At 36.7% G+C, this 1,120,000-nt stretch overlaps 1 protein-coding gene across 2 annotated transcripts; it reads left to right on the top strand.

The window, feature by feature from the left end:
* The first annotated feature begins 327,889 nt into the window (after nucleotides 1–327,889).
* Nucleotides 327,890–1,063,743, top strand: IL1RAPL1 (interleukin 1 receptor accessory protein like 1). 2 transcript variants are annotated; one of them, XM_065849798.2, is made up of 11 exons: nucleotides 327,890–328,752; nucleotides 420,464–420,569; nucleotides 726,632–726,911; nucleotides 784,014–784,200; nucleotides 786,217–786,370; nucleotides 894,921–894,995; nucleotides 1,034,024–1,034,156; nucleotides 1,036,090–1,036,235; nucleotides 1,047,518–1,047,661; nucleotides 1,060,853–1,061,023; nucleotides 1,062,232–1,063,743. In XM_065849798.2, exons 2-11 carry the CDS (start codon nucleotides 420,488–420,490, stop codon nucleotides 1,062,948–1,062,950), a joined length of 2,091 nt encoding a protein of 696 aa, XP_065705870.1. In that variant the 5' UTR covers nucleotides 327,890–328,752; nucleotides 420,464–420,487; the 3' UTR covers nucleotides 1,062,951–1,063,743. The 2 variants fall into 2 exon arrangements, with proteins under 2 accessions (XP_065705870.1, XP_071668305.1); XM_071812204.1 differs by lacking the exon at nucleotides 327,890–328,752 and adding an exon at nucleotides 612,600–612,641 and having other exon boundaries at nucleotides 420,482–420,569.
* Nucleotides 1,063,744–1,120,000: the final 56,257 nt, after the last annotated feature.

Here is a 1,120,000-nt window from a genome sequence, read left to right as displayed (position 1 = left end):
TTTTTTTTTTTAAGAAATGTAAATTAATATCTTAATAATTATGAAGGTAACAGCAGCTAGTTCTACATTGCTTGTCACCGAGCTCATGAGGTACATTAAGAGCAGCTGCATCAAAAAAATACTTACGATCCAGAAATGCGAGAGGAACACACTTCTAACACATTTGTTAAACATATTTTTCTTCTCAAACAGCAAATGCAGAAGCATAGCAACAGAAGGAGAAAACACTGAGCATCAGCTGAGAAAGCTTATGGACTGGGGAGAAGTTCTGAAAAATAAATTGTTGTGGTATTGGGAAAGGCAAACCATTTTTGAGCACGTAGTTGTCTCTACTGCAAGTATAGACAGGCAATGGCATCATTACTGACTAAGAAATGGCTCTTGAACCCATGGGCCCTGGCTTATAAATTCAGAGAAATGGTGGAAGTCACTGGACAGGTTGCCCCCATCTCTATCAGTCAAAGCTTTGTCCTGATTGTTCTGGTTTCCTCAATTTACACTTAAGTGCAATATGTGAATCTTTACCATGAAATATGTCTTCATTTTCTAATTGTAATTCACTATCATTCTACTAATTACCCCACTTGTGGCTTTTAGTGTTCTTCATTCCTGGTTTTAATTGTCTTACTAGTTGTTGGCTGTAAATGGAATAAAGTTATACAGTTTGCATAAAGATTCCCAGAGAGCACAAAGTTTGTTTTACACCATAGATCCAAACTGGAATTTCCTGTTTTCCTGTACCATTATTTGTCTTAAAAAGTAAGACAGAATAGAATGGAATTTCTGATTGCAGCAATGATGTGAGGAAAGAAGTATTTTTGCTGTCTATATAATAAGTATCTATATTTTCATACCCCTGATATTTTCTGTGAAAATATCTTCAACTTCTTAAGATTTTTTTTTGTTTAATATTAGAATAAAATTATCTTCATAGACACAATTGCTTGCAATTCAATTCGATTTCTGTTTTCTGTCTTAGAAACCTCTTCATTTTTTGCTCTTGCAAATTTAAGTATCTGCTACTGGAAACAGACGCATTGGACAATTCTTCCAGTATTTGAAACAGCACTTGCCTTCTTAATAATGCCTGGAAAACATTACACGGTTGCAAGTGTTATTTGTTCAGCATTATGTGTAGGCACAGTTGGAGAGCCCTGGGTTACAAATATGGTTAGAGTTCCTTAATACTACCTCACTACACTGCTGTACATAAGTCTCACCATATCCATGTCTCTAAAAGCTTTTCTAGGACTGAATAAAGTCACAGTACTTTCTCATTTTCAGTCTGTCATTTTCTCCTGGGCATATCATCACTACTTCTAATCTCATAATGGAAACGGGCTTTATTGCCCTGTCTTAAAGCTTCATAACTAGCACAGATCACACAGACAGACACACATACATAGACACACGGTAAACACCAGTGAAACATTTCATAGCACCTTACTAATGACAAATCTGAATTTATATTTTCAGGATATATGGCAGTTGAAACAAATGGATATATTTACTCCTCAAAGATGCTGATATGAGTGTTTCTGAAGATGTCGAAAGAAATAAAACAGAAAAAAATCAAGTATTTTAATTTGTTTCCCTGTCCTTGTTTATCTCCCTCTTTCGAGTGATATTTCAGTAAAGAGACCCCCAGCACACCACAAAGGCTGTCTCCTTTTTCTAAGTAGTGTCTATTTTCTGTGGTTCACCAGACTCCTAATATAACAAGGAAAGCATGAAGCACTATTTTTCTTCCCTCCTCATGTCAATTTTCCTTTCTCCTTAAAGTCTCAAAGTTGTATCTTTTTTTTGAAAAATATAGACTTGCCCTGCTAGTTCAAAAATGCCAGTTCCGTCTTGACCAACACACTTATCTGTACAGTCATTCAATGACATCATGATTGAGAGCTTTTCTTTCTAAATATGTAGGTCTTGTGCATTTTAGACACCATATGTGAGTGAAGGTTTATTATTCTGTAAAGAACAGGGTTTACAGTGGTTTCAAAAACTAGAAAAAAAAAAGTTTATTTCTGTGTTCTGCAAAATATCTTAAAATCCTTTAAAAGACTTGTGAAGAAATAGTATTTCCCTTCACAATCTAAAAACACAAAACAGAAATAGTGAGAACAGACTAAAAATAAATTATCTTTTTTCTTTTTTTTGTTTTTCTCATAAGAGTATTTCCATTCCCAGTTAGAAATCTGATATACATTCTGATGACAGAGCATTATGTTCATCACTTAAAAATGTAAGATTTTCTCCAAGATTATTTTTCTGAGCTCCCTTTCTCTATAATTATTCAACTAATATAGTTCCGCAGAAAGAGAGAACAGATGGATTAAATAAGCAAGCTGATAGAAAGAAATGGATTATATAATAAAGTATGACACCATTGCTAGGCCACTCTCCATCATCTTTGCCAAGTTGTAGGAAAGAGGAGAGGTGCCTGAGGATTGGAAGAGAGTTGCCTGGGGATTGGAAGAAAGCAAATGTCACTCCAGTCTTCAAAAAGGGCAAGAAGGAGGACCTGGGTAACTATAGACTGATCAGCCTCACCTCTGTCCCTGAGAAAGTAATGGAGCAACTTATCCTTGGTGCCATCTCAAGGCATATCAAGGATAAGAGGGTCATTAGGGACAGCCAACATGGCTTCACCGAGGGGAAGTAACACTTAATCAGTCTCATAGCCTTTTATGAGGACATAACCAGGTGGATAGATGATGGCAAAGCAGTGGATGTGGTCTTCCTTGATTTCAGTAAAGCATTTGACAGTCTCCCACAGCACCCTTGCTGCTAAACTGAGGAAGTGTGGACTGGATGATCAGATAGTGAAGTGGTCTGTGAACTGGCTAAAGGAAAGAAGCCAGAGAGTCGTGGTCAATGGGACAGAGTCTAGTTAGAGGCCTGTATCTAGTGGAGTGCCTCAAGTGTCACCACTGGGAGCAGTACTATCCAATCAATGACTTGGATGAGGGAATAGAGTGCACTGTCAGCAAGTTTGCTGATGACATGAAGCTGGGAGAAGTGGCTGACACACCAGAAGGCTGTGCTGCCATCTGGCGAGACCTGGACAGGCTGGAGAGTTGGGCGGGGAAAAATTTAATGAAATATAACAAGGGCAAGTATAGAGTCTTGCATCTGGGCAGGAACAACCCGAAGTTCCAGCGTAATTTGGGAAACGACCTGTTTGAGAGGAGTGCAGGGGAAAGGGACCTGAGAGTCCTGGTGGACAGCAGAGTGATCATGATCCAGCACTGTGCCTTTGTGGCCAGGAAGACCGATGGCATCCTGGGGTGTATTAGAAGGGATGTGGTTGTCGAAAGGGGTTCCCCTTCACCTCTACTCTGCCCTGGTGAGACTGCACCGAGAATATTGTGTCCAGTTCTGGGCCCCTCAGTTCCATAAGGACAGGGAACTGCTGGAGAGAGTCCAGTACAGGGCAACAAAGATGATTAAGGGAGTGGAGCACCTCCCTTATGAGGAAAGGCTGAGGGAGCTGGGTCCCTTTAGCTTGGAGAAGAGGAGACTGAGGGGTGACCTCATTAATGTTTATAAATATGTAAAGGGTGAGCGTCATGAGGATGGAACCAGGCTCTTTTTGGTGACACCTAATGATAGGACAAGGTGCAATGGATACAAACTGGAACACAAGAGGTTTCACTTAGATATGAGAGGAAACTTCTTCACAGTGAGGGTAACAGAACACTGGAACAGGCTGTCCAGCAGGGTTGTGGAGTCTCCTTCTCTGGAGACATTCAAAACCCTCCTGGACACATCCCTGTGTAACCTCATCTAGGTGTTCCTGCTCCAGTGGGGAGATTAGACTAGGTGATCTTTTGAGGTCACTTCCAATTCCTAACAGTCTGTAATTCTGTATAAAGAAATATTGGACTTAAATAATTAGAATAATTTGCTTTTAACTTGCAGTGTTTCTTTTTTTTTCATCAAAGGTAAAATCAAGTTTTTAACATTTAATTTCTGAACATTGTAGAGGAAAATATCTAGAACTGTTCTCCAAAGGATGACAGATCAAACCAGTAAAAATTACCCATGAGGTTAATTTTCAGTTAACAACTAAAACTGTGGAGTTATAGACTATTTAAACAGATGTATATTCTAATGCACACAACAGATATTTTAAGATAGTAAAGCACAGTTTGTCTACTGTTTGCCTCAATATAAAATAATTACCAAAATATAAAGGTCTACTGAATCTTTTAAAAATATTGTATTAAAATTCAGTTTTCTGAATGTTGTTGGTTTGATGAGCTTGTCAAAGTGTTCTTGAAGAATGAAGGGGACGAAATTTGTCAGGGTGTTTGCACATTTGAGGCATAGTGATCCCTTGAGTCCATTTGCTAATCTAAAAGCTCTATTAGGAGACAATTTAGTAGCCTAAGACTGTTCAACTCAGAAATATAGAATGAAAAAAGCATCAGCAGAACCACCATTGCAATAGATGAGTATATATTCATTCAGTGTTTCTGACAAGGAGAACTCCTATGTAAGATTATAACCAAGTGTTCACTGTCACAGGTCAGTGACAGTCATCTGAAATGCAGTGCCATGGTTTCTTTTTTCCATAACATTGGACCTATTGCAGCAGATTATCCTTCAGGCTGATACTGCTGTTCCTTATTGTTTTCCCAGACCAAACTTAGCAAATATTCATGTGTACAAGTCAGCTATTGAAGTATAAATCTTTAAAATAGTTGCAAAGCAGGAATAACATCATAAAAAGGTGCAAAAAACTCTGAAGATTAAAATAATAAAGAAAAATCCTCTCAAACAAGGTTTCAATTGGCTTCAGCAACAAAGTCCAAAACTTTCATGTTTTCTAGTTCCTTATATTTGGAAACAAAATGTCATCTTTTGTTACCCAAAGGTTTCCTGGACATCTATTTGTCCATTATTGTCTGAGATAACTAGACTACATTTGGATCCAGTAAGTGGGTGCTCTGGTGAATCACAAAGGAAATATTCCTATCTGTCCTCTTTCTGACACTCTTCTGTATGGGAGCATTCCTCCTCACTCTTGATGAATCTTCTCAAGATGACTGTTGATCTCTGGATCTCAAGCAAAGGCTGGAAAGTACTATCTGGACACTTACCAGGTGTGCAGAGAGACAAGCTCAGATACAGCTTTTCATTTAGGTAGATGGTTGTAACTCTTCACTCAGCATGACAATTTTTGGATATATCTTCTTCAGTCAGAAGAGATGCATCTAGGGTTTCTGTAAGGAAGTCAGGCATTTAAATAAAGCATTGCAAAACTTCATTGATAAAAGCCTAAGGGCTTTATTGAACGTAGTACATTTATCTTACTGTGCCAAACTGTTGATGAAAAGAACACTATTAGCCACTGGGTTGGTGAGGGAAGGAAGTAGATATTGAAGAAGGCAGAAAAGGGATAAGGCTCAGGCAGCTCTATTGCTGAGTTGTCTTTGCCAGGTTATTCTACCCCAATTGTCCTACCTCATTTTATCCCACCCTACTCATATCAATCTTCATCATTTCACATGATTAATTGGCTCCCTTTTCCCTCTTACCCCCTCATAAGCACCATCATTCCTAGCCCCCTCCTCGGTGCTCTGCTTCTGCTGATCCCTATCACAGAGTTTTGTTAACCAGGACTGTCCGAACACTGATTTTTAAAATTCACTGCTGCTGATAATATTAAGGTTAATTTGACACTGTGGTTCTTCTTCCACACTGTACATTAACTAAAACAAATATGACTTTTATTATCTTCTTCATGAACATGTACAGATCCCCATTGGCAAAGAGTTTTTGGTTTAGCCTTTATATAATTCACAAGCTTAGAAAAACAATTAATTTTGAAATACCATATAGTTTAAATTGTGGCTTATTAGCTATCATTATCAGATGTAACCAATTTCAAATACATATTGATCAGCTTCTGGCTTAAATAGGTTAAACTAGTTTAATAGAAATAGCTGTTTTCCATAAACTACTCTACTTTAACTAGAAATTTCACAATTATAGAAAATTATATATTAGTCCAGACTCACGGGGACCTGAACGATGTTTTCATGGCAGAGCAGGTAGCCTTAGAACTCTGGGATTGCTTTATGAAGCTATAATTTTTTTTATTATTATTTTTTTTTTCCCATGTTACCCTCACATGTCTATTTATCAACAGTTTACTTCCACTTCACTATTGATGAAGTTTACTCCGGTGCAGAGGTACATCACTAAATGCATGGATAATTTAATTTGTGTATCCACCTGATTGAGAAGCCCTACTACTGGCACTAGATTAATGCAGAAACATCATTAAAAAGCCCAGCAAAATATCCATACATAATGTATTTTCAATATGAAATCAGTCATAAAGATGCATATTCAGAGGTGTTAATCTGTGAACAAAGAATGCATTTTAAAATGGATCACTTCTAAATAATAAGAAAAGTCGAGTCTTTTCTGATAAATCCTTTCTATAAAGTTATAGTGCACTACCTCCTCCAGAAAGAATACAAAACAAAACAAAACAAAACAAACAAATCCCACTTTCCTCTTCTATTACACATTTAGGAGGAAAAAACATACTTCCATGTACTCCTGCTTTCATACACTGTTACACAACTAGACTTCATAGGGATGCGAATTTCACGCAGATGTTGTATAGTCCTCAGTGGTGCTGTGTGTGTTTCACATCTTTTTGTTTCATGTTATCTCCAAAGTCTAAACTTTGTCACATACATGCAAAAAGTTCCACTGGATATTATGCCTGGGAAACTTTTTTGATGATCTTACAAAACAATAATGTTATTCTCCTACATAATACTTTTTTTTTTTTTTCCTAGAGGTAGAAGTTAGAGATCACTAAACAACAGTGTCAAACTGTCAGTCATATTTTATAATAACTAAGAAATGTACTGAACTTAATGTGATTAACCAGTTTGGACACAAATTAATTATATGATCAAAGTAAATTAATTCCTTTAGAGGTATCAATGGACCATTAACTCAAAATATTTAAAATATTTAATTTATATGCACGTTCACCAAATGTTTTTGAAACAGCCATTAATGCCTTTGGAAAAACACTGTTCTGAAAATAAATTTATTTAAATGCTAGGTGTAATTTTGCCTGATATCCTGTTTAAATATGCTGAACTATCCTAACATCTCAGTTACATTAGGAGTGGGATGGTAAAGTGGTAAATATTTTAAATAGCTTTTAATATTATGTGTAAACCAATTATAATTTTCCTAGTATTGATAGATATTTATTCTGATATCTTGCTGTGCACATTCTGTATAATGTACTACAGAAATGGTGTGTTTACGCTGCAGAAGGAAAGCATATAGATAGAAAGAGGTCTCTTAGAAATTATTTCATATTTCACATTATGATACGCTTATATATTATTGATATTACTGCGTTTGTTTAACCCTCATATTGACTTTACCCTTACACGACTGCACAATGAGTTATTTCTTTTCCTCTGAAAATATCAGCAATTTCTTCTTTTATTATGTAAGTAATAATATAATTTACAAAGACCATAACTTTTCTTTTGTCATTTGGACTCAGGTGACAGTAGAGACAAAATCAGAGAAGCTTGTTTTCTACATACTGTCCTTCAATACAGTAAGTAAATGCAAGTTTTTCACTGAGATGAATCAAAAATGTGACAGAAGTCTTTACGTTCCATATGGGTCCACAATACTAATGTGAGTACCATGAAAATAATCTCAACAGCATTGGTCAAGCTTTCAGAGTAGACGACTTTTTTTTTTACAGAAGTAATAGCAGTAATAGCAGTAACAGCTAAAACGTATGTCCAAGAAAATATTTCTAGCCATCAAGCCTTAGCAAATACTCAAAAACATGTATCTTTAACATTCAAATTAAACTGCCACACTTTACAAATCTAATCTACAGATTCATATTTTTTTACTTCATAATTCTCAAGCAACATTCAGAGGTTTATAGTTGCTTCTGAGATGCAGTCTACCTTAAAAACCTTCCCTTCAAAGCAAAAACCTATTTATATGTGTTATTTTCAATATGTCAGGATATACTCTGCCACTGAGTCATTTCTGCAATACTCAATTGAATCAGTAGAGTCCCAATGTCAAACAACTTAATTTAGTGAGTTCTGGTGACCCGACTAAGGTGTATATACACTGGGTTCAGAGGTCTGTATCCACCTTGTTCACAAAAATCTTGCAAGGGAGAGACAAACATCAAACCACAAATCTATCATTTCTGCAGTATTAGAATGTAGAAACCTCAACCACCGCAGTGGCCCCGGGGTCTGGTTACCAACTCACAATAAATGACAATCTTCATCTAAGACAATAGCAAACATCAGTCCTGTGAAGCACATGGGATAAATGGTTTCCTGATATTTTCCTAACAAACAATCAGATGTTTCACTGATTGTCAGTGACACTTCGTTTTCTGATCACCAGTAGGGCTCCATAGGTTTTGCACTCTGTAGTGATCCTAACCTGAAGAACCTCCTAACAGTTCACCTGAGTACACCCAGGCCTGTGCTGGGCTGTGCTGCACCCACTATTTGGTTTTCAGGCTGTGTTGTGCCACACAAATTCCTCAATAGCAGGACAAAGTCAGCAAACTCATCGTAATAAAGTAGTCCGCAGGCAGCTTCCACCTGTTACCAGTGATTACACGCCCTGCGTGTTCTGCCTGTGTGGGGAAAATGTTCTCGTGTAAGCATCCTTTTTATTTGACAGTACAAATAATGATCAGAGTACTTTCCTTGTAAAAAAACTCTATAATAGCTGGAGTGACACAAATGAGTTAACCTCTTCTACAGATGGGCTCTACAGAGCATGCCATGCATGGATTGGAGGAACATTTGGTGCAGCACCATTCAGAGTTCCCACTCTGGGATAGGACATTATCTATACTCTTCTCTCTTTCTTTATTGTGATAGCTATAAATAGCACTCTAAATGATATACTACGAAGTCTGAGTGCCTTTCTTGCTTGGATCATCATGTACCAGTACATCCTGGTGCAAAACACATGCCTGGACTGAAAGGAGGAGAAACTTAATACTCCTATAATTCAATAAAACAAGCTGAACATTTCTTTGCTACTTTTATGTTTGTGTAACTATTTCATGATAATTCAGGGTATTCTTCTGGATCTACACCAAGGTAATTGAGAACCAACGATCTTGGAGGCAGAGTAATTAAGGCACTGGGCTGTATAATCAGATGCATGAATGCAAATCTCTTTCCAGTTTTGTGCTGAAAGCTGCCATACACATGCATCTGCAAGTAGGAGGGTAAAGGACAAAGGGAAATTTAACCATTCCTGTTGGTGTCTTATTCTGCTGTGGATATAATTTCAATTTCCAGTGCAGCACTGCAGCTGCTCTGCAATTGGAACAATTTGTTACTGAAGCAGCAGCAGGGGATAACAGACAAATTGTAATAATAGCAGTAAGGTGTCCTATCTGGTCTGTAGAAGAGATGAGAAGGTGGCATAACCCTTCCTTTTGGGGGCAGTTCATCCAGGCAGCTTTTACTGTGAGCAGACATTTTGCAAGCAGGAGACACCTAGCTTCAAATTAGGAGGTAATTGTTTATTGGTTGATACACATGATAGACAATATGGAAGAATGAGGTACTAGGCTAAGTGCTAACATTGCTCCCTAAACCCATCATAGCACACAAAGGGTGTTTGCTTTCCAGGCAGTTGTCACTCAAACAGGGATGGGTCAGCACCAACACAACCTCAGTGTTACTGAGCTGCAAGCTTCCAGATCCCTGTTTTATTTCTTATGTGATACAATTTTTTTTCTTTTAATATTTTTCCTTTCGATCTATTGGCCTGATAACTGCCCATTTTTCAATAGTTTGACCTCTGTCTGACACTCTGTCTTTTCTTGCCCTTTTCTTGCCCCACTCTGCAGACTTCTTGCAGCTCCTTTTCAAAACTCCTTAGTTTCTCGGGAGTTTAAGCCCTGGCCACACAGATGTGCTGTGTGGAAACTAGATCATAGGCTCAGACAGCCAGACCCCTGGGATGAGGGAAACAGGGAAAGGGGTGTGGCAGCTTGTGGCAGGGAAGCATCTCTAAAATCAGGACAGAGCTATGCCCCTGGGGAACATCTCTCACCAGGCCTGCAGGATCCCTTTGCCTCATCTTTTTCTCCCATCAGTCAGCAAGGTTGTAAACCCATACTCAGTCAGCCAGATTGGATAATAAAGAGTATCTGACAGAAAATTGTCTTGGACAAAGTAATAGAATTAGTCACAGATACATTATGGGACTGCAGGATCAGGCAAAACTTAGACCTTTTTCAAAATTAAACCAGGAACTACAATTTTTGTTTTGTTTTGTTTGTTTGCTTGTTCTTTTCTTTTCCAGGAGAAACATCATTAAATGTACCAGAGCAACAAGATACATTTTTCTCACATTTTTGTTAAGCAATGTTCTCCACACATTGAGAGGAGACAGGCAGGGACATTGACAGCAGCCAATCCCCAGCACTAGAGAAAAAGGACACTGTTCTTCTAACTTAAAATTTTAGACTTAAGATTTTCCTCTTCCTTTATTTGTTCTGTCAAACTCTGTAGTCTTTTCCTTGAATTTTAAAAATACATGCATGCAGCAAAGCTTTTATCAAAAAATAAGAAATATTAATTCAAAAAAGGGCATTGTGGCAACCAGATTTGCAACTACGAATGAGTTAGCTGCTTCATCAAATCTTATACAAGTGAATGGATGTTAGTTTTAATCAAATACTCGAAGGGCATAGAGGCTATTCAGTAAAATCAAAATACCATAAACACAGATCTGAAGTTTCTGGGGCTCCTGTAGTGATGTCTGATTTAATTCAGCCCTCAATAATGCAAGTTCCTGAAAAATAACCTTGTGAATTTATTGTTATTTTCTGCTCATTTCTGAATAGGCTAACCCACAAGATTAACTGTTTAGGAGTTTCTATGTTAGTCAAACTGTTCCAGAAAACAACTTCTCAGGAATTATGTTTCATCACAGTTTATAAACAAGAAAAGACTAGTGGGAAGAAATGAGTGCTTTATGAGACTATCAGAACGGACTGAAGAAAAAAAAGCAGTCACACAAGTTCTCTTTTGTGTCAAAAACATTGCTTGTTTATCTCTCCAGAAAGATCAATTTGTGATAGAAAATATATTATAATGCCCTCAACTACAAACCTTGTTTTGTTTGTATCCTTTAGCCTATCATTGCCACATCAAAACTACTCCTGCTAAACAGAGTTTAAAAATGGTTTATAATCTTCAATTCTGTCTCATTCTGGCTGGCTGCATATTAACGCTTAGGCAGAGATCCAGTATATGATACTATTGATGAATACATACAGACTATACTTTTAAAATTATGCTTAGAAGGATGAAATCTTTGAAGCAATATTCTTCCTTGATATGTAGTTATTTCCTCATATTCACAAGAACTCACAGTTTTGATCTCATATTAACTTTCTACAAAAGAAAAAAAAAAAAAAAAAAAAAAAAAACCACTCATCTTCAAGTTAATCTTCCTAAGTACTTCTGAGACAGAAGAGTGGACAGAAGCACTACGAATGGGTAGAAACACTGCATCATGAAAGAGCTGGGATCCTCAAACTCTTTATCGAAGTGCAACTGGAGCTGAACTTGGCAAGGAATGCTAAGAATAAAAAGAAGGGCTTCTACAGGTATGTCAGCCAAAAAAGGAAGGTCAAAGAAAGCATACCTGCCCTGATGAGCAAGACCGGTAACTGGTAACTATGGATGAGGAGAAGACTGAGGTTCTCAACCGCTTATTTGCCTCAGTCTTTACTGGTGAGCTCTATTCCCATGCCTCTTGAGTGGATCAATGGCAAGAAAGGGACTGGGAGAGCAAAGCACCTCCCACTGTAAGAGAAGATCAGGTTCATGACCACCTGAAGAATTTGAACATACATAAGTCTGTGAGACCTGATGAGATGCATCCCAGAGTCCTGAAGGAACTGCTTGATGTAGTTGCCAAGCCAATCTCCATGATATATGAAAAGGTATGGCAGTCAAGTGAAGTTCCCACTGAATGGGGAAACATTGCATCAGTTTTTAAAAAGCAGAGGACTCTGGGAACTACCAACCTGCCAGCCTCACCTCTGTGCCTGGGAAGACCATGAAACAGATCCTTCTAGAAGCCATGGAGGGCAATGTGGTTATTTGAGACAGGCAGCACAGCCTCACCAAGGGCAAGTCCTGCCTGACCAACCTAACCTATTTCCCTGAAAATAAGTCAGGGTCTTTATTAATTTTCACTCCAAAACTTATTACTTTTCTCAATGTATAGTTGCCTTGACACTATTTAAATTGACTTTTCTAATGACATGTAACTAGGGCTTATTTTTGGACTAGGGCTTAGATTTTGAGCATCCTCAAAAATTCTGAAAAGTCATGCTAGGGCTTATTTTTGGGGCAGGGCTTATTTTTGGGAAAACAGAGTAGGAACCTTCTGTAATGTAGTGACTACATTAGTGGACAAGGGAAGGGCTACAGATGTCATCTCTCTGGACTTCTGTAAGGTCTTTGACACAGTTCCCCACAACAGCCTTCTCTCTAAATTGAAAAGATATGGATTTGATGGATGGACAGTTTGGTGGATGAGGAATTGGTTGGATGGTCATATTCAGAGGGCAGTGGTCAACAGCTCAGTGTCCACATGTAGTCAGTCCCATATTGGGACAAGTACTGTTTAAAATCTTCATCAATGACATAGACAGTGGGATCAAGTGCACCCTCAGTAAGTTTGCAGATGACACCAAGCTGAGTGGTGCAGTTGACATGCTTGAGGGACATGATGCCATCCAGAGGGATCTGGAAAAGCTCAAGAAGTGAGCCCATGTGAACCTCATGAGGTGAGGGTCAGGGCAAACACCAGTATCAGTACAGGTTGGGGGATGAAGCACCCCTGTGGAGAAGAACTTGGGGATACTGGTGCATGAAAAGCTGGACATGACCTGGCAATGTGTGCTTGCAGCCCAGAAGGCAAATCGTATCTTGGGCTGCATCAGAAGGAGCCAGCAGGTCAAGGGAGGTGATTCTGCCCCTCTATTCTGCTCTGGTGAGACCCCACCTACCGTCCTGCATCTAGCTTTGGAGCCCTCAGTACAGGAAACATACAGACCTGTTGGAGAGGAGTCAGAGGATGCCACAAAAACGTTCAGAGGGCTGGAACATTTCTCCTATGAGGACAGGCTGAGAGAGCTGGGGTTGTACAGCCTGGAGAAGAGAAGGCTTTGAGGAGACCCTATTGCTGCTTTTCAACACTCAAAGGGGGCTTATAAGAGAGATGGGGACAGACTTTTTAGCAGAGCCTGTTAAGCTAGGACAAGAGGTAATGATTTTAAATTAAAGAGGGGAGATTCAGGCTAGACATGAGGAAGACATTTTTTACAATGAGGGTGCTGAAACACTGGCACAGGTGAGCCAGAGAGGTGGTAGATGCTCCATCTCTTGAAACATTCAAGGCCAGGCTAGACAGGGTTCTAAGCAATCTAATCTAGTCGAAGATATCCTTGCCCATGATAGGGGATTTGGACTAGATGAAATAGTAAACAAAATAAATTTGTGATTCCACGATATAGAAACAACTTGTTTCTCTTATCTAAGAGTATCCTCCACCACTTTCTATTGTATCATGTCTCACATCTTTGTGAGACAGGAAAATGTAACATCCTTATTAAATAGCCCGGACAATTAAACCAAAAAAAAGCTAAATAACTTTCCCAAGATCACAGAGAAGCTCTTTGTTGTGAATATCTGTTATTAGTAGTGCATTCCCTTCTTTAAAGCATAAAATGATCCTTCCTTTCTGATGTAAACAACCTGAAAGGGAAGAAGTGATTTTGGATTTTTTTTTTTAGTGTTTTTTATTAATTACATTGTCTTTTCAGTTTTTGAATGTCCATCTTGTTCTCATTTGTAAAACAATTAGATGCCTTTACTCTTTTCTACTATTTCAGCAATGTACTCCTCCCTCTTGATAAATGTGCCCACTACTTTCTCTTTTGTATTATTTTTTTATTTATTTATTGTTATTGTAACATAATGATTGCTCTTCCTTAAGACAGTAAATGTTCTATTTGTTTTGAATATGTCCTGGTTTTGTTGAAAACAGGTTTCTCTTTTGGTGAATTTGCCTGTCAGCTGGGGCCTTCATGTTAGCTGCATTTTCCTGGAGAACCCAACACATGTTTTGGTTAAACCTAGCAATGGAATGCAAACTTATTGATAAGCACAGATGGACATCTCGCGAGAGGGGCAACGAGAAACTGATGACCGAGAGACTGACCAATGGTGTATAACATTCCATTCACGTGAATACTTCATATAAAAGTGGGAGATCACGAGGATCTCGTCCCTTTTTTCCCTTTTTCCTTCCCTTCTGCTTATGGCCAACATTAGGAGAGGACCTTGCTGGTCATCCCTGCGAACTGAGGCCTAGTGAGAGACTGAATCCAGCTCCGGTTGGCTACAGAGTCCAATCCAGGACTTTGGGTGCTGGCTCTGCAGTTGCTGAGACTTACAAGATTGGTTTTGTATATTTTGTATTATTTTCTCTATTCTTATTAGTAGCATTAGTAAAACATCTTTAACTTTTCCAACTCTCTTCTCTCTGTCCTTCTTTCCCTCCCAATCGCCTGTCCTGAGTGGGAAGGGGGGAGAGGAAGGGGCAAAAAGGGGGAAGTGGGGGAGGGAGGAGGTTAACAATACATCTGCCAGGGTTTGATTGTCACCCCGCAATCCTAACCCTCGACAGAATATTATACAGTTTTTCTACTATAATAATATATACTATATATATTATTATATCATACAAACAATTTAATAAATTTCTTCTCTGTACTCAAATTAAAACAGCAGTATAGCTTTTAAAAATATTGCAGTTCTTAATGTATTAAATACAGATTTCTTCCTACTCTCATTGTTTTCTAGAAGGATTCTGTCAGGAAGTATACGTATGTTTTACAATATTAAAAATAATAATGCTTAAAAAAATAGATGAATTCTATGACATGATCTTGTTCATGACCAGTAAATTCAGGAGAGTTCCACTGAAAAAGACTTCTGAATACTCTGCTTAACATTAAATAACTCATGCACAATAGACTTTTCATTGCTTCTCTTTTGCAAGCTTGTCTAATATCACTGCTACTTTTTTGTTTGTTTGTTTGTTTGTTTGATCTGTGTAGTCTAAGTGCTATTTCTTTGATCACTGGTATTTCATCATGCCAGCTTCTTCTTTCAGGATCACTATTCATCTCACTCAATGTTTTTAGTATCCCCATTTTGCAACACATGGACACGTGCATTTTCTGTGACTGCTGGTCCAAGGAGGCTGCGTTGTCCAGCAGGTATCCATGCTCAGGAGGGTCTTTCTCATCTCTACTACTGCCTTGCTCCAAGACTTTTAGCAAGTCACCTTATCCCTGTTTCCCAGTCCCACTTTGCTCTGTTTTTTCAACTATATTTGCTCTGGGAAATATATGTGTCTCTTATAGACCATGATGTAGAGATACTAAACACAAGTGGTTGTCTGATGCTGCGTTTCCAATATCAAAAAAACCCCAATAATATTATTCAGTATGAAATGTCAAAGTGTCCCATTCCTTTAGTGAGAAAGCCTCTGGGCACTTTGCTTTGTGTTCCTGAATCCAGAAAGAGATTTGCCTTTCACTACAGGGAGAGCAAGAACCAGGGTTTAAATGAGTCCCAATCCCTGTTGATCACATTTCAAAGGAAAACGTACAATATTAAGGGGGAAAATGTTACCTTAACTTCACTTTCTTTACATGAATATTTTCCTGTGACCTGTTCATTTGGTGGGGTTTTTTTTGTTTTTGTTTTTTTTCCAAATTCTCTGATTCACTGTAAAATATTTTTGTTTTCCTTTTTTTTTTTTTTTTGTCTCCTTAGCTTAAAAATGTTTCCTTCCCTTCCACAACTCATCTTTTGATTGATGTGTTTGAATGATCTAAGTCTGCTGGGAGAGTATTCCTCATTAGCATTTTTAAACTTTCCTGTAGGATTAATAGAGCTCCATTATTTTGATGTTTCACGTAAATCTATTTAAATTTATGAATTTATTTAGAAAGGTGACCTGCTATAGGTTTGTAAGTCTGCTCCTTTTGTTTTATTTATTTCTTTTACCTCTGAGGACTTTAACTCTGCTAAAGCTTCAAAAATTTCTCTTTGAGTAGCGAGCTAGTAGTTACTGCAACATATTTCGTATGGTTGAAAATAAGTTAAAGGAGGCTTTAAGGATGTCTAGCAACACTGGTCAATTGATAGCTGGCAAACTGTCTTGAAGTCCTCTGTGCCAGGCTGTATCTGGTTACACTTACTAGTAAATTTCAAATTTCAACATACAGTAAAAAAACCCCGCTTTTTAAACAGCTCTACTCTCAATTATTTCATTATAAAAAGAAGTCAGAGGGTTGCTTTTGGTTTTGTTTTGTTTTTTTTTTTTTAAATTTTCTTCTTTCTGTTTTGCTTTTCAGTACACAGGTCATAAAACTTATTGCTGTTATCTAGGCCATAGTTCAGGTTATTTAATTTTCAGCATGGGTGTAAAATTAAGTACCTGTGTACTTGCGAAGTCAGGTCATAAGTCAAGGAGCTAAGCCCCTAGGAGCTATCTGAGTAATGTTGTTTTGAAATCCTGATTATCTGAGTCAGCACTGCATTTCCTTTTACATGTTCATTGGGAGAGTGATGGATTTTGTTTGCTTTAGTAAGTCATGGGGCGATTTGTAATCAGACTCTTGTGGTGTCTTTATCCAGTGTCAGGTAACCTAGTAACACACAAAGTTGAACTGCAGTGTATAATACAAATGATTCCTTGTAAAGAATTATGTGTAGGGATAAAGCACCTTTAAGATTTTAAAAAATTATTGGAACTCCTCTAGTGGTGATCTCTTACACACACAAAAAACATAGCCATTTATGGTTAATTATCCAATAGAACAGAGATTTGCATTAAAATAGACTTCAAAATGGGAATACAGCACATCACCAGTATAAATTTCTTATTTTCTCTTTCTTTTTTTCTTCCTTTTATTTATAAGTCAACAGATGTGTGTCTAAAGGGAAATGAGAGCATGAGTACATAATAACTGTTCTGAAATAGAGATGGGACCTGAAACTTTTTATTTTTACCAAGCCAAAGAAAGAAAATATATCAGGTATACTACATGTGCAATCTTCACTGAAATGGATCCTAACTATAGGCTCTGAGTATGCCTAAAGGAGGCAACAGTTTGAATCTTAAATAATAAAACAGGAGTTCTTCCCTTCTCTTTAATCCCCTCTGGGAAGCCCGGTTAATTAAAGCTGTTTATTACAACTTGATCAAAAAGTCTAAATTCTATGTGTCCTACATCTAGCTACTACAATATTCTCTGTCATTGAACCCTCATGAGGCCCTGAAGACTTTGACTTAGTAATGCAGCCATCAAACAGATCGACTAACTCACTCTTTAGTCAAAGCTGTTTGTTTCAAGGTGCAGTGCAAAACATGCCCTAGGCTTTCCAAGGCTGCAGTCCATTTTCTCCTTAACTTTAATCTAAAATCCTCCTTGTCATTGTTAATTTAGCATTTGAATCAAATTAATTATTTTGTAATAAGACTGATGTGAAGGATGGAAATTTTTATTTAGCATGGAACATTAATTGGTGCAGCGGAATGTTCTCTTTGAACAGCTGCTGTTATCATTCTTATGTTCCAAATAGGTAAATTAATGTAGTTCACACAGTGACACGTATGCGCACACACAAACTCAGGAAACGTCAAGATGAAGCAGTGAATTGAGGAAGAAAATTAACAAGTCAAATTGAAAAGGAAAAATTAGTATTTACAGCTGTATACCTGTTTCTGGAGATAAAAAAATGCACTAAGAAATCTTTAGAGAAGTGTGATTGCCGATTAATATTTTCTTACCTGTACTTGTTAGATATTAGCTAAAAAAAAGAACATTATGGGTTTAAGTATGCAATAAATAAATAATTAAATAATTAGATAGATAGATAGATAGATAGATAGATAGATAGATAGATAGATAAATCTCAATTGACTATATTTTCTTTGGCTCAACTGACAGGTCACACTGAAAACAGTACTGATTTAATCTAAGGATATATAAGAAGATAAAATCATTAATCTGCAAGTAATCTAGAAACTTTTGCTACAATCTCTCTACATTGTAAGAAAATGTTGTATTGAATAATAAACTGGGACAGAGACCACACAGAAATCATAATCTAGAGAGGCAGAATTAGCATTATCCAGCTGCCTCTTATCTCACAAAACACTACAAAAAATAGAAAATACCTAACTCCTGAGCAACTCCTCTCTTGAAATTCAAACCAAGAGAATGTGTGCATTTCTTATATAAGACCTTTCTTGTTTTGGACAGCTGAAATAAATAAATAAATTTTCATTCAACGTAAGATTCTTGTGGCTTTTGCCTGTATTATACAGGGTATTGTACCAGACAGTTTTAAATGTCAATTGCTGCCATTTTACATTAAAGATAAAGCTTGCAAATGAAGTCTTAATGCCTTTGTTGTTGACAACCACTGAAAAAGCCAGATGATTTAAGCCACTTTAAATATCCCCACAGTAACTTCCTTTTGCAAAAAGTAAGTGGATTTAATTTCCCCGTTTTCACAAAAGCCTAAACAGCCCTTGTGACACAGCAAATCCCATATACACTTTGAAGGCTGTTTGTTGTGGATTTTTTTTTTTAACTGAAATTCCTCTGAAATACAAACAAGTAACTTCTCCTGGAAACCCGATCTAACTGCAAGGAAGCACATGCAAACATTCTGACTTTTAAAACAGAGCTAAACCCTGAATTCAAGAAGGAAAGACACTGGAATAGTTTTTTTGATGCTTTTACATGAGAGGTCTGCTTTCTCTCCAACGACAGCATGACCTGATACCTCCACAAAAAAGCTTAACATACTGTAGGTGTGCAGTCAAAGCCATCAGCCCTGATTCACACCTTACTGTAAGCTTTCTGCCCCCTGTCCAGAAGTGTGTCAACACCAGGGATAAAGTCCTGCTTGTCCTCATTCTCCTGCTGTACTGTTTTGAAACTTCCACTCTACAATCAGACAAGCAATGTAGATCCATCTGCATTTGTCACTCAGAGAGCTCTATGAAAAGGATGTAATAATACAACAGGACTTCCCAAGAGACTCCCCTACCCTTCTGCTTCTCTGGAATTAGTTACCCCTCTGAGGCTTTTTATGTAATCCTGGCCATGTCCTCACTTTGCCTGCTTCACCTGACGACATTCGAGGCTTTCTCTGTGCAGCTCCTGTGCTTCCTTTGGAAATAAAATGATGTTCAGTGTTCTCCATGCTTTGATATTATCACTCTGTAACCGCTAGTGGCAGGCTGAGGAGCAGAAGAGTCATTCACTTCCTCACTGGAACTCAACCTTGTACGTCAGCAGACAGGGAAAGTGATGTTAGTCGACCAAAACCAACAGATCAGCATCTTAGGGCAAACAGATGGAAAGGGTGGGTTTATATTCTCCTCTTCTTTAATGTCACTTTTCAAGTGTGTTTTTCACATTAACAACAGATTTTTCTTAGTACATATTTGTAATGAGATATGCTAAGGCAGATCTCATAACATTGCTATGGTTGCCATGCGATTTTCCATGTTTAAAGTTATTTTTTGTCCCGTTATTTTGGCCATGTTTGTATACATAGTGGTAGACTATTTCATGAATTCACAGAATTCTTAGGAGAGCATAAAGATCTTGTTCTGTCCCTGAAGGACATCCAGTAGATACACTGATTTACTAATATGCCCCCTGACAAAAGGGCATTTTAGTTTCAGAACTGTCTTTGTGACTGAATTCCCCTGACATTGCTTACATGCAACAGTTAAACAACAAAGCTTTCATCTATATCAAAATACTTCATCTCAAATAAAAAAAGCATGAACATCAGAGAATCAACACATTAAATAACAGTGAACATTATGAATAATGTTGCAATGCATGATTCTACCTTTATTAAAACACACTTCAGGCTAAGAGAATCAATAAATGTTTTCAGAATTGCTATCCTGACATGTAACATTCATGCGAGAATGATGGAAGATGGATAAGAAAGTGAGGATCACCACTAAAGCCATGAAGCAAAGAAATCCTTTTCAGTAATTATCATTGGAAAGCCTGCTGTGGACGACCTATGAGTTTACATTTTGTCTTATCTAGGCAAAAGCATTGTAATTTGTGCTGTATTCAGAGGGTAGATTTTTTTTTCCCTTTAATTCAAGATAATGAGGTATTAATTCTCAATGGAGATTGTTATTTTGCTTTTGTAAGACCTGGAGAAGCAGAACATAAATCGAAAAAAAAAATGTTGTTTGCTAGAACAAAATGGAACTTCAGGGAGAAAAATACTCAGGATGGCACTTCTGTATTTTTTCTTTTGAGTTCAAATGCTCCTTCTCAGAATTAATAATATAGTCAAAGGCACAGGATCAAATGCCATCTGCAGTTGTTCGAGACTGGAACACTTCAGAAAAACTTGTCAAAATAGATTATGTCTGATCCTCTCTCTCCTTTTCTCTCCTTACTCTTCCCTTTTCCTTTTCCCTATCTACATCTCTATTTTTTTTTTTCACCTTCTGTTGTTTGTAGGTGATAGGAGCTTATGATAAATGTAGCTAATTCTTTTCTGCTGTATGACAGGGTAAGAAAAGAACACGCTCTAATATCTTTCAAATCAAAGCCACTATGTAGTAATCTGTTCTAAAATTTTTTTGTCTCCTGTTCTGTAAAGCTTTACCATAGATGCTAATAGTATCCTTTATAGTAATAGCAATACTGTTACTTAACGATTTGTCTTAAAAAATATTGACTGTGTTAGGCAAAGTGTAGATATTTGCCAAAACTTGGGAATGGAAAGGATAGCTTACAATTCTAGTACGAAAAGGAAGATAACAAATGGCTATGTTAAACAAATAAAATGTAGTGTAGTAAATGAAATTATCAGAGAAGGGTCTTATCATATACTATGTCTGTAATTGTAAGTATTGAACAGTATATATAAAGAACCCACAGCAAGAGAAAAAATTGAGAAACAACATAAGAAAAGTCAGTGAAGTGGTTCTTTGAGTATTTAAAAGGAAAATCTTGCTTGTAGAGAGACAGAGAAGACACTAATATACTTGTTTAAACATCTGAAACACAAGAGAAAAAGGCTGGGAATTGTCTGACTGGCTAATAATAAGTCTATTGCTCTAGATACAATTAAATTTTATCAGGCCACAGCAAAGAGAATAGAAGTTGAAAGGTGAAATGATAAAGGCCTGAAAAGTCAAGAGACATGGCAATGAAATGATACATTTTATTAATGTTATTCAGAAAAATAACAGTCTCCAAAGATTTAAAAAATCATGTACAACATCTAAGCAGTACACCTGGATTGAAGAGATGGTGGTGCTGTTCACAGTATCTGTGAACTGAGGGAGAAGAGGTATCTTAGAATCAAGCTTAGGAATTTTGTCTTGATCCTGCATAGAATTTTTGGCTCAGACACAGAGTAATGCCCAGAGAAAGACAGGCATTGGATACATTGGTACAAGCGAAAATGAGGATGGAAAAGAATTCAGGATTCCAGAAAGGAATCTTGGTGACCTAGTGCAGAAATTCTTGGGGTGCCTCGAGTAAAATTTGAAGAGGCACTTGTATGGTAGCAGAATTAGGATAGGACAGAAACATGGAAACTAAGAGAAAGACAGAATTAACAATAAAATGTTGGCTTGTGGGCTCAAGGTCATGTTAACAGACTAAGAAAAGCAATGGTAGAATATTGATTCAGAACTTTGCCCAAGAGAAAGTTATGAAAGGCATTGAAGACAGACAAAGGTTTTGTAATCAGATAGGCTAGTCTACGTGACTTTTTTTCCCTGACATGAGAGAAAAAAAATCAGAGCTTAAGAGTTTTCAAATTTACCCACAGGCAGACAGAAAGCATGATTTAAGTCAAAGAAAGAAGGAAACACGATGATAAAAAAATAATACCATTATATATAATTTAATTCCACTGGAATAAAATTTCTACCCATTGTTCCTTCTGTTCCTAACCTTATATTGCTATAAATGTCTTTCCACAGACACACTCTATGCTCTGTCATTTCCTGAAGGGTTTTAATGTCTTCTGCAGAAGATTCTTTCTTATAAAAAAACTAGAGCAGTTTATAAATTCTGAACCTCAAAAATTCTATATTTTAGAGTAAAAGACATTTTATTCCAATGAGCCTGAATTATAACACTAGGATTTGGGGCTCAAAAATGCTCTTGAAAGCTAAACTTTTATTCAACTTCAAAGAGGAAATAATGAGCTTTATGTTTGTAAAACAGGATGGTATACCTGGATGAGTTCACCTTCCAGGATTGTCATTATCTTAAAATTTGGGCAGCAGGAAATAGCTTTATTAGTGCTTCTGAATGAATGGCTTGACAACCTCCTGCCATGACTATGACTGCTGGATACCTGGTCATGTATTATTTCTGTTCTTGAGCAAAATATCCCTATTCCCTGGCTATTTTTGTTTAGATATCAAGATGCAAGAGAGCTGCTCATGCTTCAATTCCATCAAACTTTGTGGTCTTCATAGAACTCCCTCTGGTTTGTCGATGTCTTTCTTGTATTGGGGGACCTAAAACCAGATGTAGTACACAGATGTTGGTCTCAGGAGAGGTGAGTAGTGGGGTACAATCACTTCATTTGACCTACTGGCTGCACTGCGGTTGTAACTGTTGGTCAGCTTTGCTTCCAGGGCCCTCATCGTCCAGGGTCCTCCAAACCCCTCAGTGCCCAACCTGCAGCAGTGTCAGACAGTCCCTGCATTTGTCCCTGTTGAATTGCATAAGATTCCTTTAAGCCCATTCCCTGTTCAGGTCTCCCTTAATGGCAGCCCTACCTTCCACGTATATCAAATGATCCTTCCAGTTTGGTATTGTCTTCAAAACTGGTGGACAAGGACTTACTACATCTGTGTTATTATTAAAAATGTTTGAAACAGGACAGGTTCCATGACAGAGCACAGCAATACTTCACTTGCTACTCACCTCCAGACAAAGTATGGCCCATTAACCTCTACCCTCTAAGCCTGATTATTCAAAGAGTTTCCTCCACTGGGGAGAATCTATGCCTTGTTTCCTCCATTGAGGAGAATTTATGCCTTTTTTCCTCATTTAAATAAAATGTTTCAAGAGCATTTGTGTCACTTGCATTTTGTTCTAGTTCCCTTTCCTTAGAGATGTACCAATGAACCTATTTTTATTTTCTTTGCAATCCTTCTTCTTTCCCTGTATTTACATAACATGCCTTTTTCACTCTTGGAATACTACATGTTTCTTTGTCCCTCAACATACAGTGCCAGCAATAAGCTTTCAAGTATCTGTGGCTGAAAAAATAACCCTGTCTTGCAGGACCATTACTGATTCACTCTTTCCTTATTCTTGAACAGTTTTTGATGCAACGCCCTTTCTATATCAACTCTAGCTAAACTCTATGAATGTTTTTAAGCTTGTAGAAGTTCCCAGAAAATTTTTACTCAATAGGGAGAATTTACAGTTATGAAAGAGTAACTTTCCACACAGTTTTCACACCTAGTACAAAATGGCCTTGCACAGTGCTTGATCATTGCTCCCCTGTCTGTTCTGCTCCAGCACAGTCCTAACAGCATGAATATTTGACTCTTGTCTGGCTGCATCTCCCAGCTTGAGTGACACCTTGCAGATATTTACCGGGCCTTCTGGGACCAGTCTGGTCTTGATTCCAGACCAGACCTTAGACACGGTTCTGGTACCCAATCTTCTTTTAAGTACATCACTGATATACCGACATTTCCCTAAAGCTATCAGCCTTCAGTCTTTGATGTCAAGGTTCAGGATTTCTTTACACAGAAATTCATTGTCGTAAGCAGGGAATATTAAACATGATTTTAGGCTCCATGACATTGAGTTGAAAAGGCAGTCCTTTATCAACTTGATTATTATCTAATTCCCTGTACGCTGAAGTATAATACAAGCAACGAAAAGTGGTAAGCAGAAGGAGAAAGAGAGAGAAGGGAAAGGGGAGGGAGTGAGGGAGGGAAGGAGGGAGGGAGGGAGGGAGGGAGGGAGGGAGGGAGGGAGGGAAGGAGAGAAAGAATTCTATATTTTTACAGTATGCTATGAAAATACACCCTGGTAATTCTAACAAAATGAAAATCAGAAACATGAAGCCCCACTTCGGTTGAGGGTTGCATCTTCAAAGCGCTGCAAATTGAGTCTATTCCAGCTAACAAATTGTTCTTTTGTAAATCCCACAACTTGCAAAATTTTATACATTTCATATTCAGAGACACATTTTCTGTAAAGGGAAACCAATGTATTTTTAAGGAACTGTACTCTGAAGACTGAGAGTGTTTTTCAGGGCATTTGAGGAAGAGAAATTGCAGCACTAGCAGCAGCTCATGAGAATCACAACAGGCAGTAATGCTACAATGGTTAGAGCTCTCTCTTGTTGCTAGGTAAAGACTGACCATCTTTGTGAAATTATAAGGAACACTGCTTTTAGTTTATGTTATTCTGAACTGCATTTTTCTTCAGGCAATTATATTTTAAGAGGAGAGAAGATCTTAAAAGTAGTCAGCTACAAAATTGCTATAGTAAATCATTTACATAACATTCAGTGTTATATCCAACAGGGAACGGATGGTTAGTATTAAAAAAACCCACTGATATATCAACTACTCCAAATATTTAGGTAGACATTATAGTTTCATTTAAAGTGCACATGGCACACAGGATATGCATGTTTGTAGTTTTAATATTATTTCTATCAACCTTATAGACAGGGTAAGCTTGGACTGGAAAGCTAACCAATTTTAAGACAGCATCATGGAAGTCTGGGAACATTATTCACTGAGTAGAAACAATGCACAACAAGTCTATAGTATATTTAGCTGGTTGTTTCATGTCTTTGTGACTAAAAGTACTAAAACAAATCAATGCATTTACTTTATAAGCCATTGAGAGCTCAGTATGATTTGAGCAGTGGTATGTTTGCATGGGAAACAGGGAACATGCATAGGAGAAGACACTGCATGTTTAGATTAGATTGCTTTTTGTGTTATTATTATATATTATATATTATATATTATTATATAATATATATATCATATATCACATATCACAATCACATATCATATATCATATATCATATATCATATATTATATATTATATATTATATATTATATATTATATATTATATATTCTATATTATATATTATATATTATATATTATATATTATATTTCCCACAGAAATGCACACAAGTGGCTGTAGGTGGCATAGCAGTATAATTCACTGCATTACCTCATGTTACATGTTTTGACATTTGTTGTCCAATTTTATTTAGAGACAACAGGTGTAACATTTAAAAATCCAAGAGCAATAGATTTCTTGAGTTACTTCCCATAAGCTCTGTCACAGTTGGCAGAGAACTAGAATTTTTGTATCTAACTAGGGTAGTAGAGGCAGGACTTCATATACAGTGATCATTCCACAGTAGTCAGCATAATCATTACACATGGTCAGTTTCTGCATATTTACTTGCAAAAATTAAACTCAATGAAAGGAGCAACCATTTAACAAGCTTTTATTAATTAGCTAAACAAAGGCGGAACTAATATTCATGAAGTATCTATCCAAGAGGATGTTCACAAATACTTCTATAGTCACACAATTATGTCTGAGACATACTGTTTGGCTGTTACCTTTAATACTATCAGATTCCCAAGATTTTCAAAAGTAGGTTATGAATATCTGATTTAAACAGTTCAATAAGGGATCTGTTTTTCAAAGCTGTATGTATATTCCACTAACTGTAACTAGAACTCAACCTTCAGTATCACCAACCATACTGCTTCTTGTGAGGGCATTTGAATTAAAAAAAAATAATAATAAAAAAAGAATTCTCCATTCAGAGAGGAAAAAAGATACACAATAAATACCTTTGAAGAAAAAATAAAATTATTATAAAAATTCAGGTACAAGTCAGCGGTAGCAAGATCACTGTGTGGGTCATCTTCACGATATGAGCATGGGGTCAAAAAAGGAGTTTGGAGATTGTGTTGGGTGCAGGTGTCAAGGTGTTGGTAACAGATGGCTGCAGAAGAGGTCATGGGCTGTACTTTGCTGGACACAGGTGGTTCCAGATGCCTTCAAAATGCAGCCACCACAGGACACAGCTGAGTCCGTCAGCCAAGCTAGTCCCACAGGCGTGAAAACATATTTAAGGGAAGAAAGTACCACAGGGAAGGAAGGGAACAAAAAGGAGTGAAAACAGCAGAAGAAACAGAAATGTCAGAAGGGGAGGATGAGGTGCTCCATGGTGAAGCAAATATTTTTGCAGCCTGAGCAGGGTTTGCACCAGAACAGATAGATTTGAAGGAATTGCCACCCATGGAACACCCTTGCCAGAGTAGAGGAAAAGTGTGAGGAATGGAAGAGAGAAACTGCTATGTACTGATCATAATACCCTCCTGCCACGGACTGTTCGTTTTCTCGTTGAAGGGACTGAGCATAACCTGCCATTATAACAAGGGGAAAGGAGAACAATCTGGAGTGAAGGAACGAAGCTGAGCCTGGGAAAGGCAGAGGAAAGGCATTTTCCCTGTTTTAATGTTTCTATCTTTTTTCTCCATACCCAGATAAGTAATGAAATATTTAATTATAAGTAAATTTGATTAATTTCCAAAAATTGATCTTCTATTTTTATCTTGATCTCTGAGCTTTCTTGCTCCTGCTCTTTCTGTTTTCTCCCCAAACCTTCTGAGGGCGGCCAGTGAGCAAGTGATTGGGTTGGAATTTGGCTGCAGGTTGGGGTCAATCCCCCACAGAGGAGAAGGTAAGCAGGTACAAAGCTTGAGTTATGGCAACTCCAGAGACAACCACAAGTACATGGGAAAATAACAGCTTCCTGTGGTTCTTGATAATGGATTTCATGGCTGTCATAATTTTTGGCATGCTGAATGCATCAGTGATGGCAAGTTTTTATTATAGACGTATTTTTTCCTTAAAAAAGGATATAGTCCTTAGCACTTAGGTCTCTTCTGTTATTAGCTGTTCATGACCCAGAAGCCTATTTTGGCTTAAGTAACTTGGATTTCAGTTGTCAATTTTAACTCAGCCTTTTGGTACACTTTGGACTCCCAAATGGTGTTTTTCTGCACCTGGACAGAGGCATATCAAAAAAATCATAGTTGAAAGTATAAATTTTTGTAGCAGTAAGTATGCAACTGGATAAAATACACATGGATGCCCTACCAATGGTCATTTGTTGTATCAGATGGCCCTGATAGCTGCATGCATGCACTACCAATAGTAGGTTCTGACTAGCAATGCTACTAGTAGTGGGAATTGAATAACAACTTTGTCAGGTATGGGGAAGGAAACCACAACCTTTTTGTATTAGTGGAATTCCCTGTCAGTTGTCTACCAAAATTATTTTGATCCAGTAGAAGAACGATATATGCATTTTAATACGGATATTTTAAACTAGAAGTATGACTATGCACACACAGGGGAAATTATCCCAAATCAAAATACAAAACAAACAAAAAAGAAAATCTACGAGCAAATACAAGCCACATTGTATTAGTGATCAGACTTGTTAATTCAAAAATAACTTAGAGGAAACAAAAATGTTGCTAGAGAAACAACTGAGAGCGACCAGCATAAACACTATTGCAGAAAATGGTAATACAGTCATACATAAGGGAGGGAATGGAAACCAGCTATCTGATGTGGTTATTCTAGAACATCTACAGAAAACCCCTTAATTTGAACATGTTATGACAAAATATATAGAGCAAGTTCTGAAAATATGTTATTCAAATGCTGTAAACTCTCAGCAACTCATAAGCATTTGTATCTGTCATAACAGCTGAAAGCAAAATCAGCCAGAAAGGCAAGACAAGATCCAGATGCCACTGCTAGAAAAAAATGTCAATCATACCATTTGTGTTTTGTGCCTGCCAAGCTCAACTCTTTAGTAGTGACCAGCTCAATCTTGGAACAGGAAGGAGGGCTATAGAGATGAGCAAGCATTGTAATGTTCTTTCTTATAGATAACTACATGAAGAGACGGCTCAAAGCATTTAATACAGTTTACTGATATTAAAAAGGGTCAGTATGTCTAGAAAATTCTTTCCTTTTTACTTTTACACACTCTGTGAGTGTGCATGTCAGGTAGGATTCAGGTACAGATTGAGAGTTTCCCATTACATATGATCATTCACACCGAAAAATCGTCACTGCTATTACATTCTTTACCCCAAGAACCTTTCTACAGCAAAATATGAGCAATATTGAAGAGAAATGCAGGTGCGTATTTTGCAGTCTGTTTTCATTGATAAAGAGAGAGCTGTTTTTTTTTTTTTTTCCTCTGATTCATCAGTTCCATGTGCTTGCTGCAGGGTCAGCAGCAACATCTTTAGTTAAGGCTGCATACATGTTCTCATTTAAATGATCACTTTTTAGTGGCTTTTAATCTTGTGCTACTTTTGTCTTTTCATTTAAAATATACCAAGCTTCTGCTCTGCTAGAAAGGAAATTGCCTCATGAGTGTTGGGGAAGTAGTTCAGTCATTTTTGAGAACAAAGAATTGTTTTCTCGTATGTTAAAGTCAGAATTTTTTAAAAAATTCAACACTTTGAGTTCTGAAAAAAATGTTTACATCTAATAACGTGCTTCTGTAAGGCTGCATTATATTGAAGCATAAAGTGAAAAAAACGGGTGTTAATTGCCTGAATTTTTATGAGACTACAAAAATATAATTTGATTAATAAGAAATGAATTATAATAAAGTCCATAAGTTCTGTTATTGTGTCTATCTCAGCTGCATTGTGGAAAATATACTGAAGATATTAACAGGTAGAGACAAAAGTCATATTTTTAAACCCGTGTATTTTTCAGCTTTTAGTACATTCATCAAGCTCTCAAAATATGTTGTAATTTTTCTCACATTTCACCCCAGCTATCATCCACGTGAGGAATTCAGCAGCTAGGAAAACATAAGTAGTATTCCTTACTGTAAAAGCAAAGATACCCACACCCATTAAAATATCTAGGCTGAGGAAGACAGGAATAGTTGTCAGGAAAAAAAAAAAAAAAGAAAACAAAACAAAACAAAACAAAACAAAAACAAACAAACAAACAAACAAAAAACAGTATACTGTAATTAACTTACAAATCGCATGTAAACCCCGGATTATTAGAGTATTTTTCTGCCATGCAGTTTAATTTAAGATTAAATGAGAAAATTTCTTGGAATATTACTCTGCGATATTTTATGAATCTTGAATAATCAGGAAAGTCTCTTGATCTTGTTTAAACATGACATTACCTTTGCTAGAAAGACACTCATTTGACAGTGATAGTAGTCTTTGCCACTCAGTCAGTGTAAGAAAGCAGACAATATTCAGAAGACCACTTAAGATGGTAAGTGTTAGTTATAGAAATCTTTGCTCCCTAATTACCATGTTTATCCACACACGATACACAAGATGTCTGCTTCATATAAAAATGCACAGAGCTTTCATTTCAGCAAAATCAACCACAATAAAACAAAGTCCAGGAATGAGTTTGTCCAATCCCAAGTCAACTAAAACCACTTGTGCAGAAAAAGGAAGGGTAGAGCCCCTGAGGGTGGGGCTTACCTGCTCTGAGGTAGAGATGTGGTCCCAGATGTGATGGGAATGTACCTGCCAGATCACAGGGCCCCTTTGTGCCTGGCAGATAAGCAGTCACTCTTCCACTGACTACTAAAACCAGACACCATTTTTTCTTGTCAGTTCAAGAACTGCAGTCAGATGCTACTATTTGGAAAAACACCCCCACCCCCACCCCCACACACAAACCAAGCAACCTCTCTTGGCTTTTTCAGGAATTATTTTTTTTTTTTTAGATTTCGTGTACCATACCTATCAAAAAGTGTAAATATGAAGGTTTTCATTTGCGTGGAACCAGAAGTCCAAAAAAGAGATTATTGATAACAAAGACCAGAACATTTTGCAAACACTACTTGATTCTATTAGGTCTGTGTAAAATAATATTAATGTTATTTGAATAAAACTTGCTTGAGTCCTTGCTCAAAATGTACCTCTGTCATATTCATTTCTTAAATCACTTTGCTATATGCCTGTAGATTCTTAAAAGAAGATTTCTTCCAAAAATTAAATACTGAAACCATTATTTAGTTAGTTCTATCATATATTCCTATTAATATAAAATGTATTTGTCAGAAGAGAAATAGAGCCAAATTACTTCAGTAACTTGTCCAAGACCTCAGAAAGACTGTGTACCTGCCATGAAGACAAAAACATTATCTTTGCTTTTTATCTAGACTGCTCATAAACAAATAGTATAAGAAGAAAATAAACTCTTAGGACTCACTCGTATTCTAGAAGATGCATATATACTTCTTCCAACAACAGTCATGTTGGGATGAGGCTTTTTTAAAATTGCTCGATAGCCACAGCTCTGCTTGTTTGTTGCTGTAAAAGGTGTTTTCAACGAAGCAGAGCTCAGGAAAGACCAAGAATAGCAAGCATCATGTCAATTTTCATGTCATGTATTCACAGTACGCCACAGACACTTCAGTGACAACTTCTGGTTGTCACTTGTCATTGGTCTCCAGGAGTGCAGTTTGCAGGACCCTTTAATGTCTTGAGAGATTCTCAGACTCCATAAGGGTCATGTTGTGTGTTTTGCAACATACACCAATCAAAAGCGTATATGAAATTTACTACCACTTTTCACAGTCATTTTGGACCCTAATTCTTCACTTTTTTATTGGATTGTAAAAAAATCAAGTACATCATTCAAATTTTTGTGGTGGTGCCATCTAATTAGTACTTTTTAAATGGTGTCTTTTAAATTATTTCAGTGAAAAATAAAGAATGAAGACAGTGCAATAGCTCATATGTTATTTATTTAGAAATGAAGTTTAACTTCTTTTCTCACTGTTCACATATTTCAGCTCTTACAGCAAAATGTTTCACAGTGGAAGTTAACCTGATTTTTTCCACCAAATAATATATTAATTTAAAAAATAATCTCACCACAAAAATATTGTGAATTTTAAACAGCAATTTATAAAGACTGTAGCATTTTATTCATTGTCTTTCTCAATAGATGCAACCCTGGTCTGGAGGTTAAATGTCTTTCTTTACCCTGATGGACTTGCATAAGAACTGGAGTTACAGAACATGAGGTGGTTTTGGAACAAGGTGTTTTCATTTGGCTTGTGTACTCTGGGCCATGCAGGATGATTCAGAGGACCTTGAGATGTTGCTTACTCATGGCTGATCTGTAATCAGAAGCAACATAATCATGTCAGCTCTGCCAGACTTTTTTTAAATGTTTAGAAAATGCTATGTGTTCATTTCATTTCCTCTCACAGAACACCTTAATGTCTTTCTAAATTCTAATTGCAAAGTAAGTATATGGCTGTCTGGAAAAACAAATAGCAGTGAGAATAAATGTGTACAGAATAGGAATTAGGAAAAAAAAAATACTAATTATTTGCAGCAAAAGTGTTGCATGCCTGTTTTATGGAACAGGCTGTATATTTACCACCTGAACATCAGACGTCTTGCAACCTGAGTCACTCGTTACTTCTGAAAACAGTAGCTGGTATTTTTGTGTTGTTACAAAGAGATTGTGTGTGTGTATGTGTGTGTATGTGTGGGGTTGTTTGTTTGTTTTTCCATATGGAAATGTGACTGTAACAATGTAAATTGTTAGTGTCTGAGTATGGCTAGGCTGGACTAGTATCAATAAAACCAAGAGAGGTATAAACTTCCAGTATTTATCTCACTGGCTGGTAAGTTTACAGTTTAAGAACCATGACCTTCTGTTTCCTCACAAACACAATTCATGGCCCAGTTGTACTCCAGTGGTTTTCCAAAACGATGTCTGAATCCACCTTAGGCCCTGCAGGAACTAAACTAAAATTAAGTTACTAATACAAAATCTTGGAGTTCTTGATGCTTCTTTATTGATTTGTCTCTCCATTTTCCACGTTCTTTTTTTCTTAGCGCTGATGTATCTTGACCCCATTTATTTATTATATATGCCTGATTGTCATAACTGAAATAATATCTGCCTGGATTTACCCATCTGTCCCTGAAGTACTTATGTTCATGCTCTACTTCTCCTATACGAGTTCCTTAAACAGGAGATAAAGTTTCCATTTTAAGTATCAGTGTCTATTATTGTTCTGCCCTTGGAATTGTAAGTCACTAAGTCTTTCTTAAGTTTTGTGAAAAATCATATGAATTTCTGCACATAGTGCTTCTGTGTATATAAAACCACACTGTAGGTGAATGGGTAACCCAGCTTTCACTGAATTAGCCCAGTTAACATCTCTCAAACCCCTCACCAAGGGAGGTCTATCCAGTGAGTTGGCTTCAAGCAAGGACCTGATATATATTTTCCTCCAGTAAGAAGGGGATTCAAGCATCAGTAGTAACATGGTTGAACGTGGAGTCCCAGGGGATGACAGCTCTTATAACAAATAAGTACAGCCCTGATACTGAGGTAAACAAACTTCATTTTCATACTTAAATCTCTCTTATAACACAAGTCCCATAGCTTTTGCTGCACTAAACTTGCTGTCTTTGGAAACAGAACAATGACTCTCTGTCATGGAGTTGATTTAGGGCAAAAAAGGCAGCCAGTTATATTCCCAAAAATAGTATTTCATCATTTGTCCTTCAAAACATCTCTCAGAGACATTTGACTCCGTATTGCTTATAAATACAATCAGTGCTAGATGTCCTTTTAGTTATCTTTTAAACTGGTTACTGAAAACGTCAGTGATGCTTTTTTATATCCTTGGCAGGACTCAATGACATCCTTTCTATAGTAGCTGTGTCAACAGATAGTTTCCTTTTTATCACCATGATGTGTTCTTTTGGGTATTACTTGCTGATAGTTCTGCACTCATCTGCTTGTACGGATGCTTATGAATGGAATAATCATTTGCACTTTTTTCTCAGTAACGTGTACATCTTTGGAGATGCAGTTTATTTCTTTTCTCAGTTCTTTGCTCTATCAGGGATGATAGGACCTCAAAAATTATGTCTGTCTTTGTTTCTCTTGTTCTTGTTTTGTTCTTGTTCAGTGACATGAACAAATAATACTTCGATTGCCCTAAGGGACTGACAAAATATGCAGTATTCAAACTGCAGAGCAAAATCAGTTCAAGAACACCACAATTCAATTAATAATGCAGCTGAAATAGAGTTACATGCTGTGTCTAAAGAATTCAGTAGATAATATTTAAAAGTCTTAATCTCCTCCAATGCATATATCCATCAACAGCTCATGCAGTTGGCTTCCTTTGTAAGGCAGTCTGAATACTACTTCTGAGTTCTGAACTGACTAACCCTCAGTAAGTGAAAACTGTGCTTTTCTTATGTATTAGAATGTACCATACCTGCCCCTCTTCTCCCCGTCCCCCACCCAAAAACCCCAACCAAACCCCAGAAAAACCCTTGATTTCTGATTGGTTAATAGCTTTGTTAACAGACTTCATTTTTGCTATACCACTCTCCATATAGATTTTCTTCTTATATACAAGACAAAAATTTACTTCTCTTGGCTGTTTTTATCTTCTCGTCTTCCTTCATCCTTTACGTCATTTCCCTTTGCTTTTTATTATTGGTTGTTTGTTTGTATGTGTATTTATCATTTATTCTGGTCTTCTTTCTTTCTCCTTTTAGTACCATCTTGCCCATCCCTCTCCACTTTTCCTTCCTATCTTCTGGATTCCTTATATCTGCAGTTTTTTCAGTTAAACTGCCACAGTCATTCATGCAACAATGTTAATCCTATTTGGCTGTAGGAGCCAGATTCCTATCTAGTGGATGACAGAAAGTTTTTTTTTTACAAAAAAAAAAGGAGCTATAGGGTTCCATACTGTCATTACAACTTTTCTAATCTGTTTACTGCAAAAACTTACTAAATCTGTCCTGCATATGTATATCTAACAGTGTAAGAAAACTCAACTGAAAGAGACCTCTTAGAATCCAAAACCTCTTAGCAGAGATAACCTGGCAGCCTTGTCATGTAATTCTTGCCATAAACTTGTGTTCTGTCTATTTGGTTTCATTGAGTGTCTCTTCATTACCTCCTGTTAGGAAAAGCAGACAACCCAGAGGTAGTACCTGTTCTTTATTTTATTAAGTTTCTTCATACAGAAAAAAAAAGATCCAAAACATCTTGGATTTTAGGAAGCATTTATTGGCTATAAAAAACCCCACATGAAACCAACACCTGTTTTTGAATATGTTTTCACCATTTTGTTTGACTATTTAATGGATATATCCAGCAGAAACTTTCATTTCTACAAGATGCCACATCTATTAGGTTTTGCCTAGTGCTAATTTTACGAGTGTATCATAATCCACTTATTGTTGTTGATTCTCACTATACAAATACTGAGTTTAACTCTTTTTTTATTGTGTTGGGGCTTTTTTCCATCTTAATTTGATTTTGTTGGTCCCTATTACTACAGAAATTTCCACTGATAAGGCAGTTACCAATACATATTACAGAAGTGTGTAAAACATCAAATTATTTTATGTATCAGGTTTTTGTCATATCAGACATAAATATTTCAATAAGAATTACTCCAGTGCCTCGGTTACATTTTTTTTTAACCTATTTTTACTTTTCTTAAAGTTTGTATTAGTAATTGTTTTATTATATTATTTTCCTGTGCCTATTGCTAGTTTGTTGTACTTCAAAACATCTTTAGGAAAGCCTCTTCATTTCACTCTTTAGTTAGTGGAATGATTTGCAACATACTTGAGGGATTTTTTATTTTCAAAGCCTAGGGGAATTTCCTTTCAAACATTTGGCTCAAAATGTTTCCTGGGCCATAGAAATTTAATAACTAGTTCATTATGAAAAAGATATATCCATCTCCTATCTCTCTGAGCCATGTCTCTTTTTGAAGACTGAGAATTAAAACCAAGTAAACTGATGGAGTTAGAGAACTAGATTTCTTGGAGGCAATAGAAAGGAACAGTTGGAAGGTAGAGCTGTATTTTCAAATATATAATTCACTTAACTAAGATGAAAGGGCATTTTGGCATTTAAGAATTGGAATGACAGGGAGTTCTGTTACTTATTGAGAGTAGCAGTCAATTTTTGGTGGTGTGTTTGAAAATATGGTAAAATATTCACGCTAGATTAAATAATGCATACTGGAAAATGTACTACTGTAAAGATAGGCAAGAAAATATGTTTAATGAATATGTTGTTTACAAGTTGTTTTATGGTCTCATTTAGGGAGTAACTTGGAAATTTACCTGAGATTCAAGAAATAATGTGAAAAGTTATTGATCTAAATCTGCTGAGTTGCTTCCCTTACTTCAAGGTTACAAAGCTTCAAAATCACATCATGCAAAGAGCCTTTTTTGTCTTTTGTACTTCACTGATGTAGCAGTTAAAAAAATTATTTAGTTGCAACATAAACTTTCACAATGTCTTGGAGGTTATTATAAATAGTTGTGTTTGAAAATCCATTTTTCTTTGCTATTCTTAAGAAGTCGGTGTTTTCTTTAAGAAAGGAAACTGAGGTTAAAATCAGAACCTGAGAATGAGATAGAAACAGCTAATTTCCCCTATAAACCCATTATTTAAATGACTCAAGTAAGATGCAGAGAAGTGGTATGAGGAGAAGTGTCCTGTAGAACAGGAGCCCAGAGGACTCTAAAAACTAGAAATAGGGAAGGTGCTGGAAAAACAAATAAAAATGTCAGATCAAGTTTTTATTATTCCTCCTAAAGTGCAGTTATGTGATGTGAAGCAAATTAATAACAGTTTAACATTGCAGCATGAAATACAGATTTCTATAAGGCAGTGAAGCAAACTGAGTGCAATGCTATTATTTCATGAGTTACAGAAATGTGAAGCACTGCATGACAGATTTAGAACTTCAGAGACTAATTAGATATTCAGTAGAACAGCTGACGTGCTTATTTTTACAGTATTGGTGTTTTACATCTAAGGAATAAAGCAATATTTTTTGTTTGTTTGTTTGTTTGAGCTAGGTATACCAATAGCTTTAAACTATATGTGAAGCAGCAGCTGAAGTTTCATTGATTCTAGGTTAAATCTACCTTAACTGTTTTCTAATTTTACTACCAGTAAGAACATTAAGGTTGCAAAGTTAAGCAGTCAAATTTAGGAAATGCCAGAATTAAAGTTGTTCATGTAAACTTTAATCGCTAACCCTTGTGAGCATTCATTGTGATACAATTTTTAACTTTTATGACCTGCCTCACTCAGGGCACATTAAGTGAATGGTTATACCTTAGATAATTTTTCAATATTTCTCTTTTCTCTCATCATTCAATATGTGGCCATAGAGTTTATTTACCACATGTTCTCTGAACTCTGCACTGAAAACAGGATTGTTGAAAACTTTCTTGATTTTTATGGGTTTTATTATCAGAAAAGCTGGTAGTTATCAAACATAAATCAATTTATCTTCACAATGGTCTTTTCATAGACTTTACAGAGTGCATTCACCTTATTTTGACCATTATCTTCTCGTTCTCCCCAATCATCTCTGCCCTGCACTTTCTCTTTTCTCAGATTTTTTGCTCTGATTCTTCCCCATACTTACTCCCTTCTGCTCTTTCTTCTCTCCCTCCTTACCTCTCCTCCAATCCTTACCCCGAGTGATGACCTGTTTTCTTCTTCCTTTCTGGGCTGCACAGCTCTCCTTTGTTTACTGCTCTCTTGTTCCCCACTCTGCAAAGACACTGATCAATGACAACACAGTAGCTCTCCTGGTTGTTTCTACAAATGTCATCTGCTATCATGGCATCTGAAAGCCAGATTCATATTTGGAAGCAAAGTCTTTGACCAAACTCTGCAATGTAAAGCAGGAACCATTGTCAGAGAGTTTCACTGGCAAACAGACTTTTACGGTTTTAAAAAAAATATTCAAAAAGCAATTTTAGGAAGTGAGAAAATCAGGAAAAGTTGAGGATAGTAAAAGACATAATCTGCTGGATGTTGGAAAGTGTTTGCAAATATGTACTCTGTGTAGTCCCATGTCTCAAGACACGGCCCTATTCTTTTCAGGCTAAGATTGCTTCCAGACATGTCTCCAATCTCTGCCAAATTTTAAATCATTTTTACAAAGCAGGAAAAATAAAATTTGCCAGCTAAGCAGCAATACTTTGTAAACAATGTATCAAATCTTCAATCTCTTTCTTAGAAAAAGTCCACAGGTTTTGATGGATGTATCTTAGCTAACTAAATATAGAACATTTCAAGCAATGTAGTTAAATTTTGCTGAGTTTATAGCAAACGTAAAGTTTAATACTGAAAGTTTTATGGAACTTGAAACACAGGTGTTATTTCCAAGCCTGCATCTCATGCAAGTTAGAATATGATTTCATGTGTAGAATTATATTACTTATATAATCCCTTTATAATATATTCCTGTCAACCATGAATTCTCAGCATTTTATGCAGTGGTTTTCTATAGTAAGAAGTATGACAGAAACTGAATATAATCAAGGGACTAGGATTAGAGATAAAGTAGGGGAGAAAAATGAAAAAAAGAAGAAAGGGGAAAGGGAGAGAGAAAGGAAAATAAATATTTAGAAATACAACTGAAATTTACAGACTTGTTAGAATATCTGCTCTTCCTCTTTCTTACGCTGTTCCCTAACGATCTATGTTTGACCACTGACATGGATAGTGTACCGATCAACATCAGCCTCGAGTCTGACCCAGACTAATATCTTTTGGTCTTATGCAGAAAGGGAAACAGCATATCATTATTCAGATTTAGCAGAGACTGTTTTCTTGAATAAAAGTCTGGAAGCAAAAATAAGTTTTGCGAACAGCACAGAATTAATTAAATAGCCTTTCAATTCAACATCAGACATTGCACATGCAGGTTTTGGTTGATATTCTCACAAACTAGTGCATTTCAGTTGTATGTTACTGGAAAGTAGGAAAAAAATGGTGAAAGGGTTATCATATACTGTTTCCAATAGCACAGTTTAAAAACGTGCAAGGACGCATTACTGGATGATAATTTAACTTATGGAGTTTAGAAACTGAACTGTAGACTAGATTCTTTTCATCCTACTTTGTCTTCTGGATGAAATTTTCAACTTTTCCTTGCCCTCCTCCTTTTATCATAGTGATTTTGAAATATATTTCTTAGATTGTCAATATGTATACAGAGTCAGTTACCTAGGTATGTAATAAAACAAAATTATATAACGCACAATTGTAGGAACGTGTAAAACAGCTTTACTGTACTAGAAAGACAATCATGAAACAAGAACACAAGAAGGGAAGCAGAAGGTCAGTGTTAGCCACAATATTCAACCTGGAAAATTATTAATAGTACTCTTGGAAGTTTCATTCCTTCTCTTCCAATTGGCTGGAAGTCATGTATAAACAAGACTTTGGTCAAAATCTTCCTCCTAGCCCTCTACAGTCTTAAATATAGTTGGACAAAGGTTTTTGACAAGAGTAAATTACTTCCTGGCTCACCTTGCTTATATGGAACCAGGTTGCCATCTGATATTTTGCAATAGCAATAACAAAGCTTTAGGCTGCAGTTCAGTCCACATACTGATGAAGATCCAGGAGATGCTGGAGAGACAGCACTCAGAACTGAAGTTTATGAGCAACTGCTTTTAAAATCTTGGGTTCCTAATACAGTTTCCACTTCAGTCTTCTTTTTAGTGCAAAAGCAGCCATAAAGTCACAGATTTTGTCATTAATATTCCTGTAAGTCCTTTTAAGTCAACAGAATTTACAAAGAAAATTGAACTCTAAATGGGCAAGACCACCTTTAAATAACAAAATTAAATGGTTCTGTTCTCTTTCAATGGAATGTACAGAGTTAATCAATGTTCCACTTAATGAAGTCCTTAATTTGAAAACCTGACAGAGAAGTCGTTCTACAATATGCTAGGGATGTTCAATTTAAAGCGTGTCTACTACGTTTTCCAACCCTTCAAGATAATTATAATGCCCTTTAAGTCAACAGGGTTTGCATAGAGAATTTGGCCCCAAATGGTGAAAAAGCAATAATTCACTACTATGCATCAGATTGTCAGATGCTCTCCACTGTCTTTAAAAGCTAGGATCTGAGGAGAGTAAAAAATTCAGAAAGTGGTAGAGAATAAGAAGGTAAGTTTTCTTCTCTTTTAATAAGACTTTGTGAAGCATACTTTCCTCTGTGGAGAGTCTCTGGCTGTGTGCTGTGAACAAGCCAGGGCTTGATGCGGCTGTGCTACACGGAAGGATTTCCCTGAGACACCAGAGACAAAAGGAAAGTAAACAGAAGCTGCTCTGCCCTCGACCCAGGCTGCAGGAGGGGCGTTGCCGCTGCGCACGAACAGTCTGTGAACAGTGCCCTGCAGCCAATCACCATAGTGGGGGGGGATGAGTGACTGTGAGTGTAACCAATTGTAGCCTGCACTTGCCGCATGGCCTTTTGGTATAGAGTATATAAGGCTTGGAAAAACGTGGTCTCGGGGACATTGATATTCAGTGTTGTTTAAGAGTTCATTAAAGAGTACGGATGGTAAATTCACATTGAATTAGACTCCTTACTCTCGCCCGGCCCGCCCGTTCGATCAAAGAGCTTATGCCGGCGTCTGGATTCGTCGAATTTACTACCACTACATTCCTCCAGTAAAAATCCTAACTCCTGTATCCATGCCTATGGTGTTTAACAACTAAGAAATTAAAAGTTTCTGAAATTTTGAATTTAAGATTCTCTTATTTGAATTTTGTAAATTTACTACACCATATACTAAGGATTAATAGTCTTAAAAATTGATTACAAGACCATTTCAGTTCACATTTAAATAATATACTGAAACAAACCTTCTCTTTACCAGTTGAACATATAATTAATTAATGTTCTACTTAATGAAACATTTTAATTTGAAAACCTGATTTACTGTACACTAATACTGTACAATTTAAGACATCTCCACTGTATTTGCTAACCCTTTAGCATAATTCTAATAAAAATTTCCATGCATTGCCCCATTCCAATCTTTTGCTAATTAACTCCGAACAGAGCAACTGACACAAAGATCAGAAGAGAATATTAAATTACAAAGTAAGCAACTCTTATAACTTTGTAATGCGTTATGGAACATGAACACCATTGCAATCAAGTTAGATCTATCAAAGTCGCCTTGCACAGAGTGAGAAGCAGTAATAAAATATGAACTTTCAAACATTAAAATATAAAAATATTGCTGCAAAATAACACCCTGCAAGGAAGTTTTAATATTCATCTACATTCTGATAGAGGTGGAAAGATCCTGTTTTAAGGCAGCCTTTAAAATTAAAGAGAGAAGTGCATAGATACTTCTCAAAGTCTTTAAACTTTCCTGTGTTTGCCAATAGCTTCTTCATAAAATCACACTTAGATTCCTTCCATAATCTTACACTAGAAGGTAGGCATGTTAGCCAGGGGCAATACCTTCTGGACATTTTTGTTGGTCCAAAGTTAGACTGACTCAGAAATCTCTTAAATCCTAAATCTCTGTGGGTCAGTCAGATAGTTTAATTATGCAGCAGATAACTTTTCTAACAGAAACAAACAGGCTTAAAACTACAGTGTTAGTCAATCTGTTGGTGTCTGTCCAGATACAGAATGACCATTTGTTCACTTTCTCTGCTTTCTTCTTCCAGACTTGGGTCATGAACTGAGCCTCACCTAAATGATTCCTGGAATCAGAAACACTTGTATTTATGACATTATCTAACAATAGCATTAATTTAACCTACACACTATGCCTGTTTTCAGCTAGTTCAAATTAACATGATTACCTGACTGCATAATGTGATTTGTTCATTCTTTTTGTCTGTTCTTCACTACCTTAAGCTACAGGGAACATTAATTCCTGCTTAAACAAAAACAAACAAACAAAAAAACAAAAAAACTTTTGCTTTTACCCATCTTTCAAACTTGACCTCTTCTTGAAGCTACAGAGCATTTGTGCAGCTCTGCCTATTGAATTCAACTGCTGATGACAGAAACAGAGTTATTCCTCAATTTGTTGTAAAAATTATCTAAATACCTATGTACATACTGAGGAAAACCTAAGGAACACTGCTTGAAGAAGTAAATAGAGACCTTGGTGCTATCACTGTTGTTTCTGGACTGATCCTTTGCAAGCTTCTCACCTCCTGAAGAATTAGGTTGGAGAAATATTAGGATCTCAAACAGGAAACTGTTTCAGTAAGAGAAAAGGTTATGGATTAATTTCCTCTATAACAGAAAAACTGTTGAATTTCTCCCAGAGATGTTTTAAAGGACAAACAGGAGCATAAGGAACAGGAAAGCTTAAAATGGTGGCTTCGAAAATGGTGGAGAGAGTGCTGTAAGCTTCTTCCAGATTAGACCAAAGGGCAAAAAGTGGAAAAGAAGTGGATCTTTCAATAGCTAGATCTGTCACAACTGGGACAGTCTCCTGATCAGGAGCATGAAGTGATCAAAAGGTAGGAAAACCCACAGGATCTTAAGTTGGAGTACAAACATTGCACTTCAGTCTCCCAGGATCAAGACTGAAAGCTCATTGCAGACAGACAGGAAGTAACTAGGAGGGCAGGAGGAGTAGATGTGATTTCAGGGCAGGCAACAGTTTAATGACTTCACATGTTTGGGCATGACATGTCTTGAGACAGAAATGGGAGCTGATTCCCACAGTGGTGGGACAATCTTTGAGAGAAATGTTGTGGGGTGAAACACGAAAGGAGAAGTATGTAGGATGGATAGAAGCCTGAATGAGCACACCAGTTTTTGCACAAGATATGTTGATTTGAATGATAAGCAGAGTTGCCAGCTTTGTGACCATCTGAGCAGTACTTTCAGAAATTTATTACTTTGTGAGATAACAAAATGACTGCTTCTGCTAAGGAGTGCAATATTAACATGAGAAATAAGATACTTGATTTGGGGTTCTAACAGCTGGGTGAAAGCAACTGAAAACAAACAGGACAAAAATCTCTGAAAACAATCTGAAAGAAAAAAAGCTATTAAGACTTCCAAGACTTCTTGGAGGGTGATGAACTTGTTTAGGATGTCTTAGTAATTACTATGGGACCAGTTCTGACTTCCTTATTTGAAGTGAACAATGCTTTACTCTTTGAAGAGTCCACAAAAGGCCAGGTCATTCACAGTACGGTTTTAAGATACTTTTCTTTTATTCCAGCTGATGTATCTGTACTTCAGATTTTTTTCATACAGTGTTCTTTTGAATATGGGTTTAAAATTAATTGACATTCATATACTCACAAGTAGTCTTGCATAGAATGAAAATAATAAAAAGAAAAAAATAAACAACATAGCTACATGGCACAAAATGCAAGGGACAAGGCTTGACCATGGCCTTTATGAATGATGTGTAAGATGATATTTCATAACATCAGCTACTCTCTGCAGTCTCCAGCAATACAACTAGCACTCCAAAGGGAATGCAATCTGAAGCAAAACCTGACTGTTTGTTTCTATTCCTGTGGAGCCTCAGTGTTAAGTCATAGCATGAAGAATAAAAGAATCCAAGAATGGCAGGAACCTTAGAATAAATTAGAATCCTAAAATAACTTAAATCAACTGAAGTAATTCATACTTGTAAGCTAAATAAAGCATGCTAGAATATTAGTTGTGCAATAGAAATCCACAACCTTACTTCCTTAAAATAGCAAGGTTTGGCTGGTAGTGCTGCTGTGATAAGTACATGCTGATTCTGGAACTGGTTTTCCGTGCAGTCTGGGGCACAAATGGAGCAGGGAGTTTGAAGTATGATGTTGAGAATGAAAATTGTCGGCAGAACCTCTTTGAGCACGAACGGGCGGGCCGGCGAGAGTAATGAGTCTAATTCAATATGAATTTAACATCAGTACCCTTTAACGAACTCTGAACAACACTGAATATCAATGTCTGCCAGACCACGTTTTTCCAAGCCTTATATACTCTTTACCCAAAGGCCATGCAGCAAGTGCAGGCTACGATTGGTTACACTTGCAGTCACTCTTCCCCCCCACTATGGTGATTGGCTGCAGGGCACTTCCCACATACGGTTCATGTGCCGTGGCGACACCCCTCCTGCAGCCTGGGTCGAGGGCAGACCAGCTTCTGTTTACTTCCCTTCTGTCTTTGGTGTCTCGAAAAACCTTCCGTGTAGGTCTCAGCCTGCACCACAGCCACATCAAGCTCTGACTTGTTCACAGCACGCACCCAGAAACTCTCCACAGGAGGTCAGGGGAGGCAATCAGGACATGAATGAAGGCTGCAGAGATTGAACATTTTTCTCTTCCCTCTCAAGGCACCTATTTTTCTTTCTCATTTACTTGTCTAATGCCTCAGAGAAAGCGCAGACAGCTTGTTTAGTATATCAAAGCACAATCTGTGTTTTAATAATTAGATTGTCTCTTATAAAATAAATTTACAGATGATTCTCTGACACAACTGGTACCAAATTCTGCCTTCAGAACTTTGCTGAGCTCCCCCACACAGAGCCTGCATGGATAGATGTAAATGATTCCATACTGCAGCGATGCCCCTCAGCTAATGCAACATGGAACACGAATAACTTCAGAGGTCAAAGCTGTAATACTTTCTCACTCTGTATTAAATGTGAAATTCCAAATAAGTAATTTACCCTGACTTCAAAGAAGGTTTTGCAGACTAAAGGCTGAATCTCCTCTACTCTTCTAGATATATCATGTTCCCTGACAATGGCAGAGCTCACAAGACATGGCATATGGTGACCAGGGACAAGGGATCTTCTCAGACAAACATAAAGGGCTGATGTTCATATATGCTGGCACAGTGTCTTTTTGGGAACAAACTCCACAGATCCAAACTTACAGCTGTAATTTGATTCTCATTGGGACATTGTTTCATTGCTTTGGATGTGTAAACATGTCTACAGTATCTTTTTTGCTACCTAGGTATGGAAAATCAAGAAATTTAGTCACTGAATTGTGTCAGCAAAGATCAGCTCCCAGAGCACAAATTAGTTCTGCATTAAAAATAAATAAATAAATAAATAAATAAATAAATAAATAAATTTATTTGAAAGTGTTATCTTTGATGTTTCAGTATTTCAGGACTATAGCTACAGGGAGAAATTTTCCTATTGCATTTTTTGTCAATTTTTAATGTAAGTATTTATAGTAAAGCAGGATTTATGCATCATATGCTTGTAAATGTGAAAATCCTAATGCATTTGCATTCTTCAAATTAAAAAAAAAAAAAGCTAAATTTCTGCAGAGCTAGATCATTTTGTTGACATATGCGATGCAAGAAGCAGTTTACATTTCTCACAGAACTGATCAGTGCTACAAGGACTGCATAGATTCAAGCAATATCAGAAACATCAATCAGTATCATCTTTTAAGTCTGTTAATAAGGAAAAAAAAGAACTACAATATGTTGCTTTAGCACTAACAGCAGATGTTATGAGGCACATTAAAACCACTTCAAGATAAAAAGGAAAAAATACTAAAAAAAATTATCTGCTTAAATATTTCTCCACCTGTCACAGAATGAAAAGATTTTTTTTGCAACTAAAACAGAGAAAGGTGAGAACATTATCCTTATATACTTAATCAGGTTAGAATTTGAGTTTTTTAGGAGCATATGAAGCCATTTTCTTCCCTCTTGTGTACTTTTGACTGGGACAATATCAGTTGTATTACTACAATCAGAAAGAAGGTGGCTGCATGTGGAACTGCAATTAAGTGCATAGCATGTTGCATTTTTCCCAACCTGACATTTTTGCCTTCTCCTTCCTTGTCTGTTCTTCTTTAGCGTTATCATTAAATGGTGACAGAGTAGTAGTAATAACCAGTAGCAGTCTTTTGAACTGGCGTCTGTCACACTTGCTGCCGAGTTTTCTGTAAGGACTGGATTTGACTAACTTCTTTAAGCTTTTATTTTAATTAAAATATTCTTACGTTAACTTAGCTTCCTATATTTGAATTTATGTCTTATATATGCAGAGAAATTATACATAAAAATATTAAATGGGAAAAGAGATTGATTTGAATGGTGACAGTGGGGATAACGTTACTAAGAACACAGATCTTCAAAAATATCTCTTCTGTTAACAAGACAACAACACAGGAGTCTTACTGTTCATTGGATATTTATAGCATGTTATTCAGAAAGTATCTTAACAGGATCCCTTAGCTTGTGTTTCTCAGGCCACAGCCACCCAGTCACCTTCTTGGTAAGCACTGGGCCGACCTGTGAGAGTTTCGTTTCCAAACTATATGACAGCTATTGCACACGCACATTATGGTTTTAGGCAACTGTGCATAATACTGGCAAATATATCTAAAGATATCATTTCTATATCAGTGAAAGATACTAGTTCTTAAACTGATCCTGTAATATTTTATTGTCCCTTTAAATTTAATTGTCTTATTTTTATTTGTGGTGGTGTGTGGGGAAAGGGCTGAAGATGTCTCCTCCTGGTAGAAGAACTTCACTTTTTCTATTTGAGAAAAATCAGCAGAAAAGTGGTTGTCAGTCAGCTGCTTGCTTTCTCTGTTTTCAGCTTTTCTTCTGTTACAGATTAGGTAATTTTTCCAAGAAAGATAATTTCTTTCCAATTTTTAAAATTGAATTACAATTTTAATTACTTTCAGAAAGGTAATTATACATACGTTTTTCATTATGTCAAAAAATACTATTAAATTTTTTTTACATAAGAAAAAATATGTAAAAGCCAAAAACAACAGTAAAAAGGATCAAAATCCAGCCTTTACATTAGGCATGCAGAGAAACTGTTGTGAGTGTTCTGTCCCAGAGAAAAACAGAAGCATGTCCTTTTTCTCTAGTAACGCTGCAGGCTTGCAGCTTGCCTTAAACAAGACTTAAGCAGACTTCATTTGTCTAAATGTGAAATTATTGTTCAAAAACAATGCTAAATACAAATTACATCTAAATTCTTCCACCATGGTCCAGAAAATGTTGGGTACAGACTGTGTTCTCTACCCCTAACTCTAGTGCACAAACCAAAGCATATAAATTAGGGTGTTAGTAGTTCTAGCCTACTAGAGACATAGGGACAGACTTTTCTGAGACAAAGTACACCATGGACAGACGATAGTTTTCCAGAGTAGACTACCTGTATCAGTCCATTTTGGAGAAGTTGCAGATTTACCACCCATTATGTCTTAATAGGCAGGTGGATGCAGATGCCACTGTTGCTTGCTGCTTCTTATTCTAGTCTCCAACACAACTTTTTAGCAATGCTATTGTGGGGGCCTACCCTACAAGGAGGAAGGAATTTGCATAGAGCATTAAGTACTAAGGTCTTCCGAACAGCTAGCTTCAGTGATTTTTTTTTTTTTTTTTTTTTCACCTCCCTGATACACTCAATACATTCCACGATCTGGAGAGCCCATGTGTTTATATTTAATATCCCCTAGAAGCAAGATATTCCAGCACCTAATTTCCTGGTGTCCTTGTTTGCAATCAACACCAGTGGTTTTATGTCAGGATGCATAGTAAGGAAAATCTAACCACCATAATTATTTTCCTTTATTATTTTTTGTGAGATTAACATATTTTAGTGAGGTAATAGGAAACAAATGTGATTAGTTATGGGAATAGTTTGGTATTCAGTATGGTAACATGCCAGTCAGTCTTCTCTTGCTGGAAGTGAATGTCCTTGGAGGTTTTTTTTGTTTTCTTGTTGTTTTTTGTTTGTTTGTTTGTTGTTGTTGTTGTTGTGTTGTTTTGCCCTATTGTATCTGTTTATTTGTCGGGTTTTTTTTATTTGTTTGGGTTTTTTAAATATAATTTTAAAGAAATGTTTTCTAGCACTTCACATGAACAGGCATTTCACCAGTAATAACAATACTTTCCTGATAGACACATTCTGTTTTCTGAGGAGAGGACAAGAGAGAGATAAAGCAAATGAAGGGCTATCTATTTCAGTGTTTGAGCTTGATGACTCCCCATGCTATGTAACATGTCCATGTCTCTGTAGAACAAGCTGGATAGAAACTGAGCCTCTTTAAAATGTGATATCACAGTATTCATTTCTAAGCATTATAGTGCACTCCCAGAAATTAAGTACCAATAATCTATATACTCAGCTCTGATAATTTGAAGTGGTTTGTGTGTTGGATACAGTTTTCTTGCATAAGATACATCTATCACATAGATGTAGCAGACAGCTAGGGTTACTAGCCCGCCAGGTAAAGATTTCCTTTCTGAAGGATCTGCTCACAGTGAAAAGAAATGCATATATGAGTAGAAATTTACAAAAAATCATAGGTATACTGAGTGACTGGACTTGATTATGCCAGAGAACCTGAAATAACATTATTTGTAGTGCATCTAAACCAAAGGGTATCAAGATATTTTGTAATTCATCTGTATTCAAGGGGATGTCTTCCATCTATAACCACTATTATTAATTCTTCCACTTTTTTTCATTTTCTCTTTTCTTATAAAAGAAAAAGGGTAGAGGAACACTCTCTCTCTCCCCCTCTCTCTCTTCTTCTCTCTCTTCCCCTATTCCTTCCTTCCTTTTTTCTTTCCTTCCTTCTCAATGAATTAACTAGTCTCTTCTTGGAGGTTCTTTTTCTCAAAGCCTTGATGCACAGCTGCAGCAGTTTGCAAAACCCTGTGTAAAGAGAGCTGGCCCAGAACTTAAACAGCTTAAGAGAAAGTCATACAGGTTTCAAAGCCCAGGTGACACCATAATGCTAAATGTGAGCAAACTTTCAGGCATTATCCTGTGTACAGTCCCAGGCCAGCAGCTCAATGTGAACACTGACTAAACAGCTGCACATGTTGCTCCTCTACAGCCATCTGAGGAAGGTGGATATTACTTTTGTCTTAGATACCCCCCAGAGAACAACCAAATTTAATTTTATTCCAGAGCATTTTAATATTAAGGCTTTGCTACAGTCACACGTACCGTACTTGTGAATCATTATCTCAAACTGTTTCCTGTCTTGTTCCAACCCTGGTTCAATTTCTTCTAGAACCCAGGATAATTCCTGACCATATCTAGAAAGATGAGAATTGTCATCCTCATGAGCAGCTAGAAGTTGCAGCCAGGTGAGTGCAGTAACCACAGAGACTACAATACTTTGCCCTTGGCTGAGCATATATATGTATATATATACACATATATGTATATATACACATAAATAAACCTCACCTGAGAACAGAGACATGTAAGTTATATCATCTACCAAAAGCTGAGGTTGCAAACAGGATCCCTGAAGACAGGAAAGAGTTGTACAGGAAAAAGAAAAGTGCTGTCCCTATTTTGTTCTTTAGGCGACACTCCATAATTGATCCATTGTAAATTGTTCCTGCTTCAGTGAATGAGTGTTTTTTTTCCCTTGCTTGAACACCTTAGCCCCTGAGCTGATGTTACTTTTCAGTGGTACTGCAAAGGGTGGCTGTTTTGTATAGCCATTGTACCAGCTAGCCAATGAAAACAAAGAAGAGTCTTAATAAACCAAAAGCATTGCACTTCAAACACTGACAACTGGTTGCTATTTAATTAATTTTAGAATTAAAGGCAATATTTATTTGCTTATTTGCAAATAAGCAAAGTTAGTTATTTGCTGACATTTTTTCAAGGAGAGTTGGCTTAACAATCTATGTTAGACTTAAAGCAGATAGTAATTTAAGTGAACACTGCTTTCACTCACTGAACACATTACAGTGCTTTTGTACAAATTTGTCTTTTATTTTGCAAATAAATAGACATTAGGCCATTGTTAGGAGACCTGATATTGATGAGTCAGATTTCTGCCAAACAAGATGATATACTTCACCTCCTCCTTCCTTGCAGCTATCTAAGGTTTTGACACAGTTTGACAAGTAAATTAAAATTATTAGTTTAAACCAGTAAATTCCAAAGCAAGATAAAATATGCCAGAATTATTAGTAATCAAATTTTAAAAGTCTTTACCATGTAATTAATAATTTATTAATTATAATAACTATATCATTAGTTATAACTACCTCACCCTGTTTGTGACTTTTAAAAGACTGTAGAATCTTTGTGACAATTATTATTTATTCATCATCAGTTTCTCCATTCTTAGTACACATTTTTTATTAATTAACAATAAAACCCACAATATTACCCTAAAAACCTCTCATTTTTTAAGTTTCAAAATTCCTCTTTTGTAAACATTAAAGGACAATTAAAAAAAATATAAGAGGTTGATCCTAGGTCAGGTATTCTAATTTTCACCTGATTTTGATGGGCTTATATGAATACATGAATGAAATCAAATTTGCTGTGAATTGTTCATAAAAATATATTTGTGTTTTATTCAGAAGGACTGAAATTATTAAAAATAAAAGGGAGAAAATAGCAACTTATAAAATACTTCACTGGATAGATGGTTCTTTAACGTGTTGTCTAATAATAAGTTGAGAAACAGAAATAGTATGACGTACTAACCTGTAAATCAATCAGTGTTATTGGAGGAAAAAATTAACAACATGTATTGGTTTTGGACACCTGACTTAAATCGACCTTTTGGTATGTTTTGAGAAGAATTATTAAGCTTTTTTTCTTCCATAATGGAATTCATCTATATGCAAGTTATCAGGAATTGAATCACTTGAATTATTCCTTTGAACATCTAAGAACGACAAACGATAGACAAAAAAAGCTCCTGATATTTTGCATATTCATAATACCTTAGTGAATCACCAGGAATGGCAATACTGCTGTCTGAATGATAATGTAGAACCAACAGATGAGTTGAAGGGCAAAGCAATGTAGAAATAAGCCAGATTTTCCCACTTGAATTCACTGCTACATTGTGAATATTTTTTGTCTTTTTCCACTGTTACCACTTAATCTTTTGTCCTGTTTCATTTGGGAAAAAAATTGGCTTAATCTACAACAGACATACACAATAACAGGCACTTAATTTTACAGGGGTTTTTTATATTAAGTATGTTTAGTACAATACATATGATTTTTTAAAAGAAAACCGAAGATATTCAGTGCGTACAGGCTGATGATTATGTATTAAGCATTAGCAGATATGCAGAATAACATAAGGCAGCATCCTTTTTTTACTTAGTTTAGCAAAGAATGCATGCTCACAGCAGGAAATCTTAGTCATCACTTGTCTCAGTAGCAGGTATTTCTGTTTCCAAAACGCTATCTTTCAAAGATATGTATCTAAAACTCTTCTCAGAATAAATTTCTACTGTCTCATACAATTAATTGGCCTTTTAGTTTTGTTGAATATATCTCATTATTTAATATGATTAAGACGAAAAATGTACTTAGAGCTGTTAGAGATGAACATTTTTACAAAACCAAACAAACAACCCCAAAAACCAGGTCCTTAAAAAGTTTGAGATCCAATTCTGTTTATGACCAATTGCAGCTGTCATTTCAGGGATGTTAGTGAGAGATGCAAATGTAAATTCGGGTCATATTGTTTGCAATTCATTCCCTCAGGTAACTTTGCAAATTGTTAAGGCATTTTTGGAAGATGTCTCTGGAAAGGTACTGAGTATTTCAGAAGAATGTATGTGACGAGTGATGTCAATGTTAAGCTGGGCGTCCAGAGGTTCATATTCTCCTTTACCCAATGGCATTCTAAAAATTAATAACCAGCATTCACATCAAACAAAACTGTGGAATGTTTTACTGAAAGTCTCCCTTGAAATTCCATCGACACTATTGAAGGCAGAACCTTTTTTTTTTTTTTTCTGGTATTTTGTGTCCCGAGTCTCAGTCATCTCAAGCTGCTCCTGCTGCCCATCTTAGAACTGCTTGGGAATGGACTGCACTGTACCTTGAATTATGCTTCTTTCTGGGACTTAGAGGAAGTTTTATTCATCCTTTATATGTGTCTGTCCACCAGGAGTGAAATAATCAGAGCAGTTTGTACGAATAAGGTTTTATGCCTGTAAGAAGATAAGAAGTACCCCACCAGGCTGGACCAACAACCAGCTGAGCCCTGGAATCTCGAAACCTCTGGCAATGGCAGAAGGAGAAAATGGACAGGAAGAGCGCATGTTCCTGGCTGTGTATGCAGTTAACATCTCATTGTGTTCCCCGGCATTTGAAGTATTTTTAGGGCTTGTAGAGGTTAGATTCCTGCCCAGTCCAATTAACATCTGTTTATTGCCCTGTCTTCAAATGGATTTATCTAATCCCTTTTGCAGCTGGTGTTAATGTTTGCCTTTGCAGAAGTCTAGAGCACCAAATAACAGACGAAATGCTTCTTTTTACATATCTGAACCTGAATTTTCACCAGTTTCAGTGAGTACCTTCAATTAAAGTATTGTGAGATTGATGAACAAATAGTCCAGCATGAGCTTGTAAACCTCCATCACATTGGTCCTCAATATTCTCCTGTACAAGCTGAACCTTCCCATCCATTACTGGCTAACTTTGCAAGGCAACTGCTCCATCCATGTGGCATTTTAGTCACCATTTTCCCTACTTTATTTAGTTTTTGGGAAACTAATACACTTCTAAGGAATCTGTGGTTATACTTTGAGTTTTGTTTAGCTTAATGTATTTGCAAATTCCAAAGAAGATTTACCGTTTTCACTACTCAAAGAATTCTTGTTCAGCTTTCTGTTGGACAAAATGTCATCCTAGGATAAATCAAACTTTGTCTGTGTCTCTGTGCATTACAACAGTGACAGCTATGAAAGTGAACTCAATCTGCAGCCTTTTTCATATGCTGGGAAGGTACAAGCCATTCTGTGTGGGATTCACTGTAGCTAACTTTAGAAATCTATGGTTTGGTCGTCTAGATCTGAATTAGTCACTTTGGATTCCCTTTATAGTCATCAGAAAGAAAAGAGCCTTTTAGAGCATGATTCATCTGACCTATTTAGATATCTGCTTAAGAATAAGATGAATCATGCTATAACTTTTTTGCTCTCCCTTGACTACCAAGGAAACTAAAATGTTGACTTCTGCAAGTAGATTTCATTGCACAGATTCCTCTCTCTGTTATTTTGACACCATTTTACAGCAAAAAAGTTAGATTGGTTATCATGGGATGACTCACTTGTCATAGCAAACTTTTTAACTAAATTCCTGTTAAACTGCAAGCCACTGCTAAAGTTTCTATGGCAGGTATGACATGACTAGTGAAAATAGACCCAATAGGCATCACTAGCAGTGTAGCTGTTGGTAGTTGAAGTCCAACTGGAATATATTTTTCTGACTGGTGTTAATAACTATATTTTGCTCCAGGAGAACAGAATATTTTTCTACTGTCAAGAGAGTTCTTTCACAATTGCTGACTCAGCAGTCACTGGCCTCAGCAGCTTTGCAAGATAAGCTGATCTTCAGAAGTACATATAAGATATCACTTGTCTTTGCCTGCAGAATTTGGCCCTAGATATCTACTGAGGATTCCTCTCCGTTTCTCTCTCATTAAAACTTGTAATCTGAATAGAGCCTCTGTTTATTAAGTTGTCTCATCATATACTTTTTCCATTGTTCTCTCTTGTTTAAGTTTTTCTCCTTGCATTCCTTCCTATTATATCTTTAAAAGTTGATTTTTTATTAAGGCTTAATTTCTTCTTGTTTTGTCATGAACTAAGAACTTTCATTATTTTTTTTTCATTTTCCCATAAAAAGGGACAACTTTTAAATTGATGTGTGCAACACCTAGCACCATGATTTCCTGCATCACATCAAAATTTCTTAAATGCAATTGGTTTATATTTTAAAACAATTTGTATTGCATATTTCCATATTATCTTAGTATTGCATTATCGGTAATTAACAGCAACAATGTGTTATTGCAGCAGTTACAGTATTGAATATACTATTCCTTATCAATTATTTTGACAATCAGCTTGAAAATGACTGTGAAAGTCTGGCTACTAATGTACAATCAGATTTATGGCCTACAGAAGTAAGCAGACCTTTTTCCGGACCTTCACAGGAGGTGGGTCAGTCATTAAGTAGAATAAACTAATACAATTTAGTTCATATTCCCCATAGAACTGCTGTACAAATGTGTAAACAAAGACATGATCTGCCCCTTATCAAAGGTATTCAATACATCTATTGTGTTACTATACTCATATACAAGAACAAGAGCGTTTTAAATCATGAAATATTGTTCCTCAATAAGTGATACTGTATTTCACTGAATTTTCATTACCAGACATATTCAAATCACTTCTAACATTTCTCCTTCATCTTTTATCATGGTTTAATGAAATATGACACTCATCTCTCTGTGCCTTCTTCAGAAATTTTTGCAGATTTACTTTCATGACAATATTTAGATATTCACATTCTAGCACGGATGAATTTAAGATAATGCAATGAAACACAATGGGGGCAGGCAGAAATTAGCATTTCAGTGAAGTATTTCTTAATGCTAATAAGATTTAACTTGGATTAGACCGAAACATCATCTCTTCCAGCCAAAAGTGGCCTCCTTCAATTTTTTTACCAAGCTTTGAAGGACTAAACACTGCTTTACTCAGCTTCCCATCTTTGCCAATCAACCAAGGTACTCGATTTTTAATAAATAGAATTAATTTTGGTGGGGAATGCCTGTTCCCAGAAATTGGAAGATATCAGGAAAGTATGAGATGAATAGCAGCTCTGCTCACTTCACCGTGTTGTCTAGCATTTCAGCAGTTTTTGTTGTTCAAAATCTGCTGACAGTCAGGGGGATCTCATCAGACACCAGATTTACTAACAGTCATGCTATCTGTGCTGCTTTCTTACTGTAATCTTACTGGAAACCAGTCTTACCAAAACTAGATTCAGCCGTACTTTTTTGATTTGTGAAAGATCTCATCACTGGTAACCTCACTGAAAATGACAATATTATAATATGCTAGGAATTTGGCTCAGAGTTTGGTTACCTCTGCAGACTCCTTGGTTCGATGAATGTCTCTTCTACAAGGTTGTAACTATAACACTTTTCATCAGTTAGTCTTACAATGAAACACAGTACAGGACTAACTTATGTTTGGGTAAAAGCCACTTTGGTGCTAGTCCCAGAAAAGTCAGAATATTTTATCAACCTTTGTTTAACAGTCACAAAAATATTCCTATATATGTGCAGTCAAAATAGTTGAGAAAAGCTTTATGAGATGATTGGCTCTCTTGCAATTCTGTCTTAAGGATGCACCCTGTGAACAATGCTGTCTGTTTCCTCAGTCTTCTGAAAATCTTGTCAACATGAACATCAGCAAGTGCCATCAGCCCTTTTTGATTTCCAGTCATTAACGGAATGAAAGTACTGTCATGATTCCCCCTAAAAAGTAGCTCAAAGTAGCTCATGATCTAGGGTCCTATCTTTTTTTTTTTTCTTTTTCTTTCCACTGTAGCTGCGATAAAACTCTTCATCTCAGAAAAAGAAAGCGTGAGATATAGGGCAAGAACAACAGCTATCACCAAGAAAACAGGAGTTGCCATCATCTTGAACAAACTTCCTGACTCTAGCACAGGTACTGAGTATGGGCACATTGACTGATTATTGGGTTCTGGGAATGTATTAAGGAAGCAAAACTTTTCTGTAGAAGCCTTAGATAAGACCCCCACATCCCATACACTAGTCCTGAAATGAGTGTCTATTTTTTCTAACATTTTCTATTTTTTTTTTTTTCATACTTCCATATTGAAACTGCGGACCCTTCCTCTTTCTTCAGCTTTTCTTCCCTCTTGTTTTCCTATAACAGTGAAGCTAAAAGAATCACAGATGACTTTCAAGAACATCACTCCATTAACAGGCAGAAAACAAAGTTTATCAGTATGTCCTTGGGGACAAACATCTCTTGGGAATTTATCGGGTTTTTCAGAGCTCTTCTGATTCTCCTGCATCCATGCAGGTAGTGCCATGTGCAGTTTCCTTTGTTAATTCCGTATGAAAGAGGGCTTACTTTGCTAATTTCTGCTTCCTAATGTTCCCTCTATCAACCCACTTTCAGGTGAATTTCCACACTGACTTCAGGCCCCTTAAGAAGTCCCACTGCTTAGATATAAGTTCATCTGGGAGACTGGTCTGTTCATATTTTTAGCTCCTAGCCCATTGTGACAGGATACTTCTGTTTCAGTTAGACATCCTTCGATCTAACAAATTTTGATTACTTTGCGTTGTTAGCCATCTGCTTCCATCCCTTGAGATCCCAGTCCAAGATGGAGGTTAAAAGACAACAAACTGAATCCCCCAATAGATATACAGCAATATAGTTTGTACCTAGTAAGCAAACAAGCTGGTGCATAGTATTTGATTAAGAGACACATGGACATGCACTGGCTGCTCATGTGGTCTGCTGACATATTACAACTGACATGGTAGCTATAATTAAGTTTTCTAGCACTTCATATGATAATACACTATTTTCAGTTGTGTATGTATTTACCAAAGTTTAACCAGTGAGGGGAAAAAATAGGCAAGATTGGACCTTAAACACTGGAAAAAAGAGACACATAAAAGCAAAAGTCTTTAGGACCCTCATATATATATATATGGCCAGCAATCTTGAAGATCCATATTCCGCTGCTGGCAACAAATAAATTGGTCTGGGGGACAAGCTAAACACATTCCTCTCTAAAACTTAATTAGAATAATCCACATGTACTGATGCTATTTAGTCTTTTAACTGAAATAAAAGACTGCTGTGTGATGAAGCTACCTATCTGAACTTTAGTAACAAGTCATGTAGATAACATATCATTAGCTGCTGTTTTCTTTTTTTCCTTTATAAAGTCACACATTCAAAATTTTCTGAACAGTCAGGATAAGTCATGCTGGATGAGATTTGTACAATTTAAAGTGGAAGTCAGGTAGAACATTTTTCTTCAGCATGGCATAATGCTGAAAAAAGGCAAAAGAGGAGATTAAAATATATATTTTTAAACTAGGTATATATTTTAAAAGGTGCGACTATTATTCTGATGCAAGTAAATAATTAAAAACTGTTTATTTGCCAAAGGAGATATAGCTCTTTTGAAAACATAGGATATTTCATGGTGTACACAGAAAAGAATTCATTAAATCTATAGAGGCAACCAAGAACTTGGCTTTCCTTAAATTCTGAGTAATTGAATTTGTGACCTCACCTCAAAATTGTGGATGTAATATACTACAAGATTGCCATAAACATTTGTTTTAATATGATAGCTTGACAAGATCATTTTGTAGATGTATTTTCAAGGTAAATAAATTTGTTTCTTTTGTATCATGTGATAAGAAGCTATATGCTCTGTCTTGCTTGAATTGGAAAGAGATTCAGCCTGAACTTGCTCCCTATAGGTTGAATTCTTCACCTTCATGTAATGTCTGAAGGAACACAGATGTGTCTTCTAGAATTTGCTTTCCCTTCCAATGGCCTTTCACTATGGATGCTTATGTCCATCAATCAGACCAGTAATTAATTTATCCGTTTTGTTGTATTCCTTTTTTTTTTTTTTGTCTTACGCTGGAAAACGGATTCTTAGCTTCTCTTTGTGCTTTTAATCATTTCTAGTCAAAGACTGAAAAGAAAGGAAAACTAGAAAACATAAACTGAGTGAAAAGGGTAGTAAAATAGTTGCTAGAGATAATATTTGGCTGCTTTACATTTGATTTACACTGATGAAGTGATCTAATCCAAAATGTATGTAATGTCTCTGTTTAAAACTATACAGATTTAATTACATTACATTACAGTGCATTTTATTCAGCTTCTGTGTTGTATAGCCATAAAAGGGGAAAGGAAATTATTTTTCTGTAGGATAAATATTGAACTTCGTTGTATGACCCTAACTGAAAGTCTTAATTAATACTCCCAAAATGGTTTTTACTTGCCTCAAACATCCAGAAGACCTCTAGCACACCTTAAGTCTGACATAAGAGAAATGACATTTCTCCTGTGGTGAAAATTTGGTACAGCTGAGAGACAAAGCAGGGTGAAAAAATGGTATGTACTGCTCATCTCAAATAATTAAATAAAAATTAAACCACCATTTAAGAAATATGAATATCTTTATAAAGGATACTTAGCACACTAGGCATAATAGTAGGATCCTATTCTATCTACTCAGTGATTTTAGATGAAGTGTTATGCTGCAAAAATAAATCTGAAGATGCACTATGAAACACTAATGTGAATTTGTTTGTAATCTGCAGGCAAATCATCACACAGAGGCTCAAAAGGGGTATGTTAGAAAGCTTCAAGTGAAGGAGTGAGCCTGAGATATGCTTCAAACTCTGGACTTCTTCTGAATTAAAAACAAACAAACAAAGAAACAAAACACTAGATTTCATTCAAAACAAGAAAAACAGGTGTGTGTATGGGTGGTGATACATGAACCTTCTTTACATTCTACTGCTGAAGAGGGTAAGCTGGTTCCAGAACAGATGGTTACACTGACCACATTCTGTGAAGACATCAGCACCCTCATATCTGTTTAAAAAGCAGTTTAGGCAATCAGACCTTTCCCACAGTCAGACCTCTGGGTTACAAATGACTGTTTTCACTCAATATTTCGGATAAAATAATGAGATGGGGTCATGAGCATATTCCCTTCTTGCACTGACCTGTGGAACTGAAACAGCAACTGACTGACTCTCAGGAGACAGAAATTGCATCCTCTTTTTTCTCCCTCCTCTCAGGAACTGCCATAAAAACAGATTGACCCAGACACTTCTGGAAGTCTCCAGGGAAAATTCGTCATTGCCGTTTACTTTCTCATGAAAATCTTCACAGATATTGTTTATAAATGACAACAGAAAAACTCAGGACAGAATGACTGATAGATAGCTGCTCTAAAACCTGAGACAGCAAGAATATTTCACTGACACTTGGAGGTGTGGAGTTTTTCCACATGACATTTTTGTGGATGCTACCAAAAATAATTATCTCATTTTAAAGAATTTGGGAATCTCTCATTATATATTTTACTCTTGTTATTCAAGAAACAACAGAGATACTGGGGGAATTGTAAGAAAAAGAGCATAGTATTTTTTATATGGTGTTTTTCTAATACTAATATTTTTATCACACATAGAATTGATTCTAATTATTACATATATTACTGATTCTTTATATATCTAAAATGGCTCTATAGTTTACAAAGCATGTTATTCTTACATTTACTACTTATCTCCTTTGTCACTTTACATGATTTTCTACTTATTCTGCTTTGATAACCTATGTACTGTCAAACCTAGTTAGACTGTTCTTTTGCCCTGATGTCTGGATAGCTGTTATTATAATACCTGTAGGATCTATGCCATTTGCATTTTAATTCAATACCGTATGTGAGCTAAGCAAATATTCACTTTTACTGAACTGAAGGTTCTACTAAGGTTTAATGTTTCAGAGAACTGGGAACTGAAATGGTTCCATAATATCCATGGATTTATCTTAAAACTTTTTGGCAAAGAACTCTGCAATCATTTTATATTACCTGTTTGTACTCAGGAATGCTGTGTCAAAGAGAGATCTATTGATATAAGTCAATATATTCTAACATGATGCTACTATATAACAGCAAATGCACGTTTAGGAGTTGTTTGTACAAAGGCCAAATAAGTAAGTTGAATAATAGCTGTATAATTATCACAGCTATCTTTAAAAATCAAGAGTCCAAGTAATTCAAATTGGCAATTAAAGTGTTTAAAGGTTTAGATGACTGCAATTTGCCAAAGAAGTTGAGAGAATGCCTACAGAAACATGCTGAGCAGCCACTCGCTGGTGATAAATGTTTGAGTGCCATCACACCTTGTCCAAAATCAGCAGACACAAATCCAGACAGAGAATCTGAAAAGCTTGGAAAAAAGTCTTGAAAACCACAATGTCATAGAAATATAGAACGCTTTGGGTTGGAAGGGACCTTTAATGTTGATCAAGTCCAACACCCCTCCCATGGGCAGGGACACCTTCCACTAGATCATGTTGTTCAAATCTTTGTTCAACCCAGTTTTGAACAGTTCCAAGGATGGGGCATCCACAATTTCCCTGAGAAACCTGTTCCAGTGTCTCCCACCTTCATAATAAACAAATTATTCCTTATATCCAATCTAAATCTAACCCTCTTTAATTTAAAATCATTACCACTCATCCTGTCACTACAGGAATCGGTAAAAACTCTCTTTGTCTTTATTATAAGCCTCCTTTATACTCTGAAAGGCCACAATAAATTCTCACCAGAGCCATCTCTTCTCCAGGCTGAACACCCCAACTCTTTCAGCCTGTCCTCATTGCAGAGATGTTCCAGCCCCGTGATCATTTTCATGGCCCTCCTCTAGAGCGTCTCCAAAATATCCAATGTCTTTCCTGTACTGAGGGCCCCAGAGCTGGATGCAATACTCCAGATGGGTTCTCACAAGAGCAGAATAGAGGGGCTGAATCACTTCCATCGACCTGCTGGCCATGCTTCTTTCAACCAGATAAGGATACAGTTGTCTTTCTGGGCTACAAGCATATACTGACATAACATGTCTCATTTTTCCTTCACCGGTATCCCAAAGTCCTTCTCTGCTCTCAATCAGTTCATGCCCCAGTCTGTGTTGGTATTGGATATTGTCCTGATCGAGCTGTAGAATCTTGCACTTGGCTTTGTTTATATGATACAGTTCATCTGTATATATTAGAAAGTGTTTTTCAGTATAGTGCCTCTTTAACATGATCATACTGACATCTGTCCATGCTGACAAAAGTAAAAGTATGTGTACAACAAAGATATTTCACACCTAAACATGGATGGGCTTGTGTCATTTTTTTACTAGAACTTCAGTTACATTACCTATATCAGTAGCATTTTGGAAGGCCACCAACTTTTTGGTCAGGAAAAAGTATTTTACATATTCCAACAAAATAAATAATATATGCTGAGTATTTCCATATTATTTAAATATAGAGTCTTTCATATTTCTCAAGTCACGTTCACAGACCTCTGACGACAGGCTTAAAGGTCTAAACAAATATTTTTTTCTTGAGTTACTATTTACTGGCAATGAGATCAGGTTCTACATTTCTTGTCTATGGTTCCTTTTCAATTATAAAAGAAGAAATCCTACAGTTATATGTTGTTGAATTTTGCTTTCTTTCTATTTAGTTTTCTAAACAGCTCTGGTGCCTAAATAATTAGAAACAGAAAGCTGAAGTTTGACCTTCATTGAGAAGTACCTTTGCTCCTGTGGAAATTAATTTTGTTTTGACAGAGTTAAGAGATTTTGCAAATTGCACTTCTGAACAGCTAGCGGTTCTTTGTGTACAATTTTAATACTCTCAGTATTAGCAGTGAATGCTTTCTCTTGTACCCTTCTCTGTTCCAATATATGGTGTGATTGACAGTTTTCATCTTATGATTTTACTATCAGTCATTTCTGGTGCTTTCTAGAAGCAATATAAAATGGGGATAGCAGTTCCTCTCACCTTTGATGTACAGATTTCTAGTCATGCCAGAAAGGTAGAATTTTAGATCTGAGATCCACCACACAAAGTTTCAGAGAGGTTTTGGGTTTCAAAGAGATTTTCAAAGAGGTGCAGAGCTATACATATGTAACTATCACTTACGTAGGAGTTCAGTGGTATACTGTACAAATATACAAAAAATATTATTTTACTTTAGTTACATAATTTAAAAAGTTATTGTATCTTCTAACCAATTCAAGTCCTTATCTGCCCCATGTATAATAACACGTATACCCCTGTGAATAGCGAAAAAAGTGCTTTCTTGCATTCTTTTCTTTCACATGTGCATAATTCTCATAGTAACTATCATGTTAATGAGTGCAAAAGAGAATATAGCCCTCTCTGGATCTAAAGTGATATTTGTATTTTCATTGGTAAATTTGATATTGAACATTGATATAGAGAAGGTGTTTATAGAAACAAATACTATATTTTAATGAGGAATGGACAACAGAAATTTAAAAAAAATCTATAATTTCTCCTCCCACCCTGACCATCACTAGAAAATGGGAACTAGAATATTGAAATAGTCTGAGTATTTGAAAGACAAACATGTCTTTTATGTTGCTTAAAGAAGTGAAAAAAGAAAGAGACAAATAGCTGAACAGTGTGTTTTAATGGACTTCACTAAGTTTAATAAGCCCAGACTCCACCTATTTGTAGAGGCTGTCACTATTCAAAGATTAGTTTGTTTTTGTGAATAACTATCTACTTCAATTTACTAGAAGCAAGTAAACTTCAAGATCCTAAGCACTAAACATGGTGAGTTTTGATCAAAGTAATTAGGACCAGATTTAAACAGATAATTATGAAGTCGAAGTAACATTATTGTCATTCAGCTGTCTCATCCACATCATTCAAGATGAACAGCGAGCAAAGGCTTGATAATTCCAGTATATGTAAGCTGTACTTCTCATTTCCATATTTTTATATTTCGGTATCCTTAGCTAATCTGCATGTATTTTCTAAGAGTAATTTCCTGAGAATCTAATTTGAAGGTTTATTTAAACAAGTGATATTTTATTTTACTCAACACATGAACAGACAAAGCAGGCCCAGAAGAGCTTGATTCATTTTTAATGAGATATCAAGTAAAAGTAAAATTCAGTAATAGTGTTTGCATATGACTAATACTTGTCTAAGTGATATTATTGCAGGCTGCTATTCTAAAATACCTTGAATAACGTCACTGATACTACTACTCACCGTTGAGAACTCAATCAACTGATAAAGAAATAGTGTAATTCCTTTCATCTGATTGACACTTAGAGATGTATCTTCCCACTTATGTTTACAAGTAACTCTTTTTTCACCGGTGGGGAAATAAGTCATTAAAAAATCAAACAGCTAGCTGAAGAACATACAGGAAATCGGTGGTGGAAGTGGGAACAGAATCATGAACAGGTTCCACTTTAAATGCTCAGGCCACAACAATTAATTGTGTCATATGTGACACTTTTTTTTTTTTTTTTTAGGAAAAATACTTGAATACCTGTGTTCAAATTATGCACAGTTTTAAATTACATAAACTTCTCAGAGTAATTTACTGAACCTGTACAGAATTCTTTATGCCTTATACGGGAAGCCTATTGAGAGAACATAAGGAAAAATTATGTTAGAGAACAAGGCTTTGAAACCTTCTTCACACCTGAAACAAAACAAGGGGGGGGGAAAAAAAAAAAAAGAGAGAAGTAATGTAGCTTTCTATTTATGACAGAATGATTTAATATATTGTGAAATCAAAATGTTCTGGAAGGACCATTTAAATGAATGTAAAACTTAGTCAAGTAGCTCACAAGTACATTCGCATAAATAAATGTGTTAGCTAACACCATTCAAGGGGAAAAAACAAAAATTATCATCAGGAAATTATCAATTTAGAAAGTTTAAAAACTTAAAAAGTTAAAAAATTAACAACAATGCAACAAAAATGATATAGAAAAAATATGAAACAACTATGCAAGACAAATGGTGTTTACTGTAGATGAAATTATCACAAAACGTTATTTTTATCGAAGAAAATGCAAGTTACTAGGATTCAGATTTTATCCAGAAAGCAGTTTGACTTTTTTTCATAGGAATTAAAATCTCAGATAACAGAGCAAAAACCATAAATTGATAAATCTAACAAATATGAAGTGGGAAAGCAATTTCTATTATTTTAATCACAAAGATCTAAGTTTTATAAGAGTACTGGATAAGAAATTAATAAATATTCTTAAGCATCTTCCTTATATAGATATTTTAAGAATTCCATTAAGCTTAGTAATGGAAGACAATTTGTTAAAAAAACCTGGCATAAAACTGTAATTGTTCTCAAGTTTCAGAGTCTATTCTTCCCCTAGATTTTCTGCAAGGTGTGTAGCTTTGTCAACATAGGACACACAAGTAGCAGGAAATCAGCAATATGGAGGAAACAACAGCAATTATTTGGCATCCACATTAATTTAGTTCTTCCACTATGTCCCCAGAACATGTAATAGTCGATGTGGTAGTACCCTCCAGGAACATCTGACATCAAAACACATTTAGATATCCTTGAAATACAATATAATTTTAGTGTTTCACAAACTCAGTGACAAGAATCCTAAATCACTTTCCAAGTTCTGTTCCTAACTAATCATAAAAAGATAATTTTATTAATAGCAACTTACATTAAGTACCACAGAATTAAAAAAAAAAAAATAAAAGTATATATATATATATATACATATAGGCTAAGATGCTTTTAAGACAAACAGTTCAAAAAGTAGTGGAGATATTTCCAAAAGCAAAGCAAAATCTCCCATATTGAAGACATCATGTCCTGTCATCTTCAAACTTGCAAATTATGTTTCCTGAGGATAGAGACCATGTGTAACCAGAAAACAAGGATCAGAATATCAGTGAAAAAGATAGAATACTATCTGTTGAGCTTCTACCACAACCTTTCACAGAATTAGGGCTTCAAGTGCTACAAATATTTATATAATAGCAACTTTTTAGCTAAGCAAAGCCACTATTTACATTTTAAATCGTGGGGAGAGGGAAGGTAAAAACTAACCAACAAACAAAATCACTCCCCAACCCAAACAAACAAAAACAAAACCACAAAACAAAACCAAAACACACACACACCCCCAGGGTAGTTATGTCATTTTTTCTATGTCTTATGCGGATTTCTTCCCTCGGTGTCTGTTTTGAAATCAATTTGCAAACACTAGACTAGCCCCAATGAGGTTTTCCTGTGGCTCAGCTTTCTGGTTTGTTGAAATATGGCAAACTTTTAATTGTAAGCTCCCACTTGGAGGCATCTTCCTGTACAAGCTGCTTGCTCTAGCAGTCCTGGTAGATTTCTATTAGAAGAATGAAAATTCACATTGCAAATTCATTCTTTCATATGTGCAAAAGGAAAGAACACTGATGATAACCTGTGATATTATTGCAGTCCATGTGGAAGGCTGGACCATATCACACAAGGTTTATTTACCTCAACCAATAACTTTATGGTATCAAGAATATAAAATGCAGTGCAGACGTAGTCTACGCGTAACTCTCTGGAGGGCTGTCACAGCAAATCCTTATGATAAAGCTAGGAGACCTAACTTTTTGTGATTTACAATAAATTTTTGCTGCTGTGGACTGAATCTTGGACTGCTTCCATAAAAATGGATTTTCACCATTCCAGCATCCAAACTTCACAGTTCAGAAGAGTCTGAATTATTTTAGAATTACAGGTATACCTGAGAACAACTGATGCAGCTTGGGCAGCTGTCTAACAGCAGCACAGAGTTTGTGGCTGTTGCAGAACTAATTTTAGGAAATTCATATGAACTTTTCTGAACTGGTAGCCTGTGTCTTTCACCTTTTTTATTTTTCTTTCAGATCTATGTATCTCAGTGAAACATATAGGATCCAGTCACATTCCTTCTTGAATTTTAATTTGGTTTCTGGATGACTAAAAACCATGATCTGTTATTTTAGTTTCTTATAATGCAGTACTTGTCTTTCCTAATATCCTAATATAAATTAAATTGTGATTATTCCATATTTACACCAAGGTAATGGATAGCAGCAGTTTGTCCAAGACACTTACTCTTTTTTTTTTTCACAATCCTTTTTGGTGCTTATAATCTTTAAAGCTATGCCAGTATTTTCTCTCTATTTCTTCCTCCTTTCCTCTCTCTCTTATTTTATTAAAGCATCCACATTTTTAATGAGCTTTCAGCAGACATAACTATGTCTCCCCCCAGGAAACAAGTCCTGTTTCTATGCCCTAATGATTCATTTCAGTGTTTCCATGAAATAATCTTGTAGACATGCATTCATGGCCCGTGAAGTCAGTTATGTGTTTCTAACTGCTCCATCCACCCCCCTACCAGTGCATAATATTATTAACACCTATATTTCTAGTTATGTACATATTTCCTCCACACCAGTTCCACTGCATTGCTGCCTTAGGATCAGTCCAAAAAAAGTAGTGCAGTGTTTACAGATTCTAAGCTTTTCTCATATGAGTTTCCTAGTGATAAGCTAAACAACAAATGAGCATGACCTTTGTGCATTTGAGTTGGCTGCATATTCTGAAGGATTCCTATCCTACTTATTGCATCCTGATTCCTCATGTCCCTCCAGTCTGATGTCCAGAAAATAAAGCAAAGCCAAAGCAGCAGCAGATATTGCCTTTCTTACAAATGCCAGACCAATAAATATCAGTAAGGTTAGTGACTTAAACTACAGATTTAAATGAGGCCTTTTACGCTGGAGTTTGAAGCTGTGATGAACAGCTTGCTGGAATTATTCTTTTTTTTCCCTTGGAAGAAATTTTTAGGAAAATGAGAAGGAAGACTTTAAATTTCTGTATTGCAATTTGTCGCTCTAGAGAATTCATAAAAAAAAAAACAGACTACAAACCATTGGCTCAGTTCTGATCTTTGCTACAAGACCAGCTTGCAGTCTCTTATTCCCTATGAAGTTTCGTAAATGTGTGATGAATTAATATACGTAGTCTGACAATGCATACAGTTCTATATCTAGCTTACTAAAAACTATAAAAAATTTTTAACCTGCATCAATGTGTAAATATGGTTCTTATATAATTTCTGTCTACCATATGTTTCATCTTGGCAGTCTTGTTATTTAATTTTAGAGCGTGTAGTTTCATAGCTACTGACAAGAAATGATGCATACAACTCTGCCTGAATATTTTTTTTCCGAACACACACACACATATATAGTAGAACAAGAAATAATATAATAATCTGCATTATCTTATGTTGTTTGTGATTGATGAAAATTTGGGTATCTGTAGTTCAGATATAGTTCATACAGTACTACTACATTAGCAGAAATCAGCATTCTGTGTACCTCTCAGCAAAGTGACAAATTGCCAGTTGTCTTTTTTATTTGACATGCTACACCTTAGAAAACACATCCTTAACATCAGTAATGGATCACACACCAAAATGCCTCTGCTCATATCTATATTTCACTGAAATCAAAGTTATTTTGTCTACAACAGCCTGACAGTTATTAAACCCCTACAAAACTAGCAAATAGCCTTTAAAATAAAATATGCTGAAGATAACTTGATGAAGCTAAGACATAATAGTGATGGCTGAAGAAAACATGAGAAAAATACAAGTGAAAATTTTGTTTGCAGACTTTTTTTTTCTCTGTTTCATGATTTGATTCAGAGCTACAAGATATTATCAATAAATGAATGAATAAATAATTTTTCCATGACTTCATGTTTTCCTCCATGTCTTCCAGCCATTTCAGTTTTATGATATATTCTCACAAAAATGCTGTTCTTAAACCACCTAACTCTGTAAATTCAGGAACATTTTCTTTACTGTTAAGCTTGACTCATAAAATAAACTGCCAATGAGATGTCAGTAATCTCTTCAGGTCTTCATTAATGTTTTCTAGAAAAATGGTTTCTGAAGCCCTTCAGAAGGCAATATTCAGATAAATTATCTGAACTGAATTCTTCGGGTGAAGTATTCAAATTTTGGCCAATCACTAGATTAAAAATATATTATTACAATTTAAAAATAAAGTCAAAACAACACCAAACAATTTTATACATAATTTCAGCATTCATCAATTCACAGTATCATAGAATATCAGATTGGAAGGGACCTCAAGGATCATCTTTTCCAACTTTTCTTGGCAAAAGCACGATCTGGACAACATGGCCCAGCACCCTCTCCAGCTGAATGTTAAAAATGTCCAATTTTGGGAAACCAACCACTTCCCTGTTGAGGTTATTCCATTGGCTAATTTTTCTCATCATGTGTTCATTTGGAATCTTCCCAGGAGTAACCTGTACCCATCATCCCTTGTCTTTTCCTTGTGACTCCTTGTAAAAAGGGAGTCTCCATCTTCTTTGTAGCCACCCTTTAAATACTGGAACATGGCAATATGGTATTCAACAATAGTAAACTATTTAAAATAAATATATACAATCATAGTCTCCATAGAATTCTCTGGAAAATAATAGCAAGTTATTCAGTAATAGAAAATTGTTTAATAAATTAGCGGAAGAGATTACAGACCACAAGACAGGTTTGTAGATTACAAATATGTATAAAACCACACAAAATATTAATTTTTTTTCTTCTATTATGAAAAATTTTATATTATATTTTTCCATCTAAGAATGTGAAAATATATGTCTTGTGATATACCATAAGCTAGTGAATTGAAATCATATGTCATCTGGCTCTTAAAGAATAAAAGCAGCTGCAGCAGTCTGTTTATATTCATACAAACAACATCCAGTAAGCACCAACAAACATTGATTTTGGGCTTGTTTTTCCTTTAATCAATGAATGACTGGACACCTATTTAAAATTCTAGGACAGAAAAAATATTTTAGGCAGTTTAAAATGCCAGCAATTATTAACAGAATGAAAATATTGGAAATAAAAGACTAAATAACTGCTATATTTTGATGTCTCTATTTTATTTTTCATCTCTTTTTTAAAATCCATCCTAAGACATCTATAATTAGAAACATGAGTTCCACCATCATGGTGTCCTAATATCTTCCTCCTGCTGTCCTACAGAGAAATCAAGGTTAGGTAGGGATCACTCAGATTTCAGCAGCACATATGAAAACTTGGAGTGTTTTCTCAGGAAGAATGTTCAGACCTAATGACTAGTTTTGCTTCCACCAATCGTACATATTATTTTCAATAACAAGTACAGAGGAGAGATTGCAGCACATGACTGATAAATTAAAAAGGTACTCACTGGCCGGCAGAAGTATGTAAGTGATGTTTTTTATAAAAATGGTCTGCATACAAGTACATCATTAAGTAACAGAAACATTAGGGAGTGATCTAAAGAAAAGCCTATACTTTGTTCAGAATGGTGGTTTATCTTTAGGATGCTTCCTTCCATCACAGTTCAGTACATTATCATATTATTTTCATCAATGACCTTTAAGAAAATGCCTCCACTGTATTTAACAGATTGGTTCCCCAATAAGCAACCTGAGGTCAGAGGTCTGTTTTCACATCCTACAAATGTACTCTTGAACTTCTTCTTAAGTTTTCTTTTTCTGGCCAAAAACAACAACAGATGTGAAATTGAAGCAAGTAGATTAAGTAGATTAAGGAAAACATTATCTCAGAAGTATTTATCCAAACTATTCAGCAACCATCTATGAATAATTAACATGTTTTTGAAATCAAGTCTAATTTACAGACAGGCTGGTTAGCAAAACTGAAACAAAACAGAGAAAAACTGCAATTCAAGAACATTAGTGGTGTAATCCTTTGGGGTTCTGGTCTGTTCCAGAGTGCTTTAAACTCTGTTACCTTCACTCCCATGCCAAAGATCGATCTGATCTCTGACACCAACAGCTGCTCAAAACTATTTGAGCTCATTGTTTACCAGTTTAATCAGTAGCAGCAGAGCACTGCTGGACCCTGTATAGTCCCACATCCCATGATCTTTTATTTGCCCCATGACAAGCCTCTGGAAATCATGCCTTTATCTGCTTTGCATAGTTTTACCACAGATACAGGAGTCCTCACATTTGTCACTATATCATAGACCAATGCTGTCCTGAGTATTAAAGTATTTTTCATAGCAGACTGTTAAGCATTGTCATTCTTTAACCTTCAATCTCTTTTCATGCTTACTCTTCAACTTTTTAGATCATAAAAAAGCTGTAAGCTGAAATACCACCTTAAGCTGTTTAATTGTGATTATTAATGGGTGGTTGCATTTTAAATTTGCTAAAAAACAGAAGAAAGAAAAACCTTTTCCAGATGTGGCTACTGTTAAAAGATCTAGCTAGAGAGTGAGGGGAAGGAAGTGGCTGAGGAAAAGTGACAAACACTTCAGCTGGAACAAAAGGTGCCTCTATGATGGAGAACACAAGTGGATCACTATGGGATTTTTCCCAGGTGAATAAGAGAGTTGGCTGTTGTCCTAAGAAAAAGAGGATCTTGATACAGTCTTATTAACAAGCCAAATCACTTATAATCTGTGGAGCTGCTACTATTCATCTTGAATAAAATACACTATAAAGCAAATGATGGTGTCCCTTGATGCTGTTATGTATCTTGAGCTTTTCCTTTTTCTGTTTCAAAGAACATCTTTTGAGTCACTTGCAGGCTTCATATACTTGGGAAGGACTAACTCAAGATCGTTATTCTAAGTTGGATAACACAACAGAAGATGCATTTACTTGCCTTGAAGTAATGAGTTCTTTACACACCCATTCTAAGAAACAAAACCTTTTCATTTGAATATTTCTCATTTTAAAAGACATCTAAACAAAACCTTTAAATTTCCTTTTCCACATTAAATTATTAAATATATTTATCTGAAAATATTTCTGTGCATATCAATTGTTTTAATATGCTCCTCCATTTCTATTGCGGTACTTGTATAGAGCAAGCAAATGACAGAAAAGAAAAAAGTTTGAGGTTTGGTGGTTTGTGGGTTTTGTTTGGTTGGTTGGGTTGGGTTTTGTTTTTTGTTGTTGTTGTTGAGTGGCTTTTTGCTTTGATTTGGTTTGGTTTTTTTCAGGTCAACCTATAAACCACATCAAAGAGCAGGTGTTTGGTATGTAGCCTCAATTTCTGTAGAACGTCACTGATTTCCACATTTTTCTGTGCATACTGAAAAATATTTAATTATTCTGAACAGTTAAAAATAATCTGGTTCCCAGAAAGAGGAAGGTTTAATTTTTAAAACCAAAAGATGTTAACACTTTTAAATCATAATAACATGTGTGTTTTATGTTCTCCATCAGTAACAATTCATTTTCATCACAGTTTATATTTTCACTTTCTGTAATAAAATTTGTCATCAATTGCAGCAAAAAACCTTATGTTATACTATGCAGTGGTATGCCAAATTGAAGATGGGTATAGCTCCAAAGGAGAGTCTACATTATAATCAGGAATCAAAATTTGCCATTTTGGCATTCACAGCTGGATGGAGCTTGAAAATCTTCGCACAGCTGATTGAATTCAAGGGCATATTAACATATATACACACACAAACACAGCACTTTTTTTAAAAAAAAAAAAAGCAAGATGTTTAATAACTAATCCTGTAGGTTTAATTACAGGCAAAAATGTCACATATATGGTAAAACTCCCTCTGCTGGACGCTCACTGTTTGAGTCTGTTTGGACAATACATAGTGACCCTGGTGCTGTTTTGCCTTTATTGAAAGAAATAAGCTGCAGTTTTCAGGAGCAGTCACTTCTGTCTGTCTCCCCGTTTTCTTTCTTTTTCCCTCCTTCCTCTTCTATTTCTCCCTTTTGTTCTCATCCATCCAAGTTTATGATGAATGTGGATCCCTCTGAACACTCTGTTTTGCTGAACTTCTCTGGCTAATATTACATCCTTTTGTCTTCATTTGTGGGGATTTTCTTGTCTCCAAATCTCTTCATGTAGTCAAAAGTGGTCAAATTATTATATAGAACTTTGTTGCCAGTGTTCTGTCCACATTTGCATTCCAAACGAAAAATAGATTTTCTTTTCTTCTATATAAGTTTGTTAAAAAAACTGTTGAAAGTTAACTGTCCAATTATCTGTCCAATTAACATGTCAGATGTTTTCAAAAAAAGATAAAAATAAGCAAATGTCAGCAATTTCTGTATAACCCTTCTTCTAGTCCTACATTCTACATGTATACTATTCTCCCCAGATTTCATCTGAACAAACACAAAAATGTAAATATAAGCAGCTGTCCCTAGTAAATAGGACAAATCTAGGTACCAGAAGAACACCACAGACCATCTTGATACATTTTCCATTTTATAAAACATCTACTCTGGAGAGACAAGGAAAAAAATTACGCTTCTTGCAAAAAAAATTTAGGAAGCAATGGATCGAGATCAGTGGCTAAGAAACTTAAAGGAACTGGCTTGTATAAATGTAGCTGTGTATAATAACAGGACTTATCATGAATTTAAATGCTTGAGGGGAACAAGGGTTCCACAAAAGAGAAAGAGCAGTAGAAATGCTTCAGGATGTTACTACAACAGCAATTGCTTCTGTAAGAACTTGTACTTTAATATGGTTAACCTAAAACAAAAGTTTAAAATTGTGTGTTAAAAATTACATTAGGAAGTTAGAATACAGAAAAAAAAAAAAATCTAATTTAGTGAAATCTCTTGGATGAATACAGAATTAGCACGGTAATCTTTGGGTGTCACAATGTGTTTTCTAGTGTCTCTTCCACTTGTGTCAGGTTTAATTAAGGATTAATTAAATCTTAAATTCATTAATCTTCTGACCACAATTTTATAATTTTTTTTAGTGGCTTGGTTGGGGTTTTTTGCCATCCTGCAAGACAGCTTCTGTCTTGCAGTTCTTCTAAACTTCCTACTTTCAATAACAAAGTCTCAGACTGTCACTGCCGATCAGGTTTGTTTTCAATACAAAAAACTCCTCTCTCCTGCTCTCAGGCTTGTCCATCTGAATCTTCACCAACTTTATCTTGTACATTTTTTTATCATCTGATTCTTTGCCTGGTTTGTTCAACTCTGATTAAAGTGTTACACTCCGGGTCAATCCACTTGTTTCTTACATGTCAGAATTACAAACTGGTGGATGGAAAGTTGTACTCTTGCTTTGATATTAGCAGCCTCAAGTCCATTAAGAAGACCTCAATAGTTAATAATTAGGGTAAGCAAGAAAGTATAAGTTTCCAAAGTGTGGATGTTGATTTTAGCAACAGTTGATTAAGAAAAATAAACAGAAAAGTGTATAGAAATATTTCTTCCATTTTATTGTTAAAAAAAATCATTATCCCTGTGTAAAGTGAGTTGCAGCCTCTAAGTGGGAATAATAGTTCATTCATCAATGTTTCTGTGACACCTGCAAGAAATTAGCCAAGTAATAATAGTTGAGTGCAGAAACTGCAAGAAAATATCCAATAGCAATATATATAAACAAAGTGTAAAAAGAAAACAAAAACAACTGAACAACCAAACAAACAAGAAAACCCCACCTCACTGATTTCATCTTCCCGTCTTGAGGCAGGTTAAAAAAAGTTTGAGATCAGGAACTGCATTTTCTGTTGTGTGTGGACAGAGCTCCATAACACAGTGGACACAGTGAACATGGAAAGAACACAAGTGTTAATAAACGATGAAAAATTTGAGACAGAGAAAGCTTCAGGAAGTTGATGCCTGGTAGGAAGAAAGCTGTGATGATAGCCGTCACTCCAGTATTTCTGCTTTTCCTCCAGTTCACTACAGGAACTGAAAAGGACCTCGAGGCAACTTTGGTGAGTCTGGTGTTTGACCAACCTTGTCTCAGACTAGAATTATCCTAACAACTTTGCTGCTGAACCTTTATATCACTGGAGTTCAGTGGTGCTTACCATGAAACTTAGACAACTTATGTCACAACAAAATAATCATAGTGCAGGGGTAGTATAAATACCTCATAATATACTGCTTGTAAATGTATAGTACAATGGGCTATATTTGTTTGTCAGCAACTTTCTATTGCGTTACTATTTGCAAAGTTTGTCTCTAGAGATAAGAACTTTCTTTACTGCTCATGTGGCCCAGATAAAGTCAATAAGCATGTAGACCTTATCTTGATGAGGGCAAGCATCTTGCTGTAGCCCTCTGCGGATCCTTCAGATGGGAGAACTTGCATATGAAGTAACAAAGGATGCAGGGGAATGGAAGGAAACAAATTTTACCCTAATCTCCCACTGCTACCTGAAGGTTTACCAGGATTACATTTTATTTATTGTGACTTAGAATCTGTCTTTGTGTGCCTGAGAATACCATTCAGCAAGTTAATGTAGTCAGACTGACAGTTTTTGCCATTATAGTATTTCTGAATTTCTATCACTTCATATAACACTATAAGAAGTTCTGAGATAAGAATAGGATAATAATGTACAGGAAATATTTTTTTCATGGTTTTATTGCAGGAATGCAACACTATTTATTTTCTGCACCTCCCCATTATCTTCCTTTGCCATCATCTGCATACTTGAAGCTACTTAGCTTAATTACCGGCAGATCATACTTTGCAACAATACCTTAACTGTACAACTTTACCAAAATATATATGGATGTGCTAACCTTAAAAACAAGACAATACAGGGTTGCCTTATTTCAGTTGTGTGGGGGGTTTTCTTTGTTTGTTGTTTGTTTGCTTGTTTGTTTTCCCCAGGGCCAGCCGAGCTCAACATACATTAGGAATCTTTGAATCTATCAATAAACAGACTATTTTTTCTATTTTACATGTGGAAAAAACATATTTTGTATTATAAGGATTTGAAGCAAAACCTTTCATTGTGGAATCCATTCTGCTAGAAAAGTTACAATGCACAATTAAACATCATATTCATTAAAATTACTTATTACACGAAACATTATTTTGCATATCATGGAAAAATACTGTAAAATGCTGGAATACTTGTAAGGAACTGTAATTGTATAGCTACACTACAGTGACACTTGAATGTCTAGAAAGTACAAGGTACAAATGACATACTATTTTTAAACAAACCCAAGTGTCCCTGAATCATCTGCCTAACTACTTTGTTGAATAATTACCAAATCACTATATACAATAAAGAACTATTTCACAATTACATGTAAGTTAAATATAATCATGCTTTTTGTGATTAGTGTTTACAATGAATGGGGATATAAGTTAAAAAAAAAAAAAAGAAAGAGATCATTTTTTGCAAAAATATTTTCCTCACTAGATGTGGATTTATGGATATCGAACACAAGTGTCAATGATTGGTCTGGGAAAATACAGTGGCAACACAAATACCCAAACTTAGGATATTTTTCTAAAATAAAATAGATGCCCAGACTAGGAAATAAGTTAGCTACTGTACAGGGAGTTTAGATTAATAAGAAGTTGTCTAGAGTAGAATCATGATTATACAACATCAAATTCCATAGTGTATCTTGCGATAAGAAACATCTTTTAGAATTACATGCTGCATTTTATAAACAGGGAGGATGAGAAATTATCAAAGTGAGAGAAAGAGTTTGTTTGATGGTGTAGTGGGTTGATCTTGTCTGTATCCCAGGTGCCCACAAAGCCATTCTGTCATTCCCCTCCTCAGGTGGACAGGGAGGGGAGAAAATAAGATGGAAAAATCTTAGGGGTCAAGCTAAAGGCTTTTTAATAAAACAAAGGCCAAGGCTGTACACGGAAGCAAGGGAAAACAAAAGATTTATTCTCTACTTCTCATCAGCAGGTGATGTCCAGCCACTTCCCAGGAACTAAGGCTTCAATACACATGGCAGTTGCTCTGGAAGGCAAACATCATAATAACAAATGCCTGCCCCCGCCTTCCACGTCCTACCCTTTCTCTTAGCTTTTATTGCTGAGCAGACGTCATATGGTATGGAATATCACTTTGGCTAGTTTGGGTTATCTGTCCTGGCTATGTGCCCTCCCAGGACCTTGCACACCTCAAGCTTGTTGCTTGAGGCAGGGGAAATGTTGGAGAGACGGCCTTGATGCTGTCTGAACGCTGTTCAGCAGTAGCCAAAACACTGGTGTGTTATAAACACCTTTCTAGTTACCAATAAAAAGCACAGCACTATGAGGGCTGCTATGAGGAAAAATAATTCCGTCTCAGCCAGATCCAACACAGATGGACAATTTTCTATCTTAATTTTAGCAATTTATATCCATAGTAAGGATATTTTCTGTTAAGAGAATGAAGACTCAAAGAAATGTAATAAAATGTTGGGGTGTCATTGCCTTGCAGTTCACATCTCTGAAACATCCTAGCTTAAGAATGCTGCATAACAATGTTTTCAAAACAAACCAGATAATTTTTAGAGAAGTAATTGGGAGAAATTACCTCTGACTGCTTGTTCTTAGACAGGTGTTACTTCTTCACCCTATAGAGACAGAAAGAAAACAAGCAAAAATTTAATGAAATCTAAATATGATAATGATTACTTAGTAGCTGTTGTTATTACTGCAGATGCTTCTGTATTCAAAGTCAAAGTTATTCAGACCTCATGAGAGGACAATAATTAACATTGCTACAATAGATTGGAAATAAAAGTGAAACATTACAGTGAGGGAGGGAAAAAAAAAAAAAGAAAAAGCTGAAATGGCCAAATGGAAAAAGCAAGCCTGAACACAAGTACAGGAGGACTAAATCCTTTGGAATCACCCATTGCCACTGTCTATTGCTTTTGGAATCACAAAACAAAAGAACATGACTGTTTATTTAATGTCTAATCTAACCATGATTCAAAAATTTCCCAGATCAAGTGCTTTCTCCTACTACTACTACTTTATTTTCAAACTGGAAGTCAGAATACACTTAACCTTCATGTTGCAAAAAAACAATGAAAGCATCTGAATAAAGTTTAATTAAACAAAACTTTCAAAAATACTAGTTTTATTTTATCTTTATAAAATAAACTAATATGGAACATATAATATGTGCTTTGTTTTGTTTGTTCTTTTGTTTGTTTTTTGGTTGGTTGGTTGGTTGTTTTTTACTATACATATATGATTCAGTAATAGAGTACAATTTCTTCAGTCTGTTTCTTTGTTATTTTTCCTTTTTCTCTTCATTATTCCATTTATAATGCTGCCAATAATTTGTGATTGATGAGAAGAATCTTTTGTTTAAGTTTAAGTTGTTTAAGTTGGTTTGCTGTAATCTTACCATTCATGCATTTCTGTTCTATGAGTGAATAATAAATAACAGGCAAAGATGTGCAAATACTTGAAACACTGGACTGTCAGCATGCTCAAATACAAGAGGAGTGTGTTCAAAACTGTAACTGAAAATATTCGATTTACAGTTTTGGTCCTGCCTATACATTTCCACTTGTTCTTAGAAAAATATAAAGGAATATTTTCTTAAAAGAAATGTGAAGGTTGGGCACAAAAAACTACACAGAGAAGATGGACTTAATCCTTTAGGTACCCTGTATACTCCGCTGCTGCTGAAATCAATGTGGATATATGAAGGATGTTCAGGATTTGAAGGAGCAGATGTAAAGCAAGCATGTTTAATTTTGAAGGAAATGTTTATGCTCAGGGTTTTTTTCTACTGTTCACCTTACTCCACTGAGATAAACAAGAGTACGTAGATGAAAGCAACACAAAGTTAATTTCACTTAAAATGCACAGAAAATAGGATGATAAAGTGTTACTATTTAGCTCTTTATCAAGAGCACTTAGTTTTCATCTGTGATAGAAATTGTAATAGAACTCTAAAGAATGAAAACAGTAATGGCAACTTATTTCACAGACTCACTCTTGAATGTAAATGCATAAGGAAAATGAGTTTAACTATGTAGTTATAGGGCAGGAAACAAGTCACAAAGCCCTGATTTATATTCTAAAGCATAAATATTAATCCTGGTTTTATGGCAACAAAATGAATGGTCTTTTAATACAAAAGAGAACCTAAACCATCCATTTGATGTGCCTACAGACACATTTATTCTAGAATGGCAATACAGCTTTAAAATGTTCTGGCCCTTTCTTTTTCCCATTTGATTGGGAAAAAAACCAGATTTTTTTGTAGACTTGTAAACAGATATGTTTTATTGGATTTTCAAGCAAATTGAATTTTTAATTTGTGCACACAATTGTATATACAGAAATAGAAATTTATAGATTCTATGTATGTATATATATACACTGATTACTCAGAGCACTTCGTGCAAATACAGGACTTCCAGTCTTTCCATGAGGTACGTTGAATGATCTTCAAATAAGGAACAGTTAAAGAAAAATGCCACAGTTACTTTTTTAAGTATCTCACTGTTCCTGTCCTTGAGATTTTAAGATATTTCTCAGGTTGCAGAATTTGTATGTCATGCTTTGTGGAAAAATCAGAATCAGAATAGGGAAAGATATTTTATATGTGTGTACTGGTTTTGGCAGTGATAAAATTAATTTTCTTCATAGTAGCTGACATGGTGCTATGTTTCGGATTTATGATCAAAACAGTGTTGATAACACAGGGATGTTTTAGTTACTACTGAGCCATGTTTGCACAGAGTTAAGTCCTTTTCTTCTTCTCGCAACACCCCACCAGCGAGTGGGCTGGGGTGCACAACAAGCTGAGGGGAAACAGCCAGGACAGCTGACCCCAACTGACCAAAGGCATATTTCATACCATATGATGTCATGCTCAGCATATGAAGCTGGGGGAAGAAAGAAGAAGGAGTGACATTTGAAGCGATGGTGTTTGTCTTGTAAAGTCACAGTCAAACGCAATGAAGCCCAGCTTTTCTGGAGATGGCTTAACACCTACCCCCCCCATGGGAAGTAATTAATTAATCCCTCGTTTGCTCTGCTTGCATGCACAGTTTTTGCTTTACCTATTAGCCTGTCTTTATCTTGACTCAAATGTTTTCTTACTTTTACCCTTCTGGTTTTCATCCCCATCCCACTGTGTGGGGAATGAGCAAGCGGCTGTGTGGGGTTGAGCTGTCATCTGGGGTTAAACCATGGCAATGTGATAGGTGAAAATGGCCATTTCCCAGCCAAGTCTAGAAGAAAATTAGGTACAAGCTTAAATTTTAAGTAAAACTTGAAAACTACTTATTGATATAATTTTTACTTAGCTCCGATAGGAGATGCAGATATCATACAAAATGTTTTAGTCTCGTATGTTTTTTAATCCCCTGTTCTGTGTTCTAAAGGAGAAGATAAATCTATCAAACTGCTCCTTTATGTTTCATCTCTTCTGACTGTTTCCAGCTATCCCCTAATATTAATTCTCCTAATAAATATTCTAGCATATTCCTTGTCAGGGTCATCACTGCTGTTTTTCTTTGTGCTGTCACCTCTTGCACTTTTGACTCTTTATTTTAAGCGTGCCTCTGCTGGTGTGGACTCCGAGGAGGCATTTGTATCCACTGTCCGGAAGTTGCTGAGGTGCAACTGGCCTTATTCATGAGTCAGATTTCACTTGGGAAGTAATAGACATCACATAGATTTTTAAAACAGATGTTCAGTCACACAGGTATATCAACTGAGATGCAAGATGGAATTAATAATTTGTGGCTGTCTACCTATATGGTGTTACCCATGTGAGAAGCTGGTCTGTTTACGTTGATGAAACACAATGATTGAACATGATGAAACCAAGAGAACTGAGACACACTCTCACCACAAACCTTTACAATTATTTAAGTCAGAGCTTACCTTCGTAGCACTCTGTTTAATTTGTGTGTACACCAAACACATAGCTGACTGAGGCAGAAGGAAAGAGACAAGAAAAAGTAGATGGGTTAATGGAAGAAAACAAAATAAACTACAAAGAAAGTAAACGCTAAGTGTGTTTTCTACAAGTGTTAAGTTTGTTCCTGTTTTGATATGTGACAGGAAGGAAGAAGTTTAGGAAAGCCAGGGAACTTCTGGGCAAAACAGGCAGAGGATGGTTGGGGAAGGATACCTCTGCAGAGTTTTGTAGCATGATTGATGTCTGCAGGAACAATGGGCATCTGACCTTGTCTCATTTTTATCACTGAAGACAGAGGGGAAAATCAGTGAAGCATACACCCTTGTGTAGGGTTCCTACCTTCCTCACACTGTGTGGCCCACAAAGGATCTACACCTCACAGGAGCACAACCTTCTTGTACAGACCCACTCAGGATGACAGTTTGGCTGTCTGCAGTCAACCATACATGAGATACAGAGGGAGATGCAGTGATCACAGACGTGACCACCAGCCTTTTCGCTGCTATTCTATTAGTGTCTGTAAGCAGATTCCAAGACCAAAGCTGCGCTATGAAGCTCAAATTAAGTTAATCAGTTATGTCTATATTACATGTGCTTATCTGTCACCTACGAGGGCTGTGTAAAATCCACAGAGATAAAGGCACTGACATATTTCTCACACATGCACACTGTCCTTACAGACCTCAAGGAGAACTGTATTAATCAGTTCAATTTATTTCTCAGAAATCTTGGTTTCTGTCTGTTCAGTTTAAAATATGCCCTCAGAGGCTGGTCACAGTAAAGTTTATAGTCCTATAATATTCCATGGAGAAGGATTATTTGAAGGAGTCTCATTCCACTGTATTCTCCTAGGAAGAAGCAGATCGAGGTTTTACTGCAACATCAGCACCAGTTCAGGCTACTCTGCATCTTCTGTTATAGCATACTACAGGTTAGCTGAGTATGCTGCTGTTTGTTGTTATTTCCTCCATGCAATTTGTCAGGTAAACCAAATGTTACCATTGGTACTTTCCAACTGTAACACCTAAGTTCAACCATAGAAAACTCACTGCTTCTCAGGAAGCATGTGTCAAAAATGTCCAGCATGGGAGACAACCACCTTCAGAAATTCAGGGAAATTTTCCTGTTCTAGTTTGAGAACGATGGAGGAGTGTTCTGTGCACGTAACAAGCTCAGGTTAGAAGTCACCACTGGTCCTTTCTCAAGGAGACATTCACACTATTGCTAGTTAGATATACTTGATTTTGATTTTTCTCAAAAATTTAGGCTAAATGAAACATAGGGTCAAGCATTTAGAGATTTATAAAGAGGAAGAAGCTAATAGCACTTGAGAGAAAATTAGAGAAAAGTTTTATCAGAACACCTAGATCTTGATGCCATGATAATTAAGGTAAAATTCTTATATCAAACATGTTAATTTATTTAAGGAAAAAAAAAAGATGACATAAGATAAGAGTCATATATGAGTATTAAAAACAAGTTAATGGGCAAGCAAGTTGCAATGCTATCTTCAGTTAATCAGAAAGGATCCAAATATGGAACATTTTTCTAATGATGCAAAGGGGGAAAGACAAAGTGAAATTATAATAAATTTACATACATTAATTACCTGGTAAATATAGCCTAGACTAAACTATTGCAAGAACAGCATCGGTGCACAAGAACCCAAATTACATGACAATATTTTTTGTTCAAATGTTCTACTTATTTAAAGAAGTCAAATTCTGGTTTCAGATATAATACTGTGTCTTCAGTAGCTTACTCAAAATTAAAAAGATCTTTACTGAAATAAATTTCACTTCTTTCTTTATTATTATTCCTTAGATATGGCATGTTACTCATTGCATGTTGATAATTTATTTTAATTTAAGCAAATATGTCTTATCAGTATTTTTATACTTTTTACCTGGGGCTCTGTATGTTCTCAGTTAGAGGTTAATCTCTGTTCCCTCATATTTATTTATCCCAACTATTTGTCTTGAATTTCCAAGGCCATACAAATGTGGTAGCTAGATTTTAATCAGATTCATTGAGAAAAAAATTATTTAGTCACCATGGTCACGATATAAAGTAGATTACAAACGGTGTATGATTTGATAGTGTTGTGATGGGCTGACATTAACCAGTAGCCAAGCTTCTACACAGCCACTTGCTTACTTCCTCCCCCTCAGAGGGATAGGGGGAGAAAGTAGGAAGAACAAAAGTGAGAAAACTCATGTCTTGAGATAAAGACAGTCTAGCCAGTGTCCAAGCAATGGCCACCTTGAAAGCCAAACCCCCCTCTTCTTCCTCTAGCTCAGTTTGTGCTGATGAACATGACATCACATGGTATGAAATACCCCTTTAGCCAGTTTGGGTTAGCTGTCCCAGATGTGTATCCTCCCAACCTCTTACCCACTCCTAGCTGATTTGATGTGGGAAAAAAGAGAAAGCCTTCATGCTGTGTAAGCACTGTTCAGCAAGGACCAGAACACTGGTGTGTTACCAACACTGTTTTAGCCACAAATCAAAAACGTAACATCACACAGGCTGCTACAAAGAAACTTAACTCCATCCCAGCCAGAACCAGATCCTGTGTTTTGTATCCAATAGTTTAATTCAAAACAAAGTATTGTCTCAACAAATTTATTCAGCTTTAATGCTCATTTGGGTTTTAGTTTTACACACTACCTCATTGCCTTTTTATGGATAAATCAAGTCTCTCTCTAAATAGGGCTCATGCGAAGTAATCAAAGCATATGTTTTGAACACTGCTTTCAAATAAAAGTAGTCCCATACTAAAAAAAAGATATAATGCAAGATTTTTGTTTTATTGCCAGTTGTTAAAAGGAACCAGGTACAATAAATTAATATGGAGCTTACCTCTCATTTATCTAATGACTGTACAAGCAGAGTGTTTAACAGGTACAATGACTCCAAATAATAGCATAAAAATAGTTGTGTGGGTTTAGACAGAATGTTATATCAGAGACAATACTGAAAGGAACAGAACGGCAATAGTATTCTATTCTTGCCGTACATCCTCCCATACGAAGGCCAATGAAGTGTTATTAAAATGTAGAAATAATTTTAAGACCATATTAACTTTTTAGTTGTGTAAGCATAATCTTACTAACCCACACTTCTCAACCAATGTAAGGCAAAAGGCTAATGATGTTTCATGGATTAAGGTGTAATCATGGTGTGTTTGCTAACCACTGCTACTGTCAAGATAGTTCCTACATTTTTCCCTCAGAAAGCAAGCTATTATAATTAATAATTTTCCATTGTAACAGACACAGCTGACACAATATATACTCTAAAGATCTTTTTTTAAAAATTACCTTTTCTGTAACCAAATATTATATGGTACCTGGGGAATGTTCTTTGCTCTTTGCTCATGTTTCACATAAATGCAAAACCCATGACCAAATTGCAAACCCTTTTATAGGTTCTGGGTAGTCTATGACTTGATAGGTAATCCTTACTGAAGTAAATTTCATCTCATCTGATTTTGTGGGAAGCACTGCAGGTGTATTATATACGTATAAAGTGGATGTTATTTATAAAGAAACTCCCAGCTTTGAAACAAATTGTATTCTGGGGAAAACAACCAAAAACAACAAGAAGAACCAAGCCAAACAAACAGAACAAACAAAAACAAAAACAAAGGAAGCATAGATAACTGGAATAAAACAATTGAACAATTGTAATCTGTAATCACTTTATTCTAGATTCCACTTCCACTGACAAATCGTACCATACAACTCAATTTTATTTTAAGCACAGGAAGAGGAACATGATTCTATGATTCTTTGGATAGCTATCTATTGCAGGGTGGATGGCAGCTACCTCAAAAGATGTTAAGGCAGATGAGATGCTTGTTGCTGTCTTACTGAGGTACTAGTTTATCTGCTCTTCAAAGCTGTAACAAGCTAAATTGTCACCTTCACTGGTGATGCATGCTGATACTTTTGTTTCTAGATACAAGTGTTTCATTCAATAGGTCCCAAAATAGCCTTTCACCTTTCTCCAGTATCCAAAACCAGATTTTTAATCTCCCCTGATTTAGTGTTCAAAGGTAAATGTATATTCCACAATCTTCAAAGAGACAAACTCTTGTCATATACAAACATATACAAATTGTCTTTTTTTTTTTTTTTTTTCGTGGAGGAGATAATGTCTGTTCCTATGATCCCACAAAAAAAAAAAAAAAAAAAAACACACAAAAAAAAAACCACAAACCAAAAACACCTGCAGAGGGTGTTTCCTGTAATTTATTCATAAAACAAATCTCTGTCATTCAGTGAAGAAGGAGGAAGAGACAGTAGTGCTCTTTAGTGCTATTTTAGTAGCGATATCATATTTCCTCTTCATTTTCTGTAGTGATTATCTTTCCAAATCAGATACTGCAGTACAGCTTTCCTCCTATCCCATTCTTAAAGCAGTCAGCATAAGATACTTCAAAAAGAGGGAGAACACAAATGGGAAAACTTACTTACACATGAAGCTTCTCCTTATCTGAAGAAATTTATTGATTTATTCTCCTGATCTTAAGATATAATGACTCTTAGATGTTTTCTCCATCTAATTAGTTAACAAAGTTTTACTCACCCATGTTCATGTCCTGTTTGAACTTGTAAACTGCTGGTTTTAATACCACACTGAGCTAAAAATCATGTAAAGTTGTGTTTATTTTCATAACTTTTAACTTTTGGTTTTTGTTTCCTTCAATACCTGCTTTTTTCAGGACTGCAGAATGAAAGAAAAAAAAAAACCAAGATATTTTATAATCTGTTTCACTAATATATACTTGTATTTTGAATTGTTTAAGTCAGCTTTGCAGTCCTCTGATACCTCAAATGTTTCTAACATGTATCACCAAACCTTTGATCTCATCCCCTATGATATAAAGGGATTCTTGTAGTTATATTCATCATTAGAATTCTGTGCTTGTTAGCTTCTTTTTTTCTTATACAATCTAACAAAGGTTCTTTCTTAATCTCATAGGGTCATTGTTTTACCCTGGTGGCAGTATGGCCTTGATATTTTCCCCTAGTGCATTCACCTAATTTAACATGATCAACACGTACAATTGTTTGACAACATTATGTATTCTGCTATGCTTTTGTCTCTAGTGAATTTTGACTATTATCCCACTCATATTTGCTTACAATTAAATCCTCCAAAGTCTTTATAGTTTTCTATGACTAATGTATAATTTTGTGATGTTATTTTTGTCAAGTTTTTTTGGTTTGTGGGTTTTTGGTTGGTTGATTGGGTTGGTTTTTAAATCATTAATTGCATCTTCAGCACCAAGCTTAGAAAAATGACTGCTGACAGTCCTTATAAGTCTCCTGCTAATGTAGGCATTGCTGCCTGAAGTTCGGGACTTAGGAAGTGCTCTGCTAAATTAAACCAGAAGAAGTATTCTCACTGTTGCTAATTCCAAGTTTCCAGGCTAAGTGCAAACCTCCGGAGGTCTTTCAAAAACTGTTCATTAATTTTATTGCTACTGGTCTGCAGCTCTGTATGAAATATCACATATTCAATTCTGAATATGTTCCTTGGCAGTAGCTCAGTGACAATATTATTCCTTACTTTTCTATTCACATGACCAGATGCACTGTCTCTTGCAGCATCTGATATACACACATATACACAGTGTTTGTGGTGCACCAGTGCATAAATTATAAGATTGACCATGGCACCTTAGTCACAAGAAGTTAGAAACAAATTTCATAATATCTCTTGATTAAAATACCAAGCAAGAACTTGCTCCTGTTGGAAAAAAAAAAAAAAAAAAAAAAGGCTAGAAAGGGATTTGTTTTTTAATTTTATTATATTTTGCCCAAATATTTTACTCAAAAAATCTATCAGTGTTAGCTGAAAGAAATCATAACTGACCTGAAGTCAGAACTGAAATGTGAAAGAATACTTAGGCAAAGTAAGTTGGTTTTGTGGTGAAAGAATAAAAATAAATTAGGGAAATTTTGGAAAGGAATATGAACAATCAAAATATGTCTATCTCACCTATGTCTCTCTTATATCTTCACATTATCCTTATTTTTGTCATTGTTCTAGTGTATGAAATGTAGCAGTCACTCACCTTTGTATGAAAAAGTTTGGGTTTTCCTTATAACTTCTTTTATAAAGGGAACATAATTCCTAACCACAGACACTTTTTTTGTTCAAGGTTTCATCGTATCTACTTCAACATGAAAACAGCTCACTTTTTTTTTTTTGTAAACACTTAGACCTTAACAGTATTTTGTGATACCAATTACTTAAGTTGCTTATGAAGTAAGTAAACCTTTCATTTGATTCAAATAAGGCACCATTTGACTGCCTTGAGTTTGTTTTTATAAAATTGAATTTTGATTGCTCGATGTTTCTGTGTTTTTCAGTTTTTAAAAATACTTTCTACTTACTATTAAGCAAATATATGGCAATAAATATCTACTACCTACATTAACATTATTGTATCGGTAGTGTTCCTGCTTGAAAATGGAGATTAAATCTTGTTTTCACGAATAATCACACAGTCTTCCATAGATTTCTGACCTAATCTGAAATACATGAATTAAGGATGAAAAAGCTCAGTTACTCAGATTCAAAGTTCCACCACAAAAAGTCCTGAGGCACTTTAAAAATATTAAATACATCAATTATTTCCCTGTGTTTTAATACGAACTAAAGGTGAGCACCATCTCCAAAAACTAAGCCATAATGGATAACGACATATTGAAAGTAGTCTGAAATTCTATTGTCAGTGCTCGCTCACATCAGGTCTTTTGCTTTTACTTTGCTATATGTTCTGACAGAAATATTAATAGTTTAGGTAGCATTATAAGTGAAACTTGTCCTAGATATTAAGACTTCTTTTATGACTGTTGTGAATCTATATTTCTCCTTTCAATTCCTGTGTCAAAGTTCCACTTAGATAAACAAAACCTAAGCAAAATCATTGTGTAATAGCTGCATCATGTACTGGCATTCTCTGTTTTGTCTTGGACCTTTTATAAATATCTCAATATTATGTTACTAAATACTTTGAATTTGTGTTTGTTTGTTTGTTTGTTTTTTTTACATTTTTAACAAATCTAAATAGAAAATCCAAATTAAAGAAGGCTGGAAATCCAGTTCATCCTATTCCTCCCCACCAAGGTTATCAATAATAGATACCATCAGCAGCTAAAACTGAAAGCATTAGCACTGATACAAATGTCTCTTTGCATAACATCAATGGAGCAGACAGAGAATCAAAAGACAATTATGAATAGCTACAAAAGTGAACTCCCTCTTTAATAGTAAATTTAAAGCCCAGATTGTGTTTCAGTGTTTCAAAAGATAAACAACAAAGGACTTGACATTGCATAAGGAATTTTACTGCATCCATTGGTATATATATATATAACACCACAGTTGTATTATTAAAAAACAAACAAACAAACAAACAAACCTTTTTTTCGCTGGTTTCATCTGCCTTTCCTCTGGCACATCATCTTATATAGTCTTAGCATGTCAGTTAATAAATTGCCTTTATTAACAGCTGTATGCACCCCTCGAAAGAATTTTGAATGTTCAAAATAAATGCTTAAACAGGAAATGATTCAATATTTGGTAAGAAATGTTATTTTTCCCCAAAATACAGAACTGCTTTTAAATAAGTAAATTAGCTATTAGTTTTTATTTCAGATCAACATTGTTAGCTGTCAGAATTGAATCAATGACCACAGAATACCTTGATATGTGTTTTATTGATATTCTACAGTCTAAAGAGAGATTAATGAATGGACCAGATGATATTCAGCAAAATAATTTCACTTTACTTTATGGAGTGTAAAAATATTATCATTTATTATATCTCTTCTAAAATCATATATATTTTATTAATTCAAATGAAAAGAAATCAATATTGAGACAATATATCACTAAAGTATTTATTAATAGATTTATTAATATTTTGTATAGCATAATAGACTCCTTGTCGATAGGCCAATATTCCATTGACAAAATATATCTGAAACTAAGGAGAGCTATGCACCACCTAAATCGATAGGATGCCAAGGGATGCTATGGAGTCTTCATCACTGGAGTTTTTTAAAGAACACCTTCGACAAACCTGTCAGAAATGGTTTAGGTGTAATTTATTTTGCCTTAGGTCAGAAGACAGGATGAGATGGTTCCTTGAGGTTCCACCCAGTCTTATTTTCAGTAGCACCTTCAGCAACACTGCTTCTTACAACAGTAAGTATACTCAAGGAAGTGGAATGACCTATATCAACCATTTCCAAGATCCATTCCAAAGTCTTTATTAGTTACTAAGATTTTATTTTCTTGGAACTCCAACAAAGAACATCGAAAGAATAGATTGTTTATATATGCACGTGTACTTATGTACTTGTTGGCATTGGATATACTATTCTCTACACATTTAGTCTTCCCTTTGTCTTCTAAGTAGCGGGAGGAGCCACTACAGAAGAAAGACAACTTGCTCTGCTGTAGTTTTTCTATTCCATGATAGTAACAGTGCTTAGACAATGCTGAAGGTAAGGAGTGATGAGATGGACTCATAAATCCCAAAATGAGGAGGCAAGTGGCACATGGAGCCAAGAGTCTCCCTCCTTCCCAGGATGTGCTCTGCAGCCTCAGCCATCAGCTTCTCTCCATGTTTGTGGCCCTGTCCCCCATGCAGGGCCTCCCACTGCTTGCAGCTCCTGGCATCTTCTAAAACTGACGCACTTTCTACCCAACACCAAAACCACCATGTTATCAGCCTTTTAGTGGGAGGGAAGAAGCAGTTCTGGCTCTATTATTGTACTGTTCGCATGAAAGTCCTAGTACGGTTTGCTCCTCAGTGACAGATTCCTAATCAACCAGAAACTTCAACTGCTTCATTTCTTTTCTGTTTTACTTTGCAGTACCATGCTCTTCTCTTGATCTGCCTTACAGAAATATTTTAATAATACATTTTCAGTCCAAACATTTCAGACTCTCAGAAATCTACTTCTTTCAACTGAAATGTAGTCTTCTCCTCTGTTCATTTTTAATTCATTCTTCTATCAATTAAATGATATTTTGAAACTCCTGAGTGGTACTTAGTCACTCATCTCCTCTGACTTTTAAAGGTGGATGTCTAATTGCCCAGGGTGCAACTGAAGACTGCCCTGAAGTCTTGGTAATACATACTCATTCCTTTACTAATCTCAAATGCCTTCTTCTTGTACAGTGAATTATCACTGTATTTTTTCTGAAAAGTCCTTCATCATTTTCACCAAAACTAAACAAAAGGCACAAATGCAGAGAGGTCAACAATATCTTCACACTTCTCCAAATTTCTCTGTCAGTTTAGTATCACATTCATAGAGAAAGTTTGCTTTGCTTCTGTAGATATAATGGCAAAAATTCATTTGACTAGAATCCCATAAACAGTAGAAATATGCCCAGAAATTACAATAATTACTTTAATAATTTGTTCCTATAATTATTGCAGATCTGCCATTAGCCCTATTAGAAGCACTTTGTTTTATTTTTTAAAGAAAGAACAGCATATTAAAATTCACATGCCTTTTTTGAGAAATTATATTTAGTTGTGCTTTACAAGCTCAAGACAGGTTAAATAAATAAGAAGGAACAGATTTTTAGTGCAGCACTTGAGGAGCTCCAGAAGATTATAGAATCATAGAATCCTTTAGGTTCGAAAAGACCCCTAAGATCATTGAGTCCAACTGTTAACCTAAAACTGCCAAGTAGGCAGTATAGTAGTTATACAGTACTAAAATTACATTCGGCCCTTTGAAGGCAACCACAAAGCTGCTGTGGCCCTCAGTGTAAATGAGTTTGACAGCCCTACCCTAAATGGTTGGAAAAGATCACTGCCCAGCTTCTAAAGAGATGCCCTCTAGTCTTTGAAGAAACCTGGCAGTTGTTTATTGTGGTCAAAATGAAGCTGGATTAACAACAGGGTTCTCAGTATTCTTTGAGTGATACCACCCATTCTTCTGTCAATTATCAAGTTTTGGTTCATATAACTGTACTGAAGCGTAGCTCCTGCAGGAAAGCACTAGGCAATACAATGGCATAAAGTAAAGAAAGGAAGACTTGCAGCAAACAAAAAAAAAAAGTTCAATGAGTTCAAGATTTAGAAAGACATCTTATGAAGAAAGAAACACAGCTATTGCTACTCAAAGCATTTATATGTATTCAGACAAACACACAAACACAAAAAGTCCAGTAACAACAAAACAAACACAAAACAAAAAAAAGATGCAATGTTAGAAAAGTGCTTCTTATGCAATTACTTGTTACACCAAATCAATGTAAGAAGCTAATAGAACTCTGAGTATTAGTATTTATTCAAGAGTTCTGGTTATAGAACTTATATTAGCTATCAAATATAGGCTATCCCTCTACTGCTTTTTGTTTGTTCAACAGAACAAAGGAGGTTTTATGAAGATAAGACAGTGGTGACAAAAAATGAACTATCAAAGAGCTGCAGTAATTCGGAAGGATAACAATCAAGACATCCCAAAATACACAGTGCTTTAATTTTTCTGACTCTAACTTTACAATAAAATATTCACCAAATTTTAAATTATCAGGTATAAACTTGTCAAACTGAAATTGCAAAAATTGTGGATTTCCTGTAATATAAAGGAAGTTTTTGAAAGCCTGTGATTCTGTTATTACTACAGTCAAAACAATGGAAAACAATTCCAAAATCCAGTTAATACATATAAAAACAAACAAACAAACAAAACCCCAAAACAAACAAACAAAACCCAAACCACCAACCACACACAAAAAGACCAAAACCCATACCTCAAGATTTGTTATTTGGTTGTGAACAATTTTATGAGATGTTTATTAATTCCATTCTTCTCTTAATTTTAATCTCATCTCACAAAATAATGATGAATCTTTTATTAAGAATTCATTTTCATTTGGATTTAAAAATTATGTGGCTTGACACGTGAAAAAAAAATGTGATGCCTATGGTCAGAACTTTCTTAACAACATCACTTCCATTGTTAATTTCTCCAATGTCTACACATCTGCTTTGAAACATGTCTGTTCCCAGGACCACAGCATCCTGATTTTGTTTTACAGTACTAACAATAAAAATGCTAAGACTTACTCTTTTTGAAATTAAGTAGAAGAAAAAAATTCATGGATAGATTTTCCTTCTTTCAGTGAACATTTTTATTTGAAACACCTCTTTTCCCAGTGAAAAGTTACTTCAGAATAACTAAAAATGTAAAAAACAATCAAACCCTAATCTCTATAGTATGTAAATTGAATGATTAATCTTAGGTATTGAAGTGTCTCTTGGAATTGTTTTACTAATATTAAAATATGATTAACTGAAATTTAAAATTTTGTAATGGTTTATTTAATTCCTCTGCTTCCAATAGCAGATGTTGTGATTTAAGCTCTGGTAGGCAGCTCAGTCCTCACAGAAGCCACTCTCTCATTCCCTTACATTGAGGTTGGGTAGAGAATCAGAAAAGCGAAAGTGAGAAAACTTGTGGGTTGAGATAAAGACGGTTTAAAAAGTAAAGCAGAAGCTGCACAAGGGATTCATTCACTACTTCTCACCAGCAGGCAGGTGTTCAGCCATCCACAGGAAATCTGGGGTCCATCACACCTCATGGTTGCTTGGGAAGACAAATGCCATCACTCCAAAAGTTCCCCCTTCTTCCTTTCCCCAGCTTTCGTTAAAGAACATGACATCACATAGTACAGAATATCCCTTTGGTCAGTTGGAGTCAGCTGTGTCAACTCTTGTGCACTCCCAGCCAGCTCACTGGCTGAGCAGTGTTAGAAGCAGAAAAGGCCTTGATGCAGTGCTCAGCAATAACCAAAATATCCCAGTGTTATCATCACAAATCCAAAACATAACCCCATACCAGCTACTGTTGAAGAAAACTATTTCTCAGCCAAAACATGTATGGTAGCAGATACAAATAAAATTTTTATCAGTTTTATATCTACTAAGGTATCCCCAGAATATCAATTTTAATTTATTTATAACTGAAATTAATTTATTTCCCTATAGAATTCATCTTTTACAAATACCACTGTGTGGTTTTTTCACTACTCAATTTTTAGTATAGTGTTGGGCAACATAAAGTGATCTTCTATTTAGAGTATATAATAAAACCCTAGACTGTTATGCAGGGTGGTTGTGTCCTATAAACATTCCTGCTTACCATTATATTGCCCCAAAATAATTCTGTGCGGAGGTGCACATTTTATCTTGCTTTGAAATCTGAGTTTGTTGCAACACTCAGTAGATGAATTTCCACTGACATTTAAAACGTGTATTCTCTGAAGAGCTGAAAACATACCATTTCTTAAAGTTTGTCTCATCTTGAATAACTAACATATTAAATATAGGTTCAAAGTTATTATTAGGGCTCCCCTTGACTGTCCTATCCCTCTGAACTCTTTGTTTTCTACTGCACATGCTACTCTTTTTTTTTTTTTTTTTCATTTGAATGGGAGCAAAAGGCACTCATCTTCCACTAAAGCTGGAAGGCAGTGAAGCTCTGTCAACTTGTAAAACTTTCTATTCCTGCTTACAACTCATCTGATTAAGAAACAGAATCTGCAAAGAAATAACTATTGCAATTATCATCTATAATGCCTTGCACGGTACATATTTTAAATGATAGCTATAGGTATTCCTGCTTCTCCTCCTATTTAGTGATCTAGATATGACTGAAATGTATCAGTTCTCCATTACTACAGTATACAGTAGTCATTATGAACAAAAATTATGTTTTACACATGATTTTATATAGTGTACACTTTTCTCAGGGGTTGGTGCCAGATTTTTTTTTTTTTTATTCCATATAATTCTAATTTGATGTTAACAAAACTAATCTGACCTAACAATGGAAAAGATCAGAAAAAAAAAAAAAAAGATAAATATACTTCTACTTGATTTGCTTCTGCTTTCTTCTGCTGGATCCCACCTCCTAATTCTTCATTACAGAATATTTTCTTTAAAAAAGAGCACTAGAACAGAGGAAAAGTATATTATGAGCTGGAATTTTTAACATGCATACTTTAAAGAAAAGCAAAGTTGCTGCTGACAACTGCATCATGCTTTGTATGTTGGTGAAACCTGATGTACTAGGAGTGTGAAATTATTTTCAATTTTAAATAGCAATGTACCAAACCAACACAGATTTTCTATTCAGGAGACTGTACTTGAATTTTGTTTTCAGAGAAGTACAGTGTTGTTTTCATCTTATACAAAGGAGAAGAAACATCTGTCATATAACACATTTGTTTTAAAGAATATTCTGTGGTTTTTTAATGTATTACCTAAGCAACTTGAACTCCAAGGTTTAAAAGAATATACACAAGTAAAGTTATCAGGTAATAGTAAAAATATTAATTTCTGAAAGATGAATCTATGAATATATCTCCTTCCATGACTTCAGATGGTTATGGGAAGTAAGAATTTCTTCTGTTGCTTTTTAATACATATTTGTGTATATTATTTCTTTTTACATATCACTAATTTAAACATATTGCTACTGCCCTTCAACTGTTATATTTGAAATTTCGTTCCCCACCCTCAGTACTAGATGACTGGACTACTAGTTCTTGATCTGATTATTAATCTGTTTCTAAATACTGAGTTGACTCTAGACAAGCTAGTGACCTAGGAGGAACTTACACCTCGACAGTTATGTTAAGATTCACTTATTAGTGCATTTTTGAAAAGAGACACCTTATTGGTCAATGCTACTCAGATGGCCTGTTATCTCTGGTCCCTAATCTCCCTTTGGTAAAGGGCATTGAGTAAATAAGGGGACCATTAATGTAAAGACACCATGAGGAACGGTGCTGCTCATAAAATGCTGAGGAAACTTGCTAGCTGGAAACGTACTAGGGCACCTTAGAAAGGAAACAAATAACTTGAACTGAACATTCTGATCAGTTTACTGCCTGAAAAGCTTGACATCTGGGAAAGGTTCCGATTTCTGAGAAAGGCTACTAACAAAAATCTTCACAGACAATCTCTCTGTTGGAATGATTCCAGGATCCTTGACTTTTGTCTGTCTAGGCTGACCCAAAAACTTTTCACTGGTTATGATTTTCCTAAAAGTAAACATGAAACATAAGCTAGGATGTAATTTTATCTGTCAAGAAATTTTGATGTCAATGATTGTCAGACACTGCACATCATCCAAGTGCTCTAGTATGAGAAGTAGCTGCTTTATGAAGATTTTGTATTCTCTTGGTCTCTGAAGAGGCTGGGAAATAATCAGAACAGATTATGTTCCACGGGGCAGAGTAGGTTCTTCAAAGATACTTATCATCCTTTTCTTTAAATGTGCTTAGGGTGAATAGCTAGCAGGAAGAATGTTAAACATGAGTTTATTCTACAGTGATATTCTACTGTATTAGTTTCCTTCGACTTCAGTGGCTTTGCACAACATAACTGAAAATATGGCTGTGAAAGCAAAGCTACTAAATGGCAGTTGTTGACCATTAGTCACCTAACTCTGCAGTGAAAAGATTATGTTGACTTCCATTGTATGTTACGTGAGTTCAAAATGTTTCTTTTCATGTTTGCAGTTTGTTCTCTTTGATGTACTTTGCTCTCTATGATTTTTTTTTTGCCCTTAAGTAAATCTGAGCTGCATTTTCACAGGAATAATTGTAGAGATGGACAAAAGAGACACATTAATGAGACAGATGTTACAATATGTGACACAGTGAGTATATGAACAGTGGGATGCTCCAAATTGCATTTTTCTTTCATGTTTGCTATATGGACATTGTGCACAGAAACGTTGACCTCTAAACAGATTGTAACTTTTCAAGTCTGATATAATTATAGATGCAATTATTAGAGTTGGAGAGAGAAAATAAATTGTGATTTTAATTTTATGAACAGTCAGTGGCTTTCCAGGAGAATTACACTCTGAAATTTGCCTTCATTTTCTTAGTATGATTTTGCTGACACTTGGGTTCCTATCTATTTGGGAAGACCTATGGTCAAGTGTAGGCACATTAATTTTCCTGCAGTATTTATTGGACAACAAATTTACCCGTGCAAAGATGTTGATGTCCCGATGGTGGGGTTATTAGTCTATAGCAAGTTATGATATTTAGTGGCTAGACTTGGTTTTTAGACTTTTTCTGCAGAAGACAATGTAGTATATAATTCATAGAGACAAATCCGCTTTAGTACTAGCATACCACAACTTTGATGTCTTTGTCTGGATCATTACAATTTCAAAAAGCTCATCGTATTACAGTTCACTCTATAAGGACTGCTAGTGCTTTTGATTCCTTGATGTTGCCTGAAACAAATGGAATCTCTTTTCAATGCAATTGGCATATAGACAGGTCCCATTCAGTACTCTGGCACAATTTGTTCTCCAGTTTAAACAGGAAATAGAAGTAGACTGGATAATGTGGTTTTGTAGAAATCCCATTTAGCAGGGGCACTTTATTTTTTTTTCCCCCAGCTCAAAACAGATGGTTATTTGGTCAAAAGTTTTATTGCATACAAACATATCCCTCTACAGTTCAAAATATGAGAAACAGTAGAACAACAAACAAAAAAGAATAGTTGAGCAACTCACAAAAAAGAAAAAAAGTGGGGAAAAAAAGAAAAAAATCAAACATATTTCACAAAATTTAATTAATCTGTCAAATTTCAGCTTTTACAGATTTCCCTATATTTATTATTATTTTTTAAACGCTTATTTTTGTCAAATGTTTCACAATAGGTTTAGAGAATAAGTGCTGTCATTTTTTATGTAAATTGTTTGGAGGGAAATGACTGAAGAAAAACTAAGGGAATATAAAATTAACTGCCTGCTTTGAGATTTATTTTTTAACTAATTAAAGAATGATGTCATAAATTGACAGGTGAATAAGCCATAAAAATATTGCGGATCTTCACTGTTCCCAGCATTTATATTTTCAAGGTGAAACCTTTACATTTGCTTTACTGCTTGCCATACATTTGAATCCCATGCAGCCATATTAGCAGTGACCTCAGGGAACTCTAGTCATGCTGCAGGCCCAAAGATTCTTGCTGATACCATGTAATGGTTTAGTATTGTCTGTCAACTCAGCCAAGCGATATCCTCCTCCCAAATGGACAACCTCCACACAGAGTGACACCCTTACCTGGTTTACTGAAATCTGGGAGTTAAATTCTAATTAGAGCTGAAAAATCTTGACATAATCAGCAACATTGGGAACTGAAATGCAATTTCTTGAGCATAACAAACCCTTCAGTTCTTTCCTATTAACGTCATTAAGAGCCCTGAGGATAATAAAAGAATGTGAGGGAAAGATAATATGATTAAAAAGATTAAATTCTCCACCATTTTTATCTGTGGCATGAACCAGGTTTTAACAAAAGTAAAATTCAGGACCTGATAACGTAAAAGTAGAAAAAAGTACACTTTCACACAACTAAGGTATATACTAGAGAGAAAGTTTCAAATGTAATCTTTTATTCAAATAAGACTCACTAAATACTTTTAGAAGAATCATGAAAAGGAATCAATACATACCTGTAGTTTTGATGAAGTGAATGTACTTTTTCTTTAGAATTATTTATAAAAATGGACAAATGGGTCTCAGACAGACACATATTTATAGTGGGTGAAAATTGTCAGTTGCCTTTTCCAGGACCTTGGCTTTTCACTCTATATAGGAAAAGTGAAATAGTTTAGTCCTCTGTAGCTGTTTAACGAACACTACTGGGTCAAGATGGTCCTCGTCAGCAAGCTCTAGCTGACTGTGTTTGAGCAAGAGGTTGGACTAGATGATCTCAAAAGATGCCTTCCAACTGCAACAACTCTATGAATAAATAAAAGAAAGTTGTGAAAGTGGATCAGGGAGTCAATGCTTCTGGTTTTGATCTAAAAAGAACATGTATTTGATGCTTACAGGGTACTCATACAGTTGCTCTTAAAGAAAAAGCAACATACTCAGTTGAATGCATGATGAGCGTGTGGTATTCTCTCTCTTCTGACAGGAGTAGAGGCTTTTGACATGAGTTAAAGATATTTTGCAGAACCCTATGTGGATCAATATGAAAGCTCAAGCAGAGGTCATGACATTCTATGGACGCAATGTTATTGGTATACAAATGGACAGATTAGTTTCTACCAGTGTTTTAGTACAGGAGTTGAAAGTTTTCAAGATACCAGCAGTTGGCTGAAAAACATCTGAGTCAAATTTATTGCCAGTAAAGAGCAAGATCATACATTAGCGAAGAAATGGCTTGAAGAGATCACCAAGCTAGTGACCTAAGAGGGACTTACACCTTGACAGTTATGTTAAGATTCAGGTAATTGAACTTGGCTCTGCTTCTGAAAGCATAAATAGAAGCTTGAGATAAATCTTTTTGATAAGTGCTACAGGGTATCTTTGCTGAAGTAGAACTTAGCAAAATTCATATGCATTGCTTTAGAAAAAAAATAATGCAATGTAAAAAGGAAATATAATGAGGAATCTTAAAGATAAGTGTGTTTCATTTGTATACAGGAGTCATGACCATATGTCAGATATTACACATACTTCCACAATATGTAGCTCAATAGAATTAAAGCAGCAAACACAGGCCGGAAGAATGCCTCGAATCTTAAGATAAATTCTCTGTAATCGCAAGCAGCTGTAGAATATACATCCAGTTTGGAAGCATTCATGGTATTTTATTGAATGTGAAGTTTTTTTCAAATATGTCTCCTAGTGTTCTGCGTTATTCATAGACAGGAACAATTAATTTTGTATTTGGATTGATGCAGTGAGAAGTAGGTTTTGACATTCTCAGTGGACTTTTACCTCTGGAATACTTCACTGAACAAAAATAGAGGCTATTCTCTGAATATAATTCAAAACATTCTTTTATTTGGCAGGCAAAAATACAACCATTTAACAGATGGATAGAGTAACCAAAAAAGGATTTACTTGATGGAGAAAGCAGAATGTCCTGGTCTGCACGCCAATTAGTCTATCTCTGATTATTCTGTGTCTTAAGAGGAAGGCTGTTGATTCAGGAATCCAGTTCCCACTTGAGATTATTTAACTTCAGTCCATTTTCTGAGGTTTGGCCATTCCATCAAACTCCTTTAAGACTGATGTTATAGCATAGCATACTGTTGTGGGAGGTTTACTATTTCTATCTGTACACAACTGTTTTATTCCAATTCTAAATATGTTTCATGGCAGTTAAAAAAAAAAAGTGTAATGCACAGAAAGTGAATATTTTGACTCTCTGACCAGAAGAAAGGAAAAGAACCCTCATGTTGTTACGTTTTTGATTCTGTGGAAACAGAAGAAACAGCCTAAGAATCAGGGTGAGAACATAAGGGAGTTTACCATAATAGAATAAAGGCATCTCACAAAAGCTCTCACCCCATGATTGTAGGGTTAATGCATGCCAACATCTATAAATCTGTGTCAGGTGAATGTGAGACAACATCTCTTCCCATCAGAGAGTGCAGGAGAGAGAGAATTCTGTGTAAATCAATATTTAGAAGTACACTACTAAACTGAAGCAAAACAAGTGCTCATGCACACTTAAGAATACACACACACATGCTGCTAAAAGTGTTCCTCATTAATTTACTTGTCTTGATCCCTCTGTTGTGCTTCACTCTCCAACTTAGCGACTTAGCACTGGCTCTTGCCAAGTGTCTCTTTTCTTTCTTCATTTTAATCCTTTATCTAGTAGCTCTGGGCTTGCCTAGGGTTTAAGCTTGTATCTTTGATATATGCATTTTGGTTTCACAAATCTTTGCAGAACCTCTATATCGACAACTCTGATTTTCATATTGAGACCCTTTCTTCAGGAGTAAATGAAAGATTTTTTTTTTTTCTTTTAACCTGGAAATAAACATTTAACTTTCAAGTATGCATGGAGACCTATGTATGTATTTTAAAACAAACAGGCAGACGAAACCCAAACATACTCTTCTGTGCTATTTATATGCCATAAGTGCCTGAGTATGTTGAAAGATCAGCACAGGGCTGGATAATACTACCACTCCTGTGGATATGATGGAAAACCAGAGAAGTGAACTAAGCTCTGAGTCCATCCCTTAATACATAACATATGTGTGTAAAAGTGTCAAACTATGCTACTATAGAGGAAACCTGCAGGCCTCTTCATCCCCAAAGAAGAGGAAAAACATTGGATTTTGACTGAATTACAGGTTGACTTCCTGTATTTTTAGTGAGAAATTTTATTTTACCCTCATGGTGAAAGTTTCAGTTCATTATTAAGCACTGGGAGTATCTAAAACAACCGCAAATAAAACTACTTGTTACCTCTAAGGGCAGTCTGTTCTGTACTATGAAATGCATAAATTTATTAAATATCCTTTAATTAGGGAATATTTGGGACTTCTTCAGTACATTAAATATTTTGTCATTCCACCAATTTTAATTTTTCATCAGAATAAGTTACTGACTTACTTCCAACATACAAGCTGCTAAGAAATCTAGGCATTTAGAGGATAAAAGGAGAGATTAGCTATTAATGCAACATGTCACCAATATTTGACACTTTACTTAGCGTGACCGTTATCTACTGTAATCTACAAAATTTATTCTTTATGCTCACACTGTATTGCTAGAATGGCATATGGTCATGCTTGTTTTTCTTCAAATAATTTTTACATAAACAGCTGGTGAGCTGTTTTCATTGTAACATGGCACATATTTTCCAAGACAGTTAGGAAGGATTTATGTAACACTAGTATCTGAAATGTTTTCCATGTGAGGATTGTAAGGAAACTCATATGTGTTATTCAAAAACTCCAAGATCATTCTGTGTTTTTGTTGCTTTGGGGGAAGCTTTTTTTTTCTTTTTTAATTGACTGCTGAGCAAAAAGATTACATTTTCCTACTTTCCACTGATATAATCTTAGAAATAAGAGTTGGCGAAGATGGATGCTTAATCACACAAAAGACAGTCAAATTATAAAGTCTTGTGAAAGCTCTTTAATATTCATTTGATTAAAATTGGAGTTCAGCTAGCCTAGAATTTGACCCCTGTCACCTTACATAAAGGTAAATCTGAGCTGATTGGCAGCGAGGGGATTATTTTACTTACATGGTAACCAAATTATTTAATATACTGTTTTATTCTATGCAATTCTGAGGGAACAGTACAATATAAACAGTAACAACAGCTGAATTAAAGTTGGATTTAAAATATTTTCCTTAGCTATCAAAGATGATTTTCAAGGCCATGCACCAAACCCTGTTTCAGCCAGTGATATGAGTTTGCAACAAGCTATATATGAAAATTAATTTTCCCAGCAAATTTATCTGAAAAGTTTTGCAGCATTCCTGCCTCTCACTTGTTAGTAAAGACAAAATATATCAAAATTGTTTATAAAAACAAAAAGAAACTCAAAACTTTATAAAGAAGACTATAGGATGAGGAAGTACTTCACAAAGTTACCTTTAATGTAAGAATTTTTGATGTTTTCACAAGAGGAGTGGTAAGTCATAGAATGTCCTGAGTTGGAAGGGACCGACAAGGATCACAGAGTTCAATTCCTGTTTCTGCATAGGACAACCCCATAATTCGCACCATGTGTATGAAGGCATTTTCCAATCACTTCTTCAATACTGTCAAACGGGGGCCATGTCTGCCACCCTGGGGAGCCTGTTCCAGTGCTCCACCACCCTCTGGGGGAGGAACCTTTTCCTCATGTCCAACCTATACCTCCCCTGGCACATCTTCCTGCCATTCCCTCGAGTCCTATCACTGGTCACCAAGGAGAAGAGCTCAGCACCTGCCCCTCCTCCTCCTGTTGTGAGGAAGCTGTAGCCACCATGAGGTCTCCCCTCAGTCTCCCCCAGGCTGAACAAACCAAGTGACTTTAGCCACTCCTCATACAGCTTCCGCTCTAAACCCTAACAATAACTTCGTGGCCCTCCTCTTGAGACTTTCCAGTAGTTTTATATCTTTTTTATCCTGTGTTGCCCAGAACTGCACACAGTGTTTCAGGTGAGGCCGTACCAGTGCAGAGCAGAGCAGGACAATCATCTCCCTCACCCGGCTGGCAATGCTGTGCTGGATGCACCCAGGACATGGGTGGCCCTCTTGGCTGCCAGGGCACACTGCTGGCTCACATTCAACTTGCTGGCAACCAGAACACCCAGATCCCTCTCTGCAGAGCTGCTTTCCAGTATTTCATCCCACAGTCTGCACGTACAACCACGGTTGCCATGTCCCAGTGGCAAAATCCAGCACTTCTTGTTGAACTTCATGGGGCTGGTGATTGTCCAGTTCTCCAATTTGTTCAATAAAATGAAAATGTTTTATTAAAATTCAGTTCAATATTATTCAGTTTAATAAACTGAAAACATTTTATTAAAATGTGTCAGGAATTCTGAACTGGTGATGTAAAACTTCAAGTGAGTGAACTGATGTTAGAAATGTAGTTTCCCTCCCTTATGTCGGACTGTCACAGAGACTCACATGATGCCAGAAAGAATACAGGTGTAGGACAATACAGTTGGAATACAGGTGTAGGACAACACTGAAATGGTCTTTCGATAGCAGCTGAGCAAATTAGAGTCTGTTAGCAAGATCCTTTAATAAATTTTTCAGTTTGAGAATTTTTGATTTTTATTTTTGAATTAGGTTTTGCTGCCTGCAGATTAAAGCATTAATCTGACAGGTTAATTTACATGTTCTCGAATTCTACAGGGAATACCAAACACTGCTGAAAATACATTGAAAGCTTACTGATAACAGGCAGTTTTTTAAAAAATGTTTGGACTTCCTGTGAAATATTTAGGAATCTCTGGCAGGCTCATCCTTGCATTTTTTGGGCTATGGACTAGCTGCTGCTACTACTTGAAGCAGTTTCTTAATATAAAGCCATTTTAAGTATTAATTGTTAATTCCACCTAAATTCAGTAATTTTTTATGTGTCATCAGTGGCTGACTGAGAAAGTTTGAGACCTCCTTAGGCAAATGTGGACAAAAGTTATCCAACAGTTAGCTAAAATGAATGAGAGACTGAAAATTCACCAGCTACAGAGAATATCCCCACTGCCTTTTTTATTCACCCTGCTCTGAATTCAGCAAGTACACTGGTAAGTCCTGCTGCACAGAGATCCGTGTCACTTTTTGCTTATCAAATGGACTATGTGATTTCTCTAGTCTGGAGCCTGAAGCATTCTACTGTCTCTGCTGCCGGAATCCAAGCAGCTGGGGACAAAAATAAGGCCATCTCCTAGACCACTGTTCATTCAAACCAAGTAAAAGGACAAATTTGGGCTACAAATGGCCCGTCTCTCCAGGCACATGAATTCCCAAGAAAGTACAGGATCACCAAAGGGAGGAATGAGCACTGGAGATGACAGGGAACCTTACCAGCAGGATGGGACACAGGCCCAAATGGACCCTCTGCTCAACCAGTAAGTCTTTGCAAGTTCAGAGCATATGGAGGTTGAGGATGCCAACTGCTTACTCAACACAGGTCCCAATTCTCTCTGTAGTTGCAGAGCATTGTCATAACCACTGAGTGTAATCATTTTGTCCCATAAAACCAAATATATTTGGTAATCTGTTGGCCTATTTTCTTCTTCTCTTTCTAAATAACGTATTACATATTTGTTATATGTTCTAATAGAAACTGTGCAGTAATACTGCCTTAAAGAGGTAATAATGTTTATATGATAGACCGCTTTGCTTTGTTAAAATGGCCTTTTATGACTCTGTAACTGTTTTAGCCTGGTACTCATATTTTGGAATTTAACTTGTGTGTGTAGAATCTAGGCATTACTTTTTCTGTTATGCCATACCAACCATGAAAGACTTCGCACCCTAGGGATCAAAACTCTGGAAAACAGTTTATTAGAGCTATGATAATAAATGAATGAATAAATAATTTTTTTTTTTTCATAAGTAATGGAAAGCTATGGCAATAAATGCTTGTTGAAGGAATTAGTGAACACAGGCAAGCTAAAAACTGTCCAACTACTGAGTTTTAAACCAGATGTGATTTGCATGCCTATAAAGCAATTTGTTTTGAAAAAGAATAAATGCTTAATCTTTGAACAGCTTCTGTATATATATAAGGTATTATATTTTAACAGTTAAAAGGTACTTTGTTTTCTTGAACCTTTTAGTGAAAACTGAATTGTCACTCTAAAAAATAGGAAAAAAAAAAAATAAGATATTAGGGGAAACTTCAGAAACCGTTTAGTCTAAGAAATATGTATTTTAAATTATCCTTTAAATGTATCTACTCTTACAAGCCTGTAAGTATGCACCTTTTAAACAAGATGCATTCATTTGAATAAATATTTTGACATATCAGTCAGACATTGAATAACTTTTTCTCTCTAAATCATCGTCTAAATACTCCTCTGAAAGAGGTCAAAATAATTATGGTTTCCATAGAGTAAGTTCTCATTTATTTCCAGTGCTAAAGGCAAAAAATTAAACTACAGTTCTTGGCCTGCAAAATCTCAAGTCAAGGTGAAGACCAAAGCACTGACCACTGATCTTATTTTCTCTGACCTTGAACTAGTAGACATTGGAATTTCTACTACTTAATATTGTTTCAAAAGAGATCTGATTTTGATTAGGAACAATACATGCTTGTGAACAATAAGAAAATATACTTTTTCAGAGAGAAATAAAATTGTTTCCTCGATATATCATTGAGACATTTATTTACATTTTTGTTGTGTGATATCAGGACAAGTAGAAGTGCACATAAACACAAACACACACACACATAGCTATGTATAAGTTCCTCTTTCTTTATCTGACCAATATTAACCACATAATCAAAATTATTTCACTATTTTGCCTCTAAGAAACTTTCATGACCAGAACTTATAATTTCCTTAATATTCATGGAACATGCATTTGGTCCAAGGTCAGAATATGTTTGTGAAAGAATATCTGAAAAGTGGTTCAGTTCTCACATCCCTAAGACATCTGAATCCATCTAGGGTGGCTTTTTAGATCTGACCTTGATATGAGTGTTCCCCCGTTCTATAGCTTTAAAAATACATAAATTAAATAAGAAGATGTAAATTTCTACAGTAAACTGTTGTTGAAAAAATGCTTCAAGATCTTATTTAAAAGAAGCTAAAATATTTTTATATTCTGAAAATTAATATCAGATTTAATCATTTAAATTAGAATTAAAATCTTTCTGATGTTTAAAAAGATGACAGAGTTAACTAATTTTGCCTCAGAAATATTTCAATCTGTGCTTGTTTGGCTTACACCATATGTTTTGGTAGCTGAAAGATACTAAAGATTTAATCAACGTTATAACAGAAAATAAAGTTCTATGAGCTTCTTAGGCAGTAGGAAGGTGGGTTTCTAAAATCTATTCAAAGTGAAGTTTAAAATTGGCTCACATTAACAAGGTCACATCACACTATTTTAGCATATTGAATACAAATTTGTATGTATGATATAGTGAAAATCTTTTGGAGTCTAAGCTTTGCAGAAGTGGAGACATGACAAGGTAATTGAAGTAATAGCACAGAAAGACACTTGGATCAACTGTGCAAAATGTGACACTACCTTCTATGTAACTCTTAACCAAAATCATTTTTACACATTGTGCTCTAGTGTACTACAACAGAGTGTCATTTACTGTTGTATACACCTACAGACAAATGCTCCCTTGCTAGGTTTTAACGTAGATGAACAACTGCTGGGATAATAAAAAGCCCTGAACTAACCCAGAATTTCAAGTAAGTGTAATTTATTTGAATACTTGATCTGCATGTCTCCATGCAGATCTTTCTTTTTTCTTTTTTTTTTTTTTCCCACCAAAATGAAGATTAAAATGGTTGTACAGGGTCAGATCAAATGTTTATCTAGTAAAGTGTCTGCTAAACCACAGTGTTGAGTTGCACAGGCCAAGGTGGAGTGTGCCAGACCACACTAAACAGGCACCAGCTGGCACCTTCACCATATGTACCTGGTCAGGACCTATGGCTGGCACCTTAGCTTCCAATGTTCTTCATATGTGATCCTTCATGAGCTGAAGGCAACGGCTTTGAAGACATCTAAGCACTCATTGCAGTGTGGATCAGGACTCATGTTCTGAAGCAAGTCTCCCAACCATCCCCACTCACTGTGTGGGAAGTAGTATGTGAGACCACAATTTCACATGAACCTAGGCAGTAAAGGCCCCCTGGGACCTTACCTGTTATGCTGCAGGTGCTAGTGAGATAATGCCAGGCTAGAGCTTGTACATAGCACAAAGCCACTGCAACGTTCATGGTGTGGGTGCTGAGTCCCCAGCCACTGCTATTCTGTCCTGCAGAGCTCTCACAAGTGATACCACAGCTCTGCGTGCACCGACTGGCTCCGTAGCTCGTCCTCCATTTCCAAGCCTATCCAAGGCCAGCTCCAAGATGGCAACACTGAAGGGCCTGGGCCTGGCACAAGGGAAAGCTTCAGTGTGAGGAAACCGTCATCCACCTGGGCTCTAATTTGGACTTGGAGCCACCCTGTCCCCACAGCCATGCACAGAAGTCCTGGGTGGCGCATCTTGGTCACTGTCCCTGCTGCAACCTGGCAATAGGTTCTCATAACTTGACAAAAACTAACATAAACATTTTGTTTTTCCCTCCTTACAGAGTCTTTCAGAAACTTGCTTTTGTTCGAATCCATGCAAAGTTCTCCCATTAAATGTATTTTGTAACAATAACTTCAGAAATTTAACTCTTCAGTGTGTGAAAATGTGTTTACTCACGTAATCCACATTTTTTTAGTTTAATGCAAATGGTCTTTCTTAACTGTGTTGCACTGTATACTGATTCAACTTGATTTTTATCAGAAATCAGGAATCTTCAGATCATCAGAGAGTTTCTCTCTCTTTTGTCCCATATTTGAACACCAAAAGAAGAAGAAAACCAGCAAAACTCATCTTAAAATTCTTGACTGTTCTTTTTTTACAAACATTTGGTGGCTGACTCTTGAAAGGGGGCTTATTAACATGGAGTATTTACATTTTCAAAATTAATATCTCAATTACTTGTAGCAGTAGGCTTCTTGTGATAAACTGAAGATCCTTAAAATATATGTGAAATCAGTAAGTAACAACTATGGAGCCGCTTGTGAAAACCAATAAAAGAGCAGCATTTTTTTTCTTCTTAGTGAGTAGTGTTCCTTCTCAGTCACCTTGTGAGCATGATGTGTGTAAGGGGTCTCGATGTATTAGCTTAGGGTACCATTATGTGGTGACTTGAGACAGGACTAGCCCTGCTATCCTTCTATGGTTTTCACAGATTTGTTATTCATTCATTCAAATGAAAAAATTGCTAGGCTTTTTGAAAACTCTTATTTTTAATTTTTTAGTATATGTATGTAAAACAACAGGTTAGGGAAAGAGTCTCTGAATTTAGGGATTTCATGTTTACAAGGTCACTTCATCACTGCATTTGAGTCAAAATGGCTAGATAAGCTTTTCTTTATAAGTATTGATTCAATCGAATTAAGCAGTCAAAGAAGATGGAAACAGCTGCAGCAGAAACCAACAAGAACTATATGATTAGTGTGTGGTACCTTCTCCTGTCCATGCAATTTTGGGCAGAAATTACTGCCTTCCCACAGACCAGCAATATCTTCAGTTAGTGATTTGGGGACAATGCCACAGGACTCACTATAGAAAAAGCAATATCAAACCACATTTATTTCAATTACACAGTTTTCAACCCAGAGCAACATACGCTTTTCATTGATTTAAATCTGTTTGAGAATTTAGAATAACATTGTAGTTTTATATCAAAGGTGCTGTTTAATAAAATCACTCAGCTAAGAATCAGCCTATCAAAAAAAAAAAGGGATTAAATTAATAAATTTAAAATACAAGACAGTAAGACAGTATAAATTGTGTAAGAATAGAAAGTGAAGGCATTTTTACTTCAATTTTATGCTCTCAAAGAAATCTTGCTTAGTCTGAATGAAATATGGAAATTTTTGTAGACCACTGTATCTGTGATGTCAGGTTTTTTGTTTGATCGCAAAACCTTGCTTTTTCTCTCTCCCTTATTTTCACATTAACAAAACTCTGTCGATCCCGTTCCACTGCCTGCATATACAAAGGGAAGTATGTAGCTTTCCTAGAAGGAGAAACAGAGTTTGCAAATGAAATGTCAGTATTTTTTTGTTGTTGTTATGATTAGCTTATATTTTGTCAGTAGTGGAACTGTTTACTTCTGTCTCCAAGATGATTTTTTTTTTTCCCTGCTAAAAAGGTTAGCTGTGTAAATAGAAACTTTTATGAATATACACAGGAAAACAGAGGACGGAACTTGTAGTTGGTCATACAATTTAAGAAAGATTTTGGCTCATACAGCATCTTTCACTTACACTGTGCTTCAAAATAGGGTGTGAAATACATTAAATGTCAACTTAAGTAACAAAAATTGGAATTTATACTTGGAGTGAAATTACAAGGCAGAAGAGAAAATCTTGAAGAAGGAGATTTTCAAAAGCAGAGACAAAGGTGAGAAGAAGTGTAAAAAAGTTGTTTCGGGTCTTATTTTCTGCAATAAAAATATTTTTTACAATGAACACAGTGAGAATTGGAAATAGGAAAAAAAGGAGAGGACGTCAGGCATAGGCGTTTTTAGTTGGCGTCTTTAGAAGTACACTACATAGTTCTTGAAACTACAGTCATGCAGTCCTGATCCCTTTTTACTTGACTCTAGTGTAATTCCCCAAGGACCCAGTGTCTTGAGAGGTTTTTCTTTTATACGTTTATGAAATGTGGTCATAGATTAGTTATTCAAAGTTTACAAAGAGATTGAATGAACAGAAAGTGTGAGTTCAGATTATTCATAGGCAATCAGGCCAGGCTATAACAAAGAATGATGTTGAATAGAGATGTATTTTTAGGGGAACCCAGTTCACATCCTCCATGACTGTCCCACAGCACAATCAAGCACATAGCAAATGGAGTGATCTAGAGTGTTGATTCAAAAGCTTATTCCTGATCTCCAATAAAACAACAAGGCAGGTGCCATATGTGTTGGAACATAATTTTTATCATCTATCTATAGGAGCCTTCTCAAGTATAGTGAGCTGATTACATAAAAACAGTTTTTATTTGGGCTGAAAGGGAAGCTTCATCTTCTTCTTCTTCTATCTCTATATAGAAATAAGACAGTTGGAAGGCAATTAATCTAATTGTGAATGTCTGCAGAGTGATGCTCAGTTTTGAGCCAGATGCCTTAGCTGTCTTAGCCACCCTTTTATAGTCTTTGAAGAGACAAAACGGCTTTTACAGCACAGGTCACCTGGCATCTTTTAAATATCTATTTTAGATTAAAATAATCATGTTTTATATCTTTCCACTGCTTACAAAAGAGTCAAGGGAGTTTCGTGTTGGTCTTAGCATCATTTATTCAAATGAGATCAATTTAATTATGTTCTATGTGTCCATATGTAATAGTATCTTTATGAAGAAATTTTACAGGTAAAAGGAAAACATTGTTTTTATTTCCTTTGGAAAGATTAAACTCCTCAGCTGCACTAGTTTTGACATTGAAGAACAGCTTTTATTAACCTGAACTGTCTTCACAGTACATTTATTGTACATAAATGTTCTTAGACATCAAAAGGCATTTGAAAATATTTTTTGAAATCTTTTTTGTATCCTGAATTTGTTTTGGAACTGTGGATTATTTTAGTTCTGATGAGGATTGGCAGCAGTCATCCTAACAAAAAGAAGAATTTATGATGAAAAGGATGTCCAATATTTGAACAATTAAAATAAATATGTGTACATGCAGGTAAGGAGGAGAAACTGAAGGAAGTGAAGTAATGCTTGTCAAAATACTTCGTAAGAAAAAAAAAATTGGGTTTTGGTTGCAGGAAGGTGGTGACCTAGAGTGTTTTTGCCATAGAGAAGTAGATTCAAAGACTAGAAAAAAATAAAAGAAAAAAAGAAAAACAACAACAAAAACAAAGAACACACAAATATGCCATCTGTGTTGCCAGTTGCTGTTTATTCTGACAGAAAAACATGGGAGAAGAGCAGAGTTCTATTAGTAGCGCATATTATGAAGAACTGTGCATGAGTGACAACAGTAACTAATTTTATGCTTATGCAAGGAGGAGGCAAACAGAACAAATTTTATTCTATTGTTAGTTATTGAAACAATAGTCAAATGGGTATCATCTGAGTACACATTCAGAGCCAGTCTTTGAGCCGTCAGACCTCTATTACTTCTTGAGGCATTAGGAAGAAATGCCCTGTTATGCGGTGGGATCCCCTATTGAGATAGAAGGAAGAGAGCGTGATCTCTATTCATATCACAGACACAGGGATGGATGGATGTATTACCGACGTGCAGTAATGCAGTACTTTTTCTCTTAACTTCTTTTTTTCTATCATTTTGGAGTACATGCTGAAATTATTACAGAAACAAGACAAGCAGGAAAATATCTCCACTTAGACAGTAGCTGAAGGGCCAGAGACAAAAACTATCTAACAGTTACACCAGTGACAAATAATAATATTCTAACTGCAACAGCAAGTTATGCAATAGATATGCATATCATTTTCTGCTCCCTAAAAAAAGCATCATCTGTGCTGCTTTCTGTCACTGTTCTGTAGTGCATGCATTTATTTTACCAACACTGCCCCAGGCATCAATGACAAAAACTTTATTTTGTATGCACATGTCAGGGCAAGCTTACCTATATATAGATAATCTAGAATTGTGCAGAATGCATACAGCAACAAATACATATATTTTGTGTTCTGTTTTAGAGTTCCATTGTTCTTTATATTGAAAATCTGAACACATTTATTCAGAATAGTGTATATCTGAAACATATACATGTATGCACATACAGAAATATCTGATTTTATTAAAAATTTGTCACAGGTTGGATTTCCCGCTACCAAAAAGGAGAAATTTTAAAGTTACAGGCTTCCTATTCAGGTCTTCAGATGGCACAGCTTCAGAATAAGGACTTCCAAAGTTAATTTGCTGTCAACTGAAGCCAGTATTGTGTCATTCAATCTTCAGATATCAAAAAGTAAAATTGTAATTAAAACTGCAAGTAAAAGGAATGTGAAATAGCATGAAAACAATAATGTGTGAGGGAGAAAGCAAGTCAGATAAAGGCATCTTTCCACACAACAAGCACATGATCGTGTGGCTATGCACATGAGTGTGTGTGTGAGTTTAAAATTCATTTGCATAGAAATAAAGTGCATGAGATCTATGTATCTAGATATTAAGGGATAAAATGAGGAAATTCAGAAAATAAGCCTATTTTGAGCATAGAATATTTAAACAGTGCCAAGACAGTTGGAAAAAAAAAAAATATTTATTTCTTCCTATGTCTCACCCTTCCTCATAATTAGACCATTTATTCAATCTCTTTGTCCTTCAGTAAAACTATCTTATTGGTTTGTTGGGGTTTTTTTGCTTCTTTATTTACAAATAGTAGAAGAAGCTGTTTTTATACTCCAGTACAAGTACTAAGAAATCCACTTTCCAATCTTACACTATCCACTTGCATTAACCTGTAATTTTCACCTGTTGTAAAAACCATCAGGTCTTCCTCTTTTTTGTCAAAGTGTTTTCTTCTCTCATAATGTCAGTTTGACAGAATTTTAATATGATACGTGTGTTGGAGATGTAAGGCTTTCCAAGACCAAAGAGTATATTAGACTATATAGTGATTTGGTACAGCGTGGAGCACAAGTTAATTGGATAGAAAAGCGTAAATCAGTAGGAAAGCTTCATAGGTTTTGACCCACTGCGCACTCAGAGTGGCACAAAAAAAATGTAGACTTTGTGGAAGTTAGATATGATCTATATAGAACAAATATTTTGCTGTGAACCACGGAGGTGTGACTTTATAATCAAGAACTAAGTTATTCACTGTTTTCCATTGAACAGGAACACTATCAAAATTAGAAGAATTGGAGGTAGGGAAAGCAGTTTTCAGCAAAATTTGTATGTAAGGAGAACAATGGATGAATAGACATTAACCACATAGAGAACAACAGCAAAAAGAAAATATCAGTGTTATAATTACAACCATGTGAATTGTTGTTTTCTCAAGACAACAAGCATCTTTCCCTACAGTGGTGGGGAAGAGACACTTCAGACTGATGGTTAGCTCAGAGGAGCTTTCCAAAAGCTCAAGGGAGTCTTGACTTGGAGAAATGAGTCTCGAAGAAAGGTTTTAGGGCTTCAAGAGGTCAAAATTTCTCTTGAGGGAAAAGAAAGTTGAGACAGAATTCTATGTACAGTTGCTTCTTTACCAAAGGCGGGATATTGGTTTTATTCCCCAAATCACAGAGCGATTTTTGTCGTTATTGCTTTACAACGTCCTCTATTAATCCATCTCTTCACTTCAGTCTTAGACCTGGGTCTGCGGAAGTCAGCTTACAAGCCATGTTTGAAACTTCAGGATTTAACCGAAGAAGCTATGTAGATATCAGTGGTGATCTTCGCAGGTCTGCCACGGCTGGCTCACAGGGTCACTTTGCCATTAGGGGAATTAATAGACAAATAAATGCCTAGAAACTGTGCCATTGAAATTAAAGAAGGAGACAAGCTTAGACCCAGGAAACCTTACAGAGAAATGGATTCTTAGATACCACAAAGAAATGTGATAATGCTCCAGGAGAAAGGGCTGGGCCACCACTTAAAACAAACACCTGTGGTTAGTTCCTTTAGCTTGGAGGAAATGACGGGTGGCCAGCACTTTGTATAATTAGATGTCTTTCAAACAGTCCATCTGTAGCCTTTTAATACTGTGAGAAATATTTGTGCACACAGTCAGCTTCTGATGAATTTTAGATTGAAACATTTGTTCTTCCGAAAACCACTGTGCTCCTAACTTGGCTATTGAGCTGGTATGACCTTTTTGCAATTCATCCATGTAATCACCAGTATAACAGGTCAGAATTAGTGGATGAAAGAAAAATGTTTAAGAATGCACAAGCTATCTTTTAAGAGAAATAAAAACCAATTTCCACTCAGCTTAGCACCAGCAGAGACAGCTGTTCTTTATATACTGTCCATTGAACCATATGCACTATTTAGCAAAGAAAATACATTAAGAAAAATCTTTCTCTTAGGAAGTGTTATTTGACTATTATTTTACTTTAATTTTGAGAAACTAATAGCAGTTACTAGTTTGAAGAATGGCCTTACCATCTTCCACTGATGCCTTTGTACTACTGGCTTAAAAAAAAAAAAAAAGCAGCTCTCCTGGAGTGAATTTTACATCAAATTTCCTACACAGATATGGACTTCCAGAAAACTGATGTTTCATAGGTTTTCTATTGAGAGGAATGTTATCTGTCAAAAAAGAAAGGCTGGTTCTCATTAAGGACAGAATACGAAAGCAATCCCTAAAACATCTGTTTGTTGACGAATAAGAAAAAGTAAATAATTCCATGTAGCATTTAGAATTTCCAGTATATGTTTGGTATTCAGTATGCAGTTTCTGGCTTAAATGTTCCATGTTCTACATTAAGAGTCAAGAAAAAGTTACAACAACTAACATCTTGCACATATTTTCAGAATGTATGCAGGTAAGTAAAAGAATATGCACGTATATGTAAAAATATTTTATTTTCTCTGTGAATTATTTTAATATCTAAGTATGGCAGATATTCATGGGAACAGAACTTTTAAGGTTCTTTCCTTTTAGCTCCAAAATCAGTTTTTTATGCTAACAAGTGTGAGTGACTTTTATAAACATAAGCAGTAGCAATGGATAGAAAATGTATATATATAAATATTCTCTGGTGGAATATGTCCCTCTTACAAAACTGAAATATTTAAAGGAAAGAGTTTGCTTTCTGGAAAAAAATTGTCAATTTCAGATGAAAAACACTTTAAAAATTATCATACTTTTTGAAGGGATTACATTTTTGGCCACTGAAATAATATAATAAAAGCATGTAATTGCACAAACGGAGCACAGAAATAAGCCTGTTGCCCACACGGTCTTCCCTTAGGTCTCCTTGTCTATTTGAAATACAAATCAGATAAAACAGTGCAAGAAGCAAAAACTGAAAACTGTGACATTCTCCATACTATAAACAAATTTTAAATAGGATTAAAATTAAATGTGTTTAGATTGAAACAACAATAATTGCAATAAGGGGAGGAAGTTTAGACTTTGTCTTGAATTTTGTCTCTTTTGCTGTGGCTCTACTTACATGTGAGCTGTTGGATTCTTTTTTTTAATCCATCAACGATGTTTGTTACAAATTACAGTAGATTAACCATCAGAGACAGGAATTTTAATGTTAATTACATTATTTTCTACCATTTTTAATTATTTTGCACTAGATCTGCTGGGATTAATTAAAAAAAAAAAAAAAAAAGCACTAAAGCCCTCTTTAAACAAAACATAACACACAAACTACAAAAAACCCACCAAACAAACAAAAAACCCTAAAATACAACAGCAACAACAAAAACCTCAGTCCCTGGAGAACTAAAACCTGTAAATCCCGTGAAATCTAACTCTATCAGCCCCTGTTTATAATGCAACCTCATTGATACAACTTCATAGACTGCTATTTATACCCAAGCTTTTTCTCAGAACGCCTCTTTCTATACATCTAAACGAGAAAGAGCAGGAAAAAAGTATGTAATGCATTCAGATGACTTCATGGTGTGAAAGTCTAATGCTGAAGCCACACCCAATTTTCTACATAAGATGGGCTCAGGAATTCTCTTCTTCCTTCTTACCTGTCACTAGAGGTCAAATTATCTTGTAGACAGACATTTCCTCTCTGATTTAAACACTTCAGTAGGTGAGGATCCATTCAACTAGCCAGCACTCAAACATCAAATTGCTAAATTTAAGGTCAAACTCAAGTTTTCATTCATATCTCATCCTATGCCCGATATGCATATTGCTGTTATCTATACCTTGTATAAGATCTGTCAGGCCATCAGCATGAGAAGTGTAAAATATCACAGAGAAAAGGATTTAAAAAAGTGAAGTTAACCTTTGGAGCCTCTTGAGGCTTTTTACTCCTTACAAAACATCTCTGGGAAGTGTCCGATGGCTTTGCCCTGGAAAGAATAATCTCATACTTTCATTGTGACTAAAAAGACCATAATCTCAAAATTCTATATACAGCAAAATATATTCATACTTTAGTAATCCCATCCTGCATCTCACCAGTATTTATTTTCTAAATTTCTTCTGAAATTACTTATTATGGCAGTTCTACAGTACTAAAATTGTGGTGGTGGGGAAAACACTACCTATTTCAATGGACTTTGGGTAGGGTCATACGCTATTACAATGTGTACAGTAAAGCCCTATTTGGTAGAGCCTCTAGATGCTATTGTGTATAACAGAAAGGTGTCAAATGTGTAGTTTTAATGCTAACGACTCCCTTTCTTGGTAAAGAAGAAATATTAAACATCTGTAAAGCACTATTGGCATTTGATATGAAGAAATTAAAATAAAAGGACTTGATGTAACTTTGCATTAACATTTAACGAAGCAATAGATTATAAAAATTCAGAACAAATTAAGATTATTCAGTTACTCCCAAAATTTAAGAACTCTACTGATTTCTGAAAAACTTGACAGCATCTACAGCTGGGGCTTAAAAAACTACAGGACATTTAAAATCGGTGAACTGTTTAGATTTTTTGTACATTTATGTGAAAATCATTACAGTGGTATTTTTGTAATGCAAGACTGTGGCAACTAAGGAAAAGAATTTAAATACAGAAAGAAAATTCAACCCATGCAATTAAACATAAAAGTGTTCAAGAGAACGTCCCACATTAGCACAAAATCAAAGTATGTTTGCTAATTATTCAAAATAAAAATAAGGTGGGGTACATTTATGTATTGTTTTATACTTGAGTTTCACTTGTGCTTCTCGGCCTGTTATACCCTACGCTGAGCTCGCAATTAGTACTAGAAGTGAATACATATGCTTAAAAACCTACTCATATAATCTAAAAATAGAAACTGCAACCTTGTTTTTTTAGTGATATTTAGAAGTTTCTGGTAATAATGAGTGCTAGCAACTGGGATAGAGAATTAAATCTAATATGAAAAAAAAAAAAAAACAACCAAAAAACAAAACAACTGTAGAAGATGTTCTCTAGGACACTGCTTATCATACTGCTTATCATACTCTTTGATACACCAGAAGGCTGTGTCGCCATTCAGCGAGACCTGGACAGGCTAGAGAGTTGGGCAGAGAGGAACCTAATGAAGTTAAGCTAAGGCAAGTGTAAGGTCCTGCATCTAGGGAGGAATAACCCCATCACCAGTACAGGTTAGATGCTGACCTGCTGGAAATCAGCATTGCAGAAAAGGACTTGGTGGACAAGGGAACTACAAGACAGCCATGTGGTCTTGTGGCCAAGACAGCCAATGGTACCCTGGGGTGCACGGGAAGACTCTGGTCAACAGGTCTAGCAAGGGAGGTTATCCTCCTCCTCTGTTCTGCCCTGATGAGGCCACACCTGGTGCCCTGTGTCCAATTCTGGGCTCTCCAGTTCAAGAAAGATAAGGAACTACTGGAGATAGTCCAGCAGAGTCTACAAAGATGATGAGGGGACTGGAGGGTCTTTCTTACGAGGAGAAACTGAGAAAGCTGGGTCTGTTAAGCCTGGAGAAGGCTGAGAGGGGATCTTGTCAATGTTTATAATTATCTTAAGAGTGAGTGTCAAGAGGATGGGACTAAACTCTTTTCAGTGGTACCCAACAACAGCATAACAGGCACAGACTTAAACACAGGACGTTCCATCTGAATATGAGGAGAAACTCCTTTATTTTGAGGGTGCCAGAGCACTGGAACAGGCTGCCCAGAGAGGTTGAGGAGTGTCCTCTGGAGATATTCAAAACGTACCTGGACGCAATCCTCTGTGATCTGCTCTAGGTGAACCTGTTTTAACAGGTGGGTTGGACTAGATGATCTCCAGAGGTCCCTTCCAACCCCAATCATCCTGTGATCATCAAAGTACGGTGTAGCAATGATGGTAGCAGTGGTGAGGGTTTGTGTTTGTTATCGCTTATTGCTTTCTCCATGCAAAAAATCTAGACTTATGCCTCCTGAAAAACTGATAAAAATCATGAGTCTCTCATGTTAATTACAGTTAATTCTGATGCCAAAACTTTGTTGCAGCCTCGCTGAAGTTAGAAATCTTGACAGAAGTGTATCTCTTCAGTTTTGCAGAACTGGGAAGTTCATAGTCCCTGCTACATACACAGGCAATTAACTGCATGAAGGCTGCAGTGGATCACCTAGTCAATTTGAAGTAGAATTGTTTACTTTTCACTCAGAATATACATGTTAAAAAACACAAGGTATAAAAGATTATTGATCTGAGTTGTGTTCTCTGTCTTCTGAGATGATAGCCTACCAAACAGCAGGAACTTTGGTGCCTGTATTCTTCAGAATTCACAGGTTATTTTAAACTTTATACAGGGCTTTAAATTTCATTAATCTCCGGGAAACGAGTTTTAATCTTCCTCATCCCTAAAAACTTTTCAAACTACCATGCCTTTCTTCTCAGGCAACACTCCTTTCTTTCCTGATGAAGCTGAACAGATATGCAAAAAGAAACATATATATAAATGTCTGACCCTATCCCAACTCTAAGTATAATTAATTATCTATGCTGGATTCTGCATCTATGCCAATAGCTAGACAGTTACATGTATCTTAGATATGCTTTTGCTTAAAGAAAAATATCCCTTAACCTAGGTTTCACTTTAAATATAAATAAAACTAACTGATTCTGGGAAGCGGGGAGAAATGTTACTCAGATCTGAATGACTTACATGAATGTAGTTCACAAGTTAAGCAAAAACAGGATGTATCAGTTCCCATGCTCTAGTTTTTAATAGGTGATTTGAGTCTTACTTTCTTTTTTTTCAGTCTCATTACCTAAAATTAATAACTGGTTTGCTAAGAAGGTGAATTATTTACATATTTAAGCAATTACATAACTTATATTTCACTCTTTCAGCTTATGTATTTTTACTGTTGAGAAAGGGTGAATTAAAAATGTTATTGTAAAGATTTTTAAATTTTTTATATCAATTTGTTTCTAAAAGGAAACTGTATTTTAATTAGAAGTGTAGAAAAACTGATTTAAAATTTGATTGCTGTTTTTTCAATAAAATGTATAAATGCTAGACACACAAAAAATGGAGTACATAAAAGAAAATATTAATGAATTAATTTGTTTTTGAGGGAGTTGGGTTATTTTCAGTTTTATCATCACATAGTTCTACAAATCTCAGGTCTCAGTCTTTTTAACTCACTTTTTATTTATGGGTTAGGAAAGGAAAGCAAGCTTTCATTTTATGTGTGTTCACAAGAAGCTTTAAAGCTAAAAAGAAACAAATATCTTTATTTGAAGAAGAAGTTATAGGTTTCAAAAACTGGGTTGTGCAAGTAATAATATTCTTACTTTACTAGGATTATTAGTTCAAAACTATGATCATTTACAGGCATTTCTTGAGTATCATTTTTTATCAAATTTAAAATCTTTCCAAGGACTTTAGAACAATTCTATACCAAAATATAACTAGCCATAATTTCTTTTTTATCTTGACTTTTCGATTTTTTACAAAAGAAAATGTGTGTTTAATCAAATTTAAAATTCAATTGAAAGATTTTTGTTTGTATTCCTGTGCATCATGTTTATTCCAGGCTCTTAATTAGGAACATTTACAATGATGTACACACAATTATTTATGTTCCACTATCTTCACTTTTCCACTCTAAAACCATTCAGTGCAACATTTTCAACTGAATGTAAATAATAGAAAAGAAATCCACAGAGTCAAACATTAATTCAACTATTTATGATATAAAGAAAACAGTCTAAATTTACTGAAATGCATATATAATTGTGTTACAGCAATGAATTAACCCTATTCTCTCCGAGAATATGGCATCTGGATCAAAAGAAACAAATGTAGGTAAGAAAAATATTCAAAATTAAAGACACCTTGTAAACCCATATTGCATCTGAGCACCAGTCTGCCTATAAGTGTGGAGATGGGTAACACTGGAGAACTTCAGGTTTGAGCCCTGCTGTTCGCTGTAAAGTCTTGCCATCTGCTCTGCAAATATTGGAAAGAATTAAGACTCGTCTTGGATGTACAGAGACACAGTCGACTCTGTGCGGGAGAAGCACAGAGAAATGTGGTACAACTCTGTGACATGATATGTGCCAAAGCAATTCTCACCCAACTGAAAATCAAGCCACAGATTTGATGGTTGGAACAACTTCAGAGCAGTATAAACGTTTTATCGGCTCGCTTCTACACCTTGGAGTTTTTTAATATTTTGAAAGGCTGTGGACCACTTATATATCTTCAGCTTTTAGACAGAATGCGTATTATATTCAGTCACTTCAGAAATGAATTTACTTCTATGTGCTTTGAAAAAGAAGAATCAGAAGAGTATGTTTCTCTGTGAAGAAATGAGTTATTTTCCTTTACAGGTTAGCAATAGTACAGGTGAATAAGCAGCTAAGCCTGACTCCTGGTCCTGACCAATATTAAAAAAAAGTCTGGGTTTTCTGGCAAAGCCAATGTTCTTTTGATCAACTCTCCAGTGACATAATGATTTAGATATCCCTCTTACCTTCACACCATGGATTATGTACCTTGATTATAACATGATCTCAACACTAGGCTCCTTTAGAATGAGAGAGGACACAAATTAATTTCCAATAACTGCTCTGTAGCATGCTGTAACCTACATGCACTTAAACATAACAAGGTTGGAGTCCTTATCTGGCTGTCCTCTAGTGTTCCTTGGCCCAGAGGCTGAGAGGAGGAGTGAAATCATGGACCAGGAACTGGAGCTGAACCTGTAAACGTAGCTCTATCAGCCACTCCCAGGGCAGTTCCAGAATTTGTTTGAATGTGTATATTTGGCACATTATGAAAAAGAGAGTCCCTTCTTCCCAGACTCCAAAGCTGATTCACACTGGCACATGGACATAGTTACTTTGTCTTCCGCACTGCTTGTAGGTATTCTACACCCTGTTCCAAAATCACTAGAGCTTAACAAGCCCCAAGATGAGTACAGACCATTCATAGAGAGGGAGAAAATAATTTCTGGTCTATAAGTCCCTAAATAGTGCAACCACTTCTACTGGATAATCATTTTCAGGTTTCTGAAGGCACCAATAGACCATAATGGTCCAATATGCTTGTCTTTGGCCTTGTCTCTTAGATGTATCTCAGACAGATGCTGGAGGTAACTTGTTTCCCAGGTAGACCCCTCGTATGTGGACTGTAGCTTGTCTTCAGTCCTACATCAGGATGCATCTCCTGAGTGGACTCTGGAGCCATGTTATAGCCTTGTGTCAAGGCTATGTTTCTATGGGACTGTCACCACTTGCTCCTGACTGAACCCCTTTAGAAGGACTCCATCACTTGCTCTGTCTGTGTCCATTCCCAGCTCAGCCCATTGCATTCAAACCCAGTCAGACTGTGTTCCTTTTTTGAAGACACTGTCTGGGCTGGGGTCTTGCTCAGCTTTCCATTCATTTGGAAGAACTCCATCCTTGCTATTCACTGACAACCCCTGGCATTAGGACTCTATGACAGATGCTATGACAGACTAAGAAAAATAAGGAGAGCTTATCATCCTATGACACTCAAGAGTGGCCACCCAAAAGAGCTGTGGCCTTTATGGAGAGTTTTTGACCTTAAAAAACAAGAACTTCAGCAAAGAACATCATAGCCTTTTAAATCTTTTCATTATCCATCCTACCACCCTGCCCTTGTTCTCAGCTAAATGATCTAGATAGGACACATCAAATCTTCTGTCAAAGTGAGTTTCAAAATACCAATGGCTTACAAAATTTCTTGAGCCCTCTAGGCTTCTGTCTACTTAATTCCTTTATGACCATGCATCAAAAGTCATGCATTTCAGGTTTTCTCAAATCTGACCAGCTGAAGTGTGCTTTGGACACTGTCTAAGGCAAGAAGTTTTTTGTAAAGTTATATTTCTGGTGAATACACATAATTCCAAAAGTCTTTTGTTTCTGGATATGAGGAGGACAGCTGCTAAATTTCTTTCCCAAACTATCTCCCAGCTATAGTCAGCAAAAAATAGCTATAAAAGGTAGCCATTATATGTTTCCATATTCCAAAATGGTAGTACTTTTTTTCTTGCAGTTAATAGGAAAATATGGCAGGTAAGTTAATTGAGAGCATGGTTAGAGACACAGCTGGTACTAGGGCTGAAGAGTCATAAAATGTGATATAGTATTAATAATCATTGTATCTCATATTTACTGAAGAGTAAAGGTCTTAATTTTTTTACACATATGCAATAGCTGATATTGCCCTGAGCTGTGATATGAGCATTAGGTAGTCGTGGTACTTACCTGATAATTACTAAATCAGATGCATTGTCATAGTAAGGAACTGGAGAGAGGAGAATTAGTGAAAGAAAGAGAGGAAAAAGTAGGTCTTGTCTTTGAAAAGAAGAAGTGGAAGTAATAAGGAATCTGCAGCTGTTTTTCATCACAGCTTTTAATTGACATGGGATGTTCCTCTGACCACAGCTGTGTGCAGAGTCCCTTCCATAGAGAAGTTTTGCTGTGAGCAATCCACCTGACTATCAGACCAGCACATGTGGGCCTTTGGTACCTCAAGGAATAAGAAATTTAGGTATCCTGGCTATAGGCAGACTTCGCAAAGAGGGAATCATTATAAGGATTAAATTACAGTGTGGAAAAAAAAAAAAAAGCTATTGCTTAATGGAACATGTATTGCTAAATGTGGGAAGGTCCAGGAATGGGCAATCCAGAGGCTGCCTAGATCTCATGTGAGAAGACAGGGTTACAGGACTCATTAAGTCTGGTGGTTTGTGCTTTGTCATATGCATATGTAGCACTCCCAGCTGAACTCATGGAAACTCCAACCATGTTCAAACAGGGAAACAGTGCAGACTCACAAGGAATTTGACTTCAAAAGTACTTACAGAAGGATACAAAATGACTGCAAATTGTGCATCTTAATGAAAGTTTTATATTTTAAATTTGTAGAAGAGTCAGTTAAATGAAGGTGCACTGATCTTGGCAATATAATTGCAGCCACATCATTGGCTAGAATAAAAATAATGAGTTTGGTTTTCCATTTTGTTTTGTACCTCCTTTAACTCTTGTAGTATCTGCTATGGCTAGAAAAATAAAACATAGGTATGTCCTGAATAGCTCCAGTAAACTTCATCAGTGAGTAACAGGGACTTGATGTCTTTCATGGCTGAAATAATTTTTTCTTCTGCTACTGTAATCAGTCTGTTTGAATTATAATTATAGTTTCATTAGCATGACTACAGTTAAGCTCTGTCAGTTTTTCCATTTTATAAATATGTGTATATTTATACACACACCTATATTTTTACCAGGGTCTACAATTCAGCCAATAAAATTAACTTCAGATAGAAGCTTAAATGGTGCACTTTTTTTGTGTGTCTTTTGTTGCTCTTGAAATTTCATCCTGCCAAGCTTGCTCTCAGACATTCTGGACATTTTTAACATGAAGAAACCAACCTTTAAATTTAAATTAATAACTTATTTTTCTCATTCTCTTCAAGTGATTTTGTCATTCCAACTTAGTTTTAAGTTAATTAATAGCAAATTATTTTTAATGAGAAACTATTTTCTCATTCTAATTAAAAACTTGGTAACAAAAAGTAAATACAGTTCAAGCAATCAACACATTATTTCATTTTGAAAAGTTCATCATGATTATTAGTGAATCAGATCAATGCTTGTGGGTAGCAGTGACATTAACAGAACAGAGGTATCATTACAGTAGCACTGATTATAACAAAATCCCTTATTTGGAAGAACTTTGAAAGAGATTTTGTGGTCCAGTGCATCAGAATTTAAGAAAAAAAAAAACACCGCGTGCTTGGAATCAGTGTTGTTTGCTAGTGATGTCAATCATCACAGTCAGTGAAAGTACAAGTCTTCTCACACTTTAGTCTGACACGATATCAAACAGCCTAGGCAAAATCAGTTGCTAAATTAGAATTGCATATAATGGAGTCCAAACGGGGGTTCCTTCTTATATTTGAGCTGAAAATAAAGCTGATAAGAAAAATGTCATTTTTTAATTTGGGCACCGGGAAAACTGTTGAGAAAATGTTATATTCAGCACTTCTCCGACATACATTATGAAAGGTGACAACCTCAACAGCTGTAGGTGGAATGTAATTAGGCTTTATTATCCTGATTTTACAGATGGCAATCTGAGACACGCAACAATCAGAAGCTACACAATGCAAAAAGATTGTAACAGAGAGACATATATTCTAGGCTAAAAGAACTAGCACTGACTTTAACAAACATTATTTGTATCTCACAGTGAACAAAAAAAATAGAGCTTTCAGTTTTCACAGCCATCAACCCTCCACTAAATCCACCAGTACTTTACACTTTCATTCAGACAAGACTTCTCTGTCAGCTGCAACCAAACTAGACTGTTAAAGACACTCCAAACAGGTTTTATGTGTTATAGCATAAATAAGGTGATCAACAGGGGTTCCCTCTGGGGTCTGGGTATCCCACAGAGCTAAATTCCTAAGGAGTGAATAATTGCAAGTTCTTTTCTGTCTGGTGGATCTAGGTGTGAGAAAAGGCAGCCAAAGTGCTTTGTGATTCAGTTAGTGTGGGCAGATGTGTTCTGTAACCTTAATGAGCCAATTAAAGAAACCTCTGAAAAAGAGGAGGGGGTGCCTAGCTCAATTTTTTAATGAAAGAAGGTGCTAGAGGGAAGATAGCAAGTCTTAACTAGAGAGCACATAGAAGTTGTAGCGGACAGCTATATACAGTGGGATTTTGTTTTGAACAGAGTTTACTTATCTTTTTAAAAATCCCAAACCCATTTTTAATTTTGGAAGATACAGCTGTAATTATTAACCTCTAACTGTGACATTTTGAAGGTGGAACAGGAAACATGAAAATTTAAAAACATTTGGAGATATTCTTTCTTAGAATTTCATTATTTAGAGTTGTGTGCATCTACCCGTAGTTCTCCAGCTTGTCCAAAACTATTTATGTTCTTTGGTGTCTTCACAAGAAAAAAGAAAAATAAATGGAAGAATAAAAGCTAAATATGGTATATGGAAAAGACTTACTTCTGGGAAACTGCACAAGACACAAAATATTGGAGATGTTGCTCAAAAGTTTATTTCTACATTCTTCTAACATGCAATTTCTCTAGATTTTGAATGAGTTTTTGTTGCAGGTTTTTAGTTTTTCCAAGGAAAAGTTTCCCAGTGGATTATACAATATTTTGTGGACAGTTACTGGTTTTTTGCTCTGTTTCACCCCAGAATAAACATTTGGGTCTGAGCTGTCATCAGAAAGTGTTGCATTCATTAAAAAAAAAAAAAAAAAAAAAAAGTTTCAAACTCTCTAGTAAATATATGCTTGCACAATTCCTCTTTAAAGTTACACAGTCCCCAGGAATAGCATGTCTTAATTAAATAAAGCATAATAATAGGATGTCTTCATTCACTGCTGCAATGCAGCCATCTTTAGATGGAAGAGATATACTGTTCAACAGTGCACAGCAGCGCTGTTATTATCAGCTGGAATTCAAGGTAGGCTGAACGTAATTTGCTTGGGTTGAAATCTGGCAGATACACTGCAGACTCTATTATGCCTTTTGTTTTGTAAGAGCCATATTATGAAGAGCACCTGAAGACAACATTAGCACTCCTTTCTTCTTGTTGCTACAAAAAAATAATGTTACCAAAGTATTCTTATTCATAGCATAAACTGCCAAAGATGAGCCAAGCCATGCTTCTGGCTGTAGCAGGTACTCTCTGTTCTGCTGCTCTTAGTAGAGCTTTGCATCAGTTCAGCAAATTCGCCCTTGTAAGACTCCAGCTGCCTTCTACACCTTTGCAGACTAATAACAACTACTTTACACTCTAGTCTCAGTCCTGTCAGATGCAAATCTCTCTCTTTACATAAACCAAAAAAGACTTAATAAGAGCAAACAAACCAAAGATTTTTTACCAGAATAGTAGTTGTTGGCTGGCACAAACTCTTCCCAGGTGCTTTAGTTCATACACTCTCCCTCTTACCATGGCTCATTTTCTTTGGCTTGTACCATTTCCCAGAGAACCCTTTTCTTCTGCAAAAATTCCTACATTACTAGCACTCAGTCATAATACTTAAGGGAAGAAACACTTTGTTGTCATTGAATTATACCTGAGAAAGTTTTGAGAAGCTGAGCTGTGTTTAATATCAGTTGTCTTATATAAGGTTTACCTAACAAAGTCTGGTTGCTATAGGCAGCACTAATGAAGAAAAAAGTTTAATATTCTGTTTTAAGAACACATTTAAAAATTTCCTTTCCTTCTAGATTTACCTGAGCCTCTACTAGGTGTTTAACCTACATTATATTAATTAACTTTCCTACGCCTTAACTAGTAAGCCTGCATGTCTGCAGAGGAAGACTTATTCAGTTTCTATTGTAAAGTTTTCAGAGTGCACTTACCATTTTGGGCTCTCCAAGCAGGAGGTCTAATTCACTAATCCAAGGCTTTTCCTCTTTTGCTCCCAAAGGTCAGTGCTCCCCTCCATTTTCCTAATTTGCTTTCATACCTCTCCAGTGTCAGGTCGGCCCTTATCTAAGTTACCAAGTTGAATGTTTGGTGCTGACATGGCCCTTACACTTCAGAAAAATTATATACCACGTTTTCCTTCAGGTTCAGCATCCCACTCAGTGATGCTGTGACAAATGTCAAATTTGAACAGGCTTTGGTTATTTTGGGTTTCTCATGAAAATTTCAATTGATAACAAATACGTTTTCACTCAACCATACTCATTGTCCCTAAAACTGGCACTTGTCTGAAAGACCGTTGCTTTGTAGGCTAAAGTAAGGAAAAAAATACTTCTAAAATACTTCTAAATCTCCCTTCTCCCCTACTCAACTTGTGCCTGAATTCAGTTCCTCCCGTCTCAGAACAGAAGAGCTTTGATTCGAATAGAATGTCCTAAGTTGGAAGGGACCCATAAGGGTCATCAACTCCAACTCCTGTACCTGCATAGGACAATCCCAAAATTCACACCATGTGTCTGAGGGCATTGTCCAAATGCTTCTTGAATACTGTCAGGCTTGGTGCTGTGATTGTCCCCCTGGGGAGCATGTTCAAGTTCTCCACCAATTATCGTAGTGTGTTTCTCGTTTCTTATATTCATGTGTAAATTATCTTCTACAGTATTAGTTGAATTTAGATTTCAAAATGTTAGTAAACTCACACACGGAAAGACATGTAAAAACATATTTCTTCTTAAGAATGTTTAGAAATACACTGTTAGATATCTCTTTCTGTGTATGATATTATCGCAATGTCATCACCGACAGGATCAACTTGAACCAGAGTTACAGTAATCTGGAGCTACCCTGGACAGAATCTGGAAATTCTTTAATAATTCTATATTTTATGGAAAATGTAGATAAATAAAGAAATTTTGGAGGGACACTGAAGCTTTCAGCAGCTTTTGTGATTCAAATGGAAGTCTATATAATTTTAGATTAAATTTTGAATTTCAAACCTTTGTCTTTCTGGGTTTTTAAGTTGATATTATTTTTGTTGGTTTGTGGTTTGTTTGTTTGTTTGTTTTTAATGGATTTGTTTAAAATATGTTTCTATATGTGGACGTAGAATTTAATTAACATTTGGTAAACACTCATGAATTAATTAGGTAGGGGGAAAATCTTCCTCACTTTTTGTTAATTAATAACTCTCACTCCAGTCTCTTACTCAAGTTCAGGTTGATCATCCTGAAAGTTTGTCTGTTATATTCTTAGGCTAATCTTGCAAGCACAATTATGACTCCTATTGTGTCATAATTTTAAATCCTTTATCTACTAGTGGTAATAAATTTATATTCATCATTTTATATTTCCATTCATCTTCTCTTTTTCACTTTGTCTCTGCAGTTTCCAGCTGACTTAGTTCAGGACCTGAAGAACATCACAAATTAAACTACTTAACATCAAAAAATACCATTGTTTACTCTGTGACTGGCCCTGGAGCAACGTAGCTAATCAAATACTTGATTAAGCTTGATTCAAAGTAACTGTATTCTGCAGTTTCTGGATGCAGAATGCAATGTCCATCTCTTATGTTCTTTGCTTTAAGGATTGTCTTTAGTTTTAGTTGAAATTCTGTTGCTTTTATGCATTCAAGGTGCCCGCCACAGTTACTGTTCAAAAAGAAACACAAACAACGAATATTACATTCTTAAGAAAAGTTGCATTTACAGTATGAATAGCAAAATGTTCTATCAAAATTTCTTGCTTTCATTAGTTTGATGACTCAGTAGAATTAAAAATATTAATCAATAAAATCCAACACTTTCTTTAAGGATATTACCTTTTTTCTTCTGACACATGCATAAATTAAGACTGTGAGGATATATGAATACTAAACTATATCTATTTGTGTAGGAAAAAGTAATTTATATAATAATTCCTGTTAAAGAGTTGCTAAAATATTTAAGTCCACTATTAAGGATACTGTTGAAAGAATTTAGATCTTGGTTTATTTTCCTTGGGATTAGGAAGAGCCCTTGGAAGTTTCTTCAGATATTCTTAGGAAAAGAAATTGACGCATAACATGACTGATGTCAATGATCATGTCAATAGTTAATTGTGATGAAGTACCTAAATCTATAAGTGATATGTTAGATACATAAACAAGTGGGTAAAGATTGGAGAGAGAAACCCCTACAGTGTTTTCTACCCCTTTATATCATCTTGAAAATCCAGAGCATTTATTTGAGGAGCTGAGTGACCTCACCTTGCATTTGGAAAGCAGGATTTTCAGTGAGGAATGTCTACAATATTCAGTCATGGAGTCCTTGAAACACTCCTCTTAGTTCTGTATTACCCTATTTTGCATTGAATAAGATCTTCACTCCTCTTTTTCTGTGATCCCTTTTCTGTTAGGATTCTCCACACTGAGTTCTGTCTTCTTCAAAAGCAACCTTTATCCTTCTGTCAATTTCTAGCCACACATTAAGATAATATATCTATTGAGTGTGAACCAAGGTTTATGGGCACTACTCTTCAGCGATCATGTTCATACTGCTCTGTGAGATCTTTGTAATGTCTGCTACAACTGGAAAATGAATCAGTGATTCTATGACATCCAAAAAAATACATATGAAAGTGCATGTGTATTACTGCAACAGAGTTATTTAGATTAATTTCCACTACATTTTTTAAATAAAAAGCATCATAGTGATACAATGTTTAGCAAAGATATTTTAAACTTCTGGACTGCAAAGGAAAAACAGGTGCTGCATCTCCATTAGTGTTCATGGATCTGTAAAATAACAAAGTATGAGCTAGAATGGCTACATATTGTTTAAATGTGAGAGAGTGAACAACTCACTGTTTTTATATACAAGCATTAAGAACTATGTGCTCAAATTAATGGGACATGAGCTTAATGCCACTAAGGACCTACAGAAGTTTTTAGTCCTTGCACAGAGAAAAAGACAGGGCAGGGATGTGTTCTCATGAGAGTTCTGGGAATCCAATGTAAGAATTATGAAATTATGATATTTTATACTAATAGGAAAATTAATAGTGAATATTGAGAGAAGATTTGTCTTTGAGTTGGAACAGCTAATTAAGCAATTAGAGCTGAGCCATTAAAAATTGACATAACACTAACCTCAGAGGAACGGCATCCGAAATCTCAGAATGAAAGGGCAAAAACCACAGGGCCTTTAAGAAGAATTTTTAGTTATCTCTTTGGATATCATCAGGTTATGTTCACCTTCATACTTCCTCTATTAGCTAGTATTACTGAGTACGTCAATGATCCAGCCAACAAACAGTCTAAATTCCAAAATCCCACTCGTGGAAGCTGTCAATGTAATTTAATAAAATACATGCTTCTGAGAACTAAATCACTTTATATTATAATTGCAAAACACTATGAATGCTTGAATTTTCTCCTGATTTTGTTTTTATTATGTTGTTCTCTGAGAGGTTTTTTGTTCATTTCTTTGGTTTGGTTTTGGTTTTGGTTTTTTGTTTGTTTGGGTTTTGTGGGGTTTTTTTGTTTTGTTTTTGTTTTTTTACTGTAGAGAAATTTTTCATCACTAGAAGTAAACGTCTCTAAGGTTTTACCTGAAGGAGAGACTTCAGCCAAGAATGACAAGCTACCTAATATGTCTTAATACATTTGCACATTTTTTCACTCTGATACTGGGATTTCTGTATGGATTTTGATGCTTAGGATGACATTTAGCACCTTGCTTAAAATTGAAAATCACGATTTTACAAAAGTAAGACCAATAAAGAGATTATTTACACTGTTCCAACCCGCATAATCTTTGTGTATTGGGATATTCCATTTTCTTCTGGTGGAGCATTATGTTTTTCCCAGTGAAATCTCAACCAGGTGTACCATGTCAGGAAACAGAAAAGTTTGGTTGCCCCACATGAGAAGGGGAGCCAGGAGCCAAGCAAGACAACAAGCAGGAAACTCACAGGCTCAAAGTGCCTGCAAGGGAAGGAGAGCAGGTTGGTGATGGCAACCATGTGTAGCTTAGAGTCAAAACTGCCAGGCAACTCCAGTATAATGAGGCGAGTCCAACGGGAATCTGAGAAGTTAGCCTGTGGATCTTGGTCCAAGCACACTGTGTTTCAGGTACCACTTTTTTAACTCTATGTAAGACATCACAGTTATGACACCTTATTGATTTTCCTTTTGGAAGTGCTATACAGAGGACATTAATCAGCCAGCTCCTGAATTAAAATGTTTACTTAATAGTGAGTTGTGGAAAGTGAATATACAAACACATGAATAAATATTTTCTGTAAAACAATTTTAAACTTACATGTTTAATTTCCACTCTTCATTATGAGTGAAGAAAATCTTTTTGATTCAGGACTCTTCTAATCCTTCTCCATTTATTTTAGAAACCTTAAAGCCAGGACTGACCACTTTTTTTGCCTACTCATCAAGACAATGCTCTCCAAGAGTATGATTGCTGTGTTGTGAACTCGGATCTATTCATTTTCAAAAAATTGTATCCAATTTTCTGATGGCTCTGACTTGGCAAGGGCTTTCAAAGTATCTGAATAAGATGATTCTTAACTGCTTGTATTATGTTAAAAGATCTACTATGGAATGAAGTTCATGCATGCAATAATATCTCAAAGTAATCAACAATGACATTCAGAAGATATCACAGGTTATATATCATATCTAGAGCTACCCTACCTATTGTTCATGTATTCTGATCTATATTAAGAGAGATCCACCTTAAACTAAGCAGCAAGTACTCACCTAGCACCCACATAGAGGAAATGGGTTCCTGCAGTGAGCGTACTACTTATTGCATACATTTTAGTGCATAAAATCCTTATTTTTGATGTTGTTGTTGAAACTCAGTCAGTCATTTTCTCAGTGTGAGTGTGCTGGATATATAATGGCTATATCAAGTGTATATAATGACTGATAAAAGGTGAAGATAACAGTCACTTTGGCTAATCCTCAAAATGGAATTGGATGGCTATTATGCAGATTTATTTTTCCTCCAAAATGTAGGCTATTACTGTTAGCAGTAATGACCACTTCTTTACCACTCTATTATCTATGTAAGCTACTTAACATATACAGGTCTGCTAAAAATGATAAATTAAATGGAGACCTGTGATTTTATAACTTTCAAGAATATTCTAACAAGTCCATTGAAAAACAAAATGTACACCTGATTTTTAAACCCCTGAAAATTTGAGGGGTTTAATAAAATCCCCAGAAGACTGGCATGTGAAAGTTGAAGAGGAAGGTTGTACAGGTGCCAGTAAACATATAGAGATACCATGTTAACTAATTAGAGAACAAAAATTTATAACCAGAAGTTGAAATATACTTTAGTCTACATACGTTTGAAGAGAAGTTTTACTCAGACAGTGCTTGGAGTACAGGGCATGCTTTTCTCTGTTCCAGCTATAGAACTTAGAAGCATGCTTATCAGTTTAAAGCAGATATTTTTAGAGAGGACTAAATACACAGATGTTTCTGTTAGCTAAATTATTATAATAAATCTAGTCTGTCAGTGTTTAATAAGAAAATATTTATTTAAAATTCATTGCTTCAAATGCTACAAGTAAGAATAGTAAATCTTTATGTATCTTATGATATGAGTAGTTAAGCATGACTGCTACCGTTTATACCTAAAGTAATGCTGATAATGAAATTCAATGACTTGACATGAGCCACTTCAAAAGAATCAGCATTGAAGCTGATCAGATTACAAATAAGTTCCCTTGGCTTTGTTCATCCTTCAGTGACACATCTGTGCTTCCATATTCTTTTTTGTTGTTGTTTTATTTGTTTTTACCCATGTATAGCTGAAAGCATGACTTTCAATATAGCTGGTGCTTGGCATGCAGTGTTCTATATCCAAATATCCCCTTCAATTAAGAGAGAACTGTAATACCTCTGAATGATAGCACTACTACAGAGACAATGAATTTTTCTCTTGTTGTAGTCTAGGACTGAGTTCTACAAACCTAGAAACTATTTAGTCCCAGAAAGGTTTGTTATTCTTTAGTGGTTAATACATGCTGCATGTGATCATGGCCAAAGGGAAAGAGCTTTCACAACTCCTTACTAAACCCTTGGAATGATTAATTTTCAAAAATACATAGAATCAAAATACAGTTTCCTTGGGCAAATATTCATTTGGTTTCAAAGGGGCTTTTGTAAGAATACAGTGTAGAAGCGTGTTCTGAAAAAAAAAAAAAATCCTTTCTTTGCATCAGTAAGTCTGAGAACACAGAAGACCTCATAAATGCCTTACTGCTCTTCAGTGAACCAAATAAGTTGCAACTGATGTTACAAATACTAGTGGAGCTCACAAAAGTAAAATAACACTGAAGAATTATAAATATTCCATTCATCCAAGGATGGATATTTCTAGAATTATGCTGATTGAAGATTGCCTCATCATAAATCAAAACAGTTCGTACTGGAACATTGCCCAGACTTACCTAACTATATTAACTCCAAGTAAATACTGTTGCATAAATTTCAAGGCAAAATGAGCAATGGTAGATTAGACAGGCCTCTAAAATATGTAAAGAAGTGTTTCCGCATCATCAAAGCTGACTTAAGGGAGAAAATTAGATATTAGGGTGCAACAAAGAAATAGCACTAAAAATGTTTATTTTCAGAAATAAAAATTTAGTTAAAAGCATTAACTTCTGGGATTTATATGATAAAAAGAAGCAAAATCATGTAATTTTGCCAAAAATGGACATTTCAATTAATCTTCCAAAAGCTGCGAATGAAATTTAAAATATTAGGAAAATTTTGGAATTTGAATATCTTCTTTTAAAGTAACTTATATATTATTGAAAGGTAACGAATTAATATAGAGTAAGTCTTGTTGACAGTTGTGATTTTTTTGTGTTAAGTGTGATTGAATGTATCCTTCTGTTATAAAGGTACTCAGAATAGAACACAGAGCCAAAATCATCACTCAAATCCTTCTAACAATGGAAATCTTTCACATCAATTATTTCACAGGGTTTTCCTCAGATGATGTTTGATGTAGTTTTAGTTATAATAAAACTAGTATCCTAACTATACTTGATCTCTGTTCCACTCTATATCCAGGTGTGATATAGATATATAAAAATAAGTTACTCCATCTTCAGCTACTGCCATTAATGGAAAACTACATTTTTTTACTCAGATGCAGGAATACAAATCTAACCTTTATAACACATTTTATTTTAGCAGGGATTTTAACATAAATTAGCCTATTTCTCACTTACACCAAAATGCAAAATTTCATAAAAAGACTGAATAACAACAGTAAAGAGAGAACAATTCTGTTCCCTTCATCTTAGCTATGTTTGGTTTTCACTTTTTTTTTTTTTTTTTAAATAGTTATCTGTGAAGGTCTAAGCACTAACAAGAAATAAAACCAAATGTTTCTATTTTTTATGTGAACAGCTTGCATACCTAATTTTTATTCTCTTTAGGTATGCATCAGTATGAAAGGTAGAAACTTCCTTCAACCATTATAAACTTAAATAAAGCAGTAGATCTATTTTTTTAACATATAACACATTGCACACCTATTGCAAATATGGCAAATTATTAACTTAAATTGATTTATTGAATATAGTATTCTGAAGTTTAGGAAGTACTGATATTATTTTTTATATGATTGATTTATTACTCATGTTATATCACACATTTCCATAATACATAGATTCAATCTTCAGCACCTTGATCTAAAATAGAAAGGAGACATCAAAAGAAGATAACATACTGTATAACTATTCATGTGTGTGAAGAAAAATTATTTGTGAAAGTATCTCTTCATCAGAAAAGAGACTGTTCCAAGGATGGAAGAAAAATTTTTTTTAGAGAATAAACAAAGTTCTGAAACTGAAAGCTGAAAACTAACAGAAAACTCCAGAGAATTAGAAAAAGTAAAAGATGTGGGGAAAGCATAATATCCAGGGGAAACAAATGCAAAAAGAGTGGAGTGATCGTTTTATGTCCTTGATGATCAACAACCTTGAAATATGCAAGGTAAGAAACAAGTTTAACGGACAATGTGTCAGAGACTGAAAAGGATAATGACTCAAACATTGGGGCAAAAACAGCTCATCCAAGTGCAGGAGATAGGACATTCCAAGGAGTGGGAGACAGGACATTCACTATAAGGTGAATTGCAATTTACATATCAACAAGCAGCTAAGGAGTCACAGACAAAGGCCGACTGGCTGATATAGAAGGTGGAGGGGCATATGCTGGAGAGCACATAGCTCAGTCTTCCAATAGGCCCAGCATGGCACTAAGGGAAAAGCTGAGACCTTTTAAGATGGCCCAAGACCCTTCAGGACTTTACTATCTTTCGCAATCACCCCTCAGTAACACCTGAACAGAAAACCAAATGCAAGTTTGGCAATCCAGAGGACTATAAAGGCTCGCCTTGTGCAAGCACTGGCAGTGCCCACCCACCATCCTGAAGACCACTTCGCCTACCAGTCTCACATCACTGGATCTGAGACTACGAAACCCATCATACATAAGGCGGAGCCTTAAGGCTGGTGAAATCTTTCTCTCTCTTTTTTCTTTCCTATACTTCTATTCTTTTGTTTTCTTTTTTATAAGTAAATAGTAACATAAGATTTACAACCCCACATGTGCCACGAACTTTTTAGGTTTACCAATTGAACCTACAATAACATAAACCCTTCTGCCACCAAATCATTTGCCAGTTGGGCCAAGCTGCAAAAATAAAAACCTTTTATTTATGGACCTTAAGTACTGTGTGTGCTATTTTCCAGCCAAGGGGACCCACAAACTTGAGTCACATCTCTCCCCCACTCATACCTCTGGGCAGGACATGACACAATGTGGGAGTGACATAAACAGCAATAATGCATGACAAAATCTCTTCAAAAGAGGAAAACAAATTATTAATGTGGAAATTGAATGTACAGTTGCATTCTCTTTTATCGTCTCTCAAACAAAAGCCATCCTTTGGGAGAGATACCTCAGGTATGCTTTAACCTAGCTATAAGCTACAGTATTTCTAGCCAGCTTATTGGTAGTCAAAAATTGTATGGACAAACCACAAAGAAGTAAATCCACTGTACTGCCAGATGCTATTAATACCAACCACTACTTGCACACTGTATTTTGTCATATACCCACAGGTCATTGAAACAAGAGCTTTCATTGAAACCTGAACATTCCAGTCATGTTCAAGAATATTCAAGTATTTTATTGTTGCTGAAATGTTTGCCAAAACCCCCACATTCCAACCATAGCACTTCCATTTTAAGTAGTCTTGACTAAAACTACTTATAATGTATTCTCCATGACATAGAAAGGTGTTTTGTTGCGCTCAGAGAATAGGACTGTGCATGCAAGCACAGCAAATGAGGCTTTTTTTCTGACTAGTAGCCCTGTTTGGTTTTGTCAAAAGCTTTACATGGTTAATTGTCTCATCACCAGCCATGCCCACAGCCAGGAGCACAAATCAATGAAAGGAACTTATTCCATCTGTCAAACAGTGCATGCCAATATATAATAATGTGATGCAGTGAGAAATTACACTACTTAGATAATACTTAAATTACTACAACTTCCAAAATAAAATAGAAGAAGCACAAAACGTAAGTGGCTGGTCACTACAGAACAGGTTTATTGCCCTCAAAGCTAAGGAAGAACTGGACATGCTTTCAAGTGAGGCATCTGGGCCAACTGACCCTGACCCATGCAAGACCATCAGGAAGAAGTGATGACTGATGGTAGTGGGTGACTCCCTGCTACAAGGGACAAAGCAACCCATCTACCAGCTTGATTTGTTGTCTAAAGAAGCTTCCGGCTTCCCCAGGATGCTGTGGAGAGACTGCTGAAGTCTATTCAGTCCTCTGACTATTACCGTCAGATGTTCTTCCCTGTAGTCAACAAGGCAAGCTGGAGCGCATCAGTAGCAACTATAGACCTCTGGAGGCACAGGTGGTGTTCTCAAGTCTGTCTGCTGGTGAGGCTAAAAGGTGGAAAGAGGGAGGGGCTGATACTGCATGCCAACAACTGGTTGCAGAGCTGAGGTCAGTCACAGGGTTTAGCTCTATGACCCTGGGCCCTCTTTAAGAATCAGCATCTGCTTGGGATAGATGGGATGCACCTCACTGAGTAGGTCAAGAATATCCTTGCCAGCAGGATTGCTGACATAGTAAGAAGAGCTTTAAATTAAGAACAAAAAGGTAGAGAAAGAATTACCAGCAGCCCTATGAGAGAGTCATGGGCAGGACTGACAAGCAAAGGGCTAGCATGGTAATGAGCACAAAAGTGAACATCAAATAAACAATAGAGGGCATAAGCATAGTAAACATGAGATTTGACATGTAAAAAAGGAAGTGCCTACAAGACATCATTATGAAGAAAAAAAAACCAGACACTTTATGTGAAAAAAGCATGTTGGGTTGCCTCTCTGAAGTGCTAGTACAATAATGCACACAGTATGGGCAATAAACTTGAGGAACTAGTGACCTATGCACAGTCGCAGGTCTATGTTCTTGTTGAGATCATGGAGACTGGTTGGGATGGCTTACATTACTGAAGTGCTGCAATGGACAGATACAGGATCTTTAGGAAAGATGGGCTGGGAAGACGAGGAGATGGAGTTGCCATTTATGCGAAAGACTACCTGGGATGCATGGACCTCTGCCTATGGACGGGTGATGAGCCAGCTGAGAGCTTATGAATGAGAATTAAAGAGCAAAACAGTATGGATGACATTGTAACCAGTGTCTGCTGTAGACTGCCTGACCAGAAAGGACAAGAAGATGAGGTCTTCTAAAACCAGATAGGAGTAGCCTCACATTCACAGATTCTTGTACTCATGGGACCATCAGCCACCTCATTATCTCCTGGAAAACAAAGCAGGGAATAATCTCCTCTCCAGCATGTTTCTCCAAAGATCAGCTTGAAAATGTCCTATGGGATAAAGCAAAAGAAGCAATAAGGGCCCAAGAAAGGTACCTGACAATTAAGAATTTCCTCGTCCAAGTTTGAGGGAAGTCCACCACAATGGGCAGGAAGTCAGGCAGAAATGCCAGGAGTCCTGCGTGGATGGACAAGGAGCTCCTGGAAAAACACAGGCATGAAAAATTACTATAGAGAGGGCAGAAGCATGAATAGGTAACCTGGGAGGAATACAGAGGCACTGTTCAAGCATGAACAGATGAAGTTAGGAAAGTAAAAGCCCAGCTGGAGCTGAACATGGCAAGGGTTTTCAAATAAAACAAGAAGGGCTTCTATAAGTTTGTAAGTGGCAAAAGAAATACTAGGGGAAATGTGGTCCCATTGCTGAATGGGGCAGGGACTTCACTGACACAGGATATGGATAAGGCTGAGATAGTGAATTCCTTCTTCACCACACTCTTCAGTAGTATACTGGCCTTCAGCATTTCCAGGCACCACAGACCAAGGGAAAACCCTAGAATAAGTAAGAGTTGCTCCAAGGTCAGGTTAGAAAATACTTAATCAAATTGGACATAGGTAAGTCTGTAGCCCTGATAGTATGCACCCATGAGTGCAGGGGGAGCTGGCTGATGTCATCACAAGGCCACCCTTGATCACAGAATCATAGAATAGTTTGGGTTGGAAGGGACCTTCAAAGGTCATCTAGTCCAAGCCCCCTGCAATGAGCAGGGACATTTTTTACTAGATCAGGTTTGCTCAGAGCCCCATCCAGCCTAACCTTGAAAATTTCCAGGGATGGGGCACCTACGACCTCTCTGGGCAACTCATTCCAGCATCTCACTACCCTCATTTTTGATCATGGTGACTGAAAGAAGTGACTGAAGACTGAAGTAAAGCAAATGTGTCTCCTGTCTTCAGAAGGGGCTAGAAGGAGGACCCAGAGAACTACAGGCAAATAACCTCACCTCAATCCCTAGGAAAGGTGATGGAAAACTAATCCTGGAAGCAATTTCATGGCACATGAAGCACAAGAAAGTCATCAGGAGTAGTCATCATGGCTTCACCAAGGGGAAGTCATGCCTGACGCACCTGAGAACCTTCAACAACAAAATGCCTGACTTGGTAGTTGCGGGGAGAGAAGTGGGTATTGTCGACCTAGACTTCAGTAAGGCTTTTGAATCTGTCTCCTAGAAGATCCTCATAGACTATCTGTTGATGTGTGAGCTGGACAAGGAGAGAGTGAGGTGGATTGGAAATGAACAGCTGGGCCCAGAGGGTAGTGTTCAGAGACAGGAAGTCTAGTTGGAGGCCAGTAACTAGCAATGTAGGCCAGAAGTCAATACTGAGTCCAATCCAGTCCAATATCTTCCTTAGTGATCTGGATGATGAGCCAAGGTGTACCTTCAGCAGGTTTGCTGCTGACAATAAACTAAGAAGAGTGGCTGACATTTCAGAGTTATCTTGTTATCTAAAGGGATCTCCACAGGCTGGAGAAATGGGCTGTTAGGAACCTCATGCCATTCAACACGAGGAGATGCAGAGGCCCACAGCTGGGGAGAAAAAAAACCCTTGCACCAGTATATGCTGGAAGCCATAGAGCTGGAAAGCAGCTTTGCACAAGAGGCTCTTGGGGTCCTGGTGAACAGCAGGTTGACTATGAGCCACTTACGTGCCCTTGTGGCAAGGAAGCCTAATGTTATCCTGGGCTGCATTAGACAAAACATTGCCAGTAGGTGGAGGGAAGTGATTATTGTCCTCTACTCAGTATTGCTGAGGCCAGAACTTACTCTTCTGGGCTCCTCAGTACAAGAGAGATATCAAGGGACTGGAGCAACTGCCCTGTGACAAAAGGTGGGACTTTGGCCTAGATATCTCATCAAAGTTTATGAATACCTCTAGGGAGTGTTTAAAGACGACAGTGCCAGGATCTTTTCGGTGCCACTCTTTGACAGGACAAAAGGTAATGGGCTCAAACTGACACACAGGAGGTTCTGTCTGAACATGAAGAAGCAATTTTTGACTGTGAGGGTGACCAAGTCCTAGCACAGGCTGCCTAGGGAGGTTGTGGGTATTTCCTTGGAGATATTCAAAAGCCATTTGGACACAGTTCTGGGCAACTTGCTGTTAGGATGCTCTGCTTGAATACAGAGTTGGAGAACATGACCTCTAGAAGATGTGTCCCAACCTCAGCCATTTTGTGACTCTGTAAACACATTTAGAGCGACAGATTATACAAGTTGCTACTATATATTAAAAAAAAAATAAAAAAGTGAAGAAAAAAACTGCAAGCATAAATTCATCCAAAACAAGAAGTGGCTTTCTTCAAATATCAATAAAGTACTGTTAAGTGTTAACCAGTAAATATATTTTATTCCTGAACATCACTGTGGTCAGATCTCTCAGCCACTCATCTGGCACTCTCAATGTTTGAAGCAGGAAAAGTTTTTTCTTGAAAATCATATCAATATACACAATAATTCCTTCAAAATTTCTCTTTACTGCATATTTTTTAAGCCTTTTGAGAGTTTGTTCTAAGACCTGTGTCTCCCCCAAATTTTTATATTGTTTGTCATTTGAAACAAATTGCTTGATATTCAGTAGATTAATGAAATCTAGTTTTATATTAACTTGTGTCCTTTGCTTCTCTGCCTGTTCACTTTCTATCCAAAACCGCAACCCTCAGCAGGAGACAACATGTGCCAAGGCTAATCCAGACTACAAATCCGCAGACTGAAAGGCTGATGACTGACAAGGCACTGAAAATGAACTGATCTTGCACCTGTTGGTTGTCACCTTGTTTCATGGTTGAAGAGTTCTGTACTAACTATGAATCACAGATGCTTGTCAGTTTAAAACATCCATCAGCATATTTTCAATTAGATTAAACAGAAATTCTAGACCAAGCAAAACATGACCTTTATTAGTTGCATCTTTCAGTTGCAGATCTTATTTCAAAGCCTAAGAAATTTTGAAAGTGTCAACTTTTTCCAAACCTTAGCAGATATTACTGCCAAGGCATTCACAGTATTTCTACCCGCCCCCACCCAGCTTTGTGTCATCCAAACATTGCAGGGTTGTCCTGTAACTCGAGTGACAAAAATCAAATTATTGTATTTCCACAATAAGTCACGATTATATAAACTGGAGAGGAGGAGAAGGAGAAGGAGAAGGAGAAGGAGAAGGAGAAGGAGAAGGAGAAGGAGAAGGAGAAGGAGAAGGAGAAGGAGAAGGAGAAGGAGGGAGGAAGGGAGGGAGGGAGGGAGGGAGGGAGGAAGGCAGGAAGGAAGGCAGGAAGGAAGGCAGGCAGGAAGGCAGGCAGGAAGGCAGGCAGGCAGGAAGGCAGGCAGGAAGGCAGGCAGGCAGGCAGGCAGGCAGGCAGACCGGCAGGAAGGCAGGAAGGCAGGAAGGCAGGAAGGCAGGAAGGCAGGAAGGCAGGAAGGAAGGAAGGAAGGAAGGAAGGAAGGAAGGAAGGAAGGAAGGAAGGAAGGAAGAAAAATTTCTCAAAACAGGCAGCCATTTAAATCTTTCAGATGTGGAAATTTGTTTCTTAATTGTAGTGAAAACCGTTCTTATCAGAGCTATATATTTGTCTGCCTGCTGTAATGTGCCTAGCAGCTCAAGAACAAACTATCCACACTTGCTTGATTTGGGGCTCTCTCACTAGTATCACCAGCAGGGAAAACCCACCAAAACTCTCACATATAGGCTGAATGAGGGACGTCTGTATGTTGTCTGAGATGTATGAGTCCTTCAGCATATGTTCTGCCATGTCCTACCTCGACTGTATGGCTCAGGATGCCGAGGTGACTGTGTGTCCCATAAACTTACAGCAGGTAATCTTAGAGAGGTTTTAGTGACAGTTTGGTCAATAATTGAATTTCTGACAGGAAGGGGTCACATATAATGCCTGAAAACATTCGCCTGAGCAAACTCATTAGCACTATTGATACTGTAATAGTGAACCAGGAAAAAGAACACTTCTTGCTTTTGGAGCTCCATAGGACATCTGAGTCCAATACTTGTTTTTTTTCCTTCTACTGTAGAATTACCTTATCTCCTTTCCATGTTATCTCATGGTCATTAACATCCTGAAATCATATTTCTGAGATGCTGGTTATGGCCAGCCAGTGACACTCACAACAAAAATCCAGAAAGTAATAGAAGTAGAAAGTACAAAGGGGAAATGTCTTGGGATATATAAGGACCAGATAATCATTTTATTGTCACCTGACTATTAGGCAGTGGCATGGTACTGTCATTTCTCACCTAGGCCAAAAACTGAACCTGTAGTATGTGGAAGAGGGATAGGCACATCGACTGAATGTGAGTATAGTTGCAGTTGCAAAGCCAAGTATGTCTTTTCTGATGAAGTGCTCCATAAAGGAGCCCTACTCAAGATACAAGCAAATTATTCTGGGAACTGAATATTGCAGACACTGTGGTGAGGAAGTTTCCACCAAAGTGGTGGAGAGAAGGCTATCTGCAATGAAGAAGGGAAATATGTTTTGAAGGAGAAAGAAGATTTGGGACAGGAGTTCATGGAGACCTGTGGAATGAAATGAAGACCTAAGTGTTAAAAATACACATAGTGTGTACGTGGATGGTGTCAGACAAAGCTGTCCATTCATATGAGCCATGGTAACGTTGCAAACAACTTTATTTTGGGACTGCTCAGGGGTCCTTTCTTGCACAGGTTGTGAACAGAACAAGTTTCTGTGGTGATCCTGCTGATATCTGTACTGGTTATACACATTTATATTGATAACAGAACCTTGGTGTTAGGTTATGTGGCAAAAGTCTGATCCCTGTACACACAGGGCGACACAGGCAGCTGAGGAGACTCCAGTCACATGTGGCGATATGAATCCACAGCAGCATCACTTCTATCAGATTACCAGATTTGGCAGCTCCTAACACTGAGAGTCTGCGGCTGAATTTTATATGATAAATTGTTAATTCAATTGCTGCAATTGAGGATGCACGTTAACTACTTTTGGGGATAGTAAGGCTGAGTGCAGCAAGGTGATAGGACAAAGCATTATTGTCACTGATGCAAATAATTAGGCACTTTCTATTGTAATTCCCCATTTTGATATGATTTTTTAGAGTATCATCCTCAAATGTAAACACTTTTTTTTTGAAACACCTGTCAACCCCAAAGACATTTTAGCCAGCACTGGAAAGAACAAATAGCCTCTACTGACTGACAAAATACAGGAGCCCAGTAGAAAACAGCCTATAAAACTATTTAAAATAAAGATAATTGCAGGCCTGCTCCTTTATTATGTATTGATGAATTTAAAGTGTATTTATGGAAGGTAAACCATTGTTTCACAAACCTGTAAATGTCTAATAAGTCTGGATTTCAGCAGGCACTGATCGCACTTTCCAAGACTGCAAGAAGGCACCAGAAACAAATATACTAACGTTCTTGAACCCGTTTCAGCTCTGACATCTGACCTCATGTAGCTTTTTATATCCTGAAATTAGTTGTAGACTGTTGCTCATCTCACCGTGGTCAAAAGAAAGCAGAGGCTTTGATGCGTGATCTGAATTGTAAAGACAAATCAGATATAAGCTGGGTGACAGCAAAATCCACCAACTTGGCAAAGATACTACTAAAAAGTTGAAGAACAGCAAAGTATTGCTTTGTAAGATGGCAATACTAAATACAGCTGGTAGATGACAGCCATGATAAACATGGCAAAAAAAAAAAAACAACAGGGAGAAGTTGCTCTTTGCCAGATTTACCTATCCTTTCTGGAGCTCCTTTTTTCCTTCTTTGTATTTTCTCAACCTTTTAAGGTTCTTCAAGGACACTCTTGTATAGGACCCTTTTAGAAGGGCTGCATGTCAGAACCAAAGGCAAAAATTAAGAAGAGGGGGTACAAGATGGACTCAGCATTGCCACAAGCTTCTGTGAAGCAAGTCTTGAGCTCAGCAATGACATATTTTCGCACATACTGTTTTATTGCTGTTGTTTTTAACAAGGACAGTGGGAAAGTGTCTTATAATGTGGACATGACTGAGTGTTCCAGCACAAAGAAGCAGTTTTGGGGAGAGTATGGACAAGGTCACGAGGTTTCTTAATGTCATAATCTGTGATATTCAGCAGTGAAGTTTGCTAGAAGTTGGCAGTTTCACAAGCTGTGAATAAGAAATTCCACTTCCTCACACTGCCACAATATCTGAACAACCTGTTCTATATATTTCTTCAGTCCTTTGTACTACCAGATGCCATACATACATTATTTTTGCAAAAATGCATTCTTTTTTTAGAGGTTTTTCCCATATTCTTAGTTGTCTGTATTTGTATACCTTTTATATGTGTTTGTTGTTGATTTATTTTAAAGTGTGATAAAGTCTAGAAATCTTTTCTTTCTTCATCATGTTAGTTTTAGCACTTTTATTTCTGTACATATGTGGTTAACATGAGATTTAACATATTTTCTTGTGCACTAGTTATAAGCAGAACTAGCCTGAGTTTCAGTGAAAAGATCTTCTAAAGTAATGGTATGATGTGGTAAAATTATTTAAATGTAGGGGAAATAGGACATATCTCCCAACTTTTTAATTAAATGCTCCAAAATGGAAGATAATTCGGTTTAATAGATTATGTATTTTTTAGTATCTTCTTTTGACTCATTTAAAAAGATTCGTTACTCTTATAAAATAGTTTAATTTTATCCTACCTGTATTGAAGTAAATGTACATTTTCCACCATGCTGCCTAAACTGAATCAATAGAACTTTCATAGATCTGTTCTAAGTAGCAAGCTTTTGCCTTTCTGCAGCTTTTCCTACAAATATATTTATTTTCCCATATACTGTCCTGGTTTTGTTAAAAACAACACAAGTTTCTTGTGAAGGGGTTTCATTAGAAGGAGCTATGTTGTTGAATTAGTCAGGCCCAAAGGAATCTCAAGGCCACTTCGAGAAGCTGAGAACAGAATCTGCTGTGAGAAAGAGGGGCGTTTCTTCATTAACAGGGCCTCAGCATGGCGTGAGTCGTCGGACCTATCATCAGTGGGGCTCCAGCGTGTGGACTGCCCATGATACTCATTTAGCGAATCCATGCTTGGAGCGTGGATTCGTGTTTAGAGAATAGTTGCGTATATAAGGAGACATCTGTCTGTAATAAATGGCTTTGGCGTGATTCACATTGAATCGGAGTGCTGAGTCCTTTATCGTTCCAACAAATGGTGACCCCGACGTGATACTCCGAACGGCGTCTCACTAAGGTCGGGGAAAAGCCTGGAGCGGCCCAGCCGGAGGCGGCTCAGCTGGACTGAGAGCCGGGCGGAGACGTACGGACGTTCCGCGGATAAATTTTGTTGAAGAAGGCCCCGGGAAAGGTGAGCGGCTGGGAGCAGGAGGAGGGAAGAGTGAAGTTATGGGGCAGAATATATCCTCAGAGGAAGAAGCTATAGTTAAGATCCTCCTGCATATTCTCTCTATGAGAGGACTTAAATATGAAGAAAGTAACATACGTAGACTGTTGGTTTGTTGTAGAACTAACGGCTACCCGACAGAAGCTGAGAAAGCTTTTAAAATTGAACTTTGGGACGATATAGAGCAGAAATTATGGGATAAGGTTAGCGACGGAGATAAAGAAGCTAAATCATTAGCGACTGCATGGAAGCTTATAATTTCCACCTTAAAAGAATTTAAGGCTGAGCGGGCTGCAGTTACTGGAATTTTTGCAGCGTTACAGCCTGATAAGAACTTTAAAAATAACTGTGAAGCTTACCCAGTTCGTGTTTTCGATACCCTCCTTACTCCATCCCCTGTTGTGCCTTCGGCACCCCCTATGATACAACAGTCTAGGGCGGAGGGAGGAAAATTACCGAGTGGATGGCCTCCTGTACCATCACACGACCCTGGAGAGACCAAGAAGTCCAAAGAACTGGAGTCAGATAATTTGTCAAAAGGACTGGTGAAAGTTGAGAATGCTAAAGTCGTAGATAAGTGTAATATCAATTCTTTTACTGATTTGTGTCCGCCTTCACCGCTTTCTATCCTTCTAACTCCTACAAGAGAACAGAAGGAGCCGCCGGATAAGAACTGGGCAAAAGAACTGTGTGAAAGATCAGATCAGCTATTAGCGAGTGAACCCAACAGTCAGCAATATCAAGCTATGAGAGAGGTGCCTGAAACCAACAAAGCAGCCAAATCATTTGCAACTGTCAATCACGGTCCCAATGAGAATTATATGCAATTTATTGACCACCTTCAAGAGACCATCAATAAGCAGATTGAAAACTTAGAAGTTAAGGAAGCACTGGTGTTGAAATTAGCAGTAGAAAATGCTAATGTTTGCTATCAGCATGTTATTTGCGAGTTTTACAGTACATATTATGTGTTCCTGTGTACCGTCTCTCTGAAAATCAAGCAGCTTGTCAGGAATGTGAGTTAATTGTTTCACTAGTTGTTCTTAAGTGCGCCATAAAACCTTCTGCCTGCTCTTCCCACTCAGGCTGCAAGCAGCCCTGTGCTTCCCCCCCCCCCCCCGCTCCCCCGCCAAGTCTTTTACTTGCAAGATGGGGTCAGGAATGATTGTTTTCAGTTGTGTTCCTAAAAAATCGGTATTGGGAGGTGTTTTAAAACATAGAAAAGCACTCGGACAAGAAATCATTAAATCTTTTCAGACAGTACAGGCAGGGCGATTTGAACTTCAACAAGCTGAGAGAGACTTAACTGATAACACACAGGTCAGAAAACTTGTTAAAGTCTGCAAGATGCTTTCCTTATTAACCTGTTTTCTTTGTGGGTATCTGTTTAAGCATGTTGCAATTTTGATAGGTCTTTGTTACATGGTACGATAAGTTCACAGTCTGTTAAATCATGAGATTCCGTTGACTCAAAATGTGCATTTTGTGATAATACAGAAGAACATGAGTAATTTAGTTCTTTACTGCATGAATGTGATGTCTATCCCTGTTTCTCTATTAGGACAGGATGTGTTAGGACAACTAGGAGCAACTCTGGTGACAAAACAACAGCATTTCTAGAAGCGGCCATTGATGATGGGCGACCAGTACTTAAATTACAGTGGAAAAATGATGATCCAGTATGGATAAATCAATGGCCGCTCAGTAAAGAAAAACTCGCCCATGTCGAAGAGCTAGTACAGGAACAGCTTGAAAAAGGGCATTTAGAGCCGTCTACAAGTCCCTGGAATACTCCTGTGTTTACTATTCAGAAAAAATCAAAGAAATGGAGGTTGTTACATGATCTTCGAAAAATTAATGATACCATGGAAGACATGGGAGCATTACAGCCGGGATTACCATCCCCTGTCATGATTCCAGAAAATTGGCAGATCTTAATAATTGACTTGAAAGATTGTTTTTTCACCATTGCTTTGCATCCTGATGACTGTAAACGTTTTGCATTTTCCATAAATTCTGTAAATAAGGCTGAACCTGCGAAAAGGTATCAATGGGTAGTTTTGCCACAGGGAATGAAAAATTCCCCAACTATGTGTCAAATTTATGTAGCTTGGGCCTTGCAATCAGTCAGAAAATCTCATCCTGAGTTAGTGATTTACCACTACATGGATGACATATTAATAGCTGGGGAAACTTTTTCGACTGATTTGTTGATAAATGAAGTATCTGATACATTGCAGCATAGAGGATTGCTAATTGCTCCAGAAAAGGTACAAATTCAACCAGCATGGAAATATCTTGGTTGGGAAATTTCTCAGTCCACAGTGAAACCTCAGAAAATAGTATGTCGGCCTGTCATTCAATCCTTAAATGATGTGCAGAAACTAGTGGGTGATCTGAATTGGGTCCGGACCATTTGTGGGATCACTAATGAGGATTTAGCTCCAATTGTAAAACTGCTAGAAGAGGATAGTGACATTAGCTCTCCTAGAACGTTTACTGCTGAGGCGGATGCTGCTCTGAAAAAGATTATGTCCAAACTTGTAAAAGCTTTCAGCCATAGGTGGAACCCAGATTATGTAATTGGACTACTAATTGTAAACAATACTAACTATCCTTTTGCTCTCATAATGCAATGGACAACTGGTAAGGAGCCGTTAAAGATCTTAGAGTGGGTGTTTTTGCATTTTCGACTCAAACGAACCATTACAACCAGGGTTGAGGTCTTTGCTCAGCTTATAATGAAAGGTAGGCAGAGAATAGTCGAAATTTCAGGGGCTGAGCCTGCATATATCATTGTTCCCCTCGTTTCAGAATATTTACAGTGGGCTTTGCAGAACTCCTTACCTTTTCAGATTGCGTTATTAGATTCTCAAGCTTTAATTAAGACATTTTCCCCTCCACACAAGTTAATGTCAGTTTTGAATATGGGATCAATGAAGGAGGGTCCCCCTCTTCTCTCAGAATTTCCTGTTAAAGGACCCACAGTGTTCACTGACGCAGGGGGTAAAATGCAGAAAGCAGCAATTACATGGAAAACAGATGGAAAACGGCACGATGTGATACTAACTGACCTGAAAGGATCAACCCAGCATTTGGAACTCAGGGCTGTAATAGAAGTGTTTATCAGATTTGCTCATAGCCCAGTGAATATTGTTTGTGATTCTTTGCATGTGGTAGGTGTGGTAGCTCGCATTGAAAGATCATTGCTCAAAGAGGTTCAGGATGCACAACTGATGTCTTTGTTCAGGCAACTATGGTTGGTGATCGAAGAGAGACAACACCGATACTTCATAACACATATCCGTAGTCATCTGACAATTCAAGGCGATTTAGCTGAAGGAAACCGCCAAGCTGATTTTCTTGTATCTCCTGCCTGGGTTCCACCTCCAATAGATAGGTTTGGGCAAGCAGTACACTCTCATAGTTTCCTCCATCAGTCTGCTCAGGTCTTACAGCGGCAATTTTCATTGTCCGAAAGTGAAGCCCGAGGTATTGTTAAAAGTTGTGCAGATTGTCAGCCCATCTCAGTAGGGCTGGGTGCAGGAGTCAATCCAAGAGGATTAGGAGCCTTGGAATTGTGGCAAATGGACGTCACACATGTCCCTGAATTTGGCAGGCTGAAGTATGTGCATATGTCTATTGATACATATTCTTTCGCCATATGGGCCACTGCTCAGACTGGTGAAACTAGTTCACATGTGCAACGACATTTACGTTCTGCTTTTGCAGCTTTGGGAGTTCCTGCACAGGTCAAGACAGACAACGCACCTGGTTATATCGCCAAAGCTACTGCCACCTTTTTTCAGTTGTGGGGTGTTAAGCACATTACAGGGATACCAAATTCTCCTACTGGTCAGGCCTTGGTAGAAAGGATGAATCGAACTCTCAAGCATCAGCTTGACAAACAAAAAGGGGGAACTGACTGTACTACTCCACATGACAGACTAAGCAAAGCATTATATGTCTTGAACTTTTTACGCCTTCCGCAAGGGTTCGACATTCCACCTATGATTCGTCATGGAACAAGCTTAAAAGGACACTTGACAGACCTTAGAGAAAATCAGTGTCAGGTCAAAATACGCAATGGAGTTACTGGTGAATGGGAGGGTCCTTTCCAATTAATAACTTGGGGAAAGGGTTATGCTTGTGTCATTACAGACCAAGGATCAAAATGGATTCCTGCAAAATGGATCAAGCCATGGCTGAATAAAGACAACAAAGATTCGACAGATGCAGAAGGACAGGAGGGAGATAAGTTGTGAGAATTGTCTCAAATGTAAACCATGAATTCTTATTCAGTGTTATAGATGCTCTTAGACCCAGTGGTCTAAAAGCTTATTAGTAAACAGATAAGGTACCTTCCATAGAGAATGCTAATTTGAACAGATAGTAAGAGTTCCAAAAGGGTGATATTACAATTAGATAATCTATGCATAGATAAGGTAAAAGTATAAGATATTTCTACCATGGTAACCTAATTTAGCAACTGGTAAGGTTTTAAAAGAGATATTAAGATTAAGCTATAGATCTTTTAAATAGGTTAATATAAGTTTTAAGATATTAATTCAATAATTAGCATATGAATAGGTTAATATAAGTTTTAAGATATTAAGTCAATAATTAGCATATGCTGATGGTATTAAGTACGTTACTCTATAAACTGCGCAGTTATAGATCTTTTAAGAATTTAAGAGAATATATTGTATTAAGTTGTCTGACTATTCTAAAATAGTGCGTTGGTAAGGTTGTCATAAGTAGAATTAAGGTTTTATATATGATATGAAGGTTTGAGTATAAGCAGATAGTTGTTTAATCTTATTAAGTAAGGTTTAGCTACATTATATGTAATTGTAATTATGTTGTTAATCACGTGTCCTATGTTGCAGTGTATTTCAAAGACGATTCAGCATGCTGTTTAAGGGGCCTGACTAGTTCAAGAACAAAAAGGGGGAATTGTGAAGGGGTTTCATTAGAAGGAGCTATGTTGTTGAATTAGTCAGGCCCAAAGGAATCTCAAGGCCACTTCGAGAAGCTGAGAACAGAATCTGCTGTGAGAAAGAGGGGCGTTTCTTCATTAACAGGGCCTCAGCATGGCGTGAGTCGTCGGACCTATCATCAGTGGGGCTCCAGCGTGTGGACTGCCCATGATACTCATTTAGCGAATCCATGCTTGGAGCGTGGATTCGTGTTTAGAGAATAGTTGCGTATATAAGGAGACATCTGTCTGTAATAAATGGCTTTGGCGTGATTCACATTGAATCGGAGTGCTGAGTCCTTTATCGTTCCAACAGTTTCTCTTCTAGTTAATTTTTCTTTCGGCTAAGTTCTTCTTAGTAACTGCACTTTTCTGAAGTTGGATACAAGTTTTGGTAGACATAGCAACGGAATGTAAGGTCACTGGTAAGGATGCACGTCCTGTAAGTGAGAGGGGCAAGGAGGAGTGAACTGATCAACTAAGTGTTCCATCCCATTCACATGATACTTCATATAAAAGTGGGCAATCGTGAGGGTCTTGCTCTTCTTTGACTATGGCCGACATCTGGGGAGGACACTGCATGCCATCGCTGCAGATCTGAGGCCTAGTGACAGACCCTGCATCCTTGAATCCAGTTCCAGTTTGCTGCACAGTCCAAGTCAGGACTTCTGGATGCCTGCCCTGCAGTTACTGGAGCAGTGCTGAGCTTTGACAGGGAATTCAAATTGGTTTTGTATATTTTGTATTATTTACTCTGTTTTACTAGTAGCATTAGTAAAACTTTTTAAACTTTTACCAACTTGCAACTCCTCTCTCTCTCTCTTTGCCTCTCTTTGCCTTCCTATTGCCTTTACCTGGTGAGGGAGACTGAGAGTGGGGGGGGCGGGGTGGTGAAGGGGAGGGAGTCAACAAAGCATCTGCCATGCTTTATTGTCACCCTGCAATCAAATCTTGACATATACATATAGCATAATTTGAATTAATGCATGCCTTCTACTGTAAATAGTTTGATTACTAAAGGTGTCAAGTAGAAAGCTATGTAGTTGAACTGTGGAAGACCAAGTTTGTTGTATTTTTTTCTCCCTCTAGAAACTTCTATTCATGGAGGTCTCTCACATATTAATGCTATATATGTTAATTGCAACTTCTTAAATTAATACTGACTTATTGGCAGGAGTGTCACTTAGGCCAGCAACATCCATTTTTGCTTAATATCTGTGCCATTAGTATAGAATTGACTCAACAAAAGCTATGTGGATAAAGCACAAGTATTTATATAAAAATGTTAACCTTTATAACAGTTTTCTAACATTCAAATTAATACAGTCATTTAAATGTAATTTTCCTATAATATTTATGTTAAACAGTATCATCAATGTGAGTTTTGTAAGGAATGGGGTTTAATATTAAAATATTAATATATTGATGATTAATTTTGCAGCTAATGATTTGATACATAGGAACAAAAGAGACATTTTTCCTCTTTTTGATGTGACCATGTGGTATTCTATTTAAAAAATTAAAATTATAGTCTTTATAAAACTCTATATTCTATTTTTATAGCTAAGACCCCAAAGTAACCTTTTCATTTGATTCAGTTAAAGGTCTTTTTCTTATTTTTTCCCATTACCTTAAAATGCAATCTATCTGTATTCCTAACATTGCAATATTATCCAAGCACTAGATCAGAAATACTAAATAAAAATGTTACTGAGATCTCCTATCTGAACTAACCACTATATTTTAAAGTTGGGAGATTATTTTTCTTTTTGACTGTTGCTACAAAAGTGTGGTAGACGTTTGTATTCTTTGTTAACTACTACTCAAAATGAGAGCATAACAAAGTCAACAAGCTTTTTCCAGTTTTGTGAGAGGGGTTATATGGTGGCTATCAGCCTAATAAGTGTGGACTACACAAATGAATGTTTTTGAATCTGTGGGGTTTTGGCCCTAGAAATTGGTTGGCCCTCTCTCATTTTCTTTTCTTCCCCCCTCCCGCTTAATAAACTGCAACAAAAACCACACAAAGAAAGCTGCAGTGTTTTTCCAGGTTTTTGTTTTACTTTTAAGGAATATGGGGAAACAGTGTTATTAATAAAACTCTATTTTAATAAAAGGGTTGACAAAGAAGTCAATGAGAAGAACAGGAAATCTCTGCACTTGAGGAAACTGATCAGAATTCACTCTTCATGGCAAATTCCATGAAAAAAAATAAATGGAACAGAGTAGTATTTTTGGGTGATGTGCGTTAATCTGAAATTGTTAGTAAAAGAGTAGGTTTAAGAAAAACAAGGTGTTGAATACACAGGTGGTTGTTCTGTAGAGCTGCGTGAAATGACAGTGACTGAAACGTCTGACAGAATTCAGTTTCACCTAATAACCTGAAACTTAGACTATCCATACGATGTTCATTTATCTCCTTTGAGCCTTTATACCTTATGAGACAGGTGCATCATTTGACATAAGAACCACAACAGTATTAGCTTCTTATTTTCCAGGTTATAATGACAAATATATGTATTGATTTGTGTTGGAGTTTTATGTAAGCTCATACAGCTAAAAAATGTGAGTAGAGTTGGAAGTGCTCAAACAACCCCATTATTTTAGAATAGCTACCTTCTGTGGTCTACTTTTTGAGATAAAACAGTGGAGAGCACAGCAAGTTATTTTGTTTCTGTAGTGCTTATGTTAAACAATTTGTGGTTATTGTTGATTGCCCCCTTAGAAATAGTCAGGAATTTTCACCCTATGACACGTTTCTGTAGTTGTTGTCATGTAGAATATACCCCTATGGTTTTACAGCTTGGATAGAGAAAACCTGTTTTTCTGCTTGTTCCAATAGAATTCCTCCTTCAGATTGTAATAGAACAGCAATGTGTGCCAGAACTTGCTGTTGTGATGAGCTTTGGAGCACAGTTTGTGCATGCCTTCAGGAACTGGAAGATGTAGCCATGTGTAGTCAAGAGCCAAAAAGCCTCTTCCTGCGAGCTCTTATGTGATTGAGGCTTCATCTGCAATAAAGTAGTATGCACAAGAGATTATGGAAATTATTTCCCAGCCTCTCTTTTGCTACTGCTGAAATACAGTAAATATTACTAAATCATAATAAAATCCTATGGCTCTGTCTATAGGAAGAGAAGCTCTTACAATGGTAAAAAAGGTGAAGATGTACATTCATTGAAATACAGGACTGGTGGTTATATATTCAAATAACAAGACAGATTAGAGTGCCACACATGTAAAAACCAAATAATTCTGTTTATTTGAGATGGAAAGAGGGATTCTGAAGAAGAGAATCCAGTCTCTGGATTTCTGTGTACTAAAGCCTTTCCTCTTTCTATGATAAACTTGAACATCCCATGAGGACAACTGTCCCGCACAAAATATTGTGGCTATATTTTCTTTATATATGTGGAAACACTATTAATTTTATTATCGGAGAATGAACAAATAATGAAGTAAAAGACTCTTCCCTCCATCAGTTTCTTCCTGTGATGTGGTCACCTTTGTGCTTACACATAAGAATTTACAAATCTTTTTTTTTCTTTGACTATACCTTTCTATCTACACTTCCTCTTTGTCCCCCGATGCTTCGTATCTCTACAGGTATCTCTGTGACAATAACTAGCATAGCATCTGACTGTCTCAGGTATATTAACAGATGGCAATTAAGGTTGTCAGAAATTCTACCGTAACATAATCATTTATTGTAAAATGACTTTGAACGAAATAATTTTTCAATTAAAAATAATTGGTAAGCATTTTTTTCCTGAAAATAAAGGCTGAAAAATATAACATTTTCTGCATTTGGATACTTTACACATATTAAAAAAAAAAAAAACAAAAGTCAAATGAAAAAAGGTTTAAAATAAGTAATTTTTGCACAGAGACACAGAAAGAGGTCTGGTATTAGTTAAAATCGATGTGCAGGATAATCTGAATGAAGACTTTCGTTTACTGTGTTTTTAATTGTGAATGCTGATCTCAGCAAAAATAAACTATTCTTAGCTGTACTTTCAAGCAATACTTTCAATGAGTGAAAACCCTACATGCTTAACCAGTGACATATAGTATATATTGTTGACTTGTTTGTTTGTCTGTTTGCAACCTTCTTAATCTCTGACAGTTTATATTGTCTTTTGTCCTGCCATCTATTTTCAGGGGAAAACAAAACATTAAAAATAGGAGACAGATATATTTATTCCTCAAATAAGAAGAAAAATAGAAAGTTAGAGAATATAAAACACAGAATTTGTATTTAAATGTTAAATATTTATCACATACAAACGTTTTTTTTTTTTTTGGTCTTCAGCCATTCCCCATCAGATAAGGTCGAAATATTTACTTTTATTTCCTGCCTCAGGCCACTTGCATGCAATTTCTTTGGAATGACCAGTAGTATCATTTAATACTGCTTAATTTCCTTGCTTTGAATAAAAAAGACAAGCATTAAAATACATGTGTTTTACTAAAAAAGGAAAATACTTCTACCCTTACATCAATTTATTAGGTTTTATTGTTTTCCCAGCCTTTTAAACTCCATTATGCTTTATGAAAACTAACAAAATTGAACCTTATTTCTATATTTCCTTGTGGATGACTGGTTCAATTAAAATCTCTCCACTGGCCTTACTTATGAAAACTGTAGTATTAATTTTTAGTGATTACTTTTATTGGATAAAGAACAACCATTCAAATTCAAGAATGGAACGACAAAATAGCAAGCTAGCAAACACAAGCTTTGCTTACTAAAAAATTCAGTCTGAAAGATTTAGGATTTTGTGGTCATTTAGAAAAACAGTTTTAGTTCTGTCATGGAAAAATTACTCAGTGAATTAGAAACTGTTTTTCTCTTGATGGATCACATAAAAGGTTAGTTGTGGTTTATTTTCTCATTCTGTTTCAAAATGACATTTTGCAAAAAGATTTACATATTTTGAAAACAAATGTAACACGCCCTCTCTATCATTCCCTCTCTTTTTCCATCTTACCAAATATGTTATGAGGACACATAATATGCCTGATGAATTACATTCTGACCCTGCTGGAGTAGTTCTCATAAGGTCTGTCTGCAAAGCCAAAACCACTGAGATAAATTATTGTTAATACTGTGCTGTCTCTATGAATTTTAGAATGAAATAGAATTTTAAAATTGATTGGGAGTCGATTATCTTGCTCAGGGTAGGACACTTCATTTAAATCAGTTTTGTTTGAGCCAATGAGAAGTTTTGTTTCCTATCTAGGATAACCATACGGCTGAAGCCAGAAAGAAGGACACTTATTTATGTCTCTAGGGGTTCCAGAATTGATAATTCATCCATATATGTAAAAAGCTGGAGGGAAGAAAAATCTGTTTCCATTTTGGGTTAGTCCTAATCAAGAAATAACTTCTGAGAGATCAAAATGGCACCAAGTAATATGATGATGTTACAGATCAGTAGTATGAATAATAGCAGAAGGCTACGATTTCACAAGTTATTTCCACAGGAATTCATGTTGCCACACAGTGAAATCTAAAATCCATTATATAAGCAGAAACGTACCGATGATTTCAGTGAGAGGTAAGTCAGCTACCACCCCTCATGATAATCCCTCTACCAAGTAATAACTTGTGTACATGTTCTTATTACATATAAAAACTGACAGCTTAAGTTTCTAAAAAATAACAGGAATGTCTTTTTCTAGTTTTGTGCCGTGCAAGTAGATGTCTCCTTAGTTACACAGTGAGATTAAATTTGGAATATTATAAAACCTTAAAACTCACTCTGCATTGAGAAAACATTATCCTTTATTTTGTTATTGCAAAACAGATAAAACTGTAATATGATTCTCACTGTGGCAAATTTGCATCTCATATTCTGTCTCCCTAAATATATTTAGTTTATTGAGCAGTTCAAGGAATTCCTCCTTTTATTTAGTTTTCTCAAGTTTTAGGTTTGTTATAAAACCTCAGAGCACTTAGATTCTGTGTTTTGTGATCTCTTAGCACTCCAATTCTTGTAATGTCAGTCACAGGAAATTCATAAAACAACATGTGTGTTTATGTATGCATATCATGCCCTAGCAAATAAACTACCACAAAATCACCACTCGCAAGTGTATCTATGATTATTTTGATCTATACCAAGCCATTAAAATTACCATCAGCAATCAATAATACGGTATCAATCAAAATTATAGCAATAACAATGGCAAAACCAAGAATGTATATACTACTGCAGGTTTCTACAAACTTATTAGTGAAGCAAACTTCTCAACAATATAACAGCAGACGTATTTATGATAGATTACTTATATGGATTTATAGTTCTGATATGGAGTGAATTTGACCAACTTCAGAAGGGGTCAAAGCATCCCAGAGGAAAGAACAAGCCAATCCCAGAGGCGGACCCAACCATCCCAGAGGTGAGAAGGACAAACCAAGCCAACTCCAAAAGTGAGCACAAAGGGGGACCAGACAGCAGGCAGTTTCACTTCAGAGATGATCTATTTCACAGGGTCTGAAGTCCGACAGGCATCCCTGGCGAGAGTCCAACACCTTGCAAAAGGCGTATGTGAAGAGTTTAGCCTGTGTAGGAAAGAAAAAGTGTGTGCAGCATGGGAAGTTCTCAGAGAGAGGCTTCATTTGGGGTAAAAATTAAATCCTTCTTATAAAGACATGAGTGGGCAGAGGACATCACCAGTTTGAACAGTCAATATATGCTGTGAAATTTGTTTTTTTGTCTGTAATTATGCTGTTTTCTATTCTTTCAGATCCATTTTATTTTCCCAGAATGTCCGCACCTTTTCAGATGATAAATTGTCATTGCAATTCCTTGCTTTCATGCTTACTGATGGTATCTGAGGATGTCTCTGGTTTCTAGGTACTGCAGCTGTACTTCAAAGAGGCCAGATGCACTTTTCAAGGAGGTTCTTGATTCCCAGGCCTGGTCTTGGACTTACAGCTCCCAGGCATGCAGGCAGTTTCTCTGTTAGGACTTTTCAGCAGACATTTTCTTCTGTTGAGTAATTTTACTCTTCTAATCAGGCCAACTTTATGGCTGCCCACATCAACCTCATTTTATACAATTAGTTATGCCTCCACGTAAGTACTTCATTGATCTGTGGTTCACATTTTAATCAGGGTTTTGCACTTTTGTAACCTAACATACGTTAGGAAGTCTTAGCATAGTACACAAACCTGTTATTTGCAAGCTTAGACCCAGATTTCATTTCTAAACACTAGAATTTATGGACTGATATTTTTCATCCTGAAAACTAATTTTTAAAATACAACATTTCAAACCATATTCTAACAGATTGTAGTAACTCATGGTGCAAAATAGTGTGTGATTAAATCAGCATACCTTTCTGGTATTTGGCGGGTAGGAGGCTGATTGCTTGTTTGATGGATCTTCAATCATTCTGCATCTAAAACTTGAAAATTTTTTCTTGGTTGCTATATTAACTTCTTCCAAATGTATCTACTGCTTGTTCTCTACACACCTCCTCCCCATCCCCTGCAACAAAATTCTGAACAAGAATGAAATGGTATATGAATTATACAGCATAACACAAGTAAAATTTCTTGTACTGGATGTCAGTAAAAACTTTCCTCAGAGTACCTGAACAATAAGGTCCTGTTATATATGCATGGTAGCTTATAGTTTTAAACTTTGATGAAACACTGTCTCATGCCAATAATTGTTCTATACTCTTCTCACACATGTTCTCACGATAAGAAACTTAATGACAAGTCCCATTGCAAAGTGCTGCTTTCCTATCCAAAATCTGTTGACAGGAAAACTAGGCTGGGACTGTAGCCACAGCTGGAAAAATACGTGCATTTGGGAGACGAGTACTCATAGAGAACGATGTTAAGCATATTTTCTCACAAGATCTATCTAATAATTATATTACATGCATAATGGTATGTACAAAAGGTATTATATTATTCATTCATAAAGTACATTTCTTGCCTTTCAGAGTACTAGCATTTGTTTAAAAATATTATGCTTTCCAATATTTAACTCCTGTTGTTATGCTTCATCCTTGTTAGTCCACAGAAATAAGTCTGAGGGCTGCCAGTGACAGTGACAATACAGCAACCAGGAGGTTCCTTTTTGATTCAATAGTGTCATGTCAAACAACTGCACCAACGAAAAAAAACCAAGTTCTCATAACATCCCTATTGAACAGAAGGGATCTTGGAACTGAGATGGTCCCGCTAGAATTTGACATAAACCTGTAAGAAGACTAGAAATTTCATTTAGTGGCTTAAGATCATGAAACAATCTATTCTTTGCTGAGTCTGGCCTTAATCTTTTGTTCTAGGGATGAAGAGGAAGCTTGTTACTCTGCATGTCCTTTCTGGACAAGTTTGGTTATTCTCTGTAGTTGCATAAGAAATTAATAATATGTTGTAAATGGCACTTGAGACACTTCACTGTCCCAGAGCTGATGGAGAATTTTAACTCTTAGTTATCTGGAATAGAATCTTATCAGAGGTAATTCAACATGTTTTAGCTTCAATGAAGCAATTTTGTATGAACTGTTGATCCAGCTTGGTATAACCAGATATCATGAAAGAGTGTTCACTACAGACTTAAACTTTTCATGCTACACATTGGTGGTCTGAGCTAACCAGCTTTTTCTTCATATTTCCTATAGTCGTTCTTACTTTCTGACTTTTTCACATATGGACTTTACACTGAGATTCTCTTCGGCTAACACATCAATGGAGAACAATTGTGTTAGCTTTGATTTCTGCCCACTATGAACTAAGTCATAAGTTCATGGCTCAATTTTTATCATTTTTTTTCTTTTCTTCTTTTAAGAAATAAAAACCTCTCACGTATTCTGTCTTAGTGATGCAAATGTATCTTGGAAATCTGCATTAAAACTATATTCTGTCTCAGCGATGCAAATGTATCTTGGAAATCTGCATTAAAACTATTACAAAATTATTACATCTGGAAGAAGAATTAAAAAAAAAAAAAAAACAACAAACCACACACAAGGCAAAATCGAGTAGTAGAATTAGCATGAAGAAGAGACAAACATCATCTCTGATCCTTTGACATTTAAAGTCATCTGAGTAAGGGCTAAGGGGGGATTTGGTTTCTGTAGCTGACACTTGTTTAGTTAGAGTGCAAATTCCATAATGGCTGGAGATGTGACACCATGAGATGTGTTATTACATGATATTTCTTAGCCAAAACTAATTACAAATTTCATTCCCTTCAACGTTGATTTTAGCCTGGAAAAACACTGAGAGTGGTATATCTGTTGCATCTTCTTTGTGACTATGACTACAACAAATTACTTGTTTTGTGAGAGATGTTTTCAAAAGTTATTTATATCTATAAATGCAACATTTTTGAAATTAGATGTTTTTAGTAGGAGCTGAAAATGTTGAAAACATCGATATAGGTGCATCTACATTAGTGTTCTATCTTGTATCAAATGTACTGTTTGAAAAAAAAAACTTAATTTTCCCATTAATCACATTTTAGCACACATCACAGAGCAGTCTCAGAGTACACTATCTGAATTTCCTTTGGATGCAAGCAAATCAGATGTTCTTCAGCAGAATTTTTGACTGAATACCTTTTTATAAAAATATGCTGAGGTTAAGACATTGGGCTTTCAAAACTCCTAATACTCAGCAAAGTTTCAGATAGAAAGTGTCTGAGACTCAAAGTAAAGTCTCAGTGTCAGTTCTCCAGGGAGATCTGAGTGAAACACTGAACTTTTTGAATCTGGAGGTGTGCACTTCAAGTTTTCCATTTTATGATAACGTTGAAATGTTGGATTTTTTTGTTCAAAGGAAAAAAAAAGGGGGTGGTCGAGATAAAAAGTAGGAAAGCAACACTTTGTTGAAACAGTGAAACAAAACAAAGTTTTCATTCTCTGGCCAACTCTAATATGCAGTTTACTTAGTAAAGCTCTTTGATCCATGGATGACATTTCTATATAGGAATTATACCATTAGATCACTTTGGATTGTTATAATTTTTCATTCTGTTGTCTAACAGAAGTCGGCCAGCTTGAAAAAGATTTGTAACAGAAAAACAGAGCCTAGAACTGTCTGAATAACTAGTACATCAGAGCAAAGCTGAGTAACAGACTGAAAATACAAAGGATGGATAAATTTCCTCTCTCTTTCAGACCTTCAGAACTAAATAGGCATAGGATCAGAGGTAATTTTACTGTGATGATCCCATCTGTGTAGTAGACCTTTAATGTTGATATTACAATAGTGACTCTAAAGATTTAATTCTAAGACTTAAATGTTTATTGCTTCTTTTTAAAAGGGAAAAATTATATTTTTTGACAATAAATACATACAAAAATCACCTACATTGAAATTGTCTGAATAAATAAAATTAAACTGTGATTATCTTTCAACAGATGCAACAAAAGACAACTACATAAAATGCAGTTCATTGGAGAAAATTACTTTTTCTTCATTGCCAAATCACCTGCAAAACCACAATGCACATTATAAAACAGTTGCATTTTTTTTTCTGTGAAAATAATGTTTGATACCTTCCTTTCTTGTAAATTGATTGAAGTACTTGTATTGTTAAAGCCTTCAATTTCCCAAATTACCATATGTAAGTACTGAATTCCCCTTCACAAATGGCATCTATGTTTATTTATTATTGTGTTTGTAGCATCCAGAGATTGACATATAAGTTGAAATTCTAATGCATTTGTTTTCATAGCAATACACAAGAAAATATGATTCCTGCTTCAAAGCCCACAGTGCAACATGTTGGAAAAGCAGAAGTGAATAGGACACCAGTAGTTGTAAATATGCAATTGTATTGGCTATAAAATCTTGTGCATTTGTGTTGGTTTGTTAAAAACAACACCAGGAAATCAGTAGCTATACACATATGAATATATATACTAGGTAGGTGCAAAAGGAATTGCAGTTTTTGCATTGTTGAAATTTGCTCTTTGATATTGGATACATACTTAGATAAATGTGGTTATGTTAGACGACATTTTAACATGCTTTTCTTGCCTTATGTTTGGGTTTGGTTTGTTTTTTGCTACTGACTTATTACTTGCTGCTTATTTTATATCAGTTTTAGACTACAGAAATGATGTTAGACAAAAAGTAGATTCAAGCAATTTTCTTATTAGAGTTGAAAATGGGTCGCAAACCAGCAGAAACAACTCACAACATCAACAATGCATTTGGCCCAGGAAGTTCTAACAAATCTACAGTGCAGTGATGGTTCAAGAAGTTTTGCAAAGAAGATGAGGGCCTTGGAGTTGAGGAGTGTAGTGGCTGGCCATTAGAAGTTCACAAGGACCAGTGGAGAGCAATCAAGAAGTTGCCAAAGAACTCGGTGTCAACCATTCTATGGTCGTGCAATATCTGAAGCAAATTGGAAAGATGAAAAAGCTTGATAAGTGGGTGCCTGATGAGCTGACTGAAGATTAAAGATATCGGCATTCTGAAATGTCATCTTCTCTTATTCTGTGCAACAACAAATCATCTCTCAATCTGATTGTGATGTTCAAGAAAAAGTGGATTTTATACAACAACTGGAGACAACAACCTCAGTGGCTGGACCAAGGGGAACCTCCAAACCACTTCTCAAAGCCAATCTTGCATCCAAAAATGTCATGGTCAATGTTTGGTGATCTGCTGCTTGTCTGATCCACTACAGCTTTCTGAATCCCAGGGAAATCATTACATCTGAGAAGGGTGCTCAGCAAATCGATGAGATGCACTGAAAATTGCAATGCCTGCAGGCCGCACTGGTCAACAGAAAAGACCCAGTTCTTCTCCATGACAGTGCATGACCACATATCACACAACCAATGCTTCAAAAGTTGAACGAATTTGGCTATTAAGTTTTGCCTCATCTTCCTTATTCAGCCAACCTCTTTCCAACTGACTACCACTTCTTTAAGCATCTTGACAATGTTTTGCAGGAAAACACTTCCACAACCAACAGGATGCAGAAAACACTTTCCAAGAATTCACTGAATGCTGAATCATGAATTTTTACACTACAGGAATGAACACACTTATTTCTCATCAAAAAATATGTGTTGATTGTAATGGTTCCTATTTTGATTAATAGAGATGTCTTTGAGCCTAGTACCTAAGCTTAATACACAGAGCAAGAAAAAGGAAGTTAATGTTAAGATGTGGGCAACAGTCAGTTGTTCACAGGGTTGTTATTGTTTGCTCTGAGTAAGAAAACACAGGTATGCAGAATTATTGTCTTAAAGCATCCAGGACTTCTGGAGGTGCGTGTGTGAATCAACACAGCAGAAGCCAAAGAGCTGGATTATCAGGGACAATGAGGTTGTCAATAATGGCACCCCCCCGCCATCCCCCAACCCCCCCCCAAAAAAAAAAAAAACAAAAAACAAAACACTTTTTCTATTTAGACCATCAGTGGTTTCTCTTTTGGTAATGTTAAATTTAACTTTCTGAAGAAGCTTTCAGGAGTAGGCATAAAAAAGTTGAGGGATGGATTACGTAGAGGAGGGGTATATAAAATGGGAGGATTTAGAGTTGTGGAAAAATATTAAAAACATGATAACGACAATATCAGCATTCTCATAGCATGCAGCAGCAGATAGAAACACTGGAGGGGTGGACTTGTATCAGATATGCAAATAAAATATAAAAATGTATTCATGAGGAATTTCCTTTTATTTATGAAAATAAAATGAGGATATACAGTTGCAGTAAGACAGAAACTGTTCTGATTGGAACAAGGTGAGTTTCTTTGTTGTGAGACCAAACGTAAAAGTCGCTTTGAGTGTGCATCCACAGATGCCTGTAGAGACATAGGTTATGTGCTTCCTTAGTGTTCCCTTAAATATTTTTTGAAGTTTTTATTTTTCAATACATTTTCAAAACTTAAATTTAAGAGTTAGAATGTAGCTGAATTTAGAGCTGATTGGCTGAAAGTTACTTAGGTAACTTAGTTAATTTAAATTCATCTGATAACACTACTGGCCTGATCCAGGTGTAACTTAAATAATATGATTACTTTTACATCTGGAAGTCTTAGTTCAAAACTGAATAAATGAAACAATTGTAACTGGTATTTTCCTGTATTACTCAGCACAATAGTCTTTTGATGGTTGCATTGATCAAAAAATGCTTTATGGAAGATGCTATTTATTGCCAACCAAATATTCTGCGCCTTGTAAATTATTCAGGAGAGCACTGCTAATGTCAAAGATACATTATAGCACTCAATTACCCACTGGATCCCTCTTGTTTAAGAATGCACAACCAAACTCCCCAAGCAGAATATGCCTGACTTAAGGATACACAAAAAAAATGTGGGGCTAAGGAGGTAGCAAGCAAAGGATTAATATGCTGACCCACTCTCAATGAGGTAACCACAGGGATTTTGATAGCAAGGTTTCCCTTTGAAATGTGCTGAGACTTGGTGATGTTGAAATGCTAAGTTTAAATTCTACATTTTTCCCCAATATATTTAATGACTGTATTTTTCCTCTTGAATCCTTCAGCTCCTAGATACCCTCTCAGCAATGACACTTATCATGGTTTTGTCTTTTTCTATTATATAGGGCTTTAGCTTGCACACCTCACACTGTAATAATAACTTTCTCAGTAAAACTGAGCCAAGGTCACAGAGCTATGTGGCATCAAACTAAACCCTGAGTCACAGACATCTGAATTACCGGCATGAAGATTGCATCAAGGTTTTCTGTGCAACCAGACCACCAGATTTTTACTGAAAACAATATTATCTTAAAAGGGAAATTTCCTTTAATGGTCCTTTTTGTTGTTGTTCACTCTAACAAAAAGTCAGCACTTTTTTCCCCCCACTTCTTCAACAGTAGCTTCTTAAGCTTTCAAAAGCTTCAAATCCTAAAGAGAAAGTAAGTGAGGAGAAGTTTAGCAAGCACAGATACAAAAAGAAAGTCAGTCTTCCTGCAACTCTAAGTTCATACTATTTGAAACAAAACCTCTCCAAGATCCAAACTGTTTTCTTCTCAATTTTTCAAATTTGCTGCAGATGTACCTTCCTCAAATCCATCCTGTTCTGAGTTATTAACAGATATATGACCTCTTCCAGTGTTGAATTCTGATTGGTTCAGTTCTTAAGCAGTGTATGATGAAAAACATTTAGACCTGCCTGCCCATAACCGTAGATTTCTAAACAGGTTTGAGGAACTTATTGAGGACTTCGTGTTCTTTCACTGTTCTTCTGGACATTTATGGTCCCTTCTAGAAAAGATGCTCTGCTTCACTCCAATTTGCTTTTTTCTTTATTTCAAATGTTCTTCCCTAAAGTTTTGTGTTCTTTTCTTAAAATGGACAAACAAATAACAACAATAACAACAAAACCAAACAAAACCCAAAAACCAAACCAACCACACCAAAACAAACAAACAAAAACCACACAAACAACCTGTTCATCTTCCGTGTTCTCTATATGGAAACATTGTGTGGGGTGCACTATTGGGGAAATTAAACAAACTAAAAAACAAAAAAATCCCACTTTCGTAAGTGATTTTGGGATACGTAGGTGGAAAAGTGCCAAAGTAGAAGATGTTCTTCACAAAGAACTGAGGAAAAAGGTATAACTAGAGGGAGGGAATATGAGGGAATATTTGCAGTTTCTTTGAATCAGTAGCAGGAAGCCAGAGAGAAGGAACAGGGCAAAAAGTTACCAACTGGGCCTGTGAGTTGTGCCTTCCAGGCAATGTGAGTTAATGATCTGATGGAGTAGTTGGTTCTTCCTTTCTGCTTCCATCCATGGAGAATTACATCTCCTCAGCAAATGGACAGTCACTCTGACTGATCATTCAAATATTCAAGGGAAGTTTGAAGGGTGTTTACGTCTTCCACAATGTCAGGAATGAGAAGGAGTAGAGGTGAATGGGACTCCTGGAAATGGCAGTATATCAACCAAATGTAATTTGTGAAAGTAAAAAACAAAAACAAACAAAAACAAACACAAACAAACAAACCACTCTTGTCCAACACTTTTCTAGGAAGGCAGTTCTTAAAAATACATAGAGTTCTGTGGTCAAAGTATTTGTTCTTTACAGTAGCCATTTCTTTTAACCCTAGATTTTTTGTCAGTCATGGGATACCACCCTATATCCCAAAGGGTGATTGAAAACAAACAGAGAAGTATATAATTCAAGAAAGAGCTCTAGTATCTATGTGAGCTGGAATTATATCACTTTCACATGAGAAGATGTGGTCCCACCGAATTCTGTTTCAAAACTTATCTCTAGGATGCCATGCATTATGCTATAAAGTACCATAAATTATGTCTAGTATGCAGAATACATAAACTGTAGAAATAAAAATTAAACAATACAAATACAGCACATGCTGTCATGTCCTGCCCAGAGGTATAAGTGGGGGGAAAGGTGACTCAGTTTTGTGGGTCCCCTTGGTTGTAAAACATTATATACAATACTTAGGGTCCCGTAAACAAGAAAAGCAACACCTTTTATTTTGCAGCGTGGCCCAATTAGCAAATGATTCAGCAGCAGAAAGACTTATGTCACTTAAGCCTAATTGGTGAACAGTTTAACAACAAAAGGATTTACATAAAGGAGTTAGCAGCACGTGTGGGGTTGTAAGCTTTATGTCATTACACTACTCACAGAAGGAGAGGCAAAGAAACAGGGATATAGGGAAGGAAAGGTGAAGAAAAGAGAGGAGAGGGAGAGGGAAAGGTGAAGAAAGAGGGAGAGGAAGAGGGAGAAGGACAGAAAGGAAGGAAGAAAGCAAGCAAGTGCGGGATCCCACTACCCTTACGCTCCACAGTGTAGATTATGGGATTTGCAGTCTGGGTCCAGGGATGTGTGGCCTCCAGTGTCCTGTGCAGAGGCTGCCAGGTTTTGTAGTCTGGAGTGCACCGTCCTTAGGTGTCTGGTCTGGTTCCCACAACGAGGCTGGTGGACAGAGTGGTCCTCAGGATGGTGGGTTCTCTGCCAGTGCTGACGTAGGTGAGCCTTTTTATAGCCCTCTGGGTTGCCTGCTTGCATGATTTTTGGTCTTTTGTGGAAGTGTTGTTGAGAAAGATAGAAAAGTCTGGGAGACTAGTTTCAGACCATCTTGAAGGGTCTTGGCTTTTCCCTTTGTGCCATGTTGGGGGAGAAGATGGAGCTATGTGCCCTCTGGCACATCCCCCACTTCCTGCTGTCAGTCAACCGGCATTTGACTATGCCTCCTTAGCTCGTTGTTGGTATATAAATCGCAATTCACCTTATCTTGAGCATCCTGTCTCCTGTTACGAGGCCACGATGTTTGAGATGTGATTCTTTCCAGTCTCTGACAATGTTCCATCTCCTGCGTCTGGAGGAACTGGTTTTGCCACAATGTCTGAGAAAAAATTATTTTCCGTCACTGACACATGCCCATCAGAAGACTCAAAATATTTCCAGTCTGAGACTTTGACAGGTTATTAGGAATCTCTGTGACCAAAAACTGGGACAGACTGAAGTACTTTGTGCCAGTAAATCACACAGTGTCCAATACTCCACCAGTTTTTGGCTCCCTTACAGATAAGCATGAGTATGCATGAAGACTGTTTTGCAAATACCCTGCAAGGCTGGTGCTTTATTTAAATTTAATTCAATTCAATTAAATTGAATTAAACATGAATTGCCTACTTTATAACTGTTAATTTACAAGTTGGCTTGAGGATGGGATGAGATGGAAACCTCATTTGCAAACATCAGAGAAGGGCCAGTACTGGAATAGAAACAGAAGAGAGTCAGAACATTGTATAGAATTTTTTTATTTCCTTGGGAATCTTGTTTTGACCCTTTCCTTGCATCCTACCTACAAGAAGAAAAGGAGTTTTATTTTAATTAAAATTATTATACCATCAGTATATTTCACAGATTGGTGTCAGTCAGAATATAAGTAATTAATCAGAAATATCTTCTGAGACCAAACATCGCTCCTTTTTGCTCCTGTTTTAAAGTGTGGGGGGTTTTGTTGTGGTTTTTGGTTGTTGTTTTGTTTTGTTTTGTTTTGCTTGTTGTTGTTTCAAATTTCTTTGCATATAATTCTGGCACAGTGTGTATAGTAAAGACATCTTAAAAAGTACTCTTCTGCTCTCTTTTTTTTTTTTTCTTGCACAAATGCATAATCAACACTATGTAAACTGACTGGGTGCTTCCAGTTCTGTCAGCTATGTGAAGAATGCAGGTGCACATGAAACAGCTCTAACCTACCTGAAGAGGTGGTGCCTCTCTTCATTTCTGTGTTGAACTGGAGGCTGAATAACGAATATGTTACAGTTTATTGCTGTTCCAAAATCGGTTTTGTTACAGAACTACAAAGGAATTTTATAACAACTACATAATATAGTTACAATACTTACAAAGTTCGTTGATTGCTTAAGTTTGGTTGTATGTATAATCCTTAAATATTTAAATATATCTTGAAATAAGGACAGTGATTCAGAGACATTACACGTTATATTCAGTGTTCTGCTTGAAAATTATTTAGTGTTTGCAAGTCTAGTAAACATATACACATCTCAAAATTGCAGTAGGTCTTGTAAGAGGTATCCAATGTATTTGAAGTCCTCTTGGCAGAGAAGAAAAAGCTCCAATTCAATTATACTGGTTTTAGATATTAACTCAAGAAGAACAGAATTGCACATCCCAAAAGACTTATATTGTCTGTGTCCAGGTAACCCTAGCAGAGAAGATTGCATTAAAAGAGATGTAGTAATTCGAACATTGTCTTAAAGGTCATTCCTGCCATTTACACAGTCTCATGGTATGCCTGTATCTTCAAATATGTTATATTAATGTAATTATTGAGCAAAAGGCACATTTCACCATTTAGCCACTAAGTTTGGAGGAAAGGTAAAATTGTTTCAGTCTGCAATGAAAGGTAAAGTAGAAGGAACATAGGCTATCATATAGTTACCAGACATTTCCCCCTATCCAACTACCCTATATCTACCTTCACCATACTGACTGCAATCCTTGTTATACACCCATATATTGTCTTCTAAATGCATATCTATATATAGTTGCAGGTAATTTAAGCAAACAAGTGTTTGTTATGCCAAATTTTTTTCTCTGATTTGTCACTGGATCTCAAGAAACTAGGAATGTGCCTATGGCAGAATTAATGGAGGCAAGATACCAAATTATTTTTCAGTAAGAACTAGAGGGTTTGAATATCTCAATTTTCAAATGCTTGACAAAGGTATTTTGAAAGAACATTCAGAGTTTTGTCTTCAGCAATATTCAGCTTTAGAAAAACAAAAATGTATTACTTATTTAAAAGGAGATTTCCAAGACCTGAGTTATGTAAAACAGTAGAATTTCCCCATCTCTGCCTCTGCTTCATCATTTACATCAACAAGTATTCATAGTATTAATTGTTTGATTAACTTAGTCAATTTTAATATAGTACATAAATTTGAGAACAGTTCTTTATTACTTAGAGCAAAAGAAATTAGTAATAGGCCACTGGCACGTGTCTTATTACTGATGGCAAACAGATTTTGCAACAATTTATTATTTAAAATATTTGGGTTGTCTATAACAATTAAGTTTCTTATGTGAATATGTATGTTTAAATTCCTAAAAGAGTTCTTCTACCTGTGTATTTTCACAGGTACACATACTTTCTATGAGCTTGCAATTTTTTGATATAACAAACATAGACCAGAAATACTGTCTTTGTAAATCTGGTTTGAAAAATCATGCAGCATTCACACATTCATGTTCCAAATTATTGCTATAGTTTAATCAATCACATTCCTCTTCTGTGGTAAAACATAATGGGAGGGAAACAAAATAATCAGAATTACAGTAATAAGGGTTTGACAAGACAACAGAGACTTGTGTGAATGCTGAGACTTTTGCAAATACTGTGAGAACTTCCACTAGCATACTTCATTAGATTAGATTTTGTAGAAGGCAATAATAATTTCTGGAATTCTGGTTATCCAGTAGGCATAATGAACGTTACTTTTTTTCTACCCAGGGTACAGTTACTAAAACTTGTGGAAATTTGTGGGGACTCGCTATTGCTGGTAGTGTGACAATATAAAGCTATAAGGAGGTAAAAAGACAACACTGTTTAACCTAAAGCCAGCAAACAGCAAGTTCTCTTCTTTTGGTTTGGTTTGCTTTTTTTTAGTATATTCTTAAGTAGTTTACAAGCCGAATAATCAGCTGGTAGAGAGTATGACTGTTGAATCTCACTCTTGCTCATTGTTCTTACTTTTTTCAGTCTGATCACCATAAAAATTATGGCATTTGAAAATTAGAGTCTTGCATACATAGATTTGTAGCTGTCTTGTCACAAACAAACAACCTGCATAAAAGATTATGCATTTTCTAAGTAGCTGAGATTCATATTTGCTCAGACAAGGACTAAAAAACCATTTTGTTTAAATATGCAGCATTAAAAGCAAGTGCTGCTGACAGCGATTTCTCCTGTAGCTCAGGGTGTGAAATTGTAAATAGACTAACAAGTAAATGAACATTGCTTAATTGGGGTTGAGGGGAGCATATGAAATTTGTTCTAGTTTCCCAACCACTGGACAGTTCCACGGAGATTCTGTACATTGAATTTAGGTTTCTGCATGGAAGTGCCAATGCATGCTCCTGTGTATGCTGCCACTCCTTACTCTTAGTGGAGATCCAATCATAGCTGTCGATAGATCCTAGAGAAAAACATTCAGCTGCCTACAGGTGGATACCTGAATAGCTTGTCAATCAAATGCCTCTTTGAATAAAGTGAGCAGCTCTTCACCGATTATGACAGAGGCATAAAGACTGTCTACCCTTGTAGACACCTACGTTGATGATACTTAAATTTAACTTTCCAGACGCGAACATGATAGCCAGAGATGAAAGAAGTCTGTACTCAGATAAACTGTCTATTCATTTTACCTGAAGATTCACAAAGTTTCCACATGACTATGTCTGGTGATGATGCTGACTAGGATCTTACTTCAGTTTTCAGTAGCATTTATACCCTTAAACCCTACAGAATCACTTCAAAACAAAATTCCAGTTGCTGCATGGATCCAGAGCACATCATAATGCACTAATTTGTTACACTCAATGAAAAGTAAATTATTTAAAACAGTTTTCAGCATGCCATTCACTGTTAAGCAATATATTTGAACATGTGCACGTTGATCAAATAAAAAATGTTTCACATTTGTCATGGTCAACGATCTTTTATTTCCAGTAAAAAATATGAATTTCCTTTGATATTTAATACATTATGGTACTTAACTTTACCATCTAGGTAGTTTACATCCATGGATATGTTTCGTTCAAATGAATGCATGTAGCTGATTTACATTTAGATAGATTCTTTATTTTAACTGTGGTAAACCTTCAATCTATGTTTCAGCAATTTAAATCTGTTTTGCCAAGTGGCAATGATCTAACAAATAGCTTGGGCTGCTACATGTTCATCAAGTAATTTAGAACTATAAATTTACATATTTACCAATAAACTGCTGAGGTAATATTTGTTCTCCCCAGATGCTTACTTGAGTACAGGAGAAATTGTTTAATGATTTAATACTAAATTTTTTGTTAGTCTTTCAGAGCAAGTACTAGCAAATGTTTTTATCCCACAAACACACCTATTACTTTGATACTTTCAGTTTTCTCTAGCAAAGCAAAGACTCACACAAAAGATTCATTAACATTAATTATTAAGAATAATTAAATTACTAAAAACAAGTATAAGGATATTAAAGGAAATTAATACATCTTCAGCTGGTATATTTTCATTATTCTTGCTGAGGACTGGAAAAGTGAAATGTTTGTCACTGATTTTTTCGGTACTGACATAGAATAGGTAAATCTTTATGCTACTCATTTTAAAGAAAACCTTCAATATGAATTGAAAGACAGACTTTATAAAATTTCCTCAGAAACCATTTTAAAGCTTGACATCTGTCTAGAAAAAGTTTAATTGTGTTCATGTAGATCTTGTAATTCCGTATATACAATCTGGGAACAGCAGAAGAGATCACACAAGTAATTTGCACTCTGCATTTCATGTGTATATGTGGAAAATAAAAATTTTCATCTCAATCATATCTGAAAGCTATTTGGAGTTTATAAGCAGTTATATAAATAACAAAGGTTTTTCATAAAATATAGTTTTAATTAGGTTTTAAAATTAGATCTCAAAAATAATCTGCTAATTTTATTTCTAGGAATTACATAAATAGGTTACTCCAGAAATCTAATGAATTAAGATTTTATATACGATAATCCAGACCTCTGTAATACTTTGAAAACCTCTTTGTTTTCTATCAACATAGTCATTATTCATTTTAAACTTTGTAGGTCTACACCAAATCAAATTCATGATACAACATAAGTGGAGGATCACAATGTTGGAGTGCTCCTTGTGTGGGGAAAATATTTATTTGTTACCTGATATATTAAACATGTGAATTCAATCTTCATTCAGTAGTAAACTATGTCTGAATAAATGACTGAAAAAAAGGACTCTCGTTATATGCACATGTTGGTATTTACTTGTAAACACTCAAGTAAACATTACAAGTGCTATCTTTTGACCATATTTTTAGAATACTGCCATTAATCAACCTTCCTTAATCAGAGAAAGCTGAAAAGTTTTGTAATTTTTTTTTGCTAGTTTTGTTTATTTGTTTTTCTTTTGGTTTGTGCATTGAGACAGTCCATAAAAACACAACGGTGTCTTAATTCTGTTTTGTTTTATTTCTTATTTGGCTTATGAAAGTCATTAACTTATGTTTCTGCTCTTTTCTAGCATGGGTTTGGGGCAGGAGAATATGTAGCTCTGAAAATAATTTTATCCTATGACACAGTGTTAGAAGTATTACCAAAAAAAACAAAAAAAAAAGTAAGATTTACCTGACAGTATGAGTAACATATTTCTTTCCAAACTATTTTAGAATTCTGATTTAAAAATAAATATTACAGGTACTGCTAATAGATGAAATATATATTTTTTAAATTAGTTTTCAGACTACTAAATAATTGAAAGGACCTCTGGTCATTATTTTAGAATAAAATACAATAACCTTGAGATATATTTTTTTTCAGTAAGTGCCTAACTGCAAGCATTTCTGCTGTAGTTCATAAAATGATGTTATACAGAAGAAGAAATACTTCCTTTAAGTTTGTCTACTTTCAACAAAAAGAAAGAATGCTGGGTTTTGGTGTTGACTATTTCACGTTTGTATATGTGTGTTGCGAATGCTAGAAATTTCTGTATTACAGACTCATACCCTAACCTAGCTTCAGATATAGGAGTACTTGATACATTACTTTATGTCACCTTTGCTTCTCCTTGATGACAAACATCTTCAGGCAGTAGTTCTTTCAGCCTGAAAAATCAGTTTTAGTGTATGACTGATCATCTGTTCTTTTAAACATTTATTATAAAAAATCCACTGGAAGAGATTCTGATGTAATACAGACTAGACTGTACTTGTTTAAACGTATCCACTTTTCTTTCCCCGTCCTGTGTGAAGGAGAGTTTAGTGTCTGAATAGTAATGTTAAATTTGTATTGTAAAGTTCTCTCTGCTATAATAAAATTTCTAGATCATGCATCTCCTTTCTGATCAACAGCTTATAAACGTGAAGTTTCTCTCTAAACTTATTCTATAAGCTATTTATGTTTCTGCTGAACATAATGGTGTCTATGTGCCTGTCTGACTCTTTTTATAACAGTAACCCTAAATTCTGAAGACATGGGGATACTGGAAATATTTTAAATCTTAAATGACACCTGGATCTTATGTTTAAATGACGTCTTTTTGTCCTTTTCTAGTAAATTGTTGCAAAGATTTAAAAACGTTTCTAAAATATTCCTATTATCTCCTATTAACTTTTGTGTCAATCACAGATACAAAAGAAAAAATAAAAACAAATAAACAGAAAAAGTTATGTAAATTCTGATCTCTGGACTTGTTCAGCAGATTTAGGAAATTATGAAAGGTGATCTCACTTGAGGATTAGGTGCTCAAGTACAGTGCAACATTTTAAAATATAAACGGTATGTGAAATATAGATTCTAAAAAGAGAGTTATACTGTATTTTTTTTTCTAATTATGTTTTCCACAGATAACAATATGACTGTGAAGACTGGATCAAGTGTTTGCTCTTGGGCTGTCTTCTGCAAACCCCATAGTATTTTTGTGATATTATAAGAAATAATTCAAATAAATTATAATTTGTGTTTCATGTGTTGTGAAATGTTGTGGCTCCAAAACCAATGTCAACAATAACTTATTGGTCTTAATTTATATATATTTATATAAAACTCATCCTGGGTTTACAAAGCCATAAATTACTGTATCAAACTTACATCAATAATCTCTAATGCAATCCAATTATATTTCTAAAGTAAATGGATAAGGCAGTAGATTCCTCTATTATTTTTTCAGACAGCTCTAGCTGATATTGGGGAAATATTTTTTATAGCCCTTGTCCAACATAGAATTCATTCAAACATAGAGAAATGCAGGGACTGATTGAGCTGATATTGCTATAGCAGGGTGCATCTATCTCTTGCCACATCCAGGAGCTCTGAGTTTGTTCTAGCTGGCCTACACTGATGAGAAACACGTCCATCTGAGCAACTCCCTGTCATTAGGTTCTCACCAGTCCCTTTCCTCCCCAGGACCACCTTCTGGGAATGAATCAATATAAGTGAGGTCCTTGCGACTTAGTCATAGTTAAGAAATTTGCACAGGATTTGGTTATTGAATCTAGGTCTTACACTGTTCACGTTAATCACAAATCCATCTTCTTATCCATAACAACAGCCCATTTTCTAAGTTCCGCTTTCCTTTTGCACCTACCAACTTATGTAGGGAGCAGAAGATAGTGGCCTGTCACACAATATTCAGCTGGCAAAAGTCAATCGTATTGTAGTAAAAAAAAAAACGTGACTGGAGCTGGAAAGATTGTTGCCATTGAGACTAAAAGGCAGAGGAAAGTCTGGGGCGAAGGGGTGATCACGAAAGAGGGACAAGTCTGGGCAAGTCCCAGGCCACATTGAAAGGTCTCAGCTTTTCCTCTTTGTTTCCCAAGCTGGGCATATCAGAAGATGGGGCTATGTACCCTCCAGCTCATCCCCCACCTCCAGTATCGGCCATCCAGCCTGGTCTGTGGTTCTTAGCTTATCGTTGATATGTAAATCGCAGTACACCCTGTACATCATCTCCTGTGGCTGGATGAACTAGTTTCGCCACAATGTTTTTAGCCATGATACTTATCAATACACAACAAGTACACATTGCTATTTTTATTTCATTAATAAGCCTTCTTTTTCTCATTTTCAACTAAAAACTTTTTCTATTCTTCATAGAAGAGATAAGGACATGAGATATTTTAAATTCCTTTGAAAAAATCTTTTATTTTGTCTGAATTCAATGAATTTCACCCCCAAAGTAAATAATTTTATTTCTTTCAAAATGTCTTTATTTGGTGAACAATACCAGTCCTATATCTAAAAAGAAAGAAAACGATTTAATTTGCATAGTGGTATTCATGACAAAAGTTGCTGTAAACGGAGGTGAGGATGAACAGTAAAGAAGAGAAATATGGTGTATGTGTGTGTGTTACAGCTATTTATCTTTAAGAATCTGAAAGATTTCACATTTGAATTTTATAGAACCTACCCCATATATATGTATTACATTGTCATAATACTTACCCAGTACATCATTAATTGACTGACTTCTTTTGGAAACATAAACAAAAATGGGTCTAGAAGAAAGATTGTGTTGCAGTGAAGAGGGAGGTCAACAGAAAGAAGAACGGCAGACTGCTGAAGTCAAGATAACCTTGATATCACTTGTATGACTACTTTATTTAGTACACCACACTGTAGCAGCCAAATGAAACACAATTTTTCAAAGTAATGCCAGCTTTAAGAAAGACCTTTCAAGGCAGTGTAAGTTTCCATACACACATCTCTCAAAACATTGTCTTCTCTAAGGTCTTCAAATATAATACAGAATTTTTGTTCTTGGTGAAGATGCTTAAGGACACAGTGAAATGTTTTCATACCTTGATTACAGAGGATACAGAAAAACAGATAAGAAAGAGAAAGGGAGGAGAGCGGAGGGCAGGGAAGGGAAGGGGAGGGGAAACACAACAGAGTGCTTAAAGTGACATAGTGCAGAAAATGGGTAGAGTCCAAACTCAATGTCTTCAAAATGTCTTCTCACTTGCCTCCCAGCCAAGGAGGTTCCAAACCCCACATTTTTTCATCTTTATACTCTCCAAACATAAACAAGTTTTGCTTTTGAGTTAGTATGGAAGAACTTCAGTTTTGATAAATTATAATACACACATCCTCAATGATATTTATGGGAACATGATTAGTAATTAGAGGATTTCAATCTTTGTATTAATTCAGTTAAATTGATGTAATCCTGACAGGCACATCCATCACCTGGCACTGCTAGTCTGCAAAAGAAGTATATGGGAACGTTTAGTGCTGCAGTTGCAATGGCAGATAGGCATACATTGTTCTAGGTCAGAAATCACATGCCTGCATTAGTGTGAACTTCCCAAATAATTCTTACCTGCTAAGGCAGAACAAACTCAGCTCATTGCATCACTTCTATATGGAAACGACTAGGATAATGCTTCTATACAGTTGTATGTAATAAGACACATTCCCTTTGTCAGAGAATCCTTATATTCAGTGTTTCACAAAAGCAAAACTATTAAGAGCAATCTGTGGCATCCCTGAAGATTAATCGTGATGCTGGAAACTCAAATTTTCTACAGGTTTACTATTGATCCACATTGAGGATGCTTGACTAATGTTTTAGTCATTACATTGTTATAAAAGACTGTCTCAGATTTCTTTTTCTCTCAGAAATATCTTAAACTGAAATCTCATGTCACTGAAAAGAAACTGTGCAGCTGATTTTCAAGTCCATCCCTAAATAACACACCTTGTCTGACACAAACTGTTGTTGACAGAGGAAGAATCTGGAAGTGCAGACCAAGATCACTGAGATCCAAGTCTGTCCCTTCCATCTCCTGTAAGACTCAATCATCCCAGAATTCTTCTGGACACCTTAAGCATTCTGAAACTGAGTTTATGTTTCAGCTCTGATTTTATCTTTGCTACTCTGTTTCTTGCTTTTTTTCCTGTGTAATGATCTTTGCGAACTTCTGAGCACTCCTTTCCTGTGTGACTCCAACACTTTGACAATATTTACTTCCTTTGAGGATCTCTCGATAGTTTCAATACAGAAAGGACAAAAAACAGACAATGTGACCACACAAGTAGTCTTGCAATCTGCACCATAAAGTTTTCATCCTTTTGCAAAAATAATTGTCCATACAATTAGAGAATTGAGATGTGTGAAACCCTAAGTTATTCTTCAAAACATCAGAGGACACAGACATTCAGAGAAAAGAATGAGTATCACAGACTGTGTTTTTGGGGGGCAGCAGGCAGTAGATTGGTCAGAATTCCTAATGACAAAAAAAAAAAAAAAAAAGAAAGAAGGAAAAAAATAAATTATTCATACAGGAATCCTTTACTGAACAGAAATTCCAGTCCCCATACAACTTTATTTGCAATAATTACTGGTTGATCATTGTAAGGTTTTCTCCAAGGTCATTAATATACTGTGCAAAATTATTTACCTGTGTGAGTACAGAGAGCTCTGCAGTGGTATGTCTCATTGCTCCCACAAATCTGAGGTGAATGCTCTTTTTTTTTTCACGTTAAGCAACAGAAACTGTAAAAGAGCTTTCAACTTATTAATTTATTGATTTGGAGGAACTTATATAAATGATATAATGGGAAACATGTTTATTAACTGATCCCTACCTGGTTCTTCATTTGGAAAGAGGATGTTACTTTCCATCTATGTGACTACTGCTGCTAATGTCTGAGACTGCTGCAGCCTTAAAAATGCACAGTTCATTCTGCAGATGGTGATAGCTCTACTAACACTTCTATTGTTAGTTTGAAAGTCAAGTGATGATATGTGTAGGTGTATGTGTGGGAGTAGTGCAAAGAATTACAAGGATTTTCTCCCACACTAACGATCCACATGGAAAAGAGGGTCTTATGAAACAACATTCTATTCCTCTGGTATTTTTAAGCAGTCTGATATTCTGTTAGAATAGCATTTTATTGCACAGCTTGTCATTTTCTATCTAAGGAATATCTTTTTAAATTAAAAAATAATATGTTTTTTCTTCACATTTTGATATGTCATCATTTAAAAAGTTAAACTGTATCAAATCAGAAAAAATAACTGGAAAATTAATGATTCTGACACACATGTAATTTACTCTTTGAGGTTTTTTCAACAATTATGCATTTGTTGGACCTGCTAGTAATTGGAGGTTCCTTAAAAGACAACGCCTATCAGTTTTGTAATCTCTGTAATTTCAGTGCTGGCTGCAAATCAGACAATGTATCAATATTTGATTGTAAGCACATCTTTCATGGTACAGTCAGATGAGAATAAGGTGATTGATCTGGACCACCCTAATATATATTTCAGCTCTAAAATAGCTTTCTGTTTCATTTCTGCAATTCATTCAGGACATTTTAGCATCCTGTTTGGATTTTCATCAGTTCTGGTTAGCTGTCCAAATTTCCTGTTCACCTTCTGTTACAAAAAGTTGGGTTTTTTTTCTCCCAAGTAGGGTAAGAATTCATTTTGCACCCTTCTCTGTTGTGGTTTGGTTTTATACATACATATATAAATGTGTCTGTATAATATATGTTTATATGCACACATATATATATATTAATTTTGCTTAGCTTTTGGCTCTTCTTCATATATAATATAAGCTTAGGTAAGAGGAAAAAATGAGTTCATTCAAATCTTCCCTCATCATCCTCCTCTGCTTCATTCTTCCATTAGTCTTGTTCTTGGGTCCACCCATTTTTTCTCAGTGCTCAGAAGTAAGCTACTTATCTGGTGCATTTATAATAATGAGGTCTCAGAGAATCAACCTTGGGTCATTCATACTACTCTAATTGTTTTCTTCTTTTGATGGCAACTGCGGTTATATCCACTGAGAAATGTCCAACAAAAACCTACAATCTAATAGAATTAAAAGAAACAATCCACCCAGACAGAGAGATGTAACAACACCTATTCAATATTTGTCTAGTTTTTGACTGAAAGATTTAGTGCAAGTCCATTCAAAATGATCCTGCCTATGCCCATGCTGTGAAATGAAATATGTGTTTTACTGTTTCATATGGAAAAGTCTTTTGGTTTTGTTTTTTGTTTGGTTTGGGTTTGTTCCTTTGTTTGTTTGTTCCCTTTTTTTCCTAAAATTAATGTTTTGTTATAAAAAAAAAAAATAGTTTCATTTACATTAATGTTTCTGTTAGAAAAACTTCTTTAGGAAGTGTACTGTTCATTTAACTACAGACTCCAAAAGTGCAGACAACTGACAAATTGTCTGTTATTTGAATTATCAGGAACACTAACATAGTAGGGAACCTTTCCTAGAGCACACTTTATTAAGTGGCACAAAGTAGAATAGCACTTAAAACTTATGACATACATCTGAGTGATTCACAGTATATTATTCGTCCATCTCTTTTATAGACTTTAGTGAATCAGATCTCTGCTGGCACACAGGGACTGTTTGGCATTTTGACTGTGATCTTTCATGAGGAAATTATTTCACCTATTTCTATATACTTTTAAAGTATTTCAAAGATACTTACATGTCTCACTCACTAGCAACTCAATGTACTTACAGTTCTATAAATAATTAATTACATAATAAAATATATGTACAAAGTTCTATATCCTTTCCAACTGACTGAATAAACCACAATTTTCACTTGATCCTACAAACTATACATGCCAACCTCATCTTCACAGTCATGAATTTTATGTTACGTTATTATTTTCGGTACTCCTGTTGGTGAGTGCATGGGTTTAAGGGGCATTTAGGAGTAAAGGAGAGCTGGTGGTCAGGAAAGAACCTTGGATAGCAAGTTTATAATGTATATAAGAATTTTGTGTAGAGGATATGTGGAAACAAGTTAAAATGTAGTTATACCTGACTATAAAATGAGAGTGATATCCAGGTGTAGGGTTTGTGTTTCTTTTTTTACTACTTCATTGTAATGAAAAAATATCATAGGAAAAACAGTAGACTCAAATATAAATAAAATAATGTCTGTCAGTTAAATCTGTACAGAGAAAAAGTGTTCCTAAGGGACTCCATATACCAACAATGTTCTTGTCAGTAGTGAAGCCAGCCCAATTAGCATGTGTTGTCTTTTACTCCTCAGTTGCTCCGTTCTTACAGATGCTGACCAGTTTTGAGTGTCTTTCTTTTTGCTCTTTCAATATGAAAGTAAAGACCTTCAGGGAAGGAGGATCAAAGGAGAATGGTGTATGATTCTGATACATGACTCAGACAAAGTAAGAATAACATTGTCATCTTCTCCAGTCTCTCAATAGTCCACAACTAAGACATTTTTATAAGTTTTGAGTTATATTTCAATGTTAAGATTTGTGAGGAAATACAAACAAGCAAAAGAAAACCAAACAAGAAACAGAGTAGCACAAATGGGAAATTGAAGTCATTCGATAAATCAATATTCAACAACATGATTTGCTAATAGATCAGAATCCCTTGACAATCATCATCTTGACTTCTTATTCATTATACAATGCACTTTAGAGAGTCTATTAAGATCCTGTCTCCTGGGATTAAGCACTACATAAATGTACAGTAATATTAGATTAAATTCTCAGTCTGAAGGTGACAGTTTAGTCCTCTAACTGTACCTATTTAGAGAGGTAAGAGATGGAAAACAATCTTTTTCTGTCACTTGCCAGCTGTATCCCTGACTAAAGTGAGAGAGAAAGAAACCACCTGCTGACAACGTGAAAAAGAAAGGGAAGACCAGCTGAGAACATACATGTATCCAGTGTATGCCCTGACACTCTGAAGACATAATCTATATCAGGTAATTGTCTGAGACAGATAACACCCTTTCAGTTCGGAGTAACAGAGAGAAATATGACTGTTACTAGTAAAACTATTACTTATCCTTCTGTCTGACCTCATGCAAAGCTAGAATACAACAACTGACACATGACACAGACAAAACTGGAGAAATGTAGTTGTCTTCTCCCATTTTCCCCACAGGGAACTGAGGCTTTGTGAGTTTACATTGGGGACTTGGGCAAAAGAAGCCTGTGACACCTCTGAAGAAGATCAACTACAAGACACTCAATTATTGTCATGTCTGAACCTCAAAGTATTTTACTCAGCTGTTTGTCACTTCGCCAACATTCACAGAACCTTGTAGATAAGGAAAAAGTGTATAAGGTTCATCAGATGCTCCCTTATCCTATCTTAGTTTGTCTGAATGCTTTCCTGCTAATATCATTCCATTTCTGACAGAACCCTCACTGACATTCAGTGTTGCAGCTGATAAGTAGTAGGAAACGAGTCCAGAAAAAACCAACATCTGACAAGTGGCTTAGAACTGCTTGCCAAAAGCATCTGTGTTTTATTTTTCTTTGCCTTGGTTTGAGATTCATATGTTATGCAGGAAAAGCAGAATTTATTTTCTTCCTCATTCTTGTGTTTTATGTTTCTTTGTATTGGTTTTAGCAGTCACTTGCTGTTCCTTTGTGAAAGAGAATTCTAAAACAATGAGTTGTAAGTGAAAGTTTAAAGGTTCAGAACATCACTGACAAAATATTGTACAGTTCACAGATCATTAAAGTACAGATTACAGTTCATTAAAGCTGACTAATTTTTTTTTAGAAAAAAATAGAAGAAATTTCACTATTGAATTCTAGTGATTTTTGTGATCTGAGTAAAATCATATTCAGTCAATGATGTTCCTGTTTACTTCATTTTTGTTTGTCTCACAAGTTAGATTTTTTTTCTTAAATATCCTCATTTTAGATTCAAGTTTGGAGATGAAAGTCTCATTATGTCCTTCTACATTATTCAATACAGTAAAAAAAAAAAAAAAAAATTAATGCTTACACTACCCTATGACTCTGTGTGTAACCTTTCCAAATCCTGCCCTTGGCTGCAATGCAGACAAGTAAGCTGAGGCCACTGTTTACATAAATGGTTTAATAATTCTGCTGCTGGCAAATGAGTCAGATGGAGACTCGATTATTCTGTGAGAGTTGTTTCTACAGTTCTAACAGGAGTGGGAAGACTAAATAACTTTTATTTTTGCTGTCAGTTACATGAAAAGATTTGATCTGTTGATAATAATAATAATAATAATAATAATAATAATAATAATAATAATAATAAAGTGTGTTTACATGACTTAGTAAGGACTGCATTTTGAGATTTAATGCAGAAAACGTCTTGGAGATAAAGGTACAGGTATTCCTATTGTTTTACTCCCTATTTATGTCAGGTTTAGGGGCTACCTTGATAACAGACAAAACCTAAAGTAAGAAAGAATTACACCAAATTTTCCATGCCTCTTAAAATGTGAACAGGTTTAGAAGCACAGCTGATGGAGAGAGTGGATAAGGAAGCTTAGATTCTTTCAGGATTTGACCTCCAGGTGAATTCTGTTTTCTTTTTCGAACAAATACAGTCTATAGTAGCGTACTTTCATTTCTTTACCATATTTAATTAAGTTTTGCACTGCATGTCCACATTATTCTACTTTCAGAACTGGATGTGAACTCAATAGATAACTACTGTGACACAAAATCACAGAATCACAGAATATTAGGGACTAGAAGGGACCTCAAAAGATCATCTAGTCCAATCCCTCTGCTGGAGCAGGAACACCTAGATGAGGTTACACAGGAATGTGTCCAGGTGGGTTTTGAATGTCTCCAGAGAAGGAGACTCTACAACCCTGCTGGGCAGCCTGTTCCAGTGCTCTGGCACCCTCACTGAGAAGAAGTTTCTTCTCATACTTCAGTGGACCCTCCTGTGTTCCAGTTTGCACTCATTGCCCCTTGTCCTACCATTGGTTGTTGATGAGAAGAGTCTGGATCCATCCTCGTGGCACTCATCCTTTACATATTTATAAACATTAATGAGGTCAACCCTCAGTGTCCTCTTCTCCAAGCTAAAGAGACCCAGCTCCCTCAGCCTTTCCTCATAAGGGAGATGCTCCACTCCCTTAATCATCTTTGTTGCCCTGCGCTGGCTCTCTCCAGCAGTTCCCTGTCTTTCTGGAACTGAGGGTCCTAGAACTGGACACAATATTCCAGGTGTGGTCTCACCAGGGCAGAGTAGAGGTGGAGGAAAACCTCTCTTGACCTACTAACCACCCTGCTTCTAATACACCCCAGGATGCCATTGGCCCTCTTGGCCACAAGGGCACAGTGCTGGCTCACGGTCATCCTGCTGTCCACCAGGACCCCCAGGTCCCTTACCCTACACTGCTCTCTAACAGGTCGTTCCCCAACTTATACTGGAACCTGGGGTTGTTCCTGCCGAGATGCAGGACTCTACACTTGCCCTTGTTATATTTCATTAAATTTTTCCTTGCCCAATTCTCCAGCCTGTCCAGGTCTCGCTGGATGGCAGCACAGCCTTCTGGCGTGTCAGCCACTCCTCCCAGCTTGGTGTCATCAGCAAACTTGCTGACAGGGCACTCTATTCCCTCTTCCAGGTTGTTGATGAATATATTGAATAGTACTGGTCCCAGTACCGACCCTTGAGGGACTCCACTAGATACACGGTTTGGTTTTGTCTGAACAACTCTGACCCGCTCAAGATGACCATCAGTCAAAGCAGAATTTGTGTAAGTGATTGTTTGGACATACTGTGAATAGACTCTGAAATATTAGGGTTGCAAATCATAGTGGGGTGTGTGTGTGTGTGTTCGAATGCCTAGTGACAATAGATACATATAGATATAATTATAGTGGTTGTTAAAAGGTAACAAAGAAACCAAAAATATTTCCTTGGTCTTTCTCATTAATAATGTTTACATATTCTAACAAACCTTTCCATTTTTCTCCAATCCACAGAAGAATTTAAGTTTGAGACTTACCCTGGAAAAGTACTGGAAAATTGTCCAGTACTTGCTGCTGTAACTCTTAAATATTTTGTCTGGTTAATTCAATGCATGCATTTAAAAAGCAAATATTCAAAACCCATACAAATGTCCTCTTTATTATTAATATTACTGGACATCCCAAAATTAAAGATGTAAGGTTTGGAATTTATTCTAAATTGAAATCTGTATGAAAGTTTTCCTTTTAAGTGGCAAGACCGTATGAGGTATTCAGGACATTCCAGGTAAAAGGCACAGTACCTACCTTTTTCCCTGTGGTATATTAAAATACAAATCTGTTAAATTGCAAACTGTCTCCCAAATTTGTAGCTAATTAACTCTCAGTGATAAGCCCAGCTGCCAACATAGAGGGCAAATATTGCAAGTAAGCTGGGATTTTCAATATGTTTTTCATTTTTCTTTTGCTGTTGCTTATTGTATAGATGCAATCAGTATAATCTAGCAAAAACATGCTTTACAGATAGTGGGGGGAGCAAATAGGATACTGAAATGCTAAGTGTAAACAGGTGAGCAAAATCTGTTAGGAAATTAGAGCAAAAAAAAAAAAAAAGTGCTTTTCACTCCCACATATCCTTAACATGCATTTATCGCCTTCCTCTGAAGTGTCTATTAAAACTTTAACTGGTGAAAAAATATTAAATGACCCTGAATTTGTTTTGAAATGAAAAATAAAAGTTTCAATTTAAATTAGCTCCAATTTGACGTGAACAGTACAAATTTTGACAAGATCAAAGGCCTGATTTCTGTCTTCTTTAGGCAAGTCAAGGATAATTCTACAGGTGTTAACAGGTATGAGAGCAAAGTCAAGTTCCTAATCTCCTAAAAGGTCCTGTGAGATTATGCATACAATTTTCTTTAGCTTTGGCCATTTTAATTTTGTCCCTCCCACTAGTTGAATGTGAAGTGAATGTGAATGTGAAGTCCGTTTACTCCACAGTCTATAATTTTAGATGATAAGCTGCCCAGAAAAAAATATTCAGAAGTAGTTTCAATTGATTGTAGTAAATCAGAAGGAAAAAAAAAATACTAGTAACACCAGACAGAATATGAGATGTTAACAGATGATAAAATCAGGTCATTTTCCACAAGTTTTGGAAATGCTTTTTGAAGTTAATTTAGATTCTAGCTGCTTTTTTTTTTTTTTTCCATGACTCTCCTATCACTGAAGTGCAACAGGCATTTTTCTTAATGGCTGATATAGCACAGTTGTTCTGTCTGATTAGTACAAGCACAGTCTGCCTTTTGCTGCATTTAACATGTGCATGTTCTTTCCCTCCTGGGAAGAATACATGCTGCATGTAACATTTTCATACTGTTTTGTTTCACACGTGTTATCAACACTAATAATTTCATCACTTAATAAATTTTAAAAATCTTGGATATTCATTTAAATTGTATGGTTACACTTCTGGTGCTCACTAAAACACACCAGTTTTCAAAAAAGGCAGAGAACCTTAATTACATGTTTCCTTGGTACCACTGCACTGATAATGTCTCAGTTAAGCCTAACCAAATCAGTATAGAAGGGACATGATGTTGCTTGGAAGTAGGTTTGCCAAAGTATTTGAGAAAGGAATTTTTTTTACCTCCTTTTATTAAGGAGGTAAAAAATTATTTCAGCACCAAATAAAGAGATTTAAGAATTCAAGCAGTGCAATAATGTTCTAAGTACAATAGTGAGAGAAAGGAATTAAATATTTTTCAGGTTGTAACTTGAAAAATTCATGTAAAAGAGTATATAAATTAAAAGGAGAATGCCTGAAGATTACTTGCATTTGGGATATTTCCACTGTGTTATTAAACTTTGAATAGTTTTTGACTGATCTTCATTACAGTCACAAACTATTTAACCTTATCATCGAAGTTTTTGTTGGTTGCTTTCTGGAGAAAAAAGGAATCCTCCTTCCTTTATCCACAGTGATGCTTCTCGGGGTATTTTCATCTCTTCTCAGGTATTCACTATTGACTACATCTGTTTGTGGACAGGTGCTTCTAAAGAGGTTGAATTTTTATTAGGCTTAGGTCCAGCTTACAAACATAAATTGGAAGCTAACACCAGATTTCCAGAATTAAAGTGGATTTTTTTCCCCTTCTCATATTCTTGTCATAGGTCAGGGTTTTTTCCAACCTTTGGGCAAAAAGGATAGCCCTCTTCCTAGATTATCTAGGGGTGTAAATATTTGGCTTTTCACCTTTTCTGTTCCCTTTTATAGTTTTTTATTACATGTTGGGTATTTTTATCTTAGCTGCTGATTCTAGAATTAAGTAGGGCGTACTTTAGCCATTTTACTATTGAAAATATATAAAAAACATACTGTGACACATATAGCACAAACAAACAAAACTTATTTTTTAATCTATCATCATCCTTTTTTCCTTCTTATTCCATGTTTATGAACAAGAGCTATTCCATGAAAACTAGTGACAGTTTTGAATGCAAAGGTTCACACAGTGATGAGAACCTATGCAGTTAATATTAATAGCTATTGTGTAAAAACTTTCAGTTTAATTTTAAATGGGAGTACAAAGTGGCTCATATGCTGATATATGCAAGAAAATAATTTATTTATCAGTAATGGTAGAATGCCAGCATGCTAATATTCACCCAGGAAATCTTCAGCTGTTAGATATGTTAAGGTAGGTAAAAATACGTTAATTGAGTTGTAGAAAATAAAACCCTAGTAATTATTCTCACATTAGGCATTTACTTGGAAGAAATATAAAGCTTTATTCAGATGTAAATTCAGTGAATGAACAGCACTATAAAATTTTCACCATATTCCTCTACAAGATCATAATTTCCACCATATTTGTTCCCTTGTTTTCTCTCAGCAATACCTTGAAAAACTCAGCCAATTTTATAACATGTGCAAAATTCAGAAAGGTTTTTTAAATTGGTTTTAATTAGAAACTTTGTAATTGTGTAGACTAGACTAGACTAGACTAGATTAGAATGGGCATCAACCACCTTTCTAAGAAGCCTGTTCCAGTGTTTGGCGGTAAAGAAATGCTTCATAATGTCCTGTCTGAACCTCCCTTGGCTGACACAGTTTTGCACCATTCCTTCATGTCCTTTCACTGGATCTCAGGCAGAAGAGCTCAGCACCGCCCTCTCCACTTCTCTTCCCCAGGAGGCTATAGAGATCAGTATGGTTGCCTCCTTCTCTCCAAACTAGACAAGCCCAAAGTTCTTAGCTGCTCTTCATAGAACATCTTCCTTCCAGCTCTTTCACCTCCTTTGTTGCTCTCCTCTGGACACATTCAAGGACCTTCACATCCTCCTTAAATTGTGGGCTCAAGAACTACACACAATACTCAAGGTGAATCCATAACAATGCTGAATACAGCAGGACAATCCCCTATTCTGGTTATGCTCTGTTTGATGCACTGCAGGAAGCAGTTTGCCCTTTTGGCTGCCAGGGCACACACTGCTGACTCAGACTGAGCTACTGTCAACCAGCAACTCCAGATGCCCTTCTGCAAGGACACTCTCCAGCCACTCCTTGTGCCCAGCATTACTCAGTCCCAGATTCACAATCTGGCATTTCAACTTAAATTTCATGCCATTAATCATAGCCCAATACTCCAATCTACCTAGATTCCTTTGCAAAGCTTCCTTTGTCTCAGGAGAATCACATAACCTCCCAGCTTGGTATCATCAGTAAACCCACAAATGGTGCATTCAGCTCCTGGATCCAGATCATTGACAAATATATTGAACAGAACTGGCCCTAGGATTGAGCGCTGAGGAACACCGCTGGTGATCGGTCATCAGCCAGATGTAGCTCCATTCATTACAATCCCTTGACCTCTGCCTTTCAGACAGTTCTTCACCCATTTTACTGTAAATCCACTCATCCCACAGTTGGACAACTTGTCCAGAAGGATTCTGTCAAGGACAGTATGAAAAGCTTTGCTAAAATCACATCACATTACATACATCATATTTTTAATAGTGATGACCTTCGTTCTCTGCAACATGCCCTCTTCTTTCTCTTTTCATAGCTTTGCAACTACAGTCCATGTTCTACTGGTATTTTGCCAGAAAACTCTTTTTTCTTTTCAGAATAAAATGGCAGACAATTTAATTACCTGAAATTCAGTACCCAACTACATTTCTGAATTGAAGGTTTATTTCTTTATGTTGTGCTTGCCATTTTAAATATATATATATATTACACTGGACAAAACACTTTCACATGTTCTTCTGGGAAATTTGTAATGTGAATATTGCTACTGCTATCCTTATGTGTCATGAAGATACAAAAAGAAAGTAAACACTAATACTTAAATTTTCTGGGAGATTATTTTACATAGTTTTAGAAAGAAATGTGTTGTGTCCATTTTACAGTTCCAACATACTGGGACTGAATTAGACCTCACCTGGAGCCCATAACCTGAGATGTACCTGCACGTTTACTGCTGGTACCTGCAACCACATGGCTGTCCAAAGCTTATTAAATGCTCAGGTTTACATTAAGATAACACAGAAACCTGTAATCTGAATATCTGTGCTTGCCATCAACTCACAGTTCTGTGCAATTTATTCTATCCAGCTTCTGTAACTAAAGGTCAATCAAAATCTTTGTGATAATTGAAGTAGTTACATTTTTTTCTATACACCTGACAAAGCTCAGAACAAATATTTTGCACATAGAAATGAGCTTCTGTCAGCCATACTCAAGTAGGCATCTGCCTAATTCATGTTTTATACTAGCCAAGGAAACAATTAAGGGGAAAGAAATAAATGAAAGCGTATTTGGAGAATACTCAAGCCTAAGTCAGTTGCAGTATATTTCAGGTATGCCAGGATGTAGCCACAGATGTACTGGGAAATGACTGTCCAAACCTGAAATCACACCATGAGTTACAGGCTCCCTTCACAGAATGTCTTCGAGATTGCTCAAGGGAGATTTCTGGTAATGACATTTTCTTACTTCTAGCTGTGACCTGGAGCAAAGGAAACACATATTAATCATAATCTGAGAGCTTTAGACACATTGTTTGTTTACTTTTTTTTTTTTTAACTCATAAGTCCTCACTCTGCAAAATTTCCCTGGCTACATTATTTCCACAGCCTTTGACTGACTACCTGTGAGTTTTCCTCTCGTCGTCTCTCATTGCCAAAGCATGGTGTTAGGCAGGTGAAGTCTCTGCCTGCAGTGAATAAGGGGTGAAGGACAAACGGTGCTGGGAGGCAGGGAAAGAGTGCTGCTGAGTTTTCACTGGAGCCTTGGATGGGCAGCATGATCAGATTCAACAGACTGCTGCTTTAGCTTGCATCACCAATAAGCAGATTAATCAAAATGTGTTGTGAAGTAAGATTGCGGCCAAGAAGATCAATCTGATGCCAAGATTTCAGCCAATGGCTGTGAGGAGACAGTCTATAAGCTCAGTCAGAAGAGTAAGATTTTGTGGGAAGTGTAGTTTCTTCTGATGGACTATAACTAACAACATTAAAAGTATGAGGGTGAACAGCCCAAGGTGAAATCTAAGGATCACCCAGATGCCTGTGTTGTTGCTCACAGACTTTAAAGTGACCTCAGATCTGTAATGAGCAGTATTATTTACAAAAAGTAGGCCTCTCCATTTAAGCAGTGCTTATGTTTGGACACAAAATTTTAGTTGTGGGAATACTCCCTAAAAAAGGATTTGTTTTGTTTGACCTGGCTGAAAAATGAAGGCATTGCAACTGCAGGACAAGTGTTTCTCCAACATTCCAACACAGCTACCATGCTGTGATTTTTCATCACACCATACAGGTATTGGAGGAAATATGTTAGAAGTTACAGGAAATGGTGTAATGAAACAATTTGTGTTTCCCAAACTATGTGCCCCAACAATTAAACAAAGCTGCCCTAAAGGGTAAAATAAACTTAGTTCATTCATAGAAAAGTTATAGCAAACATATTATTTCAAAATGCAGTCTATATATTTAAGCTTATGTATCAAAGTATCTTTCTGTTCCACAGATGTTAAACCTGGAAGTCGAGGCAACATGAACTCAAGGAAGATATTGTTTCCGAAGTGGAAAAAAAAAAATTAGGTCGTCCTCTTTATTAGGCTTGTATCTTCTTAATCTGTATAAACTAAGCAAAGGAGCTAATTCCTGTTTTGTAGCATCACTTCTAGTTAATAATTGTGTTTATTGTCTGGAAAGAAAGTTCACATGGGGTTTACAATAAAAATTCTATTAGCTTTCTTCCCTTCAAGTTGCTTAATAGTCTCCAAATTCCAAAATGTCTTATCTGGAATTAGTGGCCTTCATGTTTCAAAAAAATCTCACTGCACTGAGGGTAGTATATAGATTGCCTTAGGGGAAGGTGACGTGTATGTGCTCACAGTACAGTCAGATCATTGTCCCAAAAGACACGGTTCTTCAGGTTAGATATACTAAACTGGATAATCTCAAAGAGAATTAAGATCAGAAAATCTTTTAGAAACTACAAAGCAGTCTGAAATCAAACAGTACCTTCATCTTGTCAGATCTTTGTATCAAAACACAAGAACTGCTATAGTAAATTAGACTGAAAGTTCATTTAAAACTATGCTGAGCAGAAGTAGAGGTTTCAGAAAAGAATACGGAAATGTCATTGTCCTTCCTGTGTACTACGGCATATTACACACTTACCCCTTTTTCCCTCGTTTTCATTAATTTTTATTTTATGTACAGCTCTATCCTGTGATCACCATTTGTTTTCTAAACCAGAGAGTGTTTGTCTTTTTTCTCTCTTCTCATTCAAAAGCCATTTCATACTTGTTTCTCTTTTGTGTATTGGTTATAGCTCTACAATATCCTTCCTGATATAGAAGAATGAGAACCACCTGGAGATGAACAGCAAAAGGAATGTGCTCCATGGATTTATAAAGTGATACATACTATGATGTTTTTTGTTTCTTCCTTTCCTATTAATTTTTGAGGATCTATCTGATATTTTGCAAATCTAAGCACAACTGCTGAAATCTTTCCTGAATGCTGATAGCTCATGTAGATCCTATGATTTCATATTACTTTGTTTTTAATTACTTTAGGCATTTCAACCCCCACTCAGTCACTATTACAATAAACTTTCCTACTGAATTATAGTTCCTACTTCCTTGAGAAAAACTATATCAATAAACTTGGTTTATTATTTATTTTTATTATCACATCCTTTCCCAGATCATTTAGAAATATGTTTAATAGCATTGATTCCCATGGCAGAAGCAACTGGCTTTTCCAACCACTTTTTTTCTTCTTCAACCACTTATTAGTGGTTAGAGGAAGATTTTATCCCTTGCCATATGGCTTTCTCAAAAATATTTTACAAAAACAGGTAGATATATCAATCATTATTTTTGCCTACTTTATCCCCATCTTTATGGAGAATTATGCTACATTTGTGAGGCATCACTACAGAACCTGTGTTGACATCCCATTACATGGTATTTATTTATTTTTTTTCTTAATTATAGGTTCAACAGTTTACTGAGTGTGGATACAGACTTTCCATTTAGTAGTTCTCTAAAGCCCTTTTAAAAAATTTGTATCACATTTGCCATTTTCCACTCCTCCAGTACAAAGCACATTTTAAGTAATAGATTACACACTATAGTTAACAGCTCAGCATTTTCACATTTCATTTTCCTTAGAACTCTGTGTGAATATCATCTGTTTCTGGAAGTTTCCTGCTATTCATTTTATTAATTTATTTGAAAACTTTTTTAATTGACATTTCATCTGAGAGAGTTCTTGAGCAATGACTACTGTTACAAAAAGCTTTCATGTGTGACACTCCTAAGCTCTTTCACAGTGAGCTTTGGTATTGAAATTTGTATGAATACATTAATATGGGGGTTAAATATTTTCCTAGAACAAGGTGTTTTTCACAGTCTTGTTTCAAATGTTGTAGTACAACACAATTTACGCAATTAAGTTACAGTTAAGTTCCAGTTTCATTATTTGTATATAATTTCCGTTTCTTAAATAAAACTTCAGTCTTTTCTAATGGTCTCTTTCAATTTTTATTTAGCCATGCCAGCTTTTCGGCATTATTTATAAAAGATTTTTTAAATAATAATTTTAGATTAAAATTCTTATATAATAATAACACTTTAAATACAAGCATTTTTTCTCATGCTGCTCATTCTATTTTTCTTATATTGAAAAAAAAGAAGTTATTTTTGACATGTTAATATAGTTAATATATCAGATTTTTCTTTTTACTACTTTACTCCTAAACATATGTTGAATGCATGATGGTAAGTTTTTTAGGTTAACTTTTTACTGATTATGTCTTGATCCAGGTCTTGTACATTGATTGAGACTAACTCATCTCTTTATCTTTTCCAATTATTTAATTTAAGGTGAGACCATTTAATGAGAAATGCCTTAAAAATGTTGTTTGTCCATAATGTCCATTCTGACATGAGAAAAACTGCAGTTTTCTGAGTGTTTTCTCCTCTCACACCTTCTCTGATTTTTCTTAATATGCCACAGACTGGGTCACTATTCTGTATAGCTCATCTAGCTAGTATATATCTTTCTGAGTCTAAATTTTCATATAGCACCATGTTCCATCAGTATTCCTTCACCATTTTTATCCATTGAGTACTGAAGCAGAGGCCTCCAAAAGTATGAACATAGGTTGATACCAGAGGCCTTGAAAGTACTGGGACATAGCAGACGTCAAGGCTGTAAACACAAATCACAAATGATCAATAGGTGGTCACTAACAGATTTCAGTCTAGAAAATCAGAGTTGACCAATTTTGAGGCATCTGAAAAAGAGAAAACTGGCATATGGATTCATAAAAAACAAAACAAAACAAAACATAAAAAAAAATAAGGAAAATAGAGAGCAGATAGCAAGAGTGTAGAAAAGACAATCAAACCTACCAGAATGGAAACAAAAGAAAAACAGAAGGAGAGGAATCATTCCTACACCATATTGCGAGCCCACTCAGGATGTGGTGTCTCATCAATACCACTTCTTATCCACTGCAGGTCCTCCCTCAACTCTGGTTGAAAAAGCTTTTGCCATTCACCACATTTTTTTACCGCATTTGTTCAAACACCTGTCTGTAGCTGGCCTCAGTCTGGTTATCTAATTCATATATCATGCTTGTATGGAACTTTCACTGTTCTTTACTGTTCCCTCCCAGAGTCTCATTTATCTTTAATTTCTTTTCTTTGGAGGCAGAGGTTGCTGACTTGTACAAAGTATACCATTTATTTCTTTGCATTCTTGCATACTTGTTAGGTTTTATCTTGTCTTTAGCTTAAGTCTATGGAAATAGTTTGGGGAGTTTGTATTCTTTTTATTTTAGGCTTCAACAACATAGTTTTATTCTGATTTAAATAAAGCATGTATTTCCACAATAGGTTGTATTTATTCCAAAATCATTGCCTTATTCACTGCTTCTAATTCTTGCCCATGTTTAGATTTTCCATCTCAGTGCACATTAATGCAAATACTCCAGAAAAAACTTCCAATTCAGTAACTTACATGTTCTTTACTATCTGTTCTCTTTTCCTGCATATGCACTAATGTCCAGAAATACCATGATCTCATGTTCAAAATTTCCCAACTATTTAAACGCTACCTTTTTATGCAGCAGAAGTCACCATACTGACACACACACACACCTAGAAACAAACCGCTTCAGAGTGGTAGATCTCATCTTCTTGATATCAAATACCCTGAAGAAGTACCCACAACACAGGAATATGTAGCTGTTGTCTATGAGGAGCAACCTTCTTGCAAGCATGATGCCTGGCAGACTGTGCTGCAGCTGAGCTGCTCAAGAGAAGGATGTGTAACACAGGGGTAGATCCAACATCCTCATCCTCAGGCTACTATTCCATAGTTAACAAATATTCCACATTCACTTCATAACATATATTCACTCCACACTATAGCATATCTTTCTGCTAAAAGTGGCTAGAAGGACCCAAGACCTGCATTAAACCTGCTAGCTATTTTACAACAGTACTAAATGCAACAGCTATTTTTTTCTCGTTGTACCAAGAGATTATTTTCTGTTCTAAAAGAGATGAAGTCACTACTTGATATTTTCTTTGTCTATCTTTTAGAAGTATTCCTTCTACTCTCTCAAATGAATCTCTAAAGGGTCTGTCAAAAACAAAGGTCACTTGACATCATCCCTAGGGAAGTGCACCTACACACAAATGAAATAACTTGTGTCTAAGCTCTGTACTTCTCAGCTTTCTTCCATACAACCTTACCTTTCACTTTCTAGGAATAATAATTACATCCACATGAATGGATTATGCATTCTGTCATTTAAATCAAGACAGTTATGGCATGCAAATCGTTACATCAGATATGATGAAGGACTGTAGGTAGGAGTTATGGGTTTTTTTAAGCAAAAATACTTGCCACTTTTGTGTAAGGCTTCAAAACAATAATAGTGCAAATGTAGGTTATGTACACTGTTTTTATGTACCTTTCAGTTCCTAATCATTTACGTATCTATACTTACTCTTATTACCATTGTTCATCTGCCCTGATCCTTATAAGAACATTTTACAGATTTGCTAATATTAATTGATATACTGGCATTGTGCTACCTTCATTTACATGTTGATTATGTTATTTTTAAAAATATGAGCTGTCCATTTTGCATGTAAATATGGTAATAAATCATTCATCTTAGGAGAAACCTAGTTTTGGTAGTAATTCAATAAAACTAGTGCATTAATGGAAATATAGACCAGGAAAAATCAGCAATCAACAGAGATTCTCACCAAAACAGATAGCTGTTTCCTTTTCTAGAGACTATATTACTTTGTTTGTCACAGTCCCTGAGAAGATCATAGCCAAAACAAGCACTTTACATAAGAAATCTGGAAAGAATGTGAAATAATAATTTAATTCCAATAAATAAAGCAGCATAAGATAAAATATAGTATAGACAGAAGACTAAGTATTCAAAAACTCAGATCTGAAAAATTGCTGAACTAAGGTTGAAAGATCAATGTTAGCTTTGTCCTCTAATTTATATTTGAATGAAAAATAATTTGTGCACAAGAAATGCAATGCATTGCAGACCTCTGTAGATATAAGACCTATTTTGATGACATCTTATTAGGTAGTTTGACATTTTTAAAATAAAAATACAGGACATGAGTTTTACAGTACTTTTGTAACATTTGTATTGGTACTTCGCTATTTGAAAATCTTCAACCATATTGTGAAACTATAACACCAAGTGTTAGAAAAAGCATTGAATTCAAAACATTGTCTACTACCATATTCCTTTAACTTTTTAATTTTTTAAAAAATATATTATTTATTTGATTTACATTATTTGTGCTGGATTCTAGAGCGTAGGACAAAATGTTTAACCATACAGTTGAGGCAATGAGAACGACACATACAGACACGATTATGGAAAAGCAAACAGAGACACAGACAGAGAGTTCTTATTAACAGCGAGAGCAGAGTCAAGCAGAGCTGAGCTGAGCTCTTTAATTAACAGTTCTCAATTTATAGGTTTACAGACAGATACGGGCCTGGACCAAGAGTTTAGACAGGATGTTTTTTTCAATAATTGTTATTCCAAACACACCACACTCATCTTGTGACGGCATATCTTGTTCCAAACCACTCATTCACAGCCCAGGCCCAACAACATTCATACATCACATGTCCTTGGGGGCAGTGTTCTGGCCAGAGATCTCATTCTCACTAGCCTGGGCTATCCCTCCTTACAATCATGAAAAAAATACTTCTGTACAACCCACACAAAGCCCTTTATGTTTGACTAATTGCTGTGATTTAATCATGTTAGTATTATTTCTTCTTTGACCGGCTGTATGGTCATGTTAGTATTGATTTTCCTTTATCATCCGAGTGACTGGAACCTCACACGCTACTGTTCCCACATGCAGTATCATGTACTTGCATACAAAAGTATTTGGTATATTGGTAAACAAAAATTACAAAGTCCAAGACACTAGCAGTTCATCTGGCAGCTGATGTTGGCCTGTCTTTATCTCCTCAGTCTTTGTGACACTCAGTTAGCTTTTAATAACACCTAATATCAAGATGTTTTAAAATATCACAATTTAAATGTTGAAGTATGGCATTTGAACCTCTTATCTCAATTTTCAATCTTCTGAGATTTTTTCCACTAATGTTTCCAAGCATGCACCTTTGTCAAAATTTTCATCACCTAAGAGACAAGCAAGAATCTCTTTTGCAATGCTGCAGAGTTCAAGTGCCTTCAGAGACTGTTTAAAAATGTCTGCAGAGTTTATAGTACCTTACAATATCATGCTGTCTTTATCTTTGTTTGTGAACATCTACACAACTATAAAATCATGTTTCCAAGACCATCAAAATCTACATGTTCCAAAAAAATATTGCCAAATACACATTTTCAAAAGTGGGCTGATTTATATACTTGTTCCTCTAAGACAGACAAATCTATTTTGTTTGCAAAATGTCATCCCGTTAAGGTACATAGAGGCAAAACAAATGCAACACTGTTCCTTCAAGATTTTCAAAGTTCTTGAATTTGAAAGAAGAAGAAAGAAGCTATTTTTAGGATAAGAAAATTAGATTGCCCAGTGAAATGTACTCTTCTGCTGGCTACCTAGTGGGGTGCCTTTGTAAATGCTGATAAAATGTATTTATTCCAAACATTACCAGTAACAGCTCATTGCCTAACTGAAAATAGTTTTCCTAAATAGGTGCCATTCTGCCCAATGTAAATTCAAGCAATTCAACTGATGAATTCAAAGATAGTACTCAAACCGTGTAATGATTAATTGTATATCAAAGCTATAATTAGTTGGAATCTGTAATGTGTGAGCAGTAAAGACTTAATAAAATTATTAGAACCGAGGAAAGCAACTATCTTTACATCATCACATGAAAACCTATTTGCTATGTTTTTAAGAGATTTACATAATTACCAGCTAATTAGTACATTCTTCTACAATCTGAGTAGAACCTAGTTGTGGCCATAGACACATCACTATAATATTTCTGTGGCAGCAGTATGAATCCAAAATTGTGTATATCTTTATACTGATTATATTGCTCAATATATGAAGGACTGTATCCCGCAACCTAATTATCTTCAACTAAATTTATGTAAATATGAATGAAATAGATAAAACAACCCTCACAATTTTGTTGTTTTACTATCAGTATCATTAGGTTTTTAATTTGTTTTTCGTTTTGTTTTTTTAAATTGGTTTATAAAGCTGCAGATTACTTTTCTTCTGAGAACTTACAGTTTATGGTGCACAGTGTAGTATCTTTTATATATATATATATGTGTATATATATATATATATATATATGTATTATGAGGCTATTTGACTGAAATGTGTCTTGTTTTGTTTCCATAGAAGTTGTCTACTTGGAAAATGCTGCACTAAGTGTCACGTGCTCCGAAGAATGCAGAATGGTAGATTTTCCTGGAAATATACATGTCTACAAGGTATAAATAAGATATAACCCTTAAAAGATTAAGGTTAGTTAGTTTTGACACTTTATCATGTCTATTAAGGTGAACACTTTGAGATAATTCTGACAAGCAGCTGAGTGTTTTCTTTGGTGAAAATGCATACTGAAATGTAGTTACCACAACAGGTCCCATGCTGTTAATTTCCAAGTAGCAAATTCCCTCAAGTGTACTGAGATACTAAAACCAAGTATCATATTTTAAATCAGTACTGTTTGTGTAACAATAACAGGAACTACAGGAATTTTTTTTTTTTTTAATAAGCAGTGACTATGTTGGTTGTTGGATATTTTTTTCAATGTATTTTTTAGTCTTAACTAGTACTGTTTAGAAAGAAGTAACTGGTTAGCCCAAACATTGTTGATCTTGTGCTAGTAGCACATCACAGGCAAGTATAGAGTAACAAGAGATTTTTTTGTAATACTACCTTTGCCTATTTAAGAATTTATTGGGGAAAAAAAAAAAGTTCTCTGTGCTAAAATGTTTCTGTGAAAAGAACATACTGTAGTTAAATTTTGGTCCTTTGTAACAGTAGTTCGTTTCTTGAGAAAAGGGAAAACTTTTCAAATTATACCTACATTGGCCAGAGCTTGCAGCTAATCTGAAGAACCTAGATGAGCCATTTTGCATGCATTCTCCTAAAAATGGGATGCATCTATGCAGAATCTGGATTCTATTTATTTATTTATGTGTTTACTTTAAGCATAAATGTAATATTTATGTCACACAGGCTGCTGCTAAATAAGAAGGAAGGTTTTTTTCCATTGTCAAAATTTTGATAGGATCCAGGATAGAAAAAGGAGGATAATAACCTTGTAATCTCTTTTATTCTATTGTAGAATAGTTATGTGAAACTTATAAAGTAATTTTAATAGTAAGAGAGTTCTAAAGTTAGTGTTCCAAAACTTTCTGTATTGTTGTTTTCTGCAAAAACAATCTTATTCTTCTTTATCTTGTTCTTAACATTGTCATATCTTCAAGTTTAGGCACCTGATAGCCAAATATTTTGACGCCAGGGAAGCAGATGTCTGAGGATGTGCTCTTTGGTTTGAGGGGAAAAAAAAAAAAAAAATTAAATATTGATTATTTTTCTGAACAGGGACAAAGGTATTGCATTAGCGCTTAGGAAAGCATGTGGTCTAGTGGGAAGAGTCGATACAGAGGAAAGAAACACAGATAAACTTCTAAAGGTTATTTTAACATGTGATACATTCTAAAAGAGGGAGCAGGAAAATGTCACAGAATCACAGAATGGGTGGAGCTGGAAGAGACTTCTGGAGATCACCTAGTCCAAGGCCACCTGATAGAGCAGGTTCACCTAGACCACATTGCACAGGATCATGTCCAGGCATTTGTTTTAAATGTCCAGAGAAGGAGACTCCTCAGTCTCCATGGACAGGCTGTTCCAGTGCACTGTCACCCTCATATAAACAAGTTTCTCCTCGTATTCAGATGAAACTTCTTGTGTTTCAGTTTGTGCCCATTACCCCTCATCCTATTGTTGGGAACCATTGAAGGGTTTGGTCCCATCCTCTTGACATCCGCCCATAAGGTATTTATAAGAATGGATAAGATCCCTTCTCAGTCTTCTCTTCTGCAGGCTAAACAGACCCAGCTCTCTCAGCCTTTCCTTGTAAGAAATACGCTCCAGACACCTCATCATCTTTGTAGCCCACCACTGGACTCCCTCCTGCAGTTTCTTTTTTTGTTGTTGTTGAATTAGGGAGCCCAGAACTGGACACACGATGCCAGATGCAGCCTCACCAGGGCAGAGAGGCAGGATAATCTCCCTCAACCTGCTGGTCACACCTTTCCTAAGCACCCCAGGATACCATTGGCCTTCTTAGCCACAAGGGTACATTGCTTGCTCCTCGTTAACTTGTTGCCCAAGAGAGCTCCCAGGTCCTTCTCTGCAATGCTGCTTTCCAGTAGGTCAACCTCTAACCTGTACTGGTGAAGGGGTTATTCCTCCCTAGGTGCAGGACCTTACACCTGCCTTTGCTGAACTTCACAGTCAAAGGTAAGCATCATATGGGAGCAGTAGAAAATAGAGATAATGGTAGTTATAAATTCTTATTCATTCTGAAAAATGTCAAATATTCATCCAGAATTTTCAAAAACAGAGACGTCAAAATCAAATCTGTTTTGTCATTTTTCTCTCACTCCTATGGGAGTTGCCAGCCATCTTTCGGCAGTTGTAAATTACTCAATTGCTTCACATTATAGGTCCCCATTGCCACATAGTTTTGCTTTTTGCGCTTCAAATTTTCAGATCCTTGTTCTCATTGTTTCAGTTCAGTGTTGAGTTGTATACAAGCATCTTAAACTCTGGACTGGAAGAAAGCTCACTACCAATGAGCAGCACTCTTGATTTAAAACTAACACTGTTCAAGTGCTGCTGCTGCAAGAGTAAGTTTTTCTACATTCTTTGTAGAAATACTGCTCAGATAACTAGCCTACTAATTCAGAGTCTTCTAATTTTTTTTCATTGCCATTATTACTTACTAACTATGTCAGTATTCTTAAGTGTGTATGAAGTTGGTGAAAACTATCAGACTTCATAGTAAATTCCTATATGCCTCAACATGTCTGAGCTCTCATTAAAGCCAGCAAAGAGCTACTTCATGAATTCATAGATTATAGCACAGTTCAGTTCAGCCTAAAGTAGACAGCTAGGTTCAGTCAGCTGAATACAATAAAATAATCTGTTCACTACATCACAAATATCTCTATTGAACTTAACAAGACCTAGACCACATGAAGACACTCAGCATACAATTTAGCTCACATCTGAAATACCCTTGAGAGTTCAAGCCCTTGACATGACAAGTACTACTCAGAATCTGAAAGAGACCTGTGTACTCCTCTGGTGGTGGCTAAAGCTAGAAGAGATATGTAAAAAGACACCAGACACCCAAATCCCACCCTTGCTTTGTGACACATATAGATATCTTCATCTGAGATCTGTTTCTCGCTTAGGCCCAATCGCTGTCTTCCGTTATCACTCTGGATGTCTTAGATTCTCCCCTCTCATTTTCATATGCCACTCCAGAAACACGTGAAACACCTATTGATCTTCTTACTATGCTGCCAGCTCCATGCAAATGGCTTGGATACCTGAGACCTGGATGCCTATCACATCACAGATGTCCCTCTCCCATATGCACAGAGTATGGACCAATTCCCTTTCTGTGTTGCAGAGACATGTTGTTATGTTCTCCTTTTCAATAATGTGGTTTAAGGAACAGCTTGTTGGAGAAGCTCCTTCACCTTAAGTATAGGCACAAAACCCAATGTTTTGCTTATTTACTCTTCCTGTTATCTAGGGTTTTTTTTCCAAAACACACTGATCTCAAATTTTCAGAACAAATCAATAAATATAAACTGTAAGCACTCTTAAAGTATGCATTTATAACATGTTAGAAGAAGGCCCTGCAAGTCCATACCTATACATTTTTTCAAGCTTTTTCTCAACAAAATAGACAACGTAATTCCCCGGATGTTTATTTCACTGATTGATGCGGATTCCTGGCACCATAACTGCAACTGTCAGCAGATGAGCTGTTCTATACAGTCTGAGCTATAGAGATAGTAGCCTGAACAATATTATGGACCTGTCTAGGTTTATTTGTTCAACTGAAACTTTAATATCTAATAAGTTTACAGCAAAAATCAGTGTATTAATTAATATTAATTAACAATTCTAATCAATAAGAAATACAGACATATTTAAGAGACTTCCAGGAAATTATAAGTGAAAAAAATATATATTGCATAACAGATTTACACAGCAATATAAAAGGCTCGAAGATCTTTGCGTGGTACTTTCTTTTAGGAAGCAGAGAAAAGTTTTTGAGTCTATGAGAGGAACAGACAGTCCAGTATGCAGAAAATTATATGACCACTTCCACTTTTTCAGGAAAACTGCCTTGGCTCTATGACTGCTGCTGAGCAGAAGAGCTCCATACTATGCACTAAATGCCAGGCAGAATTCCACTGCTTTTGAATTACATTTTTCTTTTTAACTAATTAATAGTGAAACAAATAAGCACAAATTCGTACAGCAACCAAAATAAAATACTGAATTAGTTTAAGGTCTCCAGCTAGGAGAAAAATTAATCTCAGTTTATCCAAATCCATGAAGCTGCACTGCAGGTATTTGGACACATCCTGCACGATATGCAGAAGAAGTTGCTCTGCACCAGTGAAAGTTCCTGGATTCCTTCTTATTTATTCTGCCAATATTACTCTAGGACTAATGGAGTAAGACACAGAAGAGCATGGGCTGCTAAACAGACTGAGCTATGCATTCATAAAAGAAATATGTAGACTTCACAGGCTACATAAACACTAACTCTGCTTCTAGATGATGTGTAAACTCCATAAATAATTGAAAAAGCTCTCTGAAGAACTCTGCAATGCACTACAGCAGCTACATACACATATGATATTTGAAATAATAAGTCTTCCTGTCTCATGGATTTCATAGTGTAGATAAAGAAACTAAACAAAGGCAGGCAGAGGTGACCGTGAGCATGATACATATCTGGAAGGAACTGAAGCACCAAGAAGTAAAAAGGCCTGCCCAAGATCCATGAAAAAGACCAAAAGGCATTACAAAGTAGCTAAATCCCTGCTTAAAATTTTGTTTTCCCCTGCTGAAGAAAAAGTCTCCCTCATCTTTTTTCTAATTACTCCTTTTGATTCCATTAGCAATTCTAAAAGGAATATTTTAGGGATTTTTGTCTGTTGTGAGGTTTAGAGGTGTTTTGCTTTGCTCTTTTTTTCCATAGTTCCTTAAGCATGTGTTCACAGTACTTTGTTTCTAGGTAGTGTATGAACATTAACTAGGCACAAGACTGCTTAGCTTTCAGAGTGAACTTTGACTGGGACGGCCAAAGCAAGAGAACACTGTGAAGCTAAACAGCAGTTTTTAAGCCATACTATTTTCACTCAGCTGTAACTACTGTGTATGGATTGCTAATGTTAGATAGTTATATTAAATGTAAACAAGATGCATTTGCAGAATATAAATGGATCTTCTGTGCAATATATACCATTCTTTTGATGACTGTTGCTATTAAAAAATTCCCTTTACATAATCCTCCAGAAAGAGTAAAAAGAAAACCAGATATTATTGTACAGTACAGGTATGCCAACAATTTTTCTATGTGGTAACTTCTAAATGACTACACCTCTTATTAAGCTTACGGACTTGGAGTTGTGATAAATACTGAAGCATTTTCAAAATGCTGTGTGCATGAGTTTGAGTGAATAAAATAATTCAAGACTCCTGCTTAGAAGATTTCAATCTCAAATTACATTCTAACACAGGCTATTGCAGGAAAACAATATATTACTTTGTATTTCATCAGATAGCTTAATCATTTTTTCACTTCTCTAGATCCCTAATGTTTCAGTTAATCCACAAGACAGCTTATACTGTGGATGTTCTTTTACTAAAGGTGAGCTATGAATGTCAGTTTGGTTTAAAAAAAAAAAACAACTAGAAAGTTGAATAATCTTCAGCGACTTTTTTTTTTTTTTAATTTAATACCATTTATGCAACATCCTCTTGCAAGATACTCACTACTCAAAGATTAATGACAGCAAAGGTACAGCTCTGCATCTCTAAGCAGTCTGCCGAGGATATTGTTCCTCTGCACTATACCCTTCTTAAGTATAAAGCCTTACAGTAATATTAGACTAGAATCTAGGTTCTGCTATGAGTATGCACTTAAGTATTTTAGTACTTCTTTATTTTGAATGCCATTTTTAAAAAATGTCTTTAGTGACACATGACAGAGAAAGGAAACAAATTAGAGCTTATAAATGGTTCCAGGCCAAATGACACTGGAAATGAGGTGGCATACAAACACACAGATCCAAAAGAAAGTATTTCTCTGAACATTTTATTGCTTTCTTCTTCATATGCCTCAAAAGTATGTGTTGTTTATGTCACCCAAGGATCTTACCTTCATCACGTTCTTCATGAGTATCATGTTTCATCTCAAGCCTAGAGGAACTGATCTCTTCTTTAAAAAAAAAAAAGTTTGTTTCTAAGGTCTCATCTCATTTAAGTCTTGATTTGTAAGATTAGCTTCATAAAGTGTTCCAATTTTCTGATACATTTTTGTTTTGTTTAATTAGACGTAATAGAAGAGTTATGGTCAAGACCTTCATTTTTCTGGTACAGTTAACTGTCTCTTGGATCAAAGGTTCTTCAGTTAAATAGGTACTACTAAGAGTTTTATAGAAAACTCTTCTGATGCATCCTGTGAAGGGAGATGATCCTTTGCTCCTACTCAGCACTGATAAGACACATTTGCAGTACTGGATCCAACTCTGGGCTCCACAGTACAAGAGAGACATTGTCTTACTTTTCTGGACAAAGTAAAGAAACAAAATTTAAATACTTATAAGAAATAAATCTGCATCAATCATTTCAGCAAAGATCATACCAGAAATATACATATATAGAAAACTCTCTTCAAGTCCCATTAAAAGTATAGTTTATCTTGGAAGCAGTTCAAATTTCCTCTCTTGAAAGACCCATTGTGAAGATTCACTGCATGCTTACTAGGGCAAGTTATTTTGTCTTAGTCTGCAACTCTTCATTGAAACATTTTGCTGTTTTAAGAAGAGCTGCTGAATAGAGTAGATGAATGGAATTGAAAGGTTGCTTCCTGAAAACATGAATGAAGTTATTAATTAAGCTAACCTGCTGAATCTGGAATAATACTATGTCTTAGAAATAAATGTCCATCAGCATGATCAGATTTTTCTTTTAACGTTATTTTATTTTCTACTTTAGTCAAAGGAGAATCATTATGTTGCACGTAATAATGAAAATTGGCATCCCAAAGTGCTCAAGTATCAAGAATTACTTTGTATTATAAATGTGGTGTTTAGATTAAGAATGAAACTGTGGAACACAATTTTATTTTGTTCTACATATTTTATGATGTTCAGATGATCCATTAATTTGTTGTTTCTCCTCCAGCAGAGTTTCTCCTAAGATGAACTCCCAGCTAACAAAAGGCAAACGGAGTAGGTGCCATGCCTCAGAAACTTCCTCTGTAGGATATGTGCTGAAAGTGAAGGTGGGTGTCACTAGTTCATCACTGTACCTATTTTTAGTTAGTAAGCCAGTCCCCTGTTTCCTCTAACCAATCAGAAGCTTGACTGAGGGCACAATCAAGCTGCGTGCCACCAACATTGTCTGCAGTTATGCATCTGGACAGTCATCTCAGTACATGCAGCCCCTGGGAAATGTTAATTTAAAATGCAGTCCTGAAATGGTGAAAATGCTAACTGTCCTGTGGGAAATGATTACCATTTTTACAGGCACTGGAATGTATTTTGCAAAGGAGGACATGCCAGAGTAAATAAATGGAAATGGAATAAGATAGCATATAATCAGGAAAATGTATGAAAGTATAATTGCCAAAATCCATGGGGTTTGTTTTGGTTTGGTTTTGTTTTCATTTGTCTAACCAATATAGCTGGATGTTGTTTGCTTGCTTCTTTCCTTCCCTCCTCTAACATTTGAGATGTTGGTATCTGTAAAGTTCAATTTTAAAACTATGTCCTTAAGGACTACTGTGTATTTTGAATACATTTCATTAAAGCTACTCGTCTTAATTTATTTTATTCATATTCCATTTTATTTTATATTTCACTGACATCTGTAAAATTGCTTTCATAGCATATATTTATTCAGAATATGTTACAGATGAAAAAATCATATAAAAGTGGCCTGTTCAGTGACTGCCATGATTTGGAAATGTGTGGGATTCTCTTGAAATGTATAGAAAGTAGATGCTACCAAGAATAATGTAGAAGAAGGAACAAAGGAAAATGTTATATGGGGTAAAATCTCCTTCATTATTATCCCACACGCAATGAGCAATGGAAGTTGGTTGAGATATTAAAGCAGGCTATGTAGAAGTAGATATTTAGGATGAATAAGTTGAGATGTCTTTTGCTTTAGTCTAATGTGCATTTGAGATTGTTGTCTTGACGTCCTTTATAGTTAGTGAGAGAGGAATGAATATGCCTACAGTAAAAAAAATCAATTTAAGATGTGCAAACAACATATATGAATCAGCCCCTCAAAGTCTCCATGGAAATTAAAATCAATCAGATTAGTAGCTTTGATGTAGATGACCAAACCTGGATACATGAATGCTACCTATGCTGTCATTGACTTGCTCTATGTCTACACCTTACTGCACTAGCTTACTGTAACTCATCTTTGTTCTCACCAGAACTAATTTTTTCAAGACTTGGCAGTCCTTGAGCAGATCAAGTCATAAGCTCTTTTCGTTCAGGATGAAATAATTAGTGTTTTGAAAGTACAGATGACCCGTTTCTGTAATATATTGGAGTCCAAATTCAGTTACCCATTTTGGATAGACTCAATAATGAAACCAGTTACTTTAAAACTGCAAGTTTTGAGCAACTAAAGTAACATACTGGTTGACATGTCATGGGTCTACAGTAAAACATGAGCCAAATACTTTCTGCTGTCATAAGTATTTCAATATGTTTGGTCAAGCATATTAGACACAAGCACTTCCTTTAACACATGAGAGGAAAATAATCTAAGGTACTTTTTGAGGTAAGAGATAAATTAGACTATTCAAATGCTCTAGAGTTAAAATAAGCATGGAAATGTTGGTAACCCATGGTCAACTGATTCATTGTTTTATCAGAGAGAAAGAGGCAAATGCATTTGTTAGGAAAAATATTAAAATGTCCATATAGTTGACAAAATTGATAGTGAGATGGATTGTTATTAAAGTGATTCCTTTTAGTCCGATGACATCTTATAAGGTATTAAATAGTTTGGAACTCCTTCTGAGACCAGCCTGATATAAAATATTCAACACCCCTTCACTTCATGCCAAAAATATTCCACTAAATTTAGAGCTAGACATTTTTAAAATAATTGGCAATATCAGCTTTGCACAAGAAAGCAAAAGGGCTGGGAGATTTAATAATACTTTCATTGATCTTTGCATATGAGAGTAATCCTCTTTGGAAATTAGGTTGTTAATGCAGGAATGAGCCTTCCATTTTTTTGAGTGTGCACAGATTAACGATCAAATGCTTCTTCACAAAGTATTTCCTGTAAAAAGGACGCCAATGCGCTGTGTATGAGAAGAGTAAAAAGAAGCTGGTATCTGGTTCAAGAAAATATCAGATATATCTGACTACTGAAAGGAACATGCCTTTATTCCACATAACTTTTTGATATATCTTCTTTTTTTAATACCACTTTTACAGTTTTACAGTAAAGTTAATCCTGACAAAGCTGGAATTGAAGAAACAACTGAAAACTTTAAATTCTGGATGAAAAAAATATTTTGGAAAAAACAATCAAAATTAAATCAAAACCTCATTGAAGATAAAATGCCAGTGAATCTTTGATATGCCGCTTATTCATTCGATAAACATCTTGGCACTTTCTACATGAATTCTTGAAGCTGTCAGAGATTGACATTGACTTTTCACAAAAACTAAGCAGTCTCATGAGATTCCAAAGTGTTGAAAAGACATCAGACTTTTCGTATTTTCTCAAGCAGTATCTCCAAACCTCCACAAAAAAAAAGGTGACTATTTAAAATGTTTCATGTTTGTAAGAGTAAATGTAACTTATAAACAAACACTTAATGCATCTTAAACTGAGAAATGACACAGTTCATACACTCTCACTAAGATGACTATGGCAGAAAACAAAACAAGCTCAGAAAACATATTGGGCTGTTGAATGAGCATTAACTACCATTACCTTAACATTTCCAGTAGTTACTGTGCAATATTATCAGTGTTTACAATGTGCCAAGAGAAAGTTTTCATTATTAGAAACAAGGCACAACAAACACTATTCCAGGACAGGCTCTGTTTGCTCAGCCTTGTAACTCTGGTCATTGCTGGGTACTGCTAATACTAATAGTTTACACTATACACATGATCTTTCTAGTCCAGGTGCAACTAGTTTTTACAAAGATATGTACTGCATCTACAATCAAATTATAATCTGTGGACTTTTAAAACCCTTATGTCATAGAAGGCTACTCTTCATAAATAATCTGATTTCTAAGTTGAGCAGGGGGGGTTATTGTAACTTCTTGTTAGAAGTTTTTGATGTACTCTGATCAGGTATCTCAAGGTTCTTTTAAAACTTGCCATATATAGACACTAGAGGCACATGTTGGATAATTAAAGACCTGGGTGTTGCCACCTCAGAAATGTCAGTAACTAAAAAATGTAGCTAATAAAATGATGGTAGTGGTATTATTAGAGATGTATGGCATAGTTTTGTTGTTTATCCAACAATATTTTTTTTTAATTGGGGATCTGCACAACTATTTGTTATTTGCTGTTGAAGAATATAGAAATTCTATAAAACATTCAGAGAATATTGAAAATAATGATTGAAGGGCTAGAAAAATAAATTTGGGGATGTCAGATTTAAGAAAATGAATTTATTCAGACTACTTGAGAGAAGATTTGAACATGACTTGATCTCTGCACAAATGATGTTTAATAATAAGAAAAAAATTCAGCTTTGCTGACAAATGCATAGAAATGTCTGGAAATTGAGATTAGATGAATCAGTCTTAGAAAAGGTTTATTATCTGCTCAATGAAGGTGATCATGTTTACAGCTATAAATTATTGGAGTAGCTGTTAGTTATGACAGCTTAAGACTTCAAGATCATTATTTGTTTTAATATATCTTACCAGTATATACATATATGTTGCAACCCAACAATGGGATATTTATGTTCGGTTCACCATCAGTAATACCTTTGGCTTTAGCATACCTACTTCTTTTCTTATTTTTATATTTCTCCCATGTCATAAATTGTATTTGCTTTTGAGATGCTACCTGCAGATCATGAAGCGTGGTGAATTAACATTCTGAGATAGAACAGAAAACCTTACTTCTCACATCTTAGACATCTTATTCCCTTTTTTAATGTAAGAATAAAACTGACGTTTGGATTTGAAGAAGAGTTTTGTTGCAGGCTGTGTTGGAAGGCTTTGTCTTCATGAGCAGCACAGACACAATCTGTGCTGATCACCAACTGGAATAATCCATGCATATCTCATCTCATTGCTTCCTTCTATGCTCTAGTGCATTCTATGTTTGGAACACTTCTGTCTCCCCTGAGCTTCGGAATGTAATATTTTTGTCTTCTCAAATGCTTTGATTTACTTTAAACTATTATAGCATGGATAGTACTGTTAGGTTATGTGATGAACAGTTCACATTCATATACACAAAGGAGGGCAGAAGCACAAGGACAGGGGGAACTCTGCCTCAGCCTCTCTTCTCCCCTAGATGTCACAGGAGGTGACCAGACCCACAGCCCAGATGGACATCCACCACCATGGGGCCACAAAAAGTCTTACAGGTACCTTTGGGATTTAGAGTGGTTGGGGAAGGAACAAGTGTGGGAAAATAGAGGGATGAGAGGATGAAAGAGGCTAGTCATGTGTAAGCAGCAGATGGTTTCCATGCTTGTCTGGCCATGCCCCATGCCTGATCAGCGCAGTCTGTCCTTTCTTATTAAATTCCATTTCTGACCATTTTCGTGGGTGAGTGGCTCTCTACCTCTGTGCATAAGGGTGTCTGGGTGACAGCAGCTGGAGCGGGACCAGAACTCACACAGGTTGTGTGCCTGTGGGCCACCACTGGAGCATGCGAGGGCGAGTGTGTCAGTGCATGGCAACAGCTAGCATCATGCTGGACCGATCAAAAATCAGGTCAAGTAGCCTAGGAGGTTGCCAAGTAAAGATGTGCGTGAGACAACAGTAGGTAGCTACCAGAGCGGCCAGATGGTCCATGTAATTTACTGAGGAGACTGTAGGGGCTGAGGGGTCACCTGAGAGACCCATTTGTCTGTGCATGAGGTAATTGGAGATGAGAGGTTCCAAGACCAGCTAGCGGGTGGGCTAAGAGATGAAGGCCAGCGGCATCAATGGCTGGTCTACACGTGTGTGTGTGTGTGCATGCACCACCTGTGTTGCGTGCGAGGGAATCTGCTCCAGCAGCTGGATTGCAGTGGTGGGGACTTGTGTGCCAGATGCCGGTAGCTGGGCAGGACAAGGAGAGACCAAATATCTGAGCCCAGCTGTCAGAGGGATCCCCATGGGACATAAATGTGTATATATTCCTACTGACAGACCTTCATCCTGATCAAGGAAGACCTCCATTCTAATTCAGCCAGCAAGGAGGATGGGATGAAGCCAATGGTACTGTTTGTGATCACATGAGTGCTGTGTGTGTCCTGCCTGAATTACCAGTGCAGCAGATGCATAAGTGTGTTTGTGCGTGTGCCTGTCAGGAAGGTGCGCTGAGCCTCACTGCTGACTGGACCTGGAGATGGAGACCTGCAGCAGGGATGCCAGATTCACCAGCCTCTAACAAGTACAAGAGTAACAGAAATGAGCTAATGTCCCACCTCATTAAGTAGAGCACATTTTCATTTATCCTCTTTTTTTTTTTTTCTAGCTCTGTAAACTACTACATATTTAGCACCTCTGTATCTCTCTGCATTAAGAAAACAAAACCTAGATCTCTATGATGTAGTCATAGTGTGTTTGTTTATTGTGCCCTAGGCCAAGTGCAAAGGGAGGCTATACGTTTGTGGATTTGAGGGTTAAAGCTAAGAACCAGATATGTGAAGCAAAGTAAATCCTGTGAATGGATTTTGTCAGTGATTTATTGATAGGATTCCAGTTCCTGTGGGGCTAAAATTTAATTCTTTAGATGCAATATTTTCCTTGTAAACAAAACACAGAAAGAAAATGTGTCATCCATGTCTCCTACTATATCTTAGGCATGGCTGGAAATGTAGGAAGTTTTGACTATACAAGTTCATGTTCCCCTATTCTATTTTTATCTCTTTTTCTTATGGTACTTACATGTGAATTTTACTCCTGCTGTGCAGAAAAAAGGATCAGGACATATTCACTATCAGATAATGTTTATCCAGTTTTGCATTTTATAAAAATGCTTTTAGGGATAAGTGGATTATTTTGTTGGCCTATTAGTAACACCTGGTATCTAAGGTTATTCCCAAACTCAGTCCTAGGATGGAAAGAGTTAGAATTACTGGTATCGTTACTAATGCTGAAGTTTCATCATATGTACCTGTTGGTGATCCTCAGATGAAAATTTTCCTTTCTGTGGTCAGTCATAATACTCACTATGCTCCATAAACAGCAGGAGAACAGTCCAAGTTAACAGGCTGTTACTCAGAAGAAGAATTCTCTATGCAGGGATTAGAAAATATTAATATTCGTTGCACCAATGATCTATCTGGTTTCATTCCTAGAGAGAAACCTTCCCCAAAAGAAATTGAGAGAACCCTCATCAATCATTCGTTTTGATAAAGAATAGTTGATTATGTATAGATTTATTGTTCTGCTGAATTAGGGCTTATGAGAGAAATGGCCCATGTTTAAGAAAAATTGCCTTTGATGGAAATAAGAGACAAGTATTTGTATTGCCTGCATAAGTTATCAGGCATGGTACAGATGGTGAGGGACTTTGCACTGCAGATGGGAATGATTCAGAAGATGATAGAAGTGCTAAATACAAATCCTTGCTCCATCACTATCTGGAGATAGACATTGTTAAAGGAAAGTTTACATATAAAGTTTACTTTCAGCAAATATGCATACTTGTGGGAGTGAAAGTTAGATGACAATAAAATGCAAGCTTATCCAATGGTAATGAGATGTCTTTTTGTACTAAAATAATAAGTAAGTTGTTTGTAGTATACAGTTAGTATAGCTCTTGAGATGCTGTGAACTTGATATTATCAGCAAACAAAACTGCTTTAAGTAACTCTAACCTCAACAGTTAGTGGTTTAAGGGCATCAGGATGAAACTCTACTCAGCTCACTAATATGTTGAATCTCCACAATCTGTACTGTGCTGGACAAATCTGTGAGTTAAATACACAGGTAAAATACAGACATTTCTATGGCAACAGTTATACCATATATAAAAATCCTCTGAATAACTAGCAAATAACCTTCATTTTATCAACTGGCTGATTACAATGACAGCTTATATGAAGGAAAATGATCACTCATATTTCATACCAGGAAGGTCTTCTAAGAAGAGATGTAATGAAAAATAGCAATACACTATACAGTTTGTCTTTTCTTTGACTAAAATCATAACAGAATCCTTACAGAGAGGAGGAAAAGATTGTTCTTTCTTAGGTCTTTTCTTGGCCTATACATACAGCTGCTCTAAGAGAACTACAAATTCTAACTAAAAAAAAGTTCTTTCTTAAATTAATTTTCTTTCATTAAGTTTTTTTCTAGCTGCCTTGTAGTATTACTAAGTATTAGAAAGTTGAAAAGACTATCCTGCATAGGGAAAGTGAAAAACAGACCAAATATCTTGTTTGGGTAATTTAGATATTTTAGTTTTCTTCATGGCCCTCAAAAATCAAGAGTAGGGAAAATTTTTCATAGTAATATACTCTGCATGGGGATACTCACAGTAGATATTTCACTATTTTGTTAGAATTTCTGGTTGATGTACAATTTAAAATTTCTTCAGTTTTTGCAAATTTGTTTTGTGCATATGAGTCAACATCTGGAAAACGTAGTATTTTATTTTTCTAGAAATAGACCTTCAGCTTTCTCTCTAAATGTTATTCATACCTAGAATGGGTTTTGACAAGTTTCTCATGAAGTAAAAGGTTCAACAACATGAAACACTTACTGGGAAACTTCTGTGTTACTATGGGTAAAACAGTTTATGTACTAGAACGTATTAGCAAAACTATGAGCTCTTACAGTAGAATGTCCCCTGGTGTTTTTTGACAAGTAGTCTTTTCTCTGCCCATTTGGTTAGAATTTCTGGTGCACAGATGCCTTCTTTTTTTCTCAGAACAAGGAAGCAAAGTTTATTAGCTCTTACTCATATAATTCATCTTATTTTGAATTATTGAGAAGCAAAATCTAGGTGTACAAGCAGATAATTAAAAGGTAACATTCAACTACAGCAATTGAAGGAGTGACATAAAATATTTTCTTCTGAGAAGTGAATTGTATTCTATTTATGGAAATATTTAGAAATGTCTTAAGAAGGGAATTTACATAAGTGGCTACTTCTGCTGACCTAAGTTTATCTACCACTGACTCATATTCACAGTACTTTGAAACATTAAGAGCAAAGAAAACAGTCCCATGAAATAAGGACAATGTTTTGGTGATGTTATGGAACTGTAAAAAAGGGGTATGTAAGAAGGGATGGTCAGTGACAGTCAGAAAACTAACAGCCTTTAAAAACCTCTGGGTATCCTGTCCACACAAACTCTGTGTAGATCTCTACATAGTCAAAATACAGAAAGAAATTCAAGATTCACATAGTTCCAGAGAGAGTTCAAGGATGGATATAGGGGGAAGCTGGAGAAATTACATTAGATTCTTATTCTGTTCTTGTAACCCCATGGGCATGGTAACTAGTGACTGGATAATACAAAATTCAGAATGGATGTTTTCATGGTCACAGTTCTTGAACTCAGATACTTAAAATGTTTGTTTTCTATCTAAACATCTTATCAGGAGACAATAAGCCGCAGAATAAATTAGCTTGCACAGAACTATGCCAGGCAGGTCTACAGAATTGCTGCTTGTACTAAGGCGACCTAATTAAAGCCAGCTCAGATATCTCTATAGTAGGTTGTTTCTCAGACTGCACAATGAAGCCATTACGTACAGCTTCCACTGACTCTGGCTCTAAATCTTTACGCCCCCATAAATAGAATGGGGTTGCATCACTTCTCTAATCAGGAGGAGTTAGAAGATGACACTGAGTATTTGCTAGCTGGTGTTGCAGACAACTTACATTTCAGATTATAAGGTGTCAAAAATCTTGGATGGTGAACACAATTTAAATATTTTACATAAATAGAAAAAAAAAATAAATTGACGAATTAATAAATCAAGTCATTATAGGCATCATGAAATTTGCTCCAAATAAACTAAGTAAATAACTAAAACAAACAAGTAGCAGACCTTGAAATTATAAAATGTATGGCATTAGCTGTTGCTGAATTCCTCTACTCAGTGTAGCTTCTAGTTAGGAGCTGTATGTTCCAGTTAATATTTACCTTTACATAGTCTTCATTATTATGTTGCAGTCTGTGTTAGCTATTTTAATTATTAATGCACCATTTTCATATTCTATAATGAGCAAATAACATCACTTAGAAAATTCTATGTTCCTTTCAGTTATATACTTCAGTATGATGCAGTACAGATTTTTGGAATTTAAAAAAAAATAGAAGGATTTTGCAGATATGTCAGGAATCTGCAAATCTATGATAATTTTATCTATGTACATTCAATGTATTTCATATATTGCCTTCTCAGTCAAGACATTCCGATATCTCAACCACCAATTTTGCTCTTTCATCTTCTGTGACATAATGAAAATCCAACCCATTCCTCTATCTCCAGTAGCAGAGGTTCAGCTGCAGTTGTTACATTCAGATTTAGAGCCTGGTGAAATCAGGTGAAAGCATTCTCCTGAAGATTAGATAAATGGCTTTAACATCTCATAGGGGCAGGGAAGGCTTAGAATCCATCTTCTGTTTCTGAGATAACTACTATATGTGCTAAACTGTATCACAAGACTGAATTGTTATGAATGAGGTCTACCTGGTGTTGGTTTTTTTTGGTTTGGGGTTTTTTTTGTTGTTTTTGGTGTGTGTGATTTTTTGTTTGGTTTGTGGGTTGGTTTGGTTTTTTTGGGGTTGTTTTGTTTTGTTTTGTTTTGTTTTGTTTTTTTGGTGTGTTTTGTTTTATTTTGTCTTTGGTTTTGTTTTTCTGAAATAACTTCTTAGGCATGTAACACCAGTGAAAATCACAATCACCATCTATTATGTCGGCACTGATATTCCTTTTGCTTTTTTCAAGTGTTTGATTTCTGTGGTAGGAGATTAGTTAACTCTAAAAAGCTCAGACCACACAGTTTTCTGCACAGCCTCTAGTTCCCTCCATATGTCAAGCTGGGAACACATATACTTCGTGGCTCTGTGTTTCACTCTAGGTTCAGACATTTTACACACCTGATAATGAAAAGAACAGTAGCATCATGTCGACTGGAGGTGACCTCTAGAGGCTATCTAGTAGAGTCTTCTGATCAGAGCCTGTCTGGTTAGAAAAGGTGGCTCAGGGCTTTATCTAGTTGAGTTTAGAGTACCTCCAAGAGATCCCAGAACCCCTCTAAGCACATGTTCTGTTTTGCTTACCTATGATTTATCTTGTTACTGCTGTTACCTTGTACACCTGTTCCCTCTTGTCCTCTTACTTTGCACCTTTGAGAAGATTTTGTCTTTTGTTTCCTTTCATTAGGTAACTGAAGACAACCACGTAATCCCCCCTAATCTTTCTCTTCTTGAGATTGAGAAAATCAAAGTCTTTCAGTCTTACCTCATACATCATGTGCTTGAGAAACAAATGACCCTGGTGGCCTTCACTGGGATTACTCCAATACATTAAAGTCTTTCTTCTCCTGAGGTACCCAAAATTTCTCATAGATGTTCAGTAAAGGGAAAGAATCATCTCCCTGAAACTGCTGGCTACAATTCTAGTACAGCCCAGGATGTGGTTGGCTCTCTCTCTAGTTCAGGGTCACATTGTTAGCTCATGACCAGCTTTGATGTTTACTTGGTCTTTCTTGGCAAAGCTGTTTCATCATTAGTCTGCCTTGGCTCGTACTGGTAAATGGGATTAATTTGTCCCAGGTATAGAGCTTTGCATTTACCTTTGTTAATCTTTACAATCTTGCTGTCTACCTTTTTTTTTAATTCTTCCTCTTGAGGTGGCTTGATGCAGCGATGAATAACTTCCCCTATTTTGATATCAGCTGTGAGATGGTTGAGGATGCATACCATTCTGCCATTCAGGTTGTTAATAATCAGTATAAGTTGCAATACTGATCCGTGAGTTGGCTGCCAGTTGGACACTGGACTGCTGATGAAAATAAGCTTTAAGCCTGACAGTTTAGCCAATTTTGCAGTCATTTACCAATCTGTGTTTCACTGAGTTGGCTATGTGCATACTATCGAAGGCCATGTTGAAGGCCTAGCTAAAGTAAAGGCCTTTTTGGTTCTGAGTTTTAAAAAGCAGCAGGCAGGACCTGTGGAGCAAGAGCATGTTGGGACAATCCTGACCGTAACAGTCCTTTACTAGAGTTGACCTTCATAAGATTGTGTATATACATTGTGTGGTGACCAGCTTCAGTGTGGAAAATAAATAGAAAATGCATATAAGAATACTTACAATGATAACAAAATAAATATTTTCAATATGACTAAGTGCACAAGAACATCTTGTTCACAACTATCCCAAATTACTATCTAAGGAAGAATATATTTGAGTATACAAACAAAAATAGAAGCCTTATCATTACATTTTTCTCCCAGCAGTGATTAAAATCTAGAATATGTTATCTTGATTATCTGCCATTAGAAATTTCATCAGTGAAAAAAAATCTAGAAGGGTTCGGTACAACTTTATGGCTATTCTGCATCACTATAGTAATGAAAAACAGAGAGAACAGGCCCATGTTGTGATGTTCATGACACTATCTTTTCCTTAATATACTTTTTTTTTCCATTAAAAATGCTTAAGATAGAGTTAAGTAGGTGTGCTGGTTTGACTGAAGATGCATTAATTTTCTTCATCTAGTCAGAAAACTTCTTTTTCATAGCTAGTAGAGTCATTGTTTGAATTTAGTTTGAGAAGAAGAGACAACACCCCAGGACAGAGTTCATGTTTTTAATTGCTCTGATCTGAGAGCTCCAAGGTGTGAGTCAGCTAGTAAGCAGGGCAGACCTTGACTGACATCCAGATTGATGAACAAGAGTATTTCATCCCATTAGCATTGTTCTTCATATTTAAGGAGAGTCAGGATCTTCCAGTTCGTATTTTTCTTTGTCAGAGCCAGAACAGAGACCTGTCCAGGGGAATTCTGTTCGGGACTTTCTTCAGTTTGGCCTTTTGCCATCCTGCTGGTTTGCAGAGGCCTCTGCGTCTTTTTGCTTTTATTTTTTTTTTTCTTTCTCTGGGATAAGCTGTTTGGGACCAGGTGCTGCTGCCTGGCACTGGCTGCTCGGTGCACACAAAGTTTGTGAGGAATTACACTGAGTATCTTTCCTTTTATATTCTATTTCTATTTTATATGCATATATTTACCAGTAGCGTATTAGTATTTTGTTATTTTATTAAACTGTGTTATTTCAATCCACAAGTTTCCCCCTTCCCTTTTGATTCTCTCACCTCTTTGCGGGGCGTGGGAGGGGAGTAAGCAAAAGGCTATCGTGGTTAAACCACGACAGTCAGTAGCCCACATCTTTTCTCTTTGATCACACTATATTTTATGTCTTTGACATGAAAAACGCAGTGGTAAATGTACCAAATCTCTTTATATTCCAATTAGGTAAGTGGTCTCTTTTGCAAGTGGAAATGAGTGTTCATGCTTCACTTACTACAAAGTAACATGCCAGTAGAAAACGAAAGAGAAAATCAAACACAAGAAATACATAATACAGAGAAAAGTCATAGAGTTTATGTTGATCTCAATGCTAGAGCAGGTCAGCACTATCTTTATGATTGACAGCTTAATAAAAGCAAACATATTTTAAAATATTATTTCTATGTTCAATATTTATAACTGAGATTGTCAGTGAAACTTCCCATTTCCATTTCTAAACAAATTGATGTCTTTCTTTGGACTACTGCAAGCACTTCATTTATGTAGCCTGGGTACATGGAAGCACGTCAGTTTATCTCAGTTAGGAATTTATCTCACATAGATTTACTTTACTTTGTTCTCCCAAAAAAATGACTAAAGGTTTGGACTTGAATCCAGAATAAATATGAGACAAAATCTGTAAATGGGTTATTTCAAATGAAGTGATTTTTCAGTGGTTACATTAATCTACATAAATAACATTTGCAGTTCAGCTTCGCATTTTTTCTCATTGAAAAATAAATTTATATTCTTTAATAAAAAAGCTTGTGAGAATCTTGACATCAATGACTCAAATAGACTAGCTCAAGAAAAGAAAGATTGCAACAGGACCAGGATGGCTGTTAAAGACTGACACTTTATCCGAAATTGTGGGATCGACAGCCTAAGAAAGATGAACTGCTAGAAACAGCAAAAAAGACTCCACAATATCACATCGGAACAAATAAAGTCAACATAGATAAATAGGATAATAACCCTGATAAATCTGAAAAAAATGCCACAACCGTCAGGTTATAGTCAGACTGAAATTTGGTTATGGTATATGCCAAGTAAATCTGCAATACATCATCTGTATGTAGAAGACAATTTAAAAATTTGCATGAAAGCAAGCTTAGAAAGAAATATGGGATCTCTGACTCCAAAAATCTCTTCAGGCTTTTTTTTTTCTAATATAGTGAGCAAAAAAAGAGGTAGGAAACTCAACAGTTGAAACATTCTAATGCATTTGTTTATGTTCCAGACTGCCACTGAGAAAACAGAATTTAAAAAGCTTACCCAGCATCTATGTCTATGCAATTCAAGCAGTATCAGAAATTCTTCGGAAGACCTTTTCAGATCATTACATGTAGTATACAGGCTAGAGGCAAATTAGACACCTTTTCAAAGACAGCTTGTGCAAAGCATTACACAAAAACTAATGGGAAAATCTTTTACATCCTTTCAAGTGAACATTGAATAAGACTAGAGTTCTGAACAGCCACTTTATCAACAGACTGGAAACCATTTACATTGATTCTACAATAGGTCAAGAACATCTAAAACTTTTAGTGTTTTGATGACTGTCAGAGAGTTTTATTGAAGATTGTTTTACACAGTGAACAATGGATTGGTCCCTCAAAGGAATTTAACATTCATAAGACACACTTGAAAAATTAAAATTCTTTCCTTTTACCTCTAGAGATACCAGATTTTTCTCAGCCTGGAGAATATTTGAGCTATTTTACCTCTTTTAATTATCGGCTGGAATTGAAAAATACAAAGGAGGACTATACAAACCAAAACAGGGGGCTTGGGAAGTGTTAGGAATCAGTGATAATGAGGAGATATGGGAGATATATAGACTTATGTTAAAAAAAAACAAACACAAACAAACAAACAAACAAACAAAAAACAACCAAACTACTTCAGATGAAGTTCATGTACATGTAAGGCAACATTTTATTTGTGTTATCCAATCAGTAGATAAAGAACAGAAGTCAATATGTGCCATAGCATTAAATAGTGGTAAATTAATATTTACCTAGAAAAATAAGTGAGGTACACATGCTGAAAACTCTAACCTCTGAAGGCAATTAGAAGAAAATTCAGATATGGAAAAGAAAAATGGTCTGGTATTAGCAAACCTTATGCCAACATGTTACCATAAATAACAACAAAAGTTAAAGGCATTTACAGAGAAACACTGTAGAGGAGCAAGAATCAAGACTCAGTTATCCAGTTTGCTTCTGTTTCAGGACCTTGAATTCCATGACTTTATCTTAAAAAATTAATCTGCTGCGCATATGTACATATTTATAATAGCAACTTCTTAGCTTATTTATTAATCACTGTCAGTTTCTGCTGAGAAAACATATCAATGGGTATCATGAATCATCATGATCAGAAATTATTCTAATAACTTTCAGCTATTAAACAAGATTTAAAGTTATATATATAATATATATGCATATATATATAGATATATATAGATATGCATGAAATGTCAAACAGATCATTGATAACTAATTAGTACAGTGTAGGAAATTATGTCTGTCTACCTCATGCAATCAAAGATTTCTTTAATAATTGTACTGGAACCTGTTTTTTAAGCAATTAGAACTCAGTTGCCAGCAAACATCTTCGATTAAAAGAAATGGCATCTTTAAATTATATAGATGAAAATTAAATGGAAATGAAGACTACCGTTGTCTAATAGGCAATCAGAAACAGGAAGATAGGAACTCCCAAGACTATTCAAGTAGATTTGGTTCTGTATCTCCAAGTCTTTTGGAATACTGTTGAAGTGATACCATGGGACTGACTTTGCATGTGTTCATTAGCAGGAGTTCCAGTGCCTTCAATAATTCTATGTACCCTGTATCTAGGAAGATGAGTCTGTGGGACATAATGTTTCTTAGATGTGTACAAACCAAAGAACGGACACAAAAACTTTTTCGAGTTGATGTTATTTGCCGCTGGGCACTCATCACTCCTAGTAACTTTGGCTAGAAATCTATTATGTGCTGCAACATATTTGAGAACCCTGCACTGAAAATTTAACTTAAATATTATTTATTGATATTAAACTTGACAACTAATAGTATAAGCCTCACATATTATGTCAAATATGTTGTCCCATGGGATGCTTTGAAGATTTACTTTAATATTTAATGTGCTGTTAGCACCAATGTTGCAGACAGAAAATTAATTAAAAGTCCTAATGAAAAGTGGATGATTTTAGATAATTCTTCAGCAGATTTATTATCTTATAAAAGTGGTGTTCTAAGGTATTTTGAAGACACAAGGGATCATCAATAAAATACAGTTCCTCTCATGTCAGTCCATGTTGTTAGCACTTCAAGTTAGAATATAATGACTGTTTAAGGCCTGTAAGAATTGAGTGGTGATCTTCATCTCATTCCCAAAAGAAATATAGAGAGATACTAGGAATTTAAGAGTTACTCTGAGAAGTAAATGAACTGTGGTGCTCTGAGGACAATTCTGACTGACAAAAAATAGCCAGATGCCATAGCATAATGTTTTTTTCTAGGCTTTAGTTCAGCTAGATAGCAAAGGTGGTGCTGCAAGATTTATTATTAATTAATTCAATTCTGCTAATGGACAGACTGGTGTTTATTTAAATTTCATACTTCTGTACCTCCAGTTAGAGGTTAGAGTGAGTATGAGAGAAAGCAAATAACTATGCATGTTGTAGAGACAATGAAAGTTATTTCCTGCCTTTAAAGGAATTTAAGTGTTTATATCATGCTTAATACTGAGGTACTTCCCTAACTGTGTAGTCAACAGAATAGGTCACAGTCTTAGAAGTTAGGCTTATAGAGCAGCAAAAAAGTAATATGCAAAGATTAAAAGGAGAAAAAAAATCAAAAGGCTTTATAGATAGGTGTATTTTCACTTTTATGATAATGACCAAGTAAGAATCCATCAGTCCTAGCTACTGGTACTGCCCTGAGAGCTGTTATTAATAATGGACTTACCTTAGGATAACAGTTGCAGAGTCTTTGATTATAGCTTTGTATGATGATTTGAAAGAAAGGCTACAGAACATTATAAACGTTTCATTTTTAAACTATCATCTAGTAGCATTTTGGGAGAACACGGTAGGAAGTGAAAGAAAGTAATGCAGGAGGAAGCATCTGCAGGAATATGAATACTAATAGAAGATAAATAATAATTTTCTCAGTGGAACTATACAGAATGAAATTCTAGATCAGATTAAGCCTTTAGACATTATGTCAGCCATGTCACAGCAACCACAAGGTTTGTTATAATGAAGCCTAATGAAGTTTGGTTTTGTTTACATTTCTAGGAGATAGTACTTCACAAGAAGACATTACAGCCCAGGGAAAGCAAGAAATTCTCTCAAAATAAGATGGTAAATAGCCCTGATAAGTATAGCCTACTTCCTAATTTATACCTATGGTCTTCTGGTCAGACATAATTTTTAGTTCATATACTACACTAACATCATGAGTGGTGTCTGATAGTGATGTCCCATCTCAGCCAATTCAGAATACTTTTTGCTATGAGTTTTAATACATAACATCCTGACTATCTTCTAAAATTTCAGCTGCAATTTACACAAACTGTCAAGTTTAGGGTATAAATATTGGACTATAAAGTGTTAATTCCAAAACAGCTTCCTTGCTGGAAAAAAATTAGTCCCTTTCAAAATGCTGGTATGACTTTCATCAAACATGCAAATGGATATAATTCTCCTGAAAGTGACTGACAAATCTGATCTAAGGGCAAGACTTGCAGGCAGTTATTGAGGACATTCAAACAAACAAACAAACAAACAAACAAACAAAACACAGAAACTATAACTCATGTTTATGAATCATCTGCAGCATGCTGTTCACCTGTTTTATTTATTTTGATTTTTAACTCTCAGAAAAAAAGCATGCCTCAATAGGTCCTGAAAATTGACCTAGTAGACTATCATTAACACTCGCCAGTGTACTGACGGAGGACATTTCTGTCATGATACACTTAAATACCTAATAAAATTTAAAATTCTGTTTCAGCGTGGAAAGAAATAGACCAGTTGTCTGCTGTGATTATGTGGTTTGAGAGCGATGGCTACCTTGATATCTACTAGTGGATTGAAAGCAAAATCTAATAACTACATATGAATTCTGAGTAAAGCCTGAAGAATTAAGAGGCAGTCATTATTATTCGCATGCAGCAAAGTTATAAAAGCTGGTGAAATGCATTTTTTCAAAGGGTTCATTTTTCAGGACTGTTGTCACATATTTTACTATTTGGAAAATCGAATGTGTTTTTATTTTGCTTAGCTTGGTGAAGAGGAGAATGGGGACATAATAGGGGGCAAGAGAGACTTCTGAGATGAGCAGTGTGCAAATATCCCAGCATCAGATTTTGTTATGTTCTTTGTTTTACACATGGTAAACAAAAGAATTAAAGGAAACAAACAAGCAAACAAACAAAGATACCCATAAAACTGGTCCTCAGAGATGCATTGTGGAGTTGCTAATGTAACAACAAAAACAGAGAGAAAGCAGAGAGAAATATTACATGTATTTACTGTGTCAACATAATACTTGATCTAAGACTCTATCTCCAAGTATTACTTCAGAACAATAAGTTTTATCAAAAACACTGAAACAGAAATAATGACCTAAATCAAATCTTTAAAAACAATTATTTAGGAAAAACACAAAAATAAATGCTGAGTAGTCATATTCTTAATGTTCACACTTTCTCTACAGATACCATACGTGTTTGAGAGATATTTATAGCCTTAAAAATGAAAACCATTTTACAGTAAATTTTCTCCCAGTCTTGACATTCACAATCAAATTAAGATGAACAAATCAATATACCTTACCAAGTACACATGTGGAGCTAATTTGTTGGCATTTTCTTATTCAGAAAGATATTTAAATGCATGACTAACTTTGCACAGATAGAAATCACAGTTGAGAGAACAATGTGAAATCTACTCTTTGATTTTTCCCCTTAGCAAAAGTGGTGTTTTATGGTTTTACTTCTTTCATACTTGTCTAGATAAGTTTAACATCTGGAAATACTTGATAATTTTTTTTTTCCTCTTATTTAAATGTGGTCTTTATGCATGCTTACACAGAGGTACACCTTTGCACTATACAACTGTTAGGATCCTTCATCACTAGGTGCTGTCTTTACGTCCTCTGATCACAGCCCTGGTGTCAACATGCGAGGATATCTCTTCATATTCTGCTGACTGGGATATATATGTTCTGGTGATCACTGGCATGAAAGATTTATCTTTTTTTTCAGGGAAATTAAAGAAAAACTACTGTCTTAGCAAGATGTTTTCAAATCAGGGGTTAAATGGTATTATATTTTTTTAGGCTATAGGTAACCGCTTTACCATACATCCAACCTGCCAGTGCTCTCATATTCAGTAGAGAATGACAGGAGATTACACCATTACCTTTCTAAAAACCAAATCACCTTTTGCTTCTCTCCAAACCTGATATGGCCCTATCTGATGACAAGGGAAATGTTAAATGAAGAAACTCATCCTACTTGGAGGGTTTAGAGAGGACATTGACTCATCGTTGGTAATACATCCTCATACGAACAAGATGTACTGACAACATCTTTCTTGATAACCTTCAGGCCTTGCTCAATCCAAGGTAGACATGGAAATGTATTTTCATATTCTTCTCTTCAAATATAGTCACAACCATATACATTCCTATGCTATAGGCAGGAAGCCTTATGACGCGAATTGACATAATTTTGTTCTGCATCTTCCTTATGGTCATGACTTCATGAGCACAGCTGCTTCCAGGTACTACATTCATCTCTCAGAGGCAGAAAGAGAAATTTAATATAAATTATTCAAGATCTATTTTTTTTTTGTTAATTTAGTACAAAATACTGATTGATTACCGGCAGATTTCAGACCTCCATCACTCCTACATACTCACTGTATCTCCATACCGAGCTGAGGTAAGGTTTTCATTTCTCAGTAGCCTTTTCTTTATCTGAATTATTGATATCCTGTCTTACATTTAATCATTCTTCAGGGCCTCATTTTCACATCTTACTGCATTCTCTACTGTTCTCTTTGTTTTATGTCACTATCTAGTTCCCAATTTTTACTTCCCTTTCTTTAATTTTTTGTTAGACCTCTATTTTATTTGCTTTCTGTTCTGAAGAACTTCATCTGTGCTTTTTCTCCTTCCCTACTATTCTTTCTTGTTTGCAATAATCTCCATGACACGTGAACTTTGACATCACACTATTGGCTGTGCAGAGGTATGCTAATCTAGTAGTCTAATCTAAAATTTGTGAAGTCAGGTGTCTACATTTTTGGTCTAGAATTACAGAATTTATAGGACGTGCTGGTTAGGAGGTTCGTCATTACTCTGCCTATTGTCAATAGCATGATATAGGAATCTCAAGGCAAGACATATTACTGGTACCATGAACCAACATGAATTTTTTCATTAACTAAAAATGGCCTGAATTCAATTCATGACCCCAAAAGAATGAAATGATCCCACTAGAGGTCCAGATGGAGTGTGCCTGCAGCCTTCATGGTAACACTGCTGCTGGCTGGTGCATTCAGCAAGATTCCTGGACTGGCTTTCGAAAATCTAATATTGTACATTAGACCTCCTTTTCCCATTTTAGTGTCCCTTCTGCAAACACATAAAACAGCCCCATCTTACATTTGGTTAAAAAAGAAAATAAAACAAAAGAAAAAAGAAAAGGAAAAAAAAAAAAGAAAAAAAACTTTTAGACCACTTAGCTCACTTCAAATTTTACCCCATTTTCTCACTCCTGTTTTTATTTATTCTTTTTTTTTCATCCTTTTCTGCTATTCCAGCCAAATTTCTTTTAGTTCTTCATGATCTTGTTGTTTCTTTCTCTCTTTGTCTCCCCATCTGAACTTAAATGGATTTTTTTTCCAATCATTACACAGAACAGCAGAAAAATGAGTTTTTACCATGATGTATCACTGGGAACACCACAAGATCAATTTCTTTCATCTGTCAACATCCACCTATGTCCTTTTTCCTTAGTCAGCCAGAAAAGCCAACCTGGAGAAAATAAAGGGTAAGAAATAAAGCAAAACATGCTGTCATGTTTAGAAAGAATTTACCTATCTCACGGGATAAATACCTTTGTTATTCAAATATTCATTCTCTTCCCACAAAAAATAAATCTGAAGTTACTGGTGGGGAAGTTTCTTCTCCCTGGCTTTCCTGCAACAGAGACTCAGGTATGGATTCCAAAAATTCTTCTTAAGTAATTTATTTGCAAGGTACAGTGTAGAGCAGCTAGAGCTGGGTGCCTCCTGAAGAGAGATCCCCAGCAGAAAAAAACTTAGATAATTATACCCCCATGATCCGACCCCCCACCTTCCATGATTCACTCTGAGCCAACTGCAAAACTAGAGTCTCCCCAATCTCTTCATGTTTGCCAGGTGGGCTGTCAATTAACATTCTGGTCTTCAGTTGCTATTTTGCACCCACAGCTAGAGAAAATAAGTTCTTGGCAACAGCCAAAACGTTCTTCTGTTAGATGTCATTCTGTTCCCTTACTTATCTCCAGGGCTGCAGTTCCTCTTCTAGCTTGAAGCCTTTGAGACCTTTTTTACCTAATGAAGCAGAAAGTGCAAATATTCACAGCTTGCAGAAGTTATGCTAAGCAAACTTAACTTACACTAAATGAATTCTACATAAGCAGTTTCTAAACAAGTTCTATAACAAGCAGTATATCAAATGATTCAGTAAGTTAAGGCAGTGTATTCCATAATTTCTGCATTAAAAAATTCTTTCTCCCTTGTAGTAGTAATAAATTCGACGAATCCAGACGCCGGCATAAGCTCTTTGATCGAACGGGCGGGCCGGGCGAGAGTAAGGAGTCTAATTCAATGTGAATTTACCATCCATACTCTTTAATGAACTCTTAGACAACACTGAATATCAATGTCCCCAAAACCACGTTTTTCCAAGCCTTATATACTCTATACCAAAAGGCCATGCGGCAAGTGCAGGCTACAATTGGTTACACTTACAGTCACTCATCCCCCCCCACTATGGTGATTGGCTGCAGGGCACTGTTCACAGACTGTTCATGCGCAGCGGCAACGCCCCTCCTGCAGCCTGGGTCGAGGGCAGAGCAGCTTCTGTTTACTTTCCTTTTGTCTTTGGTGCTTCAGGGAGATCCTTCCGTGTAGCACAGCTGGATCAAGCTCTGGTTTGTTCACAGCACACAGCCAGAGACTCTCCACACTCCCTTCCACCTTTCCTCCCTTCCTCCCTTTCTTTCTCCCTCCCTCCCTCCCTCCCTCCCTCCCTCTCCCTTCTTCCTTTTGCTGCATTATCTCTTTCTTCTCTTTCCCTTTCTTCCTTCCCCTCCTTTTTCTTTCCCTCTTTCTGTCTCTCTTCTCTGCTTCTTTCTTTCCTTCCTCTCTCTTTCCTCCCTTTGTTTCATATCTAGATCATTCAAATTTTTGATGTCTTTATGCTTATGCAAAGTTTACAATGTTGTTCTATTGAGTGGCAGAGCTAATATACTCACTTTTAGTCTGACATTTCCTTTAATGCTGTGCTAACCTTCCAGTGGACTGGTTGTGCACCCGAACTAATAAGTGTTCTATACTATTGATGTCTTTCTTCTGTTGTCCTCATGTTCTATTTGATATCATGGCTTCATGAGAACAGTTCTGCTTCAATCTTTCCATTTTTCTGCTGGTGATATTTTGTTAAATGTTGTTCAATTTTTGTTTTGGCTTTGATAATATTCTGAGTATCTCCTTTCCTTGAGATGACTGTGTTTATCAAAAAACCTCAGTGTCTTTTTCACCTATTTCTTTGTTTTACCTGAACTCATCATGAGGTTCTGTTTCACTGTACACCTTCCTTCTTTCTTTTCCTACTTATTACTGTTGTCATACATTCTGTGTAAATTATTGAGGTTTCTGCCAGTCGACCTATGGCCCTCATGCTCTCTTGGACTCTGCAATTTGCAGTATTTGCCATTGGATATATTTTTTCTTCTTCATTCACTGGTTTTTATTGAGTGACTTTATGTTCACTTATAAAGCTGAGAAGCTCTCAAACAAAGTATGAGGAGAGGTTTTTTTCCTAGACAATGTGACTTAGGAGCAGAAGAATGAAGGAGCAGGTTCTGAACACTTCTAAACAGATTAAGTCCTGGGAAATATGATGATGATAGATAAAGAAATAGTAGGAAGTCAAAGAGAACCCCAGCTTGAGAAACTAATGGTGATAAACATATATGTCTAAGCAACAAGAACAGAACATTTACTGGAGTTTGGAGGGTGGGGGTAGGGGGCAGAAGGTGGATGATTTTCCCTTGTGAAATGCTTTGTAAGGAAAAGAGAAAAGGAAAAAAATACAAATGTATATAAATCATAGCTTAAAGGCATGTGGACAACAATAGAATATGCTAAAATTCATGGTGACTCAAAACTGAAAATATATTATTCGAAGATTTCTTTTTGGTTTCTGGTTATTTATAATTATTTCACTTTTTTGAAAATGTATAATCCATTTTTCAGCTTCATTCTTCATTAACTGTTTTTAAGAAAGTATAAGACAAAACATGATTTACGCACATAGCTTCTGATTTAGAAGTTGTCCTATGTCAGAAGCATTCACAAGCATTTCACAGGCTTTACATAAGGACTATTCTCATTCTTTGAAAAGGCAGTGATGAGATGAAACATATTGCAACACTTTTTGAGAAGACACTGATTTACATCTTCAGGGAGTTTTTAACAGGCCAGATTTAAACACTACAAGCTATGACAAAATCAGAATCCACAGCTGGATGTAAAATTTTTGACCTTGTTTTTCTTTATACAAAAAAGGCATAAACGTGTCTGGCAGAAGAATGAAAATACTTCCTTTAACTTCAGTAAGGTTGAGATCAACATTCAGTCTTGATCTCCTGTGGTGTGCCAGCAGTAACAGAAAAAAACAGGGCTGCAAAATCAGTCAAGTGAGGTTACTGATATCTTTATATAGTACTAGACACTGGCATAGGACTACAAGTATATTTTGCCTGTCATTTCACTCCTATGTAAAAGAGTGAAGTAGCTTTTCTCCACACTTAAAAAGAAAAAGAGATGATCAGGTTGTATATTGCAAATTTTGTGAATATTGCATTAATGAAAAGGAAGTGGAGTATTTGCTTTGGATAGTATTCTCTAGTTTGCTTCCCCCAAATGCAGCATAATGTCCTACTGCTTTGTCACTTTATGGAGACTCTATTCATGATCATGTGCATAATAGTTTAAAAATACAGATAACCTAGGTAGATGTATACCAAGTTCTTAAAAATTTGGTCAGGTGTTGGTATGAAGCACCAAAAGAAAGACACTATAGGGCAGGTGCAGAATTATACCTTTCATGGCAAGTGAGGAGAGATGGACTGTGACTTCTGGGATTTGGGTGTTGTTTCACATGCCCTAATGGACTAAGTTTCTTGGAGTTACTTTATACAGCAAATTGCTGGGTTTGTTTGTGTAAGGCAATGCTCCCAGTAGGAACTGGTTATCACAACATGGGAGGGATACTCAACTACCTCACAACTGTTGCTGTAGGATAAACCTGAAGTTCATTCTTAGATTATAATTATTATTTACATTCCATAGCTTTAGTCAAAAGATAAACTGTTACCAGAAAATCAATTTGGCATAGGTAAGAATTCAATGCATCAAACATTTTTAATGACTGATGTTTTATAATATCTTTCAAAAACATCTGGTAATTTTTTAGAGATTATATATAGATATTTGAAAGTTACTTGTGAGAAATAAGTGAGAAACCCCTATAAAAATAAAGTTTAAGTTATTTCATATATGAATTTATCTTCCAAGTAGGAACTAACCAGTGTATTGACAAAATGAGCCATATTGATATAAAAGGAAACAGCAAAGTCAGAGTCATTAAAAATGGGAAAAGATCCCAGAAATTACTGACAGACTCTTGAGAAAAGCTGGTTATTTTTGATTCCCACTGAAGTTCAAAATTACTAACCATGAAGTTTGGCACTTTTTTGTAATTTTTTGGCAAAAATGAATTCAGAGGTTTCAGGTGTTGTCCTCTGTAAGTTTCTGTATACTTGCAATGAGCTGTGCTTCGACTCAATTAGTTGGGCAACATCTGTTCTCTGTTTTTCCATAGTTTCTAAAGGATTTGATCTTGTACCAAAAAAGCATTTTCAGTACTGTATATCATTAACATGGAATTTAAACATAATTCATGCTACTGTAATTTCTGCTCTAACTCCTGAATTCATGTTCTACAGGATACCAGGCAACTACTGGGCCTCTTCAGGACTAACCCACCCTAAAACAACAATGCTGATGTCTATTTTACAGTCAGACCAGATTCACTGGGCAGCTGATTTTGAATTGCTCCATTGCTTTTGCTGCCCAGGAACAGATTCCACCATGAGTTGTATAAATATCTGACCTGACCACAGCCCTGTATAAAAGTGACAGGACTCTGTCAATTTATTCAATTCCATTATCTGCTCAAAAGTATTTTCCCTTCTTTTTACTCCATTTAAATATGTAGAAACGTTCTGTAGCTACCAGTTTTTATAAAACTTCTACACACCTAAAAATGTTGTCTGTTGGTTTATTAGGAGCTGCTAGGCTACAGAGCACGTTGTAAATTTTAGCTGCCATTACACTTCAAAGAACTACTGCCTTTTTTCTCATGGGTTGTACCAATAGCCGTTACCTATTATTCCAGTCTTTCAATTACAGCTGATCTTCTCTTGAACTACCAGAAAAATCCATTTTCTCCAGATGTCGAAAGCTGTAACCCCTATTTTTTTAAATGGAACAATCACAACACCGGAGTTTTGCAGCCTCCTTTTACTGCCTGTGTCATTACATCAACTTTCAATAGTCACTTCTGTTTCAAAGCCCTGGTGAAATCCTGTCCTCCTATCTTGCCTTGCAGAACGAAACTATAATGATAACCCTATGTGGCAGAGTGAAAGCAAAACCATTACAAACTTCACTGGCTCTTCAATTATCTCAAGACTGAAAGAACAAAATAGGAGCACTCACAGCTGCATAAAGAGATGCTAAAATAGCCCTCGATAACCCATGTAAGTACTTGTGTCTAAAGTTACTAGGATTTGATTTGGAAGAGGTGTGTAAAGCATTAGGTTACATACATTATGTATCTTAATTATATGAACAAATTAACAGCATTTTTTTTTTCTGTTTAGCAGAATAAAAATAAGATGATCAAATAAAATACAACAAGTTTTGATGCAGCCCTTCATGATGGTGTGGGAAATCAGTGTGCTTAAACGTAGTCTCTGTCCATGCTGTGTTCTACAGATAAATGCAATATAATCATATGCATGGACTGGAGATCAGATCAGATGACCAAGAGTTTGTTATAGGAATGAAACAAAATACTGTAGCATGCAACTGAAAATCTTCGACCGCAAAATGCTCAGCAGTTCTCTCGAGAATATATCCCTTTTGTATTAAGCCCTCTAGGAGGCAAGGTCAAAACTGTCTGTGCTCTAGAAAGTTGACAGTTAACTAAGACTAGGCACTACAGCAAGGCTACAAATTGTGCTGAAGAAACAGGCCAAGAAGTCAACTACTTACTTATGTTTTATGATGTATATGAACCTAAGTCATTCTTACAGTGCAAGTGAAACAATATGCCAAACTACTTAATCTGGATCTAAACTTTTATGCAGTTATTAGGTCAAAAAGATTAAAATCATGCTATTTTTTGTTGAGAAGTGACCCAAAAGTGATTCGAAGTGTCACTTAAAAAACTTACCAGAAAATAAGTATAAAAGATTCAAATGCAACTATAGATGTAAGAATATAATGTCATTGTTAATAATAAGATGATTCATGTGGAAATAATACGTTTAATGATGTGATTGGAGGGTTTCTTCTTTGACTTCACCTTTTTGTCAAATTTCACTTCTTCATTTATTTATTCATTCATTTAGTTAGTTAGTTGTTGGTTTTGTGCAGCATGGTATTAATTTTTTTTCATTGATTTTGTAAGTCCTATCTTAGGCTGCTGCTTGGAGACATTTCTACAGCAAGGCTGGATACATTTTGCTTTATGGGCAGGGAGAGAATGCATGGTGGTTAGCTGAAACATGCTGCAGCTTTTATTAGTGTGCAAAATCACTACAAAGCTATTCAGTTTTTGATTACTAGACATAAGTTTAATGTATGAATAATTGTTTGGTAAAGAGCTGTTTTCACAAAGATAACATCATAACTAAATATAGCATTCCTTTCAGCTTTCACTGACAGGGTTCACTATTTTCTTCATAAATCCTACTATTTTGTTTTCAGTAGGAGACACAAGATATTTAATATTTCTTGCTATGTAAAACTGACATGAGCTAAAAAGTTATATCACTGCAACTGAGATAAACTGCAGATACTGTAACATGCTATTGTGCCTGTTTGTTTTGTTTGTTGTTGTTTGGTTTGTTGTTGTGGGGTTTTTTTTTCCTGATGCTAAACAGGCCTTCCAAATGTTAGTGCACTGAATAAATGCTTATTGTAAGTATAGGCCCAAGCTTGAAGAAGGTTTCAGATTCTTAATAGCTATTTATTTAAAACACTACAGAGAATGTTCTCAATTTTAAAAAGAAATCATAACTTTACATATCACATTTGAGAAATGAGATTGATTTTATTACAATACAACCACCCTGTAGGCACACAGTATGCTAGCTAGTGATCCAAAAAGAAAGTGAATATTTATAATGCTTCATTAAGCGACTATGACTGTAAAAGTACAGTGATTTATTTTATTTTTTAAAGGGAGAAAAGAAGTTTTAGGGAGCAATGTTTACTTAGATGTACATCATATAAAAGAGATGATTTTAAAACTGTGTAATGTTATTATGTTTTCAAGTCAATAATATTTATTAATTGACTAATATTTTCTCAGGCTTTTAGCCTGGAGTTAATTATTTAAGGCCAAGGAAAATGTCAGGCCTCAAAAATTGATTTTCAAGCGATAGGTGTAACAAGGATAACAATCAACCTTTTGTTTTCCTTTTATCTTTCCCTTTTTCTTTCCATTTTATCTTTCATTTTTTCTTTCCCTTTTTGTTGAAACTGTACATTCTAGAGGTAGAAATAAAGTTATAAGACAAAAGGCATTTTGAAACAAGAAAACAATCTACACATAGTTCTCATATGTAATGCTTAATCATTTCTCAATGGCAGCTTGACAGACAGTGGGTCTCCAAAACTGTTGTTGCCTTATTCATAGCAGAGGATCAGTTTGAACTCTTCCACTATTGTCCTGGATCTCAAAATTTGGCCTTCTTAATCAAAACCCATTTTTTACAGTTGGTTGAAAGAAGATAATAATGTTGTGGTTTTGTTTTATTTCTACTCTTTTTTAAATTGAAAATATTTCTACTATTGTTTTTAGAAATAATGTGAAAAGTGATTAAAAGTGATACCCATCAGTCATTCCTTTCTGCCTGTTTTCTTAACAAAGTTTCCAACTGGTTAATAATAGATCTATGTAGTAAATATTTGATGAGCCATTACATACATTGGTAAATATTCAATTATTATTATTATTAAATGTCCCTAACACTGACAGAAAATACACAAAATGTTCATCTGCCATTCCTGGAGAAAGGTCATTTTTAGGGCTAGTTACCAGGATTAATTTGTTTGGGTTTCATTCTTAATGATTTTTGTATTTGCTTCTTGACAATGTTGTTCTAATTTTGCTGACAACATTAGCACCTGTAGTTTTGATTGATGATCACACTTTGGGAAGGCATTTATAATTTATGTCTTTTCCTTTTAAGTGCCTCATTGCCAGCACAATATTGCTGTAATTTAAGACATTACCTTTAACAATTACATAAGTGTTAAGTACATGTAATAAATACTTATAAATACTTATATAGCTCCCTAATTGAACTTTAAACTGTGTGTTAATTTGACATTTACACTGAATATGAGAAAGCATGAATCTAGGTTTGTACATGACTGCAGACGTGTAGGAGGAGAAAGAATCCTTTACACTTCAAGAAAAGTGGTTGTGACTTCTGATAATGACTATGAGAGAAATGTTGTCATTGCATCTGAAAGGACATGTGCCACAGAAACACGCCGAGGTTAGTTTAAGGGACAACAAGGTCCAAAACAACTTTTATTAAACCGGTGAGAAACAGGGTTTTAGCACTCAAAAAGTGACTTAAATACAGGTTCGGCTACCAGTTGAGGAGAACTACTAAGGGGCAGCAACGAATACAGCAGGCGGTCCACAGAGTGAATACACATGGCTTCACCAAAACAATGCCAGAGCCGTCCCTGAGTCCCGGAGGAGTACACACTTGCCTGAACATGGTGTGGGGTTATTTTAAAAAGATACACGTACTCGTAGTGAGTACGGAAAGTGTACAATCGCGATTCTGCAAGGGTTAATTTATAATACACTCACAATCCTGTGAGGGTTAATATACGTGCAGATGTGCATGGAATATTACATGTGCTTATGTGGAAGCACGGGAGGAAAATACACTCACAATTGTGCGAGGAAATAATTTATACACGTGCTTGTATTAAGCACGGAAATTACATGTGCAAATGTGCACGGAAAGTATACGTGTTTGTACTAAGCACGGAAAGTACGCGGTCTTATGTGGAAGCACGGGAGGAAAATACACCCGCAATTCTGCGAGGATTAATTTTACACGTGCTCATATTGAGCACGGAAAGTTACACGTGCATATGTGCACGGAAAGTAAATACACTCGCAATCCTGCGAGGAGAAATTTTACTCACACCCGTGGCGGCCAGGCAAGCGGAGTCTCCATCCCGGGGAGGGGGGTTCTCGGCAGCAGCATCTCGCTTGTGCTCCAAGAGACCCACGACAATGGGCGGAGTCTCAACGAGAGTCCCGTTTTTATTGGCTGATCAGATCTGATCGTAGGCATTCCAGAAGCTTCCCTGCACCCCCACCCTGGCTGTGGGGTGCCCCTGAAGCTTCCAAACATCCCTCACACTGGCCGCGGGCACCGAGCGGATCACTGGCGCCTCCGCACTCCCTTCTCCTAATGGCACTGGCCAGGGGGCTCTGGGGCCAAACAAAAGAAGCTGTTAGCCTCAAACAGCAGAGACAGAGGGAGATGTGCCTACTCCACGATGAAGGAGGGAGGGGGAGAGACAGGGGTTTGCATCCTGCCACAACTTGACAGAGCTCTACAGAGGTCAGGTCAGTCCTGCTTCTATGAAAGGGTGAGATTTTAACAGAAGCCATCCATAGAGAAAAAAGAGAAAAAAAAAAGCTGTGAAGTGAAAAGTAAGTCTTTTACAGAAGTAAACCAAGGCTATGAACCAGTGGTAGTTGATAAATCACTTGGGTATGCTCAGTAAAGGTGACAATTCATTGATTTTTTTTCTTTTTTTTTTTTTTTTTTTTTTTGAGGAAGAGTAGAAGAATATATTAAAGAAACAAAAATGTACAGGAGTATAATATGGGACACTACATGAAATTGTAGCAGAAAACATAGAAAAATAATCATTCTAGTTACAAAAAATCAAACATCTCTCAGTTCTGTAGCAGTAAAGTTCACACATGCTGTTTCTGTCGTTTGTCAGCAGTCTGGAAAAGTAACTGACTGATGACACAGTCAGTGAAACAAAAGAAAAAGACAAACTGGACAGGTGACTAAGGGACCTGTGGAAATGAAATAAATAGGTACCATCATGGCATGTAAAAGTGTGTGCTTAAACATGTCAGACAATACTTCATAGTAAGTAGTAAATTAATGGAAACTGAAGGAATACAAGAGACTTGGACATCATTCTAGAAGCTGATTTAAAATTACTCCATATCTAGCAAAAATTATGGCAGTGATGTCATAACAGATAAGAGAGATGTAGATGATAATAGAAAATAATAGTAATAATGGTACAAATTTGTCTTTTATGAGGCATCTGCATCTGAAATAGATTTCTTTGTTCTCATCCTATTTACAGAAAATTGGTAGATGACAATGTGAATAAAGGCCTAGAGGATCTCCAGAAACTGAAATGCTTGAAATGTTTACCACAGAGCATAAGAGATGCTCGTGCAGGCTGTGTTTGTATTAGGGATTCATTGATATCAGTTAGTCCTGATCCAACAAGAGCAGATTAATAGATAAAAGTTTATGATTCTGTAGTTTCTCATGGTTCTATTCGATGTGGTTGATGGAGTTTATACCAGATAAAACTGAATACTTGGGCCGAATGTCTCTTTTATCCTGCAAGCGTTTGTTTCCTTGACTGTGCACACTTCCTCATACCTGCAGAGGAAACACCATGTCTTTTCATCCGTTTCATATGGATGACTAACACATCAGCGCATTTGTGTGTTCCCACCACCTTCACCCTGACAATCCCTGTAGAACTAAAACCTGATTTCTGTTCACACTCTTGCTGTTGTTAACCAATATTTCTAAGTGAGATCGTATGGTGGCTGCTGCCCAACCCAACTGTCCTCGTCCAGCTTTGTCAGCGTCCAAAGAAAAGGGTCAGAGTGGAGCTTTCATCCTTTGACTGCAGCAGCTAATGCAGGACACTGATCTGTTTGATCCCAGCTCTGTTATACTCCCTTCAGTTTGAAAAGCAAAACAGATTAAGATCTGCCTTTATAGTGATTTAGTGGAGGTCTTGGCCCAGTTAGTGCACATATATTTAGTGATTAGGAAACTCTGTTGTCCCCTGCTATGAACTGGTCTTTGACATCCTCCCTTCCAATTTCCAGAGCCTAAATTTCTCTTCAAGAGTGGGACCGCACTTCTGGTGAATTTTGCTGTTATCATTCACTGGCAAGCCAGTTCAGAGTGGGTTATTCTATCGTATTCCAAATGATGACCAAGGTCTCTGAGATGAAAGGGCAGCTGGAAAGGTAGTTTCAGGCTCATAAATTAGCTGAAGTCTGAAAGATTATGAACACAGTACTTATCCCTTTTACAAAGTACAAGAACCATTTCTGGTTGTCACAGGAGCTCAAGAGCCTTGTATTGACATGTGCACAAAGTCTATGTTGGAGTACCCAGTGACCATGTGACCATGACCCAGTTCACTGCCTGGTGTCCCCACTGGGCAGTAGAGAGCAATTGGATTGTTTTTTGTGGTGAGATTCCTGTTTAGCCTCTTCACAAAGGAATATGTGCCTTAGACTTCACTATTTCAAGGGTTCTATCAGTACTGAACATTACAAACTGAAACAAACTTTATGACGTATTGAAACATACCAAATAAAATGTAAACCCTCCTCTCCTTATTTTGAAATAGTTTTGATATGATTCCTCCTTCTTCTTCCCCAGTTCTCTAAACATCCTACTGTTAGTAACAGAATCAATTTTACAAGATGTTCCCTTCTGGAACAGGTGCAAAACTGATTCACCCTTTGCATATCGTGTTTTACCTAATAAGGGATTTGAGTACATTCTTATCAACCTAGCATTTATCTTAGCCCAAATATGCCTAGAATGAGAATAAATATACACAGTATCTCTGGAAATTAAGCTAGTCAGCAGTTATGCAATTATAGAGTAGTGCGCATGTGCAGTACCCAAAGGTGAAAAGGACAGAAGCGATGAAGACTGCTTACTTCATCCTGAAGACCCCCTGAAAGACCACCAGGGGACACTGCGCATGATCAAAGTAGTTCCAAGGTGTTGCAATCGATGTTGCAATAAATGTTGAGTAACTATTACATATTCTAATGATCCTAAAGAATATATGAATATGTATGTGAATGGATTGTATAAATACTGTGCAACTTAAACTGACCGCTGAAGCCAGCTTTGGGTGCGAACCCCTGGTTTCCCAGCGCTGAAGTAAAGCACCGCATATAACTACGCCCGTGGTTATGTGTCCTGATTGCTAACACTACCAATTACTCTTGTGAGCAAATCAAAAAAGGATTAAAATGGCTGCAGTTTCTAATTCTGCAGAGATTACATTAGCAGGGCATAAAATTCTACCAAATGCTTTGCTGCGGATTTAAAAATACATTTTTTATCTGATTTCTCTTGATTTCAATTTGCAGAGTTCTCTACTCTGAGAATTCCAGAAACTTTTGAGTTAGCACCCTGAAAACTATACTTCTTAGTAGTTTTATTTTCACAAATTGATTTGATCTAAGTAAAAATTTGGAAGGTTAAAGCTGCAGGTAAATGGTCACAGAACAGAAAATTAATGTAGTTAAATATATTTTAGTCAGTCTTAATTTGGGATTTTTTTTTCAAATGATAGATCAGACATATTCTAATTCATTCTGTAGCATTCAGCAATTGTGCATTCTCTTGTGTATACCATTTTATTTTTTTATTCCTGAATGACAGAGTGTAACAGTATTAGAATAGAATTTTGTCATGACCTATCCAAAGAGTGAGGTATAAACAAATTACAGAAGGCAAGAGCTTGCTACTCAGTAAAATATCAAAGCCAGCAGGGGTTGGAGGTACGGAAGAGGAGACAAAGAAACTCAGTCTTTCTTCTCTTCTTCTTTCATGGGAATATGAAACAATCTACAAACACTTTTATTGTGGGTGGAAAAGAAAATCATCCAGTGCTGTATTTAAGGTGGTAATCTGTAGTGAGAATTTTTCACATAGTTTTTAGCATGAAAGATCTATTTTTAGGAATGTTGCATTGCTGTGAGCCTCAAAAGATCAGTCACCGCTCATAAATCTGTTTAGGAATATATTAAGGGTGAAGTCTTTGCTTCAGGATACAGACTATCTTGAGGGTGGGAAGTCTGTTTAATGAAAGTCAAGTGAAGTTTTGGCATTTATAGTATGGATAGAATTTCAAAGATTTATGGGCTTTTTTAATACAACTGTATACCTCTAAGTGAATCTTGCTTGAACACTCAGTCCTGTGAGTTTTGTCATTACGCTTCTAACTCGTAAGTCACTCTGCCTACCTACACTCTATCATCACTACAAACCATTTTCATTCATTAGAAGTGTACACTTGAATTTAGTGCAAATAAATATACATAATTGGAAAGGAGAATGCAGAGACGACAGTCACATGCTGTTTAATTTTGCATTAACTCTGCAATACGAGAAACTGCTTGAACATTTCTACTACCAATCTACACCAAAATGTAAAACACCAAAACTTTTCTATGTGATGAAAAACAAGAAAATACAGTAAACATACATAAAAAAAAGACTACAGATACATTAGTCATTGACTGATTTCTGAGACTAGATTGTGAATTTGTTTAGAAATTGTAAGGAACATTTAACAAAGAACTGTTGTTTTTACATAACTGAGGACCTGGCGCCTGACCCTAGCAGGGGGGAAGGACCGAGAGACATCCGACTATGAATTCTTAATGTAATACACAGTTTCTTCCCGGAATACGGACTGACACCTGTATACATACTGATACCTGTATTTACAAGCTAAATTAGAGGGGAAGGACCGAGAGACATCGGACTATGAGTTCTTAATGTAATACACAGTTTCTTCACGGAATATGTTCTGACACCTGTATACATACCGATAGCTGTATTGACAAGTTAATTTAGGGGGAAGTGTAGCCCAAGTACCAGAAATCCATATCTTAAATAGATTGATAAGGGGAAGGGGATTGTATGCGTCGGGATAGTCTGTAAACCCTGAAGTACCCAACCAATGGGGAACAGGGGAGGGAAATTGCAGTCGGGATTTTGGGGAAACATAAGCAGGGGCTTTTTGCCACGTTCGGTGTGCCTGCCTTTAGGTAGAACACCCGGTCTTGCAAAATCGTTATTAAAATATGCTTTGCCAAGAGATCCTGCCTGGGCCTATTATATTTGCAAAAGAACTGTTTCCTACAAATCTGGGGGCTCGTCCGGGAGAAACGTCGTCATCTTGGGGGTCCCTATCGCCGAAGGACAGGAAGGTGCACCCTGTTGATTTCAACGGTCCTGTGGATCATCGGTAGGGACTCCAGGAGAGACCCTGAGGCTGTATTGAAAAGGGCGGATCTCTGCAAACCATAGGGGAAAGGTAAAAGGAAAAAGTGGTAGGCACAATACAAGCGACCAGACAACTCTGTGCACAGACCAAGGTAAGAAAACAGACTGTTAAGCATTACCTTGGTGGTCGGGGCATTCTGAGAGGAGGGGTGAGGTGGAAGGAGGGGCCTCGGGACTCAGAATGGGAAATGTAAAGGAAAAATGATAACATTCCTCCATATAGTCCTTTAGGGAGGATGTTAAGGTATTAGGGAAACCTGTGATGTACAAAAGGAAGGATAAATAGAAAATGATAAAGTATTGTGTTTTACCTGAACAAAATAGCCGATAATAGAGCGGAAGGTATTCTGACCAAAATACGGATCCGATGACAATTGGCTATGCCAAGATCTGAAAAAAAAAAAAAAAACAAAACAAAACAAAACAAAACACAAACTGCGGGGGGTTTAAATCTTCCTCCATACCAGGGTGGGTTCCAGTCCCTCCCTTGCTGCAGCATGTTTATGAGTGTAAAGTGTGTGGCCTGATCAGTGTAAAGTGCACATATAAGGGGGTTCAAGTCTCTTTTGAGAATTGGAAAATATCCTTTAGACATAAACTGTTGACCAAGTCTGAGACTAGGACTGGATCCAGCTGCACCTAAACTCCTCTCTGAAGGAGTTTAGAAAGCAAGGAGGTCCTTTCTGAACCTCATGACTCAACGGGAGGGTCTCCCTGAATTTTTTAGTGATGGGAAATAAAACTCGGCATAGAAAAGGGGACGCCTTGGGCCGAGGTATTGAAAAATTGGGAAAAATTTTAGCTACAGTTGGGAGTAATTTAACTAAGGTGCTTGCAGAGCTGGTCTCTGCTTTCTGTATAACCTCTTGATTCCGTCCCCAACTCTTTGTTGTCCTTACTGCTTTTGCTGGGCTTTACCCTGGGATTGCTAAAGCTATTTTGCAGTACAGCCAGCAGCAGATGTGTGTGTGTGTATGTGTGTGTAGGGGAAGAAGTGTGAAGGAGGGGGATGTATATGTGAATGCCCTCCAGTGTTACATGGATGCACTCCCTGGCACCCTGGGGATTTGATTATGTGAGGAAATCAAACTCTTAAGTTAAGGGAAGATGGGGTTCGATGTGCCTCATTATTTTCTAATTTTTTTGGGATATAATCTATCCTGAGCCGATGTTAACCTGTTATTGAGAGAGTTGGTCCGTCATTTAAAAGAATGTGGAACTAACCCTACAGACAGGGGGGAACTGCCTGGCCCCAAGGTGATTCTAATTGAGATTATAATAATCAAACAAACGGAGATAATTGACAAACTGTGGTTAAAAATCTGATAAAAGCTTTCGGGGTTTTGAGGAGATAAGAGTAAGTTGAACTGAAGTGCAGGAATGTAGACAGAAGCCAGAGGAGCACCGACTGGGAAAGATTTTTGGAAGGCTTTGTAATGAACTGATAGCAAGTGTGTTTGTGGATCTATGGAAGTATTTCAGAGAGCATGTGCTAGGTTGGCAGGAAGATTTTGCAAAAATTCTGAGTGTGGTCATGTTTGTGTATGATGGTCAGGAAGAGAAGCAGAAAGTTGAAGGAGACTGATTTGTTAGCAGCAGCTTCAGCTGGGAATTTGCAAGTGAAAGATAAAGATTGGAAGGAAAAAAAAAAAAAAAGCAGAAGATTTAGACTGAAGTTGGTGATAAAAGTGAGAGAATGAGAGAAAATGGAATGCTATTATTGTGGAAATCTGGGCTTTTTACCCTGAGGATGGCAACTGTTAAAAATGACTAAAGGAAGAAAACTCAATACACTTTGGAAAATCAGAAGGGCTGAAAATATTTTTGGTGTTTCTTTTTTGCGAGGAAACTTGTTTAAATCACAAAAGGGCATATAATTGGTAAAGTAGGAGGTAATGAGGTCTAGTTTTTAGTAACAACGGAAGGTACCCTATCCCTTCTAAATTCTACCCTAAAAAGATCTAAAACTGAAGAAAGAGTTGTAATAAATGGGGTAGCAGGGGGGAAGGAGAGATGATTATTAATAAATTCCTATTTGTGATAATAAGAATTAAAAGTGTATGGGGAAGGAATATATTAGTGGAAGATTCCACAGCTTATTTATTAGAGAAAAATATTTTACAGGTTCTGGGTGTGGAAGCACAGTTACTGCCTGGGGGGGTGACAAGGAGGAAATTTGAAAGCTATTATATTACCTGGAAGTTTGTGTTGGTTTTGGCCAGGGTGGAGTTAATTTTCTTTGTGGTACCTAGTATGGGAGTATGTTTTTTGATTTGTGCTAAAAACAGTGTTGATAATACAGAAATGTTTTAGTTATTGTTGAGCAATGCTTGCACAGAGTGGCCTGTTCTGCCTCCCACACTGCTCCACCAGCAAGTGGGCTGGGGGGAAGCGACAGCCAGTGGCACACTTATCTAAGCTCTTAGACCCAGTGTCTTGAGTGTGTGCAAACTGCAGCAGTAACCGCTCTTCTGGTGAAAGAAAGTAGGAAATTAAACCCTGCTGCTTTCCTGTGGAGAGATGACAATGGGCTGCTCCTCTTCATAGATGGGTCTTCAAGGATAATTCAGGGGAAAAGACAAAATGAGTGTGCCATCATTGAAGGTGTGAGTGGTGAAATAAGAAATGGGAAGGTTGCCTAATAACTGGTCAGCTCAAACATGCCAGCTATAAGCTGTCAATCAGGCACTACAAATGTTAGATGGAAAAGAAGGTACCATCTGTAATGGTTCTAGATATGTATTTGGAGTAGTGCACACCTTTGGGAAAATCTGGGAAGAATGGGGTCTAATTAATAGTACAGGGATAGAATTGGTTCATGAAGAACCAGTTGGACAAGTGTTACGTAATCTGATGTCACCAATAGAAGTGGCTGTAGTACATGTTAATGGCCATCAGAGCAGAAACTCCTTTTGTGTCAGGGGAAATTGGTTATCAGATGAAATGGCCTGAGAAGCAGCCTTAAAACCTGAAGTAATAACTGTAAGTTATCTCACCCTTGAGGTCCTGACCCCACAGGAAATTCTAGTTTTTGATGAAAATAAAACGAAGTCCTCCAAGAATTAGAAACCAGGCAACAGAGTGGGAAATGGGTACTCCCAGATGGTAGAGAAATGTTAAATAAGCAAATCATGAGGAAGGTATTAGCGGTTTTACATCAGCAGAGTTATTGGGGAACACAAGCAATGTGTGACATAGTAGTGGAATTTATACTATAGCCAAGCAAATTTGTGAAAGATGGGTGGTTTGTAAAAGAATAAATAAAAAGGCACTTAAAAAGCAGCCTGAAGGAGGGCAGAGTCCAAGTTTACAACTCTTTCAAAATATTCAAGTTGATTTATCTGTAGCTGGTCGAATTAAATACATACTACTGTTGGTTGATCACCTTACCAGATGGGGAGAAGCTTTCCTTCTGAGCACTGCCGCAGCGGCAGTGGTAGCAAAAGTTTAATAACAGGTGGACCTCCACAGTTTGAAACTAAGGATTTATTTCTCAAAAACTGTATACTTGGGTTGTCTTGTCTATCTTCTCTCAGGCATCAAGGCCTTCTGGCACAAACTCTGCCTTTAGAGTTTGCAGCTCACAAGTTTCAGCCTGAAAACTGGGTCCTGGTCAAGTCCTGGAAAGAAACAAAGCTTCAGCCAGATTGGGAAGGAGCATTTCCAGTTCCGCTGATCATCAACACAGTGGTACGACCAGCTGAGAAAGGGTGGACTCATTAGACACGGATTAAAGAGCCAATCAAACCTCCAAAGGACAATGACGAGCGGCAAGTATTGACAACTGACGACCCCCTTCAACTAAAGATACAGACGACTAAAGATACAGAGATGAAAATGAAATGAAACTTTTGGGGATTGTTAATCCTGTATATGTAGAATTTACAAATGGGTTACTTAACAAACATCACTGAAACTGAAGGTTACCTAACAATTTGAGTAGACGGTTGCCACATCCTTAACTGTGGGGATGTACAGAGCTAAAGAGAATTGAGTTATGAAAACAAACATGTGTCCAAGGAGACTGAGTCTAAGGATGATTTAAATAAGTGCACAGTTTTTATTGCTGTCTCTCATTGCCCCTGGTACAGTGTTATCTGGACCACAGAGTTTAGGGGATGGACAGTGAGCAATGGACGGTTATAGAGTTGAAAAGAAAAATTACCCTATCTAAAGGACAATCTCTCCCGGGATGTGAGTCTCTGCAGTGCAACCCTTTGCTAATTACAAGACAGGGAGCAGATGGTTCAGTAAGTGGGGTTTATGGATCACAAACAGACATTAGTAGAAAAGATGCCCTGGGAAGGTTCAAAATATATGGAGATACAAATGCCTGGGTAGAATGGATCAAATATGTGGTGCAAAGCCTAAACAAGAGCAATTGCCTGTGGCCCAAGTGGTACCCTTCCCTCTGGGATGGAGCGAAGATTGACAGGGGATGGAGTGCATCTTAGCCTTATACCAAGACTCTATGGCATGGGGAAATAAGTCGTGTCATACCATCTCCCTACTATTTCCAGCTTTGCAGGGAAAAATATCAAAATTCCCCTGGAATTTTCAGGAATAATTGGAAATCATACTGCCTGTCTCTCATGATGGGGCAGGAATGATACCAAGTTCCTAGGAACGTGAGTAGGTGTGTAGAGACACAGGAAGTTGGTCCTCATATGTCCTCAAATGCTTCTGGAGTGGATCTTTGGTGGTACTGTGGGAAGATGACACTTCATTCCATTTTATCCCCCACTGGGAAAGTACCTGTGACATTGTACAATTGGCAATTCCTTTTACCCTGGCATTTGAACACTGTGATCCATCAGGGCAACAGAAAAAGAAGTTCAGGGTTTTCCTTTGATGACAGGGTTTATTTCAATTAGATTGGGGTCCCCAGAAGGGTCCCCAAGGAACACAAAGCAAGAAATCAAGTAGCTGTGGGTTTTGAGTCCTTTTTGTTTTGGTAGGTAACTACAAACAAGAATGTAGATGGGATAAATAACATTTATTTATAAGTTATACTAGACAAGCAGTTAAAGGAATCACCAAACAATTATATGCTACGAGTAGAATGGCACAGGAAAATAACATGGTCCTAGATATGATGTTGGCAGAAAAAGGTGATACATGTCTAACCACAACTCCAGCAGAAGAATTGGCTGAGAATTCAGGTATAGATAGTCCACTCATGAGATTCTTAGAATCTTGGTTTGGAAAATTGAGAGAAACTACTTCTTTAATTGTAGCAACAGAAGCACTGATTTCTACAGGATGCTACATCATTCTGTGTGTCCGAGGACTTGTTCAACACCTTATTGAGACAGCTCTATCAAAGCAAATGCCTTTAGGGCCACTGCCATACTCAGATAAAATGATCCTGCTAAAAGAACAAGAAGAAAGAAGGAACAGCGAATGCATAACTCGAGAAGAAAAATGTGAAATCATGTTGTGTAAGCTTGAAGCCACCTATAGAACTGTGTCATAAGAAAATGCAAAACCAACAAAAGTATAAAATAAGGAGAGGAGGAAATTGTAAGGAACATTTAACAAAGAACTGTTGTTTTTACATAACTGAGGACCTGGCGCCTGACCCTAGCAGGGGGGAAGGACCGAGAGACATCCGACTATGAATTCTTAATGTAATACACAGTTTCTTCCCAGAATATGGACTGACACCTGTATACATACTGATACCTGTATTTACAAGCTAAATTAGAGGGGAAGGACCTAGAGACATCGGACTATGAGTTCTTAATGTAATACACAGTTTCTTCACGGAATATGTTCTGACACCTGTATACATACCGATAGCTGTATTGACAAGTTAATTTAGGGGGAAGTGTAGCCCAAGTACCAGAAATCCATATCTTAAATAGATTGATAAGGGGAAGGGGATTGTATGCGTCGGGATAGTCTGTAAACCCTGAAGTACCCAACCAATGGGGAACAGGGGAGGGAAATTGCGGTCGGGATTTTGGGGAAACATAAGCAGGGGCTTTTTGCCACGTTCGGTGTGCCTGCCTTTAGGTAGAACACCCGGTCTTGCAAAATCGTTATTAAAATATGCTTTGCCAAGAGATCCTGCCTGGGCCTATTATATTTGCAGAAGAATTATTTCCTACAGAAAGCACCTGAATTAAACAAGTGACACGTCAAAGTTAGGCTGAAAGATTAAAAAAAAATATTATTTTTGCATTAAAAATTAGGAGGAGCAATCAGTTTAGGTTTGGTGTTTTGTTTTTTTCTTTTTCTTTTATTGTTACTGTTTTGGGGGTATTGTGGCTTTTGTTTGTTTGTTTTAATTAAATGATGGGAAAATATGTACATGTTTTATTATAAAAACTTATGTAGCTATCCACAGATACAACAAAAGTCACACCTATCTTCAAATCCTGACGTCTAACAAGGTGGTTTTACCTATAACATTAAGGATGCCTAAGTAAGACCCTACAATTTTCAGGTTAGGTTAATAATTTGCGAACATTGACCCTGGAACTCAGTTGATTAATCCTGGAGTGGGACTCGTTTAATTCAGCTTTTTTAATGTTGTGCATCTGGTTTAAGCTTTTTAATCACTGGAAAGAAGTGTCCCCTCAAAGGCCGATTATCTCCCTCCAAAACAGTTTAAATGAAATACCCTTTGTGTTACTTAGATAGGTACTCTTTCACTCCTAAAGAACTTGCCCAGCATCAGTAAAGAAACTATTGACACAGAAAGGATTTAAACAGATTTCCCAGTTCTTCAGTTTTAGACTGTCCGTATATTTTCCATGTGAGCTTTCTTTTTCCCCCCCTAAATGCTGCTAGACGTATGTCTATATACTTAGATACACAGAGATCTTTCTAAACCTGGTCTTAATTTTGTAAGGGTTTATCTCCTTTTCTTCCCCCTGCCTATTATTCTAACAGTTTTTAGTGCTTCTATTTCATCATGTATACAAAGTAATTAAAAGTTGTGAGGTTTTACTTGGAGGTTTGTAGGGGTTTTTTGTTAGATTTTTTTAATTATATAAAAGGCACATCTTCATATTGGTCTGGTACAGGACTAAATATTATGTTAGATAGATATAGATAAATGTCCTTAAATAGACAGACTTTATCATTAAGAAAAACTGAAATGTTTTAATTCAAACTTATGTTTTTTATATTTACTCGACATGAACTTCTGTGACACAAATTATCTCTTTCATCAATAAAAAATCAAGTTTATTGTAACAAATTCCATTAAGGTAAGAGTTCTGAATTAGAAAATAATATTAAAATGTTAGCAGACCTTTAGACATCAGTACTTCTTTCATGTAATAAATGACAATATTTCCTGAAATTCTTCATTATTGTGTTATCTATGGGTTTGATTGTACTTTCAGTGCAGTTCTGATACAATACTTTTGAGTTAACAAAGAGCGACCATGAATCTTTTATTTTGTTCCTATTGTTTTTTTTTAATATAGAAGAAAATAGCAATATACCTGATGCTTTAGAAAGGATATATGAAATCTAACTGGCTTCCCCTGAAGGTGTATAATCTTTGGAAGATTGTCATGTTGTCTGTGCTGTAAAGGTACCACCACTCCACTAACTGCAGTTTCAAGGTATTGGATATTTAGATAACCAAAAGCAAAGTTTAGTGCATATCGTGCTAGTCTCATTTATTTTATGCTAACTTATTTTCATCAATCTATTAATTTCTTTCTCTGGATAAAAATATCATAATGATTAAATACGATGAGTAAGATGTGGCCAGCTCTTCTTATTGGAGAAGACTTTGTGGTGAGGGAAATAAAAAGTGTGTAAGAAAATAACATAATACTGCTAATGTACTTAATAAACTTAGCAAACATTTGGTATTGCCTCATCTTAATCAAGATATTAATCTGTGAGTCTCACCATTATCACTGTCAAAAGTTGGTAGTGTTTATAATTATTACTCTATTATGGGCACTTCAAAAACTGGAACTATTGTAATTGTCCCTCTGATGTAATTTCTGCTCAAACTGGGGGAAAAAAACACACAAATAAACAGCATAGCAGTAAATGAATCCATCAACAAAACTAAGAACTTTGTTAAGTAGAGTTTAGTTTGACCTAGGGCAAAAGGAGAAGAAAAAGAAGAGTCTACCCATCTATGGACTCTTTTCCTTCTTGTCCCCATTTCTCAAAAGCTTCTCAAGATCTAATTGCCAAACCAGGGACTCAGACTGAAAGTGCTTTGGGACACTGCTTTCTATTAGTCAAGGTTCCATTACATTATTTGTTGTAGTATAGTCCATATTTAATTGCAGCGCTACATGTACTGTAGGACTCTTGGAGGAAGTGCACATCAGAAAGAAATACAGAGAAAATGAATGAGGCAGAATGAATCCATGTAAAGAGGAAAGAGCTCAGAGATATCAGAATATGGTCATCATATGGTCTCTAACTGAAAAGTTATTTAGGATATAAGAGAAATGCCAATCTCTAAACGTAACCAATGTTCTTGATGATGATGATGACGACAACAACAATAATGAGGAGTATCTCTGAGTGCATATCTGAAGTTTCTATTTGTATTCTATAGTGTATGTTCAAAGAACATAAAATACATGTCAATTTGGACTAGATTTTGGAAATTCTTTCGCTAGCCTAAGCGTTATTACCTAGTCCTAAATATATACATAAAATATTGTTATGCATATACTTTCATATATGTATACATATACACAAAAATTGAAGTTTTCAGATGAAACTGAACTTGAATTTCTACACTGCTTCATCCAGAATAGAAAATTTCACAGAATTTTGTATCACAACATTATGCAGAATGTTTTCTGCCTGCCAACTAGTAACAGAATTATAGACTGACAATATACAATCAGTAGTAGGAAAAAAACGCTCTGAAAACACATTTTAGACTATCAAAACCAAATGTTGTTTGTGTTTCAGCCCCATCTAGAATATTCCCTGAAGATTACATGCTGAAATAACCACAGATTGTATGTATATTACATCATTTTACTTTCTTCAAACGTGAGGTAAGACATTGTAACACATATTTTCATTCTGGAGATTTTGGTTTGGTTGTTTTGGGGGTTTTTTGTTTGTTTTGTTGTTGTTGTTTTGTTGTTGTTTGTTTGGGAGGTGTTTGGTTTTTGTTGTTCTGTTTTGTTGGTTGGTTGTGTGTGTGTGTGATCAAAACCAGGAAGCATATTACTGAAAAATATAATTTAATTATAAATAAATGCATACTTCCTGAAAAATTCCTGTGGTGATTGCACAAATTATTATCATCACTTAATATCTAACTCTCTCGTGCTGAAACATAAAAACTGGATACTAATTTTCCTTTCTCTACTTGCCTCTGGAAAAAAAAAATGTAAAGGTTTTCAAATGGCATTTCAAAACATGGCTTTGATACATTTGTGTAGGTCTGCTTGAATATAATATATAAAACTCCTTGTTTTGCTCTTTGGTATTGTGACTCTACAGTTGCTAGGAAATAGCTCAAAATCAAAACTCAAAAACTGCAGAGGCTGTTTTGCAAACATGTTATTCAGATCTTAGTTTCTGATTTGTTTGTAATGATTGACAAAGACTTCTTTCAAATGTGGAATGTACTAGCTCTCATACATACATTCCATTCATTATAGGAAGCACAAAAATAAAAATGCATACATGTATTTTAATTATATAGTCAATGTTATTTAATATGCTGATTTGTCTTCCTCCTCTTCTGTGGTCAAAGGAAAAAATGTGTCGAATTGCTGACACAGGACATGATAGTAAGAGTACTTATTTTGTGTCAGCTTGATTAGACTCCATTATAGCAATACCGTTATCAAGTCAAAATAAGGATTAACAGTAAAATACAAACACTAGCATGTTGGAGAATATGCAAGCAAACAAACAAAGTCTGAGGTTCTACAAAACAAAGACTGAGTTCTAGTTGAAATACGCACATCTGTATTTAAATATGGTTCTGATTTTCAGCACAACTCTTTTGTTTACTTGCTGGATAAGGATTGAGTAAACTAAAATTAGTTGCAAAGCTGGAAAACTGCTAATCGTTCTGTGTTGTATACTTGCTGCAGGATCTAAACCCAATGACCTATGAGAACAGGAACTGTGGCTGTTTAGTCTGGAGAAAAGGAGATAGAACATGGACATGAAAATAGCACATGCAAAGATGAAAGAAAAAAACTGCTGGCCAATGAACCCTTCTGAACAGGATAAGCAGTAGCAGCCTGACTTACATCAAGGAATATTTTAAATGTAACACAAAAAATGCTTCTAAGAGTAAAATTAATTAAGCACTTTAATATACAGTTCAAAGGAGCCCATATAATTTCTTTCTCTCAAAAATTTCTAAGAGCAAATAAGGCAAGTGTCAGCTCCATCCGGATGTCTCAATGATTCCTTGATACAGTTGTATAACACAAATTTTGAGCACTATATAGTTATGCTACTTATTATAAGATTTTCCTCTTGAGCTATATGTCCATAGATGTGTTCTAATATCAAATAAGTAGTTTCTAACCATTTGCAATTTTGGTAAATTTTACTCGTGACCAGTTGTGGCAGAAACAGAAATAACTGACTGTCACATATGTAACACAGTGACACATTTTGTTCTAGTCTGAATTTCTATTACAATTCCTTTTATCCAATTCTGTTTTTGTTTACTTAGGCTCAGTAGATAATGGCTTTCTGAAATAGCAGTTGTACATGATTTCTCTGACTAGTAAAGAACGTGAGTAACCTGAGATTTTGTCAGTAGCAGAAGCAGTATTTCTTAAGCTTCACTGAGATTCTATTCAAATTAAATAGAGATTGTTGGAACTGACCTTTTTCTGTCTACAAAAGTAAATTGTTTAAATAGATTAAAATCAGACTGGTACATCTTCAAGGTCAAAATATGTATCTGGAATTTGTCTTTAATTGATACAATTTTCTAATAATCAACCTGATTGTTAGAAGATGGGGGAAAAAAAAAGCAAAACAAAATAAAACAAAATAAAACAAAACAAAACAAAAAACAACACAATACACAAAACCAAAGCAAAACAACAACAAACCACCACCACCAAAAACCCCACAGAATCTTTGTTTTCATAGGTGTATTAAAATGACTATCAGTTTCCTTGTTAAAAAATGTATGTATGTTATTTTCTTAAATCTGTGCACTTGCTTTTGTTACCCATATACTGTTACTGAAATAAAGGGTGAATAATTCATGAAATTATTGCATTGCCCGGTGTTTAAAACTGTAGCATTGATATTTCAATATTAAAATCTTTTACTAAAAAATAAAAATAAATGTAGTTTCCATAATTCAAGAAATAACATAATTTCCCTATTGAAAATAAAGCAATTTATGAAGTATTCAACTTTTTCCTCATACATAGCTAATATTAAACTGTACAGAGCTAGGCTATCATTTGTATTCTGCATAACGGATAACAAAAGCAAAACTGAACACTTAATAAGGACCATTTTATTAAAAATCAAGTATGGTTCTGCTTAGTATAGCCCTAGAGATAAGAACGATCAAATATAGTTTTCTTCTGAAATTGATGTCTAACTCAAATTCTAATAGGTTTAAATATAACTCTTTAAGGATACATCTATAAAATATGCTAAACATAGACACAAGCCAGAACTGAGCACAACTCACTGTAGAGTCATCCTGCTCAAATTACCTTGGATAAATTCTGGAGCTTGATGGAGATGAAAGCAGCCCCCAGCATGTATTTCAGCTTGTCCACAACCACTGGGTCCAAGAACTTTGTCACATCAGATAGTATTTTATAACAAAGACTGAGGAATTATTTGAGCGGTGGAGGAACACACAGGTTGACCCAACATGAGTGATAAAGCATAGTTCGATTTATTAGCCCGAATAGCATATGCTAATACAGTTCACGATAATTATGCATACCTGTCACCTACTAATTGGCTTAAGCTCTAACAGTACATTTGCATGATCCTCCTACTTGCAGCTGCTAGCTATGCTTATTCTACATTGTAGTGCTCTTCAAAGCTGTTTGTGAGACTCTGCCAAGGTCTCAGTGACCTTGCTGATTTTACTGAAACAGTCAGCGGTTCCCACCGCGGCCTAACCTTACTAATTGTGCTAAAGTCTTCAGAATGGGCTCTACTCGTACAACCAGTCCGCCGATCCATGCCCCCATTTCCAAGCCATTCTCCAACAGAATTATATGAAGTATAGGAACTGCCAGAGGCTGGAGATGTAGATATGTTGGAGATGTCAAGATGGAAAGGTGTTGACATGTAAGTTGATTGGAAATGACACTCTCCATACACCAGAGGCAGACCAGGTGATACTTACCTGTGCAAGCCGCTTTGGTGTCTGTGCTCTGTCACACAACCAAGACATACTGATGCACTCGCCCTAAGCCCACCAAAGACAACGAAAAACACATTGGGCAAGCAGGAGAAGGTTACCCACTGCCTATTAGGAAATTCTGGCAACATTTGTGCCAGATATTATCACAAAATTGAATTTAACAAGAACCATAATGCTATTTGTGTTGTAAAGCTTGGTGAGCATTTTCAGTCTTCTAATAAAATGATGCTAGTAAGAAACACAGCCCCTTTGCATTGAAACACCTATATACCGTAGCTGAGATGAAACATTAGAACTTGATGTTGTCATGACTTTTGCTCCAAATTTCAAAAACTCAAAGGCAATTCTCATACTCTCCAATTCAGCTTGTTCTCCAAGAAGGGCAAAATGTGAAAATGTATGGATTCCAGAGAGCAAGGAATTGGTACTAGAGTGGAGCAAAGTCAGATTTCTCACTTGTACACCTCAAGTTACAGGGTTGCAGGTCATCCCTCACCTGTTGAACAGATCTGGAGTCCTGTTAATTCTTTGGCCGCAGTTTCTATGATTTAGACATTTTACTCAAAGCTTTTTCCAATTCTTGAGTGATATACTAACATCTAGTACCTTCTTCTAAGCTTCTTGTTGTTTTATTCCATTCCCAGCAAATTTACTTTGATTAAAATGCAACCTATCTTGCATTTATTTCTACGTCTTACTATACTTTGTGAAAAACGGGGAGTTTCAGTGCTATCAGTGTTTCAGTGTGGATCATAAATCAAAGTTTTTGATTTCTTCCTGAATGTTAAAGGTCTCATTCTAAGCATACAAGTTCATCTAAGAAAATACAAGCATGCCTACAAACAAACGTATATTTTTGACAATGTGCTCCAACTATTTAAACAGGTATCATACAAAGGCACAGCATAGATACTATGTCTTAAGCAAGCAGTAGGATACTTCTTTTAAGTCTTTCTCCTACTCATGTGAGGAGATTTGTGAGAATGCATCACGCACAAAAATTAGTACGGTAAAATAACAGTTATGTACGTAATATGTGTTTTAAGAGGGCACCCAAGAGATGACAATATCTTAAAAAAAATAGTTACATGCTTATGAATAAAGGCACAACTCATTAATTCTTGTTTTGGGGACAAATATTTTCAGCACATCGCTGAAGTTCAGAGACTCCCGGTACCAACCTCATCACTAGTAAGACTGCTTTTGTTTGTACCTTCTGTGCTCTTTCCCTGGTGTACAGAAGGCTAACCACTTGGGGTAAGTTGTTCTTAGCCAGATGCCAGGCAGCCAGAAAAAACAAGACCCAGGCTTGTCTTGACCCAGAGTGCAAATGGGGTCTGGTTTGTTCTTCTCCCAGTCATCCTCCTTCCACTCCTCCTCTGCACTGCTGGAGCTTCCATCCTGGCTGTCGCTCTCAGAGTCGTTGCTCCTCTGCCTGGGCAGCCAAAAGAGCCCAAAGAGCATGAGCAGGATATCGGCAGAGACCCAAAGCCACCACTGATGGAGGACAGCCAAGAGCACACTTTCCTGGGCAAGCCCTGGCGGCTCCTGGCCTCTCTGCTCCACTTCCTCCCACAGCTGAGCCATCTGCTGCTGCTGCTGCTCTGCATGCTGCTGCAGGACGTCCTGCGTGGTCGCTTCGGTGGGGTCACCCACCCTCAGCTGATATTGCAAGATGCACAGCACGGTCAGCACACGGGCAATGCCGAAAGCCATGGCCTGGAGGAGGAGGGAGAGAAGGGGCTCAGTGGGGCTGGGTGGGAGGGAGATGGAGCTGGGGCAGCAGGGACGGGAGACGGAGGGGCCAAGGATTGGTGGGAGAGGGGGTGAGGGAGCTCAGAGGCAGCAAGGGGCAGGTTGGTGAGCCCTGGGAGGATAGGGGAGGATAGGGACGTATCCTTGCAGGTCCCTGGTCACTTGCCTTGGCTGGGGTCCCCAGGCACCTCTCTGCCCAGACCCGAGGAAAGCAGCTGCCCTGCCCAAGGCACTCCCCACAACACCTCCACCCTTCCCCCAGTCTTGGCAACCCGCTTGGGGACCCACGATTCTGCCCTGGCCCTCATCCAGCCGAGCCTTACCCCAGCCTGTCCCACTCACCGTCCAACTGCAGTGGCAATGCTGCTGAGTGCCACCCCTGGTGACACTCCTTTGTGACCTGCCCTCTGTGATGTCACCGGTGCCAGAGCTGCACAGTGACACCCCGCCTGGCTGGCACAGCCATTCCCCCTGGCCCTACGGCACCTGCAATGTGAAAAGCGCAACCCCCTTGGCAGCACAGAGCTCCTGGGGCCCTGAATCCTCCCCAGAAAGGGCAGCAGGGGCAGTACAAGGGTGTATGCAGCTCCACATGGAGCTCCATGCCCAGCTGAGCCCTGGGGTCGGACTCCTGTCTCCCTGCACCACAGCAGCAGCAGCAGCAGTGGGGAACCTCTTGGAAGAAGTTCTTTCTCATGCTTTCATATGTGTGAGTTTAGCACATGCACTCACACGTCTGCTGCTCCAGCCTCTGTTGGATAATTATATACCTGCATTGCATGCAGAGACTTTTGATTACCCAGCCTTAAATGAAATCATACATCTGGTTATCAGAAGAGTTATGGAGGCATATTAATCAGTGGTCATATTATCGCTGTCTCTAATAAAGAAGAAAAGTAATGCGGATAAAAAGTATAGTTTGATAAGAAATGTTTATTTCTTAGAGCAGAGGAAAGGCTTCTCGATTCTTCATTTAGAAAAAAGAGTCTCCCAATGTAACACTTGAATTTCAAAGAATGCTGCTATTGTAATCACATGTCTTTTTTCCTAGCTTAGTTTTTAAACCTTTACACAGGCAATTTTGGTGTTTTAAAGTGGAACTATAGGTGAGTTTCGGATGCCAGCACTCATTTAAATAATCCGTCGGCATCCTAATTGAACTTTATAATGTTACTGGTACAGCATTGTCTCTTGTGGTGTCCCTCCCTGTGGTAGTGACCCAGCAGGTAGAAAGCAATGCTGGTAGTGCAGGCAGGTTTCCTGCTTGCGCAGCCCCTAGAGATAGATACTGCTGACCAAGTCAAAGGGCTTGTCTGGAGAGGGAAGGACGCTCTGAAAAACCTTTCTGAATTAGTTACTAAAGTGATGTGGTTCATCTGGGTTGAACCCCTGTGTTGAGTATTGATAAGGATCATGGCTGAAAACATTGTGACGAAACTAGTTCAGCCAGGAGGAGACACATCCAGAGCACGGGACGGTGATCTACATAGCAACAACGAGCAAATGAGCCACAGATCAGGCCAGCTGACCGACCAGAGATGGAGGATGTGCTGGAGGGCACATAGCCCCATCTCCTGATATGCCCAGCTCCATCTCCTGATATGCCCAGCTCGGCAAACAAAGGGGAAAAGTTGAGACCCTTTTAACACGGCCCAGGGCTTGTGGAAACTTGTTCATCTTTTGCAATCACCACTTCCCCCTGATTTCTGCATGACACAAGGGGCAAGGCGGAGACCCTCAACATGGCCCAGGACTTGTCCGGACTTGTCCCTCTTTCGCAATCACCACTTTACCCCCCTCCCCCAGACTTTCCTCTACTCAGGGAGCTATAGAAAGCTCACCTAAAACAGCACGGTTTAGGGAATACCAGTCTCATCTAAGGGCCTGTCCAGTCTCATCAGGGGAATACCAGTCTCACCGGAGGGGCCTGCCAGTCTCACCAGAGGAGCCTACCAGTCTCACCGAAGGGAATACCAGCTCAACCTCACCAAGAGAATAGCAGCACCCTGAGGACCCTCACTCTGAACCACACATCAGAGGACGCTGCGCTCCTGACCCCAGCATCCTCGCTGTGGAACACCCAGGCCATACATCATCGTACAAGTCCTGTCATCCACACTGTGGGACCGTAAGAGACTGGATCCCTCACTCTTTTCTTTCTTCCTTTTTCTCTGCTCTTTCCTTCTCTCCTTTCTATACCCCCATTTCTTTGTCTCTCCTCCCATATATAGATTACTCTCTTTCTCTCTTTCCCTTTTGAACATAGAAGGATAACACCATCTTTAAGCTCTGCTGTTGATTTCTGGTTAAATTTCATATTGTAGCTACTGATGGTTGCCAATATATTGCTCATTGTAGGACTTTCACTGTTAATGTGTTGATAAGTTGTTATACTTTTGCCAAGTCACCATTCTCTGTAACCAATATTCCCACAAGTACTTTCAGTAAAACTCACAATTGAATTAGACCTCGGAGGTGATTGTCTGTCATTCACTTCACATAACCGCGCAGAAGTAACCCAGAGTTAACTCACACCCGCTCTCATCTGTTGAGTCAGGGCGTGTGTCACGTCTAGAGTTAACTCATCCCTCATCCCATCTTTTGGGACAGGACAGTTATTATTTTTATTTATTTATTTATTTATCTATCTATCTATTTATTTATTTTACACCCTGATTGGTCTGTCTCATATCAAATGGTAATTACCTTAATTTGATTTGGCTTGATTTGCTTTGTGAGTGATTTAAACTCATTGATTTAAACCCTGTTGAACTTTCATTATAGCTTTCACACAGGGATTTTATGCAGTTTAACTAAACCCCTTGTTGTTCATGCAGTGTGTTAACTTGAATTATGTATCTTGAATTACCTTGTAGAGAGGATATGTAAGTAAAATCAGAAAAAAAGATACTAAAATTATTTTCTTCATGGATACTGATTTTTGTTGTATGCAGACACACCAGCCCCAAATGTGTACATATGCAAGCATCTACAGAGACAAGTAAAAATGTCTGGTTGGTTTTTGACTGACGGATTTGTAAGAGGAATTCTTCAGAAAAAACAAAAAAACAATAAAAATATTTCCAAGTTTGATGAAAATACTATTTGTGTCTAAACCTAAGAAAAAACTATTTTTTCTCAAGAAAGTTGGATCTTATGTCTATGTGTGTTTAATAAAAAACTATTAGAAACCTGGTAATGATGCTGATTGTCTAGATTTTTATCACTAAGCATGAAAGCAATGCAAGTTAAACATAAACGAAACATTGTCCTGGTTTTGTTAAAACCAAGTTTCTCTTCCCATGGGAAGCCTCAGGACCATGAGCAGCAGGTGGCTGATGATGTCCTTGTGGGTACTCAGTCTTCATAGGCTCCCATGGCTGCATGCAGCCCATCAGAAAGCTGGTCCAGGGAAGGGCTTGGCAAATGCAGAACTGGTCCTCTCCTTATCTATAGGCTTGTCTTGACCCAGAGTGCAAATGGGGTCTGGTTTGTTCTTCTCCCAGTTATCCTCCTTCCACTCCTCCTCTGCACTGCTGGAGCTTCCATCCTGGCTGTCGCTCTCAGAGTCGTTGCTCCTCTGCCTAGGCAGCCAAAAGAGCCCAAAGAGCATGAGCAGGATATCGGCAGAGACCCAAAGCCACCACTGATGGAGGACAGCCAAGAGCACACTTTCCTGGGCAAGCCCTGGCAGCTCCTGGCCTCTCTGCTCCACTTCCTCCCACAGCTGAGCCATCTGCTGCTGCTGCTGCTCTGCATGCTGCTGCAGGACGTCCTGCGTGGTCGCTTCGGTGGGGTCACCCACCCTCAGCTGATATTGCAAGATGCACAGCACGGTCAGCACACGGGCAATGCCGAAAGCCATGGCCTGGAGGAGGAGGGAGAGAAGGGGCTCAGTGGGGCTGGGTGGGAGGGAGATGGAGCTGGGGCAGCAGGGACGGGAGACGGAGGGGCCAAGGATTGGTGGGAGAGGGGGTGAGGGAGCTCAGAGGCAGCAAGGGGCAGGTTGGTGAGCCCTGGGAGGATAGGGGAGGATAGGGACGTATCCTTGCAGGTCCCTGGTCACTTGCCTTGGCTGGGGTCCCCATGCACCTCTCTGCCCAGACCCGAGGAAAGCAGCTGCCCTGCCCAAGGCACTCCCCACAACACCTCCACCCTCCCCCCAGTCTTGGCAACCCGCTTGGGGACCCACTATTCTGCCCTGGCCCTCATCCAGCCGAGCCTTACCCCGGCCTGTCCCACTCACCGTCCAACTGCAGCGGCAATGCTGCTGAGTGCCACCCCTGGTGACACTCCTTTGTGACCTGCCCTCTGTGATGTCACCGGTGCCAGAGCTGCAGGGTGACACCCCGCCTGGCTGGCACAGCCATTCCCCCTGGCCCTACGGCACCTGCAATGTGAAAAGCGCAACCCCCTTGGCAGCACAGAGCTCCTGGGGCCCTGAATCCTCCCCAGGAGGGCGGCAGGGGCAGTACAAGGGTGTACCCAGCTCCACATGGAGCTCCATGCCTAGCTGTGCCCTGGAGTCAGGCTCCTGTCTCCCCCACCACAGCAGCAGGCCATCATATTTGTACAGTCCAATAAACTCTGTTATCCCTTTCCTCCACCTGGTTTGAGGCAGGGCACCTCTACTTTCTGTTTTGCACAGTCTCTGGGTGTGAATTAGAGGCTCCTTCAAGAGCTTCAGAATCTCTTCTGCCCCTTTTGTAAACTGGAACAGCCGTTTTCCTAGGAGCTTTTCCTTTTATCTCACGTACTCGTTTTTGAAGTTCTGAGATAGGTCTTCCATGCCATCTATTCGTGTTTTCTCCCTGCTCACGTAAGAAAAACCACAGTGAACCTCTTTTTGTGGACTGCCTCTGTCCTCTCTCGTTCTTTTTTTCATTATGGTTGACATCAGGAGGGGACCTTGTTACTCATCCCTGCGAACTGAGGCCCAGTGACAGACTGAATGCAGCTCTGGTTGGCTGCAGGGTCCAATCCAGGACTTTGGGTGCCAGCTCTGCAGTTGCTGGGACTTTCAAGATTGGTTTTGTACATTTTATATTATTTTCTCTATTCTTATTAGTAGCATTAGTAAAACATTTTTAATTTTTTCCAACTCTCTTCTCTCTGTCCTTCTTTCCCTCCTGATCGCCTGTCCTGAGTGGGAAGGGGGAGAGGAAGGGGCTGAAGTGGGAAGCGGGGCGGGGATAGGAGGTTAACAATACATCTGCCATAGTTTTATTGTCACCCCACAATCGATACCCTCGACAAACATATGTACGTTTTTATTGAATTTTATTGGTGACAATCTGAAATATGACAGGTAAAACAGACGAGGATTGTCTGCTTCCTTTGAAATACTGTTTAAAAGTTGAATCTTCAGTTTTCTGCAGTGCTAAAAGTGTCCATACACTTCACAAAATCCATGAATTAGTTTTAAAGTTAGCAAATATCTGTTTTTTGGTTTTTTTTTTTCTATTTCTTCCCCATCCTATTAGTATACATTCATGTATCCATCTTTTATCCTTTTCTGGAAGCTCTCCTGCTGTTTATTCTTTTAATGGTCAAATGTAGACTTTTCTTCTCCTTCCGGTTTCTTCAGTATCCAGTCCTCATTTAGTCTATTCCCACTTTTCTCCCAAAGTCTTGCTGTTGATGCTGATCAGATGAGACCATTGCCTGGAATGATGCAATCCAGTGCTGTCACTGAACAACTGATGGGCAGTAGAAAGTGAGATTCCTGGCTCAAGCACCTCCAGATATTAGAGGATCCAGATACACCATAGTCATGTATGACCGGGTGGCTGAGGCTTTGACAATTCCTGAACCTGCAGTTCTGAGTCAGGAAAAACTTCTGCTGAAAATGAGCTCTAATACAAAACACAGGGATTGTTTTTTTTAAAACCAATCCTTCCAGGAATTGCTGGAGTCTGGTCTTAGGTCTCAAATAGTGTGTGAGTGTGTGTGTGCTTGTATGTGACTAAATCTATAAAGCATTGACAGGGCAGGATTATTACATGCTGTACTGGAATATTCTATTTCTATTTTGTGGATATACATGTCCCAGAAATGTATATGCTCAAGTCAGTATCTGCATTATCAGCTCATGCTTACAAAGGAACAGTTTTAAACCCATGTACTTCTTGTCATTTTGTTGTTTTGGGGCTTGGGGGCGGGGGGTTGTTGTTGTTGTTGTTGTTTTTCATTCGCTTAATTAAGGTTTTGGGTGATGGCAAAATTATTGGTCCTGAAATCATGCATGAGAATTACTGCATGAAATTACTGTTGTGAGGTTGTCGAGGGTTTAGACTGTGGGGTGACAATAAAACCCTGACAGATGTATTGTTAACCTCCTCTCCCCCCACTTCCCCCTTTTGCCCCTCCCTGTTCCCCCTTCCCACTAAGGACAGGCGATCAGGAGGGAAAGAAGGACAGAGAGAAGAGAGTTGGAAAAAATTAAAGATGTTTTACTAATGCTACTAATAAGAATAGAGAAAATAATATAAAATGTACACAACCAATCTTGAAAGTCCCAGCAACTGCAGAGCTGGCACTCAAAGTCCTGGATTGGACCCTGCAGCCAACCGGAGCTGGATTCAGTCTCTCACTAGGCCTCAGTTCGCAGGGACAATCAGCAAGGTCCTCTCCTAATGTCGGCCATAAGCAGAAGGAAAAAAGGAAAAGGGATGAGATCCTCATGATCTCCCACTTTTATATGAAGTATTCATGTGAATGGAACGTTATACACAGTTGGTCAGTTTCTTGGTCACCAGTTTCTCATTGCCCCTCTCGCGAGATGTCCATCTGTGCTTTTCAATAAGTTTGCATTCCATTGCTAGTTTTACCAAAACATGTGTCTGGTTCTCCAGGAAAATGCAGCTAATATGAAGGCTTTAGCTGGCAGGCAAAATTCACTAAAAGAGAAACTTGTTTTTTAACAAAATCAGGACAGAGGTATTGCTAACCAAATCTCTAAGCAAAGCATTAGTATTGTGCAATTCATGGCTATCTCTTTTATGTTTCTGTACTTATAGCAAGTTCTGAATTTGGTCCAGGAGATATCTGAATCTTTAAAACAGAAGAGGATGTAAAGACTAATTAGTGAAAAAATGCAAGGAAGTTGGTACAATGTATCTCTACCCTCCCTGTTATATTTTTGTTCACTAGTGCACCCTTAACAATGTCCACATTTCACATCTCTGATGGGCTGTTTATGGCAAAGACTTAACATTAAAAAACAACAGACAGTGATGTTGTAGTCTATTATAGTTATCCTTGCTATTTAAAACTGCATGAGACAAACACACACATATTCAGACTACTTTAGTTTTGACTTCAAAAACATTTTTGCCAGGACATCAAGTTTAGTCTGACAGACGAGACCTCCTGATGTCAGACTCTTCCAGCTGAGCATGTTGTACATCTGCGGCCACACTAGGGAAGGGTTGATTAAGACTTTCTGTCATTGCCACTTCCACTCATGAAGAAGGAGAACTGTCATGTGTGGTCATTGTAGGAAGCCTGCATCTCCCACAGGAGAGGTAACTATTTGTGCATTAAGGAATATAAGAATTGGAGATATCTCTGCCAGGTGATCTGCCCCAGGGATCAGAAACAGCCAAAGCAATTCAGCTGCCTATGGAAAATACAGGAATGCATAAATATGTAGGAATTTTACATGGGATTAGAAGGAAGATCCGAAGCACAAGACATGATATAATGGAATATAGAAGTTAAATAACATTTTCTTGGTTTTTTTTCAATTATGCTACGGAAATTAAGCAAGATAGGATAACCTAAGCTTTAGCTTGTCTCTGAAGTGTGAATTTGTCAAAACACATTTTCCCCACTATTCAGTGATTCTATTCAGTGGCATAAAGAGAAACATTATGCTATTCCTTTCTTTTTGAGTAAGGTCAGCTCCCTCATTTGAGTAAAGAGAAATATTTTCATTTGTAAATAAACCGATTATATGCATGTGGGAATTCTCTTGTGTAAAATTGGTGTTTAGAGACAGAAAGTACTCCAGACATATCAGACAAAAAAGTGTACGAGTAAGTTGAGGTTATATGACCCTTTCCGGGTCAGGAATATAGCTAAGTTTCCTTGACCACTTTATATAATATTTTATTGTTTGGGAATGGGAGATATTTTGGTTCAACATCAATCTGAGCACATTATTGTTAGAGAGAGGAGAGTCCTTCTAGCCTCGGGGACCTCACAACTGCCCATCACACTCAGATATTTGGGTTCTCAGGTTGTGAACTTATTTGCAAAAGGAAGTAGTTCTTTTTTGGAAACAATTTTTATCGTGTTTCAGCTTGAACCTTTCAGCATATCTTCTTGCAGAGAAAGATGATTACATGTTTGGTTTTTTTTTTTTACTAACTCATATTACCTATTTAAAACAAAAGGTGATAGTTTATTGTATTATATGGTATTCTATTAAGTAGGAAAGATTAACAATATAGGAGTTGAACTCAAGAGCAAAGTGAACATAACAGTGAATTATGCCCAGAATTGTATTATGCTTTATTTTATAAGTTGTTGAATATCAAAGCTTCTTGTTGTTTTCTTCCATTCCCAGCAAATTTACTTTGATTAAAATGCAACCTATCTTGCATTTATTTCTACGTCTTACTATACTTTGTGAAAAACGGGGAGTTTCAGTGCTATCAGTGTTTCAGTGTGGATCATAAATCAAAGTTTTTGATTTCTTCCTGAATGTTAAAGGTCTCATTCTAAGCATACAAGTTCATCTAAGAAAATACAAGCATGCCTACAAACAAACGTATATTTTTGACAATGTGCTCCAACTATTTAAACAGGTATCATACAAAGGCACAGCATAGATACTATGTCTTAAGCAGGCAGTAGGATACTTCTTTTAAGTCTTTCTCCTACTCATGTGAGGAGATTTGTGAGAATGCATCAGGCACAAAAATTAGTACGGTAAAATAACAGTTATGTACGTAATATGTGTTTTAAGAGGGCACCCAAGAGATGACAATATCTTAAAAAAAATAGTTACATGCTTATGAATAAAGGCACAACTCATTAATTCTCGTTTTGGGGACAAATATTTTCAGCACATCGCTGAAGTTCAGAGACTCCCGGTACCAACCTCATCACTAGTAAGACTGCTTTTGTTTGTACCTTCTGTGCTCTTTGCCTGGTGTACAGAAGGCTAACCACTTGGGGTAAGTTGTTCTTAGCCAGATGCCAGGCAGCCAGAAAAAGCAAGACCCAGCGATGGAACAGCTGAGTTCAGTGGCATCCTGTGAAGCAAGTACAGCAGAGATGCAGAGCATGGGAAAGGAGACAGGAAGGAGAGGATGTGTGGAACACCAGGAGAGAAAAGACAAGGAGGTGCTAAAGATCTAAGCAAAAAATGTAACTGCTGCAAATGTAAATTCAAGCACAGATTTCATCTCTTTGTTACGGAGGGGAGATGGAGCCGAGGGGAAACATTCCACAACAAAGTGTTGCCCAGACACTCACAGACACTGGATTTGCTAAAACAAGAAAACGTATTGGTATATTTACATAGGGTAAAACCCTCCTGCACCTCCTGGCAGGAGGAGCATCGCAACTATGAAAAGATGGGCAGGCTGTGAGGAAGCAGGGGCCTGGCTTCTGTTCAGCTTGTCACGGGGCAGAGGAGGAAGCACACCACCTTCTCCAGCAGGCACTTCGCATGGATGCAGGAATGCCTCATCGGCAGCTCCCCCATGGTGCCCAAAACCAGCAGAAAACGTGTCCCGTGGGAAGCCTCAGGGACATGAGCAGCAGGTGGCTGGTGATGTCCTTGTGGGCGCTCAGTCTTCATAGGCTCCCATGGCTGCATGCAGCCCCATCAGAAAGCTGGTCCAGGGAAGGGCTTGGCAAATGCAGAACTGGTCCTCTCCTTATCTATAGGCTTGTCTTGACCCAGAGTGCAAATGGGGTCTGGTTTGTTCTTCTCCCAGTCATCCTCCTTCCACTCCTCCTCTGCACTGCTGGAGCTTCCATCCTGGCTGTCGCTCTCAGAGTCGTTGCTCCTCTGCCTGGGCAGCCAAAAGAGCCCAAAGAGCATGAGCAGGATATCGGCAGAGACCCAAAGCCACCACTGATGGAGGACAGCCAAGAGCACACTTTCCTGGGCAAGCCCTGGCGGCTCCTGGCCTCTCTGCTCCACTTCCTCCCACAGCTGAGCCATCTGCTGCTGCTGCTGCTCTGCATGCTGCTGCAGGACGTCCTGCGTGGTCGCTTCGGTGGGGTCACCCACCCTCAGCTGATATTGCAAGATGCACAGCACGGTCAGCACACGGGCAATGCCGAAAGCCATGGCCTGGAGGAGGAGGGAGAGAAGGGGCTCAGTGGGGCTGGGTGGGATGGAGATGGAGCTGGGGCAGCAGGGACGGGAGACGGAGGGGCCAAGGATTGGTGGGAGAGGGAGTGAGGGAGCTCAGAGGCAGCAAGGGGCAGGTTGGTGAGCCCTGGGAGGATAGGGGAGGATAGGGACATATCCTTACAGGTCCCTGGTCACTTGCCTTGGCTGGGGTCCCCAGGCACCTCTCTGCCCAGACCCGAGGAAAGCAGCTGCCCTGCCCAAGGCCCTCCCCACAGCACCTCCACCCTTCCCCCAGTCTTGGCAACCCGCTTGGGGACCCACGATTCTGCCCTGGCCCTCATCCAGCCGAGCCTTACCCCGGCCTGTCCCACTCACCGTCCAACTGCAGCGGCAATGCTGCTGAGTGCCATCCCTGGTGACACTCCTTTGTGACCTGCCCTCTGTGATGTCACCGGTGCCAGAGCTGCACGGTGACACCCCGCCTGGCTGGCACAGCCATTCCCCCTGGCCCTACGGCACCTGCAATGTGAAAAGGGCAAACCCCCTTGGCAGCACAGAGATCCTGGGATCCTGAAACCATTATGACCAAAACTGTAGTATGACTTTTTTTAAAGTTGATGAATATCAAAGCATGTCATTTATCTGAAGTGAAGTATACTCTAATGTACCAAAACATTCATGAGAGCATCTGTAACAGCAAATCTCTGCTAGGTATATTTTCTTTGATGACAACCAAATGAATAACTTAAAAAGTTGACATCAAAGAGAAAAGGTATTTCTATGAACATTTCCTTTAATTAGACCATTCCAAATGTAATGCTTCTAATTATATTTGAATATTATGACTAAACACAAGATTCATAAATGCTGTGAGCCAGAAAAAGTTCCTGAAGTGAGGAAGTTATTTTGATTTACACCAGCTAAAGTTGGTCTAGAGGATCAGTCTGCAGAAATCATTGATTACTTTCATCTTAGCCTCTTAACTGTTGTATATTTTATTTTACTAATGCTTCTGAGAGTAACTACAGTATTAAATTAGAGTTTTAACACTAAGATCTGTACATAGCATGAAATCTTGTGCATATAAATCAGAAAACTAAACTGAAAGCTTAACAGGGAGATTTATATACTCACATGCTAAATCAGTATTCTAAAATGTAAGATTTTAAAATAATTTTATATGCAGCATACAGAAATCAGAGCTTTATACCTGATTCTGAAAGTTAATGTACATGAATCAAAATTCTGAGAGCATATATTGATAAATCACAGAAAATAGATTATACTTAGAAAGTAGTTTTTAATGTGGCAATTTTCAATTTTATTGCACTGCAGATACTAACTTTTGAGAGACTTTCTTTAAGCATTTCTTTCTCTTTTACATTTTTGATAAAACAACAATATCCACTGTGGTTATCATTCAACCAAAGAAACTGAGAGTCAAAAAATTAAAGCACCAGACATGGATTAAATTTTTAATACACCTAGATTTTCAACTAATGTAGTATCAAGGATGGACAGCACTTGAAGATCAAGCACCTAGTACAGATTAATACAGTTTAAACTTTGTATAGTCACTTTTGCTGATGTCTCCTTTTAGCTAGGCAATTTTAAAGACTTAGAAATATCCAGTTAAAAAATGAGTTGACTGGAGTTCAGTCGGTGTTCAGTACTGTACTTTAGTGCTATCCTTATTTGTGCCACTCACAAGCCTTTCACATAGCATGAGTAAGGGAGTAAAATTATGATCATTTTTCTGTCCACTGAGAATTGATTCAATGCAATCTTTTGCATGGCATAATGACCTGCACCTAAGTTAGAAGACAGCTTAATATTTATTTCAGAGATAACATCCCTCAGGAAAATATATTACTGCTTTTATTATAGATTGATACTAACGTACGAGACAGAACAGAATCCAGTTACGCAGCCTTGTCACTGGCGTAAGCTGCTTCATTGCAATCCACTCCAAGGACACTTCCCTTCCATGCATTGTTCTATCTTCTTTACTCTGACCATATGTGCATTCCTTTGACTCTTTCTCAATTTCTCCATCTCAGTCCAGTCAAAACTCTCACATTAGATAACTGTACAATCCCTTTGCTGGCACTGGATGAGGCACTGGAACAGGCTGCCCAGGGAAGCTGTGGTGCCCCCATCCCTGTAAGTGTTCAAGGCCAGGCTGGATGGGGCTTTGAGCAAAGTGGTCTAGTGGAAGGTGTCCCTGCCATGGCAGTGGGGTTGGAACTAGACGATCTTTAAGGTCACATCCAACCAAAACCATTCTGTGTCTATGAGTCTATGATTCCTTCAACTTTTTTTTTTTTTTTTCCAAACAGAAAATATTTGGGGCAGTTATTTGTAACCTCAAAAATGGTTGATTATAGTGCAAGCCAGATACCTACATAATTTTGCAAATCTAGTCCTTGGTGCTTGGTGGAAAGCAGATGACAGAAATTACTTTTTACAGATGGATCATACAAATTCTGTGTCTGTGAATAAGTGTGACAGAGGTAATTCAGCTTCCTTTTGCCAACTGACAAATAGAAATAATGTGCAGATGTTTCAACGGGAAGAGAGAGAATGAGAGAAGTCAGTGCTCAAGGAATGTATGGAGCCAGCCTAACCCTCTGGTGTACGGATTAGAAAAGCTGGCATATGCATAACTGGGGAATTTTTCCAGACTCATTTAAATAGATATGATGAGCTCAATATTGGTTGCAGAAAGCTGAATCCTTCTGTGTATAACATTGGAGCTTGCAGCATCAGAGGTGAATTTGCAGAGCACAGAGAATATGAACAGCTTGCACAAGAGATTTTTATCATACATAATTTCTCATTTTACCTAAGTCTTCAAGATAGAAGTATACCACTAGGAAAAAGTAGGGAAAAGTGAAGCATTAGATGACATGGTTTCATTTCTGTTACTCTTCTGTCTTTCTACTACATGAAATCAAATTGGGAAATAGCAAAAGAAAACCAGTAAATAGAATGTTAAATTCATAAAAGAAAAGTGATTCAGCTGTGCTCAGGACTAGAGATGAACAAGTAATGTATGTCTGGATATTCACATATATATAAAATCTGGGAAAAAAAGGCAGTAAAAGATATTAAATAAATATATTCAACATTAACAATAAATAATTTTGTTGTCTTTTTAAAGGAGAAACAGTGGAAGATGTTTTTATATTTTTTCCCTTCTGGAAGAGAAATAGAGAGTACCTACTAGGTCATCTAGTCCTTCATCTTACATGTGGGCGAATCGTTCTTTTTAAATTACTCTTTCATATTCAGCACAGCAATACAATTCCTTTTGAGAGTCAGCACAAAGGAAATGAGAGAGAGAGGGAGACAGGGAGAGAGGCCATCATTTCTCCAGAGGGATCACATGAGACTGCTAAACTAGCTGACATTCCCTAGGACACCTTGAGTGCTTCCCCATGGCACAGAAAATATTTCTCTCTTACTAAGGAGAAAAGTAGTATACACTCGTGAAGGACTGGGTGAAAATGTTAAACCCATATTCATTAATTTTTGTGGTATCTGTGTGTCTGGGTCTTCTAACTTCCCAATATTGTTGAGTTGCCTATTGTCTAAGTCTTAGAGACTCAGAACAAAGCATATCCTGACTCTACTCTTATGCCACCTTTCCAAGCCTGCCTTACCAAATGCTGTGTGACCCCTGTGCAAGTTCTTGGGAATTAATGTGCACTCATATATACATCTCCCATATTTATCCCTTTAACAGCAATTGTGGTAAATCTAGGCAACACTGAAGGACACTCAGCAGACCACCTTTACAGACCCATTCTGAGAAAAAATTGCCTTTGATTAAGTTAAAGGCATTTACTGGGATAAATAAGATAAATTCCTAGCAACCTTTTGTTGTGTGAACACACCAACAGAAGTTCCCTGTAATCTAAGTCATCACAATAGAAGTGACAACCTTGCAATGGAGATTAGTAGGTGAGAAACAGACAATATACAGAAGAACAAAAAAGAGATAGCTACTCTGCTGTGGGAAGTTTGTCCATGGGCCCTACAGACAGCTATCTCTTGATCCATTTTTGACTGACTTTCCTATAAGATTATAATTACTTAATACTTATTGAGTGTCACATCAGATATTTATTTCTTTTTTAAAAAAAAAGTATGTAAATTGCATTTTCTATTTTCCTCATCTTTTTTCAAGGTGAGACCAAGTCAAATGGATTAAATTATATTATCACATACTTATTTGTATTGTAATTTTCTTTGGCTTATTTACTTTCTTTGATAGTGCCAATGAGGCAGCTCTTACATTTTGATTAAATTAATATGAAGAGGACAGAAGCAATGAAACAGCAGCATGCACACACATTGTAGTTTTACCACAGGGTTTTAGTGACTGGGCTATGGTCCACCAATTTAGAGCTGTAATATGGTCATGATAGTATGATACAAAACTTTGCTTCTCTGCATAAAATACATTGAATGGGACTGTCACAGTTGCACTTTCTTTAACTTGGAAAAAATAGCGTTTTTTAGGGTTTTTGTGGATATTATCGACAGGAAATAAAAGGAAAAAAGGTAAACAAACAAAACAACACATACAAAAATATATAGAGATGATAAAATAACTTTAGAAAATACGGTGGCTGTAAGGCATAAAAGGTTTCATGCATATGGATGTCTGTAGAAAAGGTGAAGTATTTTGTAGATGTAGCTTTTTTTTTTCTTCAAAATTTGCTAGTCTGGTTACAATACTGAACATAGTTAATTGAGTGATCAATTTTTTTACTGTAATTTTTAATGACTTGTCTTACTTTTAAACTTTTTTTTTTTTTTGCCTGTATGCTAACCAAGAGCATTTGTTGCTAAAAAAAAAAAAAAAAAAAGAAATGCAGTATTCCCTCTTCTCAGTGTGTTGGCTTGACTGGGATGTAGAGGCGGAAATTCTAAGAGTAGGTTGTATGTTTCTACAGAACAATGTATACAATATTAATCTGTTTCAAAATCTTTCTTACACAAGTTTTCACCACGTTTTCCTAACAAAATATATGTCTTGCGTATAAAATGACATAAAGACATTCACTTCCATAGAATGACATTCATTTAAATTAGCTGAAGTTCTTGCCCACGTACTAAACAAATATTTTAACTCCTAGAACAGCTAAGGCTGGAAGGCACTTCTGAGCATCCCTGTTCAGAGCACGATCAGTGAAAGCAGGTTGCTCGGGACCGTGTCCAGTTGGGATGTGAATATCTCCAAGGATGGAGACTCCACAGCCTCTGTGGTCAACCTCTTCCAGTTTTTGATCACTCTCATAGTAAAAAAGTTTTTTTTTCTGATGTTTAAGTGGAATACCTGTGTTCGTTTGCGTCCATTGTTTCTCATACTGACACTGGGTGTCACTGAGAAAAGCCTGGTTGCCTTTACTCCCCGCTTCAGGCACACGGATAAATCCCCATGAGCCTTTGTTTCTTCAGGCTGCATAGCCCCAACTCTCTCAGCCTTTCCTCATAAGACAGACGCTCCAGTCCCTGACTCATCTTTATATTCCTTTGCTAGACTCACTCCAGTATGTCCATGCCTTGTACTGTGAAACCCAGCACTGAATACAAATCTCCAGATGTGTCTCACGAGGACTGAGTAGAGCAGAAGGATCACCTCCGTCAACCTGCTGGTTATGCACTGGCAGGACACTGATGTCCTTCTAGGCAATGAGGCCAGCATCACAGCTCTGACACTCTCTGCAAGGCCATCATGACCCAACTCCCACACCCTGCCCTTGGGTTCGGCCTCCAACAAACCAATGTCCCAACAAACCAGCATGTCCAGAGCAGTATGCATGTTTGTTGAAGTTATAGAAATATTGCAATGAATGGAAGTCTACTACTCAACAAAGCATGGTGGCAGACACAGTCTATTGCAGGATCCAACCATGTTCAAGGAATGTCTAGGGGCATACTGTTTCCCCCCGATGATAAATCTAGCTACTACACCTCCTGCCCTCTCGGACAGAGGCAGAAGTCCTGAGACAGCCCCACCCTTGTTGCTGTGGGGCAGAGGTAGGGGATCTAAAAGACGACTAGGGTTGGAAGCGTATTCCAGTTCGGCATCACGGGCAGCCCCACTTCGTGCGTCCTTTGCCTCCCCAGGTGCCCCTCCGTAATAGGTTTGAGATCCTGGATCTTGAAGAAGAGGTAGGTGAGGAGGTGGTGCCAAGCCTGCCTACAAGATCACATAGGAAGAGGCGGTTGACTACACAACTTAAGACTGCCTCCGATAAGAAAGAAAGAAGGGTGATTGTAATAGGAAATTCCCTTCTGAAAGAAACAGAGGACCCAATATGCAGAGTTGACCCTCATCTTAGGGAAGTTTGTAGTCTACCTGGAGCCTGGATCAAGGATATCACTGAGAGCTCCCCAAACTGGTGCACCCGACAGACTACTACCCGCTGCTGGTCTTCCAGACAGATGGGGAGGAAGATGCTTCCCATAGTCTGAGGGGGATGAAGAACGATTTCAAGGTCTTGGGAAGGATGGTGAAAGACTCAGGGGCTCAAGTGATCTTCTCTTCACTCCTTCCATCTTCAAGTGAAGATGTGGGATGGAATGGGAAAATTCAGTCTCTAAATGGTTGGCTCCAAGACTGGTGCTACAGGCAGGGTTTCGGATTTTTTGATAATGGCTGGTTTTATAAGACTCCAGTCTGGACAGTGTTACGCGGGACAGGTTTATCTCGCAGGGGCAAAAGGATGCTGGGGCAGGAATTAGCTGGGCTCATTTGGAGAGCTTTAAACTAGGCTCGAAGGGGGATGGGGTAGTAGCTGGGCTTGTCCCAGTGGGGCAACATTCTAAAATGGATGAGGACTGGGTGGCCTCCTGTGCCCCTAGGGAGAAATTGGTGTGCTCTGCTCACTCCCTGAAATGCCTGTATACCAATGAGCGCAGCATGGGGAATAAGCAGGAGGAGTTAGAATCCTATGTTCCGTTGGGAGATTATGATCTGGTGGCAATCACAGAAACGTGGTAGGACAGTTCACATGACTGGAATGTGGTCATGGATGGCTACGCCCTTTTCAGGAAAGACAGGCCAGCCAGGCGTGGTGGTGGAGTTGCTCTCTATGTGAGAGAGCAACTGCAATGTACTAAATTCTGCCCAGGAGCGGATGAGGAGCGAGTTGAGAGTGTATGGGTCAGAATTAAGGGACAGGCTGGCAGGGGTGATACTGTTGTAGGTGTCTATTACAGGCCACCAGATCAGGCTGAGGAAGTTGGTGAGGCCTTCTATGGGCACCTGAGAGTGGCCTCAGAGTCACAGGCCCTGGTTGTTGTGGGTGATTTTAACTTCCCTGATGTTTGCTAGCAGGACCATTCAGCCAGCCAGCCACAGTCCAGGAGGTTCCTCCAGTGCATTGATGATAACTTCCTCATGCAGATGGTGGAGGAGCCGACTAGGAGAGATGCACTGCTGGATCTCATCCTCACTAACAAGGAGGGTCTGGTCGAAGCAGTAAAGGTTGAGGGCTGCCTGGGTTGCAGTGACCACAAGACGGTGGAGTTCAGCATCTTGTGTGGCAGGAACAGAATAGCAAGTAGAATTGCAACCCTGGACTTTATCAGGGCTAACTTCGGCCTTTTCAAGCAATTGCTGGGGGAAATCCCATGGGCAAGACTGCTTGAAGGAAAAGGGGCCCAAGAGAGCTGGATTGCATTCAGAGATTGCTTCTTCCATGCTCAGGATCAGAGCATCCCCACACGTAGGAAGTCGAGGAAGGGAGCCAGGAGGCCTGTGTGGTTGAATAGGGATCTGTTGGGTATGCTCAAGCAGAAGAGGAGAGTTTACAGGTCACGGAAGCAGAGGCTGGCCACTTGGGAGGAATATAAGGCTGCTGTTAGAGGATGTAGGAAGGCAGCTAGGATAACCAAGGCCTCCTTAGAATTACAGCTGGCGAGAGGGGTCAAGGACAGCAAAAAGAACTTTTTCAAATACATAGCAGATAAAACTAATACCAGAGGCAGTGTAGGCCCACTGAAGAATGGGGTGGGTGCCCTGGTGGCAGAAGACACAGAGAAGGCAGAATTACTGAATGCCTTCTTTGTCTCTGTCTACTCTGCTGGAGGCTGTCCTGGGGAGCCCTGTACCCCTGAGACCCTGGATGAAGCCAGGTCAATGGAGGAGTTTGCTTTAGTCGATGAGGACTGGGTTAGGGAGCAATTAAATAGTCTGGACATCCATAAATCCATGGGTCCAGATGGGATGCATCCGCGGGTGCTGAGGCAGCTGGCTGAAGTCATTGCTAGACCGCTCTCCATCATTTTTGCCAAGTCTTGGGAAACGGGAGAGGTGCCCGAGGATTGGAGGAAAGCAAATGTCACTCCAGTCTTCAAAAAGGGCAAGAAGGAGGACCCAGGTAATTATAGACCGGTCAGCCTCACCTCTGTCCCTGGGAAAGTAATGGAACAGCTTATCCTTGGTGCCATCTCAAGGCATATCAAGGATAAGAGGGTTATTAGGGTCAGTCAGTGTGGCTTTACTAAGGGTAAGTCATGCTTGACCAACCTCATAGCCTTTTATGAGAATGTAACAAGGTGGATGGATGATGGCAGAGCGGTGGATGTAGTCTACCTTGACTTCAGTAAAGCCTTTGACACAGTCTCCCACAGCATCCTCACAGCTAAATTGAGGAGGTGTGGTCTAGACAATAGAGTAGTGAGGTGGGTTGCAAACTGGCTTAAGGAGAGAAGCCAGAGAGTGGTAGTCAATGGTGCGGAGTCCAGTTGGAGGCCAGTATCTAGTGGAGTGCCTCAGGGGTCAGTACTGGGGCCAATATTATTCAATATATTCATTAACGATTTGGACGAGGGAATTGAGTGTACTATCAGCAAGTTTGCTGATGACACTAAGCTGGGAGGAGTGGCTGACACGCCAGAAGGCTGTGCTGCCATTCAGCGGGACCTAGACAGGCTGGAGAGTTGGGTGGGGAATAACCTGATTAAACTTAACAAGGGCAAATGAAGAGTCCTGCATCTGGGCAGGAACAACCCCAGCTTCCAGTATAGGTTGGGAAATTACGTATTGGAGAGCAGTGTAGGGGAAAGGGACCTGGGGGTCCTGGCGGAGAACAGGATGACCATGAGCCAGCACTGTGCCCTTGTGGCCAGGAAGGCAAATGGCATCCTGGGGTGTATTACAAGGGGGGTGGTCAGTAGATCGAGAGAGGTCCTTCTTCCCTTCTACTCCACCCTGGTGAGACCCCATCTAAAATATTGTGTCCAGTTCTGGGCCCCTCAGTTCAAGAAGGACAGGGAACTGCTGGAGAGGGTCCAGCGTAGGGCAACAAAGATGATTAAGGGAGTGGAGCATCTCCCTTATGAGGAAAGGCTGAGGGAGCTGGGTCTCTTTAGCTTGGAGAAGAGGAGATTGAGGGGTGACCTTATCAATGTTTATAAATATATAAAGGGTGAGTGCCACGAGGATGGAGCCAGGCTCTTCTCAGTGGCAAACAATGATAGGACAAGGGGTAATGGGATCAAGTTGGAACACAAGAGGTTCCACTTAAATTTGAGAAAAAACTCCTTCTCAGTGAGGGTGACAGAACACTGGAACAGGCTGCCCAGGGGTGTTGTGGAGTCTCCTTCTCTGGAGACATTCAAAACCCGCCTGGACATGTATGTTCCTGTGCAACCTCACCTAGGCGTTCCTGCTCCAGCAGGGGGATTGGACTAGATGATCTTTTGAGGTCCCTTCCAATCCCAAACATACTGTGATACTACAGATCTTTCAGACAAAATGAAAAAACACTGTATTCAGCAGTATGTATGGCAATTGGCAGGTGCAGCAAACATCAGCTGGTATTTCAACCAGTACCCTGTGGCTTCAAATTTGGTAGTGTCTGGACAAATCTTATCTGTTCCATAGTGTTTTGCCCTTTGGGGCACTGGCTTTGTTATTCTTGTGATCTTTACGCTGTGGAATCAATTATCCTTTATTCTTGTGGAGAATGGTGGCTCCAACACTTCATCAACTCCTAATAATACATTTAAAAACATCAAAATATTATGAGATTTTGGCCTCAGGAAATGAAATATGTTTGGAATCTGGCTACTGTTATGAACACGAATGAAAAATGTGGTTCTAGAGAGCAGTTATTTACTAAAAGAAAAACACAGCAAGCAGCTGTGTATTTTTCACTTTAATCAGTACATATTATCTCATGAGCTAATTCCTTTCTTCTTTAGTCCCTGTAAATGTAAAAGCAGATTTAGATGTACAGTCAAGCTCTATTAAAGGGACACCACTGTTTATGCCTTGCATTCTTGGTGTGTTTCCCTTATATCAACCTCAGGCTCCATGCTTCAAATGCAATGATTAAAACACAGAATTGAGACTTGAACAACCTTCTTCTTATCTCTCACTCAAACTCCCTTCTACCCTCGAAAATATAAAAAGTGAAAGAGAAGAGTGTCAAAAAGGTGAAAGACTGTAGCCTTCAGATTGGATCTTGACAGGCTAGACAAGTGGGCCCGTGTGGACCTCATGAAGTACAACAAGGCCAAGTGCAAGGTCCTGCTTCTGGGCTGGGGCAATCCCCAATATCAGTGCAGACTGGGGAATGAATGGGCTGGGAGCAGCCCTGCAGAGAAGTACTTGAGGGTGCTGGTGGATTAAAAATTGTACATGAGCCAGCAGCATGCACTTGCAGCTCAGAAAGCCAATTTCATCCTGAGTTGTTCAGCCTGGACAAGAGAAGACTCCAGGGAAACATTATTGTGACCTTTCAGCATATAAAAAGGGTTTATAAGAAAGGTGGAGAGATTTTCTTTATGAAGGTCTGGGCAAGGGGTATCAGTTTTAGCCTAAAAGTGGTAGATATAAAGGTATGAGAGTGTGGATATAAGAAAGAAATTCTTTACAATGAGGATGGTGAGACACTGGAACATGTTGCCCAAGGAAGTTGTGAATGCCCCATCTCTGGAAGTGTTCAAGGTCAAGTTGGACAGAACATTGAGAAACATGATCTAGTGAAAGATGTCCCTGTTCATTTCAGGGGGATGGACTAAACCTTTAAAGGTCTCTCTAACCCAAACCACTCTATGATTCTGTGATGCTAGGCTTAGTGTTTACTTTAGAGATGGAGACTTACCCATTATTAACAGGGGTGTTTCTAGAACGAAATAGAGATGACCTTGAGAAAAATGGTTTCCCTATCATATCAAATCTAAGACACCATGATACATCTTAAACAGGAACAAGGTAAGCACTGGTTCACAGGTAGGCCTGATACTAGTTAAATTAGAAATCCTACAGTTAAATCTGTTAGTCCTCAAGTTATACCTCCTGCATCCCCAAAAATCCAAGCAGGGAAAAGGAAAATCATATGTTGGGAATAAGTTAAATGGTACAAATAGAACTAGGATTCAAGGGTAAAATGCTGTGGCAAATTTAAGCTAAACATGAAGAAAATAACCTTAACAATAAGACCTTTAAAACACTGGAATGTTATCTTAGGAAAGTGACAGAAAGCTGCTCACATTAGCAATGTGCATGGAAATGAGTTTTAAATGGTGTTTGATGTGTGCTAGAAAGAAATTTGTTGAAGAAAATGTTGAAGTTTTTTAAAAAAATCTATGCCTTCCAGTCAAGTATGATATCTGCTTCACTGCTCAGTTCTTGATATGGATATAACAACAAGGATTTTCAGAAGTGATTTTTATGTGATGCCAGAGTTACCACTAGGATCAGAAATAAAAGGATATGGACAAATGAACAGGTTTCTGTGGTTATCCAACCAGCAACCTGAAGGACCCAGTGGGCAGTATCAATTACTCCTTCCTGCAGCTGCATTTGGCCTCCTATCTACAGTTAAATTGCCCTAGATATGTCTGTCCTGAATGCAATAAAAGAGCAGCAAGTCAGGTGTATAACTTGAATTACTTGCATTGTTTATTTAAATAATTGTAATCCACCTGGCCCAGAACTATTAGGGATGAAATCAAACCACCAGTGGTTTCAGTCATAGCTGAGACATTCAGCGCTCCACTGAGGTCTCTGGAGCACCTTTTGGAGTCCAGGCTGCCTTGATGCCTCCTCCTCATGTGACTCCTACTGGCCATAGTGTGGCAAGGAACTGCTGCTCATCATACAAGCTCTGGCTTCCGCTACATGGTAAAAGTGGCTACAGAGCCAGTCATGAAATGTATTTTGCCAGATTTTCTTGGAAGTAAAGAAATATTTTCCTACCCCGTTTTCTAAATTTTTGGGTGACATTGGTGAAGAGAAGAGAGACAGGAGGAGGTAAAAAAGAATAGTTGCCTCCTTGGAAAAAGAAAAGAAATTAAAATTCTGGTTTCAAATGAAATATTTTAATCAACTCACAAATTTAGCCACTTGACTCCTTACTAACAAATGCTACAAATGCCCATCCTGATAACCTCAGCACAGAGTGAGAAGTCACGCACTATTCCTGTGAGGGTCAGTGAGGGGGGATGCCTGCACAGCCTACCTTTGGCAAATGACCTGTTCTGGTGAGAATATGAGTTCTGTGTGTGTGTGTGTGTGTGTACTGAATATAGAAACCTGTTCTTTTGAACTTTCACCCAAAACTAGTTGTCCTGGTTTTGTTAAAAAACAAGTTTCTCTTTTAGTGAATTTTACCTGTCAGCTAAAGCCTTCATATTAGCTGCATTTTCCTGGAGAACCACATACATGTTTTGGTAAACCTAGCAATGGAATGCAAACTTATTGATAAGCATGGATGGACATCTCGCGAGAGGGGCAACGAGAAACCGGTGACCAAGAAACTGACCAACTGTGTATAACATTCCATTCACGTAAATACTTCATATAAAAGTCGGAGATCATGAAGATCTCATCTCTTTTCCTTTTTTTTTTCCCTTCTGCTTACGGTTGACATTAGGAGAGGACCTTGCTAGTCGTCCCTGCGAACTGCAGCCTAGTGAGAGACTGAATGCAGCTCTGGTTGGCTGCAGAGTCTAATCCAGGACTTTGGGTGCTGGCTCTGCAATTGCTGAGACTTTCAAGATTGGTTTTGTATATTTTGCATTATTTTCTCTATTCTTATAAGTAGCATTAGTAAAACATCTTTAATTTTTCCAACTCTCTTCTCTCTGTCTTTCTTTCCCTCCCGATCGCCTGTCCTGAGTGGGAAGGGGGAAGAGGGAGGGGCAAAAGGGGGAAGTGGGGGGGGAGAAGGGGTTAACAATACATCTGTCAGGGTTAAATTGTCACCCCGCAATCTTAACCCTCGACACTAGTCATGTCCAAGAAGAAAATCATTGTCAGCTGGATTAAATAGTAACAGGGGAATTATTAAGAGTCTTTTAGTACAAAGAAGTCACTGGAAGATGTATAAAAGCAGCATGAAAATTCATAACGAGAGTGGAAACAACAGGAGTGAAACCTGCTTTGACACTGCCAGACATCACCCTGCAGCATCACAGCCCCTGCCCACGCCAGAGGGAGCAGCTTCCCTGCCTGATGCTGTGAGAGTCCTGCCCAGTGAGCAGCTGCTCCCTGCAGGGCAGGGACAAGTGGGGACCCACCACAGGTGTTTGTAAGTGACCTTGTGGGGTCCTTTCCCATCAGCATGTGTGTTAGCAAGTTGTAGGGGATAGCAAGGGTATGCACAGATCTGGGGCTCCCACAAGAGGGGAATGCAAGCAGGGCAGCCCTCATGCCCAGGGAGATTGGGTTACTGGTAACCCACATGTCCTGGGGGAAGTGAGCTGTGCACATAATCGTGTGTGTGTGATAAGAAGTTCTGGGGATCAATTATAGGAGAATGTTTAGGAAATTATTTATTATCGTGTGGTTTTGTTTATGTCCTGATTTTGGCTATGATAATTTTCTCCCTAGTACCTGGTATAGTGCTGTGTTTTGGATTTACTGTGAGAACACTGGCAATACAATGATGCTCTGGTTGTTGCTAAGCATTATTTATAGCAAGTCAAGGACTTTTCAGCAAGGAACCTGGAAATGCACAAGAAGCTGGGAGGAGACACAATCAGGACAGCTGACCCAAACTGGCCAAAGGGATATTCCATACCATATGACATCATGCTCAGTATGTTAACTAGGGAAAAGTTAGCTGGTGGATCACTCCTCCGGAATGGGCTGGGCATCAATCAACAAGTGGTGAGGAATCGCACTGTACATCACTATTTTTGTATATTCTATCATTATTGTTACTAATATTAGTATTATTTTCTCTTCCTTTGCTACCCTATTAAATTGTCTTCATCTCAACCCATGAGTTTTACTCTTTTCAGTTCTCCTCTCTATCCCACCAGAAGGGGAGAGGAGTGAGTAGCTGCATGGTTCTTAGTTGCAAGTTGGGGTTAAACCACCACAGCTTGTTATTATTCATTTTGCAAGTGCCTAATAATGCAGTTTATCTGCTGTATTACTCATATCACTGCTGAATTTATAGTTAAGAAATCAATAAACTCTGTGAAATTATCATTTTTTTCCCTGTGACTATGTGCTGGTTTGGCTGAAATTGAGGTAATTTTCCATGGAATTAGAAATGTTTTGCCTTAGTAGCTAGCATGGTCTTGTTTTTAGATTTAGTATAAGAATAATGTGATAATGCTGCTTCTTCCCTGGGGTAGAATTAATGTGTTTTTTTCCCCTGGGATAGACTTAATGTTTTTTCACAATAGCTTTCCAATTTTTAGGGTTTGGTATGAAAAGAATACAAGAAATCACTGATATCTTGGCCATCGCCAAGGGGACAAAAGATTTTTCCACTGTTCAGCTGCAGGTGCAACATAGCAGTGGTGGGAACATAATGGGATAGCACCTACACTGATAGGTCGATAGGATGATGAACAAAGTATTCCATACCACAAACATTGTAATCTATATATAAAAGATGTTGCTGTGGACTGCCCTTTTTGTTGCTGGGGACTGCCACTGTTCATGAGGAGTCCTGCTCCTCTGGCTTCCCTTCCTCTGCTATGATCCCTGTGTTGTGCGGAATTCACTGTGTTCGTAGTGTCCATCCTCTGGTGTTCATTGCTAGGAGCAAGTATTCCAGCGGCTAAGTATTGCTCTGTATTGCTCTTCTTTCATTATTGTTCAATTAAATCTGTTTCCATTTCAACCCACAAGCCTCTTCTCCTTTTCTGTTCCTTCCACCCAGGGAAGGAAAGGCGAGAGAAAGCTACAGTCTACTGTTTGATACCTGGCCCAGGGTTAAATGGTAACGGATTGTCAGAAAGCATTAAAAGAATTGCTACTGGCCAAAGGAAAACATTTTAAAAAGATATTCTTAATGGCACAAACAAATATTAATTTATATCATATTATTCCTACTAACAATCTCAAAAAATGATAGATAAAGCAAAAAAAATATATTAGGAGATATAAGTTTGTTTTGTATTACTTTCTCCCTAAAGGTTTTTGAGACATTTTCATGGGAGATATTGACTTGTGAATACAAAAAGTAACAAAGATTCATGTTTACCCATAGACACAATGTGGAGTGCATGGTGCTAAAAGATACTAATGTTCTATTTTATGCATTTGGATAAGTTCCTGCCTAACTCAGACAACAGAAATGGAAGACAGGTTTAAATTCTGTGGTCACAAAAAATTACGTAACTTCCTTCAATCTTTTTGTTATAGATTTTTACAGAGTGAAAGTGTAAATCATAAGACCTATAAAAGTATACACGGATTTACAAAAAGACTCAGGATACCTTTCAGTCAATATAAATTGGCCCCTACTAAATGAAGTCTAATATTATTTCACATCATTCTGTGAAATTTTATGCTGAGACTTTGTATGATAAACTGCGACAATATTAAATCATTCACCTAAAGAATTCCACTGGGAAAATCTTTTATCCATTTTCTCTAGCTTTTGACTGTGAGCACTGATTTTAGAAGAGTCTTGTATGCAAATGACATAAGATAGGACATATGTTTGGAAGACATTTTCATATGAAAGCAGAGAAGGAGTTCATATGTCTATAGAAGTCAGCATGAAATTCTTGCATAAACTGAAAGTAATATCACATATTCAGGTAATTGTCTCAGGAGCACCACGCTTTTCTCATAATAATGAAATAATTTGCTTGCAAATGACTCAGTAAGGGAGGTTTCCATAAAAATCATACTCTTAAAAAAAATATCTTGAAATAGCTAAAAAAAGTTGTGAGAAGTAATCATCAAGATATCCTTTCAATGCCATCTGTCTAACTTTCCAATGCCTGATGCACTCTACAGTGGAATGAGCTCAAGTGAATGGTTTATCACTCAAACATGAGAGCATTTTCTTCAGCCTTTGTTCAATTTGATATTTTTAAAATATTTTCCAGCTGTGAAAAATCTATGAAGTCATCTTAAATGTTATCATTTTCCACTGGGCAGCTGAATGGTAACATTCAAACAAACAAACAAGATGAAAAAAACACCTCTCTTCACTCAAAGATTCAGTAAGTTTATTTTGGACAGCTGGGGCTCATTCCAATTCACTAAAAATATTTAGCTCACTGGGATTTACAAATACAACTGCTTACAAAGAGATTCAGAGGTACAGGATTTCATTTGGTGTAAACAGATGTGTCACAGTATAAACACTTAAAGAAACCTCTTATGATTTCAGGAAAGGGAGAATTTGGTCCGCTGCCAGAACATGCAGAGGTACCAAATTGTAAGGGTCTGTTTTCTGTCCCAGATTATTCATGACCAGTTCTCTGTCCAACTGCAAGACAAGAGTCCAGTAAGACTTTCAGTGGTTTTAGTAAGCACTAACAAACTAGAACAGAACAGAAACTTTTTTTTTTCCCTGGGAGTTTTTTTTAATTTAAAACACAATATTGTGGTGGCAAGTTTTGATCCATTTTTATTAGAATTTAAAGCTTTGTTTCATTTTTTTTAAAGTTTAAAGCAGAAATGAATTTGTATTTCCTTTGTGGGTTGGGGGCATATGTGCGCATAAGTATGTTTCAAAGTCAGTTCTCTTTCTCTTTTTTTCACTTTTAATATGGCTTTTTTTGGTTATTTGGTTTTGTTTTTTTGTTTTGTTTGTTTGTTTGTTTGTTTGGGTGTGGGTTGTGGTTTTTTTTTTTTTTTTGTATATCAACAAATTACAGAATAACTCAAATGGGAAGAGATCTGAGGTTTCTAGTTCAGGCTCATGTTCAGAGCATCGTTAGGTATGAGATCAGGCCAGGCTGCTCAGGGTTTATTTGTGAAAGACCTCCAAGGATGGAGACTGTACAATGTCCCTGGACCACCTGCTTCACTTCTTAACCACTTGAACTAGCTTGAATCGCCTGTGTTTCCTGCCCGCTGTCCCTTATACTCCTGAGAAAAACTGGGGCCTTTGGTCTCAGCAGCCTCCCTGTGGATAGAGGCAGGTGGCTGTTTGAGCCCCACAGCAAGCCCAGCTCTCCTAACACCTTCTCATAGAGCTACCACTCCCATCCTGAGCATCCTAGGGGTTCCCTGGACTTGCCTTGGTTTGTTCAAGTCTCTTCTCTACTGGCAGACCCAACTGGAGGCAGTATTGCAGGTGGGGTCTGAAGAGGGATGGTCCCTTCCCTCAATCTGCAGGCAGTGCTGTTGCTAATGCAGCCCAGGGTACTGCTGGGTGCTTTTGCTGCCAGGACATGCTGCTGGCTCATGTCCTGTTTGGTGCCAGCCAGGACCCCAGAGCCTCTTCCACAGAGCTACTCCCCAGCCCCTCAGTCCCCAGCCTGTAGCTGCCAGAGGGACTTCCTTCCCAAGAGCTGGCATCTGTCCTCATTGAATTGCATAAGGTTTTTGAGGACTCATCCTTCTGACTGAGTTTTCTATGAACAACAAATCTGCTCCTGAGTATATCCTCTGTTCTTTCTGCCCCCTCCAATTTGGCATCATCTGCAAACATGATAAGTGTGTACTCTTTGGCACCATCCAGGTTGTTGGTAAAGGTATGCAGCAGGACAGATCCTTTCTTGTTTCCTTTTTCCTTTTGCACTTCTTTTAAAGCTGTTTCCTCAAACACTAAAGCAGAGGAAAAAAATATGAATTTCCATACTTTCAATGCTTATGGGGATTTGGATTTTTTTTTCTTTTTTTTTTTTTTTTTTCTTATTTTTCATTTGGAATAAAAAGTGAGAAGTAGAACGGATGGTAAAAAAATTTAAAAAAATAAGTAAAAAGAAAATGTTGACATGGAAAATCAAGGTTTCTTTCCAAAACAGTCACATTGCAAAATATAAATGGATAGGAAAAGAGTCTTGTGAAGTGATAGAGATTTTCATATGATTTTTCAAATCAACCTTTTTTTTACTCTTATTTCTCCCAAAATAATAAATATTGCCCCTATGAAAATGCTAGATTTAAATTATCTAGATTTAAATCTCACCAGATTTAGATTTACACATAATTTATTAAATTGAGAACAGAAACAGCCACATCCAGAATAACTGAGGCTTCAAACTCTCATGCGATTACTCTGGATCAATGATTGTGATAAAGACAGAAAATTATAATCCAGCTAATGAAACACCCTTGATATATTTTCTGTTGGACTGAAAAATGCTTACACACTGTACAAATTGGGGGATATGGTCCTGTTGCCATTGCCAAAGAATTAGCACAGAATCAAACAAATGAGCCAGACAAGAATGTTGCTGAATCTTTTGTAACCAGGGAATGTCCAAGCAATTATTTTATCTCAATGTGACAAGAGAAAATTACATTTAAACTGTCCTGCCAATAAACATAACATCATTTTTTTTTCCCAAGACCGGTGCCTCAGGCAAAGCCTGTGTGATTTAGACTGGAAAACTTTCTAAGCATTTTAAAAATCCATTAATCCTGATTATCTGACGTCTTCACCGATAGATTGAAGATCTAAAAGGATTCTTCGAGCCTTCTGTGCCAGAGCTTTACTTTGAAACTCAAAATCACAGAACAGCCCAGGACAGTTGAGAACCCTGGAGAATGCATGATCTGGTAATTTGTTGAAAGTGAGGTCTTAGATTAGGTTATCTGTGGCCCTGACAAGTACAAATATTTCCAGTGAAGGAGATCTCAGCAGTTCTCTGAGTAACTTATTCAAATATGTAATTGTTCTCACCATGAAGGACTTATTTCACATATCCAGATGGAATTTATCCTTGTGACGATTGCCCCTTGTCCTGTGCATTCTTGTGAAGGAAGCAGCTCCTCCTTCTCTGTAGCTACTTTTTAGGTATCTGAAGGCTGTGATTAGATCCCCTTGAGCTTTCTCTTCTCTTCTCTAGGCTGAATGGTCCCAATTTTTTCAAACTTTCCTCATATGTCTGCTTTTCTAGTCACCTTGTTGGCTCTTTGTCACACTCTCTCCAGTTTTTCTATGCCTCTTGAACTAAGGGTGGACCAAAACTAGACACTCTTATTTTATGCGTTGCCTGAATAATCACATCTCTTAATCTCCTGGATATATTCTTACTGATTTTGCCTTCATTGCTGCAAGGGCACACTGCTGACTCATGTTCAGCTTGCTCTCCATCAGCCCGTCAGATCTTTTTCAACAGATCTACATCCCAGACATTGATCTCTCAGCTGATATGGTTGCTTGGGATGATTTAATCCCAGGTGCAGGACTTTGCATTTCTCTTTGTAGGACATCTCGCATTTGCATGGTTTGCTGATCTTCCATTTTGTCAATGTATCTCTGTATGGTGACTCTTCCTTCTGAAGTATCCAGTTCTCAATTTGATATCTACTTACACAGTCATGGAACAGAAGTCAAGGCACATCAACAGTTCCACCTGCCCAATATTGTTCAGATTTGAAAATCTAAAAAAAAAAATACTCAAATGGTTTACAATCAGGAAAATATGAGCAAATAATTATACAGTAAATTTGAAGAAACAACATCGAGCATCTGAGGACTATTTGAAAGCACCAGGCAGTATTTTAGACCTGTGCAATGCATTCTTCCATGTAAAAGATAATAGTAGATTAATATAAAGCAAACAAAATAATGACAGAGTTTATACATAAAACTTGATTTATAGTCAGTTATAACACAGCAATTAACCTACCTCACAAAAAAATGCCCTTCTTAAGGGTAGAGAACCAAAGATGCAGTGCTATAGTTTTCTCCAGTTGGTGGAGAAATAGCTATACAACTGCCTCTGGCCTTAGCAATGGCTGAAATGTTAATGACAGTGGAGAGTATTTACTATGCAAGGGTATCACCCACAGCTTTGCCAACAGAAGAGGAAGGAATTCGCACAGAGGGAAAAGTCACTGTTCTTAACCTCTCCTGAACTTGCAAAAAGACATGTAAAAGTATGAGCTGAAGAACCCCATGGTGCTGTAACATGTTCTGTTTGGAATCAAGAGCTTCAGCCTTGTCCCTGGGATGTCCAGAAGGCAGGACCGGCTTCTTTTGGTCTATTTACACCTACATCCTTCAATAAATTGGATTCTATGACCTCCACAGGCCAAGATCATTATCTAACTGAAGTATGACGGCTAAGAATGTAGTCCAGCACACAGGAATTAGAAGTCTAAAATCTGTACTTTGCAAGTTGCTATCTTCTTACTCAAATGTCTTTAACATCTCTTTTTTTTTTCCCTGAAAACTAGAAAACTACAAGCTCAGAAGTATTTTTTTTCTATATACAAATGCACCACATTGGAAATAATGAAAAAAAAAATCTTAATTACTTCTCATGAAACCCTCAGGCATTAAAGTCTTTCAAGTTCTCAGACACTTGTGTATCCTCACTGCTGTCTTCACTAACTTTCTGGAGGTGTGTCTGCGTTTTTTGTTTTATTTGAACATTTTCTCAAACAGTTCTAGTACTGTTAAAACTACACTGAGAAATGCATTAGGCATAAAAAGTGTATGCATAGCCAAATTGTTTATATGGTTTTGGTTCTGACTTCTTTTCATCATACATTTCCATTCACTCAGTCAGAGAAAGGAATAATAATAAGATTCATTCAATTGTTCAATCTGTTGCTGCGTCGCTATATCTGATCTCTCAACCACATCAAAAATTTCAACAAGGATTTGCTCTCTACAGGACATAGGTATTGGGCAATGAATTTATCAGTAGTACTCATAACAGGCAGACTTTACTTCTTAAAATTGCAACTTTTCATTAGGATAGAATTACTGCTCCCAGGTTCTCTTGTTTATCAAGCTAACTGAATGTGTAACAACTTTCTAGATTAAGGTAAATAGATGTACCTCTAAATGTGGTCCTTTTTCAGGCAAGTATGACACACATTTGGAACTGTTTTGGCTGCACATATAGCTAGTCAAATACCATGTCTAGTTTAAGAATTGCATTGTTTCCATTTTAATAATTGTACAACAAACTTTAGCATCGAAGTGTGTGACAATCAAGAAAAAATAAATTGTCTTTAGGATTACTCATCTTAATAAGTTTTTCTCTTCCTTGCCACCAAGATATTAAGAAAAAGGGAACTCTATGATCAAGAATACAACTTGGTAAATATCCTATACTAATTCCTTTCAAGAATTCATGCTGCTACTGCTGCTGTTGTTGCTGATCTTCTTTTTTCACAGTAGAGAAAAGAGCATTTTTCTGGATCATTATTTCTTCTATATCTGATAAAGAAAGAAAACTATACCACTCCAGGTGTTTTTTGGTTGTTGCTTTTTGGTTGGTTGGTTGGTTTTGCTGCTGTTGTTGTTGTTTTTTCTAATCATCAATAAACACTATAAGGACCTTTTTCATATCTTCATATTTTCTCATATTGAATGAATATAATTTTTATCTTTAGAGAGATCCATCAGAGGGTTATGGTAGCACAGAATGACAGTCATTCTGGAGCTTAGAAACAAGGAGTGTGCTCAGTCAATCCAAAAATATTATTTACATGAAAATATTCCGAAAGTAACAACGACGAATACTGGTCTGAAGATGAAATGTAGTACAACCACAGCACACCTCGTGATGAGAAAAGACAAAATGTTGTGTCTGTATAATTTCTGGTTCAGCAGTCATACAGATAGAAATTAAGTTCAAACTGGCTTGGGTGGAATGAAATGATGGAGAAAAGGGTAGGTTCAAAATGTGAATAATTTAGTAAATGAACCCTTCTGAGAGGTGTCTTTTTTTTTTTTTTTTTTTAAGAAATATCCACTCAAAGTAAAGCATTTATGACAATTCATCCAAAATTAGTGATGTAATGCCAGGAAGGGATCACTCATAGGGATGTATCCTGGAGCCCCTGAGAGGAGTCGCATGCCAGTGGTGTATGAGCTGCTGGTGTCAGAGTTGAGGAGAGACACTGAACCATGTTCATGTGTTGCCCATGAGTAAATAAAACAACGATTTCAGAAAATATTAAAGGAATCAAAACACTGGAACAGGGATGCAAAGTTTCGGTCTTCTAACTTTGTATTTTACTAGAGAAAATGGAAGAAGTGGCCCACCCTGCCAAGACTTCTGCAGCAGCTCGTAGCATTTGTATTTGTACTAAACATGCAGTACAAACTGTGGAGAAATAATTTAAATGATTTTTGGAAATTGGATGCTTTACATAACCCACCTATTAGCAGCTCATAAAGACTTGCTGATGTTACAGATAATGCTACAACACAGAAGATCTCAGAGGGCTGTCAGTCTTTGTATGTCAGAGATGTGTCATTTACCTGTCAGACAAAGAATAATGCAAAATTATTCAGTAGAAACACCTTGGAGTAATGAGTCAGCTTAATCCAGGAGATGCTGTTCCCCTGTTTCTCTATGGGGAAAGGAAATACACTAGAAAACGCACAAAAGCAAAGCAAGGTAAAAATGTGCACGATAGGACATAAACCCAAGGGGCTGACAAAGTAAGACAGGAACCTTTGGGCAAGAAATAAGCCTACACAAGTTCATGCCAACTAACTGTGACAGCGTCTGCACTTCTAGGCTTGGATGTGTCTTTGAGTTGTTGGTTCTGGGGGCGTACCCTGGCTGTGGCTGCTCCCATGGCAGGGAGAGTGTCTAGCACCTTACCTTCTCTCTTTGCACTCTGGTTCCCACATAAGGCAACTCCACCCATCCTCTGGGCACACAGTGGCTAGAACTTACTATCAAGGGGGCACTGGGAAGCTCAGGATCTCAGATTGAGCAGTGGTACACATGTGTAGATATGCTGGAGGAGCCAGCTGCCATCGAAAGATGCTGCAGCAGTGAGACAAGTGACAGGCTCAGTGGTTACATTAAAAACAGGAGCAAGCTGAATACTGTGGGGCTGATCATCCCTACAGCTTAATTACTTAATTACACACGTGTGGTTGAAGCAAACTAGGTCTCTGCAGGACACTGTCTGGGCATGGTTCACAGAAGAGTGTGCATCAGTTGGAGCCAATGGATAGGATACCAGTTCTTACTAAGCATAGTGGACAAGTGTGCACTGGGCTTGTCTCTCTTTGCTCTATAAGGTCTTGTAATAGTATCCTGGTGTCTTAGCACCACTGCATGCCCTCACTTTTGGTCCAACACTCTGCTAAACTAAGCATTCTCCCCACATTATTGTAGGTACTCTGGACTCAAAAAACTACTCAGAAAAATTACATTACTCTTAGGGCCGTGGGGCAGCACATGAGGCCCTCACTTAAAGTTGAATGCTATGTACTGTGAATGTGTACCAGTTTATGTCACTTGTGCCCAGAAACAGAGAAGAATCCATTCATTTAGCAGTACAACTACAGCCAAAGATTTGGATGAGAAGTCCGTTATAGCTGTCTGTAAAGGTAAAGCTGGGAAAGTAAATATATTTGAGGATTCTTTTTAGGTCATGTACCTGTTCCTAAACTGTAGATTCAGAGTATCCTTATGGCTGGAATCACTGAAGAGAAGCTATATAAAGAACGTTAACTACAGTGAGCTGAGGAAAGCAAGTCAGTATGTTCCACAAAGGCCTGAGGAGTTAGTTCTAGAGTCTCATTTTCATAAATGGATCAGAAAAACAAAGCTTATGCCTGGGAATGCAGCCAGAGGAACAGCTTACTGATCTAGGCAAACATACCAAGATTCAGTGCTTGAGGACCCATTATATCAGCTTGATGAAAATCTAACAGCTTTTACAAGGATTGAGAACTTTTGGTTCAATTCCTACTCCTAAGTATCCTGGGACAGGCTTTGAGGACAGTGGGAAGAAAGTAGAAATAAATAAATTTATAAAGAAAAGCACTGAAAATCTTGCACATGTTGCTTTGAGAGAGTTCTGTCCTGAGCCTGGAATCTCGGAGCTCGCTGGCACTGCAATGTACTGTTTTGGTTTTGACTGGGACAGAGTTATTTTTCTTCATAGTAGCTAGTATGGGGCTGGTTTTGATTTGTGCTGAGATCAGTGTTGATAAGAGAGGGATGTTTGATTTACTGCTGAGCAGCACTTAGACAGGGTCAAGGCATTTTCTGCTTTCTCACACCACCCACCAGCAAGTAGTCTGGGAGTGCACAAGAAGCTGGGAAGAGACACAGCTGGGACAGCTGACCCCAACTGTCGAAGGTAATATCCAATACCATATGATGTCATGCTCAATATATAAAGCTTAAGAAAAAAGAAGGAAGGGGGGAATGTTTGGAGTGATGGTGTTTGTCTTCCCAAGTACCTGTTAGATGTGAAGGAGCCCTGCCTTCCTGGAGATGGCTGAATACCTGCCTGCCCATGGAAAGTAGTGAAAGAATCCCTTGTTTTGCTTTGCATGAATGTACAGCTTTTGCTTTACCTGTTAAACTGCCTTTATCTCAACCCATGAGTTATGTCGCTTTTTCTGATTCTATCCCACGTCCCACCGGGGGAGAAGGAGTGAGTATGTGAGTATCTGTGTGGTGCTTAGCACCTGGGGTTAAACCACAACATATATCAAAAATGTGATTCCAAGTATTTTCCAAATGAAAGGTAGTAAGGTTGCTCTCTTAACTTGAGAGAGTTTCATATTCAGAAGGCCAGTTGCCACTTCCCCCCACCACTGTTAGCAGTAGCAGGGAAAGGTGGAGAAATCCTTTTTCCTGTCACCATCCAATATTCAAATATTATCTTCAATGTTTTGTATGCAGTGGAGAGCAATGTAAAAGAAAAGTCTGAGAGGCCAGTTCTTTTAATCCACAGAAAATTCTTAAGTTCCCTTTCATTACTGGCATATATGTCTCCAGAAAAATGGCAACCATGTTTATTTTATGATAAGACAGAGCCCTGGGAAAACAAACCAACTAATTTACTTGATGAAATATACTTATTAACTGCAGAAAAAGGAAGATACCAAAAATATTTGATATTTACTTGATTTATAGCATTTTGGGTAATTTTCAAATATTAAAAAAATCATTGCAGAAGCTTGACATGATACCTATGTCAGTACATTCCACCTTTCAAATCCCAATACAGAAAAAAAATAAATTATCCATGCACTGTATTCATTTTTCAGAAGCTATGAGATTCTTCTTGAAGTCATATACTGTATAGCTCTTCTGAATTCAGTTCATACATGAAAAGGAAAGGTCTGTGAGGACAGCAACAATCCGTGTTATGTAGAGTTTAAATTTTGGTCTGTGTCTCCTTTGTTGTACTGGATTAAGTGCCACCATGAGAAAAGACAAAGTCAAGGGGAAAAAAATAATGCAGGTTGCCACAAAGCCATAGCTTCCATTACAGTGCGAAAGCTCAGATTGCCTCTGTGTAAAAATTTGTTACGCAAATACACAAAGGGCATTTTAAAATCATTTTAATAATAAAATATATGTCAGAACCATACTGAAAACTAGATTTCAGCTCAATGAACTGATTTTTCATGCATTATACAATGTCAATTACCATGTAAATATTAATAGCTATGAAACAAAGTAATGTATAATTTAGGAGTTCTGTGTTACAGAAAGTAAGCATCAGAAAGCACTTGATGCATTAAGTTCAAAAAACATGTTATCACCTTTAGCATTCACATGTACAGAAAAAGATGGGGGACAAGAGAAGAGACGATGCAAAATCCATTTTGAATTATGGGGCAAAGATTGTCTTCAGTTCAAATGTTATCTTCAACTTCAAAGAGATTTCCAGGGTCAAAGATACACGTGAACCTTTAAGAATTACAAGGAGTGAAACACACTACAGATCTGGAGACTCTCGCAACAACAAAGAATTTGAGCTCATGTTGTTAGGTACAAATTATTTCCTTATTGGGTTAGATGCAATAAAGATGGTATCTTTCAGGGCAAAAGTATTCATAATCTGATTTTATAGTATGACGTTATGACTTGATTTTTCTCCTCAAAACATCTGTATCATCACTGTTCCAATCGTACATACTACCTATCTGATAGTGTGTGTTTGACCTCTGCTTCAGCTTACACCACCAACTTCTTGTGGTAGAGGAACCTGCATGTGCTGGAGGTCCTAGCTCACTACTCCTTTGGGTAGCATGGACCTGACTGAAGCAGGCCTGACACCAACTGTGGCACCTACGTTTTTCTGAAGACACTTGAGCAGATGCTTTGTCCTTCCATATTCCTCAGTGCTGAGTATTTCCACTCTGAAGGCAGAGATCCTGTGTCCACTAAGAAGCATGAAGATGCCAGGAAGAGATGTCCTTTCAGATAGCTGTAGTGGTATGCATCTGCCCAATGCCTTCTGCTAGGAAGGAAACCAGTTTATCCAGTTATGGAGATTTCTTTTTCAGTTGAATCAAAGAAAGAAGAACTTGTGAAAAGTCTTTTATAAAAACAGTAAAACAATGCTACCAGAACAGTGATGTGTTCATAAAAATAGTATCTGGGTACACATAGATCTTCCAGTCCTTCTCTTCCTGTCTCTAAAGACACTTCTACAATACTAACTATTTCTGAAGACAATTGTACAGTGTTTGGTTCGGGGTTTTGTGTGTGTTTTGTTTTGTGGTTTTCTTTGGTTGGTTGGTTTGGGTTTTTTTTTGGGGGGTTGAAGTTTTGTTGTTGTGGTTTGTGTTTGTGGTTTTGTTTATTTGTTTGTTTTTTGTTTTGTTTTGTTTCATAATTAGCCACAGAGTTTGTCTAAAGGAAAGTAGGCAGAACTAAAAGACTCAACTGAATAGGAGAAAACAAAACCAAAGATATAACTCCTCTCATATCTTTAGGCTCATGGGTCCTAGCAGCCATTAATAGAAAAACACATTCTTGTCTTTTCAGACACTTTTTGATGCAAATAATTAGTGGCAGGGTTGTAGTAAGGTAAAGCAGGCACTTGGCAAAGACTGATGTGGCACATGTCAGTCTTGAAGAACATTGCAGCTTTGGGTTGCTATTTGGGGTGCAATGTTCACAGAGTGTGTAAGAAAAAGTACACTAGGAGTTCCTGATTTCCTGCAATTCAGGTGAAATTCAATCTCAACTGAATGCAGAGCCAACCTAGACACAGCTGCTAAAGCTGTCATGGGAACTGTAGTTTCAGAAGCAATGTGTGCTGAGAGAGGACAGAAATGGATGTTCAACAGGTGTCTTGTAGAGATGAGTGTGTGTGAAAGACAGTGATCCTTAACACACGGCATAAGTGTGGAAGGCTGAGATATTGTGAATTATTTGTCTCAAAGCTTGCTTGCTAAAATAATATACTTAAGGCCTGTTTGTTACAGAAAAAATGCCTGTTCACTCTGCTTGTTTAATTGAGCCTGCTGTAAAGGCCTAAATACAGTGAATTAAAGTGCAAAATGCATGATCACTGCGAATTGCTAAATCTCAAAGAAAGTTTGCTTATGTAAGCTCAAGTGAAGCTCCAGCGACATCAGCCACCAACATCTGGGACCAGGCCTGCAGTGCGCTTGGGCAACTCCCGCCACCAACTGCCATAAAATGACCAAGTTATGACTTGCTAGTGTGGCCAGCACCAGGACCAAAACCTGTCACCTGGGACCAGCAGACCTGAGACCCGAGTGCTGCCAGCACTACTGGGACCTGGACTCTGATACCGGCATGACCCGAGACCTGCAAACTGCCAGTGCTACCGAGGCCTGAAACCTGAGAGCTGCCCCACAGCAGACGATGTTTGGATCCCTGGTGGTGACTATCTCTTGCTTATCTCTTGCTTATCTTCTTGCATGCTTGCTTAACTTTCCTCTTAATTTCTCCCCCCCCCACCCCCCGCCTTTTTCTTTGTCACTCTAGCTTTAGGTGTGAAAATGAAATAGATTTACTCTGTCTTTAGGCATAAAAATAAAATAAGATTGTTTAGCAGCATCTCACCTGCTTTGTGTCTTAATCTCATGCTTGGAATTATTTTTGAACCTTCCTGATTCTGAAATCGGATGGCGACCCAACAAGGTCAAGAAAGTGTGTGATACCAGAGACACTTCTTCAAACCAGTCCTAATCCTCTATGCAAAAGGTATTTGAATAAAGAATAAAGTTCATATCTTGTTAAGTCTTATGGTAGATAGATTAAAAGATACTTAAACATCACTGAGTTGCATATGTCAAAGGCAAAATTTAGGTTAAAAAAAAGTAAAGTACAGGCTTGAATGACAGAAAGCATGGTGCTAGAGACAGCCAGCATTTTTGGAATTCAGTTGATAATTATGATGTCAGAGTTATTTTGTCATATAATAGATCTGTGGATCATCAATATGATGGTAAAAGACACAGAATGAGATCAGCCATAATATAGCAATAGATTAACAAGTTAAGCAAGTTTTTGGAGCTCCTGGTCCACAAGAAACAAAGAAATGAAATCCAATAGATCAAGACATTCAATAAAATTAGGGAACAGATACATACTGCTGGGTATTTGTGGCAGGATGCAAACCCCCTCTCTCCCCCTCCCTCCTTCAGTATGGAAGGAGTAGGCACATCTCCCTCTGTCTCTGCTGTTTGAGGCTAACAGCTTCTTTTGTTTGGCCCCAGAGCCCCCTGGCCAGGGTCGTTAGGAGAAGGGAGTGCCGAGGCACCAGGGAGCCACTGGGCACCTGCAGCCAGTGTGGGGGATGTTTAGGAGCTTCAGGGGCACCCCACAGCCAGGGTGGGGGTGCAGAGAAGCTTCTGGAATGCCTACGGTCAGATCTGATCAGCCTATAAAAAACGGGACTCTCGTCGAGACTCCGCCCATTGTCACGGATCTGTCGGAGCACGAGCGAGATGCTGCCGCCGAGAGCCCCCCCCGGGATGGAGACTCCGCTTGCCTGGCCGCCACAGGTGTGAGTAAAACGTCTCCTTGCAGGATTGCAAGTGTATTTATAGTTTCCATGCACATATGCACGTGTAACTTTCCGTGCTCAATATGAGCACATGTAAAATTAATCCTCGCATAATCGTGGGTGTATTTTCCTCCCGTGCTTCCACATAAACACGTATAACTTTCCATGCACATTTGCACACTTACTTTCCGTGCTTAATACAAGCACGTGTAACTTTCCGTGCACATTTGCACGGGTAACTTTCCGTGCTCAATACAAGCACGTGTATAAATTATTTCCTCACACAATCACGAGTATATTTTCCTCCTGTGCTTCCACATAAGCACGTGTAATAGTCCGTGCACATTTGCACGTATATTAACCCTCACAGGATCGCGAGTGTACACTTCCTGTACTCACTATGAGTACGTGTTATCTCTTTAAATAATCCCACACCGTGTTCAGGCAAGTGTGTACTCCTCCCAGACTCAGGGACGGCTCCGGCATTGTTTTGGTGAAGCCACGTGCATGCACTCTGTGGACCACCTGTTGTATTCGTTGCTGCCCCTTAATGATTTTCCTCAACTGATATCCGAACCTGTATTTAAGTCACTTTTGGAGTGCTAAAACCCTGTTTCTCACCAGTTTAATAAAAGTTGTTTTGGACCGTGTTGTCCCTTAAACTAACCTCGGGCTGCCTCAATTTTAGCGAAGATAATATGGTCAAAGTTTAGATTTTTCATATGTTTAAGAAGACAAAACTAACATAGCTAACCTTGAAATTTACTCATTAAAGTGGCAGTAGATGTGGAAATTGTCACAAATGAAATGAGACACTGGAAGAAAAATCACATAATTCTTGAAGAATAGGTGTGTGTAGTTTAATCTGCAGAGACTAGATCTCTAAATTTAATTGATAATTTCTCAGTAAAGTCAACAATTGAATATATTGACCTAAGCATAACCTGGTGCTGTACGTAGTGTTCCTGATTCTTCACTTCCTGTACCCTTTTAGATTTACTTTGAAATATTCCATTAACTTGTGCTAAAGTTTCTGTTAAATAAAATTATTTTTTAGGTCTTCATTACTGCATTACATCAGTACTACATACCAATAAATAGTAATATCACAGATGGATAATTATGTAGTCATTTGAAGATGACAGTATTCTTAAAATGCTAAATATTACTAGTGAAAAAAGAAATGGACTTTCCCAATTGTAAGCAAAAGGTAAAAGGTATCTCACAAGAAAGTGGGTTGGTAAGTAACAAACCCTGGTTTTTTTCACCTTCTGATAGCATGAGCTACCTGCACTGCTTGTATTTAGAGAAAGCAAATTCCTCGACACCTTTTTTCTATGAAGAAATGAAGCAAGACAAAATTTGAGCTACTTATTTCTGTATTAACAATCAAATGGAAAACAGAGCAGCATTTTATGAACACCCTGGCAGTGCCTGATTCATTTCTGTTTAGCAGCTAAGCCATACTGTGTGAAAGTCTTCACTTTGAAAATTGTTATTGTATTATGCGTATGTCACTCCACAGTTTCAGAGGAAAAGAAACTTGTCATCTTAGGGTTTGGGGGTTTTTTTTAGGAGGGGGAGTTGTGTTTTGTTTAGTTTGGTTTTTTTCTACATTGTGACATTAATAAGTCTCATCCTGTTGCTTCTCTGTAATCGGTTATACTGCATTAAATGATAACGTGAGAATACGTAAATTTGATCTGCCCTTGAAATAGCTCTACTTTTAAGAAAGAGGAATTTGGGTGTTTCCGCTCTACCCTGAGTAGCTTGAAAAGAGTGGAAGGTGACAACGTAAACTGTTACAGTAACTCTCTTAAGAACTGCCTTGCTACAGATGGATTCTGCTACTAATGATTTTGTCAGACTTCTGGCACTCTTACAATCCATCAGCTAAGGACTGTCTTGGGTAAGTGTCCCGAGTGTTCATTGCAGCAACTATGCCAGTAAACTGTTTTTAATTTGACCCAATGGCTGCGAATAGGTTTTATTGCTTAATCAAGAGATTATGGTTTGATTTTTCTATTTTTGTTTTCCTTTTCTGAAACACGTTATTAGTGTCAATGGCAAGTATTCATAATGTCTGAAAAATCCAGGTAACTGTAAAAGGCCAAGGCCATATCATAATCACAAATTGAAAAATTCTGTTACTACATATCAGATGTCTACAAATCACTTGAAGTTGAATAAGAAGCAATACCTTTTTTCCTCCTGCTTCCTAAGAAAAAAATATTGAATACAAAACATTTAATTAAGGCTTATCTCTAGGGTACTGAATTGTTTCCATTAAATGGCCACCTCTACTGACTTCTGCTCATTTTGGGAAATTAATTGAAAGCATTATGTCGTAGGCCTGTTTGGTCTTTTGGTTTTAATCAGCCAACTCCTATACAGGTCTCCCACCTCTTAATGATGATATTTTGTCTTGTAATCAATGTATGAGATATTATTTATATTGATATGTACTTCAATCTGTGTATATTTGTTATTTTTTTTAAAGTTATTGAGTAACCTATTGGAATAGCGACAGAGTCTACACTTAAAGTATAGAAATGTAATGTAAGTATATTCCAGAAGCATAAGCAGAGATATTACTTGGTTGAATTTAATAATGTTTGTTTTTTTTTTTTTTTAAGTGACATCGTGGGTATATGTGCGTGTGTGTATATCTGTATGTGTGTATATCTATGCAAGCAGAGAGGAAGAGTGACAGCATTGCAGTTGACATCTGTAGTTCAGGAAAGGACACAACACCCTTGTAGTATTTAATGTATTGGAGAGGGGTACTGCCTATACTATAGATCTGGTCCCTGAAAAATGGCAAATATCTTATTTCTAATTTTAAATAAAGTTGGTTGGTGGTTTTTTGTTTTGTTTTGGTTTGGTTTTGGTCAAATTGGGTAACAACCTCATCAGTGTCAAATTTTAGTGTCTTTCTATACTAATATATCATATCTCAGAACCAAGTCTCCTTTCCCTTAAAGGTCCTTGAGGAATAAGCATGTTTCCTTGGGGAAGTATTTAGTGCCACATCTTTAAGCACACACATAATCTCAATGGAAGCACACACAACATCTTCACTGGCATCTCTGACTTGCACATATAAATTCAAAACTCCAAAACAGTATGAAAGTAAATCTACTTATCAAGCTCATATTTAAAAGCCTTGTATGCTCTCCCAAATACTACCTTTCATTATATAATAGTATTTTTTAGCTGGAAGAACTGCAAAAAATTGCTTTAAAATAGAAACCCTAGGCGGATGTTACAAAATGTCAATAAGACGCTAAAGTGCAGTGAGACAGGACAATAGTCTTGGTCGCTGAAAACTGTCTCAGATGTTTTAACTGTAGTGCCTAAAAATAATTCAGTTGTAATCACCATTTTTTCATTTAATGAACAGATATCACCACTCTATGAATAATATCCCAGATTTAACACCATAAAGGAGGGATATCCCACCTGATTATGCATTGCTACAGGCAGGCTGAATGTCCATTCAAAATACACATGCATACCTAAACTATTATAAGAATAACATTTTCTTTGTGATTCACAAAAAAAGATTCTCCCTCAATACACTTCCCAGTTTAACCTTTGCTTAATTTTTGCGGTATATTTAAGTATATTGCTGAATCAGTGTCTACATCAGAATAATTACACTGATGACATTTGAGTTATATCAGCTGGAAGCCTGAAGGCAAAGGGAAAATAAGTTAAGTAGAATATTTAAGCAACTAAAAAAATAATTATTGAAGTTTTCTCAGTCATCTATGCTAGGTATTTTAGTCAACCGTTTTTTGGGCTTTTTTTAAAATAGACTTTTTCTTGTCTGAATACTAGGGCTTTGGGCCTACCTCATGTTTCAAGACATATTTTGACACTACTGAAAAAAAAGAGAAATACAAGAATACAAGAATACTAGAAAGATACTAGGTAATAGTGTGAATCAGAAGAGATCAGTTGATTTGGTTTTCCCCACCATTACCTTTGAAGCAAGTGCACAGGCTCCTTATTTCTAGAGATATCCAGAGCCAGAGGACTTCAGGATGCAGGGGATTTTTCCCATCCCCATCTGATGGTTTGTTTAAGATTCTGAAAAGAGTACAGTAGCAGAGATAAAATGTTCCTTTTAGCAGCTTTATTTGGGAGATACATAGCATCTTAAGAGTAAACTTGGCAGCTTTCATCTAATGTAAAATGATTGAATTTAACTACTACACTGAGAGTCACTGAAGTCTTTGAAGCTTTCTCCTTCACATTGCATCAGGGACGCCCAACACACACATACACAGAGACATGCACAGTACTCTCTGGTCTTGAACATGCATTATAACAGGTTGTCATCCCCGGAGCAAGGTGTCTTCAACTGCTGACCTGTGCCCCCACCATAGTCCCCTCAGCCTGGTGCCTCTCTCCAGGCCTGGCACTCAGCTTAACCTCCCATGGCCATGCTACACTGGCTTGGCGTTCATCAGTGCTTGTGCACACAAACCCATAACACAGAGTGCACATGCACTGAAAGCAGCTGGAAATGGGATTTAGTGAGAGGATAAGATAAACTGTGCTGAAGTGCATGGATCAGTCAAACAACCATCTTGACCAGTAACCTGTTTGCATATCACCAGCCCTTTTTAATCTCCTTTTCCATTTATTTTCTCATGGTTGTTCCTCTCATGTACCTTGCTCCTTCCCCTAAATAATCCCATTAAAACATCCCATAAAGTTTTACACAATCCCAAAATGCTCCTCCCTCCTGCATTCCACAGGCAATAGTCCACTTGAGTTTACATGGTACCGCAAACAGAGTTTCTATCACTGATTCACATTGGTGGGTTTCACACTGGGTTTGGTGGTCCAGTCCTTCTCCTTTGTTAGTTTTAGGACCAGTTGATTCAGTGTTCTGTGGTTTTCACTGATTAAATTATCACTGATTAGGTTACTAGGGCTCCTTCCCTGATTCTCGAAGCATCTCTGTGTCTGATCTGCATAGCCTTTCATCGGATAACCCAGCAGTTCTGCTCTTTGCCTTCACAGTTTCTTTTACCTTTGGGCTTAATGGTGGAAGCACTCTTGTGCCACAGGTAAACTTTTGCACCCCCTAACTGTAAGCACCTCTTCTGAACTTTGGAAAGGATTTAGGTCATAGATTAACGCAATTTCAGAAGAAAAGTTATGTCAATCCTTGCATTATTGTCTATTGACAATTTAAAGAAGCCAAATCAAAGGAATGAATTTTGCTCTAAGGAAAAAAAAAGCATGTAATTACAGTATCTTTTGTCAGTCACCACCCTACTAGGCAGAAGCTGCAGACATAGGAAAAAAAAAAAGCAAAGTGACTCTCACTGACCTAAAACAGGAAGACAAATGTGTTTGGAAGGGTTGCTAGTTAAGATAAAGAACTATAGGCAAAAACCAGTAAGATGCATTCTTTTAATATGCTTTTGCATGTGCATGCATGTGTTCAGTGATCTTCAGCAGAGGAGAGAAAACATATCTTTATTTTTACTTTTGAGATTTTAGCAGAATCATATTGCTACCAGTAAAAGAACACTCTTTAACAGGATGTAAGGGCAACAATTGAAGATATGTGTTGTGTGACAAAAGGATTTTTTAACTAAATAAGATAAAACAAAGGGTTTTTAAAGCTTCCAATTTTAATTCTATAGAGAATTAAAATAGATTCTCTTAGTTTTTATTTTTTTGAGCAATGACATACAAAGGAAAAGCACCGAGTCTGCACTGTTTTCTACATTGTCAGTGGCCTTAGAAAGTGGGAGCTGACGGAATGTAGCAGATAGCAGATTCACAAGGAGAAAACTGGATTTTAAGCACTTTCAAATACAATCTGAAACTCACAGACTACAACACTAATGATATCCTGTATTGCTCTGGTGGCTCTTATTGAGTACTATTGTCCCCTCTATTTTGCCAATGTAACAGGAAGTCATTTGAGAAATTAAGGCAACAGAATCATTGCTCCCTTCTGCAATACAGAGAACAGCTGAAAGCCACCAAGAAAGAATCAGCATCAGCACCATCATATATGACAGATGAGGAAGAGTTGGCTGTACAGTGTCAAGCTATGTGATAACTATTCTGTCACGTAATATTCCTTTGAAGTTGCTAGCATCAGAGTACCAAGCTTAGCTTTATATACCTGAAGTGTTCATCCATACAAAGGCAAGATTTGCAGCTGCTTTAACCTGCCCAGTTTCATGGGCAGTACTACAAGCAACTCACTTGTGCTCGCTGAGACCTACTTTAAGTTGTGACCTCCTATGCTAGAAAGTTTTTTTTTTTTTTTCCCAGCAGTGTGCTAACAGAGAAAAAAAATCTGAATATTTACTGACAATTTATCCTTTTTTAAAAAGTGTGTGTGTGCATGTGTGTATGCACATGCACAATTTCAGCCCACCCTGAGTTTGTTTTATTAATTTAATAAGTCGTATTAGCACAGTTTCTCTAGTTTCATATACTTATGTTGCACAGTTTTTTTTAAAAAAATGAATTTACGACTAAAAGTAAATAATACATTTATATTCAATCTGAGCTTTACAGAAGTGAGTGATTCCTCCACCTCATAAATCTCACTCTATGTACTTTGTAACCCAACAAGAAGCAGGGTTTAGTTGTTTGCTTTAACAGTAAGTACAAGATCTCTTCTGATCAATTTTTTAAGTTTGGAATCATCCTTAATTCAATGTGAAGGAGAAGGCTTCAAAGACTTCAGTGGATCTTGGTGTAATACTTAAATTCAATCACTTTACATTAGATGCAAGCTGCCAAGTTCACTCTTAAGAGGCTATGTATCTCCCAAATAAAGCTGCTGAAAGGAAACTTTTCTCTCTGCTACTGCACTGCATTGAGAATCTTAAATCAAGCAACATAAATGACAAAAGATTGTCCAGAGGCAGTACATATAGCCCAATGCACTTGAAAGACAGCAGATTAATTCCTAGAATTCTAGTCAGAACTCAAAAATATGTATCTATACATATATCAACTAACGATTTTCCAGCCTTCTGCTATTAAAAACAAGTTAGAATGTTTATCTGGAATCTGTTAGTAATTTGGTTTCAATGGGCCAAGAAGGCTCAGCTGAAAAATTATACTGGGATTAGATTTTTGAAACTGTGGGACATAAGATATTCTCTTCCTCTTGAATTCCCAGTTTAATTACATTATACTATGCATGCTGACAACAGAAAAAACATCTCCTCAATAAACACATTTAATCTATACAAAACAGAGTAATGATGGAGAACTTTGTGGTGTCATAGTCTTTTACACAGTGGGCTGGGGTTACTCCTGCACATTAGGAAAACACACATGAATAATTAAGCAAAAATGAACTGAGAATCTGGGCTTCCTGTATCCTAGCTGAAGATACTACGGCTTTTTGTTGGCATGTAGTAACCACTGCCTACTGCAATGGATATTTTAGATATCAGAGTATGTACTTTTATCATCCGTTGAGTCATCCAGAATAGATTTTTGGGTTTAGTTTTAACAAAAAGACAAACTTCACCAGTAACTCGGGCAACAAGACTTATTCACACAGTCCTATTGAGGCTTATTTTTAAACATAAGATCTCACTGTCCTTTGGAAAATGGAGAAACAAATCATCAACTGCAACTGATATGGAAAAGCAAACTTTTTTTTTTTTTTTTTCCTTTTTAAACAGGGGTATTAGGCATCAAGACTAGAGTATGATAAGTATAGATGATAGCATCTCTTCAGTACCAGTCAGCCAGAGTTCCTCTTGAGTGCAGGGGACAAGGAGTCTTCCTCCATTGAAGTGGTGAATTGACTTAATCCAGCCCCCACTGAAGCAGATGAGAACAACTCAAATAAGCAACTTAATCATGCAGAAGGTAAGATATATTTCCCCCAACAGTTCCTTTTGCGTTCAAAAGGATCAATTTTTTTGCTAGAGCATGCCAACAGCAATTAATTTTTGTCGTGATGTAGAAGCTATTGCAAAAGAGTGTATCAAGTTGGGCTGAGTTTACAGACACTTTGCACCTGGAGAACAGAAATGCACCATCTGTGATACCAACAAACACCAGCATGACACATGACACGTTGACACTTCATATCACAAGGAAGGAAGTAACTTTGAGCAGTCATCTTGACGCCTTCAAGTTTTCTACAAAATTTCCAGACACTTCAATTTCTGCTTCTGCGTAAGCCCAGAAACATGATTCAGTCTTCACAGATGCTGACATGTTCCAGTCTAGTTCATTCTCAATTCATTTTGGGTTTGCTAAATTAGTTTTCCCTCTGCAGCCCCTCCAGAGCTCAGTTCAGAAGGATTCCTCTGCTTGTTTGTCTAACAACACCAGAAAAAGCAGAAAGCATGCCTGTTTACCTAGCAGTTTATCTTTATTTGATCACCGCTACAGAGCACTATTTTATAGGTTAGCATTATGATTTACCTGAATTTTCTCGGGTGAAAGAGTAAAATGACCGAAGATGAGTACTTTAACCTGTGGAGAAAAAGTAGTGAAGATTTCTCCTTCTGGCTGCTGTGAAATAAGTACCTACTAGAGTCTGCTGAAACTGAGGGAGCCCTGCCTTTTTCAGTTTCTGTTAGAAAAAGGAAGCACTTTTATATTTTATATACGTATAATATAAGTATATATTTTATATAGTAATGGCAGAACTGCTAGTGATTTGAGACAGGCATGGAGGATGGAAACTTTTTTCTATAATTTTCTATTTTTTTTTTTTTTTCAAATTGACTATATCTTTTAATCCTGCATCAAAACCTTTTTGTGCTGACGGGTGGACCTGATTTTTGCCCAGTGCACAGCAGGTTAACTCAGGTGACAAATTATTATACACTGAGTGACAAGACTGCAGGTTACAGTAAAAGGAGACTTAATCACATAATTTTTGAAGAGGTATTTGCTTTGATGTAGTACCCATAGGGGGGTTTCCTTCGCTCTTATTTTCCCTTCTTAGGTTTTCTCAGGTTTCTCCCCATAGCTTTAACATTAAGCTTTTAAAATCATAGGTAATTTGAGAGTTGTTTCCTCTTCATTTGAACTTCCATTTCATTAATATCTGCTCAATTACAAAGATTTTGCATGATCTACCCTCACTGAGAACTAGCTTAGATTTTCTTAAAGCAGCAAGCAGTACTTACAGGCATGTATATTTGGCGTTGTCTAATAGGCTCTTTTTGCCAGAAAGGTATGTGGGATACTTCCTTGACTTAGGCAGATGAAAAAAAATGTAAGAAGTGCATCTTATTGTAGTGCTGAAATGAAAGTCTGCTTTGATGCAGGATACTAGAATACATACAAGAGAGCACTGCTCTTGTCATAAAAGCTGGCAGCTGAGCTTTCATTACCTAATCACAAAAACTGACAACTGGGCAGCGGCAAAGTCAGAAGCACACATGAAGTGGAGTTAAAAATCACTAGATCAGAAATAAAAATCGAGGTAAAACTGCGGTCGCCAAGAGGTGACAAATACCAAAGACAAGGGGAGTAAATTTCCCTGCCAAGGGAACTCTGAATAGCAAAGAATTCAGGTCTCCAAGGCCTACAGATATATTATATTCTGTGTGAGAGTAATTATCTCTGTCAAAATGGGTGAGAATGTGTGCATCCAAGTCTCTGAACTCCTACAGCTATGCAATGGAGCTCTGCAGTGCCCGGGGCTAACTTTCAGGCCAATATTGCTAGAGGCTAAAATGAAATCAGCAGCATGGGCCTGATACACCTCCTCCCGAAATAAAGTGGAATCTTCCCATTCACAGCACACTAACCATGCTCAGTATTGCCCTTTTGGTACAAATCCACTTCATATCTAAGCTTTTAATTTACAAAAGATATGATTCCAAAAGCTACCGCAAAGAAAGGTTCTCTACCGCTACCTCTCCATGCAGCTTTGTGGGACACAGGTATGAATTAAAACTTCAAGTAAATACAGATATTAATATTCAGTCTTCTTTGCATTGATGTCTGTCAAATATTGGAGAAACATATTTTACTAAGAGGAAAGGTCCATTGTAAACAATTAACCATAGCACTTCATACACTGAATCATACAAAATGAAAAAGGTGGTTTGCAATAAAATACCAGGGAGGTTGGAGATTAGAGGGAATGATTCTGGGTTTACAGGTCAACATCTGAGCATGTGACTATAAGCAACAGCCCACTTAATAGTTGTATTTATTCCAGGATTCTGTTATGTAATTACAAAAACACAGTAATGTCAACACTTTGGGGAGTGAAAAACATTCCCATTCTTGCCAAATGTTGCCTAAGTGATTAATATTTGGGAGCAGAGATAGTGTATGAAGACTCTGTGTTCTTCTATTCACAATTATTAATATTTCACACACACAAAAATAGCCTCTTAACATCTATCTCAATGAACACTCAAAAAATCTTGGTTTCAGTGTTGAATTTTAAGGACCAGCAAACTATTTCTAATTTATTTTGAATTGTAATTGGTATTCTCTTCTTCACAATCAGTGAAAGAGTTCATTGTTCATGTGGATTGAAGGACTGTTTTAACTTAAAAAAAGATGTCATTGCTTTAAACAGTCTTGACCAAATCAGCTGCTTAAATCTTAACTGTGTTAGGCAAAAGGATGGAATATAGTTTATCACTGTCTGTAAAAAGTATACTACCAGCCCATTTCATTCCTGTCAAGCTGGCATTCAGGGATTAACTACAATAATGGAAAAAGATTCTTACCTAATTCGTAGTCCAACTAATTGTTTCATGGTTTATGAGTTCAGCATTTCAATGAACAGGAACACAGCCAAATTCTTTTCAGAAATTACCTGCTTGAAAATGGATCTTGCAAGGGTTTGAAAATTTACTTCTCTGATCTAGTAATTAAATGAGGTTTCATTTATAATCAGGACAATTATTTTTTTAACATTCTAATGAAAATTTTCTCTGCCTTAAAAACCTTAGGATGGAAAAAGTTTCAAAAATAATGTTTCAGAAACATTAACAGCTCAATGAAAATGTCTGCTTTCTAAAAAGAACTAGACACCACATGATGCTTTTCTGGGGGTGGGAAAGGAGGTGTTCTTAAAATAAAATCAGTCCAGTTTTACTGACTTATTCAACTATGGTCTAGAAATAAATCCGAATAATCCAATGATCATTCAAATTAGTCCAAACCCTGAATACCATGTTGTAGTGTTTTTAATTTCCCAGTGAATGCTCTGTTGCAGTCATTGTAATCCAGGTTGACTCAAATGCAGCTGTCAGGTTCAGAATGTAGAACTTCCTCTTCAAAGGCAGTTTCTTATTTCTCTTTCATGTTTGAAAGCCATCTGAACAATAATCAGGGTAGCTATTTCTCTTTAATTCTTGTCCAGAAATGTAAATGCAAACTCCAAAACCAAGTGATCCGGAGATACATATGTAGTCAGTACAGAATATTTCAGTTTATCTGTGATAAGAAGAAAGCATCAGGAAGAGGTTTACACATTTCTTTGAAAATGTCTGGATAAAAAGAGATCATAGCATGGCAATAAGTAAAGGGATGTGCACTTACAGCTTCCATTTGTAAAAGTTTATATTAGTCAAGGATTCATTAAGTAAAGCTGGTGACAAAAGCAGGAGAGACAACCTCTGAGGATAAATGCAACCTGCTGATTCAGGGACACCTCTGGGAAAGGGAACAGTCCAGTCCATCCAATTTTTTATATTTTTTTTTTTAATGGAACACAATATTTTGGAGCAGGAAAACTGAATTTAAGGCAAAAGTACTGGTGTTCTGTTGGCAAAACTTGTCTCCATCTATACTTTCGGTAACTTGCTTAGGGAATTATCTGGGCTTTGAAATATGAGCCTGGGCATTCTTGCAATGTGGAGTGATACATTTGTCTACTGTTTTTAGTATCGCTGTAGAAGCTAAACATCAAAACCATATTTCAATATTACAAAGGTTCTTAGGTTAATGACATTTAGAATGAATACAGTTAAAACTATTTCTTAGTTTAGGAAATCAAGGCACAGATGGCTTTCTAATTTGCATATAAATTACATTAAAAATTGTTTACCCAAGTCTTTTGGCCCTATTGAACATTAAACAAAATTAAACTTTTTTTTTATTTTATTTTTTTTTTTACCTACAGGAAGACATCTCTGTGGTTTTGATTGTTGCATTTGTTTCTAGAAGACAACTTTGGCATCATTAGAAGTCTTATGATTCAACACCAGTAAGACACTTAATGCTTGGAATTATTGATTAAAGTCCATTGTCTCAAGTTATTAACTTTAGACATCTGCATCATTCCACAAACATCCTTTGCTGATTAAGTCACACAAAAGTAGGTGAGAGAAGCTGTAAAATAAAGGCAGACTTCCCTATGAGAGGATAAAATACCTGAATTTGGAGATTGTTCTTGTTAAATAAGACAGTTTCTCCGTATTAAATAAGCTCAATTGAATCTCTAAATAACTGATCACACAAAATAGAATGAATGTGGTTCTCAAACAGCATTTAACCTGGAAGTTAGCCAATGACAATGGTATATGTCTTCAAACCTTTTTTTGCTTCTAGTAGATGTGCAACACACTTGGCTGTCACTGTTATGTGCTTGTATTTATAGTTCAGCAGGGACATAGCAGTCTCTGACTCTATGAACATAATCCTGACATAGTTTGAGAGGATATAATGTTGCAATTAGAACAATGTTTCATACTTGAAATTACTGGTTTCAATCAAACTATTTGCAGTCTTGGTGTGTGGTTTTCATAGCATTGATAAATCATGGTAATAATGCATTCGAACTGACATACTGATATTAGTAATTATATTTCATTACTAGCCATTACAGTACAGATTAAAATAAGCACTTATCATCTTTTCCAATCACGATCACTATTTACCAATATGTTTTAAATTACAACCATAAGACTGTTTTGAAAGGAATTTCCCAAAGTTGTTGAGCAGTCCATGCTTTCTAACCTCACATGTGACCAGTTCTTTATAAAGCTCATTTCCACTTGGTTTCACATCACTCTCTAATCCATTCCCATTGAATGTGCCTCCTAAGTCAGATAACGGTCACCATTATTGTATACCAGTATGAAACAGATGCAGAATAGAGCTACAGAGGACCACATAATTTTTTTTCCCAGTGTAGTCCTGAATCCTTTATCCACAGTACATTTACACACTGGAGTGAGAAAGATCTCTCTGAGCACCATAGAAGTATTGCACAAATGTGAACAGCTTTAAAATCCAAAGAAATTCTCAACTGACTAGCTTTTTCTCTACACAGTAATCAAGTACCTTACTATCTTAAGCTCCATTTTCAGTCTTATTTGTCTCTCCTCTTAAAACAGGTATTTCAGATTGTCTGGCATGCTGAGAACTAACAAGAAATTTATTGGTTTGTTCTTCATTCATGTTTCCAGTGCTTTACCTGACTTTTTAAAAACATTGTTTCACTGTCTTTCCTGTCACTTTCACATTTTTTCAATCCCTCAAAAAAATATATCTAGCAGAAGGGAACCAATTATATTAAACATATTGAAGTAGAGTAAGTATGATTAATTATATTGTTTTTCCACTACAGTTTAGGGATTTGAAAGCTCCTGATTAAGTGTTAGGATAAAAAGATCAATGCTTTTATAAAAGTGTTGCTTTATAAAAAGCACACACAAATGCACACACATTAAAATATGCACAAATTGCCATTCAGGTTCAGTGAGGATGCAAACAATTCTTATATATAAAGTGCTTACAAAATGTAGTGGCAAATGTTATAGCTACTTAAATGCATTCTAGGAGAGTTCTGCTTTGTTATTGAAACACAGTCTCAAGTGCCATAAAACACCCAAATGCATTATTCAAGTGGTGAAATGAACTTTTATAAGTTCTATCTTAATTATTTTTTACTTCACTAGTGTTTTCTACTTCTAGTTTAGGAAAAAAATGTATAAACACACTGGCTAAAACTTATGGTCCATATACAGAATGTGAAATAAAAAGTTGTATCAATACCTAAATAATATGAATATGCAAATAATCAACCTTATAATCTTTAGTGAACAAGCCTCTTATCATAAGATATTACCTTTTAAAAGAATAATACATAATTGAATCAATAACCTATGTAGGACATTTCAAATATAAATATATATCTTCCAATTAGGAGAGAAGCCCCTAAGCATCTTTAATTTGCAAACAGAAAATCTGCGGTGAGAAATCTTTCTCAGATGCTGATTATTCTTCCTGTTTGATATCTCTGAGCTACAGTGCAGTTCTTAGCACTGCCTTCTGTGTGTATGATAGCACCATTTATTTAAAATATATAAAAAATTGTATTCCATCACATCAACATTCAAGTTTTAAGTTGTCTCATCATCTATTCTAAAAATGAGTTGGTTTATGTACATTCATGTACAATCACAAAAGATGCTTTTATGGAGGCATTAGATAGAAAACTACATTATTAATTCTTAATGCTAAAAAATATGACAGCACTTAAGCCTCTTACTTACTTTAGAAAAATTTCGATCACCTCCATAAAATGTGAAGAAAGTTACTTTAAAGAAAGGTTTACGTATTATATTATCCTTCACTCTCAAGGACATTTTTTCCCCAAAGATAAAAGATTCTATGCAAAGGTATGACTGTTTGTACTCACTGGAAATATATTTTCAGTTCCTACTGAAGTCCTGAAAGTAAGAAATGCTAAGAGAGAATTTATTTTCTTTCATCCCTTTTACTTTTGAGAATAACTTCAAAACTTTTTGCAAGAACTATGCCTATTAAAAATCAGGTAGAGCATCATTAAGCAAACTATACATTCATTCACGTGCTGGGGATCTTATTAGAACTAAAGAGAATTACTTTTCTCCTTTCATCTCAAATACTTCTACCAGACCTACATATTTTCCTGAAAATATGCATGCGGTACTGGAAAAATGTATACTACTAAGAAGGTGTTGAACTAAATAATTCTGTATCCAGTCTAGTGTGACACAAGTGTACTTTTCTTTCGCCCCTGTAAAAGATAAACAGGTTGGGAAGAGTCTCTGAAAACTCCAAATTCAACAAGAAGTCTTCCCACTGCTCCTACTTTATACTCTGCAAGATTTATCAAAGTCCATCATGTTCACTGGTCAGCAAGCAACAAGGAAGGTAAAAGAGAATAAAAAAAGGTATGTTTCAACATCAAGGGGAAGCAACTTCCTGATTCAGAGCATTGCTGGGAATTCAATGGTGTTGCTTAAGAAGAGGCTGCAGTACATTTTCATTGCACTTTTTTTTTTTTCCTTGCTTATAATACCTAAGTAAATACCGAAATGTTACTGTAACAGAGAAGATTGTACTGTTTCAAATGGCAGATTAATTTACATTTTGAATCCCGGAGAAGGTATATGAAGTAAATTTGGATGGAAAGAAATTGTGAGATTTTAATGTGAAATTATTTCTTCCCCTCTGATCATCTCAAGACAATGCTTTGTGTGACTTATTTTAAGTCAATTTATACACCCTTGATGGTTTTATATCACTGAATAAGTTTACCTAAGAATTATAGGTTTTAAGGTTACTTCCTAAGGTCCTAAAGATTTTTCAGTAGTGACATGTTCAAACTTGATATTTGAAAATTGGTTTATTTCCATATGTTATGATTTGAATTACTGTCTACTAAATCTGATGGTGATGTAGACTTATCCTAATAGTCTCTCTGGAGATATATACAAAGGTACTGAAGTAACTTTATTATTATTTCTGGATTTTGTTATATGTTAGTTTTTCTTGAGTTATGTAAATTATTATGGTAAATGCAATTATTTTTGCGTAGTGCCATCTAAGACATGTAATAACCCCATGACATCCCAGAGACGTTTGCCCTTGAATAAATTTTAATTTGCTAAAGCAATTATTGGATTGGCATGTTCTTTCTTATTAGTCCAGTCTATGTATTTTTATTAATTGATTGCATTCTCTCTGTGTTTTTTATTAATTTACATTCAGGTCTTCATTCAATTAACAGACAACTAGTAGTCAGCTGGTCACCCTGTGAGAGTGACTGAGCACTGGAACAGGTTGCTCGAGGATTTTGTGAAGTCTTCATCACTGAAGATATTCAAAAGCTTCCTGGACAGAGTCCTGGACAACCAGCTCTAAGTGGCCCTGCTTGAGCTGGAGGGCTGTACAAGGTGATCTCCAGGAGCCCATCCCGTACTTAGGTTTCTTCAGGAGTTATCAACTGAGGTATTTAACCAATTTCCTTTTTATGAACAGTTAAATAATTTGAAGTTTGCATATGTGGCATATAGAAATTAGGAATGGATAATGCACAGTTAAATAAGTCCAAGCTAGTGGATGGATTTCTGTACTAGTGCACTTTTTGCTCCTTCACCTGTGGAAATTCTGTTGTAGAGAAATCTATCTGCCTGTCTTTGGAGAAAAATGGGATAAAATGAGCAGGGTAGATACAGCACATATTATGAAACTGAGAAGAAAAATGGTGAAGGCGAAGCAATTTACAGAAAGAGTATTCACTATCACAAAGCAGTGCAGATATTGTGTATCCACAGTAACATTTTTGTAATAGATCTGGAATTGCTCAGACTAGGCTGACCAATTTTACAGCTATTCTAAAAATGTATTACTAATTCTTATGTTTAGTAATTATAAGTAACAATTTCCCATGACACAAAGAAGTAAAATGCAGAAATTAACCTTGGTTAAAGGTTCTTCAGAACACTGAGATTTTGGAACCAAAACCAAATACAAGCAGGTGTGGTTATTTCCTTCATCAGAGTAGGGCAAAATACCTAACCAGTCTAAGATTCAACTACTCTAACTTCTAAATAACAAAATCTAAACTAATAACCTTAGATTTCCTTTAAAGATCCAGGGAAAACTCATGTCCAGTAAATCAGCCAATAAAGTAGCATATATGAATTTCTGAATTCGAAAATAAAATTGAAGTGCCCAGTTTGTGAACTGATGGTCTAAAATTAAGCAAATCTACCAGTTATACTAAAAACACGGTCTTAGAACAAACTTTCTGTGCAAAAAGCAGACTTTCAGTGAATCTGGTTAATCAGGAAGATGTTTAGGAATGAAAGGGTCAGAAAAAAGCATTCATACATTCATAAGCATACATCAAAACCATGTTTGTGTACTAAGCAGATATAACATTTTAAGTCATTTGTGTATTTAACAAATTGTAGTCATAACATTTTTCCTCTCTTCCACAAAAGTACATAAATCATACTGTTCCAATAAAAATGAATTCAGAAAAGCAACAGAGCAGTTTCCTTGCTAGCATGTTGCAATCCACTAAATTCAAGAGTTTCTGACAATATACATTCTTCTTTTATATTCAGTTTTACTAAGTCAATAAGAGTCTATTTAGAATAACCAAATGACCTGAAAACTATAAACAGAAGCTGACATTTGATGCCAAGCATTGTTGGATGTTTATATAATATGACTTGCAGATCAATACACAACTAATACTTTACGGTGAGGTGGAATGTAGAAGCTCTTTCATTCTCCTGTTTTATCTGCTGTTATGTTTCTGTTATTTCTCCTGTTTGTCAGGAGAAGTAGTTACTAGAAACACATTGTTGATGCATTAGAATAGAAATCTTTGCAATGGGATATATTCTCATGTGATAAAAATCCATATAGCTCAATTAAAGTTGAAGAAACTGGACCTGTTCCTGTTTGCTATATGTACAGCCCAATATGAGCTTTCCTACATTTTTTTTTTTAATTAAAAATTAACAGTAGACATGTTAAAGGATTTATCAGTAGCCTCAGTTTTCTTTATCTGCCACAATGGCATGGAACAACAATACCATTTTTTTCCCCTATTCCTCTTACTCATCTTTTCAATCAAGGATGTCTGAGTAAGGAAATAAGAAAAGTTGACTCTGAATTCACAGTTCTTAGAGTCAACATGCAAAGACTTACAGAATTTTTCATCTGTCCTAACAACTGCAGTCTTAGTCAGATCCCTGCCACGAACTGTAGTCTTTCCTTTCTGACTTTTTTTTTTTTTTTTTTTTTTTTTTTTGTGGAAGATTGAAGAGGTCCATAATTGACCATGGTTGCTTTAAGAAATGGTACTGTGTAGTAAGACATTCTGGCATTTTATTCTTTAAACATAAAAGGAATAGCTCTAATAAAATTTTCAGAAAAACAGAACTGCTCTTGTATTTGGTCAAGGGGTGGAGAGTCAGATGGGAAGAAATATACCATTTCTAATAAAAGACAATATATAAAAAGTGTCTTTGATTTTTCCAGTTTAAATGTATAATTAAGTAAACACATTTTTCTTTCTATATATCTATTTACATAACAATACTTTATATTATTTCTCTCTCAAGTTCAATATGAATGATGAATGAGGTCACGTGTGAACATTGTGATATTTTATATCTAAAGCTGCAAACACTGCTTTTACACTCTGAGTTCTTAGCAACCTCTATTCCCAGCAAGTAATGTTAGTCAATGTATTATTTCATCAAATTTACATAAATGTGTTATAAGATTCAGTCACCTGAAGGTAGTCAAGTCTTGCCTTTTGTGGTTTTCTTTTAGCCTGCATATTTGAAAGGTTATTTTGAACTTTAGAGATATAAATGTTTTCTGGAAATTTTGGGAGAATGGTGGGTCAAACCACTCTCGGAGAAACAAACTGACAAATAAAGAACCAGAGAAGCATTTCTTTCAGAATTAAACCTGTATTCTTTTAAAGTTGATATTGGAACGTCTAAATTATATACTACTAGTCAGGATACTTTGTGCTGCAGTAGTTCTACTAAATATAGTTAAATGTGCTAATTAAAAAGCCAGGTCAGTCAGGGCAAGGTTTAACTACCCTTCTGCTGCAGACCATTTCTCTTATAGTGACAAAATAATATCCACGGGTTTTCTTACTGCAAGCTTCAGAATGCTTTTTATTGTGCTCAAAAATAATGTATGGCAAACACAGGAAGGATCATACTGTATCAGTTGGGAGAAAAGACAACATGACAGGCAGGCATTAGTTTTCTCTCCCCCTCCCTCACAGTCAGATAAATAGTAACAAAGGATAAATACATCAGCAGACAGATCTTATTGAAGATACAGAGCTGATTAAAGATATTATTTCTATTGGTTTACACCATGCTCTGCAGGTAGCATGAAATCTTTTGTGAGTACTTCAGGCAAAGTCAAGTAAATTAATCAAATTAACTTTTTGATATATACACTTAACTAGCTGACTTCATGTAAATGGGTTACAGGCTGCTCATGAGATCCTTCTACCATCACAGCTGAAGATGATAGGCATATGGATAGTGTTAAAGACTTTAACTGAAGCAGCTGTTTGCAAAATGAGCACCTGCTGATGGCAAAAGGGCACCTTCATTATTTTGAAATGTAGAGAGAAGTGGCTACAAATTTGCAAAGTATAATGAAAACTAGAATTCTTTCTCTACATTTGGCTCAAGCTTGCAAACAATCCCACAGCTTTTTGATTTCATGGACATACTGAAGTCAATGGATGTAATTTTAAAATAAAACATACTTATGATGGAATAAAATAATTCAAAAGCAGGCTGAGACATTGATTTTATCAGATAATTTATGCTTATTTATATATTTGTATTACAGACAATAATGCAGGACAAGGGAAACTGAGTGCAAAACTGTCACCAACTCAGAATGTCCTTCAACCTTTTATTCACTCATACTGTAGGGCCCAATTCATTTCTGCTGTCCTATCCAATTTCCTTCTGTGAAGTTTAACTCATTAATATCTTTCTGCCTGTGTTGTAAAGAGAGGTTCCAGTTATCTTGTATCCATCAGGTGACAATTCCCAGCTCATGAACTCTCCAGAGTAATTCACAGCCCCACAAGTTTAAAAAGGTCAAAGTGAACCTAAAGTATGGTATTGTCTACCTTGTGCTCTTCTAGATGCAAACAGACTGCGGCTGCAGAGCAAAATAAAAAGTTATTATGGAAGACAAACCTGTCAAAAAACTTACTTCATGGAAAAATAGGACTATAATTTACCAGAAGGCTCAAGTTTTCCTGCCTCTTACAGTCACAGGTAACAGTGCAGGAAAATAGTAAAAAAAAAAAAAAAATAACACTTTCTAGGTTCCATTGCTAAATTTTAGACAGTTGTAAATGACAACATTTACAGCAAAAGACAGGAAGAGAACTCTCCTTCTCAGTCTTGGATAAAACAGCTCAGTAGATACCCAGGGGCTCAAACACAGATTTTAAGTCCAAACAGTATGAAGTTCTACTCAGATAACATCTTACAGAGGGCACTGCAGGCTTTCTTGTCATAGGGAATAACAGATAAGGAAAGGAGAGACCTGAACATCTGGGCCTGCTTCAACTCCTGGCCTTGCTACAAACTGATCTGATCGACCACTGGCAAAATGCTTAAAAATTCTACAAAATGGGGATAATCTGTTTTATCTCCTAGGGACTAGGAGAAGATATGTTCATGCACTCCTTAGGCTTTAAAGTATGCTATACTGAGGGAAAATTATGACTTATTCATTTGTACTGTGTGCACATATGTGTGTAGGGAAAAAAGCATGCACAAGTTTGTTAAACTGTTCTCTGAAATATATTCAGCTGGTTTTCAGTTTTAAAATGTCTTTGGGTTTTTAGCAAGAAGCTCTTTTTTTTTGGGGGGGGGTGGGAGATAGGGGGGTCTTGCCTGCTTATAGCAGTATAATTCAACATGATTCTCATAGTAGACATACGCAACAGCTGGTACTTAGGTTTTAAGTTGCGACCATGCATTTTCACATTTCACATGTTGTGTTGTCTTATTTGTTGTATGATCACCTGTGTTAGCATCCACAAGAGTTGAGGCCAAAATGGGATGCCTAAGCATAGCGAAACTTTATAATTGAATGTAGTCAAGACATTGTGTTCAATAACCTTATTCTTTTCAAATTGGTTGGATATTTTCAGAGATAACATATCCTAATAACCTCAGGTTTGTTTGTCAGTATTTTTAAAGCAATGGCTGCTCCAACACCAGGCTGTATTTTCTGCCCTTCTGGATTCGGTGCTAAGGCAGAGGGAAGAGTGCCACCTAATGACTTGTAGGTAAGTGCAGGTTATAGCTGGTTCCAAGTTTTTGCATCCTTTGCTGCTTGCAGGTTTAACAAAGATTCAGAGGTGGCAAGTTGATTTCACAGTTGTTTGTATTTACAAACAAAAATATGGAGCTGTTTGTATTTAAAAGCTGAATGAGGAACAGTGATCAGCTTTTCATTTAGCTTTCTAGCTACAAACAAGCTTGGAAGTGTCTCAGCCTGCCTTTGAAGGGCTGTTGAGCGCAGCAGCTAGGCAAAGGCATCAAGGGAAAAAATGAAATTCCTGAAGTATCAGAGTTTGCTTTGCTAAATTCATGGGAGTTAGGCAAGAAAATTATGACAGAGGGTAGGGTGCATGAATGAGGAAAATATTACAATCTAACAGTAGCTTCACAGAGAAAGTGATTCTTCCCTGTCACAAAACTGAGAATTACTTGGTGGAGTGAAAAGATAAATACTTTTCCAGTATATTTGAAAAATTACATATAAATTGCAAAGTTGTATTCAATAGGAGTCGTATTTTAATGTATTGAGACATTGCAGGGGGTGTCAGTCACATTAATATATGCCTCGGGTGGTTGAATGTTCAAGTTCTTCTTGTCCCCCATTGCACTAGAGGAATGTGTTAATGAGTCCGTAGAACATAATCCTGTGATATTTTAATGCTATGTTAATTTAAGTGGCTGTGGAACAAATCCTGGGGCTAGAAAAAACCATAGCATGGAGCCAAATGAAGCCATGCATTTTGTCCTGATCCCCTGGTAACACAAGCCTAGCTCTCTAGAGTGAGAAATTTCTAAAGACACCTCAAGGGAGGGAGAGCTACTGTGTAGCTACCTTAGTCTCAGCTACCTCATCTTCAGGGAAGGATGGTAATCAAACTGTTCTACTGAGGTTTGTTTGGAGATGGATTGAGCATGAATTTTCAGCAATACTGCTGCTTCACAGAAAAGTTGAAGGATGTTTTTTATCTTCTCTTTGTTGTGTGTTCTTAGCTAACAATTCCAAAGGAAAGATGAGGAGAAAAAGGATTAAAAGGCTTTTGCTTCTCAGCAGTTTAAATACAGCCTTTTCACAAATGCTACAACCCTCACTTCAGAATGTAGCTTACTTTAAAGACTATAAAAATGAGAAGACCCATTCTGGTTTCACCCTCCCCACTGATCTATGGCAGGCATGACTGCTCAACTGGGCCAAGAACACCCTGAGTTACATGGTGCTTGATGGAGAATTATAACGATTTGGCTGACTCTTTTTTTCTTGCAAGCAAAGACTGGCTCCTCAGGGTTTAGCTGACATAGGGAATACATGGTTCTACATTGCTGCCATCAAATTATGTCATCCTCTTGGGTGTACAAACAGGGACACTGGTTTGGTCCCTTAGGCTCTCTCCCATTTAGAAGCTCTCAAAGCAGTTGCAAGTAAATGTAGTGAACCATAAAAGGTCTCTGAACAAATTTCAGCTCCATTTTAAATAGAGACAGCTGAACATGGAAGTGAAGACATTGCTGAAGACAGTAGTACTTGCCTCAGTCTGGACATTTCCACTTCCATCAGCATCACATGTTTGCAGAGTAGTTCTAAAACCCTGAAAGCACAGATCCTCTTGGTGTAATACACTGCAGAAGCCTTTGTGCCTCCACCAGGAATTTCAACAAACACTTATGCTGTATTCCACTTCAGGTGGAGGCTCATACCTAGTCTCATGTCTTCCCCTTTACAGAAAGCATTTGCACGTCAGTGTCTTCACAGAACTTGCTGCACACCCTTTCTGTGACAAACTGTCATTTGGGAAACTGCAAAAGAACAAACCTGGGCCAAGAGGCTGCAAAACCTAACCTGATCTCCTTCTATGAGGAAGTGACCCACTTAGTGGATGAAGGAAAGGCTGTGGTTGTTGTCTGCCTAAGCCTTTCGTTAAGGCCTTTGATGCTGTTTCCAATAGCATTATCCTGGAGAAACTGGCTGCTTATGGCTTGGACAGGTGTACTCTTCACTGGGTCAAAAATTGGCTGGATCGCTGGGACCAAAGAGTTGTGGTAAATGGAGTAAAATCCAGCTGGTGGTTGGTCATGAGTGGTGTTCCCCAGGGCTCAGTATTGGGGCCAGTTCTGTTTAATGTCTTTATCAATGATCTGGACAAGGGGATTGAGTGCACCCTTAGTAAGTTTGCAGACAACACCAAGTTGGGTGGGAGTGTTGATCTGCTGGAGGGTAGGAAGGCTCTACAGAGAGATCTGGACCGGCTGGATTGATGGGCCAAAGCCAATTGTATGAGGTTCAACAAGGCCAAGTGGGCCCCTCAGTTCAAGAAGGACAGGGAACTGCTGGAGAGGGTCCAGCGTAGGGCAACAAAGATGATTAAGGGAGTGGAGCACCTCCCTTATGAAGAAAGGCTGAGGGAGCTGGGGCTCTTTAGTTTGGAGAAGAGGAGACTGAGGGGTGACCTTATTAATGTTTATAAATATATAAAGGGTGAGTGCCACGAGGATGGAGTCAGGCTCTTCTCAGTGGCAAACAATGATAGGACAAGGGGCAATGGGATCAAGCTGGAACACAAGAGGTTCCACTTAAATTTGAGAAAGAACTTCTTCTCAGTGAGGGTAACAGAGCACTGGAACAGGCTATCCAGGGAGGTTGTGGAGTCTCCTTCCCTGGAGACATTCAAAGCCCGCCTGGACACATTCCTGTGCAACCTCACCTAGGCGTTCCTGCTCCAGCAGGGGGATTGGACTAGATGATCTTTTGAGGTCCCTTCCAATCCCAAACATACTGTGATACTGTGATACTGTGAAGTGCCGGGTCCTGCACTTGGGTCACAACAACCCCAGGCAGCGCTACAGGTTGGGGGAAGAGTGGCTGGGAAGCTGCCTGGCGGAAAAGGATCTGGGGGTGTTGGTGAACAGCTGGCAGAATATGAGCCAGCAGTGTGCCCAGGTGGCCAGAAAGGCCAACAGCATCCTGGTTTGTATCAGGAATAGTGTGGCCAGTAGGACCAGGGAAGTGATCATCCCCCTGTATTTGGCACTGGTGAGGCCTCACCTTGAATCCTGTGTTCAGTTTCGGGTCCCTCACTACAAGAAAGACATTGAGGTGCTGGAGAGAGTTCAGAGAAGGGCAATGAAGCTGGTGAAGGTGCTGGAGCACAAGTCTGATGAGGAGCGGCTGAGGGAACTGTGCTTGTTTAGCCTGGAGAAAAAGAAGCTGAGGGGAAATCTTACACTCTCTATAACTACCTGAAAGGAAGTTGTAGCATGAAGGGCATTGGTCTCATCTCCCAAGTAGCAAGTGATAGGATGAGAGGAAATGGCCTCGAGTTGTACCAGGGCAGGTTTAAATTGGATATTAAGAATTTTTTTTTCACCAAAAGGATTATCAAGCACTGGAACAGGCTGTCCAGGGAAGTGGTTGAGTCACCAGCCCTGGAGGTGTTTAAAAGACATGTAAATGTGGCACTTAGGAACTTGGTAGTGGTAGGTTAACAGTTGGACTCCATGACCTTATAGGTCTTTTCCAACTTAAAGGATTTAATGATTCTAACAACATCTTACAAACCATTTTCTTGTATTTTATTCTCCGTGTCTCCAGTTTAGCTTTCTTTTCAGCCAGGTGATATAAGACTTAAATAATTTGATAGACATTGCCAGCAGAGGACCTGTACCTTCACAGTGCCTCTGTCTCATAGTCATGTTTCATCTGTTATTCTCTATCAGCTTCTTGCACAAAGAAACATGGTATTTCTTTCTATGAGTGCCTTTTCTACCACTTTTCACCCCTAATTGGGTGAAAAATCAAATTAGTTTGATATAAGGAGTGTGTGTGTGTGTGTGTGTGTGTGTGTGTTTGTGCCTTCAGCATTCAGAAAGTAAGGAGGAAGGCCTGACTCGTACAAACATCAAAAGTGAACTAGGACTTTCCCTAATTTATTTTGCTTCTCCTAGGCCTCTGCACCTGATGATAAGCATATATTCATTGTCAAAAAAAACCTTTTTTTCCTCTGCCTTTAATAAAATAGCCTCTCTCTACTGTAAACTTGCTACTTTTGCAGGCAAATTAAGCAAGTTTTTAAAAGTCAATCAATGATCAAATAGTTGTAACCACAAGAAATAAAAGAGGTATAGTTATGAGAGGAGACTGATTACAATTCAAATATACTTTAAGCTCATTAACTGCTTCTTGACAAAACAAATGAGTTGCAGCCTTAGCTTTGATGTCTTTTTGCTTCAGTATTCAAGAAATTGGAAGTTTATTGACAGACTATAGCTCAATTATTCATGCTATGTCACATTGTCCTTCTGGTGAGGAGGGAAATTCAAGGAAAGATTGCGGGGGGTTCTTTGTTCTTTTTTTTTTTTTCCCTTGCCTTTTGTTGAAAAAGGCGATATCCCCTTTTCTCTTATAGTTACCTCTGATAACATCTACAAATATAGCTGTAGGGAAAAATTACAGTAACAAGTCTCACAGTTAATAATATCAGATAATAAAACAGCTTTAAAGATTGCTATTTTTTTCACAATGAAACAGTAGCCATAGATGCTATTAGATGCCAGTATTATACCATATGGAAGTGTAACCTTCAGTATCATACCTCTTTTATATGTGCAGACAATCATTATGCTCAGAACATAATGAAAAAGTGACTCGATAAATATTGCTCACTGTGGAAAGCTTTCAGTTTTGTTCTCTTGTTGTATTTAAGACTGTAGCATCTTGCCACATAAAAAAGAGAGACAGAAAGAAATTAGAATTTATTAATAGTCATTAAAATATACCAGCCAAAGTTACCTAACAATGTTGAAAAGTAATGGCTGTTGATTATTTGACTATGTCCTGAAAAGCGGGCATAAATAAGAGATGCATCAGTGTTCTTCGAGTTATGGGTCTATTTCTTATCATCTCTGACAGAGTTTAGATAAACATTTATAATCATTAGTAAAAGTTTAAGGAACTGAAATTGTAAATTTGAAGGAAATTAGTTCAAATCCCTGAGGAATAACCCCATACAAAACCAGACGTATGTCATAATTAATACCTACTTTTTGACGAAAACCATCTATATGACGTGCTTTAACTTAAGTATAATTTTAAATAGATATCTTAAGCTGGTTTGTCTTAACTTTCTTGCATTCTACATGCAAACAAGCTATTAGGGGAGCTCCTCTGGGTGAAATCTTAGTACAGGAGCTGAGGGCAGAATTAATGACATTGCCTGGCCACAACTAACTAAAACAGAAGAAATCAGGGAAAGTGCATCAAATAGCTTGTGTCTGAAAAGAGAGTGACTTCAGTTGTTTCCCATTTGGAGATGCAGTAAGCACTGAAATAAGTGAAAATACTTTCTTGAGTTTCAGTGATGCTCACTGAGAGAGCACAGTAGATGGTGGGTTACATTTCAACTGTGAGACTCCTTACAGTTTAAAATCTTTACTGTCTTCCCTTTTTTTTTAGGAAGTACATAGATTTCTCCTATAAGACTTTGAGCATGATGTCAGATGTAATCAAAAGGTATAGGAAGAGAACTATTTGTAGATTAGAAAACAAACAAACAAACAAACAAACAACAACTTTTAGGTTTATTTGTTGACCTGATTGCCATTAGTCACAATTCCCTATTGACTCTCCAGGTGCTTAGCGATTTCACAATGTCAGTGTCGAGTTGCTATTTTGCAAAACTGTTGAATGTCTGTATAAGAATGCATAAAGCATCATAAAAAAATAGCAAAAAATTATGTTTATCTTTTTCTGTGTTTGTAGACATAGAATAAGGTATTTCTGCGAGTAGTTTTTCTAGCGACTTTTTAGAATTGAATAAAACAATTTACTGCATGCAAGGGAATAAATATTGGAAAATATTTTTTAAATTATTATTATAATCTTCACAAATTCTACTAGTATTTCTTGCTACCACTTTGTATTTTTTCTCTGACTTATGTCAGATGCATTACTTATGAGATAAATGGAGTAAATGAGAAAAAGCATTGAAATCAGTGTCATTGCCTAAACACATTCACATCAAAATGGTTTAGGGTCGTGTCCTAACAGAGGCTGAGCTATAACTGAATGCATAGGTGGCAGGTCACCATATAAAGCAGAAGTTCTGTTCTGATCAGATTGTGTGTGGAAGCACTGGCTCAATAATACAGTGGCTTCAATTTGTGACTCAAAAGAGTCTGTATCTTTAATGTCCTGTGAAAAATCTCTTCAAACACTACAAGAATCATAGAATCATAGAACCATTTCAGTTGGAAGAGAGATCATCAAGTCCAACCATAACCCAATTCTAGCACTAATCCATGTCCCTAAGAACCTTATCTAAACCCCTTTTAAACCCCTCCAGGGATGGTGACTCCACCACTTCCCTGGGCAGCCTGTTCCAATGCTTCATCACCCTTTCAGTGAAGATTTTTTTTCCTAATATCCAATTTGAACCTTCCCTGGTGCAACTTGAGGCTATTTCCCCTTGTCCTACCACAAGGTACCAAGAACTATTGAAAAATCACTTTTGTGTGTGTGTAGTGTGTTACTTTCTAAATTTATAAGTTCACCTCTACTTATTATTTTACATCCTCTTTACATATTAATGACAGGAATAAGCTCACACAGACTTAGGTATCTGTCATATACCTCCTATTTCCAAACTTTTAATCCCTTTTCCTGTCTAGTTCAGAGAGTGAAATAAGTCCTTCAAAGGTGAGATTCACTTAAGATGTCTACATTAAAATGAGCTGATTAATTTTAAAAGAGCTTCTATTTTTCCGTAGTGTCTACAAAGGTAGTCTGGATGATGAGATCAGGGTGATGACGACACTCTGAGTGCCTAAAGTTATAGATTAGTTCTGCCCTAATTACCAGAGTCAGCATTGCAAATTGCTGTGGCAGAAAATTTGTTTTAATTTGTTACCATATATTGCAAAGTTTTCTTTTTATTGATTTTGACAAATCTTTTAAAACCAATTTAAGTAATTATTCAGTTTGTAATCTTCTGACAAAGAAACTCAATATTTTCACTGGCATTATGATCGTCATGTCTCTAAAATCTAAGACTGTGATTCTGTGATTTGGTTAAGAAAGTTTCACTTTTTTCTCTTATGAAACTGCCTTATAATTTCTTTCTTTCTCTCTCTCTCTCTCTCTCTATCTATCTATCTATCTATCTATCTATGTGTGTGTTTGTGTGTGTTTTGGTTACACTATAAGCCCTTGTGGAAACACCTGAAATTCTTTTAATCAGTGCTGATATAGCACTAAACCAGATTTTGATTTGTGGAGGAATTGCTTTTGGTTTGTCCATTGATTTTTTTTTTTAATTATTGTTTGGTGGCTTTGATGTAAGTATTTCAGTTTCAAAATTCATAGACATGCAGTCAAACATAAGTTATAGATTCAGAGAAACCTGGCAGTAACATATTGGTCATTTATTTCAGTGGTTTTATTTTTAATGCAATGTCAAACCATACAAAATAAATGTGTGAGAGATAAAGCATTGTGGGGAAGAACTGCAGGGAAATGAAACAGGGGAGAGGAAACAAATGACCTGAAAACCACTTTCAATCTATAATCTTTCAATTTATCACTAATGCTCTGTCTTTCTCTATTGTATCTGTCTATCAGCAAGAAGAGATCCCTACTGTGCAACGTGAAAATGTATGTAATAACAGTGTGAATGTACTGACCAGAGATAGTATAATTATTGCAATTATGGGAAGTGGTTATTGAGACATGCATTCCAAACTCCATGTCCTGAGAAAATGCATTGCTATTTAACTGCTTTTTGTACCAAATTCTAATACTAGGTACAAATATATATATATATATAAAATATCTTTCTGGGATTCATCTCTTTTTGTTTGCTTGTTTGTTTAATGCAATATCACTATTATGTGTTCTCAGTCTGGCAGGAATTTTATTTATCCATATCATAATTTGATATAGAATAAACATTATCAGCATATTTCAATTTGTCCTTCCACATGACAGGTATTCAGCTCAGAACTGAAAATGTGAATAGGCATTCATCCAAAGGAACTGGGTTTGGTTTGCAGGGTTTTTTGTTGTATTTTACCTATCTTCAAAACACAGTTAATAACAAAGATTAGAATTTCCTAATTATCCTAATAGATTAAGGGTTGCATTAAAATTAACAGCTTCTTTTGTAATTCATACCTTTTGCTCAACACAGGTGTGACCAGATTAAGGTGTGACTTGGATAAGAGGCTGCACTAACAGTACTATAACACATTGATCTTAAGTGTAAAAGGAGATGGAAGTGAAGTTAGGCAGTTACAATTTCTGCTAGAGCAAATTCATGCTTCTCAGTGGAATCCTTAATTTTGAGTTTTATTCCCCAGAACATGGGGGGCCAAGACTCAAAGCACTTACATTACCACACGGTCACTGTCAGCAGCAAACCTGGCTTTACAAGGTCCTAACATGGCAAAGGAGGAAGCAAGGCTAAAGCCATTTTATACTACCCAGAAGTCTGATGCTCCAGACAACCACCTAGCAGCTAAAAATTTTGTTTGGGATGTCCTAGCAATTTTGCATCCACTGCAGTCATATTTATTTTTTGAAACTGCACTTCGGCAAATTTAAACAACCTTTTTTTTTTTTTTTAAATGCTGAAGTAACAGCTTACGTACCACTATATATCAAGGTAACAAATCTGCTAATTAAAACCAATTTAATTGCTTTGATTCAAGCATTTCTGTAAATCAGACTTTATCACATCCAAGACTTGCTGTATTTCAGGGAAATCTACCATAAGTGTCTTCCAAAAATTCTAAGCTGTTCTGCCCACTCCTTACTGTTAAATATGCAACAATTATCAAATGTACCTTACCTTCATGAAAAGCTACACAAGTATTAACTAACTAAACCTCAAGACTCCTATATATCATGCAGATAAATGTATAATTTAATTTTTACTCTTTACTTCTTAGTCAGAAAAATTAGCCACAAAAGTAAAAATGCCTTTTACAAAAGAGTACAGGAATTGAAATAGCAGCTTGCTTTCCTTGATTTTCATGATTGATTCCAATGTAATAACAGTTTCCCTGTAGTTGTAACACAGGCAAGGAAAGACTAAAAAGCTTCAGATGTACTACAAAAAGCCATTATACAGTAGGACAATTAAGCCAATACTACTTCAGATAGCACATAAGCTTTAGAAAATTATTTTTTTTAATCTCACAGTACAATTCTGTGGCCTGTATATTGTGTACTTCACAAAATCACAACCTATTTAGGTCCGTGTTATACACATAAAGATATATGTCACTGTATTTGCACCTACACTGTGAAAATACATACTGGGAGAATACACACTGTTCTGAGCAACAACCGTGCTCATCTGGAAACCCTGGATTCTTTGAAAGGAGCTACCATCAAAGCAAATGACTCAATGGTTGGAAGGTGACATTTTCCTCAATGCAGCAGCATGTGTTGAAGCAAGAACTTGAGCAGTTCTCAATGTACCCTGTACAAAGGTGTTCTGTGGTTTTTAAATTTTGTCAACCTTTTGTTTTCAAACATGACGTCTGCTGTTTTCTTCTGTTTGTTTGTTTTTCTAAACCAGGACTTTCTCTGAATCATGATATCCCGTGAAGAACTATATTACATTATGAATAAACCTAAATTACATATAAGTAAAATACCTAATGTATTTAACTGTATTGTATGTTTACCTGAAGACTGGATGTTAATTGTCAGCATACAGCCTCATAGACCTCCCTGATTTGTAATCAGACTGATTAGTCAGAGAAGAATTCTCAACTCTTGATAAAGTCCAGTTCCATGGACTGAAGGGTCTCAAAAAGTGAGGGAGAATGGAAGGCAGCTGCTGAGCCCTTCCTTGGCAAGTTTCTGTCAGAGGGTCTGTGCCATCACCACTGATTGTGAATCCTATTTGTTCCAGTTTTGCAATATAAAAATAGTGTAAGAGTGTGTCAACAGGACAGATTTTACACACTGGAAATGAGAGGGCGAGAGCGCAACAGCGGGAGATCTTTCATCTTGTCCATGCCTCATCAACATTCAGATCACATTGCCTTCATTTCAGACCCCACCACTCTCCTCTGCCTTCATTCTTCTTTCTTGTTCTGATTCATCTCTCTCCACTGCTGTAAACAAAACTTTCTTCTTTGCAATGACAATCATCTCTCTTCTTTCAGAAAATGCTACACCATTACTGTTGCTATCGTAAGAAACAGCTTGTTGCCCACTGTAAGAAGAACGCTAGCCTTTGAAACAAACTGGCATTTTTAAGATAAAGCAAGGCAAAACTACACATCGAAATGGAAGTTATGTTTCTTCCAGGTCCACAGAACAGTTATACAGGAGTGTTCTTGTAAATCCTACTAATTGCTGATACTCCATTTTTCATTGTCTGCGGCTTGCTGTCTGTGCTGCCACCGATCTTCTGTAACAATCATGTTAAAATTGTAGCATTTCTTTATGCTGCTTCTTATTTCAAGAGAATAGTTAAGGAAGAAAGACAGAAGAAACAAAATGTTGGATCTGGGAAATCTGAACTTCAGAATATGGATAACAAAAGCTTGACAAAATTCACATCAGGAAAAGCTTGCACCCTTATTAAGCTGCATGAAGCCTCACCTTTGTTTGTGCTGTAAAGTTGTCCTGTAGCCACATAGCATTTCAGTACCGTACAACACTCTCTCACCAAGGCTCTCATGTTTCTGTATAGACTTGAAGGAAGATTCAATCAGCAACAGAACACCCCCCACAGCCATGTTAGAAACAGTTTTCTTTAACGGCTTTGTGGCTGACACCACACGGGCTCTGCCATGTTGCCATCACCCACAACTGCATTTTTTAATCACTTCAAACCTGAGGGAATGTTAGGAATGCTTCTGCCCTACAAACAGCATCTTCCTGAAATACTAGCAGCTCTTCTTGTAAGGTTACAGGTTGTAGTGCAGGAATAAAATGATTAAAACAAAACAAGACAGAATAAACAAATGAAACCCCCAACAAACATCTAGAAGTGTAACTTGTACTATTTTGAACTGACTGGTATACCTAATATGGCTCAATATTTTTATTAACAGTGCCTGACAGACAGAACTAAAATTCAGCCTGAATTTCCTTTTTCAGGCTCTCTTGGCCTTGATCCTATTGCATTAATAATATCTGCCTACTTGCATGTGTAAAAATGAGCATTGAATCAATGCAGGAACTCTTACCTGGTAGTGGTGTTTTACTCGCTTTTTAGCTAGAAGTAAACACCAATGAAAAATTGAAATCCTGTACATTAAACCCAGGTAAGCAACATTCCTTGTCATTTTTTTTCCAGATTATGTTTTGCATTAACCCTGCATAATGTACATTAACTCTTTCAGTAATGCAAAACCTTCACAGTCCATATATCGCAAAAGCAAAAAAAAGTCACAGGGAGTCAGCACAAAGACATAGCCAGTCCACTGTCTTGTCTCTAAGAATGACTAGTAAAAGAAGCCTGGGCATATGGTGAAAGAAACAAGCAGAGTAGACTGAGATCTTTCTCTGGTGTGTCCTTCCACCTTGGCCACATGTAGTTCAGGCATTTTCTGACTGGGAAGTTGTAGTCAGATTATTGTTTAATACAAACGAGGGACCTCTCCATCAAGAATGTATTTAAACTTTCAGAACTGATTTATACTTCAGCCTTCAAAACATCTTGAGGCAATGAATGAATTGTAGAATTTACTTATTTGTTATGCATCTCTTTTGAACACACCACATCCTAATTTCACTGGCTGCTTCCTCCTTCTTGTATAATGAAAACATTGATCCTTACACTATGCTATTTAGAGATCTCACTTCTATTTCCCTCTGTATCATCTTTTGCAAGCCACACAGATCTAGACTGTTTAGGGTTCTTCCATTTCTCTGAGTAAATGTGTTGTTCATCTATTTCCTTGCTAATTACTTTGCTTGATGCTAATTACTAATAATGACTTTTTTGAGAAAGGGTGACCTAATCACATTTCATATTCAAGATCAAAGGGCACTATGAATTCATACAATGGCACAATGTTTCTTTCAAGTTCTGTTTTCCGTTTCTGTCCCAATCATTCTTGATGGGGTTTGTTTGTTTGTTTAGGTTTTCTATTAAGACTGTTAAATATTAACTTTGAAAGTGTTATTGATTACTCTTTTGTGAGTACCACCAGATTTTTGTGGAATCAAAGAGTTCAAATTATGCTAGCAATAATTGCTTTAACGTCCTTAGGGTTATTTATCTCATACATATTAAAACAATTAAAATATTATCTGTAAACGTAATATTCTGCAAGCTGTTATTGCTCTGTTCGCTGATTTCTTCTACTAATTCTCATGCTACTGGAACATCTGCTATTACCAACAATGACAAGCTTCATCTTCTAATGAGTTTGAAAATAATTTTCTTTATGATGTATGCTGTTAGTGAGTTGATTCTCAACATTTTTGTCTGGGCTGAGTTGATATAGATTTACATTTAATTTACTACATATGGTTTTCAAGTACTGGGCTATTATTTTCACATTGCAAAGATTTTGTTTTTTTCTATTTCTAACAGACCATGTACTCTCTTGCTGAATCAAACTAGTTCTTTTTTAAGGACTGATGAGTTCACTCACTGAGCATGTAACATGATGACTTTGAACAGTCTCCTTCACACCAGCTAACATTTTTATCCTTTTTGGTGTTTATTTTTAACTTCATTTTAACTAATTTCCATGTGTTAAGGCCCCTCTTTACAGTACAGCAACAGTTCAGTAGGAGAAGGTGATGTTGTTTCATATCTTTTTGGAGGGATCTAGGGAAATTTGCTCCTGCAATTTGAATACTTCACAGTGATTATTGTACAGTGGTACTTAAATAATTGGCTTTTGAACTAGGTCCTGTGCACCGTTCAGAACTAAAGAGCTATTTCTCATTTTGTGAGTTTTTTCCTTAGTTGCTGCAAACAGCAAGTATTTATTATGTCCTAAACTATAATCACCATGTCATGTTCCACTGTAAAGCTTATGTAGTCCACACACAGTAACTGAGGTTTTGTATCGTTCTTTCTAAAGTCCCTTACAGTTATCGTCACAATCTTAGATAGGTAGTCCATAATATAGCTCTACTCCTACATTCTTCCTGTCCAGGTATTTTAATCAAGGTCTGTCATACATCTAACGAAGAACCTGGTATTCCCCTCCCTTTTTCCATTGTGTGCATTGTCCCTGTCTTGCCCTCAGTTAATTTATTTCCACAAGTGCAGACCATACTTGAATGTAGAAGTCTGCGTTTCCTCATGGCATCCAAATGGCGAAATGAAGCTACAAAATGTATTAACTGCACATAAACCCTAATGATTTAGGTCATTAATAACTGGGATAAAGTTACTAAGTTGGATGCCTTGGTAAGCACAAAATCAAGTGCCTCTGTATGCACATGTGTGCACGTGCAGGAGGGAGACAGAAAATCAGCAACACTGGCTAGCAAACATTTCTTAGGTTAATTAATTTTGACACGTATAGCTTTATTGTAATTGATTCACAAGTTCTGTGAGGTAGGTAATTCACACAGCTTTGATTTTAGTGGTCTCTTATTCTGCTTCATAACTTTCCAAAGGATATTTTTACTCTTGAACACTAAACCAGCTAAACTTCAGCCTGTTCCTGTCAAAGTGGTTTACATCTACACAGGCGGTTTCTGTATTCAAATTTGGTTTTGTCAGTCACACTCTTAGATATATGAAAGTTTAGTACTTATGTACGTCAGGGGGGAAGTAACTGTGGTTCTTTGGGAATTTGCTCCTACGGAGCCGCACTTGAGTGAACACCTCACTGCCCTGCTTCTGGCAGTCCCACTGCTACACTGACCTACATGACTTCTTCACATCTAGGTTGGCCTACGTGCATCAAAGCTGCAGAAGTCATTTTAGTGGTGAGTGCTTCAACAGAAAACCCTGCAATCAAAAGAAGAAAATTTGTATTATGTGCCTATTAACAACACGATGACCACCTGAACCTCACTCATGCAAACAGTACCAACACTGCATCTCAGAGCGACATTGGGCAGCTTTTAATAGATGCCTAGGACTTCTTTAAAAATATTTATTAAATTGTGTATAACAATTGTGTATGAATTGTGTATTAAATTGTGTATAACATCCACTATGCATGCCCAGGCATCTATGCAGAGGGGTTCAGCAGCTGCAGTGGGCAGTGGAGAAGGAGCTGGGCAGTGTCCCGGGCAGGGGAGCAGCACCACAAGGAGGGAGCTGCAGCCAGTGGAATCAGTTCTCCTGGCACCTCTTCCACCTGCTGGCAATTTTTTGAATGAAAAAAATAAAATAGGAAGACTAAGCCTCATTTTTTCACAAAGCAGCTAGATGACTCAACAAGGTTTTGCTTGCTTTCTTGCTTTTTCCTTTAGCTTTTTTTTTTTTTTTCCCCAGATCACATTTGTCTCTTAATTTCTAACTCTTCTCATATTCATGATCAGCATTTTCTCATGAAAAAAAGTGAAAATCCCTAAACTGACAACTGTCACAAGTTGGGAGGTATATTATACAAGCGTTGCTTTTGTTTTTCATCAGCCCTGCCTTTATCACCCACTGTTGGGCGTACATCGCTGGTCAAGGTGGATTCCTGTTCTAACTCAGGTCAATTATTTTATGGAATCTTTTTTCCAAATAATGCTTACATTTCACATCTCCAATTTGTGATCTTTGAATGGATAAGAGGAGTGCAAGACCTGCTGTACCTGCTATTGAAGTAGTAGAAGCCTTTCTATTGACTTTATAAGAATTGGATGAGATTTATATTGCTGAATATTCTAAAAGTAAGCACATCTTCAAAGGAAAATAATCCGTTATTGCTGCCTTCTGTTAGGTCTTTGATAAAAAAAAAACAGCAAGTCTGAAATGAAACATATAAATATTACTTTTAATGCATGAATGCACCTCATCTTTTTGTTTTTCTCATCTTGTGATAGATTACTATTTAAATAAATATAAGCTATATGTTCTAAGTAGCTTATGGATGAATATTATCTTCATTTGAGGTATCCTAATGAGAGACCAGAGGAACAGCAAGTAATCATTTGTTCTACAAAATTAAAAATGTGCAAGAGATGAGCATTTAATTATCTTGACATTATCCTTTGCTAAAGTAGGTTAACACAGTAGGTTGCAGGACAACCAAGCTATTTTTTATATGAATATCTAATTCCATCGTCTTTAATCAGTATGAGTCAATGAAATGCATGTTTTGAAGGAATGGCTTTCTGAATGAAAGTATCCTCCCACTCAAGTAGTAACAAGTTATTTAGCTTTTATGTAATGTCACTTCTACAGGTGTCATAGTGCTTTGTTCAGGCCACCTACAACTGATGCCTGCCCGACATAGGAAGCCTTGTCTGGGCTGGATATAGAGATAGCAAAGCCTTTGCAGAGCTGTGTGTCAAGTATCCTGAGCTGTGTGACGTGCTCTGCACAAAGCCCCTGGTTTAGTCACACAAAAATGGTACCAAGAAGAAAAGCATGGTAAAAGAAGCATCTGGGACAACATAGCTCAGCAGTGAATACAGCATGCTTATACTTAACAGAAAGGTATGTGCAGTTCAGGAAGAGAAAAATGTAATTTGCAGTTAAAACTATAAACAAGAATTGTTGTGATTAAATCTCTTAGTTACAAGATGAGTATTATTCCCTGACTAGATATGTACTCTTTAGAGCCAGGCTCCTCTGTAAAGGAAATTGCTTTTGAAATTTTCATATGACATGGAATTATGGATTATTCTTTTCAAAATATCTGCTCTCTTGAACACTCTTGCCTGGACTTATTAAAAATATGATGATGTACAATATATAAAGCACACAGCATAAATAAAATGCAATTATATATAAATTAAAAATATAAAAATACACAGAAATACAAGGAGAATCAGAGAAGTTAACCAGACAGCAGTTTTCAGGTTTTACCTTGTTCTCTCTGAAGCATTTCACAGTATTTAGCCATGCCAAAAGTGGACAAAAAGGGAATCTGTTTTTAATAAGATCAGTGCAATTGTGTTTTGAAAAGGAGACCAAAAAAAAAAGATAAAATGCTGACCTTTTTGCTTTAATGAAAGTGTTTAGTAATTAGATTGAGACCGCAGTTTACAAGGTTCAAGTGTAGATTTCTACATGAGCAGGACTTCTATTCGGTGTTTTTAGTGGGGGGAGTAAAGACATATTTCAGAAATTTTTATTTCATTATTTTTTTCATCTTAAAAACTATGTTTGTTTTCCATGCTGTTAGATTTATATCATGGCACAGTTCTATTATACACACACTAAGCAAAAGAATGTGCGAATACTGTTGTTTTGTGTTATAATACTTGCCCAGTTTCTCCCATTGCATTTGCTAAAAAGTGGGAAGTAAATATACAAACAGAAACATTATTTGATATCTGAACTCCACAGGTAGGTAGCAAGAAATCACACCCTGCCAGTCTTTGGCCTCTCTGGACAGACTTGCCAGCAAGGTGAGCATGAGGCCAGGAAGTTATGAAGGACACCATGTAGCTAAGAGATGGTATCAGCTCTTAGGTAATACCCGTCCAAGCAGGTTTAATTTACTAACTGAAAGTGTTCTGCATGATCTTAGCTCTCTTTAAAGCCATGTACCCGGTCAGCCCTTTCATTTTAAATATGTATTACTTTTTTAGAAAAGGAAGTTTACTTTGACTGCGCTGTTTTGCTTTCAATAATACACATTAAATGGGATAATCCTTTTCAAGTCTCTTACTGAAGTATACATGAGAATGTGGTTTGTGCCTCTTCCTTACTTCAAGGGACAAAATGCCTCAGGATCCTACACATGGTGCAGGTACAAGGTACACTACTCATTCATATTAACCCATTCAGCATGCATTGAGTGCCACAGAACTAAAACAATGTTCAGAAAACAGATAAGATTTTGATTCTCACTCTGGTGAAATATCTTGAAAACAGTCAAGCCATTATAAGGACAAAGGAGATCCCCTTTTATATTATATACGCCATACTTATTAACGGGAGGACAAAGCCAGAGATTCAGTATGTGGATGAGAAAAAATTCTAAAATTGCTTTTACCTGTGTCCATACAACTGCATTTCTATCATAGCAATTCAGTAACTGAGAAATTATCTGAATCCAATTGCCTTAACCCAGGGATGAATTTAATCCAAGAATGCAGGCGGTTTGTATTCTGCACATGCGAATGGTCTACAGCTTTTCTTAGTTTGATTTGAGCCATTTTGGCAATTACATTGTAGTTTCTTCACATCTTTTGGCTTTCACCCTTTCTCATTTTCCCTTTCTCCTGCCAGACCCATAATCAGCCTCTCTGGGAACTTATATAGCTCCCACTGACCACTGTGTACGAACACCTTACAAACATTAATGCCTTTTTATCTTCACTGCACCCTTGTGAATACAAAATGTTAACTCACATTATACAGAGAAGGAACAAAAGCTCAAAGAGATTAAATTACTTGCCTATCAGTGGAAGAGAAATTTGTAAAACATCAGGAACTGAACATGAATGTGCCAAGTGCCTGGCTGATGTGTTAACTCCAAGTTCCTCCTTCTTACTTTCTGGCCCTTGCAGAGCACGAACAGCCTTGAGCACTTGTTCTGTCCAGGCAGGAAGAAGACTCTTGATGTCACATAATGATGGTACAAGTGCTGGGAGCGTGGGATTGCTCCTCAGTGGTGAGAAAGAAGTTCTCCCAAGGGATAATTTTGAGAATCAAAGTTGGGAGGCCCTTTCTTTCCCTCTCTCAACCCACTAAGATGCCTGGGCTTCTAAATCAAGCACCTAAACCAGCTCTCTAAGTAGATAGCATGAGTCATTTAGCTAACTTAAAATGCCCTGCACTGATCCACAAAGAGAATCCCATAAAGTTTTTCATGTCTCATTACCAACCTACACACATGGATCGCTCAGCATAGCAGAATCTGAATGCTGGGCTTAACCAGTCACATTAATTTTTGTCTTTTTAAATTGAATTTGGACTACTGGTCATTACATTCATTTCAAGTTTCCTCTACTTTTTACCCAACATGAAGAATGCCATTCTGTTATCATAAGGAGAAGTAGGGTGGGGTATGAGTGAGCTCCACAAATGATGCAACAGCTCCCACCTCTCCTGCAACCCACTGACTCTTCATGGCACTTTATATGCCTATGGATAATCCTTTATCATGATCCATAATGAACACTCCCCTCCTCTCCCCTCCTCTCCCCTCCCCTCCCCTTCCCTCCCCTCCCCTTCCCTCCCCTCTCCTCCCCTCAGGTGTTGGGCATTTAACAACTGTAGCAGTTTGTATTCTTCTCTGTGGACCTACAAGGAAGCCAGAATGGATTTAGTGGTAACAGAATATTGCCTAGACTCTTTGTTCCTGTTTTGGAAAGCACCATTCACACAAACATAAACAGATACATAACTGCACACGTTTACTTCACGCTGTTCAGATATTTCCCTCTCCTTCACTCTCCCACATCCTGCAATGGATTATAACAGTATGAAATGCCTTTGACCCAACAGTCTGCCTTTCTACCTAAACACAGGCAGCTCTGCATCTCTTCCTCTGAGTGTGCACCTGCAGGGTCAGTGCCATGGAAGAGGGGGAGTCTACTCCTCCATGCCTTTGTGCAGAAATGTGATCAAATTTATCAGGGGGAAGTGTCAGAATTTCACAGAGTTACGTTTTAGAGAACACTTGTTTAGTATTATAAACATCTGCAAATGACTATTTATTTCACGAAGTAATTAACATTCCTAATTAGATGCACCTTGCAGCTGCTGTTAATCTTAATTGGCAATAATGCAGTTACATTTTGATACATATCTTCAGAAGAGTTACAGAGAAGGAAAAAAAAAAAGAAAAAATCTGAAGGGAAGGAAATAAAACTGTTCCCACACAGTTCAGAGAGTTCGCACAAAGAAGATCCCATGGCAACAGCAAGGCCCACAGTTTGCCTTATAAAAATCCAAGAATAGATAATGTATCATCTCTCCTAAAACAACACTTCGCTTCGGAAACCGGAGGGGAAGGGGAGGGTGGGAAATAAACCACAACAGGAAAAGAGAAGCCGCATGACCCCGCGCATGTTGCGCGCACCGCGTTCAGGCTCCCGCCACAGCCCCTGCCCCAGCCCCGGGCGGTCTCTGCGAGGCCCCAGCGCTGCGGGCGGAGGCGGCGGGCGGGAGGCCCCAGTACTCAGGAGTTTCTCCAGGATCCCTTCTAAAGGGCCCTCCCCGCCTCGCTCCCTCCTCTCCTCTCCCCACCCCCGCGCCCCCCTCCCAAAAAACCCTCCTCCGAAGCTGGCGCTGGCGGGGCGAGTGCCGAGGTGTCCATCGGGTGGCAGCCACGGTACCTTCTTGCCGGCTGGCGGCCCGGCGGAGGGCGCGTTCCGCTGAACGAGCCCATCTCGTAGAAACACAGGAATCATTTATGCACTGCAGTTTCTCTCGCCTCGCTCCCTCTTCTCCCTCTCTGCCTCTGCTCCTTAGGATATTTTGGGTGGATTGTGGTTATCAATCAAGATCTCCTCTTCTTCACTTGTCTTTTTCACCGGGAAATAGTATCGTTCGGGGCAAGCGGACAACCGATTTTTTTCCTTTCTTTTTTTCCCTTTGGAGATTTCTCCCTTCCCCCCCTTTTTTTATTATTCTTTTTTTTTTTGGGGGGGGGGGGAGGTGAGGGTGCTAGGACCCGGGAAGCACCCTTCCCCCGGGACCCCCCGGCAGCGCTTTCCCCACAGTCGCCCAGCGCCAGGAACCTGCGCCGGACCGCCCGCTCGCCGGATACTTGTGCGCGGCAGCCCAGATCGGCCCTCGGCGGCAGCGGCGCAGAGCTGTCCGCGGGCGGCGCGGAGGCACCAAGGCCGGCCGCCCCCTCCTACCCCCCCTCCCCCCTCACCGCACCTGGATGGCACCTCCCGCCGGCGACGCGGGCACTTTCTGAACTAGGAAGGAAGGGGCGACTCGGGGTGGCGGGGGGGTGGGGGAAGCGCCGAAGTCTGTATGGAATTACCTGCGCCCGCGGCGGAGCTGGCACCGGTGGATGGATGGGCACCGCGTCCGCGGCACTCGCGGCCAGCTAAGCCCCAGGAGTAAACACGGGGCTTCTCCGGCCGAGTGCGCAGTGTGGTGACCGGCACTCGCCCCGCTGACTGATTGCACCGGAGGGATATTTCAGGAGACTCCTGTGGGTAAGGTCATTTTATCCAGGCAAAAGCCCGGCATTGCTAAACTTGGTGGCGTGTGGTTGAAATGGGTACTTTCGGGATTGCTGCATTACCCTGATGCGAGGGGCTCCAGCCGTTATTGGCAGTTGAGTGGAATAACTGCAGTAGGTCTTCCGGTGAGTGCTTTTTGCCATAAATTTAAAAAAAAAAAAAAAAATCAATCTTCCTCCCTCTCTATTCTTGCACCCTCCGGATTTGGGAGAGTACTGTAAAAGCAAGGAGTCTTTAATTTTTTTTCCCTCTTTTTCCCAGTTATCATATTTTTGACTGGTATGTGGTAGTAGAGAAGCTCTCCGTGATGGAGTCTATTTAAAATGAGATCGGATCCCATCCGCTGGTTAAAACAAATGTTTCCAACTCTGTGCAGCATTCTGCTGCATTTCATAGCTGCAATGGAGGTAGAGAAATCCTGCTTTTCAAGTTGTTAAACTTTAAGGTGGTGATCCTTATTAATCATGATAAAGTACTCTGGTGTTAAGAGGGTTAAATGCCACTGGTAATTTAGGATTACAACTGTTCCTGTAAATCCTACCAGGAAATTATAAACTATGGGATGGTAAGGAAAAAAAAAAAAAAAATCAGTAGGAGAGAAATGTTGTAAATGTCACTAGCCTGAAAATCTGTCATCCACTTGCTCGTATAAAATATTTTTTTCACCAGATAAGTTACCTACTGAAACCTCAGACCACGTGTATGGGAGTTGAAGATTTGCAAACCGAGATGCTGCCTTTGGTATTTTCATACATACATGCATCTGGCTGAGGGACTGTGTGTGAATTAATTCCTCTGTTAGTTGTGGTGTGAAGCGAGACAGGGAGAAAAAGGAGAGAAAAGATTGTCGTCTTAAGAACAGAGGTGAGCAAGGGAAGCACTTCAGCCTTTAAAGATATAAAGGGATCCAAGCAATGCACATTGGTAATCTTTCTCTGCAAAATCAATTCTGATAGAGAGAATGGGGGAAGGTTGACGGAATCGATAGTGATGACGTTGTGCAGTATGATGCACTGCAATGCTAAAGTTATATAGTGTGTGTGAAAATATATACCCTTATGTACTGCTGGTGGGTTCATGCATAATGGATGGAAGAAGATATGCAGATCTATCTGTAGGAAGATGGATGTATTTGTGCAAAGACGGCTATTATGTAACTTGATTACATCAGTGGCATCAGTCGCCGATAGTGGAATAATACCCTCATGTAGCGTATCAATCACTTGGGTTAACTTTGTCATGCTCCTGCCAGTGGGGGATGGAGACCTGGGCAGAGGAGGGGAGATCCTTGCTCAGCTCCTGACAAGGGGTTTGCCTCTTGCATGCTGCCTTTTGCATCAGTGTTCTCCTGGTGGAGTTTCCCCGGGATGGGGAGCTGATGAAGGAGCAGGCTGCTGAGTTGCTCATTCAGCCACACCTGCAGAGAGGGCTCCAGAAAAGCTCGTGCAAGGCTGCACAATGGACCCATTGAGCAGATCCGGCTGTGTGCTCCTTGGCAAGGTCACACAGCAACCTGGGACTTCAGTGCATGGCAACAGCTGAGCGTAGGAGGGACAAAAATGAAATTAAATTTGATCTTCCTCCCCCTCTCGCCGTTGCCTACCTCTGAACACGTCTTTCTGCTGACCCCTCTTCCCCTGCTCAAGGCAAAGCTGCTGCTGTTTCACCCTGTGTATGTGCGGCTCTTAACATCGGTAGCATCCCTCTTGCTGTGTGCAATGACTACCTCACAGCTTTAGCAGGATGCTGCTTCGGTATTTTAGAATACAGCATGACTGATTTTAGAAAAAAAGAATTGTTGGCTATAACAGCCTAGTCTACTTGTTACATTTACAGGGAAACTAAAAGGCAGTCCATTAACGCATTTCAAGCATCTCAAAAGGGAGTAGGTGAAGAGCAAAGGTGTGACAGGAGTCCCATCGGTTTAACTCAGATGGACTCTTTTAGCAAATTGTCCACAAAGATGATAGTAGTATCAGGACATACTTTGCTTTAATACCCCTTTTAGAATCATAAATCACTTTTCCTATCTTTTCGGGGGAGGTGGGGGAGAAGGTTGTTGAAGTGTACTCCTTGAAGACAGATAAGCTTGCAAAGGCACTGCTGAGGCCCCATACCTCTAATGGATGTATTTTCTGAAGAATGTAAGCCTGATGAAATCTTAACTCAGCTGAAATAAGTGATCTTATCATCACTGGCCTGTGTCCTTCCTCACTTCACTCTGAATTCGTTGTAGCAAAATTTCACTAAAATACTTTTCAGTTAATGAGAGGTGAGGGCAGAGTGGGCTTTACATCTCTTGATAAACATGATCTTCACATACCTACTAGATTTAACGTGTTATCAAACTCACAGTAATTTTGCCACGGAACCAGCCTGAAAGTCATTTTTTTCCTCTACTTCCCTGAAAAAATCAGTATTTCAAAGTTGGTTCACCATTAGTTCATGACTATTTCCATATTTCTTGAGGATAAGTCTGGGCAAGCACTAATAAATCCTGCTAATGTAGTTTAGAGTTTGACATTCATAGAGTATACTGAGTAAATTGGAAAAAAGGATATGGAGTTAACTCTGTTTCCATCCTTCAGGGGTCAGAATAACACTATGGCAACTCCAGTGCATTGCTACAGCTCTTATAATTTTCAGAAATGTCCATGGTGTGCTCTGTTCCCCCCCACACGATTACAGGCATGCTCTTTCCATTTAATTCCTTAGGGGACTTCTTGTGACACACCACCCTTCTTAAAAGAATGTACAATTGTCTACAGAAAGTGTTATGAAACAGGTGCTCTAAAAGAGTAGGCATTGACAGTGTGGGGATATATCACATCGTACATGTAAACTGGCATGCAGCAAGCAATGATTTGCAAATTTAAGGTTATAGAAGGTGGTGAGCAACTGAGTTTTATTTATAGACTAATGTCATTGTTGTAGTTAGCAATACCCACTCGATAAAACAGAAGCTTTCAGCTCCAATGCAATGTCTGTTCAGTTTGCACCAAATATAGTTTCTTTAAGAGGAAACTTTCCTTGCTGAAGTGAAACTGTAACTCACTCGGACAAATGAAGAGAAAATGTGAAGAGAAATATTTACATAAAACATTCCCAGGCTCCACATCTCAGACCACTGAAAGCAGTGGGAGTTTTGTCACCCACTCCTTGTGAGCACTGGGAAGCTGACTTTTAAAGAAAACAGCAGTGCATGAAGAATAATCTCAGTGCCTCCTCTGAAAGAGCAGGCTTCTGACTGTTCTTCTCACTGAAGACAGTGGACTTGTTTTACTGCTGACAGGAAAAAACGAAACATACAAGGCAGATCTTAATGAAGCTTTTTTACTATTTGGTGTTATTTTTGTAATGTATTCAGAGTACTTTTGGTGGCTATTATGTTAAACCCATGATTTGGAAAGCAAAGCAAAAAAAAATGATGACTGATTGAGCTTTTCGTTCAGTATTTTTGCACTTATAGATAACTGTTTGGATATTCTTCTGTGTTTTGTAACAGCTATGATTTTTAACGACAGAGAATCTTCCTATTTTTTTTTTTAATGCACGCTGCATGATAATATGTGGCAATTGAAACATGCAAGCTCTGATTAATATGATTAAAACCTAGCAACTTGCCTAGTGGTGCTCAGGTTGTAAAGTTTAATTATAGTGACACCATTTGCACAGCTATAGATAAGGTTGTGTCAGCATTTCTATTATAAACCTCTATCGTATTGCCATCCACTGTGTCAGGGGTCCATGAAATAAGAATTTACAGTAGAGACCATCACGGCTGTTTTGGATTACCGTCATGGCCTGTCAGTTCAGTAATCCATGTGTTGCTTTAAGTCTTTACATGCACATCTACAGCACCAAAGCAGCCATTATGCTCTATCAGTTCAAGTGTATGCTTGCTTTGTTTTAAAATGTAATTAAGTATGAGATGATAGACCACAGTGACTCAGGAGAGATCATTTAACCCATCATTTTTCATACATTTTTGTATTGTTCTCATATTCTTAAAATAAAAACAGACCAAATGTAGCAATGAATTTTACTTGTGATAGCTTAAAATCAGTGTCCATTTGGAAGAAAGCTCTTTTGGAGAGGGGGAAAGGGGAAGGAATGAAGATGAGAGGTTGTAGTTTTTTGATGTTAATATTCAAGCTTTACATGCTCCTCTAAGGTAGTCACATAGTGAATTCCGTTCTATTGCAAAAGAGGAAAATCTGGTGTTACTTGCCAAAGCTATGTAAGACTAGGGCAAGGAAATCGGGTAGTGCTGGTTCTCTGTTTTAGCACTGGGCACTCTGCTTTTCTAGGTCTCACTGTACCTGCATGTTATAGGTACTCCTAGATCATTTTGTGTGTTACACAGCACACTATTTATGCCTCAATAACTAGGTCTGAACAAACAAACCAAGGACATCAGTCTTACTGCTTCCTGTGCTTAGAAATTCCATGTTCATAAGAAGAGCATGCAGACATACAATAGTGCTTCAATGGTCTTAGCATCAACTGTAGCAATTACCCACAAACGTTTTTTTATTTGGGATGAGGAGGAGAAAGGGAAAAAATGAAAACATTTAGATTCTTGCCAATGCAGTAGATATTATTTCCATTTTATTTATAGTTTTGGAGATAATTTAGGAAGTGCTCAGTGTAGCTTCCGAAAAGAAACACAGAAACCTAATTCATGCATCAAGAAGACCAATATAATCTATACAAATCCATACAATCAGCAGAGGTAGTACTACTTGGGGATTGAATGGCTACTGGTTGTCGGAAAGTGTTCACAATGGATAGTGCTTAAAAAGGGGAAGAAGATGGAGACAAGCAGAATGGGATAAAAAAGGGACAGAAAAGCATATAAATATACAGACATCGGTGATATAGCTCCTGTGTCTTCAGGGATGGATATATTTCTAGATACCTTTTCTTCTTTTTCACTAGTGAGACCTAAATGCTTAAAGTTATTGCAGTTCCCAGCTTTCACTGCTCCTTTTTTTTTTTTTTTGGTGAATCCTTAAACTCTTCAGTGCAAGGACCATTGCCTTTTCGTTGTCATGCATGTTTCCAGTTGCATAATGAGACTGTGATCTCTCAGTTGAGGTAACTTGATGTGCTTCTCCATGAAAGAATAAATTAGTGTCAGGATCATGAGGGAAATAATGTTTCCTATTGGATATTTTAGAAAAGACAGATATTTTAGATGAATCAATTTTTTTCTCTGACAAAGCACAAACCATTGGAATTTCCAGCAAAAATCTCACAATGCTCTTAACAAGACTACCCCTTACAAAGCTAACACAACTGCCATGTAAAACCTCGGTATCTCAGTTTCACCTGTTAAGTCCCACTTTATAACATGTGCTTGGATTGTCAGTAGCAATTTTGGTAAACTCAGTCCCAGCCAGAACTTATGACTGTTTCAAGGAAAATGAAGTCATAGTAACGTGCATCATTATAGTGCATGGGGAAAGGCTTCTGCAGGTGGGGTTAGGAATGAGTTTAATCCGAAGTCACCTACCTGTGTTCCCAGACCAGTTGCCTCAGACCAAGAATTGCCATGGTGCCTGAACAGTGTAAGAGACTCGCGTGTACATTCGTCCTTGCCCACTTCCTTTTTGGCAGTGCACCTCCACCAGCTTTTACTCTGAGCTCAGTGGATCAAACACCTCAAGGATAATTCCTACACCAAGAGGATCTGTCGGTATGATGGAAACCTTGGGATGAAGCCACTGTGTCTGCAGAGCGATGTGTCTGGCTGGGATGCTTTTGTGTGGCACTGATCCCTGGCAACACTTTTAGCCCTGTGTCTGTCAGGTTGCTGCTTAGTGCACAGAATTTCAGGATGGCAGAAGAACACAGCTGTTACTGTATAGCACCTTGGCGTTCCCGCATCCTCAACTTTTCTTTGATGCTTTCTGGCTGTCTCCTCCCAGATTTTTTTGTTTTGTTTTGTTTTGTTTTGTTTTCAGGAAATCTTACCTTTGCTCGATTTAAAATAATGTAACTGGAAATGCATTTCATTTTCAGCAAGTTGTGTGCATGGTGGAGATATATGTATATGTCTATGTGTCAATCTATCAATAAGATCTGCCTATTTATTACACATAGAGTTTATTTTATTCTACATCTCTTATGAAATAGAACAGGCCTGTGAACTTCTACTAGACATTTTTTGGGGGGGTCCCATAGCTGAATTTGGTGTGCTTACACCAATGTTAAATCAGGTTCACTGATTGACATTGTCTCTCTGTACATATATATATATATATATAGTTAATTATGTACACATACATATGCATGAATACATGTGCCTGCTTATCCCTATGCATACATATGCATTTACTCACATACATATACGTTTACTCACATACTTATACACACAGGAGTAGACTGAGAGCAAGCTATAAAGAGAAAGTACTCTATTTCTTATGGTACATGTAGAAAACATTACACCATTCAAACATACCATGAGATAGTAGCTGGGTTTGAGGATTGTTTTAGCATTAATATATTTTTAATGATCTCTAAATACAGCTTGTTTGAAGACAATACAAATTTATTTTGGAATGCCAAAACAGAAACATATGTTGAAAGGACTACCAAAGATCACCAGTCAGGGCTATATGAGATCATCTGTGATTTTAGGACTATACATGGTAACACTTTAGAAAGTACAATCTGAACATTTGCCATATACCTCTCCAGCAGAAAAAAAGATACTATCAAAAATCTCTTGTCCATTATTATAGAAAAGCTCCATCAGAGTATTTGCTCAGTTCATAGCAGAAGAAAGCTGTATATATTATAAAAGGAATGCAAAACTTTACTTAGTGTTTCTTGTGTGACACTTGTTTTACCAACTGTTGACTCTCATACTCAATAGAAATGATGTCTCTGCCTTTGGTCACTTCTTATCCAGAAGGATATTAAGGAAAGAAGAAAAGACCAGAGAATGACAGCAAAAAGAAAAGACTTCTACATGAGAAGATTCCCATCTGAAGAAAGAGATGAAGGTTTTGTATTATTCAGAAAAAAACCCAGAAAGATAATAAATGGGAGAACAGGGGATTCAGTGGGGAATATTGAATGCTATTGAAAGATACTTTGAGTTCTCTTATATATTGTTTTCCTTCTGACCAGTAAAAATAAGCTGTGACAAATCTAAAATGAGTAAAATAAAGCACTCCTTTAAATAGATCTTTCAAATTTTCGTCTCTTATTGGCAAGGTACGTGAAGAAAAAGGTTGGATACAATAGAATAGCTTGAAGAAGTCCATGAATAAAAACTAAATTGTAAAATTTTGCATTGTAATAGATAGATAGATAAGAAGATTATCAGCCTGTGTGACAGATAGATAAGACTGTCAGCTTGTGTGCCCCAAAGACCACCTGCTAACTTCCAGTTATAGTGCAATCAATGGATGTGTGCACCTGTGATTTCTAAAGCATTAAAGGAGGCTTCTTCCAACAGATTTGCTACTGCCTTTCCTTGGAGGTCTGAGTAGATGGACTGTGTGTTCCTGTGACCGTAGTTCTTCACTACCAGTTCAGGTTACCAGTCTGGCAATTGTGGTACTGCTCAATAAAGACTTTATTAGTGCTGACTGGGCAACCTAATTTGGCTGTGTAAGTCCCTGTTACTAAAGTCCTGATCCAAAACCCACTGAAGGAAATGGAAAGATGCCCACTGCACTCAGCAGGTTTTTGGTCAATCTCCAGCTTTATCATCTAATTTTCTCATTTGTGTTAGTTTTTGTGGAAAAAAACTCATGATGCTTCTTATATTTAATAGGTTAACATTGATTAGAAAAATAAAATCTTATAAGCTTTAATAGAATTCAATAAAACTATATTATGTTATTGACAGCGTAGTCAGTCTCATCAATTTCTGTCATTAAAGATATGCAAACTTTATATATTTATTTTGTCATAGAAAGGAATGTCTGGATTCTTGAAAGGCTATTAGGTCTTTGCTAGTCTCCAGGGCTTTCAGTTGCTATGATGGCAAAATCATCAAGTGCTTTAAGAATAATCACTAAAAATATATGCAGTATTGGTGTACATCCTGACCTAGTTATTTCTAAAAATTCAGCAGGTTAATCAAGTTATAGATGTGTTTTAATCTTTAGTGGTATTAGCACATCCTCCTTCCTATTGCCTCTTTGGTGCTCTATAATATATTTTATTAAAGGACAATCACATGGCTCAATGGACAGACAATGTACATCTATTTATGGCTGTTCACATAGAAAGGACCTTCCTTAATTAGTGTTTTCTCTGGATTATGTCCATTTGTAGGAGTACTTGATGCTTAAGAGTTACATATTAGCTAATGCAATGTGTATCTTTTATTTCTTTGTCATCCTAAACTTAGTTTTGCAGGTTTGAAACAAAGATAGATGTAGTTAGGGCAATTAGCAAAGGAAGATAGTTTTCCCCGAAGGCTCTCAAAACTTGAGGCTCTTTCTGTTGTTAGTGAAGGGAGACATGCATCCAGGGACAAATGAGAGCCAGGCGCTAACTTTAGGATCCATTGTATCATTAGAAACTTTTCCCCTTTCTGGATGTCCCTGATAGGGACAAAGAAATAAAACGTTAGCAATGAATTTTGAATACTTCGACATAAGACAAATACAAATAAAATTACAGATGAGTGACATTTAAGTCCAGTTGCTTCTTTACCATACTACTTTCCCAGGACTGCTGATATTTAATAAAATTAATTTGAAGGTATCGGACCTCCAAGGCCTGAAATAAGTCCCTTTCAATAGTTCTAAGTATTTATTCTCTGTAAAACTTTACTGAATTTATCCATGCTTCAGTTTCCTGTCTCTGAACTACGGATGACAAAAACACCTCCTGCCTTCTTGTATTTTTAAGTGTTTCATCTATTTATAATATAACATAACCTCTTTGCTTAAGATTTCTGTTTTATTATATATGTTGTAGGGTTAGAAGAAGAGTTATTGTCAAGTTCTTCTCACTCCCTCAGAGGAAATTCAGTTTTCTGCCAGCCCTTGAAAATCATTGAAAATATTTGCTTTCCCCCAGAAAAGAAATGTAATTTCCTTGTTGGTTAAGGGGTGGGATTTTTCTTTTTTTTTTGTGTTCATTACTTTCATTTTGGGAAGATTGAATCAAAAGATGACATTTAACATGTAAAATTTTAATGAAAACATTTTCTTTTCTGCTGAAAATTAATCAGGGAAGAAAACTTCAGAGTACTTAATGCAAATTCTTAGCAGAACAGGACTCTCAGCTAAGGTCTTTAGATTCTAAATAATATAAATATGAAAGTAGTACTGTGAGTCATACTACTGGGGCTGGCTGGGTCAGCTGCCTGTTTCCTAGATACTGATCAGTCTTTTTAATTTAAGGTTACCTCAGTTTTGCTTGAATTAATTGTATATAAAATACAGGTAGCTTGTGTTTTTCCTTTTTGCCAGAGTTCAAGTGTAACTCACCTAATTAACGGAACAAAAATATTGATTGGTCCTTCTGGTTTAGATGCTGAACTCTAACCCCATGTTTGTTCCTATTTATCAAGTCTTGCTGGAAAAGACTGCTGTTGGTCTCAGTGTACATATGGTGAATTACATTTGGGAATCTTAGACTCTTAGCAGCAAGTTTCTCTTATTTCATGTGGTGCAGTTGTCTGTCAGTGCAGGGCCATCACCTGCTATATGCCCACGGGTACTGCCTTTGTGAAAAGCAGCTTTTCCAAAGAGAGAGCTGAAGTGGGGCCCTTCCTGTTTCTCCATTAGATAATCCCAGAGGCGAGGGGATCTTTGGTTTCATACACAAAACCTCTGATTCTTGTTTTAAGTCTCATTACTAGAAATGACAAGCCATGCTCAGTGCCATCCTTTGGGCTAATTCCAGCTGATGGCTTTTGCCCACGGCCGAACTGCAGAGCTCCGTAGAATACACCTGGACACAGCAATATACAGCCAGCCACGGGAATACAATCGGATGTGGGAATACAGTTGGATGTGGGAATACAGCCGGTCAGTGGGCTCCGCACTTGGCATGACCCCTTGCCCTGCGCCTGGAGACTCACAGTCTCTGTAGCTCTGTTTAATACAAGACGTTTTTGTCTGCTCCAAAGATACTTGCGTTTGCTGGTAGAGAATAATATTAAGTGAAGCAAGGGTAAACCAGTTTCACAGAGAAACCCCTTTCAGAGCTCTGTGTTACATCAAGAATAAGCTCAGAGTAACTCCAGTAAAGCCATTCCATTTGGCTTGCCAGGTTAAGTCCAATATGGACCTTCAACATAGATATTATTGCATTAATTTTAATGAATAAAGATCACAGACACATTACTTATTTAATTAACATGGCAAAACCCATTGTCAGCAAGCAAAGAAGTTATATTGTACAGCTGCTCTAATGCAATCACAACAGTATACTTTATGTCTGTGAGAATATAATTTTCCTGTTAAAAAGCTTTGATGTTTCTTTAAATATATAAAACTACAGGAAATGTGTAAATAAGGCTTGCCAGCCATATCAAATACCTTGTATAAAAATGAATCTTTTAGCTTTAACCTGTGTTTATTTTGACATCTTTCAAATAATGCTGATGTGTAAAATTTTTTACAATGAGGGTGGTGAAACAGTGGCACGTTGCCCAGAGAGGTGGTAGATGCCCCATCCCTGGAGACATTCCAGGCCAGGCTGGACGGGGCTCTGAGCAACCTGATCTAGTTGAAGATGGCCCTGCTCATTGCAGGGGTCTGGACTAGATGGCCTTTGAAGGTCCCTTCCAACCCAAACTATTCTATGATTACATGATTCTATGATTTATACATGCATATATATATATATATATATAAACATAAGCAGAGGTATACACGTATATACACATCTCTTATTATAAAATCATAGCTGTTTGCATTGAAAGAGAAAATCATTTTTGTATATTAACTTTACTTTTACCTTTGTATTTGCACAGTTAAGGGCTTTTTAACTGCCAGAGTTTCACTTTTCTTGTGCTTTGCTGCCTGGCCCAACTCACTGTTGGACAGAAAACACTCCTTTAATTTGTTCTTATGGAATTCAAGAGCAGTGAACTGGACATTGCAATATTTGCACAAAGTCTCACCTGCATGTCTAGTTTAGACCTACAGGTGTTTTTCCATCTGAGCTCCTTCATGCATTACCACATGAACTGGTTCGAAGTTTCTGGAAGTCAGGGAGTCAAGAGGCCACCAGTCAGCTGAGTGACAGTATCTTGACATGTGCAAGATAGGCTCCTGGCTCTCTGTTAGTCCTGAATTCATAACTCAGAGGGTGTCTGTGTTTCGTAAAATAGGGGAAGCTGTGGGCAGTATATCTCATAGATTGGCAGAAGCTGCTTGCTATGTAGATGGGTTTAGATTACAGTAGGAGTCAAGATTTTAACACACATTATGATGTGCTTAATCCCACGCTGACAAAGACTATGAAAACCATTGCTTGAAAGCAATATTATATATAGTCAGACTGCAGTTTGTCTAATGATGAAACCTGAATGTGAAAATGGAAATGTAAATATAATGTAGTCTAAAGTGTATCAGGTTGCATCAGTGCCACCTGAAACATGGAAATAAGTAAATTTATTGAGTGTTTGGCAGGAACTGTGGTTCTACAATCCTTGCTTTTATTATTATCTTTGGTGTTGTGATTTTAACCCTGCAGAGGGCTGTCAAATAAGCTTTTAACCTTATGCTTTATTGTGATGCATGAGCATGACTGAATTTTCAACTGAAGCAGTTTCCTATAGTATTATCTTGTATTTATTTTTCTGCCAAACTTGGCATAATATTCTTAGCTTAAAGAGGAAGTTTATTTCTTTTTTTCTTCTACTGAAAAGTTATAGTCTAAAGGTTATTGCAGGGTAGAGGAAAATAGTAAAATAAGACTACATTCAAATAACACAATTTTCTTTACACCCACAACATTTTGATTTTGTTTTAAGGATTTTCTATCAAGACTTAAAAAAACCCCTCACATAAATAATTCCTGAAGACAAGGGAGAAGGGCATGCTAGAAAAGAGCCAAGTTTTTGTAAGTAGATTTGAAATTAAATTTAGATACACATTTCTTTAAGTCTGTAGCTTGTTTTAAAGTGCAAATTGTCTTTCTGCTTATCTCAGAGGGCAGACAGTCCCTTTTACTATTTAAAGCTTATTTTTAAAATAGCTTCAGTATGAAGGGGCCAAATTTTTACTTACTCCTTATCAAATAATAAACACAACGTGTTGTCCAGTGACACTCATTTTCCTTTAGATGTTCAGAAATAGGTAAAATACAGAAGAGAGCACCATCACTGATTTAAATATCAAAATAGTATAAACTTCTAAGGGGAAGTTTGTGTTGTAAGGGTTTAGTTTGTGGAACTCAAAGTTTTGTAACACGGAGTTGTTTGCACTTGACATATGGGATCACTGATTTCAGCAGGAAGTTGTGTTTTGTTGATGTCTGGAAGTCTAGCCCACTTTTCCTCTTGCATGGTTTGTATGGCATATAGCTTTTAAGGTGACCACAGTCTATAACACACGCATGAAACAAGAACTATTTTATCAGTTTCCATGAGCGAATAGGGACTTCACTTTCTCTGGCTGTCCACACCTTTTAGTGAATATTAAGTTTTAGTGAACATTATTTTTTTTTTTTTTAGTGAACATTAGGTGTTTTTTTTTAGTGAACATTAAATTTTACTTGAAAACAAAGCCATGCAGGAGTAAATGTCCTTAAATGACCCTATATTTTATATGCTGTGTTACACAAGTACACTTATCTCCAGCAATGTGGAATTTATTTAACTCTATTAGTTGAGGCATTCTGGCTGTCAGCAGTCACTGATGGTGATTGTGACTCCCTTCTGCACACATCGCTTACATTATATTATAATACAGTATTTATGTACTATGTTGTTCCTGAGATTCCATAACACAGATAGACAATTAGCTGTATACTTGCCAGTTAAAATAGTGAGAGCTCTGCATTTAGATTGTGTGGCTGGCTTTGACAAATTTCAACTGCTTTCTAGAGGCAAATTGTGAACAGGCAGTGCCAGCGGGTGGCATTGGGTGCCCTGCACGGGGGGCACAGGGCCTGCAGGTGATGCACTCAGATAGAAATTAAAGAAAGGCTAGTAAATAATTAAGCAATTGAGAAATCTGCAGTGTTGATCAGTGGCCCTTGGCATGACTTTGGGTTGATCACACAATCTTCTTCTGTTGCGTACATCATCCCTAGGGAGATATCTTTGCCTCCTAGGCTGATGTCAAGCCTTGGCTTAGCATCAGCTCCCCAGGGAAGGAGTGGGCTTGGCTGGGGGTACTATCCTTCCACGGCAGCTCTCTGGAGCCAGCTGGCCAGGCACCGAGAAAGGAGCCAGTGAGCTCCAGGCCCTGAAAGCCAAGTGGTGGAGAGCAGTTGAAACCACATGCCCCAGTGCCCATCCCCTCTCAAGCAGGTTGGACAGGACCACAGTATTTATCATTTGGCCTTGGGTCCCTGCTCAGCCAGCTGTGGTGGTCCTAACCCTTAGTTATTACTAGTACTGTTATTGTGTTCTGTAAGTTTTGGCGTTATTTTTAGTTTTGATTGCATGAAGTGCAGCCCCCTCAGCATGACAGGTTCTTCATGCGCAGAACAGACGTAAGTGTTAGGTGTCCTGGACTATGTCTGGAGATAAGCTTAGAGATGGGATGGTATCAGAGGACAGTTCAACACAGACCAAACCCAGCCTGTCACCTTGGTGCTGGAGGTGGTCCTAGTAGTCAACTGTCTTACCTCATCTCGTGATTCCAAACAGAAACCATCAATTAAGTCGCATTATGCAGAGTAGATGGTCTGGTAACTGCTTGAGGGAGTTTGCTCAAGGGCTGCCTTACTTGGCAGTGGAGACATTGTTTGACTTCAATTCCCATGAGCAGAATGGGGTAATAGCACTTCTCACCTCACTGGCTTACTAAGGGAATAGATACATTAGAGTCTGTGAGATGCCGAGATATGGTAAGATACAGTGTTTTGCGGTGTGAGGAGAGCACGAAAGACAGACTCCTGTCTGAGAAGATGGATGGATTTCCTTTGGTAAAGCATTAATGCGTGTTGTATTCTTCCTCTGAAATGCAAGCTAATAATCACAGGCTCTGCAATTGTTTCTGGGGATGTTCTTATGCAGGTGGTACTTTCTAATTATTACATTGTAAAACTCACGCCCATGTGAAAGGGAAGAGTAAAATGGAGAGGGGTAATCTAACTAAATATGAAGAGCATATTTATAAACACTTTTCTTTTTTTCTTGAGAATAAATTAGCTGACTCCCAGCCTTATGATTTCAAGCTCTGTCTGGCTCTATCTGTGTTTATAAGATGCCTTTTTTTTATTACCCTTTGAAAAGCCTCAGAAGCCCGACTCCCATCACTAACATGCTGCTGAGACAGATCAGTGCAGAGCTCTGCACCTTTTTCCCCTCTCTGTGTCCTCCTGACCAGGACAGGCAGGCGTGTGCCTGCTGCTCACCAGAGCAGGACCAGGAAGGCAAATGGATTCCCAGTGCAGATCCCATTTGGGGAGTCGCTCTGTAACACAGCTGCTCTTCAGAAGTAAGCTACAAACCTCCTTGGCCTTGTACAGTCCTTTCCACAAATTGTCCTGCAAAAAAAAGACCGGTGAAGGAAAGGTTTGGTGAAACAATTCAATTGAGAAACAGAGTTTGACACAGCCATATTTCCCGTTCGTAGGAGAACTGAAATGCACTCGGCACTCCGACAGGTGATGTTTGTTCAGCAGATTTCAATTAGGGTGTTACTGCTTTGAAAAAACAAGTTGGGCCTTTTCCATAGCAGATTTTTTTTTCTTTCCTCACCATACATAATTCCATACAATGACTATACAGCCAAAATGTGCATCTGCCTATATCCTTAGAAAGCTTTGATGATGAAGTTGTGGAAAAATATGTTTTACCTTGCCATGTCTGAATCAGCAATAGTGTCTTGCCGTGGGAAGAGGCAGGCATTGTGGTTAGGGTTCGGAGGGGAATAGGGATTTTAATGTTGGTGGAGGAATTATTATTATTATTTCTTTCTGTTACAAGATTGCCCATAATTGCCCAGTTTCCAATTCCCTCTGTCTTGTGCACACTCAGAATTCGTTATACACAGCTTTTAAGAGATAAAAATTGTATAGAGGCAGCCGGCGAGTACAAAATAATAACAAAACCATATTGGCAACACTGTTGACAGTAGCTGTCAGCTACCACTTCCTTCTCAATTTTTTGTGGGCATCACAGCAGAGAAGGGCTTTGAAGGTACAGAAGTTGGAGCTTACTGTCTTTTTAGTCTGCTTGAATGAATGAGGAAGGCTATAAAAAGCCACCTCAGGCTTCATTTTGTAGCAGTCAATTCTCACAAATGACGAGGTCTGTCTGTAGGAAGAGCACAAAGCTTCTGTGATACCAGAGCACCTGCAGACGTCACTGAAGAAAAAATAATCAACAGCCCATTTTTCATCGGTCCATCAAAACCATTACCTTGCTCGAAATCCTATTGATTCTGTAAGGTGATTTTACCTACATGAGAATAAATTTCTGCACAAATTCCCGTAAGCCTTTCAGAACACTGTGGCATAAATCTTTCTCCCATCGGTGAAATCCCACCATTTAAAGTTTAGAAAACAGAAAACTAAACTATCACTGAGGGAAGGGAAGTATAATTTCATATTACACAGTATTCAGAGTATTTAAATAAAATATTTGGGCTTTTAGTTTGAATTGGGACTTTTGACCTCTTATTAATAAGCAAGTTTTAATCTATTTGAATTTGAAGAATATTTAATTTTTAATGCAGACTTTGTGTCATTTTACTTTGTTAATAATCACAAGGGCACATGGTATCAGATAAAATACCTTGTGACAATCTAAATTGAGTATATCCTCATTATTGCCTTTATCAGTCAGAAAGAATTAATTGAATTTTGAGTATTGCTCATAGATCATGATGTCTACTTCCAAAAAATTCATTGACCGATAAATTGTCCTCCAAGAGCCATCCCCAAACTAGACAGGAGTTACTAAAATAAATTTGTAGAAAGATGTCTTCTGACTGATGGGAGTTTACACAGTAAAGCTGAGTAAGAGGGCACCTAGTCAGAGCCTCCTTTTAAAGTTTTTTTTTTATATCTTAAAAAAAAATACAGTTTTTTATTCTAGTATGAATTAATATAATTCACGGGTGAGATATATTTTTTTTCAGTCTAGTTATTTTCATGTAAGACAGGACACTGGTGGAACATGTGCTAGCTACTACATGAATTTATAGACACATGTTCCTGGTGGCACATTAATTTTTACCCAAAATACAGTAAAATTGTTCAGTAGATGAATGATCCCTGAAACAAGTTTTCTTTGTATTTATTTGTTAAGACTTATTTTACAATTATTCAGAAACTTTAATTATGAATTGTTTTGTAAATCCTGTCATTTGCTACTCCGGATATATTTCAGTTCGGAGGATGGGGCCTTATTGTTATGCAGTCCCTACTGCTTCTTAAAACAATTTTCTTTTGGGTTTGTTCTTCTACTCTGGTTTCTGTTTTCAAGGCCAAAATAATTAGTGGACAGCTCAGATTTAGTGCCCTTCTCACTCATGTCTATTTTCTGATGGTATGTAGAAAGCAGTTGTAACATCTCTGATATTTATCACAATAAACAAGCTGAAATTTTCTCTTCTAGTTGGACTTCTTATTCCCCTTATATACTTTAGTTGCCGTCTTTGCACTTCTCGTGATCTGAGTTCATCTTTTGGAGCGCACTGGCCAGAACCCTCTGCATTGTGCCAGAATAGGTCTTGCTAGTGTCATAGGCAGTAGCTCTCCCACATACCTGCCGTAAAATACAGATGCTAATTTTGCAGCTATTCAGTGATATTTCATTTTGATTTGTCATTTGGAAGATTGTACTTACCCATGTGTTTTTTCTGACATTGGGTGTATAGCGTTGTTCTGCTATACTGGGAGTGTGTGGTCGCCCCAGCCAATCTGTAATGCTTTACCGCTCTAACTTAGGTATTAATTTAATGCTGAGAATCTTCCTAGAATCTGAACAGGAGCCAAAAGCATTGCTCTGTCTGCTCCTGTAAGCGTTAACAATGGTCTTTCTTCTGGCAGTGTGGGAAGTGACATTAATTGTTCATAGCTTAAGCCTGCTTAAAAATTCATCCTGGTACCAGAAGGATTCCCTATTTCAGTACCATTTCATAGCTGTATTATACAGGATATCGCATTAGCTACTAATACATAGGTATGTAAGATTGAACAGGTCAGTTTTACTCCCTGAGTATGAGCACATTCACCAAATCACCAGAAATAGTGATCCACATGAGGCAGAGACCTCGTACAATGTCTTATCCTACCATAACAAGACACTGTATTTCTCATTGGTTCCTATAGTTATCAGATACTATTTAAAAATCCCCTCCTCTCAGCTGTAAAACCATGCCAGCAAATCTGACATTCCGATGGAAATCACAAATGCAGCTAAGAAAAATTTTGATTTTTTTCTTTCAGACTTACAGAAAGATCACATGGCATATGCTTAGGACAGGCAATACTCAGATACCTCATTATTAAAAAGAAATGCAAAAATAATGCTACGGGTGTGGGAAGAGTATTAGCTTCCAAAAGAAAGGATTCTGGGAAATTCATTAGATGTTAAAGTGTAATATCAGCATAGATTTAAGTATAAAAAATAAGTTTTTGCTAATTTTAGACAGCAGTGATATAAATTAGCTTTAATAGAGTATTGTAGCAAACACTGTGTTTGGTAGCCTAAATATTTCCTTTGCAGTTCCTCAGCCTCATGGCTTTATTGTGTCCCAAATTTTCATTAGAAAAATCCATCTTACGTAGAATTAAGCTTTACTGAGGATATAAAATGACAGTGTAGCCAATGTGAGTTAGGATCATCAATGACAGTGACACCTGTCACACACAAGAATAAAGCTACTTTAGGAACCCCCATCTTTGATTGTATCATCTCAAATTTCCATAACCAGTATTTAAAAATCTGGTTATGTTAGTGTTAGTGTTTCAGAATGGCTTTTAAGTATAGGAGTAAGACTGGGAGGGGTATCACGTAATTTTAAATTGTAGGATTGAGATGATAGAAACCTGTCTGGAGAAGCGACTGTGCCTGTATTGATGAATAAAACAAGGCCATGGACCATTCCCTGGCCCTGAAGCCAAGTGACTGGGCTGGGCTGTATTTATGCTCTTTAACTTATGGCCCAAAGGGGTAATCCTGTGAGGAAGGCTCCTGTTGTCTAAGACATCGTTATTGGTGTTTGTGAGGGTGTTTTTTTTTTCAGTTGAAGATTGCTGGATGTGATGTGAGGGTATTGCTGAAACCTGCCAGACTGGTGTTCCCATAGCGTAAGTGGAAGAATTGTCTAGTGTATCGGGATGAGCGCAGGGATGTTTGTGTGTGAGACCTTGCGGGGTGTTGCTCAGGGAGTCCATAGGGCAGAGGGACCCTTGTCCTGACTGCCACTCACTTGGTGTTACCCCCTGTACCTGGCCTGCATGACGAGGCAGGGATCCTCCAACCCAAATCCATGGAAAAAGAGGGGATGGCTGCACACCCAGCACTTGAGCTTTCTTCCTGGCTTTATATCGTTTAGCACTAGTGCAGCCAGGGAGTCTAGTTGACTGCAAAAATAAAATACACAGTTAGTTGAAAAAGGACTACGGAGCACCAACCCCACACCACTGATACGTCACAAGCTCCAGGCTAATAACCCCCAAGATCCTATCATTAATTAGAATAAAAAAAACCTCAGAAATTAAAAATTGCTGCAGAAAGAGAGCAGGAAAAATCAAGGGCATTAGGGATGTCCTAATATATATATATGTATGGTGCAGCAGTGAGAATATTGACGTAACATTCCTTATTAAAGTAAATGAGGAAGTTTTAAAGCAGAAATTACTAAAGATATAACACAGGAACAAGTCCCACGTTGCATAAAAATGGTATCATTTTTCTTCGTTAATGTGTAAGATGGGAAAGGGCAGATAGGAAAAAGCAATCCAGAAACAATATGTTCTTACCTACATTAGGCAGAGGGGAGCCAAATGAGGCACATCTAGATGGGAAGCACCTTCACAGGCCCTTCTGTCTCACTGCTGGGCACACAGCAAAAATTGCTTTTCTTACTAATCTCAGGTATATTTAATCAGCTAGGCAAAGGTGTATTCATCCTGGCACAAGATGTAATAATTGTCCAAGAAAGCAGCAGGGAAAAGAAGGATTGCTTTAAGGCTGCTACTGCAGAAGTGTGGAGGAGCTAGCCAGGGATGAAATAGTATTTCCAGAAGAGGAAGGCCAATAATTTTTCAGGCTTATGTCTTCTCCCTCTCCCCTTAGGTAAAATGGTTTTGTCACTTGCTAGTAGTAATACAGCTATGTGAAATGAATCTCCCTAGACATCACCTGAAGAAAAATGACAAGAGAAAAATACAGAGATGTTTGTTGAATTTTATTTTCATTTGGTTTTGCTTTCCACTGCATAAATTAATATTGTGCATTTAGTCAAGTTAATAAATGTGAGGTTATCATATTTACGGCATTTATGCATCGCTTTGAGTATTTTCAAGGTAAACAACATCCACGTTTCCATATCACTAGAAGAAACAAACTACACAGAGAACACAGGAAATGAGTATGTTTCCCCAAGTAGTAATTTCACAATATTTATTTTCCAGTTTGCAAAGATGAGCAAGGATTTATATTGTTCAGTGAAGTTTAAACCACTCTTATATACAAGAAAAAGTGAATTGTTATATTGTAGATGAAGTATGATGTTTTCTGTATATTATATTCTAAAGAGAATTAATGCACTTCTCTCTCCAAAATAATGTCTTCAAAATTCATAAAAACAAAGAACAGAGCACCCTGAAGAACAACTAAGAAAAACCAACAACAGCAAACAAACCTGCCTGTACTTGTGCTGGGTCAGAGTGAATGTTGGTATGGGCTGAATGGCAATTAAGCTGAACATGGCAAGAATCTTCTTGGTTACATCAGTAGTGTTGGGCTCTGCGCACCTTGGCCCCTTGGTTTGAAGCAGTAGCACAATCTTGAAGCAAATCCCTTGGCCGTCCCCACTTCACTCAGTTTGGTTCCATTTCTGAGGCAGCTTTTGGAGCATGGGAAGCAGTTTGCCTTGGAGGATGGAGCACTACTGGCAGCTCCCATCACCTCTGCACCAGAAAAGTTCTGATCCCCATCACTCACACATGGACCAAAACCCCTTCCTGAACCTCCCAACAGCCTTGAGCAAGGTTCAAGGACCAGATTAAATCTATGCTGAAGTGCAATCTACTGCACAATGTAGAAATTTGGGTTTCCATGCCACATGGTTTGATCTAATTGTTGTTCCACTCTTATCACCATGAATTAGCTGATAATACAGGAGTATTTTTGTGTGTATGTGTGGAAAGGAGGAAAACCCCAATGATATGAAACCAGAATAAGTGAAAAGAAGGCAATTTTTGAGAGCAGAAGTAAATGCATGAAGTACATCATATGTAGGCTGGCAAAATCAAGTGAAGTGAGGTAAATAAAGAACAATCTTTACCTTTACAGAAGAAATTAGCTTCCTAGTAAAACAGGAAAATTAATAATAATTAGTAAGTGATTTTGCCATTCACATAATCCTGTAAAACCATCTGTCAACAAATTAAATAAAAATTTTAAAACCACTGCCATGTGGGCTAGTCTTTCTAAAACGCTCAGCCTGAAGTTCTTTTTTTCTAGAGCTGCCATTACTCTCGTTAAAACAGGACCATCAACTGTGTGTATGCGTGTTCCAGTCTGCCCCTCCTGCCCTTTTAGGTTAAAGGTTTAGGCTTCTTCAGCTTGTTTGTAAATCTGAAAACAAAACTTTTTAAAGCAGAAACTGGTTGCTGAATTTGACCCAGTTTTGCAAATAGTTTTAAAACAGCTGAAATCACACTTTGGCACAGGAGAAAAGAAATAAAAGAAAATTAAAAAAAAAAAAAGAGAAGACTTACACATTTAATAGTACTATTCTGTCAGGTTTTGTAAGAATTTCATTATATAATATGGCCCTTCAATCCATAACAGGATTAAAAATAATTATTTTCCCATTTCCTGCTTTACTCTGAGGCTTGTTCAGTACATATCCCATTGTTTGTGTAGTCTTGCATTATTTAGTAAAATCCGCAGATATTGAACAGCTGTTTGCTAGTTTTGACCTGAAACATTAGAATAACAGCACTACAAAGGCAACAGATTTTGGCAGCTGTAAACTCTGTATAGCTGAACTGTGATATCTGCAATTAATATGTTACTTGCAAAATTGTATCTACTTGTTTTAATTTCTGACTGTTTTTCAAGTAGCACCATTTGCTAGAATCTACAGAGACCTAAGAAATTTTGGAGATGTGCATGCAGTTATATAACATGTTTGCATTTATTTGCATCATGTATTTCATATCCAAATTTAAATTTGGAGTCCTAAATTGGTTTGTAGATTAGGTCCACATGAATTTAAGAATTAATCAATAGTCACTACTGTCTTAATAGCAAATGCTGTCTTAATAGAAAATTATATCTTAATAGTAAAATACAAAGCTTTTATTTAATTTTAACTTTTCTGGAGTAAACATGTATTACTTATACGCCTTTTTCCAAATGGCAGTTGTCCCTGTTATTTGAATTGCAGTAATTGCTTTATCGAATGTCATAAGCTGAATCCAGATGCAGTTATGTTCATTCAATGGTATTTTATGCATAAGAATTTATTAACATAAATTCTGTTCACTACTTAGCTCTAAAATGCCGTTTGTCTTAATAAGGTTAGTTGACGGTCATTCCTTTACTGAAGGGAAGCTGGAGGAAGAGATGTTAGAGCACAAACTGGAAGACAGCGACTTGAGGAGACTTCGCCAGCTGCATAGACAAACAAGGCTTACTTTATTATTGCCTTAATAAAAGCTATTGAGCTCTGAGTACATAGTAGTTTCTTGGCACCTCTTACCCTGTGTGCGTGGAACATCCGATTCTCCCGTTAAGTGGTCTGTTCAGTTACACTTGATTTCTCTGGCCCATTTTTTGTTTCTTTCCCGCCATGCTGTAGTCTGACTAAACAAATTTCTAAGCAACGACTGTAAAACTCTTCCAAAAAAAGAAAAATATCCACAAGATGAGTATTGCTCCTGCCCGAATTCCCATGCAGCCCAGCAGGGAAGCGATGATCCCAGCACATCGCGGGACAGGCAGGAGCTTGGGTGAGCAGGTCTGGGTTTACTGCACGCCCGACTGCCTCTTGCTGGAAATTAGATTTGCTCTTATGTGGGATAGCTCCAGGAGCTAAAAAGATCTGCACAACTATTCTTCTGTGTATTTCTTGTTGTTTGATTGCTGGAGAAGATTTTGCATTAGCTAAACTGTATTTACACTGGCTGAAAATAAGTAAATTTAACTGGATCATAAGCTCTTGAGCCTTTTTGTACTGTCTTGGTATATTGTTTAGTACTCTCAGGGTCTTGAGAACTCCAGTGTGATACATTTCCAACTGGGAAACTTATCCACATGTGTCTAGTTCACAAATGAAAAATATAGAATCTGTGCTTATATATTTAATAGCGTTCAGAAAAAGCTATGTTGTTGAATATTCATTATGCTTGAAAATGACCAATCTAGAAAGAGGTGATGAATAGGTCACAGTCCTGAAACAAAAGATGGTACTGTTGCATTCTGAATTTAACCAGCACATCTTACTTAAAAATTCCTAGTTAACTCTTTTTGATTTTTAACTGTAACTGAGGTTGATTGTAATTGTTGAGTAGAACAGGGGATTTTGTTGTTGTTCTTAAATGTGGAAGAGTGATTCTGCAGGTTGCCAAGTGCTTAGCTTTCATGCAACAAAGAACATGCTGAATACATTAAATGGCTTCACTCAAGCCTTCAGACACTTTTTAGGGTTAGAGTTAAGGAGATGAAGAAGAATTTTGCTGGATGGAGATATGAATAAAGTTCTCAAAAAACTGTAATCTTAACATATTTCTTTGTAACTTAGTACACTAGAATAAATTTGTTTTATTGCTTTACTGCCCTGGATGAGCCATTTGACAGAATCACTTAGCTTCTTTGACTTTAATTAGTCAAGAATAGAGATACACTTGGTGGTTCCCACTATTACAAAGCAGTATGTTATTCAGGAGCACATTTGTTTGGGTTTATTTTTGTTGTGTTCAGATTGGGAATACCTCATAAAAGACTCTTTCTCAAGTAGTTCTTGCATTTTATATTGAAGGTGAATTTTATGTTGAATATGGGTGGCTCCATCTGTTAATTGTTCTCAAACAACTAGTCTCCTGCTGAAAATGTTTCAATATATATTATTTTACAAGTTTGTTGATTCTTTGTGTAGATAATGGACAATTAAAATACATCACATTTGGGGAAATATGCAAAAAATAGTGGTGACTTATGTCTGCAGAAGTACACAGTTTATTTTAAATTTTGTTTCCAAATATCAAAAGGTGACACTTTTGCTGATTTTGTCTGTTACGACTTTTTTCTCAGTGCATTGAAATATCTTTCATAAAGTAACATCATTGAGAAGTAAAATATAATTCCATTTAAAATGACGTAAGATTGAAAGTAAGTTTTGAATAGTGGACCAAAAAAAAACTTTGCAATAAAAAATAGTATGAATTTCAATATTTACCATTTGAAAATGGAGTAAATGAATAATTTTGTGGCTGATGAGTCCACAGGCCACAGGTTCACATATTTGTATGTCTTGATACTTTTTTTCAATTTGTATTTTATTATGAACAAATGTTAAGGCTCATTTTTTTTTTACTTAGCTTTTGTTTAATTTCATTGGACACTGAGGTGGTTCAGGTGTAATCCATACTGTCGTGTTTAGTCGTAGTGTGAGATTATACCCTTGACTCAAACTGCAGTTGAAGTACTTTAAGTGGGAAAGAAGGCCTCGACTTGCTTCTGGTGTTCCTTTATGCTGTCTGAGTGTATCACACTCTTTTGCCCAGTAATGAAAGGTGCTGCTGGTTAGGAACTAACAAACCTAATCAGTTCTACTTAATTTTAAAGTTTCACAGTTGTGTGTAACGCATGTTGCCTTTACAGATTGGGCAAATGTCTTTATTTTGCCTTTAGCCCCTTATGAAAGTCTACTCTGATCGATGAGCTTTAAGATATGACCAGGATACCTTCATTTAAGTAGCACTGAAATTTTTATTGTTATTTATTTAGTATTGTAGAAAGTTTCTTTTCATTTGCATATTGGTATTAAAATCCTTGAGGACACTTGCCATTAGTTCTTCATGCTGGCTTTAGCATCTGTACACTGCAACACAATTTGCCATACATATAAGTCTTACAGATGTTTCTATATTTGCTGTTGCATTTTCTGTGTAGTCATCTCTTTCCAGAGAGACAACGAGGCTGTGATGGGAAGCAGAAGAGGAGGTGAAGCAGCGAGGACCGTGCTGTGTGTGCCTCCTTCACCCCCCTTGGCAATGTGACAGAGAAAGGTCTGAGGGGAAAAGTGCTGTGGTCTGAGCTGGGAGAAGACCAGGCTCGCTCCTCCCACCCCAGCAGGAGCATCCCCCGGAACTCCTTGGACCTCAGTCTTAGTATGGCAGATGATCTGGGAAAAAGACAGAGGTGTTTTAATTAAAACAAAAGACAGCATCTGTTACATGTTTTCTATTTATAGATTAGGTCAATATGTTCATCTTTTCGTTTGCTGTCTTTGAAAAACAGTGAGGATCATTACTATTAACATACGAATATCAGCCTGGCTTTCATGTGTTGGCATAGAGCCAGTGTTATGTGTTTTTAATGACGTTGCAAAGTTTATCAGTGTCGAGGGTTAGGATTGCAGGGTGACAATCAAACCCTGGCAGATGTATTGTTAACCTCCTCTCCCCCCTGCTTCCCCCTTTTGCCCTCCCTCTCCCCCCTCCCCACTCAGGACAGGCGATCGGGAGGGAAGGAAGGACAGAGAGAAGAGAGTTGGAAAAGTTAAAGATGTTTTACTAATGCTACTACTAATAATAGAGAAAATAATACAAAATATACAAAACCAATCTTGTAAGTCTCAGCAACTGCAGAGCCAACACCCAAAGTCCTGGATTAGACTCTGTAGCCAACCGGAGCTGGATTCAGTCTGTCGCTAGGCCTCAGTTCGCAGGGACGACCAGCAAGGTCCTCTCCTAATGTCGGCCATAAGCAGAAGGGAAGGAAAAAGGGAAAAAGGGGGAAAAAGGGCCGAGATCCTCGTGATCTCCCACTTTTATATGAAGTATTCACGTGAATGGAATGTTATACACCATTGGTCAGTCTCTCGGTCATCAGTTTCTCGTTGCCCCTCTTGTGAGATGTCCATCCGTGCTTATCAATAAGTTTACATTCCATTGCTAGGTTTAACCAAAACATGTGTTGGGTTCTCCAGGAAAATGCAGCTAACATGAAGGCTTTAGCTGACAGGCAAATTCACTAAAAGAGAAACTTGTTTTTTAACAAAACCAGGACAATCAGGTTTTCTCATGTAACTGGGAGTTATTCGTGAGCATAAGTGGTTATAGGGACAAGGCCTGATATTTTTTACAAACATCTAACATTTATACACACATCTAAGGCTTTCTGAAAGAGATTTAATGGCATGACTCACAGATGCAGTACCTCTAGTTGAAGTGCTGTAACAGTTACCTCTGTACTGGAGCTCAAGATTGATGAAAATTGATGACATTGATGACATTTCATAAATGAGAAATAGCCTTTTATTTTCATGCAATACAAATCAGCAAGAGTACAATATTCAGATTTTGTATTCACTGAGCTTCTGTTTAGCTTGCATCAATGGTAAAAGAAAAAAAAAAAAGAAAAAAACCAAAAAAACAGCTGTTCATTCCTCCCAATAATTTAACTGGACCACAAAGAATGCAGTAGTATTGTAGAGAGTTCTACAGGTTTTATTTTGTTGTAGGCTGGGTTCCTAAAACAGCTTAACTGAAATTCACTGGAAGTTAAGTTTTTTTCATTTAGGCTAAATTGGTAATGCTCAGCATGAAAGATGTCTGAGGATGAGGACAAACTCTTTGTATAGTCTATCATGATGGAGAAGAAAATATTTGAAGAAAGAGAGTGTGTCTATGAATGTATTTTATACTTTTGTTTTCATTTTTGTTTGAAAATAGGAAAAGTTATAATTTCAAAAATTAAACACCTTTAATTGAGATGCTCAAACATTCAAATATGCTCATTTAAAATTTCAAACAAGGAAAATGCAAGGGGTCTTAAAAATTATCTCTATAGTATTTTTATTCTACAACATATGTTTACATACATCAGTGAAAATTTATAGCAAAGAAGTGGAGCAGGTCAAGAGATCTATGCTAGATCAGAGAAATTACAGTAACATACACTAAAATAATAATGAATCGTGATGCTTAATTGGTTCCAGCTTTATTATACTGCTGCTTAGCAGTGTTTCTTGTCCAGGAATATGCATATTTATCCTGTCTTAAATACAAGTTCATATAAAATATGGTCAATATTTAGCAACATTAGAGTGTTTCATCAACAACGTGGGGCTACGGTCTTACCTTTCTTAAAAATGCAAGCAATAACATCATTTTTAAAAGGTACTTTAAAAATTGTATTAAAGTATGCAATCTCATAATATTTTCCTACTTGTTTATTGATATAAAGAGAAATCTCTCTATTATTCTCATTCTTGAATATTTTTGCTAATGTTTTCAAAGCATCCAATGTGAAATATTACAGGCTAGAGCTTTTCACGTGTTTTGCTGTAAGGATATAAAGCAAACCAGTCATACATACCAAGCCAAAGTATCATAACATTGATGACGTAAGGTTCTGTAGAGAGGGAGACCTGTCTTTCATTAATGGTCTTGCTCTAGAGCGGCACTTTAACTGGAGTATATGATGTATAATTTATCAGGAATTATGCAATCTTCTCATATTCTTTGACCACCACGTGTATTTTGAATATGTCTCTGGGGGCAAAGAGGATCTCTCCTGTCTTCCTAAAAATGCCAAAACAATGTATCTAGCACTGCTAGGTATGTTAGGTATTAATTTCATAGAAACAGGGCAAATAATACCAGGGACTTGTTCCCCACACTACTAGCATAGTACTTTCTTCCAGCATTTGGAAATTTTAGACAGGCAGGTATATTCTCTCAGCTGCTCTGGGTTACATAGATCACATGAAAAACAAATAAAACCTAAACCACTGAGACCCTTTTCCCAGTACTAAGCACCAACAGTTACAGCATGATTTTCAAGAGATGCTTAGATAAGGTGGGAATTAGCCTCCCCCAAATGCAAATAGTTATAGGATGATTTTCCAGGAGATAATGCAGCTTTTATTATTTGTATACATGTTGTGCATACATGGGTTTTGCTGTTTGTTTCTCTCTCTTGTCACTTGTTTAATCAGCTTGCTATTTATTTTGAGCTTTATAATTATTTCCCTTATGAAAAATATGTACTTTTCTATACCTGAACACATCAATTGAAATATGTGACTATTTTCCATCAGATTTTCTTGTCTGCCATACTATGGCTGGTTTTGGTTCCAACATATTAAAATGCCCTGCTTGATATTCTTTTGTACAGAGCAAATGTGATCGCTAATGTGGGGATATCGGGCTTTCAGTGCAATTTCTGCAGCTTGCATTGTAGGTATAAGGCTTCATAAATGTATCAGACCCAACTCTTGTGCATGCAAAGGAGCCAATGGACCACACACTTCTGTATAGAAGGGCAGCTCTGCAAGGACAGGATCCACATAACTTAGTAAACATCTTGTAGGATCATTTTCTGCCATCACAACTGTCATCTTCATGGCCATTAGGGCTTGAACCTACAAACATGAAATGTTTTAGTACAACTGTAGGTAAGAGATCGACTTTGAGAGCTGGCAGGCGTAACATTTTTGACCTCTGTTGATAAAAGAGTTTCTCTAGCAGAAAGGCTTATTTTCATGTACTCATCTAAAAGAGTCAAAACTAGGAGCCATCAAAGAGTATGCTTAACTTTCTCAGCATTCTGAATCAACATTAGCATGTATGGAAGGAAAATGTGGGTATAATTAGATGGTAAAATTAAAAGTATATAAAAATCAATGTATAGACATAGTGTTTGCAGAGACAACATTTGGAGAAAAGGTGAGATCCTGATAAACCCCACTTTATCATAGAATTGTAGGATGGTTTGGGTTGGAAGGTTCGAAGGTCAACTAGGCCAACTTTTTAGCTGCATCATGTTACTCAAAGTCCCAGCCAACCTCACTTTGAACACTTCCAATGACAAGACATCCACAGCTTCTCTGGGCAACCTGTTTCAGTGTCTCAGCACCCTCATCATAAAAAAAAAAAAAAATTAATCCTTACATCCGATATAAATATACCCTCTTTTAGTTTAAATCTCTTGCCCCTTTGTGTCTTTTGTTCCAAGTAGTAGCATTTCCTGTTCTTGTACAGATAAGTTAGGGGATGAGGAAAATTGTGTGTTTTTTCATCAGTAAGCCCGGCTAGTACTCAGGAATGTATCAAACTGATGCTTGTTGCTTATTGACGGCTCTAGCTCACACCTCCTGCTGTAGGAAAGGGCTGCTTAGACAGAAGAGGAATTTCAGTAGTGTGTAGCTTTTCCAGAAATCTTCAATCCAAATCAGTTTGGTCTTACTCCTAAATGTTGGATCAAACTATGTTTGTTGTGCAAGCTTAAAATCTCCTATCTACATGCATTTACCTCCTAGATCTGTCAGTTATCTGGTAGCAGAAATATCACGTTGATATGAATGAAGACAGCAGCAACAGTGATTTTTTCTAATAAACTCTTTTTTTTTTTTTTTTTTTTTCCTGAGAATATAGGAGCAACCACGTTTTTTCCTAGGGAAGTATTTAAATCTTCCTTACACAGTTGCTGTACAAAAAAAAAGAATTTTCTACAGCAGGCCTGTCCTTTGCATTTATGTATGTCACCTCTGCTGACTGTACTGAGATAATTTTGACCACTTTTCGCTTCTCCTGGCACTACAGATTTAATACAGTTCAGGCAAAACAGTGAAGCCACTGAAATTAACTTGTGGATAAGATACTATTAAAAAACCTGCAGAAAATGGTAAGGAAAGGAAAAAAAAAATAGGTTAGGGAGATGTGGAGGAGAACTATTTCAATCTCAGATTCGGGAGTCTAACTGCAGGACTAGCAATTCAAAAAGCCATATTTTTAGATTAAATCTGAGAGTTTTTCATGTGAAAATAATTGGTAAGAAAATTATATTGCACCATTTTGATCACTTTTCACATGAGAGATACATTTAAATGGAAAATACCGTTAGCTCTTACTTAGTTACAATAAATTAGAAGGAGGAAAAGGTAGACTACATCTAAACTGGTGAGGATGTTCATCTAATACCACAGCTACAAATTTCTGTACAGAGTTTCAAGATTTGGGGTGAAGGTGGCTCATCTGATTTATGTTCTTTATTCATTTACATTTCCATTCACTTGTTTGCTTATTTTAAAAACATTTAAAACTAACCTTCTCACTTTTCTATCAATAGGAATAGTTCTGAAGGCACCAATTATTCTCACTTTCAAAGTTATTTAAAACCTGAATTTTTTTTATGCACAGTTGCTAGCTTGGGTTCTGATATTTCCTCATAACATTTACCTTTTATTGAATAAAATACACATTTTGAGTGGGCAAATTATCATTGAATCCCCAGGTATTGTACTTCCTGCAGTAATTTCCATTGATTGGAGTGCATGTGCTTCTGAGAACAGAGATGATCGACTGCACTGAGTCAAAAAGACACTTATTATACTACAAGATGCTATTTTCTCATAGGAAAAGGGGCTTTATGGACTATTGTTTTCTTTTTCACCCAGAAGGATTTTCCTTTGTACTTATTATTCCAGAAATGGATGCTCTATTACATGTTTAAAGAAATTCCTGGCAAGACCTTAAGATATATAGGCTATGCTACACAGGCAGCTTCTTTATGAATGCGCTGAACTTCCAGCACTTCTTTTAAGAGATAGTTCGGGGGGAAGTAAACAAAAAAACAAAGACCAAAACAACAGCAACAGCACCCCCCCCAAAAAAAAAAAAAAAAAACAAAACAAAACCAAACACAAAACAACCCCCTTCTCTCTTCTCTCATGATAAATGAGAGATGTTTTTTCGTCCCTGAAAGTGATGACAAAAGCACTCACTGTCTTTCAAATCTCACTGTATGGACACAAACCACAACAGCTATCTGAATGTCACCCCAGAGAGGTTATTTCTGTGCTTTCTCTACATTTACAAAGTGTGTTAGTTTTCCTCACACATATATTATTCTCTGTCTCTAAGTGCTTTTTACAAATTGCCTGCTAATTTATCAGGTACATGTAATGGATATTGTATATTTGAGACATAGTTGAACTTCTAAAGGTTACAGAATCATGGAATCACAGAATGTTAGGGATTGGAAGGGACCTCAAAAGATCATCTAGTCCAATCTCCCTGCCGGAGCAGGAACACCTAGATGAGGTTACACAGGAAGGTATCCAGGAGGGTTTTGAATGTCTCCAGAGAAGGAGACTCCACAACCTCCCTGGGCAACCTGTTCCAGTGTTCTGTTGTGCTTATTTAATCACATCTTTGGGAAGCCTATTGCCAATTTATCAAAAGCCTTTCAGACCTACAAATTGGTGTGGGAATATCACCAGATTACTAATGCATTCTGCTTCTGTTGGTCTAGTTAGCAAATGAGAAATGTACATATCTGGTATTTTGTACTTCAGGTTGAAAATGAAGCAAGAAGTACAGAATGTTTTTAAAAGCAGACTGGGTCCGGGTGAATGCTAAAAAACAAAAAAACACATGGATTGAAAAGGTATTGTTTGAATCAAGAGACAAAATTTTCATTTTTCCATTCAATAGAACATATTTTGCTGTGTCGCGCATAAGCTTTTAAATATTTACAAAAATCCCTGCTCTCCTGGATTAAATTCAGTTTTCTTAGTACAAGAAATTCCATCACATCAAACTAAAGAGCACTGGGAGAAAGCTAGATTTCCACACGTGCTAGAGAATTTATAGAAGTCATTAGAACTGTAATAATGTATAATTATACAGAACTGACTGCAGTCAGAATTAAGACTAATAAATGTTGGTACACTAATAACATTTCTGAAAAAAAAAAAAGGAAAAGATAAAAAGTTCTTGTCTTTTTTTAGTTTATGCCCATCAAACAGGTCAATTGGACATGGATGAGTGTTAAGAACAGAGTAATATGCAAAAGCTCCCTTTTTGCAGACTAGCCAAGCAATTTGTCTGTGTGACTGTTTAGCTTGTAAGTGAGTGAGTGTGATGTTTTCTAGTATCTGTGAGAAATGGAACCAAATTAAAAATACAAACAAGAAAAATACTTTTCAGAATGTTGATCCAGGAAGCAGAGAGTAGCTCTGCCTTCTCTACCTGTAAGAAGGATTTATTGGGTTTATGTACTTCTTTCCCACAAAAGGGCATTTCAGTCTTATACTCCTGTGTTGCTTGGAACACTTCAGAGTGAGCTTAGAGTGGCTGCTTGTAAGAGACAAGAAAATAGTTACAGTTATTTTCTTTCTACATGAGTCTTGAGTGCCCTGGCTTTTTCCTGCTTCATATTGCAGATACACCTCTGAAGCAGTACCTAGCAGCAGAGCAGTGATTGCATAGCACCACACTGAGGGCAAGTATATTTCCATTTATTTTTACAGGCATCATTTAGTGCTCGATGCAGTGATTTTGCATACCTTTAAGTAATCAAGGGGTACAGAAATAAAGGAAGAAAGACAAAAATATAAGGAGATAAAGAAAGGAGATTAGCAAGCAAAAGAAGGAAAGAAGCTTCAAAAAGTCAAGTAACTGTTCTTAGCAACAATGACATTGTCACTCTCCTGCATTCATATCATGCATCCTCAAGTTACAGACACAGTTTATGTGTCTTGTAATGCAAAGGGGGCAGAAAACAACAGCAGACAATTACATCCTTGGTAATTCCAGCTTCTGTGAATTAACTCGTATGGGATAAGATTTCTGAGAGAGTGAAAAGCTAAATGGAGGAACGATCACAGTCAGGTCTGCAGCAGCCTCTCACGGCCCTAAAAGTCCGGTGGCCTTTCACTGCCTGGGGAATGACCAAAGCAATGGTGTCTCCATTCCTTACAATAGTCTGGCTTGAAAATCAGTTTTAAATCCCCAGTGTAACTTTAAGGTATTTTCTAATAGAGGAATGATTCTAGTGTGACATCACTAGCACTGCGTGCTGTCACCAAACACAAATCTCTTCTGGACTGAGCAGATCAGGGCAGAGTATAGAGAAGTATAGTGGCAGCATTGTTACTCTGATCATTGCAATATGTTTAATTGTTGTTGTGTTTTGTGTTGCATCTCAGAAAGAATCCTAGTGTCAAAATTACAAAAACAGACATTCCACTTAAACTGTAGAGAAAGCAAATTCAACAGTAATGAATCACAGAATCACAGAGTCTTGAGTTTGGAAAGGACCTCTGGAGGTCATTGGGTCCAACTCCTCTGTTCAGGCAGGGTGAGCTGGAGCCATGTATAGATGGCTTGTGAATATCTTGAAGGATGGAGACTCCACAACCTCCCTGGGCAACCCGTGCCAGGGCTTGACCACCCTCATAGTAAAATAGTGTTTCCTGATGTTCAGAAAGAACCTCTTGTGTTTCAGTTTGTTCCTATTATGTGCCCCTTAAGGAGAGCATGACTCACCCAGACACAAATGTTCAGGAGATGCAGATGATGAATTCATCATGTTGTGCTTCAGGCACTCATATGGAACAAACATTTTATACCCCTTTTGCACATGTGAAGGAGCAAGGGCTATGGAGCAAATGGCTGACTTTGATCAGTGATATCCTAAATGGTTGCCTGCATAGCAGGATATTCTGGGTATAATTCCTTAGTGTTGCCTATTAAATTTAATCTCCATTGAAGTATTACTTGCAGCAAGAACTGAAATTCAAGGCTTCTAGATGTATACCATGACTAAAAAATAGTATCTATCAGGCCAAGTAGGTCAGATATGGAACATTTTTCACAATATGAGAGTATTTGAGGTAAAAATGGTCAGAATACACTAAAGTTTGGTGGTTAAACCATTAATCTGGCAGGAGAGTGATGTAAACTCAAACTCTGTTTTCCAGTTAAAGCAAAGAGATGGAATCTAAACGTAGTTCTTTCTAGGTTTTAACTGTAGCTTCCATATTTCAAATTTAATATCCTACCTTGCTTGTGGCCTCTAAATCCAAGAGCAGTCTAAGAATACTGCCTTCCTCTTACCTTTTCCTACGTGGAAGGCTTAAGATTCAGAAAATACTTCCCTACAGTCCATGAAGAACCTGTTCAGTGAAGTCAGGTATGCAGACTCTGGTAAGCAAGAGTTTGCCAAATGGGAAACTGTAAGACTTGATTTACAGTGGCTGAATATCTTTGTTGTCTGGGCTTTCTATCTGACTTGGTTCTGCCTTTCTATATGTCACCATCTAAACATGATTACCTTCTCTTCTCATATACAGTGCTGAAATCCTTTCTAGCTCTTAGCACCTTCCAGCTCTTATCAGCCAGTCTCCAGATACCAACTCTGACCTCGTGAACAAAATGCAATATAAAATGCAATATAAAGTGTGTACCCTGCTTAGGCCCCTTTAGATGTAGAGTGTGATGCAACTGGAGCAGTATTTGTTAGCTGATATTGCATATGTTTATAGAGCTTACTATAGGGGTTTTTTTTCCATTTTATGTAAACTTCATGGCCTTTTGTTGGAGTTATCAGTGTCAAGGTTTAAGGCAAGGTGGCAATAAACTGTGGCAGACGCTCCCTGTTATCCCCTTTACCTCCCAACACCCCTTCCTTTAGATCTGAAAGATGATAAGAAAGATAAGGGGAAAGGAAGAGAGACTTAGAGTTCAAGTTGGAGAGTTTTAAAGGGTTTACTAATACTACTAATAAATAGAGTATATATACAAAATATACAAAACCACTCTCGAATGCTCAATGTGGAGTTTGCATCACTCCAGCAGCAGGAGCTGGGTGTGTGGAGCTGGCAGCTCCAGCAGGTGCAGCTCAGGCCCCCGGAAGTCATGTGCGGGACTTCACAGCAAACCGGAACCTGGCTGCAGGGATTACAGGGCCTGAGGCCTGTAGATCACAGGCAAACAGGCAGGGTCCTCTCTAGATGCTGGCCATGGTCGAAGAGAGAGTGACCGTTGTGATCACTCTCTTATATAGGGGGTATGACGATTATGGGATGGGATACTTCTGTTGGTCAGTTCTAGTCACCTGCTCCATCCACCCCTCCTCAAACATGCCCCTCTCTCAATGGAACATGGGAAAACTTGTCAGTCTAATCAACCTAAACACGAGCTTCTTCAGCATTCCGTTGGTCTCTTATCAGCACCGAGTACAGCATCCTAGGAAAAATATGCAGGCTAGAACTCAGAAAAGTACAGACACCTAGAATAACTTAGCTAAAGGAAAGTCACTAAAAGAGAACTGATCTTAACAAAACCAGGACACAGAGTTGTACAATATTGATGTTATATAGGGGTACTTATACGGAAGTCTATAGAATCTATCAATTAATGGAACTGTGTACTTTTATCTAGAAGTCATGTATAGTATTGCAGTGCCAAATTTTGAGGATGCCTGATATTTATGATATTTTAGACTTTTCAGATTAAGCAACATATGTTGTGATGACAGGGAATATATACCAATATGCTAGATTTTTGAAAAAGGTTTAACTTAGTCTAGTGATCTTCTTGGTGGCTAAGAGGTTGCCAGTCAGACCTCTTCCTTTTCCGTTCCTGCATCCTCCCGCCAGTATGAAAACATGGCAGATAAAGAGAAGTCAATGTGGGTGAGATTCAACTCCAAATTTAGATGGTCGAAAATCTATGCTTCCAGTATAGTCAGAAGAGTTCTCATCAACACAGTTAGTGCAAGCTAGAGAGCATGTTGATGCTTGGATGGAAGTGTCTGCATCTGGGTGAGCTGAACACAGATCTGCAGCTGACCTGAACTTCAAGAGTTGTCTTGTAAAGGGAGTGATGGAAGAAAGCGACTGATAAGAAGAGAAGGCTGCTGTCCTGGTTTAGTTAAAAAACAAGTTTCTCTTTTAGTGAATTTTGCCTGCCAGCTAAAGCCTTCATATTAGCTGCATTTTCCTGGAGAATCAGACACATGTTTTGGTAAACCTAGCAATGGAATGCAAACTTATTGATAAGCACGGATGGACATCTCGTGAGAGGGGCAACGAGAAACCAGTGACCAAGAGACTGTCCAACGGTGTATAACATTCCATTCACGTGAATACTTCATATAAAAGTGGGAGATCACGAGGATCTCGTCCCTTTTTTCTTTTCCCTTCTGCTTATGGCTGACATTAGGAGAGGACCTTGCTGGTTGTCCCTGCGAACTGAGGCCTAGTGAGAGACTGAATCCAGCTCCGGTTGGCTACAGAGTCTAATCCAGGACTTTGGGTGCCGGCTCTGCAGTTGCTGAGACTTTCAAGATTGGTTTTGTATATTTTGTATTATTTTCTCTATTATTATTAGTAGCATTAGTAAAACATCTTTAATTTTTCCAACTCTCTTCTCTCTGTCCTTCTTTCCCTCCCGATCGCCTGTCCTTAGTGGGAAGAGGGGAGAGGGAGGGACAAAAGGGGGAAGTGGGGGGGGAGAGGAGGTTAACAATACATCTGCCAGGGTTTGATTGTCACCCCACAATCTAACCCTCGACAGCTACCTAAGCTCCGAAATTATTCTCAGAATATTTCACAGGATACTTGTGATTGCAGGAGTCACAAAATCATGCTCTACAACTTAAACATGCTACACGATCAGAAATCTGGAGAAAGTGGACCTTATTAATTACAGTTTCCTTGTGACCATTTAATATTTTGAAGATAAAGTTGTCATAATCACAAATGTGAAAATTGTTTAACCAGATCGAGAGATGCAATCTCCATAGAAAAAGAGGATAGCTTTTATTCTCTGTAAACATTGTCTCATATAACCTGTATTTAAGTAAAGGAGCAAAGTGACAATGAAAGTAGAAAAAAGTAACGTTACTTCTTCCTCAGCTATGAAACCTTCTCTCTGGTCTTCTTATTAGTGTCTGTAGTGCAAACCAGAGAAAGGGGGTGTAATGAAAGAGCTATGTTTTAACTGAAGACAATACTTTAAATTATTTAATTTGATCCAAGTTGACTAGGCACTAGTAGAAACAAATGAAAGATGCTAAGAAAAGCTTCATAATGTTTCAGTTCAGATTAGACAATAAAATAAATATGTACTTCTTCTTTTAAAGCTGAATATATCAGGGATATAAAATAGAACCTGTATTATTGATTTATTGGGGCAAAGTTTGTCTTTTCCCTGAAATTTTTTTTTCTAGAATTTAGTGTGAAACATTTTCAAGCAATTTTGTGGCTTTTTGGTTATAAGTTAGATAATGAGTATATGATTGTAATTAATGGAGGTCTGAATAATTCAGTATATCCACCTGAGGGCTAACAGATAAATGAAAATCTTTCCCAATTTGGCAGGTCAGGGTATATTCATTCAGCTAAGTAACAGCCCTTGATACTATCTATAACTGAATCTAAAACACCGTGAAATTAGCAGTGGGAATATTATCTAATACTTTACAAACATACCATGTATTTTGTACTTTCAGTTTTAATCTCTTTTGATAAACACTGTTTATGTAATGGTGAAAGCCAATCTAGTGTGTTTTTCTCCTGGTAATCTTGCTGTTGTCTTTACTGTTAAGTAGCCATGATGTAGTAATTTCTTTTGGAACTGTGGGTATTTTTTTAAGAATACAAAGTGAAGAAGATGCTAAGCCACTATTTAAAAAATTGCCTTGGGCTAATTTTGAAAACTACATGAAGGAAAGCAAATACAGATGATAAATTGGTTATTTTATAAGGTAGTCTTTGAAGTTACTCTAGAAGTGGTTGGATTTTGGAAAGCTCTTTTAGCTTCATGTAACTAAGAGTACAAGTATTTAGCACATAATGGATCCACATCCTGAAGTGGAATTTTTTAATCATGAGAGAGAAACTGATTAAAACACAAGGTCACATGTCCAATATTTAATTTTGAACTGTTTATAGAAGTTTAAATAGGATAAAAATTATTTCTTTTTTCTTTTGGTGGTGGTGATTAATAAGTTCAGCAGAGGCAAGGTTGGACTTCCCAGTGCTTAAAGGGTGTGAAACAAGGAACAGGGAGAAAAAGATTCAGTAGGTGGCAGTCTTTCTTTGGAATATTTTGAGCACCAAAATCTCTTAAGTTGCTTGTGAAAGCTGTTCTCTTTTGAAAGGACCTTAAAATAAAGAGGTGCCCTTAAGTGGTTATTGTAGATTGTATGTAGTGCTTTAGAAGAATAGTGCTTACCCTATCCAATTATATTCTTTTGGCTTTCATTTCCTCAGTTCTGACAATTGGGTATCATTCCTTTTCCAAAATCTGGAGAATTTTTATTTTCTTTGAAACAATGGCATTATCTCTTAACGCAGTTATTGCAATGAATTTAAGCAAATGCAGGTCTTTGCAACACTGTGGTTAGGAGACTGTATTTAGGATCACAGAACAATGAGTGGCTTTCAAACCCACAGTATTTCTGTCTGGATAGGAGTTGTACAACCTTGATTCACCTTTTCTTAGCAAAAAAAAGGGTGTTTGCCTCAAAATAATGAAAGTGATCTGACTTTTTAAGAGTTGAGAAACATTTCTTCTGGTAACTAACAGAAATTCAGGCCTATTTCACAGATCCAAACACTTTGTAGACAATTTGTATTCTTATTTAAATAAAAAATATATAGAAGACAGTAATAGTATAAAGACAAGATATTTGGGACTGCCAAATCAGACACACAAATCTTTAGCGCCATCAGTACTAGCTGGTGCATGTGTTCTTAGAAATGAATGCCCATTTGCACACATACAGCTTTGAAATATCAGCTTTTAAGTTTTGTTATCTTTTGTCTGTTCATATTCATGATTATACTTTTCTTATATATTGCCAATGGTAAAAGAAACAAAAAACACAGTTTTCCTGCAGTGATGCACACTGAGATGAGGTGTGACTCAATGGAATGTCCTACGAGGAACGCAGCAGCAGATCAGGAGATATGTGAAATGTCAATTTGCAGCGTAACTGTATTTCCAGCATCGCTCTTGTGTACCTCTCAGTCTAGTTCTCCTGGTGACTGGCAGCACTCAAAGACTAAATGTGACTATTGGGCATGCTCATCCATGAACAAAAGCTTTTGCAGATTTGCCATATCATTCCCTTACGGTGTTCGTATTGTAACTTACCTCAATTACTACTCCTATACCAGGAATGCTAAAGGGCAAATGAGGTTCATTATACTCACTTCTCTTTTACTTTTGTAGACATTTACATAATTTCTCTGTTAAAGAGCATTTTTTCTTTCAAATTCATGTTGTAAAGATGGCTCCCTGTTTGACTTTCAGTCCTTTAGTTTCAAGGACAGATACACATTTCTTTTCCTGCTGAGTTCCAGAGAAAAGATGCTTCAAAGTGAGGTATTATTCCTTCTTTTATACAATTAGTGTTATATTAACTAGGTTTCCATACTCAGATCTTATTTTTCCCTTTTTATGAGCATTTAGGAGAAGAGAGGGATTACATTGAATTGAATAAGTGTAGGAGCTGGGTTCATCCAGTGTTACTCCTTGTAGATGTTGCTCTAGCAGGAAAGGATGCAGCTTGATCTCCTAATGACAATTTGTATGTGTAAAAACAATATTTTTTTCAAAATAAATGTATTTATTTGCACTGTATGATCTGTACGGTATTGAAGGAAAATAACTGCTTTCACACTGTAAGAATTCAGTTGAATATACTTGTAGAGCTTTCCTCTCTTCTTTGTATGCAGTGTTTAGAGAACATCTTGGCACTCTCTGGGAAATAGAACTAGTTGAGAACACAGAGGGCCAGTTTCTAAAGGTCTACTTCATATAATGATGTGTAGCTTTCACTGATTAGATTTCAGATAGAAGATGTTGATCTTGACCTACAGAACCCTATATGATTTAGGGCTGCATATCAGGGCTACCCATGTGGTGCAGTCACAGCTGAGCTTAGTTCCTGTGCTTAAGAAAGGATAAGTTGGTGACAAGCTATAGGTTTTTTTAATCATTATTATTTGAAGGTAAGGAGAAAAGGCTTGTTTTCTAAGGAATTTGCTCCCTGAATAACTTTGAGCCTGTATCTTTTGACATGTAGGACTCAGCAGTACCTTTTAATTTCTCCCCCCCCCCCCACCCCGCTTCTTTAACATTTTGAGAGAGAACAGAAATTTTAATACACTTTTGATAAAAATACTGTTCTCACTGCAGTGTTTTATAGTGAATGCTTTATTATCATGGCATATACTTATTTATTTTGAAGAAAAACTGTGATTTACAGTTTTCCTTTATGTTCAGCAAGGATTCAGAATACGCAATATGATTCTCCTTCCTGAACGTGAAAATATTAACTAAGGACATATAAATAACATATTATTCCTGTGGGTAATCCTGTATTTCTTCTGGTTGTTCTACTCTTTGAGGGACCACCTGTCATTCTGAGCTGGGAAAGTAAAATAGTATGTGGCTGTCCCATGAGAGGGATTTTTACATTGAGTAGACCTAAGAAAAGGTTTTGACTATGATTCAGTTTTGCCCTGTGTTCTGTAGGATAGCTTCTACTGATAGACTTGATATTCATAACATTCTTATTCCTTTCTTAGAGTCTTAAATTCTTTCTAGGCCCTCTTTCCCACAAAAGGTTTGACCAGATGATCTTCTGAGGTCCCTTCTAACTTGAGCTGTTCTATGGTTCTGAGCTTCTAAGTCTGAAGGAGAACTATGATAACTAGGACAAGAAATTGGAGAGACAGTGCCATTACCTGAAGTTCAGCTGCAGTATTTGATGCAACCTAGTAGAGAAATTAAAGTAGTGTGGCTGCCCTTGAAGGAGAAGGTGAAAAGTGGCTCCTAGATGCTAATCAACTGAACTTTTGGACCTACCTAGAGACCTGCCATTTGCTTGGACATTAGACCTGAAGTTGACAGTATGAATACAGACTGGACAAGATACTGGATCAGGAGTTGTTTGATCACAGAGAAGAAAGGTGAGCCGAAAAGAAGCAGGATTTCAGTCGGGCATGGTCAAAAGAAGTGGATAACAGGAAGAGACTGACTTAGCGACTCGATTCCTAGAGAATGCCTGCTTATAAGGCTGCTTCTCAGTTTATCTGATGATGTGAACTGGCCATCCTATGCTTGTTGAGGGCTTACTTGTATCCAAGTACCTTAAGTAATTTTCCACTCTCAGCAGTTATTCTCAGCACTCCATGAAGATGCTGGAAGATGGAGAGATGTAGCTGGATATCTTATGACTTCTGCTGTTTGGGTGTCTGCCTGCCCACTCCTTTCACTAGCATTTCCCTGTGGCAAGCAGCTCCCTGAAAGCTGGTAAAAGGCTTTGAACTGTTTTACAAAATGCAGTTGGCAGAAGAAAAGTGCTTTCCATCAAGAAAGCTGGAGCACAGTGTTTTCCCAGCTGCTCTGAGGCACCATATGTTTGCTGCATGGCTATTAATGCTACTCCTTATTTCTTCAGAGACTTTACAGACATAACGCTCTGTAGTGATACTTGTATGAGGATAAGCAAACTGTTGGTATGTGGCAGTATTTCACTGGGGTTCATGCCAGGGTCAGCCCTGTCAAAGTATCTGACACAAGGTGCCATGAGGAATATGGAGATCAAGACCACCAATACTACCAGTCTCATTTGACACTATAAAATCTTGGGACCAAGACTTACAAAACTTTCTGACTTGATCAGCACAGCAACTGAGATTCAGCTGACCAGGATACTAGACAATGTCCTTCCAATGGCATTTTAGAAGTTGTTGTTGCAATTTCTGTTAGCAGTAATACAACTGTAGAATTTAGGACAGGAAAATCACGTGGTGTTTAATCAACTGAATATGTCTCCCCATACTCCCAGACCTGTACTGGGACAGCTATTTGCCAAGAAGTAAAACCATTCCTCTTTAGGATGAGAAGTTACGCTTTTCTGCCCAACTGGTAGTCCAGACAATAAACAGGAAGTCAAAACACCAGAATAAGGTGCTGAGGAAATGCAGGTAGGGCTGAGTTTCAGAACTCTCCGTGGAGGCTGGCAGGACAACAACCACCAGGAAGAAAAAATGTGAATAGCCGTGCATGTGGGAGAGTTGGCATGAATGGCAGGTCCTTAGGGTTTGGGAGGAATAACAGGAGAATACAAGACAAAAGCAACAACGTGCTGGAAGGAGGGTTGACAAAAGTCTCTTAAAAATTGCTATCAAAAACAGATACACAGATCTCTCTATTGGCAGGCATCAAGACAGTTTTATACACTTCTAACATGAAGAGGTCAGATGTCACATTATGACTAGAGATTTTGCAGTCAATGGAAGGGCTAAAACCAACAGGACACTGAGAGAGTATGGGGAGAGGTAATTGTGGGGAGGGAAATTGGTCAAGGTTTAAAGTTACAAAGCTCTGGTGTCCAGAATAACACTGCCAGGGGAGCCCACGTCTGTTTCTTACCTCTGCAGATCCTCAGTAAATGATAGCATTGATTCACAACTGCTGATGTGGATGCTGTTTCAGTCAGGAAAGTAAAGTGCACTGATAAAGTGCAGTGATTAGTGTCTGTTCTGCTTCCTACAGAACAGTGTCCTGGTTTTGTTCAAAACAAGACCAGGGTTTTTTAGTGAATTTTTCTTTCAGCTAAGTTCTTATAAGTAACTGCACTTTTCTGAAGTTGGATACATGTTTTTCCAGACATAGCAAATGGAATGCAATGTCTGTGATAAGAATGCATGTCCCCTAAGTGAGAAGAGCGTATTTGCAAGGAGGAGCGAACTGAACAAGTGACTAAAATTGATCAACTAAGTATTCCATCCCATCCCATCCATGTCATACATCATATAAAGGTGGGAGATCACGAGGGTGTCGCTCTCTTTGACTATGGCCGGCATCCGGGGAGGACCCTGCCAGTCGTCCCTGTGATCTGAGGCCTAATGACAGACACTGCATCCCTGAATCCAGTTCCAGTTTGCTGCAGAACTTCCGGGTGCCTGCCCTGCAGCTGCTGGAGCAGTGCTAAGCTGTGCCCAGAAATTGAAGATTGTTTTGTATATTTTGTATTATTTTCTCTATTTTATTAGTAGCATTAGTAAAACATTTTTAACTTGTTTTCCAACTTGCAAGTCTGTCTCTCTTTTACTCCTATTGCCTTTCCTTAGTGGGAAGAGTGGGGGGCCAAGGGGGGGAGGGGGTTGACAGAGAGCATCTGCTGCGGTTTATGGTCGCCCTGCAATTAAATGGTGGTAAACAGTCAAACACACTTCTGACTTTTAATTTGTTTGGATGTCAGACCTCCAGTTAGTGTTTTGGGCTCACTGCAGTCAGAGTGCTTTGGGAGGAGGCGGAAGAAAAACAGAGACAATGACTTTGAGGTGGCACTGCAGAAACAAATATGCAGGAACAGGGCTGCAGTGAACACCAGAGAAATCCCACCTCCTTCATGATGCAAATTAAGCAACTAATTTTCAAGGTGTAAAGCAGTTAGGAAGCTCTTTGCCAGTCATAATACTGCTGGGGCATATTCCTGGTAGTGTCACCTCACCAAGGCACTGTGCATATTACTGGCTACAACTGTTGCACAGGGATATATTGTCATCTTGGTGTGATCAGAGCCATGAAGGATGACAAGGAACCACGGGATTCCTCCTGAGTTAGTATAATAGTGTTATCATTATAATATAACATTATTTTGTGTAATAAAAGTAATGGTCAGATTTCAGCAGGGATATGGAATTTCAGGTCATGCTAAATTTCTAAAGAGAAAGGGAGTGCTCATAAAAGACCAGCAGTAAGCAAGTGAATTAGAGATCTTTTTCTCCATTTGTTAGCAGGAACACTTTGATAGGAAGAACTAGATTAAAAGGAAGATTTCCCATCTTTTTCCTTAGAAATAAAAGAACGATGTGGCTATATGGCTACACTGGGCTGGTGAGATCACAGCTGTATTTCCCTCATGGGATGACAGGACCAGCATCAGTATTTACTGCCATGAAGTTCTGTAACTGACCTAGATTTTCAATGGGATGAGAAAAATTTCGGAGAGCTAACTGATATGAATTTAAGTGGGAAAGGAGTTTCCTGGGTTGCTCTGGTAGGGTTGAATTAGTGCTATAGTATCTGATCTAGTCCATGATACAGCTGAGAGAGGTAGATACTGTGGTGGATGACAAGGATTCCTCATCAGACTCAATACTAGATTGCAAACATGGCTGAGAGTAAGAAAATTGTGTGCAAGGAAATATACTGTGGTTGACTGAATAAATTTAGTACTGATGGACATCATCTATCAGCTAAAGAATAAGTGAAAAAAAAAATTCAGTTGTGTAATGACAAATTGAACTTTGTAAACATAAGGAAAAAACATAATTTAAGGTTGCCTAAGCATAATATCAATAAGGAGGTCTTTCTATGCAGTATACAGCACATTTCAAATGAATGGCAAAGGACCAGCCTTAAGAAGAGGTTCAATAGGCTTATGAACCAAGGTACAGATGATAGAAGAAGATATTGGAAAACTGAGTAGCGGAGTTTAAATTTTGCTCAAAGAAGTCAAGAGGAGGGAAACCTCAGGAGACATACAGACCAGCTTTTCAGCTGTGTTCATCATCTATACTTTTTCCACAAGGCACATTATAGCTTGACTACACGTATATGATTACGTGGTTGCAGATGGCAATTTAGTCACACCTTAGTTTCTGTCATTCAACATTTGAGTGTCTGCGTTAACGTCCATGTAGGCTTAAATCTAGTGATACAGGAATGTAGACTTTCCTTGATCAGTTTTCCAGTGAGGTTTTTATTCCCTTGTCATTTCAGACTGGCAAAAACCCCCGCCCCCACCCCCCCCAAACAAAAAAAAAAAAAAAAAAAAAAAGTTCCTCTTTATTATATATATTAACAAAGAAAAAAATAAACAAATATTTTATGTATTTACAGAGAACTATGATATTCAGAGGTACCCATATCTATTAGAAAGATTCCATTACAATGCTGAAGCAATTAGACTTTTCATCTTAACTTTTTGTTTTAAAAAACTAACACTCAATGTGCAAGACATGTTTTTCCATTGTAGCCACACAAGACCAAATCACTGAAAACCACATACCAACATATACCAACCACATATATCGAAAAAACAGAATATACCAAACATTTTGAGCCTAATTATTAGTAAATACAAGCGCTTACAAAGGTGAAAATCTTACTATATTGTCTATAGAATCTTCATATGCAAATAATATTTTAAGTCAGTTTTGGGGAAAGTAGAGTAGGAGTAGAAAGTGTTTTAACATTAAAGTATAATAGATTTGAACTTGAACAACCTCCTTCAGGCAATAAGGGGTGTGGAATGATTTTCAGTGAAACACTTAAAATTACAGCTGTTCCAGACTGTGGAGACTTCACCAGCATTTTAAACATCTTGAAACCTGATGAAATTTAACAAGGGCAAGTGTAGAGTCCTGCATCTGGGCAGGAACAACCCCAGGTTCCAGTATAGGTTGGGAAATTACATATTAGAGAGCAGTGTAGGGGAAAGGGACCTGGGGGTCCTGGTGGACAACAGGATGACCATGAGCCAGCACTGTGCCCTTGTGGCCAGGAAGGCCAATGGCATCCTCGGGTGTCTTACAAGGGGGGTGATTAGTAGATCGAGAGAGGTCCTCTTTCCCCTCTACTCCGCCCTGGTGAGACCCCATCTGGAATACTGTGTCCAGTTCTGGGCCTCTCAGTTCAAGAAGGACAGGGAACTGCTGGAGAGGGTCCAGCGTAGGGCAACAAAGATGATTAAGGGAGTGGAGCACCTCCCTTATGAAGAAAGGCTGTGGGAGCTGGGTCTCTTTAGTTTGGAGAAGAGGAGACTGAGGGGTGACCTTATTAATGTTTGTAAATATATAAAGGGTGAGTGCCATGAGGATGGAGCCACGCTATTCTCAGCGGCAAACAATGATAGGACAAGGGGCAATGGGATCAAGCTGGAACACAAGAGGTTCCACTTAAATTTGAGAAAAAACTTCTTCTCAGTGAGGGTGACAGAGCACTGGAACAGGCTGCCCAGGGAGGTTGTGGAGTCTCCTTCCCTGGAGACATTCAAAACCCGCCTGGACACATTCCTGTGCGACCTCACCTAGGCGTTCCTGCTCCAGCAGGGGGATTGGACTAGATGATCTTTTGAGGTCCCTTCCAATCCCAAACATACTGTGATACTGTGATACTGTGAAACCAACCAGGCTTAAGCACATGCAAACAGAAAATGACAGGGAAGTACTTGCTCCAAATTACGTCTGTCAGAAAACCATCAGCTGCAAACTGTCGATGTAGAAATTGAGGCTGTAACTTTTTTGCAAAGATCCCTGCAAACAGGACTTCAAGCTCAAAAGAAATGAGCTTTACCATACTTATTTGCCAAGTTAGAGTGTCCTTAAAAACTACAGTAAATGTTCTTATAAACACAGCCTTTGATGGTCTATTTCTAAAATGAATCTCTGAAGTATAAAAGAAAGAAAGGATGTTCAAAAAATCTTTTGCTCCCTAGCTCCTCTTTAATTTGTGTTCATAGCTCAGGGATTAGGGTTATCACATTTTTTCCCACTTGCCTGAATGCAAGCCTGATTTAAGGCTACTGTTGCTATCAGAGTGATTGTAAAGAAGCTTCTCCCTATGCTTTTCTCACCTCTTGGTCTCTAAGCTGGAAGAAAGTTGAGTGAAGTTAGAAGGAAGTACGCAATAAACCGTAAATAGATGAAAAAAGGCTACACCTCCCTGATGAGCAGAAGAGATGCAAATTCCACTGGACTGGTATTTCAAAGGACAAAAACCTAAGTGATGTGACAGAGTTCGTGATAGGCCATGCTGTTTTCTCTGTTTTTCTATGTTTTTTTTGTTTTGTTTTGTTTTTTAATTTTTATTGCTGATTAGGTTTTTTTAAGGGCAGGGTATTGCATTTCAACCATTGCTATAATTAGCACACCGTTATAGATATATTTTGAGGCAGTCTAGCACATTTTGATTTCAAAACCAGATTTTTTAATGAAAATATTTGACATAGATACTACAAACACAGAGTTATTAATTCTGTAGAATTCGTAAGGTCAATAACTAAGTCAAAAAATAAGAAGGAGCGAACATGGAATTTGCTTTAGAAATGTAGGATGGATATCTTGAAGCATAATAGAGATAAGCTAGTGAGAATGATGAGTAACACTGTGAACCTGGTGAGATCTGGAAAAGCAAAGTGTCAATGAAGAGACGCAGTACTATAAAAGCCCAGTGCAACAGCTTTCAATGTGTAGGTTCACTATGCTGACTCCCAGCAGCTAGAAGTCTTGAAGCACTATACAGAAATTGGATGGATGTCTCAGCAGCGGTACGTGGGTGCGTAGGTGTTTTAGGCCCCATATTATTCTTTACATTGTGGCCCTGCCTGCCCCACTGCAAAACACCTTGCAGGTAAGTCATGTAATACATAACCAAAAGCCTTCATAGGTTGACATAATGTGTGATAATACATAAAACCAGAAGAAACAGATAAAATCAGCTAGTAGATTAATCCCAAGGAAAAATCTCAAACTACTATAACTTAATTATCTCAAAATTAAGAAAAAATAAGTAATGTTCAAAACTTTGTTTGGAAGGCTTTGAATTAGCTTTCATGCATCTGGCATGAATATGCTTTTCTTGACGAAGTTTTAGTGCACTTAGGCAAGAAGAGGAGTTTCAAAGAATCATAGAATTATTTGGGTTGGAAGGGACCTTGAAGATAATCTAGTTACGACTACCTGCCGTAAGCAGGGACACCTTCCATTAGACCAGGTTGCTCAAAGCTCCATCTAACCTGTCTTTGAATTCTTCCAAGGGTGGGGCATCCATCTGGTCAGCTTGTTCCAGTGCCTTACCACCGTCATGGTGAAGAATTAAGTCCTTATATCTAAACTAAATCTACCCTCTTTCAGTTTAAAGCCATTACCCTTTGTCCTATCACTACATGCCCCTGAAAAAAGTCTCCAGCTTTCTTGTAGATCCCCTTTAGGTACTGGAAGTCTGCGAAAAGTTCTCTCCATAGCTGTCTTCATGCTGAACAACCCAACTCTCTCAGCCTGTCCTCACAGGAGAGGTGCTCCAGATAATTTTCAGGGCCCTCCTCTGGACCCGCTCCAGCAGGTCTATGTCTTTCTTATGTTGAGGACCTCAGAGCTGAAAGCAGTACTCCAGATGGGGTTTCACAAGATGGGGGTAAAATGAGCAGAATCATCTCCCTCGACCTGCTGGTCACGCTTCTTTTGATGAGACCAAGCATACAGTTGGCTCTCTGAGCTGCAAGTGCATATTGCTTGGGTCATGTTGAGTTTCTAAGTAACACTCCCAAGTCCTTCTCCTCAGGGCTGCTCTCAATCTATGCTCTGCTCAGCCTGTATTTATGCTTCTGATTGCCCTTCCCCACGTGCAGGACCTTGAAACTGGCCCTGTTGAACTTAATGAGGCTTGCACGGACCCACCTCTCAAGCTTGTCAAGGTCCCTCTGGATGGCATCCCCTCCCTCCAGCATGTCAGCTGCACCACACAGCTTGGTGTTGTCAGGAAACTTGCTGAGGATGCGTTCAATCCCACTGTCCATGTCACTAACAAAGATGTTAAACAGCACCTTTCCTAATACTGACCCCTGAGGAACTCCACTCACCGTTGGTCTGCACTTGGACATCAGGCTGTTGACTGCAACCCTTTGAGTGTGACCGTCCAGCCAGTTGTTTATCCACCAAGTGGTCCATCCATCAAATCAATTTCTCTCCAATTTAGAGACAAGGATGTCATGTGGGATAGTGCCAGATGTTTTGCACAAGTCCAGGTAGATGATGTCAGTTGCTCTTCCCTTATCCACTAATGTGTAACCCTGTCATGGAAGGCCACCTAATTTGTTAGGCACAATTTGCCTTTAGTAAAGCCATGTTGGTTGTCACCAGTCGCATCCTTAGTTTCCATGTACATAGCTTCCAGATCATCTGCTCCATGATCTTGCCAGGCCCAGAGGTAAGACTGACTGGCATGTACTTCCATGGATCTTCCTTTTTCCCCTTTCAACTTTTCAACTTTAACAGACATGATATGAACTGAATTTAAAAAAAAAAAAAGTAAAAAAGTGAAAATCTTGCTGAGTGTGTCTTTCAGAATGAGAAACTTGAGTGTATTTGTTAGGGAAAAAAAAATAGGTTCTTGATGATGCAGAACGCTCAGTTTTGAAAAGCTGGAGAATGCTGTCTCCTGTCCCTGCGTGAAATTGAAGGGAATTGATAAAATCATTACTATTTAAACTCTGTTTTGTGACTTCATGCTGTCACTGTTCTGTTGAAGCTTTCTTTTATTCAGCGTAGGGCAACCATGTACTGATGTTGATTTGTGCTGCTGGAGTCTGTGTGGCTTTTCAGCTCCTATTTGATGTATTATCTGATGTCTCTTTTCCTTCTTCTCACTTGTGTCATTTTACTACTTTTCTCCTCAAAGAGACACTTGTATCTTGATCGCTCCTTTAGGCACATGTCAGAAAAAATTAAGAAGAGAAGGCTGTGAAAAGTGATGTGTTGGATATTTGCTTATATCCCTGTCACAGAAGAGCACGCTCTCAAAGTGACCTGAATTTCAGCTATGCAAAATTTCAGCTATGCATAGCTGAAGTTCATCTATGCAACCCCTTTGCTACACAAGTCAGAAGCATACAAATGCACTTGCATTTGTGCATGCATGTTTGCATATGAGCAATTTAGGTTGCTAGATGCAGTTGACACACTTCTAGGCTAAAAATCTGTTAAACAGCAGAAATAATACAGTTGACTGGAAAAGTGTTGAAGCAGTAAGCTGCAAAAAGTCGTTTACATGCTAATCTAGAACATAGGCTAAGGGTTAATGATTGCAGGAATATTTGGAACTGGGTCAAATAAGGGCCATAGAAAGCAAATAGAAATGTCACTATGAAGTTAATTAGTGGAACAATATATAAACAGGAAAAGGAATGAAGTTTTTCCTCATAATAAGCAAAGCATTAGTAGCTCTGAGTGCAAGCAAATAGGCACACTAATGCTTGCAACGCTCCACCAGTGTACATCAGCCCTGACCTGTAAGTGTCGTAACATTGAACCTCTGTTGAGGAGATACTGCCAGAAGAGTCAAGCTGAGTCACATTATGTTCCAGTCTTCTGAAAGTGAGTACATGGGAAGGAAGCAGAGATAAAGTGACCTAAATTAAAAGCTGAATTTGTGTTTTCTGAAATGAAACCACTGTGCACCAATTTCTACACTTAGTTTCCAAATCAACTGTCTAAGGATACTCAAAGATTACAAGGATTAATTAAAAAGAATACTAAGCACACTTTCCTATCAGCTATCACATCTGGAATAGTTTGTTGCTTCTTGCAGAATATGTCAATTTACAAAAGCCAGAATTATTCATCCTTTCATATAGGCATGTTGAAAATTCTTAATTTAAAGTAGGTGAGATTATGATGCTATAGATGATATTTAGCTCCTGGAAAAGCAGCTGCAGAAAGGGGAAATCTCAGATTAGCTCTCATGTGGATTTGTTATCTCTGGATGACTTGAAGCATGAACAATAATCTGGACAGTACAGTGTTGGCAGTAGTCTGGATTCTGGTTTTCAGATTCAGTCTGATATTAGATTTTGTAATACCATCAGTGTTATGTTGATATTATTATTATTTTCTCTTGCCATTTTTTAAATGAAAGGATTCTACTTTTCTGTCCTGAAGGCAACAGCAAATGATGTTGCTTTTTTTTGGCTATAGTTCAAAAAAACCCAACAACTCAAAACTCCCCAGCTGTGTGTCCCCTCTGTTTTGGTGCCAGCTGTTTGAGGGGGGTTCTTACTGACTTCACTGCACTGCTGATCAGCTCTTCAGTGAGCCTGGAAATCATAGTGATGACACTGAATTTAGCCCATGCCAAATGAAATGGTTCCTTCCTTTGGTATCTGTTTGACTGATGTGAAGCAATATACGATAGAGACAGACCAAGATTTTTTTCCAGCTGGTGGCATGACATGTCAGATGTTTGACACACATGTCTTCATCTCATAAGAATTTCTCTGTTTTTTCAAAGTTCAAATATATGCACCCTGAGTGTCTGTTCAGATCAGATTCAACTAAATGCTCACTTTGGGCTTCAGGAATAATCCCAGAAGTTAATGCTAAGCTTCTGTCAAATTCAGCATAACTATTTCACATTCTTCACACTTGTGGTGCTTTATAGTTAGATTGTAAAATACGAGGTGTGAAATGAATGCACAGTGAATGCAAGGAAAGGTAACTTGACTATTATCGGCTTCTTTATATCATCGTGGGTAGTTTTAAGAAGTGTGAAATGCTTCACACACTAACAGAAGGGTCTATATGCAGACTGGACCCACTTCTTAGGGAAGTCTGCTGCTTCTCTGAGTCCAGGGTTAAAGACGTGAAGAGGAAACTTCCTGCCCTAGTAAGGTCCCCAGATTATTATCCTCCACTAATTTTTCTGGTAGGCAGTGATGAGACTGCAATGGGAAATCCAAAGGCAATCAAGAGGAGCTTCAGAGCCTTGTGATGACTGATTAAGGGATCAGTAGCACAAGCAGCATTCTCTTCTGTGCCCCCCATTTGCAGGATATGATGAGGAAAGATACAGGAAGACCCAGCAGATCAATAACTGTCTGTAAGACTGGTGTCACTGGCAGAATTTTGGGATTTTGGTCGTGGGTCAGTATACATGACACCTGGCCTGCTGCAGACAAATGGGATGCACCTGTTTCAAAGGGGTAAAAGGATCCTTAGCAAAGCTCATTGAAAGAACCTTAAACTAGATTTGAAGAGGGAAGGGGAGAAAACCATGCACAGCAGAGGCAAACCCAAGGGTGGCATGCTAACATTTGAGGGATGGGGTGCTAGTGAGTCCTTTTGGTCTGCTGTCTCTATGGAGATAGGAGGTGGAGAGCTGTGTGGTAAAAAAGATACAAGGGTTATAGATGTGTTAGAGACCATGGAAGCACCTGAGAATGGTTACAAAGGAATTAGGGCTTCTCACTGCAAAAAGGTGGCAGGAACAATAGCCCAGCTGAAGTGCATCTATTTGAATGCACACAGCGTGGGCAGCAAAGAGGAGGAGCTGGAAGCCATTGTGCAGCAGAAAAAAACATGATGTAGTTGCCTTCACAGAAGTGTGGTGGGATGACTCTTGCAACTGGAGTGCTGCATTGGATGGCTATAAACTCTTGAGAAGGGATAAGCAGGGAAGAAGAGGAGGTGGGTTAGCCCTGTATGTTAGGGAGTATTTTGATTGTCTCGAGCTTGATGAAGGCAACAATAGGGTTGAGTGTTTACAGGTAAGAATCAAGGGGAAGGCAAATGAGGCAGATATCCTGGTGGGAGTCTGTTACAGATCACGCACCCAGAATAAAGAGGCAAAAAAAAATACTCTGCACACAGCTGGAAGAAATCTCACGATGGCTAGTCCTTGTTCTCATGGGGGACTTCAGGTTACTGGATGTCTGCTGGAAATACGACACAGCAGAGAGGGGACAGTCTAGGAGGCTCCTGGAGTGCATAGAAGACAACTTCCTAACACAGCTGGTTAGTGAGCCAACTAGGGAAGGTGCCCCACTGGATCTGTTGTTTGTGAACAGAGAAGGACTCGTGTAATGTGTTGGTTGGAGGTCACCTTGAGCATAGCGATCATGAAATGATTGAGTCTTCTGTTCCTGAAGAAGTAAGTAGGGCAGTCAGCAGAACTGCTACTTTGGACTTCCAAAGGGCAGAGTTTGATCTGTTTAGGAGATTAGTTGGCAGAGTCCATTGGGAGGCAGTCCTGCAGGGCAAAGAAGTCCAGGAAGGCTGGTCTCTGTTCAAGAAGGAGACCTTAGAGGTGCAGGAGCAGGTGGTCCCTGTGTGCCAAAAGACAAGCTGGTTGGGAAGAACACCAGCTTCAGCTGGAACTTGGGAATAAAAGTAGAATTTATAACCTTTGCAAGGAGGGGCAGGCTGCTTAGAGGACTACAAGGATTCTGTGAAATTCTGCAGGGAGAAAATAGAAGGACCAAGGTCCAGCTAAAGCTGAGCCTGGCTACTGCTGTAAAAAGGAACAAAAATGCTTCTATAAATATATCAGCAAAAAAGGAGAGCTAAGGAGAATCTCCATCCTCTGGTGGATGTGTGGGGAAACATAGCAACAGACAATGAGGGAAAGGCTGAGGTACTAAATGCCTCCTTTGCCTCAGTCTTTAATAGTAAGACCAGTTGTGCTCTAGGTACCCAGTCCACTGAGCCGGAAGACAGGGATGGGGAACAAAATGAAGCCTACATAATCCAAGGGGAAATGGTTACTGACCTGCTACACTACTTGAACACACACAAAACTATGGGGCCAGATGCAATCCACCGGGGGTACTGAAGCAGCTCGCAGAGGTGATCACTAAGTCATTTCCACTACACCATTTATCAGCAGCCCTGGCTAACTGGGGAGGTCCCAGTTGACTGGAAGTTAGCAAACCTGATGCCCATATACAAGAAGGGTCAGAAGGAGGATCTGGGGAATTACAGGCCTGTCAGTCTGAACTTCGTGACCAGGGAATGTCATAGAACAGATCAACCTGACTGTCATCACATGGCACATACAAGACAACTAAGTGATCAAACCCAGTCAGCATGTGTTTATGAAAGGCAGATCCTGCTTAAGCAACCTGATCTCCTTGTATGACAAGGTGACCCACTTAGTGGATGAGGGAGAGGCTGTGGATGCTGTCTACTTAGACTTCAGTAAAGCCTTTGACAGTTTCCCACAGCATTCTCTTGGAGAAGCTGGCAGCTCATAGCTTGGATGTGTGTACTGAGGTGGGTAAAGAACTAGCTGGATGGACGGGCCCAAAGCATTGTGGTGAATGGAGTAAAATCCAGTTGGTGGTTGGTCATGAGTGATGTTCCCCAGGGCTCAGTATTGGGGCCAGTTCTGTTTAATGTCTTTATCAATGATCTGGACAAGGGGATTGAGTGCACCCTCAGTAAGTTTGCAGATGACACCAAGTAGGGCAGGACTGTTGATCTGCTTGATGGTAGGAAGGCTCTACAGAGGGATCTGGACCATCTGGATGGATGGGCTGAGGCCAATTGTATGAGGCTCAACAAGGCCAAGTGCCAGGTCCTGCACTTGGGTCACAACAACCCCAGGCAGCGCTGGAGGCTGGGGGAAGAGTGGCTGGGAAGCTGCCTGGCAGAAAAGGACCTGGGGGTGTTGGTGAACAGCTGGCAGAATATGAACCAGCAGTGTGCCCAGGTGGCCAGAAAGGCCAACAGCATCCTGGTTTGTATCAGGAATAGTGTGACCAGCAGGACCAGGGAAGTGATCATCCCCCTGTACTTAGCGCTGATGAGGCTGCACATCAAATCCTGTGTTCAGTTTTGGCCCCTCACTACAGGAAAGACATTGAGGTGCTGGAGAGAGTTCAGAGGAGGGTGACCAAAGCTCATGAGGGGTCTGGAGCACAAGTCTGATGAGAAGTGGTTGAGGGAACTGGATCTGTTTAGCTTGGAGAAAAGGAGGCTGAGGGGAGACCTTATTGCTCTCTACAACTACCTGACAGGAGGTTGTAGCATGGAGGGTGTTGGTCTCTTCTCCCATGTAGCAAGTGATAGGACGAAAGGAGATGGCCTCAAGTTGTGCCAGGGAAGGTTCAGATTGGATATTAGGAACAATTTCTTCATGGAAAGGGTCGGGAACAGGCTGCCCAACAAAGTGGTTGAGTCACTATCCTTGGAGGTGTTTAAAAGACACATAGATGAGGTGCTTAGGGACATGGCTTAGTGATAGAGTTAGGTTATGTTTGGACTTGATGGTCTTGAGAGTCTCTTCCAACCTAAATGATTCTGTGATTCATTCCCTTAGAATTAATTCTGAGTGTTTCCAATTTTAAACCTTTGAAAGATCTACAGAAAAAAATGAGGCAATTACAGCATTTTTTTGTGACGGTCAGAAGGATTTAATAACAAATCAGCTATTCCTCCTAACAACCCGAAAGGAAAAGGTTTTGAAGGAAAGGTATTGAAATCTTCCTTAAGAGCAAGCACAAACAATGTTCATGATGCTGGATCTTGGTCAGGTCACACTTATGGAAGAAATGTTTTTATCATATATAATATGATAAATAATGATATGATAATATGATAATATGAAAATATGATAATAATCATGAGGTTAAATAAAGATAATCAGATTTTTAATGCATTGAAAACTGATATCTAAACATTGTATATGAATATATTCAACTTGGGAAGTGTGGTACTGTATCAGATGTAATTCTAGACTACTATTTCCTGTAATCTGTCTAACCTTATTTGACAACTCACATTTTCTCTGCTTGTGGAATAGAAAGTATGCTAACAAGTGGAGTATTTATGAGAACAGAAAGCAAAGTGGCCTCTGGTGCAAAACTTCATATGAATATTCATTTCTCACTAGACTGTATATGAATTTGACACTTGTTACTATACATAATCTATATGAACATTCAGTCACTGGACTTACCATGACTACTGCAGAAGTGAAGTCAACGTTTTTCTCCAAAAGAATATAAATGTAATACCTATATTTTTGCCTATCCTTATTATATTTCAAAACTAATAACAGTTGAGTGTTCACCAACATGTCAACCTGCCCATTTTATATACTGATAAAGTGAGGAAGATTTGCAACATTTCCAAATGAGTAATTTCAAAATTATTAAATAGACACTTGGGTGTATCTTCTCCATCTCTACATATCAAGCTTTTAATACATGTTTAGTATTTGACACATCCTGTGGCTGTAGTTTAATTATCATGAAGTCTATTTATGGAATTTTCTTTATAATATATGCTTTATAGGTTTCTAGAAAACAGAAATGCTCCCTGGGTAGAAGCACTGAGAGAAAACTCTTTGAGTATTCGAAAGCAAACCTGCCTCAGTAGAGCATTTTAGAGAAGTGAAGGTTAACAGATGAAGTAATTAAATGATACTCAGTCCATAGCTGAAAGCATCAGAGCTATAACATGCAAGATAGGTTGTATCAGGTGGGAAGGTGTATTTTTTTATGAGTAGTGAAAAAAGATGAGACAATTAGATCCATATTGCTTGCTACAAGTCATACAAAAATTTCTCATGCTTTGGTCAATAGTAAATTATTGTCTTAGTCTCCCAGTGGGAATTCTTCAGAACCATGGACTGAAATTTTTCTAGCACCGGATATGTGTGTATTTATTTATATATGAATCTTTGCATTGCCTGACTTCGAAGTGCTTTGAAATTTGATGCAGAAGAAACCCTCTAACTTCTGCCTGTGAGTTCTAGGGATGAAATTTAATCATAAGATCCAAATCACAATATAATTTAGAATTCCACATTTCATCTGCATTTCTCTAATGTAGAACTATTTTCCTGGGTTAGAGTGTACAGGAAAAATTACTTATTTTGATCTATGTATTAGGGCTGGAGAGGTGATGGTTCAGGGAAGATACCCATCTCTGATTTATCCTCCTTTTAGGGCAGGATGGAACTGACAGAAGTGTCTACAAGATAACAATAAGCTGTTTTATTTTACTTGATAATAAATGATCAAAACCAAACCAAAATGACTGCTACTTTTGTCACTAAAAATAGAGAACTTGATTTGACAGATTCCGAAAGATGACTGGGGACAGACTCAAAGATAATCTGAAAGATTCCAATAAACAGGAATAGACTAATCTGGCATTATTTGCATGAATATGCCAAACTCTCAGCGTAAAACATATGAAGAAAACATACTTTTATGTAAAGTCAGAAATAAATAACTCTTTACCCAGATGTACAGGTAATGCAAAAAACAGTGAATTCTGGTGATTTTGTGACAGGCTGACTGGTGCTGACTAGTGACCTCTTCTTCCACTCTGAAACCTGTAGTTTCTGAAGGCTGTAATAAGTAGAAGCCCAAATCTTTTATAGCTGTTAAGCCTGATATATTTGGTTTATGTGGCAAGGTGCTGGTAGTGTAGGCCTACAGGAGTGGCTTCTGTGAGAAGATGCCAGAAGCACCCCACGTCCGACCCAGCCAGTTCTAGACAGCTCCAAGACAGACGTGCTGCTGTTCAAAGCTGAGCACATCAGTGATGGTGATAGTGCCTATGGGATATTTAGTTAAGAAGGGGGAAAAACTGCACAGCAGCAGCTGGGAGAGAGGAGTGAGAATATCTGAGAGAAACAACTTTGCAGACACCAGGACCAGTGAAGAAGGAGGGGGAAGAGGTGTTCCAGATGCCGGAGAAGAGATTCATTGCGGTCCATGGTGGAGCAGAGATCCACCTGCAGCCCATGGAGGACCCCATGCTGGAGTGGGTGGATGCCCAAAGGAGGCTGTGACCCTGTGGGAATCCCATTCTGGAGCAGCGTCCTGGCAGGACCTGTGAACCCATGGAGTGAGAAGCCCACAATGGAGCAGGTTTTCTGGCAAAACTTGATACCCCATGGGGAACCCACACTGGAGCAGTTTGTTTCTGAAGAAGTCTACCCTGTGGAAAGGACCAACGGTGTAGCAGTTTATGAAGAACTGCAGCCCATGGGAAGGACTCACCTTGTTTGTGAAGGACTGTTTCCCATGGGTGTGAGCCCACGCAGGAGCGAGGAAAGAGTCTGAGAAGGAAGGGGTGGCAGAGACAATGTTATGAAGTAACCCCAACCCCCATTCTCCATTCCCTTGTGCTGCTGGGGGGAAGAGGTAGTGAAGTTGGGAGTGAAATTGACCCTGAGAAATGAGGGGAAATGGGGAGAAGGTGTTTTCAGTTTTCTTCTTATTTATCCTTATCCTACTTTTTATTAGTTGGCAATAAATCAAATTAATTTCCCCAAGTGGAGTCTGTTTTGCCTATGTTGGTAGTTGATAAGTGATCTCCTATACTTACCTTGACCCAGAAGCTTTATGTTGTATTTTCCCTCTCTGTCCTGTTGAGGAAGGAGAGTGATACAGTGGCTTGGTGAGCACCTGGTGGCCAGCCAAGGTCAGCCCACCACACCACTGAAGAGTAACTTCACAGAAAAATGGCAAACGTAGCAGGTTTGGACTCCTTTTGTTAGAAATTTCAAGTAATTAATCTTTCACAGTCAGTCACAGTCAAATAGGAATACCTTACTACAAAATATTAAACATACATTTTACATCTCCAAATCTGGTAGACCAATACTTGACTTCCTATGACTGTCATGCAAAAGATGGAAGGGCAAACATCATTTGAATTTGCAGTTCAAAGTAGTTGGTGTTCAATATATATTTAAGCAAGCATGTTAAGAAAAAGATGTTCAGCTATAATAATTTAGAAGTATTTCAATTTTATGGCTTATCTTACTGTGGTAAGTCAGTGGGACTCCTGATAGAAACAATTTCAGGGATAATACAGCATAAGGAAGAAAAGGCTACTTGATACAAACTACTGGACATCTCCAGGCAGTTTTCAAAGAAGGTCCTAGTCATGCTATTAATTACATTAAGCCTTGCTAAATTGTCTCCTAGTTTCAATCATTTAGTGCATTTTTATTTTTATAACTTCACAAAGTTAATGTCTTTCCGATGACCCTTAAAACACATAATCTAAGTACCATCGATTCAGTTAATTTACTTATCATATTCAGAACGCTAAAAAAGTTTAAGCAACCTTTGGGAGTTACCGATATATGTAACATTTCACTGGAACAAAACGATTTGCAGGGTTACAAAGACCATTACCTGCAGTACAATGGAAGAAATAAAGAAATATTCAGGGACCATAGTATTTTAACCCCCTGCCACCCTGAAAGTAAGATATAATTAAGGTAAAGAGGTGCAAAATGAACAGAGAGACTCAGGTTTAACAAGGCCTGTGTGTCTATGTGTGTATGTGTGTGCATGTCCATGAGAAAAGGGAGCAAAGGGACAGGAGAGTGCAGACAGAATGCACATGGTCTTTAAAAAGCGCTGATGTGGTGCTGTAGGAAAGGTTTGTGTGCCAGGCCAGTAAGTATCTCACATCAAGTATGAACTGTTATACATCTAGGATAACTTAATGGAGACATATTTCATTCATAATTCTGAATAAAAACTGTATTGGATTGCAAGTGGAGAGAAATACAAGGTGACTGGTGAAATGTCAAAAGAATGAAAATTACGGTCATCATTTACATTTCAGAAGAAAGGCAAGAAATCTGCATCATTCATCAAGACAAGCTTGGTACTTCAGAATAGCTAAACAAGCATGGCTGAAATACAGGTTAGGCTTGATTAGATTCAAATCTTAACTTGTGCTTAGATTTGAAGCACTCACTTCTGGGTTTCAGGCTTGTTCCCAGTGAGATCACAACTAACAAGAAGAAAGTAATTCAGTTTTGGTGTTATTCTCACAAAGGATTAATATGTTTCAGGATTTGAGTGTAATTTAAGCTTCTTAACTGTGCACATCTCCAGTGGATTATGAAAACCAAACTAAATATCCATCACCATTATAAGCTATCAACTATAGATTGCCATTCTTCTCACACAACAGTGGGTATGAATGAAGTCATCTCTGGAATGGACTTGTAATCGATTATTCAAAAATGTAATGTATGGAGAGGGAGAAGCTGGAGGGGGAGGGGGGAGGCAGGGGGGAAGAGGGAAGAGATAACTATATTACCAGGCAGCAAGGTGATAACAGATGTATGAATTTTACATATTCAAGAACAATTAAAATAACAAATAGATACTCATGAGGAGGGAAAGGGAGAGAACTGTTCTGAGCAACACACATTTCTACAGGAAGATGGACTGCAGCATTTACAAGCATAGGAGTTAGTTTCAAATGAAAGCAGCAGTTGTTAATTGGTTTATGCTTTTTTGTTTGTTTGTGTATGGGTGTGGGTTTTTAATGTAGATCAAACATTAAATAAATGTAACCAAGATTTATAGGAAACTACAGCTGTGGAAAAGAAAATAAATGAGCCTGAAGCTCATAAATCTCCTGTTGATGAAAAATGTAAACAAGAGATTGACAGGAGTAAAAATGATTAATAGCCACATGTGGCTCAGAAGTTGTTGTAAGATAAAACCAAGCATGTCTATTGGTACAACTGACTTGCTACAATTTATTCCCTTATATTTTGGCTTCAGTTTATGGCACTCAACACTCTGGTGATTTCATGTTTATGAAATTAGATACAACATCCTTATTAAAAGATACACATATAATCATAAAGCATCACATATGAATGTGCTACTTAATGCAGAAACAAAAAAATAAGGGGTTTGGGTTTGCAGTACGCTGCTTGGAGAACACCTTACTTCTCAGCCAAAATGTTCCTGTTCCTTCTGAAGCTTTAATTCATTACTAACAGTAACTTGAGTCAAGAGAAAGAAAATCTATTAGGATTTAGCCTGGTTTGTGTTTCAAAATTCAAGGGTGGGTAAGGATCTCTTTCCAAAAGAAAAAAAAACAAACCACACACACACACAAAACCCAAACAAACAAAAAACCAAACCAAACCAAAACCAAAACCAACCAAAAAAAGGAAACTAAAACGAAAAAAACCCCTTTTTTTTCTGTGGCACTAGGGAATAACAGTGAAGTATTTTTGAAAGTGTCTGTAAGAAATATGAATTAATCTGTTCTACCTCTGTGAAGAGTTTCTCTACGTGTGTCATATACTGATAACATGACTCAAATAATTATCGTTATCTCTGAGCAAGTATTTAAAACATTTGCTATCTTTTAATAAGGAAAGCATACTGCAGTCTGAATAAAAGAGCTGACAAGATTCAGGTGTTATGGGTACCCAGGAGAAGTATTGGGAGTTAAAAATCAAGATAAACAAAAATAAGTTATTCCATGTTGCCTCCCCACCACCACCCTGCATAACAATACTGATTAATAAACATCATTCACCTATTCAAATGTGTGGTCATTGATAGCAGAATATTTTAGTTTATTAATTTTGTTAACTGAATGCATCTGGATTTATCAAAGTGCTAATTAGCTGTATAAATCCTTGGCTGATATTAAAAAAGCGTAACACAGAACCTAAATCTTTATCATATAAGAGGAATCATTTGAAGGAAGTATTTAAAATACATTTCATGTGAGGAAAGGTTGCTTTCCATTTTGGATGTATCTTTCTTGGCCAACATATTTATCTTCTTCTTCTCTCTCTCAATATTCTGAAAATATTCTGAACATATTCTAATAGTCAGAGAAAAGTTCTATCATCAGCTAATGACAAATGTCAGACTACTAAGTGGTAAATTTGAATTCAGTTTCAAATACATATAGTATTTTGATCTTTTAAACTATTATGATTTACTGTGCCCATAGGAGAAGGTTATAATGATTTTTTTTTCCTGGTAAATAAATATAAAACAAATTAAAAGAGATAATAATTTATACATCATTATTTTTGTATATATGGAGCAATTGGAAATATAATTGAAATTAATAAAATGCAGAAACTCCAAACTTCTTATGCTTATCTCTTACTTTGGGTAAACTATGTATTTGGCTACACTTCTTAATGTAAAATTGTTTTTGTAAATAGCCTTGAATTGACCAGACCTGTGAAGTCTGCCCAGAACAACATAATCTGATGGATATAACCCTAGAATGCCAAGTCATAAATTCTCATCTTTTTCTGTGGTGTAGGTTACTTGGGCTGCATAAACCACTTAGAGTTAAAATAAGAAATAATTAAAAAAATAATTATCTGCAACAAGTCTGTTTTTAAGGTAAAATATCAATCATCTGTCTCACAGGGGTACTACAGAGATTTGGTAGTGAACTGTAGTTACCCATTGGATGGAACCGTAAAACAGTTCACAGAACTGTAAAATGTAGTTCACCGGGTGGAACACATCAATAAATTTTTAAAATACTCAATTTACTGGATATACGATTAGTATAATTTTTAACTTGTTTTCTTCACAAAAGGACTGTAACTCTTTATCTTCAATTACTTTTCACTTTTGGCATAATTTGTGTTTAATATTTCAGCTGCAAAAATGGTTAATGAACCTGCAACCAATTCATGTAATGGTACAAAATACTAATGTATAAAATAGTGTGAAAGCATGACACTGTTTTTACCATGTTCCACAGATGTCACGCTTTCCTGGGAAACATTTTACAGTATATTAACTGCGTGATCACTGAGAATTAATTACAAATTAATTTGTCTTCCTTTGCCTTTTCGTAAGTCAACTAAAAAAGTAGATGTGCTGTTGTGGAGTTGTGATTTGGAATGATATAAAGGAGTGTAGCAGCCTTCTGATTGCTCTTTCTCTTGAAAACTGTAAGCTGAAATAGTTATAATTTTAGAAGGAGAAAAAAAGTAATGTAGCGTATCTTGTTTATAATCAGGATCACAGTGAACAACCTTTTACTATCATTAACAATAATAGTGATTTTTTTTGTCACAATACGTAATTCTGCAGCTTTCAGAATTAAATAATTGATTTTTCAGTCTCTGGGAAGGAAAATACAGTATTGTGCTGATTTCTTCAATTCTTTCTAAGATCCGAACTTGAAGGTGAATCAGAAAACATTTTCTTTTGGCACTGATATTACCTAAATAGCAGTGAGATGGACAGTACCACAGCGATGTGTACTTTCCATTTGCTTTAGCTTTAAAATTTAATTGAGTAGGGAAATTATTGAAGGATCACTTTCTCTCTTTGTTGTATACAATAGCAAGTTCAAAAACCAGCCTGCCCTCTGTCAGCTTTGTTATGGCAAGGAAAATCCATTCCTTCAGAGTTGGTGTCAGCCTGAAAACTTGCTATGAGTTTCTATTTTCAACAAATGCTGTGCCACATCTCCAGCTCCATAAGGATCACACCTTGTTCCCATTGCCTCTAAAAAATTGCTGTGAATCTTCTCTGTTTCCCTCAAAAGTCTCCCAGTTCAGATAAGCAGCAGCAGGGATAGGAAGACAGCAGTACACATGTGGATTTACTTCAGCTGCTGTAACACTGCCGTCCTGTCCATACCTCCCATATGGACCACCTGCTTATTGCACCTCCCAAGCAGGTTTCTCCTACGACAGGATGCACAGACATGCAAAGTGGCCCTCAGAGAGGGAAACTCTTCTCTTTAGCATTAGAACAGAGTAAATGGAGCAAACCGACAGCCAACCTTTGGCTATGCTGCTATTTACATTTTCTCCAGTGGAATGAAACATAAAGATAGAATGAACTGTAAGGAAGCGGCTTGTTACACCAATTGTTTTGTGATCTGATCTAGATTACATGCATGATCCAATTCACTGTGGATTTCTGTTTGTAATGCTGATTGATTTACCACCTCTGAATTAAACCTCCCCACTGACATTTTATAAGACCTAATGCTTAAAATGCCCATGAAGGTGCACTTGTGTGGTTAAGCCTTACTAAGCGTGAGCAGGTCCAGAGGCAGCCAGCACTGCCCATTTACCAGGCTCCACAGTAAACTGACAATGTTTTCCTGATGAATGGTTCAGAGAATGTGTGGAATTTAATTTCTTATATTCCAACCTGAGTGGGTGCCTTAAATTGCAAGAAGGGTCTTCAAAAAGTAGGGGTTCAGAAGGAATTTGGGATGCATTTGTGTGCTTTGTTCTCTGTGTGTTGTGCTAAATGATAATTTTAAAGACATACTGGGTTCCAGCTCTTATTGCCTTCCTGGACCTCAGAAACAAATACAGAGCTTTGTTGGGTGAAAAGAAGAACAAGACCTCTCTTCCTTTTAGGGCTGTTGTTGAGGTAACATATTATCGGTTGTCAAGAACTTCATTCTCTGGTATGTGGGTAAGCTCCCTCTCTCAAAACCATTTTGTACTGCATCACAGGAATGGTTCTAGTAATGAACAAAGGCTGCACCACTCTTTTTACTGTCTAGTGATCCTTGCCATCCTTCTGGAACATGTGCTGAACTCACACAGTTCAAGATAAAGTCCTATTATTCTGAATCACTGAAATGAAAAGAGAGTGACACTGTACAGCAGGAAATGCAAAAGAAGATATTGTTTTAAGCATGCCTTATCAATAAGATTTAAGCTTGCAAAAGCATCTGGATGTGTGTGAACACCTATACAAGTTATTAAAGAGAGCAAGAAGCCTTATGGGTAGCCTTATGGCTGGCCTTAGCCCCTGTAGTTGTGGATGATGGGCATGGTGGATTGTAATAATCTTCAAGTTTAGTTACAAGATAAAGTATTTTTAGTCCAAGAAAGACTATGAATGATGGCTGACCTGGAAAAAAAAGCATTTAAATGAAATCAAATTCTCTGCCTTTGTCCTTCTTCCCTCTCCCACCCATCTCCCACCCCCACAACCAAGAATAAGGAACTGGAGGAAAAGTGAAAGATGGTGTAAAGGTGATTTCGAAGCTCACTGAATTAGCTTCAGTTACACCTGTTCTCGAAATCCTGTGAGGCTCTGGAAGAGGGAAAACTGTATGGAGAGAACAGACAACATGCTCAAAAGGACAAGATTAGTAAAACTTAAATGGAAGCCAAACTACATATATCAATATCTGATAATACCTCAGCTCTAAGGAGAGAAAACTAATTGCATTCATTTATTTGCTTTTGCATAAACTTAGCCTTAATGCACTACCAATCTATATGCAGATGACTTCTTATACAGAAAATGTGTATTTTATGTATATGAAATGTATTTTGTGTATATGTGATTCCATCTACTTCTGTCTCCGTCATGCACTGAAGGCTGATGGGTTTAGATTCCAGGTTTTGTATTTTGAACTACAACACTAATTATGTTAAAGAAAATGCTTAGAACACATGTGCATCTACAGGTACCATATAAAAATTTGTTATACTTCCAGGAACTGACTGAAATAATAATACTTCATATTGCTTTGATCTCTTGCTGATTATTCTCATATTGAAGGAGAGAAAAGCTTTATTGTAAGTTAAAAGACTAATTTTAGAAATGGGACAATGGAAAACATTAATGAATTATTGATATTGCTTGCATGTCACCTCTGGTTATGGCACCTTAGTGTGACTTTTAGCTCCAGTTTATACTACAGTCGTACAGAGAGTTATATAATTACTTCTATTTAGACTATCCTGATATTGAAAATTACCTCTAGTAAGGCTATGCAACACTTTAAAAAAATCTTTAAAACTGCACACATTTTTAAACCTTTTAGTACCTCCATGCTTTGGAAGAAGAATCTGAAATTTGATAAGTGTGCTTTCCTCATATATAGCATGCCCTGTATGAAAATGCATATTGCATTTAATCAATCTGTGTATGCTACAGAGCTACACAGACTTTTATAATTCAAAGGCTGTGAAAAATCTACTGATGCTCCATGTTTATAGAGTGTTCTTATGCTGACTGCGCATGGCTTATGACTGCAGGAGTTGAACAGCTCTTCCTTGCAATTGTTGCCTCCAGGAGGTTCTGCATTGCTTGAAGATCTAAGCAAAGATATTTGTGGTCACATAGAAAAAAAAAAGTCTGGTGGGAGAAGGAAGGGAGGAAATATTAATACTGTGGTAGATGGAGACAGAAATGAGATCAGTAGTAGATGCTTTTGGAAATATGGACAGAAGTACAGAAGACTAAATACAGGTGGCACAGACTAAGCAGGAGCTATGGATGTCAGAAAAGGTTAAGGGGGAAGGAAACTGAAGAATTCTATAAATAATAAATCTCTGATACTTCCAAGTCCTGGAAATGTGGAGTTGTGAATAGCTACATTAAAAAGCTGTCATATGTACTGGAAAAACTCATGTTGCCACTGCAGCAGATTTCTGTGAAAGGAGTTAGCAACTTTGTATCAGTGTGTTTTACTACCTTTTTGACATGAAGTCCACTGACCTGATTATTCAAGGTTAGCATGTTTCTATGTTAACAAAGTCATTGGTTGATTTTGCCTAAACCAGAAAGGAATACATTTTATGTCTGTAGTGTTTTTTGTTTTTTGTGTTTTTTTTAAACAACATTAAGATTTCCTTTTAGAATTAGGAACTCAAATGTTAGAGCCAATTGTGCAATCTTCATTTATATCTAGTATCTATATACACTATGAAAAAAAAAATTCATTACATGTTTCCAACCAATTTTTTTTATAGCATCTAGTGCTTGTTTCACAAGCTCCATTTACATGCTTTTTGAGACCCTAGCTGTTGAAACAAGGACCCGTTTTGTACAATGCTTCCAATCTGCCATACTGCTTGAGAGCTTTGAGGAGAACACTTGCAGGGTACTCTGGCTGGAGCTTGAGTGGGATCGTAGGGAGGCCAGGTAGCTGCAAGTGGTGATGCTGAAGCAACAAGGTCCGATTAGAATTAAATACAGTCTAGAAGCATGTTCTCTTGTGTTCTACTTTTCTTTTGTTTCAATTATTCATTTCAGAACTTGTGTTGATGAATTATAAGTAACAGTCATCTTTGATATATATTGATAAAGCCATCTCTGAATGACCTGACAAACTCTAGGGTATTCCAGTCCTTAAGATACAAAAAACATAATTAGGCTTTATTGAATGTCTCAGCTGTAGCTCAACTCAGATAAATTTAGGAAATACTAAGAGCTTGAAATACTTTCCTCCCTGCCCAACTCAGCTGCAAGATTAAGGGACATAGCGACACTGTGGGCCTTTCTGTTTCTCAGCTGCTCCAGGCTGGAACAGGAGGTGCCATGGAGGTAACAGGGCTTCTGTCACAAGTGGGATATGAGAGCAGGAGTGGTCTGGGAAAATGGTGGATCAGGCAGAAATGAAGTGATAAACAGAACGTGAACTTAAAGCTTTTGTAGTTGTCTGGAGATAGACTTTCTCCAGGATTTGTAAGAATTCACTTAAGAAATATTTTTCTATTCGCCTTTTGTGCATGTCAAGGAGAATTGGAATAAGTACTTTTGTCCTTTGAAATGTTCCTGGTCACAGGAAGAACATCTGTTATTGACAGACAAATACTTATTTCATTTGCCTTTGCAGAAATGCTTCATGAAAAATATTAAACCTCTGAGGAGAGAATGCAAATTGTTACAACGGGAGTCTTAAAAAAAATACAGACAAACTTTATTTCTCAACAGGCAAGGGAAGATAGGAGTTTGTGGAAAACACTGGAAAAGACCAGAGATCTACTCCAACACATACTAGTTTTTAATCAAATTTTAGTTCTAATTCTTCTGTCTGACAATATCAAGTCTTATTTTTCACCTTTCTGTCTACTCACTTTGTGTTGCTGTTTCAAGGTGAGGAATTTACTTTCTGTTGAATCCCATATCACTTTTCCAAATGAAGGCACTAATTTACTCCATGCTATAGGGACACTATATCTTTAGTTTAATTTTCATTGAAATCGTCTGCTTTGTTATCAACACTAATCTGAGAGCTGAGTAAAATCAATAGACACAGAAAATTAAATTATTTACTCAGTGTTCGTTCAATGTTATCAGTCTCATAAAGATTCATAGCATGCAAAGCAGATATATGTCTATTTCCCTTTCCTAATTGCTCTCCAAAACTTTATTCCTATCTCCTTGATACTATCATTTTGTGCCTACTGAATGCGGACAGAATGCATTTTGTGCTGGTTTATATCCTTTGCTATCTTACTGAAATAGGCAAAATTCTGTAGATCATAAACCAATACTAAATTTGTCCCAATAACTTTTTCTATTTGTAATAGTAAAGTGTTAGAGAATACTGTCAACATGTTTGAAAAAAAACAAACAAACAAAAAACAACAAGCCCTCAGTGATACAGTTTTTGATAACATGATAATTTTGTGTAAAACTTCTGGCTTTAGCACATCCTCAGGTTTGCAAAATAAATATATATATATATTCTGTATGCAAGTGATATGTTTCCAGTTCTACTCTAGAAATGTATATACTTCAAAGAATACACATCCTGGGACCAATTTACCAATGCTTCTTCACTTATATAATCTTTACTTGCACAAGAAATCCCGTTGAAGTTAAAACTCCCAGATACAATGCAATTACCCACATGCTTTATGGTTGCATGGATTTGCCCCTCAGCTGAAGGCTTGGCTTCAGTTTCATCTGATAAAACCTTCCAGCTGAATGCTTTCCTCCTGGGAATATATATTTTGAAAGCTGACAAGTATATGGCCTAAGAAGTAGAGAGCCAATTATAAACTGGCAAACAATTTTTATGAAAAAGAAAATCTAGCTTGCTTTTAGTATTATAACTCTCTTTTCAATGTTTTAGAACATTGCTGTTTACCTCACTTTACAGCTTTTGTTTTCAAGAAAGACATGGATGATTATAGATTTCTTGCTGATGGCAGGAGAAAGAAGGAAGAAAATGTGAGCATTGTCAATACTAGCCTTAGTAATGACCTTCATTGTTGGGACAAGAACTGAGGTCATATTTTGGCACTTAGCCCCAGACTGTTCTGCAACAGTGCTCTGTCCCAGCACACACTTTACCAAAGAGTTCTCTTGTCAAAACTGGAGACAACTATTTGCGGTGCTAAAGCTGAATTTTCTAGTCTCTCAAGGACAATATGTAAACTGGCTGCATTCTAGGTTATGTTATATTATGTCATGACTTCTGGGTACCTACTGTATGTATACTGGATGTAATATGCATAATATAGCTTCCTTATGCTACTAACAACAAATAAATCTTAAAAATGAATGGTGCACAATCTGTTGCATTAAACTGGCTTGGCTTTGCTAGGATAGCTGTCATAAATTGATTATACATGTCAATAGTGGCTATTATCCAGTTATAAATCTGGCTCTTTTCTGTGCTTCACATGCAGCCTTAGTTTTAGACAAAGCTGTCAAATGAAGAAGAAATGGAGTTTTTTTAATTTTTTTTTTACCTCCTTTCCGCTATTTAACTACATACACCTATTCTCATCTTCTTCTGAATGTAATTAAATGTTTCTTAGAAAATTACTAAGTCAAGAAGTCTTTGAAACACAGTTATGCTTGTGAATGAGCGAGCGTATGTGTGTGTGAGACAGAGAGGGATTGATGCTGTGAGTGGGGGTGTCTTTGTTATTTGAGCAAACTGAGGCATTGAGTGGTTTCCTGCAAATATCCAACTCTACAAGCCAAAGTTAAGAAGCGTTTTCCCCCAGGGTATTATTGTAATAAGCATTGTCTTTTGGGAGCTCCAATTCTCCATGCTGAATTTCTCTCCACAGTACAGTGGGATTTTTGGCAAGAGCTAGCAAGAAGCATATGGGATCTCGGTATTGGACAGAGATGTACTGCTGATGGAGGAAAGTATTGAGCTCTTACCTTGCAAAGATATCTCACAATGCATGGGAGTTATCCTGAGGTATCTAAACACTATTCCCTATTTGGTCAGTTCCAAAGGAATGATATAAAAGTACCTCAGACAAAATTTTGTGGAAATGGATTTAATTAGGTGCTTTACTATCTATGTGTATTCTGTAAAGTTAGTGTATAAAGTGTCTGTTATCTTTGCATGGCTGTTTGAATCAAATGTGAATTACTTCACTGTAAAATGAGCATGTACCTCAGCTCACACACCAGCTCACAGAAACTTCTGCAGCTCCATGCAAGTCAGAAAAATAGTGCAAATTTATACGAGTAACACTATGACCCACATATTTGTTTAGCTAGTACATGTCACCTCATTAAATGTGCGCTTGCTAATGTGGATTTTTAATATCAGCTGGCTGCAGCATGTTTTCTGCTGGTTATCCCATGTATCTACTTGGCAGGCAATGTAATTACTGCTGTATGTGTCAGGACTGTCCTAAGGTGATAAACTGTTGCTCCCCTACTCCATTTCCCTCCTACAAAAAAAAACAAACAAACAAAAAACAAACCAAAACAAAAAAAAAAGGAAGTTTTTGTGGCAGACATCATTGCGATCCTTGATTTGTTTTATTCCAGCAAGCACAAAATTTCTGACAGAGCATCGTTTTATTTTTCAGTTTTCAGAAACTATCCTTGCTAGTCTAAGTGTGGCTGCTATCCTGTTGAATTCTGTTAAATTATCTTTTCTCTGTGTGTGTGTGTGTGTGTGTGTGTGTGCGTGTGCGTGTGTAAATGCTGAACACTGAAACTTTGTGTTATCCTTATCTCACGCTGATACACATCAAGAAAAACCTTCAGAGATGAAAGTACCATTCTAAAAATAACAGCAATGGTGAAAAAATGCACCCTACTGCTCCATATTACATAGGACGCTATTACCTTTCCTTTCCTCCCCTTTCCTGTTCTCCTACCCAAAACTAACTTAGTTTTCTTGGTGTGATAAGGCTTGTCTGAATTAAGTTGCAATCTACGATGCTCTGTAATTCAAAACTGTGAGTTTTGTTGTTTAAAACATTTTTTTTTTTTTTTTTTAGTTACATATAAATGTGTCCTTGGGACAGAATACAGAGAGAGAGGAAAACAAATCTTTCTGGTCAACTTCCTATGTAAACGAAATGACCGACCTGATAGCCTTGTATGATGGCATGACTGGCTGGGTAGGTGGGAGAAGAGCAGTGGATGTTGTCTACATAGACTTCAGCAAGGCTTTTGACACCATCTCTCACTACATTCTCATAGGCAAGCTCAAGAATTGCAGGCTGGATGGGTACACAGTGAGAGGGATCATGAACTGGCTGGATGGCAGAGCTCAGAGGTTTGTGATCAATGGTGCAAAGTCTGGTTGGACACCTGTATTTAGTAGGGATCTTCAGGAGTCAGTACTGGGTCCAGCCCTGTTCCACCTGCTCATCAGTGATGCAGATGATGAGACTGAATGCACCCTCAGCAAGTTTGCTGAAGATAGCAAACTGGGAGGAAGGGTTGATACAGCAGAAAGCTGTGCTGCCATTCAATGACACCTGGACAGGCTGGAGGATGGGGCAGAGAAGAACCTGATGAAATTCAACAAGGGCAAGTGTAGAGTCCTGCACCTGGCGGGGAGTAACCCCAGGCACCAGTACAGGTTAGGGGTGGACCTTCTGGAAAGCAGGATTGAGGAGAAGGACCGGGGAGTTCTGGTTGACGACAGGTTGACCATGAGTCAGCAATGTGCCCTTGGGGCCAAGAAGGCCAATGATATCTTGGGGTGCATTAAGAAGAGTATGACCAGCAGGTTGAGGGAGGTTATCCTCCTCCTCTACTCTGCCCTAGTGAGGCTACATCTGGAGTACTGCATCCAGTTTTGGGCTCCCCAGTTTAAGAAGGACAAGGAACTACTGGAGGGAATCCAGTGAGGGTTACATAGATGATTAGGGGTCTGGAGCACCTTTCTTATGAGAAGAGATTGAGTGAGCTGGGTCTGTTCAGCCTGGAGAAGAGAAGGCTGAGAGGGGACCTCATCAATGTTTATAAATATCTCAAGGGTGGATATCAAGAGGATAGGATCAGACTCTTTTCAGTGGTGCCCAATGATAGGATGAGAATCAACAGGCACAGACTGAAGCAGAGGAGGTTCCATCTGAACAGGAGGAGAAACTTCTTTACCTTGATGGTGCCAGAGCACTGGAACGGGCTGCCCAGAAGGTTGTGGAGTCTCCTTCTCTGGAGACATTCAAAACCCACCTGGACACCTTCCTGTGCGATCTGCTCTAGGTCAACCTGCTTTAGCAGGTGGGTTGGAATACATGATCTCCAGAGGTCCCTTCCAACCCCAATGATTCTGTGATTGTGTGATTCTGTGAAAGAAAAGGGAATACACTCAAGTAATACGCTGTATGGTTTTCTATAGAGGAATATATTGAGATTGGTACCTATGCTAGAAGAGCCTACTATCCAGAGGCTACCAAAGAGATGCTGTCAGTGAATGTCTCAACTGCTTTACTAGACCATTTTCTGACTCTGCTCCCTCATACCTACTTAGATATATGCAGAGGGTGATTTTACTGTTTTTGTTCTGCTGCAGAAGTGAAGGACATGATAGTGGTTTTTGGAAAAAGGAATGAACAAAACCAGATTGGTGTAGAAACTATTTATTGTTTGAAATGAATAGGTATTGCTAGTGCTGCCATAGAGATTATACCTTAAAATTATGAGCATTTACTCTCTGCATTGCAATTTTTTTATACGATAAAAGTATTTTGAAACAGTCTACGAAATGTCATGATTACAACTGATCTCCCTTGTTCATGTTATTAGATTAGATTTATCCAGTCTCATCCTTATCTTATAGCGCTTGAAAGAGTATACAGCTGCTAGTATAAAAGAGACATTTTCTATGTTAGAAGATTATTCTCTGCTTTTATGAGAAGCTGTGTATCTTTTAAACATTAGGAATCTGCTGCCAAGTACAGTTCACAGTACGAAGATAAATAATGCCATTAAACTAGAAAACCTTTTAATGATTGCTGGCTATTCAGTGGGCTTAGCAATTTAAACTAACACTTTCTTACAAAAATCACTGCAGTTATTCAAACTTCTAAGCCCAGCAATCATTTCAAGACAATGTGCTAGCACTCTTTTATAAATTGGGTCATTGGTGATTTTCTGAAAGCTTACCATGTTAATTTTTGTATTCTTTTTATTGCTATGTGTAAGAAGAAATACAAAATGTGATTTGGGTTGTTAAAATGGCATAAAACTATTTTGATTTAGCAGGGACTGTATAGGAATAAGGCATGCTATGGAGGTCATTCTTAATTCCCATGAAAACAGTTGTTCTAAGTTGACAAATATGTACTTTACCAGCCCACCATTCCATCCTTTGTAATGATTAAGGATTTAAAGGTAAATCAGATTTTTAGGACACGGCTATTAGGACACAGATTAAAAGGACATGGCTTCTCTGTTTCATCAAGCCAACCCTGACTACAGAGCCTTTCTGTTCACTCCAGTTTCTGCTGCTGACTGTGTGTTTTATCACTGAGTATCAGCAAAGTAGAGAGTCTAGTGCTTAGCCACGTACTTGCATTTTTACACCTATATAGTGGCCAAATGTATGTACTTTGTAATTGGAGAGATATTCAATAAATCTTAAAGCACAGAGAATTTTTAAGGATATGGAGAAACATTAAGGGAAACACTCAATGTTAAAATTAATAACCGATGGGTGCACATGTACAACTTACCTAGAAATTAAAACTAAATCCTTCTGTGATCCTAAACATGAAACTGAGTTCACCATTTTCTCATTTTAATGTGAACAAGCAGGAACAGGTAATAAAAAGTTTGGAACTTGCTTTTTTCAGTGTTATTATTCTAAATGTAGAATGTCTTTCCTCACGCCAGGTCAGAATTTGGCAATTTAACATGAACCTAAAGATCCCTTTCCATTTATAGAGAAGAGAACATGTAGTCAGAATTATGCTAGATATAACAGATAATTCAGAGTGCATTCTTGCAGATGCCATAGCACAACCTGCAGAGAATAATGCACTGTAATAGAGATTCCCTGCAGGTCCCTCCCATTAGGTCACTAGTAGATCTGAAAAATGACATACTTTTGTTACTTGATTTCTTTTTCTTCCATGCACATTTACTGTGTTTCTAAAACCTAAGCAAGAATGGGTAATGGATTTTTTTATTTTGTAACCATTCATTTATCGTAACACTTTTACAATCTTAAAACACATTAGCCTTTAATCAAAACTTTGGAGAATTTATTCTCTGTCCTGTCCACTCTGCTGTAGCACTCAATTTATTAGGCTGGTATTAAACACTAAAATCATGTTTACTCCACTACTTCTTAAACATATAGATGCAATTGTAAACAAAGCATTCACTCTTTCAGAAATAATTGATTTGGTTGAAAGGTTAGGGATCATTCCACACAGCATAATAGCAGAATTATTCAAGATTTTCTAAGTTGCCCTCATAGAAGTCGTATGTCCAAACACTGAACCATCTAACAGCTTGTAAAGCTTTAATTACTCGGACTTTTTCTAATTGAGATGCCTAAATGACTCACTGTTTTTTTGCTTGGAAATAAGTGATGCTGTTTGCCAAATGTATTTGTCTATGAAAATGAGGTCTCTAAGTGGGTTCTCGGAGAAGTCTGTACCTCATTGAATTTTTGCCTAAAGTATAAACCTCTGTGAAGATTAATTATTAAATTATTATTATTAAATTATTATGAAATCTCATGGACTCCTTTCAGTCCCTCACAAGGGCTGTCATTTGGAATATATTCAAATAAGCTTCACTTCCATTTTCCAACATTTGAATAAGCATGAAGGTGGAAAATATTGTTGTTAGAGGGTTTTTTTTAGTCGTCGCCCCCCCCCTTCTTTTTAATTTACCTTTTTTGTTTGAGCTATCAGAGAGTAGTTCCATGCTATCAAGTCTGCCCTTTGTGTTCTGGATAGAGGCTAGTATTTATAATGAAGAAGAGGGTATGCAACCTTTATAGAAATGAAAAATTGATTTTAAAAATATTAAATAATAAATATTATGAATATAGTTATATCTTGTGGGAGCATTCCTCAGCAGCAGGGCTATGAGCTTGTGGATTGAAGATACATCTTTGAATATATATGAACCATAATGAGTGATAGCAATGTCTAGATTTTCAGGAAAACATTAATGTGTACCTTTGATATTTCAAAAGCTTTCTTTCCTTATCAGATTCCTGATTTAAATGAAGGGTAAGAAACCTGGAAAATAGATGTATTTGAGGACATACTAATTCCAAAAGGTGATTATGATAAGAAAACCAATGGTGAAGAAATCCTTGAGATTTTATGTCTATGCTCTCACCCAAAATGGATTAATATTTTCTGGTGGCGTTTATACAGATGATAATCTTCAGAGACTTTGGTGAGCATGCAGATTATAGGAATAAAACAGGAATTCTCATCTTCTTGGAAGCAATTTGCCTTTAAAAAACATAAGGAAAAGCACAAAAAGAGGTCTGTTAATCCTGAAACTGGTGTCTTGTAGTCTAAGAATTAACAAGATCAAGCTGAGATAAGATCTTATCAGTAAGAACCTCTGATATTTTGGGGGGGGATGGTGGTGAGAGGGTTATACTTTTAAGTAATGTGGCTCCTTGTCTTGACTGTTTTGGTAATCAAGCTGGGCTGAGAGTAGGATTACAAACTGAAGTCCTTTTGTTTCAGAAAATATTACACAAGCATCATCTGTTGTTAGGGAGATAGTCATCCAGGGAACAGTCATCAAAAGATAGCATGATGTCTTTACCAAATTCAAGCCCGTAAAGACTGTTCTGTTGAAAGCAGAATGATCCCTACCCGTTTTATTTTAAGCTACACTAGCAGCTGCTCTAATACATGAAACAGCTAAATTATTTCATAACAGCATTAATGAATTTAAATGAGAGCTGCAGTCTGTGCTTCTCCAAACCAAACTTTCAACTGAGATGAAAAGAGACTACAATTTGAGGCAAGTATGAAACTCTTACTGAAAATCAGACATATTCACAAAAAAAAGAGAATTAGACTTGTTGAGAACATTATAAAACAAATGATTTTGAACTAGCAAGTCAGAAGAAGGACTTTATTGGCTGTAATATTTATGTTTTCACAGGGTGGAAGACAAAATTATTAGTAAATTGGTGTGAAAGATAAACCAGAGGAGGTAATGGATGCATGTGATTTTTAACTCTAGTTGGCAAAAGTCAGAACTAACCTTTACTGATGACAGACAGTGGAAAAAACTCTCAGGATAAAGTGTTCAACCCAAATCTTAGTTCATCTTTAACTGGCATATTTAACTGAAGAAGAGATGCATGAAACATTCCAACTTAGATAAACCTAACACAACAAAAAGCTTTAATTCTTATGTGTATATATATATATATATATATATATATATGTGTATATATATATATAAATACTTCAGTAGCAATTATTCTGGTAAGGTAATTATTTCATGAAATTATTGCAGTAAAGTTTTGTCATTTATTAGCATTGTAAGAGAGTGTGCAGTACTCTTAAAATGCTTTTTCCATCATCAACAACTTTAGATATGTCACAATTATTTTCTGCCATCTAAATACATGTTTATAGTGATAAGCAATCAATTGTTAAATGTCTTAGTCAAATTGTATATTTTACTGAAAAGTCAAAAGTCAATAAAGAAATCTGACTTGGAGAAGCATTCTGATTTGATTCTGATTCATACCACTATAATTTTTTTTTAAAGCCACATCTATTGAAAAATACTTCATCTCATCTGCTTACAAAGTGGGAAAACTGCAGACTAGACAAACTAAGATTATTTAGTTTGTTTAATAAAGGTGTAACTAAGCGTGCCCTTAAATCCATGCTAAAGGGCTCTTCTCAGTCGGTCCAAATGCAGTCCTTTTATTTCTGAAATTGCACTTCACAAGTACACACTGGATGTTTGGGGAGAGCTCTTCTTTTTAAGTGGGTGGTCTTAGCCTCTCAGTAAGCTGAAAATGTAATTCTGTTCCAGGTTGCCTATTTTTTCTGAAGCTAGCTTCATGTTTGTGAACTCTATAGACAGTTCATTGCTGCCTCATATCACAGGATATTGATCCAGAATTATTAATGCATTGCATACTAACCTCACTCTGCTGATGCAAAGCTGTACTCAGACATTGCAGTACGTTAGGTTAGTCAGCAAGATAAAAGGATGGCATTATTAACTTCGTAGGTGAGTTAAGCCAAGGCTTCAGTGACAGTCTAACCCAACCTAGGTGCTGACAGCTGTAGCTGTACTACCTACTTCCATCTCATCTTTCCCTCCCACATCATCTGACTATTCCTTGAAGATTCCTTGTTCACAGCAAAAGTGAATAGCACACTCACACAGCTCAGTGAAATGTATGCTAAATGATGAAACAAAGGAGGGTAGAGGCAAAAATGGAAGTAGAACTGCTAAGTAGTCGGGCTTTCGGGCTCTGTCAGGTTTTTCAACTGTATAATCAAATGAGGAAATATTAAGAAGCAGAATCAAGAGAAGCTTTCAGTCCCTCCAACAACATGCTTGAAAGAAGAATGTCTAATAAAGTAAGCACAGGGATGTACCTACACTATAATCTTGATGTTGGATCTGGCTTGTTTTACTTTAACAAATCAATCTTTTAATCTACTTGTGACAATTTTAGTGAAATTTCTTTTGGTGGACACCTGTCCAGTTGTTGTAGAGTTTCATCATATTAAGTGTCTGTGGCTCAAACACCCTGCGTTGGCTTCTGCTATGACTTCTATCATATGCACTGTTAATGAGCCTCTTCATTTGAAGTGATCTTGCAACCTGACTTTCCTGCCTTCCACCCTCTCTTTTAGACCTCTCTGCAAAGCTTCTTAATTACCTACCACACCACCACATTTTTCCATGTTGCATCTGGTGAAAACTTGTCGTGTCTTTGGGGGTGCACCAGAATGGTGGCGAAGAAAATATTTTCAACTGTTTAGAACTTCTTAACTAGTACAAAAAGCATATACACGAAGAACCAGAGGCAGGGTGCAGTGCCTCAAGCCTACATCTCTGCCTCCTCTGGTTCTGCCATATTCATCTCTACATTGTTAGAGCCCTTTCACTCAGTCTTTACAAGCCTTAAAGGTGGTGGGTTTTGTTTTGTTTGTTTGTTGTTTTGTTTTGTTTTTTTCCTGGGTGTGTAATGTTTTGTGTTTTGTTTTGATTTGGTTTGGGTTTTTTTGGTTGGTTGGTGTTTGGTTTTTTTTTTAATTATTATTTTTTTGAGACAGGAATATATTTTTCTTCAAAAGAACACTTTTTAATTCTGCTTTGTGGGAGTGCTGTCCTTTGGAGCATACTTGTAGACACAGGCTGGAAAAAATATGTTTTCTCTGGAATGTGGTTACTACTTTTATTCTTCTGGCTCCTGAGTAGCACTTAAACTCTTCAGTATAAAAGAATGTACCTATGCTGCTGTCAGTCCCTGACAAGATCCTTGGTATAACTCCTGTTCTGTGATGGAGTGTGACAGAGGACAAAGTAAAAACAGTCTTTGGAATAAGGACCCTATAAATTAATTAAATCAAACAGAACTCTGGAAATAGATTTTCCTCAGTGTGTACACCAATCTACCTTTAATGCTGGATTTTTATCCAGAGGTATCTATAAACTAATGTTTTCACATGGTTTTAAAATATTCTATCTTACAGAATAGTGTAGTGTATGAGTCAGTAGCAGTGCCCAGCATAAGCCATCAACTCTCACAGTAAGTTGAAGGCACACACTCCTCATCCACCCCTGCACTCTCAGGACAAAATAATTAGTATTGATAAGCCCTAAAATCAGTTGTGTTGAAAGGGGTGTATTCTGCCCAAGTAATATTGAGTGTGCTTAGAACTAGTACTTGCTTAAAGCTAACCTTACAATAAAGTTTTGTTGTCAGGGTAGACAGCTTCTCCCTTTGGACATGGTCTTCTGCTCATAATAGTATATCTTTTAGCATTCTGTTCATTGAACAAGTTTGCAAGAAAGTCTAAAACTTACACACAGTATAAAATGGTAGGATAATTACCTTGCATGTCCAAATGTAATATTAAATATTGTAGACTGAAATATTTTGAAATACTGCATGTACTGAGATAATTCCATGTCAATATAAATTTTCAGTGACTGTCTGACAGTGGATGCAGAAAACAGAGCACACCAGAGCATACTAAACCCTTATCATGTACCCTGCTTTCAAAACAGGAGATAAATTGATTCACTTAGGACTGAAACACATTTATTAAATATTTGTATTAAGAATTGAAGTTCAAGTTACTTGATTGATACAAGATGACAGCCAAAACTTTGACAGCATCTAATGGCTCATATATAGTAGAGCTAAAAGTTTCTTTGTGAGTATCTAATACTTGTTCCATTAGAGCTATGCTAGTATTCTGCACTTGCTAAAACCTCTGCTTACTTCAGGACTTTCTTACTACACTTGTCTCCATTGACAGTTCATTTGCACATAATTACAAGCAATGCATACCCATTAAACAGAAAATAAGTTTCTGTCCTGAATGGGCAAAAGTCAGTAAGGAATGTACTCTCCTGACTTGTTTAGCTTGGCCCCATTGTACGTAAGGATTGCAGCTATTCGGCATTACACAGTAAAGGGTGTACAACTGTGAGCAGGACATACAAGGCAATGAACAATAGGCAATGGCTAGATGTAAATATCAAGCTACAATATGTAATTTAACAAGGAGCAAGGATGTTATACTTACCCCTTTTCGTTAAAGTGGATCTAACACAGAACTGCAGGGCACCTCACCTTGAATTCTTCCATTTTCCCTGTGGCTTACATTCTCTCCAGCATGGCTAAGGATGGAAGTTACTGTGGGGCCGTTTCAAGCATGGTGGTTTCTTACAGACAAAACACTCAAAAGCCTCATGCTTTGTTCATCTGTAGTTTAACAGGTCTTTTACTTTTGATTTTTCACCTCCTCATTTCACATTTGCTTCTGGCTACTTTTGCCCAGATTCACAGTTCTAGAGTTAAATGCCTGCTTCTTCATCCAGCAGTTATACCCTTTACATTCTATGATGCCTGGACTCACAGTGCCACATGTTCCTCTGCTTTACTGTAAACCAATGACACTGATGTAGCGATCTTCCGTGAGCATCTTTTCATCTCCTCTAAACCTTTTTTTTTTTTTTAATAAGAAATTCTGTGTAGGTCATCTTCCTACCACAAAATACAAGATAGATGAGTTAATAGTGGGGATATGGCAAAGGTGTGCTGCACTAGCCAACCTCCTCATTTCACAGGCTTTAATTTCACAGATAGGTCAGGTATTGAAGTTTTCCTTTATTTCTTTGCTCTTTGATTTCAAGGCAGATAGTTTACTAAAAAAATAATTACAAGTGTTCTCCTTTCCCCCACTTTTTTTTCTTTTAAAAATCTTGACACTGACGTGAGCCACAACACCAAAACAAATGAAACACACGTGTAGCTTTTACATCTGCCTCGGCATTTCTTATACCCAAACCATGGGCAAATATCAGGAATGCTAATATCTATTCTAGGAATGCTTATTGTCTTTGGATAATGTTGAACAGAACAGGTCAGACAAAACCAGTATTTCAACCTATGTTTTCTGCACCAGCTGTTGAATGAGTCTTTATAGGATCATCATTTGTTTCTAAATGGTGCATTCTGAGCATACACTACTGCCTGTACTCGTGAACTGAGGGTCATCGATGCTCTGCACTCTCGTTGTCTCTCTTAACAACTCTTTCATTCCCTGCTTGTCTGTTTTGAAGATGTTCCAGAGTGTGTTCACTTCATAGACATCCCACTGTTATTTTCAGAAGTTTCGTAGAATCAAAAGCATAGAATAAAACTATCCCACTGCCCAATGCCAAGGTCAGCTGTACTTAGGTGATGTCTGTAAACCTTAAACATACTTTCTTAAAGCTCCTTAGACCCTTAAAGGTAAAGATTGCACAATTACCCTGCTTTTTGCACATTCCAGGATGGCAACTACCTTTTTTAGGAAATGTAGTATGACTGGTATTCAGCTCTTAATCTACTAAATTGATAGATCCTTTTCTATGGAACCAATACCTCGCCAGCTGTTCTTCGTCCTTTCTGCATTTGGTTGATTACATCTGATTAATTTGATAATTTACACTTGTTTCTCTACAGTTTTATCTATTTTTTCATATTATTTCTGTGATCTGTCAAGATAGTTTTTTCAGTGTTGTCCCTAACCTCAAACAGGCAATTCATCCAACCTTGTTTAATCTGGAAATGTAATAAATAAAATATTTTTTCCATTATGTAAATAATTAATGAATAATACCGAGGTAATAACAAGCTGTGTAGAAGCCCACTTGGTATCTGGCATTCCAAACTATTGTCCTTTGTTCATCCTGATGAAAAAATGAGACACTGTCACCCCAGAACTGGTTTTTGGAAGCCCTAGGTTAAACTCTTTCCTCAGAATAACCTCCTTTAAATAGATGTAAAAATGAAATTAAAAATAAAATTAAAAAAAAAAAAAAAAAAAGAAAAAGAAAGGACTAGAACCCCGTAAACTGTTCTACTTCTAGCTTACTTAATACCTGTAATAGCTCTTATTAATGTCCTCGTGTTATAACGAATGAAAAGTTGATGAGATTTGTATGTGGGGTATTAATTCATTGACTGTGAAATAAATTTACCTTGTATATGCATCGACTTCTAATCACCCTATTAATGTGTGAGTATAACAGCTTTGAACAATCAACAGGCAGGAATAGACTGTCACTTCTTGTGGATCTTCTGCTACTTGTATAGCACCCCAGTTCATTGTCTAAGGCAGAGCTGGCTGCTATTAATGAGAGATTATGTTCTTTCTTAGTGTGCATGAAGGAGTATATGCTGAATTCAAAATCCTGTGGAAATAATATAAGCATCAGCTGTTGGTGCATATATTTTAAAAATGTACCTAAAATCTCACATTTTAACAACTATTTTGCAAAGACCTAACACCTCAGTAGCCATGTTATCCTGAATATAGATTTTGTATATGTAGTTTATTGGTATACTGGTATTCATTCAATAACATGGATTCATGGACAAATATGTTTATGCTCAATTTTGAATCCTGTGGAAACTAGATGCATTTCTAGTGAACTTCTAAAACTTCCTGGGGGCTTTCACAATAGGAGCTGATAAAGTTTTATGGAATGCTCTACTTTTATGTTTAGTGAATACGCTGAGAATCATTCCACCCTGTACAACAGGGTAGAAATTAAATGAATAGTTTTGAATGAGCTACCCATAAACATTTGCTGCCTTTATTTTACATGATAACATTTTACTCAGCACAAACTATTCCTTTGAAAGCACACAATATGTGTATGTGTTATGGAGTTACAGCACATGCTTAGGAAATGGGAGTATTATTTTGTAAGTCTTCTTGATTTGAAGGATTGGAACCCACATTCCCCAAATGCCTCATCCAATTATTTTGACGACAGCAATCTCTATAATTTCTGGAGAAAACAAGGCACTGTGCAGCTGTGCATGCTAAATGCAGGGACCTGGAAAAAGAAGCAAAAGGAAACAAATTCTGGCCTAATAGTTGTAACACTTCTGTAGTAAAGGAAGAGTCCCAGGGTTCAAATCTCTTTTTCTGTTATTTCTGTTATCCATCTCATCCATTTTATGACAAAAAGACCCTTTGAATTAGGGACTTGGAATCCCAAGTCTGATCTACCACAGCTGAGACCAGAATTTGGTTCCCAGTTTTGAAGGGGTAGATGAGTACCTGTCATGGTGGAAGACAATGCTGCAAATTTTCAAGGGACAGTTATTTCTTGAGACAGGGTTTTTTTTGTGTTTTGGTTTTGTTGTTGTGTTTTTTTTTTTTTTTTCATTATTTTCTAATCAAGATTTTAAAGGATGTTATCGTAATAACTCCCAACTATGAACATTGCCAGAAACATACCGAATTTACTGCAATTATAGTGTAATACTCAGCCTGTGACCTGGATATTTGTGAATCTTTGCTTGATTTTTATTTTCCATTGTTATAATCTGAAATTAATTGTGAAAGGCTTTGGAACAGTCATTGTTATCCATCAGGCTGTTGCAACTGTTTCAGTTTGAATCTCATATATTTAATGGCTATACATTGGTAATACATATTGGTAATATATAATTGGAAACAGGAAGCTCTGCCTCTTCTGAAAATGTCCTCTTCCTCTTAGTGTTGAATCAAAAATTGTAACTATTAATAAGCAGTTCTGTTCATCAGCACATAAAAGATGTAGTTGGTTAGGCCAGCGACACCCCTTTCTGACCTTGGATCTCAGTACAGTTTTAGATCACAGCTGAAATTGAGCAATAGACTCCCAGGTCTGCTGCTTTCTACTCAAGCAATTAAAATGTTTGGGTTATTAGGTACCTGGTTGGTGCTAGGGCAGTGAAATAGTGAGAAAATTTTTGGCTGAGAAATTAAAGGCATCAGGACATACTTTTCAAAAACTAGCCAAACAAAACAACAATATAAACAATAAAAATGAAGTTAAGATTAAGGAATGTAATTTGAAACTGAATGATGGGCCTGAGCAGTTTTGAAGTTAAGTCATTCAGTGCAGCTAAACACTTTCCAGTTTTAATGGGAGAAGCTTTAGCACCATTTACAGTCTTTCTTTCTTTTACTCTTCTGCTCATTTTCATAATAAAAGAAATTGTGATATGATTGTCAGTGTTGTATGCAAGCTAGTTCACAGTGATGGGGTGCAGAACAGAGCAAAAAGAGCTACTGGCCATACTCCATTGCTACAGGAAAATAAAACAAAATTGAGGACTTCCTCTCCTTTGAAATAATTATCTTCCAGCCACTCTGTTGAGTAGTCCTATGTGGCATAATAAGTTCTCATGTAGATACAACAAATTTTAGTCATATCCAGTCTTGAAGATTTCTCCCTACAACTTCAATAAACTGCAGAGATATATCTTATAATTATATACGATGAATGCTTGAATCCTTTAAAACCAATTTAATGATAATCCTTGTAGAAATTATACTGTTTTTAATTATTATACACAAGATGCTGTATCTGAGTGGTAAAGCTGACTTGTCCTTTGTACGCTAATTATCTTCAGATCCTTGTTCTTGTACAAATGTTAAATTAATCATATGGATTATTTCGTCTTTATTGGGCAGTAGCTTGCCTGTGAAATCCCGTACAGATGCTGAATGCTGCTACCTGAATGATTTTATGTGTAACCCTCTTTCTTATAATGGGCTGACATCTTAAAATAATTTTATCATAGATAAAGAAATGGGTTAACTTGTGAACTTCTAAAGTTTTTAATTACTATTTCTGTAAACACAAAATAATTTACAGTCCCTGTATTTTCAAGGGGAAGTAGTGACTCTTCCCAGGTTATTCAGAGTGTTAAAATGTGAAAAGTCATGGAATTGTACAATGTCCTGAATTGGAAGGAACACACAGGGATCGAATCCAACTCCTGTCCCTGCACAGGACAACCCCACAGTTCACACCGTGTGTCTGAGGGCTTGTCCAGTCTCTTCTTGAAGACTGTCAGGCTTGGGGCCGTGACACCTCCCTGGGGAGCCTGTTCCAGTGCTCCACCACCCTCTGGGGGAAGAATCTTTTCCTAATGTCCAACCTAAACCTCCCCTGGCACATATTCCTGACATTCTCTCAGGTTCTGTCACTGGTCACCAAGGAGAAGAGCTCAGCGCCTGCCCCTCCTCCTCCCCTTGTGAGGAAGCTGTAGCCACCAAGAGGTTTCCCCTCAGTCTCCTTGTTCTCCAATTGGAAACAAACAGATTTGAGGCAGATGCTGGTGAACAGTTATTCTAGATTTCAGACCACAATGAGGAGCAGGGTGTCAGGTTGCAGTGAGGGGTGGCTCCCCACCATGCTGTGGGAAGGTGGGTCCCAAAGGCAGTCCTGGTGTTGCCCGTTCCTTCACCCAGGGGCTGCAGTCCTGCAGGGTCTGAGCACAGGGGCTGCTTATGGGATCTTCTGACAGCGTCTGGCTGGGCAAGCGGTGAGCCAGGGCCAGGGTCCATCCAGGGCCTCTAGCTGGGAGCACAAGGAGATCACGCCAGTGGAAGAGCTGAAAAGAGCGTATGTATGAGAAGTCCATGTTATGTGGGCTACCTTCGGTGTAGATACCACCCAGGAGGCAGGGCCAGAGACAAGGCTGGAGACCAGCACTCCTGTAGTGTCACTGAGGCAGGGACTGACCGACCCAGGATGAGCTGCTCTCAAGGTCTAACAGCAGGTTATCCAAGTCTGCTTCGGAGAAGTGTAAAGAGCTTGTCAGTTAGCCTGTGAAAGTGAAAGGATAAATTAAACATTTATTTCTACATTTCCACAGCTCTAAAAGTACAAAGGGAGCTCATATAGTATGAAGTGTAATGTAAGTTACGGATCACTTTCCTAACATCTAATATGGCAGGATAAGGCATTAAATTGGAAACAGGTCATGCTCTAAGCGTCTAAGATGACATTACATTAGTAAGATTATGTCACAAGTATCAACTGTGGAAAAAGGAAAATATATAGTCTAGTGTATATAACATAAAAGAAAACCAGTGATGTGGGTGTTATGTAAACCAATAATCTTAGTGATAGTGATAGGGTTTATTACCCTGGGTGTAAACATTCTGTCCGAATATCTACAATGGAACTTCATCCTCCAGAGCCTTCTGTACTTCATTTCAAAGGAAAATGTCTCTCTCATTAGTGAATCAAATGGGAGATATTATTTAGATATTTTTTGGAACTAAATCATTCTTGTAATGCTTACTGATAGTCAAAGTACCTAGAATCTTCTGTCAGTGTCTGAGGAACATTGTGCTTATTTTATGAGGTATCTATGCAGAAAATGTCAGGAAGACTGAAATTCTAAAAAAAAGTGCTTTTATCCTAACTTAACCTCAAAATTAGAGTTCTTACATCTTGCAAATTTATTTTTTCAAACATATTCTGTTGTTATGTAACTGCTACTTTTCACTAAGTAAAAAGAGGGAAGAAAACCACTCATGTAGCAAACTACAATATTCCAGCTTTTCTGCTGTTGGTTTTGCTGCAAATAGCTAGTCTTTGAAAATTTTCCATATGTAGAAAAGGAGTTTGAATTCCACAAACACATATAGGGAATACACTTAGCAGAGCAAGGTTATTATTCTGCCATTACTGTAAATATTTCAGGAGCTTGTTTAGTTGCCTAAAAATGCAGCCAGTTAGAATTATCCAATAAAATTATATTTGCAGTATTAAAATTTTGTTTCATCAGTTTTGGCAGAGATGTAATTTCAGCTTGGTACAAGGACAAAGCTACCCATCCCCAAAAAGCAAAGATACAGAGTGGTCAAGAAACCAATGCAAGAGCAAGTGATTAAGGTTAGGTATCTCACATGCCCAAACCATGCTGACTGATTGAGACAACCTGTGAATTACCTGGAACTGAGAAGGACACCCTACTGACCTGGATCACATAAGGCGCTATGAGACCACTGGGAAGCCACTGTCTTCTCTTTTTTTTCTGTCTGTCCTGAAGTTGTACTTTTTAGCCACCGCAGTTCCCCAAAGTATGTGTCAGATAGTTTCCAACTATGTAACTATTTTAATCTATGGTTCAGAGGGATGAGATTTTCAACCATTTTTTCAACAGTGTTCTCAAGCATATGATGTGATACATTTCAGGTACCTGCAATCTGCTGCCTATTTTTGTCTCTTAATAGAAAAAGGTTATCCAGAAATCTTATCCTGTACCTACCGCACAAAAATGTCACTTAATGAAATAATCAGGAACACATTAAACAATGTAACCAGTGTACAAAATATTAATCTTTCCTAGTCCATCACCTTAAGTGCAAATGCTATTGTTGACATTACTGTTTTATACAAGACTGGAAAAATAAATATTGAGCCATAAATCAGGACTCTTCTAGTTCCAACAGAAGGTATTTTGCTTGTAGTATAATTTTTAACTACTTTATATATTTAAGTGATGCATATTTCTTAACAGAAAATTTTGGGAATGTCAGATTATATTTTTACATAGAGATATGTAGAATGATCTTAAATTTCTGCTGTCAAATTGTGATGTGTACTGTACCTTGCATGATGGATGGACTCTTAAGGAGATGAAAATCTTAGCAATAAAAAGTATCTTTAAAAAAAGGCAGTAATGAGTACCAGGTTTAATGGAAAATGTGATGATGCACTTGACTGGAAATCTCTCCAAAGGGCTCTACTGAGTTCCTGTTCATAGCCTGTGCTGCTGGACAGGTACCATATTAGCTTTTGGTTATTGCTGCCTAAAGCACTGTCACCATTCCTTCAACCATTACTGCTTTTTTTTTTTTTTTCCTTCTGTCATGACAGTCACAACTTTCTTTAACTTAAGAATACTGCTTAGCATGAAGGACCAGGAGTGATTTGCAAAGGCAACCCAGTACCTTATTGCCTTCCCGGTGCTTATGACTGGTTTCTCATGAGTTCTTCAAAATTTGCTGAATATTTTTGCATTCTGAGACTCTGCATATGACTATTTTTATGGACTTTTGTCTTGAAACAGGGGTGTTTTCCTCTAGCTAACATTTTAAGTATTGTTAGGGCTCTCTTTCTGTTCCAGGATAATAAGGTAGCTGATCTTGAAAATGAATTTTATTTTTTGTTTGCAATTTAAGCAATCAAAGCAATTCTTTCAAAGCTGTTTGTGTTCTGGACATGGCAAAGATGCTCACTAATACTGTACTAATATTTCATCTGTCCTTTACACTTTGTGAGATCTAATGACATGCTGTTCAGGGATTGGTAAAGAACTGCCACATAAAAATAGACTGTTAGTGAACAGGTTTGGGTTGTTGCTGATTTGTTTTGTTTTATTCTGTTTTGTTTTGTTGTGTTTTGTTTATTTCTTATATATTCAGGTGATGTCTCTTTGTAGTTTTGTTACTTGTTCATAATTTACCAGGGACAGGTTTGTGCCTTATTTCACAAGATTAGGACCAAGAAAGAAAGAAACTTCCAGTGCTCACCCTAGTTGTCACTTGTCAGGAAGGGAAACTGAAAACCGTGAGATTTTTACTTTTGTTTACGGACCTTTCTGCCAACAAAAAATACACAGCCTTAAGTGAAGAGTTACTTTTGTTTTCTTGTTTGTTTGCTTTCAAAGCAGACTAATCTCACTAGCTACGGCAGCACTTTCATGATGTAGCCACAGAAGAGTCATTAAATTATTTTACAGGGTTAACAGAGTCCTGCGATATAGGTTTTTTTTCTTTGAAGGGGATATGATGGAGGAATACAATGAAGTAGTTTTGAACATGTGTAGAAGAACATACTTCAAAGTTGGAAAGGCAGCATGAGACAAAAAATGATTTTCAGATAATAAGGTAATGGAAGATAGCTAGCATTTATAGGCTAACTGAGAATCAACCACTTACAGTTGTTGTAAAGGACTAAGGCAATTTATATTTCTTACTTCAATTAAATTTAATTCAAGTTTTGGGAAAGGCCCAAAATGAACATAAGTAAAATTAGGAAAGGAGAATTTTCTTTTCAATTTTCCTGCCTCGTCAGGAATTGCCTTACTATTGTTAATTTGATCTCTGCTGAGCTGCTTTAGGAAGCATGTGTATATGTGTATGCATTTTCCTCACAGTGACTATTTATGACAATTAAAGGAAAAAAGCATTCTTGGCATTTCCCCAAAGAACGTTAGTGTTGAGACACGGCTGTATTCCTATTTCTGTCTCAGCTGGAAAATGAGATACTTGAGGATACAGATGCTAGAGACTGCCTGTGCCATTTTTGTGTGAAGCAGTGACACCTTCTACAGAAAAGATTTTTTTTTTTAATCAATAATATGCCCACCTAAAATTTGTGTACAATATATTTACCCAGGAATATTCAACATATTTTCAGTGTTGTAGTTCATGCGAACAAACAACTTGCTACTGAAAATCTGAAATTGTGAATACTACTTGAAGGATCTGCTATCATATGAAGAAAAAGCAATCAAAATTCCCTGATTCTAAAAGATTTTATTAGTCTACTATTCACCCATGGAGTCTAGCAGTCTCAAAGAGTATGAAAGCGTATGTAAAACATGCTAACATTGATGCAACTTAGAAAGCAGCAATTAAGTTCATAACTACCATACATTGCCTTAGTTTTCTGATGGAGGTAACTGAAAACCAGGGGGAAAAAAAAAAGTGGCTTTTTTAGATGTGTATGTGAGCTGTTTATATGCCTGTTGCTTAAAGAAACAGCAGACCTGTTCTACTTGTTAAAATCAGAATTTCTTAATGTTGCTTAAAGAAATCCAATTGCATCCAGGTCACTAGTAAAACAGTCTCTTCTTTAAAAAAATTGTTGCTGCAAGAAGGCTGTTTCCAATTCATATCAAATTTGAGTTAGTGTTAAGAATTTGGCTTCTCAGAATTATGCCTTTTATTTTGTTCCTCAGTTTAAAACCTAACTGAATATGTTAAACCATCTAGACCTCAGACGTACTCATTGCAGCAATTAAGGCATTTTCTGTGAGCTTGTTGTGGGATCCCTCTTGGAATGTTCCTTTTTTATTTTCTTCTGTCGTGCTTATTTTGTTTCTACAATGTGCTGCTTTTGGCTGGGATAGACTTAATTTTCTTTATAGTAGTTAGTGTGGGGCTATGTTTTGGATTTGTGATGAAAACAGTGTTAATAACAGAGGGATGTTTTAGTTACTGCTGAGCAGTGCTTACACAGAGTCAAGGCCTTCTCTGCTTCTCACACCACCCACCAGCCAGTAGGGTGGGGGTGCACAAGAAGCTGGAAGGGGGCACAGCTGGGGCAGCTGACCCCAACTGATCAAAGGGATATTCCATACCGTCTGATGTCATGCTCAGCATATATTTTGAGGGAAGAAGAAGGAAGTGGGGAGAGATATTCAGAGTTACGGCGTCTTGTCTTCCCAATTAACCATTAGCTGTTATGGAGCCCTGCTCTCCTGGACGTAGCTGAACACCTGCCTGTCCATGGGAAGTAGAGAATGAATCTCTTTTTTTGCTTTGCTTGTGTACGTGGCTTTTGCTTTACCTTTTAAACTGTCTTTATCTCAACCCATGAGTTTTCTCACTTTTACACTTCTGATTCACTTACCCATTCTACCGGGGCAGAATAAGTAAGCGACTGTCCTGCTGCCTTGCCAGTTGAGGTTCAACCGCAAAACAAACCAAATTTCACTAGGGTGACATTTTCTAGAATAGTGAATTGTTAAGGCATTCAGCTGGAACAGGAATATGAGGTGTTAAGTATCCGTTTTGAATCAGTCGTGAATGACATGATGCAGATTTTCCAACCTCCCAGGCAACTTCCAAAGTCCTAATGCACCAGCCCCACTATACTGATCATTATATTTTCCCTTTTTTTTTGTTGGAGCTTTTGATTTTTTAAATGAGAAAAGACGAGAAAAAATTCCCCTCCTGCAGGAAAGGGAATGGAAACATAAGAAAAGGGTTGGAAAGCTCTGGAGAGAGCCCATGTAAGATCTGATTTGTTGCTTATATTGCTGCAAGGAGGCAGTGGCTGCTGCTGCGAGCCACCTTTCCTCTTTTTTTTTCTCTCTCCTTTTCTTTTTTTTTTTCCCTCTAGCAGTTAGTGCTTTCTGGTATCTCAAAGACAGTGGCAGACTTTACTTTCTAGGGATTTACCGCAGTCAATGTAGGCAACAGCCAATTTTGCTAAACAATGAATCTCAGAGAATAAATGTACATGAGAGTGGCTTCCACAGTGGTATCACATTTAAAGCACAATCCTTACTGTACCATTGTAGTAAATATGGTTCTCCTTGTTGACTTGACAACTTAAATTAGTGATATGTGCATGGCCCAAAAGAATGATTCAGTTGATAGTCTTGTATTTACTGAGACTTTCTTTAATAACTTCAAGCTTTATAGCTACTGCATGGTTTCTCTACAAAAATATGTATGAATAGGGATTAATACATACATATATACATTATGCAAATATATGTATGTGTATGTTTGTATTGCTTGAATCAGAAATATCATCTTTTATGTTCAAGAAGAGGTGTTTGGATCTGCTTTCACAGTCAGAATCTATTTAGTGAGTTTGTAATTGCATAGTAGGATCCTGTGGTTCTTTGGACAGTATTAGGCTCACACAGAGCAAGGAGCTGACTCTCACTAGTACCCTGGAGGCTGAACATATCAGCTTCAGGATTTCCTGCGGCATCAGTTAGTGCAGTGACTGAGAAATGAGAATTTGATTTCAGAAAGCTTGACTGAGGTCTCCAGTAAAATGTGGCATAACACTTTGTGATATTTACTCACTGTGCCCCTGGAAAATCAACTTTTTTTCCTACCTTCTGAAATTTAATTCAGAGAAATCCTGTTTTTCATATTTTAATTTCTACATTGATAAGCAATGTATTGCCTAACTTCTGTGAAGTTGCACATGAATGTAGGTAAATAATAGTCCTTCACCTGTGATGCTAAAAAGCTGTTTGTTCACAGCCAATGAATGAGCAAACATATTAGTGCTTGTGCATTTCTCCATGAATATAAAGATTGTTATAAAACATATCACAAATTATTGTTGTCAAACTGTATACTCTCACTCCCCCATCTTTAATGAAGTTGTAATCATGAGTAGAGTAGGTTTGCATTTAGTCTGAAATGTAAAGCTATAAGATTGTTTCTATCTGGAGTCATCATAGCTTAAGTAATTATTCACATAATGTGCTCTTTTACACTCCCATTATTCCTTATTTCAAACATGTTCTCTTCTAAGATACTGCTTTCAAAGGAATTTCCTGGGTACTCAGTAACCTGACTGTCAATGAAAGTGCAAAAGATTCATGGCCTCTTTTGAAATCAAGCTTATATTATGTAATTCCTTTTGAGAATTTTTTCAATTGCTGTACAGTGCTGTGATTAACAGAGGTCAGTATCAAAACTACATTGGTTTCATCTGGGTCTTTATTTATAGTATTGAAGAACTATTGATCACAGGCCTTTATTTTCTCTCTTTAAAATATTTTTGCAAAAAATAGTGTAATGAATATAGCTAGCATAAGACTCTACTGTGTAGCTTGACTAGAGAGATGATTTGTCCTCCCTTTCGCCTTTCAAGAAATTGAAACATGGGATGTTAGTCCTATCAAACATTCCAGAACAAAGCTGATAGTCGTCCTGACTAGATAACATCCTTTAAGTTACATGGGGAATTAACAGAATGTTCAGTCCCTGTTTTCACCTGCTGCTCGTAGTACTTCATCCCCCGAGAATACAAGTGACAGGGGTGCAAAACCTTTATTCACATCTTACTGGTGAAGGCTGAGACACAACCTATGATCCACTTCTCTCCCATCCTAATATCATTCATTCCTGATTTAGTGCAGTGAATATGCTAGTTTGAACTCGCTTATAGGATTCCAGCTCATCTCCAAGGAAGTTACAGGAGTCTCTGCTGGTTCCTCTGGTGCACTCTTATGTTTCCCCTTTTGCTGTTCCTAAGAAGATGATGAGATTTGTTTCTAATTAATTGTTTGCTGCCTAATCTGTGGAATTAATATATGGAAGCAAAACTAACAAATTAAGCATTTTTTTTTTCTTTTCTGTTGGAGGGTGGGTTAGCTTATATGATAGAAAGAAGGAAGTAAATGTTATTTTGCAGGTTTAGTGAAAATATTACACTTCTTTTTTTTTTTTTTTCACAGAATAAATTGATCAAAGTTGTTTATTCAGGAGATCAGTTAGGAAGTTTTTACAGGGACTCAATGAATTTTCAATGTGTAGACGAAATTGGAACTTAAGCTCCAGGGTTAAATGTGGTGTGTGCATGTATTTATTTTACAGTGATTTTAGTTTAGATCTGTTTTTCAGGAGCAATAGTTCATTTTTGGTGCATTAAGTTGCTCGCAAATGCTGTATTCAGCTTTTCACAATGTCAGTATTAGGATTAGTTACTTCAAGGTTGTTTTGGCACCAATATAAAATCAGTGTCTCTTTCTTCTTTTTGGTATTCCAGGAAGCAGCCACGGAAGGACAGAAGATGAAAGCTCCTATTCCCAACTTGATTCTCTTGTATGCTACTCTAACTCAGAGCTTGAAGGTTGTGACCAAAAGGGGATCAGGTAAGTAAATCTTTGTCTCTGTGGTTACGATGTGGTTTGAAATGAAGTGCTTAATATTTGCATATATGTACTAAGATGTTGTTATGGTGGTTTGGAACATAGTTAAAAGGATTTCAAATACTGCAGCAACAAAAAGTTACCAGCTTCTATATATTTGTAGACTATATTGTGTCATGAACTTGATGAAAGAAAAAAGAAGTTAAAATCAGATATGTAATGTGAGGTCAATATAACAAATCATCTGCTGAAGTTATTCCCAGAATTATTTAACTTACTTGAAAGACTTTATTGCAGTCAGTGTTGTTAATGTGAACTACTAGATTTATCTGTTTGACTATGCGATTTATGCTGAAGAATCTCTTGATTATGAAGATCGTGAAGTTTTGGTTTAGGCTACTGATCTTTGTAATACAACAAATAGATCGAGCACGTTGCATTTAATAACCATGAAAAGTGAGCAGAAAAATGTATTTTTAAAAGGGCTACCTTGAAGACTTTAATTTGGCAAAGAAAATAAAGGCAGTTTTTTGGAAACCAAGCAGAGAGTGACATGTTTACTGTACATCTTTGATACTGTTACTATAGATGAAGTATCTTTGTATGTAAATAAAAGAAGCGCCAATACTGAGACAGTTGGGTGTTTTGGGGCTTGTTTTTTTGTCCATCACCCTGAAATTCTAATTTCCCCCTCTTTCACTTTTCATTGCATGATGAAAAAATTGTTGGATGATACTACTGCAAACTGTCTTGCTCTGTGGCACTAAAGAACACTTGATGGAAGTCCTAAGTCCATGTTAATGGAAGTAGTTAATTAGGTCTGTTGTTACTAGTCAATTTTCTTTTGACAATGGAGTATTTTAGGTAGCTTTTTTTGTGATGTTCAAAAAGTATGGCTTTGATTTCTTTTTGTATTTTTTTTTTTAAATCTATTTCAAACTGGAGTGGGTTTGTACTTGTTGTAAATTGGTGCTTAGAAAGGGACACAAGGCTTTATACGTTTTGGCCAGCAACTTAAATCATATTTTCAATAGATTATTTCTGTAAAAACATTATGAAACTGATTATGTCTCCAGTACTTTGGTGACTGGAAATGTAGATGAAGAGAAGGCAAATAAGGAATACCACTATAAAGTAAGGTATTCCTCAGCCAGGGTTTGAGATTAAAATGTATTTGGGATTTAAATAACTCAACAAAACTGGAATGTACAGATGGTGTGCAGCAAAGGAGTTGGTGATCAGTTGATGTGTTTTTAATATGATGTTGAAGCCTAGATAGAGATCATAATTATCCTTTGAATATGTCTGGGTGAGGTTGTTCTGTTTGATTAATATACTTGTAAACTTGAATTTAAGGCCCCTTAATCTAAATATAATATAAACATTTTTGATCATCTTAAAGTAATTTTTTTTTAAGGAACTAAAAAAAGCCAGTCTTCAGATACCTGCTACTTGAATGTGACAATAATAAGAACTTTCTTATTTCATCATTTTTTCCTGTATCCTCTTCCTGTGATTAACCAATGTAAGGAAAAGTGGTAAATACACACTTGAATTTCTGTTTGTGAAAGTAATATAACTGCTGTGCAGCGAAAGAAAAAAACATACAATACCTTTTAAGATGTACAGCATGTGTTCTCATCCTGATGCTGTAATAAAAAGGAAAAACTGTAATAGAAATCTTTGGATACTGTAACATGAGGTTCTTGTTCTCACATCAGATCTGCTTAGCTTGTATATCATTTCAATTAACTGTATCACCAAAAGAACTGTTTGTAAAACCTCTGATTTACTGTAATCTCAGATCCGTCTGCCTTCAGTCTTATTGTTTAGTGACTTCAGACTTGAAGACCTTCCACAAAAGTAGGTGGAATGTGAGAACGTATGATGCTACTTGGTTTGTTGTTGTGGGGTTTGGTTTGGTTTGGCTGGTTTCTTTTTCCTCTGGGAGGCCTGTTTTGCAGTCCTGAAATGTTTCTACAGTGAATACCTTATTTACTTTAACAGAAGTTTTTAGCAACATAAGAATCACTTACCTGTACTATGAAAATAGAAATGCTTTCCTAAAACTAATGAAACTTATAGCTGGACGTAGGAGAAAAAAAACAACTTGGGAAATAGAACTTTGTTTTTATGTGAATATGATAACCAGAGGCAGAGGATGGTAAGGACATGGTTTGTGTCTCTTTAGTCAGTTCTACTTGTGAGTTCACTTTTTCCTTGATATATCAACATTGAAGTAAAATGAATAGCAAAATAAAGATGGCATATTTTTATACTTATGAGATGTTATAAATATGGAGTAGTAGTATCCACCTTTTAGAGATATATTGCTTTTATGTACTTCTTTCTCAGTTATGAATTAAAGGAATGTATTCAAAGTAAAGTTGCATTAATATGCTAAACAGCTGTCCTAATTTTGGCTTGTTCCTTCAGATTCACTGTTGCTGAGCTTATTTCTAAGTACTCAAGCTGAAAACAAAAAGCTTCGGTATTTTATGTTAAAAAGCGATCTATACTTGGAAATATGTCTTTTCCATATTGTCAGTTGGAATTTTCCTGCTAGGGTACTTCAGCTCTCTTCTTTTATAAGTCTCTAATCAGCTGCACTAGAAAAACAGTGATTAATAAAAGTTTGAGTTTCTCCATCTGGTAGAAGTCCATTTCCAACCACTTCTCTGTCAAAAACATGAAAACCTACCTTCAGAAAGTCAGTGAGGATTCACAGCATGCTAAAAGTGTGCAATAACAATTCTGACTGTCTATTGCCTTTTAGGACTGTAGTTATTTCAAATAATTAGCTATATACGTAGAAAATTATGATCAATATGGTATTTTTGTCTTTATTTGTGTTGATTGAAAAGGCAGTTAAAAAAACCTTAGAAGAGAAAGCTTAGGTTGTGCTGTGTTGGATTATATCTCTGATCACGAGAGGTGTTGTGCAAGGCACTTTAAAGACATTAGTTAAGGGCGGTCCTTGAATCTTTCTACCACTGTGTGCTGTTCATCAGTTAAATGTAATAATATAGGGTATAAAGGGAAAACTATTAATCAAATATTTATTACATTATCAGGAAAACATTATTTAAATTAGCTTGCTCACAGCTGTGTGGCATACCTGTTTAATGCATGTGTGATTCTGTTTCTCTCTGACAGAAGATACATCTCTTTTTTTTCCATGTATTATTTTAAATCGTTGAACAGTTTCAAATGACTCTTTAACACAGAGTGGATTTACTTTACATTTAGAGCATGTAATGACTGTGTGTTAAATAAGGATGGCTGGATGACTAGTTCCACTAACAATTCCATTAATAAATAAAAATGATGCAAGAAACTTCTTCCTCTATCCGCGTATGCAAAAACTAAATTAGACTTAAGCACACCTAAACTTTTCCTATCAGTTATGGTTGAATGCACAATGCCTACAAGTTGTAATGCCTTCTCAAGCAAGAAAGAAAAGATCCTTTGCCTTAAGCTTTGCAGTTCCAATCATCAACTTGAGAGGACACATCATGTTTGTTAACTGGGTATTTTAGGTATTTAGTGAAGTCCCCATGAACTTCTGAAGAGGCTTCAGAACTTGCAGCAATAACTGCAAAGATGAACTTCCATTTGGCACATAGTGGATATCAGATGTGATCTGCTGAATGAGAAGTTGACTCTCGAACTACTTGTCTTTTTGAAACGTCTCAAAGAATCTAAATCTTCATGAAACAATTCCTCTGTTTGATCACTATGTCCTGCTTGATACAAAGGAAGAATAAATACTTAAAGCCTACATACTTTGATTTGTTCAGCACATGTTTTACTAGAATTAGCTTAAACCCCAAACACACAGCCTGGTTTTTATCATTATGCCAAACTTCATATAAATTTACAATGTGTCTAAAAAGTGCATGATTTGTTTCTTGCAGTCCAGTGAGTGACTGTTGCTCAGTGCAGTCCTTGATAGTATTTTGAGAACTTTACAGTAATGCATTTCTAAATGCTTTTCTTTCAGTGATTTTTCGTGAAATTATTCTCTTTCATAGTTTGAACTAAATTGTATAATTTTTTTTAGCCATGTGGTTTTACATCCTGAGAAACTTAGGTTTCTTAAAGTGTGTTCTTTTCAGGTTGAGTGGTATTTGATCGCTTACTTGTGGTGAATAGAGTTTTTGCTTATGAATTATTAATATTCATCAAAGAGGAAGTAGGTTAGGAAAGAGAGCCTCATGCTGATCTGTACAGATTTTTTTTTTCCCCTATAAAATGTATGTTAAATAAAATACTTGAACACTGCATTGCCATCTGGTGGTTTTTTCCCAAGGATGCTGAATAGACAAAGGAAATAAAGGTGTTTTGGATTCTTTTGGTCAAAAGATGAGTCTGTTAAAAGGAAGAATTGCAGGGAAAGTATGTAAAAATATTAGATTACATAAAGAATTATGACTTTATCAGTATAATTAGACAGTTTCAGTGTAGTGCCATTTTATACACTCACATTGCCTAATAACAATCTGGTGTTGCCTGGTATCAACAAAAGTGAGAGATATTATTACTGTCTGCAGTTCTCTGCTGTTCTATAGATTATTATGCATTATGATTTAATTAATATTTTATGTTCAGTTAGGCCATTGTGAATGAAAATTTTCTTTTTTAGGTCAAATTTACGCTATAATGGAATAATTTAACTGGGAGGACAGTCTTTCCAATGATGGGTTATTAGGAAATGTATGAGATCCTTTACATCATTACTATGAGATAAAGTCTAGAGGTGTATTTTTTCATGTAGCAGAAGGTAACTTACCTTTTTAATGTTTAGAATTTCTGTGCTTTAGGTCTTTTGACTGACTGTGGGTGGTTCTAGTTGTGTGGAAGATCAACTGTGAAAAAAGGAAGAACTTTCACATTGTGATGTTAGTATTTCTGAATTTTATTTTGTTTTGTATGAGAAAAATATGCTTTTTAAGTAGGTAAAATAATTAAAGATTTTTTTTTTTCTAAAACTAGTGGAGTTCTGAGGAAAAGACTGGAAATATATCCTAAAATTTGTGCGTAGTTATTCTGTTTGGCAAATTCCATACTCTTTAGAACTATAAGCAGACATTTTTCTAAGTTGTGGCATTCTATGAATCTTTATGAATTATTTCTCATGTAAGAATATTTAGAGAATAAGATCAGATGTATAAAGGATATCTCTGTACAACCCAGGCAGGTTTTCTTTTTCAAAAGTGTTTTCTTCAACTTCAGCAGAACATGTGATCTGTGCTATGTAGGCCTGAACGTCAACAAAACCAAGATTTTACACCTCATGACAACTTTAATAATGAGAACTCAATAACTTATTAAAAATAATAATAATAATAAAATCCATGGAATTAATGTATATACTATGCTATATGTAAGGACTACATCTACAGAGGTCAAGACACTTTGAGAACTCTTTTCAGATAGGAAGAATTTTCAATTTAGTTTACTGATTTGTACCTAATAATCAAATTGTCTCTATTTTACAGAATTATATCTTTATAGAAACCAACTTACGTGGCAAAAACACCTGCCCACAATTAATTGCTGAGGCACAGCAGAGGTCTGGTACCTAGTATTTGAGTATTTGTAGTTTTTATTTATTTTTTATAACTCTTATGGGTGACACTCGATGTCGTAAGTGCGTAGTATTACATGAATCATCCTATTAGTGTGTTTTCTTCAGTGGTGCAGTTCTCTTTTTCATTCTGCCTCTGTTTTGATTGTGAAGTAGTTTCTATTTGAGTTCTTGTCAAAAGGTGATTAATTGATGGATGCCATACTGGGTCTGATATAGACTGAATGATAATCAGGTGGTTCAAAAAAATAAATGGACATATTATCTGTTCATTTTCTTATAACATTAGTAGGCAGAACATTCTCATATACAGTATTCCAAGTACACTGAGCTTGGAACAAAGCATTTGTAGCAATTAAAGAATATGCTTCTTGTAAGCCATAGGAGTTTGTGTCAGTTCATATTCATGGTCCCTAGCTGTTGTTTTCACTCTTACAGAATGTTAGCCTTCCATTATTAATTGATGAGGCTTGTGGCTTGTTGGGTGGTTACACAAAACCTGCAATAATATTTAGCATCTATAAGTGTCTACCTCCTGTACCAGATTAATTTCTATGAGCAAGGATTTTTAGAGCTGGAACAATTAAGGCTACTGTTATTTCTATGAAAACCTCTTTCTGGTTCTCTGGTGACAAGAAGCAAAAGTATGGTGAAAGTCAGCCCTAAACAAATATGTGCATACATTTCTTATTGCATTGGAGGGAATGAAGTATTTTTGCATCATGTCCCGATTAAGAAGAGAACCTTTTTTCATGTGAGTATTGTTTCAAAATAAGCTCATTTTGAATTGGCATATAAATATGCAGCCTTGATAGTAGCTTTAGTTGTGGGAATGGATGGAGGACACAGTGAAACATTTTTCTCTTTGAGGCAAAAGAGAAAGAAAGATGAAGGGAAAGCTTGACGGATAAAACCACAATGGAGATAAACAGCAATCAATTTTGTTCATTCTCAGGCAAGTTTCTTATGTCCTGATCTATTAATTTGTTCCATATTGATTTTATTAACTCTCTTCTATGTTCTTCTGCTTTTTGTCCTAAGAATAAAAAATGTTTCAGCTTACTTTTTGTCACCTGTTTTGTTCTGAATTAAAGATCCTCCCCATTCTAAAGTGTAGTAGAAATCAGTAAATTTTATTTTTACTGTTAAAACCTTCTCTTCATAGTGGAAGAATGAATTAACTGGGTCTATGTCTGCACTTCCTTGGATTTTGCCTCATTTACAAGGTATACACCTTGTATAATATGTGTCAGTGGGGGAGGGTGTTGTATACTTTTTTACTTGCACATTTCTGTTAGAGATAGAAAATATGCAAAAACAGTATCATTGAATATATAGGAATGGGGTCAGCTGAGAGCAATGATTGCTTATGCTGCTGGGAGGGAAGTCGAGATGATCTAGGGATGTGAAGACTGTGTAAACGCTCTGCCTCCTTCAATGCTTTCACTCTCTATCCTGAACTTTTGCTATCTATCTGATAGAACCATGGGGCCTCCTGGAATTAATATAGCCCATAGAAAAGTTTTACAGCTTGTTATTTCTACATGGCACCAGGATACTAAAAGAGCAATTAGTGTCCTTGAGCACCTTATTTAGACACTAAAAGTATCCCTATCCCCATCCTGCAGTCAATTCTGGCAAAGCCTTTTATGCCAGTTTTGACATGATCATGACATCCTTTCTTAATAGATTAAGGAAAAAAACTCCACCTGATTATTTTTAGAAGTTTTGTTACTGAACTTAAACAGATGCTTTGGCCACAGGGATAGTTCAGCTCCAACGGTCTCAACTCTATTTTATTAAGCTAAGGACACTATTCAATATATCAGATGAATAGCCATGATGTGGATTGTTTACTGTGGGTATGTGTGGGCTATATTATAAAGAGAGAAAGAAACACAATTGTGTGCCACTAGAGGATTTGCGCAATAAGGAATGATTGCGTTGCAAGCATAAATCCTTTGTGACACATTACTTATTTTGGAGACACTATGAAAGCAGTAACTGTTACATGTCATGTGAGCATTTACGAACAGGATGGCTGACATTTTAAAAATAGTTATATGACCTTTTGTTGTTGCTAGGATCCATACTGATACTTTTCAGAGTCCTAGGAGATGGTGAATAATACCACAGTATGTGAAAAGACTGTCTGCGATAGCAAAGGGTCAATGTTTTGTAGTGTGCAATACATATTGAGAAATGACTAATGATAGTAAAGGAGACAAAACAAAATCTAAAGTCAAGAAGACAGTAATAGATATTCTTACATAGTTCAGTCTTTGAGTTTTAGTAGCTGTTTAGAATGACTCTCTGCTTTGACAGTCCCTATTTTTCTTGGGGAATGGTTAGCAGTTGTTTCACTGATTGGCATCTGTTGACAAATGGCCTAGAAGATGTAAAGGAACAAGTGACCTTTGATCAGAAATAGCTGTTGCAGAAGCTTTATTTATTTGAATATTATGCTGTCCATTTTATGTAGAATCATGACTGCGGAGAATTAGGAGACAAAAAAACCTCAAGGGCAAGTAATGACCATCTGATAGATTTGTCCTTTTTATTTAAGTGTACTCAGTTGTGAAACATTATTAAGATATAGAAACGAGAGCCATGATAATCAGTTTTGCCCATTAGAATATGTTTTGTTGCTACACTTAAAACAAATTAAAATTGATGCAATCTGTCCTAGATTAAAATACTTACTGACTTGTTCTTTCTGAAAGATGGAGGGAGAAAGTGCTATCAGTGCTGCGTACACGGATGTATGGGAAGCAATTTAGCATGAAAAGAGGAGGTCGACCTTTAGACTGCAGTACTGAAATCTTCAACCATTCTTGCTCAGACTTGTTTTTGCTGTTATGGTCTTTATTTCAAATGCAAAATGCACATTGTCTGTCATTACTTTCAGATTTATCTTTTTATCTGTTTTTCAAAACAGTTTTTTGCAATTATGAGGAGAATTATCAGACTGCTATAATAGTAAATTATGACATAGTTATGTTAGCTCAAAGATGAGTGCTCCTGTAATTTTATGGTTTGTTCTGAAGGCTTAACTCATTTCAGGAAACTGTCGGCTGTACAGATGCAAAGCAGACAATTGTGTTGAAGCAATCTGCAAATTCATTTGGAGTAGCCCACTTCCACAAATGACCCTTTTTCATCCTTGGCAGAAAAGAGCAATCTTTATTCTCTTTTAGATCAGTTTTAATTCCATTTAAAATAGTTCAAATTGACAATTGCAGTTTTAATTACAGAGTCATTTAGGTTGGAAGCAAACTCTTGAGGTCATTTAGTACAATCCTGGGTTCAACCAGTGTCATATACAGCAGGTTGCTCAGGAGTGTATGCAGTTGAATTAAGTGACTTCAGGACTGTTCTTTAAAAAAAAAAAAAAAAAAGCTAAGTAAGGAGCCTTTTAGAGGCAATATATAAAGCTGTAGTCCCTGACCCATGACTTTTCCAGATTAGAACTTCCCTATACATCTGTCACATCATGGGTTACCTCATGTCCCAGTGGAAACTGGCGTGTTTAGGATGGTAGCTCTGAATTGCACTAATGTAGAGTTGCAACATACCAAGGAAACACCAGGAGCTGTTGTCATGTCAGATTCTAAAATTTGACATACCTGGAAGCAGGATCAGCTAAAATCCTTGATACCTGCTCAGGATGTTCAGTTTCTTTCACAGTAAGATTATTAAATTATTGAAAATTGCAAATGTGTTCAAACTCTATTGAAAAATAAGCCAATCAGGCATGTGTTAAGCCACATGAAAAAATGAGTGTACGTCCTGTATGTTTTACCATTCCCTTGCTGCCTCACTTCTAATGACAGTTAAAATACTTGACAATACAAGGAACAGTATTTCCTTATGGGAAGAGTAGTTGGCTAATACTAGGCTAACACTTTAATGCACTTTTATATAATTCACTATGATTTTTTTTTTTTTAATGAGGTTTGTCATAGTAGGTAGAACAAAGACAGTGACTTGGGATATTAAAAATTAAAGACCAGGCCATAAAGTTAACAACTTTCATGAAAAACAGAAATACACACGTGTTGTCCAGATTAGAAGAGCACAGCCTAACTAAAGCTGTTGTTAATACTATTTTGTTTAAAAGTACAAGGTTGATTTGTCTGAAACCCTGAATTTTCTGCTGGATGTCATTGGCCCTATAATCCAGAGGGAATCCTGAAGGCAAAACAGAGAGAAGGGCAAGGAACAATGCAAAATCTCTGTATATGTATGCAAAGATATCTGTGCTATGAGGGTAGGCTCATTTCCTTCCTGAGGATCATGAAGCCCATCGTGATGCTCTTAAACTATTGTGTAGGTCGTTGCCTGGATGCAGCACAGCAAAGGAGGAGGGAAAACATGGCACGATATTGTCAAACTCTGCGCCGTTTCTAATCAAACAGGCTGAGCCAAGTCTGACAAGGAATCCAGCTGCCTTTTCTAGGAGTGACTAATGCACACCTCATGATTTTTAGCAAGAGGCATCCTGGCCAGTGAATGTCTTTAAGGACTCCACAACACAATCATTTTGTATCGTAGGTTTATTTTGCCATTGGCAGTGTTTCCAATGTAATTTCAATTTTTGTAATCTGAGAGGCAAAATGAAATTTTAAGCTTTGCCTTTTTCTATGAAATTGAATAAGGGTCAGTAACAGAATGTTCTAGTTGGATAATCAACATTTTTTGAAACAATTATTCAGCAGAATTGCAAGCTGGTATAGGTTTACAAATATGAATGCATTCATTTTATAGTATACTACTTCCTGTGAAATTTTAGCAAAATTGGACTATTAATGGGTGAATTAGGAAGCTTAGAACAGAGAAAAAGTTTGGTGGGAAGTCATGGCAAAACATGTTTGTCAGAAAATGCATTTTTATTGGCAAAAGCAGTTGACATATCAAGGAGAGGAGGAACAAATTGCTTCTGGTTATTAGGAACAACAGATTAGCATGACTTATATTTTTTACTTTTAATAATTTTTGTGTCTATATTTGAAATGTATTCTGTAAAAATACTTAAAATAATTCACATGTAAGATCTGAGATAAGGAAAACACCTTTTATTTATTTTATTTCTTTTTTATTTCTTTTTATTTATTTATTTGCTTTTTTCAATTTATTTTTTATTATTTTCAAAGAAAAAAATCCATAACAAACATAGTTCAGTCTATTAATAAATTTTATCAATTGTATTGAAATAGCTTCCAACTGTTACTGTTCCTAGTTGGATTACCAGAGGTCTGTGCAATGCAATAAAAAGCATGAGATGATTTAACAAAAAATAGTTTGGACAGGGTGTCATTTAACAACCTAAAATGTATCACTGTAAGATTTTACTACAAGGGTGTATCAAAATGCAAGAGGCCAGTGTCCTCGTCAAAAAAAAAAAAAAAAAAAAAAAAAGGCTTAATCTCCTATAAAAATCAGAGGATAATTTTTAGGAGGTAAGGCAGTAATTGAATTCCAGTGTGATTACACTTTTATAGTGCCTAGAGAAGCTGTTAGCTCTCCTTCACAGTAAGATCCCACTAAAAAGCAGCTGTCCTTGCTATCATCTCTCTAGTCTCATGCTATCTATAATTTAAGACATATTTACAAGAACTGAAATTTTACTCATATTTAACTAGGTGGACTGCTTTATTCATTAATGATTTTGTTTCATTTGTTTCATTTTGTCATTGTTAAGTATATGTATGTGTAATAAATCTGCTTTTCAAAGTAGCTCATGCTATTCTTATACATCTGGTTTAGTCTAACCATGAGATCCCATGAAAATACTGAAGTCCTGTGCTAGGTCTCCAGAATTAATAACTCTGGGGATAGAAAGGGCTTGATTTTTCATTTGATTGGTTTTGGTTGTTCTGTGTGACTCAGTTGTTCAGTAAAAGCTTGATGAGGAAGAAATGCATGTTCCGTGGTACTTCAAGACTTTTTCCCATTTCCTTTCTTCAGTATAGATACACAAGATGAAAGACGTAACAAGATACATTAATTGCCCATCACTGAACAGCAAATTGTTAAATGTTCTTGGGCTGAGAAAATCAAGGAAGGGCTTAAAAGCTGGTTTTCTGTGCCAAGATGTATTAATCAACTTCAAGTTATTGACAGTTGTGATCCTCAGAGAGAGGCCTCCATCTCCCATACATGATTTCTTACATAGCTATAGACAGTGTAACAACCGTCCTCCTCAAAAACATTGCTGTTGAAGATTTTATGTCCAAGTTTTGAATTCTGTCAAGCAGAACTTCAGTTTTACTTAAAATGAAAATCACAGGAATCTAGTTTTCTGATAGAGGCAGTTGCAACTGTTAGTAATAAGTAGGAAATCTTGGAAGGCAATTACTGTGACACACTGAGTCATGTAATTTTAAAAGTATCTGATTCTTTAATTGTTTGCTTACATCAAAGTTGCTTTGTTACACTCCGAAAACTTCACAGTTCCTTGCTTTTTCTACCTGCAATTATTAAAAATAATTGAATTTAATTTTTGTTTTATTAGGTTGATTTCATTAATATGTTAATTGAATATAACTTTAAATTTTCTTTCCCATTTGCCTGATCTCACTTTCTAGACCAAATTTAGTATGATGGCTTTAAATCTTGTCTCTCTCTCATGGGAAAGGTCAGGCATCAAGTTCCATCACACTCTAGAGAGCAGAATGACATGTTAGGTATGTTTTGTTCACAGTCCTTCACTGCTGCGATGAATTCTCAATGATAAGCCACATGTGAGAGTAATTTCTGCTTACATTTACTTCAGTCAAAGCAAAGGTGAATTTCTTGGTTTTTTTTTTTTTTTTTTTTTTTCTCTCTCCCCTTCCTGAAGACCTTTTTCTTTCTTGCTGGGCTTACTTTTATGTTTGTGAATTATTTTTGGGTTTGGATTTATTTTTTTGTTATAGCTAGTTTGGTATTAGTAATACAGTGCTGTACATTTTTTTCATTTTGAGGGGAAATAGCAATACCTGCTGAACAAGTCTCTGACTTACAGGAGCATAATAACCTGAATATGAATGATTAAAGTTGCCTGTGTATATGAAAAATAAACAAATGTGGAGTTTATCTACTGCTAAATCTGAAGACTGTAATTTTATAATTTTACTGAGATAGTGGGATTACAGGTTCTTGTGTAATTTACATTTTTTGTTTTGTGCATTTTGTATTTGTGATGGTTCATTCCACCTTAAGATGCATCTTGCTGTCAAAATACACAGGAAAAGAGTCATCTTATACCTATGGATAAATTATGCATAGTGTGTTAGCTTTCAGTCCTGAACTCATGAGTGACAGAAATTCACAGTGCAAGATTTAGGACAAAAAGATATACAAACAGCAAATATTCTGAGAAAGAGAGTTTACAAAGATTTTTTTTTTTTTTTTTTTTGGTCATTGCTGACCTTTTAATTTCATTTTTTTGTAGACAGAACAGTAGATTATCTGTTACCTTTTTTTTTTTTTTCACATCTTTGATTATTTAGCTTTTTATTTTAATAGATGCAGACTCATTTAATTATCACTAACCTTTTTACTTAGGTCTTTTTTTACTGCAATAAGTCTGATCTCTTTATTAATATTAGATTTTTTTTTTAAAGAATAACTTAACTTCAGTAGGATCATTTATAGTTGGTTACTGAACAAGCAAGAGGTCCACATTCTGATCCTGAGGATTTTTTTTCAAATACTTGTTAGGAATTTTACACTGACGCACTGTTGCATATTCAAGGCATTCTGATTTTCAGGCTAATGAAGTTGAAAACATATTTCAAAATTTTGAAACCTAATGAAGTTGAAAACGTCTTTCAGCATTTTGAAAGACCACAACTGTGATTATACCTACTTTTCAATAACAAAAATAGATGTTTTTTTGATTGAATACTGTACAGCTTTTAGTATTCCAGACTGAAAGGAGTTATAAATCTGTATATGTTACTGCTTACATGTTTTACACATATGCAGTGAAGTAAAATGGAAATAAAAATATTAGTTTTAAATAGAATCACAGAATTATAGAATGGCTTGGGTTGGAAGAATCCTTAAAAGGTCATCTAGTCCAACCTTGCTACCATGGGCAGGGATATTTTTCACTAGATTAGGTTGCTCTAAGCCCCATCCAACCTGACCTTGAACTCCGCCAGAGATGGGACATCCATGATTTCTCTGGGCAGACTGTTCCAGTATCTCACCACCTGCATCATAAAAAGATTTTTCTTTATGTTCAATCTAAACCTACTTTCTTTTAGTTTAAAACTGTTGTCCCTTATCCTGTCACTATACGACCTGGAAGTCTCTCCCCATCTTACTTATTCTCCCACTTTCTATACTAAAGGGCACAATAAGGTCTCCCCAGAGCCTTCTCTTCTGCAGGGTGAACAACCCCAACACTCTCAGTCTGTCCTCACAGCAGAGGCGTTCCAGCCCTCTGATAATTTTTGTGGCCTCCTCTGGCCTCTCTCCAACAAGTCCATGTCTTTCCTGTACTGAGGGCTCCAGAATACTGCAGATGGGGTCTCACCAGAGCAGAGTAGAGGGGGCAAATCAGCTCTTTCGACCTGCTGGCTAAGCTTCTTTTTATTCTTTTTATATATCTTCTCAATATGAATCACAATGGTTTTAAAGAGAAAACCAGCCTGATGTGTAAGTAAACTACTGGAATACTCTTTTAGAAGCTCTTCAGAAACAGGATAATGGATAATGTAATGATGCTAACTATATAGAAAAAATACCCAATATAATAATTTTAAGTAGAATACATCAAATTTTGAAAATAGGAATTGATTGTAGAGGTCTAATTTATCATATATTGAAAGAACAGGTGGGTTTTTTTGTATTACTGTTGCGCATAATATATCTTGATATTTTTGTCATGAGGATATGGTTAAACAGCATGATTTAAAGATAGGCCTGTGAGGAAATGCATGTAAATGTGAGATACATAAGTGGTGAGAATTTCCTGTGCTACAGTTGTTAGTAGAGTAATATTGAAGTACTTTTTGTCCATAACAGAAGCCTTTCTTTAAATGTAGGTGGTTTTGTTGGCACAAAGATTTAGTTATAAGCTGAAACTGGCCAAGTCAAATAATCCTTTTGACTTTTCATATTACTTTTGTAGGATAATTCAGGTTGAAAGAGACCTTTGGAGATCTCAGGTTTAAAGCAGGGTCAGCGCTGAGATCAGGGCAGGTTGCTCAGGGCTTCATCTGCATGAGTCTTTAAAAACCTCCACAGACAAAGGTTGCACAAAGTCTCTGGGCGATTGATTCAGTTACTTTTGGACTCTTGCCTTATGCTAGGGCTCTCCTATTACAGAGTATTCTCTTCTAGTTAAGAATGAGCTAATGCATGAAGTAAAAACTATGCCTGATGTAGACCCCAAAATCCAAAAAACCCTAAAAAAACCCAGGAAAACATGCAAAATTAGTTAGTTGATAACAGGCTTGATTGATAAAACTCACCTGCAGTAAAATACCAAAAACGAATTAATATAAATAAAAATAAGTAAGTTAACTTTTTCCTTAAAAAAGCTCTATGATGAAACCAGAAGAGAGAATTTAATATTTGATTAGTTCAACTTTCTGAATAATTTGTTTCCATATGTATGCTTTTCTTTTATCTAAGCTTTTTCTTTCTTTTCCCTTAAGGCAATTTATTACTTTCATTAAAGGCTAGTGGGAATTAAGTTCCTGATATGAATAAAAACCTGATGGACCCCTTTATTTTTTATACTGTTGACACATAAAGGTATTTAATTTCATTGCAATACCTTCAAAATGTGTTATCTGAAATGTGGGGGTTTTAAATATATCACAATTCTGCTTTCTTTAATATATTAGTCATTTGAGTAAGACCTTTGAAACACACTGTGTGATTGGGAAGAATTTTAGAGAATTTTTTAAAATGCTTTAAATTTTTTAGTTGTTTTGATCACTAGAATACATATGTTCTTTTCAGTTCTGCAAAGTGTAACTAGCTCTGGCAATGAAACCACTACTAGCAAAAAACTCTTTTCAAGTTGATACATATCTAGGGTACTAGAATACCTCATTGAAACAATGAATGACAGTAATTATTCAGTAACAAGCTTAGGTTTTTATTAGGCAGCTTATATGACTTTCTGAAAGAGTGCAATGATACACATCATTATACTTTGAAAAAAAATAACCAAAATAACTACAAAATCAAAACATTTTTTTTGTAGGGAATAGAATCTTAACTCATATTACTGCTTTTAATTAGGAAATAGGCACAAAAATCCTAAATTGCACAATTTTAATAATTCAAAATGACCCATCCTTATCATAATAGGAATCCATGATGTCAACAAATTACCCAGTTATAATTAAGAGCCTACAGCTGTAATAGCAGCATTGGTTACTGTTGTTTCTGTAAAATGTCCATGATTTTTAACAGGACAACAATACCAATTGTTGTTTCAAGAAATCCATTATAGCTCTTAATTAAATATGTTAAAAAAATATTTTACTCTAAATTTTAGTACTTGTAGTTATACTGTTATAGCACTGGTTGTTTAAGGGAAAGGTTTGTTAGTGAGCACAGTATGTGCTATTAGATGAATGGGTGCTTTGCTGAAGAAGGTCTTCATTGTCACTGTCCAGTCATGTGAAGAAGCAGATCACCTGAAAGACAGTGTAAATAACTCAGGGATATACTGAAAAATGAAATAAATTTTTAAGGAGTAAACTCAAATTCAGTCGAGACAATAATTAATCTGGACTGTCATTAAACTATTCTATTTCCATTGGGCTTAATAATTCAGGAGTAACTATGGTCAAGTTTACAATTCCTTAAGAGAACACTCTTACTGTAAGGAAGGCTTTCCTGTCACTAAGAAGCAGAACTTTCCCGTTCTTCAACATGCGAAAGCTTCATTACCTTGAATATTGTGTAATTTATCTTATAGTTACCTTCATCTCCTGTACAGAGAGAAGAAGTATTTCTGAATGTTATTTTTCTGCACATTGTATTTTTGAATATCCTAGTTTTTCTAAAATGATATTATCTCTACCTACATACCTAAGCTTCTGTTTTCCAATATATGACTTAAAACTACAGAATTTTGCAGGGTGATGGAAATTTTGGTGAGGGAAGGGGACAGAGAAGTTCCATCATGGTTAGGGATATTTTCTGTTTTGGGTAGGATCAATGGACAATTTTTTTCAATGGTCAACACTAAAATGTTTGTAGATAAATCTCCTTGGCCACAATTCACTTTTCAACAGCATTTTAATCTATAATTTAAAACTTATTTTAAATGGTAGAAAGAGTGTGTGCTTTCTGGGTCTTCTGAATGGAGTGTTCCAACTTCTAATACCTTCTTCAAGACTCTTCTGGGTATCTGTAGGATATCATGCTCAAGGATGGACTGTTGAGACAGTGGTCAGCTTCTGTAGGGTTTACTTTGTTAGTTTTGCTTTCCTTCTGAGGCTGACATCCAATCAGCTCAGAAACTAATCACAGATAACTAAATTGTTCCACATATAGCTAAACTCAGAGTCTTAAGGAAGGGTTGAATTGCTTCCTCTGAAAAAATTAGATAAAGCTCTGGCCTGAGGTAGGAGAAAAGGTGATTTAAAAACAAAAAGACAAACCAAAATTAAAAAGAAAATTCTGAATTCATTTTGCTTTATGTAACATTCTGTTTTCTTTAGTTCCCAAGACAGTTATAGATCTGTGCCTGGAAAGATGCTTTAAAATAAAATACAAATGTGATAAACGAACAGTCCTAAAGCAGAGTGGTTCACATTTAAAGCTAAACTTTAAACTGAATGCAGCTAGCATGGGATTATGCAGAGGTGAAGCATTCTGAGATGGAGAGTTGATTTTCGAAACCAAAGTCTGGATAAGTGCCTTTAAACTTTGCTTGTACTGAATTGCAAATTACACACAGAGCATCAGTGCCATGAGTCTGCTTCACATATGAGAAGGATCTGTGTAATGGACTGGCTGCAACTTTAGAGAGAGAAAGACACAGAGGTGCAGCATCAGGTTGAAGAGATCTCAAAATACAGTAACTTGGAATCTTCCAATAAGTTGTGTATAACAGCCAAGCCATCCTTATTTAAAGCCACCTACATTAGTTTATTTCAGATTTGGAAGATCTGGGAAATATTATTTGTCCTGAACAAGTGAAAGATAGAACTTACATATTGACTTTAGTATAGTTAAACATGGCAAATATATTTGCACACAAAATATTTTATAAGGAAAATGTTAACTTACCAAATGAGGTGTATTTAAAAACAAGATTAAAGACCAAAAAAAAAGGCACAGAGAACATACAAATATTAATCTTTAGTCTACCAAGATAATTTCTTAGATTTCAATTAAATGCATGTTAATATTCTTTACGTTTTCAAATGTACTCTTTCCTCTTGTCTGGATACGCACTCATTTCTATCCAACAATAGCTCTATCCAACAATCCTGCTCTTTTGACAAGTTTCCCTCTTGGTTTTTGAGTTCTTACGAAGCTTCTCAACTTGACAGTCTATATGAATAGAAAGTACTTTCTCTAGTTGCTTTTCAGTTTGCTTTTGACAATCAAATTCCTCCAAAATCTTTAGACTAGGTTCACAACATACATCAATACAATCTTTCAATTTCAAGGGACTCAGTAGAGTTCCAGTGAATTCTACGCCACTTTGCTCTTTTACTTCAGAAGAATAAACAAAATGGCAAATTACTCGTCAGTTATAGTCCTTAGGGATCATCCCTATATTTTAAAATAGCCTGAACTTCTATATGCTTTCTCCCAATAGTTGACTTGCATTGTATTGCCTTTAATAAACACAGGAAGTGCAATAGCTGAACTGAATTATTTCATGAGATGCCCTAGAGGCATCAAAATTCAAACACATACCTGAGTCACAGCTCCTGTATCATTCTTGCTCTGGGCAAGAGCTGCTGGCCTAATTTTACTGAACCAAAGTTTCCAGTTTCTCCTCTACCACCTCTTCCTACCTGTGTAGCTTCAATTCTCTGGCCTGGAAGTGGTCCCTGATCCAGGCTTTTGACAGAGTGAAACAAGAATGAGGAAAGGGTGTGTGTGGTGTTTTGGTTTTTTTTTTTTTTTGTTTGTTTGTTTGTTTGTTTTTCTGTACATGGTTAAATACTTTTTAATTTATTTTACTGTGTTGTCTTACACATCCCTGATATGTGACTGTGAACTTTTTCTAAAGTAAAAAACCATTTCCTGTAATGTTATCATTGTAGGAGAGATTCTGTTATATGGCATCACATTTAGTTCTTCGGACTCTGTCCAGTGTAGCATATATTTGTGCCTTATAGTCTGAAATATGTTACTAGATCAAAAATAACACAATGGGATAACCTGTTCAACTGGTGGTAGAGAGGACTGGTGAGGCTACAGTCAGGCAGACTGCATAGAATGCTTGACATTTAAAAAAAAGTTGTATGAAATTAATAACCACATCATTTTACATCTCATAAAATTTGGCTCCACTTTTAAATTTATTTTATGATCACAGGGAGGAGTAATTTTCTTTTTTGATGTTTGACTTTTGTAAATATACCATAATTCAAAGCCATGACCATACAGTGTTACATTACTAAAGGTTCTGCAAAATACTTTGAGACAAAATGTAAATATTACAAGTTACATAGCATTTTGGAGTCAGGTGCTTTTCACCTATTCTTTAAATACTTATGATAGAACATTCTTCTCAACTCTTTTTCATCCTTTTCTGATGTGGGAGCTCATAAGGTAATGATCCTGTCAGTTACCATCAGCTAAAGAACTGATGTACAGTAATTTCTAAAATTAAAGATAGCAGTCAGTTTAAACTTTGTGTTCAACAGAGCAGGGAAGAAAAGCTTAGAACACATTTTTGAGCATAAACTTACAGTTTTATAAGAAATCACTCTATCACAGTCCACATAAAGCAGATACGAAGCTGAAATCTTAAAAGCTCTTCTAAAAACAACAGATGTTGTTACAATATTCAGTTAATAAAGGAAGGAAAAATCTTGTTTAGTTCCACCAAAGTTTTATATATGTTTCAGAATTACCTTACTTCTCTGTGTGTTATTGCTAGGATTTTGAGATATGGACTATTTGTGGTCTAGAGATAAATTTTATAATTTCTAATTTTTAAAATTCAATCAGGTAGTGTTGTTGTAGCAGATTTTCATTTACAACATTGCACTAAAAATGATGCAACATAGTTAAGTAAAGGAAGCTTCATACACAAAAAAGCATTTTACACTTTTTGAGAGAAGAGGTAAAGATTACTCAGCTTAAAGGCAATTATTTTATTTTTAGGTCTGGACGTGAACTATTTTATAATGCATGTGGATATCATATATACAAAACTGTTTTAGGACCTTTTGAAATGTTGTCTGAACTTTCAACAGAGAAAGTTCAGAAATGCAGAGAAAAGTGACTGAGGTCTACGCAATGCTGACTTTGTCAAAGCTTTTGATTTACAACGTCAAGAGCATAGGAGCAGTTTAGAGATTAATGTTCAATTCCACAAAGGCTAAGAGAAGCCATGCAAGAGGAACTTCATTCAGAAGGGAACATGCCAGAACACTTCTGTGTATCTTCAGTCTCAGAGGCTTCTCAGCACATCGTGACAAATCTAAGCTTCGCTGTTGCTATTATCATACACTTCCATGGACAGTTTGAGGCAGTGCCTTCACTCCTCTCCTTCAGTATTTAGTCAGATGATATAACCATCTGATTGTCTGCAAAGAGGACACATTTCTTCCACGATGTATGTGCAGAGCAGAAACCAATGCTGCTTATTCAAGCTTATTTTTCATCTTTCATCAGCAATGTGAGCCCTACTAGCATTTTCTAAAGCATGTAACATCCATCTCATTGCATATAAGTACATTGAGAGGTCTAATGAAGGTGGTGTTTTATGGAGAAATATGATGTAATACTTCATCTCTATTTTCCAAGACAAAATTACTTTTTTTTTTCTATTTTTTTTTTCCTCTGACCCTCTGATGGTATTGTGCATTGCTTCATGTTTCTTTTCCCCAGGCAATAAATTACTATTAAGTACTTTCAGCTGCCTTTGTACTACAGTTCTCAAAGTCTGCTTAGAATGAATGTATGGTACTCCTTTAAAATATTTTCCTGGGCTTTAATTATATAATAACTACATCCATTCCTAGATGTTTAAATGAAGTATAGACAGAATGAAGAGAAGATCAAAATCAGCGAAAATGTCTGATTTTTGTTTTAAATTTCAGTTATTCAAACCCTCAGAAGTTGACTTTAAATTTTAAAAATCCAGACTTTTGTTTTTGAAAAAATCAAGTCAATGTTTTCATTTTTTGATTACTTAATTCATCTGTCTTTGAAGTAAGCATGCCTACAAAACTGCCTTTAAAAGCTACATCTTTCTATTAACATCAGGTTTTAAATTCTGCATCTAAGCAGTAGAAAACAAATCACCTCTACAAACTGTATTTTTTTCTTTTTTGGGGGGATTGATACTTATAGTTATCTCTCTATTTCCAAGCACTGTAGGAAGCTTAATTCTATAAAATTCCAATAGGTTTACAGTCAGTCCAGATTCCTGTCACTTAGCATCCTTAGCATTATGTTGCCTACTCATATCTGTTTTGGTGCATTCTGGGAACATCCATCCAGTCCTCTCTCCCTGCTTTTGGAAGAAATATGTCCTGTAATGGTACAGAACAATGAACCATGAAATGTTCATCCTCTCCTGTTTTTGCCTCCCCATCCTCCTTCCTTTCCCATACTCCCCTTAGAAGAGGAAACGTGTGTTTGACTTAAATTCCCAACACAAGTTTTAGTGACATCTCAAGATAATCAATGTGATTGTGATTGTGTACTTTCCTATATATATTAATGAAAGCAACAAGATTCTTTTCAATAAGGATGATGCGCATTTAACTTTTGAACACAGAGAATACATGTGAATGCTTACAGGTGTTTTGTGCAAGAATCTTTCCAAAAAATTTGGTAGAAGCTAGATCAAAGGCAGGAAGAAACATCTGAGCACTGTTGTAAATAGAAGAGAGAAATACCTGAAGCTACAGACAGAATGATCAGAGAACCATTTGGAACACTATTTTAGTCACAAATAACAAATCATGGTTGATTTCATTACAATGTACTCTGTCACATTCTTCACAGAACTCTCTCATTCAGTTGTTGGATGGAGGACATCACCCATTCTAATTTCCACTAACTTTTTGTGAACCTGGTTAGATACTTTAAATTTATCTTTAACCAATATAATTTCATCACAAGACTTATTCCTGTGGGGATGATTTTTGTACAGTTAATTAGGCAATCATTAGGAAATAGCCATTAGAAAGCAGGAAGATTCTTGCTTCAGTTGTTAATCAATAAATTAACCCTGTTCTTCCTAGTTCATTTTCTAGAAACTTTCTAGAAACTGCGGAGGCTAAGGGGGGACCTTATTAATGTCTATAAGTATATAAAAGGTGAATGCCATGAGGATGGAGCCAGGCTCTTCTCGGTGGCAAACAATGATAGGACAAGGGGTAATGGGATCAAGCTGGAACACAAGAGATTCCACTTAAATTTGAGAAGGAACTTCTTCTCAGTGAGAGTGACAGAGCACTGGAACAGGCTACCCAGGGAGGTTGTGGAGTCTCCTTCCCCGGAAACATTCAAAACCCGCCTGGACACATTCCTGTGCGACCTCACCTAGGCGTTCCTGCTCTGGCAGGGGGATTGGACTAGATGATCTTCTGAGGTCCCTTCCAATCCCAAACATACTGTGATACTGTGAAAAGAAAAATAATTGTTTTAAAAGACCAGTCTAGTCTGATTCTTCTCATTTGCATGAACTTAACAGGGTGTTCCTGACTCTTGTAGAGTTATTATCTGCTGATTACTCATGAGTCAGACCTTCAGACAGAGGTCTGATATGGCAATACTAATAGGAAACTAAAATGGTATATTATATACTTTAATAAGTACTAGAGATGAGTCAACAAAAATTACTGTGATACCAGTGATTTGGTTTTAAAGAAAAGAAAAAAAAAAAAAAGAAAGCCTACCTTGAATCTTCAGGGTTTTTAAATGAATTGCAATGGCTTGCAGTCAAATAAAGTTCCAGAAAGTGTAATTTAAGCATTCCACAGTACATTTCAGGGGTTTGTCCGAGATTCAGAGGAGCAAATGATACAAGAAATAGTATGGTGAAATGCAATATGCATGTCTAATATGCGGTCTTCAAAGAAAGAACAAGATTTTTTGACATATACGTGTATTCTTATTATTGCTACTTTTAAAGTGTGTTTTAATAGAGAGAGTCTGATGGTTACTCAAGTATTCTGTTTTGTAGTTTAACTCAGGAGTGATTTTTCTCCTTTTGAATGCTTCTAAAAATCCTTTGGGAAACTGTTACCATTATTTCATTGTTTTGATCCCCCAGTGCTTGATTCCAGGAATTTATCTGCTGCATATCCAAAAAAACTCACCCTAACACTGAGGACTGATCCTGTGCCCTGAGGAAACACAGCAGAAGGTGTTGAATCTAATCAAACAAGCACAATTCTACAACATATTACCAGGCCTCCAAAAGTACATGAAAACTCATCCTCTGTGTGCCACAGTTTGCTCTAGATGGGCCACGGGTAGCTTTTCATAACTGTATATAGTCATTAAAGATCTTTTATGGTGTAAAAGCACAAGTAGCTCTCAGAACTTTTCTGCAACAGACAGGTTTAGTTATGGTTACAGGGAGGTGTGGGTTGGAGCTTCTTTCTCATTATCTTTCAGACTTTTCATTGCATAGTTCTCGCCTGTCTCGGCAAGAAGATCTTGAATGGTTAGGCTATATACATATACATATGCTTTTTTTTTTTTTCTCAGAATGCATGTCAAGTATCTTAAAATCTCTATTAACTAGCAGATATAGCACTACTAGTCTACCAGTCTACTGCAAGTGTTCTCATTTTTCTATTCAGCAATGGTGGTCCCTGGAATTTCATGTAAGCATCTTCTAGTAACTACATTTAGTTTCCAAGATTTCTAGAAAACCAGAAAAAATCTCTTTAAAATATCCTAGCTCCTTTCTTAAACTTGATTTAGTTAAAAACCTCTAGTTTCTGTCCTCTGTGCTATTTATAGCTATGACTTTCATTTTAATGTGCATAAACACATGTGCCAAAACTGGAATATATTATTTCCTGGTTTACTTGGCTAATCTTTCTTAGAGTCCTAAAGTAGAGTGGGCAGGGATATATTCAATGTTACTGTTTACTCATGCTAGAATTTTGTTGTTATTCTATTTACTACTGTTTTGTACCAGGTAAAAACAATGTGAATTTTGCTTCTATTTCCAGATCTTTTTTTCTGTCTTCCTGTATCTGTCTGCAGCATGACCAATGTATTCATCTCCTTCCTCTTTTTCCCCCAGTCTCCATTCATTACTTTATGATTATTTGTATGAGATGCTTATTTTCCTGTGCTGTGTCGATCATTGAGAGTTTTACTGCCTCCTCTCTTTTCTTGGTGTGGCTGCTGCTTTAGTATCATCAGCAAGTGTTGCCATTTACAGCATGATCTCTGGCACAACTTTCTCTTGTGATACACAGATTCAGTCTTCACCTTATTTTTCCAGAGCCTCTATTTTTCATGTATATTATCTGTAACAAATAAAACATCAGTAATTCCTGTGCTAAACAATATGAATGGATTTTATAGATTAATTTTCTGAATAGAACTGGATTCTTGCAATTTCCCTCGCCCCAAAATTGTGCACAAGAATTACTAAGACTGAATTTAGGGTGGTGTGTAAATCACTTCATTTTCGCTATTTCTTCTGTGGTCAGTAAACGGAATTGGAAGTAAAAAGAAACTGTTAGTCTTTTGAAAAGTCACGCTCTGTGTTTAGATGCTAAGACTTAGGCCTAGGAAGCTACTTTAAGGAAACCAAAAATAGACAATTTATTTGTCCTTCTTAGGATTAAAAGTGAAATGAATCACAAATATGGTACAGAGTTAAAAAAAATCTATATAATTAAATAAAAATATTCTGAACATTAGGAAAGTTTAGCACTTTTAAGGAAATGAAATAAAAACAAAGAAAATCAGAGAATATTGTTATTAGAAAGTATTTCCCAACCACTAAAATAACAGCATATTGGAATAAATAATCCAAGAATCAAACAGTTCTGGCCATATGGATGTCAGTGCCTCTCTCAATTACTATTGCTGTATAGGATAAGTTTACCCTAACCCAGACCCTATATATGTCAACAGGACACTAATACATGGTATACGGAAAACTTACTGAGCCAGCAAAGACTTTTTTGAAACTATACATCAAATTGAATTCTATTCCTTTTTTTCATTCATTCCCTTTATGATTATTGTAACTGTAGAAAGAGACTTAAAATAGAACACTATATAATATAAATTTATAATTTGTGCTTCTTCTGTCAAGATGTTTGAATTCAAAGAGTCATTGTCTTTCAGCATGTCTGGATCTCTGACCTGCTAGACGCTATTTTAGCACACTGACTTTTTATATTAATGTAATTCCACCACAATAACTCCCAGATAGGAGTGTGATTTAAAGGTTGTACGTGGAAAATAGCAAATCTTCACTTTTGAAAAAAATATTTTCTTCCAGTTTTTCTATAGACTATATGACCTCTCCTTCTTATCTTCAAGTGAATGAGTGCATACAGTAAAAAAAAAAAAACTGTAAAGCCCATTCGTTTACCTCAGGACTTGCGAGATAACTGTTTGGTGATTCAACTTGTCATCACGGGAGTTTCTTTTTCATGTAGTTTAAATGGAAATAGTTCATGCATGGTCTGCATTCTTCTTAGCTTGTTTTTTGATCATATGTGTTTGTCATATGAGTCTACTGGAAGGAAGAACAAGTTTTCTTATAGCCTTTATGACAGTATTTTTTTTTTCTGTTTTGTACAATACTAGTGACTCCTGACTTTTGAAAGCTTAAGTGGTTATTCAATATCTTAAAGAAAAACAACAGAGAGTAACAATCTTTGCTTACATTTTGTAGAAGGAGGATTCAAATCCTGTGACATAATTTGAAAGACATCAGACCAAGATTTTTTTTTTTTTTAATTTTTTTAAATTGTATTTGTACTTTGTTTATTGTTAGTGCCTTCTTTCAGCTTCTGAAGGTATTTTTTTATTCTGGTCAATATTTTCCTTCTAGATATGGTAAACTGTGATATTTTTCATCTCATTTTTTTGCTAAGGGAACACAAATTAGCAGTCACTTAGAATTGCTTTTTCCTTTTTACACCCTGGTAATATTGCTGTGGGAATAGGGCATGAGCTTTTGCTGCTGACTATGCATGGGCACAGAACAAAACACTTTGTTTTGACATAGATATTTGCTTCTTGACTTTAAAAGGGGCAAGAGAAAATTGCTGAATAAGGACTCCAAGTTAAAGAAAGTACCATTCCACTGAAATACACCTCAGAAAACTGGATATGGTCTTACTCATACTGCTGCTCAGTAGTGAAAAGGAGAAAAGAAGGAAGATAAAACTCTTTCCTAAGTTTTACAGTATTATGTTTCAAAATATGAGAGCCTAAAATACCTATGCCCCTTTTTACTTTTCAAAATACATTTACTTCACCTTTTCCCTGTAGTTTACAATTCTGTTATTTGCAGCTGACTCAAAATTATTGGACACTACCACTGCATCTTGTAATTTTTTTTTTTAATAGGATTTTTTACTAGATGACAGGGACTAAGGAAGGAAGGAAGGGAGAGAAAGAGAGAGAGAAAGAGAGAAAGAAAGAGAGAGAAAGAGAGAAAGAGAAAGAGAGAAAGAAAGAAAGAAAGAAAGAAAGAAAGAGAAAGAGAGAAAGAGAGAAAGAGAGAGAAAGAGAGAGAGAAAAGAGGGAAGGAGGGAGGGAGGGAAGGAGGGAGGGAGGGAAGGAGGGAAGGAGGGAAGGAGGGAAGGAGGGAAGGAAGGAGGGAAGGAAGGAGGGAAGGAAGGAGGGAAGGAAGGAGGGAAGGAAGGAAGGAAGGAAGGAAGGAAGGAAGGAAGGAAGGAAGGAAGGAAGGAAGGAAGGAAGGAAGGAAGGAAGGAAGGAAGGAAGGAAAAGAAAGAAAGAAAGAAAGAAAGAAAGAAAGAAAGAAAGAAAGAAAGAAAGAAAGAGAATTCAATGTATGTTAGCCTCTGAAGGGTTTCAGTTAAGGTAAAGAACATTAAATGGGTGAAAAAAAAAACAAATTGCGATGCACATACATGAATACCGAGGGTAAAAAAACTCCATCAGAATGTATACCATATATCAAAGTTGTTATAAATCAGTCACTAAAAGGATACATTAGTAATAAGACTTTTGTCTCTTCTCTTTTAGATTGTAAGGCAAGACATTTAAAGAAGCTGTTCTTTTTCTAGAAAGGGCTTACATGAGTATCATTGTACTATAAAATTAAATTAGTTTATTAATATGAGTCACTGAATGCCAGATTATTTATTTGCTTCATTTATTTGATTCACTGGGTTTTCAAGATTGACTTTTAGTAGATGGAGGTACTTTCAAGCTTAAGGTAATATCAAATATCACAAGGAAAAACTGGAATCTAGATTGTTCTGGTTCCCAATTTCCATCCATAGTTGTCAACATTAAAACTAGTTTAAAATCTTATGTATTTATAAAATTGCGATCAGCTTTCCTTATATAATTTGCAAATAGAAACAGAATGCATTATTCACACTTCACATAATTCCTCCTCTCCTGTTCTTTTACCCTGATGAAGGACACTGTGTGGGTACAAGCTTGGTTCTCTTAGTTATATCACAGCTGTGTACCTGCTCTTTCCAAGAAGGTGCTATGATAACACTGTGGAAAATGAAGGATAAGTATTTTTTTTTTCTTTTTAAATGTAGTATGAATTTTCATCAGCTCACAGTAAAACACAGTAAAACACAGTAAAAATGCAATTATAGCAAAGATGGACATTTCCTAAAGTATCCTAAGGAACTGCTGGAGATGCTGCAATATTGATATTTATAGTATGTGCTTGTATTGGAGATACTATATACTTCTACTTTTTTTGACTGATTCAGGTGTATCAGGTTTTAGGACTCCAGTTTTCAGAGAATAATAAGCACCAGTAACTGAGAAATCATTTCATGGAAAGAAGTAGGGCATAGACTTTTTTTCAGCTTTAGGACAAGTAGGACAATAGTGTGAAGTCCTGCTGTGGGTGAGTATTTGTTGATCCTAGCACCTTCTGTGAGAGCGGAAAAGCACGCTATAAACTACCTGTGGCACTTCTGCTTGTTTTGCATTTGCTGAGGGAGGGTAAGGAATTTTTCTTCATTAGGACCTTGTGCCACTCTCAAATCATATAGAAAATTTTCACTGATGCTGGCTACTATTATATGACATTCTTTAGATGATACTGAAGAAAATAGATTCATTTAACTTACAGTGTCTACTGTATTGATGTTATCCATAGTATTGCTGTGTCAAATGAGTGGGTTTACACTTTTCTGAGTTATATGCCATGGAAATAAAAATAGAGGGGTGGTATTTGGTCATGTTCTAAAATATTTGATTCTTTTATGCACGATATATAGTATACGAGTAATTTAAAATGTTAGGTAAGGAGAATTAAAAAAAAAAAACAACAGTTATTGGCAAGATTAGAATTCCCATCCTCTTTAGCCACATCTCAAATGATAATTAGCCAGTTTGGTGTTGCTTCATGGTCCTCATAACCTGTCCTGAGATTTAAAAAATATATTTCAGGTGTATTGCACTGCAAAGCCTTGCTACTGTAAAAAGCTCTTTGTTCTACCAGACAATAGACAATGCATTTTAGATCTGCTGGAAAATGAATAGCTCAGCTAGATTTGCTCTGAGAGGTCAAGTATTGTCTGAAATTGTGCCTTTTGTTCTACCAGTACACTTCTGCATGTTCTGAGTATCGTTCCTATACAAGACCTCATACTCTGAGCTAGTCTATAAATAAACTAAATTACAGACAATACTTGATGAAATCCAGATTTTAAATACATTAGTTCAGGAGTTAAAAAATATTATCTAGAAATACCTAAGGATGGAATCACAGTAGCTTTACCTAAAAATTTATCCTGATACAAATTGAATCATACACAGATGATAACATAATGCAATTTTAAACAGTTACTTTGGACTATCTCTGTTCCAGCATCGGTGTCAGAATCAGATTACGTGTAACTAGGCTGATAGATTTCAGCTGATAAGACTGACTTTTCAGAATTTGTCAGTCTGTAAGTATCTTAATTCACGTGAGATTTATGCAGTAGTAAATTAGCCATTCCTGTCATTTTAGACTTTGCCAATATAATACAAAATTGAGTACACATGTGATTAATAGAGACTGTTTACTTAGATTTTAAGAGCTCTGTTTCAGGATTTAATGTATAGTAAGAATAGATTCAATATAGTGTGTAGAGAGCTTGCATGACCTAATTACTTTATTCAATCATTTGTTAAAATCAAAGGATATGAAGATGTCTTCATCTCTTTTTCATAATTTCCCTGAAATCTGGAAAAAAAAATTTGCATAACTTTACATTTACTAGCAAGATCTTTGAAACCATTTCATGTTATGTTCTATGTATACAAGCATTTAATTAAATCTCCCTGTCAATAGTATTGAAAATATTTATTGATAAGTGCAGCTAGGATAAAGTTAGTGAAGCAGACTCTATAATCTTTTACTACAAATATTGAATAACATTAACATTTTAGCATATCTTCTCCCTTTTTTTTTTTTCCTAGCTTAATTAAAAGTCACGTAAGAAATGTTTGTCAGATTTAGTAATTAAAATTTCATTAAGTAGTAATATACCCAGTAATGACTGTGGTTTTTTTTCTTTTCACATGTGGAGAAAAGTATATTTGTGGTGTTATCTTTTCCTGCCTGATCCTCCTAATTAGGCTGCTGTCATCTTGCATGATGATCAAAATACATTTATTGTTCCTTTTTTTCATCCAGTAATGTGGGGGTAATGGATTCAGACAACCTTGCTTTCTGAAAATAGAGTCCTCAACTGATACTTTACTTGTAATAATAAAACTCTATGTGAAATACTTGAAAAATAACCTTCTCTAGATAACTGCATGGAATCCCAGTATCACTATGAGTGGATTGTCTCTTCAGACCCCTTCTAGTTGTATTTTCTGTTATTTTTGTGAAATACTTCAACAGAACTTGGAAATCTTTTCATTATTTAAAAGTTTTCACTACATTAGTACAGATGCCTTCTTTTCCCCAATATATGCATGAGCTGCAGAAATCCCTCTGATAACCACCGAGTTTTTGAAAGCAGGATAGGTAGTATACTCTTGCAGGAGGAGAATTACTTAGCAGTATCAGTTAACCCATGAGGTATTCAAACTATGTTCTAAAACATGTGTAGATTTGCTGTTTAGTCTAATTTTTTTAATTTATAAAATCTCCAAAGCATGTAGGTATGACCAAGACACTGCTTTATCGGTGAGAGGTGTACTTAGTGAACACTCTAGAACTGTGCCTTCCTTAGTATTTTCTCTTGGTGTGGATATGGCTTTAGAAAACTGTATGTGATGCTAACATACTTTGAAATACTAAAATCAATACATTCAAACTGATTTGACCTAGCTGATGAGCTGAAACTCATTGTTTTTAAATCCCCAGGTTCTGGAGCAAAATCATATATACATGGATACCACCAAGGTAAAAGGAGTTACAGAAAATAAGAAGTTACTTGCAGCATTCCCAGAAGTTAGTGAGCTTTTTGCATCAGTTACCTTTGCATCAGTTCTCATGCTGTTCAGCAAGACTGAATGGTTTATTTCTCTGTCTTTCACTCTAGTAGAGATCATTGTTTTAGTATGTTTCATATTTAATTCTGGTATGTTCTTTTCTCTCAAACTCACACTAAGCATATTTTGAGAGAAGTGCTGAGAATAGGTTGAGTATCCTTTAACTGGGCCTTTTCTACAGTGTGGCTACACTTATGGCAGTGCTTAGGAGCTACGGGATATCCTGCACACTCCGCTAGAGAGGGTCTCAAAATTTTTTAAATCTACCATATGGTGACATTTTGGTTTGAGTGAAATTAGATACTTAACCGAGCTTGTTTAATTTATGCACTCTTTTCCATGAAACATGCATTACTTAGCTCATGAAGATTCTAATGAATTATTTTTGTTGTAGCTTTCTGAAATAACAAGCTATGAGTACTGCTGAGGTGGCTATGAAAGGACAAAGTAAATAAAGAGCTTTTTGTGAAAGAATACAGACCGAGTTTTTTCAGAGCTAATGTCTACAAATAATTGTTTTGACTGAGAACTGGTGTTTACTCTGTCCTCAGTGTGTGGTGTAATAGTGATCTTAGTTAGGTAAGAATGACTTTTTTATTATAAATTAAAACATCCTAGATTATGACAGTGTTTTAATCAACACAGAAAGCATAAGATATGTTGTCTAATGGTTATCTTTGTTAAACAAACAAACAAACACAACCAAACAACCAAACAAAAAAAATAGAAGGCAGCAAAATTACAAGCTTTATGTTAGCAGAAGTGGTCTTACTCAGAAGCCATACATGATGGAAGTTTTTGCATAAACAAATTATGGTAAAGATACTTTAATGCATGCTATGAATATTGTGCCTGGAAGATTTCACTGCTGTGTTTATGGTACTCACAAACATGTGTCAGTGTTGCCTCGGCCAAATTAGGGTTCTATCTTTCAAAACCTTTTGGGTTCTTTTGAATGTTTTGCAGCATGTTTTGTGAAATTTCTATCCATAAAGTTGCCAATGCCATAAAGAGAAATGAAATCTGAGTGTTTCAAGAAAGACTGATAATCCAAGAGCCTCTATGCCAAATACATAAAGATTGATGTTATTTGTGGTCCTATTGCTATCAGTCTTTTTTAGGTTAATTATTTTCACTTTCGCTTATGCTCCTTGAAACTAAACTTGATTTGTTACTTTCCCTGCCCTGAAGATTATGTGGCTTATGGCAACGACAGAGAGCTTTCTGGGAACTCAATTTAAAGCATAGAAGGATTAAAAATATTCACAATCAGTTGGAGGGAGGAGGTTTTAAGTAAACTGTGTAAAGTTGTAGACCTGAAGTAATCTGTGCCTCCAACAGATTTGCCGGAGACAAAGAGAGTTTTTAATTACATGTTATACAAGCTTTCTTTTCTAAGCCAAAAATATTCTTTTTGCCAAGGTGTAGGACGATTTATCAGATTTCTTCAAAACATAAAGCAAAGATTTATGCTGCATTTTTATTTATGGTGGATCTCAGTTAATAAAATTCCACATTTATGAAGACAGTATAATTAAGATAATCAAATTACCAGGTAAAGATTCTTGCTTTTGTGTAAATCCTAGTAATAAACTCAATGCTTAGTTCACATATCAACTTATTTCCTCCCTTTCCTTTTCTTTTGTTAAATGAAGCAACTGTACTTGAAGTACTGCTGTTTAATTTCAGCAGTAGTATAATTTAATTTTCCTCCATGCTGAAAGAGCCTGAATATGGAAGGATTTTCCTAAGTGAAGTGTGTAGTGTACCAGCATCATTCCTCTTCCCATATGAAAATACCTATGCTTCCATAAAGTACCATTTAATAAAAAAATTGAATCCCCCCCTAGGAAGTGTATTATACTGGCGGAGACAAACCAATGCTGTTTTAGTGCACAAAGCCATAGGAGAGATGAACACACAGCTATTTTTCTTTCTTCCTTCTTCTTGTGCTGGTGGGATGAATTAAATGCTTTTCCAAAATACCATGCTAACTGATTTTCAGTCTCTCCTTTTGCTCTCTAATTCACACTATTAAATGGCAGCACTGAAGCTGAGTGCATCTCCCTCACAGGAAGAGATGCTGGGATGACAGCTACAGAGTCCCCCAGGCAGGAGCCATCGGAGTCGAGGCTGGAGCTGGAGAGCTAAGCAGGAGAACAGGGAGTCTGTGATCTCAGAGGGGGCAAAAGACAAATGCTTCTTTGGCAACAAACAAAAAATAAATAGACAGTCACTGAATAATGAAATTAAAGGAAGTAATCATGCAAAAAACAACTTTGCTGGCTGAAACAGAACAGCTACTACAGGGAATTCCAACAAAGAATCTTGTACATAGTACCATCTGCTATTCTGTATATGACTTCTTCTTTTTTTTTTTTTTTTTTCTGTCCTAAAACGTAGGATATTTGCTCTTGATTCATGAAGGTGAAGTTTCTTGCTGTAGGTCAACATATTCTGTCATTAAAATACAACTTTCAGCATTATTGAGAAATAAAAAGAATGGCAACACATTACATCCCTTGCAAGAATTTCAGGCTCCGTTTTTTGATCAGTCTCAGTAGACAGTATATACATTTAGAGATTATTTTCAGTAACACAGGGAGCAAGAGCAGTCTTCATTTTAAACTAAAGTGATGAATATGGTCTATGCAGAAACCACATCGATTTAGGAAAAAAACAAACAAACAAACAAAAAAACAAAAACAAAACCAAAAAAACCCGAAACAAACAAATTATAGCCAGGTGTTTTATCATGCCCATCAAAGACTTATTCAAAATGTATTTAAAACTTAATGTTTGCAATGCAGCTGTACAAAAAGAACACTCAGGTCACTAAAGCAGATGTTTTAGAAATGTTGTCATCTTGCTCTCATCAATAGTCATATTTAATATAATACTTTGATAATTTAATACAAAAACTTGTTTATGTAGATTCTATCCTATGTAGATTTTTCTGCTGTTCAGTCTGTTGTTATATAACAGCCCAATCCTGTTATAATCTATTGAGCTCTTTCATGTCATAGAAGACTCTGGTGGGACTGAAGTCGGTTCAGGAGAACAGTGACTGATGGTGCGCTGGCTATGAAAAGCTTTTAGGTAGAATGTGAGCACTTAATGCTGTCCAGTTTGCTAACTCTTTAGTAAAGCACGTTGGGCATTATTCTTGGCATTTCACAATCTAATTTAGAATATTACATGGTGACATAACTACATAAAAATTGGGATGATACTCTTATAAGCAGAACACTTCGGGATAAATAAGTTATTAAGAAAACCCTGCAAAAAACAGCTTTTTTTTTTTTTTTTTCTGGAAATGCTACTATGATGCTAACAACTATATGCGCATAGGTATTTGAGTTTCAGGTGGCTTTGGGGTTTTTTTGAAAGCATTTAGGTGGCTTGCAACTAAGAACCAGTAGGGTACTTAAAGCAACTGCTTTCAGACTGATTAGAGAGAATCCATGAATCTGAATGTAAGTCTCACTTGAGTGTGGTAAAGGCACTTCAGAATAAGTATAGTCATTACTAGAGATTGCCAGGAAATATGCCAAAAAGGTGGAATGTCACAAAACTTTCTTCTTCTTTCCTGGTTTATAACCTCTTCCCTTTTAGTGCATGTGCTGTTTCACCTGTTGATGTTTTCTCTTATTCAATATTTCTATTAATATGTGTTTACATTCATAATTATTAGTATTAGTTGGTATTTAATGATGTAGAGTGAATAACGCACTACTGTACTGTGTGTACAGATGCATATCAGACTCTGTTTCCAGTAGGATTCTGTAGTAGTTCTGGCGGAAAAACTAACATTTGAAGGTGTAAGAATGCTGACATTTTCCATTTAGTAAAAAATCTTGATGCAAGTAAGTAAAAAGAAAAAAAAAAGTCTTTTCTCCTTTATATCAACGATAGAGTTTCATGCTGTTCATTTAAGAAACCTCTAAGTTAGACCCTAGAACTAAGACATTGTGTAGTACTTGTGTTTGTACAATACTCTTAAATCAGAACGGATTTACCAGTTAACTAATTTAGTAATAATTTAAGTGTATTTCTCAGTGAAAGTCTACAGTCTTGTAATTCACTCTAGTATCCAGTTTTAGCCTTTTCAGCCTTAGACATACCATAATCATCAAGACACCATCCAGGTAATATTATTCTAACCTAATTTGTGCGTACTTTTGATTTTCTGAGCTAACTTGTGTTATATATGAAACACGAGAAGGAAGACAACCTTTTTCACTTAAGAGTTATGGTCTCTGAAGTATTTAGGAAAGTATTTCAATATTGCTTTTCTCTATGGATTTAAAGTTCAAATTCAGCACCTTGAATTTATAATTTAAATATACAACCTACAGATTTTCTTAAAAAAAATGTTGCAGGAAGGATTAAAGATGTAAACGTCTTTGAAAATACTAAGTACTACATAAATGTACTATTGTGGAGGAGAACAGGAAGAGGTGAAAGAATAGAGAATAATCCATTGCCCTCTCCTGCTAGTCTCGTTTTTTCCAGTTTATTAATGCTTGAACTTAGATCCTTATAAATAGATTAGAAGTATGTAGGCATATTTGTGTACAAGAGTAGATCCATGTAACTTGGTAGAAAAAAAGATAATATTAGATACATGAAGTTCTGCAGTCTCCGATATTTTTCTTGCCAATTCCGTTGCAAAAAAGAATAATTGGTTTTATACATATTAACTACAAATTTAAGACACAGTTGTTACCCAAACCTTGTGTCTCCCTGTTTAAAAATTGTTAAATGGGTGATGTAGTCACATATAATTCAGCATGACTATGAAAAATATCTTTGTCAGGAAACAGAATTATTTGCAAAAGAAAAAGAAAATGCTTAAAAAAACACCCTACTGTTTAATTACAGTACAAAACTAGTCCCCACTGGCCATCTTTAATATTAGAAGGAGGCAAGGAAAAGAAAAAAATATCACCAGGCCTGCAGCACCCTTAATGTGATGCATATTCATATAGTTTATGATTACAGATTAAGCTCCTGAAAGAAAAAGTGTAAATTTTTTTTTTTTAAAGATTTATTTGTTTGGTGGGAGTTTTCTGAGGCTTTTTTTTCTTTCTTGCTTTTTTTTTTTTTTTTACTTTTGGCAGGAAATACTAATACATAAATTCGAAACTTTGGAAATGTTTTCAGAGCTGAAATAGAATATTAGTTTAAAAGAAAGAACTATGGCAAAGAATAGCCAATACCTTAGTCTTACTTATGGCACTTTTACAGGAAGATAAATTCAAAACAAAACAAAAACCACACATCTTTCTCTTGTTTTCTTTTACTAGAAATTTATAAAAAAGACTAGAATGTTGATATTTCTTATGTAAGAGAATATTGGTTTTCTGGTCAGTTCTACAAGTTCTACATCATGTTTCTAAGTAAAGCTCATGACATCTGGCAGTTTGACCGTTTATAGAACCTGTATTTCCATATTCATCATGTACATAGGTCCTGTGTTTTATTCTGAACCCAATCATCTTCCCTCATAATGGAAAATTTTACATCCCCAGGATTCATGAAGGGATAAAATGTAGATTATCTAGGAAGCTTATTACATAAAAAAGAACAGAAGAATGGAATAGCAAATATATGGTTGTCTGAAACTATAGAGCAATGTATTGAAATAGAGATACTAGGGAAAAAAATAGTTTGGACAGTTCTGCACATACTAGATACTTGTCATTAAAACAATAATTAGAAAACTAGTGGGGAGGGGATCAGTCATTTTTTTATTAATGAATCTTATCTCTTTAGAAATCCCTATTCAGAGAATCTGTGATTTCCCAAGGTCGAAGAAGTAGTAGCCAGAGGACTCTGGCTGGATAGGACTCACATTATCCAAAGTAACTGCAACATAGTTCTTTTAATATGGAAGAAATCTGCTCTATGAGTAAAATTGTGGTGGCAATAGAAAATAGAAAATGAGCACAAAGGCATTTAAAAATAGAAGTCATAAGTAGAATTTGTTGTTCTTCATTCCAATTAAAAAAGATTAAATTCATTCCACTATGGCAAAAAAGCCCTTCATAAATGATGCATTCATAGCCGCCACTTATCCGGCAGAAATACTGCCATTATTAAAAGGAATATTGATGAGTTAGATAAAACTCTGAATACATATGCAAAAAAAGTGATTCTTTCCTTTTTTTTTTTTCCTATTATATATGTTATTAATGCAATTATGTCAGAAGCTTATTTCAAGCGTGTTTTTGTGTTGCATATGCTATCATACTCTTTTATTAAATTATTTTCTTTTTCCATTGTGTTTAACATATTGCATGTGATGTATCAGAAAATTATCAGAGATATGTAGGGGAAGGACATGTTTTCAATAAGATGGAGAAGAATGTTTGGAATTCTAGTCAAATCTAGCTATTTGAATATTTTTCATACTTCAGGCTTCTAAAGAGAATGGCCTGTATTTTTTCCTTCTTTTTTTCCTCCAAAATATCTTTTTTTTCAATACCTATTGTATCAAAGTCTACTATGATGCTTTGTATTCCACTAGACTGCAGCGCGGACACATTTACAGTTATTCAGTCCATCCTTGAGTGTTTTATGAAGTTGGGGCACTGTGAAGGCTTTATAACTACTGTACTGTACTCTAGGATTTAAACACTAAGCATATTTTACCTTGAGAAAAAATGCTCGCTACAATTCCTGATGCAATAAAAATGCCTTTTTTTCATACTCTACTACTGCAATATGGAGACTGTTTTTGTTAGTGTGGTGTTCTGATTTTTTCCAGTTTGATGTAAGTACTATACCAAAATTTCTGGAAGAAAACATTTGATAGAGGAACAGCTGATGTTTCAATCTCACTTTTAAATTGAAAGCATTTGTGATCTAAGCTAAGAGAACACTGTTTTATGGGTGACCTTTATAATATTTTCTATATACGCTCTCACGCTACAGCCTCATCTGTATAAGCCTATGATTAGTATCTTCTTAAAACAGAAAAGAAAGGTCAGGGTACCATTGTTTTGGAAGGACAAGAGTTTAATTGTCTTAGGTGTAAGAAAATGCTGACTTTCAGAAATCCAGTGGGTGTTTACTTGTCTTGCCTCTGTGACAGAATTTCCACCTGGCAATAGTGACTAGACAATAACAGGAGCGTCCTGGCTAAGATGCATTCCAGCTCATCATTGACTCCTCTGGCCTAGGACTGGGTTTCTCTGGTGTTTCACATGGGGCACACAGACACTTCTCCTCCTGCTGAAGGGCCATTCTAAGCAATGGGATTCACCAGCATGAGGGACTTTGAGGACTTTGGAGTATAGTAGCTGCATGTCATGGATTTATGTCCTTGTCTTGAAGCAGGTTCAAATATGTCAGTCCTATGGAACTTAATGTCTGGTTTGCAGGAGTGTCTTTAGACTGGTAAAAATGAACGTTGTAACAAATCTGTTTGAGTACAGATGATGGAAACTGGTATCGAAATCCATCTGGAATGCAATTCTGATTTTGATAGCAAATTGTTAGAGACTTTACTATTGTCTTTCATCCTACAAACATATTTGTTTTGTTGTTGCATACTAGGTGTTCATATTGCTTCTGGGAGAAAAAAAAAACAATCAGTGTCTTCAGAGCAAAATTGCTTTCTGGTGGACAGTAAATTTACTCATTAAAAATTTGCATGGAGTGTGTCAGAGGCAAGGATGCCCTGAGGATGCTGAAGGTCAAAAGGCTCACAATATTTAATCCTACCATATGGACAGATGTGAAAGTTCCATCCTTCAAAGCCCATCTTTGTCCCTGCAATACTCTCTTTTATTTCACTATTAAGAAAATAATAATGTTCAGGAGCAAATTCTGACCTTTACTTCTCCCTTCCTCAAAGCAAGATTTGAGCTTCCCAGAACACTGATGAATGGCAAAAGGAGGCTCTACCAAATCTTCACTGTCTGGACTGGGAATTTGAGGGAAGAATGAACAAGGATGGGGTAAATGAGGTACAGCAACTGCTTTCCTCCATGGATCAATTAGTATGGCTATGAGGTGTAGAGTGGACCCTACAGGCACACTTTGACTTACCTCTGCATGATGTATGTAGCTAAAAATCAGGATCTAGTTTCATTGCTGACTGTGAGCCTGCAGTGGTGTAGCATGTAATGCTTCCCTTAGCCCAGTGCAATTATCTGAGCATCTATCTGCTCTTTCTTGTGCTGACAAATATGGTTTATTTTGATGTCAGTTCTTTTCAGTAAAGGTCTAAGGGAGTACAGATGAACATATATTTTTCACAGAGAAGCCTCTGTAAAACCCAGTTAACTTTCTTGGAAGTAAAACTGAAGAAGTCTCAGTTGGCATGTAACCACCATATTTAATGGGAGCTTGAGGAAATAATAAAAAATGTAATGCAAGCATGAATCACTCCAAGAATACCAATCTACAATCAGTAATTTTACTGAGAAAACCTAGAGATTTCACCAAGAGATACTGTGCAGACAGTAAAATTAGAAAAAATATTATGCACTTAGAAATGGCATTTCAGACCCATAGGTTACTGATGGCTGTTTTATACAATATTTACTTGCAGTTCACCTCAGGGTAATAGAACTGCTGACTCAATATGGGAACAGTGATTTAGTCTTACTTAGACATCCTTAATGTTGACTAGATATTATTTTAGTGTATGAATTCTTTTATAACTCTACCAACTAAAATAATTTATAATGATTGAAATTCTAACTTTGGGTAAATTATTGCTGCTGTACATATAGATAAGCTGCAGTACCAGTGGATACTGACATGAAAAATGCAAGGAATAAAATTCTGAGGTCCTGAAAATCTTCCTTAAAGTCAGGAACAGTTTGACTCACTTTTCCTTGGTGATTCACTGCCCATGTTGTGGAAAAATATTAAATTTTCTGAATTTATAACCTAAAATAAATAAATAAATATTTTATGCTTTCAACTTCTGTCATTTTTACAGTCTGTTGTTGCCTTTTTATGATTTAACTGGACTTAATTCGGAATATAATAAATATTTCAATACGTTAGTGATACACATTGAAAATATTATGACATTTATTCTCTCTGGGTGTTTTTATGACATATTAATATCACAGCCTCTGCATGACTTAACCCACTTAATGTCTAAAAGCAAACTGGGTATTTAAAGAAAAGATCCATCTGTCAAAATCATTGCACTGTCCCCCCGTGTTATCTCTGTGTTGGTTTAGGTCAGTGGGAAGGAATATAAATGAAACAATGGGCAGTCGGGGGTTGACTACCAAGTGATTAAGGTTATTTTAAGTGATGGTTGATATTCATGTGTATTTTTTTTTTAGCAAACCCAGCGATTATTGAAACAAACAGTATAGGTAAACTTTCGACATTACAGAATTCTAGTAACTAAATAAGTTATTTGATTTGCATCAACTTATTAATCAATAATGAAACAAACAATTAAATGAAGATTCAGGGATATTAACAGGAGACCTGTTTGAAACGATGGTTGAAATACTGTGACTCTAAATTTTATAATCGGTGTTCTGTGAAAAAAATAACTTAAGTTTGCATGTGTATTTTCATCAGCTAGTATGCACGTAGTTTTAACAAAACTTTTTTTTTTTTTTAATGTATGATTTTTGATACAGCATGTTCTTAATGTTAGGACTGTGGCACAATGACAGTTGTTTCATTTAAAAGAAAATATTTAAACTGCCCTCCTTAATCTTGATAACTCTTACTCATCTAGATAACTTCCAGCAAATATTTTGGACTTTGATCCTACAAATTTTCACATCCCAGACTGATTTTATTTAATTTACAAATAACTAAGGATCGTGAAAAGTTTTGTATATGCAGGATTGTAGCCCCGGTGATTTCATTTTTAACTATTACCTATTCTTGAATTAGGGGAAAGAAGGATTAAAAGGAATCAGTAAAAAACCAACCAACCAAACGAACAAACAACTCCCCTCACCCCAGTTTTATTCTGAAGTAACAAGAGACATCTTGAGACTGACTAATTTGTGAATTAGATTGTTTACTCTCTTTTGCTGACTTCTAATTTGTATAAAATGTTTAAATCATAGCCATACTATTGAAATAGAATTTTGAAACTGTTGGAAAAACTAGCAAGACAGGAATTACTGCACTCTGAGTGTTTCCATGTGGTTTTCCTATTGCTATGGAAACTAGCTAATGATTTATTTGTCTCACTTTGATTCAAAGAGAAAAGGAAATGCTGTGTGGTTTCAGAGGAAGAAAGAGGTGAAATAAAGAGCTAATGATTATCAGAGAGATTAAAATATTTAGCTCCCTGGCACGGGAATGTAGACTTCACTAATTTTGGTGGCATATGTGAATTACAAATTCTTTTTGATTTGTGATTGTGGAATTCTAGATTAGAACTTCCAAGGAAGAACTCGGAAAGGAAGGATGCCGATGTTATACAAAGTCTGAGAATATGCTGGTTTGAACTTTTTGCAGTGGAATAACATCTATGTGCATTAAGACTCCATGATTCTTTTCACATAGCAGAGGGAATATCTTAAAACTGGTAGGTTTGCTTTTGAACCTTCTTCATTCTTGTAAGTCACGGATCTCTACAATATTTTCAAAGCCTTCATTATTAGGTTTGGGCTATCTTTTTCAGAAAATTGGGTCAAGATGACACCTCTTTAACTTCAGCTAGTCTTTCTTTCCTTAAAGATAATAAAATTTAACTGCTAAAGACGTTGTGTGCATTGCATTCCAACTAGGAATCTGAAGAACGTACATGCATTTTCTTACTGTTCAGCTACAATAGTACTCTATCTAGTAAATATGGCTGGCATGTTCTACCAAGAAATTGAGAAGAGCTACCACCATTTAGTATAAGAATACAAAACCTGCCTTGTGACAGTATATCTTCTGAATTAACTTGATCATGTTTCAAAGCTGTGGCAGTGACAAGTAGTCAGATATCTTACTGACAGTTCTATGCTTTGGAAATTTATTATTATTATTAATGCTATTATCCTCTAGAATTCTTATAGCTATGATTTTCTGTAGGGCACTTCAGTAAGTATTGGCCCAAGAGGCTAAGATCCTAAAAATAGTGTACAAAAATAATTCTCACTTCAATTAAACATTTCTACTAATTACTTGAAGTCATTATAAAGTTATTTAATCTTCCATTGAATAGATGAGTAAAACTTTCCTTTTGACTATAAGGCACATTACATAAGCTGTAACTTGGATGTGAAGGTTTTTGTCACATTTCTAACAGAAGTCTTTTATTATGGCAAAAAAAGTAGCAAAAGCAGTTTCCCTTGAGAGTATGCTGAGTTAATGGCCGTAAGGTGCCTCTTGTTTCCTCAAAGCAGCTGCAGTTTTACTTTAAATTTTACAACTATCTTCACATCATTCTTAGTGACTCGTTTTACCTTTACTGTCATTATGTTAGGAATAAGGAATCCAAGCCCATGTTTGCTATGTTGAAAAAGAGAAGAAAATATAGGCTTTTCTGTATAAATTTTTTTATGACTTGAGTCTCAGCTTTGAAGACAGAAAAAAAAAAATTCAAGCCAAAATTAAATAAGCACACCCTCAGATACTTATCTTTTCATTTCATGAAGGTTATGTAAAATGACTGAAGTGAAAAATCTTAACAGTTGCTGGCATACAGTTTTCTTTATTCAATAAAATTATTAACTTTTTTAGTCCTCCTTTCCCCTCCTACTCTCACCCCTTCCCAAACAGGACAGATAGGATTTGTTCAATGTTTTAAAGAAGGAACAAGAAGAATAGTAAGGTGAAAAGATAACATTATTGAGCTCATTCAAAACAGAGTTCATTTTTCTCCAAATGTGAGAAAGTTATGAAGTGCTTGAAGATCTAGGTTAGGAGTGAAGCAGTATTATCATGTTTCTAGTTCTAAAGGCAGACTGAAATATATACTTTTTAACATTTTAAAATACTTGTCTGAAAGTCATTTTCATGTATTAATAAAACACTTTTCAAGAGACAGGCAATTTACTTTAAAAGTCTATTGTAGCTGATGGGAACGGAGCAGGAAAACAGAGGAGGATGTGGCAGTTTGCATGGCAGTTCGCAGGAAAGGGCTTGCAGGAAGGGCAGAGAAACTCTGTGCCAGCTCAAAAGATTAGTGATTGGTGATTATACTCACCCTCCCAGAAGGAGCTCTACTAAGGTAAAGGTTTTACTAAGCCCAGTGCAAAGGCAGGTCCTCTCCACTCACCAGGAAGGATGCAGCAACCCAGACAGTGCTCCCACGGAAACATGCAGCCAGCCAGACCTCAGGCTTAGTGGCAGTGCCAGGGCCTCTCACTGGTATGGGAGGTCAGTAGAGATAACAGTTGTGTGAGGTGTCACCAACTGGATGATCTGCTCAGCCTGAAGGTAGAGCTGAGAGAGGAAGTAGAAAAGTTAAGAAGCATCAGGGAGTCTGAGAAGGAGATAGACTGGTGGGATCAAGCTCTGGCCTCCCTCAGACAGGAACAGCCATCTGTGAAAAAACAGGATCAAGGGAGTCCTGTATCCTCCCCCTGCCAGACTGAAGACAGTAGCTCAAGGGAAATAAGGGAATGGAGACAGGTCCACACTCAGGGTGGCAGGCAAAACCGCCCTTTGCTCACCTTGCCCTCCCAGGTGCCTCTGTGCAACACATATAAGGCTCTGGATGTGAAAGCCCAGTCAATAGATGAGGAAGATTAAGGTCCATCTACACTGGAGGTCATGACAAGATAAGAAAGGCCTACGCTCTGTATTATGACCACCTCCACAAGGAAGAAAAGACAGGTTATAATTGTAGGTGTCTCCCTTCTGAGGGGTACAAAATGTCGAATATGCTAGACAGACCCTCCGCTTAAGGAAGTCTGCTGCCTTCCTGGGGCCTGGGTTAAGGACATCGCCAGGGAACTTCCCAGCCCGGTACGGCCCTCAGCCCACTACCTGTTACTGGTCTTCCATGTGAGTAGTGAGGAAGTCATGACCCATAGTCCAAGGGTGATCAAAAGAGACTTCACAACCTTGAGATGGTTGACAAGGGAATCAAGAGAACAGGTTATTTTCTCCTCCTTCCAGTGGTGAGCAGTGACCTTAGAAGAAACAGATGGATGCAGTCTATTAATACATGGCTCCGTGGCTGGTGTCACCACCACAGTTTTGGTTTTTTTGATAATGGCATGGCCTGCATGGCACTGAGTTTGCTGGTGTTGGATGGAATTCACCTTTCTCAAAAGGGGAAGAGGGTCTTTGCATATGAGCTAGTGTAGCTCATCAACAAAACTTTAAACTAGGCATGATAAGGGAGGGGGACAATATCAGGCTTATCCATGACAAGTTGTGGGATGAGATGCCAAGGATAGAGGGACGGGGTGCTAATGAGGAGTCTCAGCTGATGGCCCCGAGATGTATTTGCCTCACTGGAGCACACTTGAAGTGTTATGGAGATGAGCCAGTGGCTCCAGAGGCCAACAGGAAAACAATGAAGTACATCAAAGAAATTAAGGGGTGTTCCTCTGAGAAGGTGATGATGCCAATAGCCCAGCTGAAGTGCCTCCACACCAGTGCACACAGCATGGGAAACAAACAGGAGGAGATGGAAACCACCATGCTGCTAGAAGGCTACGACCTGGTGGCCATTACTGAAACTTGGTGAGATGGAACCCATGACTGGACTGCAGTGATCAACGGCTACAGGCTGTTCAGAAGGGACAGGCAAGGAAGGAAGGGTGGAGGGGTGGCCCTCAACACCAAGACATGCATAGAGAGTGAAGAGCTGTCTCTGAAGAATAGCCATAAGCAGGTTGAAAGCCTATAGGTAAGAATCAGAGACTGAGGCAACAATGGAAACCTTGTGGTTGGTGTCTGCTACAGGGTACTCAATTACGGGGAGACTACTTCTGAAGCCTTCTTATTCCAGCTACAGGAGGCATCGTGCTTGCAGGCTCTTGTCCTGCTGGGGGACTTCAACAACCCCAACATCTGATGGAAAAGTAGCTCAATGAGCCATAGGCAGTCCAAGAGACTCCTGGAGCACATTGAGGAGAGCTTCCTAAGTCAGGTAATAGACAGTCTTACCAGAGGGGATGCAATACTGGACCCGATGGTCACAAATGCAGGTGAGCTAATTGATGACTTCAAGATTGGAGGCAGCGTGAGCTGCAGAGATCATGGACTTGTGGAATTCATAATCTTGAGGGATGTGGGTCAGGGGAAGAGTAGGGTCAGGACTCAGAGTTTTAGGAAAGCCAACTTCCAGCTCTTCAAGTCAATAGGACCCCCTGGGAAATGTCCCTCAGGGACAAGGGAGCAGAACAGAGCTGGTAAATCTTTAAGGACACTTTCCATAGAGCCCAAGAGCTCCAAGTGTAATAAATCAGGAAAGGAGGACAAGAGACCAGCATGGATGAGTCGAGACCTGCCGATCAAACTAATGAGCAAGAAGGAAATGCACAGGCGGTGGAAGCAGGGACAGGTATCCTGGGAAGAGTATAGGGACACTGCCTGGTTGTGCAGAGATGGGGTCAGGAAGGCCAAGGTGCAGCTGGAGCTGAACTTGACAAGGGATGCAGAGAATAACAAGAAGGGCTTCTGCAGGTATGTCTGCCAGAAAAGGAAGGTCAGAGAAAGGGTACCCTTCTGATGAACACAACTGGCAAACTGGTAACAACAGACGAGGGGGAGGCTGAGGTACACAACTTCTTTGCCTCAGTCTTCATTGGCAGACTTTCTTCCCATACCACTTGAGTGGATGGATTGCGTGACAGGGTCTGTAGGAGCAACGTCCCTCCCACTGTAAGTGAAGATCATGTTCCTGACCACTTAAGGAACCTGAACCTACCTAAGTCTATGGGACCTAATGAGATACATCCCAGAGTCCTGAGGGAATTTGCTGATGTAGTTGTCAGGCCACTCTCCATGGTATTTGAAAAGGCATGGCAGTAAGGGAAGTCCATGGTGACTGTAAAGAGGGGAATATTGCACCCATTTTCAAAAGGGTAGAAAGGACGACCCTGGGATCTACCAACCTGTACGCCTCACCTCTCTACCCGGGAAGATCAGGGAACAGATCCTCCTAGGATCTATGCTAAGGCACATGGAGAACAGAGAGGTGATTCAGGACAGCCAGCATGGCTTCAGCAAGGGCAAGTCCTGCCAGACCAACCTAATGGCCTTCTACAATGGAGTAACTACATCAGTTAACAAAGGAAGGGCTATGGAAGTAATCTATCTAGACTTCTGTAAAGCCTTTGACATGGTCCCCCACAACATCCTTCTCTCTAAGTTGGAGAGGTATGGATTTGATGAATGGACTGTTTGGTGGATGGGGAACTGACTGGATCGTCACACCCAGACTGGACGAGGCTCTGAGCAACCTGATCAAGTTGGAGATGTCCCTGCTCATTGCAGGGAGGTTGGACTAGATGACTTTTGAAGGTCCCTTCCAACCCAAACTATTTTATGATTCTACAATTCTATGAATTATTGATATGTGGGTTTTCTTTATTTTGGTTTAGGAAATAAAATAGTTGTAGTGGAATTTAGAAGCATTTATATTTGGCCACTTCCACTGGCGTATAGGAGTACAGGAAGCACAACGGGTGCCGTAAGACTATAGGTGTAGAATCCTTCCCAGATATTAAGACTAAGAATTTGAATTCAGATAAATGCCTTAAAAACTTTCAATTTGTGGTTTACTAACACTTTAACCATTGAAATAGGTATTTTAGAATTTACCTATCATTCATGGAAAATAAGTTTGTATATATTGAGTTCCAAAGAATAGCATCTTTTTATTTAAAAAACTACATTGATAATAGGACATTTGATCAATTGGCAACAGAGTGGTTTTTATGTTTATGACAGAATTACCAGAGCATTCTGTAAGTGCTCAGGGTAATTTCCTTGAAGAACTCTGTAATATGTGAATAAGTTCTCCAAAACAGAAGATAAGGAAGATAATATAATTATTTGGAACATAGCTGGTAGGTAGGTGTTAGTATTCCCACTCCTGAAAAAGCTGATTATTCACAAAGCAAATAAATCTGAATAAGTTTGAGGTTGTTTATGAAATCTTCCAAAAGCAGATGTTTTCTGCTAAAGTCTCTGAGAAGTTCAAACAGAATACCTGATAAAGTGTTTTGCCAACTTTGATATTTAAGAAGGTGTGAAAATAAGTATCCTTTATTCTGCCAGTGTGGAAGGTTGTTAAATCTAGTGTGAGTGTCTAATTATATTTAAGATGACAAGAAACCTAGCTAAAGTGTTGCAAGTGTTGTCCAGTCTTTCTTGTCCCGTTCAGCTGAAATTCATAAATTTCTCTCACCTTTAATGTGTTTTTTTTTCCTTTAAAGTATTTGTTAGAGAAGGACCATTTGGAAGTCTACTATCTTTGTTGGTCCATTAGTTCTTTATTGTGTATCCATTGCTGTTGTAGATGTTCATCACAAGTGTTTAATTTCAGTTATGGTTTTAAACAGAAAATTAGTTGCTAAAGATATTTGCTTATTTTTTTCTTCCTCTTGATCAAAACTGAGACCTTGAAATAATGTGGATGAGGAGTTGGGCACATGTGATTGTTCTTTAAATAAAAAAAAAAATGAGCAAAACCAGCCAAAAAATAAAAAAAGTTTTTAAGTTAGGGTAAAATCATAGAATCATTTAGGTTGGAAGAGACCCACAAGATAATCGAGTCCAACTATAACCTAATGCTAGCACTAAACCATGTCCCCAAGAACCTCATCTACATGTCTTTTAAACACCTCCAGGGATGGCAACTCAACCACTTCCCTGGTTTCTTCACAACCTTTTCTGTGAATAAATCTTTCCTAATATCCAGTCTGAACCTTCTCTGACACAACTTGAGGCCATCTCCTTTTATCCTATCACTTGCTACTTGGGAGAAGAGACCAACATTCTCCTTGCTACAACCTCCTGTCAGGTAGTTGTAGAGAGAATGCTGAAACATTGCTGAAACAACTGAAATATCTGGGGAAAACAAAACATAATAAACCCTAAATAAGTGTGAAATAGCTAAGCTTTCTGTTTGGTTTCATTTGGCAGTTTTGCATCATACTGGAATTCTCAAATTTCTAAAGTATTGTAGTAAAAAGTATTCTGGCAAATTTCCATTTTTTCATGTCCTTTCAGGTACACTGGTTTTACATTACTACAGTTTGTCATCTGGCTTGTATATCAAATGGTCAAGCTGTACTGAAAGCCTTACTGAAATTACCACCTGCTTTTATAAACACTGTGCACTCTTATGTTATTAAATGATATCTCTCACTTCTTTGTTTTGTTCTGTTTCTTCAGTTGTTTAAATATCAAGACTTTTTTCCTTTCCCTTCATTTCTACTTCTTGCCATTAATTTCCCTCTCCTTACCTTGATTTTTGCCTCTTATTGTTCTTCCCTCTCCTTTCTTTGGTACACTGCTCAGTATGGATCCACTAGAAAATATTCCCCTTCCTTTTTTATAATATTACATAATATCTGAATGTTCCTGGTTCTTCACCTGAGCAAGTACATCTATTATGTGTAACTCCATGTAACTGATTCTTGATGGAAACGTTAATAGAGAAGATTAAGTAATTACTTATATATTCAATATGAAAAGCTCCTGTATTATGATTGTATTGTGTATTTTTAGCACAAATGAACATCACATTATCAAGAAAAGGTTGAGGGTCATGCAATAAAATGCAGTTCTCATATAAATATTATGTTTCTTGAAAGAAAGCAACACATTGTTAGTTGTAGAATGCACACTTGGTAACTCAACTGTGAAGTAACTAGCGAAAAATTGGGGAATGTGGGAAAGGCACAATCTCCATGTGACATTGTCCTAAACTCCCAGTCAAAGCAGTTACAAAATCACTCATTGCCAGTAGACTCAGTCTGCTCCATTGTTTTTCTAGATAATCTTTTTGAAGGCAGAGTTGAGATCTGCAAACTTGATGCGTTGAGGATAAATTACTTCAATAAAAGTTCTATTAAAGCTAAAGAAAGTTATCTCTAAGATTCTTGCACATTTGGATGGATGAGTGAGTACATGTAACTTGGTAACCTCTGCACTAATTAGCAACAGTGAAGTTTTAGGAACCTTCTTTTTCACCCAGATCAGTTAAATGCTGAGAATCACATTTAGCAGAGCAAGAGGATTCTTCACAGCTGTAAAGACTTGCTGTCTTATATTAATTATGTCACTCTGTCTTTTCCTCAGAGCTAGTGGGAAGTGTTTCTCTTGTTGTTTTACCTTTACCCCTGAAGCACAGGTATTTTGTGTCTGAAGTAGAATCGTGTGTTGATTAAAATATGTTTGCTATCTGTTTATCACTGAGTGTTACAAAGTCAAGAATAGTTTGGGTTAGAAGGGACCTTCAAAGCTCATCTAGTCCAACCCCCTGCAATGAGCAGGGACATCTTCATCTAGAACATTTTCCATACGTTCTTTCTCTTGTTATACCAAATAAATTCAACAGAGTGCGTCCCCACATAGGATGATTACATTTGATGCATTACTGCCTCCCTAGCATCCCTTCTCTTCCTTTTCTGAGAAAGGGAACAGTCTTGTGGTCAGCGCATAAATAGCACACCAAAGTGCAGAAGTCTCACATTCTTCCCTTTCACCTGAAATTCTGACACCTAAATATGAAGAAGTAAGACAATATAATAAAGTAGACACACAGAATGGTAACACTTGGTGACTACTGACATTTCATTTCAGATGGATGTCATACTTCACTTTACAATAGGGTACGGTAGTGGTTTTTGTGAATGTGAGAAGAAGAAAAAAAAAAGTAAAAAATCAACAAGTAAATGCAAGATTTATTTGCTGCAACAAGTCCCTGAATACTGATGATGCATTTTGCTGTGACAGTATCTTTACAGGTAACTGAATATTTAACTCTTTTTAGGATGCTACTTGTTGGAAGCAAGTAAAACAATGCATTTTTAAGGGTAAGTTATAGTTAAGAACTATTGTTATGTAGGACGTATGGCACAAACTACATCGTACTAGTCAGACTTGATTTTTCTTGCCCGTTATGGCCTTTTGCAAGTTCTGAGTACATTTTAAGAAAGTTAAGAGAATGATTAATGAAAACAAGGATGTAGTTTTTTTTTTCTTTTTAATTGTGTTTAGCCAACAAAAGAATTGGAGAGGAAAAACCTGAGATGACTGCAGTATTAGATTTTAAGAAGTATGATTGTAACATGCCTGTCATTCATGGTAATTAGTTGGTGACTACTGTTCAGTTTTTGACCAATCTCAGATTATTAGATTTTCTTCCAGAAAGTTTTTTAATGTTTACAAATATTTTTACAACTTTCAATTTCCTTTTTGTTTTTTTTTAATTGCTTATGTCCTGGATGTATAAATGCACTATAGATTAGTCATGATGGAGTGATAACAAGAAATTAACACTTCATAGGGAGTGTCTGGCACTACCTAGAGTAAAGCCATTCACAGTGGAGGTTCCCACGAAGCCAGGAATTTCAGGATTTCTTTTACTTTGATCAGTCAGGAGGTTGTTGTAATTTTCATCTTCCAATTAAAAATCTGCTGAAGAAATGGTTGGGGAAAAAAAAAAAAGAAAACAAATGAATTATGGAATTATGATTAAGAGCATATTGCATCTATATAATGAGCTATCTAATGTCAGATGCATAGTACTGTTATGTTTTAGAACATAATAAAATATTTTAATAATCTAATAGACTAACAGAAGAGGCTAATATCTAACTTTTTGAAGGAAAAAAAAGGAGGGGGTAGGAATGAACACTAAGTTTTAGGTACTTTTATATATTTTTACATCTGTATCCATAGGTGAGTACATTCTTTCTAGCTTCAAGTGCTGTTTATGCAATTTCTCTCCTAACTTAAAGTACTCTAGCATAAGCTACCTCTCTACTATTACTGTTTACTTCATAGAGTTAAGGTGTGTGGTATTCCATGAAACTGCAGAGTTAGCACTTGCTGCTTGTTCAGCACTGACAGTGGACATAACAGGACGATTGTCTCCTTATTGCATTTGGTTAACACAATATGTTAATGTTACCCTGTATATTGAAATGTGCAGTGTAGACCCTATAAGATAACTTAATAAAAGAGGAATATATAGTTCTCCAGACCTTACATTTTCTGATGTAAGATGAAAGCAGGTGAACTAGCTTTTGAGATAATCACAGCTGTTTGAAAGTTGTTGTTGAACTGTAATAGCTGTCATCTTCATCTCCATCTTTATTACTACATTAATTAATTATAATTCTTTAAGTATTTATTTCTACAGAGGAATATATTAGAAAGTCTTTCTCCAAATAAGGTGAAAACAAACTGAGATACTTCATAGGTTCCAGTATATTTGTATTATGTGTCATGTTATGTATTCCTTTTAAAATCTTTGAGGGGAATATTTGATAACTCTCAAAAAATAGTTAAGTTTGCCAAATTTACTTGGAAAGTGATACTTTCTGATAATGAACTCTCATTAATGTGAAGGGACTGAATGATTATAGAGTAGGTTGAAAAGCTTTGAGACGAGAAACAAAAAGTAATGAAGAAACAGACTGACAATTAAAAATCAAACAGTTAAACAGTTGTAAATATAAAGGTCGTGATAAGAATGCACCCATTTTCTAAGTAAAAATTGCCAATTTTCTATGGGCTAAACTGAAGTCCATTGAAAATCAATGTAGTACACTTCAATGGATTCTTGGTCAGGACCTTTGAAGTCAAATGTGGCATCTTAAAGGTAGATATGGGAAGCATTTTTCCCAGTGAAAATATCTCAATTAAAATTACTTCTCCATTTTTCTTCTAATTTATAGATATCTGCAAAAGAAATAACCTTTCTTATTTATTTCAGTCCTTGAGATTATCACCATCTAACTCGTGCTAGAAAGAGGCGTTAAAGATCAAGGAAGGAAAAAAAATAAATAGCAGGTGCTGATGGCTGTGCCAGCAGTTAAAATAGCCAGTGTTTGTATGTCTTCCTTTACAAGTTGTTTTCTGCATCCTGCTTTGAGGTCTGTATGCACAGTAGTTGATACTAGTGTTGACATTGACTTGTACAAAATTAATATGTTCAACATGACAAATTAATAATAATGCAAGGTTCAGGATTACTTGCTGTATGAAGTCCTCTGGAGTGTATTCATTAAACAAGTAGGGATTTCCTTTCCTGCAGATTTGCTTTGTTTTCTTGAAAAAAAAAAAAAAAAACAACAACAAACAGGTACTTAAATTAAGCTGTTTTTTCTTTGTTTTCATCAGCTGAATATTGGCAGTTGGCAGTCACTGTGCCAAAAAGCCTTTAAGAATACAGATCCAAAAAATACTAGAGACCTGCTGGAAGATTTCTAATGTTTAAAGAGCTTCCAAGATTTTGTAATACTTCTGAGGGCTGTATTTAGGGATAACTCTCAAATGTTTTCTAGTATCTTTACCAACATTGATGAAAATACAGTATTTAACAAGAGAACGTGATATTGCCTGGAATTCCACCACCAGGTGATATCCATTTACGTGCTTAAAGATATCCCTGGTATGTGGAGCTCCTTACTTTGTTGTGTCCATGAGTAGATAAAATGTTTTTATACCCCTTTATTAAGATGCAATGCAACTTTGAAGCCTGAATTTGGTAAGTATCTTTGCTTGTGCCAATATTCTTTTTTGCTTTATACTATTTTACCATCTCAGGCAGATTGTGCAGAAGAGCAATGAGGTGTGTGAGAAGGTTGAAGGAAGAAAATAACAATACTCCCGTTTACTATAGCAGGGATGTCAAACTAATTTTCAGTGGAGGCCACATCAGCCTCACGGTTGCCTTCAAAGGGCTGACTGTAATTTTAGGGCTGTAGAAATGTATGAGTAGTTACATTGATACATTCCTCTAAAGGGAACTCTCTTGGCAACATTAGTGAATAAATATCTTCATGCATTAGTCTCTCCTGCTTGAACTTGGAAATGCAGTTTTATTTCACTTTATCTCTGACAGACCATTCATTTAATGTCAAGAACAGCTTTAAGTGTGGATTGAGCTGTTGTTTATCACAAGTAAGTAGCTGAGGGGACACATGTAAATGTACTGAATACACTGGACATGAACAAAATGTACAACCTTCGGACATCAAATGTGTATGTGGCCTAAGAAAGAAAATAAAGCAAACTATTCTGTTATTCAGTAATGCACACCACTATTTGGGTTGCTTATGTATGAGACCCCAAGTGTTTAAGGGAATTTTTACTCATTTTCTACTAGGAAAGATGCAATGACATTGTGTAGATATTGGAAAGATAATCATACAATCATAGAATAATTTTGGTTGGAAGGGACCCACAAGATCATCAAGTCCAACCATAACGTAACTCTAGCACTAAACCATGTCACAAAGAACCTCATCTACACGGCTTTTAAACCTCTCCAGGGATGATGACTCAACCACTTCCCTGGAGAGCCTGTTCCAATGCTTCACAACCCTTTCCATAAATAAACCTTTCCTAATTTCCAATCTAAACCTCCCCTGGTAGAACTTGAGGCCATTTCCTATTACTTGCTACTTGGGAGGAGAGACCAACTCTGTCCATGCTACAACCTCCTTTCAGGTAGTTGCAGAGAGCGATGAGGTCTCCCCTCAGCCTCCTTTTTTCCAGGCCAAACAGCCCCCGTTCCCTCAGCTGCTCCTCATCAGACTTGTGCTCCAGACCTCTCATCAGCCTTGTTGCCCTCCTTTGAACTCTCTCCAGCACCTCAGTGTCTTTCTTGTAGTGAAACTGAACACAGGATTTGAGGTGCAGCCTCACCAGTGCTGATTGCTTCCTGAGCTAATAGCACTTGGGATATAATAGCACAATTTTTGGGTATCTTATATTTTCTTCTTCTTTCATTCATGACTCACTGCTCAAAACAATTCTACTGTGGCAGTAATGTACATATATTAATTTCTTTTCTCACTGCTATGGCACAAAGATGTGGGAGTTAGCCATGAATATTTACATCCTGATAGTTTTGACTGTATCAATGAAATGCATGGTGTAATGCTGAAAATATTTTTTTTCTTTTCATGTTTTCTGAAAAATAACATTTAAATGTATTGTTGGTTAACTTAAATGTTATAATTATGGATTACATATTTCATAGAAAAGTTGAACCTCAGATGTGGCAGGGTTATTGATGTTTCAGGACTGACAGCTGTTTACTGGCATGTATAAAATGAGTACAGTCCACTTCCCAGAAAACAGGCAACCTAAAATAAGCCTTTAAAAGGAGCCAGGAATCTTGTATCAAGTACACTGATTTACACATTCCTCCAAAATATGGCTGATATGAATTAACAAATAATTTGTTCAGGAAGGTTGTTTTGCAGACACCCTGGAAAGGCCTGAAAGGAAAATAAATATATAAACAAAGCAGTCAAATTACAGAGGGATCATCTCTCGATGTATGTGAAATAGTATACATTTATTTGAAACTACACATAAATCACGATGTCTCAGTGTGGTAGATTTCCCAGTACAAAGGGGTCATACTGACTTACTGTTCCTAACTGCTGGATGACAGATAGTGTCTGGCCATCTAATGACTGCCATGGACAAACAGATCTCATGAAATAAAAATATTGTCTACCTCATGCATTTGGTTTCTTTCCATGGCCTTCTCCATACAATTTTGATACAATAGGACTCCTACAAAAATAATTACTTTTGGCTTTATATCAGAATGAAGTCAACATTCCATGCTTACATATAAGAAAAGTCTTTATTCAGCAGGGTGTTCAGTTGTTTGTTTCCATTTTGAGGTAGAATATGACTTATTTAAAAAAGGTTACAGAGAAGTTTGTTATAAATGGCTACATAAGTATTGTCATCTAAGGATGAAACAGATCACAAAGCAGAGCCTTTACCAACTGCAGTATTCATAGAGGTTATTGCTTTCCCAAACTTTTGTCTTGATTTTCTACTTTCATGCTGTGAATTCCTGGCTTTCACATTGACTTCCTTGACTTTGCAGCCTCTGATTTTGTCACATTTTCCTTATTGTCCTCATCTTGGCATCAAGCCTTATTGCAACTCCTTCATTACAAAGTAGTGATCTTCTTGTGTCATAGGTAAAATTTAAAGGCATAAACTGATATTTTTCCGGGCGGGGGGGGGGGGGGGACGGGACAAACCAAACCAAAACCCAGAAACAAACACCTTACTTTTATGTTTGTTTGTTTGTTTTTTGTTTTGCTAAAAATAAAAATTAAGGATAATGCAGAGAGAATTTATGTTTTCAGAAGAAATGATTCTTCCACTTAATTTCTTCCAGCCCTCTTAAGGAAAGGCTTCTTGTACCAGCATAACACATTACATGTTATCAAATCTTCCATTTCATCAAGAAAGTCCTTATCCTATGAATATTGATCATTGAATCACCAAACTTTGAGGGAGAAAAGCCCCATCCTTTGTCTTAAGTACTGGGGACGAATCACACTGGGAAAGGGCCTAATCACTCAAAGTACATCTTTCTCAGATTTCAACCACAAAAGGCAATTTTGTCAATAGACAAATCCTAGATCTTCTGGATCTGGCAGTTTAATACAAGATGTTTCCCACCGGATCTCTCTCATTTTAGTACTTTTCAATGTCTTATCAGCTTATAAAAAGCTTGTAGTCTTCTCTGGATCCCTGGGAAAACTTTATGATCTTCGTTACTTTTGGGACTGTTGGCCTTCACAGGACACTTCTCTCCTGCACTGGCTCTGCTGATTCCATATTTATGGTCTTTCTTATTCTGTACTGTGCATTTGCACTCTGAAGCTATTTCCGAGCATGCTCAGTTACTCTGAAGGAGAGAGCTATGTCATTTTCCCCCAGAAGTGTCCCATTTGAGCCACAGGGCAGCAGTCAGGAGGAAGCAGCTTAACTTTCTGGAGTCTAACCTCACCTTTAAAAAGAAAAATGAAAATCAGTACTTACACAATGAATGTTGAACAAACATATAATGCAGATCTATGTTCCAGCTCACTGAGATGTCAATGAGCTAAACTTCCTTAGTGGTGTTTTACCAGTACTGAATGTATGAGAAGTTCATTTGTAATAGGGAGGTTTTGCATTTTGTGTTTTAGAATTTGATTTGTGAAACTGGGCCTTTGATACATTTCGTATTCAGGTTTAGACCTTAAAGTTACAAACTTTTGTATGAATTTTACATTTTTTGATCTACCACTACTATTGGTAGTTGTGGAAAGAGAACATATACTTTTTTCCAAAAGCTGTTTGCTATCTGTGTAATTTTGTAAATAATGGAATGAAACGTGTCCTAAAAAACATAAAGATACAATTTTCTTGTATAATCAGTGATGTAGACCTAGAACAAGTATGATAAAGTCAAAAAATGTGCTACTGTGTTGAGCAATCTATACTTTTCTTTGTATTATAGGTGTGCATCATATATAGTAAGGGATTTTTTTTGGAAATTAATAAATCAACAAAGCATAAGAAATCTGAAGAATTTTATTTGAACTAGTACAAATACAAAAGTATGTAGGAATGGTATTAGAAGAAGAGATGCAGGAAAAAAACAATATTTTCAATTTCATTTGGTTCTGGACAAGCAGAGGAATGTACGCCAAGTCTTTTCTACTGCCAAGAAAATTTACGGTCTTACTGACTGGATTTTTAAGTGTTTAGTGAATTCGACTTGATGGCAATACGTATTAGCTGAGGCCCAGTGCAGCATGAGCTGAAATAGCAAAATGGGTGATTAATTGTAAATATAACTAGTTTTATGGCCATTTTTCATTGCTTCTTCACTGATGTCTAATATTAATACTTTAAAGTAATTGTCTCTTTTCCTGTCTTCTGGCTGTGGGGCTTGAGGAATTTTTTTTTGTGAGTGAGGGGTATGTGTGTGTGCTGTATTTAAAGTACGCACTTAGAGCTTTGTCGGAAAGTCCTCTTTGTCATAGCAAAAAATCCACAAAGGATCTGATTTCAAAACAAAACGGTCGAGTTTCAAATTCAGAATATTAAACATAGAACCTGATTTTTCAGTACTTTCTCAGAGATGACAATTTCTATGGTGAAAAGTGGATGCCAGGTGTCCACCAAGCTGCTCTATCACTCTCTCCTAAACACGATGGAGAGAAAATATGACAAAAAGCTCATGGGTCAAGATAAGGACAGGGAGATCACTCAGCAATTACTGTCATGGGCAAAATAGACTCAACTTGGGAAAATTAATTTGATTTACTGCTAATTAATAAGAGAGTAGAGTAATAAGAAATAAGAACAAATATAAAAAACACCTTCCTCCCAACCTTCCCTTCTTCCCAGACTTAACTTCAGTCCTGGCTTCTCTACCTCCTCCCCACCAAGTGGTGCAGCTGGACAGGGAACAGGGGTTGTAATCAGTTCATAACGCATTATCTCTGCTGCTCCTTCCTCCTCACATTCTTTCCCAGCTCCAGTGTGGGGTCCCACACATGGGAGACAGTCCTTCATGAACTGCCCCGACATGGATCCTTCTCACCGCCTGCAGTTCTTCATGAACTGCTGCAGCGTGGGACCACCTTGACTCACAAGTCGTGCCAGAAAATCTGCTCCAGTTTGGGCTTCTCTCCACAGGACCACAGGTACTACCAAGAGCCTACCCTGGCGTGGGCTTCCATGGGGTCACTGTTTCCTTGAGGGCACATCCACTTGCTCTGGTATGGGGTCCTCCATGGGCTTCAGGGTGGATATCTGCTCCCCCATGGACCTCCATGGGCTGCAGTCGAACAACCTGCCTCACCATGGTCTTCACCACAGGCTGTAGGGGAATCTGTTCCAGTGCCCGGAGCACCTCCTGCCCCTCCTTCACCCGCCTTGGTGTCTGCAGAGTTGTTTCTCTCACATATTCTCACTCCTCTCTCAGCTACTGTTGTGCAGCAGCTTTTACCCCTTCTTAAATATATTCTCACATAGATGCTACCAATGTTGCTGATGGGCTTGACTTTGGCCAGTGGAGGGTCTGTCTTGGAACTGGCTGGATCTGGCTCTGTGGGACACGGGGGAAGCTTCTGTCATCTTCTTTCAGAATGCACACCTGTAGATCCCCTGGTGCCAAAAACTTGCGAAGTACACTTAATACATATACTCTGAAAGAATTACCTTCAGAGACAACCCTCAACCAGCCTAGGATGATGTTGCCCCTTTCCAGCCTGCTGTGTAAATAAAACTGTCTCCAAAACAAACTGTGCTTTCTATATGGTGAAGCAGAGTCTTTTTAGAAGTCAAGTTTTGTATTTGCTGCATTTTTTCTCTCTCTGAGCAATGGCAAAAGGTCAGAGAAGGAGAAAGAGATTCTGAGGTCAAACTGCTGGGCTAAATATGGGCATGATCAAGATGTTTGGGTTTTAGGGCTTTTCTAAGGTAAGGATCAAAGAAAACAGTTTATGAAATTAATAATACGTACAACGTACTGCCGTTATGTCATTGTAAACTAGTCCAAAAACATATTCTTAATGCAGCAATAAGTTTCCGACCGTTTAAACGTTTAACTACAGTTTTTCTGTTTATCAAACCAAGGTCTTAAGACTATCATCCACTTTTCTTATGTATCGTATTTTTTTCTTTGTAAAGAATTTTATTGGAGTAGATGGTTTACAGGAACTTACTCAAGAAGTACCATTTGCTAAGTGGTGATAGAGGATGTCTTTATAAGATGAATGCAATCAAATTGATTCTTTTACTTCACTTTGCAGAATGGGAGAAGAATAGGCTTGCAGAGCACACCTAAGATACTGCATCATTTACAAAGGATTTTTAAAGTAAGGACAGTGTAGGAAACTAAAGAATGTGGTGAAAAATGTGTTCCTTTGAATCTGGCTATTTAAAGAAAAACTACTAAAAAGTTAAATTCCTGAAATGGTACCTGTGTTTTACTACCTTATGGTTCAGCTGACAAAGTATATAAACCTCTATCACTATTTCTATTTTATTTCTCCTGTTAATTTTCATTGTAGTTTTCCATTAGAGGAATCTAGTATATTTTCAAAGCATTGAAAGAAAGTTTACAACTAGATTGTCTTAATTCCTTTATGCATTACATTATAAATCAACTTTTAAAAAAGATAGAATGCATCTTCAGTTAGTAAAAATCTGCTGTCCTTATTGGCTGCAATAAATCATGACAATTTGTATTACTAAGGATTGAGACAGCAAGTTTACCTTCAGCTGTAAATAAAAGAAGTAGACCATATTAATCTAAGATATAGACTGTAAATCAAATCAACACTTCTCTTGTTTAGAAAGAAATATAATAATGTACATGGTATAACTTACACTTGAAGAACTTTATGTCCAATGTGTTGTCATAGAAGCTTCAATGATTACAGTTTATTCATGGAAGTAATTGTGAACACATAATTATTTCTTCCATTACTAATAATTACCAACCCATTTTACCTAAACATAAAAACCAAGACAAAAAAACCACAAAGGGGCAGACTCAGAAGGAGGAAAAAATTATGTTCTTTAATTGTGAAGTCTACAATAAAATATATGGAGCAATAGGCCAAAAAATTGCTCTTGTTAAACAGTGAAATAACATTTCATTACAGGGAAATGTAGAATAGTGCCATAAAAATCACTGATTAGTGTGTATATTCCTTGTGATAAGGACTCTTTTTTTTTTTTGTCTAGGAAATCAGGAAGAAAATTAGGATTCACAGTCTTTAGTTTAACTAGGTCAGAATATTATTTAGGTTTCTTACCTAGAACCCATTTGATAATCATTCACATAGTACTGGAAATACATCATCACTTTTTTTGTGCCTGCATACTGTTTGCATTCAGACTTCATGTTATTGAGCAGGTGCCTATGTTCTCTCAAAAATAATAGATAAAATAACTGCACACCACAGAACAAAATAGAAGAGACTAAGTCTCTGCATATTAATGCATACATTCCCTTCTCATTATTTTAAGAGTAAGGGTTGAGGAAGAAAGAAGTGTCTTTCTAGACTAAAATTTTTAGATTCTAACTATCTCTGCTTTCTGAAAAATTTACTTCCAAATCCTTGTCGTGAGAGAACTGGAGAAACATTTGAGTATATTTACTGCATCATGCCCCAGGGTTGGTTACCTCAATAAAAATAGTAGCAAGACAGAGTTTCCCTCTGACCCCCCACCTCGTCCATCTCATCCCATGTCAATGGGCCATTGAACACTATTATTTGTTTTTCATGGAGGCAAATAAAATGGAAAAGATATTTCAGCATTTTCGCTAGAGCTTTCTTTTCAGAAATATCTGAACTGAAAGCAGTTAAATGCATTAGGTAGTTAGATTTTTCAATAACTTTGATCCAGTCAGTAGCTGCTTGGAGTTTGTCTGTGCAATGACAGTTTATAGTGAAGCATTTATCCTGAAAAAGAAGGTCAAATCAGGCACAAGCTTTCTTTCCTCTGAAATGTATTAAAACCTATTAAGTACTAAACTGATTCTATAAATGTGATAGCAGTATAGCTCTTTGGAGTAAATGAAAGACAATTATGGGAACATTTTCAAAAGGCTTATGGCAAATTTTCAGCATCATTGCTAACTTGATAATCCATGAGTATTTACCAGTATAACTCATGGGACAAATCAATTGTGAGCGAGTAGGAGGACTAGTTAATGAAATATTGTCAAATTGCTCATAGTCACATATTTTGCCCTCTGGATTTGTATTGCAGTTCACATTCTTGAAATCCATTCAGATTTTAACATAATTAAGCCTTCACTATATCTGTTTTGTAGAACGTATTTGATCATGCCAGCTATCCAGATTTTAAAATAACATAATCCAGAGCAGTCTGATAGACCTTGAAGATATTCAGATCTGTTTCTGACATTCATTCTTCTCATTCTTCAAGGTAGATTTCCTTAAGGCAACCTAGGAAATACTCCCATGCTGAAAATTTCTCTTTTTTATTCTTGCTAATCTGTGCATAAGAGCCAAAATACCATGGCTTCCCTGGTTCTTTGGGTAGTACCAACTGGCCCAGTGGTTTAGGTCATGCCTCTCTCTTTTTCCTGATTTCTTCCCAAAGTTAAGGAGGAAATCCTAAATTGACCTAGAGCTTTCTCCCGCATACACTCTCTTTTTCCCCCCTGTCCCTGAGGTGCTGGAAAGGCATTTTACAAAACAAAACAAAACAAACCCCAAAAAACCAAGAACCAACCTGTTCAGAGACAGAACATCTTCAGCAGCACTGAAGATATATATAAGGGACAAAATTGTAAAAAAATTTTTCCAGGCATGTCACCTTCCAACAGATACCTTTATCACCACAGATCACTCAGCATTTCTGTGGTTTATTGCTCAGTATAAAGAGATAGTTGTCTATCAAATGTTAACTTTCATTGAAGGAAAAGCAGAATGCAATGAGAAAATGATCTCAGATTCCAATTTTTTATATTTTCCTTCCTTTTTTCCAGACCACTACAAGGTCTGTCAATTACGAAGCCAAATCATGTGTGCTCTCTGACAAATGCATCAAAGCTTGACACTTCATCTGGTCAGGTTTCTTTTGTGTGTGCTGAAATTTCTTCGCTTATTCAGACAAACTGAAAGCATCACTATTAATCAGTGATTTTTAAGCAGAAGGCTTTCATATTGCCACAGCATGTTTGTGAATATAAGTGAGATTTGTGTCACCTGTAACAAAATCCTTGAAAAATTCTCCAGATTATAAAAACTAAATATGTCGAGGACATTATTTTTTATCAGATGGGAAACAAAATACAAGGAGAAAGAAAAATAAAATCCACCTAAGTTTCTTATTAATGATCCTGTATTTAAATAATTATTTGTCATTATATCTGTGATTAGTTCTCCCTTCGTAAGTTGTCTCATGTCTGTCTCTTTCCTCAAACAGTATTTCGTTCCTAAAGAAAACGAGGCGAACATCTTTTTATCCAATACCTCCATTTTACTTTAACATTAGAATTACTTTCAAAAATAATCTATTTTATATAAAAACTGCAAACAAACAAGCAACAAAAAAACCATCAAAGCTGCTAAGTTTTAATCTGATTCAGCTCTAAAGAAAAGTTGTCAACTGTGACTCAAAGTCTTGAGCTCTTGCAATAAGCATATAGAAATCTTTAAAAACGTGTTCCTGTTGGATTGACAATACTCTGCTTTGATCTGGGACATTGTGTATGTTTGTATTCAGAACAGCTTATTTTATCATTTGTCGTGCTTTGGCAGGGAATAGAGTGCCAGGTGTGGGAGGCCTGGTGCTTTTGCCATTAACAGAAACCCTAAATCATCAATATTTCTAAGACAATCAAAATTATTTAATCTGACCATTCAATTCTATATTTCATCCTTTCAAAAGCTGAGTGTTTACAAAACTTCTGAATGGCAATGCACAATAGCTAAGATACTAAAATAGTGAAAATTTAGTCTTAAAGTTATGTAACTCAGATTTTAGACATTCATGAAGTTCATTGGTTATTAACAACTTCAAGCAGACCAGCTGCACTAAATCTAAGTTCTGTAATTATACATGATGTTCCTAAGTACTGGAAGAACCAAATAGATCCCTCTGAAACACAGTTTTTTGCTTAGGAAGAATCTTCTGTCAACACCACAGATTTCGATGAATACCTGTAATTCAATAAAGAAAAAAAAAATTCCTCAAAGAACTAGATGCCCAGTCAACCCAAAACGTCCACAGTGGATTACAGTAAAAGAAGCGTTCCTGGAGGCTGTTTGATAAGACACTGCTTCCAGCTTGTTGTAGTAGCTTTCCTGCTCCATGGAGGTGTCCACATTTTTGGAAATCTCTCATGAAAGCAGATCCACAACCTCACCATTGTAAAAATTCACTTCTACACTGTTTTAAATGTGAGAATTTTTTTTTGGTTTTGCTCTATTCCTTCCTGTACCACCAATATCTAATCTCAATAATCATTTGGGTCACTGAAGTACATTATGGTTTCTTCTGTTGTACGGGTTGTTGCATGGACATGCAGAACCGATCAGTGCTTTTGTGGAATTATTTGCACTTCTTGTCAGTCTTAATTGTGTGTAAGATCTGTATATTTTGTGTGTCCTGCTGATTACTGTGGTGAAGAGATAAATCATCCTTCTAAATGTTGCCACTCAGGTCATACTCTGACTCTTCAGAGAAACTAGTAAACCTGAGCAATCTGGCATGAAATTCTGGTTTGTTTGTTTATTTTTGTTTTTGTTTTAGAACCTTTAATCAGTGAATCACTGAAACTGCTGCTAAGAGGCAGTTTTTTCCTCATTTATTTTACAACCTGATTTCTACTTCACTGGCAGTATGATGGAGAAAGATTTAGTTTAAAAAGCATGACACACACATTCAAAGCATTCTGAAGAGCTGGTAACTATTAAAAAATGAACAAACAAACAAAAAATTAATAATTCTTAAGTGGTTTTTTTTTTTTTTAAGTGACTAAGTTTGAAAAAATATGTTGAAGTACTGGGAGAAATTTCAAAACTGAAAAATCTCCAAAATGCATCTCAGGGATCTGTCATCACTTTTCCACAGTATTTAAAACAGGAGTTTTAATGGTCCTTATTCCTTAATTTTCATTATTTTTTTTTCTTAAACAAAGTGCATTTTTTGTTTGTCTGCTTGTTTTGGTGTGTTTGAAAAGTACAAAGTGTTTGTGTGGCAAAAGAGTACTTCTTTAAAGTAGATGTGATAGTTGTGAGAAGGGGTCTTTGAAGTTCATTAAAACCTCAGAGGAAAGGGCAGATGTTGTATTGCATTTTGGTATCTCAAAGCTGACAGGCTGATAATTCTGTATGTATATTTTGATGACTTACAGATTTGTTAGGCAGAAGGTGAAAAGTCAGGGATGGAGTTTTGAGTGCTGCAGGTTGTTTATTTCTTACAGGAAATTATTCCAGAATTTAATCACTTAAACCTTCCTGATGGTAAATTTTGAGATGACCTACATAGCCTCTATGGTATCATTTATAACTAATAATCAGACAATGATTTGCTTACATTACACATCTACTCCATAAATCTTTATTGAAGTGTCTGGTGGCACCTAATTTTAATAGTATAGTGATGTTGGATTGGAACAAAGTTTTTTTGAAAATAGATATGACATCCACATTGCTACAAAACAAATTTCTTCCTACTACTGTTATTGCAGTGAATACTAAATGAATTTATGAAAATGAATGCTTAAAAGCATCATTCTTTCTAATAAGCCCTGACATTTACTAATACAAATATCCGCAATGTGGCAGTAAAAATCATGGATGCTGAAAGTTCCAACATGGCTGAAAGTTGAAGCTGGAAAACCAGATTAGCTGTCAGGCAGACATTTTTATAGTATGATTATTTAACCTTTGGAAGAATGATTGTGGTGGATTCTCTTTTTCAATAAAGATGGCTGTGGGGGTGTCTGGCAGCCAAGGTCAACCCACCACAAAGAATATTTTCCTGCTAAAAATATTTCCCAGGTCAAATAAGAATTGTTTCAAAACTGTCCTGTAGCTAGTTTTAAATCTATGTTGGACCTTTTTTGTTTCAGTATTTGGAATTGTTGATAAACACAGCACAACAGCACACTGACATTGTTCTCAAAGCTGAAGATGGTACTCTGCAGTATTACAATGCTACATTTAGAGTTTTCTTCCAGTATAATTAAATCCCTAATTTATTTTTTTTAATAATATGTTCATTTTAAAATAGATGGAATGAATACAGCATTGCTTCGTCTACTCTACCCAAGATACACAGGAGAGTTTCAATAGATCTGACAAAAGCATTTCTGTATTTCTGATTTTTCAATGGGAATACTTCTAATTATCAAAGAACATCTTTTGAAAAAACATATATTTAAGATGAATAATAAATACTACACTGATGGACTGATTTTTTCAAAAGTCTGTGATTGTCTTAAAGACCTCTGGAAATTAAAATTTTGATTAGAAATATCAAACATAAAATAAATCTGCCTTTTTTCTATGTATTTTATTTAATTTTTTGCCTGGCTTCATTTAAACTTTCCTTTTTTCATCTTCATCCCTACATCCCTACATTCCCCCGTATTTCCAAATGCAGGTGACCCTTCTGTCTCCATCTCAGCCAGATTAGTGGTCTGTCTTTTTTTTTTTTTTTTTCTTCTTTTTTTCCTTTTCCATTTCAGGTCATATAACTTCAGGAACTCGGGGTCAGAGGTTCAGATAAAACCCTAATGATAGACGTTTGTAGTATTTTCTATTTTTGCTTTGAAAAGAGTCTTCAGTGCCAAATGTCGGACATGCAATCAATTAATGTAAAAGAAATAGATATCTGGGGGAAAAAGTATGAGTAACAGTGGCTGGCTGAAATCTAGCCCCAAGTTTGCGTAGCATCTGAAGCCTGAAATACAGCCTTCCTTCTGTTCCACTTTTGTTGATGACTATTTCCTTGGTAAGTGTGCCACTGAATATGTAATCACAAATTATGTACATTTTCTCTGAGTAAGAGGATTTAAGAGTCCGAGGAATAAGAACTTATATATATTGTATATTAACAGCCATTTGTCAATTAAAAAAAAAGAATTTTACAAAGTGCTACTCCCAAAAGTGTCTTTCATGCCTGGAAGCAACTGTGAGTGGCCGGTATTCGATGATTGTAAATGGAAGTCTATCCATCCAGGGCTCCCAATCATTTATTTGTCTTTGGGCAAGGACAAAAAAATCAAACCAAACTAAACAAACAAAAACCCCAAACCAAACCAAAACAAAAATATTTGCACTTCCATCCTTCCTCCTTCCTGTATGATGGGAAAAATGAATAAATAAAAAAAATTGAATTTTCTATTCAAACTTTTCCATGGGTTATAATTGATATACATTTAAAATACACATTTCAAATTTCTAAGGGTGTAAAAACTGTCGAACATAGTTTGCACGTTAAATCCTAAAGTCATTTTAAACAGTAAAAAAGTTCTGTCATTAGAAGACTATAATGATATACCAGTGATGAATGTTAATTGGGAGTCTATCTCCGTCACCTTTTAGCACATTACCCTGATGGACCTTTTTCTTATTGTATGAACTGAAACCATGCATTGTTTATACATACTAGGCTTTCACAGTTTTCTTTATTGCTCTGACATTTCTGGTGTACTAATTGGGTTAACATTTCTAAGGATGCTGTGGCACTTCCTCAAATATCTAAGCAAAGATAGGCCTATATCACTGTGTGTTACCATGTAAAATTTAAAATTCAGAAGGAGAAAAATAATAAGTAATGCCTTTGGTTGCACAGCACTCTATATAATATGAGTTTATTTTTTGTCGCGAAATAGCAATATGGCTTGTGAAGCACAGCTTGAGCATGCGAGAGAAGTGTGACCATCTTTGTCTCCTGTGCCAACAGTCTGCTGCATCTCGCAGGAAGAAACACCAGACTGGTTGTGTCTGTTACTATTTGTAGGATGAACACCTCATGTAACTTCCAGCTGTTGCTCATGTAACTGATCTTCCCGGTAGCCAAATGAGCGCTTCCTGTACCTAACTAGGGCAGCTGTGCATCAACTTGGCATTTAAAAGTCCAATTTGAATCAGAGAGATATTCTTTCTCCATGTGCATCAGAAGCCTTTCTCCTATGTATTTATGAGAGTAAAATGATATGAATAGCTTTGTTGTGCTTTCTTGGTAAATCATATGTTGCTTATCGTTATTTCATTCTTCATGTTAAAAGTGGTGGTTTTTCTGCTTTTCACTTGCTCACCCAGGCCAGTTTATGGCTCTTCCTGCCTGGGTGCATAGTATGTACACTGAGATGTAAGGAGGATGCTAACGAAAACACATTTCATTCTTTCCATTTTGCATCTGTCTGAAAGACTGATCTCATCTGGATGGCAAAGAGTGATGGTATCATCAGCACCACTGAGCCCTTCCGAGTGTCAGAGGCAGTCTGAGTGACTCATAGCTGAGATAGTAGGGCTTTTGAGAGCTGCCTTTAGGGCAGAGCCACATGGAGCCTTACAATCCCTGTGCTATCAAAAGCAACAATAAAGCTTCACAGTACCCATGTGTGAAAGCACCAAACTCTGAGCAGGGTGCATTCTCATACAGATAAAAGCGATTAATGGTGCAGAAGTGCAAACTGACATCCTTGGATTTATTTCCGTCATCACTGAAATCACAATAACAGATTGCAAATCTCTGATTTCATTCCCAAATCTGGATGTTTCAGTGATTCCTTCTGTATCTCCCTGCCTTTATTGCAGTTGCCTCCAGCAATAGAGGCACACCTGCCAACATGAGTCAGAAAAAGTTAGTGGTCCAATGCTAATAAGAAGCACTCCATTAATCACCATCTTGGTGGCAAGCTTGTGTGTGATGTATGGATGTGGGCTGATAGCAGATTAGTACCTTGTATAAGTATACGCATAACACACAAGCTTGGGGTTTCATTAATATCTAGAAAATTTCTGTTATGGCAAGGAGTCTCTTCAGTACAGCTTGTTATACTAAACACAGATGTCCTAAACAAAAAAACAAGCTAACAAACAAAAAAAGCTCTGTTCATCCTCATATTCTTCCACTGTTGGGAGATACTGTGTTTTGTACTAACTCTTTTTTGCTTGTATTTGAAAGCCTTTTCGCAGAATTACTGTTAGTCCTCTAAACAGATAGTTCAAAGTGTCATGGGATGTTTTGGGTTGCTTGTTAATCAAAATGATTCACTCATTGTATTCTGAACAGTCTTTGGATAGGGAATACCTCTTCCTTATCCTCTACCACTTTATAATGAGGGTATATATTCACTTGGATAATGAAAAAAAAAAAAAAGTGAAAATTTAGAAACCTGTCTTGCACACATACTGTTTTCCAGAGTGAACTGATATATCCTTAGGCCCTGCAGTTCTGTTTCGTTTAATTCTGCCTTTCCTTTCTTCCTCACCATTAGACATTCTGGTTTTATTTCTTCTCTAATGACAGTCATTTTTTATTTCTCTGGCTAGCATTCTTTCCTGGAATTAAATCCTTACTCATTTTGTACATGGGAAAATACCAAAAAGAAAATTCCAGAGACATAGAACTGTGCTCAATAGCTACTGAAACTGAGTGCAGAACTCCAACCCTGGTACATCACCACCAGGACAAAAGAAAAAAAAAATAACCTTAATCTGGAAAACAATTAAAATTCCAAACCTTGAATAGCACAGTGCGATGTTCTGCTGTATGACAAAGTACCCCAGCATGAAGAGAAAGGTCATCATTGTTCATGCAAGCTTCTCTGTGACAGGACTGTGGTTTTTTTCTGATGGTATTGAATATTATTGTAATTCTTTACTTATGATTCAGTTTACTTCAGTTTCTTTCAATTCCTGTATTTAACATATGATGTATTGCCTTTTTTCTAAAAGAAATACCAGGGTTCTCCTAATGATGTAGCTATGGAAAACAATGAGGCAGATTCAGCTGCAAGGGTGAGGAATTTCAAAAAAGTTTTGAAAAGGACAGTCTAGCTTTTGCTTGTCATAGCATTGAAATCTTGAAAATTGGAAATACAATGGATGACTAATTCTGATAAGTCTTTGATTCTTTGATGTGCTTGGTGTAAGCAAGCACATTTGGTGTAAGCAAGCAAGTATCACTGTTGCAGGATATCATAGCCAAAGCATATTTATTTATTTTTTCCTACTCATATGTTATCATTACTACAAAATTGAACCATTCTTATATTTGCATCCAAGCTCTAAAGTTACTGAAAAGCACCTTAGAATAATAACAGAGGAAAATATTAATAGTATTTTTCATTCAGATATTAAATATTACTTGTAAATATATTCTGACAGAGGAAGTAATGTAGGATAAAATAGTGTGATATTCAAACAGATATTAAAAGTTTTTTAGAAACAAATGAAAACCTTAAATTGTGAATGGATTGTACATTTTTGCTTTGATATTTCTACTCTTTCGTGGGATAACAAATCAGACAAATACTTCCTTAGTGTTATTACAGTGCTGTCATAGTCAAATGTAACAACTTCATTTTGCTAGGTTCTATGTATATAAAGAGTAAAAACTAAATTATCCTATTTTTATGTATGTACAATTATGCTAACAGAAATTATCTCCAGGGAAATAAATTCTATTTCAGGTTGATATTGGGAAAAAAAAAGTATGTAGAGGGCTACATTATGAAGAGAATGGGGATGTACAGTATTCCCTTGATGTAGGGATCTGTTCTCTGAAGTCAGCTAAGCCTGTTCAGAACAATTTGACTTGTGATACAAGAATCAGAGCTCTGGACTCGATGATCTTAAAGGTCTTTTCCAACCAAAATGATTCTTTGATTCTATAATTTAATAAACTATCACTGCTGTTGGTATTTCACCCAAAGTGATTTATATTCAGGCAGTTATGGAATCAGATACATTGGCAAAGGAATATGTAATGTAAACTATATTCTAGGGAGCATACCTATCGAACACTAATCATCTTCTACACTGTAGTGTAGATTTGTAGTGATAGTGTAGTGCTAATTTGTAGTGATAGGATGTTTAACTATAGCCTTCTTTGCTGTTTTGCACCAAGTTGGATGATTGTGGCATTAATAGCGTTAGGAAGAAACAAATAACTTAAGAGCATATTTAAAATGAATTTTACATTCCTTCAACTTACTTATGTAGAATTTTCTCCCCTTTTAAGTTTTCCGTTGTTACCAGCCAGTAAAATACGCAAACAAAATGTATCTCTCTTCAGTGAAGAGTACACTTAAGCTACCACTTGTCATTTTGCTGCTATTCATTTTGTTTCATGCACGCTCAGCAGAAGCCTTTCCAGAAATGTTAATGATGATGATCTGTGGCAATCTCCTGCAGTGACAGCAATACTACAGAAGCATATTTGGAGAAATGTCTGCCCAGAAGATCCTTCATAACAACTTTATTATTCATGATTAGAATGTTATTTTATTCCAAATAGCTTGAGGCAATAAAAAATATCCACTTAGATATTTCTGGAGCAAAGATTGACTTTCAGATCTTTACTAACACTGTATTTTTTATATATGTTAGTCATTCCAATTAGTGCTTGAGATGGAAAGGAGAAACACAGAACTTACATTGTCTCATGTCTCAAACTCATGTCATAATATGTTCTTCCATAATATTTGAAAGGAAAAACAAAACAAAAAGAGGGTTGTTGGAAGTGGGGAAGTTTTCCTTCACTGTAAAGATATTTATTTTTTTTTAAGGGAATACAATGCATTTTCCCTCATTTGTCACTACCTCTTCCATTTCAATCTTATATAGCATAGGCACATATGCTTTCTGAAAAGCAGACAACTCTTTCTTTTTTAATTTTTTTTTATTCCATATTTTCACTAAATCTAGTATTTCTTCAGTCTCATTTCTCAATTATGGTACAATATTGTTTCGAGGAATCGCCTCAATGGGAGTAAATACTTTCTTATATGAATTCTAATTACTTTTTGGCCTATGTTCTGAACATATTAAATGTCTGAAGACCAATACAAAATTTAGTACTGAATTTTATAACTGCTCCAAAGCAACTTAGATTAACTTAAAGTGTTTTGGTTTTAGCTTTACCTGGTAAAGGTTAATAGTTTGTATGTTAAAGTAACAAAGTTTCCTAAATATTAGTTAGTATTTTATGTATAAATCCCTCTTAAGATAAGCCTGTCTCCAAAACAATGGAAGAAACCAGGAATATATGTAACTATAGGCATTGTATTATGAAGAACTAATCAATATTAAACTTAGTAAAGCAATCCTATACAGAGAATAAGTAGATATCTCTTATACTGTATATGAATATATGTGTATATATATTTCTAGTGCTCTACTATATATGATGAATTACTGAATTTTTAATGAAAAATATTAATAGTTCAAATTCCAATTACATATTACTGTATTAGATAATGAGATAATTCCAAATAGATATTACCGTATATATTATTATATACTATTAAATATTACTGTAGAAGAAATAAGTATTTCTAAAACATACTTATCCAAACTTTAACCAAGTTGAACAATTAGATAACCCCTGTTGTTTAAACTTTACTTTTTACTGAATTCATGAAGACCGAGCCTTTAAGTAAAAACTCAAGGGCAAAAGCCCAAACATGAAATTTCAATTAATTTCTTTTGGTGTAGCTGTTGCAAATAGGTCTTCACTCAACTAATATCTAACATTAATGAAATAGCTTCTTTCTTCCAAAGGACTTTTCACCTCAGAAAGGAAAACAGACTTTTTTTTTTCTCTAGATTGACTTTGTGTAGAGATTGTTTGATGGCACTTTTCTTGACTCTCTGTCGATCTCCAGCCAGCAACTAAGTACCACATGACTGCTAACTCATTTCTCCCTGCTCTGGTGGTTGAGATAAAAACCATTTAACAGGACAGCAAAGGGTAATGCCCTATGAAAGAGGGTCCCATCATGGCATCTGAAACATCAAAAATGAAGAAAATACCAGCTTTTTTCAACACATCATTTCTCTTTTCTCTTAGATTTCTGTGTAAGAAACATGAGGCTTGTCACTTTCTGCAGTGTTCTTGATAACTGTCAGCTCAGCTTTTCCAAGGACATTGACTGTTTTAATCCTGATTTGTAGGTTGGCATGGACATCTGGCATGATAAAAAGATGCATTTGCTTACCTTAAAAATTCTCTTGACTGTATTTTTCTTAAAGTTGAGAGTAGCTCTGCTTAATACTCACTCTGTTGCTCCTTAGTCAAGAATTCTTAAAACTACTGTTCTAACACATAGATAAAATAATATAACTTCTTTGTTATTTGCTAGAGTTGATCTTCTCCACTGTCTAGATATTTGTGAAGGAATGATGGTTATATCGAGGTAAAGTATTGCATTTCTTATTAAGTTGTGGTGCCTTCCTTCTTTTCTTTAATAGTAGTTTTTAAAATTATTTTATTTTAGTTACTTAAAATGGATAAAACACTTTGTAAACCCCATCTTTGATTCTTTGATTATCCCCTTATCATGTCATTGTATTCAGAAATATTTTTTCTCAGACCTTTTCCAGAAACTGTTAATATTAGTGTTTGTGGTTTGTGTGTGTGTGTGGTTTTGTTAGCTCTTTTTTTTTTCCTTCTTTTTTTTTTTTTTTCATTTATTGTTCCCAGCCAGAGCTATATTACCAGATATCACAACAGAGAGCTGGTAACAAGTGGCTGTGTATTGTGAGTGGACACATGAAATCCCTTTATATGTGTGTGTATCAGACATAAAAAATAATTAGGATATAAATGTTAAACAAGACCTAATGCACTAGTTAAAGACATATGCTGTTCATAAGCACAAAATTTGATTTTTTGTTGGATATAAACTATTCCACTAGCTCATGACTTCGTTGTTAAAAATGAGAGTATCAACAACAGAATTAACTTGAAAAAGACTGGATACAATTTGTAGAAAAAAATGTGTTTTGTAGTTTTTCATGTCAAAAAGAAGTGTTTGGATTAAATGCTAATTTAAGTATTTTTTATGTTATCAGTATGTAATAGATCACACACATATTGCCATATGAACGACTTATAACTTAATTCCAGTGTTACACCAGTGACAGTTGACCATTGGAGGCTGGTACAAGTCCAGGGCACCCTGGCTACTCAGGCACGGCACTGGCTGAGTTCTGAGCAGGACACTTCTTCAGAAGATAAAGTTCCTTCCTTCTTCCTGTCTGCCTTTTCTGTTGGAATGGTTTTCCTTTTTACCTTGTAGACTCCCTTTCAAATGGATGCATCTCGCAGTTTCTTCCCAGTTTTTGTGGAAACAATGCAGTAAAGGAAAGTGCCTCAAAGAAAGCAGAATTTCATCCAATCTCACTTGCTCAAGGATGTTAAGTAAATGTTAACTAGAAGTACAAAGTACAAATTCTTTGAGGGATGCCTCTGAAAACTACCTTTGGTCTTTATGTCCTGTCATATAACTGCATCTTTCCTAGAGCAGAGGAAATCCTTTAACAACCTGAACAGTGCTGAAGGTCTATCTGTTATGTGAAGAATGATACCTAGTGTATCAAAGAGTTGCTTTTCTTGCTTTCACTGAAATTGTGTGTCAGAGCATGCCTATTAAGAAAAAAAAATCAACAACAACAACAATAAAAAACCCTTTTATTTCTGATTTTAAATGTTAAATAAATCCAGATCATTATTTTAGATGGTCCCTGAAAAAAGCAGGGCAGACAGAAGAGCTCATCATTCAGGGCTCTACTTCATCTTCCATTAAGTAAAAGATACATTTAATTAGACAAATGCTTAGCCATGCCCTTCCCAATTCCTCATTCTTCCAATGCAGGTCATTATAAGTTGCGGAAATCTATTTTTCTAAACACTTAAAGTTACTGTGTTATTGAAAAACCCACAAAAACAAACAAACAAACAAACATTTAAAATCAAGATTGTCTCCAATTTCTGTAACTGTTTCAAGTGAACAGCCTTTCTCCTTCCTCCAGGAAGAAAATTTACTTAAAATGGCTTTCAAAGGAATAAAGAAGTACTGGAGACTGATAATCTGAAATGAGATTATCTTGCTCTCATGTGGACACTATAAGTTAAATCTTTTCCTGATTGTCAGTTATTGTGATCTGATTGACTTGTAGAGCTGGTAAGGTGGGATTGTTCTGAGCAATATCTAAATAGGCTGCTTTAAATCCAACCACTGGGAAATACATATATATACAATTCTTTAAAATTTTATTTCAGTTAATCCCATGATAATTCTGCATTGTTTCATGTAATGATGTTAACAGAGCTTGAATCTGGAGACAGTTCTGATTGATTGGTTCTTTCAAGATGCAAAGCAAAGTTGTGCTTATATGCATTCATAGTTTCATCCTGTATTTTATGCGTTTTTTCAGACATTTTACTGACTGGGATGCTCTTCAGTGTTAGAAAGTCTACCAGTCTTTCACTTTGTGTTCACAGCACTTATTGTCATCAAATTTTTAAATATGTGGCATATCAATTTATTATTTGTTCATAGATCTTGAAAAGAATAATGAAGTAATTAAGAGAACAAGGTCTGTTATAGACCACCCGACCAGGATGATGAAGGAGATGAATTATTCTACAAGCAGCTGGCAGATGTCTCAAAATTGACAGCCCTTGTTCTTGTGGGGGACTTTAACCTGCCAGATATCTGCTGGGAGCTCAATACTGCACAGAAGAGGCAGTCTAGGAATTTCCTAGAGTGTATAGAGGACAATTTCCTTCATCAGCTGGTAAATGAGCCTACCCGGGGTAAGGCCTTGCTAGACCTACTGTTTACAAACAAAGAAGGGCTGGTGGGAGATGTAGTGGTTGGCGACCGCCTGGGGCATAGCGACCACGAAATAATAGAATTTTCAATAGTTAGAGATGCAAGGAGAGCCACCAATAAAACCTCTACACTGGACTTCCGGAGGGCAGATTTTTGCCTATTCAGAAGTCTAGTTCAGAGCATACCCTGGGAAACAATGCTTAAAAACAAGGGGGCCCAGGAGGGTTGGACATACTTCAAGCGGGAGGTTTTGAGGGCACAGGATCAGGCTATACCAGTGCGCTGAAAGGCTAGCCGACAGGGAAGACAACCGGCTTGGCTAAACAGGGAGATTTTGAAGGAAATCAGAAATAAAAAGAGAGTTTACAGACTGTGGAAAAAAGGGCTGGCTACCTATGAAGAATTTAGGAAAATAGCTAGATCGTGCAGGAAAAAAATCAGGGAAACAAAAGTGCAGTTTGAAGTTAATTTGGCCAATTCTGTTAGGGATAATAAAAAGTCCTTCTTTAAATATGTTAATAACAAAAGGAGGGGCAAGGAAAACCTCCATTCTCTACTGGACTTTGAGGGAAATATAGTTAACAAAGATGAGGAGAAAGCTGAGGTACTTAATACCTACTTTGCCTCAATATTTACCAGTCAAACAGATGGCCCTCAGGATAACTGGCCTCTGGAGATGGTTGACAGGAATAGGAAGCCAAATAGTCCCCTTGTATTCCAAGAGGAAATAGTTGGTGGCTTACTGAGCCATCTGGATCCTCATAAGTCTATGGGACCAGACGGGATCCATCCTAGGGTGATGAGGGAGCTAGCAGAAGAGCTCGCCAAGCCGCTCTCCATCATCTTCCAACAGTCTTGGCTCACTGGGGAGGTCCCAAATGATTGGAAACTGGCAAATGTTACCCCAATCCACAAAAAGGGCTGCAAAGCTGACCCTGGCAACTACAGGCCTGTCAGCCTGACCTCGGTGCCTGGCAGGGTGATGGAGCAGATCATCCTGAATGCAATCACACAGCACCTCCAGGATGGACCAGGGATCAGACCCAGCCAGCATGGGTTTAGGAGGGGCAGGTCCTGTCTGACCAACCTGATTTCCTTTTATGATCAGGTGACCCACCTAGTGGATGAGGGGAAAGCTGTAGATGTGATCTATCTAGACTTCAGCAAAGCCTTTGACACTGTCTCCCATAATATACTCCTTCAAAAGCTGATAGCCCATGGCTTGGACAAGTGCACTCTCTGCTGGGTTAAGAACTGGCTGGAGGGCCGGGCCCAGAGAGTGCTGGTAAATGGGGCTGCATCTAGCTGGCGGCCAGTCACTAGTGGTGTCCCCCAGGGGTCAGTGTTGGGTCCAGTCCTGTTTAACATCTTTATTGATGATTTAGATGAGGGGATTGAGACCACCATCAGCAAATTTGCTGATGACACCAAGTTGGGGGGCAGTGTTGACCTGCTGGAAGGCAGGAGGGCTCTGCAAAGAGATCTGGATAGACTGGAAAAATGGGCTGATTCCAATGGGATGAAGTTCAACAAGGCCAAGTGCCGGGTCCTGCACTTTGGCCACAACAACCCCCTTCAGCGCTACAGGCTGGGCACAGAGTGGCTGGAGAGCAGCCAGACAGAAAGGGACCTGGGGGTACTGATTGACAGCAAGCTCAACATGAGCCAACAGTGTGCCCAGGTGGCCAAGAAGGCCAATGGTATCCTGGCCTGTATCAAAAATAGTGTGGTCAGCAGGACAAGGGAAGTGATCCTTCCCCTGTACTCTGCATTGGTGAGGCCACACCTGGAGTATTGTGTTCAGCTCTGGGCCCCTCAGTTCAGGAGGGATATTGAGGTGCTGGAGCGGGTCCAGAGAAGAGCAACAAGACTGGTGAAGGGACTTGAGCACATGACCTATGGTGAGAGGCTGAGGGAGCTGGGGTTGTTCAGCCTGGAGAGGAGGAGGCTTAGAGGTGACCTCATTGCTCTCTATAACTACCTGAAGGGAAGTTATAGTCAGGTGGGAACTGGTCTCTTCTCCCAGGCAGTTAGCAATAGGACAAGGGGACATGGGCTTAAACTCTGCCAGGGGAAGTTTAGGCTGGATATTAGGAAGAAGTTCTTTACGGAAAGAGTGATCAGGCATTGGAATGGCCTGCCTAGGGAGGTGGTGGACTCACCATCCCTGGAGGTTTTTAAACTGAGATTGGACATGGCTCTTAGTGCCATGATCTAGTAAATGGGCTGAAGTTGGACCAAGGGTTGGACTTGATGATCTCTGAGGTCTTTTCCAACCTAGCCAATTCTGTGATTCTGTGATTCTGTGAACATATGGAGAGAGATTATTTTTCTGTACTGTGCTATAATTCTGACACATTTTATTCAAGCTGAATAGTCTGATAGTATAAAAGAAAACCCAAAAGTGTTTCACATCAAATGGAGAATAATGTGTCTACAGTTCTACATTTCTAGAATAGCAACCTCACTGAAATACCACACTGCTTTAAAAACAAATATATTTTCTAAGTGTGGGAGAACTATGAGCTTTATTTTAAAGGATGGAGCCATTACTGGTGCTAGAGTCATGTCTTGATGCAGGATATATTCATAGTTAAATAATATTAGATATCTTTTAGAAGATACCTTTTTTCTATTTCAGCACAGAAAGGCATAAAAAAATAAGGCAAAGCACAATTTGGACTCAGGTTTCTGCTTGTGGAAAGCTGATGCCCAAGATGCTGGTGTGGGCTGAAATACTTCCATGAATTAAACTGAAATGCTGGAAGTTGTATGTATTTAAAAAAAACGCTCTCTGCTATCTTAATCTAATACATAAGTGTGTGTGGTCAACATTTTTATTGCATCTTAGAATCATAGACTCATAGAATGGTTTGTATTGGAAGGGACATTAAAGATCATCTAGTCCAACCTCCCTGCCATGGGCAGGGACACCTTCCACTGGAGCAGGTTGCTGAAAGCCACATCCAACCTGGCCTTGAACACTCACAGGGATGGGGCAGCCACAGCTTCTCTGCTTATGATGCTTGAAGCTATCTTGTTCTGGTGGCATGGAATTTGGAACTGTAACTGGATCACAGATAAATGTTTATGATAAAAAGCAGATTTTGAAAAATTCTTATTTTTTGTAAAGAGCCATGACACAGCAATTTATTTGACTCATCTATACATGAAACTACTGGGACTCTACTACTCTAAACTTAGGAACTCATTTCTCTTTTAAGCATCAAGGTGTATTGGAACATGTAGTTTTATTGTTTCTCTTGAGAATTTTTCTGTATCAGAGAAAATACTGTAAACCATTTATGTCATTAAACAATTAAAAGCTTTAGATAACTCAGGGATTTTTCTTTTATAAGTCTGTGAGTAGCTGTTTAATCTCCTAACTGGAAAAACTGAGTAACATGGTAGTTACCTATTTTCTGTACCACTGAAAAAGTATAGAAAGTAGTTAATCTAGGAGATTTGTGTCCATTACAGATTGACATTAAATAGAAACTGCTGTAAATTTAAGAGTCCACTACAGCTTTTACAAACAAATTTAGCAGCCTGGGTAGCACCTTTTAGATGATTGATAGGGATTTTTTTTAATATCTATCTTATGGAAGTTATGTAATAAATTGTACTTCATAACTCAGAATGACTGAAAGGCTAATTTTAACTTTGAAGGTTTTTCACATCTAAATTGATCAATAAATGAGATGGATTAATTATGTTCTGCTGTCAGAACCAAGGACTGTCAGTGTATATAGCCTTGCTGATGTGTCATTTATTAGTGTCTCAAAGAACAATAACTTTAAAAAAGTCTCTGTATATTCTTTCCATTATTAAGGCCTTGGAAAAGTCTACTTATTTCAAAGGAGAATAAAATTTCATCCTGTTAGGGGAGCGCCAAACTCTCATCAGTAATACTGAACATTAAGGTGACCAAGCCCTGGCATGGGTTGCCCTGGGAGGCTGTAGAGTCTCCCTCCTTGGAGGTATTTAAAAGCCATCTGGGCATGGTCCTGGGAAAGCGGCTCTAGGTGGCCCTGCTTGAGCAGGGGTTGGACCAGGTGACCTCCAGAGGTCCCTTCCAACCTCAGCTATTTTGTGATTCTGTGATTTCTTTGTTACCATCTTGTTATTAATATCTAGTAGCTAAAGAAGTATCACTGCTTGCAACATAGGATAAGCCTGTTTTGTTGATTTTATCAGATTAGTTGCTGTGAAGTAACCTGTTAAAACAGAGAATCTTGTTTGCTTTTAATCAGAGGTACCTGTCCTTGAAGCAATCCCATCAAAATACAGAAGAGTCATTTAATAAACATATTGAAATTCAGATGAGAGTTTGCACTAATATTTCATTTTTCTCCTCAACTCTACCTTCTTTAATACATTGATTTTTCTGTTTTTGGAGACAGACACTGAAATTTAATATTTCCTTGGCACATGCTTTACTATGATTTAAAGTTATACGCAGCATTAAACACTTAATAAAGATTTAAGGAAAGTAAACTTATTAATTGATCTCCACATCAGACAGTTTTAAAAATGTGTATTGTTATATCATATCACTCATGTCAATCCTTGCATAGGAAGTCTTAGTAATCAAAATAATCAAGTCAGTCTTAAAGAAGAAGTACAATGATTTTCTGCTAATATAAAAGTCTCCTGAAAATTACTGTTATATATTAAATAATTATTTTTCAATTAATAGATCCTTAAGATTGCTTCTAAATACTGGCTGGTAGTGCATGAAGTTACATTTAGGCAGAAAAGAATAACCAAATTACTTTTTTTTGGTTTTCTTTTTTCTCTCAGAATAAAGCATGGTGTTTCTTCATTGTTGCATTGAAAATAAAGTATCTTTAAACTAATACAATACTTTCCCAAATCATAAACATTTTCTATGTAACTTCCACATCATAGAGTGTGTAACTATATAAAACTGAAATAATGCTACTAAAATTTCACCAATTCATAATTATTGAATTGGATATCAAAGTCTTTGGGTTTCCGTTAACTTCACTCTGCTTTCCTATGCTAACAATTAAGTGTTTATGCTTTTATAAGGGTTATGATTAGATCCTTGATGACAAAATGGGTTATTCTTTGATTTTTGTAAGACCAGCATCATCATCCTCAGAGATCTGTAATCACACAGCAAAGGCACAGGAAGTGATTCATTACAGAACATCATTAAAGTTTGCCTGGTTGCAGAAAGATCATGCATGAAAGGGTAGTCCATTAAAGGATATTAAAACCAAATGGCTTGGGAAGTCCTTGAGTCACCAATGGGTGGAAGCTAACAGGGTTAGCTGGAGGTGTGCTGAGGTATGACTGTTCTCATTGTGATTGCTGGGTGCAGGCCACTGGCCAGGGATGTAGATGGGGTGTCCTCCGCCAACTCAGTTGTTGCTGCCATGGTCTTCTTACTCATGGAGAGAGAAGCCTGCCTCTCAGCCACCTCCTGATACTGCCCTGGTGTTTGGGGATCTCTTGATTTGTAACAGCTGAGAATCTTCATTCTGTATTTCTGTATTAACTGTGAACTCAAGGACAAAACATCTGTACTCAAAACATGGGTGTAATCAGTAATCATTCTACAGACGGTATGATGATGATAATTTACTCTCATAAGGGATATATTCTGGATTTGCAACAAGAGGTCAGAACTTTTTTCTTGTCAAGGCATTTAAACTGTGTACTTGAATATGTTGATTAGGGTAAAAGTAGCTTATGTACTGTAGAATATTTCAGAAAGACTATGAAAGGAAGCATTTACCTGATCCAGAATATATTTTTCAGCTTCCAAAAACAAAAAGGGGGGGAAAGACAGACACCATTGTCTACTACAAATTTAATTATATTCAGATAAATATTTTTAGTTGAACTAGGAACACTGATTTTACATAGCTCTTTATGAACATTTTCAGAAACTGAAATGAGAAATAATTAATTTCTGATAGAGTTTAGCAGCAGTAAAAGGAAGACATACATTCATAATTATATGTGTGTGGACAACAAGGATAAGATGATGGCTGGGTGCAAAATTTTGGTTCTTTCGTTTCATAGTTAATTTGAGTGGATATACTTTTTCCCTTTCTTATTCCTTTCTAGAGCCTGAACTTCTAATTCATCATAGGAGAGGGGAAATGTGAGGGATGGGGCTGGATTTATCCAAACCAGAGGAGGGCCTGGAGGTTTTAGTGTGAGGTGTGGGGTTTCCAGCAGGAAGAAGCAGATGAGATGAAAGGTGGGAATACACTTTAGTATGTGTGGTAGGACATTTGGCCCTGCTGTCTGAGAAGCTAGAGTACAGGCATATTTGGCAATATCCTATTACTGTTGAGATTTCCTGGATAACAATGTGTGTACCAAATATGTCAAGTATTCAGTGAAAGTTAAGCTAAAAGATTCCATTTATCACCCATGTTTTCTGAAGTTAAATTTTCCACATACTTAAGAAATGTCTGTGAGTTGTTGATTTTTAGATCCCTAATTCAAGCTACTGTGCAAGTGCCCCAAACCAGCTACAAAGTTGGGCATGGGATTTCACTTCTTTACCAAATAGGTAAATAAATAGGCTGAGGGAGCTGGGTCTCTTCAACTTGGAGGAGACTGAGGGGTGACCTCATTAATGTTTATAAATAGGTAAAGGGTGAGTGTCACGAGGATGGAGCCAGGCTCTTCTCAGTGACAACCAATGACAGGACAAGGAGCAATGGGTACAAACTGCAACACAGGAGGTTCCACTTAATTATGAGAAGAAACTTCTTCACAGTGAGGGTGACAGAACACTGGAACAGGCTGCCCAGGGGGGTTGTGGAGTCTCCTTCTCTGGAGACATTCAAAACCTGCCTGGACACATTCCTGTGTAACCTCATCTAGGTGTTCCTGCTCCGGCAGGGGGATTGGACTAGATGATCTTTTGAGGTCCTTTCCAGTCCCTAACATTCTGTGATTCTATGATTCTGTGAATCAATCCTAAAGGTTAAATGAAGGCAAAGTATTAAAAAATAGATACTTTAGACTAATTTAGACTAATATTTTGGTTGCATATTATAAAGTCCCATCTGCTTATCAGATGGGGCATATCGCATGACGTGGTGCTAAGGAGGCTACCATTTCCATCTCTAGCAACTGGTACCTGCTGGTAAACATTCTTCCTTTGATATTGGAATAATTCAAGTTATACTAGCTTGATTCGTGTCATTTCAGCAAAATAATCTTCAATGCTGTCTAAGCCAAGACTGTCCAAACAAAATGCATCTTTTTCTTCTGCTCAGTTCCTTGTTCTGGAAGTTTCAACAGAGATTAGTCAGAACTACAAATCACAGGCAGGCAGTTGTAGGAAAATAATTATACTGTCCAGACAAAACAGTCTCTCAAAGAGACAGTGTACCAGAGTCAGGTGGAGAAGGGGTCTTGTCTTTCTAGTATTGACAATATGTGAATATTTTGTCTGTGTTTTGTTCATCATGCTTCTGATAGTCACAGCCCCACAAGTTAATGTATAGCCAGGTGTCTCCACCATCCTGGAGGTTAAATTTGATATTTACTAGACTTTATAAGAAATTAGTTAAAGACTGTATAGATTATATGTTAGTTTGGCAGTCCTAATAAAAACAAACAAAACTACACACACAAACACACACAAAAAAATCCCAAACTGAAACCAACACATGAACAAAAAAATAAACACACCTCACACTGCTTTTGATGAAAACCATACAGTTTAGGTATTTTGTTGTCAATTTGATTAGGTCCTGCAATGTATTTGTTTTCGTAACATTTTTCTGTCAGATAGTAGATCATTACACATTTCAAACTGTCATCTCAGACCTTTTCTACCTTTTTCTCTTGCCATAACATTTCTTAACTGTGTTTGTTTATTGCAAATTATCAATTTTGAGTCCTGCAGTGTTCATTAGTAGATTAGAATCTGTTTGGCATAAAGGCTGTCATTTTAGCATTTTTATCCTAGCTACTCTATAGGGAGCAGTTTCTGATGTGGGAAATTAAGTACTGCTATAGCATGCATTTTAAGTAATCAGACCTATTCAAAACTGGATCTGGGGGATGCTTCTGAATCATAAAATGCAGATGTCTGAGTTCCATTGAAGGTTTCAGCTTAACTACTGTTTGTCTTTTTTGGAGCCCCACCTTATATTTAACAGTCTTTAAAAAGTCAGAAACCTGAATAATTTGCAGACTCTAAAAACTCTACTGATCCTCTAGAATAATGTGTACAATGTATTCTTCAGATTGTCTATTAACTATTGTACACTTTACAATAAGAATTATGATCAGAAGAAAGAAAGGACACTAATTTTCAACACCATTCCTATGTCGTTTAGGAGAGCTTACTGTGAAGGAACAGTGTTATAAAACTTCACCTGCTTTATGCCAGGAGCTTCAACTCCTTTGCTTAACATGACCTGAATTATGTTTACAAAAAGAAAGCATCAGGATTTTTCTTAAAAAGTAATACTTTTTTGAGGCCAATATGAAATGTTATCTCCTGTATTTCTCAGTATTCAAGGGAATTTCATAAATTGTTAAGATTTTTTTTGTATCTGTAGCACTTAAAGAATCAATAACACGGTGCCTTTAAGTAAAATTCTATATTATATTGCGCGCTCTCTCTGTTAAATTTATTAAAGGATTGAGAATGTAGTGTCCCAGACATTCTTTACTGCAATCTCTATTTTCTTCAGAGTTATATTCTAACTAATATTGCCTGCAATAACAATCAAAGCAAAGAGATTTTATTTTTCCCTTTTTGTTGGAAGTGTCTAAAGCCTAGATCTGAAATTTGATCTTCTGCTCTTCAGTCAAACGCTCTTTGGTGAGATTGCTTATTCCTGCCATAGCTCTCCAGAATTCAACTGTGCATCTGTAGTTCCAAATTAATACCCGTCTCTTGCCTTAGAGCAAGCTTGCTAGTCTCCTATTCTAGTAATAGCACTAAGTGGTTCATAGTCACTTAAACAAAAAAATTAGCCTAAGAGAAACAGTGTTAATGTTGTTTGACTGAAAACATTTGACTTATGTAGGTGGACCTTTCCAGTTCTGCATGATTTTGTACTGAAATTCCTGATTTACCATGTGATAGATGGAAATCCCTCCTCCTATCTCATGAATTTTATAAACACATTTCAAAGAGAAACCATCCATTTTAGTGAAACAAAGAATTAGACCTAATTTTATCTCAGTAGTATGTTCTTATTATTTATGTTCACAATTTGCAAATTCCCAAAATATTTGACCTAATTGGCAGGTCAATAGATGTTTAACCCAATTACCTTTCACTATGTCTTTTTTATCTGGGTATGAAAATCACTATACTCTAGCAATATATACACTTACGCTATACAGTACCTGTAACCTATTCTCTAATGAAATGTGTGTGGCTTGTTTACTGTATACTCACCTTTGCTGAAGCCCTGTCCATTCTTTCTGTGGAGAGGTCTTTAACCCAGAAGCACTTGTCACAGGCTTTACCAGTGATACACAGAATTTGCTGACGCTTGCAAACCATTGCAGAGCACTTTAATGCCATGCAGCTCTAGCATGCTTTTCCAAATGCAAGAAGATTTGGTCATGTTACTCACCACATCATATGCCTATCCATGAGCTATATGCTTTTGTGCAATCCAGCTGGAAACTTTACATATTATAATTACAGAGTGCTCTTCCTGAGTTTTGAATCCTAACAAATTTAAAAATATGTCAGAGCACAAAATACCCTACATGAACTTTATTGTAGAAGTGGTAACTTATTTTTATCAGAAAATTCATATATAAAACATTATATGATTATTTACAGTTCTTCCATTAATTTTTTTCTGAGATTTTTTTGTCCCAGATTCACCTGTGATGCTGATTCTTCTTCAAATATTGTTGAAAACTGTAAAAAAAGTCTCTTTAACTTGTATATGTTGCAGACTATTCCATGTGCTACTCTTTTTTTTTTTTTTAATTTATCTCTTTTAGAATCTGTAGTTTATTTTTATATACAGTGAAGTAGTTGTTATATTTCACAGTATAATTTGAGTATCAAGTGAATCAGATAGTTATTGGTAGAAACAGTTTTTTTATTAGTGTCTTTCTTCTGCTGCTCTTTCGGGTTTGGTCTTTTTAGAATATCTTAAAAGTGAACTTTTTTATAGGAGTAGGCAAATGGGAAAAATTTTTCTTTCGATACATTTCGCTGCTTAACGTTCACATGAATGTATTGTTATTTTTAAGACAGACTTTCTTTTTCTTTTTCCAGACTTCATATCCTTGATCTAGTTTATGTTTCAGTTATTTTAGGATAAAATAGAAATAAAGGCAGAAGAAAACCCCTGAAGAAAAGCAAATTAACAAGTTAGGCATGAGGTCAAATATAATAGCAAGTAAATGTACAGCCCATAGGTACTTCAGAACCATCCTAGAGAAACAAATACAGGCATGCATGGGTACTCCCATATATTACATGGTGAGAAAATGATAAAAATAAATCAGCCTTGGGACAGCAAGGTTAAAATTAAATGACAGGGAACTCAGGAGGACACCATATTAGAATAAGTTGTTCATTACTTAAGTTGTTATTTGTTTGTCATCCCTAGATAAGAAGAAGTACAAAAAAAAGGTTTTAGTAAACTAATATGCCTTGGAAGCTTTTGTTTCAGTTTCAAAGCCTTCCTTTATAAGTATTTTTGGTGTCCTATATATATGCAGATGTTAAAATTACATTAAAAAGCACTCAGTTTTCTTACCTCTAGTCAGTACAAAATGTCTTTAAATAACAACTGATGATTAATCTAGATACATGAGTTTTTTTCAATGTTAAACTAAGAAATTGATCAACATTTAGAAACTGATAAAATCTGAGTTACTTTATAATCTGTAATTCAGATTATATCCCTAAAAATTGCACCATCATACATTTTGAAACAATGCACAGATTTTAAAATATTCTATTTAATGATACTAATTTCCTGGGGAACTGGGAAGCATGCAGTTTCCTCTTTCCTCCTTTCCTTCCTGTACTTTATCTGCTAGTTTTTTGTAGGTCTCCATTGCCCTGGGCAAAGAAGATCTTATCTGTCAAGTATACTGGTAGAACTTGGTTTTTGCAACCTCTGCTCATATACTGCTGAGCCATATTTTATGAGTGATATTTTTATAGCATGCAGATGTCTTGGTGTTAGTAAGTAATAATCAGATCCACAAATATAATAAAACCTTTATGAACATCAATAGTAGAACATAGAGTAACTGCAGCTATTTGTAATCCAAGGCTGAAAACAGAATAATCATTTAAAATCATGTTGATGTTTTTTTCGTTCAGTCAAAATCACAATTTTGTCCATGGCTAAGATTTAGAAAGCAAAGCCGAATTCAGAACAGCTAGCAATGGGATTGCTATCACTTGCAATCACTTGCACTGATTCTGCCCTATATCTGTTATTGTCTACTGAATTTTTGACTGTGATTGCAGTGTAGCTGGCTGCAGATTCTTTTTGCAGGGGCCAGAGACATGTTACTGGAGCACTTATGTATGACAGTGACTTTCCACATTGATCTACCCCGAAAAATGAAAGTACTAGTAAACACAGCTCTGTAGTTAATCTCCTTTTGTTCCTGAAGTCATACCATAGTGTTTAAGTTTGTATCATCTCTGGCTTAGTTCATAGAATCATAGAATATCCTGAGTTGGAAGGGACCCACAAGGATCATCAAGTCCAACTCCTGTTCCTGCACAGAATGACCCCACAGCTCACACCATATGTCTGAGGGCGTTGTCCAGTCTCTTCTTGAACACTGTCAGGCTTGGGACCGTGACACCTCCCTGGGGAACCTGTTCCAGTGCTCCACCACCCTCTGGGGGAAGAACCTTTTCCTGATGCCCAGCCTAAACCTCCCCTGGCACATCTTCCTGCCATTCCCTCGGGTTCTGTCACTGGTTGCCAGAGAGAAGAGATCAGTGCCTGCTCCTCCTTCTCCCCTTGTGAGGAAACTGTAGCCGCCATGAGGTCTCCCCTCAGTCTCCTCCAGGCTCAACAAACCAAGTTATTTTTGCAGTGCCTCATACGGCTTCATCTCCAAACCCTTCACCAACTTCATAGCCCTCTTCTGGACACTCCAGTAGCTTAATATCCCTTCTGTACTGTGGTGCTTAAAACTGCACATGGTACTCAAGGTGAGGCTTCACCAGGGCAGAGTTAAACAGAATTTAAAAATATATATATATATATATATATATATATATATTTGAAAGATCTAGAAATTTATTTTACAGTTAGTGCTGCTTATGTATTAGAGCATCATGTGTGCTGAAAAATAAGAGACCTATAGAAACTAGTTACAGAAATTGACCTGTCATGATTAAAATAAAAGAAAATTCTAAGGAAAAAATCAAAACTACATTCCCATGGTTGCTTGTAATCCATTTTATGTATGGGGGATTCCAAGGCAGGCAGGTTTTATTTGCCCAAAGCCAAAGAGTAGATTAGTGACAGAACTGAGAGTAGCTGTTAAAAGTTTCCCAAAACCTTATTATTTTAGACTATGTCTCCTCTGGGACATACAGTATGTATTTTTACAACAATATACAGCTTAAAAGAACTGTTATCATATGTCTGGGAATTGGACCAGAGTAACCCAAAGCCTGGTTTTAAAAAAATCAGCATATGCATAGAAAATTGTATATCTTTGCTTCCCAGAAAGTGAGTTTCCATAATGAATTTATGACCAAATGTACACTTTTAAAACTCCTTTTCCTTAACTATGTGTCATTTTGGGTAAAGACACTGTTAGCTTTAACAAGAGTGTTCAAGTACTGTGGTGATAGACATTTCAGAAGATACTGCATAGGAAATAATTTCACTGTAGGAAATAAATTGAAAAAGCTTGAATAGTTGAAATAATGAAATTACAGCACACAAAGTAGTCAAATTCCTGTAATTATGGACTTATTTTAAAAAGTAAGTTCAAGGGCAAGATTTACAAGGAGTACAAACCTTAGGGCAAATCCTTAGCAATGTTTTGTTACCTAGCGTTTAATTGTAAAATCAGTTCCTCTTTTTTCCTGCTGCTGATGGCTGGCTACTGGGCAAATTATAAAGAAGGAGCAATATATGAAAGGAAGTGTTTTACATGACTAAATCAGCTGCAGTGTTAGCATTCCAGAATTAGTATATCTATGCTTGATGCAATATGTGCATCCTGCTATATAAAAACCCCTCAAAGATTAAAATATTGATATTTAATAAATGCATCAAAATGTCAACAAAGAATATACAAAAACATGTTTTATGTTAAAATTTATGTTAAACAAAAGGTCAGTTGGCATAATTTTATGCCATATTTAATGCTAACATGCTGTGCTTCTTACAAAATAAATAGAATGTTCTTATCTTTGAGTCCAATTTTGCTTGCAAACCTTTTAAAAAATACTGTATTCCAGTGGACCGTGCAGATCTCAATATACAAATTTTAGACATTTCAGCTACTCACATTGTAGTCAGCATTAGAATTCTTTTATGGTCCCTACCCCAAAAGAATCATAGAATCACTTTAGTTGGAAAGGACCTTTTAGATCATTGAGTCCAACTGTTATCCTAACTCTGCCAAATCCACCTCTAATCCGTGTCCCTGAGAAATTCATCTATGTGTCTTATAAACACCTCCAGAAATGGTGACTCAACTACTTCCCTGGGCAGCCTGTTCTAATGCCTCTCTTCATGTGAGTTTCTTTTCAGCCTTCCAACGTGTTTCTTTATAAGCCAGGATCATTTCTTGGGTCCAAGATGGAATTTTATAACTTAATGTAAAAAGGATGTGGAGCAAGACTAAGGAATTAAGATTGAGTCCCAGCATTTGGTGATCCTTCAGTGTGGTGGTTGGCAAGATGTACTCAAGAGGTGGATCCCTGGTCCCTTTCTTCCCCTATTACTGATGTCGGAATACTAATACATTTCAAAACCGTATGCTATTCATAAAATTGAGTGGTATTCCACGAACCAATCAGTCACTAGTAATAAGTAAAATATCAAGGCTTTTTAGAGGTGTTACTGACTTTGAGGACAATCAATACTATACTTTGAATAGAAAATGTGGTGAGAACATCTGCACTGAGCTCTCTTCATGCCATGTCTTGAAAGAGTCAGCTGATATAAAACATTCTCCCTATGTCGACTCTTTTGATAAAATTATGTATTTGATTATGTATGTGATAGACTAGCAATCGGAGAGTTCTGTTTTGGCTTAAGAATTCCCATTGCTAGTCTATCAAATACATAATTTTACCAAAAGAGTTGACATAGGGAGAATGTTTTGTATTTTGTGTTATTTTCAGAATAAATTGTGAATATAAAGTAACAGAAAATTATATTAGTTTAATCTCAAGCAAGTAGTTTTTCTGTTTTCTTCAGTAGTTTGTGCACATAGTAATTGCAGCTTGAACAAGTAATAATAAACAATTAATTTAAAAAAAAAATGGGAAAGAAATACCTTTCCTGAATAGAAAGATTTTTGAGGAATAAAATTTTCCCCTCAGATGAAGTGTCTACATGCTTGATTGTTTTAAAATTATGCTATTTTCTTTCTAGACATGTACTTCTATTGATACTGGTTTAAACTGTGTGTCATGATAGTTCTTCAGATACAGTCTTCCAAGTTTGCTGTACCTTATTCGTCACCTATGAGGCTAATTATGGGATTAACTACTGTAGAACTTATTCTCTTGTGAGGAGAATAAACGTAAACACACCTTACTGCTTGCTCTTGCTAAAACCAGATTCAGAGAAATCAGATGAACCACCCTCATGTGTAAAGTCAAAAATGCTAATAAAAATTATTTTAAACACTCAAGATGTGAAGTGAACGTGCATAAATTTAAATGTATTTAAACATATGCAGACTACCTTGTTCGGAATTAGAGTAACTTTAAAAGGCTCTAGTTTATTATTCAACGGAGGGGGCAGCAGCTGGACAGATAAATATCTCATATTTATCAGTAGAGGTATTGGTGCTGGTGTGAATGCACAGGGAGCTTCATTCCCTGGCGTCCTGCCTGCCCAGTTAAGCTGTGTGATCCCGTTCACTAAGGCCGATTGTAGCGAGGTTGTACGATACCTGTCTACCAGCTGTAAATTAACCTGAGGATAACTTTTTATCTTTCACAGGAGCCTCCTTCAATACTGACTTTTTGTGCCTTAATCATAAGTACCTGTTTAAGATGTTCTGAAAGATTTTTATTTGGTTGTTTTTCAATTCCCTTGTAGCCTTCATAATATAAATACTGACATTGTGATAAATGAGCATGCAGTCCATAATAGCACATTTTGTGTATCTATTCTGTTGAAACATTGGTATTATAAATATCTAATGATGAAATAAGTGAGGAATTCATGGGCATATTTAAGTATTTAGTCTTTAAAAAGTATTTAGAAAAATTATTGTTCTAAACTTTTTAAACTATAAAATTGAGATCAGTTTTTCTCTAGTCTCTAATAGTTTAATTAATTACATCAAAGTACTTTCAGGTGATTTTATGGCAAGCACCTTGAACTGTCATTATGTTTTGGTAATGTTTTGTTTTGTTTGTTTCTTTTTCTTTTTTTTTCTGTCTGAGTTGATTCAAGTAACAAGCAAAGTTGTTTCAACAACTGTTGTTGTTACAACTGTTACAGCAGTTGTAGTGCCCCGTTCCCTAGAGATGCTTTTGTTTCCAGTGGGAGCTGTCATGGTTTGAACATTATAGTGCCCATAAAGGTTTAATCGATTGACTATAGAACATAGGAGAGAAGGTCTCTTGTCTGTAGTGTTGGCCACTGCTGGAAAACTGACATTGTCAGTTAAGTGACTATATCCATACTGTGTGTAAATATTTTTTTCTATGGTGCTTCTCATCCACTTTCATTTATGGTGTTCTTATTTTTAAAATTTATGCCAGTCCACACTTTTATGGGAAATTGTTCTTTATTTCACTGTTTCAGAAATGGAGTATTTTATTTCCCTCATTTGTATTGTTACGTTGAAGATACGATCCATCCTCTAGAGTTTTCAGGTTTTGTACACTACACTCTGTTCATTTATCTCTGTTTTCCTCACACGTTTTATCCTCTTTATCCTTTTTGGTTGCTATTGGTTGTATTTTATCTAACTCTTCTGTAGCTGTTCTGAACTGTTCAACCAGGTATCACAAATAGACTTTAACTTCATAAAATTCAGGAAAAGCCCCCCAAACCCCAAATCTGTATACTCGGGCTAGAGGATACTCAACCTCACTGGGAATACAAGTCCTCAATAAAATTGATCCGTAACCCTGGCATTTTCAACCTCTGACTTTTAAGCAAACTTAATCAAAATGCAACAAAAGACTTCAGAAGCAAAGTGCAATGCTCTTTCAAGTGCCTGTGCTACTCTGAGGTAACATTTTGTCCAAAAATTTGTGTCAAAAGAGTAGAGCAGCACTGACATCTATGCTATGAAGTGACACCGTGGAGGCACCTTCCTAAAGGAGCTGCATGTAAACTATTGTGATAAGGGAAACATACTTCTGTCATTTTTTTTTAGTTCTGTTTTTTTTGTTTGTTTGTTTTCCCCCTAATTTGAATGTAGAGGTGTTAGATCCTATGCCAGTAGGAAAGCAAAAAAAAAAAAAAAACACCACAGTATTTTCAGAGTATGTAAATAGCAGCTAAACATTTCTCTTGCATCAATACATTTGGTTAGTGTTTCGGTGAGATATATTTACAACCAAATAATGATATAGTTTAAAACTCTCAGTGGGTTTATTCAAGCTTGAATATTTATTCTGAGATAGGAAAGCAGTCAGTTATTTATTATTTTTTTTTTAATCCACACTGTGAAATACAGAATAAACAAACATGGCTTCTGTTATGCCATAAACCATCATAAATATTGAAAAAATCTCTTCCTGTGAAGAAAATCAATGGCTTTTTAAACATGACAATGCAACTCTCTCTGATGTTTACATCAGGTCTTAATTTTTAACAATTGGTTTGAGCTAAGTAACCAAGAGAACACACTGTTTTGAAGTTCTCTTCATAAAATAGTGAAACAATTTTATTTTGTTCTATTTGTTGAAAAAACCATGATAATTTATAAGAAAAAGATAATAAAATGCCTTTGTCTAAGGCGATTGCTTCCCTTCTCAGCGTTTCAAAATGAGTGCCTCCATATAAAATATCATCACTTCTCCTAACATAACTTCAATTATAATAGGAGGTTAGGAGCAGTTAATAAATATTCAGGGCAGTTTATAGGTACTTGGAATTCTGTTAGTTGACTTTTGACTACATACTCATTTTCAGGTTTTGTTATCTTCTTATACTGCTTTAGGATTTAATGGAAATACAAGAATATACGAAAATATTTTGGGAACCCAGGATGATGTGTCACTGAGTATGAATGAAGAACCAACAAATTCCACAAAACTTTGGCACTTTTCCTGAACATTAGGCAACATTGTGTACAACGTGCATTGTTGTTGTAAAATTTACTAAAATAATTAAAAGACTCTGTAATAATTATGAAATATTTTAAAGTTTGTTTTAGATATGCTGGAAAACAAGATTATTACCTCTCATAGGCAGAGCACTCACTGGCATAAGTTGGAAATACCCTGCTGACTTCACTGGAGATCTTAGTGTTTATGTGAGATCAAAAAGTGACTCTGTGGAACTTTTAAACTTTGAACAATTTTTATCTTTGTTGACGACTTTTCTTTTGTAGTATTAATAGCTGAAAAGATATAAAATTTTGTATATTTTGCTCGTAAATTATTTGATCATAAGATTTTGCTAAACTAATGTGAAACACTTTTCAGGTTTGACAGTTTTTCAGCTTTGTTCTCAGTTTCTAAAATGTACCAACTTTCCTGAAATAATGCTCAAATATGGAAAGAAAACTTTTTTTTTGCTTTATGCTGCTTAACAAAACAACAAATGCCTGAACCACATAAACAGCATAGTAAAAATTAACATAATGCAGAAGAATAAATTCACAAAGTCAGCAAGACATCATCCCATAAGCTGAAATACAGACACACACAGAGCAAAATCCCTGCTTTTTGCTCACTGTATGTGTTGAAATAGAACTAGTAGCTTATAAAGACAGTCATTAAAAAATATATATATATATTATTTGACTTACTGAAAATATGTCTTCTTTAAAATATTTGGTTGCCAGAATATCTGGTTTTATTACATGCTTGTGTGTTTTGAATTTTGAGCTTCCATTTAAAGTTTCATAATTACTCAATGACTTTCTTATTCTGAACGATGATGATGAAGATAAGTAAAAATTTAGAAAGTGTGAAATTACAATTTTGATCATTTATATTCCAACCAGAGATTCCAATTATGGAATCAGAGTTATATAAGTGGATAGCCACCCTTTTATTCCTCCTGAGCCCAAAACAAAGTGAGAATAAGGAGTATAGCCTTTCCTTCCACTTCACAATCTGAGATGTAGTCCAATGAGAACACTATGCTATATAATTGGAATTGTTAGTGGAATTTGCATAATATTAATTACTGCTTTTTGAATTGTGAACAATTAGTGAGTCATAGTATATGTCTACTCTAAATTATTCAACCTGCAAATACTGAATTAAAAATATATAGACTATTATCTCAATAGCACGGCTAGAGAGAAACCTGATTCTTTTGATAAGAAAACTTAGAATTTACTGACAATAAAGAAAATATCTGGAAATTTCTAAGTTAGTTCTTCAAGGGCATGTAGGGAGAGCAAAATGCCTATGGGAGGGTGATTATGGGAGGTTATGTTAGGCTTCGTGAATGATGAACATGTACCAAAACTGTTGATATAAATCAGTGCAATGATTAAGAGAAAATATGCTTCAGAAAACAGCATACACTTAGCAGCTAAAAAAGGGAGCAGTGCCGGAAGAAGAAAAAATATTAATGCTGTGAGGACCAACATCAGTTTGCTAGACTTGAGGAGAATGTGCTGTATGTTTCATTATTTTTATTTTAGCAAAGGAAGTAAAATCTATGGCATTTCTCTCTGCTGAGTAATCCAGACATCCCTATAAAGAAGAACAAAACCTTTACATCAGACCTGTGTAACCTCCAATCCTGAAACTGAGTGATTTAAGTGAAGACAAAGAAACAAAACATTGTGTCTTTATGTAAAGCTGATGTGAAGCAAGCCTCCTGAGACTCTTTAGATAACTAGTTACTGACCAGTGCACAGCCACTGCTGCTGAAATGGATGCATAAGTTCTATAGGCGTACAAGTGTTCTGTGAGGAGTAAATATCTAAGGAAAATGAAATTGGCTTTGCAGTAAAATGGAGTAAGTTGTCTCCTCACCTCCGTACTTTCCAGGCTCTGTGGCACAGTGATTATTGCTCAACTGCTAATCTGCCTCAAGGCAGTTTTAACTCATTTTGGTCCAAACTGGTGAGCAGATTTCAAGACAAAAAGCAGGGAAAAATATTTAGCTTAACCTATTTAAAAGTGATAATTTTGGCAACTCTTTGTTGGAGAGATCTAGCACATGTTACAGGGGAGAGACTTGAACCTTGCCAGGGGCTTTGTCCAGGGGGACACTCTTGGCCATCCCTGGGACCTCACAACCCATCTGAGGAAGGTGTGAACTTTGCACAGGTGCAGTGGGAGGCCCAGACTGGCCAAACTGTAGCTGCTGGGGCAGCAGAGGCTTTCCTTGGGTTGTGCTTAGTCTAGATTCAGGCACATGAAACAAAAACAAGAAAGAGGAGGAGACAGTCTATTCTGTGCTGGCAGTAAGAACCTCCTACCCTAAGTAATGGGCAGCATTATACAGGCAATACATTGATATCCTCACTCTCAAATGTGTGTAATACTGATTAAATCTGATGTATCAAATATTGACACTATTAATGCTGAAATATTATTGGTTGCCATCCTCTTGATGTACCTGCACTGGCCTGATCTCAGTAATTTTGTAATTTTTCTGCATGGCCTCCCTGTTTTCCAAAGCAACCCACCACATCTCTGAAGGGTTAGTGTGGAGCTACATGGACTCCTCCTTTTCTACAGCTGAGAAAGGCTGTAGGAGGGTCCTGTCTCCTTCCCTCTCTGCTTCAGCTACTGATACTTCTCCCTAAAATGTGACTGGGAGGGGACGCCTGTGGGTCCCAGGGTAGAGACCATGGGGAACAGGCCACCCTGAGGCACTCTGGGGTGGTGTGAGGAAATGGAAAACACCTAAAGGAACTGAAAAACACAGGGAGAAATCTTGGCCCTTTTCATGAGAGGAGATGGAGCAGGGGGACATGTGAGATGTCCTTGAAATCCTACTGGAAGACTGAGAAGTGTGTAGGTCAAAACAAAGGGACAAAGGGACCCTGTTGATAATGGATGGATACAGATAGTGCCTAGAAGGGGAGACATGACCATGGATGCAACTCTTGGAGCCAATTTTGGGAAAACAGATGCAGGAATGGGGTATCTGGGCAAGTGAACATGGATTAAGGAATTTGGGAAAGAATTGGGGAAATGACTGTATAAGAAGAGAATGGGAGAAACTATGAAACAGAGTATGATATCTAGAAAAATGGTGTCTGGATGAAGCATGTAAGGAAAAATGCCTGAGTCTGAGGCAAGGAGTTGGGACTCAAGTGAAAGTCAGACAGAATGGGGTAGAAGAGTCTATTATTTGAAGATGCTTCTATGTTTCACTATTCCTCTGATATTCAAAGACAGACATTTTTTCATGCATAGTCTCTCACTATGTGCTTTGTAGACAATAACTTGCTACTGTTCTCAGGTACACTGTTTCAGAAATCTATGAATAATTAATATTTTAACCATGGTTAATTTGATGTATTTTGGCCAACTCACTGTTATTGAAGTGAGTAGTTTCTGAAACGGTTTTGTTTTTTGTTGTTTTTGTTTGTTTGTTTGTTTTTCTGTATATTAATGAGAGATTTCTTGTTTTCAAGTTTTGAACGTCAGATCTTGATGTCTGATTAGTAAACAGTGGGAATGTATCACTGAAAATATCAAGTGCTTGTTGTAAATTTAGACATCTGAAATTAGGAGATACTTCCAATTTTCTTTCTGTGCTTCTATTTCTCTTTTGTAGAATGTAATGCACACTTTTCTCATAGTGGTACAGAAATTAATTTCTTGATAGCTATGAAGAGTCAGAAAAGCTGATGCGATGTTGCAGTTTGTTTTCAGACAATGTTTTGAAGGGTCAAACAATGAGGAGGAAAGAGGATGTTGAAGAATTTGTTATTAAACAAGCACCACCCATTATATGATTGAATGCAGCAGGGATTCTATGGAAAACATACTATATTACAATGTCAGTAAGACATACATATGCAGCGGGGCTTGAACACGCATGCCTGAGTTAGTTTTGCAATACTGTAAGTATTGTTTTGGAATAGTGGTTTTATATCTAATAAATATATCTTTATTAATGGTTTGTGTTCAGAGAAGGAAAAATTGATTTCTCCTAAACACAGGCACAACCTAAGGCACAATTAAACAGATATAAGAGAAGAAACTGCTAATACCTCACTTATAAATCCTGGTTCCATTGGCATACATATGAAACTTTAAACAAGTTACTAGTACCAGGATTTCACTCCAAGAGCTTCTTTTTCTTAAGGCTTTTAAAATGTGAAAACAGAACAATTGCACATTTCACATTTTAAATAAATGAGACTGCATCTTGGGTGTTATTCAGGTAAACATCTTTTTGGTGTTGTCAGTGTTGTCATTGTTAATAATTTCTAATTCCAGTAAGAAATATAGCTATCTTTATCTATATTTCTATGTATTTATTATATAGATTTCTATATTTTTAGAATGCAAATAAGGAGAGTTATTTTTTCATGGATAACCTACATTGTAAAACATGCAGGAAGTTAAAATCACATGGATATACTATGAATATTAAGCAATTTGACCTGTATGTGCATTAAAACAAAACAAAACAAACAAACCAAACAAACAAAACAAAACAAAAACCTCAAAACATAATATACATTATTTCAGACCTAATTCTGGAAATTCTAGTACATTCCTTTTTTTTTTTTTCTTTCTAATTTCACTTCTAAGTGATGTCTCGTAGACCTGTGTCAGCTACATGCTCCCTATTACCCTCATTTCCATTAGACTCATCCGACACAGCTTTTGATTATTTTGTTATTGTTTTGATTATTTGTTATTGGTCAACATCTGGCTCACACCCTCTGAATTCTGTGTTTTGCCTGACTTCTTTGTTCCTCACTAACTACCTTTGAAGGGTTAAAGCTACAAAGCAAATGCAAAGACTAGGTAAAATTGAAACTGTTTGAAATGGTATCTTGACATTTTTGTGATTTTTAGTATGAAATTATTAGTGACTCCTTCTCTTCTTTCATGGACTACTGCCCTTGCTTTCCGTTCTTCCATGGACATGGTTGGCGGTTCTTTCTGAATTCCATGCTTGTCTGTCTTTGCCTTTTTCTCTCCCAGTCTTACTTTTCTGCTAAATATTTCAATTTCTTTTGGTACTCTTCTCTTACAAGGTAAACATGTCCTAGTTTCCCTGGCTGAAAAGGAAACACACTTGACCTGATTCATCTCTCCAGTGACTATACCATCCCTTTTGTTGCTTTAATCTCTTAAATTCATGGAACATTGTTTTTAATGGATGACTGGAGCTCCTCTCCTTTTATCCCCACCCAGTCGGCTCACCAATCTGCCTTTTATACCTGGCACTCCACTCAATTGACCTTTTCATCACCAGGCAGCAGAACCATTACTTCAGTTTCATCGTTCCTGTGCCCTCAGCACACTCAAACACACTTGTTTTCTTGAATCATGTTCTTTCATAGCTCTTGTGCTTTTGCTCTCCTCATGTTTTTCTCTTTTTCTAGTCACTCCTCCAGTATGTCCTCATATTTTTAACGTTGTTGTGTTGTTGTTCTTTAGCCAAATTTCAGTAAATATTTTAAATGTGCACACACCACTATATTTTAAATGTATCTCAAGTATAAAGATATTACAGAAAAAAGGTCTGTGTTGGAGGTGTGAGGGAGATTTGCCTCATAAGGGAATGCGTCCTCAAAGTACCCTTGAAATTCCTAAGCTGAGTTAAAGTTCAGTATTTTCATCCTAGTATATTGGCAGTAAATAAATAAAAGCTTACAGATTTGCTATTAAAAGTATTTTCCTACCTTAAAGGACATTTTTTTTGTATGAGATTCACATCTCTGTTTTTTGCAGAGAAAAATATTCCAGCTAAAGTATTCTCTTGTCTGTTTTTCACATCTGCAATATTATTTTTTCTAAAATAAAATCAATCCAGTTCCCTCTCCTCAGAGACCTGGACACCTAATTAAATCTATATCCACTATGTCTCCAAAGATTAAAGACTTTTTCCAGTTGTGGTAAGACTTGTGATCTTGAGGACGAGGTATGCAGGATGGAGATCGCAAAGCTGAGAAAATAGCTAAGAAGGATAAATCAATTTAAATTTTTCTTCTCTAATGTTTTTATTTAATAAATGATTCTTATTTAGTTAAAGATAATATACTAATTGGTTCACTTATTTTAAGCCTTATATAGCAGATGAAAACCAGAGGAACTCATAAGTGTACATTAACCCATTATCTGCTTCAACATGGAAAGTAGTTAGCATTCAGATATAATGATGGTGATCATAGTATGAGATCAGAACTAGAAAAATGTTTTGATTTTGGAACAAAACCAGTCAACCAGAAAAGCACACAAGTGAAATACAAGATTTTTGCCCTCTTATTCAGCACAGCTCTTAAACACGTGATCCAAGCTTTTCAGCAGAGAAGTCACGAACTAAATCTGAGTCTAGCTATCTGCTGCCTAAGAGATTTCTCATCACACTCTGACATACTTGCTCTTTCAGAAGGAAGCACTGATTGTGTAGAACAGTCGAGCTGAATTTACCTTCTTGATACAGGAAAGTAAATTTTTTTCTTTAGAGTACCGTGGAGAGTTTTTTTATTTATTATTAACTGATTTAACAATTAACTGGCTAAGAAACATTTTCTGAATATTTAAGGATACATATTTTTCTTTTATTTAAGAACTTTTTCTGTTTCAAAAACCTTTGACAGTAAAATTTCACTAGTTTGGTTGGTTGGTTGGTGAGGCTTTTTTGTTTCTTTGTTTGTTTTTTTTTTTGTGTGTGTGGTTTTTTTGTTTTGTTTTGTTTTGTTTTGTTTTGTTTTTTAAAAGTATAGACAAGGCTATTTTTATTCACTGAAATGCATTGAATTTATTGAATTGGGAGAAAAGACCTACCCATGTAATTGCATTAATGTAGGGAGATGTTTTTCTTCCATTGTTCAGTACTGATTTTTTGAATTATATTTATTCAATATTTCAATGTCCTGGTTACTTATTACGAGAGAGAAGAGGAAGAGGGGAGTGGAGAAGTTGCCAATTTCTTTGCCCTTTTGAATTCAAGATATTAATCACTAATTAACAATACAAAATTATCTTTGCAAAGTATGTAGCTTGTCTGAATCTTCTTTTTCTTGTCCTCTCCTCATCCATTTATTTCCTTTCACCTGGACACTAAAGGCCTGAACTAAACCCCTCTTTCCATTTACATGGTCTGACAGCCTTCAACAATGAGATGACTGGCTTGGTGGATGAGGGGAGAGCAGTGGATATTATTTAAAACCTCAACTTTAGTAAGACTTTGTATACTTCCACGGGTGTGGCAGCTAGCGCAGCGGGTGTGGCAGCTAGCACAGCGGGGTGCAGAGAGCACTTGTTGTTTGTCATTCCCACCGACTTATTACCAGCGTCCCAGACTGCTGATGACCATGGTCGCCTCCAGAAGGAGAGCATGTCTCAAAAAGACTGTGGCAACGCAGACTGAGGTTCTGTCGTGAATGGTGGCTGTTCAGGTCTCCGGCTGCAAGGAGTGCCAGAGCCTGCTGCTGCCAGAGGAGGGAGGCCAGCACTCTACTTGTGTGAGGTGCGAGCAGGTGCAAGATCTGCTCGACATGGTTGTGAAGCTTAAGGAGGAGGTTGAGACGCTGAGGACCATCAGAGACTGCGAAAGGGAGATCGACTGGTGGAGTAACACCCTTATGTGCCGGTCGGAAAGGCCCCAGGGAGGTACCCCCAAAAAGGAGATGGACCTCCTGCCCTCTCGGACAGAGGCGGAGGTCCTGAGACAGCCCCACCCTTGTCGCTGTCGGGCAGAGGTAAATCACCTAAAAGAAGATGAGGGTTGGAAGCTTATTCTAGTTTGGCATCACAGGCAGCCCCCCTCCCTGCCTGATTTGCCTCCCCAGGTGCCCCTCCGTAATAGGTTTGAGGCCCTGGATCTTGAAGAAGAGGTAGGTGAGGAGGTGGTGCCAAGCCTGCCTACAAGATCACATAGGAAGAGCCGGTTGACTACACAACTGAAGACTACCTCTGATAAGAAAGATAGAAGGGTGATTGTAATAGGAAATTCCCTTCTGAAAGGAACAGAAGGCCCAATATGCAGGGTTGACCCTCATCTTAGGGAAGTCTGTAGTCTACCTGGAGCCCAGATCAAGGATATCACTGGAGAGCTCCCCAGGCTGGTGCACCCGACAGACTACTACCCGCTGCTGGTCTTCCAGACAGATGGGGAGGAAGTTGCTTCCCGTAGTCTGAGGGGAATGAAGAATGACTTCAAGGTCTTGGGAAGGATGGTGAAAGATTCAGGGGCTCAAGTGATCTTCTCTTCACTCCTTCCCTCTTCAAGTGACGATGTGGGGTGGAATGGGAAAATTCAATCTCTAAATGGTTGGCTCCAGGACTGGTGCTACAGGCAGGGCTTTGGTTTTTTTGATAATGACTGGTTTTATAAGACTCCAGTCCGGACAGTGTTATGCGGGAAAGGCTTATCTCGCAGAGGCAAAAGGATGCTGGGGCAGGAATCAGCTGGGCTCATTTGGAGAGCTTTAAACTAGGCTCGAAGGGGGATGGGGTTGTAGTTGGGCTTGTCCCAGTGGGGCAGCATTCTAAAACAGATGAGGACCGGGTGGCCTCCTGTGCCCCTAGGGAGAAATTGGTGTGCTCTGCTCGCTCCCTGAAATGCCTGTACACCAATGAGCGCAGCATGGGGAATAAGCAGGAGGAGTTAGAATCCTATGTTCGGTCGGGAGATTATGATCTGGTGGCAATTACAGAAACGTGGTGGGACAGTTCACATGACTGGAATGTGGTCATGGATGGCTACGCCCTTTTCAGAAAAGACAGGCCAGCCAGGCGTGGTGGTGGAGTTGCTCTCTATGTGAGAGAGCAACTGCAATGTACTAAATTCTGCCCAGGAGCGGATGAGGAGCGAGTTGAGAGTGTATGTGTCAGGATCAAGGGACAGGCTGGCAGGGGTGATACGGTTGTAGGTGTCTATTACAGGCCACCAGATCAGACTGAGGAAGTTGATGAGGCCTTCTATGCACAGCTGAGAGTGGCCTCACAGTCACAGGCCCTGGTTGTTGTGGGTGATTTTAACTTCCCTGATGTTTGCTGGAAGGACCATTCAGCCAGCCAGCCACAGTCCAGGAGGTTCCTCCAGTGCATTGATGATAACTTCCTCATGCAGATGGTGGAGGAGCCGACCAGGAGAGGTGCACTGCTGGATCTCATCCTCACTAACAAAGAGGGTCTGGTCGAAGCAGTAAAGGTTGAGGGCTGCCTGGGTTGCAGTGACCACGAGATGGTGGAGTTCAGCATCTCGTGTGGCAGGAACAGAATAGCAAGTAGAATTGCAACCCTGGACTTTAGCAGGGCTAATTTCGGCCTTTTCAAGCAATTGCTGGGGGAAATCCCATGGGCAAGACTGCTTGAAGGAAAAGGGGTCCAAGAGAGCTGGATCACATTCAGAGATTGCTTCTTCCATGCTCAGGATCAGAGCATCCCCACACGTAGGAAGTCGAGGAAGGGAGCCAGAAGGCCTGCGTGGTTGAATAGGGATCTGTTGGGTATGCTCAAGCAGAAGAGGAGAGTTTACAGGTCATGGAAGCAGGGACTGGCCACTTGGGAGGAATATAAGGCTGCTGTTAGAGGACGTAGGAAGGCAGCTAGGGTAGCCAAGGCCTCCTTAGAATTACAGTTGACGAGAGGGGTCAAGGCCAACAAGAAGAACTTTTTCAAATACATAGCAGATAAAACCAATACCAGACGCAATGTAGGCCCACTGATGAATGAGGTGGGTGCCCTGGTGGCAGAAGACACAGAGAAGGCAGAATTGCTGAATGCCTTCTTTGTCTCTGTCTACTCCGCTGGAGGCTGTCCTGGGGAACCCTGTACCCCTGAGACCCCGGATGAAGCCAGGTTAATGGAGGAGTTTGCTTTAGTCAATGAGGACTGGGTTAGTGAACAATTAAATAGTCTGGACATCCATAAATCCATGGGTCCAGATGGGATGCATCCGCGGGTGCTGAGGGAGCTGGCTGAAGTCATTGCTAGACCGCTCTCCATCATTTTTGCCAAGTCTTGGGAAACGGGAGAGGTGCCCGAGGATTGGAGGAAAGCAAATGTCACTCCAGTCTTCAAAAAGGGCAAGAAGGAGGACCCGGGTAAATATAGACCGGTCAGCCTCACCTCTGTCCCTGGGAAAGTAATGGAACAGCTTATCCTTGGTGTCATCTCAAGGCACATAAGGGATAAGAGGGTCATTAGGGGCAGTCAGCGTGGCTTTACCAAGGGTAAGTCATGCTTGACCAACCTCATAGCCTTTTATGAGAATGTAACAAGGTGGATGGATGATGGCAGAGCGGTGGATGTGGTCTACCTTGACTTCAGTAAAACCTTTGACACAGTCCCTCACAGCATCCTCACAGCTAAATTGAGGAGGTGTGGTCTAGACAATAGAGTAGTGAGGTGGGTTGCAAACTGGCTTAAAGAGAGAAACCAGAGAGTGGTGGTCAATGGTGCGGAGTCCAGTTGGAGGCCAGTATCTAGTGGAGTGCCTCAGGGGTCAGTACGGGGGCCAATATTATTCAATATATTCATTAACGATTTAGACAAGGGAATTGAGTGTACTATCAGCAAGTTTGCTGATGACACTAAGCTGGGAGGAGTGGCTGACACGCCAGAAGGCTGTGCTGCCATCCAGCGGGACCTGGACAGGCTGGAGAGTTGGGCGGGGGATAACCTGATGGAATTTAACAAGGGAAAGTGTAGAGTCCTGCATCTGGGCAGGAACAACCCCAGGTTCCAGTATAGGTTGGGGAATGACCTATTAGAGAGAAGTGTAGGGGAAAGGGACCTGGGGGTCCTGGTGGACAACAGGATGACCATGAGCCAGCACTGTGCCCTTGTGGCCAGGAAGGCCAATGGCATCCTTGGGTGTATTACAAGGGGGGTGGTCAGGAGATCGAGAGAGGTCCTCCTTCCCCTCTACTCCGCCCTGGTGAGACCCCATCTGGAATATTGTGTCCAGTTCTGGGCCCCTCAGTTCAAGAAGGACAGGGAACTGCTGGAGAGGGTCCAGCGTAGGGCAACAAAGATGATTAAGGGAGTGGAGCACCTCCCTTATGAAGAAAGGCTGAGGGAGCTGGGGCTCTTTAGCTTGGAGAAGAGGAGACTGAGGGGTGACCTTATTAATGTTTATAAATATATAAAGGGTGAGTGCCACAAGGATGGAGACAGGCTCTTCTCAGTGGCAAACAATGATAGGACAAGGGGCAGTGGGATCAAGCTGGTAACACAAGAGGTTCCACTTAAATTTGAGAAAGAACTTCTTCTCAGTGAGGGTGACAGAGCACTGGAACAGGCTGCCCAGGGAGGTTGTGGAGTCTCCTTCCCTGGAAACATTCAAAGCCCGCCTGGACACATTCCTGTGCGACCTCACCTAGGCGTTCCTGTTCCAGCAGGGGGATTGGACTAGATGATCTTTTGAGGTCCCTTCCAATCCCAAACATACTGTGATACTGTGTGATAAAATTGTCATAGACAGCCTGATGAAGTGTGGCTTAAAAGAGCGGACAGTCAGGTAGACTGAAAACTAGCCGAGTGCTGTGAAGAGTGGTATGAAGTTCAACAGAAGGAAGTGCCAAGTCCTGCCCATGGGGAGGAATAACCGCAGCAACCAGTACAGGCCATGGGTGACTAGAAAGCAGCTCTGCAAGGAAGGACCATGGGGTTCTGGTGAACACCAAGTTGGACATGAGGTTGGAATGTGCCCTTGCAGCAAAGAAGGCCAACAGTCTTCTGAGTTGCATGAGCCCCAGTGCTGTCAGCAGGTCAATGGAGGTGATCCTTCCTGGGGAGGCCATATGTGAAGTGCTGAGTCCAGTGCTGGGGTTCCCAGTATGAGAGACACATGGGCACATTGGAGTGGATCCAGTGAACGACCATAAAGATCAAGGGGGGGAAGCGTCTAACATCTGAGGAGAGTCTGAGAGAGCTGGGACAGCCTGGAGTGTGTAAATACCTGATGGGAGGGAGTAGAAAGGAAGCATACTTAGTGGTGCACACTGACAGGGCAGGCACCAATGGGCAAAATCTCATAAGATTCCGTGTGAACACAAAAGACAGTTTTATACTAAGAGGCCAAATATGGGCACAAGTTTTCTAGAGAGGCTGTGAAGTCTCCGTCTCTGAAAATACTTAAAAGCCCACTGGACACAGCTATGAGCAACCTACTCTCACTGACCCTGCTCTGAGCAGCGGGTTGGACTAGGTGTTCTCTGGAGGTGCCCTCCAGCCTCAGCCTGTCTGTGACATGGAACTTCAGGTAAGGCTTAGTGTACATCTCTGTGGAGAACTGAGGCAGATTCTTGTCCCTGTTAGTTAAAAATTTCTCTGTTCTGACCCACACTGCTTCCTTTTCCATACATTAGTCCCATCCTAAATATCCAGAAGATTACACATATGTGCTTCTCATTTAATTGGTTTTATTGTAATATCCTTGTCACTACATACAGTCAGAGAAAAAATGATCATAGATTTTCATATGACCATAAAGGACCTAATCATATAATCGTGTTTGGAGATGACATGTTACTTCATTACCATTAGTTCATCACTAAATTGTTTCTTATGTGGTGAAGACAACAGATTTAGTTTTTATTTGCCTTTGAGTTGATATATGTACCATGTAAAAAAAAAAAAAAAAAAAAAAATTATTGGAAGGAGGAGTGAGATATGCTGTTAATTTTCATTACTTTTATTATCATGTCAGAAGCTCCAGCCACGGAAAATTACTAGGGGGAGGAAAAAAAAGCAACTCTTATTCTGTGTATTCACAGCCATGCATTAAGTGTGCATTTGTGTCAGCACTAGGACAGAAACTGAGTGTTCTACAGGCAGCTATGGTACTGAGTATTGCTTCTTCATTTTTGAGCAGTTTTCCTGGGAGGTTTTCTAAGGGTAATTTGTATTTGAAGTCAGACCAGTGAAGGGGTTTTCAGACCAACTACTGAACACTTAATGGAATACATTCATTAAGTCTTATTTCTAGAAAAACAAATTCAAGGAAAGTTTTGCCCCGTTATGTGTTATGAACAAGTTGTCAAGCCATCATTATTTTAACCTGCAATAAAAAATGTTTAATCTTCCTTTCTGTTCTTCTTAAAAGATATGAGAATTTGTAGCTGTAGATTTTTTGAAAGCATTGTGTTGTGTGATTTTTTTTTTCTAATTTCACTTCTTTTCATTACTTGTAGTGCACAGTAAAGAGGAAAGGAATTAAATTTACACATAAATCATAGTACTGCCATTTATATCTAGGGTACAGAAATAATAGCTCGTACATTCTGGCCTTATTCTCACCTGTTTTTGTAGCTGCTATTAAAATGTCAACATTTGCTACCAATTACCCCACCCCATTTGCAGTATTTCTCAATAGCTAAAATAAACAATAGCAGTGCTATTTCAGATACAGTTAGAAAAAGTCTGCCATAGTTCATACCTCCAGGATTCTTGAAAATTATAGGAGGTCATGGAGCAGTGATCATAAAAGAGAGATCAGATGAAATACATGTATGGTTAGAATTCAGGTTAGTGACATATTGTTGAGTTTCTCATTTAAAAATCAATGACAACTTTAGATTAGAAAAATGATGAAATGTTAGAGGATTTAGTCTTTCATTTATGCTATGTTGCTCAAGAATTTGACTTATAGGACACTACTGGTTTTACGAGGTTCTTTTCTAATGTTCAGTGTTACCATTAATATTTTCCTGAAAGTAATTTAAAAAAGTCTGTAGCAGTATTTTCCTGAAACTTAACATTTATCACAAGGAGATAAATGGGAGACAAAAGGAATAAAAAAGTATTACTGTCAATTTGAAATCAGTCACCATTATTCCTACAGTTTAGTCGTGACCATAATTTCTCTATGATTTGCTTGTTTATTGTTTTAATTTCAATTATTATATATAATAAAAGAAATTCTGAGGGAAGGTTTAGGAACAAAAAGGAGTAAGACTGTTGTGTTACACTAATATCCTAAGACACCCCACGATCCTTTTTCTTTGAGAAACTGGTGCTATTTGTATTAATGTAAGATGAAATATTGTAATCCGATTTCACAGAATCACAGAATGTTAGGGATTGGAAGGGACCTCAAAAGAGCATCCAGTCCAATCACCCTGCTGGAGCAGGAACACATAGATGAGGTTACACAGGAAGGTGTCCGGGCGGGTTTTGAATGTCTCCAGAGTAGGAGACGCCACAACCCCCCTGGGCAGCCTGTTCAACTGTTCTGTCACCCTCACTGAGAAGAAGTTTCTTCTCAAATTTAAATGGAATCTCTTGTGTTCCAGTTTGAACCCATTATCCCTTGTCCTACTCTTGGCTGTCACCGAGAAGAGCCTGGCTCCATCCTCATGACACTCACCCTTTACATATTTGTAAACATTAACAAGGTCACCCCTCAGTCTCCTCTTCTCCAAGCTAAAGAGACCCAGCTCCCTCAGCCTTTCCTCATAAGGGAGATGCTCCACTCCTTTAGTCATCTTTGTTGCTCTGCACTGGACTCTCTCCAGCAGTTCCCTATCCTTCTTGAACTGAGGGGCCCAGAACTGGACACAATATTCCAGATGTGGTCTCACCAGGGCAGAGTAGAGGGGAATGAGAATCTCTCTCGACCTGCTAACCACCCTCCTTCTAATACACCCCAGGATGCCATTGGCCTTCCTGGCCACAAGGGCACAGTGCTGGCTCATGGTCATCCTTCTGTCCACTAGGACGCCCAAGTCTCTTTCCCCTACACTGCTCCTTGAACTGGAAATAGAGTGGAACCCTCATTTTGAAAGGCCTCAAACGCAGGCTTTTTTCAGTCTCTATATAACCAGACAGTAATTACAATAGCCCAGGGAGGAGACAAAGAAAAAAAGAAAAAAAAAGTGTTTCTATATTGGCACTTTACTATTACAGTAGGTTTTGTTTGCTTGTTTTTCAAGCTAGTAAAAAGCATCAGAGTGTTCACTGCAGACTTTCCAAAATGATAGAATTTGTTCATACCCTCCCCTGTAGGTATGTTTATCTCTGTGACGATAACATGAACAAACCTTTCTGCTATATTGTTTAAGCCATATCCAGAGATAGTCATAGGTTTCCATCATTCAGTATTAAAATATTTTCTCTCGTATAAGTTGATTTATGTTCTTAAAGCAATGAGTTTGTCTTGTCCATGGCATTTTTCTAAGAAAACTGGATGCGCTATAATTGACAAATTGAGGGATGCATGTTTTGCAAATAATTGTCTTACCTCTTTGAATATTACCTTCTTATGTTTGTCAGAGTTCAATACTCTCTGTGTAGAAAGAGAGTAGAGAGATATATAGAAAGATATCAAATTTACTTATATGAAGACACTTGATGCTACATGGCATTTCTGATTTAGCAGAACAATACTAAATATATTGTATAACACACAAAAAAATATTAAGTTACACTTAGCAAAACATAGCAATATAAACAGTTCAATCACAATAGCAATGTGATTCCCATTATCAGTTTCTATAACACACTCACCATCACGCAGCTGGGGATCCACACTTGCCAGGAAGGAATACATGTGGTTGGAAGCCAGCTCGAGACCGTTGCTCTTTTCAAAATTATTTTGTTAGATTTTCAGGTTTTATACCCTGTGTTGGGCTGACCCAGGAATGCACTGTCCACTTTGCTTGTCCTGCGAACTCCAGGAGACATTCACACTCTTCTGATGAACTGAGAAGGAATCATTTTTACCACCAGTTGATCCACTCGACTGTTGAGTGCTGTTTACCTAATCCAAAGACCACTCTCCGGTCCCCTTGGTGTTGAGATAAGGCAGCTTCTTAGCAGCAGCTGTGATCAGTCAAAGTCTACCTTATTCCCTGAGCTCCACGGGCGCACCTGCTTGCCCTTCTCCTCTCAGCCTTCTTCCACTGTGGGGGTTTATTGGTCAGCCACAACATTTTAGTTAAAAAGCTCTTGATATGAAGTCTGGGTGACAAGGTAGTTGCATAACATTTTGCAGTTGACTTGAATGAGGACAGGATTTCATTTCGGCAACATGTACTTCTGCTTATAAAGTCCAAAACCAGCCAGCTACTTTAAGCAAAACTGAATTCCTCAGCTTATTCCTATAGTACTGAGGTATTTGCCAGTTCAATGAGACTTTTGGATATAAGAGCTGAAGTAAAAGAAGTTTGATATGTTACAAAAAGGAAACACTTTTGAATAAAACTCCTGTGTATATTTGAAAATAACACTGTAAGTTTTATTGCTGTGTCATGTAAGTTTTTGAAATGCTAGCCCTTTTCCTTGGCATTTCCAAAAAACACTAATCATTCTCAGAAAAGTGGACTCTAGCTTCTGTTTGTGTCAGACTTGTGGACTTGCGTTATAGACCAAGATGCAGTTCTTCCATCGCTGTTGCAATGTAAGTGATGGTTTAGCATGTCTCTCCTCAGAGCAAACTTCTGCTGTGTCGTATTATTTCTCTTTTTCTTTCTCTGTTCATGAAGACCTGTATATGCACGCAAGTATATGTGTAGAAATTGATAACCAAAATATCTCTGCTATAGTTTTTCTTCAGCTTGACTTGTGTTATATGTACTTCAGCTTGACTCATGCATATTATTTTGTAAGTAAAAAAATATTTGAGTAGGTAAAAACTCTTAAAAATGTTTGTGAAAATTATATAAACTTTCTGTGTGACTTTCTAAGAAGAGTGACTTTAAGAAAAGTTTGTTTCATAGCTTTAAGGCTTCCCTTTTCAGAACAATTGGCAATAGACAATGAACTCTCTATGAAGATGTGGGTTTAATACTTGTGAAACAAAGATTCCATTAATACAGTTTCTGTCTGCAGACAATCAGTGTCTGCATCTCTGTGCTTGTGTGCGTATGTGAGCCTCTCCCTCCTTGAGGTTTCTTGCTATCCTGAAATAATGTAAATTGTCTTTCCTTGTTTGCCAAGAAGTCTGATGATATTGAGCTACATCAGGATGTCATTTCTCTTCTCATTAATATAATTGGAACTAGGCTACATCAGATACTGTTAAGACACAAAGCAGACGTGCTAAAAAATACATATTCTATTTTCAGAACTTCTCTTTAAAGGTGGAAATGTAGAATATTTCCAAATTATGAAATGAAACACTTAGCGTATTCCTCCTCTCTTTCTCATGTTTTCGTTTTCTTCCCTTTTAATGCACTTCCCCATCTAACATATTTGCCCAGACCTTCAGAGATGAGCAGAGAAAAGACAAGAATGAAATAATAAGTCCTCATTCCTTCTATTCTCTTTTTCTTCCTAGTATTTTGCTCAAGGGTAACTGGAAGTTTTAAGGTTCATTAGATAATCAGACGATTCAGGACCCAGTCTTTGACAAATGAGGTCACAATCAAACAATTAACCTTTTCCAACAAATCAGAAATATAGCATAGGGTTGTCCCAAATCAGAGTGTCAGCTTTTAGAGTTTCTTAGTTGAACCTGTGACATGATGACTCCTCTGAAAATAAGAAGAGTTCTGCAGAATTATAAATGCAAAATAAATGATGACCAGAAAATGTGTCATGCATGCAGAAGCCTTATGCATTTTGTTATCAGAACAATAAAGCACATTTTCTGTGGTGATACATCTTAAATCTCCTGTTATGTATCAGCACAATTTGTAGTTTTGAATACAAGTTAATTTTGATGCTCTATTAGACATCAAGAAGCAGAACATGCCATCACACTTGTGAATTATTTGTACTTGTGGTAACAGAATTTTTTATGTTAGTTTCCCTAACTTTGTAATTTTCAAGTAGTCCCAACTAATGCATGGCTTCTGAAACTACAACATTTATTCCCCTTGTGAGAAGCAATCTTAAAGCCCCTGGCTGTGAAGGAAGGACCCCAGAAGCCCTAAGCCTCCAGCTGGGTCTGTCAACCTCAGCACTTACACATTCTTTCGTTAGAGACCACAGCCCCGGATCATGAGATCTCCAGGCTTTACAACACTTGAATTAATTTTAGCTTAGGGTTCTGGGAAAATTTTGGCACCATCCTTGGTTGGGGCTTTCCAGTACTTTTACCACAAAGAGTCTTAGCTTGATGAAGAAGTCCTGAAAACCCCAGGATAGGGAAATTATGCCTGGATAAAGTGTAGAACCTGAGTTGTTTCCATGCAGCATTTTTTGTCAATTTGACAGAGAAGAAAAAATATTATTAAATTGTTGGAGGGGTCATAGGTCAAGTGGACCTCAAGGTACCATTTCTGTAAAACAGTAGCAGAAGGAGGGCATCTGTCTTGGAAGTCTGCCAAAATTACAATGATGGTGATGGGCAGGCACCTACTGTGCTTAATAGATACGTAAATTTTACAGTAATAAAATTTGCAATAAATGATGCTGCTTTAGGAAAAAAAGAGGATTCCATATTTTAATGTTCAAAAAAGCGTTACTAAATTAATTGACAACATCTCTTAAAAAATCATGTTTATTTGTGTTTGTGGAAAAACAAAAAGTAAAGAATTACTGTTGGTGAAGACATATATTCATGTAACTGTATTAAACTAATTTTTACATGTTGGATAATGTCATCATTCTTATAGACCAAAAATCCTAGCAATTTTCAGATCATTTTTGAAAAAAACCCATAAGGTTAAACGCTTATTACCTATTTGAAGCCTCTTGAGAAGGTCAATGTTACTCCTGTGTTCCTTACGTATAGTGTGACCTTGATCTGCCTACTGGACCACATAATGTAATATTTATCCTAATGGTGTAGATTTTTATTAGAAAAATACTTAATATCTCTATGACAAGTAAAAGAAGATGAAAAAATGATATAATTGGCTGCATTAAGCTAAATAAAGCTTATATATCTTGATAAAGAAGAAAAACCCACAATAATGCTGGGTTTTGCTTTTTAAATTTGAATTGATATCAGTGAAGCTAGGCCATGACATGGGAATGTATTTGCATATCATTGATACAGCTCTCAAAGGGAGACTCCTGTAAACAACATAGTAAAGTCAGAGTTTGGAACATGATAATTATTTTATACACTTCATCAGTCTTTTGAACAATAAAAACTTCACCCCAATTAAGATACCACCCTGGGGATATAGCTGACCCTTGTAAGTGTGACAAAGTGAAGATGCCATGGATAGCAGCAGTGAACATGGTGTTGACAGTACATCTAAGTGTTCTTTTCTTCTTTTATGTGGCAATAGAATCGTAGAAAATAAGTTTAAATATCTCAGCCCCAAGGAAAATTTTCTATCAGCTTATGTTTCTGGAAATTTTCTATATAATTCACACAATTCTTTGACATATTGCTTTTCTCTATCAATAGATTAAATAATGATTAAAAGAGCTTTGTAATGTTGGATTCATTTTTTTGTTTGGTTTTGGTTGTTTTTGTCCAATTCTGGTATGCTTATTAAAAGCAAATCCTTTCCTTAGATACACCAACATTCCAATTAATAAGACAATAGTAAGGATAACATAAATTTGTGTCTTCTTAACTTGATTAACAACAGAGAAGTTTAATTACAAGGAGCTGTGGAAAGGCATGTAATTAACAACATTTTTGAAAAACATATTGCTCTGTTTTCTGGGCATTTGTCTGTAAACTGATACAAAGTCCTGTAATGGAATCTTTTTTCGAAGTACTTCTGTATTTTTGGCACCCTCAACCTAGAATTTACTAGAGAGCAGTGAAGTCAAACACTAGCACTATTTAATTCCACCATTTACTTTTGTGTACATTGGCAAACATTTAGTTGTACTGAAAGACATTGAAACATTAATGTACTATTCTTTTAACTGTACATATTCCCCATTTCAACTGTACATCTTCCTGTTTCTGTTTTTTTTCACCTTTTCAGTTAGAGGGATGACAGCTCTTAGGTCTCTGTAACTCAGTCTTTCAGTGTTGTGGTTTGTGGTATTTTATTTACTGCTCTTGCTTTTGCTGCAAGTCACTCTTGTTTTCTCTGGGATTTGTTGATCACTGAAGTTCAGTCACTGAATAAGGAATCTTCAGTTTTATAGTTTTTTGGTTTTTTTTTTTTTTTTTTTTTTTTTTTCCAACTTATAGCCTGTTACCAAGTCCCTCGAAATGAATGCAAATTCTATGTGTTTATTTTGGTGTTCTTTTCATATTATTTCATTACAACAATACCTAAGTTAAATTAGGTAAGAGTATCAATGGTGTTGCTCAACATACAAAAGTTTGGGATACTTCAGTACCCTGCTAGTTTCACACCTGAGTTAGGACCTAGTACATCTTACTGTGAATGCTGTCACATATCATCCTTTGTTTCCTTTTTTATCTCTTATTCCTTTCTTACAATATTTCAAGGATAACTGGTTGATGGGTATTACACATTTATTTTTAATACATCACAAACTTTGTTTTCCCCTGATCTTACTGTGGGAATATATAGGAGGAAACAGCAAACTCAACGTTTCTAAGTGGTGTCCTAAGAACATTGTTCTTATACTATGTCAAAACCCACCTGGCTCTTGAACTTCTAAAGAAGTGAAGTTGTCACTGTCAGAGAGAAAAGAGGTAAAGAATTGTTAGTCACACTTCACAGGAAAGATTGGAGGGACAGATATATATGGGGAATGCTCTACCTACATAAGCTAGAGGGAGATCCTAGCATCAGTGAAAAAAAAATAAAAGTCTTTAAGAAGTCATCCACTTGCATGCATATTTAACATCACTCTGCAGAGACCGTGGAAACTCCTCTTTGCTGGACTGTGATATTAAGGGAACCACTTTGATGAAACAAAAATCTTTTATAGTTATTCTCAGAAATACTGAATTACTCATCGGTATGTCATAATTCATAATTCCAAGAAGTCTTTTGTATCCATGTTGCAGAAAAAACTAAGATTCCCAATGAAAAGAGGTGATGGTACTATGTATTTTTAATTTTTAACTGTTTTACAGAACTCTATTAATTGCCTCTGTCAGTTATTAAAAGATGTAAGCAAGATGCCCTCTGCATGTCTATCAGGGTGACTGTCTTAATCAGGCTCAGCAAATTCAATGAGTATTTTGCTGAGCTTAATTAAAATTCAGTCCTGCATTTGAGCAAGCCGCAGTGGTTTGGCAGACCTTCAAAGGGCTATACTGCAGCACAACAATAAAAGTGATAAAGACACACAATACCAATAAATATAATGCAAATGTTGCCATTATTTACAAATCAGGTAGGAAGTTGCTGCTTCAAGTGTTTTCTGCTTTCTGTGGCGATAAAATTCCAATTTGTGGATCTTTCATTATTGATCTCTGCATATGTTATTCTTATCAACATACCAATTTATGGTTCTAATGAGCTGAAATGAAATAATTCTGACACTTAAGAACAATACTGTATGTGCTTTATTTCCAATACTGAGGGAATTGCTAATGAGTTTGTATTACTCATGGATTAAAAATTGTAAAATGGCACTTTGCAGTGACAATGCAGCCTGATCCTTAATTGGTAATATATCAGCTTGACCAGTTACTCCTTCAGGTATCCTCTTTAGCTGTTGTTCTTGACTATGTGATCCCAGCTCTAGGTTTCTCCTGGCATTTTGTAAATTACAGTTCTTCCAACATTAGACATGAAATGGATCCTTCTCTACAGGTACTTCAGTTTTGATTGATAAACTAGAGTTGTATGTTTTTTATGAATATTTGTTTTCTTTTGTTACAAAATCCCTGCTGTTCCCCATTTATCTTTGCAATGCTTATTCATCATCCCTCGTGAAAAATGTTATTTAGACCATTTTTTTTCTTCAGAATTAGAATACCTTTTTGAAGAATAATTCATTAGGGCCACTTTTAATGGCCAGGGCTCTGTATCAGATATCATTTACAGCATATTTCTATGTCTTATACTTCACAACAGTCCCATTATCCTGTCCCATCTTTGTAACATGGGATGTGCTATGGATACTTTAATATTTTGTTTACTTTCTTAGCAAACACCACACTGAAAGTCAGTCTTGGCTGAAGATATATATTTATTTTTTTTTCCTTCAAAAAGGGAACTCCTGAAACAGTTATATCATTCCTTGTCTTCTGCAACAAAGTAAACTGACAACTACAGCAACAGATTTTTGTGCCGTTGAGAGAGCAAACTTTGACAAACAAAGCCATTTTTCAACAATTAGAGAAAGCAAAAGAGGAGGAAACAGCCCAAACTGAAGCAAATAACCATCACTATTGATCAGTATTTCTAGAATCTAATTTCTATCACAGTAAATAAACCTTGGGATGATTTAGAAAGAAAAATAGTGATTTCAAGAGTGATAGAAATATCACAGAGGGGAAAGACATATTCCTAGCTTATGACGTATTGTTTGCTTTGATATTTAGTGTTTGCTAAAATTAATTATCTCTGTAGTGGCTTGTACAATCAGAATCATATTTTTTTCAAGATAAATCAAAATCCATATAAATATATAATATATAAGGAAGTATACTTAACAAGAACAGTGTAGAGATAATTTTTCATTGGAAGAACAAAAATTCTCATATAAAGTTAAATTCTTTGACTGAATAAGATTAAAAATTTTGTTCAGTACAATGACTTAACTTGCTCTTTGTAATACGACTTTCACAAATAAATAGAGAATGAAGTGCCATCCATATTTACATGAACCTTGACACAGCTGAACAAGTAAGCATGAAGCTTCTTAGTTTTTCCGTAGGAGCAGATGACCTATCTGCCATTTTTTCATTTCTATTTTCTGCAAATCTAATCTTGACTTTGTTAAATGAAAACCTTTGCTTTTCTTGAACAGATTTGCAGAGCATAGATTTTTCAGTATGTAACTGTTCAGCTTTCAGTCACTCGCCATTTCTCTCTCCCTCGTTCAGCCTTACTGGTAAACAGTCTTAGGAATGCTTCTGAAAACAGCTTGCAATGGGCAGTTAGGGTATTTCCAGCTCATGGTAAGGGGAATAAAAAGGATTTGAAGAGCTTACATTGTTTTTGTTTGTTTGCTTGTTTTGTGATTATTATTATTATTATTATTATTATTATTTTGTTTTGAAGTGTAGGAAAGGACCTTGTTAGATGAGAAAAATGACTAAGCGTCCAAGCTGCTAAGAGATTATGAGTACTGCCTACGATTTATCACTGAACATTTCATTCAGACTAAAAGCTATCCTTTATCATTCAGTGTTTTTCTCAAAGGTTGTGAGTAAAGATGCAAAGTCTTGTAAACCTTAATAAACAAAGGTTCTTTCTATTTTTCCTAATTTGCCTTCTGATAGCATGTACAATTAATCACTATTAGTAAAAGGATCGCTTTGTTGCAAGATTTTTCTTCATAAAAGTGAAGACTTAAAAAGAGTTAGATTATTAAAAATATGGATTACCTCAGTTCTCTTTATGCTTTCAGAAAGACGTGAAATAAAGTGTGAACAACGCATTAAATAATAAAATTTGCATTAGTAAATTAGAATATTTTCACAGATTCTTATAACTACACAATTATTTCAGAAAAGTTCATTATGGAATTAACCTAAGTCTAAAATAACCTGTATTTTCCTTTTTTTCTGAGCAGTGTAATAATATTAGGTTGGATGTTCCTGCTTGCTCAGTAGCAAAACCATGTTTTATAATCTTATGTTAAATATGTTATGATAAAATTTTAAAATAATGCAGTCCAAAGAAGCTGAAACAGGTTGTTCAAATAGTTCAGTGGATGGAGAATTGACTTTAGCATGCCTCAGGATTATGGAATGTGGAATATAGTATTCCAGGCTAAAACTTCCTAATTCATACAAGTGGCTGTCTTCCTAACGATGAAATTTTTGAGTCTATCTTGAAATAGAATTTTTCCTAAGTAATTATAGCATCAGGACCCTGCCTTTTACAAGCCAACAAGGAGACGTTAGTGGAATTGAGGAGAGGAGTTAGGTCTAGCCTTTAATACAGATGTAGTAAAACAGTCAGGTATGTATGTATATGTAACATTTAAACTGAGATGGTTGCATTTAATCAGACTTCCCTTACAAAGGAATGGAGCAGCATACAGAGTGATGAGATTGATGGAGCGTCCTGAAGATCTTTCTATATAAAGCATTTCCCTTCTAGTTGAGCTATAATTTGTGTTATATGAAATATTGTTACTGTATATTTGTATTTAATTTTAAAAAACAGAGGATTGCCTTGCTGTTCCAAAGTAAATGTATCTGGTATTAAAAGTTAATCAGTCCCTCATCTGCTGGAATTTGGGTGGGAGACTTCTTGGAAATCCTGGATATAGAAAACAGAAACCAGAACGTTTTGCATTTTTTGCTTTCTTTTCATCTTCTTCCTTCCCAACTCATATTCCTACTGAAAAAAAAAAAAAAGCTACTACATTTTACCAATATTTATAAGTTCTTTTTTGAATGCAGTCTTTCTTGAGTCTTGTATTTCAACCTTTTTAGTGATACTACTGTTATAGACCAACGTGCATGCTTGTGAGATGCTAACATCAAGTTGTAACTGATTCAAGCAGAGATGAGTATTTGGATTTTTACCTACAGCCACATAGTCTTGTACAATTGATACAATTGTACAAGTGTAAAAGTGAAGAAGTTGCAGTGGAAAATGCTACAATCAGCAAAATCTAACATAAGAAATTACACGTTGTTTTGTTGTGCCTCTGCTAGGGGGCTGAATACTGTGGGGTCTTACTACAGACTTTTCACTGCTTTTGTAATTAGCCTTTCTAATCTGATATTATGAATAACTGCAATGCAATAGGCACTGAATCAGTGATTAACAATTCACGTCTGAAGGATCTGTTGTATAATAGCTTAGACTTGCTTCTGCCAGAATGTATATAAGAATAAAATGTTCTGAAGAAGTAAAATCAATAGTAGAACTAAGAAATGACTAAACCATATATGCATTTTCTTTTCTTGAAGGTTAGGTAAATTGCATATCTTTAACAAAGAAAAAAAAAAAACAAAAAAGGCTTTTCATATGCTGGTAGCATTTTTAAAAAATTGCTGTACTAACGACAAAAATGGCTACTTTGTTTTCCATTTCACTGCTCACAATTGCTTTGTTCTTTTTCCTTCTATGATTGCAGCAGCTGTCATCTTTTAAAAGGTTTTTCTTACCAATCAGGTGTCCAGGGTTTCCACTGTAATTACATACAACAATATATCCCAAAGTGTTTTACCACTTTGTGAAGCTTTTCTTTGCTCTTTGGCTACTTCCATAAAAAAATTTCATAATTAATGATGTTCTCTAACACTAGGGTACCTTTTTGTCTGGGATTAACACATTTTAATTCTTGCAAATTATGAAGGAAAAGAGCATAAGCCTTATGGCTGAGTTTTGTTTTATTGTTAGGCATCATTTTAACTTTAATTTGTCTGAAGAGATCTGATTTGAAAAACTAAATAGGAAACCAAAGAAGAAATGGAAAAAAAGTGAAGTTTATTTGCTACCATGTCAAGCCTCTAATCTGACTCAATGGGCTGGTGTGCAAGTGCCTGTGCCAGCACAAGGGAAGAAGTCAGATTGTACCTTTTGGTAAAAGCTGTAGGGGTAGATCACCTTAAAGCAATAGGGCAACCACTGTCAATAAATTCTCAGAGCTGCAAGTAAATTGTTACTCACAGCTGGAATTAGTATAAATCGCCAGTATAACTTAGCCAAAAGACGAGATTTTGAATGATAGTTATTATCATTTTTGGCACCTTTAATTTCCAGTATAATTCACAACAGCTGATAGCTAAACATTCCAATCTCCATCACAGTACTGGGAGATGATTAGCAGAAAATTGTATAGTAGTCTAAGAATAGTTGATAATAGTTTAAGATTTAAAGAAAAAGAGACGATGCATAGAAGCTGAAAGTTGTTCCTGGTTCCACTAGCATTCATTGTTAGAACAACAATTTATATTTTGCATTTTCTCTAATTTCTGAAATTGCAAGAGCAATAATGAGCTAAACTCAGAACTGGACAAAAAAGATGAAATTATTTCCACAGCACTCACACATGATATAGGAAAGTTAGAAAGAGAGGTATGTTGTGAAAAGCTCTGGTAGTCAGGGCCATGGATGTCTGTTGTTTATAGGGGTAGTATTATTATTATTTTTTTTTTTGTTTCTTTGTTTTAAACAAAATTGGTGGTTGTTAGTTTGTGGGTGTTTTGGTTTTGGTTTTATTTTGTTTTGTTTTGTTTTTCTTAAGGTGAAACAAAAAAACCTTGCAACCCTCTGTATTCACTTGCATACAGCTCCAACACTGTGCCATATTCACATATGTAAATCAGTTTAGCAGTACTTAGGAGCAATTTACAACTCTACAGGCTGCCTGAGCTAAACCTGCACATGTGTTTATCATACACCTATCATGCACGTATCTCATATATTTCCATATGTACCATACATATTCGTGTCTATCCTACATGTACACATACATCATGCATGTTTAATATATATGTGCATCATATTGCATGTCTCTAACTGCACGAGGCTTTAATCTGCCTTCAGATGCACAGCAATTTCTTATTTCTTATTAAATTTGTTATTTTATTCAGCTGCAATGTGGAATTTGACTAAAGTATATTTCAGTGCTTATTGAAGTATTCAATAGCTGTAAGCCTAAAAATCACTGTATCATTTTAGGGAACATGTTAGCTGATTTTACCTCAATATGTACAGCTTGGGTCACTTAATAATGCCAGGATTAATACTGATAATTTTCATTTTGCTTCAGATTCCAAAAATACTTCAATATTGGAGAGTTGAGGGGGCTGGACAGGGAAAGGTTGTTATTGGGATCTGAATAGACTCGAATAGGTATCTGGATAGATTGGAAAAATGGGCCGGTACCAATGGGATGAAGTTCAACAAGGCCAAGTGCCAGGTCCTGCACTTAGGCCACAACAACCCCCTGCAGCGCTACAGGCTGGGCACAGAGTGGCTGGAAGGCAGTCAGGCAGAAAGGGACCTGGGGGTACTAGTTGACAGGAAGCTCAACATGAGCCAACAGTGTGCCCAGGTGGCCAAAAAGGCCAATGGTATCCTGTCCTGTATCAAAAATAGTGTGGTCAGCAGGACAAGGGAAGTGATCCTTCCCCTGTACTCTGCATTGGTGAGGCCACACCTGGAGTATTGTGTTCAGTTCTGGGCCCCTCTGTTCAGGAAAGACATTGAAGTACTGGAGCAGGTCCAGAGAAGAGCAGCACGACTGGTGAAGGGACTTGAACACAAGACCTATGGGGAGAGGCTGAGGGAGCTGGGGTTGTTTAGTGTGGAGAAGAGGAGGCTTAGAAGTGATCTCATCACTCTCTATAACTACCTGAAGGGAAGTTATAGCCAGGTGGGGATTGGTCTCTTCTCCCAGGCAGTTAGCAAAAGGACAAGGGGGCATGGGCTTAAACTCTGCCAGGGGAAATATAGGCTGGATATTAGAAAGAAATTCTTTACAGAGAGAGTGATCAGGCATTGGAATGGTCTGTCCAGGCAGGTGGTGGACTCACGGTCCCTGGAGGTTTTTAAACTGAGATTGGACATGGCACTTAGTGCCATGAGCTAGTTAATGGACTGGAGTTGGACCAAGGGTTGGACTTGATGATCTCTGAGGTCTTTTCCAACCCAGTCAATTCTGTGATTCTGTGATTGCTTGCTTATTGCATAACAGCACTGTGATTGGAATAGTTTTCAGCAACAAAAACACATATTTTCTTTATTTTTCATTTAAGCTTTGTGTGTTTGTCAGTGACCTATGTATAGGGTCATTTCGTTTCTTTATGGGTTTTTTTGGTTGGTTGTTTTTTTTCTGTCATTTTAGGAATTACATTTTTCAGAGACCAAGAGGGAAGAGAATTATTTTACAATCAGTTCAGTGTGGCTTTAAATTTCACTATTTCAGTGAAACACATGGACATATGCTGAAACTTAAGGTATTTTATAACCTTTGAAACCAAGAATATGCCAAACTGACTACATCAATTCATTTGTTTTTGTGCCTTCTATTTAATGCTAGCATCTCATGTCTGTATACTTAAATAGAAATGGCTGTGAAATAATTTCTTGCTGTAGTGTCTTTGATTATTTTAAAAACCAGTGAAACTGTCAGGCTCTAATCCTAAAAATTTCTGTTGGTTCATGCATTTAGGTAAAATGTGAGCCTGTGTGGTATTAGGTCTGTGGCCCTATGTGACAAGCAGCTAGAGAGAGATGAGAAAAGGAAGTTGTCTTCTTACTTTGTTGTTCATGTAATTTATGATAAATTATTGTTTTGAAAAATCTTCTGGCTGATTGAACTGGATTTTGATACATGGGGTTAAAATCTGTGTACTGTGACTGACTCTGATATCTAAATAGGAAAGTATCTGAAAACAGGATTTTAACATCTATTTCCCAACAGTTTCACAAGCTAGTAAGATGGCATGTCTCCTTTACTACTTTGTGTCTGAATTAGTTATTTTCTTTCTACAGTCTCTTTCAACTTTTAGTTAAAATAAATAAGTCAAAAAAGTCTTTCAGTGTTACAGTCAGGAGGAAGATATGGAGGAAGGAGTGAAGCAATGTGACTGTTTTAATGACATACCAAATCGAAAAAAAAAAAAAAAAAGAAGTGGCTAAAGTGGCTATAAGATTATATTATGAGATCCATGACTTGATTTTTTCAATCATTACTGTTACTGTAGAGTGCAAATCCTGCATACCTCCTCAGGTATTATACAATCACAAGTCTTTGTCTGGGATCAGTCGTGTGTGAATGTACTTTGCATGCATAAATGTGAAGGAGGACACTATCTGTAACTTTGTGGATCACACTGTTTTAGGCCACCAGCTAACACTGGTGTGATAAACTGATCCTCACAATGAGTGTGGATCTGATCCTAAGTGTGCTTTTTAGTTGGGAGATGCTAAAGTTCATCTTGTTGGTGTGGGAAACCTGGAGAATTTTCTACATGGTAAACAAGACAAAAATAGAACTCCTGAATCTTAGTCTCTTGATAGACTTAAAACTATGAACAATTCTGAAATAATAATATATTTTATTAAACTATTAATATACTGTATATATTTACAAAACAGGTTCTTTAAGTTTTATCAGTCCTTCAGTTACAGCCTCTGTTGTAACTGCCTTGCATGCAAATAAATGAGTACCAGGCATATGAAAGTTGGATGTTTACTATATCAAATTAACAGCCTTCAGAAAGTGATTATCAGGAATTAATGCATTATCTTTGCTGTAGATTAAAAAATCACATAAGCAAACGTATTGATTTATGTGTTGAACTTAAGATTTGCTGAAGGAAGTTTTAGGAAGAGCTCCTTAATCCCCCTTTGCCTTCAAATCTTCACTTAGTATTCTGTTCATACTCAGTTTTAATTGCCACTTTATAGTTTGCAAAGATGGTATGCAGCTGTAAAATACTACACTTTATTGCAGGAAGAGGAATATTTATTTGAACAGATACATTACTGTTACTGTAAAGAATAGGCCTATTTTACTTTATCAGCAACTAAGGAGAAGGTTAATGGCTATGATGTATCTTTTATGTTGTGTGTGAAACATGGAGTGCTCTGCACTGTTAAGATTTACAGTGTGGAAGACAAAGCATGCACTATTCTAAGCACTCTTTTAACAGCAGACTGTAAACTTGGGAATTAACTTCAAAACCCCTAAATATGTTAGAACAACATTAAGACTGGAAAATAAAATCAGAATCTTTCCATTAATTCATGCTTTTAAGCTTATGTGCATAGGAAGACCTTATAAATTTTCTGAATGTCCTAAATAAGTAAAGAATGCAAGTAATCCATATGTCTTCAATGTTTATTGTATTTCCATCTGTCACACAAAAATGTTCTTATTTTTGTGAAAATATCAGTACCTTCAGAAAGGACACAATCATTTTTTAGCATACTATTGGGAAGTCTACTCTGTTCATCAAGAAGGGCCAGATGCCGCTTAGGGCTGCATGAATACAGTGATAAATATCAGGTGCAAGGGAGATATTCAGCTATTGGCTTACCCATCCTTTTTGTCCTGTAGCTGAAAGGTAATAGAATGGGTGACATCCCATTCCACTGGGCTGATGTATCCCAATGACTGTTAACTGGACCACTGTGAGACCACTGCAGTTCTGGTAGGACAGACTGTGTTGCCATTTGGTACAGGGATAATTAGGATTACATCCATTAAAAATTGTGTAGTCTGTATTCCTGAAAGCTTTAGAGTCTAATCACTAGAACAAAGTTCAGAGCTCTGTTTTAGATAACTGGACCATACATTCTGTACCTCCTCTGTGCATCTTTCCTCTTCAGGAGAAGTAGGGAAGTTTCTTTAGGCTTAGAAGAGAATATGAAAGACAGTAATTTTCTGGGTAGCATAATGGTTGGATCATTTAGATGATTAGGAGTCTTATCAGTTCTGCTCCTTGCTTCCAGAGACATTGATATATTTATGCAACTTTAGATGTTTAATTTGAAACTGGTCCAAGAGATGTCTCATGCCTCTCACCTCCCAGATAAAGAGATTTACCACTAAGCAACAAAGTCAAATTCCTGTTTTTCCTCTATTTGTAACCCTGATAATTGAGTTCCTTTCAGCAATGTGACCCACCTTTCATTTCAGACAGAGGAGTGATATGGATTTCCTCTATCCTAATTAGCAGTTATAGACATTTCTTAGAACTTTGTTTTAAAATACAGCTGTGTCTGATACTACAAATTGTCATAATACCACACCATGTTCCCTTAGGATTAAAAAATTAGGTTACTGAATCATAGAATCATTTTGGTTGGAAGAGACCCTCAGGATCATGGAGTCCAACCATAACCTAACTCTGGCACTAAACCATGTCCCTACTGGATCTTGTTATCACTTTATTCCTGATGTAGGATCAAGGTATTTCTGAACAAGTTCAAGTGTAGAAAGAGCATGAGAACATGAAGCTCCTATTCAACTTTTTATGTAATGGTAATGATACTGATAACTAAGTAGGGTTAGACAGAAAATAAGCAGAAGTTCTCAGAATCATACTTTCTGTTTTAAGATGTGTCTTTAAAAAGGCACTCCAGAGTATTCTCATGATATGGTTATCAGAGCTTGACTTTATTTGTTGCCAGATATTTAGCTGCCATAAACTGGACTACTTTTGTTACCTTCAGGGGATAATCTGCCCATGAGCTTTCAGCTATGTTAGCAGTATAATTCTTGTGCATTGTGGGCACAAGGGAGAGTTGGAACCATCATAATATCTCAGGAAATAACTGGATAGATTTTCATGTTTCAAAATGTGGAAGTTTGTTCTGAGAAGTGAAAGCAATGAGGCCACTAGATTGATACAGTAGTTTATACATTGAACTCCACAACTTTCTGTTTCACAAGTAAGAGAATAATGCTCAATGGATTCACATTGTTTAGTCTACTGTATTTTATTTATCTACCTGTAATTTAAACTAAAAGGCTTGAGTACAAATCTAGGCATTTCTTGATTAAATCTTCCAATTATGATTAATTTAATTTTCTGACAGATCTCAGGTTGTTTTTTTTTTAATCAGTGATTTCTTTTGGTAGTTGTTGTTGTTTTGTGTGTGTATATGTGTGGTTTTGTTTTGTTTTGTTTTGTTTTGTTTTGTTTTGTTTTAAACCTGAAATATCCTGCCCATTTTGGTTAGGTTACTCAGATTCTTTTCATATATCATACTTTTCAAAATGCAAGAAATCATTATAGCTTCAGATGATTTTTTGCAGTGGAGTGTAGTTCCAGGGAAGAAATAAGGCTTTCTCTGGTAATTATTATATAATTTCCTTTTACTTTTTTTTTTTTTTTCCATTTAGTACTACATCAATCAGAGAAAATTATATTTCTCTTAATATATATTAAAATAATCTCTCCATTAAATGGTAAAAGTCAATATAACTTTACAACTTTCTACTCAGTAATGAATCTTACTGTGTCCTTAGGGAAGATATCACTATTGCCTGTTTTTCTTTCTTCTCATTTTATTATTTTAGATAACCTTCACTGTCATTCCAAAGTTTTCAGCTGAGAACATCCTTCTTTTCTTTATAATAAACTGTTAAGTACATTCACAATGTTCCATCTGCAATGTTTAGTTTTCTGTCAGACTTAATACAGCCCTAAAAAAAAGAGAAATTTTTGGGAATCATTGTGGTAATACTTTCAATTTTACATTAAATATCTTTTCGAAAAAGAGCTATAATAGCTAATTTTGCTATACATATATATGTTCACTGACATAGATGTGTTAAATACAGGTCATTTCCTTTGATCAAGTAGTTACCCATTTTATTAAATATAATATCTTTTTTGTCATATAAAGTGCTAAAATTAGGAGGTTGATGTGGGAAGCAGCTGACAGCTTTGGTTGTTAGTGCAAGTATGAGATCCTAACTTAACTGCTCTTCAGTTTTACGAAGCCTTCACTTTTGCAGACCAGAGTTTGTTTAAAAAAAAAATTTCTAACTATGTGCTATGCAATTAATACTGTGTTCATAAAATTATAGAATAGTTTGGGTTGGAAGGGACCTTCAAAGCCCATCTAGTCCAAACCTCCTGCCATGAGCAGGGACATATTCAACTACATCTGGTTGCTCAGAGCCCCATCCAGCCTGGCCTGGAATGTCTCCAGGGATGGGGCATCTACAGCATTTCTGGGCAATCTGTGTCAGGATTTGACCACCTTCATCATAAAAAAATATCTTCCTTATATCTAGTCTGAATTTCTTTTAATTTAAAACCATTACCCCTTGTCCTATTGCAACAGGCCATGCTAAAATTCTACCATTCAACTGAGAAGCAAAATTAACAATATCCATCTTACTAATTTTTTCCTTCTTAGAGGACAGGTTTAAATGTCATATGAATAAGTATTTGTGTAATACTTTTTAAGAGGTTTTTATGGTCCAGAACTCCTGTGCATCCATCCTGTTCGTATTAGAACTGAATATCTTTGAACTTCATTAATCAAAGTGAAAAATAGTGGTTAACTTAATAAATATTTAAGAAGTGAAGGTGAAGTTCTTATCAATCAATCCTTGTTCAATTTTAAATTTCTGAAAACAAGGAAAAAAAAAGAAAAAAAAGTTTATTAAGACTTCATGGAAAAATGACTCTTACAATGCTAGTTTTATATAAAAACTGATTACAGGTGTTAAGACCTGTCATGCCCCAGCTGGATATCAAACACAGATCTGTCTTTCATCCAGCTCCAGCTGCTTACACTATATATTTTTTTTTCCCAGCATCAATTTGATAGGTGGCTCTTCCCATGGCATATTTCATTTTGTGGAAGTGTCCTTTCATTTACCTAGAAGAAAATGGTGTGTTTAAAGATTTAGTTGTCCCTTTTTGTTACTTCTGGTGACATAAAGACTTATTTTTCCTCTGCATATTCTAGCACATATTCTACCTCCTTTTTCAGGAATCATGTTGGCATCATATTTGCTTGAGAACAAACTCAGTTCCTAGAAACTGATGGGGTTTTGTTTGTTTGCTTGTTATTATTTCCTTGTTTTATTGCTAAATTCATTTTTTGTCGAAATACTCTCTGATTTTGCTAGGTCTAACATCCCTATAGCTCAAACTGATGGCAGGATTCCCAAAAAGCATGACATTTAGACACTTATTTGTGTTTTTCCAACATGTGCCAAGGTGCTCAGTATCTATACATTTCTCAAGTTTTCGCAGCCAAACTGAGAACATGTCCTTCCAAGATGAGCGATGCTGCAAGTAAATCATTTGTGACCACTGCAGTAATGCCAATCGTGAAAAAAATCCTCTTTAAGCCATTAACAGACACAACATCCTGGATTCATAAATCATCTGGTTCTGTTTCTAGCTCTGCCTTTTACTTCAGCCCCAAAGGAAAGAAGCTGCCACGATGCAGAACTGTAGAAGGTTTAGGTGTGAATGCCCTAATTTCCTTCCACTGCTCCCTGTTGCTGTCTCTGCTCTGCCTTGTAAGGCTATCATCTGCAAACTTGCAGGTGAGAAAACAAGATGATGTAAGTGAAAAGACACATTTGTATACTGCTGGCATAATAAAAATACATGATTTTTCTAAAATTTTAGAAGCAAAATTTGAAATTTGATGCTATGTTTCATATTGACTTCAGAGATTTCAGTTTAAAGAATGACTTCTAAAAGAAACTAAGGAGCGAGATTTAAATAACAAAAGCTTCTGCTAGAATAATCTACAGATTCAAGTAGTACAAGTAGTTTCCAGATGCAACATAATTTCCTTCAAACTAAAGCTATCATAAACAGGTAGAACTGGAGGAAAATATTGATAATGAGAGCACTTTTGGCAACACAGAACAACTCACTCCTCAGAAATGTGTATCCCAATAATAAGTTTTGCAATCAAATTTAAAGAATCACCCCATCATTAAAATCAGATCCAATCTTTGCCTCAGACTTTGGTGGTATTTAAATTTGAAAGCACATATATATGTCTATTTCTAATATTTTTTTCATGTCTTGCTGCCCTTTTAAAGGCCTCGTGTTTAGATTTTAATTTTTCCTTTTTACAAAGCCTATCTTAGTCCAATGCTATGAGCAGGAGGAAATTAATCCCATAAACACGGGATAAATAATTAAACTTGAAATTCTTAGGTCATGTTCATTTTTTATTTTTTCTTGTGAACACATATTCTGAAGAAGAAGTTATATTCACTAACCTCTGACTGCTGTACCTAAATGGAATATACCAGTGGTTATTACTGTTTACAGCTGTATGTACCACTTACTTTTTGTTTGGGGTAGAGAGGTAGTGTGTATCAATTGGGCTTCAGAAAGTGAGTTCTGATCCGTGATGTTATTTGCTGTATTTTATTCTCAAGTATACATCAGGCATATTATAACCTGTAGCATGGATGCTGATAGCCATGCAAACTGTGCAAGAAGAAGACAGGAAATTCATAGTAAATACATTTTTCCTAGGCAAGTGTACCTTGCATGTTTGCTAACATAAATGGCCATGAGATGTATTAAGTGAAACTTTTAAAAGTAATATAGTAAATATTAACATAAAATAAGGAGACAATGAGCTCTGCCCTCAGTGTGTGGTGTTGTACATGTCCTAGGTTATCCCATCGGGATTCTGGATTCTTTTCCAGTGCAGTGCAGGTTTCTCGCAGATTCGTATCTGCCAGGCCAACACAAAAGTCTTGCAAATCCTAGGACACTAAAAACATCACTCAACACCACCTTCTATCAAATTAAACCTGTAGAAGGCCCCAGAATCAGTTGATACCACAGACTTTCCATGAAATTCATACTGATGCTAGTTAGCAGAATACCTTTTTTTCAATTTACTTTAAACCAGCACATGATTTCTGGATTCATTTGATTTCTGTCCCCATCATGATAGTTTGGGAATGCATCCTGAACAATAAGCTCTCTCAGAATCCTGTATTCTCTCAACTCAGCAGGTTTTCATTATTTCACTTACTGTAAACATAATGTAAAGCAATAAAGTTACTTGCCCAAGGTTATACAGAAGTCAAAACTAACAAGAAACCTAGTGGTATTGATTCTTAGTATCTTGCGCAGATATAGTTTCCATGTTGCTGATGAGTGCCACATCATCTCTGGCACACTTACTCTTGAAGATCTAAAGAGCTTCAAGAAATTCAGATGTGAAACTAAATAATATTTCGTATGTCACTGTTTGAAATTTCTGAGGTCAAGATGTGTTTGTCTTGAAGGAGAATAATGTTGTACATCAGGCTATACATATTATTTGCAACTTTAAACACAAGAGGCTTTGATCAATATTTTTAAAGAGCTATACGTTGTCTTTTGGTAAATATACTACTGTGTGCTTTAGAAAAATGGGCTTTCATGTAAGAGAAATTATAGTTCATTAACTCTGCCACAACAATAATACACATTTTATTAGCCTATTTTTTCCTAGTGCTAGCTTCTAAAAGAATGTAAGTATTTACTACCATCTGTAAGTTATGAATGCAGACTAATTAATAGTGAAGTAACAGAGCTCTATTTTTACTAACAGCTTTGTGAATACTGAACTGTTAAGAGATTGAGTGAATTGTGTATGACCTAAACCAACATTACATGAAGTTTTCATTATCATCTATAGATGAACTCTTGTTCATCATCAGGTATCGAGGTATCTGGGAGTAAGTTTTTATGGAACAGAAAGCTTTCTCCCTGAACCATTTAGCATTTTATTATAATTTAGAAGAGTTATCTGTTTGTAAAATATAAGATAGCTGATTTGGTGTTTCTTCTAGATTTGTGAATCCAGAAATTTATTTCACAGAGCAAGTATGATATATCTGATAGATCCTCAGATCATGATGTGTTTAGTTGCTGATGTTTGCATAAATAGTCCTAAACTTATTGCATGTCAAAGTGTACTGACCAAAACCATAAGATTGTCTTTTCTTTGCTGTTAAACTTTTTTAGAATGTTTCCTGCCTCATTATTTGAACCGAGATTGTAATTGCTATGGAACCTTAGATTTGTAACCCATTTTTTCAGATTCAAAGGAGTTATTTCATCCAGTTCAGGTAACTAAGATGAAAGTAACATCTCTCCTGAATAACAGTAGTTTCTTTTTGTTCTTTGTCTGCTATCACATATATATATATATAGTGTTTGTTTTCTGTTTCGGATATGGAATGAAATAATCTAATACTAAAAAAAGAAATAGTAAACATACAGCATGGAAATAATCCTCACTGCACACAACATATAATGATGTTAGTATCCTTGGCAAGAGAAAAACAAAGACATAATATATTGCTAGGCAGACCCTATTAAAAACATTGAATAGAGGTCAAGTTATTTTGAAACAGATTGCTGAGGTAAGGAACTTATCCGTTAAGGTGGTTTCTTTCATTCTTCTTGCATTTCCTTCTTCCCTTTCCGCCTCCTAATTCCTATTTGGAAGATAAGAAGAACCAAATAAGATAGCTATACTATTGCTATTGCTACTCCTATTGGTATTACTATTGCTATCACTGTCACTGTTACTTTAGGTTTTCTTTATTGCCAAATCTGAGGATCTAGAATGTAATGTAAAAGCACCATACATTGACTTTTGGTTTGTTTTTCTTTATTGTCAATTTTGCGGATCTAGAATGTCAGAGCACCATATGTTGACTTTTCTTCAGTTTTGGGGTTTTTTTTAAGTGATTTGTAATATTATTCAGTTCTGTCTGGGTAAAATTCCACCATAGTATCCATCTTCTCGTGTCAAATGATTTCCTGAACTTGTTCTTTGAGACATTTTTTTCGAGTTCATTCTGTAATGCAAAAACATTGCAAAATTCAACCTCCCTAAGTATGGGAAGGGTCACAGAGCCTTCTTACATCCCTTACATTCAAAATGTATCTATCTGCTTAAAAGCAGAACTTACTTCACCCTAAAAGACTTTATAACAGAATTCAGACACATCAATTTTGTGTACTGGAGGCATGGCAAAGCTGTTTCAGAGACGAGTTAATAAAAATGTGCACTATGTATTCCATTTAATAGGCAAGCAAATTAAGAAAACAAAGAACAAAGATCACTTAACATTCACCTTTCTTCATGTTTGGTTTGTTTGGGGGCTGAGGGTTGTGTGTCTGCTTGTGTGCGTAAAGTGGCTCTTTCCTCCTTTTTGCCTCTTCTCTCCCTACAGCTGCATGGCTCTTGTACAAAATGGAAAACCCCACAAACCCAGTTAAACAAAATTTGATTAGATCTTGCTTAGACAACTGTAAGATTTTGAGGTTTTGCTTTTCCAACATGCTTAATATGTCTCTTGATGTCACACAAAAGCTCTAGACTTTTTTTTTTTTTGTTTTAACAATAGTTTTAACTAAATCTGTGAAGGGGAGATCTATGGGAATAAAAAGTCTCAAGTTGATATATAACCCCTTCCAAAGGAGTCCAGTTTGCTACAACTGTACATATTTTCTCCTGAACTTATCAAACTGCATAGAAAATCAAATCAGATTTTTATGCCACTGATTTGAATATGCACAGTGGGCTACCATTTGTCATGCATTTTTTTCCTGGGCTTAAATAATTGTGATTAAATAAAAGCAAAGATCTAATGTTAATACATCTATTAAATATTGTATTTTTAATCAAGCATTGTCTGATTGTTACAGATATCAAAATTATAATGCTAAGAGGAGAAAAAAGAAATAATTGGTTGCAGTGTTCATAGATTGGTAACTGTGTATAGTCTCCAAAATTAGAGAATTAATTTAACATTTTAGTTAACAGAGATGATAATTCAACTTAGTTATTGCAGAAACAAGGCCTATTGAAAGGAGTGGAAAAGTGATACCAAATATTACTGTTCCTAAGCAAGCATCTCTTCCATAGGTTTTTACTATGTAATTTAGATACAGAAATATGGAAAATAACGGGAAAGTGTGCCTGAGAACATTTTATTTTATGATGTCAAAATTCTCTAGTGCAGAAAGGTGGAATTTGTTTTTCTTGTTGTAGGTTTTTTTAAACAAAGAGAAATAAACGTTAGATGAATCTCTCGATGAGGCTTACTTAACTTACTCATATACCTAAAAGTCCATGGTTACCTTCTAGACCCATTATCATACATAATGTGAGGATAAATTAAATTATGTATTTCATAGTATATGTTTTCTAAGAAAAAATAGCATTTCCTCTTTTGTTTTTTCTTTAATATTGTTTTTATAGCTATGATCTATTCAGATGAAGCAAATTAACTTTTTATTATCGCCACATGTGTGGAATCTAGAATATAATCTTTTGACATTTTTATTTCTAAGTACCTGAGGAATTTATGCTGTATTTTATGATTCATATAAGTGTAACATCAAAACTGTAAATACTTCATTAATGTTCAAACAAATAAACAGAGACTATTCTCATACTGAGGGCTAAATTTTCTGCTGAGCTATGTTTTTGTTAGTGACAAGAGATCTGTACCTTATCAGATCTGCTGTGCCCATCAGATCTTAGAAGTTTGGTGGTAGTTTGTTGTTTTGTTTGCTTCCTTTGTTTGTTTGTTTGTTTGTTTTTAATGAAGGAGGAATATTCCAAGACCATTTAAGGTGCTTGGGGCATAAAGAAGGAAATGTAATTTCAGTTAGGACCTGAGTCCAGGATCCTTATAGCAACATATTATATGAAAAGGGGATTTACAGAAATGTGAGTTCTTAATTGTGCAGCCTGAAACACATAGGCAGGAGTCAGAAAACTTTGAAGTTCAAGCCAATTCTGTACTTAACATTTGCTGAGCTTTTTATCTCCATGCAACAGTGATCTAAGGACATTTGTACTAATATCTGCTTTTGATCCAAGCAGTGACATTATTTTGAAATGTCATTGCTGCCTGATGAGCTTATTTAGACATGCATTCTGGCAAAGTGAACATTCTAGTATGCAAAAATTATCTAAAATACAAAAGTTTTTCAGAGGTGTTCAGTACTTACCAGTTAAAACCATTTAGACTGTAAACATTCTTTATGTTCTGAGGCTGGAAGAAAAACTTTGTTTTGCAGGTTTACCAGTGGCATTCGGCATCTAGATAGCTTCATCAGTCATGAATACATTTTCCCCAGTTGCAGTGTAGAACTATGAAAGGAGTTTCCAAGGATTACAACTGATGTAAACTTGCAGTTTACTTTACCTGAGAACAAGAAACAATAGACAGTGTATTATCTGGCTCTTTAATGATTTTGTTAATTACATCCTTGTTGATCTAAAAAAGTAAATATTGTAATTGTTCTGTGATGAAATAAACAATTCTGTGTCCAGGTGCTCAACCACTAAATAAAAAGAAGCATTATGACTTTATTTATTTTAATTCTCATGATACTTTTACTATATAAATATTACACCATTATGTTTCTGTGAAATATGCCAACATATAAATGGAGGATTTTCTTTAGCTGTTACAAAATTTGTAAGGCTGAGTTTACTGGTAGGCAGTGTGCAAAGGTAGCATCTTACGCTGAGCCAGCAGAGATTAGACTGAATGAGAACACACTAGCTATAAATTTAACAGGGTACATTTTCTAAAGTGGATGCTTTATGCATCTGCAAATGGAAAGAAATAGAGCATCAAGCTCTTAATTTTTTCTATACAAATAAAACCTGAAGTACTGAATATCTTCATTTAACATCTTCAAAGCAATATTATTTTTATTAAGAACTAGAACAGAGCACAATACATGACAAGGGGGGAGATGATGTAGGGTTTTTGTATTATGCACCCTCAGTAAAAAATAACTGTTTGGGGTTTTTTTAACTCTCCATGACATTTTTCTAAATATTGTGGCACAGATCACTGACAGCTAAACTTGAGATGGCACCTTTTTTATTTCTAAGAAATTTTCTGAACGGTATGTTACATTTTAAATAGAAATTTTCAACAGAAAATCAGAAATCACTTCTGTAATGTTATCTTCATAAAGTCTTTCAGATCTGTGCTTGGCTCATGGCAAAATTTCATGTGTCTTTTTCTTTAAATCACTGTCTAATATAGGGGTAAAATACCTTGTATAGAATAGAGATAATAGTAAAAATAGTGATTCAGCACTGTATGAAAGTAAAATTTCAGTTTGGTAGTTTGTTACATGTTATTGTGACGTTAATGTATGGTAATTTCTCCCTGTTTACAATCTGACTATCAAATGGAGTTACATTTAGTACTTTTTCACACATTAACAATGAGTCACATATATAAGTCTTCTGCCAGGAATATTGACTGAATAAATAGAAACCAATATTATTAAAAGATATACGTATGTGTATGAATGGCGTATAAATATCTGGAAGAAATTGTTGTTGCAGATTTATATTATTGCAAAATGTAGCTACTAGTTCTTTATGGATGTTTTACTGTGAGCCCTACATTTATCCTGTTTGTATAAGTTTATTGCATATTTTGGGGGTCGAATAATACTTTTAGTACTTCCACTTGGAAAACAGACAAGAACAAACCAGATGCTTCATATTACAGTCTAAATATATTGTACTCCAAAGTTGCAGACAGAAAAAAATTGTACAATCTATACTATTTTATAAGAAAGAAAAAAAAAAAGGGATATTTTAGTTAATTGCACACAAGTAGTTTCACACTCCCTTTTCTACTTTGCTTGAATATTCTGAGCATCCTCATACTAGAAAGGGAAATTGGTTATGAAAATAGATAACTGTACTTTTTTGCCACAGCTAAAGTGAAGAGAGAAGAGATAGAGCAGGGATTCAGCTGTACTCTAAGTCTAAAGTGCCAAGAGAACATGCATAGCAAGGCTTCCAAAGATCCAGGGGCACTAGAAATGTGTTCAAGGTTTTCAGTGTTTTGGCTTCAGTGTCTTAGCTTCCCAGGCTGGACGGAAGATCTTCCCAGCTCATATCATGGAGTTTTAAGTCCACTATGGCTGCACTTCAGGGTATGTTGAAATAAGATGTCAAATATTAAAATTGTGGAGGTTTGGCTGAGCACGTGGTTCCATTATAGAGATCCTAAGAATCCTGTATCAAGGCTCTTAACTCACTGGTACACCTGTAGCTCCCAGCCTCTTGGTTTAGTGGAATCTGTTTTCATTTGAAAGTCTCCTATCACTCTAAGTTGCACAGTTTTATGGAACTGTGACAATGGCTGTAGTCAACTTTTTTTTTATCTCTGCATCAATTACCCCAAATGATATTCTGACTCAAACAATTGTAAAGTCTCACAGTCAAACAAAAATAACTGATCTTAGTTCTCCATCCCTCCACCTGACATTTAATTAAATGCCATTCAAAGCTTCCTAGACATGGAGAAGAACCAGGAGCCTACTACTACCTGTGAAAAGGCTTGTCACTCGGTGCTAACAACAGGTGCCGTCTGTTCAGCACAGCATTATCATATAGGAAAGAAGTTCTATTTTTTTCCTCTTACCCAAACTCACACATTTACTTACATGAGATTGTGCTAAAATTGTTTAAATTATCATATCCTAATGTCTGTAGGAAAAAAAAAGACAACAAAATGAAAAGTGTAAACATTTTCTTAAGTCTTTGGTGTGACTTGGGATGCAGATAATAATGGCTTATTTCACTAAGTGCTTGGACATTGATTTGCTTCTGTCCTACTGGACAGGACATTTATTTGATTTTAGTCAGCCTAAATAGACCTTTTGCTTAGTACATTGTTGGGATGGATCTTTTTTGACAATGGAATAAAAAATTGAACATCGCATTGTTTTTCCAATTATAAGAGCGTATGTGCACCACTAAAGATCCACACAGCTGAACTGACAGCATGAGTGTACCTTGAAGGGGATGGAACATTGTGGTGAATTCACCTTGGCTGAATGTCAAGTGCCCACCAGAGCTGCTCTGTCATTCCCCCTGCTCAGGACACAGTTCTCCATGAACTTCTCCAATGTAGGTCCTTCCCATAGCCTGCTGTTCTTCATGAACTGCTCCAGCATGGGTCCCCCATTGAGTCACAAATCCTGCCATCAAACTTCCTCAGCGTGGGCTTCCCGTGGGGTCACAGCCCGCCTTGGGCATCCACCTGCTCTAGCGTGGGGTACTCTGCAGGCTGCAGGTGGGTCTCTGCTGCACCATGGAGTTCCATGGGCTGCAGGGGAATCCCTGCTCTGGCACCTGGAAGACCTCCTCACCCTTCTTCTTCACTGACCTTGGTGTCTGCAGAGGTTTTTTTCTCACATATCCTCACTCCTTTCTCTGGCTGCAATTCCTGTTCTGCAGGTTATTTACCCCCGCCCCCCTTCTTCACTGTGTTATCCCAAAAGCACAACCACTGTTGCTGATGGGCTCATCCTTGGACAGTCGCGGGTCCATCTTGCAGCCAGCTGGCATTGGCTCTACCAGCTTCTAGAAGCTTCTCACAAAAGGCACCCCTGTACCCTCCCTGTTACCAAAACCTTGCCATACAAACCCGATACCTGCATCATGGGAATGTGCTATAGGCCTTGGGGCATATACTTGACTAGAAGAGACTATTCTAAAAAACAGAGTGATATTTTCAGTAGAAGATGGACACTTCATTTTTTTATACATAGATTCAAAAATACATAATTGGTTTCAGCAATTGTTCTAAGAAATTTAAAACTTCCTTTTCTTAATCTATGAATGAAAATTAATCTTTTCACATACTGTCTTCATTTAGTCTCATGTTTAGCTGATTGGTGCTTCAAGACAGAATTCTGAATTGCAAATACAATTCAACATATAAATTTTTATTTTCCATTTTTTTCTGTCCAAATTTGCAGGTCTTCAGACATTCCAGATTTATTGAGTTTGGATGCCTCATCCCTAGAGACATTCCAGGCTGGACGGGGCTCTGAGCAACCTGATCTAGTTGAAGTTGTCCCTGCTCATTGCAAGGAGGTTGGACTAGGTGATCTTTGAAGGTCCCTTCCAACCCAAACTATGTTATCACTCTATGATTCTATGATCTTTATTTATTCTTGAAGCAGAAAATGTTTATTCAGGTATTGTGGCTTTGAGCGTTTGCTCTGAAAATTTAAGTGTCACATTCAAAAGCATAAAGAGCCAAGAGTTGTTTAACCAAATGCTGTAAACTGTAATTGGTTAGAATAATTCCCCTTTCATTAAATGCATACCAAAACTAAATGAAATCCCTTAGTGAGTACATTTCATTTTACAGTAGTATTAAATCAGCAATGAATATAGGAGTTCTTAGGCTAATTAGTCTGCATCTACCTTAGTGTTTTAGTCCAAGTTAGGAGGGATTTTTGTAAATGAATATCCTTATTTTCCCTACTCAGTGTGTTTGATTTTTATCTTTGGACAGCCTCAGAATGAACAGTCAGGCTACTTTTTGCATGAAACTAAACCAAAATCTCCAGTGACATGATTGTGTGTTCAGCCTGTGGAGCTAAACTAGAACCAGTCTAAATTAAAACCCACAAAAAAGTGCACAGCAAAGACATCAGGTGCGCAACACCCATATATGACCTACAGATGTATACTAAATAGTGTATTTATTTGTTGTAGCATTAAGAAAACAGTGTTTTGTGATTTCAAGAGTGTTAGGCCTACATTTTATTTTCTTTTTTTCTTGGACAAATGAAGCTAGCAGCTCGCTAAACCTGTATATTTGTGCTTTTACAATTACATCTGTTCCTACCCACATGAACAGTAAAGGACTAAATTAAATTATTGCATTAGATAGATATTATTAAGTATACTCTCTGATGTATTGACAGTCTACGAGGTCTTTGGAACTTAGGAATTCTTAAATTAGTTTTAGTTATTAGACAAGGTGATGAAGCAGGCATTCTATAATATCTGCATAGTCTTTGGAGAGCAGATTCCACATGAAAGCTTAGATTAGAAACACTGAAATAACTGTTTCATAGGATAACTTTATGGGGTATACCTGAATATAACTATCACATAGTTTTTTATATTTATATATCAATTTTATATACATAAAACTGAATTTACAGTTCAGCGGCATACAGTATCACAGTATCACAGTATGTTTGGGATTGGAAGGGACCTCAAAAGATCATCTAGTCCAATCCCCCTGCTGGAGCAGGAACACCTAGGTGAGGTCGCACAGGAATGTGTCCAGGCGGGCTTTGAATGTCTCCAGGGAAGGAGACTCCACAACCTCCCTGGGCAGCCTGTTCCAGTGCTCTGTCACCCTCACTGAGAAGAAGTTCTTTCTCAAATTTAAGTGGAACCTCTTGTGTTCCAGCTTGATCTCATTACCCCTTATCCTATCATTGTTTGCCAGTGAGAAGAGCCTGACTCCATCCTCGTGGCACTCACCCTTTATATATTTATAAACATCAATAAGGTCACCCCTCAGTCTCCTCCAAACTAAAGAGACCCAGCTCCCACAGCCTTTCTTCATAAGGGAGGTGCTCCACTCCCTTAATCATCTTTGTTGCCCTACGCTGGACCCTCTCCAGCAGTTCCCTGTCCTTCTTGCACTGAAGGGCCCAGAACTGGACACAATATTCCAGATGGGGTCTCACCAGTAGAGGGGAAGGAGGACCTCTCTCGATCTACTGATCACCCCCCTTGTAATACACCCGAGGATGGCATTGGCCTTCCTGACCACAAGGGCACAGTGCTGGCTCATGGTCATCCTGTTGTCCACCAGGACCCCCAGGTCCTTCCATTTTAGAATACTGCAGATGCTAAGTCTCTTCTTCCTGATTTTTTTTATGGATATTGTCTTCTGTAAACATGTGCATGTACAACTGAGCAAGATTATTTCATGCCCAGAAACATTAATGGGATATAAGATGCATGAAACTTTACAGGGTCTATTCAGCATTGTTGTGGTTGTTTAAGCAGATTTCAGTGTGTTACATGTTCACACTGCCCAACTCTTGGTGACTGAATTATGAGTGTAATGTCACTTCAGTCTTTCTATAGACAGTGGAAAAAATAGACTCACTTCCGTGATGGAAGTAACAGAAGTAGATGATTCAGTTTAGGTCCTTAATTCAGGCACTGAGTTTAGGGTGATGATAAGCTATCTTTTTCCTTCCCCTCTGCCAAATGCTACAAATATGAAACATTCATCTAACACCTGGAAGAAAGAATATCAAGCTTACAGAAGACACTTAGACAGGAGCAGTTAGAGAACTAATAAAGGATATATTTTCATTATGAATTCCACTTTCTATTGGTATTCGCAAATCATTGCAATTTTTGAATTTTTAAACAACTGTATTCCTAAGAAAATAGAAGTACACATCAAGGTAAATTCTTGCCACTAATGGTTTTACACTCTGAAGAAAGAGACAAGGACATGTAAAAGCAGAATCTGATTTTTCCATGCAAAATACAGGTACCAATGTCCCTTCATCTCATTTTCATAACATCAGGAACTTTCACAAAAAAGACAAAAATGGTAGGACTGTGAGGAGAATCAATAGCACAAGCTTTTATGGTCTGACAAGACTTTGAATATAACGTAACTGAAAACAGTTTTGTGAAGTGAAAAGCATTTCAGATAATGGCTTTGCTCTCTGAATAACAATAGACCAGTACTTAAAAATAACAATTTCATAGCTGAACATGTAGCAAAGGATTAGATTTGCATCCTGGTATTCACTGGAATACCAGCAGGGATATCAGCAGCCTGACCATATGCCACAGATTTCAGTGATTTGATTTTAGTCCATTCTAAACTGTATCAGCAAAGGTACTGTATAACATTAAAAGTTTGCCTGAATGAACATGCAGAGTCTGGAAAGCCACAGGGTCTTCACAGTTACCACTGCCACCAGCACCAGCGTTCTCCTCCCTTCAGTGCTGCTGCTCATCCCCCAGGATTTTTACATGTCAATGAAAACCTTTGGACAGAATGCTGCTCCAATGTACAAAGTCAGGAAACAGCTTTTATCCTGTCTTCTTTCTGCTTTACAGTATACAGCATTCTTCTTATCACCTGTTGGTGCTGAATTCCAGCTTGGTTTTATTATAGTTAAAGGAGGCCAACAATTGTTTTGTGCTAGTGGAATTTCTTAAGTGGCTTCATATACTCAGCCTAGACTTCTCTCTTTTTTAGTCATGTATCCTGAACCAAAGGTTTCCTTGCAGAAGAGCAGAGCTGGAGGCTGGAGAAGTGCTGGGATATACCATGCTGTGGTGCCTTTTTTCTAATTTAGGCATCTGCTATTGGCCACTGTGGGAAGGAAACTGGGCTTAATGGGCTTTTGATCTGACTCAGCACAACCATTTCTGAGTTCTTCTATACCTTCAGAAAATGTGTTACGTACACTATGAACAGATCTTTCATGAGACAAAAGAGAAGCCAGAAATACATACTGAAGTTCTGTAGCAAAAAAGATCTGTAATTTCTCCTCACTTTCTGCTTCTTCATGAACCTTATGCCTATTCAAAATGCAAAATACAGAACTGTTCTGGAGCTCAATAATGTGTACAGCACAGTGGCTGTTAATGGTAATATTTTTAAATTGTATTTCTTCTCTAGATTAATGTTTAAAACTTCTAAAACAATCTGTAGTTATCTGCTCTGTGTTGCAAGGGTCCATTTAACTAGTATTACTGAGAAGAGAAAAAAGTTAAACCTCTATAAACTGTACTATAATGTTAATTGTAAATTTAATTAAAACACTAAATAGTTCAGCATTTTGAAATGGTACTTGTTACTTATTCATTCTTTGAGAGTCACTACAAATCTTCACATATTTTCACTGCAGAGATATTACAAGATATAAAATTGATTTTCCCAACACAAAGATGTATTTTTAAGTATAGAATTCAATCACTGTATGTCCACAGATTTGTGGCCCATTTAAATGCTACAAAATTTTAATCATTAAAGCAACATAAACTTCATAATACTTATCTCCTAAGAAAACATCCTGTGGTTGCTGTGAGGGAACTATTTTTCTCAATTTATTGTGCTTTACAAATCCTACACAGAGTGCAATAGAAGCTTAGCAATGCCAAGTTGGCAGCGGCTGCAGTATTAGCTACAAGAAGGCTTAAGAAAGAGACTGTCAACATTTCCTCCTACAGACCCTAAATAGCTATGGGGCATGAACGGAGCTTTGTATAAAAATGTGCTCTTGTCCAGCAAGTAAAGAAAATCAATTCTGAATTCATGTTATGGTGCATCATGACAGTGCCTCTACTCCCCTTCACTAGGTTTTTCCTCTGTATAGGTGCAGCAAAATACAGTCTCACTCTGCCCTTTTTTAATGTTCGTCATTTCAGACAACTAAAGTGGTTTCAAGCAGAAAGACAAAGATTAACTTTTAAAATAATAATATCTCCTCTCCTCTCCTCTCCTCTCCTCTCCTCTCCTCTCCTCTCCTCTCCTCTCCTCTCCTCTCCTCTCCTCTCCTCTCCTCTCCTCTCCTCTCCTCTCCTCTCCTCTCCTCTCCTCTCCTCTCCTCTCCTCTCCTCTCCTCTCCTCTCCTCTCCTCTCCCTCTCCTCTCCCTCTCCCTCTCCTCTCCCTCTCCTCTCAAAAATGGAGAGACAGATATACTGGAGCAATTTCTGGAAAATGCAGGTATTTCTGTGACAGTGAAGTACTTCAAGTTTAGAAAGCACTGGATCATGATTCTGCTTCATCATTTCATTTTACAAATAACTCAAATTCTAAGTCTATGACTTGAGAAAAATTACTGCTGCTTCTGGACCAGTGGACATAAACTGATGTGTCGGTTCTGCTCTTCCCTTTTCTCTTTAAGCAATCACATCTCTTTGTGATGAATGCTTTTGTTTTCCTCCACCTGTCCAGTAGACTGGCTGTTATACATTGTCGTGGAACATCACGTCATTTTAAATAGAATTCAGGATATTCATCTTTGAAAAGAAGCCAGGATAATGTCACTGTGCAAGATCACACATTCAATCTTTTTCTATGACAATTCCCAGTCAAATATTGAAAAATATACACGGTGACAAAACTTATGGCGAAAGTGGGGTATTCCACAGCCCACAGGCAATACTTGTCAGAACAAATGTATTTTCACTTCTTACACACTGAGTGACACTTGACAAGCCATAGGGAAATTAGAGATTATGCACAAGGTGGTAAAATAGAGAGTCTCAAAGCATTTAGTTATTTTTATATATATATATATATTCTGTACAATCAAACAGCTACCTGAGAGAAAACAGAGATTTTATGAGGTGAAACCTCAAATATTAGTCTGATAGTTACTAAATTATTATACATATGATAGAGGAGAAATAAATTGGGAAATATTTTTTTTTCTGTCTGTAAGTACACATTTTTGAACAATATAAGGCTCTTCCTGCTGAGGTATATCAACTACAGGGTAAACACAAGTATTAAATTGCTAGCAGAAAACATTTCCTAACATTTTTCTTTTTCTTAGAGCTACAGAGGGAGAGCTATTACAAGTTCTGTCTCAATATAGAGGTGTTTGTTTTATATGCTTGTATGTTCTCACCAAATGATTTGTTAAGTTTTGTGTCAAAAACCTGAAGAAGTTTAGCTAGGAATCCATCATTTGGATTTGTATCAAATTAATTTTATGCATAGTTCATGTGCTTCTACTCATTAGAAGAAAGAATTTTTGCTTCTTTCGAAGACAGTTATTTTGAGAAATGTTAGTGATACAGTGCAGCAAGAAGACTCTTCTGAAATCGAGCTTCTCTAATGAACTTCTGATGCGATATTTCAAAATTAAGTTGTTCTTTAAACTTAAAATGGTAAATAAAAATGCTGTTTTCTCCTTCAAGAGGAAGGAAAAGGCACTGGGGAATCTACTTTTGACCTTTCAAACCCTAAATGGCTACATTTTATAAGACTTATGAAGATAAAAAGAAGAAAATAACACTTTTTCTGCCACTCAAGAGAGCAATATTTTCCCAGCTCCTTCACAATTCAACTATTACACTGATAATTTTCAGCATATTTTTTGGCTGTAGTCTGGCAATCATTCATTCTTGCAGCTTTTCATTTCACTTACGCTTTCATACTCATACTCGATATTAATAGAGATTCCAATTTTTGTAATTTCACTTTTCGACATCTCTTTGTAAACATTTCATTAATCTTTCCTGCATTTAGGATTCATTCACTGGTACTGGTATTTAATTTTCGGACTCTAGGTGAGCTACTGAGACACTGGATATCTGAGGCAGGGATACCATTCAAGAATAAGATACCTGTCTTCAGCTGTTTATGCCAGAGTGAGTTGTGACTTCTTATGAGAAGCACGTACCACAGCATCTATAAATGTGATTTTTCCAGGTTTGCATTGTTTGGTATTCCTGACTTCCTGTTAAAACTGAGGAACTTCACAACCTGTCTGGGTTTTCTTTCAGTACAACCTCTGAGTTACTTGACTAGGTTTAGAATATTTTGTGCTTTGATTTTGCTTTCTGTTTCAAAAGTTACGATGATGAGTTACTAATGAAACAAAGTAAATAAAACAGATTAAAGTGTTTCTGATGGGTGCAGAAAGAAGTGTCTGATTTTATTACAGTCAGCATTCAGTCAGACTGTATTACTGGGGTTTATGTACAGCTAACAAGAACTCCTGTAAATGTTAGTTCATTAGAAATTTAGGATTTACAATGTTATCAGCTAAAGTCACTTGTTTCTAGCATGTGCATCAACTTGAATTGCTGGATTAGCAATTTGTCTATTGTGTTTTCAGAAATTGCTAAAATATTATTTTATGAGCAGAGATTGTTTCAGATGCTTTCAGTTGATAAGACCATATTTCGTCTGGATTTGTATCTGTGTGGGTTTGTTCCTACATGAGACTGTAAATGAAGAATGACAGATGAAAAAAGCCCTTTAGTTATATCATTTTAAACCAAATAAAGCTGGTTGATGAATGACAGTGAGATATCACACAATTGCCAGTGTTACTAATTAATAGGCTTTACAGTTTTTTATATATTCAGCAGTGTGACTTGTGTTTGTGGCTAAAAATGAATCCTAATGAACTGTGTAGTGTTACAATACAGATAGCACATTGTAATAAAATGTTATAAATGTTAAGTCTCATTTGTGCAAAATCTGCAAGGACAAATAAATACTGCTGTAATTCTCAAATAAGTGATTATCCTCTCACTTATGTGTGCGGAAACCTAGTTCCAAATCGAAATGTGGTTATTTTCTTATGTTAATTTTCATATGAGTTTCTTGAAAAGGTTTAGATTTTGTATGTTGACTTTGCTTTCTGTTTCAAAAGAAGATGAATTACTAATGAAACTAAGTAAACAGAACAGTTGAAAATAGTTGGACATTCAGCTTAAATTTTCTTTGAGAACCCTCTATACAATCTGATCTTGTACTTACCAGTTTATCAAACTTAGGTCAAACTCTACTCCTACTGAAATTAGTATCAACTTCCTCATTTCTTTGGCCCATCATGAGTTTCACAATCTTTTCTTCTGTTAGTAATAACTCCCTCAAAAATTAACCAAGAACTTTTGTTTTCTACAGTACTCTAGGCAAGACATAATTTTATATATATATATATATATATATTTATTAATAGTAAACTCTTTTAACTGCACGTAATAATGATATATAAAATATATAGATAAAACTATGTATGTTTATAGTCCATTCTTTCCTTAAAAAGAGAAAATGTAGTTCAACTCTTGGTATAATTTATCAGCTTTCTTATTTTCTGGAACCTGAGTGAGTCATGGGAGAGAAGCATATGTTAATATGAAGATGCTATCACATATCTGACATTTAACCATTCACAAATAAAAACTCTGCTTAATAAACATGAAAAGATAAGCATCTAGGTGAAACAGATGGAATTAGGAAGATATTGAAATAGAAGTAGAAAGGAAAAAGAGACTTTAACTCAAGTTTAGATTTTCCTAGGAGTTTAGACCTCTCATAGACAAAGAATAAAGGAGAATCAAAGATTCAGAAATGTCAGCCATATTTTCCGTTGTTGCCTCAACTTTTAATTCTTACCTTTAAGCTTTCAACCTGCTTGTAACTATTCTTCAGAGACAGCTCTTCACAGTCTGTCTATTTCTTGGTATAGAGGGCAACTTTAGTACTTCAAGAGCCTTGAGTATATCTAAAGTCTAAAATGTATCTAGAATAAGTGTATGGAAGACAAGCTTTTACATTCATCAGTAAGATTCTTCACAGCGAGACGTATAGAACTACCCTTGTGTGCAATGGGCCTTTTTATTTTTTTTTTTTATATATTTCTTCAAAAATTAGATACAATTACTAGTTGACATTTACATTCCTTTTAGTAGGAAGGGTCCCATGATCATGAGTTGGTTCCATCAGTTATGAAATGTGGCTCCCTTTGCTGTTAGGATGTGAAGGGAGGAGTGGGCTGTAAGCTATTCTCTCTGCTCAGGTGGGGATAGAGTGTATGTGTATAGTGAGGGCATAACTAGCAGTTGTGTATCCCTAACTAAACAAATCATTCTCTTTAGAGGAATGGGGTGGAGGAAAATTATAATATAAACCATTTTGTAGTCTCATCCCTAAATATATACTTGGCCAAATAGGGGATTATTGCCACTGTCATGAATATTTTTCATCAGATTTTAAAGTTTTAGAAGGCAAGCAAGCTATTGACTTTCCTTTCAGAATGTAAATGTGTTAAATTATATATAATTGCTTGCAGCATACAGCATAGATATTGCAAGGAAAAATTGAAGCCTTTGCTGGTTGTCCAAAAAGCATTTGCTGCTTTGGTTGCAAAGACCTCTTGATATCAGTCAGATTGCAATGCTATTAAAATATTTATGAAAAAACCTCATTTTGTATATGGCAAAGCCTTGTTATATAAGAAAGGACTTAACTGGAATAATTTTATAGAGTCCTATAGTTACTGATCCTGACTGTACTGATCCTGAGAATTGTTGACTTTCAATTACCTCAGTGGGAGGTAAATGCACTCGGGATTTTAAGACCAGTACATTTGAAAAATACCCTGAATATATAAAAGAGACCTATCGTATCTGGAAACACGAGTTTTTATTGCCTGGCACCTTACTTTTCTTATGTTTAAGTCTTATCTGTGGTAGCTGAAGTAATTGACTATTTTAATTTGAAACTTGATGTGCAGTACATGGACATGATCGAAAAGGGGGTGAGACTTATTTGACTGGGAGTTTTCTTATAAGTTTACTGAAATGTGCACACATGCTTTTCTGTCTGCTATAGATTTTATTTACTTTTGGGAATTCAGTTTAATTATTTACACTGAAACATCCATTACTCTGCATTATTCTTAAGAAGACATTCTTTGAACATTCCAGAATTACCAGTATGTATTTGTAGTTATGTGCTTGTTATATTTTATCACTCAGTATATATGCATGATCTAATGCATATGAATAAAGTTTGGGGATGTTTTGTTTTTTTTTTTTTGAGCAGCTCATTCCCATATCTTATTTCAAAACCGAGGATGAGAAGTTCCATAAAGGCAACAAAGAAAAAAAAACATTTTTGATATTTCACAGTAGGAGTCTTGTCATGAAATTCTAATAATGCTTGATTAAATTTTACTGGTAACCATGTTATTTTTTTTTTTTTTATCCTTCCTGGAATACAGCAGGTAGTTTTCACCTTAATTAAATATAATACTTTCAATTTACAGACTTTTTGGCATCGTAACATTCATACAGACACATTCCTTGCAATGCTTATCCAGTTTCACAGTAGTTTCTAAATGTCTTTGCCTATAGCCTACTATTTCTGGCACAGAAACAGATACATCATCAAGGTGCCACTTTCTGAGGATCCAGGGATGCAGAGAACATTGTCTACTTGGAGCCAGACCCACTTGTTGGCCTCAGAGATGAAGACACAGCAGAGTACTTCTATTGCACCTGAGATTTTATTTAATCATGTACTTGAACTAATATAATTTTCTTTTTAGTTAGATTAAGGTCTAGTGGTTTATAAGTTCGTTAAATAATATTTGAAACTAAAAGTAGTTTTGCCTAAATATGACTTTCCCAAATTTGTTAAATAGCATCCTATCCAGTCAAATGAACAGCTAATAAGAACAATTTTCTTTACATATTATAGTAAATAAAAGATATAGTGGCGGGGGGGAAAGTACGAAAGGCAGTCAGAACTCTTTTAGGAGACAAACACATACCATTTTCACCCCAAAATAATCTTTTTAGTTTATGTATGTGTGGGACAGAGAGACCCTGAGTTTACCAACTCTTCATAAAAATGTCAGTAATATCTTTCTCAACTTTTCCCTAATGAACTTCTGAAACTGCACCCGCTATCGCTCACCCTACTTTCTGTTTAGCAAAGATGAAAAGTAGCATGACCGATGATACTTGTGTATAGTTGATTCATTAGCAGGAAATCTTGCCTTCTCTCTTCAGAATCCTGCCCTAGTTACTCAAGAAAAAAAAAGGATGGTTCCCTCAACAGCAGCAATAAAGATCCAATGGCTTTAATATAGTTACACTTTGATGGTATTATTCAGTGCAAAGAAGTTTACCAAAATCTGGCCTTTAACATAAGATTCACTGACTCCACCCTACTTTTGTATCCTATTAAAAAATAAATTACTATATCACACTTTTTTTTTTCAATATGTAAGTAACATAATAGTTCCAACTACCACAAAAATATAAAATAATAATGTAAAAAAAATCTGTTATGCACAGTGAGAAGATAGAATGACTGTAATCCAAACATCACAGTATTGAACTAGTGATTTGTTTTTACTTTATATCTTCTGTATTTTGTATTAGGGGAAATGTGTCATTGCTAATATAACTCTAAGTGATTTTGACATCTATCCGATAGGTATTACAGGTATTTCAGCCTGTCCCATTTATAAGAGCATTTTTTTTTTTAATGTCTCAAGTATCTTCTTTCAAAAGGGATATCTGCTGCATTTCTGCATCATATTCAGCATCAATCACTTTGATTGGGGTCTCACTCCACAAACCAAACAGCTTTGCTTCCATGACAGCTCCATATGTTTGCTGCAGCTGTTAGAGTTTCCAGGCAGAATGCGTCTGTGCTTTGTTCAGACTTTGTGTCCCTGTCAAAGAGGCAGGAAATTATTCCTCTCCGCCTTGATTTGCGTTGAAATCAAGTGGTTTGAAATGTGTCCTACAGCTAGACTATAGTTACCTACAGAAACATACATGAAATTGCATCTCAATTAGACTTTGATAACTATGACTCTAGAAAGTTCACACTACCAAGGTTTGTTCCCAAAGCACTGTTTGAATACCAGGTCAAAGGAGTATTATTACTGGAAAGGTTACTCCAGGGAGATTTTCAACATGGACCTAACGATAGAAGACTACTATCAGTTGTACTTATTAGCATGAAGTATGCTGAGTTTTATTTACTGTTTTATGGTTTCTGATTGTTGATTAATATTTTGGTTTCTTGCACTAAGGCAGTGTGTAGGACTAAATAGTAGGGTACACTGTACTACAGTACAGTAGTACTACTACAGTACACTGAATGCAGTGCAAAGAATGTACCAGCTAGGAGATTCATCTCTGTTTGCAGAAATACAAAACATTTCCATGAAGGACACTTGAAGATCACCAACTGACTACGGTTTTGTTACATCTGAGAAATATAGAGAACTCAAATTTTTAAAAAATTATATGTATGTGAATTCAACTCCATACCAGTAAGAAAAGCTGAATTCTTTTTATTTCCGATTACTGTGTAAGTTTGACAGTAGTCAGTATTGTAAAAATTTTATTAATCCTAAAAACTCCTGCATTTATGGTGAACATCTAGCCATCAGTGTGTCACTTTTCATTGCATTTGATTAGCTGGTTCCCAGATAAATATGCAATGGATCATTAAATTTTGGTGACTAAGAACCCAATTTGGCATGTCTTAGATATGCTTTTTAATGAAACTTGCAATAGTGCACATGTTCAGGTGACAAGTATTTTTAAAAGCCCCATGAGCCTACAAATGCAGGTCAACAGTTAAGATCTGCCACATATGAATGAACGTAGTATATTTACTACACTAGAGGTGTGAAAAATGACTTCAATGTCAGAATATCTTACTGCTCACTGGTCCTCTACCTCTGTGATTCCAAATTGCTACTCTGGTTTTAGCAACCCAGTTGCTGGAGATGCAGGTTGTTCCTGACACTGCCAAATACCCTGTTCCTCTGTGTGTGACTTCAGGATGACTGTAAGTAGTTGAGCTGTCACACCACAGAAGCTGCCTTTTCCCACCAAGAAGGAAAAGCAGAAAGCACATGCAGACTATCAAACACGTGCACCATGGTAGCAATACAATGACTCTTACAGGAGCTAAGGCTGCTGACATAATTAACTCAGTGAAAAATCCTTCTCAAAGTACAAAAGCACTCTCTATAATTTCTACTTGATTGAAGTTGGTCTTTGTCAGATAGTTTTGTTCCCTCCTTCCCATGAAATGCAAATTTTGGCTGAATATTAAAAAAAAAAAAATCTTAAAACATTTTTCTTTGTTCTAATGTATAGAAAACAGGTACCTAAAAGTGAAAGACAACAGTATTTGGATTTTTGTTTGTCTGATGAAATGCTTAGCCTTTTCACTGAAGGCAGAAATTTTCTATCCTATTTGTAATTCAAAATATTTCTTTTGTTCTTGTAGTAAAAAGGCTTCCTAAAAAAAAAAAAAAAATTCTTAGTTATTCCAAAAGTTGCTGAGTTGCTTGATGTGAATAGGAAAAGTAAATTTATTGTTTGTATGAAGACCTGTATCCAAAAAAGCACTTAGTTTTGAAGTGTGAATAACGCCACAGTTTTCAGAGACACATTTTGAATGTTTAAGTGTTTTTCTGAACAATGTTATAGAAGGAACATTTCTTCATAACTAAATAAATAGATGGATGTATTTAGCTTTATTAGAACTACAAAAATTATACGTTGTGCTCTCTACTCCTCACCTGCCCCTTTCCCTAGTTATTAAGTGTTTAAGTGAAGGCTCTCATTGTTTAGGAGAGGAAATGGGAGGAATGAAAACATGTTGGAAACACCGAGGAGTGGGCAATAGCACGGGTGCCCAGTGTCGCCCTTGGATTTCAAGGGACTCAGGTCCTGTGCCCAGTCTTTCAGCAGTAACTGTGGTCTGGCAGTGTTGGACACAATGTGAAGAGCTAATATAATTTCTGCTCTCTCAGGAAGATTACATGGTTTCAGATTTATGCCAGCTATAAGCCAGCTTGTGTTCCAAATTCAAGCATTTGAATTCTAGCTAAAATTATATTCCCTCTGTAACTGTGACATAAATAATATTAGGAAATCATATTTTGTAAGCCAATTGTGGTTATTAGCTTGGACCTCAAATGCTAACACCTTGCAGAGCAACCCCTTCCCTTGCTCACCCTGAAGGGCATTTTTGAAGCTGCAGACACTGTGTTTCGCTGGTTAGTTGAGAATCCCAGTAGCTGTATGATAAGTGTTCTCAGAATGTAATTGATGCTTATTTTGGCTAGAAACCAACAGTGAGAAATGTATTATAATGTGTTTAAATAATTCTAGACATCACCATAGAATCTAAATACCTGTTGTTGTCCAGTCATCTTTCCCAATTGAAAATCAAATTGCTTATATTAGGTTTGTTTTAATTGCAGTTAGTCAAAATCTAGTTAAAGAGACATGCAAAAAGAGACAGAATTTTCTGCCAAATTGTCTAAAATATGGAAAATCTTCAGACATATTGAATTCTTATATTTGTCTTTTCTTAAATACGGAAGTAAACTTAATTATCTGTGCACAATCAGTCATTCATACTTTATCCAACAAAGTGCTTTAGTTATATTCATTTTAAGAAGCAGGATGGTCATTTTATGGTAGGTAAGCATCTTTTAAAGCTTTGCAGACCAGAAATGGAAGATGATACTTCCCCACACAAAACAACAGACTAAGATGGCTCTTCTTTAGGTTCTAATATTTAATATGTTGATCTTTTGGATTTATTGTTCACATAAAACTTGACTATACTTTGTAACATAATATTTGAATGAAACAAAAATCAAAATTAAGACACAGGAGTAATGAGGCAGGCTGCTTACAGATTAGACATTATATTTCCTGTATTCAGTGGTGGTGGTTACCTTGAGAACTCCGTAAGTCTCAAGCACTTGGATGCTGTATGTCTTGATACAGTGTCTTGGCAATTTTTTGTTTAGATGTTTAAATAAATTCTCAACAGCTGTAATGAATCCTTTCCTTTCTGGCAGGGAATAATATGATTCCCTAATATTGATTCAGTTTCCTTGAATATTCAATGCAAAATCATTGGAGATTTGTTAACAGAAGAATTAACATGTACCAAAAAGGAAGTGCATCAGGGAGATTATATTTGCTAATAGATTTTTTTTCTGCTGTACTAAATGATGTTCTTTCTCTATAAATCTTTGTTAATACTGCCAATTCAGCATCTTTAACCTGATTGTTTAATTTGCATGCTTTGCCTTTGTGATTGGATTACAGTTTGTTTTACTTTACTCTTTATTATTAGATCTCTGGATATTTAATTATGCTTTATGACTTAACATTCAATTTACTTTGATCAGTATTTGAATATAAGGTCTTACACAAAGGCAACAATATACCAAAAAATGTTCTGCTTCTGCAAACCCTTCTGCAACCCTTCAGCTCAGCCTCTGTAACTTCAGAAAAGAGTTAACTTGCAAATGGCATATTACTGCTGCAATAATTACAGTCATCTGAAGAACCTGAAAATAAGTTTCAATTCGTATCTGAATTGGTCATCATCTCATGGTCAAGTGGTCACATCATGTATGAGTGAATTAAAGACCCCCAAATGAAGCTTTTGTATCCCCTAGTTTGTGCTTCCCCCCACAAATTTATCATTATTAATCTGATTTTATATAATTCAAAAAAGAAAATAAAGACTCAAATTGGACATTTTTTTTTCACAGTGAATATTACTGAAACAAGTCTACCTATGAAGTTTATTTTTTAAATGCTATCAGTTTTGAAAATTAAGTATAGCTGAAATATACTGTTTGGATGTTAAAAAAAGAGAAGAAAAAAATAGAGATAAATACAATTTGAATTTATATATGTATTTCAGTTCTTTTCAGAATAAGGTCATTGGAAACCTCTTAGTTTCTTCCAACTGCTTCTTTAACTTGGATTAGTATTTGACATATAATGGGAACAAAACCTTTTTTGGTTTTGGGAACACATGGGAACAGAACCTTGGTGACTACTGTTCAGAAGACACTTGCAAAGAACTATTGGCAAATATAATAGAATATTACAAAAGTAAAGGTAGCAAAAAACAGATTACACTTTTCCCTCCTGTCTTCCAGACAGTTTGTTATAGAACAGTGATTAGAAACAAGCCATGGTAGAAATGGTAGAAGAATAGATTTAATCCAATAGGTTATAAAATTTATTAATATTTTGAAGAATAAGACTTTATTAGCCAAAACAATTGTGCTACTCAAATTTCAGCAAGTTCAGCATATAAGCTTCATTTGAAAAGTCAGAATAGACTGTTAATTTTAATTGAAGTGGATGATTATCATATGAAGACGTTGGTCATTTAATCAGGAATCAGAAAAAATGCACTGATTTAGATGCCGAATTTTCAAACATATTTAGCAGATTCTAAAGGAGAGCAAATGAGGACAGGGAAACAAATAGAACGTGTGATAAAATATGCAAGATTATATCAAAGGTAATGACACCTAATGACTTAAATATGCTTTTATAGTAACAAAAATAACCTCTGAGACAAATATGATATGGAGTTTCTAATTTACCTAGATTTAAATAGATAATTTACTTAATTGCTAGAGTAGACTGACTTAAGGTGTAGGTGGTGGAAATAAAATGAAGAGCTATAAGGAAGATAAAGAACTGGCTAAGCAAGAGACTGCACAGGGTTTATATTAAAAGAAGAGTTCTCCAGACAGGGATTTCTAATGACATTTTTCAAGGATAATTTTTCAGATTCATCCTCCTTAGTATGTTGATTAATGACATTACAGAAAAAAAATGAGGAATGTGCCAATAGAGAATTTGGTAATTCTGAAGAGAACTGGAGCAGTTCATAGCTAATAAACAGAAAAAATGAAAAAAAAAAAAATACAAACCAAAAGTACATCAGTTAGAGGTGGCATTTCAAGAAACAGTCTCTTATGGAGACTGCAAATATAATATACTTATTGAAAACTCTGTCATGATTTTAGGCATTGGTAGGGCGTCATTTATAGAACTGTGCATATTCTGGTCTCTGGAGCTAAGAAAAGAGGTGAACTCAGAAAGGTGCAGATATGGTTGAAAAAGGAAATTATTCTAACTAATTTGAAAATTAAAAAACAAAAATAATATATTAAAATACTAAGCTATTCTTGTTCAGTTTAGATACATTTGGTACAAGATTCTTGGAAAATAAAATAAATATAGTGTATTGGTGCAGTGTCCTCAGAAGCAAAAGCAAAATACCAAAAAGAGTGGCTACAAAGAGGACAGAGACTCTCTCTTGACAAATAGCCACAGGGACAAGATAAGGGGCAATGGGTGAAAGTTGCACCAGAAAAGGTTTTATCTTGACATAGGAAAGGCACTTTTACAGCAGGAGCAATCATTCGCTGGAACAGTCTCTCAAGAGACATGGTAGAGTCCCATTGCTGGAGGTTTCCAACGTGTGACTGAACAGGGTACTAGATAATCTTACCTAGGCTGACTTACACATGAAAGGTTGGACCTTTGGTGATCTTTCGAGGTCCCTTCCCACCTGGGCAGTTCTATGGTTCAGGTAATGCCCATCAATATTTTTCTTGTTATTTGAAAAGAGCAAGATTTTCCATATGATTATATTAATTAATATAAGGAAGAATAGTACTGAACTAGCATAATGACTAGCATACTGAGGAATCTGCCTATATTCCAGGTTCAAATTCTGTTTTATATTGGGAGCTGTATATGCATATCCTTTATACCAAAGGCTGTCTTCCATATATGATGTTAATTGCCTTCTGCTATTAATAAATAATGTACTATCAAGTCAAGATGAAACTCACAGGAAATGATAAGAGAAATTTCTCTACTGCTAGAGCACTCCCTAAATCTTTGTCTTTCTGTATCATCTGAATGTCCTTTTGGTTAGAGAACTGGGCACTGAAAAATACTTGGACAAAGTGGAAGAATGGATCTGATTATCTAGTTCAATCTCAAATTTCTGACTCTAATCAGTGAGTGATATGGCACGCGTTGGTTGGTGTTGTTGTTTTGTTTTGTTTGCGGGTTTGTGGATTTTTGTTTGTTTGAGTTTTTTGTTTTGATTGTTTGTTTTTAAAGGGTCTTCTTCAGTAGCTCTTTAGAGGTCATTTATTCATGATTCTGGAAGAAAAAAAATATTTGGTACAAGTCAGATGAAGAGGAAGTACCTGGAACTCCTTTGCAGACATGATCTCAAAATTATGCCTGAAAATCCACTCTAAATTTCTAGATTTAAGTAACAACACTGCAAAGTCTGCTGTCCTCAGTCCCAACAACTACAGCAAGCTGCTAAACATGTAACAGTTTGCTATGTGACCTGTGAGCATCATCATGTTTAGCCTTCTGTATTGATTGCTAAAGAGTGACTGTCTACAAGGAATAAGCAAATACAAAACTGAATGCTGATACTGACTAGGAAAAGGCATTTTGCAAAACAATATCCAAGATAATTTAATCTGAGGCTCTCTGAAAATACTGAGGAAGACTTCATCTTAAACTTTTCCAAGTACAGAGCAATAAACTGCCTGACAAAGGAAAACAGATAAACCTCCTCAGTTTTTGCAGTCAATCACTACCAAACAGATCACTACAATCATTGATTGGAAAACCCATCTCTGCTATCTATAACTTTGTTACATTCACTATTCATAAAACTGTTTGTGACAGACAAGTGAGTGTCTTGCTTGAGGTTGTTGTGAATGAGAAAACCTTTCCATAGTATTTCAATTTGGTGCATGTTCTGTTCCTTTTCTTGCTTGTTAAAACTCCTGTGCTTCCTGTCATAGACTGCAGCATTGCTGTAGGTGATCATGCTAAATTAATTTGGTTAGTGTTGCTTCAGTGGTAATTTAAGGGGCTTCATCACAGCAGCAACAGCAAAAACGCCCAGCCCTAATATCTTGTATTTACCTATATGAAAACCAGTGAGTATTGTTTGAGTATGGTTTGTACCTATTATTTTGAGCTTATGAGCACTGAAGTGAATGCACCTTTCTGTAACACAGCTTCCCATTTTTGGGGAAAAAGAAAAAAAATACTCAGTAAAATCTATGTCCTAAAGTAAAAATAGTTTAGAACCTTAAAACTGAAAAAACCCACACATTTTAGCAATATTAAATCACAGAAGTAGGTAAGGAAAAAAAAGGAAAAAAAAAAAAAAGGGGTGTCTTTATATTATTTAAGATAATGATTCTTTAATTAGGAAAATTGCCTTTAACTGTGTGCGAACTAAGATTCCATCTGTTTTTTTTCTTTCCTTTTTTTTCCCACTAAGTATGTATCTTTAAAAATAACTGTGAATACCATACAAATTTTGACAGAGGAGATATATATACATGTATGTGCACCCACACAAATGCACACATACACCTATATACATTTAAAGTACCAGACCCTTTTCTTTCCATGCTATTATTGCTAAGCAACCAGTTCCTCCTGCCTGCTGCTCTAATGAAAAGTGTACTTATTAGAGCTGTGTGAAATTGTATTTCTCATGAGAAGTCCTCGTGGTCAATCTGGGAGGACCTCACTGACAGACATTTTGAGAATAACTGATGGCACAGCATTATGGTTAACACTTCAACAATGTATCATCCATCTGGGGAATTTAGGCTCAAAATAACAGGTCTTAAATATTATTACATCTCATTGGCTTCTTCAGTGAGACCCTAAATCTGAAGCAATACTTTTGTAAATTCATAATACTTCGCAGCAGTCCAATTACAAATCCTCAGTTATCTCTGCACTATGTGCATGGACTCCTCCTGATCTCTCACAAGGGACCCATTTAGATGTTCTGAGTAGGATTTGTCATGTCCCTAGCAGAGCTGACCTGCTGAAGTGCTGCCGTTAATTATCTTTCTGAGCTTTTGCTGATAGAGCAGTTTCCACATAACAAGTTTAAAACTCAAAGATACTTGCATTCTAAACTTTTAAGGCTGGAATTGTTTTCCCAGTAGCATCTCTGTGTGACAGGTAGAAACTAACAACTTCAGCAGGAAAATCAACATTCTTGGTGAAATACTGTGTCTTGTTCTACAGCCTCTACTGAGCTGTTCTGTGATGGAGAATAAGCCATTTGGTGTGACTGTGCATGAAATGTTTAATCTCTCCATGCAGCAGGTGCTCTGTATTTGAAAAGAGAATACAAATTACTTACCCATTTCTGTATAGTATATTCAGATCTCTGGACTAAAATGTGCTGTACAAGTAGAAGCATTACATTCACCATCACTGCATATATAATGAAAAGGTGTCCATAGTAGCAATTTCAAAGGTAGGTAGTGTATTTTAGGAGATCAAGATTTCCATTTGCCTGCTACCTAACTGATTTTCTAAACCTTTACATACGGTGATGTTTATGTCATCATATAACACTTAAAAAAAAAAAATAGAATGCTATACTATGTATTACTAATAATGTTAGCTGCAATTCCAAAACTAACTGACTGTTTCTTGGATGAAAATCAGAAAAGCTACTTTAGTGACAGTAAATTAAATACTTAGAAAAAGAGAAAAGAGAAAAATCAATGAAATAGTTTGTTGTGGTTTTTTTTTTTTGTTTTTTTTTTTGTTTTTTTTTCAGGACTTTGACTTCAGTGTCCTTGCTGCTTTTAGCTGTTTCCGTATGAAGAAAATACTAATCTATTTTTATAGGCAGAATACAAGAGTTTTTGAAAGTACAAACTCCAATATGCCTTTAAAAAAAAAAATATTTTTTTCTTGCTTCTTGATTAAAACAGAAATATGTCTGAAATTTTTTGTGTATTATGTTTTCTATCTACTTAGACACTATTAAGTCTTTACAAATTTTACAACACACTATGTTATGGTATAGTGCAATAATTACACTTTATTTAAATGGAGAAAGGAAATATACTACTGTTTTGAATGTCTTAGAGAAAACAATGCCAAACTCTGTGCGTGTATGTGGGTGTGTCACCTTGGGACTCTCAGGATGTAAACAGCAATTCAGTTTTTAAATAACTTTGTCTGTAAATACAGTTAATTTTTTAGTATTTCTGTCCAGTCATTTGTCCATTATGCTCAGCTATTTCTTTTATCAATTGAAGTGATTAGATGACTTTGAAAAAATTACATCCGCTGCTTAGATGTAACAGATATCGTGTTAGCTATGGCTTTGACCTAAGATGACATAATTTTCAGTAGTTGGAAAAGAACTCATTTTTAGGCTGGTGAAATTTAAAAATACTGTTAAAACATGCGAAGTTTCTTGAAGTTTGCATTTAACAAATTTAAGCATTGTTTCTTATATAATTGCCGTGGTTTAACCCCAGTTAGCAGTCAAAACAACAATAACTGTTCACTAACTCCTGCCCACTCCCCAGTAGGGGAGAAAATTGAAAGGGAAGGGAGAAACTTATGGACTGAGATAAAAACAGTTTGACAAAACAACAAAAATAATTCTAATCTACTGCTACTACTATATATAAAATAAAAATAAAATATAAAGTAAGTGCTATTCAATGCAATTAGTCACAAACTCTGTCTGTGCCAAGCAGCCAGTCCTGGGCAGACAGAGGGCACCCTGATCCCAAACAGCTGATCCTGGGCAGAGAGCAAAAAGGCCAAAAAGGCAGAAAGGCCCAGAGACCCACTGCAAAATGGCAGAATGGCAAAAGGCTGAACTAAAGAAACTCCTGAATGGAATTCAACTGAAATGGGGCAGAACCAGCACGGGTCTCCTGACCCAGAAAAACCTAACTTCCATTAAATACAAATCGTGATGCTAATGGCATGGATGTCAGTTGAGGCCTGTCCTATCTGTGGCCCCTTCCTTGCTACCTTGGACCTGCACATGGAGACCCCAGAAAGACCTTGATGTCTGAGGCAACAGCTAGGAGAACAGGAGGTTCTTGCATTTACTTCATTCCAATTCAAAATCACAGGAAAATTACCTGAAGAAAAACGTTAATTTTTATCCCAACGTTCTATATTATTATTCTCAAACTGAATCCAAACGACTGTGTTAGCTACAGAAATGAAGAATTCCAAACTGCGTGAAGAAAATTAACTTGATTTCGGTGAAACCAGCACATTAATTAAAATGTTAATTAAAATGCTAAATAAATTTTCGATTAATTAATCTAATTTTACTAGTGGCTTCCTTGATGCCTATTTAGGCTTGTGTTCATATCTAGCTAAGTATTTGATACACTGCAAAGCACAGAATTGCTGTCAAATATCCCAATTACTGAAATGCCAATACGTAGGACTGTACATTTCAGGGAATATAACAAATATGGGAAAAAATGCATGTATTGTGCATAAAAAATAATATATTTTTTCTTTCTGAGGACTACGAAATTGCTAACAATATTTCAGCTGGTTATACAGGTCACTTCATCCAGCACTGACATATGAAGTGGCAGCTGCTGAGGAGAGTAGAACAGAATTTCCTTTCTTACACTGCTGAGCAGAGAATACTGCATCCAATTGAGATTGCAAGAAGAGTTAGGAAGACAGAAGGTAATTACTCAGGGTACCTCAGGAGTAACACTTTTAATCCTGTGAAAAGTGTTTGGGGATACTTAGTGACTCACATGTTTAATGTGTCCATCACGCCTGTTTTCCAGATAGAAGCATTTACCTCAGTGTAGTTTGTTTGAACAGGTTTTTTTTGGTGGGCTCAAGAGAAGTGTTGTGCCTTCTGTGAATTTAGATTGCATCTTGGCTTTTCTAGCTGCACAAACCTATGAAATCCATTCAGGAACCCAGGAAATTTATTTTGACTTTTGATGTACAGTGAGAATATGTAAATTGGTTTAAAGGTAATCCTGCTTTAGGTTTGAAATTACATTAGGACTTGTCTACATAAAGGCAATCAGGAAAGTTAACCCAAATTGACTTAAGTTGTGAATTCAGAGTACCATAATTAAAGTAGATTAGTGGATTCACATCCTGAATAAATTAAATTAGACCAAATACAAGCCTTTTTAATTTTGAATGAGAGTGTCCAGACAGGAGTTTAATATAGTTTAGCTAATCCATTTTGAATGTTAATTCTGATTGATCTTGATGGGTGTCCATGAAAGCAAGACATGAAAAGGTGTATGTCTGTATGTGTGGGTGAATGCATACAGAATCTTACAGAAATATAATACAATTAATAAGATGTAACCTTGTTCATTTACGTTTTGAATTTTAGAGTGTACTGATTAAATGTTCAATATCAGAGAAATGGTCAAGATAAAAGAGTTCCATGTTTCCAGAGATACTATATCTCTAAGAATAAGTAACTTCTGAGGTCAAAGTATATGTAGGAAAACATTATTCACTTCTGAGTGTGGATCAATCTCATTAAGCTTCCTGCTCCCTTTAGTAGGTATGTTAGTCTAGAGAGTCAATGTGAGTAATGGCCTATGTAGAAAGCCTTAAACAAGGTAGCACTGTGCACAATAAAAAAAAATAAATACATAAATAAAGAAAAAAACCTAAGCAAAATGTCCCACACATATTCTTCCTTACATAAGGTGTTGCAGCCATGTCTTCCAGTGGAGAAAATGAGCTGAGGAAAATCTGAGGGAATAAGGTACTGAAGTTTAATGACAAAATAGATTGCAAAAATGTTTATAACCTCTTATTTATTTTTAATTTGCTGTTTCATTTGCAATATATATTCACTTTTGAGTTTTTACTGCTGAAAACTTTCCTTCATTGTGCAAATTGCAGGTCACTTTTTCAGCACAGTTGGAAGTGTACTATACTTGCTCTTCCTCACTAAAAATGGTCCTTCATTCTTACTTAATGACTTGCACAAAATCCGTTATTGCAGTTTCTACTTTTGGAATAATATTAATTATTATTCACAATAATGATTTCTTATTTGTATAGAACTTTTTTTTCAACTCAGAATAACTTTGTATGCTGCATAGCTATATTAGTCATAACATGATTTATTATTTTATGATATTGTCAAGTAATCTCAAATTCATTATTCTTCTCTGATGCAACAACATGCAGCAATGAAACAATGCAAACAAGAAATTTATTCAGAATAATTGCAAATTTGAACCAAAATTTGGGAAATTTCATGTAAAAAGGGAATATTGTCATATGCAAATTGATAAACTACCAAAAATAGAGTGGATTAAAGAAGAAACATTTTTATTCCTGGACAGAATGTTAAAATGCTGTAAATCTGGATGACCTAATCATTAAAAATAACAGTAATGTGTAATGTGCGAAGTTTAACACTCAATAGTGTGAACAATGGGAAAGGTCAGATATCTAATTACTGAGCTTGTTGTTGCCCAGAAGGATTTGTAGAAACAGTATCGGTAAAGTCCGTTTTCATATCGATCTTATGCTTGGACCCAGTTTTTCTTTCTATGGTTGCTAAGTTCCTCATTGTTTATTAGATCTTATTTGGGTTTCTCAATAAAACTGTAATCTCACAATTTGGGGTTAAAATATCTGTTAAACAAAAGTGAGAAATGTATTAATACTTTCCTTTTTAACACAAGCTGAAAACATGCAAATAACTTTCTAGCTTTTAGCCTGTGCAGTACATTTAGTTTAGAATTATATTATATAAACTGGATAGGAGATATGTTCAGCTAAATTGAAATTCTGAAGTTTCACCTGGTAATTCACATTACTGAAATTTTAGCCCTAGTAGCCTATTAATAAAACCATATTTCTATCATGGGGTGGGGGGGGGGGTGTACTGTTTTGGTTGGTTGGTTTGTTTTGTTGTTGTTTATTTTTGGTTTTTTAAATCTGATTCTCAAAGTTGATGTTTCAACCCTGTATATTGGAACAGTTTCCAGCTTCTATTTCATAAAACGATGTCTAGGTTGCATCCTGTCTCCATGCAGGCAAGACTAGATGGCATGCAGTCTTTTCTCTTTGTCCTGTTCTCTACGGAAAGGACATAGAGATATGTGAGCCCAAAGTGGTCCACAGCTAGTGGAAGAGTTCAAAATGTCGGGACAACAGACCTGTACTCGTTGTTTAGATTCAATAAACCCTTCCTGCTTTCAGAAGGTGACTTTTAGGAGTGTTTGGTCTGACTGTTCCCAGAGCACTGAGAGACTGAGATCTGCATCTATGAACTGGTTAGGCTAATTAGGCTTTTCCTTGTACAATGTCTGAAAAGTGTTATTTCAGGGAGAAGGTTTTAACAGCTTGTATGCTAAATCCTCAGTCAATAGGAAATGTCAAATACAGAGGTACATCTTGGTGGTTTTTGGTCTTTGAGGGTCTTTGATATAGAATTTCTGACTGTAGAAATACTCTGTGCTGTTTGGTAGTTGTCTCTATTTAAGCACCTAAGTTACTTATTTAAAAATGGCACAGAGATTACGAATCGCTTCCCAACCTTAATGGGAATTTACTTCTGTTTTTCTTTACTCTCCATCCCTCTGCTGTCATCTGAAAGCTCCCTGGTGATTTACACTGACCCACCCTGTGGGAGATGTGGGCTCTGTCCTCTACAGTGCCAGACCTTGAAGCCCAAACTTGTCCCCTCTCTGCTCTGAGGCAGGAGTGCTCGGTCATACATGATGGGTGATTTTTTATTTTTTTTTTAAAGGCAAGAATGCAAAGGAAAGCAGTGCAAAGAACCGTGTGACATCCTAGGCTGAGTTTTAGGATTTGAAGTGAGTTTTGGAGATTACAAATGGATTTAATACATAAGGTTTAACGCACACAATCCAGGCTTAAAATAAATGTGTATGCTGAATGTTGTTGAACATGTCTGTTTAACTGTTTGATAAATGCTTTCTTTTAAGTCTTTCTTCAATAGATTTCAGAGTCATTTACTCTGATGTTATCTCATATAAAATCTGTTTTTGTGTACAGTGTGCTACCTAATTAAAGAACAGTTAAGGAGAGCAGCTTTTTTTTTTTTTTTTTTTTTTTTTTTTATGCTTTAAGCATATTAGGAAAGGCTAAGCACTTCAAATTATATTGTTCAGTATGACACAGAAGAATTATTTTTTTCCTTTGCCCTATTTCCATTTTCACAAACAAAAACGAAATGAACGTTTGTGTGCACATACGCAGGCACATCGCAAGAAGAGCCAGAGGCCATGAATGCATTTGCAAAGAGCAAGTTTTATTTTAGTTACCTCTCTACTGGGGGATCTCCGAAGCCACACTTAAGCTCCCAGGCAGAGGTGACACAAACGGGGACGCAGGCGCTGGTCAGTTCAGCCCTGCTGGAAGATCGCTGGGCCTGCTGAGCTCACCTGTATTTCAAGGCTTCAGGCAGGCGCAGCCTCACGCTCTTTCTCACAACAAATCAGGAATCTCAGACACAGTGATAAGGTGCCCAGAGTTTCTCCCAGGCCTGTGTTATCTAACACAGAGCTTCTACTCATCAAGCACACAAGGTCAGTAAGACAATTATTGTGATATGTGTGCTTTTTCTACATACAGGTGCAAGTCACTTGAGCGTATTTACATTTAACTAACCTCCTCGCCAAATCTTCCGCTATATCCCCATACAACGTTTAAAAGAGAGATTATGTCAAATAGGCCAAAATTGTCTAAAACCTCGATAGCATATGGAGTCAGAAATTTTACTAAATGGGAAAAAGAATTCCTTAGAGGTCACAGAGTACTAGGCTAAAATGAAAGCATTGCAGCTAATGTGCTATGTGCTTTGGTAGGTGAGGACAATGTAGAAGCCCCTGTGAGACATTCACAAGGCAAAACAATTTGGAGTAGTTTTGTGGTTGTTCTGTCTTACAAAACAAATTAGGCTGCAACTGCCCAAGGGATCTAAACAGTACAAAGGTAATCACTTTTTTTCCCTATTTTCTCTGTCATTTCTGACCAAAAATTCTGCACATGTACTCAGAGATCTGTCTAGTAGTAATTAGATTAGTATGGAAATTGGACTGTAACTCCATTTATTCATGCAAAATAAGACTAATGCTTTTTTTTCAACCATTTTTTGTGCTTTTAGCAAATACGTCAGGTTATTTAATATCACATTTATTTGACTTTTTTCCTCCACCCCTGCACACCCCAGATGTCAGATTTTTTGATAGGTGAGAAAGGTTAGAGGTTATATCATTATATATGAACATGGAAGATTTTTTAGAAGTTAAATCTCCTTATAAAACACTATTTTCTAATCTTTGCTGAAAGATATACTATGTCTCAATATGAAGGTACCAGTATATACTTAAATGTATAAAAATTATGACTGTGGGATATTGTATGAGGCAATTTCATTTTTCCTTGGAATTTCCTCATTTCAGTTATTACCTGCTCAACCTGCAGATGTTATCTCACAGCAGAGAGCCAACATTAGCCTAATTCATTGTTTTTTTTCAATTCTATCTTGGTTGTGTTTTACTCAGTCTAAATCAGACGTATTGCTTGCCTTATTTCCTTAGATAATATAGTATAGTCAATATGACTTACAAAGTGCTGTACCTTTTGACCAAAAGGTGACAAGTTTTTAAAGAGAAACAAATCACTTCCAAGAAATCTGATTTGCTGAGCTGAACTGACAATACTTTGATTCCTTCGCCATATGTATTTATTAGTATCTATCTTTTATTTAGTGGTCTGTATATAATTTTTAAATACATTATATGTATATAATATTTAGGAATGGATGTTATTTAACATATAAAATGAGCTGTTGTTGCATGAGTAAACATGCACACATTACTTACTGGGTATTTGGAAATACTTCCTTCTCCTGTCATGTAAAGCTTGTAGTAAGAGGCCTGATGCTATACTGACCAATCCTAATGTTCCTTATAGATTCCAGTAAAAAAAAAAGGTACTCCATAAGGTGTTGGATTAAACTGCGATTTATTTGAATATCAAGAGAAAGAGGGAAGGAACTTATGTCCCTTCAGATGCTGGGAACCCCAAGCTGTGCAACTTTGGGTTTGTAAAGTCAGGGCATAGCATGCTGCACAAATCCTGTGAAAGAGATTCAGAACATTGTGGTCTTTGGACTTTTTAATAGTATTTTCTTAGACCTACACAAATCTGAGATAAAGAAAAGGGAATGATGTTGGCGTCATCACCAGCTGCCAAGGTGAAGAGTGTACAGATATGTCCTTCAAGATTGCTGAACAAGTTTATCCTATATCCAATGACTGCTTGAGTTAATTGCTATGTGGATCACTAACCTCACCATGTACAATGGTTCTCCAGTTAGAATCACTATGTATGCCTCTTATGTAGGTGTATTTTAGTCTTTCAGCATTCCAGAAGAGACTCAACACTAAGAGTTCTCATTAAAGTTATGAACTTTTTTGTGATTGTTTGCTTGTTTGCTTTTTTTCCTACTGTGTTATAACATATTTAATACTGGGAACAAATAGAAAATAAATTAGATAAGCAAGCCCAAATATGAGGGTTGATTTCCTTGAATATCATTTGGAATGGCTTGGGGGGGTGTATTTTTCCTATTTGCATTTATGATTATGTCTGAAGTGAGAAAAAGTAAAAAAAATAGAGAAGATGATCACCTATTTAATTCTTAATCAGCAAGATTTGATGTGCCTTTTTCTCTGTTTTAGTATTATATAATGGATCTAACCCTGCAGTTCATGGATCTCTGATCTGACTTCCTCCTCAACCTTGTTAGTATCAAATTAGATGCAATCTTCTATGAAGATAAATACTGGGTTTTACTTCCTCAGTTGACATGCTTACATGAACACATGCACACATGCATGCACACACACATACACCTATTTCAACTACAGCTGAATGAAAAAGACTTCCAAATTATGCATTGCCACCTTCAACACATGAAGGACACAAAGGAAAACTCACCTTGGGTGACTCTTGGGTCTGTGAACATTTTAGGGGAAAGAAGACTGAAGGGAAGGTGCCTGTTGTTTTTTCACTTAAGTTTATATTTTGATATAGGTTTATATTTTGATATAAGCATATGCTGTAAAATTAATATGCCTTCAAACTGCAAATACAGAATGCTTGCAGATCCAATACAAACAAATACTTAAAGTGGTGAAAGTAGCAGAAATGACAGAAAGAACAACAGGGTAGAATTTAATCGGCAAAGTTGAAGAGGTTCTTGTGTTATGGAAGAACATTGTTTGTGCAAAGCATGTTCTATGTGAGAAGAAAAAAAGTGACTTCACCACAACACCTTAACAGTTTGATTCCTAGCTGGGATAACAGTGTTGATAAAGTTTGTAAGTTATTTATTTTTAGGTTGGTTGAAACAGAGGTGGACATGTTGCCTGCGATCTGTGATATCTGTGATATAAACAAAGCTATACCATTGCTCTTTTCAAAAAGTCAGATGCAACATTTCCTAAGATGCTGGACAAACTTACAACGCAAGAAAGGGTGAAGGAACTATTCAGAGGGAATGTGGAATGTACAATGAGAAACAGTTTGTCAACATGCCTGTGGGACCGGGTTAAAATAAGGCAAAGGCATAAACACGAGAATCTAATGATGAGCGCTTTTGGCACTCCAGGCATCAAACAGTGGAAGATGGATAACTTCTATTGCTCATGTTAGAAGAACAGAATTCTTTTCAGAATTAATACTTCATAATCCCTCTGTCTCAGTGGTGGAAGTCGCCCAGCAAAGGATAAGGGGATAACCACTCCCGCCCCACTCCCCTAGTTCATGGTTGTAGGAAGTTCTTGAGATACAAATAGGATGTGTGACTTTGCTATTTGTCAGAGATTTTTGTAATTTTTTTAGGTGCAGCAGAAACTAAACTCAAGGCAGATTAAGGTTTTCCCACACTCACACTCCCACGTAAATCACTGCTGATCACTCCCATTTCATGCATCTTGGACATACTTTAACTTAATGAAGTGGCAACTATGTGTTGTGTTTCGGCAGTCATTTAATTGCTATTTCTGTGAGCAGCAAATGAGCCAGCAACAAATGAAATAGTTCTTCTACATGTCTTAAACAGTTTTATGTACTTTACCAATCAGGAAGAAATTGAAGTCCAGGCTTATGGCTTTGTTGAACTGAGGTGAATACGTATGTTCATATGTGTGTTTTATCACCAGTAGAAACTTTTCATCTCTCTTGAAATCTAATCACATTCCTTTCAGTTCTAGTAAGGACTAGTAAAAACAGAAAAGCTATGCAATTACAGTGTATTTTTTTTTCTCAGTGTAAAGAACTGATTATAGAGTGTGAATTTCTAATGTGTATTTTGGTTTTTATGCCTAATTTAATCACTGGTGAATCCGGCTCTCTGTTTAATTTGATGAAATTTGAGGCAACCAAATGATTTCTATTAAAAATAATATCACTTCCACATTTTAACACTGATCAATCTTTGCTGACTACAGTAGGTACTAAGATAATTCCATCACTGATTATAGAAAGGCACTGGGGGAGCCGCAGTGCCAAGGAAGAGTCAGAAGGTGACTGACCAGATGACAGATTTCTTCCTCAGATGTTGTTGCCAGTGCTACACCACTGTGGCTATCTCATGCTGTATGAGCTGCGACATGGTGTGCAGTCCGCTAGGGTGGGAATGATACTGAGCTTATTTTATTCAAAGTGACTAAGAAATAAAGTATCTGAGCTAAAAGAATCTGCTTTATGCCATCTGACTGTCTGCTGGGGACAGGAGTTGCCTAAAGCCCTGCTCTGATGGGTGAGCTGGGCCTTTTCAGTGGTGCCACACTCCCAAAACAAATGTCAGCAGTGTCTAGCATCAAGATTTCTATAACCATTATATTTAAATGTACAGTTCTACTTTTTTTGTGTGTTTTGTTTGTTTGTTTGTTTTTATGTTTGTTTGTTTTTGTTTTTTTTGTTTGTTTGTTTGTTTTGTTTTTTTGTTTTGTTTTGTTTTGTTTTCCCCACTGAGAAGAAAAGAAACTGAGAATGCTAGGACCACTTCTCTCTACCCTGACCTCTAAAACCACAAGCCTTTATAATAAAAATGTCTTTCTAAAAACTTGTGGCTATTGCTACAATAGAAAAACCTAATGAAAACACATAAAGTTCAGGTTGTGTGTGTGTCTATGTGTTTGTTGTTTTTTTGTTTGTTGGGTTTTTTTAGCGCCTTTAGGTGTATCAGACATATAAAAACCAGCAGTTCTAACCAAATGCATTATAAAAGGCCAAATTTAAAATATGTTGGACAAGTCAAAATGATTCATTGTATTTTTATTCAACATTAAACTGAGCCCAGCATTTTTCTGTGGTGGTTTTTTGTTTTTGTTTTTGTTTCTTTTATTTATTTTTTCCTTTTATCTTGCTTTTTTTTTTCAGTTTTGTAAATGTCTTGATATTATTTAAACAACTTTTCATTTCTCGGTAATTTTTGAAAATAATAAGTGTCAACAGTAGTCTTGTTTTGAAAAATTTTCAGAAAGACGTTTATTACAAAATGTTAACCTGCTAAATTTCTTCAACATTAGGTCCAGGCTTACAGATAATCTTGGGACTTACTTTGTGACCATCCCATGTCTCTCATGACTACTAATAAACATAAAGTGAATGGCTACTGCCATACAAGATAAAGCACAGCAAACCAAAAACCCATTTGACTTAACTCATAGAGGAAGGCAAAATGCCAAATGGAAAAGAAACTACAATATTAAAACACACACACTGAAATTCTCTTCAATGCAAACTGTGTTATCCACTGCAAAGTTCATCAGTATTTCAACAGGGAATTCAAAATGAAATGCAAGCAATGTGATATTAATTTGTTTTTCAGGATGGCTTTTTTTTTTCTATCAGCTACCCTAGGTCTAGGAATTCACTATTCTGCTGTGACAGAACTCACATCTGATGACTTTGAGGTAATAATATGACATTGTTCATTTTCTCATGTTGGGTTGGAATGAGGTATTAAGGAAAATATAAAAGAAAAAACCTGGTTAGTCTCTGTAATAAATAGCTTTAGATGAAACATAGTGGGGGAACATGCAGTTAAAGGTGGTTGGTAAGTCTTTATGTTATGATTTTGTTAGTCTGCGTTTCATAAAAGACTTGGAATGAAGACCTTAAAAGTAAATACATGTAAGTTCAGACCTTTCATGTCTGGTAAATCCCTGCTATATTTAATGTACATGATTTTCTCCTGAGCTGTATTTTAGGCCAAAATCTTCTCAAACAGTAGGTTGTCTAAGGAACAAGCTGAGAGTAAAAATTGTTACAAACCTGTACCAAGAAGAAAAAAAAAAATTATAAGGAACTAGCTATTTCGGAGTTCAAAAGTGGTCTCTAGGACTTTGGTTGGATTTTGAAAAATAGCTCAGCTGCACAAAGGAGATTTTAGAAGACTAACAGTGAAGATACGAGGCTTTCAGTATGAACTCTGTAAAAAAAAAAAAAAAAAAAAAAGAATTACTGCATTAGTGGAAGTTCACGTGCTGAAAATAAGCTAGAAACCTGTGTTTAGAGCAGAATTCTCGTGACTAGTGAAACCACTGATTTCATCCCTTGAGTTTTCTCTTCATTTCTTGCTGAAACTATCAGCTTTATATTTCTTTTATATTGCTTCATATTTCTCATTTCCATTTACGTAAAATTAAAACGTGTTAGTTAATGTGATATTTCAGTGGAACATAGATGTAGAGCCTGGAATTAAGCTCAGAGCTGGAGTCAGGTTTAGAAATTCTCTGTGAAATTTGCATGTTTTCACTTTGACTCATGTGTTCTTCTTTCAGCATTCTAAGTATTGCCCTGCAATTTGTCTTCCACTTCAGTTTGGAAACCATGATAGAATTTAATCCTACTGGGGAAAATGTTATTACAAATTAATAGGTCAAGGAAAAGAAGAGAATACGGTGTGACATGGAATGGTAGGATTTTTTTATAGTATATTTTTCATTGGAAAAGAGATACCATACCTTCTTTTTTATTATTATTTAACTTTTCACTCAAGCCACCATTTTTAAGTTTTAAAGTAATGAAAATTAGAACTTTTCTTTTTCAAAATGGAAGTTTAATTATGTTTCAGGTCACATTTACATGCTTAAAAAAAAAAGTAAAAGGGTAAATTACTATGTGAAATGTATCTGAATTTTAGTAACAGAAAATTATAAATTATCAAATGAATTGTATTTTATCACTTGTTTTTACAATTTGTGATTGCTGATCTCAAACTCTTTTAGGATAGGTAATTTTCCCACCCCTTTTTGGTTAAGGCATTATGAATGTCTGAGGAACAAAAGCAAAGCTAAGACATTAAAACAATAGATCAGTTTTTGATGAGCTATCTCTGTGTTTGGAGCATTAGGAAATAAGTAACATCATGAAATATTTGTTCTCTGTGTAAAACGTTTATGAAACTTACTGTCACTGTTTAATGCAGGGCGACAATAAACCATGGCAGATGCTCTCTGTTAACTCCCTTTCCCTCAGCCCCCCTTCCCGACAAAGGAAAGGGAAGAGGAGGGAAAGAGAGATAGACTTGCAAGTTGGAAAAAGTTAAAAATGCTTTACTAACACTACTAATAAAATAGAGAAAATAACACAAAATATACAAAACCAATCTTGAAATTCCTGGCACAGCTCAGCATTGGCTACTTCAGCAGCTGCAGGGCAGGCACCCGGAAGTCCTGGGCTGTACTCTGCAGCAAACTGGAACTGAATTCAGGGATGCAGGGTCTGGAACCAGGCCTCAGATTGCAGGCACGACAGGCAGGGTCCTCTTCAGATGCCAGCCATAGTCAAAGAGAGGGACACCCTTGTGATCTCCCACTTTGGTAGGATGTATGATGTGGATGGGATGGAATACTCAGTTGGTCAATTATAGTCACCTGTTATATTCGCCCTTCCTTGCAAATACGCTCCTCTCACTTATGGGACGTGCATTTTATCAGTATTTTGCACTCCATTGCTATGTTATCAGCTGCTGTCTACAAAAACGAGAAGCTAAATTCAGAAAAGTGCAGTTACTTAGAAGAACTTAGCTGAAAGGAAAATTCACTGAAAGAGAAGCTGGACACTTGCTTAGAGTTTACAAGCAAATATTTGAAAAATTACCTCTGTCAGAAAACCTTGCATTAAACTCTGTATCTTAAGGTTTTTTCTGATGTTGGCATAAGAAAAACGTTGTGTTTAAGCAAGTTTGTCAAAATGAATAATGTTAAAATAGGGTTCATGTGTTCTGAGAATGTTGTTCCTGGCATATGCTCTGGCAAACTAAAAATTGCAAGGTTTTACCTCATCAAGCAGCCTTTGGCCTCTCTTTGAATGCTCACAATACATTTGTTGGAAAAAAGAAATGCCAGGAAAAAACGTAAGACACATGGAGTCAACTCACATTTGAGCAAAATACATTCCCTACCTTGTATATTTGCTTTTGGCATGTTATATTTCTACTTTGCATACCGAATCTGAAATACCTCTTGACTCTTCTGGTAGACTGTAAAGCAGTGATCTCAGAGAGGTGACTCCACTTACCTGTTTATTAGACAAGATCATAAAAGGGTTCCAAAGGGCTTGCAAGTTTTTGGAAAATATATATATATATATATATTAAAGAAGAATAATATTGCACTTTTTATCTGTCATCTATAACTAAAACATATATCGATCCCTAAAGTAAGCCATTTTTTCCTCCATCAGTCATTTGACAGTGACATTCTATAAATTTGAGCCAGTAGGAGGTTACAAAAAGATGGCAAATTAAAAAGGAGAATAACACTTTGAGAAATCTTGAGCAGAACTGTTGAAAATCATACCAAAAAAGGAAAATACTGATGTTCAAGAATCTTCTAGAAACAGAAGTGCGTAATTGTAATACCTGATAAATAAATTCCCTTCTCTACTCCCTATTAATTCCCCTATAGCTGCTATTCTGCAGGGTGGGGGGGTCTTCATCCACCTCCACAAGTGTTTGCCAGTGTCTGGAATCATGTCCATCTCCCTATATATGACAAGATTGTTTTTACCTCCAAGACAAAAATGCTGCATGTTTCCTAACTTCATGTTATCAAGGAACTTGGAGCCTTGTTTGTCCTCTTCCTGGGTGATGGGTATTTTGAGCTGCTGTTAGTTATTTTTCCACTTACTGTCATTCTACAAATCATAATTGCAGAATTGCAGATTTTCTCAGATCCATCTAGAGACTCTGTTTAGTGGTTTCCTTGGTTACAAGGGAGGGTGTTATAACCATTTAGTGTTGATCATGTGATCAAGTGCTCTGCAGCACCCTCCAAAAATAGATATCTCTTGCCAGATGAAGAAATAGTAATGCTAACTTCATTATGTTCCTCTTTAATCACTTCTACAGCACATTTTGAATTAAAATCCAAATAAAAACCTGTCATTTTGCTCATTACTTTAAAATGCTGTTGACACCATAAAAATTTCTCAATCATGTCTCACACACTTAGAAGGCAAGAAATTATCACTTTAAACTTCTAAAAAACAGAAAATGAAATATTAAGGCAAGCACAGGTTTACTCTTAAGACTTTATATCTGGACAGCCATCTTTCCCCACCATTAGTATTTCTTACACACTGTGGGAATATCTTCATGGCCACACTGGGCACTATTTGTACCTCAGTTCAGGCAACACAAATGTAGATGTCCAAGAATATGAAGTTAGGGAAAACAGTGCTCCTTTCTCCTGTGTCTTCTAGAACTGGTAGTGGAAACAAGAAGAGGTTCAAACACTAACAAGCTGCCAATTGATGACAGGCTCTTCATCTCTTGCAGCCTTCATATGAGGAAGGTAGTCTGTCAGAAAGTGGTAAGTTTAACACATACAGGCAGTAATAATTTAACAACTTCTGCTAAGGATCGCATGAACTAGCAGTTTTTTTCCGGATAGAAAGTCTTATGAAGCAATGTGAAAAAGTGCAAGGGAATACAAGGAAAAGGCCGTCTTTTTAAAATGGATAGTAACATATATTATAGATGTATTACTCTGAACTGAAACCATACTGAATGATGGACTCACTAGAGACAGAAGACCTTTTGCTGCAGTTGGTGCAAACATATATTAAGGAAGTATATGTGGCCTGTTTAGATGCTGGCTACTATAAATATAAGGATCTTACCATAAAGACTGACATTATCCAGGATTTAGTGAGCACTGAATAGAATATATATATGTCACAGAATCACAAAATGTGTGTGTATATATATAAATAAAAGACTAAAACCCAGAAGTAGCTCTGAGTACAGTAGTGAAAGAGTATTAACATTTAAGTTTGAATGTTTATGTGGAGGTTTTGTAGGCCAAATGTAGTCAGAAATGAGCCTGAATTTTAGGACTTTGTCCTAAAAAGCTCATGCATTCTGTACTGGAATTATTCAGCATTATATGTCAGATTAGTGTTCAGATTCAGAAAAATTGCCCATAAAGTACTACTGAAAAGATATTAGACAAATTAAACTGAGAAATTTCAACTTGTTTTCCTGTAACTTTTCATTTCAGGAATAGATTGTCCATAAGGTATCTATGGATAACCTTAACTTCATGATAGTTTTTCTGTAATTGAGTTAGAGTGTAATGAAAATATTGTTATTATATTGCTATTTTATTATTACATCAGTATACACAGTTTTAAAAGGGCATAAAGTAAAATGTGGTCATTTATGGTATGTTTCAATCTCTACTATTTTCTATAGGGAGCTGGCTGAGGTCATTGTTGAACCACTCTCCATCATCTTTGCCAAGTCTTGTGAAATGGGAGAGGTGTGTGAGGACTGGAGGAAAGCAAATGTCACTCCAGTCTTCAAAAAGGGCAAGAAGGAGGACCTGGGTAATTATAGACCAGTCAACCTCACCTGCATCCCTGGGAAACTGATGCAACGACTTATTCTTGGTGCCATCTCAAGGCATATCAAGGATAAGAGGGTCATTAGGGGCACTCAACTGGCTTCACCAAGGGGAAGTCGTGCTTGACCAACCTCATTGACTTTTATGAGGACATAACAAGATGGATGGATGATGGCAGAGCGGTGGATGTGATTGACCTTGACTTGAGTAAGGCATTTGACACAGTCTCCCACAGCATCCTTACTGCTTAACTGAGGGAGTGTGGTCTAGATGATCAGGTAGTGAGCTGGACTGCAAACTGGCTGAAGGGAAGAAGCCAGAGAGTCATGGTCAATTGAGGGAGTCTAATTGGAGGCCTGTATCTAGTGGAATGCCTCAAGGATCAGTACTGGGGCCTCTATTATTCAATATATATCTTAATGATTTGGATGAGGGAATAGACTGTACTATCAGCAAGTTTGCTGATGACACCAAGCTGGGAGGAGTGGCTGATACGCCGGAATGCTGTGCCGCCATCCAGTGAGACCTGGACAGGCTGGAGAGTTGTGTGGGGAAAAATTCAATGAAATATAACAAAGGCAAGTGTAGAGTCTTGCATCTGGGTAGGAACAACCCCAGGTTCCAGTGTAAGTTGGGGAACGACCTGTTAGAGAGCAGCGTAGGGTAAGGCACCTGGGGGTCCTGATGGACGGCAGGATGACCATGAGCCAGCACTGTGCCCTTGTGGCCAAGAAGGCCAGTGGCATCCTGGGGTGTATTAGAAGGAGGGTGGTTAGTAGGTCGAGAGAGGATCTCCTTCCCCTCTACTCTGCCCTGGTGAGACCACACCTGGAATATTGTGTCCAGTTCTGGGCCCCTCAGTTCAAGAAGGACAGGGAACTACTGGAGAGAGTGCAGTGCAGGGCAACAAAGATGGTGAAGGGAGTGGAGCATCTCCCTTATGAGGAAAGGCTGAGGGAACTGGGTCTCTTTAGCTTGGAGAAGAGGAGACTGAGGGGTGACCTTATTAATGTTTACAAATAGATAAAGGGTGAGTGTCACGAGGGTGGAGCCAGGCTCTTCTCAGTGACAGCCAGTGGTAGGACAAGGGATAATGGGTTCAAACAGGAACACAAGAGGTTCCACTTAAATTTGATAAGAAACTTCTTCTCAGTGAGGGTAACAGAACAGTTGAACAGGCTGCCCAGGGGGGTTGTGGAGTCTCCTACTCTGGAGAAATTCAAAACCTGCCTGGACGCCTTCCTGTGTAGCCTCATCTAGGTGTTCCTGCTCCAGCAGGGGGATTGGACTAGATGATCTTTCGAGGTCCCTTCCAATCCCTAACATTCTGTGAATTCTGTGAATTCAGTATATTAACCCTTTGAAAATCCTCAGGAAATGTAAGTAGATTAGGAACATATACAGCATGGAAACCAAATATTTGAAAGGATCAGATTGTTGCCAGTGTGTGATAAATTTTGAAGTAATTACTCAACATCTCTTTCGGACTGCAGGCTAAATATAGGTACTGACATTTCTCCAGCATTAAATTGCATTTCCTTGTCATTAGCATACATGAGCTGCCACTGAACTTTGTTTCTTTTCTGCTTATTTTGGTAACAGGGCTGCAGAATCATCTTTATCCAAGAGCATCTTGAGGTAGAAAGTTTCTCATTTATCAAAATGGCTCTTCTCTCAGTTCCACTTTGACAACTTGCAACTGTAAACTTAGATTTGAGATCCTATCTACAGTTCTGTGGACTTCCCCTCTTTCTGTCTTTATTATGAGTAACGTTCAAAAACTACTTTAGTGTGGACTATCTTCTGCTAGTCCAACAGAAGTTAGAGTGAGGTCTTTTAGAATGATGCTGATGTTTATAAACACAGTTTACAAAATTCTCCCTCAATTTTGGAACTAAAATTGAGGACACTGGCATTTCTTCAGCACTATTCTTAGCAAATCTGAAACAAAAATCTCAGCTATTACACAGAGCACTATACTCTTATACAGGAAAAATCACCAGGACACCAACTATAAGTGAACTAAGCTGGAAGAAGAGACAAACTATCTTTTATCCCAGAGTTCTAAAATTAGTTACCAGTTAGTGATAAGCACTTTTACAGGGTTTTGTGTGTGTGTAAAAATCTCTCCACAAAGTCATCTGGAGTCAAGAAAGGAAACCATGCTTTTAAAGAGGAAAGTTTAGGTTACTGCCTGTCGTCTTAGTACTGTGTTCTGTTTTCAAATGAACTGTTTGCCAAACAGCTCTCCATCTTTCTAGAGACATAGTCTTTGCTCCTGCACTAATAGACTTTGAATTTCTTCTGTAACACATTTGGAGGCTTTCCCTTTCATATTTTGTTTTGTTGAGCAGCACAATGGAAGTCTTTTATCATAGCTAAGAAATGACAAGCTACTTTTCTATGACGAAAGCATGTCTAGATGCGGTCAGAAAAGCAAGCGTGCACTTAGAGAGTGTTTTCTGAAAATCTTCATTTCTTTAACAGCTCTGTTATTCTGTAATCTTTAATTGCTTGATCATGTACTTTCCCCATCCATGAAAATGAAAAATACTGTCACTTCATCAAATCTCAATAGTTACACATGAAACCAAGACACAGTGTTTCTTATATGTTTCATCCAAACCTTAGAGAGTGAAAAAAGTCTGCTGCCAGCTAAAGAATTCCCCAAACAGGGAATTATTATTATTATTATTATTATTATTATTATTATTATTATTATTATTATTATTATATAAGGTGGAAATGCCTAGGCATGTGACAGTTCCATCACTATTGTTCCACCTAGTTCATAGGAAATAAAAGGTTTATGAGTAGAAATGCATAGCAATTCTGACATCAAAGAGAGACTATGAGATACACATTATCCCATAAGCTTTACAGAAAGGCTTGTGTTGTATAAAACTCCTTGGTTTTGGTGCAGTAACAAAATTTATACAAATAATTGCAACCAGTTTCAGATATAGTAATGATATGTGGCAATGCATAGAAAAATAAAGACAAAACATTCTTTTTCCCTTTATTGGTCTTCCCATTTAAGAAAGCCCTTCAAAACTTTATGCAGTTGATGGTTTTCTTCTATCTATAGACTTTCATCTTGTTTGAAACTTGGCATACATAAATTGCATCCAAGTCACCCCACTGAATGACAAGCTCTCACTTTTACACTCCTGTGCTTGATATCCTTACCTTGGTTAAAATGCTCATGCAAATAGTTTTTACCATTTTAGCTGGTGAGGAGAAGGACATTCAGTGCAGTAAAGTGCAGCTTTTGTTTAATTTCACAGGAGGTTTGGGGAGGTTTTTAAAAACTAAAAGACACTACCTTACAGCAAAATTGGTACAACATAAGAAAACCAACCATCCAAATAGAATGAGGCATAAGCAAATTAGACACATGTATTGCAGTAGATATATTTTTAATGTATAACTTTGCTATTAATGCAAATGATGGAAATAACTTTGCTTTTATTTAAACTAGGGGCATTTGTTTCTGATAAGCTTAATTTCATTTAATTAAATACTAAGCTATCCATTATTTTTTGGTGCTGAAACTGGGAAAAAGCTGATCAAGATAAAATAAAATGTTATTCCTACCATAATCCTCACAATGTTAATAAAATGGTTTGTCATCTGATATGCATTACCATTAAACTGAGAACTTGTGAGAGTTATTCTTACTTGCATTCCCAAGAGCATCTGGCTAGTGTGTAAGCTCTGCACCTTATGAACTCACATGATGAAGTGAACTCAAGGGTACTGTGGAGGACTTGCTCATCCCTTCATCTTCTAGAAGGTATGGGAATCTCATTGCTAATCTTTGTTCTATTAGAGTTCAGTGTTCATTTTCACATTTTCACTCCTATGCTTTAGTCTTTTAAGCAGTCGAGTTGACCTCTCTTCTCAACCCGTGGAAAAAACACACCACCTAGTGCTTTTGATTGTTGTTTGGTTTTGTTTTCTTTTTTCTTGTTTTTGTCTTTTTTTTTTTTTAATTTATTTTTTTATTAACTATAAGTGAGAAACAATAGGTTCTCTGGAGGTGTACAGGATCATTTCCCCATGATTTGTGTGGTGCTTTTTTTAGTCACACCAATAAACAAACAGGGCATGCTTTTTGTGTGCTTTAACCCATGAAAACATTGACACTTCTCAAGAACAACCCATTTCACATGATGGAACAGAAAGAAGCAATAGGATTGGCTCCTGTCATAGGAGTTTCCAAATGCTCTTTTGATCATTTCTCATTTCTCACCCCTGTATCTAGCTCTCTTCCACTGGCCTATATCACATGGTTTGTCTCCCTTTTGTTGCTCTCTGTCTCCTCTCCCAACTTTTCCATCACTGTGGCAGAAAATGTATACCCTGTAAGGAACAACTCCATTCCAATTCTCATATGTATCTCAGCAAGTCTCATTATTCCCTGGCGGATGTGCTTCATGATGCAATCTGCTTGAGCTGTCGCCACATCCTTCCTTTCTCTCCAGACGTGTTACATACCCTTAACAGTCTCACACAAAGAATCTAAAAGTCCTTGGCTAACCCCTGGTTTTGCATTTTCTGTTTGATTTTGCAGGAGCTCTGTTTTCATTAGTCTGTTGTATTTCCTTTTCTCTCTAGGTTAATTAAAGTTAATTGATTAACTGGCACTCTGCTATAGCAGCTACCCAGCTGGAAAAGTATCAATGTGCAGAGTGATCATACGTGTAGAGCATAGGTAATTTGTTATCTTATGTAAAAGGACCAGAACTCCTTTCAACTTAGCTTTTCCAAGGTGCATTTTCTAGGAGAAACAGTGAAGATAGAGTACGATGTGAGAAGTCACAGTTTCTACCCAGCTTTCTGCATTGGACAACATTTGAACTTCAGCATGGGGATGCAGCTCTGGTTCCACTGTAACAATTTCAGGAATCAGTCTTCTTCTGTTAGAATAGCTTCTCCAGACTCTTGCACTTGGCATTGTCACCAATGCACCTTTCAGACTCTTTGATACATGAGAAATTTGCACATTTAGAAGGAGGGGGGAAAAAAAATCCCATGTTAACATTTTGACTACTGTTTTTCCAATGAGGCAACAGGGGCTGAGTACTTCCAGAATAGAAATTATGTGTTTAGAGCTCTACTTGAAGTCCTATTCACATGCTACAACCAAATCATATGCTCTTTATTATCAGTTTCTTAAAAGTTGTGGATTTTTTCAGTTATGGGGTTTTGCAAGGATATGTAGAATCCACTGCTCCCGTGACTCTTATTATACACATTTACAGTCATCCTTTATACACTGTATACAAAATATTAAGTCAATCCAAATAAATCTTAAAAATCTCTGAGTTTATCAGAAGCATTGACTTGATTTGAAATATGTCTTTCATTTTGTTTTGTGTTCAGTTGCAAAATTATTCATTCTTCTCCTGATTCAAAAATTTGTAAATACAAATTCCAAGTGACAATTCACCTGGGACAAAACATAATTGTCTTGGTTTTTTTTTGTTTTTTTTTTTTTTTTAAGATCCATTTGAGCAATGAAGTAAAAAAGAAAATGACTAAATATTTTCTAGTTATTGATGTTTGTGTAGAAAGGAGGATTTGCTCAGTATTTGTTCAGAATGTAGGAGGAGGATATTCCTGTTGTCACCTCTGTAAAGGTTTTCCAATATATGTCAGAGGCAGCACCTGACTTTGATGTTTTTCTCTGAATCTGCACGCTAATGCATTTGGTTACTGTTAGAATAGTGTTTGTGCCCAGAGTGAGCTAGAAAACAAATTCTGAAGGCATGTTTTCCTTGTTTTCCCAAAAAATGTAGTACAGTATGTGGTATGTCTCTGTAACTTAGAGCAGCAAGCAGATCATTGAAAAATAAATTATGAAAATGCCAGAAAATTGTCAGTTTATGAGTTATGTATTTTAATAGGCTATAGTGTCACCTGCAGTTCCTTTCTAAAACCATAGATTTGTGCCTAAATGTGTTTCATGTGTATTTCGTGCTGTAGCGTCATACCTAACCTTATCCAAAACTACGTCATATCTATTGTATTAAGTGGGCTGAGTCATTAAAAAATTAGTTCTGTATTAAATACAGAAATTTCACTTCACCTTATGCTAATGTAATTATATTGTGGTTAAAATTGTCTATTAACACATTTTTCCACATTTTATTTTAGGATTTTCTCTAAAGCTTAAGTAAAATATTAATGTGCAAAGGCATGAGTTGACATTTAAGCAAGTAATGATTAGTACTTTTTTCAGGTAAGCTGATCACCAAAAGAACCTAATTCTTTTGAGCAGTGAACTTCAATATTTAGGAGTTTATATTTTTCAAGGCCAGTTTCTGGTTAGGGAACTTGTAAAAAGTTAAAAACATAGAATCCTTTTGGTTGGAAGAGACCCTCAAGACTATTGAGTCCAACCATAACCTAACTTTGGGACTAAACCATGTCCCTAAGAACCTCATCTAAATGTCTTTCAAACACCTCCAGCGATGGTGACTCAGTCACTTCCCTTGGCAGCCTGTTTCAATGCCTGACAACCCTTTCCGTGAAGAAAATTCCAAGGAAGTACCATTTTTCCAGCACAAAGAAACAAAGGCCAGACTTCAGTGTTAACATAAATAAAGCTTCTGACTTCTAAACAAATTATAAAATAGATTTGCATACAGATTAAATTAGAAGTGAATGCATTTTATTTATTTAAAAGAAAGTGACATCAGTTAAAATACAGCATGAAAGGACATCACTGAAGAAAATCAATATTCCTCCTATTTACATAATCTAATGTGAAAATCACCATTTAGAAGCAGCAGCGTATTATTTCAGGAGGGTAAAAATCACCATCACTTAGGACTACCACAACCAACAAAACCAGGTAGAAAATATAATTTTAAAAATATATTTCCTTAAAGAATAATTAAAGCATTTATAAATCTGGATAGAAACACTGAAGCATTTGCTTAAGCAATGTTTTCTTCAGTTTTATTGGGATTTTATCATTTGATATTTGGAATGACACATTTACATTTTTATTTATTAAGCTCATATAATTTTATTCAGCTCTATCTTCACAACAGACAACAGAAATCAGCTTTCCCTGAGACAACTGTATTTATTATTTGGCCATTGTCCATGGAAAAAAAACATAGAAGGGATTTTAAAAATAGCTGTGAAGTCACAGACAAGGTCTGCCAGCTATCATTCCTCTATTTTCTACTATATTTAATGAGTTAATCTTGCGTAAGGGCTATTAGGGAGCAATTCATTTGCCTTAATGTAAGGCACTCCATAGTGCATTTTCTGGTCTCTAGTTGCCTGCTCAGAGGTGAGTCACTCCTACTACAGTTCGAGTCTACCAGATACTTCAGCAGATCTAAACAGCATCAGACATGTCTAACCTGTCTGTTAAGCAGCTGAACTCCACCCTTCAGTTTCATCCTTGTGTCTAGTGAAAACAAGATCTACCTGATGATTGTGAAAACAAACTTTGCTGCTTTAGAAAAATCTACAGGCTACCTAGTATGAGAAAGTAAGATGCAGCTAAATAATGGTCACTTGCATTTCAAGGAGACCTAAAATTAAACAGCTTGCTTTTTTTTTTTTGCTTTTTTTTTTCCAAAGTAATTGTAGTTTCAATCACACATACTAGACTATGAATGCAAGGAGAAGAGAGGTGAATTTTTACAGCAGTACATTTTTAAAAAACAGATATTTGAAAAAGGATTTTAGGCTGAGTAATGAAAAATTTAAGCCTTTGATTCAAACACTAGCTATTTTCAGGCTAATTTAAAATCTATATACATTCATTAAAATAAAGGTAAGTGGATACCTGTATTTTTCAGAACCACTGAAAAAGGGTGAGCAAGTAATTCCCATTAAATCTTGGAAATGTTGGAAAACAGCCCAGTATCTAACTGTGTTGTAGTCATCTAAGTCTCTGCAAAAATATGACCTTCAGATACTAGGAATCTTCCCAAGTAATTTTAAATCATCACAAAAAACATTGGGTTTTTTTGTTTTGTTTTGTTTTGTTTTTTTCCAGAAAGCTTTAAAACCTAGGTATCAGTTTTATGAGTTGGAAAGTCAAGTGCATGTACAAAATCAGCTGGTCCAGAGAGTACACATCCTTAAAATCATACTGGAACTACTGGTGGAGGTGGGTCTAGAATGAAAGAAGTAGGAAAATGGAACAAGAATTTACCAATGCAGAATGGCAGAAATTTGAAAGTATTGTTATTGGTAAAAGCTTTCTTTGTTGCAGTCCAAACTCACAGCAGCTCATCCCGATGCCATGCTGAATTACTGACTGCTTGCCACTTAATGTTGTGAATAATGGTCTGAACACTTGACTTCACTGACAAATCATAGGATCACTCAGGAGAGAAGAGACCACAGAAGTCTCTAGCCCAGCCTTTGTTCAGCTGGGAGCTCAAAGCAATGACAGTACTGAATTCAGACCAGGTCACTCAGGGCTTTGTCATGTCAGGTCTTGGAAAGCTCCAAGGATGGATATTCCATGCATTTGAAATCTCCCTTATAGTGTTCAAAAAATTAGGATTTTTTTAATATATATATATATATATATATTTTTTTTTTTTTTTTAACTCTCTCTGCATTGTCCCTTAAGTGCAATGCATATGTTCTACCCCCTTAGAATGACACTAAAATGAGAGTTAACAGGCATGAATGTAGTTTATTGATGATTTTCAGCACTGGACTTTCTAAACACCTACTTTCTTATAAAATCTCTTCTAAAAACTGAGCTTTCCCTCAGATTTCAGGGTGTATGTGGGTTTTTTTGTTTTTGTTTTTTTCTTTTGTTTGTTTGTTGATTTGGGGTTTTGTTTGTTTGTTTATGTGGGTTTTGTTTGTTTGGTTGGTTGGTTGGTTTTGTGTGATATATTATGCCTTCTCCTAAAGAAGGACATTTTAATCAATGTATTGTTAAATATACTGACTTTCCATCTACTCTTCAGAAGGGTAGGCTGGTATGATTAATTCTCCAGTGTACTTGGATGACATTTTGTCTACCGAAGTGTAGGATTCACTGTCAAGGCCATTATAATTTAAGTAAAAAATAAGTAAAGCCCAAATGATTACAATTTTGATAGAGGGATGTCATCTAGATCTGTAAGTATTTGAAAAATCTATATAGAGCATAAGTAAGAAAAATAGCATTGATCCTATCTCACTTAGGAAAGTCGTTGTATTGTAATTCTGTGAATTCATACAGAAGGACACTAGCATAGAAATCATACAGGTTCAGAGAAAGGTGTGGTTTGTATGAAGGCACGACTCAGATTTAGACTGAGACTTTCCTGGGTGCAGAGTAAATGAAGAACAATGCCATTTCATTTGCAGATCTATACCTTCCCACGCTCAGGAGGAGATATTACCCATATTATTAAGCTTGATCCTGACAACACATATTGATGTGAAGTACAGTGTAGATGAAACTCTGGTGGAATTGTTAAGCATTGCAGAATTATGATTCCTGGTGTACAAAGTAGAAAGGAATAATGAGTTCACATTTTGCTCTGTAGTATTTATGACAGCTACTAAAATAATATTTTTTTTTTTTTTAAAAAGAACCCAGGTTGCATATTTTATGTGAGGATATAGTTATGATTTCCCTACTATGTAGGGAAAGATGTAAAAATCACAATCCTCAAATTTTCACAAAACTCCGTAGTGCATTATGTTCTAAAAGAGACTGACAGATAGACATGGAAAGATGTAACTAAAAACTACTTGGCAAACCACCAGGAGAGTCTTGTTGAGAGAAACAGAAGCATCACCGAGATAATCCCTGTTTTAATCTTTGACAAGTTGACATCTCAGCATTCTCCACTGTATGAGCTATTGTGCTGACTTCAGCATGGGAACTAAAACTGGGGCATGACTACATGTTTCACTACAGTCTCTGCTTTCCTGAACTCTTATAATAAAAGTTAATGTGTTTTGTTTTTTTTTTATTTTTATATACATAAAAATATCTAAATATACATATATATTACCTGCATCTAATAAAAAGGCTAACATAGAGGAGTCATGCCTCCATCATGTCATCATACTAGAGCAAAAAGAGAATGGAGAATATTTTACAGGGAATGGGTATGGAAACACTCGGCTCCCCTGTATTAACAGTGTAATTTGTTTCAAATCAGCAATATAATTATTTTCTCAACCAGTCAACCGTTCTTCATGCACTAGCACAGACCAGGTTGTAAAAAACATTTTAACACATTATGGCACAGAGTGGAATGGTGAAGAGCTCATGTTAAGAGGGAGATGAGCATTTTTGCCTGATGCTTGTAATCTGAGGCCAAAATGTAATGGCAAAGGTTTCACCACTCACTTTTTTAGGATAAACTAGCACTTTCTGAATGCAATAATACAAGAAAAAAAGACAATACATAGTTCAGAATAATATTTTTGAGTCAGCTTAAGCCATTAGAGATAAAAAGCAAACACAAATTTAACCTTTAAATAATAATGATAATCAAATTCAGAAATACTGAACATAAATAAACCAGTGGGCCTAGAGCATGTGGGGTGACATTAAGTTGAAAAGAGTACCATAAGGATGAAATCGTATTTAGAGTTGAACAAAGAATAAAATTATTTTACTACAAATAGCTCTGAGTATTAACTTAATATTTCTGTGTGGTTAAGGAAATTATTTTCTTTACATATTTCTGGTTGTTTGAAATGGTTTATGTGCATTTGATAACAAAAATGTTTCACCCATCCTTGCTGGTGTTAGACTGGGTGGCATTTGTTGCTCCTCCTGTTTCTCTTGCCTGATAATTCAGCAATGACAGGGGAGCTGACATGCAGGAAGGAGCTGATCTTAAACAAGGCTTTAAGGTTAACTGCAAACCAAGGAAGAAGACACGTAGAAAAACGAACATAAAGAGAAAAATGCCAGGGACAGAAAATGAGAGAGGAATACAAAACTCAGGAAGCAGACAATTCAAAGATCACAGAGAATACAGGGAGAAAGGGAAAGAATAGTTAAATAAGTGTAGAAAGGTAGCAAAGATGGCAGATGTAAAAGCACTTATTTTTGTTTTATTTTTTTGGTCAGTCTTTTTTTCTTTCTTCTCCTCCACCAGTAAAACTGCTGAGCTTTCACGTCAACAGAGGTGTAGTAGTAATAGCCCTTCCAAAAATGTTGTTTTTTTAAACTATTTGCCAGTGTGTTGGTTAAAAGACAGCAAGATATGTTGGGATATTGGTGTAAAATTTTTAAAGATGAGATTCTGAGATACAATATCATGCATTTTAAGTGTATATGATATTAAACAATGCCAGGACTCTTAAGTACAACTATGATTGTTGTATAGACAGTGCTACTCTTGGAGGATTGTGTCAGGCAGATATGCTCTGTCTGAGCCCTAAGGAGAATCCTGTACAAAGAAGGAACTAAACCTTGTGGAGTTAGTCCAAAGTCTGAAAAGCAAGAAAGCAAAAAGTAAATCTTATCTCCTCTCTTGCTTCATCAGGATATGGCCCCAACTGCAGGTTGAAGTCATGCAAGAGGCTGTGGCACCTTTGCCTCCACAGTGTGACCATATTCTCAGTAAGCAGTGAAAGTGAGGGAAGAAGAACCTCCTGCTACTGTCATCAGCCCTGAAAGCTCTTGTGAAAAGTGGGTAATACAGTAGTGGGTGCTTGTAGTCAATATTTTATTTGGTGTTTCATGCAGAATTCAGCTGGCATCTTCTGTGTCATTGCACTCTGAATATGCAACTTGAAGAATTTTTGGTATATTTCTGTTTTTCATGCTTTTTTTCTACTAATTAGGATGATATATTTTGGTATTTAGGCAGAATTTCTATTGTCGTTTGTTTGTGCATGGACATAACTCCCCACACCTAGCGTTAGAAAATCAGATACTTTCTTCTAAAGATAATCTCTATCATACAGCAGTATGTACCTCAGGAGTTCTAGGAAGAAGCCTTAGGCTAGGATGAGGTCAATTAATTTCTTGTCTTTGCTAGAATGATAAAAATATGAAGAGCTAATGAAGTAAAGAAGTCTTTTTCAACTGTCAGGACATACAAAGGCTTTCTAGCAAAGAGGCACACAGGAAAACTTAATAGAAGAAGAAAATGTCTAACTTTCTTTTATGAAAGTAAATTTGGGGAAAAATGTCTGGATATTTTACATCAAAATATCATAAACTTAAGTCTATCAAATTTATCTAGAACTTTTTGACTGTCACAAGTCACTAAAGCAGAGTGAAACAGTTGTTAATGGAAAGAAATAACAATCCTTAAAATAACATCTTTGAACCCGAGAAAGAATTATATATTTTTTTTTAATAAGTAACTCCAAAATACACTGTGGTCTAGTGAAATGTCCTTTAAAATATTAGATGCTGAAAAAAATTGGTCTCTTCAGTCATGATAGCTTTTTGTGCTAAAATATTTCTAAGTTACTAGAGACAATTTCTGTATTAACATTAAAAATAAATTATTTTATCATCATTAGAATTTTCACCTATCCCTCTCTCAAAGGTTGCATTATTTATGTTCACTTTAATGTAGTTGAAGTTAATTAGCGTAAGTAGATATGGCAATGCTTACCTATCTCAGTTAAGATGGAAACGTCAATATTGGAAGAAAGGTATTTTTAGATACAGATGTGTTAATTTGGGGATAATTTACTTAATTTTTCTGAATATTTTTTACAAGGTTGTTCGTCTTTCTCTTAAGATAGTCTATAGAATTCTAATAGTTTATTTATTTACAGAAGCAATTAATATTTTCTTATTTTAATAATAAATCAGCAGCCTACCTTATGCTTCCACAATACCCTTTTAATAACATTAAACTGCTGTAGATGCTTCCAGAAGGTCAAGTAATCCACTTTTCTGATTATCATTAGCTTGTAATTAACTGTCACTATCATATATATGATCTGTCCTGTGACTGGAGAGGAGAGTGGAGCCCCCTTTGTCTCCTGTACCCCAGTGACAACACCACCTATTCCGACAGACTGGCAGAGGTAGAAGAGCATGAACTGAAGGACAAACTGTAGCTGTCAGGTCCCAAGTATTTTTTTGGACTGGGCATAGCTGTGATGGGGAAATAGGAGTTTGTGCTTTTTTGTGTGTGTGTTTCTGTTCATTGAAGGTGGGTTTTTAAAGTAAGCAATACCGCATGGAGTAGAATGCCACCTTCCAACATGAAAATCCTATCCTGCTCTTTCAATGTATTTGTTTCAAATGGAAAATCTTGCAGATTGAATTATGAAAATAGGGATTATAAATCTTTGATATGAGTTGCTCATACTCATTTCCCGGAAGTCATTTTCCATAAATGCATAGTTAAATAATTATTTATTAATTGCTACGTTTTTGAGAGTGTTTGAATAAGTAAACTTCCCAGCTTTTTCAAAAATATGCCATCACCTGCAGTTTCTTCCTTAATGCCAAACTACCTACCTCCGTACACATATTCCTTCAGCTACCACTAATAATAGCAACAATAAAAAATACTTTAATGCCTATTGAGGTTTAAAATGCTGAATTATGACATGTTAGGCTACCAATTACTTTCAAATAGACAGTAGATATAAATTCTGAGCCATAGCTTGAACTTTAGAAAGGAAAATTGTAATCTAAGTGCTGAAATTATGTTGGCAGTGAGGAATCAAAGCAGTGATATTTAATCTTTTCCTTCATGACATGCTTATCAGTGAATTATATTACACACTTAGCAGCAGATACTTGCAAGCATTAAATATCAAATATTCTTGTGCTTGAAACTGCGGCACTGACGGAACTGAGAAAGTTCAAATGAAAACTTCAAGTTTGTATTTCATTAGTACATTTCTCTACTTAATAGTCCTTTTTCTTTTGCTGTTAGCTTTGTGATGATGAAAAACAGATTTTATTTTTCTGTGAGTACTAGAAATAGGACATAAAATCGTTAAATCTTTTGCCACTCTGCCTTATTGCTATGCAAGCAATCGGACAAAAATTCTGTCTACCAAGCAACAGTCAACAGCCATTGTGGCGGCTGACTTTGTGTTGACCAAGTCTTCTAGAGTAAAAACTTGTCTTGTCCTGGAAATGCTGATGTCCTCAACTGCCCAGGAAAAGTTCAATATGATTAAAGCTAACTGTAAGGTAAGATTTAGTATATGATGACATTAAACTGCAAATCAGGAGGGACAGAGAATATAACAGCTAATATAAAAGTATATATACTACATTCTGCAGTAGTATCAGAAGAGGAGAGGATTAAAATTTATTAACCCTTTCTTAACCCTTCACCTTCTCACTTTACAATCGAGTAATTCATTAGACTGGAATTCTATGTGACTTTCTGAACTTAATCGCTCAATATGCTAGTGTATTTTCAGTTGGTTTTGGGGGTTATCTGGTGAGACGCCAATGCTGTGATATTAGAAACTAAGAAGTTACTTTAGGAAAAAAAAATACAACCCACCAAGCAACCAACAAAAACCAACCACCGCTGACATGCTTACATTTTCTTCCGTATTGCATTGAAATGTGAAGCCACCATACTGGCAAAACAACAAACAACACTTTAAAAATAGTTTTTTAGAGCTGGAAAATATTTGTCAAAGAAAAAGAGCTTCACGGATTTGAGGGGAGTTTGTACAGAGCCATTTGTGACATGCAGCTTGAGCACAGCTCAGTGCTAAGTTGGAGTTGCTAAAAAGAATTGGAAAGCTACAGGCCACCTGGCAAGTAAACAGTGGTAATTTCTTCTGCTGCAGAGGGCACTTAGATGTCATATTGGGTTCTCCGGGTTGAGGGAAGAATATCAGTCAATTCTTATTAAGGATAAAATGAAATATGAATTTCCTTAGAAAATGATATTTAGCTGAATGAAAGCCAGGAAGAGACCATGCAGGTAACTAGGCAGATGGGATTCCTAACTTTATTTTTAAAAGTAAAAAAAAAAACAAACAAAACCCAGACAAAATAGCAATATGAAATCCATTCTATAAATAGAAACATTTTGAAAACAAACTTCATTAGGAGGGTTCTGTTGTTTTTTTTTTTTTTTTTCCTTGCTGTTTGTTTTGTGGTTTTGTTTGTTGTTTATTTTTGGCCACACCTCATGTAGATATCTACAGGGAGAAATACTCCTGCTATAGACTTTTCATATATTCTTGCATATTCTCAATAAGAACAGGGGAAGTTGCTCTTTATAATCTCATCCAATTTTATGCTTTAATTTCCGTAAGATGAAAAGAAAAAGAAGAAGAAGAAACTACTTGCATTGTACCACTGAAAAATGGTTGCAAGGTTTAAGTGGCGCATTCAAAGGCTAAAGCGAGTGAGCAAGTGGCAAGCAGAATGCATGAGAACTTTCCCAAGAGCCCTTCTTTTGGGTGGGCTCCCCATGCACAGGCAGGGGTGACCTGAGGCCACCGGACCGCTGGTGGGGCCGGGCTGGGCCCAGATGGGCTGCTGGGAGGGAGCGTGACCTTCCTGATTGGAAGTGATTGGTGTACTCTGAGGATATAAGTGGGAAAGATAGAAAGGGGAGAATAAGGGAGCAATTCTTAGGCTGAAGCATCCACCTGACTTGGGTAGGATTTTATCAGCTGTCTGGTTTTGTTCCTGGTGTAGGATGTTCCTGATAAGGGTGGCAGGATGGAGCTGAGCTCAGGCTAGCTGCCTAAACATGTAATAAACCTCTTGCATGATTGTATTATTAGCCAGAAATTTTGCTTTGTTCCATGCAGAAATTCTAGGTCTAATCCTTAAAACAGTCTTATGTTACCAGTATCTCCTTATGTTTCGATATGAACAAAAATGGACTTAAGTAATAGTCTTACTCTTTATTCATTTACTCATCATAGTTTTCCATATTTGTATTTGTTTCATAATTAAAGTCTCAACAGAAAGCATTATTTTATGTATAACTTGTCACTTACGAATGTGTATGTGTTTTTCTTAGCCTAATCTAGCTTGTAATTTAGTATATTTGAGAGTGGTGTCTTCCTGAGAATGCCAAGTGGTTTGTTTCCATAAAACTTAAGGTGAATTCAGATTGTCAGGTATCATTATCATTTAACAGTGACTAAGACACACATATTTGTATGGTTTTTGTAAATGAAACAAACAGTATTATCCTGTGTGCCCATAATAAACATCTGAACAGACAAGACTTTCAAAAAGCATAAGGTTCTCTAAAGATCATAATTTCACTGCCTATAATGAAAAGATTGCATTTATGGCTTTTTAAATGACTAAATATTGCTGCTGCTTCAAATTGTTGAAGCAGTAATGAATGGCATGTCTTGGATTACCACAAATAGGATAAAGAGCACATTGAAGTCATAACTTCAAACACAATCTCCAGAGCAACACATCAGGCAACTTTTATAACTACCGTATTCATTACAAAACATAAACTAGAGAAACAACAAGGAAAATTAGATGTTTGTATTATGTTATTAAAACTGCATGTTGTTTTAAATTTAAAAAATGGACACTTATTCCAAGAGAACAAAAGACAACGCCAGGGACTCTTATTTAAAAGGGGAAAATTAACAATAAACTCTTTGGCTTGTTTTGAAATCAAGAGTCAATTAAATAAGTATACTTTCTTTCATTCTACCTACATATTATATACATTTTTTCTGGTCTAGTAGAATGCATGTGTAACTTTTGAAATGTTGGCATATAGCATCAATAGTAGACTTGACTATATAATAAAAGAGGAAACTTACAAACCAAATCTACTGCATATCTTGTCAGAATTTAAGACAAATCCTGTTACAGGAAGTTGGAAGGCTCTCCTTGACATTCATGGTTGTTATTTTGGAGCAGGAATATTTTGCCAGAAGGGAAAATTCTTTGCCTCAAATCAGTGTCAAGTTTTGCAACTGAATCCAAAACTATCTTATGAACGAAGATTTGTTTTTCTCAGTTATTTTCCTGACACTTGGATTTTTAGTAGTTGATATTATACAGCAAGGATACCAGGTGTGAAAAAAGATCACATCTAGTTCAGTGCCTTAATTTTGACACCAGTCTGTGGCAGACAGGGAAGAGGCAAGGGGCAAGCATATGATTATTTTTTTTAGGTATACTCGAACTCGGCTTTAGCCAGCTGTTATCGTCTTGAATCATTCTTTATGATTTATTTTCTCCAATGAATTAGAAGAAATTATTTGAGCCACTGTAAACTGAGGCGATTGTTTACCTGCACACACAGAGTTTAACTATGAGCAAACCAACAGCATATTCCCTGTTTTGAACCTCCGGTCTGATGATTTCAGTCCTTTAATTCCATTTTTGCTTCATGACAAAAAATAAGCAGTCATTCCTTATTCACCTTCTTCTTGGCATCTGTGATTTTACAGACTTCTGTTACATACCTGGGGTTTAATGGTCAGTTCTAATATGGAAGAGTTTGTATGTCTTTGAGAAATATCGCTGCCCTTCTTCTCTTCCTTTCAAGTATTGTTATCCTTTTGGGGATGTGAGGACCAGAACTATTTTATTCTCTATTCCTTTCCCTTATCATTCTTAAACAGTTTGGTTTTATTTTTCACTCTTTAGTTTTTATTGCTCTTTACCCTTTAGGTAATAACTCTTCATTATAATTGCAAGATCTTCATCTAAGTAGAAAGGTTAAAAAGTGGTAGTTACTAACTACCAATAGCAACTCCTCTTCAGTCTTCACATGAAGAAAATGAGGATTGTTTTCTCCAGTATGAATAATTTTCTTATTTTCTGTAATGGTTTATCTATTTTACTATCAAGTACTATAACTTTATTCTTCTGCACCTTTTGACACTGCTTTCAACATTCTGACTAGTGATTTAATAAATATGCTTGTTCATTTATTGTTTGAGTACGTGCTTCAGAATTTAACTATAAAAATAAAGAGAGGTATTTGCATTCAGTGTTTTAACTCTGCCACTGGATAATTTTAAACACGGTCAGTAAAGCAACATGGCGCATCTTACCCCAGTTCCTAGAAGATAATAGTCTACAAAATATTAATCCTCACCATTGTTGGGTATCCTTATAAGAATAAAATCGTATAATAAAATAACTGAAGGATACTAGGCAATTTCTTTCTTTGGCACTGTTGAAGACAATATGTTTCAGAGAAAACTGTAGCAGGCTTATTTGCAACAACCCATTTGGGGAGTAAATTTCTTTTTTATATTTGTCATACTTTACAGCATGAAAGAAGCAGCTTCAATCCTTCATCCTTCAAGTCATTACCATCACTCTTTAGGGCACAAGGTAATCTTTAACTGACAGGAGCACAAAGATGTGTTTGAAGGAAACAGATTACTCCATCATTTTCCACCATGGACATGTTGCATCTTTCCTCTGTTGTACACGGCCCTGGCGAGTGTTAAAGACAGAGTGCTGAACTACAGGGCTGCTTGAGCACAGCAGTTCCTGTAAGATGGTAGATGATCCAGTGCATGTACAGCATTTCCTGTCTGTAGTACATGACAATTTAATTCCAGCTGAAAATACATACTAATGCATGCCAAAAAGCCAACTGGCTGTACTTGTAAGTAATTTTATACCTTATACAGTTATGTAATTCTGGATTTCATACCCTTGTTTCAAGCTTTGCAAGTATTCATTATTTTTTTTTTTCCCCCAGATGTGAAGTTTGTTGCTTCTCTTTACGCATGACTTTGTTATGAGAAAAAGCTTTAAAATTAATATTATAAGTATTTTCCTTCTCTGTATGGAGTGAGGAAGACAACTGCAGCCTGGAATTCCAGATTGCTGTCACTGTTTCATTTATTTAAAAGTGCCAGTCTAATAAATGAAAATAATAATTGTACTTTGTCTACAAAATACATTCAACAAACAAATAAAAATTGGGACAGTTCAATTTCCTGCTCCATGTCAATTAAATATTTGTTCTATGTCCAGTAAATAATTTAGCACCTGCTTGCCAACTGAAAATGGGGACAACGATATCTTTCTAATTCAGAGTTGATGTGATAGATACACTAAAGCCACTAACCACACTAATGTTTATCTGATTAAAGATCTGAGGCTAGTGATCATCCTAATCTAGCATGGTTTTCTCAGTCAAAATCCTCAATTCTCCTTTATTTAAACTGTTTAGTGGACAGACATTGATCCACCTGAAAAGTCCAATATATATTGATAGCTTGCATGTATATGGGGCTGTACTATGAGTCAGATTCAAAGTGTTTGAAATGATCTTGATTCCTCTGTTGACTTTTTAAATTGTTTTATAGTATTCATAGTCTTATAGAGCTAAGTCCGGAAAGGACCATCAGGTCATTTCATCTAACTGCCTATAAGCCATTTATCAATATAGTCCTCCAGGAAATCCTTTCAGTTTTGTCCAACTACAGGAGGACTCGTAGTTTGGCTAGCACATTTTCTGAAAAGACTCCAGTTTGAATTTTAAGCCACCAGGAGAGAATTCACCATTTTCCATGGAATGGATGTGGATTACAGGAGGTTGAGGGAGAATTTTTTGAATATGTTGTGGTTGGTTTGTTTGTTTGTTTGTTTGTTTGTTTGTTTGTTTGTTTGTTTTCTGCACACAGTGTAGGAAACTTCAAACAGGCACACTGTGAATTCTGTGGGAGGAAAAGGAGGTTGACATGGATACCATTAAAATGTCCAGTGTGACCAATGAATTGGAAAGAGTATCATGCAAGTTATAGTCCCAGCTTTATATGGCAACATGTCTACTTTCAAAACAACATGAGAGAACTTCAGAGACTATTAACCCCATTTTTAAAACTGTGTGAATTCAGGGGAATAATGAGCTTATTTTTACATAGATTTTCAACTAATTGCCACATCACAGTTTTTCAGTTTTACAAATTATATTGAATATAATATGAGAATTTTAAGAAATTTCCATATTATCTTACATTCAAAGAGAGAAAGGCTGCATTCATGCACAAAATATTTTCACTAACCTTATCTCTATGGTCTCTAGTTTTCCAAGTTTCCTGTGATTCCCCCGAAGACACAAGTCACTGGACATAGTTCTATAGAGAATGCAGAGAAAAAAATAAAGTATTGAACTTGAATAAATGTTCACAGCTTTGCACCAAAAGGTAGCCTAAGTATCAAAGGCTGATTCGAAGTCTTGTTGATCAACATAGTGCACACAGAATACCAAAAGTTGTATAAATGCCCTTGTCAGTGAAGAAATGTGTAAAAATTCTACTCTTCCTTGCATGTGTGCAAGGACAGAACATGTCTGTATGAAATTACTGTGAAAAAGGGTCTCTGCTGTGATATTCTTCAGTGCATAGTGCAGAATAAGCAGCACAGCCCAAGCAAGAAACACACATCAGATGAAGGAAAAAAACAACACTGGAATATAATAAAATATATTTTTTTCATGCTGCTTCAGCCCTAACCTTTTTTAGAAGTCCTTACCAGAATGCTGATGGGTCTTGCCAACTTGTGCATTAGACCTCAAAGTCAGAACTGCAGGGATGCTTTTTTTTTAACAATATGCTGTTAAGGATACAGACTGTAATTCATTGTTTTCTAAAATCTCTGACAGCCTAGCAAGTGTAATTCTTCAGATCATCCCCAGTGAGACTTTTTCAGCATTAGTGGGTCAAATCTTTATTTGGCATGAAGGCAGTGTTCCTGTGACATAGATTTGCTTACCAGCATCATCTACATTTCTAAAGAATTCAGCCTGAAGACTTCTGTAGGCAAATATTGAAATACTTTCTCTCTGCTAATTACCATTGATTTAAGGAATGACTGACTTTTAAACAGTTTAGTGATCTTTATACTCTGGAGTCACTTTTCTCAATATCTTCCACAGAATGTTTTGAAGATTTGTTAGTTTTGCATTTGCTTGTTATTTCTGTGGACCTATACAGAATGCATTCTTCCTCCCAATTCTTCCTTCATAAAGGCATACAGACTTTTTCAAACATTTATATAATTTTTCTCTTTTTATGTTTATTATTAGAACTCCTCATGCACTTGGAGGTTCTGCAAAGCTCCACATAAATGAGGTTATCTCTTTCAAAAATTCTCATATTTTCATGTGTATTTGAGTTCTTTTTCAAGGATTTTCTAGGAAGTATTAACTTTTTTTTGATGATTCTTCATGGCCATTCATTGTGCTTTCTCACCTTCTCGGATTAATATATACTGTGACTACATAAGTTTGTGTGTCAATATAAAAATATATGTGTGTATATAAACACGTATATAAGTGTGTGGGTGGATATGTATACATGTGTATATGCATAGCATATTTGAAATATGCATTTATGGATATTTATAACAGCATATTTAAGCATGAAAGGAGGCACACAGACCCTAGCTGCCAGAGTGACTAGCTCTGTAAATCTATCATGGAGCATAATTTTCTTTCTTTGCTCTTTTCAAGGACTCCAACTCTTCATGACGCTTTCAGAAATCAAGGGTATAGTAGTATCTGTTCATCACTATGACAAAGCATTTCTTGTCTTCTGCAAATTAAAGTTCATTACATTAGTGCTGATGTTCTCTCAGCAGGTGGTCGATGTCAATTATTTTTTGCTTCTGTGTAATGAAAGCTGCTACATATTCATTTCAATTCTGTTACAGAGCTCTGAAGTTCTGACAAGCTGTGAGCAGTTCTTCAATCAGGTAAACTTATGAACAGCTTCATACTAGTTGGAATCATCATGTCCCGACTAACCTGAAGTTCTCACAACTTGTCTCTATGTTTGCTTCATACGCAGTGGCTAGGTTGTCCTTTTCCTGTCTCAGTTTTTAGAGCCTGTTGCAGAAGACAGACATCCAAACCTCACTTGTTCACTTGCAACAGCTGTTTCCAAGTGCATGCACAAGATAATTCTGAAACTTGGCCCACGTCCACATAAGCAACCTACCTTGCCCTTGTCCAAGTCATCATGAAGTCTCTAGTCAGATTGAACTGAGTTCTGCTCCTCTGGAAACAGCAGCCCTTCTTTCAAGTCTAGTGTCTGAGCTGCTGTCAGATGGAAACAAAACAACCTGGTCTTAAATTCTTCTTAATTAAACTGTAAACAGATGAAAACAAAACAAAACAAACCCCAAACAAACAAAACCACAAACAAAATGGAATGTGATGTTAGGTTTAAAAAACTCTTTCAACTCTTCTACCTGCTGTTGTGCTCAAATTCCCCAATTTCACTTCCAGGAGTTTCCCATAACTTTTATATATTTTGCACACATACATATACATGAATATATGTGTGTGTATATATATACGTTATCTCTAGCTCTGAATCTATTGAATACTATTTGTAACTGTTTAGGTACTCTTTTTTTTTTTTTTTTTAGTGTAGAGGTTTTCTTCTTCCAAAGCCTTTGGTTATCCTATGAATCAGAGGGTCAGTAACTCATTACATACTTGTATTACACTGGCAACTAAATCCACTGAGAAAGATCAGCGTCATGCCCATATGTCTCCCAGAGCATTCTCTTTACTACATGTGCATACATTGCCAGCGACCAGTGTGGATGTAGCATCAAAATATCGAAACACAAGGCATAATGAGAAGAGGGTTGAAAAGATTAATTTAATGTACCTCTATATAACAAGTAATTAGAATTAATTTTTATGATAGAAATCAGGAAGAGTGTAGCGGTTGTGGAGCTGCCACTGTTCAGCAGAATTGGTCATCTGGACTTCCACAGTACTGTGTGCATTATGTAGCAGAAATTTGTTATCAGCAGTATAAAAGCATCTGTCATACTGACAAGCTCAATGAAAAAGAAGCATGGAAGAAGATATTACAATCTAGAGATATAATTAGTCCTTTGGAAAAGAAGTTTAAGAGTTGTATAACTTGTTCATGAAAACATAGAATGACAGACTCAGAGACTGGCTGATGCTGCGAGGCACCTCTGGAGATCATCTGGTCCAAGCATCTGCTCAGAGCAGGATCAGAGAAAGCATATTAGTCAGGGATGTGTCCAGTTGGGTTTTTAATATCTCCAAGGAAGGGGACTCCACGGCTTCTCTGGGCAACCTGTTCCTGTGTGTGACCACCCTCATAGTGAAGAAACTTTTTCTTATGTTTAAGTGGAATTTCCCGTGTTTTATTTTGTGCCCATTGCCTAGCATCCTGTCACTGAGCACCACTGGGAAGGCTTTGGCTCTGTCCTCTTTACTCCCTCTATCAGGTATTTATGATTCCTCTGAGCTTTCTCATCCCCAACTTGAGCAGTCTCAGCTCTCTCAGCCTCATCTTGTATGTGAGATGCTCCAGTCCCTGAACCTCTTCGCTGTACTCACTCCAGTATGTTCACGTTTTTCTCTTACTGGGGAGCCCAGCCCTGGGCCCAGCACTCTGGTGTCTCACCAATGCTGACTAAAGAAGGATCACCTCCCTTGACCTGCTGTTAACACCCTTAATAATGCAACCCTCAATACTGTTAGCTGCTTTTGCCCCAGGGGAACACCACTGGCTTGTGTCCAACTTGGCGTCCACTGGGACAGCCAGGGCCTTCCCTACCAAACTGATTCCTAGATGGAGGCCTGGAGTTTTTCTTCCCCATTATCAGGATTTGGCCTTTTCCTTTGTTGAGCTTCATTAGACTCTTGGCCCATTTCTCCAACCTGTTGAGGTCCTCTGGGACAGTAGCAGACCAGTCTGGTGTATCAGCCACTCTTCCCAGTTTTGTATCATCTGTAAACTCACTGAGAATTTATTCTATTCCATCATCTAGATCATTAATGATAATGCTGAACAGTTTTGACATCAATATACTTTCCTGAAGGAAGATCTGTGTGATGTTGCAGAGTTGACATTCACTGCTTATGAAAAAAGTTATATTCGGATCATTATATTTCAAAATGTCTGCCTGCCATTTGGTATTCTATTTTAATAATTATCCTGACATTGATCTTAAACTATGAAAATTTTAAATAATTTTGTGTTTGACTTTGTTTAGAGCCTCACAGATTCATGTTTTCTGTATTTCAAACTTTTACTCAAAGCTATAAAATTTAGAAATTTAACTTTGAAAATAGAAGCTCAGATTTTCATAGTTGTTTGTTAGTTTATTTGTGTTTTGTTTGTTTTTTAAAAAAGAAAAATAGAAAAATTGTTAAGCTCTTATAAAATGATAATTAGTGGCATCACTGGAACAAGTAAGATCAATGAATTCTTTTCGCTGTTGATTGTATGTGGCATTTCTTTTTGTTTACCTGATTCTGGACTGTGCTGATTGATTTTAGGATTGTGTTTCTTCTTTTCTTCCGTAACGATTTGACCTTGATCCCCTTTAACGCAACAGTATGCAACAGTCAATGAGTTTTCATTAGATAGTCATCTAAAAGGCATATTGTTGTCAAATGATAAAAATATTATTAGGTTATTAAAAGGTTATTATTATTTTAAAGGATTATTATAGTTTACATTAGTCTTCCTTTTCAGATCTCAGAGTTCACCTTATTTTTAGTTCACAAGGCGTTTATATTAACGTTGCTCAGTTCTGTGAAGTGCTGTAGGTGTTCTGATGAAGTGATGGGTTCCTTGAGGACCCAGGACAAGGCAGAACTTAGCATTTATTGGATCAGCTGTCTTTTGCCATCATTTATGAATTTGCACTAGTGCTATTCTCCTGTATCCTTCCAAGCTCAATGAGCCAGTTTGACCTTTCCTAAATTGCTGTGTTGCATGATTATATATTTGTGAGGTTTCTTTGCACTAAGACACGTTTTCTCACAATATTCTTCCTTATTTTATGATGTGCTGTCATGTAGGAATCAAATATACATACTCAGAGGCCCAAGTTAAATGATTTTTCAGTAGTGAAACTACTTTATGCTTCCTGCCAGAGCTCTTGCACTAGACTAAAATGCAGCTGCTGTCCTCTTGAATGACTTTTCTTACTCTGTTCGTATTGTGCACTTGGAAATCAAATATGACAATGTGCTAGACAGTAAGAAAATAATGAGTAGAGGGATGACAGAAATAAAGGGAAGTGTTATGTATGTCTGTAATTACTGCTAATACAGCATCAGAAAAGGTTTTAGTAGCGATTTTCAAGTAAGCCATGCTCCTTTTGATGCCCACGTGAGGCTTTTACAGAAATTGTTGTTTCATCTGTGTGTATTATCTAAGTACACCAGGTATTGTACTGTTTTACTGTATTTATGACTTATGGCCAGGCAGGATCCAACTGCTTAAGGTAGCAAATCATATTAGGAAATTGCCACCCTAGTGCTTCACATGTACTTGCTAATAACAGACCTGCAAGCATACTTAAACAGGCATATAGTACAATCAGTACTTAGGCTTTCTGTTGGCATCTAAAAGAAGGTCCACTCCAATAATCTTGCTTCTTTAGGACAAGAGGACATTCAGGGTAATCAAGTCCAATTCTTTTGTACTCCGGGATATCACACCTTTACCTGTTGGTAAAACTCCACCTTGTCTACCTGTCCTGTTAGAAGACTTGTCCAAAGTCACACTCTTGTCTTCCTGGCTATTTGTACCCATTTATTTTTATGCCAATCTGGTTCTTTAGTTTAAACAGCAGCTTCTGCTTCCTGTACTCCCTTCTTCCCTTTCTCTCACACTCTCTCCTTCACGTTCCCTACTGCAAAGTCATCCTTCCCAATTGGTTTTGTAGCCTAAGCTAGCCAGACATTGGCCTTCTAGCCAGCCTAAGCTAGCCAGACATTGGCCTTCTAGCCACCTAATGTTGTTTTCTACAAGTCTTCCTCTGTACTATGCCAGTGGATCTGTGCATTGGTAGAATACAAACAGAGAAGTACAGACACTATAGTATCATTGCTAATGTCAATTTTTACACATTCAAGTTCTTAAAAACACCTGTAGGGTAACAGTTAGGTTCCTGATCTAAGAAGAAGATGAACAGCATAGAGAAAAGAGGGGCAAGGAAGAGACTCAGGTTTGTACAGTTCATGACTGTCTTTGCTCAGAATGTCTGCAATTATGTCAGCTTCCTTTCCTACCTTTCTGCCTACAAATTGTCATGGGAGACTGGTCTGTGTCATAAGCAATGAGAAATGCCTCCAGGGCTTGCATAATTGTGTTTCCACAATTAGTGGAAGTCCTAGTTTGGTTAGATTACATTTTGGATTAAACAGCAGGAATATCATTCAGCAATGATGATTGAGATATCTGTCATGAAGGTTATATATAAATAGTGCAGTATACTGGCTCTGTAGGGGAAGAACAAACTGAGCTACTTGCATCAAGCTGTTTAGAGGAATATTTATCGGGTTATGATTTCTGGATCAATGGTGATCCATAAGCTTTCAGGAACACAGAAAAATGCCATCTTTTTTTTTTGCAAATACATAATGTACATTTATGAAGACAGACAAATGAACCAAACAGAGGGATATGGAAGAAACAGAGGAACATTGAAATTGTAACCCATATTCAGTACAGGAATAATTAAAGCTTTTTGTGATATCATTTTAAATTACAGATGGATGTGTGTGTGTTTGCAGGTGTGTGCATGTGCACACATGAACTATATTTGTGTGTATGTTTCTATATTTAAATTATGCATCATTCAAGTCTGAAAAGAGTATGGGCAACAGTATGGGCAACAAACAAGAGGAGCTGGAAGCCATTGTGCAGCAGGAAAGCTATGACATAGTTGCCATCACAGAAACGTGGTGGGATGACTCGTATGACTGGAGTGCTGCTATGGGTGGCTACAGGCTCTTCAGAAAAGACAGGCAGGGCAGGAGAGGTGGAGGGGTGGCTTTATATGTTAGAGAGTCTCTTGACTCTGTTAAACTTGAGGTCAGTAGTGACAAGGTTGAGTGCCTGTGGACCAGAATCAGGGGCAAGTCCGACAAGGCTGATGTCCTTGTGGGTGTCTGTTATAGACCACCCGACCAGGATGATGAAGGAGATGAATTATTCTACAAGCAGCTGGCAGATGTCTCAAAATCGACAGCCCTTGTTCTTGTGGGGGACTTTAACCTGCCAGATATCTGCTGGGAGCTCAATACTGCACAGAAGAGGCAGTCTAGGAATTTCCTAGAGTGTATAGAGGACAATTTCCTTCATCAGCTGGTAAATGAGCCTACCCGGGGTAAGGCCTTGCTAGACCTACTGTTTACAAACAAAGAAGGGCTGGTGGGAGATGTAGTGGTTGGCGACCGCCTGGGGCATAGCGACCACGAAATAATAGAATTTTCAATAGTTAGAGATGCAAGGAGAGCCACCAATAAAACCTCTACACTGGACTTCCGGAGGGCAGATTTTTGCCTATTCAGAAGTCTAGTTCAGAGCATACCCTGGGAAACAATGCTTAAAAACAAGGGGGCCCAGGAGGGTTGGACATACTTCAAGCGGGAGGTTTTGAGGGCACAGGATCAGGCTATACCAGTGTGCCGAAAGGCTAGCCGGCAGGGAAGACAACCGGCTTGGCTAAACAGGGAGATTTTGAAGGAAATCAGAAATAAAAAGAGAGTTTACAGACTGTGGAAAAAAGGGCTGGCTACCTATGAAGAATTTAGGAAAATAGCTAGATCGTGCAGGAAAAAAATCAGGGAAACAAAAGTGCAGTTTGAAGTTAATTTGGCCAATTCTGTTAGGGATAATAAAAAGTCCTTCTTTAAATATGTTAATAACAAAAGGAGGGGCAAGGAAAACCTCCATTCTCTACTGGACTTTGAGGGAAATATAGTTAACAAAGATGAGGAGAAAGCTGAGGTACTTAATACCTACTTTGCCTCAATATTTACCAGTCAAACAGATGGCCCTCAGGATAACTGGCCTCTGGAGATGGTTGACAGGAATAGGAAGCCAAATAGTCCCCTTGTATTCCAAGAGGAAATAGTTGGTGGCTTACTGAGCCATCTGGATCCTCATAAGTCTATGGGACCAGACGGGATCCATCCTAGGGTGATGAGGGAGCTAGCAGAAGAGCTCGCCAAGCCGCTCTCCATCATCTTCCAACAGTCTTGGCTCACTGGGGAGGTCCCAAATGATTGGAAACTGGCAAATGTTACCCCAATCCACAAAAAGGGCTGCAAAGCTGACCCTGGCAACTACAGGCCTGTCAGCCTGACCTCGGTGCCTGGCAGGGTGATGGAGCAGATCATCCTGAATGCAATCACACAGCACCTCCAGGATGGACCAGGGATCAGACCCAGCCAGCATGGGTTTAGGAGGGGCAGGTCCTGTCTGACCAACCTGATTTCCTTTTATGATCAGGTGACCCACCTAGTGGATGAGGGGAAAGCTGTAGATGTGATCTATCTAGACTTCAGCAAAGCCTTTGACACTGTCTCCCATAATATACTCCTTCAAAAGCTGATAGCCCATGGCTTGGACAAGTGCACTCTCTGCTGGGTTAAGAACTGGCTGGAGGGCCGGGCCCAGAGAGTGCTGGTAAATGGGGCTGCATCTAGCTGGCGGCCAGTCACTAGTGGTGTCCCCCAGGGGTCAGTGTTGGGTCCAGTCCTGTTTAACATCTTTATTGATGATTTAGATGAGGGGATTGAGACCACCATCAGCAAATTTGCTGATGACACCAAGTTGGGGGGCAGTGTTGACCTGCTGGAAGGCAGGAGGGCTCTGCAAAGAGATCTGGATAGACTGGAAAAATGGGCTGATTCCAATGGGATGAAGTTCAACAAGGCCAAGTGCCGGGTCCTGCACTTTGGCCACAACAACCCCCTTCAGCGCTACAGGCTGGGCACAGAGTGGCTGGAGAGCAGCCAGACAGAAAGGGACCTGGGGGTACTGATTGACAGCAAGCTCAACATGAGCCAACAGTGTGCCCAGGTGGCCAAGAAGGCCAATGGTATCCTGGCCTGTATCAAAAATAGTGTGGTCAGCAGGACAAGGGAAGTGATCCTTCCCCTGTACTCTGCATTGGTGAGGCCACACCTGGAGTATTGTGTTCAGTTCTGGGCCCCTCAGTTCAGGAAAGATATTGAGGTGCTGGAGCGGGTCCAGAGAAGAGCAACAAGACTGGTGAAGGGACTTGAGCACATGACCTATGGTGAGAGGCTGAGGGAGCTGGGGTTGTTCAGCCTGGAGAAGAGGAGGCTTAGAGGTGACCTCATCACTCTCTATAACTACCTGAAGGGAAGTTATAGTCAGGTGGGAACTGGTCTCTTCTCCCAGGCAGTTAGCAATAGGACAAGGGGACATGGGCTTAAACTCTGCCAGGGGAAGTTTAGGCTGGATATTAGGAAGAAGTTCTTTACGGAAAGAGTGATCAGGCATTGGAATGGCCTGCCTAGGGAGGTGGTGGACTCACCGTCCCTGGAGGTTTTTAAACTGAGATTGGACATGGCTCTTAGTGCCATGATCTAGTAAATGGGCTGAAGTTGGACCAAGGGTTGGACTTGATGATCTCTGAGGTCTTTTCCAACCTAGCCAATTCTGTGATTCTGTGATTCTGTGATTCTGTGAAAATCGAACTACATGTTTCTAATTACTCCTTCCATCTCTATCACATCGGGCAAGTGTATTGCGGAAACTCAAAACCGTGCATGCCACCACCACTGTCAGTGCTGAGCAATTCATACAATTTGTCTGAGTCCTCATGACTTTTTGCCAGGTCAAAAACTGGTTCAAGACAACTGGTTCAATGACAGTAGATGTGAGAGGTTGTCTTTCCAGGCACCATGCTCATTATTGCTTTTTCATTTTAAAACATAAGAAACAAAGATATTCTTGCATGCCCAAACGACATTTTTTTTGGGCAAGGTTTGAAGCACATAGACAGCCGCTATGACCAATGATTTCTTCACATTTATAGGTCACAAATAATTGATAAACTTTACCCACAAAGCTATTTTTTTTCCAGCTTTAAGAAAAGGGTCTGCACGTTTTTCATTTTTAGTAAATTGTATTGGTTTTGTTTTTTATAGAATCATAGAATGGTTTGGGTTGGAAGGGACTTAAAGATCATCTAGTTCCAAGGCTCCTGCCATGGGCAGGGACACCTTCCACTAGATCAAATTGCTGAACACCACATTCAACCTGACCTGGAACACTTCCAGGGATGGGGCATCCACATCTTCTCTGTGCAACCTGTTCCAGCACCTCACCACCCTCATGGTGAAGGAACTTTGATTTGAAACATAAGTTTGGAGAAAGAGAAATTTCATGGGTTTATCAGACTCCATTAAGTTCACAAGACATTAAAAATATTCTAGCTTTCTTCTTCCCTTCACTCTACCCTCTAATGCAAATGTCTAAAATACATTCACTTGGACTTTTTTCTTTGCTCTACTGTTTTATGAATTAGGTATATTTCTCTAAGGATTAAAATCATATTAAGAAAATTCATGAAAATTCTTAGAGTAAAAGGCTAAACAATAGTAATAACATTCACTTTTAATTATTACTATATTCTTTTAAACTTTTGTATGTAATATCTATCCATCCTCTGTACATTACAGTGTTGTTGCAATGGAGTTATGTGCAGAATTAAATTGAGAGTTTTGTGTTTGTGCTTTTCTTTTTTTGGTGTGTTTTCTTTTGTTTGGGGGTTATTTTTTTCCTTTTCTTCCTTTTTTTTTTTTTTTTAAACTTGTTTGTTTTTTTGTTGTTGTTTTGAGTTTTTTTTTTCCTTTTATTTTTTAATTCCTGAATTATCTAAAGAGGATTTAATAAATAGTTAAAAATGTTAGGAGACTTCACATGTTAAATCATGTTCAGATGCATTATAAACTGTAACTAAAAGTTGCTACTATCTTATTTCAATTCTATCATAATTTGAAATCCAGTATGTTCCTGGTCCATGCTATAAAAATAATTGTACAGATGTTTCTATTCAGTGCCCTAGTGGCATTCGCAGTAGTGGGCCACAAGATATTAAGAATAACCATCTTTTGCACCTTATGTGTGGAAGTTCAAGGCAGAATTGAATCACTGATAGTTGCTTGCAGAGTTAATATAGAAAACTACAGGCCTGTTACTCTTGTTAAAGGTCTTCTGTTCGTAAGTATAAAACCTTTCCTCTGGGTTCTATCAATCCAACACATTTCATGAGCAATAAATTCATTTGCAGTAAAGTTACAGATTTTTACCAGACCAAGCGCTTTACATGTGTCTGTGGGACTAGCAATATTAATTCTGCAATAAATCGTTTTAAAACTAAAACCACGTAAAGTGACATAGAAATAAAAGTTGAAATAAAAATGTCCGTATATCTCCTGAGGTCAGCAGTCATTCTTAATAAAGCCACTAGTAAACGTTTTCAGAAAATATAACAAAGCCATAGTCTCTGACCATATCCATATATACTAGTGTCATCAACCTTGTATTTGCATTACACATGCAAGGAAGAAAATACAGTTCTCTAGAAAACAGCCATTTGACTTGATCATTCTCTACCTGCAAATACACAGCTTATGTCAGTATGGGCCCTTTTCAGTCCAAATAAGAGCGTATTAAATTGCTTATATGATACTTAAATTATAAGAATATGGTTAGTGATAAATCAAAACATACATTCATTGCTTAAGGGAACTAGATACCCTTATATGTTAAAGTTTTTCTAGACTAAGTTCTCCTTATACCTTAATGTAGTATAGATTAGCACAATGGCCATAAATCTGGGTTTCAGAAGGGACAGGACATGAGCTTCTTTTATGTATAAAGCTCATAGTGTTGTTGCAGTGAGAAAAATCTGAAATGGAAAAATAGGAATAGGCTTAAGGGACTGGGGAATATGAAGAAGAGTTTAAGTATAGTTTGTGGAAGACAGGCCATACTTTGAAATCTTTGAAAGTTTAATGATCATTATCTGAGTTCAAACTATCATCTAAGCACTGATGAAGCAGAAGCACTTCCACTAATCATAGCATAAGAGAACTACTTGGCTGATGTAGGGCACTGCTACTGCAGTAACATATTCAGTTATCACACTGTTGCCCCTGAAAGCTTGTGAAATATCCGTTCTTGGACTTCCTCAAGTCTCAATTGAACAAGCCAAAAGCAGCCTGTTCTACCTTTAAATTAGCTCTGCCTTGGGGAAAGGCTGTACCAGATGATCTTCTTGAATAAATTATTGTGTGTATCACAATGATCTCTAATATTAAGGATATAAGGAAAATAAGACTTGAGTGAAAAACAGGAAAAAGGAGTCAGAGCTGATTCTTTTGAATAAAGTGAAAACCTTGTAGTGGATAATTCAGCATATTGTGCCCACAGGAGAAAATTCCTCTTAAACCTATTCATAAGGGCAATATTTTCAATAGCATATAAGCGATTTATTAGACTACCTCCCATTATAAACAGGATTTTAGTATTTGGCTTCCATCCTCTAACTGGAATTTAGACACTTAAGAATTTGGTTAGTAAGATTCTTTAAGTGCTTGATGATGAATGTACGGACTTTAGAAAATTTAAAACCTCTTAGAGATTAATCTAGTTCGAAAAATTCATGTTTGTCAACAGATAATATTCTTGCCTGCTTCTCTGACCTGCAATCAAACATAACAACCAAAAATGCCCAGTCTTGCTAAGCCTAATTAAAATAAATTGAAACCCTTTTGAGGGCCTTCTCAAAATTAAATTATATCCAAAAATTCTGTTTTTTTAAACAGGTAACCAGTGCAAAGGAATCATCCAAGAAAAGACAAAAAATAAGAAGTGAAACCTTAAATCTTCGGTTTTTGAAAAGATTTTTTTTTTGAAGTAGGTTTTCAGTTTGATGACTGTGATCCTTCATGAAAACTTTGAAGAGGTAAAAGGATAAGCACTGACGATGTACTTCCTAAGTTTCTTCTCTTGAAGATATTTCATTGCATGGGCAGAATAAATGTTTAGTTTGGCCTTTAAAACAGAATTTCATTTTTAAAATATGGAAAAAGGAATATTTGAAAAGTTTATTATAAAAAAATTAAAGGTAACACATCCTCTCTTTCTCAGACAGGGAAGAAGGGTGGGAACACCTCTTTTAGAACAGATCAACCATGTCAAAATATATCTCATGCAATGCTGTCAAGATCAATAGGACTTACTATACACTGACTTGCTGAGGTTACTTTAGATAAATTATTCACCTAGAACTCCTAGAACTTTTTATGGCATTTTAAGACAATGATTTTACAAATCTCAAATGCATGGCAATTCAGAGTATTGATCCAAATCTTGGAGATGCAACTAATTATGCCCAAATGTTGCAGGTCGATGAAGTTTTCAAAACTAGCCTAAAAACTAGGAGGACTAATTTGTGTGATCTATAGTGTTCTTTAGGGTCAAGTTTGAAACACTGCAGAAATGCTTTTTACAGCAACATCAGCACTCTTGCCTCCTGCCAAAAGTGGAAAGTATATAAAACCTAAAGAGAAAAAATATGTATATTAGGAGAATTAAGCAAATTTCCTGGAACTTCAGTTGCCTCTTACGTGTTCAGAAATTAGTATTATTATCATATGGCCCTGCAGATATCATTAATTTGAAATAACTCTGCTGTAATTGTAACCTTTTTACTTCTTTAACTCTTTCTACTGTGGGTGTATATAGTTTTGTGAGTAACAAATACCAAGCATTTGTATCTGCATTTAGAAAAATCTATGTTGACTAGCAGCTATATTTAATGAAAGAAACACATAACTTTATGTTTCAACTTCAAATGCAAAAAGAAGACCTAGTTTCGGCACAGTTAGAGGCAGGAGAACATAACATGGAGCATTCAGAAAGTGCTGCAAATAATAATAAAAAAAATACAACCTTTTTTTACATCTCTGAGCAAGTAGCTTCATTCATCTTTATTAGTATTTTCAAGAGTCCTGTATCTTTTATAAATCTATTCTTAGCTGTCATTGCATTGTGCTGTACAGCTATACTGAAAATACCTTTCTAAGAGAGTGTTTAAGAAATGCCACCTTGAAATCAAGCCTGAACAATGACAAATCTTAAAGCTACATTATTTTCCTAATGCAAGAAGTGCTCGGCTGTTCTGCCTTTGTCCACTCTTGTCTGACACACATATTGCTGAAATCTTTGAAAAAAGGAGTCAAGAATGAAATAGTTCATTGATAAAACTTTCTTTTTGGTTAAAGAAAAGAGGGAAGGAAGAAGGAGGAGAGTAAACATGTTTTATGTTTCTGGTTTGTTCCGTATGCACAAATTACAGACAAATTTAGCCGCTGGTGACCAGAAACCCTAAGAATCTTGTGATGTGTGTTCCTGTTAGTCTCTAATCCCATATTCAACATTGTACTGAGGTTTGTTAAACATTGATAAGCTTTTTTTGTGCTGTGGGTCCTCCAAGATCATTGTGCGTAAATACCGTAAAGAACTAGATTAGGTTTATGAAATGTTAAGGTGATTTAAATACATCTTGATATATTCTTTCCATGGGAAAAAGTCAACCTGAATGTGTGTTAATATTGGCATCATTGTAACGATTAGCTGGGTAGAATCTTAAAAAAATTAAATAATTTAGTGTAGTTTTCTGATGTTTATTCCTCAGTATAGCAAAGGAAGTTTTTCAACCTTTAAACTATGGGTGATTTAAAAAAAATCACAGAATACATATTTGTCATTTTTAATGTACAAACCTTTGCAAAAACAGCTTTACTTTTTTTCAACCCATATAATACATTAGTTCTGAAGATTATTTCTCTTTTTTCTTTTTCATTTATCAGAGCAAGAACCTTTTTTTTTTTTTCTAAATATTTTCCAGTTGCCATAGGTTTCTGACTTTTTCTATATGGAACAGAACTTAGTATATAGCCCTTTTTAGACAGAGATTTTTTTGTTTGGATTGCTTTCTAGGAGGTGCTCTTAAGGATAGAAAAATAAATTATGGCAACATTAACACACTCCACACACTTAATATTTCAGTGCCATTTATTGAGGTCTTGTGTTTTGATTGAGATTGGTCCATACAGCGTTTATATATACAGAAATAGTACCTGCTTATCTGCCTGTTGATACAAATCATCGAAGAATAGAGATACATACACCATTTTCTGGGTACAAAATGATAATATGGGATTTGCTTAGTGAAGATAAAGAAAGCAAAGCATAGTAAGTGTTGAATGCTTAGCTTTCCTTTCATACCTTGAAAATAGATCCCACTTATCTCACTTGAAATTTTATTCAGTACTATTTTACTTAAAGGGTATAAAAGTATAAAGAACTTGTGTGAACCAGGTAGAGAAAAAATATTCTTATCCGATAGAAATAATATTTTTTGAGTTTGTTGGACTTAGGAATGGTAAGGTGCTTGTCAAAGTTTGGAATAACGACTGCTTTCAACAGCAACTGCCAATTTTTGGTTTGTCTGGGAAGCCACAATTATGCAAAGACTGTAAACCATTACATTTAGAATTGATTTTTCTTTTAACAAAAATAAAATAAAAAAATAAATATAAATAAATAATTTAAATAAAATAAAAACATTTTCAGAGTTCTTGATTTAATTTGCAGAATTTTATGAAAGAATTTTCTTATTTGACTATTTGTTCAATAAACCCTGAAAATCTTGACATTCTAAACTGTAACATAATAAAACCTGAAAAGATATTCCAGAAGATTATTTTAAATACTTTATTCTGAATTATTACAATAAAATGAGGATGGTTAGACTTATTTTTAGGTTGGGGGGGAGGGGGCAGGGGGAATTTGGTGATTCTATGACTTCCCAAATAAAAATATTTCAATGTCTCCTGTCATTCTCTGGAGGATTGATGTTTTCTCATTGTGACCAGGCCAGACTACTGGAATGGCACAAAGCAAAATAAAACAAAATGCAGTTGGCTGTTACAAAAACATATGGACTGAACACAGAGGATGAAGGGAGATAAAACTTCAGACTGTTACTAAAGCAAACCAGCACTCCTTTATACACCTCTGTCTCTCTGTCCCTTTCTGCTACTTTTACTTTGTCATTGTTTTCCAACATCTAATGTAGATCATAGAATCATAGAATAATTTGGGTTGGAAGGGACCTTCAGAGGTCACCTAGTCCAAGCCCCTGCAATGAGCAGGGGCATCTTCAACTAGATCAGGTTGCTCAGAACCCCGTCCAGCCTGGCCTGGAATGCTTCCAGGGATGGGGCATCTACCACCTCTCTGGGCAACCTGGGCCAGTGTTTCACCACCCTCATTGTAAAATATGTCATCCTCATCTCTCACCTGAATCTCCCCTCATTTAGTTTAAAACAATTACCCCTTGTCCTGTTGCAACAGGCCCTGCTAATATAGATATAGTTTCCTTTTGTTCTGTCAGGACAATATATACATTTTTAAAGTTTCCCTAATTCATTAATAGGTTTATTCAGGTAAACAGCCTCAAAATGCTTTGCCAATTTTATTTACTGTTGCAATCATTGACTGATTTGTGCAGAGCAGGATCTTGTCCTGGATAGGCAGGTTGTTGGGTTTTTTGTTTGTTTGTTTTTTCCCAACTCAAATGCACAGATATAATGGCACAATATATCTCTATTTCTTCTGCTTAGAGCACTTTAGTATCCATCTCCAAAACCAGCAGCTGTTGTTTATCCTTCAGTATATGTCTTTTAAAGCTATACTACTAAATATTCAAGAATCTTGTCCAATGTTTTCTTACTCATTCTTCGCTTAGATGTGTTGGTGTAGGTGACTCCTGGATCTCTAAAAGCAGCTTAGTCCGAAGAGATTGTTCTCTGTATCTCAGGATCGTAGTTGTTCAAGGCAATTTCTCTAACAAGATAAATATATTTGTTGACATTTCTAGGTGGCTTACTACCAAGTGGGATGTTAACCTGATTGTCCTCTACTGTTTAACAGAGTGACATCAGCTCTCTTCAGAGCATAAGTTTGCCTAAAAAAACCTCTGCTTGCATCTTTAACTCTTCATAGTATACAAAAACCCTGTAATCAGCTACAATGAATATTTTCTAATGTCTGTTTTTTCTTTTTTTTGTGCAGTCTTGTACTCTCAGGATCTGAGAAATAAGTAACTCCCACTACAGTACACTTACCTTGACATATCTCTGTTCAAACAAGAGATATACAAATATAATATAGTAAATTTTGAGCTTTAGTTTGTCTTAGAAATCCATATGGGAATCTTTTTTTCTTTGATGTGTGTGTGAGATTACGGCAATCACAGAATCGCAGAATGTTAGGAATTAGAAGGAACCTCGAAATATCTTCTATTCCAATCCCCCCACTGGAGCAGGAACACCTAAATGAGGTTACACGGGGATGTGTTCAGGCTTAGGACAATCATAGCTTATTTTATAACATCTAAATTTATTCTATTTTCAATTGATTAAGGTCAGTGCTCTGGAATGAGCTGTGTCAGTCAGATTGACAAGTAGTCTTTGTTTTTACTGTTTTCATCAAATTTCATGGTGACTGAGGGACATTGCTGACAGAGACCTTAGCTCCCCAAACAACTGAGCTCTCGCAGTGGCTTGCTGCCACTAACAGTGAAACCTTATTGCTTTTCCTGTCTTCACTGGTATCACAAAGTACTACTTTGTTTCTACCAGTTTGACACTACCATTAAAATAAATTCCCACTCAGAAAGACAGGAGGTAAAAATAACTTTGGATTGCAACGAAAGGCCAAGCAAAGACCAGAAAACTGTTCTACTCTTGCATCAGTCATAGCCCTAGGAAACTGAAGGGAGAAGTCAGGAGCGCACTCCTTTTCCTGAGACACCACCACCACGGCTTTCTATGCATAGAGAACAGAAATGTCTTTCTCATTCTCATGACCAACCTGAAAACAAACTAAAAATATATCTCCATTTTTGACTATGAGTACTGCAAATTATTACATCTATGCATTTATGACACTATACATAGGAGAAGCAAAAGGAAAATATATGTGACTGTGCAAACTGGTAGAGAATCACTGACCCTTACCCTGCCTCTCCACAGTTACCCTCTCAGTTCTACAGATAGATTTCCAGTAAATTCAGGGTCCCAGGCTTCCATTGCAAAAGTACATGTAAAAAAAATTAGTAAGTATATTTTAGGAAGGTAACAAAGCACAAATTATACCTGAGAACCTGTGAATTATACGGCACATCTGTGGGCAACTTCCCGCACAGTGACTGACAAAAAGGATCATTTTGCGTAAAAGTGGTATACTCGGCAAAATGGCTGTATTTTCCAAAATGTTTGGATTTAAATGATTTTGTTGGTGATCCATTAAGTATAAGATCTTGTCTATATTTGAAGAAAGAAAAATGAGTATCTGATTTGTTTGTATTAAATATACTTTTCTTATAATGCATTGCAAATAGGCGTTCTTATATTACTGACATTGTAAGCTGAGTTATGAAACAGAGAGAGGCTGCATGTTAGAATGTGGCGGTTTTTATCAAAATACCTGAGTGAATTAATTTTTCGGGTGGAATCTGAAAAATTCAGACTTTTGGCAAACATTAAGGAGCAACATAGCAGATCTGAAAATAAAGGTAGAGACGTAGTTTTCTCTTCGTAGCAGCTAGCAGAAAACTGCACGGGAGAGGAAAAATGTCAATACCTGCTTTATGTATATATCCACAAATGTTCAATAGGAGGAGTGTTAAATTTATATTTTATTTTTATCAATCAAATATGACTTGGAATTACTGTAATGTGAATTAGGTGTACCTTCTATAGCTGGTTGTTTACTTTTACACAGAAAAGAAAAATATGTTTGCATAAGACTGAATATTTTGGTGTATTACTTTTATCAAAGAAATGCAGGAAAGAAGACAATCATGTTTTTCAAATTGAGAGTTCTTTTGTGTTGTTTGTGCTATTGTCTTTTTGTCATCTGAGTTTCTAATGCCTAATTCCTCAATATAAACCCAAATATATACTGGTAGTTTTATGTAATGTGAGTGGTAAAGTGGCTTTGTTTCCAATTTGGAACGTTTTAAATTGATGGTAGCTCTACTTGAATCTAAAGTGATTGAGTCTGCATTTGTATAATTTATAAAAAGATTTTCAGAAATTAGTTATTTTAAAGTGTTCTGCTTTTTCTGTGTAATAATAATACATCTTAAACTTTGGGAAACATTCATAGCTACTGAGATCAATTTTTTATTTCTGTTATTCATGTTGAATACTTCTTATTAATATGCAAGTCTACTGAATCAGAATGATTATTTATAAGATAGGTAGATAGGTGCTACTGCACAAATGTGATAGAATCTGTTACAATTGATTTTTAGCCCTACCAAGCAATTCCTTTTGTTAGATATGAAATATCTGAGGTTCCAGAATGCTATTATTTCTTAAAAGCAAATAATAATACAATTTCTATCCCTATTCAGAAACAGATCCTTCTCTCAGATACACAAACCCGTAACTACAATTGACATCAGTAGCAGGTGTGCATATGCAATGAAGGGCAATGCTTGGCCTTTAATCAAAATCATTTTCTGGTGCAAAAATTGCCAGTTATGATTATTCAGTTTATATTGTAGATGAGCCGTTTGGCTATCATTCTTTCTTCAGTAGCATATCATAAATTGTAAACCTTCAGTAATTATTTGTTGTGCTTTATTCCTTTGCAGTGCCATGGCAATTAATGTGTATCTATATTAATCTACAAAAATCAGTCATATGTTCTAGGCAAGTGTTGCTAGTCTGAATGGATATGAGACAATCCAAAACTGAAGCCTGTACCCCAATAAATACAACATTGACCTTGCTGATAACATGTTTCAGGCTTCACAATAGTTCTTCAAAGCCTCAGGACTTTTCAGGCTTTGTCAGGACTTCTCTTGGCCTGCCCAGAACTGTTTCACATTGTTTAGCTGTAAAAGCAATATTCTAATGACCAGATGTCTATTTCCTAATTTGTTTTATTTTGCTGAGCTTTGTGTAACTGTGTGGTATTACCATAATTTTATATAGATAGTACTACTAAGTAATTATTCTGTGTAGAATGAACTCTTTATGACCCTAGCATAATGATGGAGTATAATGGAATAAAAGAATGGGAATGAAGTAGAGCCCTTGAAAGTGGGGAAATAGCATGCAGTGTAGAGAGAGTACAGAGACAGGATGATAATAGAGGTGGCACATGGTGATGCTAGAAGGCTGTAAACAACTCATCAGTGTCAATTACCTATTGATAAAGAAATACAGCCTTCAGAGCTGGGCAAAACCAGTTTTTAGACATAACAAGAAGAACAATGAATGAGTACACAAGGTATGAAAGGAGTCTGACATACAGTAAAATTAGATACAGTAGGGGCCTTTTAGACAAACAAACAAACGAGCACAAATACACCAAATAAAAAAAACAACAAACAAAACAAAAACAAACAAACAAAAAACCAAAAAACAAAATACAACCAAGGTACAAAAAACTGTGTTAGAAACATGTACAATTGGCCCTGAAATGAAGAGCAAGAAGCTATCAACATCAACCTGACACTCCTGAGGGAATTACAGGGGGTACTGGTGACATCTTACAGTCCACCACTCCCAGATTGATGCTACAGACTGTAGAACCTATAGAAGTAGGGGAAAGGTGAGAATAACCACACAGAAAGGGGTAGAAACTAAGAAATGCCTGTATAACAATTATAACTGTATTATTATTGAACTTTTCTCCTGAAATAGTGTTATTTATTCCCCCCCTTTTTTTTTTCTTGTGTAATTTCAATTATATAACAATTAAATACTTGAGATTGCATAAAAGATGATGTTGTTTGGTTTTTGTTTTTTGTTTTTTTTTCCTTTTGCCAATAGAAAGGTTTTGAGTGGAACAAGTACACTTTAAGTTTGTTCTGCAGAGAATGCAGCCCCTACCTTGAAGTGTAGATTGTGCCATCTGCTCACACACTTGAGTCTCTGTGTGTCAGAGAGACACCCTGTGCAGAACAATTCTTCAACCTATCCTGGTGTGAATTCTCAACAAGTCAATTTAACTAGCAAATTATGGCATTGCATTTTTCAATGTCTTGAATAGCTACTTTTTCTAAGAGTTCTAGAGAACATCTGTGCTCCAAGTGCCTGCTCCCCAAAAGCAAACGGTAGACAACTGTAAAGTTCAATGTCTTTCTCTACATTTTATGTCTTGCTATAAAATGATGATACTTGACAGTGACTATTAAGATCTCAAGATCAGTCTTACCCTTGATTGCCTTGTTTCGTGCAGACTAAGGTTCAAATTCTCAAAAATATTTTATATCTACAGCTGCTTGAAATATTTGTCTTTTACCTATCTCTAGGCAAAATCAAAATTTCTAGCAGCATTTTTACTGAAGAAAAAGTCCTGTGTAAACCAGACTTTTTTATCCAGGTGTTTACAGAGGAGCAGAATTAGTCTAAGTAAGTGATTCCTCATTATCTTTCATTCTCTATTTTCATTTATGTTTTTGAAGAATGAATACTAATAAAACACAATTTAATATTCAGTGTAACTTGTGAAAATGTTTAAATCAACTGTAAGAAAAAAATCCAAGATAGTCTTGTGAAAGATGAGATTATATGTTCTTAAAAATATCCATACCAATAAGGGCAATTCTCTTCCAAATTTGCACATTTATTGATAGATTTTAGGGTCTGATCTAAAACCCTACCATCACTGGTAGAAAATGTTGGACCAAGTCCCACCCAGTGAAGATAAATAAGTAGAAATGGAAATGAAACTCATAAAAAATAAATATTACCATAATTTATTTCCTGTTGGCATTTCTGTCAATGGTCCCTCAGCATTTTAAGACGTTTTGTAATGAAAAAAACCCAACATGTTGAATGTCAAGAGCTAAACAAGAACTGAAATCCATTTTTAGGATGGGGGAAGTGACGTGAAATTGAACAGAACTTTTACCATCAACATTATTCATAAGGACCATTTGTTGATTAAACTATCTGTTGTACTCTCAGCATGTCATATCACATCAGTCACATATGAATTTAAATTAAAAGCCATATTCCAAAAAATAATAATTGCCGAGTTGCCACATGTACCGTCTGAGTGCTAAATTTAAACTTTTGCAGTACTTCAGCAGCTGCATGAACCGATGAATAGTACATTAAGTGTATTAAATAGTCGATTAGAATTAACTAACTAGTTGCATATTTTACCTAATGTTAAGAATGGAAGAAATGTAACTAGCCCATTCACCAGATACTTCCTAATCAAAAGCCATTATTTTATGAAGTTTTTTGGAAGAGCTACTTAATCATTAATATATACTTTAGTTAAACAGAGGAATTGAGCTAAAATTCAGATTTACAAGAAGAAAAAGAACAAAATAAAAAGGAACTAAAAGGGCTTCTGCTAGGTAATGTACAAGTGGCTCACAACATAGCTTCAGGGACTGTTGTTCTTGGGTTTCTTAACAGGTGAATTTTAGAAACTTGCTTAGCTTCATCATTTTCATGTCCTGTTTTCAGATTGAAGGAATAAATATATATTTTATAAATGCATCAGGAATGTTTTGTCTTTCTTCTAAGTCACTAGCATGAAATTCCATATTCCTCATTTTTGAATTGCCGGAGCTAGATTAGTGCTGGGCTTGCATGCTGTTTGTGGTTGGTAAAGAACAGCAAAAATCTCACAGAAGGAAACTGAAAATTTTCTATACAGATGTTACATAATTTTGTTCTCAAATGAACTGCTTATGGACATAGGTGATTGTAGGTTTCAGGATGTTATTCCCTTTAGTCTGTGAGGACAGGTACCATTACACATTACGCAAATTTGTGAATGAGGCTGTAGCGTGACTCCTAAAGGAGAAATAGAAATTAATAACAACATGTCTTATGGTCAAAAGGAGAAGCCCCATCACTGAGCAAAGATATGAAACCTAGAAGGCCCTTTCCCTGCTTCTTTGATACTCATACTCTCACATGTAAAGCAGGATGGGAAAGTGTTTTCTGATACTGTCTGTAACTTGTATGGGAATTAATGGATAACTTTCTCCCTCCACAATGAACACATGTTTATTAATTCTTAGTAAAATGCAATTTTAAACTAATTATTCTTTTTGAATCATTTGTACAAAACGTATTCCAGGCCTTCACTTCTGTATTTTTCTGCTATCTGCAACTAGTAGAGGTCCACTCATCCCAAATACTATGAAGAGGTCAGCCCATGCCAAGTATCATTTACGAAATTGCATAATTTAGAGTATAACACAAGAATAAATTTCCTTGCTTCAAAATGTCTGTCCAGAATAATAATATTGAAGTATTTAGTTTTTATGGGGAGGAAGAGGAGGAGAGGAACAACAAGGAAAGTCCCTTTGCATTATGTAACATTCGTATTCTTTAAGAGATCATTTAAAGTCCCCATTTGTGTGTTTCTCTATGTACTTACCCACCACAGGCAGTGCAGTAGCTAATGCCCTACTTTGATGTATACTTTAGGATGTTTTATGTCTGTAAGACTGTACAAAACCAAAGGAGAAAGAGATGGAAAATGCTACCAGTATATTAGAAACAAGATAGTCATAAAACAAAATGCTATTACATCTATTTAGAGTAATATATCAGTCCTTTGGCATAAAATAATTAAACTGATGCAATACCTTAATAGAGAGAACTATTTTCAAGAGATTAAGATACTCTTGTATTGCTTCTATTTGCATTGTAACTGCTTATACATGATATACCAGTGTTCTGCAACTGTCAGTTCTTTAAAGATACTGAAATGAGAAAGCTCCCAGTCCAGGCAAAACAGTCAGAAGAAAGAGGTAAAGATGAAGAGGCAAAATGAAGTAACAGTGTAGTGGATATTGAAGGTGGTGGTTGGTCTAATTAAATGGCAGAACAGTTGCTCTTTTGCAAAAATTAATTTATTGAAATTAACAGTAACAGTTTTCTATTTAGTAATAAATACCCTACTTTGTCAGCTTTTTATTTTACTTCAGCTTTTCCCCACCCTCTTGCAAAGATCATTGAATAAAACATACTTCAACTCAGATTTTTAAAATACAAAAATGTTTCTGACTTCATTTTTTTTGGCATTATTTGTTTTTATGATGTTACCAGGCACGTACATAGAGAAAGATATTTGTTCCATCACCTAAGCCTCTTTTATAGTAATTTAAAAAATCTCCTAGCATGATATAAGCCTCAGAATCTCAAATAATTAGAACAATTGGTCAAATGGCACATTTCTGATTCTACCAGAGTATATGGCAATTAAGAAAATTCTGCTGCAGTAAGGTAATTTTATGGTGACAAAAAGATAATATTGCTACATATAATTATCCTGTAATTATAATAATGTCTAGCACTTACAAGATTCTTTCTACCTCAGGATCTCAAAAAGTTCTTCAGAAGAATTTGAGTTGTATTCAGCCTGTGGTACATCTGCTGCTATTCCTATTTTACAGGCAGGGAAAATAAATTAAAGAAAGTGAATATATCTGTAAAAGCCTATGTAGTGAGCCATTGAAAGAGGCTGGTTGAAAGAAATAGAGCCAAAGTTTTATCTTCCACTTCCCTTCACTATTTTCTGATGCATTCAAAGAGCTAGACTGAAACTTGTTCTGTATATCTCAGGGTAGTGTCCTTGGAGATCTCCTCTGGGGTATACACACAGGGTATGTTTGGCTTTAACTCATCTTACAACTGCTTTTAAAGGCTGAATCCAAATTTGCACATCATAATTTAAAGCTGAGCAAAATAGAAGAATCATGACCTATATGCTTTTCTAAGAGGGGCAGCATCTCTCAGAACGACTGTATCCATGATGCACAGATACCAGGATGTATGAAACCATTTCTATGCTGAGTGAAAAACTGCAGTCTTGGTCAATGAAAAGTGAAAGAAAATGAAGGATTTACATAATTTTGTATTAGCATATAAAGTTGATGATTTATGTTTTCAAGTTATAAATACCAGCAACAATCACACTGAAAAATATGCTTCAAACATTTCAGTTCAGTAATTTATTTACATCTCCACTACGTATCTCAGTATGATCAACATCACCATCTATTTAGTGCCAAATCTCTATGGTGTCTTTTAGATATTATGTTTTGCTGCAAATCTACTCATTCCTTTCTCTAATATAATTTCCATTTCCTCTTATAAACAGATAATTCAAAAGCTTGTTTTCCATGTTAAATAGTAATTTTGTAGAGTGAATAACCTGTGAATCAAACACAGAAAATTCTCACCATCATCTAGTCTGACTAGTTGCTAGGAAAAGAACCTTCATCAGGCTGAAAGAAATTTAATTAATGTTACAGTCATCCACAAAGTACACTACATGGGTGACATACAGAACAATTGGGATTGGGGGAAATAAACAATAAAGCTGTAGTCCACATAGTCCATGTTTCAAATATTTTATAGTTATTAAATCTCTCACTTTAAAAAGGTATAAAATAAATAGACAACTGAGAATAAAATTATCAGAAATAAAGGAACACATGTAATAAGGACTGGAAAGATGATATTATTTTACATTAGAAAGAAGAAATGTAAAATGGAAAGGTAAATTATTTTTTTCCCATAATAGCAGAAAAAAGCAGTTCTTAAATAAAAAATATTTTTTAAAGTATTTTTCCCACAAAATGTGCAATTCATGGCCACTGTGTCTTCTCAGGCATTTAGATAAAGGATTAATTATTGATATAGAATAGAAAACTATATGTTAATAAAAAAACACTGATGTTGAAAAGTGCAAAACAAATTACAGGGCGTAAGTCAAACGTTCTCTGGTCTTGCAGATTTAAGAGGAAACTTTCCTCACAGCTACTCTATGATAGTGTAATACAGAGAACCTTCCTCTGAAGTGACTGGATCAGTGAAAGGATGTTTACTGAGATAAAACAATGGCTCTTACTATTCAATAGATTTTCCATTGAAAATATTAATGAATGACATTTCTACACAACAAATTCTAACTCATAAAGGAGACATCATTATTGAGTGCAAGAACACTTAGTGATTTGCAGGATTACATTGAAAAAATCAGTCACTCTACTAATGTAGGGGTAATAAAACATTCTCATTTGATTTAATGAAGCTGTGTACTAACATTGTCTATAAATGAAACATATTCATTACTGAAATATTCTTTAATATCCTTTACAAATAATGTTGTGAGAATCTAAGTCAATCTGTGGCAATGACAAACAAAAGGCACTGGTCAAGTGAAGAAATTACATCATCAGAGAGCATAGTTATGATTAATAAGCCTTTGTTGCCCTCACAGATGAGTGAAGGTGTTTTACATCAAAACATATTTTCCAATATTATCCACTATTGGTTGCAGGGCAGAAACAGATGAGAGTGTTGATCATCAGGACAGTAAAATACCTTTTAAACACTTGCAGTAGCATTCTGACTTCAGGGGCTGGAGAGTCACGTGGCTAGTGAATGAAATTCTCTAAGCTTTACAAAAGTAAATATTTCACTTGTGCCTTAAAGGAGGTACTGAAAACTGTGACTGCAGTAGTCTTCTCAGTTATATCACTTCAGGTTCGCATGCATCAGTCCAAGGTTTACTACTGAAGTCAGTGCAGAGATACGTTCTCTTAAAGACATATGTGTAGAATCTGTATTTTTGAGATAATTGATATCTCAGTACCATTACATGTGTTTCCAGAGGGAAAAGAGACAGAAAGGTCATTTGAGAGAGACGCAAAGTAGATATTTATGCCAGTTTGTCCTCCTACATTTCCTCTCTCCCACTTTTCATGAATTTATCTCTACGTATGTCTAGACAGCTCTAGATGTATCTAGATAGCTCTAGATATACCCTCCATTGGTTCCTCACATTGGAAATAGGTGCCAGGAGAATGATGCTAAATGACTTCTACTTGGATACTTTCAAGGGAGTAACAAGCCCTGGAAACTCAAATAAATTCCTTTCAGGCCATTCTAAAACCCTGAATGAAAACAAATTTGTTAGGGAAAAAAAAAAAGGAAAAAAAAAAAAAGATTGAATACTACTGATCGATTGTTAGATTTAGATTAAGGTTTAAGAAGTTAAGAAGTTTCACTTCTCTGTGCGAAATGTCTCAAAACTGTAATGTGTCAGAATTCTACCAAACTGTCTGCTTAGAGGTGGAATGAGAAACAATATGTTGTATTAAGCCAGTGCCAAGCATCAAATGCTTTGTCATTTGTAACTGTAGGATCTAGGAGAAAAAAAAATCCCATCTTTGCTGTGCTTTTGTATCATATGGGGTCAAAGTAAAGCATTTAGGTCATGTTTTCTCTCATGCAAGGATTCAGTATGTAGTTGTTGGCCACTCGAAACTAGTCCTTTGTCCCTAAAGTAGATTTCTTGCAAGGTTCTTACAGTTAAGTATGGTGCAGAAAAATATTGCTCCTTCTTTTATTGGCATAATTTCAAACCTGAGTGCCTTAGTTTAAGTGTCCTGTTTCTTTCCAGCTGAACTGGAAAAACATGCCAATTTTTTGATGTGGACAAACAAGGACAAGGAAAACCTGTCTAACATAATTTTGCTTGACACCTAAATTATAGTTATGTTTGGACTCAGGAAATAAAGAATGCAGCAGAAATCGATTGGGCTGTTTTTCCTTTAGTCCCAGCACATTCTCTGTTGTCGTTTTCTGTATACCCAAAATTGAAAGGTTTTGTTCTTTACCCACTGAACTAACCAAAACTAACAAAGAAGTTTGGTTCAAAATATTTTTCTCTGGACCTACTTTAAACTAATTTATTAGGTTGGAAACCAGTCGATTTTAGCCTGTTAGCTGTAATGTTATTATGCTAGATGATCAGGGAACCTGCTTTCATTTATTTCCTACGTTTAACAGAGTGCTTACCCAATTTTTGCTTTGTATAAATAGCCCTCAATACAAAAACAAGTTAATACCTTTTAATTATATATTCACTTTAAATGAATGGGAATTTTCATTCAATCCAATACAAAAATGGATTGAAGATTTTATGGAACTTTGTCATTTTGCCACTTCTGAAAGGAAATATAATTTTGCATAATATTCCAATATTGTAATAAACATTGATCTATCAAAATGCATGTGTTCATTTTAATAGATAGCTATATATCTAACCTGACATACTTGTGAAGTGAAAAACACATAAAGAAGCTTTGCATTGCTTTCAGAACAATTGCATACAGCAAATGGATGCAATTTCTAGAGAGATTTTTTCTTCTGTCCAAAGGAGCATTTACCTTGTCCACCAGACCATTTGGCACACAGACAGATTAAGGGTGTTAGCTGTTGCTACTTACATGACTGAAGAGTAAGGCATTGCTCCAAGAACCATAAAGGACAGAAACATCACATTTTATCTGTCTCTGTCTTTGGATAGCATAATCCCTATGGGCTTGTCTAAAAAAATCTCCAAACTCTCCCCATTTCATCATTTTTCCCTGCTTCAAAAGTGCTGACAAAAGGTGCTCATTCTGGCTGACTGTGAAATAAACAAAAAGATTTCACTTCAGCTTTTCTTTCCAATATTAAAGTTTGAGGGATTTTGAACAAGCTGAACTTCTGAGGTGATTAGCTAAACCTGCGGCTTTAATTAATCACAGCCTTAATCCATCATAATACTTGCGCATACATCAAGCTTTAAGCATGTAGAAGTCAGTTCACATTGGTGGTTTTTTTAGAAAAGAAAACTGTCTAAATAAAGTTTAAGGTGAACTTTTAGAATTTCCCTGGATTTGTAGAAAGTTGTACAAAGAATAAGACAAGGAAAACTGAAACTTGTACAAAATATAGGACAGTGTTTATTTTTTTTCTGATTTTTAGAAAGTGAGATTAAAAAAAATAAATCTAAATTACTTTGTTTCAAAGAACTAGAAATGGGAAAGGAAACTGGGAAACACTGCTCTGATTATATTTCTTTGCTTTAGAGTCCACCCACATAGGGACCTTGATTTATTGTCTGATACTTATTCTTCAGGCAGGTTATAGACTTTTTATCAAGGTTAGGGTGATATCACCAGGTTGACCAGAGATATGATGAAATTCCTATTTACAAGAAAAATGGTTGTACCTTATTTACTGAGAAAAAAAAAAAAAAAAAAAAAGCCTTGACTGATACATCATTGTCAGCCTTTTCTGCCATCATTTATTCTTCTCTGTTTTCAGTGGAAGTTCTTCAGACTGTCTCAGTCCATAAATCATTGGTTCTTCTACCACTTGAAGATACTGGAGCAACAGAGCACATTCAGAATCCTTTTATGCAATAATGCAATACCTGTGGGATAATTGCTTAGAAAACACAGAGGTAGACATGTTAATGAATATTTCTTTGTTACTGAAAGAATGTGTGCAAAATACATTAAGCACACTGATACCTGTATAAGAGGGGTTTTTTTGTTTGTTTGTTTTGCTTTGTTCAGTTTAATAAAGTATGTCTTTGGATGCTGAATTTTTGGCAACCTCATTTTAAGTGTTTTTTCATACTATGCAAACAGTGATTGAAAAGCTTTATTATATTTTAGAAAGCTGTAAAATTAACCAGTTAATCTAGAGGAGGAAGCAGCAGTTTTCAGGAAAATGAGTTAAAGGGGGAGAAAGTGACACACAGGGGCTGGCTAGTTGACATCGACCCAACAGGACTGAGTAGGTGACCTGTTCAAATCCTTTTCAGCCATTCCATCCTGTGAAAGAATTAAAAGGCAGAAAGCAAAGAAAAGCAGCTTGTGTAGTAAATAAAAATCATGGGAAAAGTGATACGGGGGCACAATATGTAACAGTGAATGACTGATCCTACAACTCAAAGAATAAAGGTGTCTTGTTTTCAGATTGTTTGAGTCTCTTAATCTTTTGTAAACAGCCTTTTTGAAGAAAGCTTTGTAGGCAACTGGTAAAGCCCATCCTCTCTGTTGGGCATATAAAGGTTTGCATCATCTCAGAGCAATTTTGCAGCTATCAATGAAATACATAAAAGTTATCTGATTTTGTTTGTTTCTCTGGTAAGGTGAAACAGATTTTACAAGATATTTAGCTATCCAAAGTTTGAATAGATGCCTGCTATGTTATTAAAAAAAATCTTTATGTTCCTAACTCACTTCAAACTCTTGTGCAATGGTGTATGTGTATTCTCATCCTTAGAGTCTTGAACTATGACCCATCCCTGCACACTTTGACAGTACCACTAGAGATCACCTTCCTTGCCCTTTTCTGATTTCAGCAGTAATAAGAACTGGAATTCTTGACACTCATTACAATGTTCTATTACTTCTAAAATATGGTAGGCCCAAAAAGTGCTTAAAAATATCTCATTTGATTTTTCTACTATGAGCATTCTGTGCATCGGGATGTCCTGCATTGCTTAATAACTTGGAGGTACTACATGCTGTTTAAAAAGAAGTGCAGCTTCCTTCAGCACTCTGTACAGTACTCGCTGTCAAAGCTTTTATGTTGCAGCATGCATGCAGTTTTGCCTCTTTCCCAGCATAAAAGTCTTTCTGTACAAGTGCCTTTGCATATCAAGAGTATGTAAATGTGCTGAATCCTACAGTGTCGTCTATTTATTCTCCTCATCAGCAGTTTGTCTTTTGCTTAAGTCACAACAAGATAAAGATCTATCTTATGGTTTCTTGCCTTCCCCTTTTATACCACGAATACATCCACTCTTTCAATAGCCGCAATAAATTTAATAGCAGTTCATAATTTTTTTTTTTTTTTTTTTCCCCAAATCTTGCTCAACAGGGAAAGGCATTCAAAGACACCAGGCACTGAAAGGAGGTGCTTGGGCTTCATGGCCATATCTAGTTTCTGCAGTGTTTACTATGCTACTATGGGGAAATTGTTTATATGCATAAAACAGAACACACCATGCTTACTTTCACCTGTGTGTTAATGCTAAAAGTCATACTCCCACTGCAGTAATAGCAATCAAGCTGTTCAAATAAAGTTTCTTTAACAAGACTTGAACATAATTTCCCTGGTGTAGATGGGCTTACTGAGATCACAGGGTTGTAGTTCCTTTTGGAGTGAAATCATCTTCTATGGGAATTTTTCACCTAATTTTCTCTTTATGAATCAGATAGATTTGTTCCTTTCACTGAAATAGAGTGCTTATGCCACATTCTGGAAGTCCCTTGTTTGTTGGGATGTCAGACTGTACCTGTTAATGGATGGATCAAGTCAGGGTAATGCAAATCTGTTTGCCTTGTGGAGCCACCAGGAATTACTACTTTTTTGGAAGCACAGAACACCTCCCTGAGCTAGTGAGGGTACATAAGGAGAATCATTTATCTTTTAGTGTAGTGCAGTGTGCCCTGCCAGCATGTCTGGGACCTCTGCTAGCCGAGGGAGAGGATGGACATCAGAGCAAGACGCTGACTTTCCTTCTCCGCTCTCATTCTCTGCTTGAGAACAGGGAGCAGTATGGAGACTTAGAGAAAAAGAAACGTAATTGCCTCTATACCCAGTGCCACTTTGCTTTCCCCTGTGTTATCTGCTGTAATCTGAGTTTTCTTGTGTTTACGTGGAGAACTGTCATGCCTTGCAACTGCACAGCATGGTATCCCAGAGGAATTTAATTTTGAAAACCCACTGCTAACAGAGAGGATCTGATGCTGTGTTATTATGTGGCCCATTCACATGAAAGGCTTGAGTTTTCTAGACCTTTTTTGTTGTTTCACAACTCAGTGAATGTAATATAAGCCTCCTTTATTGCTATAGAATTGCATTTTCATACTGAAACACAGGTGCTTTCTGAGGTTTATTTGGTTTATGTTAAATTATTAGACTTCTTCACATTGGTGGTTAGCTACTGGCCCTGTAATACCCTGAATAGATTTCCATACAGTAATTACAATACTCACACAAAACAGACTGAAATTACTTAAGTGGTTTCCTGGAATGTTTAAGGTAAGCTGCTAGAGCTATCTGAGAAAACTTTAAGTATGTGTTTGCATTTCTATTTGTAGACTGTTATATTTTTAATGATATACTTATGGCTTTAAGTGAGTAATGTTTTATATATGGGATAAATAGTTAACTTGTTTAGATGACTCATGCATTAAACCTAACTTCATTGAATTTTTCTCCTGCCTCCATTTTCTGGGAAATTCAACTCTCTTGTTAAAAAAATTACGATACTGAAATGACATCTTATTGATGTCTACAACACAATTCACACTTCTGTACTTCTTTCATCACTTTTACCAGAAGCATATGGACAATATTAAGATACAGTAATGTAAACAATTTATATTGGCCTTTCTAAAGGAATAAAATTAACACTGGAAAAAAACTATACAAAAAAGCATTTCTACTGAGTTGTTTATGACTCCCCTGTAAATGTTAGACCAGATTTTTATTCCATTTTCACAACTATATAGAGAAAATATTGTATACACTATTTCTTAAGTAAAGAAGGCAAAATTCCTTAATCCCACTGTGTCCTGTCTTTGGACTTCATATTGATTTCCCCATAGAACTACTTCATATGAGAAACTAAGGAAACTGAAATGGATGAAGCCTGAGGCCAGACTAAGAGTGATTGTCTGAGAACTCTTTTTTTAGAAGAGTTTCGGAGAGCAGCAATCACTGAGACTGTGGCTGTGCGCGGGCCACGATAGTCACAGGCTGCAGTAGGGGATCACCAGAGGTAGCTCAGTTCATAATTTTGCTGGCATGTATATACGCAATCTGGTTTTGATGACTTATTATTTCAAGGTGCTCTAAGAGTCTGGAAAATTTTCTGTAAGACCATGGCATTTGGGAATGGCTGTGTTGGTTAGACTTACAGCTGAACTAGGCCAACAGAGGAAAAACACTTCTGTGCTTCCAGCTGGACCGTGTTACTTAGTCCATTTGTGTCAACTGAGTAATGACTGTAGCATTTGAGAAAGACTGGGAAGTTTGAAGGAATCTAAGACTGTTAAGCACAATCTGCTAATATCTTACAGGATTTTATTGTCAGTAGGCTTTGTTCAGAGAAAAGGTGCTTTGTCAAAATACTGGACAGGAACATTTGTTTGACCTACTGAAACTGAAGATTCTTGAACTCTGTTTCTGTAGCTCAGGCACATGTTGCAATAGTTCAGAAGTGAAAATGTATGAATGCATTCTATTAATTTCTAATTCTTCAATTTGGTAAAGAGATTATAATCACAGAATCACAGAATGGTTGGGGTTGGAAGGGACCTCTGAAGATCATCTAGTCCAACCCACCTGCTAAAGCAGGTTCACCTAGAGTAGATTACACAGGAATGTGCCCAGGTGGGTCTTGAATGTCTCCAGAGAAGGAGACTCTGCAACCTCTCTGGGCAGCCTGTTCCAGTGCTCTGATACCCTCAAAGTAAAGAAGTTTCTTCTCATATTCAGATGGAACCTCCTGTGCTTCAGTCTGCGCCCGTTGCCCCTCATCCTGTCATTGGGCACCACTGAAGAGTCTGGTCCTATTCTCTTGACACCCACCCTAGAGTATTAGCATATGTCTATATTACAGGTAATAGAATCTTTAACAGTTTTTCTATTACATGATACTTGTTCTTATCCTTTTCTTAATTGTTTGATAGATTCCATAATAACAGCTTATATTTTAAAAGCCTCTCTATTTTCTAGTCTTAAACTCATGCCCTTGTATACATAGTGTTTGCAGACACTGTCCAAAAAGCATTGCACAAAGGGTGCCTTATTTAATACACCAAAGGTCAAAATGTTCATGATTCAATATGCCATAGGTCACTACATTTTTAAATGACTGCATATTTCCTAAATGATGCCTAGTTCTGAAATATATTTCAGGAAATGACAACACTTCAGCTAGTTTGGAAAAACACAAAGACTTCAGAAATGCTTTGAAACATGAGTTAGGGTGTTTAGGCAGTGTATATTTATTTTGCTGTGTTCCTTGGTGGGAAACTGGATTTTAAGTTTCTCTATCAGTGTTTAGTATTATTTTTACATTTAGTGTGGTCCATGAGGAGTTCTTCTGCAACACTTGAGGGCCATATTGTTATTTATATTGCAGTTCTTAATGACATTTTGATAGATCCATAATGAGTCAGAATTTTTTGTTACACACTATGTTTTATCTTCTTTCAAAGGGATAAATATAGTTATCTGGCTGCTCTGATGTGATATATTATAGAAATCAACTGTCATAATATTGGTGTGAATTACAATACCTTCTCTCACTTTGCCAACACAGAATATCATGAGGTGTGGCTTTTTGTTGTTGTGGGGTTTTGTTTGTTATTTGTTTTCTGCCCCTTTTGTTTTGTTTTGTGCTAAGGACTATGTTTTTCAAAACTCTACATGGACTATGTCAAGGTCCTGAAGTACACAAAAAGGAGAAGTTTAATGTAAGATTTATTTTTCTAAGCAAAATAAAATTGTCTTTTTCAAGATACACCAAAAATATGATTACATCTTCCAGTCAGTGTAAATGCCACCATTAACAGCCTTTTGGTATTAATTTTCAATTGCCTTGCATATCCTGAAGGATTAGCATGAGACAGGTTAAAAAAAAAAAAAAAAATAGTAAGTATTTAATCTAAGCATATTTCCTGAAAAATATGCTTAAAAAGAAATCTCTAAATTTTACTTCTTTATACTTTTAGGAATATTGTCAACATGATGACGTTACACTTAGGTCTGTACAAAAATAGCATGTTTTCTATTTCAGGGTATAGTAATAGATTGGTTTATGTGGTAATTGCTGTTTTGCATTTGAAACGGATTACACATTTATGAAGATTATTAGTTTTCATGATGTCAAGGAGATGTATTGACTTGAGATTGCCATAGTCAGGTGATCCTGTACTTTCACTGCCTCTTGGGACTAAAGATGAATTTGCAGTTGTCCACACAATTCTGTGTGTTTAAAAGTTATTTGCATTGTATCCTGTTACCAGTCCCACAGCAGAGTCTAGTTAACGGACTGAGTAAGCATTGCTGCTTTCCTCCAGTGTATATGCAAGATATTGGTTTAGATTGCTTCTGATATTTAGCTAGGAACAATCTGAGGTGTTAAATCCACCCAGCACAGCATCCTGTAGAGATGGCAATCTCACTCTGGAAAGAGTCTAGTTGGGGAAGTTCTCTTCAGTACGGGGTGGATGCACCCGGCCTGCTTCCAGGTTTGGGGCAGTTTAAGGAGAGCTGGCTGCAGGGATCTGCATCTCATTTCCAGCGTTCAACATTAGCTCGGATCTTTAGATGCGTGGTGCAGGTTACCTTCATTCACTAAGATCTTAAATGTCACTGATTTATCGTAGATGCTCCTTCCAGAGCTCAGACTCTTAACAGAATACACGGTTTTACAGGATTTTTTTGAGTTTTGTAGTTCACAAGCCATGGTCTATGGCTCAGCTATAGCAAGAGTAAAAAACACGTTGGAGGAACAGCCATGATAAAAATCATGCACAATTTCTGAGTGAGTTCATGTTATTGTTTCTTAATGTTGAAATATTAGATATAACTGTTACAGAATTTCTTTAAATACTAACCAATACTTTAGATATTTCCTATGTCCTTTGCAGATTAGTCTTTCCAACAGTTGCTAAACATATACCAGAGAAACTTCTCATTATTACTAATCATAAGTCCTCTAGCACATCTTTCTGTGCACAAGATGTAAATATATCAGTATTTTGAAAAAAAAAAAAAAAACTTTTTCAACATTATTTTATAAAATACTCATTTAACAGTCAAATAGTTATATTAGACAAATATCAGAATTCTGTTTTGATATAAAGGCATCTAGCTGATATGATGTGCTTCTTTTTAAGTCTAATAAGAGTAACACTGAAACACTGTAAAGTAATAAACGTTGTAACATGGCTTTCCAATGAGTATTCTGTGCCACTCACGGGCATTAATGCTTTTGTTATTGCAAACATTCAGACTAATTAACCAACTCAGTAATATTCTCCTGCAACATGAACAAAGTAAATTGGTAAAGAAAATCTAATTAACATGTTAAATATGCAGTATTTTCTTTAGTGTAATCAATGGGGTGACCATGAATTTTAGCCTTTGCTACAGGTAAGACTATGTCCGTGAGTTTCATATATTAGTCACATTTTTCTTCTGTTGGTGTGCCTTAAGAATGTCTATGTACTTTCGACAATCCAAAGAAAATTTTATATCAAACTTATATTACACGTGGTATTTTCATGGACTGACATTGTGTAAGATTTCATACCACTTAAGACAAAAAACTTTTAAAGTATATAAAGTTGTTTACAGTGTGAGAAGTTTGGTAGGTGACATTTATACAAATTCTGTGATTCTGTGTGTGTTCGTAAACACAAATATATGCATAGGGTATATGTGTACTTGTACACCTACATACACAAATACATAATTTGCAAACGTACATATGAATATTCATGTATGTAAATATACAGAAGCAGCCTTGTTTCTTATATATAACAACATTCTTATTACACCTTGTTTACCTGTCCATAAGAGGAAAAAAACATACAAAAGCACTTAAAGATGCAATAAGATTTTTCTTGAAAATGAGGAAAACTTGGTAGTTTCAATTACAGCAGTTTTATCACTCAGTGTCATCACATAAAGTGTGAAAATTTTTCCTGTCCATCATACTCAAGGCTTGTGTTCTTTAATCTGTCACGCTTAGGCAATGTAGGTTGACAAGGCACTGTATGATGAAGACTCCACAGAAAAAAACACTGAGCAAAAGAGTGCACCTAAATTATGTCTGTAGGTCACAGTGTCAAAGACTCCATGTCCTCTTCTGTAGTGAGGTGAACTCATCTTATAGAATGCTACAGAAAGATTGCTGTGGATAAGGCTCTTAGCTGAGTGTCAGAGATGATTAATGAGAGAGATAAAAGAACATCCTCCTTTTGACATTAAGGGGCAGATAGAGGAGAATGAAAGAGTGAAGGAAAGCAAGGCATTTATATCTGAAAAACTAATGTGGGTCAGCAAAGTTCTGGTCTCAAATTAGAGTTGTGTGTTGGTCCATTTGTCATTGGAATTTGACTCCTATCTGATATAGAACTTTTAAGGGAAGATGGTAACAAAATGTTCCCTATGTAGAAACAAAAAGGATGAAAAGCTTTTATGGAAAGAAACATGACAATACAGAAACAGAAAGTGAGCCAAAACCACAGAATTAGGTGTTTTTCAGAATAATATTTTAGTTTCTTGAGCTCTGAGATAGGCTTTGTGGAGACAGGAGCAGATTAAGCCAAATATCTCCACCAAAGCTTATTGAGAAAATTAGATGAAGGACTAGTAGAAGTAAGTGTTGCTGAAGATGGTTCTATAATATACATAACCATGTTCTGACAGCACAGGGAAGTTCATGACCCACCCCCTCAGCTTCTTGGAGGGGGTAGATCAGGAGAACATGGTCGATGTAAGTGTCAAAAGTCATGAAGGAGCTTTCTATTAATACAGGTACGCCGCTCATGCTGTAGAAGAAAACCATCATTCTTCATTCACTGAAGTTATTCAAAGGAATACTTTTGTTGGAAGCAGACAATTTATAGGCAGAAAATTATTTTTTTAGATACACAAGCTTCTCATAATCGGAATCAAAGAGTAACTGTGTAAAATGTATCAGATCTCATGAGAAACTTGAATGGCAGACCAAATTAGCTGAAGTGTCTTGTTTTGAGACTGTGCTGTAATACGGTTATACAGTTACCTAGTAAGCAATAAAATTAGTCGTTGGGATCCCGGAATATTTCTACTACCAGGTGGAGGGAACTTGTATTTTGAAAATTTTAGAAAGATTTACTTCCCTGAAGTGTCTTTATTTTGTGAAAGGAGGCAGAGCATACATCATGTTACCTGCATGTGTATGAACTTCAGATCATGCTGGATGCCCCTGCTTTATTATTTTTTAATAATTTACTGATTATAACAAATTATTTTTATATTGTGACTTATTGCTAAACATTATTTTAATAGTTTGGTAAAAAGTTAGTAATTTTTAGTAATTTTGTAGTATATAAATCCATATATAATTAGAGAAGTGGACTATTCCTTTAAAAAATGTCTATTCTCCTGCTTTGAATTTTATCTAAAAGATTATATTAATTTTATGTGTATTGAAGGCTCCAAGAAAAGATTAAAATGAGTCTACAGAAGTAAATTTTCAATTATGAAAAAGAGCAAAAATAAATAGAGCAAGAAATTAATTTATTGGAAAATATAAAAATGAAACATTTTCTGCATAAGTTGGTTAAAACCTGCATTCAGTTGAGGACTTCTGCTGGAAATGTGTGATGCTGTCAGAACATCTTAAAATGAAGATTCTTCTAGGATAGTTTAGTTTTAACCTATTACATATAGCTAGTGATAATGTAATCAAAACAGATATGTTTAGCAAGCATTTTTGAGCAATTTTTAAGCATAAGTTCTTTTCTATTCATCAACAGCCATGTTACATAAGTTGACTGCAGCAGCAAAGTACCTCATATGAAATACAAGCAAAAGACTACTACCTTTTAAAATAGCATGCTCTCCAAAATGGAGATGTATTATGGAAGTACTGTTTTCACAGTTATTATGATACAGCCTAAATAGTTTTCTTCTCCTCATCCCCTCAGCCCCCTTCCCCCCCTTTTTTTTTAATCCATTAAGTACTAATCTATCTATGTGTGAGATCAATGCAAACTAGTTTATATCAATATAATTGATAAATAGCTTTCATTTTTTTTTAATATGTTTATCAAACAGGTCAGTGTGAAAATGGTCTTTGTTATAGCCACAGATAACAGAAAATTAGGTATACTGTCCAGGAGAAAAGAAAAGAAATAATGCTACTTGCTTCAATCCTTCACAAGAAAGGGATAGGTAAAATAAATTCTTCTTCTGCCTGTCACCCTCTCCCCCCACTCCAAAGCACCCCCCCCCAAAAAAAAAAAAAAAAATCAAGGAAGAAATAGATACTTTTGTCTGAAACAGTAAAGACATAAAAATAGACATTCAGGTTTGGAAAAGGGAGGTATGTGGGAGTTGAAATAGACCTATACTTAAGCTGAAAGAGCAGTAAAAATCATGTGCATGTTTTATCCTACATAGGAAGCTATAATATTCTAGTCAGGTTTTCTGAGATTGCCCAGAGGTCTTTAATCAACATGTGGCACTAGAAAGAATTGTTTGAATATGTAGAAAGAGAACATAATACAGAATGAAGACTAGGGCCACGGTGTTAATTACATTAACTTATAATGTTGTTTTAGAAATAGTATCAGTAATACACAGATTACAAAATTAATATCACAAGTTCTTCCTGGTGTCAGAGGGAGAAACTCCACCTTTTTTTTTTTTTTTTTTTCCCCAAGCAATTGCTGTATTCTCTTTCTCTTTATAACAGAATAATTCCTCAACTCTTAAAACCATGGAAATTACTTCAGTTTTGTCTTTTAGTTTTAGAAGCTTCCCAGTTTCTTTATTTTCCTGTAGATCTTTTTGGCATTAGGGAAAGGCAATTTCTTGAAAATTTTATTCTAAGATTCCAATTTAATGAAATACAAGTTTCCTAGATTCAATTGATAATTTTAAAGAAGGTAAACCAGTAAGTGAGGCTTTATTTTGCAATAGTGAGAGTAAAACAAGTTACAAATTCTTGAAAACTGGATGAGAGTTGACCTCTTGAGCAGTCAGCACAAGAGGCCACATCACAAAATATTCTTTATCTGTTGCTTTTTACAATAGCCTGGGTATAACAATATAAATTCATGAAACAACAAAATTGTTTGCATATTTTTTCTTTAAATAGTTTCTGGTTCGTTTGTTTTATAATGTACAGCATAATTTACTAATAACAGAGAAGGTAAAAAAAGACAAAAAACCTGATTCAAACAGTTGTCCATTACTCATAGCTCCTTTTCACAACCACATCAATACATTTTGTGTTTACTGCATGGAAGCAACAATGCCGCATAAGAACTGTATAAATGACAAATTTCTCAGCAGTCAGCTATTTGACAAGATGTTAATATCTATTAATAGATCGGCATTTCTTCTACAACATAGTCGGAAATTTAACCACTGTCTTTTTTTTTTTTTTTTTTTTTTTCTTTCTTCACTGATTTAACTGTTTGGTAATGCTTGGTTTGAAGTCAATAAACATACATAAATGGCTCCTCTCACATTAAGAGTGCATTTGATTCTGAAGCCCTGTTTTTAACATGATTCAGCCAGGCCTTTCAGAAGGACACTTATCCATTGAGAAAACCTGGGATAGAAGGCAGATAGGTAGACAGTAGGAGTCAAATTCTGCATATTAGGATCTTCCTTTCAATATTGAATTCCAATGTACCCCCTTTAGTTCCACCAGTTTGTTAAGAAATACATAGAGGGATCATTGGTCACAGCTTCTTGTGGGGAGAGGTAAAGACCAGACAGCATCTGGAGGCAGTTCATGAAAGAGTGGAGTGAGAGACATGAAATGCCAGGCGTTTAGCTACTGGAAATGGGTGTGAAATTGTTCTGACATCTTGACACTTTCCATGGTGAAGCAGAAGAATCACTAAATACACTAATTAAGAGAACAGATGTTGTCAATATACCTGTGTTAACCTGTATTATATTCTTGACTATTGAAAACTACTTCTTCACTTCCTAGTCCCCTCAGCACATTTTTATTTTATTGAAAAAGAAAAGTGACATAATATTTAATTACTCAAAGTTACAGACAATTTCACGTGGAAAATAAGGAGAGAATCATACCAGCTGGAAGATACTTCTCTTTTTTAAATCAAATATTTTGACTATTGCATCGTGTAATATTATAAAACCCTGACATTATATCCTTTTGCAATATACATTATTACATCCTGGAATAATATAAAAGCAATAATAATAATAAATAACATATCTAAATGTAGTGGTGAACAAAGTTTGAAAGTAGCATTTTCAACCTCAGACTGAAAATAAACTTTAAACCAAAAGAATCCTTCAGAATCCACACTCTATTCTCTGTCTCTGCAGAGCACAAGTGTGGAAAATATTTCTGCATTTATGACAATCAAGTTGCTCGAAGGATTTAGAAAACTAGAGGATAAAAAAAAAACAAACAAACATAAGAAGAGGTAAAAAAAAATGGTTAAAATGCCATTGAGAAAGTGTAATGTTTATTCAATTTTTTTTTTTTTCTTTAAAGAAATTAAGGAATTAGTAACTTCATTTCATTTTATGGAGAAAAGTGATGTAGAGAAAATATATGAGAGAGGGATATAGAAAGAGTCAGCACCTACAAGCTGGTAGCAAATTCAAACAATAAATGAGGCCCTGTTTTTTTCTAATAATGAGTGTATTTACCTACGTAAGAAAGCTACCTACCAGCTATTAAATTTAAGAGATAAATAATTTTTTGAAAGGTAATTTCCTGTAATATAGGAGATTTGACCAGATATGCAAAGTTCTTTCTTGACCAAATTTCCATTAATGTGTGATGTTGCTTTATAGGGTGGGAAAGATTAGCATGCTTTGTAATCTCAGCTGGCTGCATTTAAAATGAAAGCTATATTTACAGTTTTAATTTTGGTAACTCACTACAGAGAACAAAGAAAGTCTAATTGTGCTCTGACACATTTTTAATTCTGGAGAAATTCCACTTCCTTCAAATTGCTCTTCATCCTTACCAAAGAATGCACTTTGAGCTTGAGTTACACGTGACCAACTTCCTTTTCGAGTACTTCCAAACACTTACGGTATGCTATTTAGCATCTTTAGCTGCATCTGCATGTACCCTCTGAGATTTCTGTCAAAGCCACACTCTTGCATTTACTTTCCTTAGAAACTGTGGTTCAGCTGAGAGGTAGAGGAACTTAGGCATGCATAGGCTTACTCTGACATGAAAACAAGATGTGGCTGAAAACTTCTAAATCCTGTAGCTCAGATGTAATCCCTGTACCTCTTATAGTCTTTGGAAAACAGGAAAATTGTCTTATGCTTTCACTGCAAGGATAAATAGATCAAAGGCTGTGGACACAAAAGTGTTACAAAAATAGTCATGGTGAGATGCATTCACTAAACTTTCCCTTGTAATTGTATCTTTTCTTTTTTTTTCTTTTAACATTATTTTTATGGATAGGTTAATATTTAAAAAGTTGTCTCATTCTATTATAGCAACGATCTCAGTTTCCCGTACTAAGGATACCATAGGAAACAAAGATTATCTAAGCTCTGGTTTAGTTCATGTTAATGGTTTGTTACTGGAGTGAACTATTTTGCTAGAGGAGAAATAGGACATGATCTAATAATGCGCTTTCCTTCTTTTGTTGTCTTCACATGGCAGAGGAGAGGGTTGAAGTGGGCAGATAATTTGTCGCCTCAGGTAATATGGGTGCATATTACTTCTGTTATAGTGACTCAGCTCTCTGAATCTTCTACAACTATTCTCGGGAGATCTTCATTGAAGTTAGGCACACACTTTATTTGAGTCTAAAGGTTTCAAGCTGAGAACTGTGAAATCTTGGTTAGGAAAACTGTGACAGGAAGCCATGCATTCCCAGATATTCAGGGTCATTCCTTTAAATAATGTGTAAAAGAAAACAAAATGAAAAGCTGTTAGAAAAAGTAAACTTTAAAATTTAACTATTTATTAATACGTTATCTTCTTTCTCACATTTCAGAAAATATGCCTGTATTCTTCATACTTTCCTTCTCTATTGCTGTGTACAGCAAGAGTATTTGAAAGCTTTGAAATAAAGACACGGTCTATTGAATTCTGTGATACTATAGGGTACCGAGTTTTTCACTTAAATAAAAACCTATTTATTCTAAGGCTTGTGTATGCATATAATTGACTTGATGATTAAATGCCAATAGGTTCTTGGATGCCTTCAGTTACTTTTTTTTTTTTTTCTGGACAATGCTTACATGTGCTCTTAACATAGTGTCACAAATCTTCTTACATGTGTCTTTATAAATCAAGTGTAACTCCAATAGTCTTAATGGCCGTATACTGGAGAAACACCAGGACGAAACTAGAATCAGGAGTCAAAAATTTTTCATGACCTTAACTTAATCAATAATGAGTTTGCATTAGTTTTGGAAATGTTGAAGTCAGGAAATGGAATCAGACTTTAATTTCTTTTAGAAGATGAATGGGTGTTAGTCACAGGGTCCAGAAATCAAAGTAGAGCACACCTGAGAGCTCTGCTACCAAATGAGCTCATCTAAGTGTGGGATACAAATAGAGCAAATCTGGCAACTGTCTTGTCAGTGTGGAGGCTGCAGCCCTGGAGCTTTTCCTTCAGAAGAGGCCCAAGCACATTTATTCAGCTTGAATTTTTATAGAAGTGGATTCTGTATGCAATAAGCAGAGTTAGAACAGGCACTGATTCCAAATGAGTTTGATGAAGGCCAGGAGCCATTCCATTTCAACCTCTTGAAAATGACTCAACATTTTGTTCATTGGATTTAATGATCTTGATAACTACTGACACATCAGTCTTTTCAAAATCCTTTCTGTCTGTATAATTAAATTGAATGCTGGCACCAGAGAATCTGGTACTCTGTCAAGTGGTATATGTGTTTTCCTAGCCTAGAACAGGAAGACTGGACAGGCAGAGAGGTATTATTCTGCTTCACTGGATCTGGAGGAAAAGAAAGAGGGAGTCATAGTAGGCTTTTTGTACTCAGCTCGATTCATTTGTCCATTCACTAGGCTATTATAATAAGGGTTTCTGTCTGAAGACTGTTTTCTGTGAAGGACTCTATTTACATATGTTTGTTTTCAACCACAAACAAGGTTTCTGTGTAAATTCAGTTCAAATAAGAAAATATGCCATTTTCTTGTGTAGTGAAATCCCCTCCATTTTCCTTCCTTTGTTGCTGGTGGCAGGTCCAATTTGTCAACTGTGTCACCATACACCTTTTAGAGTCTGGCTGCAGTATAGATGTATAACAAGGCAGGCATGTTAGAAGGCACATGGACTTTTGCTCCTTGAATACTATTTTTCCATCTTAATTTATCAGTTTTCTTTAATAATTATTTCTCCATTTCCATGCATACACATATATAAAGATATGGTCAGAAAATTATTGTATACAAATGTATTGACTGCACAGATAGATGATAACAACGAAATGCTTCCAAGTGTCTCCAAAATAGAGACAAACAAATAAAATTGAGTGATGCTAATACAGCTGTTTTGGTTTGTTTTTTGGTTTGATCTGATGTGGTTTGGTTTTTTTATGTAAAATTTCACTGAAAAGTAAGAATTTTATTAACTCTGATAGAACAGATTATTTTTTTTTTTCTGATTTAATGAAGTTTGAGTGAAAATACTTTAGAAAGAGATATACTAATAGAGCTCACAGAGAATAAAAACACTACATTTTTAAGCATTCCATGGTATGAAAAAGTTGAAAAGATTTAACAGAGCAAAACTAATCTATATTTTGGGAAAACAAACTTCATAGCCTCCCTCCAGATTTATAGTCAGGTCATTTCATTGTGACTATCAGTGCATGTAAAGCAAGTCACTAAATATTTTTATTATGTTAACAATCAACAATTGCAAATAAGCATCATGGATATTTGTGAGAACAAGTTTTATACCTTCAATTTTTTGGCTGTTTTTGAGAATTTACCACACAATATTTTTATCTTTTGTATATAAAAAATGTATATTGAAAATTATAACAGGCCATCTGCAATAGAAGTAAAACCTATGGGTATTCTATAGCAGAACAGAATTTCTAAAACAATCCCTGTAATGATGCACACATGTGCCATCCACAGTGCTTGTCCACTTACAAATTCAACTTGTTTTTAATCCCAGAGTGCATTGGCATGGATTTTGACTGTATTAAAGACCTCAACACTGAACAATATCTCTGTAGAATAGGGGTCTATACTAACAATGATGCAGGCAAAGGATTCATTGTGTTACCTCAGAGAGAAGGAGTTAGTGTGACATGATAAAAATGGTTGTGAATATCAACAGAAGTTTTAACTCATTTTTGGAAATTAATCCTCCTACTCATCCATTTGTGAGGTGGTAGCCAACTGAAGAATGACTGGAATTTACTGACTTTCTCTGCCAGTCTTCTGTTAGAAAGGCTGTCATCGGACCTTCCAAACTATGGTAGATCTTGAAGGTGACACAATACCCAGTGGTGGTCTATAAGTGAGACCATATTAAGGGCACTCAATAATATATATACACACACACACACTCACTATGTGTCTCTCTTGCAGAGATACTGTAGAAAATTACATACCCTGGCTAAAACTGCACATCCATTTGAACATATCTGAATAAGTGTTGCTGGAGAAAAATCCTAGAAATGGAAATATGTAGTATTTTATGGCAGAAAAGGTAAAATGTCTTATCTGTAAGAATGATGAGGTGCATTGAAAATTGTGCCTCCTAGAACTGATAAAACATTGTGATTGCTTCTGCTGCTACTTCTTATATGCTTTATTTCTGTATTTTAAAAAAAATAAATAATTCCGATAGAAACTGTCATGGCAGACAAGTAGTTTTTCCTGCTTTCCTGGGGTTAACTTGGCCTGAATCACTACATCCAGGCAGTTGTTCAACAACCATTGTTGTTGCAGGTTTCTCAGTGAGAATTGGCTCTGGTGTGACCAAAAAACCACACACATTCTCCACCCAGTCGTCTTCTATGCTTTTTCCCTTTACAGCAGTCTGAATCTCTTCTTGGCTTTCATTAAGCAGGCCCTTCTTAAGCTAAGTAAATAAAAACAGTATCTCTTGCTTTGTGGTTACTAGATAATCCCTTTGTGAGCACCAAGAACTTACATTTATGGAAAAGTCTGCAAAAATACTCAATTATTATTTTTTCCTTTTCACAGTCTGAAGACCCTGTTTTTAAACTAAAAAATAAGGTTACTAGAGTAGTCTTGTTGTAGCATGACATACTGTAAAACAGAAGAAGTTCAAAGCAGGCAGTTCACAGTATCTGTTCAGGACAAACACTGTTAAAACCTTCGAGATCTCAAGAGATATGCAAAATAGCTGTCTAAGTTGCTGTGATAGTATGCAATATTTTTAAAAAGAGATTTGTGATTTGAGTGTTACCATTATATGATATGTAATTCTTTTAATAACAGGAAAATTCTAAACTGTACTCAATATTCAGCTCTTTTTTTAAATCTCCTTTGCTATTCTGAATGAATTCACAGTAAAACCAGCTCCACTTTTAAACTCTTTGTGTTGCATGTGCAGTCACTTATACTTTGTCAGCCCAAAGTTCTGCTTATCATTTATGAATATTTAGATATTCCATTGCCAGATTATCCCATTATGAATATCCCTTATTCCATTATTCTTCCCACAATGAAGGGAAGAGTAAATGCTGGAAAACATCTAATCAGCATGTGAAAGCCATTTACGGGGGTGAATAAGGGAGAGAATTAGTTTGTGCAGTTAATAATAATGAACAAGAGAGCTGTCCAGAGGAGGAAAAGATTCGTGTTCCTATCTGATTTGATCTAATAAGAACTTTGGAGATCTGGAAAAACTGTGTAGTCTCTTATGAAGGGAAGGAGACCTTATGTTCTCCTTTCCTCAAGTTGCAATGGATCCTCACATTTTTATTTGTCAACAGTATAGGGACAGAAGCTGAAAGGAATACTAACTTCTTATTAATTGAAATCTTTGTTCAGGTCCCTTATAGGTTCTCACCTTTCTCTGATCATTGCCCTCCTCTCTGGCATAGAAACCTTTAATATGGGTCTGAATGACTACCTATAAGGAAGTTCAAATGTTCCAGTCCTGCTAGGAGTCATGTTGTTGTTTTTGTGATCAGAGATTCAATACATTGGCTTGTCATTAGGTGAATCTAATTAATTGATGTGAACAAACAGAAGATTAAAAGGAAAAAAAAACCCTAAGATTATTAAAAGAGAATGCATTCTGCCTACTTATTAACTAGAGGTAGAAATGTAAAAATTGATGGTATAAATCTAAAAATTAGTATTTAGCCTTTATGGCCTTACTAGTAATTTTTCCCATAGATTACCTTCAACCTTACTGTGTGTGTGTATACGTATATTTATATGCATGAATAACATTTATGTATCTATACTTAGTTTTTTTACAATGACTTGAAGCAATCTGATGATGCCACAGATCTTAAAAGTTACTATAGACCAGTTATAATCACCGCCACTGCTTCATGTACTGGACCCAACTGTGACTGTAATTAGCACAGCCTTTTCTCATAAAAAGCTTTAATCTTACATTTTCATTCTCCATTCTGGATCATTTTCCAGGTAAAGAACAGCTCAGGAGCTGTGAAATAGTTGCCAGAACAGCTAAAATACCTTAATTGCTTGGAGAGTGCGTATTTTTTTGCTATGTCATGTCTTTTTAAAAGCAAGGTATGATCTTTTTTTTGTTTGTTTTGGATGACCGTGTTACAAGTGAGAAAGTTAGGTTATGGAGTTAGGGGAACAGCAGGAATGTAAGATTTACCCTGGAAGGTAACATGCCTCTTATGTAGTTGTTAATATTTCTTCTTTCCTGTGACAGTGTGCTTTTGAAGGAAAACTGAATTTTTAATTGGTACCTGGGTGCTTTGAAAAGATAATCTTCTATACTTGTTCATGAGCTTTGAGGTTTTTTTCACAAATAAAAATTGTGAGAGAGAATTGCATGTCATGTGTTCTGGAAGGCCACTTATGCTTCATTTTAAGATGCATTAGTTAAGATTGGAGTTGTGTACTGCTGAGTTCATCTTCATTCCCCTTTTTAACATGACCTAGTGAAATGTCTGAAGATTAGAAAAACTATATGGAGGAAGAAGCAGGAATAATTTTAACTCGTGTTAGGTCAAGTGGTTAATGAGGTATTTCAATTATTTGTATGCCAAATAGAACCTTTCTGTTTTACAAGATTTAAAAGCAAAGATGATCTTCCAAGGGTGTAATAGCAAACACATCTTAAGCACAGAGAAGTGCATAAATTGTGTGAAAGCCAAATGTGGTAGAGGTGAAGCTGCTGCAGCTCCACACCCATAGGTCCAGCCACTACCAGCACACACATGAATACACATGTACACCCAGTAGCTGGCCTTTAGATGTAGTGTCTACCCAGTAATGGGCTCTGGGTCTTCTCAACGCAAGGTGCCTCGTATGTGTGTATGCACACGTGTGTACACACACACACTCACTCTTCACTTTCAGGTCTCACAAGTAGCTGGCACAGAGCCCCTGGCCTCTCTGGTGGCCACTTCTCAGACCCTGGTCTTTCCACCTCTTTACCCAGACTTGTTGATTCTTTGATCCCTGGATCCCAGGCCACTTACCCAATTCACCAGCCAATCCAGCCTGATGTTTGCTGGTGACGTGCACTAATACACCTTGCATGCTCCAGTGGTGGCCCGTAGGTGCATGGCCCCTGTAAGCTCTGATTCCACTTCAGTTGCTACCACTCAGATAGCCCACACCCATGTGCACACAGAGAACCCCTCAGACAGGAAAACAGGCAGAATTGGGGTTTAACAAGAAGACAGGACAGAGTCAGCTCAGTGGCCAGATAAGCACATTGACCAGCCCTTGCTTACATGTTGCCATCTCCTTTTATCCCCTTGTCCCTCTATTTTCCCACAGTAGTTCATCCCCAAACCACCTTCAGTCCCAAAGGTCCCTTAGAGCCTTTCCCTGTTCTGACAACAATGGGTGTCTACTCCATCTCCTGTGACATCCTTGGTATAGGCCAAGGCTTCGTCCCCCTGTTGCCCTTGTCTCTCTGTCCTTTATTTTATCACATGACCCATTGAAATAATTTTATCTTCTTATTGAACAGAAATCGATTTCTTTTTTCAACCACACTGAATGCAGATTGCTCTGTTTGAATTGAGTATGTGCACTCATGCCAAAGACAAATAAAATATCCTAAATATTTAAAAAATTCACTTTAGCATTTAGGTTTCTGCTGAGTTTATGAGGTGTAACCAAGGTAGAATTGGAAAAACATGAGCTGGTTAGAGCTTTCTGGAGGAAGAACATGAAAACCAAGGATTCCTGTAGTGGCACTGAAAGGAGCTTAAACTGCCTACTTGTCCTCTCTGTAGTAGTGACAAATTTTTGTTGTTGAAAACTCTCCAAAATGGGTATTGCGGTATCCCATATAAGGACAAAAGCAAAAGTGATCTTTCTTCATGCGTCTTCCAAATCATACATTTCATAAGTAATATATATGTAGAAAATTCTATAATTTTCAAAGTGTGAAGCAGCTTTACAATGAGTTAAGTGGGAACTGTATTGGAACCGTGGTTCATGAAAGGGTGATCATATGTTTCCTGGCTTAAAATGCAAACTTCCACTTTTTATCCCTTCAGAGAGCATAAGCACAAGGTCATCTCATTAAATTATGGGCAGCATGTATAATAATTTATAATTTACTATTCAATGAATACATGCATAAATATGAATTTATAAATAAACTTCTTCCTGACAGTGTCTAAAATAAAACTTTTTGTTTATCACCCATAAAATCATAAGGTGATGATTTAATGGACTGGAAAAAACTCAATGTTTCTTTATTAACTAGCTTTCTGAAGACATTGCTGACCTGGAAATAGAAAATGACAAGTGATACCTAACCTATGAGAGGGTTTTTTTGCATGTCTTTTTTATGCAGAGGAAGACAATATTGCTTTGGAATTTGATCAGAGTTAATACAGCTTAAAGTTCAGGCCTGAACTAGGGGAAAAATATTCAAAACCAGCTTAAATGCAGAAGTTTAGTAACTGTTTTGTCTATAAAACAACAACAAAAAAAAAGTACAAAAACACAGATGCCCTTTTCAAATTCTCCTTTATACAATTTAGTTTTAATATCCAATTTTAGAAATCTTCTTCACCTGACTTTTAAATAGTACAGTTATGTTTCCTTTAGTAGGCCAGCATTGATCCATGGGTCCATTCCCCTCCTCCCCCCAAATAAGAAGAGAAGGAAAAGAGAACAGAATTAAGGCTTAATTCATTCAATGTGTAGGATTTTTTGAAATGCAACTTCAAGGAAAAAAAAAAAAAATCGTTATTCTGCGGTCTCCAGTGCTTCCACAGACCAAAAATAACACACCATATAGGATTCCTATGTATTTTTAAAAACCTTTTTTTTTTTTCCTTTGGTGTTTGTGGTGGTTTGGGAATCAATGAGAACATCGTGCATGTTGACTGTAATAGCTGCCTTCAAATATGGAAATACACAAAAAGGAAATACACAAACACAGCCTTTTCCAAACAGAAAATGAATGGGGTTTCTAGAGACATGTGCCAGTGAGCTTCAGCAGAAGCTCTAGTAGGTCAATGTGAGTAAAAACAGTAAAACGATGCTCTGTACTGAGTGGGATCCTGTGAGATCTGATTAGCAGGTGAAGTGGCTGGGAGGAGAAGAATTTCCACTGGCCCAGATGTTGGGCTGGAGCATTAGGAGGATGGCATTGGCTACGGTTCCCTCCTTCACCACCATTCTGGTGATGGTCCCCAAAACTTCTCCACCCTTCCCTTTGTTGCACACCTTTGTTTTCAGATAATACTGTAAAAACACTAACAACACCAACAACACCAAAAGCAATCAACCCTCTCGAAAGTAATTGCTGCAAGCATTTTATTGACTTTAAAAAAATATGCCCTGTATTTGCAGTTTGTCTTCCCTCTCTTCTGCATCTTAGCGTAGCATAAATACAGTTCAGGATGCCAGATAAAACTTTTCTGTTTTGTGGCAATGCTCACAAATGACTGCAAGGGGAAGAGGTGAGCAAGAAGGTGAAGGTGAATAGGGAGAAAAAACTGAGTTCTAGAGAAGGGCTATTTGATTGTTCTTGCACTTGATAATGCACTTATTTTTTTTTATCGTCTCCACTGCATTTTGTTTTGTTATTCTGGCCTAAAATTTGATCCATGCTACCTCAGTTCCTCTTAAATATGAGTGATTACTTGGAAAGGAAATGCAAATATCAATGCAAAAAATGTTGTTTAGAATTAAAGTCATAATTATATTTGCAGGAAGCGTCTCACATTCCTTTTAATATGCCAGAATTATTTTTTTTTCTAATACTTTCTTATATGACCTGAAAGAAAAGAAAATTCTGTCAACATGTTTCTGTGATAAGTTTAAATGGGAATTGGAAATATATACAATGTTTGATAAAACTCACCAAAGATGTGAGGGGAAAAACTATTCATTGTTTCCAACAACGAAAAAAGGCATGCATATACCAAAAGATACGTAGAGAAACAGTGAAGGAAAATATGTGCTGAGCACCATCTGGATGGGAGCTTTCAAGCTCATTTTTGTCTCACAGGAACTCTTCCTCATTTCAGACTTAAAAAAATGGAACACCGTGTGCTGTACCTATCTTTGTAAGCGTTCGCCTTTCAGACACCTAAAGCAAATTTTTCTCATCACAGGTTTTCTTTGTCACTTTAATAAGTTGCTTATGTATAGCACTGCAGCAATTATTGCTAGAACAGGGTAACTGAAAATGTATTTAGGACATAGATTATAAAAGAAAGAGAGAATAATATAAATGATACAAAATGGGTTTTTATCATGATGCATCATGATATCCTAAGGATTTTGCATGGAAACTAAGTAGAAATTCATACTTCATAATAAGCAAGAGGTTTTCAGAATTGTTCACATGAGACTGGACACTAGAAACTGTCAAAAAAATAAACACAGTAAGGTTCATTTCATTATACTTCATGTTTTCCCTATAAAATGTCATGGGGGAATGTGTGACCACAGGAGATAGCATGCACTGTCTATTGCACCAATTTAACTATGAGTTTATAGAGCTTCTGTTGCCAAAGGATCCAAATGCCTCAGAAATCTCAATTACTTCATCCTCATGGCAACTAAGTGAAGGCTATATTTTGTCTTGGTTTTTCATCTGTAAAAAGGAAAAAAGGGCTCCTAAACCTCCTTTAAAACCACTAAAGTGGTTTTAACCATCACAGAATATGCAATAAGTCTTGAAAACGAGAACCTTTGTTGGAGCATTGTTTCTCTGAGGTATAAAAAAAGAAAGGAAAAGAAAAAAAAAAAGCTCCAGAGAAGAAGCATGCCACAGTAAGTGAGTGAAGAGTGAAGAGCCAACATTTAGCATGACTCTAGGTCTTTCTCCTCAGTAGGCTAATAATTTTACTATTAGGTTTACTATACATACACAGGTTAAATACTTAGTTGAAATGTGTGAATCACAAACATTGTCTTGTTCGACACTTTTACCATGAAAAGCTGGTGGTTAAAATGCTAGGTAATAGTCACAAATCTATATAGTTCCTAAGAGTGCCATTCATTTCTTGTAGATTTTACAAAAAGCATAATTCACTTTCCCGACGCATTTTTCAAGTAATGCAATTTTCACATAATATAGCTCTGGCTGGAACTTCTTATTGGTTTAATAAGACTTGGGTTTGTTGTTTTATTTTTTTTGCATACTAGGGATTTGTCAACAGGACTGTTAATTATTAGGGTAAACTGAAAAACCATTTGGGATGTTAGTAACATCCTGAGGATATTTTCTTCTCTCTCACGATCATCCCCCAAATAATAAAACAGATGTATTTTTATTGGGCTCTTTTAATGAAATCTTTTATCTTCCCGTCTATTTCTGCTTCTGCAAAACTATAACTCTAAAATTGTTAATTTCCCTCAGAGAATATGGTATTCAGCTATACAGCATATTCAGTAAGGATTTGTTCACAATTGGGGAATCTTATAAATTTGGAATGTGCTGTAGGTGGTGAAGTTTTGTAAGACATTGGGTACACTCATTATTGTGTTCTAACTCTAAATTGCATGAAAAATTTATTTAAAGCTCAAGAACTTGTCTAAATACTGTGACTGATAACCCTCACTGCTCTAAGTCTTTATTAAACATACTGATACTTTACTGGTTTATACTGTCAACCCTCAGCCCATGTCTGATTTTTCTTAGCTTCAGCTCAGACAATTAGTAAAGCCTTCTAGCTGTTGCCTAAAGTGTGACAAGAAATGGTTAAGAAATCTTCTGACTATTTCCTGCAGGAATCTGCTGGGCGTGATGATTGTAATGTGGACTTACAGCTCTTCATGAGACTCACAAATGTGCCAGGCTGTAGACGTGACCAGTCTTTCTCAGTGCTTAAGTTTCAATGAAATTGTATTGTTAGAGACTTGACTGCTGTATTTCTTCAGCTACAAATGGAGTTGATGCAAGCTGTGGTTCTGACTGAAATTTCTTAATTGAACTAGATTTCCATGCGTCCATGCACTTAGCTCCCCAGTCCACACTTTCCAGAGGTGGGTGGAAGGTTCTCAGTAGGTTAGGAAGGGAGCAGGAGAGGATGACAGAGAAAGAGACTACAAATTATTCTTTAATGAGCATAAGCTTCATAGTCTTCTCCAATATTGACGAATGCACAATATGCAAGGTATAATTGAGATTTATAAGTGGGTAAATTAGAAAGAAAAAAATAAATTAGAAAATTCTGAGTTTTCAAGGGGAAAAATTTTGGGTTTGTGCATGGGTATTTTGACTTATGTATTTCAGTCCTGTGGTCCCAGATTTTGGTAGGTGCCCACAAAAAGCTAATGATTTTGAATACAAGCTGTATTTTTTAAGCTACTAAGACAGCGTTTCCTGCTCACAAGTGGCTCTCATCTGAAAGTGTTTCCTAATTTGGCATTTTTGGGGTTGCATATTTGCTGCATGTCTTGACTTTCAGCTCAAAGCTGTTTAAATTTGCACTTGTTATTAGAAAGTTTTTAAACTGTTTTCCCTGCAGAGAAGTCAAGAAAAAAACCTTTGTTTTGTTTCAACCTGTTTTGCAATGAATTTCATTGTACAAACCTAAAACTACTGGTATCATATTTAATGTCTATCTATAGATGCAGACGACGATTTTTTGTTCAAACTAGTTTGTGCTCTCCTCCAAGAACTTCACTTTTCTTTTAGGTTTGAGTTGTTTGGGAGGGCATAATTTAAAAAAAAAAAATTGTGACTTTGCTACTTTTGCGTGGAAAACTACAAAATGTTGTGACAGAAATAGATAGCCAAGCCAAATTATCTCTGCTGTTTCAACTGCAGAAGACTTGTCTTTAAATTATTTTCTCACTTTTCTTGTTGATATCAGTAATCCTGCACAGTTTAGACCAAGGTCAGTGTTTAGCCTTACCATTCATAAAACATAAGAGGTTCCAGCTGGCTTTACCATCAGCAAATTAGCTATGCAGAGACATTGGAAATAAACGGGGTGGGGAAGAAAAAAGTAAAACTAGCTTAGTCAGTTAAATGAGTAGATAAATTATGATTCTGTAAGACCTATTTAAAAGGTGATCAGAGGACTGGAGCACCTCCCTTTTGAAGACAGGCTGATAGAGTTTGGGTTGTTCAGCCTGCAGAAGAGAAAGCTCTGAAGAGACCTTATAGCAGCCTGCCAGTACCTGAAGGGGGCCTGCAAGGAAGCTGGAGAGAGACTTCTTATAAGGGCATGTAGTGATAGGACAAGGGGTAATGACTTTAAACTGAGAGTAGATTTAAATTAGATATAAGGAAGAAATTCTTCACCATGAGGGTGCTGAGGCACTGGAACAGGTTGCCCAGGGAAGCTGTGGATGCCCCATCCCTGGAAGTGTTCAAGATTAGGTTGGATGGGTCTTGAGCAAACCGGTTTAGTGAAAGGTGTCCCTGCCCATGGCAAGGGGTTTGTCTGGAATTAGATGATCCTTAGGGTTCTTTCTAACCCAAACCATTCCATGTTTTTTTTGAGAAAGTAATAAAATTGTGCTGTTAGTTGGGAATTAGTCAACTCTATAGATCTAGCTCAGCTCAGGGTTGGTGAGAAGAATTTTGTTTTAGTTTCCGAATCATCAAATTCCTGTTAGCATTAATGAGAGAGTTCTGGATTTGCAAGTTGACCCTATGCAGTTCTACTGCAAGTTTTTTCTGTGGATGAAGATCACATTAATCATGGGTGGAGGCAGGACGAATTTATTTTTCTTTTATTTAACTTTAACATTGATAGAACTTCAGGTGTAACTCATTTGAAATATATATCGAACCTTTTCTGCAATTTATAATAACTGATATTAGAAGAGACTCAAATTTGGAATTCCAAAATGCTGAAAACTGACAGCTAAACTACTTTAAATACTCAAGAACTCATTTAATTTAAATCAAAACAGATTCCTTGAAACCTTAAACTGAAACAATGTTAGCTAAAGGGCTTTCATAAAAGGATTAATTCCAGGAGAATTAACTACCTTGTGCCTAGGTGTTAAGCTCCTAAATCATCCTGAACTTTTAGCATGTGCTTAAGTATTTGAATTCATCAGTAATGCCTTAGTTAAATACCAGTTCAGTGCTAAAGTGCCTTAAAGACACTTCAAAAAGTGAAGTATTTTCTCTGTAGTTTTTGTCATAATTAGGTCAACTTAATTAAGGGAACATTGAATTCTCTGAGAAATTAGAAATCTGAGAGATTTTCATAGGCTGTCAAATTGAAAGTTGTATCTTTGGAAATGTTGGTTTAAGAAAAACCTAGAAGGTGTAAAATGTAGGAAATGCGGTAAGGACAAGAAACAGAGGTAGGTAAGGTTTTTGAGGAGGCTGGTCTATGTAAGATCAGAAAGACAATTACTCAAGACTGTATTTCCAGTATACCTTCCAGTGTCTTTCTAGGGTTATGGCAACTGGAAAGAGAAAGATTTTTTAAGCAAAAGCTTGGCACTACAAATAACATCTAATGAGAACATAAGAAATCTGACAAAGTTGGTATAGACAATGAAAAGACTGGGAAAATAGGAATAGAGTCTATTAAAAGTAGGAGAAGTATTCCCAAGAGAAAAAAAAAAAAGGACACAGAACTTGTAGAGATATACTGTATTAAATAGGTATGTATATATGATAAGTCAAAACAACAACAGAAAAATCTAAAATTTGTCTGAAATTGTATATGAATAAAATTAATTTGCCTGAGAAACATTGTAATGACCTAATGTCTTCACACTTTAAAGAAAAGTCCTACTGAGATTATTTCCTAATTAGCAATAGTCTGTATTAGGCTGTCCATGGAACAACTGAAAACAATTTCCTTGTGTTGTGCACTGACTTTAGCAGTTGCTGTTATATTTGCTGACAGTGTAGTGAAATCCAAATATCTAGTATGAATTATGAGGTATTTATGAAAAGGAAATCTTCATCAGTCTATATTTATTTATTTGTTTGAATAAAATCTTGCTGTATTCTTCTTACTTAAACCATTCAAATAAATTCAATGAAATACTCAAAACAGAAGAAAGTTCACTCCTGTCTATACATTTCTTTCAGAGCATTATCTTAACCTAGATGCTCAAGAGATTATTATCAAGCTGGTTTATGCCATCAAATTGTAGAAGAAAGGCTCCAGTAGAAGAGTACATGTTTGTATACACACACAGTATTTTCTATGCATTCTCTTCTTTAACAAGTTGTGTATTTCTTCTACTTGAATGTGTGCTTACGTATTTATTGAAGATGTTATATATGTGATAGTGGAAATATGAACTACTGGTTCTGCGTTGTACAGTATGAGTTGTGAATTTACAGTCCTGAGTAAAATTAATGGGGCAATGAGAGATCCATCTGGAAAGAGAGGGAAAAACATTCGGGCCTTTTTTTTTTTTTTTGTTCTCTGTGATAATAGTTATTGCAAGAAAGGATGTCAATTGACCAACCCCTCATCACGATTATGAAATTTGATTGCACCTTTAGTTATGCAAACAAGTGAATTTGTAGCATCACCAGAGACCATTTATGTATAGCTCTCACAAAGGAACTGAACTTCTGGAAACTCAGCAAGATCAATGCAGAAAGGCAAGATAACTTATTTATATGAAGCCACTCTACTACACCATCTGTGTTTTCTGACACTTATGGAAACTATTGCTACAGTCAAGCTTGCTGATGAAATAGTCTGTAAAGCTATTATCCCTGACTTCTTTGAAATAATTCCGTAGCAGCTTTGGCTTTACCTTAAGTCCACTATTTCATGTTTGATATTAATTCCATTCTTATAGGTACAGAATGACTGGAGGTAAAAGGAATTTGATTCAAATCAAGTCATAGGTGCAAGTAGGTTTCAAGAAGCACAGTTAAACCAGGAACATAAAATAAAAATAATTAAATAGTATTCTAACTCAGCTGCAGATGAAAATCAATCAGTATTAACTTTTTGAAAACTTCATTGTAAGGTTCCTATAACAACTAGCAGGTATTGCTTAAAAATATGACTACAGAAATCTAGCAGAATACTATCTCATCTTCAGTTGTAAAATATGAAATATTTGGGTATTATTGTTTGACAACTTAAACATATTTAATTTGTAAAAACTTAATTTCATTAGAATTTTAATATTCATAGTTACCACTGTAATTTGATACAAAATTATTACATACATGAAAACTAAATTTGGTTTTGTTTGTTTGTCCTGTTAATTTCCATTTATTCTGCAGACACTAATCACTAGAACAGGTAATAAGAAATAAAATTGTTTTACGCTAAGGGACTCTAAACCAGTATGTTACATATTCTCTGTCACTGTTCAAATTTCCAAAGTAACTGAAGTGCCTTTATTTGTATCTGTTAGTTAATGAAATCTTTGCTTTGAAACCTCTAGATAAATTTTACTGTAACTTGTATGGTGAATGCATCCTAAAATACATTGACACGTCCTTATTTATTAATGTTTGGTATCATTAAGGATAGTAAACTAATATTAGTATTATTCCTTAATTAATCCTGGATTGCTATAATAAAGTGGTCCTTGGCTATTTTGATAGAAAACTTGGGTAACTTCAGGTTGGATCTTAACATTAGAATGTTTTGAGCAGTATAGCATTAAGCAAGGGATCAGATTAAATCTGATGGATCTGTTTATACGCAGAAAAACAACTCATTCCTAGTTTCATGCTGGGAAAAGTAATATGATCTTACACAATTATAAATATGTACTTGATTTAGCAAACAATTATTTAGAGACAGATATATCAAGTGTCTCAGCAGCTAAATGCTCCTATTTTGGCACATAAAGTAGCAGTCTTATTTTCTGGAATGCTGGCAGCTGCCGATTATCAATAGAAATCCTTGCATAATTTAAAATAAAATTGAGTATTTCCTTTATTTTTGATATCCCCAAACTGAAAGCATGACCAGTCTTTAAATATCTGGTTTTAAAGCTCACTCTGAACTCAAATCAATTAGGAAACTTCCTCTGAATTTACCTGGATGTGAACTGGCGTTTAACAACTGTTATTACTTTGTAATGAAAGTAAAGTTTTCTTTCGTGTTCATCTCTGCTTTACCCCTGAACTATCATTTTTGGATCTGCTTTTCACAGTCTAACTTTTCTGTGTAGCTAAAAGGTATGATAGGTCATATTCACATATTCCAGCTAATGGGTGAATGTGTAGTAGGTTAATAAGTATAATTTTTGTACATCATCAACCCTTTTTTTAAATCCATATCAATGAATTGAAATGAAAGTGAATTAACAAGCATACACATAATTATGTTCACCATGTGAAAAACAAATGTACTACTTTTATCATGGAAGAAAGTTAATTTAGTCTCTGTATACCCAGAAATTTGCCACAACCATCTTAATCTCTTTTTTAGTAACTCTTTGTTATCACCAGCAGTTCCCAGTGCTCACTTTTACTCTTCGTGAGTCAGACCTTTTCGGCAGTTAAAGGTGGGGGTGCTAGGAATACTGCCATCTGTGTTTAATCTAATTAAATTTACATAATAAAGGCAATGGAGGAAAAAAAAAGAAATAGTGAAACTGAAACTGTCAAAAAGATTGCAGGGACATTTGAACAGCCAGAATTTACATTCAAACAAATACATATATATGTGATTTTTTTTTCTTTTTTTTTTTCCCCCAACATAACTGTGTAGTAATCACATTCATGTGAAATGTACAGTAGGAGGCTCCTGTTCCTATTCATGCTTTCTCTGGCATGTAACATTATTTCATTTCATCACATCAGTTGATGATTTGTTGGTTCTGAAGAGGACCGTGTTATGAAAAAGTTTTATTTTTAATGTTTTTTAGAAGGATATAATTGAATAATCTTTGAAATAAGAGTTGACATTGGGGTTTGTGTACCAGGCTAGAATTAAGAAGATACTGATCTCCTCACAGTCAGCTGAAATGATACAAACCAGCTTTTTTTTCCTAAGAGTGTGTAAAGAAAAGTTTTCACATCTTTTAATTGAATTCAGCCAGAGTTATAATTTTTTTTGAAGTGATACCTAGTAGTGATTATTGGTCACTTTATGGCGTATTTAGTTCATGCTTGTTGTGAAGAAACTGATTTTCACAAAACCAGGGTTCAGAGTTTTACGTTTCAAAGCTAAGTATCAAATTAGAGAAATGTTTTGTGTCTCACTTTTGGATTTATGAAGTTATAGTTCACAAGGTTCATATTAGGCGTTCTTAAAAAACTATTTTGTATTCTTTCAGTATCGGAAATGATTAAGATTATGAAAGCAGGTGAAACTGTGGGTCATATGGAGCTTCATGGCAAGCCTCCTGTCAAGGTAGAGCTTTACTCCAGATTTTTCAGAAACACAGGTACAAACACGAAGATTTGTTTAACTATTTGTTTATGTGAACCATTTGTTTTTTTGTAGCCTTGTTAATAAAGATCTTAGGTGCATAGAACCATTAAAGTGTCCTGAGGTAAAAAGCAGATAAAGCCTTTTCTTTCTACATTTGAGGAGTGTTCTGATTGATAAAGGTAAGAAAACAAAACAAAACAAGACAAAAAAACCCCACAACAAATCCAGAATAAAACAAAACCACCAAACCCAACACACAAGAAGGTTCTAAATTTCAGTAATAAATGCCTTTTGTTACAACTAGGGGAGGGTAAATTTTTAATTGTTCTGTTTAGTCCCTTGACATCTCAATAATAAATACCTTATGATGACAGTAAATCTACCCCCTCAAAACAAGAAGTTTAGTTTCGTTTCACATCCAACAGCTCAAAAACATATTTACTGTTGTTTTAACTGATTAAAATAGAATAAATGAAGCTCTCTGGAGATCTACAAAGGCAGTGCGTGATTATTGCTTATAGTATTTAAACATTGCTAAACATTTTTTTGGGAAGGGGTTGCTTATAACTTTGTCAAAATATAGATTTTTTTTCTTTAAATTTATTTGATTGTACTGTAACAATTTAAGTAATTATAGTATCATGCTTTTGTGGCATAAAATATGTGAACTGTGTCCGCATTTGGGATTTAGACCTTGACAGAAGCTGAAATACAGTGGCCTCTCAGCATGATGTATCCTACTGTATTTATTCTCATTAGATATTTAATACAAACCTCAGGTGTCCATAGATCAATTTGTGTTCTGTGGGAGGCATGCAGAAGGCAGAATTGTAAACAATTAGTTTTAAGCTAGGAAATATCAGCAAAAATATTTTAATTCACAGTAACTAATATTCTGACACAGGCTCAGTAATTGGGGTTTTGTATTTCTGTATTTTGATTGAAGTATTTTTTTTCATTTTGATCTTAAAATATTATTATAAATCACTTATTCACAGAAGAAAAGGGAAAGCTATACAAATGCACAAAGTGATAATTGTAAGTGACATGATAACCTGGTCAAATTTCTGATGCAAAATAAAAATTAATATAAATTAATATTATTAATTATTATATTAATATTAATTCATTTTGTCAAATATTGATTAAATGTATTGATTAAATATACAAACATTGATATTATGTAATAATAATAATGGTAATAATGGTAATAATGGTAATAATAATAATAATAATAATAATAATAATAATAATAAAGAAATACTATTTTGGAGTGAGTAACCTTGCAGAGATGATGAAAGTGACCGACTACTCCTTTACATCAGGAATTTGTTCATAGTGTTTTTATAATAGTCACAACGGCACAGCTTTTAACTAAGGTTTTGAGATAATATGTCACTAGTTACTCAATGAAGATCCAGCTTTAATAAGAGTCAGTGGTTTAACACATTAAGTAAAACATTAGTGATTATCTAGATTTCTTGGATTCCAATATTGGGTGAATGATATATTGAATGATATTGAATGATATATTGAAGCAAGCATCTGTATTAGATTAATGAGAGCGCTGTGACAGCATGAATTTAACCTAGTAATTTTGAAAGGAGTCCAAAGGGCTTTTGAGTATAACATAATGAAAATACTTCAGATTTTTGAAATATTTTCTCTACCCTCTTCTAGAGCTGGTTTTAGAAATGTGTTTCAGAATAATGGGTTTTGGATTATATTGATGATATAATTCCTGTTCTGTTCTAGAGTCTTTATGGATTTAGATGCTGTCTTGTTTCAAGATCTTCCACTCTGGAAAACTGATACTATCTGTGACATACTAGGAAATTAGTGCCAGCTACAATTTCATACTCAGAGGTGTTTATAAAATAAAAAATGGAAAGTTTGCCTAGGACCATAAAGTTTTGATAGGTTAGACATAATTTTGCTGCCAGCTATCACATCAATAAAAGCATTTATTTCATGAGATAAACAGAGGTAATTGAGAATATTGTATACAAGAATGTTGAAAATTTAAAATAATGTTTAACTTAAAGATTATGTAAACATTGAATTGTTTCATTAATTTGTGGTAGCATTTTAAAATTCTTTTTTATTGAATCATTAATGCTTTTTTGCTGATTAAAAAAATAAGGTTTGCATTTTCTTTTTTATACCTTTTTTTTCCTTTTTTTTTTTTTTTCATTTTCCGTTTTTTCATTCCTTAGCTTTCAGTTGTCTTTTTTAGCATTCTTAGTCACAAAATGGAAAATAAATGTCTCTGGTGCTTTGTAACTCCCAAACATACAAAAACCTAAACAAAACCAAAATGTGCTTGGACACGTTTATCTTTTAATCTAATCTTATTCAGTCATTTGCATTGTACTGCATTACAATCTGAATAAGCTAAAGAATAGCTTAACTACAGTTTTGGTTAAGCCTGCCCCAATTCTCTTAAAATATTAGTTAAACTCCTCTCACTCAGAGATAATAGAGAAATTTTTGTTTTAGTTCAATACCACAATCATATGTTGTTTCTGATCTGTAAACTTAATGGAGTCATTCAGATTTTACTTCATTTAATGATGGTATTTGTTTCAGAAGCTCTGTTTCTTTGATTTATTCTCATATCAGGATAAATAAAAGAAATCACACTTACAAAATTTTGTTTGTACAAATACATGAAAATGTAATACTTGTACAATGAGCCCTAAAAAAAATTTTCTCTACAAAAAAATATCGTGGAATGTTTGATCTATGCCATGAGTACGTCCTAATAGATATCTGGAAGTATAAAGTACAACATTAGTCAATAATGTGTATCTAGTTATTTGTTTTACATAATTTTACTTGGATGGAAAGTTGAAAGAATTTTGTTAACTCTCAGTTTTAAATTTTAGTATGGAAATTTTTGCATTAATATCCCCATACAACTTCAACCTTTTTAGATAAGTGTTTACAAGGAATTGAAAATATGTTAAACAAGGTACCAAGATAAGATATGTGAAAGGCTCAGGTAACGGAAATAATAGAGAAACTGGTGTCTGACTAAGCCCTTATGAGCAAAACAGATTTGAAGAAAAAATCTAAAATTGAGAAATACATTTCAAATAAAAAGTTTTTGATCTATAAATGTTGGAGATAAAATTCTTAACCGAAAAAAAAGCCTTTGGAAATTTTGTAAATTTCAGTTTTGTAATTATTTTCATGGCACAATGAAATTTTCACGGTCATAATAAAGATATATTCTGTGAGTAGAAAGTCAAAAAGAAAAGTTATTATACATTGCATATCTTTAACCTACTACATTAAAAATATATTTTATTTTCTTACTCTTTCTCTAGTCCTTCATGTTAAGTTTATGGAGTTTTTTTAATCAAGCTAAAAAAGACTAGCTTAGTAAAACATGTTATAAGCCATAAATATCCTTTTAGAAAGAGATCTGGTCTTAGTCACAATAATATTGAAGAAATGCAAGGGAATTGCAAACTTTCTACACTTCTTTCATCAGTGTGCATGATGCTAAATAACATTAATAGATAATTTAATTTGTATTGTGTTCTCTGCTGTGATCTGCCTATGAAAATGTGCTGTGTTTCAAAATAAAATACATTAGTAACTTAGAAAGGTCTTCCCCATATCTTAAGTAACCAAACATTATTAGATGTATTTTTAATGTCTACTGAGAAATAGCTAATTTGCAGTACTAGATTAGATAATTTCATATTCTTGTGATACAAAAACTTGAGAATTTAAGCTTGTAAGCATCAAGAAAGTGAATACTGCTTTGGAACATGAATGATGCATAATTATAACATGGAACACATTATGTTAGGATTTTGAATTACAGCAAAATACCTTTTTGACAGCTCAAAACAAAGATAAATTATTTCTTTTCATAGCATCTTCCACAGCTTCTGAGTTAGGATGAAAACAAAATTACAAGACACAACTTTTCATGTTCAGGAAAGATGTCATCTACTGAGAAACTGGCGCTTCTTTACACTGCTCTTTTAAATTTATTTGGGATTTTCTTTAAAGATAAGATACTAAATTGTGAAGTTTTTTAGTTAGACTGCATGAATCTCTACTCTAGTGTAGATGTTGCTATATTTTGCCATGATAGAAAGAGAGATGCTGTGAAAATCTAGATAGAATAAGTTTAAATTTAGAAAGGTCTTGTCTGGAACATTATGTACAATTACAGGTTTTCCAAATCAAAAATATGAAATTAAACTGGATAGGTTAAGAGGACCGATCAGGGCTTGTCATATGAGAAGGAATGGTCAAGTCATTAGCCTTCTTAAAGGTTAACTGTTTATATCATTTCCTGTCCAAAAGGTAAATATCAAGGAAGAAGAAAATAATTTTAAAAGGCAATACTGGTACAGGATCAAGTGACTCTAAATGGATCATAAATCATAGAATCCTGAAGTAGCTTGGGTTGGAAGGGACCTTCAAAGCTCATCTACTCCAACCCCCCTGCCATGAGCAGGGACATCTTCAACTAGATCAGGTTGCTCAGAGCCCCGTCCACCCTGGCCTGGAATGTCTCCAGGGATGGGGCCTCTGCCACCTCTGGGAAACCTGGGCCAGTGTTTCACCACCCTCATTGTAAAAAATTTCTTCCTCATGTGTAGCCTGAATCTCCCATCCTTTAGTTTAACATATTAATAAATGTATTAGAACAGACAAATGTTCAAAGCATTGAAAGATTTCAGCAGTGTTCTGAGAAGAACTATAGGGCAAACACACTGAATTTTAAATCAAACTTGAAGAAGTTACGTAATTCCTCTATATTAAAAAAACAAAACAAAACAAAACAAAAACAAAACAAGAAAATGTTCTACTGAATCTTCAGGTTTTCTTTTGTCAGACATATTAATCATAAGAACCACAAGTGTCACAAAGCTACCTCAAAACAAGAGTTTTCAGATATAAACCACAATGTAAACGCAATAAAGGTCATAAATATGCTCTAAAAATATTCCAGTATTACCATTTGAAGGCTTCTTTTGTGTTTTCCTGTCAATCAACCACATAAAATATTTTGGGTTATTCCTGCTGCTTCAGACTACTTTTTAATTGTATTTTCCCACACTGAACCTCAGATTTACTTCTGAAACACATTGTGTTCAACCTACATTTATATCTGTCCTCTAGTTAAATGTCATCTCAGTATATTTTGGCAGTGACAGAATGTTATTTAAAAGCATTTAGAATGTAGCACTATATTTATACCCCAAACCTTAACGTTTCCCTGTTTATGATGGTGGGGATTGGAAGAAATCTGTATTCTCTGTAGTGGAAGGCTCGAATTAAGTAAGCAAATTGTCCATATCATACCTTTCTCTTAAATTTTTAAGAAATCTAGTTGGTTTATTATTTGCAGAATTTTCTCTGTATTGGACATACATGATTATATCCCAGTTTCAGTGGTATTGAATGCAGTATGACAAGATGCTTCTTTATTTTTTAAAATTTGTACACACTTGGTAAAAATTTCATGATGTGTGGTCCTTATATCAATCACAGATACATTAACTTACATAAAAGTAAATGATACCATGAATGCACTGATTTCTGTGCATACCAATCTACCAGGCTTCTCAATTTACCTGAAAACTCACCCTCAGAAATATGGCAAATTAGACTGTAATGAACTCATGCACTTTAGAGACATTTCTTAAGGGTTAAAGTCAACTTTTCAGACTAGAATAATTTCCAAAATTTTCTTTTTCTTCATTGTTGGGAAATTTGAAGTCAAAATCAAGTGTTTTTCCAGCTGGCTGTTATCTCATTTTTTTTCTGGGAAGTTTGTAGCTAGTTGTGTTAGACTGGAGAACAGTGTGATTTCTTTTGTTAATCTCATGACTAACAAGACACACTATTATGTTGAGATTTGCAATGCACTTGCGCTATAATGTTACTTACTGTATAAAATATATTTCAGGTTTCTAGAAAAGTCCTTCAGAAAAATCATTTACATTAACAGAGAAAGCTCTGAGTAACAAAGAGCCATGTACTAAAATAATATAGAAGAAACAATGTGCTTCTCTTCTGTTGTGTAGGGGTACACTGGTTTTGCAACACCAAAACTGTTCTGACATCTTTAGTGATGAGGTGTGTGAGCGTCTCAGGATTATTTTTTCATTTCAAAATCAGCAGATGAAAATAGAATGGTTATTAGATATTTAATATTGAAAATCCCATTGTGAGTTCAATGGAATTAAACTTTTAAACAGCATCTTCAACCTATTCAGTAACAGAATACTACAATTTGTCTACCCTAACATAAAGAAGACCTAAGTGACTGGTTTTATGACCTCCTGCAAGCTTTTGGTTCAGGTATCTCCCATAAAATGCACAGATTTAGACAATGTCTAAATAATGGATATTTGGTTTACAAAGGTGGCATTTCAGAGAATGATTAATTATGGGAGTTCTCTTATCTGTATTTTGTATATGCAAGTGTTGCCTCATGAAAATAACTCAGCAACAGGCATCCAGTACTATTAAACAGAATGTAAGACTGGCATTAAAGAGCAACTCCTCTCACAAAAATACAGTTTTTGTTCTAATTTTTTGTATGTTTCTTCTTTTTCTTTTTTTTTTTTTTTGGGGCGGGGTGTTTTTTTTTTTTTTTTTGTGAGGGAGTGTTTTTTTGTTTTATTAATAAAGACACAGTAGAGAAGAATGTATAAAGATCAAAAAGAAAAAGTGAGAAATAGGAAAAGTCATGGAAATCATGAAAGACATTTACTGGATAATCATGCTGGCTTAAAATATTCATAAATTTCGAACTTGTCAGTTTCATTTGCCATGCCTTATGTTTCATAGTGATTTTCATTCCTATATGATAAAATTGTTTTCTTTAGATGACACAGAGCATCTGATTTAAGAAAAAAAAAAAGGCAAAAATAGATTTTGGGTTGTAATAGAAGTGAACCAGGATTATCTACTTCTCTCAGATGGCTGCCAGCTGACACTCTTTCAAATTCCATAGAGGTCTGTTTCTTGGAGCATTAGCTAGAATATTACAAGACGCAAGATCTAGTATAGGAAGGGGAAGAATATAACGTAGCCAATTTAATGGCTTTGTTCTTAAAATATATATAACTTTTTTTCTTCCCTATGAGAATAATACAGGATTACCAGAATATACTCATTTGTAGCCTTACAAATCTAGCTAACCTTTCTCTTTTAGATAGTTTGATATTCCTGTTAATTATACTTGTAATATTATAATACTTAGAGGGATTTGTTGCATAATTATATTCCTAATGCTAAACTATTTGAATTACGAGTTTTCATGTAATTTTTAGTAACATATTTCTATTAAGGGAATTTTACGTATACACATGCATGAATATATATACATACATTTATATTAAAATAACTCTACTTTTAGTAAATTAAATGTGCTTGGGAAATGAATAATGCATATGCAAATTGTATACAACTGTTGCTAAGATTACAATTTCAATTCTTTATCAGACAGTTTATTTTTAGTTCAATTTGCATTAAAATATTTTAATCTACTGACATGGACTATGGTTAGATTCTATTATAGATTATGTTTCTGTAAAGTTTCTGGGTTTGGCTTCAGGAACACTTAACTCCTGGATTGCTGTGTTTTTACAGTTTAAAATCTGGATTGACTCCCCATGTGTCAAATGTTATTTGGAAACTGACGTATCTGTCTGTTTGTAAAGAATTTATGGAGTGCAGAAAAATGTTTACTAAACAACGTGTGCCAAACTGAATACTTTCTATATGGTAAACATAATACTTTTAATAGATAAAATTATTTATTATAAAACTGAGGCCTCAGCTATCAAGAACTAAGAAATGGAACCCAGCTGTCTTTTGAACTTCCCATCCTCATGGACTGAACGTGTATTTGTGTGCATGCATGCAGAAGTTGTGCCTGTAGTACTGTTCGCTCCAGTTTTCTTAAAAAGTCACTGGGCCAATGCAATCTTCTAGTCCTCTCTACTTTCCTTTGTATTTTTCTTTGTGTTGATCAACGACATGCCCTTTTTAGAGGAAAACTGCAGGAAAGTTGAAAGTCAGGGAAGTCCAATTTTTTGTTATGTTAGTGATGCTGACTTCAACAACTTGTTTGAATCTCTTATCCTTCAGTCAAGTGATCCTTTTCTTCTGTCACATGAGTAGCATTGGTCTGTATATCATCTTTCTGGTATCCTGTGGAGAAAAGTTCTGAGCCCCTGTGAAGTCAAAAAGTTGCAACAAATGAGTTGCTGGTAAGCAGACATATTTCATTTAGGCAGCAATGACTAGAAGTGAATGACTATGTTCTAGGTTAGTGGGTTTTTTTCATGTCATAGACTCCTAAAACTATTTTGGATATTATGATCATAGGAAACCTCTAGCTTTGTTACTAAAACAAGCACTGGGAGTGTTTATTGCTGTTGGTGCTTATATAAAACCTAACAGCACATTTGAGAGAGAGGTTCAGAAATTAGAAAGCTGAAAAGAATGGTCATAAGCAATAACCGTATTATTTGACTTTTATTAAAAAATAAAACAAATTCTACAATACCTTTATTCACTGAAGTTAATCTCCAAGGATAGTTTTTCTCTCTTTTAAAATATTAAAACGTATCTTAATTTAACATCAGCGTATTCGGTACTCTTCTTCTTTAATAATACATTCTAAGGCAGCATTCTATAATTTCTGTAACAGCAGCTGTATTCAAGGTGTAGTTCTAGCTTTAAAATTAGAACTATAACAACATAGTCTTGTGCTTTCATTTATCTGAAATTGCTTCTAGAGATGAAATGCAATATGTGCTTCTATTATGCATATGGATTATTCCCTGCTACAGAATGCACACGTGAATCTAAGAGAAGCTTGATTTTTCTCATTGCAAGCAAACGTATTTGTCAGGGTGAATGATGAATCTCATCTGCTTCATAATATAACATTGAAAAGTACTGGAAATTTATAGTTAAAAAAAAAAAAAAACACCCAAACAAACAAACAAACAAACAAAAAACCAAAAAACAATTTCTGAAGTGCTGGAAGAGTTACACCCTTTTTTTTCCTTGTTTCCAGTCTTAGTCACTAAAACTTTTTTTTTTTTTTTTTTTAGGTAAATTGAACATTCTGAATTTTCAGTTGGATATAGTCTGTTGAACCATTTAATCTGCAGGTTTTATTATTTGTTTTCCCTGTTCAAACAATCTAATTCAAGGTGTCCTTCAGGTATTCAGATTGTAAGATTTACCCAGCTATCTGTTGAAAATGTTACCTTCTCTGATTTGATAAGCAGAGGTACCTATATGTCAGAACTCTTCCTAGGGCACTCGCTCCCCCTATCTGTACAAGTGTGTGAAATTCCTGTATGTAGCTTGGCTGTTCTCTAGCAGTTTAACTCAAGTTTCATAATATGTTATCATCTTTGCACGAAGTGGCAAGGAAATAAATTAATGTAGGTACTCATCTCTTAATTAATGAGGGCTATACAGTCACACCTAGAGAAGATCTTGGAGAGTTTAGAGCAGTTCAGTGCCAGTGCTGTTTGTGTCAGGGGCTGGAGTTATAACAGACTGTTTGATCACATATGAAATGCAAAGTATCCGAATTTACTTTACAAAGAAGTAATCAGATTATCTGGAGAAAGAAAAGATCACCTGCACTACAGTCAGGAGGTCCTCCCACCCCACATTGTTATTACTGTTGATTCTTACAATGACATGCACAACAGATGTTTCTCATTTTAAAACCTATCCACAGAACTGAGCAGAACAGCTGAAATTCAGCAGAAGTTGAAGTTTCTGTATAATCACAAAAGTGTCCAGGGCATCATGACATTCTGTAGGATCTTTTTCCTTTGATTGTCTTATTTATTTTCAACTATGTATTAACATGCTTTAGTGCATTTTAAGATGAAACTTTGGGTTTTAAAGAAACTTGGGGTGAAAAAAAATTAGGAAAATATATTTTCACAATTCGAAAACGTGGTGGAAGAAATCTTTCTATTTGCAGAGGCTTGGACTGTAATGAATGTCTAAAAAGGAATACTATGAGCAGAGAGTACAACTAAAAGAATGAGATTTTGAGTACCAGTGAAGTTATCATAGATATAAATATATATAAAAGCATGGTGGATAAAAATATTCAAGCAAGTAAGCTCCTTATGTTTATCACATGATAACGGAAGGTGAGATAGAGAGAGGAAAGGGGTGCCTCTCTTTGCTGAGGAAACTGGGTGCTTCTGATGTGCATCTTGAATTCACAATATTTTTTTTCTGCTAAATTAGAACTGAAAACCACATGCAAGTTCATTAGGTAATTTCTGGCTATCTACATCAGCAGGTTGGACTAGATGATCTTTCAAGGTCCCTTCCAATCCCTAACATTCTGTGATTTTGTGAAGTCTGTTATTCATATTTCTTGCCCATTTTAAAATTTATCCTAAAAGCCATGTACCAGCTCTCTGACCTCCACCAAATATTTTAAGTTTGATGCAGTCCTACACAACTCGTGTACAAATCTCTAGTTTGCACACATCCAGACATCTTTCCCTGACTTTAATACATAAATTTCAGTTTCTAGAATACAGTGTATTTACTCGTGACTCTATACATCTTCTCACTTGCATTCTCCTCAGTAGGGAGATTTTTCTCGACCATGTTTAAAAGTAAAAAGCAAAAAAACCCTCTCAGAACTTAAAGCAATATATTTGGCAATTAATTGAATCTTGTATATACGAAGAGCACATGCTGCAAACTTTCTGCATCTCAAAGAGCTTTTTTTTTTTTGTGAAGTTCTTCACAAAAGGTTAGGATTTTGATTTCCTTGTACTGTAGGTATCTTATGCAGACAATGTTTTGAATCACTAATTATTTCACAGCAGAAAGAGTTTCTTTATCATCTTGTTATAAAAACACTTTCTGAGTTGTTGAATGCATTGTGGAGGAAGGAAGCATTTTGTACTAGAGTCTTTACTGCTCAGTATGGCAAAGAGAACTAATAAAAAATATTTTGAGATTTGACCATTCAAGGAGGCTTGACTTGCAAACTTTTAAGAATGTTGGATTTTTATGGCAATGATCAGCCTGGTAAATCATAGTTCACTTACTAAATGAAATGCTGCAAGATCCCTGGAATACTTTGTGATGTCTTCAGTTTAGGAGTTCTGTACTAGACTGAGGGATGTGAATGGTTTATTTAACAAAATAATTGTCATAGTATTTTCCACAATCTACTTTCTACATCTACTAGATGTCTTGTTTTAACAAATATAATTCAATAAAAGTTGTTGGGTGTTCCATTTCCAGAGAAGGTGCTGTAGTAGCAGTAAGTAATTATGTACATGTAACCTTTGTGATTTATAATCAGGTCTTAATACTACTCAGCTTCATTGAAGAAATTTTGTGTGCTTTCTGTACTTTAGTTGATGTGTGTTTGTGCTTAAGGATTGTTTTATTAGCTTTTCACACCAATGCATATCATAAGCAGTAACTACAGTTTTCCTTACTCGCTCAGCTCATTGTGTGTGCTCTGCCAATTATTGTCTCTTTGGACTATTTTTTCCTTCAAATTAACTACATTTGTTTCCTAATTAAATTAGATACATGCCCATGTACTATAGTAAATAGACAAACATACTCATCTTGTTTGAAAGTTATCCCACATAGTAAGTGCAACTCAGGGAAGAACTTGGTCACATTCCTAGGGCCATATACCTATGAATGGAATCTGCTCTTTTGAAATGGTATTCACATGCATCCACTAGTGTTATATATGCCTGAGAAATGAGATTTTTAGGCAGTTTTATTTATTTAAAAATGTAGCAGCATCTAGGTCCAGGTGAGATTCTAGAGTAATGTCGAGACTGGTTTCAGATACCACTTGGATCTTCTTATGTTCTCTTTTTCTGTTGGCCACTGGTAGTGTGTTTCTGAGGGAAGAGAAGAAAGGAGGACCACAGAATCATAGAATTATCTAAATGTTTGGGTTGGAAGGGACCTTAAAGATCCTCTAGTTCTGAGGCCCCTGCCATGGGCAGGAACAGCAGGTTGCTCAAAGGCTCATCCAGCCAGGCCTTGAACACGTCCAGGAGTGGGGCATCCACAGCTTCTCTGGGAAGCCTCTACCACTGTCTTACCACCCTCACAGTAAAGAATATCTTCCTTTTATCTAATAAGCTTGAAAGCATTGCCCCTCATCCTCATCAGTACACTCCCTGATAAAGATTCACTCCCAATCTTGCCTGTAGTCCCCCTTTAAGTACTAGAAAACTGCTATAAGGTCTCTCCAGAGCCTTCTCTTCTCTAGGTAAAAAAAAACAACAAACATCTCCCTCAGCCTGTACTCACAGGGGAGGTGCTCCAGCCCTCCGATCATTTCCATGGCTCTCTTCTGGACATGCTCTGACAGGTCCATGTCTTTCTTATGTTGGAGGCCTCAGAGCTGAATGGAGCAGTCCAGGTTGGATCTCACCAGAGTGGAGTAGTGGGGGAGAAACTCCTCTCTCAACCTACTGGACACACTTCTTTTAATCACAGGATGTGATTTCCTTTCTGGGCTGTTATTGCTCATTGCCAGATCATATTCCATTTTTCATTCACCAATACCTCCAAGTCTTTCTCCATAGGGCTGCTCTCCATTCACCCATCACCCACCCTGTTTATATGTCTGGGATTGCCCCAACCTGGATGTCGGACCTTACACTTGGCCTTGTTGAACTTCATTATGTTCACAGGGGCCCACCTCTCAAGTCTACTACAGGGAACTGCTGGAGAGAGTCCAGCGCAGGGCAACAAAGATGATTAAGGGAGTGGAACATCTCCCGTAGGAGGAAAGGCTGAGGGAGCTGGGTCCCTTTAGCTTGGAGAAGAGGAGGCTGAGGAGTGACCTTATTATTGTTTATAAATATATAAAGGGTGAGTGTTACGAGGCTGTTCTTGGTGACAACCAATGGTAGGATAAAGGGCAATGGGTTCAAACTGGAACACAAGAGGTTCCACTTAAATTTGAGAAGAAACTTCTTCTCAGTGAGGGTGACAGAGCACTGGAACAGGCTGCCCAGGGGCGTTGTGGAGTCTCCTACTCTGGAGGCATTCAAAATCTGCCTGGACACATTCCTGTGTAACCTCATCTATGTGTTCCTGCTCTGACAGAGGGATTGGACTAGATGATCTTTTGAGGTCCCTTCCAATCCCTAACATTCTGTGATTCCGTGATTCTGTGATATTTACTTTTTCAAAATGTATCAGCAAAATTACTGAATTTAAGAAGGGACTCCACTGAAAATAATTCTCTTAAGTAACTTATTTTGGTTTTTTAATTTTATAAGACTATAGACGGTCTCAGCAAGGCAGTCTATGAGGGGAGCACTCTTTTCCACTCTGGATATAATTTTTCATTTCAGAGGAAGAAAAACAAAATTGAGAATCCTTTAGTAGAATTTATCATTGTGAAACTATATTCAAACACAATTTTTAAATCTAAGTTAAAAAGTCAAAGCAATGCAAAAAATAAATACTTGTCTGAATCTCCTTAAAATATGTGAAAACCATGCTCTAGACCTACTGAATGTAACAGAGAAAGAGGAGCAGATGAGCTGGTAACTGATGCAGAGTAACGCTAGTTAAAACTAAGTCCCTGTGACTTCAGCAGTTTAAAAATCAGGAAACATTTATTGGTGGTTAATGAATATCAATATGAAGTATTCAGAAATAACAAAATAAGGAATAAAGGCAGTGTAAGAAACCACACTGGCTGTGGTAGTCTAACTGCAAAGTGTAGAAGTGTCACTTGATATCTAACTCAGAAAAACTGATGCCAATGGGAGCTTGCTGTGAAGTTCAATAAATATAAAGTTCTAACTAGATCAGGTTAAAATCATTACTTCATTTTCATTTTTTCTGCCTTTCTCTTCTTTAAACATTTTATGTTTTGTAAACTGAACTGAGACTCCTGAAGAAGAAGCATCATACCGTCTGCCGTATTTCAAGAGGTCACCTTTTTCATTAGTTTTCAAAAATGTTGTGTGAAGCATTGCATTTAAGTTATAGGGATGGATTCCCAGCATATTCTAAAACCATAAATCTTTCTACAAAGAACCATGCATTCAGCAAGTTTTCACAGTGTAAGAAAACCCATTGGTCATTTTCAAATTAGACAAAAGATGCAAATCAAATCCTACTTAGAACTGGCGTAAATATATATATCCCAATTTAGATCCATCTGACAACTAGCAATATTTTGTAATATTATTCTGTACCAGACTATACCCCACTCATGATTAAATGACAGCTTATTCCCACCTCTAGTGAACAAAAAACAGGGGGGGTTAAGATTTAAGTTTTTATTGCTGCTTTACAGTTGAAGCTGTAGCATGCAGTACAAATTATATATGAATGCCTCTTTTAAAACATTTCCTCTTGGCAAGAAGTGGTAGTACCTTCCATATTTATATTTTATCCTCAATAAGAAAATAGTAATCCTTTCTGGGCATGAGAAGGCTTATAACTGAGCATGCTTAGGAATACAAACCAGTGATGTCTAGGAATTAGTTCTTAAGGTTCACTTCATTATGAAAGCCATAAAGAGCAAAGACCAACTGTTAGTCCAAATCTGTGGTAATACAAAACAGATGTTATAGTACCAGAGAGGGCTATGCTTCAAGTTCATTTTAATTACTCTCAAGTGCGTCTTCTAATGACAAATCTTGTTTTCCGCTCCTCATTCTCAGTAGAAGCCATACCTAGATGCCTTTGGATGCATCATTAAGCTGAAATCTTGCTGGTTTTAAAATCTTTTAACCTGAGGCCAAATCAGTTTTGGCCCATGAGCCTTCAAAAAATAAATGTGTGATGAAACAGTTTTTCAGCATCCAACCGACCACAGTATTTTCCTAAATAAAGTATGGTTTATTAATTCATCCCAAGTTATATAAGTGATGGAACAGAGATTAAAAAGAAAAAGCACAAAATACTTAAAAGTCTTACCTAAAATGACATCCTTCCTTGCCTGCTTTCGACAGTTCCTTTTAATCAAATTTACCTCATCTCTTCCTTGCATAGATTATGTTGCAGTGGGCTGTTCTATAACTCAGCCCTGGTGCACCTCTCTGGTAACAGAAGTAGATATAGGCATTTAACACTCATATCATCATATGCTTAATGTTGTCAGTCTCTACAGAATCTTTTCATCTGTTTCTTAGATATTTGAGTTATTTAGGTAAAAAAAAAAAAAAAAAAGAAGAAACTAGGTCAAGAGCATCTGAATTTAAATAACTGAAATTATATATCCAGCTAATAATGAGAAGCGACTGTTGACATAAGTGGAACTGCTATTATACTGTTGTTAGAGGTATATCTTTCTCTTGTCAAGATTAAGACTGCTGTTTCATAGGAGAAAACTTTTAAAATATAATAGCTTTTCTTAAAAGACATAAAGGAGGATAAATGTAGTTTATTTTTTACAAACCACAAGTGATATGATATGTTGGAGTTTTTTTACACTCAAGTCACTTAATTCTCATATGCATCATAACTGAATCATTAGATCATTACGATATTTAGAAGTACATGGAAAACTAACAAGTCTTAATAAAATATGAAATGTTTGAATTAGAGCTGATATTTTATTTTTTTAATGTTGCAGTGATATTTTGCAAAGAACTAGATTCAGAGATATTTTTTTTAAAGGAAAACGTGAGCATAAACAGAAAGGAAACCCAAATTATCAAAGCAAATCCTCAGAGTCTCACAAAATCAAATGCAAAATATGCTGATTGATGTTTATGTATATATGTAAGCAAATGTAATGCATGTATTTATGCTAGTCTTCATGTTATCTTACACAACTATTTCGGTTTTATTTTATCAGTGGAATCCACTGTATCTCACATAACTCATTGTAACTGAAGAAATGCCTGTCCATCTGGGAAATAACAGTTCACAGCTGTGTGGTTGTTTTCTGAACTGTAACTCCCATGAGCCATAGCAATAACATCACAAACCCAGTGTTTCTGCTTTTCCCTTTATTCACAGAAAGGAAAACATTTTCTGTGGAACAGATGAAAGGGAAGTGGAACCATCCTTTCACAAGCACTAATAACTGACTAATTTCATCAGGCTGTAAAGAAAGGAGATAGGGCTTCCAGTCAGGAGAGCAGCATTGTGTTCAGCTCCTCTGACTTTCTCAAATATGAATTGATTTCTAGAGAAACCATGCTGAATGCTTTCACAACAGAGGCTGAAACGTGAGTCAACAGATACTACTTGAAGGAATACACTATTGGAACATAGATTCTAACAGCTAATATATCAACAGCATATTGCAAGCTCACAGTTATCTTAGATGGGGTGATAACAGACATTTTTGCTATTTCTAGGTCACAGATTGTTCCCATTTATGTAAGTTAGAACAGCATCCTAGGAGACACTTTGACAGACTGACTTGGCAAGGTGCTCTATGGCATGGCATGTCAAAATCAGCATGGTCCCTGTATGGCATTGAAGTGGGGGAAGCAGAGGATTTCCATGTGCCTTCACTCAGATGTTCAGAGCTGTTTCATGTCCTGTGTTAATTAATTCATGTCCTACATAGAATTAACTACCCTTGGGTAGCCCAGGCCTCTGCAAAGTACATCACTTGATTCCGACTACCTTTACCACACTTTCTACATTATCACACTTTGGAGTTTCCCCAAGGATAACTTAAGAAGCCATTTTGTGACTGCAGGGGGACCAAGGGACCCAAAATTTGAGAGGGAAAATGTGGAATGGAAGAAGACCCTTTTTGTCTCTCTCTCCTTCAGCTTCTTGAGGGGAAGGACTGAAATGTGTGTGAATTAACTTTTTTTTCAACTAAAATATGTCTTTTGCCACTTGTTAGGAGAAGTATTTCCATAAGAAATTATAATAAATGAGAAAACCTGTTCATGAATCATAAAAATTCAAAAGTATTTCTTTAATAAAAATTGTTAGGAATTATGCTAATTTATCTAGATACAAAATCAGGGTTGGCCTGGTGGTATGTATAATGATTATATGCTTGCATTTTACATAAGAGTAGCACCGCTTTAGCACTTTCTATTTTTAATAGCTCCTGATCTCATATAAACACCCTAGCAAGGAGAACTGTGTGAGGTTTCTACCTAAGGACATACATTAGTTACTTATTTCAGGTCCAGTGAAGAGGAGGAGGGAAAGCAGGAGAAGGAGGACCATGATGTCCCTAGAGAAAACCTGGCACGAGTGGAACAAGGCCGTACTTCCAGAACTGAGCCACACTCTAATCCCTGTGGCACCAGCCTTCGTATGCCTGGGCCCACGCAGTGAATGTGCAGCTGATGAACACCAGCAGATGGAGTCTGCTTTCATCAGTCTGGTCAGAGCCTATACATCAGTGAAATTATACTAGACTGGAGGCTTAAAATGAGAGAAGATACATAATTAAAAGTTGAGAGTCCTTATCATCATGTCATTTTAACATTGTTCTATTAGCAAAAATAAAATACGTCACTCAACAGCAACTGTATTTGAAAGAGTCTATTTAAAACTCATGTTCCAAATTGCATGTGATTTTATAATAAGCTATACTGGGTTTTACTGACATTAACTTTTTGTCACTATGATATCTGTACTGATACAGTGTGATAATATATTGTATATTGACTTGGAGAACTACACTTTACATGCCTTCAGTTTGATGTTAATGTAAGTATATTAAACAAGCTAATGAATATCTTTTTTCCATTTCTGACTTTTCCTCTTATATTCCAAATCATCGCAGGCATTTGAACAAATTACTTACTGCCCTGCAGATGCACTAGAGGCAGTTAAAACAATTGAATAACTCCTTGGAACAGTATGCAAATCTTTCCTGCTTTCACACATGGCTCTCAGTAAAAGATATACAACTTGTTAGCAAACAGACAGAGCTACTTCTTGTTGTGGTTGCAACCAGGGAGCTCATTGCAGGTATATGAAACTAGAAATCTCAGATCTCAGTTCAGTTTTGGCTATTACACAACTGTATAAATATTTTCAGGGTGGAAATTCTGGTGGATCACGTTTGTAGGCTATGCTAAAAGACCCAGAGTTATGTCAAAAATGAGGGGGAAAATGGTGCTGTATCTCAAGATATGAACATTCTCCAACAGCTCTGCCCCTCTGATGGAAACATCTGTAGGTTAGTTTTCAGAAACAAACTAAGTACACACAGAACCCTTTTCTTAGTGCTGACATGGTACTGAGTGATGATAAACATTATAATGTACATTATTCTATGAGGTGTTCGTACAGTACCTATATAATTCAGCAAAAAATAGAGCTGAAAGATTTGAGATTTAAAGGTCAGTATGAGAGTTATGCTCTGAACTTTGGGAGAGGGGGGCAGAGTAATTTGATTTTGGAGATTACACAAACTTGAGGGACTGTATGATCAACATTTTATTCAACTTCTTCCTAAGTGACTTCCTCTTGAAAGATCTATTGATGCTTAATAAAGATAATCTTCCTGATAGAATTTCACATAGCCCAATGATGAAGGTACCACCAAAAAAGGAAAAGAAAAAGGAAAGGAGAGGAGAGGAAAGGAGAGGAAAAGGAGAAGAAAAGGAAAAGGAAAGGAAAGGGAAAGGGAAGGGAAGGGAAGGGAAGGGAAGGGAAGGGAAGGGAAGGGAAGGGAAGGGAAGGGAAGGGAAGGAAAGGAAAGGAAAGGAAAGGAAAGGAAAGGAAAGGAAAGGAAAGGAAAGGAAAGGAAAGGAAAGGAAAGGAAAGGAAAGGAAAGGAAAGGAAAGGAAAGGAAAGGAAAGGAAAGGAAAGGAAAGGAAAGGAAAGGAAAGGAAAGGAAAGGAAAGGAGACAAATGTTCATTCTGGATCCTAGGATGACAGGGCATCAGAAGATCCAGTGCTCTGTCATTAGGTTAAAACAGATTGCTGGGTTTCTTTCAAACCACTTTCTAGTTTCATTAAAGTTAATTGCATGCTTTATATTTCTGATACAGCCAGTCATTGTTACAGTAGTGTGATATAAATTCTTTAAGCCATTGATGAATTTTTTTCTGGTGTCATCTTACCTTCTACATCTCTAAGGCAAGTGTGGAAGGTGGGCTGCATTTGGGAGAATGAAGTAAGTGAAAGTGACTGAGTAACTTCAGTGAAAGTTACCGTCTTCCATTGTTTTGATGAAAGTTCTCTGAAGTGTTCTGGAGTCTGCTGTAAATACATCAGTCTTCCGTGCTTTGTTTTGAAGATCTTGTCTCTAGTTTTTCCTAAATTGAAATTCTCAAACTTTTCAAGAAAAAAAAAATTCTTCAGGTAAGGTCTGACTCATGGAACTTCTAAATATAGCTTAGGCAAAATTTGCTATCAGAAGCAACAACAAGCAAACAAAAATTACCAAGTTTTCCTGATTGTCAAGTAGAACGATAACCAGTTTTTTTATTGCTTGAATCAGTTACAAAGCTATTTGTCAGCATAAAACTGGCTTCAGGTGTTTGGAGGGAATTAATGTTTTAGCAACTTCTTGATCTTAAAAAACATAAACCAGGTCTCTTGCATGATTCAAATAACAACTTTACTTGTAAGCAACTCCACCTAGTTCACTTCGTTTTATCAAAAAATGTTGTGGCTAATAACAGTTACTGAAAAAAAGTCTTCAGATTAACTACTGAAGTTAGATTATTTGTGTCTGAAGAGCAAAAATTTTTGCTTGTCGAATATGTTGGTTAAAGAACAGAAAAGCATGAACAAGGTTGTACTCTGCTTCTTGACAAGAGAGGAACATTCAAAACTGTTGTAGAATATTAGGGACTAACCAGTAACAGATATAATGTTATGGAATATAGGTATGGTGTAACAATGATCTCAACACTTCAATCTACTGGCACCAGGCTTTCCACCTTATTTCACAGTCAAGAGAAGCAGTTTCAGTTATTTATGGTGCCATCATGTGGAGATTTCTGAACAGTGAGGAGGTTGAATTAGAAGAGCTTGATTAGAAGAAAAGGCCCTCAAACTATTGCTTGTAAACTTGAGCTATGAAAAGGTGCTTGAATTTAAGAAATTATAGCCCACTTCTGAGTTGCCAAACTTCTGATCTTCCTGCCCTCCTTAGGTAGCTTTTCATGGCAGTCACACAGTCTACAGTACTTAAGTACTCCACTTTAAAAAAAACTTGTGAGTTTTTTTCTCAAATGGAAAAGAAGGAAATTCTGTTTTAGCTTAACATAGCTGAAGAAAAATAATGAATGAAAGCTAATTTTCATTCCCTGACACAGTTAGGTAAATTTAAATATAAGTGTAATTATAAATATAAAAATATTTTCTTCAAAGCCTTAGTGCTTTCCCATGGACAGAGCAGTCTTGGCTTAAGGTTATGCAGCAGCATGCAAGCTGGTTTTCTGCAAATATATTGAAAATGCTATGTCAATTTTGCAGGTGTTCAGGCTCATTTAGTTGGAGGGAGACAATTACAATATTTTCTACATAACCTTAAAAATCAGAAAAAACATTTGTCTCATAGTTTATTCATTTGTTTGTTTGTTTGTGTTTCATTGTTTTATGTGTGTGTGTGTGTGTGTGGTTTTTTTTTTTTTTTTTTTTTCAAGGTAAAGACCATCTAATCCACCTGGGGAGAAACCAAAGTATGTCACTGCCTTTTATTCCAGATTGAAGATGGAATATTATAATAGTTCAAGAAGCACCTTTTAATTTTACATACATTGGCCTGCACAGATGGCTGTGATTCATCGTGAAAGTTTATTTATGCTCTTTTATTTAACTGCGTAGGACAAGTTGTTCTTTAACAGTCCTTTTATGAGTATCCTATTGGGTACCTCTAAGCATGCAGAATGGCACATCATTTCCTAGACCAATTTTTTTTTATCCCTCTAGGGAAAAGGAAAAAATTGAGCCCACCTAAATCTGTGGTAGATGTTTTCTCAGTTTATTCAGAGTATTTAATTGTCCTAATCTTTCTTTATAGAACATAATACTCAATTTTCTGCTATGTACAGTGAAGAAACCTCTTGTTTTTTACACCTAGTGTCTCAACAGCCGGTTGACAGTTTTTTAGTTCTGTATATGAGATACTATGTTTTTTAAAATAACAAGTTGTCCTTCCATTTGCAGACTAGATTTGAGAGTAAGAATGTTTTTCTTTCTTCCTTTTTCCTTTTTCTTTTTTCCCCTTTTTTCTCTTCTTCCTTTTTCTTTGTTCTTTTTTCTTTTCGCTTTTTTCTTTTTTCTTTTTCCTTTTTCTTTTTTCTTTTTTCTTTTTTTCTTCTGTTATCTTTTTTTTTCTTTTTCTTTCTTTTTTTTTCTTTTTCTTTTTTCAAGTGTGTCCATAAGAAGTTTGTACAAGGAATATCAATTTATTTAGTTTATGGATTTAGTATGGAAAATTTGATTATTTAGATTTAGCCTGTGCAAAATTCTGGTAACTTTGAATAGATTAGCAGGAGATGAAGATTTATGTAAGAGGATGACAGGCAAGAATTTTATCTCTCTGAATTTTTTATAGGTTTTTGATGGAGTGATAGATAGGACTCAAGTGGACTATCTATATATTCCCTTATGTGCACATCTCTTACAGCAAATATATGTTTTGCATCACTGATCTGTTTTTCTCCCATGTTAATTTCAAGCGTCATGGCCAGAATACTGAGATAAAATGTAGTATAGTTTGTCATATTAGAAAATTGTTGGTGACTTCTGAAGGTGGCCTATGTAAGGGAGGAATTGTATACAGGCAAAAATAAGTGTAGCAGATAAATGGTGAAGTAAACTAGCGAAGAAAATACAAATGATGAGGAAAATAAAGCAAAATATAGGAACTGAATAATGCAACAAATTCATTAATTTGTGAAGGATCCTTTACATGTGGTTAACAAGTTATAACCAAGCTACATCTTAAAATACTAACCCTGCATTATTTTTTCCCCGGTACATACTGTTCTTACATAAAAGGAGAAATGATCATTGAGTCCAGTGGACCTCTTAGAAGTTACATAGAAAATTTATTGTAACATTGCCTCATAGGCTTGGGTAATGAGAAGAATTGGGAATATGGGGAATTGTAGTACATCACTGTATTGTAGTATAGATATTTACTGAGCTGCGTGACTTTACAGTTTGCAGGGTTATCATTCTGGTAAAAATACAGGATTTGTAATGGAAGGCTTTTTAGTCAGCTGAAGTGGAGAATGCACTACAAACATTATGTTTTCTAGCAGTCTGCGACTTACGGGGGGAAGGCAGTTTCCTTTTGACCTTAATTTTTATGTTGATAAAATTAACTTTGGGCAGAAAAATGCTTTGCCTTTCAAATGAGATTTATGTACTCAGATTTGCATTAGCAAGCCAGTTAGAAGTGCAATGATGAGACACCTCCAAACCTTTCTGAAAATGTCCAGCCAAATTTCAGTACTACTTTCAAACTATAGAATAAAGTTTTTGTACCTTTTTTGATGGTACCTTGAAGCTGATCAAGTTCTTGAAGAAATACAGAAGAGGGGAGGGAAGATTCATTTTTTTTTTTTTTTCCCCCCAGGAAATTAAGATTAATTTCCTAGAAGGTTGCTACACTCTGATATTTATATTGCATTAGTATGTCCACAGTTACAGGTAGCTGTGGCATGAACATGTACACAAAGAAGGTCATGGCCACAGGGTTGAAAGTCCAAAATATGAGAGCAGCATGTTAAGAAGAAAAAGGATAGGAGGAGAGCCAAGGAAAAGTTAAATTAATCTGTTTGGTATGACAGATTACAGTGAAGGTAAATTAATAGTCATATATGTCAAGAAGGTTTGCAGGCTTCACAGTGTTTGGTACAGCCCAGAGTCTGCCCATGGTCAATACTGTACACATGCTCATAAAGATACTGCCCCAGTCCTAAAGACCTCACAAATCACATGGAAAAAAAAAAATGAACCAAAGCTATGAAAGAAGGATTTTCAGAAACAAGAACTGGTGAAGGGCAGAATTTGTTAAAGGTTCCAATGTAAACTTGTAGTAGTCAGACTCTACTGACTGTCACCAATGACATCCTTCTGAATGTAATAAGACCTGAAGTACCTTTGCTATTCATTTTACCTACCATCAAACATAAAATGTGATTTTTTTTATCTCTGACCCAACCCTGAAGTGCCTGATTTGTGATTTTATTTTGTATTGCCTCACAGCAAGGAACTAATGGTGAATTTTCCTTATGTGAATGTAGTTTTAGTAATCAGATAATTAATTCTACAAATATATTCTCCAATAATCTTGAAAGGATTTGTTTCACCTTTAAGTTTCTTTCTTTATGTACCAGTAACATTATATAATTCAAATGAGCAAACTAGTGTACCTAGCGTGAGGTAACTCCTCTGCTTTGTGTTTACCTCCTGTAGTGAATCCTATTATAAAGCTGTCAGTTACTCCCTTCCTGTGGCATAAAGAAACCTTTTCTGACTCTGCAAGATCAAGAGATCCTCTGTTTTTTTTGAAGGCTCAGGACTGAGTGATGCCTGTGCTTGATCTCACAATGGTGTGAACTGGTTGCGGAGGGGGGAATCAACATTTGGAAGAGAAAAGACAAAATATTTTTATGTCAGAATGCTTTCTGAGAGATGCCAAGAGGTTGGTATTGTTAAAAAAAAAAAGGGGGGGGGGGGATGGGAAGAGATATTTATGATTATAATGCAGATATGCAGATGAGAAGTTTAGAGATACGAGATAAATACTATTTATCCAGAAGATATTTGCAGCCCATCTATGGGTTTAGTGTATGACAATTCTACCAATACAGCTAGACCTTCACTGCCTGGTATTTCAGTCTTGACATTGAAAGGTGTTATTCAAGTGAAGAGGGGAAAAAGAGCAGAAAGATGTTAAGAGACTGTTCTTATATGTACACACATATGAAAAGGATCATCCTCTATAAAATGATTTGTGGTTTTGCCATATGTGTGTAGAAAACGGAATGTAAATTAAATCTTTATCCATTATTACAGTGTTTTGTTTTCCTCCTTAATTTTTATGGTTGTGAAGATGCATGGTTATGTTTGCCTAAAAATAAATGTTTGCATAAGACCTTTCATAGACATGAATTTTTGTGTTAAAAAAAATACCAATGAACTAGTATCAAGTTCTGTTACACAAGATGGCCTTTAATTTACATTGCATTTTCAAGGAGTCACTTAAGGCAAGGCATTGCCAGCTGGAAGTACTTTTTAATGCCACTTACTATTCACTTTTACAGTCATACTTTTCATTCCAGATTGTACCTCATAATATTATACCAATATTATAATTGAAAAATCTGGTTGGAGCAATTAGCATCAGAAATGCTGCATACATAATGTACTTGTATCTGTACAGATTGTTGAATACTGTATTAAAGGATAGTACAAACATTTTTTAACCCTGCTCAGAGGTGTATTTTGGCAAAAGCTCTAAGAGCTATGCCAGTGCTTTGGAAAGATACTTTTGAGTAAGCTATCCTTCCTATTGGTTTACAGGATGTGCAAAATCTGTTATCCTATTTCCATCTTCCACTTCGCTGAAAACTTAAAGTTTATGTTTCTCTTCATTCTTCAGGAAGTTATTTATATCTGAAGGCTGACAAGTTAAGCAAGTCAGCTAAGGTAGGGCTAAAGGAACTATAAAACTTGACTATGTGCCCCTGGCCTAAGGTGGCACTTCTGATTTTAAATGTGTATGACAAGAAACACCAGAGTCAACTGTTGATGTCATTACTGTGAGTTTTAATCCTAGTCACAAGAGTCATCCATGGGTAAACCACACCTAGTAAGGGTTTGGTCACCTGTCTTCTTAGTTTGAGTTAATTCATTTTATGTTTTCAACTTTATGAAAAGACGTGACCAATAATTAATAGTTTTGCTTAAAGTGGCATGTTATTATTACTGAAAGGAATAGATGAGGAGCAATTCCTCCAGGCTTGACTGATCTGGTTCTAACCTCTGTGCTTCTGCTTAGAATAGGTGCAAAGCATTTACCCTGTTCAGCATATTGAAAAAAATATATTCAAGTGATCAGTGCTGAGAACAGGTCCAGAAAACAAGAAACAGGTCTTCTCAACTCCTTGTGAACTTAGCCTTTGGCAGTGAACTTAGCCTTTTGCAGTGAACTTCATTTCCCAGCAAGAGCATCTTGCTGAAGATTTACACATTGTATTGATAATAGTATAAAATAAGAGAGAAGCTTTATGCATAATTTAAATTTCTCTCTAAGAGAAAATGTAACCAAACTGATGGATTCAGAGAAAAATATCTATACATACTGGCAAAGAAATATCTGCTGTAGCTATTTACATGAAGTATCTTTTCCCAGAGGTCCAATTAACTTTGTAGTGTGGTACTAAGATTCAGGTTTCTTCCCCATCAGAAAACAAGTTTTTATGGTCTGAATTATACAGTGCCCTTGTTTATATTATAAACTCAAAAATAAGATTACAATTCATCCTGTATTTCATGTAAAGCATTTCTAAGAAGAAACTTATGCTGTGAAATAAAGCAGAAGCCTTTAGATAATGTGTGTTGCATGTGTACTGTTTTAGAAAAAGTGACTAATAATATGCTACTTTTCTTGAACTCACCTATTTTGAGGGAAAATACTCCAGTGAAGAAGCGATAAAATGCAAATATAAAATTGTTTTGCAGATATCTATTTTTGGAAAGTAGAGCAACCTCTGCAATTACTTCTCTCTATATAAAATAAAAAGCCTACCATCTCTATGGAACATTATATGATTTCCAACAGAGCTATTTGTTTTTTAGCAACATGAATGTCTGTGTGCCACAAAATAAAGCAAAAAATTTTTTTGATGGCTAAGTGCCTTAGTTATCGTGTAAGGCAAATTGATTTTATTATTTCAGAGAGTATTTTTTTCAGTGTACTCAAAATCAGGGGCATTTGTATAGGTTGGGAAGCAGACTGGGATACTGCAAATTTCCATGAAAGACTCATTTGTGAACTATTTGGCAACACTGTTGTGGAATAGCTATAGGAAATACACTTTGGGGTACTGGTCAAGTCAAGTACATCCTTATTTCCCTTGATGTCAGGTTGCATACAAACAAACTTTGTAGCTGCCTTGGGATAAAAGAAAACCCGGAAAGCTTAAGCAGACCTAGAGCAGGGTGCAAAATTTAATATCCCTTGGAGAAAAATGCCATGGCAGGATTTCCAACTAATTTATACTCAGAGAACTGTATCTCAGAGATATCTCTGCAGGTATCTCTACAGGTCACAAGTCAAGTACAAATTAAATAAAGTGAATAAAATGAAATGTCTTTCCACTTATGTAATTTTCCTTCAGAAAGTCTTGAACCAGAACCATTTGTATAGGGTAGGCATTTATGGGATCACTGTGAGAAGCCCAAAACTTGTGACTCTTCGTGCAAAACACAAAGCTGGATCTAACAAGTCAGGCTAACAACCAGTTAGCTTTTGCAGTTTTGTTCATGAGGGTGCCTCCGAGTGAAGTCAAATATTGATTGTTAAGTAACTGGAGTTCTTATGCAACACCTAAGATTCACCACTGTCTTTCTCTTTAAAATGCTGCATACCTGTGGTCTTGCAAATATTTAGGTTGGGCCTTTGTGCATTCTACTGGTACATTGTAACAGTGTTTAAACTGAATAAAGTTTATGAAAAAAATAGCAATATAAATGTCACAGGGTTTTTTGTTGGCTTTAATGTTTGCATACAAGGCATTGCATATTGGAAAAAAAAAATGATTGTACACTATGCTAGCAATCCATCTGTTAAACAGTAAGATGCTAGTATGAAGACTTCATTATGTGATCTTGAATACCACCCAGTGAGAAAATTGTTGAGGTTTTGTGAAATAATATGTGCATGATGAGTTTTTAAAAGAAACTAAATAGATTAAAACAACAGTTTGCACAGCATAACTCCATTTAGGATTTATGATCAAGGAACCACTGGTAAGTCTGCTAGATAAGTTCCTACCAATTCTGCAGGAATATATTGCTTTGATATTAATTTTTAATCATTTTGGAAAACATCATGGGGCTTTAACATAAAGGACAGTACCAATTCAATACCACACTTGTGTCATTTGAATTATGTTGGTACCCATGGATGGAAACTATAGTCATGTTAAAATTTGCTTCACAGTCATTTCATAGAAATAATAAGGTCTTTCTCTAGGACAAAGCCCTCCTGCTATAGGACACAAAAATATTTTTTTAAAATACCTTAAGTTATATCTAGTTATTTTATCAACACAGTGGATTTGGTAAAGTTATTCACAATGACCTATTCACTACCTCTAATTCATTTGAATATTGTCAATGCAAAAACTTTACTTTTATCCATTATTCTTTGCTCCTTTACTTGAACACAATACAAAAGATACCATCCCTCTGAAACAGAAAAACCCTGTAACTAGTTAAAAGATTTGAATATTATTATGAAATACTGATTCTTTTGTTTGTTTTTCAAAATACATCAGAACTTATTTTGAAGATAATGTGATATCTGGTCCATGGGAAATATATGACCTGGTGGCTGAGGTGAATTGCAATTGTTCTGGTTTATTATGTCTGACTGTGGATCCCACTGGGATATTGCAGTCCTGTGCACACATGTAGCTTCCTCAGAACATCCCTCATCCAAGAGGAGAAGAGGTACAACTATTAATAGTTTTAATTGAAGGCTGACTACTGTGATACCTTTTCCCTTGACTTAAGAAATTGCATGAATTTTCTGGGTTTTCCAGTAAAAAAAAATTTGGAAACATGCACAGACTTCTCAGTGCTGACATTGATTTCTTCTTTTCATAATAATTATGGAGGAACGCTATAGTAGAAACTACAGTTAAAACTATTGAGGTGACCAGGCACTAGTGCAAATAAAGCACAGAGGTATGTACATAGCCTAGGCATAGCTGAAAGATTCAGCGCATGATCTTGTTTGAATTTTACATGAAAAAAAAAAAGACAAACAAGGTCAATAATAATGTTTAAATGTTTACCTAAAAAGCATTTTGAATTTGAAATTTTCTGCAACTAGGGTATATTTGTGAAAAATCATTACAATTTTGATATTAAGGAGATGCCAGTACATTAAGACTCTTGGGGAAAATATTTAATAGGGAATTATTTTTAAATGTTCATCTGTAAATTGCCTGGCACATACTTATCTTGTGAAGAGTTGCTACATCATTTGGAGTCTAATTTTAATCACCGAAGGATGAAATGGGAGAATTTTAATCCTGCTTTAAGTGTGCATTTCAATACAGCATTAATGTGGTATTACTACTGATAGTTCTGTAATGTATCTGACAAAAGCTGCTGGACCAGTTGGATGAATTAATCATTTCTAACTTAGACTTTATGAGAATTCTGTGGATTTTTCATGACTGTGATGAAAACTAATAGTACAAAATGGGCACAGTTTAAATATATTAGAAGGAAGAAAAATAGAGAAAGGCAAGGTTGTAGTTACGTGTTATGTATGTACTTACATAATCATAATCCAAATCATCAACACAATGTATGCATGTGAAACAGCACCAAGAAATGAAAAGCTTATATACCAGTAGGTGTTTTCCATTTCTTGGGGTCTTTTAAATTTCTGAATGTCAGACCTGGTGATTTTTGTTGTTGTTATTTTGTTTGTTTGTTTGTTTTCTGATAAGAGTTCTCCTTTTTCCTTCCTGGACTAAGGGGGAGAGGAGGTCTTCTTTGAAATCAACAAGTAGATAGAAGAAAATAGAAAAACTCTGAGAGCTTTAATGCTCATTGTTGCCAGATTAGAAGCATCCTTTAACACTCTTTAATCTACATCACTTAGACTTATACAGACACAATTAATATACATGCCACAGAAAAATGATACAAAATTGTAACATCCACCTGCAAATTTAATATGTTTGAAACCTTAAAGTGAACTAGATTTTTCACACAATTCCTTTCTTTTCTGTGGATGTCTGTAAGACGTATAATAGGTAAATCTTAAGTCTGCTGCAGTGAATTTTTATGAATATGTAATTACGTGAAGATTAGAGGGGGAAAAAAAGAACTGTATTAGGAAAGTATGGACAACTCATGCTGATATAAGGGGTTTTATTGCTGCAACAACAAACAGTTCTCAGGTAGGGGTTAATTCCTCTGTATGCCTCCTGGTTAAATAATTACTGTTGTCTAAGGCAGTGAAAGATTTTGAGAGCTTCTGTGCTGCATGATGCTATCTCATTTGTGCCTATTATGGCAAATGCTGCAGGTAATGGGACTCCTCGCCAACATATGGGAAAGCATACTGAATTATAGCGTGGGTTTCAGTAAGCCACAGATACAATAGAGGAAGACCACCTTCTGCCTGTCAAATTTAAATTGTAGATACCATTCACGAACATGCCCTCTATGTTCATGTGCTTTACTGCATCAAATTTGCTTCCCAGCTTCTTACCTGTTTGAAACAGTAGAAGGGAGGGTGGAAAAGCAGGAAAGAAAAAGAATCTGTAGAGAGTCTGTTGGTTGTCAGTTCTGTAGGTGTTCCACATTGGAATAACCCTCAATATGTGGGAGGTCTTATTAACTGTAGCCATTCAAATTCTTTAAAATAAGGTTTTGTGTAAGTATTTCAGGATCAAAGTATTAATACCTAGAGAAGAACTGAAAAGACTACGGCAGCCAGCACAAAGTGGCACTTGCTAACAGCTGTGCATCCATCTCTTCCTCCTCTTCCTTGTCAGGTTCAGATTCCACTGGGAGAGGCCTCAGCAAACCCTTAAAGTGGCAAAGCCAAACTGCAAACATTATTAAATCTTGATATAACAAAGAACAGAACTCAATAAGGAGAAATACACTTTCTAGTGAACTGAAAGAAATTTGGAAAGGAAAATAGAAATTAAAACAAAGTATTTTGTATGCCTCCTGAGTTACCAGCATAGTACAGTTGATGTGGGAACAGGCTGATTTTTCCCTACATGCATATCAGCTTTGCATAGTGCCTCATCTAATAACAAAAACGACTCTTGCAAAGAAACAATATCAGAATAATTTCAAGAAATACATGTTTCACTGATTTGTTTTACTACATTTATAAATCACTATTTAGGGTTTTTAAACACTAAATTCACCTGTTCTCTATAGATACTGTTTTAATACCCTCTGAGAATTCTGACATATATATACAGTACTTGATCAGATGGCTAGAAGAAGAAAAATGACACTTTTGTGTACACTCATTTAGATCATACACAGCTTTGTCTTACATTACTGCATTTTTTTAAGAGCACACTAAATATTCCATTTAGTAATTTTGAATAATTTAATAAGAGAGAGGTGGTGCTTTTTGAAGATAAATCAGGAGAGGGAAAAGTATGTTTTTGACAGCTTGTCTTCTAAAATAATGAAAATTGAACTAATTGTTCCTTTGTAAAAGGGGAACTGAATACAGATAAAAGCTTGTTTACATGGGTTGTTAATTTTTTTGTTGTTTAAAAACCAGGTAAGTAGTACAAGCTGTAGATGGTCACTTATCTTTAAATAATAAGGTGCCTGGAGGTGACCAACAGGGAGAATTGATTTTGGTCTATATAAAAATTATGCTTAATAGTGCTTCATATAATTGCATGGCATTAAACAAAAGTAAAATAAATTATACAATAGTTACATTGTCCTTAGAAAAACTACTGTTACTGTTGAACAGATGAGAACAAACCTCCAGGCAGACCATGAGAAGCCCAAACAAAAGTTGAAAATTCTGAGACATTCCAGAACCAGCCTTTTATTAACCATGGCAATATTGTGCTATTTACTAGCCTCATAGCCTTCTACCAACCTGCTAATCTTCGGTGAGATTACTGACTTCATAGATGAAGGGGTGTATTGAGTTTACATGGTAAGGTTTTAGTAGCAGGGGTGCTACAGGGGTGGCTTCTGTGATAAGCTGCTAGAAGCTTCCCCCATGTCTGATAGAGGCAATGCCAGCTGACTGCAGGATGGACCCACCACTGGCCATCAGCAATGGTGATAGCACATCTGGCATAACATAGTTATGAAAGGAAGAAGTTGCTGCACAACAGCAGTTGAAGCCAGAGAGAGGAGTGAGAATACTGCAAACACCAAGGTCAGTGCAGAAGGAAGGCAGGAGGTGCTCCAGGAGCAGAGATTCCCTGACAGTCCATGGTGCAGACCATGGTGAGGCCAGCTATCCCCCTGCAGCTCATGGAGGTTCACGGTAGAGCAGAGACCCACCTGCAGCCTGTGGAGGACCCTAGGCCAAAGCAGGTGGATGCCTGAAGAAGGCTGTGATTCCATAGGAAGCCCATGCTGGAGCAGGTCCTGGCAGGATCTGTGAGCCTGTGGAGAGAGAAGCTGGTGCTGCTGGAGCAGGTTTTCTGGCAGGACTTGTTACCCCATGTGGGGACCCACACTGGAGCAGTCTGTTCCTGAAAGACTGCACCCCCTGGAAGGGACCCATGTTGGAGCCGTTTGTGAAGAACTGCAACCTGTGGGAAGGATCCACACTGGAGAAATTTATAAAGGACTGTGTCTCATGGGAGAGATGCCCCGCAGGAGCAGGGGAAGAGTGTGAGGAGTCCTCCTTTTGAGGAGCAGCAGAAATAGCATGTGATAAACTGACCACAAACCCCATTTCCCCTGTTCCACCATGCTGCTGCAGGAAGGTGGTAGAGAAAATGGGGAGTGATGTTTTTTCTTGTTTCTCATTACCCTACTCTGATATGATTGGCAATAAATTAAACTAGTTTCTCTGACCTGAGTCTGTTTTGCCTGCAATGGTAATTGGTGAGTGATCTCTCTATCGTTATCTCAACCCACAAGCCTTCAGTCATTATTTTTTTTTTTCTCCCCCACTCCAGATGGGGAAGGTGAGTGATAGAGCAGCTCTGGCGGGCACCTAGCATCCAGCCAGGGTCAATCCGCTGCAAGGGAGACCAGTGGATAATGTTTACCTTGCTTTCAGTAAGGCTTTCAACACTTGCATAACATCCTCCTAGATAAGCTGACCAAAGCAGCGCTATATAAGTGTGATGAATTGAAAACCAGCTGAACTACTGTGTTCAAAGGTTGTGACTGACAATACTACGTGCAGTTGGAGAACAGTTGCTAGTGATGTACCTCAGAGATCAATACTGGGTACAATACTGCTCAACATCTTAATTAGTGACCTGCATGATGGCTCAGAGTGCACCCTCAGTGAGTTTGCAGAAGACACAAAATTGTAGTGAGTGGCTGTTACACCAGGTGGTCGTATTGCTCAACAGGCTGGAGAAATGAGGAGCATGCGCAGTTCAACAATAGGAAATACCAAGTCCTGCCCCTGGGGAGGAATAACCACAGCCACTGGCACAGGCCAGGCCAACCAGCTGGAAAGCATCTCTGCAGAAAAGGACAGATCTTGGTGTACACCAAACTGGATGTGAGATAGCAGTGTGACCTTGCAGGAAAGAAGGCCAATAGTGTCCCACATTGTATGATCCAGAGTGTTGCCAGCCAGTTGAGGTAGGTGGTCCTGCCTCCCTACTCAGCCCTAGTGAGACACAACTGAAGTGCTGAGTCCAATGCTGAGCTCTTCAGTACAAAAGAGGCAGGGACATACTGGTCCAAGCCCACTGAGGGGCCATGAAGACCATTTGGGGACTGGAGCATCTGTCACATGAGAACAGGCTGAGAGATGGAACTGCTCAGCCTGGAGAAAGAAGGTTCATCCATGTGTATAAATACCAGATGGTGGAAGTAAAGGCAACAGAGCCAGACTCTTCTCAGTTTTGCCCAGTAACAGAACAGGAGTCAATGGTCACAAACTGAAACACAGGAAACTCCACTTCAACATAAAAGAAAACTTCTTCACTGTGGAGTTGGACACACACTAGAACAAGCTGCTCATTGAAGTTGTGGTATCTCCGTTCTTGGAGATATTCAAAACTCAATGGCACATGACTCTGAGCAACCTGCTCATGCTGACCCTGCTCTGAGGAAGGAGCTGGACTTGATGATCTCCGGAGATACCCTCCAGCCCTGGCTCATCTTTGATTTAAAGATTTATTGAGCTGCACAGTTACACTGTTAACTTGAGGGGTATTGTTTTAAAATACATATTTCCTTTTAAAGCTTTATTGTCTGAAAATCAACATTGTCTGTTATGTTATCTGAAGACATTTCATTCTACAATGAATGGAGGGAAGGAATTGCTGTCCAGCAGTGGAAGAGTAACTTATTCCATTTATAGTCTGTGACTGCTAATGATTCTGTGAATGATCTTATTTTTCCTTTAAATTCCTTTATGAAGTACTTGCTATATCATTAATTCCTGATAGCTGGTAACAACATGAAGTGGTTTTATATTCAGTAGAAGATTATGATTATCAAAATAATTATTTCCCCAAAAAATTTAAGTTGTCATGGAGATGTTTTAAGATACCAATAAACCGAAAACCATGTGCAGTTAATATGTTATTCGAATTAAGGTCAAAAACCATAGGCAAAGCTTAAGAAAGCACTTCAGTAGTAACCAGAACTTAATTTTTGAATTATCTGTTATCTTCCTCTCCAAATATAAAAATAAAAATACTGGCTACAGTATGTATATATTTAAAAGTAAAACTCTGCATTGCCAATACAGAATAAAAGCTGGCACTTTAAAGAACTGTTGGTTATTATCAAAGTTTTGATTTATTTTTTTTTTGGCCAACCCTATACTACTTCTCCACTGATGGTTGCCAGTTAGAACACTGGGAAATGTCCGTTTTGGTACACATTTTCCCTCTCTGTTCATTTCTGGTCTGGTTTCAGATTGTTTTCATTTTTTGCAGTTGTTTGTACTTCAGTAGTTTAGGAAGCTGTCAGACAGTGCATTTCAGAACAACTTTCCTAATTGTGTGGGGTTTTTTACACTTTGGTTTTACAACTTTTTGATTTGTCTGGATTTACACATTTGGAGCAGGTATTCACACCCAGCTAATTAATATCTCCAATTTGTTTTCTTTAAATACTGTTTTATATTTCAGGTACAGATGAGGTTAATGGAATGGTAAATAATGCCTTCATCTTTAAAAATATATGTAGTAGCTTTACTCTTTGAGAAAGAGAGTATCACACATTTGAGGTACTCCTTTTAATTGATACAAGCACTGCATCACATTTATAAGAAGGCTCTAAAAAGTGCTGGACTGATCAAATTATCAAATTGAAGATCCAGTTGAAAAGTGTGCAGACCTTTAAAAGACTTGAACTTATCTCAGTTCTGAAATCCCATTTCTGATTTTCACAATGGGTAACAGAAAACTGCTTGTGACACTTTACTGCCAGAAATTTTAGGTTTTGAATTCATGTGATCTAATAAAACGTTTAAAATGGTCAGTTAGATACAGTGATGTAGCTTGTATGCCTGTGAAAGTGTTATTTTTTCTTTCACCATCTCATAGTTTGTGTTATGATTTATTATATTACTGGTTTATTATTAATATTAATGAGTACTAGAATTAGCAGGTAACATTCTGAGACTCTGACTAATTGTATTACATTGATCTATGGGTGGGTGAAAGATAAACTTTTCCTGCAGGTGAAAGGGGCAAGTTACTGGGACTGTCTTGCAGAAATTTAGAGAATTGATAGAAATCACATTTGTTGTGTAGCAGTTTTTATGCCATTGAGAGTTTTGGGTTGTGAAGGTTTATTTTTTAGTTGTTTCCAAAATCAAAAGACAAAATCCATTATTTTAGCAAGCTTCATGACTGTATCATCTGGAAGGTTTGGTGGACTGAAAAAACAGACATGTTTTTTAAGTATCATGTCTTGTCTTTCTTTGAGGTGCATCTGTTCAGGTAACTGTTTAGCAGTCATAGCTTGGCTGTTGTCCAGCAGTTTAATTAGCACTTGCTTACCTCATCTCTTACAGCAGATAATATTATTACTGAATTCAGGGACTCTGGAAATCCCATATCTGACAAAGCAGGCTTAATAATGAAAATCACTATGTTTTTATATTGTGTTTATCTTGGCAAGAACACCTACTAGAACACATACATTTTTCACTAGGTAGAAAACATGCAGTTCAGAGTTGCAATCCCTGAGTTGTTCACTCTTTAGAAGAACAGAATTGAGCAGGAATTAAAATTGAATGAAAACTGAAGAGGGAGTTGCAGAGAAGGACAAAGTGTACAACATTTTCTAGACAGATGTTAATTTGTTTCTTACTGGGTGAAACTGAACCACTGTAATGTATTTGTGTGTGGATTTTGGAATGTTTTGAGCAGAATGTCTGTGGAGAACTGAGGGTGGACTTCAGCCCCTGGGCTGGTTCAGTTGCCTGATTTCTTCACACAGGCTAGTTAACTTGACTCCTGCTTGACAGCTGCTGGGAGCTGATTTTTGAGACTCATACTCACAGGTGGGAGACATTTCATGTTCTGCTGAAAGGAGAGGAAACAAACATGCTCAGCCAGTGGTTCTATAGAAGCAATGTTATATTAATTTTGCCTCTTCCCTTCCAACCCTCCTCTTGGCAGGAATGTGGAGAATGGGATGAATAAGTATGTTGTTGGTGAGTATGTGAGGACAACAAAACTAAAAAAACCACAAAAAATTGAGATATGTTTATATTTTACTGGGAAACTAGGGATTACTCTGTCCTTTTAGCAAAAAGGAAAAGTCTGTTTGCAAACATGGGTATGTGCTCTGCTATACTAGTGCTGATGCTCAGAACATCTGGCGGTTATTATCTGTGGGGCTATGCAGCACAACCTTCCTTTGTTTTTTCCCATCAGGATCCATCAGAGTTCATAATCTAGTATCATTGGATAAACTTGCAATGAGCTTCGTTTTAATTCATCTGCTGTACTGTAGTTTGTTCATCAGCTTCTATGCATGCAGGTACGCACACAACAGCAGGGGCAGGTGGTGCTGTTGCCACCCCAAGGGGAAGTATCTCTTCTCAGGTTTCAGTGCTCCAGCTCTCTATCTGCATATGCAATTTAGTCACCAGCTAATTTTAAGTGTAATTTTTCACATTCCAGGTTGCCCCCTCACAGATATTTTTATATCAAGTAGACAAGAAACCAAGTTTCTGTTAGGCACTCAAATTAGACACCTAAAGCGGACAGTCCAAGTAGTCCCGAAGTTTTAGTTTTCCCTGTTTTGCAACATATGAATTGGATCATTCTTAAGAATCATCTCTTGCTAAAATGAAAGAAATATGCTGCTTATGACATTGTTTTCTCTTACTTACAAGTGCATCTCTCCATACTTTCAAATTGCTGTATTGAGATGCCCTGCTTCTGTGTGTGTACTTTTTCAATAGGTCTAAAATGTCAATAATATATCATAATGACCAAACAGAGAATGAAAATTATATGTAATTGTTCTCTTGGAATGATCTCAAATTCTGCCAGGCAGCTTCTCAGGTATTCAGTTATGAATTTGTAGTTGTATATCTGTTTAGTTTGGAACATAAGGGAAAAATTAAGCAAAGAAGTCATAATAACATTTTTCTATGGACTGTACAGACCAGCATAATTGGTTTTAATCAAACTGGAGAAACCATTTCAAAGGAAATAACTGATTATAGTCTGATGTGACCATATCAAGGATTTATAAAAATATTTATAAAGTTTTCTTTAAGGATTTTTTAAAATTAGCAAGGTCATGTGTTTCTTCCGACAAAGCTAGAACCTTCTGTTGGAGGCCAGATTGTACTGAAGCAACTGCTTTCAGTACTGCTGTATTTCAATTTCATCTTTAAACTACATTTGTTCCAAGGTTTTTAATGTGTCTTTAAAAGATAAATCATTGTTCTGTTAATATAATTTTATGCTACAAATATGCTTCTTGGCACTACTAGTAATATCCCACCTCTTCAAAGGGGAGCATTCCTTTTACTGTGGTGATCAAGATATATGTTGATTAATCAAATTGTTTTTTATTCCATCTGCATTTCAGATAAGCATAAGGCCTTTTCCAAATTGCTAGTCACAGATAGAAAATAAATGAGGTACACTTGCACAAAGAAGTGCAAATATAAACTATCCACAAATATATGTAAGGTATAAATTAAATTTGGGTTATGAATTACCAGATAGTTTCTAAATGCTAGAGGAAGAAGATTATGAAATTTCTGGCAGGAGGTTTTTTTCTGTTTGTTGTTGTTTGTTTTGGTTTTGTTTTGTTTTTGTTTTTAAGTATTTAAGTGATCTTGAGATAATCCATTTCCTCCACTGATTTAGCCAATAGACAACTAGAATCATCGGCGCAGCAGACCTGGCTCAGTCCTGCCATGAAGAACAGGGGTTTTTTTTATGAAGGAAGAGAAAAAGTGGGCCTTTTAAAAATTCTTTTAAAGCTTGTACCTAGTAGGCACACTTTACAATATTGTCTAGGGGTAGTTTTGCTCTCTGATACAATTCAGTGGATTTCATTTTAGTTTGTGTATACTTCATTTTATTTGGCATTCAAGTAGATTTTGCCTATTTTCATGTGAAAGGTTATTTTCATTCCTCCATTATTTCTACATGTTCATTTTGGTGAAATAGATCATATGATGTCAAGAGTTGTCTAATAAAAGATAGAAAAATGAATCTTTATGCAGATTAAATTAAAAGCTAAGCAGCTGTTGGCAACTCAAGAAAAAGATCGAAGTATTAATTCGTTAAATCTTCAGTCTTTTTTTGGGGGGTAGTAAGGTGGTGTTGCATTACCATATATTTGCTATGTAACTTTTTAAATTCTAACAATTTAGAGTTTGACTTTGGTGTCTTTTATCTGTAGTGGTTAATTCTTTTACTGTTACATTATGTAGCCACCTTTTCAATAGAACCTAATTCTCAAGGGAATTAATAATTCCAAGTGTTTGAATGCCTTGATGGGACCAGATGTTCAAAAGAGTCTTTTGAACATGCTTTTTCACAGTAGGATCTTGAGGATATTTCAGGCTGGAAACAAAATATTTTGTACATAACACTGTTAGTTCTAAAAAACTTTTTTTTTTTTTTTTAATTTTTCCTTGTCTCAAGAAATTTAGTTTTATTGTAATAGGAATAAGAATCCCTTAGCAGGTGGAGAGGTCATAGTGAAACCCTTCTACATGAATTCATTGTCAAGCTGAACATTTCTGGTATGCCTGTAAAACAAAGAACAGTAGAAAAACCTTATCATTCTAAAACCTTTTTGCCAATTTGCCCTTTTCTGTCAGTTTTAGTATACTTAGCAGCAGTGGGCTTCTCTCTTTTTTAGACAAATACATCTTTTCATACATTTGTCAGCTAGCTGGGCTGTAATTCATCTGTTGCACTGATCTCCTTCAACTAGCAACATCAGAACAGGCAAAATATAAGACAGCAGAGGAGAAGTGTATACTGGGCATCTCTTAATGGATTAGATGCAAAATCTGAAAGTCCTCTTTCCCACTAATCAGAAACTACACTGCAATATAGATAAGACAGTCTTGTCAAAAGCAGTGTGCTGAGAGGGAGGGGACAAGAAATTTCTTCAGAGGCCAACTGGTTTCTTATGCAGTTCTTATACAAGTAGCCAAGTGATTCCTGACTGTTGAGACAGGGAATGTCTTTAACAAGGAAGAGCATTTCAATGAAAGAAAAGCAGGAATTTTTACTGGATGAGTCCAAAGTCTGGTGATACAATTTTATGAAGCAGGGTTCATTTTAAAATCTGGATTTGTTTCGAATAACAGTGCTTGAACATTTTGTCACAAACAAAAGAGAGAAATTTCAGGTCTAGTTAATGTTTTATTTCAAGTGCTGATATTTTTCATGACATTCTAAGTTGTGGTGCAGTATTATGGATTAAAAAAAATAATAATTTCAAAAGGAAGATTGAAAAGATATTTGAGTTTCATGTTCAATATCGTCCCCTTGTTTTCTCTTGTGACTTTCTTTCAATAATGAATTTTGATTAAAATTGACCCAATTTCACAGGCAACCTGATTTCAGTGAATTGGACAGGTAATCCTGCTGAAGCTTCTGAAGTTATTCTCCAAAAAGCTGAAGATACAAGCTACTCATAGAGATAGGATGAGATGCTGGGGAGTAGAAAAGAGAAAAGAAACCCTTAGGTTGCTGATTCTGCTTTCATATGGGGATCATAATGTATAAATGAAATAAATAAGCTTTGAAATGTGACCTGTCCAAAATGTGGCTATATACATCCATATATAATGTAAGTTTGAACAGTGTGATTATTGTGAATTTGAGAAGAAAAACGGCAGGCATCTGGAAGGTGAAAGAGAAATCCAGAATGGATCAGTTTAGTATATTTTTTCACTGACTGTATTTTCCAGGAAAACAAACAAACAAACAAACCCACCCAAACAAACAAACCAAACCAACCAACCACCACCACCAACAACAACAACAACAGCAAGAAAAACCACCACCAAACAAACACACACACAAAACAAACAAACAAACCCCACCGAAACAGTTCTGCTCTAAAGATATTTAGGTACTTTCTTAACTCTGGAAAAGTGATTCAATCAATGAGGTGTGAAACGGAAGGATTTTAATCACACTTTCAGCACAAATCTCAATGTGGATCTAACTATGGAGTTAGTAATAACATTTTTATAATAACAAAAAGTCATGTCATCTAGAATTCATATATAATCATGTAAAGCATTCCAAATTAATTATGAGACCTGGATCTTCATTTTGATCATTTAGTTTCTGCAATTAAAAATAGCCTTTCATTCTTTCTTCTGTCACCATTTTCAAAATCACTTCTGAGGAAAGAGGAAACAAGACTACTGAGGATAAGAACTCTGAGAATCTTAGGATTAATACTTATGTTCCTCATTCCATTTTTTGCTCTACTACCTGTGTGAAATAATTCACCATATACCATACAGTGAGGTTGAGTCCCATCAAATTTCACACATACTACAGAGGGTTTAATTTTGATTTTATTTCCTTATCTACCCTTCTGGTTTAGTGACATTAAAGAACTGATTTGCAATTGCTATTTTGGGAGGCATATAATCTTACCTTAGATTTTCTTTGTTCTGTCTTGTTATTTGTAGCTCTGGGTATGATAATATGAATTTTTCTAAATAAAAGTAATCCTTTAGGAAAATGTTGGCTTTAATTTCAAAGGTTAGCTGAAAAAAAAAATGTATCTCATTAGGGTCATTCATATTAATCAGGTCTTTTCTGTAAAGTTATAATTTTTTTATCCATGCTGGTGGAAAACTTTCTTCACTATGGTTAAGCCACAAACAAAATTAAACTTTTTCCTCAGGTATATTTATTGCCATTAAAGATCAAGCCTAAGAGAAAGGTGGTCATTAAACTGCTGATGACCCATAGAAGAGCTAAGTTTACTTACAGACTGCAACGCAGCAGTGTACAAAACATTGCTCAGCTGGAGATAATTTTACTCTCAAAACCAAGTTTCCCTTGATATTAAGATGACTGTATTGAGGAGCTTGATAAATAATATTTCTTAGACTTAAAAAACCCAAGGATAAAATGAGACTCAAGTATCACAGTATCACAGTATGTTTGGGATTGGAAGGGACCTCAAAAGATCATCTAGTCCAATCCCCCTGCTGGAGCAGGAACACCTAGGAGAGGTCGCACAGGAATGTGTCCAGGCGGGCTTTGAATGTCTCCAGGGAAGGAGACCCCACAACCTCCCTGGGCAGCCTGTTCCAGTGCTCTGTCACCCTCACTGAGAAGAAGTTCTTTCTCAAATTTAAGTAGAACCTCTTGTGTTCCTGCTTGATCCCATTGCCCCTTGTCCTATCATTGTTTGCCACTGAGAAGAGCCTGGCTCCATCCTTGTGGCATTCACCCTTTATATATTTATAAGCATTAATAAGGTCACCCCTCAGTCTCCTTTTCTCCAAACTAAAGAGACCCAGCTCCCGCAGCCATTCTTCGTAAGGGAGGTGCTCCACTCCCTTAATCATCTTTGTTGCCCTATGCTGGACCCTCTCCAGCAGTTCCCTGTCCTTCTTGAACTGAGGGGCCCAGAACTGGACACAATATTCCAGATGGGGTCTCACCAGGGCGGAGTAGAGGGGAAGGAGGACCTCTCTCGATCTACTGACCACCCCCCTTGTAATACACCCAAGGATGGCATTGGCCTTCCTGGCCACAAGGGCACAGTGCTGGCTCATGGTCATCCTGTTCTCCGCCAGGACCCCCAGGTCCCTTTCCCCTACACTGCTCTCTAATATGTAATTTCCCAACCTATACTGGAACCTGGGGTTGTTCCTGCCCAGATGCAGGACTCTACACTTGCCCTTGTTAAATTTCATCAGGTTATTTCCCGTCCAACTCTCCAGCCTGTCCAGGTCCCGCTGGATGGCAGCACAACCTTCTGGCATGTCAGCCACTCCTCCCAGCCTAGTGCCATCAGCAAACTTGCTGATAGTACACTCAATTCCCTCGTCTAAATCGTTAATGAATATATTGAATAATATTGACCCCAGTACTGACACCTGAGGCACTCCACTAGATACTGACCTCCAACTGGACTCCGCACCATTGACCACCACTCTCTGGCTTCTCTCTTTAAGCCAGTTTGCAACCCACCTCACTACTCTATTGTCTAGACCACACCTCCTCAATTTAGCTGTGAGGATGCTGTGAGGGACTGTGTCAAAGGCTTTACTGAAGTCAAGGTAGACCACATCCACCGCTCTGCCATCATCCATCCACCTTGTTACATTCTCATAAAAGGCTATGAGGTTGATCAAGCATGACTTACCCTTGGTAAAGCCATGCTGACTGCCCCTAATGACCCTCTTATCCCTGATGTGCCTTGAGATGACACCAAGGATAAGCTGTTCCATTACTTTCCCAGGGACAGAGGTGAGGCTGACCAGTCTATGATTACCCGGGAGACACATATGATGTCTCCTGCTGTTTAGCTAATGTGCCGAAAAATATCATGTGAACAACCACCCTGAGTGGCACTAATTTATTACTATAACATGAACAATGAATGGCACTCATCACAAAAACCTGGAGGAGGGGTGCGAAAAAAAAAAAAATGGGTGAGGGGTTGATGTAACTTCTCTGAATGCTTTCGGAGACTGAACTGATCTTCTAAAGGGAAGCAGAAATTATGCCTTACTTGGAGATGCCTGCACTGACAGCTGTGAGCTTTGCAACTCTCCAGTCTGGAAGCTGTGCAGTTTCATTAGCACAGAGTACAAAACTTAACAGTTTGTCCACTCTACTGTGCTAATATTGGGCTATTTCATGCCCAGTCAACTCAAGCCAGCCTTAAGTGAACCAGCTTCACCCTGCCTTTTAAATCTATATATTCCATTATTTTCACTCAGAATAGGTATGAATATTTATAGATGGGGGAAAAGAACAAAACCAAAACAACAACAAAACCACCAAACAAACGTAAACCCAACATATTTACACTTTTTTTTTTTCCTGACTCCTTAGGGAGTCCTGGCAGACTATCATTTTTTTGCTATAACCTCATTTCATGCAGCTAACCTGATGTCTAAACACTCATTGAAGCAACTAGAATGTCCCAGTTTTTTTCATTCAAAGGCACAGAAACTGCAGGAAGTCTAAGCAAATGAATACCTTCATTATCATAAAGGATCATGTATTCAGGTGAAATTTATTCCCCATATTTGAGTTGCTAGAAATTCAGAAATGAATGTTGCAATTTTAGGCTCTTCTATATCTTATGTCTTTCTACCAGGAATTCTAGTCCTCTCTAGAGAGAAAATAAGAGATATACCTTCACATTAACACATCATAAAACAAACACATTCATGCATAAACTTAGTGTTGGAACATTTTCTAAATTGTTATATATTATTTACCTCAGTGTGCTGAGTTAGCTGAAATTGAATTAATTTTCTTCATACAGGTAGAAACATTTCTTTTTAGTAGCTAGCACTGTCTTTTGGTTTGGATTTAGTATAAAAATAATGTGATAACACACTGAGAAGAGCTGATGTTCAGGTAGCTAAGCTATGTTTTGGAGTTGATACAAAAAGAACATAAGAACTCTCTGATATTTTGGCTGTTGTCAAGGAAACCAAGGTCTTTTCTCAACTTTCCAACTGCAGCTGGGAGGGAGAACAAGCAGGACAGCACGTAGATTGACATCCAGGCTGATCAGTGAAATATTCCCTACCATTAGCATCATGAGCTGGTTAAAATCGGAGCTGGCTTTTCTGACTCATTCGTTCCATTCTGGTTCAGTTCCATTCAGGAGTTTGGATCCGTTCTGCTCCATTTGGAGTTGAGTGTTACTTTGACCTTTTGCTGTTCTGCCATTTTGCAGATAACCTTTGGCCTTTCTGCCTTTTGCCTTTTTGCTCTCTTGCTGGGATTGGCTATTTGAGACCAGGGTGCTCTCCTTTTGGGCACTGGCAGTTTGGTGTGAGACAGGCTGAGTATTGGCCACCGATTGGTGAGATTAATTACAATGAGTATAACTTATTGTTTATTATTATTATCATCATCATCATTATGGTTATTGTCATTATTATTTAATATTATGTTGTTGTATTATTGAGCTGTTCTTATCTCAACCCACATATTTTTCCCTTCCCTTTCAATTTTCTCCATCATCACACTTGTGGGGGTGGTGGGTGGGTGAGTGAGTGGCTATCAAGGCCCTAGTTGTGGGCCGAGGTTCAACCAGAAAAGGAAATTTGGGGATATAGTATGAACTCTTCCAGGAACTTCACTTGTTTGTTGTTGGATTTATATGAAAGACACTTGGATGCTGAGGAGAAACAAAACAAAACAAAATAAAACAACACAAAACAAAATGAGCAGTATAAGCATTGGTGCTCATAAATAAACATGTAAAACATTATTGACTATGTTCTTTTTTTCATAAATCTTCTTTTCTGCCTTTCAGCATTCACCAGTCTTGGTTCTCTCTGATACTTTAATGTACTCTTTTTTCTACTTAACTCCCCTTAGTTTTGTTCCTTTTAGCTTGAGTGAGAAAAAGAGGGAAGCATTTTCCTTTTTGTGACAGGAAAAAGGGCCTAGTCCCTTTTTTCCTCTCAGTCTGCATAGAAACACAAATTCATCTCTGGCTGTACAGATGATGGCATCTATGTCTATTTGTCTCCTTCAGTCATGTCTCTTCTGTTCTAGCGTAAATCTGAGCCTATGTTTGTACATTCCACATGTTGCCTTCCTACGGTATTTGCAGGAGACTATGACTGTGGTGACCCCTCAAATTGCACAACTCGAGTTTGCACTCAGATTTCAGTCTCATTGGTATTCCTGACACCGTGCAGCAAAATTCACCATTAATAATTAAATTGTGTGTTTAAGTGTGCGTAGATGTGCAGAGGAGGACAGTGAGGATAAACAGAGGGTGAATTAGTTACTAAATTGAGCAATTCCTAATAAATTTTAAATAATCTCAGATCAAAATCTATTTCAGCTCTGTGATCTTATCTTGAAAAATATACTAGTGTTTTCTTTACCTTGGTGCATTTGAGGTAGCAAAAAGGCTGCATAGAAATCAAACAGTGAAGCATCACTCAATAAAAGTTACTCTCAGTGGAATATTTGGGTTATAAGGTGCTCTTACAACCATTTCTAATTTCTTTGAATTTCTTTATAAAAATTTTAATTCCTTCAGCGACTGGAAAGGTGTAGTATGAGTTTGTAGGCTACTTGCTTTAACTGCAAATATAGACATTTCTATTTATTTTTTTACACTAGTGGATTTTTGAACAGGTTCAGAAAAAATGTTAGCATAGTAAAAGTAGCTCAGTTTTTCATGTAACTCAAGCATGACCATACGCTATACAATTAACTAAAAGTATAGAGAATAAGAAGTTCTTATTAAGTTTATCCAGTGTGGTTATGCCTAGTGCCTACTCTGAACTAGAGAAACATCTTCATCTTTAGACAGGCATGTGAGTACTAGGCTTCACTGAAAGCATAGTTTGTTATACCTAGTTTTGTTTTTTTTCAGGGTATTTTGCATTTCATAAGAAAAATACTTCTTCCTTGAAAGAAAAAAAAAAAGGATGGGAAAGATGGGATGGGGGGAATATTTCTACCATCCTTTATGGTGATAGTCCTGTTGGCCTTGTGTGCCAGACTTCTTTGGATGATATGTCCTGCAAGGATCCCTCTGCTAACTAAAAAAGGGCAGAGTAATGTCTCATAAAAAATAGTTACAGGTCAGCTCAGCAATCTGTCTAGCCCATGGAAGAGAATGGGCCATGAAATTCAACTTATTTGAAGCAAAGGGGTAGCATTCTGACGATCAGAGCTGTAATTTTTGCTCTGGAAAGCGTTTTTAAGGAAAATTAAGGATTTAGGGTAGATAAAAACAATGAAAACACAGAGATTTTGTTGTTGCTACCTGTTGATGAAGTTAACTATACTGCACAGCATAAGCAAAGACGGCAGCAATAACAAACAGACCTCCCAACCTTAATCTGAAATTTATCTTGATGCCAACTATATATATGAATTTAATCTCAATTTTTGCACATGAATTAGTATCTGCGAAACTTTCTCTAGAGATATTTGTGCTTCTTGCCCTGCGTTGTGTGGTTAGTTACCACTACTTTCCTCGCAAATGCTGTCACTTCTCCCAGCTAAATTGTAACACCAAGAAAGAATAACCTTCTCTTTGTCCTCTTGATGATTAGCAACTAAATATAAGAATGTAGTGAGTACTACATATATATTGCACAAACATTGATTGCTTAGGTTAAACACCCAGGAAAATGTCTGAAGTTGGAGAACACCACTGGGCTGAATTCTTTATTGGCTACCTGGAGAAATGTCAGTATGCACATTGCCTGTCTGACATGCAAACTTTTAACTATAGAGGCAGTGCAAGATCCTTTTTTTCTTCTTTAATATACATTTATTTTATGTTCAGTGGAATTTATAAGATCTAAGTTTTTAATGAGTGTCTGCTACACCGCATAGATTTAGAGTGAAGAAAAGTTGAAACACATCCTTTGAAGTTGGATTGAACCAACTTGTAGAATTTCATTTTGATGTGAATTGAAACAATTCTTGAGTAAATCAGCATAAAATTGCCTTTTTTTTTTTTTTTTTTACCTTACAGTTTGTGATTTGGATGTCCAAAGTTCAAAACCTTTTTCCTGTGCAACTTTCATGCTTCATCTTTCTATGTCTAGCAGTGTAATTTGGTTTCTATATTCATAAAGAGGTTTTATGGCTGCAAGAATTTTGTATGAGATGACCACTAAGAAACATGGTGATTAGGGCAGATCTGAGCCATCTGACCTGATCATGAGTCCCAGTGGCACTGTAGGAAGAAACTGTTCTTTGATCAAATAAATATTCTGTGTCTGCTCGTTAAACTTAAACAAAAAAAATACTTTACAATGTATCAAAAATTTCTCTTTCAATTGAAGGTGACAGATTTTTTTCTGATTGAAAAGGTTGTGAGTATTGCATTCCAAAAATATTTCTATTGCATTCATTGAGTCAGGATGCAAAAATATGTTTGAATATAAGAATTTATGTGTTTCCTTTATCTAACAACTCTTAATTTTGTTTTGCATGTATTCTGGGATATAGCATAAGGAGGGAAATGGAAATGCTCTGATGTTTCGATTTTGCCTTTGAAATTCAATGCAGCTAGGTGTATCAGTGTGATTACCTGATCCATAAATGTACGTGAGAAAGCTTTTCATCTGAGTCTTGTGGGATTTGGATTCCTAGCTCAATTAAATCCATTCTGTTTCTTTAGATTTGCTCCAACCAAAACATTCATGCTAAGCTTTAAAGTAAGCTTTGGTGAAAGGAGCAAAGTTTTCTTCTCAAACTCAAATGGTAATGATTTTCGTTTCCTTTGCCTAATGAGATTAAAGTACTGAATTACAGTATTACTCTGGTGACCTCTTTCTCTTTGGTAAGCTGTTTCAAGTATGGCAAACATGTGGCATATGGGAACAGAGGAAATGTCAAACTGGGGAGCAAAGATTTACAAAATTTAATATCTTTCATAAGCTTTAACTTCTAGACTTAATATGGACCGAATGCTATAATAATACGGATTCTTCTAAAACGGAAAAAAGTGTACAAACAGATTTATAATGACTTTCTGTAATCCACGGAGTGCAGATTTACTGTAGTTAATATTTTCTCTTTAAAGTTCAGTTAATATTGTTGTTCCTTGCTAAGTCTTTCATGAGGTTCCTATTGGCCTTAAACTACCATATTTTCTACTTGGTAGAATTTGCAGGAAAAGAGCGTATATAATAAAAAACCTTTTCAATTAAAATTATTATATTTCATAATCAAATATGTTCTTTCTTCATCAGTCTGATCATTAATGGTCCTGGTGTTAACACATATATGGAAGAACTTCTTGTAGTTTGTGGAACAAGCATACTTTTCTCTTTTTTTTTTTTTTTTTAATTTTCCCACAGTCAATTGCATTCCACTTCTGCTAAATAAACATAACATAAAATAACAACACTTTTTATGTAAAAGAGGATCTACTTTAATTAATAATTTCCAAACTGACAAAGGCTAATTTTCCTATTTAGGTTAGTATGTATTTTCTAACTGTTACGGTACTGCGTGCTGTGTTGTGTGCTGGTAGTAACCTTCAGAGCAATACCAAGAATTTGTTTTTCTATTGAGCCATTCACACAGAAAATTTTAAAGGGCTCTTGAGATTATAAAGAAACACAGAAGAAAAGAAAAATATATCTGTTTCGCAACCTTGATGCTTGTATATGTGTACACAAAGTAGTACACCAAAAATTAGCAATATTTGTTAACAGTGTATATTTTTGCCATTTGTTAAGATATGTAATTGCAAAACTTAGAATAGACTTGCCTCTGGTAAAAACAACAACTGTTTTAAAGGAAATGTGTCACCTACTGAAGACCATAAAGCAGCTGCCTTTCCAGACCTCTGTGCCCCCGTGCCTTCCTCCCTCCTCCCAGGCTCAGCCTTTAGGTCCATCTCTGCTCCACTTGCCTGTCCAAGAATGTCTATGGACATAATACATTATTCTCTCCTCAAGTGTTTAAAATGTTTCTGCAGTGTCTCAAAACAACTGATGATTACCAAAGCCTTACTTAATGGATTTCTGATGGCACTATATATGTGTGTTTCCTTATTGACATCAATGTTGACATCGTAAATCCTGTCCAAGAACACTGTAATTACTAAGAGAGCTCTTTTGCGTATGAATGCACACACAGTTATCAAACTGAAGCAGTGACATACAGTAAAGGTTATTTTAAAATTCTTGTCAGCTTCAGGAGAAAGAAATAACTTTGTCATGTTGAATAAAGAAAAAGGAAAACCTTCCCAGAAATACTTTGAGCTCTTAGGTGTTATACTGTATTTTAATTTCTATTTAATTGCAGGTATAGATACAAATACCTGTCTGACACATATGGCTTTAAATAAATCTGTGTCTATAGTTAGAGTCTAATAAGACACTCTGTAGGCAATAAATACTCATCAAAATCTCTAGGAGTTGTATGAAGTTAACATATACATTGACAAATAATATTGATATTGTCAATCCAAGATCACTGTTTCAATATATTAAGTCTCTTCCAGTATTTTAAAGTGAAAGTAATGTAGAACAAATTAAGAACCAGAAATATGTAATTTAAAATATGTACTATTGGTTGCAACCTCATGACCTGTTTATGCTTAATAATTATAAGGTTAGAACTTCTAATCTTTGACATTTTAAAGTAAAAATTGATCCTTTGATTCAAAGTTTGTTTAAGATAAGTAGTGTCTCTTTGGATCTCAGCTCTTCTGAAGCGCTCACTCCAATTCTTTTCATTTCTGCACAGTCCTTCTCACATTCACATAGTCATGATAATGCAATTTGAGAAATTTCCAACAGCTAAGTCACACCAACAAGGTGTTTGCACTCCCCTATTCAAATGTTTAATTTTAGTTAATTTTAATTCTCTTGCATTATGAAGTAATCTCCTGAATTTTCTTGTATTTACTCCAAGTGGAAAGTCTTCACATATTTAGCTATTACAGTTCAGCTGATATTCAGCAACTTGTTTGTCATATTCAGCAGTTGCTATTCAAGTCCTTTTGAAATTCCAACATGAAGAAATCCTTGATCTTCATCATACTCTCCAAAATGAAACTCCTGGAGAACAGAATGTATTTTCAGAAGCAGTTTCAATAATAAGAGATTATGGGAGAGATTAAATAATTTGCCATCTGCTATACAACATGATACACCAGTATGGTCCAGAGAGTCTCTTTTCTTGGAAATCTTCTTTCTAAAAGACACCCTTTTGTGTGCTTGTTCAATTTTTAGGAATTAGTGTGACCACTTCTAATGGTAGTTTCTCTTCAGGCTGGGTTACTATTTTGTCTTAAGAATTTGCAGTTCCACAGGGAGATCGTAGATGAATACATACCAGACTTTATTTTTTCACATAGTAATGTTGAGATTCCATATCTAATTCATGCAGTGAACAACAGAAATTGTACCACAGTGGCACTGAGTAGAAGATAAGTTTAAAAATGAGTCAGAGCATGTCTGGGGTACAGGGAGGAAAGAGACTTGTATTCTTAAGGTCCAAAAAGAACCACAGAAACTCTAGCATAGCCACAAAAGAAACAGAGGATGTAAAATTGTCCTCAAATAAAGATGTACAGAAAATACAACAAAAAGAAAAAACAATTCATTTCATTGATCATTAATGTGGTTTAATATCAGGCTTTGGAAATTAATCTAGTAAACAAACTCTTGTGTTTTGTGGTTGTTGATTGGATGATGCTGCCATCTCCATGCTGTAACTGTAAATATACAGGTAGTCTCTGAGCTGAAAATAAATAACTGAAAGAAGGTGATGCACAAAAAACCGGCAACCCGTGTACTGTATCTAGCTGAGATGGAGGTATTTTTATTTATAGCAACCTGTATGGCACCGTGTTTTGGATTCGTGACTAGAAGAGCGTTGATAACACACCAGTGTTTTGACTATTGCTGATCAGTGCGCACACCACATCAAGGCTTCTCTCTTTTCTGTTCTGCTTCCCAAAGAAGGTAGATTGGGGGTGGGAGGCAAGAGGTTGGGAGGGGACACAGCCAGGACAGCTGACCTGATTTTGCCAAAGGGATATTCTTACCAAATAACATCGTGGTTAGCAGTAAAAATTGAGAGGCTTTGGCTTTCAAGATAGGCATTGCTCAGAGACTAGCTGGGAATTGATCTACTTATGGGAGGTGGTGAGTGCCTTTGCATCATTTTCTTTCCTTCACTTCTTAAAATCTGTTTCTCTTGACCAATGAATTTTCTCTCTTTCACTCTTCCTATTCTCTTCCCTATCCTGTTGCATGTAGGGCTTAGTGACTGAGAAGCTGTGTGGGTGCGTGGCTGCATGCTGGGGCCAACCCACCAGAACCTGGTAGGTCATTGTATGCTAGGCTGTCTGCAAATATGTGTTTACTAAGCCTCACATTTTACATGACATGGTGAATCAGAAAAAAAGGGTTTAAAGGAGGTGAGAGGGACTGAATGGACATCAGGGAAAAATTAGTGGTTTAGAGTAGGAACTCAGAGGTTCAGTATGCATTTGTTCTTCCTTTGGTTGCTCTGTCTTATGTAGTATTTTATTTTCATTCTTAGAAATAGCTTGCATGGTTTAACTTTTTCTACAACATAATAGTGATAATTAAAAATTTAGTATTAATTCAGACAAAAATACTACTAAATCTGGCTTGTGTCAAGTAAAAGAGAGAGTGACATAAAAACTTCCTACCAGATAGACATAAAATTATTTTCACAGTTATTCTGTCTCTAAGTAGTCCAATGTCTATACATACGTACTCTGTTTCGTGTTAGTGCAGTATTCTGATGCCAAGAAACACATTTTTAATTAATTTATGGCAACCCATAGCTTTCTTCTTCCATTACTCCTCTTCATGTTGGCTAGTTCATTTTCCAAGATCCCTCATCTACCAAATCTGCCACTTTCAAAACTCTCCTCACGTGGGGCTGGGACAATGCAATTTTTAGGAGGTAACTTCTTTAAAAGATGATGTTATCCAAAATATATTTTTTTTTTCTATCTCCCTCAAATGTCCTTCAATATCTTCTTTTTCCCTTACTGGCACTCTCTCATATCAGCCACCTTACACTTCTATATGAGAACAAAATATGTAAGTTTTTTAGCCCACAAGAGTTTTCAGGAGAATGAAAAATGGCATTTAAAAATGAAAATGCTATCTCAAACTAAAGTGCAGCATAGCCATGTGCAAAGCTGTAGTAGCAGACAGTGCAAAAGGAATTTTAATCGTGTATAAAATATACTTGATGTGGTCATTTGAAAACATTAGTACTAATGATATTTCTTTTTTCATGTTTCCAATTTTATACTGATACTTTTTTAAAAGTACAACGTCTGAGTGGTCTAAGATTAGAACTGGCCATGTTCTCTTTCTAATCTCCATAGTGTGTTGCATTTATAAGCTGTGCTAATTCATTCCCTTTGGAGTTCATTTGTAAAGCAAATAAAAGGATACACAAACCAAAAATAAACAATCTTCACATTTCTTAATCATGAGAACACTCACTAGAATACCATGTGTTATGTTACATAGAGATAATTGGCTCAGGCACTATAATGAGTGTGCTATGAAGTATAAAATCTTGACTTAATTTTAAATGATATCTAGTTTGAGCAAAAAGAAATAACTAGAGAAAAAAAAAAATAATCCACAACAGACTGTGATTTTGATGGTAAGATATTGTGAAAATTGTTTTAATCTTGTGTCTTAAACATCACTTCATAATTTTTTGAAAAGTTATTTTGTTCATTTAACTAAGGGAAACCTGTTTTATTGACAGATTATGCCCCATACTTCTCTACCCTCGCCCCCCTCCCCGCCAAAATTGTAGCCAAACTGCTACAATATCCTTTGTCGTCTTTACCCATCATATTTACTTTCCCTACATATTGCCATCTTATTTCTGCATCTGCTAATGCCCTCCTTGACAAGTTTCCTTGTTTAGAAACAAGACCTGCTTTCTCCCTTACGCATCCATTTTTCACAATTTATGAGATCACTTGTCAGATTTGGTTGCAAATGCCTAATGTGTTAAAAAACCCTGAAGTGGCTGACCAAGAAGTGGAAGGCATGGTGACATTGCATAAACCTCTGTTTAGGAAGTTACATAAAGAACAGAACTAGAAGCACAGATAAACAGGAAAAAAGGTAAATATATTAATTTAAGATAATTTATGGTTAAAAATGTTTTAGGAAACTTTTAAACTGTCAGACCAAAATTTTTTAGATATCTGGAATTCAGATTTCCACCAATGTTTTGGAAACTTGAAGATGTACACTAACTCTGAAACCTATAAATCGAATTGAAGCTTTCAAACAAAGCCAAGCTGCAACAGTGGACTCAGGAGTTATTAGCTTGCTTACTTTGCTTTTTTGCTTTTTTTTTTTTTTTTTCCCCAGCCTTGCAAATGATACCTATGACTCTGAAAAATGAAGGTGAAGACCTTCTCAGTAACGTTAAATATTCTGTGTGCTGGGTCCTATCAGCAGGTACACTCTGCAAGAAGCTTGTTTATCCAGCAGAATGATCTCATTATTAGGACAGTGATGTAGTGTAGTTTGTTTCATACCCTGAAATCACTCAAGGAAATAACTGAGTGAATGATATTCATCCTGGACCATGTATTGTGCTATTATGTGTAGCAATAACTGGCAGCATATTAAAATAGAGATCAGGGACCACAGCCATTCATTTGCAGGCAGTTCTGAAATTTCAAAGCTGTTGAATTATTCAAGTATTTTCCAATTTATAAAATAAAATAAAGATGATTGACTGCTTGATGATGTGACAATAGAATGAAAATATTGAAAAGTCTTGAGTGTATTTTTTTTCCACAGTTGTTCTGAACCAGCATAAATGTAGGTGTTGATTGTGTGTCTATAGCAACCATAAATAGGAAGCAAAACACTAGATATTTTCTTTGATCAGTGCCCTCCACAAGGAAAAGAAAGAAAATCCAGTCAAAATAGAAATGGACCACAGGTAGAATAGAAATTCCTCAATCTATATATGTCTGAATGACCCTTCAGATCTTTATATAAATTTAAAAAATCCCCCCTCAGCTTTCTCTTCTCTAGATTAAAGAGTCTCAGCTCTTGGCCTCTGATCATAGTAGAGATGCTCCACTGCTTTAATCCTCTTTGCTCTTTGTAGCCCTTTCTTGCACTCTCTCCAGTGTGTTCATGTCTGTCTTTACTGGGGAGCCCAGAACTGGATACCACACTGCAGGTGTGGCCTCACTTGTGCTGAGTAGAGGGGATGATCACCTCCGTCCACCTACTGGCAATGCTTTGACTAATGCAGCTCAGCGTACCTTTTTTACAGCAAGGGCACATTGCTGGTTCAAGTTGATATTTCCCAGGACGTTCAGGTCCTTTTCTACCAAGCTACTTTCCAGCTGGGTGTCCCCCAGCACATCTTAGTGCATGGGATTGTTCCTCCCCGGGTGCAGGACTTTGCACTTCTCCTCGTTGAACTTCATGAGGTTCCTATCAACACATTTCCCAGCCTTTTCAGGAGCCTCTGGATGGCACCACAACCCTCTGATGTTATCAACTGTTCCTTTCAGTTTTTTGTCATCAGCAGATATTTACTGAAAATGTTAAACAGGACTGGACACAGTATTGACCCCTGAGGTACACCGCTAGATAAAACATAAAATACAAATCCATAATATTATGAACATACTAGTATTCATATTTACTTGAGATGATATTCTCTTAAGACTTCTGGTGAGACATATTGATGTGGCTAATGCCAACAAATGACAAAATAGTTCAGTAGACAGTTAACTTAAAATTTAATGTTGTTTGTACTTTGTTATATGAACTCTTAATGTCAAAATTTAGACAATTCTAGGCATTTTAGAGTATTTGATTTTTATTCTCTTTCCACAGAAATGTAATCCAATCTGTATATTAGAAATAACTATTTCACAAAGCAGTAATGTAAATACAGTGCCTACATATTCAATCTGTTGTTAACATTCTCCTTAAAACTCAGGAGCTTCACTTTGATAATGTTAATTTTCAAAAGTTTGGTAATGTTCTCTCTGGCTTTGCATATGAGTGTAGATTACCTAGTAGCATGTTTGCTTAAGCCTACTAAACTGGACTGCAGGTAATCCTTAGCACTTTTTAAATGAAGAATAGCATGCTGAAATAAAGTCAAGGATATTTGCTCTGCATAGCTAATTCTTCATTGAATCCAGAGGCTTGAAACAGAGTTGATGTTATTCTGCAGTATATTCTCATGGATTCATCAAACTCATGGAACTAAGAAACATTTGAACTGAACATTCTGAGAGAGAAAACATGACTAGCAGACTAATATTATAAACCAAAGTGTACTAACTTAATTAGGCAGTGAAAGGTAAGATTACAATTTGATAATAAAGTATGATGAAGTTATTACCTGGTAATTTATATAATGGAATTAATGCTGCTTAGAGGTGCACATTAATTCATTTTTGGCATGGATATTTAGAAATATGGAGAAATCAAATCAGATCAGAGAGAGAATGCTCTTTCAGAAAGGTAGAAAATGACATGATCAAAGATGTAAATGAATTCTGAAAAAAATGGAAGTTAGTTTCTTAAGTCCTATGGGGAAACTATTAGTGTAGCCTTGTCTCCATTCACTTCAATTGCTGCAAGACTACATCTATGGCTTGCTAGGGCCTGTAAAGGTTGCTAATGTTTAGGGACTGTAGTGTAGGAAAATCATAACAGAGACATATTATTTTCCTTTCCTGGTCTTCAAAGTAAATGCAGGAGGAAGCACCCAAAGATATATGAAATATTTCTCTACGTGTATCCTGTTCATAATGAAAATTGGTTCTGAAGTTTTTTTATTATTTTTTCTTCTACCTTTTAGTGTTGTGTTGACTTAGGTTATTACTTACACAGTGATGTGCAGAGATGTTTGCGTCTTTCTTATTTTGCTATGTAGAATAACTACTGTGGTATTATGCAAATGTAAATCTCAAAAATCACTAAGTGGCATGCAATTCTCTCAGATGAGAGATGAAAACATTGTCTGTATTTAAAGTGCTAATACTGTTTTTTCTTGCATAGTAGGTTGAATTCTCCGTTAAAGTCATTTGATGTGACTTTAGCTTTGCAAAAGTTGATTTTCTAAGCAAACTAGCTGTCCAAACTCTTTTAAAGTTAATAAAAATAAGTGGCAAATTCAATGACCAAATATTTATACAAGTCATAGATATGCATTTTAAGATGAAATAAATTGCCCATTGGATGTACTGATTACTTTCTACTGTCTGGGTTGGGGGCCTAAATAACTAGCTGAGGCTGGACACCAAGTTTTTAAGTAAGTGAACCTAATGGCAAAATTCCATGGTTGAAATTGCTTGAGAAAAAAAAACCCATAAGTTTTTGTTTAAGGAAGCCATTGTAGAAAGTATCTGTTCCCCTTTTGTTAATTTTGTATTCTTAACTAAAAATAATGGGCGAAAGGGAGGAAGATTGGGTGTTGTAGGGTTTAGTTTTGTTGCTGGGGCTCAGAAAGTCAAACAAAACTAGTATTGCTTTCTGATGAACAGTTATTGTGGGACAGTATTGGTAGTGGCTGACTATTCAATAAGTGAAGAATAAGAAAATTATTATAGAATTATTGCTAATCAGGACAGGAAAAATTGTATACATGTTTTTCTAATGTACTTCTAGAAAGTCAGGAATTCATGGTAAGATCTGCTTAACTTGTTCTTGAGTAATCCATTAAAAATACTGACAGTAATTTTCCTGACAGTAACTTTTTGCACATTTACTCTTATTGCTCTTATTGTTAAGACTGTTTCTTCCCCTCCAAAAAATCTAATTCAAACTTTGAAATTTTTTGGTTCAGGGTGCAGTGCCTTGTCCTTCATTTACATGGTGACCCTGAAAGTATTTGATTGATACAATTCACAGATTATGACACCCTCTGTACGAAATGGCCCCTGCGTTGCACTAATTTCACCCCAGTATTTTAAAACTTGTTAGGCTGGAGTTCCACAAAAGAAAAAAGAGCAACTGCTCAGTTATCTCAGAAATTATCAACATTTTACATAAAATCTCCATTCTGCATAGACAAGTACATGACGTTAACAATGTGAAAACACAGTTTTTCGGAGATAAAAACAGTACTGCTAGTGACGCAATGGACATTTTCTCAAATGTTGTGCTTTCCCACAATAGAGGTTGCTGTGTGAATAATGCTCTCTGAGACCTTTGATAATCGCTTGTCATTTTCTCTTCTCTTTTAGCTGATGGATGCACTGACTGGTCTGTGGATTACAAGAAATATCAAGTTCTGGTGGGAGAGCCTGTTCGTATAAAATGTGCACTCTTCTATGGATATATTAGAGCTAATTATTCCCTAGCCCAAAGTGCTGGGCTTAGCTTGATGTGGTACAAAAGCTCTGGACCTGGAGATTTTGAGGAACCTATAGCTTTTGATGGAACCAGAATGAGCAAAGAAGAAGACTCCATTTGGTTCCGACCGACAGTTGTACAAGACAGCGGGCTCTATGCATGTGTCATAAGGTACTATGTTTTTAATATACTGCATTTTAATTAACGAGATATGAAATGTGGTTCTTAATAGTGAGACTTTCGTGCTAAAGAAAACTATTTTCTGAGCATGTTCCTTTTCCTTTTCCTCCTGATATTCCTTTCCTTGAAGTGTTTCATGCTTAAGCAGAAGTTACTATAGAATGTCTTGCACATTTTAAACTGTTTTTTGTGTAAATTTATGTCATTTGTAGCAAAATACAAAATATATAAGATGAATGAGACTGGATTCATAAGTCATGTCCTTGCTTCTGATTCTGGTTTAAATCTTACAGTAACTATCCTAGAGTAAAAAGCTTCTTTTTCACATTCAGATTTAATTTTATATGGATTTTATTAAATGGTTTCAATTATTTCACTCTTTTTCTGTAAAAATGTAAAGTAGTTGCAACAAGAAAATAGAAGGTGAAATTTTAGCATTTTTGCTAAAATCCTCTACAATCACATGTGGCTTAGCCTGATAATTGAGACTGGATGCCAGATGTCTTCCAAAGGTATTTAACCTTATGATGCTTACGATGCTTCAAGCTTTATCACCATAGCTTGGACTAGATTCTGCTTCCTCCATTCTGAAACAAGCGTTCCCTTCCTTCTGCATCTTTAAAATATCTTGCACTAAGATATCATTTCCAGCCCCTTGCAGTTAAAAAAGTCATCTAGGCACTTTCATATTGTCTCACAGCCTATTACTAGATTTTCACTAAATGTGAAATTATGCAAATTAGATTTTATACATAGAAAGTACAGAGAAGAGTCGCTACGAATTGTTCAAAGGTTTAAAACAATTGTTTCGTGTAGTTAGTTGAACGGATTAACTAGAAAAAAGTAAACAAACAAACAAAAAACAATAAGGGAACCAAACAACTAGAAAAGGGCCACATGATGAAACTGTTTCAATATAGCAAGGAAAATAAGGAAATTGTTTTGCCTGCACCTGGAGAGGTTAAGTGTCTAGCATTTTTTCCTTGAGCTCTTTACAAAACCTGTGAGACATTTTGTATCACATAATTTGTTCAATAGCATTTTCAACATGGTTCTCATGCCAATGATGGTTTTCTATAAAAGAAAAATGCAAAAAACTACATGTTAAGCTATGTAAGGAGAATATTTAACTATTTTTAGAGTAATATTTTTTCAGATAAGTGTGTAACAGTAGCCATGAATATTGCAACAGTTTTGTCATTTATTCTATAATGTTATTTACAATACCATAATTAATCTCCTCTGTTTAAATGAAGAAAACCTCAAATATCTTACATTGCACTTTCCAGCAAGTATACATAAATTCTGAACTTAGAAAATAAATATACTGCGAAATGTGTTTATCATGTCCATGCCAACCTGTATTTGTGCTTTTTCTAAGTTAATTACTTTTAATCTTGAGGTAGGTAAGGGCATGTTCCAATCTATTTTAAACTACATACTGCTTTCTTTGCACATGCTTAATTTCCAGTTGTCAGTGCTTATACATGTAGATTGAAGATAGATTCTTAAAAAAAACAGTACAAATTAGTTTGTGATTCTGAATACTCTTATGAACAGTTACAAAGCCTTTCACCTTGAGAAGACCTGCTAGAATAAACAGGTATTGGTTAAAGGGTTCATACTAAGAAGTCTGTGTTTGTTCTTATATCAGTGTTTAGACAGTTATAGGGTTTTTTCTTTTTATGATATATTCCACCAGAGTTTTACATTCTTGTTTAGAAATCATCTTTATTATTGCATACAGTGTATGTAGCAACTCAGACAGCTTTTGGAATCTGAATATGCTTTTACTAACTAATGACTTTGTTATTTTTAAAGTCATGCTTTAAAGTGAGGTTGCTTTTACATCTGTAACTAGAAATTCTCATTTTAGTGCCAGAGATAATATATTTTCTCATGTAGAAATCTGTTTTGACATGTAACATCTTATTTTGTCCTCCATTTGTCCTTAACAGTGCTGGTGGTAGTAGCCAGTTTACTCTTTTGTACTTGAGTCCTTGTGCAGACTTATGTGTTTGGCTGTTTACGAATATTAATTGCATCGGTAAGCTGATATATTTAGTGAATAAAAATGCATACAAACAACAAGGCTTGTTCAGAAACATAAGTGACTACAAAGTAAGCATGAGATCTAGACAAGAATAGGTAACTATAGAAGTTTGAATAATATATTATAACTTACATTACAAATGAAAAACGTTCTCCAACTTTAACACATTTAAAATACAGGGTTTTTCAAAAAGATGGACCCAATTTGCAAACACTATATCTCTGCATAGAGTCCATCTTTTTGAAACACCCTGTAAATTTGTTAGTTATTGATCAGCTATAAAAATACTGCCTATAGTTCATTCAGGGATATTCAGCTTTGATGTTTCAAATTCGGATCTGACTATCAGGCTCAAACGTGGAATAACTGCAACATGGAGATGGTTCCAATCTATTTGCATCCCCAGTCAGTAACAAACCTGAGCATCAGCTTGAGAATCATCAACTGTTTCTGTTAAATCACATACAATCTAGCATTTTATACCAAGGTAAAGACTGAAATATAGTGAAGCATATAGAAGTTTCTGGGTTTATTTCTGAAATGTAATACAATGAAATGCAGCACTTTTTTTTTTTTTTTCTTTCCCTTAGGCATGCTTAGGAACCTGAGATTGCTGTGAATTTATGAAAAAAGTCCTTTATTTAGATCATGTCAAATTAATTTTAATTTTAGATAGCATAGATTTCTTCTGTCAGGTAGGATGTGTTCCTGTGCTGATCATCTTCAAATACAGAAGTATTGCTTTTCTGTAGTTTAACAGACCTAGTGTTGATAGGTCATGTCAATTATAGCTTAACCAATGTTAACTATTTAACTGTTTGTTTATGGTTGCCTAGATAAAATAATTGCAGTTATATGAATGATGCGTTATTATCTGCACACAGTTATTTTTTGAAATAAACGTGAGATAATAAACAGTAAGTTTAAAATAACAACATATGCAATTTCTTTTTAGAGAAAGCTCCTGTAGTCTTTTGTTTGTTTGTTTGTTTTTAAAGGGGCTATGGAGCCTAACCATTCCCTGCAGTTACTTGTTGAATTACCAGTGTTCATTCATGTATTAAGAAGTTTTGTTCTGTTCATTTTCAGAAGAATATCTATTTCTATATGTGTCATTCTGTTGGTTCCTAAAAACCATATAATGCATATAGTCACAGTATGTATGCACACAATTGTTTAGTGCATTATCACAAATCCTGAATAGAGAACATATAAGGAAATCTTTAATTTAGTGATGGAAATGGCGAACAAAAAATACAATTAATTTTTCATCAACCTTGTGCAAGCACCATTTCTTCATCATCCTGAAAAATGTAAAACATTTTTACAAATGGGAATTACCATTTCATGGGACCAACCATTTCTAAAATCTGTTTTATTGTAGGAAGGGCTTTTACCTTTCCTGTATATACTTACAAATATTTCTATTTCTTTGTACAGTTTTTACTAATGATTTTCTTAAGATAAAAGTGTTCAAATAACAACTAGATGTTAAATCTGAATGAAAATCGTAAACAACAAAAAGGGGAAAATATTTGAAAATTAAGACTTGCAGCAATTTATCTTACAAGTTCAAAAACATGGAATTCCCTAGATCTGCATGAAATGCCTGAATATATTTAATTGTGTTAGTAAGAAAGAAATCCGACAATGGATGAAAGAAATAATCTTTCTTAAAGGAAGACCAAATGTACTAGCAATACACAGAAATAGCTTTCAGAAAAACCTGCTATTCTATTAATTCTATTAATTTTTAAGTTTTTATGATTTCTCTTTATTGGGATGCTTTTAGGTGAAGCCCAGAGGCCCTGGTTTAGAACACTGGCCTACATAAATAAAGTCTTTTAAAATAAATTTTATTAAATAGGTATTCATAGCAATATGGTAAGAAAACTGAGGAAATGGAAAAAGGAAAACCAGGAGAAAAAAGTATGGATGGAGATGTCTGCACCATTTGAGTTACTTAAGTGTTTGAGCCACCCTTACAGATCTTTGTACAGAAGTCAACAACCCTGACAGCCTCTTGAAGTGGACTGCAAGTTCTATAGCACAAAGGAAATGGACTTTCTTTGGTCCCCTCCTTCATGTTGATTTGGTTTGTATAGAGTAGGGAAGGTGATTGACTGTGCCTCCATTTTTCCTGCACTCCATTTTTAAGCTTGTCTGAGCTTTTCCCAATGTCTTTTTCTTCTGTGAAAGTGTTTGGTAACCATGACAAGGAATCTGTCTCATATGGTGACTGAGATTTTATCCATCTCCTATTCAAATGTAAGCTTGTCAGACTAGTCAGACATCTATGAAATACTTCATTGCATGTCTTGGTGAGTAGAAAAAGCCTTCGGGGTAACATTAGGAATTTATACAGGTTGAGCTGCTGGAGCTTATATTAAGTGTCCTGTACAGAGGGGGAATAGCACTTGCTTGTTCCTAGAAATAAATGAGATCTGAGATTTTCTTAAAGTTGATGCTTGTTGGAAGTCAGATGATTGAGATCTACTCATTCTCCATTTCCCCTGTCCTTCAGACACTGCAGGAGGTCAGATGTCTGACATTAGCATCTTTATTGTACATGATAAATACCTTTCACATACGTTAGGACAAAAGAAATGCCTAATACTGTAGAGATAAACAGGTGGGTACAGGGTACCTCGTCTCATTCTTGATACAAGGCATGAATAATGCGAAATTCTAGCATGTATTCACTATTTGTTTGGCTCAGTGAGAACTTGACACTGAAAAACAAACAAGCAATCATGGTGCCGAGTAGGTAAAGAAACAATATGATCTTTACAGTGGGTAGAGTTATGATTTTAAGTTAAGAGTCTTGGTGGACTAGGTATAATCATGTGTGAGAACTAAAAGAGTTAGTCCAGAGAATTGTTTTAGGTAAGACTTAATTAAAAGATATATTGATTTATACTGAGGGGAAGGATACTGATATTGGGGGGGGGCGGGGGAAAGGTGTACTTGACTGAGCAGAAAGCATTGTTAATATCTCATTTGAACAGCTCTGAACTTAGAGGAATGGCATAGTCAGTGCTTGAGGAGATAACAATTTGAATAAAAGCCTTAAAAAGTTTATTTTACTACATTTCTTTTGTTGAGATATTTGCTGAAATATAGCAATGTAACAAAAAACTTAGTCTGACTACTGCTTCCAGTGTTTTATTGGAGGTTTGTTAGCTTGTTTTTTACTTAAGAGTACTTCCAGCAAACCAGTTTAATTTTCCCTTTGATTGTCAAGGTTCTTCTTGTCACAACTAAATTAATATTTCTGACCAAAAAAGTAACACTTCAGATCTCATTTCAGTTTAATAGTAAAATATGACTCTGATGTTTGTTTTTGCAGCTATAATTTAGGAGCAAAAAGTCCTAACATGTAGTCAGGTTGTACTAGTATGAATTGTTTGTGGCCTGAAACACAGTTTCACTTTTGTTAAGGAGTAGAAAGAATTTTATCCATTTTAGATTCTCTCGCTAACTTTATACATCTTAGAAAAGGACCAAAAGCCATGTAAGAGTACAGAAGAAGTAGTCTATCACCTGCCCTTTTAGCAAATGTGGGAGAAGGAAAAATTGCAGATAAAGTTAATTCCATGTAATAGATACTTAGGACAAGGGTAGAAAATTTTCTTCCAGGCACTAAAGAAAATGGAAGACAAAGGCAAAGAATTCAAATAACTTCCACATTTTTTCAAAAAATGGCTTCAGTTTTTGCTTTGTCTCCAATGTTTGTTTCGGTTTAGTTCTTTCCTCTAAAGGAATTCAAAACAACCAGGTTGTTTAGCTAGTAGTAATATGGGTCTTCTACCTTTTATATGATAATTTAAGTTTGCTCTTAACAAATTATATTTTGGATCTCAGTCCTGCAAATGCTTGCCTCTGTGTATATAAACAGTGTGCAGATATCAAATTCAGTTTGAGCATCTACATGCTAAATAGCTGCATCTGAATTGTTTCTCTCTTTAATTCCTATTGTTCTCAGGGCAGAGGGCAATTTAGCTGATGCTAAAATATAGCTAAGACTTAATTTAGCTACAAAGGGATAGTTATCTAATCCTATTTTAGAGGCACTAAGAGCATTTCCAACACATTTCCAAGGGAATGATATATAGAGTGTTGGATCTGGAGGGGCTGAAATGTGGGATACATTTGGGCAAGATACATGCCGCTACAGATCCACTCTCAGGTAAATAAAATTAACTTCTCAAGGCTTTTTTGCTAAACCATTTGCTAGGCTCCATCAGCTGGACCAACATTTACAGTAGAAGTTTAGACATAGCACACAAGTATATGAATGTGAGTGAATCACAGAACTGAAATGTCTTAAATCGCACACTAAACTTCATTTGTATGTTCATATCACATACACTGAAATGCACTGGCTGATGTGAAAGTTAAGAGACATATCTCTGGACTTGGCACTATGTCAGGGGACTGACATTTTAAAATATTACACTTATTTGAAGAGTCTAAACATAAAAATGTGATGTGATTGAATTAATTTATAATTTAAACTCTTCTGAAATGCAAATCTAAAATAGTGGTTGAGGCTCCCCAAATTCATCAAACTGACTTAAAAGACATCAGTTCATCAAACAAGATTCTTAGTAGTTAGATTACCATTTACAAGGTTTCTACACAAATAAATATTACAAATGCTCCTTTAGAAAAGAGAAAGAGCAGCAGCTGAGATTTAATCAGACTCCAAGAAGCATCAAATATTAGATGGACTGTGGTGAAGTGTCGCATGACTGTTTTAGAGAAATTGAATCTGAAAGGGGTGGGTGTGCCGTAACCCAGAAAGCTTACAAATGCAGTAGGGAGACTGAAGAGAAACTGCCTACTGAGTACTTTCTGGTGCCACTATCACAGAATCACAGAATCACAGAATGGCTGGGGTTGGAAGGGACCTCTGGAGATCATCTAGTCCAACCCATCTGCTAAGATTGCGCAGGAATGTGTCCTGCTGGGTTTTGAATGTCTCCAGAGAAGGAGACTCCACAACCTCTCTAGGCAGCCTGTTCCACTGCTCTGGCACCCTCAAAGTAAAGAAGTTTCTCCTCATATTTAAGTGGAACCTCCTCTGCTTCAGTCTGTGCCCATTGCCACTCATCCTATCATTGGACACCACTGAAAAGAGTCTTGTCCCATCCTCTTGACACCTACCCTTCAGATATTTATAAGCCCCTCTACTCTGCTCTGGTGAGACCACATCTGGAATATTGTGTCCAGTTCTGGGACCCTCAGTTCAAGAAGGACAGGGAACTGCTGGAGAGAGTCCAGCACAGGGCAACAAAGATGATTAAGGGAGTGGAGCCTCTCACTTATGAGGAAAGGCTGAGGGACCTGTGTCTCTTTAGCTTGGAGAAGAGGAGACTGAGGGGTGACCTCATTAATGTTTACAAATATATAAAGAGTGAGTGTCACGAGGATGGAGACAGGCAATTCTTGGTGACAACCAATGATATGACAAGCGGTAGTGGGTTCAAACTGGAACACAAAAGGTTCCATTTAAATTTGAGAAGAAACTTCTCAGTAAGGGTGACAGAGCACTGAACAGGCTGCCCAGGGAGGTTGTGAAGTCTCCTACTCTGGAGACATCCAAAACCCTCCTGGATGCCTTCTTGTGTAAACTCCTCTAGGTGTTCCTGCTCCAGTGGGGGGATTGGACTAGATGATCTTTCGAGATCCCTTCCAATCCCTAACATTCTGTGATTCTGTGATAAATAAGATCCCCTCTCAGCCTTCTCTTCTCTAGGCTGAACAGACCGAGCTCTCTCAATCTCTCCTCATAAGAAAGATGTTCTAGGCCCCTAATCATCCTTGTAGCCCACTGCTGGATTCCCTCCAGTAATTCCTTGTCCTTCTTAAACTGGGGAGCCCAGAACTGGATGCAATACTCCATGTGGTCTCACCAGGGCGGAGTAGAGGGAGAGGATAACGTCCCTTGACCTGCTGGTTACACTCCTCTTAATGCACCCCAGGATACCATTGGCCTTCTTGGCCACAAGGGCACATTTCTGACTCACGGTCAGCCTGCTGTCGACCAGAATTCCCAGGTCCTTCTCCGCAATGCTGCTTTCCGGCAGGTCCACCCTTAACCTGTACTGGTGCCTGGGGTTATTCCTCCCCAGGTGCAAGACCCTATACTTGCCCTTGTTGAATTTCATCAAGTTTTTCTCTGCCCAGTTCTCCAGCCTGTCCAGGTCTCACAGAATGGCAGCACAGCTTTCTGCTGTATCAACCCTTCCTCCCAGTTTGCTATCATCAGAAAACTTGCTGAGGATGCACTCAGTCTGTTCATCCAGGTCATTGATGGTCAGGTTGAAGAGGACTGAGGAACCCCACTAACCCAACTACTAAGGTAGGAATGAGTAAAGATGGGAAGGAGGTGCTATGTTTTCAGGATGCCTATGGAATTCCATCAATCCTTGCTCCCCACAGCAATTAGACTATTTCCCCCCAGCCAAGACTAATCTAAAGCATTCCTAGCAATGTTCAGAAGTTTCTTCATGACCCTTGCTCTGATCCTTGCTTTTCTCTTCTGTTCTTTCATAAATCAGAGAAAGGCACCCAATATTACCAAAAATTAAGAAGAGGTAGTGTGGTCCCCAGCATACAGAACACTGAAAAGATGGAGGCTTTTACCCCTCCTCCTTTTCCCTCCCCTCATCCCTGCTTTTAAGGGTAATCTTCCAATAGTCACAGACAGGTTAGTGCAAATTTACTAACCTGGAAGTCTACTAATAAAAACAGAAACTTGAGAATAGATGCTAAGGCAAGTCTGTGTTATATACACATCTTAAAATTAGTAACATATATATAAAATGTGTATATTGCTATATATTGTAATAATATATTGGATATTATTATAAACTACTACTACTGGAAAGACTGTGAGTCATTGTTCTGCTATAAATGACATTTAGCATTTCTGTGGGATTTTTGTTTCTTAATCAAAATATAAATTAAATGCTGCCCATCTGAGATGGTGTAGTTAATGATTAACACTTTTGCTGAAGAAATAATAATAATAATAATAATAATAATAATAATAATAATAATAATAATAATAATAATAATAATAATAATAATAATAATAATAATATAATGATGATGATAATAATAATAATAATAATAATTTATTTTTGTAACTTCCATTCTCAAATGTTCATGTCCATTAAATTATGCGTGAATAAGATGTCTGACCCAAAGAGTTTGTGATCTCATCATGGGATAGCTGATCACCATGGAGGGAACTGGAGGAAAAAAGCAGCACATATTTATTTACACAGCCTGTATGTTAATGAGATACTACCTTGGAAATGTGGGGCATGAGGAGAAGCAAGTTACTCACAGATCCTGGCAATGTCAAACAGCAGGTTTTTCGTAGAAGTGCTGATGTGCATGAATCAATAGCCTAGTGTGAAGACGATAGAGTACTTGGAGAAGTCATTCAAGACCTCAAAGTGACTTCAGGTTTGATGTGCTAGAAATAATAAAATGAGTTATTATAACACCTAAATCATTTGGATTCGAATAATATTTCTTTTTCTTGTTCTGTTATGGTAAAGTCAGAGTTCACATGTAAACATAAGATAAAGATCCATGTTTGCAATGACCATATTTCATAATTAATTGATTCTTCAGTTCCAGTGGTCATTGTAGAACGACTACTGTAAGCCTTTTGTAGCAAATGTATCCAGACTTGATGGTAGTCTGAAATTGGTGAATTTATAATTGTTTTAATGTCTTCCAGACATAAAGCTTACAAGCAGAGTTAGCAAGTAAAAGTATTTGTAACACTGAAAATAATATTATGCAGCTATTCCCACTATAGAGGAAAACTAATGACATTTGCATATGTGGTGCTTGCTTAGTGCTACCATCTGTCAAAGTAACATAGCCTGGTGCTGCTAATTTCGAAGATGATGAGGCTGACCCAACAGATCTTGAGGAATTTAATTGCAGAGGCTGAGAAGATTGATCAAAGGTCAATATTGTCTCTATAATCTTAATCAGCCTTTAATGCAGGGAGCATTATGATATAGCCTTTGAGTGCTAAATTTGGACTTTCTTTAGAAAATTAATGAAGATTGGACAGTGAGGAGAGCACCTCTTTTCATTTATTGCAAGAGCTAGTGTGTGCATGTAAATATACATACACATATACATTGTTGCACACCAGCATATGCATACAGATATGTATATGTGCATAGTGAACCAAGAAAGAGAATTAAAGACAGAAATGGATGGGCTAAATATAGTTGATGAGGACATACTTGAAAACAGGATTTAATTTTTATCTGTGATAGATTTCTCCTGTGAATATGGCCAAGTCATTGGAATGAGTTTAGCCTTTCTCTTTTCTGGGGTTACACTGTAAATTCTGGCCACTCTTTTTTCACTGTGCACTGAAAAGAACCCCTGAAAGGCTTTTTTTTTTTTTTTAATTTTCTTTGATATAATGATAATAACAACTATGTAAACTGAATTTCTCGGTCAGCAGGAAGTCTTTATAACATGACCTTTCCATGATTTTGGCATTCATTTTTTCAGCCTTGAGTTTTTAAGATCAAGTTGGCTGGCTTCTAAGGGCAGAGAATGCAGATTTAGAGTTCATCACCTTCAGCTGTGTGTTATTAAAGTGACAGAGAGATTGCTCATATGAGCACAAGTACTAATGCCTTTTCAGTGACACTTTCATGACATGTTTTTTTTTTTTTGTGGTTTTGTTGTTGTTTGTTTTTGTTGTTATTGTTGTTGTTTGATTGTTTTTGCTTTGTTGTTTGTTTGTGGTTGTGTTGTTTGGGGTTTTTTGGGGGGGGGGAGGGTTGGGTGGTAGGGTTGGTTTAGTTTTTCCCCTGAAATGCAATTAACCCCGTTCAATGTTAACATCTCAGTTCAGTGTTTGGTCTCAGATGTAGTTCTGCCTTGATATCCATTCAAACTGTAGTGTGTTTTTTGTGAAGTTTTATGACAATATGGCAACTGAAGGGAATTCTTCTTTCCAATGTGTGGCACCTAGACTCAGGCCAAGGCCAGGCAGGTTCAGGATTTCTTGTGTAGTATTAGTCAGTCTTCAGATTACATGATCCAAGCCCAATTAAGATGCCTACAACTACATGAAGGGGGAAAAAAGTCCAAGACATCAGCACTGTATCTTTTCATTTCACTGTGTGTTGTAGCACCCAAAATAAGTCCTGAAAAACTGATGGGACAATATTTCAATATTTCTTGTGGAGAAATGCAGGAAAAAGTGTTGGCAAACATAAGATATTAGAAAAAAGAAACAAAGACAGGGGGGAGAAGACAGAGGGATGATTGAGAATGGGAAAGTGTGCCAGTCGGTATCAGCAGTTGGAAAGGAGTGTGGAGATTTCTTTGTCTCTTCAAGAGAAATCTTTTCAATGCTTAAGGGCAAAGTTTAAGAAACTACAGGTTTTCACCTGTTCATAGGAGCTGCTGTTGACTTAATTTCCAGTTCTACTTACTTCATAAGTTATTCTGCATTCTTGTATTTAACATTGTACTACCCTATTGGGAAAGTGGGCTTCGGTTACTACTGCTTTTCTTGATCCAGTAGGAACTATTTCTCTCCCACACAATTTCTAGGAAAGATGCTCTGCATCTTTTCTGCCTTAATAACTGGAACTCTTCTCCTTCATGCATAGATTTCATATATGAATATATGCATATTATTTGAAGATAAGTACAAATATATATATATATATATATATATGCATGCATACATATGTAGATGCAGGTAATAATAGGATTTAATGACTTTGAAGCCCATATCCACGGCTACGCTCAATCTTCGTGCCATGACCATTATTCTTACATGTTATAAGTAGCAATAAGTAACTTCCAGCTATGATATGCTGTTAAATGAACAGCACATAGACACTGGATATTGGCTGATAACTCCAGTGGGACCTGGATTTGCAGTTATCAGCATGTATTAAAAGCTGTAAAGCTGTTAAAAATATGAACATCACTAATGTGTTTTCATTTCAAGTATAATTCAAATGTTACTGGTGATGTCCTTGTTAGCCACAGAGTCTTAACTTGAATGTAGGGGTACTCAGGTGGCTGGAACTCAGGAAGTAAGTCTACATAAGTTATGCATTGAGTAAGCTAAGATTTTTTCATCTGCTTATGCCATCATTCCAAGTGCATGTCATTTAATGGTCACTTTACACTCAGTCAAGGTTTATTTGAGAGGAGTTGATCTAAGAATAGAAAATTTCAGTTAACTTTCCAGTGAAAACAACTAGCTCTTTATGAATTGTTTGGCTCAAGTTCTCAGGATGGGGCAGAAAAAGGTAAATGTGATTTCCCTGGGAGACTGCAGTCAAACGTTTAGTTTGAAAGGTGAGAGGTTAATGAAAAATTTGAGTAGTGCAGTGATAAAACTATATATGAGCTTATAAGGAAATTAAATCCTTTGTATTCGGCTCAGGATATGCAGTAAGTAAAATCAGGACCTGCATACTGAGTGGTAAAATAGAAAGATGAGATCAGAGCACATTTACTGGGGATTGTACATCCATTGAATATCCAGGGTACCAAATAAGAAGAGGAAGTGGCTGAGTGGAGGGGAGACTGGGGAAAAAGAAATATGTTCATGCTGGTTAAAGATAACATTGTAACGTAGGCACACAGGGTGCCAGGATCAAGGAAACTCTAATTACTGCACTCCTTTACATCTGATTTCTTTAACTTCACCTTTTTTTGTTCATGCATTTTATTGCATGGATTGTATGGTTTTAATGTTAATGGGGTGTATATATCTTGTTAAAATTAATATATCATCTCCGACTCTTCTGTCCTATGAATTTTACCTATAGCACTGTAGGTAGAAAAGTTATTAACAAATCATATGGATTTAATGTCATAAAAATTGTATTGAGTGCTTGTCCTTCTTAAAAATGTCTCTAAGGTGGTGATGAGATTTAATAGTAACACACACAGTTTTCCCATTTAGGATGTATCATTCTCTTAGACCACCACACAGGAATGAGTGGGACAAGTGTCTCCAGGCAGGCACAGCTGAGGCTGGAGGTGATACCAAGGGTGCATCCAGTCTCCCTGCTGCACCAAATGATGTGTGGCAAAATACCCTCTCCCCCAAAAATTCCTTCACAGTAGAATTGCTTTCAGGTTTGGCAAGCGACAGTCCCTTTCCTGCTGTCAATATTTTGATTGCGGGGTGAACAATAAAACCATGGCAGATGTATTGTTAACCCCCTCTCCCTGCCCTTCCCCCTTCAGTCCCTCCCTCTCCCCCTTCCCACTAAGGGCAGGCGATCAGGAGGGAAAGAAGGACAGAGAGAAGAGAGTTGGAAAAATCAAAAATGTTTTACTAATGCTACTAATAAGAATAGAGAAAATAATACAAAATATACAAAACCAATATTGAAAGTCTCAGCAACTGCAGAGCCGGCACCTGAAGTCCTGGACTGGACTCTGCAGCCAACTGGAGCTGGATTCAGTCTCTCACTAGGCCTCAGTTCGCAGGGACGACCAGCAAGGTCCTCTCATAATGTTGGCCATAAGGAAAAGGGACGAAATCCTTGTAATCTCCCACTTTTTATATGAAGTATTCATGTGAATGGGATGTTATACTCAGTTGATCAGTTTCTTGGTCACTTGTTTCTTGTTGCCCCTCTCGCAGAAGGTGCATCCATGCTTATCAATAACTTCACATTCCATTGCTATGTTTACCAAAACATGTATCTGGTTCTCCAGGAAAATGCAGCTAATATGAAAGCTTTAGCTGACAGGCAAATTCACTAAAAGATAAACTTGTTTATAACAAAACCAGGACACCTGTTGACAGCAATGTTACATTGATCCATTAATTATGAAATAAGAAGAATGGCCTCAGATAAGTGTGACATCTACTCAAGACACAATTGCATGGAAAAAATATTATGAGAAAAATATGTGATGATCCAGATTTTTCTGAGGCATTCTTCAAACACTGAAAATCAGAGTGTCCTAGTCCCACCTGTGCAGAATATGCATGGCTTCTTATTGGATGAATTAAGCTGTGATGGATGGTGGGTATTTGATGTGTCTCACAGATGAGGCTTGACATTTACATGGGACGGCAGGTGTCATATGTGGGATATGTCTTAAACAATGGGAGGGGGGAGTAAAAATGTGGATGAGGCTCTATAGCAGACTATGGCTTAACATTCTTACATGAAACAGAACAGCAAGTATTTAATGAAAACCTTAACTTTGAGAAACTACAGTGAATCCTACTGTCACTCCTTTTCTCAAAGGCTAATTTAAAAACAGTGACTTTAAATGAGTAATTTGCTTGTGTTTCAGTCTTTTGCTGCAGCTGAGAAGATCATTGACAGTTAGTACTTGCGTTGTCCACCATAATTATTATAGACTTTCTTGTTTTAGTAGTGTCGACACTGCTAAAGGAGAATTAATGTTTTTGAGTAAACAGCTACATTATTAATAAAGTTTTGAGCATTTGATATGCACTAACATCTAATACTCTCTGATTCTTCAGTAGTTCTATCTGGTAGAGGCATGAGAACCAAATTTATGTTTGTTGAATGACTGTATATCAAATTTGCAAATTTTACAAGTTACAATACAGGAATTATATAACTTTGTATTTATGCAAATGCTATTTCTTTTAAAACTGTAAGTAATCACTGTGAGTAGGATGATGGTTTTGATTTTGTGTCACCAAAAAAAGGAGAAAGTATTTAGTGTAAGTGGACCATCATCTGCTACTGAATAACTGTTATGCAGCAATTGATAGAAATTGGTAAGGAAGTAATTGTCATGTTTTTAGAATGATTTTGATGTCACAATATAGTTAGTAATCACAATATAATGTGGGTGATTTACTCATCCTGTACTACACTCTCAGAACTGTTGCAATTTATTTTTGTATTGTCATTTCAAGTGTTTAAAGGGTCTATATTTATTTTTCAGTCATTTCAGCCTCATTAATTAGCAAATTACCACTTCAATTAAAAGAAGTTTAAGGGCTTTGACATACAGAGTATGTCAAAAAGGTCTTTCCATATTTACAGTATTTGTGATCCTGGCTAGGTAAATATCTGGTGGTATATTGTAGAAAACAAAGTCTGATCATTTATATGCTGTGGTTTTGAGTCCAAGTGAAATCAAGAATGCAATATATTAAGTAGTGTAATATGAAAACTTCTAGTTTACAAAACTGTACTGTGATCCATGTTTTCCTTCCTTCCTTTATTGTGCAAACACTACTATAGCTACCACTATTATAAACTTGAAAAACTAGCAGAAAATAATCTTGCAATTAACATGATTTTCTTTTCCAAAAAGTTTAAGTGTGTAGTCAAGTCTATAAATAGGTATTTACTTGATTATTAATATGTGTATTTTTAATGAGGAAATACTAGGAGTTGAGTTGAAATAAAGTATGTGTAGTAACGCACCAGTTATGAAATGTCCTCCAGCAGAGCTAATTAATAAACTAAATTACCTTCAGGAAAGTATGGGGATAAGGCTGAAAACCTTAATAGACAACCGTCAGTGATAACCCTTCTGTGTTAGCACTACATATTTTTAATGGGTTGTTTAAAGATTTCAGTCCTTTCTCCATCCATTACAGATTTCCATTTTCTAGAGAAAAGATATAATTATTCCTAACAGTTTTACACTTGGCAGATTATAAATTAGACAGTTGTAGACACTGATTTTAATTCTCATAATGCGGAGTCCCTTCCAAAATGTGAATATTTAATCCCATCACATATGCATTAAAACCTCAGAACATGCATCACAGGGACAGGATAAGGAATGCTGTCTAGGAGTTCAGTGACTGAAAAGGTCTATGGAGTTACTGAAAATAATGCTCAGACACAAGCTCCTGTTTCCATTCTGCGTCTTTTCCCCTGCATATGTGACAGAGGATGGAAACAGCAAGTAGGATGGCTCAGCGAAAGTCAGGACAAGAATCTGTGGTAGGAAACTTGAGCTATGTGCACTCAGGCTAGGAACAATGACTCATTCATGACTATTATATTTGGAGCCATTTACTTGGTGTTTTGTTGAATTGTTCATTTTCTGGAACATCTAAATCGATAACAATTGTCTTTGTAAAATGCATGCTATACCTCAAACAGAAATTACATTCTAGTACTGAAATAATGCATTACATAGTGTGCATCATGCAGGTGGTTAGACTACAGGGTTATAGTATGATCCGTCCTGATGTTAAAAAAAAGAAAAAAAAATCTGTGACAATGGAACAACAGCTTTTATTCCTCAAAATGCACCTTTTGAAGAAATAGATCCTTCCTTCCTTCCCAGGACCCTGAAACAGTCATAACTTGGAAGCTTAACAAGGAGCTTTGATGGGCCTAAAGAAAGTGACGAGCGTACTGCTGTGAAACAGTTGTTCTTCTGTATTCTTGTGCTAAATGAGTGTTCATGTGTGACCAGTGGCCTTATTATTTAGCCTTTCTTGTTCATTCTTCATTACTCTTTCATTCAATTCTTTTTTTTTTTTTTTAATAATGTAGTGAAGGAGGACATGATGTTTGTAGATAACATAGAAATAAGTCCAGTCATCCAAGCTGAAAAAAATAAATTATGAACAGCAAAAAGAAAAGTGTGAAAGAATTCCAGGGCATAAAATACATTTCCACACATCATTTGAACAACTTCAGGAATTCTAAGGGAGATCCTTGCAAATATTTACCAGATCCTGAATTTATGCACATTTGTCTCATATTGTATATTATTTGTGATCTGTACATAATTCATATTACACACAAAAAGATGAAATACATAAGTGATTTTAACAAGATGCTTCACTGAAATGAATGGACAGGCAGCCAAAGTAACCTATGGATTTTTGAAATGCAACATGTAGTATAGATAAAATGAATGAGGTTGATTCATTGTGATTTTATCTGAGAATGTACTTTCTTTTTTATTTCCACATGTGAGAATGTGTGTGACAGGCAAACAAACAACGTGAAATCAATTGATGAATCTTATGTATGCAGATAGATTCATCTTTGGAGATTGGATTTTAGAGAACATTGCTGATTATGAATCGTGTCACTATCACATCGTATTTAAAGCTTCGAAAATGAGAAAGGGAGCATATAAAGAAAGGGAACTTGTAAGATCATGTTGTCCATAAGTATTTTGTTTTTGTCAGAGTAGCAGTAAAATTCATGATGATGGAATGTGCAAGCAACAAAGGGCCTTATGCATTGATTAAATGTCTTGGCTTTGGTCTAGTATTTAATCAACTGCCAGAAAAATTTATTGCCTAGCAAACCCAAGCAACATGAATATTATCCTTTCATCTTACTAGTACAGACAAAACAAATGCTAATATTTCTGGAGTCAATAAGCTAAAAAAATCAAGTGTTTTAGTATACACATTCATTATCTGTGTATACAGGCATTTGTCTGTGCATATAGAAGTCAAGATAAGATTGTGCTATCATGGTGCATTGAGAAAGAAAATTACTCTTCTTAAGAGTGGTTCTCTACTACTGTTATTACATTTCTCAAAAAAAAAAGCTCAAAGTTTGTAGTTGAAAGGTTAAATTCAAATATTATTATTACAACTAAAAAAAATCACAGTACACACTATGTGACACTGGACTTGAAAATCCCTTTGAAAATTATTTTTATTATTAACTTACAAGGCTGGAAGTATAAGCTTTCCACCCCATTTTCTGTGACATGTTTTTAAAATTGTGATCAGTTGCATCTTCTATTTGAAGCTGGTTCTTCTGACACAGGAATTAATGAATTAATTTTGATGACAAAAGAAGGAGCACTCATCCAATTCAGGAGGTATCAGCAACATGAGTTAGAAGGGCAAAAAATAAATAACATCTTATCCTCTCTCATCCAGAATAACTGAACTTCTTCAACTGTACCAAAGTACTCACACAAGATATAAAGCATATATCATGGAAATTAGTGTATGTGATGCACTAAGAACAAGTAGTTAATGTAAGACATTATTTCTCTTGCAGTTTCACTTATAAACTGCTGACATGGAGCTGTTTCCAAGCGAAAGATCCTAATCTGCTGTAACTAAACCCTGTAGCTGACATGTTATATCAAATGGAGACCTGACTCATAACAACCTTGATCTCAAGACCATAGGACATAAACAATTAGATAGATAAAGGTTAGCATTAAGAGCAAAAGTACACTGACTTCCACAGGATCAGACAGCAGGTGGAGAACGGTTAATAGAAGCCATGTTTCCTGAATCCTGATGCTGTTGGAGCGATAAAGGACTCAGCATCCCGATTCAATGTGAATCACGCAAAGCCATTTATTACAGAAACAATTCTCCTTATATACGCAACTATTCTCTAATCACGTGTCCATGCTCCAAGCATGGATTCACTAAATGAGTATCACGGGCAGTCCACACGCTGGAGCCCCACCGATGATAGGTCCAATGACTCACGCCATGCTGTTAATGAAGAAACGCCCCTCTTTCTCACAGCAGATTCTGTTCTCAGCTTCTCAAAGTGGCCTTGAGATTCCTTTGGGCCTGACTAATTCAACAACATATCTCCTTCTAACGAAACCCCTCCACATGATGCAGCTTGGTAACCTACATCTAGTGCTTCAGTTGCACCATAAAAGAAAACAGAGGGTGAAGTTCTTGTTCTGTTAACATAGGATAGATGTTTTGGAGACTCCTACATGTTTACCAATTCAGGCTTTAGTATGAGTATGTTTTTCCTACATCCGATTAGACATCAGTTTAGAGTAGATCACAGAATTAAAGAATAATAGAATGGCTGAGGTTGGAGGAACCTCTGGAAGTCATCTGGTCCAAATCCTCCTACTCAATCAGGGCCACCCAGAGCTGGTTGCCCAGGACCGAGTCCAGATAGCTTATGAATGTGTCCAAGGATGGAGACTCCACAAGCTTCCTGGACAACCTGTTCCAGGGCTCATTCGCCCTCACCTCATTCACCTCAGGAAGTGTTTCCTTATGTTCAAACACAACCTCCTGTTTTTTTCCGTTTGTGTCCACTGTCTCTTTTCCTGTGACTGGACATCACGGAAACGAGCCTGGCTTAATCCTCTTTTCACCTTCCCTTCAGGTATTTATATACATTAGTGAGATCCCCCCTCCGTGTTCTCTTCTCCAGGCTAAACTGTCCCAGCTCTCTCAGCCTGTCCTCATACGTGAGGTGCTCCAGTCCCGTAATCATTTTACTGTCCCTTTGTTGGGCTTTCTCCAGTGTGTTCATGTCTGTCTTGTACTGGGTTGCCCAGAACTGGACACTGGACACTGGTCTGGCCTCACCAATGCTGATTAGAGGGCAAGGATCACCTCCCTCCACCTCCTGGCAATACTACTTCTGATACAATTGAGGACACCTTTGGCCTTTTTTGTGGCAGAGGCACATTGCTGGTTTATGTTCAACTTGGTCTTCCCCAGGACTTCCTGGTCCTTTTCTGCCAAGCTGTTTTCCATCTAGGTGTCTTCTAGCACATCTTAGTGCATGGAGTTGTTCCTCCCCAGGTGCAGAACTTTGCACTTCTCCTTGTCGGATAAGTTTATTATGGGGGTACGGGTAGTTGTGTTGTGGATTTGCTTGATTTGGTTTTGTCTTTTTTTTTTTTTTGTCTTTTTTTTTTTTTTTAATGTGTGTGAAAACATAAGCTAGGTAGTGGCAGACTTTGATTTCTGTTTCTTTATTAGTTTGTTCCTTACCTCGTTATATTCATCATCATTCACATAAGTATGCAGGTTGAAGTGTCTTTGGGATGATTAGATAATTGTTCAATCTAAGTTGGGGTTTTCTTTTTCTTAAAAAGAAATAAAACCTGTAGCTTTCAATAAGTGTAGAGGAATGTACATATAGCTGTATGAGAGATTGCTAATATAGATAACATGAACATTACTCATGAAAAATCAGGCTGTCGGAGTAGGCTATGATAGGCTAATAGGCTTCTATTGTACGCAAAAATAAATGAGACTGACAAATCTGTGTAAATTTGTCTGTCATTTTCACTTTTAGGAGGAGTTTGGATTTTATGATCTCTGAAGGTCAACGTAATTACATTAATCCATTGACAGTTATAGTTAATATTTCTCCTTTTCTATTTTTTTAAAAAGATGATGCTCACCCCAAGTTGCAGAGAATGTTGCTTTGCTTTTCTGTAGTTTCCCCAAAACAAAACAAATTCAGATTCTACCTACTTCTAAATGCTCTTAAAGGATTGTATCTGACTCTAAATAATGCAGGCCTGTAAGGTTTGATGTAGAGCAGAACAACTGGTGCTATGGATCTGACGTTTACATTGCATGTATTTGTGGTGGATTTTTTTAGCCTAGATGCAGTCCGGCACCTTAGACTGAACTTCTGTTGATGGTGGTTGGAGCACATTAAGTGTGATCTTGGAGGAATCTTTCAGTTTAGTTTTCTTTGAAAGAGCCTGGTTTGTACACTGTGAGACTGCAATAGGCTTGATCAAGAAGTTATATTTGAAAGTGCACTCTTTATCCAAATTAAAATGCTGACGTAGGTGTACTGCTCTTCTCCTTCACTCATCTCTGTGACTCCTTTTTCTCATTTTCATGTTAATTTTGTCACCTATTTTAAGGCCTTTTGGAATACTACTGCTGGTAGTTGGTTGTCTGATGACACCATCACCAGCTAACCCCTTCTTCCTCTAAATAATATACCAGTTCTACTTCTCTGACCTCACACTTCTTACCTTTGTTCTGTCCATCACATTTGCTGTTAATTGAGTCATCAGTTCTGTCCTGGAGTACCTGTTTACTTGTGCATGGGAACACACTCATTCAAAATCTCCCCCTCACTACAAAACCCTGTCAAAACTCATGTTTCTAGTAACACATACTGTAACTTGCAGCTTAACCATGGATAGATAAGTTCCAAACTAGGATTACTTAACAGTTTAAGATATGATTTTATGTGAGAAATATAATATTCAGAGTTAAAATATGCTAATTTTAATTATTTATATGTACCACTGTAAAACTTACAGTTTTTAATTATTGCTGCAGCTGAGATTGCAGCTGCACTTAGTACCATTTTTCATGATACCTTTTCCCAGAACACTTTCAGCTGAACTGGATTCAACAATGGATTTGAGAAGCTCAAGTTATTCTTTGAGCATGTGTTTTATTCACATTGTCTACAGTGCTGGATATGGCTTTCAGACAGAGAAGCATTCAGTTTATGTAATGAGTTTGGTAAGAATTTTTTTTTTTTCTTGTGGCAAAAGGAAGATAATTTATTTAAGCTCTACTGCTTGGGTTATTACTCAAGTTTAACTTGTCGGCTTGTTTTAAAATAAGTCAGTTTGTTAAGATGAAATAAATTCTAAAGTATTTAGCTCTTCTTTTAATCTTATTTGTTAATGTATTTTCTTCCATTTTACTTAATGGTTATTCTTTAGTAATATAAGTAAGCCAAGCAATCTTCAGCTGTGGCAACTGACATAGTTTTCTATTGGCAGTCTTTCATTGATTATTTTATTTTTGTTTGTATTTTTGCCCTATTGGAGAAAGCAGAGGTTTATAGCTGTGATAGTTCTGAGCTGTAATTCTCACTGAACCTACATCTGGGTGATTGCCGACAAGCCACTTGACCTCAGTATGACTCAATTAACCCAGCAGCAAAACTGGGTAAACATCAAAATCTCATTGAAAAGCAGCTGCTACATCTAAATTGAATTGTCTAAAATGGCATTGTGACAGCATTGCCATTGGGTCTCTAAAGACCTGAATTTTAATTGTTTTTCACTCATAACGCTACATGAAAATGGCTTTAAAAAGTGTGCAAATAATGATGTCTCCACATCTTTGCAATGACATTGCCTGTGTAGTCAACGGAGGCACTTCGAGCAAACCTATAAAGTGACTATGATAAGTTCTTCTCACATTTTTCAAATTTTATCATAGCCATTTACTTGTATAGTATTTGCAAGGGCCATGTGTTTTTATAATTCTGGATGAGATGGCAGCAACTTCATCTTTAATTCATTATACAACCTTAAGAAATCGATTGATCTTGAGGGGAAACCTAGAAAATAAAAAGATTAAAAGAAGTTTTATGAGTTTTTGCAAAATTAATAAATTAATTTTGGGAATATTCCATGACAGTTATTGTGTTTTCCCTTCATTTGACCATGCTCCTTTTCCAGTTTGCAGTGTCTGGTCCTTCAATTATTTTTATAGGCAAAGAGAGATGTTCTTCGCTTAAGCTGTGCCATGAAACCTATAATGAAAGGCTGTAACTGGAGTAAGAGTGTACCTTTTTTCCCGTAATGGTGGAGCCCACACTTCTGAAGTTATGGATGGCTTGGGTGTTATCTCTCCTGACACAAGAAGTAATAATGTTTTGACAGAACCCAAGTTAACATGTTAATGATTTTTTTTTCATCATAATGAATTTTAAATTCTGAAATTTTATTTTTTCAATATGTATTCAGGCTTATCTTTCTCATGCAGTCCTTTTGTAGCACTGTAATTTAGGATTTTGGCTGCTACTTCCTTCAGCATATGAAGAACCTGTGCTACTCTGGAATCTTTTGGAATCAGCTACTTGGAAAGCAGTTACTATTAATACTGATCACTCCAGTCTTCTGCTCTGCCAGTTAAAAAAGATCCTTAGCTTACTCAATAAACAGGTTTAAATCTGGACTTGCCACACAGGGCACCTTATTCAGACACAATGGGTAATAGGAAGCATGCATACTGTTTTTTTCTTGTGATTAATTTAGTAGTGCTCAAGGAAGTCAAACTACCCAGCAATCTGAGTCCAAGCCTGGAAACTCTCCTTTTTTCTGTTATTTGTATACTTTTCCTTAGGTGTTGCATCATGACTTTTACCTCCTAATCATCTTTTTTTGTAAGTTACTTATTATAATGAATACACTCATTATTTTTTATCCATATGCAATGCACACGCTCAAGTGCCAATCAGTACAGTAGCAGCTGTACAGGCAATACAAATCCAATACCACACTTGGTATTTCCCGCTCTACATAATGTCTTTGATTTATGACAAGGAATACCTTGTTATGAAATAGTCAAAAAAAGGAGGCTGAATTAATGGCCTGAATTAGTTTCTTATACAAAGCCACTCATGTAGAATCAAAACCATGCAGCAGTTCCAAAGGGACACACAATATAGAAAGGCAGTACAGCTGTGAATCAGGAGTGGGGAGATCTCACAGTCTCGCTGCTATTCTCTTCTCATGTCACATCCTTTGGCATCCCTAATATTTGATTTTTCACCCTCATCTCTCTTCTTTCTTTCATATTTTACTTCCCACAAGGATTTACTTTCCCCAAGCTACTTTCTCTTTCCCTGTTTGAGGAATGAGGGGAGACAATACAACAGTTCTGTGTACAGCCTGATTCTTGTTCCTAACTGGGAAAATCAATAGGAGCTGCAATCACCAGTGTATGCTCAGGGAAGAATAATGACAGAAGAAACAGTTTTCATGGAGCACAACACACAAGCACAGAGTTTGATGTATATAGTGAGCACAGACTTCTGCAAAAGTAGACAGCAATCCGGTCAGCAAAGCTTTTTCTAGTGCCGATGGCATTCTGTTACTTTGCAGGATATCTTTCAGGCTTTTAGTTGATTCTAACTGTTACCTTTTCCTGTACTAATAGAAAGGACCAGGATGTAGTTCTGCAGATTTTGTAATTACTATTATTTAACAAAAAGAAACAAAGAAAAATAAACTGTCAGATGTATGTAGTGGACAAAAATTATTCAGATGCTAGTGATTTTGTTGCTTAGTTTTCTAGGCACTCTGATACAGTATATTACCAAAGTTTTATATTTTTTTTTTCTCTTAAAAAAAAAAAAAAAAAAGAAATATCTTCTCTCCATTTAAGCCATCTTCAAAGGCTTTTAGTTAAAAAACTGAATGTCAAAAGACTTCTTGGAACTGCCCACATTTTGTATTTAGCAGCTGAAGAATCCTAAATTCCTAATAGTTTACACATTATAGCAAAACTTCCTTAACAATTTTACTTGGCTGTGAATAAATACTGGCAGTGAATAAATACAATCAAAGTTAACCATTGGGCTAAATAATCATAAGGTTCTTTTACAATAGAATTGATATTCCAATTCTGTGGTTCTGTGATTCTGTGTTTTTTGTGGTCAAGTAGAACACCAGAATAATTTTTTAATGTTGGTATGGAGTTGATAATTGTGATTCCATATGTGGATCATAACTTCCAATAAAAACCAGATACTTGTTGGAAGTAAACCAAAAGTACTTATTCCACTTGACAAACTTTCATAAACAAAAACTTTTGGAAGTGGCTAGAATGAGAAGATGAATAAACCAAGTGTAAAATTCACATGGGAAATGACTTTCCTCAATCCCTTTACTGTATTTTGACTGATCTTAACCACTGTGCTCCTGAATGTTGGCAACAGTGTATTTGAGGTCCTTTGGCAACTTTTTCCTGCAACATAATCTTTAGATATTTATTTCTACTCCCCCATGTTTTTAAAAATCTTGTTATTTTGTGAAATAGCATTCAAAATAGATCCTGACACAAGTCTGCTGATTTTAAGGACTTCTAATTTATTTTATAGTATTGTACATTACCTGAACAGCTTTTGATCTTTCACATTTTCAACAGAAAGAGTGAAGAGGGACCTGACTCACAGAGAAGGTAGGTTGCATATAGATATTTAAGATTCTAAATCCCATTGTTTTGTATGATCCTCAAGTGCTTAAGCATTTCAAAGTATCTAACTGAATTAGCTGAAAATTGTGCAGAATATGTATCATAGCAGAGAAATTTGAACCTGCCTCTGCTGAATCCCTGTACTGGCACCTTGATTAACTGTTTGATTTTCCTCCCTCTCAAAAAACATTTACTAAGGAGCTTAACTTTTAAGACAAGACTCTAACAATACACACATATGTCATTTTTCAGACTAAAGTCCAGATCTTAAAAAGACCTTCACGTGTCTAAGAGTCTGGTTAATTACATTTTGCAAAAACAGCATGCAGTTTTTGGAGAATCTTTCACTGAGGAGACAGAAGTTACACCTCAGTGGGTCACCTTTGGTAGGATATCTTCTGTTGTGTGTAGGCTCTGCATGCAGTATATGCACAAGAGTACAGAGAAGTTCAGCAGTTACTTCTTGACCAATGCAGTAGACAATTGGCAGTAATGTGCTGAGCTTTAATGTATATGCACCATAAATGAGGCCCCAGATGTGTTTGAAATGCTGATGGTGAGACAGCCATCAGTTAGGGAAAAGTTGCCCTCTCTTACTCCTTGAGGTCAGCTGATCCTCAGACCAGTTCATAATTGCACATCATTGTCATATTGAAGCATGCTGACTTCTAAAGCTGTAAGGAGCAAATAACATTCTATCTACAGTAAAAATTTCTGGGTTTAAAGTTAAAGAGCAGGAAATTTGATATATGAGCATATGGACCTAGTGTCTGAAGAACCTTAAAGATTAATCTAGGTTTTGAAAAGCTGTATTTATCTGCAAAATAGATATTACTAATGAGAGTAACATGAAGACAGTGAACTGAAGAACAACAGTCTCCTCAGCCAAGGTACTGTGAATCATTATTTAGTAGACTGTCAGCTGAAGAGGAAAAAAGTGAAAGGCTTGTTTGGAACCAACATAAGAACAAGCTATATCTATGTCTAATTGTCATTTTAGCCCTGTAAATCTCTCTAGTAAAAGCATTTTCTTAATATATTGCTATTTTAGATCTTAGAAAGAAATATTATTTAGATTTAGCTTAGCCTGGCTTGAAGGAAGCATGATTTCAGAATAAGTGAAATAATCTTCAAGTGCTACATCTCACAGGGCATGATGATCCTTAACTATTTGTCCTGGTTTCAGCTGGGCTAGAGTTACTGTTCTTCCTAGTATCTGGTACTATGCCACATTTTGGATTCAGTGTGAGAATAATATTGATAATACACAGATGTTTTACTTGGTGCAAAACAATGTATATATCAAGTCAAGGACTTTTCAGCAAGAAGGCTGTAGGTGCACAAGAAGCTGGGAGAGGGCAAAACCAGAACAGCTGACCCAAACTGACCACTGGGATGTTTGATACCGTATAACATTAAGCTCAGTCTGTATTTTGGAGGAAGAAGAAGGAAGCAGGGAACGTTATCACCAGGGCGCTCCTCAACCTGGTGCACCCAACAGACTACTACCCACTGCTGATCTTCCAGACAGATGGGGAGGAAGATGCATCCCGCAGTCTGAGGGGAATGAAGAAAGCTTTCAAGGCCTTGGGACGGATGTTGGAAGAGTCTGGAGCTCAAGTGATTTTCTCTTCCCTCCTTCCATTTTTGGATGATGACGTGGGAGGGAATAGAAAAATTCAGTCCATAAATAATTGGCTACAAGACTGGTGCTACAGGGAGGGCTTTGGATTCTCTGATAACAACTGGTTTTATAAGACACCAGTAAGGACAATCATATGAGGGAAAGGTTTATCTCGCTGAGACAAAAGGATGCTGGGACAGGAATTAGCAGGGCTCATTTGGAGAGCTTTAAACTAGACTCGAAGGGGGATGGGGTTGTAGCTGGGCTTGCACCTGTGGGGCAGCACTCTAGAATTGATGAAGACGGGGAGGCCTCCCATACCCCTAGGGTGAAATCAGTGTGCTCAGCTCGCTCCCTGAAATGCCTGTACGCCAATGTAGGCAGCATGGGGAATAAGCAGGAGTTAGAAACCTGTGTTCAGGCAGGAGATGATGATCTCGTGACAGTTACAGAGACATGGTGGGACAGCTCACATGACTGGAATGTGGTCATGGATGGCTATGTCCTTCTCAGTAAAGACAGGCCAGCCAGGCATGGTGGTGGAGTTGCTCTTTACGTGAGAGAGCAACTACAATGTATTGAGTACTGTCCAAGGGCAGATGAGGAGCAAGTTGAGAGTCTGTGGGTGAGAATTAAGGGGCAGGCTGGCAGGGGTGATACTGTTGTGGGTGTCTATTACAGACCACCAGATCAGAGTGAGGAAGTTGATGAGGCCTTCTACAGAGAGCTGAGAGCAGCCTCACAGTCACAGGCCCTGTTTGTTGTGGGGGATTTTAACTTCCCTGATGTTTGCTGGAAGGACTACTCAGCCAGCCACAGTCCAGGAGGTTCCTCCAGTGCCTTGACAATAACTTTCTGATACCAGTGGTGAAGGAGCCGATTAGGAGAGGTGCGCTGCTGGACCTCATCCTGGTCTGGTTGAAGCAGTAAAGGTTGAGGGCTGCCCTGGTTGCGGCGACCATGAAATGGTGGAGTTCAAGATCTCATGTGTCAGGAACAGAATAGCAAGCAGAATTGCAACCCTGGACTTCAGCAGGGTAAACTTTGGCCTTTTCAGTCAATTGGTAGGGGAAATCCCAAGGGCAAGGCTGCTTAAAGGTAAAGCGGCCCAAGATAGTTGGTTAGTATTCAGTGATTCCTTCTACCAAGCTCAAGATCAGAGCATCCCAAAACATAGGAAGTCAAAGAAGGGAGATCAGTGGGGTTAAACAGGGGGCTGCTGGGTAAGCTCAAGTGGAAGAGGAGAGTTTACAGATCATGGAAGGAGGGGCTGGCCACTTGGGAAGAGTATAAGGCTGCTGACAGAGGATGTAGGGAGGCAGCTGGGAAAGCTAAGGCCTCCTTAGAATTAAAACTTGCAAGATGGGTCAAGGACAACAGAAAGAGCTTCTTCAAATACATGGCAGATAAAACTAACACTAGAGGCAATGTAGGCCCCCTGATGAGTGGGGTGGGTGCCCTGGTGACAGAAGATACAGAGAAGGCAGAGTTACCGAATGGCTTTTTTGTCTCTGTCTACTCTGCTGGAGGCTGTCCTGAGGAGCCCCGTACCCCTGAGGCCCCAGAGGAAGTCAGGACAGTGCAGGAGTTTGCTTTGGTTGATGAAGACTGCGTTAGGGAGCAATTAGGCAATCTGGACATCCATAAATCCATGGGTCCAGATAGGATGCACCCGCAGGTGCTGAGGGAGCTGGCTGAGGGAGCTGGCTGAGGTCATTGTGAGACCACTCTCCATAATCTTTGCCAAGTCGTGGGAAACAGGAGAGGTGCCTGAGGACTGGAGGAAAGCAAATGTCACTCCAGTCTTCAAAAAGGGCAAGAAGGAGGACGCAGGTATCTATAGACCAGTCAGCCTCACCTCCATCCCTCGGAAAGCGATGGAACAACTTATCTTTGGGCCAACTCAAGGCATATCAAGGATAAGAGGTTCATTAGGGGCAGTCAATATGGCTTCACCAGGGGGAAGTTGTGCTTGACCAACCTCATAGCCTTGTTTGAAGACATGACAAGGTGGATAGATTATGGCAAAGCAGTGAATGTGGTCTATCTTGATTTCAGTAAAGCATTTGACAGAGTCTCCCACAGCATCCTCGCAGCTAAACTGAGGAAGTGTGAACTGGATGATCCAGTAGTGAGGTGGACTGTGAACTGGCTGAAGGAAAGAAGCCGGAGAGATGTGGTCAGTCGGGCAGGGGCAGAGTCTACTTGGAGGCCTGTATCTAGTGTAGTGCCTCAAGGGTCGGTACTGGGGCCTGTATTTTTCGATATACTCATCAAGGACTTGGACGAGGGAATGGAGTGCACTGTCAGCAAGTTTGCTGATGACACCAAGCTGGGATGAGTGGCTGACACACCAGAAGGCTGTGCTGCCATCCAGCAGGACCTGGACAGGCTGGAGAGTTGGGCAGGGAAAAATGTAATGAAATATAACAAGGACAAGTCTATAGTCTTACATTTGGGTAGGAACAACCCCACGTTCCAGTATAAGTTGGGGAATGCCCTATTAGAGGGCAGTGTAGGGGAAAGGGACCTGGGAGTCATGGTGGACAGAAGGATGACCATGAGCCAGCACTGTGCCCTTGTGGCCCAGAAGGCCAATGGCATCCTTGTGTGTATTAGAAGGGGGGTGGTTAGTAGGTCAAGAGAGGTTCTCCTTCCCCTCTACTCTGCCCTGGTGAGACCACACCTGGGATATTGTGTCCAGTTCTGGGCCCCTCAGTTCAAGGACAGGGAACTGCTTGAGAGTCCAGCACAGAGCCACCAAGATGATTAAGAGAGTGGAGCATCTCCCTTATGAGGAAAGGCTGAGGGAGCTGGGTCTCTTTAGCTTGGAGGAGACTGAAGGGTTGACCTTATTAATGTTTACAAATATATAAAGAGTGAGTTTCACAAGCCTGGAGCCAGGCTCTTCTTGGTGACATCCAGTGGTAGGACAAGGGGTAGTGGGTTCAAACTGGAACGCAAGAGGTTCCACTTAAATTTGAGAAGAAACTTCTCAGTGAGGGTGACAGAACACTGGAACAGGCTGCCCAGGGCGCTGTGGAGTGTCCTACTCTGAAGACATTCAAAACCCACCTGGACACATTCCTGTGTAGATTCATCTAGATGTTCCTGCTCTGGCAGGGGGATTGGACTAGATGATCTTTTGAGGTCCCTTCCAATCCCTAACATGCTGTGATTCTGTGATGGCACTTGTCTCCCCAAGTAAAGGTTATATGTGATGGAGCTCAGCTTTCCTTGACATGACTGAACACTTGCCGCAGATGGGAAGTGGTGAATGAATCCCTTGTTTTGCTTTGCTTGCGCATGTGGCTTTTGCTTTATCTATTAAACTGTCTTTGTCTCAACCCACAACTTTTCTCAGTTTTACTCTTCTGTTTGTCTTACCCATCCCACCAGGGGGTTGAGCGAGTGGCTGCGTAGTGCTTAGTTACTTAGTTACTGACATTATCATTCTGAGTGTCATTTACCAGCTGCAATTTGACAAAGTTCTGAAAAGTTTTTCAAGATTCAGAATGTCGTTAAAACATATTAATTTCTAGGACTGAGGGGGAGGCATGGTCTATATTTAGATGATAATCCAATACAAAAAAAGAAAACATTTTTATTGGTGTATGAGTTGTCTCTCCCAGGTTGTGGCTCAACAGCAGTGACTATGCTCATATCGTTGTAGTAGAGTATGCTTTTCAGTGTTTCTACTCGTGGAAATGTATTTTAAAGACATCCACATTGCTTCTTCATGGAAAATTTTTGGAGATTATGAAGTCTGGTTATGAGAGGAATAGGAAGTATTGGCACACTAATATGAATTACTCTGTTTCATATGTTAAGGTAAAACACAAAACAAAACACATATACAAACCCAAAACAAAACAAACAAACACACACACAAAAAAAAACAAAACCACAAACAAAACAAAACAAACAACAACAAAAAAAACACCCACCCAAAATAATAATTTCCTTTTAAGCATTTGTTTGAAAGGAAAATAAATGAAATGTTATCTACAATACATATTTTGTATCACTAGGATAGAATAGCAATATACTGAGTTTACAGCCTGAAAAGTGTAGAAGATAACCATCTCTCTTAGAGAGATATGTAAAAGTGCAGCAGATAACCATAAGCTCTTAAATTTTCCAGTAAACTCAAGGCATGTATTACAATTCCATCTACTGAAATTGACTATAGTAATTTTTTAAAATATTTCTGACTCAAACATATTCTAGAAATCTATTTAATGTCTAGAATTCCCAGAAAGGTCTATGAGACTCTATTTCCTATAACTTGGTATTGTTGAAAACCACCTATTAGCTGGCTTTAAGAAGCATTAGGCACAGAGATTCACAAAGCATTTGGTTGTATATATTTGAACACTAGACAAGCATTTCTACATTGTATTCCTAATACTGTAGATTTTAAACACCACAGTTCTGTCAGAGAAAAATAGGGTTCGAATAACTAGTGGTCATTTTTCTTTGTAGTTTTCATCATTTCTGTCTACTGTACTGAATACTCAGAAAAGCCTAGGATTCCTGTTTCATTTAAGATAAGAATATTTCCGTTTTGCAAAACAATTATTGCCATAAAAATGCTTTGATGCATTTTTAAAATTATCATTATGTTCTTAGCTGATCAATTAATTACTAAAGCTAAATAGTTTCTTTTTCCTTGTGCATTTGGTAAGGTTGTAAGTTGGTTTTCTTTCAGTATAAACCATCCCTTAATGTCTTTGTAAGATTAAGACGGAATAGACACAGAGATTTTATATGTCTTTTTATTATCTTAAATAAGTGTTAATATTACCCAAGTATTCATGGGAAAACTCAAAATCAATTTGCCATGGGAGAGGCCAGGAAAAGCTGTGGAGAAAAAAAATACATTAAAAAAAACCAGATCTTGTGAGTCATCTAAAGCCGTAGTGCTTCCTGCACCACTTGTCTGCTTGACTGTACTTTGAATTTTTGTTCCACAGTCTGTGAATTGTCATCACACAGGTAACTCCAAAGCATCATCGAGTAGACTACTGCAAAGCAGTCTGTTCTGGTTTTTATTGTTATTGGAAATACTTAGTTTTCCTCAGAGTAATTGCAGGTGTTTTTTTTCCTTACAAAAAAATAGTTTTCTTTTTATTTCTTGGTTTTCCTTTGAAAAGTGTCTGCCTGCAGTCATTCAAGACTCATTTTTTTATAGTAAGTCCTGTATGATTTTGTGTCTGTGTACACAACTGCTATATTTTGGGGTGGGCTTGCGTATTGGCATATGGGTCTTTACTCTGTTAGCTTTGGTTGTTTTAAATAACTTCAAATTCTGCTCTGCTTTGGTATATGTACTCTTCTAAACAGAATTCAAGAAATAAATATCTCTGTCAAAATTACACAATGATGCAATGTACTGTAATATGTCTGAAGCAGCATATTTTTTTCTGGCACCATATGTAAGAAATTTGAGTAACAGCTGCTGACACAAGCAATAATTCTCAAAGTGAGTTTTTTCTCTCTGCTTTCAAAGCTGTTTTGTTTCATTTCTCTGAGAACAAGAAATTGTATAGTCACAGCATTTTTACTAATGTGATACAGAAAGGTATTTAAAAATGTATTTCACATAAGTAGGCTATCTTAGTATGTCTTTGCCATATCTTCGCTGTATTCCCTTTCCCGTTTTATAAATATACTTTCTGGAAGTGTAAAATTCTTTTTAACCTGTGTTTCATGAGACGTTGACTTAATTATAACTTAAACACCCAGACAAATATATTTTCTTCCTTGTTTTCTGGAACAGTGTCCGCTACATGTTGCAGCTGATCATGTTCCTATCTACTTAAAATATATAAGTGATATATTTACACACTGCAGCAACTTTTAAGGGATACATTTAATAAACTAATTTAATATTATTTTAAGGGTTTTCATTTTCCTGCCCTCAGCTCTTCAGACAAAAACGCTGCTGGAAATGAGGATAGAATGCACCAGCTTTTCCTGCCTCCTTGGGTTAGAGAAATAGTTTCCTTAAGAGTCTGACTCCTTACCAGTTTACCAATTGTAACAAGTTTTATTTCGCTTCGTATTATTGAAAGCATCGCAAAGGCAACCTGAGAAATAGCCTCAAACAGCAACCCTGGGTTGTGTTTACATGAGGCGGTGCTGGCTCCCCTGTGCAGTGCATGTGGGTAGAAGCCTGGTCTCAGAGCAGCTCCAGCACACCCACCTGATGGCATCTGCAGAGAGACCTGCACAGAGATGGCTCAGGAGACTTTATACTCCCGTTTCTGATCTCAGCTCTTGCAGGGTGAACTGAGGACACCTGAAGTCTAATTAAGCCCCTGTGAAGGCACATGGTTGTGAGCTGACTGACTTCTTAAAGAATTTATTCCACCTTTTCTTCCTCCTCAGGCAGGAAAGAAACTTACCAGAAAAAAAAAAAAAAAAGGCCCTGCTCCAAGTCTGTTGAAGTAAGTGGAAAAGTTTCTGTTCACTGCAACCGACCTTAGATCAGGAACAAAGTGACCTTAATCCTTTTCTGTGATGCTTAAGAGATCACTCATCTCAGTGCCGGGCTTCCTCCAGGCCTCCCTTTCTGCCAGCTTTTCTGCCTACCCTGCCTATATTCTGCTACTCCTCAAGATACAAAAAGTTTCAAACATTTTTTTTAGAAATTCATTTTTTTTTCTCAGTGATCCAACTGTCACCAGTTGTAGTCAAAAGACACTCGTGCAATTTTAGAGAAAAAGAGGTAAAATTTCAGAAACAAGAAGTAAAAACCCATAGCTTTGTATCTTAAACACTCTTTCTCCTCTTTTTGAAAAGTTGATTCTTTTCTAATGTAAGATTTTCAGTGATGGGCTTTCTTCTTGAGCGTTTATACACAACATTTAAAACAGGGAGGCATTCATTTTGACTGGAGCAATTTGACACTACTAGAATACAAATAATATGTTACAATTCTAAGACTTGAAGTACAGGAAAAACATGAGATTTCAGTTTATTTTCACTATAAAGATATTTGTAAGAGTGAGTTTAAAATTTAGGTGTGGAGAGAGATATAGATTTGTAAAATCTCTGTTCCATTGTAAACATTTATATGCCTCTACCATTGAGTTTCTGACTGTGACCTATTAAAGAGATCATAAAGGCCTGCTTACTTAGGAAATAGCAGCTGCATTCAAGTTACTTCAATTAACTAGGCAATGAAAGCATTCAGACCCTTGGTTCAACCTTTCAGAAATACTGAATTATATGTCCCATTCAGTCGTCTTCTCTAAGGAGCAGGATAGATTGTTTGCAAGCAGTATGTCACTGTTTAACCCCAGCTGGCAACTAAGCACCCTGCAGCCACTCACGCTCTCCTCCACCCAGGTAGGATGGGGAGGAGAATAAAAGAAGAGTAAAACTCATCACTTGAGATAAGGACAGTTTAATAAGACAGCAAAGGAAGAGAAAATAATAATAATAGAATATACAAAATGAGTGATGCATGATGCTCATCACCCATTGACTGATGCCTAGCCCATCCTCAAGCACCAACCTCAGAACCCTGGCCAACTCTCACCAGTTTATATACTGAGCATGACGTCATATGTCATGGAATACCCCATTGTCCAGCTCGGATCAGCTGTCCTGGCTGTGCCCCCTCCCATCTTCCTGTGCATCTCCCCAGTGGCATGGGAAACTGAGAAGTCCTTTACTTAGTATAAGCACTACTGAGCAACAACTAAAACAAGAGTGTGTTATCAACCAAATCTAAACTGCAGCACTATACCAGCTACTAGGAACAAATTAACTCTGTCCCAGCTGCAACCAGGACACAGCAGTTCCGCCACCTCTCGGAACCTAAACCAGAAATTGTTCTGTGCTGCTTTTGCTATACAATAATGCCGCTTGGTTTCCTTTTCAGTTACTCTTGCTTGTTACTTAGAACATAAGATGAAATGAAACAGATGTTTCATGGAGAGATGCAGTGTGTTTGAATAACAATGTCAAAGTATGGCTAAAGAGAATTGCTCAAGTTTTGGAAGTGTTTTCTTTTGGATGAGGCATTTATTAGTATTACTTTTATGCCTTTCGGTTGTATTATTATTATTATTATTATTATTATTATTATTATTATGTTTACTAATTACGGAAGTGAAGGTTGAAAGTGTATTATGAGAAACACAAATTATTCTATCAAGAAAACACATTTTTTTAACTACATCTGTTCATGAGCTATTATTGTTTGTTGCATACTGGAGACATGGCTTTCAACCTACATCTCCTCCTCTGCCTCAGGACACAGTGTCTTTGAGCTTGTGCTACCAGTGTTTTGGAAAGAATTTGAGAAGTACTATTGAAAACTTTTGTGATTCTGCATTTATTTTTTCTGTTCATTACTTTATATGACAGATTAGGATTTCTTTCAAGATTTTTTTTTCTAACAATGCAGTGTTGATTAAAGAAAAAAAAAGAAGAAAAAAGTGAGAGCAAAGCAGATAAGACTATAGTTTTTTAGTAAGACAAAGTAAAAAGTCGAGTCATAGTCACGATGAATAGAAAGTAGCAAACACACTGTTGAAGTTTAATAGACAAAATAAATTGTTTCAAATTTAGAAAATATTAACTCTGGCTTGGTCTGGCTGTATGCAATGTTTTATTTACAGTCCTTCCTCAGTGCATAGTGACCCCCACATTTGGTTCAAACTGTTTCTTTTGCAAGGCAGTGTTATTCTAGTCTTTTTAAAGGCATATTTTCAGTCATACTACGTTGTATGGTCTGCTTTTTCTGCCTTTTAGCATGCAAAATTATAAGAGAATGCTTGGTACAATATATCAAAGTAGTGTTCTTGTCTAGTCTCCAAAAGTGATGCTTAAACTAGTGATGCTATTGCCTACCGTGTCATGTCTGTGTTGGTTCTGTCTCCTTTTTCTGTAACTCTGCAGAAAATCATGCAACTCATGTATAATTAATACACTTTTTGAAGATTACAACGTGTAATAGCCTACCTAAATCGAAGTAATAGTATAATGTATGAGGATATTGCTGAGGAGGTTAGTAAGACTAATAAAATATCATTAGAGAATAAGAGGCAGTATAAATTAAAAGCAAGCTTTTTTCTCATGCCTTGGGATTCAAAATTGCTTTGAGTGACAGTAGGAACTTAATGATTTGCCTTTGTGGTGTGTTAACCTTGTCTGACTACCAGATGCCCACCAAAAATGCTCCCTTACTCCCCCTTCTCAACAGAATAGGGAAAAAAATGAGATGAAAAAGCTTGTGGCTTATCATAAAGACAGGGAGATCACCAATTACCTTCATGGGCAAAACAGACTTGGGGAAAATTAATTTAATTTTTGCAGATTTTTAAAAAATGGAGTAGGATTGTTTGAAAGAAAGACAAAGCTTACAACACCCAGTGTCTTCCTTCTCCTCAGACTCCACTTCAGTCCTCCTTCATTCTCAACACGTCTACCTCTTCCTTGTCAACCTGGTGCTGCACAGAGGGGTGGGGAATGAGGGTTGCAGTCAGTTCATAACAGTTCATCTCTGCCACTCCTTCCTCCTCACACTTTTACCTTATTCCACTGTGGGAAAGGTTGTCAGGCATTGGAACAGGCTGCCCAGGGAAGCAGTTGAGTCACCATCCCTGGAGGTGTTTAAAAGACACGTAGATTAGTTTCTTAGGGATGTGATTTAGAGGTGGACTTGACAGTGTTAGGTTAATGGTTGGACTCTATTATCTTGTAGGTCTTTTGCAATCAAAATGGTTCTATGTCCACCTGCTGTGGCATGGGGTCCCCTGTGGGCTGCCGTGTGGATATCTGCTCCAGCACGATCCTTCATGGTCTACAAGTAGGTCAGGCTGCATCACCATGGGCTGCAGGGGAATCTCTACTCCAGCCCTTGAAGCACCTTTTCCCCCTCTTACTTCATCAAACTTAGTGTCTACAGGGCTGCTTGTCACAGGTTGTTTTTTTCTCAGACCTCTCTGTCACAGCTGCTGCACAGTGTTTTTTCTTAAGTGCATTGTTAAATATGCTTCCCCAGCGGGACAGCCAGCTTGGCTGCTGGGCTCAGCTATGTCCTGAGGTAGATGTATGGGAGCCAGGTGGAACAGGGTCTATCTGGCACAGGGTGGCCCCTGGCCTCTTCTCACACAGGCCATCTCTGCAGCCCTCTACTGCCAATATCTTCCCATGTAAACCAACCATAGCCCTTTGTTTTGCCTGGTTCTTCTTATCTGCCCTGACATTCTGCGGTTTGACACAGGCTCAGTCACTGCTATTTAAGTGACCTGTGTCTTGATTTCACTGCTGCCATTCCCGTGTTGTTACCACCTCACTGTTTGACATGGCTATGAATAGTTTGTGCAAAAAGCTGAACAAGTGGAGAAAAAAATGATGTGTCACAAGGAAGAGTCATATTCATATGCTATAAAAAAAGTAGGAATGTAGCTTTTGCTTTTGTGCTTTCTTTCTGGCTCCTACTCTTTTATCCTGTAATGTACTAATTCAGAAATGGAGTTAATTGTGAAGAGCAAGTGTTCAGAATTGGATTTAAATTATTTTTGTGATATTTAGTCATATTACTATTTGGGAGGAGTGAGAATATAGTCTTTCAATGTCAGTTCCTCCTCTGCAAAATAACACTTTTACACTTCACGGATGATGAGACAAATGTATTACAGAGCATGAAACACTTGGCTGTCTTTGGTTGAGGTCACAGGCAAATACCTGAGCTGGAGACGATGGAGTTTTGTGTCAGAATATGTCTAGCAGCAAAGTACTCTTAGTACTTTGAGTGAGGTCTTTTCTACTGGTGGTAGTGATCAGCTGTCATCACTGTGACAACATGTTGTTCATTATTTAAGATGGATGATTATTGAATTATTTTGTGTGCTATACTCTCTGTTTCTTGATTGGATTGCTAGATTAGTTTCAGTGAAAAATGAATCTGAATTCTCTTGTTTGTTCTATGATGAGGAAGAGGGCCGTATGAAAACACATCTGAATTAAAGTAGTTACCAGGTATTTGTGTGAATGCAATCTCACTTTACTAAGTGTTGGCTTATAGTGAATAAAAATGGGGAGATTTTTTTTAATGGCCAAATAGGTCAGCTGTTTTGAAATCCAAACAATATCCATAAACTTTCTTCCTGCCTTGTTTAACTGATTTGAACTTTCAAAGTCTAATGCTTCCTTGGAGATTTTGCTAGATTTGTAAATAATGATCTTGCCATGTTCATACAACATGCAGACACACATATGGTACATATACAGGCATTATCCTCATATTAGCTGCATTTTGTTGACGAAAAGACAATAGATCATTTAACAAATATATCATTTGCTGACTTTATTGCAGTTTTATAAGAGGCACTGTTATAAAAATGGGTATGGCATTTGCATTTCTGTTTAATTGCTGTGGAGTGAACATAAAAAGATATGAGAGTCAAGAGAGCTTATTAAACTGAAATGAGGGCAAGTGATGAAAGAATGATATTTTAGTGGTGCTGCAGTCAGATCTGTTACTCTCCCCACAAAAACAATCTTATTCTTGGATTTCTTGTTCGGTAGAGAGAGATGTAGTGTTTATATAAGCACCCTCTTTTGAGCTATAGTTGATGTACAGGTTCTCTCCATGCCTGTGTTTTTACTTGGGGGCCTCAGTACCCCAGGGGACCTTCTGGAAAATAATGCGACTTTTTCTCTGACTTGAAGTAGCTTCCTTTTTCCTTTTTCCTTTTTCCTTTTTCCATTTTACCCTCAGAATAAACCAAGCTGTATGTAGGGGCTCCTGAGCCTCACCATGGTATGCCTCCTAGCCACAACTCTGCATTCCAACATGTCCAATAAGACTTAGCAATTGAGAGCTATGTTTTTAGGGAAAGTGTTCAAAGGAATGTTTCATGGTTTGAAACGTTCAGGATTGAAAGTTAGAAACAGTAGACTATACTGGGCATGTAAATGAACTAAGTTCACAGTGCAAAATGTATAATCATATAACTAAAAATGATGCTTCCTTTTATGCTGCAATATATTTAAACATATTTTTGAGTTCTGGCCTTCTTACATAAAGCTGCCTTGTTTTAGATGTTTTGATTGTGTTATGAAGAATGAACTTATTCATTACTTGATTCAAACATACATAAAATGTAGAAAACTTCTATTTATTGTTCCACTTTTCATAACATATCCTTCATTTCTGAGGCAACTTCCCTTTCAATATACATATATTTATGGATCTGATTAATAGCTGTACTACAGCTATTGGTATTTTCTAATGACTGAGATTCAAAACTTAGCTATTTTGAAGATGATTTAATACCATAACAGGAAAAGTCTGTAATTTTATGTGGATCCTTAAAAAAGGTGCAAATAAATTCTTAATGGCCAAATATCCTGTTGTCAACACATTTACAATAACAAAAATATAAAACAGGATATGTGGTACACAAATGACAATATAGGTTAAATTTTCTATTCAGGAGGAGTTTAGATAGTCATTCAGTGCTCTACCATTTATACTAACTGACAGTAGCGTTTTGAGCCATAGCACATTTATAAACTCAATTGAACTCTATTGTACAGCTATTCCTATATTTAAATAGTGGGGGTTTTGGGGTGTGGTGGGTTGACCTGGTCTGGATGTCAGGTGCCCACCAGAGCTGCTCTATCATTACCCCTCCTCAGCTGGACAGAGGAGAGAAAATATAACAAAAGGGTCATGGGTCAAGATAAGGGCAGGGAGAGATTAGTCACCAATTATCGTCACAGACCAAACAGACTTGGGGAAAATTAATTTAATTTATTACCAATCAAACCATAGTAGGATAATGAGAAATAAAATATAGATCTTAAACCACCTTCCCCATACTACTCCCATCTTCTCAGGCTTAACTTCATTCGTGATTTCTCTACCTCCTCCCTGCTCAGGTACTACAGAGGGATGGGGAGTGGGAGTTGTGATCAGTTCATCACACATTGGCTCTGTAACTCCTTCCTCCTCAAGGGGAGGACTCCTCACACTCTTCCCCTGCTCGAGCATGGGGTCCTTCCACGGGAGAGAGTCCTCCACAGACTGCCCCAGCATGGGTCCCCCATGGGGTCGCAAATCCTGCCAGAAAACTTGCTTGAGCGTGGGCTCCTCTCTCCATGGGGTCACAGGTTCTACCAGAAGCCTGCTCCAGCATGGGCTTCCCAAGAGGTCACAGCCTCCTTTGGGAGCATCTGTCTGCCACACCGTGGGGTCATCCACAGGCTGCATGTGGGGATCTCCACTGTGGACGTCCATGGTCTGCAGGGAGACAGCATGTCTCACCGTCGTCTGAATCACAGGTTACAGGGGAATCTCTGCTTTGGTGCCTGGAGCACCTCTGCCCCTCCTTCTTCACTGACTTTGGTGTCTGCAGACTTATTTTTTTCATACTCACTCCTCTCTTCAACTGCAGTTGCTGTTGCTCAGCAGTTTCCGCCTCCTCACCTTCCCACCCCCCTCTCTTTAAGTATGTTATGTTAGAGGTACTAGCACCATCTCTGATGGGTTTGGCCTTCACCAGTGGACATGGGGGAAGTTTCTAGTAGCTTTTCACAGAAGCCATCCCTGTAGCCCCTCTGCTACCAAAACCTTGCTATGCAAACAGAGGGTGAAGCTGGGTCACAAGGAACAGCAGATGGTTCTGCTGACAGCACCAGCCCAGCTGCAAGCTTTGGCCTGCTACAGGGGGAAGCAGCCAGACAAGCCAAAGCAGAGATTCTGCATTTCAGACAAAGGAAGTGGACAATATGTGAGAGGTCTCTGCTACTGCCCCTCACATATCTGTGCTGAGAGGTACTGTACAGAAACACTGAATCATAAAGGTTGGTCCAGAGTCCAAGTGAAAAAGAGCCAGTGACTTTCAATTAGCTGTTCAGTTTACCTTTTCCGTTTTAGATGTGAATTAAAATGTGCAAAGCAAATCTCATTTTTGTCAAACTAAAATAGCTTACACAGGCACTTTTGAATTAGATAAAATTATTCAAAACTGTCTGTGAAGAAAAGCACTCATACATTCATATTGCCACTGTTCACATAACTTTGGATTTTCATGTCTGGTTATTGTGGATGGCCACTGGAGATGGAATCCTGGCCTTGGGAGGAACAAAGGTGTGCAGCTGTTGTTTTTTTTTACATTATATCAAGAAGATCAGGAAAAAAAAAAAAAAAATTGTTTGGGGATGCTGCAGAAGAAGGGAATTACTCATTCTTTGATAGAGAGTCTCAACTCACTCATGCTTTGACAGCCTTCCAAGAAGTGTGCCCCTCTGGCTTTCCTAGCCCCTTCAAGAAATTAATTCCAAGAGATCCTTGAATAACGTTTACCTAGAATAGCTCACTGAGCTCTGTTTTCTTCTCTGTGAACCTGATTAGTTTTATACTTACGATCTTGAAGACCATGGACAACATGCAGATACATGTATTGCATTTTTAGGAAGTGCTCCACAGGGCAACAGTTCCTCTTGGTGTCAGTGTGAGAAGATCTTATGGCTTTTGCTACTGAGAGAGTGCTTTGATGCTGGATAAATCTTGCATTTCTATGTTTTCCTTTGAATGCATGGACACAACGTGTGGCTTTTAGTACATTTAAGGGCAGACAAGCAGACAGGAAAGAAGCTGCGGAGGCTGGACTGGGAACTAACACTTTAAACACTGGGCAGAGTAGGTGGCTGGGGTGGGTGGAAGTGCTCGCTTGCCTATATTTAGTTTCAGGGATGCTGTTAATATAAACATGCTACAAATAGAATTTGAGGGTTTTTTTCTGTTTCCTGAGCTTCCATAACTCTGATCTTCAGCAACAATCTGAAGCAGATTTGGATCACACTGTAGAATTCAAAATCTACTGTGTCAATACAGATCACACTAACGCAATTTTTAAACCTATTATGTGGTAAAGCAGGTCATATGAACGCAGCCAAAACCAGTTAATAGATACATTTCCCATGTACTTTATGGTTCTCAGATGAAAGATGCATCCAAATGGTATTATATTCCTTTGTTTATTGTTCTACTTATTCAAATCCTGATTTCCTTTCAGCATGTAAATTTCTTATTTGGGAATTCAGGACTTGTACTGAAGTATTCAGTTGTATAAATTTCATCAAGTTCTTGCACCTTTCTAAAGTTCTGCTTTGGTAGCAGGCTAAGCATTGCTAAAGACTGACTTTTCTGCAGAAACTTCGTAGTTTCTTTTGAGTTCTAGTTCAATCTGCACACAGCAATGTTCTCACATTCATCCATGGGATGTCATACTAGAGACCTCCTCTCTAATTCCCCTTCTGGTAGAGATGAATCACTGTTTTCGAATCGTTCTTTCTTCATAGGGAAGTAAGTGTAAAACAAGAATAAATGAAAGTGTTTCTTAACAAATGTAGCAATCATAAGTATTGGAATTATTTACTTTTTCAATTTAGAGTTGGAATGCAATTTCATTTGAGAATTTCCAGGAATCTGGAGAAATGGCATCACTATGCTAGGAAATAGTTAGCCTTGAAGCAGTAACCTAATGAATGTGATAATTTTTCTCCTGTTTAGTGTCTACTTTTAAAGCATATTATACCCATTTTTACTGGGTAGATATGGGAGTTATGGAGAGAATTTCAAGGGAGTCTAATTTGTGTGCAAATGCCATTCGTCTACTATCTGTAACAGATTTAATAATTGTCGGATATTTCTGTCAGTAACTACCTTTAATGAGTAACTCTGGTAATGGAACATGAGAAATCTCTGTTCCGAAAATAACACACTCATACAGAGTGTTAGCAAGAGAGAAATATCTAATCATTCAGAAACAAGATAGAAACCTTCAAGTGATATTCTTTATGCACCTGCTAAACAGCTGAACAGAAGAATCTAACTTAGCATTTGAGACTGAACGATAGGATCTGTCCTCTAGCTCTAGTTGAGAACAGCAGGTTGCACTTGTGCTAATCAATCAAGCAAAGACAGGGAACAAGGGAGAAGCCATTCAGCATCTTGTTTCCAATAACGATTTCAGTTTTACTACTATAAAGAAGGCAGATTGCATTTGCAAAATAGATGATTTGGTGGTAAAGATGTTCCAGTATTTGATGACCTTCTGAGTCATCAGGATGTAGTAACACCCAGTTGTGCCTGAAGGCAGAACCCTGCATAGGCACAGCTGTTCAGGCACACACTGTTGCACCAAATGGTAGACAGCATTTTAAGGCTCTCTGGCTTCAATGAGTAAGCATTTTTTTTTCTGTTCATTCTCATACCAACTGTTATTTTTTTTCTGTCCCTTTTATATAAAGCCTTGGGAAAAGTATTTTCCTTTAACAGTTTACCTATAACACCACCCAGTAAAACAAGCCCTAGAAAACAGATGGATCAAGGACAACAGAAAGAGCTTCTTCAAGTACATGGCAGATAAAACTAACACCAGGAGGCAATGTAGGCCCACTGATGAATGGGGTGGGTGCCCTGGTGACAGAAGACACAGAGAAGGCAGACTTACCAAATGCCGTCTTTGTCTCTGTCTGAAGAGAGCTGGAGCCTGTCCTGAGGAGCCCTGTACCTCTGAGACCCCAGATGAAGCCAGGTCAATGGAGGAGTTTGCTTTAATCAATGAGGACTGGGTTAGGGAGCAATTAAGTAGTCTGGACATCCATAAATCCATGGGTCCAGATGGGATACATCCGCAGGTGCTGAGAGAGCTGGCTGAGGTCATTACTAGACCACTCTCCATAATCTTTGCCAAGTCGTGGGAAACAGGAGAGGTGCCTGAGGACTGGAGGAAAGCAAATGTCACTCCAGTCTTCAAAAAGGGCAAGAAGAAGGACCCAGGTAACTATAGACCAGTCAGCCTCACCTCCATCCCTGGGAAAGCGATGGAACAAATTATGCTTGGTGCCACTTCAAGGCATATCAAGGATAAAGGGGGTCGTTAGGGGCAGTCAATATGGCTTCACCAGGGGGAAGTCATGCTTAACTAACCTCATAGCCTTTTATGAAGACATGACAAGGTGGATAGATGATGGCAAAGCAGTGGATGTGGTCTATCTTGATTTCAGTAAAGCATTTCACAGTCTCCCACAGCATCCTCGAAGCTAAACTGAGGAAGTGTGGTCTGGACGATCAGGTAGTGAGGTGAACTGTGAACTGGCTGAAGGAAAGAAGCCAGGGAGATGTGGTCAATGGGGCACAGTCTACTTGGAGGCTTGTATCTAGTGTAGTGCCTCAAGGGTCGGTGCTGGGACTGGTACTATTCAATATATTCATCAATGACTTCGATGAGGGAATAGAGTGACCAGTGAGACCTGGACAGGCTGGAGAGTTGGGCAGGGAAAAATTTAATGAAATATAACAAGGGAAAGTGTAGAGTCTCACATCTGGGTAAGAACAACCCCAGGTTCCAGTATAAGTTGGGGAATGTCCTATTAGAGGGCAGTGTAGGGGAAAGGGACCTGGGAATCATGGTGAACAGCAGGATGACCATGAGCCAGCACTGTGTCCTTGTGGCCCAGAAGACCAATGGCATCATGGGGTGTATTAGAAGGGGGGTGGTTAGTAGGTTGAGAGAGGTTCTTCTCCCACTCTACTCTGCCCTGGTGAGACCACATCTGGAATATTGTGTCCATTTCTGGGCCCCTCAGTTCATGAAGGACAGGGAACTGCTGGAGAGTCCAGCGCAGAGCCACCAAGATGATTAAGGGAGTGGAGCATCTCCCTTATGAGGAAAGGCTGAGGGAGCTGGGTCTCTTTAACTTGGAGAAGAGGACACTGATGGGTGACCTTATTAATGTTCATAAATATGTAAAGGGTGAGTGTCATGAGGACAGAGCCAGGCTCCTCTCAGTGACAACCAATGATAGGACAAGGAGCAATGGGTAAAAAGTGGAACACAGGAGGTTCCTCTTAAATATGAGAAGAAACTTCTTTACTTTGGGGGTGACAGAACACTGGAACAGGCTTCCCAGGGAGGTTGTGGAGTCTCCTTACCTGGAGACATTCAAAACTGGCCTGGACACATTCCTGTGTAAACTCATCTAGGTGTTCCTGCTGTGGCAGGGGGATTGGACTAGATGATTTTTCAAGGTGCCTTCCAATCTCTAACATTTTGTGATTCTTTGTGATTCTGAGATTCTGTGATTCCATGAATAACAATCTACGCCGCTTTGCAGAAGAGGACCTGGGAATCCTGGTGTAAACCAAGCTCACCATGAGCCAATAATATGCTCTTGCAGTAAAGAAAACTAATGATGACCTGGGCTGCATTAGACAAAGTATTGCCAGCAGATTGAAGGTGGTCATCCTTGCCCTCTACTCAGCACTGGTGAGGTCATACCTGGCATACAGTGTCCAGTTCTAGGCTCCCCAGTAGAAGAGGGACATGGACAGACTGGAGAAGATCCAGTGATGATACATGTAGATGATTAAGGGACTGGAGCATCTCTCCTATAAGCACAGGCTGAGAGAGCTGTGACTGTTTAACCTAGAGAAGGGAAGGCGCAATGAGTATCTCATCAATGTATATACATAGCTAAAGGGAGGGTGCAAAGATGACGGAGCCAGACTCTTTCCACTGGTGCCCAGTGATAGGACCAGAGGTGATGGGCCCAGACTGAAACACGGAAGATTCTGTCTGAGCATCAGGAAATAGTTTTCACTGCAAGGGTGACTGAGGTTATGGAGTCTCCATCCTTGGAAGTATTCAAAAGCTGCCTGAACATGTTCCTGGGCAAGCCATTCTAGGTGGCCCTGCTTGAGCAGGGGCTTTGGACTAGATGATCTCCAGAGATCCCTTCCAAACTCAAACATTTTCTGATGCTGTGATTCTATAAATGGAAGAAATGAGACGAATAATAAAACTCTGCTATTCTGACATATGGTGCTAAGTAAGGTTTAAAATTTACTCACTTTCATCACCAGTGGTTCCCAAGAAAAATTAAGTGCCATTGTCTCCTAAATTTTGAGGAGACAGTCTACCTAGAGGGATTTCATGCTAAGGTATTATCTCCTTACTGCAGTTTGTAGAAGGCTAGAGGGATTTTCATCTATAAGGGTATACTTGTACAGCTCTTCATACTTTTGTCTTCTTTGGGAATATACATTGATCTACTGCAGAGAAGACATTTAGTATCATTCTGACATATCTCCAGTTTAGCACTTTGTGATTCACTGGTCCAAATTTTTTCACTAACAAGCCTGGGAAACCTCACTGAAATGAGTAGCTAAATTAGCAGTAAATTTGTAAATAGCACTAAAATATTAAATGTGTGATTAAATTCAGACTAATGGTAATCCATATTGTGCTCACCCTATATACTCTGTGCAATACATTTTTTTTTTTAATTGATTCCCATCTTTTTTAAGCACCTCTAACATCTTTACTTGCAATCCATATGTAAGAGCTATTATGTGACGGAGTTCACATACCAAATATTTCAGAAGAATGTTGTTTTAAAAATTGAGCTTTACTTGCAATGAATAACATGTAGGTATAATATTCATATGCTTTAAAAACATTTATATGATAACTACCTTAAATTACTTAGTCCATCTGATTAGTTTTACAATTACTGGAATCCCTCATATACCCGTATAACTGATTCATACATGTACATATGTATAGACACGTACAGTATAGTAATAGGTGTTGTGAGAATATGGGAGTTTTCATTTAAACATCAATGAAAGAAAGCTTGAAGTTCAAATAAAGTGTAATTAGATATATATTCCTATATTGTAGGAGCACAGAGTTACATTTAGATATTCCTGTACTGTAGGAGTATGGATTTTTTTATTAAGTTATCTGAAAGGAAGCTCTAATTTTAAATAAAATGTTTAATGGGGCAATTATTTCATTGTATGCAATTGTGTCATCCATGTAATTGCCAGTACAATTCTTAATTAAGATTATTGTCATTTTTTTCACGTATTTTGTACTAAGAAAGTGAGGTTTTACTGAAATGTAGAAATCAATATCAGATTGATTCCAGCTCTCAGAAAGGGATAAGTTTCACTTAGACTTTAAAAAAGACAGAGATCATACAGACAAGTCAATAACATAAAAGTGTACACATATATTTTTTCTAGCTTATTCACAAAAGAAGCTTTAAGGTATTGCAAGGATGAGAAACTTCAATTCCTTTTCTAAAGGATAATTTGTATTTCATTTGTATTGCTCAGAACATCAATAAAAGGCCTTTCACTTCAGTCAGTAGCTCCCTCTAACACAAGGAAAGCATTATTCTAACAGAGTTAGACTTTATACTTTGACATTCTTTCTTGGCTGTGTTGGAGAGGAGAAAGGGAAACTTGGGGTGGCATCATGTACCACTTGCATTAGAAGAAGAAAAAATGTGAAAGTTTTGGCTTCCAAGGATGGAAGTGGGCAGTAAAACCGAACAGTATTTTTTGGTGTGACTAATTCAAACATATTAAAACAAATGTCTTGCAAACCATCAATATTCAAATAGTCCTGGAGGCTCATGTGCAGTGAATTATTTCATAGTATCATGCACATAATTAGGTGGCCCTTGAGGGAAGAAATCACTGCTTATGTAATTCAATTGAGGTCAAAAGCAGTTTTCAAACTGGGTTGGCCCCCCAGGATATAATTTCTAAGGCACAGAGGAAAATTCCATCCAGCTTCTGTCCATCACCTTTCACTTGTCTTCTCCCTTCACCTGCTCCTGCAGCACTGCCTGGCACTTGCAGCTCTGTTGGCTCTGGAAGCTTTGTGGAAAAGGTCATCCATCATTTTAGCTATCAGAGTCAGGGAGCATGGGAGCAAGCCATTCCACAGTTTTGGAGAGAGGAAGAGGAAGAGGAAGAGGAAGAGGAAGAGGAAGAGGAAGAGGAAGAGGAAGAGGAAGAGGAAGGGAAGGGAAGGGAAGGGAAGGGAAGGGAAGGGAAGAGAAGAGAAGAGAAGAGAAGAGAAGAGAAGAGAAGAGAAGAGAAGAGAAGAGAAGAGAAGAGAAGAGAAGAGAAGAGAAGAGAAGAGAAGAGAAGAGAAGAGGAGAAAAAGGAAAATAGAGAAATAGGAAAATAGTTAATTAGTCATCATGTTTGAAATACCCTGCAAAAATCCAGTGTCATGACAAGCTGTGTACTACAAGTATTACATCCCTTGAAAATGGAAGAGAAATAAAGGATATGCAGAGGGATGCAAAGTCTTCAGACTGCTGTCTTAAATAAAAGAACATTGTTAAAGGGTCCGGCTGCATTTGGTAGGTATCATTGTCGTACTGCAGTTCCACTGCACCTTATTTAGAACTGCAGAAAAATGTTGTTGTGGCTCATGATCAATGGCAGGATCAAGAGAGGTCCGTTTGCCATGTTCATCCCTCCTTCAAATGCTGACTTTGTGTACTAGATGATGATTGTCTTATCCTGAACACCTGTGATGAAAGAAACTGCCTCTTTGCACAGAAAGTAAGTTGGTTGCACTCTACAATGAAACAAAACAGGGACTGGGTTGAAATTCCCTCTTCAGGGGAGTGTGAGAGCTTTCCAAAGGGCACTTTTTTCTTGTCCCAAAGACAGTGTTTCTTCCATATAAGCTATATGCTATACTCCTCTTAATTGTTCTGGTGAAGGATGTGCATGCGTCCTGATTTTGGCTGGGATAGAGTGAATTTTCTTCCTATCAGCTGGTATAGTGCCACATTTTGGATTCAGTATGAGCATAAGGTTAATAACACATTGATGTTTTAGTTGTTGGTAAGTAGTCAAGGACTTTTCAGTTTCTCATACAAGATGGAACCAAGTGCACAAGAGGCTATGAGATGACACAGCCAGGACAGCAGACATATGATGTCATTCTCAATATATAAAGCTGGAGGAAAAAGAAGGAAGGGGGGACATTTGCGGTAATGTTATTTGTCTTTCCAAGTACCCATTACGTGTGATGAAGCCCGGCTTTCCTGGAGATGGCTGAACACATGCGCGCTGATGGGAAGTAGTGAATGAATCCCTTGTTTTGCTTTGCTTGCATGTGCAGCTTTTGCTTTACTTGTTAAACTGTCCTTATCTCAGCCCACAAGTTTTCTCACTTTCAGCCTTCTGATTCTCTCCCTCACCCCACTGGGATCAACTGGGGAGAGTGAGCAAGCAGCTGCATGGTGCTTAGTTACTGGCCGGAGCTAAACCATGACAGCGTGGCAAAACATAGGCAAGTAAGAGAGTCCCAGTTTCCCTCCTTCCGCCATGAACAGGTATGTTGAGAGATCTGCCTGGGGAACACTGAGCTGTATAAATCCATTTCTGCCTCTGGTGAGGCTGAAGAGGAGATTGAAAATTACTGGGTTTTATTCAATGCAGGAAAAATGTGGCATTTCATAAGAGTAAGCGGTCTAGCCCATATTAAAGATCTATTTTATAAAGAAATTCTGTTTTAAGTGCCTAGTTCTCTAAGCAATTCCTTTAAATGTAGCTGTCAATATTGTAAATGCTAAAGTTTAGAGAATCTATTCTTGCTCTGTGTGTGTTCTCTTGTCTCTTTTCTCCCATAAGTATCCTCTTCCTCCTCCTCCTCCTGTTCTTTTGTGTCTGATGAGTTGCCTTTAAAAAGGAACCCTGTGGAAACTATCATGCAATCATAGCATCATAGAATAATTAGGATTGGAAGGGCCCTTCAATAAGTGAGTTAAAGCATAGTTAGTTTAGCCAGTACAGGGTAACTCAGTGCCTTTTTTTCAAAGCAACTACATCACAGCAGATAGAGTGATTAAGAACAGTCAAATGTCAGATTAGACATCATATGGGGAAAAAAAAATAAATTCTTAGTTTCTGACTCTGCCTTCCCCACAGGCTCTTGACTGCTACAATCTGTAAATTGGTAGATGATCTGTATTGCTGCTTTAGGCAGGTATCAAGTTAGACAGAATTAGTTAGGATACATTTGTGTATGTAGGACAAAATTATTCATAATATTGTAGCATTTGAATGTAACTGAATTCAGATGAAATGGATCTGTTACTGCTTTAAATATAACTACATTTGGTAGTTATGGCACAGGTATCACTAGTCAGTGGTAATTAATGGAAAAGAAAAACTATTAATAATATGTTATTAGCAATTACCAGTGTTCTGTGTTGATTGTCTTCATTATCTTGCTGTATCAAAAATGAGATAAAGTTAATTCAGATCGACCTTTCTTCTGTTTCGAGGCACAAAAGTTAGCAAGTTGGTTGAGTCTCTAGGGTTTTAAACATTGAACATTGTGCTGACTGTGAGACTTCCAGTAATTTTGTCACCTCCCCCTTTAATTTGTTTTAATAGAGAATTTACAATGACTTTTAGTTTTCTATGTACTACATGTTATTACACACAAATTGAATATAACAGTAGGAAATAAAATGCATATGTCTTTTTCTTTCCTAATGTAATCATTCATTTCATGTTGTGTAGACGTATTGATACTTTTGTATTGGGTTAAAAGATACCATATTGACCTATGTACAACAGTATTAAAAAAAAAAGTCTGGAGTAACATATTGTGTCAAGACCACCAAGCTTTTTGGTGTTACTGCCTATTGATTTCTCATCTGTGCCTGTATGTGTTTTTTATTTGTTTTTAATAGTTTGCTTACTGTAATGATAGGGAAAGTAGAAGAAGTTTTTTGCATAGTGATAGGCATACAAAGGTATTCATTTCAAAATGTTGTTGGCATTACTGCTACTGTCACTGCTGACCAGTGTTTATTTTCAAGACTCATTATAGACCTTACTGAAGCAAATGTAAGTGTACAAAAATATAATTGCAATATATTATATGATGGTCAAAAAAGTCTTGGAGATATTTGACATAGTAGAATTTAGAAATATTGGAACAGTTTCCTTCTCTGTTTTTTCTTGTGATGATGTGTAAGTTGCTGCCTCCAGATGGTTTCCATGAGGGCAAAAATACATACATACATCCAACATCCAGTGTTGTGGGATTCTATATCTTCCAGTGGCATGGAAACTCAGGAGCCTGGCAAAATGTAAAGTATGAAGGCGATATGTAGAATGTTCCTGAACACATACCTTCAGGGGACTCAGACACAACACAAAAATGGAAGGCAAAGCCAAATGAAAAAAAACTGCATATTTTTTACATACTTTTATATACTACTTTTTTAAAATTATTTTTTTAACCTGGAAGTTACTACTGTCTATTGCCTACCTAGTAAAGAATTCAATACTGAGACTCAATATGTAATCTGTAGATTTATTTCTACTATTTCTTGATTATCTGCCAATTAATTTTTTATTTTACAAAATAGTTGATAATGGTTTTTGATAGCTCAGAATTTAATCTGTGGGGTTTTGTGTGTGTGTTTTTGTCTCCCTACTACCATTAACTCATAACTTGCTTGGTCAAATGCTGTTTTTTGGAGATTTTTTTTTTCTCTGCAAAGTAATACATTAATCCCCTTTCCTTCTCTCATGCTTGGTGTTTCACCAAGTTTAAAGGAGATGCTTTCCATGTAATCAGTTCCTGTTTAACAGGTGAAATATAGGATTGAATTGAAAATGCAGAAATACAGTGAAAAAAATAAACGAAACCACCTGAGAACTACCAAAAAAAAAAAAAAAAGAAGTATAAATCAACTATAAGACATTTTTATATAATTGCCTTTAAAACATGGTTTAGTGCCAGAGTTAGGTTATGGTTGGACTCGGTGATTTTTAGAGTCTCTTCCAAACAAAATGATTCCATGATTCTAAAAAGAGAAGTGAGATATATATTTATGCTGTAAGCATGAAGAAAAATTCCCTGTTTTCCTAGAAAAATATAGTTAATCCATATTCCTTGTATTCTTTCACATGGGACAGAATGAGGCAAAGTTAATTTTCAGCTGTAAGTGAAATTTGTCTTCACAGACTTCTGTGAAGAATTTTCCAAAGTCTTCCAAAGAAGATTAATAACCTAATTTTATGAAGCAGAAAGATTATTTTTTTCATGCTTTCATAAACTCAAAGCTTTTGGAAAACCCCAAAGAAATCAAAACAACCAACAAAGATAATCTAATCTTACTAAAGCAAACTCATTCTTAAACTTTCTACTCCTTCTTTAAGCTTTTCAAAGCTGTTCTTTGTATACTGTTTTGTCCGAAGTTTGACAAGTTGATCTATGTCCATTCATGGATATTTTGGATTACAGTACAGACTTCTGCCTTTCTTCTTTTAAAAAAGGAAAGAAAAATCCTTTTGAAGTAAGATTTTCAGATGTATGCTTTTATCATTTGTACTTTTTATCATTTTTACTCAATAAGGAACTATTTCACAAGTATTTGAATAGAATCATAGAATTATTTTGGCTGGAAAAGACCTTTAATGCCATCAAATCCAACCATTAACCTAGCACTTCCAAGTCCATGCCTATACCATGTCTAAGAACAGTGGAAATTCTGTATTTGCAGATTAATTCACCATTCATGATTCTCGTCAACAGCTCGTATTTTCTTCACTACCGTTTGATTGACTGATAGTGGCCAAAAGTGTAACCTCTGTGATATTCTCATAATCACAATGCTTGATTGAAAGAAAAATCCCTACATGTGAAATACGTGTATCATTGCCTTTCCAAACATGAAAATATACTCAAAAGCTAAGACCTTGAAATTATTTAGAGAATTTTACCTGTGCATCCTAGTAGCCTGTACATCTTTGGAGACTGTTGATTTCAAAGGTATTTTGTGATAATTTTCACTAGTCTTTGTTTTTCTAGATATGAACAAGAATGGAGACTTATACTTTAGCAGTACAGTCCCACACTTTCCCACAGTGTTTCCTTTAGGTGTAGATGGTTTTTTTGTTTGTTTCGTTGTTTGGTTTGGTTTGTGGGCGTTTTGGTTTGGTTGGTTGGCTGGTTTGTATTGTTGGGTTTTTTTGTGTTTGTTTTTTTTTTTTTTACCTCTTTGTAGAGATCCACGTGAATAAGGTGGACCAAGCTAGATATGTAGAATGCAAGATGTATTCCTTTGTTTTTTCCTACTTTGACCGTCTTCTCTTCAATTAAAAAAAAAAAAAAAACCACTTTCTAGCCTATGTGTCAAAGAAACAACATCCTGAAGTGAATGTCAATTCAAGCAGTGAGAAGGAACAGAGAAAGGAAAAGAAATATTTTTCTTCAGAATGTCAGGAAGTACTTCTACTCAAAAGCTCAGCTGAAGAAAACCTTTTAATAATGTTGTTATTGGTAATTATATTCATATTAAAGTATGGCTTATGTAGGTAGATGACAAACTTTACTACCTCACTTTAATTTCTAATTGCATAATATGAAGAATGCAGTTTTTAAACAGCAACAAGTACTACAACTCGTTGAGTTGATGAATGTATTATAGTAAAAAATAGTTTCAGTTGCTAATAATTATTTCAAGTTTTAAGTTTGTTTTGTAGGAATAGTTAATTGCAATCCTAAGTTTTTTGAAAAGTAGTCAACTTAATGAATTTCATTGTAAGAGACAAGTATGGAATAGGCCGATCTATTACTAATTGCTATAATTCCATTAATTCAAAGAAGAGACAGCTGTATATAGTAATTGAGAATCTCAGAAGACTGTAAATAAGCATTGATCTTATTTTAAAAACTACCAGCTTGGGTCATGAATTAAGCAGAGTGTTCAGGGTGTTGCTGTGACTTCTGGGTCACTGTCTGGAGAATGGACAGATTTTGTAATGTGCCTGTATTTGTGGTTGTTTATCCTATGTTTTCCTGCTTTTCATCAATATATCCTCTTTATTCAGCTGTACTTATTTTTTTTTTTTTACAAGACTTTTGCATAATTCATGCTCTTCCACCAACTTAGTCATATTATTTTAGTTCTCTATGTAGAGCTCTCTGCTCTTTTCTCTGTCACGCTCTCTTTTGTCAGAGGATCTGAATATCAAGGTGTCTATCTTATGTGGCAGATATCGTATATGAATATCTATATATATATAGATATATATATATATATCTATGATAGTTGCAGATCAACTAAGATTAAGGTGAAATAGGTACAGATGAACCAGTGAAGTGGATATCATTTCATGCAGATATAAACGTAAAAAACAGAAGTTTCCTTTATTATTAAACACTCTTGTTAGTCAATGCTCTATATGCTTTCACATGGCTGCTGTACACATAATACCAGAAAAGAAAAGGTGAACCACTGATTAAAGGGAACTGTGGAAAACTGGGCATTAAAGCAACTAATCCTGGGATACAGAAGTCATTGAGAATTTAAGCCATTTATACACTTCTCTGTCTTATTGTTATAGCAAAATTCAACCACTCATCCATTGCTAATGGGGCCTAAAATTTTAAGGATGATAAATGGCTACAAAATTAAAAGGCCTATAACAGAATCAGTTTAGTTAGTAGATGTGATTGCTCTATTGTTTTTACTTTAACACTTATAGACCGGTAGTGGATAAACGATGTTAAGGTGAAAATGACTGCATGGGTCCATGTCAAACACTGGGGCAACCTCTATCATACTATATGGAATAATTTTTGCTCATCAGTGGTAGCAAGTAGATTAATATTTTCCTAGTCTTAATAAGCAATTTAGTCTTGTGGACAAGAAAAAGGAAGTACATAGAGTTCTAGTAACCCCTCTGAAATTTATTCATAACCTCTGTGATTGTCATTGCCTGAATTTTACTTAAGTAGCCGTTGCAGATTTGAGTTTTTAAGCTGTTACTGCTTTGCATTGTAGCTGCCTAAATGTCCACAGTTTGGACTACACTGAAGAACAAGAGGAGAAAAACTGCAGCATTTCCTCTTAAATGTATCATTTGGTTTTCATTGGGTTATAAAATTTCCTTAAACTTATGACATAGGTTTGTTTGTTTGTTTGATCTGGTGGCTCCAGTAAGATACATATAGAATTTTTTCCTAGTTCTAACACATGAACATTTTTTACCCTCTGCAGTAAATGGATGCTTGCCAGAGGGCTGTGCAGACATCTACTTTTTCTGCTAGCTGAAGGGCTCTACACCTACTGTATCCATCATGATACAGCTGTAATCAGCCAAATCATGTCCTATTTCTTCCATTCCCACCTGAGGATTGTTTAATTTTCTTTCTCTTTTTCTGTTCTAAAAGCCCCTTAGCTTGATTTTTTTTCCTTATACTGTTTATGTTGCTCTGCTTTTTGAGTTTTATCTCATCCCAATAGCCTTGATTTCTGACCCAAAGTAGAAGATGAGACAGTTTGACAGTGGAGTTAGTATTTAGAGTCACAATAAGAAATCCTGTGTCAGTGGGGTCAGCTGGAACTTTAGGTTCTCTTGATGATACTTTGGGCTTGTGAGAGAAAATTATTTTAGGGAACTGCCCTGACAAACTATCCACCCAAAATGTTCCAGTACCTTATATCTGACAGTTTAGAACATCAGTACCTTAAAGCCCAGTCATTTTCTGCTTCTCTCTGCAGGAGGCTTATATCCAAATCACTCAAATAACAGACACATACAACTTTGAGTCATTAAATACCAACATCCTTTTCAAACAATGGATTTAAACACTCTAAGATATTTCCAAAATACCTCTGTTCTTACAGAGCAGGAAGCCTGAGCTGCATCTGGTAGAGTATCTGCTGTTGCGATGGAAACTTGGATGTGCCTCAGAAGGAATTCTAGCTCTGGCAGTTGACATTGCCACTGTTACAGAACACAGCTCTTAGTAGACCAAAACATGAGTCAGAATTTTTGGCCAATTCACTCTGAGTACTGAAGGAAGACAAAAAACGCACCCATATATGACAATTTTACTTAGCTTTCTTCTTCAGAGAATGGGATGACAGCTAAGTGGGTTTTGCATATTTTTTTCCCCTCCAAGCTTCTTTCAGAAAATTCTAAATCATAAGATTGAGTAACATTAACACAACACAATGCTCAAATAAATGGACAGAAATAAAAGAGAATATTTAAATGTGTAAATTAAATATCCAATACCTCCTTATCTGATTAATGTATTCTTGACCCTCAGAGCTTGATGGATTGTTTAGACCTTCTCCCTGTTTCCAAGGGGTAGGTTTTTCAAAAACAGAGAAAGACAATTTTACCAATTTGGAAAACCTGTCTTAGGTGGCTTTTTATGATGTTTTCAAGCACATAATACATAAATATCCCAAGTAGCACCTTAATGGAGGAGTAACATAAGGTACAGCAATGAAAATGTGTTCTTTAAAATACTGGATGGTTTTAAATTACAGGTACAAGTAAGAATGGTGATCAGCTCTTAAACAGCTTAAAACCAGCAAGAGTGATCCATATTCAGTGGATGCATTCTTGCTTTGCATGAAGTTTTAACAACTTTATTTGGTTTATACAGCTAGATTCTTGAATGGGGTAATAAATAATACTTGCATCTTCATTATAAGGGAGAAATTTTGTGTTTGTTTTCCTTGCAAGTCCATGAATTAGCTGAATAGCTAAGGGCCATTCTGTTCCAGAATTTACTTTTCTAAGAATAATTTCTGATTTGTTAGTTACTTTTATATCTTCCTTTTCAGGTTTACATTTTCTCTAGAAAATTGGACTATAGAATTCTTGGATTGAAGTTCCTCTTATTCTTTGCTCTTAAGTGTTTTGTGTCCCCTTGAACAGAAAAAAAAAAAAAAAAAAAAAAAAGAACATATATTAATAAATCTAAAGAGAATGAGAAAATGTTGCCATCTTTTTTTTTGAGATTCTGCCATATCTGATAAACACGAGACTGTTGTAAATCAGCAATCAACTCATAGGGTTTGAGAATGGAAACAAGAAAATGAATGTTTCCTCAGTGCTCTCTGTGGGATCCTCATTCAGCAGATCAGGGGTCAAATGCATTTACAAAACAGTAGGAAAGAAATCTTGCATTGTCACTGTGTGTTCCTGAGGAGTACTCAGCTTTACATATTCATTTACTGCCCACCTGGAAACTCTAATAAAAAAATAAAAAAAATCATTTCAAGCGATTTTGTCTTTGAGCCTAATTAAAGTTTGTAGTGAAATGTAGGAAAGAAGATGATGTTCCCTAGTCGCTCCTGCCTGGCATATCAACATCCAGCAGCAGAGAAAATAACAAGTTTCAGGAGAGCCCAAGCTAATGAAAGCTGTAGGTAGTGCAGAAGCAACATTTTGAACTGAGAGTATGGGGATTGAAGGCTAAGGTAAACAAGTTAGCGGTCTGTTAGGTTAAAACATCCTTTATTCTGTAACTGGAATGGTCGCAGACTCATTTTAATTAAAAGCTGCAAAAAGTTTACCACTTCTGCTTTAAAGCATGCTCAGATATATTATGAATAGGTGGGTCTTGTGGTGCTTGAGTTCCAATTTGGCATTTGCCTGTGGTGCTACATCATGATCTGTTCACCCCTGAGAACTGTCATAATAGTATCAGTCTGTAAGCTGATTGTCTAGTTTTGCAGGTAAATGCATAGAGCTCTTATTGAATTTTACTTTTGGGGAATTTGTTCTCAAATACCCAGTAGAACAGTAATGTTAGCAGGAGTTTGACAAGAGAGATAAACCTTTAGTACTAGAGTAAGGCAAATGCTTTCTAAATATTATAATTAATGGCTGAAAAAGAAGTAAAATTATCATGAACAGCTATAAAATAGAAACAAAATACAGTGATTTTTCTATATTTTGCTTGGGATGAAAATAATGACTTAAAACCAATGTCATGTACGTTGACTTTTTTTGTTGTTGTTGTTTTAGACTTTTATTTCTGTTTTGTTGCATTACAGAAACTCAACTTACTGCATGAAAGTGTCCATTGCACTGACAGTGGGTGAAAATGACACTGGACTCTGCTACAATTCAAAGATGAAATATTTTGAGAAGGCTGAACTTAGCAAAAGCAAGGAAATCTCATGTCCTGAAATTGAAGATTTTTTATTTCCATTTAAGGAGCCTGAAATTCTGTGGTATAAGGTAAAGAATGCAAAACATTTTCACCTTCAGTAAGATATTATGCAATGTTCTTATGATTTTCATGACCCAACTATGATATGAAGTTTGAATTATTTTAAGATTTGTTAGGAACAGACAACAAAATCAAGGACAGGAAAGAATGAACTGAGAGATATTCGAATACTTCCTTTGGTAGAATTTAGAGATGATGTTTTCTTAACATCTATTTGTAGATGTTAAAAAGAATTGGCAGCTCTTTGCTAACAAGAGGGCTAAAAAAGAAAAGTGTTACCAGTCTGGGCTCGTTTGATATACTAAGGTAAAACCATGTAAGCTGTTTATACAGCAATTGCTTGTGCTATACCAGACTGAAGAGTGTGTTTCTAATAACTCAGATGTAATTTTTTTTGAAAAATATAAATACAGTAGTTCCTCATGTTATTATCTGAATTAATGGCTTGATTTTGCAGCATGAAATTCAGCAAAGACTTCCAAAACTTCAGTCTTGACATACTAGCTTTTACTTGCAAATATAAATGATTTCTTAGTTTTTATCAAGATCTTTATTCATTATTGTCGGCTGATTTCTAGGTAATTTCTTAGAAGCCAAGTTCTTTCAGATGGTGCTTCCTGTGGGTGGCTCACTAGAGCTTCCATAAAAAGCAACTTGAATTCTAGGTTTCTTACCATTTAGAGAAAATACTCAGTACCCCAATACTGTAATGCCCACAATGTAAAGTCCTCAACAGTTTGGTAAATCTGAAATTTAGATTCTGTATATTTTGTAGATGTAGATCTGTAGATGTCAGTGTTTATAGGAAGCCCTAGTTTAACTATGTGTTGCTATGCGTTTAACTTATTTTTAAAAGTCTAATAATTTCGCTGATTACATAAATGCATTTAAATATGGTACACAAGACTATGCTATCTAAGAAGTAAAAATGTGGCCTAGAAGGATTCTGCCTGAATTAGCATAAAGCATGTCTAAGATGTGATATATGTAACCAATTATTTACTTGTAGTTGTCTTGCATATTGCATTTGTAATACAAAATATACCTGTACTTTTATCTAATTTAAAAGTATGGCTGGCTTCTTAAACAAGAACTCAAAAGACTGGCCTTTTAAGACTCATTAACAGTATTTGTGTGAATAAGCTGAAACAAACCCTGATACTTTAACATTTTAAAAAAGCCCTTACTGTATAAACAGAGATAAGATAATCAGGTAAAATAATTTGTGACAGTCCAGCAAAAGACCTTTTGTTATGAAAAGTACCAATACCATTTTCCAGTATCTTATAAATATAATGGTTTACAATTAAAAAAACAGCAAAACAAAACAAAAAATATCACCACCAATAAAAAACATAAACCCACTAAAATATTGGAATAATTAATTTCATATGTTACCTAGGTTCTTTGGGTGAAAATAATTTAATTAATTTAGGGAGCAAAAAAAAACATGTATGCAAAAATATATATTCTCTATCGTAGCATAAAAAATAATATATTGGTAGTAAAAAACAAAGTTTTGACTTTTTTGTAGATACAAAAATCACTTATTGCTAAGAGTTCAGAGAACTTTGATTCTAAATTATTTTCAGAAAGAGCTATATAACATATCCTCATTTCTTCTCATTCTCATCTTATGTCTTTCTACATTTCTTATTCATAAATTTCTTAAAAAAGCTACAACATCTATCTACTGATAATATAGCAGTCATGGATCACAGATGTAACGACCAATAAGTAAATGAAATAGGACTCCCTCAGCAAACTAATGTCAAAAAACCTCACCAAAGTAATCAAGTCCTTTTTCTCATCAGAGAGCAGATATTAAGTTAGCTGATAAAATTCTGTAGTCTCTTTTCCTTTTTGGGCAACACATAACTGAACTGGATTTTCAAATATTTAGTATGTGGAAAGCTCATAACTACCCTGAGCTCTTGCCTAGTCTCCTTAGCTTTGAGATGCATTGTCAACAGTGATTAAGTGTAAGAACATAGTCACTGAAGTGTTCTATTATCTTTAAACAGGAATGCAAGTCAAAGACATGGCGATCAAGTATTGTATTTAAAAAGGACACTCTTGTCATTCGGGAAGTTAGAGAGGATGACATTGGAAATTACACTTGTGAGTTAAAATATGGATTCTTTGTTGTCAGAAGAACTACGGAATTAACAGTAACAGGTAATTACAGTCTCTTGCTATCTCTCATCTTTAGAATTAACATAGGATATTGTGATTTCAGTTGTGCGTATTTGAGTCATCATAGTTACATAAACAACTTTTTCACAAAACTTTGCTGTGTGCCTAGACATGAACAGTTGACACATCAAAGCGGTCCTGAATACTTTACAGTAGTATGTGTAACATTTTGAACAAGTTTGAGTTCTGGTCTGTTGCAAAAGCTTGTGGGTACATCTTGGTTTTGAATGGAAAATGTGGACAAGGCACAGGTAACTTCAGCAAGAAGTAACAAAAGATCATTAAGGCTGTCATACGTCTTCATGTGGTTAAATGCCTTGGGACATGAGAATAGCTGTAGCTATAACCCAATAGCAGTTCCTCTAATTACCTTTGCACATGACAATATGTCCATTAAGAAGATGCTTTTAAATAATCTGCATTTAAAACTGCCATATTAATACATGAAATCAATCACAGATGAAAACAAAATGTATGCTGTACTAGTAATGTCCACAGTGGCAGAAGAGTATGAATAATGGTCCATTAAATTTTCAATTCCTCACCAGATCTCTAACCTCTGGTTTACAAACATGTAAATATAACTGAACATTATACATAAGGTGGAAAATTAGCCTCTACAATTATAGGATGACATTGGAAGACAGGAGTACATCACAACCTATGTAATGCAATGTAGTTCCACTGTATATTCCCTGAAAGAAAGCAGAAACAGGATTTTTCACTGGAGGTGAATTAGATTCATATGGTACACAAAGATGCTTCCACTCTTACTGAACCTTCTAAGTACCAAATAAAACAAGAAACAAATCTTAGAGGAGGAGTTCTGTAGGTTTCTCTTGTTCCTTTTTAGCATTTAATATATCAATTTATTGCACACTGACTACTAGTAACAGTACTGGTGTCTTAGGTTGAATTGTAACAATTTCCTTTTATGGTGAAAAGTTTGCTTTCTGTTTGGATGGTTCCCATTTGCCCTCCACATTATCAGAGATTGTAGAGAATTATGGTTTGTAATTTTCTTCTAGTAGATTAGTCTGAAAATCCTATTGTTTATGTTGCTTGGAGAGAATTCAAGTAATCAATCATAATTATTTAAGCTCAATATCCAGGATATTTTAATAATTTTCCTTTTGTATGGAATAGATTTATTTGGTCAGCACAGACAGGCAACTACTGTCTAATGATTAACCTCTCAGTAAACATCCATATACTCTGTTTCATTGACTCTCACATAAAGAAAGCAGAGATAGAGTCTTCAAGAATTTGATATGCACCAGAAGGAAGTTGTCAATTATCTTTTTCCATATATGATATAAGGGTTCAGAGAGTGCATCTGCCCTCAGTCCTCAGGTGATCCCTTCTGTCCCTGTGGTTGGTGGCTCCACTGCAGAGCAGCATTCCAAACAGACTTAGGCTGACAGAAAGGAGAAAGAAAAAAGCATTGGCTCCAGATGTATGTTACTATTTCTAGTAGTAGTTAAAAAAATATAATTCATCACTTGTAGTGTAGGTAGGAGTTCAGTATTTAACGTTTAACTAGACAGAGACAGAAAAACTCTTGGCTGATTTTGATGTGCTAAAAATTAATTACTGCACAAGGAGGGGGTTATACATTTTCCACCTGTGCAAAAGCTGGCTCTTATCCTGCTGGGGGACTTCAACCACGCCAACATAGGCTGGAAAAGGAGCATGGCAAGCTGTAGGCAATACAGGAGGTTCCTAGAGTATGTTGAACATAACTTCTTAAGCCAGGTAATAGACAGCCCTGCCAGAGAGGATACGATACTGGAACTTATGGTCACAAACGCAAGTGAGCTAATTGTTGATGTCAAGATTGGAGGCAGCGTGGGCTGCAGTGATAATAGACTGGTGCAGTTCACAGTCTTGAGGGATGTGAGTCAGGGGAAGAGTGAAATCATGACCCTGAGTTTTAAGAAAGCCAACTTCCAGCTCTTCAAGGAGTTAGTCAATAGGACCCCCTGCCCTCTGGGACAAGGGAGCAGAACAGAGCTGGCAGATCTTTAAGGACATCTTCCATAGAGCCCAAGAGCTTTCAATCCCTAAGTGTAATAAATCAGGAAAGGAAGGCAAGAGACCAGCATGGATGAGTCAGGACCTGATGGCTGAACTTAAGGGGAAGAACTAAATGCACAGGCAGTGGAAGCAGGGATAGGTATCCTGGGAAGAGTATAGGGATACTGCCCAGTTGTGCAGCGAATGGCATGAGGAAGGCCAGCGCATGGCTGGAGCCGAACTTGACAAGAGTTGTAAAGAATAATAGGAAGGCCTTCTACAGGTATGTCAGCCAGAAAAGGAAGGTCAAAGAAAGGGTGCCTCCTGATGAACACAACTAGTAAACTGATAACAGCAGAAGAGGAGAAGGCTGAGGTACTCAACATTTTTTTTTTGCCTTGGTTTTCACTGGCAAGCTTTCTTCCCACACCACTCAAGTGGATGGACTGCAAGACAACAACTGGGGGACAAAAGTGCCTCCCACTGTAAGAGAAACATAGAATCATAGAATTGTAGAATGTTATGAGTTGGAAGGGACCCAGAAGGATCAATAAGCCCAACTCCTGTCCCTGCATAGGACAACCCCACAGTTCACACCATGTGTCTGAGAGTGTTGTCCAAATGCTTCTTGAATACTCTTGGCTTGGAGTCATGACTACCTCTCTGGGGAGACTGTCCCAGTACTCCACCACCCTCTGGGTGATGAACCTTTCCTTAATATCCAATCTAAACCTCCCCTGACATGTCCTTCTGGTTCATGACCACCTGAAGAACCTGAATATACGGAAGCCTATGGGACCTGACAAGATGCATTCCAGAGTCCTGAGGGAATTCGCTGGTGTTGTTGCCAAACCGCTCTCTATGATATTTAATAAGGCATGGCAGTCAAGTGACTGGAAAAAGGGGAATATTGCATCCATTTTTAAAAAGGGTAGAAAGGAGGATCCTCAAAACTACTGAACTATCAGCCTCACCTCTGGGAATATCATGGAACGGATCTTCCTAGAATCTTTTCCAAGGTATATGGAGGACAGGAAGGTGATTTGGGACAGCCAGCATGGCTTCACTAAGGGCAAGTCCTGCCTGACCAACCTAGTGGCCTTCTATGATGGAGTGACTACATCAGTGGACAAGGGAAGGGCTACAGATGTAATCTCTCTGGACTTCTGTAAGGCCTTTGACATAGTCCTCCCCAACATCCTTCTCTCTAAATTGGAAATATACGTATTTGATGGATGGACTGTTTGGTGGATGAGGAATTGGTTGGATGGTCACACCTGGAGAGCAGTGGTCAACAACTTAGTGTCCAGATGGAGTTCAGTGATAAGAGGTGTCCCTCAGGAGTCTGTATAGGGACCAGTACTCTTCAATATTTTCATCAATGACATAGTGGGACTGAGTGCACTCTCAGAAAGTTTTCAGATGAGACCAAGCTGAGGAGTGCAGTTGACAAACCTGAGGGATGGGATGGGATGCCATCCAGAGGGACCTGGACAAGCTCAAGAAGGACCTATGTGAACAGTCAAGGGCAAGGTCCTGCCTCTGCGTTGGAGCAACCCCCGGCACCAATACAGTCTGGGGGGTGAAGGGATTCAGAGCAGCCCTTTGGAAAAGGACTTGGGGACACTGGTGGACAAAACCTGAACAAGACCCACCAGTGTATGCTTACAGCCCAGAAAGCCAACTGTATCCTGGTTTACATCAAAAGAAGCATAGTCATCAGGTCAAGGGAGGTGATTCTGGCCTTCTGCTCTGTTTTCATGAGACCCCACCTGGAGTCCTGCATCCAGCTCTGGAGTCCTCAGTACAGGAAAGACATGGACCTCTTGGAGAGGGACCGGAAGAGGCCACAAAGATGATCAGAGCAATGGAGCACCTCTCATGTAAGGACAGGCTGAGAGAGTTGCGGTTGTTCAGCCTGGAGAAGAGAAGGCTCTGGGGAGACCTTATTGTAGCCTTTCAGTACTTAAAAGGCTTCTATAAGAAAGTTTGGGACAGACTTTTTAGAAGGGCCTGCTTTGATAGGACAAGGGGTATTGGTTTTAACCTAAAAGAGTGTATATTTAGACTGTAGAAGGAAGAAATTTTTTACAACGAGGGTGGTGAAACACTGGCACAGGTTACCCAGAGAGGTGGTAGATGCCCCATCCCTGGAAACATTCAAGGTCAGGTTGGATGGGACTCTGAGCAACCTGATCTAGTTGAAGATGTCCCTGCTCATTTCAGGGGGGCTGGACTAGGTGACCCTTAAAGGTCCCTTCCAAACCAAACTATTCTATGATTCTAGGATCTTGCATAAGAACAACCTCAAAATCAGTAAATTGCTTGGGTAGTACTGCAGGTCTCCATACGATCTGTATAATATTATGTGACTAAACAGAACGAACAGATTTACTCATAACACTACTGATTTTGTGCTACACTGTACCTTTAATCCATGCTTTAGAGAAAAAGATTCAAGATTTAGGTGCCTGTCTTAGGCTTTTTCTGTGAGCTGAAAAACAGTTTGAGTTGCCAAGACGTGCATTGTGGAATATACAGAATAAACGAAGAATAGAATAGAGTGTTTGCTTGTTTAGAAAAAGGAATTAAACTACAATTCAGGAACCGAAAAATAAATGTTCCAAATGTGAAAGTTTAAGTAGAAAATTAAATTGATGGTTGATGACTTTACTGCATTAATGAAAACATAATTAATTGAAACAAAAGAAATTATGTATCTTGGTGACAGACAGTCTCCAGCATGTCTCCAGGCAGTATCAATAAATGATGACATTTGTGTGAACTGTTGCTTAGAACAAATTCCATCAATAAATTCCAGCTCCACAAGGAGTGAAAAAAACTATTTTGAAGACATTTGATATTTCTCTGCCAAACATACTTTTTAGTTTGAATAAAAGAAATTTAAAAATATGAGTAGGAATTATGAGTTTGCCTCAGACTTTCTAGAACATATGGGAACTTATAATATGTTTATCAACTTGTAACGTGTTTATCAAAATGTCATTTATGAAAAAAACTCTCTCTGTATTCATTAGCATTAGCTTGTGGACAGTGGTGGGTATGCCACCATCATACACCCACCATTAGAAAAGACAGTCACTTATTTTCTTCCATTTTCTGTGTTCAGTAGGATTGGAACTTGGACTTTCTACATTTTTTTCCTGTAATATGTTACCTTTCCTCTAGAAACAGACCCCCCCCTGCCCCCCAACTGCTGCAATAAATCCATGAGCCAGATGTTATATATATATATATATATATATATATATATACACATTTGTAGTATTTCATAGAAGCTGAAGATCCACCTTTATGCATCATTACCATTGCCTAGTAAGAAATGAAATGGTTAATTATTATGCTAAGAAATCATAGATATCTGGTTGTTGACATAACAGAATTCAGTGTATTAAGCAGAGATCAGAACTGAATTAAAGCTGTATTTTTTGTGCTTCCTACTACCTAGCAGAGGCAAGGAAAAACAGGAAGAATATCCAGAGAGCAGTTACACAATCATAGGGATATTCTCCAATTACCTAAAATTTTCTTATTCCTTTGTCTCTCCAAAACGCAGAATGGAATGAAGAAGATAAAAATTATTATTTTGGAAGGTAACCTTATTTATGTTGAAGCTGTGAACAATTTGTACTGAAAATGTTTATTCAGATTGGAAGCTAAGTTTGGACCCAGGCTGTTATTTTTTCAAACATCTCAACATTATTTGTTGTAAACAGCCTTTATTTATTTTTTTTTCCCCAAAATGATAATGTAGGTGTTCTATAAACAAAATCAAACGAAAAAACTGTTGAGACTCCAGGAGAATGATCCTTGGCTGATTTTGTGGGGTAGGAGATCTTTCTATCACAGACTTCTTATGCTACTTTATGTAAATAATGTATCTGTTGTTTCACACAAGCTTGCATCTCTGATTCTAAAGTCACAGACACCAAAATCTTCATAAATTAGAATGGCAGACCAAATACTAAGGTGACATCTGCACATAGCTACATACAAGGAATGTATCCGATAAATATGTTGAAACTACAGTGATATTTGAGTGACCTGAAGTTCCTGATGATTTTTAAGACAGGATTGGATTATTCTCTTAATAAAAAAGGAATAATAACATAAATCTTACTGAAGAAGAAAAAATAGAATGTCTTCAGACAATATGAGAAAGGGTAGAAACAGTTTTCTTGAACTTGTGAACAGTCATAAAAAGCTCTCTTTCTAGTATTAAACATAGGAATTAGGGTATAAGGTAAAACACCTTAACAAGGGTTTTTTGGAAGAAAAAGGCCATATGTGTAACCAACTGCAATAATGTAAATTAACTAGCAGCTCGTCTCCTGGATTACTTAAGGCAGGCAGGGTGAGCCAGCTAGGGCATTGGTGGGACATGACAGCAGCTACCTTCCTCACCTCTCCTCTCTGGACTCTCACTAACTCCAAGAGCTTCTTTATTTTTCCACAAAATGCACTTTGGCAGCTTTGCTGTCTCCCGTAAGGGAAACCATTGCTACTATTACAGAATTTTAAACTGTGGATATATAGACACATTATTTTCAGTATTGATGTTGTGTATTCTTATTATGATAACCTCAGTGCTTTACACCTTACATACCTATGTGCCTCACAGTGGAATATAGAATGACTCATGTAACCATTGAAAATCCCAAAGCCATGGAAAAATATTATTGTCTGTCCTTTTAAAGAATGAGAAAACACATTGCCCTTTCTTAGCTTAAATTATAAGGAACTGATTGCCACCTCAGGTACACCTTTAAAGTAACAACCATATTTAGTGCTAACAATTCTGATTTTATGAGAAAAGTCTTGTTAATGGCATTGACGTTGCACTAACATTTGTAAATAATACACAAAATTGTCAGATGTTATGTACCCATTCCTTACCAAGAATAAGTATATACTTGTCTTCTAGATTATGATTTCTGCTTATAATATGGGTGTATCTTTCAGGTTTTTATTAGGATGATTCTTTTTGCTTGGATTTTAATGTCATTTGCAAGATCAGTATCTCACACTGAAAATGTATTATAAGTGATTTGAATCAATTTCCATATTGTTCTAAGATATGCTTAGAAATTATATGCTTTACAAAATACAAACTATGCACTGATTATTCTAGCTTGTAACTAATGAAAACATTCACATAAACAGCAGAATTGGTGGTTCTTATTTTCTGGTTATGTAATTATGTGTTCTAAAAAGTCCTGCAATATATAAAACCATTTTAGACATTTATACCTTCAGGTTGGTCAGATTAGCAATTTTTTTCTTTTATATGTGGAATTTTAATTAAGGCATACCTACTTTCTGTTACGTACTTAATTAAGCGTATGTTCAGACTTGGGAAAGAATCATATTTCAACAGCATAATATTAATTTAGTCATAGTGCACAACATGGGTCAAAGATATTTTCCAGCAGTGATTTCTTTTAATTAAATGTTGGGTTTAATACATTGTTTTTGTTACTTATATTACCAAGACATTTGAAAGCACTAGCTCTTTCTGGTTTTGCAGAATTTCTCTCAGGTCAAATGAGTCTTTTGGTTTAAGAGAGAGGATATGTGTCCCCACTGCGATGTCAAATAGTTCTCCATAAGGAACAACATAAAGCAAACAGACTTCATCAGCCTTGCAGTTGGAGCATTACTTATTTGATTCCTCCATGCCTTTTCTAGTTTTAAATATTAAAATATTTTTCCCATTCTCTCATATATAAGTGAGAAGCCCTTACACCTCACAGATGGAATCAGAGCTGATCAGTAGGTTCTTACTCCTGAACCCTTTTCTCAGACATACTCTTTATTTACTTTATTCCTTGATTAGTCTCCTCAAAGTCCCCTTGAAAACAAGTCCTGCTGGAATGAGCAGTTTTAGATTTAGAAATATGTGTGTGTCCACAACTGAGATGATGCTCATTCCTTTTGTTACTCATGAATTTAATTCAACTCCAGAACATATTCAGATAGAAATTCTATTTACCATTATTCTCTGAAAAGACTAATAAAATATAAAGCAAACAATAGACTCATTATGAAAGCAGCATGTTTAAAATACAGACCTAGCATTCTTATAATACATAAAATCCTGTAGGCTTAACAAATTCATGACTAAAGAGTGGGTTGGATATTTTTTTTTTAAACTAGAAATGAGTGATCTTCTTTTGTGATGCAATCATTTTTGTAAGGCTGAAAAGAAGGTTCAAAATTAATCTCCTGTGTGCATTTGAGTAATAATAATCAGAATGGTATGTAGAGATTTGATTAAAACATTCTCTATAAATGCTCATTTTACATATTCATTGTAAATGGGTTTAGTAAGTTATTCAAAAACAGCCTTATATAAAGACAGTGATGAGCAAAGCTTCATGTATTTTACTTCAAAATAATTGCAAATGATGCTGCATGCTGTATGTTAGGGGTTGAAATTATAAATAAGAAAACCAACAGATGCATAAGGGAGACAGATTCCCAACCCTGTTTTGAACCTTGCTGTTTGTGGTCTTCTGACTTTTCTACCTTTGTGATATGCCAAATCAGGGTGTCTACAAAGGTCAGCTTTAAGAAGTGGAGATTATTCCCATCTGTGGTCACTGGAGAGAGAGAAGCTCCTCTAGACAGTAATTCAGGGAAGCAGGCAGAGTTGACTGCTCAGAACATACTTTATAAGACAGTCTCTATGGACTGTAGAAGGAGTAGAGTTTCCTTTGCCTAAAACAAGATCTGAGTAGTAATTTGTTCCTTTTGGATGATGTGTTTACATGCTTGTCATTCTGGACAAAGTCCTAATTCATGTATAATACACCTTCTATAATATACTTTCCTTATTTGCTGCCTTTTTCTGTCATTTATCAAAAAATCCTCCAGGACATGGCCCCTATTGCTGATTTTTCTTATTTTACTAATGCTTTTTACACAAGTACACCTTGTTCAGCACTTCCCTTGCTATAACCTAGGTCAACCTCTCTGCCTGATAGTGTATCCTCAGAAGAGATCAGTCTCTTATAGCTTTTTGTGTGAATAATGTAAAAACAAAACATTACTTATAAAGCTGTAAGACATATTAGAAAGGTTTGTGTTTAGTATGTAAAGTTTCAGTATTTACAAGCTTATTTTGATGATCCTTTTTCACTGTGTCATGCCCATTGATGCCTCTGCTTATCTCATACAATGTTAACAAATGGAAAAAATATGTGCCAATTGTGATAGTTACCTGAACAGATGCTACAAAACAATGTAATTGATCATGCAGTCATGACTTCTGTTGGAGTCCTGTACTCCCTGTTGACAATATGGTGTCAGTGAAAGTTTAGGAAACGTTTAAGTATGAGGTTATCAGTAGGAGAAATGAAGACAAAAATGAAGAATTCCACTTAAATTAGGTATTATCGAACAAGTACAGTGTGTTGCTGTGGGTACTGCTGTTAAAAAAAAGACATTTTTGCTTGTTTCTGTCCATAGTGTTGTCACTAGGAACAGGATGTCTTTTAAAACTTATCTTAGATTTTATTTTTTCCTGCTGATTTTTTTTTTTTTTCAGTTGTGGCTTTGTGTGTAAGGTTAAAAACTAACATAAAAATAATAACTCAAAACAAATCTCTTTTTACATCAACTGAGAAAATATTAGGGATATACCATTTCTTGGTGTGATGGAAGTTTGTTTTTCTAAGTCAGTTTCCCTTTCTTCATAAGTCATATAAACTTTTTTAATAGATGTTACCATGGTGCTGCTTCTCATTGTTTCAGTTTAGTGAGGTGAAGATTATTTTAAGATGATCTGCATTCTACAGAGAAAAAGAAACTGTAGACAAAAACATTTATCCAAAACTGTGTTAGTGACAACTAAAGACATAAAAGACTTATAAACCCTTACTTCAATAAGAAGTTACAAAAATTAAATAAATCTGTTCTTAAGGCACCCAAGATGCCTGTAAAGCAACCTTTTAAAATATAGTTAAATGACATTCAATGTTAATGTTTTGCATTATTGCTATGGAATCAGAAGACTTCATTTTACTTTAATGTTCCTCTAGAGTATGTTAAGTCCAACAATATTGTCCTAACCAAGCATTTATCATTTCCCTAGCCTTTCTTTGAAAGAGTTAGAAAATTTACATGTACAGTGGAGTCTTTCAGGATGATATTTTAATAAACTAGAAGATAAAATGTACGAGTACAGTAGCATATGGACCTCGTGTTGCCTCCGTCCTTAAAAACAATCTGTACACAGTTACACTGACTGGATATATAGCTTTAAACTGGAGGTCTGTTTGCCATTGTTTTCAACATCTTTCAGTTAGCTTAGTCAAATTCTTAACTCAGAGCTATTAAGTGAAATGATATTGGTAATACCTATGTTTAGCAAGAAATTCCAGAAAATACATGTATCTGAAATCATTGCAATTGTTATTGCAGGCAGATAAATTTTGTTTAAAGAAGAAGAAGGAAGATGTCTCATTTTTACTGCAGCATTACCTGCTTGGATACAGCGTTAAGGGCCTAGTAGCCTCAAAATCGTGTAGAAAATATCTGAGATGTATTCTACTACATCAAAAGTACACTTGCCCTAAAGAACATCCAGGTCTTGAGACAACCTCAGAAATACTGTACTCTGCCTTTCACAACCCCCAAAAAAGTGATCAGGCTTCTTTTCATGTCGTTGCCTCACAGTATTAATTAACCATCTAAAACACCACAGTATATTATAAAACAAAACCACTGAAAAACAAACAAACAAACCAGTGCATATCAAATTTAAGCAGCAAGTTTTTCTTGGAATTCTTTTACAAGTGTCAATCAAGAATGAAGTCTTGGTTTGTTTGAGTTCAGTGACAGTTTGCCCATTGACTTAACAGAGGAAATCTTTCATCTTTTGACTTTTGTTAAGAAAGATGAGAACTGAAGTTCATTTTAAAAAAGTTAAATTAGATTTAAAACCAAACCAAAACAAACCTGCAAATCATCTTGTTGTTTTATTCTCTCATGGAATATCTGGAAAGTCATGATAGCTGCGTAGTGTCCATCCAAACCAGAGTGAAGAGTAGATTAAATCTTTTTTACAATAATAAAAGAGGAAATCCTGCCAATCTATGTCTACATATTTCTAAAATACAAATTTTCATTTTGGATCTGGCTGAAACTCTAGATCTTCATATACTCACTTGGTAAGTAATTTGTTCCTATTCTTCCTGAAATCAGTATGGATAAAACACCTACTGGCTTACTGGAAAAAGTTAAGGGCTAAAATAAAGCAGCCAAGAGAACAAATTTTCTATTCTAGGGTACTTTATCTGAAAAGTTTAAAAATGAAAGATATATTAAAAGGAATAAGTATGGATAAATCAAAATTATATAATAATTTAACTTCTGATGTTTTACTTATCTGTGTGAGAGCTTAATATAGGAAAACAATTTTACCAACTTTTTTTTTTTTTTTTCCCTGTGGAATGTTGATAACACACAGTAATTGTTTGAATATGAGAAAGAAATTGGAGCAAGCAATGACGTTTTTCATTTCTTTAATACAATTTTTCTTTTAGCTTTGGAGTATTATATTCACATCCAGAACTGCATTAATTTAAAAATATGAGATATAACTTCATGAAAGAAAGATTGAGGAGTGATATAAATCAATGAATTTCCTCCATATTTTTTGAACAAAGTGGAAAGAGAGGAGCTAGAATAGAAAGATGTCTGTGAGTTTTCTCACTTTCTAAATAATTCTGTCTCTCCTTACTGCACCCTTCCCATGTTAAGCAAGATGATGATATTTCTCCATACAGCATATGACAAGAAACAGTCTCAGTCCTTAATAAGCTTATACTTAATAAGTTCATGGAATCAAGAGTTACACAGCATAATTTTACCCGAGATGTGGGAGGTTTATTTATGATAAGTGTATGATCTGTTGTGTGTTTTTTCTCTAGAGGTAAGATTCCTCTCACTTTAATACTTATAACCATCTGCATATGAGCTAGTTTCTCTTTATAGCAGCTCCATGGCATGACTTGTATCCTCCTAATGCTTGTGTGAAATATCAGATGAATTGTGTTATACAAAGTTCCACTTCAATCTCTTGACTGCCAAAGGAGCGTTAGATGACAAACTCAAAAGTAGATTTATAATATAGGCACCTAAATTATATGGCTCTTACTTTAAGGTTTCATAGTTGTTATGTTTATAATATTTGGAAATGGTAAGCTACCTCTACGTAATGTTTTGTTGTTATAAAACAAGTCTGAAAATGAATGACAGTTTTTAGAGGCAGGCAGGAACAAATTTGTAGTGAGTAATGTTACTTGTTTTTAAGACTGAAATGTACAGCTGAAAAAAATAAGCAAGCTTTTGGGTGTACCAGGCTCTCTTCAGATCTCAGGGGCTTAATATACCAACTGGTCTAATAAAATCTATTGCTTCTACCTAGTTTTGTCTAAGCTATCATGTCTACAACAGCATTACTGTTCCTGTTTTTTATAATATTTAGGTTTTCTTGGGATGGAAGGACAGCGTGCATTTCTTTAAGCTAGCTGCATTGTTCAAAATAAACATAAGGGACTTTTTATTAAAATATTACTGTTTTGATTCATTTTGGCAGCTAGAATAAACTGTTTCACACGTAACACAGAGTGTACCCTTTTCCATTTTGTGCTTTCTTTGAAAGTGATGATTGTGGTTTCAAGACATCTGAAAGCTTTCCTTTCATATTTCACTGTTCTAAATAAAACTTGAACTAAACAAAAGAAAATTGAGTCCTCTCTGAAAACAAGGGTTTCAGTTTGGGAGGTGCAGAACAACAGTTTCATTATTCAGTAGGTGGGTTATGATGTTTCAGTATAGAGATGGTAAATTTGTTTTAAATTGCTACCTCTGTTCATTACTTGCTTGTGTCTTCTGGCAAGGCATTTCTAATGTCAGTATCAACTGGGATTAATGCCCAGGTAGGTGAAGAACCTGAGACAAGATGTCATTTTTTGTTTTGTTGTCATACAGTTCTGCCAGGAAACCCTGTCTATTCCACGCACAGCAGGGGAGGCAAGGGTTACTCACTGTGAACACCTACTGTTTCCTTCACGGTTTTGTGCTCAGCGCTGGAGCCCAAGCACCAGCTGCCGTACAGCATCCCATGCTGGTCCTGTCCTAACAAACCACTTTTCCTGAATCTGACAGTTTGTGATTCCAGTTACCAAAACAGGCCCCTCTCACTTTGCCAAGTCTGCCCTTTGCAAGCACAGACCAGCAACGCGTGTTGGGTCTTGGCTCCACTTCCAGGATGTGCTGCGGCAGCGCCAGCAGCGGGCACCTCCGAAGGGGCAACCCTGCCTCCCCACAAACATTGCCGCTGTTCCTGCCCTTCTGCCATCCGCCCATCTGCATGTCCTCCCCGGTGCAAAACTCAGACAGCAGCAGTGGATAAGCCAAGGAAGGCTTGGTAGGAAGGCAGCTCAAAAATATAAACCACGGTGGATGGAGGCTACAGGGACCACTGCTTCTGTCAAAGGGCACCGTGGGCGAAAGGGACCACTTACCCCCATCTGAGAAACAGAGGAGCCACAGCCTCTGACGGAGGAGTCACTCCTCCATGAAGTGGCAAAGCGTTGCTGAAATCCTGTTTTGACTTTTTCAAACGTTTTCTTTCTCCAAAACAATTCCATTAGTTTTTTCAGAATTTTTGAGCTAGTATTCAGAATTCAAAAAGTCACTCATGAATAACTTGGCAAAGGGCAGAATATGCATTGTGATAAGCTAATTTAAATAGAAATAGGCTCATTCCTTTGTGTGGGTTGCATATGCTTTTTTTTTTAATAAAAAAATTTAGATTTTTATGTGCAAATTCAGATTTCTGTGGAGCTACTCCGACACCTTCAGGAAAAAAAAGAAAAATAAGGCTAGATGAAATGTTTCTTATTTTTGTACAGCTAGCAATACCTAGACTTTTTGGTCATATTTAAGGAATGACAGTTGCTTAGGATGAATGAGAGTCCAGGAACAGAGATTAACAAAAAAAGACACTTGCAAAATGTGTGACATTTACTGGAAATTATGGGATCATAACAGGAAAAGCATTTATTTTTCACTACTCTTATGCACAAATAAAAAACTGTACACTTAATAGGAAATAGTCCTACGCAACTATTGTTCTGACAAAGACAGGCTCAGAAGACTGAAGGATAAAAATAATTGAAAGAACTATTCTGACTGTCAAGGACATTTCAAAATACTTTGCATGTGCTCTGTAATGCTTTATTCTAATGTATTATAGATGCTAGTTGGCAGATTACATCTCATATTTTCAAAAGCTAAATTCTGTGCTGTTCTGCTCTAGGTGTCTTGTCTATGTGGTTCACAAACATCCTCCTGATCTGTCATAGTAGATTTGTTATGCACATGAGGCAGAGGGAACAGTGATTTATAAACTCTACTCAGAAAGATATACAGGTATATATGCCTGCTGTGGGGTGGACAGAAAGCATAAAGCACTGAAAGTTTCCTACTTTATGCTGTAGTTAATTTAATTTGCAAGAAAATACAAGTTCAAGGTCTTCTTATTACTTAATAGTTCCATAAGAAACATGATAATTTCTTTAGTTCTCAGTATTATTTTGTTTTTCCTGACCTGTATTTTTACAACAACAATTCTGAAAAATGTTATTTAATTCAGCAAAAATAAAACAAACCCAAACAATATAAATGGTGCTTTTAGGTCTTCCAGGCCTAATTAGAAAACTTTCATGACTAGAACATTTTCTTTCCATTTTTGAATGTATGGCAAAGTTACTCTTCTAAAAAACATGTCAGCTGACCTAATTTCCGTATTAAACTGAGTGCTTCGTAGTGTCAAAGGACAGAAAACTTGCATTAACTTGATTAAAAATACTATACTGAGTCAATAGGAAAATGATGAATATACTCTTGGGATTTTAAAAGGATTTTGTGAGCAGAAAGCAGACTTTTTTAATAAGTAAATTGTTACAGAATGAATAGCTACACGTGTAGAGGGTCCTTATAGTTCCTACTCAAGGATATTATGGAAGAGTAAATGAAATGAGCAGAATATGAAAAGCGGTTCTGACTCATGAACTGAATTAAAGGAGGTCTTAATTCTTGTTTGTTTATGGCAGTTGGTAACATCTGATTAAATTAACTGAAATACTGTTAAATTTTCAGGATATAGATTGTTTCTTCACCATACTTAGCAAAAGGTTATTTATTTTGTTAGAGGCCTTTCAGCATTATCATCATGTTAGGACAGAAAAAAGTTCTTTTCTGCAATTTCAGCCATTAAAAGAGAAGCTAGGCCAGTGGTGGAATAAGTCCGTCATAGAATCGAAATACTGAAGTAGGTTTTCATTGACACTGTTTGCATTTTCCTGCTTTATTGTATTCTGCACAGTGTTTTGGAAAAAAAAAAAAAATCACAACAGGGCAGTGGTGGATTGTTGTGTTAAAATATTTGAAAGAGGATTAAAAGGTGGTTCATCTGCAACTTAGATACATTTGATTTTTTACTTATTCAAATATAAAGCATAGCCACATGACTTTTAGAATCAGGTTTATTTGTTGTACTTTTAATTAAAAATATTCAAGTGTTTATAATTACACACATACACATACCCATTCAATAAATCTGAATGGAGCTCACTGATCACCTGTTGACAGAAAACATTCATGGTTTAAACAAATCCTCTTTTCCTTGTCCAAAATTTTTTGCAGCTTTTTTCTCTGAGAGGAGAACAAGTTGCTTGTGTATTTGTTTGGTTCTGTGGAGAGTAAAAACAAACAAACAAACCAATCAGTATTTAGCTATATTTAACCTTTATCAAATTTTGAGTAATATGTCTTTGAAGAAATATATGGGACTTATTTCCCTGGAAGGAAAAGTCATTTTTAACAGGAAAAATACAATTTAAAAAACTTACTTAGAATATATTACTTGAAAACTTTTCCATGAGATAAGAGGCAGATTTTCATGCCTACAGTGATGCACAAGCTCTTTTTCCTAAAAAAGATGACAGTTTTTCTGGGGGCAGAGGAAAGGGTTTCTGTGAATTCAAACAAAGACAGTAGTACAAGAGTGGGCAAGAAGAGAATTTGTTTGAGAGAAATGTATCTTCTACCATGGAACAAGAGCTTGGGAAGACTTTAAAAATACACCCTGAAAGATTCAGTAGGTATGGGAGAAAATAAATATGTGAAGATGGAAGAAGTAAGAAGCTGCCACTAGTAGAGATGAAAAAAACATACATGGTGGTTTTTGTGTTGTTTTTTTTTCCTAAAGAAGGCCTACTGTAAATGTGTTTATGATTTTCCCTACTGTGGGAATCTATACCATTTTTCACAAGATAGTATTGACACCAAAGACACTGGTGAGAGAGTCAGAAAGCAGGAATATATTTAAGTGAATACAGTTGTATCTTCCATCACTAATGGCTGCTGTAATCACAGCTTCTAAAACCCATTGTAAGTTTTGAACAGCCCATGCTACAATGGAGGTCTTCAGAAGTACAATAACCATCAACATTCCATTGGAGAAAACAATAGAATGTGCTTAAATTACTTTTTACTCTGTACAATCGATTTAAATACAAAAACAGAAACAAAAACATTATGTAAGGCTTTTAATGTATTGTTTGTGTGCCAACAGGCTCTATAACAAGTGTTTTAAAGATTTCCTCAGATGAAATTATGAGTAGTTGCATTCTGAGAGAAGTTCAAAGTTGATGGACGTTTAGTTCATTTTTGTACATTATTTATTTCTGCATTCAGCTGGTGGATAATGTGCCCTACCTGAAACTCACTGAACTGATGCTTCCGTATAAGTTTACTGCCCAAGGTTTTGCATAGATTGATCCGATGAAAGCATCAGTTAAAGGTAGAGCTAGGCATCATTTACTTATTTAATAAATAATGATTTTTTTTCCCCCAAAGGGTAGTTTTCACAATCATTTTAGAATTTATGTGAAATCCATTGAAGAGCTTTGCCTTTACCTGTCAGCTTTGCCTTTACCTGTCATCATGAAATATTTCAACTGCATTATGCAGGCTTTTCCTGTTTAAAAAGCTTTATAATTGCTGTCCTTATTCTAAGTAACATCAAAAGTGAGATGCTCCAAATTGCCTTTGAAACTATTACTATGTAATGTACTGCATTATTTTAGTGTACTTGCTTAGTTGCTTTTAATCTAGAAATAGCATTGTAGCAAAACAAGCAGTGCTGTCAAATATATGAACCCGTTTTCCTCCCTCCCTAAGGTTATGTTGGGTACCTATTCAGATACTTGAGAAATATTTGTGTATCTTATGCAGAAATGTTAAAAAATATATAAATATAAATGGATAAAGAACATCAGAATAGGTTTTTAAAAATGAAATTAATGTTTCATGTGGCTTTATTGTACAAATAATCCATCACAGCCTTCACATCCTCCTCCATCCTCCCTGTGCTGCACTGAAAAAAAGCCCAACACTTTAGCAAGGCAAAATGAGAAGTATTTTTTATTTTGTCTGGTAAAAGTAAGGTGGGATTTTTGCATCCGTATATCACATGGTTTTAAAATAACTTTTAAAAATGGCTTTTGGGACCTGATTCTGCATGTCTGCTACTCTACTTAGGCATTGTTGCAGGGGTTTGATTGCGAGCTGCAAAAATTATAAGCGTAAGTCTGAAGCAACTCAACAATTAGAGAAGCACTTATAATTCTTCTATTTTTTTTTCGTATGTCATCTGTAAGAAAGCGAATGCTTGCATTATAAATTAGACTTTTAAACATTGCTTGCTAATGTCTTGTTTTCTTTCTAGGAGATATATGTGTCTCTAACACAGCAGGAAAAAATAGCTAAAATTACTTAGATTCCTTTTTTTGTCAGTATCATGAGTCAAGTCTTCATGGTAAATGAAATACAAATGCAGAAGTAAATGAAAAATATAATTGAGAACTTAAATGTATGGAAGTGAAGAAATTTAGGAGGAGGTCATATGTTAGAGAAGGCAGATAGTACAGCAAATGAGGCTCAAAAAATCATAGTAACACTAGTGGTGCTTAATTATTAGAATGTACTGCTTCAAAGATCACACTGTTCACAGAGTCTTTTTTCTGAGTGATACAATTCTGTTGCTTGCACAGTGTTTCCATCAAATAATGACTTTTGTGACACTGCTAGAGTCAGTGAAGTGCCACCACTATCTGTCAGTCATTCTTGAAAAACAGATTCTTGTAACCAACTAAATAAATAAATAACATGTTCTAAGCAGCTGCTGTATGCTGCATTACAAGAGTGGTAATAGGCAGGAGCTTTCTGATGTGTCTAGGCAGTTCCAGGTGAAGATCCTTTAAAAAATTTTCTTTGGTTTCATTGCTGATTTATTCAAAGACTCAAAGCTCAAAATCTCTCTTAATCTCTCAATCATATGTAGCAGATTCATAAGGAGAGGGAGGAAAAGACACCAGATTTCTATTTAAAATTAATAGGCTTGTGTCGTTGTGATTCCTGTCTGACAAATGTCTACATCACAGAAAATGCTATTACAGTCAGCAATAATTGGCATCCTCATTGGTAATCTCAGCAGAGAAGATGAGACCTGAATAGTTTTGGAGGCTGCACTACAGCCCTCACTATTAGGCAGAGATCCAAAAATACATTAGTGAAGGTGGGGTGCAGAAACCTTTTCTTCTGCTCTGGTTTGTAGATAAATAGAAGAATTAGGTTCACAATATCTAGATTGTTTTCTACTTAGGACAGATAACTTCATTTAAAATTAAATGGGCTGTGTCCTGTTTCCAAACTTTTTTCAATAATTTGCCTGTGACTGTTACAGAAATGGAAAAATAACTCTTGAATGTCAAATCAAGATGTTTATTAAAGTGTTCCCTAGGTTCAGATTCTTTTTTTCATACAGAAAGGAAGAAAATAGTTGTGGTACACTTATGTCACTACAAGATCCCTTCAACCCAGCTGTATTTTGAAGTCACATAGTTCAGCAGCTGACAGTAGGTACTAGTTTGCACACTAACTCTTGGCAATGGCCTGAAGAAATGACTGATCTTTGCTGTTTTCGCTTGAAACTCATTATTGCTCTAATCAGGATCCTAAAGTTCTCTTGGTATTCTCTGGAGGCTTTGCGAGGTGTCACTTCACAAAATAATGTTGCAAGTTTAAAGTTAAGTTGGAGACCAGTGTGGATGTATGTATATATATATATATATATATATTTTAATGGTATTAAACTGTTTAAAATGTTAATTCTTTTACTCATTTTTTAGATAATCGTTTTCAAATAGAAAATTATATTGTGAAAATCAGTATTACCATTCAGAAAGACAATATTACTTCAAAACAAACAGACAAATAAACAAACAAAACCCTGCCAACTAACAGGGTAGCTGTTAATGATAGCCTGTCGTGCCTATGCCAAAATGTGAAGAGAAGGCAGAACATTTGTACTCTGCTGTCAGTGTTCTGTCCAAATTTAAAGCTGTTGCCTTTAAGTTGACGACTGCATTGCACTCCTACTAGTCCTATCTCATCAACGCCACTGCAGAACAAAACCCTGAACTTTGCTGTGAGGCTTGAGACAGATATAGAATTTTCCTGAAAGGTCAGCTGAAATATTCCCATGCTGCTCCCATTCTCTCTCCCCAATGGATCTCAGGTTGCCCACAGCCCCGCTTCTCGAAGACGAGCTGTACAGAATGCTTGTCAGCAGCACCCACCTGGTTATCGTTTCTCTGTCTAAAGATGTCAATGCTTCTAGACTAGGCAACATGTCAAACCGACAGTGAAAACTGCACAATGCTTAGTTGCCTACGACTGTCAAACCTCATGCTATTGATGCAACAGTCAAACTTCAAGAAATGGTGTTGGCAGGTAAAAGCCACTCATTTTTAGCTAATCTAGATTTTTCTGGTCACCTGCAGGCTTTTATGAAGACAGATTGGACCCAGCAGTGCTAGGACTAACCATTAGCTTTATACCCAGTAAAATGTAGATCGAGATATGCAACACTTTGTGTGCTTGTCTTTCCAGTCACAAATTCTTCGGATAAGATTCTGAGGGAGAGAAAAGTCTCCAGATGTTGACTTCAGATTTGGCTGGGTTCATAACTAGTATCCAGGCAATACCTACTGAATATGTAAAGTTGTAACTATCCTGTAGCTCTTCACATTGCACATTTTTCCTTTTCTTTGCATGCAGTTCTGAACCTAACAGCAGTATTAATTCACAATGCCTTATTTTCTGAATGAGTTGGTTTAACTTTATTTAAAAAAAACTTCAGACTACAGTTCCTTGCTGGATCATCATTCTTCATGGAAAAGTTCTATTAGCCCCCCTCTGACCCTTAGACCATTTCTAGAACCACATTCTCTTCCCCTCACGTGGCAGTGAAAAAGTTCGTCAAATGGGACTGTCATTCTGCTTTCCCAGGAGGTAAAGTCTTAGCATTTAAAAAATACCTCTCTCTCTCTGTCATTAGTGCTCCTTTGGGGCAAGCAAAACATGACTCCTGGATCAGGACCAAGATGTCTGTAAACTATAGTCCTTTCTTCTATGACTCTTGCTCACCAACGAACTGTATACCTTCTGAAGTGAAAAATATGCACAGGAATCATAGATCTGTGTATGCATACACAGGCACACAGGTGGATACAAGGAAGCAAGAATAAATAACACATTTTTTTAGACCTAAAACATCCTTCCTATGAATCAATTTTTCCCCTAATTTTGACACAAATTGGAAAGACTACATCTTTCCTGGTCATCTCTGATGCTAGTGATGGTACTTTCGGCTCTTAGCAACCATTTTAATTGTCAAGGATTCTCACATTTAATGTATTAACTATAAATACCCAGTTGGTTCTAGTCATTCTTTTCATTATGATACTGCTAGCTTGTTTAGAATCACCTACCAGAAAAAAGATAAGTAAATAAATAAATAAAAAATAAAATAAAATTCGTTCACTCTATTCTCTTATGATTTCACTTAAATAAATTTTCATGTAATCAGTTTAGAACTCTGTTCACCTGAAAGAGCAGAACATAAAGTAGAGTAACACTATCCATTGAATTGAAAAAGGGAGGGATGATTTAAAATTTGCTTTGCAATAAATAAATAAATAAATAAATAAATAAGCTTCATAAACACAGAAGGAAGTGATTAAAAAATAACCAATTTGGAAAGAGGTTGTGTGACAAAATAGTCTTAGAATGACAGTCCTATTCACTCAAAAAATTTGCATCTTTTATCCATCTGAACTAATTTCCAGTTACTTGCAAAAAAAGTAAAGGAAAAAAACAGAGTGACTGAAGAAAAAAGGTCATGATGTTAGACTAAATAAATTTTCTATACCATTTTCTTCTGGTTTTAAAAGGAAGATTTTTTTTCTGTTCTCTACACAAAAGTTGCAATGAAATACAATTAACTGTGAAAATATGAAGCAGACTGCTTTAAGGTAGAAGTGATATTTCCTCTGTATTTGGTATTTAAAATAGGTCTCAGATTGACAAAATACTTTTCTAACATGATAGACTGCAGCCAATTAGAGATATTAAACTATTTCTGAAATGGTTATTTCTAAAAATTATCATTACCACTGAAATTTCAAGAAAGTTTGTTGTTGCGGGTTTTTATATGTTTGTGTGTAGGTGTGTGGGTTTGTTCGTTTTTTTTTTAATAATTTTGAATTTGGACTAATATTTTTTATTAGAACACTATATGGTAAGTCTTCCAAGCAGTCTCTTTTCCGATTGCTTTGTTTGAGGTATAGATATTACAGCAGTAATGATAGTGGCCAATAGAGGGGAAAAAAAGGAGCACAAATCTGTGTATAATCTTAGCTGTATTCTTAAGTAAGAGAAATTTGTGCTGACACAAATAGGATGTCATTAAAGGTCCCTTTGTCGGCAGTTTCTTCCCTGTAACTGTTTCATAGTATCTGAGAAATTATAGTTCTTTCCTCATAGTGAGAGATTGAAGTCAGTAGGACGTTTCCACACTGGAAAGAGTTGCAAGATACTCTCTCTCAGAGAAGTATATATTAGCATTAGTAGCATATTTTATGAAGAAAAGTCGATTTTAGATAATAAGGCCATGGTTCAGCAAGCTAAACCTCACTGGTCTGACTGATTGGTGACTACCTCCTTGTAAGCACTGAAATTACTGCCTTGTATGTATCAGAATTATGTTTCAAAGCGTAAGATCTCTAGCTGGGCTCTAACTGATTTTAGATCAGGTTTAGCTGTAAGAAGGGAAAAAAAAGTAATTTCATAAATTGCCTGTTTATCCTGATATCCATTCTACAATTACCAGCTTCCTTCATGAGGACTTTTGTGCCCGTTATAAGCTCGATACTCTGTTAAATTTCCACTAGAAAAGAAAAATAAAACTTTCTTTGCAAAAGAATCTTTAAAGGTTTGTATCAATGTGAGACTTATAGTTGTTAGTTGGCACTGGAAATTACTGATATTTGCATGTATCAGTTACTTTCAGAATAACTTGATCCTCTCTAGGGAAATAAATCTATGATCCAACTGAGTAGAAGTCCTTGTTATCACAAAGTCTGCTTCCAATACCTGGCATGTTACTAATTTTTACTTTTTGAGTTCAACCAGAAGATGTGTAACACATAGAGATATATTAGTATTTTCAGTACAGATCATAAAGTGTGAAAGGGCTCTTAGATAATTTTATAAAGAAGAAAGAGCATTAATGATCTTCTGTAAGCTTTTATAAAACCGCAACCACTGGTTTGGGTAGATGTGCAGTATAACTTTTAATGAGGCATAATATTTGTATTTACTGTGTGCATTGTATATTCATCTTTTTTGCATTCCTTACCTTCCATGTTACCATCCAGTCTATTCTTTTAGTTAAATAGAAACAAAAGTGAAATTCAGATTTATTGTAATGACAATATGGATGTATATTCTGTTTGTGAAATGGCTGCAGTGTGTAAAGTAGTGAAAAAGAGAAATACAAGGAGGCTAGCCTTACTTTTACTTTTAAGTAAGTAATTTATAGAATAAAAATGGATGTATTTTAGTACTGAAGATGTTTATTAAATTAGTAGCTTCTAGGCCAGTAGGTATGATGTGACTTACAGGCCCAAATATATTCTATTACAAACCCAAATATATTTAATGCTAAGATGCTAGTTCATAGTAATGCTAAAAACTTATTTATTGAAGATTTGGTTTATTTTTCTGAAGTTTTCCTGGCTTATTACACACTCCAATATCATAATATTTCAAGGAATGTAACCTTTTTTTTTTTTTTCTTTACATGTGCACCTCTATCAGTTTCTAGACAGAAATCCTGACTGCTATGGTTAAAAGTCTTTGAATAAGTCTGAACACTGGGAATTAAAAAAAAAAGGTTGCAAGACTAACTAAATAACTACATAATGTCTGATTTGTTATTGGAACGGGCAGAGTTGCTGCCTGAAGAGCTATAAATAAATAGTATATACGAGTGGTATTGGATTAAATGTATGTAAAATGAGATGATTAATCAGCTTTCCTTCATGTTCTCTCTTAGCCTTCTCCCTGAATATCCAAACAATTTCAAAATGTATATTTGCAGCACTCTTAAGTTCCCAATAAATAGCAAACTTAGTGAACAAAACATAGATTTGTAGTCCAAGACATGAATGTTTTAGTGAAGTAATAAGGGAACAGTTACAGTGTGTGTTTAAGTTTTCTCTTAGATGGATGAAGTAGCTACTGAATTCTGCATCGAAGGCAAATGGTGAGAAATGTAAATAGGACACACATCCATACTGAATGTGTTTATACTTGGTTGCATACATCATTTAATATTTCAAACTCCTTTTATCATGTGCTGTAGCTCATGGAAGTAAGCTTTCTTCTCATTTTTAGTCTTGGGAAAAAAATCAGTTAGAGGATTCTGGGATTTAATTACAGAACTTTTCAGAAGCTCCTCTTAAACATACTAATTCTCATCTGAATTAACCCGTATCTTCACTTGTGGACTATAGTAGTCGCATGAGGAGAAATGAAAGAACAGGATAAGAATGATCAAGATATTTCCTGAAAATATATTCCAGTTTCCTCTTACTTGAAGTTCAGGGAATTCTTCCACCACTGATTGTACCTAAAAGTCTTTTTCCAATCTCTATTTCACTTACTTGTCCAGTCCTATCTACCCTTTAAGCCTCTGCAATATCTTGCAGGAAGGAATTCCACTATTTTAACGAAGTATTGTATGAATACTGATGTTATTGTGTATTTTGAAACTGTTAGTTTTGTTCAATATTTTTCAGTTCCTGTATGAAACTAGCGAATGGTCTTTCCAGATCTTCTGGCCACTCATTATTTTATTATAGCCTTCTCTGCTGTCTGCCTTCAGCCATCTCTTTTCTGAGTGAAAAGCCTCATTATCTATTTATTCCTCATATTAACATTGCTTCTTATGTTGAAGAGCATTATAAGAATGTATGTTTTTAAAATTATATTCAGGTATAAAAATTTTAAAACATATGTTTGAGGAAGATATTCTGTAAGATCAAACGTATTACTTACAATGTGTCATTTCTTCAATTACCTATGCCTTCTTTTAACTTGCCTATATTGCTTTAATGTTTTAGCAATCAAATAAATACTTTTTTCTGATCTATTTATTAGTTTATTTCTTAGGATGATTTGTGTGGTTTAGGATTTTTGATGGTGAAAGTAATTCACCTGAAAAAATCTAAAACTTCTTTCTTCTCATCATAAGAGATTCCAGTATTGTCTTTAGAACAGCATAGCAATATAATATATACATACAAGTGCCTATTCTGTCTAGCTGGATACATTGACAGGTCAGTTTTAGTTCTTGATGGTTAAGATGCTATTTGAAGGCATGCTAATTGTAAGACGGATATTTATGATCAGAATAAGCTGTTCAGTGGAAATGTAATATTTGTCAATAGTTATTGTCAGTGACTGATTCTATTCTAACTCACATTGCTGAAAACCAAGAACAAAGTTAATTTTACAGTTGTAATGGAGAGGCTTTGAAGAGATGCTGTTGTCATGCTATAGAATAGTGCGTGATTTCAAATTTTTGAACAAAATGTTAGTACAAAGCATGCTGAAACCAATGAAAATACTTTATAAATCTCTGAGCTGTAAACCAGATCTCCAGAAGTCTGCACCCTGGCTTTTTGAATGTGCTAAAAAAGGAGTTGAAGGCAGTGTTTGGCTGGTTTGGATTTCTTCAATTTGTCAGCATTTATGCCTAGCTTTACTTAAAGTTTTCATTATTTTTAGAACCACAGAAGTTCAAGTGTTCAGATAAAACAGTTGTCAATTTAAAATACCAATAGTTTAAGACATTCACCTAATTGTGCTCCCAAAGGCTGAAGTTATTTTGAAGCCTTTCAGGAGAAATAAACTCGACAAAATACAAACACACAGAAAGTGTATGGTGGTAGTCAATGCTTACCCTCTTTCCCCAAAAATAAGACAGGGTCTTATATTAATTGACTTTTTAATGAACTGTAACTAGGGCTTATTTTTGGAATAGGGCTTATATTTTGAGCATTCACATGCTCAAAAATAAGCTAGGGCTTATTTTCAGGGTAGGTCTTATTTTTAGGGAAACATGGTAGTTTTGTTGCACCTTGTTCTTGCCACTAGACTAGAAAAACACAAGGCATTTAGTCTGAGCTAGTGTTCCCTATCAGTTATTCTGGGTTTAAGATACATTACCTTTCTCAGAAATCTTTGGTATTTTATCTAATTCTCTTTACTTGTTGTTTACCACCCAGAAATGGTTGAACTAAATGCCAAGGTTCTTGCAGCTAATTATTCAGATATTTGAATGTCCAAATCCACAGTATAATCTAAGTTTTCAGTGCTGCTCTTGTTAAAGGATTTCACAGTAATCAACATCAAGTGAAGAAAAATTTAAAAACTTTTTTTTTTTTTCAATCATTCAGTTACCGAAGACCAATGGATAGTTGTGACTAAGCAAGACAAAAGAGGTCCAAGATGCAGCAAAACTGGAACAAGTTTTTCTATTTTATCAACTTCCTACTTTTTCACTCTACCCTTACTCTTATTCGTATATCTATATCAGCAAAAATAATTACATTAGCACCCCAGAGAGATGTAGGCCATGCACTTCCCATGTAGTGATGCCATGGTATATAGTAATTAAAGCTTTGTCAAGATCTTGGAAAACCAAACCAAACCAATAACAACAAAAAAAAGCTTTTGTGGTCTCTTATTTGAATGCTGTCAAGATGGTCTGCTTTCTCAGATAGATTTACAGAAGTACAGAAGTAGCTTGGGGTTGAAAGGCATTGTCTTGTATGAAAGGCAAAAACTGAGATTTGAGGGATACTATTATTCTTTTCAATGTACAGTACATTTCATATTTTTAAGCTCTTATGCTATGACTTCTCTGTACTCATTAATTACTCAAACAAAACTATGAAGTTATTTTAAGCAGAAGTGCAATGAATTATAAAGTATTTTCATTATACTACTGCTGTCTTAAAGATAGCTTAAATATTTTTTCCTAACAGTAAATTTATCATTATGATTACAGTTTGTCCTTGTTAACCTTTAGAAGAAAGCTGAAATACCAGGTAACCAAAAAGATGATCACATATATATCAATATTAAATGGAAATATATGTGATTTTCAGAGAAGGTAACAGTGAATCCATTAGATTATGTAGTAATAACATTGTATTTATATAGATTCACTGCAATGCATGCTTAAGAATGTGAAGTATATTGGCATTTTTAGATGGAATCTGTGACCCTTTTTTGATATTACTCTAGAACCACCTACAGAAAATGGGTTCTTATTTATACAGAGCCACATAACTCGTTCCTGCTATCACAGAGGGCATGCAGTCATCGTTAAGGGTCTGTATTAGTATGATGACTTGATAAATATTAGCAACAGCTTCCAGACAGTCATAAAACACAACAGGGGTGAAATCTACCCAGAGCTCCCTGGCATATTTTTACAGTGTTGCCATGCCATCCTGAAACAGCACATAAAGTTTTCTGTAGCCCTGCTTGAATTTACCATATGAAATAATTTTTACTGCAGCAATTTTTCATAAATGTTCCAGATGTGTTTAGCAGAAAAAGTCATAATACTAGTCATAATCCTGCCTTTGTTGAGCATTGCGCTGTGCCATGCCTCTTGACTTATCCTTTTCATTTATTTAATGAAAGGCTGCTGAGGTCAAGTGCAAGCACATGCAAAAGGACATAGAAAAGCACAAAAATTCTAACTTTAGGTTATGTCTGAACTTTCTATGTTTATTTTTTACTTGGTGAGTTCTTTACAGACATTAGGCAGCCATATGCAGGGCAGATACGATGTAAATGTCAAAACAAAAAAAGAAGGTCTGACAGTTGCATTCAAACAACATCAGGTTAAATTTGATTGTCAATATGATAGCTTCCAGAGTTTTAGTGATACCACTTGGAAAAAAAGAAAGTTATGTCAGTGGCAGCTTTTTGCAACTTGATTGAAATTATCAAAGAGCTGAAATGTTTATTAACTGAAGCTATTTTTAATTGTGACAGTTATCATTTAGTTAGCTGATGCACAGAAAAGAAGGGTATGCCTGAAAAGAAATAAAGAGACAAAGTTTCATCATTGCCTGACAGGAGATGATGGTCTCTTTTTGCGACACCATTCTTGTGACAGGTTTCATTGACCAGGCTTTATGGGGCTATCTCTGAGCCTCTTCGTAAGCAGCCACCTGTGTGCAAGCTGGTGTTCAGCACCGTCACCCTAGACACTTGCTCTTTGGAGACAGATTTCAACCTGACTGGGTTGGACCCTTCGTTCTGGACAGATGCCAGTCAGGGTAATTACAGTCTGCTGAATGTAATTATCTCCTGCAATTGTAATTGGCTGTGGTATTCACTTCTGGTCTTGTGCATTTCTGTGAGTTCTTGTTAATTGCTTCATTTTATTCCAGAGAATGCTGTATTTTAGTAGAAACTTAAATGATTCTTCCTTCCCTTCCTCCCTCCTCTCTGAATCTACATGTGTGCATATTTATTAACACAATTGGCTAGTCTTATTACAAGCGATTTCTAAATAAAAACTCTAATGTGGCTTATTAGTTATTTATGATACATAGTTTAATCATTTTCAGATTCACTGCTTTCCCAAGTATTTCAAAGAGAATTAGAGGGCAGCAAGAAGCATAGTTAATATCTCAGCTCTCCAGCAGTGGAAAGCGGGGCATGTTTCAGCTACATTAATTGATAAGAGAGGTATACCTTAGCTCTGTCACACTTTTAGCAGCTTTTTCGAAAAATGCAAATAATGTGCTGCATCATCTGTGCATCTCAGTGGCCACTTCAAAGTCTTTTAAGTCTATGCTGATGAAACTGATATTTAAATGTCACAGCCTTAGCAATACAACAGAAATCTAGGGTACCTGTGTACCTCTGTAGAACACTTTTAGAAAAAGTACATTTTTAATACAAGATAAAATGAAATAAAAATACCAGAGAGGACATACATATCAACCACTGATTTGCAAGGGTAAATATAGAAGATGTTGGTGGGGAAAAGTCTTTTTTAAGAAGATTGAAGCCATATACTTCCAACACGGATGAGTATAGAGAAAATTTACTTTGTAGCTTGAGCCTGCAGGTCTATTCTGAAATTTGCCTGTGTGCTTCCTCCCAGAGATATGAATCACTTACGGAAACCACATGCTTCAACTTGAGCATGTGCATAAGTGCTCATAGTACTGTCCCTAAAGTAAGAATACTGATTTTGGTGGAAAAAATAGCAGTATTTATCACAATCCACTTTTGGTTTTTTGTTTGTTTGTTTGTTTTTTTTTTTTAATTGGTTTGGTTTGTTGTAGTTTTTTTGTTGTTGTTGTTTGGGTTTTTGTTTTGTTTTGGGTTTTTTTGTGTGTTCTTTTTTTCCTAATTACTTTGAAATATTTGTATCTGATTGACATTGTGAACCTGATTTATTTTGCTTTGTTATTGTTTACCATGACTCGGATCCCCAAATACATTGCGATACCTAACTTCCACTTCGGGCTATATTTACTGTGAGTCAGTTGCTTAAACTGAGTTTATATATTGTATATATGTTATGTATATATTGTATATATGCTATTGCATTTGGGAATCTGAACCTAAATTGTTATATAAGAAATAAAGCTTATAAACTACTATTTTTGTGTTTTAGAAGAAATGGTATATTTTTCAATAATTTTATATGCATTTGACAATAACTAAAAACATACAAACAATTTACTTCTTGCCTCTTGGTTATCTGATCTCATTTACGATATAGCTTAGGACATCAGGATTCTTTAATGGTTCTTTGAACTCACCCAGACATCTGCAGATCCTCTCTATTTTGTAAGCATCTCTAATCTGAGTAAAATATAGCAATACATGCATCAATTTTCACTTTTCTTAAGGTTAAATTTAAACTTCTTAGCATCACTTTATTTCAGCAATAGTTATAACTGTTCCTCACTTCCATATGCAGCATAAGTATGCAAAAGAGCCAAACACTATCTCAATTATGGTGCTAAAAAGAAAATACTTGAAGCAGATTTTGCAATACCAACCATGCTGAAGGGATTATTTGATCTAAAGAGAGATGCTGAAGTTTGTAATGTCCTAGAAGTGTCAATGAGAATCAACTATTAGACTTGAACTTTGAATGCAATAAAATATTTACATGCTGCTACACAATATTAGATATCACTAAATACAGTTCAAGATAACCATGAACAAAATGCTAATAGATGTTTAACTTTAATGGGGGGATTTTAATCTCACTAATTGAGTCCTAAATTTTAACTTCTGAACATGAAAGACAATTATCATCATTCTCTTTTTCACTATTAAATACTCGCTTGCAATTCTCCTCAAATGATATTTTATTGTTCTGTATCATTTTATACAAAACATTTTTTAAAACAAACCCTTCTTGTGGCATGTAATGCAAATTGTGTCATCCTATGTTACACAGGTGCTGAGGATAATATTAACAAACTAATGACCTTTATGCATGTTGCTGATGACATTTGGTGTCAGATTGTTTCCGCTTACCTTGGGTAATGGGTAATTCAGATACATCATGGAGAAGAATGTCATGCTTTGAATATAATTTGAAGGTTCACTGTCTGAATCAGTCTATTCCTCTCTGGCACTGGGATTTATCAAATTTCTGAATACATGACTTCTCATGACAAATATTCAGAAAGCTCAACAACACTCAAATACAGTTGATATGTATTTTAGGAACTCCTAATTCTGCAGTTCAGCATCTGTATATGAATTAACATATGGGGATGTGAGTAATTGTTTTAATGAAAATTTCACCTCTGAACCACTTTGCTCTGTCTTCATTATGAATATAATTAGGTCTGCCATAGTCCTCTCCCTATGGGACTGCAGATAAGGCACAGAAAAAATGTATTTCTTTGCTATAATCCTTCTGCTTAAAGATGGTAGGGAGGCACTGGTGAATTTAGTACTATTCATGTTGTCTGAACTAGAACCCTTTAAATAATAAAATATCATAAGTCATCTTTTTTTAAGAAACATTTGTTTTTAAACAAAGAAGGAATAACTCCATTAAACAAATACACTATAGGGCACCCACACTTAATAAATGGAGAAACATATCCCATATTCTTCAGTCCCACACAAACAAGAACTTAGACATGCACTTCATTTGACCTTTTATTAGTAATGACCAAAGGAGCTGTTTTCTCTCTCTGGATGCTGGTGTGGCTCCTTTGTTGGTGGTTTGTAAAACGCAGTAATATGACAGTAATAATTAAGCAAATCTTTGCCTTTATGTGAGCAGTTGCTGAAGATTTGAACTTCTAAATTAATTCAGGGATATAATCCATATATATGAGGATATATTCATGTATATATTCCATGTATATCTGGAGATTTGCTTTGTGAAAAGTCTCCCAAGACTTGGGAAGGTGAAGAAGTTACTAATTTTTAGCACAGCTTTATTAATGGACGTTAATATAATTGAGCTTTGGCTGAACTCTGTAAATGTCCATCAATTTATCATGTAAAGATACTTTATTTGAGAAAGAGATTTTCTCAGTATTTGCATCTCTGTCTCTATACTGATGATGTAAATAACATTGACTTAAATGGAAATTAAATTATAAGAATATTGGTGACACCTTCCAAGCTACAAGAAATTCTGGAAGACAAATATTGTGTTACTATAGAGGGCCTGTTTTAATGGAGGGATTGTTAAACTTCTGTAAAACTTTTTTAATCCTGGAGGAAGTGATGAAACACAGACTAGGAAAAAAAAGTGACAAGCACGTGGAGAGTTCATAACTTTTTTCTTTTATGGTTGTTTGCTGTGTACTAAAAGGGTGCTTTGTTGCTTGTAAAGCACAGGCAGACAAGAGGACACCTAAAGGTGCCTTGGGTGACTTTCAGAGCTTTAGTAAAACCACACCATGTATTAAGTGATAATGTGCTTTGAAAGCTTGATGAAAAACCCACTGTTTTTCATCTGAGGAGTTTACAGGGAATGATGATTTCAGAGAAGGGAGTTCACTGTTTTGTCACATGAAATGCTTGCTGAAAGCAAAGGACTACCTAAGTATCTGTTTATCACTGAAACTCTATCAGAAGCTTTCAATAAAGCCTATGGATCATCTAGGGTGGCATTTCACACTTTCACACTTGATATTTTACTTTTTTGTAGTAGTGACAATTCATTACCAAGACAATTTCTGAGAGCAAATGTAAAAGGTGAGTTATAGGAAAATGCTGGATTGTATCAAGTTGTGTCTTATTATGCCTAAGTCTGAATCACAGGAAGAGAAAGGGGTCCAGCCATCTCAGATAAGTTTTGATCAGGGTTTTAAACAGGCAACAAAGTCAGTCATTGTCAAATAAACTGAAATGAGAAACCAAACAATTAGAAATGGAAGAAGATTAAAAGAAGGACCTGAGGTTTTTCAGCTGAAGTTTCTGTTAAAAGTTTATAATAGGACAACCTGCATATTTGAAGGACAGAAGAAAACTATTTGGTATTTGTGCTTTTTAAGTGCTTCTTGTCACCTTGAAATGGATGCTTTACTTACTTTTCAATGAAAAATAGTGATACAGACAAAAATACATGGCAATTTTCCAATGTATGTGAAGGTAGTAAAAATTTTCTAAAGACAAATTGATAGATATAATGTGTTATGTCTCGTATATTTACTATGTGTATGTTTTTATTTCAGATTTATCTGGTATTTGTATTTGTTGTACATGCAAATCTTTCTGAAGTTAGCCTTTTTATTTGCTTGTTTGTTTCTATATGACCTACCTGATCACAGGTGACTGGTCTGCAGATATGACCAGTTTTTCAGTAAGACAGCAGAGTAAGTTATTTGGAGTGCTGAATGTTCTCAGGAGGCTGAAAAGGTCAATTTCTGCCCATCGTAGCCAATTAAACAAATTGGATGTAGGAATATAATAACTGGCATTGCAGAATGGTTATTCATTCTGAAGTGGACAAATTCAATATAATCAATATATCACCCCAGCTAACCCTTCAATAAAACAAATTGAAAAAAAAAAATTTGGCAAGCCTGTCACCCATGGCATGAGAGGTCAAGTACTGAAATTTGGTAAAGAACAAGGATTCCACAAGAAGAGAATATGATAAACTTCAATCTTAGAAGGAAGGTAGCAGCATGGCTTTCTGAAATACTTTTTTGCAGTGTTGAAAATTTTTGTATCATACAACAACCAAGAAGTCTGGAGTATAGAGCTAGTTACTTCTCTAAACTGCTCCTGTAAAGCTCATTTGGATGTATAGCATAGTAAAGCATTGGATGTATAGATATAAGAAGAGGTCTGGTAAATGAAAATAGGTGATGAGAAAGTTGAGGAAAGACCTGGATTTTTAGATATGTACACAAATTTACCAGTTATATTTTAGGGTGGGGTTTTTTTTTGTGGGTTTGTTTTTTTTTGGGGGGGAGAGTTTGTTTGTTTGGTTTTGGTTTTTTTAACAAACATCCAGAGAAGATTCATTAGGCAAAATTACATAAAACAGGTCACTTTGTTTTTCTTTACTCACTAAGACTGTAGAGGACCCAAAATTATCTTGTAATGCATCAATCTTGTTTGTGCTTTCAAGTTAGACAACTTACCTAATGCCATTATGGAGCTTTACTTTAAATGAACCTTGATTTTGAAGCCTTCCTTCCAAGAGGGATACTACACTGACATGATCTGGACTGACTGACTGCTGATCACCATAGCAATTTCTTGGCCCTGAAAGGACCATCAGTGTTTCATCACATTGGTAGTGCCCACCTGGTCACCTGCCCTTGCAAGAGCCCCTCGGATGTGTATTCTTGCAAGCAACTACCCGCTAACTCTCTGCTCTATGCCCTGTTTTTTTGCAGGGCCTCCCGTTTGTGATATGGGAGAAAAAAGCATTAATTACCCCCCTCAAAAAGTGTTCTCCTAACTACATATAACCAGAGAATTTGTAATGAGGGTAATCAGGGACTGAAGTACATCCTCTATGAGGACAGGCTGAGAGAGCTGGGGTTGTTTAGCCTAGAGAAGAGACGTCTCTAAGGAAACCTTCTAGCAGCTTCCAGTACTTAAAGATGTCCTACAAGAAAGATGGGGGTGGACTCTTTATCAGGGAGCGTAGTGATAGGACAAGGGCTAATGATTTTAAGCTGAAAGAGGGTAGACTTGGATTTGATATATGAGGGAGAAATTCTTTACCGTGAGGGTGGCGAGACACTAGAACAGGTTGCACAGAGAAGCTGTGCATGCCCCCTCCCTGGCAATGTTCAAGGCCAGGCTGGATGGGGCTTTGAGCAACCTGGTCTGGTGAAAGGTGTCTTTGCCCATGGCAGGGGAGTTGGAACTAGATGATCTTTAAGGTTCCTTCCAACCCAAACCATTCTATGATTGTGTAATTTTATAATTTTGGCAACACTGGTCAAGATACTGCCATACCTTGAGCAGCCATGACCTGATGACCTTGATTACCTCTGTGAGATGCTGCCTAGTCTTTCCCAGTAGAAGACTGGATATTGCCAGATCAATACGTAGAGTTAGCCCATGAGTTGTACAAAGTCCTTCTGAACCCTGATACCTGCCCAAATCCAAAAATGATTTGTTACTCTCTTTAAAGTCCTGAAAGCAGTTATGCTGAAAGTGCCTTTATATTAAGAGAAAAGCACAGCCAAAAAAGCTTTTTCCTCAAGAGGTCCTTAAGTTTGGAGCTTTTTCTGCAATCACTCTATTAATATAATTATTTTTACTTATTAAAATAGGTATATGACATTAACTTTAATATTTCTACATATATATATTTGTAGAAGCAGAAAGGAGTTAATGAATGGTAATGGGAAGTTTTGTTGGTGATTTTGTTTTGCTGTTGGTGGTGGGTTTTTTGGCATTTGCCACTTTTTCTACACCGTGTTAAAGACACTTGGGAGAAACTTCTTTATTTATCCAATAAGGTAACAAATGCCACTCCTATAATTCAGTTCAAAGAGAAATCTCAATTTCCTTATTTTCTAATAATATGCACAATTATTTTGAGTAGAATTAGTACTAGGATGATATAGCTGTAACCTGGGTGAAATGGGGGTCTGCACAGACTTTCACCCAGGGAAATCCAGGAGATAATGGCAATGAAACTGTACAAACAAACAAACAAACAAACAAAAAAAGGAGAGAAAGGGGAACATTTTTTTTGAACTTACAGAATTGTGCAACATAGGCAATCTGAAATTCTGGCTCAGCAAAATGTTCACACTGTTAGCATTGTATTTATTTTGAAAACAAATATTTTTCTTTGAATTTTTAAGGTGTTTCCGAGTAGCTGTATAATGGAAATAATTGGACTTTAGATGGTGACTTTATGAATTCTTCTTAACTCCTTTCCTACTCATAACTTACATGACCCACTATCTAATATGATAGCCAGTTATCAATTTGTTAATCTTTTCTCTTTATCAAAAAAAAAAATGCTGAAAATCAACATTTTTTACAAGGCTTTTAACATTTATTGTGTGATTCGTATTTATGTCAAGCAGAAATTATTATGCTTTTATCTATTTCCAAAAAGTAATTCCTAAGAACAAATTGCTGTCTTTGAGAACTCATAGTGGAATGTATGATCTGTCACCTTCAGGTCATGAGTTTAAATTCACCCAGGTCAGTTGTATCTGAAGATCATTATTATCTGAAGCTGGTACAACAGTGGTTTTGGTGAATAAATTAATTTACCAGTACTGCTATTCCACACTTTTAATCTTCTCTGAAGTTATTACATCTATGTCAGAACCTAAGACTCCTTTTATTTTGCATTTCTTCATGCAATCTGTCTTCCTGACCCTCAAGTTTCAGAAATCTCTGGATAATGTATGGTTTTCCTTTCTAGACCTCAAACTGAGTTAAATGCCTGAGTTAAATGCTTTTGGTCAATTGGGGGCTAGCATGTCCAATGTCACAATGTAAAGCATGGGCCCTTCATGATTACTGAGTTTCATCTCCCATACTTCCTTTGGAAAAGCAAAGCAGAAATGCTGTAGGCATTATGCTTACTCAGTAGCTACATTTAAAGAAAACAAACAAACAAACAAACAAAACCCCCAAACCTAAACAAAACACTGGAAAATAATGATGAAATAACACGTTTAAAATCCAAATAATTTTTTTCTTTACATGATGTCATTTTTGAAGCTGATGTTGAATCTAAAAGAATGGCCAATTTTTCTTGATTCTTAGATTGTGGTTCAAAGGGCAGATTAAGAACTGTATCATGAAAATCTTAGCACCTTGTATTTTTGAGCTGCTAAAAGTGAAGAAAATCCATTGAATTAACTAAGGAAAACATTCACTTCTTCTGGATTCCTCTTCATCTGAAAGGATTTGGCAAGTTACATAAATAATACATTTTATATAGGATAAAGTGAGATGATGCATTTGTATTATTGCTCTGGCTTGGTAATTGGTGATGGAAAGGAAGAAATAGCAAACTGAAACAAAAAACAGAACTGGAGTACATGTGTCTTATCAAAAGTGATTATTATGATAATTCATTAACGTAATAATGCAATATCTTGTGCATATGTATTTGTTGATATATTCTATATAAGTAAAAGTGAGATTTGAAAAATCTGTGAATCAAATAATCTCACATACATTATTTCTCATGAGTCTCTATTTGGCACTAACAAAGAATGTTTATAGTTAAGCATATTTTTTATTTTGAAATAGGAAAATTTCAAGTCCTTTTGCTTGCAACAACAGGCTTTTACGGAATGGCTATTATTAATTTTAATTGTCTATAAATATTTATACATGTGCTCTGATAAATAGAAAAAGATAGAATCTGTTGCACAGCTTTGTTTTATGAACTTTGTGTATAAATATTTAGACTATTTTACGATCTCTCACTAGTCTACCCGCATTAATCCATATTGAGAAAGGGGCAGATTACGTAAATGAAGTACTTACAAAGAAAACATTCTCATTTATATGTTGTCTTGAGTATAGACTACTACAGTTGGCAAAAGTTTCTGAAAACAGAAGAAAAAAGATTCCAAAATTACTTTTTTGTGAGAATTCACGTGTTCGTGAAAGCAGGTATGACTGCCCAAGTTTTCTTCCTGGTCTCCTATTACTTAAAAAATCACACAGAATTCTTTTAACGAACAACTAAAATGCTCTTTTGTATACTTTCCAATCCTAGTTTTCAGAAGCTGGTTTCTCACAGGGGTTGGGGAATGAGATTCAATATGAAATAAGCAACCTGAAGTTTGTATTCTGTTCAGGAGCCAAAATGAGGATTAGAAGTCGAAAGCCCAACTGTGAAAACAAATTGTGATGCGCATAAAAGTTAATTTATATGTATATTGAAAAACATTCTGAGGAAAGTAATAATTTTCTTATTTTCAGCCTTAGATTGATAACAGACATAAGCTTTAAGTAATGTCCTCATTGTTTTAATACAGTAAAATGTTTCAAACAGCAAGTTGCAAGGAAACATCTATAATCAATCATCAGTTTTGTTTTTCTGCAAACTCAGAAACTTGGGTTTTAAATTTGATATAACTCATGCCTCCACGCTCCCCAAAACCAGCTTTTGTGCATTATATACACTGCTCAGAAAATTGTAGGGAGAAAATATCAATTAATTCATTAATTGTATCTCCAACAGAAGTATAGAGACTGATCTGATTTGCATAGATGCCCTCTTTTTTTTTTAACCAAGATTCAGCAAACAGAAACATGCATCAAGATGCCCTTCAAAATGGTACCTGAGCTCTTACTTAAAATATCTTTTCCTGCTCTGTCATGCACCTCATGCAACTATATGACACCAGCCATTTATGAATGGTTCCTCTATCAGACTGATTGCCAGGATGCCAATCTTGTGGGTGTTTCCTCACAGTCTGTATTCAGTACCTGGACACTAAGTCCAGTTGTGAATTTAAACCTAGTTACCAGAAATAAAGTTACCCTCAAAATATCAGTAATCGACCTGCATACAGACAGCTCTTTGATGTTAGTCCCCAGGGGGATAAATTTGGCAAGAGGTGATCTATGTGTACAGTGATGTGTCCTTTCTGTGTTTTTGCATGCAAATCTCATGTATTCTATCATATCCTGATAGTTATTCCCTCTACAAATGTTTCAGATAATCTTCCTGTGCAATATTTTCAAAACTTCCCATGATTTAAGCCTATAGATATAATACTCTCTACTGTACCTTTCTGATGATAGGAAGGAAACACAGATAAAACAAATGTTTTCCACCTATTTTACCCTTTGCTTTAGTATTCAAAATAACATCACAATTATTGGGGAAAAACAAAACAAAAAACCAAAACAACAACAACAAAACAAAACAAAAACAAACAAACCAATAAACCCACCACACCACCAAAAAACCACAACCAACCAACCAACTAAACAAAAAAAACATTATATTTCATTTTACCATCAGAATACTGGAATGACTTAATTTCCTGCAAATGAGAAGAACCCTAGAAAATGAAAATGCTGAATTTGTGTTGGAAAATAATGAAATTCTTTTAATGGCTATATTAACATATAATATTTATATTAAAGTAATTGCCATAATATGATAGTAAAATTCACAGAATATCTACAGATTGTATGTTGTAAGTGTTACTACAATTAAAGTAATTTTTGGATAGCAGTTGAGAAGTTAATGTATAGGACTAGTTCGTATGAATTTATTGAATCTAATCCAGTTAACCATGGGCCACAGACCACCTACTGAGGAAAAGAGCTGATGATTCCCCTTGTCTTGGAATTATCTTTGGGTATGAATCTTTCCTTTCATACAAAGGATGCACCCAAAATTTATGCATTAAAAAAAAAATGTTTTAATTATATAAATCACAGTAGAGGAAGGTCTTGTCTGGACTCCAGTTGACAGGTGTTTGTGTAATAAAACAAGCTCTTCTTTCCCCAAATAGCTTGCTGTGTAAGGGTGAAAAAGAATCCGTAATAATATTATGGTTAATACATAATAGATCAGAAGGAAACAATAAGGCTTTTTTAACTCTAAACAGTTAACTGCCCATGGGAACACAGAGAAGGAGGTGCTTTGTAAGTAGGTGTGAAGTTCAAGGTGAATCCTTGATACTGAAGGAGAAATGATACGGCTCTCAATATGCTGTGAGGCCTTTTGTCTCCACTTTCATTTGTGATATGATAGTGGAATTCAGCTGAGAAATAGAAAGAGGGATTTAATATCATCAAAATTATGAGTGAATTATGAATTTGGCACAAGCGTCTTGAATATCTTTGCATTTTAGATGGAAAAAATACGTTTATGCTAGAAAAGATTAAAATGATAAAAATTCAAAATTGTCTTAGTTGTAAAAATAAAACTTGTCAAGACATAGATAGCCTAGATCTGATGACTCAAGTAAGAAATACAAGTTGAAGACGATAACCAAGTTAAAAGCCTAGATTGATGGAGATGAAGAGAGACTTTTGGTGATGAGAACAAGTTAGCAAGGAAAAGTTAGTGGGAAAAAGCTTGTTTTAGGCAACTGAACTGAAGCTTACAGCTGAGCATCCAGTAAAATATGCACCAAAAAGTCAAATGGATGTCTTAGCATTGATAGTCTTAGGGGAACTATCTGACATTAATATCTGAGCTAACCACCCAAACCCTTTTAGAGCTGAGAAAAGTATGTTCACAGCTAGGAAACCATTCTAAAAACTAATAGAGATCAGTGCCTAAAAACATTGTGGTTTGGTTGTTGGGTTTTTTTTGTTTGTTTGTTTGTGGGTTTTGTGTGTGGTTTTTGTTTGTTTTGTTGTTTTTCTGAAATGACTTTAAGGAGAGATGTGTTTTACCAGTACAAGAGATGTAAACTGCAGATGCCTGAAGTTACATTTGGTAAATTTTTGGCAACAATATAGTGCTGAAACATGTTGCCATGTAACAACAGAAGGTAAACTTCTTTTCTATGGAGAGTTTTCATGAAATAAATAATTTAAACAGAAAATGTACAAAGCCAAGAGGACTCTGGTAAACATGGAGAAAATTGCCACATCATATTTTATGTTTAGGATAGATTGAAATAGTGATTCAGGTGAGGTAAAAAAGAAAGTTTAAAAAGGACGGAATAGCAGAAGACGAACAAAGACAGGAGAAGAAAGTTGTTTTAAGGAAGCTAATAAATGAAAGGAAAATGGGACAATTGTCTCAATATTAGAATATGCAGAAGATACTAAGGACTTTGTTTTAATAGTTTCTGGAAATTATATGGAAACACAGTTAGGGGTAGACATTGTAGTATTCTGTACCCATAGAAACTGAAGAGAAAGGACAAAAAAAAAGAGTTGCTAGAGAGGAAAGTTCAATGCCTTTTTCTTTAGAAAATGGAGAGGCCTTGAGGATTTTTATGCCGCTATGTGAAAGGGAACAAAGGCCAAAAAACTCCGTGGGAGACTGATTTGCAGAAAGCAGCAACACTCTGAATAACATCCGCTGTTGCCACTACTGAGGTAGATGCATTGAGGCTGTTGAGCTAGATGCAACCTTGTTCTGACACAGCTGGACGTTTCTTATGCTCTTAGAGTAAGATGCAATTGAGGAGAGTGAAATTAAAGGAGAAATGTGGGGAGAAATTTGGTTTTGGTATGATAACCTGCAACAGGAAATTTAAATCTACTTTTATGTCATGAAAGACCTCTGACCCATAGTAGGGGGACTGACAGCTGCTGAGGTGAGGAGAGTCTGCAACTCAGCACAGACTTAGAATTGCTCATAGCAAGACAAAAGGTAACCATTGCTTACTGAGTTACTGCATGAACATAGTTACCAATTTATTGAGCCACAGGTGAATAACATGATAACGTCATGGCTAAGACAGCTGCAGAACTGATTGTCTATGGGTCACTGTTGGAGCTGCAATGCCAGGATGGAGAGCTGCAACCGAGGACTGAGTGGTCAATTTGCTTTGGATCAGATTCCGATCTAGTTCAGTAGGGACAGTGAAGAAGGAACAGGGGAAGGACATAAAGCTCCTCCCAGAAGGAGGAGAAAGGAAGCGCAAAGGCTGCAGTAGAGTGGGGAGGAGCAGGGGAGAGTAAACCTTGCAGACCCCAGGCTCTGAGCATCAACTGGTAAAGCGGTGGGTGAACAAGTTCTGCTGAAAGCTTTTGCATGCCAACAGGACATCCTGAGGCCCTGTGCATGTGCTTGCAGGGCCAATGGAGAGGTCCTGCAGACCTTCACAGGTCAGGGCAATCTCAGGAAACTGGGAGTGCTCATCCAAAGGGATCTGGGAGTGCTTTCAGTAACCATAACACTATCGTAATACTTACTGTGATTGTGCACCAAGTTTATTAGTTATCTGCTACCTGTTGTCAAATCATAGTTATATCACAGTCTAAGACTGTGAAATTTAAAGAAAAATAGTTGATATAACTGTTTCTACTATTGCCATTCCTGCATTTTGTAGTCTATATAAACTATTAAAATTAACTATGCATTTGCTTCATATATACAATTTTTCTTGGTTCCTTAAACAGCTGCAAACATTTCTTCCCCACTATAAACATTAAGAGATTATGATAGAATAAAAATGGAGTGATCGTAACAAGTATGACACAAAGAGACAACATCATGTTTCTGTGGATCAGAAATAGAGTTGAAGAAAGCAGACTAAAGCGAATGTTAATGTCAAGCGTGCCGTCTCTTTTTTTTTTTTTTTTTAACCACAAAAAGAGTGACCCTGTCTATAGAAAAAAATAAGAAGGATACTAAATAAACAAAAGCAGCTTACAAACAGAACTGGATGTTACAGTTGTTAAAGGGTGTAGCAGAATAGATTTAAACTTGAAAGACTAAAATGTTTCTCTAGGAATCAACCATGTGAATGGAGTGTAAAGGATTCATGCTCTTTAAAGAGAATATGATGTGAGAGCAGGCAAAAGGAAAGGCAAAGCTGACACTTTGGAAAGTACACCTTGCCATGGAATGGTTGTGAAAATAAAGAAGATTTTTTGCAAGACTGAGGTCATAGAATCTATAGAAAGAATAGTGGTAACATCAAGCTTCATGAAAGTTCTTGTGGTGAGTAGAATAATTGAAACACCTTCTGAAGGACAAGGAAACACAAAGTAAACATGAATCAGAGTTTATAATAAAAAGTGGGAAACATAGAAGAAACACATTTGGTGGATGGTACAAGCAGAGATATAGAAAATGAGAGATTCTGATTTACGTGAGTGGCAATCCTAATTGTAGTTAATGTAAATATATATGCAGTATGTAGCAGTTTGCACACAGTTGTGTTACAGAATCACAAAATGGTTGGGATTGAAAGGGATCTGTGAAGATCATCTAGTCCAAGCCACCTGCTAAAGCGGGTTCACCAGAGTAGATCACACAGGAATGTGTCCAGTGGGAGGTTTGAATGTCTCCGGAGAAGGAGGCTCCACAACACAGTTTAACTGGTCCTTGAACTGGGTGCACTTCCTTGGCCTCATGAATCTGTGAGGAACATGGTAAGCACAAAGTTATTAGCTTGTCTCAACTGCTTTCCATCTTCATTTAAAAAGAAAAAGAAATTATTCACCTAAGAAATATCCTTACCTAATATATCATCATAATTGGAAGGATGAGCATTAGTATCTTACAGGTGACCATCCTCTTTCTCAAATGCAATCTGATACACAAATTCTGGCTGACTTTGTCTAGGTGCAGTGCAATCTAGTCTATAATATTGTTTCTACATAGATGTATTTTTGAAAAGTTCAAGTGGAAAGAACATACAAGAATAGGTCATAGGAGGCACATTTAAGTGTACAAAATATGTGACTGTCTTCACATTACAGATATGTTGAGACCACAGTGTGCTCTTACCTGATTTTCGATTTTGCTTTCTAGAAATGACATGAGATTCTGACTAGTCAAACACATTTAGTCGAGCTTGCTTTATTTCCAGTTCCTCCGCTTTAGTTGACTGATCTTTTAGCAGATTCTTAATTCAACGATGTACATTTATTCTGGGAAGCATCTCAGATAACATACGATTACTGATCTTTTTGTTTTCCTGATATGAAAGTTAGGCAAAAAGACCGATGAATCAGCATGGTAGCTTTTTACAAGTGCTTATGGCAAAATGCATTTTGTATAACAGGTTATCATCATAAACAGTTTGTAATCTCAGCATTTTACCAACCTCACAGTTATGTTTCGTTATAGGCTTTCTACCTCCAAAAGATAAGGATGGAATGTACAAATTTGTTTAAACCCAGCTATTTTAGAACCTTTTCCATGACCATTTTTTTGTTGATTTTGCTGTCAGAAAAATGTTAAAAACAAAACCAAAATTGCAACATTTTCCTTTGTCAGAACAGAAGCAATATGTTAGATTGAAAAGGATTGAGTGCTTAATCCCCATACTTGGAGAGGAAAGGTTAATGGGAGCCAGAAAAGCTTTCTCAGGAGCACAAGAGTATGGACAAGTAATGAAAGTATTACTGTCTGCTGCCTTTGTATTCTTTTAAAAGTAGACAGGGAAGAAAAAAAGAATGGACAAAGTCCAGGAGTGGCTCTATGCTTCAAGACAGATTGGAAACTTGGAAACATATTAGAAAAGAATGAGAAAATTAAACCTGGGAAAACTGAAAATGTTTAATTTCTGTTTAGTACTTCCCAGAAAGTAGCGATGCTAGGGGAGTCCAGGGGAAGGCCAGATTTCCTGAAAAAAAAACCCAAACAAACTGTTTAACTAGAAGAGATGTTAGAAATTCAAATTAGGGACTTGAACTTAGCTTCCTAGAGTAAACACAAGGGATTTGCTGGAATGGGTGTGTCTTCTTCCTACTTGAATGGTAAGGTACATATATGTTAAAAAAATAGGGTAATTACCTGATCTGATATCTTCTTTAGTGAGGTATTCTTGTCAGATCGTTATAAGCGTCTCTCTTTTCCTTGCCCAGTAAACTTGCTAATGTAAACAGTTCTTAAAAACTTTGTCCAACCCCCTCCTCCCAAAAAAATCTCATAAAAAACTCCCTCCAAGTTCTGCACGATCTATTACAGTATCATGTTGTTGGTTGATTCAGTGGTGGCATGCAGTGGATGATTGTTGGCTTTCAAGATCCTATTACTTATTTGCACGTCCCCTTTAAAAATACATCTCTTAAACAGAGCATGAACCCATATGAATTTCATTTGGTTTCCAGTCTTCAGATGCACTAAAGCACTCTGTATTCTCTCACTTTTTCTAACAGTCCTATTTGGAATGTAAGCATCCTGTCAAACAGTTAACACCTGCTGGTGGATGAACTGTTGTAACCCTGAATGGAGGCTCTGTTATCTTTGAAATTAATTATGCAAATTTTCAAATAGCAAGGATGCTATTGTTGTTTTTCTAGAAAAATCTCTGTACAATGCTTTGGTAAGTTACTGTCTCAATAAGAAAATTTCTAATATTTGCAGATTTTTTGTGATATTTTTAACCAGGACTGTAGTATTACTCTGAATATGGATTCCTAAATGTACACATAAAATCACATTTACATGAAATCATATTGAAACTGTGAACAAATTTTTTGCTCATAGAATATTTAGTTTCTTCTGTCCTTGAGTTTTGATTGCATTATACAGACTAATGTCTGAACAACTTATTAAATCATTTGTTACATAATTAGCCTTGAAAATTCTGAAGGAGTCAGGAGTACTGCAGTCAATGAAAGACTTTATTCTTTAGACTATGAACGAGTAAACCCACTAAAGAACGTTACTTCTCAGCTCCCCTGCCCCCACTGCCATTGTAGCATTACACATCTGCTCTTGGCTGAGTGCTTTATTTAACTCAGTCAGGAAACTATAAAAAAGCCCATCCAAGTTCATAAAGTTTGACTTATTTTCTACTATACTTGAAGTCTCAAAATGTACACTTGAATTTTCATTCCATTTTTACAAAACCAAATAGATTGTTTTTCATAACTTATAAGGAGCACTTTTATAGTTAAATAGTTGAAGTTGACATTATGTATAAACAATCAATAATTTTCAAAAATATTTTTTGGCTTTTAAAATAGAGTTTTTCTAGGTACTGATATGTCAAACAATTCAATCTGAAAGTTGTAGCTGGCTGCAAAACCTTCAGAAATTAGAGCATGAATAATTTTGGAGAATGCTGCTAACATACTGTGATTCTTGAGATGTCAGAATTGATCACTCGCTGAACAGATCCGATTTGGAAAAAGTTGCAAACAGCCACTTCTGTGACAAGACAGCATGTAATGACATAAGATCAAGTCACATTTGCATTTTGGCATAAATTATTTTTTAAATGTAGTTAAGATTAAAAAATAAAATCCAGTCCACACTATTCCCCCATGACAAAAAAAATCTTTATTTTGTTTATCAGAAATAAAGATATTTTAGTGATAATATTAGTCATAGCTAGTGACAAGAAAGATACTGAGTGAGTAAGCCAATGCATATAATTAAATTTTAAAACTTGAAGTTTAAAAATACATTGTAAGAGGGAACTGTGTGTCAAATACCTTCTTTCAGTAGCTTTTGTAGAAGTTTCACTGCACAGGAATACTACTTTAAAATACATTTTTCCTGTTTAATGTGTTCATTTCTGTTGAGATTTTGAATTAAATGCCTGAGTGCACGATCCCTGTCCATGCATTGTTCAGCACAAATATTACAAGGGATTTAGGACAAAATAAGTTAAAATGCTACAATCACTGAGAATTCTTTTCCTCTGACAGTGTGATATGGGTCTCAGAGGAGCTGTGGGCAGTCACTGCTGCTTTGAGTAGAAATGTGATGAAAGCCACAGACGTGGCTGCTGGGGAAGTGGATTGGAGGGAAATGGTTGAAATTCTGTTCATCAACAGAGTATTGTATGCTGTGATCTTTCAGATGTTTTCTCTTATAAGTCAGAGGTTTTGCCCTTTTTTCTGATATGTGGCTTGTCTAAAACTTGCCTTCATCAGTCCAGTAGTTTTATGTATGGGTTCAGAAAACTCTTCGCTTTTGTGGAGCAGATATTATGTATGAGTTATAACAGTCATACCTCACTGTGCAAGCAGTCAGTGCCATTTCAAAATATCACAATTGATAAATCTCTCTTTTTCTTCCTTTTCAACAAAATGGACTTCAAAGACCCAGGTTAGACTATGCTATCAGCTTCAAAATAACAGTCAGCTAGATTAACCTAAAGGTTTTAGATGAGATGAAGGGGAGATTTAGCCACTACAGTAAAATAGTCTCTTTGGAAAGAAGGGAGTGAAAATATTTTAAAGTATTATGTTCTGGCTTTTAGATCAGTATTACTTATTATTTTGCTATGTACCTATATTATGCAGTATGCACAAAAAGGCGCCATAATTAATACAGATATAATGCAAATTTTTCAAAATAATATTGAAGCTGTTTCCTTTTTTTTTGTGTGTGTGTGTTTTTAAAAAATGCTAGTTTCAAAATGTACTATGGAAACTAATTAATATGCACTATAGTTCAAATGTATTGCAATTAAAAGAGTGAGTTTAGGGGTAATTTTCTCCAAAATTATGTTTCATATGTGTTATAGAGCAATATTTGTTACACATTTTTAAGCTATTTTCTGCAACTCATATTTAAATAACTGTTAGTTATTATATTCAAAACTGTTCTGTTTCTGTTTATTCTGTTCTTTTGTTCTGTAGCAATTTGCTTATATTATTCTCCACTTTCTTTTTTAATTAACTCTAAAGTTTGGTGATTTGTTTGGAAATAAATCTATATCACTGCAATATTCTTACATGATAAATATAGTAAATTAAAATTAGTTATTTTTTTCTGGTGAAGCTAGCCAAAAGTATATCATAATAAAGTTGTTTGCTTGTTTCTCAGAAAGAAAATAGAAATTCACACATTCACACATTCGTAATTGGCTGAGTATGAACTACGAACATAATCGAAATCCACTTTATAATGGATTTCTGTATTTAGACTACAGTACCCTAAACGTTTTCCTAACTCTTTATGCCCTGTATAAGTCTGAAGTAGAGACACTGTGATCTACCCCTTTTCAAAATATATTGCCCTTACTGTTTTTACGCTAGTGTTGTTAAGCAGTGACTGATCAAGCAATAACCTTGAAATCTGAGACATCATATAGGATTATGACCAAAAAGAGAAAGTTTTGTCCAAAGCATCTTAGTCCCAGCAAGCCAAAACCACAATTCTGATATTATCTACCTAGCTTAAATGCTACACTGATGAGAAAAGTATTAAAAGAAATACCTAAGGAGCTTTGAGCTTAGTCTTTCAACCGGTAAACATCAATTCTCACATTAAATTCACATATTAATGCACTACAGCTCTAAAAGCTGTAAATGGTCATTCAATCTGTGGTATCAGAACAGGGCTAATCTGAAGGGGTTTGTTTCTGTTTTAAAAAGAGCAGTCATCCACACACAAAACAAAACCCTGAAATGTGTGTATGTGGGGATGTCAAGTCTTCAGTACCAGCTGTTTTATTTGACAGGTCTCTTATCCCTCTGTACAACTTGCCATAGTACATATGTAATGACTGCTTCTGTTATTTTTGTTTAACAGATATAAACTACACATATTTTATTTTTTTCATGAAAATGTAAATATACTGAGGAACATACCTGTAGTTTCTATGATTCTGGTTGGTGTTATTAATATGCCAAAAGTTAGACCAAACTATGGAGCATTTGGTTATCTTTCAGACAGGTACCAGCAAATTGAGAATTCACATGCAGTTAAATCCAGATTTTTCTATTAGGAAGAGAAAAAAGGTTTAAACAGCACCATGATCTAAATAAACCCCTCCATTTACCATTTGAAAAAAAAAAAATCTATTATATACTAATCTGCTCTAGCATCAATTGACTGCCATACACGTTAGTTATATCTAAAACTACTTTGTTGTTACTATCTTCCCACTGGAAACACCTGAAAAATGCACTTAGCTTATGTATTATGGTATCATTTATCCCCCTTTCTGTATTCCAGGCATGGCATCAGTCTGGAAATACAAAACACTTTACTCCAAGTCATCCCCTGCAAACAGAATGCTTTTCCTAAGCTAATTTACACAAGCGTACTTCTATTTCACACTAATTTCTTCATGGCTGCATTAATGACAGTAAACATATAATTACATGTAACAATGGTTTTAGTCTTTGCTGAGTATCTCTGTGGACTTATTTATTACACTGCAAAATTTTGACAAAGCCCATGTTACACTTATGCCTCTGCATTCATTCTTACTAGGAGTGATCTGTCGTATATTTCTACGTCATGGCATGTTTGCCAAATTCTTGTTTCTATAGAAAGGAATGACTTATGTGAATTATATGAAGAATTAATTATAAAATCGCAAGGAGATTTTAATGTATCCTTCATTAAATGTTGAAAGGCCCCTCAAATAATTGTGTATGATACACAATGGAGAGGTAGATATTTAGCACTGATACTCTTAGGAAAGTATCCCTCTGAATACCTAGTAGCTATTTTTTTTTCCCCATTTGTACTTAAAATATATACACAAATAAGGAAACAAACAATTGGGTTCGGATGTTTGTAAATTAGTATCAGTATTTGCCATGCGAAATATTGCTAAAATTTTTGAGAAAAGAAATAATCATTAGTATTAATACAACAGAGTTTTATTTGCATATTTTGTTATGTATCTTTGCTCTTGTCTTTTATCTTCCAAAGTTCTGTATGGAAATCAAAATTATTAGAAGTTTTGTTACTTATCTCAAATGAAACAAGATAGTTGCACTGCCAGCATCCAGGCTTTACATTTACACACTTTGTATTTATAATCTTTATTACATCAAATTGCTAATACAGAAATTGAATCATATAATGCGGTTTGATTGTCTAAACAGTTAAATAAAAATGTTCTGAGGTTTGCACAATATTTCTTCTGTATTTGTATTAAAATTGTATCATCATTACTTAAATGTGAGTACATTTTAGTACAGTATGGATTTTAAATGGGCCAATAATCAGAAGTACAGAATCCTATGTTGACACAGAGAAGTGACTATGCAGTGCATAGAAAAAGATTTAATAGTCAGATTACAGATAAAATCAATTTTTCATGAGAATTTAACATTTACAGTGAATTTTCTGTTGTTGTAGCTGTTATTTTCAAATGTGTATGTCTTTTAAATAATTTCCTCTTACTTTATATTCTATTGTGTGTGCTGTTGGCTGATTTAATGACTCATGAAACTCCTCAAAATGAAAAAAGGGATAATAAAATAAAAACCAACTTCAGTAAATCATTAAAGCATGGCCCATTTGTGTTTATGGTTAATGTCTCTGTAGGATGAGAAAATCATATCAATATAATTATGCAAAGGTTATAAGACTCCTTTTCTGAAATAGATGCTTCCATAGTTTTAAATCCTCACAGTGAAAATCTAGAAAGCTTTACTTTGTGCTCTGTTTATATATTCATGTATATACTTCAGTTGAGCTACGCCATATGCTATACTTGTGCTCTGAAAAAAAATCCACAGAAAAATATGTAATATGGAAGATTTGCTTTAATTTTCAGTAGCGTAGTATTTAAAAAAAGACAGGCTAAAAGACCAGTCTGGAATATGAGCTTAGACATTTTATTTATCATTAAAATGAGAGTGCATGGATGTGCATTTTCACTTCTGTCGAAAGTCTGGGGAGGTACCAGTGGTTTTGCAGTGGGCAGGGCAAGGCAGGGGAAGCAGCAGAGCCACAGCCAGGGCAGCCACCAGCACAGCCTGGGGCTGTGGGGACTGGGAGGAGCATCCAGCCTTGGGTGTTGGAAGGGCCTTCCATGGACCAAAATAGGGAAATATGGAGCTTTCTGCCCCATCTCATTGAATTTGTGCAGGCGTATGTAATTTAAAATTATTTCTCTGTCTCATAAATAAGTAAACTTATTTTACAGCTTGCTTAGTATAGTTTCCACATGCTTTCTGAACCTCCAGTTCAGGAGGCGTTTAGACTAGATGTCCAGCATATGCAATATAGATTTTACCAAGTAAAAATTTTTTAATATTCCTCTTAATTGACAGAGATTATTTTACATAAGAGCAACAGCATGGAGAATAAAGTGGATCTGAGCTTTATCAAAATACTGAATTTCTGAAATATGCATGAATTTTTTTTCTGGAAAGAACATTTAGAGGTTTTTTGTTTGTTTGTTTTGTTTTCCATTTAAATGAGGATTTGTTTTTTTTCAATATGTGCAGAAAATAAATTGTATTTCAAGTGGAAAGAAATACAATAAAGTCTCTTGGTGTGTATTATGCAAGAGGTCAGATTCTATTATACAATGTTTCACTGTCTGGATTTATAATAGAAATACCTCTAGCCTATAAAATCAGCTTTATTAGTCCGTTGTTTGATCTCTTATGTCAGGGAGGATAAGGCTGGGTTTTATTTCATGTAAAGTTTTTAAAAGGAAATCTGCATTATGAAAATGTTGAATTTTACTTCTGGAAGTTGTGCTGTTTGATGTCTTCCTTGCATCTTAGCAACAGAAATGTCATACTTTGCTCCATCTGAAATACAAAAGTTGCCCCCTACACTCACGGGGCTTCCTGTGGGTTGGTGACTTGATTATCATGGGAGACTGCAGCAGAAGGTTACAAGGGGAGAGATGGTAGCTGCCACAGGAAGGCAACTACTGTAGATGTCTTTAGATATCAAAGCAGATAGCTTGAGCTGATCTCTCAATTCATGTGGGAGAAAGCATACAGGATGGATAATGTGTTCTCATGTTTGTTAAGCAGATGGCCTTTTGCATTGTGTGCTAATTATGGCTTTTCTTCTAGATGGGTGCTTTCCTACCTGGGTGTGCTGAGCTAGAGTAATCAAGCCTAGCGGCACATAATACATGGTCTGCTCAGGACTTTGATGTGACATGGTGTGAACTCTTGGCCATGCCTGGGTTGTTGCTTTGCTTTCTTTGATACTTGAATAGAATCGAAAAGCAAAATCCTCATTTTACCCTGAAGGGATGAATACAGGGCAGGTGTAGCCATGACCATCTTTGAAAGTTAGGTCATCACCATAGTCTTAGAAGGTGTTTCCTAATCTTTCCACAAACATCAGTGTAACCACATCTTGTTTATCAAGTTTTCTTCTGATTGTTAATTTCCTAGAGTTGCCATAGAAGCTGAGAGGAGGTTGAAGATATAATTTTATGTAAGATACAACGTAGATCCTGATCCTTATAGGATCTACATATTCTAAAATGTTAAACTGTTTATCTAATCACATTTCTGAATATTGTCTTGAGCTAGCAATTTTCTTTTCTGTCAGTGGACACTTATTTAAAATAACTCAAGATCAATATCATCTATATAGAGGGTTATTTTGGTTCTGGCTTTTACAGTTGTACCCTCTGCATTTGTTAGATATTGCAGGCAGTGAAACTTCCTTCATTTTCGTACAGGAATATATATTTTTTTTTCACAACATTTTTTTCTTGTCAGCTTCAATAGTGGAAGAGTAAGCCAAAAGTGAAAATTATCTTGTAAAATCTGTACATCCATGAACAGACCATCTTCCCTCAGCATAGGAAGAGTTCTCAAACTAATCCACAGAAATATATCCTCTGGAGATATATATCAGTCAATTGTTTTAGTTATTTTGTGGGGAGGAGTTTTAGTTTTGTTTTATTGATTTCAAATGTGTGATGAATATGCTATGCTTTCAGAAAATTGTTTGTGATCTATCAAAAAAGCAACATAGTCTCTTAAACATTTTGGTAACAGTGATCTGAGATTAAAAGGGTTTCTGAATCATATTTTGAGGTCATGAAAGATAAACTGGGAGTAAATTAAAATTATAGCAGCTGTTGTATATCCGAAACCAGATGGAAAAGGAAATAACCCAATCACTGTATTTAGTGTTTATGTTCTTGTACACATTTTAATCTTTATCAGCAACTTTGTACCCATCTACACATTTTTGGTTTTGTAAATAAGTTGGAGAAGCAAAACTTCTGGTTTTATGTTGTAACTTGTATATTTACTAGTTTATTTGGAAGGTAATAGTTCCTCTCATTCTCTGAACACACAAGATAGGAGGAAGCTGTGAGTGTAAATGGGCTTGCCAACTTGCCTGTGTACAATTATTGTGTGTGTTTCAAGCTAAATGTTCTACTGAATTTCCTGCCAAGTCAGCAAAACTTTAGTCTGCTGTTGCTATGGAGTCTCTTCTTATGAGAAAGCGAAAAATTCTGATGAAATTCTACTGTCTCTGTCAAAGGTTAGTTTATTCAAACAAACAAACAACAACAACAGAACCCACAGTAAACTATTGGGGATGGTTAAAGGAACTAATACCCTTCAGGGCTGGTATGCCTAATAAATTATTAAAAAATGGGAGAGGGATCAGTCGTTCTATTTTTCCACTGAATAAACTGAAGAAGTAATAGGGTTGAGCTGCCACTGAAATGTTAGATTTAATATTAAGAATGTCTTCATAACAATGACGACACTTCAGCAGTAGACCATGTTACAAGGCAGGTTACATTGACAAAATTATCACAGGCTGAATAAAATGGAAGTGAATTCTGAGAGTAGATTACTGGGGAGAAGCCCCTTCCTACACGAATATTTTTGTCATTGGTACTATAATACATGTGAAGAGACTTTCAGTGCTGTAAGATGCATCACTAGGGAGCTTTGTAATCCTGATAAGGTTTCATCTGCAACTGACTTCCTCCTTCTTCACTTAAAGTGTGTGAAATGGATGCTAAGATTTTAAAGTCCAGTATAGAAAATACTTCTGTAAGCATATAATTTGTCTCTAAGCTACCTGTAGGTCCAGCTTCGGTTCATTGGAAAGCAAAGTACTTTCTGAAGATTAATACAGTGTAGTCAGCAATTCACAGAATAGCCTGTTTACTATGAAAGAACTGGTTTGTATGGAGTTAGATGAGCTACACAAAAATTTCCTCCCTGAGCATTTTGATTACTCAAGGCAGTAGCGACTTTCAGAGATAGTAAAATATTGCAATGTATTCCTGAATTATTGCTGTACATAAACTGAAATTTCCTGTGGAAGCTGCTGAGTCATAGCTGTGACTTTTTCAGTTGTTTGCTAATCTTTTCAGATTTCCCCGTGACACAAAAATTTTCTGAGTCTGTTTACAGACAGCATGATTTAGGAGATTTAATACTTTTTGAACAATTGTTTTGTACTTCGGAAAGATATTTAAATGGAGGACAGCAACTCAGGCTTTCCCTACATTCTATAAACTATACAAATATTTATTTATTTATTTATTATGTACTATAGTCTGATATCTGGTAAAAGATGTTTGAGAGTCTAATAGTCTAATATGCCTGATTAGTCTTAAGGACTAAATTTTTGTGGTGGGAGTTGAATACACAAAATCTGATGTGCGAGTCCTTCAATACTCACAAGAGGCAGACAGTCATCTCCACAAGGTCTTCATGACATCTGTTACACGTGTATTAGGATGTTAAGATGATAGGAACTCCAGAAGAAAACCAGCTGGTTACATTTAGTGAGTTGCTTACCTTTTATATTCCTGAAGCTGAAGGGCACAAATACTGCTCTGAGTTTAGGGCTTTTTGCTACAGCTTTAGAATTCTGTGTCAATGTAATGTTTCATGAGGTTATAAATGCTATTTAATGGCACATGGGCAGAATGTCTATCTTTCTTATTTGCATCTGTTAAGAACAGCATTATCTAGCGTCATATATATTTAAAAAACTAAACTGTAACAATATCTTATTATTGTTAAATATTAACAGTTAAAGTGATTTCCAGCAATAGGGGCAATCTAATTTTTCTCTATCTGGATCATGTGTATGCTGAATATATGAGATAAAAAAAGGGGGTTTTGTTTATTAATCCAGACCTGCTACCATACCTATGAAATTGGACATAAATAGGAAAGATTTATGTTTTACTCTGTTGACACAATCATAAATATTTTGACTTTAGTGGGGAGAAGTGTTATGGGAAGGATGAGATTAAAAGCCTGCTTGGTTTTGGGTTGGGTTTTCTCATTTGAAATCTAAAAAGAAATTTTCTAAAATCTTTAAATTATTTTTAATGCCTTTGATAACACTTCACCTAAAAATCTTCTCCACATACCATCCATTTTCAGAGTCAGTGCGGATCTACCACTGTAATACTGTCAGGTCTTAGAGGAGAAAATGCTGTCCTCATGCAGTTCTACAGGCCCGTGGAGCATTGTTAAAACAAGCAAATGTTAAGTGTTAATCTTCGTTGGTCTGTGAACTTAATCATGCATAACCAGGAAAAGTTCAGTTTTTTTAATTAAATCACCCCCCATTCATTACTCATGTTATCCTCAAAGGAATATCAGTGAAAAGGGTCAAAGTCTGATGGGCTTCTTGCTGTTCATTTAAATTAACACATCTTCTGATCATAGGTGTACATGTTGTGCTAAATGTGAAGATTTCTACATATTACAAATGGGAGTTCTTTCTGAATGACAGAATGAGATCAGGATTTCTGGGAAAACTGTTTGTCTGCAGCCTGTATTTGTGAGTAACATGTCCATTATTTTATAGTAGCTGACATGTAAGAAAATTCTGAAACAATAAAATACCTGTTGCAAATTGCTTTTAAAAATTATACAGGCTACTTTAATAGTATTTGAAGAAAAATATATCTTCTTTCACTAGACTGTTTATGACAGGACAAAATAACTGTTTGAAAACAATCTTGGAGAGAGAAATAGAAGGGAGGACTTTAACTCATTATTCATATACCTGTAATATTAATAAAAATGACTATTTGAGAAGCTACCATTTTTTCTTCATTCATGTAGCATTTACTTATCCCAGGGGCTAGCTGAGCTGCACATCAGCAAGAATTACTTACGTGTGTAAGTTCTTCCAAGAAAGTATTATTGGGTTTCCAGTTGCCTGTTTCCATTTTTGAAAATTTTTTTTCCGTGGCTTGTAACTTCCTAATATGTGCAGGACACAGTTTTTAGGTTTGGATGATTTTTTATGGCCTCTTTGTTGAAGCTGAGAAAAGCCCCATACTGCAGGACATCTGGCAGGCCCACCCAAGCTTCATTTACGCACAGTCAGGTGCAGCTTGGGATCTGTATCAAACCAAATTGCCTTGTGGCCATGTTTGCCTTTCCAGTGGCAAAACAGTGTTTATTGAGTGCTGCAGAAGAGATAGCTGAATGCTGCTTGATCAAGCTCATTCTGCCCCTCTTAATTATTACAAACTTACAGTAATTTCCCACCTGAATAATTTAGAACTCCCTTTTCTGAGGATGTGATCTCCTGAAAAATGAATCTCTACTTCCAACCCTATTCTGTCTAGCAAGGATTTTGTTTCCATTGTGCACAACATGTCCACATAAAAACACCTGGGCCTGTCCCATATCTATATTGTAACTAATTAATATATAGCTAGAGTTGACGTCATACTATTCCATTGAAATAATTGAGATTATCTAACATGCTCATGCAAGGCACTATCCAAAATAGAATTTGCTGCTTACTATATTTTCATACATCCTCAACAAAGTTATATAAAGGGTCATCATATTCCATTTTAGTGATGGAATGCAACTTTTTCCAGCCAAAAATCATGCTAGAACTAGATGGAAAACCAAACAAATTTCTTCATTACTTCCTTCCAGTTAATTTCAGTTTTTTGCAGTCTCAATTATGCCTGTAGCCTGAGGCAGTCAAGAGATAAAAAAACAACAGCTATAGAGAAGCTTCCAGTTAATAAATTTCATACTATCACAGGGGACAAGTTAGTAATGCTTTCTGACCCGAATGAAAACAGAAACCGTCATTTAAATAATATGTCACTGACCTCATTTAAAAAACCCTCCTGTCAGGTACACAGTATGGAAACATCTGTTACTTGCCCTGGTAGTTCATTTATACTTCTTTTCTTAAAAGTTGTAATCTTGCCAAATATTTACTTTTGTGTTTTACTTGCTAATTAACTGTCATTGCTATGAATAGTGTATTTAGTATGAAGAGAATTACGTATTCTGTTCTTTATTAGTGTGCTTTAAAGCCAAACCAAAAATATACTGATACTTGGATGCTGCTTTATAGTCTTTCAGAAGTGTAAGTTTGCAGTTTGATTGACTAGTTTCTACCACCAAAGAGAAGCAGCTGCATCTCTGAATAAAATTGTGCTAATGAAGCTTTCAAAGTGGTGATCAAAAGCAGACTTTGCTCTTTCAATTGTACACTTTTCTGAAAATAACTAATTGTGCTGTTTCAGCAAAATGTGCATATCAAAGCAGCTGAATCACACACTTCAGTGGGAACTTTAGAGCATGTTTAACGCATTATGATGGCTAATCTTTGTCACATTTGGTCTGCCAGTTGCAGAAGAGTAGAAAGTGAATAACTGTATTTTTAGCACTGATTCATGTAGTCAATCAAGATTCTGAATATGAAGAATATTCTATATTTGTTCATAGACAGCTATATTTACATCTGTGGAGATACATGTCTATATCATTATGTGTCAACTTATGAAAGGTTTTTTATAAAATGTATAAACCCTGTAACTTCAAAGAATTTCAGTCTGCTGGACAGACAAAACAAAGTCATATCCTCATTGTTTTTGCACAATGCAATGGACCGCCATTAGCTTTCTGTCAGTTGTGCTGGAATAGTCTGCTAGATTTGAATTTTTATCATATTTTGTCGTCTGAGGACAAAGCCATGTGCCTTCAGAAATTTCTCTTTGTATTTTCAGGCAAAGGTCAATTGTTCCCAGATCATTTAAACCTCCTTATATTGCTGTACTAACTTCAGAAGGCAAATTTTGCTGCCCGAAGTGGGTTCTCTACAGCAGTTTTTAGACTGCTCTAGCACTAAAGCCGTCTACCTCACACTAGTTCCACCACTTTCTGAAATATGCTTCAGTCCCTTCTGCACTTTAGGAAAACCCACGCACAGTAGGAGCATGTTTTGTCGTGCTAAAAACTGTCAACAAAATAAAAAAGAAATCCAAATCAAAACCATAGATATAATAAAATCAACTGGCTGAAGATATTAAAAAAACCTGCAACAAACTACACATGGGGTGAAGAGCTGAACTGATTTACTGATAATGGTATTTTATATAATTTTTGAACTTCTTTTTAAAGTTTAAATTATTCCAATGCACTTTTCTGGACATGCAGCAAATAACCTATGGCAGAGTCATACTGCTCTCCTGACAAAAGATCTTTGTCTTGTCTGTTGAGCAGTTGCTAATTGCTTTGTAGTTATGGGTTTTATCCATTTAACCAAACTGTTTCTCAGGGTAACCACTGAATCCAATAACTTTGTTATGGATTTCAGGTTTAATTGCTGTGGCACATATGGCAACCTTATTGGCCAGCTTTCCGGATGGTATATCTACGTAATAATGTTATGGGACTACTTTTAATGATATTGAACTAGGTATGTCCTCTGTGTGACAACGTATTTCTTTTAACTCAATCCACTAGATATCATAGCATTGACTGCCTATTATGTCTTTATTCTTGATATTCAAACTTCAATAGTAATTACAAATCTATTGTACGGTGTCCTTTTTTGGCCACTTTTACACTCAACTTTGAAAGTACCAGGTTCAGTGAAGATATCTTAGAATTACAGAATCATAGAATCATTTAGGATGGAAAAGACCTTTAAGATAATAAAGTCCAACCACTAACCTAGCACTACCAAGTGCACCTCTAAAACATGTCCCTAAGAACCTAGTCTATGCACCTGTTAAATATCTGCAGGGGTGGCGACGCAACCACTTCACTGGGCAGCCTGTTCCAGTGCCTGACAACCCTTTTGGTGAATAAATTTTTCCCAATATCCAATCTAAACCTCCCTTGGCACAACTTGAGGTCATTTCCTCTTGTTCTATTGCTTGTTACTTGGGAGAAGAGAGCAACACCTACCTTGCTATAACCTCCTTTCAGGTAGTTGTAGAGAGCAACAAAGTCTCCCTTCAACCTCTTTTCTCCAGGCTTTAAACAGCGCCAGCATTCAAGGTGCAGCCTCACATGTGTTGAGCACAGGGGGACAATCATTGCCCTAGTCCTGGTGGCCACACCATTTCTGATACAAGCCAAGATGTTATTTGCCTTTTTGGTCACCTGCGCACACTGCTGGGTTGTTCATCTGGGGGTTGACCAACACCCTCAGGTCCTTTTTTCCTGGGCAGTTTTCCAGCCACTCTTCCCCGAGCCTCTAGAATTGCATGGGGTTGTTATGACCCAAGTGAGGGACCTGGCGCTTGGCCTTGTTGAACCTCATGCCTTGGCACATCAATCCAGCCAGTCCAGATCCCTCTGTAGAGCCTTCCTACCCTCAGGCAGATGAACATTCCCACCCAAGTTGGTGTCTTCCACAGACTTACTGAGGTGCGCTTGATCCCCTCATCCAGATCATTCATAAAGATATTAAAGAGAAATGGCCTCAATAGTGAGCCCTGAGGAACATCACTTATGACCAGCCACCAACTGGATTTGACTGCATTCATTCACCACATGCAGTGAAGCCATGAGAAGCCAGTTTCTCCAGGAAAATGCTGTGGGAAATGGTCTCAAAGGCTTTACTAATGTCTAGGTAGACAACATCCACAACCTCTCCCTCCTCTGCTGTAAGAAGTGTCTCACCTTGTCATAAAGGGAGATCAATTTTGTCAAGCAGGACCTGCCTTATATAAACCCAGGCTGACTGAGCCTGGTGTCCTGGTTGTCCGATTCGTGCCACATGATGGCAGTCAAGATGATGTGCTCCATAACCTTCACTGACACTGAGATCAGACTGACAGACCTGTAGTTCCCTAGATCCTCCTTCCAGTCCTCCTTGTAGATGGACATTAGATTTGTGAACATTCAGCCAACGGGGACCTCCCTGGTTACCTAGGACTGCTGATGGTGGCGAGCACTTCCACCAGCTCCTTCAGTACCCTGGTGTACATCTCCATAGTCTTGTGTGTGTCTAAGTGGTCACTAGACATTTCCCATTGGATTATGTGGTCTTCATTCTGCTCCCTGTCCTGGTTTTCTAGTTCAGGGGGCTGTGTACCCAAAGAATATCTTGGGATGCTTCACAAAAGATAATTTACTCTAAATGGTTCAAAATGGTTGTAAATGTTAGCTCTTGAGAAAACAACATGCCAAAAGATATTTTGAGGTTTTGTATCAGTAGAGGACATCTCAAATACTATATAGTTATATTCTGACCTTCCTAAATGCTTATCAGGCCAGTAATACGAATCATTATTGCAGCAAAGCACTAGTTTTGTATTTATTATAATGTTGTAAATGGCCTGCAGAGAAAAGATTAATTTTCTCTTTCATTCTGCATTCCTTCTGTTTCTTTATAGTATATGTCTTTTTTAACCAACTTAGTTCCCGTTCAGTGAAATTACATGATTAAATTCGTGTTGCACAGAAGTAATTTTCTTCCTGAACTTCCATGAATTATTTTATTCACAAAGATATTACCATGAAGACAGAGAAGAGGAAGGTCAGACTAAGACAAAACTTCACATTCTTTTAGTATCTGCTAGATTTGCTCCATCTATAGCATATTCAAAATCACCATCTTTATTTTCCATTCCTTATCAAATGAGAAATTAAGTGGAAACCTTGCTTCCATTAGCAATGTTATAAATGCTTAGCCAACCCTGCTTTCCATTCTCTGTTTTTCAATGTTAAACAATACTTTCTAATAATTTATACTGCAGTCATATAAAAGTATATAAAAGTATTTTAGAAAGTATATAAAAGTATTTTTAGATGCAGTATGTATTTCCAGATTATCCTCATCTATTTTTAATCAATAAAGTTAGAACCTAAAGGTTACCACCATGTCCAGACTCCTGAAGTAAATTATTACTATCCATAGGGGAAGGAATAAATAATAGTAAGTGCTAATTAAAAAGAAAATTACAATGAAAACTCTTACATTTCATCTACATCTTGTGCAATTTCCACAGAAAAGATGTCCAGTTAAATCAACTTTGTCATTCTCTAATTTCTAAATAATATCCCCTTATTTCCAGTAATTTTCAAAAATCTGAATATTGAGACGTTTAACTCTTTTAAGCATATAAGCATACAAACATAAACTAAAGCATTGTAGACTTAAAATTGAATGTAATAAATTAATTTAATCTGAGTTATATGCTTAACATATCTAATTCCACCAATGTAAGTTAATTTATGATTAAAGTAGAATCAGAAAAAAAGATCAAGGTTACTCTATAAGTCAGAATTCATCCCACAGTTATGTATCTATGTAGTTATGTAGTTATATATATTCATGTATCAGTTTCAAATAAATATACATATTAATATTTAGTCTCAGTCTATTTTTTATTTTGAAGCTGTCAATTGAAATGATGCATTGCTATAAAGCATAACTTGTCCTTTAGAGCCACTGTAATGCATTAAAGGTATTTCAAAGGTTTTCATGGTTTGTAATCCTTACAAGGTTTTTCTGGATTATCTCATTATTTCACTGACTCTTTGCACTCCCTTCATTGCCGATATAATCTTTTTTAACCAAGGTTATAAAAAATGGACAAATTAGATTCCCTATTTTGTGAGCTCTTGTTTAAGATATTCTGTAAAAAATGATTTGCTAACAACTATTAATATATTTGCAATCAAAATGCTCACACACCAATTAATCTTAGGAACCTTTGCAGAGATGTATTAGCCATGTGTGGAATGAGGTGAATGGTTTCCCCAGGGTTCCTAGCGGGCAGGCAGCAGTATGAGGTACATATTTTGTCCCATTGCACTAGTTTTTTGTGTTTGTTGTTGTTTTGTTTGGTTTTGGTTTTTTGTTTTGTTTTGTGAGCACATATATATTCTTCTACCAAAAGGCAGTCCTTCAACAAAAACACCGAGATTTCTGAGGATAATCTGGGAATCCTTTCTGCTGCTGTCCAAACTCAAAATTGTGCAAGACTTATGAGCACAATGGGTTATTTTCTCAAATACTCTTTGGGAGTTGCTTATTTAATCTATTTTTACATCTTAAAATTTAATTCCAATTGTGCTTTATGAGTTTTCCAGAGGATGGCTTAACCTGGTTAGAGTGAGCTGGGTCTTGTGTGTGGGTATGTGTGAACTGAGGAAATTTTCAAAATTCCGATAAAAAATAATCTTAGATAAGCAAGTATGACGTTCATTTGAATTTATAAGCATTTCCTTGACATAAGAAAGTAAAAAAAAATAAAAAGTACATTCAGTGAGGTGGCTTTTTTCCATCATTATACTTTCTCCATTCGTGCAACTAAGAATGTTCCCAAAAATCTCTTGAGAAAAAACAACTTCAGAGTCTTACTGTTGACTGAAGGAAACTTTTTGACCCTACCTATTTGTATAGGAAAAAAACAGAAAAGCAAAGTTGTTTATGTCATTTTTTTAGAATGTCTTTATTTTTCTTTTTTTTTTTTCCCCAGAAAAGACGAACTTATCTTTTTTTCACCTAAATATGCTTTAAAATTTCTTTTCCATTTTTTTTTTCCAAACTACACTGTTAATCTGCAGTTTATTTGCTAAAATGGTGTTTTTAAAAGTGGGTTATGTAAGAATCTTGGTGAGAAAATGTTAAATTTCTGCTGTTGCTCATACGAAAAAATTATTAATACGCAGATGAAGTCACTCAGGAAGTCTGATGAGAATTACATTTTATATGTCACGACTGCAATAATATGTTTGCCTTATTTCTTATAGAGGGATCAAAAAATGTAATTACAAAGTCTTTTAGAGCCAATAATTCAATTCAGAAATAAAAAGGTGTTTTAAAATAAATGGTATGTAAGGGTTCTGGGAAGATGGAGTTCCTAGAAAAGAAATAGAAAAATTACATTGTACATCAGAAAGATTTTTCTTTTCAAGGTCTCCAACTCAAGGTCCTATTAGAATTTTCCCATTCTTCCTGCCACTGAGTCACAGGTGCCTTTTCTCTACTCTCAACCTAATCTTGAAATGATTCCTTAAGAAGTCATCCCACCTCAGAGAATTAATAGCATGCTCTTCTCACATTTACAGCATGTTTGCTGTAAATGATCTTTGGGGTATCTGCTTTTGTGTCTGTCTTCCTGTAAAGATGGCACCCTTAGTTCAAATGACCCATACAACAAAATTCATATCGGAAAGAAAAAAAATGCCGGGGGGGGGGGGGGGGAGGAGAAAATATGAAGTAAATATCCTTGCCATATAAAACATCAGATCCTTGCGTATAAGTGATTTTGCTTGTTCCATAGTCAGAATGAGAATGGTAGCTGGAGAACATGTTACACACCAGTAGCAAGGCACTTAGAGTGGTGTTGGGCACTGCTTCTTTTCCTCTCAGAAAAAGTGTATCATTAGTTAATTCCAGAGTCCAGATTGACTTTCATGTTTATTTATCATTTTGGATTTGCGACTCTGTAGAGGTTTCTTTAATTTCCAAACCTTGTGACTGCAATTAGAGAAAAGCACTTCATTATCCTCATTATTCCTGGGCTGTAGAAATTCTAATGATGAAACACAGAAATCTCACCATATGTCACGTAGTACTAATTATATTCTTATTGCATATTCTTTTATTCTTTTTATCTTCAGCCATTGTACATTGCTAAGAAGTTTTTACTGATTTTCAACTTTTGTTTTATTTTTTTTTTTTAATAAATGACTTTGTTAATGTAAATCTTGGATATCATATGTTAAAAACATGCTGAAACAGAGTAACATATAGGTCATTGGAAAAAAGATAAACTTGCTAGAAAATTAGTACCAGTAAAGAGACTGGATGTATTTCTTAAAGAAATGTATATTTGCATCTATAACTACTGAAGTGAACATGAAAGTCTCACTGTAGCTAAGCAAAAGACAGATGGAGAAGCCAGGCTGTCCAGTGAAACTTTGGCTTAGTTCACTTCTCATCTCACTTGTTCCTTCACTCCTTAGCCTAAAGAGACCTACTCTGCCAGCTGCTTCATGAAAGCTGGCTTCAGTCACCCAGCTGTGCTTAATTTCAGGAGTCTCAGGTGCAGTGGTACTCTGCCTGCAAAAGCTAGATTGGTATGGATACGCCCCTAGGGAAAGCAGAGCAAAAGGTGACTCTTTTTACTTCTCCTTTTCAAGCTCTAATGAGGTGGGATGATTGGAAGAATCCAATAGTTAAAATCTTCTTTAGCTGAAGTAAAAAATAAATAGAGGTGGTGTTTGTTTGTTTGTTTGTTTGTTTTTAACAGTTTTTTAGGTTTTTCTGATAAGTTATTTTAAAAGTATATTTCAATACTATGACTTCTGCTAATTACTATTTTCTAACCCACTTCCCTTTTCCTGATACAGAGAAGGGCCCGGTAACTAAAAACAGACTCTCCCTTTCCACTTGTATATCCAGGATCCATGCCAAGAGGGTATAACATCTCATGTGCAGTTACCATATGTCACAGTGTAATCCTGATTCAATATGACAGTAAGATCCTATTTCCTTCTGTCATTTTATTCTGCCTGCTGATGTCACTTTGTATCCCCAGTCCACCTTTTCTTTGCAGCAGTTTCATGAGCTGCATAGGTACATAGCACTGTATGATTACAACCTTGCAGCTGGAGGAAGGTGCATAACGTTTTGTGGGTAAAGGTCGTTTCTGCCCATGACTGTGACAAGAGAACACAAGAATGAGTTCTGGAGACCAATGTCACTGAATTTCACAACTAGTTTTAATTTTTTGTTTTGTTTTGCTCTTAGGTATTCCTCTTCTGATAAAATCAACTGGCAGTTCAAACAGCATCTTTGATATCTTTGATTACTGCCAAATTTGTGCTTGTTTCTGGCTGAATAAGTTGTTAACAGGCATTTGATAGGAGGAGTGTTTTCTAACAAGGGCTTCATTATATTATGGATTGCCAGAAAATTCCTGGTTACTGATTTTTTTTCTGTTATATGAAAAATAAGGTCAGCTTAAGTTCAAGCCTGTTGCATGACAGTACATCTTTATTTTTTCTTCTTTTTTTTTCCCTTTTCTTACATCAAAATTTACCTGACAAATTTCCGTTTAATATTTGTATTTACAAGTTTTACATTACATTCTGAACTAAATGAAGAAAGTAGAGTGTATGTCTTCAGAGCATGGAGGAAAAAAACACTAGTGGATCAGTGACTGCTTAACTGAATTTGTGCCATGCTTATTGTGAATGTTAGAAGTTAGGACACTATTTTAGGAGTATGACATATCTGGCTTTTAATTATTACCAAAAACTTCCTGTAGCACCTTGGGTACATGCATTAAAGTCTCTGAACCTCAGTGCCTACCTACAAAATAAGAATTTCCTACCTCATGCATGAGATAAGTGAATATTTGTTGGTGAAGTTCTCTGATAATTCAGTAATATGTATCTGACTTGGGTTTAAATATGAACTATTCATCCATTTTCTGAGTCTGGTAGGCTAAAAGCATTGTAGTGACATCTCTGCACTGAAATCCAACATGGAATAAATACTGGTGACTACCTGGTGCTGTCACACTGTTTAATCATCTAAAACTGGGGGTTGTACAAACTGTACAGGCAGTACTAAACTTGTTCACATACCAGAACTGTCACTTTTAGAAGTCTTATCTCTACTTCCTCCTTTTCCATTTCTTAGGTTTCCTGTTCTCTTCCCTTCATCTTTATATCCCCCATGAAATTCTCTTTCACCGCATCTCACAGTATTTTTGACCACCTGAGGGTATTTCACTTCCCACCATTGCCTTCACAGTCCTACCTGTCCCCAGCTGTTGGTGCTGTACACACTGCCCAAACTGATATACTGCCTGCCCTTCAGCCTTGTAGACATATGTGGAGAGTTGCTGCTACCCTCCTGCCAACCCCTTATGCTTTCACAGATGCCTCATGTCCTTCTTTTGATCTTCTTTAATGTCATAGAACGTGAACAAATATAGCCTTTTCCTTGTCCTGCACTTGGAGAGTGGACCATGGGAGCCTCTCCTGTCTGCATGCAGCAACCATAAAAGAGCTATTAATACTAATATATACTATGATAATATTAATACTTTTAAGACTTGGGACTGATAGGAATTTTTTTTTCCTGTTTCTTCACCTGTTGTTATTCTCATATTGTCACATCTAGGAGAGATCATTCCTCTAGGTTGAACCTAAGCATTTAAAGCTCCACTAAACAAGGGAAAACATCATTATACTTTGGATGTCTGGATAAATTGAAAATTCTTTTAGTCTACTGTAAATGTACACATTGTTTTGAGATTTACTGTGGGTTTTTTGTATCAGAGTTGTAGATATTTCATATTTAGGAGAGGATTGTCCCCCCGTAAATCCTTCTTTTCACGGGATACAGGTGTGTTGTCTGGGTTTTTTTTCTTAACTTGGAAATAAATGTGAACAGGACTCAGTATAGCCCCTTGACTAGAATTATTCTCTTGTATATGAACCTGCTCAAAATAGAAATATTCTCAACAACAACAGCATCTTGTGTCTTCTTTTCTTTAAAGAAAGGACCAATGAATAATTTTCATTAACAAAGTATTATCAGAGGTGTTTGTGTTTCTCAAAATAGTAATTCGTGTTTATCCTTAGTAAGTCTTGGATTACCTCTCCTCTCTTTTAAATGGATGATGTGTGAGAGAGAGACACTTCAGACAGGAAATAATGAGCCAGCTCTGCCCCTGCTGTCCTTCCCTCTTTCAACAACTTGCAGCTTATCTGTATGAAATTGCACTCTTTTTCTCATTCCTTTTCCAGTTCCTTCCAAATACCTACAGGAATGGTAATATCTCCCAATAACTTCTTTTGTCTATGGCAGTAAGCAATCATGATACTTTAGCTGGTCAGCATTTCAGATCCTGACCATCACCAGTGTTGTGTAGTAATATGTAAAGAGAGGTAATCCTTTCCTTCTTTGCCAATATCTTGTCTGTATTCTAGGATGCAGAAGGTAATGCTGATCAAAGCAAATTTGGGGAGGATCTAACAGGAGTTTGAGAATTGGAAAATTAGTAATTAGAAGCAATCAACATCTTTGAGATTGGGGAACAAGTGAAGACTGCATTGCCCATCAAGAACTCTGGAGGTCTCAAGTGAAGCCTGCTAATCAAAGAGAATTTCTCTGGTGTGCAATAAGAATAATGTTGTATCATGAGGTTTGCTTGATCTCACCTCTCTACTGTGTGCTTTGCACATTGCATTCAAGGATAACTACCAGGAAAGCTACTTCCATACCTTCTCTAAAATTTGACATATCTAAAGTTTATTGCTTATATTTGAAATCTGCATTGGACCAGCCCTGCTCACAGTGATACTCTGGTTATCAGTAGACACAGCCATGACACTAAATTGTATTATCATGTCTGCTTCGTCATGTTTGTGTTAGTAGACTTTTGTAAAAAGACCTCAACATGAATAAATTTTTCAAGCAATTTCATTAAGCCAAACTGATAAATAAACGTCCACAGATGCCAAAAGGTGCATCCCAAAATCTAACACTGCTTTTGAGGTGTTTTCAAAATGAGGATGGGCCTTTTGAACAGAATAGCCAAAACAACTATCCTCCATATTTTCATTATAATTTAAAAGTTTATAATTCAATTCAGTCTTATTTAGATCCCATCACAGTTCAACACTTAAGAAGGCCCAAATTTAGCCAGCACGCAGGGGCATTAGAAGAATAGCAGCCTCATCTAGAATATAAACAGGAAGATGGTACAATCTCCACAGCTTCCAAGCTTGGAGAGAGATATGATTGCTTATGAACATGTGATCATTATTGTCCTCCAAGTTCTTATTGGGGAAAAGAATGGAGAAATATCTAGCTATCGAAGACCCATGATATTGATGTTGTTTCATCCAGAACTTATGGGAATCTTTGACAGATGTGAAACCATCTAAACTTCTAGTCATCACATAAAGTGTATAAACTACAGAGAATAGTTTCACTTCCAAAATTTCCATTGATAAGGACTGAGAAAAATCTAAGGACTAAATATATCACCCACACTATTTTACCAGAACTCTCTACATGCCTCAATAGTAAAAGGAACTTATAAGCTCAGAGCACTGAAATGCCTTCTTCAGCTTGATAATGTAAGGGTAAGATCTTGTTACCTTGAACAGTGCTTTGTCAATACTTCAGTATTAGTTTTATGGCTACTATTTCATTTATCCTTTAAAGTACTATTAAGCTATAAAATGCTACTATACTGTAAAATAACTGTTAAAGGCTTTTGGTTTGTTTGTTGTTGCTGTTGTGTTTTTAATTTTTTTTTTAATTGTACTGATTTGTAGACCTGAATATGGCATTATTTTCAGCCTTTCTTGAATTTATGGTTACTCTGAGCATAAAATGTAATTTATTGTGGAACAGATGAACTATGTTTTCCTATGAAAACCAAAGAGTTTGGATTCCAAATATTTTTTGTCCAGTTACAATCATTAAGCTCAGGGCTATGATTTGCTCCATGGAAAAATACTTTGATGTTTGCATAAATTTTATCAAGATACTCACATTTTTAAATTAATTTCAGTGACATTTATGCAGCTGAATTTATCCCTGTACATGTGACTATTTTTAAATACACGTATGGTTAACTTTGCAGTGTGGGAATTATTTTTGTACATCTTGTACAGCTTGTGCAGTCTGAGATATGTTGGCTTTTTGTTTTGTTTCTTTTTTCTTTTTCTTCTTTTTTTTTTTTTTCTTTTTAAGAAATTTACTCAAGGCAGGCCAAAAAATATTTTGAAAACTACATTGTACAGACAAATGACCTTGGAAAGTACACTTGCTGCACTATAACCCATTGTAGCAATTATGTAAGTCTTGCACAGTATTTTAGTGTTTTACTGTAAATACAGTAAGAGTGAAATTACTTAGCGAACCAGCATCTATTCTATTAGTATCTCTCTACTACATAAAATGATGATTCTGTTCATGTACAATAGTCTTTAACTCCTACTGTGTCACAACTATTCATGTTTCGTGCTAATGAATCAGTAAAAAATGTGAAGGATAGATGAACCATTCATTCCACTATGTTTACTACCAAGAAACTGAGGGACTGAGAGGGTGAAACACTGACAGTCTTTTAAAGCAAATTTCTGAAAGCTCTGGATTGTGAACATAACATTGTACATTTTCTTCTGTTTTGTCTTTTGTCTTTACTTCCTACAAGAACAACGTCAGTTAGTCTGCAAGTATCTTTTAACACCTTATACTTTTTTGATATTTTTGTCTATGGAATGTGCATGCAAATGGTGTTCTAATTTGAATATTAATATTTTCCTAATTAGCTTATTCCTATAAACCATCAAGCTACTGGATTAAGGGTAAAACTTTCTCCCTCAAACACAGTTTTCTCATTTTGAACCTGTGAATTAGATAAACATGCTCATTATTACCGTGGTTATATATGGGCATGTAACTAACTTTTCAGGTAGATCCATCAAATACAAGTGTTTGAAGGCATTGTGAGCTTCCACTGAGGACGTGATATAGCAATGTCACTATCTTGTAGGAGGGTTTAATGCTTGTTATTTACCAAAGCAATGTATAATTATCAAAAGATAAATTAGACTAGAACTTGAAAAATTACAGTTCATGTCAAAAACCTGTGAGATTTATGTCCTGGAAAAATTCCACTTATTCATAGTGCAAAAATCCATCAGTAACATTTCTATTCTCTTTAATTATCCAGAAATCTTGGTTTGGAACATTTTGTATATGCTCCCTCAAATCCTACTTCCCTTTCACATGTTTCAAAACAAATTATTATTTAAGAGAGAGTCATCCTGCAGGTGCATTGAAAAATATTCATTTTAGTACTTGTGGACAGCAGATGTTCAATAAGTATAAAACTTTAAGTGGGGAAATTAAATCCAAATAAGTTACTACATGCTGTTCTTCCTGATTAAGTCCTATCTTTCATTTATGCCTTTCCTTTCCAATTCTGAGTAGACAAATACTTCAGATTGGTTTTCCATGAGTTTCATATTATGTACGAACAATTTTATTTTCAAAGACTAAAGTATAAAATTGGCAAAACTATTCTTTTGCTATTTTGTTCTGATCAGTTAAGGGTGTGCACCTTTAAATTTTGTTTCCTGGGATCACAGTCCTGAGTAAGAGAAGCAGATATGTTCCAGATATTATTTAACGAAAATCTTATTTTCATGCCACTTTAGACTTGCCTCTCCTGAGTCAAGATGCTTCAAAACATATAGTACTGAAACAAGCTTAAACATAGTGACTTAGGGTTCTGCCCATGAGAAACTGAGCTGAGAGAATTCTCAGAACTCTTATGTCCAGGCTATATCTTATTTGAAATTAATTACTCCAACTGAAAAATATGAGATAAATTTAAAAAGTATAAATATATATTGCTAACTCCAAGAGATGAGTCCAGATTCCAGGTATTGAACTGGAGAAGTCAATCTACTTATAAATAAAGTGTGAGACTGTTTATCAATACTCATCAAATTAAAGGAGGGGAAAAACCAAAACCAACTGACAAGCAACTAAAACCTTTCATAAAGGACAGTTATTTATACAATCTGAGTTTATGAAGGCTCTGGTTATTCAACTTAAAACATATTGTTGTTTATTTTCTTTTAATTAATATTTTACATTTATATTTTATTGCTGAATTTATTTTGTTACGCAACGTCCCAAAATGCACAGCTTCAATGCAAAAAAAAGATTTACGCTTCTAAACAACTGCAAAATTTCTTCCTTTACATGAAGCAGCAGGAGAGATTAAACAGCTGAGTAGTATAGCACTTACTGCTCTCACCACCCTACCAATGCAGGAATTTGAACTTGCTGGACACAGTCTGAGGTGGCATGGGCACCTCATATTGTTGACGTGAGATTTTCTTTTTGTGTTATAACCGTGTTCATGAGAGTATCACATAATGATCTGATATTATGTACATGCTCTATAATTACTTGTATCTGATGGTATCCATATCATTCTAATCCCAGTGCCAGTCTAAGGAAATCATGAATCATGTTTCTAATAAATCATCAAGTTATATGTGTGTTAAAAACATTTTAAACTGAGAACTCTAAAAAAAAATATGCACTCTTATTGCTATAGCTCCAGGGAGAATACTTGATTAGGAAAACAGAATAAAAATACTGCATCCAAAGACAATGTACACAATCTTTTTATTTTGGTAAAAATGTAATTACTTGAATTTCAGAATTATCGTATATTGCCTGTTTCTTTTAGAAACAATGATACATTCCCTGACAAAAGTATTTGGTACCGAACTGTGTTTGATGCTATGAAACTACTGCCTACTTAAATCTGGCTCTAAGTGTGAATAAAATATTTTTGTTCTTGATCTTAGTCTTGATTTCCCTGTTATTTTTTTGAAAACATTTTTTACACAATTTGAGCTCTAAACAAAATAATTTTGTTTGATCTTAGCTACTGTTCTTGAAATTGTCTTTCAACATAAGAAGGCAGAAGAAGAACTGTTTTTATGTTTTCACTTTTATTATAGTTTCACATGGCTGGGTCTCTCAATTATTCTTTACCTCCTTAGTTTTACTTAGTGTCTTTTTCATGCAGGAATATATTGTAACACATTTTCCATTTTTTTGCAGGCTGCAACATTATCAATGTGTGAAAGTAATCTATACCTTTTCTGTTAGATCTTATATTTTTCATGTTGGACATCTTATAAACAGAAATTATGCAACTAAAATATAGGAATATTTGGTAATACTGGGTTCTGGTAGAAATGAATGTGTGCTGAAAGAAAGCTATTGTGTTTCAGCATAAACACTTTCTTTTGTGCAAAATATGTTTTTCCAGGTTATGAAATTGAAATAGAAAATCCACATATTGTATACAAGATAGGACAAAGAACAATACTGTCTGGTGAACACTCATGTCTGATAAACACTTGGAGAATCATGCTGAAAACTCAAGGTTGGAAATCATCCAAGTGATGATGGTTTCTTGTTGCTAGTTATTTTCATGCTGTTTTGGTGTGTTGCAGTGTAGGACAATAAGGAAGAGGAATATTTTATTGTACTGAACAAATCCAAAATATATGCAAATGAAATGCATCCTCTCACTCATTGTAGTATTGTGACAGTGTAATCTGTGTAGTGGGTACGTGTGAATATATATAATAGTATAATCTTTAATTCAAGGTGCAGAGCAATCTATCCTAGCAGACTGCGACTTTTTCATTTGAGAAAATGGTTCAGTGCAGACGCTTCCAAGCTTCTCTGTCATGACTAGAAATGAAACAAAGAAACACTTGCAGTGTGAATGTGTAATGAATCAGTCAAGTTTTTGGCAGTAAAACCTGTACTAGGACTGCAATCTTATTTTACTAAATACAAAAATCAATTATCTTGTACATTTCTTTTTCTTTTCCTTTTTGCTTGGTTTTGTGTAGCTTTCTCTTTTGGTCTCTTCTACTACCTTTATTTTGGTCAGACCTAAATAAAGGGCTCCATGATTAAAGCAGACAATCTTGATTTGGTTTAATTGATTAGGACAGATTTTTCATAAAGAATTAAGTGTTTTCTGTTCACTCTAATTTAGTTCTTTTTAGTCTGCATCAAGACATTTGTTCACACACAAATTAAAAATTTGAAAGGACCTAATAACTGAAGACATGTAATATGCCAGCTTCATTCATCAGCTTTCTTGTTGCGTTGGCTTGCCAGTCCTTGCATCCAATTGTTCTAAGTCCTGTTAAATGAATGACAGTATTTTTGTGAAATGAAAGCAATAGGTTATAAACAAAATGTACCAAAGTATGACTTATCTTTGCTTAAGTGTTTAAGCTATTATCATCTTCAAAACCTTTTTTTAATTTTTTATTTGTTGTTCCTTAAGTCTTTACTTTGTATCTTATTTCCTTGCCTCAGAGAAACTGAGAGGCAAGTGTTCTTCCCAGTTGCTACAGGGATTGATTTGCTATGAATTCTGTAGGAATGGGGTAGTTTGTAAGTTTCTTGTAAAAACTGGACATCTGTCCTCTAGAGCTTATAATGTGCATGGTAATCTCAGCCTTTGGAAAACAGTAAAAAATAGTGGAGTTTTTCAGCAATTGGTCTAACAAAATATAGCTACGAAGATTTTATGGTTTTTCTCTAGCTTAGAACATGCAATAATTTTTATTTGCCTTTTTTCCGGCCTTCTCATGACATGTAAAGTTGTATTGTCAAATAGAAGATGGCAATATCAGTGCCTTGATCAGAATTTCTATTAGTTCATCCAAGCAAGTATAAAGCAATGTTCTTATTTGCTGCACCTGTGTGTATTCCATACCTGCAACTCAAGCTGAATGAGAAATTTCCTTGTTATTCTGCCATAGCCATCAGTCCATTACTCTCAGTCAAGGTTTTATGATTTCTGTATTGCCCTTAATATTGATTAAGTCTCCTGAAAGGTTTTGCTGTTTTTCAAAACTTCGGCATGAAACCTTGTTTCAAATTGCTCACTCTTTTCATTGTGAGATACATGCCCTGATGTGTCTGTTTCAGCGATACTATTTTCAAATAAATATTTTAAGTTGAGACAGGTGAGAATGGTGAAGTACTAGTATGGAGAATATGAAGTCTTGAAGATTATTATAAGCAGAGTAAAGCAACTGGTGTCTCTTATCACTGCCACATTTCAATAGCACATTATTCTTGCATATGGCAGTTTATTTTCCATTCAGCAGGAAATTTGTTATGTTATTGAATAATAAAATCTAATTTTACATTTAGATAGAAAATATACATTCCTCAGTTCTAACAACTAGAGATAGACCTTTAAAATAAAGTAATTAGGAACTTTTTAACACACATTTAAGTAATTTTAAAATAAACAGTTCATTAAAAGCTATTTATTCACTTGAGTGCATAATGTCTCCTGTGGAAAGGTTTAGCATTTTTTTCCACTTTATATGGAGTGCAAATATATTTTATAGTATAACATTATATTTAAAGAAAAATGAAATTAAGAAAGAGTTAGATTTAAAATAATGTATCAGTAGTTTAAGTTCTACTTAAATCAAGCATTTTAAAGCAACATATGTGTGAACAAACAGTTCTTCAAAAATACTGCCTAGTAGAATATTTGCTTAATTGCTTATTCATGCATAAATACTGGTTACTGAAAAAAAATGTGTTTATATTGCTGTCTATAATAGCAATGACTGCACTCCTCACAATTGTTTTTCAGCTATTAAATGTCCTTTAGGCATTCCTAAAATATTAAAAATATTTTCTAGGCATAAATCTAGATCTACAGTACACATTAAAGTAGTTGTCAACAGCGATTTCCCCAGCAAAATTTTTGAGGGGCAAAGCTTCCTTCAATTTAGACTAAAATTAGTCTCACTGTCTCTCAGATGCAGAGTTGCTGTTATAGTTAGTGTCCAATCATTAACGCGGCAGGGGTTGTGATCCTGATATGCTTCAGCCTGTACCAGATGTTCCAGATACCGTGCTTGGAACCCTTTTTGTCCTCCCACTTTCTTTACGTCTGCTATGAATACTGGGCTGCACAGAATCTCCATCTGCTTGGTTTTATGAATGAAACTGATTAAAAGGTAAACCCACATAGCAGTTATTAGTAGAACTCTACTTGTAAATTGAGAAAATCCATTGCTTAGATTAAGTGAAAAAACTAAAGTATGTGTAGGAATGGAGACGTATTTAAATTCTGCCCTGCAGTGATACCATCAGAGAGGAAAATGAAGAAATTTATCATTAAAATAAATTTAATGAATCTGGATCATTTGTTTATGCACTAATCATAATTGTGTATTTATTTCATGTTACCATTACAGAGAGGAAGTAATGGAGCTATCAACCTCATATACTATATCTTACGATACCCTTTGTGCCTGTATAAAATATGTGTATTTATGTCATCAGGGAGTTTCGAACTTACATACTGTGCATTTTCATGTGAGTGGAAACAGAGAGTTATTACTTTTGTTCATAAGTTCATGTGTTATCCAACTCATATGTTGAGTAGTTTTATAGAGAAGAGAATTTTTTCGTTTACTCTAAGTGTTGGCAACATGCAGAATTCAGGGTATCTCAGATTCTTTTAAAAACCAGTATTTTGTGTTTTCTGATTCTTCTGTAGGGAAAAAAAAAAGAGTCACAGCATTTTGTTTGCTTTTTCATTTCACTGAATCTTGATACTATGCTTGTTTATTTTAATCTTCCCAGATTACTTATACTGGAGTAACTTATTTCTCATCTAAAACTGAATTAATAGCTTATAGTCACTACAAAGAGAAGTTACAGCACTGTATCTGGACTCACCTTTCTTCATTGATGATTATCACATAAGCTAGCACATGGACAGTCATTGACCCTGCTAAGGAGGTTGCATACTCATGATATCATTGTGTTTCCATCTATGCCTTAATGAAGCACTCTTATTAGACAAATCAGACTGCTGTTTCTGGCATACACTCTGATTTTTCTAGCTTCAAACTGCAACACTAAGCGTAATCAAAGTGCCACTTTGGCCCTAGGTTTCAATGCGTGATGTTGGATAACTCACCCTTTTATTTTGTCTACTTTGAGGAGATAATACGTGATATAGAACCACCTATCTGGTGCTGACTATCCCATGGCGTATGATTACATTCTGAAAATGAACGTAGTTTAAGCTTCACTCTTCTGGAAACGTACATATGGAGATGTTCAACTTCTAGCATCTCCAAAACCAGAAAACATAGGTTCTTTTGATTTCAGTCAGGCCACTGCAACAGAAAGTTTCCACTGTGTTTTCTTTCTCAAGTTTTAAAAACTATGACTTTGTTAGAAAATAAACTTTTTTTTTTTTTTTTTTACATTTTCATATACTCCCTGTATCCACACAACTTCACACACATTATTGATCTATGAGAATTAATACTGGCTAAATAAATTTTATACTGTTTAGAAATTAAGTACCTCTTCTTTTCTGTTTACAACAGGTTCTCTGTTTCTTCCCACCTGGCAATTTTCCTTTTGTATGCCTAGTTGTACTTCAGTAGGGCCTAGCAAGTTCTACAGACTCAGGAAGAGACCTCACAGTCTTTGAATTCCTCTCTCCAGAGTTCTTTTCAGCCCTTTCTGCTCCTCTCTATATCATAGTAGGCCCTTTAAATTGTGAGTAAAATAATTTTGAAACACCTCAGAAAACAACAACCAAAAAAATACCTGTTGTGTATGTAATATGACACTTCTTGATAACAACTATGTTAACTGTAACAGAGAAACCCTCTTAAGTTACATATTTTTTTCCATGGATGTCCATGCTGGTCACAATCAGGTGTTGCAACAACTTCGATCTGAATGGAACACTGTGATGAGCTGCATTTAAGTATCCTGATTGTGTAGTTGACTTCAGGGATGAAACAAAGAAAGCAGGCATAACAACTTTGCTTAATAGCAGCACATCATAGCAAAGTTGATTATAGTGCAACGTGGCTTCAGCATTTTATTAAAGATGTGACAATACAACTTGAAAAGGATGTATTTTATACACATTTGTTTGATCAGATTATCCAAAGATTGTTTCCTTCAACACTTGCTGTAGGTTGTTGCATGGTACAGGATCTGGGGAGCCTTGCAGCATATTTTTTTCTAGATAAACTACAATTAAAAACATTTGCTATCAAAATAAGCTCATTATGTGTAAAGTTCTGTCATACTTGCAACATCAATTGCCAGCGTAACATTTCATTGTTTAGCCATAACAAGAGTAGAGAGCTGTGAGTGTGAGATCCTTTGTTTATCACTCACACTTCTGAAATCAGTCATTCTGTTCCCCTCAATTGCCTAGCAAGACTTCATCTGGAAAGGATTGTAGGAACAGGCTACAGATGGAAAAAAGACTAGAGAGCTTATAGCATTTATAACATTCTATTACACAGTTCCTATAGTAACGTATTATACTGCAGTGAATTCATAAATGAAAATTAAAGTAGAATTAGGTTTGGGTTGTTCTTTTTTATAAAAAGCAAAATAAATCTTAAGTCTGGGGAGAAAAGTAATGTATGCATAAATGTATAGACAGTTGCACACAGAGTGACTTGTACCTTCCCTGATTCATCTTCTGTGCATCAGTTACACTGTAGATCTGAATACATATTGTAACAAAATCCAAGTATGATAGGATCACACATTAATTAAAATCGCATGCCTAAACTCAGTCTGCATTTGTGAGGTGCATTTGAATATTTAAAATGAGCATCCTTTATGTAAGTCTCAGTAATAGCATTTAATTGTATGTGTACCTCAAAAAAAAAGAATCCTAGATATATTCTTTAAGGAAGGGTCTCAAGCAAACTTTTTTGTTTATGTTTGTGGGTTTATATTACCTCTTTTAAAAAAAGTCTGCGCACTACTTTTGTTTGCATTTTCTGCATGATAAATATACTCGGTGCAGGCAAAAAGGCAGGATTTAGCTCTCAGAAAGCTTTTCAAATGTGTCTTCTCTATGCTGATAATGCTATGAAAGTCAGCTTCCTTGAAGAAAGCTAGGAAGGGTAGAGAAATGGAATGTCAGAGACCTATTTTTACAATGATTATTCATTCTTTGAAAACTTCATAATGTTTTTTTAGTATTTCATGAAAGAATAAGCTCTCAGACTCAGTTTACTCATATTACGTATACTACTCAGTGAAATGCATAGGTCAGAAAGAAAAATCTGAGACCATTTAGAAGTTCAGCTAGGGATATAAGTAAAAGCCTTAGGCACTGCTCGGATTTATTCTTCTATTTCCAGATAACCTTTTTAAGCAATTTGTTACTGTAAACATTTTTCTGCTGTCTCACTGTGTTTGGTTGTTTGCTTATTATTCATCTTTTATCTTTCCACCACTCATTTTAGAGTGGTGCAGCGTTAGGTTTTATGATAATGGGGATAGTCTTTTATGTTTCTGATGTCTTGTTTACCTCCTTTTCACTGGTTGACAGTGCTAAGATTGCCAACATAATCTTGTCCAGCACAGTATTGGTGACACTTTTATTCAGAAATTTGTCTATTGTAAAGCTGAGGTTTCTTTATATTTCTTTATATTTTTTCTTCAGTTACACAAAGGCTGGAATTCACTAATTTGCTTAAGGTATACAACCAAAATAATAAGCATATAGCAAGTTCCTGAATAAAAATAAATCATTAATTCAGACACAAGTGGCAAATAAAAGTAATATTGCCATTATGTCTGTCACACAGGCAGACATTATTCCTTTTATCAGTAAAAGTGTTGTGTAGAATTTCTTCTGCTACTTTTCTACTGGACTTTCAGAGTTATGTTTGCTTAAGAATAGCCACTGTTGATGAACAACCAATGGGACACCGGTACAGTTGAAATACCCTCCTTGTGATGAACTTTACAAGTAGGTATCCTGTGTCTCCTGGCTTTATCAATTCACGGTTGCTGTCAATATCTTCAATCCAAGTAAATAGGAAAAATTATACAAAATCAATTTAGAACCCCTTTGCATCAGAGAGCTAGAAATCCAGTCAGAAGTTACTATTTATTTTCTACAAACCTTCGACAGAATGAATACTGCACTCTGAAAATACTTTGTCAAGGGAGTAACTTGCACTAGGAGACATCAACTGACAATTTGCAGAGGCTTTTAACAAACAGAATATGTGGTTCATGACACAAGCTCCTGTCACTGTAAGCTGTAAGCAAAAAAATGTAAATTTGTAACAGGAATTTTGAGATACATCCTAGTTAAATATCATGTTTGCAGTATTGTTTTTGCAGAAAGAAAATCCAGCAATGTTCTGTATAGAAGTCTTTACCTCTGATCTATAAATTATTAGTTCCCACTCATATCTCAATGTGTCACATCATTCACAACGCTATCTAAATGAAAGGTCAACAAACTTTTGAGCAGCTAAGCAAATGCTATTCTGCTATGCAAAAAAAATTGTTTTAATAAGCAAAAGTATTTCATTAAATGTACTACTAATACACTTTTCTTCAATGTAAACCACAACTGTACAATGATTGTAGTTATATTACACGATTTTTACTTTCCACTGGCAACTTAAAAAAAAGCTAATGAAAGTGGGCTATTTGGTTCATTTCATGGAAGTAACACTGTGCTTTAAAATAGCTGTTCCACAGAGCATCACTACTACTTAATTAGAGAGAAACTGCACAGGAAAAAAAATCATTTCAGCAATTCTTCCTAACTTCCAGGAGACTTTTACTAGGTGGGAGTGATTTGGCCATGTGCATAGGACACAGGAAATAAAATACATATCCCTAACAAAACATCTTCACCTATAATATTTGTCTCAGTATAGAATATAGTTGTTAGATGCCTTTCTTCAGCAAGAATTGCAATCCTACATTAGAGCTTTGTTTAAATATAATACATATTTCATTTAGATGCTGAAAACCAGCATTTGAACATTTAATATTTGTAATTGCCCATGTTTCTTGCTTCTGCATGGAGCTAAAATATGACTTCAAACTGGAATATGGTCATGAATGGCTATGTCCTTTTCAGGAAAGACAGGCCAGCCAGGCGTGGTGGTAGAGTTGCACTTTACGTGAGAGAGCAACTACAATGTATTGAGTACTGTCCAGGGGCAGATGAGGAGCGAGTTGAGAGTCTGTGGGTGAGAATTAAGGGGCAGGCTGGCAGGGGTGATACTGTTGTGGGTGTCTATTACAGACCACCAGATCAGAGTGAGGAAGTTGATGAGGCCTTCTACAGAGAGCTGAGAGCAGCCTCACAGTCACAGGCCCTGTTTATCAGGAGGATTTTAACTTCCCTGATGTTTGCTGGAAGGACTATTCAGCCAGCCACAGTCCAGGAGGTTCCTCCAGTGCCTTGACGATAACTTTCTGATGCAAGTGGTGGAGGAGCCAACTGGGAGAGGGGCACTGCTGAATCTCATCCTCACTAACAAGGAGGGTCTGGTTGAAGCAGTAAAGGTTGAGGGTTGCCTTGGCTGCAGTGATCATGAAATGGTGGAGTTCAGAATCTCATGTGGCAGGAACAGAATAGCAAACAGAATTGCAACCCTGGACTTCAGCAGGGCAAACTTGGGCCTTTTCAAGCAATTGCTAGGCGAAATCCCATGGGCAAGGGTGCTTGAAGGTAAAGGGGACCAAGATAGTTGGTTAGTATTCAGGGATTGCTTCTACCAAGCTGAAGATCAGAGCATCCCAACACGAAGGAAGTCAAGGAAGGGAGACCTGCATGGTTAAACAGGGAGCTGCTGGGTAAGCTCAAGTGGAAGAGGAGAGTTTACAGATAATGGAAAGAAGGACTGGTCACTTGGGAAGAATATAAGGCTGTTGTCAGAGGATGTAGGGAGGCAACTAGGAAAGCTAAGGCCTCCTTAGAATTAAACCTGGTGAGAGGGGTCAAGGACAACAGAAAGAGCTTCTTCAAACACATGGCAGATAAAACTAACACTAGAGGCAATGTAGGCCCACTGATGAACAAGGTGGGTGCCCTGGTGACAGAAGATACAGAGAAGGCAGAGTTACCAAATGCAACAAAGATGATTAAGGGAGTGGAGCATCTCCCTTTTTTTTAGGAAAAGCTGAGGGAGCTGGGTCTCTTTAGCTTGGAGAAGAGGAGACTGAGGGGTGACCTCACTAATGTTTACAAATATGTAGAGGGTGAGTGTCACAAGGATGGAGCCAGGGTCTTCTCGGTGACAACCAATGATAAGAAGAGGGGTAATGGGTTCAAACTGGAACTCAAGAGGTTCCACTTAAATTTGAGAAGAAACTTCTTTTCAGTGAGGGTAACAGAGCACTGGAACAGGCTGCCCAGGGGGGTTATGGAGTCTCCTTCTCTGAAGACATTCAAAACTGTCCTGGACACATTCCTGTGTAGCCTCATCGATGTGTTCCTGCTCCGGTGGGGAGATTGGACTAGATGGTCTTTCGAGGTCCCTTCTAATCCGGAACATTCTGTGATTCTGTTTCTCTGTGTATAGAAATGTAGAGAAGCTGATAGTGTGTTATGTATTGGTTTACTTTTGTCTGGGAGTAGAACACTGAGCTGTTCCTGTAGTGAGTGACCCCCTCTAAGGAATCTGAGTGGATTGCAAAGCAGTTGTGTTTCAAAGTACATTTCTGAGTCTTCTAGAGGAAGTTTTTCCACACTGGAAAATGAACTTTTCCTGGGCATCAGCGTGAGAACACCAGAAATTATGAAAGGACCAGGAAGGAACTGGAAACAATGTTGCTCTAAATGCTCATCCTGAGAGATCAATGGCTGTTTAATGTACCAGTGGTCCTCCAGCATGAAAAAACTAGCATTGTATTTTTTTTCTCTCTAGATTTGGTGAACAATTTAAGGGACTAAGATGAAACTGCCTCAAACAGTAAGAAAATTCAGTGCTTTTCCTACTGTTAGAGCCAGTTTGATTTTACATATATGCTAGAAAATCTAATAGAATTATAGAAAAATTGCAGCTAAATCACCTCAGCAGATGATACACCGAAAATCTGCCACATGGTATTCAGAACAATGTGAACGGTATGCTAACACCACTGTGTGATCACCAGTTACTGTGGTTGTACTAGAAATCTTCCCTAAATAATGAGTTGTAAAATAAAAAGAACGGATTGCCCTGATTACAGCTATCAACATGTTTTCAGTTTTCTATGCTTTTCAAAAGCAGGATGCTTCTTCCAAGCAGCAGGAAATGTGGATTGATAAAATTTATGAAAATTTGAATATAAGATTGATGTTTCTACTATTTGTGATGTTCATTTGAACTCTGACAGACAATGCTTATGGGTAGGATTAGTCTGAAAAAAACCTGAAAATTTAAAAGCTATAGAACAAAAATAAGTTTTGTCATTTACTCTCTCTAAAACTAAAAAGAGAATAAATAAAAATATGTTCTCTGATTTCATACTGATAATAACTTTTGATGAAATTTGTTTTAAGATAGAATTTGGGGGATTTATGTATCCTGGTCTCTGCACAGAGAGTTAGTCTCATGGTGGCAGGGACAACTGTTTTGTGTAAGTGATGACAGTCATGAAAGTTCATGTTTTCTTTGGGCTGGACACCAGCTTGCATAGTAATACATCTTTGGACATTGTATGTAGCCACATACAATCCTGTACCTGATCTAGGTTTAGCAGCTCTGACAGTAACATCTTAGTAAGTGTAAAATATCTGATTTTTCAAATACTCCAGTACAAATGACTTACTTCAGATACATTAAATTTTGTGGTCAGGGTGGTTTCACACTTTCAGGAGTCTAAAGACAGTGATATTTTGCTAAAAGTGAAGATACCAGTGTGTAAGATAAGTTGATTATTTTGGGAATTATAGGTGAAGAGTAATTGATAACACAAGCTTCACAGATTCACAGAATGGTTGGGGTTGGAAGGGACCTCTGGAGATCATCTAGTCCAACTCACCTGCTAAAACAGGTTCACCTAGAGTAGATTGCACAGGTATGTGTCCAGGTAGGATTTGAATGTCTCCAGAGGAGTCTCCACAATGTCTCTGGGCAGGCTGTTCCAGTGCTCTGGCACCTCAAAGTAAAGAAGTTTCTCCTCATGTTTAGATGGAACCTCCTGTGCTTCAGTCTGTGCCCATTAATACTCATCCTATCATTCAGCACTACTGAAAGGAGTCTGGTCCCAGCCTCCCTTGAGATATTTATAAGCATAAATAAGATCCCTTCCCAGCCTTCTCCAGGCTGAACAGACCCATCTCTCTGTCTCTCTTCATAAGAAAGGTGCTCTAGGCCCTTAATCTTCATAGCCTGGCACTGGACTCCTTCCAGTAGTTCCTTATCCTTCTTAAACTAGGGATCCCAGAACTGGATGCAGTACTCCAGATGCGGCCTCACCAGGGCAGAGTAAAGGAGGAGGATGACCTCCCTCAACCTATTGGTCACACTCTTCTTAATGCACCCCAGGATATCGTTGGCCTTCTTGGCCACAAGGGCACATTGCTGATTCATGATCAACCTGTTGTCAACCAGAACTCTCAAGCTGTTCTCTGCAGTGCTGCTTTCCAGCAGATCCAGTCATAACCTTTACTGGTGCATGGGGTTATTCCTCCCCACGTGCAGGACCCTACACTTGCCCTTCTTAAACTTCATCAGGTTCTTCTCTGCCCAGTCTTCCAGCCTGTCCAGGTCTCGCTGAATGACAGCACAGACTTCTGGTGTGTCAGCCCTTCCTCCCAGTTTGATATCATCAACAAACTTGCTGAGGGTGCACTCAGTCTCATCATCCAGGTCATTGATGAACAGATTGAACAGAACTGGACCTAAAACTGACCCCTGGGGAACCCACTAACTACAGGCCTCCAACCAGACTCTGCACCGTTGATCACAACCCTCTGAGCTCTGCCATCCAGCCAGTTCTCGATCCATCTCACCATGCATTCATCCAGCCTGCGCTTCCTGAGCTTGCCTATGAGGATGTTGTGAGAGACGGTGTCAAAAGCCTTGCTGAAGTCAGGTTAGACAACGTCCACTGATCTGCCCTTGTCTATCCAGCCAGTCATACCATCATAGAAAGCTATCAGGTTGGTCAAACAAGATTTCCCTTTGGCGAATCCATGCCAACTACTCTTTTCCTCCACATGCTCCATTATGATTGGAGGTATATGTAACAAATCACCTTCTAGCAGGACAGTATTTTGAACTAGAATACCCTCTTTTTAACTGTTGTCTATAATCCCATGTTAGACATGGTATTAGTTATTAAATAAGTTACTCTTCAAATAGGTCTAACTATATATCTTTGGTCTTAGCATAAACATTATTGTCATATAAAATTTCAAATGAAGTAATGATTTCAGCCTTGTACAGGACATGGTAGAGAAGGATGTAATTCACCCTCAAACATGTCTATGACAGGAAAGTGTTTAAACAAATGTACTGGGAAAAGCACCATTAGGTTTGTTGTCAGAACAGAATTAGGTTCATTGGTTTTCAGAGGGACTTGAACTTTCTGTCATTCTCTTATTGCAAATCAGAACCTGAAAATTAAACTACTAGATAATTTTAAACAAATAAAAACATGTGTACATGTGTGTTTTAAGTAATCCGTAATATAGTAATACAACTATACTGGTAATTGGCTCTTTCATAACACTTAAAAATACTTCAGAATAATTAGCTAATTAGCAGAGTACATACAAAGAGCAACACTACAAAAACATAGTGAGAATCTGTTGAGCCACTCAGGGATGTTTTGCTTTTCATCACAAGGTAAGCATTTATTGACTTAAGAACATATACTCTGGTAAATCCTATTGCTTTTAAAATCCAGCTTGTAATTCTCTATTGGGGTCCAGCCATTTCTGAAAAAATGTTATATTTTGCTGGTTGATTTGTGTGTTTGCACATTTAATTGGGTATTTGCAACATCTCCCCAAATGAAAGCTGGGTTTCTATTTGTGTTTGTTTTCTCTCATCTTTAATTTGTCTGCCTCTCTGAGTTAGCCTGTCTGTGGATCTGTCACTTGAGTGACCTGAGAAAGAACAAATCTTAAGGGCTGTGATTCATTTCCGTTTAGCAGAGGAACTGAGAAGAAGGTGCCTTGCAATTTTATCTTTGGACTGACAGTTCTGTCAGACTACAGCTGATTAGAGTGGCTAATTCAGGTGTTCATAAAAACTAAAAATAGGCCCTAAGCACTGACATCATGATTGACTGTTCATATTAAGCACTGAGGCTTCTTGCACAGTCAGATGCACACAAGATGAATGGTGGGGGGAAGTTTAGAAAAAAGTTGTTCTGTATGTCTTGTCCAATGGGAAGACAGCCCCCCGGAGAACTGTATTGTGAGGTGGACCAAGATTTCAATGGCAATCATGATTAGGTAGCTGGGGGAATTTTACTGAAGAGTCATGAGGCCAAGAACCAACTAATTCTCCATGTCTACTTTGGAGGAGTGTCTCTGTGGGTTTCTAATAAAAAAAATGATAGAAGGTTGTATTTTTAAATACTGCTCATTTCAAGGTGCATATATGGTAGTTAATGAATATGCAAGGAACTCATTTATATTAGACTCCTAATGTTACACAGTGATAGTTTTTTATAAGAAAAACACAAGAAATCCCTGGATATTATTGCCATGCATGATGGTGTGATTTCAGCTTATTACTCTTTAAATGAGTCACAATTTTGTAATGCTTCAGCATTTCATTATGCTTTTTACCATATCATTTTAGAGTATGAGTGTTCAACTATTTATCTAAAAAGTCATCAAAATCATGTAATTGAAATAGCTCTTATTGTTAACCTATATGAAGAATGTGAAGTACAGGAACAAAGCAGTTATATGATTTGTCTTTTTATCAAATCTTCTAACAGTCTTGACTAACAGTGTAGACTTTAGAAAAAAAAAAATAAAGCGCCTGTATTCATCTGCACACTAGAAGTTATTGCATATCTAGAAATTATTGCTAGGGTGCTTTTCATGGAACTCAGATAGCTTTCTGATTTGTTTCACACCTAAAATATTGAATGTTTTTTGTATGTTATCCTAAATGTCCACCTTTGCATCATGGCTGTGGAAATCCTTGAAGAACAATATTTCCTTCACTACTCATTATACTGGAACAAAGAGAAATGGAACAAGGAAAAACTGAAAATATGAGAGGAATTATTTTTTAAAAAAATCTGTTTAAGAATTTTGAACATTGGCTGGTCATTCAAGGGGAATTCCATATTTGGTTTCATTCAGTTTCTTTACTTATGCATAATAACAATGCGTGTTATAGGTATTTGATAAGATAACCTATTATAAACACTATCACATTTAAATTTTCATTGATTCCATTTGAGCAGTAATATAAATTATTATGCCTTGACACTTACCATTTTGAAACTGCATATATCACATTTACAAATATATAGTTGTAAGTGTAGAGAATGTTGTATGGGATATAAATATAAAACATACAATGCATTCCACATCCTTTACAGGAAGTGTATTATTACAGCTGTAAGCATGATAGATAACAAGTGCAAGGTTGGTTTTAGCTAAAATACTCTATTTTATATATAATGTATAGAATCATACAGTCATTTTGGTTGGAAAAGACCTCTAAGACCGTCAAGTCCAACCATTAACCTAAGTCTGTCAAGTCCACCAGTAAGCCATGTCCTTAACAGCTTCCTTTACACATCTTTGAAACACCTTCAGGGATGGTGACTCAACCACTTCCTTGGACAGCCTGTTCCAATGCCTGACAACCCTTTTGGTGGAGAAAATTTTCCTAATATCCAATCCAAACCTGCCCTGGAGCAACTTGGGGCCATTTCCTCTCATTCTATCGCTTGTTACTTGGTAGAAGAGACCAACCCCCTCCATGCTACAACCTCCTTTCAGGTAGTTGTAGAGAGCAGTAAGGTCTCCCCTCAGCCTCCTTTTCTCCAGGCTGAACAGCTCCAGCTCCAGTTCCCTCAGCTGCTTCTCATCAGACTTGTGCTCCAGACTCTTCACCATATGTATATGTTATTTTGCTGATTTTTTAAAAAGGCAATTTGCTTTGTGAAGTCTAGGATATATATTAGAACAACTCATGGAGAAAAGAGTTTTTGAATGACCTACATATTTTATAGATTAAACAGAGTATAGAACCAGTCAACTCCTTTATTTATCATAGCTGAGAGTCTGAAATTGCTCCAATAGGAAACATTAAACAATGAATTTCATGATTTATAGAGCTAGCCAACTTTACATCAAATTACTGAAGTTTTCTTATTCCCAGCTGGAGTCTCATTAGGCAGCAAAGTGATGAGAATCTAGGTGTTTTCAGCAAAGACATGCATCTTCATCCCATTTAGTTTGATACTACATGCCTAAATAACATTTAATAACCTAAAAAACCCCAAACAAACAAGCAACAGTCTGCTGATATAATTGCTGACAAGCAGTACAACACTTTACAGTTCATGTTTTATTAACTGCCTGTGACCAATGGTGGAAGATAGGTTTGATGTAATGATAAGTACCTTTAAAAGTACCTTCCTATTGGACTAAATGAGAGAATCAATTTTCTAACTTTATTGCAAAACCTAGATTTCTTGCAAAGAAAAATTCACCTAGCTTCCTACTTTAGCAAAAAATACATGGACATTATTAATTTTTCAATACACTTTCCTATTTTAATATATTTATAAATGCATATATATACATATGCATTTATAAATACATACATCTGCTTAGACCAGATTGAATTTTTGGAAAAAAAAAAGGAAATGTAAAGTCGTTATTATGAAATGCTCCTATGAGAACTCTTATGAGGTCTCTCAAGCTTTTTGGTTACCATGGCAATGATTATCAGTCAGGCTCTAATAAAGGACACAGTACTGTTACAACTGTAGAAATCTAGTCTCCACCTGATAAAAGCATCATGCTTGTCTTTTAAATATTCTGAGTCTTTCCATTAAAGACAGATTTCACTAACAAATATATTTTTAATAATTTATAATCTGTAGCAGAGATCAAAGGTTGCAGGCATCTAATTAGCCAATTAAATGTATGTTCGGTGTCTAGTATATGGCAGTAAATTTGAAAGCAATTAAAGAAATTGTATTCAAGACATTTTCTAATGTCTCCATCCCAACCGGTTGCTGAATGAATCACAGTATAATGCTTCCTGGCTTTTTGATGAGGACATAATGATCTGAAGAACATCTCATCAAGTTAAAACCACTCAAGCTCATCTGTTTAACCTTTAAAAAATTTAATACAGTGTGACTGTGATTAGAAATCAATCTTTTCTGTAAGACAGGAACTGACAATTCAACCTGGTCAACAAGGCACTTCAGGTTTGTGTGGCCAGCATCTTCAGGAAGACCTGCTCAAAGCTGGAAAGGTGGCTGACCTTCTCACATGCACATGTATAGCCTGCAGTCCGTGGGCAGAGGGCTGTGGCGCTCAGGCTAGATGCCACGGGTACAGCTCCTACCACCAGACTTCTATTGCACCACATGCAGTTTTGAATATTGTAATCCTATAAAACTTGCAACAAACTTCTTCAGCCCAGAGCATATTTAATTCCTGTTTATACAGGGGTGAGTGGTGATCAGTTTGTGGGGGGTAAACACTTAAGAGGTTGCTGCTCTAGAGGCTTACACTCCTGGCCCTGGAGGGTGAAAGGTGCACCTCAGCCTATGAGTTTCTAGTTCTCAGTTACAAATAACTCCCCAGATTTCAGTGCCTAAGTTGTTCCTGTCAGGTTTATTAACCACTGACACTCTCAAAACATTTATCTAGGGACATCAGGGACATTTGGCAGCCAGGATGCCATTTTAGGATTATAAAATAGAGGTACAATGTGCTTTTAGTTGAGGCTGTCTTCCATGAAATAATAGCATGTTTAATATTTGAATGACCTTTTTCAAATTCCCGATGAAATCCATTGTGATGAATCAGAGCTCATAATACTTTCAGCATTCATAATTTCAGGCTGCTAAGAGATGTGACTACTTTTGTTGCTCTGTTTACTTCTGATTCATATCATACGTTATTTCAGAATTGCAAGAGAGAGAATGTTCTTTCTCTTCTTCTAAAGGAAATCTTACACTTTAGGAGCATGTTTGTTTCAAGGGATGGTGATGCAGAGAGGAAAATTTGTAAAGAGAGATGTGTTGAAGGAGCCTTATGCCTGGTATCCCAACCTTAATTCTATAATCTTCTTTGGAAACAAAAGACATATTTTAAAAATGAGCTTTTTGTCTGTCACAAGGTCAGAAGTTTGGAGTATCCCTTGCTTATGACATAAACCAGAGCAGTTCCAGTTCTCAGAAAACTGATCCTTGGTTGTTCAGAAAATAGGTTGAGTTGCAGTGAACTTCCTTTGCAAATGTATTTTTGAACGTATATGCATATACATGTATCTAGATATATGGATGTTCATATATATTGTGCAGTGGAACGAATTTTCATAGATTCCTGCTCACCCTTGTGATGGACAGTTCCTATAAATGTCTGTGGTGACTGCATTTCAAAATCTGTGGCTGATGATAGAAAGACATGTTAGTTTTAGAACACTTATTTAACCTTCTTCCAGAACCTGCCAGCAACCCATTTGTGATATCCTTCCCTTAAAATGTCCAATTTAGTAGCTGGTGTGTGTGCCTACGTATTTCCTTACTATGACTACTGGTCTTTCCTTCCTCATCACTTCAGGCAAAGGGTGCCCCTAGCATTGGAACTGAAAGTGTTGGTTTCGTTTTGTTTTCTAAAGTCTTCTTCATGCTCTCCCCTCAATTAGTGTCTCTTTACAGAAAAAAAAGGGCTTATATTCAGGCAACAGAGCACGTGAAATCTAGGTAGTATATTTTGGTTTTAAAATATTTGTTTGTCTGGGTTTTAATTATCTAGCAGTAAAATAAAAGATGTTCTAAAAATGCAACTCTCCAAAATGTGCACTGCACATCAGTTAAAGGTAGTTATCTATGTTGAGGATTTCCATTTTATAGACACATGCTTATTACTAAGCAAACAAAAGACTCTATGGCTTTTGTACCAAGTTTGTTGTGTGCCCCAAAACCACATTTCAACATGTGCTGATGATATTTTCCAGCATTGTTGTTGCTATAAACTTCAACAATAATGTGGAACTTGGATATTGTGTGGAACAGGAAGTGTATTAGGATTTTGTCCTCCTTAGTTTGCTGTTCTGTTGCTTGCATGCTTTCACTTAATTTTAAATTTACATTTGACATTTCTATCTGTTATACCTATGAAAATTAGTTCAAAGTTTTAATACTGATAAGCAGCACTCTGATAAGCTTTGACATTTCAGTGTTAGAAATAACATTATTAGTCAGGAGATTTCTACTTTTTTCTTTTTTTTTTTTTTCTTTAAGAAAAAAAAAAGACAAAACTCTTGCATGACAGTTTTGTCTTTCTCCTCTTAGCAACAGGAGGAAGTCAACCTAGCATTCAAGATCATAACCTGGCTACTTAGAAAGAGAGGTCAATCTGATAATATTTGTTGTATCTAAAATTTGTTTGGAGAGGACTCATTCATGCTCAGATTAACTGATGAAGATAGGAGAATCGCATCTTCAGCTATTGCCTAACTTGAATTAGCAACCAAACATTTAAGCTTAAGGTGCTTTCTTGTGCATATTGAACTTAGTAAAGTAAGTATGACTAAAGGAAAAGTTGCAAATGTTGACAAACTAACTACTTTTAATTCAAAGTTTTGAACAGCTATACTTCCAGCAGTTCCAGATGAGACCAGATGTTTGGATATCACATAGAGAAACTGAACAAATAACTTACTTGTTGTAGCTTTGTTCTGATGTTCCTTTATTGCTCACAAACTTGCTCTCTCTTATGTAGCCCTGTGATACTTGCTATACATAGTTATGAATATGAAATACATTGACACTAATTACTGTCCTAGGTGTCTAAGAAAGAGAAATAATTTCAACATACAAAACCACTTTTATTAGTCATGCATGAACTGAGACTATTTTTTAGAGAAAACAGAGATTACAGATTCTTACAGAGAAGAATATATCCTGATTCTGTTTTTGTTGAAGTAATAAAGCAACTAGACATCATTGCCAATTATTTTTATAAGAAGTTTGAATAAATTTTCTGATTTTTTTTTTTTACTTACAGGAAAGTACAGAGGGAAGTAGAAGGCTATTATTAGTTACAATGTGTGTCTGTGAATCAATACATAGTTTGATCATAGAGGGAATTAGCTAGACACTTAGTTTATGTCAAATAGTTTACACTTTGATTCTGTTTCAGAAAATGTAGACGCAAATGAAATCCCTGGTTTGGTTTTGTTGCTAAAAACACCTCATCTTTTGTGTGAAAATTCCCCGGGGGATGTATGTGGGCAACTTTGAAATATAGGTTTTATATATGTATTGCAGTTTGTTCTGGTATGCAAGATAAAACATTTTGTGTATGAAGTGTTGGATATATTTAGATTTTAAGAAAACAGAGGTGTTTCAGATAGTGATGAATTGTTTTTCCAAAGCAAAATGAAGTGTATGGGTTTTTCATCAAAACAGAAGTTTTAAAGAATACCAGATTTTATAGGAAGGCAGGTGATATTCAATATATTTGTTACATGTCTGGAAAGAAACATGAGGAGGAGGTGAAACAGTCAAAAAAACTTCCTTAAAACAATGACACGGGTCACAGATTATTCAAGGTAATAGACTTTTAATCCAGTAAATTGTAAATTTCTTTCTTTTATTTTATTTGTAAATTCTTTAATTCTAGTCTCTTCTCTTCTGCTTATTTGTACAGTTAAGACACTTTGTTGTTCCAAATATCCATACTGTGCTTTGGTATACTATTCCTTGTATAAACACAGCACTCTGTGTTAGCATTTCACCTGTATGTGTAGTCAACAACAGAGAAACCATACTTTTTCAGTACACACCTATATCACAGCACTTTTTGCTAGTAGCTTGAAATGGCATCTTTAAATTATGCATATCATTTGGCTTTTTATTCATAAATCAACAGGGAAAAAGCCCAATCAATGAAACCATCTCCTAAGAAGATTGTAGTTTACTACAGAGTTGGCAAAACCTATAACAAATAACCATTATTTACTCTAGTAGAAATGCTTCATCGATTTTATATTATCTTCTCTTCTCCCCTCCCCCCCAAATATACTTTGCATATTGATTGGCTTCGGTAGGTTTATTGTAGTTAATTCATATGGTGAACCAGAAACTTTATGCATTGTCATCTTCTGCATGGTTTTCAAACAGGAGCTGGCTTTTTTTCCATTTTCATTTTCATTTCCTTCATTTCCTTCTTGAGGCACATGATGCTTAAAAAATAATTATCATCATAATAATCTTCTTTGAGATTTCTCTCTATTTCTATGCTATTCCCCTTCTTCTCTCCCCAAATGCTATTTGACAACTTGTTGGCTGCAAATGTTAAAGTGGCTAATTACATTACATCCTCTACAGCTGTGGTGTGCTACAATGCAGGCTAGAAAACTGGTTTCTGGCAAAGAGTCCTGGCATCAGGAACCAGGTCACTGATACACAGTGGCTGGATGGAGGAAGAGCACTGGTGCTTGATTTATGTGATGTGAACTGTACAGAAATCAGCCTCCCTGGCCTTTCAGCTGAAGGCAAAGGCTCTATGCAAGTAGCCTCCAGCAAAGTGCAAGTTAACTGATAAGGAGACAGTGGGGAGAAGCTTAGAAGATTAATATAAGTTTGAAAGGGTCATTAACAAGTTTTTAGAATTCACATAGTGTAAAGGAATTATTGTGGTCATGGCATTGCTGTTTGATAAAACTGGCATACTTTGTTCAGCAATATGCCTATAGGTGAAGGTATAAACTACTTGAGTACAAAAATAAAAACGAGTTTAAACTGTCATTTTTTTTTTCCAAGATGATATATTTTAATATTTCACTGTTAAAATATTCAGAAGCACATGGAATTGGTTTTGAAGTTAAATTACTAACTGTGGTTGTTAAAAATGTGCTTTCATTGTTAGAGCTGAGCAATGACAAGACTATTTCAAATAAATGCAAGACATCACATTGTGACCTTTTACCAAACAAGTACTTCTCATAAGTGTGGTTGTCTTGGGCTAGTGAATGCTACTCTTACAGTAATTTTCACAATAATTGTACCTGTATTTGAAAAGATGTGTCATACATCTTCGATGCCCAACTTACAATAGTTTGGTATGATTACAGCTAATTAAATCAGATGGGAAAACTGTACTTACTCATGTCAATAGCTTGAATCAAAAGATCCAGGAATTTTTAGATAAGACCTGTAAAGTATTTCCCATAATCTGTAAAACAAAACTGGGAACTTTTCTTCCAAGTTTTGTAGCTGTTGTTGTTCAGAGTTTTTGTAAATGTGGATCTCTTGATGATTCTTCACTCCAAATTTCAATTAGGCATTTGGTTTATTACGTAGGGTTTTTGTTTTGTTTTGTTTTGTTTTGTTTTGTTTTTTCAAAATGCCAAAAATACCTAATAGAAATGTCACTGAGGCGGTTTTAAGACTTTTCTCCTCCTCCATCCACCCCTCAGCTCTCACCCAGGAAGTAGAGCTAGGAAAATAAGTTTTTAGTGTGCATTTATCTCTCTTAATATTTTATTTTCCTTCTTGTTTTGTTCTGAGATGTTAGACTTCCATTCCTAGTAAAACAATCCATTTAAGAGAAGCTCCATGTTGAAGAGTTAGTTTGCTCAATGGAACTGTTACCTATAGATGATACAGGGGAAGACCACACCACTGGGTTTGTACCAGCTGACACATTGTGAGAATGGTCTCGAACTGGACCACCTGCCCTAGAGGCAGAACTTGCTCTGTACATCAGTAGGGAAGTTGTAAACACTGCTCATGATTTTAGGATAAAGTCCTCTAGGTCTGCCTAAAGAGCCACAGGTGGAACTATGGGTCCTGCATACAGATCCACTGTAAAAATCTGTAGAAATTATTTCCAGAGTAGTTTGGTGTGGACTGCTATGAATATTTATAAGGTTGAATATAAAATACAGACAAAAGTGCTGAGCAGCAGGGAAATCTTGAAGAAAAATGAATATATTTAAGTAGTTACCTTATGACAGAGTAGGTTAATAATTCTATGATCAAATAATTCTCAGCAGATAGAAGAGCAATGGGGGTTTTTCACATTTTAATTTTCATTTCTCAAAACCAACTTTTTTTTTTTTTTCTGCTAATACACAGAAGCTATTAGTCTATTTTATTTCCTCAAATCTCCTACACTCATTAGAGGTCAGTAGGATTTGTCTACTAATTGTTTGAACTTTTAGCCATCCTAAGGTTACAGAAAAGTGGCATTGAAGTTGCTAACCCTATCTGACCATCTTTTATTTATTTTAACAGTTCGTTATTTATTTTAGAATTAGCACATAGACATCTGTGTATCTTTTCTGTGTTCAAGTCCTTTCTTTTTCCATTTGTGTACTCCCAATACTTCCAAAACACCAGAAAAATGCACATTATAGCTACTTAAATATCTGGGGAGGATGGGTAAAAGAGAAGCTAAAACATATCTGCAGACTGTGAAAACAACAGTTTATACAGAAGAATACAAAAGTGGAAATGCCTATTAATGACAGAAATCCATTTTAGTAAGAGCATTTTAAAGTGCATTTGCAAAAGTAAAAATGCTAACAAGTGTAACAAGTGTGCAAATGATCTCGGAATATCTGATTGTTCTTAACTTCCAAGTACATTTTTCTGATGTTGATTCATAAAGTGTAAAAGTATATTGTATGAAGTAATTCCTGAGATTATAAACATATTTTAGATGTTCCTAAGCCTGCTGCCAATGCTCAGCTATTAATAACTTGGCTATCACTTACAAGCAGCTTTTAGCAAGTCTGTTTTTTCAAAAAAATGACAACACTTGGCAGAGAAATTGGCCCTTATTTTCTTTGTAAAAAGTTTAGCAGCCAAAAAAATGTTTTAGAAAAGTTTGAAACAGTCTTATTCTTGTGTGAGTTCTTGTGTCAGAACTCCAGTGTGAGGGTGTTCTGTCATAAGCAAAGAAGAGGTGGATGGCAATGAAATGACCTCCCTTCTTCATCCAAAACATCTTTATTATAGAAAATACAGGAAGATGATTAGGAAGAGAAAAAAATCATTAATACAACAAAGATTATTCTTTTATGTTGCCTTGAACATGATTTGTTTATTGTACTAGTTTTGGACTAGATGGCCTCCAAGCTGAGGTCTTTTCCAATCTCAACCATTCTGTGATTCTGATATTTCACATGAGTAACTCTGAAAATCCCTCTTTGAAATATCCACAGACTGATCAGGCATTCTGCTAATGTATGAATAAAGCACCAAATACTTGCAAAAATTACAAATCCTTCAGCAATACTTTCCATTCAAAAAGACTTACTGCAGCCTACATTTAAGTTCTTTACAATATTTGTTTGTGTAATTTGTTTTTTTGAGATCTGTTCAGTGTTGCATTGTTGCATATGATAATTTTCTAGCATGATTTGCTAGATGCTCTTCTTTTTTTTTATTCTTCTCTTCTCTTCTCTTCTCTTCTCTTCTCTTCTCTTCTCTTCTCTTCTCTTCTCTTCTCTTCTCTTCTCTTCTCCTCTCTTCTCTCCTCTCCCCTCTCCTCTCCTCTCCTCTCCTCTCCTCTCCTCTCCTCTCCTCTCCTCTCCTCTCCTCTCCTCTCCTCTCCTCTCCTCTCCTCTCCTCTCCTCTCCTCTCCTCTCCTCTCCTCTCCTCTCCTCTCCTCTCCTCTCCTCTCCTCTCCTCTCCTCTCCTCTCCCCTCCTCTCCCCTCCCCTCCCCTCCCCTCCCCTCCCCTCCCCTCCCCTCCCCTCCCCTCCCCTCCCCTCCCCTCCCCTCCCCTCCCCTCTCCCCTCCCCTCTCCCCTCCCCTCCCCTCTCTCCTCTCCTCCCCTCCCCTCCCCTCCCCTCCCCTCCCCTCCCCTCCCCTCCCCTCCCCTCCCCTCCCCTCCCCTCCCCTCCCCTCCCCTCCCCTCTCTCCTCTCCTCCCCTCCCCTCCCCTCCCCTCCCCTCCCCTCCCCTCCCCTCTCCTCTCCTCTCCTCTCCTCTCCTCTCCTCTCCCCTCCCCTCCCCTCCCCTCCCCTCCCCTCCCCTCCCCTCCCCTCCCCTCCCCTCCCCTCTCCTCTCCTCTCCTCTCCTCTCCTCTCCTCTCCTCTCCTCTCCTCTCCTCTCCTCTCCTCTCCTCTCCTCTCCTCTCTTCTCCTCTCCTCTCCTCTCCTCTCCTCTCCTCTCCTCTCCTCTCCTCTCCTGTCCCCTCCCCTCCCCTCCCCTCCCCTCCCCTCCCCTCCCCTCCCCTCCCCTCCCCTCCCCTCCCCTCCCCTCCCCTCTCCTCTCCTCCCCTCTCCTCTCCTCTCCTCTCCTCTCCTCTCCTCTCCTCTCCTCTCCTCTCCTCTCCTCTCCTCTCCTCTCCTCTCCTCTCCTCTCCTCTCCTCTCCTCTCCTCTCCTCTATTGTCTCCCCTCCCCTCCCCTCCCCTCCCCTCCCCTCCCCTCCCCTCCCCTCCCCTCCCCCCTCCCCTCCCCTCCCCTCCCCTCCCCTCCCCTCCCCTCTCCTCTCCTCTCCTCTCCTCTCCTCTCCTCTCCTCTCCTCTCCTCTCCTCTCCTCTCCTCTCACCTCTCCTCTCCTCCCCTCCCCTCCCCTCCCCGCTCCGCTCCTCCCCTCTGTCTCTTTTCCTTTCACTGTATTATTTGTTCTCTGGTATATGTGGCTTGGTTTGGTATGAAGTGTGTATAAAAGCTAAATCTCCTCCTTTCTCACCTTTCCATTTTAAAAAATGAGGAGGAGGGAGCACAAAAAATTCATTCACTGTGACTTCTTTTGCCTTCCACATTGCTTCCTAGCATGAGGTTTTCCCCAGGAAAATTACTATGACATGGCTCCAGGGTTCTTCCACACCACAATTTTTTTCCAATTTCTTGCTTATTGTTTTCTGATAGCTTGAATCTACCTGGTATTTAAAGTTAATTGTACTTCCAAAACTAAAACACACAATAATGTATCTGGCTTCATGCCATTTTTGTTATCTGTTTCTTTATTTGTTTTCCTGTTGCCGTCATAAATTAAATATATTCATTTCAAATTTATCAGAAGTGAGTCTGACCAAACAATGCTTAAAATGTAGCAAATTGATGAATGTTTTTGAAATACACATGAAGGATAAATATATACATAAGGAATTGGTTTGTAACCGTACAAACATTTGATAAATTCAGTTCAATGAAAATAAGTAGCAAAGTAATGACACAGGAGGAAGCTTTCAGTGCTGTAAGAATTTGAAGCTTTGCATTTATACATGATGCAGCTAATTTCAGTAGAAATGTGTGATGTTGTCATGCCTTCCTCCACTCTTCCTTATGCATAGTCAATTGGGAAGCGGTTTGGTTTCGTTTCTCATTCTCTTCCTCTCTGTCACTGAGTATGCTTGAAAATGATACTTATTCCTAACACAGAAAGTGCCCTCAAGTTTCCTTTCTCTGGAGTGCTTTTCAACTTTCTTTGGAGCTTCCATTGTGGCAGTCTCTACATTTGCAATCTGTGATTAGTACACTCAATGACTAATCTAAGTTAGGGCACTACAGACTATTAAGCTTGCCTCCGCCCTAGCTGAGGTACCACTCCTTGTTGCATTACCTTTTATTGCATGTTCCCCAGTGATCAGCTCTGAACAACTATAATAAGGCTTTAACTGGGTTTATATTAGACAAATAAGGAAGCTAAGCAGAGGGGAATGAAGCACAGTGGAACACCATAGGCATGGTGTTTCTCAAACGGCTAAAATAAAAAAAAAATAGTAATTACCTTTTATATATATAGTTTATTTGAAAAATATTACCATTATTTACTTTTGGCGCTGATCTGATAATTTCAGTGTTTCTTCCCAGGGTTATATAATACAAAATAGTCATGAGAAGGGCCTGTTGTAATCTTTGAAGTCCAAGTGAAACCCACTGCTGTTTTATGTATTTTATATATATTTTTTAGATATGTATTTACTAGCAGTGCATTAGTATTTTGTTATTTTATTAATCTGTTTATCTCAATCCAAGCTTCTCCCTTCCTTTTCAATTCTCTCCCCTATTTGGGGGGTGGGGAGCAGGGTGAGTGAGTGGCTATCATGGTAGTATTGCTAGCTCGGGTTAAACCACGACACTGCTACTGCTGGATAATAACTTTTATTTGCCTTCTTTCTCTGCTTAAAGGAGCTGGAGCTATGTAATGTAATAGCTACTTCCTACAGCTGTTTGTGGGATGAAAATTTGTTCCTTGTTATCAAAACTGAACACAGAAGTCACAAAGATGTAATATTTCCAAGGAACAATCTTCCAATCAATTTAAGAATGAGGATTTTTCTCATTATAACAGACTTTTCCTATTTTCTCTGTAATTTGATTTGACATCTGTAAAAGTTGCAATATTTCCTATTCAATCTTTTTTCTTTCTCTATTTCCCAGTAAAAACAACTTCAACTGTTAAGAGGTTGCTACAACACTACATTTTTAGGTTCTAAATAGATATGGTTTTATTGCCTTTTGGCTGAAGTGACAACTATTTTATCCCATTACTGCAGCATGACAGGTTATGCACTTACTTGAATATACAAAGAAAGTCAGCCATATAAACCAGAAGCAGTAATATTTGTATGCAAAATGAGTTATGCTGATACTTTCTACACAGACTCTACATTACAGATTTCTTATCCATTGGGAAAGAGTCTAATTTGCTGGAAAACTAGGGTTTCAGCCTAAGAAAGCTTTTCAGGCAAGTTACTAGCTTTCCAGGGATTTAGATTCCTGCTCCTAGATTTACACAACGATTTTGGTACCAAGTTGGATTTACAAAAGCATAGGAATTAAAGAAATGGGATCTGTATCAAGTCATGAGATTTTGAGAACTGGCATGACACGTAGGCTCCTAAGTACCTACACCATTTTTGAAAACTGGATTAAGGCTCCTAAATCACTAATGATATGTTATGGTGAAGTATTGTGCAGTGGCACCTAGCTTGCAGGTTAGAAGCAGCACAGATTTGTTAGCAGGGCGCTGTTCCCTCACTTACCAGCACAGATTGTTGAACTTTTGAAACAGAGTATTTGAACCCAGACACAATGATGTCTTAATGTGATCTTTCTAATGGGTCTCATACAGTTCCATATGACACTGGATATTGCCTTGCAGACAGACTCCAAGATAGATGAGGAAATTCTAACATAGTCAGTATTCACTCAGTTGAAATTTGAGTTTCTACTATTTTTGATCTTTTAACTTTGGCCTTGATTCAAACAAAAATGTTGTGAAATATGAAATGGCTTGTGCCACAAGAACCAAGCAGCAGAAACCTAGGCAGATGAAGTATAACAGTAAGGAGACCTTACTCTGGATGTTGTATCCAAAATGAACACCTCTATTTTAACCCAAGAAACCCCAAAGCAATGTATTGTGGGATTTTTTTAGATATTTCTGTCAAAAAAGTAGACATTTCTACTGAAAATTTCAAAACCAGACAATTCCTTAATAACCCTTGCTTTTCTATTTAAGCAATGTGTACATTCCATTACAAATTCCTCCTTAATGTTCAGAAGAAATAACAGGTTTGGGGAAAAATAAGGGAGAGCCTACCAATTCCACTTCCTCTGGAGAAGATATTAAATTATAAAGAGGACTGAATGACAGCAATCAAGAGACTTATTGTGAATTTATGATGGTAGAGATTCTTGGAAGAAATAGGATGGCATAAATTTCTGGCCAAAGAAAACATGTATCAGTTTCTGGCCAAAGAAAACTGATGTGCAGATGCTTTAAGAAGCATTCATTTCCTTAATTCATGAAGTGAACTTTGTCTGACCACTATTTTCTGTTTCCAAAGGAAAGTATGAGATTTCTTAAAAAAAAAAAAAAAAAAGGTCGACTAAAAATATAGAAATCTATCATCATTTCCCAATTACAATATCTCAGTATTTCAATATCTCAAAAATAAACAATCCAACGTCTTCTACTTTGTTTGCCGGCAATGGTGCTTTTTATCATCTTGTTTGTAATTCAAAGAGGAAGGTTTGTCTCAGTGTGTGGGGGCTTTTTGGTTTTGTTTTTGCTTTTGTTTTTAGTTTTTAGCTTTGTTTTGTTTTAATATGTAATAGGAGTATTAGTTTCAACAAGATCTTCTGGTTTTGGAGTTTGCTTAACAGATATTTTAGTATAGAAATATATACAGATTTTTTACAAGTAGGGTTTTATTTTTTTGTGCACCAAGCATTAAATTATGATTGTGTAACCACCAGCTCTGACAACATTTCTGCAGACCAAATGTTTGTGATGTCTAATGTCTGTTTGTTGCCAAGTAACCATATGATATGTGCTAATATAACATCTGTCATATTGGCTTTGTATAGCAAGCATTATTTAAAGCTTAGTACATCAAATATTATTGTTCTCAGGCGTATTCCCCTCCCATTACAGTAACTTTTTTGGTTTCAGTGTCCTATAGTAGATCTTGATTTCCTACCATATTACAAAACAGAAAGGCTGTGGAAACTAAAACATCAAGTCTTAGACTTCAGACAAGGTTTGTATAAAGCTAATGCAAAACTGAAGTCCCCTTGACATTTTCCCTTTTTGAACTTCATGAGGCTCCAGTCAGACCATTACTCCAGCCTATCAAGGTCCCTCTGAGTGGAAGCACACCCATCTGGTTCATCAATCAGTTTTGTGTTCCATCATCCAGGTCAGTAGCGAAGAATTAAAGTAGAGTTGTGTCACCATTTACAAGTTGGCCCAGGCACTGACCTCAGGGGTACACTGCTGGTGGCAAGCCTCCAGTTGGACTTGGTGGACTTTGTGCTGCTGTTTGCAACCCTCTGAACGCAGCAGTTCAGCTAGTTTTAGACCCACGTACTTAGTCCATACTTCGTTGCTTGGTCAAAACCCTTGCTGAAGTCATAGACTCATAGAATCATAGAAACGTTTTGGTTGGAAGAGACTCTCAAGATTATTGAGTCCAACCATTACTCTAACTCTGGCATTAAACAATGTCCATAAGAACTTAATCTATGTGTCTTTTAAATACCTCCAGGGAAGGTGACTCAACCACTTCCCTGGGCAGCTTATTGCAGTGCTTGTCAACCCTTTCTGTGAGTATTTGTTTCCTAATATCCAATCTAAACCTTCTGTGGTGCAACTTGAGACCATCTCCTTTTGTCCTATCGCTTGCTACTTGGAAGAAGAGACCAACACCCTCCATGCTACAACCTCCTTTCAAGTAGCTGTAGACCCCGATAGGTCTCCCCTCAGCCTCCTTTTCTCTAGACTAAACAGCCTCAGCTTTCTCAGCCGCTCCGCATAAGACTTGTGCTCCAAGTCAAGATAAACAACATTGACTTCCCTCCCCTGGTCCACTGAGCCAGTTACCTTATCACTGAAGGTCATGTATTTGAATAAAACAGGTCAAAAATAGCTGCCTGAGAGGACAGAAAAGTAACAAAGAGAAGTACAAAAAAAAAGCCCCCAGACTGTTCTCAAGAGTAGAAATTGTAGATTTTCCTCACGTAATTTTTGGGCCACAAGAAATCATAATAAACCCAAATTTCTAGCAGAGCAAAGACAGATTCAGAAGACTAAATCACTGAAATGACTCAGAGAAAGAGGTGTACGGATCTATAACAGAACCAGAACAGAGAGAATGAGAGAAGGTCGCCCTTTAAACCAGATGATTTTGAAACAGAGCAACAGAATTAAAAGGCTGACTACAAATCCTGAAAGAGGAAATTCTGTGCAATATGTTAAAACTTTAATTGCAAGGCCTTTAAATGTCAGCTCTTTGGAAGGGTTGAAGTGGTCAGGGTGCATAGGGTCCTGTTCCCTTTACAAGGCCTCCTCAGAGGCTAAGAAATCTTATGCCAAAATGTCAGCATAATCAGCAGAAATATTTAATTATTAAAAAAAAAAAAAGCATGGAGTATCTAGAATTCATGTTCAAATGTCAGGAGCTACAGTATTTCAAAGAACTATCTGCTCTAATTCTCAAAAAACGAGAAAATAATAAAAGCAAGGCAGGAAGAGTTTCACACATATTACTATTCAATTCCTACTACAATAAATTACTTCGATTACTTGGGTTTGAAATCTAAATGAGAGACAGAGTATACAAAATAAAAGGCCAAAAATGGAAACTATTGATAAATTTCAAAGAAAAATGTTAATGATTGTGAAAAGAAACAGTAGTGAATACTAGAAGTCAACTGACAAGTGAAAGTAAAGCTAAACAAGAAAATATAGGTATCCCTATTTAATTGGAGAATATAAATGGGATTTTTGGGGAGTTATGCAGTAAAAATAATAGAGTAATTGTTAAGAAAATGTGTGTTTGGTCTAGCCATGGAAAACATAACCCTATGATACTGTTGCCCCTTATACTTTATATGTTTTAAACCTGAAGAAAAAAGGAAAGACAATAGAACAAGGGGAATAAGGTGAAATTAGATATTCTGTGTATATCTACAAATAATAGTAACAGAAATAGTGTATGTTGCAGAATGTGTGCTTGATGTGAAATGCATGAGTATGGCTTTTCTTACTTGTTTGCCTAAACCTCATGATTTATATAGCTTTCTGGTTTGCTTCATGAATCTGTTCAGGTAGCCCAATTGTTAAGAATACTGCGTATGCTTTTATTTGTTTCATAAGCCTTATAAAGGATTACGCAACATACCACTTTGCTGAAGACTCTTCTAAACAAATGCATGAGCTAAAGTGTGCATATAGGAGCAAAAAAATACTCATGTGTTCTAACTGTAAATAAATGTGTCAACAGGTAGTTACAGTAAGGCTTGTGGTCCATACAGATCCCTCCAAAAATCATTAGTATGGACTTCAATGCTTAAAATGTGCTAGGAAACAACTTTCCAAAACTTTTCATTTATCTTGGAACAGAACAATAACAGAAACTGCAGCATATGCAGTTTAGCTAAGGTGAACTGGATTTGCTTAATCCTGTTTTCACACAGTGGTAAAGACAAGGATGTTTTAGGGAAAGCTCTATGTAGATAAAATTGCAGAATAAGCTGAACTCAAACCAGTAGCACAGTGCATGAGTACTAAAATATTCCAATTGTAGTGGTCTTCTTTGACCTCAACTTATTTTGTCTGCTAGTTGTTGTCACTACAAGGGCAGAGTGAAGAGGTAGAGACTGCACAAAATGTCAGATCACATTCACATTTTTTATAAGAGTGTCCTGTTACATGTGACAAGCAACAGATGTGGGTGCCCTCCTCAAGGAGTATAAAAATGTTTATGAAAGGTATCCACTTAGGGCACTCTGGCAGAAGGAGAGATGGCCATTTTGACCTAGAGGACTCCAATGAGCCAGTAATATCAACGTGGCAAACCAGATAAAATTCCTGCTGAATGAAAAACTTCACCATTAACTTGAAACATCAGAGAATCTCCTGGTAGAAGTACTCCTGAATTTGTTTCATTCTTTTGCTAACAAGAGCTTTTATTTTAATTAAATACACAGGTAATAGATCATATGCTTGTTTACAGCAGCAACCTTCTTCACGATTTCTCATTTGTTTTTCAGAAGTTTTGGTGTTTCTTAGATAGAAGTGGAGGGACCAACTTAACAGAGAACACAGACAGACTAGCCTTTAATAGAAAATTATTTTTGTAGATGTACACAGAACATCTAATTTCCATTATCTTGCTTTATGGATTACTGTTGTACAGAAACACTAGTGTAATGCAGAGGAACTTCATGGGAGAGAGAATAAAACCACAACTATTTGGGATATTTTTGATCCTTTTACATTTTTCTTTGTCTTTTTGTACTTTGGATCTCTTCTTTCTTTCTAAGATGAAGGGCTTAGTTTATTCCTTTCTTTCCTCATTGTAAGATCAAAATGTAAATTCTAAATCTGCCACACAAAGAGACCATTACTGTCAAGATGTTAGGTTTATATTTCATTCAATAGTTTTAACTACATATACTCTTTGGTGTTTTTGTATTTCAAGACTGCATTAGCATCTGTGAAAAGAACATTTTGATTATTTGTACTTTTTCCTTGGAGACCACTGTGAAATATCACTGTGTGTTCAAAAAACTAACAGAAAAGAAAGAACAATATATACATCTTCTCTGAAGTCATAAGAGCAGCACAAATGTCACATCAGATTCAATTAGAGATGAGCAGATAATGAAAACCCCAACATCTGGCTGCATTTGCTCTTCTCTTTCAGTATTCAACCTGTTGTTAATCACAGGAGACTCACAAGCTTAAATCATTTTAAAAGGCTTCTTGGAAATGTTCTTCCCATCTACTAAGATTTCATTTTGGCGATGCCTCTTCTTTTCTCAATATACATAATTGAAACTTTTCCATAATAATGATCTCTTTATTAGTTACTATTTTATCGACTTCTGCACTTCCTCACAGGAAGTGCTAATATTCTGTTTAATGCGTTACGTAGTTCTTTTAGAAAAAATTTCTTACAGGGAAAACAAAATGAGGATTGTAACTTTAGTTTGGGAAAAACATCAGAAGAAAGGAGGAGATGTGAGAAAAAACACTGTGTTCATTTGTATGCCCCAAAATTTTTGTTGTTATTTTATTTTATTTTTTTTTTTTTAATATGTGCTAGGGAGAATACATAAACTGACATGAAGAGACATAAACTGAAAGAAGAGGCAGCATTTTTATCTCTCAGTGCAAGATTTATGGAAACATTTCACAAGATAAAGGCTGATCTTCAATCAGTCATAATGATAACTAAGCCACTTTAGGCAGATATTTGCAGTCATATGACTATGGCTTCACACACATATCTTCAGTATCTTCATATGTATCTGCCCTCAGTTTGAACTGCTTGATTCAGGATATAACTAGGCTTGTTCATACAGTGAAGCAGAATATTCTTACAATGCTGCTGTGCAATTCATGGCATATGTGATTTTAAATGATGCCCTTGTGAATGAAAACTAATCTGATTGTTACTGAGAAATGAGATTTAAGGCTGTTAGAAGACTCAAGCAGGTATAAAGAATTTCCTTTTTCTGAAAGACCTTCCCATATATTTATTTTTTAAAGGCAATGATTTCTCTAGTGATATATCTGAATATATTGGGCTACACCTCTGTTAGGAGAAATCAAGAAAAAAAAACCAAAATCCTTACATTGCATTAATTAAGTTTTACTCCACTCGCAATTACTCTGAAGAACCTCAATATTAATATTCATTTGGACAGTGACTGTGTATGTTAATGTTTCAAGACTGCAAGCTCAGGCTGCACATAATTAATTTTATTGCCAAAAAAAAAAAGAATAAACCAACCCCAAAAGCATGCACCAATGTTTTCTAAGGTACTGCTGTTATCAACTGAAATGCTATAGTTTTTCCTCCTGTTCTTAGAATTACCTGTGATTCCTAAATATTACCATCTACAGCAGTTTTTCATAAATGATGGGTTTCCAATAACAATGCTTTATTTCAAGAGCCCTCTCATTGAGTGGACACTTAAACATAGCAATACAAAAATCCCAAATATATTGTGATAATCTCATTTTAAATCTTCTCCACTGCCATTGCTATAGCATTATCATGCTTGACAATGCTTGGCTGAATGTTGAGATGTAGTAGTTGGCGGGGTAAGAACACCACACACGCTTCATAGCCAACTCTGGCCAACTCTGAGGGCACGAGGAGCTGGCAGCGGTGCCAGGCACTATGCTCAGAAATGCCTGAAGGTTCAGCTTTATAGTCAGTCAGACCTAATATCCCTTCTCTGTCAGAGGTGCCTTGTCCCCAAGGTCGTTTGCCTGTGCTGAAAATAGTAGAATGAAGAGAGGAAAAGAGAAACCTAGGCTCAGAAAATCATCAGGAAAGTAAATTATAATGGGGAGTTCTCTTAGTTTCTACAGGTGAGCTAAGAGATGGAGGATCTTTCTGAACTGCAGGGTGAATTCAGAGAAGCAGCGTGGGCATCAAGAAAAGAACTCTGTCTCTCTGGTTTCCTTTGATTTCAAAGTGCAGGAATATTTTGCCTTAACATAGTAATGAATTCTTTCCCCTATTTAATCCTGTGCTATAGTTGCAATATCTTCCAGGGACATGTCAGTCATTTTTTCTATAAGTGGTCTAAGTTCATAAACATAAGAGATGTAATCTCATTGTATTATCTCAGATCTCAGAAAGATCAGAAGGGTTTTCATCCTCAGAAAGTAAGTTTTACTTCAGTAAGAAAGTTGAACGATAAATGTTCTAAAATATAGGAAACTCAGACTGGCCAGGTAAGGCAGCCATTCCTATGAATTTTTGTCCTTGAAGGAAGTGTCCACCCAATAAACTGCCTTTCTGAGTTGCAGACAACTCCACACAGCCTTTCCTAAAACACTATTTGTAATCATTGCAATTTGAAAGGAAGAATCTGAGAGCACTTTGTAAAACAGACATGAACATAGAACCTTGGAATTATTATATTTCTATTATAAGGATGGGGGTTTTGAGCCAGTTTCATTTTGTCATGTCCAAATTAATGCTATTTTGATGTACAATTTGGATTAAGCTTTTCTTCATTAACAGTGTTAAATTCTAACAGGTGGCTGGTCTCTTCATGTAACAGAATTTTGCATAGAGCAAATGTATGTATTGTGACCATGAACATCTAAAGCTAAAGTGGCAGCTTAGAAAGAGGCGTGTGGAAGTAGGAGGCTGATGTAAAAATATTATCTTCTGGCTAGTTTCCATTTGGGGGACTGATTGTAGTGTCTCCCAGCTTCAACACTGCAAAACAAATTGATCAATATGTTTTAAGTTTACCTCCAATCTGGTAGACATGGCATGTGAAGTTAGGTACCTTTTCTTTGAGCGGGACAAATATACCTGAAGTTGAATCATACCTCTGAAGTTAAACTCGAAGTAAAATACAGCTTCAGAATTGGTTACTTTACTAATGTTTTGTTGGGGGGTTTTTGTGTTTTGTTTTTTTTTTTTTCTTTAGGTTTTTCTAATGACAAACAAGTTTGACAACGTTTGTTTTCAAGCCATTCATTAGTAGTGATTCAGAAATCAGACATAAGATGGGCTGTAAACTTGATTTATGATCCAACAGCTTTTCTTTGAAAGAATCTGATCTGTCAAAAACAGTTTTTTTGAGACAATATACCTGTTTTGGTTAACTTTGTCTGGCATAAGGTTCTTGACTCTTAAGTAGGAAATAAAAAGACAGACAGCAATAGGGAAAGAGAGAGAGAGAAAGAGAAAGAAAGAAGAGGGGGAGACAAGAGAGGGAGGTAGAAGTGCATCCATGCATCAGTAGATAAGAATATGCAGCAACTAAGATTCTTGCAAGGAGGCTTGAGAATTTCCTCATGCAAGAATAAGAATCTAAATACTCTGTTCCTCTGTATTACAATCATGTTGATAACTACTGCCTGGTGGGAAAAGGACCTTCTCTTAATTTTTTTAAATGCATTGAAAATAATTCTGGTTTTTTGTGTACAATACAGAACAGGAAAGACTTTGAAATCATGGATATTTTTGTAGGACATGAAAATTATTGCCTTCTACATCTATTCATAGAAAAGAAAAAAATATTTAACTTGTTTAAGAGACCAAGTGTAGTTAAGTTTTGTATTTCTCATTTTATTTTTGCTGTTTACTAAGAGTTTAGGAAGAAAGGATTAAATTCTGGTTTTGCTGTTCAATTTAGTAGATAACTGTACCTCAATATGTCCATCTGAAAATTGTCATAGGAGGAATGGGTAACAAACTGAGGGCAGGGCTCCTGTTTAGAGAAACCTTGGAAAGTTGGAGAAAGTCATGGAGACCGAAAAAGGCAAATGCAACGTCTTGCTCTAGGAACTGAATAACTCTGTTCAGCAATATGGAAGTGAGGACTGATGAAGCAGGAAGAAGCTTTGCAGGAAAGGCACTGGCAGCCCAGGTGGACAGTAAGTTGAGCATGAGTTGGCCAAGGCCAACTGCACAACTCTTGGCAAGAATTTGGCTAGCAGGTCCAGGAGGGACATCTGTTTAATATCTGTGAGGGAACATCTGGAACTCTGCCAAATTTTGGACACCCCAGTGTACAAAAGGGCATGGATGTACTGGATTGAGTCTAGTGCAGGGCCCAAGGTGACTGGGGGCTGGAACACCTGAAGTAGTGAAATCTCCATCCACAGAGATGTTTAAGACATAACTGGATGAGGTCCTGACAACCTGCTCTACTGGACCTGCTTTGAAAAGCAGGTTGAACCACTTGACCTCCAGAGCGTCTTTCAAGACTTCTTGCTCCTGTGGTTCTGATACATCAGTTATGTGTCTAATTCATCATTTTATGTTTTCTCTGATAAATTATCTATTAAATCTCACAAGTGATGGGAAACTTAAATTTGGAACAATTGTTTTAATAACTTCATCCTTCATTGAAGGATGATTTGTCTGCATATATTAACAGCCTTTACCTGTTCATTTAAAAGTAGGAAGCCTCCTAGAGACCTGAAGTATAGGACCGCAGAAGTAATGTCAATATTTGCTTAAACTGAGGAAAATACTGTTTTCTAATTTACTTATTTGTTGCATTCTGATTAACTCCACCAGTTACTTTATCTTTACTTACAATGAGAGAACTTTGTTTGCTCAAAGAGTTTCAAAACAGATTTAGAGCAACAGTGACTCAGAAGACATTAGCTGATGAATGGTAATTGAGTTGAGAATGACAGAACTGCAAAACTAATTTTAAATTCATAGTGGATGATGTTTAAAAAATGGTAATGTGCTGACAAATTATGAGCCTTTTCAGAGAAGTTAAGAAATGGGAATGACTAATTTTGCAGTTTAAGAAAGAATATATTTCAAATCCTTTTCCTTTCCACCCACTATAGCCTGCAGGAAAGGAAAAAAAAAAAAAAAAAGAGAAAGAGAGACAAAGAGAACTAAAAATCAAAGCAGTGAAAGAAAAGTAACAACCCAGAGATGTTGTGTTGCTGAACAATCTCTCACAGTTGTGGCTCTCTCCAAAGTTTGTAGTATAGAATGATTTCCTATAGAGACTAGAAGTGCTGTTGGAGAAATGAACTGAAAGAGGGTTTGTGGACAAAACCAAGTTCTTTTCCCATCATTGAAGAGATACTGCAATTCAGTCCTAAATTTGATGGGTCAACGTCTCAGACACCAATTGGGTGGGTTTATGCTCTGGTCAAGTAAAGGAAAACCTCTGTAAAGCAGAAGTGTAGCAGTTGATAATGGATACATTCTGTAATTGCTGCAAAGTTGAAATTAATACTGTAGATTTTAAAGGGCATTGATAATTTAATGAAAGAGCAGAGGAAACGTAGTAAAGAGAATGTAACTAAACCTCTCCTGCAATTCAGCTGACAGGAGATGAGTGTGTTTAGTAGATTAAACCCATACACATGTGGATGTGCCTGTGTCAGTATGAAAGGGAAGAGTGATTTTGACAAGTTGGAGGGAACAAATATTATAGAGTTATATCAAAATGTCAAATGTACTTTAAATTTTGACGGCCCGTAATCTGTGTTTAAGACTGAAGTATTAATTGATGTTGAAAAGTAAAATATCAAAATGTTCTAGGTGACTGCAAAGGTTGGAGCTTTCTCATGAATATTTACTATTAATTTAAAATAAATTAAAAAATTAATGTATGTTCTTTTTTTTTTTCTTCTAACATACACTCTTCTGTTAGATATCAGTAGAGAGTACATTTACTAACAACAACAAAATTAGTAATAATCAATGACACTTCTATGAATAAAATATATAGATGATGAATCTAGTAGAATAGCCACACTGTGTAGCTACATGGTTTGAACACACTTCAATAACCTTCAGAAGGTTTTTGACCACTACAAAACTCTTCCCGTTCCACAACTTTCAGAAGTCTACAAATACTGTTTCAGGCTAGATCAAAAGGGAGGAGGGAATTCACCATATTGGGAATCTTGATATTATTTCACTGTATCCATTCCTTGGATTTTGAAAACTTAATCCTTTTCTAGTACTCCACTTTCAAGAGTTTCAGTGATGGTAATATCTTTTTATGTAAATTTTTCATAAAATATTCAAAGTTGTTTTACAGTAACTGAATTTATATTATTTCTCCGTTAATGACTATATTTGACAGAAAGATAGTTAAATGTTATAACACTATGAAATGCTGGATACTATTTATGAAAATACAAAATCTTAACATGTCAGTGTGTGGTTTTTTGTGAGGGTTTAAAGAGATGACTATTTTTAACACAAGTACCTTCAATACCTTAGCATGTGAAAGTTTCTACATTTTGGTGCTATATTCAATCTCTAAGCAAAAATATTTGCAGCTACCGAAGGCATGAACATTAGTTAAACAAAAGAAAAACTAAAACATTCCTGAAAAACCAAATGTAAAATCAAGTCTTATTCTACCCAATAATAAACAAAAAACTATACATGTGAATTTCTTTCCTTTCTAGCACCACTAACAGATAAGCCGCCAAAGCTTTTACACCCCTTGGAGAGTAAGCTAACAATTCAGGAGACCCAGTTAGGTAAGTAGCAAACAAATAATTTCTATTCAAAGTGTATGAAGATATTAGAAGTGTTGATGCATGATGGTAATGTGATGATATGTTTGCAATAACAATTTCATTGAAAAGGCATTAGACAGACTTTGTTTCTATGCAGAGATGTATCATACACCATCTAGAAGATTGTTGTTCACAATAAATCTGTAGTAATTATGACTGAATACTAAGTTCTTGAATATTACTGATACTAGTTTTTACCTTTGCTGAAAGTCTATACTTATAGGTATACATGGGCTTTTCTTTCTAAACTTCCCATTTTCTGTATATCTATATATATTTACTGAGGGATTCAGTGGGATTTTGTGGTTTAAATTCTGCTTGCAAGACTTCTTTACTTTGGAGATTACTTACAGAACTGCAGAGATGTTCTGTAATTATAAATGTGGTGCTGGTCTAAACCGATCTGGCAAACAGTGAGAAATTAATATACTGGCATCGGATTATTCTGAATGTATGAATATATATGTAAAGATGAATGGAGAGAAACTGATGCATGAAGAAACCATTTTGTTTCACTTTTTGTAACCTAGTGGATGGTGGGTATGTATTGTCACTTTGGTCTCTTACTGCCATACAGATAATTAAGGCTCCAAAGCTACATGTGTGAGTTATGACAGTTTGTAGGGTATGACAATCCATCTCCTTTGTGGATCAACACAGAAGGCAACTTGTAAGAAACAAACAGCTCTCAGTAGGTTGCACTGGAATTATGCTTTGGTGTCAGAACAGTAACCTATTGATAGATCTTCTAGCATGTTAGCTACAGAAACAAATGGAAACGAATCTGATGATTGTTTAAATCTCATAGTAAGGAAAAAAAAAAAGAAATAAAGCAAGCAGAACTCAGTACATTCTGCAAAACAACACCAGGAAAAGCAGAAGGCTTGCAAATTAACTCTGACAGTCATTGGGAGAACATTTTATGGTACTTGCCAGCCTATAGCTAATGGTGGCCAGAGAATAATTTGTCTTTGTTGTGATATTACTAAAATATTACTTTAAATGATTCATGTTGTTCAGGTAATATCCTGAGATACTGATATACGTATTTTCAGAAACAATTATATAGAAAAGGGGAGGTGTAACTTATTTCCCTCTAGAGCCAATTTCTGTTGTTCTGAGTGTATTGTTTCTGATATACCAACTCAGAAAACTTTTCCTATGCGATTTTACTTTTTAATTTGAACACAAGCCTAGGGAACAGAGGGTAAAATAACTCCACACATTTTTTTTTTTCCTAGCTGAGGTTGCTTACTGAGATTGCTTACTGAGATATATTTGATGAAAACAAACAAACAAACAAAAAACCCAAAAGACAGAACTTTTGGGGCTTTGAAGTTGTCTTGTTAAATATACTATATGGTTGAGACTATTTCAATGAATGTAATTATTAAGGGTAGCTAGAGGGTTTTATCTATGATTTTTAGAACTAATAATATCTTTGATTTCTCATAGTTCTAAGAAACAGATTAAGTAATTTGAGAAGTACTGGATTTGGAAAATAAACTTTCCAGAAAGTTAAATATCCATTGGTGAACATGAAAGAGTTAATTTGAAAATGACACTTTGACACACAGATAAGAAAGTCTGACCATAAATGAATGTGAAGCTATAATAATTAGCCCTATATCAAGAAGCTACAAGAATATATTAATTTGTTGTTTAAAAACCTGTGAAAACCCTATGAGAATTGGAGCAAGTGACACAAAAATTATGTTGTTACACTTCAGATTTAATATCTTGGTCCTGCTGGATAATATTTGCAAGGTATGTATTTTGCTTTCACTGAGGAAAGCTAGCATTCATTTCAGGGGACCAGGTTCACCAGACTTGCAAAAGTTGCAAAGTATTTTAACATCAGAATAACGTTGAGATTCACTTAGCCAAACCTTAGAAAGTTACCTGAGCCAGCAACCTCCTACTCACCTGAGGCTTGGGGTGACCACATGTTGCAGACTGATCTAGACACTGCCAGAAAACATGTTAGTCCTACAGGGTGTTTTTGGGATGGTGTGTTTGTTCCTTATTTGAAAAATAAATACGTTGCTGGAAGAGGGAGAAGAAGAATGGGCGTCACAGAGAAATGAGAGCAAGGCATGAGGAGCCTGAGGCAGTCTGGGATTTTGTCAACAGGTCACTAGCTGTGCCCTCACATTTCTGTGCTTCTTACCTTGCAGTCCTCTGCATTGAGTTGGGAATGAAGCAGGTTGCAAATGTAAGGCCATACCCTGGAGAGTGCATACATAATTTACAGGGATGTGTGTACTTGTGCAGGTGCACATGGTGTACTGGAACGTCAATAGCAATGATTTATCTCAAAATTTTCCCCTGCTGGCAGACCTCTGGGGACTGGTACTTGGCACACTTTTGAGGAAGCCCTCAATAACCCCAGTGTGTTTGTAAATGAAGTTGCTACAGGAGTTCAGTTCTTAAACAGGGTACCTCCATCCCATGTCTACATCAAGTTGGGAAGACTCCAGGTGTATCTCATTCATTTGGCACTAGCACTGGTGAGTGACAGAGATACCTGACAGTTATTGCTAAGATATATTAGTTTCTTCTATACACGAGCAGTTAAAATTAATATCATGGGACCACAGACCTGTTTTATTACTATGTTGCATGGCATCTGTAAAACTGCAACAGACCAAAAGGTGACTGCACATTAAGGAACGAGTTTCTCTATGGGGTGACAGAGTGTTACGGCATAAGTCAGCAGCTGCAGTTTGACTTGCTAAGACAAAGGAAACCAAAGCTGGACATTCTGCAGTCCTCAATCCTATGAACCTACAGGCTCCCTTAGCACTCAAGCTATCCATAGTCAGCCATGGGAAGGGTGTCCAGCTATTCATCTGATATTTGGGAGAGTGTTAAGCCTTACTGCATTGCAATGAGCAGCCTTCGAGAGTCACAGGAATCCTCAGACCTCATCTGAAATATCTTTTTATCATACTGAATAGTCACCAGAAAAGCACAGGGTAGAAGCTGAAGGAGAAATTAGTTTTTCAAAGGCCTTTCTTAAGAGACAGCATGAGATGGCCAAGGCATGAAGTAGAGAAATCCTAAATGAGGAAATTAAAAAATGTTTGTCAACTTATCCTGTTTTTCATTTAATGTTTTTTTTTTGTTTGTTACTTCACTTTCAGTTTTTTAATCAGTAACTTAATCCTGTTGCAAGGTAAAAATAGTTTTATTTCTAAGCTTTTTTCTGTTTAAGAGAGTTTTAGGTAGCTGTGGTGACCTCAATATAAACTGTTTCTCAGGAAGCAATGACACCAGAGAAAATATTATGTCAAATACAGTATTCAGTTACATTCCTCAGTTACACACAGGTGCCTCTGGCCTCACCCCTTCAGGGTTTCACACCAAACACAAGGCTGGCAGCCTCAGCACCGCACTGCAGTCTCCAACCGCTCGGCTCAAGTGATCCAACTGACTCTGCCTCCCGACAGAGCTGGGACAAACAGGCACACACCACCGTGCCCGGAGTCTTGTATCTGGGTAGGGACAACCCCAGGTTCCAGTATAAGTTGAGGAATGACCTATTAGAGAGCAGTGTAGAAGAAAGGGACCTAGGGGTCCTGGTAGACAGCAGGATGACCATGAGCCAGCACTGTGCCCTTGTGACCAGGAAGACCAATGGCATCCTGGGGTGTATTAGAATGGGGGTGGTTAGTAGGTCCAGAGAGGTTCTCCTTCCCCTCTACTCTGCCCTGGTGAGACCACACCTGGAATACTGTGTCCAGTTCTGGGCCCTCAGTTCAAAAAGGACAGGGAACTGCTAGAGAGAGTCCAGCACAGGGCAACAAAGATGATTAAGGGAGTGGAGCATCTCCCTTATGAGGAAGGGCTGAGGGAGCTGGGTCTCTTTAGCCTGGAGAAGAGGATACTAAGGGGTGACCTCATTAATGTTTATAAATATGTAAAGGGTGAGTGTCACGAGGATGGAGCCAGGCTCTTCTCAGTGACAACCAATGGTAAGACAAAGGGTAATGGGTTCATACTGGAACACAAGAGGTTCCACCTAAATTTGAGAAGAAACTTCTTCTCAGTGAGGGTAACAGAGCACTGGAACAGGCTGCCCAGGGGGGCTGTGGAGTCTCCTACTCTGGAGACATTCAGAACCTGCCTGGACACATTCCTGTGTAACCTCACCTAAGTGTTCCTGCTCCAGCAGGGGGATTGGACTAGATGATCTTTTGAGGTCCCTTCCAATCCCTAACATTCTGTGATTCTGTGATTCAAAAGTGTACTTCCTTCAAGAAGCTTGGAGCCATAATGAGATGAGGAGTGTTTTCCACCTGGCTCTGAGCCGCTCTGTGGGCTGGCAGCAGTGTGTGCCAGGGAGGGGAGAAAAACAGGCAGTGAATGGGAGGCAAGGAGAGGCAAGGCAGAGGTAATGAAGAATGACCCAAGGAACTACATCTCACAATATTCTTCTTCTTACCCTCAATACACTAACAAAATCCAATGAAAAAAACCCTGCTAACATAAAAAACCCTAATAATAATATTTAAAAAAAACACTAACATTTTAATTCAGACCTGTTTCAGTTTCACCTGTCTTTCAGGTAACGTCATTTTTCCCATGAGCACTATCAAATATCTGTCTTCCTCAAGGAAACAGCAAGACCATTATTAGTCTCACTGGAAAAAATCTGATTTTAATATCCTGATGGTCCATCTTCATGTTACTGAAGAGGGCAGGTGTGTCTCCTCAACAGGCAGTAATTGATCTGAAGGATCTGAATTAAAAACAAATAAACAAACAACTAAACCCTCTCCAACAACTACACACACACACAAACTCTCACAAAAACCTTATTTTAAACACTTCACAAACTAATTAGCCTGTATCCTCTGCATTTTTTAGTGTTTTTCCTTGTTCTGCACAAGGCTGTAATTTGAAATGCCAAAATTCACCTAGAAAAATAAAGCAATTGTTGGTATATTTTTAGCTAAACTTGATGTTAGAGAAAAGTAAAAAGGAATAAAGATCTTCCAACTCTATATGAATGGACCTAAAAGATAAGTTTGTACAGGCACCTGAACACTTTCTCTGTCATCTGAATGAAATCAGTTTTCCTGAATGTCATCCAACACTAAGAAATTACTATTGTAACCAAATATGCAGTGATTTTTTTTTTTCTTATTTGCTTTTAGGGCATTATTTTCAATAAAATTAAATTGAATATTACCTAGTGAATTGGGGCTGGCTTCTTTCTCCTTTTTCCCCATACATATTCAAGAAAAATGTAATTAAAACTGATTTTAATGTATTATTTCTAAAATACGAATACAAAGAAGTTCCAGAGGTAAATCATCAGAGAGAGGAGAATGCTACTTCTTTTGTGTCATTGTGTTGTGATAGAAATCTTCCACACAAATTGGCCTTGTTAATGGTAAAAGTCCTCCTTAACTAGCTTAATCAGTAGCTGTATATATAAAGTGATATGAAATAACTAGCAATCTGTGCCCCTTTGAGGATGAAAACAAAAACGAAAGAATATCTAAAATGAATATTTTTTATCTCTACACATTTCATCTAAATACTGTATTCACTCTGTAACATGAACAGATTCTTTTTCATTATGATATAGGGATTTTAAAGTTTATCTGTTTGATAAACTTTCTTTAAACCAAATTGATCTTTTTTCATTTAGATGATGCAATTGGACACTTTGATTCTTTGATATATTCAATTATTAGATTAACATAATATGGGAATAATCAAAACTATAAATTCCAAATCTACTTCACACATATGATCTGTTTCTTTTTTTACCTGAGACTGGGGTTTTCTTTACAGGAAACAACTAGGGTTTGGTTTTTTTAAATGTAAAAAAAAAAAAAATTAAGAAAAAATATATATAAGTCCTTTCTAATTCTGTTTATGTTAAAAGTTAGTTTTTTAACTATTCAAACTCTTTTAAAGGAAAGTTTTCATTAAGAAATTCCTAGTCTCACTGTTCTAAAATGTTTTGTATTAATGTCATATCATAATTTATGGGCTAAAGTTCAGTTTAGTGTACTCAACTAGTCAAATAGTAGGACTTTCAATGGAAAAAACTTTGCTTAAAGACTTACTTGCACAGTTAATAATTTTGCTGCAGACTGGTTCATGAAAACTCAAATGTTTGAAATGTATATTTTTCATCTAAACAGATACAAGCTGACCAAAATCTCATGCATGCTGTTTTACACATTCTAGTGGCATTTTCAACTCAGCTTTCCAATTCCAAATAGAGAACTTTAGCATAGAAGTATGTTCCCAAAGTAAAAAATAGACTGAGGACTTCCAAAGGTCTTGACTCAGAGAAAAAAAAAATATAACTAGTGAAGAAAACCACGTTTTAACAAGGGAGATTTTAATCACTAAGATCCAGTTATTTAAAAAAAAAAAAAAAAAAAAGAAAAAATTTCCTTGATACTCTACAGTCCCTTCTTTAGACTTTCAACCTCCAGATTGCATTAATTCAACTATTCTGTAGCTGAGGCTGTCCATGAAGCGCCAGAAATAGTTTACTAAAAAAGAGGCAGTAAATGAGTCGGAAACATTCAACTGCACTAAGGAAAGGTTATCATTTACAGCTTAGTGACAACATGTCAACTGATACACTTTCCACTCTTTTTCCTAATTTAATCAAACCCTAAATTCTCATAATTAAGATAATTAGAAATGTCGATGTACTTTAAATGGTTATTTTTCACTCTTTCTCCAACTGTGTGGGCATCTGAGATTAAATGCATATACATGCATACCTAATCTCTCTTTATTTATATAACATATATATATATATGCACATGTATAGATAAAACTTGACAATGCATTTGTGCAAATTTTATCTCAATTTATTAATGCAGGATATAACAAGAAATGCAATTGCAAGAAATGCGATTTAGAAATGGAATCATTGAATCGTAGAATAGATAGAAAATAGGCATATAATGTATGTGATTTACACCTTGGAGAATTATACACCTAAACAGACTGTAAGTGTATAAATCTGAAACATTAGGAGTCACATTATTCTGTGATTGTTTTTGCCAGAGTCTTGGCTTCAAGCTATAGTTTGTGTTTCTAAATTATATGAAGGTGTTTCATTGTTATCTAATGTTGAAAGACACACAAGTGTTTCTTTGCATGCAAAAAAAAAAAAAAATCACTTAATGTTACTACAGGAAAGCATTAAAATGTTAATAAGTGAATATCAAAATAAAAATTTAATACTGTGTCCTAAGTACTTGTCATTGCTAACTATTTTAAATTAATGATTCATAATGATTTCAAATTAATGAATGCCTTCAGAACATTCTGCTTTAGAAAGACATATCTCTTGTGAGCAGCAATGGTCTTACTCCCAGGAATTATTTTCCAGTTTTAGAATAAATGCTTTCCAGCATTATTGGTGAAGTCAGTATATGCTCATGCAGTCCAAATTAGGAGTGCTTTTTCAAGAAGCTGCATTGAACATTGTTTTTGTCTTTTATATACTATGAATTTGTAGATTTTATTAAGGTTTAGTGCTGTACACAGGTTTCATTCAGAAAAAATCCATCTAAATCTGCATGTATACTTAATGGCAATAATTATCGTGAATTTGAGTTTGTCTTGTAAATAGAAAATGGAAAGTTCTTTGGAGGAACAATGAGGGGGTGAGTGGCTAAATAAATTCTTACAGTTTAGAACATCACAGTAGTATGAATATTTTGAAACAGTTGAACAGTATCTTCTTTATGTTTGTCAACAAATGTGTAACACTTGAAGTTCAGATTGTTTGTATCTAGATGCATACTTGTTTGTTTACATAACATATTACAGATGAATACAAAGGATATAGTGTCCTTAGATATACTCAACACACATTTGTTGTAAATGGCGTACCAATTCATTAGCTATTTAATTTTAAATTCTAATTAATGCCTGAGGAACTTGAAAAAAAAATATCATGGAAATTCAGTATGATGCTACATAGCATAACTGATTAAAAAAAATGATACCACAATAGTTTATTTATAGCATGTATTGTAAACCTTCACATAAAACTTTGGTACTGATGAATGCATGATCAATTACTGTTGGTCAGTGAACTTCTTTGATTTGGGTTAGGCTTGAAAGTAAGAAGATACATATGGTCATTACTTCAAATTCCATATTTGACAACAAATTACAGAATCACAGAATCACAGAATGTTAGGGATTGGAAGGGACTTCAAAAGATCGTCTAGTCCAATCCCACTGCTGGAGCAGGAACACCTAGATGAGGTTACACAGGAATGTGTCCAGGCGGGTTTCGAATGTCTTCAGAGAAGGAGACGCCACAACGCCCCTTGGCAGCCTGTTCTAGTGTTTTGTCACCCTTACTGAGAAGAAGTTTCTTTTCAATTTTAAGTGGAACCTCTTGTGTTTCTGTTTAAACGCATTACCCCTTGTCCTACCATTGGTTGTCATTACCAGCAATGTCTTTAAAACTTACATGCCAGTAATAATTTGTGCCCTATATCCCTCTCAGAATGCACTAGACAGCTATGAGCAAAAGACAAAACAACAGTATTTTCCACAATCTATCCTCTTTCTATTTCTTTATCCTTTTGCCTAATCAGAATTCTGACAACGGAATACTTAGATACTTTTTAAATGGTTCCACACAAGAAAGTAAAATTTCCCCTGAAACAATAAATTTATTCAGTGCTTAGTGTTGTGCTGGTTTGACTGAAAAGGGGTTAATTTTCTTTGTGCAATTACAAACCTTTCTTTTTCATAGCTAGCACACTAATTATTTGGATTTAATTTGGGAACAAGCAGATAACAACCCAGCACAGAGCTAATGTTTTTAATTGCTCTGATCTGAGCACCAAGGACACTCTGAATGCTCTGCCCACAGGTGTGAGGCAGTGAGGCAAACCTTGACTGACATCCAGACAGATCAATGAGAATATTCCATCCTATTAGCATCATGCTAATTATTAAAGAAATCAGGGCCTTCCAGTTGGCCCTTTTCTGCTGTCTCTTGCTCTCTCTCTATGGGGCAGCTGGGCAGTCTGTGTGGGATGTTTAGTTTGGCTTCTTACCATTTTGCAGAGGCCTCTGGGCTTTTTTTACTTTTTTCCTCTCTTTTTCCGCTGTTGGGAACTGGGTGCTGCTTGCTGGGACTGGCTGCTCAGTTGTGGATGAAGTTTGTGAGTAATTGCCTTGAGTACCTTTTATTTCTATTTTTTATATATAAACTAGTAATGTATTAGCATTTTGTTATTTTATTAAACTGTGTTTGTCTCAATCCAAGTTTCTCCTTTCCCTTTCAACTCTCTCCACTGTTGGGGGAGGGTGGGGGATGAGGTGAGTGAGCGGTTATCCTGGTTGTATTGCTAGCTCAGATTAAACCACTACAAGTGTTAATGCCAATCTGAAAGTATACACAAGAGATAAATCCAAATACAAAGAAACTAGGATTGAGTGCTTGTTTCGCTGAACTCAGTGATGTCTTGTGAACCATAGAGCTAGGAAATTAAAGACAAAGGACGCACCCCATTCAGTAAAACTGGAATTGAAATTTATACCTCAGGATTTAGTTACTTGCAAGGCCTCTCTTGGGTATCTGTCTTCAACTCTGCAGTAGACATCACCCTCTAGTGTATCAGTCATTTCAACTGCTTAAAGTATCCTTCAAATAGATTTGTGTTATATTACAAAAATACTGGTCTCATTCCAATAACTAGTTTAGAATAACTGAAAATATTGTAGGAAAGGAAATATGAGAAAAAAAATCATAACTACCAAGAAATAAAATGTATCAAGTGACTATTCATATTCACTACAAGACCAAATGAAGCACATACTTCAGTTAACCCACATTAGGGTTATCAAGAAAGAATTACAACAAGCATTTCAAAATTACCTCTCTCTGTACTAATGTAATGGATAGATTTGAGATGTGAGGCTATAGGGTCATACATTTTGTTTCTTTCACAGCTCTTTCTAGGCAATTCATTTCAAGTAATAAATGCTTGTATTTTAAAATAATTCATTCAGGATCAGATTTTTCATGGGATTTCTATCAACATGTATGGTACATTTCTGCTTATTAAAAGTCATAGGAGGACTAGCTTCTTGGTGCTGATTTTATCATACTTTTAGAGATTGATACTAAAAATACCTACAGGTTTGTTACAGTTTAAATATTAATAGAGGCTTTCTGTGGGTATCCTGTGTGTGTTTTTAATCTCTCATCAGTTTCTTTCAAACAGAGCATTCATTCTGCTTCAGACAAAATTAGAAAATTAGAGAATTTTTCTTCTTTTGGAAGATATTTTCAAATTTTAATATGGAGATTCATTTCCCACATGAAGAAAGATGCCTTGCATATAAAGCAGACAATATTGTACAATCTTTTTATTTTTTTTCTTTGTCAAATGGTAATGAATGTCAAAACAGGCATTTTATCATTGATACAGTATCCAAAGTGCCATTTTTAGTTTCCCACTGCTTTGGAAAGGTCAAGTATTTTAAAAAGCTTATAAACATGAATACCTCCCATCATATGAGTACTCAAACCAGTGAGATTATTCCTCTTTGTAAAAAAAAAAACAAGCAAACAAGCAAAACATCTGGTTACAAGGGAAAAGTCTAAGACTACAATTACTATGAAGGAATGAGCAATCTTTAGTTTGTCCAGAGTGTTATTCAGAACAATTTACTTACTTTAGTACAGACATATGCAAATGCATTATCAAAAATAACAATTCTACCTAGTTTAAGTCAAAAATTGAAATAAGGATCATAATGATATTGTAGTATTTACTGGATGGACACATACAAAGGGTAACAGTGTACTTGAAAGACTTTTCAAAGAACATCGGTAATTGTTACAATTCCCTGACTGTTGTTTTAGTTTTATGAATACTGCATCCTTTTTCAGAGTTGTTTTATTTTGGTAGTTCCTTATGTCAGTCACTCCTTGAGGTAAAGAGAACAAAGTAAGGAGAAATTGGAATTTGACTTCCAGGTCAGTCTGAGTCAGTACCCCAGCATTTCAAGAAAGAAGCATCTGCTTTTGCAGAAGAGATTCTGGGGAGGAGGCAAATTTTGTTGCTGTTTCATGGAATCTGAGGGCATGTGAACGCCTTTTTTTGTTGTTGTTTTCTGTTTAAAATGCTTCTGACACTTTCACCATGGAAGAGGAAAATATGTAAACAAAAATACATCCACAGTCAGATGCACAAAAAATATTTAAATGCCTAACTTCCATTGCTGTCAATACCTTTGTGTTCCTGCTATTTATATATTATTAATAGTGTTCACTTTGTCTAGCTGGAGACCTCTGACTCAAATAGGTTCTTGAATTAGTCAGTGAAACCTCTTGAGGACACACCATTGTACTGGTCAGCTAAGATAACCATTAACCATGTGATGTTTCATGATTGCTTTAATGCAGTGTAAATCTGTGCTGCTCTGACACCTGCCCCTGTCAGTCTTCCTTCAGCCAGCCTCAGCACTCATGCTCACAGAATTTGTGAGATGACTGAAAAAGTAATCCCAAAGGAAAGAAAACCAATCTTTGCTAAATGGTATCATCATCCATACAACTGATGATGACATGGGTGCAACAAACCCTATTGCCAAGACATAGTGAGAGTGGGAGTTCATAGGCAGGGAGAAAAATGGGGCAAAGGCTACAAAAAGATGTTTTGGCAGAAACTGATTATGAAACAGCACTTTAAGTGAATACTTGGTCACAGTAGGTTCCCCATTGGGTTGATATGGATCAAGAGGTACCTATATGACATAAATCACATAGAATCAGAGTGGAACTGCTCTGCAGCTTCCTGTATATTCCCATGAAGGTGGATCTTGTCTGGCATGCTGACAACTCATTCCATTCACTGTAAAGGATTTTAGACTCTTTGTTTAGACATCTGTGTTGTCATACCTGAAGTGGGAGTATGTCAATATCTTCCTCCATGATACCTATACATAGCAGGCAAATGCTAGCCTTTCAAAAATATTTCAAATAGAGATTTCAGAAACATTTTACATTGAACAATTGGACACCATGAGTTTTATAATTGGAAATGTCATTGGTATGGTATGTAATAGAAATTTATAGCCCGTATCTTCTAATGTGTTTGTATTTTTGACTGTTAAATTCATTGAAATGTACCTCCGTAACTGAGATGTGTTAATGACATACCATGGCCAAACAGAAGAGGTAATTCCATCACTATTTTGAAGTTATTTAAAGCTATACATGAATCACACTGTTACTTGATTGGCTGTCTGGTATCCATTTACAGAAACTTGAGAGCAAGGAACACGTTTTACTGTGACAAAATGAAAAAGTATATTAGTCATGTCTACTCTTAAATTAGACATTTATTTATTGATTGTACTTGCTTGATCTCCTTTCTACTCATTTTTATGAGTAAAAAACATACTACTTGATGGTTCTTGGTTTTCAGCAGAAGTATACATGATAAATTAGTGATACTGAGAACAACATAAATATTTTTTATGAATTGATTTTAGTCATACAGTGCATCAAACTTCAAAGGCAATTTTAATTTTAGCATATGAGATTTTCAGTGGTAAATTTTCATTCTTTTAATGTTGTCATATCAGAAGATTTATTTTTCAGACTTTTTAGTTTCTTCTCTTAGTGACATGACAAAAAAATCTCAAGATTGTTCCTGTCTTTTAAATATTTCTTTGTTATGGAAAGAACGTATTGACTGTAATACAACCTGCACAAATGAGGTTATTTACTCTATCTGTGCAATACAGGGAAAGGTATCGCATGACTGTTCTTAGGATTGTGGGATACCATGGTTTTGCTTTTGTCTGCCTTTATGTTATAGGCAATCACCAATGTAAATGGTTCCAAACACACCATTTTAAAAGCAACTTGGCTTTTGGAATTCTTCCCTTTTATTCTTTGCACTGGAAACCAGAGGTTTCTGTAAGAATAGTGAGCTTCTATGGTCCAGATTATATGTGTCAAGCTACCAAATCCCAACCCTCACTACCTTTATTGAGTGCATGCATTCGTTTTTTCAACTCTATTTTGCTTAAGGTTTTTATGTAATTAGAAGTTCCAACCTGAAGCAGATAAGAAGAGAAGACTATACCAAGAGAATTTGGTATCTCTCAGAGCTTGAACATCTCCTCCTTTGAGCTTTGCTTTTCAATTATAAGTGTCATCCTTATTCTGGGAAGATGGTGTCAGTGATCGATTTATCACCTACTACTCTGCAGTATCCCTGCCCCTATCTCCTGTTTTGCTTTGTGGCAATCTGTTAACAAGTGTGGGTGCAGACAAACTCCTCTGAGCTGTCATACTATCCCAAGGCATGAAATGCAATTAATGAGTTTTTGTGTCCTAAATTCACTATATGTTGTTCAGAATTAGCCTGATGCATGAGAGAATCCTCACAGGAGCTGGGCAGTCACCCTGCTGGGAGAGTATTTCACTGCCAAGGCTGGACCTGGAGGCAGCTCTGAACTGCCATAGGGGAAGAGGCTCCACTGGACCTAGAGCATGGTTAACATAAATGTCCTATTAATCCAGAGGCTGGATTACTCTCCAGATGGCAGCCCATGCTCTAGGGTTGAAATGAATCTAACTCTTCTTGGAAAGAAGAGAATATAAACCAGCGTATTTCTAGATCTGTATTCAGCATGTCTGAGCATTTCAAGGAGTTATCTAAATCCTCAGGACAGTAAAGGTTTCAGACAGACAGAGGCAGAGTAGGAAGACAAAGCTGGGACAGCCTGCAGACCATTCTAATGCACTATAAGAAAATGCTTAACCACCAGCCTGCTGACAGTGGTGGTTAGCGAGTGTAAGATTCCCTGATAACCTTGACCCCAGGTAGATATAGGTAAGGGATGTGCCAAAGAGATTTGGGAGTGGAGCTGATTCCACTTCAGTACAAGTACATGGTGTGCTGGATGCTACTTCTACAGCTCCTCAACTCACATACACAGAGAAAAGCGTTGGACTGCCAGTAGCAGTTTACAAGCCATCCACAGATGAAAAGGAGAACTTCGATAGTTGGAGATGACTGAAGATGGAAACAGTGGTGTATGTATAATCGCTGATTATTTCTACATCACTTAATTGGGATCTCAAGAGTGGCTAAGTTGTTGTAGATCAACTGAGCCTCAGTAATTGACCCCCGGCAGCATTTCCTGAAATATGTATTCAGTGCATTTTAAATGCAAAGTAAAACATTGTTGAAGTTTAAGATAGGAGAATTTACTTTGCTCTTTGAAGTGGGTAATAGTACACATTATCACTTACTGTGGCACAGAAAATATTATGCAATTCCTTGAACTGCAATAACACATTTGTGAATTAAAGAACAATACCGAATCCTTACTAAATGATCTGTCTAATATGTATTTTTTTTCTATTCAGAATGTAAAATGATACAGCTACTTCAGAATTAAGAATGATAAATTAGTTGAAATTACTGTCTGGACCATTTTAACTTCGGTTGCAAAGCACAGTGCATATACACTGCTGTTTAAAACAAAGGTACATCAAAAGTTACATTCTGCTCTAAAACCTCAAAATATTTTTCATGTTCACTTCTGTTCTCTGCTAGCAGTTCAGCAATTTATCATGTATGAATGCCATTTCTAGGAAGTCCCATTTTTTTCTTTGCTCTTCTTAAAACAGGGACATACCATTAAGTACTTACACAAAATAAAAGAGGCTATTTATTTGTAATTCTTATGATCTTTGTATATAGAATGATAACTTATGTGTCCTATTTCAAGGGTATATTTTCATACATTAAAATTCCGTAATTTACCTACCCCCAAATGCATTATATATATAGGTAAATACATGTATATAAATTTACTTAGTTTATGAAAATACAATATGTTGTTGCATTTGAATGAAACTTTCAGGTTTTGTTTTGGTTTTGTTTTTTTTTTTTTCAAATTAATTAGAAAAAACACACCATAAATCAAGTACAATAATCTAAAAATTATGACCAGTTGTTTTTACAGCTCATATTTTGCAGCACTGAAATATAGTCAGCTACATCAGGAGACAAAAGTAACAAAATCTGAACAAAAGTGAAAGTAATTTTTTTTTTTTAATTTTACCATTTAAACTAGAGGAACTATACAAATATACAGACTAAATAATGAAAAACCAACATAATATGTATCATCAGTTTTATTCCCTAGTAAATTCAATATATAAAAGAAGACTTTTTCTTCTTTTTATGAAGATTATAGAAGAATGTATTATTTTAAAGCCAGCAGTCCACCTTTAAATGTAGCTTTTTGAAGGGAAGATGTTGGATTCTGGCTTTCACATGTTGCTTGTGTAGATTACAGGCACAAGTAGGACCAGAGTACAGTAACTGTAGATTTTACAGGCTGTGAGGATTAACAATAATTCCATTAAGAAAAACATATTATCTTACACACAAGTGAAAAACCACATCCTGCATCATTATTCTTATGGTAGTAAGCCACAGAAGTGTTTAAAGAGACAAGGAGAAGATGGGTTTAATCTATTGGCTGTTTTGTAATAAATAACAAAAAGAAGATAAATAAATTGTTGTTTCATTTGGAGTTTGATATGGGAACTTAAAGAGGGAAAAGACATTAAAAAGATTTGTTTTTCAATATGTTTCATTCTTCCTTATGCACCTGTGTTACTGAGTTCTGCCTACTTAAAACAGTGCTCCAAAGAATATTTATTGTGCTCTAAGGAAAGACTGAAAAAGAAAAAAAAAAGAAAAAGAATCAGTTCATCGTTAGTAAAGTTCAAGACTTGCAAAGGTCAGTGTTGCCTCTTTAAAAACTTAAGACAATAATAAAAATAAAGTGAAAGTAGGTGGCTTGAAAGAGAATGTCTAACATGTAGCTATAGGAAACTATTTGAGTTGCATTACTGTTAGGTTTTTTTCTTGTAATGACTAATGCTGAGTAAAAGTGTCTCTGGCAGAATCTCTACATGAATTTTGATTGAAGTAGATAATATTAATAAGGATGTTTAAATTATATATGTTCCTCTTAAAATTTCACTTTTTAAAAAATAGTTTAAAAATAGTGAGATAGAAGTCCAGCATACGTAAGTAAATATAAAACTCATTTCAGAATTATAGCATTGAAAGGAATTCTAAGAGTTTCTCCAGTCCCAAACTTCTTCTGATTCTATTTAGCCAATCAATTTCAGATGTCTTTGCAATTTGAAGCCTTTCCAGCTATGTAAGATAAATAGGGATTCAAGATTTTGCATCTCCCTATGGATGTAAATGATTCAGAAGCCTTTAGAGTATTAAATCAACTCTGGATTGGTAAAACAATGTAATTGTTTCTTCAAAAAGACTTAGAAAGCACACTCCACATTTTATTCTATCTACATGCAAAATGTGCCTCCTCTTCTTGCCAGGCTTCACTCTCCAGAGGGTTGCACTCTTTTCTCTTTGGTAATCTTCCCTCCCTGCTGGAGACAGAGACTTTTAGATGCAATACTGCTGCCATATATATCCTTCACATAAAGGCCAGAGCCATCACATTTCCCCTCAGTTCCAGTTCTGTTTCTTACATTTCTCTTTGAAAATGATTGACTTTATCTATTTAGACAGTGCCTACCCACCCTTATCATAAATATTTTTCTCTTGTGATGAATAATGATGATTTTCTAGTCTGGGCTCTGCCTTCTTTTACTGTTATTATTCCCTGAGAGTTATTCTAGTGTAACTGCAGAGGATTATCTGGGATTCAAACACTGTTCCTTTGCAGAACCAGTGTAACTGCCAGTAATGAACAGCTCTCCACATGTCTATCTGAGAGACATTTAAAACACAGGTATTCAGTTTCCAATTAGTCTTTGGCTGAACTGCTAGCAGAGGTGGGTGAGATGCTTCTTGTAGCAGTAAAGCAAGAAACTTTTGCATGAAATAGCATCTTCTGGAACAGCAAAAGCTTCCTAAGTGGCAGTTCCTGTCATGACAGGGGCTTCCTCTCCTGCTGGAGTTTCACCCAAGTACCCTGAGAGTAGAAGAAACTTTCTCCTTCCCCAGGATCCTCCATAAAAGTCACAGATAAGTCATGGAACAAGAGGAAGTCATCATTTCAAAAATCTCTGTTTTCCCACATCCTTACCTGAACTCACCAGAGAAGCATCAAAAAATTCTCTAATACTTACTCAGATACCTGTTCATTTCATACATGGTAGAAATAGCTAAGGCAGATATCATCCTTTTTCAGAGTGCTGCTATTGAAGTGCATTTACTGGTGATGACCAGGCAGATAAACTGTGACTGAAATTATTAAAACTTGCTCGGTTTGTAGTCTTGACATGTTTTCTGAAATGTTTGTTTTGTCATGAGCAAAAACTGTGAGCTTTTGGAGGAAAGACTTCTACTATGGATGGACTCTCTAGAGCAAGGCCCTACTAGTGATAACTAGTCACAGTAGCTGTTACCACAATGGCAATAATTGTTTTGGTCTTTCTTGTGAAAGAGATTTAGATTACAGCTATTGCTCCTCAGTTCCTCCTTCTCCAATGTGCTGGCCACTCCAGAAACCCTGTAAAGGTCTCAACCATGTAAAGGGTTCTCCTGTCTTCTCCTTCTCCCTTTACCACTATCTTCCCAATCAAGAATAGAAAGAAAGGAAAAGAGGAAAAGTAGGGAAAAACTAATTTCATACAGTATAAATATCTCTGAAAATTATACTAGGTGAATAAAAAATTCTATACAATCTATTCAATACTCTTATCAGAAGACATTTTGCAGCTGCCAGGCACCCCACAGAATTCTGTGAAGACAGAAGCCACCTATGATCCTTTGTAGTGTTCATTTGACATTTCTGGCTATGGAAAACTGTTGTGTCATGGTGTAATCTCAGGAGGAGTCCTTGCACTAATTTCCAAAATATGCTGCTTAGCACAGCTTTCATTTGCTATTTCAGCCGCATTGCAAGGAATCAGACCATGTGTTTGTGTACATCCACTATCTATCCACACTAGCATTTGAATGGGAAATAAAATGTAAAGAAAATATTTTGTATGCATATGTGCAGTAAAAACTATGTGTAGTGATTACAGATTTCAAGTCAGTGTTTATTAGTACCTTTCTCCTCACTGGGCCCAAATGATCATTATTTGCAGACAGAAGCCTGTTCATGTTACAGCAATAGAGAGAACATGTTTGCATCTCTGGCACTACCTTACTTCTGGAATGCACTAAACTGATGAGAAATGCTAGAATGCACGCTATTGAATTCAGCACACCTGCTTGTCTTTTGTTAGACTACTTTGTATCAGCAATGTAGTTTCTGTAACTTAATGAGCTGTGCATACAGGAGCTTGTGAGACATCACAAACTTCCTCATCAGCAGTTTAGGTAGTTATGCAAAGAACCATTGTGTAGAGATGCTTAATGAAACATGAAAGAGTTTTTTACATGCTTCTAGCATATTTTGCTGTGTTCCATATTCATGAAAGATTTTTCCTCTAAATGCTTCTTGTGTTCCTTATCTCTGTTATCAGATGTTGATTTTTAATGATAGATATGATATTTAGAATTGAAATCTTCCAATATGTCATATCTGGTGTTCTGTTCAGATTTCAATAAGTAGCCTAAACTTTAGAAATAACTTTAAAGGTATTAAAGGTACCCTTCAAAGATCTCTAGCCAAACAGCTGGCACTGAATAAGCAGAAAATATGTATATTGTAATTAGCGTAAGAAATAAGAAGTAGATTGGGAGACTACGCATAACCAGAGAACCTCCAGCAGAATGAAAAATCAAGGCTATTCAAAACCAGAAGTCCAGGCATCAGGCAGCGAGAATGCAGGAAGAACACAAAGCCACTCTTAACAAGGAAGAAGGTCCTGGCAGGGGTTGAGGGGAAAACAAGCAAAGATGGGAAAACAGCAGAAAAGGAGGAGGGAGCCATGCAGTACAACATTGCCACAGCCTGTTACAGACAATATCATTATGACAACATGTGATCTCCGTTGTGTGACAGAAGAAAGGGAAACCCACAAACCCCCTTATAGGGGTAGCGTAGTGTGCTACCAGAAGCAGGTAAATGCGGGGAGAAGGAGGGTGTGTATTGGGCAACTGTGTCGTGATTGTGATGGAACGGAATAAGGGCACAGCAGAAAGAATCTGTCTTTTTCATGCTGTCAGGATTACAATAGATAAAAAGTGAGAGATTCCTTAAAAATCTTTTAATTGTCTTAATGTCAACCTGCAAGGCAAATACCAGTTCCTTCTGTTTGTTAAAATAAAAATTAAAGAAATGTAAATGAATTCTGTTGAAGGAAATATATTCATTTTCTAATTATATTAGACCATGCTGGGTTATAATTATCCCGTTGTGTTTCTGTTGAATATTTGTACATAAAAGCAAATTTCAATAAGTATCAGAAAATACGGTGAATGTATCAGAAAGTATGATGCTTCTATTTCCTGGCTGGGGCAGGGGTGGGGCGGGAAGAAAGGAAAAAAAGATGGAAGAGATGGTCAGCAAGTGCTCTGTCTTTTGAGAATGATTGATAGGGCACTCTTAATTTGACATTTGAAGCTCTAGCATTTCCATATCCTTTTATCTTAACCATTAATTTTCAGTTCTAAGCTTATTACTGTCATGTAAGATTTATGAGAATGACTGTTCATGAATAAAATCAGCTCTGGAGGGTGATGTAGACTCTGTCCAGGAGAACTCCGCACTAGCTTTAGCAAGGGTATGATTGCCTTCTAGTGACTGTGTACCTCTTTGGACTACATTGACCTTGTGAGACTGCATTTGGTTCTATATTGATCTGTGATAGTCTCTGCTAGTTTATCTATGTTACTCACACTTTCTTCTGTGTTTGGTAGCAAAATCAGTGTGATCATCAAATCCATGCAAGCCAAGAATGCCTTTAGAGGACAGAAGTAATTTTGAAATTATCATAGGTAGAGTGTCTGTTCCTGGCATTTCAGTGTCCACCACTGCCCCTTTGTATATATACATTGACCTGCTGACACACACAAACAGTTCTTAAATAATGACGAATTTTGTCAGGCAATTTGTCATGTTAATCCTCACTTAAGCAAAGCTTTGATAACCTGAGTCCTAGAATTTTCAGAAGCTAATTCTTATTAAAGGTTTGGTTTAGCTGACTGGAACAACTGAGAAATATGTGACATTTTTCCTGGGAGTCACTTGTTATGAATCCAGCTCAGAAATTCAATAGTCAATAGCTGAAGGCTTTTACATGGTGTCTAACTGTAAGGCATCAGCATTCATTTTGCAGTCCTCACAGAAAGGCAAAGGCTTAGGTTAGTCAGAGAAAATGAATTACTGTCACCTACTGATTTGGGCCAGGATCAGCGGCAGCTGTGGACACTTCCACAGTAAGCCTGGTTGCCAAGTGCAGGCAAGTGACTTTCCCTTCCCTGCCACACTTCTACTTTCATTGCACACATTCAGGGCCGTCCCCTTGTTGGAAAAGAGGATAGAGCAAAAAGAGCCATTGCAGTGCTACTAATGACTAATCAATTATTTGCATAAAGCTGTCTCTTTAGGGTTAGTGGTGTCATCAGCGGGGAGGAGTCTCCCTGTAACAGTCTATTTTGAAAAAGGCTGATGAAAAAGTGCCCCATAGCACTACGTTTGGTTGTGGTGATAACACCTGTGAGATACAGCAGCAGACACAAGTCAGGAAGAGAAACACTGATGCTGCTTGTGCCTAAGTCATTAAACAGAATAGGATGTTAATGGATATGCACCACAGAATCACACTTTTTACATGAAAAGAAGAAAATACTAGAAGATCATGGTTAAGTAGTAGTTTCCTCTCATGTCTGCAGGGTTTGATAGCTGGGAAATTTTTCTCCATTAAAAACTACAGGAGACAGAGTTGGGCATATTATGTTTACTGGTAGCACTCTATCCTCCTGGTTTAAACATAAATGAATAAATAATAATAAAGTTCCTAGCCTTTACTGACATTTTTAGAGTTTATGAAACTACTGAGGATTTTTTTCCATTTTTAATTGCTAAAAATATTTAGAAAATTATTTATAAATGCAACATTTCAAAGGGTTTTGTGGTCTGTGTGGCTCTATCAGATATCTGTCAAGACAAGCTAAGACTTGAAAGTTAAATATTTAACAACTCACCTCTTTTCTATTCATTGCTGTGTTGTCAGCAAAGCACCTTTATAGGGATGAAGACCTAACATCAGAGAAGTACAGTGCAGAAGCACAATGGGAAGCCTCAGTTATTTTGGTGTGGCTGCTTATTGTAGGATGTCCTCAGACAGGAAAAAGTTATTTTAAAAATGAAATTAAAAAATAAGCTTTAATTGAATATTTATACATTATTTTCATTTTTAACACATGACTTTAATGGGTGCATGTGTGTAGGTAGAATTATCAGATAGCATGTTCACATGCTGTATTTTCTGTGATCTTTCATGGTTTTCAGACGATGAGGAATTAATTCTTAAAACATGATCTAGGGACCAAAAGAAAAAAAAAAGGGCATTCTCTATATGGATTCACAGTATCTGAGTCAAAATGAGACAGAAAACTCACTTTCATGCTAGTGCTGAGAAAACTTGGGACATGAAGCTCTGTTGTGCATGTAGCATGGAAAGATGTTACAGAAGTGGGCATGCTGCCTTCCCATGGAAAAATAAATCACTATTCACTTTTGTCCTCAGAATTTGAAACTATGCTTCCCCCAGATAGTCTGACAAAATTCTTTCCCTTCTAGCCGAATAATTCAGGATTTTTCTAATTCCTATGTTGAATTATGGGGATAAAAATGACTTTTTGCACCTACTAGTGTAGCAAAGATAGTTCTTTTATATTAGATTCTTGTTCTTAAAGTTAAATAAAACCTTAAAGTCTTCCAACTTTTAGCAAAATTTTCTCTACAAAACCTAAATAAACCAGTTTGATTTGAATGATCAGTTGCATGTGTTTTGTGCGTAAGGATTTTCTTAACCCCCATAGATATTTTTTAAACTTTAAAATGGAAATATTTTCCTGAAATCTATGCCTAATTCCAGATGAAAGAATGAAAGAAAGTGACTGAAAAACATGTGGGAAAATATTCATTGTATATCTACCTTAATCTTATTGTTTCTATTGCTCAGCTTAGATTGACATCCACATGAGTAAAGATGGCTATCCTTCTTTAATCTAATGTCTCAGTTTCAGTCACCACATGCAGCATGATAATGCTGACATTTTTGCATGTTGGAGTAATGGGAGTATTTTGTTGAACCATTCCAGATCTATTCGTGCAAGTGGTATACTGATACTACTGATACTCTAATTGAACCTGATTTCAATGTTTCTCTTACACTAGCAATAGTGTCCATCTGCTCCAGCACATCCACCTGCTCTATAAAGAAGCAGAGGATATGTCTACAGTATATGTCAGAGTGGCCTGGGGAAGAGAAGTCCAGTGTGACCATTCATGGATGACATCTATAGGAACTGTCTCTCACTCTAAAAGGGTTAAAAAATCGTAGTTCAGTAGTTAATATTATAATAATGTCTTTTTTATTTTTATAGTGGAGATATGTGTTCAAAGTAGTCAAGAATTTCATACTGTAAATGCATAGAAACAATAATTGCATTGTAGTCTATTTTTCTTCAAAAGTATTTAATATTTCTGCATGCTCCCATTTGCATCTCTGCAAATCTTGTGTCAGATGAATAGTTACTGACTTCCTTGAATAGTATGCTGTAACCACATACTGTATTTATATGAACTGCTCAGTAAGAGTGAGGGGCTGGATGCTTCCACCATATTATTCATACTGTGTTTTGTCAGCAACCTGGAGCATTCCTATTTCCTCTCCTGTTACTTTATTTGGCTTTATGGCTGCTTCTGAAGCTGTCCTTTTATTGTTTTTTTTATGGTTTATCTCAAAGAGCTGTTAAACTAGTGACAAGCAGTCTATCAACAAAGTGGTAATATGGTGATTTTAAATTTGCATTAGCTGAAAGACACCAGACTTGCTCGTTCCTAAAGCAAGTTTGTGTCCCAATCAGCTTGTGTTCCATACTCCACCATGCAGGCTAGGATTTGCTCTTTCCCCTTTACTGCAATAGTGCTGCTCCTCAGCAAAATCCTGGAGCTGCTACACAAAGAGGGAGATTCTGCATCCTGAGGATGCTTTGAGTAGAGTCCAATAACTTGAACAAAGGGCAGGGAAGGAGTGACCCTGACAACCAATCATAAACTATGGGAGAAATTTACCCCTGGGCCATCTTCAACTGTCAAGGACATTAGAGATGAGATAGACATGGCCTTTGCCACAGAACAGATTCATTCGCTGACCTACCTTAGATATTTGTGGAAGAGGTTCAGTATGAAATAATGTTGATAGCATTAGTAGTGGTGGGTGTTTGAGAAAGTGTGAAAATCATGAAACATCTCAGTGGTAACATCTTGTCACTACCCTGACTATAGGAGTGCTTATACCCCTGTACTGGACGTACAGTTGCAGTACTGTCTGATGTTGCCACAAGTGCTAGCAGTTTGTTATTCAGAGCATTGGCAGAGATAAAATTATTGCATATATAAGTAAAAAACCAAAGCGGTTGCTGGAAGAAAATCCCTTAGAACTTTAAAAAAACCTATTGAAGTATTGACTTTAAATTAACAACAACCGTGCTCCACTTTCTCCTATTGCATTTAGGCTTTTGGGAGTTCATGATAGCACCAGACCAAGGTTTGAAGACTGATGAAATAGATACCAAATATATTGTAACTGCACATCATCATTCGAGTTATTCCACATTTCATTACATTCTATACCAATTTTTGTTTTATTTAAATACCAACAACAAAAAATATTTAACCAGTATCAAGTACTGTGTTTTTTCCAAAATCCATTTAATTTGAAACCTGGAGGGGAAGAATGATGAATGGATGAAGATATAACAGGTTTTACTCTATATCAGAGTTGTCATGGAAATTAAACACATTGTCTCAGTGGATAACAAGAAAATGCAGATTCTTCCAGGTAACTGCTTGTTTCCTGTGTTTTGTGTGCTGAAGAGTCTTTTACAACAGCAGAGAAGGCTCCTATTTGCATGAAATCCATATGTATTTTCTAGGAACACCAATGTAACTATAAGTCAGAGGGAAGAAAAGAGGAGGGATGTAGGAGTTATTTGCAGGTTGGTGAGATAATTTTTCATCGGAAAGAATAGAACAACAGGTTAAATAAGCAACAACAAACCCATTAAAAACAGTCTCATACCAAAAGCTGACAGAAAGCCACCATTGGCCAAACTGGTTAAACTTTCTAATTTCTCTGTGTAATTACAATGATAGATTAATTGGACCTTAGTTGCTGCCTAAGCAGATGTAATAACATGACAAATATGAACTGAAAAAACTAAATGTAGCTTTCAGATACATTCTCTAAATAAGTTTTATTTTCCCGAGGGGGTCTTCTTTTTTTCTAAGCTCTTCCTGTACTCTTAATGTATGAAGATAATTGAAAACATAATTTAAAATCTGTGCAGTTAGAATGCAATAATAATGAATCTTTCCCTGCTTAAGACAGGAGATTTGTAAACTAAGTCAGCAACACATAATTCTTTTTGCAGAGTAACTGATAGTGGTTTCTTTTCATTCTTTGAAAGATCATATTTCCATGATTTATTGTTATTTACTTAGACGTGCAGCCATGGGATAGACAGTTATATTATCTGACTGGCACTAGCAGATTTAGAAAAAAATTTACTTGTCATAAGTTTAGGTATAGGTAAAATATGTAAACCACTTTTCATTTTGGCCTAGAGTTATCAGAGCTGGATGGTAATGAAACAAGATCAATGTCTGCTTGAATCTTTGTATTGCGCTGCCACTGCTTTTCAGAGAACACATCAGTGAATACATCTACCTGAACATCTTCGAATACTACAGATTTTTTCTCCCTCACAGAACAAAAAAGGGCAGTAGAAATGTTTCTATCACCCTTTCTCTGTTTCCTGCAGGGGGACTGGAAAAAGTTGACAAGCCTGCAGCCTTCAAGTCTAACAAGAAGGCAAGCAAAAATAAAATAGATTTCATGGAAGCGTATTTAATATACTATTAAGAAAGAACATTGTTACCTCTCAAGGAGGAAGAACAAGAATGCCTTGTATGCCAGAAACCAAACAAACAAGAGACATACCACAACTAGAGTTTATAACAAGAGAGAGTTTCTTGCTTTGTTGTTTTTCTCTCCTCAGCTCTAGGCTAGACGATGCATTGCCCTGCAACACAATAGAGAATGACAATGCTTGTTACTGTGATAACATAACCAAGTAGGTTTCAGATTTCATTTTATCTGTTAATTAGGGCCTGAAATTTGCTTTCATGGGATTTTGTGTTATAAATGTCATTCATCAATAAAAATATTTATTCTTAACTTACATTGATTAGAGAATAACATAGTTTTATGACTGAGAATATATAGTATTTTGACATCTGATAAACACTGTACTCTAAGGTGATTTTTTAACTTTGAGGTCAAACTGTTGTTGTTTAGCATTTAAATGATTTTTCATGCTTCATGTTCAAGAACATAAGCTTTCTATAATGAGTGTTATGGGACATGCTGACACTGCAAGGGGGATTATCTCTTCTTTCACAGTTCAGAAAAAAAGCCAGAAACATCAACACACCAGACAAAACAGCCCATAAGCTCTGGTTGCCTATCCACTTTCTTTTTGTAATGTACAGATTCATGTCACACATTGTTGTCTGGTCCTTAGGGAAGACAACAGGGTACAGTTTATTCTTGGTCAATAATGAACTGCATTATTAGAAGGAAAGTCCAAAACTCCTTTACCCAGTACTTTGTGAATCACCTTTTCACCCATCCCTCTCACCCATGGATATGCTGTGGGCTGTTTCTTCAAAGATTAGAAGGATTTTGGATATCTGTTCCTCCCTCCTCTATGAGGCTCCTTAGGTGCCTTATCTCCCTTTGAGAGCCAAAACCTTGCAAAAGGCAGCACGGGGCATTTTTAGCAGGTTTGTACTTTCTCTCACTCTCTGGAAATACCTCTTTCTCTCCACTAGTTATGTAGGTAACCTGGGAGATTAGACCCAGAAATTGCACAGCTATTTATCTACCTCATGTTAATAATCTGAAGACCTACTACTTCCTATATCACCTGTGCATTACCTGTCCACCCCATAAAAAACACATGGTGGTCTGTGGGATGAAGGAATGTAATCTGCTGGAGGGTGTTCATCTGTCTCTGTATGGTGCTTATGATAGGGGCTAGATTCACAACAAAGGCTGGGCAGACACCATGCCTCCTTCTTCAACTGGCCTTGCAAAGTAAAGATTATGCAAGGGTCTAATAGGAAAGTAAATCTTGTACTAGGAAATCACGGACTGAAATTTGGCCCTGGATGTTAGAGTCTGGAAGTATGTGTGTGAACAAAGCAGTGTTGCAGTCAGTGTAAAAAGATTAGCACATTCTCACAGTGGAGTGTAACTGCCCATAAATAAGCCTTACAGCAAGGTTAACATCCCTTTATGCCAGAAGGGACTAACTCAAGGTAAAAATCACTTCTCTTAGAAGAGCTCACACCAGTATCACACTGTGAAAAGGAGATAAGGACTACAGAGTGGAAAAGGGTGGAAAATGAGGCATATGTAGGACTCCAGTAGAGCATCTTTTATCGAGAAGGGTTGATGTCAGCTTTGAAGTGCTAGAAAAGGAAAAGGACGAGGTCCAGTGTGTAGGAATACAGAATAATGCTGATAGGAGATAAGCGTAAATCTAAACACCTTCCTTATTAGGAGCCCATGGGAATGGATGACAAACTCTTGCTTTAGTGTCAAGACCAAACTGTTCACAGAAATTGCACCTTTGAATTCATACGATTTTTGCAGCTTCACCTGCAAGCTTCACTTTTTTATGTTTCATACTTTTCTCCTATAAGTATTGATGCAAGATAGTGTATATAATTTGCTTAACCATTTCAAATGAAAGAAGAATCTCTTCTCACATTGATACATTCATAACATAAATTCATGTTTACAGGACCTTCACTTGCACAGCATGCAATAATAGACTCCTTCAGGCTCTAAATAATCAAATTTGCCATTTTTAAGAGGAATTTATGGATTACAGGTTTATTATACAAAGGAACAAACACAGTATCAAAGCATTTCTTTTCTCTTTCAGAACTAAAGTTTTCATAAATGAAATTATAAAATCTTCAATTCTGTAAAACGTTTTCTGACTAAAAGTTTCAAGGAAGAAAGAACAAGAAAGCATTCCTTAACATCTATGACCCTCTGGAGTATAATACTAAGCCTATCTTTTTAAGATACAGGTGGAACTAGATGAAAAAAGCACAGACATTTTTTATGTTATCTGAATTAGTCAGAGTACCATAGTGTGAGTTAATGGATTATTCTTCTGTTTTCTCTGACACCTAATAGAAGTTCCAGGAAAAGCAAGCAAAACTGGAAGCTTGTCAAACATTTGAGTGGGTGAAGCCTTGAAAATATTAGCAGTATCATGAATACTTATTATTAACCACATATGTTGTCTCCCTTATATTAGCATGCATTTAAATCAAATGGTAAATATTAATACTAATGTAAATAAGGATCTCAGTCACAGTGATAATCATAAATTATACATTTCTTTAAACTTTCCTTCATGTTTTCTGCTGTAAGTCAATTCTGTCAATATTTCTACCAAATATGTACTTTTACATACAAGTAAATTATATACACAGTATTTGAAAAAAAAAAACAACCAAACAAAACAACAACAACAACAAACAACAACAACAACAAAAAAAAAAGAAAAAAAACAAACAAACAAACAAAAAAAACAAAACAAAACCATAAACTTTGTGCTGCTGACAAATCATCCTTATTTTCACACATGATGATAAACCAAATAGTCTGCAGGTAAATATTGTGAATTCTGCACTGTCATATGCCGCCTTTGTGTGTTTTCTGTGTGTATATTCATGTTTAAATCTGAAAGTTCTGTTACTCTGTAAAGTTATTTTGTTAGAAGTACAGGATTGATTAAACATTTTAAACCAGCTAATTACTTGTGAGTTATCTTCATGGACTTATGTGATTGCTTTCTTTACAACTCTGCACATAATTGTCTCTCTCTCCACAAGCCTCCACAGCTTCACCTAACCTGCTCTTTACTCTTTAAAGCAGGGGTGTCAGACTGTAACTACTCCTACACTGACACAGTCCTAAAATTACGTTTGGCCCTTTGAAGGCAATCGCAAGGCTGACGTGGCTGCCAGTGAAAATGAGTCTGACACCCCTGTTTTAAAGGCTTCATGGCAAGACCCGCTGTTATAGTACAATACTTCAGAGTCAAAGCATCTTCTGCGCTGCTTCCAACACATGTTGATCTCTCGCTGGATAATGCTCTTCGGTTGCCCAAATGTACTTCCATTCCTTACAGTGACTTTTGAGAACTCAATATTTTCTAGATTGTCAAACTAAGTAGCTTGATGAAATATATGAAAAAGACTGAACGAGAGAAACGGGTATAAAGAGTATTTATTAGTTCTGTGAAAAGGAAAAGTAAGTGCCTTTTCATCTGTCAAGTAAGACAATATTTTCTATGGAAAACTCTAGTTACCTTTTAGCAGATGGTTCCTGTGTTCAGATCAGACTGGTAAGCCCATAGGAAGTCAAGAAGTAGTATTATTCACCTGCAGTTATCCATCTTCCTATTTCTAGGTCAAGTCAGACTTCAGCTTTCTGCCAAGTGGTGACAGTCACATTATTATTGTATGCCCTTGGAAAAAAAAAAAAAAAAAAAATATATATATATATATATATATATGTGATACTATTCAACTATTCTGTGCTATTCTGTGAGACAAATTACATCCCAAATAATGTAGTCTGGATATTAGGTAGTCAGGGCTTTTATGATGTATCTATAAGGTCTTTTCACAGGAAGCATAATGCCACCTCTTCCACCCTCTAAATGGATTCCAGTATTACCTGCTTGAATGTTAGCTTAGCCAGAAATGCAGCTGCACTTATCACAGTGAGGAAGTTAATATATCTTGCCTTTCAATTCAGAGTAGGTTTTCATCTGGCTGGTGAAGACCATGAGCAAAGCAAGTCTGCATCAGTAAACAAATGCGGGAAATAGGAAGACTATATGGGGTGCAGTTGTCATTTTTAGTCTGTGGAACAGGATGGGATCTGAGGTACACACAGTCCTTCATCTCTTCAGTTGTTAGCTGATCTTTTTGTGCCGCCCTTTAAATCATCCTTATTACTTCTTTTCTTTGGATTTCTTTTGCAAGTCTGATTCTCCATTCTCATCAATGGCTAGCTATCCTCATCTAGACTTGCAGACTATTTTACATTTTCCCTGGCTTCAGACCGTTTCTTCTTCCTTCAGCTGAATGCTTCACTTACCTGGTATGAATTATCAATAAAGTATTTTCTGCTTTCTTTTATGCTGTCCCTGTTGTTAGGAAGAGTTTCCACTGAGCGATGTTGTTATTCTCCTTCAGATTCCTCCTTAAAACTCTACTGTGATGAAATTTGGAAAAGAGATTACTAGTATGTGAAAACTGCTGGTTTTAATGCCATCGTCTAATTTTCCCTTGCATTTTTCCATCTGCCTATATCAATCTGTTGCCTGTCATCTTAAATGTAGATTATAGATTTAAGATCATCAAGCTTAAGACCATCTATGAGTGTTGTAGAGTGTCTGCCATGATAATGCTCTGCTATATGGCTGGAATTCTTAGACATTACAGGAATGTCAATTATCATAATTTGTCAGAGCCCAGACATAAAGGATTTTTTTCCCCTGCACTTATAGCTAAAAACTGGAAAATATAAAATGAGAATTCTCTTTCATAAAACATTTTAAGGCTTCATCAACTGAGGAGGAAAGCTGTTTATAACATTGTGGAAAAAACACCAATGAGGAATGATCATGCCTCATCACAGTTGCCTCATTCTGAAGTCTTGCATGATGTGGCGGGGTGGGTTCCTGTTTCTGCCTTTTTTTTTTTAAAAAAAAAAAAAAAAGGTATTTTTATTTACACACAGTAAGATATCTTTAGAGAGACATGAGTAGGGAGACTGAACCAAACAGAAGCATGCAGCTGTATCTATCTGTGCTATTTCTACATGCAGACCAATAATGTACCAGAGGTTTGTTTGGCCAGAAATCCATCCTTCCATGTGAAGAATAAGCAAGCCAACAAACAAAACAAAATGCAAAATTTATTAAAAAAAAAAAAAAATTAAATAACAAGCTTCTGTTCTGATGAAGAAATCTTTCATCACAAATTCATCCAATGATTCTGTTATCTTATAAAAGGTATCTTTTTTTTTCAATGTTTGTTCTGTGACAAAATGAGGAAAATAATTAACTATCTCTGTTGCAGTGTTGCAAGAAAGCATTAAAGTCCAAAAAATACTTAAATACCTTAAATACCTTCAGGCAGAATATACCAAAATCACATGCACTCAACCTTACTAAAATACATATACTTACTATTAAATTATTTTAATTACTGAAAAATAATAGTTTTCTTTATTATTTTATTATGGATTCCATGGCTATATACACAGAGTATAAGTGTATGTAATATGTCCCAAAATCAACAAATTTTATAACTCAGCAGTCAGGAAATGTTTCCATGTGTTTTGGAAGGCTCTCAATTTTAAAAGAGCTACAGAAAACCCTCCAGCAACATGCTTCTACACAGTGTATAGAAATCTAAGTGATATATACAAAATCTCAGGAGGAGTGAATTACATAGAGGAATTGATTTTGTTTCTGTTTTTATTTCTGCAAGGTTTTCTAAAGCTTGCCAACAGAGTTCAATGAATATTGGAAAAAAAAAATATGAATACATGTTCAGTTAAAAACTTATGTTTGTATTTTTCTTCTTATCTGCAAACTTTCCTTTGAACAATTTGTTGATTTTCTTTCAAATAATTGCTGCAGAATAGATACTCTAATGCTATAAATTGGTAATGAGATAGGTGTAAGAATCTCCTAAAAGATAATATCTACAAGTGAAATGATAGTTTAGAAAACAATTCCCAACAGTGCTGGTGACTGCTTTCCCTTCACTTGAGGGGTACTTGCCCCTCCAAGAAGCAAAGGCTGGGATCTACAAGTGTTCGAAATGGCACCAGAGAAAGTGCTCTCTCCAACGTCAGCATATGTCTTACATTCACACTCATTGAACACACTGGGTGCTTGCCACATTTCTCAAACCCAGAAAACTCCACTTTCAGATAAATGTATAATGACCAATTTTATTTATTGCTTAAGTACTTGCCTTTTGTGGAGATCATAGTTGAGGAATGGCATATCAATTAGCTCTGATTGGGAAAAGGAATATAACGTATCGACTCAGGTAATCAGCAAGATCCAAAGCCAGTGAAATAAGCAATAAGGTAAGTATTTCTTAATCTTCATGACTGTTCCCAAAGCAAAAATAATAACTTTAAAGAAGCTAAGTCTGAAGCCTACAAAACCTGCACCTCAGCATCCCCAGACCAAGTATTCAGCCCTATAATGTGGATTGAATTTGCTTCCTAGAATACAATAAGAAATATGTTTATGTAATTTTAATCTCAGACACCTAATCTCTCTAGAACTGATTGTTCTTGTATCTGAAGGAAAATTGTATTTATTTACTTCTGCTCAGTACTTTTGTCCAAAGAAAATAAACAACTCTGACCAGAAGTAGAGAGCTACTTGTTACAGCACTTTCCCCCTCAATTTATAAACTCTGTGCTTCTGCAGAGAACACAACTGTTCCTTTAAAATTAATAGCTATTGCTTAGAGTATATCAGAATGGACAAAAATATCTTATTAATGTGTAAGACCAAGAGATCTGCCACATCCCAAAACACCTCTGAGGTGACTTTTTTTTGCAGTGACCAACATCCTTCTTTCATTTCCCCCTCAGCACACAATCCCTGATGTGATTAATTAGAGATTGCAGCCCTATACAGTGTAAAATAGTTTTTGATAGTGATGTCAAGGATTTTCTGTTCAGCATATGATTTTTATCTGCTGTATTTGTCTTTTCTATCTTTCTCACTACTGACAGGACTGGTCCTCAGTTTTCCCAAAGATGGGGTGGAAGCCAGGATTAGCTCCCTACTCAGGTGCCCTGTTTTTCAGGACAGCAAGTGGAACTCCTTTAGCAGCAGTTGCCCACGAAGGAGATGCAACTCATTAGAGGGAGGACAAACCACTGGAAAATTGATGCAGCCTCAGGGTAGATATTTTTCCTTGCTGCAAAATCTGTTTCTGTTTGAGGGTAAAAAACATATCTTGCCTGCAGGCAGAGAAAGAACAATGGCCTGGGTGGCTAATATTTAGTCATATTCTTTGTGTCTTTAAGCTAAAAGAAACTGAATGGTTTCAGTTTGCATATATTTGCCTAGACCTTGTGTAGACTTGACTTGACTCTTCCTGTAGCCTATAGATACATCAGTACAGGAAGACTGCTATTAGTTTTAAATTGAGGCATATTGAGTTTCTTTGAGATGGCATTGTCTCCTGAAGTGCTTACATAAAAGGCTTTCGGGATCAGCTAAGCATTTCAAGGAACTCCCTGTTCCACCAAAGGAGAGTCAAAGAACAATGAAAAAAAAAAAAAAAGATTGCATTAGATGATGAAAGTTTAAGCCCTATAGCACATGGAAGAGAGTTTTTTAATAGGAAGAATGTCCAGAATGACTTCCCAATAGTGAAGATCCTTTCCTGGTGTCAATGGCAGATTAAGGACTTCAGAGGATGATCTCATGGAGATAAATCATCTCTGTAAAGTCTGCGCAGAGCAAGGCCAGTGTCACAGACTGGTGGAAACAGTAAATCAGCACAATAAGCTCCCTGAATGCTGGCACTCATTGTGTAATGTGGCGACTGGGCAAAGTCAAGTCCCATGGACACCTACAGTCAGTGAGGAAGAAACTACGACTATGGACTGACATCCATGAGGTTTTGGAACAAATAGCTGAGGGGAAAGATGATAAGTGAAACCAAGCAATTCTCAGAGCTGATCAGCTCTGCTTGTTGACACAGAACATGTGTTTGTAGCAGTACCTACATGTTGTGTAACCACATGTAGTAGGGTGGAGGCTGGAAAAAATAGCTCATGTGGCACAGTCACAGAAAAAACACACATGAAGGCTGGCCTGCATTAGTGCTCTGACACTTTTGCTATGTTCTTCCAGTAGATGTTTTGTTCTTCCAGTAGATGTTCCACCATCTTCAGGCTGTCCCTTGAGCAGAATGCTAGCAAAAATATGTTGTGCTGATTTGACTGAAAATGGGTTAATTTTCTTCATGCAGTTAGAAAGCTTTCTTTTTCATAGCTAGCATGGTCATTATTTGGGCTTAGTTTGAGAACAAGAAGATAACACCCCAGCACAGAGTTAATGTTTTCAGTTGCTCTGGTCTGAGAGCCAAGGACATTCTGAGTGCTCTGCCCACAGGTGTGAGGTGTCAAGGAAGAAGGGCATAGATGGGGCAGAGCTTGACTGACATCCAGACTGATCAATAAGAGTATTCTATTCCATTAGCGTCATGCTCCATATTTGAGGAGTCGGTCTCTTCCACTATCTACCTCTCTCTGGGGTGCAGCTGGGAGAGTTTTGGTCGGGACATTTTGCCCGACCTTTTGCCATTTTACGAGGCCTCTGGGTTTTTCTGACTTTTTCCTCCCTTCTCTCTCTGGGATTGGCTTTGGGGTCGGGTGTGACTTGCTGGGACTGGCTGCTCAGTTGTGGACAGAGTTCATGAGGAATTGCCTTGAGTATCTTTTATTTCTATTTTATATATATATATACACCTATATATATATATATATTTACTAGTAGAGTATTAGTATTTTATAATTTTACTAAACTGTATTTCTCTAAATCCAAGTTTCTCCTTTCCCTTTCGAATCTCTCCCCTTTTGGGGGGATGGGGGGTGGCATGAGTGAGTGGCTATTGTGGTTGTATTGCTAGCTTGGGTTAAACCACAATATATGTATTCCTATCTGTGTGTGCTTCAATTAGAGAGCTTCTTGGCTATGGAGGTTTTCAATGTGTAGCACTTTGGGAAATGCCATGCTGGAGCAAATCAGAGTTCGTTCTGACTCTCATCTTAGAGAAAAAATTAAGAATGCTTTATGTAGAACAGAATGTGGAACAGCCAGACAAATAACCAGCTTTCTTTGCATCCTCTGATGATCACAGAGTTATCTTTATTCTGTAAAGTTTAGATGTTAAGGATTTACTATAGGCCCTTTGTCATCTATGCAAAAAGAGCCAGTGCCATTGATGGTTTGAGCCACAAAAATCCTGACACAATGGAAACAATTAAGGAGGCTGAGTAACCCATTCAGTATTGGTGTTAAATGGCAGTTTTATGTTTTTACTGGAATTTATGAAGTTGTGGGAAAAAAGATACCTTTTGGAATTAAATTTAATGAAATTATGTGTGAAGATACTTTTTTAAAAATATTTTTTACTATGGTATAGTTTGTATCTCTGTGGATCCTTGGACATTAAAAGGAAATAGTATGAAGTATCTAGTATGTTCTTATTCTTGAAGGAATATTTTCAATAAAGGATTATACAATATTTTCCATTCATTTTTGTAATTATGAGTTTACATCTTGTTTGATTAATATTTTAACTAACAGTGAAGAAAGTAATTTTAAAATTAAATGCTCAGATAAACACATACGTACATATAACAGTTGCAGAACATTTGCTCAAACCAGTGTTTATTATCATAAGTTCATTATCAGCTAATAAGATTTTTTTATCATCTAAAAAAATGATTGTCATAAATCACATTAGAAGACAAAATATGAAATCACTCATTTATGTAAGACTTGAAGTCTGTCTGATGGAATGTTTTATGTATAATATCTACTTTTCCATCAGGGTTTACATTTCATGTCAGTATTATGATTATGTTGAAATGGATCACTATTTTATGGTTTTACTCACTTAGAAAAGAAAATGGAAGAAAATGAAATATTTCATTGAAAGAAATAGCTTTCTTTTGTAAAAGTCTGCCAGTTCTTTTACCTTTTAATGTTAATAAATTTTTGAGAAATACTGTATACTTACACTTAAGTACAGTCAATGCACAAGAAATACTTGGGCTTTTCTTTCAGTCCCAGGAAACAGTGATCTGTCATGTCACAAATGCAGGTAATACTCACTCTCTTATCATGCACAGTGTGTGATTTAGACTGTCACAGGAATTATGTGTCTGCTTTTACACACTTTCTCAGATTAAGGACTTTGAGTCTCATGGGATCTGTCTGTATATATATGGTTATATGCATAGTTGCTTTTCTAAATACGTAAATATAAGTGCATAGATATTCAAAACCTGCCTGGACACATTCCTGTGTAGCCTCATCTAAGTGTTCCTGCTCCAGCAGGGGGATTGGACTAGATGATATTTTGAGATCTCTTCCAGTCCCTAACATTCTGTGATTCTGTGATATACACACACATATGCATGCATGTGTATACTTATATATGTGTGTATATTTGTACATTTACATATAGGTTTACAAATATACATTAATGGTGTTACTGCTATTATAATTATTGATGCATTAATAATAATAATGCTATATAGTGTGTCAGCCAATATTGTTTGTTCTACAAATATCCCATCAGGAAAAATATTTATTATGTTTCCTCCATTCAAAAGTCTTTAAAAAATCAGTTTAGAAGCAGATTTAGCAAACATTTTTTCTTTGTAAGACCCATATTTAAGCCTAAAAGGAATGTACTGAAAGCTCTAATATTGCCAGCCTAATAAAAGCTGGTAGATATTTCCAGCTGGTATAAATCTGTGCAACTGCAGTGACTCCAGCGTTTGTTAGCTGCAGTTTGTTTTCTAGCATAGAGAAAAGAAGTTGGGCTTAATTGTACAAAACTGATTATTGATACCATGGTTAGATTTTGCTGTGTCTATACTGGCATCATATTTGCACTAAAAAAATCCAGAGCTGCTTTCTAAAATCACATCTCTTTCTGCTATGTTCATTCCAAAGCTTGTACATGAAAGATGCACATAGGTAAATTCTTTCACCTTGTTCCTTTTTCACAAGTAGTAATATATTGTAGCTTTGTCTAATGCAGGTAAAGCCAGATTGCTTAGAAAAGCTGTTTCAACTGTTGAAATGTCCATATTTTTTATTTGTTTGTAGTTAGGATCATATGCAGAATGACTTCAGGGATCACCCCTGAGAGCATAGTTCTTGTAGTTCTTACTCTTTCAATCTGTCAGTGCGAAAGATTAACTGCAATGTAACTGGTGTACTAAACACAGAACAGAACAAAAGCTAGTCTCATTACTAACAACAAAACTAAAACCAACCACCCCTTAAATGGCACTATTGGCTGTCAACCTTCCCCTGTGTCTGTTTGGGATGAATACTTAATCTGTTGACTATTCTGGATGAAGGCTAAATAAGTAATTGTCTTGAACTAACATGGTGTCTTAGTTGAAATCAGGATGCAGTTCTTGAAACTGGAGAGCACAAAACCACCAAAACTGTCAGCTTTTCTTGTCAGCTCTTGGGCAAGAAATGCACTGTATTCCATGCACAAGCCCACTTTTTGGCGACTATATATATGTTAAGTTTCAGTGTTCTTAATAGCCCAGTGTTCACTGCTGAACCTAACATGGGACTATAAAATCAGTATAAGGAAGCCAACAACCAAGCTTTTGAAATCAGTGTCAGAATATTTATTCTTAGACACATTCTGCTGCAGACTAAAACTCTTCCTCCTTTCTTCTGCTGTGAACAGGCTTCACTGGGAAAGGGAGGTGATTGGGAAACTTGGGAAACAGAGAGATTTTGACATTTTGAGGTTAAACTGAAAAGGCACTTCCTGGCAGGGAGCACATTTCATGTTTGACAAAGTGTTGCATAAGCACAGACAATTGTCGCTTTTTCCTGTCCTTTACGAAGTCAGAATGTGTAAAGGTGCTGTCATCCACTCTGAATGAACTCTGATCTGTATTCTGTAATTCAGCCAGGTTCAGACTTGTTTACACCTATTTATGAATCCATCAATAATGTAAAACCCTTTTTAACCTAGTTTTCTGGGCCTTTTTTATTATACCTACCTCTCAGTATAAGAATAGTAGAAATTAAGTGTCCTTTTCATAGTCATTTTGGGGTAAAGATATGCTTTTAGAAAATGTAATCCATTTTTGTTTCTTCAATAATTGTTAAAACATTCTGATTTCTTGCATCAAGAATATGACATCCTGCATAATTCATTCTGCATTACTATAGGCCTTTATATCTCATTTAGCATACCAAATACATGGTACATTGCATTATAAAATATATACCACATTTTAAATTATAATGGAGATGCTTTACCAATTCTCTTCTTACTGTTTTTCATTCAAATAAACAGAAACAAACAAACAAACAAGCACATAGGTAAAATGCTAGAAGTATAGCACAGTTTAAATGGATTAATTATGACCTGGTTTTTAAACTTGAGACATGGGAATCTCTGACCTGCTTACAATATTTAATTTAAAAATGCTTTGGGGTCATATAAGTTCTTATATTTTGGTACCTAATCTCTGGATTTTCCACTACAGTATTGCTAGCAAAATTTAGTGCCAAATTCACTGTGACAGCAATGAAAGTCCATTCATATAGGCAGCCAATACAGTTTTTTAAATGCAATTTTGACAACCATCAATTAATAGTGCTATACTTTGTATCCCGTTATGTATAATTATACTTTATCACATTTAGAATTTGCTGAAAGAAAAAAAAAAGACTAGATAAAAGCATGAAGGAACACAGAGGATTTGGCAAATGTGGATGTCAAAATGCTGATTTCTTTAGTGAGAACCTAAGTAACTGGTACCACATAGTATGTTTTTTACCTCTGACCACAACCAGTCAGCTCCATGGCAGAGTTTGGCTTCAGGAGATACACTGAAATCAGTTTACAAGACAGAGATGGCAGAGGAAAACACTTTTGTACATTCAACATTAAACAAGTGCAAGTGTCTGTTCCAAGTAGTCACTCCTACAGTACCTTCACATACAGAAAATCAGGGAAGAACTTGAATTAATTTGGCTAGGCTGTGGTGAAAAATTTTGAACTGTGCTTAGAGCAAAATAGGTGCAACATGGTGGAAAAAACAAGTGTACTGAATACAAATAATCTTTCTGCTAACTTCAACCAGGCAAAAAACAGAAGTAGAAGCACAGAACATTCTGTACTTGTCATGATCCACGATTTGTAAATGTCTTGTAGCAGAGTCCTGACAGATGCTTTATATAAGAGTGATCAGCTCCAGTGAAGTTGTTAGTCATCCCAGCCCAGCCCTCCCTGGTGATCAGAAACTGCTGCCTCTCTGCTGCAGGCTCAGTTCAAGCTCTTGTAATAAATCACACTGTTGTCTGTCCCTGAGATATACGGGTTGGGCAAAGGGGTGTCTCTTCACCTCCTGTTGCAGTTCACTGAAACTGTTAAAATACTTTGAAGAGTAACTCATATGTCACATTATTCTGGTGAAGACAAATGCTTTACTCTGCTTACTACATACCCAAGCAACTTAATGTTTTCTAAGCACTACAGACTCCTGGGACTCACAGAAAGTAATGAAAGGTTAATACACGTATTCCACAGATTTGTAATTTGTAGAACAAGGACATTAGCATCCTTCTGATCAACTTTAAAAGTGGAGTCTGATTTTTAACAACTGAAATTCCATTTCACAGAAATCTCTCAACTAATCAAAAGATTCCATATCTTAATTTATCTGAGTTGTATTCTTAATACATTTTTGTATTCTAATCAGTTGTCTGAGATATATAATATTGCTTTGTCACAAACTGCATGAACATCCTTAATTGTTGATGGATGCTGAGATTTTGTATCAATTGGTGTATTTGACAAAGGAGGAAATATCACTGAGATGTATGTAAACCCTTTAAATAATGTGAAAAACGCCATTTTTATAAATGCATATTAAATATATAATGAAAAGTGTAAAGAAAAGCATATACATATTAATGACAAATTTTGAAGTTTGCAAAATGACTCTAGGAGCTACAACATTTTTAAAATAATAGCTTGAATCTGAACAAGATTTTCAATATGTTCAATATGTTGTTCGAAATTTGAAATATGGAAAAAAATACTGTATTTTCCTGACTCCATACTTTTATGTTGAGCTTGAGCAAGCTTGAGAATTGCAAGAGTCTCTCTACAAATGTTCTTCCTTGATTGCCTTCTATAAGGAAATCAGTTTTTTACAGCAGGTTCTGAACTTTGCATCTGTCTAGTTCCTGTAACTGCTCTAAATAGAAATTGACCTTAGAAATAAAGAATCTGATTCATTTGTCCAAATATGGACTACTGCAAAGCAGAGTTTTGACTTGTGTGAACTCTGTATGGTCAACAAAATGAAATACATTTTTCATCCTGGCATAGATGACTGATAGAAGTCAGAAGACTGATTGTGTAAATGTGATAATTTCACTGTTAGAGAGAAAATAGGATTATTAGCTGAGGTGTGAATGTCTGCAGTGTGACCAGCTAATGTTAGATATTATTAACTTTAGCCTTTGTTTCCTGAATACTACTGTGTTTTTCTTTGAATCGATGTTTTGTTCTAACTTGGTAACCAGATAATAGTCAAGACTGGTGACTGTCTGGATCTCCATGACATGTAACCATATGTCTTTCTCCTGGAAACTCTTCTCTGGTCCCCAGGTGCTTTCTTCTTTCTCCAGGTATCAGGGTGGCAGAGCTTAACTACAGCCCTCACAGGGGCCATTCCACTGATGTTTTGCCAATGCAGGACTCCACTACTCATTCCCTGATGTGGAATCCTGAATTTAGATTCAGGACCTCTGTTTTACTTTTCTTAGCTTGTAACTGCTTCCCCATCCTGTCAGCTAGAATGTTGCAAATATTACCTGCTTATAGCTTGGATTCCTTTACAAAGTTCCCAACATTTTGATATGTTCAGGAATATGCTGAGATTTGGAAATCCTTTTTGTAAGAGATGAACATTTAGAATCAACTTCTCAGAAATCCTTCAGCTTCCCAGTTTTAAGAACCTGGCATGACAGGAACTGGAAAAGCCATGAGAGTCTGGAACAACAAGTCTGGAGGTGGATGTGAGATACTAACGAAATTTTGAGTTTTGGAAACTTACTGTGTCTGTGGTGTTTACATTCTATGCATGTTTCAGGTGAATCTTGCCAAGAAACTTGTTGCTGCATTTTCCTGGGGAATTTTTTGAGTTATAGGGTGAGAATAGTTATTTCATTTTGGAAGAAATCTAATGCTTTTACTGAAATAAAGAAGCTCTTCTAGATAAAACTCTTTACTATTCCTATCAAAAGTGGTATCTTAATGATCCACTAGTTTTCTCTTTCGATGTCTAGAAAATGTATAAAACCAATGCAGTGATGTCATGATGCCTGCATCAGTTTCCTTTGTCTTGGTTTGATTTAATGAGACAGACAAAGAGAACACAGGGCAGGGCTCTGTACCTGCCAGAATGTCCTTGCATGTCTTGTTGCAGAGCAGTACCAAATATATTCTGATATCTTAAATACTAATAAGGTGTTAAACAAGGTCATGTTCATCAATTATCTTGAAACAATTTGATCCAAAAGTGTGTTCTATCTGGAAAAGAGCTGTGTTATTCCATGTAGAAGCCCAACAGACATTCAAGGCATTTTCAAAAATAATTTAAATGTTTTTCATTATCCTGTAGCATTCACTTAAAAATTACATCCCTTTTGTAGATATGTATACTCTCTATAGGGTGATTCAGATGGGTGATTCATAAATTCTATGGACAGGATCTCACTCCTTGGTGAACTGGTAGTGGTTTGTTAATTACCCATAGAATCTTACTTGTTTCCTACTGACTGACTGATTAGGAATAAATTTGCTTCTTACTTTGTCTAGACTGACTGTTGTTGAACTGTATGTTTCACTGGAAGACAATGAATAGTCCCTGAAATACTGATTGCTGTTCTTTTTTAGGATTCTAAATCTGATCTTGTCCATTAAATCTCATCAAGAGTTGAGGAGAGAGCCCAGCAATTTAAACACTATCTTAGTTTAACCATAGACTTTTTATCTATAAATGTGATGAAAAGAAAGAACATCCATCTCATCTTTCAGAGGTCTGCTCTTGAAAATAAAGTAAATTTAATTGTCAAATCTATCTTGTCATATGTAATTATCAAATGGCCACAAAAATCCTAAATTCTGTGCAGGTTTTCCAGGTAGTGAAAAGTGAAGAATATAGGAAAGACTGGAGCTTATATGTGATAGATGCCTGAGTTAGGGGTTGCAGTATAGTCTGTTCTCAGACAAGTGCCAACATTGCATAGAAATATGTTGACCCTTGAGGATGGTATCTTCAAAGACAACAGAAGAATTGGGCCATAAATTTTGAGATAGAGAAGACTGATGTTTCATTTTAGTGGTTGCTGAAAAGCTTTTCTGGGAGTATTATGAGCCTTGTGTAGTTTCTCAGTCACATCATTTTTAAGTGTTTTATAATCTTTTACACTCATCATAAAAACATCACTTGCCTATGTACATAGAAGAGAATCATTAATTTTAGATATAATACTAACCACTTTATAGAAAATTGTTTTCATAAAGGTTGCATTATGGAAAAGGCTTCTTGTTTTTACACAAGTTACCCAAAGCAAAAAAAGGAGTCAGGTGATAATGTCACATTTAAAAAAAAAAATCTCTGCAATGGAATAATTGCCTTGTAAAGCTTATACTTCAGCCCACACATTTGGCAATTGATAGTCTGTGAAATGAAAGGTTTTGGATTTACTAGACCATTTACACTTTATCTGCCACTTTTGCAGGTTCTCACAGACCATATAACACTTATGGCACAATTGTGGCAAATATTACAGAAATGGTAGTGATCATACTTTTTCTGTTTTCCTAATTTACTCTCACTTTAGTGACTACAGATTATTTTTCTAGAGTTAGCTATTTACAGCAGCACATATTAATGAAAACATAACTTGTTCATTTCTTCATTGTACCTTTTACTGAATATTAAAAAAAAAAAAAAAAGAAAGAAATATAAATAAAACAGATGAGGTTATAATAGAAAACAAAACTATGACCAGTCTCTCACTTCAGAAAAAAAAAACCTCTTAGTTCTATGCCACGAGTTATTTTTATGTTTTACAAGCAATCTCTGCATCTCTGCATTGTCACTATGGTCTGAAAAATTTTCAGCTCTAATTTGTAAAAGTGTCTTTAATGCTATTTTATTAGCTATAATTGCAGAGATGAATTATTCATTTTCTTCAAAAACAAGAAATTACCAGAAAAACAATCCAGGTTAATTATCAAGAAGTATTTTAATATTGTCGATATAAAAAACAGAACTGATAGAAGAAACCTTGCCCATACCTGCTATTTCTATTGACACCCCAGTTCAGGTAAGGAAAATATAGACTAAAAGGAAGAGCAGGGCAGGTTAGAAGGGAAGTCTGCATGGCTTCTGTGTCACAGCTTGCAGATAGGTACTATCCCCGGTTGAAAGGTTGACTGCAAAAGTTTGTGCTTCTAGTTAGATTTGCTGCCAGTGCCAGAATCTTCTCTGTGTGTATTCATATGAGAATTTCCATAGTATTTGAAATTAACAAAGGAGACTGGAGCCAGGTTAAGGTCATCCATGGTTTTAAGGAGTGGTCACTGAGGTAAAATTCATACTTTTAGTATTTGTTCCCCACCCTCTCTTAAACCCAGCCGTGTGCTAGATCCTTAAAATAATACAAATTATTTTTACCACTATGTGATACTGCTATGATCTTTAATACAATTCCAAACAGAACATGAGTTTAATGTACTAAAAGAAAAAAATCTTCTAAGCCTGAGGAAAGAACAGTCTGTCTCAGTTATGTGCTTGAATGCCTCTCTTCACCAGGCTCATGTGAATATGAGTTACTTAAGTGGATGAAACTTTCATAATTTTGTTTGCCACCACCCCTTAAGTGTTACAGCATATATGGTTATCATAGTCAGTGACTTTTTATTTACCAGACTTCCTTGCTTGTTTGTTTGTTTGTTTGTTTTTAAGTTAATTACTATTCTAACAGTATTGCAGCATACTAGTTAGAGGCAATACATGTACTGGAAGGTCTGGAGTAAAGAACCATCAAAGTACTTTTTTGTCACCTATTTCTTTATACAACCTAAATAAAATAAGTTAACCATTTTTAGAAAAGTTAACTTAATATTTAGAAATGTTATGTCTTGGATAATAAGCCTAAAATAATTATTTTTCACCTGGCTCTGATAACAGTTCATTTGGTACAATTTCTCAGTTCAGCTTGTTTGAAGTAAATTCACTTTACACAAAGGGCTGGTCTACATTTTGCTAGTGTTGCAAATCCACTTTTAGGTGACAAAAAAAATGGCAGCTAAAATTTACAGTTGGAAACATCCGTCTTCTGGTTTTGCATTTACATATCTTTCTTGACCATGCTTTTGGTTTGGTGTTTTGTTGTTGATGTTCTTGTTTGGCTTTTATTTCCCCTTTGGAGAACAAGCAAATAAACCCTAATCAGTTATGAACTGTGTCTGCATCGGGCAGATTTTCTAAATGTTATCTTTTGGAGCTGTACCCTTGTTTCAAGACAATACTTCAATTAGTGATATTCACAGTTTCTCTTTCTGATACTGCATTTTGGCACTTAGACAACTACATCAATACCTGGAGAGTCACAAGTACCTAAAGTGGATGAGTCATCCCATTTTAAGACACCTCTGTAAATTAGTTGGCTGAATTCCCTCAGGAAATGCATTGTACCCTTCAGTGGCTACAGAGGGGTCCTTGATAGACTATTATAGCTTTAAAATGGCACTTAAATTTAGGTGACGTTAGCACTGCATTTCCCATTTAAATTGACTGGTGTTATTCTCTCAAGTTCAAGAAAACACAGAATCCAGCTTCTGTTTCAAGCCAGAAATTCATGTAGCAGGATGTGAGTGAGATCTGGCCAACTAATGCTGTAGTTATGCAAGCACTTGCCATGCGGGGAAGTGCTTCCCTCAAAAAACCTGCTCCTTTGCAGGTGATGGGGCCTTCAGGGCTTGTCCAAGAACCTCCTTGAACTTGTCCAGGGACTAGTATGGTCTTTGTATAGCCCTCTTTGCTTACAAACCCTATTGTGTTAATGGACATAATTAACAGTCCTCTTTTGCTAATTCCTAACCTTTTTCCTAATTTTGCAATATAGTTGATCAAGTATCAGCAACAGCAAGTTGTACTTGCTCTGTCTTAGATGGAGTTAACTTTCTTCATAGCAATCTATATGGTGCTATGTTTTGGATTTGACACTAAAACAGTACTGGTAACAAATGTTTTGGCTCTCATTGAACTGTGCTTGCACAGCATTATGGCTTTGTCTTCTTCCCGCTCTGTCCCATGCCCCCTAAATCAGTAGCAAGCTGGGGGTGGGTCAGAAGATGGGAAGGGACACAAACTGAACAGCTGATCCAGACTGGCTGAAGTGATATTCAGTGCCGTATAACATCCTGCTTAGCAACAACAATTTAGACAGAGGAAAAGGAAGGGATTTTCAGTTTAGCTTCCAAGGTGGCCTTTGCTCAGAATTGGTTGGTCATCAGTCTGCTTATAGGAGGTGGTACTGAATATTTCCATTGCATTACTTATGTTTTTTTCTCTTTCTTCCACTTGTTAAACTGTCTTGTCTTGACCCACAACTTTTCTTAGTGTTTTTTCTTCCTATTTTCTCCCCTGTCCTGCTCAAGAGGGGAGTGAATGAGCAGTTTTGTGAGTGCTTGGCTGCTGGTTAGAGACAACCCACTACAGTTCATTTTGACTCCCTTAGTGGGTCTCAAGGGGTTTAATATAATGACAGACCTGAGCAAAGTGTGCTAGACTGAATTTACAGCTGTTATGTCTGTTTAGCTGTTACTTGTCGCACTATTACTTTCTGTTGCTAGTTCCAATGCTGACTTATTTGCTCCTTCACCTGATCCCTTGCTCATTCTCTTTCTTGCTGTATACTGAATTCCAGGGTTTGTTAGTGGTTGCTTTCAGCTTTTATTTTTTGTGTTACTTATAGGTTTTTCTCTTTCTTTGACTTATTAAACTGTCTTTGTCTCACAACTCACAACTTTTCTCGCATTTTGTCTTCCTATTGTCTTCCAAATCCCACCAGGGAGGAGTAGTGAGTGGGCAGTTGTGTGAGTTGTTAGCTTCTGGCTGGGGTTGATCCTCCACACAAGCCAATACTTTAAACTCAGCTGGTTGAAAAGAAAAATGTCCTTTCCCCATGGTTAATTAAAATCAGGCTGTAATTTAAATTGCTTTGGAACCGTGCGATGGCCACTGATTATATACTATATTATAAAAGGTAAAAACAACATGCAAGGTCAGCATGTGCTGTCAGAAACATTTGATATTTGTGTCAAGTTTCAGCTCAGGATGCCATTATCTGACTTTTTTATAAAAATCTTGAAGTAAGAGAAAGTGACATAGTTTAACTATAGAAAAGATACATTAACATAAATATAGACTGAGCTTTCTCTTTTTTTTTTTTTTCTTTTTCAATATGTTAGATAATTAAGCATGCTGAACTGCAACAGGTTTGTCAGTCCTGGCCTACAGACACTCTTGATTTAACACGTTTTCCAAAATACAAAGAAATACGGAATACAGTTGGAAAAAACAAAAACAAAAACAAAAAAAAAAAAAAACAAACAAAACAAAACAAAAAAACAACAAAACAAAACAAAACAAACAAAAAAAAAACCACAATTCCTTTAGTTAGTTAGCATGTGGCTGTGTTTAGTCTCTTCTCAAGAAGAAGTAAAATTTTTATTTTTATTTTACAAAATAAGCCTCGAGTTATACCAATAGTGAATGGAACCACCATCATGTTTTTATAGATATAGCTCTGATTTTATTCACAAATGAGAAAAACTATAGGAAAAGACTGTCCTAGCTTTAAGTGAATCTGTCAGGGCAGTAAGTAGTAGTACTCAGATTTGAACAGACTAAGAATGCTATTGATGTCTGTATCCTTGAGATTAGCAGATAAATACCAGAGTAAATGGGAGTCCCGTTCCCTCTACTTCACTCCCTTCACATTTCCTCCAGTGCATATCTACCATCCTACATCTGCTTCAGTTCAGCACACCTGCATCTCTGGGTTATTGAAGTAAAATCTATCCAGGCTTTTCCACTACAGGCAGACGGAAGAAATTATTTTGCACAGCTGTGACACTGCATTTCTCATATTGAAGGGACAAGAAAATGAGTGAACGAATGCACAGTGTTGTTCTTGTGACATGTGCCAGGAAAAGAGCAATATCAGGAAGCAGAGAATGACAGTAATTCTGTCTAAAGCATAACTATAAGGCCATCATAGAGTCTCCTGACTAAACAAGAAAACACATAGAAAGGTAGATAAATTATCTTCTCTGGAAAGAAACACCTTCCTTGTTCTAAATAGCTATTAAGAATTGTCTTTAGAAGGCATCTGGAAAAGAGAAACAGGTTAATAAAAAAAAAAGTCAGGCTCATCAGTAAAACTCCCATGGAATTTGCTTAGACCAGGATTTTCTACGTGATTCTTGATGCATAATACAAGATGCTGAGCTACTTGAGGACAGAGCTATAGAGGGCAACACCTTGTCATGTCTAGAAGACTGAAAGGTGAACCTCTGGCATGACAAATGCCATGTTTGACACTGTATGACCGTTAATAGATCAGGTCATCTTCTTTTGCCTCATTTTTTCCTATCAACAAAATAGCAATAATAACAATGACCACTTTTTAAAAGTTCTTTAATATTTAAAGATTAAAAAATAAATTAAAAATGAGATAAAGTATTGGTAGTATTCTGAAAAGCATGATGAGAACAATGATAAACAGGAGAACATTGAAGGTACTGAAACAGGGCAAACATTATCTTTAGGCTTTTGTCTTCATCATTCCAGGGATTTGTGTATATGCACACATGCATATCATGATTTTTTTTACTTAATTCAAAGTAATATTTCATAACAATAAGAACAACAAAAGCAGCCAAAAACAACAACAAAAAAAATAATAAAACACTAGAAAGATTTATTTTGTGCAACTATGTATATACATAATGAAACTTTATCAAATGTTCAATGGTTTTTTGTAGTGTAAAAATAATAGTTTTGTCTAATGAGTATTCATTGGAATATATATATATATATAATATAAATATAGTATGGATATAGTATGAATTAGTACTTTGCTAAGTCATATATTCATAGAGGACATGGCATGGTCTCCTGACGGCTCCACCTTGTCACTACACTTTCAGTAAGTAATGCAATGAAGAAGATGGTTGTAGTAAGATCAGCAAGTGTTCTTACATGATAAGAAGTGGCAGTCACTCACACTGATTCTTTGAAGAAACATACTGAAAGGATACTGTCAAAATTGTTAGGCTTGAAGTGTGACCTACCTTGATGGTAGCTCCCTATGGCAAATCTTACTGTAAATGTTGCAAACACTTACGGCAATGTGATTTGAGAAAAGTGATAAAGGCTTGCAATTCAGGAAAGCTTGGTTTCTGATCATTGTGCTCCTGTCAGTGTATGCACTGACATGAGGAAAGTCACTTAGAGTAAGTTGTACACCTATGACATCTCTTTATTTTGGTGGATAACTACATTACTCAGGGTAAACGTATGCCAGATTTCCACAGCACAAACTCCCGTGGCAGCAAGGCAGGTACCACTTCCAGGATATGGTATCTTTTTCAGCTCAATAAGCCACTCTAGACATCCAGCAAGTTCTTATCTAGACTTCATAAGAAGTTATGCTTTTTTCTTCATTTTCTCATGGACCTGATTTGGATAAATACTGACTCTGCAAAATGTGTGCAGTAAAAGAGGGCATGCATTAATGTTAACACTGATGTAGATTTTGTTTACACAGTGCAAAATATATTTACACAGTTGAATTTCTGATTTCTCTGAAAAATTTGATTTCTTATAGGTGTAATATAACTTTTATTTTTAAATGGAGAAAAATATTTTCTTTTACTAACCCTTCAACCTGATATTTCCAAGATTAAATAATTCAAAGTCAAGAATCTCCTACTGTCCTCAAATCTGCATAAATTACAGGTACATGTCGAAAATATAAAGGATATTACCCCTACTTAGATCAGTTACTAACTAAACTTTTGAAAGCCTTTGAATAAAATATGGTAACTCTGGGAGCAATAGCAGTTGTAGCTTTAGCTGCTTAAAGAGATATATCCTTTTATGCAACTCAAAACATCTTTGCTAGAATATTATATGTCTACAACATTACAACAAAGACAAATCAGAAATATGAGCCATGAGACAAGAATTTCTCACCAGTTATCCTCTTCAAAAATGAATAGATAAAAAAGAAAGTGGGATATTTTTGAATGTGGTTTTAAATTGTCTTTCCACAAATACCTATTTTTAGAATGAAATTAATTCCACCAATTCTCTTCTCCAGTGCACTTTCAAATTACTTGTACATATAATTACCCGGGTATGATATCTGCAAGTTTTGTAACAAAATTTGACAACTACAATGTATTTTGAAAAATATCTTTACATAAAAATGTCAGAGCAGATATTAGGGAGTTACAAATTTCAGTTTCCCTTGCTGAAGTCTTCCTGTTTTAATATTTTTTAATCATTTCAATGATTTAATATTAGTACAAGATTACAGACTTCTCATGGGAGGGGTGGATCCAACAGACCTTATAATCTCACCCCAGAAACAGTTAATCATGGATAATTTGTGCACACTGTTATTGTTTACATTTATTGCAGTGACAATGCATGGAAGCAAACAAGAATAGCACCTGATTGCACCAGGAAAAAAAACCAAACAAACAACAAACCAGCCAACCAACAACAAAAACCAAAACCAAACCAAAGCAAACTAAACTGACAACAAAAACAACAACAACAAAAAAAACACGCACACAAAAAAGAACACAAACCCAAACACAAGCAAACAAACAAAAAACTCCACGAAGGATATGGGCTTTGCATCCGTGAGATTTCAGTCTGGATTAAATACATGCATAGGAAATTAATGTCATCTAAGCAGAGCTGGAAGGAAATGTGATGTTAATTCCACAGTTTTAAGCAGCAGGGAAGGAGGAAGAGACAAGGGTAGGAATGAGTCAGAGAGCTGGCAGTGGAGCTGGGACTGTAGGGAGCACCCTGGTGCCCCACCAGCACTGCCCTCTGCCAGGCAGCTCCTCTCCCCCAGCATCCCCATCAGCATGTGAGAGCAGGAGAGGTGCCTTTTGGGTTACCAGCATCACTCCTGTAAAACTGCCCTCAAAGCCTATGGGGCTGCCAGCCGCTACAGTCATCTTCATTTTTTTTTGCAGGGGGCAGAAACAGGGTAGGAAAGGATGTGAAAATAAATTATTGTGTGCAACTTGCTCAGTAATCACCTGAACAAATGTGTATTTCTCAAACTGAACCTTAGCTTAGTCATTGTGTGGTGTTCTGCTCTCTCGCCCAGCTCATGGGATTCACGTCAAATGAATCAATTTCTTCAGTTGTATTTACTGTTTCCTGGCAACCACCCACCTTGGAAAAAATAAAATCCTGTGCAATAAGAAAGACTGGAGGGCATTCTCCCTCTTTCCCTCTCTCTACCCTTCCTGCAAGGCTTCCTATGCTTAATTCTGTGTAGTCAGGCAGTATGTGTCTCAGTTACTTTCCTGAAATAAAAGTTATGCAGATTGATTAAGGGCATGTCAAATCAGCTTGTTATTTAAACTCAACAAAGCTTAATCATATGAATAATTCTGATTTATAAAATTAAATATGTTGAGTTTTCCTTTCATTTTCTCAACATGTTCATGCAGATGGTCTGTTTCAACTAGGCAAATGAAATGAATCTTGAAAAGATGACTTCATACAAATATTTTTCTCGTATAATCATATGGCAGAAAAATAATTGAAGGGTAATATTAGTGATTACAGAATATTAAACAATAAACCACTTTTGTGAGTTACTTAAATCCAAATAATTATTGTTTTTATATAATCTAGCATATTTTGTCATAGACTAAAGAACTTAATGTTACCAGTAGCACGTTAATATCAAATGCCTTTTTACTATGAGCCCATGTCTTTTGATAAGGGGAAAAAAAGGCAAGCAGGGACCTTTTAAGCTGTTTAGAGAAAGAGGAAAATAAAATAAATGGAATTTGAAATATGTTTTCCTTCTTCAAGTTGTGTCTGTGATTTAGACCTCAGTCATCCGACCTGAGGTCCAGTACCCTACCTCCTGTTTTTCTAAAAATGAATCAAATGGAGGGAGGAATCACGCAGATGAAGATGATATGTCCTAATAATTAAAGAAATACATGATTTGGTAGTAAGAGGGGACTTGACATATTCAGGTCACCACCAGATGAAGAATGCAGCAAAAACACAAAGTCTCTGACAGTGCTTGAAGTTGCTTTTTATTGCAGAAGGGAAGGACAGGAAGACCTTTTCAATTTGACTTTATTCACAGAAATGAATTAGTTGACTGACTGTGCACTCATGAAGTCTCGTGGTTTTCAGGAAAAAAAGGAGGGAGGACATCACAACAGAGACAACAAGCTTAAAGAAAGGAAATTTAAAACTCCAAGAATTGGTGTGTTATAAGAGGCAAATCTAAATCTTGAAAAAGGGGATGCACAGGAGAGCTCAGAATTCCACGATGACATTATATTGAGGACACATTAATATTTTTCAATGCAGAAAGCTGGATCAGAAGTTTAACAAGCAATCACCATAGCTAAATCACAAACTCTTCAACTACATGAAGCTCAAGCACAAAGTAGAAACAAGTTTACTTTATAATAAAGAGTACAGAGGAATACTCACATATGTAGGCACAAAATCAGAAAGACACAAAGCTTTCCACAGCTACCAAGGGACATAAATTACATTAAGGAGCCATTATTTAATTCTAAGAGGACAAAAGCTCTGTTTCTGGCACAAATGTGTTTTATTGTTGCAATATACAACTTTCTGTTGCCTGTGAAGTGATACTGTGTACAATAGATTTTCCCTTAAACTTTGGATGATCTTTAATTTCCTTCTTTGGGCCAGGCTAGGACTAAATCTGATGCATTTTCTGTTGAAAGAAAATTCAGATTATGCTTCTAGTTGTTTGCTTTATTGTAACTTGACCTCACTTTTCATTTTTACTCCAGGTAATGCATGGCGGGAATAATCTGAAAAGCTTGGAAACTCTGCCTTATGTTCCATAGAAAAATGTATTCTTCTAGAACAAAGATATCAAGGCCTAGATTAAGGAGCTCAGATTTTAATGTAGTCAAAATGAGTTCTTTTTCTCACACACAGCAGTAGTGTAATTGACAGATGATTATATATCAGCCTTTGCCAAGAATATTGCTAAGCACTTTAAGCCTGGCAAACTGTGTGTTACATTGTGATTGGTAGAAAAATCTCTAATTTTCTCTTGGGGAAAGGCCAATCTTGTATCAACTCAAATGTTACACCATACTCTTTCCATCACAAAATTCCAGCTGCATACACTGGACATGCTCCTAAAATGATGGATTTTATTTAATAGCATTGAAAATTTATTTAAGGAAACAGCAATAGCTTACCAAACTTGGCCTTCCAACTGTTAACATCTTCGAAGTTAGAAGATGCCCTTGGCTTCACCTCTGGATTTCAACTCACAAGCGAGTTGTAAAATTAATGATAGCAATTCGTTATCATGGGTTGTCGAAAGACATATTCCGAGTCTCTGGAGCCCTCTCCCCTCACTGTCTCTGAGTTTGACGTAAGGTTTCAGTTGTGCAGCACAGATGTCTATGCTCAGGAAAGCTTTGGTTTAACACTGATGTGATTGTTTCATGTGGTCTAGTGGGATACTTGGGATTATGAAAACCTTTTAAGGAGTGTGAACTGCAGTAGAACGTTGTTACTTAAACAAAACAGCGCATTGCCAAATTATGTTTGTAATGTAAGGTTATATACATATTATACAAAAAAGTAATTGCCAAACTATGTTTTATGAGAAGCTAGTGTTTTTAAATAGTCAGTTTTACAATGTTTTTTTCACAAAATGAATCAGCAACCCTTCCTTCCAGAAGAAGGCATTGACTGTCTCAGCCAATAAGGCAGGTATTTTTTCCCAGTAGCTTCCTACCATGAACAAATAATTTTGCAACATTTTGTATTTGAGAAAGAATCAATATCAAATCTCACAAAGCTGTTATTTAATGCAAATTATAATAAATACTTTTGGATTGCCCCTCATAGGTTTTTGTCAGTGACCTTTTCACATTTTGCTCTTGTTAGCTTGGATATGATTTGAGAATTTTCTAAGAGGTAAACAGCATTCACCGTCATTTATACAGGCAGGTTGCTGAAGCTTTTGATATTTTGAATTCAGATTATAGAAAGACATCATTTAAGTGAAGTAATAATTGTGGACTTTGACCGATTTGACACTATATGCCTAGTGGGAGTTGCGTCCAATCTGCTGTTGAATAGCTGGGTGTCATCTCATTCTCTGACATCTGAGCTGAAAATGCACTACTGCTAGATGGACTGATTTCTTCTACTTGAATAATGAACTATAAAACTGATGCTAAATACAAGAGTATTTTTGGACTGTAGAAACAAGAAGAGAGAACCATAGGAGGGTACAGTTAATTACAAAAACAGATTAACTGACCATTTCTGACCTACATTTCTTGTAGACCTGAATTGGTTATTTTTCACTGATCAAAATAATTACATAGCAGTTATGCATATATTCAAATACAAGTAATTTGCTGTCTCACTAAAAATAGAGAGCATCCAAGATCCCATGATATTTTGAATGCTAATCCTTTTCTTTAAAGTAAATGAAACAGTCTCTTAACTGTCAATTGAAGTCATTTAGGACAAATAATCTATGTACTTTGTGCAGAAAAGCAATGAAAAATGCCTGCATGATGAAATGTGCTTCTTTGAAAGATTACTTCTGGAATATTTGTGTAAAAACTCTTCTGAGACAAAACTGGCAAAGTAATTCCTTTTTAACCAAAGGATATCTTTTCCCAAAGTACACCCACATTCTGGTTACTATCAGAAGGTGTATTTGACTGTGTAGAGTCCAGACTCATAAGTTATTAAAAGAACAAGCATAAATGGCAACCTTTTTTTTTTTTTTTCCTAGAAAGGCTGCACATGCTTAATTAGGACTGAAGTTATCTCTGGGGTGACAGTACATTTATATATAACCTGAATGGCATTTATTACCAAAACCTCATGCATTTGAATGCAAGAAAAACTGAGAGCAACCTAAACTCTGTGTGCTGCAAAGGAAGCTCAGTAATGAAGCTTGACAATGAGGCTCTAATCATTGCTTTCATGACAATTATGCAGTGTACTGAGCAGAACTTCAGCTCCTAGAAAAAGATGGACAATGAATGCCAAATTTTGACCTGCCTTTTTAAGACACTCTAAACTAGAATAATTTAATTGGGATCACATAATTACTCAAAAGGTAGTCTCAAGTGCATTATCATCCTCCTGTGTCAGGCCTGCATACCTTGTTATCCTGTTAGAGTTTGTCAAAAAATTGTCACAGGAGACTGAATCTTACAGAGGATAATAACCCTATTGCTGCTTCTTCAAGCCTCAAACCTAAGTTCTGAAATAATGAGAGGACTCTGCTGCTGGGAAGAACCTTTTTCATTTTGGGGGGATTTTTTTTAAGCTAGACTGCCTAGTTAGATCTGTCATTGCAGGAATAAATATTTTTTTAAAAAAGAAAATACATATATATATACACACACATATTTTGAGCAGTGGAGTCTTCATGGGTTTCGTTCACTCATTTATTATGTGCTATTTGCAGAGGTGTCTAACAGTCCCATGCTTGCCGAGTTATATGTATTCCTAATGATCCTTTTCCAACTCTGTAAAAAAGAAACAACATGGAAATAATACTGTTTAGGATAGCATCTCATCTGGTTTTTACATAAAGTTTACAAGCAGAATTTACTCTGATTTTCTTTTCCATTTCATTTTAATCCACAACGAAATGTGATAGCATACTGCTGCAATATATGTCTTGGTATTACTGTTTGTACTATTTGTTAAGAAAGAGAGAAGGTAAATGAGCATTACCAACCCAATTACTTATTCACTTTGCTATTCGTGCCCAATCCCAAAGCTTTTCAATTCTACTAAAATGAAATAATCTGAAGGAACAGCTAAGGTAAACAGTTTTGAGATGAAGTCTTCCAACAAACTTGGTCGTTATATTTCAGAAGTGAGATAAGGCTAATATTAAGGTAAGGCTAATAAAAATCTGCTTCCACTGCCACCGATATTTGGATTGGGAGCTTAATGATCCACCAGCACATTGTCATTGGCACTCTGTCCTCAAAAGCAGATATCAGACTACCCTTCTTGCATTTCCTTTTACTTGTTCACCATTCACTTCTCCAGGGACTACTGTAGCCCTACCTGAACTACACCCTCCCCCATTTCCAGAGGCCATAGACAACCACATTTTATCTCTACAGATACTGTAAATTCTATTGCTGCTCCCCAGGTAGAAGGCATTGTGCAGTCTTGAATTTTACCTGCAAGTTCATTGCTTTGCAATCATTTGCCAGACCACACAAAGTTCTGTATCATGCATGGTTTGGGATTTAGAAAGGAAAAGCATTACCGTTCATTTTATCTAATTTTCTGTGTGATGCTTTTGAAATCAGCCAAAAAAGAGAGAAGCTATTGCTGACAGCAGGCTTGGCTTGCACAAAGAAGATCAATCTGTAACCAGATCAGTCACTGCTGCAAGTGCTCCCAGCAGCTCTCGTATCTTTCTACTTAAAGTGCTTCCATTTGGAAATGCTATGCATGAAATTTATTCCTTTATGATTCTATCGGTAGTGGCAATTTGATATTAGATTTTAAGGACAACTAAATAAACATAGGGCAATTTGACAATGACTGAATTACTGTGTTTCTAAAAATACTTCCAATATAATACCTTAAGTATTTAGGAATAGTTACAGATCAGGTTTAATGTGGTGACTGGGCATAGCTTTATGTATAACTGTGAGTGGACACATACTAAGAAGACAAGTTCAGCATACTATACACTAAGAGATGAGTGAAATGCGTTAACGGTACACAACACTCCATATACAGCACAACTGATTATATCCTTGCTACACATCAAGAGAAATATCTTAGCGTATTTTTGTGACTTAGTGTGATGGAGAAAATTTGGAGAAGCTAGGGCAGGAGTGTTGCAGTATAAATAACATGTGAGTCATGATGGTATTGTTGGTATTGTGAGAAGCAATTACGAATTGCCAGATGCAGATGGACTTAGTGTGCTTTAGAAAGAACCATGGCTTCATCCTATTTTCATTTTCAGGGGGAAGAAGGGTAGGAGAAAATTAGTAGGTAGCACATGTCTCTCATATGGACACACTACAGAAAGAACCAGAAAAGGCCACTGTAGATAGGACATGCTACCAATGTGTATATTTTTAAAATTCTTCTAAGCACATAGGGTTAATTCATCCCGTGACCTAGAAGTAATTACCATGTGAATTATGTGGTTAATTGAAATTAAACAACTTACAATTAAAAAAAAAAAAAAAACAAACTGGTTGACACTATTATTGGTGGTGTGCTTTTTCCTGGCCAATGCATGAGAAAAATAATTATTTAATATTTCATAACATTTGTCAATTTATCACCAACACATATGATGACTCTTTTTAATAAATCTCACTGATGTGACACTGACAAAGGCAATCCCATGTTTTAACATAAGCAACAATAAAAGCTTGGGGTTGCTAATATATAAATAGGAATGTACAAAACCCTTCAATTTGCTGACAATTAAAACTACTATTTTTTGATCAAATGAAGCATAAAATGAGATAGTTGCACAGAAATTAGGCCATTTTAAACAAGTTCTATTTACATTTCTTAAGATTTGAAGTAACTGCAAAACAACTAAACAAACTATCTAAAAATGTGTTCTAATATTTTGAATATATTAATACATACATTTTTAATCTAAGCAATTTTTCACTGTAAAATGAATTAACATAACATTTCATGGTTACAGAGGTTTGGTCCATGTCTATTCATAGATTTTTACAATTACCTAATCAAATATGTCAACAGAAAAGCAAAAGTTAAATGAAAGATAGTTGCCTCTCATCCTCCTCTTGTATTAAACACAGACTGATGAGAATCTGTGTTACAATAAGCTAGACTTCATTCCATGCAACCATCAGAAAAATGAATATGTTTCTCTTTGTTCCTTTTTGCTTTGGCTTCCATACTGGTTTGTATCGTCCATTCATTAAATATATAACACTCAGCAGGATTAAAACAAGCATATGAACAGAATCTTTTGGGTTTTGTCTTCAAAGGAGCTCTCTATTTCAACAGGTATAACTCAGTCCTCAATTGTTTTCAGATATAATGTTAATAGCCACAATTATATACTCCTTTATCAACATTTTCTTAATTGTCACCCACCGTTATTTACATGTGAATACAGAAACAGCATTTTACTTACTGCTAGGCAGCTGAGCAGTGTCACTGGCGTAATAGATAACATGACTAATTAAAATGAATTAGTTTGTTATGATGTCCTTTGTAGCATTTACTGAGTGAAAATTATTACAATATTCAATGCAACAACAGTAAATTCCATATTCAAAGTAACAGTAAGCATTTATATTTCATTTAATGTTAACCTGTCTTCTGCAAAACTGAAATTAGATTGAAAACTTTTTAATGGCAGCATGATGTTTTTGTATATCTTCTTAATGTTTTCAGATAGGTCTCTGGATGTAGCCTGCATCTGGGAGTGTCTCTGGAGGAGGCACCCAGCTTCACGCTCCTGGTGTTGGCATCCTTCCCTAGAACCAAGGTTTAAATGGATCTCTTGTGTAATCCAACTTACTGTGTTTTTTCTTTCTATCTTAGTTGATAGGGGAAAACAAGGATATTATTGATATGAATTTCAACAGCCTGTAGCCGTCATTGTTTTTAATAGTTGTTTGCTTACTGTCGTCTTCAGAGTGCTATGGGTTATTTTCTCCTAACTACATAAATGGCTCTTGTCACCACTGTGCATCAGTCACTATAGAAAACGCATTGTCCTCCTTTATCATTATCAGGAAAGGGCACTGGCAGCATTCAGTGTTCAACAAAGTTACCAAGTTCTCCATCATAACTAAATGTAGGAGACTGTAATAAATTCCTTGTTACAAATACTGTTAATATACACTCCTAGTGTGTGATCATTCTGCCAGCACAAAGCATCAAACTAATTAGCAACAGCACACATGCAAATGATGTTGTTCATGTTAAAGAACTTTGCATAATGCCCCTATGATTAGTAAAGCAATTACAATACTGGTTGCATGTCATTATTAATCATTTTAATAACTTCTGTATACTAAATATAGTTCATTCTTGAAGTCCTAAATCAAAATATTCCTTTGCATTATATTCATCAAGACTTCATATTTTCTTGTTTTTTTTTTTTTTTTGATTTGTATATTTTTGTTGAATAACTTCAGTCACTTAATTGAAAAGTTCTCCATTATTTCCCACATACAGTTATAAAAACACTTTCTTAGTATGAAAAAGTGGCTAAAGAACAGGTATATTTTTAAGATTCATTTATTCTAGCTGTGGAGATCATTTACATTGTGAATTGCTATCCAGTGTCTTTTTATGAGAGAGAGAAATAGAGACAGTTCTCAGCTTAAAAAAGGAGAAATGAAAATGCTTTATATATGCCCATTTTTCCAAGTACTCACTGTTTCATGCACAGGTAGCAATGCAATGAATTCAAACCACTGTTTACTCACCCCAGGGAAAAAAGTCTGGGTGTATGGCTACGGAGACAAGTACACCTCATTGCTGTACCTGTAAGGCTATGTTTTACAGGACAAAAAAGCATTTTTTGAGTCACGTAGAAAAATACCAGGTGAGAGGCACCAGCAGCTGGCCTTTCATCTAACTGCAGAATTCAGTTTGTGCTCTGAGTATTAATGAGGCTGTATGCATAAGATACTGATACCTATAATTTAGCAGCTTATAAAACATGAAATAAATGCTGTCTTCAGAATGAGGCTGGCATAACGCTGCCTCCTGCTTTTTCTCATATCTTTCTTTCATGTGACCTGTGGACCCTTCGCAAGGTGAGAGGGAAAAGTTGGAGGTGTTGCACTGTGTGGAAGATGGGTGAATCCTTCTATGTTTTGTTTTGGAAAAGCAGAATTATTTCTAAGTTTGATAGCTAATAGACAACTTTTATCTTCAATGTTTACCATAGCACAAGCTCATAGCTATCAAACTCAGGTCCTAGTCTGGAAAACACATACTTATCAGTCTTGAAGACTCCGTAACTCCATCTTTTTCTTGGGGAGCAGTTGATCCACTGGAGAGCAGGGCTGGGAGGTGGCACTCCACTGTCTGAGGAAATGAGAGGGAGAAAACTTCAGGAAGATCAACAAAGACAAATGCAAAACCTTACAGCTGGAATGAGATAATGGCATGGAGCAGCCCAAGGTGCGGGTCGACTGCTTGGAAAACACTCTGCAGCAAAGGTCTAGGGAGCCCAAGCGTTCATCAAGTTTGATGTGAACCAGCAATGGGACCTAGAGCAAAGGTGGCCTCAGCACTCTGGGTTGTGTTGGCAGTGGTGGAGCCAACATGTCCGTGGAAATGGTCCTCCACTGGGCATCTGTGAGTCTGTATCTGGAGTAGTATCCAAAAAAAGGAAAAAAAGGGGAAAAGGGGTTCTAGGTAGGCCCTCCAAAAGTGACAATTGTTCTGGATGCCATGGAACAAGAGAGGCCATGTCCTGCTCTGTTTTATTTCTCCATCACTGTGATGGCCAACTCACATTAATACAGCTCATCTGGTATGAAGGCAGACTTTTTTGTGATCTTGTAGCTGTCTCAGTTCCTGCCTCATTGAGTCTCACTCAGTGTATACCTTTACAGGGCTATTTCCTATTTGGTTCTCTTAATTTCTGTCAAGAAGAGAGGTAAGCCAGCTTTACACCAAACAGCACAAACTCAAACCAAATACTGAAGGAGTGTTTATCTCTTCTAACTAAACATTAGGAGCTATCTTGAATTCTTGCTGGAAAAACAGTATATATGCATGACTATGCATACATATAGTGCAGCTCAGATTCTACCCTGGTCTCTAAGAGCCATGTACAAGTTCTTTATCTTTTTCTCTTACTGGAAATTTCCCTTCTTTGCCTTCCTAACCAATATTGCTGACTGTTTTTCCCAAAAGCTTCTGCAAAACATTGTCTATCTCAGAGATTAGTGAACTATATTGCTCTCTTCTATCTGATGTCCTTAAAACCAATTGGTTTTCATTTAAAAATGTCACTATACCTCTCAGAGCAGTGGAAAAATTAGCAGTAGAAATGTTCAGCTCCAAGATACTTCTTCCTGAGTGAGTTGTACATTCAGATCACTTACCATAGTTCCTAGCACATTTTTACATTGAATCAATATGGATATTTTGGATACTGAAGCACTTTGCAGTGCTTTGATCTTCTTGTTTTCCTTCCTCCAAAGATGACAACTTTGTATACAGAGTATGATATATATGTGGCTCTTTTCCAGTTTGTTTTTTTAGCTCAGGTAACATGATATACTTCTGATAAGGAACACTGCTCAAGAAATGGGAAAAAAAATAAAACAAAACAAACAGACTACATGCTACTGTGTTCAAATATTTTGTCCTACCCCTTTACATGATTTTTAAAAAAAGCACAATCTTCACTTACAGGGAGGTAACACTTGAATATTCATTTTTTCCCTGCATTGCTTATGGTAAGAAACAAATGAACAAACAAAACCACAACATGATTTTTCTCTCAAATTGCAGTTTTACAGACTGCAATAACTGAACTTTAAAACTTCTGTTTTAATACTGCTACAGGTAGACTACTATAGGCTTTTTGAAAGCTGCCAAAAAAAACCCTGATTTTGTGGCTTGGTTTTGTTTTGGTGGATTTTTTTTCCTTTGTTTTGTTTTGGTTTTGTTTTTTGTTTGTTTTTGTTTGGTTTGTTTGGTTTGTTTTGTTTTATTTTGTTTTTTAGTTACTTCGTGATGAACTAGAGGTATTGCAAATTGAGCAGTCTCAGTTCTACTTTGTGTCAAATTCTAAGGTGCTGTGGTTTGGTTTTGATTTTGTTGTTTTGTTTGTTTGTTTTTTCTTTCTTTCTTTTGAAATTCCTTGTTGGAAGGTAAGCAAGCATTTCAAAGAACAGAATTATGCTGGCTGAACATTTTGGGTGAGAATGTGGGTACGTTTATGCCTGTACCTTGAATTGTGTCTCTGTCTCTATTCACAAACTTCTTATTAAAAAGTTAATCTTTGTCTAAACTGACACATCTCTGGGCAGCTTTTCAGCTTTGTGAAAAACAACAATTTGATGGTATTTTGCTTGCCAAGAATATTTGACTAACTTTGATTTAAAGCAACATATTCTGCTTTTGCCAACAATCTGCTCTGTGTAAGCATCCCAAGGATCCATTTGAATAACCTGTGACAGATTACAGCCTACAGACACACAAAAGGTATTTTTTGGGTATGGTGGAGAGGAACGAGAAGGTAAAGGGTTGGAGGACATACAGATGGTAGGATGTCTTCTCCTGCCTGTGTGGGCAGCCTGGCCCAGCAGGGCTCTGCTGCTGATGTTTTGTGATGACACATGAGCTCTTATTGCTGAGAAGCTACACTTGAGAATAGTATGGCCTGCCTCAAAGCATGAGATGAATGAAGTCATGAGGAGCATGACTATCTTCCTTACACAGCAAGGTTGGTCATACTAATATTTGTTTACAAGTAAAATGTTTCAGATTTTTACTTCTGCTGACTAAACCGAATGTTTTCATTGAGGAATCCATGCCTAAGGAGTTTCTGAGTTTAGATCAAATGTTTCTGTTTCATCTAGAAACCCTTCAGTTTTTCCATCACATCTTCCACTTTCTAAATTGCTTAGAGAGGTAAAAGGAGCTTTTACGATGTCAATTATTTCCAAAGTCAAAGGTCTTGATGTAACAATAAGAACTGGACATTTACAACAATTTCTTACGTTTTTCAATAAGGAGAAAGGAGGCACACTGCCATTTCTAGAAATGTCTTGCCAATGTAGCTTTTCTTCATTCCAATCTCTCACTGACTGAGCTTCATAAGCAAAGCTAAACCCTTCAGATAACCTATTCTTTTTAACTATCTCAGACTTTCTGTGCAGAAAACTTCTGCAAAACATCTACCCTTCAGAGATGTCATTACTCTTTCCCAGATTGGTTGCTGTTGCAAAATCAACAAAAATGCTAGAAGTGCTACAATTCAAGCTTTTCAGATGGTGGTAAAATACCACTGGAAAAATGAAAGTGTAAAAGATGTCAGCCATCTGTTGTTTAAACAATCCAAAATGTATTTATTGTAATTCTTTCATAAGGACTGTGCCTTTAGAAGCAAGCACACATACACTTGTTGGTAGCAGAAGGCCTTCTTTAATTGTAATGGGATGTAGAAACATTTCTCTTTTCTTTCACTGATCATACAAGTATTTGGAAAGAAAATAATTTTTATCAACAAACCCAGAAACACTTGAAATGAAGCATCCATCTAGCAAACACATTATACTTCCTTGCATAGCTGACAAGATGTTCTAATATTACAAATTAGTCAGATGTTGTGTTATAAACAGAAGTCTGCAACGCATTGTTTCCTACTGACTCACTCAGTTTCATCAAACATCATGTTGTCAGAAATTAGTGGAGAAAGATGGCAGAAAAATGAGAACTAAATGTGAAAAAGACCTGAAAGAAAGTCTAAGAAATCCAACTATTTTTATTATATTTCAGACCTTCAAAGACCTTTATGTGCACGTCACTTTCATTTGGGAAAAAAAAAATCTGATATTATTTCTTTATTAAGGTATTGGCAACACTTTAGAAGCAAGTTCATCACCAAAATTATAGAAATATTTTTTTAAGCATAGATGTGTCTCATATTAATGATTAGTAGCATATAACATACGTAAGTATGATTCCAGTCTAAAAAAAAAAATAATTAGAGATTGAAAAGACTTCTGTTCTTTGGAATGTTATCTAAGCATATCACAAAGATTTTATGATACTTCTGAAACGAGAAAACTCAGAGTCTCTAACCATTCTGAAAATGAAGGCAATGTACTGGAATATGGAAAAGTAGGACATATAGAAATATTTCTCAGATAAAACCATAGCATTCTTCTGAAATAGCATTACAAAAAATATCAGATTGATTGGTGGGTTATAGCATTTGTAGTAAACAATTATGCTAAATTTATTATTTAAATTATTGGTTTTCCCCTTTTTCGGTATCACCATAGGAAAATGAAATTTTTTTATGTTTCATTGTCCTCTTTTTTTTTTTTTATTTTTTTTTCCCCTGGAAAAAGATACACTTTACTTATATGAAACTGAAAAATTGTGCAGCATTATGTTACTAAAAGCATTTGGAAACAAGTCAAATTCTGCCTCTGGAAGCTGCATTTCTTAGAGTAATAATTTAAAAATTAATTTGAGCTTGTATTATGAAATTCTGGCTTCAGTGAAGGGAGAGGAATATTGCTATTGATGTAAATTGAACTAGGATGTCATCCATAAAGCAATTTCCTTCTTCACAGAAAAGCTGATTTAAATACAGAATTTATCACAAGCCCAGTTTAGGAACTAGCATCAAGAGATGTGGTAAAGAAAGCTGAGTTACAATGCTTTTATTGCCCCGAAGGGAAGGAAAAGAGAAAAGATGCTTTCCAAAGTCACAACAATAAAAATGTTATACCACACAACAGTAATGTGTGCACTGTATATGCTGTAAAAATATTTTTTAAAAATTCTATTACAATCTTAGTACCAGTAAATCCCTTGTAATCAGAAAACTTAGGTGCTGCCATCACTGTAACTCCTTTTACATGACTCAAATTGATTTTTGAACTGATGATTAGTTGAAATACAGAATATGTTGTGGTCAGAATCTTTCTGGATGTGAGAGCAAGTTGGACTCCAGTAACCAAGAGCTTCTGTTTCTTCTTGCCGTAAAGCTACCATTGCAAATACAACTCATGGCTTCTATGCATGGGGGCACCAGTTTTCATGCATAGCTTGGTCCTTCCTGTAGAGCATTTTATTACTGTCATCTTCTGTGGAAGGAGCAGTGAAGCAGTGCAGCAGCAGCCTGGTTCTTCTTTCTGTGGTGGGGAGAGGAACTCCCTCATCCTCCAAGAACAGCAGTAAAGGTAAAACTGAGAAAAATCAGAAGCTACTTGAGATGCTAGAATGAGTCTCAGGAAAGCAGAGTGATGGATAGTGTATGAGTGAGACAGCAAACTGCTGTTGGGTGTCCTCTCATGATGTGGATTTCTAGGGGTTACTGCTGTGGTAATGTCCATGGGCGGTAGGACCAGTGAGAACACTAAATACATGTAACACATCTGAATCTGTGCTGGGTGTCAGGAACACTTCTGAACCCATCTGGACACTTGAATTGCAGTAATGCAATTGCATTGTCTATTTTTTATATTTTAATACCCTTAAATTCAGATAATTTCAACTATAATACATATATTTAAAATTAGTTGTATCTAAGAATGGTGTGAAAGACTGCTATTACTTTTGTACATTTAAATTGTGCTCTCAGCATTTTTTGATATTTCATAGATGTTACTATGTATCTCTTAACTTTAATCTACCACTTGTTTCATCTTTTGTGATTTGATATGACTGACTGCATCAATCCTATATGTAAAACTGTATTTTCACCTGTACCATACACAAAAAGTGAAAACGTACTTTTTTTTTTTTTTTCCCCTATGGACTAATACTGAGGTTTGTGTTTTGCAAAATCCTGGTACACGAAGTGGATATAATGCAAATATTCTGAAACACGAAGAAACAGAATGGCATTCTCCTCATTTTCCATGAACTATATACTCTTATTCAGGCCCAAAGAAGAGATGTGCTAAATGCATGGACCGGTAACAGGGAGGAAAATTGTGAGAGGAACAGCACTGAATTCCTCAATGGTTGGTAACTCCTTTATAGAACATTAGCTCTGCATGTTCTAGGTTGCCTCACATATCAGTATCTCTCCAAGTTTCGTATTTGGACACACCTGCTCCCCTCCCAAAATAAAAAATCCATGCAACATCCTTTGCCTATCTTAAGCTTAGAACAGTATGAACAAAGGGACAATTTTTAGGAAAAAAAAAAATTAAATGCATAAACTGAACTATACATTAATTATACAATTTTTTACTAAATTTGTTGAGTGTATAAAAAGCAAATGCATTTGAGGTGTCAGAAAGTAGGATATTTTGAGCCCTCCTCCCACATTTAAGAAATCATTTTCTACACTGATGATAAGATTTTCTTTTTGTACATAACTTCAGGTTCCCTTTCAAGTTAATGCCATATTGCACGATTCGAGCTAACATTTACAGCAAGTAGCAGCTGTTTATGATTGATGTTAATTTCTTGGAATACCTCCAGTCTTCCTGATTCTTGGTGGGCTTACCTCTTCCAAGAGCTGTATGAAGACTTTGAATGAAGAAAACAGACCATTGGTTATTGTGGAAATGAACCTACAATCTTTCGTTATATTTAGATAAAATGTCTATGAATTGTTCAGACCATGTTCAGTTGGGGAAAAAAAGTTAAACCAAAGATTAAGCTATTATCATATTCATTACTATGTTTTAAATAGTTGGGTGAAATTAAGATCATAGTTGTTACCAGAATATTAAAAAAAAAAAGTTTGTAAAGTTATTAGGTGGCAAAATTCCTTCCTAAACAATTGATGAAAACATTATATCACAAAATATTTCCATTCAACAAAAAAAAGATTTAGGTATTGCTTTTGGGCTTATTTAAGTAGAGTGATGTTTGAAATCTTTCAAGAATCAAAACACAAATAATTCACTCTAATTCTTCATGAATAAAGATTCTGCACGATGTGCAATGACAGTCCTAAAATTCTGACAGTGAACTTACTGCATACAAAAACCAAACCAAATAATCATTAATTTTCCTACCAGGAAACCTCCACACACATTATTTCACACAAGTTATATATATAAATAATATAATAAAGATAATATGATATAATGTGATGCAATATGACATATAAAGAATATAAACTGAGAAAACAATAATTATTTGAAAACTGGACTACAAAGCAAATTTTATATATGCAATTTTTATTTGTATGTGTATATATATTCTGTATGTTGTCTTTTGTCTGAAAACCATATGAAAAGCTAAAATTGACTCTTTAATTTTTAGTTTCGAGGGGGTAGATAGGTAGGTGTGAAGAAGAAAGCAACTTTTTATGTTGCTATTGCTATAAATTTCTCATACAGTTAAGGATTTAATTTTTTTCAGCCCATTTGTTATACAGCTGAAGAGTTAATTTCATGAGCATCTGCAATAAGATAATATTCATTATCAAGCAAAAATGTATTCTGGAACAAAAATATTGTCTGTAATATTTCCCCCGTATGTCATTGTCTTTATGATACTTGTATTATTAGCAAAAAGAAGCTGAAACGGATAAAGTATTTTGATTAAGTTCTTCCATTCATGAAAATATCCTTCAGATTCAGCATGGCTTGAGAAGTTTTCAACTTGTTATCTGTGACATAGATAATCTATGCAGCCCAATAACGTCTGCATAAATACATTTTTGTCATGATAGTGAGATCATCTTAATGAACTGAAAAAGCAAGAGGTTTGTTGGTTTTTTTTTGTACCAAATGACATTTGGCAAAGAGCAGCTACATTTTCTGTTCCACAACCTAATTTGATCTTCAATTCTACAACCTACTTTGGGATTTGTTCTTTTAGACATGTATAACTTCCTACATCACATCACAGTATCACAGTATCACAGTATGTTTGGGATTGGAAGGGACCTCAAAAGATCATCTAGTCCAATCCCCCTGCTGGAGCAGGAACGCCTAGGTGAGGTCGCACAGGAATGTGTCCAGGTGGGCTTTGAATGTCTCCAGGGAAGGAGACTCCACAACCCCCCTGGGTAGCCTGTTCCAGTGCTCTGTTACCCTCACTGAAAAGAAGTTCTTTCTCAAATTTAAGTGGAACCTCTTGTGTTCCAGCATGATCCCATTGCCCCTTGTCCTATCATTGTTTGCCACTGAGAAGAGCCTGGCTCCATCCTCATGGCACTCACCCTTTATATATTTATAAACATTAATAAGGTCACCCCTCAGTCTCCTCTTCTCCAAACTAAAGACACCCAGCTCCCTCAACCTTTCTTCATAAGGGAGGTGCTCCACGCCCTTAATCATCTTTGTTGCCCTATGCTGGACCCTCTCCAGCAGTTCCCTGTCCTTCTTGAACTGAGGGGCCCAGAACTGGACACAATATTCCAGATGGGGTCTCACCAGGGCGGAGTAGAGGAGAAGGAGGACCTCTCTCGATCTACTGACCACCCCCCTTGTAATACACCCAAGGATGCCATTAGCCTTCCTGGCCACAAGGGCACAGTGCTGGCTCATGGTCATCCTGTTGTCCACCAGGACCCCCCAGGTCCCTTTCCCCTACACTGCTCTCTAATAGGTCATTCCCCAACCTATACTGGAACCTGGGGTTGTTCCTGCCCAGGTGCAGGACTCTACACTTTCCCTTGTTAAATTCCACCAGGTTATCCCCCGCCCATCTCTCCAGACTGTCCAGGTCCCGCTGGATGGCAGCACAGCCTTCTGGCGTGTCAGCCACTCCTCCCAGCTTAGTGTCATCAGCAAACTTGCTGATAGTACACTCAATTCCCTCGTCTAAATCGTTAATGAATATATTGAATAATATTGGCCCCAGTACTGACCCCTGAGGCACTCCACTAGATACTGGCCTCCAACTGGACTCCGCAGCATTGACCACCACTCTCTGGCTTCTCTCTTTAAGCCAGTTTGCAACCCACCTCACTACTCTATTGTCTAGACCACACCTCCTCAATTTAGCTGTGAGGATGCTGTGAGAGACTGTGTCAAAGGCCTTACTGAAGTCAAGGTAGACCACATCCACCGCTCTGCCATCATCCATCCACCTTGTTACATTCTCATAAAAGGCTATGAGGTTGGTCAAGCACGACTTACCCTTGGTAAAGCCACCCTGACTGCCCCTAATGACCCTCTTATCCCTGATATGCCTTGAGATGACACCAAGGATTAGCTGTTCCGTTACTTTCCCAGGGACAGAGGTGAGGCTGACCGGTCTATAATTACCCGGGTCCTCCTTCTTGGCCTTTTTGAAGACTGGAGTGACATTTGCTTTCCTCCAGTCCTCGGGCACCTCTCCCGTTTCCCAAGACTTGGCAAAAATGATGGAGAGCGGTCTAGCAATGACTTCAGCCAGCTCCCTCAGCACCCGCGGATGCATCCCATCTGGACCCATGGATTTATGGATGTCCAGACTATTTAATTGTTCACTAACCCAGTCCTCATCGACTAAAGCAAACTCCTCCATTAACCTGGCTTCATCCGGGGTCTCAGGGGTACAGGGTTCCCCAGGACAGCCTCCAGCAGAGTAGACAGAGACAAAGAAGGCATTCAGCAATTCTGCCTTCTCTGTGTCTTCTGCCACCAGGGCACCCACCTCATTCATCAGTGGGCCTACATTGCCTCTGGTATTAGTTTTATCTGCTATGTATTTGAAAAAGTTCTTCTTGCTGTCCTTGACCCCTCTCGCCAGCTGTAATTCTAAGGAGGCCTTGGCTACCCTAGCTGCCTTCCTGCATCCTCTAACAGCAGCCTTATATTCCTCCCAAGTGGCCAGTCCCTGCTTCCATGACCTGTAAACTCGCCTCTTCTGCTTGAGCATACCCAACAGATCCCTATTCAACCACGCAGGCCTTCTGGCTCCCTTCCTCGACTTCCTACGTGTGGGGATGCTCTGATCCTGAGCATGGAAGAAGCAATCTCTGAATGCAATCCAGCTCTCTTGGGCCCCTTTTCCTTCAAGCAGTCTTGCCCATGGGATTTCCCCCAGCAATTGCTTGAAAACGCCGAAATTAGCCCTGCTAAAGTCCAGGGCTGCAATTCTGCTTGCTATTCTGTTCCTGCCACACGAGATGCTGAACTCCACCATCTCGTGGTCACTGCAACCCAGGCAGCCCTCAACCTTTACTGCTTCGACCAGACCCTCCTTGTTAGTGAGGATGAGATCCAGCAGTGCACCTCTCCTGGTCGGCTCCTCCACCATCTGCATGAGGAAGTTATCATCAATGCACTGGAGGAACCTCCTGGACTGTGGCTGGCTGGCTGAATGGTCCTTCCAGCAAACATCAGGGAAGTTAAAATCACCCACAACAACCAGGGCCTGTGACTGTGAGGCCACTCTCAGCTGCGCATAGAAGGCCTCATCAACTTCCTCAGTCTGATCTGGTGGCCTGTAATAGACACCTACAACCGTATCACCCCTGCCAGCCTGTCCCTTGATCCTGACCCATACACTCTCAACTCGTTCCTCATCCGCTCCTGGGCAGAATTTAGTACATTGTAGTTGCTCTCTCACATAGAGAGCAACTCCACCACCACGCCTGGCTGGCCTGTCTTTCCTGAAAAGGGTGTAGCCATCCATGACCACATTCCAGTCATGTGAACTGTCCCACCACGTTTCTGTGATTGCCACCAGATCATAATCTCCCGACTGAACATAGGATTCTAACTCCTCCTGCTTATTCCCCATGCTGTGCGCATTGGTGTACAGGCATTTCAGGGAGCGAGCAGAGCACACCAATTTCTCCCTAGGGGCACAGGAGGCCACCCGGTCCTCATCTGTTTTAGAATGCTGCCCCACTGGGGCAAGCCCAACTACAACCCCATCCCCCTTCGAGCCTAGTTTAAAGCGCTCCAAATGAGCCCAGCTAATTCCTGTCCCAGCATCCTTTTGCCTCTGCGAGATAAACCTTTCCCGCATAACACTGTCTGGACTGGAGTCTTATAAAACCAGCCATTATCAAAAAAACCAAAGCCCTGCCTGTAGCACCAGTCTTGGAGCCAACCATTTAGAGATTGAATTTTCCCATTCCACCCCACATCGTCACTTGAAGAGGGAAGGAGTGAAGAGAAGATCACTTGAGCCCCTGAATCTTTCACCATCCTTCCCAAGACCTTGAAGTCATTCTTCATTCCCCTCAGACTACGGGAAGCAACTTCCTCCCCATCTGTCTGGAAGACCAGCAGCGGGTAGTAGTCTGTCAGGTGCACCAGTCTGGGGAGCTCTCTAGCAATATCCTTGATCTGGGCTCGAGGTAGACTACAGACTTCCCTAAGATGAGGGTCAACCCTGCATATTGGGCCCTCTGTTCCTTTCAGAACGGAATTTCCTATTACAATCACCCTTCTATCTTTCTTATCAGAGGTAGTCTTCAGTTGTGTAGTCAACCGCCTCTTCCTATGTGATCTTGTAGGCAGGCTTGGCACCACCTCCTCACCTACCTCTACTTCAAGATCCAGGGCCTCAAACCTATTACGGAGGGGCACCTGGGGAGGCAAATCAGGCAGGGAGGGGGGCTGCCTGTGATGCCGAACTGGAATAAGCTTCCAACCCTCATCTTCTTTTAGGTCATTTACCTCTGCCCGACACCGACAAGGGTGGGGCTGTCTCAGGACCTCCACCTCTGTCCGAGAGGGCAGGAGGTCCATCTCCTTTTCGGGGGTACCTCCCTGGGGCCTTTCTGACTGGCACGTAAGGGTGTTACTCCACCAGTCGATCTCCCTTTCGCACTCCCTGATGGACCTCAGCGTCTCAACCTCCTCCTTAAGCTTCACAACCGTGTCGAGCAGATCTTGCACCTGCTCACACCTCACACAAGTAGAGTGCTGGCCTCCCTCCTCCGGCACATATTGCTTGTGTTTATAGATTAGCAGGATTTAAGCCTTCCTGTCTTCCCACTTGTTATCATCAAATAGGGTACTCCTGAATGTGAAATCCATCACACTAAATAATATTAATATTCAAAAGAAATGCTACTTAAAGCAGACCTATGGTTCAATATGCTGTCAAATGAACAGAAGTATAATCACAAAAGCTCTGGTGCTTTTTTCGTTCTGCTTTGTTTTCATAGTAATTATAAATAGCTAATTGTGGTACTCTCACAAAAGTGTTTTCTTTTTTCTTTCCTGACAACAAATGCTGGTGGTTATATGGAGGGCAAGAATCTGTGCAGGAAATGTCAACAAATTGTTGTTGTTGTTCAGAAGACAGCTAAGCTAATCATTAGGATAAATCGCATTTTGCTGACTGGAGGTGTCTAGTGGCTTTCCACAGGAATAGATTTTATTATCTATCTTGATTACTATCTTAGTTTTTGCTGTGGAAGTTGGAATGATTCTCAAATGAATGGTCTTTACTGATGATATATAAAACAGGAGAGAGAATGAATATCAGTGGTAACATTACTACAAAGAAGTAATAAAATTTATATTGAGATTTAGTAGTGATATGGAGATTAAAAATTTAGCTTAAGGATATGAGCTTGAAAAAGAATGTGTACAAATACACTTCCAGCGAAGCAAAGTCTAACAACATTCTAAAATTCATTCCAGAGGCTTTAATGATGGACAGCAGGTGAAGTTAGTCTACCATTTAATACAGGTGTTCAGAAGGCTAACAAAACTTTATTTTGAGCCTGACAGGCAGCATGGAGTTGCATATCTCAGCATGGAACAGTGCAGAACTTGCATTCAGTCTCGGATCCTACTCTGGGAAAACAAGAGAGATGAGTATCCTGTGATGTTTTTATAAGTAATCCTTAGAAACAGCAGCAAATATTTGTACTTGGAATTCATTGAGTGGTTTTGAAAGTTTCTTAACAGAAATGCTTTATTTTCTATTACTAAAAATAGGACTCAAGGTCATGATATCTTTCTAACCACAGTATTGCTTATAATTATGACTCATTTCATTGGTTAAAATTGATGTTTGCAATTCACAGGGATTACCTTAAAACTCTACAGGGTTGCAAATTTCTTATTTGTCAATGAAAAGAGTAACCTATTAGCACCATGCAGAACTTTAAGCCATCAAGTGTAATTTCTCAAAGTTACAGGGGAGCTGGAGGGCTCTGCAGATCCTGGGAATCCATCCAGATTTGGCTCTGCTCTGCAAAGCCTGTGAGCCGTGTATTAAGATACTGTTTGCAATTCTGTGAGGAATTCAGGGCTTTACATAGTTTTATATGCAAAGGCAACTGAAATTTGTCAATCCTGGTTGTGGTTTAGGATCTGTTATAATCTGCCTTTCACAGAAGATCTCAACATGTGCAAGCAGAACACCGATGAGAAAATCAAACAAACAAAAAATGAATAAACTACTACCAGTGAATAATTCAGTTTCACATAGCTTTACAGACTGTTGAGAAAGCAGTTAATGTTTTTTTCTAAATATTTTCCAAAAGTCATGGGGAAAAAAAGGAAATTGTCACTGATTTTGTGGCATTGAAGCAATTTCTAGTAATTTTTTAGAAGTAGAATATAAAAAACACAGGTCACCTGGCATCACTAGTCCCTAGATGTGCAGCAGTTTCTCTCATGTGTGTGAAAATAAGAGGTTATCATAGAAGATCAGAATGTCAGGACTCATACTGAAATACGAGTTGCTGAACAATCACAGTATTGCCTTCTAAGGACCAATCTGGACACATGGAGGATGGAGTAGTATAAGCCTGTCTTTTCTAACTGTTAAGTTCTCCTTGGGTGTCTACAATAAGAGGGAAATAGGAATAGGAAGGTTGTGATGTTCGTTGCTGGTGGCTCTTGTACTGAAGGTTGTGAGGGTATGTGTCCATAAGGAATTTGAAGAAAAATAAGGACGATGGCTCTCTTGCCAAGTTTTTGAAAAACTTAGTTATCTCACAGAGGCAGAATTTGTAGGCTGGAAAACAGTAGCAGGAACTAACTATTGCCCTTTGTGCCTCAAAGACATAGTGCAGCAGAGTGAGAAGAATTATGGAGAAGTATGATATGGAGAAATATATGTTCCCTAGATTCTTATTCACAAGAAGGAAACCCCAAAATGTTGCTGGGGAGAGTATTGGTCTAATCCTCAGAAAAACAGTCATTGCAGTAGAAGCCAAGAACACTGTTTCTTCTGCAGTAGAAGCCAAGAACTAAGAACTGTAAAACCATGTTTAAAATTGTTTGCACTGGAACAAACCCAATAGCTCCACTGATTCAAACTTTCATTCCATCCTATCCCTAACATTCTGTGATGCTGTGATTCACATTTAAGAAGTTGTAGCATAAATCACGAAAATTCTGTGAAGATAGAAACTCCGCTCTAAACAGCACTGCTGTGAATAACCACTATAACTAGTACCTCTGTTGCTTTGAGTCCAAAGCATGAGTGTTAAAAAAGTTAAGAGAGAAAACCTGAAAACATCTGCTTTCCTTTTGGCTTGCTTACTAACTTGGAGGAGTAAGGGTTTTCTTTCAGTTTGAGTGTAAGCAGAAAATTTCTAGAGAGAGAACAGATATTTAAAATCATAAACTGATTTCTTGGACTGGCATTTGTATCTTAAAATCTCTGTTCATCAGAATGATTAAGGATATACTTAAATGTCTAGCTTAGTAAGCATAGAATGCATTTAATGGATAAGAGCTTCAGCTAAATCCCCTGATTTTAACTTCAACATTAGTCAAGTGGAAACTGTTTATAGTAAGCAATGATTTATGAACACTTGGTATTTTTTCTAATTAATCAAGCAATTTTTTATAATTAATAAAAATATTAAATATATCTAGAACTATATTATTACCTATTCAGCTAACAAATGGTTTTCTTCCTAGGATAACACATGCATAAGTGCAGATGGCTTTTTCCATGTTTGACAGTCTTAAATATATGTATGTATATATATACATACAATCATTTCTTAATATGGTTCTGTCTGAAAGTTATTTAGAAGTATAACTTAATAAGATCTTTATCTAAAATGAAAGAATTACAAAAGGACCTTTACCTGTCCCAGTAGAGCAGATGAAGGCCACAAGGCACAAACCTCCGCATCTGAGATCATCAAGTGATTTTGTGGCTCTGTAGTCAAACACAGACTTTTTCTTTTTTTATAAAGGTGAGAGTACCAAGTAGGTGTAAGGGGGTTAGTACTACCCAAGTTATTAAGAAGAATTTATTGAAATTCTTTGCACAGTTTTAATTTCAAGAGTGTAAAAGGAATGCCAGCAGTTTGGAAATGATTTAGAAAAGAACTCAAAGAATAGTGTACGGTTGAAATGTCTCAGCTGTAGAAGACTAAAAATAGTTAATCTATTTAACTAAACAAAAAGAAGGCTAAGAGGTGAATGGTTTGTCGTCTGCAGCTGCTCACATGAGGAAAGTTTTCAGGTGGTAGAAGGCTCTTTCATCTTACAGATGAAGGGAGAATGAGACCCAGTGGCTGAAATTAGAAGATTAATAAATTCAGAATCAAAATGAGGTAGGCTTCAGCACTAAAATGTAATTAAACTGTGTAATGATTTGATGAGGGTTGTGGTGTACTTTCCATCATTTACAGTCTTTAAATTAAGATTAGCTGTCTTTTTGAAAGATACGCTGAAACTCTACCAGAAATATGGGCCCAGTGATGGAATTAGTGGTTGAAGCTTTTGGGGTGGTTTTGCTGGAAATCAGATTTAGGGGATCATAATGGTTCCTTCTGAATAAAAACCTGTAAATCTTCTGAGGTTTATATTCTGTTGTCTTTTCTCATACTGAACATCATCCTCTGAAATTAATGTATTTTGAAGCCAGTGACACTGCATGTGCAACAGATTCTGGCTATCAGGAATACTGCTTTGCAACCTCTTTCTGTTTTAGCACTAGTAAGCAAAATAGCATTAACATTTAGAAGATTTGTAGTCTTCACATGTGTTATGATTGTGACTGAAATAATTGTACTATCCTTAGTGTTCATTTTTTGTCTGCATATATTACAATCTGGCAAGCCTTTGTGCAGGGTAATGTTTGACCACTACTCACCTGAGAAGAGAGTCTTTGAAGTAACCCAGGATTACTGAAGCCACCAAACCATCCTGAGTACCACTCAGTGAAGTCACTGGAATATCCCTTTTACAAGGAAACCTTTCCTTCATTCTGGGCTTTAGTGCTACAAAAGCTGGATAGTGGCACTTCTTGTGGTCGACTTCAGTAGACCCAAACATGACTGCCAGGAGTAGTGATTCACCTTCTCCAGATAGGATTGCCGTATTTCTACCTTGAGCACATATACATGAATAGTACATATATAATGAGGTTTTTATGCTGGGACGTACAAGACCTAGTTCTTATGTGTAAAACATGCATGAAATTGAAAGGGCTTCATAGTGTACAATAACCAACAGAAATATATTTAATTAACTGCATATGAATATTCCTAGCAATTAGTCAGTCATAGGATTGCAGTAGGCCCAACAAATCTTAGACACATATTAGACAAGTAAATACGCAAATGTGTAGCAATCAGTCCTGGAGAAATGGTCAGATCCCTGCTTATCCCCCACAGACAAAACAAGAAAAACTAGATGAAAGACAAGACTATGTGTTTGGTCTGGAGATACAATTTATCCTTGATGGGAGCCTATTTTATTATACTCTGGAATGTTTGCCTTGTAAATGATTAAAATAGGTCCAGTAGGCAGGGTTGATACTGCAGTGTACAAAAATTCTCATGCAGCACATAACTTTACATGTGCAATAATGATAATTATGTGGAGAAGTCACTTTCATCAATTGATGCTCTGTAGTATAATATTTAAAACAGACTCCTAACAAAGGTTAAATTGAATCCACAAAATTCACTTAACTGATTAAAATGTTCAATTGAGCAAATGTGTTGCTCTCTATTTGTAATAAACAAGATGATATTCCAAATGCTCACCTTCCACTAAAATAAGAAAATTACATTATAATTCAGAGGGTAGCTTACATTCTTTTTATGGGACTATTTCCAGAAGCAATAACTAGCAAACTGCCAACATGCTTTTGAAATAGCTCATATACTTATTTCTAAAAGAATATACTTCACTGATGTTATTAACTTGTCTCTATGTTTTATGCTTGCGTTATAATTCTGCTCTATCTGAAGCATGTAATGTTTAAACTAGCAAATAATGCAAGTCATATGTGTACAATATACTCATATGTGCAGATGATATCTCTTTTATTCTTAATTTAAATTATTATTTTAATCATTTATGTTTACTTAATGTGTCCTTGTTTTATTTTCTGAATGTGAAGAATCAAATTATTACATAAAGATCTGATCCTATTTTGTTGTGTAACTCAATACTAATAGCCTTAGATTTGGATATTATTACATAATATATAAAATTATGTGAACTAGTGTTTGAATGTTCTGCAAACAAATAACTACAAGAATCTGTCCGTCAAAAGCTTGGCTACATTCCCTCTAGAAATTGCACTCCATAAAGTACGTAAAACTTCTGCCTCTGTAAAGTTGGTAATGAAACAGCATAAAGCGTTGTGGTTAAACCCCAGCAGGCAGAATGGGACAACACACCTGCTCGCTCGTGCTCCCTGCAGTGGGTTGGGAGGTGTTAGCACTACTCAGCAATAGCTAAAACATTCCTGTGTTATCAACACTGATTTGATCACAAATCCAAACCACAGCAACTTATGGCTGCTAAGATGGAATTAACTCTATCCCAACCAAAACAATAAGAAAACATAGTTTCGCCTGACTTTACAATTATTAGATAATTCAGTTCAGTAATGTAGTTACTGCAAATACAGTGTTAAATTAAACTTTTATAAACACTGACCCTTTGGTGACAGAAACGGTTAAAAAAAAAGCTATTATGCCATCAAGCAATGAGAGCCCTTTCAGGCCCATCAATGAAGACAAACATGTTTGGAATTCAGTTCCTTTTTCACCTGATTTGAAAGGAGTTTAGACATAATTTAATATCTGTCAGAAAGCCAGGCTGATGTGCTAAATTTCAAGTCCATATCCCAGCATGGTAGCCAAACTCCTGGCATGCTGCCTCAGTGACAGGGGGCATCAGGAAGCCACAGTGTGCAGAAAGCTTTGGATTTACTCAGAAACCTCATCTGCATCCTTGTAATACTTTTCCATTTTGCCACTTTACAGGACAAAACATGTGGAAAGATAAACAAATTTTGAAAGATATTTCTACTTTCACTCAATAGCCTTACAAGTGAAGTGGTTTTCAGGCATGAAGAAAATTTCTTCATCATTTTGAAATATTCATGTTTCTCAATATGTTTGGAGATTTTCTTGCAAATAAGATACTATTTATTTCATGTGCCAAATGTGCTATTAGCAGGAATGAATATTAATCTTTACTAGTTGAGTATTATATACTAGAGAAGAAGATTAAAATTAATGAAAAACCTCATTCACTCTTCCATTCCTTCTTCTGCTTCCCTGCTCCCCCCACCACCACCTAAACTTGACAGGATTCAGTTTCTTGGCTTTAACTATATGAAAGTTAAGCACCTAGAATTACTCTGTGTTTCAGGGCAGGAGAGGGACATCTCCAGAAGGAGGATTACCCTATCTTAGACATAAACCTGGAAAGGCTAAGTTCCCTGCAAGAAACAGATATTTACTTAGGATAACAGAAAGAATCTAGGTTTCTTTTGTGTTTGGTGGGTTTTTTTGTTTGTTTGTTTGTTGTTTGTTTGTTTTTTTTTTTTTAACAAGATACTTTAAATTGCTATCTTTAAACTGCTAATGTTAGCCACCAGAAATAGCACACTTGGAAAATCCTGTACTCTGTATTTGTCCCCAATGCCCCATGGTGCCCTAAGCAGAAGAAGAAGGTCACCACCTCTGTAATACCGGAGTATTGTGTGCCTGTGGTTGAACAAAATTCCTCTCAACTAAGTGGAACTGTTATTGGAATTGACAGTACTTCTCTCTTGTCCCAGCTATGTGATCTTTTCATTGTCTGTTGCTGACACGCTGCAATCCTTGTTGTCACACCTCAATGTATATTCCGCGTATTACCTCCAGCTTTTTTCACTAGGCTCTTGTACATTTGCATTCACTTTTGTCTCCCAAGTGTAGCAAGAGTCTGTTTGCTGTTACTCAGATGCCATTGTGGATAGCAGTGCAATGTAAGAATCTGCAACAAAATAAATTAAAATTTGAAAAGAAAATATTTCAATCTGAATTTCAGATAAGGAAGTATGTTCTGCTTTATAAAACTGTATATGCAACTTGAATAAAAATGATTAAAGGTAGTGCTTTTTCATCTTGGAGAGTATCTCATTATCATAGATTTTAAGTATGATATTTGGATTTCCAGCAGAGAAAAGCATTTGAGAAAAACATTTTGCTGCAGTTAGTTAATTCTTCCCTACGTGTGCTATATTCAATGTGTCCATTTTAAAACCAAATGAGGCAGCTCTGTCTTCTTTGGAATCTACAGCAAACCCTAGCTGTGCCAATTTTAGAGTGTGCTTATCTTTGTGGGAATATGGTTTTCTAATCTTTATTATGTATTTTTTTTTTTTTAAATGGAATTTTGTGCAGTAACAGAAAATACACAGGTTGCTGAATGATTTTCGTAATTCTTCTTCAGCATGACTCTTAAAGCTAAGCAAAATAGGTTTTAGAAGTGGATGAAGTAACAAAAAACACACTGTAGAACAGTCTCAGAAGATAATTTGGAACGGAGAAAGGGTCAAATCATTAACCTCTGAGTATTTTGCCTGCAATGTCTTGACACTTTGCCAAATGGGAGTCTCTCCAGCACTGACCATTTTTTACGCAGATTGAAAACAAGGTGTAATAAACAAAAAAAGCCTCTTAAACCCTAGTACAGCCTCCTACAAAAGAGAGACAGGAACAAGAATTTAAGCACTAAAAGGTGTAGGGGATCTTCAAGCCTTGTATACAAACAATAGTAGTCTCTGAAATGGCAATTCACTGCTGTCTTAAGCAGGAATGCCACAGCTTTATGGCCAGAGCAGTTATTTTAGTTATCAGCCACATCTGTGACTCCACACATGCTCAGAACTGTCTCTGCCATACAGTGAAGTCAAGTCCTTCAGGGTCCAAAGAAGGGGTGAAAGTCATCTGAACAAATGAAGGAATCTGCAGCATAAATATTTTATTTTGATCTATTCATCTGAATGTCCTTTGGAGTAAACACGAGTGGTGTCCAAAATAGGTCAGATGAATTCATTCTTACAAGTTCTTATCTCATTCCATTGGCCAAGGGTCAGCTAGCTTCAAAGACTGTGTAAATTAAGACTATGCAAAAGTTAAAAAAGAAGGTCTCTTAATTATTCCTTTGCTATAAAAGGAAGTGAAAGTCACATTCCCTGGCTCTTGACAGTGTTTTCCATGAAGGGGTCACAAGCATGATTAACATAGAGTTAGTACTCCTCTCCTCTCCTCTCCTCTCCCCTCCTCTCCTCTCCTCTCCTCTCCTCTCCTCTCCTCTCCTCTCCTCTCCTCTCCTCTCCTCTCCTCTCCTCTCCTCTCCTCTCCTCTCCTCTCCTCTCCTCTCCTCTCCTCTCCTCTCCTCTCCTCTCCTCTCCTCTCCTCTCCTCTCCTCTCCTCTCCTCTCCTCTCCCTTCCCCTCCCCTCCCCTCCCCTCCCCTCCCCTGCCCTCCCCTGCCCTGCCCTGCCCTGCCCTCCCCTCCTCTCCCATCTCCCCTCCCCTCTCTTCCATATGCAGAATTTTCAAGTAAATATGTGACTTATTTTTGTTTTCCTGGATCTGGAGTTTTTTTCAAGACAGCAAAGCAGTGGTGGTTTAGCTTAAGTATTAAAGGTGCAAGAGAGACAAAAAATGAGATTTGGAAATAAGTGGATTGAGTCATGATCTCATTTAACTTCTAAATATTTTATAGTGTCCTTGTTTGTAAAGACAAGAGGAATTGGGGGGGGGGGGCAGGCAGGTTTGCAGGTTTGGGAGGGCAGGCAGATAGGAAGGGTGGAGAGTTGAGGGGGGCTTTGTGTTTGGTTTTAAGATTTTAATTTTTTTTTTAAGGTAAGCATTGCTGTTTTTTGAGTAGTGGGAGGGAACAATTAACTGCACATATAAAAATTGTTTCAAGAAAGGAGAAGTAAATTTCATGGAAGAACTCAATAGATGCAAGAGCTATTTCAGGAAGTTTCTAAACTCATGAGACTTAGAAACTGGAATTATAGGTGGGGAGTAATGCTCTACATGCTACTCATACTCATGGTTGGATCTGATGCAGAGCAGTAGTTCTCATATACAATATGGTTTAAGACTGTTTTTTAAAGACCCTTTGAGTCTCTTGGATCAAGAAGTATTGGGGACTGGGCTCCATTACAGGGCTTGGCTCAAATCTCAGCTGTGGGGATGTGAAGAAAAGATTTGCCCACATCTCTAAAAGGGCAAGAAATGGTGGAGATTCAAGAAGCTGTGAGCTCTGTAAGGTACATGAGATTAAGTAAGATTTATGTCTATATAGAAGGGTTAGATTACAATTTGAAAGCTGGAGATCTCTGAAATAGAAATTCTTGATAGATAAGTTTTATTTCGATATGGCATCATCACACATTTGGACACCTGCCTGGAAGACCTGGAAGACCTCTTGCCACTATCATATTTGCAGGCCATTTACTGTTGTCACTTTTCCAAATTCACCTGCGTTAGAGCCTGACACTGCTGGGAAACCCATTGTTGTTGTTGTTGTTGTTATTATTATTATTATTATTATTATTATTATTTCCATTGTCTGAGACATTACTGGGTTTTGCTCTAGAACCTGTACCGGTTTTTCTTCCTGTCCTCATATTTTCTTATGCTTTTGTGGTGTCTCCTCCCAGTGGTAGTTTTACTGATACTGAAAGCAACTGAAGCAATGAGATGCCACTTTTAATTTAATATTCTATTTTATTTTATCTTTTTACCTTTTTTTTTTTCCTTTTTATGACCTGAAATTTTGAATATGATCTTCCCTGTTTACAGGGAGAAAGTGTAACCTAGTATTTTTCCATTGTTTCCCCTCTTAGAAGACTCAGAGCTCTTGGAGAAAAATAAAGAGAAGGACATTTGGTTTCATAGACTTAATTCAGTGAGTTCAGATCCATCATCCCTACTGACTCTCATGCTTCAGAGTTTGTATAGATTATGGTCTGGATGTTCAAAAGCAACTACTTATGTGTTCTTTGCCTGTGCTGAGGTACTGCTAAGGTAACTTAAGGGAAGGGTAAAGCTGCTTAAAGAAAGTCTTGACAAGGTGCCCTTTAGAAATACTGATAGCAAGTTATTTATGAAACATGTAGGCACTCAAACTATCCAGAGCTTTTAAACATCAATTTTTATGATAACAGATCTGCCTCATCCCATATATATTCAGTATTTCCCTTTACATCAAATAGCAGAAGACTAAAAATATCTAGGGACACAACGCACAGGGTTTCCTAACTAAAAATGACTGAATCCTCATTTTCTGAGAGCAATTGTTAAAACTCACTCTCATCCTATGCATTAGACAGTCATAGACAAATCAGCAATATAGCCTAATTTAGATCTTCTAAATGCCAGACTGTTCTTTGCCCATATTTAGCTCATACTAATAATAAAAGAAAGTGGGATAACTGTAGTGAAAACAAGGATACACAGAGCAGTTAATTCTTAGTTATACATGGAGGATGATCTGTGTTGACGTTTAGCTGTATTTCATGCACTAGACAACAGCCCAGTTGGCTCTACTTTGACCAGACCTTCTGTGGAGACAATCTCGCCACATCTCCAAAGCAGTCTCTGACATACAACCTTCCATAGCTGTGCAGTCAGTAAAGAAAGTATTGACACTTTTCCTTTCCTTTCCTTTCCTTTCCTTTCCTTTCCTTTCCTTTCCTTTCCTTTCTTTTCCTTTCCTTTCCTTTCCTTTCCTTTCCTTTCCTTTCCTTTCCTTTCCTTTCCTTTCCTTTCCTTTCCTTTCCTTTCCTTTCCTTTCCTTTCCCTTCCTTTCCCTTCCCTTCCCTTCCCTTCCCTTCCCTTCCCTTCCCTTCCCTTCCCTTCCCTTCCCTTCCCTTCCCTTCCCTTCCCTTCCCTTCCCTTCCCTTCCCTTCTCTTTTCTTTTCTCTAGTACAGTTATTCTACCTTTTAATAGTCTAATGTAAATATTTGCTCACTTGGGGTATTGCACAACTTTGTTTCTCTTTGAGATGTCAATTTTTTATTAATATTAGTAGTAGTAGTAATAATAATAATGGATTCATTAATCTATGTACACTTAACTTTGATATATCTAAAGTTAGATAGAGACATTACCCTCCCAAATTGCTCATAATTATTGCTTTGTTCCTGTTGGAATAATAATACTACTAATTAAAAAATTGGAGTTTCCTCTATGTTATTAATTCTTTCTGTAATACCTTGCACTCATATGCCTGGCATTTCTTTTATCTTTTTTTTTTTTCTTTCCCCAGAGCTATAGGGTTTACACTGTCATCTTTAACAACACTGCAATCCAAAAGAAATCATCAGAAAACCTTTCCAGAAGAAAACATTAGTATTATTATTGTAATTATTTTATAAAGCTTAAAAGTAGCTGTTATTCCTCTTTAACAATATGTAATTTCTGAAGGATAAAATGACATCTTTGTCCTCTGACTGAACTGGAGAATATCCAACACATTTGAAACATTTAATCTTTATGAGAGTGTTTCATCTTAGTTTTCATTTTGCATACTTGCATTATAAACTCCATTAGACCTATCAAGAATCCAATGTACTTCTTAAGTGTAACTCTCTTTAGAACAGAGAAATTTCTTAGCTGAGAATAGTTGCCAGTTCATATTTGATCCATTTAGACATTGCACACCTGACTCTCAAACCCATCTGAGCAGAACTGGATTCTCTGCAGAAAATGGGTGTGCCATAGGAATGTTTTGGAAGTATACAATATCCCACAGGTATATGTTACCTATGTATCTTGAAATCATTCTAAGTAAAAGCCATGCCATAAGGAAAATGGACTAATTAAAAACAAACAAACAAACAAACACAAAACAAAACAAAACAAAACAGAAAAACACCAAAAACAAGAAAAAGAGAAACAGAAATGTCAGAAAATAAAATATTTGGGTTATATTTGGGTTATTTCAGAATCAAATCTCTGTAAAGCTAGTTGTAGTTCTCCCTAGGCCTGGTAGACACATATTTTGTAGGCACATCCTTACTGTGCATGGTCAGGAGCTTGGTCCTCCTGCTGGCCATGCAACTTCAGACTCTATTAATGAGAAAGATATTTTGGGCAGAAGAGAATGGTAACTTGCATACGTATGCTATTGCCTATGTTTTTGTTTAATTTCAAAATCTCTTCTTGCCCTTGAAAATACTGATGATCTACCACGAAGAATTTTCCTTCCTGGACTTCCTGTTGCTATTTCTCTTTAAATGCTAATCTCTAAATCCTTTAGAGAGGATTAGTGTAGACATCTTTCTCTTTCTTAAATAATTAGCAAGTCATTAACCTATGAGCAAAATGTTCTTTCTTACCTAGTACAGCAATACAGATATTTGAATAGGAAACTATTTCTATTTGTTGAACTTTATATTTTATAGAAAGATATAAAACAATAGTGATGATTTTTGCGAACTTCATTTATACAGATGAAGGTGATTAATACTTCATTTAATTATGGGCTCATAACTGAGACTAGATGTGATTGCAGATTAGTGACTCTGAAGCGATGGCTACATTTATGATAACTGACTCAGGCCTTTGTCTTTAAGGGACCTCATAACACTTTTTCCAAGTACAGAATAAGAATGGTTCTAAAACAGAAAGTAAAATGAAAGGGAGAGAAATAATTAAAGAATTCTTGTGAGGAAAAAGGCTGTTTTTTTTTTTCCAAGCTTTAACATGTTCAGGTTATAGATAAACCATTTTATTACTGGCTGCATTACAGAAGAAATCTTAAATTGTAAATTCTTCACATGAGGATTAATTGATTCTGAACATTTTCTCCAAAGCACAAACAAAATAAGTAAGCAAACAGCTTTGCACTGATAGCATTTAAGTCAACTTGAATGGTGCCAAGAAAACTGTTCACTTTTTCAGTCTTACCAACCTTCTCTGTTTCTCCATTACTGACAGAATCTGAGACTGAGGACCCCAATAGCCTGTGGTTTTTTCTCCTTTGTGCTGCTATTTAAGGTTCAAAAGCCATTGTATAACTGCCACTACTTGGTGACCTTTGCTTTGTCACTTCTGTATTGATTTTCTTATCCTTTTGGCATGTGAAGATCCTCTTGCAGAGTCTCCTGCTCTATTGCCCTGTGGAAGAGCACCAGCCAAAATGATGGGAACGTAAGCCTCTTCATGCTATCAGAGAGTGTTCAGCAGATATTGCTATTCTATATAATTGTTCACAACTGCAGTTCCTTCAACATCTATATGGATTTATTTCACAAGATACCATATGTCTTTTCCTAAAATAAACTGCTTCAGGTTTAGGAAAGCTTAATTAATTTTATAAAGGAGGATGCACTGTAGCTATTACTGGAATACACCATGCCACTCAGTAGGCTGGTAAACTGATGTTTCCCTAACTTTCTAGTCATAATATAATTGTAGCAATTAGAGGATTAAAAAGAATAATTATCTCCTTTAACCAACCATTCTTGCCAATGCTTTTTCTACAGAAGAAAACCATCTTCTTCAGTGATCTGTCATCGGGTATACTTTTAAATGACTACACTTTCCATTCTTTCTCCTTGGAAGAATATTAGCTATTCCAAAAGAAATGTTAATTTATTTTTTCTCCCAAAACTTCATAGATGAGTTCACATGTAGGCTTTTAAACTACTGGCTTTCTTGCTTTTCTCAAGTGCCCTTGTGTCTCCCATGTATCAATTTTACCCTTATCCAGTTTCAATTAGAGATGTTATATCTGTAGCTAATGTTCTGTTCCAGTACAACTTTGCTATCCTCCATACAATTATACAGTGTTATGTGTTCAAATCGAAGCTGAAAAATGGAGTGGGAATTCAGTAATCTGAATAGTGATTGGGAAGAACTTCAACTCATAAATCATCTTTTGGTTTCTTACTAGCACGCAACTTGCCATCAAGAGTCCCATTTATCTGCTTTGGTTTTTTTTGTCTCAACTATAAAGCTATATTAATGCCTCTGAATGGCTTGGTAATACTGACAGCTGAAAGGTAGATACAACATATGCCATCCTGATGTTTTCCTTCCAGTGTGTGGAATTCTGAGATTTAAGAAGCTGAAAATCACTTTCATACTGGAGCTTATAAACTGAGGTCAGAAGCTTGGAGGCAGTGAGTATCTCAACCTTGACAAAGAATATGGTGCAAACATCAGTAGTCCAAAAGACTGACCTGGTTTGTGTTGATGCCTGAATTTTGACAGGGTTTACATTTTTGAGTTTTAATTCAGAATGAATTTAGACTAGTCCCTGTGGATGCACACTTCCTCCATGTATGTGGCTTAAAGCTGCCCAAAGGGAGTAGATTTGGTACACAGGTGTGCTTCTCTTTAGAGGGAGTGTAGTCTACTTCAAGACTCCTCTGAAAACTTTGTCTATATGTGGTAAATATAACAGAGTAGAGGATTACCTGCAGAAAGGCATTGCATCTCTGAACACCTTGATTAAACCTGAAGGAAGAATTATTTTAATGACCTACATATTCATGATTTATTAATACAGTCCTTCTTGTATTAACTCACCCTATGGAAAATAGCAGAGGACAAGTTAAACGAGAATATCTCAGATTTAAATACTAAGGGAAAAGGAGACTTTCACAAATTCAAACAGAGACCAGGGTCAAGCAAGCACCTACATGCCCTGATTTGCACAGCAATATCTTAGTACTCCCAGAACAAGCATAGTTTCTGCTGCAGTTTTGACCTCTTTACTTCCTGTTTACCCCAAGTGGAGCCTTGGTACAAGGATACAGGAAACTTTGACCTGACCTAGTATGTGCAGTCTCAGCCCTAGTCAATCATGGTAAACTTTAAACAGATGTCTTAAAAATGATTGTGTGTGGAGAGCGCTGGTTACCGTTCCAGAAATGAGTGATATCTCTTTTCCACAATATTCTGGTTCATGTGTCTCAGAAGCAAAACAAACAAACCAACCAACCCCAAATCATTGCTCTACTTTATTTTGAAGAACCTTTTCCTTGAAGAGATAGGTGGTGAGGAGTTTTAAAGTCTCCACTAAAAGAAAGTTTAAACAATAGTCTATTTTTTAAAAATAGCTAAGTATTACTGCAATATAAGGAGAGGAACCAGCTCAAAATTCTAACTCTTGATTAAGGGGAAATTGTGGGTGGTAAATGGGCCTGTAAGATAGACAGGGAAACATTCAATCGCTTTTTGCCATTTGAGACAGCCTACGTTATCCCATGCATCCTGCAACTGCAAGGAGACAGGTCTCCCAAACCTCTTACATCATACTCACCCATCCCACAAAGTGTGCATGTACCTTAGCATCTGAACGGAAGCACAGGCAGTTTCTCCTGCCATGATAGAAGGCTCAAACACTGAAAAAAAGCAAAGTACTTATTGTTGTTTACAAATATAATACTTTTCATCAACATGTGATACCCAGATTGTTCTCTGTTCAACAGTGCTCTGCAGTGAGACAGCAAATGTGCCGATGTCAAGTGCTAACTGTGAAGTAGAAATTAATGTGAAAAAGAGCAAACTGTCACTTACGTCATGGATGTGATTTAGCTAGTGATTCAAGAAGGATCACTTCATTTAAGCATGCACGAGGTTGTGCCAAGGGCTCTCGATGCTTTGTAAGTGTGTGCCATGTGAAAACAATGAAAATACTGTTTCATTAATCACTTATTTTAGGATGTATTTTAGTCTAAATATTGTTATCTTAAATATTTTACATGTAATAGTTAAAGTAAATGTAATGCACCAAAAAAGCACTAAATATTGCTGTTTGGGAAACTTCATTTATATTCACTTGCTTAAAGTCATTGTCATTTGGCCAGAGTTACTTTGTGGTAGCATGGTGCCACTCGGGAAAGCATATCTTGGTATCTTACTTAAACTTGTTTAACTATATCAAAACCTAAACTTGTGCAACTGTATCAAAAAAGCCCCTTCTTTTGTCATAAGGATGGCACCATTAAAAAAAAAACTTCGGGGTGATCAATGTGCATACATAGGGGAACACTGAATGAGAACAGGACTCAGTTGTGTCATGCATGGTTAAACATAGTCACCTGCAGAAAGAATTAAAATACCCCAATGTCCACATGGCTGTATGCAGGATGTAGGAAACACAGGATTTACAGGAAATTTTGTGCTGTATCCCCTCTTCTTCAGAACAGATTTTTATCTCAGGGCGGCATCACTCTGGTCTTTGCTGACAAAGCCATAGCGAACTGATATGGAGAGCTGACTTTTTAAAATCTCAAGTGGAAGACAAAAGCCACTTTGGCCTAGATCCATAGTGCTTCACTCTAATTCCTCTTAATTTATCCCAATTAGAAAGAGGATTTGCATTTTAGGATTTGGTTGCATAGAAACCTTTGTAACTGGTCTTGGATAGGAACAAGAGACACAAGGGTCTGAAATCTGAAATGGAGACAATAAAATAGATCATCGGGAGACTAAAATTGGGGAAGAGGAATCTGAAGCAAATAGAAAGACTGAACTAAACTCATATGAAACGTTCTCACTTGGGTTGCTGGGAAACACTGGTAAAGATGCCCTTGGAGCAGTCGGAGATAAGAGCAAAAGAAAAAATAGGAATAAATGCTACAAAATGCTTCCTCTACCTAGACCATCACAATGAGTTCTGAGTAAGAGAAGACAAAAAGCAAGGCCTTTGGGAGAACTGTGATTACAGTGATTTCTTGTGTAGTTGAAAGCGTTCAAATAACAAGTGCTTTGAGAAAAACTGGTAACTGCAGTTAACATAATATTCCTGCATTTTGTCCAGGTAATGAAGAAGAGGGAGAAGAGATAGGAGAGACAGGAGAAGAAAAACAGCAAACAAGCAAAAAAAAATCCCACTTTTAAAAAATTTTTCAGTTAATTCCACCTTGCTTTTGAAAACATATCTTGACACTACCTCTTTTAAGACACTGGGAATTTCTAGGTATCTTCATATGAAAGATGTCACACAGAATCACATAGAATGTTAGGGATTGGAAGGGACCTTAAAGGATCATCATCATGTCCAAAGGCTTCCTCTGAAAAGCAGTTTTGGGGTTAGTTTTACAAAGGCACAGGATATGCACATTTATTAGAATGAACACGAATTAGCTATTACTATCATTTTTTTCTGTCTCTGATTAAGTTGTGATAAATGTACAGTGCTTCTAAATAAGTTGTTTGAAATGCTACAGATTGTCATTTCTTCCACAAATTTCTTGGGATTGCCCTGGGCATGAACTCAGTTTGTCTTCCTGGGAAAATTAAACAATTTATTCCATGTTCAGTTTGTTTAGTTAAAAAGCCAGGACACCAGGAGGACACATACATGTTGCATTTTCCTGCTTCTTGTGACAAAGTACCTGAGATATAACAAGTTCAGAAATTAATATTCTGCTGAAGTTCTGATACTGAGCCCACAACTTCATTTTCTGAGTACTAAGAGAGCTTGATAATTTTTGCTCAGCATCTCCTCATAAATTGTAAAATCCCTGACAATAATTCTTCAGGTATTTCAATTTCATTATTGATATTGGATTTACAATTAAGATACCTACCTGCACATGTCTAGTTGTGAGCCAGGCTCCTACGTTGCTGCTGTAGTCAGTACAGGTATAGTCAACACAGTGGACTCCAGATAATTATTCATCTCATTCTGAATTAGACACCAGTACACATTTGTTACATCTTTTGCCTTTCTCCTGACACAGAAAAACAATTTAAAATTATCAGTTCCTTTGTCTATGAACGGAAAATGTGTCATGGGAGGATACTAATGCTGCGCTCCCAAAGGGGCTCACTAGCAGTTTACCCGCACTGACACATTTCAAGCTGAGCATTTGTAGCCATTTTTCTTTCAACACAACATTCTGGATCAGCCAGTGAGATCTTTTGTACTTATGGACAGATATTAAGAAGACTAAATAACGATGTTTCATGACTGAAGTGTTTGAGAAAATCTTAAAAAATTACTTAGATAAAAGGTCATTCCTAGTAGGTATTCTAATGAATCTAAAATTCGTATAAGGATATATACACGCATATACTTCAATGTTGCCTTTCAGAAAGACTCATTATACTCAAAATATACATACATGCTTACTACTCTGACTATCTGAGGGATGACGACCACTCTGTCTGTGTGGTTTCTTTACATCTGAAAACATGCAGTTCATCCACCATAAAGCATCTTTAGAAAAAAACATAGAAACTTAAAGATTGAAATACATCAAGTTATTCTGTTTTAGCAGCAAAACTGTATCCAGGTAGGAGAAACTGTACAATCTGCTCTTTCTTGAGGACAAATGAAGTTACAGCTTTCCCACTCTTCTGCATATTGATCTATATGAAAGGAGGCATAGATGTAAGGGATATATTCCAATTATTTTAGCATGTTCATGTCTTGATTTGCTATTCTTCATCCCAGGCTTACTTGAGAGAACGATCACCAAGTAAAAGATCTGAGCATCACTATGACAGTCTAGTGGTGTTAGAAGCTTTATTTCATTAGCACTTATCATTACATTAATAATGATCTGTGTTAATGAAATGGAAAAATCAACCAGTTAACATGAATTTAACCCACAGAAAAGTAATTGAACAGCACTGACAAAGTATGGCTAACATGAAACATAAAAGATGACCTTTCCTTTGCTTCTTGATTGGTGGAATTGTCTCTCAAACTGATGCAGAGACTTCAGTAATTGTGTTTCTTGGAGAAAACCAGTTTGAATTGTTGAAGAACATTATTCTAATAAGGTTATTTACTTTTTACTTAAATAGGAAAATAATTAAAACCAGGTTTAACATTCTGTGTTTCTGGAACAAGAGAGTCAGTAGAATTACTGTAAACTACTAGATTCTCCTTTCTCTTTCATTATACCATTTTTTGTGGAAGATGGATCCCTTTTTGTCACTACTACTTCACATGTAGTTTGTTTTCTATCATATGTAGTTTGTTATCTGTCTGGTAATGATGAACACCTTAGTTATTATTTTGAAATGTGTTTTCTTCTGTTTACATAGAGATCTCAAAATATATGTCCGAGTGCATGTATTAACTTACAGCTCAGCTCCATAAAGCAGTGAGCTATTGATTCAGTATCTGCAGCTAGCTCTCCTTTGTAGGTAGTGTCATCTAAAAGTTCGAAGTGCAAAATCTCATCTTTAATACATAGTTCTTTGTTATGGAAATAAATCAGAGGTATTCCCAAATTATACTTGTGATAATATCTTTTGCTCATCTGCCTCTCCATTTATGGAAAAATTCTATCATCTATGGAAAAAGGTAATGAATTAAAAACTTTTATTTGATCACATCTTCTTTGCAGTATGCAAGTTCATACTTTTTATATTCTCGTATACATCAGATTTACAAAGGTTTGTGTGTTGTTCCATATGCTTCCTTCTGCAAGAACTTTAACTTAGTTAAAAACATATTTCTCGTAAGGTACTCCAATTTCGAACATTATACTTAGATCTACTGTGCATGGAAGACATATACTTTTATTTTTGTATCCCTGTATGCACAACTCCATCCACACCAAATATTATGCAAGGGATAAATGCAGCTGTTTTTGCAGACCAATTTGTTTTCATAGAATCATAGAATACTTTGTTTGAAAGGGACCTTCAAAGGTCATCTAGTCCAGTTCCCCTGCAATAAGCAGGGATATCTTCAACTAGATCTGTTTTTTTCAGAGCCCCATCCAGCCTGACATTGAATGTTTCCAAGATGGTGCATCTACCACCTCTTTGGGCAACCTGTTCCTGCATTTCACCACTGCCATCATTAAAAAAAAAAAAAAGTTCCTTATATCTTGGGAACTTGTTCTCTGCTGTCCTGTTAGCTGGTATGATCAAACTACTGATATTCTGTCTGTGAAGGCACAATGAGATATTACAGGATCACCACAGTAATTCCTTTACACTTCAATGAGCTGCTGCCACAGACGCATAGACAGAACAGCACATTTTATGTTCCTGTCCTTTTCTGAACAGATTTTTTTGGTCTGCTTTATTTAGCATATTGGGGGGGAGAGGGGCAGAGGCATAACAGACCTGAACTTTGACCAAGTGCATTGTAACAGTTCCTCAGCTGTGATTTGGTTATCACAGAATCACAGAATCGACTGGGTTGGAAAAGACCTCAGAGATCATCAAGTCCAACCCTTGGTCCAACGTCAGTCTATAATGATATGAATAGAAATATGTACACAATGGGGAAAAATAACCCAAAAGGATCCCTTTTTATATTCACATACACTTATTTAAATTAAAGTGGATTTAACAGAACTAAACAGCAGATACCCATATGAAGCAAAAGTAAATGAGAATTTTCTATTTTTAAGTGTCCGCAGTTCACCTTAATACGTTGCAACACTTGTGGATTTCTGGAGATATATAAGTTCAAATTTAAATACCCCCAGATATATGCCTTTCTTCTTTTAAAAAACCCATCCAAAGAAAAGATCATTCAACTGCATTTTCAGGATGGGAATTTCTTTCCTGGCTGAGTCAGTACTTCAGTAAAATAGAGGTAATAGCATTTTATTAAATGAGTGGTGAACACCACTAAAATATCCAGTAGGCTCAATAATTTTTTCTTTAAAAACAAACAAACAAACAAACAAAAAAAAAAAACCCAAAAACAGACAAATGAGATATTTCCCATAGCCATTGTTTAAAACCCCTCGTGTGTCATGAAAAGAAAATGCCTGTTTCTTTTGAGAATTCACAGAATTCTGTGGAGTCCTAACACTAGGTAGAGATGCTCAAAATGTTTTTTATCTTTGAACACCAAGAAAATGAAGAACTCTAAGGTAGATTCTTATGAAAAAATGAACAGTTAAATGATATTTGAACAGTCAATTTAAAAAGAAGTTATGTGTTCCAGGGTCTGACACAGCTTAGTTATCATCTAGTACTTTGGATGTTCTGCCTAATTCTTGTTTACTCCAGAGGTAGGGTCATTGGTTTCATAACCGAGGCAATCAATAGCGCTGACTAGAAATTACTTGACAAACACTCATAAAATAGAAAAATTTTCAGCAATTGTGCACTGCAACTAATATATAGTGCTGAAAAACAATAAGAGGACTTGAAATGCCTTTCTTCATATTCTGCTTTGCCATCTTCATTATCTTTTGGTGATAACCACATTTTGAGACTATTTTAAGTAATTTTATATGCAAGCTGAAGTGAAATTTTCAATTGTCTTAGAACAGTCTTTCATTGCATAGTACATTGAAATGAGAAAAAAAGGACAAAAAAACCCAATTGATTTAATTCAATATTTCCCATCTTTCTTTTATCCTTAGGAAAAAAAAAAAAGTCTCACAAAGATTCACTTCATATTGCATTACAAACACGTCAGAAATCATTTTTAACTGCTCAGCCTTATGCAGAATGTAACAAGGTTAAAGTCTAACTTCCAACATGTTCATCATTAACATTTTGACATTCTCTTAGCCTGTCTGTACAGAGAAAGATGAATTCATTAGAGATAGGTAAATAAAAAAAAGTTATCTTCTCTCTAAATTAATATAATGACACACTTTCATGATGAATTTTCTAAATAATTTTCAGCTTATACTTCCCTCTCTATGGGTTCAATTATCTTCGTCATAAAAAAGAGCTTTTTCATAGACAACCTTTAGCCATTTTTCAGGGCCTAATTTAACTATAAAGCTGTTAACATCATATTTTAAAGATGATGATAGATTGCCTTTTAACCTATTAGAAATTTTCAGATTAGATATTATAATATTCATAGATATAACCTTACCAATTATGAAGAAAAACTCTGAAAACACAAATATGGCTTTAACCTTGAAACCTGACTGGGGTTCAGATACAGCAGGAACTGTCATGTCATAGCAGTGCTTTGTTAGAGGAAGTCCTGTGATTTCTTCAATTGTCTTAGATGACACCTGAAGGCCAGATTCTTCTGAGACTTTGGGTTTATGCTTTTGTTTTAGCTGATTTTACTGCCAATTACCTCATATGTTTCAGATACTTTTTCCCCCTATTTCCTCTTGCTCATGTTTTTAAAAGAGGATGGATTTTTTTTGCTTTGTTATCTTGCTTTTTTTGCTTTCCAAAATTAGAGAGTCTGTTTTAACAAAATAAATAATAACATACTTGCATAGTTCACTGACTTTTTTTGAGTACCAGGATAAACAGTAATATTCGCTGTAGGGGTAACAGACATTCCTGAGGTGGAAAAGATTTTCTGAATTTAAACCATATTGCTGACTTACATGTAATACGTTCACAGAGAAGTCTTCTATAGACATCAGCAGATCTAAAACAGCCAACTCACCTGAGTAAAATGAGTAAAACCTAGCTAAGGTTTTCCAAACATAAACTATTAGTTGGAATATAACAATCTACACTATCAACAAAAAGGACTGTACACCAGTATTAATAACCAAGTCTTTTACCAGGTGATATAAATAAATGATAATCTTCCTTTCACCTGTAGACAATGTCCTCAGAGCACAGGAGGCAATATCTTAAAAATCAATAAAAAAGGAAAGGAACAACTTTTTATCTGTAGTTGTGAAGATTTACATTGAGCTAAGACTTTTGTTAGTTAAAATTACATTTTATTATTTATCCAGGCAACTAGGGCAATTTTATCCACCTGACATGATCACTGTGTCAAAGTCTATCCTACTTGCCTCATTACACTGGCTCTCATTATAGCACTTGCTTCACTGTTTAGGGACTGAAGTCTCCTCTGCCTAATTAACCTATTTCCCCTGATGCCTTTTCCCTTTGTGGAAAATCCCACTGTAGTAGCAATACAAGGCTGCAGCTGCCTGGGGTATAAAGACCAATAGCAGTTACCTGGAACTCACTCACCTAGAAAACAGAAGCGCAAAGCAGCATCACAACCACCATTGCCTCCTCCTGCCATAAGAGATGAAACTCTCCGAGAGCTTCCCTAATCCAGTCTTAAAGAGTTAGCAAATAGAAAAATGAGGTACCAGGCCACCAAACAGAGTGTAGCTTCCTTGCTATCATCTTTGCTGAACAGCAGGACTTGTGAGGTGGGTGGCTGTGTCCCCTTGTCCCCATGGCAAAGGAACTCATCTCCAGCCAAAACAGCCTGCTGTGGCCTATGGTACTGTTAGCAGGTTACCAACCTTATATCTTCCTTCTATGAGTGCAGAATATCATTACAGCAATGGGCAGTATTATAATATATGTGATAAAGGGTCCAAGTTAAACTCATTAAGGTAATGAGGGCTAGAGTTCAAGATGACAGGTTGCAGGATGTCCTTGATTTAGGTTCCTTGGAAGAAATGTAATACTGCAGTGTAAACGTGTCTTCCAGTGAAGTACAGACCCACTGGCGATATGTTTTAAATGTGTTTTTAAAACACAAGTATACTCAGACACTTAAAATATGTGATATTTTCCCATCTAACATCTCTGGGAGCCACTGGTTCCACAACACTGCATTGCTGAAATCCATGTACGTTTGTGAGCTGAGCATGCTGGATTTGATTCCTTGAAATTTTCCACCCCCGCTGCCTGCCACTCTCTCCCATTTTAGTGTGTTTTAAGTGCCATTGCTAAAGGAATCTTCCTTTCGTATCTCTTGTTCTGATCATGTGACTCTTCTTTCTGAATCCCTTTCTTGACTGTTTTTCTCCTTTTTACCATGGTAAAGGTATTAATTCTTTATGAAAAGCCCCTTTGCAATCTCATTGATATTTCTATTTTCATCTGCACATTCCTTACTCCTTTTCCTCCCTTGCTTTCTTCTTCTCTTGACTTCCTGTCATCCTCACATCACCCAGCATTCTTTCCTAGCATTCAGAGACCACTTGCAAGCTTCCTTCAGTCATTTCTTCTTATCATGAATAATCATCCCATCCAATATTGCCTATAGTGTGTTGAGCTGACCGTCACTGCAAGGTCTTTAAGATAATAACTTGCAATATATTTGTAAAATGTTGTGCACACACCTAGCACACTGCATAGCTATTACAGCTTACTCAGAGAAAGGACATGTAAACAGCTAGGTCTGCCATGAAGATCAACAGACTCAAGGTTCATCAGGTAAACAAGGGAAACAAATTTCAGTCGTTTTCCATTATGCTTCTATTGCATGTTTTCATCTTGATTAAACTCCCAGGATTCACATCTGAAAATTTTTAACAGGGCTTTTTAGCTGACCACATGATCTGAAATATGGGGAAAGCCAGTTTGTAGCCTACAAATCCCCGTACAACTTTAGTAAGAAGGGAGGAATGTCTTTCCTTAAGGACCTACACATGTAACCTAAATACTGAAAGCACCCATATATATGGGCATCTAACACTAGACACACAGAAATCACTGGGCATTTATCTTGCCCTGACCAAGCTATGGCTTTAAAGGGAACTGCAGAGTGCTCAGCACTTTAGAAAATCGATGCTCTAAGCAGTCCATAGTTAGGATTTAGGAGCCATCCTTAAAGTACCATTTTTCTGTTCTTAACTACCAGACTTAAAGCAGATCTTTAATGAAAAGTTGCACCTATTTTTCTCAGCTCAGCAGTCTGAAAGCTGACAAGGTGAGACATGCTTGTATCCCTAAATAAATTGTAATGTGTTTATTTTTGGGGAGTTATAGTTGCAACTTGTCAATTTAGTGCTCTCCTGAAGAGTGGTGTCATTTGTGAGGATTTTTGTGTCCACTTAAATATGGATTTAAGAAAAAAAAATGTAAAACCTGAGTCTTTAAAAATGGTCTTTTGTGCTCATTTCAGCAAATTACTGAAATAGAATTGAAGTGTGTTTACAGATTTCTACATTGAACTCTCACACTACCACTGTCACAAATCACATAGCTTTCAACAATGGGTCATTTCTAGCACTCAAGAATGAGAGTGTGTTTGAAATGAAATATTACTGTGAATTCAGAATGATGTATTTGTTATTGCCCTTAATATGTTTTTAGGTGGCATCTTCCTTTTAGGCATTGCACTGTGTCTTGCTTATTTTGCTTTGTAGTGTTACAAGAAAAAGGAAGCAGAGTTTTTTCAAAGATTTATTTTAAAAGTATAGAGAGTTTGCACTAAAAATTCAGCTGACTTGCAGCTTTTTGGAGTACCTATGCATTATGCATTTGGAATCTGCAAAACAATTAAAAAAATATGTAAAATGTGTGATAGTATCACTACTGTTTCAAGTCAAGACTTACAAAGATGGAGGAAAAGGAGAGGTAAATGGGCTACAGCTCTGCACTCAACATAGCAGGACAGTCTGTCTCCCCAGATTCAATCAACTCAGAGTAATGCCTGTCTGATTTGACTGACGTGCACTTAAATAACAATATAATGCTAAAAGGAATGAGAATTTATCCTGTGTTTTTCTCTTTGGATCATAGTAGCTATGGGTCTATGATCCTGCTTTTCACAGAACTGCAGAGAAAGAAGATATAGCATGAGACTTTTGCTCATGGGGAAATATTATGCGTCCGGTACATTAAGGACCAGATGTCCTGTGGAGTTATTCACAGTGCATGCAATCACAAATAAAACAATGCAAGCTTTAATAAAAGGCTTATGCTCAAAGAAATAATGCTTGTATATCTACTTTAACATCACTCTGCCGCAAAATGTTAAAAGTCAATGGAAAATTAATCTATCATCTTCAGCTTTGTACAGAAAAAAATGTCAATGAACTGTAATTCAGCTAAGAATTTAAGTTTTTTACCTGCCTGCTAGGCCTCCATCTTTCATTCTTCTTTTTAAAGTATATGTCCTAATTATTAAGTCAGTGAGAGCTCTATGGATATTTCTTTTGGCTAATTATTTGTATTAATCAATCTGATTACAGTGGTATATATTTCAATTTGAAAGATAAGGTGCAGCTTGAATGAATGAAGAGATTTTTCAGTCCACTGTGGCACCAATCAGTGATAACCTTAAGATTTGATTATGAAGATTAAAGAGCATAAAAAATATTTTAAAACAATTCCAAAAGTGTCTTAAGCACTGCATCACCACGTCTTACTTTTTAGTTACTGCAGTCCAAAGTGGAAAACATAGTCACATAAACTGCCTATCCAAGGAAAATGAGGCACTTGCAATAAGCTTCACAGCAGCAGAGAGCCACCTCAAGTACCTCATATGAATATTGAAGAGCAGGATTTAACTTAAATGTCACTCTTCTCACAGGCTTTGGTACTTAACTCAGGTCTGCAGAGAAGCATTCCTGTCAGACTTGGATTCATGCATCTAAACTCTGTCACAGAGTTTGAAACTGAAGCTTTTCTGTTGAAAAATGGAGGGGAGGATCAGTTTTTTCTTTTGAAACATGCTAGTGAAACCATTTCTGCTGTTACTTCTGCTGTTGCGCACTGGAAGAAGTAGGGCTAAACTCCAGGCATCCTGAGAGTGGGAGTACACAAATTTACCATTATCTCCAGAAGACAGCTGCAAGCTCCTAGGAACTATGTGCCACTTTCACAAAATAATGCAATATTTATTGTGCCAGAAAGAGAGCAAATGAAAGAGCATGGTTCTCTGGCCTGAAATGAGGCTGCTGACCTCAGAGGGAACAATCCTGATTAGCAGCTGTGGCTCCCAAGAACTGTTGAACATATTTCATGTTCTGTGCATTGATTGTGAGTTGTGGGAAGGTGGTGAGAGACAGGAGAGATTCTAGATTCCAAAGAACAACAGAAGGGGGGAAAAATGTCAGTAGAACAGAGAAGCCGTGACACAGTTAATAACAAAAGCATGTTATGGGGGACAGACTAAAGCTGACTTAGTGAGTCATAGTTCAGAAATCAGAAGCAGAGGTGGGAAATACCCATTAGAAAGGATTTAATAAACATCCAAATTTAAAGAATGACATTGAAAAAGGAAAAAAAAAAACAGTAAAAATTTCAGACATGTTGCTTGTGCTACTACCACTTATTATTCAAGCAAATCGTCTTGGCTGGAAGGAAAGGCATTTCTCTGAGCAAATCTGCACCATGTGTTACAACATCTGCATGAACAGACCTGGACAAGCCGAAGAACTGGCAATAGCATTAGCAACTGCATTCAGCGTAGAAGACTTTGTATACAAACTGCTAGCATGCCTGTAGCACATTTAGGGCAAGAGCTGCCAACCCTGTACAGCTGTGTTTTACAGATAAATCCTCTTGTTTGGAAGTAATGATATATTCTTGCATTGCATGGTGCAGGCATACCTGTTGCTTTGGGGCAGGGGAAGACCTCCCTCAGACTGTCTGTCCCACTCAGTTCATGTAACAGAACTGTCTATAATATGTTAATCTTGGATTTTAATAAGGATCTTTTATTAGGCCTCACTGATAAATATTTTGAGAAATGGAAATATATTTGGTTTCCATGACAGATCAAAACTGGTAATTAAGTAATAGATAAATATTTTACGGAAAAAAAATCTTCCAAGAGAGGGAAGTCTCAGACAGGGAAAGAAGAAAGAATATTTTACATAAAGGTGGCCTCAACACAACCATATGTTTATCAGGGAGCAAGTTAAAAGAGACCAAATATCTCAAAGGAGTAAAGCAGCTATGTTTGAAGCATAAACAGGATTTCTGACCCTGTATAAGGTAATTAAAATGCAAGGAAATTGATCCGTAAATAAAATAATTTAGTGTATTTATTGTTTAAATGATAGGCATATCTGCTCACATAAATGTTGGGATGAGACTGCAACAATTTCGTCAGAGCTTTCAATCTCTGATGCAAGGCAAGTGTTCTCCCTTCAAAAGGAGATTGTGCCCAGGCCTGTGTGTTGTTCGCAGCACCGGTTCTGTAGTGAGGAGAGGCTGATGGTCACTTAATGAAAACAAATTTCCATTTCTCTTATAAGTAAATTTTTAACAGAATCTGGGACCAAGCATTTAATAAACAAGAACCTATGAAGTAATTCACTTATCTGTCTGCTTCCATTCTAAAATATTTATCACCTGAATGAGGTGTTGAGGAGAGTTGCATGTCAAAGTTATAGGGCATTACAGGTCTCGTAACATCTCACTACCTTTGATGGCTCACCAGCTGCCTCTGCAGGGCAAGAACTAAGCTGAAAAAATAATACAGAAAAGTCACTGTCTCGACTCCACCGCAATTAATAATTAACAGTGATGGTATATTATGCCAATAGCACATTCAAATGAGGTGGGCTGGGATGAGGAAGATGCAGCTCTCTCTGAGCCTTGCAGGAACTGAGTTAGGTCAGAAACACATTGCAGCAGGTAAGAGTTTGCCTTCCTGAAAACAGGAGGCAAAGGAAATCTTTGTTAGGTCTAAGTTTTGCCAAAGAATCCCTTACCAAAGATTTTAAATTCCTGTGGTTTCAAAATGGGAAGCTGCTGGACTGATTGCCACATAACGCCTTTAACGCCTTTTGAGTTTAGATGTTGTAGGGTAGGGGATATATCTGTCTCTGTGCTTATGCACTGCTAACAGAAATGTGACAGTCATCCTGCCTAGCTACCACAGTAAAACTAACAATGATAAAATTGTTGCTACCCTCTTTTCCATTGTTATGGTGGGGAAAAAAAAAAAAAAAAAAAAAAAAAAGAACAAACATATTTTTAGTATTTTTATATTTAACTGGCTGCATTTCTGTCTGGCACATTTTATGACTAAGAAAACAAAACAAAACACAGATTTAGAATTTTGAGTAAGCGTGGGAAAATGTCTGAGGCAGACCAAAATTCTCACAGTTAGGTATTCCTTATCTGGTAAATGTGAACTATCTAATTCTAGATTGGCCTAAACAGGTGACATTGTTGCATCTTCCTGTAAGAAATGAATGACAAGATTTCCTAACTTGTTGTGTCTGCAATGACTGGAACTGTTTTGTTTTGGTTTTTTTTAACTGTTTTTCAGATTAGTACTCGCTAACCACAGGTGTAGTGGAAGTGGGAAGAGGGGAGAAGCTGCTTTGGAAATTAGGCTTTCTAAATGTTGTATAGCAATTTTTCCTTTCTGAAGGAAGGACATTCTGTTTTGCCAGGGTCAGTAACGATCAACTGAGACAAAACCAGTTTATTATAACTGGAAACAGATAGCAAATACATTTCCAGTCTTGTAATTTCTGTCTCTTAGTTAAAAGTGATTGTGAATTCTTGAGTCTCCATTGTTTAGTGAAGCTTTTAACCCAAATCTGAAGGTATAGATGCTGCACATCCTAAGGAAACAGTGCTGCATTTTGGCTATTGGCTTTATTTGCCAACAAGATCAGAGAGTTAAATTTGGTGACATAAGACATTTCTCCTGTTCTTCTGTTCAGAAATTACTCCTGATCGAAATCTCAAGCAGTTTTCTCTTGGGTACTTTCATTCCTAATGTCCTTGCTGATCTAGCTGAAGTCTACAAAGAACTTGAATAATAGACACATAACCCATTCTTTGTGCAAAATATTTTATAAGATAGTACTTATGCACCGACATTATGTTTCAGAGGATTCTATTTAATTTATTACATTCACATGTAATGTGCTGCTTCCTGTTATCTTGATTAGGATCCTTGTATTTTTAAGATTTTATTATCTTTCCTGATGGCTGGGATAATGTCACCTCCGGTCTTCTGAAAGTAAAACAATATAAGTGCTAATGAAAAAGTTACTTTTGCCTTCAAAACTATTAGCAGTCAAGTCATATAAAAATTTCAAAAATTTGAAAGCATAATATAATAAAGACCAAAGGGGAGACCAGGGAGGCAGGGGGGGATAACAAACAAAACCACCAAGAACATCCCTTACTCACCATGAGAAATTCTTTATTCTGAGCATCTGAGCAACATCTGAGAAACAAAAAGGTTATATGTGAAAAGCTTTAAGAAATATCTTGTGTGAGAGACAAAACAAACAAACAAGCAAGCAAACAAACAAGCAAGCAAGCAAGCAAGCAAACAAACAAACAAACAAACAAACCCTGCCAACAACAACAAAAAACACCACAACCGAACCATGTTAGAACCAAGGAGAGAGGGCATAGGGGATGTGTATGTTGCTTTTTTTCCTCTGAGTAGTCCCTACAGCTGATTTCAGCAATTTTTCATCTTTTTGGAGGTTGTTTGTTTGGTTGGTTTTCCTGTTACCCCAAAACTATCAAAACTAAACTCAAGAGGTAACTGAGACAGGCCTATAACAATGTATGTTAACCAGAAGCAGCAGATGATAAGAAATGTGCAGCAATTTATAGATGGTACATTGAAGAGACATTTGTATTTTCAGTGGATTTGTGTTAGGTTTTTCTCAGTGGAGGAGGCAGGCAACTCTGGAAGAATCAAAGCACATATAATTTTATTGTTGGAGACAGAAGTAAAGTGGTATGTAGTCATTGACACATAAGCAAACAACTGAGCATCATAGATTTTTCTTATTTGTGGAAGGATTACAAGAATTTGAAATGAGTGTTGTTTGAAGCCAGTTAGGTGAGCAGTAATGGTATTGGAGATCTTCAGTTCTAATTAAGTGTGCATGTGTTAGATCTCAGTAAATTAAGCATTATCAAATGGTTTGTCAACATCCTAAGATTTGACTTCATACTACTTGTACAGTCTCACATGTTTCTCTTAGATGTCACTCTCCCTAGGCAAGACATAACACAAATGAAAACATGCCATGGTTTAAAATCATAACATTTGTCTCTTTACTTCCCATCTGAAATTAATAAGAATACATTTTATCCATGCCTGAAAAAGAAAATCTTTATTATCTCTAAAAATAGCTGGTTATTAGCTTTATGATAAGTCCATCCCATTAGTAGGTTGCTGAGCTCCAATAATTCTAATTCATACATTCAAATGTAAAGTAAAATTGCTGGCTAAGACTCCTGAAGTATGTTTAGATACATACAAGAATTAATGATGATTTGTAAAGTACAGGTCATAGCAATAACCATTTTCCTACTTGTAGTAAAGCAAATGTGCATATTGAGCTGGGCGTCTGGTGTGGTCCATTCCTAAATTCGATTTTCACATTTTCATCTCTGCTGAATTCCTCTCTCCCATCTCCCAGGAGAAAGAAAAATGCTGCAAAGGCTGTACCAGAGAATATGAGAGTGGCAACATAAGAAGATGGAGGTCAAAAGACTGCAGAACTATTAGTTCAGCTAATTAATCAGCTGCAACTCCATTTAATCATCCAACCTAAGCAATGCAGAGAATACCGTGTCTGTAAATATCTGAGCAAGGTGGCAAGGCAGAAGAAAGCTATTCTTCTTTTAGGAGCAAAATCAGATCTTATAAAACCAGTGGTGAATAAAATATTACTTCCTGACATTTTTAGTCTTTTTGCAGCTAACAGTGTTGATATGTGTTTTGTTATAAATGACCATATATTGAAGATAGCTAACACTGCAGAGCAAAGCTCAGGTCCTAAGGGTATGTTCTATCCACTGAGTATCTGGCTTCCAGTACTACATTCAGCAGACACTGAAGTGTATCACTGAAATTAATAATGCAGTTTCTATCCATTGCCTCATTTGCATTATATTTTATAAACTAAAATCTGAAAGACCTTAAAGTTTTAATGTCAATATGTCATATCAGATAATTTACTTGTTCATTTCCTTTCTTCATTTCTGCACCAGTCTTGGGAGAATATGTAAGCATCTGTGAGAGATTAAACTGTGGTATGCTTAGTGCACTCTAAAGCCACACTTAAGTCATCTTACAATCATCTTATATTCATTTTGCCTTGAAAGTGGCAGTAAGACATTGTTAACAATGTGAAAGGCAGCAGATATAACTGCATATTATATCATAAGAAGAGACAATTATAAAAAGAGTATGAGATGAAGTACCTGCTTAGAAAGCTGCAATTTTAACTGGTAATTAAACTCAAGTGTTTCATTTTCCCAGTCAGCTCATCAGTAACTCTAGAAAATAAATGATCTGAAAGTGAAATCCTTTGGGGGAAACAATAGTAATTAATTACATTTCTCAAGGGACAATATATTCCCAAAGCTTGTTTCTGGTTAACCTCTTGAGCAACAGACATTACTATGTACAGGTGGCAAAGTAGGGGGGGATAACAAAAAAACATAATTTAATTTGAATATTCATGAAATTTCTAGCCTGGCTTACAGTCTACCACAATTTTCTTAAAAATCACAGAATCAGTACATGTTTCCCATAGTATGTCACAGTTAGTATCTATCACCTTTCCCCATATGAAAATAAGGAGGCAGTATTCTACAGGATTTGCTGCAGTACTTTCTTTGTCATTCTTCCAAAAGCTAATTACATATACAGGCAAATTAGTGATGAAAAGGACCTAGTAGGTCAGAAAGTAATATCTCTTTGCAATGCAGGAATTCCCCCAAGAGAAAATCCTATTATGTTTTTCCTCTATATTGGATTTAAGACTTGAAGTGTTGGGAATTCCCCATTCATTCTGGGATATTAATCAATTCTACTTTTTTTCTGACTAATTTTTCTTCTGATTAATTTCATTCTGTTGCCTCAAGTTGTAGTGTTTATTCCCTGCATGACTATCAATACCTTCTTAGTTTTTGTTTAGCTAGTCTACACATATTAAAATTTTAATTTATTCTTGCATGTCAATCCCTTCAGACCTCTTATATGTTTCAGTGTTTTTCTCTGTAATTCTTCCGTTGTGCACACTTGTTCCAGTTATCAATCATCCACAGTAAGAGCTGAATTTAAAGCCTCTATTACCAAAACCAGAGATTTTATGGAGCAAGGTAAAGACATCTGCCAAAAGAGAACTAGCAGTTCCAAAATTACTGGGGTAAAATACCAATCTTTCTTTCCTTCACCTGAAGAAAGTGTTTAAAACTGTATCTGTATTGACTGTCTCAGGTTGTTTGCTTGTTATTATAATGGCCTTAAAAGATGAACTCAAATGGAGCTTTTCATGACAAGACAGTTGAAGAGCAGATGAGAGGTGTTTCACAGCTGATACGGAAGATAAACAAGCACGCTGTCACAGCCCCTGCTGGGACAGGCAGCAGAAGTAGCCATGCTGGGAATTACAGATTTCTAGCACCATAATTATCTGGATGAACTGGTTCTGGGGCATGGGTGTGTTTCTCACTTGTGGCACTGTGTAGCTCTACCTATGTACAGCAAGTGGGGTACCACAGCTCCACAGCTGTCTAGGAAAAAACAGGCAGAAGTTTGCTGCTGAGACAAAAGTACAGTATCATTCTTCTTCACCAGCCCACTGCTCCAGGCCCGAAGTAGCATTTTTGCTATTTTCAGTCAAGCGTTGCCAGCATGCAGAATCCTTCAAAATACAGGATCCCCTGTGACATTGTCTACAGTGCACCAATGAAGCACTAAATGAGGTTGGGGGTAAGATGCAGTATCTCTTATTGGATTATCTGAAGCAGCAACAATGAACAAAACAAAACAAAACAAAAACAAAACAAAATTTAGAGGCTTTTAGGAATTATTCACTGAACTTTAGCATTTTCTACCTTTTTTAACATCATTTTTTAAAAATCCTTGCCATTGGAGGCATTATAAATGAGAATATGTCAGGACGGCATATTTCCAGTTGCTCGACTATGTTGTATCTTCACCATGTGAACCCTTCTGTAAATATCAGAGAGCTTTCATTACTTGAGGATCCATCAATAACTTTATGTAGGAGAGTAATAAATATCAAAGAAAAATCTGCATTATTAGTCTATACCTCCCTAAAAAACATCTTGGCTTATTATAGACCAATATTTATCCAGCAGTTTATCCCACATCAAGAAAAACATGGTTTCAGATCTTCAGGTCCCTGAAACTAAAAGTTTTAACATCATAATGAAAGAAATCAAGGTGATATCAAGGCTCTTCCTGACCATGTGAGGCATATCCTTTTACCTTAAATTACCTCCTAGAAGTTCAATCAATCAGAGAAAATAAAAGTTTCATATGTCTTTTAATTAGGCCACTTTTATAGTTAAAAATAGTGTTAGAACATCATTCTTACTTAAAGTAGACAAAGCAGTTATGAAATAGCTTGTAAGGAAGAGTCTCCGGTGTTTTGTGCAGATAAGTGTCATATAATGACAAAGATGAAAAAATATAGTTTATCTGAAACCTGTTTGAAATCAGTGGCCTGTGGATAGCATCCAGCTGTTCTGAGACAGATTTTCAACACAGAGGTCCTAAAGATTTGGTGAGTCCAGTGCACCAAGATGACACAGTTTATGTGACCTGCAGTGACTGGAAATAATCATAATGACACATGAAGTAAGAGGAATGTTCTCATCCTGGTGAGGTGTCTGAAAAGCAAAGACCGGATGATGCACAAGAATATCTCTCTGAATTTCTAACACAAAACTTTAGCAACAGATTATTAATCCCAATTGTCTACAAGATTTCAAAAAATGAGGCACATAAAAAAAAAGTATGAACAGACTTGCAATATTGTAGTTGTTGTTTATTTATTTATGTATTTCTTTGTATTGTGTTGCAATTGTACTGGACAACAGGCAAACATACTATCAAATCAGTGGATGTGGTCTATCTTGATTTCAGTAAAGCATTTGGCACAGCCTCCCACAACATCCTTACAGCTAAACTGAGGAAGTGAAGTCTGGACGATTGGGTAGTGAGGTGGACTGTGAACTGGCTGAAGGAAAGAAGCCAGAGAGTTTGTGGTCAATGGGACAGAGTCCAGCTGGAGGCCAGTATCTAGTGGAGTGCCTCAAGGGTCAGTACTGGCACCAGCATTATACAATATATTCATCAATGGGTTGGATGAGGGAATAGAGTGCACTGTCAGCAAGTTTGCTGATGACAGGAAGCTGGGAGGAGTGGTTGACATGCCAGAAGGCTGTGCTGCCATCGAGTGTGACCTGGACAGGCTGGAGAGTTGGGCAGAGAAAAAATTAATGAAATATAACAAGGACAAATGTAGAGTCTTAAATCTTGGCAAGAATAACCCCAGGTTCCAGTGTAAGTTGGAGAACAACCTGTTGGAGAGCACTGCAGGGGAAAGGGACCTAGGGGTCCTGGTGGACAGCAGGATGACCATGAGCCAGCACTGTGCCCTTGTGGCCAGGAAGGCCAATGGCATCCTGGGGTGTATTAGAAGGGGGGTGGTTAGTAGGTCGAGAGAGGTTCTCCTTCTCCTCTCCTCTGCCCTGGTGAGACCACACCTGGAATATTGTGTCCAGTTCTGGGCCCCTCAGTTCAAGGACAGAGAACTGCTAGAGAGAGTCCAGTGCAGGGCAACAAAGATGATTAAGGGAGTGGAGCATCTCCCTTATGAGGAAAGGCTGAGACAGCTGGGTCTCTTTAGCTTGGAGGAGACTGAGGGGTGACCTTATTAATGTTTATAAATATGTAAAGGGTGACTGTCACAAGGATGGAGCCAGGCTCTTCCTGGTGACACCTAATGATAGGACAAGGGGCAATGGGTACAAACTGGAACACGGGAGGTTCCACCTAAATATAAGAAGAAACTTCTTTCCTTTGAGGGTGACAGAACATTGGAACAGCCTGCCCAGGGAGTTTGTGGAGTCTCCGTCTCTGGAAACATTAAAAACCTGCCTGGACACATTCCTGTGTAACCTTATCTGGGTGTTCCTGCTGTGGCAGGGGGATTGGACTAGATGATCATTTGAGGTCCCTTCCAATCCCTAACATTCTGTGACTCTGTGTGATTCTCTAGGAAAGCTTGGAGTGTAAAATAAGACAAGCAGATAGACGGAGCTAGGTCACCAAACTCTCTTTTTCCAACTGCAAATCTCAGGGAAAAAAAAGGCACAAAAGAAGCTCAGAAAGTACAGCGGTGATTTACTGTAGCAATACATGAAATACTTTGATGAAGCAAAGCCCTTAAGCATACACCTAACCTTAAACATATGGAGTGATCTCACTGGCTTCAGCATTAACATGGTTTCGTGCAACTGGATAGAAAAATGCAAGAGCATAAGAAAGTAAACTAAAAAATGAAAATTAAAAAAAAAATGAAGGCGAAATATTTGCCCATATTCTTTAGCTATCCCTTTGTATTTTTAATAGCACGTTACTATAGCCATAGAAATTTCAGATGCCATCTAGCAGAACACCTCAATATGTGTTTAACATCATCATGTGTTTAAGAATGCACATGACCTACAGTGTTCTCCTTTCACATCTCACACAATACAAAATGATGTATACCTCAAGATCATGGGTCTTCTTGTTCGAAGAAAATTCCCTGTGTAAAGAAATTGCATAAAGCATATAATTATTTTGAAACATAATGGAATAACACCACTCAAACAACAGAAAATGAACCAAGACTGATAATAAGGTCACTCTTATTAAAACAACTTAGAAACAGGAAGTTTTGAATGTATAAACTGTTCTGCAAACACACCAGTCCAAATCTTGTTAGAGCCAGGGCAGAGAGACACTGATTCTCTGCAGATTTCACATGGCAACTTTTTGTGGACCTGGGGGTTTGTCATGGTGCCGCAATTTCAGTGGTGCCAGGGAAAAGCTCTGATATCCAGGGGATTATTTCCTCCTGTTTCTGAGCCTTAAGAAGAATCAAAGCACTCGGGCGAGATTCAGAAAGGGATTTTAGAATCTGTGTTTTTCAAATGCTGCCCTGTTGAGAAGACCTGAAGAATGGATGTAAAGCATTACCTTCAGGTCAGAGGCTGAGATACCAAGATGATAATAAGTAGATAAAAATGATTAAGTGGCAACTGTTTCTCAAAAGCTTTCAATTTTTGCTTTTCATTTCTTTCTTTCTAATGTCTGGGAGATGGTAGTAATTGCATAGTAGTCTATACTTGAATTCTTTAAAAAAATATCCTGTAACGAAGATGGATTCTGACTTAATCAATGCTTCTGCTATATATACTTTTAAGATAAAAAAAATTTTTAAAAACCTTCATAATCTTATTCATTAGAAAAGAAAAATATCTAATGACTTTTTAAAGAAAAGAAGGAGAGGAAAGGAGAGGAGAGGAGAGGAGAGGAGAGGAGAGGAGAGGAGAGGAGAGGAGAGGAGAGGAGAGGAGAGGAGAGGAGAGGAGAGGAGGGGAGGGGAGGGGAGGGGAGGGGAGGGGAGGGGAGGGGAGGGGAGGGGAGGGGAGGGGAGGGGAATTTTTATATTCAGTTGTGGGACTCTAGGATATAGCCATCATCATCCTAGCAAAAGGCAGTCACAACTATATATCAATATTTCCTCTTAATCAAACATTAATAATTTGGACATTAAAACTGACATCTTCACGCACAATCTGGATTTCAACTCATATATAACTTTGTAATGGGAACTAAATTGGTGAAATCAGAGAAATTCCTGTTTTAGAATTGCCATATGATCAAAATCCAGACCCATACAAAACTGTCTTAAGAAGTACACATTACAAGTGAATCCCAATTATTTGCTATGCTCATTTGAAAATTTTTTAACCATATGTTTTTTACAGCCTTTGTTAACCTCTGGTGAAATACAGAAGATAAATCTTCATCTGATTTTATTGGTTTTGGTGAATAATTTATTTTCCACTTATAGTCTCTTCAAATTATTTAGTTAATTTAGTTATTTAGTAATATCAGATGAAAAAAAATCAAATGGGATTGGAGAACATTCTTATGGCAAACATTGCAGTTTAACGAGTTCAAGTTATAATGAGAGAAAAAGAGATAATTTTTCTTTTTCTGTCTGATGAAGAGAAAATACTCAGGTTCTCCTGTGTTTTCTTTTCAGGCATCTAGGAAGTGCCAGTAGAATAAATTGACTCAGAATCTGGCACAGGATTAAAGTTTTAAGTATGGGGAACTGAAGTAATGGCTTTTTTATTTGGATTTTCTGAGCTTAACAGGTGTCACTGAAAACAAAAATGAATAAATGGAAACTAAACTGTAGCCGCTGTTCTCACAGTTTTCGGGTTTTTTTTAAAAAAAAAAAAATTATTGTCTTTGTGTTTGTTGAAGAGGAAAAATCCTTAGGCTACCACCATAGATGCACAAAGCAGGAGAATATACTCAAATCTCTGTTGCTTAAAGACTGCTTACCGAGCATTATAGGAAAAAAATACTGTCAAAATGAAATATTCATTATGCTCATTTTGTACAGACTTAAATGGCCACAGACAAACAAATGGCCACAGACAATCAAAAATGAAGGCCAGAGTAAGATCACATGAACATACCAATTTTGTTTGCTAAAGTAGGTCTTTGCTCATGTATGTTCCCTATCAGAGAACAAAAATACCATTTCTAATACATGGCTAAAGAAATAGACTGATTTTTTTTTCTGTCCAGATAAACCATCCAAAACTTGCTGTAATTCATTTTGAGCTGCCTGGGCACTTCCAAAGTCAGTATCACCAAACAAAAACAGTGATTCACTTTGAATACTTGTTTAGCATAAATTAACATGCAAAATTTGCATTTTTTTTCTGTGTTTCCAGAATTTTAACACTGGATATTAAAAATAAAACTCAGATATAATGAAAAATTACAAACCACAAAAGCAAATGGCAGTTCTACTCCTTCAAATCAGAGAATGTTTTTTAAAGGAAAGTTTATATCCTTTGATAAAAATGTTTCTGAGAAGATTTTGTTGCTCAGATAAAATGGAACAGAAAATCTTGTAGAGTTTATCTTAAAAGGCACTATGACTTTGGTAAAGAATCCTCACTCTATTAATTTTGTCATTATTTTACTATTAGAATATTGTTATTTCTATAATTGTTTAATATTTGGGTTTGTTTCCATTTTTTTATATATACTTTTTGTTTTTACTTATAAAATTGTCTTTCTGAAGCTTTCTATGTGAGGCAAATACTTTCCAATATATAAATTTTTATTTTAAAGCATGTATTTTTCCTAAATGTTACACCCTGGCATCTATTCCTTCTTCAGCAGTTCAATGGCCTGTGTTGTAGTGCTGTAGTCACATCCTCCAGCTTTTGTGGATTCTTTTGGAATGTTCTTATTTTTATGTGTTCCCAGCCCAAGGACTGCTTCAAAGTCTGAGCGCTGTTTGTCATTTATTGTTACCATCCATCTTCGGGAAGCACTCACAACCAGCTCTGCATTCTGTAGAACATAAAAGAAGACATAGCTCTTGCCCTAAAAATTTACAGACAAAGTAGATGGGCAACGAATAGACATATGAGTTAGACACAAAAATGCTGATAAATCTTCTTTTCTAATGCTTTTAGGAAGGTTCATATCCACAGGACGATACTAGTGTAGTATTTTTATCATTCATGTCAGTTCCTTACTAACAGCATTAAAACATCTGTCTAGAATTTGTGGATGATCTCTAAGAAGGGTTGTTGAGAAGAAATTTAAAAGGAGGGGGGAGAGATAGACCACATGTTGCACTAAGTACTGTGTGAAGAAATGTAACTGAGAAAGTCAGACAGGCAAAGTGAAAAGACTAAATTTGAGATGTAACTAGAAAAGGCCAAGCGTATAATGTATCCTAAATGGAATATTAGGGTGGCACAAGGAATGATGGCTTTCTCTCCTTCCTGCAGTATGTTTTTGGAAAACTTTCTAGATGTTACATAGAAGAGTCTAGAGAAAGTCAGCCACTCTTGGGATGCACATATCATTCTCTGGTAGACAGGAAAAAGTCTTGATTTAGCACCTAAATAATGCAGCTAATGGCAGCATGGAAGGAGGATAACAATCTGACCTTTGCAGTTGCTATGACTTCTCAGACAAGGAAGAACAGGGAAGGGACTATAATTTGGTCACAATTACTGCTCCTCCTAGGCTGTTGACTCAGTCACATGGCTCAAACCTGCAATAAAGATTAAAGAGGCAGGAAAATAAATGAAATCAGTAATGATGTAATGGTGGGCTTTGTCTCTATTTTTTTTTAGTTTTGAACATCACATATATTGAAAATTCTAATAAACCTTTAAAGGCGGTGGTGTTTCCAAGCAGCATACTAACAGAAACTTGTTGCTTGTAATAACTTTCTCACTTGTTGTATAACAAAGAGGATTAAAAGGCTATTCCTCCAATTTTCTCTCAATTTTTACAGGGTTACCACAAAGTAAATATGACACTTGGTTCTGACTCTTTTTTATATTATTTATCTATTTATAGCACGCGCTTCACACACACAAACACCCTTTTATAATACAACATCAGGAAAACAGCACACAAAAGCTAACACAACATAAAACATAATTGATAACTTGCAAAAATAAAATTACTGCAATAAGGCAGCACTGTGGGTTAAACCTGTGAAGGGCTGAGACATCTGACAAATGTTAGATTCCACAGTCCAAATAATCTTTTCAGACTGCTTTCCAAGTTTGTATTGTTTGAAAAAGGTATTCAAATAGTCCAGCTTACATACTGAAGACATCTTGTGAAATCAATAGAATTTACCTTCAATAGTATCTGTAAGATTTGGCCTCTTGATAGAGTAAAGAACAAGAAAAAATATTCAGGAAGGGCATATATTTTATGAGTAGCAACAGCAATGCTAATTGAATTCCACAAAGAGACTATCATTGAAATGTGAAGAGCCTTTGGGCAAATTTATGGCCACATTATGCCTTCTTTTTGCATCCCATTGTGCTCATCTGGCTCATAATTTGGCTGCAAGAGCCAGATCCTCAGCTGCTATAAATTGGTGTCATTCCACTGAAGACAGAGAAGCTGCACTCTTTTATACCAGCTGTGGACTAGGCTTCTTCAGCCCTTCTATTTTTTTTTCTAATATTGGAATGAAGGTATAGCCAGAAAAGCTACTATGATCTAAAGAGCAGATGAATAAACAGTTTGAAAGAGATCCAGTGTGGCTGTAGCATTTCCATTACTCAAAAAAAGAAAAAGTTAAGACTCAAACTACAACTGGAAATCAGTTAATTTGAGATTCAGAGATCTCCCTCAAGTTATGTGTCATTAACCTTCTACCAAATAAGCAGGTACATTCAGCTCAGATTAATTTAAACCTTCATTTTATTTGTAGGAAAGCAATTAAAAATGACAATTTGTTCTGAACAAATTTAATTAGGTTTTGTGCTTTGGTTTTTTGTTTGTTTGTTTTCTGAATCAATGCATCATCATATACCACTCTTCATTTCTATGTTGGTTTTTGAAACTTAAAGTTTTTCAGTGGTAATAAATTGTATTAGTCATATGAAAATGTGATTGCATGCACTTATGAACACAACCTAACCCTGGGTTCTACATGTTGGCTTCTGAAATCATGGAGTTCCTGGTTTTATTTCATTCATTTTCCTTTTGTTTGTATCCTATTCTATATCAATATAGTGAGTAGAAGCAGCTTGAACTAAAAAGTGAAAATAAATATCAATATTATTTTTCCTTAATAAAACTTTGGTATTTTTCTTCAATTAAGTCTTCTTGATGAAGGCTCCTGGATTTCCATAAGCGTTATACAGCCTGAATGTTTGACATGACTCCAAAAAATGTAAGCTTTTTTCTATCATGCACAGGGAAAATGAGATGGTATTTCCTGATAGGTTCTCTGCACTCTGGGATATATATGCAAAGCTTTAGATAGAAGAAACAGGTACTCTAGTCTTCACAAACTAATCTGCCAGGTCTGTTAAGCATCAGATTGTCTCTGTCTGGATTGCCCTCAGCACACTGAAAGGGCCTTCTAATTCCTGGGAGGCATATCCCATTAGCTTACCTTTGATACTAGGAATTAAGAAAACTGAAGGTGCATGTCGGAACATCAAAAAAAGAAATAATTCTGAAGGGCTTTAATTGAAGTTGTCTTGGAATTTCTGAACTGACAGTTTTTCAGAGTATGCTAAAAGCTATATTCAAATACTGAAGTATTGACTCAGTAACTGGCTTTTATTTATTTAGTTAGTTAGTTTTATTTATTTAGTTAGGTTTGTTTTTTTTTTTTTTTTTAATGCGTCACTGTCTTTTGGAGTGAATTAATTTACCAGGATAAACTAAGAATATAGTAAGAATATAGGGATTTTTGTGACAGGCTGGCATTGACCCAAACACAGACTGTGCATCCAAAATATCAACGGACATATCATTGGGAGCAGGGGTTGCCCCCTTAAGAGTATGAGGAAGAAAACATATATGAAAGAAGTTTTGAAAAATCTGAAAAGTGTGACTTTGTGAAGGAAGAGTTTATTGCTTTTAGGTAGTTAATAAAAACAAGTTAAAACTATTAGTTGGTTAATACTTATCAATTAATGAATAATTAATGAATAATTACTAGCTAGATGAAGGTGACTAATTGCTAAATAATAATTAGTTGATACTGATTAGTAACTGCCTAATTATTAATATTAATTATTACTTATTGATAATTATAAATTCCACTTATAGTGTAACTGCAGTAAAACTGTTTTTCCCTTTTCAGTAAGTATCTATTTCCGTAGCATCTAAATTACAGATCAATCAAATTACAGGGAAATAAGCCCCTTGTTCTCTTCAAGAATGTGTCTAAGTGGCTTTAAAATTGTTGGGTAAATGGATTAAGCCTTTGGTTTGACTGCGATATCCATTTTGATACAGTCTCTGTAATTCCTGTTGGAATTTTTTCCAACTCTAAGCATACAGGACTTGATTCTGCTGTTGAGATAATGTGCTTGTAATAATCTAAAGTGCTACTTTAAAACAGAAGTGTGGAAAAGTCCATTTTATTATGCCTTTAGTTTCCCATTAAGGGAAAAATAGGTAGTTCAATACAGTCTAAAAAGACAGATCTTAAAAAGTGTGATAGGTGAGTGTTTAAAATGAAGTTCGTAGAATTTGGTTTTTTTAAACATTCTACAGCCTGAGTTGTTCACTGAAAAACTCAGAGTTGTAGTAATAGGATGTAACCTCAGAGTTTTGAACTCAACTGCTGTTATGCAAGGATAACGTGCAATTTGAGCGGGAAAAAAAATCCATTTTGGGAAGGTGGATCAGACTCTTTTGTAATAAGCCCATAAACTAAATGGTTTTAAGTCAATATAGCTGGATCCCAAGAAAAAATATATATGAAAAAAGGTCTTCAATGGCAAGTGATTAAGCTAATTTAGATCTATGAGCACTACATAGTGGCATCAAATTTGGACCTGGCAAAACAATGGTTCCACTGAAACTTTTGAATTTTTGCTATTTGTCACTCTATCAGGCTCCAGAAATCCAGAGTCTCTGAACCTCTCAGTTCCCACACAAATCTTGATTTGTACAGTACTCACAGGTGAATAAAAAGGTGCTGTCCACTTGCACATGACTGAATTTTACCCGGTCTATATTCAGTCACTGCTCTCAAAGGCGTTACTTTCTTGGGGATTTAAACACTAACGACAGACATTTTACTGTTTCCAGCTACAAGAAACTTTACAGCAATTGTGAGACTTTCACTCGTATCTGAGTCCTGCCAAGGGAATTTGAAACATGGCAAAATCTCAGCCCATCATGCAAACTAGGTCCAAGCATGTTTGCTCAGTGTTCCATGGTCATTGGCGTCTGTATCAAGACTGGATGAAATTTCATCTTATTACTTGCGTGGGGCCACTGAGGAAGAAAGATGTTCATGTGGGGGTAAGCGATGTGGTGCCAGCAAGTGCTGGAGGTGTAAACTTCAGCCAGTGGGGAAGGGTCTGTGCTGGAGAGTCAGGTGCTGGATCTCTGTCCCTGTGGGTGAGTGCAAATGCCCAGGGCTGCTGATGGCTGAAGCTCCGGGGTACTTTCCCCTGTGCTGTTAAAAAACATTGCATCGAACTGCACGGATAGTTCTATTCAGCATATGTAGAGTGTGTTCACCCATTCCCATTCTGAAGATGTGCGAGTTCCTTGGTGTATGAAATGGAAAGCTACAGTAGGTTATAAAAATGTGATGGATGATTTAGATGGCTGTATTCAGCTGTAAGCAATAAATGCTGAGCTCGGCAGAAACTACCAAAGGCAAAACTGCAAGTGATTTACTAGCAATTTAAAGCACATGAGATTTGTAATGCATGAGGCCCTCAGGCCCATCACTTCTCTTCAGTAATGGGAAACAATATTTTGGTGAAAAATGGCACATTTAATTTCAACCTTGTGCTGTAAAATATAAAGGCAACCTAGTTTTTCCTTCATTTCTCAGGGTGTAGCTATTTGCATGTTATTCAACCTGCAAGTGGATGTTCAAAAATTGGCAATATTAATATCCCTTGAGTGAGTTTTGCTATGAAGAAAAAAAGAAGTATTTCAGAATAACTAAAACTAGAGTTCTAAAACTACTGATCTAAATGATTCAAATTTTATCTTGCGTATGATAAATGTGTAAAATTAACTCCATAGTGAGCCAACACAGCTACCCTATGAAGGAAAACATGAAAATGTCATCTATTTCTACCCAAATACCAATGCAGTTTAGTAATTCAAATATGAATTTTAATTTAAGGGGGACACTGTGTATAAAGGCATGCTGGCGTGAAGCTTAATACTGAGATATCAAATATTTAGTATGACAGATAAACACCATCCAGCTTGGGGCTTATGCTGAAGTTTTCCTGATACATCAAACTTTCAGTTCATGAGACAACCTTTAAAACCACTTTGAACAGTAAGCATTTGAAAATGGCTTAGTGGATCCCACTGTGAGTTTGGAAGACTGATAATTTAGGCAAAAAACTTGTTTTTATTTTTAAAGTACCTTGTACGACCTGGAGTGTGGAAAGTAAAATGAAGCTGCAACCTTACAACACCACAGTCTGACAAAAATTGACATTGCCACTCAGCAAAGCTAATAAGGTTTTGCCAGTTTTCTGTGGGTTATTTCCAACATGGTCATGTTGGCTTAATTCCTGAGTTACCACCTCCTCACTGAAAAATGAGTTGATGATAGGTGAGTTCTGCAAGCAACCAGATGGTGACCTGGTGACTGCAAATACTCCCCTAGCTAGCAAAGATCAGGTATTTGGTTTCTCCTGTGGTATCAGTAGCTGAGCAAGAGGTTACTGATAGTCCAAGATGAACCTGAATGATTGGTTTTGGTTGACTTTCTGTGTGCTGCCCTGAATATCCCCCCTCTTTCCTGTCTGCTCTGTGCAATACATTGCCCTTCCCTCCGTTCCCATGGCTCCACATTGCCAGCTCTGCTCACTGTACATCTCATTGTGTGCACCTTTGCAGAAATGATTATTCTAGTTATAAAATAGATGTTGTAATGTCCCAAATTCCAAAGGTAATAAAAATGTCCTGAAATACTTCTTCTGGATAGATAAATGAAGAGATGAAAATTGTATCCATTCATCCATTTGCAAATGAAGATTAAAGCACAGTAGTAGACAAGGAAAAATTAATGCTTCTAATTTATTTTTTCTTTAAAGTCTCTAGTGGAGCCTTTACCTTACTGAAAACTTGAACCTCTTTAATTTTTTCTATCACAGCTAAACTCTATTTGAGAAAGTTTTTAACCAGAAATACAAGTTACTTGATACTATAAATCCTTAGACATGCAACATGAGGCAGGAGGGAAGGAGTTAAATTTGTGGACTAGATCTTTATATTTTTATCCTGAATCTATTGAAGCCATGGTAATACAATGGTACTTTCTGTTCTGCTATTGTAACCCTTCCTAACTTGGTTAACAGAAAGGATTGAGATGAAAAGAAGTAGTAAAAGCACTTCTGTCAACTGGAAGTGTACATATCCACTTTAAAAGTATCTATACAAGGAACCATAACTGGCTAAGAGGCAATATTGATGTCCTACAATGATTTTTTTTTCCCAAAAATATTCAATTTGAATAAAAAAATGAGAATCACAAAAGACTTCGGACTAAAACGTCAAGATAAAACTTTTTAAAACTTTTCAATATAGATTTTTTTATTTGATCCTTTTAAATATTTCTTTCATTTTTAAGCAAAATATCCATTTATTTTTCCAGCAAAACATTTACCCTATTAAAAGATTGTGCTGGGTTTTATTATTTAGAATAATTTAGGAGTGGTAAACTGCTTAGATAATTAAAAAAAAATAAAAGAAAAATATTGAATAAGGAGACAATCAAAGGAGAATAAGAGTGGTTTTGAATGGCCTTACTGCAGGGGACATGAAGGATTTGATAGTAAAAGTTGCTTTCAAAGAACCTGATCTTAGTAGTCAGGTTTTTATGGCAATGGGTGAGAATATTTTACAGGACTACTAGAGAGAAGGTATTGTGGATCTTCAAAGGTTAGGGAATTTAGGAAAGGGCATACACTAGAAATGCCGCAGAAGAAAATAACAAGTGTAGACACGTTCTATGTCCATTGCATGAGAAAGATCAAAGATCTGTGCACAGTTCCTTTCCTTCTCTCACACACCAGCAACTGCCATTAGTTAAATGACGTATTATTCTTTCTTTTCTCTTGGATGTGTGCAGAAAGCAAGTGGTATTTTCACCCAATTCTTCCACTTCTGACTTCCCCATTTTCAGAAATGTCTGAACATCCAAATCTTTGAAAGTGTTAAGCTATTTCCTTTTGAATTCTTTACTGTAATTTCCCATTTTACTTGCCCCCTCATCTGTCCTCTGTGAAGTCTTCTTTTTTCATTTTTATGAGTAATGTGTTTACAGCATTTTAATTCAAAGAGATCAGATCCCAGGGTACTAGAGGTCACTGTTCTTCCTAAATCATACCTCAAAGGAAGTCTAGGACTAGCAAAGAATTTGCAATTTGTGTTCAATAATTGGAGCAGAACACCTGCTAAGGAAGAATATTAGATCTCATTTAGTGACAAATGAGGAGACAGTGAAGTCCAGTGGCTCTTGTAATGTATATTGATTTCAAATCATTATGGAGTCTCCTTTTAGTTGACCGTGATTGCATAGTCATCTATGAAAAAGAGTTACTGTGCTCTAAGTCCACGTTTGTTTTAAGTAGCATGGTTTATAATAAAGACTGTTGAAGCTGTGATCATACAGAACTTACTTTGAGTAAAATTCCTTTCCATACTAGTGGATTTCTTTTTTGTTTCTTTCCATCAGTTATACAATATCTGACCACAGTACTTCATTACTGTCATTTCATAGTCTGCTGAAACATGGCAGTCGTATTTTTCTTGCCTCCTTCTCTGGGCTGCTGCCTATAGTCTTTCTTGCCTGGGAAACTCTTTTATGATGTTGCTCAAAAACAGCAGGAAAGGACTCAAAAGCTGCAGTGCCCACATAGCAGGGACCAGTGAGTGTGTGCCTGGCGTTCAAATGAAATTATGGCGTGCATTAGCAACAGAACCATTTCTGCCAGTGTTTGGTCCCAGGAAGATTGTGGTAGTATCTACCATAGTATGTTATACTACTTCAAACTTTGTGTTATAAAAATACAAAACCCACATCATACCCGGATTGTGGTCATGAAGGAATCAACTTTTTTTTTTTTTTTTTTTTTTTTAACGAAGCAACGACAAAGGTAATAACTTCCAAGCAATGGAGAAGTTTCACATCTATTTTGCCTGAAATCCCCTTTTCTTGGGGTACTTATCACCTTCTGATCTGAATTTTATTAATGTCAGTAGCCCTCAAGCCTAATGTTGTCTGTTTTCAGGAATGGTGTCTTAGAATAGTATTTGAATAGACTCATACCCTTCAGGATGTGATGGAAAGATAGAGGAGGATTAAATGGCTTTTTATAATGTTTTTGTCAGTCATTTGGAATGATTCACACTTTAATAAAGGACACATTAGCTACAGACATACTAATAACCTGAAGATGTAACCTTTAGTCACTGAAAGCCAGAACTGTACAAATTAAAAATTTCAGAGTAACTTGTATGTGAGCAGACAGTGTCTTTCTCTCTTGATCTACAATTTCCACTTGAAACAAAGGTGTAGTGTATAAGCACAGCTGAGCCTAATAATTTTAAGTTCTTGTCTTTTGAGATCTTTGAAATAGAAGTCTTACTGTGTTACAGGATGTGTGTTTTTGTCGTTAATTATTCTCCACTCAAGAAAATATAAAATTATTAGTCTATAGATTTGGAGAGACTTTGTGATTAGCAAGGACAGACTTCTGTTCTGAAAATCTTTATTAAATAAGCCAAAGCTTAGAACATAAAACTCTATATTTCTCTATTTTCTTGGCATGCACTACTTCAATCTATTTAAATATACTTAATGAAAGAACAGTGTAGTCAACCCTATATATATATACACATTCTCATAGTGTTGGAAATACCCTGTAATTATTTTTTTTCCAAGTATAATTTTCTATTGGATTAACTTTCATTGTCTTAATGTATAAAGTTCATTTATTATTAATTAGGCAATGATAATGGTCGTGAGTGAGACTGAGACCACTTTTGTAAAGTTTTAGAAACAAATGAAAGAATTTTTCCAGTGGTTAAGAACAATTTAAATTTAAAAGCCTGATGTGGTTTTAATTGCAGAGAATTTCTACTGGGAAAATTCGATACTGTGAGATACTCTTCCACCATAACAAAACTTTATTCAACCTAATGAATATGAACAATTCAGAAGTAGTAGCCAGGTACTTAAATTTAAGAAAACACATACTTGTGTATACATCTTTAATCTGTTTCTATAACTTACCTCTAACCTTTTGATGAATGAGTTTAACATCTGTAATAATCATAGAATCATTTTGGTCAGAAGAGACACTCAGGATCGAGTCCAACTCTAGCACTAAACCATGTCCCTAAGAACCTCGTCTAATGCCTTTTAAATGCCTCCAGAGATGATAACTCCACCATGGACTGTTACAAGCAAGGATAAAAATATGAAATGTATTTTTAACAATTCTGTAGTGTTATTACAGTGTTTATCACATCAATACTGAAACATGTGAATGGAAATTATCTTCTCCCCTTATATAGTTTGATACCAGTTCAATTTAGTCTTAATTACGTACTTTCCTTTACAAACTGTGAGGTTTGCCTAATTGATTTCATCTATGTGAGTACTGCAGAGATGGGACAGAGATATTTAAAGTAAAACATATTATTTACCATCCTGCTGAATCAAAACCTTGATCGGATATAAAAGGAGAATTTGTCTCGAGAGTATCTAGGCCTGATTGGAGTGAAAGGTCATGTCCTACATCTGTGGTTCATGATGGCTGTTTGTCACTTTCACCAGATCACTGTGTTATCCTCATAGAACCTCAGAATTGGGAAAAATCAGCAGTACATCTGGTTTTTTAAATTACCTCTTTGTTTATGTCATTATGTGAGAGTTTGATATGTCCTTGTTCACAGGTAGATTGATAACTTCTTGGTAGCCATATTTTGCAGTGCAGACATTCCTGCAAATGCCTGGGACAATTCTTCAATCCAGCTTCTGTAACATGAATCCAAAGTATTCTGATTATTAAAAACAAACAAACAAACAAACAACAAACAAAACAAACAAACAAACAAAACTAAGCAAAACTGTATTAAAAATATAATTCTAACTAGCTCATGTTGTGTGAGTATGGAGGGCATAAATAGGTAGACTGACCCCCAAGGCAAACATTAGACATTCATGCCTTTTAATATCTTGTTTGAAATGGTTAAATCTGAGTGACAGAGGTGCATGGAATAGGACAGAAATTTTTTTTTTATTTGAAATGCAAGTCAAACTCCAAAATACAAACCATTGTCTCAATGGTTCAGGAAATTTTAACACCTTTTCTCTGTTCTTATTACATTTACAAGTAATTCTCCTGGTTTTATGTTATAATAGAAGTGCTAAAACAGAGGTTAAAATTACCTCAACTTGAGATGTTGAAACCACTGTGACCTGTATAGAAAATGTTCTGTGATGGCACACTTTGTTCCAGGCCTAAGGACTCATAATCCATTTCAATTTTTATACACCACCAAAACCTTTTTTATTGTCTTTTGTCTGTTTGGTTTGATTTGGTTGGTTCGTTGGGTTTCTGTGTGGTCTTTGGTTGGTTGTTTTTGTCATAAATAGTAACAGAAAAGCTTATTTTGGCTAAAATACTGTGAAATTTGTTTTTCTGGAGATATGATGCCCAGACAACATCAGTACCTACAGAAAATAACTTTCCATACTGTCTTTCCAAGTCCTTTTGTTCAGTCTGGTTTTAGAATACTGAACAGTCAAGTAAAATCTATGAATCCAAGAAATCCGTGATTTCTTAGTCTCTGTGTAATTAAATGTTGACATGCTGCTCTTCATCCCAGCAGGATGACAGTGACTGTACGAACATGCAATCTGTTATAAATCACTCACATTACGTATTTTAAAGGAAATTTGAAGTCACGGAAGATAGTTTAGCCAAGACAATCCTTACTCTGTTGATTTCTTAATGACTGTCAGATGTCTTGCCAGTAAGCATGTTCTGAACAAGACTAAGTTATATACCACTTCCATCCTCTCACACCTGGGAACATAAAGACTGGCAGAAAAAAAATCCTGTGTAGTTTTTAAGTGAAGTTCTGCATGTTTTCTACATGTCTCTGTACAAGTCTAAGGCACCTGAGGACATGCAGACTGTTATATTAGGTCATGTTTACATATCTCACCTCTTGACAGAACTCAATAACTCTCCCTTCACTCATACTTCAAAATAACACTTGCCTGAAAAGCTGAATATGGTAAAAGAACAATTCAAATAAAGGGGTTTACTACATTAAAGAAGTCTGTTCTCACAATAATGAGCACAGTTCTACCCTCATGATTTGAATCTGTGAAGGGTAAATATTTGGAGAAGAAATAAGAGTGCAATTTTTAGGGTTGCAATGAAATAATCTCTTCAGGAGTACTTGGTGCAACAATGACACCATGCAGTATTTCATTTTGGAGTAGCCGTCTCTTTCATCACAAAACAATAAGATACATTTCGCTTCCAGTTTTTTAATCTCCTTTGCAAAATCTTTCCTTCATCAGAGAAAAAATAAAATAAATTAGAATAAGAAATATTGACAAGGTTTATTTGAAAACGTCAAAAGAACTCTATTGATATTTTCTACCTTTCTCTAGTCTGTCAGCCAAAACCCATCTGGGTTCACAAATAATTTTGCATCTTTCTTCCTTTGTTTTCTAAAATTAGATATTTATGAAAAAAAAAGACAAAAAACAAAACCAAAACAAAACAAAAAACAAAAAACAAAAAACAAACAAAAAAAAAAACACACAAGGCAAAATGAATTGTATAAAAGCTTTATGTACATTTGAGGAAGGAGGCATAGTTGTGGTCTATATGGTCTTTTACCGGCAATTTTGTTCTTTGCAGTTTCCTGAGTAACTGGAACTGTCACTATTCTGAATGAGAGCTAAGGCTTAGCATCTGGACAGACTTTGCCTGTATCTGTCTGTGAATGAACCTGTAGTCTTACCTTATATGAATAGTAGGTGTTTCTTGCTTCTACCAATTCCAGTCTTTCCCATGTATAAAGAAGTTCCCCTCTCTACCACCAGAATTACATTTTTTTTTTTCATATTTTTATCATCATCCTTGAATAGTTTCAGGCAATTTATATACATGAACCTTTTAATTCACTTATGATGCCTTTCTTAGGAGGATAAGAATTATTTAGGAAGCATTACTAAATAGATCAATTCCCATTATGTTATAGTCTCTGGATAGTCCTCATTTTTATGCATAAAAACCCAAAGGATTTTCTTACCACATCTTTAACGTGTAGAAACCTTATGTTCTCTGTGAATTCAGAAGAAGAGGAAGAAAGGATTAATATTTAAACTGAATTATTACCCATACCCATAGTTCAAGAATATATAGCTTGAATCCAGGCAAGCCATGGAGATTACTGGCAAAGGAACGATAATCACAACTGTGCTATCAGGCAGCTGAGAAGCAATTGAGAATAAGTATTTACTTCATGAGGGCAAATATTCCCTCCAATATTGTCCTGAAGGGAATATATTTCAATCTACCAATAAAGGGCATACATTGCAGAGAATTTTAAAGCATTTTAGTGAATAAAAACTAAATATCGAGTATTTAATCCAAAAGCATTTATCTTGACTTCTGTCCAAATCTCTCATCACATGCAACTTTCTTGCTGGTCTTTTGGCTAAGCTCCAGTAAAACATCAGAACATCAGCATCTACTAAGTAAGTTAGAAGAACGAAAACTATATCCTGCACTAAGGATGTGGACTCAGTAGTCTGAAAGGTCTCTGCTGCAGCTACCGTGTTTCCATGACTACCTTTTGTATTAACAGTAAGTGTTCATCCCCTAACACCAGAAATAAAATCATTTCTTGCAAGGTATGGGTTGATTTTGTTGTTCTTTCCTCACAATTAGTCTCTTTCTCCAGCTGACTAAGATTTAACCTTTCACCTCAGCAAGGAGCTACTGTGATTTTCTTCTCAGTTCACTACACTCTTTCTTTGTTTGGACATCATAAACACATTTGGGATTGGAAGAGAAGCAGCATTCGACAGGGCTCTCCTTGATAACATGAGCCAGAAATACAAGAACCACATCAGTAACTGTTGTGAGCAGTGAAAATTGTTCAGTGACCCATGCATGAAAAATTGACTAAACCCCTTCTTTTTAGTCCACATAAACACCCAAATTCCATTTGCCTGCTGTTCATCGGTAATAAAACAATCCAAGATGATACGCTTTTGCATGGAAGGAATAATATGGAGTGTCCTCATACATTTATCTCACAGAAATAGAAGGCTTAAATGGTTTTATATTTCATTACACTACTACAGCTGTTGAGCTGGGCAGTGGTAATGATGAGGGTTATTTTGCCAGCCATCAACAGATGGCATGTTACTGAGCAAAATGCTGCAGTGCTGTGAAGACAGTGGGTGAAATCCCAGACTAGAACAGGAGTTTTGCTGTCAGTCTGGGCAGTATTTCAGCAATTGGTTTCTCATCATGCTAGCAATCATAAAAGTGTATTAATTATGTTCTGCTGGGCAGAAAACATAAAGCCAGCCATTTGCATCAAAAAAGTTGTGCTATTTAGCAGCACTGTAGACTACCTTAGATGGTCGGTATGAAGGCAGTATAGGAAAAGAAAATTCTACCCGTAAACGTAGGGGTGAAACAAACCCTTTTGTGAAAGGAACCAGGTCAGAGTTTATTTAACTTGAAGTTCCATGTTTTCCCACTGGATTGCAGAAATAGCAAAAAGGAAATCCATATATGAGGCACACACAGAAGTGAGAACAATTGCAATTAGGGGTGGGCAGGACAAGTGTTTGTTCTAACTTTGTGATGAATGTTTCAATTTCTTCACACCTGCATCTTCTAGCAAACGTCATCTCTAACCATTAAAATCTCATCAGACTATACTGTTAGGGTCCAAATTCATCCCCATTATTACACTTCTCCCAACAGTAATTATGATTTAGGGTGTATTTTGAAAGACTTACACACTTATTGACTGGAAAAACATGGAACCTGTTGAAGTAATAGTACCTTGACCATTAAATAGCACATGATCAGCCATGCAAGAACATACAACTATTTCTAGATCGTATGCAGTTAAATTTCATCTTTATTATAGGTTAATGACATGGAGTATCTTTATAAGATTAACAAAGTAGGTACCAGCAAATATTTTTCTTCCACTTATAATTCACAGTATGTTTGGGATTGGAAGGGACCTCAAAATTCCTTCTCTAATATGACAATTTAAATTACAAAATGTTTTCCCTGATTTCCCTGATTTTTATCTTTACTACTTTGCCTTTTTCAGTTTTACTTGTACCTTTCTTTCTAGAAAGCACTGTATTTGCCACAAATCAACAGTGAAAAGAAAACGAAGTAAAAAGATATCTAGGATATTGCAAAGATATTCCTACTAGAAGCAGGAAGATTTCTGGAAAAAGAGTGAAGTTTTAGGTGTGTAATAAGCATGGGAGAAATTATTCTCTTCCTCCATGAAGCTTATGATCCAACACCCCCAGCCTATAAACAGTTATGTAAATGCTTAATTTGAACCATATGAGTCATCTTGTAGCTTACAATGTGTTAAGCAGTTTCCTCATTGCAGAAGTGTAGCTTAGGCTGGAGTGATAACAAGGTGCTTTTTGCAAAGGCTTCATGAGCAATTTCTTTATAGCCCTTGCCAGTATCTAACCATCCAAGCTTTATTTATTTTTTCCTAATAAATTGAAAGTAATATTGCCCTACCGATTATACTGAATTAAACTTGACACCTTTTATATAAATGCATTAATAAATCTTTCCCTTTCTTCACACTTGTTTATGTAGCCTGCCAAAAACAAGCAACCTCTTTGAGGAACAGATGAAGAACTAGTGAATGAAGAAATGAACAGTCACAAATATAGCTAGCAATACTTGTTATCACAGTGACATTTACTGGCCTCCACCAGAGGAAGGTTTCATTGTAATTTTAATCTGGTTTGTACAGTGGAAATAGTAATGAGAGATCTACAATACACAGCACATTCTACAATTATATAACCAATGTGGTCCAGAATGAGTAACCTCTAGTACAGAAGCAGTACAGATGATCCAATACAGCATTTTAGAACAGTATTGCTTTCAGGCCTTTAGCTATTATATCTGGATATTTTTTCACTATGTAATGTACCTAGGTGTACTCATTCCTTCAGCTGATGCTGGAGAGTCTGGATTGTGAAAGCTCATTGACTTGCTGCCTTTGCAGTTTAATTAAACAAAACAGAGGATTGGAGGACAAATTTCTTTGAGCATGATGGCAGATAAATTAGAATAGAAAGTGTCAGTAAGTATCCCAAAGTCGTACAGAGCACAGGTAGGAGACCTAGAACTGCAACTGAACGTCAAGGTCAGAAATTTTTGGTAAAAGACGGTCTCAGTCACAACAAGCAGGTTTCATAGCATTTTGACAAATTGACTGTCTTAGATTCATGGCAAGTCAGTGAAGATCCCCAGGCTTACAGTTCCCTAGACTTGAAAACTGAGAGTCATGTGGGGCCTTTCATACCTGATGAGTAAAGCTGAAAGTCTGACTTCCCTGTGGGCTACAGTTAGAACAGCCTTACTGTCCAACATGAATGGTGTGCCAGGGATCTTGCTGCATCTCTTGTCTTGAGATGGTCAACAGGGAGGCAGCCTAGAAGCTGCAGCTTCAAGAAGCTTGAGTTGGATTTCCGAGGTCCACACTTCCAGGCAGAAAGACATCCAAGAGTTTCCAAGCTCATTGATGTGAACCTCGCTAGCAGTAAAGCCTTAGAATCCCCAGCCCCAAATAAGTTACTCTCATTAGCAGAGAGTTTGAAGTCTTTGACAACATAGGTAGGCCAAGGTCCAACAGGGTTTCCAAGCTTCCTCCTACAGCACTTGAATTCAGAGCCTGCAAGTCCTGGGAGAGATACCAGAATATTGGCTTAACAGGCTAGCCTTGCTCTTCACACTATCCTGGGCTGACAGCTCTGAGGTGCTGATCTGTTCAAATTAAATAAACTAACAGACAGGGGAAAAAAAAAAATCCAAGAAAGCAGAATGGCATGGGTTTTTTATCAGAAATCTTGTCTCCTGGAAACCTCTGCTTTTCCATCCCAGTGTCTGAACTATGGAAACTTAATTCTATTGAACACAGTGTGTCCAGTCTAACAATCATTCATTTATGGTCAGTTCATAAAAAAACCTCGAAAAATTCCATGGGACATGTGTTTTTATTCCTGTCTAACCATTCTAGCAATTTGCCTTGATAAATTCAAGTAATCTGTTGGAGCTTTTCATGTTCCCACTTAGTGAGAGGGTGGGTTAGTAACTCCACATTCTTTGTCTTTCTTAGTAAAAATCTGGGGGTTTGCGCTCTTTACACAAACAACAGCTCATCTTCAATATCTCCTGTGTCACCAAGACAAGTTTTTATTCATAAAAGTGACATTTGAGTAACTAATAGCTTTTTTTTAATAGAAATATCTTAAAAACGAACATAAAAAGCAGGGGTTTTTTCTTCAAAGTCTTCATTTATGCAGAAAATGTCATGTCAACCTTTTTCTCCTGCCTTTCCGACAAATGCTCTTTTCAAACTTGCATTTCAGTTTGATTCTAATATGTAACATGTGCTAATCATGTTAGGAGTGATTCATTTTATTCAGGATGGCAAACTGCTACTCTTAGGTAGTTCTTATTTGTAATGCCACTCTGAAACTTACAACAGAAGAATCTTTCTGTTGGATGAAGGAAAGAAGCTGATGTCAGCCACTTCTCCCACAACTCTTTTGCAGTGTTTTGCTTTATTTATTTATTTATTTATTTTTCCTCATCGCTCCTCAGACAAAGTAATTTCATAATATTTGTTGATCTTTTCTGTTAGGGGCCTAATGGTTTCCAGCCTTCCAGGTGTAAGACGGATCTCCATGTTAACAGGTTCATACTGTCTCTCACCTGATCTGGGTGCCAGAGGTCTAGTCCTGGAGTTGTCTACAGGCAGGGAGTTGCTGGCAATTGCAGATCCCTCAGGACGCAGAGGAGGGGATGGCATGGTAAAGGGTGACTGTGGAAACACATGGCAACAGGAGTGTTGTGGGATTTTATTTAGTGGAGAAAAAGCAACATCTTCCTCTTTCAGTTCAGCCTTTTACTGGAAGCTGCTTGTTGGCTACTGCAGTGTCACTGGGCTGGTGCCAGCAGCCCACCTCTAAGAGCATATCTTCTCATTGCCATCATCCAGCTTCCCCTATACATGCTCTTGAAGAGATCAAGTCCTAATCGCAATGGCAACGACCTTTTTCTGCTTCCCACCTACTTCTTCCACACAATACTGACCTAAACAACACAAATGGAAAGAGCTTTTACAAGAATCCCTCATTGTAGCATAAGGAGATAAAATTCAGCAGGGCATTTAAAAGTTACTACTGTTCCCATTGAGTTAGCTTTTCTCTCACACTCATCAACACATTTGCTAGTTTTAGAAACTGACTCAGAGGAAATATTAGAAAAGCCACAGGACCATCCACCCTATATCATAGTATTGCTGTTTTTCATCATACCAATACATTTTCATCTTGTAGTGATCCCAAATTAACATTAAAAAAACAAAAAAGAAGGATTTTAAGGTGGTTTTATCCCACACACTATTCTCACTTCAGACAATCCATATGACTTCATTTCAGTGTGGATTTAAACTCCAATGAGAGTGTACACTATACATTTAGGAAACTGGCTGGGTATCTAATCATGCAATACTTAATGCCTACAGCCATTCATTTTGGACTGTTTTATAAAAAATACTCATTTTCGTATGTCTGCTGCTATAACACATTTTTAAAAGGATGCCATTTAGATACTGAGGGACGGAAAGTAAACACTGTATTAAACATGCTCTAAAATGCATAATTGTTTTATTACTTACAAGTTATTGCATCAATAAAAATCAAAGCCTATAGCTGCAATGGTATTCTTTAGACCTGATGATGGGCTAGGTAGTGCAAGGGTTAACACACCCTCTTCTTTTTTCCCAGATCTGGATTAAAATTCTAGCTCCAAGTCACAAATGGAAAGTAATTTTGCAAACTTACCCTGGTGCCTTGTGGACAGGTGTCCACATTAAAGAGCCATCATTTAGGTGGGGATGACTGGCATCCTCAACTCTGGAGGGTCAGAGGACTGGGTGAGCAGTGGGGCTGCTGCTCAGGGTGTCACCATGCACCTCTGCAGAGAGCTGTGCTGTGAGAGACACCAACTTGCAATCACCTTCCTTGCACAGTTTGTATAATAAATATTGCATAATGAAGATTTGTCTCTGTTCCTGTAACCAGCAGCTGTCATAACTTATATTTCTGTTGTCACTCAAACTCTGCTTTAATCCTTTCTATGAGACCTGCAAAAACTTTTAAAAAACACAAACGACGTTGTGGACAACATTCTGTATTCTTGGAGTTTGAATGGAGCAAGATGAAATTTTCCTTCACTTTCTTCTGCTTTTAAGAAATGCCATGACTCCTGTGCCTCTCAAAGCACTTAGAAAATTAAAACAAAAATTACAGTATTACTGGGTGTGCAGCAGGAGGACAGTAAGTTGTGTAAATTGATCAGGAAATTCACAATTATGCTAGTAATGAGGATTGATAGCCTGCTTGCTGACCTCAGGTTTTGGCTTCCGATACAAGATCTCTCAGGAGTTTTGCTGGCAGGACCCTGTACAGTGCAACTATGGAAATTACAGCTAAAGGGGGATGAAGATGGACTAGAGAAATGAGGCCCCTGTGGCTGCTGCAAGAATATAAAGCATTTAAGCCTTGCTGTTGTCTAGACTTTCCAGTACCCAAGAACATCTCCTCTTTACAAATATGTGTGAGAAACTAAAGTAATTTCATGATTAATTGTTCTTGAGAAGGAAGTTGATTTGGAAGACTCACATTTTATGATGCCCAGGACTACAGCTACTTCAAACACAGATGGGAACATCAGGCTCTGCTTCTTCCTCTTGTACCTACAGCCCAGCCAGGCCATTTTCCCGTTAAAGAGTAACAGCCACGGTAAAGCCAGCCCTCGAGCAGGTGTTATTTAGGAGTACAGGAACCATGCTCTCATTCTTGAACATGTGGTGCAGGAACAGCTACTATCTGTGGAGAGGGATGGAGACCACAGCTCTTCACCCATCCCAAAACCAGAGTGAGAAAAGGCACGTCTCTGGGTCTGGGAGCAGTGGGCAGGCCCTGCTGTGGAGCAGAAGCTCTCATGCAGAGCAAGGAGCAGAGAGAGGAGGTGCTCTGTGGCCCAGGAGCATGTGACAGGAATCCTGCCTTCAGACAGACCCATCTTTTTTTTTTTTTTCCCATGAGAATACTGGTTATAATACAGATCCTCTACTCCACTCATATGCCTAGAGGTGAGAAAGCAGGTTACAGCATCAAGAATTCAAGCTTGACCCTATTTCTCTACTTTTTTTTTTCCTTTACACTCAGATAGCACACTGGATTCTTTTTATTCCATTGGTGGCATTTGTGCAGCTGCCCTCAGTAGGCATTGTCTGTCAACATGCAGTTATATAGAGGTATATGCCAAAAAAGCCTGTCTGCATTTCGTGTGGAAAGGAAGCTGATCAACAGCAGTAGATCCCAGCACTTGTATGGTCCGAGAGTATGGCATATTTGTCACAGGCAAGCAAACAAATGTCTTCATTTGCATCTTTGTGAATGAAAGGGTTTTATTTTCATGGATTTTGTTTCAGGGATTTCTTTGGAGAGCAGTGGACTAACTTACACATGCAAGAGAAGTAGAAAGAGTACATGGTGTAATGACTACAGCAAAAAAAATTGAAAATCCCATGCTGTTAGAAGCAGCACAAGTTCACATTTTTGTGCAGTAGAAATGTTTGATGTGTTAGGACTTCAAAATTATATAAACAAATATTAGTCCATGTGATAAGTAAATGGCAAACATCAACTATTTCTGAGGATGTACTAAGAATTAGTATTTTCTCTGTCCATTGCAATATCTTCATGACATAAGGTAGGCACACTACGATTTAAAGCAGAAGCACATTTGTACTATACATATATAATTCTTTTTCATTCATTTGTTTAAATAGAAAAACCCAGTATGAATAAGCATGAAATACGGTCCCGCTCTCATAGGCTTTATTACAGTAAAAGCAAACGTTGGTGTTGACTTCGCTTAACTGTTTTATTAGTAATGAACAGGTTCAGTTCACCAGGGCTCCAGTTTTCTGCGGTGCTTAATGGCTTTCCTGGTGAAAATTTAAACAGAGAAGAGGTTTCACATCATTTTGAACTGGATTGAAATGTTTTGATTTATGTAATAGATGTGGTTTATTTCAATTGTATTTATCCTGTTGTGCCACATTGCTTTATTGGAATGGAAGTTTTCCCCATTCACATGCTTGCCAAACTAGCCTGGGCCTTTTCCAAATGGTATCTCCCATCATATTGTGTGATGTGACAGAACTGGTTAGTTCATGAAAATCTTACAACAGCTAATGTTTCTTGTGTGTGTGGAAGAGGAAATACTACCAGAAGATGATATAGTGTTTAATTATTTATTGTGTGTTATTTGTAGTCTCAATTTCCTTAATACCCACCTAGCAGATGTAGGGGGCTCTGTGCCTGAAATCTTCCATATGCAGCCCATCTCTACAGTATTTTTCAGAATGCTTCTTTGCCCATATAATTCCCCTGCAACCTAGTCAGTCCATGGTAGGCTTGGTCATGAAGAAAGAGCAAAGGGACTAAAAGAGCAGTCAGGCTAAACAATGGAAAATAAAACCACAAATTATTATTTAATGTATATGTGTGTCTCCAAAGCTGAGAATTTGCTATGTGTAGTCAAATTATCTAATGACTACACAAACACTACATTCCTTTTTTCCAAAGCAGTCAAAGAGCAGGTATTATGAGACCTTACAGTAAAACATTTTCTAATGCTGTTCATTAAGTGCTATGTCAGAAAAAAATCTACTGGCTGAACAGTTACAGGCTGAAACAACTCCAAAGAGGGTGAAGGCTTGAGAATTTGTTTGTAAACTGGATTACCAAATCTGTTCCTTAAGATTATTGCTATTTTCATTTAGGTGTGATCGGACACAGTAAGTTGTTTGCTACAGCTCCCTGGAGTCAACCTCTTTTGGAAAAGTGTGTTATTTATCATTATCTAGAATCCAGGACACAGTCTGCATTCCCTTTGTATGGAAAGTGTTGTGCAGTGCACCTGAGAGGGAGGGTGTGAGAAGTACTGGGGCTGCAGCTGGTTGCCGTTATTTATGTGCAGGGTTTTTTGACATGGACTAGCATCCACAAGAGAGCAAAGCAAACCCACTACATTCTATCCAGAATAAACAAAAAACCAGGATTCATAACAAAAGCTACATGGCAAGAGATTTGAATGTTTTTGTCTGGTGGGCAAACACTATTCACGTTAAAAAAAAAAAAAAAAAAAAAAAAAGTAAAGCGAAAAGGAAGTGGAACTGTTGAAAATGTGCTATATTAGAAAATTATTGCCATTGTAGTCACAGGTGGACTGGATTTGCCACTACGTTCAAGTAAGTCCTTACCAAAACAAGTCTAGCGACAGCTGCATTCTAACTGAGAAGAGCTGCGTAAGTCCCACTTTTAGTCTCCTGCTGATTTGCCACTGGGTTTTGTATGGCAAGGAGGAAAATTTTGTGAGAGCTGTAGTGGCTTGAAACTGTCTTCCTTAACTAACAGAGAAATTATTCCAGCTTGATAGTTTGTTGAGACCCAGAGTCATCTACAAAACTCCAGGAGGTTACAGTTCTTATAGTATTTCTTCTCAATAAATATTCTTTACCAGAGACACATACATTGGTTTTTATTTTGGCTATTCTAGCCTCTCTGAAATGTGAAATGATAAACAGCAAACCCCTCCTTCTTTTCTAGGAGTTTCCCAATACCTGGCCCAGAGCAGGATTTCACAAAGCTAAAGCTGCAAAAGGCCGTTCTGGTGGTCAGAGACTGCAAAGGGGCGGGGCACCCCTGGGTGCATGACGGAGAGAGACCTTAAGGATCACGGTCTCCCCTATGGGACGCCTCATGGAAGCCCTTGTGGGACTTCTTTATGCAAAGGAAACTTCAGGCTGCTAGCTGAGCTTGTTTTCTTACTGTGTAGCATCATTAAAATCCAAAAGCCACAGCACCGTAGTCAAAGGCAGTATGATTGAAAAAGAATCAAGAAACAAAACACGGAATAGTAAGCTATGCATGGTGTGGAAAGATGTAAAGCTCCCAAGTCATAAGCCTGTAAGAGCTGAAAAGCATGTGAAGTCTGACATTTAGAAACACCTCATTTTTTTTTTCCCATTGGTGATATTTTGTTACCTAGGTTATTTTCTTGTGACTTCTATCTAAAAGCAGCTAAGCATTTAAAAAGTCAAAATTATTTTTTGCTCTGGCACAGAAAGCACAGAAAAAAATATGTTTGAGAAATGCATTAATCTAAAAAAAAAAAAAAAGAGATAAAATACGAGTTTCCAGAGTAAAAGTTAAGTCAAGCTTGTAAAACAATTGCAGTGATTTTTCCTTTTCTTTAGCAACTCTTGCTTTGTGCTTGTGATAGCTGTTGTCTTCCACTCCAGTCTCTACTTCTGAAGAGGAAGGAATGAAAAATACTTGCTGAACAACTAATTTATCAGCCTGACATTACCATCTATCAAGAAGAGAGGCCTGCTGTTAGGAAAATCAAGATTATTGGTTCAGGGGTTTTGTCACCTCTTGTGAAATGAAGGTTAGTTTAACAATGTACATACCTGGGACATGTTCTGGGCATTTTGAGCCCAAAGTCCCATACATATTACTTCTCTTTCTGCAGTCTGCTATGGTGGTATCTGTCTTCATTGACTCTGTGACAGTCCAATGCTAAAGAGTCCATCCAAAGCAGCAAAGATTTGGGTTTGTTTTTCTTCACAAGATATAAAGCAGTCGACCAAATTTTTTAATATTTTTGGTTAATCTTGGACCTTACCATGTATGTTTCTGTGCAGCACTTTATTGAGTGTTGCAGCCTCAGATATCTCAGGGCTGATGGCAGGGAACGTGTCAGCAGCAACATACAGCACGTCCAGTGAGTGTCCTGCTGTTGAACTGTAATTCAGCAATTGGAAGCCTCATGGGGTAAAGGTCTTTTCATATGGCAGTGGATGACTATAAGTAGTCAAGTAAGTTCAGCTCTGTAGTGAATGTGGGCTAGTTTCTAAATTTAAAAATAAAACAACAACCTACCAAACAAAAAACCCATAACAAGCAAAAAACAACCAACCAAACAAAAACACAAAGTGAAACCTAATGAACAATGATTAGGCTTTTTTTTCCAATTTAAAAAAAATCAGGAATCCAAAAAAGTGATCTTTTAACCTCTTCAATAAGTAGTGATAGCTACAAATTCAGAGAAAGTCCAAAAGCTACAATCTGTCTTTGATCTTGTTGCAAAGCTTCAGCTGTTGTGTTTGGGGTTTTTTTTGTGTGTGGTGTTTTGTTTTTGGGGTTTTTTTGTTTGTTTTGGTTTGTTTGTTTTTGTTTTTTTTTTTTTTTTTTTTGAGGAATGGCTGTGTGTACTCTAAATTTACACATTTATGGCCTGAAAAGTTTATTAAATATTTAGTTCAGAGTCCCATGCAACCACCATTCTGCTCTGCAGCATAGCAAAATATGGACAAGTCTATTAAGGAAGAGATATAGCTGTGTAATTGCATCCAGCCTCTTTGCATGACACTTGCATGATAGTATTTAGTGAAATGATAATACCCAGCCCTTTCAAACCTACATCCACTGAATCCAAAGCAGAGAGAATTTGCACATTGTGTCTTCACAATTGTATGGATGCAAGACCTTATGCCTTGCCAAAGACTGCAGAACACACTGCTCAGTGACAAGACTAGAATTTAGCAGTTCCCATCTTGCAGTTACATTTCAGAAAACAGCATTATTTATTTGTTTGTTTAATTTGGCCTAACCTCCTGTATGAAATGTACGGCAGGACAGTTGTGATTTGGTAAAGAGACAACAAGGTATCAAGATGTGGAAATATATATGTAAACTGGAGGGCAGCATAACAGTAGGTGAGGCTTTGTACAGGCAAGGAAGGAAATGAGGAATCTCTGAAGTTCATCTTACTCTGAGGGAAGACTTACAGTTCCATAGAATATGATCAAGGTTCATGAGTAAAAACTATATGGTACCTTAGTTTTCTTTTCTTTTTTTTATTTTTTTTTTCTTTTCCTTATTCATATTTAAAGGAAGGTTTTCAAGAACTGTCCTAGGATGTGAGACTTATCTGAAAACATGAGCGGCTTCTACCCACTTGCCTGCTGGGCTTGGCAGTTGACATTGACAAAACAAGTGGGTCAACTGACTTCGTAAGAAATTGCCACCTATACATCACAACTAGGAATTTCACAGCTTTTACATCCCTCCTCTTAGAAGACTGATATTTTGTCAGTACTTTTTCTCTAATATGAATATAAAGAATAATATGAAATTCTTGTGCAAGAGATTTTGTTTGTGTCTGCCTTAGCCGTTTGTAATTACATTTTGAAGCGTTAACATTAAAAATAAATGGTACACATATGTCTGTGCATTAGTTTTATAAATAGTTTACATTGTACAGTGAAAGAAATTCCCATATTTCTGTACACTTAACATTTCCACTCTCTTGGCACTCAGTATTACTAGATGCTGAGTATGACTCTCAGCACTTGATTTCCGTAATATATTTTTGAGGTTTCTTCTAAAGAGAGGTTGCAGAAGTTGTCTGATAATTAGTGTTGCTTCCAACAAAAATGGTTGTCCTTCACTAAAGAATCTGACAAATCAAAAGCTAGAATGGGTGCCATCACAGCATATACTAAATTGTCTGACTAATGGCACAAGTGTGATTTAAACTGCCCATACAAGATGACATTTCATTAACCACAAAACACTCACTATTTGCTAATTACAACTAGCAGGATCATAGGGGGCTGATGTTTTAAAATCGAGCTTATACACTAGGTATTTACTCTTTTTTTTTTTTTTTTTTTTAAATAAAAGCTTTCGAAGTTAGACACTGCCCTCTCCTGGACATAACCTCCCATAGCAGTAGTTTGCAGAGTGCCCCAAATGCTGCCAATTAAGAGAAAACGGACACAAACCCAGTGTGTTCCTCTGCTGAAGGGATTAGCTGGTTTCAAGGAAGTTCACTTTGTTGTGGTCCCTCCTTGCATTCTGCTCTACTTGAAAGCATACTGTGTAACAAAAGTTGTTTTCAGTTTAGATGTCAAAGAGCATTTGATTAATTTAGCTTGAACCCAGTTGGCTGGAGTTGACAGCACAACTTTATCACAGTGAGCAGCAGGAACATGTAGTGCTATATATTCCAGGTTTTACAAAAATCAACTCAATATAGTATGACCATATTCATCTTCAGAGTTAAAGGTGATGGAGAAATATGCAGTTGAAGCTTAGGTGTTCTCTGACATGTCTTTAATGCATTATTTCACAGTAAAAAAGGAGAATTATAGTGAGAAGTCAAAAGTGTCAGGTTTTTCTTTTTCCTTTCTTGAGGATGTTTTTTTGGGAGGCAGGGGAAGGAGTAATAAAAACCCCAGCACTATCAGTTTCACTTAATAATTGTAATCTAATACCTCTGGACTTTTCCAGGGTGCATAAAAAATAGCAGTTTATCCAGGACTTGAGACAACGTTCTCAAGAATTTACAATGTCTTGTAGCAAAGGGGACAGAGAGATAGATTTCCCTGGCTGTAAATTTAAAATGTGCATTTAAATCCATTCAAAGCTAGACTATAAAACTGTAATAATCCAGCATTTACAGGAAAATTTAAATTAATGGCATTAAAACATCACATATCCATTCATCAAACTTTTACAGTTTCAATCCAATTCTATAGTTTTTCTCAGCATAGAAAACAAAGGGAGAGATTTAGGGTTTAGTGTTAACTGTGAATGATTTCCATTAATTGGCAGACAGGTTGGTTTTTCTACATTAGCTTAAATATGAAGAACCTTTTTTTATTTACATGAATTTTACATGCTTTTTAAAAATATACAGACTCTGTGAAAACAGACTGCCCATGCAGAGTAGCTTCTCTGTATCCCAAACTCTTGATCCTCTGACCACTCACGTCAAAGGTGTACTTCTCTGGAAAAATTCAGCCCATCCTACAGCATACACTCACGGGAGGGCAGATCAGGATGTGCTCCCAAAGTACTCTGTCCGTTCACAATATTGCCCTTGAGTCAGCCTTTGCCCGTTACTTACATGTGCCTGCAGCTGTGACCATCTCTGCTTCAACAAATGAGCTCCACGGTCCTCTGCAAAGAGCCCTGAGCTCTGGCATTACAAAGCTCCTCATTAATGGTCACAGTTGGTCATTAGCTGGTCATTGAATCCTTCCTGATGACCTGCTAATGAACTTCCCACTGGTTTATTGTGAAGATTGGTTAAAGTAGACAGTATAGGTAATTTATAGCTGAACACCCAGCATGATAATGGCCTTTGTTCAGTGATTGTAGTTGACACAGTACTACAAAAACGCATCACATCCTTCCCATTTTATTACTCAGGTGTAAATATTTCATGTGGAATGGAAACATTGGATTTTGTGTTTAAAAATATGTTTACATATTTTTTTAGGGAGAAATTTATTTAAGAATTTATTGAGGAAAAAAGCCTTAATCTTACAAACTCTTTTTTTCTGATATCTTTTGCCCTCAACGAAATATGTTTATTTTCAAAAAAAACCAAAGCTATGCATGTTAATATTCACCTGTAAAAGGCTCAGAGGCCTTTACAGTGCATAAATCAGATCTCGGTGGGTGGCTGTTAGCTGCAGGAGCCTGAAGAGCTCGGATGGTTCAGCACTTGTGGTGCCTAATCTCTGTGAATCATGGTTAAATTGGCCAGAAGCAACAGTCCCTTCAGCTGTGATCTTGCCAATGCTTAAAAGCTAAACATTTTCAACGTGGCCTTGACTTGGTGGTAAAGCACCAGGAAAAGAGAAAAAAAATAAAAAATAAAAAAGTGACAGTGATGCATTAGGTAGCACTATACTCTCTAAGAGTGGCAAATGATTCCTTAGGGCTTATCCAATTATCACAGGACTCTACTCATGCTTTAGACATGCAACTACCTTCCCTTGTTTTGAGAATGATTGGAGTCCACCAATGCTATGGTTACAAGGCATTTTAAAGCCCTGGACATGTGCTAGATTAGGTGACTGTGGCCGAGATATTAATAATCCTTCAAGGTTTTGTATCTTCATTTTCACGTGTTCATGTATCATAATTATGATGCAACTCCCTCCCCCTTCAAAAAAAAAGACCTAGTTTATCTTCCATGCAACTGCTATGAAAAGCTTGGTTAGGATCTGTTAAAATGTCCTGGGAACAACCAGGAAGTTTATCTTCTTCTAAGACAGATTTTCGTGCACTTGACCCACATTAAGCAGTGTCCCAATTCTCATCACATTCCCTGCACATGGCTTCAAGATTGCAAAAATCTTTCTCTCCAGTGCTTCCAAATGACACTTCTTGAGCTGTGCAGAGATTGAGGAGGTGAGTTTCCAGGGAAGTGTCCTGACCATCACTCTCTGTGGTGTGGAAACAGGTGCTGTGTTTGTCTAGAAGAGCAGTTTTTTTCCCTCCCAACTGAAGATCTTCAGCTTACAATTTGGTAACTTTTCTCTAAATGAGATGAGGTTATCAAAATGTTTTATTAGTCAGAGAACTGATTTCATACCTTTTGATTACAAATTAGACCGTTCTCTGCACCCTAGTTTGAAGTCCTGGGATACTCCTATCTCCTTAGAAGGCATTGCTGGAAATAGTGTGGCACCAACCAAAGGTTCATGAAATAACTAAAAGCCACTCAGTTCCTAAACAGCTTGTGATAGCGACATAAATGATATTTGCCTTTTGTGTTGCATATTCTGGTTACAAACATCTGATTCTGTACCTTTTATGGTGTGAATGTGAAAGTTCAAGCCAGGTAGAGGAGTCAGACACTTTTACAGAAAAACACAAATCTTTTCAGACAAAGATATTTATTTTAAAATTACTCATCTCCTTGTTTTACAGCATCCTGCATCTGTTTCCAAACTAAAAAGTAAATAAGATATTAAAAAATTAATGTCATATGTTTGAGAAGAACCAGGTTCTCACCCAAAGCAGAGTATTTTTAAGAAAATTCATTGAACCCACATAGACTTCTCATAGCATCTCAGTACAGAATGAAGTAGTGCTAACAATGCACATTTTATTATTTTATTTTTATTACATTATCATTATTTCCAGGAGCTGTGGTCAGTCAGCTTTAAAATCCTAAGATCAAAAACTGAAAGTGTAAATAAAACATGAGTGGAGTTTGGTCTCAGCAGTAGTATAAACTCCGTGAAAATACTCTCCTCAGGGGGGAAAAAAGCATTGCTTAAATCACAACTGCTTCCTTAAATCACTGTGTAATTATCCAGTAAAGAAATGCATGTAGCAGTTTAGAAGGCTTCCTGCATATTGAGATAAGCATCTTTACAGCAATAGATGGTAGATTTTTAACTAGGTGGCTGTCTGCTAGTTTTATCCTGTCTTACCAACACACAAAACACGTGCAAAATACCATTCTGACCCCTGTATGTGCTCAAGCTGAAACTCCAAAGCCAAGCGGCATTAACACAATGTAAGACTACACAATCAAATTAAACCAAAGTGAAGGCATAGTACATTTTTAATTTTCACTGTAAGGATTAAATAAGCAACACTGCACATACATAGAATTTCTCCTCCTTGCTGCATGTACCTGATGGTTATTCCCATTCGTAAGACTAGACTTTTCCCACACTGTACAGGATGAGTTCATATGTGTTCTTTTTTCAATTTCAGTGTTTTCTGAAAAGATAATTTAGCAATGAGCATACATCTTTCTACTGGCTGTCCCTTGGAAATTGTAATCTACAGGAATCTACCGGCCTCTTTGCAGAAAGTGTTGCAAAGCCAAACACAGATGTGATTGCATGTCTATTTTACCTAACCTTTATCTGCTTTCAGAGAAAATATGGAAATCTTTGGTTAAGTTAGCTCTTTTTGAAAACAGAGTCTTTCACTTCCTTACCAAACATAGAAAACTTGTTGAAAAAGTACAAAACTGAATCCTGTTCTTATATAACATTTAATTTTATTTTTATTGTATTTAATTTCAGAAAATATATTGAACACCAGTCACAAGACAAGTAGATACTATTGGACATTTTCAACAGCAACTGGAAATTGAGGGTTTCTATGGATTTTCTTTTTTTAAAATCAACAAAAGCATTTGATTCAAAAATGATTTTTTTTTCTAAATTTTGAAATAACATATTTTTTTATATTCTTTGTAACAGGCACTTCTGCTAATCTAACCTGCCGAGCTTTCTTTGGATATAGCGGAGATGTCAGTCCTTTAATCTACTGGATGAAAGGCGAGAAGTTTATTGAAGATTTGGATGATAGTCGAGTCTGGGAAAGTGACATCAGGTACAAGAAAAAGCATTTTGGTTTTTTTTCCGTCAATATCTTTTTGTTGATAGCTTATGTAATACTTGTTATCACAGACTGACTCAGGAACATTCTCGGTCTGATCCATGTTTTTGCAACATCCATTCTTCACCTTTTCAACTCCATCAGTGGAGAACAGAAAAATGCACACCTTGGCAAGAACTGCTGTTAGAGAGCTGTGAAAGCAGAATAGCTGCCCAACAAGTACCATAGTGTAACCAACTGGAATTTGCATAGTGACTTTTTCAAATGATGGCAATCTACTGTAAGAACCACTAAGACAGTTTTTAAAATGAAATAAATACATCAAGAAAGTTCAAAATAGGTCTTTTAAAACATAGAGCCTTAAACAAATGCTGAAGTCTGGCTTCTCTTTAGGAATGTTTTGATTTCTCTTCTTCAAGGAAAAACCTGAGTTTCCTGGGATGTTATCTAGCCTGTGAGAGCCAAGCCTCCTGTTATGTGGGCTGCTTGTATCTGCTGAAATGCTTGTTTTAGAGAGGATCTAGCAATTCACACCATGTACTTTTACTGCTCCTAAAAGTGCTGCCTAATTTGGAAATTGAGAAAAAAGTGCTTTTGTATGGAGAATTACATGCTTGACATAGCGTGCTAACTCCTATCCAATATGAAATATCTACTTGTATCTAAAGAGATTTCATTTTCATTTATAATGCTGTATATGTGCGTATCACTCTGTCTATATATCATGGATAAACCTGGAAATGAAGGCAAATCTAAATGCACATTACAAAGGAAGCTAAATAATCACAGATATTTTATGTGCAGTGATTGTCTATAATAGAACAAAACGAGCTTATTTACACTTTGCTTCTTACATGGGAGTTTTCTATCTCATCAAAAGACATGAAGTTGCACTCATTTTCAGCTTAACCTTGCACTTCTTCGGTGTAATCAAAGTAAGAGACAATTCATTTACCAAAATCTAGAAGGCCACATAGACATTCAAGGTCACCTCCGTGTCCCCAGGTACAGGCAAAATGGAGACATATTTCATCCCAGTATACTTCACGTTTATTCTATAAAGCTCAAGACCAAAACACTAAATAGCACATGACAACTAGATCAGCTCTGTTTTGCATCTAAAGCTTTTCCTAAGCCCTTCATCCAGAGACTTGGCATTCTGAATGCTGACAAAAACGGGACAAAGACCCTCATTACATCTTTCTTGTTTTGGAAGGTAGGAGCAGGAAGGCTGGTTTCCACTCCTTTTGTTGGGTGGGGTAAGGGAGCAGCCTGGAACAGTTTGTCAGTTGCTTTCCTAGGTTTCTAAAACCACTGATGGGCTTGCTAAGGGGTAAAAAAAGCAATTTGAAGACAGGTAGAATCTTATTTGGGAGGTCTTTCATGTATCATCTGTATGAACAAGCAGCATCTGATATGCCAGTTCTTCCTACTGATTTATAATTCATAGTCAAATTTTATAATAAATCCAAGAAATAATTTTTCAGACCATGGTATGAAGACCGTGTTTCTGAGTGGCATGATGAAAAGCCTCAGAAAGTACACAAATGGCGTGTTTGAGCCAGACTCCTTGAGTGGCCCTAAATCCCAAAGTAACTGTTTTCACTTTTCTCTGTTTTAACATTTCAAGAGTTCATGTAAATCCAATCAGAGTCTCCATCAGAGTGTGCAACAATATATTATCAGTGTGCACATCATCCTGCTTAAAGAAGACAATCAGCTGAAGCTCTCACTAACATTTACAAAGCCATACCTCCTCATTAGAAGTGACGAAGAAAGTGACATGACATAATTTAAGGTTGCATTAAACCATAGCCAAATTTGAAGCCAGAGAGTTGTGAATTGTAAGTAACGTAGTTATGTCATGATTATCTAATGCTTCACTATGATACAAGCAGAATAGCAGTGGTGGTTGCTTTTTCCTCAGGGTTCTCAAGGAACATCTCGGGGAACAGGAGGTTTCCATCTCATTGATCCTTGACTCTGTGGAAGAAGGAGACTTGGGTAATTACTCATGCTATGTGGAGAATGGAAATGGACGCCGACATGCCAGTATTCTTCTACATAAAAGGGGTAAATATGCAGCTTTTCATGGTACATTATAGGGGCGGTCAGTTTGTAGAGCTACCTTTGGATGCAAGCATGAATTTTGAATTCGTGAGATATTAATAAGCAATATTTATTTTTTCCCTAGGCATTTGTACAACTTTAAAAGTAAGACAGAAAGGTGATTGTTAACTATGGCTGTCACTGGGAAAAACACCATAGCACCTTTCAATTATAGTTATATAAAAGATGCATTTAATAACTCATGAACTTTAAAAGTAATAAAGACTCAATAGAGAGGAAAAACATAGGAAGATACAGGTAATACAACCATAATAATTTTCTGTAAGAAATAAAATCAAATATTAGAAAAGCCTAAAAAAAAATGTTCCCCTTCTATAAGAAACACCTCCTAAACCCCATGCCAGGGGAGTTCCTGCACAGTGTGACTGTGGACGTCTTCCCTCTAAGACATTTCTTTAAGGCCAACATTTCCGAAGTAAGACAGAAACTTCTGAGGACCCTCCTGTTTCTACTCAGCACTCACATCCCGTGATTCTAGCCTGCCTAATGGCCACAGCCATCTCCCACAGAGATAATTACAGAGAGAGGGAGAATCTCTTGCAAAGAGAGGTTCTCGGATCCACTTTGTTCATTTTACCTCCCAGAGGGTCCTCCACATGCCTGGGTTTGACATTCCCCACCCTCATGGAGCATCCTGCTGGTTTAAGAGAGCAAAGAATAATCAGGATCAGTGCCTGTACTTCGCTGTCATTACTGTGCTTTTTTAAGATTTTTTGTAAATGTGAGCAAAACAGGTTCCTACTGTAGTGCTGAATGACTTGTGGCATCTCCATTTATATCAAAGCAAACTCTCCTAGTTTTAGTCTTGTAGCACAGGAAGTCTGTCTAAGTAGTGTGACTCATTTATTTAAATGCATTTTTGTGTATCTCAGATTAATTGAATAGAACTAATTTGTAGCCATTTTTCTGAACTCTTGTCACTGCTTCTTAGGAGATACAGGTGTAAATAACCAGAGGTTCTGCTTAGCCTGGCATTTACTGAGATGGGAAATAAACTTACTAAGTAGTTGAATCTCAAGAATTTACCAGCTAGTAGTCATATGCTCCCAATTCAGAGATATTTGAATCTATAGCAAGAGTTAAGCTGAAACTTAACACTGAAATCCAATGGTTTGTCTTTAATAATGAACTTTGTGTATAGAACACTGAAAAGAAAGAATTTATAAAGCTTGAATTACTCTGAAACCAACACTTAATTAAGTGACATGTATTAAGTCATATGCTCATGGTGAGTTCTTATTTTCCCTTTCATACTGGCAGTAGCTCCGAGACTGACAATACATAAGTCTGTTCTGTGACCACCAGCTTTATAATTTAACAGTGTGCATGCATAAATTTTGCAAGGCTCTACTTTCCTTGCCTCCTTTCTTGGAGAAATCACTATAGTATAGTATGTGGCCTCATGATGACATGTTTAAGAGGAAGTAATCTCAATATTTAATTGCCCTTATAAATAGCAAAAACCTAAAAAATTGGAAAAACTCCCCCAATTTTTTTTTTCCTCTTTAACTAAGGTTGTATCTGAAATTGTGATTTGGGTACAAAATTTGTTGTGGCCTCAAAAAACAAAAGATACCTGTTACAAGCCTTCTACATACTTTGCATGTTGACAACTGTTTCAGTGAAATGATAAATTAACCATGACAGCTAAAAATTTGAGCTAGTCTCTCAGGTCTCCTAGGAAGAGGAGCTTTGCACTGCTTTCTTAGTCTCCTGTATATCACCATGACAACATTTCGCTTTAGGTTTCCTTGTTTGATGCACATTTAGTCTCTGCTAGGAATGAGTTAGTTGTTTATTAATTTCTGGTTATTGGCTCGCTTAGAACAATTGGGACCTAACAGTTAAGGAAATTTGCTTTCTGAACACTGAGGCATTTGCAGAAGTGTTAGTTTTGGCTGGTTCTCTAGTTAGTGATCTTTTTTTTTTTTTTTCCCCAGCAGTATAAGCCAAGAAGAATGCTGAATCTAGAATGTTCACTGAATACCTGAAAAAGTAATTACAACCCTCTTAAACTGCCTGTGTGGTACATTATCACCAGGATCAGGAGGGACAGAAAAGCAGAAAGCTCTGCTAGTGAACAAAGAGTGTTCTTGGGAAAAGAGGTATTTAGGGTTAAACACTGCAGAACGGATTCGTGTACAAAATTTAAGCCTTTCAAACACCCTTGCAACTGCTGCTTCACCCTGGTCAATATATTCTCCATAAACTTAAACTTCCAGGGGGAGCTTTTGGATATGCCTGCAATCACACAGGCCCTGAAAGGGCAAGAAATTCAGAGTCTAAATCACTGGCCAGCACTTGAGTGCGTCTTCCTGACTCTTCCCCAGCAGGGACAGACACCTCACAGAAAACACAAGCAGGGTCCATCCAGTGGTGGTCCCCACCACGAACTGCCACATCCAGCGAGGGAGAGGAGACTTCTGCTCCTTCCCTGACGTGGCCCTCGATCAGCAAAACCCTGAGCCTCCCCTTTCCCAAAAGGAATTTTGCGAGGGGAGGAGAACACAGCACCAGTTGTGCAGGAAAAGGGAATTCAGTTTGGGCATCCATCACCGGGAGAAAACTTGGGCCCCTGGTACATCCCTTTGGCTCAGATGCCAGCACTCAGCGTCTCAGGGAGATGAGCCCAAATTTTCTTCTAAGCTTCTTTTACTTTCTGACTGCCAGTGGAGAAAAACTATGATCTACGTTTTTGTGCAGCTGGCTAACCATTTTTAGACTCCAAAATTTCTTCAGAGTGTGTGCATAGGGAGCATTTAAATCAGAGCTAAAGGCAGTAGAGCATTTTAAGCATGACAATGTCGATGCTGTCCTGTTTTCTGGTCCATTCCTACTAAAGTTGTCCAAAAATAGTCAGAAAAAGAGAGGCATCAGAACCCAGGAGATTTAACTTGCATTCCTTTCCTCTAGCTGTTGGCCAAATCTTTTTCTATCACCTTTACAATAATCCAGTTATTTTCTCTTTTGTGTGAAAAAAAAAAATCTACTTGTGATAATCTAAGACTGATTTTGTAACTTATTGTTGATAGCTATCATTGATCTTCTGCAGCAGTTACAGGTCAATCTTCAGCCGGTTAGTGGAACTTTCTAGAAATTAATTTTGAGAGTGGTACTGACAGCAGCTAAGCACAGATTTATTAGCGACAGACCATATAGTGCAGATGATATAGGGGGTGGATCACACACTGTAATTGTGTTTTTTTCCCCAGGTTTCTAATTCAAGAAGACAAGCAATAGTCTATCAATGTAGTAGACAAAAATGTAATGCATGGGGGTAAATAATGTTCTTCAACAGTGTTATATATTGAAAAGTATGACTTTCATGCTGGATCACAGCCTTTGTAATCTCATTTAATCATCAACTATGATAGAAATACAGATTATTGTCTAATCGTGGGATTATTTTTGTGGGAATTCTTTTCTGCTTGTCTGTAACTAAATTTTTAAATGAAAAATAATCTCAAATTCTATCCTGACATTATTTTTTATGTTATTAATAATATTTTAAAAACTTAATGATATAGCTGTATTTTTCATGAGACAGGCATCAGAACTAAGAACAGGTAACACGTTTTATGCATTTTTTTTTTTTTTTTAAAGTGTCTCCTTCCCTTTCTTTTCATTCTCTTAGTGCTGTCTAATTTTATGTCCTGGGTCTCTTTTATGTTTTGGGTTTGTTTTCCTGTGTCATAGGTGTTCTCAGTGGACATATATGGGTCTTGTTGACCATAAGTTAATGAGGGATTTTTAAAACAGCTTAATTTCTGTTGAGACAAAAAAAAAAAAAAAAAAAAGACCTTCACTGAAATAAATTGTTTAGAGGAAGACATTTATTCTGTTTGAAATTGCCTGTGAGAATATATGTTTGATAGAAAAGTTAATAATTTCTATAGGAAATGCATCTTGAAGAAACCTATTAACAGGTAGGCATACTTAAAACTCATAATTTATTAATGCATAACAATAATGTTTCCTGTATAATTTAATAACAAATTATGAATAACAAGTAATTCTGAATTTTCCTCATAAGGTTATTAACAATAACAGAATTGCTGACTAGAACCTTAAATTAGTGTCATTCACTTAATGGTATAAATCTGTTTTACTGCTTAAGGACTTGAATAAGTTAAGTTTTTGATGTCATGAGATGATTTCACACAGTGGTAGTGATGAGTTACAATTAAGGCTTAAAAGAGAAAATAAACTAGTACTTTTCTAACCTCTGCAAAGAAACCACAGGTGTTATAGTTCCCTTTGCCATAAAGCTTCGTGATGCTTCTGAAATTCCTGGATGGGAGCTCATTGTGTGAGATATGAAAGCAATGAGTTGTATATTTCAGCTTCTGTCAATTGATCCTAATTACCTGAACATTCTAGCAAATCTCTGAGTCTCAGTGAAAGCAAAACCATTATAAAACTCTGACTCACTTGGTTAGTCAAGATCCTACGCATGCATATATTCCAGTGTATAAAGCATTCTGTTTTCATTCTGCACTTCAGGAAAATCTTTTCTGATCTCCTCACCAGGTTTTAAAATCAGAATTGAAATTGGATTTGATGGGAATTGATTTTTCTTCCCCCTATGGCCATTGAAGAAGCCTTCAGGTTGCCACTGTGCTGGTCAGTGCAAAAGTTCAGCAGCCTAAGAGGTTCATGACATAGGGCCAAACGCAGAATATCGCCTCCCTTCCTGTCCCAAACTCAACCAAAAGTGACTCTTCTTTTTATACTCAATCTCATCTAAAATCGCTAAATCAACAGAATACTAAAGACTACTGCCTGACAGAAACTCTTCGTAAGACCATTTTCTTCTTCATTAAGGTTCTTCTCATCCTTTAGAAAACTGTACTGAGACATTTCCAGTAAAAAAGTTTAGTCAGATTACTTAGTATGTGCCTAAATCTAACTTTCTCATGACAAAATGTCAAATGAGTTGATTTGTTTAACAGATTCCTTAAAAAAAAAAGGTTTTGTACCACTTTTATGATAGTTCTTCTCTTTACATAATGTCTAAGTTCAAGTCTAACCTTAATTGGCAAGGATTAAAATATTTTAAAATGAAATGTCACAAATTGTTCCCATAATCCATGCAGAGCTAAATTATTCATTAATGCTATCCTCAGAAAAAAATGTAAACAGTATGTTTTGTGATTTTACATCTTTGGAACTTGGTATTCCATTTTTCCCCACATTTTAGCACCTCCAAGTGCTTCTCAGATTCATTTCTTTCCAAAGATCTAGAAGAAGTAATTGTGTGGGCTGTCTGATTTCTGTAGTGTGACAAGCTCTCCTAATCAGTAAGGGTTTAAGTCATACACAATTCATTTATTTGGGGATGCTGACCAGAGATTAATGTAATTCAACATCATAATGACTTTTTTCCTTCAATCTGAAGGATAAACTGTCCTTAAAATGTAGTGTTCTGTATTTAAATGTAGTAAACTTCAGTATTGTTGCAGAATCTATATTATTTTCAACTTTATCCTCTATTGAACTGACATACTATTGGAGATAGCCAGTGTAATTATTCTCCTGCTGGGAACAGGTATCCTGCACTTCTCAGAAGAAATAAAAATGTCATTCGCAAGAATATACATCTATTATAATAATTTGCTATCTCTATTTTAATAAATTGAGAAATGCAATATCATCAAGGCTCAGATGTGCTGCCTGGTATACTGATTAATAGGTTAACAAGATCCCTGTCTTGTATTTGCATACATATATACATAGGTACAAAAAATCCCAAACCTGACTAGTTCTTTTTCATAGATGAATCAGGAATATCTGTCATATATTGATTTAAAAAATGAAGAGAGAGAACTAGATCTCAATAGTTCTAATAAATAAAATGAAACTACTGCATTGAAAACCATATTAAAAGCTGTAACTAAATTTAACCACCTTAAGTCAGGCATCTGAAGGCATGTGTGGCCTATGCTGGCAGAAAGCATATAATTTGTGCTAAGAAATTATTTCCTAATTAAGCTAATGAACATCCCAAATCTCTTTCTGCTGGTATCAGAAATATTATTGTCCTACCTTATCCATCATTAACTGAGAACTGGTGCAGGCAGGTCACAAGAACAACCAGAGGCCACAAATGCAATTGCAAAGAGCAAATTTATTTTAGTTACCTCACTACCAGGAGATCTCCGAAAGAGCACTTAAGCTCCCAGGCAGGGGTGACACAAGCAGAGATGCGGGTGCTGCAGAATTCAGCCCTGGCTGAAGATCAACAAGCCTGCTCATTCCAACCTGTATAGAGGGATTTACACAGGTGCAGTTTACCACACTTCTTTGATCTTTGCCTACAGGAGTCTCAAGGATGTATGATAAGGTGCCGTTATGACTCTTTTCACAGGCCTGTTATCTAAACACAGAGGTTCTATTTGTGATTTATGTGTTTTTCTACACCCCAGCTGCAGTTGCTTGAGTGTATTTACAATTACCCTCCTCGTCATTCTTGCAATATTCCCATACAGGAACTATTCACAACAGCATCCATAAAATACCTTAAATACAAACAGATTATGTTTGACACATTGAAACAACCAACCAACCAAAAAAAAAATTAAAAAATAGAGAATAGATTTATGTACATACGTCTATTTATATGCATTTGGATGTGTATATTCTGTATAAAGCTGTGGTTCCATTTGCTGTACTTTGGAAAGATAAAGTTACAGCCATGCCATAATGAATACAATATTAAAAAAAAAAAAAAAAGGCAAAAGCACATCCTTCTCCATTCTTTCTTCCTAACCTGAGTTCTGCCTGCTATTTACTGCCAATGTCTGAAATGAGACTCAGATGAGTATTCCTGTGTCAGCCAGCCTCCTTCTTCCTTTATAAGAAACACACCCACTTATAACCAAAACTGCATGCTATGACACATCAGTCTCGAGCTGGTTGTCAGTATCTGCTTTCTTTACCTTCTCTCAGATGTCATTATGAGAACTTTAGTGAGTATTGTCTCTTACTACACCCTTTCCAAATTATAGTCATTACCTCTATGTTTCATTTAACAATTGTGGTCTATGAACATGTATCTAGACAAACTGAGAACTGTCTCTAACCAAACCTTCTAGCTTTGTAAGTTAAATTATCCAAGACATGCAGAGAATGGAAATGAGTTTAGGCCACAAAATAGCAAAGATTTATGCATGCACTAACCTGAAGCACTGTGAATAGTCCTGTTGACTTCAGAGGGATTACTTATAGTCGGTGAAGTTAAGCAATCCGTGTAAGTGATTGCAAAATTGAAGCCTTAGATAGACTGTAATTGGATTTTGAAAAAGGCTCAGAAACTGAATACACAGCTATAAATCACACATCCTCGAAGAGTTATAAATCACAAAAAAGAATGTTTGAAATATAATTATTTTTCTTAGTAGCTCAGCTCTATGTGGACTAATGAATAGAATAAGATTAATTTTAAATTATCACAGATCATTAAATGGAAAGTCCCTGAAGCATGTCTTATAAGTCAAAAGATATGCATCTTCGAAAGCACTCCTATTTACTTACTGATTACAACTCCAACTATGATAAGTGAATTACCTGCATGACACAGCAAAGGGAAGTTTATCAAATATTAAAGCCAAGTAAATATCAAACATATAGCCTACAAATATGCCTAATAATTAGGGTAGAATCAGTATAAAACGACGGTATTTATTACCCAGTATATCATGCTGGTTATTTGGAGAGGACACATACTTTGTTTTAATTAGCTGTCTCTTTCATTGGGTTGCTTGGCCAAAGCTTCCCAATAAGGAAAAAAAAATGTAGCCATTGGTCAAAATGCTTGTAACAAATCTTGTTTTATATTGAAGCTATTTATTCAGAAACCAATCTACTACTGCTGCAGTAATCAATGTGTTTTCCCTTAGACTAGAACTGTTCCTTTGCTACTGGAGGACTATTGTTAATTGCCTGTAACTAAATGATTGCTGTGCTTCTGGATGTAACTCCCTGGCACTTGCTCATTTGTTGTGTTTAACAGAATGCCTGTCCCCCTAAGGGTTAGCTGAGTAATTTTCCTCTACTATTTTTTACATTCAGCCCCAGCTCCTTAAGGAGGGCAAGGCCTGTAATTTGAGCAATGTAACACAGAGGCTAAATAGATTTTAAAAGGTTTGCACTTTCCATCTCTCCCCTCTGATGTGAAATTGTGCTGAAACTGAATCTTTTTAGCGTGCAGCCACTACAGAAAACTTAAATTTCAGCAGAGAAAAATGATCAAACTTCAAAGGGAGTGTAATGTCTGCTGCAGAGACTGTGCTCAAATCACAATGCAAAAAGCAGAATAAAGCAGCAGAAAAAAATGTTATTGTGAAACCAGCCTTACACTCTAACCTTGCTGTTACACTTTAATTTACCTTTAACAGTCACTACGTCATTGTTGACATACACATCACCAACACTCTTGACGTTCACAGACCACTTTTCAGGAGTAACCCCTCATATGAAGGAGCCAGATGCATCCTGCCCAATTCACATTGGGAAACCTGAGGCACAGAAACGTGAAATGGCTTCAGTGACTAGAAAGGCTGACAGAAGAAGCCTCCGCTCCTCACACCTTCAGTTCTGCACAACACAGGGCAACACTGTTCGCAGGGTAATTCTGTTCACAGGGCAACACTGTTCACAAAACCCCTGCAGCAACTCAAAGTCAGCCAGTGCCCCCATGGGGCACAGTTTAGCATCCTGCAGAAACACTAGTGCAAGGCCTGAAGGCAATCTGCTCACTGTGGTGATGTGCCCAGACCAATCTATCCCACCTTCCATGGCACTGCAGCCATGGCTGTTCCACTTCCAGTGTTTTTTGGGTTAACTCAGGCATCTGCAGGGCTGGGGGTAAGGATGTAGCAGTCTGCTGGGCTAATCACTGCTCCTCCTACCCTGGACCCTGACAAATGGCACCTAAGACAGAGAGCAAATGTGCTGATAGACATCCAGCGTGGAGGAAATGCCAGCTTGCTGTGTGAGATGGATAGAGCATGAAACTTACTTTGCAAACAAATCTGTTTAAGAAAGAACCACCTTATCCTTGTGCTCATAAGTGATCAGGGTGGGCTCAGTAGCAGCACATGAAAAGGTAATTTCTTGTACATTTCAGGGTGACTTAGAGACTGTTGTTGTTTGCTTTGCTTGCTTTATTTAGGACAGTTCCATGTTTGTTCAGATAGACTTCACTGAAGTAAAAAAATAGGTGTAATCTTTGATTGTTTTACAGGCAAAAAGATAACTAAGAGGGACCTTATGGCAAAAGTAATGCAGTGCATTAGTCTGATTTCATGCTTAGTTACAGAGAGCAATTATTTTTTCCATTTAATCTCAAAACCATTAATTTATGAAAATCCTTTGTTCTCCAGTTATAAAGTTTTTCTTTGCCTGTAGTGAGTCATAACAGCAGGCACATAGAGTATTTTGTGCCTAGCAACCTGAAATGTGAAAGCCTTTCTTCTAGTTACCATTGAACAGCTGTATCACCTGTAGTACAAAATGATAAACAAGATATAGTGAGCCAGTGCCGAGTAATTTCCATTTCCATTTATATTCTAAAATACTGTATTACTTCTTTATGCAAACAATTTGTTGTTGGGTGTTTTTAATAACATTCCACTCTCTGGACAAGAAGAGTATTCTAAATCTGAAATAACCATGTTGGTCTTAAAAATATTTAACATAAAGGAGTTTCCAACACAGTTTTGGAGAGAATGACATGGAATATAAATGCCTTTTTATTTTATTTTATTACAATTTTAGTGTCTTCTGGAGAGCAATGAAATTTTCTTACAGTTGCCTCAAAATAATAATAAAAAAGTGTTATTCTCAGTAGACGCAGTCAAAATGAATGGAATTGTCATATCTTCCTCTAACCTCTAATTGAATTGTGTGGTACTGGAGTAACACATTTGCATAACCACACACACACACAAAAATGTTACATCAGGACTATCGTGTTTCACTCAAACAGAAGCTGCCCACTGGAAGACGATACTGTGAAAATAAAATGGAACTGATCTTTCTCAAGCACAGATTTTATGAAGAAAACTGTGTATCTTGGATGTCTAAGATTTGATTTCTTGACATTTCTGAAAACTGATATTGGAAAAGTATGGGTGATCTTAAGATATGTCATCTATTACTCACTTCAAATTGGAACGGTGTTACTAAGGCTCTTCTTCCTCCCACCCTTTTTTTTTAACATTGCCAGTTTTCAGTCAATAAGCAGATGAAAAGTAACAACATAAGAGATGCTGGGTAACTGTGTGAGCTTCCCTGAGCATACAATGGTTAAGACTGGTGGAGGTGAAAGTTCATGATGGCATATTCCTTGGGCACTGTAAGTGTGCCCACTGAAGATACTGCTGGTGGCAGATAGTTGTGGCCACATCTGACCAGAGCCCGTGTCCTCAGGAGTGGAGCTGCATGGTGATGATCTCAGTCCATCATGTGCACCTGTAGTGGTAGAGTGCAGCAGAGACACTGGGGGGTCACAATCTGAATGGGAATGTCAGACTGGACAAATCAGTTTGCCAGTACTACATATAAGCCAACCACACTGGGGGAAAGGACGGAATAAAGACAAACTGCAGATCACTGTGAAACTGTCAAGGATATCAACACATAACTGAGATGTGAGTGGGTTCCTTGGATAATTTGTCTTCACATCTCTCAAGTGTTTGTTTATTTGTTTTTGGTTTTAATTTTAGTTTTATTTTGAAAAGAAAAAAAATCCTTAGTGTAATCTTATCCAGTAGACCAAAACTCTTTTGTGTGTGGAATAAGAGAGGAGCTGTGTTTGCATTATAGTCCCCAAAAAAGAAGCATTCACCTGCGCTTTCATTGTAAGTAGAATGTCAACATTTATCTCTGTAAAGCAAACTGTGATCTGTCTGCAAAGAGAGAGGAGGGAGTTATCAAACATCTCTTATAGATATGTACGTGCTCATACACATACACATCCCCAGCAATTGTTATCTTTTGAAATGAGTGATTCACGTGGTGTACCAGAAGAAAAAACAAAACTATTTTACTACATAAATAAAAGATCTATTAATTAGATGTTTCTTCAAAGGCCCTAAAATGAAATAAATATGTATACAACCTACCACTCATTAATATATTTTAATGTTTAACATAAGTGCAAGGTCTGCTGCTAATCTCTGGTTTGGAATGTGGTTGTTACTGCGTTTTGTAATTCTTTGCAGAGCTGATGTACACAGTTGAGCTTGCTGGTGGGCTTGGTGCTATTCTGCTGCTGCTTGTTTGTTTAGTGACTATCTACAAGTGTTACAAGATAGAGATTATGCTCTTCTACAGGAATCATTTTGGAGCTGAAGAACTAGATGGAGGTAAGACAGCTTTTTAGTATGTTTCCTACTTTCTAAGTATGCCTGTCTTTTATTTCTCTCCACCAAGGCCCAAATTTCATTTCAGTTCAAGATGCATTGACAACTGCAACTTTCATTTCTCACTGCATTAGGCACTTATGAATGTGCACTCCTCGTGCAGCACGTTAGCAGCAGTGATTGCTGACCTGATGTATGTGCCACTCTCTGGAGTTCCAGAAAACACCCATGTCTTTTAGATTTTTCTTCCTAACGCTGAATTTAAATTACCAATGCTGATGCATTAAATATTTTCACTTTCTGTCAGTACAGAAAGCCAGCTTCACTTCTCCATAAGCTAGGGAGTCTCTTCCCTAATTGTATTCGCCAAATATGTAGAGTTGATGTGAATCTCAATTTACTGCTTGTTTAAACTGATCAGTTTCAATAAACTGTACTGAGTGTTTGGGAATGTACACAGCAGTTAATTTGCTTAGTTCATTTACTTGATCACTGAGAGAACAGCTACTGGTCATTAAATTTGTTCTATGATTCAAGGACACCCTAAACAAAAGTAATACTCAATGTATGCACTGCCTTGTGTCAAATGAATACATGCATTTTCCTTTCTTGCCTTCTCTTTTTAAGCACTGAAGGAAAAGCTCTTCTTTGCCTCTAGTCCTACTAATCAAAACTGTTGTTGAACAGCAAATGGGGTTGAGTTGCAGGCTCTGAGTAATTAGGTTTGGTTTCTCAGGTCAGAGTTCCTGAAGTTTTGTGCTACTATGTCTTTGGTAACAGGAACTTGTTTTTTACTGAAATACTAATAAAAGTTATTTTACAGTTCAAAGTAATAGCCTGTGGGCAGAAGGCACTGTGACGTATTAAAATAAATGCCTACTGATAAATAAGATAATAATCATTCTATAAATATATCAGCAACAAAAGGAGGGCTAAGGAGAATCTCCATCCCCTGATTGATGCAGGCGAAACATATTGACAGAAGATAAGGGAAGGGCTGAGGTACTAAATGCCTTTTTTGCCTAAGTCTTTATTAGTAAGACCAGTTCTGCCCCAGTAACCCAGTCCCCTGAACCAGAAGACAGGGAGCAGAATGAAGCCCCAATAATCCAAGAGGAAATGGTAAGTGACCTGTTACACCACTTAGAAATCTACAAGTCTATGGGACCAGATGGGATACATCCGAGGGTGCTGAGGGAGCTGGCAGAGGTGATCACTAAGCCACTTTCCATTATCTATCAGCAATCTTGGCTAACTGGGAAGGTTCCAATTGACTGGAAGTTGGCTAACATGATGCCCATCTACAAGAAGGGCGGAAGAACAACCCAGGGAATTACAGGCCTGCCAGGCTGACCTCAGTGCTGGGGAAGGTCATGGAACAGATCATCCTGAGTGCCATCATGCGACACATACAAGACAACCAAGTGATCAGGCCCAGTCAGCATGGGTTTATGAAAGGCAGGTCCTGTTTGACCAACCTAATCTACTTCTACAACTAGGTGATCCAGTTAGTAGATGAGGGAAAGGCTGTAGATGTTGTGTACTTAGACTTCAGCAAAGCCTTTGACACCACAGCATTCTCCTGGAGAAGCTGACAGCTCATGGCCTGGATGGGTGTACTCTTCAATGGATAAAGAGCTGACTGGAGGGCTGGGCCCAAAGAATTGTGGTGAATGGAGCCAAATCCAGTTGGCAATTGGTCATGAGTGGTGTTCCCCAGGACTCAGTATTGGGGGCAGTTCTGTTTACTCTCTTTATCGATGATCTGGATGAGGGGATTGACTGCACGCTCAGTAAGCTTGCAGACAAACACTAAGGTTGGGAGTGTTGATCTTCTGGAGGATAGGAAAGCCATACAGAGTGATCTGGACTATCTGGATCGATGGGCTGAGGCCAGATGGATGAGGTTTAACAAGGCCAAGTGCCCAGTCCAGCGTCTGGGTGACAACAACCCCAGGCAGCACTACAGGGTCAGGGAAGAGTGGCTGGAAAGCTGCCTGGCAGAAAAGGACCTGGGGGTGTTGATCAACAGCTGAAGCATAGATGAGGTTCTTAGGGACATGGTTTAGTGCTAGAGTTAGGTTATGGTTGGACTCAATGATCTTGAGGGTCTCTTCTAACTGAAATGTTTCTATGATTCTATTCTGTTATTCTAAGAACTGGTCAAATCTGCCCTCAATAAGGGAAAAGAGCAGCAGCAGAATTAGAGGTCCTTATATAAGGGAAAGACTTCCATAGTAAGATCAGTAGGGAATGACCCACTTCTACCTCCCATCTAAAAATGCACAAGGATTAAAAATAGAAAATGCTCAGAACAACAAGCCCAAGAACCTTAGAACATTTTGTATCCTTCTGGGTTTACAAAAAGGATGCATTAATATAGCAGTTCAGTGGGGGAAAAAATCAGGTTATTTTACTTATTTTTGGAGGACAAAATTGAGACCCAGAGGGACGGTGAGTCAGGGAGGATTTTGGCAGACACCTTTCTTTTTTTTTCAGGCCCCTGTTCTCCACAAAGCATCTTCCAGTTTAAATGGACATGCTTTCTTGCATGAATTGTGAGAATTTGATAATAGTCGTATTATATTATGCAGAAATAGACAGTTTAATGAATAATGGTTTAAATAGATGCAATTTAATGTTTTCTCTCTATACCAGTAATTTTTACTTTTACAGCTGTCATTTATTGTTATCTCAAATCATTCCAATTCATCTGCATACTTTACCAGGTGTGACACACTTGCTTCTCTCTCATCCCATCTCAAACATTAGTCATGTGGGAACAACATTATTTTAATCCCACATTTTAAACAACAAAAAAGTGATCTCTGAAGCATACTGTTCTGGGATTCAAAAGCAGGAAAACCAATATCCACCTTATCCTTCTGAGCAAAGATGACTGTTAAAGAAGATAAAGCATGGATTCTCCTTAGATGATTGGTGCAAACACTGATAGTTTGGGTACTTAACCACAGTAATACAAGAAGAAAAATACTATTTGCAGATTCCTAATGGAAACCTGTAGCTTCTAGTATATCCAATATACTAATAACATGGATAAAACCCATTGTGATAGTGAAGTTAACTACAGCTGAACTTTTTACTCTGTTTTTTTTTTCACTTACACTCTTGCAAAAGCAAGAAGACAGAGAGAAAATGTCCCACAGCAGACCAAGACACAAGCTTGCACAGAAATAAATTGCAGACATACATTCATATCCTTTGCTTTGGTTTAGTTTGTTACTGACAGACACAAAATGCTGAACTCTAAAATCTTCTTCTAACCGCATCTCCTGCAGTGCAATAGCAGAGCACCCACATGCTATTCATAATTTACACCATGTTCTGTCAAACCTCAGGACAGCATGTAGATAAGCAAACATCAAAATATCACAGGCTTTTTTAATGTGCACTATATTGTACCCAGAGAGGATTTGAAACACTTTTAAAGAGGGATCCAATTAAAATTTTCAGTTGAAAATCTCTTTTAAAATTCAATGCATCATTTCTTCCCCGATCAGAGAACAAGCCCTTTGGGATGTCAAATCTCATCACATCAGTTTTTCTCAGACTAACATATACACATTTCTGTGGGAGGCATGGGTAAATTGAGGGAAATATTTAAAAAAAAAAAAAAGAAAAAAGAGTATTTAACACTTACAGCTAACACAACTTATTACTTTCTGTAGGGGTACTGTGGATTAAACAAGTGATCACTGTTCCTCATTTCTTTACCTGGCAGCTTTGAGTTTCCCACCTTCTCTCCCATCCTGAGGACTATACTCTTGTTTTTTCCTCTCTCCTGCAAACACTTCAGCTCAGTCTTGCCTTTATTGTCTCCTAGGAGAGGACATTGAAGCCCCATTTTTTGTTATTATGGTTTATTCCTCACTTTTCCTACTAAATGGGAACATAATCAAATCCAGTCCACATTTTACCAGTTTTCTTCCCTCTCTGTGCCCATGCTTTCCAGCAGCCTGGGACCTGACTCCACATGGGGGTACTGCATGATGGACACTGTGTTGTGTCCTTGAGTGTGGGGCAACATGATATGCCGTTGTTTAGCCAGGGGACCTCAGTGTTAAGGTCTGATATTTCCCTAGGACCTGCAGCACAGGGGCAAGAAAAACACTCTGATACATGGCAAAGCAGGAGCTTTCTTACCTGCAAGTGTTTGGCATGACCTTGAGTTTCAGAGATAGAACGGACCCCTAGCTGTTAGGTAGTCAGAAACTCCCAAATCTGTTTGATTGGAGAATTTCAGTTTACACGCATGATGCAGATGATATGTTGAAGTGATATGCAAACAAAAAAAGTGCCTGGTATTATCCTGAAAACAAAAAAAAATCAGAAATAGATACTTCTCTGGAAACTTCTGAGGGATCATCATTGTTAAGTCTCAGACAGCCTTTTTTAGCCTTGCAGCTCTAAATATAAAACTTATTTTAAAAAGCCTAGTCTATAAAGTACACTTTAAGGACTAGTACATCATTAGTGAAAGCCACTTTGAGAAGTGGTTATTTTCTCTGTTTTGCTGCACATTGAGCTCCAGTACAAGAGATTTTATATCACATTTTTCCTCTAAGGAGTGTTTTAGCAGTTACTGTTTATGTATTTTTATTTTTCAGGGATCTCCTCTTGCTGTCTTTCCCAGTGGTTAAAATACTTGATGAACAAACTAAGTATCATACTTTAACCAACAGACAAGAATAAAAATGCAATAAACATTTACAGGTATCTGCAATCAACATGTGCCCTGACTTCTTTCTCCCTTGCACTCTGTGATTTTAAAAGGCTATTTGTATCAGAAGAGATATTACCACTGCAGAGAAATCTGTTCTTTGCCTACATAAGAGCTGACTTCCAGCTCCCCTTATACCTATTGAAATTTAGCCTAGATTTTACCTGGGACAACTTTCTTCTTTGTGAGATTGCTCCTGCTCTGCAAGGATCAGTCCCTAGACACACATGCAGCCAGGATGGGGAGGACCACGTCTCTATGCAGCACTGAAAGTGACCAAGAGGCTCAAAGTCACCAAAACAGCTATTTTCAACTTTTTCTTGCAATTTCAAGACGTGAGAGTTTCCAAAGCATGCACAGATATCTGTATGCCAGCTTTAAGGTGTAATAAGAATAAATCCAGAAGTCTACAGGGGACAATCTGAAAACCACTGGTCATGGTCAGATAGGCAAAATTACTTAAAATCATTAACTTGAATATGTCTTTATATTCCAGATTCCAGTTTCAGAGAAAAGAGCATTTGGTACAGCTAAGCAGCTGTAGAAACCATCTGCAGGCATCAACCCCTTTCTAGGTACATTAGTAACCATTTACATGGCTACTGGGTTTTACCTGAAGGAATTAATCAGCAAGGGCTGAACACTATCATAAAAGAGAGAATAAAGTTTACATTGAGAGGTTGACATTAAAATTGCTAAGAATAAAAAAAAAAATAGTAATTGAAGCCTGAACTAATGTGCTGTAAATGCAGTTTTCTTATAAAATATATATAAATATCCTTTCTCATAGCTAGGCTGATAAGAATCAAGCTTTAGGCTGAAGAAAAACAAAACAAAACACACACACCACTGTAGGCAGCTGATAACTTGCAAGTGACAGCTTTGCTTGGCAGCTGATGTGATGATATTCACAAGAACCCGTTAGGTCCCATCAACTGCTTCTGCCATGTTGGACAGGAGATCACTGTGGTGCCCCTTGCAGTCTTTCATCTTTTTCTCCTCATTCTCCTTATTCTCAGCTTTTCTTGCCAAGGAAACCTGGGTGAATTGAGGGAATATGTAACCTCTGTGCATCCAGGATGCAGCCTGTATGGACACCTGGGAGACAGGGCTGCAGAGCTCCTCTGGGTTTCACTTTCAGTTTTGCAGGTCACTGCTTTTTGTTTTGTTTTGTTTGAGTTGTTGTTGTTTGTTTTTTTTTTTTCACATTGTTGGAACAAAACAAAGTGTGTGACAAAATTTGTCACTGCTGAGTTCTCTAAATTCGGGAAATCTTAGGTTTGATACATGACATCTACAATGGCTGTTTCTTGGCTGTGCTGGTTGCACTTCCTTAAGAGATGAATTTCTACTGCTTGCCAAGGGGAAAGAAAGAAAATCAATGCTTAAATTAGGAGACTGATGAAATAGTTTCTGCTTTGATGTCTCTGTTGCACTTGGGAGTCTTTAGGTAATAATGATTTTTGTCCTTACTATTATTTAGCTGCAAAAGACTAGCAGGGTTCGTGGACAGACCTATGGGATTGTCCAAATAATATCTTATTAACTGTACAAGACAAGAGCAGCTAAGATATACTTCTTAGTGGTTTCCTGTGTTTCATCCCAGTAAACCTCTTAGGCAGCAATCAAAGGCAACACTCAGATTTTTTCATGTTTCAGTGTGACTTAGTTGCTAACTTTCTAATAAAACTTCTACCAATGATTTAAGCACTGCCAAAGCACTTGTGTTAATGATTATGCTATGCAAACTGAAATTACTGCAGAAGTTAGTGGCTTTGCAATTACAGAATCTTCCCTGGGGACCCACAGCATAAGTTTACAATAGCAGCCTCGCCACTGCAAATATATTCTTATTGGCTATTGGCAAATTGTGGCAATAAGAAATCCTACTCTGTGAATATCAATTTCAAATTCTATTAAACTCACCTCTAGAAAAATGCGGCTTTCATCTTTCTAAATATTACTGGTTACAGAAAAGGATTTTCCTCTTATTTAATTACAATTTTATTTTTGGAGGAGTGCTGCTCAACTCTTTCTATTTCTACTATTTATTTACATCTGAAATGCATTTCAAACAATTAAATCTCCATTTACGTCTCCACTGAATATGGGATGTGCTAGATCATGTCCTTGAAATTTGCTAATTCAAAGAAAAAATCCTTAATTTTTCTTTCTTTCTATTTTATAGCACCTAAAGTACATGCATTATATATATGTACACGTGTATATATATATACAATATATTTTTTAAAGAAAACTGATATTATTACCAGGAACATCTTTAAATTCCAAACTAAAAGTTTGCTATAGGTTAGAAAGTCCAGTTATAAAGTAGGAAAAAAAGCCCAAAGTGATGTAGGTGAGAGGGATGCAGCGGATTGGCATTTGATTTCAAGAATCTTAGACTGTAAGCCTGCTTCCAAGACATTTCTCCCTTGAGTTTTGTTTATATTTATAATGATTTACTAAACTTTTCATTGATTTTGGTTAAATCAAGGATGTCTTAGCTCCAGTTTTCAAAATACTTAACCCAATCATAAGATACAAGTACTGTCACTGAGATCAGCAGAACTAAGGAATATGCATAAAATTAAACATGTATTAAACATATAAACTAGTTGCTTTATTAAATTAGGACCATAACAAGAGCATCAGTTCTTGATACTTTTTTATTCAAGATTTTTCTTTAGTATAGAATAAAGATATATTTTCTCCATTTTCAGAGTTTACATGACACTCTTTATTATTGTCTTTTCCTACTTTCTCATTTTTAAATAGTAGCTAGTTTCTTCCAGTCTTTCATAGATAATCAGTACACTACGCTATGTTTCCAGCTAGGTAGTTATCATTCAGTCTTTCAATACCTACTACTTTTTCTCTTAGTTTGATGTTTGACCTGCAAATAATTCATAGCAACCAAGAGAATGATTTCTATAACCATCTTTTACCTTTCATAATTTTTTAATATTCTGAGGCTCTTATAAGGGCTTCTGAGTTTTCATATCTGCCAAGAGCAACTTCTAAAATTAATGCTTCATCAGTTTTTTGTATTGCAAATAGAATGTCTTCACTAATAGTAATACATTTAAACTTCCATGTTAACACAAATGTCTGAGAAACATTTGAGATGCACTCTTCATTTAGTCAGGAATACGAAATCAGAGTAAATATAAGAGAAAAAATAACTCTAATAATAGGTTATTAAGTTAAAATAAGTAATATTCTATCTTATGTATCTATCAATGACAAATTTTAGTTGTAATTATAGAAAACAAAGAAAAATATAGCTTACAGAGAGAGACTTTATTCTACAATTGAAATAATGCAATTGTATTATTTTGTGGCTGAATTTTTATCTGCCAGAAATCACTCCTAATTTTCAAGAAATGTCAAATGTGGCATTGATATCTTGGGGTTTTCATAAATGTTCTTATAAAAACAACTTAAAAATTGGTATTTCTTTTAACGTTTCATGCTCTTTAGACTCCCAAAATGTAATATGGATTAATGTGAAAAAAAAAAAAAAGGGGTAGGAAGAGAAAAAAACTGTATGCCTATTGCTTTAATATTTTTATAAATATGTCTTCTAGGTTCAAAGAACATGGGTTGGTTTTGTTTGTTTGTTTTGTTTGTTTGTTTGTTTGTTTGTTTTCTGGTCTGAGGTGTGCTGAGAATACTCCAGAAACTATTTAGAATTGATAACATATCTTTAACCTCTTCCTTGATGCTGCATTTACAAAACCTCCCTCCAATTCACTGTTATCCACTCTGCAGAAGGATATGAACTGTCATTAGTAATGCTATACTTAATGTATACTTTGCCATGGAAAAAGCTTGACATTTAAAAACAAACGAAAATGTTAAGGTGAACTTCATAAACAGTAGTAAATAGTGTGATAAAAAGTATAAGCATTTTGAAAGACTTATAATGATTTGGTGATTTTAGTCAGCTAAACATTTAAGTTACATTTTTTATTACATTAAGGGTGATGAACACTATTCATATAGAAATGAAAGATCTGATCCACTGTGAAATACAACATTATGGTATTTCTCTTTATTTTGACCCATTAATCTGTCTTGTGCTAAAATTTATCATGCCAGCTGAAAAACAGTTTGTTATCTGCTCAAATATGACTGATAAGAAAAAAAAGACACTATGAAGGTGTCTGTGACCATTACTCAGTGTCCTCCTTTTCAACCCTATAGGATGATTGATATGATACGGCAAAGTTTGTACCTCATGGTCTGTTTTGACCGGAGTCTTGAAGTACCAGTGGTTTGGGGCTGACAGAAACATTCATGGACTGAATGCCTCATATCTTGAGCACAGGCTGTATTTGACCCCATTGTGATGAACTAATCCAGAGCTTCCACATGCTCTCATGGTTGTCTACAGTAAAATAACAAAGGATTTTTTTCATCAAATCTGGTTGAATTTGGTCCTGCAATGTCTACATTAGGTTTTGTATCAGTATTTTCAATTAATGGATACAACAAAACTTCACAGAAATACAGGTTGTTGACTTGAAGAGCTCCATCCTAGTTGTGTGCTACCTGTACACAGCAGAAAGCAACTACAGATCACATAACTGGAGAGGATTACTTCTCCATTCACGGAGTATGGGATAAAGAAACCGACACCTCTTCCCATTTACACCAAAATGTTTCAAAGTATTACTATTGCAGGGTATTGTATGTCACACTCAACCGCGTTCCTGAAGTTAAAGGACAGCCATTATATAATAAAGCTCTGAAATGTACCTGCAGGCAATGCAAGATGAACTTATTCTAATATGTTTCTGAAAAAAGAACCCTGAAAGGGTTAAGGGAACAAGGGTGTTTTCAGGTACAAAAGTATATGTAGATAATCACTCTCAATCTCCATTGGAAAGAAAAAGATTTCAGATGAAATTATCAACATCCTTGCCTTTAGTTATTAGCAGGTATTTTTCTTCCTAAGTGTGGGAAGAAACAGGTAGTGAGTAACTATATTCAAGTTTATTGCTAATGCACAGGAGCCTGACAAAAACAAGTCTTTGAAATGACATAATTTGTATCTAAACCAAAGTGCAAGCAAAAATCAATCACATTTTCATTCCAAGGATGTTTGGATAGAAGACTTAGTTGTTTGCTGCTAAAGGGAAATGAGGAAATTCTCATTTTAAAGGAAAGCTTAGTTTGCCACCAGATTTGTTTGTTTTGAATTTGGATTTTTGCCTTTTTTCTCTGACACTGAATATTAGATCCAGCCAGTACCTGAACTTATTGCATAGCCAAATCTGTAATCATCATACTACATAATAACAAAAGCAGTAATATCAAGTACTTTATGAGCAGATCAGAAATTTTCTAGTGAAATGTTTCTTTTCTTGGAAAAGGCAGATGTGCTGACACCAAATATTTTCATGGGTAAAAACCTGTTCCAGTGAATGGTCAAGAGAACACAAAGCTGTAATGGACTTCTTACATGCTGGCTGGGAGTCTGAGGACTCCTGATGCATAACTCACAGGAAGGCTTACATGGAAAACAGCCTGAGGGAAAAGGGCTTGAGAGCAAAGCTGAGAACCTCCTGCTTCCATGTGACATGTCCAAAAGTCTGGCAAAGATGTGCACCCTGCTCCCAGAGCTTGACTCAGCTGTAAGATCTGGATGTCTCCAGGCTCCCATCTCTCCCTCTCAGACTGTTGGGACAGCACGTTAAAAACACTAATTAACATCAGAAATGTCCCATCCATAACAAGCAGAAGTAGGTGGGACTATTTAACTGAGAAGAACCACAGGCAGAGATGCTACCTGCTGTGTGTTTAAATACTTCTCTTGAGATGGGAGATTTCAACACTTTCATGAGTTCTCCTGTTTTTCAGTACAACTGAAATTCTACATTTTTTGCCTATCCATAAACATTAGAGAAAACAGTAAATCATGCCATAGCTCTTTGATCATATCACAGAAATGAGAGCTTCTGAGGGCTGTGTAGCTATCTGCCTGCTGTAGCTCTTAAAACATTTCACAGAGTTGGCAATGTAACCCAAATAATTTTGATTAACTAAAATCAGGCTAATACATAAATAGCATAGAAGTAAAACAAAAGCAGAGGTGATCATGCCTTGTGTATCTCAGGAATTTCACATTTTGCAAATTGTCTCCTCATGCCAGTATGTCAGCCCATCAGACAACAAAAGTACCACATAAGGTAATTCTGCTGTAAACTGAACTTTTTACTTTTCATCAAATAATGTCAAAAAAACCCTGACAGATGGAGAGTGAAACAGCTCAGAGAAACCGCTGTGTTATGCACCTAATAGTTTCCCAAACCATACTATGCATCTTACTGCTGGACTGGAGTTTGAATAAATTCATGATTGCCTGAACCCACCTGTGTAGACATACCCTACAACCTGGTCATTCTTTGCCCTTCAAATGCTGTTAAACTAGGGAACTAGGAACTAGGGTGGAAAGAAATGTCCCCTGCAGGATAATGCAACTGCAGTCAGTGGAAATGCTGGAGCCTCCATGGTATGAAAAATGTGTATTTGAAATAAATGCATTAGTGTGATATTTACATATGCAAGAAAACTGCAGCATAGCATTAATAATTTTCCCTGTAAGTAAGAATGTGCATCTTAACAGACAATGTCCTCAGCCTTTAAAGCAGTTTGAATATTTCTTTTTATTTATCCCTTTGAGAAATGATACATTCTCATCTCTACTCAAAGACTTCCAACAGAGCAACACTGATCTCGAGCATGTACTGTGGTTGTGACCACTGCTAAGGTGACAACAGGAAATGGCATTACCACAGAATGATTTTGTGGGAATTTCTCCATATTTCTTACCTTTTCATGTGTTAACTAAGTTTCTGGGTTAACGCTGTCCTACTGCAGAAACAAAAACCTTCTTTGTAATCTCCTTCTGCCTTACACATGACCCCATTCAGTGTTGTTTCACAGCATTGTCAAAGGCATTAGGTGCTTGTCTGTTGTTGAGGATCATGGTTTCACAAACACTCCAAATAAAAATAATGGAAAGAGTGAACCATAGAAGGCAGTGCTTCTCTTTTTCTTGTTTATCTTTGTTGGTGGTGGTGTTGGTGGTTTTGTTTGCTTGTTTTGTTTACTGTGGATATAACAATCTACTAGCTTTATCATACAAAAAGTGTGCAGGGGAGAGAAGGAGCACACAGTCATTTCAGGAATTTGTAAAGTTTGAAAGTAGTTACAGTTTAAGCAATTTTAATTTTGTCATCTGCAAATGTTAATGAACACAGTACATGTGATTGCTTGGAAGGAAGAGTGGACTGCTCAGCGTTAGTACCGTTTCACTGATTTTGTTTATACTCCTTGTACTCATCCTGCATTTGGTAGGTTTTTCTAAATAATGCTACCAAAGTACAAAAAGGTGTAAAATGAGAAAAGGAGTGGCTCGGTAAGTAATTGAAGTCAGCATTGACTAAATATAATGTTACTTATGACACTTAGTCAAGTATTCAATCAGATCTCTTTTACAAGCAATTGGTATTCTTGATAGTCTGTGCATAATGTTGTTGAGAGAGTTAGAAGGATGTTAACATTTCATTACTCTTACCATTGATTTTCTTCTGCTTTCTTCACAACAAAAGTCAAAATGTGACCTCTTGTTCCACTGAATTAGTTCCAGAGCACTTACCTTTATTGACCTCCTAATGAAAATTAATGATGGCTCTTTTGATTCAGTCTTTCAAGTAGGCACACCAAACACATTTAAGAAACAGGCACATTTATTTCTCAGACTGAAATGAAATAACACACTGTTAAGTAACAGAATGTACATCAATGCAACATTAAATTTGCAAATTTAGCACACAGAATTAAAGGGTTTTAAACTGCATTATCAGGAGCTGATGTTGCAAAGATTTAAGTTTGGCCATAATTTCAGACCCAGAAAGCCAATGAGTTTTACAACTAAAGCTACACATATTAGAATATTTCAGCCCCAGGCCTTAAATTTATAGTAAAAATCTGGCAATACTGAAATGTTTTTACTATGCAACAGAGGCAATTGCACATTAGCTTAGGTATTTCCATGATTTTTTTTTTTTCTCTTTTAAAGCTAGAGAAGAATTCAAATTATTTTCAGTGACTTTTTTTCTTTTGTACTCACAAGCTGTCACCCCACAACAGACTGGATTTCCTTCACATGGAGCCTTACACAAATGTTTATGCACAAACTGATTTAATCTATGGATATGGATCACTTCTCCCTTGCATCTGTGTAAATAAAGATTACCTCTACCAGGCAAAACAGGAAAGGTTAACAGATTCTTATCTGGAGATTGGGTGAAAGCTTGTCATTTTACCTGGACAGTTTCCTATTTGTGGGAAATTCTCCCAGAAGTAATTCCTGGGGAGTTATCTAGGAGATCTACAAGAATAATGAACAACTAACTTACTTTCTTTCTCTCTTCCCTCAGACAACAAAGACTATGATGCATATCTATCTTATACAAAAGTGGATCCTGACCAGTGGAATCAAGAAACTGGAGAAGAAGAAAGATTTGCTCTTGAGATCCTACCAGATATGCTTGAAAAGCATTATGGATACAAGTTGTTCATACCAGACAGAGATTTGATTCCCACAGGAAGTAAGTCATGTCTTTATTCTTGCATGTTTCCTAAACAGCTAATGCAGTGGTTGCAGTGATTAGTTTAGTATTGTTTCAATACCTACTCCTTCAGAATATCATCTTTCCTACCTTGTCTTAGAGAATGGTGAGGCTAAGCCACAAAATGTACTTATTATGTATTTACCAGATAAGAGGATTACTTTTTAGTGATTGTATTTTATTATTGAAGGTGAGACGAAGGTCTTTGTTTTCTGTTTGCCTGGAAAGATATCCATGATTTTAAGCGTTCATTACAGAAATTCAGACAGGAAGGAAAAAGTGTTTGGACTAAGGCAAAGGTTGAGTAATAACATCAACAGCAGAGCAAAGCAGTGAATTTTGTTAGTGTCCACTGCAGATAAATATGTAGTGAAGGCACTGGATCATTATCAGAGACTTCAAATTAGAATTGATTCCAGCTGGTACAAGTAGATATTTTTTGTGTTTCTTTCTCATATTCCAATGGACATGCAGTAATTTTTTGTAAGTTCTTGTAGTGTTCTTCATAACTTCAGTGCAACCATATAGACAGCTACTTAGATCAACATCTTTTGCTAAAGATAACGCAGGATGCTTGGTATAGGCAAAGCACAACTTCAAACACAGATATTTTTTAAATCTACAGCAAATGACACATTAATTGGCAGGAGACTACACTGTTTTTGTGAATGTGTGTGGTGGGAGCATGAAAGGAAAATAAGAATCTAAGCCTACAATACACACTACTATAGAGTATCATTTGGGTTTGAGATTAAGGTCCTGAAGCACATAGCTGTTGCTCTGTTGCCTACCTGGCTAACTTTACCTTTTTAAAGGAACAAATTATGATTAACACACTTGTTCCAAGAAAGATAGAGGTAATGATATAAAACCCCAGCTCATGAGCAAACACTCGTAATCCATAGTGCATGCAGGAACTGATGTTTCTCAGGATCACAAAGTGGTTGAGGTTGGAAGGGACCTCTGGAGGTCACCTTGTCCAACTCCCCTGCTCAAGCAGGGCCACCTACAGCAGGTTGCTTGGGACCACGTCCTGGAAAGCCAACTTGGCATATTTGCAAATTATATTTTTGAATATTTCATTGAACTCTTCTGGGAGCAGGGATTTGCCTCTGTTGTTTCTCTCTAGTCTATGGGAGGAGAGTGTTTTCTTAGATTATTTTTTGAGCAATTGTCTTATTTTGTAGCCTACATTGAAGACGTGGCAAGATGTGTAGACCAAAGCAAGCGACTGATCATCGTCATGACTCCAAGTTATGTGGTAAGAAGAGGCTGGAGCATCTTTGAACTGGAGACGAGGCTTCGAAACATGTTAGTCACAGGCGAAATCAAAGTGATACTGATTGAATGCAGTGAACTACGAGGAGTTATGAACTACCAGGAGGTCGAGGCCCTAAAACATACCATCAAGCTCCTCACTGTCATTAAATGGCATGGACCAAAATGCAACAAGTTGAATTCCAAGTTCTGGAAACGTTTACAGTACGAAATGCCTTTTAAGAGGATTGAACCCATCACACATGAGCAGGTTTTAGATGTCAGTGAGCAGGGGCCCTTTGGGGAACTGCAGACAGTCTCCGCAATTTCCATGGCTGCTGCCACATCCACTGCTCTTGCTACTGCCCATCCAGACCTGCGCTCCACCTTTCACAACACATATCATTCACAGATGCGCCAGAAACACTATTATCGAAGCTATGAATATGATGTACCTCCTACCGGCACCCTGCCGCTTACCTCAATAGGTAACCAGCATACCTACTGCAACATCCCTATGACACTTATAAACGGGCAGCGACCGCAGACAAAAACTACCAGGGAGCAGAATCCAGAAGAAGCTCACACAAACAGTGCGATACTGCCCCTCTTGCCACGGGAGACCAGTATATCTAGTGTCATCTGGTGACCGAAATGCAAGGGGCCATCAACCCCCTTAAGTAGGAGCTGAGTCTGCAGTCCGGTGCCTGGAACTACATCCTCGACTGCTGCTGTTAAACATGCATTACAATTGATAACATACGAGGAAAAACAGGGTCTTGTACATATGGTTTTTGCAATTTCTTTGTAGCATCAGTCTTCCTGTTTTACCCATGTCTCTTCCCATTCACATTTTCAACTTTGTTTTATATGTCATTGGAATTTGTATATTTACATTTTTTTAAATGAAGAGACTGCTGTATAGATAGGAAAATTTTTTGCTTCATTAGTATAGTTTTAGACTTTTTGTTTGTTTGTTTTTAACCTCTCTTGGAAATGCCTGGACAAAGCTATGTTGATATCAGAAGCACCATTGTTTTGTTGGCCTGCCTAGCCTGATCCCTGAAGGCCATGCCTGCTCCAGTTCATCTCTTTTGGAGAATATTTGTTCTTAGAAGGACCCCATCCCTCACTGAGAGCTCCAGTTTCATTTCTACTCCTGTAATGTGCAGCACTCCTTCCCAGCCCTTACAATGACCCCCATTTGGGGTAACACTACAGTCTGATCATCTAACATGTAACTTGGTAGATACCTGTCAAACATCAGAATATACCCAAACAGTATCGGTTGCTTTACAGTAGTCACTACAGAGTGTGTAGAAACTAGAGATGATTTCATTTGGTTTTTGTTTTGTTTAAATTATTATTTTAAGAACGAGTTGATTGTATCCCTTTTATAAATATAAAAGCAAACCCTATTTTTAACACATCCTGGAAAAGTATTAATGTGGTTGTGGATTTTATTTTTAAGCATTTAACTTTTTCTTTTCCCTCTTTCAAAATCCTGCAAATAAGATCATTTGCAATTGTCAGGCAAGTAAGACAAGTGAGGCAATAGGCACTGAATCACAGAGAGTCCTGCTGATATTTACAGTGATGACTTCCAAACCAAAGGGGAATAAAAAGACAGTATTGTAGATGGTTTGTCACTTTGTATTATAGAAAGTGTTATTTTCTAAAAAAAAAATAAGAGCAAAACATTATTTTGCTGTGGATTACAGAGTCCCCTTGTATTTTAATGTTCCAAAAACTGTATTTGCTTTAAAAATATATATTCAGGATTAAGAAATATTCTTTCATTTGGTTTTAGCTTGTAATGATAAGTAAAACTTTATTAATTTCAACATTATTTCAGTAAGAACTCAGGCAGAAAAAAATGACATGAATACCAACATATATCATTGTTTTTAGAATAAACTTTATTTATACAAAATTAATATTTAAATCAGACCTGGAAGTATTAAAAACAATTTATTCACTTTAATGAATAAATCAATTAGTTTTATTTTTTATGTATGGTTCTATCTTTGAGGAGTTGCAAATAATGCGTGTACCACGACTGCCAGGGAAATAAAACAAACAAGCAAACAAACAAACAAACAAGAAAAACTTACTATGTTTACATCTGAACATCTTTAAGACAAATCAAATAAGCATTTTTCTCATATTTTAAAAAATGGAAAATCCTTTCTGGTTTTAGAAAGAGAGAGGAGTGGTATTGTAGCTCTACAATATATTCAAGCCAAGCTCTCTGCTGGTCTCTGCGAGTAGAGGCAGAGAAGCTGGCATGGAGTTACTGGTTGCAGTCACTGTCATATGGGTTTGATTTACTCTGGCAGAAATGTAACTGGTATCCTGGCAAACAGACCTTATAGTCTATTTCTGTAATTTATTAGCTTTAGGTATTTTTATGGTAGCTGAATGATGTTGGCCTACATAATGGCGGTGTGGGGTTTGTTCATCCTGATTGTCACAATGAGAAAAGTTCAGATTATAATATTTTGGTCTTCTTAATGAGAAGTGAGGGATGGAGAGAAGGGAAACTGCAGTTTGAGGGATGTTTGTGGGAGTAATGCAGAACTGACAGTGTGGGAGGAAATGACTGTGCTCCTGTTGTGAAAGTCAAGAAATCTCCGTATCTGCATAACAAGGTAATATTGCTTTGGGATATGTACTGATTTTTATTTGCTTTAAAATGTTTATTTTTCTGACTATTTGCTGAAGTCCTATTCTACAATCTGCTTTTTATTATGGTGTCTCCCTCTGGACATGTGCCAACATCTACAAAATGGAATTGAAGCTGCCAGGCCGGATAAAATTTTAAGAGAGCTTTGCAAATTTGGTTATTTTCATAGTGTACGAAAGCTATTATTATTTATTTGCTCTTACAGACTCCTGTCAGGCACTGATGGCATTTTCCTTCATTCCTCTGGATGCCAAATGCTCAGTATCCTCTGAAAACAATGCATTATTTTTCCCCTTTCCCTCCGCTTTACATGCCCTGGGGTAAAGACTGAGATGTGGAATAAATTTAGAATGTAACTATCTGATTACAGTCACATTTAGATGATTGGTAGGTGTTTCCTTAGACACATGGGGAGTACTTTTCTCTTGTTCTATTTTTAGTGTAGATTTAAGCACTTTGAATAGCATGATTCAGGGACTGACGGATACTATTTGATATTCACACTACTTTAAAAAGTTTTTCTTATAATGTTTTGTCATAATATTAAACAAAAGAAAACCACAAACAAACAAACGAACCACAAAACAAAACCTGAAATAAATGCAGAAGCTATCTACGGCTTTAGAAACATTCATCCCAACTGTTCCTCCTCTATTAACATCTCTGTGTGGGAAACAGTGAAGGAAACTGTTGTGTGTTCACGTGCTCTATGTTTGACAAAAGTTCTGTTGGAACATAAAATAAAATGAAAAAAAAAAAAATCAAAACCACAACCAAACCTGTCATTGCCCTAGTGCTTAGGCTCCATTCTTTTTTGGTGAAGGTATTCCAATTTTTGACAATGCAGCCTGAAGTGTGCATGCAATAACCGCATATAATGTTTAGCCATGAGCAAATAGCACTTTATTTTTAAAACTGCACAGTGTGATGATTGGAAAAAAACTTACTCTGCCTGGTCAATAACTTCAGGTCTGTACGTGGATTCTATGCACATGAATTATCCAAGTGTGGTGCTTTGACTTTATAAGGCTCTCTCTAATCAGGGTAATCCTTGATATAAAACTAAAGGACTCTGTTGCACAACCTGTGGAAATTAGGTATGTAGATTCTCCAAACAGCACATATAGCTGACAGAAATGGGAAACTGTACAGTGAGCAGCTAATTATTTTGAAGGCAAAGTGCATTGCTGGGTCTGATTTTGTTCTCAGTTGCAGCAGTATGATTTGAGAGTAAATGTAATAAAGTTGAATGAGTATAAGATTGACTTGTGTGGAAGGAAATTGGAAAAGCAAAGAGAAAAGGAATGCATATTTGCCATCTGACAAGCTGAAATCTTGGCCGCAAGGAAAGCAGCAGCAAAATGTCTTCTGAATTTTAGTAGGGACCTAGTTCTCACCTGGCAGCCAACGTCAAACCCTTTCAGTATGTTCTGGTTTAGAACTGAATACTGTTAGGCTTAGGTGCAAACTAAGATTTTTCTGTTACTGGACAGCTGTGAAAACCATGTGTATGTTATATAATGGGTGATAATCAGCTTCAAAATAATTGGAAAGCTTGTTACACCCGCCTGATGAAAATTCACAAAATTTTACTTGGAAATTGTGCATTAATGACACATGTAAATTATAGATGAAGCAGTGAGATTTGGGGAAAACTGGCCTGGTAAACAGATTCCCTTCATTTTTAAATTGAAAAAAATAAACGAAGAAAATGTCAAGCTAGCAAGCCTAAGGAGAATTTAGTTAAAATGCAAAGAAGAAAAACAAAACAAAACAAACAAACAAACCCAGTAAACTAACCTCAAAAATAAAATAAAGACTAATGGAGAAGAAAGGTTAAAATACCTGCTTTTTTTTACTGTGTTGTGGATTTTTTCATCATGCAAAGCTCTGCACTCTGGCTGATCTACATGAAGCAACTGGTTTTTCTCTGAATGCATCCAGACAGATCAGCAACACAAATGTGTCCCATATGTCTAGTGCACTTCCAAATGGTTTTGTATTTGTTGGTAGTCTAGCAAAGAAAGTTTTTGGTGTGTCTTCTATTGTTGTGATATAGAGGATGGTAGAAATCTGTCGGCACTAAAACAATCTCTGTAACAGACTTCGTTTATTATCCAGAGTAACTATGTTCCTTCACACCCACCCTTATCTGATTTGCTGTTATTAAAACACTTTTTAAAACACATTTCTCAGCCAAGTAAGAGATTAATGTGACTGGCATCAGAAAAAATGTAAGCAATTTCATAACAACGAGTCTTCTTATATAATGAATACTACAAGTTCACTTGCATTTTTTCTTTATAATCACAACTCTTCTCCTAAATGTCCCACTGGATGGAGGTTGGAGAACACCATTCTGTCTTTCATTTGAGATACACTGAATTTATTATAGATACTGAGCTGTCATTTGTGACGTAATTTTGTTGGGCTATTTCCCATCAACTCTGGCTATATCCTCCAATAAGACATGTTGACAGCATCACGTTTCTCCAGCTGCCCTTGGGTTGGAGTTCCAGAACCTGGAGTTGTTGCCTCGGGGAGTTAAACCTATAGAAATGTTTCAACTGTTAAGAGTTTTCCTATGCTTTTTGATTGTTAGAATTCTGTTCAAGACAAAGTTTGACCTTTCCCTGGACTAATAAGTTCTGCAGGTGGGAGGTCAAGAGTCCACAGAGTCACGAAGTAGTCAGAACAGAAATTACAAAGACAGGCCTGATACCTTATTTGGAAAATGTATAAATTCTGAAGCTGCTCAGATTACTAAAAATTGAGTTCATTTGGTTTGAGGGTTGTTGAAGGAAAGTATTCTGTTTGTTATTACAACCAGTCTCATTCCAAAAGCTTATTAGCCAATATCCTAGATAATGTAATTACAGAAACATTCAATAGTCAATTAAAATATTTTTATTTTGGTGGACTGAGAGTAATATGATTCTCTAGGACCTAAATATTAAATGAAATAGATAATCTTTATCTAGCACTGAGCTTACAGAAAGTAGAAACACCTCATTGCTGGGTCACTATTATTAGGAAAAGAATTTGAAGCAAAATTCGAAAGCTAAGAATTTGATGGAGATATTCTTGGTATTTTTTATGAAGACACCTCTCTCAACTATCATGATAGAAAGGCATGATAGAAAGAATACACAAATTACTCAAAATATAGACTGGATATGCTTTTTATCAAATATTAGCGCTCTCTCTGCCCCCCTCAAGAATACATCCAGGAAAAATGAATACCTGCTGAGCCCATATATTTAAACGCTTTTGGTGATGGATAAAGAAGGGCAAGCAGGAGTGACAGGTTGTACAACATGCCTATGACTAAGGTCTACAGTGGGGAAACTGTGTGTACCCTCACAGGGAGAGGGAGGCCACAGGGCCCTTCGGCCATTGTGTTTAGTTACTCTTGTGTCAGGTGGATGCAGAAGAAGCTATAGGCTCAGTGCATCACCACTCTTCTACCTGCCAGAGAGGAGGTGGGCAGTAAGCCTTGACGTTAGTGGCAGCAAACTTGAGTACCCTCAGCTGACTGAGCACAGTTCAGCACCGTGCCCTATTGCAAAGCAGCTGGAAGAACAGAAACAGCTGGCAGTGTTTCCCATTTGTTCAGTGTGCAAAGTAAAAGCCGACACTGAGCATCAAAACAGGTTAGCTTAATGGGTTAGTGTGCAATTCACTAAATGACAGTTACAGGGAATTACCATCTTGATCAGCTAGCAACGCACCTGAGCTCCCTCACAACAGCTTTCATCCTCTCCTCTACCTTGCAGGCTGTGTTGAAAGTACAAGCACACAAAGCTTGTTGTGAGCCCTCGTGTTGGGGTACATCTGAAAACTCCTTGCAGAGATGTTGAGGGTGAGTAGATGTCTTTTCTTCTGAGAAGACAGAGGAACAAAGCTTTAGTTTGTAAAAAAAAAAAAAAAAAAAAGAAATATATATTTTTGTTCTGAGTACACACACCATTTTTTCACATCCCCATAGGGTGCTCATGTGAAGCAACTTCCTGATAGTGAACCTTCTGTGAATTAAAAACGTAGTCTTAAAAAGGTCAGTCATGGGCTCAAAATATCTTCACTCATGCATCTGCCATTAAACTGCAGGGCATGCACATACACACACACATACAAAACCAAAAATAAACAAAGAAAATCAGAATAACAGTGCAACTCGTAAACCCAACTGAAACCTGGTTTTTGAGGGCTTCATTCTTTTCAGGGAAAGTTGTTTTCTCCTTCTGTTTTGTAGGAAATTATGTGAGAGACTGTTTTAGATTTTCTTTTCATTCTTTGTATGACAGGTAAATCACAGGGAGATATATATATATAGGTTTGGGGTTTTTTTTAGAAAGTACCATTCTTCAATGTAAACAAAAAATACAAGTGGCAATGAATTTACAGACTTTGAAGAAATTGTTTACTAGAGTTAATATTCTCTGGCAAACAGCTCACTGCATCCCAAATTAAATTCTTAGGGACACTTCAGTAGAAAATTTAAACAATTGGTATTGTGCATGTAACTTCAGCATCACATCAGAACATCGTACATTTGTCTTCTTAAAACTCAGGCAACTTAAAATGAAACAATTATGTAAATACAAAGCAGAGAGGAAACAGTGATACAGGTGTCTCTCCATCTATCTTAGCAAAATACTTTAGTGACATCAGGCTCATTCTCTGAGATCACTAACTTATGCCTACCTCAGCAAAACACATGAATCTTTGCAAAATGTGCAGGTATCTGGGGAAAAATTGTTGCAATAAGCACTCTCAAATCTTAGTGACATCTCAGAAAGTACTTCATACATTTGTAATGCTTATGCATAGGTACTTTAACTTGTAATTCTTTAAACATAGAACAGTATAAAAAAAAAAATAAATAGAATTCTCATAAAAATTCAAGGAAGTCCCAAAAACCTGTGTTTGTTCACAGGACCAGATTTTCCATTTGCTGTAAAAAAACGAACTTGTAACCAGGCCATTGGTAGGTGGCAATAACACAGATACATAGCTAGGGGTTGACATGGGGTGGGAGAGGCATAAGGAAGATGTTTCTTGATCATGTCAGGACCAGGTAGATGGTACAAGACTAGCACTCAGTTAGTCCTGCTGCCGCAGGAGATTACAGACATCCTTTGCCTATAGGACACTAGGTACCTGAATTTACCAGGTACTTCCTTCACCTCCTGGGTACTATGTGAAGCCATTTATATAACCTTGTTAGAGGTAGGAAATGTTTTTTCTAGATGACAGGGTCTACCTGAGTCATACGAATATCTGTCAGAGTTCCTATCATTGTAAATAGTAATTAGGGTCAGTATGGTTCATCTCCTGTTTTCTCCACTTACCTTTTCACTCTCTCAAACAAGAGACTCTGAATAGCTCTCAGTGCCATATAGCAAATAGCATTCCTAAAATTGTTTTTTTTACTGCTAGATATTTGAAAAGTGAAAAACAGCAACAAGGACACTATCTGCTTGAAATTACACTTGCAAAGCTGTTCTTTATGGAAATTTGAAGAGAAATTCCCTGTTCAGTCATCTTGGGTACCTTACCTTCCATACTTCTTTCAATATCCTGAAAAACAGAAAGGAAGATGCATCAGGACTAAATTTCCAACCCATGTATATTGCACGTCTTCAAATAGCTGCTGGATTTCCTTCAGCTCCCGCTTCAATCAGTTCTCCATTACATAGACACTGCAACACAGAGGTTTAGAAAGGGAAAATGGTGCTTTCAGGTGCCATAATACATGATATCTCAGGCACAGTGAGTCTGATGCCACATACTTACTGAGAGATCAGGGTTCTGTGAGAAATCTGAAGTTTCCTTCTCATTTTGGCCAGGGCTTCTGATTGCCATCTGTTTGCTTGCTAAGGTTTTCCCAAGACTCAAAAAATAAAATGAAGTCAGATATTTAAAAGTCAGGTTGAATCAATGGAAATGTATATGGAATCATCATTGTTTTTCGAGTAACTGACACACAAATCTCTCCCTTTTTCTTGTTCCTTCTTCTGTCCTTCTGTCTGAGTCACCAGCTGTAACTTATTCTAAATGTTCTTTAAAGATATGATCTATGTTTTTTTAGAATTATATTAGTGAGGAAACTCAGAAATAGTTTAATATAACATCTTGATTTCATCATAAAAGTTTGCAGACTCATTAATCATTTTCATTTTATCCCTGTTCAGCAGCTCATGAAGTTGAAGTAGGCAGCTGCCCAGTGCTGGGCAAGTGGTAAAAGAGCCAGCACAAGAAGTGAGTTGAGAATGCAAAAGACAAAATATTCATTTTAGCTTACCCTAAAACAGAATTTAATTATCTTCCCAACATTACACCTAAAATCCACTGCTGTCGCTCACAGCGATTTTTGAGTCACAAATGAATTTTGCAGGTGAATCACATTATTTAGTCTGTGCAGTTACTAGTGTCCATGAATATCCATAATACATAAACGTATGCATCATTTTATAGGTAAATTTTTATTAACACATAGTACATAACTGCACTTTCCTCAGAAGAGAAAGAAACAAAGTGACCAAAACAACCTTTACAAGAGAGAGCATGTGCCTAGTTGCAATAGTAGAAGAAATATTTCACTGCCTTCACTTTTACAAAAAAGCTGCAAATACCAATAAAGAAATAAAGGTCTGCAGGGAATTGTTTAATTCCAATGTCAACTGCATCATAATTTTACCAGCCACAATTTGCCTAGGGGACTTAGTTTCTTTATGACTTTACTCAGCTCAGGAGGAGCTGGCTGTCCATAAGCAGAGTGTACAACTCGAGCAATAACAGTCCCTTCTTGGGAGTGTGTTATTCAAAGTTAATAGCCAGATAAGAATCTTGGTAAAGCACTTTATTACAAAAGCTCCTAGCTGGCCTTGTGAGATTCTGGGAATAACCAGAGATTAAATGCACTGTAGCTTCTATTAAGTACATGCACATTTGAAGATATAAATGTATACTTACCAAGTGGAAAACATTTTGCATTGATGGCACAAACAAGTACCATGCTTTGGTACTTGGGATGATCCTTCTTAATTTGCTTAATGGTTAGTAAAATTAAAAGATAAGTCTACTCAAGTCAGCAGAATTAACAACACTTATAACTGGTGCAAAAAAAGAGCAGAATCAGGCCCAGAATTTGCAAACATGGATTTCTGGTTATTCTGTGCTTTAGTTGAAGATTCAGCAGCATTGCCTTTTCCAAATGTTCACTACTATTGCCATATAAACCATGGATTAACATATGTATTCTCATCAAGGCTTTCTTTGAGGCTACAGATACGACTAAAAACTGGAAAATACGTCTCTTTTTACACTCCGTGCAAAATCACTGAAGACAAAATAGAAGCACTGAAGTTAAGTAGATACATCAACCTATATTTATGCCTACTGTATATTAAATATTTTACCTAAAGAGATTAATTTATATTTATTTTTTAAAAAATTAGATCATAGCTAAAAGCAACTGCATTTTTATAGTAATACTGTACACATTGCTGAGAAGCAAGAGAGTCATTATCAAAATGTTACCTAGTTTCAGTGTATGTTACTTTAAAAAGAACATGTTTTATATTATTCCTGTTTTGAAAATTCACCAAGACTGATATATCAAACTGAACAATTTATTGTAACAACTTAAAGATATTAAACATTTTTGTATTTTCATTAATTTTTATTCTTACAGGAGAAAAAACATCATTGACTAAATATGAATGCTGCACATGTTAGCAATAGAAATATTGATTTTTGTAACTTTTTTTGCACTTGCCTTAACTTTTCCACACATATATACAAACACAAATAACACACAGAGAGGGAGAAGAAAAAAAAAAAAAGAGTATTTAAGGAAATAAAATCCACATAAGTAGGCAAGTTTTGCATTATTTAATGAATAATGGCACATGAGCATACTCACTAGAATCCTTGTAAAGAGCACATGATGCCATAGGTGTGTTAAAGCACAAGTTGTACTTTGTCTAGATTAAAAAAAATCACACACAAAAAAAAAAAAAAAAAAAAAAACACCAAGCAAACAAAAAAATCTTTGGGTGTGACTTTGCTTTAGGTTTAAAAAAGTTGGATGTTTAAAAAAAACCTTTATTACCTGCATATGAATATTTTTGTATAATAATATCTGAAGAAGGTTTTAAAACAAAACAAAAAACCCTACTTGCTTTATGGTGTGCAAATTTTAGAGAAAAATAAACAGGGTATGTGTCCAGTTTGTAAAAAAATGTTCACCTTTCAAGATTACTCTTTCAATGGCTAAATGCAAGATTATTACAACTTGAAATACTTTTTTTGTGAACTCACAAAGAAAAAATAAAGCAATGTGAATAATTTGCGTATGCAAACTTTTTTTTTGCAAGAAATTCATGCTAATAGCATTACAAAATTAACAGCATGATAGGGAAGGCTTTCGAGATTCCAGTTCAGTAATTTGACTTGCAGGACATACTGGGCCAGAGCATACGCATGGGATAAACTGGCACAGCTCCACTGGAGGCAATGGAGCTGCTCCAGCTTACATCAGCTGAGAACCTGACCCTTTGCTTATGAATACTTTTAACAGTAAATATCCCTCCATTAATAATTTATTTCTTTTTTTTTCCTCTTGTTCTGCTGTTTCATTTCTTAAGGATATTTCTTAAGAATGCATATATTCTATGCATATTCTTTTGTTCTTAAAAACATGAAGGGTCATGGATTTGCTCACAGTTAAGTAACTAGTGCAGCCTCGTAACTCTCTGAGGGAAAGATTTTGTGTGCATGTGTGTGTGCACACGTGTGTTTGATTTACTACTTCATTGCTCCAGTTTTATGACTCTTTAGCTCCACTGGAACCACGGGGTGACAGGGGAACAGAGTACCATGAACTGAATAATTTTTTTTAGCAGTGTGTGTGTGGTGTCTGTGAATAGAGTGGAAGATCCTGACTGATACAGGAACTGCAGTGGAACAGAAGTAGCTTAAATCACAGCAATGTTCTCATTGCACAAATGAAATCTAACAAAAAAATGTCCAAAAAGGCATTATGAAAATGTGGATGAATGTTTTTCTTTTTAAAAGTTTGTTGAATATTATATCATTCCTGCATCAGGACAAATTCCATCCTTGGTTTTCTGAATGGACTGTAAGCTCTGTGGTTCTCTTCTCAGCTGCAGTGACATAAATCAGGAGTGCTGTTACCTAAAGCAATGGGTTTACACTTCTTTTGTACCAGTCACATGAACTGGAATCACCTTCTTTTTGGCTTTTCTGTCAAGACCCTCATCTCAACTCTTTAAAAGATGCAAGAAACATTTCATTTGTTTCCACTCTCTCATTATTTTTATAGTAAAGTTGTTCTCCCTCAGGTTCCAGGAGAATTACTCCAAATTTGAAGCTCTGCGACCCAAGAATTTGGAGCCTTGAAATAAGAGATAGGCACCAGCACACAGCAGCTCTTACAAAGGCTGATCATATTCTGTAGCAAGAGCTTAGGTTGGGAAAAGGGCTAGCGCCCCTGCTCCAGGGGCCCAGACCATAGACCACTCTATGTCTTTATAGCTCATAAGTATCACAAGACTTTCAAGACATGATAACCAGATCTTTTTACCTGCAGCAACTCACATTGAAATACTTTTTAGTCTAATCACTGTTTTTTGCACCTTTGGTCTGGAACCTGCAGTCAAGGTAACCTATATTGTAAAATATTGTTTCTACGGTCACCTTTCTGAACTTTGAAGCTGTCTGCTGTATCTACTTCTGTTGAGATTTTTATCTTTGCTATACAAAATATCAGCAAGATCCCCTGATTAAATGTTCGTGATTTCACCAGTATCAACACAATTCACTGGCCTGGTACAGTGGCAGGAAATGCATTTAGCATTCTATTAGACACCATAACAGTTATGATTATTCAACTACCAGCATGTCAAGTGCACAGAAACGTGGCATCCGCTGTAAATTAAATACTATTTATGTATATTTAGTTACATTTTAAAATATTGCTATTAAACAGATATTAATAAAAAATCAATAACACAATGATCCATTATTTACTGCATTACTTTGCATTCCTTGCAGTTCTTAGACTTATGACCGAGACAAGCACAAATGCAGAAATTTCATTAATTGCTGGTATTCCTTCCCAAAATCATGCACATGTAAACAGACTGGAAAACCACATACGGCTGTGTGGTTGAAGAGAGACAACCACAATAAAAAGTAAGTAAACAAGATTGCCTGGAAGAGCACTAGAGTCCTGACTCCAAAAAATAAATAAAGACAGAGGCAGACAAATAGAAAGACAGAGAAAAATCACCAACAAGTTCCAATATTGATCAAAATACTTGGAGTATTTCTGGAAAATTTTCTTGGACACTCCTGATGTGCACCATGTAGACTGGTTATCCAGAACTCTCTATTTCCTGATGACTGTTTCCTGACAAAACCACAGAATCTTTCCTGTGTTCTTTCCTTCTGCTACGAGCTGTCGTCCTCAGATGGCACTCCCCTTCACCATACTGTAACTCAAATACTAGAAACAAAGTTCCTGAGTCTAGGAAGCTATTGCAGCTTTTGAGGGTCTTTTGGATCACCAAATTAGTATCATAATAAATTTAATTCATTGATTAGATTATAAATGTTCCCTCTCCTTTATGAGTGCTTATTTCATCTTTGTATTTTTCCCAACTTGCTTTTTTTTTTTGTATTTGTTCTTCTTTCATATTTACTTCATTTTCCATGGATAATTAATTTGGTAATTATTGAAAAAATATGCAACTCTTAAGTACTAGGTTTGCCTTCTTAGGAAGTCAGTGTGGTATCTGTATTGAACCACCTGTTCTTGAACAGAGCTGTGAAATACAACTATTCACATGCTTGTGAGCCTACATGTTAACTACTGCATCAGAGAGATCAGATTGTCGTTTGGCATAATACATACATAACTGAAAATTAAATGCTCAGATATTTATGGTAGGCACTGAAGTGCACATAAAGCTGTTGTTCGTAAGTAGAGAGCTGTTTTACTTCAACTGAAGGACTATTTACAAGGTCTTCTGCTAAACATCCCACTAAGAGTTATAAAAGACACTCTGATAGACATATACTACAAAAGTGATGTTGAGAATAAGAAAAAGAGACATTGCAATACAAGGTAGATCTATAATTGCAGTTTAAATTTTAAAAATTTCTCCAAAAAGCCCGGGAAACACATCCTCACTTGAAATAAAATCATGGGTTACACACAGGTTAGTTTCAAAGCTCAGTGAAAGCAAATGTCAAAAGTAAAATGAACCGTAAGCTTATTTTTCAGCAGAACAGGAACTACGGTATTGAGAAGAACACTAACATCCAGACAGAGGAGATAAAACAGTAACATAGAAGTGAAGTCTAAACGCTTTGTGCAGCGATTGAAAAATAGACTCCAGAAAATTAGTCAGACACCTTTAAAGTGCTTTACTTCCTACTTACATTCAGAATTGGTTCGTTCTTTTAAATCAATATGCGTGCCACAAAATGAAATAGTTATTCCTTTAGGCTATGAACGCTGATGAAACTTAACCAATTTAGTATGTTCTTCATGCTTACATTGCAGAGGAATATGCACTGAGCAAGGTAAAGGCAGGACAAAGCTTTTGCCCTTTATCATTACTTTATATGGTACTATCACTTCTGTCTTGAGAAATTAGGTGTTGACTGTCATCAGATTTAGTATTGGCTATGGTGAAGACAGCTGTCAGAAGCAACATAGCCCATATATTTGATGTGGGAATATACTGTGGCTTTTCTGTCAGCAGCAATGGATATGCTGCTAACAACAACCACAAGCTTTTTGTTCTCCAGTGAGCATCATCCTGCACCCCATAGTAGCACCACATGTACTGGAGGGAATGGAGAGAATACAAACACACTAAAGGTAGAATATACCATGAGCAAGGATGCAAGAAAAAGAGCTATACATCCTACACTGGTTCGCATCTCATCCCAAATGATAAATTTCTGGTTGCCTCCAGCAGGTATTGCTTGATCCCGGTTTCTGACCCAGACAGATGAGATAGATAGACAATGCTGAACCACAATGTTGAACTCCTCAGCTGTCTCTACACTCCCTACTGCAAGAGGTGATTTTCTCCAAGTTAACTTCCAAAACTCACCTGGATTGAACTACTAATAATGTGATCTACTGGACCACAGCATTTCATGTACTACCAATACATTACATTATTTTGCTGTCTTCTGGGAAGATAATTATTGCTTTTGATATTCTGCTTGTTTTAATATATCTGATAGGACATTCTCATTATGGAAAGTTGGTTGTAAAGTTAAGGAGCATACTTTTGTTTGTGTATAGAAGAGTAGGGGTGTGGTGGTATGAAAATAGAGACTAGTTTGAAATTTTAAGTAACAATGAAAAGCGGTATTTCTTCTAATGACTGAAATCACAGAACATACACTTCTAAGTAAATAGGCCATTAGCAATTAATGCAAGCAACAGATGCCTGGAAAAAAATCTTCTTAGATTATATCTACATGAAATACAATTTAATATAGCAACCTAAATATAAATTTGCCACAAAGATTTGAGCTTCTTGCAAAGTTACTATTTCAAGCCATTAAGTACATGATACTTTCAAAAGACCCTCAAAAACTCTACTTTCATCCATAGTAACTTTTTAGAAGTTGCCTCAGTCTCTCTGGTAAATAATTAGCATTTCTAAACTGATTAAATAAATATTTATATACTAGATTAGAAGGCATTTCAAGGACTTACTACAGGCTCTCTTTGTTGCAAATAGGATGGAATGGCTCTGATGTGATCTCCTGGGTAAATAATGCATTTTATAACTTTTAATTAAAAATGGGAGAAGTGGAAATTCTTTTAAACAAATATTTAAATACCATCAAGGATTTGATTCAAAAGTGACAAAAGCCATCAGAATTAAAAACCAGAAGGATATTCCATCCTTGATTTCTGTTTTCTTGCTAAATAATGGCAGTTGCTAGAGATTCCCTTCAGACCCTGTCCTGTGGGGCTGAGAACTGAGGTCTAGCCTCCAAATTTACATGGGACACTTTACAGAAAATATTGTGATCTGAAGCTGAATTAACTTCTAGTAGACACTTTTTAAAGATTTGCCATCTAATATATGTTATACATCAGCAGAATCTGGAGCTAAAGTGACAATGTTACTGAGATTTTATTTCAATGTAGAAAGAGTCTGCTCTGTTCCTGGGGAGGCTATGCTCACAGATCGGGAATTTTTGCAACTGTTCATCCTTATATTAATCTTGATTTTAAAAAGTCCACTCAGAAACAGCAGAAAAGAACTTGGTTTTCCTCCTAACTCCTACTTGTAGGTGATGTAACTGTAGGAGGGAGACAGCTTCACCCACTTCCCAAAACTATGAATGAATTTACAGTGGGTGTGAAGTAATTTTCCCACCCTTCCTTCAGCTGGGAAATTATTTTTGGGAAAACATTTTCTCTCTTGCCATGCTGGTTGTATTAAAATATCTTGTAGGATGTGGCCATTGTAGAAAAGAAGTTGTGGTGTAGAAGTGTCAATCTCCTCTATTATTTATGGAAAGGGCACACCACAAAGGAAGCCCAGACAACTCAAAAAAGCTTGGTGCCTGCTTCAGGCAGCTCTTAGAAGGTGCCACTGAGTAGAAATGAAGTACAGTCTTGTAAATATTGCACTAGGAGAAACACTGCTGTCTGTCAAGTCCAGTCCTTACTATAAGTACCCAATGTGGTACTTTTCTCAAGCTTAAATCCAAATAATTTTTATTCTTATTTCTTTCTTAGATATAGTGTTCCAGACCATAACTTTCTACTGTTCAAGAGTCATTAAACATCTATCCTAAATATATTGTTTCTGTGCCAATGTTTTTTCTATGTTCAAATAATTCCCTCTGTCTTTACACAAAAATTAATAGAGCATTAGGTATCATCCATGTCCTTCTAAACCTTTTTTCTTATTAAGATGAGACAAGCTAGTCTAGTCTTCCCATAATATTCTTCTTCTTCAGCATAATTAATGTTTCACCATGACGATTCTGGTTTGAAAACAACTTTCTTGATAATGTTCAGTCTGCAGCATTCTGTTAATGATCTGCAATAAATCTTCCACTAAGGCTTTGTAGAATGTCACTGATACATATATCTCTATTTTGAACATATCTTCCCTTACTACAATAATCTTGTTTCTATACATGTCTAGAACAATAACTCAGAATTGCCTCATGGTGAACTATGAACTCTATACAGAAGTGTTCAGGGGCTTATTTTTGGTTGCTGTTTTTTGGAGGCAGTTGTTATAATCCCTCATCAATTTCCAGCCATTAGTTAAATCCTAAGATTTTCTAATATTCGTCCATATTATTCTTGGACTTATTTATTGACAGTGCATCCCAAAGTTTTGAATCAGAACTTTTCCTTAACACATCTAAGAGCAAAGGCACTGAAGATAAGACTGTCCACAAGAGTGATCTAAGAAGAGCTCCATTGCCAACCTCTCCAGCCTGAAAGATTTTCTTTTCAAAATAACACAGCATCATCTCCTTTATCTATTCATTTATCAATTTATCTTTGTTGACTAATAATTTCCCATGCACCATGATATTAAATGTATTACTGAAATCTGGATTGATTTAATGTATTTTATTTCCATTTTCTTGAAAGCCAGGGGCCTTACCTGGATGACGTTGCACAATGCACAGATAGACCCATACTATTCAACTTCCTTTTGATTTGCCTCCGTAAGTGTTCTCTTCTAAAATATACCAAAATCCTGCATACTGCTGAAGTCAGATAAAGGAGTTTGTACTCATTTGTCACTTTCTCTCAATTTCTTAAGTTGAGGTACTGCAATTCCAATTCTTTAGCCAAGAGGTATAGTTATCAACTTCATAAATGTATTAACAATTTTGACTATTTGATCTATATTTAATGTGCAGGTTTTTTAGACCTCTGCAATGGATATCTCCAAATTGAGTTTTACTTTAGTCTTGGATTTAGTAATTCCATTTTCCTGTTGTCTTTCCCTTTATTTTCTGGGATACTTGACTGGTCACCTTCATCAATCCCACCAGAAAAAAGGCAAAGCTTTGATTTACGTTTGAATTCATGCCAACACTACCTTGAGTCTTTGCTCCATCCTATAATGTAGAGGAGGTGAGGGGTAAAGATGGGCTACGTTTTCTTGTTCTTGTTGATTTATATGACTATTTTTACTGTATAAGTTCATTTGCATCAATATGACTTCTAGCAGTGTTAATTTTACCTGACCATACAGATCTCTACGTTTATTTGCAAGTATTTCTCTCTTTTTTCCATTCTTTAGTGAGGTTTTTGTTTACTCTTTTTGAGGAAGGGGCTTTCCCAGTGAGTCTACTGCTCTTCCCTATATTTTTTCCAATTATGTTTTCACTAGTGTTCCTCACGTTGGTCACCTCGAAACTAGCGAACTAAACAGTGACTGAGCCCGTTCCTTGGCCCTGAGGCCTTCCGGTGCATCGATAATATTAAACTCATCTGGCAATGAAAAGAGGTGCCTTATCCAAATTCTCTATTAGGAATGGTTACGCAGATTTGCTCAGGCACTGACTAGGAGAGTTCTTGGTGGCCCAGAACAAAATCATGCCAAAGACTCTTTTAACAATGTGAGAGTGAGATAATAGAGCACCACGGGCAATTTTTAATTAACTCATGTAGATGAGTCACTATGTTCCCCAACTCTTCCGTCATATTCATTGCAAACAAGGGCAGAAAGTTGTTAATTCTCACAGTCTTGTAATGAGTTTCACACATTTTGGAGTGTATCATTAAGCTTATATACTCAGAAAGTAATATGTGGGGATAATTTTACTGTCCTTCTTAGAGAAAAGGTGCCCAATTTTCATGATTTAAAAAAACATCTGGAAAACAGTAAGTAGCAACATACTGAAGTTTTAGAGACCTGGAATATTTCCCTCTTTAGTAGTAAATGTCTGGTGAATTTGATGAGAGGAGTCTAATTTACAGCTTTGAATACTTAAGACTATAGACCACTTGAGACTGCAGACTTTATATAACTTCAGTTTTAGTAATCATCATCTAGCTTGTCATCAAGCAGATTTCAGATGAGTTCTTGGAGAGTCAACCTACTTGTGTACATAGGGTTAAATACAAAGGCCATAGTATCTTCTGTCCCCAAATAGGTAGCAAGGAATTTGGAACAGCCTAGAGAATCATTGGCTGTTCACAGGAGCTGAAATAATATAATAATAAATTTTCAACATGCTTGGCTTGATGGGAATAATTAGTTATATTATATTGAAAAGCAGGTAGAAATTAGCTACCTTTCAGGTCAATGGTATATCACTGATAGTCTGTGTTTTTGTGGGTTTTGGGGCTTTTTTGTCATTTTCATTTGTTTGGTTGGTTTTGTTTGTTTGATTGTTTTTTAATTTACCAGTGAAGAAAGATAAAATATCACTTACTACATACACACAAAAATTTCCATAAATGGTATTCTGAACTCTGATTATTATTTTCTCCTCATTTCTATACCACTAGATTAATTGAGATCAAAGAAATAAGAAAGGTGTGTTCAGTAGTTTCTTCTGCATTTTCAGTCCGAATACTGACCTAATTTAACTATAATGTTCAGCTTTTTCTACAGAAAGCTGAACTGGGACATGAATCAGCACATATGCTTCTCTAAAATCTGCAGCATCTTCTGATGTGAAATATCAGACCATGACAGGTTAGGGATTAACTGAAAGCACAAAACAACACCACAAGTAATATTTGGAGACATGCTTTTCTGAAATAACAGCCAAATACAAGCAAAAAAGCAGAAAAGTAAATAATGAAATTTACTATGTGCCATATAAAAATGAGACCCAGCTAATTCGCAGATGGAAAAAAAAAGATATTAGTAGTATAATATGAGAAAATGAGAGAAAAACCTGGTTCATGTTAGTAAAGCTTACAGTGTGTATTTGAAAGAAAAGTAAATATTTTTGGGGGGTTGACTTTTTTGTTTTTGTTTGTTTGTTTTCATTTGGTTTGTTTGGTTTTTTCCTTTTGTTTATTTGTTTGGTTTGGTTTGTTTTCTTCTATCCAACAAGCTTTTCCAAGTCATGCTTTAGGCCTCCCTGCTTCCTATTACATAAAAATAGCATGTTTTTCTGGTCATACTATTTGATACTTTTGAAAGGAATTTTGAGTATCTTAAGAAAGTTCCTGATCTGGATTAACATACAAAGAATTTCCAAAAAATGAAGCTATCACTTTGTTTCATTTTGTTTTCCCCTGAGACATTCCTCTGTAGTGGAACTATTGAGATGCTATTTCGTGCAACTGTTGTCAATACTAGTAACAGAATCACAGAATCAGAATCACAGGATGTTCGGGGTTGGAAAGGACCTCTGGAGATCATCTAATCCAACCCATCTGCTAAAGCAGGTTCACCTAGAGCAAATCACACAGGAATGTGCACAGAAATTCAAGACAAGTTTTGAGGATAGACCACTGAAAATATTTTCTTCCAATTTTCAGTGAATTTGCTGGATTACAGAATAGTTGTCTTATTTCACATATCTCTATCCATGCTGATATAGAGATTTTATTTATTTATTTATTTATTTATTTATTTATTGTGGAGCTATTCCTGCAGGATCTTGGATTTTGTCTGTATTTTCATGTGGTGAGCTGACTTTGGCTGGCCATCAGGTGCCCACCCTACTCAACAGTACAAGGAGAGAAAATATGATGAAAGACTCATGGTTCGATGTAAGGACAGGGAGACCATTTAGCAGTTATCATTACGGGCCAAACAGATTCAGCGTGGGGAAATTAATTGAATTTATTGAAATTCAAAATCAGAGTAAGATAATGAGAAATGAGAACAACTCTAAAAACACCTTTGTCCACCTCTCCCTTCTTTTCAGTCTCAATTTCATTCCCAACTTTGCTACCTCCTCTCCGTGAGTAGCCGAGGGAGACAGGGAACAGGGGTTGTTGTCAGTCTGTAATGCTTCATCTCTGCTGCTTCTTCCTCCTCACATTATTCACCTGCTCCAGTGTGGGGTCTCACCTGCTGCAGGGGGACAACCTGCTTCACTGTGGCCTTCACCTTGGATTGCAGGGGAATCTCTTCTCCAGTACCTGAAGACCCTTCTTCCCCTTCTTCTTCATGGGTCTTGGTGCCTGTAGTGCTGTTTGTCTCACATATCTGCAAAGTGCCTAAATTAAAAATGCCTCTTTATTTCTATGAAGTAGGATCACTTTTGATATTAATCCAGAGTAATACATGTTAAATGTGGTAACAAACATAAGATTTTATAATTTCTGCTGTTATCACTCCTGCAGAATCAGCTACAGCTGGGTACAAGTGGAGGCTTCTCCACAGAAATAACCAAAGTAACAATGCAGTCTAAGGCAATCTAAGGCAAGGATCCAATTTACTGATGTCCTCAGGTTGCGTACGTGCCACAGCTGACATAAAATGAAGGTAATGTGACTCCACAACTGTCACCAAGGTCATGGGGAAATCAGTGGGATTGCAAAACTATACACAAGGGTATATAATCATAAAATCATAGAATCATTTTGGTTAGAAGGGACCCTTAAGATCAGCAAGTCCAAACATAACATAACTCTAGCACTATACCATGTCTTTAGGAACCTCATGTATATATCTTTTAAACACCTCCAAGGATGGTATGCTTCAATCCGGAGAACATTTACTACAAAGAATGAAGAAAAGATTGGAAAAGATTGATTTTGATACCTCAGGTTGGATGGAGAAGGAAAAGCAAAAGTATAGTTTTGTTAGCATGCTCTGCCCATCACTGGATCTTTCAACGACAGGACCACTCTAACCTGTCAGAACACAGGCATATGTCATGTCCTTATAGAGGAATTTGAGACTGCTCAAGAGAAGTTAGTCTCAGAGCGTAGGCTGACAATGCACTGCCCATCTTTACGGTACACAGTTACCTAGCGACATTTGCTGTACTTCCTAAGGGTTTATGTTCTTTGCACTGTGCAGGAAGAAAAACTGATGTTTAAGAAGGTGAATCACAGAAAATAGCACACGGAGTAATGAACATCTACGCCAAAGGACATGAAACAATGAGAACAAACACATATAATAAAGTGTACCTTTCTGTCTGAGTTAGACAGTTCCCTTCAGGCAAGCACAGGTTATTCGTCCCCAGCAGAAGTTCAGCCCTGAGCTGAGTGTCTATGAAAACTCCTTCTCAAACTCAGATTGGTGCAAGGGTCATGAAGGCTTCACTCTCTTCCTCCTCTGTTCATGCCTAGGGCAATTGGACTGATTTAAGCATTACCAGATAAGAATTTCTGAGGTAGGATAAATCCCCTCAATTGAAGCTGTTTCACTTCACATACAGTAATTGAATATTCAGTAGTCCAAAGCAAGCATTGGAAAAATGACTTTGTAGCTTACGTGCAAGGAGCTTTTTTATGAAGAGGATGTCTAAATTCATATACCTTCTCCCTTCATATTTGCTTAAAGTTTGCAGGTTCACCCTCCCCAGCAGATTATCTAGTAGCTTTTTCCCAAGCAATGTGGGACAGCCAAAGGCATTGGATTCCAGGACATATAATTTCTTTTTTTTCAGTGAATGTAGCCTTCCTTTTGTTTTATAGATGGATTTTTTTTGCAGTGTGCTTTGTTTTAGTCACTTATTGCTTCATATGACTTTTTGTTTCATAGGACTTATTTTTTCACAACTTTTCCAGAACAACCAGTAAATTAGTATCAAGAAATTTTAGCTCTGTAAGACAAGATAAAAAATACGGCTTTTTTTTTTTTTTTTTTTCTTAATTTGTTTCTATTTGGAGATTAAGAAAGCTAGTGTCGAGGTTTTGATTGTGGGGTGACAGACGTATTGTTAACCCCCTCTCCCCCCTCTTCCTCCTTTGGCCCCTCCCTCTCCCCCCTTCCCACTAAGGACAGGTGATCGGGAGGGAAAGAAGGACAGAGAGAAGAGAGTTGGAAAGATTAAAATGCTTACTAATGCTACTGATAAAATAGAGGAAAATAATACAAAATATACAAAACCAATCTTGGAAGTCCTGGCAACTGCTCCAGTACATTGTAGAGCTGGCACCCAAAGTCCTGGACTGGACTCTGCAGCCAACCGGAACTGGATTCAGTCTGTCACTAGGCCTCAGTTCACAGGGATGACTAGCAAGGTCCTCTCATAATGTCAGCCATAAGGAAAAAGGACAAAATCCTCGTGATCTCCCACTTTTATATCGAGTACTCACGTGAATGGGATGTTATACTCCATTGGTCAGTTTCTGGTCACCTGTTTCTCATTGCCCCTCTCACGAGATGTGCATCCGTCCTTATCAATAACCTTGCATTTCATTGCTATGTTTACCAAAACATTTATCTGGTCTTCCAGGAAAATGCAGTTAATACGAAACCTTTAGCTGACAGGCAAATTCACTAAAAGAGAAATTTGTTTTTAACAAAACCAGGACAGCTAGGCACAATGTCTTTGATGACTTGACACCAGATTGTTTCTGAGTTTCCAGAAGTCCCTCATGACTTCATTGTAGTTCCACACAATAAATGCCTGAATGGGACAAACTATGAGATTAATACCTGAGAAGAGATACTTAAACATGTAAAGATTTCAGCAAGAGGTGAGGATCCAGAAAATCCCATAGATGGGATATGTTGCCTCCCAAGAAACATGTATGATAATCTGCCTCAAACAGGAGGGATTTCTTAAGCCTTGATTAAAGGTTAGACTCTCCCTGGAGACCTCCTCCTTTGCTCATACTACTTTGTTGTTCTTTCCTCCATTTATTTGTTTTTTAAAAAAAGGTAAATGGTTTTCATAAAAACCTAGCAAATGTACTTATTCATTAATTCACTGGCTGTACAGCTGAGAAAAAATCTGTAGTTGTTCAGGCACTAAGATGAAAACTATATTGAGACTATCTACCTTTAAGATTGTTTCATATGCATTAAGAAAAACATTTTTCCTATTCTCTCCTTGCCTGACATATTTGCCTCTTGCCTTTAATGACTCAGAATCTCTTGCTAGCTCTTTTTGTAGTATAGAAGAAAGTGGGTTGATTTTAATGCTGATTTTTTTCCCCTTCCTGAATTTCCTGAAAGATTAAAGGGAAAAAAAGTATGCCCAACAGGAAAAAAAGGATTTTTAACTATATGACAAGCAATAATACTGCAAGCAAACAGAAAACCTGATATATTAAAGTGGGTGAAGATGACTACATAATAATTTGTAATTTATTGTGAGTCAGATACATATATTAATGGACTTTTTATTGTTATGGGGTTCAGCTACATGGAAAGAACACAGCAGTCATAACTTATTAAAGCTTACCATGACGCAGATGGCAGAAGCACTAAAGAAGATAATGGTATGGACCGTAAGAACAGGACAAAAAATCTCGCTTCTATTTTAATATTTGACTTCAGGAAAACAAAACAAAACAAAACTTGTTTTTATTATCCTTAGCTTCTTGTATTCTTGGATAGTACTATACTGACACTTAATAGTGACTACTGTAATAGTCCCACAAATAGAGAACGGAAAATCAAGTAAAGCCTGCATTCTGACTTCTCATCTTAGGTTTTGCATATCTTTTATGCACAGCCTTGTAAACACACTCTGTCCAAGCTCTGTGTCATCAAGCAAGCTCAAATCTGACAGCTATGAGTAAGGCACAGTGATTTCAGCAATGTTTACACCAAGCACCTTGAGCTCTCTGGCATCTATTGGGTGCAGAATACATGACATACCTTCCAAAGAAGTAGTTTGTTGTAGCACAAATATGAAAGTTTCACAAAAAGAAAGACAAAATACAAGGTAATAAAAGAAAACAGACCCTGATTTGAACAAATGCAGAATCAATCTAAAACATCATGAGCATGAAACTATCATTTGGTAAGTGTCCGAATATTAAAAAGAACTTTAAAGTAGCTCTAAGTAATATGGTCTGTGGACATATGATTTCTTTTTAGAATAAGTCAGCTGCAAAACTAAATCTAAAAATGTATGCATAGATATATTTAAATGATTTTTTTCCCTAGTCTTCATGGTGCAGTCAGCCTCAGCATTCACATTCCTTCCTCTGTCTGACAGTTCTTGCTCTTGATGTAACAAATATGAGCATACCTCCTGGGAGCACACTTGGCATTGGAGTTTGCCAATTAGAATGGTCAGAGTGAAATTTCACAAGAGACTGTGTACTTTGAAGGTAATTCAGATGAGAATATTGTTGGGAATTGGGTTCATTCCTTTTTCAGATGAACGATTTTTTATATAACACTGATCCGTCCCTTGTTCCCTGCTCTCTATTCTATATCTGCCAATGTCATCTGCTTGCCGGTAAGAAAAAATCCATTTCAGTAACAGAGGGAGAGTGATTCTCATGCTACCATAAAGCATAACCTAACTCGGCACTGTCATAAGTGGTGTAAACAAAATCATAAGTTCAAGTTGTGATCATTCCTGTGTTCACATGAATGAGCAGTACATTGTGCTTCTGAACCATCTTTAATACAATTTCTCAAACTAATTTTGCAGCAATTACCAAATTATAACGCATATGTGACCCAAGCAATTGTCAGTAATCCCACTTAACTGAACAGCAAACTTCATGTTTTTAGAGTTTACTTGGAAGATTATTGTTTGAAATATAATATTTTAATCACTTTTATTAAATTACTAAAATATAATTTGTTTTATCATTTGAAATTTAAACATTAGTAGAAATTTAAATGTAAAAGTATATAACTTGAAGAAGGATTGACCCTGTTATAGCTATTTAAAAACTGAATCTTCTAAAATTCCAGAATGTTAAATTACCCTAGACAAACAGCTTCATCACTTTGCATCAGAGTTTGTATCTGTTTTCAATAACAATAAAGAGTTGGAACTTTGGTTGAGGAGTGCAGAAAACAGAACTAATGCCAGATTGAATCTCAATATTACTAACGTACCATATATCTAAAAATTATTATGTTAAGTGGCATGGGGTATTAGATGTTATCTATTTATGTGCATGTATTCCTTTAAAAAACAGCAACAAATTAAACAATACTTTGTCATTGTCATTCAGTTTGCATTCAGAGAGAGGCAACAGAGTAGGCATTCCTATCCATTTTAGTCACTATAATACCCTAGATATAATCCTAACTAGTTAATGTAATATACATTCACTAGAGCATGATGGCACAACTTTGATGAGAGTCTAAATTCAGAAAAGCAATGAACATCTTGATAGACTATTACTATAAAACATGTCACCATCCAGATTAAAACACTGTGGTCTCAGTTTAGCAGAAATAGAGGCAGAGCTGTGAACAGCTCAGTTACAGGCCATGCCAGAAACACTCAAAGAATCTAGAATGAAAAGTCATCTTCAGCATGAGGCTGCACTGCCAAATTTCTGAAATTTTTGTTTTATATTGGCTTTAATTCCACATTTTTTTTAAAAAGAACTGTAAGGAAATTCTGACAGTTTCAAAAGAGTAGTTCTTTGTCTGCTTTTCAAGTGTCAGATGCACATGTTGTGCTCTATATAACAATAACAAAAATTACAGTAAGTATAAAATTGAGTGGGTTTGATTCTTAAATGCCTTACTGTTTATGCAGCCATTCAGGATCCAACCTAACACACAGGTGAGTTCACAAGGAGTATGGTTCAAGTGAGATATATAATTCCATGGTCTAAATGTTTTATCACATCTTTTCTATGGTTTCCACATATGGCATTACTAGTGAATTAGGTGAAATGGAACAAATATGGGCTCTAAAACAGAACACTCTCTAATATACGTGTGGGGTTGATTATTGTTATTATTTTCATGGTCACACTTTGGAAAAGTTGTAAATTTGCCCTGCAGGCAGGCTAGCTACTGGGTTTGCTGTAGTTTTACATTACTTCAAAAATGCTCTTGGGACACATTCTGAGCTAACCTATGCTAGTACCCCCTTGGGAAAACCTGCAGTGTATTGTGTCCCTTGGTATTTTTTCCAGCCCGTGCTTACTAAATGAATTTTCCTGATATGCTCTGAAACCTCCAAATACCCTTGTAGTGATGGTATCCAAAACAGAAGACTGTTGAAGCCTTTCTGAGAAACACCCTGATAAATGCTGCAGCAACGTCAGGTCTGTCAGCAGCTGGAATTTGCTGAACTGATGGTGCATGCTGTGAGCAAATGTCATAATGTGACAGGTCTTTTTTGGAACATTCCCAACAGCAGTGGGTGTACATCAGTACTTTAATCTCTTTGTAAACTAGCCTATATATGTAGCTGTTCAATACACATATCCTCATATGTCATAAATAAAGATGGATTAAATATAAGTAACTTCTCTTTTAATGAAAGATAATTCAGCTTCAGTAGCAGTGGTCTTCCATTTAGATGCTATGGAGAGCTCAGAGAGAGTATTATCCCTCAAGAGCTCCTAATGATAAGGACAAAGCTAAGACAAAGGTATTATTTCTGGTTGTCCTGGTTTCAGCTGGGATAGAGATAATTTTCTTCCTAGTACCTGGTACAGTGCTGTAGTTTGGATTTAGAATGAGAATAATGTTGATAACACACTGATGTTTTAGTTGTTGTTAAGTAGTCAAGAACTTTTCAGAATCTCATGCTGTACCAGGTGCACAAGAAACTAGGAGGAGACACAACCAGGACAGCTGACCCAAACTGGCCAAAGGGATATTTCATACCATATGATGTAATGCTCAATATATATTTTGGAGGAAGAAGGAGGAAGCGGGGGACATTCAGAGTAGTGGCTTTTGTCTTCCCAAGTCAACAATAGGTGTGATGGAGCCCAGCTTTCCTGGAGATGGCTGAACACCTGCCTGCTGATGAGAAGTAGTGAATGAATTCCTTATTTTGCTTTGCTTGTGTGTGTGGCTTTTGCTTTACCTATTCAGCTGTCTTTATCTCAATCCACAGGTTTTTTTTTACTTCTGCTCTTCTGATTCTCTTCCTCATTCCATTGGGGGTGGGGGATAGGGGAATGAACGAGTAGCTGCGTGGAGCTTAATTGCCAGCTGGGATTAAACCGCAACACTTGTTTTGCCAGGAATAACAAGAACTTCTACATTAGTAATGGTAAAAGCAACTAAAATAAGCTGAGGCACAAATACATATTTCAAAGGATGAAAGCCCCATATCCATGCCAGTCTTTGTTTATTTTGCCCCTTTCAGTCTACCTCCTCTGAATTTTTGACTCCAGACCTAGTTTCTCTTTAATCTTTTCTTTAAAAACACCTTTCCAAATTTTTGGAGGATCTTACACTATGAATAGGATAAAACTGTCATTTCAAATCCTTGGCTAAGGATTTTCTTTCACTTCAGAACAGTTACAGGAAGGATGGGCTTAACCCATTGCCTTCATCCTTATGAATTAGAGCAGAAACATCCAAACATGAAAGCACAGACACCTGCATAGATTGCCTTGTGGCCCTTGAAGGAGGTCTTGCAGTCTGGATGCTCTCCCTGTATGCCAAGACAGTGTGTGTCTGCCTAAGGGTTCTGAGCAGCCATGAGACCTGCTGTGTGGGCAGCTGGCAGGAGGAGCAGTGGGGACGGTGTCTTCCTCCCCTCCCCTCCCCTCCCCTCCCCTCCCCTCCCCTCCCCTCCCCTCCCCTCCCCTCCTCTTCTCCACAGTCCTCTTCAGCTTAGATTTGCATTCACTGTAGGTACAACTAGGTTCTAAAAACATGAACAGCCTGGTCATCATGAAAGTAATCATGCAGTCACGTGATTGCTTACTGATTTTCACAACTTCGTCCTCCCTACTTAAGACAAAACTGTGATGGAAATAGTTGTACACCTTTTACGTGTAAACACATAGCATTTATATAAAAAGCTTTGAAAAAAATATTATATATTACATTTTACATAATGCATTTTACATATTATATATCCTATATTATATATTATACGTTATGTATTATATATCATGTTGTATTTTATATATTATATTATTATCACATATATCATATGTATTATATATGATATATGATGTGTGCTATATATATTATCTATACTATACTATACGATACTATACTAGAATATAATGTAATATCATATCATATCATATCATATCATATCATATCATATCATATCATATCATATCATATCATATCACATAACATATAACATAACATAACATATAACATAACATAATATAATATTAGATTTTGTATGGCTACTTCTTTAGGGGAGATGTTGGAAGATGGACGGCTACCTGACTTAATTTCCTAGAACACAATTAATTTCAGAGGTACTTATTTCCAACCCTGGGTATTATATCAAAACTGAGGACTCTGAAGAAAGCTCTGTGTGGATCTCAGCAAGATTGGCAGTCATGGGTGGGACTTGCCTCAGCCACCTGTCCTCGTCTGAAGCCTACTCCATCTGGGACATAACTTCCAATGGAATTTGAGATTTATGACCATCCACATTACAAAATACACGCACAGCACCTAGAAGAAACAGGTAACACTGAGAACATACCCCTGTACCACGTTACTTGACAACTTCTAATGGTACACTGGTTTTAAAGAGATATTAATGTCTTTATTAAGGAAAAAGTAAATCAGAATTCTGTTGATTTCAGTGTTTGAGTATGTTCTGTAAGATTTAATTCTTCCAAAGTTTAGATCTAAAATAGTAAAAAGGTTCAGATCTCTTAGTTCCTGAAAAGCGCAGGCATGGTTTGTATCAGAAGATCACTAACCACAGTGGTATCATACTTTTTTTGTCTTCATTAGAGACTATATTTTTTGGTTTGCCTATATTTCTGGACATTCTGTAGCATATGAACTTGGTTTTTATTGACTTACCCTTTTAAAGTTAAAAATAGCACACCTTTAACTGATATTTACAATGACAACCTAGTGCTAATAAGTTATCACTTTTGATTCCTTTTGATAGTTCACCAAGCTCATAGCAAATCACAAGTGAATGCAGCAGGTTGTAGAAGAGCAAATCAAAGTTGACACAGGAGTAGTAGCAAGTATGATTTAGTAGCTATAAAAACAATACTAATATATGCTTCTTCATCTGATGTTATGGTCTGTTCAGCATGTCTTACCAAAGCAGAAAAGCAACAACCCCATGAAGAGAAACCCCATGAGTCTGCCTACAATGATAACTGGTAAAGATGATAATACTTCAAATTTGATGATGGGCTATGTCTAGCTACATGAACACATGAAATCCTTTAAAATAAATGTCCTTGAGAGCTATGAATTTCATTAACCAAGACTATACATTTTAAATAACCTTCCAGTGGCTTCTATGAGACTTTGTTACACTTCAATAAAAACCTGGTTTGTGCTTTGCCTAACACAAACTTTCTTTTCATCATTCTTTGTTGCTTATTGCAGTACTTAAAAAATGCCCTCTAACGTGAAATTCTATATTTGCGGTGATTGAAGTGGCACTTTCTTGTCTTTCACTCTCTGAACAGTTTGCACTGTCATGAAACTGAAACTTGCCTTAGTCACAAATTAGTTTTCTGCTTTTACTCTTCATTTATCCAAGTCATTAGTTCCCAGAATTAAACATCATTAACTATCACAAACAGTAAACAATTGCTACTGTGTATTGATTACATCACAATATGTTACTAGTAACTAAATGAGAGCATTTAAACTCACATCCCCAGTGCAATTATGGTCTAGTCTGCTGAATGGTAGCATTTCAATATCTATTTGAGTGTTCAGGCCTAACTGATTGATCACAGATGTCTTACCTATTAAGAAAATGCAACAACACTATAATAAAATTATTTTCTTGCTAAATACACCTGCAGTTTCCATGCTGAGAAAATTTTTCCTCTTTCTTTTCGTATTTAGCTGTCTCTTGTGATAAAATGATGACACACTTGTCACCAGTCAGTTCTAGGACATCCAGGAAATTGCAAATACACAACAGAGCTTCCTTGGCATTTGGCTGGTGAGGAGCATTTGGAAATTCAATTAATTTTTTAATCAGAAAAAGGCCTTTTCACATTGACTTCTTCCGTCGTCTGTATTTATTCTGTTCAAATTATTTTTAATTAATTTTCACTTTTTTTCCCCTCAGGTCAGATGATATATACTCAAATTGTATTACATCCTGCTTCTTGTATCACACATTTCTTCAGTTGCTACAGGTTTGATGATTTCACCGAAGATTTGGGCGAAGAGAGAGAACAGGTAACATTAGTTTTCAATAGTTTGCAAAGGCCAAACCTTTCCCTGGGTGCACGGTGATTTTGTCACAGAGTGCCTTGCTACCCTTAGCACTTCTGCTGGTAAAGAAAGAAGAGGATATCCTGACTCTCTGAATCAGCAATTTGTTCAATAAAAAAGGAACCATTTCTTCAGTAGCTTACCTAATAAGGACTGTATTTCATGTCTGGATATGTTTTGGTATTATGCCTGCAATTAGAAGTGTTAGTCTAAACTCCAAATTTCCCGTGATAATCCCAGTGAGCAGTTTAAGAAGAACATTAAGATAATTCAATGTTTATAGGCAAACAGGAAAGGAGTCTGTTTGCTTCATCTCACTTGCCAGCTGGTGACAGTGAGAGGTAAATTGACTCTTATGTCTCCAAAATTAAAAATGAGTGAAAACAATGTTTGTTTTATTCTCATTAGTTCTTTCCTGAGGCTTATTCCCATTGAGTGTCTACATTAGTATTTTACTTGGGTCAGGAGTACTCATTCAGTGTTCCTCCAGTGCCCCCTCTTCATTATGTTTTGGTGTACATCAGGGAGGTGGCTCACAGCACTTGATCTGAATTCCCTTTGGATATAACTGAATTTCAGTGAACTCTCCAGAATCTCACTCGACCTTGACCTCCCTTCCCCAGCCAAATCAGCAGCAGTTTGGTTCAGGCTCCAGAGGAAGTAAAGGCCTGAGCTGTAGCCAGGCCAAGAACTCCTTTTAGGAAACCCACAAGGAAGCAGAACGTCACACTGAACACCGATAAGTTGTGGGGTGCAGGAAGTCTCATGCATACCTTTCCTGCTGTATGCAATTCAACTATGAGTCAACCACTTTATTCTACAAGTATGTCAGCCTGGGTGAGCCTATTTTGGGCTCTCTCTGCTAAATAAGCTGGCCGTATGGCAATGGTTTTACTACTCACTGGTCAGTTGATGAGCCCAGTTTAAGTTTAATATTAATCATTTAGCGTAAGTAAATGTACACTAAATATAATTAATCATTTAGAAATATAAGGTTTTATGATTTTTAATATACTCTCTGGTTCATATTACTTAGTAAGCTGGAATTGCTGAAGTCTTAAGCTGTAAAGTTCTGCTCCTGTTTAACAAAAGCAACTACAGACTACACGGAACACTTTTAAGAGGTCTAGCTTGAACTTTGCTGGGAAGAATGGAACTGACTGGGGAAATAACAATTTCAGAGTTAACATGTAGATATCACAGACAGTACACATCTGGAGTACTGCATCCAGTTCTGGGCTCCCCAGTTTAAGAAGGAGAAGGAATTATTGGAAGGAGTCAAATAGAGAGCTACAAAGATGATTAGGGGCCAAGAACACCTTTCTTATAAGGAGAGACTGAGAAAGCTGGGTCTGTTCAGCCTGGAGAAGAGAAGGCTAAGGGGGAATTTTATAAATGTTTGTAAATATCTCAAGGGTGGGTGTCAAGAGGATGGGACCAGACTTCTTTCAGTGGTGCCCAATGACAGGATGAGGGGCAATGAGTACAAACTGAAGCACAGGAGGTTCCATCTAAATATGAGGAGAAACTTCTCTATTTTAAGGGTGCCAAAGCACTGGAACAGGCTGCCAAGAGAGGTTGTGGAGTCTCCTTCTCTGGAGACATTCAAAACCCACCTGGACACGTTCCTGTGTGATCTGCTCCAGGTGAACCTGCTTTAGCAGGTGGGTTGAACTGAATGATCTCCAGAGGTCCCTTCCAACCCCAACCATTCTGTGACTGTGTGATTCTGTGATCTGCAAAACGGGGCCGGTTTTGCACTTCGCTAAGAAGAAAATTATTTATTCAGACAAAACAGCACCTACAAGGCTATGGACCATAAACAATGTCTACAGCTAAACAAAACAAAGGCACATATGAGATCAGTGAAAAAGATCCAATGAGAAGCAAGAAGACCCTAAAGTGAAATATTGCTTTTTGGACTGAGTCATGTTAAGCATGGTCTGTAAAGATATAAAAGTCTATGGTTTTCCATACTCAGGTTGGACCACTGCAAAGGTACCCAGCTTCAGACAGATCTCCTGTTATTCTACTCCTTTCTTTTTTTTTTTTTCTGAGAATTTTGTTTCCTGAAAGTTTGCGCTGTGAATGGTTATCAGGCCTCCCCTGGAAGTTTGCCTTTGGAGCTCTTAAGCACAGATTCCAGAGCGAACAGTTATCAGGGAGAGAAGAATCCGGGAAGTTTGCCTTTGGAGCTCTTAAGCACAGATTTCAGAGCGAACAGTTATCAGGGATAGAAGAATCCTGAAAGTTTGCTCTGTGAACAGGTATCAGGCTCCTGAAGAGAAGGTAAGAAGTGTTCAGCTTGGCATATTTCCTCCATGCAGTAAATAACAGAGTGAATCTGTCATCGAACTCTTTTAAGTTGCGTTTTTCTTTCAGAAATCTAAACATTGCTCTGCAGTAAGCAGAATCTTAAATCATTCCCCCATGACAGGAGGCCACTTCATCAAACCAGACAAGACTTGGCCTGAAATGTCCTTGTCGCCCTGTTTGAAATGTGTGTACCATGGACATACGGTGCTCAGCAATGGATGATTTGCTCTCCAGGTCTGCTCACATTGCTACATCTGAGTGGGGAACAGAGACATAACTGCTACTTTTTCCTCTTTGTGCTTACCAAATGAGGTTGTTATGAAATGGGAACAAAATTGCCTGCAAACATAAACTCTGGAAAACATCAGTGTCTGTCATTCTACACTAATATACGCGTAATGAAATGCAAATGTCTGTTCATAAAATTAGTGTGACTACGCATTGTTTGATATATGTTGGACTGATACTTTTGAAAAATCAAGATTATAACTGATATATACACATTTTACTTTTCACTGAAGTGAACAACGTTATATCTGCTTGGGGAAGAAAGATCATCACCACCAGCTGCATTACCCCAATTAAGATTGTTTTGCCACTGACTTTTTTTAGAAAATAATGTCATATTCAGACAGATGAGTATGTTTACCATACAACAACAGGAACATACTGACCTCTCCTAAATGGGTATAGCCTCATGGGAGCACTTTTGATGCAGGTTTTGTAAAAATGTCAGGCAAAATGGTTTTATAGAGACAGCAGATCCCATCAACCCTCATATGTTATTTTTGAAAGTACTTGTATGCACTTGTAAGATAAATGCAATAATAACGCAAGAGACGAATGAAATATGCTGCATAAGATCTAGCTGACTTTCTACATTGAAGACCAAAACAATATATCCTGTTGCTGACATTTTTTAATTTTAATTTGAAATCTATCAAAATGTCTGAGACAAGATTATGACCTCTCTGAACTTGTTACCATTATAATATTGGAATGCTTGCAACTGAAACATTATGGTTTGATTCCAATAATCAAACATAAAACATACACGGGGTCTTCCTTATTCTGTTATTACTTCAAACAAACTTGACAGGTTTAGGTGTCTCTAGAGAGCAATCTATCCAAAGATAATGCAATAGCTAAAATGGGAGGAATTAAACCCACCCTCAGGATGCCTGTCTCTCCTAGTTGAAAAGGGGGCATATGCTGAATAGTTGAATAAAATTCCCATTCTCAGTGTCTAGTTAAAATTTGTTTTCCCGTAAAGATCTTCATATCAGTGCTAACTTCTCTTTTCAAGTTCTAATTCTTTCCTCTTTTTTGCTTATTAGCGATGCATATATATAGTATCACTCCACTGACTTAAACAGGCATTAGGTCAGATTTCCGTGTTCAGATTTCAATGCTGTTCACCATCAACCACTGGCTTTTCTTCCTTCACAGCCTCATCCTAGTAATTCACAGATAGAACAAGCCCAAACCTCCTTAACAAAATATTATTATCAAAGCTGTTTCATAATCTGACTGAGCTTCTAGGAAATGCTCGCATCAGCTACACTCTGATCCTCAGATGAGACCAGCATTAGTGAAGAACCAGGGTCTTCTGGGCCACTAGTGGACCATCAGGTAGCGCTGCCTTTTACTGTATTATGATGTTCATTGCTCTACTAATTTCCTTGCAATACTGTAGGTACCAGTGATAAAGTGAAAAGGTAAAGTCAGTGTAACTAGTGCTTCCTTGGGCACCAAATTAAACCTCGTTGTCCCACCTGCAATGCTACACATGAGATTATCTAATGTTTTTATCATTTCACCATGGATGGGAATGAAGGTTTTCTGTGCTGCTTTGGTACAAATGTACGTTCTCATTTTAACAGAATCAAAGGCAAAGAACCTTAATGGTTACCCAGTTGAATTTTTCTGGTTTGGATGTATGGTTTCAGCTACTCAGTGCATGTATTATGAAAGGTAGTGTATCCGTCTCAAAACTACATCACCTTATTTCTGAACGTAGAGCAATTTCTTTTTTGCAAAGTGTTTGGGACATTTTTTTTCTTTCATTTTATGATTTCACAGATTTATTCAGCTCCTTTCAAATGCTGTATGGATACATATTTTATACTTATACAAAAGTAAAACTAAAAGTTTATAGGATTTTAGCAGTATCAGTTTTATTAAAAAAAAAAAAAGAAAGTTCATTTTGAAACAAAAACAGAGAGTAATATTTTATTACTATTTCCACTAATGGAATAATCAATATAATTTATTCTTCTTGTTCTTTACTTTCACAAAGAAACATTAGGAAAAACTACTCTTTCAAATCTGTATGTACAGAAGGGAAATCTGAGTACAGTTCATGTGTAGTATTTTAGTTAGAATAGTTATACTATGATTGTAAAGTAAGCTATTCTTAAATTACTTGAAAATGTGTTCTGAAGTTCTGTATCCTGGTTGAGGTTTTTTTTTGTGATTTGGATGGGGGCTATTTATTTATTGTGGTTTTGAGTAGTTTGTGTTTTGTTCTCCCTGAGATCTTCTCCAAAAATCACCAGAAGTTTAGACTTTAGAACAGAAAAATATTTCAGAGGAATCTCAGCTGCATCTGAAATAATAAGTCCTGAAGTGCCTCAGGTGCAGAATGAGTCTGTGCCCAGCCAGAGCTGTCCACTGCTCTGAATTTCAGAAGGCTTATTAGCTAAAATTCAGTTCTGTACCTAAGCAGGATAAATGTGTTTTTTCTACACTATGCTTGAGCTAGGCGACATTTCCAGCTCCAAATTGAAGGGTTTTCAGAGTAGTCTGAGCTTTATAAATTGTAGTAAACGACAAGTAAGGTTATGCAATCAGTTTCAGGGCATGAGTATTACCAGAATTTTTCCATCACCTGGGCTATCTCATCCCTCTTATTATTTTTTCTTTAAGTGAAGACCCATCTACACCGTTAATCTATCAGGTATCCCACATCCCATAGATAATTATGTTTAGAACAAACAACAACTCTATTTTCTCTGTTTGATTCCTCTCCAGCCTGCTGGCCTCAGCTCTTTAGTACTTGACACAGTAAATTCTAATTACAAACTTAAGTCAGTAGAGCAGCAACTCGTGTTAGTCTCTGCACTAAATATGATCTATTTAAGATATCATCCTAGCCATGGTAATCTTGTGAATTTGATCAATATACTTAGCTCTGCTGTTTCAAATGTCTGCCCTAACACAACCATTACCACACAAGTGCTATGACATTCCTGAGTCCCAATATCAATCAAAAGCCAAATGCCACTGCTTGCACAGACCTTCATTTTAGGCCTACAGGCTTTGTTTGATCTGTCAGTGAACCACAATGGTAAGACTTGATGCTAATCCTAAACCAAATTCTGGCATTACTATGAGAACATAATACTATCATGACCTTGATTAACCCAAGCAGTAATCACAAACATATATATTATCTTTATTCAGTACTTTCTCAGTCATACTCTTCTTCCAGTGGCAGTTATCTGAATTTTAAGACTAAATGTTGGTGGTTTGGTTTTGGTTTTGTTTTACTTGATGCTAGCCTATTGTCATACCAAGAAGCAATTAAGATAACCCCTAGTTAAATTCAGTTTGTTTTTCTTAGAGACTGACATTAAGTCTGACTCAAATGTAATCCTGCCTTCAACAAAGTCAACCAGCAGCCCTCTCTTTGGCAGAAATCATGATACACTTATCTATGTAGGCATTTTCTTCTGCTTAGCCCAATGTAACACAATAATTTCTATTCCCTCTAATCCTAAAGCCTAATGATAAACCTACATTTAATATAGTGGTCTATAGTAGCTCCATCTAACCCAGTGTTTATCTTAAAAAATTTCTAAAAGAACAAGCTCTGTGTGTCATGCAGAATTCATACTTAACCTTAATTTTCCTACCTCAACTGCCCCAAAGCCTGAGTACAAGCCTAAACATAGCCTTAACACAATAAAACACTCACCCCTCTCAGTCTCAGAATCAATTCTAAACTGAAACTGACAGTAACAATCCAAGAGATAATCTGGTTCTTCAGACTCTGGTGTGCTTAATTGTAACTCTGTGTTAAAAAAATTCCCTCCCTGTATTCTTCTCTTTCCAGGGATGATCTCGAAGTCCTCAAACCCCAGGATCAACCTTCCCTGCTCCAGGATTCCTCATTGTAGTTAGGCATGCAAAATCTGCAGGCAGGAGCACAGGATTATTCCTCACCTAAGCCCAGCCATAATCAAAACCACTCTAATTCATTCTCCTCCTGAAATCTGTGTAAGGTATTTTCTCATGTCAGCAACAACCTTCATCGATCTCAGCAGGACCAAAATATACAGCTGGGTCCACTGTTCCAAATCTTACTGCAGCTGTAACAGTGGTAGCAGGCATCTCCTGCCAGCTCCTGGCCTGACAAAAAGTACTCAGGCATGTTCAGAGAAGTCAGTCACTGCACTAACATGGGTGGCTTAATGTTAAGTTTTGAGCTAGCGACAGATTTTGCTGTATATTGTCACAGACAAAGGTTAAGACTAGAGTTAGAGGACAGGAGAGCAAGAAGGCACTAGGAGTTTTATTGCTCACTCCTGTGAAGCTGGGGCAGGAGTTCTCAACAAGTGAATGTTTTAAGACACTGTTAGGAGTTGATGGGTGGTGTTATTGTGATTTCATTAGGACTATGACTAGAAGTGACAGGATTTAAAGAAAAAAGTGTTTCTATATCATGCCAGATCCACAGGGTCGGGATGTAATTTTTTATATGCTTATAGCACCAGTCCCTTTCCTCAGCTCTTACAGACTCCAGGAGGAAAAACACCTTCTGCCCCTATGAGGGGCAACAATCATGAGAACCAGTTTTAATAATGAACTCTAGCACAAATTCTGCCCAATGCAATCCTGGCATTACCATTAATATCTCCAGTTTTCTACCAGTACTCAGACTTTCTGTTGACCACAGACCTCAGCTGGCCTGCAGGCAGTTGTACTGGCATTATAGAATTAAAAAGGTTACCAGAGTCAGAAAGATGTGATTTCAGTTTTTCAGTTTCAGAAAAGACCCAGCTAGCATTCATAAAGGCATGAGCCAAACATATTTAAAAGAGGTAGTAAAGTTTATTTAATGAACAAACAGCAGTATCTGGATTGTCAAATCACAGCCTCCCACATAATCTCAGAACTCAATGAACCATTCCTCTGGTCAAATAGCTTCTCTTTGGTTGCTTCATATTTCTTTCCTGCAAAAGCTAAACAAATGTTGGACTCTGTTCATATTTCATATATAGAAGCATAATTCTTAGTCCTGAGCAATCTGCAGACTGTCAGTTTTCCACTTATATCACTTTGTCTGAAAATGTTGTCAGAGGATGCAGGGAGGCAACTAGGAAAGCCAGGGCCTCCTTGGAATTAAACCTGGTGAGAGGGGTCACGGACAACAGAAAGAGCTTTTTCAAATACATGGCAGATAAAACTAACACTAGAGGCAATGAAGGCCCACTGATGTATGGTGTGGTGCCCTGGTGACAGAAGATACAGAGAAGGCAGAGTTACTGAACGCCTTCTTTGTCTCTGTCTACTCTGCTGGAAGCTGTCCTGAGGAGCCCCATACCCTCGAGGCCCCAGAGGAAGTCAGGACAGTGGAGGAGTTTGCCTTGGTTGACGAGGACTGGGTTAGGGAGCAATTAAGCAATCTGGATGTCCATAAATCCATGGGTCTAGACGGGATGCACCCACGGGTGATGAGGGAGCTGGCTGAGGTCATTGCTAGACCACTCTCCATCATCTTTGCCAAGTCTTGGGAAATGGAAGAGGTGCCTGAGGACTGGAGAAAAGCAAATGTCACTCCAGTCTTCAAAAAGCACAAGAAGGAGGACCCGGGTAACTATAGACCGGTCAGCCTCACCTCCATCCCTGGGAAAGTGATGGAACAACTTATCCTTGGTGTCATCTCAAGGCATATGAAGGATAAGAGGGTCATTAAGGGCAGTCAACATGGCTCCACCAAGAGGAAGTTGTGCTTGACCAGTCTCATAGCCTTTTATGAGGACATAACGAGGTGGACAGATGATGGCAGAGCAGTAGATGTGGTCTACCTTGATTTCAGTAAAGCATTTGACACAGTCTCCCACAGCATCCTTGCTGTTAAACTGAGAAAGTGTGGTCTGGATGATCCAGTAGTGGGGTGGACTGTGAACTGGCTAAAGGAAAGAAGCCAGAGGGTCATGGTAAATGTGGCAAAGTCTAGTTGGAGGCCTGTATCTAGTGGACACATTCCTGTGTAGCCTCATCTAGGTGTTCCTGCTCTGGCAGGGGGATTGGACTAGATGATCTTTCGAGGTCCCTTCCAATCCCTAACATTCTGTGATTCTGTGATTCTGTAATTTATATAGCTATCTATAAAGAACAAAAATCTAGCTGCATACACTCATCAAGAAAGAAAACTTACAATTTTTCTATTTGACACACAAACAAAACCAAATATCCACACAGCTATCCAATTTACCTGTGAATATATGTTTATACCTGTTCATCTTCTGAGCAATCACGGGCTAAGAGAACTTCTGACACTGGTTAGCTTGAAGGTTAGGGCCTTCACATACTAAACCTCATTCCCTCACAACCCCTGCTGTCATAAACGGAAAAGCAAGATCTAGTTCTTACTCAAATCTTGCCAGTGCCAACAATAAGACCTTGTCTGATCCAACCACATGTTCATCTGCTTGCCAAAGCAGAAAGGGACAATTACTGGTTTAAGATATGCGATTGTTTCTGGGTGAGGACTGGGGAGTTTAGGTCACTGGGCTACACTAAATATCACAATCAGGTTTGTGTGTTGAAAGCATTCCAAAGAAAGAATAATGAAAAAAATTTATCACGCAAGGCTTCTGAGAAGGCTCTGGCCGAGATGAATAAGTATCATATTATTGTCTGGACAAGGAAGGGTCCACATGTCAGCAAAGCATATTAGAGTCAGAGTTTGAGGAAGTAATGTCTAAATAAATAGTTTTACTGCTTAAACCATATTATTGTGGATAAGATGATGGAAACTTACAGAAAAATTTTATGCATCCCTCACAATTTCTCTTTGAGGAAGATGTGGCTCAGTTTCAGTTTAGGGTTGAGGACATGAAAGACTGAACAGCTAGGATTATTGCTATGGTTAAACAAAGGTTTAGATTTAGTAACAAAGAGTGTGATAACCTCTGCTGTAAGCAAAGAGATTAGAAGGAAAAGATTTTGCTTCTTGACAGCAGCAAGGTACAAGACCTGCAGGGTTGGGCTGAGCTGAAGTGGTGTAGTTACAACTTGAAGGGTAGGCCTGAACCAGAAAGGATTTCTGGAGTACAAACAAGCAAAGAATGGTACTTGTGTTCAGAGATAGATAACAGTTTAGGAGTTAGGTTTGGTTTTACATCCTTTTAAATTTACAGGGTTAAGAGTCTGGGTGTCAGCAGAGGCTGAGATTATGATTTAAGGATCTAGCTTGTATTGGTGTAACTAGACTATGGAATAACATGGATCAGGTCTCAGGCTGAAAGCAGCAGTTGATCAGTCACATTACTTTCTAGATCCTCTCAAGCTGCTAATACTAGGATTAGGGACATCAACAGGAGCAAATAATTTAAAATCAGTTATGAGTTTTAGGGGTATGGTAGTAACCTCTGGAAAATTGTAGACTGATTATGTTTAAAGTTGCATCATGAGTGAGGCTCAGATTAAAGGCAAAAGAACTCAGCCTCCTGTTGGGAGTTGCAAAGACCTGAGTGCTCACATGAAACCTATTGTTAGAAAGGGCAAAAACTTGTGGCACAGTTCCGACAGCAGGTAGGATTTACTGCACCTCTTTAAGCAGTTGGGTGTCATGTTGATGTTGGTGTTAGACCAGGGGTGTCAAACTCATTTTCACAGGAGGCAATACCAGCCTCACTGTTGCCTTCAAAGGGCCAAATGTAATTTTAGAACTGTATAAGTGTAACTACTCCTACATTAACCACATGCACAGCTACCTGTATTAGACTCAAGAATTAGGACTCAGCAGAACCTGAAATGCTTGGTTTCTTGCCTGTCCAAGTACAACAGGACAAGAGTAAGGGTTTGAAAAGATGCATTACCATTAACTAAGGGGCTAAATGAGGTCCTGTAGTATAATGGTAGTTTGACTGTACCATGGATTATAGTTAGGCTTGAAGCCAGAAGTGCCTACATAGATAATATTCTAAATTCTAATACTAAAGTGAGAGTTAGTGACAACAGGAATATTTAAGGGAGGCGCATGGGTGTCACAAGACTGTGACAGTAAATCCAGCATTAGGGACTCATTTTGGAGGAGCAGGAACTGATGAGTGGATTAGGCTAATTGCTGGTCCTGACTGGGTGTGGACAACTGTCAGTAAGCTGAATATATTGTTATCATTCCCAGGGTAATAGCGGTCAGTGTGCAGCATGAATCAGTCTGTTTCCATGTGTATGTATATTTAAATATATGTGTATATATATATATATGTATATGTAAAGTAAATGTATGTAGGTGTTCACAGTCAAATCTTAACTTAGCATTGAAACTAAGTTAGGTTTCAGGAACAGTTCCAAACGGAAGGATCTGAATCAGTGAGTATTGAAAATCCATAAGTTCTTGAAGAAAGAAGTGGTTTTGAGGTGGACTGTGTTATTGAGTGTGGAAGTAGGACTCAAGCCAGCAGCCTTCACAGAACATGGACTTGTTGCTGAATTCTGAAGTCCCACCATTTCCCTGAGATAAAAGCAGATTCTGTAGACTTTGGAAGCCAAAGAGGTGTCACCTGGCTCTGATGTTAACAAGTACAGCATTCAGCTGTAAACATGTATATGCAGCTGTAGATGCAATAAAATTCAGCACCACCTTTAGCCATAGCTAGAAACTTCTGTCTACTGTAGAAGAGAGCTGCACCATTCAACAAACCAGTGAATGCAAGTGTCAACTCAAACCTGCCCTGCACATTACATCACCTTGAAACAGGTTTCTGCCCTTAACCTATATCTAGTACAAATCCTGACTCTAACCTCAGCTTAAACCAGTGACAGCCTGAAAAACTGTAGCCACTCCAGCTCAGGAGGGCACACTTTGAGCAGTATTTCCACAGATCCACACATTGGTGTCTGAGCACCATCTGTAGTGCATTGCTCTACTCAGATGGCACTGTCTCATAGGTGGAGGAGAGGGAGAAGAATATAAATTCTTCTGAATGCCTTGCTGCAAGGCCCAACTGTAGCCCTGCTTCAAATCATGTTAGAAAAGGCATCAAATCATATTTCCTTTCAGTCTTGGCTAAGTCATCCAAGAGGGAAAGAGTAGAAGGAGTTCAATTTCTACAGTGTTCCATTCATTGACTTGTTTGTTGTTTCTTCAACACACATTGTAAGAATATATGCAGAAAAGAGGAGCATTTAGGTTATTTATTTCACTGAACACATCATTTTTGGGATATAAAAAGTAAGGCAGGATAAAATAAGAGTTTTAAATTAATTAGTTCAGAATTTTTCTTAAAAAAGTGGGAATCAGATAGAAACAAGTAATTACTTCATTGGTTACATTGTTCTTTCTTGTTCACATATAAAAACAATTATGAAAAATTAAGATATTTTAGTATAATTACTACATTGATTCAATTTTTCTTGTTCTTTGTATTTAAAAAGAACATGACAGATAAGTTGCTACTGTAATCAATTTTAAGTTAATTCTGTGCTGGTAAATGAGGTCAGACTAATGGTCTTCATAATTGAAGTTTTCTGAAGTAGTGCTAGTTAGAAAATTAGGCCTATTACTTCCTCCACATAAATGTGGGTGTGTTTTTTTTGGTGTACACTGAAATATTTCATTTCATAGAATCATGGAATAGTTCAGGTTGGAAGAAACCTTCACAGCTCAACTAGTCCACCCCCACTGCACTGAGCAGGGCCATCTTCAACTAGATCATGTTGCTCAGAGCCCCGTCCAGCCTGGCCTGGAATGTTTCCAGGGATGAGGCATCCACCACTTCAACGGACAACCCATTCTAGTGCTTTACCACCCTCACTGTAAAAAATTTAAAAACATTTATTTAGAAATGACACCATGATTCCTTATAAGACTGAGAATTTAAATGCCATTTTACTATGTTCTCCCACCAACTGGGTCCAGCTCTCTGGCCATGTATTTAAACATGTACACTACCAATTCTCCATTATTCTCATGATTATTAAACAAAATTTTGCTGGTGAAATGTGATATTTAGTAAGGAAGTATCTCTCCAAACAGGACATATAATATGTAATTTCTTAGTCTTAAAGCTAGAGTTAAAAACATATTAGTGTAAGCGAAATGGAAACCAAAATATTCATAAGATTAGAGAAGCTGAATGGGAAAAAGCTTTTGAAATGAATTGTTATTATTGCCTTTGACACTTCCTATGGGAAACTGTGTTCCTATCTAATAAATGTGCTTGCGAAAAAAAATCCCTAGTTCTGACTGAAAACCTATTTCCATTAAAGTCAGTGTATAGACTCTCATAGGCTACAAAGGGCCAAGACTTTATCTGTTCCTACCTGACTAATGCACGTAGACAGGCAGAGGGTCCCTGTTTGAATAAACAGCACCACAGTGGTGCAGGTTCCTAAACTCGCCATTCCTCTGCTTCTACTCTCTGCCTTAAATGATACACATCTCTCCATGTATTATAAGACAGAGTCAATGTAAGCTCATAACCTCAAATCAGATATAAGAGTAAGAACCTCAATCAGAAAGAGGTTTCTGCTTTTCAAAATCTCTTATTAGTTGCCCTGGACAGCTATACTTGTTTCTTTGTCCTTTGTGGCAAGGGGGTCTCAGGACACAGACACCTGACCCACAGCTGTGGTTCCAAAAAGAATGAAAACCTACATCTCTCATGAGAACTTTCTTCTTTTTTTTTTTTTCTGGTTATGTTTTGTTCAAGTGCCCAGTATCAACTGAACTTAAGAAATAATTGCTTTTAATATTTTAGACAAAGTGTTTCATTCTTTGAGGAGAAGGATAAAGATTTACAGCACTGTAAATCTTATTTTCTGTCATAATTTTGGAGCTGTTAAATAAAATTCATTACTTTTGCTTAGTTTAGTTTGTAGCTGGGAAGTGTTAACGAGAAAGTCAGTGCAACTATAGAAGCCCTTTTGCCACATGTAAGCACTTTTATCATTAAATGTGGACTCTAATTCTATTTAAGTAAAAGACATTTTGGCAGCAGTTCCCGTGCAGAGTTTGAAGAGAGTCCATCTTCCCCTGTAGTACTTTATGGCTCAAGAAAGCATTTCACAGATAAATCAATCAGCTGATATTCACTGTTCTACAGTGGAAAAGAACAGGGTTATAACAAAATATTACCAGCCTCAGGGCTAGTTCCTGCTTTTACATTTCTCAGTAACAATGCAGTTTTTCTCTAAGAATTAAAAATTATTTTGCGAATACATCATGACACCTGAGTACACAGATAGATACAATCAAATGAATGTTAGCAAGAAATGGACTTAAGTTACCTTTAGCTGGATAAAAATGTCAGCTATCCCATGATGAATCCTTATAGGCTTTTGCCATGTAGAAAAGCCGACCCAATAGCACCACTCGGGAAAGTGGGCCCCAAACTACATCTACTTAGGCCTTACTGGCCAGATTAATCCAGAATGAGCTGGAAAAATAAAGAAGGAATGGATGAATTTCGTGTGAACTGTCCCTGACTTCACACTTCCCTGGGGGAGGGAAACCAGAAGACAGGAAATGCCAGTAACAGACCCTAATTGGCCTTAGATGTAGAGAAAGTCAAAGACATTGCTGAGTGATGAGCAAGGTTATTTGCAGCCTTTGCCAACAATCTAATTCAGAGGTAATGAAATGTTGAAGCAGTGGTCCCTGGGGAGGGAAAGCACCCAGGGGTGGTTGAGTCTTCCTTGGCATCCTGTCCCCCCAGGGCAGGCCTAGACCTGTGACAGAAGGTAGTTACTGCTCAGTGGTAGTAATACAAGACTTTAGTGCTTATATAGTGCTTTTATTTCTTTCAAAATCCTTATGATCTTAGTTTTCAAGGTCACTTTCTCAATTACTTAAAAGAAATAAGGGCATAAATAATTACAAAATAACAAAGAAAAGAAAAATCTGCCATAAACATCAAGAAAGAGAAAAAAAATTGGAAAGTTAATACAGCCTAATGCTTTAACAAATTGTAGATTGAGAAAATAAAAGCCCTCGATCCCTTCTAGAGCTGCAGCAAACATTTGTTCAGGTGGAGTCTTCACAAAGTTTTCAGAAGTGTTTGGTTCATGAAACTATTATAACTCTTGTCCCATTAGCATCAGTGGGAAATTCACAGTTTATACTGAAAAATTATATAATGACTTTCAAAACTATGGCATCAAGGCAGATATTTATATTTAATATTTTCAGGGAGAAAAAAAACCCACACCTTTATTAAGTAGTTTTTGTTTTCATGTTATCCGTATGTGTATGTATGTATACACACATACACTTCAGTTAAAGTTATGAAAGATCATGGCAGTGTGTGAATGGGGAGGCTGTGAAATTAAGGTTATTAATAATAAATATGCTGGTCCTATTCGAAAAGGTGTGAAAGATGAGAATTCAGAACAACAATGCAGGAATCATTTAGTTCAGTACACACTTCTTGGGATTTGAATGCCTGAAATGCCTTGGTTAAAAAGGAAGAGAAGAAAATCCCCATACATACATTATCTCCATTGAGGTCAACTATAACCTCTGTGTCTCAAGTCTTCACTCCAATGTTCTGCAAACACGTAGAAAGAAAAAAGAAAAATAGAGGTGAGCTTAGATGGAGATTCTTAGGTTATATCAATCATTGTTGCTTTCCTCATACCAATAGTATTTTCTAGTTCTGCCATCCTGCGTTAAGAAAAATAAGTAATTAAGAGGAAAAACAATCAATTATTTGTGAAGAACTTCAATAGCAAAGTCTGTTTAATGTGCCTGTGAGACAAAGGCTATGTGATAGCGATACATACAAGGAAAATATAATGACAGAGATATTTAAAATAGCAGGTGGCATTGCAAAGTTACATGTTTCATAAAGCAGAATAAGTGGTGACAAAAAATGGTAAGATAGTAAGTAAAATTAGATACAGTGTTCAGAATGTATTTCTTTCTAGAGGAAAATGCAATCATTGAGAGTCAGAGCTCAAAAACTTGGCATACAAGAAGCATTGAGCTTTATCTGGATAACAGCATCCATTCTGTGTTGATCAGGAAAAAGTATCAAGCATTAAACTCTCATCTGTCATGTCATAAGCTAAAGAAGAAAACCATCAATAGCAATTTCTGTTACTAGGATAAATTTAGCCAACTGAATCCCAAACCACAAAATAATTGTGGTCTGCATTGGTAAATAGTTCCTCATGAGAGAAGAGTCTCTGTAGGGTGAGCCAGGTGCTAGTAAGGGCACCTATGTGAGGAGAAGGGAGGGAGGAAAATCCCAGCTGCTTTTCCTTGAAGCACAGGAAAACCCTTGAATGGAAATTCCCTTCCTGCCATTCTTCTTGCTTGCCTGTATGATCTGAACTTGTCCCTGCAAACTGCAGATCGCATCATGTGCTCGGGCGTGGTGTGTGCATGGTGAGACTCTGCTACAATGTGCAGACATGGAGAGGACTTGCTGTCGGGGCCAGAGCTGCAGGTAAGTGCAGGCTGCTTTTCTTCAACAGGCACAAGCAAAGAAAACAATGTATTCTGCCACTTATGACTCTCACCAAAATCATTATTGACTACACTGAAGCACACATCAGCTATCTTAAAAGGAGGCATTTGGATTTCCCACTATGGATAAAGCACCAGATCTGATGCTTTGAGAGGAATTAATGAAACCCCTAAATCTCAGAACAGTTTTCTGATAGACTTAATGAATAGCTGTCAGCACAACTGGCACTAATTGGCATGCTTTTGGGTACCCTGGAGGAGAAAACTCCAAGTGGATAGTAATCTCACACTTCTTTGATTTATAAATGTTCGGAGTCAGCCTGACACTTTGTTTCTGGGGCAGTACATTGATATTTGTGCTTTTGTTTCTGTGCTGTTTCTTGCTCTGTGCACATACAGAGACCATAATGTCTCCAAAATGTCAATTTAGTGTTTTTCCAGAACACTCTATGGAAGGGTTTTAACAAAAATGATTGTGTGGGCAGGAAGGAAAAGGAAAACCCTTGAAGTTATTAAAAAAAATAAATCTAACTTGCATATAATGCTTGCGACCTTGATTTCATCAGTCATCTAACTACCGTGCCACTTTAAAGAAATCTTGACATTGTCAATTCTGCCCAGAGAAATTCTCATGAGGCTTTGCCACAGTCAGAAGTGTCTTGAGAGTGAGATTTAAGTGCAGGTTTTATTTTTCATGGGACATTATTCATGTTAAGGATTCTCCCCAAATTTCTTGTGTGTGTGTGCAATATGCTTTTTGAAGACTAGTGTCATTCTTTGAAGACAGATAACTGTGATGCGAAGATGTCACTTGAAGATGAGACATCATGCTGGGTAACTTTATCACTTTGCTTAGGTTAAAATGTTAATGATAATGTTCTTGTATTTAACAGAATGTGACACAAATAATTATTTAGACTCACTCTGTTCACAGAATCTATGTCAAAGGTTGCCATATTCTCAGACAGTCTCTCTTGGCCAGCCCAGCATCAGTTGCCATGTAGCAGAAAATGACTCATCTTTAACGTTGTGTTTGGCACTTCATTTGCTCTCATGGATTTTGGGCAAAGCCTGGAAGTAATAAATTACACACACACACAAAAACATAATAGTATCAGTAACAGCAGGTTTCATATACAGCTATATGTTTTCTGTTGATTATCTAATTATTGAGACCAAATATAATCTTTAAAAACATTCAAAACTGAAAAAAAAAACCTTTTCTATCATAATGTAATACTTTTAAAATGGAAAATTAAAATGCAAATGTAATAGACTAATATAATTGAATCAAAAGAAAATGAATTGTAATTACCTTCTTGGAACAAGGGTTTTGTAATTATAATGGTGGCTTTATTAATCAGATGTCATATTAATACCTGTAATAAAATGCCTTATGAAGCTTTTTCAGCCAACAGAAAAGTTACAGAAGACTGCTGGAACCAAGTATTAAAAGAATAAAATTATCTTTTACATGGTTGAAGTCTGGCTGGATTACAAAATGCTAGAAATAGTCATGTGAACTAGGGAGTGTGATTTTTTTTTTTTTTTCCTAGATTCCTGGAAATCCAACAAAGATAAAAAGCTGAGGTATATTTTAAAAGATGTTAAAAACAAAGGGTGTCCCTAGGCTTTTAAAAGGTATGTAAATTGGTCGGTGATATCCAGTGCTGTTAATCTGTGAAGGCATCCTATGAATGGCACTGTATCAATGACATGCTCAAGGAGGCATCAGCTACCTGGAAATTCTGTACACCAGATTAGATGCAGTAATATTTAAAGCCTGTCTGGATAATGCGAACCACCATGGTTTGTTCCTTTGTGTATGTAAAAATGACCATATTTCAGGCATGGCTCTCTGTGTATTGCCACAGAGACATGGGTTTGCTGTGTGTGAAACCCCTGGGTGGTGCCTTTCAGTGCCCTTCCCAGAGGATGGCACTGATGTCCTCTTCCTCCTCTTCCTCCTCAGCCAAGGGTGACCCCAGCTGGCTCCTGGGGACCTCCCTGGCTCAAGCCCATGTCTCTCTCACCAGGAGCAGAAAGTACACCCTTTTTCAAAGACTTCAGATTTAAGTTGGTGAAATTCAGGGCTATTCTGTAGCCAGATTTTCGCTGGGTCTTGTTTCATTTTTACTCCTGCATAATGCATGAAATAGCACATAAGAAAGCAAGATATAACGAAAGCAGCAGCTATAAATAAACACGAAAACTTACCCACATTTTTTTAAAGGAAATCAGTGGAATCAGTTTCTCTTATGGAAAAAGCATTCTTGTATTTTCAAGCACTAGTCTTATGAATATTTTCATGACAATACTTTGAATGTTTTAGTACCTACAGCTACCATGTTTGAGGTACTGAAGAGATATTCTTGCTTAGAGATATTTTCAGAAGAAATCAGATGCTCTTATTGTTACCACTTATCGCAGCCCCACCTGCTGAGAGACAAAGTGCTTTAAGATTTCAATTCATTTTAATGTTCAATTCTGTTTAATTCAGTTCCAGTGGATCAGGTCCTATCATTTTGTAAGATCATTTCTTGCTTTCTGCTTGAACAGAACAATGAACTTAAAATGCTTTTAGTCATAACGGACACTAAATTAGGTTCCCTATTCAGTTTTTGCATATTGGCAACAGACAATTATATCTGGATTTAAAATACTTCTGAAAACATTCTTGACTGATCCAGTTTATTTAATACATATACATATATATAATGGTCTAACAAAACAATAATTTGCTCCATGGTTTTAGAACAGTTTGGCCTGACAATGTCTCTTTAATTGCAGCAGCTGTAAAATTCTAAGATGCTTGGGTTTATTTTAGTTGACCAGATCCTGTGCTATATAGAATAATGGTTCATTAAATAAAAGCCTCCTAGGGAGTACGCTGTCTAAAGCATAATGTTTCAGATTAGCTTTTCAAAGGAATTTGGAATAGTCAGAGTCACCTTTGATCCTGTTTAGTACACCAAAATGAGGATTCTGTATATCAAGTCTGCAAGCTAAATCCATGGCAAAGGAAATTGAATAAAATGGATTATTTCCTGTGTGAGGTCATTTGATAGATTTAGTTCTAAATGCTCTCTCTCGGGAACTGCATGATATCCTAAAAGCTGGAGAACAGATGAGGAGGAAGATGTGAATAAGGCTGGCTGGTTAAATCCATCAGGAGCTGACAGAGTCCTAGACAAAGTCAGGTGGATTCTTCATAGAAGAGGAACAATAAGGCAAGCAAAGAAGCTGCTTTATTTTAAAGAGGCTGCAGTTTTATCCAACTTCATTTAAAAAGCGTAATGCAGCACTCATGCTAATCCAAATCCTTGCAGTGCTCTCCCCAGATTGTGGGAGACTGTCGCGGTCCATTCCATGATGGACTCATGATGGTTCATATACCATGATCTTGAAGCATAAAATTAAGGCAACTAAAATGCCAAGGGGTTATAATTTAATCAAACAGTGTTACTTTATTATTTTGCCTGTAAAGCAGCACACGATAGAGAGAGAGAGTAGAGAAAAAGGGAAAGAAAAAAGGGGGAAAGAGGATTTTAATTACCACCAATGAGTCCCAAAGACATCCCTCTGGTCTCCAGTCCTGGAGAGTCCTGCCAGTCCTCTGTCGTGATCCAGGATCCGCTGGTGGGAAGACCTTAATGATGTCCAGTCGGGAGTCATCATTTATGCTTCTTCACCCCACCTCACTCCCATTGTTTGAGGCCAATCTCTGCCTTTGTTTCACAATTCAGGCTTAACTGCGCAGGCCAAAAAAGTCCTCACTTTGCTTGCCAGGACCCATCTGTGCCTGCGTCGCCTCACGTTCAGCGGTCTCTTTCTGGTCCGTTGGGTGACCTCAGGACCCTTGGCAAGCTTCTGGGCATGCTCTTCTTTGCTGGCCTTTGTAACAGGGAGGAGGTGGGGGGCAAGTTTGGCTGAAGCAGCAGGTGAAAATCCATCTTCTGGACAGCGGCTATTGTCCCCAGGTTGGAGAGACCCATATAACACAGTTCCTTTCAGGAGGTGGGGGCAAGCTTGGCTGAGGCAGCAGGTGAAGTCCACACAGCAGCTATTGTTACCAGTAGCCCTGGGGTTGGAGAGATCTGTGCAACACAATTCTTCTCCTCAGGCCTTTCTTCAAGTAGTTGTCCAATTCAAGTCCCTGATGGCGATGGTCAGGCAAATACTGTTCTTTGGACTGACTCTTACAGAGGCTCAAAGAAGGGATGTGTATTTTTGACAATTCTCTTTCACGTTGTCAAAAGCCAGGTTAATCCATAAAGTTTTTGACCAGCTGGTGATATGGATATGTGATCTCAGGTTGCTCTTCTCTTCTAGTTCCCCGAGTTTTTTTTCTTAGTCACATGCTCACCTACATTGGGAGGGGTTTTACATTTCCTTTGGAAGACATTATTTTTCTTCTACCAAATGATTTTGTATCTATCGATATATTTGATTTGCCTGATTTATTTGGCAAAATCACAAGATGCTTTTTCATTCTTTCATTATGCCTCAAATCTGGTGACTACACAGGTCTGAAAAGTTGAAAATTAGCTAATGATCTACCATGCTGCAGACATATGTTTGAAAGGTCCAAATACATGCAATCTAATATATGCACTAACTCCTTGGGGGGAGCAGGGTGAGGGAGAAATGTTATAGAAATATTCTGTTAACAACATATCTGCTTGCAGACATTTAGTCTGGATGTATTTTATCAAAAATTTTAGTAGATTCAAGAATTCGAGATTGATCTTAAACTTTATACTACTACTATGATGTCTAAAATTCCTGGATGTGTAAATTCAGACTCAATACATATGACAACCTTGAAAAAGGAAATAAAATTCTAGCAATTTCTGAAAGATTGTAAAAATAGGACTTTAATAGCACAACATAAACCACTTTCACATAGAATTAAGATTTTTTTTCTTTGAAATGAAAACAATTCAGGATAAATATACTTGGAGGGAAAAAATACATCCTTATCTAGCAATAAAAATGAGGTTTATACTTTTTATTTTAAAGTGAACATAGCTTTTCCACACATAGAAGTCATCTCTATCTATTCAATGCAAAACAAAGTGTTTCCTGACAGTCAGTGCAGTCCTATCTTGTGCCTTTCTTTTTATTCAAATACACATTACTGTAGTTCCGTGTTTACTCACCATTTCGTCAACGTTACTGATGATTTGTTTCCTAGTTACTTCAAGAGACCTCCACATTTCCATTCCAATATCCTTTATCTCATCACCATGGGTCTTTTTATCCTTCAAGAATATTATGTTTTAGAAAAGTCCTCATCCTTGTAAGGGAAATTTGCAGGTGAGAACAGCTTCAATGTGTATTCTTAACTTATGGACAGTTTTACTACTTCTGGTGATTTATCATCTCTGTTAGTTACGTCTACACTTTAGTCATAGATACCATTGCACCTTCTAGAAATGCAATCACAGTGACCAATTGGATACTCATTATAGTTTCAGCACTGGAAAGTGTGAGTCTACAGCAGCAGCAATGAACTTCACAGGCATTAGAAAAGCTGCTCAATAAGTCTCAGCAGCTGAAGCAGCTGTTATTACCATCCAATCTTGAAAATTTTAGATCTACTTTGGTTATGCCTCTGTAATCTGCAGCTACTATAAGTTCTCTACTGCAGGTGTTATTTTGGCGGCCATCTCTGTATTTTTCTCATTTAGTAGTTTGGATTGATAAACACTGGGGGAAACAGGTAAAAAGTCTAGGAGGAGAGCTGGAGCATTAAAAGTTCTCATTACAGAATTCATGTTAAAAAGAAAAAGAACAGTGGAAGGCAGATAAATACCATTTTCAAGGCTTAAAAGAAATTTTAAATTACCCTGAAGGATAAATAGAAGAAAGACAAGTGTATTCCCAGATCAAATTGTTCTGGATTGGGTTTCCCTCTCCTTCTCACATGCTGGTTGTAGGATGCCAGGACTTACAATGTCTCAGAGGCCATAACAGCAAATAAACTACAGTGGATTTGGGAAAAGATAGCTTAATATTTTCCTGCTCCCTTGAGGAAAACCTAGGCTTTCAAGTCCATGACCCACAGCTTTCAGATAACATGTTGATATTATCTCATTGTAAAAGAAACTTGGCTTCCTCATGGATTTGTTAAGTGTTTGTTTTTTAGCAAAATGCCATAGTTTCTCTGTCTTGTGAGAGAAGGGATGAAGGAAGGAGAGAACTGTTTCCTAATCAGGCAAATTTTTCATTGTGGTTTCTGGTGACCCTCAGCTTCCCGCTGAACTCAGTGATGCACATAACTTCCATCTCTGTGCTGGGGTAGAAGGAAATTATGAGTTTGGTTCCAAATCTCAGGTGGTCAAAACATTCAAGACACCTGTTTCCTATGTGCAGGCACACAGTGAATACAGACTTGACTTCTAACTGGAGCCCCCAAAGTTCTACAATAACATAACTCTTAAGAGTTCATCGCATGGCAGTCATGTACAGCCCACCCTTGGCAATATTTCCCATTGTGTTACTACAAGTCTCCTGTCAAAGGTTTTTGGTCCCTAATATCTGTGACACTAGGCCTTAGACAATATGAGGATCATGATTAATCTCCCTTCTTCAGTTTTCCGTGTTGTATTTCATCAACCATCAGACACACAGACCTAGGTCTATAACCTTAGAAACAGAGACCCAACTTAGATATGTAGGTGGGATATTTTTCTGTTGGCATTTAACAATTTGGTACATTAGTGTCCAGGTCAAAATAAAGTCCTCAGACTCCATTTCAGGTTTCAGAGCCTCTGCCTGTTATGCAGTGGGCAGAGCATTTAAGTAAGCAGTCTGGTCAGTTTTGGATTTACTGACATAATTCAAAACTACTTTGATCTACTGATTCCTCTTTTGTTTCCTGGCCCCTGCAAATTCAGAGAGCAGTTTAGATCTGTCATTCATGAAATATTATTCATAAGCTTCTGAAAAAGTATATTACAATAAGCTTTTAAGGAATGTATGTTGTCATGATATGAAAGACAAAGTACTGTGAGGGAATAGGAAAAGCTAAAGACAGAAAACAAAGTAGAAAAAAATGGTCAGTTTTCAGTAAAACGGTACCAGTGAGGTGTGATCACAGACGTGTGCAGCAATGCTCACGAGTTACGGAAAGGAACAGAGAGAAAGGCAGCACCAGTCCGGTACCTCAGGACTAGGGACAACCTTCAGCTGCTTCGCTAGATCTTGTAAAGAGCATGAAGGAAGCTGCAGATTAATACTGATAAATGTAAGACAGTCATTGAACTTACCCCAGTACTTTGGTGGGGTCTAATTTAAATAACCTCTCAGCTAAATATAAAGGACCATTTGATGTTCAGAATAAATCCCAGCCCAGTTTTGACTGTGGCAGTAAAAGCAAATGCATGCAAGAAACATTAATAGTGGTAGAGAAATAATCTTAAAACTCCAAAGTCTTCAGATAAAATTGTAAAGCCACACATTGAATACTGTATTTGGCTCTGCTTATCCAAACAAAGTACAATGTTACAGAAATTAAGACTCTTCAGTGACAAGCAATAAGAATTATTACAAGCATTAAAAAGTCACAAATAGATTAACTAAGATTAGGGTTGTTTAATCCAGAAATAAACTGAACAAGATTAAAAAAAAAGGGTATGTAGATGGTAAATAAAACAAATTATTTTGAAATTCTTCTTTGTTCCAAATTTCACAACTGCAATGTGTCAGATTGTAAACTGATGAAAGGAAATGTTTATTTTAGATAATTTACAGCTAATCTGTAAAATTCATGTTGTGGTTCAAACTGAGTGCTATAGATTTCAGTGGTATAGGAATTGTTTATACTTTTCCCATTAATTATTTCTTTACTGGAAAATGACTTTTCAAAACAATTTCATTGCTTGCAGTGATTTATTTTTTAAAGTAGAAAGATTTTATGTTGGTTTCTTAAGAGAAATGGAGCAAATGAAAAATAATGGTTCAAAACTGTTTAATGCAAACTTTTCCAACTGGTAATTTCCTGATTTTTCTTTTCTTTACTTATTCCTCCACACTTTTATTTATTTTCCTTTCATTTCAAAAGGTGAAGAATTGAAAGAATTGGAGTACAAAGATTTCAAACAGAGAAAATGTAGGCCTTTTTGGGTGTTTCAATCCAAAATGTTCCACCATGTTTTTAAACCAATTTTACTTTCCTTTCAAAAAGTATTACAGTAAAATATTTAAATATACTTTCAGTCATCCAGGGGAATCATGAAGGAAAAGGATCACACCCTGTGAGGATATAACTCCTACCCTTACAGTGGAATTTATATGATAATTCTTTGGATTATGAAGAAAATCTTCCTATGAGTAGGTCACAGGGGTTTGGCAAGCTTGGTGCAAAGTAGCTGTGCCAGATCCTCAGGAAGCAGGCACAAACTTACTGCGAGGTTTGAAGGTGCTCACAGAGCTGTAATTTATCGTTCCCTCTCTAGTGGACTGTGTCACACGTTATACCATGATTGACTGTATCTGACATTTCACAGTTCCACTCCTTTCCCTCCTCCCTGTCTAACTGCATCAGACTCCAGGAAAGTCTGGAAACACAGACTGATATTCTTTACAATTAAAAGTTTTCAAAACCATAAAAGAATATTAAAAACCATGACACTGAGCATCCTAAAAGATATTTTGACCTGAAGCCTTGTAGTATCACTGAGAGCACAGCTAGTGCATATCCCACTACCCACACTGCTTCCTTTTCCCAGCCTCAGGTTTACCCTGTAAAGCATATGCAAGACCACCCACCCATGCCATACGTGTTGCACTGAGGTTTGATGCAGGCCAGCAGGGAGAGAGGGGGCTCCCCAGAGAGTGACACTGGCACAGAAAGTGTGAGGGATTTTGGGAAGAGGCAGGATGGTGTGTGAGGGGTGATCTGGCACTGGGAGGGTATGACCGAGCTCAGGTCCTGCAGGCAGCCTCTGGGGGAAGGGGTGCTAGTCTAGGGAGTTTTGGAAAGGATTATGGGCTTTCAAGGTAGTAGTTGGTCTGGAGCAAAAAGGAGCATTCCTGCTCCCACCTAAGCATGTGAATGAGAAGGGTTCTTAATGACAAAAACACAGCAGGACACTCTTCCTCTTGTCTCCACTACCAAGCTTATATTCTTATCTCCTACCCTATTCCTGAGACCTTTTGTCCTTCCTTTTGGAAACGTAGTTCCTCCAGCTGCGATTCTGTCAATCACACATTCATAAAACTATATTACCGGAAGTCATCATGAACATTTCTGCATCTGTGCAATTAATTTTTCGTGTGTATAATCTTAATTTCATCAAGAACTTGTATGTAAACTTCACCCCTCATTCCTTCACCAAGTAAATAGTGAAGTGAAAACCAAAAACCCTCATCTTCATAGAAATTAAGTGATACAATACGCAACCTGAGGTATGAAATATTGAAACTTAAGCATACATCTTCCAGAATAACTAAACATTATGGAATTAAAACTGTTCCTTTAGACTTCAATAGTCTTTACGTTCAACCCAAGTCATGAATCTCAAATCAAAAATAGAATCTCAATTTTTTTTTGTCTTGTTCCGTAAGTACGCTTCTCAAAGATACTTATTGTCCAATGGAAGACTTTCATTGATTACACTGAATTTTCATCCATAGGCCAAGAAGATAAAGAGTACTTAAGGACACTACTGTTACATTTTTTTTCACTAAATCTTCCTTAAAATTATATTTTAGTGCTAATTCCATCATGATTTCTATGGTAAATTTATGTTGGTATCTCATCAAAGAAGAGTTGGCAAACACCGTTCTATCTACCAGTCTATTCACTGGCCTATGCAGGCTTGTTCCTTACCCTTCAACTTTTTCCAGTGTTTTGCTGACCACATCTGGCATGGATGAGCACTGGAGATGGCACCAGTTCTCTTGGCAGAAGCGGGTCTTCACATTTAAGGAGCTTGTTTGTGATGTCTACTCAATCTGCAGGACAGGAGGATTTATTTTCAATTTATCATACAAATTCCTGTGCCGCTGTAAAAAAAAATCTGCTGGCATGTACTAGGGTGTTATATTTGCTGATTCTGTTAACAAATCTGGCATCTATATGGAGGATCAAGGAGGATGCAGCTATATGGAGGATGTTTCTTTCATGAAACAAAACACAAAGCACACCTCAGATCAAGTAGTATTTTTTTTTTCAGGAATGTTTAATTCACAAGCATAAATAAAAGGATAAAAAGAAGCTTCTATTTCATAGTATGTGGCGATGCACATGTACACAGTTGGTGCTTGTTCCAGTTAACATTTCCTTTAGGCAAGCGAAGGTCAGGGAAACCTCAAACATTACGAAGCAACTTTTCTAGACAAAACCACTTCCTAGATTCAATTTTAAAACCTGTTTTTGTGGACTGTAGAAGAGCTTTCCCTCTGTAAAGTGTTTTTTTTTTCACAATTATAGGAGGAATTGTTTGAACTAAAATTACTATTCCTTGTAGAAGATCTTGTTCACTAACTACCCCTCCTTGATTCAATCTTGAAATGCTTTTAAATCCGGTCTGTGAAATGTTTTTCTCCCCTTCTATACCGTTATTTAAATGAACTCTGCAACTTCCAAGTACAAATCGATGAGAGACTTAGCTGCATTACAGAAGAGATGGCGGAACAAAATGCCTATCTAATACACTAAGTGCAGCAAGATACTCTCCTTGAACCAGCAAATTTTCCTTTGTTCC

This window comes from Patagioenas fasciata, chromosome 1 (genome assembly GCF_037038585.1).
Source record: "Patagioenas fasciata isolate bPatFas1 chromosome 1, bPatFas1.hap1, whole genome shotgun sequence".
Lineage (NCBI taxonomy): Eukaryota > Metazoa > Chordata > Aves > Columbiformes > Columbidae > Patagioenas > Patagioenas fasciata.
The sequence above is the reverse complement of the archived record's forward strand: the minus strand, read 5'-3'. Positions and strand labels throughout refer to the sequence as shown.

Excerpts from the sequence above, each read along its gene's own strand:
- IL1RAPL1 (XM_065849798.2), top strand. The coding sequence starts at position 420,488 with ATGAAAGCTCCTATTCCCAACTTGATTCTCTTGTATGCTACTCTAACT. Across the intron at positions 1,036,236-1,047,517 it reads TATTCTTCTACATAAAAGGG|AGCTGATGTACACAGTTGAG; the intron begins GTAAATATGCAG and ends AATTCTTTGCAG. Across the intron at positions 1,047,662-1,060,852 it reads AGCTGAAGAACTAGATGGAG|ACAACAAAGACTATGATGCA; the intron begins GTAAGACAGCTT and ends CTCTTCCCTCAG.